This window comes from Pleurodeles waltl, chromosome 2_2 (genome assembly GCF_031143425.1).
Source record: "Pleurodeles waltl isolate 20211129_DDA chromosome 2_2, aPleWal1.hap1.20221129, whole genome shotgun sequence".
NCBI classification, from domain to species: domain Eukaryota; kingdom Metazoa; phylum Chordata; class Amphibia; order Caudata; family Salamandridae; genus Pleurodeles; species Pleurodeles waltl.
The window spans coordinates 741,881,399-743,034,831 of NC_090439.1; the positions used below are offsets into that span (position 1 = coordinate 741,881,399).

Below are 1,153,433 nucleotides of genomic sequence, written 5' to 3' on the forward strand. Positions count from 1 at the left end.
TCTCCCTGTAATTCTTGTGTTTCACAGGTGGACTGTCCCCATTGTCAACATGAGTGACCCTGGGGTCAAAGAAAACAAGAAGGCAGACTATCCCAGTAACTGGCGACAGTCCCTCTGGTGCCCTGGGGTCGGTGTTAGGGAGAGGTTCACACCCTTCACAGACCCATCTTTCTCCTGGACAGACAGGTGGTCAGGAGGAGGCTCACTCTCCTCCTCCACCCATCATCTGTTGCCAAGAACATAGTCAGTTCAGGTCTCTCAAAGTGAGGATTCAGGTGGTTCACATGCAGGACCCTCAAAGGGTTCCTGGGAGTCTGCAAGTTCACCAGATAGGCAACATCACTCTTGCGATCCACCACCTCAAAGGGCCCAGTCCACCTGTCCTGGAGAGCAGGAGGCTCCGTTGGGGCCATGACCCACACTTTCTTGGAAGTCTGAAACTCAACAAGAGTGGAATTCTGGTCATAGCGCTGTTTCATGACCTACTGGATGACTTCTAAGTTCACCTGAGCGAGTTTTCTCGAGCACACAGCCTGGTTTTTCAAAGCCAGTACGTAGATAAACACAACCTAGGGGAGCTTACTGGAGGTTTTCTCTAAGCCCTCCTTTACCATACTCAGAGGTCCCCTTACAGGGTGGCCATACTGCAGCTAAACAGGGTGAAAACCAAGTCATTTCTGTGGTACCTCCCTGTAAGCAAGGAGAAGGTATGGCAAGAGGATGTCCCACTTACACCTCAGGGGTTCTGACAGACCAATAATCATGACCTTCATGGTGCGGTTGAACCTTTCAACCAACCCACTTCCTTGAAGGTGGTAAGGAGGGGTAAACTTGTAGATTACCCCACACTCCTTCCACAGAGACTTCATATAGGTAGATCTGAAGTTGGTATTCCAGCCAGATATCACCTCTTTGGGGAATCCGATGAGGGTAAAAATCCCCATCAATGCTTGGCCCACCACAGGGGCTGTAAGTGACCTCAGAGGGATGGCTTACCGGGTGGCATGGTCCACCAAGACCAAGATAAACCTTTTGCCCATGGCTGTCTTGGGATCCAGGGGCCCCACCTTGTCAATGCCCACCCGCTTAAAAGGAGTGCTCATGACAGGAAAAGGTTGGAGGGGGGCCTTGCACTTCCCCTACTCTTGCCACTTGCCCAACATTTTGGCAACGTCTGCAATGTGCGTCTGAGTCCCTGCGCATTTGGGGCCAGTAAAAGTGGGTGACAAGCCTCTCAAAGGTCCTGTCCTGCCCCAAATGTCCTGCTAAAGGCACATCATGAGCCAGACCCAGGAGGAAGGCTCTGAAGCACTAGGGTAACACCAGCGCATTTGCTGCCCCAGGCTCAGCAACCTTAGGCTCACTGTACAGGAGGCCATCCTCCCAATAGATCTAGCATGATCCAGACTCCTTGCCAGATTCTTAGTCTGCAGCCTGTCGCCATAGACCCTCTAGAGTAGGGCATGTCTTCTGTTCCTCAAATAATTCTTCCCTGGTGGGACCCCCTTCCTGCTGCCAATGGGTCAACTCTGGCACCTCCCCCAGTTCAGCCACTTGTTTCCCTCTAGGCTCCAGGGCGCCCCCCTCAGGTTCAGCCTCCTCCCAGACCATGGGAACTTCTGGGGCTGGTTTTCTCGTGCCCCAGGCCCTTCCTCTTCCAGACAGGCACCTAAGCCACTCTTTCAGGCTCTATGGCCTCCTGATCACCCTGACGGGCTGACATAGACTGGGTGGTCACACATACCAGGCACACCTAACATCTCCAAGTGTGACCGGAGTTCCACCTCACTCCAAGGGGAAGCCTCCAGGTCATTGCCTAGTAGACAATAAACAGGCATGGTTGGACTCACAGTTACCCTCACGGAACCTGAGGCCCCCCCACCTCAAAGAGAACCTGCGCCAATGTACACAGGCGCTCTGAGGTGACTACACCAACTACTTGGTGAAGTACATGGGGAACTACTTGCTTTTCAGACACCAGGTGACACCTCACAGTAGTCACACCGGCTCTTGTGTCTCTCAGAGCCTCCATCCTCTGTCCATTGATGGTCACCTACTGTCTGTACCTCTTAGTGTTCTCAGGCACAAGGGTCCTCTGGACCATCTCACTGTCCCCTAGTGAGACACGGGTCATCTCAGCTGGCTCCCACCCTTCTCCTGAAACCAGCTTCTCCCCAAGTGCTACACTGGCCAAACCCTGTTACTGAGCACCAGTGGGTGCCGGTGTCCACTTGGGATATTCGGGGTCCCCCCTCATGTGATACACCTGATCACATGCTTGTGGGGACCCTTCTCTGCAAGGTTCCCTGTAGAGACCCATGGTTTCATCTCACCTTGAGACTGGGAATCCTTACCCTGGGAACTAGGTTTTTTTTTTTTAGAGAACTCCCCTGTTTACTCTTACCCAACCCACTTCTTCTGATGGGGACCCTGCCCACCCTTGGTGGAGTCTCCCCATACCTCTTTTGGACCCTGGTGCTCTCCCACTTGTCCACTTCCTGGGCAAGCTTCCTGGGGTCAGTCAGCTTGATATCAATTAGGTGCTGGTGCAGCTCCGGAAAACAAAGACTGCACAAGTGTTCCCATGCATTCAAATTGTACAGCCCTTCATAAATTGTTCACTTACTGTCCTTCACCCAACCATCCAGTAACCTTCAGACAGAATCGACACATTTTAATCAAAGTTGGGATTCCTTTTTCTTGTAGGATATAAACTTTTCCTTGTACTGCTCAGGGATGAGACCATATCTAGTGATTAGGACATCATTCATGGCCGGTGCTGCGTGAAATGTTCTCCTGCTTGGCTCCTGTGCATGGATTTCAGTCTCTATCAGCTTTTCAATTTTGGGGCCCAGAGACTGGATTTGGCACCACTTGGCAGGGTAGGAGTCTCAGCAAGAGAGTCCAGGTGCTGGCAGAGGAAGCCTTTGATGGTCCTGAGACTTCAGAACAGGGGGGAAGCTCAGTTCATCCCCATGGAGACACTTCACAAGCAGGAAAACATAACAATGTCCAGTCTTTGTCCTCTCTCAGGTAGAAGCAGCAACTGCAGGCCAACCCAGTAAAGCACACTCACAGGCAAGGTAGTAGAACTCCTCCTCCAGTTCTTCAGCTCTTCTCCTTTGTAGAGATTCTTCTTGATCCAGAAGTAACCTAGAAGTCTAGGGTTTTGGGTCCACTAATACTCATTTCTGCCATTGAAGTAGGAAAATTTCAAAGGAAAGTGGGTTGGAGACGGCATTGTGTGAGGACAGGCACAGCCCTTTCAGGTACAAGTGTCAGCTCCTCTCTCCCCACTCTATCTCAGATGGCTCATCAGAATTTGCAGGACACTCCTCAACACCATTTGTATCGCTGTCTAAAGGGAATTCACAAACAGCCCAATTGTCAGTCTGACCCAGACGTGGATTCCACAAGCAGGCAGAGGCACAGAATGGTTGTGCAAGAAAATGCCCACTTTATTAAAGTGGCATTTTCAAACTGACATTCTAAAAACAACTTTACTCAAAGATGTATTTTTAAATTGTGAGCTCAGAGACCCCAAACTCCAGATCTCCATCTGCTCCCAATGGGAAATTGCACTTAAAAGATATTTAAAGGCAGTCCCCATGTTAACCCATGAGGGAGATAGGCCTTGCTATAGGGAAAACCGAATTTGGCAGTATTTCACTATCTGGACATGTAAAACACACCATTACATGTTCTACCTTTAACATACACTGCACCCTGCCCATGGGTTACCTAGAGCCTACCTTAGGGGTGACTAGCATGTACAAAAAAAGGACGTTCTGAGCCTGGCAAGTGAATTTACTTGACAGGTTGAACTGGTAGCTCAAAACTGCACACACAGACCTGGCAGTGGCAGGTCTGAGCCAGTTCACAGGGCTACTCACGTGGGTGGCACAATCAGTGCTGTAGGCCCACTAGGAGAATTTGATTTACAGGCCCTGGGCACCTCTAGTGCACTCTACTTGGGACTTACTAGTAAATCAAATATGCAAATCATGGAAAAGCCAATTAGAGTTATAATTTACACAGAGAGTACTTGCACTTTAGTACTGGTCAGCAGTGGTAAAGTGACCAGAGTACCTAAACCAGCAAAAATTGAGTCCAGCACACAGTCAAAAAAATACAGGAAGCAGAGGCAAAAAGACACGGGAAACCACACCTAAGATGTCAGGTGTAGCATATATATATATATATATATATATATATATATATATATATATGTATATATATATATATATATATATATATATATATATATATATAAATATATATATATATATCACATTGACACAATTATATATATGTAACTATATATTTTTATATATATGTATATATATATATATATATATATATATACACACGGAATAAAACAAAGTTTAAAGTGATGTTATAGTGAGGTATGGCAATAATATATTACTTTTCATTTAAAAAGCACTGAAATTCACTAGTTATACTTAGCTGAAGTACTACAAACTTGTGCCATTAAGTAACTATGATTTACGTCCCACCCATGAAGTGTTATCATAAATTAAGTGATTTCATAATTCATCATTGATGCCATCAAAACTGTCAATGAACATGTCATGAGTGATGTAATACATGGGGGTATAAACAGCGCACAGTGAGGGTGCGAGTAATAGCTAATTGATGGTGCATTTGGTAACTTTAAAAAGTTGCAACTCATTGGCTCTCATTATATCTGCATTGATTTGTGACAACCATCATAAATTAGAGTACGCATTATGGGTCAGCCTTGATGTTGATGCTGTTCTACAGAGAAGTGTTGGAGCACAAATTAAGATGCTGCAACTTGGCCTTGATCTATTAGGAACCATTTCTTCCAAAGCTGTCAACATTTCTGCCCATTGTTGGACCACCATGCATTGAAGGATATCACAATGACAGGAATGGGTTTACCTGAGCTGTCCTTCTGTTAATTGATTCAATAGCAAAAACAAAGAAAGGTTTATGGGCACAGGCTGCAAGAGTTTTTTGTTTAATTTCCCTTGTACAAACAGGGCTTGTGCATCTATGGTAGTAATAAACAGGATGTGAAGGAAGCATAAAGATAGGCAAGCAGGTGCACATATTCAAGATCATAAAATCCATTGATCCAAAAGCCATGTATGCATTTTTTTTATTTTTTTATAAAACATTGGATCCATAAGTCCACCTGTAAAAAGCACTTGCTTGTTTATGGTGTAGTGAGTATGTGAATGAAAAAATAGGCAGTTATAATCAAGTTTTAATATAGGGCTAAAAGTATGTTATGTTGAAGATAGACCATAATGATGGAATAATGTAGAGTGAATAACAACGCTTTTATTACAAGATTATTCACACTCTGTGATTCAATATCCTCTTGTGATTTATAAAGTACATATAACCCCAGGGATCACATTTATGATACTTTCTTCAAGATGTAGTTGAGTTCCCATGCTTTGGTTGATATCTTTTGGACTTGGTCATTCCTGCAGGCTCATTCATGGATTGTACATAGGTTGGATAATCTAAATAGATCAATAGATCTTACAAAGATCTGGGAGGAGAATGAGATAATCCACTTTCAGGAGGCCTGGTTGGCAGATGAACAATCCCATTTGAGTGTGTTTATGCAATTTGTAAAAAGGGGAGCCAAAAAGGGACCAGGTCACTTACAAAGTGGACTGATGACTTTGGTATCTACTAAGTGTAGTAAAGAAGGAAGAGTAATACCGACAAGTAGTGACTGGCCCCTGGCCTGTCTCCTAGACTTGTGTGACGGCTGCCACTGTTTCAATAGTCTTTTAATAATAAATGTCTATCTAAACCAATGTAAGTCTCAAAAGGATAAGTGGGAGGATTTCCAGAGGGATTTGATGGCTTTGCCAGAGCTCCTGGGGGCCCTCCAATCCTCCAATGAGGGTATTTTAATCATTGGTTAGTTGCAACACAGTTTGAGGTCGGCAACAGTGCAGAGCTATGGAATTCAAAACACAATTTAATTTTCCAGAGTGCACCCCCAAACAAAGTATGATATGCAATTAATAAAATGTCTCTGTGAGCAAGGCTTTGTTAGCCTAAATGGTCGGTTTAAAGGGGATATCTCAATGGCACAAATGTTTTTCCTTGGTAATTTGAGATGTCTGACTGACTATATGGTCTTACAGGCATGGTCCTTAAACATATGTACAAGCTTTGAGGTGAAAATAGTAAGCAGCAGTGACCACTGGACCCTAAAAATGACTTTATTAGCGGTGCTCCTGACAGCAGGTGATCCCGATAGAAGTAAACTTAACTAAACACTTGTTGACAAGAGTTGATGAAAGATATTTGTCCCTCCTAACACAATACCAAATTACCAATGATATGGGGCTCGTTAGGGAATTGGGCCTGAATACACAGGACTGGTACTCTATAACCATCTCAATGGTGGTCAAACACTTGACCCCCCTAATAAGAATTTTATTTGAGGGGTCAAAAACGAAAAGACCAATGGGTCAAAGCAGCTCTGGTTTGATAATGAGTGTCTAACAGCTAGGAAGAGATTGAGGAAAGCAGGAAGGGCGAACGGTATCTCAGGTGCGACTAATGGTAAGAATGGCTGCGACTGTATAAGAAAGCAGTACGAAGCTCTGATTAGGGCCAAGAAGCAGGCTTACAATCAGTCAAATTGGGATCATATGATTTGCACTCTCCAGGGTAAGGATATGAATTTTTTTTAAAGTTAGTTCAGAGAGGTTGTACAAGGTCAGATCTCCCAGTAAGGTGCATGGCTCCAGAAAATACTTGGGCCTCTTACCTGAGCCATATCAACAAAGCTTTAGAGGTAACCATGAGTGAACTTGGCCCGAACTAGAGGGAATGGCCGTGGAGTCCTTCTTAGTACAATACTTAGTAAAATTAATAGCCTTTTTAAATTTAACCAAGGCAGCCGAACCAGATAATCTTCCAGCAATCATAATACAGTATAATCCTATTTGATAGGCATCCTTCGTCTCAGAAATTTGTACATCTATAACAAGGACAGGTATAGTCCTGCCAAGCTGGAAATGTGCAATCATTAAACCACTACATAGAAAAAGAGAGGCAAATAACCCATCTAATTTCCACTTGATAAACCTCCTCAATGAAGATGCAAAACTGTACTCAAAGGTAATATCTCTATAACAAACTGGATGGAGTGTAATGAAATTGTCATTATGGTGAGAGAGCGTAGTTTAAACATTACCTATTTTAGATGTGAAATGCTTATATTAACAACGCTAATATTATTCATTGAAACGTATTTTAACGTGGAGAATTTATTTCACATGCATAAACTTATGTCGACTGAAAGGAATAATTGCTTGAATTATGACTAATTGAATATATTAATATGTACGATAATTGCATTCTATTAGAATCCATAAGCCTTAAGTTAGCGTGAGTCGAAAACTAGCTGTGTAGCTCTCATATTAAAGCATATTTTTCTGTTTCTCCAGTGTGCTGACTTGCAAAAGGCCATGACCCATCATTTGTTCTTTTTCTTCGCTTATTGTATCATTGACTGTTATACTCTCATCCGCACGCTAGTTGCTTTAGGATAAAGTTGCACGCTTTGCAACAAATATGGACACTTTCAAGGATACTGAACCACGGAAAAGAGAACTCTTGACCTGATGAACGTGCCAGAAAATGAAGTAACCCCGGATATGCCACCTACGAAAGACGTCAATTATGAAGACCAATCAGAAGAATGTAAATTATCGTAGAATGACAAATGCATTACTTAATGTATAATTTGATAGGTTACAGATAGTGGGGTGTAGTGACTATCCAATAGAATTTTGGGGGAATGTATTACGAAAAAGGGATAAAAACTCATGACACAAGAGACTAGAGAGCATTAGGTAGGGAATGATATTGATTGCATCCAGAAACTCTGTCACTCTATTTGGTGATTTGAGACTTAGACAAACCCATCCTCACCCATAGACTGCCCCATTACAGTTTCTTCCTTATGAGGGAAGTGTCCCCTGCCATTCGACTAGATAGATTGACGGCGATCTAACTGATGTCCTGAAGACGAAGACTGATCCTGTATGCTGACCTATTCCGAGGAGGGTAAATTATGTTGTTGCTATTGAAATTCATTTATTTGCCTTTTCTTTCTAGGTACCAACTGCTGTGTATTTTTGATTAGAGACCTTAGTTAGATGTTTTCCAAATTGATGTTCTAAATTGTTTTGCATGAAGTCCAACATGCTGATGCTAATTGTGGTTAGATGAGGCATTTCATCTTGACTGACGTGACTGACGTGACTGACGTGGTGCTATGCTGAACTAAACATGTATGAGGTTTTAGGCGTCTAGATTTGTTCATCTTCATATTACTATCTTATGTCTGTGATCTTTGCATTATTATCATATTGTGACTATGCTCTTTTGCTTCTTGGTTTTGAGATTAATACATTTGCTATTAGATTGTAATCAATAGGGAATAAAATTCACAAAACTTCAGTAAGGAGTGGTTATTCATGACTGAGAGGTCATGGTTGCGCCAAAGGTTTACTGATGTCTAAAGTGAAATATATTGTGGTGATATATGTTGACAATATTATTGATATATTGATTGATATATTGATCAGTTATCTCGTCTTACGGTGTCTCACCACTGGGTCCAAAGATTAGAAGGACGCGTTAACAGTTCTGGTAGCAGAGCGACGGTTTGGCCCTTGGGGGCCCTAGGACGGGGTTTCATTGTTTAATTTGTTTTTCTGTGATAATGCAATTTGGAGAGATGATGGGTTGCTAAGTTCGCCATGGCTTTCCCGGGATCTCGGAGCCTGCCTAAATGAGTTGGGAATGTTCTTGGCGCTATAGTGTGTGTGGTTAGGGTCTTTGCGCTTACTTAAGCTTATGCATCTTGCAGGTGGTTGTGAAAATGTTGTGTGTATTTAGGCCGAATTAATGTTGTTTAGCAGGAGTAGGTGTACTCCACAGTATGAGAGTAGGGAAGTTGGCATACTTCATGTGAATGAAGCGCTTGTTGCTCAAAATTATCCACATGATTGACTGTCGTGTACGGACCTGTTGAGGTCTAAGACTCCGGAGTATGATGATAAATGTGGTTATGTTGTAATTTGTGCGGTTTAATAGGTCAATCGGGCGTGGTTGACAAGTCGAGTTTGAGTTATGATGTATGTATGAAACCTTCGATGGAGATTTGACAAATTCTAAAGTGCACTAGAAGGAGTCATTGACAAGCCGAGAGTAGGATTTGCAGGTCGAATTCTGCTTGCGTATGTGGTAACTGAGAAGGAGAGTAGCGGCCGAGGCTTCAAGTGAAATCTCTGTAAAGTTCTGAAGCGAATGTGTTACCCTCCCTGTAGTAAACCGACAGATTTGTGTTGTCATTTTAAGGTGCTCGCAATAATTCGCATTAGTTTGTATGAGTTGTAGGGGTCAGTGAAGAGTGGACGAGCCGCAAGACTTTGTCAGCTGTAGTGTGTGTGAGTGTGACGTCAGTGGTGCCGCGCTGAGATAGGTCAGATGCCGAGAGGGGTCGCGCACGGATTGGCTGCCGTCCGTGAGAGGCAATAGGTTGAGAAAGGGCAGGTGAAGAGTGTCCTGGGAACTAAGCCATTTCTGATTAAATACGAAATAAAGAATTGCAAAAATGAATTTTGTCAAGGCATTCAAAAGCACTCTAAAAGGAGATGTATATATTGTAGCAACTGATGGTGAACCCACACCACCTGAGGGTACCTCGGCTTACATAGTGATGGAAGAAAAAGGTGTTGCACCTTGTTTATGGATGAAACAGTGGCGCAAATTAACGGAAAAAGAAGGGTGTTTAGCGTTTCCAGAGCATGGGACGTTTAATCCAAAGGTATTAGAAAACCTGAGGTGGATGTTAAGTACACAGAAGCCACCTCCGAGACCGGCACAATATGACAAGAAAGGTTTCAGAGAAGGCTGAGAAGGGCAGAAAAATCATATGCAGAAGCTAGGTGGGACAACGAGAACAAAATGTGGAGAAGGGGAATCGTAGATGGGTTGAAGTTATTTCCGGCAATAACCCAGGGAGAAGAGACACAGGGAAAGAAAGCCTCTTGTAAAACTGACAAAGATTCTGGCAAAACTAAAGAAAATAAGAGGTCCTGGGAAGAGGAAGATGATTCAGATGATGAGGAATTTATGGATAGATTGTTATATGATCGTCCGCCACCGTATGCGGTGAGCGACAGCGCTCCAAGCACTAGCTTGGATCCTGGGAACCAGACGCAGGAGAAGGGAGTTACTGATACGGTACAGACTAGCGATACAGCTTTGATACAGAATGGTGTCAGTGTACCCACTGCACCAGACTTGCCGATACAGTTGCAACCTCCACCGCAGATAAAAAGAATTTAACCTGATGTTCCAGTGCTTGAGACTACTACGAACTTGATAGTGCCGCCAGACCCGATATACACAAAGCCAAAGTTAATACAGATTGAATCGACCCCGAAGCTAGTGTCTCAACCGCCACAGCTGATACCTGGGTATAACCCTATAGCAGGACCACCGTTAGTACCTGTACCGGGTACACTGGAGCAGACCTATGGTGTTTCAGCTCCAAGAAGTCTGAGTTCAGGTCAGACACCTGCCGCTATATCGTTACCTATTACTGTTGGTACCCCAGTGCCATTATATGCGCAATATAAAACAGGGGCGTGTGATCAGGGAGTTATGACACAGGAAGTGATAAGAGGAGGGCCTATGAGAACTCCACAGATAATGGCCCCGGGAGAGCAAGTTAATGAGTCACTAAGACCCTTGATGGACCTTAGTCCAGTAGGGGCACCTCTCGAAGCAATGCGTCAAGCAGGGTTGGGAGTTTTAACTCCCCAAACCATGAGTACAAATACTTCACACTCTCCAATGATACATGCAGGGAACATTTCACTGCAGGGTTTTACAGTACAACAGTTAAATGAATGGTTAGAGAAAACTTGTACCTCACAAAAGACTACAGTAACCACACTTGAACCTGAAAAAGAAAAACAAGACGAATACTTGAATATTGTACGATTAGGGACAGAAGCTGCCGAGTTAGTGGAAGGAACAATGGGAGTAAAGAGGTTGGATTCATACACTGAGGCAGAATTGAGATACTTATGTCCCAAAATTACTAAAGAGGTAGGCAAAGTACATCAGAGATTAGCGAATCTGGCAGATAAATACAACATCAATATCGGAAATACTAAACATTTGAAAAAAAGTTACAGATTAGATTTTGACTCCAAAGATTTTGAACACATGAGATCTGCAGGCATGAAGGCACACCTGAGAGAACTGTTGCAAAGTGCATAGATTTGGGGTGCATTGGAGAAATGGGAAGGCTGATGGGCAAAGAAAAGAGATAAGGGAAAGGGAGATAGTGCAGGGTCCAATGAAGTTAGGACCACACCTAATCTAGATTCAGTAAAAATCTTACCTATGAGAGGTGGTGGTGGTGTTTTAGTGCATGTGCCATGGACTAGAGGAGACATTTTATCCTTTACGAATGATTATCCTAGGCTAAGAGAGAAGCCGATCGAGTGGTATCAACAGACAGACAGGTTCGTGAAGCTTGCAAAGTGTCTCTGGGAAGACTTGAATACTTTGTTTGAGATTATTGTTCCGCCGGATTTGTGGCTCGAGTGCAAGAGAGGGGTAGATTGGCCCACAAAGGAGCCGGCAAGAGATAAGGTGACTGGAGCACCTTCAGAAGAGGTGATGAAATATTATCATAAAGTAATTGAGTTCTTGAAACAAAAGGTGTCGCCAAAGGTGACCGATTGGCAGAAAATCGACCGGACCTCTCAAGAGATTAAGGAGTAAATACATGCGTACTACGAGAGATTATTAAAAGCGTTCAAACATTACAGTGGTACTGAGACTATCGAACCGAAGGACATGAATCACCTTGTGTTTAGATTCGTCGAAGGGCTAAGACCGGAGGTCAGCCAGATGATTAAGAATCATTTGATTTGTTGGCAAGCTAAACCGATTGATGAAGTGTTGCAGTATGCGAAATACTGTAGTGATGAGATTGAGTTGAAGCAGAAGAAGTTGAAGGAGAAAGTGATGGTGATGCAGATAAGGGCTGGACAAGCTGGAATAAAGGGAAATTGAGTTCAGCAAATGATACAGCAACAACCGCAAATGAATGGTGTGTTTCAGGCACAGCCGAGAGGCAGAGGTCGAGGGTTTGTGAACCGTGGTTCGGACATGAATAATGTTGTTATTCAAAACGACGGTCAAGGAGTGAAAAAGATGTCACCATGTCACGCGTGCGGGGGCGTGGGGTATTGGAAACGGGATTGTCCGAATATGGAGCAGGATGGTGCAGTTCAGCAAAGCATTAATGTCGGTACATTACAAAATCCACGAGGTCCAAAAATGAGACATCAAAACCCGAATTTTCAGAATAATTTGGTACAAATGCCAGGGGTACAGCCCATGCAGCAGATGCAAATGCCGCGTTTTCAGTCAGTATCAATGCAACCAGTGCAGCAGCAGATTCCTATGGTGCCTAGACAGCAAATGCAATTACCCATGGCTCCGATGGGACAGCAACAGGTGATGCTTCCTCAGCAGGTCACAGGCCAGGTAACCAATCAAAATAACACTGTGCAACAATTCCCATTATGAGGTGAAAGTGGCATGAATGAGGATTGGTCAGATGACAGCTCAGACAGTGAAGAGTGCAGGCTTGCAGCATCTTTAGAGGTGGATCAGAGAGGCCCATATGTAGAGGGAAAAGTAATGGGCTATAAGGTTTCATTCTTGGTCGACACAGGAGCTACACGCTCTACAGTTCGAAGTGCAGAAGTCCTGAGATTACCTCTCTCAGGGCGTACTATACGAGTGGTTGGTGTGGCAAACCAGTACCTGACTAATCCGATTACTGATCCGGTGCAGGTTGAAATTGGTAATTTCCAAGGCCTGCATAGATTTGTCGTATGCGATTCAAGCCCAGTATCCTTACTAGGAAGGGACTTACTATGTAAGACAAAATGTTCGAGTACCTGTTCCAACGATGGAATAGAAGTACAAACAAACAGCGACGATGAGGGAGATGAGAGTCAATTCATAGAGGAAGGAGGAGAGACAAATGAAGACTACCCTTTGATTACTTTATTCCCAATGCATACTTTGATCGACCTACCTGTTGATTTACAAGGGACCGTAACAGAGAAAGTGTGGGATTTGACTGGGAAAGAAGTAGGTTCAGATAAAGCTGAATGCATTGTTCCCACAAGTACCGCAATACCACATGACCCAGGATGTCCTCATTGAGGTGTCACAAATAATTGCAGATTTTCTCAGACAGGGAGTCCTGGAAGAAGTTTTGAGCAGTCCGTGCAACTCTCACATTATGGGTTTGAAGAAGCCTTGTGGGAAAGTTCGAATTGTGCAGGATTTGAGAAAAATAAACGAAATTGTGATAAAATGCTGCCCTGTGGTACCTAACCCAGCAGTAATAATGTTCCCGGTTCCTTGTGATGCTGAATGGTTTACTGTGGTAGACCTATCACAAGCATTCTTCTCGATACCTCTTCATGAAGACAGCCAATGTTTGTTCAGTTTCAAATTCCTGGATAAGGTGTACAGTTGGTGCAGAATTCCTCAGGGTTTTTCTGAGTCACCATCCATCTTCAATCAGATATTGAAGAAGGACTTAGAACCTCTCGTGCTGCCTTTTAATTCGACTCTTGTGCAATACATTGATGATTTGCTGATTGCATCCAAAACCAGAGACACTTGTAAATATGATACCATTGCATTGTTGAATCATCTGGGAAAGAATGGACACAAGGTGTCACCCAGAAAGTTGCAATACTGTCAAAAAGAAGTGAAATACTTGGGACATTTGATTGAGAAAGGGTCCCGAAGAATATCAAAGGAAAGAATAACAGCTGTTTTGCAGATGAATCCCCCAATAACAAAAAGAGACGTCAGGATGTTTTTGGGAATGGTGGGCTACTGTCGCCAGTGGATACCCAACTTCTCGATCATCTCAAAACCTTTAATAAAATTGACAGGAAAAGAAGTCAAGGACGAGCCATACACAATAACTTTGACAAAAGAGGAGCTTGAATCATTTCTAGAATTGAAGGAATGCATGTGCAGGGCACCAGCATTAGGAATGCCTGATTATGAAAAACCTTTTCTGTTGTTCTGTCATGAACGTGATGCTTGTTCTTTGTCTGTTTTAACACAGGTCCACGGAGATGCAAATCGCCCTGTAGCATATTTTTCAGCTACCTTGGACCCTGTTGCAGCAGCCTTACTGGGTTGTTTGCGGGCAGTTGCAGCAGTTGGTCAAAGCCTTTCACAATGTGAAGGCATAGTCATGGGATACCCTCTGACAGTAATGGTTCCACATTCAGTTGAAATTCTGTTGACACGAACTAAGACACAACACATGACAAATGCACGACTCACTAGATATGACACGATTATACTGGGGTCACCAAATGTCACACTAAAGAGATGCACTGTGCTGAACCCGGCAACCTTACTTCCCAATGAAAATACAGAAATCAAAGATGGGGAAAAATTTGAGCATGATTGTCTTGAGGTGACTGAGCTCTGTACCAAACCTCGCCCAGACATACAGGATACCCAGTTAAAAGAAAACGATTGCATTATGTTTGTTGATGGGTCCTGTCTAAGAGATTCAGCAGGAACATTGAGAGCCGGTTACGCAGTATGTACCATAACTGGCATTGTTGAAGCCTCCTGGCTCAAGAAAGTGTTTTCTGCACAGGTGGCAGAATTAATAGCTCTTACAAAGGCATGCCACGCAGCTGTAAATTTGAAAATCACTATCTATACTGACAGCAGATATGGATTTGGAATTGTGCATGATTTTGGCCAACTTTGGTCACAAAGGGGTTTCATTACCTCCTCTGGTTCTCCTGTGAAAAATGGCGAACAAATAAGAGATTTGTTACATGCGATTCAGTTACCTCTTGATATTGCCGTGGTGAAATACAGTGCTCATACCAGATCACAAGATTTTGTCTCCATGGGAAACAGTTATGCAGATCAGGTCGCAAGATTTTGTGCATTAAATTGTATATCGTTTAAAGAGCAGTGGGAATTGTTACCACAACCTGAAAACGACGCGAGTTTAAGTCTAGCATTACGAGTGGTTGATACCTTAGATGAACTGAAAACATTACAAGGTCGTGCTAGCAAGGAAGAAAAACGTTCCTGGCAGAGAATGCAGTGTGTACAAAGGGCAGATGATCTATGGGTTTCAGAAGAGGGAAAACTGGTTCTGCCAAATAGTCTTTTGTCACAGTTTGCCCGGTTATACCATGGGCAGGCCCATCTAGGAAGAGACGCCATGATCAGATCCTTTAAGATTGATTGGTTCAATCCAAAATTCAGACATGCCGCAGAAATCACTTGCCACAGGTGCGTCATCTGTCAACAGATGAATGCTGGAAAAGGAACTGTGGTAACTTTGAGCCACATTGGGAGAGCTGGAGGTCCATTCAACAAAATGCAAATGGATTTTATCGAAATGCCTGTTTGTGGAGGATTGAAGTACGTGTTGGTGATTGTGTGTGTTTTCAGTCATTGGATTGAGGCATATCCCACGCGTAGGAATGACAGTCTTACAGTTGCAAAACTACTACTCAGAGAACTGATACCAAGATTCGGGTTTCCGGTTTCTATAGAATCAGATAGGGGGAGACACTTCGACAATGAGGTGATTAAACTTCTGTGTGCCGCACTCAACATTGAACAAAAGTTGCATTGTAGCTATCGCCCTGAAGCATCAGGACTAGTTGAACAGATGAATGGTACCTTAAAATCAAGAATAGCAAAAATGTGTGCTGCAACAAACATGAAATGGCCAGATGCTTTACCTCTAGTACTGATGTCTATGAGAAACACCCCAGATAAGAAAACGGGACTGTCCCCCCATGAAATCCTCATGGGCAGAGCAATGAGATTACCAGCGGTACCTGCAAATGCACTAGTAAATATTACAGATGATACGGTGTTGGATTACTGCAAAGGTTTGTCTGACGTGATTCGCTCTTTCTCTCACCAGGTGGAAGCTAACGCGTTGCCACCAATTGGCGAACCTGGTCATTCTCTGCAAGCTGGAGATTGGGTGGTTGTCAAGAAGCATGTAAGAAAATCGTGTCTTGAGCCGCGTTGGAAGGGGCCGTATCAAGTAATATGACGACCACCACTCCTGTGAAGTGTGCCGGGGTTCCCAACTGGATACATGCCAGTCACACAAAAAGGGTAACGTGTCCGGTTGAAGAGGAACTTGAAGTTTCTGGTACAGCAACTTCAGGAAGAGAAATCTCAGAGTCAGAGATCAGTCAAGAAGGAACTGAGACTACTAGAGAGCCCACTGAGAACAGCCTCGTTCCCCAAACTGTCAATGAGTTCGAGAGAGGTGACAGAGTGCCTATCTCAGTCGAGGCAGCAGGAGAACTAAGTCAAGGAGAGGTTCTCCCAGAAGTAGACGAGTACGGGTTAGAGTCCGAACTCAGCATAGAACCAGAAGACGAAAGAGAAGGAGAAATTGTAGATACAAATCGAAACGTGTCAGAGTCTCCTGAACCAGTTGCAGGTCTGTCAAGAGAAAACACCATATCACAAGAGGAGGGTGCTGTCCAACGTCCTGAAGGAAAACATCGAACAAAGACACATAGAGGCGATAATTGGCCAGACAAGTCACATCCTAAAATAAGAGAGGTATCGGATGACACAATAATAGAAGAAAGTGATACTTCACAAGCAGATGATCTGAGTGAAGGAGAGCAACAAGGTAAACGAAGGCTAAAAAGAAAAAGAATAGCAAACAGAAGATATACAGGTCCTGAATGGGCATATGCTACAACCTCTGAATGGCAACAAGAATTCTTAGCATTCTGTTTTGATCGAGAAATGCCAGGCCAGTATTACGGTACCTGAAGATATTCAAAGGGAAGAACTCGACTGAAATTGAATTTGTGAAAGCTGAAAAAAAAAAAAAGACTTTAGAAACTACTGGAAGTGACACTAAAACCGGATTTGACTTTAAAGAAACCTGATTACGACAAGCTGCTAACCGTAATTGACGAAAAAGGGTCCTGGAGTGAGTGAAGACGCTGTAATATACGCAAAGAATATTTTTTTTTTTCTATTTCCTCAAGTTGATTGTTGAACTGCTATTCTGATTCTATACAAACATGGCTTACAGTAGCAAAGGAAGTAAGGTGTGTGGTTGGTTAGGTCTTATAATAGGTGTTGTATGTGCAGTAATGATTGTGGGAGTGATTGTGAGAATGCCATGGAGAGAGAAAGAAACTATTAATGCAACTTTGAAACCTGAAACTACCACTACTAAACTATCACCGTGGGAGAGATTTGAGCAAGACGCAAGACATATGCATGAGGGAACTAATGCAAAAGGGGAACTTTCTACTAATGTCTTCTATCGCTTATTAAATGAGTATGTGGAAACTATGGATGCGAAAGATTGTTATGTATGTACTAAAATCCCTTCATCTGTGCAGGAGGGAGTTACTTATCACAGCCTCCCTCTTACTTATGGAATTAGTTGCAGTTTGCTATTAACAAGATTCTATAATCAAGATCATGTGCAGTACTTTTATTCAAACTTAGATGTTGTGTTTTCTTTTGTGCCTGTGATTGAATTCCTAAATAAATTAGCTAAAGAGCATGATATTAAAATAGTTAGAGGATTCTTTGAGCCAACACTTACACTTGGAACTGCTTATGCACATCGCAATAATTTGACTTGCTTATTATCTCCTGTAGAGAAAAGCTTTTTAGATCACACAGATGATAGACGCAAAGCACTGAAAGAAAGGTTAGAAAAAGGACTAGAAAAACATACTTATGCAAATGATTATGCTTACACTGCAATCAAAACACAAGGCAAACTAGCTATAGATGCATTACACGTAGGTAGGCTCTGTATATATAGACCAAAATCTGATCAAGACAATTTGTTTGTAGGTACGAGTGAATGTAGGCATGTGTTTTTGTTTCAGAGTAAATGGACCTTTATGTTAAATGGACAAGATCCAGCAATCCCTGGAATCTATTATATTTGTGGACTGAATGCATATTACCGTCTCCCTAAGGGATGGTATGGGACATGTTATTTGGGAATAGTATTTCCAAAGATATACCAGATTGATGACTTGAAACAAATACCTAAAATGTCTGAATTACAACATCCTAGACAAAAACGAGAATCAGTGGCGGCTGTCATTGGTGATATATTTGGAGACATAATCCCATCAGAGGGGGTTATCTTAAATTCTATGAAAATTCAAAAGTTGTCTACTATTGTGGATAACATGCTGACAAATTTTACAGGAGCTATACTCCTGATGGATACTGAACTTGCTGCAGAAAGAGCTATGACTCTTCAAAATCGGCTTGCTTTACACATTATTTTAGAAAAGAGTGGAGGTGTTTGCAAAATGCTTAATGAGCGTCATTGTTGCTCATTTATACCAGATAACAGTAAGAAAATTAGAAGCATGCTTACTAACCTTACCAGAGATAGTACAGATTTGAAGGATTTGAAAGAACCTGGTGTTTGGGAGAAATTTGGGAAAGGAATTGCCCGAGTGGGAAGCTGGTTTACCAACATTTGGAATGGGGTAATTGCAAAAATTATGATAGGTCTATTAATTGTTTTAATTTGTCTATTAGGATTATGGGGGGCATGTAAAATCAATGACAAAGTGAAAAGAAATTGGACCAAAAGAACCAGAAGAAATGAAGAAAGTGAAAGAGAGAAAATGTTCAATGAAATATGGGAAAGCTCACATAAGGGGCAAGATGTTGAAATGCGTATTATGCGCAAGGTGAAAAATTAAAATCAAAGAGAAAGATTGTGTGATGACGAGCGTCATCAGAGGAGGGACTGAGAGAGCGTAGTTTAAACATTACCTATTTTAGATGTGAAATGCTTATATTAACAACGCTAATATTATTCATTGAAACGTATTTTAACGTGGAGAATTTTTTTCACATGCAGAAACTAATGTCGACTGTAAGGAATAATTGCTTGAATTATGACTAATTGAATATATTAATACGTACGATAATTGCATTCTATTAGAATCCATAAGCCTTAAGTTAGCGTGAGTCGAAAACTAGCTGTGTAGCTCTCATATTAAAGCATATTTTTCTGTTTCTCCAGTGTGCTGACTTGCAAAAGACCATGACCCATCATTTGTTCTTTTTCTTCGCTTATTGTATCATTGACTGTTATACTCTCATCCGCACGCTAGTTGCTTTAGGATAAAGTTGCACGCTTTGCAACAAATATGGACACTTTCAAGGATACTGAACCACGGAAAAGAGAACTCTTGACCCGATGAACGTGCCAGAAAATGAAGTAACCCCGGATATGCCACCTACGAAAGACGTCAATTATGAAGACCAATCAGAAGAATGTAAATTATCGTAGAATGACAAATGCATTACTTAATGTATAATTTGATAGGTTACAGACAGTGGGGTGTAGTGACTATCCAATAGAATTTTGGGGGAATGTATTACGAAAAAGGGATAAAAACTCATGACACAAGAGACTAGAGAGCATTAGGTAGGGAATGATATCGATTGCATCCAGAAACTCTGTCACTCTATTTGGTGATTTGAGACTTAGACAAAACCATCCTCACCCATAGACTGCCCCATTACACTTTCTTCCTTATGAGGGAAGTGTCCCCTGCCATTCGACTAGATAGATTGACGGCGATCTAACTGATGTCCTGAAGACGAAGACTGATCCTGTATGCTGACCTATTCCGAGGAGGGTAAATTATGTTGTTGCTATTGAAATTCATTTATTTGCCTTTTCTTTCTAGGTACCAACTGCTGTGTATTTTTGATTAGAGACCTTAGTTAGATGTTTTCCAAATTGATGTTCTAAATTGTTTTGCATGAAGTCCAACATGCTGATGCTAATTGTGGTTAGATGAGGCATTTCATCTTGACTGACGTGACTGACGTGGTGCTATGCTGAACTAAACATGTATGAGGTTTTAGGCGTCTAGATTTATTCATCTTCATATTACTATCTTATGTCTGTGATCTTTGCATTATTACCATATTGTGACTATGCTCTTTTGCTTCTTGGTTTTGAGATTAATACATTTGCTATTAGATTGTAATCAATAGGGAATAAAATTCACAAAACTTCAGTAAGGTGTGGTTATTCATGACTGAGAGATCATGGTTGCGCCGAAGGTTTACTAATGTCTAAAGTGAAATATATTGTGGTGATATATGTTGACAATATTATTGATATATTGATTGATATATTGATCAGTTATCTCGTCTTACGGTGTCTCACCACTGGGTCCAAAGATTAATCGGCCTAAAACGAGTCCCAATGTGTATAAATTAACATAGAAGGACGCATTAACAGTTCAACAAGGAGGCTTCAAGCAAGGGCATTTGATGCTAGAACACTGCTTTAGCTTATGGTGTCTGTAGCAAAAAGCTATGGAAACAGCAGGGAACTTGAACTGCTGTTTTTTTTTATTTTAGCTCTGCTTTTGATTTAGTGGATAGTGGCATCCTGTGGGAGAGTCTATCAATTCTCTTGTGCTTATTAGCAATACTTCAGAAACCCCATTCATAGAAAGGGGACCAAATGGAGCTTGACCTAAATGGGGACCTTTCAAAAAGAATTCCCTTAGGAAAAGGCAGAGGCAAAGTTGTGTCCTGGCCCCAACATTGTTTTATTTTTCTTACAGATCTCCTAAGGAGATAGGCTACCACCAACTCCTTCTCACCAAAAATGGTGGGGGGGCAGACACAGTCTATTCCTCCTTTATGCAGATGATCTTGCCATTTTAGACTTGACCCAAGTGGGACTTCAGAGCAAAGTGCATAGATGTAATACCTATTGTGAGGCAAATAAGCTTTTGGTTAATCTGAAAAAACACAAACTTATTGCTTTTGGGAAAAACAGTAAGCCATTCCAGTGATCACTGGGTATTAGAAAGGTGGAGGTGGCCACCTCTTACAAATATCTAGGGATGATATACAAAAAACTGAACAGGGCTCTACATTAAGAAACAGTGGAGATAAGTGGAGCTTCGATGGTCCATAGGAGGATTGGTACACTTTCAGAACTCCTTTGGTGGACCCTCATGGATTCTGCTTCTAACTGTTTATAATGCAATGATACTCTCCCAATGCCTTTATAGAGCTGAGCTATTGTGCTTATGTTCAGAGGCAAACTGGAAGAAGGGTGAGAGCAAATGTTTGAAAGCATTGTTTGGTATGCCTAAAAGTGTGATTGGCCCAATGATAAGACTGAAAGGGGATTTTCAGGCAGAGAATTTCCTAGCCTACAAATCAACCCTGAGGTTCTGGAATAAACTGTGGTCTGTAGAGACCCAAAAGGTACTGCTCCTGTGTACAAAGGAAATGGTGAAGATACAGTTAAAATGGTCAGTGCAGGCCAGGAACAGATTGGGGAAAATTGCTGTGGTTCAACAAATTGAAAATTTCAAGCTGTCAGAGGCCTTCCACATCTCAAAAGGTGAATTGAAAAAGGCATGAAAAAGAGAGTCAAGGTTGTTTGACTTAGGATATGTAAGGGGTAAACCCTCAGCAAATTATATTTTGGAATCCTGGGATAATCATAGAGTGTTCCTGTATATAGCTGCCTTGCCGAATGCCCAGTTATGCCTTTTACGTTTAAAATTCCAGGTCGCTCTGAATGTGCATTATATAAGGCCTGGGAAGTTTAAAGCACTTTCAAATGCTGAGAATAACTGTACGTGTGGATTAATGTTTCAAAATTGTAATGTTCACTTTTTATTAGATTGTTTGCACTTTTATAGGATGCGCTGTGTGATTTTAAAACCGCTTCTTATAAAATATAACATTTATCATCAGACTGAAGCACTCGCACTTTTGATGAACATGGAATTTTTGGATGTTGCATGTGCCCTCACAAAGTTCCTAAGAGCAAGTTTGGACTACTCATACTGTGATCACAAACCTTGGGTTAGAAGTCATATATAATAGACTGGCTGCTAGAAGTACTGTATGGGATTACTTAGGATTGTGCTTGGCTAGGCAGAGTGCACTTGGTAGGACTCCTTGAATAGTTGGGGTTCTAGGATGGGACAGGGTTGCAATGGATGAGGGAAGTATTATTTTATATCTATGTATGTATTTAAAAACTTTTGTCTAAACATAAATAAACTTGAACTGAACTGCAGGGTCACCCATAAATTTCTTGACTTCACCCTCCTGTTTTCTGAAATTGCTTTGTTGGCTTTTAGGATTCTGAACATTTTACCACTGCTAAAGAATGCTAAAGTGCTAGTGCTCTCTCTTTAAACCATGGTGAAATTGGCATATACCCAATTAGCATATTCAATTTACTTGTAAGTCCCTAGTAAAGTTGCACTACCTGTTTCCAGGCCGTATAAATTAAATGCTACTAGTGAGGCTACAGCACTGATTGTGTCACTCACTTAAGTAGCCCTTTAAACATGGTTCAGCTGTGCCTTTGCAGCCTGTGTGTGCAGTCTTAAACTGCCATATCTACCTGACAAAATAAACCTTTTGCCAAACCCAAACCTTACTTTTTAATCCATATAAACCACCCCCAGGATAGGACCTTGACAGCTCAAAGGGCAAGGTGCAGTGTATTTAAAAAGAAGGACATGCTCTTTTATGGTTTTACCTGCTCTAGTTGTGAAAAACTCTTAAAATCGTTTTTTAATACTGCAAGGAGTATCTCTCCTATAGGACAACATTCGAGTTACATTATAACATATGACTAGCTGTAACTACCAAATTGAAACAGGTAACCAGATCATGTTTGGTGTCTTTGGAATTGTAATGAACAATCCTCTCATGTGGTAAAATTGTATTTTAAATTACAATTTTGAAAATGCCACTTTTAGAAAATTTAGATTTTCCTGCGTAACCATTTAATGCCGACATCCTGTCTCTGGATCACTTGACTGAAAACATCTATATATATATATATATATATATATATATATATATATATATATATATATATATATATATATATATATATATATGTGTGTGTATATATATATATATATATATATATTTTTTTTTTTAATGATTATTTAAAACCAATACAATTAAAAACAGAAAAACAATAAGCACATTTTACTACACTGACTGTAACTAATAAAATGAATTCAGTTGATAAAGCGAGGAATAAATCCACACTTTACTTACTAGGGTCATCAACATTAAAAACATACTATAAAAGCAACACTGACAAGTTAAAAAGACACATTGATAGCAGCAGTTTTTTTTTTATTGATTTTTATCGAGATCCAGCAAAACTAACGAAAAAAAGCATTACAATTCCAAACTATATCTTAAACATCCTCCCCAAGGGATTTCTAATAGGATAACTCCAGATACAAACAATCAGGGTAAGTGACTGAAATAAAAGGGAAAGAAGAGAGCCTCCCTTCTTTATTACACCCTATTATACACCATTTTCTAGAAAAAACTCCCCCAAAATCCGTGAAAACTTTTTGCCCCCACCCACTCTCCTAGCATATCTAATTTCCTGTTTTCTGACCTGTATCATTTTACTCAACCATTCTTGAGGGCTGGGAGTTAGATTGGAGCGCCAGTTTCTTAGTAAAAGAGATCTGGCAACCGTGGTGGCTATAAAGACTAACTTTTCCCACCGAGGTGGGAGCCTTACCCCAGGGTCGTAGCCCACACCCACCAGCCAGACAGTAGGAATTATAGGGATCTGAGCAATAGTTGTTAATATCTTAAACAGTTCATCCCAGTAATCCTGAATTAGTCGACATGTACCAATCACATGAATCCAGCCACCCACCCCTATTGCCTTACAACAAAAACAGAGATCAGGGCAACTGGGCATAGCTCGGGACAAGGCTTGTGGGGTACAATATTATAGCCATTTACTAAAAAATATCATGCGGTGCCAATTTGCACCTCTAAGTACTGAAAAATGTAGATGATTGATCTTTTCCCAGCACTCCCTTGAAAGCTCAAGATCCTCCTGACGAGCTCATTTTCTCGCAGCTTTTGCCCATAGATCAGTCTTATCCTGATCAAGAAGCAGCCTTCTCCATGCCGCCGCACACCTTATCCCGGAGGGGGCCACCAGCTCGGAAACTACAGCCTGCATATTAATGATTGAATCGACATCTAAATCTCTCAGACTATGGAGCATGATACTATAGGATCCTCCCAAAAGAAAATCATTTTGAACGGCCGACAGAATATTTGAGGGGGTTTCCCAATTATCATTGATGCGAAAATCCCCGATTTTACTAAATCCTGCATAATCCCATCTCCTTACTGTCTCTAAATCTAGCTGGAAGCCAGAGTGCAGGGCAAAATGTTTGAAGGGAGTAAGAAAATGCAAATATGGGATTGAATAACTTTACAAAAATCAGATTTCTTTTTAAACAGCCATTTAAGAACTTTATATTGAATTTTTTTTGGAGATTTCACCAATAACGCAGGATTCGGAATATCGTGTTCCTTGCAGACTAATTCATAAAAATCTTTGGTAAATAGGCCACCCATAGATTGGTTAGCATTGAAATGAGTCAGATAATGTGCAAAAAAGGCAAAGTATTAATCTTTAAAATTTGGTAGTGCTAAACCCCCCTTTTCTCTATCAGCATATAGGCGGTCATTCTGACCGCGGCGGGCGGCGGTCACCGCCCGCCATGCGGTTACCGCCGAATGACCGCCCCGCGGTCAAAAGACCGCGGCGGTCATTCCAACTTTCCCGCTGGGCCGGCGGGCGACCACCAAAAGGCCGCCCGCCGGCCCAGCGGGAAAGCCCCTGCAACGAGGAAGCCGGCTCCAAATGGAGCCGGGGGAGTTGCAGGGGTGCGAAGGGTGCAGTGGCACCCGTCGCGATTTTCACTGTCTGCTAAGCAGACAGTGAAAATCTGTATGGGGCCCCCAGGGGCCCCACGACACCCTTTCCCGCCATCCTGGTTCTGGCGGTGACAACCGCCAGAAACAGGCTGGCGGGAAGGGGGTCGGAATCCCCGTGGCGGTGCTGCAAGCAGCGCCGCCATGGCGGATTCCCTGGGCCAGTGGAAAACCGGCGGGAAACCGCCGGTTCCCCTTTTCTGACCGCGGCTTTACCGCCGCAGTCAGAATAGCCCAGGAAGCACCGCTAGCCTGTTGGCGGTGGTTCCGCTGCCCTCCGCCATGGTGGTCATGGACCGCCAGGGTCAGAATGACCCCCATAGTGTACTTAAAGCAGCCCGTGCCTTCTGGTTTTGCCAAATGAATGAGCCCAACATAGACTCTAATTTCATAGAAAATTAAGATGTAAATACACAAGGAATGGCCGAAAACAGAAAGTTAAATAATGGTAGTATGGACATTTTAATCAATGTAATTCGGCCAAGGATAGAGAGGGGGAGGGACCCCCAACGTGCAAGCAGGACCTGGGCTTCCAAAAGTAAAGGAACATTGTTAAGATCGTACAGATCTCCTATTTCTGATGAAAATTTAATCCCCAGATATCTCTTTGGCCTATTGTTCACACAATGCATTAGTTCTGGGAGCAATTTTTTAGAAGAAGTGCCAGAGAGAATAATATCGGTTTTACTCATGTTAATCGTGTAGCCCCCAATTTGCTCAAATTCGGCGAACACTTTAAGATCCTCCTCCTGGGAGGATCGTTCTTCATCTAAAAACATGATAATATCATCCGCATAAAGTTTGATCTTCCCCATTGACTCCAGCGGGGAAGGAATTTGATTATTCTGTCTGATTTTAATCGCTAAAGGTTCAATGAAGAGAGCAAAAAGAATAGGAGATAGGGGACATCCTTGACGGGTCCCGCGTCGAACTTGAAGTTGACCAATACAGGCGGAGTTAATTATGATATTGGCCTTAGAGCCTTGATACAACCTTTGAATTAGTGCAGAGATCTGGGAAGCCACCTTGTATCTGGACAATATTTCAAACAATGTGTCCCATACAACCAAATCAAAGGCTTTTCCCGTGTCTAACAAAAGGATAATAGTTTTATTAGAAGTGAAATAGTCAGGAGCCTCAGCTAAATAATGCGTGTAAGATGCAAGTTGCCGACCGGCAATAAACCCATTTTGGTCAGGGTGCACTAGTTTATTGACAACCCTATAGAGCCTGTTGGTTAAAAGTTTGGTAATAATTTTATAGTTTGTATTTAACAAAGATATTGGGCGATATGCATTAGGATCTTCTTGTCCTTGTTCTTTTTAGGGAAGCTGGCCAAATTCACAGAATACCAAGAGTTGGGGATCTGCTCACCCTTCAGCAAGCCATTAATTAAAGACAGAAAGTCGTCTATAAATATATCAATAAAACTTTTGTAGAATTCAGCCGGGAAGCCATCAGGTCGGCAGGCCTTCCCCATGGGAAGATTCTTAACGACCTCAAGAAGTTCCAACTTTGTAAATGGCTGCCATAAAGCCTCACTGTCTTCTTCTCCAAGAGTAGGAATGTCTAATTTCCCCAAGAAGTCCCTAATGGCCCTATGATCAATATCCTGGGTTTCACTATAGATTCACCTATAATGTTCTAACATACTTTTTTCCACATCACTGGGATCTGTATGCCTAACCTCAGTGCGTGTATCATATTATTAGCGATTTGGTCACAAGCTTGCCAGGCCAAAAATGTACCTGTAAAATTACTCTCTTCATATGCCTTCTGTCTATAAGTCTGATATCCTATGTCGACACTCTTGAGGAAACTGTTAGACAGTGCCAGTTTAGCTAATTCAAAAGATGTTCTATTATTTTCCGTGGGAGCCTGGACATAGATAACCAGACTCCTCTGCACTGCTTCTTCCAGAGCCCTTGCCTGATGTCTCTGGTAAGATTTATCTGCTGCCCCCTTAACAATTACCAAACCCCTGACAAAAGGCCTTAAAAGCATCCCAGAACATAGCTGGAGTTGAAGACCCCCGATTACTTTTGAAGAATTCACTAATTTCGACTTTAGAGACCTGTATCCAACCCTTCTCATGGAGAAGCTGCTGATTGAACGCCCACCTTCTAGGTTGGGGTGTAGAATGATCTGGAAGAAGAGAAACTTCCAACACTAGGGTGGCATGGTCAGATAAGCCAGAATGTCTCACCAACTGATTCTTAAAGCACAGTAATTTGGATATTAGAAAGAAAGAAATGCGGGAAGCGCTATTAAACCGACTGGAGGCGAACGTGTACTCTCTATCCTTTGGGGCACTTATTCTCCAAGGATCACAGAGCATCAACACTTTAATATAATCTTTAAAAATCTTAGCGACTTTAGGTTTATGCTGTTTTTTACCTTTAACAGTGGAATCCAAAAATGGATTCTGCAGAAAATTAAAATCCCCGCCAATAATAATTTTGCCTGAGAGTTGCAAAAAGGATTGAAAGAGTTCCAGATAAGGGGCCGGATCATCTATCAACGGTGCATAGAAACTGACAAAAATAAATCTCTCTTTGACAATTAGGCAATGTACCCAGCACCATTGCCCAGCAGGGTCGGCAAGAAAATCAAGTGCCGGAGCTCCAAGATTCTTAGCTAGAAAGACCGCTACACCTCTGTGAGCAACTGCGCTGCGGCAACAGCCTTAAAATCAACCAAGCTTTTAAACATATTGAAGCCCGCTATTTCTTTGACAGGGATATGAGTTTCTTGTAATAGGATAACAGAAGGGTATAAAGCATTTACCCTATCCTCAATTGCAGCCCTTTATCTGCGATAATTTAACCCATTAACATTCCAGGAAACTATTTTTAATGAAGAGTTTAATCTTGCTGTTGGAAGGTGGGTCATTATTTGTGTGGCCTGCACAAGTAACGAGTCCGCACACGACCGCCACTGGGAACCAAACACCCCATTGTAGCGCTTGACTCTCAGAGGGTAGCCTTGCAGAGCAGTCCAAGGCTTACTCAAGGGAAGTGGTGTGGGCTAGTAATCCCCATTCACAAGCACGCAAGCATGACTCTTAATAAATGAATGTCCAGTCTGTGCTTTTTCTTTTGATAAAGTAAAAGTACATTTATTATTCACACACACTACTCAATACTATGCAACAATCTACAAATATATACAAAGTGATAGAATCACTCTGGGCAAACAGTATGTAATCTCTCAGGTCTCCTCAAGGGAGAATATAATCCAACAATCCACATGGCAAAACAATCCCAGTGTCCCCCTTGCGACATTTGAACATTTTGACAGTATTCAACAGTACAGTGCAATGATGACACCTACATTTGTGATTAAATACTTTCATCTTGCCAAGAGGTTACTGTCAGTATCATTATTCAAGCTAGCATAATCATGGAACATAAGAGACCAAATTCTAGCATTATAACCATCAGGATTAATTGTAGATTACTTTTGGATTACTCCTACTTAACCATAAAATAACAGTAGAATACATGGGGCCATACCAACCTACACCTATGGTAGGCACCCTTGCACAAACAAGAACAAAAGTTCACTGAAGCTTGTGATTCAAATATCCATCCAACCCTTGAGGGGTTATCTCTCATGTGTCCCACCCTACCTAGGGTGGGGACACCAACAGATGTTGGGGGGAGGCTGCGCTGCTCCTGCAGCTCCCCCTGTCTCCTGGTACTCCGTTGGTGGTGGCCCCATCTCCCTGGGACCACCACAGGCGTTTTGGGGGCTCCAACAGCAGCCCCCTGCCCCGCAAATTATGCTGGGGCGGCTGCATAATTGATGAGCCGCTCTCCCGCTGCGCTGGGGAGAGCCTCTGTGCCTTTTCCTTGCTGCCTTTCACCTTGGGGGTGCCGGTCCCACCCGGACACCCCCCGCACCACAAAGAGGATCCCTCGTTGGAGGGCGGCCCAGGGAGCCCACCCCTGGCTGCCCCCGCCGACTCCCCGCATGGCCAGCACCTCCGGGTGCTGCCGCGGGAGCCGGCCTGCTGCTGTGGAGTCTGCCCGCTCCAGCGGGCAGACTCAGAGATGCTCGCGGCCGGACGGGCCACGCGGGGGAGTGCAGCGGCACTCCCCCCTTCCTCCTCGCATCTTCGGGGCCCTGGGATGGGGTCCGGGGCCCCTCCTCCTCCTGGCGGGGAGCGCAACGGCGCTCCCCAAGGTCGTCGTCTTCTCGGGCCCTGGGATGGGATCCGGGGCCCCTCCTCTCCTTGGGGGGGAGCGCGACAGCCCTCCCCTAGGCCCTCTTCTGCTTGGGGCCCCGGGATGGGGTCCGGAGCCCCTGCCGGCCACCTTCACGGGGAGCGCGATGGCGCTCCCCGACTTCCGCTTCGGCTTGGGGTGCGCGACGGCGCACCCCCACTCCTGTCTCTTCTCGGGGCCCCGGGATGGGGTCCGGGGCCCCATTTGGCCATCTTTACGGGGAGCGCGACGGCGGCGCTCCCCGACTTTCCTTCTGCCTGGGGGGTGCGCGACGGCACGCCCCAATTCCTCATTCCTTCACGGGGAGCGCGATGGCGCTCCCCGGCTTGTCTTTGCCGCCGGGGGCCCCGGGATGGGGTCTGGGGTCCCTTCCCACAGCGGCAGGGGGGTGCGCGACGGCGCCCCCCCCATTTGAAAACACCAAAAATGAACCAGGCTTCACGGGGCCCCTTCCTCTTCTGCTAGGGGGAGTGCAACGGCACCATCCTTGCTCCTCTTCCTCCTGGGCAGCCCCCAGGCCCTGGCCCACCCTGGGGACACAGTCTCAAGCAGCTGCGGAGCTCCACGCGCTTCGTAGCTGCTTTCCCAAAGGTCAAAGGTCGCCATCCTTTGTCCTGTGATATCTCGGGCCCCCATGGGCCGATTTTCATCATTCTTGTGTCGTTCCGCTCCTGGTGACAAGCCCTTGCCACCAGGAGCACTCTCCTTAGGCCTCCAGGCCTGGAAGGGTCCCAGATCATCAGGGCGCCAGTCCCACTGACTCCTGCTCCAATCTTTCCTCTGGGTTCCCTCTTTTCCTTCTGGGCAGCGCGCTCTCCTTGCGCTAGCCCAGACCTTCCCCCAACTAGTCCTCTGGGGGGGGAAGGGGGCCAGCTTGCCTGGCCCTGGCATTCGCCTCACTGGCCTGGAATCCTTCAGGGGCAGAGTCCCTGCCCCAAGGGCAGTCAGGAGGTTCTTCCTTCCAGTTGTCCATGACGCCCGTCTGCAGTCCCAGTGTCGAGCAGTGAAGCACAGCCAAGAGAGAGAGCTCTCCCCTGTGCAGGACCTTTTAAGTGGGGGGGAAATGTCCTGCAGGTCTGCACCTCTGGCCTATCCAGATGTGCCACATCATTTCCTTTCCCCCGTCCCCTCCTTCTTGCACAGTCTTCTGGGATAGCTCAAGATGGCATCCTCCAGGAGTTAGTTGCCACATGTGCTCTGAAAGTCTCAGCCCCTCCTCCCTGACATTCCTCGCAGGGCTTCTCCACCCTGCTCCTGGCACGGAATGACAGCTGGCTGATTGATGCTAGGCCCTGCTCCAGCAACTGGACAGAGCAGTAATTGGCCCTAATCCTGAGCTGAGGCAGAGAAAGATGACATCCCTGGATGACCCACAAGTTGTACAACTATGCTCCTGTAACCTACTGCATCATTCTTTTCTTACAGGTTACAGGGACTTTGGTGTGACTCTGGTCTCCGTGTACCCCAGAGAACTGGAGTTGCACCCTAGGCCCTCCTTTCCCATTGACATTCAATGGAGTATCCCACCAATGCAAATATCTTAAGCACCCTGACATTGGCATTGAACTGGGTGTCCCTACAGTGAAAATACAGTAAGCACACTGACTCTCCCTCACATGTATACACCCCTCTCATGAGACCTACTCCAGGTCACCACCCACTCTGCATAGTTCCTCCTGCACCAGGACTACCTAAGCTCAGTTCTTGGGCTGCGCACACTAGGAATCCTCCTCCCACAGCCCTCACATGGGTGCACATCCATGCGCACACATGATCACATGTAACATGCCCGGGGCCTCCTGCCCTTGCTGCGCCACGGCAGCCTTTCCTTAGCACGGGAACACCAGCGGTAAACACGCGCAGTCCATTTTACCATGTGTTTATTGTGCGGGAGGCACCTCATAGGAGGCTTCCTCACAGTAAACAGTCAAAAACCAGGTGGTCAAAAATCGAAAAATCAGGGCAGTCCTGATGGTCAGAACCGTCCTCTAACACTTTCGATTACCTTTTTATAAAGAATTGCCTAAATATTAAGTGATCAGAAACCACCAGAAAGCATGAGCTGAGGGTTGAGCCTAGGCTTGAATCAAATGAAGTTATCCGCACCAGAGACTTTAATAATTCTGCGTTGTGAAAACCTATATTTTAATCTGAAAATAAAGGATCTTGTACCTTTGAAGCAGGGCATCCTTTGCCCAGAAACTGATGCGGGGATCGACGCATTATGTTTTCTTTTCTTCTCGTCCCCTTCCTTTCTCCTCACCCCTCCTTTTCTTCTCTTTTCGTCCTCCTGCCTGGGAAACTCCGGTATTCGAAAAGTACTTGCCGTGGACCAGGTATGCCAAAATGATATATATTACGTAGCCAAGTTAGTGTCCTTTGGTGGATAACTTAAAAGTACAATGTCTATTATATGGATAAAGCAACTAGAGTACTGAAAGCACTGTAAGTGATTATGTGGGTAGAATACTCTAATCTGCACAAAGCAATTGGAAAAACAATGACCCTTCAGGCAGAATAAGTCCCATCTAATTCACATCCAAATTAGTGTCTCTGGGTAAATTTCCGACCAGAAAATTATTTCTCAAAGAAGAGGGGGGAAGGGGAGTAGCCATTTACTTCAAAATTATTGAAGAGTTTCCTCGTTTGGAGACAGTATTAAAAAAAACAAAAAAAACACCACAAGCGAGTCCCGGCGATCCCCTGCCTCACCTCCCTTCTCCTTGTGCTCGTTTGATCTGGTCTGATCCGGCCTGGGTTTCCTCCCGTAGGGACAAAGGAATGAAGCAGGGTCCAGCAACGGAGGCCCTTTCTGCCTCCCCTGCTCCACTGAGTCCCAGGTAGAGGGTGCCGTACATCAAGCTGGGGGGGGAGAAAAAGCGGCGACCGGCATTCGGAGAGGCATTCCACGCTTCTGTGATGAGGGTGAGAGCGCTGCAGCCAGGCGCGTATGCGCTCCGGCGCGCATCCTTTCCTCTGAGTCAACGGCTAGCCACAGAGCATGACGGGAGCTCCTACGCAGCCAAAACTCCTCCACAAAATTATTGAGTTAATAGTTCAAGTCGAGAATTAACAGACAATTGAACAGCAAAAAAGGCAGCAAATTATTAATCAAAAGGAGCCGCACAGTTATATTAAGTACATTAGGACAACCCTTTGGCAACACAGAACCAAATAAATAATCCTTAAAGAGGCCACCATCTTCTTTGGCTACAGCATGGATGGTCGCAAGTTGTCCCTAATGGGTAACAATGCAAGTGCTAGTGCGATGTCAGAACAACCATTTTGCAACACAGGAGCTGAAGAAATGTCTCTGGAAGCAAACACCATCTGAATTGCTTCACGCAGAAGGCTGTTATTATAGCACAGTGTCGTGTAACTAATCCGTTATTTGAGCTAATATCCGGATGGACAATAGTTAAAGAACTGGAACTCTCAACAGGTGATTTGGAGAGGTCTGCAGAGCCCACCTGCTGAGCCCACCTGCTGAGCCCCAAGCCGACTGAACTTGGTGGACGCAGTGACAACAATTTCATCAATGTAATGTTGAAAGATGTATTATCTGGGTTTGGTGGAGCAATAATAGCATGACAGCAAGTATGGACTCCCAGTCTATTCCACTATTTCAGTAATCTGGTCCTGTGTTAATTCAGCAATGCTGGGCAGAGGCATATGAAGTGTTTGAAGGATTCTTCACCACCGCCGCAGGCCCTACAAGCCATGCCCGCATTTAGGCAACACCAGCTTGGTAGATGTTTCAGGAATAGCAAATAACCCATTAGTCTTGCCTTCAAGTAAATGTGCTTGACCTGAGCCACTACATCTGATTTCCAACCATAGCAATGCCTCTAGGCTACCAGCTCACACCCTCTGTAGCTTGTAACACAAATTAAGATAGGCACCTGCGCCCGCTGCCCATTGATCTGGCAGGCCAAATATGAGCCTGATCTGAGCGGCAGATGAAAACTTTTGAAGACGTAACACTTGATTTTAGATTTTCTTAACAAGTTGTAGCTAACAGTTGGGTGTTGTGTATTCCTCCTAGACATCCACACACAATAGAAAGCTTATGTGTACCTGGATGAGCCATCACACAGCCCCACTTACACTTGAATACTCTGTGTCCTGCTTCCACACAAATAGCTGCATACCACATGTAGTTAGTCTGAAGCCAGGGCAGAGGGGTCAAGAAACCTGTGCACCCTAGAGGCTTCTCCAAATTCAAAGGAGGCTCTTGGTATAAATATCAGACCTCAATCACCAATCCATCAGTACACTTATGGGCCTGTGGAGACTCTGCCAGGAAGAAGGACTGTGGTGCTGATAAAAAGGCTGCCATTCTGCTGGACTTTTGCCCTGCTGAACTAATGCCTTGCTGGAGTGCTGCCTTGCTGGATTGTTGTCCTGCTGCCATCCTGCCCTCTGAGTCAGAGGGATTGGACATGCACCTGAACCCAGGATTCCCAGAGTGATTCCAAGGGTTTATTTGCTGGCTTCCCATTCAGAGCAATATGGACAAAGCAGGCTCCCAACCATCTGAACTAGCACCGAAATCCAGATGGAATAAGCCACTGACTTCCAACTTTTACCCCATAGGTCCTGGACCCTTTCCGTGGCTTCAGTGTAGCTGAACTGAAATTTTAGTGCACCTCACAACCACAAATAGGCCCGCTGCAGCCAAAACCATGTCACTCGCACTGCCCGCTAATGAAAAATTCTGTCAACCCGACCCTTCATGTTACAGCGTCAACCCTCTCGCTGAGTGCACTGACATGAAGGTCCAGTCCGATCGCCGATGAGCACAAGAGGATTTTTGCCCTACAGCAACAACCATCTATAACACCCAACCTGCACTTTGCACTCCAACAACAACTGTCCGTGACGCTTCCTTGCTCCCAACAGTACCCTCCATCACGAACGGGACGCTTTGCGCTAGACCGAGATGGTAACTTTTCAGCAGGACTAACCTGGTCTCTGAATCTGACCCATGCTCCATCGTGGTTGACCTGAACGTGTGATTTCCTCCTGATCCTGCACGACCAGATGCCACCAATGGTGCTTTAGGCTTTTTAGCTCTATTTTCACTTACAGCTTTAAAATTGAATATCTCTGGTTCTATTTATTGGATTTTTGTGGTTTTGGTTGATTACATTTTGCTCTGTTTGGCCAAATCGGTGTAAGATTTTTCTTGTGTTTTGTTTTCATTTTATTACTGTCTGAAGTGCTGCATAAACACTTTTCACATTGCCTCTAAGTTGAGCTTGACTGCTCTGTGCCAAGCTACCAGAGGGATGAGCACAACGTAATTTTGGGTTTGCTTGGGCTTCACCCTAACAAGGATTGAGGTTGCTGCTAGAGTAGAGTCCCCCCCTGAATCAGTAACTCAATTTCTCAAGATCTACATTTATGATATTGTATAAACATGACGTTTATTGGTGATGCAAATGGGTAAAGCTATAAGTTGCTCTTTAAGCTATAAACGTTTTGTTTGCATATTGTGAACATAAGAAGAAGTATAATTGGCTGACTAAGCCAAGACAAAAGGTTACAGAACAAAATTAATTATTTTGCAATTCCTTTGAATTACATATGAATGACTCGGCGATATAAAAGCAGATCAAGAATGCAAGATTGTGCACTAGCCCCTTCAGTACCATCTAACCTGTGTTTCTTGTATGATGTAGATCTGCTTGTTCCAAAAGCAGCACTATACCCTTTAAAGAGAGTTATCAGAATTAAAACAGAATTAAAGCAATCAATGAGCAGTAAATGCTCATATGAGGTGACAACATGAAAAAGTGAACCTGGAATGCTAATGTAATGCATTGTAGCTAAGCTGAACACAGATTACATTGACAAATGACCGGACACTTGGGAACTTGCCAGACCATGGGCCTACTCTTGAAATAAAGATTGTGAATCTCCCGGATACCTCTCCGGGATATGGGGATGCCCCACTCAGAAGACAAGACAGGCAGGCAGCAGATCGATCAATCGATTAATAGATAGATAGATAGATAGATAGATAGATAGATAGATAGATAGATAGATAGATAGATAGATTCTCACGTGAATGTGATTCCACTGATTGAAGCGCAACGAAAATGAGTCAGGAACTGTACTTGTGTGTCACAGTGCTGGTGTGTTGTGTCCTTGTACAAGGAATTCTTACATGGGAACACGCCTACCGCGTTGCCATCGTACTCAGGAGGAAGGTGATGCGTTCTGTGTGAGCTGGCACCTGGTGTCCACCCCTCTTCGTGCCAGCGTTCACCGCCGTGAGATCAGTACATGGCTTACGAGCTGCTAGGGGGGGTTACAGCAGCGCCACGTCTGAAACAATCCCCGGGACTGAGCAGAAGAAGCCGGGGCCAGCCTACCACTGATAGCACCTGTTAAGGGGCCCAGCATGGACGGGCGGACGCGCTGACTCCCGGAGCGGCACTCTGAGAAAACACCCCTCACATGTGCCAGACACCGGGGAGATGGCCCTGGGCAGCTGAGGAGCGACGGGAGGGAGCTACGGGAGTCCTCCCCCGCCTGCTGCCATTGGACGTGTGCCTGGTGCTGGGGCTTCTCTCTCCATCTGTGCCTAGGAGCAGCTCCCGTGTGCTTGGGGACAGCGTGGCCCTGCCGAGGACCCTCCCATCGCGGCCACACTGACAGGCCATCATGGGCTAAGACGGGGGAAGGATGGCTTCCGTGCGCTCCCTGCTGCCCCGGGAGGCGTGTGCCGGCTGATGGAGCGCTCGGGCCGACCTGCTGCTGCTGCTGTCCTTGGTAGATGTGCGGCGGAGCCCAATCCAATTAGCTCTCACCTCTAGAGCTCTGAGCTGCCAGCGCCCTGTGAGTGTCTGTGCAGCTGACTGTACCGTGCTGTGTGTGTGTGCGTGTGTGTGCAGACCGTCTCTGCGGCTCCCTCCATGCTCTCTGCCCAGCTCCCTGCCTTCTGCCGCTCTTCCACTTTCCCCCAGTGGCGGAGCGCACAGCAGCGCCTTCAGCACCATCACAGGCTGCGCGGGGAGCTCTCCCGGCCTGCATCCTCCCTCCCCTCCCAGCAACAGCCGCGGCACTGATTTCATGTTGTTCTTTCCACCCTGTGGAGTCTTCTCCTTTCACCCCGTCTCTACTGCCGCGCTGGAGAGCTGGGATCGCTTCCCGGGGCAGGGATGTAAGGTGCCCCAGCAGCCTCCCGCTGCCCCTGCGCAGAGGATGCCGCCCTCCGACAGGACCACCGAGGCGCGCAGCCCTTGAAGGGGGAATCCCCGCGCCCTCCCCCTGAGGCTGCAGCCCTTGTTTATGCTGAGCGCGGACAGGTAAGCGAAGGGGCCTCACCATGCCCAAACGACGGGGGTTCCTTTAAGAGTGAATCATTGCCACCCTAACGGGAACAGCGACGCTTGAAACAATTACAATACGGCTCTGGGGACTTAGAGTACACAGATCTTACTTAAGATATTATTAACATGACCATTAAGAGATTTAATGGAGTGCTGGAGATATACTATGCGAAGCCTAGGACACCGTTATGGGACTGAGTGGGTGAGAGGTTGTGCAAGGCTAGCATCACATAAACAGTGTAAACACCATATGCATCCTAGGCACCTGGGTATCTGTCTATCGGCGCTCATATACGTCTAAGTATACAACTGAATTTGCATCTATTTATATAAATGTCTTTGTACACACACGCACATATATTGCAATGCCGCTGTGTGCGCAGATGCACGTCCGTATTTTTTATATTTGTTGACTCATTATATATACCTATGTATGTGCTTGGTTTGCTAATATTTTTATTTTATGTCTACATTTTCAGAAACAGACAGTGCAACTTGCAAGTGTCTCTTGTATGACTGCACAGTTAGAAACTGGGAAGCCAGCGCAGGTGTTTTGCAATTTACCACCTGGTCGCGCCGATCTCTAGAGTTGTACTTTCACATCCAGCAGTGCAAATTGTAAGGTGTAGCCCATCACAGTGGGAACTATAAACGACACCAATTGCGTTGTTAGAATTCAAGGACTTTCCCGCTCCCACAAAAAAACATAATGCACACCTGATACTGTTCACACACATTGCAAGTACAAACAGGAATGGTCAGACAATTTTGCATGACGTGATCCTCATTTCTCTTCAAGCTGTAGATATTCCACTTGCTCAGTGGAAGCCCCTCTTTCGCGTGTACCATAAACAGCAGCATGCGATGCCTAGTACTGTGTCATAAATTAACCGCTAACGATTTTTCAGCTTTAAGTTCACCCCAGTATAAAACATAAATCCTGTGGCGTCACAAAAGCACTGCCGCTGCCAGGCTTTGGGGTTCCCCCTGAAAGTAAACAGCAAGCAAGGCCTCACACTAACAAGGACTCCTGAAAGATAAGGTTCTGTCAATAGTAATCCTATTGGGTGCTGCTGAAGAGCTGCCAGGACTAGATTAGAGCGGGAAGAACAACGGCCATCAGCACAAAATGGACGGGCCTGCCAGAACTTTGCTAACCCTTCCCGGTCTGATTATGGGAGGCCGGGCAGAGGCCGGTGTTCTCGGATGAGAGCCTGCCTGCCACGGAGAGAGTCCCTGGCGCAAAGGGTGGAGGGCGCCTGCAAGCAAGGCGAGTGGAGGAGAGGTTCACACCGCAGGGCTGGCACAGTGTGCTGTTTGCAGGGGCATTTTGAGGCTTTTTAGCCCCCCCCCCACCAGCCAAACCGTTTTTGGGGGGCCCTGCTCAGAACAGCTTTGAATTTATGATGCAATTTCGGCTCTTTCATGGCCATTTTGCCCAGGTCACTGGCAGTGCTCAGGCACACTCATCCACTTTTTAAGTGTGTTTAAATCTATTACTTAGGGATAGTGACTTGTGTTTTCAATATTTAACACAGCAGCAGCTCACTAATACTACTACAAACGATTTCTGTGGCACCCTCCCGTTTCTTGTATGTGAGGCTCTGTTTTGATCTAAAAGAAACGTTGTTGTGGATGCTGTATGAAACACAAACACAGCATGTCTCTGCAAACTGTCCATAATAGACTCTCACACATCACCCATTTGAAAATAAGTGAAAGGAAAACGGTTTAAGAAACAGCTTGTTTAAGAATTACTCAAAGTCATGAGGGCAAGACCTTGCAGAAGAGTTGGCTGTATCATGGCGCCCCCTGAAAGGCTGGGGCCTTGGGCCACAGCCCACTTATCCATGCTTTAAAACGGCGCTGGCTATTTTTGTTGTATTGGTCTTTGTATACCACTTTCCAACCCTGTGCAAGACACAATCAGCTTTCTGATTGGCCGATTAAGTAGCTCTGTATATTATCATTTATAAAAGGACTTCATAACACTGGTGAGGTTGCTAAACACTCTGATTTTCTTCAAATTCCTGGGCACTCATCAGAATTCATGGCCAACGGGATGCTGTTTCAGACCTGCCAACCTAGGAATATTTTTCATCATATGAGTGTACAGAGAGAAGAGGGCATGGCCTTGAATAGGGGCATGGTGATGGCGAGTGGGACATTAGACCACCCTGCTCTGCCCAAACACCACAGTTATCCTCCCCCACAGGTTGTATGCCTTTCAACTAATTCTGTTACTCCACATTTTTATAACAAATGTGTCTCAACTACAAATTACGTTCCTACACATATCGTTTCTGCGACATGCCTTAGGTAAAGCGCTGAACTTTGGAGAGGTATAATTCACTATTTCAACTCAAGTCTGCGCTACAGTAGGGAAAGTGTTGGACTTTAAAGTCCAACACTGTTTTCCCTAAGGAATATAATTGTAACGACATGCGTGGTAAATGCATGTGTGGTAAAGTCGAATTCGTTGTAACGGCCATGTTCTAAATGCAGCGTGTGGTTCATACATCATGCTAAAGACTGTTTCCATCCCCTACAGCAATCAGAAGCCCTTACTGTGCAAGGGTTTCTAAATCATTGTGTGAACCTGGCTCTTCAGCATGTGACTGTGTGGTGCGGCACTAAACCTTGTGTCACACGGCTACACTGTGCGCGTTGGCAGGCCTGCTGTTTGTAGGTTAGCCGGTATGGGATATTGTGCGTGACATGGATGAGGTTTGAAAACCTGGTATAGGCGTGTTGTGGTGGATGTCACTGCACGTATCCATGAGGCATTGTGGAGACTGAGAGAACAGATGCAGTTCCATGTGCCCCTAACTGCAATCTTGGGGAGTGAACTGCATCCTAAGCAGAGGCCTTCAATAATGTGCATTCGTGGGGTCTATTAGTGCTGCTTTCCTTTGATTCAACAATTTAGAAATTAGGTTAATGGACGAATTTTCATCAGAAACAGTCTTTAAACAAAAATTGGCTTTTGGTCAGCACTGCTTACATTTCTTCCCCTGCAAAGCAGGCATAATGCTTCGAAAAAAATAAAGTATACATTGTCAATGCAGGGAAACGCATCCAGGCTAGGAAGCTGCATTGCTCTCAGATTACACATGATAGATATCATCTCTCCCCTCCTGGCTGAAACACGAAGCTGCTCTGTCTCTGAGAGAGGTTTACCTCGGTACTGTGGATAGTGGAGAAGGTTTTCCTCTTAGCGTTTCTAATTAAAGCCTGGGGGTTATCTGAAGGATGGAACACTCTAGGCTTTGACCTATGAGCCAACAACTGAGCTAAACTCAGTGCCAGCAAACAGCAATACCTCATTCGCACAGGACATATCATGGAGGCCAAGGGGCAGTATTAGTGTCTTCAGAAAGAGAAATCACTCATCCAGTTAATATAAGGGTGCTTTGGTATGAACAGAGGCTGTGCTGTAAGCAGGTCAGAATGGCCTGTAGGGAAATCAGGCAGTGCCCAAGGGCTGCTCTGATAGGGTGGGCGGGAGGGGGCAGCAATATCATGTCCATTCAGTCCTCCATACCTTCAAAAATACTTAAACAGCTTGTCTCTGCAACTTTAAAACTGTTCTAATTTGCAAACATGGGCCTCAATTTACCTACCGAATTCACCAATGGTTGCCACTTTTATTTTGTGCCCATGTCTAAGATTTAGCCCCAGTCCTACCCTAGTTGTAAGATCACTGTGCCGTAAACAGTGTTACCAGTTGGGAAGGACAGAAACCCTAGAGCTGCCTTTTGAACTGAGATACAGAGTAGATGCTGAGTATCTAGGACAGTTGTCTCAATTCAGTGTGTGTTCCCTTCAGAGGGGAAAGATTTATACCCCATTGGAAGCACTTCTTACCTATCATTCATCTTCCTGAGAATGTGTTCTCATTGAAGATATTTTATTATGCTTTTGGACTCTTTCATTTTATTTTTCTGCTTTGCTAAGAGGGAAGATTGGTGCATGACTGATATAAAAAGTGGCTCGTGGAGAGTCCTTCTCCCTACTAATGACCATGTCTTTATGCTGTAGGCAGAGAGACCTGATGGCCTGTAAACTAAAGTGTCCCCCACCTGTCTTCTACATCCAAATTCCAAATCATGTCAATGGCTTTTAATATTTGTGTGGTATCTGGTACCTATCTATGAGTTCATAATATAGGAAGTTCTTGCAATATGTAATGTGTCACCTTCAGCAAAAGAACATGTGCACCCATTTTAGGGGAGAACAGCTTGGTGGCCCATAATGACACAGCCCCTGCCAGAGAGCTTTAGTGAATGAATGAAAAACTTTGCCAGTTGATATTTACCAGAATACAATTTTGCAATGTTTTTTCAAAGCTTATATTTTTTGTATGATCAATTAGCTTTTTATCTCCGTGGGCCACCTCTCTTCTTCAAATATCGCTACTACAATTGCATCACTAATCTATCTAGCTAGTAGATTTGCTTTAATTAGGGTTAATTTCACTTATCAGTGAGAGCTACTTTATAGATATTATAAAAGCCATGTACTTTGACAGTGACATCTTTACTAAGGGCTTCCTCCAGTCCTGCTTCCTCTATCAACTTCTGTGTTAGATCTAATGGAGGCACTGTCCACCACTGGTCACTGTCAGCACACCCTGAATGTCTTCACTACTACTAACTTCTTTGTCTGGATAACCCACCTTCAATATTCATTACTCTTAGTCACCCTGGTTCTCACCTCAGTCCTTACACTGTGGGAACTGGCACTGTGCTCTTTGAACAAATGGTTACTCACATAACACTTCCCCAATTTCCTCCACGATGGTCATAAGACAAGAGGTAGCATAGTTTCTAACCTGTCAGGAGACTGATCTTCTTTACTAAACTCAATATACATTCTCTTCAAACATCCTGGTGGCCACAGATGTCAATTGACCAAAATTCTATGGATAGAAAAAAGGTGTGATATTAGTTGCAATACCTGCTTATTCATATTTTACATACACATTTTATCCATAGTTTACGCCCATATCGGTATGGTCACAAGATGGAAATCTAACAAGGAGCATTTACACTTTCATTTGCCTTAAGCACTCCTACTTCGATTGGAAGAATAAATAGTACACACAATATGCCATGTGAAGGTATTTAGTGAAAGAGTCAGATAAGAAAATTATTAAATCATTAAGTCAAGCTTAAATTCCCGTGCAATGGAATTATGGCATCAGCTGTCACACCACCTTGAACTGTGGATCTTTCTTATGCGCTAACTTTAACATGACTGCCCTGCCGACCCTCCTGTCCGCTGCCTTTAACATTAGCTCTGACCTCAGAATTAGCGCTAACCAGTGGCAACTTGCAGCGCCAAATGGGGCTATAGGTTATAGGAAAATACAAATTAAATAATTACCCAAAAAAAATAATAAACACTTACCTTCTCTCTGCTGCGCCCACTTCTCTCCTCAGGTGGCTGCAAGCAGGCTCCCAGGATCCCAGCTTGACCTGCAGCCAATCCTGACGCTGCTCCGAGCAGCATCAGGATTGGCTGGGAGCGTCCAGCCAAGACGCTACCAGGCAGACTGGGAGCCTGTGCAGGCTCTCTCCAGCCCAGCAACCATGTTGTGGGGCTGAAGAGAGCCCTTTGGGCATGTGTGTTTGATTGGCCCAACACACATGCGCTCTGAGGTGCAGTGCTCTTGTCACCCCCGAGGCCCCGCCCCTTTTACAAAAAAACACTAATAAACATAGTTTATTATTGTTTTTTAGTAAAAGGTTTGCAGCTGCCGCTGCTGGCGTGGGGATGACTCTCCTCCATCCTAATGGAGGAGTCGCCCCTGGCGTTAACCTCAAAATTAGCGCTAACGTCTGTTCTAAAGCTGCTCTGATTTGCTGGTATTAGTGCATGTATCCACATTTCCTAAATTAGATGTAGAATTCGTTGTGGTATAGCTCAGTTGAAAGCAGTTTTTTTTTTTCTCCAATGGAAAGCAAATTATTTGTTTAAATTACAGAAACACGTATTTCCAACGAAGGAGATAGCATATTACGTTCACAATTTTATTCTGTGACCATTTTTCTTGAGTGAAGTTTGTTTGAATTACCAAAACCAGTATCAAGTTTACCTCAAACTTCTCAGAAACACCAACCACATATATATTTTTTTAATAGTGGCACGCACATACACACGCATCTACATCAGAAAAAAATATCACAATAAAACTAAACATTATTTATAATGGTACCTGGGTTTATTCCAGATGTTCTCAGGTTTATGTAAAATGCATTTAAATCTATGGGACGATTTTCCCATGGTAGCGAGGAGTTAAATCATTTAACTACGTTTCAACCATGGACTTATGTCTAGTTATTTATAAATAGTATTTCATTTTTTTAAGAATACTAAAGTACGAAAAATAAATGTACACTCCTGGGCATATAAAGATAAAATGTCAACTCCAAGGTGCTATAAAGCCACAGTGACTGGCCCTTTAAGTCTGAATAATACGCTAATATCCACAAACCTCCTTCCGGAACTCAAAAGGCTTTCTCACAAGATCACGTCATGAAACAAAAAGAGACAGGGTCCTTATTGTCTGACATCATGTCTGTGAGCCTCTACGTATACACAAGCCTTAGAGTGCAATGTTTTCTGAAATTCAATGTTTGCCGAGTAAACCAAAAAATAATATCAAGAGATTCACTGACTTTCACAAAATAGAATAGTGGTTAACTCTGAATCTGTACCTAAATCCCTAGACCAGGCTTTGAGTTTTTGCTCCAAATGCGGACCGAAATGGCAAGATTTGAATGTTCAAGAGACTGCAGAAGCGGAACTGAGCATGCCCCTAAATATAAAACGAGGAGAAAATACATTTACCAAACCCTATACTAACATGTTTTATTACATTCATTGTAATACATGCAAGTTCGTTGGCTCTAGTACTATTATTATTAGGACTCTCTGTTTTTTTGTTTTTACCGATTTTTACGGTTAAATACAGACAGAAAACATTGTTTCCTTCCTGTATTTATTTTTCAAAGCAGAAAAATGCAGATAATTTGGCTTCTTTTGAGTGACCCTCCATGCTGAGATTAATGACTTTCAGGCCAACAGCTGTACATAATGGCAGTTTGGGAAGTTACAAAAAGTAATGAGATTTGCTTAACTTACTGCATACCACAGCATGTATTTGTGTTATTATGCAAATTTTTTATATGGGTTTATTATTTTATTATTTGTGGCCATGTAAAGTACTCAAAATGAAAGAGAGATCACCATACACCAAGGTGACAGGGCACTGTAATAAACCAGTACAAAACTAGTACCACAACAAAATAGGAGAATGTACATCAAAGTCCCATTCTGCCCAGGAAGAGGCACTGAATATGCCCTCATCGCCATCTGGGATGATCTTAAAAACACAATAGAACACATAAGCAGACCTGCCAACTTCACGAAATACCTCACAGTGTGAGGAGGGGGCCGAGCCTTGGAGAGGGGTTGGCCTTGTGGCAAGATGCACGTAAGAGGCACTTTTGCCCCCACCCTGGCCCCAAATCCCCACCTCAAAAATAACCAAAACAAGCATGCCGAGGCTACTGCTGAAGTCCTGTGCTGTTTTCACACCCATTAAGGACATCAGCAGTTTAAAGTCTCAGAAAACAAGGTGAAAACCACTGTTTACAGTGGTTTTCACCTTGTTTTCTGTGCCACCCTGTAATATTGGCTCCTCACTGCACAGCTAATTACTCCACATATTATACCATTGATGAGATCTTGTATGGCATCCTTGATATTATCACTGCAACATTTGCAATAAAATTATTGATAAGAAAACTGTGCACGGCAAGGGAGCAAGTTATAGTTACTTTAGGGTGCGAGTTATAGTTACTTAAAATAACTCTAACTATAACTGATGACTTTCTATGGTTATGTAGGAGTAAATTCAGGACCTAACTATAACTTCCCTGTAACCTTTGTTTTTTCAGAGAATATATATATATGTTAGTAATATATGTTTATATATGTATATGTATAAATGCGTATATTATTCTACGCTTGACATTTTGATAGGTAATTGCATAGTTTCTATAAGAGTTGTTTGATTAGATGCTTATGAGTCTCTGTTTTTGTTTTATCTATCACAATAGGTCAATATTATCTTAACTATTTATATACAAGCATTTCACTTTTGAAATTTTGAGGAAAGATAAAATAATGTTATAGAAGTACACAAATAAATTACCTTTAAATACTGCAACTCTTGAAAGTCTGTGTTTATATGATACAACTTTAAACCTCAATATATTATATTCCTTAGGCATATATTCCCTAACTATGTAATTGTGTATCTATATATTTACTACTTTAGTCCTAATTTACAAAAGGAAAAAATCTCTCTTGAAAGCTTTACTCTGTCTCACAATTACCCTATACCTCTATCAATCTATCTTTATCTCCACCCTTGGACTCATCCCAAACCCATTCTACTAATATGATCTCCAAAATAACCCATCCAAGACTCTTCCCTCATCTACCCCTTGTGGCTCACCCCAAACCTCAATTTACTACTATGATCACCCAAACAACCCTACTAAATTCTCCCTCATTTATCTCTCCTTTGACTCATCTCAAACCCAATATTACTACTATGATGTCCTTAATCCCTTTCTACAGACTCTTCCATACTCCACCACTCCTTTACTCATCCCAAACCTCATCTTACGACTATGATCCCCCAATTAACACTTCTGGATTTTTCCATCCTTAATCCCTTCATTATTCTATTCAATCCAACTAACAGATGTACATGTCCTCCGGTCATGTTAACTGATACCTCCTAATACTAATACTCTACTAGTATTTTTCTATACTAATCCACCACTAATCCTTTTGGGTTCCAGAGTAGCGTGCTACTCGCCGAAAAGCTCTTCAATGACTCATCAGGATAGTAAGCATTATATAAATACAATTACAATATGGTAAATTGTAAACAATTTTTTATCTGATCAAAATTGCATATATAAAAAATAGCAAGGTATTTTAAATCGGAATCTGTTGAGAGATCTGGATACTACTGAATGTTATTTGTAAATTGCATCTTGCATCTGGAATAACGAGATAGGAGGTCAGAACCATTGTATCAGTGGATCTGATGGATTATTAAGTGCTTTCTCCCTTTTTGTATTATTTACTGTTAATTTTTACTCAAATGTTTAATTTTATTTTGCGCTGTATGGGGGGACTGGATTTTTTAAAATATGCATGCATTTTCAAATGATTAGCAAATCTCTAAGTTGATCCTTGCTATTTTTTATGTATGCAATTTAGATCAGATAACAAATTGTTTCTAATTTAACATATGGAATTTTGGTGTACATTCTCCTATATTATTGTGGTACTGGTTTTGTGAAAACTATGGTATATTTGAGGGGCGTGTAAAAAGTGATCAAGTGTGGCTGTGTGGTAGTAGTAGGGACATTGATTCCCAAGGGGAGCTTTTTGATTCTTTATGTGCTAAAACCTGACCGGCATCAAAGTATGAGTGCACATTTATCCGTTAAATTAATATGGAAATATACGAGTTATCACCTCATCTGTCCACAAAATACAAAATAAATATGGGTAAATACAAATAATATGGCCAAAAAATAAATATGGATAAATGTAGATGGAAATATTCAAAAACATATATTCCATAAAACTGGAAGTCCTAATTATAACTACTGGATTCACCAGCAGCACCACGGTATATGTTCATCAGAAGTACGTTATATGATGTCTGATATAATCAATGTTACTTTCTTTAATGCCATCCTATTAAACAATTTTAATATTGACTGTTATATCAGCAGTGCTGTATGTGTTATCTACAGTGCTACCCAAAAACTGAAATTCTGCCTTTGGACTCTAATACTTCCAATGCTGTACATTTTTAATGGACAGTCAGATTTAAAAAGGCCCCCACACAACAATTAATTTAGTTAGAAACCAGGATGGGGGCTTCAGTCACCATAAGTAGGTACATAACATCAAGTCATTGTTTTACTTTCTAATCAGCACAACTGGCCCTCAATGACAGGCGCCAAACTGGGCGAACATGCCGTGATCACTGAATATATAAGAGGGATGTCTGATGCCAAAGTATGCTTGAAAATGACATTACCCTGAAATCATTGTATTATTTCGAGCTTTCACTGGCATTCATCGATCTAGCTAAACACCGGGCCTTCTTCAGGAACATGTTACTGTGGTTCTCCTTTACTATTTTATTAATTTGATGTGTGATGTTTGATATTGTGGTCTAGAGTGTTCGTCAGGTCAGGAGCAGGAAGGTAGATTTACAGTTAAGGCACTGAAATTGAATCCGAAAGACCAACAATTTCTTTGCGATGTCTCACCTGGTACGAGGTGTCTTCATAGAAGAAATTATTGAAAGAGTAACACTCCTTTTTTTTTAGAAATGCGTATTTTTCATTTAAAATCAATCTCTTTTTCATCAAAAGGAGTAAGCCACTAATTAAAAAACTGTAACATTGGCTTAAAGCATTATTTTGAGAAGAGTATGTTTCTGAAAATAATACTAGGAGATTGGAGATCACAGTGCCACACAAACTATCATCAGTACCTTTGCCTTTTCTGATTTATGCACAAACAACGTAATTCAGCCCCTTAGCAACATCAGATATTGTGTCAATATCCACAAGGCAGAAAGGCGGCACCCGATTAACCTTATTGTCCACTCTTCACGTCCCCACTTCCCTTGATCTCTTTTACCATAACATTCTTGTCCAGGCATATCTCTAGTTCTCACCTGGCGTCATTGCATTCTGTGTTCTGCAGTGTTCCCCTTATTAAATGTGTCCAATAAAAGGTGACATCCTCTGTTTTCCACCGCACTCGCTGCTTATTCACACTTCCTCATATCATTCTCTTCTCTTCCAGGCTGCCTTTTAACACATTTATTTTTTCATTTTCTTTACTTGACCCCCTCCCTTTTCATTTTTCCATTCTCCCCTTCCACTTTTCCCTTCCCCACTCTTGGCTGTGCACCTTTTAACCTGCATCGTGCAAATATTTCTCTGTACTTTTTTATGCCCGAGTAGACTGTCTTCTGGTTCTACTATCTCCTCTCCCATCTCCTCTCCTGGGCGACAAACTTATGTTCTGATGAAGGCAACATCATGCTGTAACTTAGAAACATATAGCTCGATGGCAATCATAAGGTAGGTGTTCTACAAGCTCCTCTTGTTCTCCTTTAAATTTACAGGTACAATCTATGTACCTCGTTAATTACGTATGACTGATTTAACTAGTTATGCATTAAAACGTCGTGACTAGCTCTGAAAGGCTATACAACCCCCGGTGCAGTCCTACAGGTGTGCATTGCTTGGCACTAAACTAAATTAAAGCTAACTTGCCCCCACCAGTGTGCTTTGCCATATTTTGTATGTTCCACTCCATGTATTAGAAATGTGCCAGAGTTGTGCTCCAAGTTTTCTTCCATGAACCAGTGTTACTACTTCTGGAAGCAGGGGTAAGTCTGGATCATGAGAAGAGGGAGGTCAGTCCTACTCACACAAACATCTGTGTGAAGTTTCCAGCATTGGCCGGCACCCCAAGCAGTTCTATATGTTTACAATTACTCCATGCAGAATGAGTGATTAAAGGCCAAGTTAGGATCATCAGCCAATTGCCGTTATCCTGTTTCTCCCTCTCTGTAATGATATTTGTGTGGCACAATTTTCCCTTTGTTTCACCAAGGTGTCCCAAGTCAAGTGACCAGGGTCCAGATGAACAAAGCTTTTTCTGACTCCTTAAATGGGTTTAAAAATGGATAAGGAATCACTGTTTGGAAGGTGTAGATAGTAGGTGTCCCTTCAGAATAGTGATTCCTATCTGTATGTATCAATGGTTTAGGACCAAACTAGTTGGGGCGATAACCAATTCACAAATCCCTTGGGACACTTTTCCCTTTAGGAATGTTAAAAAAAAGTGCTTGGAAGTAGGCAACTCTTAAACACACTTTAAAAAGTAAACTTTAATTTATAAATGAAGCCCCGTTTCTGTTTTTGGAAAAAGGACTCTATTTAAAATCAAATTTTCTTTATTGAAGGCAAACACAGACATGGTGGTCTGCTGACCTCAGCAAACCACCATGCCTGTGGTGGTCTAAAATCGAAGTGAGTCACAGTTTATGACCTACCTCATGACAATAATGTGGTAGGTATTATTTCAACCCACTCGAATCTTGTCTGAACTGACCTACGTGTACATAGGGTGGTTTCAGGGCCAGATAGGCTTTATATTGTACGAAGCATTTCTTCAGTGGACAGGAGTCCTTGGCGGCTGGTTAGGAAAGCCCAGAGCCACTCCTGGTGACTTTGCCACTTCCCCCGCTCCCCAAGTTTAATTACAGCAGGCAGGGGGAGGATTCAAGAAGAAGAGAGAGGGAGTGGGAATTTAGAGAGAAAACAATCAGAGAGAGAAAGAAAGAGAAGGAGAGAGAGATAATGGATGGATGGAAAGAGACAGGTTGCAGAAGGAGAGGAAGGAAGCCAGGCTGGTTTGAGAATTTGTGTCCTGGCTGCTTTTGGTCACCCAGACCGGCCTTGGTTGGTTTGGTGAATTATTTACTGGTTGCAAAAATACAGATTGGTAATTGCGACCAGTATTTTGCAAGCAGTAAATAGTACATCTGACCCCTGCTGTTTTCAAGCTATTTTCGTATTATTTATTTAAAAAGAAATCAATTAATTTGATTACCAGTGGAGACATTTTGTTTTTCCTTTTTTTTGCCAGCCTCCCCTTGGATTACAGTCTTCAAAAAAGGGACTACACCGGCTCTTTTCCCCTTCCTGAAATAATTTTGTGTTTATTTTGTGTAGTAATCACTTAAAGAGCTTAGAAAGCATCACACCTAGTATTATGGCATTATTGTTAACTGGCAGATTTATATACTTCACTTATAGCGTTCACTGTTTCCGCTGCATTCATTCTTCTGCAGCTCAACTGCAGTTCCTCTTCACTCTTTACTGATACGAATCCTGAACAAAGTATTTGTATATCCAAAGGACCTTATGTCGGCTTTCCTCTAAGGATTTCCTATTCTCCCTTCAATATCCACCTGGCTTTTCTCGTTTTTTCTGTAAGGGAGGGCCAGAGGTTGCTAGTCACTTCAGGTTCTATACTCTTTAAAGGGGGCTGTTACCAGACCTGCCACCCTGCCTATCCCCGCTTCTCAACCTCTTTCCCTCCCTATTTGGACTCCCGTTAGGCCAATAAGCCTGCTCTAACCCCACCCTCCTGAATTTATAGCTTCTCTATTACAGCTCCTAGAACCGCCTCTGTACTTTGACGACTTTTTAAAATGTTGATACCTTTATGCTTTAATGTTTTCCTGTGACTTCTTAATGTTGGGACACATTTAAATTTCTGTGTCTTTTTGGCCTTCTTTGAAAGTGTTTTTTGCATTTCATATCCTGTTATGTCATATTTACAACAACATTATTTTCTTACAGTCAAGTTATTCTATGCTGGGGTTTCTCTTACATTATTCTAGACAAATAAATGTGTGGGTGGATGAAAATATGTCTAAATGACTTCTAAAACTCATCCATATTTTTATCTTACAGTTCAAAGCATGGGCCAGCCTTCCTAAAGTGGCCATTCCCCCGACATCGGTAGCCCTTTATTCATTCTGCAAACACTGCGGCATTGCACAGGAACTTAATTTAAAATGGCGGAAAAGGCCACCCCAGGGCTGAATCGGAAGGTATCAAGGTCTACCCTTTCCTTGCCTCCAGAGCCGGTGGAGATCATCAGGAGTAAAGCATGTTCAAGGAGAGTGAAGATAAATGTAGGTGGACTGAACCACGAAGTGCTGTGGAGGACATTGGACCGGCTGCCGAGGACAAGGCTAGGGAAACTACGAGACTGCAATACGCATGAGACCCTGTTGGACGTTTGTGATGATTATAACTTGAATGAAAATGAATATTTCTTTGATCGGCATCCAGGAGCTTTCACTTCCATACTGAATTTCTACAGGACAGGAAAGCTGCACATGATGGAAGAAATGTGCGCCCTCTCTTTTGGCCAAGAGCTTGACTACTGGGGAATTGACGAGATCTACTTGGAGTCCTGCTGTCAGGCCCGATATCACCAGAAGAAAGAACAGATGAATGAGGAGCTGCGGCGCGAGGCAGAGACGCTGAGAGAACGGGAAGGAGAAGAATTTGACAACACATGCTGTCCAGACAAAAGGAAAAAGCTCTGGGACCTGCTTGAGAAGCCCAACTCTTCAGTAGCAGCAAAGGTAAGACTCTTTCATAGCTTCTACATAAAAGGAAGAGTGTCAGACACTCTACTACCAGTGCAAGCAGGAAACATGCGAGAGCTCACATGGAAAGCTGAATACCAAAAACAGTGACCGTAGACAGAGCTAAATGCTAACCACGCAAAAGGGAGGAGCTAAGGTAGCATTGTAGCAGAGTTGTATTGACCCCATTGTGTTTTGAAAGGCTTAAGTTCCCTGTTGAGGTTGAGCTTCATCACTAGTTGCAAATGGTGAGTGATGTCTGTGATCAAAAAATATGATGAAAAGAGAGATTGCATTGCACTATTGTGATGCCTAAGGAGTAAACCACCTGTATTTGATGTCAGCAATCTGTAGTTTTTGTGAAATTCTTCCAATACGGCTGCACTTTTGGAATGACCAGAGGTGCAAATGGTTCATGCTGCACGAAACTGGTGCTCACCCACGTAGTCGTAGATGTGTTACTTGCGCTCCAAGTACACTGTATTTGTGAAGAACGCCAGAGCGATTTAAGTTGATTAGAAGAGTGGCTTTTCCAGGGTTGAAGATAGGTTGGGGCAGAAAACGTTAGAGATAAACTCAGTCATAATAACTAAATGAGCAACCTTTATTTTATTACATGAGTTGCAATGATAAAGTTACATGAATATGATTATAGCGCATTGAGTTTGATGCCCTGAATTCAAGTTGTACCAGATTTCTGCTGGGTGTATAAAGACTGGTTAATAGGAATCTGTGCTTTTGCAAATGTATAATTGAGTTTTGTGTACCACATTAAGGTCACTGCTGTCTTTGTCTAGTTTTTTGGAGGGTTGTATACATGTAGGTAGGTTTCATGACAGAAGGCCTGATTTAGATATTGGGCGACAGTTTACTCCATCACAACGGTGATGGATATCCAGTCCGCCGAAATCTAAATCCCATTATATGCTACGGATTTAGATTTCATCAGATGGGATGCCCATCACCGTTGTGACAGAGTAACCTCTCTGCCAATATCTAAATCAGGCCCAGCGCTTCTTACCCTGAAGAAATACCATAGTGTTGAATAATAGCAATTTTCATGACAGTGCCCGTGAAGGACCTGACTGCATAAAAATGTATGTTTTTGTCAGTGGTGTGCTCAAGAAAGATTTGTGAAAGAGCCCTATTCACAATGTAGTAATACTGTCTTGGACTGCCCATAGAGGGTATGAGTGAGTGATAAATCGATTTTTTTTTCAATTTACCTAAACCTTTCATTATCACAAAAGTTAAAACTTTAAAATAATCCCAAAATATGTTTTGAAAGAGCATACCCAAGGTGGGATTTATGGAAGCCATCCACATTAAGGGATAAAGAATGCTGGCAACATGCAGGAATGATAAACGTGGTACTTATGAAGGATTCATAAAACAACACACATGAAACAAATAAAAAGATGAGATGCGTGTTTATGCACCATCCTTGATAGGTGTAGTGACAGATCTTACTGAAAGGTTACCTAGAGGGTTGGCTCTCTATTGGACCATAATGTAGACATTGCAACTTTCAATCAATTGGCTGTCCAATTCCATCGTTTTTTCTGAAACATTGGCTACTGTCTGCCACCACTGTGGCAAGGCCATAATACCTATATTAGCAAAAATGGGATTTCAGCTGCCTACCTTAAACAATTCAGTGATATTTAACAAGTGATTTCAGAACGGTCCTTGTTGCATGTTGTGGATTATTACACACCCTGTAATGATCTCGGAAGCTGTGTATACATGCATATATGTCCAAACGACATAAGAGACTGTGTATCAGTATGTGAAATGTTTGGTTTGTATACTGACTTATACCTTCATCCCTGGATCGGCACACAAATGTGATTGCCCTCCTGTCTATCTGATTTTCCTTGTTTTGTCTTGGGGTTCACACTTAGGTTTAGATTGTCCTCATGGTAATAATGGCTGCCGTCCTGGTTGATTTCCTGTTCATCACTCCTAGAGACGCTGTATCTCTGAAAAATACTCAAGCAGCAGTGTAAAACGTTCTGGCTTCTGAAAGATTTTTACTATCTGTCCTTCATGGTGGTCTGCTGATGTTCAAAGTTTGTCTGTGGCTCACAATTCATATAACTCGCCCAGTGTTTTGAGATATACACATCTAAGACTTGTCTACTGTGCATTCCAAAATCAAATACAAATCTGAGCCAGTGGTGCATGACTTAAGATAGTGATGCTTGTGTAGGATTCATGAACAGAGTTTGTGTGTAATCCCTGGACGATGCCACACGTAAGAACTATGAAAGCAGTATTCCTGATCAATTCATGACATTGACATGTTTGCTTATGAGAGACTGCCTAATGGAATGGTCATAGAGGAATGAATAACCTTAGGGACTGTGTAGACGTCATGACCAGAGAAACATTAATTATGGATTCACTACATAATGTCTTGGATCACTTTATTTTCAGTGGTGCCTAAACTTTATTTCATTACAGGGATGCAAGAAGCGTATGCTTGCGCATGTTGATCATAGTAAACTGCTTCAGAAATCATGAAGGCACCTCTGCAAGATTTAGTGAAGTACTATGTATGTAAGATTTGTGTAATGGGTGCAAATGCATGCGAGCAAGCTGGCAGCGGTCATAATGGACTCACATCTGGAGTACGTGTGGAGGTTCTTATCTGTGAAGGGTCTTTATTGAAATGTGTGTGTTGGTGTCGACCATTTACAAGAAACATTTAAGTAATAATATTATTCCCTGGGAAATCTGACATACCAAAGCATTCTCGCTGTGTATGTGTGTGTATCTGTTTCTGTGTGCATGTATGTGTGTGTGAGTGCACGGGGGCATGTATAACTAAACTATGTGGACCTACAGTCAGTTATGTGTGTGTATGTGTGCTGGTGTGTCTATATGTGTGTCTTTATGCATGTGTGTGTATTTCTCTGTGTGGACAAGTTTACCCCACATTAGGCAGACTCTACTATTCATGTGTGTGTTCGCAATTAAGTGCATGAGCTTGTGTGTTGTTTGCGACTGTGAGTATGGATATGTATGTTTGCTTATGTGTGTGAACATGTGGAGCCCACACTGCGTGGACTGTACCAGTATGGGAGCGTGTGTATGTGCGTGTGTCCATGAGCTTGTGTTTATGTATGTGTGTGGATGTGTTAAGCCCAAACTATGTTCACTGAACCTGCAGAGTGTGTGCGTTTGTGTGTGTATGTGTGTGCATATATGTGCATATGTGTGCACTGTGTGAAGAGTATGTGTGTGAGCATGTATAGCCCACACTATGTGGACTGTGTACACTTGTGGGTCTGGATATGTGTAGTCCACGCTATGAGGCCTCAACCGATCGCGTGTGCGTGTGTGTCCATATGGATGCATGTCTCTGCAAATGGGTATGCATTTGGCCTTCTGTGTGTGAGAATGTATAGCCTGCACTCAGTGGTGAATGTGTGTCTGAGTGATTCTCCCAGTCTGTGCCTAAGGTGGGGAGTTGGACTGTTCAATGCAGTCTGTCTTCATCCTAAAGAGAAGGTAAAAGGTGAAATCAAGGCAACAGCATCCGAGATTAGAAAAACCGCATGTCAGGTTTAATTGAAAGACTAATACATAAACCCGTAAGGATTCCTAGAAAGACATTTGGCATGCAGCATTTCCAAATAGTGCTTCGGTGCTGCTTTGTATTCCGCTTGGCTCTCACGACGTGCATCTAATTATAAATGAAATAAGGACGGAGCGTGCGCCGTCAGAGGATTGCTATTTAGTGGCCGTCGCTGCTGCCTTTGAACCGCACGCGCTTCCTTGCCCGGGCTCATCTTGCCATAGTGCGGTGTAACCGAATACAAGTCAGCTGGCTCTGCACAAATCCCGCGCTTCTTCTGAATGACATTGTGTAAAGGTTTTAGGAGCACAAATCCGGCGGCAGCAGAAGAGTTCACAGACCTCTTGTCAGTAGTTACTGCGCGGCCATTCGTAATCAAAGTCTGCAGTGTTTTAAGCAGAGCAATGTCGCAGGGCCTACATATCCAGGATTAACCTAGATTTATAAAACCTACATGTATATATGTGATAAACTGTAACCAAGTTGCCCGTCTGGTGGTGACCAGACCAAGAATCACTGTTTAAATGAGCAAGAAGCACATCTGTATACGGATGCTACCACTGCTGCCGGACGGGGGTCAAACTGGGCTATTGAGGTCCTCATATGTACTGATGCACTTATTTTATAGACTATGACGCTGGTGACATGGTGACCTTGTCCAAAGAGGTCTGGGATAAATGAGCTGGAAATCACAAAGAGAGATCACAGAAAAAACGTGCATTCCTGTGCTCATCTGACCAAACAGATTTTTGGTAACATGTCCGAGACTTAGCTTAAGTCACACTTTCTTCTGATATAAATTATCTTACTTCTGATGAAGAAATCTGTGTAGTCTCAAAAGCACAGAAACTCCTCCATCTTTGTCCCTTTGTCCAAAAAAATTGAAACGTGTCATTACCTATTTGATGAGGTTTTTTTTTTTCTCACGGACTACTTGCAAGGATTAACACACACTTTTTAACAAATATCCCCTGATTATCAGTTGAACGAAATTCCCTTGTCTAATTCCGCCCCGCTCAATCATTCAAGGGTCATTGTTGAAGTACCTGCATTTATCGGGTACAGGAACAACGGGTCTGATTTTACCAGACGGAAAATTTGCGACAGTACAATCACCTTGAGAATGGAAAGCATCTCAGCACAGATCTATTTCCTGCCCTTGTCTGACTCGCAGCTGTGACACGGGGGGCATCTAATGTCCTCCACGCCAGACTACAATATCCCTGGCCACCATCTTCCTTCCTCCCCCCAACAGAAGCAGCCCCCTCAATCACATTTGCCATCTGATCCGGACAGGTGGCATATGTGAGTGATAATCACCTATAAGGGAATATTAGACACTTTCACAAGTTAGGAATCACCACTGGATTCTCTCAACTGTGGTCTGGGGATTTTGGCGGCCCTGATGAAGGCCTACTTTCCCATATGGGCTAATTTCTTGTCTGTATCATGACAGCCAGTGAGGCTAGGACCACCAATAGCTCTGAGGGCCCACCAAGGTACACATTTGTACCATTGCTTTTTTGTTTTAGTGGAGACCAACAATAAATTCAGACTTTCAGGTTATACCATAGGTAATTTTATATGCCTTCATCCCTACAATATCAAGGAGCTCCCTGAACCAAGTCGAGCCCGTCATGTACCATCATTCTGGTTGAGGATCCCAATGATGAATTATGTCATGAACAAGTCAAGGGTCTGGTCCTTTTGCAAGCCTGAACAGGTTCCCCTTTGAGCAGGGTCATGGAATCGGATGGAGTTAATTCCTGACAAACATGAGTACCTTATCCTTTTGATAATGTATTTGATATTAGAGAGATGGTAAAGCTCTCTTTTAACTCTCCCTATTCCTCCTTTTGATTATGTATGCACATTAATACATATCAGGCATGATCCGCTCCTGTGCAGTATTTTATACACCCCCTGCATGTGGCTAGAATGTAATAGACATGGCCCAAAGGTTTCCTCAATCTACTCTAGAAAAAGCTCATCTGAAAAGTGTAATATCCTTCTTCTGTGGTCAAAGGCGCCATTCACTGAAACCAAGTGGTTCCTCTCGACACACAGCCAACATTACGTTGTTTTAAAGCCTGCAGGAATATCACTCACCATGTGTCTTTTATTGAGGTCAAGAGGAGCCTTGCAATATCACCAAAGTTAAATAAGTGAACTTTATTGTATTTATTTATTTTTAATCAAGCCCCACCTGCCTCCGCTCTACCACTACTTTTGAAAAGCGGACTCCACTGCTTAAGGCAGTAGAGTGTCAGGTATCATCTCAGATGACACTGCTTCCCATTCTGAGAATGGCCCTCTTTCTCTTGCACATTACATCCTTTTATAAGGACTTCAAGCAACCACATATGGTGTGCACTCCTCAAAATAGCCGAGCCATAGCACATGCCAAAGGCCCGCAAAGGGCAGCCAAGAAATCGTAATACAGTTCCGGATGTCATCCAGTGTTCTCAGGATGCCTCACTGGAATAGGAAGGCAGGCAGAGGTAGCAGCTATGCATTACATTGCATGATGCTGTTCCAGCTGATGTTTTGGTGAAGGACTGTCATGCTTAACCTGGCTTAAAATTGTTGATGATTTAATTGAGTAAATGCTCTTATTGCGCTCTGTAGCTGGGGATTTTATGCTCTTCCTGCCTCCGAGGTTATTTCACGTTTGATACAGTATTGTGTTTCAGAGCTGCATGAGAAAGTGTTTGATGTTTCCAGAAAGAGATGTCAGTGATTCTTTCCAGAATAAAAGTATAACATGGCCAAATATGTCTCAAGCTTTCGTAAATACATTTTAATGTAGACATCTCACTGTCCCAGTAGATTTTCAATTCTGCGTGCAATGCGCACCCAAACAGCTGCAAAAGCCACAGACAACTAGACACAATTATCTTCACAATACTAGCATTTTGTAAATATTCATCCCTGCACACATTCTGATCAGTAAGGTCCCCTCAATTTCTTTTAGCTACGATTACCAGTTAATGTAAACTACAAAAGATCAGGAATATATATGCAGCTGTTTGGTAGCCATGTTTGGAAGAAGTTAGCTACCATCCGTAATTCACACTTTTGTGGTAAAAAAACAAGTATCAAAATCAATAAACATAAATTCTATTACATCAAAATGAAAATTAGGGATGGTGCTTCTTGGATCGCCAAAAAGTAACAACCCAGCACAGTCCTTAGCATTAAATGATATCCTTTCAGTTTCAAAATATAGGAAGCAGAGCACCTGATGTATCTGTGGCTCTAGGCAGTATATATATTCTTATCCTCTTTTTCACAAATATATACCTCTGCATCACACAACGGGTCTAGTGACCACACGAATGAGGTTGGAGGAGTCTCTTGCAATTATTGTTAAACTGTACAGCCTATGTACGGCCATCTTAAAACATGTGACTGAGGTCATTGTTTGCTCATTGATTTGACACAATACTGGCTTCTACATCTTTAATAATCCATTCATAATCTCAAATATCCTCTACTGCAGAGAGAACTATGACAAATTGATGTTGAAGTGTCTGCAAAACCTCAGTGCTGCTTCTGGCCTTTGCTTTGGTATGTCCCCAGCCCAACCCAGTTGTCAGTTGTTAAGTAGGACCATCTTGTATCGCTTTTTCAGGATATCCACTGCCATCCACCTTAGCCATTTTCTTGGATATTTGCTTTTCAAACACAACATGAGGTATAGGAATATAAATAGTTGGAGATGAGTGGTAAATTTAAACTTGCTTCTTTTACCATTTCCACAAGATTTTTCCTGAATGCATTATGCTATTGATCTTTATCATTCACATGACACTCCTGTTTAATTCTTAACAATGTGGAGCATGTGTTACATCAATAATTGATTTTCATCTAATATAACATAACTACTGGTAATGTTAACTGTTAAGTAGTTTCAGCTGACGGCCAACCCCTTCCAGCTGTGGTAGCAGCCCTAACTTGGATACACTCTGGTGCAATCTTGTCTGTCCCCAACCCTGCCTTGCTCTGCACTGTTTTCATGATGTGAATGTGTTATAAATATTGCAGTGGTATGCTAGTGACCTTTTTCTTCTTGGTCATGTGTGCATTAACATATCCAGCTAATGTGTTGGGCACTACAGAGTATCTTGGGCATATTTGGTGCATTGCCCTATGTTTTAAGAAACTGTGCTGGTGAGCAGGGAAGTTTGGACTGGTATTTGTATTAGCTGCTCAAAATGGCATTGGTACAGAACTATCAGTACACCAAATAAATCATTACACGTGCTCTGGTCAGTTAGTACAAATGATGGCACAAATGGTGCAACACTGTCTGTTAACTGCTGCCAAGAAGCTCAGACAATACTGCAGGATACATTACTTTTAACATGTCAGCCCCAATTCCAAATTTCACACTTGCTCAAAATATATGGCAACTTATCTTCCTTCACCTCAGTCTTCTGCAGGAGTAATAAATGCATTGAATACAAGTTTTAAGTAATATGTAGAAATATGTTTTTTTACTTTTCAAATGTTCTCCATTACAAGCTGAGGCCCTATGGATAAATTTGTTTGATTTTGTGTACAGTGGCTGCTTGATACTCAAATGGCAACAGCCTTTTTAGACTCTGTTCCAGATATAGCATTTAAAGCTGGTCCTTAACCCTTCAACTCAGCACCCCATCCTGCAATCCACAAAATTTAAGGTGTTAATACAATTGAGTGCAGTATTGGCTGGGTGCATTGTTATATCATAAATCCAAGTTCTGTAACTCAGAGTAGGAAATAATGATGGAATACCACATTTTCACCAACGCTGAGCTGCAAAATACAGTATCTGCAGTCTTTTCACTACACGAAATATCACCCATGTTATGTGGCCACATTTGTGCAGAGCAAAAGTGCAGTATTGCCACACCAAGCATAATCCTGTCTTCTGGAGATGTGATGTTTGTCAAAACTAGTTTTAACCCAGTTCTAGCTCAAGCAGCCTATAGTGCATTTTTATAAAGCTACTTTTCTAATACAGTTATTAGAAATAAGATTTGACTATTAAATCAGAATTTGAGGTATAAGTGGAAAGTAACTTTGAAATACTTTTCGAGTGTTTTCCCAAGTGGAGATGTTGAATGCATATTTTAATCACACCTAGGTCTGCCTATGGAAAGCCGAGTCTATCCTATAGAGTGAAAGCATTTAGGCTTTTGGGCACTGTGAGTGCACCTGTTTCAAATATGTTGTGCGCCACCTTTTTACATGTTAGGCACGCTCCCGTGCAGACTTACACACTACCTGCTACAGCTGGCTTAATAATATGTAAAATTAGGTTTTCTTATATGGCCAAGACTTTTTTGTTTTTCATGTGTATCTGCAGTGCTTTCAAAACTGCAGACCAACCAGATCACAGTGGTGCTCATAGTAGCCATATATTTCTGTCATGTAAGTGGGTGGTGTGATTACACACTGCAGTCAACATATGACATTTAAAATATGACATCAATTGCATACAAGCAATTTTATCAATACCATGTTATGTGTGGAACGCACACTGTAGGACTGAATAGCACTGTCACAGGGTAAAGAGTCCTAACAACAGCAAAATTGTGGTTCAGAAAAAACAAACCGTCATGGGTGACCATGCAATAAAGGTAAATTTCATCCACCTTTCAAAAGTACCCAATCACAGGGATCACAAATAACAACCTGCCTAATTCATATTTTTTAGATAGTTTCATGACCCCCTTGACTGGAGGTTGTTTTTAACCCCTTCGCTGCCAAGCCTTTTCCCACTCAGGTGCCAAGCCTTTTCTTGGCTGTTTGGGGCAGTTCACTCTTAGGCCCTCATAACTCTTGGTCCAGATAAGCTACCCATGCCAAATCTGCGTTCCATTTTAACCAACATTCTAGGGATTCTAGAGGTACCCAGACATTGTGGGTTCCCCTTAAAGAGACCAAGAAATTAGCCAAAATACAGAGAAAAGTTCGTTTTTTTAAAAACAAAATGGGAAAAAGGGCTGCAGTAGAAGGCTTGTGTTTTTCCCCCTGAAAACGGCTTCAACAAAGGGTTTGCAGTGCTAAAATCACCATCTTCCCAGCTTTCAGGAAAAGGCAGAATTGAATCAGAAAACCCAATTTTTCAACACAATTTTGGCATTTTACTGGGACAAACCCCATTTATACTATTTTTGTGCTTTCAGCTCCTTCCATTTGGTGACAGAAATGGGTGTGAAACCAATGCTAGATCCCAGACAGCTGAACATGTCTGAAAAGTAGATATAATTCTGAATTCAGCAAGGGGTAATTTGTGTAGATCCTAAAAGGTTTTCCTACAGAAAATAACAGCTGAAATAAAAAAAATATTGAAAATGTGGTGAAAAAAAACAGCCATTTGTCTCCACATTTTACTCTGTAACTCTGTAACTTTTTACCGCAATGTCAGATTCTTGAAAACAATATACCGTTACATCTGCTGGACTCTTCTGGTTGCGGGGATATATAGGGCTTGTAGGTTCATCAAGAACCCTAGGCACCCAGAGCCAATAAATGAGCTGCATCTTGCAATGGGTTTTCATTTTATACCGGGCATACAGCAATTCATTTGCAGAAATATAAAGAGTGAAAAATAGGTATCAAGAAAACCTTTGTATTTCCAAAATGGGCACAAGATAAGGTGTTGGGAAGCAGTGGTTATTTGCACATCTCTGAATTCCGGGGTGCCCATACTAGCATGTGAATTACAGGCCATTTCTCAAATAGATGTCTTTTTTACACACTGTCTTATATTTGGAAGGAAAAAATGTGGAGAAAGACAAGGGGCAATAACACTTGATTTTTTATTCTGTGTTCCCCCAAGTCTCCCGATAAAAATGGTACCTCACTTGCGCGGGTAGGCCTAATGCTCGCGACAGGAAATGCAACCTGGACACATCACATTTTTGCATTGAAATCTGAGGTCCCTAGCTGTAGATTTTGGCCTCTAGCTCAGCCGCCACCTAGGGAAACCTACCACACCTGTGCATTTCTTGAAAACTAGACATCTAAGGGAATCCAGGATTGGGGTGACTTGTGGGGCTCTCACCAGGTTCTGTTACCCAGAATCTTTAGCAAACATCAAAATGTGGCCCAAAAAACACTTTTTCCTCACATTTCGGTGACAGAAAGTTCTGGAATATGCGAGGAGCCACAAAGTTCCTTCCACCCAGCATTCCCCCAAGTCTCTCGATAAAAATTGTACCTCACTTGTGTGGGTAGGCCTAGTGCTCTAGACAGAAAATGTGCTAAAACACAACATGGACACATCACATTTTCCCAAAGAAAACAGCTGTTTTTTGCAGAGTGACAAGCTGTGGATTTTGGCCTCTAACTCAACCTGCACCTAGGGAAACCTACCAAACCTGTGCATTTCTGAAAACTGGAAACCTAGCGCAATCCAGGATGGGGTGACTTGTGGGGCTCCCACCAGGTTCTGTTACCCAGAATCCTTTGCAAACCTCAAAATTTGGCAAAAAAAAACACTTTTTCCTCACATTTCGGTGACAGAAAGTTCTGGAATCTGAGAGAAGCCACACATTTCCTTCCACCTACCATTTTCCCCAAGTCTCCCGAAAAAAATGGTACCTCACTTGTGTGGGTAGGCCTAGTTCCCATGAAAGGAAATGCCCAAAAACGCTATCTGAACACCTTAAAATTAACAAATACAAAACTACATGTTTTTGCTGGGGGCACCTGCATTTTTAGTCCTGGGCTCAGCAGCCATACAGGGAAACATACCAAACCCAGACATTTCTGAAAACTAGGCACCCAAGGAAGTCTAGAGAAGTTTGACTTGTGTGGATCCCCCAGTGTTTTCTTGCCCAGAATCCTCAGCAAAGCTCAAATTTAGCTTTAAAAAAAATCACATTTTCCCCACATTTCTGTTGTCCTTCCAGCGCGGAGGGGCAGGCCTCTGATGAGGTCAGCACATGATCGCTGATGTCATCAGATGCCACGGGGGGCAGGGTGGAAGGGGAAGCGATTCCCCTTCCATCCCTGCAGTAGGGGTGCTGAGGCGAGGCTCATAGGGGAAGTGCTCTTGGTGCCTCTGCGCTGCAGCCAAGGACGTAATTGTTATTTCCTTGACTGCGAAGGGGTTAAGACTGGTCGCAAAAACAACTCAGACATCCTTAGATTTAATTCATGGAAACTAAATCAAATTATTGCACTGTTAAACACAGTGGATATTTTCAGTAATGAACGAACATCTTTTGTCACTATCTGTTTTTACTATTATCATTTAAAAAATAATGAAATTATTTTGAGAATTGCACAGGAGGCATTAAAATTAAAAAGTGGTAGTTCCTTAGAGAAAGTCAACATACTAGGAAACACACTTTGCTAAGACACAAACACACACATCTACATGCCACATGTGCACACATACATACACAGCACTAGCACACCTGACACATAAACACATACGCACACATAATGCACACACACTACTTGTGCACACACATAGATACACACATACATATACATGTCATACAAAATACATGCACACCATGCAAACACTAACGTACACTCACCGCCACATATTTTTGTGTGTCCTTGATTGTGAATCAAATAGCTTGTAAGTGTTTCAGTCATTCATTCAGCAAGGTAGTGAATGAGGGCCAAATGCACAAAGCTTTTTTCTGTGAGCCTTTGATGGATACTCCAGCCTTAGGAGTGACTTACTCATGAATTTGCAGAAGACACACAGACAAAACCTGTACCATGCCCTTATAGAACTGCTAGCGACTTGCACAGTTGCAGTGCACAGAGAATTCTTTCAGGCATCCTCAGAGCTGAGGGACTGATTTAAGTTTCATTTGCACCGCAGTCTGATGTAATTCAAAAAGTATTTCTTCAGAAACTCTTACACAATGCACCTGTAAACCTCTAATAAAAATATCACTTGTTTGGATTCCAGATGGGCGTGCAGTGTTTCATCACTTCAGTCCGTCTAAAAAATAGAGTTGTTTTGAGAGTTTTGCTCATCAGTGTTTCCACTTTACGCTCACCCGGTAACAATTTAATGTCATTCTAAAGCCAAATGGCTGCTTTATGGAGTATGAAATTGAAGGGAAAATTGGCACTGGAAATCTCCACGTCCCTGTTAATTTTAATGCATAATTTTAAAGCACGCGTTGTTTTGGCATCCAGTAAGCTGTATTAATATACAATGTCGCCTCAGCATTAAAGTCATCGTTTTAGATCCTGTGAAATGTGTGGGCTTTTTGCTCCTTGGGAAGATGAAGCGATCCGAGAGCGGCTAGTTGCAACTGGCAGTCATTTGCGCGGCCCATCTCTCTCATGACACAATTACGAACGGCTGCATCTCCCGCAAGCGGCTGTGTTGGAGCGTGGGTGTCTTCCAAGCGTTAAATCACCCTAACAGTGCTGGACAAAACCAGAGCAAGAAAGGCAGCAGAAGGGCTTGTGTCATATTTTACAAGTGTTCATGAAAGGGGATTCAGACACTGCCAGAGGGTATTTAGTTCACAAATCCTCTTCTAGGCAGCAAAGCCAATGCCTGGTCAAGAGGGAGGGGGCTAAAAGCAGCCCCAGAAGCCATTTACTACCAGTCCCACAGTCCACCTGGCGAGCGGGTGCATCATAAATTAACACTTTTTTTCTAGAGGACGCATCTGTGCTATGAGTTTTTTTGCCACTTGGTATATGTTGTGACTCAGTGGGGCTGATTTTATCAAATGTGAAAGGAAAAAAGACATGGGTGCTTAAACAGGAGAGAGCTAAGAAGCATAGTGTCTACTAAGACTTGGTGCTCCTCAGTTCTCTCCCTGCGTTGGCTCACTTGAGGTTGTCTAGTGCCAACACAGGCCCCCTTGCACCATGATACAAGGGTGCCTGCGTTATGGGATGCCATTCCTGCACAAAAACAATTCAAAGAGGCGTGTAGGTCTTTCTAGGTGTGAGTCACTCTACATCTCCATAGAAAGAGGAAGTAACAAGGAGGAATACTTATATTTTTCCTTATTACACAGCTTTGTGGTAGACATACCTGCTTCACACAATTCCAGCTTTACATACCTTAGTAAATCCATGGGTTGACGCACGGGAATGCCCAGGCTCTACCTGTGGAATGCCTAGAAGGCATAAACTACTGTGTTGCCTTGTATTTCTTTACAAAGCCAAGCAAGGCCACATAAATCAGGCTTTGGAAATCTCAGCAAGGCCTTTGCATAGCCCTGAGCCATCTTGTGAGTTGCAGAGGTGACTCAAAGGCTTTGTTAATCTGGGCCTGAGTGTTCTGCTGTCATTTGAACCAGTGGCCATGGTGCCAAATGCAGATTTCTGCAGCGGATGCACCAGACCTAGCAAGCAAGCCTGGCACACTCCAGGACAGTCTGAAGCAAATTCTACTCTTAAGATTTGTTTAAAAACACAGGGTGAAACTATTTACAGCATGGTTTACCAAATTTATCAGTTGAAGGGTCACAGCCTTTAAGTGCAGCTTAATAAACACTTAAAATATTGAAATTCTTCTACACTTGTAACTGCACTCAGTCAAACTAATTTTCCGAAGCTGTAACTCATTTGTGTGTTTAAAAGAGAGCTACATGTTGCACTCTTAGAACTGCTTGCATCTTGCTCTGAAAGCAGCTTCTGCCCCTCAGTCTACTGTGATTTTAGATCTGGGTTTACAGCAAAGTTGGCAAATGGACGTTTGTTTAGAATATGTCAAAATATAAGTGATACACTGTTCCAACCATAAAGAACGGAAACTGGTGGCAGGGGTCCTAAATTCTAGGAGCAAGAGCAATTTTCAGGAACCACGGACCGGTGTAGGTTGCCGCCTGGCCACAGCAGCTTCAACAAACTTCATTAGCGCTGGACCATTGGTCTTTGTGTTCCTAGGAAGCTCGTTCTCTAATTTAGGACGGGCGACAGTTAGGAATTATCGGTTCCGCATTTATGTAAGTGACTGTTACTTCTCCCAGGTATTCTCTGGTCTTCAGTTACTTGTACACTTTTTAAGGAAGCATATGTGGCCCTTATAAATTAGGAGATACACATAGTCATCTAGGTCCTGATGAAGCATCACTGGATCCGTATGGACCACCAGGATGCGAAACATGTTGACCCATGAGAGGGTAGTCTTGGGAAAATCCCCAGACTTCTCCCTTTGATATTTTTTTCTATAGAGTGATTGATCTTAATTTCTTAATTCACTCTTGTGACTACACTTTTTAACCTTGGCCCTGACCGTCCATCTGGTCTAATAAAACTATTGTCTCAGTGGCGGTTTTGAGAGTCAATTTTAACCACGCTTTCTTTTGATCTCCTCTGACACTTCTTTCACCTTTGGGGTCACGGCACCACCATAAAAAAAGATCTCCGGCAAAGAGCCCCCCCACCAGGGGTGGTGCCTGTCAGACATTGCAGTGCCGGTCTGACGAGGAGCAGTGCCGATGATGAAGCATGACATCCTATGGATGTGTGAGGCCTCTTGCTCCTAGAATTTAGGACCCCTGCCACCAGTTTCCGTTCTTTATGGTTGGAACAGTGTATCACTTATATTTTGACGTTTCCATTAGGAGGATATACACTGGACCAGAATTCCTCCTGATCCCTCTTTTTTGAGTTTGTTTAGAATATACTTACAGTAGGCCTTGGGAGCTCCCCCTTCCACTATTGGCTTCTATTGACCATCCTCTTTAGCCATTAACTTAGGACCTTGCCAATCACATCTTGGGTCACTCCCCCCTGATGCTATTGGCTAGTAGGGTATACATTTCCAGCTCCACTGTCATGTCTACACTGAACTGCATGAGGGACTGTGTTACAACTATATGCCTATTTGTCTGCTTCTGCTGGCTCCCTCTTTCCTACGTCTCTCATTCTTATTTTCTCCTGCCCATCACCCCTTCTCACTCCTCCACCCTGACCATTCCTCCTATCCCTGTGTGCTCATTATTCCACACAACTGCCACCCATTCTTGCTGCTTCCGTTTTTTCATCCCTTTGACACTTGTGGGTTCCCTGTTTCACCTGCGTATCACCCACTCTCATTCCTCACACCCATGCCTCCCTCCAAACCCTCTCTCATTCCTCTGTGGGTTCCGTATTGACAGACAGACATTCTATTCCTAAATCTGTCTGGCTTAGGTGTGCTTCCAATACATTTGTTAGCACATTAAACGCAGACCTTTTGGCTTCATCAATGCTTGTTTTTCATGTGCCTTGTTAAGCAAGCCTAACCTTGTGCATGGTCCTGATCCCAGAGGAGAGGAGGCGCAGGCCTACAACCTAACAACATTGGTTTTTTCACAAAGCAACGCATTACATAGGTGTTTGTGTCCCTCATAACATAGGATTTCGTTTTTTGTATGTATTATGTGCAGGGCCACGTGAATTATGCAGTAGATGAGGGGCAAATTATGTGTTAAATTTGAGTAAATTATGAGGCAAAGAAAGGCAAATTATGCATTGAAAAGTGGCACATTTTGTGATAGTATTACTTTGTTATTTTGTCATTTTTAACACTTGTTAACACTGTCTGGCCATTGGTTGCAGCTCATTTTAACACCAACACACAGCAATACGCAAAAAGTAAACCATTTCAAATGGCCTTCCACTGCGCGGCAACACGTGTTGCTGTGTTTTTAGTACCTTTTGAACTGTTGGAGCCAGAAACATTTTTTTGTTAAAATCTGCAGATTATGCAGCGGATGATGGATTATGTGGCCACTGTTGGTTAATCTAAAATTTTGCAAAAAAATGCCACACAATCCCAGTGGCCCTGATTATCTGTTAGCACCCACGCTGTAAAAAAGCCACTTTGTGCAATAAAACTATTTAATGTTTTTAGTGTTTCATCTGGCACCAAAAAGATGATTCTAGGAATTCTGACATTTTAGGCATATTGACAGTTTATGGCAAGTTGTGTAACGCAAGTGGTCCCAGCTATCAGACCATGTCTCTGTGATGCATGTGGCCTGATTAGGAGTTGTATGTCGCAGCACCTAGTAAATTCAGTTACCCTGGTTCATCATCGCTGTTTGGAAATACCGCCTTTAATGTGTTTCTGCGCCGGGAATGAGGCATAACAAACAGATGCAATATTTATCACACAGAAATATGCAAGTTTTTCCTCTTTTCTGAGCAATTCCTTTGCTATATTTTGCCAGGTTTTTCCTGGTGTAATGTCAGGAAAAAATAAGGATATTATGATTATCACATAATTCATAATGCCACTCCCTCTGCAAACTCCTTTTTTGCAGGCGTCAGAATGTACAGATTGATCATTATTGGGACCCACAGTCCTCCAGCAGTCTGTACATTGATGGTCAGCACCTTCACTTTAAAGGGGGAATTCATAAAAACCTCAGATGCGCATATGGCTGCAAAAAGTATGTCAGAATATCACCCCATCTTCACCCAGGTCAGCCTTAGAATTGCAATGACATGCACGGACCTTAAATGATCAAAGCAAAACAGTGTTTTGAATTAGATTCTTACATGTATGTCAGGGGTAGAATTGTAATTCTCTTCTCCACAGTTCAAGCATTCAAGAGTACTGGATGGCATGTCTGCATGGCAGGAGGGGACTTTTGATGCAAACAAGGGAGTAATTATAGGATGTAGCGTAATGGTGTAATTTCAGAAATTTGCCATAACAACCACAATGCAAAAATCACCATATTATGCAAATTACACTAGAGTTATTCAAATTTCACCAAGGCCTAGCAATAAGGCTTTTTTAAGGTTTGGGGATGAGTAGTTTACAGGCATAAAAGGGCTTTTTAGGGATGACGGAATGGAGATGCATAGAGATAACAATGTTTTTAAGTTTCAGGGTTGGGTACTTCAAAATATTAAATTAATCGGAATTATATCAAAACAATTAGTAATTTACTATTAAAATCATATCACTATTATAACTGTTAAAAGTGATTAACAGTTTAAAAGTAAATCATTTATTTATTTAATTGCATTGGGAAAAAAATAAACAAAGAAGAAACATTTCTGTATATATGTGTACAGGTTTATATATATATATGCACACATATACATCTACATGCAATAATTATATATGCATCTATAAATAAGGGCTATTAGCAATACAAGTCAAGAAAGTATTTTCTAAGTAAAAGAATAGATTATCAAAACTATACAAATGGAAACTGAATATGTATTTTTATATAGTAAAGGCATTACCGATTTAATGACCTGCGTTTTAATGCTGCTTTCGAAGTACGGTGATGTAAAGAGTCCCAATGTAAAAACTTTTGCAGTAACGATTTCTATTCAGAGAAATAACAAAGATTTTAAAAGGTTACATGTAATGAGGGCCATATCAATGTAATAATGACCAAATCTCATTCAAGCAAGTCACGTGAATCTACCCAGAAATTACTGTTTTTAACATGTAACTGTCTCATCAGATGGTGATCTAGCGCTCTCTCCGGGCATAGCACTGCTCGCCTATGGGTCGGTCAGTATAGACACCAAAGACACAAATTCACAGTCTATGATGGAAGTTGGCTAAACACAGGGATAGAAACCTGTAGCCAGTTTTCATTTGCAGTGAGTGTAATGGAGCACCTGCAAGCCAGCTCGTGGTAACCCACTATGTGATACAATCACAGAAGCGTGGGCTGACGTCCATTAGACACTTTTCTTCTAAAAACATATTCTTCAGGGTTTTATGCATGCAAAGCTTCTACTTTCAGTTTAGCTGGACAGTGTTCCCTCGTCTTGCATAACCAGGCACTATGAATAGCTTTCTTACATCTACGGTGCACATCAAAATGCTAGATCTGATGACGGGCTGCAGACATCCTTCAAACCAACGCGAGCTCTGCTTGTGTGAAATAGTGAAGTGCGTGACATAGGAGGTATGTATTTGGGAAGCCAGTAAGGCTGTACTAGTGCTGCAGTAGATGCGGGGGCAGAAACTGCAGTCCTCGCAGTGTATGACAGAAGAGCCACCCTGCTTGTACGAGGACCTTAGGGCTCACAAAAAGGCGAGACAGACCTGCGGGGCGGGCCTAAAGGACAGAATGGGGTGTATGGCGCAGATGAAAATCTCTGGCCCTCGCCCACTGTTCTCTGCCGTTGCATCAGCGTATATTTTTACGTGGGTGCGCAGAGCTCCCGTGCGACCCTCTTGCTCAAAGGCTTGCAGACTTCTAGAAAATAGTACTCCATTTTATAAACGTTTTCGCCCAAACTCTAAAAAAATCCATAACTGTTCTGTGCTGCTGACCCTTTTTAGTACCACAGTTTCATTATTCTTTTCGACTTCTACTAATTGTAGCCTGTCAAAAGATTGCAGAAACACGACCGTCGGTTTAAAAAAGATTGTGGAAAAAAGACAGCACTGAGGAAATAACTCAAATAAAAATACTCAAAGAGATAAACTGTTAAAAGTAAATGCATTTTAAAATAAAAAATCACAATGCTGCTGAGAAACAGTTTGTACGAATGTCCTCCGATAAATGAGGGCGGGGTGTACAGAGGGTTTTTCCCGTAATGGGTAGTTTGGGTCAGCATAGTAGACAAGCCAGTATCATTAGAGGCCACACAACAAACAAACCTGCACTCGATGGGTCACTTTATTTCTCCCGTCGAGCTCGGTTTGTTGTTGTTTTTTTTTCTCCAAATAAATAGTGTCTTCTATCCATCCATCCATCCAATTACGAAAGTACAGGCACACATACGGAGATTCGTTCCACGGACAACTTTATTTGGCACTAGGGGACCTACGTGTTTCAACCATTCATGGTCTTGTCCCTGGTAGAAGGCCATGTTATTCCAACCCTCTTTAAAACACTGTATCAAGTGACCCACTTGTGCACAAAAAGTGAAAAATGGCCATCATTGTGGGCCAAACCCGTTTTTAATAATCCAAAACAGATTATAAATCATTAATATAAATAACAAGTCATTCCTATGGATTTCGTTATTAGTTTTAAAATCCTCGATTGTATTTTAAACCACCCCCAGTCAATAGATATGGAAGAAGTACTTTTGTTCATAACAGGTATAACACGAAACACAAATAGAACAGTGTTCTGAATATTATTCCTCATTCACCCTAATAGGTTTAGTATTTACCGAACTTCATCAAAGTTGATCATATTTGAGATTTCGGAATATTAAATAAAGCAAAAATAACATTAAAATAATTTTGTCATCTTAGTATGCCTCGATCTAATCATTCTTTTCTCAGGGTTATGACAAAGTTAATACCAATATCAATTACCAAATTATCATTTCAACATACTAACAGCATTTACACAATCCCCAATCTCAGGTTGGTTTCTCTGGTACCATCATATTCACAGTTCATAACTGTTTATGGAATCAAGTCCAAGTGGGTCCAAATAAGGCTTTACAAATTCATCTTGTGGATCTAAATAACAGCTCCCTTCACATTCAAGTGAGCAAGGTTCCATGAAAAACATACATCCGTAATGCCGAATACGATCTATAGTCCATCAAGGTATTCTAAGTATTGATTCTTTTAGCATGTAAGGTACTGCACGTCAACAATACGTATCTAAAGCAATATAACAATGTAAAATAAATGTAAATTGTACATATGTTACAGCTTTCTAGAGAGTTTTAAACGCAGCACATTATTTACAAATGTGTGTACATTTCTTGTTCAGTGTTCAAAGCATTGCATTCCTTCGTATCTAACAATATTATATAACTTGACTCCAGTCTGCCCCCACCCCTCATCACTCTGGGAATGCTTCATAAGGTCAGCATTGCCTTGGTGATGTGAGTGAAAAAGATGGGCTACTGCACAGCTTTTATACGTATTTCCAAATGTCTTGAGTCCAGTACTCTAAATGTACTATTTCTTGCAAGAACAAGACTACCTGTACACTACAAATTCTGTTTTGCATGGCAAATTTCACATAGTTTTTTAGATTGTCTCTCTTTCAGGATGTCAATTGATTTGTATTCTTCACTGTATTTACAGGTAGGCATTTATTAGCTTTAAAGCACATGCTGGCTACTAATCAATATTTTTTTCAATGGTGTGAATTCACTCTTGGTCAAATAGTCTTTTATGGACTAAATATTCCTATATGTAATTAAGGGACGTTTGGAGACTTAGACGCTCATTATGTCCACCAGCACCACCACTTTTCGGCCGCTCAACGGCATGGTGGTGCTGGCAGTCCCAATCCGCCAGGGCAGCACTGCAAGCAGCTCTGCCCTGGGGATTACTTCCCCCCCTCTCTGCTGGCGTTTACATGGTGGTTACCCCCCATGTAAAGACTGGTGAAGACAGGGTGCAGGGGGCCCTTGTGGGCCCCTACACTACCCATGCACTTGGCATGGGCAGTGCAGGGGCCCCCATGGCCAGCCCCATTGCGCTTTTCACTGTCTGTAATGAAAAGCACAACAGGTGCTAGTGCACCCTACGCGCTGTAACATTGCAGCCAGATCAATTATGAGTCGGCCTTAATGTTGTGGGCTGCTTCCCGCTGACCCAGCAGCAAACTCGTAATGGGGCCTGCGGGAACGAGACCGCACTACCAGTAACCTGACCGTGGGAGTTTGTCGGACGGCCTTTTCTGTTCTGTTTTTGTCAGTGGCACTTTAGGGTCCCACATGAAATAATCCTCTTCAGCACCCCGTCCCCAGAAATGTTACTGGCAACCCCAGTATTGGTATCTTCAGTGGGATGAAGTTATAGGGAACAAATGTGAGGTACTTGCAATGAAGCCCCAAGACTGCGCAAACCTGAGTACCGCCCCCACCACACGCACAGCAGACAATGTGATAACATAGCTAACATGGTCAAAAAAGTACATAATTTGCAATCTGACCTGCATAGATTTCCCTCTCACATGCCTCTTCTCGCAGGTCGCAATCCTTACCTATTTTTCAAAAGCACCACTTTTCCCAAAACTGCTTCCTTAGTTGGTCGTACAGACCAGACGCAGAGTTTAAATTCAGTTTTCATACCGTGATCTGACTTACCACTCTAATCTGTCAACTGTGCTCTGTTAGAAAAAAAAAAAAAAAACAATAGTTGGCAATGGGTTAGCCGCGCCCGCTCGTTTCACATGACAGCTACATCGTAGTGACATCATCTTCAGTTCTTTATGCTGTTTTCAACCTCTGCAGTCTTTTCTTAAAATGGCTGCCAGATAAGATTTATGTTTTTGCAGTGGCCTGGTTAAGGCTCGGCTGGCTATCTAAGCTCCCCCTCGGTTAAACGTTCAGAGAAATATAATGAGGTCTCCCAAGGTAGGCAAATCATATACTCTGTTCTATCCCCTTTTCTCTAATGCAGCGGTTTAATGGAGAAATTAATTTTAATGGGGACTTGTAAATTGTTTTGATGTGCAGAAGTACCTCTGTACATTATCAAAAGAAAGCAGTGTTATCCTCCTAGAACCAGGCTGAAATGATCACAGGACAGAATTCTTTCTAAAGGAAATCTTTTTTAAGTAGCAACTAGCAATGTGCTTCAGGAATGTGCGGCGTGTGGTCTCCATCTTGTGCACATTTCAATATAAGGTAAGAGTGGCTGAGATAAAGTAAGAAAATTAGCGAATGCATATCAAACATACATATACATATATGTGTTTAGATTTCTGTGTGCTCCATAACCTGGGTGAGTAGACACAGAGGACGACTGTAAGCGTAGTTATAGAAGATACAGAATTATTTTATTGTTTCAGCAATTGTGCCCGGTTTCTATCTGAGCTACGTGTTCCACTGATAGTTGAACGAGGTTCCAAAACAGATAAAAAAAATATATATAACTTCGGAAGTTTGCCACGGAAGCTCCACGCCTTCAGGAATATGCCCATTTGCATTCTGTCTCTCCTTTGCTTGGTTTAGGGGAGAGTGAGTTCAGTACTCACTGATATCCTGTAAGGAGCATGAGGTGGTACGAATCTCACTACCTTGGTGGCTGATGAACGTTAACAGATTGGGAAACACCATAAAGTAGGCATGCCAAATGGCAAGACACAAAATAGCAAAAAAATGTTAAAATAAACACAAAAAGGCAAATGAAACGACTCAAATGTCATTTGGTCAGCCTGTGGGTCGTAGGTGCAAGGGAGTCTTACTTCACCCTACACCAGCACTACATTAGATGCAACTCTTGGCAGTATTGTTCTCGCAACAAGTCAACCAGGCCGTGGGGTTAGCAGTTGCCCCCTTCAGCGCATCCATCTCAAGCTATTGTCATAGAAAGCATAAGCCAGCAGTGCACACTAGACGCCACCCCTGACACCGTTATCAGCATCACAGGGTTCCAAGCCGCAATCTGGCTAAGAGTTGACAGCTACACAGCACATCTATATTCACTCACAAAACTAGAAACAGCCATTCAAAAAAGAAATCGTAAGTGATACACTTCCTCATGCACACAGCATTGTACGAAGCGTACATACAGGGAGTGCAGAATTATTAGGCAAATGAGTATTTTTACCACATCATCCTCTTTATGCATGTTGTCTGACTCCAAGCTGTATAGGCTCGAAAGCCTACTACCAATTAAGCATATTAGGTGATGTGCATCTCTGTAATGAGAAGGGGTGTGGTCTAATGACATCAACACCCTATATCAGGTGTGCATAATTATTAGGCAACTTCCTTTCCTTTGGCAAAATGGGTCAAAAGAAGGACTTGACAGGCTCAGAAAAGTCAAAAATAGTGAGATATCTTGCAGAGGGATGCAGCACTCTTAAAATTGCAAAGCTTCTGAAGCGTGATCATCGAACAATCAAGCGTTTCATTCAAAATAGTCAACAGGGTCGCAAGAAGCGTGTGGAAAAACCAAGGCGCAAAATAACTGCCCATGAACTGAGAAAAGTCAAGCGTGCAGCTGCCACGATGCCACTTGCCACCAGTTTGGCCATATTTCAGAGCTGCAACATCAATGGAGTGCCCAAAAGCACAAGGTGTGCAATACTCAGAGACATGGCCAAGGTAAGAAAGGCTGAAAGACGACCACCACTGAACAAGACACACAAGCTGAAACGTCAAGACTGGGCCAAGAAATATCTCAAGACTGATTTTTCTAAGGTTTTATGGACTGATGAAATGAGAGTGAGTCTTGATGGGCCAGATGGATGGGCCCGTGGCTGGATTGGTAAAGGGCAGAGAGCTCCAGTCCGACTCAGACGCCAGCAAGGTGGAGGTGGAGTACTGGTTTGGGCTGGTATCATCAAAGATGAGCTTGTGGGGCCTTTTCGGGTTGAGGATGGAGTCAAGCTCAACTCCCAGTCCTACTGCCAGTTCCTGGAAGACACCTTCTTCAAGCAGTGGTACAGGAAGAAGTCTGCATCCTTCAAGAAAAACATGATTTTCATGCAGGACAATGCTCCATCACACGCGTCCAAGTACTCCACAGCGTGGCTGGCAAGAAAGGGTATAAAAGAAGGAAATCTAATGACATGGCCTCCTTGTTCACCTGATCTGAACCCCATTGAGAACCTGTGGTCCATCATCAAATGTGAGATTTACAAGGAGGGAAAACAGTACACCTCTCTGAACAGTGTCTGGGAGGCTGTGGTTGCTGCTGCACGCAATGTTGATGGTGAACAGATCAAAACACTGACAGAATCCATGGATGGCAGGCTTTTGAGTGTCCTTGCAAAGAAAGGTGGCTATATTGGTCACTGATTTGTTTTTGTTTTGTTTTTGAATGTCAGAAATGTATATTTGTGAATGTTGAGATGTTATATTGGTTTCACTGGTAATAATAAATAATTGAAATGGGTATATATATTTTTTTGTTAAGTTGCCTAATAATTATGCACAGTAATAGTCACCTGCACACACAGATATCCCCCTAACATAGCTAAAACTAAAAACAAACTAAAAACGACTTCCAAAAATATTCAGCTTTGATATTAATGAGTTTTTTGGGTTCATTGAGAACATGGTTGTTGTTCAATAATAAAATTAATCCTCAAAAATACAACTTGCCTAATAATTCTGCACTCCCTGTACAGTTGACACTATCCAATATAAACCACTACCTGACAGTATGTACTAATTGTAACCTTCTCGGTCACTACACAATATTATGCACTGCTAACCGTTACGAAATGGAACATAATGCAGTGTGCACTGATCACTTTGCCTCCAGTAAGTAAGAATCCCAAAACTGTAACGGGCGTCCACCTTACAAGTGCTCTAGTGCACTGTGCAGTAGTCAAAATATGCACATACCATATTACAATTTAACATTGGCCGATTGTGTGCTTTGTAAATAATCTAGAACAATAATATTAACACTGCTACGGAGCAACTGAGTGCGAGGGCTCTATAACATTCTGTACGACCTGGAACTCAAGAAGCCCACTTTTAAAAAGGTGAGTCCATTTTAAGGTATCTGCTTAACATATCAAAACATTTTGGTAGTGTGGCTGGCGGTTGGACGTTTAATTACATTTTATTTGTGTGTCATCTGCAATATAAATAAAGCAGTCCAAAAGGCAAGCAAGATATCCAGGAATCCCATTTAACTTTTAAAATGTACAGAGATTGTCTGCTCCCTGTGGCACCTCGAAGTCTGAGTGTACCTGCTGTGAAATGAATGACCAAAGGGCAACTTGAATGATGACGTTGTTGAAAAATACCAAGATACCAAATGCCTGTGCAGGGGACTAAGCAGAAAACTCTAATTAGTAAAACAGGACAACATATAGTTTAATTCTGTGTAATAACACAAATGTCCAACAGGATGAATGTGCCAGGATTGACTACTATCGACTACTTCCACAATAAAATCACAGCCATCTAGAGAAACTTTCACCCTCAACCCACCAGAATCGAACTCCTACTGACCCCATCTGAAGGCTACCCCAGCCACCTCGTCACGGACTGGAAGCCACTATCCATCTAGAAACAGCCACCCTCATGACCTCAACCCACTCCGGCTCAGCCAACGACCCATGCCCACATTACATCTTCATCCTAGGCCAGAAGGAGATAAGCAGCATCTTCTCTCCTATCTTCAACACCTCCATCAGGACTGCCACCATCCCTAAAGCTCGGAAACAAGCAGAGGTCAAGCCGCTCCTGAAGAAACCTTCCGCCAACCCCAGAAAAGTCAAAAATTACCACCTCATCTCTCTGCTCCCCTTCCCAGCCAAGGTCCCGGTAAAAGCCATCAACAAACAGCTCTCCAAACACCTGGAAAGACACAACCTACTTGACTCCTCCCAGTGCGGTTTTTGCTCCAGCCACAGTACCGAGACCACCCTTATCTCCTCAATGGACGACATCAGGTCCCTCCTCGACTATGGAGAGAAAGCAGCCAGACTTCACCACATCAGGATCTGATGCAATGCCCTCACATGGATCCATGACTTCATCACAGGTTGCACTCAGAGGGTCCACCTCCCACCCTTCATTTCTGAACCCAGGGATCCTCGCTCATCTTCACCCTCTTCTACTTGACAACGTTGGCCAAGATTGTTCATTCTCATGGACTCAAAATCATCTCTTACACCAATATCAGACAACTAACACTCTCACTTTCTGAAAATCATGCCACCCCCAGATACAACTTCAGCAGCGCCATGACACATGTCACCAAATGGATGAAATCAAACTGCTTGAAAATGAATATGGACAAGACAGAGGTGATCGTCTTCAGAAGCAACCCCTCCCCTTGGACGACTCCTGATGGCTCTCCGCTCTTGGACAAACCCTGACACTGACTGACCATGCTCCCAACCTCAGCATCATCATCGACAGCAAACTCAACCTCAAACAGCAGATAAACGCAGTGGCCTCCTCCAGATTCCACAACCTCCACATGCTGTGGAAGATCTTCAAATGGATCCCCATCAAAAGCAGAAAGACGGTCACCCAAGCCATCATCACCGGCAGATTAAACTATAGAAACACCCTCTACGTCAGACTCCCTGACCAGTTCCTCCACCGCCTCCTGACCATCTAGAACATAGCAGTGAGACTCGTCCAAGAGCTCCCCAGAAGAAACCACCTCACCCCGCACCTCAGAGGTCTACACTGGCTGCCAGTGCACAAGAGGTGCAAATTCAAGGTTCTCACCATGACATACAAAGCCCTCCACAACATTGGACCCAAGCTAATCAACCGCAGACTCTCCTTCCACCAGCCAACCAAGGAGCTCCGTCCCGAGAGTCTGACACGATTGCTGCATAGGGCGCTTCTTCTCTTACCTAGCTGGCAATTACTGGAATGACCTCCCCCCAACCTTTGTGCCTTGCACACCCTCCTCGACTTCAGAAAAAAATAAAAGACACAGCTCTTTGAGGAGCAGGTCGGGCACACAGTGACAATCCTGAGTGCCTTGATACCTCCGGGGTGATAAGGCATGCTTTACAAATACAATGATTGATTGATTGATTGATCACTTTCATGTCCCAACCAAAGCAGGTAACTGCCCACCCACACTGATTTGTTCTCTGTTGCGGGCCAACATCCATCCTATAAGGGATGAAGCTGATAAATACCTTTTATTTAAGATTTTAATGATTTGAATAAAACACTTTCAAAGTCAGATGGTAAGGGTTCATATTAAAATATTGTTGCCCAACATTGTTTGACAAAAATGTATTCTAAATATTGTATACAACAATATTTCCCAACTGGAGTTAACAATAGAAAATCTACACATGTGTACAAGATGTATGTGTCAGATTATATTGTTGTTATAAATATTCTGATATGTACAACCACACTAGATGGAAAAGGTATATTTGATATAGTCCAGTGGCTGCTTTGGTCAAGTGGATCAAGTCAGGGTTTTTTAATTACATTTGTCCAACCGAGAGTTTGTGGAACGTGAGTAGATCTGTGGAAGGTAATTGTTATTCTTCAGAGTGTAGGTAAAGTAGTGCAAATATCTTTCTTCATAGGTTTGCACTCACATGTCCTTGCTTCTCTTCTAACCCAATGTCTGGAGCTAATCTGATTAATAGATGGTGTAATGCATGCACAGCTTGTAGGAATAAGCTGAAGATCAAGAGAGTAGCTTGTGATTTGGAAAGCACCTGGGGTTGACAACATATGATGGAACCTTGAAGTCATCATTTTAGCCGTAATTACCTTCACTTTAGCTTTAAAAATGGACTAGTTAATGAAAAAGAAGGGCTAAAAGCAGTGGTGTACATGGTGGGGGATGGGGAACAGGGTAGGTGGGAGGTGGGAACAGGGTGAATTTTTTTTAAAAAAAAGCTTACCTGTGGGGGAGATGCATTTGTCTCCCCTCCGTCTGCATCCTCTTCCTGTTCCTAGGCTCCCGGCCAATCACGATGCTGCTGTCACCAGCAACAGCAGTGTTGTGATTGGTATAAGTGGCCTGCTTCACTGCTCAGACTGCGAGTGGGAGCCTGGGCATATTCTCCACTCAGCTGTGCAATACAGCCAGGTAGAGAACATGCAAGTGCGCATGTCTGGTTGGCCTGCGTTTTAGTTCAAAGTGGGGGTATTTTAATTTTCTGTCTACTCCCTTGTTGTTAGAAACAGGTGTAAGAGCCGAGGAAATACCATTTGTGCATGGCATTGTGACTGATTTTGGTCAGAGTTTACATTTTTGTCCCATGTCACATGGAATAAAGTCTGGAAATGGTATTTGCAACTCCCACTGTGCACAGTATTTCTCTTCATCACACTGTTTTGCTTGGCTTGTGCAGTTTCTTCCCAGACGAAAGTGAAAAATGTCTGGGACTGAGTTCAGTTTGCGTCAAATTTGTGATGTTTTTTAAGAATAGACTGAGGACCATATTTATACTTTTTGACGCAAACCAGCGCCGGCGCTGGTTTGTGGTCAAAAAATTTACCGCAGGCTAACGCCATTCCTACGCACCATGCGGGTGCCTTATTTAAGGACTGATGTTAGCCAGCACTGAGGGCTGGTCAGAGTAAAAATTAATTACTCAAACCAGGCAGCGCTGGTGTGGGGAAGAATGGGGGTTGTGCGTCAAAAAATGGTGCAAGTCAGGTTTGAGTAAAAAATCATTAGCAAAGACAGGAGTCATGCCCCCTTGCCCAATGGACATGCCCAGGGGCCCCTGGGCATGGTCATTGGACACAGTGGCATGTAGGGGGCCCAAATTAGGCCCCCCTATGCCACTTTAAAAAATAACAAAATAATACCTCAACTTACCTGTACTTACCTGGGATGGGTCCCCCCATCCATGTGTGTCCTCCTGGGGTGGGCAAGGGTGGCAGGGGGTGTCCCTGTGGGCAGGGAAGGGCACCTCTGGACTGCTTCCATGGTCAGAGACCATGGAAGTGAGCCCACAGGTCCCTTAAGGCCTGCCCTCACCCAGGTGTTAAAAAACAGCGCACATCAGGCTGTACACCGTTTTTTAAGGCCTGCCCCCTCCTGTGCATTAAAATGACATGGGAGTATAAATAAGGCGCACAGGCCTTAAAGTAATTTTTTTTATGGGAACGCCTACCTTGCATGTCATTAACGCAAGGCGGTTTCCCGCATCCAAAAAATGACGCACACAGAGGTTTTTTGACGTCCTCGGGGTCAGGCGTCATAGTTTAAATATGGGGCAAGGTTTGGCCCGAATGTGCGTCAAAATGTTTGACGCACTTTCGGCGCAAACAGAGTATAAATTTGCCCCTGAGTGTCATACATAGTTTTCTCAATTCCACATTTAGCATGACTCGAAAAAAGGCTGTTAGAATATGTACGCAGCACCAAGGACAGCTACTATGTTTTTCATCACTGGGGTTTGTGAGGTATCATTCACGACTGGGTAGTGAGGACTATTAAAGCCTTTTATAGTGGGCTGGAATCACACTAATGTGGCTATTTCTGGCAGAAGTCAAATAGTTCTTTGTCTTTTTACAGAAATTGGTGAGTCTTAAAGGAACAATTGAATGTACCAATAACACAAGAACTCAAATATGCCACCAAGAATACTTGATGCTTGAAATAAGTGTGAAGTTTGGAGGGAGTAATATCAAGTAACAAGCCCCATCCCCTGAACATATTGGTATGAGAGTAGTTAACATGAAGACATTTGTAAATACGTTTAATCCTCCCTTGGGTCCGAGGAAAGCTGCAGTGGCTTTAGCTGATTTCGACACTGTTGGTATTGTGAAGAAGAGCATTATAGAGTAAAACTGTCCACGCTAAATAATACTTAAAATATGAAAAACACCTATATGACAGCCAAAGCTTAAAACATACCTGTATGCGTGGACCCAAATGTGTAGATACAGCTCTCCTTTTACATATTCTGTTAAAACAGTCACCAGATGGGAATAATCACCATTAAAGGATTACATAGCTTGCAGTCATGTAGCACATTCCGCCATATGTCACGGAAGCCTGCTTACAATGTATACACAGTACAGCAACACAAGGTATACACATTGCCAAGCAGTCATAGCCTAGGGTTGGGCATGTTTCCATCTGTCGCCACAGCCCAATACCCAGTTCACTTGGAGGCACGCATGTTTCCCAACTGTGAGCTCAAACTTAGCATCGCACATAGACATCATGGGCACGTCAGCTAACGTGAATATAGCATTGCAGGGGTTATCTCCGTTTCCCAAGTTGTCTCCTATGGGTTTATTCTGCGCATTTTAAGAAAGGGAGAGAAGCTCATTGCATGTTGGCAGAGTGCCACCTATGTTCTGTACATTCAGTGGTGGTGGTGTTGCTGGATACAGAACACCTCCTGTGTGCACGTGCATAGTGCATCTGATGTCATTTGATGTTTCACTCTCTTGTGGGTGGTTCCGAAGGTCCTATCCCCTCTGATCCCCCACGAGCTAATACAAATGAAGTGCATCTAATCCGACGTGTATAGCTTGGAGCCTGAGGGGTGACCTCATGTCGGAGAGAGTGCCTGGTATTTTGTTGTTCTCTTTTGCGTTGCAGAGCAGCCACAGACCAGGATATGCCACTATACAGTCTGCACCCATAATCCACAGCAATCCTAGCTATGGTTCTTCTGAACAGTACATATCTGGAATGGCAGAGATTCCGGATCCAACTGTTTGCTTGCTATTATTGGGTCTAGGGGATCTCTGCTTGAAAGGCAGCATGTGTTGCATGGCTCTCTGTCAGGACTCATGTACGGTATTAACTTCCAGCTCTGCTGAATGAGATGTGCCACACCAGTCGTGTGAACTTTGAAGAGCAGAGCAACGCAGCTGCTGCTGGACAGCCTGTCAACCTGGACACCCTGCTACACCTTGAAGAACATTCTCTCGTATCCTCACAAGGCCCACTTGGCCATTTACTCAATCTATATGGAAGAAAGCATAATTCAGTTTTCTTCATTTGGAACCTAATGAGAGTGTTCCGTCTTCTTTTATGTACTTCAGATTGTGACAGATTTGTATTTTAATGCCCTGATAGATCAAGGACTTTCTTTTCTCAGGAGGAAAAATCTAAGCCCCAGGGGAGATGGGCTCAGAACCAAAATGTTCTTTTCCACGGTCAAAAAGTTAGCTACTAGAACAAACCTGCAGTGGGTTTGGCTGAAATTCGCGATGTGGATGTGCATTCGAACCTGGTTTGGAAACCATACCAGCAGCTTTTCAGCAGAGCCATGCTCACTATTGAAGCATATCTTTCACAGCAGACTATGTGCAGGGGGCCAAACATGTGACATATCATATTAGGAAGCAGGTTACCAAGGTCGCTTTAGGACACTGAGGCCCAGATTTATACTCAGTTTGCGCCGAATTTGCATCATTTTATTTACGCAAATTCGGCGCAAACCTAACTCCATAGTTATACTTAGGTGCTAGACCCGTCTAGCCCCAACGTTTTGGAGTTAAAGTCATTTTTTGCTTGTGGAAAATTACCTTGCGTCAATGAGATGCAAGGTAGGCGTTCCTGTGCAAACAATGACGATATGGCCCTAGAGACATATTTATCCCCCCGTGCTAAAATCATGCACGGAGGAAGGGGGCCTTAAATAGTGGTGCTAAGCTTGCTTAGCGCCATTATTTAACGGCTGGGTCAGGGCAGGCGTTAGGGAATCTGTGGGCCTATTTCCATGGTCAGAGACCATGGAATGGGCCCACAGGTGCCCTTCCCTAGCCCCAGGGAAACCCCCACCCACACCAGAGGGACACCAGAGGATGGGGGGACCTCATCCCAGGTAAGTACAGGTAAGTATTTTCAATGTTTTTTTAAGTGCCCTGGGAGGCTTAACTTGGGCTCCCCTACATTGCACTGGGTCCAGTGGCTATGCCCAGAGGACACATGTCCCCTGGGCATGGCCATTGGGGTGGTGGACATGACTTTTGACTTTACTAAGACAGGAGTCATGTCCATGGGGGTTTACATCAAAAAATGACATTTATGCCTCTAGCCAGACTAACGTCATCCTTTGACTCACAACCTTCTGTTCCCCCTACGCCTCCCTCACCCGGCTAGTGTCCTTTTTCATGACGCTAGCGGGTCCTTGCCGCCGGCTACCGTCATTCCATAAATATGATGCCCGACCGGAGTCTTGGAATGGCGCTAGCCAGCAGTATACTTTTTCATGCAAAACTGCGTTAGTGCAGTTTTCTGTGAAAAAGTATAAATCTGGAACTGAATACTTTTCACAAGCACAGCTACTGCCAGCTCAAAGCCTACAGATTGCTCTTGGAAAGCTTGCCTGCAGAGAGCTTGACTGTAGCACTGGTGCAAGTATTTTTTGAGCAGGCAAAATTATATTTCTTTCCTTGGAACTCTTATTTTGCTAGGAAGTCATATTTGAGGTATCCAATTGTAATGTGGCCTCTCTTTGTATGGTCGGCCTAAAATGGCAGTCCAGTATGACCTTAAGGAGGCACTCTGTACTAGCCTTCAGGCTGTGCCCATGGTCTGCATTGCTTGGGTACTGTGTATCTGTGTGATTGTGGCTTGCTTTAGTAAAGTATGGATTTATTTTACCTGTGAAAGAATAGACTTCTATGAGTTCAGATGGAGACTGTTTTTTTCTTTGTTTTTTTATGTTTTGCTGTGTTACAATATAACATAAACTGCCACCTGTATGATCCCACGTTGAATGAGCCCCTTTACGGTTCCTATTTGCCTTGGAAAGGGTTGCGTTGGCCAGAGTTAAGGTAAATATATTATACAAACCTGTATTTTAAATTCAGTTTTATTAATATTTTGTGATACAGAATTATGCCTTTGACAAACAAGCTTTACAACACAAATAATAAAAAAGAAATGCATCATTTTCACATCGGCACGTGCGTGTGTGTGTATGTGTGTTGTTGTTGTTGCCAACAATCAGTTTTTTCCAGCTGTGTGTTCTTGCTGTTGTCTCCACATTTTTCCGTGCAAGGGACAGAACCCAGGGTTGTCGAGGAACCCCACGGCTGCCAGCAGATCCTCAAATGCTCCCCCTGCAAGCTGCAAATTGAGACGACAGTTTCATTGGGGCCCTACTTTACAGGTTGTACTGTCGTAAAGCATGACTGATATGGAAATATTGGTTCATTGCAAGAATCCTTTTTGGAATGCTTTGCTTTCAATACAGCCAGCTCATGCCAGGTTTTATGAGAACACTACGCAGTAATTTCGGGGAACGACTTGAAAGTGATTGATCCTTCTTAGTTCAAACGCCACTGCTTTAATTGTCTGGAGCTGTTTTCAGTCTAGGACGTTGAAGTTCCACCTGACATTGGTCTTGTTTAAGGAGGTGCAGGAGGTCTGACTACATTGGGTCCACACATTTAAATGTAATTCATTCTCTCTCTCTTTCTCTCTCTTTCACTCTCTTTTCCTCTCTCTCGCCCTCTGTATCTCTCCCCTCTGTATCTCTCTCCATTTCTCCCTCACGGTCTCCCCTCTTTCCCGCTCCCTCTCATCCAAACATTACAAGGGAAGTAAGCCAGCTGACAATGGTCTTCCAGTAACATTCAGGTGGCATCACTCCTAGATGGAGCCATAAAAGGACGTTCTCATTATCAGATCTACCTATATGTTGGGATCATTTAAAAGACCTCATCCCTATAGGTGTACATGTTTGTGACCTTCATTGCACACAGATATGGCACACTCACAAGTTATGGTTCTTATCTGCATTCATAAACTTTGACTTGAAGCATCAACCTTGATCATTATATGTTGGCTACTGTATAGGCATTATATTTTTTCTAATGTGTGTCACTAGAAAATTGTCAGTAATTTCCTCTGGCACTTTGACACTTGTAGTGAGAAAATATTGCCACTTCTTACCTGTAAAAAGTTATTATAGGTGAGTAATGATATTAACAGAAACAACCCCCTTTTAGTGGACCAGCATGGAGCTCAGGGATCATGGTACAAAGGAATGGCCATCTCTCATACATATATATCTTGTGACACACCAGATGTCTTCTCCTTAAGGGAGTGGAGGCACCAGATATTCTTCTTGTGTCTACATCCTAAGATGCAAAAAATGATTCAACTGAACATGCAATAGCTTGGACAAGGTTCGCCATTAGTGCGCTACCTAATACACACAGAAGGAACTCTGGGGCAGCAGAATTGTAACACATTGTATGACCCAATGGCACTGGCAAAGCTAGCATCCTTCACTCCAGAACACTGACCCTTTGAATTACAGTTTTGAGAGTTCTTCTCAAATACCATTCATACAACTCAATTGGTGCCCGTGCTGCAGCACAGAATGGAATGGTGGTGCAGAGAAGGTTTGAGTGGCTTTTGATAGTTCACTATCGCCATTCCTGTGTAGGTGTTCATACTTCCTGCAGATCTTTAGCAAACATGTCTCTATGTGCTCTGCCATATTGGCCATGTCTATTTAGCTTTTCTACAAAAATATGGTACCACAGTAGAAAAGCTTCCAGCAGGCTTTGTTTGTCTTCCCGGTGTCTAGGACCTTTATCGATAGAATGGTATGGGTCTGGAAACCGATATAGGCAATACTGTGCTATCTTAACATCATAGCCACAATTTTGAGGATAAAACATAGCAACAGATAAGCATGTTTAGATTTTCTATACCTATAGGCACACAAACACATATATTCTTAACATTGAAGTGGGAATAAACCAACCCACTGCAAAAAAAGAGAAACTATAGAGTTAATTAATTGCTGCATCCTACACAAAAGGCAGGTATATCCTCAGGGGAAAAATATACAAAACGTTATCATATGGAACTGTGATGTGTCCAGAAATTAACCAGAAGGTAAGACGTTTCATGGAGTGTTACAGAAGATGATGTCAGGCTCACACTTTCATTGACGATTAAAACAGAATATGTCTTCATGAGGTTGAACAATGGGTTCCACTTTAACATCCGGGTTTGAGTAGTAGAGAGTTGGTCCATCAGGAGGTTGATATCGTTGGCAGAGCAGATGTTCCAGTGAGCTAAGTATATTCTGTCCATTGATGTGCATTAATGATTTGTCTACCAGGACTACCCAATCCGTCTAAGGCACTCATTGCAAAAGGCTTGTTTTTTCCGATCCCTCAGAAACTCTTGTTGTTTGCACAAGGATCAGAATTACAAGTTTTGTGGTAATTACCATATCCCCAACAATTTTCCACAGGTAAATTTCGGCTGTAGAATTTACAGTGACAAACTATCAGCCGTGTTAGATTCCAGTCTCTGTGGTATTGGATGTTAAAAGGTGCAATAATTATCACATCATTTATAGCCCACGCGTAACGAGGGCCTAAGTGTTAATTTGCTTGCTTTGTTCAACAGTGACCTGCTGTTTTGCTATATTTGTAATTAATAAAGAATTTGCAGTGATTTCTACTGTACATGTTGGGTCCAGTCAGTCCTGTAAAACTTAAGCATTTTTAATTACTTACTCAGGGGCAGCCTCTCTGCTATGGCTGAGGAGTGTCGCCCGCTGCTTAAAGGCAGCAGAAAAATAAAATGATAATACAAAAACTGTATTATCGTTTTATTTTTTCCTTCCTCCTTGTAGGATGGGGTGGGGTGATTGTCATCCTCAGCAGCGGGGCAGTAGTCTGCACTTCTAAGTGCGCATGTCGGTCTGGCTGTCCGTCTAAGGCTGGCCAAACCGCCATGCGTACTTAGAACTCTCCACTCAGGCTGTGTATCACAGCCCAAGTGAAGAACCAGTGTAGACTCCAAGTCCCCATGCGAGTGGCAATTCAGGCCGCTCAGACCAATCCAGGCACTTGTCTCATGCTGGGTAACAGCATGAGGCAAGCATCTAGATTGGATGAGGACAGAAGAAGCACAGATGCATTGAGGTGGCGAGGAACACCGAGGAGGCCTTCTTTAAGTAAGAGGTTTTATTTATTTATTTAGTTTATTATTCCCACCACACCCACTCCTGTGCGAACACCCCCCTTAACCCTTCCCTGCGCGAACACCCCCTCCACCATGCGACCTTTCCCCCCGCCCCACTGAGTATTAATAAAAGCAGCCGTCGCTGGACTTAATGTAATGAAGGTTTCTTTGGGCAAAGAGTAATCATTTTGTCATATTCACATAAGGACATATGAACTGCTTAGGGGTGCATTTAATTAAGTCAGTATACACTTTCTTATACCTGTCAGTGAGGTGATGTTGCGTTGCACATGGGGCAAGCAGACGGCTTTGCAGTGGCTTATGAGAGCATCAGACAAAATTAAAATGCTTTTTAAATGAAAGGGTATATTTGACAATTTAACTCCTACCAAATACCTGTAAAAACTAATCACAATTTGAATTATTTCCAGTAAGAGGGCATACAGGATATATAGGACAAAGTGTTTCTATAGCTTTGCTCTCTGGTGGCTCGCAGCACCATGGAATGACTATCAAGACAGGGTATTGTACACTCATACCCTTATTCCAAGTACTTTGCAATAGGTGGTGGATTTTACCACAACCCTTAAATACTGTACCTCACTATATCTGTCAGGCGACATGTGCGGGTGCGATAAATATCGCAGTAAACGGAATAATGATCTATGTGCAATCTTTCATTTGTCCAGGGATTCGAATTTATCTCTATACTTCGAGTTGGATGGGTTCTCTATGCACAACAAACGATTTTGGCGGCTATGGTAGTCAACAATTCTGACCAGAAACAATGTATCCATATAAGACTTTTTTGTCTAGCAAAGCATAAGGTACCTTCCCCACTTGCCTGATAAAAATAAGATACATAGACTAAACTCAGCAAGGTCTTTTGCAGGTCTTTAAATACAGCGGAGTTCATCTTTGTTGTACGGACGCATGCTGAAAGTTCATTGAAGCCTGGTAGTGCTTTCAGACTGTACCAAACTACTAAATTACGTTCTTGCCATATGTCTCGCCTACACAGTTACCTATGCACGTGCACTCCAATTTTTCCTGCACAGAACTTAATGTTCTCCACAAGTCACACAACACCACCAAAGGGCAACCTCCTGGCAATGTGTAGCTTTAAACACAATACTGCAACCTTTCGCATGGACCACTGCTGCATTTCTGTAAGCCCTCTCCCATCACAAACCCACAACTGCTCCAACATCAATAGCCAACCAATTGGTGACATCTTACTTTCAAAACCACACATGGACATTTTGTTGTCTAAGACCTGCCTTCCTATCGCCAATGCTAGTCCCACATGTGACAACATGTCCACTTACCAGCACAATAACCTTTAGTATAAAATTCTGCATAGCCAGGCCTGTGCACTCCTACAGTGTGTCACGTGGCACATTCAGACCATTCAGACACATGCTGAGTTGTGCTACTCAAAAAGATGAAATTATTCTTATAACTGAATCAAGCCAGACTATAAGAACTTGCTCCCTCATTCCAGGAGCACTTCTCCCCAGAGTTTGGTCAGAAACTTAATTTTGCCCCTCTAATCAGGATTATGTGTTATGCAGAAACTTTGCTTAGTCTCTGTGGTTTTCCCCATACATTTTGCATAATAAAAATGAGTTATGTTGTCTGAAATTAGGGAATGGGCCTCACAGACACCACACTTGCGGCAAACAGGCATCATGGAATTACCAGTATGGTAGCATAACAAAATCTGATTAGAGTACCCACGCTGGCCAGTAAATACACGTTCAGTCAAGTACTTAGGCCCATATTTATACTTTTTTAGCGCCGCTTTTCTGTCATTTTTTTACGCAAAAGCAGCGCAAACTTACAAAATACAATTATATTTCGTATGTTTGCACCGATTTTGCGGAAAATAACGACGCAAATGCGGCGCTAAGAAAGTATAAATATGGGCCTTCGTGCCTTATACGTCCGAATGACGCTGGGACAGGCAGGCAAGCTATTGCAGACCCCATGGTCTAGTTTGTGATTATACGCACCTGTTTGTCTTCCTTCGTGTTGCACCATCGACCCGAGACACCAATCGCCCTGAGTGCGGATCTGCTGAGAGCTGCACCCCGACCAGAGGCGGCTGCGGAGTGGCTCTGAGAGGACTTTAATTAATAGGAGTGGGGCTGTAGAGAGCACCCGTGGGAAATGTTTACAAAAGTACACACATCTGCAGAAGTGCCTCGCGTCTCACACACGGTGACAGAGCACGCCTTAGACGGCTTTTAGCAGCAGGAGAGACAGTGCTCGTATTTCTTTTGGTGTCTAAAAGACCTCATTACCTTCAGGTTGCTGTGCATTTATTCTCATTTGAGGCTTCTCTGTGTCTTTAACTTTGGAAAAAATACAATCTGTTTTAACATGATTCCAAGAAATCAGCGCTTCCGTTCAAGAGCGCCGAGTAGTTGTCATTTTAATCAGCTTGATGTGGGAGCACTCGTATCTATTTAAAAGCATCAATTTCAAATTATTTTGACATTGGAAACAGTCTTGGAAAATGCAGAAACGTATCAGACAATACCCAGAAGGCGGCACTGGAAACATACCGCAGGTGTCCTTCCTCATTGCAGTGGCGTGACTGGCAGTGTGGTGAGTGGGGCGCGCCACCAGGTGAGGGGGCGCCCTTGGAATCCACCGTGATCATTGTCATTGTTAGTGCATGCAAACATGCGCTTTCAAACACAAAGCCATCATTACGAGTGACTGATGATTACCAATATGTGTGTTAACTCTTGTTTTGAAAACTACACACCCCATTACATTTTGGCAGTGCAAACTGCCAAAATTTAAAGGCAGGAAAAGGGCCTGAAAATACCAGGGAATGCCGTAGGTGCGGTAAGCATCAAAATCCACACAATCCCGTTTTGGGAAACAAAAAAAAGCCTTTGGTGCGTTTTATTGCATATAATAAATGAGACACCCCGCGATGTTGTTACTTACACGGTGTGATAAATATTGCACCTAACACGGAGTCGCTGGTAACGAGGGACTTGAAAGTACCACTCTAACAATATGTCTGCATTCTGCAGCTTCAGGAGTCTTTATTCCAGGCCATGCAACCAGTGCTTTGTGCTAATGTGAGATGAGCTGGACGGTCACCTCTGTGTTCCCGCCAAATGTCTGAGGAAATGTAGCTGCACGCGCGCACGCCCCAGCACAGTACCTGTGCCCTGCTCACCCCAAAACAGTATCTTTCGACCACTCGCGAGAGCGTGATGGGGCTGTCTTTAAGTGATTATTTAGGGATCCCACTGAAGTGTGGGGAAATAAATGTCTAACATCATCCATCCCCTTCTCTCCTTCTCAGTGGCCATTGGCAGGGAGGTGTCTGAGCATTGAATCTATAAAATCGATGGCACAGAATATCGAGGGCAGAATATCAAAGCTAAAATATCAACATGTAAACAAATCTAGATTTTCCATCCCTCACTCCACATAAATGTACCTATGAATACATATAACTTCAAGGTACGTAAATGTGAAGTTAAGAATAATAAATCATTACTACCCTGCATGTACTCACCTTTCGATCTTTTGTCTGTCGATAACCTATCCATGATATTATCATGCATGATGTTAGTGGTGTCCACATTCAGTAGTACAATCCACTGGCAGGGCTTGCCATGAGCCAAAGTCAGCTCGCATAGCCCAGGCAGTGCTGCCTGGCTCTCTGCCAGGGCACTGCAGTCCTGCTGTGTGGGCTTCCAGGCACTAATCCAATACAGCAACAAATCATTCATATGAATGTTTCAGTGAAGCTAATATGACTACGAGTCCACTGATTTGTAAGAAAGAAAGAAGACGCAGCAGATATTAAAATCTCTATAGGAATATAAAACTCTTTCAATTATTTTAAATAAGTTTGACTCTTGAACTTAGTATTCCCTATGTGAACATTATATTAAGAAGCGATGTGTAAAGAATGTATACAATATTAAACTCCACATATATTGTCTCAAGTGCTGTTCATCTGCATTATTAATTACTTTTTAAGAATTTGTCACATTTCTGGGGGATATGTACCCCTCAGATTGATTGCTACATAAAAAGCCCAAATTGTTGATGCCAGTCGTTTTCTACTTTTGTTTGTTGATGAGATTTTTTTTAACCTGTTTTCACTGACACTCAACAAAAACAAAGACAGGGCAACTTTCATTACCTCCCGTCCCTCCCTCGCCTTCCTTTCAACCAATGAGGCTTCCTGCCTCCCTCTAGACCGTCCCTTCCCCTTTTAAACACCCCCCCACCCCTACCACCTCCTGTTCTTTCTGTCTAGCCCACGCTAGACTTACCTTTCTCTTTTCCTCCACGGCGGGGCCAGGGGGATGTCGATTCCTGCACTCCTCAGGGTGCGGAGCCCCTCGAGGTGTGCTCTGGCCGGTCGCGTCTTTTCCGAGCAGGCGGGGCTGCTCGTGAGACGCGTCCTGGGAGTCGGCTGACAAGGTCAGGCAGCTCTTTGCGGCTGGGGTGTCTATTTCCGGTTCCTCGGCCCGCGGAGCTGCGCAGAGGTGCCAGTAGGCATTTTTTGGATACAGGACTGGTAGGACGGGTGTTCTGCCCGCATTTTTAAACTAAAATCGTTAATTTGGATCTTTATTGGGATTGGTTAATGGATGTTTAGTGGGAGGTCCTGTGCCCTGTATATTTGGGATTGTATTCAGTGCGGTGGTAGTGCTATTTGATTCTAACATGCCGAAGGTACCTGCAAAGGAACGCAGGATTGTTTCTTCCTCCTCCTCAGGGGAGGAGGGTGCTGCTGACATTTCAGCCCCTGGGGGTCACCTGGTTCCGGGTGGTGGTGTTGTGCCACTCATGTCCATGGAGGAGGTGCAGGACATGATCGAGGTGGCTGTTTCTAGGGCTCTCCAGGCAGGGATGGCCAGGCCTAGCCGGTCTAAGGCTTCACATCCACCTGCTACTGCAGAGAAGTCCTCCTCAGAGGATGAGGAGGGGTAGGCTCCATCTACTTCCTCTGGGGGGAAATATGTCTCCAGGGAAGAGATGTGGGAGGTGATGGCACATGTACGGGACAATTTAGGTTTTCCAGTGTTTCAGCCTACGAGCTCTGACTCCCACTTGTTCCCACAGTATCAGACGCCTTCTAAGTTTGCCATGCCTTTTTTAGGGACCTGTGAAGGATATGGTGTTTCGGGAATGGAAGGATGTGGATAAAGCTCAGGTTCCACGATTCCTTCAGAAACTATATTTGCTAGAGGGGGAGGATGTACTGCCTTCCTCTGTTTGCCTGGATTCAATTTTGGCTACCCTGATTGGCAAGACGGCTGTCAATCCGGAGGATTGTGTGCCTACTGATGCCACGGATCGTAAGGTGGATTCTGGGCTCAAGAGGGCTTTTGCGGCTGAGAATCTGGCCCTGAGAGCAGGTATTTATTCTGCTTATGCGGCCCAGTCGTTGGTGCAGGACTTTGATAAGCTGGCGGTTGCTGTTCAGGAAGGTGCGGAGTGCTCCGAACTTCTGGCTGGTATGGAGCAACAGGCCAGGTTGCTGGCGGACGTATCATCGGATGTGGTCCGTACTTCGGCGCTAGCATCTGGGGCTTTGATTGGGGCCCGTAGGTCCCTCTGGTTGCGGTCATGGAAGGCGGATCCTGGGGAGAAGTCTGCTCTCCTGAGACTGCCCTTTGAGGGTCGTAGCTTGTTTGGAGATCAATTGCCTTCCATGCTTTCCAAGGCATTTAAGGAAAGGAAGCATGCCTTACCTTATAAAGGGGGATCTGCTTCTGGCAAAGGGTGGAAGAAGCATTCTCGTTCTTCTCCCAAGATGGATGCAAAATCTTTTTCTTTCAGGAAACATCGTTTTCAGACCCGTTTTTCACATAAGAAATCTGCTCCTTCGAGTGGGTTCAAGAAGGGGGTTCAAGAAGGGGTCGGGTGGGTTCAAGAAGGGGTCCTGACAATCACTGTGGGCCTGGCAGAGGGCAGGTTGGGGGTCGGCTGAGGCACTTTCTTTCCGCTTGGCAGGAGAGTGTCAGCGATCATTGGGTGCTGGACATTGTGGCCAATGGTTATGTCATCGATTTCGATGTGGTGTCTCCAGATTCGGGGGTGCGTCCCACTCCTCTGCCTGCGGTCGGGGCACGGAGAGAGGCGTTGTTGGACGGAGTCCGGGACTTACTTTTGAAAGGGGCCATTTCCCACGTTCCTCTAGAAGAAAGAGTTCAGGGCACTTATTCTGTCTTGTTTCTCGTTCAGAAGGTGTCAGGAGGTTTTCGGCCTGTGCTCAATCTAAAAGGGGTGAATGCTTGGATCAAGACGGTGCATTTCCGCATGCTGTCTATTCAGACTATTTTTCCGATGGTCAGTCAGGGGGATTTTCTGGCGTCACTGGATCTGCAGGATGCATACCTGCATGTGCCAGTGGCAAAGACTTCTCAGCGGTTCCTACGGTTTGCTGTAGGCCTGGAGCATTATCAGTTTTGTGTACTGCCTTTCGGCCTCAAGTCTTCTCCCCGGATTTTCACAAAGGTGCTGGCCCCCCTGGTGGCTTTGCTTCATTCAGAAGGGGTGTTTATTCATCCTTATCTAGACGATATCGTAATACATGCACCCTCGCAGGGCCAGTTGAGAAGTCAGGTGGCCCGGGTATTGGTGGTCCTGCAAAACCACGGGTTTTTGATAAACTGGGGGAAGTCAGATTTGGTCCCTTCCCAAGATCTGGTTTTTCTAGGGGCTCGTTTTCGGACTCTTCTTGGTTTGGTGACAGTGTCAGAAAAGAGGTTAGGTGTGCTCCAGTCCCTGGTGAGGAAGGTCGTGTCGCAGGCTGCCCCCGTGCTCTTCTTTGGTTACGGCTGCAAGGTCATTTGGCATCCGTAATTTTTCTTGTTCCTTGGGCTCGGTTCCATCTTCTTTGCTTGATGAACTGGTTCCTGAGAAGGTGGGCGCAAGGGTCTGGTTCTCTGATGACGCGGATTCCGGGGTCAGGATTGATTCGCAAGAAGTTGGGATGGTGGTTGGGGGCCACTCATCTTCGGGTAGGCGTGTCTTTGTCACCTCTGAGCCCGGTGGTGGTTACGACGGATGCCAGCCTCTCGGGTTGGGGGGCTTGGATGGGGTCGGCACAGATTCAGGGCTTTTGGTCCCCACTGGAGGCCACTCGATCGTCGAATTGTCGCGAGTTGAAGGTGGTATTGTTGGCTCTAATTCATTTCCAAGTGTCCCTGAAGGGAGTTGCGGTTCTTATTCGGACAGACAACTTAGTGGCCAAGGCTTATGTGAACCGACAAAGGGGGACCCGGTCGCGGGCGTTGTTCAATCTGGCCAGGGAAATTTTCGTGTGGGCTCAGGATTGGGTTCCTTCTCTCCGGGCTATGTTCGGGCAGATCTGCTGAGCAGGGTGATTCCTTCCTCGCAACTTTTTTCCCTTCGGAGGTCGCTGCTTCTTCATCTTGTTCGTCTCTGGGGGCTTCCGGTGTTGGATGCGTTTGCGTCACCGGAGAATGCGAAACTCAGTCGCTTCTGCTCCCGGTTTCGGTGTCCTCAGGCTTGGGAGGTGGACGGGATGTCATGTCTGTGGCCTCGGGGCCTTTTATACGCTTTCCCGCCATTTCAGCTGATCCGGGCCTTTCTGTTGAGAGTGCGGCTTCTGGGAGCCAGAGTTATCTTGATTGCACCCCATTGGCCGAGAGCGAATTGGTTTCCATTGCTGCAGTTGATGGCATCCGGTCGGATGTGGCCTCTTCCTCTCTGTCCGTCTCCCCTGGAGTTTCCTTGCCTCTCGCAGGGGTCATTGAGGAGGTTACACTTGACGGCCTGGAAGTTGAACGCCAGGGTTTGACGGGTCTGGGTGTACCTGTGGCTTTGAGTTCTACTTTGCTGGCTTCAAGAAGGCGTTCAACTTTGATTTCGTATGGTAGGCAGTGGAAAGTTTTTTCTTCTTGGTGCTTACGGCATCAATTGGATCCTACCGTCGCTTCTATTTTTGATGTGATGCAATTTTTACAGGATGGTGCACATTTGGGGTTGTCGGTGTCTTCTCTGAGGGTGCAGTGGGCAGCTATTCAGGCATTTCGGGGTCCTTCGCGTAATCTGTCTGATGAGGGTCATTTGATGCCTAGGTTTTTTCAGGGGCTTCTTAATTTGTTTCCTCGCCCTGTACGGTCTTTTCCTTCCTGGGATCTTTCCTTAGTTTTGGATGCATTGACGGCTGCCCCTTTTGAACCTCTGGGGGACTGTGACCTGCGCCATCTTTCTTTGAAGACGTTCTTTTTGGTGGCCATTACTTCGGCCCGCCGTTTAGGGGAATTGGGGGCCTTGGCCTGTTCTTTTCCTTTTTGTAAGATTTTTCAGGATCGTGTGGTGCTTGTTCCGGTTCCTTCTTTTATTCCGAAGGTTAATTCTTCTTTCCATGCTCGCCAGGAGGTCATCCTTCCTTCGTTTTGTCCGGATCCTTCCTCGGATGAGGAGGTTCGGTTACATTCTTTGGATGTACGCAAGGCGTTGTTGGAGTATCTGCATGTGGTGGCTCATTTCCGTAAAGGGGATTTGCTTTTAGTGAATTTTGGTCCGGCCCGGAAGGGTGAGAAGCCTTCCACGGCTTCATTAAGTCGGTGGGTGAGATCTTTGATTCTGTTAGCGTATTCGTTGAAAGAGGTGGTTCCTCCCCAGGGGATTCAGGGCCGTTCTACCAGGGGTATGGCGGCGACAGTGGCTGAGCTTCAGGGGGCTTCAGTGGTGGAAATTTGCAGGGCCGCAACTTGGGCCTCTCCTTCAACATTTGTTCGGCATTATAGGCTGTCGGACTTGGGTAGTTTGGAGTCAGTGTTGGGTCACCGGGTCTTGTCCTCTATGAGGTAATAGGGGGAGGGTCTCGGTGGTTTGTGTGCATTGTAATAAACTTCTTGCAACTCAGTATCCGTCTCCTGTGTTTCTCTTGCTATGTCTCATTGGTTGAAAGGAAGGCGAGGGAGGGACGGGAGGTAATGCGTCCATTTCTCACGATAATGGCATTACTCCTAGTCCTACTCCCTCGCCTTCCTTTCCGTTCCCTCCCGCCCCCCCGGTACGGACTGTCTGAGTTGCTGCTTGGGCTTGTTTTTGTACAGGAGGTGGTAGGGGTGGGGGGGGGGTTTAAAAGGGGAAGGGAGGGTCTAGAGGGAGGCAGGAAGCCTCATTGGTTGAAAGGAAGGCGAGGGAGTAGGACTAGGAGTAATGCCATTATCGTAAGAAATGGACGCATAATACATTTTAAAGGGTTAATACCATTAGAGAGCACTGATTAGAACTTCCAGATCACAGATTCATACCCTACTAAGATAGCTTGGGCTAATATCTTTGTTGCAGAAATCCTTGTGTAGCCTGTAGACCACTACTGTAAACAGCATCATCTGAAAGGTATCATATTGAATCCTCATATATATTAACGTAATCTTCTTTTGAGGTTGATAAGATGGCTACAATTAAGTTAGGCAGTAATTAACAACACTATATATATGCGTGTGTGTGTGTGTGTGTGTGATAGTTAGAACTGGGTTTCCAGAAGGCCTGGATTATTTGGTTTATGAGTCTTCACCAAATATTTCTTTTAAAGGGACTTCCACCTCAGCTCCTTAAGCTTTGGATGATCCATCAAGTGGAGGGTTGAAAAAAAGGGAAGGTTCACAAATGTATTTCTCCCTGGAAAAAACAAAGGTTAAATTGATGTTATAGTTAGGTGAGGTAATAATATCTTACTTTACATACTAAAACCTTTAAAATTCCCTGATAAAACCATAACTATAACTTGAGCCCTCTCCATGCACTGCCTATGATGTTACATTTTACATCACTGTGAGATGTTCTATGGCATCATTTATTACATCACTAATGACATCTAAAATTATATCATTGATGGCAACATGTTTGACTAAAACAGTGATTTCTTTTAGTTTAGTTTAAAACATTCAATTTTAACTGATATTTTTACCTCACTTTTAAAATGCTCTTGGAGTGTAAGTCTCTTTCTTTATGTGGATGGATATATATTTTTGTCCTTCCAACTGGTCCGTTGTAGTTAGGCATGCTCATTCACTGGTGCTCACTGGAGAATCATCAGACCTACCCCCAAATATAAATTCTCAATACACAAAGGTAGCAGCACTACAAAGACTGATGCTAAAGTGTGTGTTTACTTAATCATCAAACTAACTGTTACACGCTGCTGACATGTTGTGATCCAGCGGTCTTGTTTACGGCCAGCAAGTTTGTCTTGAGTGGTTCTATACGTGGTATTCCCACACGCCAATAAGGAGGCTGTATGGGAAATGTAGTATAACATAAAGTGACAAGTGAATTTTATTAATCCAGTATTGGCAGTACTATAGGTCTTTTGAAGAAGAGAATCGTGGAACATATTAGGGCAGTAGAAAATAAAGATCCATCATAGGCTGTTGCCAAACATTATATGAGGCATCATGGTGAGAATTTGCAATCAATAAAATATTGAAACTCACAGTTTGGAAGGGATGCCTCTTTCACTCCCCTTCTAAATTGTGATTTGGTATGGATGGTAACAACAGTTTGTGAGTTGCAATATCTTTTCCTAATCTCAAAATGCTGTTAGTACATAAGAAAAATAGACATTTTGGTCACATGCCCTGTGATTTTTGGAATTGCAGGGTCTGGGGCTTTGACATGTCCTAGTACATCTGGCCCGAGCTGCTCAGATTGAGGCTGTATTTGAAAACTCTTCAAAACATTTGAGAGCTCTAGCTTGCCCTTCTTTTATCCCATCTGACCCACGTCATATGGTCACTAGGTCCTTAATCACAGGTTGGATTGTGGGAATGTGCCTCTATGGGGTCTCCCACAATATTAACCTAACCCTCTGCGGGTGGGTCAGAATAAGGACATCATCTGGCTTTTTAGCTCTCCGCACATGACAATTTGTTGATTTCGCACAGAATGGTATTCTCAATCTAACCTATAAATGTTTCCATATCCTTGCTCTAGTATCCTTTGCTAACAAGATTGTATATTTTTCGCCTGCATGTGCCTTTTGTTGCCAGTGACAGCAGCAACTCATTTGACCTCTATATCTCTCTGCAAGTCATGTCGCAGCAGAAGGTTTTCTATTTAGGAGTCTCTGCAGCGGAACAAATTCCCCTAACATACCCATCCTCGTTCTTCTTAACTTGCCTGTAACACAAGTGTATTTTTTATGTCTTATTTGTGTGGCCTCGGATCATTTCACTCTCCTTATGTCCACTGTTCAGTGTCTAGATGTGATTTGTTTCGCTTTGTCTAGCATTGTTTGATGTACTTTACAAAGAGCCAAAAGAAATAAATGTAATTTAAGTCGAAAAACACCATAATTTGGCACCACATCCTTTGCCGGATAGCGTTGTACATTTCCATTAGATAAACTAGCCATACACAGTTTTAAAAGGCAACCAGTATATATATATATATTCAGCAGGGAAATAAACCCATTGAGTTACCTCTCTGCCATCCAAAACACTTTTTTTAAACAGCTATACCATAGTGCCTCATTTCCTTTTTTTAACATAATTAGGGCTGCATTACCCGTGGCTTTTATTTCCTTTGGTAATGCCAAGTCTTGTAAAGATCAATATTGGAGTCATGTAGTATTTACAAGGTGCCGTATTACCACATCATTCTTAGTTCCCCACCTCAGAATAGGGACTAACATGGCAATAGCATGTGTTAACCCCTTATTTGAGGTGCTTAAACTCAGAATGCAACGTTGTTACCGCTACAACTTTCTGTAGGTTTTACCTGGCAAAGTGTATGGAGGCAAAGACCACAGATGTGGTGATTGAGCCAAATCTGAGAACCCATGTTCGAGCTATGATGCGTGGAATGAGGGCTTTGGAGTGCCTAGAGGCTAGAACCGACATTAAAAGCTTCTTAAAATAGAAACCTGTCCCTTTCAGCTTCCATTCATTGCTGTGTCAGAGGGCCCCACACATCATTTGAGGCCAGTGGTACCACAGCAAGGCTCCTACGCTATCCAAATTATTTTCTTGAAAGGTGTATCTTCTCCAGACCATTCCTGTAAATATTGTGATTTGTCAACTGCCAGGTCTTAAAAGACTTTCTCTTATCTAGTTCTGAAAAATGCTCTAATCAGACCAGCATGTCGCCATAATGCGGTGGCCGAGATTCAAGAGGAGCAGAAAATCAATAGAAAGTCATCACAATTCGGCATTGTTTTGTTATCTACGAGGTATCCTGCCGTCTATACAATCAGGGACTTAATGGTTCATTGTTATATGTCCAGCTGCTAATACATCATCTGCTCAGCCCCAGTAAGAAAAGGATGCACGCAGACGCAGGCACTGCGCGGTTTGTACTCGCGTCGGTGTTCCGTGTTACAGTGCCTTGTAACATTGCAAGGTGAGGCAGGGATTTACGCCTTTCTCAGTCTCGAATTAAATTAACTATTGTGTAAGATCTCTGTCCACAGTGCGTCCAGTTCATACAGGTTTTTTGTTCATAAAACACACTTTCTTCTAAAACAACGTTACGCTACATGTTGTGTGCTGTTTTGGAAAGCACACATATATTCTCAAAGCAATCAAAAGATGGGGGACTCAGAGAAAAAACCCACCTCGTGGTGATTCATTCATGTATTTATTCATTCAATTACTTGAGGATCGCCATGTAGTGTTAACGTGCCTTCATGGAGGAAGAGTTTGGGTTTATGGCGCTTTCTAAAATGAAGATCATCTTTGGCGTCAGAGAATATGTGGCAGACATTTCCAAGACTCAGGGGCGCGCTCAGAGAAGGCATGTCTGCCCTCAAACTGCCTGTGAGCATGGAAGGCTTCCAGAAGACCGTCAGCGATAGATTTCAGACCACAAGCGGGAGTATGGACAAACCTTTCCATAGATGGCTTTAGGAGCCAGTCACATGAATCCAGCAACAATACCAGAAGACACTGGTGGACAGCTGAAGCATACAAGCCCCAGAGAATATGCAACGACAGAACCTGGATTCATTCAAGCCTTCAAAGAATTCCCTTGTGAAGCCCTATACATTGAGGTATAGTAATCTAATAATCTGGTCAAGCCGGAGCTCTGTGGGCATCAGCGACTCTGGACCAGTGGTGAAGTCCAGATTCCTAACAATCTTGGCAGACTTCAGGCATTCCTTCCGGTTCCTCCACCCAGGAGGTCAGTCTCCAGAGGATGTTGCTGCCCCAGCAGCCCACAATAACGTGACTCTTAACTGTATTAACTGTGGCCATTGCAGACATGGTGGTAATGAAGATTTTAGTGGGTGTTCTAAATGAAAGCTGTTACCTGTAAAAGGCGTGTTCTGTGCAGTTGCTCGACATCTTGTGGGCACTAGTAAATGCAACCGTATTACTTGCATTCTTATGTTATTGCACAGGCCCTTTTTTAACTTAAGGGACCGATTCCAGTTGTGCCATCTTACTTGTAACGTGGTTAGTTGCTTTGAGTCAAACCACCTATCTTACTGTCAGATCGAGGCTTTACAGTCTATTGATGTTAGAGCACTTATCTCAATGGACATTCCTGGTGCACATAATGCTCAGTCAGTGGCTCAGATCTTTTTGATTGGCTGCATCAAATTTCACTTTCTTCCTTCAGTGTAACACATTCTACTTTGTGTTTTAGAAAGTAATTTAAGTTCCACCTGTTTACTCAGGCAATTTGTTTGATCCTAATGTGTTTTTTTGGGTAAACAAATGTTGTGTTTGGTGATCTTGGGCACTGAAAATGTGGAAATTGTGCTTAAGACATTACCTTTGCGTTAGGGTCCTTAATTTTGTATTATGCGTTTAATGTTTCCGTATTTTCACTTTTATGTTACTGCCACATAACTGTATACTGTAATGATAATATCGCGCAGAGCTCCGTAAACCACTTGTGGAGAGATTTGCATTTAATAAAATAAAATTGTTGTATAAGCTTTGTGATGAATTAGTCCTAAGCCCTCCTTATGAGTGGCCCGATATTTTCCAGCTCGCATGCAAACCCATGTTTGTGTAGGATTTGGAGTTCTAACTTACCTGAATGTTATTGCTCTCCGTATTTAATTGGTGTTATGAAGTTTACATACCCCGTTAACTTTAAGCAGGTCAAGCCTCCTAGAATTTATCAAGGGAAAATGCTTGATAAGTTTTAGTGCAGTGGACTCCTAAATCTGCATAAATGTGCTGTTGGGCACTCATAATGGTGTCTAGCATGGAAAGATAATGAAGAATGATAGCCACATTTTGAAGCTTACAAGTCCTTTGGATATAATTATAAAAATAAAAGTCATGTGTTGTCAAAATTCTAGCTTGGAATATTTAAACTGTAGCCATAAGTGAAATAGAGCAATCAGATCACACGCTTGCCCATATTTATCAACGTTTTGCTTCACCCTTGTGCCATGCAAGGTGATGGAGGACAACACAAAATCCAGATTCAGATTTATCAAGCTACACAAGGCTACCCTGAGTGGCTTGGTGCAAGTCACTGCTTTGCGTTGCACTGCATGGTGGGCGCATTACATTGGTGGACTTTAGGTGTTTCCACGCCTCCACCCCTACATTCTGACGCATTCTCAGATTTACCCATACTAGGAGGCCTGGGAATGCGTCAGAATCATATGCCTTCCCACCGGAGGCGCAATGAGGAGAAATATCTTCCTGCACAAAAACAACCCTGCCTACAACACAGGCACCCTTGCACCACAGCACAGAAGTGCCTGCATTGAGGGAAGGCAGTACATTGTGCACCAGCCCCTGCAGAGGACTGGAATGTGCCATATAATGCTAAATATGGTGCATTCCTGTCCTCTCCCTTTCAAGCATTGCGTGCAGCAAGGTGTCTTGCTGCACTGCATTGTGTGAAACCTTAATAAATCTGCCCCTCTGCTCATAATATATTTTTAGCATCACTTGCATTTGAATTGATGGCAGGAAGGGCAGCTGAAAACCATAGTACAGTTTGTGTACTAGAGCACTCAGCATTTGTTAAAAACATCATAGTCATAGAAACATTTTTATGAAAGTTAGAAAGAGCAGAGAGTCCAGTTTCTGAAGAGGAACTTTGATGTCCAGTCTGACACACACATGGGATGTCATCTTAAGTGACATAGTCAAATGTTTTGCTCTAGAGACAACCTACTTAGTAAAATTGGATCCACAATATCCAGTAAAATGAAGGTGTCAAATGAGGTGCAAACATGAGCACAAGAGAAATTGAAGCATATGTACGAAAAAGTGTTGTGGTAAGAAATGGCCGATTCACAGAACTGGTCAATTCTAACCGCAATAATGCAATTTCTACATACACCTAGGTGTGATTCAGTAACTTGTTACCAAATTGAAATTTGGTTTAGCGATCTAGTATTTAAAAGGAGCATGTTTGGGGTGTCCCTTCAAATTACAGAATCGCAGTGGCATATATGAGTGTTGTGAGACTGAATTACGGTCTCAAAACATTCATAATTAACTAACACCACAAAGGAGGTGGTGACCATTCTCAAATGGAAAGGGGTCCCCAATGTAGAAACAAAAACATTTAAGGGGTCCAGTGGACCACAGCCTACTCTTAAAAAATGAAATGTAAATGTTTCATAAAATGTTTTTTAAACGGATCCCATTTTTCCATTATGGAAAACGGCTGCATTAAAAAAAAAAAAAAATGCGTTGTTAAAGAGCAATCAAAGATATGGTGATCTGCTGATCCCAGCAGGCCGCCATCCATGTGACGGTTGCAATTCCTAATCTGTCACGAACTGCAACCTGCCTGACTAATATTCAAAAGGTCAGTCGATTTGGTAAGAATTACAATTAGGAAATCACATTCCCTAAATTGTATACATCTGGCCTCTCATTTTCTTAGGTGGTGTAGCAAAGTATGCATAAGGAATGCTGAAGGTTAATAAAGCCATGAATTAAAATTCCTAGCACCAGTTAAGGGATGATGGGAAATGAGTTATTAATTTGGGTGGTGATACCCGTACCAACTTCAAAGTCTAGTTAGGTTGCAACACAATTCCGGAGAGAGTCTCTGCTCAACCACTTTTAGTAAGGACACATACACCTGTCAAATTCCTAAAGAAATGTTTAAGTTCAAACAATACCATCCACTTTCAAAATCAAGTACACACCACAGTAAAAATCTCCAGGGATTTTATGAGACAATTGTGTGGGACAGCCAAGGTTTCAGGCGCGGTCTGCATAGGAAAGAACCTCTTGGTTAATATCTGGCAGGTCTCCCTAAATCTTGCAGGACATGTGACACCGATGTCAGGTCTGCCAAACGAGTGTGCCCTATGACAGGTGCATCATCAGTTTCACCGCCTTGCTGTACTCTCTAAATGTGGCAGAATGCAGAAGACGTCAGCAGAAGACGTCAGAGAAGATGCTGGCCATGTCTGATGCACGTGTTGTTCCTTGTCTCCCAACGAGTACCAAAGTCGTCGCAGCACAACACTTTAGCCGTCGCCTTGGTAAAATTAAAAACACATTGTAAATGCTTTGAATACTTAACAGAATGCGTAGCCTTTTTAGTTTTATAAGACTCGTAAGGAGATTTTCAAACCAATCATGCGTTTCGCATTTGCTTCTGTAGTTTGAAGTTCTCAACCGTATTCTACATTTGATCCAAGTTATTAACGTGAAAGTTGTTCTGACCATCTACGTGTAAATGAACAATTAAGGTGCTGAAAATATAGACGCAACCATGGTCAGGGGGGAACTGCAACCACAGGAATAGGGTTGTCAAGGTTTTTTTTATTTACTGCAATTATTTTCTTTAGAAGTATACATGTTTGTGCGTAGACCGGTATGGCTTTGAATCCATTCAAACAACATATGCGTCTACTGCTTTATAGTAAATGCACACAAAAGGCTTTTGATGCAAATGACTTCAACATTTATATTTAATACAATAAAAACTGCATTTAAAAATAGAAACCTGTTAGCTGAACTTCTAAACTACATACGCTTAATGGCAGTCGTCATCCTGCCTTCTCAGAGATTATAGGTTCCAAAGACAAAACCTGGTAATCACTTGAATTTCACAGCACATATGCGAGCCCGCTCGTGTTTATCATCCGTGGTGGAGTCACACACAGTCGCACTGCCAGATTGCCTTCTGTTTCTCTGAAAGGGATTTCACCCCAGATGGTTGCCTCTTACCCACAGTACAGACTATATATAGAAGATGTTATGGACTGAAAAGAAAACTTCTGGCCTCTTCCTGTGGTAATTATTAAATCATCCGAAACGCTGTGTTGGTGCTTTGTATTCAGGACTCTTTGGATCAGTGAACCCATACTTCACTCCAGTATCTAGACACCTTCGAATTAAAAACTATTTTTATGAGATTTTGCTGGTAATTTAGTTGAAGATTGCTTTTAAACAGTACAATTTTGTCAATTACAAGGAATATTTAAGTTTTGATGAGGACGTGTACAATTACTTGTTTTTGTGGAAATAAATTCTCAGTGTAAAGATGTTTTCTTCGTCTTCTATGTTATTGTTGTCTTGGTACTTTAAATTTTGATCTGAGTGTACAAGTCATTTAAAATAACTTGTTTAGTGCGGTTAGTGTGTGCTTTGTTCACGTTTGTTAGGAAAGGGTGCCAAAGCACCCTTTTCAACATCTGGCCTGTCCCTGAGTTATAGTCAGCTGGTAGAAGCGAAGTGAAGGCCTGTGCAGCTGCCACCACTTTGGAACATATTTTGTCACCCTCGCTATTGTAAGACATGTATGTATGCATGCAAAGGGTGGTGGCAGAGTAACCTGTCTGTAAAGAGTGCAGTGATTAGTTGATGATGCAGCAAAGGCCACTGAGGGGGACTGGGCATTGGTGTTGAGAGGAGCACAAAGCCAGAAGCATCAGTCAGATACAGGTTGGCAGAGCAGTCCAATTAATGTGGAAAGATGTGCTGATATCAGTAAGTGGGTCCACAAGTGTGAGGCAGGAACTGGGTGCTTATTTAGGTGCATTCCAGATGTCCAGAAGTGAGCTCTGATCATGGCACAGTCAGCAGAATTTAGAGCTATGAAGTTAATTGAGACAAGCATCCCATAATGCATTGCAAGACTACGCTCGGTTGATGTTTCACTGTGGTGTAACTGGAACTGAGCAATTAGGCACAATGTTGAGATGAGAAATAGAGGACTAGAGGATGAGGATGTTTGGGTAAGTGGGAAAATACAGTTGAAGAGGGGTAGAAGAGACAGAGTGGGGGTTGTAGTGGATAATAATTTGTAGGTAGCATTATCAAGTTCTGTCAGAGCCCAGGGGCATCCAAAACACAACATAGACTTGATCTTGGTTCTTTATGGTGATTTAGAGACAGTCATCCCTAAAGATCATGGCATTGGCGGTATGGTGTCCTGCTCTAATCTTGGTATGGTGCATCAACCTTGCGTTGAGGGGGGGTACTAATGTTTTGAGCCTAGTACTGACTTAGTGACTATCTTGGGATGTGTGGCTGGTCAATGGGATAGGTGGCAGGTCATTCAGGTTTTATGAATAGTCTGGTCATAAAGTAACTTCATTTTAAGAAACATGTGACCGTGAATGATTTGATCAGGTGCAGGCAACTTTGTAGCACCTGGTACAATTTTAGCTTAATGATGATATTTGTATGTTTTTACTTATTTATTTAGTTAGTTTTTGGAGTTTTTTTCTAAAAACACTGCTAATCCCCTTTCCGTGGCCTCAGAGTGCTTTGGTTGTGTGGAATTTATACATTTACAGGTGGCAAGTTGGTGTCTCACAGGCCCAGCGACGCAGGGGTCAGTAGGCAAGGGTGCACCACCATTTAATATTTCCCAGCAAGATGACATAGCTTCAGGGAACAGCATCCTGAAAGTTGAGGGTAAACAAGGTATGTCAGTTTTAGGCACTTGACCAGCTAGGACTTTGAGGATATCTGAACAGTAATGTCTTCAAAATTATAGGATTATCCAAATGCCAGAAAGAATAGGTGGGTCTTTATCTTTAGCCCTCATTATGAGTGGCCTACTTTATATAGTTTCATTATCTCCTATTACATGTTTTACCCCCAAAATGGGGAGTGATATTTGGATTGTGGTTTGTTTGCTGCACCAAAGTCCAAATGTCCTGTTATTTTGGAGGTATGTTCCCTCTGGTAAGTATCCGTGGTTTTGACCAGAGAATGCAGATTATATTGCACCTGCTATTTACTGGATGTAATCAAATATGCCCAACTCGTAATTGCAATATGAGCAGTAATAGGAGTCCCCTAACATTTTGGCATTTTACTGGGCCCCCGTAATCAGGGCCGGCTCTATGGCGGTGTGACCAGTACATCTGCACCTGGTGCTGACTTTGGTGGGGGCGCAGATTTGAAAATAACTTTTGGTTTGAAGGCACATGAATTTCCGTGTACATGCAGCAGTTTTCAGGCAACCAAAAATGTCATGATAACTCTGGTAATTAATGTTCCTACTGATGAGAGATCTGAATTTTGTCTAGTGCAAGTTTTGGCTCATCATAAAGTAGCATAGAGTGTTAATGTGCTTGCTGCAAAGAATTTGTACCATGTAGATCACAGAAAAAGTGTTTGAGAAAGGCTATAGATCGATGAGGTGCACTAGTGATATTGAGGGATTTCAGGGACAATGATGCCGTGTGCGTGGCACCAAAAAGATTGTTGCATCGGGAGCCACCAGCAGAAAAGCTGGCCCTGCCCATAACGAGGGAATTAGTCTCAAATGCAATGGTAGGGAATTTCACAAAGAGGAGTCCTGGACTTAAAGGTTTCATCCACCAAATCTCTAGTTAAGCAGAATGGAGTGGTAAAAGAAAGACTCTAACACGTTTTGCATGTCCTTTTGAATAAGAATGCTGTATTGACAGTTTATGCACATGACAACTTTTTTATTATATAATATTAATGATTTGATATGATATATTTGTTCTTATATGTGATGATTCCAAAGCCAGTAGGATGTCTTATATATTGATTTGGTGACCATTTGTTGAAGCCAATAGGCCTGTTTTTTTTTTAAAATCACATGCCCTTGTATTTTGATGCTGAATGTGGTATAGATGGGGGGTATTGTTCTTATGGGGGTCGAAACATAGTAGGGGTCAAATATGGTTAAGAAAAGTCACCAAAGCTATTTCCATCTAACTTTTGTATATTTTCCTAAATTAATGCATAGTATTTATTAGTGTGTGTGTAATAAATATACTTTTCCTTTTCCAAAGAAAAAGCACGAACTGCACAATTATTTATTGAGTTATGTTACTGGGTGCCAGTGGATAAGGATTAATAGCCGTGCCCTGCTTAGCTACCCTGACAGACTAAAGTGTAACAATGAGGTATTTGGCTCCCACTAAGGACACAATAGCGGTCCTATTACTTGTGCAGGCCTCGCATCCTACACGACTAATAACCCAGTTTTGTTTACACAGCATAATAGATAGACTCACTCTTTTTAAATGGCTCGTTCCTTTACCACTTGGTTTTATGCAAATGTGTTTTTCCCGTCTGGTTTTGTCATTTTTACACTCTCATAAAGAGTAAAAAACAACATACCTTCCAACAGACATCACAAGTTTTACAACTAAGAGCCAGATAACTTACAATAGCAAGTGTATGGGCCAAAAGTGTAAGCTGTGGAGATATCAAGTTTGCACTATTCAAAAACATATGCTGCACCAATGTATTGTGGAAGTTTAAAATTAGATTATGCAAGGCAATGATTAAACTGAAAGAGAAACTGTGGAGGTAAAACTTTCCACTCTCCATCAAAATGTTTCTGATTCACGAAAACAGGGCTCAAGCATTTGCCTAATTTTTACTCCTTGCATAATGCAGACTCAGCAAACAGGATTTGTTCTGAATGAAAAAAAAAATAACCAGGGTGAAATCTAGGTAAAAACAAATTACACATGATTTTTGCTATGGTTACATGATAAAATGGAGTCAGTAAATGGTCCACTTTTAAAATACGAAAGATTTGACTTTGGGCCTTATTAGGAGTTTGGCAGTTGGGATATTTCACCACAAACATGATGGGTATTCCATCCGTAGTCTTACGAGTGCATTAAAGTCCATGCCACTCATAATACAGGGGACAGGATATGCACCTCGTTTGTGACACAGTATCCCGTCCACCAAACTCTTAATAAGGCAATATGCAAAATCAGTTCCTTTTTTTATTACACGCATAGTAAGAATTGTGCAAAATCAGTTTGCTAATTTCGTAAAAATATATTTGAACTAGAATTAGAATTGTGCATTGAAAGTGACTTATAGACAATGTACCTATTTTATTTACAGAAAGATTTATATAGTGCGGACTATCACCTAAATTACTTCTGTGCACTGAGAGATCACAAAGAAACTGAAAACAAAGCATTTTAAAGAAAGAGGTCTTCGGGCTCAAGACGTGGAAGGTTCTTCAGGAGGCATTCTTCAATCTTTCCCTTTGTACAATAATCATACAATACAGGTTCGGCCTGGCCTATAGAGCAATGAGGCATTGCCTGATGGGCTTGTCTCACCAGACAGTGTGTGGGCTGTTTGTTCAGGGATCTTGGGCATGTTTTATGGTCTGGTGGAGTGATTTTTACTGTTGATTTCCCTGATATTATCAAAAATTGCCTGCAGAAAGTACACGTTTGCAGTCTCTCTTACCTTGCAAAACACCCATACAAAGTATCTTTATAAGTTCCACGCTGCCCAGATTTGCATATGTGGGCCACTTTTTTAGCTCTCTGATTTGTTAAAGAGGGACACTTTTATTTTGGGACCCTGGTCTATTTTCTGTGTCAGCCCAATCCTGAATACCTGCATGTAGATATATAACTAATAAAGGTTTGCAGTTTCTGCCTTTTCCAGCCTTGGACAAAAAGCCTTTCTGTGATATGGACTGGAGCAAATTCTGCTTCAGGGGCAAAAATGGTGCTAATGGTATTGCTCTTTTTTCACAAGTGTAAAATGTCTCTGATGTGGCGGTTTTGTCACACAAGATGGAGCATCTCCCCATTCCCAAGATATCACATCAGTCACAATGTACACTGTCGGTGATAGAGAGGACAGCAGCCACAGTAGAGAGGAAGAGCAGGAAATAGAGGAGTCATAGGGTGGCGATAGAGGGCACATGCATCCTGACAGAAGAAAGCCTGTGCCCACTAATGTGTGATGTCTACCAACATGCAGAGCATGCACCATAAGTTGCATGGAGGGAGTGTGGTTCATATGTAATTCCTTGCTTCGGTCTGCTCATTTCTGCTCACTTGCAAAAAATTAAATAGCTTACTAGTGCTCACTTCCATGTAATTAAAAAGCCAGGAAACACCTAAGCCACCAAGCAAGATAAAGGACAACAAGGCACAAGGATGAAACAAAGTGAAACCAACTAGGAAGAGTGACTCACCTCGGCTGCACATGAATACCTAAAGGAGGGATCACAGAAAGCAAGATCTTTTTACAGTACCAACTATTTGTATGTATCATGTGTGTCACCCCTCACTTGCATAGCCAGCACAACCAAGCCCTCATTGCCAATGCCCATATACCGCCACTCGCACTATAGAAGCATGCATATTATTCATGGGTACATGCACAAATGTATTATGTGGCATATTAGACCGTTGCATATGGGCAGGTAAACCAATGCCCTTCCACCTTGAAGATTCTCTAGGCCAAGGCCCATCATAGGTGTCCTTATGGTCACACCAGGCAGCCAAATGGGTACCAACCCAAACTCCTTGCAGACACGAACCTACTTATATTAATACTTACTTGCCCTTGTTACTTGTCAGTCAGGCTCCCACACTCACAAATAGAAACAAGGAAGAAGGGTAGGTCTGCAGATCCAGCATTCATAGTCAAGGAAAGTAAATGAACATTTTACTAGATATCAAAGCAAAAAAATGTATTTTATGTTGTAGGGTTTGACCGTAAAGTATTTTAAAAGTTTGATGCTTTACCCACAATGTCATAAACAAAGCAGCAAACATGTTGGCTTTTCTGCTAGCATGATTTTTTTGCTCATTCCACTGTTACTTGGGAGTGCCTTGTTGATTATTAATATAAATAGGCACCAATATCCATTAAAATGGCCACTTATATCCTTGCCTTTGTGTTAAAACGAGAGCAATGCCAGTTGTGTAAACCCTAAACCATGTTCCTATTTTTCCTGGGAATTTACCATCAGTCCATACATATCGTGGTGCATGGGGTATAATCACACACACACAACAGGCACAACCCCCGTCAGGCGTGCACTAATCCTCATTATTAGCCCTCACCCTTAAATCGGTGCTAAAACATCTCAAGCACTGGTGCAGATGTTAATTGCTCCGGGGTGTTTAGTTCCGCCTTTAACGATCGGTCTCAACGAGCAGCTTAATAGAATGTAATGATGAGCCTTGGGATGGAAGAAGAGGGATTGGTAAAGTGACAATGGTGAGATGGATGGCCTTGCTTGTGTGGAACTCGCTGCCTCTGGTCACGAGAATCAAACATCTGGCTCATAGACCGATGTAAGCATCAGATGTTCACACTTCTTGTTAGCGAGAAGAGCTTTTGTCAGTATGCCATCGGATGGTGAGTGTCACCAGCGCCTCACTGTGTGGTATGCTTTCCGCTCTCAGCACAGCACGGCGCTGTTCCCTCTCAGCGCCTCCTGGAGGTTGTCTCATGAACTGCAGTGGTGTAAGTTGCTCTTCTTTCAGGGCTGTACATTGGAGCAACGACAAAGAAGATTGGGCAGAATGTATTACACTGCTATTATGAAGAGCGGTGCTTGGTCATTACGAGTGCCCACTTGAATGTCCTCTTGACTCTGCCCGCTTGCTCTTTCACTGATGTACCAGCACTGGTACTGGTAACTCCAGGGTGGCAGAGTTAACAGGGGGTATGAGTTTGACCCAGGAGTTTCCCCGACCAACGAGGAATTAGAGAGAAATGGTAATAACACATCAGATTCTCCTAGTAATTTCTTGTTTTCACCGGCTTTCCTTCCAGAGCCTTTACCTGCTTGGAGCAGGTGAAATCTATGGAAGGGAAATAACGGGTCCAGGGACCTATTAATCCCAATGGGTCCAGCAAAGAGAGTTATGCACCCTGGCGGAATTACATTTGCAATGATTTTTTTCCAAATTATTTGTGTTCAGTGTCTTGGACATATACATTATAAATACTTTGGAAATCATTTAATGTGATTAAATAGCAAAAAAAATCAGTGTATCAAAATTATTAAAGTATATACGTAATTAATTTGACAAAGAATGAAGTGATGATAATCTTGAATGTGCAGATCATTTTCACACCAACTCCAACAGTTTTCAGCTGATGAATTGCACATATCTCTTTAAAACTATATTTTTCTGAAACATATACTTTTGTCATTTTCTTGATCCATAATAAGGAATTTGGGAGTCTTTCGCTTTCCGAAAGCCGTCATTATTGATCCAGGGACTAATATAGTGATGATCCACCACCTCTGTTTCCTTTGAGGAGATATTCCTAGATCCTGGGAACTTCCCAGTAATACTGAAACTGCTATGTGAATACCATTCATTGGTATTCCTGAAGGAGTGCACAAGTTCCATGACCTTCCATGTTCGGTGACCTTGACATCAAGGGCATTGATCGGAAATTTGCTGTTTGTATTCATGGAAATAAGAAAGAAATAACAGGCTACCAACTGAGAAAAGAGCTGCCTTCTTTTAGAATTAGCCTTCCTCAATGCTCGCAAATTGTGATGCTCCTGTCCATGCAGCAGAGTAAATCTGGAGATCTGTTTCCTTCTTCCATTCCTCTAATATATTGCTTATGACCACTCCTTCCGCAGTCTGTGTGCTTAATGGAATTAAAGGACACCCCCTAATGAGGCCCCACAATGTCTGTATCCTTAAGGTAAAGACAAAATGAAGAAGCAGAGTGCGCTTGGAGGGTCGGATTAAAGGAGAAAGATGCGGAAATGTGTAAAAGCAGCAGTGCAAGCATCCCCTGGGCTTGCAAGTTCTTTGATGCGGCCATCAAGCTAATTAGACTGTGCGGTGCTGAGTTGAAGATGCTCGTGGCACCACGTGATGAGGAAAACAGAGTTGGTTGTGGCTATTGCAGAGAGCCAAAAGTTACTCATAGGGGGACATGTTTGCCTTTTCTCTTACTATGTTCATTATGTTGTGGGAGCCGAACCCCAATATTTTAGTGCAAACCTATATTTCAATCAACCCAGAAATTAACCTCCAGCATCTCGGGCCCAGAATCCTTGATCCAGTGACGAGTTATCACCCTTTTTTACACCAGGCCCACAAAATCAGCTTAGCAGAGTAAATAAATAATGCATGGGACCACACAGAGTGCATATTCAGAAATCAGAATTATTCCATGTCCCAATAAGCAGCAAAAATCATAAACAGAAGAGACTGCCTCCAGAGAGAAATAGGAAAGTCACCTGGCACCCTCCCCCCACCCACAAAAAAACAGAGATGCTTATAGACATTTTACACATAAATAATAAGCAAAACTACAAATTCAGCACAGCATACCTAGTAATAACACATACTAGTCAAATCAGAATCATGATCGTCACAGAAATTTAATAACACTAACCCATTTGTAAGGTAGAGAAATTATTTCATTACCATGTACAGCAACAGCACTCCAGAGATGTACAGCACAACACTTTCAAACAAAGACCCATGCACTACTGTATGCTAGCAAACCTGCACCATAACTTCCATGGGAAGTGTCATTCAGAAAATGACATTAGGAACACAATGAAAATGTTTCGTTCCCATTACATAGTCTCAAAGGAAAATAACCAATTACTTCACAGTGTCCTCTGCTCTGCTAAAAATAGGGGGAGAAGACGTGCAGAGGGACATTGAAGAACACCAGAAACAACATCCATTTTTATTATACAATGATGTCTCTATGAAAATGTGACACGACTAAACTATGTTATTAAACACTCTTCTAAACCTCGAAGTATAATTGTTCAATCATCGTTCAATCGTTAATATTCACAAATAATTTGTCTCCCAAAATTGCACATTAAGAAAAAGCTTAAAACATGTTGAGCTCCTTAGCTTTGTGATGGGCTAGTTCTGACCCAGAGATCTGTGGTGTAGTTCTGACCCGGAGATATGTGGTGTCAAGTTTATTAAACCAAACTCATGCTGCTTTGCTGCTATGGTTTCCAGCCTACGTTGGTTCTTCCCGGCCTGAATGCAGCCAACAAGGGGGCAAGCACTTACTCCTTAAATGTGTGCATTTCTGCATAACCATATTTTCCAGAGTCCGCAGTAGAAGATTGGAGTGTCGATTTATTTCCTTCCAGGTTTCTCAAATGGCATGGAAACTCTAGTACAATTATTTTCTACTTTGTCTTAACTTAATAATTCTTTCTACAATTATACATTTTAATCTTGTTTCGCCTTTATGGATATTCGTGCAGTCATGTTCTGAATCATTGTAAGCGTTCATTTGTGCACGCATGAAAGTAAATACTCATATCACATAATTGATTTAACCTTTCTGTCCGGTTCAATTTATTTTCACGCTTAATAGATGAATATTTTAAGAAACAGTTGAACCAATCATCCAGTGACATCATCGAAAGAATGCTTATATCTACCTTTTTGGCATCACAGGTTTAAATAGCCACTGTAATTGGCCCTCTCTCAGTATCTGGAGGTAGCTGAAGCAGCTGCGCAAGGCACTGACTGTGTAGGTGACCAGAGAGGGAGTGGGAGGCCTCCTGGCACTGGTAACTGCATTGTGACTGATTAAGAATGTCAGTGCCAGATGCCTCAAGGTATAGAAGCGAGATTCCAGCAGAGCAGTATGAAGCCTTGCAATAGGGCTAGTAGGGACAATATGAATTGCTTTCTAAACTGTTAAACCCCTAGCTTGGGAAGAATTAGGAAAGAGAGAAACAGAGCTGGGAAGACCAGCGAGGGCAATACAAGTAATAAACATTCCTAGCACTGAAAACGAAAAGTGTAAGCATAGATCTTTAATCACCGTGCAAAATGATAGTAATGTTTTGAGTGCCAAATTCTCACTGGTCTTGCCTTCAGAACTGGAATCGACGTGCAGGATGTGTTCTGCATGTTATACTACAAAATTTCGAGAGAACAATAGCTTCTCCATTTTTCCAGCCTTCTAAAAGGAGTAGATTGCTACCCCTCTAGATTTTGCACTCCTTGCCACGCACACTGATCGTATCAACGACCCAACCTTCTATGTATTGAATGGCATTTCCTGATTTATCAAACAGGACGTGGGTGTATTTGTGCCATGGTCTGTACCCCTTTGTGTAACCCAGCAACAGACAAAGCATTGCTACACCTTCAACAAGTTGGTTCATGCTGCAGGATTACAAAAAGGTAATGATGACTTAGCAGCTAGAAGTACACCCCCAAGTGTTCTACAAAAATCTGGGGTGGGGTGGAGCCTATTAAACAGGAGAGGGTAATTTCTGCCTTGGCCCCACAGTGATATGCAGCTCCAACAGCTTCCTGTGAAAAAGGTTGTATAACTAATTCCGAGTCACAAAAACACTTCAAAGTCTCAATGTCCACCCTAATTTGCCAGTAGAATCGAAAGACTCTCTGTCTTCTACTGACACCCCAGAGGCACTAAATCACATTCAAGGTTTAATACAGAGTCTTCCTCCATGAGGAAGCTAGAAGCCTAAAACTGCATTAGTGTAAAATTTGATTATATCAAAAGGTGTCATGGCTTCTCGACTTGTCATGTGTGCAAACCATTTAGATAGCTCATAAAAGTCTACTACCTAATTCTTTGCACACTACTATGCGGTAGACTCCAATGAACCCATGCAAACCCCGCCCCCCCCCTTACCACTGATCCTCTCTGCTTCACTTCCTTGTTTATCTATTCTTCTTTGCAATGTTTTTTTAAGTTTGGGAGAACTGAATCGGAAGAATCTCACCTCATCCAATTTTCCAGTGATTCGAGGTGTGAGGACCATCATACCTTTTTGACATTTGTGGAGACATATTTTTCAATATAAATTCACTGTTTGCATTTCAAGTTCTAAAACTGCACCAAGATTTACATATTAGGTTTTATTTTTGGAACGTCTTGCCATGCTCATTGTGACAGTCAAATATTTGCATGTGAGGATTTTTGTTTTGTAAAAGTCACCTGGGAACATAGCTGGAAGAGTATTCCCCACTAGTAGATTTACAATTTCTAGGATGCTTTGGCCATGTGTACCCTTGGGCAAAAATCAATTTTACGCATAAACTTGCTAGCGTGGCAGACCTTTGTGGATATTTGTAGTGCCAAGGATATAGACTCTTTATAATTTAATGGGTTGGTTTCTTTTTCATGGCAAGCATGGTTCGATTGCTTCATCTTTAGCTAATGGATGAGGTACATTAATTTCTATGTTATTAAAGAGGGATGAACTGAGATGATGATGCTCACTGGCTGTTGAAACTTCCCAGACAGTAATGTACACTACTGATATCCCATTCTATATGTTGTAAACTTAGAGTTCCATGAGGAGGAAAAACCGGGCTCTCCACAATACCACAGTCTTCTGTTTGCCACACCCTAATCAATGTTCGTTCTTCTGTACCTCACTTTCAATCTGAATAGGGATTCTTGAAGTTCTTGCACAAGAATCCTGTATTTTGAGCACATGGTAAACTTTTGTGTAAGTGTAGCCTATACTCCGTAGATACTGGAAGATCTATAGCCATAGTTCTTGCCAGTGTGCACTGATTTGCAGGAACAGATATTCTATTTTAAAGTTGAGGTAATTATGTGAGTACACAGTTCAAGACAGGGACAACAATAAAACTATTCTTACTGTTACTGTCATGGTTAGAAGCCGCTTATTGGAGTCTGTAGAGTTGTATGTTTTTCCAGGTAAACTGTGCTCTGGTCTTACATGTGCTGGTCTTTTCTGGAAATTTCCAGCACCAGCTGACCCCCACCTTTATTATTCCTCAGGAGAGTCCGCCTTGGCATTCTGTTTCCTTTTTTTCTTTTTTGCTTTTTATGTCGTGTTAATTCTTAGCTTGTGTTAACAATGAAGAAAAAACTGAGTAGAATATCACTCGGCGAAAAGCTGGGCTGATAGAAAATAATGTCCTTAATGCATCTTGATGGAGGTAATAACAATTCTAGGTCATAATGGTGTACTTAAATAAACTAAACGAAAAACAAACCCTGACCAAAAAGTTGCATTAATGCAGGCAAGGCAAAAGTCCTATCTGAAATTAAGAATGTTGTTGATTGAAAATGAATCTCGTAGATGTTGTTGAGGAGAACCTCAACCTCAGGATTGCTGCATCTGAATGTCCAAAATGGTGGACAAATCCAATGTATTTCTCACTAAAGGAAACCATATTTTCCATTGGAAATGCTTATCTTGTGGGGCCACATATGCCCTTTCTTCCGGTGGAACACCTACACCTATCGTATGAAAGGTAATATACTTGTTTCTCCGGTGACAGCTACCAAAATCTATAATAAAGTAATCCTTTCTTGGGCTAGTATGGTGGCACAGAACTTACCAATGTGTTATGTCATTCATATAATTTATTGGCTATTAGTGATAATAAGTGAGTGTCAAGAAACATATTTGGCATCTCTACATTTTCATACCTATTTCAACTCAACGTAAGACCGGAAGTAAAACATTTAGCTGCATCCATCCTAGTTTGGATGTTTACGAGTAGTGAATATTGTGACACTTTTAGCTCGTGTACTGGCGTACAGTGGTTATGTTCTGTAGCTAGAAAGATCTTATTGCACAGAACTGAGAGATAGAAAGTATATGTTCTGCAGTTTATTATACCTTTAGGAACCACTTTTGCATCTTTTCTGTAATCATTTTCTATTGAGAGAATAATTTTAGGGGATGTACCAGTTAGAGAAGCGTGTATTTTCCAAGTATGTTACGGATCTAAGGGCTTCTTTCAGAGCTAACAGCCCAACTATTAAAACCCAAATACATCAATTCTAGGCACAGCCTCCTGCATTGGTGGGACTGGTTTAGCAGTTTTCCCAGGGCTGATTTTGGATTCCAGTCAGTCCTTTTTGTGGAATATGGCATTAGTGGGTCCCTCATTGCTAGCCTCATGTTGCACGAATAAGCACTACCTCAGCCTCTACTTAGGGGCTTAGCAATCAAACCCTGAAAGCAGCCGCTGCCCTCGAGCCCATTGAAGATATCCTTTTAACTCTTATAGCCTTGTAGCATTAAAATAAGAGAATGAGTCTACAGCTTTGTGCTAAACTAATTTTTTATAAAACCAATTAATTTTTGCATTAATGGCACCACATAGTGGTGCGCCAAGGTTACGTGGATGGGCCTAAAATGGCATTTTACTAAGGGACACCGAACAACTAATTGCTATGCAAGGGGGGAAAGGACATCCTTCCTCTTGCAATGCAAGGAGTCTCCTATGCCAGCAATAACCCCGCAGCCTCTGCTGTGCATGCAAATGCCCTGACTTGTGAAATGGAAAAGAGTCCCTCAGCCAGCGGCTCACCTGAACCCCGTGAAAGGTCATGTAGAATTCAATGTAAGGAAGCTCAGGGGTAGCATGGGTGGCAAAATGTTCCCCCCTCCTCCTATAGACAGCAGTGTAATCAGGAGGGTAAGTATAATAAAAATATAACATAATACCATACCAGGGTCTGTGTAATCAGTTACCAGGCACTCAGGATCCTACATCCATGTGCCAACGCCTCCCCCAGCCTGTAGGTTTGCCAATCCCATCAGTCCCTCGCTATTCACTGGGGCTTTCCATGAGCCCTATCACTTCCCCTGGACATTCAACTTTTTCCAGCCTCCCTCTTATTGCTTGCTCCCTACCTCAGCTAGCTCCCTGCTAACTGAGGTGCTCATGTGTGCCTCTCCTCTTCCTGGGATTGCCAGTGACTGCCTGGAGACCTCCTCCACCACTCTGCCAGGCTGCCTAAGCAAGCCCCCTTCCTTCCTTTCACCAGACCATTACGATACCTATCATGCAGAACCCACCACTGCACACACACCAGTCGCGAAACATTAGCTCCCGCAGCTCCCATGGTGTGGCAGGGCGCCGGAGCTCCAGGGAACCCTCACAGCACAGTACACTGTGCATGGGTGGCAGGCTACTGGCCTGAGAGCTACTGATTGGTTAAGAGGGAGGCCCACTCCATGTACTTTGCTTGGGGGCCCCCTTCAAGTTTCATGATGCAACTGATGCTCATATTTCCCTGATATTTTTATCCACTTTGGTTATTTCTTTGTTGAGAATGTTGGTGTGTTTGTTGTATGGTGGTTGCTTGTTAGGGATGCTATGATGCAGCACGCCTAAGCTCTATGTGCATGTGTAGTTCGAAAAATAAACAAGAGAGTAGCCGCCAATTTGTCTCTGATTAATGATAGTATTTTTTTTACTGCACTGATGGGAAAATGGCACATTGGCTGCATATGTATGTTCTGAGTACATAACAATCTGCAACAACTGACTGTTTTGAAATAATGGGATGTCTCAAAGAATCGGAAACACAGAGACAGGTGACAAGCCCAGACTGGCCAATTTAAAATCTTGCTCTCTGGGTGGCAATTGAAGGTAGGAACGGTGGCAATTCAGTCAGCGGAACAGTCCCGCCCTGAAGCTTCCTCAAAGAGAAAGTATGCTAAAGGAAATTGAGCCAGTGGATTTTACCTTGTATTTATAGTTACCTTCAGAAATAAAGAGACTTTCCATTACCACCAGAGTCTTAATCTGCCCAAAGATCCTCATTTAAACTTTAGTGGGCTGGCCACCAAGCACCCCTATGATGAGCACATTCAGACAGTGGATTCTTCTTCATGTTTATACCTTCTCCCAGGAACTGAAAGAACCAAGAGGTTATAGTAAATTTGGGTCTCCAGATTTAAAAAGAGCTTATGTGAAGGTGGTGTTGGCCGAATATATCAGTCCACTACTCAGGTGTACAAAGTTGTAATTTCTGCGTGCAAATCAGTCTCTGTTTATTTTCCAAAGAGCATGAGATATGCGCCCCTCCTCCAATTTAGATATCCTTGTCTGACCAGCAGGGATTTTTCGCCAAAAGTGCTTTTGTTGGCATAGCAGCAGCACTTTCAGCAAAACACAGCAAATCATTGACAGCTGTCTTATCATGCCATAATTGGATGGCAGACTAGTTGGGGATTTTTTTTTTTAATTTCCAAGCACCATCCTCTAAATCTGGTGCTTATTTTTTGGGAAAAAAAATATATATATATCTAATATGCCAACAGTTTTCTCTCAGCACTGAAGGAACAATATTGTGTGCATCGGATGTATTCAATCAGCAAAAACAAGGGTGGGTTGGGCGCCCCTTGCATATCATAGTGGCCATTGGATGGGAGGAAGAGAGATGTTTCAGGCAGAGGTTGCCCACCTCTAAATGAGGATGGGGAACTGAGAATTGGTCTGGGGAGTGTTTTTGTCAGCTGCCCTGTAAACACTCAACTCCAAAAAAGTTCCTGAATCTTGTTTTCACAACATTTTAATTGAATGTAAATCAATCTCTAATTCCCTGGATTTTGAGTATTGGTTATTCACTGCATCCTTAAAATCTGCGTGTACCAGCTCTAGTAACACCCTCTGCTTTGGTCTACCCTATTACCTAATCAAAGACTTTCAGCAACTTCAAAAAGCTGCTGTTCAACTTGATAATTCACTACTTATGGCCTCACATTTCGCCCCTACTTATTAGGCTCCACTGCCGTTCACTTCATTAACACGTTCAGATGATATCGTTGTGCTTTGTGCACATTGCCATCATTGCCCCTCCCAATGTTTGGACCTGGAGAAGGTCTCTTTGGGACTTCTCCCTTCGGAAGAGTCCATATGCAGGCCGAACTGGCCATTCATCCCATCGGGCATACCCAGGGGATTGAAGCCTGGTTTTGGAAGGGCTAGGACCACTTCTGTCTGCTCTCTCAGTCTCACTCGCTCCTTGAGATAAACTGCACCAGGCGGAATGTGAGCTTCGGTAGAAAGGCAGACAGGAGAGGGAAAGGAAGAGAGGAGAGGGAGGAGAGACAGAATATCGAGAGTGTGGAGAAAGGAGTGGGTGAAGAGTCGGAGGAGAGAAAGAAGAGAGAGAGAAGGAGAGAGACACAAAATTGACGGAGGGCAAAAGAGCTACAGAGGAGGAAGGGAGTGGGGCTGGGCTGAACATTTCAACCAGGGCAGCTTTGGGCTGCAGGTCTCTCCTTGCCTTTTGGTTGAGTGTTCAATTATCTGAGTAGTTGGCACTATGTTGAGCGATCAACCTCGTCAGTGGGGTCTATGGGATAAGTATACACTGTTCTGCAGACATTTAAAAGGCTGGTGTCCCCTTCCTCCCCCAGTCAATCCGCCCCCTCCCCCCCCCCCCCCCGCCCCCTAGTCAATCTGTGACTGTGATTCTTTTTGTGCCTTAGAGCATGGAGGCCTTTGACAGCTATACAAAATGCAATAAGGTAGTTCATTTACTGTTAGATACATACAAAGACCGAAGAGTATTTCAATTGCTGTGTGAGATTTACTCTGTGCAAGCATTAGTCGGATGTGTGCCCATTGCCATAAAAGTCGTGATTGCAGTCAGTTGCTTATTTCACCCCTCACACGCTTTACGCAGAATGGAGTCGCGTTTCAATAAATGCGCCTAGTGCACCACCGAGGCAGGCATTAGCGGTGCCTTCCCACAGGCCTGGCAGCCTTGCCCATTGCAGGGATTCCATCACAGCCAATCAAAGAGGCGCTGCTGAATGTCACTGAATGCGCGCCTGCTAATAACATCTTCTCCAGTGTCAAACAGTTTAAAGATGTCCAGGCTGCTAATTTACTTACAGCGTCAGACGCTGAGCAGATGGACTCACGTAGGTTTGCAGCACGCGCACGCCGCGCCACACCGTGCACTTTCTGGCGGCCGGACAGAAAGGTTTTAAGTACGTCAGCTGAGAGAAAGTAAGTAGGAGAAAACACACCACTTTGTCTGGCATCGCTTTGTGAACCTATGCCCCAATATTTGCATTTCTCACAGTATGAGGTGGAAGAAATGCAATCTACTTCAATAAATATAACTTGCGCCTTTCTTGACCAGAACATCTGATACAATTAAAAGTAAAATTTGAGTTTTCGTGTTGGGTAAATTATTGCCCTCGTATTACGTTAGATAAGAGTGACGCAAGCCGTAGCAGCATGCTTTATTTTCCCATTAGATAATGAAAGAGTGCACCATGCTGCTGTGTCTAAACCAAGGGTGTCCCTTGTTTAAGAGGTTGGGTTTTCATCCTTGTTATTGGCTGGTTTATTGCTGTGAATTAGGTAGCCGTCCTGAAATGGTGATTTTCCTCACAGACTGACACTTATGTGCAAGCAAATGTATAATTCGTTCAAATATAGTGTCAGTAAACATAATAATGTATTTTTATAAACAGTAACATATTATGCGGTGGCATTTTTGTACAGCATTGTATTATTCTTAACTTATATACTGTTGTCAGATATTTTAATTACATTAGAATGAAAGATGTTATTTTTTTATTGGTAGACCTTTGATGTATTAAAAAATCAATGCTTTCTTTCGAAGCATCCTTCACCTGGCTTTAAGTTTGTTCAGAAGTCATTGTAAAGCAGTGAGAACACACCAGGCCCAGAGTCTGGAATGTACAACATTCCTGATTTATTTTCTCTCTGACTTTTCTTACCTTAAGTCAAGCTATGTTTAGAAAGAGAAACTCCTGACAGTGTGAGGAGTTATTCCTTGTGTTTGGCTTCTATCGTATGTCTCTGTACAGTGCAAGAAAAAAAGAGCCGGCGTGTTTTTTAAATTGTCTGTTATTTCAGAAATTAGGTAGCAGTCACTGATCTGAGAAGACAATAAATGAAGTATTCGAGGTTTGGGGTAGGGCACTGGCAAGATAACCCACCTGCCTGATTCTGTGTTGGGGCACACTTGAACTGGTGCAGCACATGCTGGGCATGTCCTGTAGGGGTAGAGGATTGCTCAGTTACTGTTTTCTATGTCCGAGGTATGTCTGTGCTATGTTGGGTCACTGACAAATTGTTTCAATGCTGCTATTGGTTTGTGAGAGAGGACTGACCTGATGGTGCCCATCCCGTGCCTCTGCGGTGACTCAGCAGTGCGCATGTGAGGGAAGACTGAACTACACTTGCCTGCGTTTTACTCTTGTTGTTTTGCAAATACGCATGTTGCTCCAGTGTGTGTGTGTTTAGGTGTTCCCAAGAAGCTTCCAATGTTACTGGCTGTGTAGTGCACGTGAAAGAGGAGCACTCTCTAATGCCATCTAAGCTTTACCAATTTTGTGTGTGTAAGTGTGAGGAAAACTAACAAGGGCTCTTGCTGTTTGTGCTGCACATGTTGTACCGTCTCTGTGTTTAAGAAACAATTGAGCTGTTTAATACCTGGATGTGCCTGCTCTGTGCATGTGTGTGATGCAATAACCGTTTTTTGTTGAGTTTTGCCTCCCTTTGCAAGCAGACACCAACTGGATGCACTACAGAGATCACACCTGAACAATCTCAAAAACATCAGCACTCTGCCTTCTTTGCTGCTAAATAAATTAACCACCCAGGTGTTAAGTGTATGTTTCACCTTTGCGGTTCTATCTAACTACAACACACTTGTTTAACAAACTCAAACCAAGTAATCCTCTCAAACATCATAGGGCAAGATTTAAGGAAAGTGGCGCTGCACCAAATGCAGCGCCACTTTCCTTCCGCCCCTTAGCGCCCCCTACCGTGTGTGCACCTCGTTTAAAATACAGCACACCATGCTGCAGGGTAGGGGGTAATAGCATCAGAATTCCTGACGCTATTGATGTACTCTGTAGGAGTAGTGACAAAATTCTGGCGCTACTCCTGCAGAGTACATGGGGGCACATTGCATTCAATGGCATGCCCCAAGTGCCCAAAACAATTTTTTGCCCCCTTTACAAACATTATGCATGGCGCTTGCATAATGTAACACAAAGGGTTACAAAGTGGCGCAATGCATGCATTGCACCACTTTGTAAATATGGTGTGGCGATTTTGACCCTTTAATGCCACATTAGCGTAAAAAGAACAATGCTAATGTGTCTTTAGGATGGCGCTAGGGGCTCCTAAATCAGCTCCTTAGTCTTCTGCAGCCTAGGAAGTGCAACTACATTGATTTAATCAAGTTTCCACTTTCCAATTTGCAGGCGCCTCGGAATAAGGCAGTTACTTGTAAGGACAGGAGGATGTGTAGCGATCCTCACAGGCACCTGCTGCCTCCCCTGTCAAAATGTCAACTATATCTGCTACCCTTGCCAGAACCTTGAAGTAATTAAGGATTTTGGACCGGGCACATGCCTGCCTACATACCACTATGCTAACGTAAATAATCTGTTACATAGTCACATATCCAGTAGAGTCATTTGCAGCAGTCCTACACAATACAAATACGATTGTTTGCCAAATTGTATGCTGTTTTCCTGACCTTTACTAATTCATTTTGAATCAATAAGTTAAATTAGTGCATTAGTGCTCCTGATGCAAAGATCTATGTGTGCCGACATTTCACAGGTGCGAATTAGTCATGGATTTACTCAGCCCTTCATCTTGATAATGCCAGCACAGTCGAGGCGCGTAGTTAAAAAGCATGTTAACAACTTCATAACACAAATTAATTTACTAATGCAATAAAAAAAAAAATGCTATTATAGAATTTCTTTGACCTCTAATTCCGGCTCTGGCACATCACAGTATCTGTAAATTAGTGACTTGCAATTTGCGAGTCATAGCGACTCGCAAATTGCAACTCGCAATACGAGATGCAGAAAGGTGTCTCAGACACCTTCTGCGACTCGCTATGGAGTCGCAAAGGCCCACCTCATGAATATTTATGAGGTGGGTCGCAGTTTGCGACCCCATAGCGAGTCTAGGCACTCACAGGGATGGTGGCCTGCTAGAGACAGCAGACCACCATGTCCGTGACTGCTTTTTTAATAAAGCAGTTTTTTTTTTCTTTTTGCAGCCCGTTTTCCTTAAAGAAAACGAGCTGCAAAAAGAAAAAATACCGAAACCATTTAGTTTCGCTTTTTTCAGAGTAGGCAGTGGTCCATAGGACCACTTCCTGCTCTGAAAAAATATTTTTTTGGGCATTCACAAAGGGGAAGGGGTCCCATCGCGACCCCTTCCCTTTTGCAAATGAGTTACCATCCACTTCAAGTGGATGATAACTGCGAGTTGGTTTGCGACCGCATTCGCGGTCCCAAAGCAACTCTGCATGGCGATGTGGCCGCTAATAGGAAGGGAACACCCCTTCCTATTTACGAGTCGCAGCCACAAATTGCGAGTCGGTACCGACTCGCAATTTGCGGTTGTGCATCGCGTTTGGCCTTTTGCACCTCGCAAACTGCGTTTTTCGCTGTTTGCGAGGCGCAAAAGGCTTGCTACATCTGGCCCTAAATTATGTTAGAAGACTGTTATTGTGGACACTACTGACTGAATCTTTGGTGGGGCAATAGCTTCAAGTAATGTAAGTGTGTAGCCCTTTCATAATTTTCAATTGCTTTGCTTTGTACTTTACTAACAACAGCTTAGTCTCGTTACATGTTTTGATATAAGATATAAAGGGCATTTTGGGACAGCATTGACATTCAGAATTGTGTTGGGTAGGGTAACTATACCATTTCGTATGTTATATTTCTTTACCAGCAATGTAGAAAAAGAGAAGCGATTGCTGCAGCGACCGAAATTCAGCTGTAGGCAACTCTGTAATGGTTCTGAAGCAGTCTCATTAAGAATTAAAAATAAATGAGGGCTCTTTAAAGTCATGTTTTGTACTTTGGGCTAAACGGATCTGGCTCGGATGGCAATGTAGAAAAGCTCCCTAATTATTTATTAGCTTTTGGAGCATTATTCAAGTGCCTTGCAAATGTTTAGAGGTCAGTAAATCAGTGTTCTCCAATTGTAAGCCATTGTTACTGATCTAACATGTGTTATTAGATAAATAGTAGGTAAAATGAGTGATATAAGTCTACCCACTACATGAAATAATATGTTCTTTTTACAAATGCCTGACGTCCTTTGTTTTCTAAAATAATAAAAAACACAACTCAGCTAACTCTGAGCAGGATGGACTAAAACATATTTTTCAGTGAGTAGGAGGGGCTTACTCATGAAGTACATGTCACCTACTTAGAATCTACCTCCCGATGCCTCTGAAACACAGTCCTTTTGAAGAACTGAAATCTAAATTACTGTCCGCTGACAGCCCCAAGTCACCCTTAAAGAGTAACTTCTAAAAGTGTAATTTTAAAATTGACAATTCAAAAAACAACTTTACCAAAAGATGTATTTTAAACTGTGAGCTCAGAGACACCAACCTCCAGATTTCCATCTGCTCTCAAAGGGAAACTGCACTTAAAAGTTATTTAAAGGCAGCCCCCATGTTAACCTATGAGAGAGATAGGACTTGCAACAGTAAAAACCGAATTTGCCAGTATTTCACTGTTAGGACATGTAAAACACATCAGAACATGTCCCACCTTTAACATACACTGCACCCTGCCCAATGGGCTACTTAGGGCCTACCTTAGGGGTGCCTTACATGTATGAAAAGGGAAGGTTTGGGCCTGGCAAGTGGGTACACTTGTCAGGTCGAATTGGCAGTTTAAAACTGCACACACAGACACTGCAGTGGCAGGTCTGAGCCATGTTTATAGGGCTACTAATGTGGGTGGCACAACCAGTGCTGCAGGTTCACTAGTAGCATTTGATTTACAGGCCATGGGCACCTCTACTGCACTTTACTGAACTCAAATATGCCAATCATGGAAAAGCCAATTACACTTACACTTTACACAAGAGCACTTGCACTTTAGCCCTGGTCAGGAGTGGTAAAGTGCCCAGAGTACCAAAACAGCAAAAACAGAGTCCAGCACACAGTCAAAACATGGGAAGTAGAGGCAAAAAAGACAGGGGAGACACCAAGGATGCCAGGTCTAACAATGTCTATTTGAATACATGTTTGCAGATGCATGGATGTTTTTCTCAGAATGCATTTTGTAAAACTTTGTTACAAAAACCGTACCAAGATGGCTTCCCATGAGTGAGCAGCCTTTTTTTAACTGTTTTTGTAATAAAGAAGATATTTCAAAAGGAAACAAGCATCTGCAAGGTGAATACACTGCAACCACGGCCATACATGTTTCCTCTCCCATTCTTGTTTCTTCTTGCAATCAAGCATTTGAACTATATCTATACCAATCTCTCTTTTCAATTCATCTATATAGTTTTTATTCATTGTTAAAAATAGTTATTTACTGCTTCACCCTACCTCCTTTGCGACTTATTGTGGGGTATTTCCTGCACTCACCAACTTTGGTATTCATTCATTCATTTACACAAAGAGCCTTTGGTACCAATCTGAGTAGCTGAGTCTGGAAAGTTTAGAAAGTTTAGATATAGTGAAAACTGTTGTATAAGGAGTCTAAGTGAGGTACAGCGGGACCAGTTCTGGTGACCACTGTAGCTCAAGACTGAAATAAAGGGCGGTTGTAAGCCTTGATGACAGACTTGTCACTGCATTCCCTCCCTTGGGTTAGGACTCTTGAAAGTCTGCTCTCTGTCAGTGTGTTGTTTGATAACAAAGAAGTGGCTTTCAGCAGCCTCTGCCTGAAAGGGCGTGGCGCTGCCTCCTCGCTGTCACTAATGGCGGCGCGGACTTCCCGGCTTCGCTTTTGCTGTCTGCTGTCAATTGACATATGCAAAGGCAAGATAAGAGAGGCAGGCTTTCAAATGAGAGCGTGCACTGTGCGCGAAGGGTGCCGAACATTTCCATATGTGTGCAGCACGCAGCACTCTCCTTAGCACATTTGCATTATAATGCCATCCGCTTCCCACCTTGGGCTTTTTTCTGCTGGTGTGTCAGAGCATCAGCCTGTAAAACCCACAGTGGGCCTCAGAGCGAGTCATGCACATTACATGTGCCGCTGTGAAGTGAATCAAGGCCTAAGAGCCAAAGCCGATGGCGAATCGTTTCTACCCTTGACAATTTGCACAGAGTAGGAGGCTTTTCACAGGGCGTCCTTGGAGCCCAGAAAAGGCCTTCCTAAATCATTTGAAATTAAGAGTAATCACCTAAATTGGCTGTGGCCCTTTGCTTAGGCTGGCGTAACCGAATGCAAATGGCGCAGGATGCAAAGTCATTTGTTGCTTATCTTTAATCGTAAAAGGAGCAGATGTTTTATCCCTGCTTGATTGTTTTTTTGGACGGCAAATGAGATAGACCTCATTGATAAACTCATTTATAAGCGCTTTGCTACCTGTGAAGTGTACAATGGTCTCCATTAGTCTGTCTGTGTTCCAGTGCAGATTCACATTTGTCATTAATACAGAGGCAACTCCTCTCGAATAAATAGTGGCGCGAGGCAGCGTGCTTTGAAACAGGTCGTGTGAGGGCCTGGTGCCTTATATGAGCGACTTCGCTGTACATGGCATGTGGTGTGCTGCTAGTCCCTGAAGTGTTAGGTAAGAGTTCAGTTTTTGTATCTGGCTGTGGGGCAATGGTGACAGATCAGAACAGGAGTGCCAAGTTCATGAATATTAATGTACTTGCTGCACGTTTACGTTACTCTAGGGACAGCAGCGCCTGGAGACCACTATTTGTACAGTTTTTTTTTTTTTTTAAGAAGGGCCAGAAATTACAATGAAATTGGTGACATGTAATACACAGTTTAAATGAACATTAAATGCAAGTGATTTTAATGGGAAACACACTATTGTACAATTTGGAACATCTGTTAGTTAATGTTCTGCACCAAAGAGCCACATAATAGAATCTTGGTATTGAAAGTGGGGAATAGTGACTTGGGTACGTTTAGTGATACGAAGCCCCAGTCTGATACAGAACGCACTGCGAACATACAAGTTATTATTTTAAACTTGCATTATACAGAGTATAAGATAGGCTGCTACAAAATGCGCAAAACAGTTTAAGATTAAAAATGCTTAAAAAATATAGCTTTTTAGTAATATCCAGACGGACTGTATGTAGGGAAATTTCGGATAACTCTTTTAAAAGAACACACTTCACAGCTTAGCTGGTAGATCTTTTACAATACATCTCAAAAATAATACGTGTGTCAATAGAAATATATATATATCTATCTTTTACAAGAACACACCTCACAGCTTAGCTTATAGCTCTCTTGCAATACTTCTCAAAAAGAGTAAATCTGTGTCATCAGGAAGCTTCAAGGGATTCTATCAATCAAAACCAATGCTGGCTTCCAAGCACCCTTTACATTTGCAGATTGGCCAGTTGCGCACATTTACATTTCTTTCAGGGCAGCAGCCTGGAATGCTTTTCTTTCTTCTGCTTCACCTCTGCCTTCTATTGTCTGCTAAGTGCATGTGCTTGTCTCCCACACTTACACTAGGTAGCTAGACAGTAGGTGCATCTTCTGCGAGGAATGTTGCATCATAGTAGGTCATACAGAATGTGACAGTGGACATATCCGAATGCAGTCTATAGATCCCACTTTACTCGGGATGAAAATCATACCATCTTCCCCGAAATGCTCAGAAAGCTTGCTAAACTATATTGCTTTCAGAAGTTTTCCTCATATGCAAATTAGATTCTATCATGTGATTTGCAGGTTGTCTGATATAATGATATTCTCGAGGGGGCTGTGTATTTTTTGCTATTGTGAACCCAGGATGAAGAGAAAAATAGAGAGGAAGATTTTTTGGCAGTTTTTTTATATGCAAACTTGGCTCAAGGGCATTAGGGCATTTTACAGGTGAGCATATTTCATTACACACTATTTTAGGAATGCAGAGATTAAGTGATTTCCCAAGAACCATAGGATGCTGAGCTGATGCTAGATGTTGAACCTGGGTCCTCAGTTCCAAAGTGGGTAACACTAGCATGGGACCACAGCCTATGCGAGTATGTTCTCCCTATCCACATATATATACACACATAAAGCAGACAGACTCGCTCTGGTGAAGAAAAATGTATTATTTATTTGAATTTTATTGTTATGCCTTACCTTCATGATCCCTCATTAGTTCTGACCATGACTATAGGTGAAGTTATCACTCAGATATGAATGTAGAATAACTTCAAGCAGCAGTAAGGAGGAGATGTAAGGTTAACATCAGTAAAAGATGTAATAGCATTTTCCATTGTTCCCAACTGAGGGGAATTTGCAACCACAGATAAAGTCCCTGTCAATTGTAAAGTGGACTCTCTATATGCAGGGGTGGCAATTTTATGATAACTGTTTGTAAGTAAATATTTGATTGAATTTCCCAGTGGGTGGGAAGGACTGGGTAAGCATTAATAGATTTCCAAACAATTGCTGTTTGCGTTTTTTGTTCAATTTGCCTTCGTAATTACTAACAAAAGTAACTTTGTGTTATACTTTAGCACAATATTATAGCAGAAATGGTTTTAAAAAGACACTTTAATTAGATAAACAGAAATTATTATTGTATTGAATGTATTGATCTCTAGGGAGAATTTTAAAAAGGACACAATCTGTCACCCACATTAGGTGGCATTCTTCATCAAAGGAGTGCTCCTTCGCCTGCACTAATTTACTATAGATGGTCAGTAATTTTAGACATGTTAAAGGTCTTCTATTTGCTCTTTACTGGAAATTACATTTCAATTTGAAAGTTATCAATTGAGATTGATAGGCATTCCTATTACGCAAATGATTGCGATTTATATGAGGAATGAAGGAAGATGTGTTTCCCCTATACGTGCCTTGAATCATCTTTTGTGCCTAGTTCTGGAGGCCATATTTTCCATGGGGATAATGATGGACTTGAGAAGGTTTGTGGTTGGAAATGATTACAGTAGAACAGGTGGGGGAATTTTTCAGAGGAAATGTACTCTTTGATCGAAATCCAGTTATTTAAATAAAAAATATTAAACATATATTATATAGGGGGTGGCACATGCATGGAGTACCCTTCCATGATACAAGGTAACAGATCAGCAGGAGATTAATTCATGAAGACTTGCTGAGAAATCCGGGCACAATAGTTTGAGTAGAGTGTAAACAGCACATTTCTGCAACTTCTTCAGACAAAGTCTTGCTCAAGCAAAGCATCAAGTTGGCAACAAATTCTGGATCTGCAATCGCAAGAGATTTAGTAACCAGCCTGACGAGCGACACATAATATGTTCCTCCGCTGTACAAATTCCTGTGATTGCAGTAAACAACCCAGCCTGAAAACACATCCAAAGACAACATAGACATCCAGAGTTGGTTGGTTAAGTGTCATCTGGCAGGTGATAGAGCCTCAACCAACATGATACGTCATCAAATGGGAATGGTAGACGCTAACCAAGGAATACATTTTATGTTATGTTTATGAAATGCTTGCTCATTGAGCTTCTTGGCAGCGACTAAAACAAAAAAACTGACAAAACAGCTAACCCAAGAACTGCCAAATAGGAGGTCATTGATTACAAACACAAATATTAAATACATTTATACAGCTCATTAAATATAGCTCAGCATGTACCGTGAGGGGCTAAGTATTCAGACGTTGACTACAGTGGTGGAAAGGGCCTATTACCATAGGTAACAGCTTTCACTTTATGACAAAATGTTACATATATCAGTGTTCTGATACATGTGCATCTGCCAAGATAAGTGCAGCCAGTGACTCAATGGATTGTGAAAAAGAAACTGGTGCAAGGAAAAAACACCTCTTTCAAGCTTAGTTATGCATTGCAATCACTGATTGTCGTACTGTCACAAAATGAGTTTCGCCATTACCTGTGTGCAGTGATGGAGACATTTTTCTAATCTGTCTCTTGCGCCTGGGTGGGAGCTGGTGTGAGTATATATATATAACTGGATAGTACTTATGAACAGAGGTACAGAATATAAAGATTTATTCAGGGTCATGTCGATATGAAAAGATACCATGAAGAAGGGCGAAAGGGTGACGTCCCTTTGGGTTTATGCCCATTGACTGTAGTAGCTGGATTCCTTAACGGTGATTATTGAGTGCATCTTAACGTAGTGAATTTTTAGTTCTTTTTTCCATGCTGATGTGTCTTTAGGTTTAAATTTTTAGTGGCATGTCAGTCCAAATTATAGAGGCACCGTAAAATGACAGATAAATAATAATTTTATGTGCATAACAATTACACACATTAAATATAATTATTATTTTGATAAAGGGAAATTAAAAAGAACCGATTCAGAAAAAGAACAATATTGCCTTCTGTTTGGTATAAGCTTTAGTGCAGAATTCCAATCTAAGTGCACTAGGTTTTGATGCCTTGTATTATAGCTAAAAGTAGTTACCGCTTGCGAGAAATGGGGTCTTTAGTTAGCAGTAGTTTGTATCTTGTCTAAGTAGGGACTGTCACTCTAGTCAGGGTAAGGGAGTCATACAGCTGAGATAACCCCTGCTCACCCCCTTGGTAACTTGGCACGAGCAGTCAGGTTTATCTCAGAGACAATGTGTAAAGTATTTGCACACACACACATACAAGAACACAGTGAAAACACCACAAAAATATTCCAAACCAGTTAAAACAAACAGCCAATATTTATCTGAGTAAAACATGCCCAAAATTCCAAAAATCTGACATACACAAGCAAAAGTACACATTTTCAAAGATGAAATCTTAGTATAGCACCTGGAAACAAAATAGCTCCAACTGGGGCTATCACCACGTCTTGACGGAGTCGTTCCCACCAGTCTGACACCACTTGTGAGGGAATGTGGGTGGGTCATGGAGTTCCATGGACCCCAGGAACAGTATGTTGGAAAACGAGGAAACAAAGATGTTGCATGGAGTCTGGGAGGTGAGGCGTTGCTGGAGCTGGTGAGGCGTTGCTGGAGCTGGTTCCTTAATGCAACCAGGGAAGTGAGGCATTGGTTCCTTACTGCTGGTCAGGAGAGTTGAGGCGTCGGTTCCTTACAGTTGCAGGGGAGGTGATGCAGCATCGGTGGCGAGGGGTCAGTTCCTTACAACAAGCCAGGGATGATGAATCCGGCAGGTCAAGACGCAAGGCGTTAACTTTGCGATGTCACAATTACAACACAGGGCCACAGATGCTGCGTTGGAGTCAGATTTGGGTGTCCCTGACGTCAGTGACATGCCACTCAGGATTCACACTGTGGCAGTACTTTGGAGGGGCTGCATTGGCCTCAGGCCTGCGGCGTCAGTTGCAATCATTGCATTCAGCAGGGACCACAGCTCTGGTGCAGGCAGCGGTGCCGAGTCGGACATCGACGCCAGTTCTGAAGTCGCTCTGGAGTCAATGTGCTTTTTTCTTTAATCCAGAACTCACTCCCAAGGGCCCAGGAACTGGTTTTGGCACCACTTGCTAAGTCAGGACTCTCAGCAAGAGAACCCAGGTGCTGACAGATGAAGTCCTTGATGTCCCTGAGACTTTTTAACATGAGGCAAGCTCAGTCCAAGCCCTTGGAGAACCTTTGGAAGCAGAATCTAGAAAGCAAAGTCCAGTCCCTCCACTCCCATGACAAAGTCAACAAGCAGCAGGCCAGCACAACAAAGGAACAGGCAGAGTGGCAGTTCCTCCTACAGCATCCAGCTCTTCTTCCTGGCAGAATGTTCTCAGTCCAGAAGGATTCTAACTATGTGGGGTCAGAGGTCCAGAATATATACCCTTTTCTGTCTTTGAGGTAGGCAAGCTTCAAAGAAAAGTCTTTGTAGTGCACAAGACCCTGCCTTTCCTGCTCTGGCCCCAGAAACAATCCAATGGTTTGGAGACTGCTTTGTGTAAGGACAGGCACAGTCCTAGTCAGGTGCAAGTGTCAGCTCCTCCCACCTTCTAGCTCAGGAAGACCCATCAGGATATACAGGGCATACCTCAGATCCATTTGTGTGACTGTCTAGAGTAAATTCACAAACTGCCCAACTGTCATCCTGACCCAGAAGTGTATTCCACAGACAGGCAGAGGCACCAAATTATTAAGCAGGAAAATGCCAACTTTCTAAAAGTGAGATTTTCAAAAGTACAATTTAAAAACCAACTTCACCAAAATATGTATTTTTAAATTGTGAGTTCAGAGACCCCAAACTCCACATCTCCATTTGCTCCCAATGGGAAATTACACTTAAAATATATTTGAAAGCAATCCCCATGTTACCTATGGGAGAGATAGGCCTTGCAAATGAATTTAGCAGTATTTCACTATCAGGTTATGTAAACCCCACCAGTATGTTTTACCTTTTAAATACATTGTACCCTGCCATGACTTACATTCAGTAAAAGGGAAGATTTGGGCCTGGCAAGGGGGTGCATTTGCCAGGTCAACATGGCAGTTTAAAACTGCACACACAGGCAATGCAGTGGCAGGTCTGAGGCATGTTTACAGGGCTACTCATGTGGGTGGCACAAATCAGTGCTGCAAGCCCACTAGTACCATTTGATTTACAGGCCCTGGGCACACATAATCCACTATACTAGGGACTTACTACTAAATAAAATGGGCCAATCATGGATAAACCAGTCACCAATACAATTTAGACAGACAGCACTTCACTTTAGCACTAGTCAGCAGTGCTATAGTGCCCAGAGTCATAAAGCCAGTAAAACGAAATGCAGCACACAGTCAAAAACAGGAGGACAGAGGCAAAATGTTTGGGGATAACCTTGCACAAAGGGCCATTTCCAACACATCTTTAATAAAGAAAAATGTGACATTAAAAGAGCCATTTAGTCGAGCAGTGCATTGTCTGTGACATGTGACAGGGATATGTCTCTGTTTGTGAACTGTGATGGAGCCAGCAGCTGTGTATAAGTGGTTTGTTCGGTGGGCTTCAGCTGTTGGAACAAGTGGCTGCCAAGTGTTTTGGAGGGTCAATGTGCATCTGGATATGAAAAGGGTGGCCAGAGTGAGAGCATGTACCAGATAAGTGTGAGAATGAGAGAGAATGCAGGAACTGATTTGGAGGACACATTTAAAACGTGGCAAATGCCATGAAGGAACAGAAGACTTGAGACATATTTGGAACACAAGCAAGTAAAATGCAGGTATAACGAGAAAAAAAATGAGTGGAAGAGGGATAGGGCAGAAAAAAAATATGCAGGTGAGGTGAGAACAGCAATTACTTACACTGAGACCCAAATACAGAAGGACAAGGATTACCCCAGAACAGAGGTCTTGAAATCGGGTGGCGGGCCCCCGTTGGGGACCCCCAAGTGATCCTAGGGGGGGCACCAGACTCTGGCCAAAAGAAGCATTAGACAGATAACAGGCCTTTGTTTTAAGCAGAAGCATGTTATTGCATTTAAAAAAAGGTAACAGTACTTAACTGCAATGTTTAAATAGGCCTAGACATATTTAAACATTGCCATCCTTATAAAATAATTGTGAAAAACTCTGAGGGGGGGCCCAAGGATTTGTATTTTCCAACTGGGGGGGGGTGCAGCATTAAAATGTTTGGAGACCACTGCCCCAGAGCTACAGGTGGCTTTGCTGTAACAGGGACCTGTATTCATTTTAGCACCTCAAGGCATCTTGGTTCATAATATTCAGTGCACACATGCCTCATAGACAGTGCTGACAATGAGGGGGATCTGGCTGGATCCTGGATTTGGCAACTGTTATTGGACCAGATCCAGGCTGGCACCAAGAGAATGTGTTGTATCTGTCCCAGTGTAATTTGCCAACTCAGGGACACATTTAGCAGTACCCGTACACTGGCTGATGTCCGTGCTGAGCAGCAAGCTGCAGGAGTTGAGGGATCTTTCTTATTTTCACTTCAAACTCACCCCAAAACAAAGGTCTCAATTAAAGAGCGATAGTCCCTCCTTTTGATCATCCTGACCTCGGAGCTATCTAGAGCCTAACACTTAGATACCAATGCAATAGACGGAAACAAAGGCATACAGTTGCTTTTCACTCAAGTGCTACATAGAAACTATATTCTGGAGGCTGGTTGACTCTGTTCAACTCCTGTACGTAAGAAGTTATGAATGCACTGTAAGAATGTAAAATATATTGGTCTATAAAACTAATTACAATAGTAACAATTTTATTAGCACTTGCTAATTGTTTTTATTGCTTTTGTTGTGCTATTCACCACTATGTAGGGTGTCAAGCCACTTTGAATCACTGACACCCATTATAGAGTTAATAAATCGTACAAGTGTATAAATCAATGTACAGGAAATATTACCTAAGACTATGAAGGCTACAATGTGTAGGAGTTACTCTCATATCAACCATACTAGTAGGCAGTGTACATTAGGAGCTCATGGTCAGGAGAAACACAGCCAGAATTTAAAGTTAATGCAGTGGTTGAGGTTGTTTACACTAATAAGGCTTTATCAATACCCAAAGGAGTCCTTTCAGCAAATTTAGAATAATGAAAGGTTGAGAAAAAAATATGGTTATAGATCTATATCACTCCTTGATGCCGGTTAATAGCTCACTGTGAATGTTAGGATTGCGACTTCTGGACTGCTAGTATCAAAAAAATCTGTGTGATCCAAATAACCCACATACACTTAAAATATTTAATATTTATTTTTATGCGGCAGGAGGCATGGGGTGGGATCATGGAGGAGTAAGGGCTTTGTGCGGAGAAATGACCCCCTTACTCTCAAACAAAAGTAGTGGTGGCTGCCACGAATCTCAAGGGGAGGGGCGGGCTGGGTAAAGAAGTGAAGGGTGGGGGGAATAAAATAATAAGTGTTTTAAAAACATACCTTTGCCTCTGCCGCCGCTGCCTCACTCCTCTTCCCTCGATGGGGTTGGTGTACCAGTAACCCTGGGACACCAGTACAGGCTCCCCATGCAATCCTGACGCTGCTCTCATGCTATACCTAGCATGAGAGCAGCAGCATCAGGATTGTTCTGAGCGGCTTGGTCTGCCACTCAAACAGTGAATGGAAGTCTGTGCAGTTTTCCCAAGCCAGCCGTGCAACTCAGCCGGGTTGGAGAAACCTAAGTGCACATGTCAATTTGGCTGGCCTAAGACGGCTGGCTAAACTAACATGCACACTTAGGGGCACTCCACTTCCCCTCTCTCTCTTCCCTAGCATGGCAAAGCCCCACCCCTCTCTGCACATGCTGGCTGAGTCAGCAGCTGAAAAATAAAATGATAGCAAAAAATATTGTTTTATTTTTCAGCTGCTGGCTCAGCCAGTGGGGTGACACTCCATTGCCATTGCGAAGGAGCAGCCCCTGAACAAAAGCTTGAGCAGCTGCTGCTTATGACTTGTGGAGTTTGCAAAACTTCCCATGAACATCAGCAGTGCCCATCATCGAAACATGAGCTGGAAACCCACACTGCTCAAGGGTTCCCAGCTCATGTTATCTTTCACTGTGTGATATTGGCTCCTTACCGGGAGACTGTGTGAGAAAAGCCACTATCATGTGACAGACATTGGGACGGTGTGTTTTCACAGTTAGGGCTAAGCCTCTCATTATGAACATGGCGGTCTGGGCTGCCATGCCGTTGGCAATTACCGCCACCGGCAGGGTGACCCAGACTGCCATATAATATATGCGGCAGAATTGCCACTGGAGTAACTCTGCCACCACCAAGCTTCCGCCGCCAGGCAGCCTGGCGATGATGGAGTTACATATCCGACAGGCCAGCGCTGCACTTGGCATGGGCAGTGCAGGGACCCCCCCATGCACAGCCCCGTCGTGCATCTCACTGCCGATATACAGGCAGTGATATGTGTGACGGGTGCTGCTGCAGCCGCTGCACTGCTACATTGCCGCCGGCTCCATGTGGAGCTGGCGTCAATGTACAGGCCGTGCATTCAGCTGGGCCGGCAGGTGGAAACTCTGTTTCCGTCCGCCGGCCCAGCTGAATGATCATAATGCTGCCAGCGGGGTACTCTACGCGCAGGCCGTCTTTTGTTGACCGCCAGCGCCGAACTCGGCGGGTTTTCCCGCTGAGTTCATATTGAGAGCCTAAGTCTGACCAGGCATTGCTCGTCCATTACTGATTTCCCGCTCTTTTCACACTGGATATTTAATACTCATGCCTTTGAGCTAGAGCTTCTTTTTGTTTATTTTACGGCAAACGCAAGATATACAATATCTTTTCAACCAATCGTTATTATTCATGTGTACGCGTTGCACTCAGACATATAGCTGCCAAGAAAGTGATGTTGCATGCCTTTGTTTTTACTTTTTTTATAATTGGGCATTTTGCTTAGGGCGCTGATGAATATCAGCTCAGTTGCATTTTATTATTTCTCTAATTAAGCTTCCCCACAATTGTGTTCTGCAGCCAAATGTGTCATGCAGTTTGTAGTGGAACAGGATTAATGTCTTCTGCCACAATTATGCAATTATTGGAAACTACTGTGCCTTAAATATTCAGACCAGTTTGCTAAGGAACAAAAAGATCCGGCAGTTTACCTCTGCTCTCAGACAGCAAAGCCACATGAGCACTGTTTCTGAAACAATGACGACTGAAGGTTCCCCTTTCTGCACTCATATGTAGGGATCAGCTATATTTGAGCAGTAATGGAGTAGCAAAAATCGAAGGGTGCCCGTCTGATAATTTCTAGCGTCCCCATCTTGGCTAGGGATGTGGGAACTGCTGTTTTTCTGACAGCAGAGTTTCAGCCAGCTGTACAGTCATAAACAGCCATCTTCCGTCCCTCTGCAGGTGAGAAAAGGACCACTCCTGTCAACATTTGCCGTTTCTTAGCCCCCTCATGCCCAGTAAGGTAAAATACTCTCAAATCATCACAGACGTTATTTTTGTATTTCCATAACCTCTTCTGTTTTTTGGAACACAGAAAAACTGATGAGATGGTCTCCCTGCTGCCATGAGATGGCTGGCCGGAGATCAATTTGTTGTTGCCCGTAAAGTTCCTGTCATCTTGGCCAAAGATTTGCTGGCATAACTTGCTGGACAAACAGTCAGGGAAACTGTAGCTTGGGCCGGCTGACCACCGGTGGGCAGGTATAGGCTGCCCCAGGTATTTGGAGCTGGCCTGAGGGCCCGTGATTGAGGTTCTAAATATAAGCAGTCCTTTAGCAGTACACATTTTCTCTTGCTCCAGTAACCTTGTGCTGATACTGTTTCATTTCAATGTGGTCCACTGAGACACATGAATCAGGTAGCCCAAACAGGTTCTGTGTGCAGTATTTATTGCTAAGTTTGCTGCACAGAAATTGGAAATTTTTCTGACACCACCAAACTCTAAATCAGACCCTAGTCTGAGTAGACAGCACTTTCACTGTACCTTTTTGTAGCCTCTGAGATATGCCTGGCAACACATCCCTTTCTGGGGCTGTTTGGTCCTTATCCATATCGGTGTTTTTGAAGCTGCAACTAAAAACCTATATTGATGAATTTCCACTTGTTCGCATTGAGGTGGGCAGCCAGAATTGTATCCGGAACATTCATGAGGCAGGCAAAGGGCAACTCGTTGCTTGTAACCCCTTTTAAGGGTCATGGATTAGTGCTTCTGGCCCTGTGGAAAAGGGAGAGGGGCAGTAACAATGCAGCACAGCCAGGCACTGCATTGCTTTTCCAACAGTCGACTCATATTCTGGTGCAAGGCTTCCAGTGTCAAAGTAAGGCAAACAAGGGAGCCTGGCATCTTCTTGGTGAACAAGGCCACTGTCTGCTTTGTGTGGTTTATCATTGTGTTACCTTGTGCTTGTATTGCAGATGGCAATGAATTAAAACCTAACACCTTCAGAATACAGTCTGTTGTAGTGAACTGCAACTTTTATCAACAGATGTTTATAAACAGATGTGTAGTTTGAAAGAAGCAGAACATACAATCTGGATTTTTCAATCACATCATGAATTGTAGCACTCTTCCACGATGATTATGCACATTTTGTTTCTACTCAAAAGAAGAAAGAGAAAAAAATGTGACCCTGGATTATTTGCCAAGGACCAGGAGTTTTCTGAAGATCACCTCTGTTCCCCCGAGTGGCACAGTCTGCGAATTCACCCAGCTGTGGGAAGCTCTTACCTCCTGCTAATGTTAGCTGACAGGTGCCCATTTCATGCACTTAGGTGTTCATTTCAAGGTTGAGGGTCATGCAAATTTGGCTGGTAACAGGAGTTAGCAACCTACTCCAATTCCTTATTTTTCAGGTGACAGTCAGAGGCAGAGTCTCAATACCACGATATTCCTATCCGTCTAGGTGTTACTGAGTACTGTCGAGTGTGTACTTCAAGGGGAGGAAATACTCCATTGGTACGCTGAGACCCTCAAAATGAGGGGCTTTATCAGCTTCACACAACTTTGCATGACATCAAAATTTACCACAAGAAAACAGTTCAGAGATAGAATTTTCCCTTAGATATTCTGCTGGGGTATTTTCAAATGAACTGCAGGTCTTTGCTGTGTTTTTCTCATTTGAACCTACTTCGGTGGAATTTTCCAGACTTTTTAAAAAAACTCTTCAGATTTGTGAAGGCTTGCAATGGTTTAAAAGCACTTAATGAAACACATACAAGCTAAATGCTATACCTCCTCACTCCACTCCCAGTGAGCAGTGGGCATGGCTTGGGCATGAGTACAGGCCTATCACGGCACAGCTACATCACCTCTCAGGTATACAATATCCAGAGACCTCACTACAAGCCAGGGCATTTAGGGGAAATTGCCCTCCGCGCACGTAACAGGTACACGAATTAGGCCCCATGTGTTTTATTGATTATTGACCCAATGTATCTCTACAAACGCTCATTTCTATTTTAAAATTATAATGATAAGAATAATACTAGTACATCATTATGAGGACTTATCTCGTAAGTGCTGTTGTGAACTTATGATGCTCGACTTCACTGAAATTTGAGATTCATCCAGAAGTCGATCAACGTTACTTCTCTCATTTGATAATATAATCATTCGAAACTCACACATTGTGCTTTCATTCCTCCTTCGTAATCCTGGACTTCGGGATTTTGGCTCTTCTCCTTGTTTTTCTTGCTAGTGTTAATTTTTTTTAAAACTTTTTCTTTTTTCCTAATGCTGCAGTTTAACCGTTTTTCACGGATCTTTCATTACTTCTACCTGAGTTGTAACTACCCATTAAGTAGGAATTCAGGTACAACACAGCAGGTTTGATGAGTTGTTACTGAAGGTTTGATGCCAAGTCAAACACTTGAGTTTTTAGACTTTTGAGAGTTCATTAATGTTGGAAAAATAAAATTGGGAATTAATCAGTAAGTAGTTGCATTGGCTAAATAATAACAAAACATCCATGGCACACGCACATGACTCGTTAGCAAACGGCGCCCTTTCGAATACGATGAACTTCTTTCAGAGAGGAAAAAGATTTAAACGAGCAAAATATCGTTTTGCACTCGACCTATGAATATGTTCAAGTGTAATCGTATGTATTTGTGGGCAAAGCGCCTCCGTTTCCGCATGTGAGACGAAGTACCAGCGTCCACAGCAGCTGTTGTTGCCGTCTGGGTGAGAGCACCTTCTGACTGGCTGATTTCCTGGAGCAGAACTCTTTGAAGTAGATGTGACGTCACCGCTAAGCAGCATTAGATAAATGAACAGCAAAGTAGCTTGGTTGCGTTTAATCTGTCCAGAAATTAGACGTCTATTCTGAGAACAGTTTCCATTGTGCAGTGTCGGAAATAGAACGATGAACACGATGCTCATGGCTCCATAATCCAGGGAGGTATAGCGCTGGAGTTTTCAATAGCCCATCCCCTCATAAGAGTGTGAGACCGATCTCTTGGTCGGTGAATTGTGGAAGCAGGGGGTGCGGGTCAGGCAGAAATTGATGAAAAAGAATACACGAGACCTCTCATATTGTAGTTCAGATACATTAATGGTCCGACAGTGCCTTCAGTGTCGATGCAGCTTGGCCACGTGCCTCTGTACTGTCAAAGCTGTACCATTTACGAAGGGCAAGTCACTGCACTGTTCAAGGAGTATTAACGAAATATCGATGTGAGATAGCTTGGTAGGTATAGAGCCTACTGCAAAGATGTGTGTATAGCCTGCTAACTGACACATCAAAAGCGGTTGTATAGCATTACATAGTGAACAAAAATATCAAAACACACAAATATTGTGTCAACAATACGTCAAACTTGTATTTTAATAAATATCGACTTCAAAGTAATATATTTAAAACAATTAGTTAAAATAATATAAAGTTTAATGAATAGTTGTAATCATTGACTTAATTATATGTATATATATACCTAAAGAATATACACATATATTTTAAAAATATAACAATAAATAACTACTTTATAAAATAATTTCATTTTAAATATTAACAATAAAATGAAGTGAAAATTAACAAGCATATGTACAATCAATAAAATATGTATACATTTAAAGAATTAGAATGGCCATTTTAAATAGTTTTATATATTGTACTCGAAATATGGAAATAATATACACATGCATTTTGTTTACAAACAATAATATTTTATCAACTTAAAAATTTCCAAAAATAATATTGACAGAAACAAAAATATATTTATAATGTATACATATACAAACTTTTAATCGAAGTAATATAATAAAGATAAAAATACTAAAGATATTGTTCTTAAAAATAATAGAAACATTTAAAATGCAATATATTAAAAAAGCAAATAAACTTAAACAACAATATTAAAAATAATATAAGTCCACTCTAGCCAACATTAGGGAACCCATTTGGAGTTCAGAGGGGCTTGATTTACTACTTCCTGTTCAAACTATGCAACAATAAGGAAAGTTTTGGCCTTCAAAGGGTTAGATTTACTATTCATACTTCAGTCTACACTACAGATGGGAAAGCGTTGACTTTGTGGGGTTTATATTTATTGCTCCCTCTACCGTCTAAGAAACAGTAGGTAAAGTGTTGACCCTTGGCTGGCTAAGAGTTACTATTCCCAATCCAATGCATGCGACAGTAGATAAAGTATTGTACTTTGGAGGATTAGATTTACTATTCCCACTTAAACGTATGCAACAGTAGGTAAAGTGTTGGACTTCGAAGGGATTAGATTTACTATTCTCACTCCAGTCTTAGCAACAGTAGGGAAAGTGTTAGGCTTTGAAGAGGTTAGATTTTCTATTCCCACTCTAGTCTAAGCAGTAGTAGGAAAAGTGTTGAACTTCTGACAGGTAAGGTTTACTATTTCCTCACAAGTCTAAGCAGAAGTAGGGAAAGTGTTAGACTTCAGAGAGGTTAGATTTACTATTCCCACTCCAATCTAAACAACAGGAGGGAAAGTATTGGACTTCAGCAGGCTTACTTTCACTGTTGCCACGCCAATGCATGCAACAGCGGGGAAAGTGCTGAGCTTCATAAGGATTACATATATCATTCCAACTCATAATTATTTTCTAGAAAACACTGAAATACTAAACAGCAATATTTGGTTACATCAGATTTAATATAAAAATGCATACAATATTAACTTAATAAAATGCAACACAAACTAAAAAACTTGAATTAATTGAAAGTAAATACATTTTCATCCCTTCAACCACAAAAAAACTATAAACTCTGAAACAAATAAAATAAAATATTTTAATTAAACTATTACTTGAATTAAGCAAATAAAGTAAATCACATAACACAAATAATGTAAATTATAAATATTTTAAAAGGTAAATAATTAACAGGAAAGCCACAGAAAAGCTTTCCATCAACTGTAGTGGGGTGAAATAATGATACGATTCAAAATGCCCTGGGGCAGAATCATGAATGTAAGTATACTATTAGAGCAATCACTGAGCCAGAAACTCCTAAGAGACACCTGTGTCACAGTATTGAAAGAGAAACAATGGTCGTTACCATCGGTATAACCTGTCTGAAATGTAAACATTACTTAAGAGTTAAAATAGTTCTGAAATGTATCAATGGTTTTAGATTGATCCTCACTACATGATCTAGCCTGTAAACTTATATTTGCAAAGGGCTTCATAGCAAAGAATTTCTAACCCATGGAGATATATGTCTAATCAATAATCTCAGGTTATAAATCACAAACCCTCAGTTAATGTCTTTACAGTTAGTAGACATTGTGCATCTCACAATAAAAAGCCTCTCTCATCAATAAATGTATGTTTTATAAAATATTACATTATATTTACAAAGACAGGCACTAGGAACAAGCATAGAATAGAAGGTAGTTTTGATTAATATAACTAAAATGTCAACCACAATTTCTAGGTACTGTGAACAGAGGATGTGCAACTGCTGCCTCCTGCGATGGACAAACTGGAAATAAAATCACTACGTAATTTCCTTGAATACATTTAGAGAATTCACACTTCCATAACATTTTTTCTACCTAGAGTCCTTAAATATGTTTTGGAAAACATTTGGAGAGTAAGGACATATGAATTTAATGGAATGCCGATGACAGCGATGATTTAAAATATATTAGCGCATGTAAATTTAAGGGCTAGAACACATTTAGTGCTGTGATTCACACAATACACTTCACAAGGAAATTAAGATAGCAGATAAAATCTCTAGTCAAGGAGGCCCTTGTCAGTTACACAGCAAAGTAGTTCTTTAAACTGATTTGCAAAGAGATCAAGGAGAGTGTTCAATCAGTGAGAAAGAGATGGAGGAGGATGATAATACAAGAGCTCCGTGTACTGAGGGCCACTAAAATAAATTAGCTGTAGTCTAAGGAGCAGCATATAATTAGTTTCACATTGAGTAAAGGCAATTCAACAAGTGATGCACAGTAAAAATGTAATTGCCTTCAAGGAGCTTTTCTCTTGTGGCAGCCTCTCCCATGCCATCAGAAGCCACCTTGGCAGAAACCTTCACTGTTGTTAATGGCCCTTCTGCAGTGTTAGCCCCAACCTTTTTGCCTTACCCCTCCCCTTCCTTTGCTGAATATGTTTTAGTTGGCCTTAGGACTCTGTGCACTTTACTACTGCCGAAGTGCTTGTGCTCTCCCCTTAAAACATAGTATCATTGGCATATTCACAGTTGGCATATTTAATTTACTTATAGGTCCCTAGCAAAATGCACTACATGTGCCCAGGGCCTGTAAAATAAAAGGGCCTGTAGCATTGATTGCCACCCACTTGGGTATCCCTTTAAATATGTCTCAGGCTTGCCATTGCAGAGCCTGTGTGGGCATTGTAAACTGCCATGCTGACCTGGCAAAATACCCCTAAGGTAGGCCCTGGACAGCCTAGAGGGCAGGGTGGAATACATTTAGAAAGCAAGACATGTACTTTTAAGTTTTACATAGCCTGGTAGTGGAAATCTCTGAGAGTCGTTTTTCACTACTGCAAGGCCTATCTCTCCATAGGATAACATTGAGATTAACTTATTACATATTATACGTGTTATTCCCAACTGTAAAGAGATAGACATTTCACATTTTTGTCTCTGGAATCACAATTTAAATTTCATGCTTATGGTGAACTCAGATTTTAACTTGCAATTCTGAAAATGCCACTGTTAGAAAGTTGCATTTTCTTCCCTTAGCCATTTTTGCTTGGTGCCTGTCTCTGATCACTTGTCTTGGTTGGGTGACAGCTGAGATTTGGGTATTCACCATAGACAGTCTCACACAATGGAAGCTTAGGTGTGATTTGATGGGCCATCCTGGGAGGGCAGAAGGGAGAAGCTGGGCACACCCTCATTTGCACCTGAACAGGCTGTGTCCTGTCCATATAAACAATGCTGCATAACCCCATATAGTGAGTCTGGAGCCAGGGCAGGAAGGACAGGGACTCTCTGCACTTTAAAGGCATGTCTTTGAAGTCTTCCCCACTTCAAAGGCACAACTGGGTGTGCCCCTATGAAAATTAATGCATTGTTTTTCTGGATGGCTGTATGGATCTTTGATGTGAATGAATGCATTAGATCTTTTCTCTGTGGTGTTTTTCATGCTAGTTGACTTCAGGTTCTGTAAACTGGTGGTGTACTTCAAAGGGATCCTTTGTCTGATTTCTACCACAGCTATACATATAGCTTATAAGCAGTTCTTGGAACTCTATCTCATTAGTGGTACTGGTTATTTGTAGTAGCAAGGTCTTCATTGACCCTTCCAGATCACAGTCAATAGATTTAGGTGAATTCAGTCTTATTTGTATGAGTTATTGAATATGGGGTTTGTTGCTGTCTTCAATTGTGAAGAGTTTCTACTAGGACTCTACTTTATGCGATTTATAACAGATCTTTTGATTTCCATTCTATTGGAAAATGGCCCTCTCTGAAGGGTCACCCCAAACCTTTTGCCTCCCCCCCTCTTTTTCTGACCTTATTTTCATTGGCTTTAGGACTCTGAGCACATTACAACTTGCTAGCAAGAGCTAAAATGCATGTGCTTTCTACCTAAAACATGGTAACACTGGCTCATACCCAATTGGCATATTTAATTTACTTGTAAGTCCCTAGTAAAGTACACTATATGTTCCCAGGGCCTGTAAATTAAATGCTACGAATGGGCCTGCAGCACTGATTGTGCCATCCACATAGGTAGCTCCTTAACGATATCTCAGGCCTGCCATTGCAATGCCTGTGAGCGCAGTTTCACTGCCTCTTTGACAGGGCATTTACAGCTACTTGCGAAGCCTTAAAATCCCCTTTTATTACTTATCAGTCACCCCTAAGGTAGGCCCTAAGTAGCCCATACGGCAGGGTGCTATGTATGTAAAAGGCAGGACGTGTACTTGAAAGTTTTACATGCCCTGGTAGTGAAAAGCTCCCAAAGTCATTTTTCACTTTTGTGGAGCCTGCTCCTCTGATTGGCCGCCATTGGAAATTCCCTTATATACTTTTAAGTGGTAATTTCTGATCTGAAAGGTGTGGCATTGTCATGGTTGGTATGGTTGGAATGGTAGTGAGAAATCCTGCTTACTCATGAAGTTGGATTTAACATTACTATTTTAGAAATGCCACTTTTAGAAAGTAGGCATTTCTCTGCTCTTACTGCTCTCTGTGCCTTCAGCCTGTCTTCAATTCACATTTGGTCTTTGCTGGTTGACATCTCTCCTTGTACATTCAGCCCAGACAGCCATAAGCACAGGACACTCAGTAGCATCTGCATTCATTTGCATACTGATTGGTCTTCCTGGGCAGGAAGGTTAGAGGGGCCCTTATTTACACTTCAAAGGGTAGTGGTTTGACCCCACACAAAAGATTGATAACACCCCACAGAGCTCCTGGCGGACAGGGCTGGGATGAAAGGGAAACAGGTGCACACCCAGACCACTCTTTATAGTCTCTTCCACTTCAAAGGTACATTTGGGTATGTATACTGTGTCTGTGACCCCCCAAAAAGCAGACACTTCTGGACCTACAACTGAACTCTGTCAGAAGGACTACAGTGCTGCCCAGTGGACTCAACTGGGCAGCTTTTGTCGAGGGACTGCTCGTCTGCTTGTTGCCCTACTGCCTGCTGCTCCTGACTCTGCTGGAAGGACTTTGCCTTCTCACCACAAATGATCTCCAAGAGCTTGTCAGCTCGCCTCAAGTTAAGAAGTCTCAGAGCCATCAAAGACTTCACCTAAAAGAGAAAATCCACACCTCAGCATGTCGCACCAGAAAAATCGAGGCAACGTCTGTCTCGTGGCTGAAAAATTGATGCAAGGCCTGCATAATCAATGCAGCGCGTGACTTGCAGCAGAAAAAGTGCGCAGCACCTTCAGAATCGATGCAACACCTGTTTCACCTTGGTTCCATCATCACAGCGTGTCTGGATTTTCCGTGCATAGTCCTTGAACTGGAAATCAACGCATTGCCTTCCCTGTGAAGAAAGAATCAACGCGTCACCTCCCCTGACAGTAAGGAACTGATGCGTAGTCTCAACCGCGTGAGAAGAATCACCACTTCACCTCCTCTGCATGTGAGAAAGTAGCCTCTTTCTAGCCTTGTTACCACCACTTTGGGCCTGTTTGTGAGTGTATGTCAGGGTGTTTTCACTGTCTCACTGGTATCCTGCTTGCCAGGGCCCAGTGCTCATAGTGAAAACCCTATGTTTTCAGTATGTTTGTTATGTGTCACTGGGACCCTGCTAGCCAGGACCCCAGTGCTCATAAGGTTGTGGCCTATATGTATGTGTTCCCTGTGTGATGCCTAACTGTCTCACTGAGGCTCTGCTAACCAGAACCTCAGTGGTTATGCTCTCTCTTTACAAATTGTCACTAACAGGCTAGTGACCAATTTTACCAATTTACATTGGCTTACTGGAACACCCTTATAATTCCCTAGTATATGGTACTAAGGTACCCAGGGTATTGGGGTTCCAGGAGATCCCTATGGGCTGCAGCATTTCTTTTGCCACCCATAGGGAGCTCTGACAAATCTTACACAGGCCTGCCACTGCAGCCTGAGTGAAATAACGTCCACGTTATTTCACAGCCATTTTACACTGCACTTAAGTAACTTATAAGTCACCTATATGTCTAACCTTTACCTGGTAAAGGTTAGGTGCAAAGTTACTTAGTGTGAGGGCAGCCTGGCACTAGCCAAGGTGCCCCCACATTGTTCAGAGCCAATTCCCTGAACTGTGTGAGTGCGGGGACACCATTACACGCGTGCACTACATATAGGTCACTACCTATATGTAGCTTCACAATGGTAACTCCGAATATGGCCATGTAACATGTCTATGATCATGGAATTGCCCCCTCTATACCATCCTGGCATAGTTGGCACAATCCCATGATCCCAGTGGTCTGTAGCACAGACCCTGGTACTGCCAAACTGCCCTTCCTGGGGTTTCACTGCAGCTGCTGCTGCTGCCAGCCCCTCAGACAGGCAGCTGCCCTCCTGGGGTCCAGCCAGGCCTGGCCCAGGATGGCAGAACAAAGGACTTCCTCTGAGAGAGGGTGTTACACCCTCTCCCTTTGGAAAATGGTGTGAAGGCAGGGGAGGAGTAGCCTCCCCCAGCCTCTGGAAATGCTTTCTTGGGCACAGATGTGCCCAATTCTGCATAAGCCAGTCTACACCAGTTCAGGGACCCCTTAGCCCTGCTCTGGCGCGAAACTGGACAAAGGAAAGGGGAGTGACCACTCCCCTGACCTGTACCTCCCCTGGGAGGTGCCCAGAGCTCCTCCAGTGTGCTCCAGACCTCTGCCATCTTGGAAACAGAGGTGCTGCTGGCACACTGGACTGCTCTGAGTGGCCAGTGCCACCAGGTGACGTCAGAGACTCCTTGTGATAGGCTCCTTCAGGTGTTGCTAGCCTATCCTCTCTCCTAGGTAGCCAAACCCTCTTTTCTGGCTATTTAGGGTCTCTGTCTCTTGGGATTCCTTAGATAACGAATGCAAGAGCTCAGCCGAGTTCCTCTGCATCTCTCTCTTCACCTTCTGCCAAGGAATCGACTGCTGACCGCGCTGGAAGCCTGCAAAACTGCAACATAGTAGCAAAGACGACTACTGCAACTCTGTAACGCTGATCCTGCCGCCTTCTCGACTGTTTTCCTGCTTGTGCATGCTGTGGGGGTAGTCTGCCTCCTCTCTGCACCAGAAGCTCCGAAGAAATCTCCCGTGGGTCGACGGAATCTTCCCCCTGCAACCGCAGGCACCAAAAAGCTGCATTACCGGTCCCTTGGGTCTCCTCTCAGCACGACGAGCGAGGTCCCTCGAATCCAGCAACTCTGTCCAAGTGGCCCCCACAGTCCAGTGACTCTTCAGTCCAAGTTTGGTGGAGGTAAGTCCTTGCCTCACCTCGCTAGACTGCATTGCTGAGAACCGCGACTTTTGCAGCTACTCCGGCCTCCGTGCACTTCCGGCGGAAATCCTTTGTGCACAGTCCAGCCTGGGTCCACGGCACTCTAACCTGCATTGCACGACCTCCTAAGTTGTTCTCCAGTGACGTGGGACTTCTTTGTGCGACTTCGGGTGAGCACCGTTTCACGCATCCTCATAGTGCCTGTTTCTGGCACTTCTCCGGGTGCTACCTGCTGCTGAGAGGGCTCCTTTTCTTGCTCGACGTCCCCTCTCTCTCCTGGTCTAATTTGCGACCTCCTGGTCCCTCCAGGGCCACAGCAGCGTCCAAAAACGCTAACCGCACGATTTGCAGCTAGCAAGGCTTGTTGGCGTTCTTTCGGCGGGAAAACACTTCTGCACGACTCTCCACGGCGAGTGGGATCCGTCCACCAAAGGGGAAGTCTCTAGCCCTTTTCGTTCCTGCAGAAACCGCAGCTTCTTCTGTCCAGTAGAAGCTTCTTTGCACCCGCAGCTGGCATTTCCTGGGCATCTGCCCATCTCCGACTTGCTTGTGACTTTTGGACTTGGTCCCCTTGTTCCACAGGTACCCTAGATTGGAAATCCACAGTTGTTGCATTGTTGGTTTGTGTCTTTCCTGCATTATTCCTCTAACACGACTTCTTTGTCCTTAGGGGAACTTTAGTGCACTTTGCACTCACTTTTCAGGGTCTTGGGGAGGGTTATTTTTCTAACTCTCACTATTTTCTAATAGTCCCAGCGACCCTCTACAAGGTCACATAGGTTTGGGGTCCATTCGTGGTTCACATTCCACTTTTGGAGTATATGGTTTGTGTTGCCCCTATCCCTATGTTTCCCCATTGCATCCTATTGTAACTATACATTGTTTGCACTGTTTTCTAAGACTATACTGCATATTTTTGCTATTGTGTATATATATCTTGTGTATATTTCCTATCCTCTCACTGAGGGTACACTCTAAGATACTTTGGCATATTGTCATAAAAATAAAGTACCTTTATTTTTAGTATAACTGTGTATTGTGTTTTCTTATGATATTGTGCATATGACACTAAGTGGTACTGTAGTAGCTTCACACGTCTCCTAGTTCAGCCTAAGCTGCTCTGCTAAGCTACCATTATCTATCAGCCTAAGCTGCTAGACACCCTATACACTAATAAGGGATAACTGGGCCTGGTGCAAAGTGCAAGTACCCCTAGGTACTCACTACAAGCCAGTCCAGCCTCCTACATTGGTTGTGCAGCGGTGGGATAAGTGCTTTGAGACTACTTACCACTCTTGTCATTGTACTTTTCATAAGAGAAAAATATACAAAACAAGGTCAGTGTATATACACATAGCCAAAAAGTTTTGCATTTCCTCTTTTCACTCTTTTCTAAGTGCTGAAAAGTACTTCTAAACTTTCAAAAAGTTCTTAAAAGTTTAAAAAGTTTTTTTCTGTCTTTCTAAAAAGTTCTGAAAACTTTTTTCTCTTTTTCTATCACTTTAACTCTCTCTAAAAATGTCTGGCACAGGCCAAAATGTTGATCTGTCCAAACTTGCATATGATCACCTTAGCAGGAAAGGAGCAAGGAGTCTCTGCATAGAGAGAGGTTTGAGTGTAGGGAAGAATCCTTCCTTGGAACTGTTACTTAATATGCTTAGAGAACAGGATAAGGCTAAAAGGGCCCCATCTGTTGAAAAAGTAGCTAATGGTTATCAATCTGATCCAGGGACTCCCCCAGGTAAAGGTTCAGGAAAGAAACTTCTTAGCCTTCCCATTACAAGACAGTCTAGCATAGTTGGTACTGAGGTGGAGTCACATCATCCAGATGATGTGCTCTCACATTACACTGTCAGCCAAGCTGTTAGGGTGCCCTCTGTAAGGGACAGGTCTCCTTCTGTTCATTCCCATCATACCTCTGTATCTAGAAATGTCCCTCCCACCAACCCTGATGACAGATTGTTAGAAAGGGAACTCAATAAGTTGAGGGTGGAACAAACCAGACTGAAGCTTAAAAAGCAACAGCTGGATTTGGATAGACAGTCTTTAGAATTAGAGAAGGAAAGACAGAAGTTGGGTTTAGAAACCCATGGTGGCAGCAGCAGTATTCCCCATAGTCATCCTGCAAAAGAGCATGATTCCAGGAATCTGCATAAGATAGTTCCCCCTTATAAGGAGGGGGATGACATTAACAAGTGGTTTGCTGCACTTGAGAGGGCCTGTGTTGTACAGGATGTCCCTCAAAGGCAGTGGGCTGCTATCCTATGGCTATCATTTAGTGGAAAAGGTAGGGATAGGCTCCTTACTGTGAAAGAAAATGATGCTAATAATTTCCAAGTTCTTAAGAATGCACTCCTGGATGGTTATGGCTTAACCACTGAACAGTACAGGATAAAGTTCAGAGAGACCAAAAAGGAGTCTTCACAAGACTGGGTTGATTTCATTGACCATTCAGTGAAGGCCTTGGAGGGGTGGTTACATGGCAGTAAAGTTACTGATTATGACAGCCTGTATAACTTGATCCTGAGAGAGCATATTCTTAATAATTGTGTGTCTGATTTGTTGCACCAGTACTTGGTGGACTCTGATCTGACCTCTCCCCAAGAATTGGGAAAGAAGGCAGACAAATGGGTCAGAACAAGGGTGAACAGAAAAGTTCATACAGGGGGTGACAAAGATGGCAATAAGAAGAAAGATGGTGAAAAATCTCAAGATAAGCATGGGGATAAGGGTAAAACCAAAGATCCCACTTCAAATCTTAAACACTCTTCAGAGGGTGGGGATAAAACTAATTCTTCCTCTTCTTCTCAACCTGCACACATTAAAAAGCCTTGGTGCTTTGTGTGTAAAAACAGAGGCCATAGGCCAGGGGATAAGTCCTGTCCAGGTAAACCCCCTGAGCCTACCACCACTAATACATCAAGCTCTAGTGCCCCTAGCAGTAGTGGTACTAGTGGTGGGACTGCTGGCAACAGTCAAGCAAAGGGTGTAGTTGGGTTCACTTATGGGTCCATCATAGAAACTGGGGTAGTCAGTCCCAAGACAGTTTCTGTCACACCTAGTGGCATTGGCCTTGCCACACTGGCTGCTTGTCCCCTTACAATGGATAAGTACAAGCAGACAGTTTCAATAAATGGTGTTGAGGCCTTGGCCTACAGGGACACAGGTGCCAGTATCACTTTGGTGACTGAAAACCTAGTGCACCCTGATCAACACATCATTGGACAACAGTATAAGATTATTGATGTCCATAACTCCACTAAGTTTCTTCCCTTAGCTATAATTCAGTTTAGTTGGGGTGGAGTTACTGGCCCTAAGCAGGTGGTGGTATCACCTAGCTTACCTGTAGACTGTCTCTTAGGTAATGACCTAGAGGCCTCAGGTTGGGCTGATGTAGAGTTTTATGCCCATGCAGCCATGCTGGGCATCCCAGAGGAATTGTTCCCTCTCATTTCTACTGAAATGAAAAAGCAAAGGAGAGAAGGCCTGAAAACTCAGGATCCCTCTCCCTCCACAGGTAAAAAGGGTATCACAGTATCCCCTAACCACCCTGCCATTCAGGATACCATTCCTGTGGTGGGAGAAACCTCTCCTGGGGTGGCACCTGTTCCAAGGGAAGCATCAGCTGGCAAAGCTGTACTCCCTGGGGTAGAAGTACCTCTCTGTGGGATAACTAACATTGGTGAGAAAAAGAGCACCATTTTAGTTAACATGGAGCATCCCTCCAACCCTCCCAGAGAAACTTTAGTGCAGAAACTCTGCACTGCCTCACAACACTTAGGACAGCATCCCTGCCCTAGTCTGGAGCTGATAGGACAGCATCCCTGCCCTGCTCCAACCCAAGAGAAACAGCATCCCTGTTCTCTCTTCCAGCCATATGGACAAAGTTTTTGCCCAGCTATGGCTTTTCTGAGACAGCATCCCTGTCTGGCATTTCCATCACTACAAATAGGTTCAGTGGACAATTCCCACTGCTCTAAACTAAAACTTACTGATAGAAACTCTGAAAATACATCTTCACATTGTTGCTTAGCTAAAAAACTTCAAACAGGGTGGTTTACATCCCCACAGGGAAGTAACCATATAGTGGATGATAAAGGGAGTAACCAGTCTATTGCAGAGCTACTCTCTACTTATCACCACTTAGACAATAAAGTCTCAACTGGCCAAGGTTAGCCTTATTGTCCTTCGTTTGGGGGGGGGGTTGTGTGAGAAAGTAGCCTCTTTCTAGCCTTGTTACCCCCACTTTGGGCCTGTTTGTGAGTGTATGTCAGGGTGTTTTCACTGTCTCACTGGTATCCTGCTTGCCAGGGCCCAGTGCTCATAGTGAAAACCCTATGTTTTCAGTATGTTTGTTATGTGTCACTGGGACCCTGCTAGCCAGGACCCCAGTGCTCATAAGGTTGTGGCCTATATGTATGTGTTCCCTGTGTGATGCCTAACTGTCTCACTGAGGCTCTGCTAACCAGGACCTCAGTGGTTATGCTCTCTCTTTACAAATTGTCACTAACAGGCTAGTGACCAATTTTACCAATTTACATTGGCTTACTGGAACACCCTTATAATTCCCTAGTATATGGTACTAAGGTACCCAGGGTATTGGGGTTCCAGGAGATCCCTATGGGCTGCAGCATTTCTTTTGCCACCCATAGGGAGCTCTGACAAATCTTACACAGGCCTGCCACTGCAGCCTGAGTGAAATAACGTCCACGTTATTTCACAGCCATTTTACACTGCACTTAAGTAACTTATAAGTCACCTATATGTCTAACCTTTACCTGGTAAAGGTTAGGTGCAAAGTTACTTAGTGTGAGGGCAGCCTGGCACTAGCCAAGGTGCCCCCACATTGTTCAGAGCCAATTCCCTGAACTTTGTGAGTGCGGGGACACCATTACACGCGTGCACTACATATAGGTCACTACCTATATGTAGCTTCACAATGGTAACTCCGAATATGGCCATGTAACATGTCTATGATCATGGAATTGCCCCCTCTATACCATCCTGGCATAGTTGTCACAATCCCATGATCCCAGTGGTCTGTAGCACAGACCCTGGTACTGCCAAACTGCCCTTCCTGGGGTTTCACTGCAGCTGCTGCTGCTGCCAGCCCCTCAGACAGGCAGCTGCCCTCCTGGGGTCCAGCCAGGCCTGGCCCAGGATGGCAGAACAAAGGACTTCCTCTGAGAGAGGGTGTTACACCCTCTCCCTTTGGAAAATGGTGTGAAGGCAGGGGAGGAGTAGCCTCCCCCAGCCTCTGGAAATGCTTTCTTGGGCACAGATGTGCCCAATTCTGCATAAGCCAGTCTACACCGGTTCAGGGACCCCTTAGCCCTGCTCTGGCGCGAAACTGGACAAAGGAAAGGGGAGTGACCACTCCCCTGACCTGTACCTCCCCTGGGAGGTGCCCAGAGCTCCTCCAGTGTGCTCCAGACCTCTGCCATCTTGGAAACAGAGGTGCTGCTGGCACACTGGACTGCTCTGAGTGGCCAGTGCCACCAGGTGACGTCAGAGACTCCTTGTGATAGGCTCCTTCAGGTGTTGCTAGCCTATCCTCTCTCCTAGGTAGCCAAACCCTCTTTTCTGGCTATTTAGGGTCTCTGTCTCTTGGGATTCCTTAGATAACGAATGCAAGAGCTCAGCCGAGTTCCTCTGCATCTCTCTCTTCACCTTCTGCCAAGGAATCGACTGCTGACCGCGCTGGAAGCCTGCAAAACTGCAACATAGTAGCAAAGACGACTACTGCAACTCTGTAACGCTGATCCTGCCGCCTTCTCGACTGTTTTCCTGCTTGTGCATGCTGTGGGGGTAGTCTGCCTCCTCTCTGCACCAGAAGCTCTGAAGAAATCTCCCGTGGGTCGACGGAATCTTCCCCCTGCAACCGCAGGCACCAAAAAGCTGCATTACCGGTCCCTTGGGTCTCCTTACAGCACGACGAGCGAGGTCCCTCGAATCCAGTAACTCTGTCCAAGTGGCCCCCACAGTCCAGTGACTCTTCAGTCCAAGTTTGGTGGAGGTAAGTCCTTGCCTTACCTCGCTAGACTGCATTGCTGAGAACCGCGACTTTTGCAGCTACTCCGGCCTCCGTGCACTTCCGGCGGAAATCCTTTGTGCACAGTCCAGCCTGGGTCCACGGCACTCTAACCTGCATTGCACGACCTCCTAAGTTGTTCTCCAGTGACGTGGGACTTCTTTGTGCAACTTCGGGTGAGCACCGTTTCACACATCCTCATAGTGCCTGTTTCTGGCACTTCTCTGGGTGCTACCTGCTGCTGAGAGGGCTCCTTGTCTTGCTCGACGTCCCCTCTCTCTCCTGGTCCAATTTGCGACCTCCTGGTCCCTCCAGGGCCACAGCAGCGTCCAAAAACGCTAACCGCACGATTTGCAGCTAGCAAGGCTTGTTGGCGTTCTTTCGGCTGGAAAACACTTCTGCACGACTCTCCACGGCGAGAGGGATCCGTCCACCAAAGGGGAAGTCTCTAGCCCTTTTCGTTCCTGCAGAAACCGCAGCTTCTTCTGTCCAGTAGAAGCTTCTTTGCACCCGCAGCTGGCATTTCCTGGGCATCTGCCCATCTCCGACTTGCTTGTGACTTTTGGACTTGGTCCCCTTGTTCCACAGGTACCCTAGATTGGAAATCCACAGTTGTTGCATTGTTGGTTTGTGTCTTTCCTGCATTATTCCTCTAACACGACTTCTTTGTCCTTAGGGGAACTTTAGTGCACTTTGCACTCACTTTTCAGGGTCTTGGGGAGGGTTATTTTTCTAACTCTCACTATTTTCTAATAGTCCCAGCGACCCTCTACAAGGTCACATAGGTTTGGGGTCCATTCGTGGTTCACATTCCACTTTTGGAGTATATGGTTTGTGTTGCCCCTATCCCTATGTTTCCTCATTGCATCCTATTGTAACTATACATTGTTTGCACTGTTTTCTAAGACTATACTGCATATTTTTGCTATTGTGTATATATATCTTGTGTATATTTCCTATCCTCTCACTGAGGGTACACTCTAAGATACTTTGGCATATTGTCATAAAAATAAAGTACCTTTATTTTTAGTATAACTGTGTATTGTGTTTTCTTATGATATTGTGCATATGACACAAAGTGGTACTGTAGTAGCTTCACACGTCTCCTAGTTCAGCCTAAGCTGCTCTGCTAAGCTACCATTATCTATCAGCCTAAGCTGCTAGACACCCTATACACTAATAAGGGATAACTGGGCCTGGTGCAAGGTGCAAGTACCCCTAGGTACTCACTACAAGCCAGTCCAGCCTCCTACACTGAACAGTCAGGAATCAATGCATTGCTTTGGTTTCCAGCACCTCACCGCCTGTGTGGTCAGTATCGTCTTTGTTTTTGACCCAGCCCAGGTACTTTGTACTAAGGAGATACATCCATTGATTTTTAGATTAAGACCCACTTATACCTCTACAAAGTGATATCTTGACCTGTTTATATTGGACATTTGTCATTCTGGTCTTCTTGTATTCAGATAAATATCATCTATTTTTCTAAATTGGTGTGGAGTACTTTTTGTTGTGTTTTCACTGTGTTACTATTATTGCACAAATACTTTACACATTGCCTTCTAAGTTAAGGCAGCCTGCTCTGTGCCAAGGTACAGGAGGGTGAGCACAGGATAATTTAGGTTGTGTTGTAACTTATCTTGTGTTAGAAATGGGGTCTCTAGTTGGCAGTCAGTTTACACCCTGTCCAAGTTGGGACCCTCACTCCAGTCAAGGTAAGGGAGTCACACTCATAAGATAACCCCTGCTCGCCCCTTTGGTAGCTTAGCACGAGCAGTCAGGCTTATCTCAGAAGCAGTGTGTTAAGTATTTGTACCCACACACAGTAACACAGTGAAAACACCACAAATGGACACCACACCATTTTAGAAAAATAGTAAATTTGTATCTAAGCAAAACAAGACCAAAACAACAAAAATCCAACATACACAAGCAAATGTATGAATTTTAAAAGATTAAATCCCAATAGAAGCACTTAAGGCCAGATGTATCAAAGGGTTTTTATGCATTCTGTGGCAATGGGAAAATGTCTTTGTGCATATGGCCGTTAGAAACACAATAGCTCCAGCTGGCTGCTATTACAGCATTGTAATGGAGTAGTTCCCAGCCACAGTCCAACGCCACTCACGAGGGAGTGCGGCACCTGTCACGGAGTCGTACAGACGCCAGGTACAGTACCTTAGAAACAAGGCATTTTCAAACACACAAGTTAAAAAACAACTTCACCACAACATGTACTTTTAACTTGTGAATTCAGAGACCCCAAACCCCACATCTCTATCTGCTCCCAATGGGAAGTTATATTTAAGAGGTATTTCAAGGCAATCTCAATGTTAACCAATTGGAGGAATAGGCCTTGCATTAGTAAAAACTGAATCTGACAGTATTTCACTAGTAGGACATGGGCAACACACCAGTACATGTCCTACCTTTTAAATACACTGTACCCTTCCCATGGGGCTACTGTGGGCCTACCTTAGAGGTACATTACATGTACTGAAAGGGGAGGTTTGGGCCTGGCAAGTGGGTGCACTTGACAGGTCGATATGACAGTTTAAAACTGCACACACAGACACTGCATGGCAGGTCTGAGACATGTTTACAGGGCTACTCATGTGGATGGCACAATCTTTGCTGCAAGCCTGCTAGTAGCATTATACTAGGGACCTACTAGTACATCAGATATGCCAATCATGGATAACCAATCATAATCACAATTTTTATAGGGAGCACTTGCACTTTAGCACTAATCAGCAGTAGTAAAGTGCCCAGAGTACCAAAACCAGCAAACACGAAATCCAGCACACAGTCAAAAATACAAGAGGCAGAGGCAGAAAGACAGGACAAACCATGCAAAAGGGCCATTGACTAGTATTGTGGTCCCTACTTGAACAGGGTGCATACCTCTGCCTACTAGAGACCCAATCTCTAGCACATTCTCAGAGAGAAAATAGCATCAAGGGTGTGGCCAGCTTTAATGGTAGAACATATTGAAGACCTGATTTATTCCTTAAACCTTCAAGCTGACTTGCATTGTTGTCTCTCTTGCCCATACATGGATCTAGTCGACCATCAGGAGTGTCTTTTGGCAGAGAGATTGGGAAAGAAGAGCCAAATTGATGATTTCTTCCAAGAAGGCAAAGCTGTGTCCCATCCTGTAACAGGGTATTATCAAGATAAAAAAATGAATTAGGACTCGTTGAGGAAAATGTGACTAGGTCCATGAATGAAGAGTATTGGGGTCAAATGTCTCTGGACTTCATGTGCCCTTTATGTGGATCATTACTACCACCCACCTCTAAGTGTTGTGTTTCTGTGAACAACTTGTCAGCCTAGTCTAATGAGTCTGTTGAAGCTGGAGATTGTAAGCTCTGTGTTGGTTCCATTACCTGGCAGCTCTGATCTACTATTGGGTCTTGAATTTCAAGGGTCTCCGTAACTGCCCAATGGCTGGTCACTATTCATCTTGATGTGAAAGAACTCAGGCTAAGAAATAGCAGATAGTGGTGTATGCACAGAATCTTTTGCAGCCTAGAGCAGAAAGAGTAAAGTTTATGGTCTGTCTGTTGAGGTCTTGGGAGAGTTAGTGGCTGAGATATGCCAAATGATGTTATCTTCAGCATCATGCTGTAAGGCTTGGTTGAGGGGCATACTCAACTGAGAAAGTTGTGCCCCATGTGGTCCCAAATTCCGAGGGAGAGTTGTGCCGGAAAAGGGAGACAGAGATATTTTCACTGGAGACGTCTCACAGCCCACCAGGATGCATCTAAAAGCAAAAGAGGTAACCTGCTGGTAATTGTTTGGGACTGATACAGGGAAGAAGATATGGTATGCGGTCCAAAGGGAGAAAGGAGCAGGTTGGTACTGCAAGGGAGAATTGGTGGGCATGGAAGGGAGTGTCACGAGAAATTAGCCTGTTCAAACCTATTACTAAGGACCCAGATTGAATTTGTGCTTTTTTGCTGAGTGTTTGGGCTCTTGGTGTGTCAGTTTTGACTTTTGGAGGCACCACAGAAGTCCTTCCATGAATGCAAGGACATGTTTTCTTTGACGGCTGGAAGGCACAAGAAGCATGCATCCTCAAGTAAGAGTGCAAACAATCTGAGAAGGTGGAACAAGAGCGCTGGCAAGACTGCTTAGTGAGTTATATGTTTGAAGAGGAGATACTCAGGCGTTTAATCCAAACCAAAGTCAGTAAATTGTGCACGATAAGAAAAATAGCAACATCTGTTTTTTACAGCACCTTAGAATGGCAGAAGCACTCTTTAAAAAAATGGCATCGCATTTAGGTCACCTAGAGGTTGCCAGGGGGCACAACTGCGACCCCTAGCATGATAGTTGCGACCCCTGACACGGCCTATGCGACCCCTGGCCTCAAGCTGGCAACGGCAATGCCAAGAAGAGAACAGAAGTTTAATGGTGCCCTGATGGGCACTTTTTAGAGTCGAGCGCACAAGCGCTCTGTTCCTGTTGTAATCTCTCTTTGAGCTTTTAACCAAGCCCATGTTACGCTTGTCACTTTCATTGGTTCGTGGGCTTGCCTTTTAAAATCTGCTTGATTTCATTAGTGAAAGGCATGCATATGTCATGCCTTTTCCTGGTGTTTAGCCCTCCTCGAGCGCACCGGCCAACTACTGAAAACATACGAAGCTCCATGTTTTCAGCCTGGTTTCTGCACTACTTTATCTTCTACGCAACGTGATTGCGCTCTTTTTTTTTTTTTTTCAATGTCAGCGTGATTGCGCCTGGTTTTACATAGCACGATGGCGCTTGTTTTTTTTTTCAATTTATGTAGCAAGAAAAGTCCGGTTAGGAGTTTGCAACTCTAATAGCTCTAACTCGAGCAAATGCGAGACACATTACATTGCAAATGCTTGTTATTTTCTGCAGCTCCAACTGCGAACCAAGGCATTTAACTCCTAGCTCAGTAAAACAAGTATATTGGACTGCACTATAGACATCATTTCCTGTTAGGATTCATTTCCAGATCGTATGATGTCACTTCGTGTTATGTGAAGGGTCAAACCAAAATGATGTGATGTCACTTTCGCTACCCCTGGCATTTCGGTGAATTGATGCCTATGAGTAAATGTTATATTATTAATATTTTTAGTGGGTGTCTGCGTGTGTGTTTTCATTTCTCATGTCTAAGGGTCTGAATATTTATTATCGATTGAGTCCAGAATGCATTGGAGAATTTAAGGGGTCTGTACATTCCTAAACAGTGTTGTTTTTTGTTTCTTTACTCATAGTAGAAAGAGATCTTTAAGCGCACATTGTTATTTTTGTATCAATCTGCATTCATTTAGTGCTCATATGATAAATACAGTGATGATACCCATTAACATGGTTCCTCCTCCTCTTGATCAGGAACGTTGAAAGAAGAATGCATTTAAGGCAATTGAGATAAGGTCTGCTTTCATCTGTCTGCTCTGTGTACATATAATGCGCTTAAATACATCATGGATGTTTGGAATGTGGAATAGAGGGATGATACCAAATTAAAGTGCTGTCTTTTGGCACACCTAAATTATGTACCAGTAGTAAGACAAAAATTAAAAAGACATTTACGTTCTATGGTTGCTATATAAATATAATAATGAAATATTTGCATAACATAACTCTAAAAATTGAATTGCCCCATGGTTTAGTTTAGTTTGGATTAGGGTGTGGACTAATCATCATGGGCCCCATTTAGGTGATCCCTGCCCCTTGTAGCCCCTGACACTGCCTTTGCAACCCCTGAGCTGAAGAAGAAAAGTCAATGCCAGGAACAGGGGGGCGACATGGCTTAATGGGCTCAGGGACTCTGCTCTCCTGGTTTTCTGCCCATTTTTTATTATACTAATATGAATAGTAGTCTTTTATTCACTATTGGTGTACTAAAATGTAATACAAATGTGTGCTGTGTTTGTGCTTGTGGGTGAGTGTGTTTTTGTGTGAGAGAGCGTATGTATATGTGAGCGTGTTGTCTGTATGTGTGAGCATTTGTGTATGTAAGTGAAAGTGAGTGAGAGTCACTGACAGGCTGTGAGTGAGAATTAGTCAGTTAGCAAGAGTGATTGCAAGGAACTGAAAGTGGGTGATAAGAGTGAATGAGAATGAGTATGACAGAGTTTTAGGGACTGTGTGTGAGAATGCGAGTGAGTGACAGTGAAGGAGTGTAACTGAAAACGAGAATGAGTGAGAATAAGAAAGAATGAGTGAGGGAGAGTAACAGTGAATGCATAAATTATGATTACGTGAAAGTATGAGTCGATGTTAGCAAGTGTTAATGAATAAGTAAGAATGAGTCAGAATGAGTGTCAGTATGTTAGTGTGAGAATGTGGGAGTGAGATTAAGAGGTAGTGTGAATACATGAGACAGTATGAGTGAGTCCGAGTTAGAATGAGAGTGAGTTTGAATAAATGAGGAGTGAGTGAGTGTGAGTGACAAAGAGTGAGTCTTAGTGAGTGAGAATGAATGAGAACAAGTGTGAGTGAGTAAATGTAAATGAGTGTGAGTGAGAATGTGGTGTCATGCATGTGAGTCCACCGTTTGCTCTGGCTTACTGAAGGTAATTCTTACCTTATAGAGGCACCCATGGTAAAATAATGGTGCTGGCATACTGGTGACAATTCTTTGCATGATAAGCATCTCTGACAAAGAATACATACAGTGGCATACTGGTGGCAATTCGTAGCACAAATGAAATCCAGGGTGAAGCACTTATATTGGCATACTAGAAGGAACCCATGGAAAAACGCTGGTGCTGTCAGATTAGAGGTAATTCTTGGCATAAGGACATCTATGGCATATTGGGGGAGGGCAACCATAACAAAATTCTGATACTGACATACTAGTGGTAATTTTTGCCATTAAGGGTCACGCGTGGTATTTGGACAGCACTAATGGCAAAATTATGGCAATGGCATATATGTCATTTTTAGCATAATGGGGCAATAATGGCATTTGAAGAGCACTCATAACAAAATGCTGGCCATGGCACAATGGAGATCATTTTTTAAACATGGGTGCACCCATAGCATATTTTGAAAACAATGGGGCCACTCCTGGGGAGTGTCAGGCTTCGCGACTTAGCAATCCAGTTAAAGAACTTTAACATTTATTGAGTGCCTTTTCAGAGGCTGCTGGAGTTGTAGACAACTTATGTGAAATTTACACTTTAAACTGTTCTGTATGACCCCATTTGTTTGAAACTTTTCTTGGGAAAAGAATTGCCTTTAATGGCCCTAGAAGCGATCTGGCTCACTCATTTCACTTGCATCAACTCAGGGTAAGCATTACACCCCACCACTTTCAAAAATTATGTCAGCAGTAGCACTCTACTATAAATTGTCTCCAAAATAGCCATTTGTCTTTGTCTTTGTCTTTGTTGTGTCTTTATAATATTGATTTAGTTATTATGGAAGTTCAGCAATGTTGATTATTTTGCTGTCACCAGGGTTAAAGACATGTGACATCTGTTCCTGTGAAGATTCAGGGTCCTATGATGCCACTTCGTGTGATGTCTTTAAGGTCAAAGGATTTGTAATGTCACTTCTTCTAACCTTGGAATTTTGGTGAACCAATGTCCATGCTAATCATTTAGAAAAGAGGAGTTTTTTCAGAAGGCAAGGTGATGGCTTAATTGCAGATAGTCATAGAAAGTATGTTTTACAGCCAGGGATTGGACCTCTAAGTGGTTACCTCCTTTTAAGTTGGAGGTTGTGTGGAGGAAGTGGAGCTTTTATGTCAGGACAGTGCACCAATCATTCAGTGCTGTTTGTAGTGTCATAGATGTTCCTCACTAACCTGGACACTACGTACTCGATCTCTAAAGGACTGTTGGGTTCCAGAGCTCTCTTAAGCCTCTGGATAAATGTGGCCAAGCATTTAAGGCTTAGTTCACAGAAGGTGGGTGAGGGTTGGATGTTCAGTACATTATATTATCACAGTTTCAATAAAGATATGAACGTCTAACCAAGATTGCCTAGTTTTGTAAAGATGCAATGTACTACGAAAAGCTTAAAAATATATATATATATTTACAGTAAAAACAAAATTCAAATAGTAAAAAAAAAAAAAAAAGCAAAATAAAGTAGTAATGCAAAACAGGATTGTGAGAAAACCAAGACCCATGAATGAATGAAATAGTATTTGTAAAGAGCACTGTCACCCCAATGGGGCATCTGTCTCTGAAAGAGAGACCATTCACAGAAATCAGTGAGCAGGACTAGTTCAGGAAAATAAATGTTTTTTGCTGCATACGGAAATCTAATTTTTCTAAGCTAGGGATCATAAAGCAAGTGGAAGGGAATTCCAAAATTCAACCACGAGGAAGGCGAGGCAAAGCCAGCCGGAACCGGAGGAATAAATACAAGCATCAGAGACTATTCATGAGTAATAGATGATTATGAACACTGAAACGCATCTGATTGGAAGAACACATTGATATTACTGTAAAAGAGTTGAATGTTTTTCACAAAAATGCAACTTTCACCATAGCAGCATTCATTCATACTGCAAAAGGGAAGATAGGAATCTTCTCTCCAAAACAGTTTATTTTGTGTTTTAAGTTTGAAGGCCTCATAATTCATGATCCAAATATTTGTGAAACAGCCCACAACGCATCATGTAGTGTGCTTTTACCCCATGCTAAATAAAACATGGGTGGCAATCAAAAGTCTGTGCAGCTCCATTAACTCTGAAATACCTCTGAGTTTTGCAAAAAATAGGTAAACTATGGTGACAATGTTGGAAAATGGGTTATTGGTAGGGCAGGTAGGTACCTACACCTAGCAACAAGCCACTAACCTCCACATAGGTACAGTTAGGTCTCAGTAAATTAATCCCAGCTCTACCCTTGGTAGCTTGGCATCGAGCGTCAAGGCTTAACTTAGGAGACAAAGTGTAAAGCATTCAAATATCACAAAACAGTAATTAAATAAAACACAGGAAACAGTTTAAAAATCCAAAACCAATTTATAAAAATAGCTTATATTTTTATCTTTAAAATGACACAAAAACGATTAAAATCGGTTCAGGGGAACCGTAGATATGAATTTTTAAAGTATTATTATTTTCTAGCGCTTAGAAACAAAAAAGCGCCAATCGGGTCATCTGGTTGCACCAGGACCGGGGCAAAGTCAAACTTTCAGGCCGACCGCGATGGAGCCCTGCTCGGCTACAAGTCGCGGGAGGCCTCGGTTAAAAAGTTACCTTCTGACTTAGGGCCTGATTCTAACTTTGGAGGACGGTGTTAAACCGTCCCAAAAGTGGCGGATATACCACCTACCGTATTACGAGTTCCATAGGATATAATGGACTCGTAATACGGTAGGTGGTATATCCGCCACTTTTGGGACAGTTTAACACCGTCCTCCAAAGTTAGAATCAGGCCCTTAGTCTCTTTTTTGATGTTTTTCTTCCCCGGGACGAACCTGCCAGTTGGATCCGACCTCCTGGAGCCCTTGTCCGGATCCGCGAAGTCGGTTTCCTCGGTGGTGATTTTTACCTTCGGACTTAGTTGTTTTTTCGAGATGAAAATCCTTCGACCGGGGTAAACCTGGATCTTGATCCGACGTCCGTGGAGCCCTTCTCGGATACGATGGCTGGAAGGTCCCGGTAAACTTTTTACGTTCGGACTTAGTCTCTTTTTTGGATGTTTTTCTTTACCGGGACGAACCACGAAGTCAGGCTGGGTCGCGGTTGAGGCAAGCCGGCTAGAATTTCCGCGTCGGGTCGGTCACTTTATGGAGCTTTTTAAAAAAAATTCTCCAATCTTTTCCAAACTTCTGGGGCTTCACCCAGATGTTCTTTCAAGGTTCTTTTGGGGTCCACAGCTCACCCCAAGGGTCCAGAAGTTCTGTGATGGTCCTTGGGAAGTGCGGACTTCAACTCCCAGAATGCACCTGGCGCAAACTCCTTTTTGGCCACTGGACAGTGGTCAGCTGGTCGCTTTCTTCAGGAGTTGGTGCAGGGGACTCTGGTTTAGCAATTTTTCATCTGTAGCAAACAGGGAGTCCCTCCTTGAACCAGTTGAAGACAGGCAAAGTCCTTCTTGTGGTGAAGCCCAAGTGTGCAGCTGGTGCAGTCCTTCTGAGTGCAGGGTCCAGGTGCAGGCCAGGGGTCCAGCAGGGCAGTCCTTCTTCTTCTTTAGTTCCTTTCTTGTTGAATTCTGGAGGGGATCTGAGGCGTGGGTGCAGGTCTGCCAGTTTTATCCTTGCTCCTGGGTGAAAAGCAGGGGGGCCCTGGTTCTCCAATCAGGGACAGGGTCGTCCCCCTGTGATGACCACTTCCTGGGAAGTGTGGCAAAAATCCATCCCAGAAGGCAACAGTCTCTAAAAATCCAACATGGATGAATCTGATTTTTGGAGGTTACATCTGGCTGAGCCCACCCACTGGTGTGGCTAAAAATCATAAACACACCCCTCTCCTGCCTCCTCCTAATCTAATCAAGGGGGCACCTAGCTGTCTGGGGTTGCAGGATGTGGGGGTGTTGCTGGGTGCTGCAAATGTCCTTCTCTGCCTTTGAAGACCAGTTTGGCAGCCCTCCCCCTTCCTGCCTCACCATCTGCTGAGGGGAGATTCTCTCCCCAAGCACATTCCTTTGTGTGAAGTCAGGCCACTTCACACCTCATCAAGGTAGCCTGGCAGAAGCTGCTGCAGGCTGGCCAATCAGAGCACAGCAGCAAAAACAATGCAGAGCTGAAATTGGCAACTTTTTAGGTAAAGTCTAAACTTTTTACCTGGACAAGTTATATTAAATCCAACAACTGGAAGGTGTGGGATTTATTACAACAATCAATTTGATACCAAATTCTTGGTATGTAACATTTAAGGAGACTTTAAAATTTAAAATAAAGTCTGCCTATTCTAGCCTATGAAGGCCATTTACTTCAATGAGGGAAAAACGAATTTGGCTGTTTTTACCTCACCAGGGCTTATAAATCTATTTTTATAAAGTCCCTGCTTATAGTTACATGGCACCCAGCCCTAGGGGCACATAGGGCACACCTTAGGGGTGACTTATATGTAAAAATAAGGTCGTTTAAGACTTTGGAAGTACCTTTAATTCCAAAGTCGAATTTGCATATAACTTTAATTTAAAAGCAGCCAGCAAGGCAGGCTTGCTTTTAAAATGACACTGGGCACCTCAGCAATGCACCTAGGTGTGCACCACCTATGCTGTGGTCCCTAAACCTACATGCCCTACCATATACTAGGGACTTATCGGTAGGTTAACTTAGCCAATTATAATTAGCCTAATTTGCATATCCATTTTACACAGAGCACAGGCCCTGGGACTGGTTAGCAGTACCCAGGGCACCATCAGAGTCAGGAAAACACCAGCATAAAGTGGAAAATGGGGGCAAAAAGTTATGGGGCCTCTGCAATCAGCCCTAGTTTCTCACACAACCCCCCCCCAGCCCACACGCCCAGGAGACTCAGCCCAACCCTGGGAGAGTCTTCCTGGCTTGTTAGGCGAGGAAGACAGTGAAGAAAACTGGCTGTCCCTTTGCAGGGCCTACTCTGCCTTATATCCTCCTGTCAGGGTCACTCCCTCTGGGTAGTGAAGCCATCCCAACAGTAAAAGGACCCAACTCAAACTGAAACTTCCCTCTAGGGGGGTCTTCCTCCTCTCTCTCTGTCAACTTGGGTAGTGAGGTGCCCACCTCCCCTACTCCTAACTTTGCTAGGGCAACACCTAGCTTACCCAAAGAGGTCACCCAACACTTGAGCAACCCCACCATGACCAACAGGGTCAGGGGGCCTACTTTGCTATTGGCCTTGGGGTCTGCCTCCCAGGCCAAGTACAGTGCTGCCAGGAAGGCTAGCACCCAGCAGAGGCTACTGACAGCTGTCAGTACCCAGAACCACACCCTAAGCTCTCCACTGACAGGTGGCTGAGCTGCTTTAGGGGCATCTTTGGGGTCCTGGCACCCCTCTTGCTGTCTAGAGTGGGGGGCTACCACCTCCTGTGGCAGACACCCTCTTTCCACTCTCCCTTCTGTCAGGGCAGGGGCAACACCCTGCATCTGGACAGCTGCCTGACTACTCAGGACTTCCTTGGGGTCAGGTGAGGCCTCACCAGTGCCAACTCTGGGCTCCCCCCTTACTGGGGCAGAAGGCCCTTGGCTCCCTGGAACTCTCTTTAAGAGTGGCCTACCCTTCCTTTTCTTCTTTCCTTTTCTTGGGGACCCCTGTCTCCTAACTGTAGGGACTGACTCCCCAGGACTTTGGGTTGGGGGGGCGCCCTGGGCGACCACCCCATCTGTGACCAGACTCACCTCTGGGAGGTCATTGCCCAGGATACAATCTAGGGGAAGGTCAGCACTGACTACCACCCTAATCCAGTCAAGGATACCCTCCCTCTCTAGGGGCACTATGGCTACAGGTTTGGAGGTGACCTCCCCTGTGGCTATCCTGACTTTCTTTGTCTTTCCTGGGACATACATGTCTGGGGTCACTAACCGGTCACTCACTATAGTGTGACTGGCACAGGTGTCTCTCAGGCCAGTGGTAGGGATCCCATTCACTTGAATGTGGTGGAAGTGCCTACTCCCACCCTCAGGGATCACCAGCTTACCATCTGGTCCTGTCTCCCAGCTCAATGCTAGGAGGACTTCATCATCTGAGGAATCCTCCTCTATGGCTACACTGGACAGCCCAGTGCTAACCACCTTCTTTGGACAGGCTGCATCTCCTCTGAAGTGACCTGTCTGCTGACAGTCAAAGCAAGCCCTACTGTCCAAGAGCTTTTTTTAACCCCGGGTCTAACTGTCTCTGCTGGTCAGAGTGGGATTTACTCTCCTCCTTCTTAGGGTTCTGGGGTACAGATGGAGTCTCTGTGGTGGGCTTACCACCTCCCTCCTTAGGTTTTTGGGGACCTGTCCCCCCCTTCTTGGAGTCTCCCCCCTGGGACTTGACAACCACCCTGGTTCTCAGCCACTCATCAGCTGCCTCCCCTAGCTCTCTAGGGTTGGTCTGCTTAGAGTCCACTAGATGCTGGCGTAACCTTTCTTGGGTACAATTGGTCAAGATGTGCTCTCTCATGATCAGATTGTATAACCCCTCATAAGTATCTACTTTGTTACCAATAATCCAGCCCTCTAGTGCCTTTAGTGAAATGTCCACAAAGTCAACCCAAGACTGGGTACTGACCTTCTGGGTGTCCCTGAACTTCATTCTATATTGCTCTGGGGTAAGACCAAACTTCTTGGCTAAGCACCTCTTCATACTAGGGTATGAATCTGCCTCCTCCCCCCTTAAGGTCAGAAGCCTATCCCTCCATGAGTTGGGGACCAACTCCCACAAAATGGAACCCCAGTATTGAGGCCTAACCCTTCTCATTTGGAGTGCCCTCTCAAAGGCCCCCAGCCACTTATCTATGTCATCCCCCTCTACATAAGCAGGAACTACCCCCTTGGGTAATCTGGGGCAAACTTCCCCACCAATGGACACCTCAGCTTCTTTATCGCTGCCTCCATCTCTTTTCTCTTTGTATGCCCACTTTTTCTTTTCTAGGACCAGCTTCTCTGCTTCCAAAGCTATGTATGCTAGCTGGGCCTCCAGCTCTCTCTCTCTGATGGATGGGTTCTCTCCTCCTGAAAGGACCCCCTTCCCACCACTAGCTTTGGATCTGCCCCTAGTGACTGTATTTACTGAGGACCTTTCTTCCTCATCCTCACTTAGGCTCAGATGCCTTCCCTCCCCTGAGTGGTTAGAGCTAGCATCCTCCCTACTTTCTCCCTCCTCTGGAGCTTCTTCTGACTCTACCTCTTGGGCCTCAGCCCATGCTGTCAGGGATCTGATCAGGATTTGCTTCCTGAGATCAGTGGTTGCAGTCAACCCTCTTTCAATACACAACCCCCTAAGCTGGACTACTGTCAGTGTGGGTAGGCTAGCCAGATCAAGCTCCATGGTTCCCTAGTTTTGTGTCAACAAAAACTTTTTGCAAAAATTGGAAACAAGAATTTAGAAAAATTACAAAAATTCAATAATTGAAATTAATCCAAATTAAAAATTAAAAACAATTTTTGCACTAGGACAATTTAAAGGATTTTTAATTTGTTTTACCTAAAACTGTAATGTGATATTGAACACAAGTACAGGATCCCGTCGCTGCTTCCAATTATGTTGGAAAATGGGTTATTGGTAGGGCAGGTAGGTACCTACACCTAGCAACAAGCCACTAACCTCCACATAGGTACAGTTAGGTCTCAGTAAATTAATCCCAGCTCTACCCTTGGTAGCTTGGCATCGAGCGTCAAGGCTTAACTTAGGAGACAAAGGCCCTCATTCTGACCTTGGCGGGCGGCGGAGGCCGCCCGCCAAAGTCCCGCCGTCAGGTTACCATTCCGCGGTCGAAAGACCGCGGCGGTAATTCTGACTTTCCCGCTGGGCTGGCGGGCGGTCGCCTTCAGACCGCCAGCCAGCCCAGCGGGAAAGAGGCTTCCACGATGAAGCCGGCTCGGAATCGAGCCGGCGGAGTGGAAGCTGTGCGACGGGTGCAGTTGCACCCGTCGCGTATTTCACTGTCTGCGCAGCAGACAGTGAAATACATGTAGGGGCCCTCTTACGGGGGCCCCTGCAATGCCCATGCCAGTGGCATGGGCACTGCAGGGGCCCCCAGGGGCCCCGCGACCCCCCCTACCGCCATCCGGATCTCGGCGGTCCGACCGCCGGGATCTGGATGGCGGTAGGGGGGGTCGGAATCCCCGCGGCGGTGCAGCAAGCTGCGCCGCCGCGGAGGATTCAATGGGGCCGCGGTACACTGGCGGGACCCCGCCAGTGGTGCCGGTCCGACCGCGGCTTTACCGCCGCGGTCGGAATCCCCATTGGAGCACCGCCGGCCTGTCGGCGGTGCTCCCGCGGTCCTCCGCCCTGGCGGTCAAAGACCGCCAGGGTCAGAATGACCACCAAAGTGTAAAGCATTCAAATATCACAAAACAGTAATTAAATAAAACACAGGAAACAGTTTAAAAATCCAAAACCAATTTATAAAAATAGCTTATATTTTTATCTTTAAAATGACACAAAAACGATTAAAATCGGTTCAGGGGAACCGAAGATATTAATTTTTAAAGTATTATTATTTTCTAGCGCTTAGAAACAAAAAAGCGCCAATCGGGTCATCTGGTTGCACCAGGACCGGGGCAAAGTCAAACTTTCAGGCCGACCGCGATGGAGCCCTGCTCGGCTACAAGTCGCGGGAGGCCTCGGTTAAAAAGTTACCTTCTGACTTAGTCTCTTTTTTGATGTTTTTCTTCCCCGGGACGAACCTGCCAGTTGGATCCGACCTCCTGGAGCCCTTTTCCGGATACGCGAAGTCGGTTTCCTCGGTGGTGATTTTTACCTTCGGACTTAGTTGTTTTTTCGAGATGAAAATCCTTCGACCGGGGTAAACCTGGATCTTGATCCGACGTCCGTGGAGCCCTTCTCGGATACGATGGCTGGAAGGTCCCGGTAAACTTTTTACGTTCGGACTTAGTCTCTTTTTTGGATGTTTTTCTTTACCGGGACGAACCACGAAGTCAGGCGGGGTCGCGGTTGAGGCAAGCCGGCTAGAATTTCCGCGTCGGGTCGGTCACTTTATGGAGCTTTTTAAAAAAAAATCTCCAATCTTTTCCAAACTTCTGGGGCTTCACCCAGATGTTCTTTCAAGGTTCTTTTGGGGTCCACAGCTCACCCCAAGGGTCCAGAAGTTCTGTGATGGTCCTTGGGAAGTGCAGACTTCAACTCCCAGAATGCACCTGGCGCAAACTCCTTTTTGGCCACTGGACAGTGGTCAGCTGGTCGCTTTCTTCAGGAGTTGGTGCAGGGGACTCTGGTTTAGCAATTTTTCATCTGTAGCAAACAGGGAGTCCCTCCTTGAACCAGTTGAAGCCAGGCAAAGTCCTTCTTGTGGTGAAGCCCAAGTGTGCAGCTGGTGCAGTCCTTCTGAGTGCAGGGTCCAGGTGCAGGCCAGGGGTCCAGCAGGGCAGTCCTTCTTCTTCTTTAGTTCCTTTCTTGTTGAATTCTGGAGGGGATCTGAGGCGTGGGTGCAGGTCTGCCAGTTTTATCCTTGCTCCTGGGTGAAAAGCAGGGGGGCCCTGGTTCTCCAATCAGGGACAGGGTCGTCCCCCTGTGATGACCACTTCCTGGGAAGTGTGGCAAAAATCCATCCCAGAAGGCAACAGTCTCTAAAAATCCAACATGGATGAATCTGATTTTTGGAGGTTACATCTGGCTGAGCCCACCCACTGGTGTGGCTAAAAATCATAAACACACCCCTCTCCTGCCTTCTCCTAATCTAATCAAGGGGGCACCTAGCTGTCTGGGGTTGCAGGATGTGGGGGTGTTGCTGGGTGCTGCAAATGTCCTTCTCTGCCTTTGAAGACCAGTTTGGCAGCCCTCCCCCTTCCTGCCTCACCATCTGCTGAGGGGAGATTCTCTCCCCAAGCACATTCCTTTGTGTGAAGTCAGGCCACTTCACACCTCATCAAGGTAGCCTGGCAGAAGCTGCTGCAGGCTGGCCAATCAGAGCACAGCAGCAAAAACAATGCAGAGCTGAAATTGGCAACTTTTTAGGTAAAGTCTAAACTTTTTACCTGGACAAGTTATATTAAATCCAACAACTGGAAGGTGTGGGATTTATTACAACAATCAATTTGATACCAAATTCTTGGTATGTAACATTTAAGGAGACTTTAAAATTTAAAATAAAGTCTGCCTATTCTAGCCTATGAAGGCCATTTACTTCAATGAGGGAAAAACGAATTTGGCTGTTTTTACCTCACCAGGGCTTATAAATCTATTTTTATAAAGTCCCTGCTTATAGTTACATGGCACCCAGCCCTAGGGGCACATAGGGCACACCTTAGGGGTGACTTATATGTAAAAATAAGGTCGTTTAAGACTTTGGAAGTACCTTTAATTCCAAAGTCGAATTTGCATATAACTTTAATTTAAAAGCAGCCAGCAAGGCAGGCTTGCTTTTAAAATGACACTGGGCACCTCAGCAATGCACCTAGGTGTGCACCACCTATGCTGTGGTCCCTAAACCTACATGCCCTACCATATACTAGGGACTTATAGGTAGGTTAACTTAGCCAATTATAATTAGCCTAATTTGCATATCCATTTTACACAGAGCACAGGCCCTGGGACTGGTTAGCAGTACCCAGGGCACCATCAGAGTCAGGAAAACACCAGCATAAAGTGGAAAATGGGGGCAAAAAGTTATGGGGCCTCTGCAATCAGCCCTAGTTTCTCACAGACAACATCCTATTTCCTAGTTTTAGTATAGATGGTGTTGACCGTTTAAGTCGTGGATTGTCCCTGACATGCAACTCAGTGTCACTGCTTTTGTACTTGGAAGGGAAAGGGATCTACTCAGTTGATAAAGGACAGCAGATTGCAGTCTGACCCACAAGAACAAGAGTGTGAGGCCATAGTTCACAAAGTGTGCCGAATGGACTACTGAAGCCCTTCTTGCTCCAAATAACGTGCAGGCCAACTAGATGCCTGTCCTCTGCATGCAAATGGAGGGTGAGAGAACCACAAGAAAACGTGGTGCCGGGAGGAAGAATCACCAATAAGCTCACCTGCACATTTATCAGTTGTTCTTGGGACAGACGTCTGATGAAGGGAGAAGTGGCTTCTAGGTGCTGTTTTTGTGCCTCTGAACTCCATTATTAATTAGCGATTTTAACATGGACAAGGTTAGAAGCAATTGTGCTGATCAGAGAAGCTCACCAGGACCTCCAGCATTCCTCCCAATGGTTAGGAAATGGGCAGCATGTTCAGAAAAGTGGTTATTATACAGCAGTACACTGCCAATCACATGCAATTCATCCTTGTAGTTCAAATAGCCAACAAGCCCAATTAGGTATTGTTTCCTCCTCAGAGGGGTTTGCAGGATGGGCGTTTTATCCTCTACTTAAAATATGCAGAAGTTGCCATTGTTAATGTGCAACTGGCCTCGTGCAACTTCCAGGGATTGATGCTGGTGGGAAACCTTGTGTATTCCTCACAGACACATCCTGGAGACAAAGGAGGTGAAGATGAAGAACAAAAGGTAGAATGGATTCTATATCGAGATCTATTTGGCCAACAGTCAGCCTCCATCCAGCAGCCATCATGCTTACAAATATAAAGATGTTTGGTATCAGCCAAGTGCACTACTAGTGATTGCAAACTACCTCTTGCTAGCCCTCTTTCAGATGTTGGTTATCATTATTACAAAAATTGATGCACTTAATGTCCTTAAACATTTCCATTCATAAAAAATAAACATCAAGGGGATCCCATCAACCCCAGGGCTCTGTGCCTAGCTTAGAAGGAAGGCAAATGGGCGTCATCTGTAGGTTGTGGTAGCCAGGAGGCTACACCATAAGGAAACCAGTGAAGTGTGTCACCACCTTGTGGTGTGCCTGTGGTTCCCCCGAGGAGCACTAGGTTTGCAGATTCATGGGTCCCTCGGGATCAACAAAGGCAGAGATTGTTACCAAAAAGGAAAAATGCACATGGGGACACCAAGGGCAGAGGTGCATTGTCTGTGATGTTAGAGCTGCACAGCCTCACCTGTTGCTTGCGTTGACTGTTTGCTGTTTCATATTGCTGCCTTGCTGTCTTTCTAGGATTCAAAGCTGTGTGACTTCCAGGCCACACATGCGGACAGCAGCAAGGGCTGATCTCAGCCCATATCATAATAAAGTTGGGAACAATTTAGCACTAGCTACATATTTTTGTTTTAGTGCATTATCTGAAAAGGACATAAGTACGTCAGTTGCAAAGGTAAATGGATTTACTTAGCTGTGCCTCATTGCGAAGGAAGTGAATGAACATATGGTGGTACTTAGCAAGGGAAGAAGCCTGGGGCCCAGCCGAGATTCACCCAAGCGTTTTAAAGGCACTCGTACTGCTACTGCCTCACAGGAATATAACATTATTGATGTGTTGATGAATCCATAAAACCGGCTAATTAGCGAAAGACTGTAGATGGTAGAATCGCCATGTTTTTTTCACAAAATAGTGTAGAAAGTCGTTCACAAAAGTTGTTCTTAAGGTTGTGTTAGGCAACAGGACGAATCCTAAGTGGTTTAAGTGCACGTGCTTTATTTGACATTACGGTACTAATATTACACTAGAACAGATCACATGAAATAAGTTGCCAGAAAGATAGCACAGCTGTGGAGTTTACTTTCTAAAGGTGGCATTTCAAATGTTTCTGTAGCGCGAGGCACGTTTGTCTTGAAATGTTGCGTTCTCGGCGAACTTGCAATGCGTGTAGCACTGAGGCGCGGATTTACCAAACTGTTACGCGACGCAACAAAGCAAGGGACCTTGCTGGGCTAAGTGCATGAAAAGGAGAACGCAAAAAGGTGCCTATTTCTGAAGCAAGGGTGCTCTTCTCTCTACCTCGCGCACTTTGTGTAGTGACGGGACTGACACGTTGTTTGGTATAACTCGTAAGATTTATTTTAATCGAACAAGAGCGTCTCCTTCCTTGTTTCCCAGTCACATCCAACTGCCAATTTCCCTCGATTCCACCCCGCTCACCCGCACGCATTCCATTCCCGAACCTAACTAGCACCATGACAACATAACACATCTCCTTCCTTTCTGAAAAAGAAAACTTACAACACCAAAACAAATTTGCTAAAGCACAATCAATGCTCAGAGAAAAGAAAAAACAAAAAAACAAATTTAATGTACACAACACTAACAAGAGAGATATAACAATGGATTCATTTGAACTGAACATAGTCTTCCAAGTAGCGAGGTGGTTTGCGAGCTCTTTGACTCCGACAGTACATGTTCACCTCTGGAGTGCAATCACCAGGATTACTGTCACATCCTTGAGAAAGATTGCTACCAGAATGATCGGCAACTCTATTCTTGGACGCACAGCCCAATTCTTCATCACTCATCATCATAAAATTATTGCCACTTGACACATCACGCAACAGTTTCACATTTTTAACGCTCCCTTTTTGATATAATGCTACTCTCCGTCTATTCCATTTGTTTCCATTCTCTAGTATTACATAATCTTTACATGCTTGACTGATTTTAAATGGACCTATAAATTTCGAAAGAACACCAGATAACCTTCCTTGTTTGATTGTAACCCAATCCCCTTCGACTATGTCACTTTTTTTTTTTATTTCAATCCTAGTTTCAACAGACTTGGGGTTAGTATATAACAACCAGGAAGGAGTTAATTTCGAACCTGGTTTCCTGCCTCTCATCATTTCAAACGGAGAACAACCTGTTGCTTTGTTAATGGTGGTGCGATGAGCCCACACCATATCCTCCACCATTTTCGTCACATCTTTCTCACTTTGAATGGCCATAAGAATGGTACCTTTCACCAACCGATTTATTCTCTCAACCATACCATTGGCACGAGGATTGTATAAAGCAGTGCGGTGATGAATAATTCCCTGACTGTCGAGAAACTCCCTCATCTCTCTTGAAGTGAGTTGGGTTCCATTGTCAGTTATCAAAATACGTGGAAGACCCTCTTCAAGAAAAACACTGTTTAGGGTATCAATGGTACTTCTCGTTGTAATATCACGCAGGAATTTGACTATGATCCATCTTGAATGAACATCAACCATGACTAAAGCATTTTGAAAATTGCTCCTTATACCCTGAATAGGACCAATGAAATCTAAGCAAACAGTACTCCATGTTGAACCTGGATCTTCTATGTGTCCACACACATTCGTGGCTCCAGTTTTTAATCTCTTTTCACTTTCTTTGCATACCTCACAATCCTCCACCCATTGAGAAATCAAATCATCCATACCAGGCCACCAAAAATTCTCTCTAACTCTTTTCTTTGTCAAAGTCTGTCCCAGATGACCCTCATGAGCTAATGCAAAAATCTTCCTTCTAATACCCTCTGGAGGTACAAATTTGTCATTTCTCATTAAGAGCTTTCCATTGGTTAATGTAAATTCATCTATTAATTTCACATAGGGTCGCACTGCTAAACTGACTGCACTCTCTCTTTTTTTTCCCTTTCAAACCATACGTACAACTTCACTCAATATCTTATCCTTCTCCATACATCGCTCCCAGTCTTCAACCCCAAAGGTACCAGCTCCACAGACTACTACATCAGACAACCAAGCTACTGCACCTTCCTCATCTTCACAAACCATATGTCTATCATTGACAATTTTACATTCCAACGGTAATCTAGATAAGCAGTCCGCCTGGGAATTTCTCCAACCTGGAATGTGTTCAATCACAAATTTATACTCCTGTAACTTAGAGGCTAGTCTAGCCAACCTGGCAGAGCCCTTACCAGCCCCACCTGGACTTAAGATTTTTAGTAGGGGTTTGTGATCAGATCGCAAAGTAAACGTTATGCCCCATAAAAAGGTTCTAAAATGCTCTACAGACCAAGTAGCAGCTAGCGCCTCACGCTCAATCACCGAATAATTACGTTCACTCTCTGTCAGTGAGCGCAAAGCAAAAGCTACTGTTACTTCCTTCTTCCCCTGCACTTGCGACAACACTGCTCCTACGCCACATGCACTGGCATCTACAGTTAAAATTGTTTTGCGGAGTGTGTCAAATGGTGTCAATATACCTGCATTACAAATTTCTTGTTTCACCACATCAACCGCTTCCTGTTGCTCAAGTGCCCAATCAAAACCAACTCCTTTACGCAACAGTTTCCGCAGGCACTCTGTTTTCATCGCTAAATTTTCTACAAATTTGCTGTAGTATTCAATGAGCCCCATAAAAGAACGCAATTGTTCTTTGTCGGATGGAACAGATACAGACTTAATAGCCTTTAATAAGTCTTCTTTGGGTTTAACACCTTCACCAGAAATCGTATGGCCCAAATATTCAATTTCCTCAGCTTAAAATTTACATTTATCCTTCCTCAGTGTTAACCCTGCTTTTCCGAGTATGCACAACACATCCTTGAGGACCGAATTGTGCTCAGTTTCCGTTTGACCAAAAACCAAGATATCATCCTGAAAAAATACTACATTTCGTAACCCTCTAAAGATATGTGACATCGCTCGTTGGAAAACACTGGCAGCTGAAGACAGTCCAAAAGGCATTCTGGTAAATTGGAAAGTACCTTCCATAGTTATGAATGCTGTAAATTGACTGGAGTCTTCATGCAACCTAATCTGATGGTATGCACTCTTGAGATCTAACTTAGAGAAGAATTTACCTCCCTTAAGCAATAGCAGAAGTTCATTTATGTTTGGTAACGGAAATACATCAGTCACCACAAATTGGTTCACACTTCTCAAATCCACACAGAAACGAAGTTTTCCATCACACTTCTTGGTTATAACAACTGGAGAAATCCAGGAAGACGCCTCTACCGGCTCGATGATACCCTCTTTCATCATGTCATCTAACATTTTCTTCACTTCACTCCTAACTACTATAGGTACCTTTCTAACTTTGTGCTTTACAGGTACTGCTCCTTTTTGCAAAATTATTTTGTGAACATAACCTTTCAACTCACCCAACCTTTCACTAAAAACATCTTTCGCATCACTTAAAATTTCATTTAGGCTGGCATCACTCACCATTAACACCTTCTCAGCAGAATGAGGAACGATAACAATATGTAAGTCATATTGATGAGCCCAACCTAATATGGGAGGACCGCTATCAGCTACATATACTTTCCCTTCAATGCTCCTTGACTTAAAGAGAATGGGTGAGACAAAATATCCTAAAACGTTGATCTTAGCTCCTTGATATCCTCTTGGGTTGATGTCTTTGGGTAACAACGGCACCTCAGACCAGTTCTCCATCCACATTGATTTTGGTACAATAGTATACAATGAGCCTGAATCTACCATCAACTCAACATTTCTGCCTAAAACTGAAAAAATGCCCCTCGGTCTCACTTCTCGTTGTACATTTGCTCCATCAGAGTTCACAAGGAGTACCCGATCCTCCAATCCACTCTCCTCTGCAACTGAATCAGTCATAGCCACACGCATTCTATACATATCTTTGCACATGCGAGCAAAATGCCCCTTGCGACCACACTTTCTGCACTCCTTGTTTAGTGCATAACACCACTTGGCATCATTGTTGTGAGAAGAACTCCCACACCTAGAACATCCTTTTGATCTGCCGCCAAGTTTACCCTCATACACAGGTTGTTTACTACCTAAGCTGCCATTCTTAGAAGCCAAATTTTTCTTTGAAACAAACGCTACATCCTCTGCCCCGCCCCGAGGAAATGTCTTTTTTACTAATTTCCTTCATGCAATGTTCCGATTCTTCAACAATTTTGGCTATGCCAATTGCGTCCTTAAGAGATGGATTTTTCGCTGCCCATAACCGCTCCTGAGTTCTCTTGCTCCGACAATGAACTATAAGATGGTCTTGAATCAGTTCATCCGTCATTGCACCAAACTTGCACTTCACTGACAGTTCTCGTACGCTTGAAATAAAATCATCTAGTGACTCTCCTTCTCTTTGAGGTCTGTTGTAAAATTTGTAACGTGACATAACAATGTTTTCCTCTTTAGAAAATCTCTTCTCCAAGCGTAATTTTGCTTCCTCAAAAACATTGTGTAAAGGTTGACCATCATCATCGCAAATTTCAGGTAAGTACTTAAATATGTGATGGGCTTCCTTGCCAATAGTACTTAATAATAAAGCTTTCTTCCTCAAAGGTGAACATTTTTGGCCATCCAACGCCAATAAATAATTATCAAATAAATCTATCCACTCCTCCCATTGAATGGCTAGTTGACCATGCATGTCTAAAAGAACAGGTGGTAAATTGATAGAGGAAGCCATAATACAAATAACTGTAAACACAGCTGCAAAACAGTAGCAGTACTTTCTTTATAGATCAGTTACAGTTTCACTGAAGAAATAGTCGTTAAAGTCCTTCTTTCTATAAGTTGCTGTGCACAAGATGTAGTGAATAAGCGTAGCTGTGTGACATTGAGATAAAAAAAAAACATTGACTGCGCGTGCGCGCTCTCAGTCACAAACTGCTCTCTCCAACAAAGAATCCAGAGACCTCACCCGAATCCCGAAAGTCTCCTCAATTGTGGCACAGATCATCGGCTACAGCAACTACAGCTCCATCAAAGTCCTCTCATCCAGTACGTCGCTCGTCAGACTCCGATGCACACCGACAGCTGTCCGCAATTAGAAACGCGTCTTGTTCGAGTGTCAGCACGCCTGATGTGACTGGATCACATCCCACGCTCGTCGCCAAAAAGGTGTAGTGACGGGACTGACACGTTGTTTGGTATAACTCGTAAGATTTATTTCCATCGAACAAGAGCGTCTCCTTCCTTGTTTCCCAGTCACATCCAACTGCCAATTTCCCCCGATTCCACCCCGCTCACCCGCACGCATTCCATTCCCGAACCTAACTAGCACCACTTTGGCAGCCTAGCGCCAATGCTGGCACCCTTATACCACAGCACAAAGGTGCCTGTGTTGTGGTCAGATTAGTTTATGAGCAGGAAGGTACGCCTTCCTGCACAAAAACCATTCTTACAGGCTTATTCCTCTTTGTATGTGTGCTTCAGAATGCAGCATGCATGCAAAGAGGAAGTAACAAGGAGAATACAGATATTTCTCGTTGTTATGCCAGCCTTTGGTAGGCACAGCATTTTGGTGCAAACTTAGCTGTACATATTCTTAGTAAATCTGGTTTATAAATCTGGGTTTGCGTCAAAGTCCATGGGCGGATGCATGGGAACGTCCATACTCCAATTATGTAATGCCTTCACAATGCAAGGGAATGCAAGGTAGCGCTTCCTTGCTTTACTTTTTTGTTTTACCATGCCAAGCAAAGCCACGCATATCAGGCTTTGCGTGGCTTAGTAAATCCCGACTACATTTTATATTGGCTGCGCTATAAATTGTTGCGATCCCAATGCAAAATGTTAGTAAACCTGGGCCTCAGAACCCACGTTAATTTGTGTTAATGATGTGCAATTGAAAACTGTGAATGAAAGTTTACGTTCAAATGTGCAACTTACCAGCATGTTTGTGTGAGATGCTGCATCTGAGGTTGGTGGCTGTTGATGCACAATTTTAGTAGTGTGGGAAGCAGTAATGATGTTGGGAATGTTACAGTGAATATACTCTTAGCGGCTTGATAATTCTGTGAGGAAAGGCTTCTCCCAGTGCCTTAGGACCTAGTGGTTCCAAGAACACAGCAGGGGATGCCGAATGCCATGGATGCCTAGTTTTCGGTTGCCCTTTATGCCTCTTTCTTCACCACGCTACACTTCCTGCCTCCTTACCTGTCTCTCTTGCAGGTTCTTTTTCATTGCTGCTTTCTCCCTTTGTCGTAGCTTTCCTGTCTTTCTCTTTCCCCATCGTCAGCCTTCCTCTCTCTTGCTCTGGCTCGAAGTCTCATGAGGAAAAATAAACCCCAGTCCCAAAAGTGACTGCTGGTGTCTCACGCCTGCAGCCACCGGCCCAAATTAAACACTGGCAATAAGCCACTGTAAAGAAAAAGGTATTGCATAAAGCAGACTAAAATAGTAAGGTATATGCTGTAGCATAAGCCATGGTAAAACAGTACATATGACACAAGCTAATGCAAAAAGTGTAGGGGAGAAGGAATGGCATAAGGCAATGTAAAGGAGTAGGTCTAACATAAGCTGGGGCAAAAGTGAAGGGAGAAGGTGTTGAATAAGCCAGTGTAAAGGAAATGGTATGGAATAAACTAATGTAAAAGTGCGAAGGAAAATGTGTGGCATAAGATTTGCAGTTTTTTACTGCACAAATCTGCCCAGGGCAGTAGAGCACTTTAAGCAGAACCAGACTATGTTAAACATTTACAAACTTAGGCACAGGGAGGTTAAGTCATTTCCCCAGAATTTTGAGCCAAGGATGGAATTTGAGCCTGTTTCCTAATATTCCAAAGTTAGCAAATCTAGCTTTTAGGCCCCATCGTCCCCCTTTTTAGTGCTCAGCATAAGTAAGGTGAAGGTATGACATAAGCTAGTTTAAAGGAGTAAAGGTGCAGTATAAACCCGTAGAGCTTAAATAAAACATGGTTTAATGTTTGTTCTATGAAATTTCTTTAACATTGAGTGTGGATGTGCATGACAGGGGCCAACCACAGAAAAAAACAACTCTCAGCTCCGTTTACACGCAGACCATGAATACACTCCACCAATTACTTTACTGAAACTGTTGCACCCCGATAGCAACCTTGGGCTTTGTTAAAATCATTTGCCTTTTGTGTTCAAGCTCCCTCTGCTGGGAACGTTCCTTCCATTCACTGTTTCTTTCTCCAAAACAACTGTTTTCTAAAGGTACTTGGGAGTCTCCACTCACAAGTCCCATATTGTGCTAGCCTACAATCCTTGATGCAATGTGTCACTCAAATAAGCCATGATTTTTGGCTGTATTTATTCCACTGAAGAATCTTACAGTATCAATCTATGTCATCTAGTCTCACTTTTCCTAAGTGCAAACAAGATAAAATAGCAAAATTCTTCTCGCCATACGTGTGCTTTTAAACACTATCCATTTTGGTGGCCAGTCTCTTCACTTTCAGTTTCCACTTGGAGGTGTGGTCTGCAGAACCACACAAAATAGTGCACATGAAGCCTAGCCAGTGAAGCACAAAGTGATACTCTAACTTGCCTTTTGATGTTTCTTGCGTCTCTGCTACATCGCCTGATAGTCCCATAGGTCTTGTCAGTCTGATGTCATCCAGCTATGGAAACTTGAAATCCTCTCGAATTGTGGTTTAGTTTGCATATGTGACGCCTCTACTTTTTACCTTTTGTTGTCCCAGGGAACATCTAAAGTGCATCCCTAGTTGTTAACTACATTGAACCTATGTTTATAATGCCACATTTGGTCCTTTGTTTTGTGGGTCAGTACTATGACGGCTTTTTGTATCATCTAGACACACCCATGCTTCACTTACCAACTACAAAGCAAAGCCACCTAGTATGGATGAATTAATGACAACCAGTAAAATAATCCATACCCTTAGCAGTTCAGTTGGAACCACTCATCCGAATGGACTCCGGTCACCAGTGTTCTTTGCTTTTGATCATTGAGATGCTGCAGTTCAAAACACCACATCATGTACAAAGAAATAAAAAAATGGCACTACCTAGCTGGGAGAATCACAGCTTTAGTCCACAGCTATACACTGGTCAGGTATGAGAAGTAGAAGAGTTTAAAAGAAAGAATTTGGACACAAGTCTTCCCATGTATGTCCTCAGATTTTGGGGGATTTCCTCAGAATGGAAGAACTGCTGAACTGAAAATCATCAACTTTAAATGGCATAGTCTTCAACCTAACGCTCTCACCTACTTCAGGATGATCCGTTTGCTACATAACCCACCCTTCACTATCCACCTCTATTCACGTTACACTATTAGTTTTGCTAACTTCCACAGGGTTAAGGGGTTCTCCCTATGTCAGCATAACAAACATTTTATTGCCATTGTTGTAAAGCAGCAAACAGTGTACCTTATATGTATATCTTTTCCAGCAGTACAAGTCCCTGCTGTGGACCTGATCTTGTGTATTAAGCACTATATTTTCTCAATTCACATGCAGGGTTTGTTGTTATGAAGAAATAGTGCTCTTGGCTACTGGCGCAGACTAAATACTGACTGTTTTAAACACAGCCGCTTGGAGGCTGCTATATAATGTATGATTTTAGACAATGTATTTAAAACATTGTGTTTTAAAAGGCATTCTTTGGCATCAAATTATAAAAAATCATTTTGCTGGAAACTCCTGACTACTGAAACACCGGTGAGAGAAACGGGGGCTCACTGTAATGTGGAGCTGGTATATTTTTAGGTCGAGCACCCAAGCGCTTTGATCTTTTGTAAGTATTGTGGCCTTTTAACAATGCCCACCGCACCCCCAGCACTTTCACTAATTCCTGGGCACTTTCAAAAATCCTTTGTTATCATTGGTAAATGCTTTAAGTTTGTCCCATCTCGGTGTGGTTTTGTTACCGCGTTGCAGACTGCTCCTGTTATGGATAAATGCACGATTGCCAATACATTTGACTGCGAGTAAACTTCTTTTTCTTTTTGTGTGTCTCCTTCGCACTCATGCTCATTGTGGCCATGACACTGTGAATCGGCTTGCTTCGACACCTTGAATCGGCTTGCTTATGTCAACTGTTTTACTTTTCATTTTCAATTTATGCGGCAAGAAAAGTCCAGTTAGGAATTTACAACGCTAATAGCTCTAACTCCAGCAAATGCGAGAACCATTGCGTTGCAACTGCTTGTTATAATAGCAGCTGTTGATTTGAATTCCCATTTCTGATCCAAACATTTGCAGCTCTCAATGCTGGAATAGAGGATTTCAGGGCTATGGCAAATATTCTCATCATTTCCCTGACAGTGCGTTGACTGCTTCTTTCTTTAAATTAGTGGCATACAAGGTTTATTCGCTGAATGGCTCACGTTCAGTCTCTCTGAGGCTGTGCTGATGCAGGCAGCAGACAACTGGAACAAATCCAGCCCAGCATTTAAAACAAAGCAAATATGCTGTGTACAAATACATATAAGAACATGATCGGTGGTTTAGCCATCGGGCGTCATTCTATCTATTTGCTTGTGTGCAGTACTAGTTGCATCCTTTTATTTTATTGTTTACTTGTTTTTTTTCCAGTTGTGTAGAGGCCTGCCTTGTTTTGTTTTACCAGCACTATGATGAAAATTGTTAAAAGTGAGACTTGTAAAACTGCTGATGTTTGGCATTATAGCACATTCTACAATCTTTCTAGCACATTTTAGTAAGTTGTCTTTTTCTTACAGTTTTAATGAAAAATTGTGTTTACTATTTATCCAGCTGTGTTAGAGATACACTCTCGATGTCGTTGTTTTACATAATGAAGAACGGCTCTGTGAATATAGACATTTTGAAATGAATTGAATATGTTGCTTCTTTCATAAGAAATTGACTTATTATCCTTTTGTATCTTGATTGTATACGTTTATAAGGAGGTTGATTTTCAACCTCGAATAAATAAACGGGATAATAATTGTAAAAACTATATGTGTGTGTGTGTGTGTGTGTTAATATACACATATATATATATATATATATATATAATAAATAAACATGACAACTTTTAGAGGGAAGACAGTGACCGTTGTGAGAGAAAGCTATGAATATATGCACAACTCACGGTTCGGATTATCATAATACAACGCATCTCGTTTTCACATCAGATGCAATTTAACAAGTAGAAGCATAGGATAGATACAGCACAATAAACATGTCTCATATTGAAGGGAGATACAAAATGATCCACTGCCCAGATTGTGTTTATTCAGATCTGTGACTCTTATTTGCTCAGCCAGTGTGTGTTTGCATTTATAGTACTTGAGTGGTTGCTTGGTTGTCCATGGTTTGAAACTAAGCAAGCAGGAATCCACTTACAATTTTTTGGGATATTTTGGAAAAGTATGTTCTGTAGTTTGTAGACTACAGAATAGCTGAGTCACAGAATACATCAAAGGCACCTACATGGCAGGTTGTACTTTAGAAAATACAGTGGCATGTGTTAAACACTTTCAGAAATATGATTTGCTATTATATTCGGCAGAAAGAAGTGGACGTGAACGTAAAATACACGATGTTCTCCATTTAACCAATTAGAGGCTTTTAGAGAATTGTACATTAATCCTGATTTCTATACTTGATACATTTTGTGCACGAGGCAAACCATGTTATCTAGCTGTGCTTCATGTTTCCCACTCATCACAATTGAGAGAGATGAGAAACAGCGTACAAAGCTGTATTAGTAGACGTATTCATAACCAGCTCAAAAATGAGACAAGCATTGGTGTGCTAAATTCTGCAAACATAGGCAGGCATAAATGCTGATTTCATGCCAATGAAGTCAGACCTAATGGCATTGCCAATGTTTGTTTGTTAGGGACTCAGCCGCTACCCAGCTTGTTAACACTTCCAGGGACATCGCCCTTTTTACTTCTGCATCACATACTACTCTCCGGTGACCATGGCAACACAGGCAGCATCCTCCCTTTACTTATTTCCGGGAAACATACAGGACAGCGAAGAGCAGCAGAACAGCCAGCCTTGTGCTAAATACACTTATGCCTAAAAAGATGCAATGGAGACTGCTGTAAGGATAGGGCACAATACATGGCTCTTGTTAACAGAATGCTCTGTAAATTATTTTGACTGTAAATTGGACTTACAAGAGAAGAACAACTAAAGTTCATAGATGGTCTCCTTTAGATCTGTGTGGTCGGCTTCAGAAGGTTTGTTTGTACAGGAAAAATGCAGATCATGTTGTTCCGAAAGTGGAACAAGAAGGAATCAAACCCATGTGTCTTCCATCTAACAACTCTGAAGTCTGAAAATGAATGACTAAAAAGGACGAACATCTGAGCTGTTAAAAATTGTAGGTGAGCGACGATATATAGGTAATGGAGAAACTAGACCAATGATGTCCTTAAATTAGATGGACATCTTCAAAAAATCTAAAGGAAGCATGTATGTGGAAGTCGAATGTGTGAATGTGTGAAAACACTGGGAGGAAGGTGTGGGGACAAGCAGAGGAACTGAGATATTGAAGTGTTCATTTTCTCTACCTACCTACTCAACCTATTAGGAGATTCCCTTATAAAAAAATACAAGCACCTGCTTCCAGGAGGCCACTGAGCTGAGCCATGCTCAGGCTGCGGACTCTGCTGCCCCGGAGGATGCATGCGTAGCGTCCCGGGGATTGTGGGGCAGTCTGTGTGTGGGAGGCCACCCAATGCAACGGTAACAGTAAGTAAACTAAGTTAAATAGTCTCTGCTCTGCAACACAGATAAAGCCTTAGCAGACTAACACCAATGCTGACCAATCAAAAAATCACATGCTGTAAACAGGCTGATCGACTCTAGACGCCCCTCTCAATATTGTCTTTTCTTTATTTTACCTTTTTATGCCATCATATGAGTTTTGGCAGATATGGAATGTACAGGACTGGGAAGGTGCAACAGTTAATGCATATTTACAAGGAAACAGCGCAACGCGGTGCCGCAAGCAATTTTGCTGTGCTGAGCTGCGTCATTTCCAAAATGCAGGGATGCACCGTATTTACTAATACTGGTGCTAAATCAGCTGTCTGGCACCAACGCAGAAACCCTTGCACCATCATGCAAGGGTGTCTGTGTTGCAGGGAAAGATTGTTTATGTGCAGGACGGTATCCCTTTCTGCACATAAAGAATCATTCATGTGTACTTCTCTTTCTATGTGTGCTGCAGAAAGCAGCACACATAGAAAAAGCAAAAATGAGGAGAAATAAAAGTATTTCTCCTCGTTGCGCCGTGCAGACGCTACCACCGAGGTGGTGTTATCTTTTGGTGCTGCCTCAGATTTGTGTTTCCTTGTAAATCTGGGGTAGCGTCAAAAAGCAATGGGGGTTGCGTGGGTACGCCCACAGCAACGCCCATTGCATGCCCCTATGCTGCAGAAAGCTGCCTGGGGGGGGCATATTTACAAGGCAGCGTTAAGCCATGAAACGTGGCTTAGTGCTGACTTGTAAATATGGAAAGTGACTGTCAGTGGCATAAAGGTCTTGTAAATATGCCCCACAGTTGTTTTTCTGTGTATTCCGTTAGGTTCTTTTTGTTCTTGTTAGAAAATTGTGCGTTAAAATAAATATTTCTCTTTTTCTTGAAAACTCAGTTTAATCGAGCCACTTAAAGTTTGTTCCCCTTTGTAAAAAATGCAAGACCCTGTTATTAATGACATCATGTACTGCTTGTTTTATACCTTCTGAAACTGAAATTTACAATTGCCAGTTAATTAATAAAAGCGTATGAATTTATGTTTTTCCAACAAACCTTCCTTTTTCACTGTAGGTAGGTTGCCCATTTTGTTGCCCGTTGCGTTCTATTTGGAATATAAATTATTACTAACCGACTTTTTCTCGTTTTTCAAACGTTTTAAACAAACTACTTATTTCCCTTCCCGTGGTTTGTAACAGCTTTACACACAAGGGCGTTGGAATTACTAAATGCAAGGGGATTAATGGTGCATCTATTTCCCCGCTCACTCATGACAAGACCCTTCTGTTTTCACTTTCTCCATTCTTCCCTTTTCCAAAGAACTCAGCCTCCCCATGCCCATAGTGCAGTCTTTCTGTTTTACCTTTCTTCCCTCTGTCTTGTGAGCGGAAGCAACAGCCAAACTATGTTTCACTCGTCATCCACTTCAGCCCCAAACAGGAGGCCGATAAGAGGCTGGCAGAAGGAAACAGAGCTGGAGATCCCACGTTGTTCCCCATCCTTTGCCCCCTCAAGTTCTTCTTTTGCTGCTAAGGGGAAAAGGATGGGGCAAAGGGACAGAACTTTAGAAGTTAACATGGCGTAGTTAAGCATGTTTACCTTGGCAGTGTCTTTGCCACGATTGAGGCCAGTGGCGTAACAATACTTGAGGTGGGGGACCCTGCAAGATCCCTGGAGGGATCCCCTTCCCTCAGGACCCAGTCAGGGGCCTGCTGCCCATGTCCAGTGTATGTGCTGAGGGGGCCCCTGGAGCTCGCCCCCCCTTGCACCGCGGGGGCTGTGGGTGCCTTTGTTACACCACTGCCAGAGGCCTTAACGGTACCAAACGGTGAGTCAGAGGTAGCTGCTGGAACAGCTGTTCATTCCTAATTGGCTTTTATGTTCATCAAGTTAATCACATGCTGCTGACGTCTAATATGACTTGCAGTTCGAGTGTCAAATCCTAACAGGTTGAAGTCAGTCTTTAGTTGATGACTTGAGTACTGTTAGTTTGGGGAATTCCAACACCTATGATTAACACTACTTTAAAATATCTAAACTGCGAGAAGATGATTTATATAAACATGCTGTGATTGTTCCTGTGTGTATAGTACATGTAAACGTGCAATTGCTGTATAAAAACTAACCCTAAATTCCTAACAATGGTTGTTGTGACATCTCCAGTCACATGCAAAAAGAAAATGAGGTAGTTGCTCATCTATAAAAATGTATCATAACAGGGTTGTGATCTCATAATACTTGCTTCCAGAGCCACCAGTTAAGGTACAACACAGGTCACAGAGCATCATTACAGCTGAAGTTTTAACAAAGAAAATGAGAACTGTCTTTTCTTCTTTTTTGTATTGGTGTTTTTTAATGGATAATCATTAACAGAAAGGAAAGATTTATGGAAACCTGCTTAAATAGTGCCCATTTTTTTTTCATTAAAAGAAAGAATACATTTGCATGCATGTTACTGTTCATTTTGAACCATTCCCCTTTTTAGTCTCATTTACATAAAACTGATTCAATTATTACTTTGTAACAAGTTACTAACTGATTTTGGTTTGTGTAGTTTCTCTCTAAACTTTCCAATTTCGTTCTACATGTCTGCAACCATGCTATCTCTTTCATAGGAATAAGTAAGACCACAAGGAGCTAAGAGGTTTGTGGGAAGAGTGATGGGGACCTTCTGTTATAAGAAATGGAATATCCTCTGCCTTAGCTTAAAATGATATTGCAAGTCATCTTGGAGTTCCACGTCCTTAAAAAGAAATTCATCCTTTGGCCTTGCCCTTTTACTGGTCACAGTACTCCTCCAGTGCTTATCTCTGCACAGAGAAGGGAGCTTCATCAGAATAGTATTCAAAAACTCCCTTCAGGTATCTCTAATTTCTAATGCAATGCAATGTTTTAAAACAAAAGGTTCTCGACAAAGCCTATATTGGAATCACTATGGAATATGTTTTTTGAAAAATAGAGTTTAGTAATGTCTTTTACAATTATGTTCCTATCCCAAATTCATCCCGACAAAGGGTTAAGAAAGTTAACAGGTCTTGCTCAGTTTTTGGTTGAGGATCTTCGCCTTGCCTAAATTGTATTCGAAACTCACATATTCCAGATCACACCTACAAAATTAAGTTTTCTAAACCAAGCCTTCATAGATGAAGCAAACCTTGCAATAGCAACCAGAGGCATTGCGAACCAGACAGTGATACCTATAATGTTATGTACTGGACTTTGGTGCAACCAAACAGCTTAAGCGCTACCTACTAGTGCGGCAGAACACAAAATTCCTGGTTCTGATGTTAACATAATTGGTGCGTTTTAACAGATATTCTAAATTTGAGCATCTTAAGTAAATGAAGGTGCAAGAGACAGCCTCGGAAAGACAAGTCACTCCATCCTCAAATCATACACCTCTAGGGCACACACCCTTGAGGCTTCATGACAGAGAGTCTTTAGTAGTACACAGAAGATAGACACTCAGCACCTGCTGCTCTCAAATATTAATCTTGGGTTTAGCTTAGCACCATTATCTTCTCACACAGAAGATGAAGGTGAATAACCCACTGCCTCTCCGATGCACACAGTAGATGCAGGCTCAGCACTGATTGCATCTCGGATGTGCACAGAGGATGATGGGTGCACCCCCCACTGCCTGTCGGATGCAGGCTCAAAGGTGCACACGATGCAGGCTAATCACTTGCTGCCCTTCGAATGTGCACAGGAGCTGTAGTTACAGAACCCGCTGCTGTCAGATGTGCACAGTGTATGCAGGCTCAGCATTCGCTGCCTTTCAGATGTGCACAGAGGATGCAGTTACAGAACCCGCTGCCTTTCAGATGTGCACAGTGGATGCAGGCTCTTCACTTGCTGCCTTTCAGATGTGCACAGTTGGTGCAGTTTCATCACTCGCTGCCTTTCAGATGTGCACAGTGGATGCAGGGTCTTCACTTGCTGCCTTTCAGATGTGCACAGTGGATGCAGTTACAGAACCCGCTGTCTTTCAGATATGCACAGTGGAATCATTTACAGAACCTGCTGTCTTCCAAATGTGCACAGTGAATTCAGTTACAGAACCTGCTCCTTTCAGACGTGCACAGTGGATGCAGGCTCAGCACTCGCTGCCTTTCAGACGTGCACAGTGGATGCAGGCTCAGCACTCGCTGCCTTTCAGACGTGCACAGTGGATGCAGGTTCATCACTTTCTGCCTTTCAGATGTGCACAGTGGATGCAGGCTCAGCACTCGCTGCCTTTCAGACGTGCACAGTGGACGCAGTTACAGAACCTGCTTCCTTTCAGATGTGCACAGTGGATGCAGGCTCAGCACTCGCTGCCTTTCAGACGTGCACAGTGGACGCAGGCTCAGCACTCGCTGCCTTTCAGACGTGCACAGTTGATGCAGGCTCAGCACTCGCTGCCTTTCAGATGTGCACAGTTGATGCAGGCTCAGCACTCGCTGCCTTTCAGACGTGCACAGTGGACGCAGTTACAGAACCTGCTTCCTTTCAGATGTGCACAGTTGATGCAGGCTCAGCACTCGCTGCCTTTCAGATGTGCACAGTGGACGCAGTTACAGAACATGCTTCCTTTCAGATGTGCACAGTGGATGCAGGCTCAGCACTCGCTGCCTTTCAGACGTGCACAGTGGACGCAGGCTCAGCACTCGCTGCCTTTCAGACGTGCACAGTTGATGCAGGCTCAGCACTCGCTGCCTTTCACATGTGCACAGTTGATGCTGGCTCAGCACTCGCTGCCTTTCAGATGTGCACAGTGGATGCAGTTACAGAACCTGCTTCCTTTCAGATGTGCACAGAGGATGCAGTTACATAACTTGCTGTCTTCCAGATGTGCACAGTGGATGCAGGCTCAGCACTCGCTGCCTTTCAGATGTGCACTATTATAGTAAGAACAATGGTTACTGTCGTCCGATGAACTTGTACTCGACTTCTGAGTCTATGCTTTAGAAAACAAGAGGGAATTAGGTTAGCATTATTTTTTTTTTTTACATTCCTCACACTTGTTTTCACGTCATCATAACTGAGCCATCTTTGGAGCATTGGAGCACCTACTTGTCATATTGTTTGTTCTTCACTATTTTGTACAGTAATTAAATAACTGCTTCTTCATTGCTATATTTCTGCACACAAGTATTTCCTAGGAAGCACAGTGTTTCCTAAGAGGAGTTTCCTCCGAGTAAACCATTGCTCTTGCTATACTTTATACACCCAGGTTCGCAGGAATACCTGTTGGCCACGTATAATTTGTTTTGAGTTATTGGATGTACACAGCAAACGCAGGCTCAATTCCTCTTGCCTCTCGGGGGTGAACAGTGCATGCAGGCTCGGATGTGCGCAGTGTTCGCAGGTTTAGCAGTCGCTGCCTATCGGATGTACACAGCTCATGCAAACTCGGCCAGCATCGTTTCCTATGTGCATAGTTGATGAAGGCTCAGCATCCACTTCCTTTCAGATGTGCACAGCGAATGCATCCTCAGCATCCTTTGCCTCTCGGATGTGCTTAGTTGATGCATGCTCAGCATCATTTGCCTCTCGGGTGTGCACAGCGAATGCACGCTCAGCATCCTTTGCCTCTCGATGTGCACAGCGAATGCACGCTCAGCATCCTTTGCCTCTCGATGTGCACAGCGAATGCAGCCTCAGCATCCTTTGCCTCTCGGATGTGGACAGCGAATGCAAGCTCAGCATCCTTTGCCTCTCAGGTGTGCTCAGGGTTTATGCTGGCTGTGGTAGTGATCTCTTTTGTTTACACTGAGGTCTTTTGATAACATTTCAGCCCTGAGGAAGTCGCTGGGTTATTCACCAAGACAAAACACGTGTTGGCTGGAGGAGAGGTATACTGGATATGTAACATCTGTACACATGGAAGTTGAGATGTATTTCAATACCATACATCAACATACATCAAAGAGCGAGATGTTGATTTGAAAACAATAAACTAAAGACTGGTGAACTACATTGAAGAACCAGGATGCCTCTCTTTTTCTGAATGAACTTTTGAGTGATAATGTGTTATTGGACTGTAATGGCGCATGTTCCATGTGTTCAAAAAATGTACACACAAAGATTTGATATTGATTTTGTGAGATGCATACTATTATAGCGAGTGCCTCATATGCCAAAATTGTTTTGTCTGATAAACATGGTTTTTCAGGTTTAGGGTTAAGGGTGTTTCCCTTATGAGTGCACCGCTTTACTGATATTCAAGTAACCACACATGTGCCGACTGGGTCTTTGAGCACCATTTCTCCATTGTTTAACACCCTCTCTTTTTATGTATAATCCTTTACATATTGAGCCAGCAGAAGCTAAAAGAAGAAAGGCTCCTATCCCTGCTCGAATGATTCACAGAGACCCAAGAATTGCCTTTCCCCATGTCCTAACTCGAAAGCATGACATATTTCTATATTTCAAGAGCCCTTTGCTACTATTTCAATCACATTCTGTACTGGTTGAACAAGAAATTATTTTAATAGTTAAATACATGTCCCTTCGATAGAAATACAGCCAACGGAGTGGAAAGAATTGGTCTCTGGGAAGTTGTCCAAAGTTATATTTTAATTAAGGTGATGCAGGACGCTGCAGCAGCGCAAGGCGGTGGTACCCGGGGTTTGGACAAATGCATCCTATGGCGCAAACGCGTCTTTTTATATTTACAGCACAGATTACTTATAGCGCATTATGCATCGGTGCAGCCATTTGGCTTACGAATTAGACGCGGTTCCTTCGTGTAATGCGCGCTTTGCAGATGCAGGAGTCTCTAAATTGAATTCTAAGCGCCTTTGTTCCAAAGCATTCTGTAGCACTTACATTAATAGGGCCTTCCTTGTCCCTTCCAATCACCCCCATCTCAAAGTTGAATTCAAAGAAGTATAGATGGATATTACGTTTTCCATTAGGCTTTTATTTCATAAACGCGTCCCGCGCTGCTGACATTCTGTATTAAAGAGAGCTTATAGATTATACATTAGATGTTGCTAGTAAAAGCCATGTCTTGTATTTTTTTTGCATTTTTCATCTGATGTTATTATTTTATGAGACTTCAAGCTTAGCAGCTTCCTCGATCTGTGCAGCCCGGATGCTTCATACAGCTGGATAATGTGATGAATGCAAGAGAGCTCAGAAAGCCCACTTACCTTTCTGGCAAAGGTAACTTGCCCTGTGAGGGTCCAGGGGTGCAGAAGAAAAGAGACACCTTAGACGCCTAACTCAGAATACAAGGGCCCGCTGATCTTGATGTTGGATCCACATACAGAATGAATGCATTGTAGGAGTCTCAGCCAATGACCTTCTCCCAGGAACTTAGGGCCAGATGTAGCAAAGGGTTTTACTCATTCTCTGTCTATGGGAAAATGTGTTCGTACATATGGCCCTTAAATCCTGAATATATAAGTATCTGTATGTAGAGAATATAGAAAGGGCGAGTGTTATAAGGGACTGTTTAGTGGCCTGATAACCCAGAAGCTCCTCACCTTTGATGTTAGTAAATTGAAGTCTGAGCTTGGGTGCTGAGCCCTGAGTGGATGTTTTTGAAGACAATGCTTTCTTCATTTATCGTGTGTGGTTACCATCCCAGTTAATGCGCACATCTGGCTGATGTATGGAGACGTGGCTGCTTCAGCTTCACCAGTGATGCTTAAGGTGCCACATTAGCATGCCTTGAAACTCGACAGTGCTATTTTTGCCAAGTCTGCATTCACAATAGCTGCCCCCTCTGCCTGTTGCTGATTGCTTAAACTACCCAGTGGATGACGAGGCTGTAGTCTGGCTGAGAAATGCCTGCGCATATGAACTTTGTGCTATAGTAACAGCTTTGCTTCGAGGATATACACACTAGTATTGAGCTTGATCAGGAGCAGCGCAACACCCTATGTACATTTGGGGTTAGGCCTTCAAGTGGGTTGAGTCCCTCCTGATTTCTTTCATTTAAAGTCAACATTCACAGGGGGTCACTGTTCGGTACTAAAATCATGTCTTCAACTTTACAGATAAAATCATTCATCGATTTCTGAACAATTAAAGTAAAACATATTAAGGCAATCCAAGTTAGTTATGTAGTTCTTGTTCATATTTCACTTGATTTGCTTAATCTTCAATTCCGTAAGAGGGCTTATTTTTTTAATTTTGTGTTTTTTTAGTTTTGTTTTGAGAAGCATATTACTCTTGTAAACAGCATACTTTGAACTTAGACGGACCCATGTGCTTCTTTTTGATATGTATGTGACTTCTGGAGTTGAGACTGAAGTTAGTGAGTTTCTCACAGTGGCTGTCACTGGGTCAAAAAATGTGTTCAGAATACCCGGTCATCCAATCCTTGGCCTCTCTGGAGAGCATACAGAGCAATGGTTATGTATGCCAGTTGCCAGTGTTATCATTTTCAAAAAGAAGATAAACTGTGGTCAAACCTTTGACAAGGTGTAAATAAAATAAAATGCAGTGCTTACACGAGTGGACCTGGTGAGTGTTTGAGGGTGGAGAAGTGAAAGCGATACAAGGAAGTACAAACAGGGGTGAGTGGAAATATGTTGTTGCCTTGAGGACTTCAGAAAACTGCGAAGAGAAAAAGGGCATGAGTGTTTAAAATAAACAGCAGTGGAATGTGGTGTGAAGGGAAGAATGAGACTGAGGCACTCTGTAGACCACTGCTTTCTTCACAAACCCCAGTAATGTTTAAACATTGTCCATATTATTTGCAACAAAATAACTGTTATTCTTTTATCTCATACAGCTAAAAACCATTGACAAAGTCAATAGTCCTAGTTTGTTGAAGGGATATTTCATTTTTTTGGTTCTATTTCTGGATGCACTACCAGAATGCACAGAGAAGCAGCAAAATGCCAGTTGGACACCACACTATGAGAAGCACAGATTTTTAGTTTATTTGTTTAAGCCATGCCCTTAATTACATAAACAACAAATCTTTCAGAGACCCCTTGGTTTTTCATACCCATACAGTCCTGTTTGGAGTGATGTCCCTCTATATCTCACCCAGTACATCCACAAAGATATCAGGTTGAAATTGACGTATGGTCTACGTCACTGTGATAACACATCTGGCCCATTTCTCGTTTTTCTGGTTCTGATGAATCTTTTTAGGAGTTCTGAGAGGTATAGAGAAACAAATCAGCACTTTCAAATCAATTAACAGTGTGAACCATTTGGCCACACATTAAATCTCAGAGGCGGCAGTTCAAATTCAGAAGTTTTATTATAAATGCAAGGTCATAAATGTACTATATAAGTACAGAATCTACCAAAGGTGAATTAAAGTGTAGAATCAGATTAGATTGCACAAGCATAAGGCATATAATTACTTTTGTTGCAACAATACAATGATCAGATAGTGTTCAGAGTCTACATTTCTGTCCTCCTGTCCAATCATTTGAAAGCTAAATTAAATCTAAGTATTCTGATTAAGCTATTGGGAAAATCTAAAGATTTCTCTGAAAATGCAGGAAAAAGGAAATAGTGAAAAGTGCCAGCAGAAAATAAGCCTTAGTAGAACTTCTGCTAGAGAGATGTGCATAGCATTAAGCATCCTAGGCAAAGTAAGATTAGAGAGATCTTTACCCCTCTAAGGGAATCCGCTCCAGACAAAGGGTAGTTTCGTACCCTGCAGACAAATCGGCTTTTTGTTTCTCAGGGGTCTGACGTTATCTGGTCCTACACCAGTCGAAATACAGGTAACAGACGCCCACTAGCATTAGCTTTAGAACACGATGCACCTGAATCTTTGGCCTCGGGCAATTGTTGGAGGTGCACACACCCTTTAGTATATTGGTCACTGTCTCGGTTTCTTTGAAATAAAGGTGTGCATTGTTTACAAAGTTTTTTCTTTTTTCTTTCCAGACTTATCAAGGTTGTAGCTATCTACTGAATGAGAGCATATTTCATGCTTTTAACACTGCACCTACAGGACTCTAATTTGTCCTGGATATTGCGAATTGCCAGAATCCGTGAAATTGGTTTCGTACTCATACATTTGGTACATTACAACATGTCTTTGTTTGTACAAGAATAATAAATAGAGGGATCGGGACAAATAATGGTCCAGTGTAAGCCCTCCCGGAATGGATATCATATGAATAAACAAAATACACTGTTCCAAGCGAAAGTAGGTGAAAGGATATAAAGGAGTCCTAAATTTTAGGAGCAAAAGTCCTCACACTTTTGCTCCTAAAATTTAGGACTCCTTTATATCCTTTCACCTACTTTCGCTTGGAACAGTGCTCCTCGTCAGACCGGCGCTGCAATGTCTGGCGGGCTCGCTCCAGTGAAGGGGGGGCTCTTTGCCGGAGATCTTTTCTCAATGATGCCAAGACCCCAAGAGTGAGTTTGGACAAGAAGAAAACTAGGATAGTCTAAGTGGAAGTTAAAATTGGCTCACAGACCCAGAAAAACTTTATTGATCCATAAGGATGGTTGAGGCCAAGATTAAACAAGCATTTGCAATGCAATGGGTCTCGTGTTTGCTTGTGTTAGAGCTGACAGCGTTGTAAACTCCTAACCGACTTTTCACTGGTAATGAAACCTATCTGCAAAAGTGCATTTATGTACTAACCGGAAAAGTGCAATTAACTGTGTCACAGGGTTGATATTATGGAAAGCGCTCAACTTCTGCCAAGCGAGATCGCGCTGGGAAAATAGAGGAAAAATAGTCCACGGGCCGGACGGAAAACAGCGAGCCCCGCATGTTTTCTGTACTTGGTCGATGCGCTCGAGGAGGGCTATCCACCGAAAAAGGCATGACGTATGCATGCCTTCCACTAATGAAATGAAGCAGATTCTAACAGGCAAGCCCATGAACCAATGCGACACAGGCTCGACCCTAAAAAGGGATGAAAGAGTGAAACAGAGACAATGGTCAATCATTCTTTCCCACAGGAATGCAGGAAAAGGGGTGGGGAACTACCAAACCATCCCTAAAAAAGGGTCAACATGTTTTGCGTCTCTATGGTCCAGCCGGATCCTACGACACTTCTTCAGGACCTAATGATGGAACAGTGTATTTTGTTTATTTGTTTGTTTGTACAAGTTCATGCACCACACATATTCATATACACATGGATCACTTTGGGTTTGCACATAAATTATAGGATATTTGGGCATGTCCATCACATCATTTTTTATTATATTTTATGACTTTTTGGATTATTGATGACGTGGGGAAATAGCCACACAGGTGAAATTGCAGCTAGATGCATGTTGGTAATCTATCTGTTCTCACTACACCGTCTTTTCTCTCTTTTTTTCTTTCCTTATCTTATTATCTAGTTGTGTTCATAGGGACAGTTTGTGGACACATAGGACATATTTAGGGTAATACATACTTGCATGATTGGTATACATGCATGCCTTAGTGATACGCGGCACCCTTTTGTGTGCTGCTCCTTCACCATCACTTTGTGGGCTCACAATTTAAGCATTATATCGGGGTGTATTTTCGGAGTATCATGAGATCTTGATTCCCTACCTACTGTACTACTCTGTGATTATATATCTTTTTCTATATGTTCATTTCACAGCCTTGAGAAAGTCATATTGACGAAACACATGTCGGCTGTTGTGTAATTGGACTGGCTGTTGCTTTCATTGTATTTATTTGATATTGGATTAATAAAATCCTTATGACGTACTACACACTCATGTCGTGCTTGGAGTTATCCAGCACATTAATGATTGGACCTTTTGAACTATTGCGGTGTGCTCTAGTACATATCATTTAAAGGGTAGAAAGGGTTTGCCTCACATAACTAACTGATCACCACTTTAGACCTTGCAGTACCTTTGAGAATCCACATCATCATCACCAGTAGTTTTCCATCTTCCGTACATTGTTTGGAATGAATTTGCAGCTCTCATCAGGCTTTAATCCCAGAAACCAATCATTGGGAAGACCTTTGGCACCTTCCATGCCCTGGAGCTCACAAAGGAGTTCTTCTATCTTATCCATTCATTTGTGGACCTCGTCCTTGCCAATATCTCCTCCCATACTCCCTTTATCGGAAATACACAATATGCCTTTCATTAACTGTAGACTTGTACAGACACACCTGCAAATAATAAAAATGCAACACAAGCAATTCAATGCACATTCAAATACAAGGCTATATGTGCATTTCTCCTCATAAATGTAATAATTGGCAAATAACTGTGATTATATAACTTTTAACAATACTGTAATCCAAATGCATTGAAGATAATATACATTCATGCATGTATTATATTTCCGTTGTATTATGTCATTACCAAAACATCTATATAAATTTTGACATTTCTACTTGTGATTGCACCTTGAATAATTTGATTTTGATGCACCACTTTAACATTATTACATTACAGTACACATTACATATGATGTTGGTTACATTTTCTTGTCTACTGTAAAATTAAATTTAATGTATATATTTACATGTCCTATGGCACTATTGTGAAACCAAACTAAAGGATATTCAAACTGGAAGCTTCCCTAAGCATCTCCCATGTGGTTTTCATTGTAATTTAATTTTAAAATGTTTGTGGCACGGATCAGTCGTTTGACTGATCTGATAAGCAGACAAGTTCATTTTGATAAAAGGCTAAATAAGTGTATGAAGGACCGCACCATTCTGCTTCAGTATTATAGAATATTCCTGCCTCAAAGTGAATAAGGATTTATGTTGTTGAGCATACATATAATCCTTTATCAACATCATTTTAGAAGACAACACAAAACATAAAATTAAAAAAATAATACAACATAACTACATGGTGTAAGCTGTGAAACATGATTACTGGAATCCTTCTCCCAACTCTAACACAACAAAGATAAATCAGCAAATTAATTAACAAATACACATGTAAAATATCTTTAAAAAGATAAAGAAAAGGAAGGAAGACAAAATGAGTAATACAGGTAACCGATTAAAGCAGAAGAGTTGGTACTTGAACATAAAATTCATCCAAAAATATCTGTATGCAACTTTATTTTTGTAAGGTTGCAGAACATCAATTGGTCACTTTTTCTAAGGAAGACATCCTCTAATGCACTTCTGACTAGATGTTCACACATGGTTTAGTTTTGCATTTCAGTCCTATGATTTGATTGAATAAATTGGAGAGGGTAGTGCTGTGTCGGTGTTGGGGGAGATTCAACAGGTTTGCAGTGTGGTGCTATTTAACATCATAAATTATATTGAGGTTGTTGTTACTCTTTAGTGAAAGACAGTGCACTACATAGCAATGAGACATATGTGAAGGTAAATCAATCATGTGTATTAGACCAGTGTAAGATATGATGATTGTCAGTTTCTTTGAATTCATGGCATTCAAGATTTTGTCACTCGATTGACATTTGCAGTGCTAAATGGCACTCGATGACTGGACAAGTAACTAGAACTTACATCCCTACAAGTGTCTATAAAAATGATTCAGTCAATATGTTTTTCAAGATCTTAATATTGTAGGAGTGAATGTGGTACACAAAAGCACACCATGATACTACTATCACTACATTTGTTTTCATCTTTGTAACTTCCCAGATTTACAGATGGTGAGGAATTGTATTAGCCAAGTGCAAATAACTATTAAATTGAGACATCATTCCTTTCCAGATCTGTAACATTATATATGCTGTTCTTCAGGGCTCTACTTTATCACCAACAATATTTAATGTCTACATATCCTTTCTTCCAAAATGCAAGACTCCTGCAAGGTAGATCATTCTATGTAAAGGAATGACACTTTGCTCCGTCTTATGCCTAAAGTTGAACGCTTGTAACTTATCAAATGTATCACACTGTCTATTGCAAGTTTGCCCCAGGATGCACAAAAACTGCCTTTGTCTGAATGGTAGCAAAGTGGAAATTGAGGATTTGGGGCAGTCAATCCAATCAAGCTACCTTTCTTCTGCCCTGAGTCTGTGGGCACTTTGCAATTGCCGGTGAAAAAAGCATCCAACCTTTGCCTGGCCTTCAACCATGAATCCTTCTACACACTTCAAATAGAAGTTGCCTCCAAATCTGCTCTCAATCATCTACATCTGCTAGTACATGTCCTTAGACTCCATCACCTCTCCTTAAAAATTGCCTTAATCCTGACCCCACTTTAATCATTGGGATAGCCTCTACACTAACCTCCCTAACAAATCTTTATGTTGCTTGGCAAGGATTATCACCCCTTATACCACTTGAAATACTTATGTAAGCGAATCACAACTTACTTTCTATTCAGCTATTCTCCTACAAGAAAGTTGGTGGAAGGGTATGCCCTGTGCAAGATCATCTCTTCTCCCACTGCATCATGAAGCTCACTTTCTTGGATTCAGAAGGTAGATAAAAAAAACAGGCAGATGTTTAAATATTGATTTCCATGTGCCATCCTGTCTGTCGCTACTCTGAACTGGGCTATCTATTTTGATGCCTAAAACCTGTTACTGCCCAGCTTATGAAGTCAATTTCAGACTGATGCCTCTTCCAAAGGCATTACCACTTTGTTACCAGCAAACATGGTTAATTGTTTCTAGTATGAGTCTGTGAGACTATTGATCGAACGCCGAAATGATACATCCGAGCCACAGCCCACTTAGACTACAGCAGGTCAATTGGTAGGGCTGTACAAGCCTGACAAACACAAGCCCTGTGCTTAGGATAAATACAGTAGCTACCAAATGTATTGTGCTATAAATTAGTCAGTAAATAAGTATGCATTGTGCAGTGATCAAAGTTAAAGTAGCAGAGATAATTATTAAAAAATGAATATGAGTTGTCATCACTTCAGTAGAAATGACCTTGCTGAAATGACAGGTCTGATGATAGCCTCTTGGCATTTCATGATAAGCAACACTTAATGAGCTGAATGTTCAATTGATATCCTTTGAAATCCAGCTTCAAAGGAACAGTATTTCAAAAATGTCTCTTTTCTCCAGAAGTCAGCAGTAACCAAAAGAGTTTGAACTTTGCTGTAGGTTGGGCAGGTATAGGAATCTGAAAGTGCAGTCTGTGGCTGCTGAAGTATTCTTAAGAAGTATCCACATGGACAGATCTAATGAATTTAAACTTCAAAATTACAACTCAATCTCTTCTGGAGTGAGTATGTTAGGAGTATTTATCCAAAAAGGATTTCCGCAGTTTCTGGTTGTTTTTCTTATTAAAGGCAAGAGAGACAGAATTCTTGTTTATTAGCTTCTTAAAAATGGAGGGACTTAGAACTGTGTAAACCAATTACTATCAGAACTCAATTTAGTTATGTCCAAGGCAAACAAGAGTAAAAGTGATTCCAAGAATGATAACAGTTCTCAAGATGAACCAGTAATACATAACTGTGAGACAGAGCGGAGCGATGTGCCGCTAACATCACTGTGTGCATCCTGCCAGATGTACCAAAACAAGCTGAAGGCTCCATTGATATCTTATAATAACTGTTTATCTGCAGCTGTTTGGAGATATTCCAACATGTAGATTCACTGTGCACAGGTACGCAATCCTCTCTAGGCTTTTTTAAATTAAATGCTTCAATGAATAGAAATTTCGAACCAGAAGCAATACACTGAGTAAAGCAAGCAGTGCGTGAAATAAAACATCTAAACAGTAAATCATGAAAAGTCTAGCTATTACTTATGTAAATACCACCCGCCTTCCCACCTGCCAACAGCTACTCACGATCAAAGACAAAAATAAAATCAATATTCAAACTAATACATACATAAAGGATTTATGAAAAAGATAAAGAACAATTGGGAAACAGGATAGTTAGACAAATGAATAGGGTGGAAGAAGAGTCGATAATTAATCAAAACAACTCTATGTGCATTTATATATTTAAAAAGCAGCAGAACGACAGTGGACCGACGTTTCTAAGGAGGAGAGTCTTGAAAGCTCTTCCAGGCAGATGTCCACACGTGGCTTAGTTTCTCGTATACGTCCTGGCGTGATTTCGTTTTTCATAAGAATACTGTGGCTAGAACGAATTGGTGCTTTCTTGAGGGGGGACGTTCCTGCAAATTTGCACTATGTCACTACCTAGCATTGTAAACCATATTTGCAATTCGTTTGCAATTTTGCTGCATTTCTTTTTGCAGCTGTTAGTGGTGTTTTGTTACATTTCCTGTATCTTGTGACTACAATAGGCAAAAAAACAAACCTTAGTTTATGATGCTGCAAAATAGCACTGTATCATTGAAAAGCAAACAGAGCAGAAACCATTCTTCATAGAGTAAAAATGGTACTAAATCGCTCTTTCCTTCAATTTAAGGAAGATCATAAACAAATCACCAGCTCCCCAGAAGGAGTGCATGCAAATGTGTGTGGACTTAATATTTAGTTTCTGATCATTAACCCTGGGGAGGTAAAACAGTAATGGACAAGGATTGTTACAGTGCCAAATGAGGATTGTAGCTTTGAGAGCAAGCCTGTATGCGCCAATTACAGTAAAATAAAGAAGTGTTACATGCCTGCAATAAATGATTCAGACTCCATTTACTGAACCAGGATTACAGATACTGCAGAAACAAAAGACCACCACGTGAGAAGTCAATCCACGAAAACCACTGAGCGCCGTTGGATGTGATCTTTAATGCCTTTCTCTGCTTTCTTAAACGTGTCTCGTATTTGTGTAAACTGTGTTTCTCTTTGTACCACCCTGACAGATTATTGCACGTGTCCTTCCTTCAGACTGTAAACTATAAGTTGATGCCTCCCTTCAAACTGCATAGACTTGTGTTCATTGAGGGAGGGCAGGGGATTTTAAATGTTGAAAGCCGAGGCCTTTTGTTTGGGGTAGACACTTTCCGAAAACCAACTATTCCTCAAATCACATTATGATTCTACATGTTGTCAACGCAAGTACAGATTGTTACTACCAAGGAAAGCGCACAGAAACAGTTGAGATTATTGCTTTAAAATGTTATTTCTAATTTCAAAGTATGCTAATAATGCCTGACCAGTTTTCACAAACTCTACCTAATTTACAATCCATAAGTTAAAAAAAAAAGAGAATATAATTGTTTTTCTTTATTTACTGCACTTGCTGGAAATCTGAAAATATTGCTTGTTTCTGTCCCACGGTTTCAAAACGATCCCACCCAGAAATAATAAATCCCACAGATGAGCAAAACAATAGTTTCTCCCACCTAATGACATTCTCAGTGCCTTGTTTCCTGCAGACGAAAGTTGTTATGTGACAGAACAACATGTTTGGTGTCTAGTTGACAAGCAGTATGCGTTGCTGCTGTGCTGCAACCACAGTACTGAGAGTTATATGTTCTTAGTGAGTTGACAATGTGAAGAATTTTAATATAAAAGGCAGGCAGTGTTTTCTGTATTCACGGTCTCTTTCTTTTGTTATTCCTTCTTCTATTTAGATAGCACGTGCTTATTGCCTTCCAGGCATTGACCTAGCCATCAATCTGCAAGGGATGTACTGATTCGAGGACCTTTGGGAAGTGGTTGATTGCCATAACCCTGCTTTAGCTGGTATTTTTTTTATAGGCCTCATGCCATTTATCAAGCTCTGCATCAGCAACAGAGTGATGTATACCACAGGCACACTGAGAATGATACATGTAATTCTGTAACCAGCTCTAGTTTTCCTGCCTACAGTGAGTGTAAATCAGTAAAATGGAGGGACTTAGAACTGTGTAAACCAATTACTATCAGAACTCAATTTAGTTATGTCCAAGGCAAACAAGAGTAAAAGTGATTCCAAGAATGATAACAGTTCTCAAGATGAACCAGTAATACATAATGTTAGAAATGGGGTCTTTGGTTGACAGTCAGGTTACCCCCTGTTCAAGCAAGGACCCTCACTCTAGTTAGGATAAAAGAGAATCACCCTCAGCTAACCCCTGCTTACCCCCTTGGTAGCTTGGCAGAGCAGTAGGCTTAACCTCAGAGTGCTGGGCGTAAAGTATTTGTACCAACACACACAGTAACTCAATGAAAACACTACAAAATGACACAACACCAGTTTAGAAAAATAGGAAATATTTATCTAGACAAAACAAGACCAAAACGACAAAAATCCAACATACACAAGTCAAGTTATGATTTTTTAAAGGTTTAAAATAAAAAGAGTCTTTAGGTAGTTGTAACACCACACTAGCGCTGCTAGCGTGAAAATGTACCTGGTTTGCGGCAAAAATAACCCCGCACGGGCGGTGTGCGTCGAAAATAACCCGGCACGGGTATATGCGTCGAAAACAGCTCGGCTCGGCGAGGCGCGTCGAAAAAGCCAGCCACGCGACGGTCCGAAGTCCCGCGGCGCTGGTTGCGATCTCTCAGCCTTCGTCAGCGATGCTGCGCGTCGTTTCTCCTGCTCCGGGCGTCGATTCTCCGGTCGCGTTTCCAGCGGCGTCGTTTCTCAGCTGCGGAGCCGGCGTCGCGTCGTTTTCTCAGCCGCGATCGGATTCGCGTCGATCTTTTCTCCGCACGGTGCTCGGTGCGTGTATTTTTGTCCTTAGGCTGCCAGCCTCTCCTTTCAGGGTCCCAGGAACTGGAAGGGCACCACAGAGCAGAGTAGGGGTCTCTCCAGAGACTCCAGGTGCTGGCAGGAAGAAGTCTTTGCTATCCCTGAGACTTCAACAACAGGAGGCAAGCTCTACATCAAGCCCTTGGAGATTTCTTCTTCAAGATGGAAGGCACACAAAGTCCAGTCTTTGCCCTCTTACTCAGGCAGAAGCAGCACTGCAGGAAAGCTCCACAAAGCACAGTCACAGGCAGGGCAGCACTTGTTCCTCAGCGATCAGCTCTTCTCCAGGCAGAGGTTCCCCTTGATTCCAGAAGTGTTTCTAAAGTTTGTAAGTTTGGGTGCCCTTCTTATACCCATTTTAGTCTTTGAAGTCACCTTCCTTCAAAGGGGACTCACACCTTCTTGTGAAATCCTGCCTTGCCCAGGCAAGGCCTCAGACACACACCAGGGGGCTGGAGACAGCATTGTCAGAGGCAGGCACAGTCCTTTCAGATGAGAGTGACCACTCCACCCCTCCCTCCTAGCAGAGATGGCTAATCAGGAAATGCAGATCACACCCCAGCTCCCTTTGTGTCACTGTCTGGTGTGAGGTGAAAAACAACCCAACTGTCAAACTGACCCAGACAGGGAATCCACAAACAAGGCAGAGTCACAGAATGGTTTAAGCAAGAAAATGCTCACTTTCTAAAAGTGGCATTTCCAAACTCACAATCTTAAAATCAACTTCACTAAAAGATGTATTTTTAAATTGTGAGTTCAGGGATCCCAAACTCCACATGTCCATCTACTCTCTAGGGGAATCTACACTTTAATCATATTTAAAGGTAGCCCCCATATTATCCTATGAGAGAGAGACAGACCTTGCAACAGTGAAAACGAAATTGGCAGTATTTCACTGTCAGGACATATAAACCACATTACTATATGTCCTACCTTATCCATACACTGCACCCTGCCCTTGGGGCTACCTAGGGCCTACCTTAGGGGTGCCTTACATGTAAGGAAAGGGAAGGTTTAGGCCTGGCAAGTGGGTACACTTGCCAAGTCGAATTTACAGTGTAAAAATACACATACAGACACTGCAGGGGCAGGTCTGAGACATGATTACAGAGCTACTTATGTGGGTGGCACAACCAGTGCTGCAGGCCCACTAGTAGCATTTGATTTACAGGCCCTGGCACCTCTAGTGCACCTTACTAGGGACTTACTAGTAAATCAAATATGCCAATCATGGATAAACCACTTACATACAATTTAAACAGGAGAGCATATGCACTTTAGCACTGATTAGCAGGGGTAAAGTGCTCAGAGTTGAAAAGCCAACAGCAACATGTCAGAAAAATATAGGAGGCAGGAGGCAAAAAAGTCTGGGGATGACCCTGCAAAAGCAAAAGTCCAACACGACCCCCTACCAGCCTAAAGCCAGGGGAGAACAATCAATACCTTGATGTACTTCCCTGATTGGGGCGATAGAACAGGGACCCAGGCCCACAACAGCAGGGGCATGCTCCAGTTCTACGCCTTCCTGACTCCAGTTGGATCCCTCTGTCCATACTCTCAGGGCCCACTAAGCTAACCCATGGGGAACCCTTCTCCACATCTACAGACACCATCTGTGCAACACCTAACTTTACTTTGCTCACAGATGTATTGCAATGGGCAGATAGTACCACCAGGGCCAACACAGTGGTGTTGCCCACTCCACCCCCGGGGTGTGACTCTCGTCCTCCCCCCCCCAGGGGCAACTCTGTCCACCAGGACAGCAAGCCACAGTGGCCCCAGACAACTGTCAGGGATGAGGGCCCGACCTCAGGCCTCTCTAACCACTGTGACTGTGGAGAGTGGGGGGTGGTAGCCCCAGGTGCCTGGCACCCTTTGACCACTCTCTCTTCCACCAGGTCAGGGATGTTAACCTGACCCTGGTCCTCCCCTCTGGGGCTCTGTACCCTCCCCGCAGAAGCGGCACCCCCAGAGTCAAAAACTGTCAGGGTGCTTGTAGAAGCAGTCCTGCACAATTCTCCCATCAGTGCAGGGATGTTAACCTGCAACTGATCCTCCAACCTGGGGTCTGTACCTTCAGGTTGGACCAGGGCCAGGGGTGAGGCTTCCCTCCCCCTGCCCTCTCTTCTGGGGTCCTGAACCACCCAACTAGGAGCGGCCCCCCCAGAAGACAACATGGTAGGGGCACTGTTAGCAGTAGCCCCTTCCTCCAGGTCAGGGGGGACACCCTTAACCTGGCCTCCCAATCCAGGGCCTGTACCCACAGACTGGATCACTGCCTGGCAAACCAGGACTTCCTGGGGGGCATACCTACCCCCTACCAGGTCAGAGTTTACCCTCTGAACCTGGTCATCCAACCTAGGGTCACCACCCTGCGGTTGAACCACTGCCTGGCACACCAGGACTTCCAGGGGGGCACACTTACCCCCCTCAAGGGACACACTGTCCCGAAGGGCCACACAAGAGTCTGGCTGGCGCAGGTCTCCTGACCTCTGCCCATCTGACAGAGTCTGGATTCCCCCCAACCCAGACATGGTCTCACCAAGGTCATTCATGGGGGGCTCTGCTCTCAGAGCTGACCCCTGACCCTCCAGGTTCTCCACTGGGGTCCGCAACCCCCTCTCAACCCTCTGTCTGGACTTCTGCACCCCCTCACTAGGAGTGGTACTGCCAGACACCAGAACTGGTGGGACGCTGGCTACAGCGGCCCCCCCAAGTTCTCCTGACACTGTGGGGTCTCCCTCAACAGATGGCCCTATGGTACAGGCTAGGCTCCCCTCCTGGTGTTCCCGCAGGGAACCCTCCAGGACCTGGGACCGGATCTCGGGCACCTTGGGCCTCAACCCATCCCCATTCCCTCTCCTCTGAGACTGGACATGGGGTCCCTCACCCATCCCACTACACTGGGACCTACCTGGGACACTACAATCCTTCCCTACCTCACCTGGTTGGGAACTACCTAGACCACTCCTCTCAGGAGCACCCCCAAATGCCTCTTCAGACTCTCTGGTACTCACCCAGAAGTCTGCCTCCATTGTAAGCTCCCTGGGGTCAGAGAACTCACACTCCACCTGGTGTTGGCATAGCTCTGGAAAATAAGGACTAGACATATGCTCTCCAGCAATTACATCACTCAGCCCCTCACATGAATTAACCAAAGTACCCTTCACCCAACCATCCAGTGACTCTGCTTTGACAAAGCACCCCACATCACCCTCCTGAGACTGGTGAGACAGTACCTGACTGTCCCTGACACTCAACCCACACTCTTCTGGGATGTCTTCACACTCCATAACCAGGACTTCTACCTGGGGGGAACCCCTCTCCCTGTCACTCTCACCTAGAGTCAGTAGAGTGTCCCTCCCACCAGTAGGAATATGACTCCCCATGCCAGTTCCCCAATCCACCTCAGGGACCCTGTGCATCACTGGAGCTACCTCATACCCCTGAACCTCCTGGCGTGTGTTAACTCCCTCCTTCAAGTAGGGCACCACCTCTCTGGGCATGTGCACTTCTGCAGCATCACTGGATATACAATTGTTGCTGCCACCATTCCAGCTGGACTCAGCCCTCATGACTTCCAGCTCTTTCAATTTAAGCTCGTAAGCATAAATCATTTTTTTAATCTCTAAGTCCCTCCTCCTTTCTGCCAGGACTAAGGCTCTCTTCTCCTCGGCCCTCTTAAGCTCTGCCTCTAGCTCTTCCAGACTCCGGATTCGAGCTAGGAGCCTATCATCTCTTTCTGTTCCCTCCTCAGGGCCACTGCCCTCCTCTTTGGAGTAGTCCTCCTCCTCAGAGTAGTTATCCTCCTCAGACTCATTTGGTGGTGTTGCCTGACAACGTTTCAATTCATCCTGAAACAGGGCTGACTCAAGATCCTCCCTTCTGGATTCCTTGTTCACAGCCAGTCCCCTTTCCATGCAGAATGCTTTAAGCTGCCACTTTTTATACATAGATAGGTGCCAGAAATTGACTTCCATTTCTGCAAAGGCTTCACAACCAAAAAACAAAGTCCAAAAATATTATCAATACTTCCAGGAGGACATCAGAGAACAAAAAGCAGAATCACAAGACAAGTAGTATGTGGTCACGTAGTGGTCTGAGATCAAAAACAGTAGTGTACACTCAATTACTGTATGTCAAGTACAAATACAAGTCCAAATCCCGACCGCTGGTCACCAATGTTAGAAATGGGGTCTTTGGTTGACAGTCAGGTTACCCCCTGTTCAAGCAAGGACCCTCACTCTAGTTAGGATAAAAGAGAATCACCCTCAGCTAACCCCTGCTTACCCCCTTGGTAGCTTGGCAGAGCAGTAGGCTTAACCTCAGAGTGCTGGGCGTAAAGTATTTGTACCAACACACACAGTAACTCAATGAAAACACTACAAAATGACACAACACCAGTTTAGAAAAATAGGAAATATTTATCTAGACAAAACAAGACCAAAACGACAAAAATCCAACATACACAAGTCAAGTTATGATTTTTTAAAGGTTTAAAATAAAAAGAGTCTTTAGGTAGTTGTAACACCACACTAGCGCTGCTAGCGTGAAAATGTACCTGGTTTGCGGCAAAAATAACCCCGCACGGGCGGTGTGCGTCGAAAATAACCCGGCACGGGTATATGCGTCGAAAACAGCTCGGCTCGGCGAGGCGCGTCGAAAAAGCCAGCCACGCGACGGTCCGAAGTCCCGCGGCGCTGGTTGCGATCTCTCAGCCTTCGTCAGCGATGCTGCGCGTCGTTTCTCCTGCTCCGGGCGTCGATTCTCCGGTCGCGTTTCCAGCGGCGTCGTTTCTCAGCTGCGGAGCCGGCGTCGCGTCGTTTTCTCAGCCGCGATCGGATTCGCGTCGATCTTTTCTCCGCACGGTGCTCGGTGCGTGTATTTTTGTCCTTAGGCTGCCAGCCTCTCCTTTCAGGGTCCCAGGAACTGGAAGGGCACCACAGAGCAGAGTAGGGGTCTCTCCAGAGACTCCAGGTGCTGGCAGGAAGAAGTCTTTGCTATCCCTGAGACTTCAACAACAGGAGGCAAGCTCTACATCAAGCCCTTGGAGATTTCTTCTTCAAGATGGAAGGCACACAAAGTCCAGTCTTTGCCCTCTTACTCAGGCAGAAGCAGCACTGCAGGAAAGCTCCACAAAGCACAGTCACAGGCAGGGCAGCACTTGTTCCTCAGCGATCAGCTCTTCTCCAGGCAGAGGTTCCCCTTGATTCCAGAAGTGTTTCTAAAGTTTGTAAGTTTGGGTGCCCTTCTTATACCCATTTTAGTCTTTGAAGTCACCTTCCTTCAAAGGGGACTCACACCTTCTTGTGAAATCCTGCCTTGCCCAGGCAAGGCCTCAGACACACACCAGGGGGCTGGAGACAGCATTGTCAGAGGCAGGCACAGTCCTTTCAGATGAGAGTGACCACTCCACCCCTCCCTCCTAGCAGAGATGGCTAATCAGGAAATGCAGATCACACCCCAGCTCCCTTTGTGTCACTGTCTGGTGTGAGGTGAAAAACAACCCAACTGTCAAACTGACCCAGACAGGGAATCCACAAACAAGGCAGAGTCACAGAATGGTTTAAGCAAGAAAATGCTCACTTTCTAAAAGTGGCATTTCCAAACTCACAATCTTAAAATCAACTTCACTAAAAGATGTATTTTTAAATTGTGAGTTCAGGGATCCCAAACTCCACATGTCCATCTACTCTCTAGGGGAATCTACACTTTAATCATATTTAAAGGTAGCCCCCATATTATCCTATGAGAGAGAGACAGACCTTGCAACAGTGAAAACGAAATTGGCAGTATTTCACTGTCAGGACATATAAACCACATTACTATATGTCCTACCTTATCCATACACTGCACCCTGCCCTTGGGGCTACCTAGGGCCTACCTTAGGGGTGCCTTACATGTAAGGAAAGGGAAGGTTTAGGCCTGGCAAGTGGGTACACTTGCCAAGTCGAATTTACAGTGTAAAAATACACATACAGACACTGCAGGGGCAGGTCTGAGACATGATTACAGAGCTACTTATGTGGGTGGCACAACCAGTGCTGCAGGCCCACTAGTAGCATTTGATTTACAGGCCCTGGCACCTCTAGTGCACCTTACTAGGGACTTACTAGTAAATCAAATATGCCAATCATGGATAAACCACTTACATACAATTTAAACAGGAGAGCATATGCACTTTAGCACTGATTAGCAGGGGTAAAGTGCTCAGAGTTGAAAAGCCAACAGCAACATGTCAGAAAAATATAGGAGGCAGGAGGCAAAAAAGTCTGGGGATGACCCTGCAAAAGCAAAAGTCCAACACATAACTGTGAGACAGAGCGGAGCGATGTGCCGCTAACATCACTGTGTGCATCCTGCCAGATGTACCAAAACAAGCTGAAGGCTCCATTGATATCTTATAATATGAAAAAAGTACATGAGTGAGTGTGCCTCATATATGTGGGTATCAATCCATAAGTTGTGAATTTCTGTCAGATGAAATACAAAACAATTACAAGTCCTTTCTTAAAGAAAAGGTAATGTGTGAACAGCAAAACTATCAAATGTCAATAAGCCTGTGCTTAAGGTACGCACGGAAAGCTCTAGAAAGAAACAGCTTTCAATCTTGTAGCAGTGTCTTCCCACCATCCTGGCCAAGACCGATTGTTGCAGGTAGTGAACTTCTCAACTATACTGCATCTTTCCTGATTTCATTTAGATTTTTACTATAATGGCGTTTTTGCATGTCAAGGCCCCTGCTATTTCATGTTGTGATTTTGCACGTCCTGCACAGCTTGTCAACACGGCATCGATAGATTTGCTTGTTTTGCAGTTTAATTAATATGCACTTGTTTTGCTGACATTTTTCAGCACGGAATATTAAAAAATAAGTTCTTGCACTGGTTGAGTTTCAGTTATTTATTTCGAGTTTTTATAGGATGCCACAACTCTCCTTTTGGTTATTTCAGGACTCCTTGCAGGCGGAGTCTTTGTGCAGCGAAGGGAGGAAATCAGTCTCATATTCTTTAGTTAATATCTTCTGGATGTGAAGTTTTGTTAAAATCAAACTTGAACAGTTGAGTTGTTCTCGATTTACTGAACCTGTTTCTCTATAGTTTAGGGGCACCCTCAGGCTGGAGCACAGTGAGCTCAACAGCCTGGGTGCCAAGACTCCCAGAAATCTGCCCCAATGCTTTTCCCTTTTGACGGCTCTTTGAGAGCTAAGGTTTGTAATTGATCATCATATGTTTCAGTTGGTTTTGTTGTGTTGTTGTGGTGGTCCTTCTCTACAGGTTTCCTGGTCATTTGTCCCAGTAAGGATTTTGTACTATTGGCAAACAACACTTTACATTTTATGCCTGCATCATCTGGGAGCCACTGGAGTACGTTTAAGACTGGGTTTGAGTCATTGCTTGGCCGCAGACACACATATGGCCACTTTATTGTGGATACTTTACAGCCTTCCAAGGAGTTTCTTTGAAAGCCCAATGTAAACATTGTTACATTATTCTTAGTAGACCACGTCAAGAACTTACCTTCATCCAGTGGTCATTCAGGAGGAGGAGTAGGATTCTCCTGAGTAGGAAAACAGTAAGTGGATGCCCTTGATCACTGCATTGACGGGAAACAAAGAAGAGTTTAAAGTCAAATGTGACACTTCATTTCCTGCTTGATGGAATGTGATGCTCCTGGGCTGGGGGTCAACTCAGATGGCAATAAGGTGGATTCTGGTCCTCATGAAATAATAATTTCAGTCCTGGTCTGATTCACCAGTCTATTTTCAACTGAAAGTGACTTTGGGCACACAGCTGTGCCATCGGAACGTCTAGAGATTCAGGCAGTACTGCTCTAGGAACTGCTCCAATGGATCCACATAGATGCGAAGAGCTGCCATTGAACAGATGAGCTGCTCCAAAACACAGCCCCTCAAGGTGACTAATCCATTGGCTTGCTCAAAATTGCTGGCTACGATTGCTGAGGAAGGCCTATAACTACTCCAAAGCAGAAAGAGTGATGCCAGTCTTTTCATCTTATCTTCAGCAACCCATAGGGTTATTTCTCTTTAATAACTACCTACTCCAGAAGGTGACTAGTGTTTTATATGGTACAAAGCTCTTTTGTTAATTATAAGTATGCTAGGGGATGTAAGGGTTTGCCCTTTTTTTTAGGTCAGTGAGTGCAAATGACTTACTTTCTGATGCACGGATTTGTGACCTGTGATAACTGATAAAGAGCTGAATCAAGGAGTGAAGTAGTGCATGAACCTATTTTATATGAGGCATCTATCAATGTAAAATCATAACGTTGTTTTTCAACTCTCCAGAGCCACAATAAGCTTAGGAAGTGACTTGAGATCGGATATTCTGAATGGGCATTTTTGTGAATTCAAGGGAACGTTCAGACCTTATTAACAAAAAAAATATATAGAAGAACTTTTGTCACTTTCTTTTCAGTCTCTGCAGGATTTCGAAAAAAACTCTTTGAATGATTCTCCCTGCTGCCCCACACTCAGCTATGACCTGTTATGCTCTAAGGGAAGCTCCTGATCTATATAGAGTTGGGGATTCAGCATCACTGAAAATAACATTTCCATTATTCCAAAAGCCATTGTTCCGCCTTACTGCGATTAGAAAAGTAATTAAGGGGACATGTTTATTGATCATGGAGTAAGGAGTTTTTGCATGAACAATATGTCTATTTCCACATCTTAACAAGGAGAAGTGTGAAAGCGCTTTATGATCCGTCATATGGGAGAATATATAAAGTTGAGGCATCCCACTGCATCAGGTCAAAACAATTGTTTGTGTGTAAAAGATGTGCAAGGCCTCTTACTGTTAACACAGTGAACGTGCCCATTAGTGTGCAGCATTTTTTTAAAGTCCTTTCTCTCAAGGCAACTCCTATTTGTTATGTAACCTGTAAGTAACAAGACTGGTGTGGCCCTTTGAACCACTGCTGCACCCTACTACCCTGCTCATGTCATATTTCCTAATCCCCTTTGTTTCTTGTGCCATTCTGGTGTCCTCTTACTTCCCCTCCCTCCGAAAGCATTACCAACTTGCTGCACTGATTTTCAGTGCTCCTTCCATTGCCCACCTCCAATTCATTGTGACTACCCACCTTAGTGCAGTGTCCATGGCTCTGTATCAAGGTCGGATTTTACAGTCCTCATAGTCATTCATCATAATGCCAAAGCAATAGATAATGCCATGTACACATGGAGAGAGGTAAAGTACTGCTAATCCTCCTAATTTACTAACCACTCTATTCTGATAGAACCTGAATTAAATGCTCCCAAGAACAATATGGCTATGTTAGCTAAAGTTTACATAGCCAGCCAATATTTAACTCATGTCTGACATATATGCAGATGCTGAAGTATTTTCCTACTCAGGATTATGCTTTGCAGCAAGGTCAATAAATCTTTTAATCAGGCATAAGGGTGTGGAGACATATGGTAGCAAAAACATAATTCACGAGTCAGTTTAGAATGATCTGGCCAATTTGGCCATAGAACTCCAGTTTGAAATAAAGATAAAGGGATTTTGAGACATACCCAGACACACAGTCTTGTAGGTAATTATCAAAACAAAGTTATAAAGATACAGAATCACCACTGGTTGACCAAGGTGACGAAATAGACTGAAATTAACTAACATCAATAAAACAAAACATTCAACAAAAGCAATACAGAACATCAGCAGGATAATCTGGTGTACAGAAAACAAGTGCTGTTCAATTCTTTTAAGCCTTAAGGCAATTTAAAATCATCAAGGTTTAGCTAGCTCAGGCAAGGGAAATCCTAACAGATAAGCAATTTAAAAGTTAATATGTGCTGGGATGAACACATGGGAATAAAAAAGGTAAAAAGAAGGACAAAAAGAATTTGGAAAATGACAAAATGACATCTGGGGCAAAAGATGACTAACCAAAGTAGGCAAAAATAGGTAAAAAGGTAAGGTGTCAGCATTTCAGGAGCTCAGGCAAGAGTCTTCTTCTTGGGGTCAGAAGAAAAATTCCAAGTCTCGCTTTGTAATGAAGAGTAAAGGTAGAGGGGTTTATACCTCTTTGAATCCAAGGGGATCCAGCCAGTGGAATGAAAGGAGAAGACTGCTGCTAGTCAAGCTGGGGAGCAGTATATTAAAGTCTAAAGTGCAAGATGATTCGCTCATCCATCACTCAACATTACTTGGAAGGTGTAATTGTCCAATCATATTCATTCAGGCAACATAGAACTGCAACATCAGTGAAGATTTCCATTACCAAAGTATAAAAGGCATCTATCTTAGCTCATCCGTGCAGGCTGAAACAAAGGTATACATTGTACGGTTCCACAGTTCCTGAATGTACTGTGGTCAAGGTTACTTTCTCAGCTCATTATGTGTAAAACTAAATGGCATCTATTACCAAGATAGCGTTTCATGGGAACGAATAACAAAAGAAAAGTTCACATTAGCAAGAATGACTAAACATTTTCTGCACAATCAGGAATCAGGCCTTGCAAGCCTCACTTAGGTTATGCAAAGCGATTTAAAATGGCGCATTACATTTTCCAAAATAAGTACATATGACTTCAAAATTATGAATTTAGCATTAATAAGCTTTGTCAGTGATCCTGTTACAGTACATTTAAAATGAAATAACTCTGTTAATACATTGCATTAAAATTGATGCAGAACTGCAATTTTTAACTTGTACATTCAATATTTTAAGCATTACTCTTTTGAAATGTTTTATAGTTTCAGTGCGCATTATTAATTAACTTCATATAGAATAACATAGAAACCAATTAATTGATGAAACATGAAATTTAAAGGCTACTGCCACAACAGTTTATTCTGGTAACCTACAGTGAATGCACATTAATATGGCTTATTTGTTGTACCTGCTAATACCTGAGCCTCCATTAGGAAGGGACAGCAATATCTACCCTACATTTTTTTTTAAACATTGTCCTTTGTCTTGTACAGTGAGTACAACAGGACACACTGCACTGCAATAATCCATAACAGGTACCAAGAAATGCACAACAGGAAGTGGGAGCCAAATGCAAGAATTTATTATTCTCATTATCCTTGCCAAGATAGATTGGCCCAGATCAGGACTATTTTCTTAATAGTTTACATATACAGCTATAAACCTCTACCAATTCTCAAGCTACATTTTGTTATGAATGAGCAGGTCTGTGGGAGCACACGTTGTTTTTTTTTCCTTTTTTCCAAGAATTTCAACACCACTGTGCGATTAAGAGCTTCGATAACAGCCCTTGGCATGCCTGAAAAGAATCCAGGATAAGACAGATTAGGGCCAGAATTTATCCTAAAGAAAGCTTTGCCATTGTTTTACCCCAGAGTTTTCTGTTTGTGTTAAGAGGGTGAGAAGGTTGCACCTTCCAAGGCACACCTCATCACTAAATAACCTTTCCGACGTCACTGGAAGAAATAGCTTGGAGCACTGGACAGGAGATGAATAGCGATACTCATTGTGCCAATGTTCATGTATTAGACTTTGTGATGTAGGTAGCAGAGTCTGGCCTCTAGTGTGTGCATGGGAAGAGTACAGGTATCCAGCATCAAGACTCTCAAGCCAGGCGGAGTTCATTGATGGAGGCCTAGCCTCAACCAAAGGTAGAAGCAAACACATGTCAAGTAAACAACTAAGCTTGGCTTACTCCAAACATTTTTTTATACTTTAAAGAAATTATAAGACAATTAAATGGCAAAAAAGTGCAAATCTGGGTCTTTGACTCCACAGCAAAAAAACAATTCCTCCTGCTACATGGAATCAGACTGAGATAGTGGGATTTCAAGATTAAAAACTTACATTTTGTAATGCACTCATTTCTCCAGCTTCTGTTCAGCAGAATTTATTTATTCTAAAGCAATGAGTCTGGGAGAAACTATTGAACTGAGATAACTCAGCCTCCTTCAAACATTCTCACCCACAGCTCCCTCCTGGAAGAACCGGTGTCTAAAGAAGTGACTAGCTGTGAATGCTACTTTGTCTATGGGACCAACATTCAATGCTTTCTGGGAAAGTGCTCTCTGAATAGCCTCATCCATAAAAGCTTAACCTAGTAAAGATATTCACAGACAATTTGCAGGCATTTGTTATAACACACATTGAACTTAATTGATGTCTTATATTAACTTTTATTGTAAGACTCTAAACTTAAATCCTCACAAGATCTTGTATTTCTCTATGGAGAATAGCTTCTGGCAAGACATTTAAAAAAATGTCTACTGTGTGTACATTAAATTATTAAACGCTTAAGCTGAATCTTGTCACTTTCAGGCTTGAGCTTGGCCACGTTACCAAAAGGCCATCTGAGTTGTACATTTGGGATTCTTGCTTCAACTCTATTCATGGATAGTTTTTGCCAGGAGCTGGCACACCTTCGATATTGCATGGTAAGAATTTACCTTTACTCAAAAGATGGACCCGCTATTACTGGCCTCACATGCATAACCCTGAAGACTTCAGACCTAACACCATACAATATAATTAAAGCACCAGGGCTTAATGAGAGCTAATTTAATGACAGTACCAAAATGAAAATTTCTTAAAATCTGACCCTGGTTCTGTAGTTCTCTCAATAGAATACACTTAGCGGTTCCCATTTTTTATTAATGAGCAAATATCATATGAAGTATGAATGTATGATGGATCACATGAGGAACTGGTAGAGGTGGACTGAAGTGTGTAAACACGAAAGCCTCGGGTAGTGTACTCATGGGAGAAAAAGCAGTAGAGTAATGCAGCTTGAATGTACAATGCCTTTCAAAGGTGGTTTGCATGATGGACTATTTGATGAATGGTTAGGGATATATATCAAGACAATTGTGTGGTATCACCCAACATATGTTTTGAACACGTGCTAACTCTTACACCTTTGTTTCGTGATAAACTAGTTTAATTGAGTTTTGGTTTGTTCTGGGGATGGCTGTCACTACGAAAGCTGAAGAGAGAACTATGAAGGGCATGGCAGGGTAACTGAAAGCATTTAAATCACTGTAGCAAAGCATGTGTACACTGAGCATCTGAGAGTATCCCAAAATAACTACTGATGCTGCCCTTCTCTAAGCCTCAGTTCTAATGATTTATAAAAATGTCTCTGTTGCTGTCTTTGTTGCTATGACTGTTGGCAATGAATTATTAAATGCAAGCTGTTGTTTTTATGAATGAGCTAGCCTCAGTAGCTGGACGTTTCCTAAACAATGTTGGTATAATATCCCTTGTACAAAAAAAAGGCAATTAGCATGGGTTGGTTGTAGTTTTCAACGTTTGACAATCTGTTATTGCTTTGCAAAGGTTTCATATATTTCCCTATGCCGATTCACTACATGACCCTCTTTCCTCAAAAGGAAATGGGACACCTAGGAACTAGAAATATTAATTATGCAGTCATTATGCGAGGTTTTATATAGCTCATCAATTCTGAGGGCAAAACACGAAACTGCTATTTGTCACATCTAATGTACTGTCTTCATTGTGATCAATATATGAAATAATGATTGAACTTGTGCATTTCATAAATATTTATTTACATAATGATAAAAGACAGTCCATGTCGCTTTCATGGAGCTATTCTACAGTGATAAAAATGGCTCAATGCTGTAATATGTTGTAGTGTTTGTAACCAGCTAATATTCACACTCTACTTGAGTAGACAATGAGGGAATATCTATCTATCTATCTATCTATCTATCTATCTATCTATCTATCTATCTATCAATCTATCTATCTATCTATCTCACAGATTTTTTATTGAAAAGTCATCTATTGTTTTCTTAACAGTTTAACAGTGTTGATGTAGTTGTACAAATCTGCACAAAAATGTATAAAATTAATTGCACGTTTAATGGAGCTTGAGTGAGGGCATAAACCTGGCAGTGATCCCAAAAGTGGTATCTTCCACTTTAACTCCCACAGGATCCTTTGCTTTCTAATAGAGACAGTACCGATGAAAGGAATTACACAAAGGGTGGCATGGAAACTGAACTTTACCCAAGGCTTTACTAAGTTTGGTTTAAATCCGTTCAGTAGTTTCTGAAAAATCAGCATTTAAACTGTATTCTGGTCTGGGCTTAAATAAATTAAATTTTAGAGATATTTGAACTATTAATCAAAACAAGATTCCCAAATTTTATTAAAAAGGTAAAGGCACACCATTAGACTAGGGAGCCTTTTTACCTGTCGTCCATTGCAGATTTGCAACACTTGCCACACTGAGAGTGGATGGCTGTCAAAGAGCTTTTTTTGCTGTGGCCACCATTACCCCACACAAAATACCCAGATCCTATCCCAAGGCTGGGAAGAAAGGAAACTGCAAAGTGACCCTCCTAAAAATAAAATTATTACAAATAAAATCTTTTCATCACATGATTTGCAAATCCTCTTCTAGATTATCCAGACCCTGGACCCTCTGGGCGTACTGAAAACTCTCCTGGGCCTTGGCATTCACAACCCCAGCTTAGAACTTGTGAATCCTGTAAAAATATAATTTCAGTGAGCTAATACTGGACCTGGCCAGTGTCCACAATTGTAGCTTTGCTCCTCTTGGAGAGTTAGGTGCAAGGCAAAAGGCTGAGCACTTCTGGGCTTCGTCATCTGCAGATTGCTGGGCACAGGTCCATGCCAGAGGCTAGGTCCTGCAGCCAACCCCCATTGTGCAAGCAAGAGGCCATGTGCTAAAGGTATTGACTGCCTGAGGAGGGCAGCGCACATGGTCTGATGGACGACCAGCCCCAGCGGCAAACCCTCTTTGGGGGGCATAAGTATCAGAAGTTAGCCATCTGCAAAATAGTGGGTGCAGTGCATGGCTGGAGGTCATGCTGTGTTGACAGCCTGCTTGGTGGACTTCCAAAGGCAGCCCACACTAGGTGTTGGCTGCCTGTCGATGGTGGGTGCAGAACCAGCTCCCCACTAACACAGGTGACATAGCTGGGGTTGTCTGCCCACAGATGGTTGGGTGCAGAGCCTGGCCATTTGAGCGCACAGCCTGGCTAACTTTCAGCCATCCAACTCAGCAGGGGTTTGCGGGCCACAGTGGGAACTCTTGGATGTGTTACATGATAAAAAAAAATCATTGAAAAATCAAGGCTTAAGTTTAGTTCTCAATATCCTTGGTTATAACACCTCAGTGTATGTTTTAAAAAATCTAAGAATTTTATCAAAAAACACATTTGAACTGCATTTATATTTATGAGTAAACAACGAAAAATCACTGAAATTTGCATTTTTAAACGCACAATCCATAACTCACACAACAGCTATGCAAACAATAACTGCCATGGAATCTAACTGAACTAATGTAAGCAGTCAGAGGTTCTCTTGAACATTTTGCATTAATCGGGTCCTCCAGGGCCTATGCTAGACACATCCTGCCTTGGGCCACTGATGCATGCTTATACGTTTGATGCATGTTATTGCCTGGCAAAATTGATGCTCATGTCTGTCTACAATTTTGGACACATCCCACATAGGCATCCTCCCCCTTTCTCCTTCGAGCCTATCCGAGAGGAAGCCTTACATACTCAGATAAATGACAGACTGGTGCAAGTGAACATACGTAACACTTGTATACTACGTACATGCTTTAAAACCCTCTCTCTGAAACCCAGGATGGTAAGTTTTTGCCAAAGCCTGGGTAAAGAGATGTCATTTTGCAAAAAGTTTTTCCATTTAAAATATGCCATTCTTCATTATTCAATTTTTTTTTTTTACATTTCACTGCACAATATCAGTATCATAGATAGCATGTTATTTGGTGAAGCAAACAACAAGATGTGATAAATTCCTCAAATGAGTTGTTCGTGCTCTATAAAACACTGAACCCTTAAATTTCTTAATTTAAGAAAGTGGATTCGCTTGAGCAAAAATTAATTATAGAGTAACATCTGTAAAATATTTATTACATTTTTATTTAAATTATCAATATCTTTTTGCAGAGGTCCTAACCCCAGTATGAAGTAATCAAAAGCCACTAATTTATGATTCTGGAAATCACTACTGTAGCTTAAGCCTCGTCCAACAAGGTAACCATTACCACTCATTGTTTCCAGTGAAGCTGGCATGCTCCATTGTATGGCCTCCCAGTAGACAGGGTGAATCCATCAGGGCATGCATCCCATTACATTCCTCGTGTCCTTCCACTAAATATCAGAAAGCTAGTGAGAGTTACAGATGGGCCTGGAGGATTCTCGATGAAACATTATGCAAGTTGTTGAACCTGTGCTTTTCGCTAAAGTTTAACAATTGCCGGGCATTCTGGGTAAGCAAACCTAGTGTAATCCACCCAAGACAAACCATTGTGCTTTTCTCTGCCTGTCTAGTTCTCAGAAATGTCTAGGTTTAGGAGGCCTCCCTGGGTGCCGGACAACCCTTGACTCAAATACTCCTGTCACTCCTTAAGTGAAGTCTTCATTGATTGTTTTTGAGTACAGTGCCAAACCTTTCCTCTCTTACAGAGCAGGAAAGAGAAGGAAAATAGATACTTGCTAGAATAACTGCAGTGGAGAAAAGTGTTAAAAATATATAGATATCACAGATGCCAAAATTCCATTGAAACTTCAATTTTGTGAATTGTTTTATTCTCTTGACTAAGGATTAAACATTGTAAAGGAAAGCAGACCCTCAATCATGTGGATTTGGCCTGCTGCATCGTCGAATCCTCCTGTCTAGCACTAGGGATCTTCTTTATTTGTTGTTTGGCATTTGTTTAGCACAAGTGCCAAAAGCAAGCATCGATTAATGGTGGATCAATAAGCATGGTTTACAGAGTTGTGTGTTTGTAGTATGACCTATGTGAGAAGTTATCTGTGTGTCACTCCTCTCTTGAACATCTGCCTTCTACAGACCTGACATACCTATGAAAGCAAATCTTTGCTAAGCTTTGACTATGTTTCCATGTGTCTGTTTCACTCAGAGTCCTGACTAATACTGTGGGGGTGACAGTTGAAACTGTACTAATGCCTACCCATTGCAGATGACTCGGGAAGGTTTGTGTTTCATATGTTTCATCTGGGAACATGTCATCCACAAATTGTTGAAAGTAGTCAATGGGCACAAAATGTTCAGTTTTTACTTTATGCCTAGCACTCCCAGTAAAAAGATGAGTTTGAGGCTGGATACAGGGAGTTGCCAAATAAACAGTCTTCCTGTGCTCTATGAGGTTCCTCCCTCCACTCGACATTGGGTTACATGACACTGTCAGTCAGCAGCACAGGTTGTACCTGTAAAGGGAATTCATGATTGCCTATCTTTGTTGCATTGTCATGTTCTTCAGAATAACTGGAAGAGTGGTCATAATCTGATAGAACTTGAACTGACAAATCACTTCCAGATTCTGATCTTTAATTCTGTCCTTCAGATGCAGTTTCACTATCAGAACCGGCCTCAGAGTTCTTCTCCATTATTTGAGTGAAGGTCTGGGCAGGATTCATCCAACAACACACCATCTATGTTTCCTCTCTAAAACATTTTCCTCAAATGCTGTGTGCAGGTAGGCGGCAGAGGTGCTCATAGAAATGTTAATGCACTGAGGATGCTGTGTGCCTGAGCGGAAAGTGAGAATGAAATGCAGTGCAAGTGAATGTGGGGTACAATTGGAAACAATCACCGGGACGCAAACCCTTACTCTTCAAGAAAGCAGGAACATAAAAGAGAGGAGAAAGACAAATAATACCCGAATTTACAGCTCCCATACTAAGGCAAACTGAAATCCAATTACAAAACTATTCAAAGAAGTATTTGCTTCTTACATTTGATCAGGTTGCAATGCATGAGATTAAGGCCCACTTAACATGTCAGTGGGATGGTTTTAATCAAGTTCTCTGGTGTAATGCAATTATTAAGTATCCGTTTTATTGTTGAGAAATGGTTCTGGTTTTACAAATGGTACATTGGGTTTGTCAGGAATGGCATCTGAGCCACTGATTGTACATTATTTTCAAGCCTAAATATTTCTCAGAATTGTAAGCAATAGAGCTGCTACAAAAGGAAATGTTTATTCATAAAATAAGGCATGATGAAAGCAATCTACAGGACGGACAAACAATAACCATATATTTATGTGCATTTCAGGAAGAAGCTCGTTTATTGTTCATGGTGGTATATTCCTAAATTGATTCAGCTCTCTCAGATATTTACTTCTGGAATAAATAAAACGTGATGTTCTAGTCTACTTAATTCACTCTCTGTTTAATGTTAAATGGGCTGCTCACAGCTCGTGATATTGAACAGCGTTTCTGTATGCTTTAGGAAAAGTCTGAATGTTTACATAATGACCTTAGAGACCAAATGGAAGTGGAAATGTTTAACGAAACAAATGCTATGCTAAATTCTATCAATGCAAATAGTCAACATAGTTAAACAGAAGCAAGTAGCAACAAGAACCTAGAAAATATAGAAACGATTTTTGGTTACAGAGAATATAGCATTCTGTGGCTACAACTCCATCTTCAGCTCACTACCTCCCAGCCCTTTACCTATACTAACTTAATTAGGACACTGAAAGTAAGGCAGCAAAGAAAAACAGTAAGTGTGATCTCTGAAACAGCACTGAAATGGCACACTCTTCCCATTGCCTTGAATACTTCGTATTTTTTAAATGTTCTCTTTTGTCATATTCAGTTATTATATAATACATGCACATAGTTCAATATAAGATGATGCAAAAACAGGAAATAGTAGTACAGTGGCAGCTTCTCATCTTCGCTGGGACATGGTCTGGATAGAATCTTAGACACAGGAACAACCCTATGAGTGTTGAAGTCTCTGAAGAGATTTCATGTACCTTATGAGGATTGTGTTGCATCCTGGGAAGGAGTTTTACAAACACTATGCAAATATGATCTGGTTCTTCAGATGGGGGTCTCACATATACCATGGAGTTTGAGTATTGCTGCTCCAGATGAAGTTGAAGCCAATATGAGATCTTATCTTTATCATGACGTTTGGCGATATAGCCAAAATGGGGTCCTTATCTCACATGTTGAGGTTTTTAGCTTCAGATGAAGTACTTGTGTATGTCATGAAGGTTTGATAGTTATATGTTGCACTCTCATATGGAGTCTTCCAAATATTTTATGGTGTTTGCATGTGAGATTGACCCTCACAAACATCATGAGGATTAGGTTTATTATCTCCGATCTTCTATTTTAACAGAGCTGAGGTTGTGAATTTGATGGCAATGACTATTATATCACACATTCAATACAGACTAAAATAGAAGTTTGAATATATCAAAAGCAAATTATGCCTGGATTGATCAAAGTCTTACAAGCATCACTGTTGACTTAAGATGTACCCTCGTTATTGTTGAATATTGCAAGGATGAGATCTTGGTACAAAATAGGAGAGATTTGGATGAAGTTCTTCACGCTGTTCTCGATTTGGTGTTATGAATGAGGACTGTTTTGTATTCTTTATGCAAGATTTAATTTCTTCGCAATTTTGCAGTCTATATAATGAGTACATCTGAAAGTAGAAGGTTGTATTATATTGGACATGACAGAATTACAATATTCCATTCTGTTTGATAAATTAAGTTTTTCATGTCTCTCAAAAAGGTGCTTTTAGCTTTTTTTGGCTTAACGATTTTAGTATCTTTAAAAAACAATAATGGAATAATAATTAATAGCATATATATTTATATAACAGGCAGTGTTTTGAAGTATATTAAAATATTGGGGTTCATAGATAATAGTCAAGGAACAATCAAACAAGCCCTGTTCCTGTACCTAAGTAATAGACTGTCCTAGAAAAGAGGCAGTCCAAACCACCGGTTGATGAATTGTAGCATTTATACAGATTGGAAATGCCTGGAAATATTAAACTAATCCTGACGTGCTTACATGTCTGATAATGAAGCTTTCCAGTCAGTGCCAGGGTTTAAGCTGAAGCTCTAGTTTTCTGATATAATGGCTCTTAATGTCTGCTGCAACAATTGAGATGACTTAAAGCTTACTTTCCTACTGAAATCCGTTATTTCCCTAGGGTGGCTTTGAGGGTTTACTACATATTTTTTAGTTATGAATTAAATATATAACATCATTGGTCTCTGGGTTGTTTGTACTCTTATTTCAAAACCTAAAAGCATTTAACTACAAAGTTGCAACCATCCCTAAAAAACAATTATGTGACTCCACACTCTGAACATCAAACACGGATAAACTAGATTAATTTGGGCCAAGTATATTATGGCTGATAAAATACACACCGTTGTGTTGCTATATCAGAGCAAACCATAGAAATTTTGTTTTCAGGAAATAAGATACCCCCAAAAAATTCGCTTTTTAACTTAAGGACTCAAGCAAACTTGCAATCAATTTTCACAGTTATTAAATAGGGTTAGTCATGCAGTAATGCATCGTCATAAATACTCAGAAAGTTACTGTGACAATATGGAACCATGAATAAGGTACATGCTATTGACAAACCTGTGACATAATTATTGCAAAATTATATTCTGAATGAATTTAAGTTCTTACCATACGTGCATTTTCCACATATGCCTATACAGCAATTAAAGTGCAACGTGTTGTATTACATCGTTCCTTGCCCATCCCTGAACTCTAAAAATCTCTTAAACCCCTTAATGCCCTATCCTTACCCATTCCTGAAAGTTAAAACCATTTACTACCTTTACCCATCCCTGATCACTAAAAAAACATGATTCCTGAACCTTACAATCCCTTACTCTTACCCATCCCTGAACCATAAAAGCCCTGATTTCCCTATACCCTTATCCTCCGTAAACTCTAAGAACACATTACGACCCCCTGCTCGTATCCATCACTGAACCCTAATAACCCCTTCCTACCCATACTTCTCAATAATTCCCTTGTTAAATTGTAATAAAAAAGTACCTGTGTGGTAACAACTCCTGTTTTTTTTGCTGGAAAATGGCATCTGTGGCTCTTCGGAGAGATGTTTGCATGGTAATGGCAAGCCTCTCGTATTTTAGGAAAATCAGTGCAGGCAGTGGACTCAGGCTACCTGCCGCCTTTACTCTTTGATTCATGTTCTCTTGAGTCTCCAAAGGTGTCAAAGCCTGTGGGTCTTCACATAGTTGTGCTTGCTCATGAGCTCAAAATGAGAACCCCACATAAACAATCTGTTTGAAATGGGGTTTTTGGTAGGCAGTCAGGTTATCCCCTGTCCAAGAAAGGACCCTCACTCTAGTCAGGGTAAGTCACACACACCAAATTATCCAGTGCCCACCCTCTGGTAGCTTGGCACTGAGCAGTCAGGCTTAACTTAGAAGGCAATGTGTAAATTATTACACAGTGCAAACACCACAAAAATACACCACACAGGTTTAGAAAAATATAGAATATTTATCTGAGTAGATTAAGGTCAAAATGATCAAGATTTGATAAATACAAGTTGAAATATCACTTTTATAATGATAAACAGAGTCTTTTAGTTCTTAAAAACGACAATGGTCTCTTGTGAGCGCAAAGTACCTTGTTTGCGTGTAAATTATCCGTATGGCGAGGTGTGCTCTTACTCTTTGGGTTGCGAGGTGTTTGAACACCCCGGGGACGATGCAGAGAAATCCTGGCTGTGCAGGACGAAGTCAAAGGAGCTGCGTCGATCCGGTGGGTGATGCGGGGAAATTTCTGTCGCACTGCAGGCTCTCCATCGATTCTTCTCACAGGAAGTTGGGCTGCGTCATTCTGGCTTGGCGATGCATTGATCCGGTGGGCCGTGCATCAACATTCCGGTCGCAACGCTGGTGCTGCGTCGATCTCCAATGGGGGAGCCAAGCTGCATCATTCTGGTTCGGTGATGCGCTGATTTTCTCACTGCAGGGCAGGCTGTGCATCAATTGCAACAGGCTGTGTGTCGATTTTCACAGCACAAGGAGTTATTTGCAGAGATTAAGGGGGTCATTCTGACCCTGGCGGTCTATGACCGCCAGGGTCGCGAATGACGGAAGCACCGCCAACAGGCTGGCGGTGCTTCCAAGCCCATTCTGACCGCGGCGGTACAGCCGCGGTCAGAAAACCGGGGCCGGCGTTTCCCGAAGTTTTTGCCCCGGCTGGGCGAATCCGCCATGGCAGCGCTGCAAGCAGCGCTGCCATGGGGATTCTGACCCCCTTACCGCCAGCCTGTTTCTGGCGGTTGTCACCGCCAGGAAGAGGCTGGCGGTAACGGGTGTCTTGGGGCCCCTGGGGGCCCCTGCACTGCCCATGCCACTGGCATGGGCAGTGCAGGGGCCCCCTAACAGGGCCCCAGCCAGCTTTTAACTGTCTGCCTAGCAGACAGTGAAAAGCACGATGGGTGCAACTGCACCCGTCGCACGCCCGCAACACCGCCGGCTCCATTCGGAGCCGGCTTCTGTGTTGCAGGCCTCCTTCCCGCTGGGCCGGCGGGCGCTAACATGGTTAGCGCCCGCCGGCCCAGCGGGAAGGTTGTAATGCCGGCAGCGGTCTTTTGGCCGCATAGCGGCCAAATGGCGGTTCCCGCCTGGCGGGCGGCTACCGCCACCCGCTAGACTTGGAATGACCGCCTAAGTCTTTTTGGCCCTGAGACTTCAGGAAACAGGAGGCAAGCTCAATCCAAGCCCTTGGATAGCACTTCTCAGCAGAGCCAGAGGGGAGCAAGGCAGCAGTCCTTTACAGCAAAGCAGTCAGGAGTCCTTTGGCAGCCAGGCAGCTTCTCTTAGCAGGTTGCAGGTTCTGGTTCAGAGTTCCTTTCCCAGTAGATATCTTGTCAAGAAGTGTCTGAGTTGGTAGGTTCAGAGACCTAATGAATACCTAATGTGCCTTTGAAATAGGGGAGACTTCAAAGCGTGGCTCCCAGCCCAGGAAGACCCATTCAGTATGCAGATGGGTGCAAGTGTGACTTAGCATCTTGTGTTTGGGGTTGTCTGAGTGAAATGCACAAGGGAGCTGTCAACCAGCCCAGCCAGTTGTGGATTGGAGACAGGCTGTAAGGCACAGAAGGATGTGAGTGTTGAGAAATGCTCACTTTCTAAAAGTGGCATTTTTAGAATAGCAATATTAAATCTAACTTTACTAACAAGCAGGATTTTTTATTACCATTCTGGCCATACTAAATATGACGTGGTTACTCCTTTCAGACCAGAACCTACCACTCAAATGGTATATGAGGGTAGCCCTAATGCTATCCTATGAAAGGAGCAGGCCTAACAGTAGTGGAATACGAATTTAGGAGTTTTACACTACCGGGACATATAAACTACACAGGTACATGTCCTGCCTTATACCTACATAGCACCCTGCCCTATGGGTTACCTAGGGCCTACCTTAAGGGTGACTAATATGTAGGGGAGCTTAAGGCTTGGCAATTACTTTTAAATGCCAAGTTGACGTGGCAGTGAAACTGCAAGCATAGGCCTTGCAGTGGCAGGCCTAAAACATGGTTATGGGCTACTTATGTGGGTGGCACAACCAGTGCTGCAGGCCCACTAGTAATATTTATTTTACAGGCCCTGGGCACATTTAGAGCACTTTGCTAGGGACTTACAAGTGCATTAAATATGCCAGTTGGGTATGAGCCAATGTCACCATGTGTTATGGAGAGAGCATATGCACTTTAGCACTGATTAGCAGTTTTGAAGTGCGCAGAGTCCTAAAGCCAGCAAAAAGAAGATCAGAAAAAAAAGGAGGAAGGCAAAAAATGTGCGGGTCACCTTGCAGAAAGGCCATTTCCAACATTATGTAGTTCTGATGTTTACAATGCTTTTGAGGTTTTGCAGTTGTATGGACTTTTCTGTCCTGACACTTGAGGAAATGTTTCCCTTTGATGGTGAATGCGATAAGGACCTTCTCCGAGTCTCACATAATCTTCAGTAAGGTAAGATGGGATCGCCTTGGTAACTACAATCTTTCCAACAGCAAATACTATCCGCATAAATAATGCCCAGTAATTGCATTTTGGACTATGTGTATGGTAGTTACACCTTTATTTAACGAAGGTTAGTAAACATACTAACATGAATCGGTAACTGTGGTAAAACACCTGATATTAGAGGTGTTTCTGCATTTTTTGCACAATTGGCAATGCAAGCACCAGTTTTTTGCCACACATGTGAAATGATCGCCTCAAATGAAAACCAAAGCTTGCTTTAGGAATACATGAAATAAGATGCTCTGTTTTTTGTTCTGATTTTTAATCTAAACAACAATCCCATCTATACGAGGAGCTTTCCAATAAAGAATATCTGATGGCGAGGCCAAGGCTGTTAATGATCTTCAAAAGATGAAAAACCCCTCGTATCAGTTGCTGCAGGAAATAATGCCATCCTTACTAGTCCCCATAACTGGCATTCTCAATGCACCCGCAGCTTTGAGAGCAGTGGCTTTGGCATCGTTCCGTTCTGGGAGAGCTGAGCGCAGAGCTTGCAAGATTCCTACCTGTGAAACTTAATTGTAAGAGACGGTGCCAGCAGGAGAGTGGCAGGCGCAAAGATACAGCCCTGCACTGTCATTCAACACTGTAGGTGGCAGCCAGGATGCTGCTCCGCATTCAGCTTTGAACTGTGCAGACTTCACAAAGAGAGACTTCCTCGTTAGACGCGCAAGTTGCCATGGCAATATGAGTGTATCACCCCCCACCCCTGTCTCCCTTCATGGCCCATATCTCTTTTGATGTTAGCAGTTCTGTGCGTCTTATGCCACTTAGAGCAGCACTGGTGAAAGTGGGACACCCGGAAACTCCCCGACTGCTATTTTAAACATTTCAAGCTTGGTCTGTCACTTTTGCTCTGTGTGGGTGGCAGCAGGCTGTTTCAGAGAGATGTTTGCTTTTCTTTGGACAGGCTAACACCTGGAATGACACATGCCAGCGGACTATTGGTTGGCATTTATCTGAGGTAGAGTGGCAGAATTCATTTTCAATACACTTTCTTTATTGAAATCTAATAATACTCATTTTGAAATGTAAAAGGTCGAGCGTTTGTTTTGCGATAATTGTGGTGGTGTAGTAGCAGCATATGAAATGCACAAATCAACATTATGCAGTTACGCAACTTCCATTGTCATTATGGTATGGGTCGGCAATGCAGCTGTTGTCGCCAGACAATTATGTGAGCATCACTACTTGGTGGCTTTGGCTCCACCCACATGTGGGCAACCAGGAGTCAGATTGGGTAGACGTTGTGTGCTTCCACAAAAAAGTGCTTGCTATCCACACAGCTGTGATCAATTTGTTTATTTATCCAGCTGCCTAAGCCTGAACTTTCAGGGGTACACTCATGACTTTGGAATGCTATTAAAGTGTCCTAGGTAGCTAGATAATTGATGTTGGGATGAGGGCAGTATGGAATTTTAAATCTGGCTTTGTTTTTCAACTGACATCCTAACCTTTGAACCTACACCAATATTCTTCTACAGTTCTTTGCTTCCACACAAATATATGCCTATTCCCATGCTATTTACTTGTAATTCTTCATGTTACCATGTAGCATTCCTTTAAAGCCCGACCTATTGCCATTGCCAATGACTGTTTTAAAGGTGGGGATGGAGGTAATAAGATGTGGCTCACACAACCCAAAGAGCTGACACCTATATTTTTACTTTTGCCTCTTTACTTTTCTTTTATTGTGGTATCATATTAATTTGTGATTCGTACTCAGCTTTTACGAAATGTGCGGATTGCATTTCCCACACACAGTCCCTCTACTTTTTGTGAATATAAGTGTGATATGTATGTGGTTATTATAGCTGCTTAATGTCATGAAATAAAGATCAAGAAGTTCGCTAGAAAATTTAATGAGAAAATGACAGTTGAATTTTCTGGAAAATTGGCAAAAATCTGTGACTAGGAAGCAGGACCATGGACAAGGTGTCCTGAGTTGCATTGCAGTGCTTCCTGTTTGCAGCATCTGTTATGCAACCCAGTCAGTTCTTTAGGATGTGATGGATGTGCCAATTCAGCACAATACAAAGTTGACAATCACAAGAATTAGCAGAAACCCTACCCAATCAGTAGTCATGAGGTAGGATGAATTTTTCTGAGAGTGCTCAAGACCGGGTACTAATGTTGGAACGGATGCCTTGAAGGGGCAGAAGTCCTCCAACTCTGCATTCATTTTAACAGTGAGCTAGCAGACCCCCAAGGAAAATACACATCATGAAATGGATGTTGGGGGATCATACAGCATGTTCCCCACCATATCCAAACAGGCAAAGTTGTCCATAGGGACATCTTCCACTTTGAATGATTACTAACAGACATCAGTTTGTGATATTTCAATGTTTTAGGACTACATGAACAGTCATAAAACAGTGACACATATCATTGTAAGCAATAAGATGCAAGGAATGCTCCTTTTGCTTTCCTCTTGCATCGTAAGTCACACTTTAGCACACTGCAGTTGGGTTTTTCCTTCACAAAACCTGCCACATTGGAAGTGCAGGTTGTGTAATTTTAAAACAAAACCTTGAATACATCAGGTTCAGCATTCCCTGTGGCCATTTTGTGATGATATTCTAGGGATTACAAATGAATAAGTGACCACAGGAATGCCTCATACTGAACCCAATGATAAGTAAACATTATTGCTAGAAATTAGGTTGTTGGTTGACTGGGGTCTAAACCTTAGTCAAACAGCAACCACAATCCTAGTCAGGGTCACTGTCAGACAAACCCTAAGTTAACCTTTGCTAGCACTTTGGTAGCATGGCACAAATCAGTCAGGCTTAAGTTAGAGGCAGTGTGTAAAGTATTTGTGCAACACTTCAAACAGCAAAACAGTGAAAACACCATACAAAAATGGCCCCACACTATAGAACCTAATTTAATAAATAAAACAAGACCAAAATCATATCAATCCAATCAGTAGAACTGTAGTTATGAATTTTTAAAGAATAAACTTCAATAGAGCGCCTAAAAGCATGACATGCCAACTGCAGCTTTCTGGTTGCGCTAGACCTGGTCAAGCTGACCGCGATGGAGTGTGGGGTGGATACAGTCCCAAATTAGTTCCGCTGAAGGTTTACCTTCTCAAGAATTTTGCTAAGAGTCTCGGTCATGGGGAAGAATTTTACTGGGAATCTCAGAATTAGGCATGGGTGAAACTCTGAAACTCTATGAGTTTTTATGTAAATCTGCGGAATTCAGCCTAGTGGAACTCTATGAGTTCCACTAGGCTGAATTCCACAGATTTACATAAAAAACTTTGGGAGATTCTGTGGAGTTCTATAAGCAGGTCGAATTCAGGTATGTTGCGCTGCTCACGCTGATTTTTAGTGCAGGAAGTTTGTTCCACGCTGTAAAATATGCACAAATGTCACCACATGGTGTGCCAGAGGGCGCTGCTTCTTCCTGTCACTCGAGAGGCAGCTTTCTCATCACGAATGGACGCAACCTGGCACAACCACCCACATAGACAAATCTTCATGGGAGACATTCTAGCACCCAAAAATTATGCTAGGTGCGCAAACTCTTGCTTGACAACTTTACGTTGGTGAGCTGTGCGTGAAAACAAACTACCATATGGCAGTTTGCAGACTTTTCCCTGAACCCCTCACGTTAAGCGGAATGCTGAGTGGGCAAAACTCTGCAAACACCACCAGTAAACAGAATTTTTTGCCCACCCCCTACTCAGAATGCTTACTTGGCTGGATGCAGCAGATTCATCCATGCTTCTGAAACATTATACATATTGTAGACATGTGTCATTCCAGGGGAGACAATCTATGCAACACACTGTACAATACATGTGGTTCATGTGGCTTTAGGCTTCATTGTTCAGGGATTTAGAGATGGTTTTTCTGAGAAATATGGCATTATTATTCAGGATTACAATTATATATTATTATAAGCAGTACAGGGTTCAGTACCCTCACTTTGGAAGTTTTCGAAGGTTTTTGGCAGTGGTCAATAGCTCACAAAATAATTACTCTGTCACTACGACTGATTGGAGGTAAGGCCAATCAGGGCAATCAAATCACAAGAAATACATTTAGAATTCCATACAATTTGCACCTCAATGTTCAATTGAAGCCTAAATTAACCTCCTGCAAACTTTTTTGCAGTAGCCAACAAAATATCATCAACCTGCCTGCTGGATAGACATGGCAAGGTATACTAACTGAACGTTGTGTGGGAAATATTGCTGTACCAACATTTAATTGAGGGATAGTAAAGTAAGTATACACTTTTTGACTTTTTTTTACACTTTGCCAGTTTGGCAAACTCCTCACACTTTGTGAAAGTCGACATTTAAAGAGTGCTAAAGAAAAACAGTAAACATAGGTTTTTCCACATGTAACATCTTCAACCTCTGAGCAACGATTTACAAATCTTTGGAGCATTTCCTATATACAAAGTTTGTAAATGTTGCAAAACTTCCCTGGTGAGGTTTACATTTTGCTTTCCGCCATTCTTTAACTTTCTCTCACTCTTCTGACTGGAGGAGATCCTAAGAAGATAATCCATGGTCTAAATTTCATGGACTCATTCTGTCCTGCCAATGAACATTTTTCACACTGCAGACCATTTCTTAAGGGAGAGTAGCACATCTTTTTCAGGCAGGGAATTGCCTTTAGCTGCAAGGTCCCCATGAAGTGTGTTAACATGTATGCTTCTAAAGTCTCATTATCAGTGTGCCAAAATTTGATGTTAGAGTACCTGGGGATGAGAATATCCAGCTCTGGCCAGCATCCCTGTACCAAAATTTAGCAATTTAAATTTTTCTCCCTCTATAGGAAATATCTGCAAGGAACCAGTAACATTTGGTCCCTTTCTGTACTCAGAGAAGTTGGAAAGTGAAAAGTGGCACAAGGAATGTTTCAATCTGTCCGGGGGGAACTCTTTCTGCTTCATCATGCTACTACAGGGCTCAGGTGAGGGCCGGCCTGTGCTGCTACTCGAAGGTCCTGCTTCTACAGCATGTGAAAGGATCCAGGGTCTCTGGTCTCAGAACTTTCTGACTTTGAAAAGGGCAAACTCAATAATTTCAAGCCTGGAGACACTTGGAATGGCGGTGGCAGAATTCCACCTTAAGTTATCACTCTAGGTGAACTTCCACCACTCCTAATGAGGGTCTTAGAGTCCAATTAGCTTGTCATTCCAGATCCTGTTATATTATAAGAACATATTATATGCTTATTGAAGCTAATTTGTGCTATAAAACATATTATACAATTATTACACAGTTGAGTATGGTATATCTTCATCAAAATATTACCATACATTTTTTTAATGAAAACATCTCCATGGCATTCTGAAATGTCACTAAATTCCAAAGGATTACTGGTGGCTAAAGATGGTCACAATAACTGTTGCCCCGTTTCCAATGAGACCTGTAATTATGTTGTAATTCTTATTTTGAATATTGTCTTCTCACATGTAGCTACAGAAGCAGAAATGTCCCTAAGCTACAAGTATTATCTGCTTGTGGACCCTGTACAGCTTTGGAGTGGTATTTTCTGTTTCATTGTGTCTTCATAGCAGAATATTATGATCATGGCAGTTGGTTGAGGTAGACATGACACATTCACAGAGTTGTTGGAGTGCTGGTTCCCTGGAAAGATTTCTACTCTTCAGTTCCAGGCTCAACAACCACCAGCACTCGGGTGAGACACCATCATCAATCGCATCTTCTGAGGTCAACTGAATCTTTGGACTTGGCAAAGAGTGTAGTAGTCAGAATAATTCAATAACAAATCAATTACATTATATCATAAACAATATTGAACACTATCAGCAATTTAACAGTAAATCAAACTCCAACCAAATAAAGTTTCAAACCTTTAAAACAATCCCAAAATCAATGTCACATATATGATGCCAAGACTAAGTCATAAGCATACATGAAAACCATAGGCTGACCAAAACTTCTGAAAAGATTTAGCCTGCTAAATATCAATATAATCGACATTCCAAAAGAATAATTTAGATTAACAATAATTAACAATAATACAATATGCACATGATTATTAACGCTTAATGCTAATAATCATGTGCTTAAAGCAAATGATGGTGACATCAGCAAACCATCAAAATACAATTTAACATTCAATGTCAGGTTTTCAGAGCTGGGCCATTCCTAACACTAACCAAGCATGTGTGAGAACAGGCTAACAAATGCAGGCAAAAGAAAAAAAAAAGAAAGACAAAATAAATTTAGAAAAACAGCTAACTAGGGCAACTTGCTAAAGATATGCTGGTGTAAGTCACTAAAGAAAACAATAAACCACATTTATCATACCTCTCATCATGGGACAGCAAAAAGGAACAATTCATCAGGCAGGTTGATCACTTTCTTCCGGGGCCAATTGAAGACAGCATCAGGACAGTGCAGAACACGAGATGCACATAGGACAGATCAACAGTTCAGAATTAGTTGCCCTTATTACTACTGAACCATATAATAAAACAGAGCAGATAAGACTGTGATGAGAAAACTCATCTGGGGACTTAGAGAAAAAGGAATGTGACAGCAGACTCAAACAGGGTTGTGAACCGCATCAAAGTTTACGACAATATGGACAGGGAAAGAACTGAACTCAATTCCAAAGATCTTCACTAATTAGAAGTAGGCACAATCTATTCATTTTTCCTTCAGGTGGGCACATTTCGGACGTCAGATTCAGCATCCAATCACTGTAGATGGCACCACCAATTTCTGTTACTTTCAAGAATCTTCTCAGCAAAAATGCATTGTCATTGGGTGTCTTTACATGTGATTAACAAAATGTTACATTCTCTAAATATTTGGTGCTTAGGACCCTTTCTCGCAACACACAATAAACTAAACTAATTCATTTCATATGAGAAATGCAGAACAACTAGAACAGCTAGAACAAATAATATAACATTGTTACATCTAAAACATGTTTCTTGCCTACAATACAATAGGACATTCAACATTTACATTAACAACCTAGGGAAACAATTCAGGTCATAGGGGACAAAATAAACAAGTGATTTTCCATTATTACTGCAAAATAAATCTTTTCAGGCCTAATCAAGTTAAACGCCTTAATACACATTAATACATTTAGTAAACCTATAGTATATTCTATAGTAAACCTATAGCTATACTATAGTAAGGATGTAATTCCTATACTATAGTAAGCATATAATTCATATATGCAAAGCAAATTATATAATTGCATACATTATTCAAGGCAGGCTAGAACTAATTTAAACGTGCATTCATTTGTCTTAACACATGTTGTTTGCAATAATAAAATCCATTTATTCAAATATAAGTACAATTAACTCCTATTCATTTTAACACTTAATTTATTAATCTACCTGGTAATAAAATATTCTTAATGTTTTCTCATTTTAGTACCTTCATTAAATATGAATACAAACTCTCATGTAAAAACGTGGTGCACTATACGTATGGTGGACACATGGTTCACCATAATTCAAACGTGCACATTTTACAACCCATGTTGCTTTCTCTGTTAGGCTTTTAAGTGCAGGTTAATTTGTCACTATATGCTAACGTTTATGCCACTCACTTATTAATAAATTCTCTCAGAGGTGCCCCCACTTAAAAAAGAATACAATAGTCAACGTTCAGAAGGCAATGTGCAGCAGAGTTGTGGGCTTTATAAGGGCAATATAGTAACTACTAAAGAAGGGTTTTGGATGATTGATAATACAAGATACATACCAGCAGTGATGCAGAGGGGAAGAACAAGTAGAGTATCATTCTTTCACCTCTTTGCATTAAAAACAGCACATCACGACTGGTGATAGCTGAGGGGACAGCAGTAAATGAGAATTTATATTTCTTTAGTTAATTTATCTTTTATATATTTTGCAGCACTACCTAAGATAGCATCAGTTCACTTTACACGAGCAGCTTCAATGTTGCAGTGACCAGAATCTATTTACAGTAACACAGGAGACAAAGAACAGTTCATTACAGCTTAAAGTAAATTCAATATCAAAGAAAGAGCAGAAAGATACAGGGAGAAAGGGTGTTATGTTAAAAGAAGTAGATACGAGTGAAAGCACATAGGCCGGGAGACAAGGAAAGGACAAAATAGTACAGAGACTAGGAGTCCAAAGTTCAAGGTACAGGTAAACATTTATTTTAAAAATATTTTTGAGTAATTGAAGGAGGTTCTCATAATGACAAGGTCTTCAGCTTGTCTGTTTCAGCAGGATGGAGCTGCATCAGAGGAGGACTGGGTGGCAGCTAAGTGGGATTTGCACTTCTTGGTTTCTAATCTGAAGATCTTTTTGTTTCTGAAGCTTTGAGATCCTTGTGAAATTTGTAAGGCAGCTAACGAGTAGGCTAATTCTGCTTTAAATGTGACGCAGTAAAGTTTTAATTTAATTCTGCCTTCAACTGGAAGCCCGAGTAAGTCACAATAAATAGACGCAATGTGTCCAATTTTTTATTTCAGAAATTAGTACTGCAGCATAGATCACCAAACCTTTCAAGGGAGCCAAGGTGGACCTGTGAGTGCCTGTCAGAATTGAATTGCCATATTCCAGTCATGCTATGATGATACTTTGAATGACTGTGTGAATGCCTTTATTTGGAGCGGGTGTTTTGATTTTTAGGAAGTAAGAACAGTTGTTGCCACTGATTTAAATGTGTGGTTGGTGTCTGATTACAGGGAGGGGTGGGGAGCTAGCACAATATCCAGAGACTGAGCTTCAGAGCTACAGTGGGGTAGAAATCAGCCAACTGCATTTCCAATAGCCAGTTGTAGTTACATTTGGATTCACTGTGGCAGCGAAAGAGGGTGAATTCCATCTTGTCAGTGTTAAATTTTAAAAAGATGTTTGGCATCCAGTTATGAAGCTTGGAAAGGCATTTCTTCAGAAAAAAAACAGAGGAGATTTTCACATACATTTTGATATCATCTGGATATTAGTGGACTGTGACCCCCAAATATCCTCGACAGGCTTTCAGTGGTTTCATATTTAATTTAAACCAAGTAAGTGTCAGGTTTGAACTCACGAGGGGTAACTGCACGAGATAGACACTGGTCACAAGCAAAATTACAAAGACTCATTAGTTTCCTGCAGTTGGTACGAAATAACAAGTAAAGGTATTCGTCTGGGTTACACAAGGTGTGGCAAGCACCTAGTGATGAACACTTACTTGTCTTTGTACCGGATGTCCGGGTATGCTTTGGGTGTACTGGTATTTTTCTTTAGATTTTCTGTGGAGAGTTTTTCCAAGCCCAGTGCGCTGCCCATGATGTGACTACAAGAAGTGTAGGACCTTCTTGTGCATATGAAAGCTGTGGAATTGGGCATGAAAGGGATTCAGAATCAGAGATTGAACATGATAATAGAATCAAAGGGAGAGAATGCACCACTTCAGTGGATAAAAGAGCCCATGAGTTGCAAAGAGAAGGAAGAATGGGTCGCATGGTCTAGGATACAGCGCTTTCAGCAGTCATAACTGTTGACAATTCAAGGTGATAGAAAGCAGAATATGTTGTAACTCAGGGAATACAGACACAGGGACAGTGTGTTTGAATTGTTGCAAGACTGCTTCAAGACTGAACAAAGCAAAAAATGAGAGTGCCTGACAGAAAATCAGGACCTCTATGGGTAGGGAGAAATTAGGAATAATTGTTATAAGAATTTCATAAAATAGCTGCTGAGAGGTATCACATCAGAGAGCTTTACTACTTACATACCGATTATGATTGTGTTTCTTGCAGTTATAACAAGGACAATCTAACATGCAATGTGTGTCTCTTCTTATGGCTGCATCTCGCAGGGATGTCAGTTTAAGGACAAGGCCGCATGCAGTGCAAGGACAAATAGATGTGACATCGGGTGGATGCAGATTGTACAGTTGAACAGGTGATGTGAAAATGCAGCAGCCATGGACGCGCACATGTGGTGGCTGCCAGGGGGAGATCACAGGCTGCTAAATGTAGAGGGCCAAGTGCCGGGTTGCCTTGTCAAAGATCCCTACTGCAGAATTCTGAGTAATCTTATTAGCCTAAGTCTGCAGCTTCATGGTGTATCTCAGGGGAGATCCACTAAAACTCTTGAAGGGCAGCAAAAAGCAGAACTTGTAAAACGAAGAAGAGATTCAATAACAAACACATAGCAATGACATCTAGCTAATGTAAGGCCATGTTCCAACACCGCTGGTCCCTCTGGGCTCACCCTCAGAATAAGAAGAATTACTTTTACATTGTGTGTTGTGGTTCTGCCCCATTCACAAGACACACAAGTTAAATCTTGTAAATTGTAAATTTATTTTGTGTTATACATTCTTCGGTATTTTAAACATGAGCACTGGGTGCTAGCTTCATTGATCCCTGGTACCGTCAGGTGTCACCAAGCAGGAAATTTTAAGTGGATTATGGTGAGATTATGCATATTGAATGGACCATCCAGTGAAAAGAATAAAACTGCTCCTCAATCTTACATCATCAACAATCAGCAATAATAAGGCTTCCTGAATGTCCTTTTGTTTGATGAATCTCTTTAGGTTGTAAACTCTGTTGCAACATCATTTGCTAGATGGCCCCTTTAAGGTGAAAGCCTGACAGGAATGAGTCACAGCTGATCATTGCATCAAGCCTCAACCACATCATGAACTGCTGGAGAGCTGTGGAAACGTTCTTCTGATATAGAGGTAGTGCTGGCTCACCCCTTTGAACACTGTACATGCTGTGGTCCAGAGGCTGCCAAACGTGGAGTACATTTGAGTCAGTTAGTGAGGCAGGGGAGTAAGGCGTTGAGACTGCTGTACATAGGGCATATTGCAATCATGATCCAGGTACCTCCATCTTGCATATGGTACTTGCTTCTGTAGGTCCGAGAATGTGTAAAAAGTGGTATAGCATGAATTAAAGAACTTGAGTGTAGACGGTATGTAGTGCAGTGCTTAATTTGAGCCAGTGGTTTCGTGTGCTCTGCACTGGTACTTTATTGTCAACACCAGCTATCATAACAGCCTGTCACATGGTGGCGCTTATGTCTAATTTTGTGAGGAACGCAACAAAAGTTATTTAATAATGAAATATACATTACAATCACTAATACCTGCCGCCTAAAGCTATAAGAATAGCTGGCCGGCATGTTTTAGTATATGTATATTTAAAGTCTGAATTGTCATTCTTGCTGTGGTGGTACTCAGTTTGCTAATGTTGGCTGATCTAGAGCTGCCAGTATTTGGAACCGTAAATTCCAGAACAGCATATCTTTCAGGCAGGCGTTCAGCTTGCTGACCCATTCTCCAAACTACTGATAAAGAGAGACATTTTACAACCCCAATGGCTTTTGCATTCAAATGAAGTCACTCGTTATTAACATTGCCTCTAAACACTTACCAACACGCTGTTGATGTTGATACTGTGACGCTGATTGTAATGGTTATATGCGGGGAAAAAAATCTGTGTTTTTTTAACAGGCCAACCATCCAAACACTTTCTACGAGCATGATGACAATCTCAACTTTATTTACCCCTGAGAACCTAAAGTATACATACAAACTAGTGTAAATGCATGCAAAACGAAAAGGACTGAGTGTGTGAGTGTGTGTGTGTGTGTGTGTGTGTGTGTGTGCGAGTGTGTGTGTCAGCATGGAAAGGTAAAGTGTAAGCTACGTTTGTTTACCTGCAGTACAGCGCCATATGTGGAAAGTCTGGGCAGGGTTCCAAATGAGGACAGTGTGTTGGTTTAGGAAGCGAACAGACGAATATGGTTATTTATAGAGCAACTCCATGATGTTCTGTGACAAAGAGTTAATTGGTCCCATCAAGGTGAAGTGAACCTAACCTCAGCCTTTTAAAAATATGGTGCATGTTTACGTAAGCCTTTGAGAACAATACATTTGGCCCATCATCTTACCGTCTTTAATAAATAAAATAGGGGGAGTTCTATGGAACACAATCTTGCATGAACCTCGCCCTCAAATATCTTGACTTTCAACCGTTTTGACGTAGAGGCCTGGGTTTTTGACGGGATGCGGTTAAACAGACACACACACGTATTGTATATCGATGGTTGAATGTATGCTAGTAGTGTATGCTCGAGATTGTCAAGGAACTGTGTTTCACAGCTGTAGAAGCAAAACATATAAAGCTCTCTCATCTTTATCCATCCTAAGGAAGCGAGGAATGAAAATATGAAGAAGATGTTTGAGAGCAATACCAGGGAAAGTGTTGTTCCTAGCAAAGAACACGAACTGCCTACCCCTCTGCCTAGGCGAAAGATGGAGTGAAATGCACTCAGGTCTATTAACTGCTGACGATGGCAATTTGTAACATTTGGAGATGGTAAAAGATAATACTGTAATCCCAATTACAAACAATTGCCATAAGGCTGGCAATAGCAGTGGTGGCAGTGCCTGCTAAATATGTACCTCCTTAATATTAAAGAGAAAGTGGATTCTCATTGTTCACTGAAAGGATGCCGCCTGGCCCTTGTTAACCATCAAATAGTTTACTTTTTTGCACCTTGTTTTTACCCTTCACTGAGGGTTGTTGCGGCCATTCTTTCCTCAGTTACTGTGTGCTTCGGTTTAAATGGACCAACTCCCTCCCTTGTTCGGATCACACTGCCACCACGGATTTGGCGTTGCATTACAAAGACATGGGCATTTCTACGTCAGGACAAATATTTAGTAAAGGTGCATGTAGTAAATGCCTGTATTGATTGTGGATCACAGCCCGCAGACCACATTGTGACTTTTCAAATAGATATAGGGGCTCATTCTCACCCTGGTGGTAATTACCGCCAGGGCGGAGGTCGGCGGTAGCACCGCCAACAGGCTGGCGGTGCTCCGCCTGGCATTCTGACCGCGGCGGTACAGCCGCGGCCAGAAGCGGAAAGCCGGCGGGCTACCGCCGACTTTCCGCTGCCCGTCTGAATCCTCCATGGCGGCGGAGCGCGCTCCGCCGCCATGGGGATTCAGACACTCCCTACCGCCATCCTGTTCATGGCGGCTCTCCCGCCATGAACAGGATGGCGGTAGGGGGTGCCGCGGGGCCCCTGGGGGCCCCTGCCGTGCCCATGCCAATGGCATGGGCACGGCAGGGGCCCCCGTAAGAGGGCCCCAAAAAGTATTTCAGTGTCTGCTTTGCAGACACTGAAATACGCGACGGGTGCAACTGCACCCGTAGCACCTTCCCACTCCGCCGGCTCAATTCTGAGCCGGCATCCTAGTGGGAAGGTTGATTTGCCCTGGGCTGGCGGGCGGCCTTTTGGCGGCCGCCCGCCAACCCAGGGCAAATGTCAGAATCACCGCCGCGGTCTTTCGACCACGGTGCGGTGTTCTGACGGCGGTACCTTGGCGGACGGCCTCCGCCGTCCGCCAAGGTCAGAATGACCGCCATAGTATAAAAATAGAAACGACCTCTGTGTGTGTCTCATTCTATCCGTTGTTCTGGTATTTTCAACACACATACACACCCTTGTCCACAGCCTCCTGTTTCTAACAGCATGCACACTTTTCAGAGTTATATATATTTTTATTTGAAATGCCCCAATCCGTAATTAGTTTGAAGAAATGCTAATTATAACTTGTATATGAGTTTATGAAATGTTGCTTTCATCCATTCCATCTAGACTGTTACACAAACCCTTGTCTGAGAATGAGGAGAGTAGCTAATGAACATGTTAATAATGCTATCGGGCAAATGCCTGAATGGAATGTCAAACCTTCCTAACCACATAGGATGGGCCATTCACCTGCTAACTAGGTTTACTAGTAGTTGTTGTAACAATGGGTAAACTGACAAGTGGCTTCAAGCGTATCAACTTGGGCTTCCCCCTACTTTATATTGTCACTGGCATCACATTTGAATTGTAAGTGATAACGACTAAATGTGTAAGAGACCTCCTAGTTACAAAAACATAGAGGCCACCTAACTGTGTTTTTTTCCAGGGAATCGTACAGTATCTATGATTTAGCAAGAGCTAGCCGTATTTGTTATGACTTGGCTAGGTCACCCTACAGCAAAAGAAAGAGTGCAATACATAGTATACCACATTTGCCTTCATGGTATGCATTTAGTATCAGCCTATAGTTGAATCCACTCCATGGGGTACTTTTTGTTTGCTGAATGTATAGAAGATGAGGGGCAGATGTGTTCATCTTTGGAACTCCAGGTGGCTGGGAAACTGTCTGATTCTTATTGAGAGAGAGCTACAAAGAATGTCAGTCTGTGCAATTATGGAGGTTCTATCATTATGGACATTTCAAATCTACTAACTATGGTGAACCAGAGACCTGCAATAGAAACATATTCTATGCTATGACGTCTGAGTGGAAGCGGTTATGAAGAGAGAGACTTTTGTTTAATGTTCCTGCCTAATTTGTGAGATTCTTAGTTCATAAAATCTCCCCTTCAGATACTTTGAGAATGATATGCAGCACAACAGAAAAATGTAGAACTTCTCAGAGACTAATCAAATACTGGGGTTGAGAAGAAACAACCGCCACAGTCTTGACCAACACTGAAAACAGCTTTTGATCTATCTACACAAATCTAATTACAATTACCTTTATCTGAGAAAATACACCACTGTTAGCACGTCGGTCATCTCGTGATCACTGCATGAGAGAGTAGACCCGTGTAAATCACGAAACAGCAGAACCTAACCAAAGAAAGCTGTCCTGCATACTTGACAATCTTGCTTCTAGCTTTAGCTACTGAGTGGAACCTTCCACCACTTGTCACTCTTTGTTATTCTTTCTTAACTAAAGCCACTTGTCTGAGCTCATGGAACCTGTGCCAGATGTAGTCTCGATATCCTCTTGGATGGTTTAGCATGCGCTCCACAAAAACAAACATGTTAACTGGTAAATTTGTTAACCCGGCTAAACACCTAAGCCCTTTCAACAATGTACACTAGTGGCTTAGCTTTGGCATACATCTTGCTGATGCAGCTCAGTGATGGATCTATTTATTTTAGAATCTCAAAAATGTTTTCTATGGGTTAAAAACGATTGCAAGTACAATATCCAAAAGCACACTATCAGTGTTTTGTCTTGTTCCATCACCTTCAGCCAAAGAAAACTAGCTTTTCTGCTTAATTACCAGCTTTTTAATTTTCTGTGTTTATCTCAGTAGACTAATGCATCTACTTCAGAGATCCATGGTCACAGGTTAAAATCCCATCATAACTACAGAGCCATTCATCCTCCTGGGGTTGGGAAAATGGAAGTCATTGAGTTGGGTAACCACTCACATTTATTATATATTGCAATAAACCCCCTGGTGAATGTGCACTTCACAAACACAGATGTTCTCTTATATTGGACTGAAATGCTTAAATCTATGTTTCCCTTGTTAGTCCAATAAAAGAATATAATGGACAAAAAATACTCCTACAAAAATATTGTAGCCTTAATATAGACTACCAAAATATTGTGAGGGCAAGTATGTATACTACAGGGAGTGCAGAATTATTAGGCAAATGAGTATTTTGACCACATCATCCTCTTTATGCATGTTGTCTTACTCCAAGCTGTATAGGCTCGAAAGCCTACTACCAATTAAGCATATTAGGTGATGTGCATCTCTGTAATGAGAAGGGGTGTGGTCTAATGACATCAACACCCTATATCAGGTGTGCATAATTATTAGGCAACTTCCTTTCCTTTGGCAAAATGGGTCAAAAGAAGGACTTGACAGGCTCAGAAAAGTCAAAAATAGTGAGATATCTTGCAGAGGGATGCAGCACTCTTAAAATTGCAAAGCTTCTGAAGCGTGATCATCGAACAATCAAGCGTTTCATTCAAAATAGTCAACAGGGTCGCAAGAAGCGTGTGGAAAAACCAAGGCGCAAAATAACTGCCCATGAACTGAGAAAAGTCAAGCGTGCAGCTGCCACGATGCCACTTGCCACCAGTTTGGCCATATTTCAGAGCTGCAACATCACTGGAGTGCCCAAAAGCACAAGGTGTGCAATACTCAGAGACATGGCCAAGGTAAGAAAGGCTGAAAGACGACCACCACTGAACAAGACACACAAGCTGAAACGTCAAGACTGGGCCAATAAATATCTCAAGACTGATTTTTCTAAGGTTTTATGGACTGATGAAATGAGAGTGAGTCTTGATGGGCCAGATGGATGGGCCCGTGGCTGGATTGGTAAAGGGCAGAGAGCTCCAGTCCGACTCAGACGCCAGCAAGGTGGAGGTGGAGTACTGGTTTGGGCTGGTATCATCAAAGATGAGCTTGTGGGGCCTTTTCGGGTTGAGGATGGAGTCAAGCTCAACTCCCAGTCCTACTGCCAGTTCCTGGAAGACACCTTCTTCAAGCAGTGGTACAGGAAGAAGTCTGCATCCTTCAAGAAAAACATGATTTTCATGCAGGACAATGCTCCATCACATGCGTCCAAGTACTCCACAGCGTGGCTGGCAAGAAAGGGTATAAAAGAAGGAAATCTAATGACATGGCCTCCTTGTTCACCTGATCTGAACCCCATTGAGAACCTGTGGTCCATCATCAAATGTGAGATTTACAAGGAGGGAAAACAGTACACCTCTCTGAACAGTGTCTGGGAGGCTGTCGTTGCTGCTGCACGCAATGTTGATGGTGAACAGATCAAAACACTGACAGAATCCATGGATGGCAGGCTTTTGAGTGTCCTTGCAAAGAAAGGTGGCTATATTGGTCACTGATTTGTTTTTGTTTTGTTTTTGAATGTCAGAAATGTATATTTGTGAATGTTGAGATGTTATATTGATTTCACTGGTAATAATAAATAATTGAAATGGGTATATATTTTTTTTTTGTTAAGTTGCCTAATAATTATGCACAGTAATAGTCACCTGCACACACAGATATCCCCCTAACATAGCTAAAACTAAAAACAAACTAAAAACTACTTCCAAAAATATTCAGCTTTGATATTAATGAGTTTTTTGGGTTCATTGAGAACATGGTTGTTGTTCAATAATAAAATTAATCCTCAAAAATACAACTTGCCTAATAATTCTGCACTCCCTGTACATCCACTTCAGAGCCTTCCTTGAAAGTTTTGAGGTGATCCATCAAACTGGGGCCAAGAAAAAAGGGGGTTCTTAATGCAATTTCCCTATGCAATTTCCATAGGAGTATTTGGCCAGTTCTATAGCCCAAACAGCTTACGGGAATTACACCAAATCTGGCAAAAAGATAAATCTTTACCCAGAAAGCATGCTTTTTGTGATATTGTGTAAATCCATTCAGTAGTTTTTGAAAAATTAAGGTTAAACATTTATGAATAGCTTTATGGTTCGGTTTGTGGGACTCTCACAGGAAACCCGTGAGTACACAACTTTAAATAATAAAACAATCTGGTTGGCCATCTTGCATCTAAGGTAGCTTGGCCTCCAATTGGCTGGTTGCAACCTGAGGAAAAATGTGGCAGCCACAGTTTCAGGACATGGAAACTTGGTCCTGGAAATGAAGAATCATAAAGTAAAAGGAGCCAACGTATGGGTACCTTAACCCCTTGTACCTTGTAGGGTAAAATGTAACTCTTGCAGGAGCAAGCAGAACTACCCTGCTCCCACAAGTGTCCCATAGGAGCACAGGAGTCCTGCAGGTTTTGAAAACCATTAAACAGGGGAGGCTTGTGTGTCTGTGGTGGATTGACTGCATGTGGGCAGTTGGCCCTGCAGCTAACCCTTGCCGCACACAGACAAAGACTGCACGTGGGGTGTGTGGCCATTTCGAGGGGGGTTGGTTGAAGGGCTTGGCTGCAGGCCTAGCCCTGCCTCCATCCACACACCAGGCACAGGCAGCTTAGCATACATAACTATGGCAATAATATTTATTAGTTTATGTTAAAAAAAATAAACTAAAAATTAACTGAAAGAAACAAAAGGTTAAAGTGATGCTAAACTAAGGCATGGGAATAATATGTTACTATGCATTAAAAAACTCAGAAATTGTCTTCAAAAGCAATGGTTAAAGTGGCATTATAGTTAGGGGAAAAAGCCAGCTCAAATATAACATTTTAAACTAAAGAAAAACACTTACATTTAACAGTTATAGTTATTTCAAGTAACCATAACTTGTGCTTTTGCCATGCACTGCTCATGACCTCACATATTACATAGCTTATGACATATTCTGTGACAACATTGATAACATCACTGATGACATCTGAAATTACATCACTGATAACAACACTGTGCTTGGCGGTGGTGCGTATTATAGTGACTTGAAATAACTATCACTGGTAAGTATCTGTGTTTTTTAGCTAAAAATATTAAGTTTAAGGTTACATTGTCACCTAACTATAATGCTTAATGTTTGGTTTTCATACAGAATATGCTTTCAACAAGAAAGAATACCAAGTGCTATGTTTTGCTCATCGCTGGGTTCATTCTTCCTTCTGGAACATAGTAGCCACATCAACTCTTTTCAGCGTAATCATGCCTTGCTCACAACATAATCACCTGATTACAAGCTGCATATTTGACTGGATACGTCATGCATAAACATGGAAAAGATGCTATACTCATTACATGCAAAATCGTAAAACCATTTTTAACAATTCATGTGACATGAACAATTAAATTGTATCGAATCATAGCAAAAGGACATGCAAATTTAAATACATATGCATTGCATAGCATTTGTTATGGTGAAAAGCGAGGGAATTATCTTCGTGTAATGTATATATAATATAACCCATCACGGAACTTGACTTGCCTTGCCTTATAGCGCTCACTCTATTTGGGCAACACACAGTTCTAGTAAGGCAAAGTTATTATACATATATATATATATATATATATATATATATATATATATATATATATATATATGTATGTATATATATATATATAGAGAGAGAGAGAGAGAGAGGAGAGATAGATAGATAGATAGATAGATAGATAGATAGATAGATAGATAGATAGATAGATAGATAGATAGATAGATTGTCCAAGATGTCACTGGAGAGCGTTGATCTTGATGCTAACTAACATCAGGGGTCTGTCACACCATATGTTTTAGTGACCGTATGGGAAGGTGGTCACTGGCAGGGCCAGCTTTAGTGCTGGTGATGCCCTGGATGACAATCTATTTTGGCGCCCCATCTATGACCTCCTCCTCGGATTCCCAAACTACCACCCCGCAAAAGTGTCCCTCATCTCTCCATAACCCCTCTCTCACATACTTTTCATTTGTTTGAAAGTGCTTGTAAAGGCCGGCTTCTCTAATCCACTCAGATATTCACATAAAATACAGATCTGTTCTTAAGCAGCAGGCTTATTAAACGTCTGCGTGACTTTATGGCGAGATAAAACTGCCACTGGACAAAACTCAATCTCTCTCTCTATCAGGAAAATGAATCACAAGAGTTATCTTGACATTTTTATTGTTGCCTGACAGCTGGGCGCAGATGGAACTCTGCTTCAGGTGCTTTTACATTGTAAGTTATTGCTAAACACAGCATCCCCCCACCTCCATGGTCAGAGCTCCCCCCAGGTCAGAGTCCAGTGCAGCCCCACTAGTCGCACCCCCCTAAAGCCAGCTGTGGTCACTGGTACTAACACGGATGCAAATAGCTGACGTGGTGATCAGGATATTTACTATCGAATGCTGTCCCCCTGTGCTGCTTACATGTAATGAATGGCATGCGACTGACCTCTAAGATGACAGAGTTATTCCTGGCTGATAGTGGAATAAAGTGACAAGAGCAAACATCATTATACCCTCTGAAAAGGAACGGCTTTGAAGAGAGATTTCCTCACACTGCAATAAAAAGCTTCCAGAGGGCAGCAATGTTTAATAACTGGAGTGATGAGAGTCTAAATGGAGTGAGTGGGTGTAGGGTGACCTCTCAAGGTACCACTGGGGAAGTTACATCCAAAGTCAAACCAGGAGAAAACAGTTTTACCCAAACCGGATGGCTTACACAATCTGCATTATAGGATACTTAATGTGAAAAATGTGGATTTGTTGTCTGTTTACTCAGTGTGGTGTATAGTTCCCCAGGCAAGAAGACTGCGAGAGCGTAACCATCGCACAGAAAAGTCTCCCCCTCGGCCTGCTGAGAGGGTCTTCATACACCAGACAGGGAACCAATTGGAGGTCATTGTGGTTCTACAACCTTTGAAAGGGCGTTTTATTAAATATTATTAACCTCGGTTTATTATTTGTAAAATGTCTCACGTATAAAGTATGTTTTCTCAGGAAGTGAGAATGACTTTCCTGAGAGCGACACGAGGAGACAATCTCTGCCTCTCGTTTTTTCTCACTCAGCGCATGGTACCCAGAACGTCGTCCTTGAAAAAAAAGCTCCTGAAATATTTTCTATTTCATGCCTTGCTGTTTCTTTTCAGATTACTAGTAAATCTGCCTGAGCTCTTCTTATCTTCCACTGCTAACACGGAACTCTTCCCCTCATTGAGTTTCATAGATTCTCCGGGCTTAAAGTCAAAGTTGACTCTTTCAAGTACCAGGGCATAACTCCAGGTGTAAGAAAGTCTAAGTATTCTTCCGGAAGTTTATTAACCGCTGGTATACTCTGCAATTACTTCCAGGGCCTTCTCTTTTATGGGAACTTTCACAGTCCTCTTTATGCTGCCATAAGAGGCGAGAGGCGAGATGTCCCCTTCTGTACTATGCAGATAAAATGATTCACACATCATTGGTGGATTTTTTTGCTGTCCTCTTAAAGAGGTGAAATGTCCGAATGCACGAAAGAGAAGCTTTCGCCTTGTCAAGGTCTTATAATCAGCGTTGTTACAATTAGTATCTTTCTACAACGAAAGGTTTGGGAAGAAAGGCTTATATCAGCTACGCCAAACGTTAAGGTTCTAATATCAGAGGCGAATGAGATGGAGTAAGTACGTGGACCGGGACCTATATGTGGAAGCTACTCATGGCCACAAATAGTCACGTGCTGTCTGGTGATTGCGAGATGTTGAACACAGGGCTGTGCACAGTATGCCTGGTCGCCCCTCCCCATTTGTTTCATTCTGTACAAATCACTTCCTCTCCTTCTGCCTCAGTTTTTGTACCGCATCTTGCTAAATAGTGAGAGGTTACAAACAGACGAACTCTAGAGCCGTGAAAGTAAAATGGGCTTGTAAAATTATATTTTTGTATTCTTCCCACCAGGTTCGGCTCAGCAGCATAGCCCTTACGATGCTTATAAGTACAGGTAACCTATGCACCAATGGTTCCTTATATATATATAAAGTTTCAGGACACATTTACATTGCACTTCATTTGTAAGCGGAGAATAGATTAACCAGATAGCAGTGGTAACGTTGGCTGTAGATTACAGTCAGTGCTTTAAATGGGCCGGTACTGTCCGGTACGGAGTACCAGCACTTTTTTATTTTTAGAGGGAGAGTACCTGCTCTTCTCAAGAAAAACGTAATACTTTTAACTTCCCTGAAATAAGCAGGTACTCTGGTACAGAGTGCCTGCACTTCTTTTTTTCCATTTCAAGCACTGAACACAGTAGGCTTCAGAATATTGCAGATCGGGCGGGCCGAAATGGACCCAGAACAAAGGAGCACGAGTGCAAGATATTTTACACTAAATGGATATATGTTCACTACCAAATGAGATGCATCTACGTCAGTATTTAATTTGTAAAAAGCATAAGTGCCAGGGCCCTTGTTAGGAGGTCACTGGATCTTGCACCGGCCACTGCCCCCGAAGTACAGCCAATTAGCAGTACCACCACAACTGTCACGCTCACACAACTGTTACAATTCGGACTTTAAATATACATTTGAAATGACTAATATGTGCCACCCAAGGTATTCTTATATCGTCGGGTGGCAGGCATTAGTGTTTTTAATGTATATTTAATTATTAAACAACTGATGTGCGCTTCACATTATTAGACAAACAGTGCAACCATGTGTCAGGCTTTTATAAGGCCACCGGCTCCAATTGAGCACTGATCCACGTATGACCCATTAGGAATCAAAGAATTGTATATTGATGTTGATAGACGCCATTTTGTCAAGTCTGCTGTCAGTGTGCCTTGAGGTGTTGCTGCAGCAAAGAATCTGACAGCAGCCCTTCGGCATCACCTGTCGTACATGATGCTTTCTGTACAGCCTGGCACACTCGACTCCGCAGGAAATGAAGTGACTGATACCAGCGCTCCTGCAGCCCGGCCTGCTTCTTAAATTGATTTCTTTTCCTTCAGGCTACCTTGGAGTGATGTGCACTGTATGAATTGCCGTGACCCCAAACAGACAATAACTAGATCTCTATTTTAACTCATTGCAACTCCTAACAAGACAAAAAGCACGAATACGTTTATATAACAGCATATGGTTTGTTGTGTGAGATAATACTACCCATATACTTTATCTGTAGTTCACAGGTCTATGTCTACAGACTTCCACCACATTCATCACTTTGCACAGAATTATGCTTCTCTCACTCATCAGCTCTAGAGAATAGACTTAGAACCCCTGCCTTGCCTCGGCCACCTAAATGTAGCTGTGACACACTTTGAATAAACCCCCCATTAGTGGGAAGTTAGCACCAGTGCTTACACCCCATAGAAATGACACACACTGCACTTTGCTTGGAATCAATCAGTGCTATGTCAGGCTTATTAAACGAATGCAGTAATCAAATACATAGCATGAAGGCGGACAGACTAATTCATATGTGATCTCCGGAACACCTTTGATAAACGCAAGCCCAAACGCCAAGGGCTGGATAATTCACGATTTCGCCGGTAAAGCAGTTACCAGCTGAAGTGGGTTTTACAAGAGTTATGATAAAGCAACATGTCTGCCAGGACGGGATTGGTGAAGGGGAAGTACATGCATGAGTCGGTGAGAAGACACTCAATCCCCCAGTCAACCATCATTGCCACATTCGTGAAGAACCAGTACCCATGGCATCAGTACTTCTTGGTGCGGGATTGCCATTATTACTGGAGCCTCCCAAAGTAAGAGCAAGTGGGAGTCTGTCTTTTCAATCACCAGTCACCATACAAAGTGACACAATCTATTGGGTTTAGTAAAGGGCAAGGTCAGGCCCGATACATTGTTTGACAAAACAGAGAAACAAGTAGGATGGTATTTAAACTGATCCGCCATTTGTTGAAAAATGTCATGGAAAATTGTGCTTTACGATGACATCTGAAGACAAAGAGTTACAAATCAGGATCAACAAACTGAGTAAAGCAGATGACAGATGTAACATTTTCAACGCGTGCAGCGCACTAGAAGATGTGAACTGCCCTGCGCTGCTGCCATCTCAATGGCACACATGGATGTTTTGCATCACTTATGATTTACTGGCATATTGTGTTGCCTCACTCCCTAGGCAAAGGATTTGCTACACAAAGAAAGCAGAGTTGTACCAGTACTCATATTTTATTTTATTTGTGTCAATTAATTAAAATTGATACAATTAATCGCAGAAGATCAAACAAATGCCTTAAAACTACAAGGAGGACATAAACGTTAGTCTGAGATGAAAACCAAACTATAAAATCAGGCATGCTACAAAGCAAATAGAATGATTTTGTATTATTGATTCTTCAACGCTGGCAATGGCCAACACAGTCAAACCCTTCACTCCTGGATGGAGATAAAGATCTTGGTTCTGCAAAATGCCAGTGCCTCCTTGCAGGTGAAAGCCCATTTAGTAAAGTGTGACCTGCAGATAAAAACTCCAGACAGCAGCATAATAGATGTAGAATGGATTTTTGTTTTGTATTCGGAGAGTCTGCAAGTTGAGCTCCCCAGTGTGCCAATCCAGTCTACAGGAAATTAATTAATTGGAAGAACCATGAGCCATGCTCTGAGGGTGCAGCGCCTGATTTCCATAGTTAATGCTGACTTTAAATATGGTTGCAGTTTAGTATCCTCATATGATTTTAAAATTGGGGCAGCATAGGTAATTGAGTGAACAGTTGCCTTTTCTGCTTTCCTCAAAGTGAGTATGTCCTGTTTCCTCAAAGTAGTTTTTATGCTAGAGTAAGGAACCTTTAAGGCCGTCAATGCTTCCAGATTGACCCCCAGAGCAGAAGGTATGAAAACAATGGACTAGATGAGGTGGTATAGATAATTTGGAGAACTTTTTGTAGAGCGTCTGGATTGGACTGTTGCACTGCACACTAATACTTGAGGAGTGCAGCTTTACATTTGTAATTTTGACGGTGCAGATCAAACTTCAAGCAAAGTAGCAAATGTCAAGTTTATTTTGGAAGATGGAACAGCCTCCTAAAAGCTTGGCATTGTGGCTTGTCCAGTGTTGCGGTGAATGGCCCTGGTTAAGCATGTTGATCATTTAAGATGTTAGGTAGCAACTTCGCCTGGGTGGCTTGAGTATGGCCTCTGAAGTTGAGGAGCATAGTTGGAGATATAATCTACATAAGGCATATATGACTATATGGGCCTATTCTATGCTTGAGGTGAAGGGTTGGTTTTCCTGTGTCCACGAAGCAAACACCTAGATAGTTATATTTAGATGTTTGAGTAATGAACTGGTTGCCAAGCCCCCATCTTTGGGTCCTCTTATTTTTATACCAGCCACAAAACATCACCTTTGTTTAATCTGGGTCCACCACCAGTTTATTATCTACATTGTAGGCATAAAGCTCATTAAGAGCATGCTGCAGACCAGTTTTTGTGTGAACTAGTATTGGCAGATCGTCTGCATTTGAATCATTGGATTCTTTCTCTCCACAAAGCACTTTACATGTTGTGTAGATTTTACTCTAAACCTAGATCATGTACTGTTAAAGCTCTCTTGAACAAATTCTCTTTAAGACATTGTATTCAGACACTTTATTTCCTTCAACACTTAGCTTCTGATTAAATTATAACAACTGTGTATATCTATCTCAGACTGGTAATAAGGATCAGGAGTTTCCTGGGGATTAATGGGGAAGTTATTCCCAGGCCCCTCAATGACCAACAATTCTTGATAATATGATGTTGCAATTCGGTGACGGTCCACTATGTGGATTTTCCCCTCTTTCTGTTATGCCTACATTTCTGTGTCTGTGGGCAGGGTTTTTGCATGGGGGGCATGATCCTGAACCCGAATTTTATAATATTATTAATTTCTTAGACTTATGCACTGGCAAGCGATGGCTGTTTTCAAGTTCCTCTATTGCACCACCAGCCCTTTAGTTAGTTGGCCACTGGACGCCCTTTTAGCTTTTCTCCCATCTCAGGGCAGTGGCCCCTTGTTCTTTGTTTCTATGCCCAGAGGTGTGGGAATATGGCTTAGAGCTCCGGTGATGTGGTCCCCATATTAAGCTCACTACTGCAGGTTATAATCTTGACTTAGCCCGGCCCCCTTTTTTCCTAGAGTTAACATCCGTGGTGATCTGGCATATTGGTGTTCGCATTAGTACATCTCAGACAATTAGAAGTTACAATTATGTTGGAAGGAGTGGATAGCGGACCATTCGGTTTTTTTTCTCCTCCCTTTCCCTTCGAACTGAATTCAATATGTATTGTCGCTGTCCGGATGTCATGGATCGGGGAATGTCAAGACATGATAGTGCTATCTTATAAATTGCTTTTACTATGTATAGCCAAATACATATTTGGATACTCATTGTATTTTAATGTATTTTATTTTATTGTACTTTTATTATGTATTTACTTAAAATGAATACAGTTTATTCTTATTCTGAATCCTAACAGAGCTTATTTTTGTTGGAAATGATTTTTGCCCTTGTTAGTTAGTGACCTGTGTCTGCAGAATAAAGATTAAACAACATTGGTGTGAAAACACACCTTTGTTTTAGGCCCCGTGTGGTGGAGTTTTCTGAGTCGCTGAGTTGTCTTTGCAGCCTTGACACGGACCCACATGTCTGAGTACAGTGTAATAATAGCCCTAAGTAGACTGGCAGGTATACTCCAATCTGACAGCTTTGCCTTGAGGTGATTGTGATCAATGCTGTCAAAAGTGGTGGAGCAATCGACAAAGCACACCAACAGTGACAGCCATGCAGGAGTGGAAGCGCTTTATGTCAGATATGATAGGGCAACTATTTTGTCAGTGGTGGAGGAATGCCAGTCTAAAACCTGATTGGTACGATGTTACTTTCAACCATCCATGTTTCGAGTTCAAAAAGTTACATTTTTGCATAAAAGTTGGCCTCTACATCCAGCAACGTGATTAGCCTATAGTTCTCTTGGTTGGTATTGTACCCCTTTTTATAAATTGGAAGAAGGATAGACCCCTTCCAAGACTGAGGGGCCCTTGACCTTCAGAAACAGTCCACATACAGGGAAGTTAGACAGTCAGCCCAGAAATCTATGTCGGACTTAAAGAGTGCACTTGGGAGCGTGTTTGGACCAGGAGTCCCATTGGTTCTCTTGGCCTTGATGGTTTTAATCACAGAGTCTGGATTAAATAATGTGGACCTAGTTGCCACCTCTTCATTATACAGGTCTAGTCCCTTTCTCATGTCTGCTAAACTATGACAAGCCGTGGGTTACAGGTCTATGTATAAGTTCAGTACAAACTTAACCAATTTCAATGCTGGAACGCCGTTCCCTCTGGGAACAGTCTTTTTATTTATTGTGCACATGTACAGCCGAAACATCACCTTTTTTTTCTGCTAGGTAAAAGGGAAAATAAATGAATCCATTCCGACTCCATGTGTAGTGTTTTCGTCTTCCACAGCGGGATGCAGTGAGCACTCCATTTGCCCCCTAGCTCCCCTGGTGTCCTGGGTACATTTGTCTTTCCTGCACCTTCTGGGACAGCATTCAGGGCGCTCTTACTCAGTCTTAACTCTGGGGAGAAACAGGGGGAATGCTTTTTTCTGTGATCCTTGGTGCCTGTAGGATGGTGTTTTCTCTTGCCCTCCAGATAGCAGAACGCTCCAACAGATCTCATTCATGTTGTAGATTGCTGACATTGTTGTCATTTTCATGTTCCACCTACTGAATATATCCAGGTGCATCTTTTCGCACATTAAGCGACTGATCATTTGTACCAGTAAATAAGGTGGTTGCCAAGAGTACTCATCAGAAACCTAGGTCTTGCCCTGACACAAGCCCTCCTGCATGGAACTTGGGTGGTGTATGTCAAACATTTGTTTATCTCTAGGTATAGAAATCAAACTATAGAATTAGCATTCTATGACCCCGCCATGATAGATGTTGTCCTGTAAGATATTGATCATATAGTTATGAGGATGAGGAATTACTAAACATTTGGTTCTGACAAGCACATCCTTCAGGGATCTTCAGTAATTAATTAAGTGGTGGGTCTGTGCAAGGAGATATTTGAAACTGGAACGATGCAAAGCATTTTGAAGAGAGCTGTACTTATATCCAGTACATAAAGAAATGCTAATTTATCTTCCAACTGTGACTATTAACGCATCAAAGTAGTCTCTACAGTTCTGATGAACATCCTGCAGAAACGTTTCTTGGGTTGTGTAATATTTCCTAAAGTGAATATAAAAATGTCCACTAATTTTTCATCATCGGTGCTTTCTACTGATGATATAGTGCTCTTGAACAAAACCCAGCGGTCTTCCAGCAAGGTTAAAACTTCCAGAAAGTTCATTCCAACATCTCTAGTTAGAAGTGGTCCATTGTTTTAGGTGTCAGTGTCTGCTGCAACTTCCAAAATTGTTTTTTTTCAGTAGTTATTTGGACTTAGAATTGACCACAGATTAAGTTGGGAACCCATGTCTAATACTAGGAGGCAATCAGTTGGGGCATTGGTGGCTTTCTCCTGTTCAACAGTTAACACGAGGAAAATGGGATCATGTCCTTCAAAACGGCCTATCTGGCTGATGGATTATTGCCAATGTTGACCTACACTGCAGAGAGTTGGCTCCCTAGCTGTGAAGTCAACTGTAATGCAGTTGAAGTACTGACCTGCAGGAGAGTGTTGTGCCTCTGGAACACAGTACCAATTTAGCACATACAGATGTAATTGGCACTTGCTATTCCTTATTAAAACAGATAAGGAATATCTGGCATTTACAATGTAAGGGTTACCTCCAGATAGACGTCAATACATCATGTTCCAGCTAGGAATATTTCCTGCTTCTTGCAGGTTTCAGGCTCAGTGGTTGGTATTAGCAGCAATTAAAGGGCCATCCAAATGTATTCGAATCTAGAGAAGATGATCTAACATATTGCTATGATATACTTCATTCTAAATTACCATAGGGATGTGTTAATTCTTCCTCTATTAGATACTCATGGATTGACATGAAGGGAGAATTGACATGTTTACATGTTGTTTTTGAACTACGGTATAACATCAGGGCTTGCTCAGATTTTGTCAAAGTAGCCAAACATCAGTGAATGAGTGCACATATGCAAATGTGTTGCTGAAGAAATATTATTTGAATATGGAATGAAACTGGGGGTTTTGAGGGATCCTTGCTGCAGGACAAGCACATTGTGCTGATGGCCGTCCTACAGTGCATTTCCACCTTGTTGTAAATTTGCCTACTCCTGCACCCACTGAGTTTTCTTAGCAAATTACGACAGTTTTAACCCAGGTCCCGAATGGTGCTACTGGGCACTGGCTGGCGGGGCAGGGGCCGAGTTCACTACTGATAGGGGCCGGTTTTGTTGGCGGGATGGGGGCAGCCTAATTTCCTGTCTGCAATTTTTCTTCCAGTGGCATAATGAAATTTGAGGGGGTACCACGCAAAGTACATGGAGGGCCCACCCCCGACCTAGTCAGGACCCTGCTGCCAGTGCACATTGTACTGTGCTGAAGAGCCCCCCTGGAAATCCGAGGACCCCGCACCGCGGGTGCTATCACGCCAGTGGCTTCTGCGCTACAAAAATAATCAATGCAAAACCAATAGTTGTAAAGTGTGCTTCAAAACTATTTGGTTTTGCATTTGGGTGGTTCTGTCTCCTGCAAGGTAGCCAGGAGCAGTGCTAACTTTCAGGGCTTTGGGGAGCAAGATGAGGGGTATGCTGATGCTTGGGTCAGAGAGCCTATGGCATTTATAATAAAAACATTTCCAAATTCAAAACAGTTTTTTTTCTTAATAATATGGTATTTGCAACACATTTCAGTGTAGTACATTGAATTATCCCTTTGAATTTATTGGCAATTACTAGAAGTGATAGAGCCTTCTTAGGATGCTAGAAACATTTGTGCCTACATGAACACTCTGACTACGATGCTATTAATCACTTGAGGAAAGTTGTCTTTTGTCCACTATAAATGACATAGGGAGTTACTATAGATAGGAGTAATATCATAATGTTCTGTTTTTGTGAAGTGCTCGCATGTGTTGATGAAGGAAAAGGTGGCACAGTGAAAAAAGTAATTGCTTAGGATCACATAATGTGGGCAAATGGAAGCCACGATTGATGCAAGTTTTTTGTGCAGTGCGGCCATGATATGGGTATTTCAATCTCTCTCTCATTATATATCAAAGCTTAATGCTTTGTGTTCAATTCTTTGAGGAACTAAACAGTGCACTGTGTCAAATACATCCAGGCTATGCATGTTGAATAAGGATTGGTGGAGTTAGAGTTTGTGGAGGGTGATCTTTTAACAAGAAACCTAAAATGAAATCCAGAGCACACACCCTTGGTCACTGCATTGAGACGATTTGGTCCACATGGCCAGACGTCTTCATTCAGTGCCATCCGTTCTTTAATGAATAAACACATCCATTGCTCACTGTTCAACTATTCATCCATTCATTGAACCATTCAACCACATCTCCAATCCTTAGTCATCCATGCCTTCAATGACTGGACACGGTTTGATAATGAAAAATGAGTTGTAAAATACACCACATTTGCAATCTTTTTCAAAACATTTTTGGGGTAAACCCCCCACACCCAAGCCCCAACTACCCCCCAACCCTATTCCCTCCACACTGCAATGCTCAGGCTACCTCGCTGTACTTGCTCGTTACATGCAGTATGCGGGCTGGTCTGACATAATTTGCTAGGGATGATTTTGGCTCCCAGTTCAGCCCTGGTTTTATCTGGTGAAATGTGTATAGACAGAAAATATGGTCTTTTCGTACTTACTGTAATTGGAATTCAGACTCAAACTCTCTTTTGCATCATTTGTACTGAGAACCAAAGCTCAGACTTCGCTTCATTGCTAATAAAAGCATTCAACATACAGAACTATCAGCTTAGCCGCTTAAAAGCATTGTTGCTCTATCACCTGCTGACAAAAGTCTTATTATCTAACTAACCTATTTATTATCGCAACCTGGTTAACACTTTACTGAAATCTTGCAAAGCTGTTGGCTTCACCCCCCCCAACTTTCGGAGTTCAATGTGTTCATGTTTTTGTTGTCCTGTTTAAGCTCAGCTCCTGAGATCTGCCTTGAGCTCATATCTGCTCTTCACTGTTCCTTTGCACCTAGCAGTGCGACTACATTGGCATTATCAGTGGGTCTCATTCTTCCCAGGGACTAAGATGCCCTGCAGCCACGATGGTAAGGTACAAGAATGGGTTCTCACAATAGAGTCTGATATAAATATTGTTTTCAAAACATTGTTTCCAAAAGTATTTCCTCATCTGAGTTAATAATAGAAAATCTACACCCATTGGTGCAATGCTTTAAAGGCTTTTAGGGTACAATATTTATGTTTGACGATATTTCTGTATATAATGTTATGACATACATCTAGGCAGAAGTTGACTTACATACAATATTGTATTATTGTGGCCACTGACTAGAAATTTGTGATACTGCTTAAAAAAATATTGAATGTGCATAGGTGAATCCTGCTTTTATTTTTTAAAAACACACACACATATATACAAAATAATTCCTTTCCAATCAGGTCCTGCAGTTCCATGGAATATATCAGAGTAGTATCAAAGAATAGGAGTGGGGAGTAGACTGATCTTTCAACTATTTTTTGAAGCTAGATGGAAACTGATGACAGAACTACCAACTGGGCCATTATACATTCCATTATGAAAGACATCAAAACCAAACTTGTTATCACCTCTCTTTGGACTGGACTCAAGCCCAGCCAAAAATGTAAAACATCTAGGAGTCAGTTTTAATCCTGATATGCCCATTGTTTTTACAAATCATCTTCTGGTGTAAAGCTGCATTTCTGCTCTACAATTTACAAAGAATGCTTCCTTCTCTCTCTCAGGGCAATACAGCTCTAATACTACGGACACCTGTTAACTCTTGGCTAGAATACACCAATTGTCTTTATTTACAAGACTGTAAATTGCTTCAAGCAGGCTTTAGGTATCCCAAAATTAATCTTTCTGCCTGGTCTTTGGCTAGGAAGTCACAATGCAGACCACCTATAAAACATCAGCCCCCGGCTTTAAAATAGCAAGCCTAAATTTGTGATACCTATTCTATCTGTCCCTAGAGCACTTAACTTTATATGATAAGCCACTACAATTGCTCCCGGTCTTCCAGTAGCTTGGAGCACCTCTATTTAAGCTTTAAACATCAGATTAAGGGCACTCCTATTCAAATTGTAGAGGATAAGTCATCAGCTGCGATATTCCGTCCTCGGAGCATGAAGTCAGTTTCTCGGTCACTTGAAGAGGGTATCTCAGCGTGTGGACATTTCCTAGGTGTACTAATTATTTGCTCGATATTTCACACTGTTGTAATTGTCTCCTAAATCTTAGGTGGGAATAATGAAGTAGAGATGGTCTAAAACCCTATAAAATTTGTTTGTGCCAATTTCCAGGATTGTTTCGCAAATATACATCTTAATTTGATGACAAATGAAGTGCATACGAGTTTTAAATGTGCTCCATTGATGTCTGAATCAGTTTGAAATGTTTAGTACGCACACAGGTATTTTCCCCAAACATATAAAACCATGACTAACATACTGTTCGCCATTTCTATAGAACTATTGGCTGTCCGACTTTGGTCAGAGGGATTACATTGGGGCATCTTCCTAGACAACACTACCCACACAATATCGTTACATGCTGATGATGGCGAGCACCGAGGTAACATCTGCTGCATTGTGGGAATTTGAGGCTGCAGCACACTTACTGCTCAACTGACTGAAATCTTGCATTTTCCCCTTACGAAGTGATGCACCCCCTCAGATGATTCACGTACGAATGACATGAACTGCGGCTACAGCCCGTTATCTAGGCATTTGCTCATACCATTCCCAACAAGATCTATTTTAGGGAAACTGGAGACGAGCCTTTTTGGCCCCCAAGTCCCAGTCCTGATTCTGGCAGTGACTACCCTTCACCGTCCCTCGATTGTTATACTATTTTGTCAATGTACCGGTTTTACTTCCAAGATAATTCTTTCAAGATTTAGGCTTGATGTTTGGAGACCTGCTTTGGGATGGAAAATGGTGACAGGCAGCTCTTAACAAATTACAGTTACTGGTGGGCCAGGGAGGGCTCGGCACCCCCTCCTTCAAGGCATACTACCTCGCTGCACAGCCCCAGTGGGTATCCCAATGGTTAGAGGGCAAGAATCTATTTGAAACCAGTACCAGGGATGGCTCTCTCCCCTCTGATGTCCTACAGCAACTCCTATATCCCACAGTCATACGATACCGCTTCTAATCCTTACACATCTTGGTGGCCAGGAAGTGTCTCACAAGGATCTTACAATTGCCATAGCACATGTAACCATATGCGCCTGTAATCCCTCTTCAAGGTCTTCCTAGGATTCCAGGGTCCTTCACATCCAACCACCTCTCTACCTGGCACTCGCATTTCCAAGGAAATCACCTACTGACATTTGACCACTTGAGTCAAGATTATGACATTCCCTCAAGTCAATTTCTCCTACCTAGGCAGCTACTTGTGACATTATGAGCTCTGTGGCATACAGGGAATGAAGAGCCCCCACCCATGCAGTAGTACACACCCTACACACTATACACACCATAGGGGCAGGGTGACACCAGATCGCAGGGCTGTACAAATCTACCAGGGAACACATGGGGGCCTTCCTGGCACTCTGTCCTGCCTTGTGATTTTCCACAAGCCCTCTTCCCATCGTCCTTGTCGTACAGAGGTCCGCGCAACTTGTGAAGCAGCAGAGAGAACCAATACCAAATAATCTGGCCGTTACATATATAAGTGTACTTCCTGTGAAAATTATCCCCATGATTGGTCAGACTATACTATTGCGACACACGCACCTGTATGTTAAATCTATTGTACTGTAATAACTGGGTTTATTGTTGCTTCTGATGATGCTGCTACTGCTCTTTTCTGATCCTTACTGTCTCACCCTTCTTTGCTATGCCGAAGATTATTGTTCAATTGTTATAAAATAGTTAAAAAATACTTCAATAAAAAGAGCCTAAAAAATGAAAACATTAATAACTTTTGCTATTAGGTGGCCATAAAATACTTTATCACATCACCATATACCAGTAAACTATCAGTTAAAACAGATTCAACTTGTGCACAATAACATAGGTGGACACTTTGACATGAGAGGAATAAGAACAAGTGATAACACCTCTTGCACTGTTTGCTATCATGACAACATTGCATGTGTTAACATCTTGAGCAGCTTGACATAATTTCATTTTTCTAACATTATTGTCAAAGGATGAGCATCGAGAGTCACTCAAGACAAACCCAGATCAAAGACCTCCCAGCAAATCAAGCACCACGATGTGAGCAGCTCCGGCTACATCTAGACAGCCGTGGCTACCATCAAGCTCCCTTTTAACACAAGCCAGCTGGAACCAAACATCAAAGTCATTTTAGAACACATTTAGTTCAACTGCAGGCACAATGAGCTTGTTCTTAATCTTTGTTTATATATTTGTGGCCAAAATAAAAACTCTGAGCTATGAGTGTGTCAAAGGGATAGCTGAGTGTGAAATTGCTGCTTTGCATAGGCAATTACAAGAGCAAGAGAGTGGAATGGGGATCGACTGGGCTTCTAAACCTCAAGGACTTTCCTCCCAAAGACTATCCCCCCAGGTGGGGCTGAGCAGTCCAGATCCTTGATTCTTTCTTTCAGAGCATCCTTTTTCCTGAGGGGATCCACAGTCAACCAGAGAAAGAAGCCCCAGGGAGAGGTGACCGGACCTTGCAGGAGAAACCTTGCAGTTGTTCTCGCCATGATTACAAGAAAAAATTATGGCCCATAGTGTTCAAACCCATGAGGCGTCTGAGGTGCTCACCTCACTAAACCCAGGTAAAAGCTACACGTTCAAGCCTTTTTTGATCTTCTTTCAAACATGTTTATTCTTTTGTCCACATTATTTCTGTTTTGTGGAAAGGACCTATAATACTCACATATGTATGAGTCCAACAAATTATGCTTTGTTCTTCCTGTTTATATGACTGGGATTCATGGGTACCCCTGATGTAATGCCATTTGTATTTCAAAGATCATAAGAGAACCTGGTGGTTTCAGGGAATTATACAATGTCAGAACCAGAGAAGTTGTTGTGGGCATTAGGCAGAGTGGCAATGCTGCTTTCAGGGAAGAGTTCATGTCTACGTGTGCTACAGACTTGGTAAAGAGAGAGTAACAAGGTATGCTGTGGGGTGCCAGGGCTCAGTGCCCTATTATCGGGGGCATAACCCTGCAGCCCTTGAGACATCGAGGTGTACCCAACCCTTGAAAAGCCCCACAACTCCTCAGTGGGCCCCCATTCAGCACAAAAGCCCTCTGAATATTTGGGAAATACTGCAGCCACGGCCACCGCAAATCTGAAGGGGGGGATGAGGGATGGGAAGACAACGATGGGGACATGAAAATTACTTAAATAACATAAAAATACCTTACCGTTCCCGAAGCCGCCGTCGTCCACCTCGCTCCTCTTCTGATGGGTTTGGTGTCCCAGCAGTCCCTGGGACACCAGCACAGGCTCCTTAAGCAATCCTGGTGCTACTATCATGCTATACCTAGCATGAGGGCAGCGTCAGGGTTAGTCTGAGTGGCTTGGTGTGATTATCAGACAGTGCACTGGGGTCTGTGTTGTTTCTCCAAACCAGTTGCGCAACACAACCGGGGTGGAGAAATTTAAGTGTGCAAATCAGTTTGACCGGCCTAACATGGCCAGCCAAACCGACATGCGTACTTAGTGAACTTCACTCCACTCTTCCTCCTCCCTCCCATGGCCCAGTCCACTCCTCCCTGCACATGCTGGGTGAACCAACACCACAAAAATAAAACGAAAATGAAATATCGTTTTATTTTTCAGCTTCTGGTGCTTAGCCAGTGGGGCCATTGCACAGGAGATGCCCCTAAAATACTGGCTACGCGGGGCCCCTTATCACATTTTGTATGGTGGCCCATCATTTTCCTTCGCCCCACAGGTTATTATTTATATGAAAATCAGCACATTTGTAAAACTGGTGTACATCACACCCCAAGGTGTTTGAAAACGCTAAGCAGGTCCTACTTGCTTCTGACTTCTATACTGTGTTAAACTGGCACACATTGCCACATTTATAAAACGTATTGTGAGAAACAAATCGGGTCATTCTCGCCTTGTAACCTAGAAAGCTCCTGCTGTGCTTTAATTACAGGTTAAGGTAAATTGCAGTAGGCCTGCTACCATATCACACTGAAACCAGTGACCTATGACTAAGCAACCACATTTAGGATTATGAAGCAAGATGTGGTGTCGTTTTTCAAATATGAGAAACAAGCTACTATGGGTGCCAAGGAAGTCCACATCACCTTAAAATAGCAATCAGAGCTCTTCCTGTGGTGAATCAGCCCCTTCTTCTCCTGTTCCCTTGTAATAAATATGTTGTCCTGTACTTGTTTAATGTTTTTATACTTTACTAATTGGTGTTGCTACCATTATGTACCCAAACGACTGGGTGTGCATTTGGAATAGTGATTAAAGAAAATAGAGAAAATGAAGAAGATCCTGTAAATAACAAATAAAACAAAAATATTGAGTGCTAAATTGTCAACTGTATTCGAATATAAGACAGATTAAAAGAAGGAGAATCAAAGAGGTCGATTTAACAAAATGCCTGGGGTAGCATGCTCTCTTTATCCCTTTGGGTCACCCTTGGCCACTTAACGCCTTACCACCTGCTGCCCATAATGCTAAAGGTAAATAGACCTTCTTGAACTTTTTAGATCTGGCTTGACAGCACAACTGCCTACATACCTATTGTTACCAACTCATTAAATATACACAGAGGCTAGAACCTTTCTCTTGCCTCGTGGTATTGACTGTTTGGTGTATCACTCCTCCTCCTGTTGAGTGATTGTGTTGCTCTCTATGAGAGGTGGGTGCTATTTTACATTTCAAAAGTACACTGCAACATTGCACATTACATTATTTATTTCATATATTCATTGCACATTAAACGAACTCGCCTTTTGTTTTGCTCTTCACTGCAGCACACTTTCTAATTCTACTCAGGACTCAAACCCCATACTTTTCCCAGTGCTAGTTTTACTCTCTGTTCCTGTCTGCCTTCATGACCCCTGGCACCAAGGATGGTAATGGCAGTGCCAGGTATACCACAGAGCAAGTCGAGGATGGCAGCTGCTCACCCTGGGTACCCCCAACTGATGCCCATGAAATACATGGTGTTTTGTTTGCACTAAATTGCAACACTTAATGGAAAGCTTTCGGTTGTTTTTGCTGCCACTTCTACAACTGCTCTTAATTGGAATGATTTAGAATGTGTTCTTTACTTTTGTAAAGGGCCGAAACATCTATTTTATGTGTATATAATGAAAATGTATAACTGAGAGCATCGTTCTGCACTAGCAGTGACTAAGTGCTGCTAATGTGATTGAAGCAGATCCTCCATGGTTTCCTGTGTGTTGTCACTGGATGAGCTTGGGTGACGGAAGCCGTAAAGACCAGGGCGAAGTGGAGGCGGGCCCGCTATTCACAGACAGAGCCAGTGGATAACGATTTAGTGGGAGCCATTTCTAAGATATCAATTATGGAAAGCTGCTCGGGTTGTACACTTCAACTATCCAGATGTTCACTGCAACTTCTCAGCTGCTTGGGCTGCTATGAGCCGGGGTATCCTACCTCTCTGCGGGCCGCATGCTACATGCAGCTAGTAACAGAGTCCACACCATATGTGGCTCTTATGGAAATGCTTTCACAAACGGTACACTGCTAGTGGAATATACATAGGGGAACATTTCACATCCCATCAAAAGATGGCATTTTGGGAGAAACAGGATATATCTGACTATCTTGTTTGCAGGGACACCGCAACCTTATTGCCAGTAAATCCACTATAGTTACTTTGAGTTGTTGATGACTGTTTAGGTCAGGGGAGCATGAAAAACAAGGCCATTCCTTCCACAGGGGTCATCGCACTCCAAGCATGTTCTGTGTGTGGGTGGGGGTCGTCAGTGCTATAAGGGAGCTGATGCTTTCGGCACAAACCGATAATTCTCACAACTAGTAAAGTGCTACTGGCATTAACAATATGGCACAGTTTGCTCTAATACTCGTGTCTGGCCCCTGCGGAGACTGATGGATTAATACGAAGCAGAACAGGGTGGCAGGAGCCACCATCATTCCTATTCACAAGGCTACCTGCTGCCTGGCTACAGCTACCCCCTGGAGTCAGGAAACAGGAAGTGAGAGGAGCAGCACATGCCGACACTGCTGCTGCAGCTGTCCCCACTACGGCCATTTATCCCCAGGGCCTCGAAAGCTCATGTTCTATCCTATCTTTGGAATACGTTATGGGGGTTATTACAACTTTGGAGGAGGTGTTAATCCGTCCCAAAAGTGACGGTAAAGTGACGGATATACCACCAGCCGTATTACGAGTTCCATAGGATATAATGGACTCGTAATACGGCTGGTGGTATATCCGTCACTTTACCGTCACTTTTGGGCCGGATTAACACCTCCTCCAAAGTTGTAATAACCCCCTATATCTTTTTTTCCGAATACTATACAAGTTGTGACAGCATCAGACCTACAGAATAATTTCTGCATAGATTGAAACTGCAACAAACTAAACATTTGACTGAATGGGGTCAAACCTACAGACACTTGACCTCGCGACCACAACCTCCTTCCACTGAGGTGGATCCACCTGGCTTCATCGCTTTAACCGATGTAGTATATCCCAAAACAAAGACATGATAAGATAGCTACAAGAGGGAAAAACATAACGATAATGAAGATGGAGTCTTTGTTATGAACTAAATAGAGTGTGTGCAATTAAATGATGCATTATCCTTAAAGAGCCTCGGTGCTGTCAGCATGCATTAGCATTCCAATGTAAAAACGGACTTTTAGATCAACAACATCATTAGGAGTCAAGGAGATCCGCTCTGGAGGAGACATCAGGCAGCAGGGTTACACAAGGCAGAGCTAGAATGCTTTTGGCAACCATGGGTCTCGGGAAAGGCTCTCAGTCGCAAGCTCGGCAGTTTCTGTGACCTCTGTTAATAAATGTCAGAGCAGGAGTGCTGATCAAATATTTTCCTAGTGTAAATCTTGCCTTTTATTTATCAGTTGCTTCCCTTATGCCCATCCATTTTTATATTGCATTTGCATTCTGGATTCCTCAGCCAGTTGCCTGCTTGAACGTAGAGACGGGAGAGCCAACTAATTAACAGTGAGGATCTGGCTCGGATCTGAGAGTCGTGCATGAGCCAAGTCCTGAAAACGTTTCCTATGTAAGTCAATCAACATAAAATATAATAAAAGCTCTTCAAAAATTAAAAAAGTGAATTTTTTGCATGTTGAAGCTTTAACATTAATAGGTCACATTATCGCACTTCACTGAAAAGTACTTGCTAAAAGTGTTGGTTCTTAATATGAACCATCAGTGAACTAGGAGGCAAGACAGTTGTTAGGTAAACCCTATATGTGGTCCAGATGGTTATAGAGCAACATTATAGTCTATTGAATCAAATAAAACTGATTTTTTTATTACAACTGGTATTCTGAATTCACATTTTTGAAAGTGTGTTCATCTGCGATTATGGGAAAAAATAATTTTGATTAAATAAAATATTTGCCAAAGATTAAAAAAATAAAGTGAAAAAGCCTCAATTTGCAGAAATGCAGTTTGAAGTGAGGTATAAAAAAGCTATTATTAAATCACTTCATTTGTTTAACTTGTTGTGATCAAGTGTCTCTCATTTAAAAGATTTTATGATGAACAAAAATTATATTGTGCCCAGTCATGGCTGACTGGAGAAAACAAGTATTGGAAAAGCTGGTAGGTCTTATATTTGAGAGCTATTGGCTTTGGTGATGATTTTTAGTCATGCTGAAGAGAAGCACAGTGTTAGAAATGGGGTTTCTAGTTGGCAGTGGTTTGCACCCTGTCCAAGTAAGGATCCTTACGCTAGTCAGGGTAAGGGAGCCACACAGCTAAGATAACCCTGCTCATCGCCTTGGTAGCTTGGCCCAAACAGTCAGGCTTATCTAAGAGGTAATGTGTAAAGTATTTGTACACACACACAGAAACACAGTGGAAAACACCACAAAAGTGCTCCACACCATCTTAGAAAAAGAGCCAGTATTTATCTGAGTAAAGCAAGACCAAAATGACAAACATCAAGCATACATAAGTAAAGATACACATTTTCAAAGTCTTAGTAAAGCGCTTAGAAATGCAATAGCTCCAACTGGGGCTATCACAGCATCTTGATGGAGTCGTTCCCAACAGCCTGACGCCACTCGCCAGGGAGTGCGTGCCAGTCATCGAGCCACACAAACCCCAGGTAGTGTACCTTTCAAACAATTAGATAACAAGACTTGACACAGAGCCGGAGAGGTGAGGCATCACTGGAGCCAGAGCTTGGTTGGTTCCTTACTGATGAATCCAGCAGGTCACGATGCGAGGCGTTGACTTTGCGGTGTTGCGATCACACCACAGGGCCACAGGCGCTGAGGTGGAGTTGGAGTCAGGTGTCACTAACGTCAGTGACACAGCACTCGGGACTCACACTGTGGTGGAAATTCGCAGCCCAACTGTAACCTTGACCCAGGCGTGTATTCCACAGACAGGCAGAGGCACAGAATGGTTACGTAAGAAAATGATCAGTTTCTAAAAGTGGCATTTTCAAACTTACAATTTAAAAACCAATTTCACCCAAACATGTTTTTTAAAATTGTGAGCTCAGAGACCCAAAACTCCACATCTCTATCTGCTCCCAATAGGAAATTACACTTAAAAGATATTTCAAGGCAATCCCTATGTTATCCAATGGGAGAGATAGTCCTCACAATAGTGAAAACCGAATCTAGCAGTATTTCACTATCAGAACATAGAAAACACAGCAGTACATGTTCTACCTTTCAAATGCACTGCTTGGGAGGTGACTTACATATAGTAAAAGGGAAGTTTTAGGCCTTGCAAGTGGTTGCACTTGCCAGGTCAAACTGGCAGTTTAAAACTGCACACACAGACATTGCAGTGGCAGGTCTGAGACATGTTTACAGGGTTACTCCTGTGGGTGGCAAAATCAGTGCTACAGGCCCACTAGTAGCATTCGATTTACAGGCCCTGGGTACACATGGTGCTCATAGTAGGGACCCACTGGTAAATCAAATGTGCCAATTATAGATAAACCAATCACCAATGCCATATAGACAGAGAGCACTTTCACTGTAGCACTTGTCAGCAACTATAAAGTGCCCAGAGTCCTAAAGCCAGCAAAAACTAAATTCATCACAGGATCAAAAACAGGAGGTAAGAAGCAAAAAGAGAGAGGAAGCCACACCAAGAGTGGACAGGTCTAACACACAGCTGTTGTGTCATGACTAATTGAAAAAAAAAAACTGATGTGCTTCTGTCTAATAAAAAAAACAGGACAGTGGGCTGGGGCCAAGGCAAAATGGAAGGAGGGAGGTTGGGAAAGAAGATCACGGCTGGGGGGAGAGGCAATGAGGAAGCACTTGGACAATGAAGGGTGGGCAGGACGGACTGGGAAGGCAAACTGACAATGGTTAGTGGATGGAAGGGGCTGGGGAAGCAAGCTGGCAATGGAGAGTGGGCAGTAGAGGTTGGAACAGTAAGCTCACAATGGAGAGCAAGCTGGAAGAGCTGTTGAAGTGAACTGACAGAGTGCAGGCGGGAGTCTGTGGGGCAGCAATGAAGGGTGGGTGGACATGGGAGAGCAAGATGACAATGGAGAGTGGGCAGAAGGATATGGGGAAGCAATCTGACAAAGGAGGGTGAGGCTTTGGAAAGCAAACTGACAATAGAGGACAGGCAGGCATGGCTGTGCCAGTACACTAGGATGATGGGGGAGGGGATGGGAAAGTACGTGGACAACAGAGAGCTTTGGGAGAGGATGGGGAAACACACACAGACAGACACACACAGAAGTGGGTTGGAAGAGCTGGAGAAACAAAGGAACAATGCAGGGTGGGTGGTTGGGGTCGGTTGAACGAACAGACAAGGGGTTAGTGGAGAAGCAAGAACGGCAAGATAAGTCAAGATAAGGTAGATAGGGAAGAAGCACGAATTACAACTCAGGGAGGTGAGAAAAAGGAACATGGAGGGGGATAAGTACACAAGAGAGACAGTTACAAAACATATGCAACCCCATAGAGTGCTTGAGAAGAAAAAAGTAGCACCTGAAAATGAGCAATGGAAGGACACAAGTAATGCACCAATGTGTCCATACTGCAGGGTAGTGCAAACACATGAGGAAGGAAAACAAGCAGAAAGTGACTGATAAGAATCAAGCAAATGACAGTGACAATGAAGCCATGCAGTGGTAAGGAATGAGCAGGCTATAGGGTCTAGGCCCACCGTAAACTAACATCTACATCTTGCAATAGACAGCTTATAGGCGAGACATAAAAAGAAGGTGGAACATGCAAATCTGCCTGATAAAGTCATGATTCATCAATGTGCTAGTGAGCAGACAAAATGCTGCAGCATTAACATGCACAGTTAGGATCTGTGAGCCATGGGTATAAGTTCTTGCAAGAGTGTCTCCAGTTTTCATACTGTCACAGTAAATTCTATGGGTCCAAAACCTTGCATGGGTATCTGAACCTATTTATGAACTTATGGAATTTAGAAAGATTTCCAAGAGAATGGATCACATAAATGAAAAGAGCATATAACTGGATATAGGAAAATGCATTACCATGTGAGAAATTGCACACTTTTTATATTTCTTCACATTAAAAATATTTCCCGTCTGGGTTAGTCTCTTGTTGTACACCCCCACCAATTCTGCAGCGTTCCTTTCCTATTCCCACCAAAGAAAGGAATTACTCCTGTACTTCACAGAAGAAAATGAGGAAAAATAAAGATATTTCTCCTTATTGCACCGCAGCCCGAGGAGGCACAGGATTTTGGTACATCCTTAGTTTTGCAAGGTCTTGTAAATCTGGAAATGCATCAAAATCCATGGGTGTTGCATGGGAACACCCACTGCAACACCCATGGAATGCCTCCTCCGCGCAGAGTAAGGCAACACAGCCATTTGTGCTACCTTGCCTTACTCCATATCTATGAGGACATTCAAATCCACACAAAGTGGCTTTGCGTGGCTTCTTAGATATGGTTGCAAGAACGTGCCACCGGTGCACCACAAAAAAGTGACAGAACAGCAGTGCAAAGGGCTCATAAATATACGCCTCAATCCTAAAACTCATGGCCTCTGTACACTCCTGGGTGTTCCAAGGTTAGTATCCTCTTCGAGTATTCCAAAATACAGTCATGCTGCTCATGTGCGCTCTTCATACAGTTGTCATATCTAGTTTGCTTTTAAATGGCCTCCTAAGGGCACTGCGTCATACCTGGATTGCTTAGAAGGCTCAGTCTGACCTCTCAGTTCGACAAGGACGTACAAAGTGAATGTTTCTTTTCCGTAAACTCATTCCTCAGATCCCATTTTCAATTTAGCAGACAGGTGTAGCCGTTAACATCGTATTTAAGAAAACACCCAAGGAGGAGGGTAAGAGTATTACTGTTCCTTTGACCTTGCGTTTCCCCTTGCATAAGCCCAGGGGCGTAGCTTCAGAGGGTGTGTTGTTGTGTTACAACCCCCCTAATAAATGTATTACCTGATGCATAGTTGGATGCAGGAACTTTCAGTCGGGTATGGTGAAGTGTCTGTTGGATTTCATCAGGATTTTTTACACACACAGAGAAAAAACGCACATCACTCTCTCCCTCTCTTTGTTTTGAAAGTCCTACAAATGTTAGTTGTTTTACAAAATATTACATTTTATGTCACTTAGTACTACCACCAATCCACAGTCCTCCCCCTTTCCATTGCCCCTTGGGCACCTCTCATGCATCTCGCTTGTCGTATAATGTATTTTAACATTATCTACCAGCTTGGTTGTCAGAAAATCTGAAGCTCACAACCCCCACCCAATCTTACTGACCAAGCTACACCCCTGCTTAAGCCATTGCTTTAGTTACTGATTTTTGGGACAGGATAGACTTAATTAGTTGCCCGCCTTTACACAACAAATGCACAGAACAATGCAATCAGTATTGGGCTGGAAACAATAAGAATACAGATAGCATGAGCCCAGGTGGAAGAGCAGCGCAAACGTGCCCCACATGCATTAGAGTGCTTACCATGAGCAACAAATTGCACTACACATTTTTAAGGTTTGGGGAAATTAGGTCATTTGCACAGAATCCCAGAATTTTAAGCCTAGGCCTGGACTCAAATCTGGTTCCCTAGTTCCCAGTTTAGCAGCTCTGGCCATTAGGCCATATCTCCTCCTTCTGCGTTAAGGAACTCACTGGGTGTGTATGGAGAGGAGACACCTTAGGATGGACGGAGAGCAGTGTAATCTGTATTAAGGAACCCACCAGATACTCAGCAAAGGAGCGGCCCTTTGGAGCAATTTGTAAAGGAAATGAGAAGGGAGCTGCAGACTTTGTGTGCGGCAATAAAGAAGGACACTACTCCTTGGTTCTCTACATCCACCAAATGTCATGAGCTGATAACAACGTTGATGGCCAGCCCTGTTAGCCAATGGCTAAACCACCTAAACCACAAAAGCCAATGGCTGAAAGGTGCTTTCCAAAAGTCAGTTTCTGTATAGGTATACAACTGAATGTGTATGTTTTACATTGTGTGTGTGGTGTATGTTGTCAACAGACCTCTCACCACACACCTAAAACTGTCGGTAGGCAAGACCTAAAACGTTAGTGTGCAGTACACTTAATACTGGTGTTTATCTTATTTCCTACAACTCTGTAGGCTTTTGTTATTGATGGAGGACCCAGCTCTCCAATGGTCCTACAAGGTGGCCACAGTATAGAGTGGGCTTTGGATTATTTGTCTCTAGACTCCATTTGTTGAAGATCGCAGGTATACTCAACACCTCTCCTCGGTGCAGAATATCTAGCTATTGTAACTTGTAGTTTATTCTCAGCATATTTTCATCAAGACCTTATTGTTAGAGACTGGCACCTGAACAGTGGAGTCCAGGTTTCTGACTTTATGACTGTGGTGTGCCATTCTACATTCTCATTACTGTGAGGGGAGGGAAGATCCAAGCTGCCAGAAAAAAAGCCTTATCGAGCTGACAGTGACACCTCACCTACCATAAGGTGCAGCTCAGCCTTTTTGCGCTTGTGTTCTACGCCGCTACCAGGATCCCACCAAGAGTGCATTCACCTTGGGTTCTGAGGGGTGCACCCCTCCCTACCATGAACCTTTTAAACAAGACCCTAGCAACGGGTTCTTTGCACAGATGGTATGAAAGTCAGAAAGTGTCATGGATTTAAAAATAACGCACTAGGGGCCTGATCACAATTTTGGTGGAGTGACATTAGCGCATGTCTTCATGCATTAATTTTTATCCTTCTTAATTATGAGTGATTAGGGTTTTGGGTGTGGAAAAACCTAATCCGACTATTCCAACCGGTAATTCCTGCCGAGAAATCATATGGAGGATCTGGCTGCAGTAGCAGCCAGTTTTCTTTTTGATTTTTTTCCTTCTTCCCCACTGCTAGGAATAAAAAGTTTCCTCTTACCTCCCCTGCTCCCCCAAACCCCTATCCTCACGCCCATGTCAACCATAGGCAGGCACATACATTTTTACCACCTAAAATCCCATGGAATGTCGAATTCCATGCGGGTTTACAACCGGAAAAATCAATCCCACGTTGTAATTACTCACTTCCTTAGATTTTACTCATAACTGCATGGTACTAGGAGACTTTTCCCAGACAGTAACAGTAAGTTCTCATGCATATTTATTATCATCTTTTATTATCGGCCCAGGCAGCTCGGAATCAAGGCCTAGATAGAATTGTTTTTAATAAACGTGTTTTATGTTTTTTACATTATTGTATAAATATATATCACCCATGAATTCAGAAGTACTACAATCCCGTTATAATCCATCGGGATGATTACTAGCCCAGACAATTCCACTTCTGAACAGTGTGCTGGGACATCTGCACATGTTCGTTTGATTCTACATTGACCTGCGTTTTATTTTTCTCTTGGTTCCTGATAGGAGATTTCATAGCCATTGACACTCTTCTGTGTTAGAGCAGTGGCAGCCTCTCCCGTAGCCATATTTTACTTTGATACTATACATTTGTGAAATCAGCAGGACACGTTTATGCGCCAATTATAAAAACGTATATTTTCCGGCGAAACTACCTCCTAAGCCTTAGTGGCAGGTGGCTGGACTTGCTAAGCCACGGCAGGTTCAGTAAAGTCTGCGTTAACGTGTTCAGTGTATTCGGAGTTAGAAGACAGCAGAGGAGAGAAGAGCGCTCGATTAGTCATGTCTGCAGGGCAGCAGACCTAGCATCGCACTGTGCCATTTTGGCCTTTCTGGGCCGCATTGACCCGTCGCTATCGATATTCATTGATGACATTTCTAAAATGATACACTGGTTTGTAAGAAGCATTGATTTTCGTAAAACAAAAAACTCTACAGTGAAGGATGGTTTATGTCTCCGGAAGAATTGTCTGCAATATTACCATCAGTTGCATTGTCTGGTTTGTTCATGAACCCTATAGATTTCTGTGCATCAGGGTGCTGTTTTGGACATTGTTGATGCCAGTGATGGTGGGAACCCTGCATTTTTGCTTCACATTTTCTTGGTAATTACAAAGCATTCGCTCACGCAGAGGACATGACTATCTGTCAGCTACTTCATAAGGAGATTGTTTCCTACAACAGTCTGCGCAAAGGATGGGCGATCAGTCGAGCAAAGGACTTGCAGAAGAAGAGTTATTAATGGCAGGCAGCATTATTACCACTAGTTAGATGCCCATTGTAAAGAGAATATGCAATTCATTACCCGAAGAGTAGAAAAGCACCACTGGTCCAGAAGCCAGGTTTCCTCCTGGTTGTACGGTATAGTCCATTATGCACTACCAGCTCGATCCCTTTACCCTTCTGGATGGTAGCTATTTTTTTACGTTTTTGGGTACAGGAGTAACACATGCACATAGAGATTATGTTCTCCAAACTTGGGTGAACATAGCCCCTTACTCTTTATTTTTTCAATTAACGTCAAATTTTGCAGCATTAACTTACCTACATTAGTAATATTGCTTCTGCACAATACTGAACAGGGGCATCTTCCGTGCACCTATCAATTCACTTACTTTTAGTTTTGTTTTAGTTCTTAGTGCATGAACAATGAATGTAAGACGGAAGCTGCCTGCTGCCCCAGAGAATCATCAGGGGTGGCGCATTCATCTCTTCCTCCCTCTTGCTGCTTTGTTCCCTTGGCCTCTCTGAAGAAGGTGCTCCTGGGGAATGCACTTTCCTTGTGAGTCCTTTTTGAGAGCAGTGCAAAACTAGTACTACTCAGGATCCCCTCTCATGAGGGAAACCCTCTCCCCAGTTGACTGATGAGATGTTTAAACTTTCAACCTGTGCTGGTACAGACTGGCAAAGAGCTGCTTCACTAACAAATACTGTGCACATAAGCTGGAACCTCACCCCCTCAACTGGAAGCGAAGCATCCACTCAGACAGACCTCCATCGGTTGTGCTTCCTGGATGCGGGGCTGCGTTTTGCCTGTTCCTCCTTGCTAAGTTGTAACCTAATGTTCTGAAGCCCTGATCACCTGGGCTGCTGCTTGTTATGTTACCTGCATGGAAGCCACAATCAGCTCAAGGAATTCAGGGGCGTGGACATAGAGCACCGGGCGACCCTATCTACCCCTCTCCATGAAATCAAAGGCTGGCTGCTCAAGAACCTTCCATCCACAAATGAAGGTGAGCTTAGTGATGGTTTCATGTGGTTACCTCATTCCCTCACTATGCCAAAGTTTGCTTTGTTAATTGTGATCCTGGGAGCCACTATCCACCATCTGGCACAGCATTAACACAACCTCAGTAGTCCAGATACTAAATGTGCCCAACATAGCAGGAGGATCTTTTGTGTTGTTGTTTAATTATGAACAGCACAACCTTCTCACCATCACATTTCAACTTTGATATAGCTTTGCTTCCTATGAGACTTCAAGAATCATGGAAAAAGCCTGACCTTCTGAAAGTGATGCAAAAGGCTGCAGGAGCTGCTGGAGTCATTCTTTGGATGGGCAGGGCCGTTCACTAGAGTATACAGCAAGGATACATCTACTTGTCCTTTACAGATTGCTGAATGTTGACTTTAAGGTTTACACAGATCGTCTGTCTCACCTTTTCAATTAAGATGCCCATGAACGTCCAGGTACCGTAATACTATGACGCTGATGTAAGTTCCAGCAATACATAGACGAGAACCAAAAGCTTTCGAGTCAATAGAATGCAATAGTTTCTCAGTCACAAGATCTCTTCCTGACAGTGGGACCTGGATACAGGAATAGGAATATATGGATGCTAAATCTGAAAAAAAACAGACCTTGAGGATGGATTTTGGGCAGCATTTCATTATATACAAAAAAAACACACAGTTCCTTTTTAGGAATTGATCCGACCATCTGTTTAACAGTGCAAGTTGTTAAGACTTCCTTGTGAAGTCATTTATACCTAAGATCCTTTGAGCTGGAACAGCCACGTAAGCCAGTAAGTTTCCCAAAAGAGGTTGGGCTCATTTACCCAGATATTATAATCGGCATCACAAAAAACTACTTTTTATATTGTCCATATAAAGTGTCAAATGTATGGGCGCCATTCAGAGAAGAGCACCTGATCATGAAATTGGACTAAAATCACTGCCACTAATATTTAAACTTCAGGAGAGTTGTCAGATATATCTACAAATTACTTAAGGCATTAATTAGGATTTCCCAGAGGGCAGCACATGCAGCACACATTAGTAGATGTAAGAAGTTGTACTGTGTAACAGCTTTTAAATTTGGAAACATTTCTCCACATTTTATTTGTATGACTGAATCCTGTCTCAGTAATGTAGCAAGACACTGCTATTGCAACACATGGGAGCTTTAGAAGCCCTTAAATAGGTTAGGCCTTGGCAGAGTTTACAGAGTTGGCAGGTGAACTCCACAAAGTGCCAAAAAAACTCCGCTGCACTGCACGGAGTTCCACGATCAGTGGAGTTTGGGTAAGTTGTACTGTTTGCACTGATTTTCAGCGCAGGAGTTTCTGCTGCATTTTAAAATAAGGGCAAACTGCATTACACGGAGCACCAGGGGGTGCTAACTTCTTTCTTCCGCTTGAGTAGATTTTCTACTTGAGCGGCAGCTTCCCCAACGCGAGCAGCAGCTTTCTCATCGCAAGCGGTCACGGCCTACCTACCTCTCACCAACTTAGCGATTTCTCTCACTCGCTAACTTAATGTTGGCGAGCACAAGTGAGAAAAAAACTCCGCTCCACGGCACTTCACAGAGTTTTTCATATCTATGCGCGGAGTGGGGAAAACTCCACAAACTCCTCCAGCACAGCGTAATTCTTTATCCACCCCTAATAGACACATATAGATATATACAGTTAGTTGTAAGTGCAATGTTTTGCAGTTAAATCTTCTAAAAAATATCTTGGTGTTGCATGTAGTTTATAAACCTTCTCCGTTATAATTCGGTCTCACAGTTTAATTCCATCTTTAGGTGCAGGGCTGGGAGATAAAAAGGAGATGTGACAAGCTTTATATCAGCCTCTTTTCACGAATTCCCATTTTATTTGTTTACAACTTAATAGTAGGTGTGTACAAAGTTACAAAACAAAGTGATGTCTGATTATTAGCCTCCTACCACTGGTTTTAGGCATAGAGTGCACTGCCCGGTTCTGCACCGCAGCACACCTTTAACTCGGAGTGCCAGGTGCAGACTGGGCCAGTGAGCCCTATTGCAGTTAATGAACTGCCTGCAGGTAGCCACAAACCCACAAACCTTCGCCTGCAGCCCATTAGTGAGAGGTGGACCGGCTGTGTGAAGCACCTTGGCTATCTCTCACAGTGCAGGTGGTAAAGCAGCCTGATCTTGCAGGTGGGGAGCAGAGATCCCCCTTCAAGGTGGATGCAGTGAATGACTTCAGCCGTGTGCAGAGGGATAGATAGAGGATGTCCTTGAACACCCTTTCTCCCCACTTTCAAGTAACACCCTCAGGGGGTGCACTCACTGTGCTTTTGTATACATTTTCCCCGCAAACGGGTAATATTTCTCCAAGAGTGCTGGTTGGGTTTGAAATTGGACGCTCTGTTTTCTTATTATTTATCTTTAAAACGGTTTTACCCAGACTTAGAAGTTAGATGCATATTGAACATCGTTTTTAATGAAAACAACTTGAAAGTGGCGCAAGAGTCTTCTTTAAAAATACTTGAAGAAAACTTTACAAAGTCATAGAGTATGGATAGCAATCGCAGTATTCACGGGTAGTGTGACCTTCGTGGGGAAAAAAACTGCAGCTATTCACAGGTCTACTTCATAGGGAGGATTGTTAAAAAAGACTTCCTTTACCCTGTTATTGATCAGCAGTTTATTTATCTGGGATGAGATTATATTGGTGAATAAGATCAAAACAGCCCTGCGTCATAAAGTGACAGTGTTTTTACACAGATGTTGTACACCAGTCACAGATCTGCTCTTACACAGCGACACTGTCGGCCTAAATGGGTTGTCTCCTTGTTGTGTGTGTGCACATTCCTTAATGGAATGTGTGGCTAACGACGCGAGGGAGTTCCAATGTCCACGACGTTGGAATTCTCTTGTGGGCAGTTGAGCCAGGATGTTCGTCTGTACGGACCTGTTCCCTTTCGCTGTACTGGCTATCTAAATAAAAGAATTAGTACTCACCTCGGTTCCTTGATTCATCTATCGATGATTACACTACTACAATTTGGCGACGAAGGCGGTTTAAGTGCGATGTGACCAGCGCGACGTAACCAGCGTCTAGGCAGGATTCCGGAGTACGTTGCTTATTCTTCTTCCTGTGGCTTTCGTCGATTTCAGGTTGTGTACTTCATCATTTTTTATAATAAGACTGTCTTTGAGGCGTGACGCGCAAGCGGATAACCGTTGGAGTCACGAGCCGCTCTGCGCGCACACGTTGCCAAGGATACAACGGAGCCACGAGCCGCTCGGCGCGCACGCATTGTTGCCTAGGATACGGAGACGCATTCTTCTCGCGTCTCCTAAGGCATTTGACGCATGCGCAAAGGCACGATTTATGAGCGGAGCGTCTCCTAGGCAACCGGAGACGCTCTATACATCGTTAGCTGCTTGCTGCCCGTCAGTCTCTAGGCAGTGAGCACTATTTCCAGCATTTCGTACATTAGTACGATGAAAAGGGAAGGACATTAAAGTTTTCATCTTATTTAAAAAATAAATAAAAAATAACTAAAGAAGGAAAAAGAAAAATAAAGAAGGAAAAGGGAACAGGTCCTGAACTGTACATTAAGTTGATTTCTACTGAATTGGTTATTAAAGTGTGGGTGTCATGGCACAACTCGCACAGCCTAATTTTACTATCATTCCACCACAAGCATTTTGGGCTGCAGGGAACGCTCCACCAGTTAAATGGATTGAATGGAAGGACTATTTTTTGAACTATATAGGGGCCATTGATCTTGAGAATAAAATGCCTGCAGAACAGAAGAAGAGACTTTTGCTACATTCGTTGGGGCCCATTGGGTTGAAAACGTACAATAAGATGCAGAAAAGTTCTTTAAGTGGTGACACTTGTGTTTTTAATGTTGCAATGCAAGATCTTGACAAATATTTTGCACCAAAAGTTTGTGTTGGAATTACTCGTTATAAGTTTTTCCAAAGGAGGTAAGAGAAAGGGGAGTCGGTGGATGACTATGTGGCAGATTTAAAAAAATTGGCCCTTGATTGTAAATTTGGTCCTATACATGATAATCTGATACGGGATCAGGTGGTTATGCATGGCAACAATCAATCCATTCAAGAAAGGTTATGGATTAATGGTGATTCACAGCTGGAGGAGATTTTGGCCATTGCAAGGAAGGCAGAAATTTCTGAAAGGTGTGTTTCGGAATTAAAATCAACTGAGAGGAGTGTTGACAACGTTTACAGAATTTCTAATCATAAAACGCCGACGGAACAGAAAACATCACTGAGCAATGATAGTGAGAAGAGGTGTTATAGGTGCGACACTAAGGAGCATCTGGCATATGCTAAGTCGTGCCCGGCTTTGAAATTAAAATGCAGTAAATGTGGTATTATGGGCCATTTTGCAAAAGTCTTCAGGAGTAAAAAGAAAATAGTTAAATGTATATCAGAAGGGGATTCTCACATGGGAACTGAGAACGAAGAATATTCTCCTGAATTTAAAGACGTTACGGTTAACGAGAATTTTATCTTGAATATAACTGATGCAGGGTCTAAAGGGAAACCAATGTGTGATATGGAGATTGGTGGGATTCCGATTACTTTATATGCTGATTCTGGCTCTCCCTTCACCATTGTGAATGAAGAAGTGTGGAACACAACGTTCGTGAATAAATTAGGAAAACAATTGTCACAACCAGATGTATGTCCAGAAAGTTATACTGGAGAAAAAATTGACCTGCTTGGTTTTAGATGGCTCTCATTTTCCTTTAAGAATAGGTGTACCAGAGGAAAACTGTATGTATCAAAAAGGGGGCCATCAGTTCTTGGATGGAAAGATTAAGGAAAACGTCAGATGATCTTGGATCCCAACAGCAGAGAAAAAGTATTAATAGTTGATGATGGGTTTTCTTCAGCTGTGGAAATGGAAAGAAGATTCCCTAAAGTCTTTGATACACAGCTAGGAAAATTGGCTGGTTTTGAACATGAAATAGTATTAAAGAAGAATGCTATACCAAAAATTCATAAAGTGAGACCAGTACCTTTAATGATAAGGGATGAAGTTTCTAAAGAATTGGAGAAGTTGGTACGAATGGATGTTATTGAACCAATAGAAAATGCAGAGTGGATTTCACCAGTGGTTATCGCCCGATGCAGCAATGGGAGGATCCGCTAATGTGTCGATTTGAGATATTTAAATGATAATATTGTGATTGATCGTTTTCCTTTACCAAAGATCACTGAGATGGTTTCCAGTTTAAAAGGTGCGAGTTGGTTCTCTACAATTGACTTATCAGCTGCTTACCATCAGATTCCTTTGAGAACTGAATCGAGGAATCTGACAGCCTTTATCACTCCTTTTGGATGTTTTCAGTACAAAAGGATGCCTTTTGGACTAGCGTCTGCAGCTGCAGTTTTTCAAAGACTAATGTATAGGTTGTTTGGGAAATCATTAGGTGTGATGTGTTTCCAAGATGATATTTTGGTATTCAGGTGTGATCGGAAGGTGCATGATGAAAGATTGAGACATGTTTTGGGGGTGTTGGAGAGTAAGGGTTTGACTGTAGAGTTGAGCAAATGCAAGTTTGCTAGGAGAAGCGTGGAGTATTTGGGGCATGAGATCAGTGGTGATGGTGTGAAACCTAAAGCGTCGTTGGTTAACGCTATTGTTGGTGCAGCGACCCCCATTTCAAAGGAAGAAGATCATTTTTGGGGATGGCAGAGTTTTGTGCGAAGTTCATCCCAAATTTTGCTAGTAAGGTTTATAATTTAAGACTTCTTCTTAAAAAGAATGCCCATTTTATCTGGAGTGAAGTATGTGAACGAGAATTTGTGAAGATTAAAGATGATTTGAGCAATGTTGCGAATTTAGGAAGTTTTGACCCTGAATTAGATACCATGATAACTACTGATGCTAGCAGTAAGGGGTTAGGAGCTGTTTTATCTCAGAAAAGCAGAGATGGAAGGGAGCGGATAATCTTGTTTGCTTCCAGATCATTATCACCTTCTGAGGAGAAGTACTCAGTTATCGAAAAGGAGGCTTTAGCATGTGCTTGGGCCTTAGAACACTTTCGTACATTCATTTGGGGTAAGTGCATCACTATTCAATGTGATCATAAACCTTTGATTAAGTTACTTACATCAGAGGGTAGTGTGTTGGCTTCTGCGAGAATTTTGAGACTGTCCTTGTGTATGAAATATTTTATATATCACATTGTGTACGTTCCTGGGAGGAACAATTTGATGGCTGATTGTTTATCAAGGTTGCCAGGTCCATTGGAAAGTTGCGTGGATGATCCTTGGGAGGATTATAGCATTGCTCTCATACATAATACTGGTAGTTCTTCTATTGATAAGGACTCTTGGGGTGAAGAGATGGATAGGGATCTTGATTTGAAAATGGTAAGGAAGTTTATTTTGGAAGGTTGGCCTAGGAAGGACAAACTTACAGAGTTGAGCAAGCACTTTTGGGAGGTTAGACATGAATTGTCCATGGATGGAAGCATCATCTTGAGGGGAAATAAAATTATTCCACTGTGCGGTATGAGAGATGTTGTTTTGAATCTGTGTCATGAAGGTCATTTTGGCATTGTCTGCACCAAATCAGTTGTTAAGGATTTATTATGGTGGCCGGGAGTAGACAAAGTGGTGGAAAGATTTGTAAGATCCTGTAAGGTGTGTTCATCGGCGGACAAAAGTTTGTGTACTTTGAGACCACCTATGGAACAAGCTCTCTTACCTAAACAACCTTGGGAATGTGTTGCAGTAGATTTGTTTGGTCCTGTAGGGGATGAACAAGAATATGTTATTGTTCTTATCGATCTATTTTCTAAATGGCCTGAAATCGGTATAATAGAAAGAGCGGACACTGCTAGTGTGCTTGAGTTTATGGACAAGGTATTTTTGTCTGAAGGTATTCCAGCGAAATTGTTAAGTGATAATGGTGTGCAATTTGTTTCAGATGCTGCTAGATTGTATTTTGAAAGAGTGGGAATTAAGCACAAAACTACATCTTTGTACAATCCCAGTGGCAATGGTACTGTGGAGAGATTCAATAGAGTTATCAAAAATGTCATTCAGAACTCCAGGAGTAAGGACGATTGGCACACAGCTGTATTTAAAGCTGTTTGGGCATACAGAATTACTGAAAATGTATCTACTGGATTGAGTCCGTTCGTCATTATGAGAGGCAGAAAACCAAGGGGTAAGCATAATCCTGCGTGGTTGTGTGATGTGGGTGTGGAGCATTGGTCTTTGGGAGTGGTTAGGGATCATTTAGACAAAACGCACATTAAAAACAAGTCGTACTATGACCAATCTCATCATGTGAAACCTGTGAAAATTTCTGTGGGAGATTGGGTACGAGTTAAGAAACCTTATAAAGTTAAGAAGAATGAAAGCCAATATTTTGAACCAGAACAAGTGATGGAAGTATTGCATAATGCTGTTAGATTGAGTAATGGGAAGGTTTGGAATCTCAAACGCATTGCTGTAATTAACAATAAGGAGTATATTGTACGAAAAGATGAGATTGAGAATGGAAGATCTGATTGGTTAGAGGATGAGTTACAAGGTGTTAGGACTGCAGGAGAGAGTGACTGCATTTTGCCCGCGACCCAAGATGGTTCTAACTATGAAGAAGGGGGAACGTGTGAGGGTAGTGACCTGGAATGTGATGGGAAGATGCTATGCGTGTGGAGAAGAGGAAGGTGACACGTCCGGGTTGGTTGAAAGATTATGTGTTAGGATATATACTTGGGAGTTAACTTCCACCTTTACATTGTAAGGAACTTTATCATTTTTGTATTTTAACTTTGAATTGTTTTGTTCTTATTTATCTTATCTGTTGGTTATTATTTATTTTAAGATAAGGAAAGGGGATGTGTTGTGTGTGAGCACATTCCTTAATGGAATGTGTGGCTAACGACGCAAGGGAGTTCCAATGTCCACGACGTTGGAATTCTCTTGTGGGCAGTTGAGCCAGGATGTTCGTCTGTACGGACCTGTTCCCTTTCGCTGTACTGGCTATCTAAATAAAAGAATTAGTACTCACCTCGGTTCCTTGATTCATCTATTGACGATTACACTACTACACTCCTGGACCTGGGACGGACCATAACACACACTTGTCCCACTTGTCAAACCGTATTTATGATCACAATTCTAATAGCAGTTGCCAAAGGTACGGAAATAATGCGCCAGCAATCTATGGCAGGGGTTTTAAGTATCATGATTAATGTAAAGATTCAATGTTCTCTCAAAGAGATTATTGCGCTGCTTATCGTATTTCTATACACATTCATCACATCTCTATCGTGAACCGGTTTCTTGTGCCAACATGGGAGATACTGCCGTGGGGATTATTCAACCGCTCCTCATTTTTTAACAGGAACAGTTTTTGTAACCATTAATAGGAAAAAAGACATTGTTGGTTCTGTTGTGTCTTCCCTTTATCACATTATATTCCGACCATTAGGGCCATTCCTCGTAGCATGGCACACCCTCCATTATCTACGAAAAATGGTTTTATGGGAAAACCCAGGGCCAGACTCAGCCAAGTAGTTCACACTTGACCACGTTTGCAGTTAAGTGCTCTTCCTTACCCAGCCAGGGAACGGGTGGTCATGCTTTTTTTTTTACAGTTTAGCAGTTAGCATAATTACAGGCTCGTAGAGCCCAATTCCTTACTTACCAGTGATATATGGTCATTTCAGGTATTCACGTGGTTAATATTTGCTCACAGATTCCTTCAATACAACTCCTCATACGCCCGTTTCCGTTACTGAAAGCCATCAGAGAAGTAGAGCAGTGCGAGTTTATAAGCAGTGAAACATTCATAGAGGGTAGCACATCAGTCAAATAAGAGTCTATGATACAGAGGAACAGCTCTTCTGCTGCGTCGATAGCAGCCACTTGGAAAACCTGAATGTGTATTCTGCGTTCCTTCGCCATGGCGAAGGAGCGTCGCCCCCCTAGCCAAGAGCCAGGAGATGAAAAATGAAACAATAGTTTTCTATCGTTTCATTTTTCACCTGTGGGCTCAGCCAGCAGAGCAGAGGAGGGGCGGGGCTGGGCCACAGGAGGTGGGAGGGGGAGGCGAGGAGAGTGCACTAACTGCACATGTGTGTTTGGCCGGCCATCTGAGGAGACGGAGAAGGCAGTAAGGTAAGTTTTAAAAAAATGTATTTTCCCTCCTCCGCCACGTTCCTTGCCTGCCCCCTGCCCACCCCTCCCTTTGAGATTTGCGGCAGGCGCCGCTGGCAGTAATTCAACAAATCCAGATCAAGGTCTCTCAGCTGTGTACTATATCTTTAACAGCTCTTCCTTCGTTTCTGGTCTCCCACTGCATTGTGGGCCTTGAATTTCTATGTTTCACCATTCATCAGTGACTTTATAAATAACAGGCTTCAGTAGCTCAATTTCTATTCTCCAGCCCCAATACGTTATAGTTATTGCATTTGTTTTCATTATTTATTTTAAATCTTAAATTACAGATTGGTTGACAATCTCAATTTCATGCAAACTAACCACTAAGTACAAACATACTAATATACTACATATTTTTAATGCAATTTTAATATCCCCTTTATCTACCTTTTGGCCACTTTTAGGCACTTGAATTCAAAAACATGTATTGGACTACATTTCAATAAAGCAGTACCAGCGTCAACTCTGTTGGTAATCTAAGAACCCTTCAGTTTTTGTAGTTCTTTAACCAGAAGAATCCAATTGGCCTTTCATGTTCTTTTATTTGGAAGAGCTAATTGTAAGCCGCAGAATGACATTTGGGGCAGGGATATTCAGGAATTGCAGACTGACATTCAACTGTAACTTCAGAAAAATGTTATCTTGCCTGGTGGTTTTTCATCTTTGAATTCATTGCAAAACTAGATTACACACCGTGCAAGAAAGCATGTGATTATTATGGATCTAAGTTATCCCCTGAAAATGGTCTGAACAGGGACTCGGTCATTGGCATATAGCTTTGACCATGCAGCGTAAAAGAATTAAAAATTACCTTTCCTTTTTTCTACATTTCCTCATTATACCCATTAAAACACAACTTTCACCAATGTCTGTTTCCCTTCCTCTTCACTTACACTTGCCTAAAAAAAGAGAATATATATATATATATTTATACACATATATAATCTTTATATATATATATATATATATATATATATATATATATTTAAGATGTGAATGCAATAAATATTAGATTTACTATTCCTACTCCAGTCACCACAATAATAGGGAAAGAGTTGAACTTCAGGGGAGGAGTAAATGTAACTATTTCTCCTCCACTCAGTACAACAGTAGGGAAAGTGTTGGGCTTCAGAGGGGTGAACAGGAGGGAAAACATTAGACTTTGGAGGGGTGAAATTTACTATTCCCACTCCAGTCTACACATCTGTAGTGAAAGTTTTGGAAACTGGAGGGGTTAAATTTACCCTTCCCACTCCAAACAATGGAACAGTAAGAAAAGTTTTGGATTTTGGAGGGATAAAAGTTACTATTACCACTCCGAACAGCGCAACTGTAGGAAAAGCGTTGGACTTTGGAGGGGTAAAATGTACGAGTCCCACTCCAATCTGTACAACAGCAGGAAAAGCCTGGGACTTTAGATGGGTAAAATTTATTATTCCCACTCCAGACTGTGCAACAGTAGGGAAAGCGTTGGATTTTGGTGGGGTGAAATTTACTATTCCCATTTCAAATATTGAAACAGTAGGGAACGTGTTGGGCTTTGGAGGGGTAAAATTTACTTTTCCCACTCTAGTCACTAGTCCCACTCCAGTCAGTGCAACAGTAGTGAAAGGGCTGGACTTTGGAGGGGTAAAATGTACTATTTCCACTCCAGTCTCTGCTGCGGTAGACAAAGTGTTGGATTTCGAGGGGTGCAATTTACTATACCCACTCCAAATAGTGCAGCAGTAGGGAAAGTGTTGAACTGGGAAATAGTTAATTTTATTATTTCTACTGCAGTCTAAGCAAGAATAGTGAAAATACTTCACATTACATATGAGTAAACCCATAAATGTAAAAAAACATATTAAGCTCCTCCTAATAAAACTAAAACCAATTAATCAATTTACATACTTACTGTTCAGTAAAAAAGACAATTCATAAATAATTGTTATTCAAATATTAATTAATTACCTTTCCACCCAAGCAGTCCGCACCTAAAACATAACTAAAAAAAAATGATTCCGTAAATTAAATATTTCAAATAAATTAAAAAGTTATTTAACTTCCCAACCTAGACCACAACACACCTAGCATCTCACAACTAAAATAAAATGAAACTAAATAAATATTCCACAATGAAAATATTTCAAATTTAATGTTTTACACAATTAAAAGTCAATAAAATAATTAACAATTATTAATGCATTTTAAAATAATTATTAATTAAATAACTTCCCGCCCTAAATCCCTACAAACTGAACAGCCTGCAACTAAAATATAAGTAAAATAAATGAGTATTTCATAAACTACATTCTTAAAAATCAAAACTAACAGCCTGCAAATAGCATAAAATGAAAATAAGTAATAGTTACATAAATTACATAAGTATTAAACATATAATTCAATAAAATGTACTAAATAATCCTTAATTTTTATTTACCTACTTAACTTCCTACCCCTACAAATCGAACAACCCACTACAACAATATAAGTTATTATTGAAAATAAGGAAAAATTCTAAATCACTTAAAATTACAAGCTATATTTAAAGAAAATGCATAATATTATTATAAATAATAGTAACACATAAAAATGTAGCTAAAGTACATTAAAATAATAAAAAAACAATGTTTAACCACTATATAAGTGAAAATGATATTAAAAACCTCAATATTATTTACAACCATACTACTTACCTCAAAAAAATCGATATTCTTGTCAATGATATGTCTACATCATGATATCTGTGCGTCACAATATTTGGTTTCTGATATTTCTGTCACATGATATTTTTAAACTGATATTTTGTCCAAACACCAAGTCCAGCGGTTACACCTCTGATTCTCCTATATTTTTCTGTGCAGAGTCTCTGCATACATAAGTATACATTTTAGTAGTAAATGTAGGAAGGGTCGAGGGAAGTGGTTGAAAATGCTTCTTGCTTACTATTATTAATAGGGAGGAGTACTAAGAGATTCAGTGTCGGTCAGGGAGGGATTTAGCGAGTGACTGCTACCCACCCACAAAAGAGTAATCCTATTCTTATTTGTAAACTGCACTATTAAAGTTACTACAGTCAAAAAGAGATTTAAAACGGGAGTAAGTTATTCTAGCCCAGCACTGAAGTAAGTCCAATACCACACTTGGCCAACGATTAGTACTGCTCGACCCTCCCACTGAAATCAATGGAGTTAGGAAAATAACATGAAATCCAATAGGAAATAAAGATATAATAATTTAAATAGTTACAACAGTAAATATATATAATTTAATGTTAAAAATGTCTAAAATGTATAACAATACTATAGTTTTACAATATAATTATAACATTTTAATTACTTTTTGCATTTACAAATCATTGTGACAATAAATTGTAATAAATATAATTACATTACTTTTAATTGATTCCATAGATCACTTTTAATAAATATTAATGCAGAATCAAAAATACTGTTTTTTTACTTTAGTTGGGGATTTATTTTTGAATTTAACATTTAGAAAAATTTAATAAAATGAGCTAATTTTAACATAAAATGTAGTGTACAATGCAGTAGCATTTCAATTTTCTAGTTCTAAACATTAAAATAGATGTATAAAAGAATTTACATTGACATTTAACATTAGAATATTTTTTTAAAAAATTCCACATTCAATGAAAATTTGTACTTTTTCCTACACTTTACAATAGGAGACTATAAGTATAGGGCAGAGTTGCTTATGCTTTACCACATGGAGATCTCCGCAGCCAGGGCGGAGATTTCTGAATGGTAAGGTACAAGAAAGGTTCGCTCTGCTTTACCACAGAGAGATCTCCAGCCTGGTGGCTGAGATTTCTACATGGTACCCGCTCAGCCCATTAACTGGCACAGATTTGCAGCTATATGGCTCTTAATAGACTGTCACAATTTTTTCCAGATGATCGTTGAACTGATGAATGTTCACAAGTCTCAAATTTATCAATGCTCAAATAGCTCCATGTTCTCTCAGACAGGTCATCTTAGACTCATTCTGCTCCTGAGAAAAAGAGATACAATGAAAAAAGCGATTTCTATGGGATATAGTGTATCCAATAAAAGCTCAATTATTAGAAAATGTTATGCCACCATTTACATGGTTGTCATCACAATGTAATCATTTCTTGCCAATTCAGGACCTTAATATCACTCATCATAATATTGATCATTAAGAAAATCTCTGAAAGATGGACATATTAAGTAAGCATCACCTTAACTGGGGTGTGCCCTGCATGGTAAACAAGTCTCTGCAGGGCATGCATCTATAGCTAATGGCTAATGGCTGTCAATAGCACGTCTGAGAAATTGTTTTTTTCTGTATCCTCCAAAATTTCTGTCATTGTCTTTTGGATCCCTTCCAAATTTCAAAAATATGAAAAAGATATTACCGTAGTAAATTGGACAACTAATATTGCAGATGCTGTAATTATGAGATGAGGGCTGAAGAAAGCCTGTGTACAAAGCATCGATGCAAATGTGTGTGTAGAAACTATATAATCTTCTGGTCCGGACTGTGCCGCTGTGGCATTTGCTCAGTAGGCTGCAGAGCCAGAAGGGCTGCAGTGACCCGGCCATGCCTGCCCGGGAGGCTCCAGTCTAGTCATGGCCTACTGCAGTGTGGGTCTCGTTTGGACATTTTTGACAGGACTGATTTTAGTTTGCAGTCCAGCCCTATGCATCTTCTTTCTTGGTTAACTTATCACTCCAGATTCACTTTTGTGAACGACAAGCACCCCAACATTTTAGACCCCATATACTCAGTTGTTAAGGCAAACAATCAGTGTATTCATTTGATTAAAGAGGAACTGGAATCAATGTGTTAACTGCGTTTGCAATGTGTTGCTATTGAGGACTGTGTATCTGGAGAATTTCCTCAAACCGCATCTTTTCCACCCCAAAATTACAGGGATGGTTAAGTGAAGTCTTTGGAAGAAGTGTCAACTGTCCATTGTGTAAGTTACAGGTATGGATGTGCAGTTTCAGACTTTTTGGCATTCACAGACATTTCTTTGTGACCTAGTCAACACAAAAAAATGGTAACACTGCACCCCTCGCAGATTTGCACCCAGAAAACAGAAGAATGCAGACTGACAACAGTAAAACATTACAGCATGAATAATTTGATATTGCCCCAGTTTGTGAAGGAGTGTTCTAGTCATCTAACGATGTAAGCTGCTAGCAAATAACTATATAGAGATTCATAATAATGGAAAAATTGAAATAAAATATTTTGCTTTGTTTAGATATACAAGTAGGATTTTGTACGCCTACCATGGCATGTTGAGTGCACGCTTTTCTAATCTCGATTTCATTGTGCATAAAGTGCATTCAAATATATGCAATACACAGATCTCTAACACAGTACATGGCTGGTCTACCTTGTAAGTCACTTGCAATTTATGGGTGTATAAGGGAAGAATTTTTTCAGGAGTGAACTTTGCTTACTGTTGGAAAATGGGTTATTGGTAAGGGCAGGTAAGTACCTACACTTAGCAATAGGCCACTAACCTCCACTTAGGTCCAATTAGGTCTCAGTAAATTAAACCTAGCTCAACCCTTGGTAGCTTGGCAACGAGCAACAAGGCTTAACTTAGGCGACAAAGCGTAAAGTTTTCAAATATCACAAAACAGTAATTAAATTAAACACAGGAAACCGTTTAAAAATCCAAAATCAATGTATAAATATAGGAAATATTTTTAGCTTTAAAATGACACCAAAACGAATAAAATTGGATAAGGGGAACTGGAGAGATGAATTTTTAAAGAATTAATGCTTTCTAGCGCATAGAAACAAAAAGCGCCAATCTGGTCATCTGGTCGCACCTCGACCGAGGCAGAGTCAAAGTTTAAGGCCGACCGCGATGGAGCCCGGCTCGGTTACAGCCCGGTCAAAAGTTTACCTTAGGACTTAGTCGTTTTTCTGGAGATTTTCTTCAGCGGGACGAACCTGCCAGTCCAATCCGACCTCCTGGAACTCTTCCTCGGATACGTGTCGCGGGAGCCCTTAGTGGAGATTTTTACCTCCGGACGTAGTCATTTTTTCGAGGTGAAAATCCTTCGACTGGGGCAAACCTGAATCTTGATCTGATGTCCCTGGAGCCCTCTTCGGATACACTGGCTGGGAGGTCCCGGTCAACTTCCTACGTTCGGACATAGTCACTTTTTTGGAGATTTTCTTCACCGGGACGAACCTGCAATTCAGGCTGGTTTGCAGTTGAGGCAAGCCGGCTAGAGTTGCAGCGGCGGGTCGGTCCCTCTATGGAGCTTTTTTTCAAAACTGCTCCAAACTACTCTAAACTTCTGGATCTTCTTCCAGATGTTCTTTTAGGTTCTTTTGAGGTCCACAGTTCACCCCAAGGTGTGATGCTCCTTGAGGGTGCGGACTACAACTCCCAGAATGCACCTGGCGCAAACTCGTTTTTGGCCACTGGACAGTGGTCAGCTGGTTGGTTTCTTCAGGAGTTGGTGCAGGGGACTCTGGTTAGCAAATTTTCATCTGTAGCAAACAGGGAGTCCCTCGTTGAAGCCAGGTAAAGTCCTTCTTGTGGTGAACCCCAAGTGTGCAGCTGGTGCAGTCCTCCAGAGTTCAGTGTCGAGGTGCAGGCCAAGGGTCCAGCAGGGCAGTCCTTCTTCTTCTGTAGTTCTTCCTAGTAGGGATCTGGTAGGGAACTGATGTGTGGGTGCAGGTCTGCCATTTTTATCCTTGCTCCTAGGTGAAAAACAGGGGGGTCCTGGTTCTCCAGTCAGGGGCAGGGTCCTTCCCCCTGTGATGACCACTTCCTGGGAAGTGTGGCAAAAATCAATCGCATAGAGTAATATCCCTCAAAACTCCATCATGGCTGAAAGTGATTTTTGGAGGTTACATCTGGCTGAGCCCACCCACTGGTGTGGCTAAAAATCCTAAACACACCTCTCTCCTGCCCTCTCCTAATCTAATCAAGGAGGCACCTAAATGTCTGGGTTTGCAGGATGTGAGGGTGTTGCTGGGTTGCTCCAAATGTCCTTCCCTGCCTTTGAAGACCAGTTTGGCAGCCTTCCCCCCTTCCTGCTTCCCCATCTGCTGAGGGGAGATCTCCTCCCCCAGGCACATCTCTTTGTGTTGAGCCAGGCCACTTCACACCTCATCAAGGCAGCCTGGCCAGGCTGTCAGAGGCTGGCCAATTCGACCAAAGCAGCAAAAACACTGCAGGGCTGAAGTTGGCAACTTTTCAGATAAAGTTTAAAACTCTTTACCTGAACAAGTTATATTAAACCCCACAACTGGAAGTTGTGGGATTTATTATGACAATTAATTTGATCTGTTACTTAAGGGGACTTTTAAAATTAAAATAAAGTCTCCCCATTCTAGCATATGGAGACCATTCACTACAATGAGGAAAAAACGAATTTGGCTGTTTTACCTCGCCAGGGCTTATAAAACTATTTTTATAAGGTCCCTGCTTATAGTTGCATGGCACCCAGCCCTAGGGGTACATAGGGCACACCTTAGGTGTGACTTATATGTAAAAATAAGGTTGTTTAAGACTTTGGAACTACTTTTAATTCCAAAGTCAAATTTTCATGTAACTTTAATTTAAAGCAGCCAGCAAGGCAGGCCTGCCTTTAAAATGACACTGGGCACCTCAGCAGTGCACCTATGGGTGGACTACCTATGCTAGGGTCCTTAAACCTACATGCCCTACCATCTACTAGGGACTTATAGGTAGGTTGACTTAGCCAATTATAATTAGCCTCATTTGCATACTGATTTTACACAGAACACAGGCCCTGGGACTAGTTAGCAGTACCAAGGGCACCATGAGAGTCAGGAACACCAGCAAAAAGTGAAAAATGGGGGCAAAAAGTTAGGGGGCCTCTGCAAACAGCCCTGTTCTCTCACAGTTACAATGACAAAGCTTTCTCAAGCGGCCCATTTGTGGCGATCAAGAACAGGTCCTCCTGTCACTCCAGTTAGAAGCAGCAGTTCTTGAGCATGTGTGGGATGCTACTTACAGCTGTTATGGGAGGTCATTCTGAGACTTCACGTTTATTTATCGAGGAGGTCTGTAACGAGCTTTATATTACCTATGGCACCTCAGAGCGCTTCAATATTGAATGGAAACAGGAAGCTGGCCGGTGCCTGAGGACCCCTACAGGTAAATGGAGGGTTAATTTAAATACAAACGATATAAGTGCAAAATAAGTCCCTATTATTCCAAAGTAGATCTTTAAAGCAGTTCTACCTTTCGCTGTAGTTCTTACTTTTGTGTTATCTATAATTTCAGCACATAATTCGTTCTTTACTGAATTGAAATGGGTTCTTCAACAGTGTTCTACAGGTGATCAAATGGTCTTTTCTTTGTCATCCCCCATCTCTCTTCATCATGACCATAGGTCTGTCGATCCCAGGGCTTTAAGTGGGATGAAAAAAGTGGGGGTCTCTGAAATGGGCAGTGCCTATACATATATTAAGGGTGTGGCTTATACATAAAGCGAGAAGTGTATAGTGGAGAAGTGTGGCACAATGGTTAGAGAGGCAGACCCTGATGCAGAGATCTAGCCTGGGGCCAGGGTTCAATTCTTGCCTCAGTGGTTCTTGGGCTCAATTTCCCTGGACAGGATATTTCTCGCCTTGGTGCCTAATCTAATTCATGGGTCTCACTCTGCAACTCTGGGCAATAGCTTGCTTAATCTCCACAACAGCCCCACAGCACTGGGATGCCTGGCTTCACCTTGGGGGTTGCCCAGAAGTGGGCACCTCACAGGGAAAAGCAAGCAGGGGTTCCACAGCAGAATGCGTTCAGCACCTCAATACCTTAGGGTCGGAGTGCACTTTACAAGTACGAATTTACATTACATACATAAACACTAAAGTTTATGTAGAGTGAAACCCTGCCCACACATTTGCATAGAATCACAACTTAAACTGGCATACATGATGATTTTTGCAGAGAGGCACAGTATTGAGTGACCACGTATTCTGACACTTTTTTGCCCCTGACTGGCACACAGAGAACTTGCACTGCCACTAGTCACAACTCAATTGTGTCCCTTTATGAGCACCTAGATGTGACTCAATTAACACTATGCACTACACAGGAGGAATATGTTGCCTGAAAAAGGTAACACAGCATCCGGAAGAAGCAAACACATAGGGAAAGCATGAATAAGTAAAGCTTGTGAAATATAAGTAAGAATGACATGGGTTACCTTACTGTTTTTACACCCATTGTTCGGAGTGTTTTTGTATGAAACGTTAAAGACATGAATGCAGAGCTCAAAAGGGGCTAATTTCAATGTCCATTTTCAATTGCTGTCAGATCTCAGACCCAGAGGGCCCAAGCCCTGTTAAAGCCCTGGTAGATCCCCATACAAATGGACACTAAGAAGAGAGTCTGACAGAACGAGACACACAGCACATTCACTGGCCAGTAGGAGCCTGTTAGAATGACATGAGTCGCTTTTTGAAAATATAGCACGCTGACGGAACACCTAGCATGACCTGAGTTATTGAAAATATTTTAAAGCGCAGAGCAGACTTGGCTCCCTGTGAAACGCGTTGGCTCATTGTTGAAGAATGTATTTTAATTTTGTAAACCTAATGTACAAAACTTACATATGGGTTCAATGCTGAAATGATGGATGGAAGAAAAAGTATGAGCTACAATGCAAGACAATACTGTAACAAAGGCCTTCAACCGGAATCAGTGCACTTTCTTGTTGGGATCCTATTGTTTACACCCATATAACAGTAACTGTGCCGGAGGAACATACATCGGGGATAAGGGGGGGCTCCTCTCCTTATAAATATGAGTGGTGCTCCAGAGGCACAGCAACTACAGACCCAACATCTGAAAGCATCAATTTAAACCCCTTTACCCTATTGTTGATTTGTGCATCATTATACTGAACTTAATAATATAGATGTTATTAAGTATCTGTATATAAAGCTATATGTAGTCCTGGCCCCTTGATACACCTCCGTTAAAAAAATATATATATTTTTGATTTCTGTTTTTGTATCATAAGAGAAGTATTTTAGCTTGGGTAGACATTCTTTGGCCCTTGTCCTGGCTAAACCACAGATACCACATTGAAGATCCTCTGCTTTCTGATCAGTTGTTGGAGGTAGACGAGGGGAAGCCATCAATCTTTTAAGTGGATGGGCATTGAGTTTGGTTGTTGTCGCTTTCCCAGAAGACTCAGATTCTTGTTGTGATTTACTGAAAAAAAGGAAGCCTCGTGCATTTTTTTAACTACCTGATGGTGTCTCTTCCAAAAACTGAGGTGTGTTGCAGCTTTGAAAGCAGATGGAGATGTTGAGCAGGGGCTTCAAGGCTCCCTCCCCAAGCCCAGGACTGGGTAGGGGTGGGACTTGCGGGGCAGCCCAGCTCCTGTTAATGTGCTGCATCAACCCTTGTGTTTCAGATAACTGTCCTTTCTATAAGGCACTGTAAATTAACATCACTTGAGAGCCTTGAGCTTTACTGCCTCTTCCAATGTATTTGCAGTCAGTGATTAGCTATGTGCTGCTGCTGCTGACACCCAACCACAACCTTTCTTGGAGTCAAGGAAACCTTCTGTTTCTGCCAGGTTATCTTATTGACTTTTAAGTCATTGCTCATTCTCATAAGAAATCTGCATAGTGGATAGAAGCAGCTAATGTGCCATAACTTCAGTAGTGCTTAATTTGTGCTGGTGATTGCTTTTCCTCAGCCTGGTTACTTATTTTGTAATAGCAGCACATATTTATGACACCCCACCAAATAGTGGCACTGCCAATCTACTTTTAAAATAGCACAGGAGCAGAATGTTTAGAAATCTGATAAACTTTTAAAAATAATAATAATACCAGCATGTCGAGGCCATTCTTATATCTCAAGGTCACTTGGTATAGTCTAAATTGTTCCATTTATAGGAGTCTGATGTTTAGTAGATGGCTTTAATAGATGCCGATTTGGCAGAGCCTGCAGGTGACAATCTGAAGTTGCCTTCTGAGGAATATCTTGGGCCCTGACACTAAAGTTTTTTTACAAAGTAAGCACTGGACTTCAGATATGGAGGTTCAGCTGGAGGGAGGTCTACTGTGAGTTTGTTTTTAAAAAAACACATGTACTCTTCAAACTACTTATCAAAGCACTGTTACCTTGTGTTCTAGACATTCATAAGGGGGTGGGTGAACAGTATCCAGCATTAAAGAAACAACATTCTATCACTGTCTTTTATAATATCGCATAGGATGTTATATAAACTTAATGGAGGCTGATGTAGAGGTTGCAATCTAAAACCAGCATTTTACATTCAGTTATAAACTGTATTTTGTCATTACGCTGTATAAGAGACAACCTTTTAACAGTCCATTTATATTTAAAGAAGTTAGGCATTAGAATGTTTATTCCATGCTTTCTTTTCTGACCACTTGACAATATGGCATGGGCCGAGGCCTTAAGTGGGCCTTTCCCCCCGGATTTTAGACTTCGTAGTAATGTAAACAGGCATTGAAATGGGTTCCTAGTAGGCCCTAGATTCATGTCATTAACTGTAATAGTAAAAGCAGTGATCGATTTTTGATCAATTAATGCAAAAAATTTAAAGGTAGTCCATGTCAGCGATTCAGTTCCTGGTCATATTTCACATTTTACTTAATCTTCCATTCCCTAAAAGTGCTAGTTATTTCCAGGATATTGCTTCACTGTATGTTTGTTGTACAGCATATTAATCTTTTACAGTGCACACTTTCAACAGAGTCACCTCACCTCCAAGTGTTTATAACAGGCTACAATGGAGTGCTCTAGAGTTGAGACTGAAGGCAGTGCAAGTTCTCACTGTGACTGTCAGTCGGTTAAATGGTTGTTCAGAATTCATGGTCATCGAATCCTTGGTCTTGGCCTCTCCACAGAGAGCATAGAGCAATGGTCACATATTCCAGTTGCAATTGTGATTGTGTGCAAATGTGCGTAAAGGAGGTACACAGTAGTCAAAATATTCACTGGTCGAAATATTCACAGGTCGAAAGTGAAAGAAAGTGTAGTGCTTACAGGCGAGTGGGTGTGTTGTGTGTGAGGGGTGGTGAAGTGAAGGAAGTGCGAGGAAGTGCATTCAGGAGAGAGTCAATAGTGGGTGCTGAAGAGGAAAGAAAAGAGGTGTAAGATGTGCAGATGGAGGAGATGCAGAGAAAAAAGGGCATTTATGTCTAGTAGAGAGTCTACATAATGGGGGTGACTGAGACAGTCTGTAGACCACTATCCCTTCCACAGGCCTCAGTAATGTTTAATTGGCAGTCTCACAATTTCAGAATTGATACGTTTTCAATATTAATTATTTACAACAAAATCATTGCTGTTACTCATTTATCTTAAACAATTAACAACCACGGACAAAGCCAATAGTCCTGGCTGGTTTTATGCGTATGTCTGTTGTGTTTTATATCTCGATGCAATAACAGAAAGCTCAAAGAGGAGCCAAAGAACTGGTTGGGTAGCAAACTTTGGGAATCACAAATACGTATTTTACGTGTTTAAGCCATGCCCTAATTACACAAGCCATGCCCCTTATAGAGACCCCCTCACTCTTTTTTCATCCCACTTAAAGCCCTGGTGTAGGTCAACTTGAATGAAACGTGCCAGTCAGAAACGCTGGTCAAGCCCCATTCTGAACTGGATAAGCAACTGATTTTGTGACATCCACAGTTTATCATTTCAGAACACACTCATCTGTAATGCAACCGTGTGTGCAGGTTTGTAAAATAACGTGGCTTGGTTTAGGTTATACCCAGAACAAAATACGTTCAGTGACAATGTAAAGGATTTCAGGATCAATCATCCTTAAATGTGTGCTTCTACCTTTAAGAATAGTGCCACACATTACACCTCTTAGAGCATTTTACATGCTATGGGGTGTGATATCGACTCACAACATGTTAGGGGCATTTTAGGCATGAAATGAGAGAGGGCTCAATGAGCAGATGTATATTTCGGTTGGCACGTTGAATACGTTGCACGTTACATATGTTATGTCTCACGCCTTGAAAAATGAAAATGAGTGTTACTAGCAGCGTTTTCACACTATTGTGGACATCATCACGTGCCCCGCTAAACTATTCAAATAATTTGGGTGCTCAAAAATGAACAGTTTTTTTAAACCAATCTTCAATTTCTACTTTTGCGCTTGAGGAATATGTAAATAGCATTACTGCATGTGAAGCTTCTTTTGTTTCTGTAGTTGTGTATAGAGTGCTTAGAAAAATTAGATGGAATAGAATGTTGGGCTCAGTTAAAGCTCTATTGGCCTTGCTGAATTAACCCATACATTTAGTGAGCATTAGTTAATGTTGACCAATCTAACATACAAGTAAATATCTGCACCCAAACATAGGAAGGCCCAGTTTCACCTCCGTTGCAGAATATTTGTATGCTTGTGTTTGGGCTCTCTTTTAATTTACTTGTTGAAGGAGTTAAGATTAAGGAGTGCTTCCAGTGTTAAAAACTGTTGATTAGTTCGCTATAATGGTGCAGGAAAATCTGGCTGAAGTGTTTGACGGCTGAACAGTTTCTGACACTATCAGGGCCAAACTTCAGGGAAGGTAGGGAAGGAGGCAACATTTTAGGAGAGTCTCATCTGAAGCCATTCCAACCACAATGTGAGTCTACACACACTCACACACACAACAAATGTTGATAAATTTACTAAGCTAAATCACCAGAAAAATGCTTCAGCTGTTCATTTCTTTGACTAGATGAATACACATTACCTGATCTGGCATAAGTTAGTTTATAAAACCGGGTTGGTGTGCATGGTAACTTTTATCTTCTGTACTATTTGAATGGGATTAATAAAATAAAACGTGGTAGGCATTATGTTATTTTACTGGTTAATGTTATTACACAGTGTTCACTTTTCCTCATGGTGCCTCAACACAATCTAGAAACAAGTTGCTGCTAGTCCTGTTGATTGTTTTAGTTTTTTTAATAGAAAGCTGGCCTGTTCGTAAGGAGCACCTCAACATTTTAGTCACAAAGACACAAAGTCATGGGCTCCAATACAACCAAGGAAAATTGCTCCCTCACTCCCTAGTTGGGAAAAATTCAACCATAACTGAGATGGAATGGGACCACATTCCTTTCAGCCCCTGTGTTACCTCCCTTGCTGCACTATAGGCAGCAACCCTTCTGTATAGTGAACACTGTGTATGTGACCATACTTAACATGCGTACAATAGCTCCGTAAACAAGGTGACAATGTCTCCTTAATGCACACTCCATATCTGGATGGTGGTAGAATTGGATTTATAAAAGTGTAGGTACTCACTGTGCCAGTACTCACCCATTAAAAGTATTGAACCCCCACTGAGAAATGCATGCATTCGCCCTTTCAAATTAGAGAAGTGCGGGTACTCAATACCTGGAAGCACCTGCCTGTTTAAAGCATTGGATCTAGATGGAAAGACTCAATGCTGCAGTATAACAATGTCCTGTAGCTGGGGATGTTAGAAGGAGATATATGGAAGGGATTTCATGTGGATGCTTTTTTTGTTTTGTGTCATCACTAGTTACAATATAAAAAATTAAGGCCCATATTTATGAAAAATGGCACACAATTGCGCTGGCGCAGTTGTGCGTCATTTTTTTTAATGCGAGCTAACACCATTCCATAACACCATCCGTGCGCCATATTTGTAAAATGACACATGATGGCGCTAAAGAATGGCTAGCGTCTCAAAATAAGATGCTAGCTGGTGACGGATGGCGTTAGGGGAAATAGCGCTAGTGGGTCAAAAATGACATTAGTCTGACTAGCAGCAAAATATCTGCTGCTAGTCAGCCTAGCATCATTTTTTGACACACAAGCAGACAAAAAATGACTCCTGTTTAAGTCTAGACAGGAGTCATTACCACTACCTCAGTGCTCACAACAGGGGACCAATGTCCCCAGGGCAAGCCAAGCATGCCCAGTGCCAGCCAGGGGACCCCATGTAAGGGGCCCCCATTGGCACACCGCACACATACACTTACCTGCAACTTACCTAGGATGGGCTCCCTCCTCCTGTAGTCTCCCTGTGGTGTGGGTCATGGGCGTAGGAAGTGTGGGGGACGTGGGGGATGTATCCCCCCCAGATTTTGAAGGGTGGGGGACACGGGGGACGAAGGTGGGGGGGACAAGGGGACACGATAATTTCCCCTCTCACATCTATAATTCAGAGGGCCATTAGCGCACAAAAGCGCTACTTATGATAGCCCTGTAACGACCATCCTCCAATCTGATGGTAACAGAATGAAGGTGAGTCGGAAGGCCCCCTGCGCCCTCTGCCCTTTTGTTTGTCCTGTTCACAGCTGTGGGCATTAAGGGTGCTCATAAGAACAAAGGGCATGAGGCGGAGAAAAGAGTTTTGGATGATTACGTCTGCATCACCTGCTGCCTTGAAGAGGAGCACTGCAGGATGCCTTCTAGAGGAGCTGCAAGACAATGAGGAAGATCTAAAGAGAGAACAGAGTCCCTCTCAGCCTGACACCTGCAGGCTAGAAAGGAGACTCTGTGAAACACAATATTTGTATTTGCCTAAGATCACACCAGTTGGTGAAACAGTGAAGTCGAGATTGAGCCCAGATTTTACCTTTTCACACAACAATTTAGCTATTAGAAGGGTATATTTTTCTAACATTTATGTTTAATGTTTTGTTATCTAGGTAATGAAGCGCTTGATTACAGTGTGGCTAACAGGGAGAAGCCATATTTCATTTTGGGCCGTTATGCCTAGCGTTATTATTTATGTTGTTGTTATCGTTACATACTTCAGCATATTGAAGTATATTATCTTTTCTCTATCTTTTCTTCACTGTTCTCTGAAACAATCTACTCTATGCCTATCCCATTGCACCCTACACCACCTTTCTCCACTCTGTGCTACTCTACGCCACTGCAATCTATGCTGTGCCACTCCACTCTACACCACGCCACTGCAATCTATGCTATTCTACTCTAACCATCGTACACTACACCCCTGCACTCTGCCAGTGCACTGTTTACCACTTTACTCAAAACCAATGCACTCTATCCCACTGCACTCTATGCCAATCTACTCTGCACCACAGCACTCTATTCCACTGCTTTCAATGCCACTGTACTCTGCGCCACAGCACTCTATGCCACTGCACTCTGTCACTTTGCAATACACCACTGTACTCTGCGACCCTCTAATCTGCAATATTGCACTTTCTGCCACTGAACTCCACGCCACTCTACTCTGCACCACCGCACTCAGTGCCACTGTGCTCTGTCCCACTGCACTCTTTTCTGCACCACTGCACTCTAATCTAGTCTACACCACTCCACTGTAGGGCACTTCACTCTACTTTGAAATCATCTCCTCTATGCCACTGCAATCTACGCAACTCTTCTCTATGCTATGCCAGTCTAATCTATCCTGCACCACGCCAATGTACCCTGCACCACTCTATGCTACTGCACTCTACATCACTATGCTCCACTCTGCAACAATCTACCCTTCACCACTATACTGTACTCTGCAGCAATCTACTCCATGCCACTGCACTCTATGCCACTCTATTCTACTCTGCACCACTGTACTCTACGACACTCTTCTCTACTCTGCATCACTCTACATCACTGCACTCTACACCAATGCATTCTATGCCACTCTACTCAACAGCACTGCCCTTTATGACACTCTACTCTGCAACACTGCACTCTGCCATTGAACTATATTCCTCTCTACTCTGCACCACAGCACTCTACTCTGCACCGCTCAACTATATGCCACTCTACTGCACTCTACACCAGTGTACTATATGCCACTACACTCTATGCCACTCTACTCTGCATCACTGCACTCCACCACTGCACTCTACACCAGTCTACTCTACCTTGCACCACTCCACTCTACCATGCAACGCATTACTCTATGACACAGCACTCTGAACCACTGCAATCTATGCTGTGCCACTCCACTCTGCTCCCCTCTACTCTTCACCACTCTACGCTACTGCACTGTACGCTAAACCAGTGAAGGATTCACCAATGCACTCTACACCACTTTACTCAAAACCAATGCACTCTCTATCACTACACTCTACACCAATCTACTTTGCACCACTGCACTCTATGCCACTTCACTCTAGACCACCCAACTCCACTCTAAAACTTCACTCTGACATTACACTCCATGATACTAGACTCTGACACTCTATTCCATTAAACTCTAACACTTTCTCCACTCTGTAACTCTCTACACAACTCCCTATACGCCACTCCATTCCACTTTACTCCACTGTATGCCACTCCACACCACTCAATGCCACTTCAATATACGATACTCTACTCAATGCCACTGCACAACCCTCTATGGCACTCCACTATACAACAATGTACTATGTTCACTGTAACATTCTACCCAACTTTCTCTATGCCACTTCACATTACTTACCTTCACTCTACTCCAGTTCACTCTTCCTTATGCCTTTCCACTCTACGACACTCTATTACACTGTGACACTACTCCACTCTACTACTACTTTATGGCATTGGCGCTTGATTACAGATTCAGATCGCCTTCTCACTCATATGAGACGTGAGTCCAATTTATCTTCGCCGTTTTGGTTACAAGCACTCTGTAACCCTTTTAACTCAAGCTTAACGAAGGCTTAGGATGATCCTGATACTTGTCTACGGGATCGAAATATCGTCGGCCAAAGTACCTTGACTTGAATTTGTGATATTGTACATAAGTTGGCATAAGCATAGGTACTATGAGATAATGTCTTCTTGATTCACTATTTGAGTCATTCATGTAAAAGTCGGTGTATAAAAGCTTGTAAATCATTATTGTGGATGCTGAACTTGTAGGAAAGTAGCCTCTTTCTACCTTGGTTACCCCCACATTTGGCCTGTTTGCCAGTGTGTTTGAGTGTGTCTGCTGGGATCCTGCTAATCAGGACACCAGTAGTTATGCTCTCTCCCTTAAATTATGATTGTTGCATACTGGTAACACAGTATTTCACCCAAAATTGGCATACTGGTGCCCCCTTATAAGTCCCTAGTATATGGTACTTAGGTACTGAGGGACTCCTGTGTGCACTGGCTGGTCTTCTGTGGGCTCTCTGAGTTGCTGAGAGCCCCCTCTGACTCCTCCTCCTGGGTAGAGTCCACCAGGTCCCTCCTGGTCCCAGGCACTGCCATTTTCCGCTAACCGTGAGTTTTGCGTGTGCCAAGGTTTGTTGGCGGAATCCAGTGACGCAAACCAGACTGCCATCATCCATCCGGTGTGGGATATTATCTGCACCAACCAGGAACCCGCATCCATCTTCTTGGGTGCAGTACTGACTGCTGTTGTTCACCAGTGGTTCTACTTTTGCACCTAGATTCGGGTTAGCAGGGGCTCCTGTCCTCCCTGGACTCTTCTGTGCTTCTTGGACCTAGTCCCATTCTTCCACAGGTCTTTAGGTCCAGGAATCCACCCTTTGTGTCTTGAAGTATCTTCTGGTTCTTGCATTATCTTCTTTCTCATGTTCTTGTGTGTTCTAGGAAAGTTACTGTGATTTACTCCTGCTTTCCTGGGCTCTGAGGTGGGTTCTATTACTTACCTTTGGTGTTTTCTAATACTCCCAGCGCCCCTCTACACACCACACTTGCCTAGGTGGGAAACCGACATTCACATTCTACTTTCTTAGTATATGGTTTGGGTTTCCCCTAGGCCCATTTCTAACCATTGTGATTTTCACTAATTGCACTTTTCTAACTGTTTTTATTGCTATTGCTGCATACTAGTGTATATAATTGGTGTATTACTAACCTCCTAAGGGAGTATAGTCTCTATGGTATTTTTGGTATTTGTGTCACTAAAATAAAGTACCTTTATTTTTGTAACACTGAGTATTTTCTTTCATGTGTGTGAGTACTGTGTGAGTACTGTGTGACTACACTACAGGTGTTGCATGTGCTTTGCATGTCTCCTAGATAAGCCTTGGCTACAGCTACCCCTAGAGAGCCTGGCTTCTAGACACTGCCTACATTTCACTAATAAGGGATAACTGGACCTGGTATAAGGTGTAAGTACCATAGGTACCCAATACAATCCAGGCCAGCTTCCTCTAAACCACTGTACTATATAGGTTACTTTTTACATTTTTATTGTGATTGGTGACATTGGGTCATCCAGATAACTTGTGTAATGCCCGAATACCAGTCTTTCTCGATTTCCCCTGTTGATGTTTTCCCACTACATTTGATCTTTTATATTTTGATTGAATAAATGTATGAAACATTCCATTTGCATACTACTTTAATATCATTGTTTATGGGAATGGTGATGCATTTTATTCAAAGGACCCCTGTTCCTTTAAAGTTAGTTTACTGCTCCATTTTAGGACACTCTACTTACTCCATGACACTATGCCACACCAGTCGATGACACATCATTCTCCTTTATGCCATTAACTTTGAGCCATGCTGAATAGTAGTCTCACTAGTGTACAGCATGGCTAAAACACATTGGCAAAGGCAATAGACCTTGCATAGGTGAGACCTATTGGCTTTGCCAATGCTTGTTTATGAGGTATGAACTTCAAGGTGACTTGCAATATCCTTATGTACACCAGGGGTATTTTACCTCATATAATACAATGGTCACACCTACAACTTTCCCACAAACCACTTAAAACCTTAGTGCATAGCTTCTGTCATTCCAAGCTATTAAAGTAGAGCAGAAGAAAGAAAAGCAACATTCCATTTTTTGCTTTAAAACGCTGCATTAATTATGCTCTGTGACCTGATCTACCTTTTACCTTGGCTGCTTGCTCTGGCAGAAGGCACTGTAATGTCAGAACTCTACTGTAATAACCCTATCATAGTCATTTTCCGATGTCTTTTCTTTATAATCAATGAATGTCTTTTCTTTATACGCAGTGACTTGGTGCATCACAAACAGCTGTTTCTAAAGAAATGCATGACTGCAGTTTATACAGAGATTAGAGAATCCAAGTTTATATAGCCTGTAACTGCAAGAGCTTCTTCAGTTGAAATGCTTCTAGTTATGACTGATGTGGAGCTGAGCTGCCCAAGATCACACACAGGAGTAGAAGTGTTATTAGAACTATGGTTTCCGAGCACAGTTTACAACTCTTGTACCTAATCGCTTTTCATATCTCCAGTGCGGTTCCAATTGGCATGAGGTGAAGGGCATGGTGGGTGTGGGGGGCAAAGGGTATGTTCTTCCTTTTTACCCTCCTACCTTTATTTGCTTGGTGCATGAAGATGCAAGGTTAATCAACATGTTATTTTCACATTTGAGCTAATTACTTTGTGGATGTAAATAACAATTAAAGATACTTTCAGACTGTGTAACCATGCATTCCTTTCTCCCTATTTCACTTCCAATATATATGATTGTCTATATTTATCGGAGCCTGCAGTTCGTAAACAACGAGCGATTTGTATAGGGTTGATTGAAAGTCCCCAAGGCTGTCCCTGTCCCCCCCAGAAATGTATTGTCTCCTACGCCCCTGGTGTGGGTGGTGGTGGTGCTGGAGGTTGGGGTGGGCATCTTTGTGCCCATTCCATGGTGCTTCCCCATGGAAATGGACCTACCTGCACATTAACGCCTGGTCTGACCAAGAGTTAAATAATGGCGCTAAGCGGGCTTAGCGCCATTATTTAGGCCCACCTCCTACTTGTGCGTTGATTCAGCATCACAAGTAAAATATGGCACTGGGGGGCAAGCATCTTTTTTAGGAACGGAACACCTACATTGCATCTCATTGACGCAAGGTGGGTTGGTGCTTCCTAGAAATGGTGCTAACTCCAATATTTTGATGCTAGATGGGTCTAGCATCAAAATATAAATATGGATTTAAGTTAGCACCGCTTTAGCATAAAAATTAATGATGCTAAGGCAACCTTCCATAAATATGGGCTTAAATATACTTGTATTCTACAAGGCATTTTCCTTACAGAGATAGAATATATTACCAGAACTGCCATGGCGTCCTTTCACTGTGCTGCCGCTATAGAGTTCATTTATCATTATACTGTACATTTGATTGTCCCTTATTAAAAAAAATCTAAAACCGCATTAATGACTAACTAGCACATGTACCATCACCTTTTTAAGAGTTTTTCTTCTTCCACAGTTCAAAGGTCATTGCAAGGATTTGGGTACCCCGGCCAAAATGGCATTTTGTCAACCCACCTTTGCTAGCAACTAGCGACTTATTTCAGGATCCTAGAGAGAACCTGGCCCTACGTCACTCGTTGCCGCCCCAAGAGGCTGGGTGTTGCTCTGTGTAGAATGGGCCCTGGACAGCCCTTCCGTTCTTGTAGCTTTTTTCAAGGAAAAGACTGGATTTTCACCAAAACTGGAATTTATCACAATAAAGGAATTATGAAAACAAAAGCTGCATTTCACCCAAATGCTGTCAAAGCACTTCAGGCTATGACAGACAGAGGCGCATTTCGGAATATAAAATGCCGTGTGGGGCTCAGTCACGTAATAAAAACCGTATCAAGGAGCCTGCATTTCTTCTTGTTAGGCGGACGGTACACCATGGTTTATTTAACTATATTAATGTATCCGCTTATGCAAAATATGCAAACATCTTCCGTAGAAAATATGTCAACCCTGAAAGATCACAGCAATTTTTTTGTATTTATGTGAGGATTTTCTGCTCTGTTGTAGGCTTAGGGTAGCGCAGTCTAACCCGGGGTACTCGTGGGAAGGTCACGTGGTGCTCTCTGCACTGCCCTGTCACACCGGGGAAGCCGCTTCTTAGTGTAAATTCCATCCGTGTCTGGCAGGCGGAACGAGGGCTCAGCTGCCCGGGGTTGAGCCTGTGTGACCCTTGAAAGCAGTCATTCAAACATCCTACTGTGGTAGGGTGCGAACCCGAGGCTAACTCTTACTGTAAATCTTACTTTAAAATAGGAATTGGCTTTGGTGTGCCTTTGAGAGCGGCATTTGTCCTTCGGAAGGCGGGGCTCGCGTTCCCTTTCCTGCCGCCGAGTAGCCCCTTTAGCTGCAGCGTGACATAACAGGAAGGACATTCCTGACAAAGGACAAGGGTAATCCTCTTTCTAAGCTGGGTTTCCCTCTGCTTTACGCGTCACACCCTCTATATTAATATTAATCACTCCGGCTCGAACACCTTGAAACGACTTCAATAAAGCATGTGCCACTTTTGTGACATTTATTCTAAATCATCTCATATCGTGCATATTTCGCTTTAATGTCTGTGTTAGATTGGATTGATAGCCGGGAGATCTGTAGTCTTCCAAGTGCACACGCTGTGTACGCCACAGGCAGTGCACGGTCCGCGACAATACCGCGCCAACCTTTCTTAACATTCATTCAGTGCATTCTTTGTGCTGCCGAATTAGCTGATTAATTTCTAATTATATTCAATATTTGCTGAGATCCAAAAGTGTGATTCTTTGTTTACTTTTATAAAAAAGGCAAGTGAACTGAAGGGAGACCCTGGTGTTAAAGACATAACAAGTGGAACAAGGCTCCTGATGATGCTAACTTTGAGCTAAAAACGTAGTAGGTGTATTTTGGCAATTGCATTGTTGATTGAGCAACATACAGCGGCTGCTGGCCCCGTAGGGGATCGTGGACTAGTCACCACAACCTTACAGCTGTCAGACAGAACTCTTCATCTAAAATGGAGCTGATCCTAGACCATCAGCTCTGCTAAAGTCTGCCTTCTACACGATACTACATGTGGCTGGAGAGTTACTGAGCCCTCATTCTTCCACTCTATGCAATGTTCATGTAAAAGAACCTCGTCTATCAGCTCAGCTAAGGGCTGCCTTCTATATACCACATGTGACTGGAGATCAGCTGAGCCCTCATTCTTCCACTCTATGCGATGTTCATGTAAAAGAACCTCGTCTATCAGCTCAGCTAAGGGCTGCCTTCTATATACCACATGTGACTGGAGATCAGCTGAGCCCTCACCCTTCTGCTCCATGCAATGTTCATGTAAAATAACCTAGACCATTATCTCCTCTAAGGGCTGCCATCCACATACATACCACATGTGGCTGGACATTGCTGAGCCCTCATCCTTCCACTTCCTGCATGTAAAAGAGCAGGCCTAATTTAATGGTGGCACTGGCTTAAGCTGACCCCTTGGCGTATTATGGGCCTAGTAGCGGGTGGCCGTTGCTTAAGTTACCCTCCCCTTCTTATCATATTTTAGGGTTATTTCTTAGCATGATAATCATACAAGATACAATGATGATGTTGCCTTCTGTTCCAATTGGGAAGAGTGTGGTAATATTTCAATATTTAGGTCCACAAATTACTTCATTGTAGCATTTGCATAAGTTGCTCCTCTTGGCATATTTTGGGTATCTAAATGTATTTTGTGTCCTTGTCAAATGCTGCTACTTAGGCGTGTTCTGGTCATACTAACATACAGGCTACCAAAATCTGAAATAATAATACATTGACATACGTTGTCCTTGGCACACTGTGCACAAGTATGATGGGCATACTTGACATAATGGGAACTTGGCACAAGGTACTTCTTGACATATATCTTTGGCATTTTGCACCATAGAATGACCATAGCTGCCATAATGATGAACCTGGAGTAAACTGGCACGTTAGCTTACTATGGAAATCTTTATGATGAAGATAACTAACAAAGTCTTGGAAGTGGAGTATGATAGCCCTTCTTGGTATATCCTGGGTGTCCTGGGAATTAAGGGGCTATTTCTGGTGTAATGGTGACCACGACCTCAGCTTCCTTCCTCACTGGGTTGTGGGAATCCTTGGCAATAAAACTGCCAACACAGGTATATCAATGGCATTCCCTGGCATGTTGGTATACCTCACATGTGGTGGTCATGCAGAGATGCTGATGGACATTTCAAGCATAAAAAGGACATCTAGGGCACCATTAACACATGATGGTTTTTTAATGCATGTTATTGAGATGGAAAGCACATGAGACAGGATCTTGCCTGCCGAGTCATGTGGAGCTCTCGTCATGCTCCATCACTGAGCCTTCCAGGAGGCAGGAAGATGGCGGAGCTGTGCACATCTGAGGACGCAGCTATTCCAAGAGCTGCTTTAGTGCCCGATTCGTCCTGAAACCTCCAGGAATTTGAGGCAGAGGAGTATCCAGGCTCTTCAGGTTTTGGCCTGTAAAGCTGTGCAGTGACGCCTGGCCAAGCGAACAACTCAACGCGTCCGACCAGTATAGTACGGGACGATCCTCAGCCTGTTGCTTTCTTCTATTTTGGACCTGATTGACGATCAACGAGACTCCTCATTTTATTATGCCTGCACCATTACATACTCGAGATATGTAACAGGATGCTGGGTTTGTGGGACTTCTGGGACTTTCCATGAACTTGTGTGCTGTGTGGATTAAGAATCCCTCTATTTTCTAGTGCTGCAAAAAAAAGAAAAAAACATTTTTTCCTTCCAGATATTTTGTGCTGTAAGTTATTTTTGCTTAGAGGGTCAAGGGGTCAGATAGCTTCAACAAGAGGTCTAAGTCAGCCAGGAGGACAGAAGGGGGAGAAAAGAGGGTTGCTCCCTTAAGCGTCCTTGTCATACAGGAGCCGTCTGCGAGCAATACAACACCACTTTTAACGATCTTTTCTCAAAGGTTGTAGGGGTTAAAGCAACCTGTTGAAGCAGCATTAGGCTGCTGTGGGGGTCGAATGAGGAGCTTGGGGTATAGCGGAAGCGGTCTGTGATAGCACAGATGTGGCTTGCTATCCTCTAGACCCCTTTCAGCGCCCCCAGTTCTTTTTGATCCCACAGTGAAGCACAAGTCACATGACGTAATGGCTAAGTCACGCACAGTCGGCAAACTACTAAAGCCCATAAACCTAAGACTCTGACCCCAGCCATGAGAAGACATAGGCATGGTTCCAACAAGCAAGACCACCTAGACAGTTCTTCAAGAGACTCTGATGGGCTTCAGGGTATATTAAATACCACTCCGGTTCTTTCCATCTCTAGCCCATTAAATGGACAGGAAACAGCGATCTTGCAGCCATCCCAGATCATTGAACCTTCATCGCTGCACCCCATTTCTGAGTTGAGCAATCTGATTAGTAATATACAGGCAAGCCTCCTGGAGGCAAATGTGGTAAGTGTCTCACTTTGTGCTTTACCTTCTGCTATAGAACAGTTAAGGACAAGCCTTCCTATCCTCTGTTTTCGGTGAGCAACATCAACGCCAAGGGGGCAGAAAAAGAGAAAGAGAAGGAGAGAGAGAGAAAAGCATGACTCAGCCTAAGGATATTTCATATGATAGTCACCCACCTTCCACCAAGGTAATGGACTTTGCATCAGAAGGCCTGTACCGATTGGTATATGACCCGATGCCTGCTAGTGAAATTATCCCAACTCGGGCTCTTCATTCCCCTCCACACATTCTTGATTCTGTAAAAGCTTCAGGGAACATAACTGATTTATCATGAATGGAGGGCATGCTTAGTCCGATCTTGGAGGAGCTACGTGCAATGAATGTCTCTCAAGAGGAGGCCCATAAGAAAACCAATGAACAGCTGAGTCAGCCTAATGCCAATCTTATCCACCTCTCCACATGGGTCTCCCAATCAGAGCAGAGAGTTTCGGATTTGGAGAATGCAAAAAATCGTCAGGAATCATTAACATCACATATCCAAACAGAGCTTGAGGAGCTACAGTTTAAACTTGATGAGGTGGAAAACAGATCTTGACGTTCTAATATGAGGTTTATAGGGATTCCCAAGAGCCAGAAGCATCATCAATAGTGACAAAAGTAATTTCTGACCTCATCTACAAATGTATCCTTCCCGATAAAGCTGTGGCCAAGGATGATCTCTCTATTATGCGGGCACACGAGGTCCCGCCAATGCGTGCCACAAACCCAGCATATCCACATACCATACGGGTACATTTTGGTGATTATAGGATAAGGAACAGATTCTGTCCCAGGCTATAAGAACAAACAATTTCAACTTTGGTAATAATTTTAGTTTTTGTGTTTTTTCTGACATGTCCATTGCTGCCGCACGACAGTGCTGAGAATTCGTTGGACTTATTGACGACTTTAGGTAACTTGGAGCCCCAGCTGGCATTGTGCAACCAGCTAAACTTTAAGTGTTTCATAAGGAGCAGGTGCATGTTTTTTCAGGGCGTACAGCAGGCAAAGGATTTCTTGGGGTTGCTAAGAAAATAATAATAGTCTGCAAAGAGATTATATTACAAGGGGGAGGAGGGGAAAGACAAAAATAAAGAGGAAAGAGGAAAAAAAAATATATATATAAGCTATGTGTTCTATTCGTTTTGCCCTGCATCTGCTGCTTTTCTGAGGTTTAGGCTCCTGGAGTATCATGTCGGTGCACTCTATCTTCGTGGTGGGGTCATGATGGGTTGGGCCCTTTTGGGCGGGGGGAATATCCCCCTTCTGGTGGGAATTATTCACTACGGTGGGGGGAAAAGAGCAGGCAAAAAGATAAGCATGGATAATCCAGTTGGTATAGGGTGCTAGTTTTGTGGCGAGATGTCACAGCCCAATATAAGGGTGTTAGGAAGTAATTTGAAGGTTTTGTTAATGTAATATTAATAGGGCCAATAATCAGGTGACTTTTCGTGTAATACTTAATTGGCTAAGGGCATCTAAATACCAAATAGTTCTTCTGCAGGAGGCTCATTTAATGAATCAAGGTAAAGTGCCTAAGCTTCCTAAATTAATTGAACAGTTGTATTAAGCATCCGCTAATGCCGCGGTTCGGGGGTGGCCATTCTAGTGATGCACAAATTTCCTGGGGTGGTATATCGGGTGCATAAAGACCCTCAGGCATGATGTTTAATAATTAGCACACTTATCTTCAACCACCATATACACTTAGTGCGTTTTTATGGCCAGATTGAAGATGATCCTAGCTCCCTTCAGGGTCTATACAATGTTCTGATTACACTTCCTGGCCTTTTTTTTATCGGTGGGGATTTCAATGCTATCCAGGACACTCAGATGGACACCTCACACAAGAACAAAACCCAGAATAGACCCAGAGTATCTCGGTGGCTGGGCAAAGTCATTTCCGATTTGGCATTGGTTGATAGATGGAGGGCTGAACACCCCCAGGATAACAAATTCACCTGCTTTTCTAAAAAATATAATACAGCCTCTAGAATTGATTTTATACTAGCCCCTTCTCTGATCAGTCAACTCCTCTGGCTAGTGTGGTCCTGCCTGGCAAGAGGATTGACCGTCCGCGTTGGAGCTTTGACTAGTCTCTTCTGGCAGACAAAGGGTGGTTTGCAATTCTCAAAACATTGGTTACCAATTTTTTAAAATATTAACAAAGGCTAAGTTTCCTTATTATTTATCTGGGAAGCCCTTAAGGCTCATATAAGGGGGAAACAATATCTTATAAATCCCATGTGGCCAAATTAGCCATCGAGAAAGCAACAGGAACTTGAACAAGCACAAATAATCTATCAGACTATCTATGATCTACAGGTGGCTCTTAGATTGAAAGAGGCACAGAGTAAACTGAGGGATTATTATATATCCCGCAAAATAGTTAATCAACATACAAGCTCTCAGCGACTGTACGAAGAGAATGAGAATGTGGGAACATTTTTGGCCTGGTCCGTGAAAAAAAAAGTCACTATTAAGACCATACTTGGTGAAGAACGGGGGCTACTTGTTAACCACTCAGAAGATGTTGAAAGGGTTTCTTTATCCCATTATTCAAAAATATATGCCTCTTCACTTACAACCAATGTGCAATTGATAAATCAATATCTAGGCGCTCTTAGCCTACTAGCTTTAGATAAGGCCTCTTGGGTAAATCTATTAGCACTTATCTCCCCTTTCAAAGTAAAAGAGGCGACTATGGCCGCACCAATTGGGAAAGCCTGTGGTGAAGATGGCCTCTGCTCTTTTAGGTCAATTAGTCGAGTTTCTGGTTAGTCTTGTTAACAATATACTTCAGGGGGCAGAGATTCCAGCCTCCTTTACAAGGGCCACTATTGTCAGTTTAAAAAAAAAAAGATAGGCCTTCTGAGAAACCGGATGCTTACTGTCCGACTAGTCTACTTAATTATGATTATAAACTTCTAGCAAAGATTTTGGCACAAAGCATGGCCTCTGTGACACAAGGACTAATTCACGTAGATCAGTGTGGCTTTCTTACGGTAGGCTTTTAGCAACCAATACTAACTTTTTAATTCAGGCCATTGATTATTTCTCCCACAATAATAATCTGGCCGCTATTATAATGCTGGATGCCGAGAAAGCATTTGATCTGATTCAATGGGAGGTGTTGTTTAGCATCCTAGATATGTTCAAGTTTCCCAGCCAGTTTATTCAGGTACTTTACAATTTTTATTCTAAGGCCCAAGCAAACACTTTAGTTAATGCACGCATAGCAGGGACTTCACAAGTTTGTTGAGGTATGCGTCAAGGCTGCCCTCTCGCTCTCAAGAGCTCTTTGCACTTTTTATTGAACCTTTAGCTGCAGCTCTGCACCAAGATAATTCTATTTATCCTCCCGTTCCCCATGCACCCGAACTGAAACTGTTTGCAGACAACATGATTTTTGGCTCTAGGTGGATATAGGATTAATTACTCCAAGTCTGAAGCTGTGTTGTTCAATGCCACCGATGTTATTGTTCCTCTCGATATGCGGGCCCAGTTTCATCTTTATCGCCCTTTTAGGTATTTAGGTATGTATGTATCTCACAACTTCTCTGATCTTTTTTTATTGAATTACCTATGTACCTTTCAGAAAGCGCAAAGCTTCCTGCAGAAATGGCAAGCATGTTCACTGTCAATTATTAGGTGGGTGGCTTTGGTCAAAATGATGATTCCTCCTCTTTTTCTGTTTGCTTTTTCCAGTGTGATTATCAAAATCCCCCAACATCCCCCCCAAAATCTTTTTAAGTTCTTGATACGATGCTTCATCAGTTTATATGGGCTAATAGAAAACCTCAAGTCCAGCTTGAAACTCTATCCTTAGCGGTTGAGCATGGAGGTTTAGTCCTACTGCATTTTAGGAAGTAATACTAGGCTGCTCTTATAAATTGGGTTTTCAGAGCAGCTCTATCTCCTAACCTCAATTCTTATTTTAAGACTATGCTAGCAGAAAATAGCATGCAGATTTCTCCCTTCTTTAAACTTCCACGGCAGCCCAACTGTACCAGATATAAAGTTCCCACTATAATGCATGCCAGGGTTTTGTATTTCTGGATAAATGTCAGGTCCCCAGCTTCCACCCGGCATTATTGCTCTCTGATGCAAGGATGGTGGGTATAAAGCTGAACCTGGCTCAGGTTAGACAATGGGAACAGCTGGGTTTTACTAGGTTTTCTGATTTTATACTAGGTGACGTAATCAAGACCTGGGCACAATGTCAAGGTGACGGAGTATACATTCTGAATATTCTTAGATTTTTTTATCTTCAGATTCAACATTTTCTACTCCCAGTTGTTCAAATCATTGATCCATCTACTTCCATAATCTTTCAGGCTTTTTACGGGAATCAGAAAGGAGTAGGTAATTGGTATCGGATAATGAGCTCTCAGGCAGCATCTCAAATAGTCCCCCACTTTCTGACAAAGATCGAAAATACAACAGTTTGCAACATACACCCTCAACTGTGAAAGAGTTATAATAGTCTATCTCACAAGGCAATAAGGGGGGCTAACTTTAAGAGAATAGCATTTTATTCAAAATGGATGCTCTATTATACCCCTGCACAAATTAAGGAAGCATTTCCGGCCACTTCAGGCCTCTGTCCACGTTGTAGCAACACTCAGAGTTACTGGCTCCACCTATGTTTTACTTTTCCAAAGCTTGCAGGTTACTGGGATAGAATATTCCAGTGGATTTGTTTGGAGGTTCGGGCTGCCCTTATCTCAGATTCTGTGAGAGCTTTGTTTGGCATCTCCAGTCACCCTGAGCTAACAATTCGGGCAAGGCAAATTTTATTTATAGCCTAGCTGATTGCCAAATCATTCATTCTTCAGGTGTGGAAGTCGCCTCTATCACCATCCCATGCCGCCTGGGAGGCGAGAATGAAATCTGTACGCTTCAAGGAGCAACTTTATGCTCAACGTCTGGGGACACTGCACAAGTTTAAGGGTATATGGGGATCAAGCTCTGATCCTCCCACATAACAATATTATATTACAAGATTTAAGTGTGGGTGTTCTCTGGTGTTTTTTGAGGATTGTAAAACCTAATATGTTATTAAGTTTTATTCTTTTTTTGTCTTTTCTGTTAATTATTTCAGTAGCATACTTGACTGGTCGCACCTCCAAAGTAATACTCAATATGCTCTCAGCCATTCTGAACCTGTGTTTCAGACCCACATAAAATGATTGTGGTATATAGAATAATTTTTTGCTGAGCTATATATTGCTGCATTCAGGGCTTGTATGTATTATATGCACTTTAATTCGACTGGCACGCTAGCACTGCAGCACTTTATTTACGCTTTTTATATGTATGCCGGGGCGCGAAACTCATTTTGATTACCATTATTGTATTATGTACTTTTATGTATTTAATACTGTTTAGGTGTTGCTTAATGTATTGCTATGATATATGGCAGCTAGGGCACTGTTAGCAGCTTTTCGAGAATCACACAATTTAGTTAAATGGCTCTTCAAGTTTAAGGAGTGGGAGATCCACACATTTAAGATAAGAGTGTTGTCTTGTTAATGTACTTTAATTCATTCAGCCCTTTCTTGTATCTAGGTACTTTTCTAGCCTCTATTCTGCTATGCCTCTTTTCTATAGATTATATTGTATAGAATTGGTCTTTTGCATTGTATCACTCCAGAACTTAATTTCTCTTGGTTTGTTATTATGCTTTTTGCACTTGGGAATGGCCCAAGATGATAATTGATGTATGTTTTTTTTCATGTAACCAACGTTGCTAAGCATTCCTTAATGTTCTGCCTTGCTTAATTATTAGGGTTGTATCTGCTCAATAAAAATAATAAATAAAAAAAGAGACAGAATCTGCCCACGTAGGTCTGCTGATATTTGATGACTAAGCTTAAAGACTTTGCTGAACATCAAACTGTATTCTTTTAGACAAAGTATAATTTGGTATTTGGAAAAAATAAATATTCAAAGAAAATGTGCAGCTAATGTCAGAGGCCAAATAAGTTGTTCATTCTCGTCTTTGCTCTTCCTCTCCTTTTTGCATTTTTTTTATTATAATCTTTTATATTTTGTCTTATTATGTTTATGTGTTTCAGTGTTATTCTAGGATGTGCATTGTGTTTTTCTACATTTAAAACAGGCATGCAGCTTCTTATTTATGTTATTTTCACCCTATCTGCCATCTCCATTGAATCTTTAGTTATTAACACTCACAGCTGTCTGTCGGGCTGACCCTTGCTCAGCCTGACAGATACTCTTGTGGTCGAGAGAAAGGTGAGGGAATTCAGCTCCTCCACCCTTAAGGACGGTGGATGAATTATTCCACTCTGGAGGTAGAAAAACAAGAAATTTCACAAATGTGGACATTTGCTGAATGCTACAGCCAGCCCTAGTGGCTGAGCATGGAAAGGCCGCTCCACAAAATCTAGTGGGTGCAGGCTGTGGCTTCATCTAGCTCCTGTGAATGAGATTTACAGAAACAAATCTCCACAATGTCATCCCGCGTGATGCCGGTAAAATCACCTTATTTCCCAAGGTTGTGGGAATGCAAACATGTCCTTATAGAAATTAACTTAGATCCAGCTTTGCTTCCAGGCTGCAGCATTCACAAAACTTTGAGTGATTTATTTCTAAGCATGGATTTTCCTTGAAGGTGCAAACAAAAGCTATCAGTACAATTGCTCCCGTCCCTGAAAGAAAAGGCGTGACATTGCCGCAGCTTTGTACTTTATTTCATGTTAGTCATACCCAGCGTCTCAAAGTGAAACATATTGTTTCTTTAAGCATGATTAGGCAAATTAACTGCCAGGGGAATTACAGGATGCAATTATGTACAGATTTGTGACATTCAAAGGCAGGCGCTTTTGCTTCTGTTACCGAGTGTGTTTTTAACAGCAGTCTACTCTCTGCCATATGCCTGTGCAGCCAACATTCAGGTAAGAAACAGTGCTTCCTTGTTGGAACCCCTTTCCAAAAACCAGAACACACTGCCGCATTTCTGGCTGCATGGATATTTGCTGCAAAGATGAAATGAACAAAAATGTGAACACTGTAAAACCAGGGCAGGGCAGGCCTTTCATTCCATCAGGCATTTCCCCTGTGGGCTGGACCCCTTTGAGGCTGGTTTTGAAAGCCCAGGGTCACTCCAGGAGCCTCTACTCCTTTCACCAGTTTTTGAGGTTAACTTCAGCTGGCACAGGGGCCTCAGAGAGGGAGAGATAGAGGAAGGTACAGAGGGAAAAGAGAGAAAGGGAGATAAAGAGAATGGATGTATGGAAAGACAAAGATCGAGCAAGGTAGAAAGGCAGAAGGCCTGGTTTGAGCATGTTTGCCAGGGCCCTAGTCCGTTCTATACAGTAAACTGCATTTATCTTAGTGGTTGATTGCCAGGATGCTTCCATTATTTGGCAGCCAAAACATACCAAAAAAGAAAACCATGAATGTGTGAAAGGCCCACTTTCTGCCTGGCATTTGATGTGGTTTCAAAGTTGTTAGTGCCCGGGCCCCTGCTGACCAGGTTCCCTGGGCCAGATCTCTTTCCCAAAACTGTTGTGATGCATTCACACAATTGGAAACACCTTAGCTGCCACTATAAGGCCTTAGTAAATAGTACTTAGGTACCCAGGGCATGGGGAAGTAAGGGTAGGCCCCTGAGGGCAGCAGCACAAATTGTGCCACCCTAAGGGACCATGCACCCAAGTGCACCCAGCACTGCCATTGCAGGTTGAGTGTCCTAGTGCAATCCTAAAATGCGAACTCGACAAGGCACACAGCCTGTGTGACCTGTCCACTAGACACTGCATGTAATATAGGCAAGCCACCCCTTTGGCACGCCTTCCAGCCCTAAGGCAGAGTACACTATACTGCATGTGTGGGCATAGATGCATGAGCAATATGCCCTTACTGTGTCTGGCTCTCTGTGTAGTGTGCAAAACCAGGCACACTGTGCAGAGAGTCTAGGCCACCACACATTGGTTTACCGAGGTACAAACTAGACCACCTAATTCTCTAATTTGTATTGTAGCTTGGTCAAGCAGTTAGGCCAATGTTGGAGAAGTGGATGATAGGGAAGTGACCTCTACCCACAGGAAGTGATCACATAGTAGATGTAGCTACCCTAAGGTAGATGACCCATTAGTCACTACTAGACGCTCCCCTAAACACCCACTAAATGCAGCATTTAGTGGACACCCCTAGACCTGTAGATCAGATTCTAAGGACACAAGAAGCCCAGCAACAAAGAAGACCCAATGCTCAGGAACTGCATTCCTGATGCACATAGAAAAGGCTCCAAAACCTGCCTGCTGCAGCCAGGACTCAACACTCACCGCTGAAGTGTTGTTCGGATATCAGATGGACTCTATAAAATCCCAGCGGACCTCCCACCCTTCTGAAAATCAACAAGGATCTCCCTCCAGAGTGACGGCATCACTCCCTGCAACAAAGAAGCAAGGACCAGTGAAGTCCAGTTCACTGACCAAGGAACCGGACATAGCGGCTGGACCAAATTTCACCCAAAGGACTCGGAGGACAAATCCTGTCAGTGTGCCAAGGATGGTGGCACTGCGACCTCCAGTGGCTAAATTGTGCAATAGCCAGTGGTATTGGACCCCCAATGTCGGACACCCAGAAGAACAGTGCCTGAACTTCCCCATCTGGTCCACAGGATATCTCGATGACCTCGAATTACAAACAAAAGGAGACATTGGTAAAAGCATGGTCTGATTTTATATACATTTAAAAACTTTCTCCTGTTGACTCCTATGGTGGGTAATTACGCACAAAAAGACTATTTTTGCTAAATTTTGAAAAAACATAATTTAAAAAGTACTTACCCAATTTTGATGATGTTGGTCTGAAAACGTTTACGAAAACCTGAAGTATTTTTGTAAATTGGTCTTGAGTTATTCTTTTGAAAGTGTGTCCACATTTATTGCTAGTGTGTGTACAACAAATGCTTAGCACTTCTCCAAGATTGGCCTAACTGCTCGATCAAGCTACCATAAAAATGTGAGCATTAGGTGGTCTAGTTTTTACCTCTGTAAACCAAGGTGGGGTTTCATGGACCCTCTGAACAGTACACATAATCATTGCACACTATATAGAGAGCCAGCCTTCTACAATGGATGTACACATAAACATATTTTTTCGCAATACATTTTCGTGATGATTTCTATTAAGAATGTAACAGAGAAAGCTTGCACCCATGAACCTCTGGATTCAAGTCTTTTTCATGTCTTATGCCTTTGTCTATCTATTGCAAAGCTCCACAGGTCCCTTGATCAATATATTTTTTATAAGTCCAACAACAACACATAGATTCACTGGATACTGATTGGGACTTTGATGCTATGTTCTTTGAGTCAAAACATGTGAACTGGAATGGATCCATCTGGCAGAAGATTCATATGGATGCAATCAAGATCATGGATCTGGAAGGTCCTTCCTTTGGAGTCAGCATATGTCTAGAGCCAGTCATTTTGGTAAACATTGAAGTTCTTATGTATATTCAGATTCTCTCTCTCTCTGTTGCCCCACAGCTTGCACTCCTACACCCGTTTTCACCAAATCGTTCTGAAAAGAAGATTTTGCCATTCATTGACCATGAAGGTCATATTACCACCATTCAGTTTACAATTGCCTCGAAGCTAAACTATTCAAACTCTTCAAATATAGCCTTACTTCATTACGTAATTGAGCAGTATTTGCTTTGCCATCTTTAGCTGGTTGTGAACATGGCTTATTATGCCTCTTGAGTGTTTGATTCAACACCTCTTTGTCTTTGAATTCCTAATTGCTGACAGCCTAACAGTACACCCAATATAGCACCTTCTATTGCCCTTAGCCATTAAAGAGCTTCAAGGCCAAGCAATAAAACTTTGAGTTTAAAATCAAACACTATCTTCCAGCCTGTTTGTCTTGCTCTTCAGGCCTTTCATCTTAAAATTATGCAGAAAAGTATTCTCAGTAGTTTTTTACACTGTTATGAAAAACCTTGCTTCTTCTCTCATTTATTTTTCACTGTTATTAAAAAACTAGCTTCTTCTCTTTTTTTTTTCACAGATGACCAAAATAAGCCAAAAAGTGTTTTGGTCAGCTCTACCCCAATTACAGTACTTGCAAGCTTTATACAATCTCCAAAGGGGGAATGGACATCCACTCTTTTTGACAGATGTACCAAACATGAACAAAGTTTGTCGGAAAGGGTAGCAAAGATATCCCAACTAAAAAGCAAGTTCTAAAGCTACAGGTTTCAGCTGATCCACTTTTGGTGTATTAATCTGAAGAAATAAGCAGTGCATCGACTTCATTGTATCCAAACAATTTGGGCCCTCAACAGCCACGGCATCCTACCTTGCCCCATTTGTGGATTTTGGCTTTCACTTTGAAGACTACATGAGAAAGTAAAATTGTGGACCACCTGGACCCACAACTGGCACTCCATATTGGTTAGCTGGAAAAAGACAACTGCAACTCAAAGAGACATGTACATAGACAGACAGCTTTGTTTCTTGGAGCATTTAACTTTTAATTTAAAAAAAGTCAGAACTCTTGATCCCTTATCCAGGTTTTACTGTTTGGTGCAGCCCAGTGTGCTGGTTCTTTCTGTGTGTGTCAAACCAATTGAATATATGGGGGCAATAATGGATTATTATTTCAAAGAGGAGCATTTTTTATATTGGGAAGAAGACATAACTTTATGAAAAATTACACTTTAGAATTTGGACCCACTTGCTCTTATTCTCTCTCATTTTGCTCTCATTGTGTTTTTGGGTTAGAATAGGTTTGACTACAATTATGGAGTTTGTTGTTATAAGCTTACTTTGACTAATTGAATGAATCACTGTTTATGGATTAAACTACATTGTTAGCACATTTATATTTGCTACATGGAAAGGAAATTAAAGACTAAGATGAAAAGGAGAAATAACATTTCGACCATTTATTTTTTTTTCTAACTTGTTGGCTTCTCAAATGAAATGGATATGTTGTCAACTAACTTAGTAAGTTGCACTCCCTCATTGAAATAATATACATCAGAGTTATGAGTAAGATAAAAAACCCTCTAATTTTGTCCCGATTTACAGTCAATCTTAACTAATTCTATCATTCATTGTCAGTTTGCAATAAAGCATTTCCTTATCAATACACATTGACAATGATCTGTTCTACATTTTAAGAATGGATACAATGCTTGTTGGATGCCAAATGGTTGTGTGTATGTGCTATCTCTCTATTGAGTATATTGGTTTAGAAAAACTTATTAAGGAGTTGAGTAAAACAAAACTTTAAATTCTTTAAATAATTTAATTTAGTAAGCATTAGATACTCTGTAGCAACTTTACAGCATAATCAACAGACCTTAAATAATGTTTGAAATGAGAACTCTCAATTTGTTTCATTTGTTTAAAATCATTAAAAATATAGGTCAATGGGATAAAAAGTTTAGAAAGTAAATGTGTGTAGAAGCTTGGAATACATTTGCTACAAAGTAATTTGTTGCAAGTCATGCAATCCAAGAAACACTGGTCAATTACATATTCCTTACAATGGATATTATTTGTGTTGTTATACTTATGACAACACAGTTTTGTATGTGAATATGCTATAGAGTTATTCCAGTAATGAATTCTACATTTAGACACTGTCATGCTCTTTCTTTGATCATGTTCACTGTATTTTTAAATACTGGAAAAATAGAGCTTTTAAGTTATCAAAGTACTTATCTCTACATATCAATCTCAAGAATAGATTCCCCTCCTTCATAGGCCTGTAAATCAAATGCTACCAGTGGGCCTGCAGCACGTATTGTGCCACACACAGGAGTAGCCATATAAATACATCTCAGACCTGCCACTGCAGTGTCTGTTTGTGCACTTTTGAACTGCCAGTCCGAACTGGCAAGTGCACTCACTTCCCAGGCCCATACCTTCTCTTAGACTACATTTAAGTCATCTTTAAGGTAAGCCCATGGCAGCCCCATTGGCAAGGTGCAGTCTGTTTAAAAGGAGGACATGTGCAGGTGTGTTTTACATTTTCTGATAGTGAAATACTGGTAAATTCAGTTATCATTATTGCAAGGACTATACCTCCCATAGGGTAACATGGGGATTGCCTTGAAATCTCCTTTAAGTGTAATTTCTTACTGGGAGCAGATATCGATTTGGAGTCTGGGGTCTCTGAACTCACAATTTAAAAATACATCTTTTGGTGAAGTGGGTTTTTAAATTGTACATTAGAAAATGCCACTTTTAGAAAGTGGGCATTCTCGTGCTTATCCATTCTGTACCGGTCTGTCGAATGTGTCAGGATGACACTTGGGCTGTTTGCAAATTCACTCTAGATAGTCACACAAAGGAAGCTGAAGTGTGCCCTGCATATCCCGATGGGTCTCCCTGAGCTACAGTGGTGAGATCAGCTGACACATGCATCTGAATAGGGCTGCGCCTGTCCTTTCACAAAGCAGTCTCGAACCTACTTGCTGGGGCCAGGGCAGGAAAGGCAGTTTCTTATGCACTGCAATTACTTTTTTTTAAAGTTTTCCTACTTCAAAGACAAAAATGGGTATAAGCATTGGAACTCTGACCCCAAAAAGTTAGAAGACTTCAAGGACTGAGGACATTCTGCCAGGAAGAAGAGCTAGATGCTGTAGGAGGGACTGCCACTCTGCCTGTTGCTTTGCTGTGCTGGCCTGCTGCTTACTGCTTCTGTCCTAGGAGGGAAAGGGCTGGACTTTGCTTTCTACATCGAGCTTTCCAGGGTTCTCCAAGGGCTTAACTGAGCTTGTCTTCTGTTAAGAAGTCTCAGGGACATCAAAGACTTCATCTGCAAATGCATGGTCTTTTGCTGAGAGTCCTGACTTGCCAAGTGGTGCCAACTCCAGCCCCTGGGCCCTTGGAAGGGTAAGCAGGTAACCTGGAGGAGAAAATCAATGCACCGACATGCCACAGCAGAAACATCAATGCAGCGCCTGTCCCACAGTTGGAGAATTGATGCAGCACCTGTCTTACGGCTGCAGAATAAAAGCAGTGCCTGTTTCCCCACGGATCCATCAACACAGCGCATCTGGATTTTCCACACTTCCAATTCTTATCAACCCTACACCGCAGTAAGGAACTGAGGCTGCATGTCTGGAAATCAACGCATCACTTTTCCTGCAAGGAAAGGATCAACGCATCACCTCCCCTGCAAGTAAGGAACCAATGCATCGCCTATTCTGTGTGAAAAGAATTGATGCATCACCTTCCCTGTGCAGTAAGGAGGCGCTGCATCGCTTTGCTTTCCGACATCTCAACTCCCCTGCGGCCCTCATCGTCTTTGTTTTTGATGCATCCAAGGTACTTTGGGCTAAAAAGATACAACCATTGATTCCTATGGATTAAGACTCATTGAATCTTTTAGAACGTGATATCTTTACTTGTGTACATTGGATTTCTGTTGTTTAGGTCTTGTTTTAGTCAGATAAATATTGGCTATTTTTCCTTACTGGTGTGGAGTACTTTTGTGGTGTTTTCATTGTGTGTGTGTGTGTGTACACATACTTTTCACATTGCCTCTGAGATATACCCAACTATACCCTATGAATGGGGGGAGAATGGGTTATCTTAGCTGTGTGACTCCCTTACTCTGACTAAAGTGAGGGTCCCTACTTGGACAGGGTACAAAGAACTAGAGATCCCAGAGATCCCATTTCTAACATGTATGCTTGCTAAGATGCATTAATTGAATAGATATATTTCTTTGCACATATTATAGAATACCATTGTAGCTGGACATGAATCTATTAGATAATATGGCACAGGAAAAAGTAAATATTTGCCAATTAAATAATATCATTTGTAAACAACTGAGAGCCTGTGACTGAAATGTTATCGCTTTGCATAGAGAGCGTCCACCACTGGTTGCATGAGATTTCCCTCTGCCAGCACAGAAGCCGAGGCTGAGATCCACATTCTGGGTACAAGAGATCTAGGAGAATCCACTTTGACTAGCATCACATCTGGTTGCCCTGGTATATATCAGCACAAAAAAACTTGACCTGTCGCTGACCTGTGATTAACACACCTATGCAATACATTGATCATGAATGTCAAACTACAGCTTGTCAGTCTGACCATACCTTGGAGTTATTAACAGTACTAATGATAAAGGCCTGATTATTGAAATGCAATCCACATAATATCCCCTACAGTATTCAAACATTGCAAATGCACCTGAAGCTTTGGAATTCTGAACACCTGAAACCAGAAGTGAAATTGTTCCACTTGCTCCATGTGAAGTAAAGAATCCAGTGTCTACATCTTTGTGCCTTTTATAAGAATGACATGTGTGGTAATCATAGAAACACCCCCCCCACACACACACACACACATATCAGTACGTGTAATAAAGTGCCTAAATGAGCACACAAAATAAATACATAGTACTCAATTTTCAACTGAGCTACGTTGCACAGCAACCTTGCCTTCGCAGCATTCACGACCTGGGCTACAAGTCCCAGGGACTTTTAGTTTCTACTTCAGTAGAAAGATTAGGATACACTGCAATTGATTATTTATTATAGGTAAATACAATGCAAATTACAAAAGTAATACATGGGGAATAGTGTATGGAGTCTGTCAGCAAATAATCACCAATAAATGGACTAACTCATCATTCCCCAAACGCGATTCTCTCCAGGAACTGATTAGCATTCAATGGGATGAAAACATCAGTTTCCTTCGTCCCATAATAACATACATTATGGCATTGCAACTATCATCCTTTCAAACCATAAAAGTAAGGTGAGCCAAACGGAGACAGGAAGCCCTTCCAAAATGTGTTAAACTGATTAACATCCATGGCACGTCTGATTTGCTGCACCTGTTTTGTCCTGGAGAAGTGTCCATACTCTTTGCAAAAAGTGCTTTCTTCTACAGAAAGGTACTGGTCTATATTAATTATGCCATCTACAGTGATCTTATCTCCTCCCTACAATCCAATCAAAATTGGACTATTGACGCCTTTGCGTCCCAACAATCTTTTCCAGTGGGATTGCTAAAGAATTTGCATCAAAGATTATCAAAAGCGAAAGCTGATACCTACTGTTCTCACTTCTCACGTCTCCTTCCCTATTCTACACCGCTGCTTCCCCACATTCTAGCATCTGCCATCACTTCACTCTTTCACAGCTACCTCTGCCACAGATATTCCGAATACTTATATTAACCATCGTGTCCTATGCCCACTGATTCGTTTTGTCTCCAACTTATCAAACGTTTTGTTCTCTCTTCTATCCGCCTTTCCTCTCTATTTAATTCCTCTCTCCTGCCTGATTTCGCCCACATAGCCCCTCTCTATGAATTACCACACCCGGGAGATTCTATTCCGGGCAATTTCGACTGTTCTGGTGTTTCCAAACCTGGTACTACATGGTCCAGAAACCCTGTATCTGGCATTACCACGTGCAAACCATGGCTGGAATGGGAAGGGACTCTGGGCAGAGGAACTCACCAGCCCCAGCTCGCCAACACCACAGTGAGAGCAGAAAATGCTGCCCCTAGTCAAGCTGTGACTCGACATGCTCCGATGCCAATCTACCTCCTCATCCACAGCTCCGACCCACACAGACCCCCAAGGCCACAACTTTCTTTCAACAGCAGGTGGCAGCAGAAAAGGGGTCTGTGCTACAGTCAGGTAAGTGGAAATTTCATGTAAAAACGACCTGGTACTCCCGGGTCCACTTGTTTTTTCCCAGTCCAGATGCATCTTGTAAGTCCCTGGATTTGGTGCAGCATACTGGCCAGCTGCGCACAGTTCCAACCCCTGATATCCCCTCACAAAATAACAATGTGCATTGAGGCCCTTCCAGTTCATGTCAGTAGTTCTGACACTCCTATTAAATAAAGCGTACCTGACCACTGCACCCCTTCTAGCAACTTGGCTCTAAGCTCCCAAACATCTTCAAAACCCTGGGGCAATTAGTGTTCAGATGGTTCGCATGCCAACTAACTCACCCCAATGCGCTCAAACCCAGGGCTTTTAATGGGCCTGATCTTGCAGCTGATTACTGGCAGTTCTAACAAGCATTGGCAAAGTCAACAGGTCTGGCTGGTACAAGAAATATTGGCGTTGGTATTGTGATTTTGTCGTGTTGTACACCAGTGTGGCTGCTTTTCAGCATGGCAAAAAGCTAGTGGTGTGAAGTGTAGTGGAGTGGGGGAGTACAGTGTCGGGCAGTGTATATGTTGGAGTAGAGTGTCCAAGAGTGGAGTAGGGAGAGTAGAGTGTCATACAGTTCAGTAGAGGGAAGTAGAGTTCAGTGGCAGACAGTGTCATAGAGTGCAGTGTCGTGGAGTGGAATGGAATAGGGTGGAGTGTATTGGAGTGGATTGAGGGAGCGGGGAGGATTGGATTGCAGTGGAGTGTGGTGGATTGGATTATGGTACAGTGGTGTAGACTCAGAGCAGTGGATTGGATTAGGTGCACTGAATGGAGTGAATTGGATTGAGTGGGGTGCGATGGAGTTGGGTTAATTAAAATGGTATGAGGTAGAATGGATTGGATTGGAGTGGGTGGATTGGGGTACATTAGATGGGATTCAGGGGTGGATTGAAATGGAGTGCTAAAACTAAATTGGGGTGGATTGTATTGGGTGGGTGGATTGGACTGAAGTGGGTGGTTTGAACTGGGGTGACTTGGAATGGGGTGGATTAGATTGGCCTGGAGTGGGGTGGATTTGAGTGGACTGGAGTGTGGTGGATTGAATTCATTGGACTGTGGTAGATTGGACAGGAGTAGGTGGTGTGGGTGTGAGTGGGGTCAAATGTATGGGAGTTGGTTGGATTGGCCAGAGAGGGTGGTGGGTTGTATTGAAGTGAGGTGGGTTGGATAGATTGGATTGGTGTGGGGTGAGGTGGGTGCGCTGAACTGGAGTGGGTTGGAAGTGGATTGGGGTAGAGTCGGTCAGAGTAGATTGGATTAGAGTAGAGTGCAGTTGATTGGAGTGTAGTGGGGTGGACTTGATTGGATTGGATGGAGTGGATTAAATTGGTGTGGGATGGATTGAGTTTGGTGGATTGGACTGGATTGGATTGGATTGGGGTGGATTGGGGTGGACATGGGGTGTACGGGACTGGGGTGGACTAGGCAGGAGTGGGGTAGATTGTACTCAAGGGAGTGGATTGTATGGGAGTGGCTTGGATTGGATTGGAGGGGGTGGGCTGAATAGGTTGGATTGAGTGGGGTGGACTGAACTGGGGTGGGTTGTATTGGATTGGGGTAGAGTCAAGTGAATTGGAGTAGATTAGATTAGAGTAGAGTGGGGTGGATAGGAGTGGATTGGGGTGGATTGGATGTTGTGAATTGAAATGGGGTGGGGTGGGGTGGATTGGGGTGGGGTAAATTGGATTCGACTGGGGTGGGTTGGATTGGAATGGATTAGATTGTCAAGGGGTGGGATGGGTTGGATTGGGATGAGGTGGGCTATGTTTGATTGTTGTGGGGTGGATTGGAATGGGGTGGATTGCACTGAGGAGGGGTGGATTGAAGTGGGGTGAATTGGATTGAGTGGGGTGAACTGTATTGTGTGGTGTGGATTGGACTGAAGTGGGGTGGACTTTAATGGAGTACAGGGACTGGAGTGAGGTGGACCGAAGCAAGGTGGGGCCTACTGGAGTGGGCAGAATGGAGTGGGGTGAAATGTAGTGTAGTGGGGTGGGGTGGGTAAGGCAAGAGTGGAGTGGATTGATTAGCAGTGAGGTGGATTGGTTTGAGTGGGGTGGATTGGGGTGGAATGACAAATATTGGATTTAAGTAGGGTGGATTGGATTGGAGTGGGGTGGACTGGACTGGAGTGGGGTGGGGTGAGGCGTGGGGTGGATTGGAGTGGGTGAATTGCACTGGTGTGGAGTGGATTGGATTGGATTGAGGTGGATTGGATTTGGGTTAGGAGATTAGATTGGAGTGGAGTGGGGTGCATTGGAGTAAAGTGGGTTCGATTTCAGTGGTGGTTTTCTTGGAGTGGGGTGGATGTTTGGAGTGAGGAGGAGTAGTATGGATTGGAATGGGGTGGATTTCATTGTGGTGGATTGGAGTGGAGTGGAGTGGTGTGGAATGGAATGAAATGGAATTGAGTGGAGTGGAGTGGACTGGACTGGACTGGACTGGATTTGAGTGGGGTGGTTTATGGTGGGTTGGACTTGAGTGAAGTGGGGTGGACTGGAATGAGTGAATTGCATTTGTGTGAGGTGGAATGGATTGGATTTGGATGGATCGGATTAGATTGGGTGAATTGGATTGGTAGGGGGTGGGCTGGATTGGAATGAGGTGGATTGGATTGGAGTGGGGGACTGATATAGGTTGTATTGGATTGGAGTGGGGTGGCTTGGATTGGAGTGGAGTGGATTAGGTGGTTTGGATTGGGGTGATTTGAATTTGAGTGGAGTGGATTAAGGTGGACTGGATGGACTTGAGTAAGGTGGACTAAATTGGATTGGATTGTGTGGGATAGTCTGGAGTGGGGTGGGTGGATTGGAGAGGGGTGGATTGAGTTGCAGTGGATTAGATTGAAGTGGATTGGATTGGATTGGATTGGAATGGGTTGGGTTGGCTTGGAATGGGTCATATTGGATTGGAGTGGGCTGGGTTGGATTGCAATGGATTGGATTGGAGTGGGCTGGGTTGGATTGGATTGGAGTGGATTGGATTTCAGTAGGGTGTTTTGGATTAGAGAGGGGTGGCCAGGACTGTAGTGGGTTGGATTGGAGTTGGGTTCACTGTGGTGGATTGGATTGGAGTAGGGTGAATTGAGATGGGGTGGGTGCATTGGATTGGGTGAGGTGGATTGGATTGGAGTGGGACAAATTGGAGTGGGGCAGACTATTTTGGATTGGAGTGGGGCAGATTGAAGTGAGGCAGATCGGGTGGGGCAGATTAAAGTAAGGGAGATTGTTTTTGATTCAAGTGGAGCCGAGTGGAGTGGGCAGATTGTTTTGGATTGGAGTGGTACAGATAGGATTGCAGTGGGGCAGATTGGAGTCCGGTAGATTGTTTTGGATTGGAGTGGGGCAAACTGGAGTGTGGCAAGTGGGGCAGATTGGAGTGGAGCAGATTGTTTTGGAATGAGGTGGAGTGTTCTTTTGGATCGGAGTGGGGTGGATTCTTTTGGAATGGAGTAGGACAGATTATTTTGGATTGAAGTTGGGCAGATTATTTTGGATTGGAGTAGGCAGATTGGAGGGGGGCAGATTCTTCTGGACTAGAATGGGGTGGATTGTAGTGGATCTGATTGGAGTGGGGTGGACTGGGATGCACTGGATTAGATTCGAGTGAATTGGATTGGAGTAGGCTGGCTTGGTTTGGAATGGGTTTGATTGGAATGGAGTGCGCTGGGTTGGCTTGGAATGGTGTGGGGTGGGTTGGACAGGACTGGGTTGAATTGCAGTGGGGTGGATTGGGCTGAAGTGGGTTGGATTGGACTATAATGAGTGGAATTGGACTGGAGTAGGATGGATTGTATTGTAGTGGAACACACTGCGGTGGATTGGAGTGGCGTAGATTGGACTGGATTGGATTAGATTGTGCGGGTTGGAGTGGATTGTGGTAGACTGAATTGGAGTGAGGTGGGTTGAATTGGAGTTGGTGGGGTGGATTATAGTGGGGTGGATTGGAGTGTGTGGATTGCAGTGGAGAGGTTTATAGTGGGGCAGATTGTTTTGGACTGGAGTGGGGCAGACTGTTTTGGATTGAAGTGGAGCAGAATGGAGTGGGCAGATTGTCTTGGATTGGATGGACTGTTTTGGATTGGAATGGGCAGAATCTTTTAGATTGGAGTGAAGCAGATTGGTGTGGGGCAGATTATTATGGATTGGGGTGGATTCAGGTGGAGTGAGGTGGAATGGATTGGGGTGAGAGGGATAGGATTGGAGTGGAATAGATTGGATTGTGCTGGATTTGGGTTGAAAGGGATTAGTGTGTGGGTTAAATTTGATCAGTGTGGGGTCGATTGGATTGGAGTGGGGTTGATTGTGGTGGTATAGAGTGGGTTGAATTGGGATGGAGTGGGGTGAATTGGGGTGAGGTGGATTAGATTGGAGTGGGGCAGGTTGGAGTGGGGTGAGTGGTTTGGATTGGAGTGGTTTGGAGTTGAGTAGGGTGGATTGGATTGGTCTGGGGAGGATTGGATTGAGTGGAGTGGATTGGATTGAGTGGGTAAATCAGTGTGGGGTTGGGCAGATTATTTTGGATAGGAGTAGGCAGATTGGAGGGGGGCAGATTCTTCTGGACTAGAATGGGGTGGATTGTAGTGGATCTGATTGGAGTGGGGTGGACTGGGATGCACTGGATTAGATTCGAGTGAATTGGATTGGAGTAGGCTGGCTTGGTTTGGAATGGGTTTGATTGGAATGGAGTGCGCTGGGTTGGCTTGGAATGGTGTGGGGTGGGTTGGACAGGACTGGGTTGAATTGCAGTGGGGTGGATTGGGCTGAAGTGGGTTGGATTGGACTATAATGAGTGGAATTGGACTGGAGTAGGATGGATTGTATTGTAGTGGAACACACTGCGGTGGATTGGAGTGGCGTAGATTGGACTGGATTGGATTAGATTGTGCGGGCTGGACTGGAGTGGATTGTGGTGGACTGAATTGGAGTGAGGTGGGTTGAATTGGAGTTGGTGGGGTGGATTATAGTGGGGTGGATTGGAGTGTGTGGATTGCAGTGGAGAGGTTTATAGTGGGGCAGATTATTTTGGACTGGAGTGGGGCAGACTGTTTTGGATCGAAGTGGAGCAGAATGGAGTGGGCAGATTGTCTTGGATTGGATGGACTGTTTTGGATTGGAATGGGCAGAATCTTTTAGATTGGAGTGAAGCAGATTGGTGTGGGGCAGATTATTATGGATTGGGGTGGATTCAGGTGGAGTGAGGTGGAATGGATTGGGGTGAGAGGGATAGGATTGGAGTGGAATAGATTGGATTGTGCTGGATTTGGGTTGAAAGGGATTAGTGTGTGGGTTAAATTTGATCAGTGTGGGGTCGATTGGATTGGAGTGGGGTTGATTGTGGTGGTATAGAGTGGGTTGAATTGGGATGGAGTGGGGTGAATTGGGGTGAGGTGGATTAGATTGGAGTGGGGCAGGTTGGAGTGGGGTGAGTGGTTTGGATTGGAGTGGTTTGGAGTTGAGTAGGGTGGATTGGATTGGTCTGGGGTGGATTGGATTGAGTGGAGTGTATTGGATTGAGTGGGTAATTCAGTGTGGGGTGAGATGGGATGGATTGGAGTGAGGAGGATTTGACAGGAGAGGGGTGGATTGGGGTGTACTGCATGATTATGTGTTAAAGCTTAATTTTGAAAATTATACATAAGAAAGAAACAATGTCATTCTGCAATATTTAGAGCAAGATAATCATAATCTTTTGAGAACAGCGCCCTCAAGCAAATCCCAAAAAAAATTAGGCTGTAAAGAAGAGTGCCACGCAAGCCAAAACACGGTAAGCAACAGGCGGGTTCCACTCCATTTTCTGGTTACAAGAGAGTCTTGCAAGCAAGACGCATGCACTAGCACAGGTTATCGCAGGCTCAACACTAAAAACTGGGGCTCACAATAGGTCCATACCTTACCCTCTTTTTCTACTGCTCTCCGAGCTCGGCTGTTTCAGACACATGATGACCAACACACATGATAAGGCAGACCTTAACTGACATATGCACAAACTTACGTGGAAACGGAAAAAGAAGGCATAGACCCGGATTGGACCTTTGTTGTTTATTGGCTGCATCTTGAGATTACCATTCCTTCTTTGGTATATCAGCACTTGCAAATTGGGCCGGCTTTAGGGTGGTGCGAGTGGTGCAGCCACACTGGGTGCTGACCTGAATTAGGGGGCACTGACCTCAAGGGGGCGCTGTATTTAGCAGTAACTTAGAAACTTGCGATTTAATAGCATCGCCTGAAAAGTTCCTTTTCCGTCCAGACTTCAGGAAGCAATTAAAATGTCAAGATACCTCTTGTGATTAATGTTCCTGCTAGGGATAGAGATGGGAGTTTTGTCTAGCGGCAGTTTTGACTCGCCATAAAGTAGCAAAGAAGGTTAAAATGCTTGCTGCATAGAACAGAATTATATTTTATGTGGATAGCTGAGTGGATTAGTAAAGCCAGCCTTTATAAACACTTTAAAAAAGAAATGCATGTGAAAGGGGGATATTGAGAGATGAGGAGCACATTTGCTGGGTGGTAGTGAGGGAATCTGAGGAGGTGGTCCTGGGGTAGGAGTACGCCAAAAAAGTCTGTCGCACAAGGCACCACTAGTGCTAGAGCCGGCCCTGCCTGCAACAAGCACTGCATGAAGCCTAGTCTCCTACAACTCACACTTCCTCATTTAACTCACACCATCTTATTGTGCTTCTCTGACCCAGACTAGTGGGCAAGTCTCAGCCAAGTGCTGACGATTCCAAAGTGTTGCAAAGAAGAGTGAGTATGTGTTAAATCGATCCTCCCTATATCACAAGTGGTGGGGCTGTTTACTGTAGAGTGCAATGATTTTGGAAAACAAAAACTGGTACGTTTCACAGACATAGAAGTAGGACTACATTTTCACATCAACTGAGGGGACTGAAGACAGTGCACCAGCACAGAAAATACAGAAAACAAGGCACTAAGAGCAATAAGTTAAACACACTTTTTTATAGACTCTCATCTGTGTTAATTAAATTGATGTCTGTAAAGTCTTGTATCTAATCCTGCACTGCACACATAAAATCTTGCCTCTTCCTGTTTTCAATCTGCCCTCTTCAAAAACCGAGACATGCTGAAATTAGTGTACTCTGCAAGGACGAGCGTGAAAAAAACGGGACTAATAGGGCAAATTCAGAATGCATTGTCACCATATTCTACTGTTGACAAGCACAGACCTCTTCAAAGACCAAGCTGCAGATGCTCATACTGCTTAGCTGGATAATAAATGAGGGAGAACAACAAAGTCTCCTTTTCTTTAAAAAAGAAAAGACAAGTTCATAAAAAATGTGACTCTTGCTCTTTTTCCCAGATTTTTAAGATAGCTCTTTGAGGCTCTGCTGTTTTTAATTTCTACAGTCTGGCATAATGATGTGTCACTCCACAGCATTTCTACAGTCTGGTATAATGATGTGTCACTCCACAGCACTCTCCCGGCTGTCCTCTCCCTCTATATCAGAAAGAAACACAGATACATAAGGTCGGACTGTCCGAACTGGGCATCGGGCGTTTCCCCAGGAGGCTAGAAGGGTGAGGGTGGGGAGTTTGTTACTGATAGCCAGTTTTGTAGCAGTGAAGTGGTTTCACAAGCATTGTGGAGTTCTTTGTATATCCAACAATTTTCAGGTAATGAAAGTGCCAAGATAACTCTGGTGATTAATGTACCTGTTGAGAGAGATTGGTGCTTTGTCTAGTGGAAGTCTTGACTCATCTAAGTTAACGCAGAGGGTTAATATGCCTCTGCATACAGATCACAGAACAGTATTTTATGTGCAGTGCTCAGCAGGTACTGCTTTTGTCACCGACATCTTTCTGTTACTATGCAGTTCATAAGTTACAATCACAACCTAGCACAGTGAGCTATGATCTGCCATCAAAGAGCTGTATGCAAACTGCATGATACATGTTAGAAAGTTATGTTTTTTCCCAGTCTTAGACTGGATATTTCTAATTTTGCTAAATAGAGTGTTTGGGTAGAAATAATGTACTAGTAAAGCCAACTCTAACTAACCACTTTGTTATGTTCTGAATCCTGAGTTTATGCTTCCCCAGACCAAGCACTTTTTAAAAATGCTTACCAGTATAGATGGCATCTGAATACTATACTGTGCAATTCTCTTTGTTTTACTTAACATTTTCCATACCCTGATTTACACACATATGATTCACTATCTCTGCATGTGTGTGTGATTTAAAGTGCTCCGAGGCTGGCAAGAAAGGCCTTTTAAAACAAATAAGATACATGTGAGAGAGGGGCTATGGAGAGATGAGAGCACTGTTAGAGGGTGATGGTGAGGGATTAATTGAAAAGCCCCTATAAAGATTGCTGTATCCTGGTGCACTTTACTATTCTTTTAAAATGAATACAACGGAATACACAGTGAAAATATGTTGTAGAATGCCATTACCATTTCTTCCCACATTTACTTGGTGGGAGAATCCCCGAACCCCATGGCAGTGGTCAGGCTCGCTTGCTATGCACTCTATGGGGTTGATCTGACAAAATTTGCCTAGGCTGCTTTGGGTTCCCAATCCGACCCTGCAGATACACCTGCAGATGTCACTGTGGCAAGAAAAACAGAAACATTAAATCTGATCTAATCCTCTTCTGGCCCTAAAGTAATGGAGTTCTCTGGAATTTTTGGCAATACCTGTACAGGCACGGTTGCAGAGATTTTAATTACTTAAACACTTCAATTTGCCAACATTTTAAAATTAGAAAGTCAGCTTATGCTTTTTTATGCCTTTTAAAACTCTGTCACTAAGAAGTTGACAAAAAGGAGAATGTGACAGTAAATCTGTTGTGTAATATTATTTTGGTCAAAAGTTGGTAGAATGTTAAACTTATAGGGTTAAGGCACCTGCTGCAGGGTTCTTCGTGTGCCCAACAATTTTGAGAGTAAAATAACTCTGGTTATTAATGCACTTGCTTGCAAGATCTGTGTAATTTCTACGCAAAGTTTTGACTCATCAAGTAACATATCAGGTTAATGTGACTGCTGCAAAGCACATAATGTAAACCAGAGACTTATTTTATGTAAATAGGTGAGTGGGCTATTGCTTTTGACTCAGGTGGCCTGATTTAGAGTTTGGCGAACAGATTACTCTGTCACAAACCTTGCAGATATCCCGTCCGCCATATTATGATTCCTATAGGATATAATGGGATCGTAATACAGCGGACGGGATATCTATCACGTTTGTGATGGAATAACCCCATCTACCAAACTCTAAATCAGGCCCGAGACCCTTTTGAACTCGCAGTTCATAAGTTGCAACACATCAAATATAGCACAGTGAGATATGAACTAGCATCAAACTACAAGGCATGTGTTTAGAACCTTACTGTTTTTTCAATATGCCATTATTCTAAGGTTGCTAAAAAGGGCTAATTTTGCTAGTAATAAAGTCTTACTAGGACAGACATCTTAAACCACTGTTAATGTTTACATCCTGACTTTGTGTTTCTCCTATCGTGTGCTCTTAACATATAGGCCATCATTATGATATTGGCGGTAACAACCGCCTACCGCCACAGGGACGGCCGCCCAAAGACTGTTGCTGCGGCTCCCTGCCATCTGCCGTATTATGACCAGAGCTGGATTTCCGCCAGAAGGATGGTGGAAATCCGGCTGTGGCCATGCCGGTGGATGGCGGCAAGGTGGCACTGCTGCAAGTCAGAAATCCAGCTGCACGATGATCTGAAAACCACGCAGCGTGGGTTGCAATCTCCCAGCCTCCATCAGCGATGCTGCGTGTCGTTTCTCCTACTCCGTTCGTCGATTCTTCGGTCGCGTTTCCAGCGAGCTGCGATTTTCAGCTGCGGAGCCGGCGGTGCGTCGTTTCTTCAGCAGCATATCGGAGTTGCGTCTATCTTTTCCCCTCACATCGCTCTGTGCGTGGATTCCTTTTCTTTAGGCTGCCAGCTTCTCCTTTCAGGGTCCCAGGAACTGGATGGGCACCACAGGGCAGAGAAGGAGTCCCTCCAGAGACTCCAGGTGCTGGCAGAGAGAAGTCTTTGCTGTCCCTGAGACTTCAAACAACAGGAGGCAAGCTCTAAATCAAGCCCTTGGAGATTTCATCTCAAGATGGAAGGCACACAAAGTCCAGTCTTTGCCCTCTTACTCTGGCAGAAGCAGCAACTGCAGGATAGCTCCACAAAGTACAGTCACAGGCAGGGCAGCTCTTCTTCCTCAGCTCTTCAGCTCTTCTCCAGGCAGAGGTTCCTCATGTTTCCTGAAGTGTTTCTAAAGTCTGTGGTTTTGGGTGCCCTTCTTATACCCAATTTCTAATTTGAAGTAGGCCTACATCAAAGTAAAGTCTCTTTTGAATGTGAAATCCTGCCTTGCCCAGGCCCCAGACGCTCACCAAGGGGTTGGAGACTGCATTGTGTGAGGGCAAGCACAGCCCTTTCAGGTGTGAGTGACCACTCCTCCTCTCCCTCCTAGCACAGATGGCTCATCATGAAATGCAGACTACACCCCAACTCCCTTTGTGTCACTGTCTAGTGTGAGGTGCAACCAGCCAAACTGTCAAACTGACCCAGACGGGGAATCCACAAACAGGCACAGTCACAGAAATGGTATAAGCAAGAAAATGCCCACGTTCTAAAAGTGGCATTTTCAAACACACAATCTTACAATCAACTTTACTAAAATATGTATTTTTAAATTGTAAGCTCAGAGACCCCAAACTCCACATGTCCATCCGCTCCAAAAGGGAATCTACACTTTAATCAGATTTAAAGGTAGCCCCCATGTTAACCTATGAGAGGGACAGGCCTTGCAACAGTGAAAAACAAACTTAGCAATATTTCACTGTCAGGACATATAAAACACATTACTATATGTCCTACCTTAACCATACACTGCACCCTGCCCTTGGGGCTACCTAGGGCCTTCCTTATGGGTGCCTTACATGTAAGAAAAGTGAAGGTTTATGCCTGGCAAGTGCCTAAACCTTGCCAAGTCGAATTTACAGTTAAAACTGCACACACAGACACTGCAGTGGCAGTTCTGAGACATGATTACAGAGCTGCTTATGTGGGTGGCACAACCAGTGCTGCAGGCCCTCTAGTAGCATTTGATTTACATGCCCTGGCACCTCTAGTGCACTTTACTAGGGACTTACTAGTAAATCAAATATGCCAATCATGGATAAACCAGTGACATACAATTTACAAAGAGAGCATATGCACTTTAGCACTGGTTAGCAGTGGTAAAGTGCTCAGAGTTCAAAAGCCAACAGCAACAGCTCAGACAAAATAGGAGGCAGGAGGCAAAAAGATTGGGGATGACCCTGCATAAGCAAAAAAGTCCAACAACCGCCGACCGCAAGGGTCATTGACCGCAAGGGTCATAATGAGAGCCATAATGTGTACCAGAAAACAAAATATATGGCTCAACACTTTGTTACCCTTATCTTCTTACATAACATTTCCTGTACATTGATTTACCATCTTTTGTGATTTGAGATGAATAGTGCTATAATAAAGTTAAATAAAAAATAGTGCTATTTAAATCGTTATTTGGGTAATTACTCAAACAGACAGATGTCTATGTCATTTTTGCAGTGCATGAATACCTTATATATATGTTTGATCAAAGTCAAAGCTTTTGCAGTATTAAAAAGCTGTGTGCTTTAGTTTCCCTCCATTGTATTGACATCTAGGTGTGAGGCTCAAGATAGCTCCCAGCCAGGAAGATACTCAAACAAAAGATGTCCCTTTAAATCAGGCCTTTTTTTTTTGGCCCAGGTAGAAGTGAAAATAACAAAGCCCCTTCATCGCCTTCAGACTGCTGCTCGGAACAGAGAGCAGAAAACGTGCTGGCAATGCTGAAAGTGTCTTAGTCTGCAAATGACACCAGGTCAAATTCAGCATGTTTCACTAGGTCCAGCTCAGAATCCAGCATCTGACTCAATAATTGTTGCTGGATCCAGGATTCGGCTAGATCACTTACATTTCTTTCACTTCATGTGGTAGATGTATCAGAGGGAGATGGTGAGGCTGAGGGGCTCCACAGAGTGGAATGCAGAGTATTCACATTAATTCCTTGATGGAAGATGGCAGTCATCAGTCTAGGAAGTGATAGCCTGTGTTTTTGCTTGGACTTCACTCCATGCTCCCACATCACATTAATGATCCTCAAAAGTCTACTTCCCACAAATATAGATGTACATGTAAATACTTTATAGGAACTGCATCAACCAAATTTTTCATACATTTAGTAAAATACATGGCTATGGTTCCAATCTAAGAATTTTACCTAAATTGTTAAATACACTCTATATTACTTATTTCTGTTATTTGCTCTTTAAGGCATGGTTCTGTGTATTAACTTATTAACACAGGGTTCTACAACACATACGTTGTACCACATCTTTAAATAGGTAAGCCCCCCCCAATTGAATTAGTTTAGGTCACACCCATTTAGAAGTCCTGCACATTTTTCATCCCATTTAAGTAGGGTGACCAGACGTCCTGGATTTCCCCGGACAGTCCCAGTTTTTAGAGGACTTTCCCGGTGTCCCGACGCTTCTCTTAATTTTAAGTAAATGTCCCGGTTTTTCGGACAAAGGTCAGATCACTGAATAAATGTCCCGGTTTTGGGGACAAAGGTCAGATCACGTAGGGCAGCATAAGTAAAGTACGAAATAATTAAAGTAATTTATCTCTTACTGTCAGGCAACAGAGTCCCCTGTCTGCTCCCAGCAGAGAGACGGAGTGGGGTGCAGGGTGGGAGTTCAAGCCGTAGCTAAATTTATATATGTAGTCTTGTAAATGTTTTGTGTGTGCATGTGTGTGTGTGTGTGTGACTTTGTTTTTATATATATATACAGTCACATATGTATAGGCACACATTCACAAAGCTACGCAAACAAAAACGAGACAGGTCAGATATAAAAGTGAGAGTAAAGTCTTTAGTCCTTCTTTTATGTCTGACCTGTCCTGGTTTTTACTTCTCAAAATCTGGTCATCCTACATTTAAGGCACTGTTCAAACCATCAAAGTCCATTTTCACCAACTTTATTTTGCTTGCCATATCCTGCATCAGATCAGACCTTATTTCGCTTAAGGAAACCAGTGAATATTCATCGATGTTCCCTTTTTAAACTAAGAATTGCTGACCTAGTTCAGATTTCAGTACCATGACACTTCAGGGCGGAACGCTATCCCCGAACAAACTCCAGTTCACATAACACGACAATAAACATGCTTCAGATGTGCAAACGAACCTTACAGCACCCATGTCCTTGCTTTTGAGCGGGTAAATACAGTGTACACTGCTACATGCTTTTTCCGTCTGTCTCTGGCCTATTAATATTATTGCTGCGGCAAATTTTCACTCAAAAGGAAGGACCCCTATTGTTGCTGGTAATGGTCAAGCCCAAAGGAGCCTCCTCCACCTTGCCCAATGAGCTATTTTTAGTGTCACTGCTCCTAGTGACTGTTGCCATGCTAACCTGTCCATAGATACAATAGACGCCATACTATAACTCCAGACTCCATGTTTGAACAAGAAGCTAACCTGGAATGCGTTAAACCATTAACCCTCGTTCTGCGGGATGAGGCGAGGCCAAACACATGACGACAACGTGATTTGTTTGCATTAGAATGGTTGGCTTTGTGGACCTCGAGCCAGACAAAACCCAGATTAACCGGATGTGCACTGCAGGCTTCTCCTTTATTTCATCTTGTTTTTCCTCTGCGCTTTTGGGATTATCTTTCTTGTAAATGCATAAAGGAGCCATAAAGTAGTTTTCAGTGTTTTCCAAGAAATGTAAAATGTTCTTTAGAAGGCTTTTCGCCTCCTCTCCAAGGCAGTTGGCTGCGAAAGCATCCCTGCTGAAGTGATTTAGGCAGCTTGTTTTGTGTACATTCACTCGTGTGCTCAAAGGGCACTGTTATCCTCGATGTGATGGGTGCCTTAAGTCAAGCGACAAGCTGCACATATCTCAAGGCAGTTCGGAGACACCTAATGGGCTAAAATGCCTGTTCCTGTTCCAAGCCTGCTCACCGCAAGCGCGATGAGTCACTCCAATATTAGAGCTCCTTCCAACCCGCACATACATTATAAAGCAAGTTCGCGTCCGAAATACCCCACCACCATCTCGTTCTTTTTACTATAAATACATCGGTTAATGACACATTTCTACTGCGCTAGAGGCATAATTTTTTATGAATGGAGAAATCACGAGGCCTGCTTTTACAGGGTTTATCAAAACTGTCTTTTGAAGTTATTGTTGGTGGAGCGTGCCACACAACGCAATGATGGCAGCGGCTAATGCAGCTGGATGTGGGTGGGACTGGTGCTGTGGTTGATGAAAGGTGCAGAGGCAGGAGTCGTGGCATGAAACTCCATTATCATAGCGAGAAACATTTCAAAGAGGCAAGCCTGCTTGACGTTTCACTACTGAAGGGTGTTATGCCAAAACTAAAATCAGGGATAGGTTCACCAACAGACCGAGGTGCTCTAGCAGCCACAAACAGACAAAAGTTATTCTTGGTTGTTTTGACTGCTTTTGGGGTCGTCTCTGTGCCTGGGAGTTCAGATTGCTGCAATAGCATCTCCCAAGCAATATTAGTGCCTATGGTTACCACCCTGGGCGGCTCCTTCGCATTTGCAAAGGAGCGTCGTCCTCCTGGCTAAGCCAGGAGCTGAAAGGTAAAACGATATTTCATTATCGTTTTATTTTCCAGCTCCTCACTCAGCCATGCAGGGAGGGGTGGGGCTGGACCACGGGAGAGGGGAGTGGAATCTGTGCTCTAAGTGCGCATGTGTGCTTGGCCGGCTGTCTCAGGCCTGCCAAACACACATGCACACTTAGGTTTCTCCAACCAGGCTGTGTGGCTGCTCTCATGCTAGGTTTAGCATGAGCGCAGTGCCGGGATTGCTGGGGTGCCTGTGCTGGTGTCCCAGTGAATGCTGGGACACCAGAAGAAGAGCAGAGGAGCAACAGCAGGTGGCAGTGACGGGAACAGGTACTTTTTTTTAAATTATTTTTTTATTTCCCATCCCTGTCCCTCCCTCTGCCCACCCCTCCACTTGAGATTTGCGGCCGCCGCAGATAGCCACCTGAGAAGCTCACTCTGTGCTGTATGCCTAATGCCATCCATCATTTGCTATATCCTTCAGCTCAATTGACAACATATTATAATTTGTCTTATTTTGCACGTCATCCAATACTCTCTATGTCCGTTGTATAAATTGAATGAAACCTGTCTTGAATTATTGTAACACAAATAAGCAGTTTGTTTACTTTAGTGCATTATATTCTTTTCTGCTCTAAGTATTTATTAAGTTTTGATCTGTGATACATTTGTACATGCAAACCCCCCTTTGACATGATAGAAAATAGGAACTCCGGTACAGGTTCCACACTTTCTCCTTAAATCCAGACATTACAGGAGCACCCCTGAGCACGTATTGCGCTCACTAAACCTATATTGGGTACTGCAGCGAGTAGCATGCTACATTGTTTGAGTGTGTGATTGGAAGTGTGTTGTTTTGTTTTGAGCCTATTTTGGAAGTAAATTAGGTAATGTGTTGTAATATGTAATACTGGATGGATCACTGACACAATATTGTGGTAAGGAATATCATTGTCAAAAATATCGGAATGAAATATTGTTTACCATAATATTGTGATCCTGTACTTATGATGGTAAGTACAAAAATATTGGAAAGAAAATTTGGGTGTCACTAATATCATCAAAAAATAGGCAATTTTATTTTTCATATCGAGTTTAAAGTTGTAAATGGTAAATATTTTAATATATAATTTAATTATAATTTAAATTAAATATATTCAACTAATATTTAATACTATATGTATATATTTAGATTAACAAATGTATGTGTGTATATTTATATTACTATATCTATATATATATATATATATTTCAATATGCATATATACACAGATATTGTAACGTAATTAAACAAATATTTATTTTACATTATTTTTTATTTTAACTTCATTAATATGAAAATATAAATATATATATAAATATTAATACATTTAAAATATTATTAAAATAATATAATCTAAAATAAATATTTTTCTTAATTATGTTAGACTATATAAACACATTTACAAAAAACTACAAAAAACTGAAATACATTTTAAAGTAAAAATAAATAATGTCAAATATAAAAAATACAAAAATGATTGCTATAAACTCAGTTTAACCAACAATATTCAAACTAGGGGAGTATAAGAATACTAAATATACTATTCACACTCTAGTTTATGTAATGGTAGGGAAAGTGTTGGACTTTGGAGGAGTAAAGTTTACTATTCCCACTCCAGTCTGTGCAACAGTAGGGGAATCACTGGATTTCGTTGGGGTGAAATTATCTATTTCCACTCCAAACAGTGCAACCATAGGGAAATTATTAAACTGAAAAGAGGTTATTTTTACTATTCCTACTACAGTCTAAACAAGAGTAGGGAATGTACTTAACTTAGAACACATTACATATAAAAGTACATATATAAGTATATGTAACACCATATTGTATAATAAATATTATACCCTTAATATGAAAAGTATTAATTAACTTCTATATATATATGTACATATATATATATATATATAGATGTTATGTTATGTTATGTTATGTTATAAGCATTTGTAAAGTGCACTAAACCTGAAGGCATCCAAAAGCTAGCAGACCTGGTGAGCTAACAGACAATCATTCAGAGCAATGCTGAGTGAACAGCCAGGTTTCAGTTGTTTTTAAAAATTGAGAAGGTTTCTGTATCCACAATGTGGGAGGGTAGAATGTTCCACAGCTTGGCCGCTCCCACCGAAAAAAAGCCCTTCCTCCCCGTCTGGCTTTATGAAATCTTGGAACAGCTACCAGTTTACGAGAGGAAAATGTCAGAGATCTTCCTGAACATGCCAACAGAACATAGCACTGAGCTGTTCAGTGTTCTGGAGATGATGGGTCCTTGGAACCATACTCAAGGCTTTGAAAACAATTCTCTTTCTGATAGGAAGTCAGTGAAGGGCACACAGGCCTTCCCTTACCAATACCTGTCCAGGAATGTTCAGAATGAGCCACGCAGCCACATTCTGAACGACCTGCAATTTGTTGACATCTGTCATATTAGTATTCAAGTACAGGAAGTTGCAGTAGTCTAACCAAGAGGTGATAAGTGCAATGACAGCCACCTTATGTAACTCTTTAGGAATAATAAAAAAAGATCTTCCTCAGAACTCTAATGATATGAAAACAAGTACTGGTTGTGCAGCTAACCTGGTTGTCAAAGCTCAAGGAGTTGTCAAACAAAATACCCAGGATTTTGGCGGATTTCACAAGGGTGGGAAGAGCCCGACATTCTTCTGGCCACCAGATATTAGACCATACTGAGCCCTGGGGACCAAAAACCAGGACCTCTGTCTTTCCAGCATTAAGTTTGAGCACGTTGTTGTTCATCCATTTCTCAATGATAGACATACAGAGTCTAAAGGACTTGGTGACAGAGGCCAAATCTTTGGAGATTGTCATAATGATTTGAGTGTTATCAGCAGGTGACTGAACTTCAAAGCCATAAGAGCGCACCAGAGATGCCAAAGGCACCACTAAATGTTGAAGAGAGTCAGACTCAATGTGGAGCCCTTTGGGACGCCACAAGGAAAACTGAAGGCCTCAGCTTTAAAAATCCACAGCTAACCAGATTGGACTCTGTCTGTGAGGAAGGAAGATAGTAGACGGAGGGCAGAGCCTCCGACCCCAATCTCCTCTAGCCATTGAATCATACATTTCTGGGCACAGTACAGAACTCACAAACTAGGAGATCCCATGGAGGTCTATCTGTCGACTACCTGTCAATGAAGATTGCACTTCACATACAGCATCGCAGCGGGACACAAGTATTTCCTCACCCAGTGCCTCATTCCTTAGAGCCTAAACCTCAAACTAACATGCGGCTGAGTTTCCCTGCCCACAAAATGGCACAGACGTGGGAGGCACATGCTGCTGTATAGATGGCGGTCATTAAACTTCGGCTATCCCCACTGGTAGCATCACCTCGGGTCACACACTCTAGAGAGTTCCCAAATCAGAAAAGGATTACAGTCCCAGGAGTGGCAGATTCAGACGTTGGGGCGCCAGTCTTTCAAGATGCTGAAGCAAATATTTGCATAACAATGATCAATTGTCACCAAATTGATGCTTTACTGTGCAAGCAAACTGATGGTAACAAGAATAGAAATGTGATATGTTCAGCGCCTTTCTCCCCTTTTGCCCTTTCTTGCAATATCACATCAACAAAACATAACAACATCTGGTATTGGTTGCTGACCTTTTGGCTTTACCCATGCGTTTTTTTCTATTAGTGAATATTTTTGTAAATCTTTATCACAACATTCAACCATTAAAATATGGCTGGTTCTGTGTGTACATATGTCACGCATACGCTCAAATCTTTTAATGAACATTCAATGATGGCTGCCCTTGTGTGCAGCATCTGCTTGGATTAAAAATAATGCAAAATATAACTATCTCACTAGCTTGCCATGGCCAGACCGATTGGTTTTACCAATGCTTTTGTATTTTGTTTTATAATGAATTATTCAAGAAATGCGAACATATGAAGAGGCATAAGCAGCACAGTGGCGGTGCTAAGAAAGCTGCCTGACCCCTACCTAAAATACAAAAATAAATTAAATGTAAATGACAAAGTATTTTTTTGTTTAATGATAAAGCACATATCAGACGAGTATCCTCTTGCACAGAAGGGAACTACTTTTTCTGTGTAAGTGCACCTTGAGCGAAAACAGGATACCAATCGCTCACAGTGAAGTAAGCCAAGGCCTGAAGAGGTGTGACTGCACCATGCTGTATACTGGGGCGGGCAGAACAAAAATGTGAGTAACATAACAGCAGACCACTGGATGAAGAAGGCTGGAAGAAAACCCATGTAACTAAGTGTATTATAAATAGAATGATATTAAAACCAAAATGTCCTGGCCTAAGTCGCACATAAAAAAGAGACCCAAACTTACTCTCCACTGCACGCTTATCAGCACAGTATGAATCAGTAATGTCTTGTTTTCAGAGTAATTGAACATTGCGGGAACACTGGATCTGTTTATAATGAAAAGAAAATTACTTACTGTGATCTTCGGCCTCGACATGTCATCTGCAGAACACAATATGTCAATCTGTACAAACACCTACCGTGGCAGCCTGCAAACTTCACCTGCTTCCATCAGCCCTATTTGAAGCAGCATGATTTAGGGACCGGATTTTACCGCAGTCAGGGAACGCTGAGCATTAAAATCCATTAACTATGAAAGTTGCTGCATTGATTCTTTGAATAAAGAGTGGCTAGCAAGAGAAATGATGCTCTAGCTAGCACTGTATCTTTATTACGGACACACGAGGGCTCGATGTGATTTACTGTTAAGTATTTGTGTTTCGGGGAAGAGCGAAAAACCATAGCTCGTGTAACCTCACATATTTCTCTAGAATGGGCAGAGGCACTTCTGAAACACCAGCGGTGAATGGAGCAGCAAGCAGGCTTTTATGAATGTGAGAAATATTTTATTAGTCTGGACTTTTTAGAGATCAGTGCTAAAATGTCGAGGTAGGTGTCGAATTACAAAATGTATGTATGGTTCGCATCCAAGTAGTAGTCATTTGTCTGTGGGTACTCCAATTTCCCAGCCATCAATCAACCAGTGTTTCTCAACGCTAAATGTAGCTTACCAACACCCAGATAAAAATAATTACCCTACCCTCGCTGTTCTGAATTTCAAATGGTTGTCACAAAGAGACAACATATTATGTTATCTTTTCTTATGGTATGAGTCACTTACCCACAGATGCCAGGTACTCTCAGTAATCCATAGCAAATCTTCCCGGTGTACAAATTTGCAAGGATTCTTTAACAAAGCAGGAATTGTTATTGTATTCAAGTCAGTGTAACTACACATTGGCAATTTTGGAGGATGAATGCAATGACTTTGAACCTTATTGCAGTGAATGGCCACTACATCGATTTAAACTTTACATTAACCATGACTAATAAAATGTGCTATTACTTGGACGGGGTGTACTTATTATAACAAATCCTTATCCCCTCAAGTCAATGGTGTCAATCTAATCAGCAGACACTTTTTGTGTTGAGGTATTTGATGATGTTGAGGTATTTGATGCATAACATTTTGGAGTAGTTCGCTTTCAATCATAACGAATTGGTTATATGTTTATGCAATTTAGCCATATAATGATATTTTTAATGCCAAGTCTGTCTACGAAGCAGCAGAGTGCAGGCCTTGAGTTATGATTCATGATCATTTACAAGAGTAGAGGGACTTGGGCGGCGTACATATTCTATTCTATCGGTTTTTTGTAGAACGGATAGCTACCCATCTGGGTGCCCCAGCGCTAACTCAACCACATCAACAAAGGCAGCACGCACACCCCGGAGAAGTATAACAAGTTAGAACAGGTGAGTTCTCAGAAGCTTCCCAAACTTTGCTTCTTTCTGACTGTTGAGACTCCAGGTACCCAGGGAGATTGTTCCACAGTTTAGGAATGAGGTAAGCAAACAAGCAGCCACCATGTCTTCCTCTCCTGAGTTTGGGAACTGTCAGGAGCCTGTATGTCCCAGAGCAATCTTCTGGGGACATAGGGTGAGATCAATTTCAAAGCAATGGGAGGGCCTCTACCATGTACTGTCCTATGGGCAATGCATAAGGTCTTGGACTGGATCCTTTTCTGAATAGGCAGCCAATGCAAGTATTCCAATGCTGGGCCAGCTGATTGATATTTGGGAATTTTAAATAGAATCCTGATGGCGGCATTCTAAACTATTTGGAGTCTTTAGGTGACATAGGTTGAACTCCCTATATACAGGGAGTTGCTTTAGTCTAATCTGGAACAGATTAAGCTCTGCAACACTACTCTCTTAGCGGGTGGAGGTAGCCATTGCAAACATTTTCTGAGAGTTCTTAAAATAGTATAACAGGACCCAGTTAATTTTCAGGCCTTCAATTCCATGCTAAGCTTGTCATCAAACCAGAAGCCAAAACTCTTTATTGCCTGAGTTGGCTTAGGACGATCCCCTACCTCTTCTGGCCAGGCGACATCCATCCATTTTATGAGATTATTACCGACCACCAGAACCTCTGTCTCTTTTCTCTGTTAAGTTTAAGCAGCTAGCTAACATGCTCTCAGTGACCCTCTTTAGGCACTGACAGAGCTGGGATGAGGTACAACCGGATTAAGGGCCATAATAATTTGCGTGTCATCCGCATATGACACAAGATCAAGGCCATGTAAGTGGACAATCTCTACCAGGGGGAGCACGTAAATATTAAAATGCATGAGGCTCAGGGAAGATCCCTGTGGTACCCCATATAAGAGGAAAAACATCTGAGGAGAAAGTCTACCTCACACACCCGGAAGCTTCTATTTCCCAGAAAAGCTTCAAGCCTTTTTATGGAATTCTCCCTAATTCCTACTTCCTTCATCCTGTGGATGAGGGTGGCATGAGACGCAGTATCAAACACCCCACTCAGGCAGTGGCGTAACAAAGCCCCCCACAGCCCATGAGTTGCAGGGGGGGCCATGCTCCTGAGGGCCCCCTCAGCATAGAACACTGTGCACAGGCAGCAGGACCCTGACTGGGTCCACAGAGGAGGGGCCCCCTTCAGGGGCTTTGCAGGAGCCCCCCTCAAGTTTCGTTACACCACTGCACTCAGGTCTAATATGATCACTGCGGCATAATTGCCCTGATCCAGTATAGTCCATAATTCCTCAGTGCAGCTAGTAAAGTGGCCTCTGTATTGCTCCCCTGCCTGAAAACAGTTTGCATGGTGTGCAGAATGTCGAGGGCTTCCAAGAAATTAGATAAGTGTTTGTTAAAATGTTTTTTCACAATTTTACTTGCCACTAGGAGAAGTGAAATTGGTCTGTAAGTATCCATCAGTGTCAGATTAGCCATTGGTTTTTTAAGAAGAGGTTTTCACTATTGCCTGCTTTCAGGTTGCAGGGATCATGCCACTCTCCAAAGAGAGATTCAAAACATCGATTAACAGAAGCATAGGGATACTGTTGCGATACTGTCGCCTCTGAACAATGCAACTGGTGGAGCTGGGTCAAGAGGATATCTTCACTTGATGGATCTTAAAATAGACTCCAAGTTTTCCAAGTTGAGTGCAGGGAATGAGGTTAGTGTGGGACCATTTGCTGATTGTGCCAGGTCTTCTGTCTTTGCTGTATCTTATGCAGGAAGCAGATTGAGACTATTAAGAATCTTAGGGCCTCAATATGAGTGTTTCGGTCCAAAGCCCACCACACTTGCAGTGACAGTCAGACCAGTGCGATGTAGTTGCTCTGACTGCCACATTACAATCCTGGAGGGCGGACCCCCTGCCCAGCACCCTCGGAATGTGCACTGTCTGCTTTGGTGTGCTACGGTATTGCGTTGGCTTCCTTGAGGGAGCCAAGACCAATACCGTAGCACTGTTCCCGGGAACAGCGTAATACAATGATCCTGTCAGTCAGCCCGGCGGGAACATTGTAATATGCTTGGGTGGACGCCATCGCCATGGCGGTGGCATCCTCCCCGTGAGTTTGTTGGTCAGCTCGTCCGACCACCAAACTTGTAATGGGGACCTTAATCTGGAAAAAGTTAGCGAACATCGCTCGGCCAATGATGGACAGTCTGAGGTGTTATACTTTCATTCGAGAGTTCACTATTTTAAACAGTTCTTTCGGAGAGTTTGGTGTACTCTCAATGTGTTCCTAAAAAAAGAGAGCTCATTCAAGCGTTCCTTAAATCATGTTTATGTTCTCTTATAGCTGTTCTATATCAAGTCTTACTTGGAGCGTTGTATTTTTTCTTCTATTTCCTTTCCTTTTTTTTGTTTCACTTTTCATTTTTGTCGGCTCAGGGGTATACCAAGGGGCCTTGTTTTGTTTCTTATTAGCTTTACAGGACAAGCATGTTCAAGCAATTATTCATCTAACTTTCTAAGATGTTATGCCTTTCTGTTCTCTCGCCTTTTAGGGTGGGTGCAGACTCAGTGAGCACCTTCACCTATTCCCTGCTGTCTAGCTTGGACCATGGTCACCTGGGCTTTTGTGAAGTGGGCTGATTTATTGTTTTGTCTGAAACCTCATGCCTAATCAGAACTATGTAATGATCTGGCTATGGTATAGGATTAGCATCTTCTGTAAAGAAATTTGAGATACTGGTAAATACAGCATCCAATAAATGACTGTGGATGTGAGTAGGGTCCATGACAATTTTATTTAACTGCAATGCCTCAGATCCTGGCCTAGCCTATTGGCTGTATCACACTCTGTTTCATCAAAATTGACATTCAAATCCCCAAAAGAGTCAAATTTGATTTTTTCAAGTAGCCTCCTGCTACTAGATCAGGTAGTGCTTGAGAAAACTGCAATGCTGCCCCTGGGGACCTATACAGCACAATGTCCAAGAAGGTATGCAAATATTCTATAGAGCATCATAGACTCTCACATCCTGCAATACTAATGGGTGTAAATGTTCCTTTCCATTCCTCCAGCCTGATGGTAGTGTTGTAATACGGCAGTGAGGAGGCCACCGGCTTCCCGATGTCCTCCCAACCACCATATTGATGGTCCGCCAGTCGGACCGCTGAGGTCGTAATCACAGATTTAGTTTGAGTTCTAATTAGAATGTATGCACCCAGAATATGCAAGTAACTGCTATGTCCACCAAATACATTCTACAGTGTACTAACAATTCTCAAGTCAAACCTATTTTCATAATCAAGTAATGCTCCCAATTTCTGATATGTGCTAAGCATCACCTACATGCATCCACTGTTACAGATATTGCTTTTTGCATCTGTCGCCCTACTTTTAAACAAAATTGTGAATTATGCCACTTAACATAAGACACCAGAGTGACTCGATTTCAAGAAACAGGGAATGTCATCCATGTTCCTGTGATGGACAGTTAACAAAAATCACTTAGTACCACCCTGTGGCCTTCTTTACCTAAAAGCTGATGAATCATAGCAAAAGTAGGCAGAATAAAATCACTATCATAACATATTTCATCCTTAACTCCCTCAAGAGATATTTGCTACTCTTGTGAATACAGCTCTCAGTTATCACAGTTTGATTCTTGTGTCTTCATTTCCACTACAAGTGGAGACTGGTGCGGAGGAAGAAATGAGCAGCATTACTGTAATGACCCCGCGACCCTTATAGCTTGCTCAGCCACTTACCAACTGTGATGGAAGGTAGAAGCTGACTCACCCGCCAAGCCGGTCTAAGATGTTCTATAATATTCCCTGGCAGAGGACCGCCTTCTATATTTAGAGGATCCCACCTGCCTGTCTGAGATCTCTAACCTTCAGAGCAATTGCCGATGAGGCAACTGCTGTGATGACTAAAGAGTTTGCCAAGCAGGTGCAATGTTTGTTGTGCCCACTCACCAGACATTTTTATTTTCCAAGAACAAAGACCCGAAGCTGGGAAACCATTAAAAGAGTTACCTGCCTGAGACCGGCATGCCACGCTTGATAGTTTCACCTGGGAAGCCTGGTGATGGATGCCCAATCCTATATAGGATTGGGATGACTGTCTTTTTGACCTGACATTTCTGTGGTGGTTGGTCCTTCAGTTCAAAGTGATGGATTTCATCTATCAAGTGATTCCAGCTATGGGCAAGGAAATCTACATTTGGCTTTTTGCAGATTTAAATTCCCAAATAACAGGCAGGAATTGTGAAGCAAGAAGTTTTTCATGCCACAGCCTGTATTACAGATAGGGTGCACTGTCCTTGTTTGTGCCACAATGCACCTTTAAACAGCTGCACTAGGTGCAAACAGGGACAGTATGCCTTATTATATTATAATTAACGTGCTGCCCTCATGGGGTTTGCCTGGGGGCAGCACATTCAGTAACATAAGGAGCACTGTTACAAGCCACTCAGTGTTTCACAGTGCAAGCGGCACACCTCCTGCACTTTAAAGAGAGGAGGGAGATCCCCTAGCAGGCACATGTAATTCGGGACTGCACCTGCGTGCAGAGGGATGTCTGGGGTGGTCAGTAGGACCTCTATTCCCCATTCCAAATGGCTGACAGCAGAGCGCACTGACAGTCCTCCTAAGGGCCTTTGTGCCTCTGTGCCCAAATCCATAATACAGTGCAGGTACAAAGGCAAAGTGATTTTCTCATTTGCATGGGATCCGAACCCCATACAAATGAGCCCTCTCAAGATAGCACATGTAGCGTCAGAACTATTAGTACTACAGAAGGGGCTGCACAAGCATCTGCAGTCCCTTCTGTAATACCATAGTGCCCTGGGGGCACACAGCACAGGTTAACAAATCTCTCCCCCTCCCCAATAGGGCCCTATGTGTAATGCAGCCTCTGCTGTGCACAGCCTGGAACACAGATGAAGGGAAACAGGCTTTTAGCTCACAGGAAGCTCGGTGCGGTCCTCAATGCTCCTTTCCAGGTAGTTGGGTGCCCCAGCAGAATGTGAGCAGGTAGAGCACTCCAGGCTTCTCCTCAGAGCATTTGGGATTTGGTATCACAATCCTTGGGAGACAGGCTGAGTCCAAGAGGGCCTCTGTCGCAGGAGAAAACGTGTATTCTTTTCTTTGTGTTTTAAGAATCAGACAAGTGCTCAAGATCCAGAGCTCCTTTGTCTAGTTTGTGTTCAGCCTAAATCCACCTAATAAATAACATTGCATAAACTACTATCCTCCTAATTTTACTAGAAAGTAATTACACAAAACTTTGGGGTCAAACACTCAGAATGCTTGCTTCTTCCACTGAATTTTAAGATTGCTTTCATTGCCATTATTAGCCACCTGCCCTTTGGAGCCTGAAGCCAGTAGCCTTCACTGTTCCAAATGAGACTCAACTAAAAGTCTCTCCTATGTTGGGCTAAGATGCAGAATTTCATGTAGGCCTTTTGAGTAAGGTTAAACAGCATATGTGTCTCTTTTGCAGTTGTACCCAGGAAGCTCTTGATTAGTTCTGTTGTATAGAACATTAATATGTGTATGTTTATATATCTGACTAGTGTTCTGCAGTTTAGACAGTAGCAATTGGTTGAAGAGTTTAATTAAGGCTGCCAGAACCATCGCAGAGAAGGAGAGTCTTACCTGACACACAGTCCTCATTACCAAATGGGTAAGCGTCAGTTACTTAACTAGCAATTAGGTTCTAAAATCCTGATGTGGCAATGTGCGGCTGATCGGCGGAGTCAGAAGAGACATTTTTTAAGTGAAGCGACTCCAGCATTGAAATGTGCGAAGCCAGAGGCACATAACAGATTGTGGTGCATTGTGGAACTTATACCCAGCGTGGATGAAATTATCTACTAGAGATGGTTTAAATCTACCTGCTCCGTGGGACCAATGGGAGTGTGTCTCAAGATATAAAGAACACCTCCAATTTTAGACTCTGTGTGGGAATGGCATTGAGAAAGGCAAATCCTGACACAAACACGTCTACCTGATATATTAAATCAATCTTTTTAATCCGCTGAGTGCTCCTTGATGTTCTTTTTTGGGCGTCATTGTTGGTGATTTAATAATGTGCAGCCACTCGCACAAGAAGTAGGCACCCAATCTGAAAAGTGTTCTGCAGTTTGGACAGTAGCAAATGGTTGAAGAGTTTACTTAAGACTGCCAGAACCATTGCTAGCCGAAGAAGGACAGTCGTATCTGACTCTGAGTTCTCATTACCAAATGGATAAGCGTCAGCTACATAACTAGTGCTTTGGTTGTTACAATCCAGATGTGGCAATGTGCGGCTGATCGAGGAAGTCAAAAGAGAAATTTTTTCAGTGAAACTGCTCCAGCATTGAAATGTGCAGAGCCAACAGACACATAATAGATCTGTCTATAGCTGTCACAACTCCTGCCAAGCAAACACAACAGCTACCTCCTGAGAGTGGGCACTGTGGGAGGTTGCAGGAGCCAGCCTTGGGGGGGTTTCATCCACAGGCCATATATGGTTCCAGGAGGTGGGTTGCCAGAGATGATATGTCACTGATTAGATGGAGTAATCTCCCAATAACTATATGTAGGCAGGTCAATTTGATTAAAATGAGCATTCTCCCAAAGGTGACCTACCTTTTTAATTTCGCTCCCTTTTCCCAAATCACAAATTGCTAAGATCCAGGAGAAAATGAAATCTTCTATATGGGCCTCCGGGGTAGTGAGACTAGCATGGAAGAAACTGAGGCGTAAGCTGGAGAAAGGAGTCTTGGCATTACCTGATTTGGGGAAGTATTGTGATGCTTTTCAGATTATGAACTATAGAATGTTATTCAGGACACCTGATTTTACAATGTAGGGTCAGCTGCTAATGGCTATCACAAAGGAACTGGGGAGTATGGGGACATTTGGTTTGTTGTGCAAGTTTGGCGACCCATAATATTTCAAAAAGGTCAGGCTAAAGGTGGCACATGCAGTCATCAGGCTCTGGTATAAAATCAGGAAGACCCTGGGCATAAAATATTACTCAGATTGCTCCCCTATCTGAGACTCCCTGAGCATGCCTGAATGCCTGCATGATAGTTTGAGGCTTCTTTTGCAGGACGTTGAAATAGTATTGTGGGTGGATCTCTTTACTATGCAGGTCCTGATGCCTGTAATACCATGGTCTGGCTTTCAAGGTTCAAATATGTGCAGTTACTTTCTTGGCACATGGACGAGATGCAAGAAATTGGAGGCCCCTGTGAGATTGAGAGTAGGTTACAGAACACACAGTCTATAAAGAAAGAGGTATTAATATGGTATTAGATGCTTCTGGCTGCTGAAAATAGTAAGTCGTTGGCTCCTTTTTTGATCTGGGAAGGTAGGATGCCAGGGTTGGAGCGACAATATCTGTGGGAAACATTTCTGAGGCTCCTATATTGAGTCATTAGACCAGCAAATTTGAAAAGGAGCCACTTTTTTACATTTAACAGGATTTTTTAGTCTCCCTAAAAAATCGCAAGATTTGCAAAAAATCAAGTCCCGAGATGTAGAAGATGTGACCACCTTGAGGCAAAGAATGAACATATGCTCTTTTCATGTCTTTTGCTTTCGAAGTTTTGGGGAGATGTGAGCATCAAAGCTGCTATTGTGATCAATCTCATATTGGTCTTATTTGGGACAAACAGTGTAACCAGTCATTTGTTTGAGGGGGCACAGCGGTCCCTTCTGTCTTATCTATTGCTTCTTGCTAGAAGGGAAATCTGCAAGAAGTGACATATTCCTATTGCCCCATCTAAGGAAATGTGGGTGAGACTGTCCAATGGAATTGTAAATTAGATACTCGATGTTGAGAGAGGAAATGTCACCTTTTGGGATTGTTTTTTGAAATGGGAAGGAAGGATCGACATGTGACATCAAGCTTTCCAATGAGTACACCTTGTTGCCAGTATGATATGGGATTTTGGGGATCGTCTCATGGCTGTGGCTATCACTGGCACTTGGATTATGGTTGGTCTCAAACAGATCAGTGACAGAAACACTGGCTTGCTCAGTGATATGAGGGGAAACAATCACAAAAAGCACAATCTGCAGACCAAGATCTAGCTTTGTGCCAAATTTGGTGTAATTCTATTCAGCAGTTTTTGCCTTAGACTTTCTTATAAACGTCTACGGAAAATGCATGGGGATTTTTAATTTTAGGGCCCCTCTTTTTTCTCGGCCCTCGCTTGACGGGTCACCTCAAAACTTTCAACGCACAAACCAGTCAAAAAGTAGCACCTTTTTAGAAAGTTGTGTGGAGATTCGTCAAATAGGATCAAAATTATTAGCAACATGATAAGTGCTTTACCCACGGAACATCTGGCCTAACTATATCTAACTAGCGGTGACCACCACTGGGTAATTTATATATATATATATAGTATTCATGACACTACAACATTGTTTTGAGAAGCCATGGGAAAGGAGATTAAGGATTTTAATATAAAACACAAGTTTGAGAAACAAAATGTGCAAGACGGAGAAAAATCAACACAGTGAAAAAATTGGAGAATTATACATATTGTGTGGTAAGAAAGGCAAATAAGGGGGGCAATGTACTTCTTTAGCCAAGAGATTGGTATCTGGAGGAGACCTATGCCCAGTTATATTATAGTACATACATTGTACACCGAGAGCATCAAGAGTAGGTTGAATATTGAGGATTATTACAAATGGTTGAAAGGAAGGTAAGAAAGGGAGTTTTTAAGTGATGACAAAATGACATTTTTGAAAACAAATTTACTAAAATTGGCAATTTTCTATTTGATATCCAAGGTTCATAAAAACCCAGAGAGACCACCAGCGACACCAATAATTTTGGCTATTGGTAGTCTACTTGAAAATACTTCCAAATGTGTAGATTTTTATGTGAGACCATTTGTGCCCAGTCTACCTTCACATAGACAGGATTCTACTGATTTTTTAAAAAGAATATTTGATGTGGTCTGGGAGGCAGATATGTTAATAACATTAGATGTATCCTCACTGTACACGCATATAGTTCACGACCACAGATTAAGGGCTATGAAACAGTTTCTGGGAGCAAGCCCATTAGATTCTATGAGCACACTAGAACGCTATGTGAAATGAGTGAATTCAGCATGAGCAGGAATATATATATTTTTCTGATGGCCACATGTACAAGCAACTGCAGGGGACAGTGATGGGCACCTGCTTCACCCCCAGTTATGTGAATTTGCATTTGGGCTGGTGGGAGGAGCAGGTTGTCTTTGAGACATCAAGGAGTTGGAGTTAGAACATTGTCCTGTGGATGAGGTTCATTGATGATCTATTTGTGATTTGGAAGTGTGACATGATGTCAGCAGAATCTTTTGTTAATGAGCTGAACAATAATGATTTAAATTTGGTACTTACTAGCATTATTTGTGCAACTCTTAGTGAATTTTTAAATATTTCTTCAGGCGTAGAAGAGGGTAAGATAGTGACAGACATCCATAAGAAGAGCATGGCAGGAAACAGCATATTACATGCTTCAAGCTGCTACCCTGACGGTTTACAAAAGAGTATCCCATTTGGAAATTGTTAAGAGCTAGGAGAATATGTAATAGGGAGACACATTTCAAGGATATTAGTGCAGAAATGAAGGAGAGATTTAAAGGAATGGGCTACAGTGATAATATCTTAAGGGCAGCCTCTCAAAGAGTGGAAAAGCTTGCACATGAAGAGGTGCTACTTAAAGAAAAACCTGTGAAGAAACATGAGAAAGGTACAGACGTGAGATACATCACTACTTGTAGTAGAGAACACTTTTTGGTGCGAAAAATACTACAAAATTACTGGCACTTTTAAAGAGTGTTGAGATTGTTTCAGAAAAGATTCTCTGCAAGCCCAGTATTACTTATAGGAAGCAGAGATCTTTGAGGGACAGACTGGTGTGTAATGACATATGGAGCAGTAAAGGCGGGTGGGTGAAGCCCAGGAATGGTTTCTATAAATGTAATAAATAATACGTTTGTAGGTATTTAACAACCATGACTACATTACAAACACCTATTTGGAAGGAATTGAGAATTTTAAAACACCTTACTTGTAAAATAGATTTTGCAGTGTACATGCTCAGATGCAGCTGTAATAAGATATATTTAGATGCTAATTCAAGCCACCAAGATGCCAAATAATATTAAATTGTATTTTAAAGGTTGAGATAAAGAAATAAGTGTGATAGGAGAAAATGTTGATCTTCAAGAAAGACCCTCTTGAATGTGATGGCTCTGGACAACTGCATAGGTTGCTCATTCCATAAACTGTATCTGAGTTTCTTCCCTCAGATTGTCCTTTGAAAAGGGATAAGACGGTCTTAGGAAATCTAGGACACATGGTGTGGGATTTCTCTTCTGCAATGCAGGGTGTGCTTTTCGAAGGTGCTGACAGTCCCCAGATGGCACTCTTTGTGAGTATATGCACAGTTGCACCAGGCACCTGGCCCTTGAATGAGCTCTGAAGGGCCCCAGAGGACTGAAGTGGTGTGTTACTTCACTCGCCCTTATAGCAGGTAATGTCCTTCTGTAAAGGACATGTTTGTAAAAGCGGGTCAGCAGTCTAGGTGTCCAACAGGAACTGCTCAGATGTGAATTTCCATCAAGAGACAGAGTTAGTAGGGGGACTCTGAGAAGGACAGGGTTGAAGGTGGACTGATGGAGAATAGCGCCACATGAGTAGGCCCTCTGTAACTAGTAAGCACGCCAGTCATCAGTAATAAAGACACGGAAACCTACATTTCTGAGCCCGCCTTCTCTATGACGAGTACGTGCTGGCATGAGCCCCTCCTGGTAACCAGAATACAACACTCAGAGCCTTCTCATGGGCCATGGAGGAGCCACATGCACGTAAACATGGATCTGTATTGAAATGCTGCATTCTTCAGACATTTCTAAGTGTTTTCACATATGCTCATGTTGTGCATGATGCTGCACAGGGACCATTCCACAGTAACAGAATTTGCATAAAGCGATTGTACCTGTGGGTGCAGGTGGGGACAACTAGTACTCATTTATAGGTACTGACTCATTTTTTCCCAATGGACATTTCTTGACAGCAAAAGAGGGAAAAAACATACAAAGGGGAAAGAAGGAGAAAGAGAAAAACGCCACAAAGAGAGAAAGCAGTAACCTGCAAGAGTGAGATAAAGGGGCAGGGAGTGTCTGGTAGTCGATTAAATAAACTTGAGGGGCAATCCAGACTATGCATTCTTGGTATTCGACTTTGGCATTTAATTGTGCCGGCTGCAGATGTCCGAGCAGAGCTTTAGGCAATGGCACTCAATCTTTTACAAATTAAGAACTGAGTGCACTACAGTAAGCGCAGTGGACCAGGGCCCAGCATTAAGAGTGGCCAATGTTAGCCAAATTATTTTGTGTTTATCTACTTAAATGGGAGAAAGGTGTGCATATTTCTTGTACACCACTGATGATTCTCTTCTGTGCAGTCGAGCACCTGCATAAAAGCCTGCCTCAGTCCTGTCAGGTCGGTGCCTTTGCTAGAAATACGACTTGTGAAACCACAAAAGTGTGTGATGCTTATTTGTGCTTCTGCTCTGTTCATGGACTGAGAACATGGCCATGGTCCCTCCAAAGCAGGCGAATAAGATCACAAATGAGTACTTATCCGATGACCACAGACCATCTAATTAGGGAGGAAAGGCAATACACAGAACTTGCCAGGCCATGAAAATGAAAGATGAAAGCAATTAACCTTTATAACCTGTGTCATTTTTTTAGATTGTGCCGTTCTGCTGAGGCGCAGGACATAACAATCCTTCACTGACACAATTTTGTATTATTCTCAATTAAAGTGACACTCCTCTCCAGGTAATCAGAAATGGCATGTTATTATATTATGCTTTGAGTTTAATCAGACAATTGTTTTTTCATTCCGATCTCGCTAACAGGAGCCATGCTTCCGGAATATTCGTGATGTGCATTTTGTTAACACATTTTGCTATTACATAGATTTCAGTGTAATTTTTTATTAGCAGAATAAAGGTGCAAGCCAATTGTGTTTGTTGGCCTTGGGGCGCTGCATTCCAGTTCCTGGTCTCTTCATGGCACCTAGTCACAAAAAACATTTGATATCTAAGGTGAATAAGCATCACATCTTGGGCAAAAATGCTTGATATTTGTTTGGATAAAAAGGGATAGGCACTAACCAGCGGCTCAGTCTTTAGGCTCGAGCGCGACTGCCCTGGCCCATTGTAATCTCTCTGTGGGCTTTTAACCACACCTACTCTTGCCTTTCATTCTTTGTTGTGCTTGTTTCTAATGCTTCACATATATTGGTGCATTTTGTGAAATGTCTCTTCTTTGTGTGCTGAGTTCCCTCCCAGGCGATTTAACTAAGTGAACATTTTTGTTGACCATCACACTACATCACGCTTCCTTCTGTTACAGCGTGTGATGGCCCCTCCTCCGGTTTCGGTTTGCCTTTCATCCCAGCCACAATCCTTTCTTGTCATTCACACAGGAAGCCAATAACTCTCACGCTCATGGCGACCGTGGCACTTTGAATTGACTTGCTTATGTCAAATGTTTTACTTTTCATTTTCAATTTATGTGGCAAGAAAAGTCCAGTTAGGAATTTACAACGCTAATAGCTCTAACTCGAGCAAACCTGAGACCCACTGCATTGCAAATGCTTGTTTAATATATTCTCTCTGCGACTTGATAGGACATGCAGCGCTGCTGGATGGACAGTTAAAGTGAAACTTGAGCAGGAAGTGGTTAGATAGGTGGGGCGTGATAAGATCAGTGGAGGGACGAGTCTGCAGGAATGGTGAAACAGGCCTTGGGTTAGCCATAGTAAATATGTTTCATCTTATGGTTGTGTCAAAGCCCGAGTCAGCAACCTGGAGGTTAATTCCTAAGAGGGTCCTAGCATTAGAGCTTAATTTAAAAAAAAGACATAAGTGCCAGGGCTCTGGTCAGGGGGCCACTGTAGCTTGTACCAGCCATTGCTGATGTCTGTGCTGCCAATGACAGTACCTACACTACTACTACTGCAAGTGTTAAGATCCAGACTATTCCAGCCCCCAAAGCTATAAGAATAGTTTGGGTGGCAGGTATTTGTCGTTTTGAATGTATATTGGATTAATGAACAACTGTTGTTCTGCCCATCTTTAAATTACACATGGTGCCTGTTAGAAATGGGGCCCGGTTGGCTGTCAGGTTACCACCTGTCCAAGCAAGGACCCTCACTCTGGTCAAGGTAAGTCACAAACAATCCAAATTATCCTGTGTCCACCCTCTGGTAGCTTGGCACAGAGCAGTCAGGCTTAACTTAGAAGGCAATCTGTAAAGTACTTGTGCAATAAATCATGCAATAACACAGTACAAACACAACAAAAATACACCACACAAGTTTAGGAAAATATAGAATATTTATCTGAGTAGAATAAGGTAAAAAACAGTCATTAAGATTTGATAAGTACAAGTTGAAATATCACTTTTGTAATGATAAGATGAGTTCAAGTTCTTGCAAGCCCCAAGTACCTGGTTTGCTTCTAAATTATCCGCACGGGACCGCAGAGGAGGAGATGCATGGAAAACGGGGAGGCGTGCACCGGTTTCTCTCGGCGCACACAGACGATGCGTTGATGCTTTTCCATGCAGCAAGGACTTTGTGCCGATTTCCAGCACGCAGGCTTGGAGCCTCTTCGGGTTGCGGGGTATTTGGACACCCCGGGGACGATATGAAGAAATCCTAGGCATGCAGGATGAAGTCACAGGAGCTGCATCGATCCAGTGGGCCATGCTTCGAAGTTCCGGTCACAAAACTAGCGCTGCGTCAACCTCCACTCAGGGAGCTGGGCTTCGTTGTTCCAGTTCGGCGATGCAGTGATTTTCTCACCGCAGGGCAGGCTATGCTTCGATTCCAACAGGCTGTGTGTCAATTTTCGCCACACAAGGAGTTCTTCGCAGAGATTAAGTATTTTTGGCCCTGAGACTTTAGGAAACAGGAGGGAAGCTCAATCCAAGCTCTTGGATAGCACTTCTCAGCAGAGCCACAGGACAGCAAGGCAGCAGGGCAACAGCAAGGCAGCAGTCCCTTACAGCAAAGCAGTCAGGTGAGTCCTTTGGGCAGCCAGGCAGCTTCTCTTGGCAGGTTGCAGGTTCTGGCTCAGAGTTTCTTTCCCAGGAGGTATCTTGTCAAGAAGTGTCTGAGTTGGTAGGGTCAGGGACACAGTTTAAATACCCAAATGTGCCTTTGAAGTGGGGGAGACTTCAAAGAGTGGCTTAGAGGTGCACAAGGCCCCCCTTCAGTACCATCCTGTCTGCCAGGCTTCCAATAGGGGGTTTGGCAGTCCATTGTGTGAGGACAGGCCACTGTCCTTTGAAATGTAAGTTTCAGGCCTTCTACCCTTCCAGCCCAGGAAGACCCATTAGGTATGCAGATGTGTGCAGGTGTGACTGAGCATCCTATGTTTGTAGTTGTCTGGGTGAAATGCATAAGGGGGCTGTCAACCAGCCCCGCCCAGACGTAGATTATAAGGCACAGAAGGTTTTAAGTGCAGGGAAATGCTCACTTTCTAAAAGTGGTATCTCTAAAATAGTAATAAAAAATCCAACTTCGCCAGTCAGCAGTATTTTGTATTACCATTCTGGCCATACTAAATATGATGTGTTTACCCCTTTCTAATCAGAATCTACCACTCAAACAGTTTATGAGGGTAGCCTTAGTGTTAGCATATGAAAGGAGCAGGCCTCACAGCAATGCAAAACCAATTTAGGAGTTTTACACTACCAGGACATATAGAACACATATGTTCATGTCATGCATTTTACGTACATAGCACCTTGCCCTATGGGTTATCTAGGGCCTACCTTAGGGATGACTTATATGTATAAAAAGGGAGTTTAAGGCTTAGCAAGTACCTTTAAATGTCAAATTGAATTGGCAGTGAAACTGCACACACAGGCCTTAAAATGACAGGCCTGAGACATGGTTAAGGGGATACTTATGTGGGTACAATCAGTGCTAAAGGCCCACTAGCAGCATTTAATCTACAGGCCCTGGGCACATGTAGTGCACTTTACTAGGGACTTATAAGTAAATGAAATAAGCCAATTGGGTAAGAGCCAATGTCACCATGTTTTAAGGGAGAGAGCATATGTACTTTAGTACTGGTTAGCAGTGGTAAAGTGCACAGAGTCCTAAAACCAGAAAAAACAGCGTCAAAAATTGGAGGGAGGCAGGCAAAAAGGTGAGGGTAACAACCCTAAGGTTGTCAGGTCTAACAGTGCCACCTTGTAGCAGACTGTCATGAGAGTGGTTGTTGACAATTAAGTGCTGGTGCTAAGCCCCAGAAACCAGCACCTCAAATTAAGCACTGCCCGGCATAAAATAAAAAAATTAAGCTGCATAGGGCTAGGAAAGTGTGGAACAGTGGAGCCTTATATCGGTATTTATTAAATCAAATTACAACCACTCAAATGAATGACATACATTTGTACAAAAGAGTTTCAGAGAGTGAATTGGCTTTGTTTACTCCGAAACCTAGTTACCACAAACATCAGTGCCAAGAGTGATGTCTTTCCACAGTAAATTACATTGAAAGTCAAAATGTCTTCCCCTACTGTGCTACGTCATATAGGGGGGCAGTAGCAGGATTCTTGAGTGGATGTGCACTGCTGTAGATGTTGACTGCCTTGTGTGCAGTGAATGACTTAATTTCAGTGGGCAGTTGTCTCTTTATTTTGTTGACAGTGTCTTTGGTTCCAGTAGCAGCTTGCGGGCCGCGGAAGGGTCGGGGCGGGGAGGCGCGGAAGGGTGGAGGAGGGAGGAAATAAACATTATTATTATTTTTTTTTTAATCAGTTACCAACTCCGAGGCTCCTCTGTCCCTCGACATTCCTTGCTGCAGGTACAGCCTCCCAGCCTGCCCTGCGCCAATCCTGACTCTGCTCAGAGCAGCGTCAGGATTGGCTGGGAGCAGACTAGGAGCCTGTGCAGGCTCTCTCAGTTGCTGGGCTGGACAGAGACTATAGCACATGTCAGTTTGGCCGGCCTGAGACGGACGGCCAAACACACATGCGCTGTGAAGGGGGAGTCAGCGCAAGTCACCCCCGTGGCACTGCCCCTTTCAAAGAAAACTATAATAAACATAGTTTATTATAATTTTCTTCAAAAGGTTTTGCAGCTGCCACTTCTGTGGGGGTGGGGGGCAATGCTCCTCTGCCCAAACTGAAGAACCGCCACTGCTTGGCTCTGGGTAAATGCTTGGGGGGGGGGGGGCTCTTACATAATGTTAATGTATGTGGCCCCTTAGATGCCCCTTATTGCTACACTTATATCAGTCAGTAAGGTTTTTTCACCATTTATCCTTCCTGAGGCCATACAGGACTGGGAATGGATAGTGCCCACGTCTTGTTACACCATTTCCTGCTTTTCTATTCTAAATCACATTGCATTCTTGATTGAAGACTGCAAGATCACATGCTATTTTTTAATGGTGTATTTACTTCAGTGCCGACTTTTTTTTTAGATGATTAAGGAGTCTGAGCAGCAATTCAACATTTGAACAATGAAAAAGCATGTTGACCTCACCAGTAATACAAGCAGTGAATTGTGACACTACAGCTAGAGGGCTGTAATGAACTTACAAGTTGTTATGTCTCTCTAATTATTCTTTTGTGTTATGCTACTTTCCAACATAATTTTGTGGTAGTGGCCTAAGGGATTGCAATGATTTCCACGCAGTGCTTAAGTACAGAAAAGGAGTCAAGTCACACACAGGTACAACCACACACATCAGCACATTTGACCACACCTTACCTCCAAAATCACCAACAGTTTTTCAATTTCTAATAACCCTTGGGATCCTGAATGCAATCCTGCAATAGACAATAGAGGACCATCAACTGTCAGTGTTACGTTAAATCTAATTTCTTTACAATCTTTAAAACCCACGAAGAGTACTGTTAGAAGAAATATCGTCTAACAGAATTACTGCGCCCTAAATATCGTTTGCAAAACTATCAGGCTAGTTGATGCAGATTTTCCATTGCTTAGCCCAAAATGGTGATATTTTTGTAAACCGTAATTAGGGCATGACATTTCTCAGAAGATATTTTGGTTAGGATAGTCTGGTACCACATCTCGCACCACCAGTCGTCTTTCTTTGCCTTGTTCCTGGGTCAAAAACTTCCATTTATAGAAGGATGCAAACTTTTCTATTGTGCATTACAATGGATGTGCTTTCCTAGTGTTTTTTTTCACGTATAAAATGTCTGCTGTTTTCTTGAATGAGATTTTCTCTCTTTTCGTGGTCTAGGCCCTAAGATTCTGCAGAAATATGAGGTCTTAGGGTGGCGCTATCCAGTGTTGGTGCACTGAGCTAAGAACCGTGCAGGATTTACAGAGTAACCACGTGAGGTAGGATTACTGAGAAAGAGGCAAAATGGAAATCAATTACATAGGGCCTGGTTATGAATGACCCCTAAATTGCCATCCTTGACCAAGCACGTGTTTGCTAGGATCGTGGTGGGATGTTTATCGTGTCTAGTAATTAAATATCTGCCAAAATTTAGAGGGTGAAAAGGATTTAGGAATTCTGGTATATGCAGTTTTGGTGCAATAAACACCGAAATTCACACTATGTCCCATTTTCAGAGCAAAATTCTGGATCGATGGTAATTATTGCATTAGATAAAGTCTGAACAACTTGTGTTGGATTTTAATAGGATGCACTACTTTTCGCATGCGACTCCGAGACACTCATGCTCAGGCCCTTAGTCATTTAGGTAATCTAAAAATCTGGCATGGACCTTCCATTTATGAACAACGTGGACATCACTAATTACAAACGGGAGATAACTTACAATCCCCTTTCAAATGGGGGTTTATACAGGGATTGGGATTGTCCAAAAATAATTGCACTTGTTTTTTTTTCACTTGGCAGAATTCAGCAGGTCAAACCTACCAAAATTTTGCAGGTCAAAAGGCCCAGAATATTAAAACCTGCAGAATTTGGGGCCCTAGATAATAATTCTGCTTGTTATGCCCCATTTCCAGGTAAAAATATTTAGGTATTTACTGCACAGTGGCAAATGCCTTATGTTTATGCCTGGGGAGCACAATAATAATAATACAAAATTTAAATAAAATAAAAAATGCTGGTAACCAGAATAAAAGCAGTGTCAGTATTAGTGGGAACGGGCTCTCTCAGCGTTGGAGGCCTGTGCGTTCTCTAACTCAACTGTCTTATGACAGCTGGGTTAGAGATGTTTAAAGTGCGCATGTCAGGCTGCCCGTCACAAGACAGCCGGCCAAACAGACATGCATACTGTAAACAATTGCACAGCTCCCTGCTGCCACTCGGCAGCAATTACCACGCCCCGTCCTGACACTCAGGACAGGGTGCTGAAAAGTTAAATAGTAATAAACAAAGTTTATTACCATTTTATTTTTCCGTTATGAGGGGCATTTGTTTGGTGTGGGGACACTCCTTTGCTCAAGTTGAGGGGCCGCCCCTGTTATTGCATCTAGTAAATACCTCGACCTGAGTTAATGGTGTTTACCAGGTACAGTAAGTACATCACTTCCATTTAGCCCACTTGTAATGGAGGTCCTAATGTCTCTCGCTACAGCTGCTAACCCAGTGGTGTCCAAAGTTGTTCCATGAGTTTTGGACCCATGTAGGATTTTCAGGACATTCATGTACAATACATTTCTTCTAAATGCTTAACAATTTTGTAGGAAAACAAAGGAGAATTAGTTATCTACGTTTTCATGATAAAGTCTGTTCTACCGCTCAGGAAAATAACTTGTAGAAAGTGCCCCAATGATTAATTAGGTCTCAACGATTTGCTTGATTTAGTAAAGGACCTGTCCAATCTACCAGTTCCATCCTCAGTCAACCGCAAAATAATTATTAAAATTGTGATATTTCTGCTGTTTAATGCATCAAGGTTGGCAATGCAGATGCGTGGGCGTGTTTTACATTTTGCGAGCCATGGAAGTCCCGTCATGCTCTCCTGTGGCCGGCTGCAGGCACAGATAGTGCAGCCGGAGAGACAGAGGGAGGAGAGGGATACTGGCAAAGGAAGTGAGGGCCAGCAGACTGCTCTGTCCACTTACAAAGATGAACAGTTGACAGCTCCGCCCGGGGACTATGACAGAAATGGATATGAAATAACTGTGCATTAACTGTTAACTCGCCAGAAAATTGAAAATGACAGCCTCACTTAAAGTAGCTTTTTACCATGATTCCCCTTGTCAAAAAAATCAGGAGATGAAAATATTATGCTAGAAGTAAACAAAGCAAATGCATTGTTGCATCATTTTACCAATTCGATTCACATTGTGTCCAATTTCTATTTTTAAATAATGGACGCTGCAAGGGAAGGTGAAAAGTAGACAGTGTGTGCTTGCGTCTTCTACTTTGTGGCCTACTAGTATGCACCAGACAATGAGGACTTCAGTCTACGCCCTGTGTCATCTGCTGCTGGGCACACACTTTGGCTCCCATTACGAGTGGATCTTTAAAATCCATGTTGGAGAATAGGGGTGAGTCAAAGACCACTACCATTTGGTGTGTGTAAAAGCCTACTTTATTGATGCAGGTGTACATAACAACACAATAACCTAGGCCTTTGCCTCACAAATCTAACGCCTCACTATACATGTTAGAACCATAATATCCCCACCCCATCCCTTAAATGCCCTCCCTCTCCCAGCCATACCATGATCCTGTCCTTCTCCATGCGGCTCATAGCTTTGTGTACTCCAGACTCCCTTATCCATTCAGTATACCTGTTAAACACTACTTCTGACCCCAACTTTTCACTGCCTGTCTCTTGGGGTTATGATCCTACTGACCCTTCCATTTTCTTCCTGACCTGCCCCTATCTAGAACCGAGTATATGTGAAAAAACAGCAAACATTTTCTCCCCCGCTGTGCATCTTCCCAAAGTGACAACCCCTAACTGCAACAAGAAAAAAAACCTGTGCATCTGTCATCAACAATCAGCCTGGTGAGACAACTAACATGAGGGAGTGGAGGGAGGGAAAAGCCTGAAGACTAGCCAGCCACCGGTTATGCCAACTACAAAGTGGTGTCTGGCACTTAAAATGGCAGCATATATATGCCATCCCACTCAAACTAGTCCTAATAACGTAACGGGGTACTCGGACTGCTCCAATTCCCCAATACCCCTGGGGTGAAGTCCTCCCAAGGTCGTCTCCTCCCCAAGACCCCATTGGGGAATAGGGGTGAGTCAAAGACCTCTACCATTTGGTGTGTGTAACAAGCTGCTTTATTGAGACACGTGCACATAGCAACACATTAACCTAGGCCTTTGCATCACAAATCTAATAGCTCACTATACATGTAACAAACCTAATACCCCTTCTCCCTTCCCTAAAATGCCCTCCATCTCCCAACCATACCATGATCCTTTCCTCCTCCATGCTGCTCATGGCTCTGTGTACTCCAGACTTCCTTATCCATTCAGTATACCTTTTAATCTCTACCAAACACAACTTCTGACCCCAGTTTTTCACTTCCTGTCTCTTGGGGCTATGATCTTACCTATCCTTCCGTTTTCCTCCTGGCCCGAACCGTATACATGTGAAAAATCAGAAAACATTTGCTCCCCCTGCCACACATAAAAAGACTGTGGGCTGTTTTTTGCCCCCCTACCACCTTGTGAGCCCTATCCTTATGTCAAGCAAAAAAACATTCAGACTCTCTGTTATCTGTAGCAAATACAACTCAGTGCCCATAAAGGAAAAGTGAACCCAGTCATCCCTAAAAAACTCCCTGTCCTCATACTTTATGTCTGAGTGCTCAATGTGAGTAAAACCCTTCCCCCTACAAAAGGCCCTCATTTTCTTGTTCAGCTTAGGCCTTGCCCTCTCTTTAGCCACCTGGCGTGATGCCCCCCTCCAACATCTCCTGGGCAGAAAAGCTGTCAACATCACATGACAGTCATAGCACTGCGTCTTTATCTCCTGCATTCCTGCCTCATCTATTTAAGGCCAGACCTTTCAATTGAACCATATCATTTTCCCCTATATGTAACAGTAAAATATCTGGACGTGGACCTCTTCCCTTCAACGCATTCAAGCAAGGTAATAGTTCATGCCATTGTATTCCCCCTTTCCCGTGTTACCTTACTTTGTACACAGAGTGGTCAAAACTCAAATGGTCCCCTAAGTCGAAGTGTGCGACCTGCTGCTTCTCCTTTCTGACAAAAGAATGACCCACGATTCAGATCAAAATGCCCACCAACTCAGGGCCATGTACCATTCCTGAAACAAAACAAAAAACAAAAAACAAAATTGGGTCTGTACCCAATTCAGCAGTCCTCCCCTTCCCACCTAAAGTATCTGCAAAAGCAATCAGAAGGCCTTCTTCCCACATCCTTCACCCTGCCATTGCTCCATCCCTGCCTCTTTGCCTCTGTTGCCATGCCAATCCGGAAGGAGTGCGTCCCAAACCCCCTGCATCTAGCCCCAATAAAGAAAGGGCCTTGAGCAATACCACCTGCCCCTGTCCCATCCAGATGTACGAATATGATAAGGTAACAGGGGCACCGTCTTCCCCTTGCCCCTCGGATCAGTTTTTGACTTACACACATGGAGCAGAATTGCCCTTTGTTCCAAATGAACTTCAGCCCAAGTAATGCCCTGACCACCCTTCACCCCCAGCAACTGAGACACTCTGAAGGCCCCGAAGAACATCCACAAAATAAGCATGCAGAAAATTAAAGTCTCCTCAGGTCCATAAAATATCCTTGACAATATCCCCATCAGGTCACCAAAGAGAGCCACTGATATTGCCGTGCGTGCTGGCCCGCCTGTTCGCTGTTTCCTGGCCCAGCCCTCCAAGATTATCCAGCCTACTTCCCCTGCCGATGGTGAGTAACCCAGAATATTTTCCCCATGAATGCAATACTCGCCATCTTCCCCACTATTGTGATCTTGGGCTGCTTCTTGTCAATCAGATACATTAGGTACTGCACCACATCCTCTATACATGCTTGTGAACCAGACTGATAAGGCACTCCACAGCTTAAAAACTGAGACCAAGCCTAGCAGTACGCTGCACACGTCGATGCAGCCAACAAGTTCAAAACCAGTTAAAGCATCCGATGTCTCCTATCATCCACAATTCCCTGGGCATCTGTAGTACAGCGGGGTCCTCCTCTGAGGCTAGTCCACAGCGAACAAGATAAGGCACCCGCAATGTCATTCGCCACACCCGGGACATGGTGTGCCCTAAAGGCAATATCACGTTTAAGACAACCCAAAACAAACACCCACAAAATTTGAGCACCCGAGGGTCTCAAGCAGACTACCTGTTGATGACCTGAACCACTGCCATGTTGTGAATTTTGAGGAGTACTTTTTTGTGTGCCAGTTGCTCACCCCCAAAGCATCAAAGCGACTACCAAAGGGAACAACTTGATGAATGCTATGCTACGACCTCCACATTTCTTTGCCTGTGGCCGCTCTTCTATGCACCAGTGTCCCTGCCAGTATATCCCAAAACCTTTGCCGGGTCCAGGAATATCTGGACATCCCAGTCCCAGTTCTTCCAAGTAAGTAAGGGAATTCCATTGAAGGATTCCAAAAAGAACCGCCACCTCCGTAGGTCTTCCTTCACTTCCATGGACAATCTCACATGATGGTGTGGAAAGTGCTGTCCCGGCAGCGCTAGGCCCAAGCGCCTGCAAAAAGTCCGACCTGCTCTGACCACTTTACAAGCAAAATTTAAGTGACCTAGCAGAACTTGTATTTAGTTCACTGTGACCTTCTGTTTGCGAGTCATGTCATCAAGCAACAGCTGCATCGCCATCTGTTTCTTGGGGGGCAAGCAGGCCGTCTTGGCCACAGAATCAGTCTCAATGCCTAGAAAGGCTAACACAGTATAAGGGCCCACCATTTTTTCCAGCACTAGAGGGACTCCCAAGTCTGACATTAGATCCTGAAAGTTTGCTAGCACCTGCTTGCAGTCTGAGGACCCGGGTGCACTCACTATACAAAAAGTCACCCAAATAGTGGGTAATCCCGCTGTGCCCCGTAGAATGGGTAAACAGCCACTGAAGGAACGTGCTGAAGCATTCAATAATGGACAAGAGATGGAACAACCCATCGGTAAGGCCTTGTCCACGAAGCACAGACCTTCAAACTGCATGCCCAATAGCTCAACATTGGCAGGGTGTTACGGCAACAGACGGAAAGCAGACTTGATGTCACTCTTGGCCATAAGGGCCCCCTCTCCGACTCGCTCCACTATAGACATGGGGATACAATACCAAAATCAACTTATCCAGTATGTAGTCATTCACAGATATTCCTTCTGGCTATGACAAATGCAGAGACAAGCAAAATTGTCCCCTCTCCTTCGTTGGAACTTCCATAGGAGAGACTATAAGGTTGTCAAGTGGCCAATCATAGTATGGGCCTCCCACATACCCCTCCTGTACTTCCTTTATGAGTTTGTCCCATACTACTTGTTTGTGTTCGTTGGCTGACTTCAAGTTCTCAGTCCAGCGTATCACCATGGGACCTTGATAGCCTAACCAAACCCCCGTGAAAAAACTTCCAACAGTAAACTTGTTTCAACCCATCGATTGTACTTTCCCAACCAGTATGTCAGTCTATCAAGCTTGATTAGAGTAGGAACCCTTCCCCACAAAGCCTTGTCACCCTTGCCCACCCCTGTGTCCTCCAGAGTGGCCCCCCTGTGCTCCCCTTCACCCACCTGATTGTCCTGTCCCTGAGCTGGCTGACCCTCCTGCGCTGAAGTCTGAGCCATAGCAGTTGACGAACTGGTGGTGATTTAAACAGTTGGAGCACTCATGTCAAAATTTTCAGAATTCTCTGCTGTAGGCATCTTTGTTATAGTCCCAGCACACTCTGGTCTGCCCATTAGCGCCGGACATGCTGCTAGTGGATTTTGCTGGCAACCCTTCTCCTCCCCGGGTGGGACAGTCTTGAAAGGGGTGATACATTATCAATAAACTGCTGGCCATGAACATGTTTTTCACAAACTTAGCTGGACCCATCGTGTGTTTGCCAAAGGTTAACCTCTCCCCATTGAATATCCAAGTTAGTCGCCATGCATGCCCGGAAATCATATTGTGCACACGTGTAACCACTGTAATTAATGTACACCTTCCTCATCACGTCTATCTATTTGAACAATGCCACTGAGTGTTCTGGGTACTTCTCACAGTACACGCTCGCATAAATAAAAAAAGGTAGCCGTCCAATTTTCTATTGTGAGCAGTACCTTAGGCCTCTTTGCCAACTCATACACCTTCTCTTTTGACCCCTCTTTAGCCCAATGATCTCTATGTAACAATTTGAGCATTTCCACATACTCCCCCTTCTAAGTCTTTCCCTTAGTTGAGAGCCTGAGATGGGCCCCAAAAGGTTTGGATGTCCCCATGTAGGGAAATTTCTTTACCTTCAACTCCTTGCTCCCCAGGTTAGTCGAGCCAGTCGCTTTTCCTTTTACCCCGTCCTCCTGCCTGTCGATGCCCCAGCTTGTCTCGTGACCTTGAGTCATCCCAGCCTCTACCATCCCTCTCAATTTCATCTCCCCACCACCATACACACCCTGCATGTCAACTGAGTCCTCCACACCCACACCAATATTCTGTACATAAGCCCCTTTACATAAGCGGGCCTCCCTGCTCTCCAGCAAACCTTTTGCCTCAACTGCCACAGAAACCATCTGTGACCTCTGTTTGGCAGGCTTACCTGGTGTCAAGGTCGGTGCCTACTCCAGACCTCACCACCTCGCTGGCTGCCGCCACATCTCACCATGACCGTGACGACCTTGACCTTGGCCCAGACACTCTGGCTGCAACACAGAAGGAACAGATCAATGATAGAGCCCCTCTCCCCTTCCCCGCGCTGTGAGCCCACCATTGTCTTTCATCCTCCTCCACTTCCCCTTCTCTCAGCTCCCCTTCTTCCTCACTCCCCTTATCGAAATCACGCACTGTATTTCCCATGCTGAAAACTCACCTGCCCGTGGGGTGGCTTTGTGCACCCAACCTTGAGGCGGCACCCCCTGATGTACCAGGGTTTGTCGACATCCGGAGTGTGATGGGGCCACCCAATGCCCCAACCACTGCTCCCCGTTGCAGGGCATCACGCCTGTGGGCAGTGATGCCGGAGAGTGCACTCCACTCTCCATCATGCGGCCCAACTGTGCTGTGGTCCCTCTCCGGTATCCGGCTGGCCACCTGGGCTGCAAAGCTGTACTAAGCTTCCCCGAGTCCAGAACTTCACATGGCTCCTCCACCTACATGTAAGGAGAGTTGACCGGTGTGCTAGTCAGATCAATCACCTTTTGACCTCCATCCATCCTACGCCCCCACTCCCTGGCCTAGTACCTGACTGGTGTCCTGCAACCTGCATATTCCTGTCGCCCCCTACCCTACATGCCATGCCACCCTACCCACCACTTCTGTATACTCTCCTGGGGGGCTGAGCATGAAGGTGCCATTCCTCTTCTGTTTTCCCCTCTTCCTCTGGCTCTGACCGCTCAATTACAATTGTGCCAAATCAATTGCCTGGTGTACCCCCGTGTGCTCCAGGATCATCCCCACCTGCAGCTCCACTGTTGCTACCATGACTGTGCCAACCCCTCGAAACCCCTTGCCCACCTCCCATTGTGGCATTAATCCTTCTGGGACCCCCCCCCAATCCACACTGCATCCTCCAGTAACCTACTTATGCGCCTTTGGCTTGTATTGGCCCACCTGCCCTCACCCCTCCATGGCACCTGGCTGATGGCCTTGGGCACGATAGGCAGCTCACTCTACTCCACAAGATTGGCCCCACCCAGCTTGTGATGTCGCCCCAGCTGAGCATGGAGCCAGCCCTTACCTCTACCTTTTTGAGTGGAGGAGAAGGTGTCAAGCGACGCACTGCCCCTCGTGTTTGCACTCAAAGAGGCGCTTGCCGGCCGAGAATGCCAGCACTCCCCTTCCATCTCGGGCACCCCCTCACTGTCTCAGGGGGCAGACACATCATTTTTGGGGGTAGAGGGGCTGTGCGGTCACCTGGGAGCCCCACTGTGTACAACACCTCTGCCTTCTGCCTTCCGTAGGGTTACCCTCCGCACCCAGGAGCAGCCCCACCCACTTACCGCCACTCGCTGGACGTGCTGGGAGCACGGCAGTGAGCAGGCCCAAGCAGCGGCTGCCACCCCCTCTAACACCCTCCGACGGGTGGCCACACTCCTCCATGTTAAGGACCACCAGATCAAGGCGTCCCGCTTCTTCGAGGAGCTTCAGTGCCTGTGCTACCTTGTTTTCGACTCGGCAGGTAAGCACCATAATTACAAAGCCAATTAACGGCCTAAACCTGACACCTCACGCACAAAAGACCTACAGACTAAAAGCCTGAAGACTAGAGCTGCCAGCCACCTGATATGCCAACCACAATATGGTGTCTGGCACTTACAATGGCCGCAAATATATGCCAGCCCACTCAGAAGAGCCCAAAATAGCCCAAATAGCTCAACTGGGTGCTCGGACTGTACCAATTCACCAATCCCCTTCCCCCCAGGGTGGAATCCTCCCAAGGTTGTCTCTCCCCAAGACCTCATTGTGCTGTAACTTGTCTTGCTACACATTTTATTGCACCAAGTACTTGCTGGGTGCAAATAAAGTTCATCTCCTTGTTATATTTTCGCAGATAACTTCTGCTGATATTTATTAGGGGAAAATCCCTGGTAAACACCACGGCATACGGATCTTGTGCGTTATGCGCCAAAATCTGCATGTTATTCCTCATCTTAGGAGGGAATTCATAATAGGTTCAGTTTTTTCTCACCCAATAAATAATGTACCCCACTAGATCCTTATTTATCAGGTGCGATAAACATCGCACCTAACTCTGAGACTATGCGATGCTACCTCATGTTGCGTAGTAAAATGAAACCCTGAGGTTTATTTCCTATTTTGTGATACCTAACTGATGGGTGCTGTATCCTTTGGGTTACTAGGCTTGTAATTGACTGCTGTGTAAAGAGAATCACATATCAATCAGTATTTAGGTAAATATACCTTTACAGATCCACATTTACTTATGATATCAGAATTTTTAGAGCACTTTTTAGCATAAATGTTGAACCACAACACTTAATATGGGAATTGTGTATGGTTACTTGGTATTTGTGAGTTCAGTAGAAATTTGTTAAATGTCTAGTGCTGGTTAATGCGAAAGTAAAATGATTTTGATTGTAGTAAATTTCTTTGTATTCTTTTATGTGCATGAATCGGTGTGGTGTAGGACTCTGGATTTCTTTCATGCCTCCAAGTCATGTTCCCCTAAGATCTATGGTTAAAACATTAGCATACACAGATACAGTTAACATGTCTTTGGTAAGTGATCAGTGACCTCAGTCCCACCTAGGCCTTAGAGTTGGTGTCACTAAATTTGTTAAAGGTTAAGGGCAAAGCCTGCAGGGGTTTGCGTCACCAAAACAGGCACGGTTTTGTACCGCTGAGGAAGTGATAGAAAACGTTTTGCACTGAGTTTGATCCTAGCCTTGGGTCTGCACAGTGCTTAATTTGAGCCAGTGGGTTCCAGTGCGGGGCACCAACACTTATTTTGAGGGCCGGCGAAAGAGAAAAGCTACACAAATGGAAAAAGCAGAAAGCTGCAAAGTGAGTTAAAGGGGCAGGGAGTGGCTGTAAATGGATTAAAGAGGCCCAGGAAGGATTTAGGATTATGCTGCCTCAGTATTCAGTGCTCAAACATTTAAATGCTGCAGCTGTGTGTTTCAAAGGAGAGTTTTGGGCACCTGCGTGTTTTTATTTACAGATTAAGCACTGGTCCAGCAATCTAATACAAAATCACAGCTTACCTACTAATATGCATTACCTAGTTGGGGGCAAGCTCCCTCTGCATCACAGTTATCATAACTGCTTGAATAAGGATGGAGTGCTTACAATCAGTGTAAATGCAAGTATAAGGCCGTCTCTATAGGAAGTGACTGCCAGTTCTTTATCATGGGTCCAAAATGGGTCAGATGACCAGTAGATTATCAGTTTCGGTCTCGGAAGGGCCAGCGTGGCATTTCACTGTTCAAACATTAATGCAAGAAGAAATATTACTCATAAAAACTGTACAAGACCATAGGGAATACCTCGAGGTCATCAAGAATGGTGATGATGAGTTCTATGGTCATATTTTATTGAGAGGAGAGTGTTTAACCAGGTGAGACATTAAAACAGATGTGCATTAAAAGTGAAATCTGAAGTATATTGTACAGCAGTCTAAGATGTTATGGTATGAAGCCCTCCCTCCCTGGTGTATGATCTGAATAGTTTTAATACTAAGAAATGTACACATAATCACCTAAAACTCAAACAGTTGTAGTAACACTTTTATTAAAACGTATTATAGTTAGGAACCACTTCAATAACTTATATCACATAGAAAGAGGAAAAGCAAGAATGGTACACAAAGTGCACACTGCAACCACACTACATACAGAGAAAATTAACACAGACATGTAAGCTTAAAGACTCACATGCCTTGTACACAAATACAGAGACAAACTTATGCAACATGCTAATATCCTTTTTGTTTATTCATTGCAACACCCCAAATGTGATGGACATGCCCAGAGATGGGCCCTGCGCTTACTGTCATAAAGATTGAGGGCCACACTCTGATTAGGCCCAAATAAATCGAAACTAGTCTTGGATTGCTTGTGTTCCCATTCAAAGAGGAACTGGGCCGTTAGCACACTGGAACAGGACTAGGGCTGATTTGCCTATGGATGGTTCCGTCTGAGGTGGAATGGTGAGCAAAAAATACATTGGACTGTGATTCTGGCCAAGTAGTTAGCAGTGGCTGAGATTAATTCAAGCATTTTGCACATCACTTTCTGTTTCCCTTAATACACATATGTTTATGCTTCTGTATAAATGTATCTTCAAGGAGCCAATACAATAGTGAGCAATGGAAATAATTCTAAAATGATGTACAATACATTACAGATAAATCCATAGAAAATAATGGCATCCATCATCGTGTTTCCATTATCAGCTTTATCTTTCCAACTGAGCATAGCCAAAGGAAGTCTATATTGTGCTAAACAAAATTATTGCATCTGCAGTTCATGAAGTTGAGAATATTTATGAAAGGGATGCCATTCATAGCTAAGACCCCATATTCTGAAGTGATTGAAATGGTGTCTCTAGTTGGCAGTGCGTTGTACCCTGTCCAAGTAGGGACCCTCACTCTCACCAGGGTATAGAAGCCACACAGGTAAGATAACCCCTGCCCATAGCCTTGGTAACTTGGCACGAGCAGTCTGACTTATCTTAGAGGCAATGTGTAAAGTATCTGTACACACATACAGTAACACAGTGAAAACACTACAAAATGACTCCATACAAGTTTAGAAAAATAGTCAATATTTATCTGAATAAAACAAGCCCAAAACGACAAAAATCCAACTTACACAACTAAAGATATCACTTTTTAAAGGTTTCAATGAGTCTTAATACAAAGGAATCAACGGTTGTATCTTTTTAGCACAATGTATCTGGGATGCATCAAAAACAAAGACAAGGTGGGCCACAGGGGAGGCGAGGCACCAAAAAGCAAAGTGATGCATTGTTCCTTACTGGCAGGGGAGGTGATGCGTCAATTCTTTCTTTGCCGGAAAGGCGATACGTTGATTTCTGGAAATGCAGCCTTGGTTCTTTACTAAGGTACAGGGTCGATGAGAAACTGATGTCCCAGAGTTGATGGATGGAAAATCTAGATGCACGGTGTTGATGAAGCTGTGGAAAAACAGGTGCTGCGTAGATTCTGCAGCTGTGATACAGGCACTGCGTTGATTCTACAGCCATGGTACATGTGCTGTATAGATTTGTTTGCCATTGCGTGTCGGTGCATGGATTTTCTCCTTCAGGTCACCAGCTCACACTTCCAAGGGCCCAGGGCTGGGGTTGGCACTACTTGGAAAATCAGGACTCTCAGCTTAAGAGCAGAGGCACTGGCATATGTAGTCTTTGATGTCCCTGAGACTTCTTAACAGGTGGCAAGCTCAGTTCAAGCCCTTGGAGAACCTTGGAAAGCAGGATGTAGAAAGCAAAGTCCAGTCATTTCACTCCCAGGACAGAAGCAGCAACCAGCAGGCCAGCACACCAAAGCAACAGTCAGAGTAGCACACTCCCTCCTATTGCATCAGCTCTTCTTCCTGGCAGAATGTCCTCAGTCCAGAAGTGTTCTAACGTTGTGGGGTCAGAGGTCCAGTACTTATACCCATTTCTGCCTTTGAAGTAGTCAAACTTCAAAGAAAAGTGTTTGTAGTGCGCAAGATCCCACCTTTCCTGCCCTGGCCACAGACACACTCCAGGCAGTTGCAGACACAGCCCTACTCTGGTGCAACTGTCTGCTCCTCCCACCAGTCTAGCTCAGGAAGACCTATCAGGATATGCAGGCCACACCTCAGCTCATTTTGTGTGACTGTCTAGAGTGAATTCACAAACAGCCCAACTGTTATCCTGACCTAGATGTGTATTCCACAGACAGGCAGAGGCACAGAAAGGTTAAGCAAGAAAATGGCCACTTTCTAAAAGTGGCATTTTCAAACTTAAAATTTAAAAACCAACTTCACCAAAAGATGTATTTTTAAATTGTGACTTCAGAGACCCTAAACTCCACATCTCTATCTGCTCCCAATGGAAAATTAAACGTAAAAGATATTTCAAAGCAATCCCCATGTTACCCTAAGGGAGAGATAGGTCTTGCAATAGTGAAAACCGAATTTAGCAGTATTTCACTATCAGGACAAGTAAAACACATCAGTACATGTCCTACTTTAGGGGTCACTTACACGTAAGTGGGTGCACTTTCCAGTTCAAAATGGAAGTTTAAAACTACACACACAGGCACTACAATGGCAGGCCTGAGACATGTTTGCAGGGCTACTCTTGTGGCTGGCACAATCAGAGCTGCAGGCTCAGTAGTAGAATTTGATTTGTAAGATCTTGGCACACCTGGTGCACTATACTAGGGACTTACTGGTACATCAGATATGCCAGTTGTGGATAAACCAAGCACCAATACCAGTTAGGCCTAGAGCACTTGCACTTTAGCACTGGTCAGCAGTGGTAAAGTGCCCAGAGTACTAAAGCCAGAAAAAAAAAAAATCAGCACAGGATCAAAAACAATGGTCTAAAGCCAAAAAGGCAGGGGAAGAAACACAAGAGCTGACAGGTCTAACACGAAGTCAGTCAGGTCTGTTTCTTCAGTGTCTTCTGGAATACTCAAAAAATCAAGTTTGATTTTTGTGAACAATTTGCAACCCTGCCAATCGTGTTCTGTGTTTTTTTCAATACATTTCAAGTTGAACATACCTGGTATTTGCTGATCAATCAGGTTCTGCTTTCACCACTATGAGCTCATGGTCAGGATCAATAATTTTTTGTTTAGGCCCTAATATTGTGTGTTCACATCTTTTAAGATATTCTGTACAAAACTATTGTTTTCCTGTGTAATTTTCTGCAAGCTCTTGTTTCACTACAATCAATGAAACATTCCACAACAGATAACCTTTTCACAGAGAAATGACAGTTTGGTTGAAGCATTATTATCAGTCTTTCAAACTACAGGATTACAAGTTCTTAACAGCAGCTTACTAACTGGCGTCTCATGACTCAAACCATGTTTCTTATAGTAGAAACACAGTATTGAATTATTCATTGGTTTCTCTCCCTTTATTCAAGCTTGTTAATAATTTTGCAGTAAATTAAAGATCTGAAAGTATTACACTTCTTCAGGATTTCTCAAAAACCCGAATGCGCTGTTGGTTTCAGATAACTGACCAGATGGACGGTTGAATGAGCAAAAATAATAAAGAATTAGCCTGTAGGTTAAGAGCCCTTGTTGTTTTTAGACCCAAACTACCTGGACCCCCAAGTTAAGTTAGTTGAGAAATGTGATCCAGTTGCAAAGCAGATAACAGATGAAATAATTCAAGGAGCCAACAAGAATGGCATTCCATTCACTGTAGTTAATTTGGCAATAAATGGTTGTACAAATCTCTACAGGTCAATAAGAAAATAATAAGTAGAGAAATTAAAATTCTGATTAGAGCCCCATTTGATGTAGTTCATTAATAACGGTAAGTTTATTAATCATGATAAAGCTAATTAAAACCTTTACATGATATGAATAAAACTCAGTGTTAGCAGATAATGGGCCTCATTATGAGTGTGGCAGTCTTCAGACCACCACACTCGCGGTGGCAGTCAGGATCACTGCTGTTGTGGCGGACCGATCGCCACATTAAAACACTGGTGGTCAGACCTCCAGAGAACCACCAGCACCGCCAGGATCCACGATTCTAGTGGCCTGGCGGTGGTGAAGATCGTAATACGCCAGGTCAGTGCTGCATGCAACACTGTCCTGTGGATTACAAGCTTGTTCTCCACCAGCCTTTTCATGGCAGTAGCACCGCATGAAAAGGCTAGCGGATAACAGGTGCAGGGAGCCACAGGGGGGCCCTTGCACTCCCCATGCACTTGCCATGGGCAGGGGGCCCCTGCACTGCCCATGTCTAATGCATGGCCAGTGCAAGGGCCCCCCTGCCCAGCACCTTTGCAATGTTCACTATCTGCTTTGCAGACAGTGAACATTGCGAGGGTGCTGGTACACCTTGTGGGCTACAGCATTGCTGCCCGCTCGATTACAAGCTGGAGACAATGCTGTAGCCTGTTTTCCCCTAGGCCAAAGAGCGGAAACTGAGGTTTCCGCCTGCCGACCTAGCAGAAAACTCTTAATTACTCTGGTGGGGTGGTCGCCACAAATGTGGTGGCCACCCTGTCGAGAGTTTGGCGGACAGGCTTTCCCGTCCGCCAAACACGAAATGAGGACCAAATTGTGCACAAAGTATACTGCTGGTGCATGGTTTCTTCAGTATTTAACCCTGCTGCTACTTAGAAGCTAATGTTTTGCAGATAAAAATGAAATAAGAATTAGGCTATTCCAGAGTAAGTCACTTTATAAATATCTTGACAATTCAGGTATACACATGGTAGAAATGCTGGTGCGTAAACTCTTTGATATTAACCTTAGTACTGCTTAAAAGTTATTGCACAGTGGGTAAGTCTGTCAGAAGAGTCACATTTTGACAGGTTAAAAATACCTCAGAAACGGTCTGTACACCCACCTGCAGTAACATATAAAAACTTCAGTCAATGTCCTAAGTCATACAAAAACAAATTAAAGCGCTAGTGCGCAAGCTATTCGCCACTTAATATTAAGACTACTTAAAATGCATAGCAGGTGAAAACTGGAGGAGGGGACGCACTATAGCAAAATAGGGTCACTTCAGTGCGTGACCTGAGTGCTTAAATATATACACGTACAATGCCAGTGCATGCTCTCCTCCAAAGCTGTTCTTAATTATAAGCACAGCAGATAAAAATGTGAAAAGGATCATACTTCAGCCAAATAAAAATTACTAAAAGTGCCATTTGCATGCTATTCCCTAAGGACTCTTCATTTGATCTCAATGGACAAACACACACTGTCCTTGATAATAAATGCAGCAAAAGAAACGGAGAAACAGATCACAATTTGGCAGAATGAAGCGAATAAAAGCTGCAATATACATTCTATTCCCTGAGGACTCTTCATAAAACCCCTTGGTTGAGACGAATACACATACAAAGTCCCAGGGCATGGAAGGTGCAGATGGTAAAGAGAAAGCCCTTAGGATGTAGTTTCTCCATTTGATTGTGCTACTGCTTTAAATTGTTGTCTAACAGAAGTGATACATTTTACCGAGAATGCTATTACTTGGGGGCTCTGGCCTTGCAAGCAGAACAACAAGGCTTCACGGCATTTTCTTACTCCATTAGCATTAAACAGGTTGCGTAGAAGCTTTCTGCATGCCACGTGCAACATAAAGGTAAGGACATTAAGAAAAATATAGGACACACTATTTGGACAGCATAGAGGTGCTCAACAGACAAAACAATGAAATTAATAATAACAATCTTCACCAATAAGACTACAAGGAATTCTGGTCATTAGTCAATAAGAGAGAAATAGCAGATTACTCCAAGTGCAGCAGTTATGTGTTTGCGGGAAGCTTGGATTAGGTATATTACTCACTTAAATCAAGACTCGCTGCATATGTTAACAGCAGATGTTAAAGTTGGGCTGGCAGCATCTGACGTTTCTAGTCAATTAAAAAAATTCTATTATAATTAAGAGCTGTACCTCCAACAGAGATCTGGCCTCCAGTGGCTTCCAACCAGTCTCGAATCTGATGTCATAGCGGAGTCATGACCAAGCTTGATTTTACATCCAGTTTTTAAGGAGGGGCTCATTTTTAATTTAGCAAGTTACAAGAAAATAGCCCTACTGGATGATAAGATCAAGTCTTGTTCAAAAGCTCCATAGAAAGAGCTGAAAACTGGGTATCCTGGGCTTCCGGATCCAGTCTGTTTTCTTATGTCAGACTGGTTTCTAATCATCTATTGGCACAATCAATAATTTTCAAGTTTTATTTGTAACTGAAGAATAAATGTTATAGATATCCACACTTATACATGCTTGCTTTGTTAACTTTAAATAAAATTTGGATAGGTTGTGCAGAAACTTGTGAAACGTAGCCAGTGGGTGTTCCTGCTGTCCTTCCTCGCGTAATGCAGAAGCTATTTACAGAAAAGTGGGTCAAGGTAAAGGCGGACGCTGGTCACCCTGGCTCTGCGAGAGAATACAAAACAGGCGCTGTGTGCTATTGACTCTTTCATTTACTTTGGATATAGTTGAATTAAACAACATCTTAATAGTGTGACATCGCATTTTCAAAAATTAGGTAGCCAACTCATTATGTCACTGCAATGTGCTGCCGATGCAGTATTATTGAGAAAAACATCGATAGGGCTTCAAAGATTAATTGCTGCTCTAGAGTTCTATTGGATGAACATTTATATGGCGGTAAACCTAAACAAAAGTGGTAATCAGTGGAAGGTAATAAAGACATACGGCTCATGTTATATAAATACTAAAAGACTGAAGCTGGTGTTTTGCTATAAGTACCTCAGTATCTTATTTGACGAGAGCAGTAGCTTTCATCTCCATTTCTCATCATCATGGTCAAAGGCCCACTCTCCTGGTTCCACCTTTAGCACCCTAGCAAAGAAAGTGAGCAGCTCTTACCATCTTTGACCTAAGACAGTTTCAGGGAAAATCGTTTCACGGTGTGACTCAATGTAATATTCACAGAAAGTTATGTGCACTACCATCCTTAATGTCACAGGCCCAAATAAGGTTGGAATAATGTCTGATAAAATCGGGATGCTTCATGCACGTGGCATATGGTTATAACTGTTGCAATTTAAAAAACTGTGGATTTGTCATTACAATACTTTATGTGGAGGGAAATATTGTTACAGAAAGAAAACAGACAATAAATGGAATGATTATGTACAATCTGCTTTCAAGATGGACCTATTGATGCAAGCATATAAAGTGTCTGATCACTTTTAAATATATTCCGTACTATGCATAATTGTGTTAGAAAAATCCTAGCAGTCTATATAATGTTTAGTATGTTTGCGTGGTGTGGGCACAAACACTGGCATGAAAAGCCCTTCACAAAGGAAGAAGTAAGAAAGTAATAAGGAAAACGTAAAGCCTTACGTCTGTAGTACTTTTTATGTACTCTTCCCTGCCTTTGTGAATTGGCCCCAAAACATATCTCATGGGAACAAAATGAGACTAAATATATTCAGTTAATACACATAGAAAGGATTGGGCCCTCCTAGCACTTTTACTAAGAAATACTTGGATATTTTGGGACCACTGCACAAAGTCACATAAGAGCACATTAAAGTGTACTCCTGTACGTCTTGTACTCAGAAATGTTTGTGTTAATTGGCCCCTACATGTACTCTACAAAATGAGCTCAAGTGGCAAGGCAAGTGGGCCTTGTCCCACCTTTATGTTCAGTGACACCAGAATTTCCTAATATGGGTCTTGAAAAATGGCCCTAGTTGTTGTTTCACAAACAAATAGTGTATCATAAGCAGGAGAGCACATTGTATAGTTTAACTTCTTTTTTAAGTTTCGCCTGCAAGCGCGCTGGTGTGCATGCTTGCAAATCTTTTGTTAGTAAAAAAAAACTTAAAAGGGGTGTGGAGCCTCTCACAAAGATCTTGTTGCTATATTTTCTCTTTCTGTGACCAGGAAAGGATGATTTCAACACCTAGCCTATGTTTGTAGCATTGACTGACTTTGGAATTAACCCAGTTTGTTGACAACAGCTGGCCCCAGACTATGATTGCTTTTGTTTCCTCTCTATTAATGACATCCAATGCTGAAGTTAGGAGCCATGACCAATATTTTGCAAGGGGTGGCCATGAAAGTAATGTAGTAGAACAGAATACGTGTTTATGTGAAAAGACTATTTGAACTTGTTTTTTGTTCCTTTCAATCAGGGGCATGGGTGGAATACCAGTTGAGAATGTTGACAGCATCATTTTGTAACCTTTAACTGTAAGTCTTTTTGTGAGACCATTTACGCCCACTAAAATTAACACTGACCATCAAAGCAGGCACTTTGAGACCTGGATAAATCTCACAGAACTATGTTGTTCTCCTGTTGGTCCTCCATCATCTGTTGAGTCACCCAGCGACTTCTGAAATCTCATCCGCGATTGCACAGAGCCTTACGCCAAAGATTCCTGCAAATTAACATTAGTGACCTGCTAGAGCCACACCCTTCCCAGATGAATCTCGACTGAGCTGCCTGCAAGTAATTATTTGTATCAAAACCTCTGTCATCATATGAAGCTCTCATTAAGGCTCTACTGGTAGGAACCGGGGGCCAGATGTAGGAAACGATTTGCGACTCGCAAACGGCAAAAATTGCCGTTTGCGAGTCGCAAATGTGAGTTTCCTATGCAGAAATGCATTTTGCGAGTCGGGACCGACTCGCAAAATGCATTTCCGACTCGCAAATAGGAAGGGGTGTTCCCTTCCTATTTGCGACTCGCAGTGGGATGCAATTCCATTTGCGACCTGGTACGCGGTCGCAAATGGAGTCGCAGTTACCATCCACTTGAAGTGGATGGTAACCCACTCGCAAATTGGAAGGGGTCCCCATGGGACACGTTCCACTTTGTGAATGGACCCAAAAATATTTTTTCAGGGCAGGGAGTGGTCCAAGGGAAAAACTAAAGGTTTCGTTTTTTTTTTTAAGTGCAGCTCGTTTTCCTTTAAGGAAAACGGGCTACACTTAAAAAAAAAAAAACTGCTTTATTTAAAGCAGTCACGAACACGGAGGTCTGCTGACTACAGCAGGCCTCCATGTTTGCGAGTGCCTATACTCGCTATGGGGCCGCAATTTGCGACCCACCTCATGAATATTCATGAGGTGGGTCATTGCGACCCCATAGCGAGTTGCAGTCGGTGTCTGAGACACCGTACTGCATACCAATTTGCGAGGTGCAAATTGCGAGTCGCATGGACTCGCACTTTGCACCTCGCAAATCTTTACGTTGCTACATCTGGCCCCGGAAGTGCATTTACAAGGGTTGGTTTGTCGATTTCAAGAAGTTCACTGCAAGCCTGTTATACAAGCTAATTTATTCATTAACTTTCCCCTTTATTCCACAGTTGTAGAACTCATATGGTATGGCTGTACTTTTCTCTTTGATGTTGTCTCTCTAAAGACCTCTATTGTTATATGTCAGCCTCTAAAATTGTGCTGGGTCCTGGTGTACCATTTATTTCTTCCAGGGCCCCTTTTACGTATAAAGCTCACTTTTCCTCTTTCCTGTTTCCTAGTTGACTCTTGCCTCAGATGCGTCTTGCACAGTAGGTGAGGCAGTATCGCCCAGAAGGATACACTTTGGGTGGACATCCCTTTTCCAAAATTCACCTAAGGGCATTATATCATTAACAATCCACAAACGAGATACCTGTCCTATCACTCATTGACTTTATGCTGGACTTTTGCCATACACAGTGTTCCACTGCTGGGTTATAGCAATATCGCATACACTCATATAATTTTTGTACTATTGCTAAAGAGGTCAAGCGTGTGCATTTATTGCATTTTATGTGCCTGAATCAGAGGCTCTTATGTCAACCAGTCAAGAACAGTGCCACATTGGCGTGTCTAGCGGGGGCCAGATGGGGCCAGTGTCCCTCCTTTTTTTATTCTCCGTGCCCAGCCCCCCGGGCTCCAGCTCAGCAGCACCCTACCCACAAATTAATTTGTCAAACTACCTTTCACTGGTTCTTAATTTAAAATGTTTAAGTCTTTCTTTATATGTATGCATGTGTATATATAGATATGTACACAGTCAGATTTAAACATTTTAAGCAAACGTGTATACACCCACACACAAATATACATAAATACACACACATACATGTAACATTGACAGGTGGTCCCGCCGCTATTATTTGTGGCCCAGTGTGTGCCCCTCCTAAAATTCCATTCTAGGGATGCCACTGAACTGCTCCTTCAATAAGAATCATTTCTCTCACAGCTCATCCAATCCTCCGTGTGTGAGACATCAATCTGTTGCCTTAGGAATAATCATGATGTCACTGGCACAGTTTTTATAGCTTTAAATAAGAACAAGTAACAGCAGGCGCAGACGAAAGACAAAGATCCTGTTTCCAGCAAATGCTCTTTGTTATCAGGAAACGAAAATAGCGGAAAAACAAAGGACAGAAAATGACAAGTCAACAGATGCCCAAATATTATGATATCAAAAATGTGTTGTCTCTTTTAGTTGCCCTTTAAATAGAAATGCTTGCTCACATTGGAAATATGTTCAGGGCTACTTTCCATGGCAGGGGTTCGTGCTCGTGATACTTACGGTGGGAGTTTAATAAAAGCTGTATCCAATTGAGATGTTTTATAGGAATTATTTTTAAGCCTGATTGCACATGCATCAGGAGGGTTTCTTTCATGTTTGGAGGGGTTTGCTCCCATGGCTCAGTTCTTTTCTCATGCCTAACTAACCTGTCTTATGGCACAAAGGTAACTATGTCACCTAGGCTGTAGCCTGGGTGGAAGACTTCCAAATATCATGCTGGCTGACCTACGTATCTCAAAAATCATAAACAGCAAACGGAAAACTATAAGATTGTACCTTCTCAAATGCAGCGATTATAGCCTTAGAACCCACCGTAGCGGGCTCTACCGGCTGTTAAAGGCCCGCTTCCGCGTTAAAGGCCTGAGCCGAAGGTGAGGGCCTTTAACAAGGGAGAGGGCCTTTAATAGCCGGTAGAGCCCGCTATGGCGGGTTCTAAGGCTATTAGAACACTCTGCCACTCAGGGCAGAATGTTCTATTAAATAAAACAAATTCCTCATGGAGCCCGAGGGGATTAAAATCCCCTCGGGCTCCGTGAGGCTTTGTTCACAGCTCTTGCTGTGAACAAAGAGAACATTGGAATGTTGGCGCTGCGGGCTTTTATCGGCCAGTAAAAGCCCGGAGCACTCCATTGTTTTCAGTGGATCTGGCAACGTTCCAATGTTCTAATAAGAATTAATGCCCTTTGCTGAGTGTTTTTGCCTGCTGTTAATTGCCCACCACACATTTCTGGGCCATGTCAGAAGGTGAGTGTGAATAATAATGAAAAAAATTGATTAATCAGTCTTATATCCACAGAGCATAAACAAACCATTATCACAAGTCTCGCTGATTTTATCAAACATAAGCAGAAGTAGACACTCATAATCCCAGCCTGGACCATTCCCTTGGATCACACTATCACTGAACTGAGAAATAGTAGCTATGCTCATTTTCCTAATCATTGCATGGCAGAGCAAATCTCAGCATTCCATACATGGTCCTAATTCAGCCCCTCAGCCAGATGTAGTCAGTTATACGCCGCCAATAAAGGCCAGTCCAGCATTGTATTTGTCTAAGCTGAAGATGAAGGCCAACTTGAAAGCAAGGGCCAGTCCAGCATTCTTTGCCGAACCTGAAGGTTTGTGGCTTGAATAGTCTGCTGCAGCTGTTATACAAAGAATTAAGTATTGTTTGTTGTACAAATGAAAGCTATTTCAAGGCATCAAAGAGTTCCATGCTCTTACAGAGCACACCCGTTTAACTGTTAATGGAAGGCAAATGTTTTTCATTTCCTATGATACATGATCACATCATTTCCCTTTCCCAAAAAGCCCAACTCTTTGGCCTCTTCCTCCATCACATGAATAAGTACAGTTCCATATAGGTAGAATAAATGCAGAATCTGCAGTGTGAAATGAAATAACCAATATACAGTTTGGAATTTGTTTAAAAAAATGTATGCTGTTTATTGTATGTCAGTCTGATCTGAAGTCCAACATTCATAATGACTGGAGACATGCAGAGGGATTCCTACTTCCATGTCAAAAATTGTAAACTTACACAAAATAAACCTGATGCCATAAATGGGTCCGTTATGCTAATAACATTTGAACAAAACAGTTAGAAAGAATTGAAAAGCTAGTTTTTGTTTTCATTTTTTAACAGAAATTGCAATTCTGCTGATGACCTGCCAATCACAGGGCCTGTTTGGGAAGCATTGCGACGTCACAAATAACTATAAGGAGTTACAACACTTGAGCTGGCACGAGAAGCCAGATGACCAGTGATGCCAAAACTAGACTGTAATAAGAAAATAAGAGGTTTTTTTCTATAGAGGAATTGCATAGTCCAGTGTATTACCAGTCTATTAGAACATACCAGCGTTTGTAGCTCACTCAGTACACTCGAGGGCGGTATGAGCACATTTTCCAAGGATGTTCCAGCTTCCAGTGCACACTGTGTGTATTCTCAATCCAAATGAGGGAACACTTTCTCTCTGTGCCGTGTTACAGCCACAAGGTTATTAAAGCCATCGAGGAGCACGCCAGCTGTGGGCCTCACAGAAGGCGGCATATAATTAATTGCCTTTGGGGTGCATCTTTTAGGAGAAAACAGAGCATCTCTTGGACTGTTCATCGGACTCCCCACGAGTTTTGAGGGAAGTGCAGTCAGCGACAGTCGTCACCCCTTCCACAGAAAGGTTGGTGGGCACTTGTGGAGATGCTGACAGTGGACTTCAGCGCTCCTCCCAATCGCTGGGTAAATGACGTGCTGAGAACCACGGAGAGGCAGTATGAAGCCTGCCACGTGTTTCCATGGAGCTCTCTCTCTTCTGTCCCCGAGTTATCTATCTCTGAGAGTCAATTCACGTACCTGAGAAAGAACATGTTTATGAACAGTCGAGTCTCACCGCCCGGCCCAGCGCCAGCACAAACTTGTCTCATGTGCCTGTTACAGTATCACGCCTCTCTGACCCTCCTCCCCGCAAAGCAGACCAGAGTCGATGTCACAATCCATTTTCTCCCTGTTTGAGGAATGTAGTAATACACATCTGACCTTCCCTCCCAAGGAAAACATTATATTCCGAGCAGTGCAGACATTGTGGCATATTTAAGTACCTAGCCAAAGGTTTGAAGACTGCATTGCTGCTGCCTTGACAGAAATATAATTAGTAGTTTGTCAAATATCTCCACTTTCATTTGATTCTGGCAATAAAAAAAAACTGAAAACTCTGATATGTACCATCTTTTCACCATATGTCAAGAGTTTTTATACCTTTACTTTTTGCCTCGCACTTCCGTTTTAGAGAAGGGGGCTGCATTGATGAAGAGGAGGAAAGTAACAAGATTATCATATATTACAATTATTATTCTGCGTTTGAATTTCTGTTGGATTACTGTTGCTTTGGCAGCAGCGGTTATTCTTCCTAGATTGCGCTAATTAAAAAAAATATTATTGTTATGTTTAATTAGCGCTGGTAGAAATGGATGAACTTTGTCTGTTAAAGTTATTGACAAAACTGAGCAAGCATTGGCAAAGCCAATAGGTTTCTTTTCTATGTAACTGGCTTACAAATATTAGAGAAATGATATAATAATGTTTGTTTTATTAATTTTGAAACACACATTATAAATTGTTTGCAATATTTGTAAGCCCGTTACATAGAAAAAAAGACAAAGGTGAAACGTATTGGCATGCATGTTAGAAGAAAGAAGATAGAAGAAAGAAGACAGAAGAGGGCAGAAGACAGAAGGCGGAAGAAGATAGAAGGTGTGAGAAGACAGAAGGTGGGAGAAGACAAAAGGCTGAAGAAGACAGAAGGTGGAAGAAGACGGAAGAAAACAGAAGATGTGAGAAGACAGAAGACAGAAAAGACAGAAGACGTGAGAAGACAGAAGACGGAAGAAGACAGAAGGTGTGAGAAGACAAAAGACGTGAGAAGACAGAAGATGCAAGAAGACTGCAGACGTGAGAAGACATAAGATGGCATGCAAGAAAGAAGACAGCGAAGACAGCATGCAGAAAGAAAAAAGATGATGGAGAAGAAGGCATCAAAGAAAGAAGACGTCAGCAAAGTGAGAAGATGGCATTCTGGAAGAACAAAGAAGACAGCAATGAAGAAAGAAGACAGAGGAGACGTCAGCGAAGAAAGAAGACATCATGCAAGAAGAAAAAAGGAGTACCTTCAGCATCGCATTCAGGAAAGACACTGGCCAGTGTCCAATTTGAAGTGACCGGAAGGAGCACTTTGTCCACAGGCAAGTCGACGGCAAGATTGACAAAGAAGATGAAGACGACGACAGGAAGTGAAGAGAATGTGCTGGCGAATCTGAAGCAAGTAGATCAGAGGGACTTTGGAGTAAGCCAATGGTAAGTTAAGGTAAGTAAGCATCCAGACATCCCTTGCGGGTAAGTGCAGTAACTCACTGCACCCGCCTGAAAGAGGATCTCTCTTGGGTTGCCGCCTGCACAGTGAAACACAGAGTGGCTTTGAGACAGTCGCGCTGTGTTTCACTTGAAGGTGCTGCCCCCAGGTCAGCACAAGTTTGTGTCTGCCTTGGGGGCAGCGCATTCATGGCAATTGTGCGCACTTTCTCTGTTTGTGCCTGGCACACCCATTTAAAGGTGCTGTCTGGCGCAAACTGGAAAAGTGAGCCGTATATGTAATACAGGACCTGGAAGAAATAAATGGCACTCCAGGCCCGCACAGTTTTGGAGGCTGATTTACAAAAACAAATGTCTTTTGAGAGACAACATCAAATAGGAAACTAAAGCCATACCAAATGAGTTCTAGAACTGTGGCATAAAGAAGAAAGTTAATCAGTGAATCAGCTTGTATAACGCACTTGTAGTGAACTTCCTGAAATTGACAACCCAACCCATGTAAATGCACTACCGCTTTCTAGCAGTAGAGCTTTCATGAGAGCTTCATCTGATGACACAGGTTGTGATGCAAATAATTACTTGCAGCCAGCTCGGTCGAGTTTCACCTTGGCAGGGTGTGGCTCTGGCGGGGGGGTTACTTATGCTAATTTGCAGAAGTCTTTGGTTTAAGGCTTTCTGCATTAACAGATGAGATTTCAGAAGTCTGTGTGTGACTCAACGGGTGACGAAGAACCAGCAGAACAACATAGTTCGGTGAGATTCATCCAGGTCTCAAACTGCCTGCTTTGATGGTCGTTTGTAATGTTAGTGGGCGTTAATTGTCTCACAAAAAGATTTACAGTCGGAGGTTACAAAATGATGCCATCAACATTCTCAACTGGTATTCCACCCATGCCCCTGATTGAAAAGAATGAAAAACAAGTGCAAACACTCTTTTCACTTAAACACGTATTCCGTTCTACTACATTACTTTGATGGCCACCCCTTGCAAAATATTGGTCATGGCTCCTAACTTCAGCATTGGATGTCATTACTGGAGAAGAAACAAAAGCAATAAGAGTCTGTGGCCAGCTGCTGTCAAAAAGCCGGTTATTTCAAAAGACAGCCAAAGCTACAAACATAGGCTGAGTGGTGAAATCTTCTTTTTCTGGCCACAGTATGGCAAAATTTGGCAACAAGTTCTTTGCGAGGGGTGATTTACAATAACATTGGATTGCTTGGAAGTGCACTTCTGTCATATTTAAGTGGTATAAGTAACTGATAACATTACCCAATATATGGTACCCAGTTTGCAAAAATTGGAAGAATGCTTGGTTGAGTTTACCTTTCCAGAATTTAAACTTTGATTTCACTGCTCTCCTCTCTCCCATGAAGTTGTTAAGGTGCATCAAGACAGAAGGCCAGAGTCAGAGTACAAGCCCAGGAAACACGGCTATCAAAAGTGTCATTTGCCTCGTCCTCTAATAGACAATGGGGCCAACCTATAACTGACAACATACTTATAATGTATAGCTCTCTTTCCCTGTTGATGTCAGTTTGCATGATCTCCCTGACCAACCATCACTAAGCAACATAGTCCATTGCATTAACTTTATCCTGTTGAATATAGATGCCTAACTAGTCCCAGGGTAGGCCTGTAGTTATTAACCCCTCCAAAAACCTCTAGTGGCCACGCAATCTAGCTCTGGAGTAATAGGGGTGGTATGAAACCCAACAAACCCAAGATACGTCTTTCCTTTCTCTTGCTCAGTGACTGCGGGAGCCTGCACCTCAGTGAGGCCTTCACTAATGGGTGACTATCAACCCATTTTTAGCTGTCTCTGACCTTACTGTCCTCCATACGAAAAGTGATGGTGTCCTTCTGTCGTTCATGGATGATGCCAGTAGGTGGTAAGAATATGCATTCTTCCCTACCTGGGGTCATGAGCAGGGTGAAAATAAACCAACCAATACATGTAGTGGTCACTGGAGCCTGTTGCACAACGAGACCTAACACGGCTCGCCAATCAACAGTGCGCTTTTGGCCAGAAAGTAGGATGTGGCAGCCTTCCTACATCTTCAGGTCTTTCCGTGGTTCCCCAATGCTAGATGGTTGTAAAGGGTGCAGACTGCACAACACAGCAGGTCCTCCCTGGGTCCTCTGGATGGCATGAATTGGCCAGACTCTTTTATGGTCGCTCGAGTAATTCCTGGCCCGCAACTCTGCAAGTGGTGGGGTGAGAAAAGTCTGCTAGAGACACAAAGGAGTCTCCTATCGCATTGAGAAATGGGCAGCAGGGAAATTAGGAGCTCCGTCTTAATGTCAGACCTTTTCTGGCACTCTCAAATACCCATGAACAGAACATGTTGCCTAGCAAATCATATATATGTAATTTGCAAAGAAGTGGAGTTGCATTATTTACGGATTGTACTGGAAGATACAGGATTATAAAAATAAATAAAAAATAGATTGTCCCTGCCCAGCGGGACAGAGGTTGATATAATTCAAAATGTGCTGAATAGGAAGACTGAGAAGAAATGCAGGCAGCGTTTACGTTGGATGATGGTTAAAACAGGCTGCTTTATCTTCCTAATCCCAGCTAAATGCGACCGGTGTGCCTTTTTACAAAAAAAGATCGCCTGGAAAAATCAAGAATCTATGAAACATGAACATACCTCCAGTGATCAATGTTGGCGTTGGGTGGACTTACATGAGCATCTTTTACATTTCAAAGGCTTTCGGCTATAGAAGTATTAAAGCACGATCAATAACATGTTCATGAAAGCCAGACTCTCAACGCTCCGCAACTGATCGCACACAGACATACCAAGAGCGAGGTTACCCTGGCAACAATAAGCATGCTTTAAGCTCTCAGGCTCAAAACAAAACCTAATTTTACTCTCTGTGCCTTCTTGTGTTTTCACTGCAGTTTTTGAGTTGGAGTCCAGATGCCATGTCACTGAGAGCCCGGGGAATGTCCATAGCCTCTTAGATTTCGAGGAGAGTGCTTAATATGTTAAAAAAATATGAAGTGCAGGAGCCCAAGATTTTGCCAGGGTGCCAGCCACTGCTGATGCATAATGCCTGGGAGGGATGCAGAATGCCAAGGCTGCCTAGACTTTTGTCCACTGCATGCCTCTTTCGTCTACCTTTTTAATGCTTCCTGTATCTCTATCTTACTCCTTCAGGTGCTTTTTCATCCCTGTTTTCTCCCTTTGTCACTGTTTTCCTTTCTTTTCCTTTCTCTTTCTTTCTCCCTTTTCTTCCTTTAACCCTCTTTCTCTGGATCAGAGTCTTATGAGGAAAACGAAGTCCTGGTCCCTAACTAAGAGTGCCGGTACCAACCACCTGCACTCAGTGCTTAATTTGTAAATAAAAACGTGTCAGTGCCCAAAGCCCTCCTCTTAAACACACGGCTGCTGCAATTAAATGTGGGAACAGGGAATAATGAGGCAGCATAATCCTGAAGCCATCTCTGGCCTCTTCAATCCATTTAAAGCCACTCCCTGCCCCTTCAGCTCAATCTTGCAGCTTTCTGCTTTTCCCCTTTGTGAAGCATTTTTGTTTTTCTCTTCCTCCATCTTTCCCATATGTGTATTTTGCTCGCAGTAAATGCTCCGCACCGGAAACAACAAGCACATATCAAGCACTGCCTGCAGTCACCGGCACAAAATAAGCTCTCTGATTGACTTCCCATTAAGAGATCCTAAAGTATGACAGACGTTAGCTTTGTAACTTTTTGTGCCATAGTACCACACAATGTACATAACATATAAGGACCAGCAACGCTGAGGCGCCTCTGGGCGTCCTTGTGAGGAATAATATGTTAAATGGAGGGCTAACCAGTGTAATTAGCAGTGTGTTTGATGGATTCAAGCTTTGTCAACAATCACATTTTGAGCTCCTCGAAGAGAGCGGTACATTCTGGTTCAAACGTAGGTTTCAATTGGGATGACTGCCTCTCTCCAGGTCTATACTGAGACTGTCTCCGGACCTGAACGTTTCGCCTACAAATCACCGATTTCAGATGTGTTAACCTAATTAATTCAATGGAATCAAAACAAGGCTAGAACACACAGAATGCGTAAGGCTATCACAGGAAAGTCCAGGACTGGAAACAGTGTCCGAAATGACCTGGCAGGAGATGGTCACCTAATTCTACGACTGTATTTGCTTGAACTGGTACTTTCACACTGAAGGGCGGTGGGTGTGGCGCATCGAATTTGTCAGAAACACAAAACTACAAATATTTTGTGCTGGATTATTGGGTGTGTTTTTGCATCGGGTGTGTTTATATTTCAGTGGAAAATATTAGTAATAACATGCAAAAGTTTTGCCACCCATTTTGCATGCATTAAGATGCCTTTTTTATATTTTGCCCAAGTATTACACTTAGCTACAAGGTGGTGATGCCTACGACGTGGCGATAACTATGCAAATCATCAGCAAGTACAATTTGCACTCAGCTTCTGGTTTGACTCTTGTACTCAAGTGAATGGACTTGCATTAGAGTCTATTTCAGCAACAGCGTTGGAGTTTAAATGAAACTCCTTGGGGAAAACATTGTCCAACTAACCGTCTTGTTTAGTTGCATACCTTTGTTCAAAATTAGCGGCAAACTACTGCAGTTTTGCAGCATAATGTACTATAACTTCACCATTTTAAATGTTGTCAGTAACTTCATACTGTCATGAGTTAATATTAGACGGTAAATACATTTGTGCTACAATCAACATTTAGAAATGGTTGCATTGCACAGTTGTTCCTATGGACAGACATCAGTGCACAACTATACACAGCAAGCATGCACATTCCAAAGTCCAGGGGGGTTTGGGGAAATGTAAACCCTGATGAGCAGTTGGATCTGTGGTTCAGATGCTGTGGTTCTAGTTTTCTGTTTGATTTTCCTCTGGTATTTATGTGTTTTAAATTGAATGTTGCACTATTTAAACAGCAAGCCTTAAGCTGTTTAAAGGAAAAGGGGGCAAAGCACAGCAGTAATCTGCTTTAAACCCATGCGGCCAGATGTTTCAGGGACTGTGAAGCACAGGTCACAGTTAACTGCGTCCAGAAAGCTCTCGGCAAAAGGTATTTATTCGGTCTGATGCATCTGGTTGTAGGTCACGATCTATAGGTTTGTGGCACACACATCTCCGTTTCAACTGAAGGGGAAATTCAAAAAGTGGAGCATTCACCAGCGCAAGAGAGCAGTTCTAACCAACCCACCAAAAGCAGCACTTGTCCCTCTACTCACCTCTACTTGGTTTAACATTAGCAAACATGTTAATTTAAGCCTGCCACCAAAGAGAAACACGTTGCATTTTAATATTCAAATGTCTTCAAGGATGACATCTTCAGGGCTTTTTTTGTTTTTTCTTCAGATGGTTGACTTATTAAAGGAGGCTTAAAACTGGAAATGTTCTGCAGTTCCCGCAGTTTTCAGTCTCTGTCCAACTGGCTTTCAGTCTTAAAACAGCACAAATCATTGAACATTCGAAAGAGATATCGAGGCACCCACCTGCAAATACTGTTTCACCAGCTCTGTATGTATCCGACAGGCACATCCACCCAGCCCCAAACACACCCAAAGAAATCCTATCCAATGAGCATGCACAAAACAAACCACGTGAAAGCCAATACCTAAACGTCCAAGAGTGAATGCTACTGCCTGCAGAAAGCCTTTCCCAACTTCCCTGGAAATTACATTACAAATCGCATGCAGCCTGTCTTCTGTCTGAGTTGAGCACATGCACCGCCAAGGTGCTGGCACAAGATGAAGTGAGCAGGATCTATTGGGAATGATGCATCTAAGCTTTTTAATTTAACTAAAACAGTTTCCTTAATTTTGTTTAAAAAAACACCCTGAACATTGTGTGTGAATTGTTTGATGCTGAAAGGGAAGGAGGAATTTCTTGTACTATGAAGTGAGAGAAGGAGCAGCCAGCTATAAACGAAGCAAGCCTTCTTTCCAGGGTGCCCGCTACCTGAAAGAAATGTAAATGTGTTGGTTAATCAGCAAATCTAAAGGCTGCTTTAATTTATATAATCATTTGAAGGTTAATGCTGACGAATTGTTATTAATTTGAGAGGTACTGCAAGACTGTTAGTAGTTCTGTAATGCATGCTTTAAATAGAAACCCTTAAAAAGGTTTGATACAGTAAGCTTACATATTACTACAAATATACCTTTTCAAAGCACTGTGAACTCTTAAACACTGAGGCCCTCATTCTGACCTTGGCGGGCGGCAGAGGCCGCCCGCCAAAGTCCCGCCGGCAGAATACCGCTGCGCGGTCAAAAGACCGCCGCGGTTATTCTGAGTTTCCCGCTGGGCTGGCGGGCGACCGCCAGAAGGCCGCCCGCCAGCCCAGCGGGAAACACCCTTCCATGAGGATGCCGGCTCCGAATGGAGCCGGCGGAGTGGAAGGGGTGCGACGGGTGCAGTTGCACCCGTCGCGATTTTCAGTGTCTGCATGGCAGACACTGAAAATCTTTGTGGGGCCCTGTTACGGGGGCCCCTGCAGTGCCCATGCCATTGGCATGGGCACTGCAGGGGCCCCCAGGGGCCCCACGACACCCCATACCGCCATCCTCTTCCTGGCGGCCAAAACCGCCAGGAACAGGATGGCGGTATGGGGCTCGGAATCCCCATGGCGGCGCAGCAAGCTGCGCCGCCATGGAGGATTCCCCAGGGCAGCGGGAAACCGGCGGTACACCGCCGGTTTTCCGTTTCTGACCGCGGCTGTATCGCCGCGGTCAGAATGCCCATGGGAGCACCGCCAGCCTGTTGGCGGTGCTCCCGCGGTCGTTGGCCCTGGCGGTTTTTACCGCCAGGGTCAGAATGACCCCCTGAATCTTTTGCACATTTTGTGGCAGTCTATCTCATTGTATGTGTAGTCTATCTTAACTACTCGTCTACGTGTAATGCATTTTTTAACCTTCAGCAGACTATCTGACACTCCATGTAATACATTTTTAAAGACAAATGACTCACACATTCACATTGTTTTCTGTCAAAACTATGACCTCGTAGCACTTTGCACTATTGACCGGTGCACCAATCGGGATTCAAATCAGTGACCCACCGTTACCCAGACACATAAACACTTGAAAGTGATCACATTAACAAACTGAGCTTCCCTACCAGAACGTTGCATTTCACACAGATTAGACATATTTCCCACAGATTACTTTAATTTGAATTTAATTTTCATATCATGTGTGCATTATATTTTACATGCAGTTATCTGTAAGTGAAAGGCTAAAAATATAGTTGTAGAAGATTTTGTTCTATTTAGCTATGCCTCTACTGCCACCCACATATCCTACCCATATTGTACTCAAGATCACAGTTTCCTTACTTTCTTTGCACAGCTAGGTGCTGCTCTGGACACTAGCACCAATGCCAGAATACTAAGCTCATATTTATTAACAGAATACTCTGCAAGGCCATTGTTTCCCTCCTGAGATAGCACTAAAATGCTATATAGGACCGTAAGTGCATATAAAGTGAGTAAGGTATATCAAGGCCTCTGTGAAGGAACAAGGATGGTGCAGGCATGACCTGAGCAGAACACATGCACACTGCTTAGGCAACATGGCAAGATGACATACAATGGGAAAGATAACCATCTTACATTCTTTAATTCCTCAGCACTACATACTTTCTCCTTTTTATGGTCTGGCTTGACAACACAGCGGCCGCCAGACAATTATGTGATCATCACTAGAGAGATGCTTTGGCTCCGCCTATATGTTAGGAGACTGGAATGCATGTTTTGATTTGGCAAAAGTTGCATGCTTCCACAAAAAGGTGCTTGACTCCAAACACCTGTAGTCATTTTGTTTATTTATCCGGCTGGCTATGCTTGAATTTACAGGGTCAAACACATGCAATGGAATGCTATTAAAGTGTCTTAGATAACATGATTTATGTTGTTTTTCTCTTGCAGCAGCATAGATGAGAGCAGGGCAGTCATTAACCTTAGGTCTGGCTTCACAGTGCAACTGTCACCTGACCTTTTAACCTACAACAATATTATAGTACAGTTCTTTGCTTCTGCAGGAATACATATTAATTCCCCATCTGTTTACTTGTAATGCTTCAAATTGCCATGCAAAGTTCTTTTATAGCCTGACCTATTGCCATTGTCAATGTTTGTTTTGTTCTGGCTTGTCAGTGCAACTCTTGCCAGGCAATTATGTGAGCTTTCCTCGAGGGGCTTTGCCTTGCTCCTACATGTTGGAAGCCAGGATTACCTGTTTTGATTGGGCAGAAGATGTGTGCTTCCACAAAAAAATGTACTTGCCTTACATCAGCTGTGTTCATTTTGTTTATTTATCCAGCTGCCTAAACTTGAACTTTCAGGGGTGCACACACTTAGCAGGGAAATGCTATAAATGTTTCTTACATGACTCAATAATTTATGTTGTTTCTCTCTGGCAGCAGCACAGATTGGAGGAGGGCAATCATTAATTTACATGAATTTTTAGGTCTGGCTTGACAATGCAACTTGACCTTTTAGTCTGCGCCATTATTATTCTACAGTTCTTTGATTCCACACAAATACATATCTATTCCTGTGCTACTTACCATACCATCCTTTGAAGTCAGACCTATTGGCATTCTCAATGCTTGTTGAGTTAGTACCTACTTGCTTTCTAGCACCTTCTGCGTACCCTCATATTTGCTTGATGTCTGATCTTTGTTATAGAGCACATTGTGTGGCAAGAAGCCCCCAAAAGCACAAATGCGGTACAGCCATGGAGTAAACAAAAATAACATGTTATGCTGCTCTTTGCATATATACACTATTCCAGATGAGAAAATACTCATCATCATGAGAATCAGAGGGCTATATGTACCTTAATGACTGGGAAGGAATGCAGTTGTGCCTACTAAAGCACTTTTGCTAGGTTGCAGAAATGTGTGCTGATTTAGATGGTAAGTGTGTGTGTATGTTTATCTGCTGGTGTCCCTGAAAAATGGTAGTGGTATCATAGTGTAGTCCTCCCTGGCATTGTTGTGGCCATGCCAAGCACATTGGCTACCCTAGCATATTGTGGCGCTCCTTGGCGCTGTGGTGGCCAGCCGTAGCATATGGTAGCCATGGCATACCATATATTTGCCCTTCTCAATGCAATAGTGGACATTATCCCAAAAAAGGTGGACCTGGCATACAGTTTGTGTTGTTGGCATATTGTTTTCTCACTTGTTTGTATGCTGTGTCCTCTGGCAAAAAACTGACTTGGGAATATTAAATGCATTCTTGACATTATGTTGTTCATCTCTCACATATTGATGGTCATCCGAGGGATAAAGCTGGTTATCCATGACATAAGAGTGACCCTGGTCTAAGCAGACAACTTTAGCCATATTATTTTTCTCCCTACCATTATTGTGGCCACCACCGGAATGATGGGTCCTGGTATATCACCAGTATCCTTGACATATTATGGGCATCTCTGGCATTCTTGGCATAATGATAGCCAATCTATCATGGTAGTGGCTATCCACGCCGTGATGCAACCGTGACATAACTTATTGATCGTTAGCACATTGTGGCTCTTGTTGACCTAATGATTCTTCCAGCAAAATGGTGGGTGCTGCAGGCATGTGCCAAGTATCCCAAGCATATGAAAAACATTCCTGAATCTGTTAGCTATCTTAGTTTAATGACGAACAATCCTGGAATACAATGGTTAGGTGATAGTTATATGAGGCAGAATATCTCATTGTGTGGCAGTAGTAAATGTGAGCACTTGTCAAAAATGTCTTGTTGCTATTTAGGTACCAATGTTATTTAGTTACTAATAGGCAAAGCTGATAGTTGTGGAAATAATTGTTATTGAAAAACAACATCAAGCTTCTGCCATGGGTTAAGTTGGATTACTACCTAAAATTTAAAAAACTGATATTTCAAGAGAAGGGCAAATCTGAAGTCTGTGGGCTAATATTTAGCATATCCATGATATATGTGTGTTCTAATTTATGCTGAGTTGGGTGCTTCGACTGCTGATGCGATTTCTTTGGAGACGTGTACAGGAGCATTTTGTCAATGAAATTAATTTAGCTATTTCTGCAGTTACCATTACAACTGCTGTCTGAGACTGTAGGGTTGGTGTAACATAAGCGATATGCCTGATGATTGAACTTTTGGGGTCTCTGTAGCTCTTGCAGTAGCTCCAGTGTCTAAACTTATGAGATCTGTTTTACCTGAGAGACAGTTTTGCCAACTACGGTGAGACATGTGTAACTTTTTAGTTCCTCGTGCAGCTCCTCAATACAACTACCCTGATACCCCCACCCACCCTGAGCCCTAAAACCTACCCCAGCCCCCAACACGCCCTAAAAACAACCAACCACACGCCAAGAATAAAACTTCCGCACCCCTAAAAACAAAATTAGTCCAACTCCCACCCCCAAGAACCAACAACCCACCTACCTGCAAAAACCAAACTACCCGTCCCCTCACCCCACCCCAAAAACCAAACTACCCCGACCCCCACCCCAAAAAACAAACTTCCCTGATGCGATTTCTTTGGAGACGTGTACAGGAGCATTTTGTCAATTAAATTAATTTAGCTATTTCTGCAGTTACCATTACAACGGCTGTCTGAGACTGTAGGGTTGGTGTAACATAAGCGATATGCCTGATGATTGAACTTTTGGGGTCTCTGTAGCTCTTGCAGTAGCTCCAGTGTCTAAACTTATGAGATCTGTTTTACCTGAGAGACAGTTTTGCCAACTACGGTGAGACATGTGTAACTTTTTAGTTCCCCGTGCAGCTCCTCAATACAACTACCCTGATACCCCCACCTACCCTGAGCCCTAAAACCTACCCCAGCCCCCAACACGCCCTAAAAACAACCAACCACACGCCAAAAATAAAACTTCTGCACCCCTAAAAACAAAATTAGTCCAACTCCCACCCCCAAGAACCAACAACCCACCTACCTGCAAAAACCAAACTACCCGTCCCCTCACCCCACCCCAAAAACCAAACTACCCCGACCCCCACCCCAAAAAACAAACTTCCCTGACCCCCTCACCCCTAAAAACCAATGACCTACAACCCCCAAAAACCAAACTACCCTGACCCCTACACCTCCAAAAACCAAACTACTCCGACCACCCCACCCAAAAAAGAAACTACACTGACCCCCACCCCCAAAAACACTAACTACCCCGACCCCCACCCCCAAAAATGAAACTAGCCTGATCCCCCACCCCCAAAAACCTAACTACCTCGATCCCCCCACTCCCACCCCTAAAAACCAAACTACTCCCACCGCACCCCAAAAACCAAACTACCCTGACCCCCCACCCCCAAAACACCAAACTACCCCGATCCCCCATCCCAAAAACCAATGACCCCTCTACCCACACCCCCAAAACCCAAACTACCTCAATCCCCCACCCCAAAAAACAAACTGCCCCGATCCTGCACCCCCAAAAAACAAACTGATCCCCACCACCCTCCCCCAAAAACAAAAGTACCCCAACCCCTACACCCCAAAATAAAGCTACCCTGACCCCCCACCCTCACCCTAAAAACAGAACTGCCCCGGTACCCCGCCCCAAAAAGCCAGAACTACCCCAATCCCCCACCCCACCCCTAAAAAACAAACTACTCCGACCTCCCCCCACCCCAAGCCCTTAATCCATCCCCACCCCTAAAAACTACCACCAACCCTGCCCCAGCCCGACTTAACTGACCGCATCCTCTCCCGAAGCTGACTCCATTTTTTTCTGTCTTAACCACACATGTGCGTTGTTCAGCACATGCGTGGTTAAGGCAGAGAAAAAAGGAGTCGCTGTTAACGCAACCATGGTTCCGCTTGCGTTAAGAACAACGTCGTAGTTCTGGAGTCGTTGTTTCAGATGTTCCCCTATCAGGATTGGCTTGGAGCGCACAGCCAGGGCTCTCCCAGGAAGACTGGGTGCCTGTGCATGCTCTCTCCAGCCCGGCAACTGTGTTGCTTGGCTGGAAAGAGCCTACTGTGCATGTATGTTGGTCGGCCCAAGAAGGCCGGCCAAACATATATGCGCACGCAGGGAAAGTGCTTCAGTGCTCGTCACAGCCCATGGCCCCCCCTTTTACTAAAAACTAATATTAATATTAAACATAGTTTATTATTGTTTTTTAGTAAAAGGTTTGCAGTAGCTGCTGCTGGTGGGGGGGGGGGGGCAAAGCTCCTCCACCGTAGCAGAAGAGCCACGCCTGAATGCCAAATTGCATCATAGGAATAATCTTCATTGAAAGTTGTCCCTTCCAATCAATCTTGGAAAAATGGGAAAAGTTAGTATCATATTTTTCCTTCTTCCCAGCAGCCGCCACTATTGTCCAGTCACCAACTGCTGAATGCCGCCTATCCTTCGGCCAGTGTCCACTACTCCTGTAATTCATACCACACTCCCTCAGTGCCATTATTATTTTGACCTTGGCCTCACCTCTGGTTGTTTTTTGCCTTTATCTCATTGGTTGGCAGTTTTCTGGTTGAGAGAAGTGACTGAGGTAAGCGATCAAGGAAATAAAGGGGGTCATTCTGACCGCCGGGGCCAGGGTCTGCGGGAGCACCGCCGACAGGCCGGCGGTGCCCCGCAGGGCATTCTGACCGCGGCGGTTCGGCCGCGGTCAGAATAGGCAAACCGGCGGTCTCCCGCCGGTTTACCGCTGCCCTTAGAATCCCCCATGGCGGCGCAGCTTGCTGCGCCGCCATGGGGGATTCTGACACCCCCTACCGCCATCCTGTGAACCGCCAGGAACAGGATGGCGGTAGGGGGTGCCGTGGGGCCCCTGGGGCCCCTGCCGTGCCCATGCCACTGGCATGGGCACGGCAGGGGCCCCCGTAAGAGGGCCCCACAAAGTATTTCAGTGTCTGCCTAGCAGACACTGAAATACGCGACGGGTGCAACTGCACCCGTCGCACCTTCCCACTCCGCCGGCTCAATTCTGAGCCACCATCCTAGTGGGAAGGTTGATTTGCCCTGGGCTGGCGGGCGGCCTTTTGGCGGCCGCCCGCCAGCCCAGGGCAAATCTCAGAATCACCGCCGCGGTCTTTCGACCGCGGTGCGGTGTTCTGACGGCGGAACCTTGGCGGACGGCCTCCGCCGTCCGCCAAGGTTAGAATCAGCCCCAAAGTCCTTTGTAATCCATGCATTTTCATGGCCATGGAGTAAAAGGGTCTTTCCAAGTGACAAATGATTTTACACGTAAAGGAACATTGCCAATCAGAGACCTGCGTAATCAATAGCATGAGTGACAATGTAAACAGACAGGAACTGGGAGATCCGCGTCTATCTACACCACACTCGATTGTGCTGTTTCAGGTCAATGATTATCACCAGGACTTCCCCCTACCACTAGCAATGCTGTCACGCTGGAAGAAACAAGGACTTCGTAGCATCCCTCCAAACAAATACGGAAATAATGATTTAAATGAATTAGGCTGGTAATTTCGTCTGGGTGTATGGATTCGTTTTTTTTGGTACATTTCTTATAATTTCAAGGTTCCTCATATTCAGGATACCAGACGGCATAGCTTCTGTGCAGGTTTTAAAGCTGTGCCGCTGCTGTGCTGGCACTCTGACCCCACAGAGATGGAGAAGGTCTTTTAGGGCATAATGGTCTGTATCCTTGCACAGGGAATAGCTGTGCATCAGATCTTTTTCGGTGCAGTGTTGCGTTAAAATTAAACACGGTTCCACCCTAGAAGGGGACACTGTGGAGGAAAAAGGTTAGTTTTATACTGACAGAAAAAAATGATTTTTACTTTGCTTCAATAACAACAACAGTTAGTAGGAATCTCCCTTTATTTCGGGAAACCGTAGCACGCATTATTGTGAACACAGAATGGAAAAAGGCGACACGGGATGCGGGTATCTTTCAAAATATTTAGCCGTAAAAGGGATTAGAGTGGATTACTAAACGGCTCTCTATCTAATGGGTATGGTCCTTCCCTTTATAATGGATGCTTTTTACACATTACGACACGCTCTGCTTACAAGAATGTCCACAACAGCACAGACTGACTAGCACTTTGCATTTTAAAGCTAATTATATAAATATTACATGTATTCACTGTGAGAAGTTTCTTTATTGAACTGACTTGCATAAAAACTTAATTTCCAGTTACTGCCAGGCAGCAAACGTTGAACGCGCTATCAGTTAATGAGGTGAGTGAGCACTCATGGGGTGAATGGAAGCGCTACTACTGTCAGACCACAGAGTTAAGAGATGTAACTATTGGTGGGAGTAGCCACTGGTGGGTGGAAGAGGTGTTCATACAGTTTTACTTACCTCTGAATGACATGCCACTCAGGGGCATATTTATACTTTTTGACGCTAAACTGCACTAATGCAGTTTTGCATCAAAAAGCTTAGCACCGGCTTGTGCCATTCCTGAGTGCCAGCCTGGCGCCATATTTATGGAATGGCACAAGCCGTTGCACAGGGTGGGCTAGCATTAAAAAAATTGTGTTAGCCGGGTGGAGGTGGCGGTATGGGACAAGGGGGTTTTGCACAAAAAAATGGCGCTAGGCTGGTTAGAGGCAAACAAAATGCCGCTAACCAGCCTATCAACATTTTCTGATGCAAAACCATCCATACCCTGGGACTCCTGTCTTTGAAAAGGCAGGAGTCATGCCCGCCACCTCAATGGCCAGCACAGGGACCAGTGTCCCCTGGGCATGGCCATTGCACCCTGTGCCATGCAGGGGGTCCCAAGTTGGGCCACCAATGGCACTTTAATAAAACAAAATATTTACCTATACTTACCCTTCTTACCTGGGATGCGCTCCCCCATCCTCCGGTGTCCATCTGGTGTGGGTAGGGGTGTTCCTGGGGCTTGAGGAGGGCACCTGTGGATACATTCCATGGTGTTAAACCACGGAAATGGGTCCACAGGACCCCTAACGCCTGGTCTGACCCATGTGTTAAATAATGGTGCAAAGCAAGCTTTGCACCATTATTTAGCCACTCCTCCCACCCGTGCATCATTTTAGCACAGGGGGATAAATATGGGGCTATGGGGTTAGCACGATTTTTTAGATGGGCACACCTACATTGCGTTATTGACGCAAGGTAGGTTCACGCATCTAAAAAATGGTGCAAACTCCAATATTATGGCATTAGACGTGTCTAACATCAAAATATAAATATGGAGTTAGTTTTGAGAGGAATTTGTGTAAAAACAACTATGCACATTTGGTACAAATGGAGTATAGATATGCCCCTCAGTTTCTCAACGTCTGTGTTTGCGTTGGCTTCCCCTCAGTCGTGGTGGGGCACGTTAAAAGCCAGCCCACTTATGGTCATCTGGTATCATAACATATATGGCTGTTTAAACAAATAGAAACTCACAGTCTTACTGAGTAATATCTCCTGTAGCCCAAATTTTTCAGTTAATAGGCTTTCTTTCTTTTAATTAGAGTTTTTTTTTTTTTTAAATGTGACTGCATATCTGGATCTGTGTTTACTACTTATTTTTTTCTCTTTTTGTGTGAAGTAAGTTTGATCAATACCAGGAAAAGTTGTGATTTATGCATGATTAAATACTCTCTGATTGACAAAGTACTTCGCGGGTGTGAATGTATGCAATCCATGTATGGCCCACTGGACTGCTCTCAAATGCACAGTGCACAAATGCACTTTTCAACTTAGTGTATGGCCTTGGATGCACTTGGTGGTGTTCACAGAGGAGTGCTCATGGAAATTCTATACAGATGTGATTCTCACCTGCTAAGTCGATACTTTATGGCGGTTCACAGTATTTCAAAATCATTTCTGACTTAAACTCAGAAAATAAAGGTGTTTGTGATTAAGAAGGTTTGGGACAAACCCCCCAAAACACAGTATAAAAAAGGGTGTCCTTCAAAGGTGACACATACGAAGAAAAGATTTTATCAATATCGAGAAAAAGGTATGTGAATATAATTGTGAAATTCCTCAAATTTGCTACAACTCGTCCTGTTTATCATACACTATACATAGACTGCATATCCATTACTTAGGAAAATATGTATACATCGTGTTTTTCAATGCATAAAACTGTGCAAATACATGGAACAGTTATGACATTCATGACCCATGTATGAGTAAATTGGAAGATTTCATGAATTAGCCAAATAGGTGTAAATTCTGACCAGGCTTATGCATGATATATTTTTTTGTCAATCAGGCCCTAATTGTCTTGCTATTACCCAGACTCAATCTTGAAGGTGTTTCTCCAATCAAATGCCATGCCCTTTCTTAACTCCTTAATATGTCTTAATATTACCAATCATGAAAAAGATTCTGCTTGTTCAAAGTTGTGTTTTTTATTTATATAAATCCCTTGGTTCCTTTCATTTTAGAAATATTAACAGGCCAATTCATCAAGTTTTGGATATCATTTTATTGTTTCTTGTGTTTACATACTGTTTAGCAGGCAATGGCATATGGGGAATGCTATACCTGACATCCTTGGTGTGATTTCCACTGTCTTTTTGCCTCTACTTTCTGTATTTTTGACTGTGTGCTGGATTTCATTTTTGCTGGTTTTGGTACTCTGGGCACTTTACCACTGCTGATCAGTGCTAAAGTGCAAGTGCTCCCTGTGTAAATTGTGATTATGATTGGTTATCCATGACTGGCATATTTGATTCACTGTAAGTCCCTAGTATAGTGCACCCTGTGTGGGGTCTGTAAATCAAATGCTACTAGTGTGTCTGCAGCACCGATTGTGCCACCCACGACTATCTCTGAAAACATGTTTCAGACCTGCAATTGCAGTGTCTGTGTCTGCAGTTTTAAAATGCCATGTCAACCTGGCAAGTGCATCCACTTGCCAGGCCCAAACCTTCCCTTTTAGTCAATGTAAAGCACCCCTAAGTTAGGCCCAAGGTAGCCCCATGGGCAGGGTGCAGTGAATTTAAAAGGTAGAACATGTACGTGTGTTTCACATGTCTTGATAGTAAAATACTGCCAAATTCAGTTTTTACTATTGTAAGGGCTATCCCTCCCATAGGTTAACATGGGGATTGCCTTGAAATATCTTTTAAGTGTAATTTCCCATTGGGAGCAAATGGAGGAATGGAGTTTGGGGTCTATGAACTAAGAATTTAAAAATACATCTTTTAGTGAAAGTGGTTTTTAGAGTGCATGTTGGAAAACGCCACTTTTAGAACGTTTCGGTCAGGATGATAGCTTGGCTGGTTGTGAATTCGCTCTAGACAGTCACACAAAAGGAACTGAGGTGTGCCATGCATATCCTGATGGGTCTTCCTAGGCTAGAGTGGTAAGAGGAGCTGGCACTTGCACTTGAATAGGGCTGTGCCTGTCATTACACAATGCAGTCTCCAAACTCATATAGTGTGTCTGGGACCAGGGAAGGAAAGGCAGGATCTTGTGCACTACAAAGACTTTCCTTTGAAGTTTGCCTGCTTCAAAGGCAGAAATAAGCATTGGACTCTGCCAAGGACAAGAGCTGAAGAGCTGTGAGGAGGAGTACTGCCCCTTTGATGTGTGTGCTTTGCTGAGTTGGTCCCCAGTTGCTACTTCTGCTTTGAAGATGACAAACACTGTTTGTTGTGTTTCCTGCTTGTGAAGTTTCGCCAAGGGCTTGGACTGAGCTTGCCCCCTATTAAGAAGTCTCAGGAACATCAAACACTTCACCTGCCAGCCCCTGGGTTCTCTTGCTGAGTGCCCTGACTTGCCAAGAGGTCCCCACTCCAGTTCCTGGGCCCTGGGGAGTGAAGTCTGGCATAAAACAAGAAGGAATAGGCACACTGACTTCGGATGGCTACAGAACCAGCGAAACCGATACTCACCTCCTCTGCGTAGCAGTAAGCAACCAAAGCCTCACCTCCTGCATAGCAGTACTGAACCGATGCTGCATTGACTCCATCAACTCCTCACCTCCCCGACACCATGCCACGTCTTTGACTCTGCCTCGATTCTAAGGTACTGTACCTGAGGTCCATGCAACTCCGTGACCGGAGCCGCACTCCCTCACAAGTGGCATCGGACTGTTGGGAACAACTCTGTCACAATACAGTGGTAGCACCAGTTTGAGCTATTGTGTTCCTATGCGTTTTATTGGGATTTAATCTTTTAGAATTCATATCTTTGCTTATGTATGTTGAATTTATGTAATTTTGGTTTTGTTTCACTTAGATAAATATTGGCTATTTTTCTAAGTGTTGTGGTGTCCATTTGTAGTGTTTTAACTGTGTTACTGTGTGTGGGTACAACTACTTAACACATTGCCTCCGAGATAAGCATGACTGGTCATGCCAAGCTACCAAGGGGTTGAGCAAGGGTTATCTTAGAACTGTGACTTCCTTACCCTGACTAGAGTGAGGGCCCCCACTTGGACAGGGTGCAAACTGTTCACCCGAATTTCATTTTCCTCTGAGCCCCAAGTTGGTGCTCCATCTGCGCAAGTTCAACCAGAAAACTGTTAGCATTCTCCCTTTCCATTCCAGATATTTCTTTGTATATCTTGATGGCCAAACATTTTTTTTAGAATCAAATAGAAATCGAAAGTTAAGCAGTAACAATAGCATCAATAATATAGCACTGATAGTGACATGGAAAGAGCTGTATGCCCTTTATGAAAAAAGTCAAAAGCATTTGTAGAACATGGCAAGCATTCATTGATTCATAAGGTGCTTCTCTCTTCCTTTGGCCTCTCATGGTCCTGCGTTTCCCCCAAGATGGCTTCCTGTCCCGCTTGTTGGCATACCCACAATGCCCAGCCCACCCACTGCTTGTACAGTATGAAGTGTGAGCTGGCGATACATGTGCTTTCATTGTGATTGCATGAGAGGGCCTACGTTGAAATATTCATGCAGGGGGTTTTGATTGCTGATTAATTGTTTACCTTCTCTTCCTTTTTATAATGACAGCAAAATGTAGGACAAAATCACGAAAGCGCCCTGGGGGCTGACACACACTTTTCAAGAATGGAAGATTTCAGTCTCAGTATTCTATTGCACGTATACACGTTTGTAAACGTACCTGTTATATTTGAGTCATTTTCATTTTTCATTTTAGTATGTTTATAGTGCGCTTACGCCTAACCATTGAACAGAATTAAAATTGACAAAACATTGGTATATACTAAATAGGTATGAATAACAAACCTGCACAGACAATGGATCAACCATGTTTAGTGGAATTAAAGACTGTTGGAAAAACTTTACGGAGAAGATGTGTTTTCAGAGAAACATGAAATGAAAATAAAGGAAGGTAAGAAAGTATAGCCAACGTTAATGAATTACAGATCCTCTCAGGCAGAAGGGGAACAGAACATAACCTAAACGGGGCACATGAAGGCCAGGTGTTTGAATTGCAAGACAAAGTAATAGATGAGCATGAATGTATATCTGAACTAGAGTTGAAAGTCAGGGGTAAGCAAGACCAAGCAAAGGAATACAAAGAGAGTGGAACAGAAGCCGAAGAGGGATAGCAGGGGACCTGTCAGACACGAAGGGCTCCAGAGCAAGCAGCGCACAAGGAATTGACCCAACACTGTTGTTCTGTGGTTTATGAATAGATCACAGGCCAGATGTATTAGAATTACAAATTATCACATTTCCAAGTTTACATCCTAGAACACATCCGTGTGCATAAATTATTTACAGTGCAACTAGGCATTACTATTTCTAAATCTGAACAACAATTTTTAAAGATATTTTGTAGACTGGAAGGACTCTCAAATTTTCACTGTATAGCTAAGCATCTTGTTTAAACAAAGGGCCCTGGCAAAATAAAGGAAAACATTCACCTCTCCTACTGAGGAGCAAGGTCAGCTCTGATGTGTGTCTGATAACCATGCAAGAGGAACCCCTGTCGGGACCCCCTGACACCCTTCTAAAAGATGTGCCTGAGCAACCAGGCCGTAATTTGGTCCCCTCGTGCAAGCCTCTTGGGCAATAAGACAGAGTACCAATCAAAGAGCGAGAAACAGCCATGTAAACACCCCTTCAAGCCCTATGACACTCATATAGCTCCAAGGCCCACACCTGGGGCAAAGACAACCATTCTGTAATCAGTTCATCAAATTCACAAAAATAGAAAGCTGAGTTTGTCTTAGTGAAACACAGTATGTGTTGCACAGTAGGGCACTCAGCAGACCAGCAGATCTAGTTATTCTTTATTGTCACCCAAGAGTGCTCGAGTGCATATTTTCCTTACCTCTGGGTGAACTCACACCCACCCATGCTATCCCAAAGATGTCTCACCCTAGACTCAGTCACGGCTCACAGGGGGGGCAGGTGGGGAAGGGGCAGGGTGGTGTGGCACGTGGTGTGGGGGAGGGGGAAAACAACAAATACATAAATAATATTTTTTTAAAGTACCTTCCTCGCCGTGCTGCTCCGCTGTCCTCACTGGAGGCACAGCCTGCCCTGTGGCCAATCCTAATGCTGCTTTCATGCTGCTGGAAGCATGAAAGCAGCATTAGGAGTGGACGGAGCGCCCTGGCTTGGTGCTCCAAGACAGAGTGGGTGCCTCTGCCTGCTCTCTCCAACCCAGCAACACAGTGCCGGGTTGGAGACAGCTCAGTGTGCATGTGTGTTTGGCTGGCCCGAGATGGCTGGCCAAACATATGAGCACGGAGGAGGAGTGATGTGCCCGTGGTCCCACCCCTTTTACAATAAAACCATAATAAAAATAGTTTATTATGGTTTTATTGTAAACGTTTTTCAGCTACTGGCGATGGGGTGGCGCTTCTCCGCGATACCGGAGGAGCATCCTCTGCATAGACTGCTTGTTTCATGCTCCCCTAACAGTCTGTCTTTCCCTTTTCAGGAAGTGGTCACAACTGTCCAGTAGATATTTGGGGCCATATTGCCCCTCTCCTACCCTCTACCCTGGGATCAAAAAAGTTGCCTGCAGATCATAGCAGATGAGCCATTTTACTAGCATGCCTCAAATGGCGGAGGGGAGAGAACCAATGTTTGTGCACATTAAATCTACAGAGTGTATATACATGCATTAATGAATCATTTCTAAAAGGAGCGGTATTATTGCAATGCCAGCATTGACAATCATTACGAACATGCTCGCTCCTCCTTCTATAGTATGGATCCAGCTTTCTGTTTCTGAGGACTTCAGCTTTTCCTACCATAGTTAATAGTAACAAATGTGCTCTTGACAGTAATTATTGCCTCTCAGGAAACTGCTCAGCAAGACAAATGAGAGGCTGCCATCTCGTTATCATCCACACATGACATCATTTAGGCTATGAGCAGAAATAGATAATCCCTCTTGTACTTGGCGGCCTCGCATAAAAAGAGGCAGTGGATGGGGTGTTCCTGAGGCGGGGGAGGGGGAGCCCGGAAGAGGGGGTGGGTGGGTGGGAATTGGAACTTCTGCTCTCCGCACATCCCATTCACAACCCTCTGAGGAGGCGATGAAGGCTGGGGGAGGGGGGGGGGGTTGGGTTGGGGGGGGGGGTCTGACTCCGACGAGCCGACAACAGTGTAAACAGACGAGAGCAAATTATCTTCATGAAGACATAAATATTTGATTCCTAATGAGTTGAGATTAAAAACTGGCAGGCCGTGAAAAAAAGACGAACGACTGCGGCACAAGGTTGCCCCTTCTGGTAATCACAGGTAAGAATGGAAGGCCTGGGTTGTTTGTGCGTACAGAGGTCGGGGAATGTGACGTACCTTTGTTTTAATGGGTATTAGGGACATTATGTACTGCAAACACTGCAACAACCATATCACACGTTAGAGCAGACCCCAAGAGACTGAAGTGCTTCGTGAGTGAAGAGGAAAATCGGGCACTGCAGATTGCACTCCGGGTAAGTGACTAGGCTGGGCTCTCCTGTGTCCCGTGGCTCCTCCCACTGTCCCACGTGCACGCTAAACCGTAACACGTGCATGCACTCGGACATTCTCAAGCATGCCACGCGCAGCTAGTGCTGAGAATGCTACTGCTGCCGACTTGTCTTGCAAAGGGTCTCTAATTCCAGCAGTGTCGCGATGGAAGTGTCACACATACACAAGCACTGGATTCATTTCACACAGGGTTGTGAGCGAGAGCATATTTAGAATCAATTCTTAAAAATGCCAAGCGTACTAGTAATAGGCTCTCATCTATGATATTAGCTGATTACTCATTGTTGAGAATTCACAAAAATAACGAAAAGAATGCTTGTAAATCTCAAAAGGCATCCTTGTACAACCTCTAGTCTTGTCATACTTCTGTGCTTTGCTCTCTGACAGAGAATCCCGAGCTTTAGGCAAAAACATGCAAATATATTTTTGCCATTTTTTCTTCACATGGAAAAAGTACTTTCCTTAATAAATTGTATTAAACAGTTGATAACAGACATTGCTAGGGCTCATATATGGTATCAAACATTCTGGAATAATCCTGGGTAAGGGTTATGGCCTCATGTATGCCTTTTAGAGGTGGGGGAGCTATAAATTAGTAAGGAGAGCATTGCTGTGCCAAAGAGTCTGGCTCGGATCTTGGAGCCGAGCAGGACCCGAGTCCTGAAAATATTAGCTATGTAAATCATGCAACAAACATCACATTAAATATGATAAAGTCTCTTCAAAATTGAAAAAAGTGTATTTCTTTAACATGTGTAACCTTTGATATTAATAAAGCATATTATAGCCCTGCACTAAGAAGTACTTATTAAAAGTGATAGTTTTGTGCAGCTGGTAGTCTGAATTCTCATATTTGAAAGTGCTTTAATGTGCGTAATGAAAAAAAAAGAGTTTTGGTGAAATAGAATATTTACGTAAGATTACACAGTTCTGGTGGGAAAGCCCTGATTTATCCAGGTTTTCTGCTTTCACCTCTAGAACTCAGCAAGCAAAGGGGTATCTATTTGTCTATCATCTTGTTAAGGCTTAATTTTTACCTTTCATTGCAATTTGTAAAAATATAGTGCAAATTCGCACAAACTGCTGAGCGCTTTTCATGAGCACCAGTTCCATTACACAAGGTCGCAGGTATTATTCATAGGCATTGGAATGTTTAGTAATTTGCCCACAATCACTGGATGTTAAGCCAATGCCCCAGTTGCACAACTGTCAGCTCTGACATAATGCCACATCCTGGGTAGAGTGAGGGATAGAGGCAGGCAGAAGCCACCTGAAAGCTTGGCTCAATATGGTCTAAAGCTGACATACAGCCAGGCTTTAGGCTCGAACCTGGCTCGATCTTTCAGTGGTTCGCCACAGCTAATGACTCTCCAGTTATTGGATAAATCAGGAAAGTAGTCCATTATTACAGTCCTCTTAACATGGCTTCCTATTATAAATCGACAAGACCATTTGCCCTGGACCTGCCAGTTTGCCCAACAAAGCACAGGGATGATTTCCTAGTTTGTGGGTTTCTATGCCCTTACGGCATGGTGTCACATTCTTTAAAGCAATGTCTCCTGGCTCTGGCTCACAAAAACTGAAGCAAGGTAACTAAAGATTATTGGATGTGACATCCTTGTGCCAAACATGTTGTGAAAGACCCTATGGAGCAAATTATATTATAGTCCTGGCCACTTGATATACCTCTGTAAAAAAAATTTGTCCAGAGTTTTTAATTTTTGATTTGTGTTTTTGTATCTTTAGAGAAGTAATTTAGCTTGGGTAGACATTGCTAATCCAGGCTGATTTTTTCTGGACCACATTTTTAAAAATGGCAGATATGTTGCACTGATGATGTAGTATTTCAGGATCCATGAGACCTATATACTTCATATTGGTGTAAAAAGATAGCTTTTGGGGGTCAGAGAGTCTCATAGAGACAGAAAATAACTCTTCAGAGTAATCCTTCCACCATTTTCCAAAATTGCAGCTCTATAATGATGTGCTTTGGCCATCACATTGGTAATTTATTTTAATATTGTTTTTGTTTCAGGTTTTCCAATGATTCAAATTTGTAAACATGAGCGAAGCAGGTGGTAGCAGAGGATCTTTACCTCCTGACAGAGTGTTGATTATTACAAAATCTGAGGACTCCTTCAACAACAACCAAAAATGTCATATGCCAAACTAATCTGAAAGAAAAGCTAACATCAAATGCGGCTGTACAGAACAGAGTTTGAGATGCTGCAGAAATATGGCAAGACAAAGTTCACAAATGATTGAAACTGATGGGTGAAGAATATCAAATATTTTTTCATTGTAACAACAAGTGCTTCAAGTCGTATACAATGGAAAAAAGCCTGGAAAACATTTGCCAAAAACCAGCAGAAACCAGTGAATCACAGCAAGAATCGGAGTCTTCTGAGAAAGCAACAACAACCAATCCCAGTTCCCACCCACCTAGAAGATTGATGGCTACCATTCATCCGCCTCCAACAACTGACGAGAAGGCAGAGGATCTTTAATGTGTTATTTGTGGGTTAGCCAGAACAAGGGCCATAGGGATTGAAAAAAAATAACTAAGTACAGGGTGCATACATTTGAAAATATGAATGTATAGTGAGCCCCCAGCAGCAACGTAACCGCCAGCCTTCAGTTAAGTTTGGGCTCTTTGAAAAAGCAAATTAAGTTTTGAAGCCACTTCTGAGTGCTCGCTACGGGTTCAAACTCAGTGAAATCAGAGAAATAATGGTCAACATTGAATAAACAGTACGGATCCATAAGACTTTTCTGGTGAGAATGTACAATGACAGAATTTGTATTTGTCATTTTAACAAATAGAATGAGCCACTTATGGTGTTCTCAGCTGATTTGACTACTGAATTCCTTGCTGCCAAAATAATATCACAGAATGCAGTAAAATCAGCAGATACCATTTTAAGAAACATCCTGAAAGATTTAGATTTTGGACTTTATGACAAATTTTGTTGTTGCCCCAGAGCTCCACAAATTATGGGGGTCAACAAGAATGCCTGTATTCTTAACAATTTCTATATCATTGTGTGTAATATCTGCATTTCGGAACAGAAGCCGACAACATTGATAATGGCTTGGAAGATATACACAAAGAAGTGGAAGACAATCCCATGAATGTACAGGCTTATGGTGTGCAAATTTAGGGCCTCATTACGACCCTGGCAGCCGGCGGTAAGCTGACGGTAACACCGCCAACAGGCTGGCGGTGTTCCGCCAGCTATTATGACCGAGGCGCTATAGCCACGGCCATACTGCTGGCCCCTCCACTATACTGCCTGAATTGTGGGCAGTGAAATGCACGATGGGTGCTACTGCACCCGCTGCACATCAGCATTGCCGCCGGCTCTATTACAAGTCGGCAGCAATGTTGATGTGACTTTTCCGCTGGGCCAGCGGAAAAGTCGAAATAGGGAGCCAGGAATACCACCAGCACTGGCAGGATTCTGGCACCCGCTGCCTAAGCGGTCTCCTAAGAAGATCGCCGAGGTTGTAATGCGGGCCTTAGTGTCTTTTCCAATGCATGGTTTATGAATTACATCAAGAAAAGAAAACAATGACTGCCCACACAATCTATAATAAGTGCATAATTTTCTTGGGGGGGCGTGGCTTCGGGCGTCAAGATGGCAGTCGCACTCTGAGAGTGCTCTGGACCCCTCCGTCATCCGCCCTAAGAAGCTGCCACCAGGAAGTTTACTATGCTGCCCTAGCCGTTCCCGCGAGCTCCCAGACCTCGGAGAGACCTCCGGCACTGGTGTCGGCACGGCCCGAGCCGTGAACGCTGGCCGCGACCGGATCGATAGGTCTCCCAAGATGGCGGCGGGGCTGACGGCGTCTCGGCGAGCCCGGGGATCGGGGCATGCCCGCTGACGGGGCCGACTCCGATGCGAGTGCCGTGTGCGGCGCTGAAGTGCCTGGAGCGGACTGTGACCTGGGGCCCCCGGCAGATAGAGGAGCGACGAGGCCGGCGTCCTTCGCTGGTCCTCGGAGACTCGGAATGTGTGGCACCGGGCTCAGGGGTCAGAGGGGAAGCCCTGAGAGGGTGAGCCCCGGGACGGGGGCTCCCCCGTCTGATTCAGACAGGCGCGGCCGGGCCCCGGGACAGGGGCCTGCCCGCTAAGAAGACTGCTGCGGACGAGCGAGCCGCGCGTTCTACGCAGGAGAAGAGGCGACGCAGTCGGCTCGATGTACCCCGCCCTGGCGAAATGAACGCAATGATGCCGGCGCTGAAGAGGTGAGCCGTACCGTGGGGGCTACCTCGCTTGATCCGGGTGAGGTGCAGCTGTGCGGTGCGGCCGCACTCCTGTCCGCTGATCCCGGGTGACTGGGGTGAAGTGGGTGGCCCTCGGCCCCCAGGTCCGGCCGCCCAAGAACGAAGCTGCCCGCTCCTGGAAGAAAGAGAGGAGGAAGGGAGAAGAGAGACCCGCCCCCCCCCCCCCAAATAAACAACGCAATAGGAACTCAAAAGGGCGAAGCAGATTTGGGCAACAGGGCTGTGCCCTGCGATTCCCAATCTTCAATTTTAAAGAGACTCCCCGGAGACCTGTTCCCATCCCATGGCCACAACACTGATAAAGCACGCCAACAGACCCCGGAGATGGGAACCTACTAAAGACGTGCTGAAGCTTCCAGGGGATCATTGCGCCTCGCAACTTCCCAAAGTCGTCTGACAGGACCTGGAACGGGGAGAAACCAGCCACTTGGCAGACCAGCAACACGTGGCTGACCGGAGGCCACCAAGTCCCGGGGAGGGGACTGCGACATCTATCGCCGGCGCACCCTGATGAGACCCTACCGATGGTCCTCCTCTGGGACCTTCCCTGTGGGTGCGCCTAGGGTGTAGAATTTGGACGGAACAGCTGCATAATTCGAATTGGACACTCCATCCCCTCCCTCCGAGACAAAATGGGGAAGGATAGAGCGAGTAAACATCCCCCACCCTCTCAGCAAAAGAGTGATCAATTTACAACATCAACAGGCCCTAGAGGAGACGGAGAGACAGCTGCGGGGGGCCCAGCATCAGACGGAGTGAATGCCATCCTCCTGGCAATTCAATCATCGCAAACAGCTGTGGAGACTAAAATCGGGGAAGTGCGTGAGGACATGGGCCTCATCAGGCAGGACCTCAGAAATGCGGTAAATCGTATCACTGAAGTGGAGGGCCGAGTCTCCCACAACGAGGACGAACTAGCTGACCTTAGGACCAAGGTGGCCCAGTTACAGACTCGAACATCCGAACTACATCGCCGGGCGGAAGATGCAGAAAACCGATCGAGACGAAACAACCTACGTTTTGTAGGATTCCCGGGAGGCTCGGAGGAAGATAAAGCCACAGAATTTTTAGAGCAGTGGATCAAAAATTGGATGCCAGACCAAACTCTTTCACCCTGGTTTGCAGTGGAACATGCTCACAGGGCCCTCGCCCCACGCCCCCCTCCGGGCGGTCCAAAACGCCCGATGATTGCCCGAACCCTCAACTTTAGAGACCGTGACAATATCCTCAAAGAGGCAAGGCGCTCCGAAAATCTTCAGTGGGAAAACCACAAAATCTTAGTATTCCCAGACTACACCCGGGAGGTCCAGGCCCGTCGCCGCTCATATGAGCAAGTTAAACAAAAACTTAGGGCAATGCAACTTTCGTACATGCTCCTCTTTCCTGCGAGACTTAAAGTCATTATGGTGGGCAAGGCGTACTTCTTCGACTCCCCGGAAGAGGGATGGGACTGGCTAACTGAGGAGGGCGTCGGGGCTCGAAAAGGGCCCGCGGCACGGAGGGGGGAGCCCTCCCGGGCGGATCCCCCCCGCTGGGGGGCCCTGGAGGGGCCGTAAATGCACTAGATCTCGGAGAGGAAGACGAGGACACTCGGATGCTCCCATGGGTGGAGAGACGGTGGGAGAGGCTGGCTCACAGAAAGGAGGGTTGCCTGTTGAGTCTCCAGAGGGACGGATTCAGGCGCAGACCGGAGACGATGACCACCTAAGTCAATCCCCAGCGCTTGGCTGACATGTTACACGGAGCCCCGAACAGAGCGCGTGGGGGGGACCGGAGAGCCCGGTCCATCTCGAGGAAATCCGTGATGGGCTGCATCGGGGATATGGGCTCTCCCTAAGACTTGTAAAGTATGGCATGACTTTTCGTGAATAGTTGTAAATGATCCGACCTAATGGAGGGGTCCACCACTCCACTCCTATGGCAGCCCCTATGGCTGTCTTCTTCTGGTTGATTGTTAGGGCGACAGATGCTTCCTGGGTGGGAGTATGGGGAGGGGGGCGGTTTTGGGGGAAGAAGGTTAAGTTAGGGTTAGATAGAAATATTTTGAGTATTGCACTGTTAAGTTTTAATTGGTCATTCTTTTGTCCACTGACTGACACCCAACACCGTAAGACTCCTACGCAACTCACGCCTGGTCCCCATTGACACAAATCATCTCATGGAATGTGAACGGGCTGCTAGATAAGATCAAAAGGTCCGCAGTAATTAACACTCTCCGTAGATATTCCCCCTTGGTGGTCCTACTGCAGGAAACCCACCTTCTGGGAACTAAATGCCCTATGCTGGCTCGAGGAGGATTTGATAGGGTCTACCACGCAGGCTTCTCTAGGGGACCCAGGGGGGTAGCTATCCTGCTCCACCGCTCACTACCCATGGTGGTTACCTCTACGAGATCCGATCCGCAAGGCAGATTTGTAGTAGTCTCAGGGCTACTTCGTGGCGTGACACTGAATCTTGTGTGCGTGTATGCCCCCCCAGCGGGATTTGACACCTTTCTACTTTCACTTCGGCAGGTGGTAGCGGGACTCCCCCAAGGAATCACAATAGTAGGAGGGGACTTTAACGCGGTTCTAGACCCCAGATTGAATGTGTCAGGAGATGTCACTGCGGGCAGGTCCACCCGAGCCGCAGGCCTCAAGGGATGGGCCGATAGCCTTGGCCTATGTGAAGTGTGGAGAACCTGGCACCCTATGGAGCGTCAATATACGCACACATCTGCTGCCCACCGGACACACTCTAGAATTGACCTAGTATTTATGCCGGCCATGGACTTCACCGGTGTCACGGTGGCAGAGATACTGCCTCGAGGGTTGTCGGACCACGCACCGGTGCGAGTCCGGCTGGGCGGAGTAGATCTCACTAGACGCCCGGTATGGTGCCTAAATGCATGGCTCTTACAGGATGATGATAATACCCTCGAGATTAGAGATCGTCTCATGCAGTACTTTGAACTGAACGTGGGAACGGTCCAGTCGTCAGGCACGCTATGGGCTGCCTACAAGGCTACCTTAAGAGGACATGCTAAGTGCCTCCTGCGCGCACGTGAGCGCACCCGTGACTCACGAGTGTCCGAGTTAGAAGCTGAAGCGTTAAAACTGGAACGCCAACAAACGGCCTTATCCGAAGTCTCCGCATTGAGGCAGCTCACCAGGGTCCGAGAAGAAATCAAACACTTAGCACTTGAGTCAGCGAAGCATATGTGGAGGGCATCGTCCACCCGAATATATGGTTGGGGAGACAAAAATGGGAAGCTCTTACACTGGTTGGCCACCCGGCCCTTAGTTAACAGAATCATTCCCGAAATTAGAGATGATACAGGCACCCTTCTCAAGACACCCATCGAGATTGCACAGAGTTTTGCTTCCTATTATGCACGCCTGTATGCAGAGCACCCCCGGCCTACTGTTGAAAAACCTTCCCCGCTCTTGAATGACATAACACTCGCCAGAGTTTCTCAGGCGACCAAGGACAGGCTAGACGAGGCACTTGATCTCACAGAAGTAACGAATACGATTGCCAGTCTGGCTTCAGGCAAGACACCAGGACCAGATGGGTTTCCTGCGGAACTGTATAGGAAATGTAGTGACATTTTGGCCCCGCACTTACTTGAGATGTATAAAGAAGCTGAGCAGAAAGGTCACTTCCCTTCAGGGATTGACCTAGCTACAATAGTAGTAATCCCGAAGACCCAACCCCCATCGCCAAACTGCTCGGCTTACCGACCTATCTCCCTCCTCAACACTGAGATCAAGGTGTTAGCTTCAATCCTCGCCACTAGATTAAAAGAGGCAATGCCCGCCTTGGTGCACCCTGACCAATGCGGCTTCATGCCTACGCGGAGCACCAGGCACTGCATTAGGCGACTACATCTCGCCTTAGCACACCATAAAATCCTGTCACACACCCCTCTGGCGCTGCTCTTACTTGATTTTGAGAAGGCCTTTGACACAGTGGATTGGTCCTATCTTGAACAAGTATTAAAAAAAAATGGACTTGGACCCAAGTTCCGACGCCTTGTGGGACTGCTTTACTCTAATCCAACGGCTCAGGTCCAAGTAAACGGAGTGGTCTCGGGTGTGTTCCCGATTGGCCGTGGCACCCGACAAGGATGTCCGCTATCCCCCTTACTCTTTGCATTAATAATAGAACCCCTGGCGAAGTTATTTCGAGAGGACCCTCTGATGGAGGGCTGGTCTTGGCCCGTGTGTCCAGAAGACCATGTGGCACTATATGCGGACGATGTCCTACTATACATAGCTAACCCGGCCAGGAGCGCCCCCCGTATCATGCAAATTCTAGACATCTTCTCTGAGGCTTCGGGTCTCGCCCTAAACCCCAAAAAATCCCTGTTGGTTCTGCTCCATCAATCTAGACACTGTATAGACTGGCAACAAAGTATACCAGTGCGGAGGAATAGCTTTAAATACCTGGGGGTGCATGTCGCAACGCTCCCTGAATTAACATGGGAGCTCAATGTCACGCCTTTAACCAGAAGAATCAAAGATGATCTTCAACAGTGGAAGGACCTCCCCCTTAACTTGCTTGGAAGAATCGCACTCTATAAGATGATGGTCCTTCCCAGGCTTCTCTACCTCCTCCAAAATTATCCAAACCCCATCCCCATGAAATGGTTTAGAGAAATGGACTCGCTAGCATGCCAATTTCTGTGGAGTGGTACCCGTCCCCGGCTAGCGCTTAAAACCTGCCAGAGAGACGTCTACGAAGGGGGCCTGGGAATGTCTAATGTCCTTTACTACCACCTGGCGATGCAACTACTTGTGATCAACGACTGGTTGTGGGGGGATGGACAGACCCGGCGTACCGACTGGAACTTCAGACACTGAGCTACCCCAAGATCTTTGACGCCCTGTATGGCGGTCCGATCACACGTGGGACTCCTGGGGTGACAGGGGTGGTGCTGCAGGGATGGCGGACGGCTCAAAAGATTTCAGGATGGTGGCGGCGCCCTACTCAGTAGACCCCACTGTGGCATGGGACATGCTTGGGAGAGGTGGCGGGTCTTGAGGGATTCCAGAAATGGGATAATATAGGCATCTCTACACTGGGTGATGTATGGGAGGGCATGCATATGCGTTCCTTTGAGGATCTCCAAGAAACCTTTGTACTAAATAAGACACAATTCCACAAGTATCTCCAAGTACGACATGCCCTTCTGACGCAGGTCCAAACAGGGGACAGCATACCCGTAAGCAGCCCTATGGAGAGGAGGGCTCTGATGGGGAATCTGGGTAGGGGAGGCGTTTCCCAGGTATATCGCACATTAATCACTACTACTGCCTGCTCCCTGGAGGAACTTCGTCGGAAATGGGAGGGATGGGTGGGCCTTGTGGAAGAGGAGGACTGGACTGAGGCATTGGCAGCTCCCCACGCCCTGACCATAGCGACACGCCTCCGACTAATACAGACTTATTATCTTCATACTGCCTACCTTACACCTTCCAAAATGCACAGGGCGGGGCTCCGGCCTACAGCTGACTGTCCCCGATGTATGAGCCCAGACGCTGATTTTTTCCACATGGTGTGGTCATGCTCGATTATTAATACTTATTGGAAGATGATCTCGCGAGAGATCTCGTTGACCCTGCAAGTGGACATGGAGCTGACACCATTGACATCCCTATTAGGGGTTATGGGAGATTCGGGATTACGCAGAGCAGAGCGAACCTTGCTAGGGGTGGCATGCCTAGTGGCCAAAAGAGATATTGTGGCGCACTGGAAAGCCACTAAGGCACCGGCCCTGACCAAATGGAGGAGGGGGATGGATTGGTGTGCCCAATGTGAAAAGCTCGTATATGAGGCTAGAGGGTGCCCGAATAAATATAACAAGATCTGGGGGAAGTGGGAGGGCATGACAACTTAACCCCCTGTGTCGCAGACTGACACAATGAAAGGAAGAATCTACACACATTCCTCCAACTCCTCTGGAGGGAAATGAGACACACACGTGACACGCCGACATTGACGTGTACAATCTATTCATTCAGGGTGTTGTCTGGGGCATTGGATTTGACCACTGTTTGGTGCCCATTGGCGCCTTGTTATTTATGTATATAATTGCCTTGCTTGTTTTGTATTACCTTACTCTATTGCAAAACCAATAAAAAATTGTTTATAAAAAAAAAAAGTGCATAATTAGAGAGCGAATCTCTTCATTGAATAGGATTGGTGTATCAATAAGTTATAATGACATAGCACGGAGCAGGAACTTGATAGCAGCTCATGGTGTGAAATCTTGTGAATCCGACAGTACACCACTTCCAAATCACTTTACCAGGGAATTATATACATTTTCTGCCTTGATAATTTTGATTTTGAAGACAGCTGCTCTTTGTCTGGAATTCTCAACACACATGATACTGCCATGGTGCTTTTTGAAGACTGTACCAATGAAGTAGCTGCTGGAAAACAAGCTGTGTCTGCTGTATGTATAAACAAATGAAGCTGCAAACTTATAACCTAAGTGCCTTGTCAAAGTGTGCAAAATCACTACAAGCCATCAACAGGTACCAGTCTATCAGAAAGTTTCAAAGTGGCTGAAGACATGGATCTTCTTTCACCTTATGCTGCGGTCTGCAAAGGTGATCTCACTGATTTTGCCATATCGCCTAGTAGGTGCAGACTGAAAGATGAAGAAAAGTCAGTTCCTCTGTGAGCTAGAGTTCATACTTTGAATTCCCAGAATTCTGTCCCACTGAAGAAGGTTGGGTTTTTACCAGTAATACTATCTACAGTCACAAATGATGTAACAGTATACACAGCTCTAAAACATCCCCATACACGCGTGCTCAGCTTGAAGACCAGCCTATCCTGCCACTTTTCAGCAATTAAGGTGTTTTCCGTATTGTAGCTGACATTTTCATGAGCCATCCAGTAGAATTTGATTAACTTTATCCAATTACTGGCATTTTCCACGTGACAAACTTTGCATTGTGGTGTCCAGGAAGTTATCTCAGTGGATGTGGCATAAACAATGCACTTATTGAGGTTGAAATGTTTGGAAGCCAAACTGTCTAGTCAGTATTGAATGGAACTCATTATGTTCAGTTGTTACAAGGTATGCTCATCATATCTGAGGCTATAGAAACATTGCATTGGAATGCTTTTTGGAACAAGAATGACAAATTAGGTTTTGCATATCTTATCTCAGGAGTGAACAGGGCACAGGGTGCATTTCATTCAAAGACATAATGTAAAGACGGGCAATATTCAATACACCTGAAAAACAAATTTGTATAGTTTGTCAGCAAATGTGAAGAAAAATCAGAACTCTTCAAGTCCTGGGGAAATGTTTTACATTGATAGCTCAAGTGAATAATGTGGTATATGCTGATTGGGAAGGTGATTTGGAGCTGCACGTAAAACTATGGAGTCACTGATTACTGTGTTTTGCAAGTTTGACTGCATAAACTACCTGAGACATGGGTCCTGGTATTTGGGAGGAGGGAAGAAGCTATAAGTGGAAAAACCATACCTCCACAGAAAATTAATCCAAAGATATTTTGTTATGAAAGACAGTGAGGGAAGGTTCAATGCTGTGGCTTCAGATGTGAAACTGGAACAGACGATCCAAAGATCACAGAAAAGCTCCAAGTAAATAGTAGGTCAGTCACATAAAAGTGAATATGTTGCTTAATGGCAGCTAGTTTACCATGACGTCCTTTCTTTTTGCAATGTTTTCAGCAAGATGACTAATTCAAAATGAATGGGCCATCGTGAAACTGTTCCTCACCACAAACTTGTGGGAAAGAGAGGGAAATGTTTTAATAAACATGTTGACTGCCCTCTTCATTTCATGCAGCAGCAAGGAAATCCCTTTGAAACGACTGAGCTTGTGCAACTACACAACCTTGTTACCAAACAATATGTGGCTAATAATATAAAAGCACATTTACTAGATGTCCCCGAACATGGATTGAAACTATACGCAAAACCAAAGCAGGAGAGATTTGTATTGAGAGAGAAAAAGCTGTTTGACATAATCAATAAAGCTAAGCTTTCACACTTTAATTGCCACAGTAAGAGTTTTGTCCAACCAGCCACTACAAAACAGGTTACAAAAAAACAACTTTCGCAAGCACATAGACAGATGGATGCAGCAAAAGAAAGGGGTGAATTTATCAAGGACATTCTGTCACATGACCTTCTTCTAACAAACGCATTATTTGATGGAGATACTGCAACCAAACCAGTGAAGCACAAACTTGTACAAGAGCTCGGAAAAAACATTCATCTGAAGAATTTCAATTCAAAAAGGGGTCTTCATTGAAAACAGCTGTTGTTGTGGACTATATGTCACAATTGTGAATGGTCAAGATTTCATCCATGCAAAACTTCGGAGAGGTCGTTCAGACTGTTCTACAGATATCAAAGTCAGCGTGCACCTTGGGGACAATCTGTCAAAATACATTGGTATGCACTGGGAACCGTACCGGCATCTTGGGAAAAGAAAACAAGGAGGTGAAGGAGAACGCCGGTCCAGGAACACAAGGAGAGACACAGCACGACGAAGAGGGAGGCAAGGAGCAGCCAAACTACAACACAAGTGACCCACTGGCTAACGGTACTGCAGTATTACCTCGGAGAGGAAGCAGAACGAAGGGAGAAGACCGTGACAAGATCAACAACCCCGGAAGAAACCCAGAAGCCCGCCACGTCCCTGGAGGGACGTGGCTTTTCCAGGTACGTAATCGCTTATGTGGTCAGATTGATCCACTATTAAGCAGGGCAGGGGAAGGAGGGGGAAGGTGTGGAGGACCGCAGGGGATGCCTGAAATAAGCATTTAAGTTTCCTCGGTGCCCAACAAACACTAACTCAATGGGACCTCAGTTCTTACCACAAAGGTGACATTTGGGCACATGCCGACTGGCTTGGGAGCCAGCTCACAAAGGGTGTTGACTAACTGTGTTTCTGGCACACAAAGAATCCTCTCACACATAAGACCCCTCCACCCCCTCTTTTGCATGCATAAATAGACAAGACCACTCACCTGACCCTGGTCTTTGTTTTCTTGCTCCCCATGTACCTGGTTATCGAACAATGCTGAGGGCCTCTGAAGAACCTGGAAAAAGAGGAGACAGCCTATAAGAAAAGGGCTAAACAAAGGAAAGACCAAGGAGTGAACAGAACGCTGACTTTTATTTTTTCTGATTCAAAGAAAATACTGTGAAACAAACAGAATAAATAGGTTTCTTTTCAACTATCACTTCCCTGACTGGCCTGACTGTGTAGTATGACTCTTATAATACTGTACCCTCCCTGGCAACCCTGGAACCGATACGTTATGGAACAGGTGAGAAAAGGCACTTATAGCCTCATACCCGCCGTGGCGGTCACAGTCAGGCCGCCACGGCTGTGGCATTCTGACTGCCACATTACAAGATTGGCAGGTGGACTCACCTAAAGACCACCATCCCCACCAGGATCAAAGATCCCGATGGGGTGATAACGGTCAGGCTTGTAACCAGTCATGGCAGCACTGAGCTCAGCGCCTCCTGGTTGATTACAACCCCTCTTTGCACTATCCTTTCCATGGCAGGCAGCCTGCCATGAAAAGATTGGCAGAAAGCCAGTGCCGTGGGGCCCCCTCTCCAGCACCTTCAGAATGCACATGGTCTGCTTTGCAGTCAGTGCGCATTCTGAGGATGCTGAAGTGCTATGATATTGGTCTCTGGAGCCAAGGCAAATATCCTAACACTGTTCCTACCAGGCAGCCTGCCCGGAATGCGTCAACCCGGTGGGATCATTGTAATATGCTCTGGGGTAACATCACCACCATGGCGGTTTCGTCCTCCCGAAAGCTTGACGGTCTTGTGGTGGGACCACCAAACTCATAATGAGGCCCTTAATCCCACTTCACATTCTGTACAAGAAACCTGACCCAGAGATGTCCAGTGTTCAAGGCATATATTCTTATTATATTCAAAATCAGAACAAAGCTTGGAGCTTTAACTTCTGAACCTATGAAGTTTCCACCCAAAAAAGTGCTGAGACAGAAAAAGAATGTGACTTTAAAGATGTAGAAAGATACCTTGTGCGTGTGTGGAAAATGAGTTCTGACTGTCACACATCTGACGACCTTCGATACAGTGAGTTCAAGAGATCAGTCCTGCTAAGTGACCTTCCACCAACGTCATAGTCTGTGCATGGACACATTAAAAGAAAATTTTATTTGATCAGAAGGTGTGTAAATGTTTTGGATCATGCATGTTGGAAATGGCCCTTCTGCAGGGTTATCCCCAGACCTTTTGTCTTCCTCCTTCTCTTTTTCTGACCTCATTTTTGCTGGTTTTTAGACTCTGCGCACTTTACCCCTGCTAACCAGTGCTAACGTGCATATGCTCTCTCCCTTTAAACATGGTAACATTGAATCATACCCAACTGGACTATTTAATTTACTTATAAGTCCCTAGTAGAAGGCGCTATATGTGCCCAGGGCTTGTAGATTAAATGCTACTAGTGGGCCTGCAGCACTGATTGTGCCACCCACTTAAGTAGCCCCTTACCCTTGTCTTAGGCCTGCCATTGCAAGGCCTGTGTGTGCAGTTTCACTGCCAATTCGACTTGGCATTTAAAAGTACTTGCCAAGCCTAAAACTCCCCTTTTCTACATATAAGTCACCCTAAGGTGTGCCCTAGGTAACCCCTAGGGCAGGGTGCTGTGTGGGTAAAAGGCAGGACATGTACCTGTGTAGTCTACATGTCCTGGTAGTGTAAAACTCCTAAATTCGTTTTTACACTACTGTGAGGCCTGCTCCCTTCATAGGCTAACATTGGGGCTGCCCTCATACATTGTTGGAGTGGTAGCTGCTGATCTGAAAGGAGTAGGAAGGTCATATTTAGTATGGCCAGAATGGTAATACAAAATCCTGCTGACTGGTGAAGTTGGATTTAATATTACTATTTTAGAAATGCCACTTTTAGAAAGTGAGCATTTCTCTGCACATAAATCTTTCTGTGCCTTACAATCCACATCTGGCTGGGTTGAGTTGACAGCTCCTTGTGCATTCACTCAGACACACCCCAAACACAGGATACTCAGCCTCACTTGCATACATCTGCATTTTGAATGGGTTTTCCTGGGCTGGGAGGGTGGAGGGCATTCAAAAGTACTTGCCAAGCCTAAAACTCCCCTTTTTCTACATATAAGTCACCCCTAAGGTGTGCCCTAGGTAACCCCTAAGGCAGGGTGCTGTGTGGGTAAAAGGCAGGACATGTACCTGTGTAGTCTACATGTCCTGGTAGTGTAAAACACCTAAATTCGTTTTTACACTACTGTGAGGCCTGCTCCCTTCATAGGCTAACATTGGGGCTGCCCTCATACATTGTTGGAGTGGTAGCTGCTGATCTGAAAGGAGTAGGAAGGTCATATTTAGTATGGCCAGAATGGTAATACAAAATCCTGCTGACTGGTGAAGTTGGATTTAATATTACTATTTTAGAAATGCCACTTTTAGAAACTGAGCATTTCTCTGCACATAAATCTTTCTGTGCCTTACAATCCACCTCTGGCTGGGTTTAGTTGACAGCTCCTTGTGCATTCACTCAGACACACCCCAAACACAGGATACTCAGCCTCACTTGCATACATCTGCATTTTGAATGGGTTTTCCTGAGCTGGGAGGGTGGAGGGCCTGCTCTCACACAAAGGACTGCCACACCCCCTACTGGGACCCTGGCAGACAGGATTGAACTGAAAGGGGACCTGGTGCACTTCTAAGCCACGCTTTGAAGTCTCCCCCACTTCAAAGGCACATTTGGGTATAAAAACAGGGCCTCTGCCCTACCACCTCAGACACTTCCTGGAGAAGAAACTTGTAACCAGAACCTGCATCCTGGCAAGAAGAACTGCCTGGCTGCCCAAAGGACTCACCTGACTGCTTTCTGTGAAGGACTGCTGCCTTGCTGTTACCCTGCTGCCTTGCTGCTCCCTGGCTGTGGTGAAGAAGTGCTCTCTAAGGGCTTTGATAGAGCTTGCCTCCTGTTTCCTGAAGTCTCAGGACCAAAAAGACTTCTCTCTTGCAACTGGACTCCTTGTGTGGCGAAAATTCGACGCACAGCTTGCCAAAAACGATGCACAGCCTGTCCCGCGGTGAAAAATTTACCGCACGCCGAACCGGAACGTCGCCGCTGGACTTCGCAAGGAAAAGATCGACGCGGCACCTGCGGTGCGACCGGAACTTCGACGCACGGCCCACCAGATCGACGCACAGCGGACCTGGGACGACGCAGCCTGACTTCCAGAGGAGAAATCGACGCGGCGCCTGCCGTGCAGGAGACATTTCCCCACACCGCCCACCGGAACGATGCAGAGCTTGTCACAAGCCCAGGATTCCACGCACAGACCCCGGGGCGTCTGAAAACCCCGCTACCCGAAGAGGATCCACGACCGAGCGACAGAAATCGACACCCAGCTGTCCCTGCGTGGAAACTAAACGACGCATCGACCGTGTGCGGCCCGAGAAATCGACGCACACCCCTTTGTTTCCCCGCTTCTCCTCCTCTGCGGCCCTTTGCGGAGATTTTTCACGCGAACCAGGTACTTTGTGCTTGAAAGAGACTTTGTTTGCTTTTAAAAGACTTAAGACCCTTTATATCACTTTTCAGTGGTATCCTTACATTTTCTTATTGCATCTTTGATCGTTTTGACCTGCAAATATCCAGATAAATATTATATATTTTTCTAAAAACTGTGTGGTGTATTTTTGTGGTGCTATATTGTGTTATTGTATGATTTATTGCACAAATACTTTACATATTGCCTTCTAAGTTAAGCCTGGCTGCTCAGTGCCAAGCTACCAGAGGCTGGGCGCAGGATAATTTGGATTGTGTGTGACTTACCCTGACTAGAGTGAGGGTCCTTTCTTGGACAGGGGGTAACCTGACTGCCAACCAAAGACCCCATTTCTAACAATGCATATGTAGAGAAAGATCTGTATGCATTTGGTTGGGAAGATATTAACGGGGTGCTAAAACCTATGAAATTTCTAAAGCCTGTACCTACAGAACTTACATATACATGTACTTGCAAAACCTGTGCTACAAAAAGATATCATTGTCGATATGCTCTTCTCAAATGTTCAACATTCTGCAAATGTACCACGAGCAATTGCCGAAACAAATAAATAAAGTGAAGTATGAAAATGCATCTAAAACAGGAGTGATAACATTTTTCTTTCTTATTCAGATCATAAACATTGATTGGTGTACACATAAAAGGATTAAAAAACATTATTATTTGTTTCATTTGTATATATGTCTCTTCTTCCTCTATTATATCAGACATTTTGGAAAATGGCGGAAGGGTTGTTCTGAGGAGTTACTTTCTTTCTCTATAAGACTACTTGACCCACAAAACCTATGTTTTGACACCAAAATTAAGTATATAGGTCTCATGGTTCCGGAAATATTACATCATCACTGCAACACATCTGCCATTTTTAAAAATGTCATCCTGAAAAATTTGGCCCGGATCAGCAATGTCCACCCAAGCTAAATTACTTCTCTAATGATACAAATACAACATTCAAAAATGAAAATCTCTGGACAACAATGTTTTTACAGAGGTATATCGGGGGCTGGGATTATTATGGATAGCACAATATAGAGGACTGCCTGTAACATTGGATTTAGGTGTAGGAAGTCTTGGAACGCAAATCTTCTTACCCCCATGGCATATTTCGCCTGAGCAATGGGGGCGCCAGTGTAGCAGCATGTTTTTATTGCCCTGAACAGTGCCTGTGGCTCAAGGAAAGGGCTAGCTTACTGCACAAGATAATGGACTGGTAAATTAAAAATGAGACCAATGATATAGAATAAATTATTTTTTGAGAAATGTTTAAGTCAGTGCATTGCTTGAATTTTTTTTACCAAGAAACACCCTTCTTGTCCTGCAAATCCCTTTCTCCGAATAAAGGACACTTGGATTTTTCACCTCATTTTCTGGCCATTTATTTTATTTTTTAAAATCTTTTATTGGAAATTGAAGGATGGTACATCGCCCATATGCTTCATAACAAAGACTAGTTTCACGGTTAACATATGAGTGAGTTTAACTGAAAGATGAAGGGGAGAGGTGGGAGGAAATATTGGGGAAGGAGATAGGTGAGGAGGAAAGAAAGAAAGGAAAGAGGGAAAAGATAGGGGGGTAGTGGAGGGGGAGGTTTAGGTCAGCGCGCCAGGGTAGCTGGAAGAGTATATTGATGATTTCCTTCATAGTATGAAATATCATGTGGGGCTCTGTCTGAGTATGTATATATATACTTACAATGTGAGGCACGAGGTCCAGGGTGTTAAGTGTGGAGTAGGGGAAGAGGGTTCAAGGGATGTCTGAGTGGGTGTCCTTGACAGTTTTAATCTCTTGGGAGCGGGTCTATTAGTTCTGCACTGGTCAGAATAATGTAAGTTGGATAGAGAGAGAAGGATAGAAGGAGAAGAGGGGGAGGGCATTGCGACCTGGGGGAGGGAGTTGAGAAAAACGGGGCTATTGATAAATGTTTAATCATTGTGGGGCTGAGGGGGTTCTGTCCGGGATGGGTGATCTAGGAGTCTGAGAGAAAGGAGGTATGCAATGACGTGGGGAGTAAGAATGGGGATGAGTAAAAACGAGACATACAGAACGAGAAGGAAGGAAGAAAAGAAAAGAGGGGGAGGCAAGTTGACATCTGTCGACTGTCCACCAGCTGGAATGGTGTGGGGGGGGAGGGATGGATGACAAAGGTGATAATTATAAGGGAGGGGGGGTGTTGTCAATTATGGTCCTGTCAGAAAAGGTCTCCAAACTTCTGTAAACAGGGCCGCCTGATCCTGTAGATTGTAGATTACCCGTTCATGAGTAGCAGTTTGGATCATAGCAGTCATCCATTCTGCCGGGGATGGACCAGTGCTGGATCTCCGGTGCCGAAGTATGCAAATTTTGGCTGTGGCGATTGCCGTATGTAGTAATCGCTGCTGTGATCGTGGCAGTGGGGGGTACGGGCGCATGTCGTGGAGAAAGCTAAGTGGCGGCGGGATCGGTTGCGGTATCTGAAGGGAGTCCGCCAAGGTGTGGCACACAGCGTCCCATAAGGGTTGTATCGATGGACAGTGGCACAGGATGTGTAATAAGTTGCAGTGAGAATCTGCACATTGCCAGCAGTTCGCATCTGGTATAAGACCCGCCCTAAAGAGTTTCATGGGGGTCCAGTACCAGTCCTAGAGGACTTTAAATAGGCAAAACTTCAGTCGGGCCTTGTGGGTGCCTCTATTGAGGGCCTCCAGGATGATCAACCAGTCCTCCTCGGTATAGGTAGTCCCAAACCGGTCTTGCCAGTTGAGGCGCAACTTTTCAAGAAGGGGTTGTGAGTAAAGGTGATTTACTAGCACTCCGTATAAGCCGGCCATTACACCTCTATGGCGACCCCATGTCCGTAGATAGGCGACAATTGGCGAGACCTTGACCTCCCATGAGAGGGTTCCCAGTGCTTTATGCAGGCAATGCTTAAGCTATAGGTATCACCATTCTTGGCTATTATGAATGTCGAACTCTTCTCTTAAGTTATCAAAGGGTCGGAGCCGATCGCCATCTATGATTTGGGCTATACAGCAGATACCAGCATTGTTCCATTGGGGCCATATTAGGGTACTTCCCCCTATTTTAATGCTTATGTTACCCTCTATAGGGGCTTGGGTGTGTAAGAAGGGATGTACTCCTAGTATACGATGAGCCCTACCCCACGCCGCTTTTGTTGCCATAAGGACAGGGTTGGGCAGTTGGGGGCGATCAGTATATATCCCTCCTAGCCCTTCGTGCTGGTCCCGTAAGAGTTTCTCTGTGGCTACCCACTGTGGGGGATCCGGAATTCCGAGAAGTGTATATGCCAATGGCGATAGCTGTAGGGCTAGTGAGTATTGTTCCACTGTGGAGAGTCCTAAACCTCCGCAGGATCGTCGTGCCAGTATTTTTGCCTGCATCAGCCTCGGGCGTGTAGAGCCCCAAACAAAAGTTCTTATTGTGGCATCAATCATCCGGAGCGAGGGAAGGGGCACATGCAGGGGAAGCATGCCCAGTATGTACGTAAAGCGCGGGAGGGTGACCATCCTGACCACCTGCGTCCTGCCCCCACATGGAAAGGCCCAATAGCGACCATTTAGCGAAGTCCTGTTTCATCCGGGATACAAGAGGGTCTAGGTTATCCCTAACCATCTGCTCCAAACCCCGGTTGACAAGTGTTCCCAGATATTTGAGGCGTGTCGGAGTCCAGTTGAATGGGAGACCGTGTTTACGCGGTATCCAGATAGGGACGCAAAGCCCGCTATGATTGAGAGCAGTGATGGTAGGGATCTTTCTAAATCAGACAGGGTTAGCAAAATATCATCAGCATAGAGATAGATTTTGGAAGTGCCGCCTGTTAAAGGGATACCTTGTATCTGCAGGGAGTTTCGTATGGTAGCTGCCGGAGGTTCCATTGCTAGCAGGAACAAGAGTGGTGACAAGGGGCAACCCTGTCTCGTACCCCTTCCAATGGGGACCGGGTCCGATAGGAAACCCTCGCAATTAACTTGCGCCGTAGGATGGTCATACAGTAAGCGGACTTTGGAGATAAATTGTTCTCCGAGGCTGAAGTATTTCATAGAAGCGAACAGATAGGGCCATTCAATGCGGTCGAACGCCTTCTCTGCGTCAAGGGACATGGCCAGGGCTTCCTCTGGCATGTTTAGTGATTCGTATGACAGAGTGCGCATATGGTTTCTGGAGGTGCGGCCCGGTACGAACCCTACCTGGGTGTTATGGATCAAGGACGGTATCACTTTACGTAAGCGTGCTGCCAGGACACTAGCCAAGAGTTTGACGTCTCCGTTCAGGAGAGAGATAGGACGATAGCTGCAGCAGTGTAGGGGGTCTCTACTCGGTTTGGGTAGGACAACAATTGTGGCCTTGTTGGACAGTGCGCCTAAGGAGTCCTCTTGGCATGCCTCCACGAGTGTCTCATGCACAGCAGTGACTGCCTCTTCCCCTGCCCATCTATAGAATTCAGCAGGAAAGCCATCTTCGCCCGGGGATTTGTGGTAGGGGAGATTCGTAAGGCTTGCACTATTTCTTCCCTGCTTATGTCACCGTCTAGGAGAGCCTGGCCTGCCTCCGAGAGACGGGGTAGGTTGGCCGTGGTGAGAAATGCCTCAATTTGCGCATTGCTAGCCGTTGTTTCAGGGGTATAAAGATGTTGATAGAAGGCCGCAAATTCATTTAGGATATCTTGTGGATGGGTTAGTACTGCTCCTGAGGTGGACGTTATGGCCGGGACGGCAGAGGCAGCTTCTCTCTGCCGGAGTTGTGCCACCAAGAGTTGTCCCGCCTTCTCACCTTGTTCATAGTGGCGACCACGTAGTCTTTGCAGTGCGTATTCCGCCTGCGAGGTGTAAAGCTCGTTGTGCGCCATTCGGGCTTGTTCGTGGGAGCGACGTAATGCGAGAGACGGTTGGGGGGTGTATTGTCTGGTGAGACTCTGAATGTCATCTTCGAGGGTTCGTTGGCGAGTCGCCCTGTCCCTATTAGCCAATGCTGCGTCACGCATCATATTACCTCGCAGAGTTGCCTTCGCCGCCGCCCAAAGAACCCGTTTGGAGGCCACAGTGCCAGTGTCGTCAGCCATGTATGTGGACACATGGGTCCTCAGTTGTTCTTTCCCTTGGGGGGAACGGTATCTATGCACCGTGAAGCGCCATCGATTCAGCCGGCATCAGTGGTTAAGTCTGTCAGCAGTGCCCTGTCATGATTGTTACCCGTATCGATGGGACCCGTCCTGGCATCCCGGGCAAGGTTCCAGTCTCCCCCTATGATGTAGCGGGTGGTCCCGATTTCGGTCAGGAGGCAGTTTAGTTGCAGGAAGAAGGATCGCTTGGTACTGGTCAGTGCATAGACTGAGCCCACACGTAGAAATGCGTCTCCTACCTTCAGTTTTGCGAATACATATCTCCCCTCCGGATCGTTCCATGTTTTGATGATTGTAACCGGAAGGGATTTACGTAGTAGTATCGCTACTCCGCATTTGTGAGGGGTGCCTCCTCCGGACTCTTGGGCTGCTGGGCAGCAGCTAAGTGAAACCCTTCCTACCCAGTTCCGACGAAGCTTGCTAGTCTCCGTACTGTCAAGGTGTGTCTCCTGAATCAGAGTTATGTCCGCTCCTTTAGATTGGAGATAGGACAACACCTTATTCCTTTTGATGTAATTCGTCATGCCGTGCACATTCCAGGAGAGGATTCGTAATGGGTCTGTCGCGTGAAGGGTAGCTCCCAACATGCTGGATATCAGGGTAAGGTCTCAACAATTCAGAGGGTAGTGGAAAGGACTACCTCTATCGTTGGGGCAGGGACAATATCTTTGGCAATGTAATGGTTTGGGAGTGGGATAGCTGGTGGATGTCGAGTGGTCCTTCAGAAGGGAAAGAGAAGGAAGGTAGATAAGATTGAGAGAGGGAGGGGAAGGGGGAAATAGAAGAGAAGGTGGGGAGAGGAAGAAGGAAGTGGTTAGCGTAGAGATGTAGGGTAGAAAGGAGGGGGGAGATGTAATCAGGAAGAGAGCGGGAGAAGGGAGTGGAGGGGAGGGAAGGAGTAAGGAAAAAGGAGCTAGGCTGGGAAAGCTAGGGTAACAATTACCCCCGGGGATAGATCTGTAGACTGCGGGTCCGGTTCCTTTAGGAGCTCTCAGCGCCGTTGACCAGGTCTCGGCCGGGCAGGCGGGGGGGAGGGGCGGCCACCGTTGCCACTTGTTAAGGATCTCTCTGTCTCCGGAGGAAGGAGGGATGTTATGGGTTTGTCGCGGGGGAACTTAGGAGAGAGTGGTGGTAAAGGAATTTATTATCCTGTATGGGGAGGGGGAGGAGGGGAGATTTTGAGTGGAGGGAGGGTATAGAGGGTATAGAGTGTCTAGAGTGTCTATGGGTATTGGCAGAGTAGCATCTTATTGTTATGGTGATAGGGGGGAGGTATGCGGTCATGTATAAGGGGGGGGTCATTCTGTTGACGAGTGAGGGCTGATATTTTTATGTACCCCTAGTGGTGGGGCAGGGAACCGCTATGTCTTGTTGTCGCTGTCATGCAGGATCCTATACCATAGGGATGGTTTGATGGGAGGAGGGGGGAGGATGGGTGGGGTAGATGGGTAGGGGGGTGGGGGAGTGGTGAGGAAGAAGGGAGAAGAAAGGGGAGGGGGGAGAGGGGCAGGGGGTCAGGTCAGCATTGGGCCAGGAGGAGGCTTTAAAGTGTACATATATATATATATATATATATATATATATATATATATATATGCATATATACTACCAGTCATAGATAACATCTCTGTGACATAATATCATAATATTGCATGTAGGGCATTGAGTTATAAGGCATATCCTTGGCCTATGCGTAAACAGTGGGAGTCAAGAGATTCTAGTCTAAATACAGGCAACGTAAACTCGGCTAGAGATAACTTATGTTGCGTTGTTGCATCATATTACTTTGCATTAAAGGGGTAGGAACATGTTAACTACACATTAGCAACATCATCATAGGGCATAACCCTGTCCTATGCGTAAACAGTGGGTGTCAACAAGGTCTAGCCTGATTGCAGATAATGTGTGCTCAGTATTGAGCTAGAGATAACTTGCATTACATTATTACATTATATAACGTTGCATTGTAGGGATAGGAACTTGTTAGCTACTTATTAGTAATATCATCAACAGCAGTAAAGAAAATGTAAATGCAAAGTCCAGGCAAGTACTCATCCGTCTGTCGGGTTGGCGACGATCGTGCTCCGAGGCTCTCGCCGTTTCTCTCATATAGTCGCTGTGTCAGATCACCATCTCAGGGGGGTGTAGATGCCGGTTTTAGGGGAGAGCGGGATTTGTCCCTCTCCGAGAGCTGGGTGTGGAGTGCCACGGCATGTAAGACCTGGCCCCTATCGTCGTGTGACCTGGTTAGTCTCTCCAGGTCCCTGCCTCTAGGGCAGTTGTCAGGGTCGTACCGTTCCATGCCTCTCCAGTCCTGGAGGAGGGATATAGCTGTCGTTTCCCGAGATGTCTTGTGGCCGGGTCGAAGTGGTGGAGTCCATGGGTTGATGCTGGAAGGAATCCAAAAAGAGTCTCAAGTCCTCTGGGTTGTAGAAGTCGTTAGATACCCCCTTTTTAGTGACCCACATTCTCGCTGGATCGAAGAGGCCGTATTTCATCTCCAGCTGACGGAGTCGGGGTCTTAGAGCCAGAAAGGCCTTTCTGCGTTCGTTGGTGTCTTTGGAGTAGTCAGCCATTATGCGGATTTTATATTTGTCCATCCGGAAGGGTCTGTGGTTTCGTGCTGCTTGGAGGAGTTGGCGGGTCTGGGTATGGCGTAGTAGGCATGCAATGATCGGGCGGGGTCTTGAGGCCCCATCGGGCCATTTCGGGCCCACTCTATGTGCTCGCTGGAATTCCAGTGGCGGGTCGAAGGTCAGCAAGGTCAGCTTGGGGAGGATAGAGCCAACGAAGACCTGTACATCTTTTCCTTCTTCATTTTCCGGGATTCCGAAAAGGCAGATATTATCGCTTCGGCTTCTGCCTTCCAGGTCCGTTATTTTGCTCTGAAGATAGAGAAGGTCCTGGTCCCTGTCCTGGACTGTGGCCACCTGGGTTTCTAGGGTCCCCATGCGATGCTCCAATCCTGCCACCCTAGATTCGAAGCCTGCAATGTCCGATCGCATGGATTTGGTCTCCAGGGTCAGGGAGGATATGGAAGCCTCCATCCCCTCTATCCGGCGGCTGACGGCTGTGATCTCCTGTAGTATCCGTTCCATGGTTGTAGGCTGTTCCTTATCAGACATCGTGGGAGGCTGGGCTGGGATTAAGGGTGTGTGAGGTCCCACTACTGGGGAAGTAGAGCGCTTATGCTGGAGCGCCTCAGAAAATAGCAGTTGTCGTGCCGGTTTGCCTGTGGATTTGTGTCCTGACTTGCCATCAGGCATCTCAGTACCAGCCTGTAGGAAAAGCCCTATTAAGTCCGAGACCCTTTTTTCCTTCTCGGGGACTGGTGAGGGTGGTGGTGCGCTGGCCAGTCGGCACTCGACCCTCCCCCTTTTTTGTGTGTGGAGCTGGTGACCACTATAGTATGCAGTGGTCGTTTAATATCACCGGTTAGGAGAGTTGAGATGAGGGACGTGAGTAGAGATGGCGATACGGGCGTAGGTCCGGTAAGGTTATGTGGACCAGGCGATGGGGTGGTATTGTCGGGCGGTTATGATGTTCCTTTGAAGACCATGAGGTGGCAATTGAGCAGGACCCACTCGTTAGTGTTGAGTGACTGTAGTGGGGAGGCCCGGGATAGGGATATCTTGAAAGGTGAAAACAGAAAATCAAAGGCCTCTGCTTACTTGTACCGTTGAACTGAGCTCGCCGCTGTGGAGCTGCCCGCCCTTTGGGGTGCTCAAGGTTGTTAGAGAGAGGGCGGGTGATCTCGTCCCAGCGTCGCCCTCCTGTATGTTACCTCCTGGTTGCTGTGTCCAGAGGTATATTCTCCTGGGGGTCCTCTTCCTAGATCGGGGCCCTGTCGATACCAGGGCCCTTGCAGTTACTCTGATAGTTGAGCAGCCAGAGGTGGCGCGCGATGCTGGCCTGTGCCAGTGTCCCGTCGCCCCTTTTTCCCTTGAGAGGGCAGGCACCTTCCCCTCTCCGATCACTGGCTTCTGCTCTCTGGGGAAGGGGAGAGGGGCAGGGGGGGGGCACGACGTCCAGGTGGGTAGCACAAGGCTACTATCCGGTGGTGAGGCGCTTGAGCCGTCTTTTCCTTCCCTGTCGGGCCGATCCACTCCGGCCTCGAGTGACGCGACTCCACCCCCAGCAAGGCCTTTACTGCCGAGGCACGCTGCAGTCTTCCCGGCTATTTTCTATGAGCCTCCTCTTCAGGGATCGGGGCTCGGCGTGTTCAGGAAGCCTCCGGAGTTGGTGGTGTCTTGTTTACGGTGGCCGTGGGGCCCCCACCGCCTCCCCGAGTCCGTTGCGGCGCGGAGCTCCCGGGTTAGGCGGCCATCTTTCGTCATGGCCCAACCACGCCCCCTTTTCTGGCCATTTCAAGCACAAGTATGGGCTATCTCTGAGAAACCTTTTTGACATTGAGTTATAGTTTGCCACAGCAACCCCTTGAGACTATCTTCTTCTATGAAAACCTTTTAACTCTTTGAAAAGTAATTCATTGACTGCTAGATGCTCTGTAAAGCCATACTAATGGCAGGCTACGTACTAACCAGTGCCAAATAACAACAAATCCTATATTTCTAGGGTTATCGCGGTCGTGTCAAAGAACAAGTTCTCACACTTATTTGGGTCCTGCAGTCCTGCACTTACTTAGAGTCCTGTACTCCTGCAACACTGTTTATTAATAATGACGAAGTAGCTAACACAGCAGTGCTACCACATGGCACCACGTTCTGCACAAAAATGTCGAAGGGCTTTTTTAATACTGTGCCACCTTGAGTAAAATGAAGATTTAGGTCTACATTCGTAGCTTTTTCCCGGAACCCACAAAAACATTTGACAAGCCTGAGGGCTACCCGTGCTACAAAAGCAAGAGGCTTTTGAGGGTCTATGGAGGGAAGGACTGTTAAATGAAGGAGCGAGGAAGAGTAAGCTGGTGGATCAGAAAGAGGGCAGTGCGACAAATCTGAGGTTTGGTGACACTAACCTGCCTTTTTGTCACCTCACAGTTTTACACCTCACAGTATTACATCAAGAGTAACTGGGTGGATCTATTTGGTGTGTCATTGTGAAGAAGCATATCACTCAATTCCTTTTTCTGTCAGGTTTTACCTGCCTTCTGCTGGCATCCACCTCAGGCACGGTCTTTGACTGTGAAGACCAACCATACACGTATCCAAGACTGCTAATGCTACCTTTGCAGTGCACATCTACTCGCAACCCACTGAAACCTGTGCCAGGGTGCAAATACGTTTACGGCCCCAATGAGTGCACTATACCACACTCACCTGGATTAGTTCTTCACACCTGCATCTGCCAATCTGAACCGTTTATGTTCTCTGTAAAAAAACACTCTCTTTGTTCATGGAGGTAAGGCCATGCTTTATTAACTCCCTCTAGAAGACAAAAACACTTCTGAGTCAGCTCAAAAACAAAGATTTAAGTTTTCAGTCTAATATGAATGTCCATCTGACACGAATGCAGCCCAATGAAAGTCATGTCCCTTCAAGATGAACTTTTCCGCAAAACATCCTTATACAAAGTCCTGCTGGTAAAATTACCTTTCGGCTTTTTATACACACAAGCCCTGAGATCTACCTTATGACTGACACTCAAATTAATATGTTTCTTCTGAGTTTTCACCCTTCACAATATAAAAATTACATGGTGTGTATCTATATTTCAATTAATTAAAATGTTCTTCAATAGGAATCAGACAAATGTGTTTTTTTCTGTCTACAATGCATTGTACTTGGAAATGCATTAATTAGTCAGTAACAAAAAAATGACTCGCACTTCTGAGAATAAGGTCTTCTAAGATAAAAACTATGATGCAGAAACAATGTCACCTCAGAGAAGAACAAGGCACATACAAATCAACCTTGTTCCTTTGTTCATGCATTTCACCCATTAATCATTTTGTTTTTTAACTCAGGACGACAACCTCAGGGCGATGAGTGTGCCTCAGAGGGGGTCCTGTGCTCAGTGTGCTATAGGACTCAAGCTGCACCTTACTCAACTGGCCCATATAGACCAAAACTGGTCTAGGGTTGCTTGTGTTTACATTCGGAGGGGACCTGGCCCGGGAAATTAGGCCAGAATGTATCTATTGAAGCAGGGCCAAGACTGATTTACATATGGCTGGATCATGTCTGAAGTGACACGGTGGGCAAAAGAAGGAATGACTGGAATGTAGCCCAAAGTAATCACCTGTGGCTGAGATTACATCAAGCATTCCAACCATCACTTTTTTTTGTTGACCACAATAGAATGAACAACATAACCTCCTTTTACTCCCCATTCTCCTAGGCCTACAGCAGCAAATATGAGCTGTTGTGCTAAGGGAGGGGCAAGGGGTTACCCCAGTAATGTCATCAAGGTGAAATTGTGTGTGATGTCACTTTTGCAACTCCTGATAATTTGGTGACACAAGTTACTTACTTGCAGAACAATTTCGTCTCCCCATTCCATCAAGGCCAAGGCAATGTACTTCCACTGAGTGAAGTAAATATGCCTTCTTCGCAGAGGCGGCTATGACGCAATACAGACCACTGATATTCCGGTAGGAACACAAAGCATGCCTGCCTTTGACACATAAAGCAAAAGAATTGATCATAAAATGACACAATATTCCTTTAGTCCCTGTTAAGATTGTTGCAGAGCACCATGTTTGTGTGTTCTCAAAAAATGTGCAATAACATAACACAGATGCAATTCAGCCATTCACCTCTGCTCGCACACATATGCATAATCAACTGGCAGTGGCATTAAAGCATATCTCACTACACTCCAATGAAAAATTATGTTTATCCTGAAATATTGCACAAAAAAGTCTCAACATTAAAGCTTAATATGGGCAAGAGTGTAATGTTACAAAGCACACAATAAATAAGGTCCTTTCAATGAACTAATATTGCAGCATTCACCTTTTTCATAGAGAGTATCTACAACCAAGACTTTCACAAAAAATGTTTAACTAAGGAATCATAATATTGCGCCTTTTGCATACACCCTGGTAGCACATTATTTACATTTATGCTGCTATTAGAGGAATTATGATCACCCAACTTCATGGTACTTTTCACATCGGTCTTGGAAGGATAAAAGACTGTTAGCTCACAAGGTTTTCAAACCTGTTAGCTGTAGGTTACATACACAAATACAGCAGTGAGCACTTAAATCAGTGAGCTGCCTTAATTACACATGATAGAAGTTCAGGTAGCGTGACATGAAAATGTACTGGAAATAACGTATACATGGGCAGCTAATTATATTGAAAAAAAAATCATAGTACATCAGTATGTCAGACCTGCCAACTTTTAAAATAGTTGCACCATGTTAGAGGTAGTGGTTGTGTAAGAAATTGGATTATTTGTTGACAGGGATGAGAACCTATTTCATAGAACAATCACAATACTTTCTAGGATGAACCATAAACGTCACTAAGATTACCATGAGTGAGATTCAGGTGGTGAGACACCTACAGGAGAGGTCCCAAAACTGGGTGATCAATAAGCAAGAAAGCCTGGTGTACTTAAATGGGCAGAACCTTTTAGCAACAGGTTGGGTCAGGAGAGAGAATGAGGCTTTGAGATCTCTGCCTTACCAGCCATGATGGAGCGTTGGAAGAGGTGGGGCCAAGAGCAGAGGGTGAAGTTTAGAGTTCCAGCCCTGACCTGAGCAGACCCTTCTACCCTCCCCAGGACCATTACAAAGGATTCTGATGATGACGCTCGTGTCACAAGGAGGTTACAAAACTCATAATCGATGACCCATGCTGGAAACACTGTAGTGATTTCAAGCTTATCTTCTCTTTCACCTTGGGATATTGACTCTTCACTGGGAGACCATGTAAAGAGAGTTAATATTGTGTGGCACACAGTGGTCCTGAGGGCGTTGGCAAGTCTGATGTGCCTGGGGTTTACACCTTACAGGTAAGTACTGCCGTGGGAACCAAAAGAAGCTCCAGCAAAGACGGTTATACCAGCCCGTTCATTTCTTGGAATAAAGTGTCCTCTTTCTAGCCACACAGTCCCTCTCCTGTCTCCTCCTTTTCTGATCTCTTTCCCTACTCTCTCCTGTTCTCGTTGCCTCACCTCTATCCCTCAGCTCTCCCTGTCTCTCTCCGCTCCTGCTCCGCCTGCTGTAGTAAACCTGGGAAAGTGTGACCGAGGCGACAGTGGGTCCAAAACCGGCCTCCGATGCCCCAGCCTGTGGGATATGCCTAATGAGGTAAACGGGCAGCCTGGCCCTGGCACAGGTAGACAGACTCCACACTACTGGTTCAAACTTTGATGCCTCACTACAGCTAATGAGTTTATAAAGCACGATCAGGGTTTTGTACCATTCAGTGTATAGTTGAGAAAGCTGAACTACAAAATATGACTGTTGGTATTGATGACGCGGAAATGAAGGTTTTACATTTATTAGCGCATAAACGTAGTACTGCAATAATCAAGTGTGACTTTAACCGAACTAATAAAGATTGTACGGGGACAAATGTGCCCTCAGAGTAGTTTGCCAACATTTATAAGCGTGCTTTATATAACGTGATGTATTAGAATTGTACTAATCTGACATAACCGTAAACGTGTGCTATGATTTGCTTGTTTGAAATGTTTTAACTTAGCATAACTTTAGTGGAGGCTTTGGCCTAGTTGCCTTGTCTCATGGTTTAGATGCTCGTGTTTTTCTAATGTGCTAATAAAACGCGTATTCTTGCTTGAAGCTGTACTTTTCCAGTGAGATCGGTTCACATGCTTATCTTTAAGGTTTCGTGCCAGCCTGGCATCTTCTTCTTTGCTCCAAGGTCAATCTGCAGGTGCAGACAATGGACGCTCTGAAAGTGAGTTAATTGGTAAAATATGTTGCAACTTACGTTCCCGACTCCAAGGATAATGTATGCCTAGGTAGAAGCTTGTGAACTGTAGTTTTTGATTGGACAATTTGAAGCCAACCTATGAACCCTCCAATGGAAGACCCTACTGGATTTGAACTGTTGTCTATTTAAACCTGGTGCACAAGAGGAAATTAGCCTTTACCAGCCATTACCCGCCATTTGCAGGACATTGCAGACATTATGGTCCATCTTGCCGACTTCGTCATTTTGCCATCTTCTACGATGCCAATTGATGTTCGACGCCATTTTGAATGAGACTTTGATGCTTTCTCTAATCGAGAGAAAGAGACTTTAAGTAATTCTCGCCCTAGAGACTTTAACTTCGATTTGCCCCTTTGCATGAAGTAATAGTTTTGTCCTTTTATCTTGCCGCTGTGAGGCAATTGCCCCGTCCACCCTGCCCCTTTGCCCCGTCCCATGCTAATCGAAACCGGTACCTGTGAGACGAAGACTTCCTTGAATGCTGATTGAATTTGGTAAATATGAAAGGAAAATGTACAATTGCATTGTGTTTCTTTTTAGGTAACCAACTGCTGATTTTTGATAAGAGCCCTAGTTAGGAGTTTTCCAAATCAATGTTGCTAAATTGTTTTTGCATGAAGTCCCACATGCAGATGCTAATTTGAGGTTAGATGAGGATTCATTTGTTGCACGATGCAATTTGAGACCTTGTTATGCTGACTAATGTATGCAATTAGCTCATTACAGATTATAGTTTTAGTGGTTTGCGTTGCTATTATCGAATGCATTGTTATTCAAATGCTGCATAGATTGCATCTTTTTTGCCGTTATGGACAGCTATTAAAGTTCATTTACATATATCATTTGGTGTTGAGACACATTTATATCGTGCTAGCTTTGTTAATATAGGGAAATAAATTCATTAACTTTGAATAAACTGGTGTGGTTATTCATGGCCGAAAGGTCATGGTTCGCCGAAATGTTTTCTGGATTAATTGTGAAGTGTTATGTTGATCAGGGCATTGCTTATGTTCGTTATTGATTATTGATTGATTAAATTGACTAATCTCGGGTGAAGAGAGCCCCACTTGGTCAAAAGATTCATCGACCCAAGAGTGTCCAAAATACAGGTAATTTATTAGGACGGAACGCTCTATCAGTAGATGGTAGCAGACGACGGTTTGGCATTTTGGGACCCCACTCGAGAGGTATATGGTGTTGAATTAGATTTTTCTTGGGTAAAACAGATTGAGAGAATGATGATGCCCTAAGTCCCCCGCGACTTTCCCGGGATCTCGGAGCTTGCGAATGGAGAGAATGGAGGTGTGAAATCGGCGTTGGCGGTACTAGTGACGGTATGAGTGAAGTTAGGGTTTTGCGCTTGCACAGCTTATTGCCGCAGATTGTTTGAAAAGGTTGCGAGGATTTTAGAGAATAGCGGAGGTGCGACTCCGAGTGTGAGAGTAGGGAAGTCGTCGAACTTCATGTGCATGTGGCGCTTTGTGCAGAAAAAGGTCCACGTGGTTGTTGTTGTTGAGACGGGCCCTGCGAGGTCAAGAGACTCCGGAGTATGTTGAAAAGTGTATGAGACACTTGTTTTATGTTGTGGTCTGGTCGGTTTAATAGGTTGACCGGGCGTGGTCAACGAGTCGGTACGTGTGTTAAGGGAGTGAAAGAAAACTTCGACTTCGGGCTTTGACAAATTCTAAGTGCACTAGAATAGATCATTGACAAGTTGAGAGCAGATCTGCGGGTCAGATTTGCTTGCGAAAGTGGGGACCGAGAAAGATGGAATAACTGCCGAGGCTAGCGAAAAATCCCTAAGGTCCTGAAGCGATTGTGTTACCCTTCCTGTAGTAAACCGACAGATCTGTTTTATTATTATTTGGTTGCTCGCGATATATGCTAGAAGTTGTTACGAGAGGAGCTGAGTGAAGGAGGACTAGCCGCGAGGCTTTGTCAGCCGTAGTGTGTGTGAGTGTGACGTCACTAGGAGCCGCGCTGGGATAGGTTGGTTGCAGAGAAGGGTCGCGCACGGATTGGACGCAGTCCGTGGGGCTCGATTGGAAGGGGAAAGGCAAGCGAAGAGTATTCCGGGAATTAAAGTCACTTATTGATTACAAATTTTGTGAAATAAAAGACGAGAAAATGAAATTTTTTAAAGCATTAAAGAGTGCGATGAAGGGGGAGTCTTACATTAAAGCGAGCGTAGGAGAGGAGACGCCACCCGAAGGTACACCAGCTTACATTGTAATGGAGGAAAGGGGGGTAGCTCCGTGCCTTTGGCTAAAGCAATGGCACAAGCTGACAGAGAAACATGGGAGCGTAGCGTTCCCGATCCATGGGACATTCAATATAAGGATCCTAGAGAATTTGAGATTCGCGATGTACGACATGAAGGTACCTCCAAGGCCAGCACAGTTTGAGGCTCTAGCGATTTGGGAACTAATGGCTAGACAGCAACAGCAAAAGAAGTTCGAGACCAGGATAAGAAAGGCAGAAAAGACACTAGCGGACGCTAGGTGGGATAATGCACAGAAGGTGTGGAGGTCAGATATATTGCAGGGGATAAAATTGTTTCCCGCAATTGCTAAGGAAGAAGAGGCAACAGGCAAGAAAGCTACCTGTAAGACAAACAGGAGGTGTTCCAAAGATAGAGAGGACGGGGAAAAGTTAAGGAGAGAAGAGGAGTCAGAGGATGAGGAGTTCATCATGCAATTGCTGAACGACCGTCCACCACCTTATGTAGAGAGTGAACAAGGTCCAAGTACCAGTTCTGCCCCTCCGGCACCGGTACAGAATAATGAAACTCCGAATTCAGAAACGCCATCGGGATCTAAGGACCCGAGTTTACTGTTCACCCCGCAGGTACCGCAGGTTAGGAGAATATATCCAGATGTGCCTATATTGAAAACAGCAGAAAATTATCAGCCGCAGGTCCCAAGGTACTACAGCAGTGACAACAGTACGGGAATGATTCTAGATCCAACCGTAATGGGAGTACAGAATGGTCGCAGCCCAACATTGGCACAAGCTGAATCAACCCAGTTTTTGATGCCTCAAAAGCAGATGCAGGAAGGTGATATATGTCATAATTACATTTTCATCAGTGCAACGTTTTGCTGTCAGTGTTTTTAATCATATGCTTATACATTTCCATTTTGCTTTACTGGGACTCTTGATACATGTTTTGCTCTATTTATGGCTCACAAGAGAAATAAAGCAATGCCCGTTTGTAAACAGATTGTTTTGCATAACTCTTCATTAATGGCCTTTCCTTCAAATGAACTTTTCTCCCCTGTGTGTTACCTTAGGGAGCAATAATGGAATATGTGTGCCAAATTATCTATAGTGAACTGCAAAAAGAATGTCCTTCAAACCTGTCAAGTCATAAGTGGGATACCATTTTTGCAGAGATTATCAAATTGTTTACATGATGAAGTATGTTTGTGTGCGTACTAGGTCAGTGGTTCCCAAACTCTGGTCGCCATAAGTGCACCGGATAGGCCCAGACGTGGGTCCCAGGCTTGCTGTGCCACTGGATTCTAGCGAGCCTGGCTGATACCCTGAAACCGGTCCTAGGATCCTTGTTTCCAGTCCATGAAGGGCCTGGCAGTACGGCAGGTTCAAGACTGATTTGCATATGGCTGGGTCCGAACTTGGGTGGCATGGTGAGCAAAAGAATTGATGGATTAAACGCAGATCTGTGACTGGGGGGTGATTGGTCCCGCGTTCTGTCCATCATTTGTCTTTGTTTGTTCTTTTATAATGTTCACAAAGACAAACACCATTGGACTGTAGAAGATATTTTAAGCTCTTAGGAGCACAAATTCAAACAACAACAAAATGTCAACAAACTTGTAGTAGTGTAAATTCCAACTAACCAAAAATAATAAGTATGCTTTTTAAAGTCACTGGTAATCTGGGCTATGGTCTAATTAAGCAAATTTTAATCAATAGAATTACCTTAGGTATGCATTTCTATTAACACAACTGCAAATACTGTCAAATTAAGCTCATTTGATTACACGCTTTAGAACACAACATCAAACAAAAAACACAAAACAAAGCAAGCAATAAAAAAATACAACACAAACCTCTAACTACACCAAATGAAAATACCTTCAGAACAGATATCTATTAATACAACTGCAAATACCATCAAATTAAGAGCATCCGATTAAACGCATTAGTTTGACAAAAAGACAAGAACAAACAAAAAAATAGTCCAACCAAAGTATCCTAAATTGGCAGCAAAGAAAGAAGACATGCAACAGGGGCAGTGCCATAAGACTGACCAACTCCCCACAAGGAGGGACACATGTAACCTGTGCACCAGCAAAAAACAATAACTTCTTAAAGACACATGAAAGAACAATTGGAAAAACATGAGGGTGCCAAATGCCCTAGACTAAATACATCATGTCTTGACAAGACAGCACATGCGCTGACTAGGCGAGACCTATTAAATGCTTTCTTGTGCAATGTAACTGAGGCCTATGTAAAACGCTCTCATACCTCCGGGTGGAGTTTGCGCTATATAAAACTGCAAAAAAGTGTGCAGAAAGTAAAAATGTGTTTCAAGTGAGAATGCTTTATCGGGACATAGACTCCGACACCCGTTGACTAGTGTAAAAGGCCATTTATTAAGACAGGCTTGCTCATCATAATAATACATTAACATAACTGGAACTTTAAATGAACAACTTATCATCTTTAACCTTTGTAACTCCCCTGTCTTCCATTCTTACTTCATTCCCCCACTTATCCTTCGTTCACCCAGCCACCACTTCCATTCTCCCACACATCCCCCTTTTCCTTTCGTCCTCTGTCTGAATTGGGTATCCCTAAATCTGTCATCCTTCACCTGCTTCCTTTTCCCCCCTGGAAGGGTGGACAGGCCCGCATTTGAGTCTCCACTCTTCCCCATCTACTGCCTGCACCGAGCAACCTGTCCTAACACTGGCAACAAATCGCCCCCCCTTGAAATCCCCATACACACACTCCCCTACCCGAGCGCACCCCCCTTTTTCTTCATGTAGGGTGGGGGGTGCCCAACCTCAGTGCAGCGTGACAAGCTGGTGCAGAAGAGGCTGATCCCTTCTCCAGCACCTCCCTATATAACTTCCCCCTAGACCCTCCCTTGAAACCCCCCAGCCTATCCTAACCCCGGCCATCTACTTCCGGCCCGAATGCTCCCTTGGAGAGACTGTACTGCGTCCTGCTCTCCATGGGACCCTACATCGTGACATAGACTCCGACACCCGTTGTCTAGTGTAAAAGGCCATTTTTCAGAACAGGCTTGCTCATCATAATAATACATTAACTAAACTGGAATTTTAAAGGAACAACTTTCCATCTTTAACCTTTGTAACTCCCCCATCTTCCATTCTCACTTCATTTCCCCATTTATCCGTTGTTCACTCAGCCTCCACTTCCATTCTCCCACACATCCCTTTTCCTTTCATCCCCTGTCTCAATTGGGCATCTCCTAATCTGTCATCCTTCACCTGCTTCTTTTTCCCCCTGGAAGGGTGGACAGGCCCACATCTGACTCTTCAACCTGCCCCATTTACTGCCACCCAGCACAAACCCTTTTGGCGTTTTGCTGCCCTACCAGCGAACCCACTGCAAAACCTCATGCCCTTCCGACAGGCTCACTCCGCCAAAGTTTCTCCCCCCACAGATTGTTCAGCAAGAAACGCAACTCCAACATGTAATGGGCATTCCCCATCTCTGAGAGATGCACACCATCATCTCTGAAAAGCACCTACTCATCCTCTTTTATCCCATTGTGCTTCAGCACTTTAATGTCACGTGCCCAGCAGAAAACCCGCATAGCCCTATTGAGCTTCCTCCGAGCCCTGTCAATAATTGCTCCTCTCCATTTCCTCCTGGGCACAAATTCTGTCCACACTAAACAAGTCCCATGCATGTTGTGCTGCAGCAGTGCCAGATCCCGTTGCATGTGTTGTAGTAGAGTGAGCCCAGATAGACGGACCACATCATTCTCTCCAAGGTGTAATACCAATACATCAGGACATCCCCATGTCAGCATAATCGATGTGATTAAAGGAAGCAAATTACCCCACCTCATTCCACTCTTTTCCCACCACAACACCTCGTCCCTGCTACTCGGACGTCCCAGAGATCGTCCATAAACCTGCTTCTCTGCATATTTAGCCGCCCAATGAATGAAATAGTGACCGACCAGACACGTGACCGCCTTACCTTTCTCCGGGCCACACACGAAACCTGGAAAGAGAAACAAATGGCAGTGTGCAACAATATCCCCCCACCCAATCTCAGAAACCCAACACCTGAAGAACAAACCCCTAACCCCACTTTGGCACACCTACCATGTCCCTGAAAAGCATCAAATCCGGCCCTTACATATCTATCACAACATTTGGACCGCCACCTCCCAATACGCCTGATTCGATCCCAATCCCACCCCAACCGGGCCACCTCAGTCACTGAACCAATCCTGAAGGAGTGAGTACTAAAATTACCCGCCTGCCTCCTTAGGCGTCTCAAAACCATTCTCAAGGCGGACAACAACTGAAAAGCTGTAGTCTTCTTACCATTCTCGTGACAAAGCACACTCTCCTGTCGAACTCACCCTGTGCTTCTTGAAAATGTCCCATTTCTTCACTGGACGTGCTTCCAAAACTCCCCCCCTGTTCAACCATATCCACTTCCCCTTGCCCAGTCGAACTGTCTTTGATCGCCTGAACCAGATCCCCAAGCGCTCACCCTGTTGTTGCACATCCCTCACTCCTACACCACAAGCTTTCCCCACACCCAATAATTCAGACACATGAAATGCCCCAAAAAACATCCATATCATACACAGACGAAAAAGAGCCATCTCGTGGGCATTTGCACAGCAAACGGGCAGGACATGCAAGACGTTCTAAAGTAACTCAAACGTAATAGCTTCACGCACCGCACCATCTGACCCCAATCGCACTCTCCCCCAATCTTTCAGCATCTTTCCCAAAATGTCATCCTTTGCTGGGTCCCAGCCAAAAAACAACTTCCCATAAAAGGACACACCTGCTAACTTGCTCCCAATCGTGGCTGGTGATAAACCCTTCTGAATCATAAATATAACAAAACGCAGCACCCGAGCCTCAAGCATTCCCTGCTCCTGTCTCCAGAACTGCCCTCCAAAAACTTAGAAATCCTGAAATTCCAACCATTGCTAGGCAATAACCACTGAGGGTTGATTCTGCTAGTGACAACTCCACCAGTCTCATGACCATCACGCCCACCACTCCCAAATGTTTGACTGGACCGCTGTCTTGTGCTCTTCTGTGCCGGGCACCAATAGGCAGAAACACTACCATTGCAAATGAGACAGGGAATCTGCAATGGAATTGTTGATCTCTGGTTGCGCAGCTGTAAATTTTTGATATTCAAAGTCAAGCAATGTAGCCTAAACCTCCTCAGCGACCGCAGTACCCTGTGATCCCTGGCCCTCTTTCTCTTCACCAATTCAACCACTGTCAGATTGTCCACATGGAACATCACTGTCCTGTTGGCCAGTTTGTCACCCCACACTGACAAAGCCACCAGCAGGGGAAATAATTCCAAAAAGGCAATGCTCCTGCCTTGACTCAACCATTGTGCAGGCCATGTCTCCACACACCACCGCCCGTCCCAGAAAAGAAGACCAAAACCAGAGACATCTGCTGCGTCCAAAAAATCTGCACCTGCCAGACAGTGTCTTCCTCCTGAAAGGACATGGAGACCCCGTTAAACTGTGTTAAGAACAGGTCCCAGACCTTGATGTCTTCTTGCAAAGGCATGGTCAGCCAAATCCTGTGATGAGGGAGGGATACACCTGACATCACCAGCCCCATGCGCCTGCAGAAAGTCCTACCATCCCGGACCACCCTACATGCAAAGTTCAGGAAACCCAGGAGTTGTTGGGCCACGTGCAGTTCACTTCTGTTTCGACCTGATATGCCGCAAAAATAGTAGAATCTCCTCAACCTCACAGCAGGCAGATATGCCATGAAAGCCATTGTGTCTAGTTCGATGCCCAAAAATGTCAAAACACAGCTAGGGCCCTCTGTCTTCTCAGGAGACAAAGGCACCCTAAAATCCAGCGCCAATTGCTCAAAACACTGCAGTGCCCTACCACATGAGTCAGAATGTGGCATCCCCACAAGAAGGAAATCATTCAAATAGTGTGACACCGTACGATGTCCACTCACCTGAATAAAAACCCACTGCAAGAAGGTACTGAATAGCTCAAACAAAGCACAAGAAATTGTGCACCCCATGGGCAGCACTCTGTCCACGTAAATGGCCCCACCCAACTGCATCCCCAGGAGAGAGAAATCCTCGGTGTGAATGAGAAGCAGCCAAAAAACTGCCTTGATGTCTCACTTAGCCAGCTCAGCACCCTTGCCACACCCCCTTATGAGACGAATGGCTTCATCTACCAAAGCGTACACCACCTGGGTGTCCTCCGGCATGATGAAATCATTCACCGATGCCCTTTCCGGCCAATGCAAGTGATGATCAGCCAGAAATCCCCTTTGCTTTTTTTTGGTACCACCCCCAAAGGTGAAATCATCAAATCATCCATGGGCCACTCGTAAAATGGGCCCACAATTCTGCACTCTACAACTTCCTTTCTCAGTTTAGTTGCCACCACTTCTGGCATAGCCTTAGCTGACCGCAAATTGTCTGCCCATCTCCTCAACCGTGGTCCTTGGTATCCCACCCGGAAACCTTCTCTGAAATCCCATTCCAATTTGAGCGCCATATCCAGGTACATGCGCAACCAGGGCAGTAATCTCTTCAACTTAATTGGAGTAGGCGCCCTTCGGCCCAGGAGCACCTTGCCCCCCTCTGCCCCTGGTAGATCTCCACTGCTCGGCCGGATTGGCAAGGGAAAAACATTGCATAACTGGGTGTCTCCCTCCACATTTGGAACACTCATGTTTAAATTTGCAGGGGTGCATGGAGAAAAACTCCTTGTTGAAGTTCCAACATGCTCCTGAGCTAGGCTCTGGGGCCCTCTGTGCCATACCCGCCCCTCCCTGAGCGGTACGCTGCTGAAAAGGCTTGTAAACCACTGGGAGACCCATAGCCGTGTGGGTGGATGCTACTGAATGTGAAAAGGCCATCCATTGCATCCATAACTCCGAGTCAATGTCACCCCATGGCTTTTCAGGATTAACACTCACTCTGGCCCTGAACTCTTCATCATAGCTCAGCCACGCAAAGCCCCAAATGCATTTGGGCTTTGCAAATAATGTCCATGAATTTAAACATGGCAAAAGCCCTGTATGGATATTTTTCACAGTAGAATCAGGCATAAATCAAAAATGCAGCAGTTCAATTGTCCATAGTTATGGGGACCCTAGGCCTACGTGCCAGCTCACACTCCTCCTTAGAACCTTCCTTCGCCTGAATATCCCTGTGAAGAAGTTTGAAAACATCAACATATTCGTGTTTCCATATCCTTGCTTTAGTCTTATCTGCTACATGCTACCCCAAAGGCATAGCGAGTCCCATATATGGGAGTCTTTTCTTGTGTCCAGCCCCATCCTTGACATCATCCTCCTTATCCCAATTTGCACCAGTCTCCCCGTTCCCCTCCCTGTGGCGGCAGCTCTTTTTCTCCCACCTGGTCCTTACTGCCTACAAGTACTGCACCTGTATTGGGCTTATTGTGTATCGAGTCCTCTCCCACACCAATAGACTTGTATTGAGCTGTGCTGGCCCTGCCCTTCGGATCACCCCATGGGGCCCACCAATCCCCTTTACCTTGGACTTCACGACCAGGAGTATCAGCATCCAACAGTGACTTGCGCCCGCAGCCTTCTTTGTGGGAGACCTCATGTCCTCGCATGCTAGACGTTGAACCCTGTAAAACAGTAAGAGAAGAGGGTGTTGCACCGCTCCTGCGTCCCTTCCCTTGAACCCCGCTCACCTCTTTTTCGGGAATCTCCCCATCCTCCCAGTCTTCCAAGTCCTCCTCATAATCCAACTCAAACACATCCTCTTCGTCCACACCCCATACTTCATAGCACTCGCTGCATCCACCAGTTCGTGCTCCTCTTCCAGCCTGAGTCCCCTGTGGTGTAAGCTAGGCGTGTGCTTCATGCGTTCCCGCGGTGTAGTGAAGGCCGCCAAAGACCCCTCTATGGCTTCTGACCAAAGTCCTAGGGCCGTGTTGTGCCCCGTTGGCTTTGCCACCTTTCTGCCAACCTCTGACGCTGGCATTGACTCCCCGCGCCGCATTTGGCCGTGTGCACCCTGTGCTGCTGTCATGCTGCCTGGCCCACCAGCCGCACCAGCCTCCTGATCCTTCCCCCACTCCTCATAAGGAACACACACCCAGCTGCCCTTCCCCGAACCATGCCCTTCTTTTTTGGCTCCCACTAACCCCAACTGACTTTCTCTTTGCCTGCCGTGACGTCCCCTCCACCTCTCCACTCTCCTTACATAACTTGGCCCACCTTTCTTCCTTCTCTGCCACTAGCTTCCTCTGCTCTTGAATCCTGGCCTCAATGTCCACTGCTGACCAGTCAGTGGATGGATGCTGCTGTGTCTCCATCCCACCCTGTCCTTGGCCACACGCCTCCATCTGCTCCCCAACACACCCCAAATCTGCCTCCCGAGGCTGAAGAACCAGCCACAGAGAGCTCCAGCCCACCAGGCCCCTGCCCTGCCTGCTGATCAGCCATATCCTGTGGCAGGCCCTGTTCAGAGGGGTCTGCCTTGCCCCCAGCTGGCCCTCTATTTACAGGCTCCGCCCCCCAGCCCTGAATCTGTTTAGGGCTCCCTCTGCTGCCCCTCAGTCACACGATGAGAAGGCGGGCTGATGCATTGCGTCCCCACCCCTTTTTTGCCTTCTTTGCTGTCCCTTTTGATGGGGAGCAGCATGCGGCAACCGCCGCCCCCACTCCATGTGCTGCTGCGCATGGCACACACATCATCCCTACTCAGGCCTGGTCAAGGACGCCAAGTCTGAGTAGGTCACTACAGCCGTCTCTGCCCAAAACCCAAAGCGCAGCCCGTACTGCTGCTGCATTGTGGTCCGCAGCCATGATGATTATAATATAACCCACCTTCAACTCCCTACTCGTATCGGCCAACCTCAGCGCAGCGGGACAAGCTAGCGCAGAAGAGGCCGATCCCTTCTCCAGCCACTCCCTATATAGCCTCCCCCTTGACCCTCCCTTGAACCACCCTCCCCCCTGTCCCAACCCCAGCTGTCTACTTCAGACCCGAATGCTCCAGTGGAGAGGCTGGACTGCGTCCTGCTCTCCAGGGGGCCCTACACAGAGCCATGATTACTTTCTGTTCCTGTGGGCTTTGGCAACTCTGAGACAAAGGGTGCACTGCCAGCGCCAGGGTGACAAACATACACGCCAACATTTTGAGAGAGGAAACTGGGAGATTTAAACAAAATTATCTGGAGAATGCATTTTCCCTATTGACGTCTATTGAGGCAGAGGCAATTTCAGGCGGGAGACAGACAAATGTAAACCTTTTTTTTTTTGCTTCAGATATCGGGAGTCTTCCGTCTGAATCAGGTCTATTCTATCTACCTTCTATGCCTAGTTACCCCAAGGGGGCCATGATGCGGGGAAGTGAGCTTCACTGCACATGGAGTGCAGTCTTCCTTAGCAGTTACAGTCATTCAGCAGAGGTGCTTCTCTGTTCAGCGCGTCTTCTGAAGAGAACTGTGCTGCTGCCAGCGAAGGGGGTCTTGTGGGGGAGGCCTGGTAATGTGTTCGGAGAAGAATCATACCGCTTTAATGCGAGGGGCTGTGGATAGTGGAACCGCCACTGCGGAGACCTTTAGCTGAGAGTCTGATGTCAGTGAGGAACCATTGAAGCCAAGAATGAACCGCCCGCACAAAGGCACGACGCGCAGTTTATCATAAAGGGCTTTCCCAAATGTCAAGCCATTTCTGTCTCCCCAGGGGAGGCCTTGCAGATGCATTCGCTGCTATTAACTGCACCCTTTCCAGCTATTTTTATCTCCATGTGTCAAGTGCAATTTTGACTCACTTAGTCAGTCCTGGCTTATGAGACGATATGTTCCAGGCACCTTGAATCAACACTGCATGGAAGTACACAGCACATCATTTAACTGACTCTGCAAACATATGTCGATCACACGGATGTTCATAGGCCTTAAAGAACAACAGGGTGATTTAAAAATGCCTCTCACAGCTTAATTTGAAGGTCAGTGACCACGAAATATGGAGAAATATATATAGAGTTAAAGTATGTGTTGCTACCGCTTTTAGGACTGTTATAATATGGTCTCATTACAAGGGCGGTGGTATAATAGGACACAAAATTGCCCTGGGTCAATACCATTACCGCACTGAAGTGGTATTTCCTGTGGCAATTTGTGTGACTTGTTCGAATGTGCAACCAGTTTTATAGCATCCTTTGTCCAGGTATAACTATTTTGTCCAAAGAATTTGCTCCTGATATTACCTGGAGCCAATGGTGCATCTTAAAACCCTGAGCTCCAGCTTATTTTGAACATGGATGCAGATTTATGATTGTTTCCTCAGCTCAGCAAGCAGAGGAAAAATAGAAACATGCACTTTTAAAAGTTTTTCTTTTGTAGTACATTGACACCATAGAGTGGGTTTAACTAGACACATACAAAGAAATAAAGTGAAAGAAAGTGCAATATATTTTGTGCTTACAATGCTTATTTTTACACACTGGGGAGGATTTGTACATAGATCCTTGCCTCAAGGCTGGGTGTGCAAGGGCGAGCTTGACAGGTGTGCTGATTAATGTTCTAAAAGCAGCATTGTGTTGAAAAAAGACCTAATGCCCTGTTTAATATTTTCATTTACTTAGGAAGGCTAACTATCCTGCAAATTAATTCAGCACAGTGAATTATGGGAAATGATTCACAGCTAGACCTCTTTTCTGTGAAGTATAAGGTTAGAGCCCACGGTCGAACATTCAGTAAGAATGCCTAACTATTTGATTGATAGATAGATAGATAGATAGATAGATAGATAGATAGATAGATAGATAGATAGATAGATAGATAGATAGATAGATAGATAGATAGATACTGAAAAAAACTAAAGTTAAAGTTAACATGACATTCTTGTTAGGTGATGAAGCACGGTAAAAAAATAATATTTAAAAAAACAAAAAATATCTCCTAAATTCACCAGTTATATCTTATTGAACTAACTATAACATGCACCCCTGCTATCCCCTGCACATATTATAGCACTCAAGGCATGTTAAATGACATCATTGATGGCAGCACTGATGACTAGGGAGTTAACAGACAGAAAATATGTCTGTAGTTGGGCTTTTTAGAGTACTAACTATAAAATCTGTGTCAAAAAGTACACCCTCATTGTGTTCACTTTTAAAGGTAGCGCTTTTGGTATCACAGCTTTGGCATCAAGGTGACTTCAGGTCTGCCTCAGTTTTGTCATAAATACAGAATGATATCTCTTCAGTTCAGAGATGTATCTGCCATTGATGGTGACCGTGCAATACACCAGGGCCAGAGATTAGAGGGGGACCAGTCTGCCCTATACGCAGTGATGCTATTTCAGAGGCTTGCTGTTTTGATTTTTTTTAGATGGAGTTCATGTCAGGACCTTGGCTGTGTGTGTGTTTTTTTTTCAGGAGGAGGGGTAGTGAGGGAGTAGATTATGAGGGAACAATAAAGAAGAGAGAGGAAAGGGATGAAAGGACAGGGTGAAAGAATGGGGAGAAAGGCAGGAAAAGGTAATTAAATAGAGAAGGATATAAGGTTAAGGAAGATAAAGGAACTAGAAATCGGGAGAGAATGAGAAATAGAAGAAGGATGGGAGAGCCTTAAGAATGATAGGGAGGAGAGCATTAAATGGATGAAGGAGGTGAGAGGAATGTGGGTTGGAAATAGGGAGGCAAGAAGGAAAGAAGAGTAGATTGATGAAATTGGAAACCTATACACTGCATTAGTGGAACAGGTGCAGTTACACCGTAGTCCAGGGGTGTGACGGGCACGCTCCATCTCATTTATAGCAATATTTAATTACAGTCTGTGGGAACTAGTTTAATTGCTTGCATTAGGTCCCATGACCCCTAGGCTATGCGGAGGGTGCAGTAGAACACTGTGGAAAAAATTGTCAGGCTGCCAATTCTGTTGGAAATACATGTTTTACTCAGAATCACAGACTTTATCCTCACATGGCTGAGGGAACATACTGTGAATTTATAGAAAATATGCTCTTGTTTTAACTTCTGGAGCACCTTCCATAACCAATACGAGAAAATCATGAGTGAAAACAGTCTTGTCCCAAACTTGGGTCATCAAATCCCAGCAAGTTCCACTGGGTAAAATTACCATAGAAAATAGCACAGTTCCTACAGTTAGGCCACTAAATCATTTCTATTGTGACTAAAATGTGTTCTCACTTTATATGTGTTTTTTTTGTAACCCTCAACATCTGCCTTTAGGTACAATGCATTTCAATCGGGACCATCACCCTGAGTCTTGTAATGGGTGCCACAACATGTTGCCCTTGTTCTAGTCAGCCAATTAAGGCCCCCAACATGTCCCTTGAGGTCATGGTGTGCTGAACCTGGCCCCTCATATTTTTTTAACTTATTTTCAGGACTCAGGGACCATGTCCCTACGTCCAGTATGAGCTGCCACAATATATTTTCACGTTGTGGCCAGCTAAACAGGATTGACTAGTCCCATTTAAAGTTGCCAATCAGAGCGCACATGAATGGCCAGAGTCCATATATACCTATTTTTTACCCCTTCATGACAACTTCTAGCACTTCTTTAAGTGCAAACTTTTCAAAAACGGCTCAAGGGATTCAACCAAGTAACAAAAAGCATACTTTTTGAGTAACGTTTGATTCTCTGCCAAACTTGGTGTTAATCTATTCAGTCGTTTTTCTATATTGCTTCACAAATTTTCCTACTGGAATTAACATGGGAAATCAATATTTTGGGAAGCCCCTTTTTCTTGGCTCCTACAGAAAGGATCACCACAAGTTTTCCAAGAATGAGCTGAAGTAGATAAACTTTTACATGAACTTTTTTGGGGAAAGTTTTGTGAAGGTTTGTTAAACAGCACCAATGTTATTAGCGAAACAATAGAAACTGTTTCCTAACTATAACTACACAGTGCTACACAGTGGTGACTCCCACTGTGTAATACATATACACAGTGGTGACTCCCACTGTGTAACAAATACGTACACACACATACACACACACATTTTCATATAGGTAAATGGATATATATGAACTTCAAAACAGCAGGCTCCTAAGTGGAGTTGGTGCAGATCAAGGTTAGGCTCAAGGTGCATGGCGTTTATACATTACACAAATATAGCAAACACTTGCTCAAATCTGGTTAAAAGGTGCATCTGGCCTCAGGAAGTGTTGTGATGTGTTTGTTTTCAGTACTCAACAAGAACATCAGTGCATTTGGGTTGTAAAACAGTCTTGTTGACGATAACCTGCCATCTTAGAACATTGTGCAAAATCCCCTCTATCTCGTGAGATGGTCACGATTCAGTATCAAACATGAAGAAATATCCTATACATAGAAAGTAATTATGCCAGTAGTAATTGATCCTTTATACATTGGTTCCAATGCCTTCAAATTCAAATGCATAGAAATAACAAAGTAAGCTACATCACTCATACATATCGTTTCAAAAAAGGTATTTCATAGTAATAAGTTAATTAATTGTTATTGCAGCCAATTACCTGATCATTGCAACAAAAGTGCAGGTGCATGTTTGTATATATGCGACAAAATGTACGTGACATTTAAATATTCATGATGAGCTTGGTGTCAGCCTCCTTCCCGTGAATCAGGTAATAAACAGCTTCTATCTCTTGGCATTTGGTCATGTCATACAAAGCGAGGACTTCTCCTCTGACCCCTTTATTTCACAGATACAAAGAGCTAACATCCAGACCAATAAGTTGCAAAAGTAACGTTCACATATGAACGTTGTTTATTACCATTTTATTTTTCAGTGCCCCATCCTGAACCGTGTGTCAGGAAAGGGCGTGGCAATTGATACCGAGTGGCAGCAGGGAACTGTGCACGTGTTTAAAGTGTGCATGTCCCTTTGACCAGCCGTTTCGCGATGGCCAGCCTGACATGCGCACTTTAAACATCTCTAACCCAGCTGTCTTATGACAGCTGGGTTAGAGAAAGCACAGGCCTCCAGCGCTCTTGTAAGCGCTGAGAGAGGCTGCTCCCATCAATCCTGAAGCTGGTTTCATGCTGTTTATCAGCCCCCTCCTGCCCCCCACCCATTGTAAATACGAGCTAGCCGCCACTGCTTTTTGTGTTACGCCACTGGTGAGGAAATAACCTACAACATTGGGTTTTTATTACCTCTGTACATTTTATGTTGTTGCTTTCCAGCATTTCCTGACTATTGTGACGGTGGGGCAGTGATTGAAGGCAATGTGGGGGAAGGGCCAACAAGACACTCTGTGGAATATTTGGAGGACCGTTCACTAACCTTGCAGGGTCACCACTGCTGGTTTCATTATGTTTCTCGTTGCTTAGTCCAGCTTATACCAACATACTTATTTGAAATGACTTTATTCTGCATACTTATTTAAATTTGATCCTTAGTATGTTTGCCTCACAAAAAGGCCTCTAAATGTCACCTTACTCGTGCCTACCTGTGCTCATGTTGTGAGTTTTGAGAATGCAAGAATTGACAGCAGTTAAACACCCATGCAACCTACAAATTGTCAGACTTTGGGGGAGGGTCCACGTAAATGCATGCTTTTATTTTTAGCATTAATTCATTAGCTTTCGGTCAGTAATGGACCAAGCGATTCTGCACTCGATGTGTTAGGCCTTACCACACAGGAATATAAAGCAGATGAAATGTCAGAGCTCAGATGAGCTTTTCTGGTAATAATATTGTCACGAGCACCCGTAGGTTTCCTGTGTAGAATAATTATTCGATTAATCCAGGCTAATGTTAAATGCACTTTCGAAACACATTATGTACTCATCTGGAGGTTGAGTTTTAAGCAAGCCTCCAGTCTGGTGACAAACAGCCTCCAAGAAAGCAATCATGAACGTCACTCGCCTGGGGCATTTGTCAACGTGCTGCGACCTTCAAAGGACCCAGTGGACCAAATGAACGAGCGTTTCACACTTGGCTGGGAGCCCCGTACATTGTTTTCTCATGTTAATACGCACAGTGTGTATTTCAGAAAAAAATGAGCAACTCAAATTTGTCTTTATCGATGAAGAGAAAAAGGGGCACTACTGGGAAGTAATGGACCACCCACACAGTGCATGTCCTCAGGGCGATAGTTTTATTTTTGCAATTTAGGTATTCTGCACAGCCCCTTACAAGGTTAATATTTTGGCACAGCTGCCAACTGACGCCTTGTCATGTATGGCACCTTCAGCCAGTCATGGTGTTTCAGCGCACAGCAAACTGCATTCTGGGATTTTTAGGTTGAACTTGGCAGTGCACAGCGCTGTCTGCAGGACCTGTTGAACTGAATATTGCCTTTTAACCACGCATGGTATTGGTATTCGTTCTTTGTTGTGCTCGACTTAAATGCTTCCTTTTTATTGGTCCATTTTTCTACATGTCCCTCCTTTGCGTGCTAAGTTCCCTCCCAGGGAGCTTTCATTGAGAGAACATTTTTGTTGGCCATCACACTACATCAGGCCTCCTTCTCTTACAGTGTGTGATGGCCCCTCCTCTCTCCACCCCATGGATTTTGCCTTTAATCCCAGCCACAATCCTTTCTCTTCGTGGCTCAACGCCACGCTTTATGTAAGAATGTATGTTTTTTTAACAGTTGAGCCTTGTTTCAATTTATGTGGCAAGAAAAGTCCAGTTATAATTTTTTTTTACTCTTTCGTGTCTGGCTGCTGCCCCTTTGCAGACCTGCGTTGTCTGGCAGTGAGGGGGAGGTAAGGGATGCAGTGTTATGACCAGCGGCCTGAGGAGAGTGAGAGTGACAACAGCGCTGTACTTTCACTCCCGCTGGGGATGAGAAAAGTGAAACAGGAAGATATGCGAAAGATCTTGCCTCTCTCTTTCCCGGCCCACGTCTGGTGAAGGGGCATTTATTAAAAAATTTAATTTTTTAGCTTCTGTACTTTGGCACCAATCCACCTTTCTTTGCCCGAATGCTAACTGTAGTGCCCACAAGCCACATGGCAACCCTGTTCAGAATGCTGTTATAATGTGGATTTGATTTGCAAAGTCATTTTGTAAAGTACTTCATAAATGTGACACCTTTCACGCTGACTGAACTGAACTACTCTATTCGATTTGGTTAACCATGAATGAGATCTCAGTAGGATGAATATGGATGTGATTTCTCTGTTCAAGTTGGACTAAACAAATGCCACTTCATGAATCTCTTACAAAGTGATCCTAAAATAAAAACAAAACAGGCCGAGGTTATATATACCTAGGCTGCAGAATGTATCAAACTAGAGGGAGACAGGGCCCTATCACTTTCACAGCTTTATGTTTGTGTGAGATTGCTCATCTTTTCCAATGTCAGATGTGAGATGCTGACTAAGACCTGCAGGAGCTGTGGGGGAGCTCCATGGGTATATACGTAGTGGCTAAGCGCAACCCTAACTGGAAAGTAACATATCGCTATACATGAAGTTTCAGCCCTGAGATATAGTGCATACCCTTTAGCAAGAGACAGGACGCTCACGAGTAGGAGGTTGAAGATTTGGCTCTGATACATTCTGCCACAATGGTTTTCACAAGAATGGTTAATTAATACATTAATGGAAAACAGAGCAGTTAAAACTGAACATAAAACAAAGCTGAAGTGGTGTAACACTGACATAATCCGTGTTATTTTGTGGGTTCAAAGTACAACGCAATGCAAGTCTGTGGTGCTGGTTTTCAGAGAAGTTTGCAAAAAGACCTTGCCTTCCGTTTACTTCTGTGCTTATGTTTCAGATCTCAGTCAGTGAAAACAAACAGTATCCAAAACTGGTAGCCCAGTCTAGCAAAACAGTCTGCTTACTTCAGCTTAAGCTCAGCAGGATTTGTATTTTACCACTGACCACTAGGAAAAGACAAGTTAGAGTCCCAACTAAAGGGTCAAAAGTAGCAGGAAGTTACTCAAGGGCTAGCGCTTTTGCACTTTGTATTCAGTAAGTTCCCAGGGTTTAAAAAACAATGAACTTCCAACATGTCAGTGTGCATATGGACTATGGTGTACAGCTTTCTCTGTGGCAGCATAGTGTGTCTGTAGGCCACACAAACATTTGAGGTCTAGTGACTTATTTGGTAATTAGAACAGTGAGTGTTTTTGGTGGCAGAAGTAGTCTATGTACCAGTAATGTTAAGACAGTTCTACAACACCCATTCTCTCTTGTACCCTGACTCAGTCACCCACCGCCACCATTGGATATCAACAGCTTCTTGTGTCTCTTGTCTGTTGTTAAGGTTTTTGGTTTGCCAGATCTCTTGCTTAGACTTATTCCTTGTGCTACTTTCTTTGTTTTCTATCTCTCAACACTGTTGAACAATTGTGTAGTTTAAGTCATTTGTGTTTCAGCTAAGTGATGATACAATTGAACAGAACATTTCTATGAGCCAGGTTCCTTTACCATTTCTATAAATGATCCTTGGAAGATGCCCTCAGAGTTCACCTAAATCCACCCTCTAACCATCAATGCTAAATTGACACCACTCTTCCAAATTATGGTATCATCTTGTGAATGTAATGAAACTTTCAAACTCTTGGGAAGGTCCACTTCCAGGTTTTGTTAAAACTCGCTCTCACATGTATATATAATTTTCCTGCTTTGGTACACTCAGTTTAATTATGGAACAATTCCTTTGCATAGGCAGCAGTCTTATCAACCTTTTATCCATGTCCTCATGACTCCTCCTCTTTATGCTGAAGGCACATTCAAGCCACAATAGTAAAAAGGTGTGTGGTTGCAACATGTAAATACTCACGTAGGATCTGATTCTCAGAAACTTTTTGTGCACCAAAGTTGCAATTTAGCATATATGTGTAATCATTAAAAGCAAATGATAGACCCTGAGGTGTAAAATCCAGTTCTACTGACATTTACAGTCTTTAATCATTATTATCATGTGTTATGGCTCTTCTCAAATGTGTGAAAAAGCATGGGTTTTTTGTTCAACTCCCCAGACTGCAGTAAAGGGACAGTGATCCAGTAAGCACCCATTCATGGAGTACAATGATTTATTCATTGCCCCGCGGACAGTGTCCCCTGTGCCAACTACCAAGTTAATATGTTTTGCACCTGGGAGTAGTTTGTGTTTTAAGGGCCTTGTTTAAAAACATATTCCAGAAGGCCTACTATCCCTTTAGTTATATGCAAGGCCATTGGAATTATGTGGCAGAAAGGACCAAAATATGTGGTAGGGTTGACCAATTAATGTGGCAAAAAAATCCAGTTATGCATTTACAATGGCAATAGCTCCAACTCAAGTAAATGTGAGACCTATTACATTGGAAATGCTTGCTGCTTTTGTTTTTAACACTGTAGGTAAAGGCAGAAGCATCACAGCAGATAAAGCATGATTATCTAAAAGCAAGGAGTGGTTGAAGACTTCGCATGTGACATGGGTTCAAATGTCACTACTATTCGTAGTGAAGAAGAACTTAATGTTAAGAACTAGGAGGGGTGGGGAGCAAGACAGAATGTATTTATTTATTTATTTATGTGATTTTATATACCACAGACATTACCTATAGGTGCCAGAGTGCTTTACAATAGAGCAAAGAACGTTGCAAGAGAAATTGAGAGTAACAGTGTAGTAGGAGACAAAATGTATAGCTACTATGGTACTCATGATGAGAGTTACTTATTTACAACATACCTATTAATTACAGAATACACTTTTAGAGAAATTACAAAAGAGCGAAGAATAATACAAGGTAGATAAGAGTAACAAGGTAGTAGGAGACAAAACGAAGAGCTACTACAGTAGTTCATGATGAGAGTTGCGTATTTACAATTAATCAGTTAATTAAAGGTTACATATTTAGAGAAATTAAGATTATACAGGTTCAGGTTCAAGATTCAGGGTTATAGATATGAATACTATATATTGACAGGGTTAAAAACAGGATAACTTAAAATAGATAGCTTAAGTAACAGTTAAATCACTTGAGAGAGTTATGTAACACTCAGGGTTATGCCAATAAATGTGGCGGTGAATTCCTAGTATGGATCTTGGCAAGGGTGTTATTGTGCAAAACGCCTTTGGAAGATAAATGTTTTGAGGTCCATTTTGAAGGCTCTGAACGAAGTGAAAGTTCTAAGCTGTATAGGTAGTGAGTTTCAGATTCTAATCACACTACCATAGAAAGATTGCACCATAAGTCTTTCCCTTTTGAAAGTTGGAGCTTCAAGTAGCAGATTCTCAGCATTGTGTGAGGATCTAGGGGCATATTTATACTCCGTTTGCGCCGGAATTGCGTCGTTTTTTTTTACGCAATTCCGACGCAAAACTAACTCCATATTTATACTCTGGCGTTAGACGCGTCTAGCGCCAAAGTCCATGGAGTTTGCGTCATTTTTTAGCGTGGACACCTACTTTGCGTTAATGATATGCAAGGTAGGCGTTCACGTCTAAAAAATTGACTCCGAGGCATGTGCGCCGTATTTACACTCCCGGGCAAAATTCACGCCCGGGAGTGGGCGGGTCAAAAAAAATGACGTGCGGCCGCTTTTGCGCCGTTTTTTAGCACCTGCAAAAGGCAGGCGTTAAGGGACCTGTGGGCTCTGAAGGAGCCCAGAGGTGCCCTCCCATGCCCCCAGGGACACCCCCTGTCACCCTTGCCCACCCCAGGAGGACACCCAAGGCTGGAGGGACCCATCCCAGGGACATTAAGGTAAGTTCAGGTAAGTAATTTGTTTTAATTTTTTTTTGTGGCATAGGGGGGCCTGATTTTTGCCCCCCTACATGCCACTATGCCCAATGACCATGCCCAGGGGACCGAAGTCCCCTGGGCATGGCCATTGGGCAAGGGGGCATGACTCCTGTCTTTGCTAAGACAGGAGTCATTTCTATGGGGGTTGGGAGTCGAAAAAAATGGCGCAAATCGGGTTGAGGCGAAAAATTTGCCTCAACCTGACTTGCCCCATTTTTTGACGCCCAAGCCCCATATCCCCCTACGCCGGCGCTGCCTGGTGTACGTCGTTTTTTTCCACGCACACCAGGCAGCGCCGGCGGCTAACGCCGGCTAACGTCATTGATTAAATACGGCGCCCGCATGGCGCTTCAGAATGGCGTTAGCCGGCGCTAATTTTTTTGACGCAAAACTGCGTTAGCGCAGTTTTGCGTCAAAAAGTATAAATATGGCCCCTAGAGTCACCAGATAACTTGAGTTTGTTTACTAGGTAACAGTAGGGGGAGGTGGATGTGCGAATGGCTTTATGTGTGATGCAAGCAGTCATTCATGGACTTAAAGTAATACCTCATATGCTGAATATCCCAGAAGTGATAAATCCTAAGATAAAGCAACAAAATAGTTGGCTTTAAAGAAACACAGGGCAAGGAATACCATTGCATATTATACACTCACGATAAAAGGAAATGAGAAAGCAAATATTCCCTGCAATGCCGTGGAGAGGGAAGCAAATGTCATTTAACATTAGCAGTTGAAGAGTTGTGGATGTGTGAAATGACAGAGGAAAGAGAAGATTGCCCAGTTGAAGAACGTAGGGTATATTTCAAATGAATTTGCATCAAATTGTTGCATCAGTAAAATTGATAAAGTAACTAAAAGCAATTAGAAGACAAAAGGTTAACGATTCTTTGTAAAGGGACTTTAACCGACATACTCACAGTAAACATAATCTACAGTGAATTTTTAAATAAAGTGTATAGTATTCACAAAGCTGCACAAAACGTACTTTGCATTTGTTTGAGAAGATCGGCCTGTGGCTTTGTCGATTTGCTGTAGCCCGCCAGCTTCCAGCTCATGGTTTTATAGCTGCAGGTGCTACAACCAGGTGGCATGGTGGCATGACGCAAGACTATGCATATGCTGTTTTCTGGTTGCGGCCTCTGGTAGTTAGTGGTGGCTCAGCCTGCAACAGCTACCTGCGGTTGGCCACATATTACCTGGTTTGTGTTTGCAGTTTAGGTGCTCTTTTAGAGTTTTCTTTTTTTTTAACATAAGGATGCCTGGGACTGAGTGCAGAGAGCTTGGTGAAATGGCTCTTTGGTGTGAAAGAGGTCCGCAACATCTACCGAGAACTGATGACTCCTCCGATTCCTTGATCAGCATCAGCATCAAGCTCCTGCAGAGAACACCAGTCTGGCAAGGAATGAACTAGTATCTTACTAGCTAAATACAGTTGCAATGAGAAAACTTAGGCCTATGATTGAGAGCTGTAGTACAAAGCAGCAGTCTTTCCTAAACAAAATGCGATGAAGATATTTAAACAGCATCAAAAAAATATTAGGTGAAGAAACTGATTAGTAATACTCAATAAACAATTGAGTAACCATAAGAAAAACATATGAAAAAATAAATTAAAAATGACAAAAATCGATCAAGGGAACTGGAGGTAAGATTTGTTACAATTTCTGTTGCAAAAAAGTGCGAAGAAACAACAAAACACAAATGGAATTCAATGAGCATGGAAGTCTGGAACATCAGCATCCTTTCAGTCCAAGTCAGATGGCGCACAGGTCTGATGCCCCAATCAAGAGCATTACTTTCTGACTTACAGGATCATTTAGACCTTGATGGGTGACCTTCTAGGTCAGCAGAGGCCAGGGCCTCTGCTTCCCTTGCAGGTAACCGCTCACCACATTTAGAAATCCCTACCGGGTGGGCAGGGTTTTCTGGCTAAAGAGGACCCTCGGGTGCAGCTGAAGGCATGTTACTTTGCAGTTGTCATGTTTGTTCCATGACTTCTGATAGTATTTTTTTCAAGGAACTAACTCTCAAAGCTGGAGTGTTTTTTTCTTAAAAATACTCATACACTTTTCTTCCATGCGTATTAGGCCAGTCATTGTTTTTTCTGCTCAGGACCAATATGCCTTACAGCTAGTGACAATCATTCTGTCCTAATTATGACCATCTATATAACCTGGCAGTCCAGGGGTCGACTGTCCATTTGGTCAGAGGTTAATGCTAGTGGAGTTAGATGTGGTTCCTCCAGTGTAAACCTGGTGCTTCCTCTAACTCTGAATGAGGTGGAGGAACTATTAGGATAGCAAAAGGAGAGACTCACCAGTTTATGCCAGGATGTCTTCTTCACCAAACTGTAAATGATGTAACTTTTCTTTAAGTTAGGACCCTCCATTGGACAAGGCAAGATGTTATGGGCGACAAGGGCTTCATGAGGCCAGATTCTGTAAATTTGGGAAGCCAATTTAGCTCTGAATTTTGGCAGGACATACCTGTAAGCATAGCATAGCCATAAAGTTAACCTACCACTGGCATCACAAGGCCTACTTGCCAACTTTAGACATATCACTGTTTCTGGACCTCAGAATCATACAGCGAGATGAAGCTGAGAGCCATAGCTGTGCTGGGCTCCAAAAGACCTGCTACCTTTTTCCTAATATCATGCAAATTCCTTATTTACCATGGCTTACCTTTTGACACTATGCACACAGGCCCTAAGGGCTCCAATGAAATATTAATGGGTAACTTGGCTAATTTTTAAAAGTAGGTTTTTCAACATATCAAAAGCCATTTGCTTTGACCTATGCAGGCTGCAGCTTCTGCATGAGCAGCGTTGACATCATGTTTGAAGGGTCGCTAATGTGGTTGGTGTAAGTGCATACTGCAGCCTACATCTGACATTTATGTTTCTGATCCATTTTCTCTGTTGCACTACTGTGGCCTTACTTAAGAGTCAGGGATGCCAATTGCAATTCATCTTTGGTATTCTGATTATGTAACACTGAATGCCCTAAGTCGTCACTTGCTGTATAAATCCACAACTGATTATTACTTTAAATACTCACAGCCAGCTTTATGACAAATAAAAACATTTATTTTGTCCCTGAAGAAACTTCAGTTTTTTTTTTAATTGAGACATTTGTAAGGGATTGCATCTTGTAGAAGCCTAGAGGCAGCTGAAGAAGAGGGGTGGAAGAGAATATCTAAATGAGTAGCAAATTGAGGGACATTGAGTCAGTATTATCAAGGCAACATTTCATGGGAACGAAATCTGAAAGAAACATCACCTTAGCAAGAATGACTAAACATTTTCTACGCTTTCAGGAAATAGGGCCTTGCAGGCCTCACTTAGGCTAAGTAAAGTAAATTAACTGGCACATTCATTTATATCAAATAAGGCACGTATAACATTCAGGTTTATAAACTGAATATTAATAAGCTCAGTCAGTGTTCTTTATAGTAAATTTCAAACAAAATAACTCTTAATACTTTTCTTTAACTATGGTGCAGATCTGCATTTTCACCATTTGGATGTAACATTTAAAACATTTCAAAAATCTATTATTGTTTTAGTGCATACTATTGCTGAACATCATAAGATTCATAAACTATCACATGGAACCGAATTAATTAGTTATACATTAAGGTTTAGGGCTATACCACAACCATCAAAATTACTACCCTACAGTGAATGCACATTATTATAATGAGTGCACCACTTTGCAATTAATCTATTAGTATTTCAAGTAATAAAACTTAAAGATTGTCACTAATAGATGATTACTAGCCATTTTTCTAGTGCAGCATTCCGTTAACTGTATGTTCATTCAGCTTCACAAAAATCATGTTTTACTATTTTTTCGGGTAGTCACCATTTCATTGGAAGCCTCTGACCTGCTATATATTGTTTTCCACTCTGAGCACAAATGTAACATTTGCTTAAGATCCTAAAAGAATTTGTAACTCTTAGTTACATTTCAAACCCATAGTACACGCTGTTATTTCAGTGAGGGTCCTACATACACTTTTTAATTCAAAGGGCTTTGTTGTGGTTGTGGCAGTATGCACACCAACCTCTTGCTTGTCTTTCTTGTTTAAAGATGGATTTTAATGAGTATATAAAGGTAAATGGCTGCATCGGAATGGTGCAGGTTATGCAGTGCATATGCCTGTCTTAGCAACTTGGCAGGCAGATAAACTGTACTGTGCTTCCTGCAAAAGAAAATGCTCTCCAGGGAGGGGGTGAATTGTGTGTGGGCTGATATGATGGTCAGAGAATCAGAGGTGAGAGGTGACATTTGGAGTAAAGGATGTAAAGCAGAGGGAAATTATCCCAGGTGGACACAAATATATGTAGAAGAAAGGAACAAAGTCACACACTGTAATGAGTAGTCCTTTCTGAAGTAAAATATTACTGATCAGATAGTGGGCCATTGAGGAGATATGGAGTTCCTGCAATGTATACATTAGCGTAATTACTATTGTAACCATAAAGGGTTGTAAAAGTACATTAATACAGACAAGACCATTTAGGTATGTAGATTGTTTCTGGTTGGTGGGAAAACAGATAAATTAAAATGTATAACCTTTTTGTACTGAATGAAACTTCAATCCTGCATTTCACAATAAGTTGAATATTTACTTTAAACATTCCAGAAGTTCGAAGAGGCCCACTTCTGAGCCTAGAATGTGGGCACTCCTGTGGAAGCTTCAGAATTTGGTGTCAAAGATATATGTAGAAGCAGATATCCACTTTTTCTGCATTTCCCCTTAAATCCACATGTGAAATGTTTCTATGTTCTGTAAAAACATGTCAATCTGTCAGATATTGCAGACAAGTGAAGTTCTAATACCTGATGAACATTTAATGTAACATTTGTGACAAATACACCTTTCATCAAAAAAGTGATAACTTGAATGTTAGAACATCAAGCATATTAAAGGAAAAACTGACATACATTAATATGGTGGGATGGCTTCAACACATTTTATTCAGGGATACATAATCCTCTCTGGAAATAATACAGAAAGAAAATTTCAAATAAATACTGAGACTCTAAATTACAAAGAACAAAAATTTGAGCAGAACCACTGGGAAGAAAAACATGTAATAGCAACCTCTCTTTTTATGCAGCTATGGCAATTTGATCTTTCAGGTAAATTAGATCTGAATTAAGAAGTTATCTCATTGGCAATGCTGAAATGAAGTACAAAAAAATTAATTTAAATGTAAAAGGAGTAGGAAGAGAAACCAGAGGCCTTGTAAGCATGAACGTCACTTAGGGGTTGCCAGGATGGCAGCTGCCACCCCTGGCTTGCCTCTTGCGACCCTTGGCACTGCCTTTGTGACCCCTGTCTTCAGAGACTGCAAAATCAGTTCCAGGAACACAGGCAGCTCATCCTTATTGACATCTGCTGGGGCTTTGTTTTCTGACAAATTTTTATTGCACTTCTGGTGAATAATGTTGCATTATTAACTATTTCTGTAATACATCATGGAGTACAATCAGCTGGAATATGACCTTCCTTGGCAGCTGAGGTCAGTAAAATATGCTTTTAAATGTCTAGTGTGTGCATGCTTGAGGGCCAGAGTGTGATTATGTGAGAGAGAACATGTGAAAGTGTGAATGTGTAAGTATGTGTAAGCATGTGTGTGTGACTGAAAGTAGAGGTCAAAGGGTATGTGATGTCACTTTCGCTGCCTCTGGCATTTTGGTGAATTGATATCCATGCTTTAAAGTAGGAAAATAACAGAAATTACATTGAGATTTAGGGTGGCCAATCAGTCATCATATGGGAACAACGAATGAGAAGATTTCTCAACAGTTTCCAAATAATTATTAAAGTCTTTTCAGTTAAGATATATCACCTGAAGAAATCATGGTTTGACATTTTATTTAGTATATAAAGTGAACAAATAGCATTCAGTAACTTTCAAAGAAAGGAAGACGAAACAATGGTAATTTGTGGTTTCTAAATGTTAAGTTAACATGCTTCAATTCTATATGAAATTCACAAAATTTCTGAATTGCCTCAAGTGATACATAATCAATTATCCCATAACTCAGTGTACGTGCAGCCTCCTGAATCGCAAAAAGAGGCAAAGACCAAAGTCAAAATAACATAGTGTGAAGTTTATAGTAATAAATATCCTGTGTATATGTCTATTCAAACCTAAGGAAAACTGTCCAGTAATGTAACCAAACTATTGTCGTCATTGACACTGTTTATAACACAGTTAAACAGTGATGATGGTGTTACATATTGGCAATAAGAAAAATGTATCATGCACTCCTATCATTCACACTGTGGTTATGTAGTGTACATACTGCACATAGAACATAACTTGCAGCATGTTGTCTTGTGTGCTTACATATACCACAGCCTGTGTGAGTGACTGAATGCAGTGTAGGAAGGAAACAGGTTGTGGTCTTGCCCTGACCATAGATTGTACTGAGAAGTATAACAAGTGATGGGTGTAATGCTTGAATAAATCTCAGCCACTGGTAATTACTTTGGGAGGCACCCTAGTCCATAATTTGTTTTGCCCACACTGCCCTCTCAGGCAAGATCCAGCCATACACAAATCAGCAATGGCCCTGCTCCAATAGAAAGAATCCAGACCAAACTGCCAAGCTAGGTCTATTCTGACACAAACAGTAAGGTGGGCCTCTGCCTAGAGTGGCACAGTGGGTGAAAAACAATGGGTTGGAATGCTGTCCAGAGTAATTGTCAGATTTTAGGCTATTTGCAAACCTTCCTCCGATCACTTTTTGTGTGCTTGATGTAAGACCTCAAGTGGCCAAGGGCATATCCAGATGTGGATCCCTTGCTCACTGTGCCGCACAAACAAACTGTACTTCAGTAATGAGGCCTAACAAAGTCAAAACCGGTCTCGGGTTGTTTATGGTCCCATCTGGAGGGGGAATCGCCTGGTAGTGCTATTTTGGCTGTTTCCATTAGTAGGAGGGTGAGTACTGATTTGTATAAACCGGGCCTCTGCCTCAAGTAGCACAGTGAGGGAAAATGATGGATTGGAATGCTACCCAGGGCATTTCCCAGTGGTTAGACTATTTATACCCATTCCTCTAATCACCTTTTATGTGCTTCATAGCACATACTATGTATGGCCTACAACCATTTCCTGTGCCCATTTTGGACAGAACATAAGCATTTTCTGTGCGCATAGTACATGCATGGCAACAATCTAATGTACCTCTATCCAGGTCTTTCTTATTTAATATGATCAGCTATATCATCAATGAAGTGTTTCAAGACGTCATATAAAATGTAATCATTGATGTCACAGAATATATAATTTGTGATGTCATTGGTGACATCATGTGTGAGATCCTGCGCCATACATTGATGGAGTTTCTGGTTGATCTGGTAACCATAGCTAGAAAAATATAGTATGTTGAGGCCCTTATTACAAGCAGCCAGGTTAAATGCCCAATATGCTGTAACTGCTGTCACCACACATACTGCAGTTATTAGATTTGTGCTAAATATCAACAGTTAAACATGCAGATTTTGCAGTAATCATTAAACTCTACATGTTGTTCCGTAAAAAGTCATACCTGGATGATATTTATTGAACCAGATAAATTCCAACTCAGCAATTTGGATTTTATAAGGTGCAATAAAAATCACATCTGTTACTGCGCCATTTGTAAGGGCCTTAGGACCAGATGTACGACCCTTTGGTATTGCGACTCATAATTTGCAAATCTTTGCGATTCGCAAGTTACGAGTCACAATACCAAATGCACAACAGTGTAACTCACACTGTTTGCGATTCCCAGTGGGGTCGCAAATGACCCACCTCATTAATATTCATGAGGTAGGTCACAATTTGCGACCCTATTGGGAAGGGCCGCACTCACTGGGATGGTGGCCTGCTGGCGACAGCAGACCACCATGTCTGTGACTGCTTTTAAATAAAGCAGTATTTATTTTGTAATGCAGCCCATTTTCCTTAAAGGAAACCGGAACTCATTTTAAAAACAAAAATGAAAAGTTTTCTTTCCATTTTGTCTGAGCAGGAAGCGGTCTGTGGGATCACTGCCTGCTCTGAAAAAATATTTTCTCATGCATTCACACATTTGCAAATGGGTTAGCACCAATTTGAAATTGGTACTAACTGCGATTGTTTGGTAACCGCTTTCACGTTCACAAAACAATCATACATTGCACTGCAACTCGCAATTAGGAAGGGAATGGCCCTTCCTAATTGCGACTAGCAAACCCTTTTTGCAATTCGGGAAAGAGATTACAGAATTGCAAAATTGGGTTTGTGCATCACAAAATGCTTTTTTCTCATCGTAAATTACCTTATTTGCAGAATTGGACCGTTTGTGACGAGAAAAAAGCTTTGTACATGTGGACCTTAGTGGTTTAATTAGATCTTAACCAGAAAATCCCTTCAACTAACCTGTAATCAGTTAGTATGTGCACAGAGTAGAAACACATTAAAGGTCAAATCTACTAAATTCTGTAAAGTTTTAAACAGTCCAGATCACCATCACTACTCCAAAACTATGTATTAAAGCCATTTTAGCAGTCAATAGAACTATATTGACTTCTAAAATGACTTTGTGACTCCATACCAAACTGCTATTTGCAAGGGCCATATTGTAGGTATCGCTTTGAAATAACAATTCAATATGACTAAAATCCAGTTGCAAAACATTGAAAAATGACCACCTCTCAAGTTGGAGGGATAAGGAATTCATAAAAGAGAAAGGATCCCCTAGGGGTTCCATCCCCTTTGAAAAGGTCCAAAAAAGTTTGTTGGGAAGTTGAAAGTGGCCCAGGGACCATTGCTAACTCACAGACAACTTAAAAAAAGTAAACATTTTTAAATAAAAGTAAATCTTCATTTTTAAAAACAGCATAATTTAATTAATTTAAGGAAAATGAGTTTCATCTTATAAAAAAAAAGTTTACTTTATTGAAAGGAGATCACAGATATGGTGGTCTGCTGACGCTAGCAGCATACCACACCTGCGATGGCCATCAATCATATAAGCCACACTTTGTGACCTAGCTTATTATTATGCATGAGGCAGGTTAAACTGGGACCCACTTTGAATTAGAATTTTATGAACTGTTTAATTGGCACATAGGTTGGTTCATAAAATTCTTAACTGGTCGCAAAAATAGTGGCTGCACATTGTGACCAGCTTTTGCAAATACGTTTAGTACATTTAGCCTAATTTCACTGTAAAAAAAAAAATTCACTGAATTTCATGGGTTTTGTAGTAATAACTTTACTCATGCCTGGCAGTCTTTTGCAGAAGGCACATACCACTACTATGTCCTATGCACAGACTACAGAAATGCTCTGTTTTTTACTGAGGACAGTGCATGGCAAATGACTGTATCCTGTGGCAAGGCCATTCGGAAAATGAATTCACCCATGCCCTTTAAGTACTGTGTATGGGACATGGCCTAAGGTCGTACAGGCATGGCTGCAGGCTCACTGACTATAACAATTGTGCAGCAGCTGTGTATCCTTGTGGATGGGAGAGCATTGCGAGCCACGCAAAATCAATGCGAACCATAAAATGTCAATGAAATAATTTCATTGTCATTTTATTTTTCACAAGGTGTACTGGAGCGGTCAGCCTTCCCTGGAGCTGGGAGAAATGAGGGGCGTGTCTTCTGCAGAATGGAGGACAAGAGCAGTGCTGGCCAGACACTGCAAAATGCGCATGTTAGTTTGGTCTGCAGACTAGCGCCGGCCAAACTGACATGCGCACTTTGAAGCTTTCCACCCAGCTGCCTTGGAAAGCTGGGTGGAGACCAAGCACAGGCATAAAGGGCCTGAAAGAGGGTCTAGCCAGCCCACTCCATCCAAACCTGGCACTGCTCTCAGGCTACTTAAAAGCATGAGAGCAGCGCCAGGATTGCTTAAGGAAGTTTTCTCTTCCACTTGTACCAGTCGGAGCCACAGACTGCGGAGGACACAAAGGACGCAACCCGGGTAAGTACATTTATTTTATGTTTCATGTTAATATAATGCATGTGAGTGTTTTTATTTTGCATGCTTGTTTTATGTTAGTGTTTTGTGCTGCGATGGGGCACTTTTATATATTACTAGCCGCTGCAGCAATTGTGGCTCTTCTTCGTACTTCTGTGCTGTCTTCACTGAAATATAATGTCATTCAAAATATGCTATTGCTAAAGCTCACGCTATTCATTTCTGGCAATTTACTAATCTGGAAATCAAATAGATAAATCTATTGTTCATGAAGTAAAACAAATGTGATACTGTCACATTGCCCCTAGGAGTGCGTGTGGGTGGCAGTCTTGCTGCTGTCTATTACAGCATATGCTGCGAGGGGATGTGGTGCAATTCTCCGACACGTCCAGGATGCACATAAGGGCTCATGCATGGCTGAGAAAGCAAAAAATAATAATGCAGAATGGGAGCAATCCTATCACTGTATATATTCAGCAAGATATCTTGCATGATGTATAGAGTTAAAAGGTGTTAGGTAAGTCCTGAGATGAAGCATGGCTTTTACCATTTCTAGCAACTCATGAGGGTGCCCTGATTCAGACAGTCCTGTTTTGGATTTTGAACCGTGTGCAGAAATGTGGTATTATGGAAAAGCTTCTGATTTTGGATGGTAGAGACTTTGGGGTTCATTCCGACTTTGGCAGTCCTTTCACAGGATCGCCGAAGCCGCTGCAGGTAAAAAACCTCCAATACCGGAGGTCTTTTGCCTGACATATTTGGAGTGTTCCGCTGGCCCAGGGGGCGAAAACAGCATTTCTGCCCGCTGGCCCAGCGGAACACTCACCACAACATTGACACCTGCTCATCATTGAGCCGGCAGCAATGTTGTCGTGCATCGGGTGCGACGTAATTCGGGCAGTGAAATGCACGCTGGGGCTGTGCATGGGGGCCCCTGTACTTCCCATGGCGAGTGCACGGGCAGTGCAGGGGGCCCCAGAGGCCCCCCAACACCCTCATTCTAGCAGCCTTTCCATGGCGGTGTTCGCCACCATGGAAGGGCTGGCGCATGGGAACTCGTAATCCGGAGGGCAGTGCTGCTTGCAGTGCTGCCCTGGCAGATTACAACTGCCAGTACCGCCAGGCAGCAGGCTGGATGCAGCCTGACGGTGTCTGCAGTTGGACTGTGGCGGCTCCACCACGGTCAGAATGGGGCAGTCGTACCGCCACCACGGCCACCAGGGTCGGAATGAGCCCCTTTGTTTTTACCCCCTCTTTCCCCAATTGATCACATTTAACAACCCTATATAGAATAGTCTATCGACATGTACTTCAATTCCTATATCTGCAATGCTTGAAAACACCCAGAAACATGCTGAATACAATGTTGTATAAACATAAGAAACTTATAACAAATATACTTGGATTAATATGTAGAATGTAGACAAGAAAGCATGCACACCTCATTCTGTTCCTATTATGAATGGACATTGTTTATGGATTACATGTACATTACATGGAAGGGGATTGGCCAGCAAGATCAAGGAAGAGATTTTACAGTCTTACAAATTGGCACTGCTGGGGACCCACCTAATGCTGTGAACCAGTCTGCAATATCGGAGATGCATCTGATGGCCCCCTGTCTCCCCCAATGTGACGACATCTGAGGGACTGACCCAAAAAACTATAAAAATCAGATCAGACTTGCACATGACTCTAAAGATGGCTGCTGCTGCAGCCCTGTGCTGAAGCCTTGCAGCAAGGAGGTTAACTGCGAAGGTCAGGAAGATAAAGAATGTGTGACCTGACGCTGAGCAAAGCGGAGTCCATAGTGAACAGCTGGTGGGCTAGCGGGCCACTATCACAACATTGGACCCTTGGGCATTCATCTGTCTGCTTGTCCCTCATGACAAATGCACTACCACCTGATCCGGTGATCTGGCGTGGAGTGTACCAAAGGCAGTATTGATCTGAGGAGAGTGCCCTGGATATCTAATGTTGGGTGCACCTCAGTATGTGCTCTTCAGGGCTCCGGGCCTGCAGAAATGTGTGTTCCTCCTCAGGAACAGGGGGTTGAGCTGACAGAGATGCTGGATCAGGCAGCAGCACCTGCTATCAGGGTGTGATGTTAGAGGTATGGTGAGACCAGCAAAATGTCACAGAATTCGCACATATCTGAAAATACGTAGCCATCCTCCAGGAGACCCACCACACGGCAGCAGAGAGCTAAAATCTTCAGACAAGATGGTGATGTCAAATATACACCACTAAGTACTCAGCATATGTTAAAGGAGTATTGGTTTGGCAGATCAAGAGGGTAGGTATTTAATGATAGAGAAAACATATGTGGTTTCTTATGCACAGCTTTCCTAGCTAAATGCATACTACAATATACTGGGGAATGTGTTGGTGACCGGGTTATTATGAATCCTCCCATAGGTGGCATTCCCTGGCCAATCTGGATTTGTCCTCAACAGAATTGTCACCCCTCAATCTGCACAGCCCTTTCATATATTCATATATTCAAGAAGCTACCTGATGATATTCTGGTTCTTATAGTAGTCTCTATTGATATTGAAACGGCCTCTGATACTGTTTGCTGGGAGTTTGTAAATAGGATGCTGAGACACATGAAATTGTCTATGCTCGCCCAATAGTAAGGGAGAGAACAAAGCAGACGATTTCCAGCAGTTGGTCGATCCAACAAGGATGATTTTTTTGCAAGAGCACCAGAACACAAGGGGATAACATGGTTTCACACAACCGATAAAATATCAGTTGAAGCTGATAAGCTCCTATTATACGCCTGACACAATAAGAGCGCATACAAATATTTAACACATAAAGGGCCAGATGTACAAAAAAAGCAATTTGCGAATTGCAAATTGCGAGTCCCTGCGACTCGCAATTTGCAAGTCGCAAATTGCTATGCAGTACGGTGTCTGAGACACCGACTGCAACTCGCAATGGGGTCGCAATGACACACCTCATAAATATTCGTGAGGTGGGTCGCAAATTGCGGCCCCATTGCGAGTATAGGCACTCGCTAACATGGAGGCCTGCTGACGTCAGCAGGCCTCCATGTTAGCGACCTGCCTTTTAAATAAAGCATTTTTTTTTTTTTTAAGTGCAGCCCGTTTTCCTCACAGGAAAACGAGCTGCATTTCAAAAGAATCCGAAACCTTTAGTTTCGGATTTTTCAGGGCAGGGAGTGGTCCCTTGGACCACTCCCTGCCCTGAAAAATTAATATGGGGTCCAGTCACAAAGGGGAAGGGGTCCCATGGGGACCCCTTCCCGTTTTCGAGTGGGTTACCATCCACTTCAGGTGGATGGTAACTGCGACTCCATTGGAGTTGCATACCACTCCGACTCGCAAATAGGAAGGGAACACCCCTTCCTATTTGCGAGTCGCAAATGCATATTGTGAGTCGGTAACGACTCGCAATATGCATTTGTGCATTGCAAACCCACGTTTGCGAGTCGCAAACTGCAATTTTCGCCATTTGCGACTCGCAAAAGGGTTGCTACATCTGGCCCTAGGTTGGCTACCAAGGCTCCAAATGAACACAGAAAGTCCTTCTTGTTTCCGCTGAGGGTCAAAGCATTATCCACTGTGATTTATGTGGCCAATGTAGGTATACAGTGGCACCTACCACTTTTAAATATCTGGGTGTCCGTACCTACAGGGAGACTGGCTTGTTTATAGACGGCAGGTATGGAAGAGCAATTTCTGCCCTTCATGGGTAGGCACAATTTTGAAAACTCCTCCTGATATTTTTCATGGGTAGAATAGCACTGACAAAGATGGTCCTGCCCCACAGACTACATTACTATTTTATAAATATTCCATTGACCATTTTCGGGAGGGTCTTTAAGGATGTAGACACTCTTCTAAGTGTCATCAATGTGATGAAGAAGAGAAGACAGGTATCCGTGACCAAACTGAAATTACCTGTAAACCAGAGTGAGAGTGGGGTTATTATCTCTCAGCTCATCTACAGTGAGTGGTAAGATAGCTGGTGGTGTTCCTCTCTACGGAAGTGAAATATACAATAAAAGCTATGGCCCCGACTTTCATCACAGCCTCTATATGAGGTGTCATATCACATGAAAAATCTCAATTACCTGAGCTTGTGACAGCAGCAAGGAAATGTTGGACCTGCTGCCTTGCAGTGAAAATGGGGTGCACCCCTAGCTGCCACAGTGGTCAGTATAAAGACTGAGAGATGATTGCCAGATACACTCACTGAGTTGCTGGACGGCAACAGGAGTCCTACACATTGGCCAATTATATAAAACAGCCACATTCATGACATTCACAGAGATTTGTTTAGCACATGATATACCAGTGGAACAACTCCTAAACTACAGCCAATGTGCAAGCAGGAACATGGGTGCAAGCAGTAACATAGACAGAGCACTTCAGAACACATTGACTATGGGCTCGAGGCTTGGAGCAATCACAGCACTATACAGAGCTATAAGCAGACAAGCTTCATTACCATGGGGTGACCTCAGAGAAAGATGGGAGGCAGACTTGCAGGCATCCCTGTCAGAAGTAAACATGGGCCAAGGCCAGGAGGTTTGTAGCCAGAGCCACTAGGAATGCATTCGGTTCAGTTTCTTTCAATTGACTTACCTGACCAGAAGGCTAATGAAAGATCTGTATCAGACCCCACTGGGCTCTTGGCCTAGATGCGGAACGGAGGATGCAGGCTTTTTTCACATGGTATGGGCATGCACAGAACTCAGAGAATACTGAGCACACTGACCATCCTGACAGATAAAGCAACACTTAATGAACCCAAAGTTCAGCAGCGAACCGTCCAAATGTGCTGAGAGGCCACGCCCCCCCCCCTACCTTTTGCCTGACCTGAAGAATATCTGTCAGGCTTACCAAAAATCAGCGTGACAGATAAGCTTTCTAGTTCAGGCTAGGCATCCAGTAGTTGGACATGTGGTAAATGTGCAAACTCCTGGCTGCCTGAGCTAAACTTTGCTAAGCTTAAGAAGTCACAGCCCTGTGGGTGTGACCTCTTCAGCCTAGCAAAGGTGCCTCGAGACCCTACCCCTCATCACGAGGGGGGAACATCACCAATTGCTTCAGAGTTGGGTGCTTCAGTTTCAAGCCCTGAAACACCCAGGGCCAAATGTCAATCAGTGACATCTCATCAGAGAATGGCGTGGGGTCAGAACTCTCACTGACCCCATCCCGCTCTGTCACGAGTTGGGACCGCAGCCTTCCCTCATTGGCTGACCTTAAGCCAGCCAGGGAGGGAAGGCCGCAGTCCCAACCCTCCTGGGACCTCCAAGGCTTCTATGTCGGAGCTGCTGAGGCAAGTTCATTTTTTTTTTTATGTTTGGTGCGTGCGTGTATGAATGTATGTGTATTTGTTAGTGAGTGTTGTGAATGAGTGTGTGAGTGCATGTGTGAATGAATGGATGGGAGTGAGGTGTATGTGTGCGTGTGTAACCTACCCCTTACCCCTCCCCTTCCTCTTAAAATTACTGGCCACCACTGCCAAAGTTAGTCTGTCGGGCTTTATGTTTTGCCATAAGCGCCTAGAATCCGAGTGTAAATTCACAGACCTTGCCATGCCACTATTTCAGAGACAAACTGCGTTGTCCTGGAATGCGTTAATAGCTGAAGGCAAAAAAACATTTGGCAGTGGCGGAAATAGCGCTCATTAGGAAAATGAGTGAACAGGAGTGTCACAAAGAGTGATGAGGTGGACTTCCATAATTTAAAGAATCCGTTCTCTGAGGAAGCAGAGAGGTCACCTTGACGTTTCACGCACTGGCTCTTTGTAGCCACCTCTCACTGTAAGACCATCGAGCCCTGCTGCGATTTTAGCGAGAGGTGGCGCCGGGGCAACCACAAACTACTTACATATGAGGAGGCCGACAGAGGCACATTCACGGCTTAATCTAGTTGAGGGCTCTGTTTCATGTTTTTCTTTACCTTGTGTTCTTCACTTCCTCTGTTTCTGTTCTGCTCAATTGGTGCAGTAACAGACTATAATGTTAGGATATAATATTGGCATGAATTACAATACTTGCTGAGATCACAAGCAGATTGTGCGTGCAACGCATGTGCTAACACCGTTAAAATGTAAAACCAATCAAACACATTTAAGAAAAAATGAGCATTACATGTAAAATGTGGTTTGAACTTGAATGATATATCGCGTGGTATCTGAAAGGAAGAAAAGCCGCAGCGCTTGCTGGGCTAAACTGTCAGCGTTATTTGAACAGATTCCTCGCCGTGCCGCATTCTTATACATCAGGGCTTCATCATTGCTCTATCTATGGCATGCCAGTCAAGAAACTTTGATTGATTTTGTAGTTATTTCCTGACGGCTAAGCACGGCTTTGCTGAAGATCGTGGTCACAGTCGCTTTCAGAACCCGCCTGTCAAGAGCTCTCTGCGGGTCTCTCTGTGCATCCCAATCTGACACTCCGATGGAGCCCTGCAATAGGCGGGAGCCTCCTGAAAGGAGTTAGTTAGCTCAGCCCTCCTCAAGTCGTCCTGAGCCCCTGATCGTGGTGACGTTAGCAGGGCATTGCCTAGATGCTGTTCTGAATATACATCTAGGCATAGGTAAGAATTCCCTTTTCGTATCTATAAAAGTACTTAATGGGAATTGTGTAGCTTTCACCTACTTGTGATGTCACACCACAGAGCAAGAGGGATACACGAGCCCAGGCGGCAGCAACATTTTTGGACTGGCTGTCCTTTTAAGTGGTTACCACTTAGTCTTAAGTGGTTGAAGAGCTGGAGCAGCGCAATTTTACCACTGTAGAAAGTGATAAGTAGTTGCGTATAACTTTCAAGGTGTGTGCTGCTTTTGGCTGGAAATGTGGACATTTGTTGACATATCTGAAGTAAACGACAGAAAATAACACAATGACATACAAAGCATAACAACACAAACTATAACAGGGCACACCACATCAAAACAGAAGGCAACACAACTTCAATGCAATAATGCACAAAAACATAGCAGCACAAAAAACAGCACACCAAATCACCTCCACAAGTGGACACCACACAACAATTATGCACACAACTTCTTGATATACATTCCCACCTTCAGAATCATGTTTGCGTAATGCAAAGATAAAAAGTGTTTGGAGCAAACCCTGGCTTAATTTACCACTGTGACCATGAAATGTCACCAGTCAAAACTGTTTTGTGATTCAGCCCATTGAGTCTGATCCTCAAAAATGAGAACTTCAAAAATGTCGACCTTTTGAAATCAATGTGACTTACTGTGTTATAAGTGTGGTTGTTTTGAAGCAGAAAGGAACAGTTCTGAATGTACAACTTTAGATAAATGAGTTGAGAGAAATTTTCATTTAAAGCACATAAAAGTGTAATGTAAACAATCTGCTAACAGAAAAAGTAGATGGGATAAAAAGATAAAAAATGAAACGGTAAAAATACATCTATATGAAGTAAATTCAATTTAATCGGCCCTGGCCATTGTCTGTTTTATCAACCATCTTTTGATGAAAAGTAAACAGAAGCTTAATATTAATATTGTAATCTTAATCAGTGCCTTTTGTTAGCTGTACATTAAGGAGAACAGCTTCAACCATCTCTCCCTTCTAAAGAGTGTATTTTTACTAATGCAAGGATTGTTATTTTCTACAATTTTACATTCTTAATATACTTACATTTTCCTAAACACAAACACTGGAGATCAGTATAGCCAGGGTCACTGGAATTATGTGGCAGGGGAGGACCAAATTATGTAGCAGAAGTGACTAAATTATGTGGCAAGGAAAGGCAAATTATGCGGCCTAGGGCGGTACATTTTTTAGTAATATTATCTTATCATTTTGGAACTTTAACACGTGTTGACATTATTTGGGCAAATGTTTCACTGCTTGACACCCAAATACAGAAATAAGCAAAAGGAAGGCAGCCAATCAACCTTTGCAAGGGGCCTTCCACTGCACAGCAATTCATGTCATATTTTAGTAACTTTTAATCTGTTTTTGCTAGAGACATTTTTTTGCTGAAACCTGCAGATTATGACAAAAATTGCATACTTCCAGTGGCCATTTCGAGATTCTGTGGAAATTTACAAACCATTGGCATTTGGCCTTGTGGCTTATGGTGTTACAAGAATACATAAATTAAATATTCACAAAAAACAACTATTGAAGTGAAGTGATAGATGTTAAAATAAGATAAAAAACTAATGTTTAAAACCAAAAAACTCTGAAAATCACCAGTTATAGTTTACTGAGCTAACTGAGTACTAACCTTTTGCCAAATTAGTTTTAGTTCAATTCCGCTGATTTTGTGTTGTGGCAACCACATGTTAGGAGCCAAGAGTACATGTTTGATTGGGTAAAGGTTATGTGCTTTCAGAGAAAAGTGCTTCCCCTCCACACAGGTGTGATCATTTTGTTTATTTATCCAGCTGCCAGAGCGTAAACTTTCAGGGGTATGCACATGACATCGTAATGCTATTAAAGTGTCGTAGATATATATGGCAGCAGCACAGATGGGAGGAGAGCAGCCATAAACCTACATGGATGATGAGGACTGGCTTGACAGTGCATTTGTCACCTGACCCTTTAACATACACCAATATTATTAAACAGTTCTTTGCTTCCACGCAAATACATATCCATTCCCCAGCTATTCACTTGTAATACATTACAGTACAACATTGTTTTAAAGCCAAACCTATTGAAATTGCCAAAGCTTGTTTCCATAGCTACAACCAAAGTTTCCTAAAGGAATTAACATATAAAATTAACATTTTGGACCATCCCTCTTTTTCCTGGCTTCCGCTTGATGGATCGGTGTGCAACTTTCTAGGAAGGAGTATGGTGAAAGAACATTTTTATGAAAGTTTTGTGAAGATTTTTCAATAGCACCAGTTATTAACAAAAACACACTTTGTTTAGAAACTTTGACCAAGCTTGGCAAGATAATAGAACTTTATTCAAAAAGTATGCTTTTTTGGTTTGGCGTAAATCTGTTCCTTAGTTTTTGAGCTATTAGCATTTTTAATTTTGTACATCTCTGTCATTTTAACTTGTGAATCATTGCTTGCAAAACCTATGAATCATTTTTTAATTCTTTACAAACTGTGATTGGCTGAATGTATTTTCTGCCATACTGTAACTTGTGAGACACTGCAAACTCATGAGTTTAGCACAGCGGAAAAAAAAGTTTCCTTGGCAATTGGGAGCCAACTCCAAAGTTAATCAACCATAGGGCTGGGGTCAAGAGTACACAGACACATGGAAAATACAGGGCACTTCGGAGAAAAAAGTGGCAAAAATGGTGCATGACTTGTGAGGTCACCAATGGCCAGTTAAGCACTGAATAAGACAACCATTTTGTGTCTGATTCATGAGTCACCTCTGTCCTGCAACTTTCAGGCAGTGTAAAAAACAAACAGCATGAACAAAGCCAAGCACTAAAATGAGTGTCCGACTCCTTAGAAGCAGGAGGAAGCACCCAGGGCCTTGCCACAGGCCACGACCAATGCCCAATCCCCGCTCCGTAGCCAATACAGAAGGTTGGGTGCAAGACCTGGCCACAGTGAACACTGCTCACAGCAGTTTGGGAGCCCATGGTGGGCTGTAGTGACCTTTAATGTATGTCTTTAATGTACTGATGCATTGACTACCTATGTTCTGGATTTGGAGTACTGGTACAGCATAAGTGTTTTTCCATGACATTCCAACACTGTAACCCTTTTGAGGTGTCTTTCAGACCTTGAAATAAAAGAATACATTGTTCCCTCAAAGAAACTTAAACGAGTGAAGCAAAATGATACGCCATTTAAAGTGGTACACTTTCTACCGCAAACGTGGTATAACATTTGTTGAAACATTGTGTGGCATAAAGAATCCAGCCAGATGAAATTTGCAGAAGGCGCATGGAGACATATTGTTACAGGTTTTTGTTTAGTTCAAGGTAGAAGGATGAATCTTAGAAGACGGGAGCCCTTCTGCTCAGAATTCTTACAAAATATAAGGAACTCAATTTGACTTCTATAGGTTTTTCAGCATTAGACACATTCACTGCTGCAAGGTAGTAGCAGGAGGTGTCAAAATTACAAACTTCATCCGCAAAGTGGGCAATGCTGCCAATATTCAGATCTTGTACAAGCTCCTGTCAAAGCCAGGATAGCCAAAACTAATAAAACAGAAGAATAATGCTTAACATAGGTTAGGTTTAATTGACATAACAAGCCTGCACTGGACCACCTTATTGAAAGTGCATGCTTAAGTGTTGTGCACAAGCATTGCTTTCGTTTGCATTTCTGAAAACCATTGCAATTCAGCTGTAGCCACGGTCTGTGTGCAAAGTAGCATTTTTCTCTAGCTTCCTTGGCCGAAGGGATATGTTTGGAAACACTCCAGGGCTATGAGCTAAACCTCCATCCAGTGCTATGCATAAGTACAGAGCCGTTCATTGTATTAGGTTGCATCGCTCATGTTTCTGTCCTTTGAACATCATTTCCAGGAGGATGTTTGGGTGCTTAGCTGTCCGATTTGTTTCCTGTGCAAGTAATATTTTAGTGCTGCCTTTTTACATAATGTCATGCTATAAAATTGTGTGCTTTCATTCTATGAAATATTTTAAAAGAAGTGCTATCTGGGAGGATTCACTTATCCTCCTGTGATACTAGAGAGGGCCAGATGCTGTGTGTGTTCCTTGTTTGTTAGGATTTGTTATTTTTAATTTGAATATTGTCATATGTGATGTGGCTATTTCATTTCTTAAAGGCACATTCCAGTATTGCACTTATGAATGCATTAACTTCTGACTCTAACTTTTAATTTCTGTGATGATTGATTTGATATGTAAGTAAATCTACAGACTGACACATGGAAGAAGCCTTGCTGTACAGACTTTTTTGTATTTGGTTTTGGTTGATTATTTGAACACAGAATTTTCCCTTTCCTGCAAACTGACCCATGTAATTATTAATTAGGTTGGAGCGTCAACACTAGCCAGAACTTTTTATTTACAATAATTTACCTCCTCTTGTTCTTGCTGAAATCGGTTTTAGTTGCTATGTTGCACATTTTTGGAAGGAGTCATTCCAGTTTTTCATTCACAAAAACACACACCATTTTACCCTCCTCAGAGATCATGCTTATAATTTTCAACATCATCTCTCAGAATGTATTCCTTCATGTACAAAGGGAAAAGGACAGATTTTACATGAAATGATTGTGATGCATGGACAGGTGACTCCTCATTCTCTCAGCTGGGTTTTGAGCTGTCCCCCATAAATCTGTGTACCACGAGGTGTTCTAAGATAGTTGCTAATTTACTGAGCACAGAGCGCACGTATAGTCACGCAGCACAATCCCTGGCCCATGAATGAACTACAAGAGAGAAAGAGAAATCTGCAAAGGTGTATTTTTGGTCAGGAAGGTTCAAAACTACTGCCCATTCTATTAGAAGTGTTAACATCTTAATATATTATAATTGTACAAATTCACACATGCCGAAAACCAGATCCAGACGATATATTCTTCTCAATCAACACTATATGCACTGCCCACCACCCTATGCCAAACCCCAGTCACACTACTGCACCCTCCTCACTTAGGGGTCATTGAACCAGTAATTTGATGCTAATTCTGTTGATTAAACCTAATAGAAAAACATTTTAAGTATAAAATAGCACAGGTTCACAAATAATTTATGCATACCGGCTCCTGAATCCAAAAGGACATCATTGCTAGGCATCCTCTACTGAAAATGCAAGAACTGGCTGCAAGCCCAGAACCGGCATATTCATTAGCTCTCACTTAAGGGTCAGTAAACTAATGGAGGCCACAGGCCTCCCTTAGTCTTTACATAGACATGAAATCCTCTGGATGGCATTTGAAAGGCCCATCTTCGTATTTCTTTGCAGCTGGGTTCATTCATGCATGCTCCTCGCTAAGGAGTAAAAATAAAAGTTATGTAGCAAAGATCACACTATGCAATGCCTTTGCGCCACAAACAGGCTGCCCAGCAGGCAGCACTCACTGCTCACAGCTCTTTGCTACGTTCTTTCCCTCGTGCGAAGTTGGGTTTGGCTCTAATGATACCCATACGTGTGACTGCACAACAGCAGAATGCTAAGATTTTACCTAGGGATGTGTTGACATTGCCAGTAGTGTGACCAAACTTGAGAGGGCCCCTCTGCAAAGTACATGGAGGTCCCCCTCCTCTCCAGCCCATCATCTGCCAGTTTTGCTGAGGGGAGCCCATTGGTGCTCGGATCCCCCCTGCACCTCAGGGGTTGTGGGGGCTTTTGTTATGCCAGTGGGAGCTGCAATAGCCAAGCATATCTTCTCATGCACTTACAGAAATGTGCTCAGTGGCATGTCCCAACTTTCTGCATTTATGGAAATTGCACCATGCTTGAGAATCTGAGTTCTGTTTGTGATGGTGCCCTATTGTGTTTATTTGGTGATCAATGAGCTGGATGAACTGTTGAGTGCCTTCTCATAGGGTGTTTTGTCAGCAGAAGAAGCTTTAGTCTCTTTGGGAAATGTGGTCTCTTTGTATCTGGGTCACAGACTACATAGTTCAAAGCGTTTCAATGACTAACACAAGAGTCCCCCTGTTAGAGATTGACCCTTTCATCAGTGCACCAAAGATTTTTGCCTTCCCTTTGATGAACCCATTTCTGCAAGAACTCTGTTCATTTTATTCCTAATAACCAATGGTAAAGTGCTTGTGCATCTCCTTCTAAACATAGGTAAATTGGCACATACCTAATTACTACATTTAATGTACTTATATGTCCCTAGTATATGATATCACATATGCCCAGGGCCTTTAACTGAAATGCTAGCAGTGGGCTACCACATTCATAGTGTGACCCAATTAAGTAGCAGTGTAAAACATGTATCCAGGCCTACCCTTTCAGAGTTTTGTGCAGTTTATATTGCTATTTCTACCTGGCAAATCAAACCTTTTGCCAGGTCTACGCCCTCTTTTTTAATAATTACAAGTCACCCGTTGGTAGTCCATAAATGCCTATGGGGCAAGGTGCATGGTATTTAAAAAATGGGTCATGTGCAGTTAAGTTTTACATGTCCTGGCAGTGAAAAATCTCCAAAATTGTTTGTCACGGTGGCAAGGCTGGATCTCCAATGGAAAAAGCACTGGGTTACATCATAACACCTTATAATGCACAGCTTCAATTTGAGAATAGCTAGAACAATAATTCAAGGACATCATTAAGTGATAAAAAACAATCTAATGGCCAAGTCAGATTTAAAATTACTATTTTGAAAATACCAATTTTAGGAATTTGTATTTTCCTTCCTATGCCAAATGTCCCGTTCTGCCAGTGTTCAGTGTCACCCGACTGGTAATGGCTCTCCTGTGGTGAGAATAGTATTGCTCCCAGACAGTGGACTAAGGGCTTTGGTGTGGGGAAATGCTTTCCCCCCCCTGACAGGATGACAATCTGGGCTGTGTCCAGGAACATAATTACACATCACAAGGTGCACATCCTGTCACAAGCAGATGAAACATACACCTAAGCTTGCCCCCTAAATTGCCCTGCTAGCAAGCCAGGCACCGATCCCAGTGAGAGAGAGGCTGCCCCAGAACTATTTTTGAGTGACCACAAGGGATGGGTGGGAAGAGGGAGGGATTGAGGTACAGAGGGGCACTGTGGGGTAGTTTACAGTAAAACACACAGGAAGTCCTGAACAAGTGGGTAGGGTCCCAACTAAAAAACCTTTGCCTCATTGGTCGGCAAGCAGCCACAAGTTCTACCATGACTGTTGACTATTATTGGCACTTTGTGCTTCTTGATGCTACGTTTTCAAAAACCTTTAAAAATCTGTAACTCAGGTTCTACGGATTGGATTTTTGACAAATTTATGTCATTTCATTTTTTTAAATTTACTGTAAGTTTCTAGATTGGTTTGGGATTTTTCCTTGTGTTGTGTTTTCACTGAGTGCTGCATAAATATTGTACACGCTGCCTCTGAGTTAAGCTTGACTGTTTTGTGCCTAGTTACGAAGGTCAAGTACATACTTTTGTGGTTCACCCTGACAAGGATTGTGATTTTTATTTATGCTGGGTTCTCAACCCCTCTCAGCTAAAATCTCAGTCTCTTAAACCACCTTAAACACATTTAAAACAGGAGCAGAACGATGAGAGAACATGGCGACAGACGCACAAAGTGGCACAGCTCAGACATACTATGTATCCAAATGTTTTGTAGAAGTCTTGAGCTGCAGAATTAGTGGAACAGGAAATAGTAGCCTAGAAAAACACAGCATGATTTGCCAGACAAGCAGAACAGGTTCTTATTTTTAGTGTATGCTATCAAACATTAGCACGGACAGATTTAATGCAACATAAATGTCTAAGGAACTTGTCTTCTGTGCAAGAAGAATATTCAGTAAATATATTGTTCCATTTGTTTGTGCTATTTGCAGCAAATTAAGATTTTTATTTCGGTTAAAAGTTTAGAAACAAAAGATATTACAAAAATAAAGAGAATATTTAAAGATGAAAGCTATCTCTCTAACTCAGTCTGCTGTTTTAATTTCTATTATAATATTGTGGATATTTTTACTCTTTCCCCTTCATTTTCATCTTAGGTGTCCATTCTGTAACACTGTCCTCTAAATCTTACCAAATATGTGGTTGTCCATGACACGCCAATCTAGAGCTCCTCTAAGCCACAATCTGGTTGGACGTCTCTGTAGTCCAGATAGTTCTAAACCTTTCCCTTGATTGCATCCATTACATAAAAGTCGGTGTCATACTAAAGCACGCTCCTGGTCAGATATGCGCTTTATTACAAAAAATACTCAAGTGTTTCTTTAGCAATGTAGCTTCATAGTACCCGCTAGGATGGTCAGACTACAATTACTAGCTCAGAGGAGGCTACTGCTGCTTGTAACAAGCTCTTTGGCGAAGTGGTTGATTCCTTCGAGACCATTTCGAAGGTCAAACTGCACAAGCTGCCAACGCTCTGACTCAAGATAGGGCAGTCTCAGGACTGGCCTGCATTGTTTAGAGGTAACTGCTAAGCAGTGTTGTGACTTAAATGATTTCCTAAAACATGCTTCAAAGATGTAAACAACTAAAGGCGAGGGTTACCTGAATAGTTTGAAGAGCACAATCTTAGTCTGCGATTTCATTTCACAGCACATAGCCAATCCCTGCATAGAAGATGTTGTTTTGAATAAATTGATTAAATCCTGAATGGACCTAGATCTGCCTGCAATGTGTTTTTTTGATTTAGTTGTTTATTTAGCCATTGAGTGCTCTGCATCAATAGCTGCAGCGGACCATTGAACTTAACGTGTAAATCTTAGTAAACAAAGATCCAGGCTCATTGCTACACGCAAAGAGATCCTTCATTGCAGTTCGAGATGATATATGAAGTCACCTTGGTGAAATACTCCTGAGGCCATGTGCAGCTACAGAGCCTAGCGCTTACCCCTGTGGATCCAGCGGAGCCGCACGCTTCCGACAGAGTCACTGCGCTGGGGACTCGGCTGCTTGTAATGCAGGGCGAGGAGCTCTCGCGCTCCAGTAATTAGCTTCCCAGGGCAGAGGCTGCATACCTTTTCACAAGCGACATAATTACAATTAAGGAATGTGATCTTCACTGCAACTCGCGGTGTTTATAAACACCACGCAATCAATGCTCCTTGAGGCACTGCAGTGCTGCTGCCTGCCTACTCCTGTATGTGCGAACACAACTTCTTACCAATTCGCAGCAACAGAGTTGGTAGTGAACTGACCTTTCAAGGGGGGTAATACAAGTGCATTTTTGGCTACGTGGCTCATGATTTTGAAAAATGATTAACTCTTCAAAATAATGTATGCATTCTCTGATCGAAACGTAAGCTGATTGGTACCACAGATAAATTGTCTGACCAGCCTGAATTATATTAAATTACAATATCCCTGATTTTGAGTGTAATACCGCACCTGTTAAAAAAACAATACTACAGTGAGTGGTGTTTCGTCGGTGTGTTACTACCCCCACCCCCAATTCAAGTTCTGCTAACCTGAATCATAGAGAGTGCAGTTAAACTACATGTTTGTCTCCTTTAAGAGCTAGAAAGCATCACATTTCTCCTCACAAATTTTGCCGTGCACTGCATGGTGACATTTGTTTGTGAGTATACAATTTGTGCACATCTGGTAACCCTGCTTTTGTAAGTGAATTTCAGGGTTTTTTGTAAACATATGTTAAAGTGTTGCAACCAAACATCTTCAAATTCGACTTTATAATTTGAGAGGCTTAGTGCAGGTGCGATACAAATGCATTAAATACATTAATCCGTTTTTGGCATAGCAAGTTAGGTGCTTAAAAGTCTTAAGTACCAATGAAAATTCAGGATCCTGCTTCAGGAAATTACAAACTGTTTATATTAAGCTCTGTGCTATGAATGAGGAAAATTCTCAAGATGTGTGCATTTTTTTGTAGTCCTAAGTAATACCTAGAGGTGTCTGAGTTGGGGTTTCCAGAAGTATGCTTGCAAATGAGGTGACCACCCAAAATGTTGTACCTCTCCAGGTATACACTAGACTATGCAATGGTTTTCCCACATTTCTAAGCAACAGGCATGGAGGACCAGGCATACATTATGGAAGGCTTTGAAAGCCCCTATTTTTCAAGTCATTTCGGGGTAGGGCAAACTCTTTATGTGGAAAATTATATTCCAAGTGAATTAATTAAATACATTTAAAATGTGACATTCTGCATTCGCCTTAACATTATGGCAGTCAATTTTCCACCATTTGGGGGATCAGAAACCAGATAGTTACAGGTGTATGTCTTAGTTTTTAAATCTCTGCTATGCATAGGCATAGTTGTGTACAGTAGAGATAAATAACTTTTCTGCTAATCGGACCCAAAGTTATTTAAAAAAAAATCTGCAACCCTCAACATTTAAGAAAACTCGTGAAACAGGTCTTTAATCCTGACCTAGTTCTTTCCCATCAGTCCCAAAAATGTCTCAGTTCTGCATTAAGTTACAAGTGTGGATATTTCATTCAATCATTTATTTTTATCAGGCACACATCTATCAGAGCTGCACAGGGCAGATTGCAGAGCATGCCCTTAATAAATAACCTGCCGGTTGATTTTTTAATAATTTAAACGTGGAGAAATCCCCTCGGAGCAGTAAATGCCAAGCCTGATTTGCACTTGCAGACTCAGCACACACTGCCCTGTTAAATGTCACCATCTCTTATTGACCCGCACGCACTGCGTAAAAGCTGTTCTGCGGGGTCTGCACATAGCCCCAACTAGAGAGTGACTGCGTTTTAGATACATTTCCTAATCATTTAATCAATTCACCTGCTGTTTCGCGTGACAATGAAGGTTTAGTGTTGTTTAAAATGAATGCAGCCTCTGAGTATAATTTTAATAAATTGCCCTCTTTTTAACAAAACGTGAAATAGATTATAGAGGGACCCCAGTAGTTTGCCCATGAATCTGCCAGAAACACGTCAGGGGAACCAGACAAGATAGGAAGATGCTGTTAATCTCAGTATCCTCCAACAATGTACATACCCATAATGCCAAATAGCAAATTTTTTCTTTTCCTGCCTGGGAAGGGGGCGGACAGACCAGGAAGAATAATTGATCATCCTAAAATACCTTACATGAGCAGTATTTGTAACTTTCTACTTCATTTTGTTCCTAGATAATAGATAATATAGTTGCATGTGTGATGTTTCCAAATAAATCAACCTTTTTGGGTGCAATGTTTTGATGATGACATCACCACAGTATTGGCCCCGGAAGCACTGTTTGGCAGTGTCGCACATAAAAATGACGTCACGCGGCCGGCCTTATAAGGTGGCCACGGTTGGCGAGCGAGTCTTTCTCACGCTCGCCGATAAGACCATGGGGCCCCAATGGCAAATGGACAGTTATAGTTTGTTAGTTTGTCGTATTTTGGGTACAATGGTGGGCGGGGTGAGATCATGACTGGGAATATAAATGGGTACCTTCTTATTACAAAATTGGGTGACAAGCTAATTGGACCCTCCAAGGGATGCTGGCTGGGAACTGTGGACGACACACTGGGGTATGGGGGGTTGCGAGCGGTCGCTGGCATCTGGCCCCTAGGGCCAACCACCCGCGCATGCACAGAAGGTCTAAAGCGAGCACTGGCCCTTCGGGGGGGGTGGAGTCTCAGGGTGGCGGGGCGCCCGAGGTAGGTATCCTAGCTGGCAGCCAGACCCCCTGCACAGCAATCCAGCCTGGAAGGTATGAGAACACCCTGATGGAGATCCTACCCCTGGGATTTGTAGCGTAAGGAGGGGTAGGGCTTGGGGTATGGGAGAACGGTCATGATCTCATTCACAGCCACCAACATTGGGTACGCAGGAACGAATGGTTTTAGTCAGTGACAGGAATGTGGATGTATTAGCGTACTCTGTTAAGGCTAGGCATCCCTTGAACTTTGTAAATACTTTGTGAACATGATTGTGGTTACTGCGTATAATTTTTGATTATGATTAACAATATTTTGTCAATAAAATACGGCCAGGGGTTTACGGCCACTAATCCCAAAGTGAAGTGCATCTAAGGTTTTAAATTAAGCTTACGTGGGGGGTGAGTGGTTTTTGGTGGTAGGAGGCCTCGGCGATACCCAGCCATATTGAAGTGGTGCAGTTACATATGGCTTAGCGAACATTAGCGAATTTAGAATGCCTTTTACCATCACGCTCAAGGTGTACACACGTTAACACTTCTAAATTCATTTTAAGTAACGGGTCAAAATTAAATGAATCTAGGTAAAAGAAGTTGCAATACACCTAATTGAACCCACATCATTTTGGCTTTTCGATTTTTTCTAGCTTGGTTCCTACCCCAGTGTTGGTGATGCCCTGACTTCGAACTCATCAGCCTCAGTAATCTTGTCAACATTCGGGAAGACTGTAGTAAACAAGCTGACTTTTAATCTTATTTGCCTGCTAATGTCAGTCCTGTACACATGTGTCAGCAAACAACAAGATTATGGCTCGTCTGGGGCAGTCAGCGCCATGCTGTGCTTCCGGGATGTCAGTGTTAGCCGGGCTCCTGTCACACATGCTTATGTCACACTCTGCAACATTGTAAGCACGGGTGGCAGGCAGCACGCTGTGGGAAAGAGGGTTTGCCACACAAACACTATTAGTGGTCTGCTGGAGTGAAGGTATGTGTGTCTCTTTCTTCTCTCCAGTGCTTACTTTGAGCCACTGGTTGCAGGTGGGGCCCACCGGCACTTATCTTTAGGTACGGGGCTTATTTTCCATCATCAGATATTGACCTACAACAAGAGGAAGAAATGGAGAAAGGCAGAAAAGGGGGAAATAAAGAAGAAGAGAAGGGAAAAAAATAGCATCAAACGATGAAAGCAAAGATGAAAAAGACCGTGCGAGAGAAAGGGGCAGAGATGGCGGTAAATGAAAGGGGCATTCGGTTGGATTAAGGATTGACAGCCTAGATGTTTGCCAATCTCAGCATTTGGCAGTGCCTGCTTGGGGCTTCTGAGCACAACTTTGGGCCCCGGCGCATTTTCTTTTACAACTTAAGCACTGTTTCTCTCCACTAGTTGTGCAATAAAACAGCAGTGGAGTCTTCTACAGTGTACTGGACAAGAAAAACCCCAGACAAAATCAGTAACAATTTTAATTGGAAGCATTTTGTTGGCAAGAAAGTTAGTCAAATAATACGTGCGATCAGTGGTACATAGGCCCATATTTATACTTTTTTAGCACCTCATTTGCATCTGTATTTTGTAAGTTTGCGCCACTTTTGCGTCAAAAAGCAGCGCAAATGCGGCTCTAGAAAAGTATAAATCTCATGTGCATCAGTATTTTGTAAGTTTGCGCCAGTTTTGCGTCAAAAAGCGGCGCAAATGCGGCTCTAAAAAAGTATAAATATGGGCCATAGTTTGCAATTTTGCCCTCACTGCAATGTGTTGATCATGTCAAGGGCATGACTGTCATTCTTACAAGACTACATTATTCAGGCGACTTGGGTTGCCTACCCCACCCTCACCCACCGCTCCTTCCTACCACTACCACCAGAAAGTGTTAGAGGATTTATTTGTTTTCCTGTGGACCGGTATGACTTTAGAGAATGGCGTGCTCTGAATTGTATAAAGGTGGGCTGCCAATCTCTACTTTCTTTACCTGGTTGCAGCAATGGCGCCATCTACAAATAACTCTCCACAATGGGTGTAAATGCCAGCCTTTGCCTGTGTGAGTTTTCAGCTCAATTACAGCGCCTTTCCCGTGGCTTCCAGCGTGTGCAGAGAGCAGGACGGTGCATTATTTACTTCAGGAGATACAAAGGACTCGGAGGATGCTGGCAGCGGGAGGCAGAGGGCAGTTAAGGGTAATTGTAATAGGATTTCTATATATAGCAAGGATGTGAAACCACTCTTAGCGGTTAGTCATTCTTTCCTGCTGCAGGTAGGTAAACCATCGACAGATTCTTCAGGCCTTGTGCTGAGCAGGGCATGTGCTCTTCAGCTACTAGGAGTTTGTAAGAGAAAAGTGTTTTCAGTTGTTGAACGATTGAACACAATCTTTGCATTAATGTAAATATTAGCTGTTTTGAACAGACTAACTAAAGTACTTATTTTCAAGGCTATAACAAAAAAAATCATTGTAAAAGAGAACTGTAAAATAAAGTACACTTATTAGCCAAACAGGGCCCGTGGTAGAGGGGCATTTCTTGAAGGCATATACTTTTTAACTCTGTTGACACACTTTGGCAAACATGATCTGTATCCATATGTGATGTAACATTAGCATGAAGGTTGAACTTTGTAAAAAGCCTTTCTAGGAAGAACAGAACTGACAAGCTCTAACAGAGACAGCTAACAGACAGCCTTGATGAGAGCTATGAATGAGCTCCCACACTGAAGTTGATGAGCTCAAACCGAAGAATTCACTGAGGTAATGTGGTTTCAGTGAGGGCAATCCTCAAAGAATATGTGTCTGTGCATAACAAATTAATAAAACAACAATGGAAGAAATATAGACCATGAGTATCCACACCAGGATTAGGGAAGAGGATAAAAATAAATATGATAATTAAAACAATAATGACGAAAGGGGTTCAAAAGTTAGGCAAGAAGAAAACATGCGTCATTAAAACAGCGCAGTGTTGTATTCAGAATCATTGCTGAATGGGAAAAACAGGTAAAAATATCCTCTCCCGGCCTAAGAATGAATTAGACACCTCAAGTGACTGACAGACACATTAATGTACAGTATTATGAGAGGTAATGGCTTGGTCCAGGAATTCAAAAACTATAAAACCCTCTATTTCCTAATGTAGATAAAATTCCTAGCTGGTTTTCCATTTACAATACAGTACTAGTTTGTTCAGAATGAAAATGCATCTAGTAATTGATTAATCAATCCACAGCTTCTGTTCAAAGTTAACCCCATCTCTCATTAGAAGGCAACACAGTCAACATACATAGAAAATGTAAAACAATTATGTTACTGACGTACAAACGATCCCAGTTCAATCTTCTATTAAAAAAAAATAAGGCAGCTTAATAAAAATAACACTAATGTATGTTTCTGTGGGGTCTTTAAAACATGGTAACCACATTCATGAATAAATATGTTCTAAAAAACATGTGATCTTAGAGACAAAGGCCCTCAATTTGAGTTTGGTGGGCGGCAGAGGCCTTTGGGCCAGAAAACCGCCACTCCGGTTTTCTGCCCTCTGGCCCTATTACGAGTTTCCCGCTGGCCCAGCGGGAAACAGGCCACAACATTAACGCCTGCTCGTAATCGAGCTGATGGCAATGTTGCGGTGCACATGCAAAGTGGAAGCCCTAGTAAATGGCAGACATCTGGTGGGAATAGCTCCAGTGCCTCAAGGAGGACAAACGAAGGCAGCAAGTAAGCACTTGGGGCCATATTGGATGTAGTGGCAGGTCTGATGAAAAAGCTCACATTCTCATTTGGTCACTGTCTTGGGCCTTGAAGCAATTCAATGTGACCAAGTTGAAGTCTGCATTTGACGAGTGTTCCCCCAAATTAGATTGGCTTTGACAGGCAGCTCAATGAATACCTACCTTTTCAGGTGCTGAAAACTCTGAGCAAGAGGAGGAAGTTTCGGTATCCAATCAGGTTTTACCTTGAACAGATGGCAGATCCTGCTTTTTCCCGGACTCCCATAACTGGCAAATGTGCATCTTTGTCCTGCAAAATGTCCCGCAAACACTGTCTTTCTTCTGGCAAAATGTTTGTTCGAGACAGTTTTTCAGGATCCTGTCTGAATTTCTCTGTGACTTTAACTCTGCATGGCGGTAGTTCTATTGATGTCAGTTATTGATATCAGTTGTAGGGGTCTCCCCACAATAGTTGCGGTTCTCTACTGTCTTCCCAGTAGCACACCAGTTAATAGGGATTTCCGCAGCTGATGCTGAAACTGTCCCTGGCACAAGAATCTTGCAGCATCTGTACTTCTGGCTCTCGGGAGGCAGCAGGCAGCTGTCTCTAGGAGGCAAAGGTCCCAGTGACCCTGTTGAGCTGTTCAGAGAAACTGGCTCTCCCAAACTTATACAACGCCATGGGAGACAGAGACTTCAAGAGGAAAATAGGAACCACTCATTCAGTGTTTCTATTCTAGTTAGGGAAGTCGATTTCAACTTCATTCTAGGCTTGTTCGGAAATTGCAATGGAATACACTTGGTTTTTAGAGGGTAAGTATATACATATGGGGCCATATGTACGAACACATTTTCCCATTGACACAGAATGTATATACTTACCCTCTAAAAACCAAGTGTATTCCATTGCAGTTTATCTCTAGTGAGCCTTTACAGTTGTTCTTTGCCCTATGGAAGAAACTGGGCAGCTCAGCCAAGTTAGTAAAAGCCTGGATTCTAGATTTGGGGAATAGAAATTATATTTAAACCGACCAGCACTGTCATGAGACCTTTCCTTAGTGTTATTTTGTTCATTAGTCATACTTAAGCAGTATGAGTTATGGAAGCCATCGAAAAAGTTTCTTTTTCTGGTGGAATTTGGCCACGGAAAGTGCAACTCATTCAATTGCAAAATATTCATCATTTACAAAAGAAAGTAAGTTATAATCCAGACTGAGCCTGAACTAAATGACTTTTAATGTGCATAGCTTGGCATACTACCTAAGAATAATTTACACCTGTGCAGAAGGTAAGTGTGTTTCAAAAAGTGGCCAGAGAGTCACTTGGAAATGCAAAATCATCTACTTTGCATATACAAAATGGACGCATTTAAGAAGGGGCAAGGACAGGAAATGCAAATATGGTTTTCAAATGCACAAGTTCAAACTCTATGGAAGAAGGATTTCATGCAGGTAACAGCAGCCTATGAGTGCTCTGTTTACCCTGATAGCAAGCTAGATATTTTCTAATAGGAATTAGGACTTTAGTTCAACCTGGGTAGGTTAAAGGATTTTTTTTCAATTCCTGACACAGAAACACTTTTTCAACTGTTGTTGGGGACTTTTGTAAACCATCTGTTTTCTTATTACATTTAGCCTCATGCCTGTTCTCCGTTTTCTGTGAATGTGTCATTCAGAAACATTTCCTTGAGCTTTTTATGTCGTGTATTTTGGGCACGCAGAAAATGGTAATGCTTATAACTTATCAATAATATAAGTATTTTATAACATTAAGTGAAAGACAACAAAGCATGGGCATTTTATTACATCCACAAGATCATTTCGTCATTGTCAGTTTTGCACATGAACCCTGGCCTCTTTATAAATCAGTGCCTCTAATTTTTTGTTTACTTCCTGGACAAATTATTGCTCTAAGTTTTAAGTAAAAGTTTCAACAAGCGGTGAGGTTTCATTATGAAATTAATTGATATTTCAAAATGACACTTTCGCAATGATGCATTGTTAGCAGTTATTGTCTGAAGCATGTCTTACGCACTTTCAGTGGATGAGTAGTACAATACTCTGTATATTTGGACCATGACTGAGGGCTCGCTAGTGTGAACCAGGTCTTTGATTCTCTGCTCAGTAGAATGAAAAACAATATACCACTGCAAGCATCTCTTGCCCAGCGATGTGGACAAGCTTGTTAGATGTCTTATTAGAGCCCCATTTCAACAAAGAAATCGTTTTTTGTAACAATAATTCCTGGGAGTAGCCCGGAAGGAACTTTAATAAGACTACTTGCCATGATTGAGTCTGGGCAGCGCTAAACTATTGCCTGTAGACCATCATATTTTTAGTTTTAAGCCATAAAGAAGGGAACATATATTTATTTGATTGAGACTTTTTTCAGATTTGGACTGAATCATATTCTGCTTGTCTTAAACTGATGGTATGGGAGTTATACCCCTGAAATGTACCCCTGATGTTCAACAAGCAAGGGCAGGTCTATGACCTGGACACTGTAAAGAATTCCTTTGTCTGATATCCCCAACTCTTGAACTTAGCGTTTAACATAATCAAAGTTTCAACGCTGCATTGCAACACCCCTTTCTCTGGGAGGCGCTCTGTACTAATTTATGAAGGTGATGGAATACTGGGTTGAATATATCATAGAATAAACTAATAAGTTACTAGCCTGGTATCACTAGTATTCTACATCAGTATTGATCTGTAATATCATCAGAGCTCCAGCCTCAATTTACATGGTCCTTCTTGGTAGAGAAGTTAGAAAGGGAATTCCCTAATTTGCAACAGTATAGCAGTAGGTTCTGAGGTAGACAGCAACAGCCCTATAGAAAGCATAGTTGATAGCTTTGTCATGTTGTTAGTATGAGGGCAACGAGGGCAGGACTTACAGCAGGCAGCAGGACAGGATCGTGGGGACAGTGGAGTGACCCTCTGGACATTGGCTACCACTTCCGGCGGGGGCAGGGACAAGAAGCGGTAGAGGATGGGCAGTTGTGAGACCGGTTGACAAGGAGGAGGCACACATGATGCAAGGTTAGCTCCAGCAGAGGTAGTGGTATAAACGTACTAATAAGGTGTATTTAATAAATAGAAGTAAACTACTGGACAAGCTGCCTATGTCAATATTGGATAGTCGTTAGCACCCAGAGATGCGGGCCCTGGTGACTCAAAAAGCTTCAAATGCTAGACTATGATATTAGTGTTGGCAACGAATTGGAAATAAAAGAGGAATGTGACGCGGCATGGCAAATAACTATTTTTACAGAGACAGGAATTCTGCTTAGAAATCTTTCATTCAAAATCCAAATGTCTTCTGCACTAGAGTGCCACTCCTACTGGAAGTCCACCCGGTCTATATTGTCACTGTGCACCCTGCTTCTTTTGTTCCACTGTAAAGCTGTGTTCTGCCTAGAACTCTTTTTCAGTACGTGATTCAGACACTGCTGAAGCATGATGACTCTCCATGCCTACTAACAGTCTTTTGCAGGTCTGCAAACCATCACATTAAAGGATAGAACAATTGCACCCTCATTGCAAGTGTCCCAGATGATGTTGCAATATTTATCGCACCAGTAAAACCCAATATCCCTGGTTATGGAATTTACTGAGTGCAACACGCACAGCCTATTCTGAGTTTTTAACCTAAGAACAGGAGAAAGCAAGCAGTTTCTGATTCATTCTGCACCAAAATCTGCTTGTTTCATTAATAGCGGGCCTTTCCCACAGTATACTGCAGGCGGACTTTTGACACCCAGGGATAGCGTTTTACAGTGAATTCGGCATCACTTGTAATTCCGATCCCTGCCCAACTCATAATGAGGGCTTAAGTCCTCAACCTTCGAGTCCGTCTGTTGTGGCTAGAGAACAGCCAAAGGGGCAGCTATGATGAACACATTCAGTTTGTGACAACTCATTTAAAACCAACAACAATTATATCTATAGTTCTTAGGCCGTGCACGCTGCAAATGATGCGGCCTGCAGTACCCGGGGCTTGTTGCCCCGCTGTTAACTTGCAGCTCTGCCATCAGAGAAGAGCTACAAAGCATCACCTTGGAATCGCAAAATGTGGTGCCCGTGTGCCAAGGCTCTGTAGATTTCATTTTAGCATACGTTCGGTTTAGTGAACAGAAGGTTTGCGGTAGTTCAGCTTTTCCTGCCCACAGCTGCTTCCGCCCAGTGAATTAATACAGTTGCCTGCACAGAGGAAGTGTCTGGGGAGAGCTATAATTAGGTAGATAGCTGAAAAACAGAGCGACATTACACCCAGCGCTAGCCCAACCAATGAAATTAGCCTAGTCTTCAATTTACAAAGAAAGGCACATGATCATTCACTTTTCTGTTTTGCAGTATTAAATCAATGAACATTGTTTAGCTAAAAACACTGACTGCTTTTTTGTTTGAAAAATAACTTGCACGGCATGCCCTAACAAGCATGGAAAGAGAAGGGGAGGCTGTATATTTCTGACTGTATATGAAGTTGTGCTGTGGCATGCTAGTAGACACACGAACGTAAAAAGGTCATTTAGATGTCAGCGGACATGGCATTACTTGACTAGGGATATTTTAAGGACAGTGCTTAATTTGTGCTTCTTGTTTCCGGTGTTGAGCACCTGCACTTATTTTTGGGGGCCGGCACTTATTCTTCTGCCTCAAACATTTGCTGCGAGCAGAAGACACATATGGGAAAGAGGGAGGAAGAGAAAAACAAAAAAGCATCACAAAGGGGAAAGGAGAAAGCTGCAAGAGTAAGCTAAAGGGGCGGGGAGTGACATTAAATCGATTGAAGAGGCCCGAGATGGCTTCAGGATTACGCTGTCTCAGTATTCTCTGTTCCCACATTTAATTGCAGCAGCCGCGTATTTAAGAGGAGGCCTTTGGGCACCGGCACATTTTTATTTACAAATTAAGCACTGGTTTAGAACTGTTTTTTATAAGGAAAAGATCTCTTGAATGATCATCTCGATATGAATTACCTATGTTGTACAGAACCTGGATTGACCTAAGTGCTCCAACATCTCTAGCAGTTATTTTTATAAGTTGAGCAAGCTGTAGACCGGCATTGGTAGATCGAAGTGGATGTTCAGTTACTGTATTCTTAGAGCTTGGTCGGAGCAACCAAGGTCATATGTTTTGATTTTCTTTGTAGGTGATACTGAGGAATAAGACTTCGAGTCAATTCAATGTTAGCGAAGTTTTGCTTAATTTGTGAGAGGGATGCCTTGGTATGGTGAGGTCTTGAGTAGTTAGTACAGTGGAACACATTTCCATTGTGTCTGGACAACTACGTTTTAATGGCCAGTACGTATGGTACCATGCCCCAAGGTCCAACATATGGAAAATGCAATCTGTGATACCTACCGATGTGGCCTCAACAGCACAGACATAGAATTCAAATAACATTAATTAAAATTAACCAATAATTTTGTTTGTTTAAAAATACTGTTGCAGATTCTTGTTTACATCTTTCAAGCATCTTTCTACAAAATAAGTTTTTTCTGTAAATCAATGTGTCAATAAATGGAATTAAACTAAATGTTTGTAATAGGCTCGCAGTGTGAAATAAATCACCTTGAGGACACAGGAGATTCAGGCCCAGCCTTTGCTCTGGATTGTGTGGATTGTGTAAGCAGCTTAGCAGAGGAAGCGTTTCATCCCCTTCTGGAGTGAGAGGTGGTTATGTCTTGTGATTACGCATTCTGGAAGAGAGTTACAGGACAGTGATCTGGATAAGGAAAAAGATGCCTTGTTTGTATAGGTAGGGTTAGGAATAAATGAGAATTGTCAAAGCAGATGAAACAGGTAAGTTTGTGCCTTAACAATATAAGCAGAATGACATTGGCATTGTCATGAATAGGACCATTGTGGCATCAACAGAAATGCTGCCCGGCACATGCATCTGCACCAAAGCAGAAGCAGTCTAGGTGCAGATGTGTGTGTATGTGTGTTTGGGCTTGTGTGCGGATGTATGTCTGTGTATGTGTGTGGGTTTAGAACTGAATGACAGAATTTACCTGTGGGTTTGCTACCGTAGTTCGGAAAAGACAAATGTCTTGGATTTTGACGTTTGGTTCATTGTGAACTCAAAATTAATTATGGTCAGCAGAGAATTTGAAATCCACGTGTATTTATTGAGCCGAGTACAAGAATAACGCTAGTCTAGTTTTTTATTCCTTTGGCTTTAGCACACCACATCTCATCTAATTTTGCACCATTCATAGACACCAAATTAGACAAACTAAGCCATTTATGTTGTCTCAGTCCCATTATACTGTAGGAAGTTCTCTTATATGTGTAACTGTAAATGCAGAAACCTGGAGGGAAAGATGACAGCAGTAGCCTTTCTGATACGTTCAAAAGGAATGTTAATGCAGGTGAATGATGTGATCTCCTTGAATTCACATTTGTGGCTTGGTAGTTGAAGGTCTACAGTTTAGCCATCTGATGTTTTCAGTTTATGAAGGACACACCCTGAGGACAGAAACTGTTCCACAAGGTAGTATGTTCATGTGAGATTTGGTTCATTCCCTTTAAGGGAGTCAGTCCGACATCTTCGATGATGGAACTGGAGATCCCAAGAGATCTAATAGGGGAGGTAGCTATACTATCATCTTCAGTGATGTCATCAAATTCACAATCTGGGGCATAATCTGCTTCTTGTTTGGGTTGTAACCCAGACTGGATTTGATAGGGCTAGCTACAAGAGTCTTTGTGAGATTCCAGTTCTGTTACTAGTGGGGCTTCGATTTTCTTTTCTTTTTTATAATCTCAAAATAGCAGAATCTATGTATCAGTAGAATATTCGAAGGAGTTACACATTTTGTCATGATAGCTGATATGAAGTAGGAAAATAGGATGGTGCAGCCTTCTACGTGAAAGGCTAAGATGGCATCTGCCTCTGTAGAAGTGAGTATGAAATGTCAGAGAAGTCTATAGATAATCTTCATTTGGAGTAAGAAGGAGGGCTGTGACCCAAATTGCTTATTGGGGAGTCAGCTGGGGTGGCAGGGAACCTGGAACACCCCGCAACCCTCAACTTGTGGTTTTGTGGGTGACCCGGGTGGGCATGGGGTACCCACCTAAAAGAAAGATATGGGGATGGTGTCCACTGGGCATATTATGGCCTGAGGAAGGGAGGGATGCATGCCTCCTCCTCCTTAAGTTAACTGCAGCCGTGGGGATGGGGTCCCTGGGGTTTACTGAGGATCGGGAAAAGGGTTCAGCCCTTTCCATTTTTTAAAGGACTTCGGCCCTGAAGGACTGGGTCCCAGAGACCTATTAAGGCTCGAGGAGTAGAGCAGCATGCCCTCTCTCATTTTAAGTTAACTGCAGCACCAAGTTATGGGGTCTCCGAGACCTGTTAAGGCTTGGGAAGGGGGGCCACATGCCCTCCTCCCCTTTAAGTAAATTGTAGGCCCGCAGAATAGGGTCCCTGGGACCTATTACGGCCTGGGGAGGGGGTCTGCGCTCACCTCTCGTTCATTAGCATATATGTTTTGGACCCTGGGGAATGGGGTCCCTGGAGCCACTTTTGCTCGGAGGGGGCTGTGCGCCCCTTCCTCTTAATTAAAAAAAAAGGCAGTGAGCCTGAGTGGCTGAGGGGAGGGTGCATGCCCCTCTCCCCTTTTAAAAAAAGGTCCCCAGGGCCCGAAGTGGCTTGGGGAGGGGGCCTGCTCCAATGGGTTGGACTCAGAGCCTGACTGCATGCCAAGCCCTGCTGCCAACTCTATGCTGCACACAACAAAGGCCATGCATGGCATGGGTTTGGGAAGGATGTTGGGCGTGGCTGCAGGTAAAGCCCTGCGGCTGATCCCACTTCAGCTGTGCTCTATGTGGGGTGGCTGCCTGTGGGGGGGTGATTGGCCACAGGGCCTGGCCACAGGACAGGCCTTGCCACCAACCTCATGCAATGCACAGCAAGAGGCCGTGCACTGCCTGCAGGTGGATGGCTACAGGCCCTTCGGCTGTGCACAGTGGGGGGGGGTGCATTTCTGTATGGTAATAAAATATGACTTTATGTAATAATAATCCCTAGAAATTTCACTGAGAAAAACAAAGATTAAAGTAACATTATAGTTAGGTGAAAATTTCAGAGACAATGTAAAATTTCAAACTACTCAAACACTGAAATTCACCAGTTATAGCTAACTATTTCTTGTGGCTTAAGGTAACTATAACTTGCTCCCATGCCATGCACTGCTAATTTCCCCACATACTACATCACTCATCACATGTTCCATGACATCCTTGATAACATCACTACAACATTTGAAATTACAACATTGATGACAAGACTATGCATGCGCATGTACAAAGGTATTTCATAGTCTTGTTATTAGTTATATCCTAGTCAGTGAAAAAACATATTTTTTAATTTTGTAGCCCCTCTAACATGCTAAGCCATGTTTAAGAATTCAAATGCTCCCTTTAATGATTTAGAATGATTAAGGCTGACTACACTGGAGTTTGAAGTCAACTATAGTAACAGTGCACATTCAAATTGATACAATATGTTTATCACTACTAATAAGGTAGGTAAAGCATAGCGAATGCTTGTCAGTAACCACAAAGACTATGCCCCTCATTACGACCTTTGGCGGACAGAAAACGCCATCCGGTGAAGTCCTAAGGTCTGGTTACCGCCAGTGCGGTCCCCTTCCTGTGGCCCCTCTTAAGAGTTTCCCGCTGCGTCAGCGGGCGTAAACAGAGTTTCCACCCGCTGGCCCAGTGGGAAACAGCCCACAACATTGACGCTGGCTCATAATAGAGCCGGTGGCAATGTTGCAGTGCGTAGGGTGCACCAGCACCCATCGCTCTTTTCACTGTCTGCAAAGGGCTGGCCATGGTCCGACGCACTTTTCACCGTCTGTACGGTGCTGGCCATGGGCATGGGCTGTGCAGGGGCCCATGCATCCCATCTCCTCCAGTCTTTACATGGTGCTGCTACCGCCATGTAATCGCCAGTGGAGAAGGGACTCGTAATCCGCCAGCACTGCCAGCACCGCCAGCCCCTCCAGTGGAGGAGAAGTGGCAGTTCTGGCGGTCCAACCGTGGCGCAACCTCCACAGTGTTAATGTAGTTCTCGGACTGTCACATCGACGGGGGTCCGACTGTCACTGTGGCCCCGGCAGTCTGAAGACTGCCATGGTCATAACAAGGGACTGTATGTCCAGTGATATTTCCATGGGAATACCCATTTTCCCACTTATACCATACACTTAGGAACATGGTGAACATGCCAACCTAGAAAACTTTCCACAAATGAAAGTGTAATCTGTGCACAGATTGAGTTACTGCAGATTAAACTGCAAACAAATTGTAACAGTAATCTGCACACAGAAAAAATCATTCTTTGCTGGCTCTGTATATCACGATTTGCTATGCCACTTGCAGATAATACCTTTTGTGCTTGCACGTTTCACTCGAAGAGCCAGGTCTTGAGCTGCCTTCTGAAGTGGAGGTGGTCTTGTATGGCGCGAAGGTGGCTGGGAAGGGAGTTCCAAGTCTTCGCTGCTAGGTAGGAGAAGGACCTGCCTCCGGCGGTGGCTTTGCGAATGCGGGGTACGGCTGCCAGAGCTTCTTCAACCTCAAACTAACAGTTTATTGTTTCAAGAACAACCCACAAGTCCAGCTGAGCCCATGGTCCCTTGTTTTCCATGATGGAGAGCCAACTGCTATTGCACATGCACAGCCATTATTTACTCCGATGTGGGTAAAAGAGACAATGCAACATTTCTGTTTTATGTCTTAAAATCTGCCTCTTGCATGTTCCAAATTGATAAACTATGTGATCATTCAAATTTAAAGAACCCATCTAAACTGTGTATGCACAGGTTATACCACAAAGAATGGGGATTTGTCAGAGAAACCAACAGTGATTAACTGCAATAAGGTATCAGACTCACTGAATTTCCAGCAAATATTGTTGATAAAAGTTTATTATATTGGGGGACGTCATAAACTTTTTTCCTCATGTAGTTCTGACTGGAAAAAATTGTAACTGATACATACCCAGATTATGGCTTGTTGACAAAGCTCGGAGTAAGAAAAATGCATGTAATCTATACATGCATAAGAGAACACAAATATATGTACTTAGTTCAGACCGATGTACGTTCTTGGTGGTGTTTTAGGCAGTGTTCATGGGAAATCAGAGGTAGGTAATGACGCAAGAGTTGGCGTCTAAACATTCACAGATAGTTTTGTAATACATTCATCATATGTACGTTATTTACAACTGATGGATACAAGGACAGTGCTGGAGTAAGAATGGGAACGTGCAGCAAGTTGTGAACAAGTTCTGGTGTATGAAGAAAGGGGAAACATAATTGTAACAAAAAGATAATCGAAACTCAACAGTCAACTTTTGCGAATTTCCTAGCCCTGGTTTTTTGCCATGAATACAATGTTAAGGTTTGGGAAACAGTCGTAGGTTAGCATTCTGCAAATTTCCATATATTTTCAAGAGTAAATTATTTGCATGCAAATTATAAATGTATGTACATTTGCTAATTAGCTTAAATGCAATTGATAAATAGGTGTAAACAAAACATCCCACAAATTACGAGAACCTTTATAAGTCAGGATCTAAATTTAAAAGTGTACTCAGCATTTTTTCGAACGTTGGAAAAAATGCCATTTTGGACTGGTTTTTGAATCCTACAGGTAATAAACCTTTGAGTAGTACGTGCAACTATAACTGTTTTATTTTCCATAAAAAAACGACATCTTCTGTGATAGTGTGCATCTCCTGCACATTTCAACACATACCTAGTGGGGGAGTTAAAGAGAGCATAATCTTGGTGTTTTGCATTTTAGATTAGCTTTTACCACTTTGCTTGATAGCAATTTTGTGTTTTGTGGGAGTGCCTTTAGGTTTGCATGCCACCTAATAAAATATCAAGGAAAATGCTAATTCTTGCTTTAAGTTTACAGTGCGAGTTATTTTAATTGCCAGGATTATTTTCCGCTGCACTTAAAACTATTCCCAACGTTCACACTGTTGAAAGCCAGCATTCTTCTTGGTAACAAAACCTTTTATTACATAGAACAAAATGGGCTGTAAAAGAGTGGTGATCTTTTCAAATCTCAGCTAAAGCTACTCTCTGCACACTGTTTACTTGTGCTGTAGATGTACATTCTGACTGAAGAGTTGGGTTTTCTGAATGGTGTGTCCACTCTCCTGGTGTAGAGGCAACCTACACTCTCTACCTAACTGATGTATCAGTGGCGAAGTAAGCATACCTGTCACTGTGTAAATTCTATTGCTCACTCTGATTGCTAGGGCATCATGTGAGGCTTTACAAGATTTGGTTTGTCTTGCAATGCTACAACATCAACACATACATGGATATAAAAGAAAGACTCAAGAGCACACCTTCCTTTCATCACTGGACTTTGAAAGGCATGGTATATAAATATAAGCAGCCAGTGATTTGCACTGTGGAAAGCTTGGCTTAATATTTATGGAAAGACCTTAAAATTAGTTTTTTTTTTTACCTGTTGTAAGGTGTGCCTGATAGGAACACTGCTGGTTGGTGCACTTTTTATTTACAAAGAGAATTAAAATATGGTTGCCCTATGAGTGTATGGAAGGTTTATTTCAACTATCACCTGAAAAATGTGCTCACTGTGATGTAGGTAGCTGAGGTGTATACTCAGAGAGTACTTTGGTAGTTTCCAAGAAAGAAGAAACACAATCGGGGGCAGTGCAAAGAACACAGGGATTTGTTTATGCATTCAAGATTTGTGGTATGTTGGAAAAGAGGATGACCAACACATGGACCATAATAGTGGCAACTGGTTGGAATGAGGCGTATCCTGGGATAAACCTCTTTAAGGTCCAACTCAGATTCAAGTGTGCTCAATTAGATGTAGACTTAGTTAGCATCTAATTAACGCTTTGTTCTAACTACCAGTCACTACTATAGACTATGTGTTGGTTCTCCTTCTCCCTCTGACTTTGTATATTAGACATAATAATTTAGGTGGACATATATTTTGAGGTATACTCAGTAGCAGACTGGAAGCCAGGAACATGGCTGATGACATTATGTGACTAGTCAAGAAAAATAAAATAGAAGACAAAAATAATTTAAATAATAACACAAAAGCATGCCCCCCAAATCCCAGTGATAAGATATCGGACACCATTTGAACAGTAGTGAAATTCAATCAGCATGACCCAGAATCTAAAAAATAAGGTACTTGAAAAAGTGCAATAAATTATGTAAAGCGCTCGACTTCTGCCAAGGGAAATCGCGCTAGTAAATTAGAGAAAAAGTAGTCCACGAGCCCGATGGAAAACGGTGAGCCTCGCATGTTTTCTGTACTTGGTCGCTGCGCTAGAGGAGGGCTAGCCACCAGAAAGGGCATGACGTATGCGTGCCTCTGACTAATGAAAGCAAGCCCACGAACCAATGAAAAACACTGACATGACGTCGACAGGGCTCCGAGCCCTTTTCTAAACACTAAAGCGTCTCGCTGCGATACGCATGCGCGAGCGCATGCAACGCAGGCTAGACCCTAAAAAGGGCTATAAATCAGGGTATGGAAATACTAGGGTTGGTACTGCTCCATGTTGTGAAATGGAAGATCTTAGCCACCACCCAGATCTCTACTTGGTAATTGGAAATAAACTTGTGCAATGTCTGTAAAAGGTTGCTTTCTCTGATCAGTAATGGGTGCTTAACTGAGCCTGCAGTAGGGGAAATGGTGAATTTCAGTTCCAAAAAGGAACCATAGTTTGGGGGAGAAGTCTGATTTGCTGTAGCAAGTCGCAGTCCAGAAGACTGGTGAAATGCCAAATAGTAATGCTCTAAATACCAGAGGTGGGGTTCATGAGTTCCAGCAGTTGGTTCAATCCACAGAAAAAAGCAATAGGGACAGCCCTGTATGGCAGTTCCTACCTGCCAATAATGTAGAAATACTGGTCCACCCTGATGATATATCATGCAAATGATACTACCGAGACTAGTCTCACTCCATTATATCTGAACACCTTTAAAATAATGCCCATGAAATGGAATGAAAAGCCTTTTCAATATCTACTGAGAGCCAATAACGACTTTTGAATCTAGGTTCACTTGGGCCTTAACGGGAACTCTGTGCAGGTGTTAAGCAGTGTTGAGCATCTCTGCAGTGAACCAAAGTGGCTGGGTTAAGACTTCAGTTTAGGGTTTCATCAGTCTCCTTCAGGCACAATATTATAACTTTGTTACTTCCTAGAATGTTCTGCACATTCCAGCGCAACTTTCATCTTCTTTCTCAAAGAGGAAGCTTTCTGATTGATGTCTATTGCCTGATGATCTATTACCATACATGGATACCTGGAGAGCAATTCAAGTAAAGATCCAAGGTGGCAAGATGAGCCAAGGGCATCACGTTCCGTAGTCATTGAAGTGTTACTAATGTCACACACACTTTACACCATGTTACCCTACCTGCCATTTGAATGAATGCCTTAGATACTTATCACTCGTAAACAACTTGAAAGCACTTACTCGAGAACTTGATGGAAAGGCTTAAACATCAAGGGGGTTATTCTAACTTTGGAGGAGGTGTTAATCCGTCCCAAAAGTGACGGAAAAGTGACGGATTTACCACCAGCCGTATTACGAGTCCATTATATCCTATGGAGCTCGTAATACGGCTGGTGGTATATCCGTCACTTTACCGTCACTTTTGGGACGGATTAACACTCCTCCAAAGTTAGAATAACCCCCCAAGTGTGACAGAACAGACAGGAACCAAACTAACACGGAGCTTAGAATAAACTTTAAAAAAAACTGAGGGGAACACTGTTTTGATTTCTAGTTCCCTATCTTCCAAGACGTATCTTCACTGACCCTCCAAAGCAGACAGTATTGCATCAATATCACCAGGTGGGTCCAGGAAAAAAATAACGTACACATAGGGATTCCTTTTTGTCTGTGTATTTTGAGGTTGGAGTCTGAGTTAAGTGATTGGTGTTGAGTGTCAAGTAAAACTCGAACACAACATGTCAGTGGTTGTTCTTTTTTCTATCAACATATAATGATTTATGTAACTGTTACAATAAGAAGAACATACCATGGATGCATTCCTTCTCCAGTCACATCACCAAAATATAGATCCCTCATTCTACCAGTCCACCGGTGTAATGCCTCCTTTCCTGCTTTCAGCAAAAACCTAAAATGTATTTTCTTCAGCTGAAACATTTGAGCTTTTGCACCTTAATTTCGTTACCCTTCCTTGTCCGTGCAGCTACTCAGACCCTCTGTAACTCTGATGAGTCTGTCTTTTGTGTCTTTGTTCTCCCCTGGTGACACTTTCTATTTATTTCATTAAATGTTCCAGATGCATTTCACTCCAAACGTGTCCACCCTATCCATTCACCTGTCACCAGTGTGCTAGCTTGTAAATAGTGCAGTTTATGGTAGTTAGCATACACTGGTCATTGGAGAGAGGAAGTAGAATGTTATAAGTGATGAAGGCTCTAGAATGTTTCCATGGATCTGGAGCAGTTGGGTCATGCAGGAAAGCTGTGCTGATGGATGGGTTATTTCTCCAATAAAGAACCTACAAAATTACTACGGATTATATCATTATTACAACCCGTGTACTTATTTGCTAAACATTTCATTATATAATATGCATTGTATTTGTATGATCTCTGGTGTAGAGGTTTCACTTATGATGGATTCAGACAATCGCAATTTGTTAATTCCTTAAGTATATATTGTATGTAGTTATGTATTTATTTTTTTAGCTCCTTCACTCTCCTTGATATAAAGGTTATTCTCTTTTTTTACTCACTTAGTTACTAACATGTTCTTATTCTACCCAGTTACTTGCAAAGTGCTAAGACTCCCTTTATGATCTTGTAAGCAGTACAGTAGACCACACCTATGTAACTAAATAAATAACTAGAACTATAGGTTACAAACTACTGGACTTCAAAGAACTATGCCAACCTGAAGTATTTGTATTTGAGGATTTCCCATAAAAAAGTGGCCGGATTTTTCAAACTGTGTTATCATTTTCAAACTTTCAGAAAGCATTATGGCTCTACCGCAGTATGACTTTAAATGGACTACCGCCTCTTGCAAGGCAAATAAAATTATTTGAATATTTTGAGAATTATGCTCTTTCCCAAACACAAATTACTTAAGATGCCCCAATCGAACTTTTTTATTAGTGTTGGTAATTCTGCAGAAAAGGTTGAGATATTTGTGAAAATTCAATTTAGCACCACGTCAAAATCCCAACCCAAAGTGCTGAATGCCTGTTATAGTAATCCTTCTATATCTCTTGAAGAGTGACCTGGGCAAAATCCATGCCAGTATGAACATAAGAAGTGGCCCACAGAAAATATTTCAGAGGAGTTTGGAGGTTATTATGAAAAGACATTAGTGGTATAATTAGAAGAGGCCTGGGATTAGTTGCCAGCAACGAATACCAGGTAAACCTTCAGCTAAATGCACACCAGGGATAGCAAGACATTCATAAACTACTGTAGATGTCCTGTTAGTATATATTAAGGACGACAATCTATCTTTTCAGCTGTAGAGTAAATCTCATATTTTATAGGAGCACGTGTGTAGGCAGAAAGATAAATCAATAGGCTGGGACAATCGTCAAGATGGGCTAGACTAAGAGACTTTTAGTGGTCTGAATGACAGAAATTACTGAATCTTGCAATTACCCTAAAGTTTAAAGTGAAAAGAGTGGGAAATATGCAATGACTAGGAGAGACTAGAATCAAAGAAAATGTTAAGATTTCAAACAAAGTTAGAAAGAGAAAGATGTGTCAGGGAAAAAAGATCAAAGGGGATGGGGAGAAGTGACGCGAGGTAGCAGAAAGAGTAAAGAATTTCAGTTTTGGGTGGATTGAGGTGTTACACATGAGGAGATATCTGGAAATGTGTTGCTGACAGGAGGAAATGGTATCATGAAGGGTGGGGTGAAAGACAAAAATGAGATCAAGCTGAGACTCATAAGTATAAAGCTTTAAGAAAGGTTAAAGAAGCAATAATCGCAAAGCGGGCAAGGCTTAGATAGGACAGACAATGGATCTAAGGAGTGACTGTTGGGATATCCCTTAGAAAACACAGGACAAAAAAAGATGCATAATCGGCGATATTGGAAGAAAACCAGCAGAGGGCAAAGCCAGAAATGCGAATGGAAGACAAAGTGTAGAGAAAGATGACATTATCCACTGTGTCGAAGGCAGTGGGCAGAATGAGATAACAAGCAGTGGCAATGCCGGTAGGTCTGGCTTTAAAGGAATGTTATAGGTAATATGGAACATTTCATGTAAATAACGTGGCAATGGGTATGTATTTATGTAGAAGGAAAGAAATGTAGAATAATATTTGTTAAGGTTAAAAGGTCGATTGCCAATTGAATTTTCAAATCAGACCTAAACCTCCATGTAGGTTAAGACTGCCCAACCCCCATCTCATCCGTGCTGCTGCAAGAGGAAAACACCATACAGTTTCTAGTTCTCTGAGACACTTTAATAGCTTTACAATGTCATGTGTGTTCCTCTAAAAGTTCAAACTGAAACAGCTGGCCAAACAAAATGATCTCAGCTGTGTGGAGGGCAAGCACATTTGTTTATGGAAGCAGAAACTTCTGCCCAATCAAAACATGTTCTTCTGCTTCCCAATATGTGGGAAGAGGCAATGCCCCTCTCTAGATCTCTTAACATAATTGTGTGGCAACAGTGGCACTATCAAGCCAGACCAGAAAAAAATGGCACGGACAATGAAGGTGATTATAGAGATCAATAGCACAGTTTCCATTGAGTGAACGAGGCAGTAACCTGATTGGAGAGGAGGAAGCAAGGAGTTAGACTCAGGAAAATCAGAAAGTTGGGGATGCATGGAGGATTTGAAAAGTGTGGCGAAGAAAGCAAGAAGTGTTACTGGACAAAAATTAGAAGCCACTGATGGATCCCAGGTAGGTTTTTAAGCTGTAGAATAACTGCATATTGAAAAAGAAACAGGAAAGGAACTGAAGGTGAAAGATTAAATGGGGTGGGAAATAAAAGGACATCGAGGAAACAAGGCCAAGGAATTAGGGAGGCTGGAACTGGGTTATAGGAGTCCACAGAATGGTTTGACACCATTAGGAAAACTTGGACTTTTGAGTCAGAAATAGGGTAGAAGAGGGAAAGGAGATATTCGCTACAGGTGGATTTTGAGAATTGGATGGGGTGGAGAAAATTAAAGTGTAACATTTTAGAAGTAAAGGAGTTAGCAAAGTCAGAAGCAGAAAAGGGAAAGCTGGTAGAGAAATCTGAGACCCAGAAGCAAGGAGAGTATAGAGGAAAAGAGTCACAGAGGGGTGGAGAAAAGGTGGAGATTATATTTTAATAATCCATTCTGTAGAAAGAAGAGCAGGGTCATGGCCAGAGTGGAAGGATGAGAGACGGACTTGATCACATGGGATGCTGGTTTATTTAGTGAGTGTTAGGATCAGCGAGCCATCCTATTTTTACCTCATGTCTGTAGACACTGGCTATTTTGTCCTCATAGAAAGCTACACTTAGGGCCTGCTTTAGATATTGGTGGACGAGTTACTCCGTCACAGCTGTGATAGATATCCTGTCCGCCAAAATCTAAATCCTATTACATACTATGGGATTTAGATTTTGGTGGACGGGATATTTATCACCATTGTGACAGAGTAACTTGTCTGACAATGTCTTAATCAGGCCCTAAATCCAAAAAGAGTTACTTATTTAATCTGTGGCTTTGGGAAAAGCGACCATATCAGAAAAGCTATTCATCAACTTGCATAGTGGAACAGTCAAAAATAAAAGGTTTGTGTCAGAAGCCTCTCACTGAAATAGTCTTGACTATTTGAGATTACAAGCAAGGGGCTCTGTGAACCCCCACTTGAGCAGTTAAAGCCGGAGGCGATGATGTCACTGGGCCCAATGAGCTGGAATGTTGGACCTAAAAAGTGCAAATTGGTTCTTTATGGGCCTCTTCTCACTCTAATCTGCAGACAAACGCTGGCAAACTACACAATGTAAGAGTAAACCAAGACAGAGTGGAGGCAGTGCTTAATTTTTGCTTGTTGTTTCCAGTGCTGAGCACCGGCAATTATTTTTGAGGGCCGGGGCTTATTCTTCTGCTTCAAGCATTTGCTGCGAGCAAAAGACACATATGGGAAAGACAGAGGAAGGGGAAAAGCGTCACAAAGGGAGAAAGTAGAAGGCTGCTAGAGTGAGCTGAAGGGGTAGGGAGTGGCTTTATATGGATTGAAGAGGCCCGAGATGGCTTTAGGAATACGCCGCCTCAGTATTCCGTGTTCCCACATTTAATTGCAGCAGCCGCGGGTTTAAGAGGAAGACTTTGAGCACCGGCACGTTTTTATTTACAAATTAAGCACTGAGTGGAGGCGTGTGGGCAGATGAACCAAGTGTAGCAAAAGAGACCTAGATGGAGAGAATTTGTGAAGACTGGGTTAAAATGTGAGAGAGAGAGAGACAGAGAGAGAGAGAGAAGCAACTAGAAGAAAGAGGGGGAGAGCAAGGTAACAATAGTTAGGTAAGGAAGGGATAATAAATATTGATAAATAGGGGAAAAGAGGTGGAGAAAGGTAAGAAGGAAGAACAGATAAAGGAGAAAGGAATGAAAGGAGAAATAAAGGGTTGAGGGGTAAAAGGGCAGTGAGGTTAAAAGGATGAAGTGAATGAAGTGTTAATGGAAGGAAAGGAGGTTGGAAAGAAGGAATAGCAAAATATGTGAATGGAAGGGTGATTGGATGGATGGATGGATCTGTGAAGGCGTGGTCGGCTAAATAATTGGACAGGGTGAGTGGATGGATGCTTGAGATGGTGGAAGTAACTTTGCATATAATTTGGGAGGGTAAAACCATAAATAATACAAAGAAAGAAGTGCAGAATTGTTAAAGGATGAACTGGTGAACCGATGGGGTGGATGACAATGTGCGCGGATGGATTAGTGGAACAATGGAAACATCTTCTATCAGATAAAACACCTGCTAGAGCATTCTCATTGTTAGCATTATTTATTTATTGCCATTTTCACTGATGTGTCGGCTCAGCATTTTGAAGAATGCCTCTGTTCACGAATTTTTATTGTACGATTACAAAACAGCTAGGAACAGTTACTACCAGTGTTTTATGTTATGCAAACAGAGCACCAATATAAGATCATGATGCCTGATGACCTCTTTGGATTTTCCAAAATTCGTCCTGGCTCTTAATTGAGGATTACTTTCAGCAGACCTCTGATTAGCATACTCCCGGCGAGTGCGCGCGCAGCCCGGCTAGCACCAGGCTTCTTCAATGTCCCAGACAGAGAGAAACCCAGCACAGGAAACCCTCTCCCAGTAGCCATTAATATTTAATAACCTTCTCTCCGAGTAGAAATCCGCATTAATGTAGCCCTTGCCGTTTGTCACTCGTTTCCCTGTATTTACCTACAATCAGCAGGCTTTTAGGAACACTTGAAATGCCCAAGCGAAAGCATGTCTGCTTTACACGTGCAGATGACGTATTTCGCATTGCAATGTTCTTTCCCTTCACAAAATCAGAAATCAGCCATTTGCACTCGGAGGAGAAAAACATTTAATATTAAGAAGTATCTCTCTTCTTTCTCTCGGTGGTAGACATTTCACAGTTTAAAATATATATCAGCTGAAATTAATGTATATAGATATATATTCTTCCAGAATAGAACATGCCTGCAAATCACTTTAACCACATTCTTGTTTCTTTTGTTTGGCTTAATACATGTTCATACCTCACCTTTTGGAGATATAAGAAAGAGGGAGGTGGGCGTCTTATGCGGCATCGTAGACTTTTCAGACTGGAGCAGTAAGAGAGGTATGCAAGTGCCTTGTGTGAGCTGAAACATATTGCTCTTGTACTAAGCAGTTGTGGCATCAGCAGTTTGTATTGGTATGTTCATTTAAAACACTTTGAAGCAATGCATTTTCTGAATTAACTCTCTGTAAATCGCCGCTTTATCTGACTGATATAAGTGATTAAATTCAAATTCATTAAATAGGTTCATCTTTCTCATGTCCCATTTCGATTTTTTGTATGATACTTTTTGTGTATTGAGTTTGCTTTTTCATCTACGTTGTAATAAAAAGCTAATAGGAAACATATAAATACATTGAAAGCTATCAAACAGAGAATGATGACACTGTCAACATCACAAACACCGAATGTATGTTTTTTTGGTATGTTTTAGGACCTGGGACTTCTGACAAACGTTTTCATTGTGGGACCTGTACTTATATCTTGTTTTACTTGGACTAGGACTTAATAAAATGTTTTTCTAAGGGTAAGTCAAGGGCATAAGACACAGAGATCAGCGGCCTAAAATAATCTGGTAGTTTAACAGCGATCATTCAAAAGAGGAAAGGGGCTTGATGGGAATCGAAGAAGTATTCATTACCCAACAGTGACATTTCTCCAAGGAGAGGCCTGGAACTGAATGATATTGGCATTTTATCACAAACTTAATTTCCTCTGAAGCAGTCTTATGATTAGGTGGACGCAATGCCTGTATCCTCCTAACACTGATTATGCAACCACCAATCCATCTGCCCACCCATCTGTCCATCGCTTCATTGATGTGTTCCTGTAAGGGTGTTATTTGTGACTGTATATGCACAGTCTGTGTGTGCAGAGGTGCCCATATGTACATGGACACATATCACAATCTTGGCTTCTGAACATGGATGACGGTGTGCCTAATAATTTTGTGTTGGGTGCCTATTTCTTTTTCGTCCCAGGTACTGAGATGCCTGTCTATTTGTTGGTATGTGTCACAGGATGTGTGTCTTAAGAATCTCACAAGTAGGGGGCAAGATCTGATTTAAGCCAACACCTTCCTTACATTTCCATTATGCATCTTGAAAATGCACGAGGATGCAGGAAACAGGAGGAAAATAGGAAATGAGGAAGAGAGAGAAAAACCGGGTGTCCTGTCTCATTTCAACACAGCTTCTTGTTAATATGGTGAAGTAGCTACTGGACCTCTCTACACATGGTTTTATGGAAACCAAAGAGTACATCTAAACAAGAAGTAACCATATAACCCCCGTGCTCACTGGCTTCTGATAGCTGTGAACAACTCTGGGCATGCAAGAAAATTTGGCCCGAAGCCGGGAAATCTAAACAGGGCTAGATGCATTCTGTGGACCTGGAGGCAAGAAAGAAGTTGCACACCAAACAAGGTAGACATTTCCAAAACAAACAGGATGGGAGAGGTTTGATAATCCAGAGGGAACCGAGAGGGAGCTGAAACAAATAAAAGCCGAGGAGCGCGAGGCCGGGTGCATCCTGCAACAGCAACATGGAGTCTCAGCAACATGATCAAGTCCAGGATGCACCACAGCAAGTTACACAGTGATTCATACAGCTCTTCTGGGCATGCCACTGAATCTCTGTGTAAGTACTTCCCACTTCTCCTGTCGGTGCGCCACCTCCCAGACCTCCGCGCATGACAGCCTACCTTCTCATGTATAATACAGCGAGCACAGCCCATCTCTTAACCCCTTCCAGGGAGCTGGGTGAACACGTTGTGTTGTCTTCCTGCCTCAATACATCGATGTCCTGACAGTTTGTATACTTATTGACCTGTGTTCATGAGTGTCCATATAAGTGATGATCTGTGTGTGCATTGATCCCTCTAAGTGAGTTATCGCCTTCAGTCTCGCAGTACATCAGTCTTGTTGTCTGTCTGTTATTCCATGTTTGCCTGTATGTGTAGTCTGGAAATGTATGTGTTTTGGTAAGACTGTATGCATCTGTATGTGTGCATATGTGTGTTCTTTATCTATGTGGGTGCGTGTTTATGTGTTGGTCCGTGTGAATGGGTGCCTGTAGGAATGTTGGTCTTTGTTCACGGGTAGCAGCATGTCTGTTTTACTGTATGCTTGAATACATGTAGGTCTATTTGTCTGTGTTCAGGGGTACATGTGCTCTTTGTGTCTTGCATAGGTACCTGCGGACTCACTGACATTTGGGCGTAGGCAACTACATGCCCCCATGTGCATGCGTGATCCAGATAAATATAGGACCAGGCATGTTGTGTGCCTCTGCAGACCTATTCTCCACTAAGGCCAAACTTGCTGGCTTTGCTGATACTTGTTTAATTTACAAATGGTTGCAAGAATGGACAAAATAACAGTTGTGTGAAACTGCAAAGGTTTTTCTCTCCAACTCTGTGAGTTTTTTTAGAAACTTCACAATCTCCATAAATGCTGTAAAGTTTCTAAATGTTTTGAAAAAATAGGGTAGAAACCCTTTTCTAAAAGTAGGTCTGTGAGAGAAAAAAAGTATGCATTTCAGTTTTAGTGAGAGAAATCTCGCAAAAAGATCTTGTAAGAAAATTCACTTGCAAATACATTTTTTCGTATAAAGCTTCATCCACCACAAAGCTGGGCGAACACAGCAATTTTTTAAAACAGGGAACGCAAAACTTGTCAATTTTTCATCACTTGGACTGCAAAGGTTAAACATTGTCCTTCCCAAAAAGAAAACTTGCCAACCCCCATTTGTCCAGAAGCCTGCTAAGCAAGTCTGCCATCCTAAGAGTCAGAAGCAGCTTTATAGCAGTGCAACTGGTGCGGCCACACTGGGCTCTAACCTGGAAGGGGGCACTGACCTCAGGTGGTAGCACTGTGTTTAGCACTAACTTACGATTTAAAAGCACCTGATTCAGAGTTTGGCTTTCGGCAGCAAAAATATGTCAAGATAACTATTGTGATAAATGTTCCGCGAAAGAGAGAGAGCAGAGTTTTCTCTAGTGGTAGTTTTGACTCGCCATAAAGCAGCGCAGAAGGTTAATATGCCTGCTGCAAAGAAAAGATCTGTGTTTTATATGGATAACTGAGTGGGTTGCTATAGTCTGCCCTTACCTGCCCTTTGAAACAAATGAAATTAATATGAGGAGGGGCTTTGGAGAGGTAATAGGCACTTTTGGCAGGTGGTAGTGAGGGAATCCGAAGCCATGAGAGTGGGGGGCACAAAATAAGATTGTCGCACCAGGCACCACCAGCGCTAAAGTCGACCCTGCTAAGAGTAAGGAGAGGTGCTCCGAGAGCTAGGTTAGTAGAAAATAGCATGTCTTTGAAGGAAGAAAACACATTTAAACATCATGACTTGTACAATGCAGTCGTGAGTCTTCAAATAAACATTTGCGGATCCGCCCTGATCGTACTTGGCTTTACCAGTTTTGTGTTCTCATTACACACTGTAATCCAGCAGTTTCATTTCTCAGGAAAATAGATCACCTCAAAGGCAATGAGACTGTTTATGACAAAACGGCTCGTTAATTGACAACTAAGAGAGAATCCTTGATTTTGAATGTGCTTAGTTATTTCACTTTCTAGATGGTCACAGGCACCCTTTCCTGCTGTTGCATGTGATATTGTGCATTCAGTGTCAGAAGCAGGGATCAGTGACATAACGTAAAATGATGAGGACCCCCTGCAGAATGTGATGAGGGGCCCCTGAGTCTCCCATATCTCACATGTATTCATTGACCTTGGGCTGAAGGAGGCCCCCTTGAAGGGTTGGGATCTCCCTAGCGCGCTGGGCCCCCTGTTCTGCAAGAGCTGTACCCCTGGGTAGAAATGCAGGCCTTAGTGGCAGTGAGACACCTCGGGTTGTCCTGCTCAGATGCAGTCAGGGATAAGTGCTGATGCAAGTGCGGTGCGCAGTGCATTTACACGCTGCGGGTCTTCTGCACGCAGGCACACAAAGCTTCCGTCTTCCTTACACCTTTATCCATGTATGAATGCGGATTCCGTCTCCAGTTTTTTGGGAACCCTCAGTTACTTGTGAGCCAAGAGGCTGCGGCTTCCTGTGGGTGACTATCAACCCTCTGCAGAGACCGATGTGATGCACTGATGTACACAAAGGGCTGCATCTCTCACTGCACTTTACGAAGGTGCCACCTTGGGGGGCACTGTTACAGTTAGTCCTACAGAAGCCGCTTTCTGCCACATTTTGTAATACTGAATTGCACCAGAATCAGGCAACCCCACAGTAACATGGAATTCGCAATTTCTGAAACCAATACAGCTTTCTGTAGAATGGCTCCCAAAGCCTTAAATGAGACAAGAGTGAGTAAAAAAGGGCAGAAGAGGATGTCCACCGATTCTGCCCAGCTTGCTTTTCTTTATTCATGAGCACTTCTACACATTAGAGACATCCACACCCACTAACTCATGAGCATCTTGGGAGACAGAGCCAAAGCTAACAGGATGTGACTGATCTGATGTGAAAGTGAAGTCAGCAAACCCAGAGAGATCCTAACTGGAGGCCTTGCCTTACAGCAGCTCCACTGAGGATCCCACTGCAGTGTTTTTCGATATCCTTGAATCAGAGTGTGTGAAGAAGTACTGCATTATGACAGTGAGGTTTAGACATGCAAGCTTCCACAGTGGAATCCCCTGTGTGTTGTGCTATGTCATTGTGCTGCTCATTCACAGAAAATTGCCGCGGTGGGAACCTGACACATTCACAAAATCCTCCTCGAAGCGGAAAGCCTAGCCGCGGCTGGTGCGGTAGCCCTATTGGAGTCAATCACTTATGTAATGAGATGTTTTACATTCAGCAAAACCTTTACCTCGCATAATCTGATACGCCTGCATTGGAGCTCCTTACAAAAAAAATCCATATGAAGAATACTTGTAAAAAAAATCTATCTTCTTGTATAAGGTTGCATTTCCAGCCATAACTGCATGCGGGAGATTTCAAGCCAATGTCAAGTCACTCGAATATCCATTTCTCAAGAGGAATGGCTTGGTTTTGAAATAAACGCATTCATATCTATATATAATTATAAAAATTAACTATATATAGCGATTGCCAATTTGATTGGACTTTCATTTTAATACTTCCAACTCACATTGAGCCTATCGCAACTACAGTTAACACACAGGCATCCGCAGCGGTATTAATACTTTCTTTAAAGCAGAACTAATCTGCAGGTAAGCTAAATATGTATCAAGCTGCTCCAATAAAACAACCAGAAACTGAATTTACCAGAACAAAACAAACACCATTGTGGATGGTTATGCACTGAATTTACTTATAATGCATGTCATGGGAGCGCCACATTCTACACTGTATAGCCCATAAGAGCCAACTAACTTTATATGACCTTTATATGAAAACGTGGCAGTATCTCCCTCCATGGCCCAACACTCCCACAACCTCCCACTCAAGTCATCCTTAAGAGTTCAACTCACATGTTTGTGGAAAATAAAGGGAGGCTGTATCCATCCTTCAGCAGACTAGCCAAAGACGTATGGATAATGCTCAGCTCCTAACAGCGGGCAGCTTGTTGACTTGTGCTGGACCAGTCATCAGTGCAGGACTTGTGAAGAGCAGAGCAAGGCTCTGCGTTTCAAGCAGACCTTCTTCGGTGAGCCTCACCCCTCCCTTTTTCTTTAATTCATCTCCGTTCCTACCCGTCCCTCTGGCTGCACTTCTAGGCCCTGCTCTCGGGTAAATGTGATAGGACTATAAGGCTGTCGCTGTCGACCGCGCGGCCATTGGAAGGACTGGCCTGTACTAGCATGCATCAGAAATCTGCATGGGCTGTGCTAACACCCAGCCAGCTCTGTGGTGAGGCCATGGTGATGTCTGAGCCCTCATAGGCAGCAGTAAGAACCATTCAATGAAATATTGGTTATGTCATTCTGTATTGTAACTCTAGATGACAGAACGGTGGGCCGCGGCAGGGCCCATGTCGGGGGTACACGCTGGTACAGGGCGTTCACCCACTATTTTCACAGGGTGGACACATCCACCCTGCAAGAAGTGGGCCCCACTGAAATATGTTGAACTTGTCCTGGTGTCATTTTTTGGACACTAGCAACATGCAGGCGGCAAGGGAGCTTTCATGTTTCAGACTCTAGCTGAGCCCATAACAAAGGCCACATTTAAGGGGTCATCAGGCCTCCTTTTGTTCCACTTATTGTCAATGGAAGATATCTGAGCCTCACAACTAGATGCAAATGCAGGGGAGGGGAAATAAAGGCACACAGTTTGTTAACACTTCAGAAATACTTAAGAGAGGCATGTTTTTTACGTTGTTCAGTTCCTGTTTATAAGATTTTCATGCACTGTAAGAATGTCAGATATGTTGGTCTGTTCCAGTTTTTGCACAAATAATTTAAATAGCAATATTTTGTTTTATTTCTTTTACAGAGCTTCTCATCCTACTGCAGGGTGTCAAAGCTCTTTACATCACACGTATAGATTATACATTGGCAATAAATCCTATAAATGTGTATATCAATGTACAAAATGTGTTACATACGACAGCGAGGGTCACAAGGTGTAGGAGTCACATGTACTTCATAGGTTGATATATTAGAAAAATTACCATTTAGGAACTGCGAGTAACAGAAAGATCTCTGTGTTAAAATCAGTAACTCACATACCTAGTAACATGTAATAAAAATCTATCTTTTGCAGTTTGATGATGCGCTTTGAAGCAAGCATATTAACCCCCTATGCTACTTTGATTCAAAACTATGACTAGAGAAAACACAGGTTTCTCCAGCAAATACATTACCCCAAAAAGTTATCCTACCATTATTATTGTTCCCTGAGATTTACTGGGCACACAAAGATGTCTGCAGCAGGTACTTTAACCCTATAAGATAGTTTAAATGTGGACTTTGCAACCAATTAAGCAGAATAGATGCATTGCCACGTTTCTCCTTGTTTCCAATCTCTATGTGGCAGGGCTTTTAAAAAATAGATGTGTAGGTTGAGGCCCAGATTTTGCATAGGGTTAGTCACTATTTATTACATAAGCCAAATGCAAATACTCATTTGTTAAATATTGTAAAGAGCTCAAATGTAACTATGGGAGACCTGCTAAACCTGTGTGAGGTCTTGAGATTTGATGTCACTTCATGTGTATACTGCCTAACTTGGTTAGTCCCCTCACTTATGTTATTTAGGACTTGTGCCCTGGCTGTGGGGTTTATGTGTGAATACATGACGAGTGGGCAGGGAAACATAGGAAGCAATTGCTTTTGCAGACAGGAAGCTGCATCTTTAGCAGCTCCATTTGTACAATTTGTACAAAAACAATGCTGGCTCCTGCAGGAAGCAGGAAGCCGGCTGGGACCTTGTGGACTTCAGGCTCCCCCTGCAGTCACATTGCACATTGGGTGCCATGTGGCGCGCCCAGTACTGATGGCTGGGCCCCAGGGGATGGAGTCCCCAGTGCCAAAATCGGCTGGCGGGCCCCCTCCCCAAAAATATAAAAAATATCAGGCCTGGATCTGGGGGATGAGGTCCCTGGGGCTAACTCAGACGGGGGAGGAGGACCATGCGGTCCCCCTCCCCCCAAAAAAATACTATTACAAGGCCAGGCCACAGTGAGTAGGGTCCCTGGAGCCAAAATCAGCCATGAGAAGGGAACCACATGCCCCCCAATTGAATTGTAGGTGGCCCAAGGGATGCGGTCCCTGGGACCAAAATCAGCCAGGGAGGGTCCCCTTCTCCCACACTGGACCTTGAACCAACGAGCTAGCACTTTCTAACTAACCAGTAGAAAGTGCCCAGTTGGATAGACAGTTTGTGCAAGACTTGCAGCCTAAGGTAACTATAACTCCCTTCCTCGCCATGCACTGCTAATTACCACAGATATTACGCACTCATTACAACTTTTATAAAGTTAATAAAAATATCAATATATATCAGAAGTTAAATCATTAGAGAAAAAACTGTGCATGGTGTGGTCAGGAGGTATAGTTACCTTAGTCCGCAAGTTATACTTAATTGAAAGAACTCTAACTATAAATACTAAATTACTAAGGTTTTGTGCAAGTAAATTCAGAACCTATCTATAACTTCCCTGTAACTTTATATACACACATATATGTAGAATATATATATATATAATATTAATATATATATGTACGAAATACAATATAATGTAACATACAGTTTTAATAATTATATTATATATAGATATGTGTTCATAGAAAAAATGTAAAATGTAAAACAAATAATGTGACAAACATTCTTGTTAATTACATTACACTAGATTTATAGTTATATAAATACAAACACATCTAGATATGTGTTTGTGTGTTTATTTAATTATATATTTGTATATTGTATTAACAATAGTAGAATATACTTAATTTACATTATATAAAATGTATATATTAAAATATTGAACATTTTCTACTTTAAACTCTATATTAAAATCGATATTTTAGTTCATTATTGGATGATATTAGTGGCAACAATACTTCGTTCCGATTGTTTGTACTTACCATTACAGGTATAGGAGCACAATAGTGTGGTAAACTATATATTTGACACAATATTTTTGCTAACCCTATTTCGTGCCATGTTATTGCGTCACTGAACCAAGAATCAGTTGTTCAGAAGGTGAACTATTTACAAGAGAGTGAATTAATTATGTTTCATAAAATTAAAATGTCTAATGTGCCTTTTTTATGCCACACTACTCCTTCAGGAAACTGTCAGACATTAACAAAATCTGACTGCAAGGAACTTGATCCAGAAGTAAAATAGTGCCCCACTGCAGAGCTCTAAGTTCTCACCAGTATAAGTATAAGAAGAATAGTTGCAATTGCTAAGTGTGCCCACTGCTCACAGACTGATATCCATGGCAACAGTTTTTTTCTCGTGGGGTTTTTCATAAATTGAATAAGGACAATGAAAGATTGGTTAACGCACAGTTTCTTAATTCTTCATGTTACTAGAGTATGCATCTATAGTGTGATTTATCAAACACATTTTCTTGACAAGAGATGGTAAGATGAGTTACTGAACCAAAAAGGGATGCCATAGACCATAAGCAGCCGAAAAAGGATGTATGATGGAGCGACGCATGCGGCAACCATGCATGCCTGAACAACGCGGTCGGAACAACAACTGCATTGTTTCCACGAATGCCTTTACCACACATGCCTTCACAATTATTTTTCGTAAAAAAGGCATGTCTAGTAAAGGCATGTGTGGAACGGCATGCATGGGTTTGGCATGCCAGCCCCCACCCACCCTATAAACACAACTACCCCGACCCGCCCTAAAAACACAACTACCACGGCCCCCCACCTGCCCTAAAAATAAAAGTATCCTGACCCCCCGCCGGCCCCAGAAATAAAACTACCCCAACCCCCCACCTGCCCCTAAAAACTACCCTGATTCCCTCCACCCACCCTGAGCCCTAAAACCTACCCCACCCACTGGAAAAATAAGCAACCCCCACCAACCCTAAAAACAACCGACCCCACCCCCAAAAATAAAACTACTCTGCCTCTAAAAGCAAAATTACCCCGACCCCCCTACACCCACCCCTAAAATCCCGATCCCCCAGCCACCCTAAATACAAAATTACCCTGACCCCCACCCCGAAAACCAACCCTAAATACAAAATTACCCCGACCCCCACCCCTGCCCCTAAAAACAAAACTACCCCACCCCTGCCCTAAAAACCATAGTATCCTAACTCCCCACCCCACCCTTAAAACAAAGCTACCATGACCCCCCACCCCGCCCCTTAAAAAAAAAATAACCAACCCCCCACTCCTAAAAAGTACTGCACTCCTAAATACTACCCCAATTCTCTCCCAGCCCCACTTACCTGACAGCGTCCTACCCCAATCCCCCACCCCACCCCTAAAAACAAAATTACCCCACCCCTAAAAACCTGACACCCACTCTAAATACAAAATGATCCCAACCCCCTAACCCCCCCAAAAACCCATCCTGCATCTGCCCTAAATACAAAATTACCCTGACCTTCCACCCTGCCACTATAAACCATAGTACCCCGACCCCCCACCCCACCCTAAAAACAAAACTACCCTAGCCCCCACCCCACCCCTTAAAAAAAACACCCCACCCCTAAAAAGTACCCCACCCCTAAAAACTACCCTCAATCCCCTCCCAGCCCCACTTACCTGATGATATCCTACCCTGGCCCCTCCACCCCGCCGCTAAAAACAAAATTGCCCCATCCCCCACCCCACCCCTGAAACACCGACCCCCTCATCCACCCTAAATACAAAATTACCCCGCCTCTTAAAACCTGACTGCCCCACCCGCCCTAAATACAAAATTACCCCGATCCCCACCCCTAAAAACCCACCCCCAGCCGCCCTAAATACAAAATTACCCCACCCCTTAAAAAAAATTACCCCGACCCCCCCACTCCTAAAAAGCTGCCCCCTACCCGCCCTAAATACAAAATTACCCTGACCCTCGACCTCTAAAAACAAAATCACCCACCCCGCCCTAAAAACAAAACTACCCTAAAAACTACCCTCCAGCCCCACTTACCTGACCGTGTCCTCTCGGATGCTGACTCCCTTTTTCTCAGCCTTAACCAAGCATGTGCATTGTTCAGTACATGCGTGGTTAAGGCAGAGAAAAAGGGAGTCATTGTTCCAGTAAGCGTGGTGACGGCATCACGGTAAATGCATCTCGTTGCATTTCCCGCATTGTAAGTGAACTTTCCTGCCGAAAAAATGGGGTAATAGGTTGCCTACACAAAAGTAAAAACATTTCAACATTTGTAGGCATCACCAAAAGAAACTTTTACAAAGTTTAGCAGAAACATGCTATTGACTGACTAATGGGATAATTATGGAATGTGTGGTTACAGGACATCTTTGATAAAAAAAAGGAAGTCATGTGCGTCCAATCTTCTGTTTCCCACCTCATTTAGAGGTCATTGGAATGCTGGGTTTCAGTCGGTGGTGCTACAGCCAAACCTGCCACTGGAAACACCCTTACCACAGCACACCTGCTGGCAACAATGGAATTAGAGGGCCCACCGCAAGTAGAAAGGCCCCTCTGATGCTAATTCTGATGGCATTGTTTGTGTTAGACTGCCACGCACAGCACTGCGGTTTAGGGCAGGTCAATATAAAACGCTCCCCGGGTATCTGGAATATTGTTTTTTTGTTTGTTTTTTAATGATTTTAATGACAAAACCCTGCCTTGAAAGGTTGTCTTCGAAAAAAACAATAATAAAGCAATACTGTCATTGCATGATGGGCTGGTTGTCAAGCTTTCTTTATGCCAAATTGGCTCCGCTGTGTTAGTGGGAGCCATATCACTAAAAAGCCCAGACGACCGGATATGTAACAAACTATATATGGATGGCTGGCTGCATCTGTGCCAGAGAAGTCCTGTTCCATGTGGCCGCCTTCCATTCCCCAAATCTTAAATAAGGTGCCAAGTGTTTCAGAGGCCAGGGTTGGGGTCTACAACCTTTTCTTGAACAGCTACTTCTTATCAATAAAAATAACAAAGAGAAATGAACAAATATTATCTAAGTAACATACAAGGTTACGTTAGCGTCCACTGCTACCTTTCCAATAGTGAGCATTCCCATGTTTTAGTCGGAGGTACCATATCTAGGCCCATAGTTATACTTTTTTTGCACCGCATTTGCTTCACTTTTTGACGGAAAAGCGGCGAGAACTTACAAAATACAATTATATTTTGTAAGTTTGCGCTACTTTTGCGTCAAACAATGACGCAAGTGCGGCGCAAAAAAAGTATAAATATGGGCCCTAATGTGTTAAAAAACTTTAGCAATATGAAATGCTTTTCATATGATAAATGAAATATCAGCTACACCTGCAAATCCCCTCTGAAATAACATCAGAAATGTGTCTCCCCAATTTAGTACAGTTATTATTTAAAGATATTTTAAAATGCACTCACTGTGTCTCCAAACATCATGTTCTAAAAATATACACAATTTGCTTTCAAATGTGTGCATTTTTGGTACAGATACCACCAAATATCCCCCAAAAGAGTTTGTCATTTTCTACAAATAAACTCTAATTTTGCCTCAAGACATCAACTTGTTATTTTCATCACTCCCGTGTACAACAGCTTCACATGGACAGATTCTTCTTAACATACCCAAGCATTACCATCATATACTAGGGGCGGCTACCCTAATGTTAATGAGGCTCTCAATACACCATGAGTGGGATGCCATTGGGTCATAACCATGATTCTGCTCATGGGCGGGACACTATAATGTTAGTGCTGCTAGCAATATGTCAAGAATGGTCATCCTTATTCCATGGATAGCTACATTTTTTCAGGGGAGCCCTGTTTAGGCCACAGATGTCCACAGTATACCAGGACGGCTACCATTATGTTTCAGATCTATTGAATCAAGGCAAGGATGCCCAAAGCAGGCTAAGATTGTCCACAATAATTGTACTGGACACCTTGATGACAAAGATGCCTACAATATGTCCAGGATGGACACGATCATGATAAGAGTGACTACCAATATGCCAGGGGGAGGATATTCCTATAGCAGAGGAGGTCATGAATATGCCAGGGATGCTCGGAATAGGATGAAAATTATGCCAGGACCACCGCAGGGCTACATAATGCCGCCATTATTCCAGCGATGGCAACCACTCTGAAAGAGATAACCCCTGTAAATGCCACCGGTGGTCTCCGATGCTACAGGAATGCACATTTATACATACATATACTCTTGTAGGCACATTGCACCGCTCTGAGTGACCGGAGCTGAGCAGTGCATCTCCTAACTCCTGCTCTGTCTGAAGCTGAGCCCTGCTGAGCTCCAGAGTCTCTGAAAGACCTGCCGAGCCACGCTCCTGTTCCATGTGGTTCTTACTGGCAGCTGAGGAGCCACCAGTAGCTCCCGAGCTGCTCCCCGGAGATACCTAGCAGGCCGTTCACTGTCACACTTGCTGCTCCCCCGCAGCTCTCAGTTTACCCGCAGTAACTAGTGACTAAGCAGTTATTGTGAGCCACTGGGCCATTTTTCAACAGTACGCAATGTTTTCCGTCAGTGCACGTTTTTCCTGTAGAAATAGGTAATTGAAAATGTTGTTTTGTGCTGACTCCCCAACACTACACTGACCAGTGCTGAAGGGTCACTGACAATACTGGTACAAGATTACTCGGCCACCTCACTAACATAGACCACTCAACTAGGCAAAGCATTACCGGTTAGTACAACACGGTTGTCATCGACCTAGTTATATTTAAAAAGTAGACCATGAAGACTGAGAATCAGTATGTTGTAGATTTCAGCATAAATTAGGTCTTTCGTTGTTCATTAAATAGTCTCTATATAACAGTAAAAAAGATACCATCACATACAATTGTATATTTTGTTTAATTAAAAAGCATAAGCAACTAAAAAATGGATTCCTGGGAGGAGTATGCCGCACAGCACGCAGAAGATTAAAGATGGCGTTTGAAAACGGAAATCAGATTTCAGTTTTGCTTTAACCTGCGTTGCATGAATTATGGGACAGTGGGTAATTCATTAGTTTCACTGACAGCGAAGGCGGCCTTGCCCTCGGGTTGCTTTGTGATTAATGCGCGCTTTCGTGTTACTGAAGTCTTACTTTTGCTTCTACCAAACGCTTTAATTCATCGCCTCCTGTGAAAATGCGCCGGGCGCACTCCTGTGGCGGGGACCTTTGGAAACTGAAGGGAAAGCTCCATTGATATCTGGGATCGCTCTACAATATTGACACAGGCAGGTAACTATTAATAGTCGCGGAGGAAATCAATATATGTCTGATGGTCGCTAAAATAGGAAATTGCTGACACTCCTGCCCGCCTGACTGCTACTATTTACCGGAAAGGTAGAAGGCCTGCCGAAACATTTAAAATAGGACAAGATTCACGACCCACAATGCTCTGCAATCAGCAAAGGAACCTCTTCGTACACATCTCTGCATCACTGGCCATTTACTTGGGATGGATTTGTGACCCTCCACTGCAATTTGGCCACCTGTAGTTCAAAAGGTGACTGGTTGTAGTGGAGTTCTTGCCACAACCAGTTTAAAAACAGAGGGACATTTTTATCAAAGAATTGTGTTGTGTAGCTCAATGTGGTGCAAGAGCGACGCAACTCTTAACTCAGATTTATCAAGCCAGGCAAGTCCAAATCTAGAGCAACGCAATGCAGCACAAATCACTATGTTGCATTACTCTGCCTTGGGAAGGTATTCTGTGGGTGAAGCTAGGGTGTTTCCACGCATCCACCCATGGACTTTGGCGCACTCCCAGATTTACCATTACTGGTAGACCTGGGAATGTATCAAAAACCTACACCTCCTCAGGTGAGGTGTAACAAGAGGTATATTTACTTCTCCCTGTTACTTCCTCTTCCTGCAGCCCACATAGAGGGAAATGCCTCAGGGGATTGTTTTTTTGTGTATGAAGGTTTCCCTCCCTGCACAAAACAATCTGCTTACAACACTGGTGCAAGAGTGCTTGGGTTGGTGCATTTTCCACCAGCACTGAGAAAAGCAACGAATGCGCAGTACAATGTTAAGTACTGCGCATTCCTGTCCTTTCCCTATCAAGCACAGTAGCACAGCAAGAGGACTTACTGCTCTGCGCTGCATGATGTAATGACAACTCTGCCCCAGGGACTTATGACTCAAATTATGAGTAGCTACTGCACACGAAACATTCCTTCATCCAAGGTCTTGTCTTAGGAAGCAGATCGTCACAGGAAGGTCAGAGTACATTACTGCTTCCTGTAATGTAGTGCTATGATGTGTACCCCCTTTTTTATGACCATCCTGTGCAGACACTCAAACTCCACTCTGCTGTAAGATCATAGGTTCCACTTCCTGCTTTCCATTTCAGTGCCCCCGCTTATTGACAGCCATGTTTTTTCAAGATTGGGAGGCCTCATCTTATCAGTGGTGAAGGTGGTTCTGATCACATTCAGCATCTCTTCTGATGGATGCGTTGTTATAGTCATCTAGGAAGGACCCAGGAACAGCACAATTCATATTTCATTATATGGCTCAAAGGCACCATAATTCCACATTTTCCAGGTTTTCAGTCCGTGGTTTTTCATCTACAAACTGTTTTCTATCTAAGATGTCAGTCTAATCGGTTCAGTTGGAGAGATCAAAGCCTAAACCTTAAATGCAATGAGTGGGTAAATGGAGGATTTGCAGCTGGAAGTGTGGTCTCCCAATGATATTGACATTTCTGGCAAACCTAAGTACATGGCCCTTTCAAGCTGTCTTCTTTAACAGAATGCATTAAAAGCGGGGCCATTCCAGGCAAAGAACTCAGGGCCATATTTATACTTTTCGACGCACAACTGCGCCAAAGCGTTAGCCGGCGGAGCTGCCTGGTGTGCGTAAAAAAAAATGACTTACACCAGGCAGCGCCGGCGTAGGGGAAAATGGAGCTTGGGCGTCAAAAAATGGGGCAAGTCAGGCTGAGGCAAAATTTTCGCCTCAACCCGATTTGCGCCATTTGTTTTTACTCCCAACCCCCATTGAAATGACTCCTGTCTTAGCAAAGACAGGAGTCATGCCCCCTTGCCCAATGGCCATGCCCAGGGGACTTATGTCCCCTGGGCATGGCCATTGGGCATAGTGGCATGTAGGGGGGCACAAATCAGGCCCCCCTATGCCACAAAAAAAAAAGAAAATACTTACCAGCACTTACCTTAATGTCCCAGGGGTGGGTCCCTCCATCCTTGGGCATCCTCCTGGGGTGGGCAAGGGTGGCAGGGGTGTCCCTGGGGGCATGGGAGGGCACCTCTGGGCTCCTTCCGAGCCCACAGGTACCTTAACGCCTGCCCTGACCAGGCGCTAAAAAATGACGCAAAAGCGGCTGGACGTCATTTTTTTTGACCCGCCCACTCCCGGGCGTCATTTTTGCCCGGGAGTATAAATACGGCGCACATGCCTTGGAGTCATTTTTTAGACGGGAACGCCTACCTTGCATATCATGAACGCAAGGAAGGTGTCCACGCTAAAAAATTACGCAAACTCCATGAACTTTGGCGCTAGATGCGTCTAACGCCAAAGTATAAATATGGAGTTCTTTTTGCGTGGAATTTGCGTAAAAAAAACGACGCAAATCCGGCGCAAACAGAGTATAAATATGGCCCTCATTGTTTTAGTGGAACAATATTCAAGCACTGGAGCATAGCCAGAACACAATATCTAAAGAATAATGAAATCAAAATGATGAATGAATTCAGGCCCTTCAATATTTAACAAGTACAGCTTCATGAAGCTTGACTATGCCACGTGCCAGGCACAAAACTGCAAATACTGAAATAAAATAATTGTGCATGACACTTGCTAAAACCTATGTATAATTAACACAGGAGTTTATCACATAATTAATAAATATATTTTAATAGATAATATGATAGTTTTTTGTGCCTAGCATTCATTTTCCAATCAATTTCCTGATTAGCAGAAGGAATCTTTCCCCTGACTAGTCAGATAAATCCAGCTGCTGTGCAGTTTCCCAGCTTCATATTCTAAGCCAAATTCATAGTGTTTTTTTACAGTGTACACAAACATCAAACTTTCTCAACCCTTGTGAGGTGAGCTTCCAAACTTCCTATGGTAGCTTGAACATCACAGTCTCAGTCTCACCTGCCTATTCTGGTTTTGCAAACGCCGCTGAGTACAGAAGATATTGCTGGGCATTTGATTTTCTGGTGCCCTGGACAGCATTGCGGCTGGAGTACAATTGTGACAATAAGGGCCTATTTAGGAATACGTACAACCTCATAAGTTTGTTGGTGTTTACCAACATTTTCTAATGGCATTCCCACCTAGAAATTCCAACTCCCCATGTGATATCACCAGCCTGTTACTCTGGTGTTGTATTTTGATGTTAGTATGAAACCCTAGGTTTCATACTAACCTTAGTATGAGGGGAGGTTTCTTCTATGCCCCTTTAAAAGCCTCTCTCACAGAGTTTCAAGGGCAATGACTTTAGTACTCTCTAGAGTTAATTATGGAAATATTGCATGATGAAACCTGAAAAAATACCTGGGACACAAATTGCAGCACCGTCATACTGGCAAACTTTGGTCTTTGCTGTAGCTTAAACACTGTGGTGATATTTCACAATTAGCAATGCAGGAGTATATCTCCCTTAAATCCTTCCATAAAGTTACATTTTTACAAAGTGGCCAAAGCATAGTAGCTTCACACAGCAGATTCTTGTCTCTAAAATTTATCATGGTGCATCTAGTGAATCAGCTATCTTTGAGCAGGCTGCAAATTTCTGGAATTTCCTCTAGAATCACCAGACCTTGGGAATGGTAAGAGCAACTCAGTCGCTTCTGATTTGGGGATTTATATACTCAACTGAGTTGTCTTTGCTAGTATTATTTTTAATGTCTGATTAGCTTGAGGGCAATAGTTGGTGGACACTGTTAGTAAGAAATAATTATAACATCATCAGTATTCACCTTTGGATCTGCTACTGTCATTTTGCTTTACCTAGACAGAATTCTGATATTGAGGAATATATTTGAACCTCCAGTTTGAAGAGCAGTAAAGCATGTAAACATCAAAAACAGTGGGTGAAAGTAGTAAAAGCAGTGAAAGCTGAGATACTGAAGAGCTGATGAAAAGAGCTAATGCTAATTTGTTGCTTTTCATGTGCTAAAAAGGACTAATCAGTGGGATGAGTCTGGGATTGGAAAATTTTACCATGGGCAATGTCGCAAGCAGGATTCTAAGATCTAGTGTGTCAAAGTGCATGGACAGGTCTAATAGAATACAAAGCACATCAGCATCTTTTCTACATTCCATCAATGCTGTATCAGTGTTCTCACAACATTTAACTTTGGCAATGGTCCGATATTCAACGGCAAGAGACTTCAATAGATTGCCAGTCATCTGATTTTCAACATCAGATGTTTTCCAGATCGTGTTCATAAGCCATCAGAGTTCTGGAGGATCGAGGGGACTTTGAGAAAGGAATTCAGCTCATGCAACTGACAAATGTTCCTTACTACAACAAGCACTTGTAAAGTATACCATGATAACACTTTGAGGTAATTGTCTAGCCTATTGTTCGGACACTGCTCCAACTTCTCTCAGCGGAACCATCTCATGCCCGTAATAAAGTGTAGCTGAGGGACACTCATAAAAAAACAAGCATTTGCAATGCAAACGGTCCCGCGTTTGCTTGAGCTTGGGCAATTAGCATTGTAAACTCCTAACCTAATTTTTCTTTCCACATAAATTGAAAATGAAAATAGAACAGTTTCACATAAATAACTGGACTTTTCTTGCCAAATAAACTGAAAAGTAAAAGTTTCACATAAGCGAGCTGACGGCCGCCATCAGTGCAAAGCAGACACACAAACGGAAATAACAGTTCACTCATAGTGAAACCTATTTAACTGGCAAAAGTGCAAATAACTATGTAACAGGGTCGATGTCATGCAAAGTGCTCAACTTCTGCCCAGCAGAAAAAAGAGAAAAAGTAGTCCACAAACTGGATGGAAAACAGCAAGCCTCGTATGTTTTCAGTACTTGGTCGCTGCGCTCGAGCAGGGCTAACCACCAATAAAGGCATGACGTATGCATGCCTTCCACTAATGAAAGCAAGCAGATTTTAAAAAGCAAGCCCACGAACCAATGAAAGACACTGATGTGCCATGGCTGTGGTTTGAAGCCCAAAGAGAGATAACAGCACAGAACGGAGTGCTTTGCGCTCGCCCGTAAAAAGAGAATGGATAAGACTGTCCAATTTGTCTTACATTAGAGTATTCTAATAAAATAATCTACATTTCTTATTTGTGACCCATGTCCAGTTAAGATAACTGTGCCCAGTGGATTCATGTTTGTTGCATTAGGTAAAGCGAGAATTACGATACTGGAATCATTTTTATTTTAAGCTTTTCAAAGGCATGCCTTCAACTTGCCAAATTGATGGTGATGACACCAGTGATAAGCAGTCTGGGAAAGGAATCCTAACCAGTGCATTCTCCAAAGACCACAGCTAATAAGTGCCTCTCCTTAAAGATGTTTATTACATAGATAGATCGAGAAGATGGACTAATTAAAACTGACTTGCGATGCTAGGGCACTGCTCGGTTCCAGCGAGATGTAATGTCACCATGTGCTGTCCTGGGACTTCCTTGAAGGAGAGTACAGCATGAGGACACTTGAACAGTGAGGGGGACCAGCACCTCGCCTCTGGCCTGTTGTGTAGAAGCCAGCTACAACCGATTCCTTCCCCAATGCGAGTAAAGTTAGATTAAAAAGACAAAGTAAGCGTCTCTTGTAGCACTGCTGCGGTTTTGATGTCTTTTTTATTTGACTGTTAAGGACAGCTTAACACAGATACTTCTCAAAAACAGGACCGCTTGAAAAGCTGTGGATGCAGAGTCCTGAAATAGTGCACGTCTCCGAGCAGTTCATGGACACCTGTCCCGGTGCTCATAAAGAATAAATCTAGCATGAAACCTTTACTGCCTTAATAGAAAACAGCCTTCTGTATATGTGACCTCTATTTGGTTGAATGTCGTTCTAAATGACCACATTCAGGGTAAGAAGACAAAGTCAGCATAAGAGGTTTGTGTTGATTTCATGCCATTCGGCTCACGCTTCAGCTCCAAAAATTCACAACGCTGACCTCCTCTTTCACCTCAGTTCATCACATGCAGGTTAGAAAGACTTCTGTTTCGGACAGGTGCTCAATAGAGAAATTATGAGTTTCATGTTTTCTTTTTATCCACAAAAATCACAGTTGGACCACTGATAGAAATCAGGAGAGATGTGTTCATACGTGTGTGGAGGGAGTAAAGGAGGCGTTTGTCTTCGAATGCTGAACTGCAGACTGCTCCTCCGATGAGCCTCGAAAGAGAGAAACGTTTCGACAGTGGTATATTTGTAATTAGAACATTGGAATGTTGGCATGTCCATTGAAGACAATGGACTGCTGCGGGCTTTTACTGGCCGGTAAAAGCCCGCAGCGCCAACATTCCAATGTTCGCTTTGTTCACAGCAACAGCTGTGAACAAAGCCTCACGGAGCCCGAGGGGATTTAAATCCCCTCGGGCTCCGTGAAATATATATTTTTTTGATAGAACATTCTGCCCTGTGTGGCAGAATGTTCTAATAGCCTTAGAACCCGCCGTAGCGGGCTCTACCGGCTATTAAAGTCCCTCTCCCTTGTTAAATGCCCTCGCCTTCGGCTCGGGCATTTAACGCGGGGAGCGGGCCTTTAATAGCCGGTAGAGCCCGCTACGGCGGGTTCTAAGGCTATAATAAAACCGTGCCAGTACCAAAGCTTTCCCCTTAACCCCTTCGCTGCCAGGCCTTTTCCCCCTCCTGTGCCGAGCCTTTTTTTGGCTATTTGGAGCAGTTTGCGCTTAGGCCCTCATAACTTTTTGTTCACATAAGCTACCCACGCCAAATTTGCGTCCTTTTTTCCAACATCCTAGGGATTCTAAAGGGACCCAGACTTTGTGGGTTCCCCAGAAGGAGGCCAAGAAATTAGCCAAAAAACAGTGAAAATTTCGTTTTTTTCAGAAAAATGGGAAAAATGGGCTGCAGAAGAAGGCTTGTGGTTTTTCCCCTGAAAAGGGCATCAACAAAGGGTTTGCGGTGCTAAAATCACCAGCTTCCCAGCTTTCAGGAACAGGCAGACTTGAATCAGAAAACCCAATTTTTCAACACAATTTTGGCATTTTACTGGGACATACCCCATTTTTACGATTTTGTGCTTTCAGCCTCCTTCCAGTCAGTGACAGAAATGGGCATGAAACCAACGCTGGATCCCAGAAACCGCAACATTTCTGAAAAGTAGACAAAATTCTTAATTCAGCAAGGGGTAATTTGTGTAGATCCTACAAGGGTTTCCTACAGAAAATAACAACTGAAATATAGGGCTTGTAGGTTCATCAAGAACTCTAGGTACCCAGAGCCAATAAATGACCTGCACCCTGCAGTGGGTTTTCATTCTATGCCGGGTATACAGCAATTCATTTGCTGAAATATAAAGAGTAAAAAATAGCTATCAAGAAAACCTTTGTATTTCCAAAATGGGCACAAGATAAGGTGTTGAGAAGCAGTGGTTATTTGCACATCTCTGAATTCCGGGGTGCCCATACTAGCATGTGAATTACAGGGCATTTCTCAAATAGACGTCTTTTTTACACACTGTCTTACATTTGGAAGGGAAAAATGTAGAGAAAGACAAGGGGCAATAACACTTGTTTTGCTATTCTATGTTCCCCCAAGTCTCCCTATAAAAATGATACCTCACTTGTGTGGGTAGGCCTAGCGCCCGCGACAGGATATACCCCAAAACACAACGTGGACACATCACAGAAAACAGAGCTGTTTTTAGCAAAGTGACTACCTGTAGATTTTGGCCTCTACCTCAGCCGCCACCTAGGGAAACTTACCAAACCTGGGCATTTCTGAAAACTAGAGACCTAGGGGAATCCAAGATGGGGTGACTTGTGTGGCTCGGACCAGGTTCTGTTACCCAGAATCCTTTGCAAACCTCAAAATGTGGCTAAAAAAACACATGTTCCTCACATTTCTGTGGCAGAAAGTTCTGGAATCTGAGAGGAGCCACAAATTTCCTTCCACCCAGCGTTCCCCCACGTCTCCCAATAAAAATGATACCTCACTTGTGTGGGTAGGCCTACCGCCCGCGACAGGAAACGCCCCAAAGCGCAACGTGCACACAGCCAAATTTTTGAAAGAAAACAGAGGTGTTTTTTGCAAAGTGCCTACCTGTAGATTTTGGCCTGTAGCTCAGCCGCCACCTTGGAAACCTACCAAACCTGTGCATTTATGAAAACTAGAGACCTAGGGGAATCCAAGATGGGGTGACTTGTGTGGCTCGGACCAGGTTCTGTTACCCAGAATCCTTTGCAAACCTCAAAATGTGGCTAAAAAAACACATGTTCCTCACATTTCTGTGGCAGAAAGTTCTGGAATCTGAGAGGAGCCACAAATTTCCTTCCACCCAGCGTTCCCCCACGTCTCCCAATAAAAATGATACCTCACTTGTGTGGGTAGGCCTACCGCCCGCGACAGGAAACGCCCCACAGCGCAACGTGCACACAGCCAAATTTTTGAAGGAAAACAGAGGTGTTTTTTGCAAAGTGCCTACCTGTAGATTTTGGCCTGTAGCTCAGCCGCTACCTAGGGAAACCTAACAAACCTGTGCATTTCTGAAAACTAGAGACCTAGGGGAATCCAAGATGGGGTGACTTGTGTGGCTCGGACCAGGTTCTGTTACCCAGAATCCTTTGCAAACCTCAAAATTTGGCTAAAAAAACACATGTTCCTCACATTTCTGTGGCAGAAAGTTCTGGAATCTGAGGGGAGCCACAAATTTCCTTCCACCCAGCGTTCCCCCACGTCTCCCAATAAAAAAGATACCTCACTTGTGTGGGTAGGCCTAGCGCCCGCGACAGGAAACGCCCCAAAGCGCAACGTGGACACAGGCAAATTTTTTAAGGAAAACAGAGGTGTTTTTTGCAAAGTGCCTACCTGTAGATTTTGGCCTGTAGCTCAGCCACCACCTAGGGAAACCTACCAAACCTGTGCATTTCTGAAAACTACAGACCTAGGGGAATCCAAGATGGGGTGACTTGTGTGGCTCGGACCAGGTTCTGTTACCCAGAATCCTTTGCAAACCTCAAAATTTGGCTAAAAAAACACATGTTCCTCACATTTCTGTGGCAGAAAGTTCTGGAATCTGAGAGGAGCCACAAATTTCCTTCCACCCAGCGTTCCCCCACGTCTCCCGATAAAAATGATACCTCACTTGTGTGGGTAGGCCTAGCGCCCGCGACAGGAAACTCCCCAAAGCGCAACGTGGACACAGCCAAATTTTTGAAGGAAAACAGAGATGTTTTTTGCAAAGTGCCTACCTGTAGATTTTGGCCTGTAGCTCAGCCGCCACCTAGGGAAACCTACCAAACTTGTGCATTTCTGAAAACTAGAGACCTAGGGGAATCCAAGAAGGGGTGACTTGTGTGGCTCGGACCAGGTTCTGTTACCCAGAATCCTTTGCAAACCTCAAAATTTGGCTAAAAAAACACATGTTCCTCACATTTCTGTGGCAGAAAGTTCTGGAATCTGAGAGGAGCCACAAATTTCCTTCCACCCAGCGTTCCCTCACGTCTCCCGATAAAAATGATACCTCACTTGTGTGGGTAGGCCTAGCGCCCGCGACAGGAAACGCCCCAAAGCGCAACGTGGACACAGCCAAATTTTTGAAGGAAAACAGAGGTGTTTTTTGCAAAGTGCCTACCTGTAGATTTTGGCCTGTAGCTCAGCCGCCACCTAGGGAAACCTACCAAACCTGTGCATTTCTGAAAACTAGAGACCTAGGGGAATCCAAGATGAGGTGACTTGTGTGGCTCGGACCAGGTTCTGTTACCCAGAATCCTTTGCAAACCTCAAAATGTGGCTAAAAAAACACATGTTCCTCAGATTTCTGTGGCAGAAAGTTCTGGAATCTGAGAGGAGCCACAAATTTCCTTCCACCCAGCGTTCCCCCACGTCTCCCGATAAAAATGCTACCTCACTTGTGTGGGTAGGCCTAGCGCCCGCGACAGGAAATGCCCCAAAGCGCAACGTGGACACAGCCAAATTTTTTAAGGAAAACAGAGGTGTTTTTTTGCAAAGTGCCTACCTGTAGATTTTGGCCTGTAGCTCAGCCGCCACCTAGGGAAACCTACCAAACCTGTGCATTTCTGAAAACTAGAGACCTAGGGGAATCCAAGATGGGGTGACTTGTGTGGCTCGGACCAGGTTCTGTTACCCAGAATCCTTTGCAAACCTCAAAATTTGGCTAAAAAAACACATGTTCCTCACATTTCTGTGGCAGAAAGTTCTGGAATCTGAGAGGAGCCACAAATTTCCTTCCACCCAGCGTTCCCCCACGTCTCCCGATAAAAATGCTACCTCACTTGTGTGGGTAGGCCTAGCGCCCGCGACAGGAAATGCCCCAAAGCGCAACGTGGACACAGCCAAATTTTTGAAGGAAAACAGAGGTGTTTTTTTGCAAAGTGCCTACCTGTAGATTTTGGCCTGTAGCTCAGCCGCCACCTAGGGAAACCTACCAAACCTGTGCATTTCTGAAAACTAGAGACCTAGGGGAATCCAAGATGAGGTGACTTGTGTGGCTCGGACCAGGTTCTGTTACCCAGAATCCTTTGCAAACCTCAAAATGTGGCTAAAAAAACACATGTTCCTCAGATTTCTGTGGCAGAAAGTTCTGGAATCTGAGAGGAGCCACAAATTTCCTTCCACCCAGCGTTCCCCCACGTCTCCCGATAAAAATGCTACCTCACTTGTGTGGGTAGGCCTAGCGCCCGCGACAGGAAACGCCCCAAAGCGCAACGTGGACACAGCCAAATTTTTTAAGGAAAACAGAGGTGTTTTTTGCAAAGGGCCTACCTGTAGATTTTGGCCTGTAGCTCAGCCGCCACCTAGGGAAACCTACCAAACCTGTGCATTTCTGAAAACTAGAGACCTAGGGGAATCCAAGATGAGGTGACTTGTGTGGCTCGGACCAGGTTCTGTTACCCAGAATCCTTTGCAAACCTCAAAATGTGGCTAAAAAAACACATGTTCCTCAGATTTCTGTGGCAGAAAGTTCTGGAATCTGAGAGGAGCCACAAATTTCCTTCCACCCAGCGTTCCCCCACGTCTCCCGATAAAAATGCTACCTCACTTGTGTGGGTAGGCCTAGCGCCCGCGACAGGAACCGCCCCAAAGCGCAACGTGCACACAGCCACATTTTTTAAGGAAAACAGAGGTGTTTTTTGCAAAGTGCCTACCTGTAGATTTTGGCCTGTAGCTCAGCCGCCACCTAGGGAAACCTACCAAACCTGTGCATTTCTGAAAACTAGAGACCTAGGGGAATCCAAGATGGGGTGACTTGTGTGGCTCGGACCAGGTTCTGTTACCCAGAATCCTTTGCAAACCTCAAAATTTGGCTAAAAAAACACATGTTCCTCACATTTCTGTGGAAGAAAGTTCTGGAATCTGAGAGGAGCCACAAATTTCCTTCCACCCAGCGTTCCCCCACGTCTCCCGATAAAAATGATACCTCACTTGTGTGGGTAGGCCTAGCGCCCGCAACAGGAAACGCCCCAAAGCGCAACGTGGACACAGCCAAATTTTTGAAGGAAAACAGAGGTGTTTTTTGCAAAGTGCCTACCTGTAGAGTTTGGCCTGTAGCTCAGCCGCCACCTAGGGAAACCTACCAAACCTGTGCATTTCTGAAAACTAGAGACCTAGGGGAATCCAAGATGGGGTGACTTCTGTGGCTCGGACCAGGTTCTGTTACCCAGAATCCTTTGCAAACCTCAAAATTTGGCTAAAAAAACACATGTTCCTCACATTTCTGTGGCAGAAAGTTCTGGAATCTGAGAGGAGCCACAAATTTCTTTCCACCCAGCGTTCCCCCACGTCTCCCGATAATAATGATACCTCACTTGTGTGGGTAGGCCTAGCGCTCGCGACAGGAAACGGCCCAAAACACAACGTGGACACATCAAATTTTTTCATAGAAAACAGTGCTTACCTGTGGATTTTGGCCTCTAGCTCAGCCGGCACCTGGGGAAACCTAGCTAACCAGCGCATTTTTGAAAACTAGAGACCTAGGGGAATCCAAGATGGGGTGATTTACATGGCTCTGACCAGGTTCTGTTACGCAGAATCCTTTGCAAACATCAAAATTTGGCCCAAAAACACTTTTTCCTCTCATTTCGGTGACAGAAAGTTCTGGAATCTGAGAGGAGCCACAAATTTCCTTCCACCCAGCATTCCCCTAAGTCTCTCCATAAAAATGGTACCTCACTTGTGTGGGTAGGCCTAGCACCCACGAAAGGAACTGGCCCAAAACACAACGTGGACACAACATATTTTGTCACAGAAAACAGAGGTGTTTTTTGCAAAGTGCCTACCTGTGGATTTTGACCTCTAGCTCAGCCGGCCCCAGGGGGGGGTGAAATGCCCTAAAATAAATTTGACCCCCCATCCCCCCAAACCCCCCCTGCCCAGGAGCGACCCTTGCCTACGGGGTCGCTCCCGCTGCGTGACATTGGCGCCAAACAACAAATCCCCGGTGTCTAGTGGTTTCTGCCCCCTTGGGGGCAGATTGCCCTAAAATTGACCAATCTGCCCCCAAGGGAGGCAGAAATGGTCTAAACACAGTTTGCCCCCCAGGGGAGCGACCCTTGTCTGATGGGTCGCTCCCCATCTCTAAAAAAACAAACAAACAAACAAAAAAACACAAAAAACAAATTTGCCCTGGCGCCTACAGGTTTCTGCCCCCCCTGGGGGCAGATCGGCCTAATAATAGGCCGATCTTCCCCCAGGGGGGGCAGAAATGGCCTAAAATAAATTTGCCCCCCGAACCTCCACCCCCCCCCTGGAGCGACCCTTGCCTACGGGGTCGCTCCCCCTGCGTGACATTGGCGCCAAAAAACAAATCCCCGGTGCCTAGTGGTTTCTGCCCCCTTGGGGGCAGATTGACCTAAAATCGACCAATCTGCCCCCTGGGGGGCAGAAATGCTCTAAATACAGTTTGCCCCCCAGGGGAGCGACCCTTGTCTGATGGGTCGCTCCCCATCTCTAAAAAAACCACACAAAAAAAATTTGCCCTGGCGCCTACAGGTTTCTGCCCCCCCTGGGGGCAGATCGGCCTAATAATAGGCCGATCTTCCCCCAGGGGGGGCAGAAATGGCCTAAAATAAATTTGCATCCCCAACCCCCACCCCCCCACCAGGAGCGACCCTTGCCTACGGGGTCGCTCCCCCTGCATGACATTGGCGCCAAAAAACAAATCCCCGGTGCCTAGTGGTTTCTGGCCCCTTGGGGGCAGATTGACCTAAAATCGACCCATCTGCCCCCAAGGGGGGCAGAAATGCTCTAAATACAGTTTGCCCCCCAGGGGAGCGACCCTTGTCTGATGGGTCGCTCCCCATCTCTAAAAAAACAAACAAACAAAAAACAAACAAAAAATTGCCCTGGCGCCTAGAGGTTTGTGCCACCCCTGGGGGCAGATCAGTCTAATAATAGGTCGATCTGCCCCTAGGGGGGGGCAGAAATGGCCTAAAATAAATTTGCCCCCCCCCAACTCTCACCCCCCCCTCGGAGCGACCCTTGCCTACGGGGTCGCTCCCCCTGCGTGACATTGGCGCGAAAAAACAAATCCCCGGTGCCTAGTGGTTTCTGCCCCCTTGGGGGCAGATTGACCTAAAATCGACCACTTCTGCCCCCAAGGGGGGCAGAAATACTCTAAATACAGTTTGCCCCCCAGGGGAGCGACCTTTGTCTGATGGGTCGCTCCCCATCTCTAAAAAAACAACCAAAAAAAAATTGCCCTGGCGCCTAGAGGTTTCTGCCCCCCCTGGGGGCAGATCGGCCTAATAATAGGCCGATCTGCCCCTAGGGGGGGCAGAAATGGCCTAAAATAAATTTTTCCCTCCAATACCCCCCCCCCCCTCGGAGGACCCTTGCCTACGGGGTCGCTCCCCCTGCGTGACATTGGCACCAAAAAACAAATCCCCGGTGCCTAGTGGTTTCTGCCCCCTTGGGGGCAGATTGACATAAAATCGACCAATCTGCCCCCAAGGGGGGCAGAAATGGTCTAAACACAGTTTGCCCCCCAGGGGAGCGACCCTTGTCTGATGGGTCGCTCCCCATCTCTAAAAAAACAAACAAACAAAAAAAAAACACAAAAAAAAAATTTGCCCTGGCGCCTACAGGTTTCTGCCCCCCCTGGGGGTAGATCGGCCTAATACCAATAGGCCGATCTGCCCCCAGGGGGGGCAGAGATGGCCTAAAATAATTTTGCCCCCCCCTTGCCTACAAGGTCGCTCCCCTTGCGTGACGGTGCAAAAAAAAGATCCCTGGTGCCTAGTGGTTTCTGCCCCCCTTGGGGGCAGATTGACCTAAAATCGGCCGATCTGCCCCCAAAGCGGGCAGAAATGGCCTAAATACATTTTGCCCCTCCAGGGGAGCGACCCTTGTCCAAGGGGTCGCTCCCCATCTGTAAAACAAAAAAACAAAAAAATCCCTGGTGCCTAGTGGTTTCTGCCCCCCTTGGGGGCAGATCAGCCGAATCAAAATAGGCTGATCTACCCCCCAGGGGGGCAGAAATGGCCTAAAATAATCCCCCCCCCCCAGGGAGCGACCCTTGCCTAAGGGGTCGCTCCCCTTGCGTGAAATTCACGCAAAAAAAAAACTCCCTGGTGTCTAATGGTTTCTGCCCCCCTTGGGGGCAGATTGGCCTCATCAAAATAGGCCAATCTGCCCCCAAGGGGGGCAGAAATGGCCTAAATATAATTTGCCCCCTAGGGGAGCGACCCTTGCCTAAGGGGTCGCTCCCCACCTAAATAAAAAAGAAAACATAACAAAAAGAAAAAATACAAGAAATGATCCCTGGTGCCTAGAGGTTTCTGCCCCCCCCTGGGGGCAGATCGGCCTAATAATAGGCCGATCTGCCCCCAGGGGGGGCAGAAAAGGCCTTCCCAAAAAAATGCCCCCCCTGGGAGCGACCCTTGCCCAAGGGGTCGCTCCCGTTGCGTGAAATTTGCGCAAAAAAAAAACTCCCTGGTGTCTAATGGTTTCTGCCCCCCTTGGGGGCAGATTGGCCTCATCAAAATAGGCCAATCTGCCCCCAAGGGGGGCAGAAAAGGCCTAAATATATATTGCCCCGTAGGGGAGCGACTCTTGCCTAAGGGATCGCTCCCCACCTAAAAAAAAAAGAGAACATCACAAAAAAAAAAAATAGCTCCCTGGTGCCTAGAGGTTTCTGCCCCCCCCTGGGGGCAGATCGGCCTAATAATAGGCCAATCTGCCCCCAGGGGCGGCAGAAAAGGCCTTCCCAAAAAAATGCCCCCCCCTGGGAGCGACCCTTGCCCAAGGGGTCGCTCCAGTTGCGTGAAATTCGCGCGCAAAAAAAATCTCCCTGGTGTCTAATGGTTTCTGCCCCCCTTGGGGGCAGATTGGCCTCATCAAAATAGGCCAATCTGCCCCCAAGGGGGGCAGAAATGGCCTAAATATAATTTGCCCCCTAGGGGAGCGACCCTTGCCTAAGGGGTCGCTCCCCACCTAAAAAAAAAGAAAACATCACAAAAAAAAAAAAAAAAAAAAAAAGTTCCCTGGTGCCTAGAGGTTTCTGCCCCCCCTGGGGGCAGATCGGCTTAATAATAGGCCAATCTGCCCCCAGGGGGGGCAGAAAAGGCCTTCCTAAAAAAATGCCCCCCCTGGGAGCGACCCTTGCCCAAGGGGTCGCTCCCTTTTGCCAATTTCATTGAAAAAAAAAAAAATCCCTGGTGTCTAGTGGGGTTTCAAAAGCCGGATTGCAAGCAGTCCGGCTTTTGAAACCTGTGAGAGACTTCAAAGGGAAGGAAATAGATTTCCTTCCCTTTGAAGCCTCTCGGGGCCTCCCCCATGGGATTGAAAGAGAAATGCAAAAGCATTTCTCTTTCAATCGCGCTGGAAGCTCTGCTTCCAGCGCGATGGGGGAGACCCTGTGACTAATCAGCGCGCGCTCGCGCGCTGACGTCACAGGGGGGCTTGGGGGGGTTGGGGGTGGGAGGGGAAGGGCTTCCCCTACCATCCCTGACTTGGGGGGGTGGGGGAGAACCCCACAGAGGGAGCGCTAGCGCTCCCTCTGGGCTCTGTGCACAGGACGTAATGGTTACGTCCTGGGCACAGCAGCACTGTGCCTCAGGACGTAACCATTACGTCCTGGGCACAGAAGGGGTTAAACGCGCGGCTGCTGCAACTAAATGTGCGAACACGGAATACTGAGGCAGCGTAATCCTGAAGCCATCCCTGTCCTCTTTAATCCATTTACAGCCACGCCCTGCCTCTTCAGCTCTCTCGTGCAGTCTCTTGCTTTCTCCCATTGTGACGCATATCCGTGTTTCTCTTCTTCCGTCTTTCCCATATGTCTTTTGCTCGCAGCAATTGCCTGATGCAAAAAAAATAAGTGCTGCCACCCAAAAATAGGTGCGGGTGACGCGCACCGGCAACCACTGGCTCAAATTAAGCACTGCGCTTCGGGAGTTAATCTCTGATGGGAATCTCGGCAATGAAATTGCATTGAAAAAAACGTAATTTGCAATGGAAAGAAGAAAATGGCAATGTTAACAAGAAATGGTCACCAAGTAGATACTATGGTTTTGCTTCAGTTGTGGAAACGTAAGTGTGGTGCAGATTATCTACTGCAGGCATCTCCAACAAGTAGCTCGAGAGCTACTGATAGTTATCCAGTTACCCACTAAATTGAAAGCGATTGCTTGGATGACCAGATGTATTCCAAAATTGAAAAGTGCATATTCAAGATGAAAATGTGGTGGGTATTTTCAGAGCTCATGAGAAAAAGGGTTAACTTTTCAAAACATATCTAAATTCCAAGTTAATAAACCCTTTCTTGCATTACTACTGGCAACCCTGCCTGATGCACTGAGATAATCACTGCTGGCAGTCTTGCATAGGGTGACCACTAATGTTGTCCATAAAACACTAATAATATCAGTAGCTCGGCATAATGTTTATTGATTATATGTAGCTCCTGTTACAGAAAAGGTTGGAAACCCCTGATCTACTGTGACCGCAGTGCAGGTAGAGGAAGCCCAGCACTGTGCTTTACTGTGATGCCCACAGCTGAAGGCAATTTGTGAAGTGCTTGAGGGTCTTGAGTGTGTACAATTGTGCTGTGCAAGTATTCTCCCTGCAGGTCTGTGGAAAAGCGTTCAGACTGTCCCTGCCTTGTGTTCCACAAGAACTGTGTTATTGAGTCAGTCCACTGCACATTGAAACACTATGCAACCTTCTGCACTACGAAACTGTAGGGCTTGGTTATATGCCTGACACTACTCATTAGGGATACTGGCCAAAATGTGGGAGAGTCAAAAACCTGCTTGTGACTGCAGCCTTCTGTTCCTGATAAAAGCCAGTAGGGATCGGAGAGTTACGCAAACAAGTATATGCCATCACATTTTTCTTCCTCCGCCAATCTAGCCAGCTGTATGAGGGACATCGGCGACTGGATGATTCAATCCAAACTTAAATTTAATGATGGCAAATCTGAAGTACTCATCATAGGCAATGGCTCTCCAACATCTCCTCTATCACTGTATTCGGAGGCCTTTATCAGTCTGCCTCTGCCTAAAGCACAGGTAAAAAGCCTAGGTTTTGTGCTGGACTCCCATCTCCCGATGGAACTACAAGCAAAGAAAATCTCTTCTGTTTGCTTTGGTTTTATTAGATCTCTTAGGAAGATTCTTAATCTTCTTCCGGTCTCATCCAGAAGAATTCTGGTCCATGCATTGGTTCTTTCCCGCCTGGATTATAGGAATTCTCTCTATCTTAGCTCCCCAGAGTATGTAGTAAGGAAGCTGCAGATTGTGCAGAACGCGGCAGCTAGACTCCTTACTAACTGCCCCAGGCACCTATCTGCCAAGCCGGCTCTTGCAGCACTTCATTGGTTTCCGATCAAACAGCGCATCCATTTTAAATCCATGTGTATCACTCATAGAGCTCTACACAACAGAGGTCCACATTTCTTCAGAAAGCGAATCTCCATTTACGCTCCTTCGAGACACCTGAGATCATCATCTACTCGTCAGATCTATATACCCCGTGTCAAGAGATCATGGGGAGGAAACTCTTTCATCATTAAGGCTGCCCGTCTCTGGAATGCCCTGCCTTCTGAACTCCACCACAAACCTTCTGAATCTCTTTTTAGGAAGAGGTTGAAAACTATTCTCTTTAGTAGCTAGCCGGTCCTTCTTGTACCTCCCAAGAACTCTCCTGTACCTTTAGCGCTGGGATGCCCTAGGGTAGCTATGCGCTCTACAAATTCATAAAGCTAAAACTAAACTAAACTAAACATTTAGGCGCACCACTGTAAAACGGGTTGTCAGAGGCCATAGAGAGGTCAGTTTTGACTCTGTTGTGAGTTGAAATTTCACTTGCTGCAAATCTTCTAGGTCTGTGTTTTGACAGCACAGTCAACCTCGCCTTGGCTCAGCCCAATTGAATACTTATCTCGCACCTAATGCTATTCACTGTTTGGGTGTATCCTTCCACCACCACTACAAGGACTGCTTCACAACCATAGCCCTCTCTGTCTGCTTCTTCTGATTCCGTCCCATGTGTCTAGCTCCAATGTGCTAACGCTTTATGCAACAGTACATTAAATCCAGACTTATTGGCTTTGTCAATATGATTTGCAAAGCGAATTCACATGTCTTTGTAAGCAAGGGATGAGCTGCAGTTGAGGCATGCACAGCTACTGAAAAGGAGCAGCTACCTCAACTTTCCAGCTGGAAGTGTTTGTGAATGCAAAAGATCATGGAAACATGCTGCACCCCTTAGAGTAAAAGTGTGGTATATATGTTCCTTTTCCTTTTTTAACATTGGCACCACAGTGACCTATCTGTATTTTATCACAGAAACGAAGTTGTGGGTAATCAGAATTAATAAACACTCACATCACAGAATGTGTGGAAGACCAAGAGATTTATTCAAACACGTAACACTTGGGAAAATGATGGAATGGAACTGTGGGGATTGAATGATGCCATGAAATCTCTTTCAACGGTGACAATCGGTGACAGATTCGTTGGAGAGAGTGTGATTGCATGTTAGTTATCTTTATTAATTTGTGGTTTTAGATGGTGCATAGTAGATCTGGAATGGTTGGAGATGTTGTCCATTGATTCTAAGTGTAAGTGACACCTAATGCAAATGTATATGCAAAAATAGAAATAGCAACCATGAATATGAAAAACGTTTGAGCGCAAACAAAGTGTAACAACAATTGAGAATGTTAGTAGGTTTGTACTCTGGTGTTTTCCAAAAAGGGTTTTTTCAGTCTCCCTGTTGCCAAGGCTGGCCATGTGAAGTAGCTTGTACAGCTGACTTCTCTCATGCCAGATGACCCAAAGCTCTAGGGTAGTTCTTCCCTCCTGACCAGCCCCCGACTTTTTCAGAAAGGCTTAATCTGTCCCCGAATCATCTACCCTGATGCTCCAACCGTACTGTGCTAAACCCAGGCAAATGCGCATGAGAGCACTGCACAATTTATTAGCACAAACCTGCTCCCCTCTTCCTCCCCAACCTTTGACTAGTCAGCTTGACTTAAACCCCCTCCTTTCTAGAGTATTCATCTGACGCATCAAGGTGAAGGGCACCTTTCTGTGGCACCTTCCATGTGTGGGCCTCTAGAGCCAAGTAATGCCTAGGGCTAGGACCATAGTGCCTCTCACTACAGCCCTGTCCACCGCCTCTCTTTAAAGCCTATCCCTGTTTGCCCCTCTGTAACGTGTATTACTTCCACAGAACCAGAGACTGATCCCCTCAAAACTTCATTCCTTAATTTCACCCACTTTGGTGGGTTGTGCTATCTCCACTCCCGGGTGGACATTATTTGCCACACCTGGCTGTACACCAGAGCGTCTAATATGGATTGGCCGTTTAATGTCCCTTCCTATGGTTTGCTCCCTGCCAGCCCCGGGTGGACTCCTGAAGCATATACTGTGATTCCTCACATAAATGGTTGCTCCTCTGTCGCTCCACAGTAGTCCCATTAGAGCGTATACGTTTGTTGGCTATAAAAAGACCAGGGTAGACTGCACAGAGCATTTATTGTGACTGGGTGCATACTGCCTAATCTATGGGTTGCTTCGCTGCTGCTCTCAGTTCACATACCAAAGCTGACGCACAGTTGCATCTGTCAAGTTTAGCCTTCACGACCTTACTTGTAGTAAATCTTAAGAAGTGTGCCTAGGGGTGTTACAAGTAGATCAAAGAGTGAGGGGATAGTCTACTGCATCATGGAATGCTCTAGGCAAGAGAAGAGGAGTGGAAGAGATAGTTTAACACTGGGGTGATTCTTTCAATAGGAAGAGAGCGAGCGGTCTCACAATGTCCGCCCCTCAGAGTGTACCAACAAGCCTAAGTCTAACACCAGAATACACCCATTATGTTTTAAACTTAAATCCCTAAGCCTTATAATAACCTCAAAACCCGTGACTGAATACCTATGTCCATATTTTTTTGGTTAATTCTAAATGTAAGATTGATAGTTAAGACTAAGTCAAATCTCTGTACCTAAACCAACATATATTGGCTTATTCCATTAGAGCCGAATTAAACCAATAAACAAGGGTCTACATTCTCAAAGACTAAAGCCTTAAACTTAACCCACACAATGATAGGCCTAATTCAGTGCACTAAATTAATAAACTGGAGCACCGTTCATATACCTAAACTCAGTAATGTAACGCCATGATCATAGGCATTAGTGTTACTGTCCAAAACGTACTATTCTAAGCCCTTAAACTTAAACACAAAACATAAATATAAAATTGTAAAGCTGACTCTAAAATACTAAATTTAAACAACTAATCTTAGAATCCCAAGGCTGAATAAAAACCCCACACCTCACTCCCTTTAACGAACTCCTAAACTTACACTTGTCTTATATGTCCTATCATCCACTCCTTGGTCCTACGCGCTAACCCTAAACTTTTCAGACAAAACGACTGACATAAACTCTAAAATTAAATCATTCCTATGTATAAACCCTTTGCCAGCAGAATTGTGTTATGCAGTGGATCCAAGTGTTCATCAGTCTTTAGAAAAAGGAGCACGATAACACATATAAGTAGCCTATACCTTAAAGGATAACTAGCTAGCATTGTCAGCCATCTCACAAACTGCCTCACCAAGTGCAAGAACAAATGAAACAACATGTACACAGTAGACATTGTAGAGCCCTATTATAATTGTTGATCTACCAAGTTCAGGCAGGCTGCTTGGGTGTCTGAGAGCTGCTCAGACTCCCACAAAAAATGATGGGGTGATCGAGGGCGTGCTGTGGGTTTTCACCCTGGGAATTGGAGTGCCAATATATCTTTGCAGGTAGGACGCCAATTCGCAGAACTCAACTTGTGGAGAAAGAGACATTGCAATCTCTTCCTTGCTGTAGTCACAACACTTCCATTAAACAACCACAGAGAGTGATGCTCACCCAAAGGAGCGCATGGCTGCCCTTATCTGTAAACTCGATGGTGTTAGGTGTGAGCAGAAAGCTAGGACTGTGACTTTCACAACTTTGTTGTGTCCACCAATGCAGCCAGTATGGACTACAGGCAGATTTCAGTAGAAAGTGCGCAGCTTCTATGTAGCCATACAAACGCTTCAATATTATTATCATGCATGCAGGACAACAGGAGACAATAGTGTGAACAGATGATGACAAGGTATAACACATGCTTTCACTGATTGCGCACAGCAAGACATGGGGTGCACAAGTTGACTGAAACCTTAGATGTTTTCCATAATGCTTATGGCGCACGCGTCACTTCAACATTAATAAAAAGCAGATAAGCATTCTCCACCCTGTTTAAAACTTTTTTTTGCTGTGTTACTTACTTCATCTCTGTGAAGCTCCGCACAGCGCAGCAGCATGATTTCTGTTTTCCATCAGATCTCTACGTGCTTGAGCAAGCTTAAAAAAGAGGCATCTTACATCCTTAGCTATGGTGTTACGAGGTACCCCGAATTCGTCAGATCGGTCCCAGTTTTTCCTCATCTGTCCTGGCGGATTCCACTAGATTTAGCATGTATCCCTGTTAGAGAGAGGGTTGACTGAGAGCATACATTACAACAGGCCCTGTCAGGCGAGAGACTCATAATTTCTAAGGCACAACTGACTTTATTTTAGCTGCCTCCCGCCTGAATTGCATTTGCTAATGTATATGTCAATGAGGAAAATACATTCCCTTGATTTTTTCCAAAACCTCGCACTTTACAGTTGTAAAATGTTGGCATGTATGCTTTAGCTTTTCCAGTATGTTCCAACGTAGAATTACCTACGAGCTTCTTCAGAAATTAATAACAACAGATGATACTTTGTGTAAAGGTTGCATTTAATGTAGTACTTTTTGTGCCTCGAAGTCTGTGTGTTCTATGTTGATGAGCACTGTTTTTTAAGTCATTCTGTTCCTCTTGGTTGATGTAAAATGCAGTCAGGACTGGCTTTTGGCATAGGCAAGCTGGGCCCAGGGAGCCTACGTTTGGAGGGGCAGACAGCTGACAAACTGAGTTCCCTTGAATAAATATTTTGTTCCAGACTGTCAGTTCAGTTCATTGCCTTCAAGCTGTGTGTAAAATCATATTTTCTTTAATTTTCTCATCCTCCCTTGATTACCTCCCCTCCTCCCCTTTCCATCTCCCTCAGACCCCTGACAGGGACACTCACCTCCAGTTTTGCATCTGAATAGCAGACCTGCCACCTTCACCACAAATCCCACAGTATGCAGAGAGGCAGGGCCTTGGAGGGGGTGTGGCTTCGTGCCTGGAAACACTTAAGAGGCACTTTTGCCCCCTTCCCGGCCCTAAACACCCCTCCTCTAAAAAAATCAAAAGAAAAGCTTGCTGAGGCTGCCAACGATGTCCTGGGGTGTTTTCACGCCAGTTAACGGACATGAGCCGTTAAAAGCGTCTGAAAACGAGCTGAAAACTTCTGTTTACAGTGGTTTTGAGCTCATTGTCCCTGCCACCATGTGACATTGGCTCCTTACCAGAAGTGTGTCACCTGGTGGCACCATGTGAGTTGGCAGGTCTGAAATAGGTAACTGGAGTGAGGGAACAAGGTGCAAATGAGGTCACAGGTCGGTTACGGCTCTGAGGTTTTCGTTCAGGACATGACCTGGGAGCCCGAAAGGTCCACTCACTAGGATCACCAATGGGGATCTGAGGAATGGCTGGCCCTGATTGCAGTCCTACCTCCATGTTTGTGAAGTGTCCCATTTTGTTTCTCCAAAATCTGGTGCGCATACTTAGTTAACATGTACCTTCCTGTTACTTGCTGCAGTGGATAAGGCAAATTCTACTAATAGTGAAGAACTATGGACTACTGGATTTAGGCCGACATAGAACAACCCTCTTGGGTAGCCTTCATTTTATTGCTTTCTTTCTTTACCCCACTTCCACCTCCCCCAAACAATTCTCCTTCCCCATTCTAACAATTAGGAGTCGACATGCCATCAGGTAGGAAACGCTGACATCAGATGTCATCGCTGCGGTCCGTGACCAGCGCTTATCTCCATTTTGTTGTGTGGCAGACCCAGGCCTACTAATGTGTGTCACAGCGGATAGCGGGTACAAAGACACACTCACAGGATTTAATGGGATTCTGACTTGTGGTGCGAACGCCACACATCCATTTATTATCTCCTCCCCTTACGTCATGGGGAATACCAAACTGTGTCCAAAACCTGGGGACCCGGCCAGCCATGAGAGGCTAGCACACCCCTCTCAAATGGCTCGGCCCAACGTAACAACTACCAATGTATTACATTGTAATTCATATTATCGTATTTGTATGATTACTCATACTTTTGTTAGTGTCTATATTAAATCTGTATCAATTTTGAATTTTCTATAAAGTTATTTAGGAAGGTATAAAGATACTCAAATAAAACCTTTTGTATTAAAAACATTGAAATATTACATTTCGCTTTCTGGCACCTGAAAAATACCACTGAATTTTAAGCTGCAAAGATGGTCCAGTGGGTCTTCATGAAGTCTGCATGATTTACTTGTAGATTAAGAAATCCCTGGCAGCACCACTCTGCCCTGAGGTAGATACACTCAGGCCCATATTTATACTCGGTTTGCGCTGAACTGGTGTCATTTATTTTACGCTAATTCAGCGCACATCTAACTCCATATTTATACTTTGGCGCTAGACACGTCTAATGCCAAAGTTATGGAGTTAACGCCGTTTTCTGGACTTGAAAACCTACCTTGCGTCAATGAGATCCAAGGTAGGCGTTCCCGTCTAGAAAAGGACGATATGGCCTTTGAGACCTTATTATCCCCCGTGCTAAAATCTAGCATGGGGGGATGGGGACCTTAAATAATGGTGCTAAGCTTACTTAGTGCCATTATTTATAGCCTGTGTATGGGCAGGCATTAGGGGACCTGTATGCATATTTCCATGGTCAGAGACCATGGAACGTGCCCACAGGTGCCCTTCCCTGACCCCAGGGACACCCCATCCACACCAGAGGGACACCACAGGTAAGTATATAAGTTTTTTATTTTTTTCACGCCTGGGGGCCCTAACTTGGGGCACCCTGCACTGCACTGGCCCCAATGGCAATGCACAGGGGGAATTCATCCCCTGGGCATAGCCATTGGGGAGGTGGGCATGGCTCCTGTCTTTACTAAGACAGAAGCCATGTCCATCAGGTTTGTGCGCCAGACAATGGCGCTACACTGCTTAGAGGCAATTGTTCTGCCTCTAAACAGTGTAGCGCCATAATTCGGCGCACAAGCCCGGTTTCCCCTTCGTCTCCCCAGCCCTGTTAGCCTCCTTACCAAAGAGGCTAATAGGGCATTTGAGCCATTCCATAAATATGGCACACGGCCGGCGTCTTGGAATGGCGCTAGCGGGCGCTATACTTTTTCACGCAAAACCGCGCTAATGCAGTTTTGCGAGAAAGAGTATAAATCAGCCCCTCAGTAACCTTACTCTGCGTGACAATAGCACCAGTGCTTAGGAAGTAATGAGTGGTGTCAAGTACAATATTGCAATAGGTTATTATCACTAATCACATCTCGGCATCCGACATATCATGTGAAATATAATGTTTCCTACTGAAATACACAGACGTCTTCCAGTTTGCGTGCATCGTCTCATTGACTACGTGGGCTAAATTTGAAGCAAAGGCCGTTAGAACAAATTTGAGTACGTTTAATTTTACTTGCATCCTTGTAGAACAGCGCCATCTGCTGGTTGAGATTAAAATGCAGTGCTTCCAATTTATCATATGTATGAAATACAATTCTAGTTAGTTAGCATGCCAGGTTTTTTGCCATTCACTTATAGTGCCCATATCGAATATGCTTTATTGCAGGTAGCTGCTGGGTAAAAAAAAACGTAGAAAGCGCATTGATCAGTAAAAGCTTGTATCTGTCCAACGACAGAAAGAAGCACACGTAGACGGGCGTGGGATCATTTCTTGTTAAATTGACCTTGGACCCATCATGTGTCCAAAAGCATCCACAAATTCCATGTGTCAGAATTTATGCAAACTTATGTTGGTGATCACACGTCTATCAGCATCTGGTTGTACGCACAGCAGCCAGCAGGTGAGGTAAGGGCATGCGTTTGGACGTGTTCAGCTGCCATCCTCCGTTCCATTTGAGCAAAAGCTGTTACTGAACCTGTATATTTTATATTTGTGCATTGTTGAATTATGAAAGGATAAATCAATAGAATATCTAGGGAATGATTCACAAATATATTTTCAGCAATAAATATTTGATTAAAGGTGAAAATACGTTCATTTACACCTTCCAGGAATTCATGAAAGGATTTCTCTGCCACAAGTGCAGCAAAATATGCAATCCTAAACAAGGGGCAGGGAGTGAGAGTCTGTCAGGGGAGTTTGCGAACACTTAAAAACATACAGGATTGTTGTAATTCAAAAACGTCAATTTTATCCTTCCAATGGTCAGATTTTTTTTAACAGTTTATTTAAATGTGATCACAGCAAGCCACCATCCCTTTGATGTCATCTATTTGTAGTGAGCCGCAAGTTGTGACCTACCTTATTAATATTGATGAGGTAGGTCAGAATGGGAACCTCTACGATTTGGAATTTTGAGGGTGGACCTATTAGTACATAGGTCACTTTGCAAAATTATTTTCCATTCGGGAAAAGTGTGTGCACAATTTGCAACCACCTTTCGCAAATAGAAATTTCAGCCACTTTATGTGCACTTTCTGAGTGGGTTCCTTTACTCTTTTGTTTAAATGTACTTTTACCTTTTTATCTTGAAATGGGATTCTAGTATTCATCTATGAAAATAATATGATCATAATTGGTAGAAGGTATGTTTCAGTGATCAGTAAGGGAATATTACACCGTGGATATGGTTTTTTTGCCGCGGTATTTGTTCAGGTGTATTTGGTTTAAAAAAGTATTTGACAAAACCATGACAGGTTTAGACCTAAGGGAAAATCACATTGAAGAGAAGTTGTGATTATTGGACTTGTTTCTGTGTAAAATCATTGATAATGCACATAATTTCCGACAGTAAACAGTCTATTTCTCTTATCAATCTGACCTCATGGAATGTGATCTCGTGGAATCTGACCTTTGTATTGTAGTAACGTGTGAATGTGATTTTATTACTACAGTCCCTTAACGAAACATGTTACTGTGCAGCATGTGGCCAAATAAAATGTTACTTTGAGCAAGTCTAAAGATAAACATGCATTCACCCATTTATGACTGCACACCAAAGGTCATATTCCATGTTATTATGATCCCGGGTCACAGATTGCATGTTACAAGCTTTTACTGGTAAAAACATTTCAGCTAATACTCACAAGTCTTATTGGGCATGATTTGAGACCCCTGAGTTAAGTTAAGCTGGTGAATCCTAGTTCTGGTTTTAATTACTACACGTGAAAAGCATCAAGGCATAAATTGTGCATTCAGATCCATACAGGGTGAACTACTATTCTGGGGCTTGATATTGAAATCACACAACTTCCCAGCTAGTCTTGTTTCCCACCATGCAGTTCTGTCCTATCCCCGTGTGTCAATGCATTAACAAATACAATTGGTTCTGTCGGATAATATAGTTAGAGCCAAACCATTGAACAGGAGTGAAGATCAAATAGTTTTTCAGAAACTACACGGTCACAGTATGTATAGGATGCCATACATTCAATAAATACGCGAACTGTATGAATCAAAATGAAAGGCATACACACGGGTCCATTTACAGCATAGAATGTATTCAAACAGTGTATCATTCAGATTGGTAAATGATGAACCATATACAATTGGGGAATTGCTTCATATGTGAAAAAATGCACAGATGCACAAATTGCAGTTGCCGGGCCCTCAAGAAAGAAAACAAATTAAAAAAAGAAGACAGGGTGGAGGAGGAGCAATAGGGGCCCTAAAAGCAGGGAAGCAACTTAACTCCGCTTAGTGGATTGGTGCAGTATTGAGAAGGGAGGGGAAGGACCCAAATGGAGACGCAGTGGTAAATGAGAAAAAAGCCAAGTGGAATGGGGAGGGTCAGGAAAGCAACAGACAAGTTGGTGGGGCCGAGGCAACATGCAAAGTGTGGGGGTGGGAATGTGAGACAGAAGCAGCACATGGGGTAAAAAGCAAGAAAACACATTCTCATAAAGTGCCGAAGGCAACAGAAAAAAGTAGTCCCTGATTACAAGCCAGCTAATGATAAGCACAGAGCTGACTGTATCTTTTGGTATTGTACACAATAGGGGCCAGATGTAGGAAACAGTTTGCGACTCGCAAACGGCAAAATTTGCCATTTGCGAGTCGCAAACCGGAGTTTCCTATGCAGAAATGCATTTTGCGAGTCGGAACCGACTCGCAAAATGCATTCCGACTCGCAAATAGGAAGGGGTGTTCCCTTCCTATTTGCGAGTCTGAGTGGTATGCAATACCATTTGCGACCGCGTACGCAGTCGCAAATCGTATCGCAGTTACCATCCACTTCAAGTGGATGGTAACCCACTCGCAAATTGGAAGGGGTCCCCATGGGACCCCTTCCACTTTGTGAATGGACCCAAAAATATTTTTTCAGGGCAGGGAGTGGTCCTAGGGACCACTCCCTGCCCTGAAAAAATACCGAAACTAAAGGTTTCGTTTTTTGTTTTAAGTGCAGCTCGTTTTCCTTTAAGGAAAACGGGCTACACTTAAAAAAAAAAAAACTGCTTTATTGAAAGCAGTCATGAACATGGAGGTCTGCTGACTACAGCAGGCCTCCATGTTTGCGAGTGCCTATACTCGCTATTGGGCCGCAATTTGCGACCCACCTCATGAATATTCATGAGGTGGGTCATTGCGACCCCATAGCGAGTCGCAGTCAGTGTCTGAGACACCGTACTGCATTGCAAATTGCGACTTGCAATTTGCGAGTCAGATGGACTCGCAAATTGCAAGTCGCAATTTGCAATATTGCTACATCTGGCCCCATGTCTTTTAACAATAGACAAAACTTAAAAATTTGCCACTTGCAAAAACGAAGGGCTTTATTTTTCAGAGCTGCTAAATTAGCGAATTTACTGTGTTTCACAGAAAACAAAACAAGTAGCAATCTTGTGGTAGGATGCATTAGTTGTGCCAGATGTTCCAGTTTACTTGAACTGTAGAAGCATTAGAACTCCATCTAAAAAATCAACGCACAGGCAGACGTTTTGAATACTTGTATTACGTTAATGAATTAAGAATGCTTAATAACAGTGGGTTTCTATCCTGTTTTACAGATTTTGGCCATTATCTCCATCCTGTTCATCGTCCTGTCAACGATTGCATTGTCTCTCAACACACTACCAGAACTTCAGGAAATTGATGAATTTGGCCAACCTAATGACAACCCACAATTGGCACACGTAGAAGCGGTCTGCATCGCGTGGTTCACCATGGAGTACCTTTTACGTTTTCTGTCCTCACCAAATAAGTGGAAGTTTTTCAAAGGGCCCCTAAATGTCATTGACTTATTGGCTATCTTGCCATATTATGTAACTATTTTCCTCACAGAGTCGAATAAGAGTGTGTTGCAATTCCAGAATGTCAGACGTGTGGTGCAGATATTTCGTATCATGAGGATATTGAGGATTCTTAAACTTGCCAGACATTCAACAGGCCTGCAGTCACTTGGATTTACTTTGAGAAGGAGTTACAATGAATTGGGATTGTTAATATTATTTTTAGCAATGGGTATAATGATATTTTCCAGCCTAGTATTTTTTGCTGAAAAAGATGAAGATGCCACCAAATTTACTAGTATTCCAGCATCCTTTTGGTGGGCCACCATTACAATGACCACAGTCGGATATGGTGATATTTATCCAAAAACTCTGCTTGGGAAAATTGTTGGTGGCCTGTGCTGCATCGCTGGAGTGTTGGTGATAGCCTTGCCGATACCAATCATTGTGAACAATTTTTCGGAATTCTACAAGGAGCAAAAGCGTCAGGAGAAAGCCATCAAACGAAGGGAGGCATTAGAGCGAGCTAAAAGAAATGGCAGCATTGTTTCCATGAATTTAAAAGATGCATTTGCTCGCAGTATGGAGTTGATCGATATAGTGGTGGAAAAACCTGTAGAGGGAGAGGACAAAAAGGACAAACCTGACGATAACCATCTATCTCCAAGTCGGTGGAAGTGGGCAAGAAGGACAATGTCTGAAACAAGTTCAAATAAGTCGTTTGACAACAAGTATCAAGAAGTTAGTCAGCATGACTCCCAAGAGCGTTTGAACAATGCTTCTGCCAGTCCACAACATCTAAGCGCTCAGAAACTGCAGGAGTTATACAATGAAATCACAAAGACACAGTCTCAGCCTAACCTCAATGCAGGAATCAAGGATGCTCCTGCCAGTGTTCCTGCGTATGAAGAAGAGATAGAAATGGAAGAGGTATCATCCAACAAAAATCAATTGGCAGTTGTCAATACAGAGGTTATTACTGATATGAAAAGTGTATCTAGTATTGACAGTTTTGCCAGCTGTGCAACTGACTTCACAGAAACAGAAAGATCTCCAATTCCACCCTTCTCTGGCAGTACCACTGAAATGAGATTCCCGCCAGTATGTCTTGCTGAGGAAGAGAACCCCTGCACGAAGAGTTCTCAGTTCTTTCCTCGTTCAAGAAACAGGAATTTTGCCCCAAAAGATGTTACCTTTGAATACATTGCCTCGCCTCCCGATATGAACAGTGATGACAGTAGCACACAAGCTGTAATGCACTGTCCTCTACAGCTCGACACGGTCATGGAGAGCCCAGAAGGCTCACTGAAAATGAGCAACCCGTTCAAAGGAAGATCACTCAAGGTAAATTTTACAGAAAATAGATTAAATTCTCCATTAACTATTGGCAGACCATCACAGATATCAGACATAGATAACTCTACATCCACTCCTCAACATCCCAGCACCAATCCCCTCCATGAATTTTCTCACCAAGGAGAAAGGCCGCTCATAAGCACAGATGTCTCAAGTATTTTCCAGGGATCTCTCACATCCTCACCCACTCTGATTCCAAAGCAAAACCGTTTTGCTGCCTCTTCTCAAAGGAAAGCAAGTTTCAGTGAAATAGACACAGGGGAAGATGAAGACTTCTTGGAGCTACATGGAGCAAAGCGTACTCCGCATGATATCAAGAAAAACTGTTTTGTCGATTCGCACATTGAAGGTAAAAACTTAACGGAAGAAGCCACAGTTGTGTCTTCCTCCCCTCAAAAACTTGGTCATAACTGCACTCAGAATCCATATATTGCAGGGGGTGAAGTGCAAAGAGACAATGTTCAAGAGGGACACAAGATGGAAAACCATGTATTTACTCCGGAACTTCATTCGATTCCGGGGGAAACAGGTTATTGCCCCACTCGTGAAACCAGCATGTGACTAGTTATCAGAGCAATAAAGACTTCTTTCTTATGAGCAACAGGGTCGGTGATGCCTGTGAACTAAACATCAGAAGCCTAAAAGAAGTGCATACAGTAAACTGTTACTCTGCATGGCATGACAAGATGTATAGTTTAGGAAGTACTGTTTACCTATAGAGTTCAGGACTGCATTTTGTAACAGGAAAAGGACAAGGCGGCACCCCCCTCAAGATGGCGCCTGCGCGGGGCAGGCTGACATTTGTGATCCTTTCACTGCTGATGATGATTGATTTTAAATAATTTCAAACTTTCTTAGTTTCCATGACTCTTAGAAAATTGCACAAGAAAGGACTCAATGTCAATGCATGCTTACATAAGGGTGTTAATTCTGGTACTTTAAGCTTAAAAAGAGAAAACGTGTACATACTTAAGGGACAAGAATGCTAAAGTATCCAGAACACATGGAGTTTACGGGGCACAGGCACTTCCTTCACAGCATGCAGCCTGGAGGATTTGTACAGACTTATGTTGCAAAACTGCAACCTTTACTTAAAGCATCTCACGTTACGTATCATGCTTTCTGTTGAACGCTCGTTCGTATGTTTGTCAGTGTGAATAGGTAGATTGTTTTTAATTTACTGTGACAAATCATTGCGTTTTTGCTTTGCATAAACTATGTTAATGCATCTGTACCACGCAGAAAAAAACCTCAAGACCAGTCAAGAATTAATGACCAGAAGTAGAAGTGTGAAGAGGGGTAGATATCTAATACCAAAATTGCCAAAATTCACCAACAATGACACTGTTCCCTGAAGAAAAGGAAACCTCACACCAAATACGATTAAGTTTGTAGCCCTGAATAGTGTCAATGGCTATGAGCAGTTGCACGTCTTTATTCCACTGCTTCTTTCCCTTATGCGGGAAAACACTGTGTCAAAAAACCTTTATTTTTGTTTAGCGCGGTTTCAGAAAATAGTGGAACAGACCTGGGCTATGCCTACACTGCCACCTTGGTTCATAGGAGCCGTGGAGGCATGTAGGGCTGTACAGCTGTTGGAACTGGAGGGTGAAGAAATTAAAAAGTTGGGGGTGTTAGCTAGTCAGATTCAAATGTGGTTGGCGGTGCTGGAAATGCAGAAGCTGGTCTGTGGTTTCTAGCCTCAACCTTGCATTTTCCGAGTGCTACCTTCGCTGCGATATGGTGCAAGAAACTGCTAAGAGTTCCCATCGAAAGGAGTCCGTCCATGTGTGGAATCACTCTGGAGGCATTAAAAGAACTCAGTACAGTGGCCTCTTGTGTTGTACTAGTCTTGGGTGTTGAGAAATGGAGAGGAGAAATCCAAAAGTAACGTCTGACATTTTGATAGGCTGAAAAGTGAGGTGAAGTAAATAAGCAAAATGTTTGCAACTCCTAAAATGTAGTAAACAATGGAGAAGCATAATGTTGAGGCGAACACCAAGTAGGGATTCTAGGTGCTGCAATGGGTAGTCTTGATTGGCCTAGTGGTTCTGTTCCAAAGTCACTGTGTCAGTCCTTATGCCACAGAGCTGCTTCTCAACACAGCCGCTAAAGGTAACATGCATACACTAATGATGACATTTTCATGCAAATAAGACTTCTGCCCAAATCAGTCATCAAGACGTAGGTCCTGATTTAGAGTTTGGCGGAGGGGGTTACTCTGTCATAAACGTGATAGATATCCCGTCCGCCATATTACAATCCCATAACTGCCTATGGAGGTCAAACTACGGCTGAAGGGATATCTGTTACATTTGTGACGGAGTAACCCATCTGCCAAGCTCGAAATCAGGCCCTTAGACTCAAGGACACTTTTCAACTTGTTTCTAGTTTTGAATTTTAATATTTCACTCACAATAGGCTCTGAGAAGACTCAACAAGAAAACAAGGAACATTACAGTTTTTTTCGTTTTCTTACTTCAAAGCTCATGACTGCAGATGAAAGCAAAAACTGGTCTAATAGTCCTTCGATTAAAAAGAAAGCAGGAGGGAAACTCCTTCAAGAAGGTAAACCAAAATAACAAAAGCTTATATATTACAAATAGCAGTAGGCTACATAGTAAACTGCACGCCATGTTTCTGGTTTTGTGAATAGTGTCTGGTCATTAACTCTAACACGAGTATAATATTTTGCTTTCAGTTTCTCAACAGGATGTTTTGCTCCAATAATTTTAATGAAGTTTTGTTGCACACCGCTTACATACCTTTTATAACTTTGTCTCACCATTTTGAAAGTTAACTCACAAGTATTTTATTGTCTCCTGTGTTGATTTACAGTCTTGACCCATTGATGTTGTCAGTGACTCACAAAATTCCAGTCAACGTTTCTTATTCTGAAAGTGTTGGATTGTATTTTTTAAGTGCTGTACAGTTTTTAACCAAGGACAATTATTCAGCCAATTATTTTGTAGAAGAAAAAGCAAAGCCGAGACCCACTGGAATCAGCATTCAAAGCTCTTATAGAGAACTGTAGTATGTAAGCCATAACCACTGCATTTGTAATGCCTCGCCATCATAACACAACGCAGTCTGAAGTATGACAGGACATATGAGACGTGGCCAAAGAAGGAGGAGAGGACGGAGAGACAGAACAGAATGACAATCGAAACATGCTTGCTTGAGATTTACTGTTTTGCTTTATGTTTACATTGTCTTAATAAATTGGGTTTCACATATAAAACAGGATGGGGGTCACAATACATACACATCTGTCTTCACCACCATGATTATAATTGGCACAGTTTTCAAAATGGTAAAATGATATGAATGAAAGCCATTGTTTATATATATTAAAGTGTAAATCATTGGGAAAAATAATCCATGAAAATACTTTACAAAACAAAGAATGATTGGCAATTCAACCTAATTTTGTTTGATTGAATTAGTTGTTATCCAAATTTCATTGAACCCTGGCCACAGTTACTTAATATCATCATAGCCACTTCTGAGCACATGAAAGTTTCACAGGTCTAGGAATGTTCATTTTGCAGAGAAAAGTGAGTCACAGTGTCACACAAAGAGACTGCAAATTCAATTACACGATGCATGGTTTGTATGAAATTAAGTGAAAAGAGATTTCAAATGTTGATCTTTATGGAATACTTCTGAGCTTGGAAACCATACACCTGGATGATCAGAATTCCATCTGAAAGGAGAAACACATCCTAAGACCAGAGTAAGTGATTTTAACCAGTGTTTATGTGCTCATTCATGACTTCTTAATAGGAGCTGGATGGATCAATACTTTGACTTACTATCTGTTAGTTATCAAAGCTTTGAAATTCTCTGGAAATAGATGCTAACTGCTAAGAACTGTTCCACGTATGACTTGTTCAAGGCTCTCATAAACATAACTGATTTTGAACAATTGAAATGCTTCATTGTCTTCTGTTACTATACCATGGGCAGCTCCTAGTTACATTCTGTGGGATCACAAAGGACATATATTGGGAAAGTTCTCAGCTCAAAGTCTGTAGAATACTGCACAAAACAAACAATCATAGCACAGAAATATTTTAGTAGAATCAAATCAAACTTGGTGTCAGATCCCTATTAGGTTTCATGTTAGTACTCCTGATTTCCACAGTATGTATGTCAGTGCAGCAGGTGCAAGCACAGTGATGACATGTGTAGCCATAATCACATGTTGGAGCAAATACATTTTTAATGCTTGTTATTAGTTTTATGTGACGGGACAAGACTTCTCAGGTTCTCTCACACAAATATTTAGGTACTCTAATGAGAAGAGGCAGAACTACAAACCCATTTTCAGCCAAACAAAATCTTGTGATATCAATTGTATTGGTGAAAGAGTCTCTGCTGCCTTTCTTCATGGCCCACAGGCATATGCTCTTGTACATATGTCTCGAGATGAGTTCTCTTTTTGTCTCATGACCAACCTGGACTTAGTTCACCTCTGTGTGCATCATCACAGTCTTCCTTCAACTTGTGTGTTGTATCTACTTTAAGGTAATTCTCCATGAAAAGTTAAGCAGACTCAAGGCCCACACAGTCACTTGTAGGCCAAGCCCTGTCTTTGTTTCCAGTGACTTGTTCCCTTTGCTCAACCAGAATACATGGAACTGCTTAGAAAGATACCATTGATCTGTATTACCTTGGCTGGAGAATCCAGTTGGTTGGCAGACCCCATTCAACAAAGCTCCATCGTTTGCTTTTAGTATACAGGTGTCTCAACTTTTAACAATCAACTGAAATAAACTACAGCAGAAAAATCAAGAATGGCTCCACCAAAATCATAAGAACCAATTCAACAAATGTTGCACATTCATGTTGCATGGTAAAATATACATGGACATCCCAGTTCTACAGTGCTAATACTGCTGGCACAACATGTAGAGTAGGGTCATGCTGCTCCTGAATACTACTGAGATGCACAGTCTCACTCAAGAAATAAACAAACTGCTACCGTTTTGTGGAATTATATTCTAAAATTCAACCAGGCCAGTCTTAGTGGTATAATGTTGCAAAAACTGAAATAAAAAATGAAAAAAATGATTACTAAAGTGACATTGGTGAGAAAGGTAATAATGACATTAATAAAAATATTTACAGTAAAAAAAAATCACAAATATTAAATTTTTTGAAAAACACAGACATTACGAACGGTTCGAATTCTATGACCACATTACTTACTTTCATTTAAATTATGTATACAGTGCTTAAAAACAGAGTTCAAATAAAGGCCCAGTGTGCAGCATATCTCTAGCTCTACTAAATTTGACTGCAGTAGAGCAAAACAGCAATCACGCGGAGGTTCATGAGTCACAAAATATATGAAAGATTTCTATGCAGGTAAGAGGATTATTGTATTAAGGGGTCTTGAAACGGACTGCGGTTTCACAAGGATTACACAACTGACAGTTGAGAAAATAAAAACTGAATTTCATTAAAATAACTTTTATCAGTATCACTTTTCACTCATTTAGCATTTTACATGTACAGTCCTATTTTGTTCATGACTGTTTAGAGCTTTGGAATCATGACAAGAACATTCTTAATTCTAACACGGATTGGTCTTTCTCACACATACTTGCCTGCCGGCTTCTATTAACTAGTCATAGTGCAGTTATGCCCACTGCACCCCTCACGATACACCAGTCTCATCACAGGTCCCCCAGAGAAATACTTATCAATATATAGATGCTCATGTTCTTCATCTTCTATCTACATTGGTCAAAATACAGCTTACTAAAATTAACAAACTCCTGGTGTTCTCCAGGATATTGCACAGTTGTCAAATCACATGGCCACATAACTGGCGATAACAGACATTCTATTTTTGCACATATTTTGAGAGTAATGGCCCCTGACAGCGCCTATAACAGTGTTCCCCAACCCCCGGGCCACGGACCGGTGCCGGTCCGTGGATCAATCGGCACCGGGCCACCCCACTGTGGTGGGCGGTAAATGTTTGATAATTTTTCCGTGGCCCGCTTGTCACACAATGGGACAAGCGGGCCACGGAAAAATTATCAAACATTTACCGGTCTGCGGCGATAAAAAGGTTGGACAACACTGGCCTATAACACTACTTGCAATCACAAGTTAGCTGTTTCCACAGAGCTTAACTACCAGCAAACAAAAAGACCCCAGATTTGAGGTCAGACCATTTGCTAGTTATCTCTCATCTCCCTCACATTATACCACATCCAAAATCTAGAAACCTCCAAAACTAATTTTCCTCCATTTCATACAACATACCTTTTTAAGTTTAAAAATACGTTTATTATACTTGCAAAAAGTACAATCAAACATTGCGGTATCATTTAGAATAGCCATACGTTTAGAATCTGAAACATATTAACATTTGTAGAAAAGAAAAAGGGGGATGTGTACATGGTTCAAATTAAGAGTGCTCTGACCAATATATAGAGAAAATAGCAATATGTAGGAACTAACAATAACAGAAAATTATACTCTTATTTAATGGAAAATCAAGGATGTTGGAGAATTTGTTCCTTGTAGAGTTGGCAGCAAAAGATTGTTGTGCATATTTGTTTAAAAAGTTAGTAACTGGGGTCCATAAGACTATGGGGGTCATTATGACCACAGCGGTCAGTGTTAATGTGGCGATAGTACCGCCAACAGCCTGGCGGTACGTACCGCCACATTATAACATTGGAGTCAACCTGCCGATATACCACACTGACCCCACATGGCGGTAGCAGCCGCCGGGCCAGAGATAACAATCACGCATTCACACACTCACTCACACAGGCATACACGCATTCATACATGCACGCATCTACTAATTCACACACACATCTGTACACACATTCATACTGATACGCAGACACGCATTCACATTTCCATTCATACACGCATTCTCACACATGCACAAACACACGCAAACAACACTACACACACATTTGCATTTACGCACACACTCACACATTCATGCGCACACACCCGTACCCACACACACAGACACAACACCCCCGCCCCCTCCCCTGTCGGAAACTCAACTTACGTGCATCCAGGGGGTCTTCCGGCAGGGGACAGGATGGGGCACTGCTACCACCAGCAGCACCCGCCAGAAGAACACCGACAGGCTGTATTAGTTGACATAATATGCCTGGCGGCGGCCTACTGGTGTGGTGCTGCTGGTGATAGCAGCACCACCTTAACCCCATTTGTCAGATGGCCACAGCCGTATTTCCGCCATTCTAGTGGTGGAAATCCTGCTGTGGTTATAATTTGGCAGACGGATGTTAGCCGCGGCAACAGTCTTTTGGTGGCCATTGCCGTGGCGGCATTTACCACCATTGTCATAATTAGGGCTTATGTGTTTCAAAACTAATGATACAGGATGCATATATGCAGTTTCTAGTCTATGGTTGTGACATAGTGAATGCCACCATATTTGAAATGTTAACTGAGTGAGGTCTTTCCAGTTTTTTGTCATTTGCTGAAAAGATACTGCCAGTAACAGATCCAATATTCTTGTGTCTAGTGAAATGTTTACCCAGTCATCGAATAATCTTTATAAAACACCATTAGGAGTAGAGAAGGGTATCTGAGAGTGAAAGATGGAATTAATCTGGTTCTAAATTTGTAACCAAAAATTAGGAACAGGACATGTGGAAAGTAAATGTTTTAAGTGTGGGTCACATGACACTCCTGTTGCCTGTCGCTGGGAATGGAAGAGCCGGTTTCAGTCTGACATCGAGGCAGCATGGGCTGCACCGACCCCTTGGGTCCAGGTTATGTAATCCTCCTCCTTCCCACGCTCGTCTGTGTGTGAGCTCAGGCGGTGACTCAGAGCATGTAGTCATAATGCTGTACGGCAGGCTGGGGGTGAGAAGCAGTGGAGGGGCGCACTGCGGGCCGCGTGTTCTTAATGTGCTCGGCTGTGGGGAACCGAGGTGCAGGCACACAGCTGCCACTGAACAGGGGGCACGCTCCACTTCCAGTGCCCGCCCGGCTTCAGGAGGACACTTGGAAGCGCAGACTCGCTCTCACGTTGAAAAGGAGTTTCGGATCTGCTGAGAGCAGAGCAGGCGAGCGGCTGAACCGGAAGCACAGCACCAAACCAGGAAGAGGATCGGTCCATGCACTGTGCAGTCAGACAGCCACAGTCCGATCCGACCTGAAAAAACAAACACCGCAGAGGCTTCCCTCTGCTCCCCCAGGGTCAGGGCGCGGTCTGTGCTCCATGTGAACAGACAGCTGCGGTCCGCCCGACCCGACCAGAAAAAACAAACACCACGGAGGCCGCAGAGGCTTCCCTCTGCTCCCCCAGCTGCCTTCCTTTCTTCATAGCTCAGCGATACAGGAGGAGAAAGGGAAGGCAGGAGGGCAGGTCCACAGGGCCGAGAAGCACAGCATGAGCGTGGCAGCTGTAGGCGGCTGCTGCCAAGTGAGGGCCCCGGCCCTCCACAGAAGCAGCCCAGCTAGGTCGCTCGCCACCAGAGGTGTGCCAAAGCTTCACATTCTTGGGTGCACCACACAAAAGAGGGTGAAAGAGTGGCATCCTGCCTCAACTTGTTCAGTACGGCCAGGACCCAGTCGGCCGCCCCAGGACCAACAAGGACCACGGCAAGGCAACCTGCAGGGCTCAGCAGGTTCCACAAGGGCCCAAAAGGCCCCAGCAGAAGCCCTGCACAGCAGCCCAGCAGGCCTACAGTAAGACCAGAGGGGGTGCACTCCCAGGAATCAAGGTACGTCAGCGCTGTGCACCACCATACCACCATACCATCAACCACCAATTCACCAAGCAGCAACAACATAACCAGCCATAGCCAACAGACACCAAGAGCGCACCCCCGTTCCCCTCCAGAAGCGGCCCGCAAAGTCAGGGGGGCCTGAGGGGTTTCAGGTGAGACCCGCTCACCGTCAACTCCTTCTTGAATCACCCATAAACGAGGCAGCTCCACAACAGCTGCAGCGGTAGGCACGTATCCCAACAGCAGCGGTAAGAAGCACAGAAAGCACAGGAAGAAGGACTAACAAAGGCAGACAACACCACTTTCTGGTAACCGATAGAAGGGACAGGATTGAGTGAAGGGCAATTGCTGAACACCGGGCAACCCACGAGCACAACGCACAACAGCAGCCCAACACCAAGCTAACACCCGCAGTGATCAAGACCCTTAACCCATGCACCCAGCGGGGCTTACTAAGTAATCGCAAGTGGTCATCAGTTGTCCCTAGGGAAGAAACAGGAAGGAAACAGCCACTTGGAACAAGCCAGCAGAGCAAAAAACTAGCAAGGCGCAACAACTCAGCAACAAGGTATAAAGACACAAGCCACTGCTCAGCAACTAACAACTTCTCTCCCCATCGGGAGTAGAGCTAGAACCTATACACAGACACTCCTCGGGGAGGCACAGCAGTGCAACACAGAGACTATAGAAGTGCATGGGAAGAGCAAGTGACCATGAGAACCCGTAGCTCCCTGCTCCTGAGTGCCCACGACAGGATCCAAAACCTAATGAGAAAAGAGAAAGCAGCCCTCAACAAACAGGGCGGTTGCCCAAATCGCACAAACTGGGGAAAGAAGAAGCGCGCCAGTAGGAATCAAATTACAACAGAAGCAGACCCAGTGAAGGCAAATGAGTTCAAGGAGCTAAAAGAGTGCACCCCTAGAGAACACAATCAGGCACAAGGGGGTGGCCGAAACACAGGCGCAGGGTGCAAAGGAATCAACAAGTACTTCACACCACTGGGGAAAAATGCCTGCCACAAAACCCCCCTTGGAGGACCATTTTCAAGACTACAGCCCAACTGGAGATCTTTCAGTGACAGCGCTATTACATTGGGTACCCCCTGGGAAGCCACTCCTCCAAGTAAATCAGCACAAGAATCAATGCCGGAATTATCCATTCCAAATGCACCAGCTGCACAACCTCTCTATATAACTCAAGACAAATCATTTGAGCACACCATCCAACCTCAAAAGTGGCAACCCGCTGTATCCCCAATCATAGTGATAAAAGGCAGGGGGCGGGTCACCCAGAAACCACGCCCCCAAACAATACAGCATAGAAGGAAGCCATGAAAAGCTGGGTCCAGTAACACCAGCCTTAGCAAACCACTCTACCTCCCCCCACTGGGTGGTCTCTTACAAAGGAAGAACTAGAGGAGGTCTTCAACAAAGAAGAGTAACAGTGTGAAGAGGGAGAGGGTGCTCTCGCTACACTCACAGAAAAGGGCATGGTTAATCAGACATATCAGTGTCACAGCAGCCCAGTCTTGGATAAACTCCAAGAACTGCCATCAGTTATGTCCAAAATAGTGACAGATTTAAAACAGGAATTGCTCCAGTGGAGAAGCGTCAAGCAGCGTCCACAGCCCCCACAAGGCGCAATCAGCCAACAAAAAAGAACACCCATCTATTCCACCCAAGATGTAGCAAATTCAGGACAGGCTTTAGGATCTTCAGTTGAAGGCTCAAACCAGGAACACACAACAGTGGAAGGTACATTCATTCCCATCATGTCCAGGAAAAACAAAAAACACCTCAGGAAAATGCATAATAAAACAGCAATGGATTGGAAATTAAATACTCACACCCCTCCAGCCACGGCAATCACACCTCACCGGGAGGAAACCCCAGGGGAAAACATAAGCATTTCATAGAAAAAAAGAGAGTACAGCTGCCACCCAACTGGGAGATTCAAAGCCGCCAACCACAACAGATCAGCAGCTGTCTCCACTGTTTAGGAACAACCCCCCAAGGCAGCAAGAAGAAGGAAAACAGGACAAACCGGACAAATGATCATGGGGGCACTTGGCTCGAAAATCACAATGGGAGACCAAAACGGTTTAGAATCACATAGCTCAGGACCTGAAGCCCAGTCACAATCTGCACCCCCAGAATCAACCACACAGCTTCCACTTATGGAGAAGTCGGATGGATCAGGCTCAAACCATAGACCCACCTCCAGCTCAAAGACACATCCGTAAAGAACAAGTGAACGAGAGCACAGTAAGAACCAACCCCACACAGTTCAATTTGAGGCTCTCACACAGGTAACCTTCCCCGGAAGGGCCTCTGAGAGCGGTGATCCCACCTACGAGGGGTCTACAATCTGGACTTCAAAACCAATGAGGTCCTACACAAACCCTCCAAATCATCAGCATTATACATATACCATGAATCAAGTGATCGCCGCAGCTGAAGAAAAGGCAACCACTGATGCTGCTGTTACATTAGCCCTGCACACCACAACCATAGAAAAATCAACAATTAAGCACACACACCCAAAAGTCGGGGGTGCTCACACCCTTATTTTTTGCCCAACTTACAAATCTCAGGGTCCTTGGGACATCCTTAACCGAGGCAACCTTATGAGAATCTGCAGCGCTATCCAAGTATTAGAAACAATAAGTAGTTAGGATCTACAATATGCGGCCTTCTTGGCACCAAAAAAGGTCAACATAAATGAGAGTACCGAAGTCTGCTTCAACAGCACAAAGATAGCACAGTTAGTGCGGTCCTAATCGGAGTTACTCGAAGACTGGGGTATAGAGCTAAAGGAAGCATGTAAAGCAAAATACCCCTCCTTCCTAATCCCGCAAGAAGAGACCAATAAAAGTGACAACATCTGGACAACTATCCCCCGAACAGGCAACCGCGATCTTTCCTGCAACACGCTAAAGGGGCATCCCCCACCTTCACTATGAAGCTAAGAGATCACTATATCCAACACCCAAGGCATCTCATGGATAAGGCATTGCTAGGAAGGGGGACTGCACGACGAGGGAGTCAGCAGGTACACATCCACTTTCCGTTAGCTGGATTTGAAGAATTCCTAAGCCCGGCTGCAAGACCTAAGCCGAAATGGCACCAAAAAGGCTGCCTCTCAACCAACATAACCACACGCAAATCTTTCAACGCCAAGATCATAGACCTGAAATCATCTCACATGTTAACTATCATTACTGAAAACTGGTTGCTGGAACAAATACCCATGTCCATCATAATAATAAATATTTACATCAACCCTAATATGACGCATAATCAGCACCTGCTAGACACAACCAAAAAAGAGTTGCTAACCCTAAATACGACATTCTGAAATGCCCCCTGGCTCATCACAGGGGAGTTCAACCTAAACATGGCCAACCATGGTAAAAGAATCCCCAGAGAAGGTGCTCTGGATCAGCGTCTGGGTATCCCACCACAAGAATCTCCTTTTAGGGATAAGGACAAATGTGACCACCCCCTGGTTAGACTCCTGGAGGCACTAGGACTAAGGACCCTAAATGGGAGACTCCCTAAAGAAATCCCAATGAATCCGAGTCACACCTCCAAGAAGTCCGCTTCTACCCTAAACTACACTTTTGTTACAGCGGACATCTTCAAGTACTTCCAAGATTTCAGCATAGAGGTGAAATGCGAAAGTGACCACCACCCACAAACAATGAAAATAGTGAACAATAGTGTTCTTGCGGCTCCACTACAAAGGATAGTCGAACAAGACCCAGGAAGCCACCTACATCTCATAATACGGTCCAAGCAATGTATGAGAAATACAAAGTATGGAAAGCCAACTTAAGATCTGATCAAACTGAGCAAGTGGACATATTTTCAAAATGGGAGGGAATGTTAACATCTCTAAGGAACCAGCTAGAGTCTAACCAACCACCCAAGTTTGTCCCACAGCCGAGCAGAAAAATATGGTTCATGCAGACATTAAGGCAACAAAGACAACAGCTCAACAAAACCACCAGACTCCTAAAGAAACAACCACCAGGTAACAGCTACCAGTGCACCTTTCAAGAATTAAGAAAGGAATATAAGAAGGCAATATGGGAAGCAAAGCAGGCACACATATATCAGGAATGGATCAGAATTGTGGAAGCCACCAAAGAAAAGAACCGCCGGCCACTGTGGTCCATTGTTAATCAAGTGGAGCGCAGGACAATCCGGATCCAAAGTAACGCGGTTCCGGAGAGAAAGTGGATTGAACACATCTCCAACCTCTACAGCAGCCCTAACACAGAGAATCCATTTCCTACCTCAAGCTGCGAGTCCAAGCCATTATCCTTTGAAGTAGAAAACATTGAGGAACAACTACGACGCTGCAAACAGAGTGGGGCTCCCGGGCCAAATGGCCTTCCGACAGGAATACCTAAACATGACTCTGCCCTCTGGACAAGCCTGCTCTGCAATCTATTCAACGTCAGCAGCACGAAAAACAAAATCCCGGACTCCTGGAAAGGAGCAATTTTTCACCCAATCCACAAGAAGGGTCCCTTCAGGAACCCAGACAGTTACAGACTAATATCACTGCTTGACATCGACGTACAAATATTTGCGGGTCTCCTGCTTGAGGAACTCAGAGAATGGGCTAGCAAACTCAGTCTAATACCTCTAAATCAAACTGGCTTCCAGCCCTCGGCGAGCACTTCTGACAACCTGATAACTCTTGCCATGCTCGCTGAAAAATATACAAGGAAAAAATGCTCAAAAACCTCAAAATCCCACCAGAACTGCTAAAAGGAATTCAGCTTCTGTACTCAGAAAACTGGGCAGGGGTGAAAGTAGGAAACAATGGAAGAGTGTCTGCCAGAATTCAGATAGACAGAGGTATCAAGCAGGGCTGTGTTTTGGCCCCGATGCCTCTCCACCTATAAATGGCAGATCTTTGCACACAAATGAACACCACTAGCTCCCATCCCCCCAAACTGAGCAACCACCCTCTAACAGCATTATTATATGCAGATGACATTGTCCTTCTGAATCTGTCAGGTACAGAACTCCAAAAATTACTGAACACCTTCAATCAGTATTATACGACTAATGAGCTGGTGGTAAACACAGAGAAAACCACGGTAGTCATCTTTGGCAAGCAAAATTAAGAAAAACAGATGGTTCAGTGGGAATCAATCTGTGAAAAGAGGCAGAAGCTACAAATACTTTGGCGTCTGGCTACAGGAGCGCTGGTCGCATCACCTGCACCTGAACACCCTGAAAGCTAGGTTGGCATCTCTACTCACAGCAGACCTATCCCTGGCTTCAAAACTACAAAGCTTAATCTGGTGTCCACTCCTTACAGTGATCAAAGCAAACTTCCTGCTAGCCCTGACTTACGGTTAGTAAGTATTTCCAGGTAAACTAAATGACTTAATGAACATTACATAGAGCAAAGTCTTTCGCCTTCTCTTCCGCCTTCCACACATCTCCTCTCAAGCACAGATTAGGTTGGAAATCAGATTACAAGACCAAGCATTAGCACCAGAGAGGGCATTTCTCAAATATGCCTCCATGTTAAGGCAGGCCCAACCAAACACATTAAAGTTACTGATTTGGGAGGAAATCAACACAAACCAGGCTGAAGCATCAAATCCATGGCCGAAGAGAATCGCTTCAGCCATAAAGCATCTGCAGGCATAATAGCTATAGCAAAAGTCTTTACCCCATAAAAATTTCAAGAAATTACTAAAAAAACAAATCAAGATGCTCTCTCCTGGAGCAAGGAGAAAGATAAATTCAGAAATTGATCACACTCTTGGATGATAATTAACACATATAAGGCTCCAACAGCACAGCCTTACATGGCAGACATATTAAAAGCGTGACTAAAAATAAAGGTGCTACACACCAGACTCGGACAACTACCTTCATTGGAGGCCACACCAAAATGGCTTAGATCCATAGACAGCAGAAGATGCAGACTTTGCGCACATCGCCGGGAGGACTTCATACACATCCTCTGTATTCTCCCTGCTCTGCTACCCTGGAGAAAGCTGTATCTGTAAAACATCTTCAATGCTAATGGTAGCAGAACATGCCGGCAGGCTATCCAGTTTACTCTGAAAGGATTGACTCTGCAACACATGGCCTGTTTTGTAAAATGTATTTTAAAAACTGAACACTCTTTAAAACAGGCTACAAAAAACCAAGATGATAAAACAAGCCTTCAGCTGGTATAGGAAATGAACACTGTCAGCTCTGGGCTTAAGAGCAATGGCCGCAGCATTTCCACCAACTGCACTTCGTATACCCCACCTGTGGACTGGAAAACTTATATTTTATTAGTAAAAAAAAACAAAAAAACGCTTTCTGATATTTATCACCAAGAGTCCCTTTGAACAGGTCTAATTTACCAGTCAGTGACTCAGTATTGAGCTAGTATCGTGACTATACATCTCAAGACGATCAACATGTGAATAAGGCTTATCTGGCCAGAAAATCGTAAAGAAAGCAGGAATGCACTATATGGTTTTACAGTGTTTTTAACGTCTCCTTTTTTACGGTAATTGCAATGATTTTAATTAATTGCGCAACAAAGGATAAACTTCAAACTTCTGTTAAGCTTCATGTTTTAAGTATGTGTGCTGTGAGAAACATGTCAAGCAAGTGTCAGAAAGATCTGCGTTGATTTTATGCAAAAATAAGGGAGATAGCAAGATTCTATTATAAATGCAAAAAAGTGTTTGCATAGTGCTTGGAACTCTGGAGGATCTTCTAATTTGTGTCCAAATTCTTCTCCATGTTAAGATAGGCTAAGTGGTTCCTAAGTCTTGTTCCCAGGCTAACTTCATATCTGTTTTGTTTCTATCAGCAGAAACATATTGTAAAAGGAATAAATAGTGGAGGCCTTTGAATTTGCAAGTGGGAGATCTCTGAAGCGAGTACTAGGTGACAAAGTTGGTTAAGTATGTGATTGAAATGACTATATATATTAAGGATAATGGGCCTCATTACAACTTTGGCGGGCTGCAACCACCGCCCGCCAAGTTGTAACCGCTGTGCGGCCGCACTCCCATTATGACATCCCTGCTGGGCCGGCGGGTGGAAACAGAGTTTCCGCCCGCCGGCCCAGCAGGGATGTGGGCTGCAACATGGGAGCCAGCTCCAAATGGAGCTGGCGGTGTTGTGGCTGTGCGACAGGTGCAGCTGCACCCGTCACGCTTAAAGCACTGTGGGGCTGTGCCTGGGGGCCCCAGCACTGCCCATGCCAAGTGCATGGGCAGTGCAGGGGCTCCCAGGGGCCCCACGACTCCCCTTACCGCCAGCCTTTCCATGGCGGTTCCTACCACTATGAAAAGGCTGGCGGGAAGGGGACTCGTAATCCCCTGGGCAGCGCTGCAAGCAGCACTGCCCTGGCAGATCAAAACCGCTGGGACCACCGTGGTGGAAAACCGCCAGGTCCTGGCGGTGCAACCGCGGCAGTCGTAATCCGTGAGTTTGTACTGCCACCCTGTTGGCAGTACAACCTCCAAAACAGCCCTGGTGGTCTTTGACCGCCAGGGTTGTAATGAGGCCCAATGTCTTGTAAAATGTGAAATTTTTTCATGGAAGTCCAAACAGAATTAGAGCTTGTGCAAAGGAAATGAGGGAACTGTGAACTGAAAGTTGATTGAGCCATTGTAACCCTCTGTTCTTCCAAGTGTTTCAATATATAGGTCTGCCAGATAGTAGAGGTGACTAAAGTGTGTAGGTCTTTGAGAGTGTATGATAGCATAAGTTCTAATAATTCACAAGATTAATTAAAAATAGGATAAGAAACAGTTTGTGGTTTTCGTGTTAATGTTAATGTCTGCACTTGATCTTAGCCAAAATAGTCTTGAAATTAAAAATCAACCCATAATGGATGATACTTAAGAATCTGAGCTCCAATATGCAGATTGTTTCAGCAAGAGAGTTTAGCAAGAATGTGCACGTTGTTTATTGTTTCAAAGAAGAGAAGAGAGTATAGAATTGATCTTTTTAAAGGAGTTGAGAGGAATATTTGGCTGAATAATGGAGACAGTATAAAGGACAATGGGTACTAATATCATCTTGATAGTGTCAAGACTTCCCCACCATGAAAGATGCAAAGTATGCCAGCCTCCTGTGGAGTAGACCGCCACGGAACTGGTAGTCTCTCCCCCCCATTGGGCTCTATTACAAGGTTTCCACTGGGCTGACCAACAGAAACCTCAGTGGAAACAGTGCAGCGGCATTGACCTTGGCTCCTCATGGATCCTTCGCACACAGGGTGCTCCCAACACCCTCAGAATACAGACAGTCTGCATTCTGAGGGTGCTAAGCATGGGGGCCCCTGTGGCCCTGTTGACACCATCCTTTTCATGGCAGGATCCCCATCATGAAAAGGCTGGCCGAAAGTTGACTCATGATCAGTAAGGCGGCACTGAACTCAACGCTGTCATGGTTGACCATGACTCCGACCGCTGCTACCCCATCAGGAACCATGTTCTTGGCAGTGGCGGTGGTCTGACCACCAAAGTCATAATTAGGTAGTCTGACTGCCAGGAGTGCGTTGGTCTGACCGCCATCTCGAGTCTGGTGTTGTTAAGACTGCCAGACTCGTAATGAGACCCCAAGATTTTTAATGTGTTGTGAATTCCACTTAAAGTTGGAGGATACAAATTCTTGCTCAAAAGTGAATTTATTAAGGAGCAGAAGTTCAGATTTCTCTTTTAAAATATAACACGACACATGACCGTAAGTTGTAACTTTGTTTTAAAAAGTTGGGAGCGATGACTGAGGTTTTGACAAAAATCATAAAATATCATCAACGTAGACTGTTAATTTAATCTACTGATTATTATTAGTAAAAAGATGGCTATCTTTGTTTTGTGTTAGTCTTCATAAAAAAGGGGTGTAATGCCAAATTGAAAAGAAAAGGTGAAAGCGAGCAACCCTGACATACTCCTCTACCTAATGTGAAGTAGGGAGAAGTTAGTCGATTTGCAAGAAATGGCTGCTTGGGGAATTCCTATCAAGAAATGGGTCTACAATTTGGTTACAATCACCAGCTAAGATAAAATTATCATTTTATTAAGGAGCAGTATTTCACGTTTCTCTTTTAAATTATAACATGACACAAGACCGTAAGCTGTAACTTTGTTTAAAAAGGTTGAGCGCGATGACTGAGGCCTTGACAAAAATCGTAATATATCATCAGCATAGATTGCTAATTTAATCTACTGGCTATTATTAATAAAACCATGAATATCTTGGTTTTGTGTTAGTCTTCATAAAAAGGGTTCTAATGCCAAATTGAAAAGAAAAGGTGAAAGCAGGCAACCCTGACGTACTCCTTTACCTAATGTGAAGTAGGGAGAAGTTAGTCCATTTGCAAAAAATGGCTGCTTGGGAAATTCCTATCAACAAATGGGTCTACAATTCGGTTACAATCACCAGCTAAGATAAAATTATCATGTAGGCATTGGGTACGTTTCTGAACAATACTAAGGCAAAATAGACAACCTGGAGCCATAGGACCATAGGCATTGAAGAGTGAATCTGGAGCTTTATCAATCACCAGTTTAAGAAGTAAACATCTTCCTTCCATATCTTTTTCATGGGAATATAAAAGAATATGAGGGACTTATGACAAAGAGTTAGACCTCCACTTTTTCCTATTTCATGGAAAAAAAATCACCAACCCAACCTTTCTTTAATTTTAAAGACTCACTTTCTGTGTAATCCGATTCTTGCAAGAGGGCAATATCCGCACTGAGCCTTGATAAGTGAGTCAAACCTCCTTGTCGCTTAATTGGGGAGTTTAAACCTCTGACATTCCAGAATATAGCTTTCAAGAACTCAAAAAGAAGCTTGAGTGTAGAGATAGTTCCGAAATAATAGTGAGGGTATTAATTAAGAGCCATTTTGGAACAAATTAGGTTAGCAAAAAGAAAAGTGAGTGTTAAACTGATTTAGTTAAGACAATGGAATAATTCAGTGGAAAGATAGAGTGTATAGTGGAGAGGAAAAAGATAGAAGGAAAATGGTGGAATTTGTGAACAGAGATAAAAAGAGATAATACATTGGAAAAAATAGAAACATATATAAATATATTTTAGAAAGGGTGGCTGAGGGAGACCACAATTGAAAGGATGACACATCCAAACTCCAGGGGATACAAGAGGGCAAGGAGGACTGTATGATATGGAACGAGGATTGGGCACAAAAGCAGATGAGAAGACAACAGCTGTAGAAGAACAGCAAGTTAGTAGGAATAAAAAAAAAGTTAATGACAAGATCACATACAATTTAACATATGAATGACATCAACTGTAAGGACATCAACTTTAAATATGTAAGATAAACTATAACTAACAACACCTTTACTTGGATAAACAAATGTTATGATAGAAATAAATAAGGATTTAGGAGATCTTGAAATATCCATAATTTCAACTTTACAAGTCTTAAGAAAAACTTTCAGTCGAGTAGGATCATTGTAGGTTGTTGTTTTATTCCTAGAAGTCACTTTGAAAAGGCAAGGATGAAACAATCCAAAATGGGCACCTAGCTAGCAGCGCAGTCGTCTCATATTGGAGAAGTCTCTGCATCTTTCCATAGTGCTTTTGGCATAGTCTTGAGAGAAGTAAATATTATGACCTGACCACAAAATATGTTTTATCCGTTTGGCTGTGGAGAGTAGTTTGAGTAGGTCTGTCTACTTCAAAAGGTAAAGAATAACTCCTCTAGATATTTTGGAAGTAGAACCAACTGTAGATTGATGACTCAATCTGTGTGTTTGTTGGATGTCGAGAGAGGACATTTCTGGCAGATATAATAACTTAGGTAGGAAGGATGTGAAAAATGCATTGGAGACTGTACCCTCAGTACCTTCAGGGAGATCATGTATAAGCAAAGTTTCTTCTGTTTGGGTTTTCATGGTCTTTGACTTGCCTCTGTAAAACAGAAACATGTGTCTGAAGATCATTTACATTGTTGTTCAGCTATTGAAATTATTTCTTCCTTTTGAGACCATCTGTCATTGAGAGTCTGCAGTTTTGAATTTGTCTCCTTCATGTATGGTGTAAGGCCTTGAGCTCTTCCAACAGAAAATCCATTGACCCAGATGGAAGATATTTTGTAGGGGAGGGTGGGTCATTTTATATCTCTTAGTTGATGCCTTCCCTGTACCAAGTGACAAGTGAGTTGTGGTGAAGATGAGGAAGAGGTGCAACTTCTATGTACGGGGACATGATTAATCCATTGTTAAGTCCTCTTATATTGCAGAGGATATTTTAGTATATCTATGGGAGAAGCAATGAGGTGTTATTTGGAATCTTTTCAGTCTACCAATAAATGAGAAGTAAAACCAAAGGACTGATCAGTAGTGTAGTTAGAGAGTTAAGCTGATACCTTGATGTAGAATAGACTGCAGCCTGTAAGGCCCAAGAAGGAAATGCAACTGGTTCAATAGGGCTAGCAGTAATTATAGAACATGCCTCCTCTCAAAGACAGAAAATATAGATGTAGAATGCTGAAAAAACATCACAAAGTCCAAGGAGAAGTGCTAGACATATGTATGGATTGAAGAAAAATACCATGCAATGTTAAAATATTGTTATATGGCCTCATACATTTATCACAAACATATCCAGTCATCCAAGAAAATCTGAAATGTATTATCAAATGACTATTTCCATAATGAGTGGCCTGTGGGTAAGGAGCATTATGAGAGAGACGAAAGAAAAAGAAAAAGACAGGATTTTTTTGAGCGAGTTAACCCAACATGAAAATTGCCTATTTGATGGGAAAACATGCATTTTTTAAGAAACTGGTTTGATCCTGATTGAAAACAAAAGTGAGTTGAGGAGATTTGTAGCTATTTGTATTTCATTTGTACCTGTGGCATTGTCTGCTATGGATATTATTTCATTAGTCATGTGAAGGCAAGCTATATTGAAAAATGTTTTCCTGTAATTTCTGATGGTAATTCTGTCTGGCATTGAGGTGGCTGGTGTTCTTCAACAATACTGAGGGCCTAAATACGACCTTGGCGGAGGGGATTACTCCATCCCAAATGTGACGGATATTCCATCCGCAGTGTTACAAGCTCCATAGGATATAATGGAACTTGTAATACAGTATAGCTGACGGGATATCTGTCACATTTGGGACGGAGTACTCCCCTCCTCCAAGGTTGTAATCAGGCCCTTAGTTTTAATTATCATCCAATCGAAATATTGTAATCAGTATATCGACCACATTATCATGAAAGTAAGTATTATAGGTAGGTTTAATTTTATGTACATTCTTAACTCCACATCTATTTCTATTTATCATAAAGATATATGTCTCCAAAGTACATAGTTATGGAGTTAGTAATCATAAATCTATACTTACTTATATATATGCATTTTCATTATATTATGTTAGTCAATATTATGGGTATGATATTTTGGCATGACAATATTTTGTCACTCAGTATTGTGACACATGCCTGGATAGTCACTACTACTAATCTGCAAGATGTGGTCACTAGTATTATTGTATTTGATGTATTCGTTAATGCAATAATGTTTCAAGGGATTAGTAGCCCTGAAATAATTTCAGTAAATAGAAGTAGCTCTCTTTATAGGACATATTGGAAACTTCTGGACCAAATTCAACCACTTGGCAAGGAAAATTCATCAACCTGTTTTCACATTTGAGAATTGATTTAGATGTCAACTTGATCAAGGACTGGTCCCAAATTTCTAAACATATGTTCAAAGCTAGCTGATAAAAGCATCCAAAGTAGATATATAGGAAGAACACAACGTTTCCCTATAAAATACCCTAAAACCAAATATTATATTTATGAATTACCACAGTACACCAGGCACCCACATCAGGTATTAAAACTCACAACCTTGGTGCAATCTTCAAGTTAATGTTAGACTAAAATCCATTGGTAGACTTGAAGGAAATGGGTCATTCTCTCTTCACTGAGGTAAATTGGTTTCTCTAAAGAACAGTTAAACTCTTGAGTGGTAGCTTGGCTTGAGTAGCAAGGTGTTTTCCAGAGAAAAGTTGGTGGTATTGGTATAGCAAACCAATCAAGCAACAATACAATTAAGAAACAAAGAACTTGAAGATCTACAGGGATTTTAAGTACAAAACAAATTGCAACAACAAAAGTACCAGAATCATGTAAAAAATGTATAAAGGCCTAAGATGTTATATAAAATGCACAAGGAGATCCTTATTTTAAAAGCAGTAATCTGAAAGAGACTTTATGTACATTATTTTCCATTGAGCAGCAAAGCATCATGAACATTTACTAATGAACGACTATTCACTAGGACTCAGGCAGTGTTGAAGTTGGGGGTTGTGTGCTGTACAAATACTGATAACATAACAAAACATAACACAAGCACACAGTCTCCCTCTCTATTTTGATATTGGTGGCATTCAAGATGTAGAGGTTGAAACATCAACAGTAGAATCAGTTCTAAACTTTTAGAGTATATTTAAGTCTTCCAAGAGCACACCAGTTAGCTAGAGTTCTGTGAACTAGGCAGTAGCCATCCTTAGCTTTGGGTCATCTCCAACCCTCTGGGAATTCAGGTTCTCCAACAAAGTTAGCCCAAACGTTCCTATAAACCTGGACAGGGGCATGCTCTTTTAGCTCTTCATATCACTGAAGGACAAAGATTCTTACAGAGCTAGGAATAGCTATTCTAATTTTCCGCTGCCAGGAAGGTAGTGATTTGTTTAGCATAGCAGGTAGAGAAGACTTCATCCACTGCTTACTCCATGATCGGGTCAAGCATAGGTTGATGTAATCAGGGTAGTTTATAAATGTAAGCCTATTTTCCTATCAAACACACATTTCCATTCTGTGTAAAAGAAACAAAACGTAAGTATTCTCCAAAGAAAACATGTCCTTCAAAATACCAGTGCTAGCTCGCATAGTCCTTAGTAAGTAAACTTACAAGGGGACGCGTATAGGTCTCTGAACCTTTTGATTCACATGGAGTATCCTAGCTATGGTGTAATCAATGTTCATCAATAATCAATACACAAGCGAATAACCAATAAGCAAAACATTAGTCAACAATCATGAAAAATACAACTCAATATGCGTTTTAACAATTTTATTTCCCTATTGGTTACAAATGTTTTTTTTTTTTTCTAGTTCAGGTGCAGCAACCTGTTTCGCTGTTGTTGGTACTTTCAACAACACTACTTCATGATCTTGTAGACATGCCACTTTCTTCGTTTGACTCGCGTGTATCCAGTTCTGGAGTCCTGCACAATTCACAGCTGTTGTTGTCATTAGGACCACCTGGTAAGGCCCTCTCCAGCGTGGCTCTAAACACATCTTGAGAACATGAAAAACATAGAGGTGGTGCACCACACGTAAAATTTTATCAGTTCATATGTAAGAAATTCAGTCCTTTTATGATGAGGTGTGATGGTTCTTCTCTTTATTTTCTTTCAGTCATATATTTTCTTCCACTTCAAAATACATAATGTTAGTTAGTTGGTTTGGCTGTTGTTACCACTAACATTATGGGGGTCATTCCAACCTTGGCGGTCGGTGTTAAAGCGGCGGCTAAACCGCCAACAGTCTGGCGGTAAAAAAAATTGAATTCCGACCCTGGCGGAAACCGCCAACAGAGACCGCCACTTCAACACACCGCCCGCCACGGCGGGACAAACAAACAGCGCGGCGGTCACCGCCAACAGACATGCGAGAGTCAATGTACCTCCCACCCCATCACAACCTACCAATCCGCCACCTTTTCCGGGGCGGTAGCCCCGCCGATAAAAACACAGCGAAACAGCCATTTCGAACGGAAAACGCTCACCTCCATACATCCCACGAGGAATCTGGACAGCATGGAACCCGAACTCCACATACTCCGAGCGATTGTCTTCCTGTCCTCTACCAGGAGCACGAACGCCGGCGCAGAAGACAATGGTGAGTACTGCACCTACGACACAGGGGAGGGGGGAGGGGGAGGGAAAAAATTACGGGACACACATACACAACACACCCACCCCCACCCTCACCCACTACAACACACACATCAATGCATAGCAACAACTCAGAGTTACACCCCCCAAACCCCCCGGATGAATGCAAAGACAAAAGGAAATGATTCTAAACATTGGAATATATTGTATCACTGGCTTAAAAATATATCACACATCTAAAACCTTTATATACACAAATTTGAAAGTCCGATCATTGTAGCAGGCATTGTCCGTGGACCACTGGGCCCAAATCACATGGGCAAAGCCCACACAGGATACCTGACTCCAACGGAGAGAACACTGCAGGGGCATCAGATAGCAAAACTGCAGGCACCTCAGGGGGAAGGGGAGGGGGGGCACCTCAGCCAGATGAGTCCACGACACCAGATCCACGAGGGGACTCCATGGCCACTGTTCCATCCTGGGGAGTGCAAAGCCACAGTCTCTCACGTCTCTCCAGTGGGTGGGTTGCCCACTGTTACATCCTGGGGAGTGCAAAGCCACAGTCTCACAAGTGGATAAAAGTCTCCACTGGCTCTGGAGGGGGACTAGTGCCCAGAGTGCTTCGTGCAGCCCTGTCCGACACAGAGGCGGGCCTGCCCCTTCCGCCAATGGGCCAGCAGTGCTTGAGACGGCGGTGCCCAGTTCAGCGGTGCTTGAGATGGCCTTGCCCTGTTCAGCGGTGCTTGAGATGAAGGGCCCAGTTCAGCAGTGCTTGAGACGGCGGTGCCCTGTTCAGCGGTGCTTGAGACGGCAGTGCCCTGTTCAGCGGTGCTTGAGACAGCGGTGCCCTGTTCAGCTGTGCTTGAGATGAAGGGCCCAGTTCAGCGGTGCTTGAGATGGCCTTGCCCTGTTCAGCGGTGCTTGAGATGAAGGGCCCAGTTCAGCGGTGCTTGAGATGAAGGGCCCAGTTCAGCTGTGCTTGAGACGGCGGTGCCCTGTTCAGCAGTGCTTGAGAAGGCGGTGCCCTGTTCAGCGGTGCTTGAGACGGCGGTGCCCTGTTCAGCGGTGCTTGAGATGAAGGGCCCAGTTCAGCGGTGCTTGAGATGAAGGGCCCAGTTCAGCAGTGCTTGAGATGAAGGGCCCAGTTCAGCGGTGCTTGAGATGAAGGTCCCAGTTCAGTGGTGCTTGAGACGGCGGTGCCCTGTTCAGCAGTGCTTGAGATGAAGGGCCCTGTTCAGCGGTGCTTGAGATGGCCTTGCCCTGTTCAGCGGTGCTTGAGATGAAGGGCCCTGTTCAGCGGTGCTTGAGATGGCCTTGCCCTGTTCAGCGGTGCTTGAGATGAAGGGCCCAGTTCAGCGGTGCTTGAGATGAAGGGCCCAGTTCAGCGGTGCTTGAGACGGCGGTGTCCTGTTCAGCGGTGCTTGAGATGAAGGGCCCTGTTCAGCGGTGCTTGAGATGGCCTTGCCCTGTTCAGCGGTGCTTGAGATGAAGGGCCCAGTTCAGCGGTGCTTGAGATGAAGGGCCCAGTTCAGCGGTGCTTGAGACGGCAGTGCCCTGTTCAGCGGTGCTTGAGATGAAGGGCCCTGTTCAGCAGTGCTTGAGATGGCCTTGCCCTGTTCAGCGGTGCTTGAGATGAAGGGCCCTGTTCAGCGGTGCTTGAGATGAAGGGCCCAGTTCAGCGGTGCTTGAGATGAAGGGCCCAGTTCAGCGGTGCTTGAGACGGCGGTGACCTGTTCAGCGGTGCTTGAGATGAAGGGCCCTGTTCAGCGGTGCTTGAGAAGGCCTTGCCCTGTTCAGCAGTGCTTGAGATGAAGGGCCCTGTTCACCAGTGCTTGAGATGAAGGGCCCAGTTCAGCGGTGCTTGAGATGAAGGGCCCAGTTCAGCGGTGCTTGAGACGGCGGTGCCCTGTTCAGCGGTGCTTGAGATGGCCTTGCCCTGTTCAGCGGTGCTTGAGACGGTGGTGCCCTGTTCAGCGGTGCTTGAGATGAAGGGCCCTGTTCAGCGGTGCTTGAGACGGCGGTGCCCAGTGCAGGGGTGCATCGGATGAGTGTCCAGCTCAGCGGATCCGGCCATGGCATGGAGGTCATTCGCCACCTGACCTGTGGCTGGCGGTGCCTTCCTGCCCATCTGTCGTGTGGCTGGCGGGGCCCTCCTGGGCTGCAGTACCGGGCCTGTGGGTGTCCTCCTGCCCACCTGGGATGGGGCATGCAGGGCCCTCCTGGGCTGCAGTACCAGGCCTGTGGGTGTCCTCCTGCCCACCTGGGATGGGGCTGGCGGGGCCCTCCTGGCTAGCTGGGCTGCTGGCGGACTTGTCGGGCGTGCTGCCCTTCCCAGCCTTCCCTGTTCGCCTGTGGCCCTTCCCCACCTTTGGCGGTGTGCCAGGTGGCACCACACTTCCTGCCGGAGCCATGGTAGGGATTTTGGTCCCTGGTGTCTTCGGCCTCTCGCGCTGGCCACTGACAATCTTCAGATGTTTTACCGGGGTGGGCTGGCCGTGCCTTGGCTCCTTACTGAACTGGCTGCCCTTGAGGGTGGGGGACTCCACAGTCCATGGCACACTGTCATTACAGGTCCCGCTTTTGTGGTGGCTGAGGTGCTGACTGGAGTCCTATGAGATGGACGGGGTGGGGGAGTTGTTGGAAAGAGGTCAAGTTTGGAAAGGAAAAGCAATTTAGGAACAGAGGGACGGGTAGGTGTAGTGGGTATGGGAGTGGAGGAAGAGGTTGTGGTTGTAGGAGTTTTCAGTCTGGTGTCTTTGGGTGCAGGTGCTTGGGCTGGATGCTGTCGTGTGGTGGATGGCTGTTGAGTGGGTGGCTGCCTGCGTTTGTGTAGCTTGGAAGAGGGGGTCACAGACACAGTGGGAGAGGACACAGGGGACGTGTAAATGGTAGTGGGGGTGGTGACTGCACGTGTGCGGGGGGTTCTGGTGGGTGTGCTGGTGATGGACGTAGTGGCTGAAGATGTTGTGCATGCAGGTGTGAGTGGAGACGTGACAGGGAGGGAGGAGGGAGACGAGGAGGAGGGGGACACAGTGGAGGCAGTGGGTGTTGGTATGTCTGTATGTGGATGTTGCTTGTGTGAATGCTTGTGTGATGTGTGGTGCTTATGTCTGGATGAGTTTCCCTTGGGTGTTGAGGTGTGTGCAGGCTGGTCTGATGGTGTGTCTGGGATAGGCAGTGGTACAGGTGATAGGGTATGGGTGGAGGAAGTTGGAGGGGGGAGGCTAGAGACAGGGACAATTGCTGCCATCAGTGCTGAGGCCAGAGTGTTGAACGATCGCTGATGGGCAGCCTGACCAGAATGAATGCCCTCCAGGTATGCATTACTCTGGTGCACCTCCCTTTCTACACCCTGGATGGCATTCAAAAGGGTAGACTGCCCAACAATGAGCGTCCTCATGAGGTCAATGACCTCCTCACTGAGGGCAGCAGGGGTGACAGGGGCAGGGCCTGAGGTGCCTGGGGCGAAGGAGATGCCCACCTTCCTGGGTGAGCGGGCATGGGCCAAACGCTGAGGGGCTGCTGGGAGGGCGGTGCTGGTGCGCTGGGTGCTCCCTTCAGAGGACGAGTCCGTGTCACTAATGTCTGCACGAGTCCCCGCTGTGGAGCTCCCCTCGCCCTCCGTCCCACTGGTGTATTCGGAATCCGTTGCATGGCCTTCCAGGGCCATATGGGATGCAGCTCCCTCGTGCTCCAATGCCACTTCTCCTCCGCCTGATGATGCTAATGCACACATGAACAGGAAGACCACAAAAAAGGGGGGGGTGACAAAATAAAGACATGTTGAGTGCATGCATTGGCGACACTGTTGGTGGAGAGGACAGACACACAAGCCCCTTGCACTACGCCACGCACTTGGGGTCCACTACTCAATCCGTGGGACATGGCCTACAAGCCTATGGACGACAACTGCACACATAGATGACACAGGGCCATGGATAACTGTACTTGGCACCCTACAGAGGTGGGGGACGGGGGCACAGGGCCATGCCTTACGGAGGGGCCTAGCCTACAGAAATCGCCCTGGCCTAGGGATACCCACAGCCCTCCTCCCTCACCCAGACACCTCCACTGCGCGCAAAGTCAGCAGAATGAGGTTGTACTCACCCCCTTGTGTCTGCTGTGATGTCCTCACGCGCCCATCCAAATCGGGGTAGGCCACCGCCAGGATCCGGGACATCAGGGGGGTCAAAGTACGACTGGCACCCCTCCCACGTTGGGAGGCCATCCCCAGCTGAGCCTCCGCCGTCTTCCTGCTCCTGCGTCGGATGTCCTCCCATGTCTTCCGGCAGTGGGTGCCCCGTCTGTGGTGGACCCCCAGGGCCCGGACGTCCTTGGCGATGGCACGCCAAATGTCTATCTTCTGGTGGGCGCTGACCTATGTGAAATGTACAGGGGGAGAAAAAGAGTCATCACCTTCTGCACCCTCAATGTGAGTGGCCCCCCATCCCTACCCTTGCCATGTGGCACATCCTGTCATCCGTCGTCTGATGCATGGCTCATTCGCTCCCCTCCCCACCATCTTTCATCCACCTGACTCAACACAGGCATTGGCCACAAAGCATGGTCCCAGTGTACTTACCTGTTGGTCTGGAGGACCGTTGAGTAGCGCATACTGGGGGAGGACCCCATCCACGAGTTTCTCCAATTCCTGAGCAGTGAAGGCAGGGGCCCTTTCCCCAGTCGCATGAGCCATTGTCTCTTCCAGACCGAGGTCACAGCAGCACTTGCAGTGTAGGTCCTCTCCTGTCGAAGATCAGGTATCGAGTGATTAAGCAGATAGAAAATGGCGGTCACGCCCGCGGTGGCGCGTACCGCGGCGGTGCGTACCGCGACCGCCGGCGCACATCGTCATTGGCTCCTGAGACCCATAGGGTTCAATGTTAACCAATGCTGCTTTGCGCCGCGGTCTTCGACCGCCTACCGCCACGGTGTGCCACGCCAGCACGTTGACCTCACATCCCATTGTCACACTTCACAGGTCAGGCAGCCGCCATTTCAAGGGACACATGGCTTACTTTTAACTGTGTCACACATACCTAGGCCTTGCATCAACACTCATACAAACAATGCATTGGGAATTGTGTTTTGTGCAAACTGTGGTTACGTACCTGTGGGCTGATTGACTCTGTGCTCGCTGTTGTCCTTCATAGGCACCGTCCGCTGGGACATGCGAGGAGATGGAGGATTCTTCCCGTGTACAGACCGCTGGTAGACCTGTCGACAATGGAGGAAAGACATGTCATACTGACATACAGGCTTGACCGAGCCACTGTTCAGGAACTGTGTGCCCAGCTGGAGCCAGACCTGATGTCACCCATCCGCCAACCCACAGGGATCCCACCTCTAGTGCAGGTGCTGTCAGTACTCCATTTCTTTGCAAGTTGGTCACTTCAAACAACAGTGGCCTTAGCATCAGGGATGTCCCAGCCTATGTTTTCCAAGGTGTTGTCCAGAGTGTTGTCTGCTCTTCTGAAATACATGCGGAGCTACATTGTTTTCCCTGAGGTGGAGGATTTGCCTACAGTGAAAGGTGATTTCTATGCCCTTGGACATATCCCCAACATCATAGGTGCCATTGATGGGACACATGTGGCTTTAGTACCCCCCAGCAGGAGTGAACAAGTGTACAGAAACAGAAAGAGTTATCATTCGATGAATGTACAGATGGTGTGTTTGGCAGACCAGTACATCTCCCATGTTAATGCCAAGTTCCCTGGCTCTGTGCATGACGCCTACATCATGCGGAATAGCAGCATCCCTTACTTGATGGGTCAACTCCAGAGGCACTGTGTGTGGCTAATTGGTGACTCTGGTTACCCCAACCTGTCATGGCTACAGACCCCAGTGAGGAATCCCCGGACAAGGGCAGAGGAACGGTACAATGAGGCCCATGGGCGAACTAGGAGGGTGATCGAGCGGACCTTCGGCCTTCTGAAGGCCAGGTTCCGCTGCCTCCATATGACAGGTGAATCCCTATTGTACTCACCACAAAAGGTGTGCCAGATCATCGTGGCCTGCTGTATGCTTCACAACCTGGCTTTGCGACGCCAGGTGCCTTTTCTGCAGGAGGAGTGTCCAGATGGTGGTGTTGTAGCAGCTGTGGAGCCTGTGGAGAGTGAAGAAGAGGAAGCCGAAGAGGACGACATAGACAACAGGAACACAGTAATACAGCAGTATTTTCAATGACACACAGGTAAGAGTCCAACCCGTCATATTACATATACTTAACCCCTACTACCTCTCTACTGTCTGACCTTTTCCCCCTGTGTATGGTAACTGAGTTGTGACTTTCCCTTCCAATTTCAGAGATGTGGGCCATACTGTGTGACATCTGCTTTGTTTCCCCATGGACTACAGCTGTGTGACAGTGGTATGTTGGCATCACAATGTAAATATGCATTTTGGGACGGTAATGTCTAATACATTATTACAAAATCACAGCCAGACTCCTGATTGTTTTGTCGAATAACTGTTTATTTCAGTGTCCTATATTGATGGGTGGTTGCAAGTCGGTGAGGGGTGATGGTGGAGGATTGTCCATGGCAGAGTCCAGACTATTAGTCTCACAGGTACAATGTCCAAATGCCTGTGGAAAGTGGAGCATGGGCAGTATAAGAATGGACAGGGTGTCAATGTGGGACAGTGGGATGACAATCAGGGAGGTATCCTTTCCTGGCGGGGGTCTTGGCATCTTACTCTGTCTTCTTCCTGGATCTCAGGGCCCGCTTGCGGGTGGTTCTCCTTCTGCAGGGGGTGGGGTGCTGGTGGCCTGTTGGTCCTGTGGCGGGGCCTCCTGTCCACTAGCGCCGGCGGAGGTGGTAGGCAGTTCTTGGTCCATGCTAGTGTCAGGGGCCCTTTGTCCTGCCACAGTGTCCCGCAATGTGGTGACTACCTGATTCAGAGCCCCTACAATGGTGGCCAGGGCGGAACTGATGTTTCGTAGTTCCTCCCTGAACCCCAAATACTGTTCCTCCTGCAGAAGCTGGATCTCCTGAAACCTGGCCAGGACCGTCGCCATCGTCTCCTGGGAGTGGTGGTAGGCTCCCATGATGGAGGAGAGGGCCTCGTGGAGAGTGGGTTCCCTGGGCCTGTCCCCCCCCTGTCGCACAGCAGCCCTCCCAGTTCCCCTGTTTCCCTGTGCCTCTGTCCCCTGGACCGTGTGCCCACTACCACTGCCCCAGGTCCCTGTTGTTGTTGGGGTGGGGGGTTAACCTGGGTGCCTTGTAGTGGTGGACACACCGATGATTGACGTGTCCTGGGGACTGAGGGATGGGCCCGGTGGGTGGGTGCTGTGCTGGTGTTGCCAGAGGGGGGAAGGACTACTATGGGCTGTGGCTGTCTGAGGGGAACCGACTGTCCCGAGGTCCCCGATGGGCCGGGCTGGTCAACTAGATCCAGGTCGACAGAGGTGCTGTCCACTCTGGGGGTGGAGTGGACATTTGTGGACCCTCCTGCGCGGTGACGTGGCGTTCGGGTCCTGCAGGGGTATAAAAGTATGGTTATTGCATTTGTGTGTGCCATGGCGTGTAATGGGTGGGTGCCCCTGTACCCCAGTGCTGGCATTCCCGTGTGGGGGCTTTTGTGATGGTGATTTGGTGGGGGATGGGTATGTGCAGTGGGCATGCTTTGGTTATGGGTGTCCATGCTTTGTGGTCGCATGCAGGGCTTGGTGTTGGGATGGGTGGGCTGTGATATGGAGACATTTGCAAGGAGCAGGATGTGATGGGGGTGAGGGTGGGGGTATGAGTTGGCATGCTGGTGGGGTGGGGGGGATGAAGTAGTGAAGATGAGACTTACCAGAGTCCATTCCTCCGCCTACTCCTGCGAGGCCCTCAGGATGCAGGATCGCCAAGACTTGCTCCTCCGATGTTGTAAATTCTGGGGGAGGAGGTGGGGGTCCGCCGCCAGTCTTCTGCACCGCGATGTTGTGCCTGGATACCATTGAACGCACCTTCCCCCGTAGGTCGTTCCACCGCTTCCTGATGTCGTTCCTATGTCTTGGGTGCTGTCCCACAGCGTTGACCCTATCGACTATTCTGCTCCATAGCTCCATCTTCCTGGCAATGGTGGTGTGCTGCACCTGTGTCCCGAAGAGCTGTGGCTCTACCCGTACAATTTCCTCCACCATGACCCTGAGTTCATCCTCGGAGAACCTGGGGTGTCTTTGCGGTGCCATGGGGTGGTGTGGGTGATGTGTGGGGTGGATTGTGTGGTGATGTGTATTGGTGTGTTGTGTGAAGTGCGTGGAAATATTGCTGGGTGAAAGTAAAATGCGCGTCTGGGTGCTCAGTTCTCTTTTTCTCAGTGCGTGGTCCCAATTCTGTAGAAGTGGGCGTTTGTGGGTGATGTGGGTGTGTGTTTTATATTGTGTTGGGTGTGTGGGAGTGGTGTGTGTATGTGTATCAGTGTGTGTTTTTCGATTTGTCCAATGTGGATGTGTTTTGTAAATGTGTGTGTATTTTGAGCTCGGCGGTGTGTACCGCCAATGGATTACCGCGGTTGAAAGACCGCCGCATGGATTCGTGGGTCGTGATAGTGTGGGCGTATTTCTGTTGGCGTGACGGTGGAGGTTTGGTCATCGCCAGTTTCTCGCTGGCCTTTGGTGTGGCGGACTTTTGTGGATGTCTGCATTTTGGCGGTTTGACTGTTGTGGGTCAGAATGACGGTGGCGGTTTACCACGGCCGCGGCGGTATGTTGGCGGTCTTCTGACAGCGGTAATCTTACCGCCAAGATTGGAATGACCCCCTATGTATTTTGATGTCCACATTATTTTGCAGTGTTTTCAACTCCTCCAAAGTATCGATCACTTTCAATGCAAAACTTTTACATGTATTATCTTCTTCTGACATCAGTTCCCACTTGTCTTTAGGCGATATACAATTCAATGCGCAAAACCTTGCGACTTGATCCGCATATCCATTTCATAGTGAGATGTAGTCTTGTGACTTTAGATGTGCATTGCATTTCACCACGGCAATTTCTTCAGGTAACTGTATTGCATACAGCAGTTCTTTTATTCTGTCACCATTTCTTACCAATGTACCAGTAGAGGTTAGAAAACCTCTTTGCGACCACAACTGACCAAAATCATGGACAAATCCATATTGGCTATCTGTATAGATGGTAACTCTCAGTCTTGCAGATGCATGGCACGCTCTAGTAAGAGCTACCAATTTTGCTACTTGTGCAGAATATACACCTCTAAGCCAAGAAGTTTCTAAAGTACCTGTAATTGTGCACACAGTCTCCATGCAATTCTTTCACAGTAAACATCAAGAAAAACTCAATCAACAGGTACTCTTCATTAATGGTTTCATTCTCAGTTTCAGGAGATTGTTCTTGCTCATCATCACTATTTGTCTGAACCTCTATTCCAGCAGTTGAACAACTAATGAAACATCTGGTCTTGCACAACAAGTCCCGTCACAGTAAGGATACTGGACTTAAGTCACAAACTACAAACTTGTGCAGTCCCTGGAATTTGCCAATCTCAACCTGTACTGGATCTGTGATCAGAGTTATCAACTGTCTATTTGCTACCCCTACAACCTGAACTGTTCTGCATGAAAGAGGTAAGTTCGGAACTTCTGCACTTCTTACTGTGGAGCGCGTAGCTCCTGTGTCCAGTAGAAATGAGACCCTATGACCCATCACCTTTCCCTACACAAAAGGTCCTCTCTGATCTACCTCTAGGGACACTGCAAGCATGCATGGCTCCTCATCTGAATTCTCACACATCCATTTGTCTTTTATTGCATTCTCACTATGTAATGGGAATTGGTGCACTGTGTCACTACTTCTGTCTTGCCTCGGACCTGTGACCTGCTGAGGAAGCATCATCTGTTGCTGATCAATCGGGGCTTGAGGTATCTGCATTTGCTGTCTAGGTACCATAGGAACCTGCTGTTGCATTGGTTGCAACTGTGTCAATTGTGCACGAGGCATTTGCATCTGCTGCATGGGTTGAAAGTTCTGCACTTGATTCATGTTATTCTGGAAATTCTAATTAAGTCCTCTCATTCTAGGGACTTTCACAGTTTGAAATGTATTGACTTTGCCACTTTGCTGAACAACACCATCCTGCACCATCATCGGACACTCCTGCTTCCAGTGTCCCACATTTCAGCAAAGATGACATGGTAACATCTTTTTCATCCCTTGCACATCATTTTGAACCACTACAGTTCTCGAATCCAGACCATGGTTCATATTGATTCCGTGACCCCTACCTCTCACTTGGGGTTGGAACATGACAGTTCCCTGCTGCTGCGGTATCTGTTGCACTAAAGCTCCCTGCACTCCATTTTGAGCTGCCTTAATCTGCATCACCATCACCTTCAACTTTTTCTGCTTCAATTCAATCTCATCACTACAGTATTTCGCATACTGCACTTGCCAACAAATCAAATGAGTCTTAATCATCTGACCTATTTCAGGTCTCAATCCTTCCACAAATCTGAACACAAAGTGCAACATGTCTTTAGGCTCAATCCTTCCTCACCATTGTTCTCCTTGAACGCCTTCAACAATCTCTGATAGTAAGTATGTATTGACTCCTTTACTTCCTGCACTGTCCTGTCAATTCTCTGCCAATTGATGTTCTTAGGCAAAATTCTCATCTTCAGGAACTCAATCACCTTATAATAATGTTTCATCACTTCAGGTGATGGTGCACCGGTAACTCTAGCTCTTTCTGGTTCACTCGTCGGCCAATCTACTGCTCTCTTGCACTCAACCGACAAATCAGCTGGCATTACTATCTCTAACAAGGTATTCAAGCCTTCCCACAGACATTTTGAAATCTTCACAAATCTATCTGTCTGCTGGTACCACTCAATCGGTTTCTCTCTCAGTTTTGGATAATCATTTGTGAATGACAGAATATCACTTCTGTGCCAAGGAGCGTGCACAAATTGCCCTCCTGGAATTTCCCTAATTGGTCAAATTTGTACTGGATCCTTTTTTTTCTGAACACCTTCAGGCCCTTCCTGTGAATCTCGTTTCCATTTATCCTTCTTCTTTGCCCATCTGCCTTCCCACTTCTCTAATGCTCCCCATATCTGAGTACTCTGCAATAATTCTTTGAGATGCACTTTCATCCCTGCTGATCTCATGTGTTCAAAATCTTTTGCCTCAAAATCTAGTCAGTAACTCCTTTTCAAGTGCTTTGTTTTCTCAATTCCTATGTCATGTTTATCTGCCAATTTCTGATGTATCTTGTCCACTTATCTCGTAATTCTCGGACATAAATATCTCAGCTCTTCTTCGGTATAGGATTCTACCCTATTTACCCCCATTGATCTTTCAACTAGTTTGGTTATTTCGGTAGCCAATCTTACATGATCAATTTGCTCTTCATCCTTGGATGTATTTCGAGGGGAATTCAGACTGTCTAACCACTCATTTAACTGCTGTGCTGTTAATCCCTGTAATGGAACATCACTTGTGTTCGGCAATGGCATCTGTTGTACCACTGCACCTGGAGTTTGCGGTGTCAAAAGCTTCAAGCTCTGACTTACACTCAGGCCATTTTCGGCATCTGGAAGCACAATAAGTGGACTAAGGTCCATTAATGGCCTAGATCCATCAAAGGTCTGACCCATAGATGAAACCACCTGCACATGCTCTCTAATCCCCCTCCTCACGAGGCTTTGTGACATCTCACCCTGTTCTCCTGCAATCGGTTTCTTCTGCACAAATAATGGTACTGCCGGACCAAAAGTAATCAGCAGCGATATTGCATCTTGTGTGGCTCTGACACCCGCATTTTGTGGAAGGGCTACTCCCATACTGTGGTTCATCACTGGTGTCACATCTGACTGTGTCCCTGTCATTTGTGTGAACTTCGGCAAACCCTGTAACTGTGCCTGAGGCAACAACATTGGAGTCGGCTCAGTCTGTACTAGCATCAGCCTCGGAACCATTTGCTCCGTAGGAACCACTAAGTTCGAAGTTGTCTCAAGAATTAGTACCTCTGGATAAATTCTCTGTACCGGTGGTGGGTGCATCTGCACTTAGTCTACCGAAGTAGTCACTGCATTAGGAGTACTCTGCACTACCCCTTGTACCTGTCCATGATCTGGTTGTACTGGTCCCACAGTCCCCGACACTTGAGCTGGGGCAGTTGGGACAGAACTAGTACTTGGACCCCCTTCATGGTGGAGGTTGGTCTCTCAACACCTGAGTAAAAAGATCCTCAACATCTGAATCTTCTTCTTCCACGTAAGTCTTTTTCTTCTTCTTACCCCCTGACGAACTCTTATCACTCTTGCTAGTATCCTCTTTCTCTTCTGACTCATCTTCCTCTGTGATAGCAGGAAACAACTTAACACCCTGCAGTGTCGCCACTTTCCACTTCTTCTGTTCCCAATCCCATCTTGCCTCTGCTAAACACTTATCTACCTTCCTAATTTTTTTTCGCTGGAATTTCATTTCTTGCTCTTGCTCTTGCCTTGCTATGTGCTCCCAAACCGCTAATGCCTCAAGTTGTGTTGGTATCGGAAGTGGCTTTTTCTCATAAAGTGTCATTCGCAACTGATCCAAAATTATCAAATTAAACATTCCATGTTCTGGAAATGCTAAAGCTCCCTGTTTCTCTGTCAATTTGCACCACTGCTTTAACCAAAGACATGGCGCGACACCTCACTCCTCCATCACAATAAATGCCGGAGAATTTTCCGGTGGGGTCGGCTCCCCCACTGTCACTTTAATCTATGTATCGGCTTTCATGGTACTCCTGAACGCTTTAAAAAACTTCATCTTTTTCTGTTGCATTTATTTGATTCAATAAGGAAATGACTTTTACTCCCAGGATTCCCTTCACCTGCCTTCTCAACCAATTGTCTCTCACGGACGGCTGCCAATCCGCTTGCGACTCTTCTTACTAACCAACCTATTCCAGCGTGGCTCACTCTGACCTCACACACTGCGGCTGACAAAGTCTTGTGGTTTGCCCTCCTGATCTTCAACTCACACGAAACTAATCCAAAAATATTGTGAGCACTAACCAAAAACCTATAACCAAATACAACCTGCTGGTTTATTACAGGAAGGAACACAATCGCTTTAGAGACCTTACGGATTTTCACTGATGGCCCCTTTGCTCATGCAGTTATTCCTCTTTCTCAGTCTCACAAGTAAAATTCGACCCGCAAATTCCACTCTGAACTGATCAATGGGTCTGTCCTGGTGCACATAGGACTCGCCAAATCTCAGTCGAAAATTTCTCTTACTCACTTAACTTACACACCGACTTGTTGACCACACCCGATCAACTGACTAAACCAGACATGTCACAACATATACCCAAGTGTCTCCTACACTTGTCAATATACTCCGGAGTCTTAGACCACGCAGGGTCCGTACATTATCAACAACCACGTGGACAATGTTTGAGCACAAAGCGCCACACACATATGAAGTTCGACGACTTCCCTAGTCTCATACTGCGGAGTAGGCACACTCCTACTAAACTTCAACTGGAGTACACAGACTTCCTACTTCCCTCTCATACGTCACAATTCACCTACGGTCTGCATAAGCCTTTGCAAGCACCACCTACCACTTTCACACTATCACTAGAACCCCGATAACATACCCAACTTTACTAGCAGGATCCGGGACCTGAGAAAGTAATTTCTAGGTTTAAGGGGACATCATCTCTGCTACACTTCCCATCACAAAAAAATAAATCCAAATCACAATAATAATTAACAACTAACCCTAACTTAGACTACCACCATAACCATCAATCACCACATAACTAGTTCTCCAAGGAAACTAACCATTAAGCTGCTACCAAAAACTGCTAGCCTAGTCCTTACTAGGTAAACTTACAAGGGGACGCGTATAGATCGATGGACCTTTTGATTCGCATGGAGTATCCTAGCTATGGTGTAACCAATGTGCATCAATAATCAATACACAAACCAATAACCAATAAGCAAAACATTAGTCAACAATCATGAAAAACACAACTCAATATGTGTTTTAACAATTTTATTTCCCTATTGGTTACAATACTAAGTCATGAGGTTAATTCAAACTTTATTCAATCCACTCAAGATTAATTCATTAGTGACCACCAATAACATAACCTAATCAGAACTTGAGAAAACATGTGTTCTAATGCCTCAACATAAGCCAATAACGATGAATATGTTAACATGAGTAGCAGAGTTCAGCAAACCAATCCATCAATCATTTGTCACTGTATATGTCAACGTCTCAGAATAGGAACCCTACCTAACCCAGATTAGCATTGACATGTGGGGCTTCATGCAAAATTAGTTTGGAACATAAATTTGGAAAACATCTAGCTAGGAGAAAAACTATAAACAGCGCAGTTGGTACCTAGAAAGAAAAGGCACAATGATTAATCAGTCACATTTTCATAGCGGTATGGATCAGCAACAAAATCAGTCCTCTCCTTCAGGTCATCAATTAATCAGCAACGCATCAGGCTCTCAAGGGCATGAGCCCAATGACAGAATCTCGCATCAATTTCAGCAAAAGGTTTCTCTTCGATCATCTGCCTCTAACATCTCCCCATCAGTTCTGAAGTTTTTCCCTCTTTGTCACAACATTATGTTAAAGTTGCCCAGTCCATCCCCTAATTCCTAATTAGTCAGTTGATCACCAGTTATTCCCCTACCCAATAACTTTTATTTTACAAATCTATGAATTCTAATAGGGTGTTGATTGGTTCACTGTACGATGTCCTCATCATCCGGCTCATAAGGTATTGAAAATGTTGCATCTTCTTCTCCGGTCAGTGTCTCTATTGTTCGAGACCTGGGAAAGTACATCTCATCTGCTTTACACTGAATTATTATTACGCATTTTCAACATTTCATATATTTTCAGTCATTTTTAGTATAATTTGTGAATGTTGGTAGCCACTCTCCGTGGGCACATTTTCAAACGTGCACATTAATTTTCTACATTATTTTTCTCTACCCTTTATCAATATTATTCAAAATGCATATATACTTATTAATATTTCTGATTAGCTTATTGGCTTCAACACCAGTTTTAGTTTTTAGTTAATAGGTGATCTGTAAACATCAGGTTGTAGTTTCCATCAAGAGTTCACCTATACAAATGTCTCACATATACGGATTTTTATCTCCAGTGTCCAAGTATTACCATGTCATGCCATGGATGTGCACTGAAACAGCAGGAACACCTCCATCATGCAAATAATGGCCAGGTTATGCCAAGGCAAACATTGTACCAAGGATGCTGAAATATGACCTTCTGAACTGTATTATGGCATTACCATAGCACCAGAAACAGACATAGTTAGATCACTAATAATTGCACTATGCCAAAGATGGCTGTTAATATGCCATGATTAGACAACAATATTCCAAATAGGCTAAGTATGGCCATTATTATGCCAGTGCCACACTTTTGCCCTAGTTTCTACACCTCCTCACTATGGTGATGCCACTTTGGCTACTGCTGGCACTCTTTTCTTCCTGGCCCAATGTTCACACACACAAAACGCGAATAGTAATGTGAAGCCTACAACATTATTAATTTCCAAGCGACTTTCCTAGATTAGGGGGCTCATTATGAACCTGAGGGTTCAGACCACAATGCCGGCGGTGGCAGTAAATACCGCCACCGGCATGTCGGTCTGAACTGCCATATTATGTACACAGGGAGGGCCGTCTGTGGCGGCCCTCCGCCACTGCCAGGGTACCGCTGACAGGCAGCCTGATAATGGTGGATATCATTATCCCAAAGGACAGCGCTGCAAGCAGCGCCACCCTTTGGATAATGATCCCTGTTTCCCTGGCTGAAGGGGTGCTCTGGGGCCCCCTGGGGGCCCATGCACTTGGCATGGGCAGTGCAGGGGCCCCTGTGCAGTGCCCCATCACGCAGGTCACTGCCCGATCTGCACGACGGGTGCTGCTGCACCCACCGCACTGAGGCATTGATGACAGCTCCATGTGGAGTCGTCGGCAAAGTCCCGGCCCTAAGTACTAACTACAGGAACAGGTTGGAGGGGAGTCCTACATTTCCCCCACTCTTGCCACTTGCCTGACAAGTTTGGCAAGACCAACAATGAGTATCCGAGTGCCTGAGTATTAGGGGCCAGTAAAAGTGGGTGACAAGCCGTTCAAATGTTTTGTCTTGCCCCAAATGTCCAGCTAAAGGCACGTCATGAGCCAGACCCAGTATGAAGGTTCTGAAGCACTGGGGTACCATAAGCAAACGGGCTGACCCAGACTCAGCAACATTAGGTTCACTATACAGGAGGCCGTCCTCCCAATAAATCATGTGAGATCCTGGCTCCTTGCCAGCGGCCTGGTTTGCAGCATGCTGCCGCAAAGCCTCTAGAGTAGGGCATTCCTTCTGTGCCTTACAGAATGCTTCCCTGGTGGGCCTCCTTTCCTGCCGCCACTGTGACAGCTCAGGGACCTCACCCAGTTCAGCCACTTGTTCCCCTGTAGGGACCGGGGCTTCACCCTCAGGCTCCGCCTCCTACCGGACCGTGGGAACTTCTGGGGCCGGTTTCCCATGCCCCTTGCCCTTCCACTGTTTCAGGCTTCACAGGCTTCTGACCACCCTTCTGGGCTGCCATTGACTGGGTGGATATGCATCCCCACCCAGGCAGACCCAACATCTCCACGTGTGACCTGTGTTCCACCTCCTTCCAAGGGGAATCCTCCAGGTCACTACCAAGCAAACAATCCACAGGCAAGGTTGGCCTCACAGCTACCTTCAAGGAACCTGAGACCCCCCCCCCATTCAAAGGGAACCTGCGCCACTCTGCACAGGCGCTCTGAGTTGTCCACTGCAACTACTTGGTGAAGTACACGGGGATCTATCTGCTCTTCAGATACTAGATGACTCCTCACTGTAGTCACACTGGCTCCTGTGTCTCTCAGAGCCTCCATCATCTGTCCATTAATGGTCACTCACCGCCTGTACTTTTTAGTGTTCTCAGGCATGAGGGTTGTCTGGACCATCTCACTGTCCCCTAGAGAGACAAGGGTCATCTCAGCTGGTTCCCTCCCACCTGGAACCAACTCCTCCCCAAGCGCTACACTAGCCAAACCCTGGAACTGTGCACCAGTGGGCATTTGGGGTCCCCTCTCACATGACCCAGCTGGTCATATGCATAACACTTACGTGGGGGACCCCCTTCCACAGGTTTCCCTTTGGAGAACCATGGCTTCTTTTCACTGTGGTGCTGGGAATCCTTACCTGGGAATCAGATTGGGGCTCTTTAGAGAACTCCCCAGTTTACCCTTACCCTTTCTTCTGAGAGGGACCCTGCCCACCCTTGGCGTGGTCTCCCCCAAACCTCTTGTGGACCCTGGTGCTCTCTTCCTGGGGTCAGTCAGCTTACTGTCAATCAGGTGCTGGCGCAGCTCTGGAAAACATAAACTGTACAAGTGCTCCCAAGCAATTAAATTGTAAAGCCCCTCTGTGGCAGTGGGTATAGCGATAGGGATTAATGAGACAACTCAGGTTGGTGATTGAATATAAGTGGTTTTATTTTTAGTGTACAGGTACCTTCGTAACAGTCTCTATCTTTTATCCTTATGTGTTGGTGACCTCTTCTTTCTTTTCCTTTCCAAGGCTCCCGGAGGTTGGTGATTATTCTCCCGGCAGTGGTGTTGCCAGGTCGACCGGAAAAGGAAAGAAAAGTAGGTAAGTCGCAAGTCTGGGTGGGTTTTGGATGATTTTAGTGAGGGGAAAGGGTGTAGAGGGAGAGAGAGAAAATGTGAGTGGAGATGGTCTGGTGTAGGGCTCCAGCCCAGAGAGGAAAAGGAATAGGTATAGTATGACAGGGTCCCGTCCGTTTACACCTTGGTGGAAACCAAAACTTCTTTCTTTTAAAGATGGAGCTACCACCACTCGGTGTTAGGCGTGATAGGAACAACAGGGGAAAACCCCGAGGTGTCCTTGGGTCTGTGCTTTATCTCTGCCATCTGGGCTCTCTAGGTGGCCAGTGTTAAGTGATTAGTGCTCCCCCCCTTCAGGCGTTCCTTTTCCCAGGTATCCCTTCCCTACTTCTCCCTGCTTGCACTTTTCACCCTCCTCCCTTCCACTAAAGCACTTAGGGGGTGATTCTCACCCTGGCGGGCGGCGGAGGCCGCCCGCCAGAGTTCCCCCCTCCAGAATACCGCACCGCGGTCATTAGACCGCTGCGGGTATTCTGGGTTTTACACTGGGCTGGCGGGCGACCGCCAAAAGGCCGCCCACCAGCCCAGTGTAAAACAACCTTCCCACGAGGACGCCGGCTCCGAATGGAGCCGGCGGAGTGGGAAGGTGCGACGGGTGCAGTAGCACCCGTCGCGAATTTCACTGTCTGCAATGCAGACAGTGAAATTCATTGTGGGGCCCTCTTACGGGAGCCCCACGACACCCCATACCGCCATCCTGTTCCTGGCGGGCGAACCGCCAGGAACAGGATGGCGGTATGGGGTGTCTGAACCCCCATGGCGGCGCAGCAAGCTGCGCCGCCATGGAGGATTCAGAGGGGCAGCGGAAAACCGGCGGGAGACCGCCGGTTTTCCACTTCTGACCGCGGCCGAACCGCCGCGGTCAGAATGCCCTGCGGGGCACCGCCAGCCTGTTGGCGGTGCCCCCGTCATTTTAGCCCTGGCGGTCGAGGACCGCCAGGGTTAGAATGACCCCCTTAGTGTATTTTTCAGGCAGGACCGTACCTGCTGGAGCCACGCCCCTCCAGGGACGTGGCGGAGTTTCTGCCTTTTGGGGCCTCCTTGCCCCTCCGTAGTATCGCCTCTGGCATCCAAGAATTCTTCGTTGTTGGGCTCTCCTTCCCCGACGTCTGGAATGTCTTTGCCGGCATCCTCTCCTCCTTCCGGAGTGGGTGGTTATGTCCTTTGTCGTCTGCTTGGGATAATACTGCACCTAACCCTACGTCCGTGGCATCGGTTTGTAGGTGAAAGGGTTTAGTAAAGTCGGGACATCGCAAGACCGGCATAGTCATGAGGCGGGATTTTAAGTGGTGAAAACTAGATAGTTGGTCAGAAGTTAAGGCTGATAGTCTGGATGGTTGGCTTTTCCGTAAAAGGTCGGTAAGGGGGGCTGCCAATGTAGAATAGTTGGGTATGAACTGTCTGTAATAGCCTATTAAACCCAAAAAGGAACAGAGTTCTTTTTTGGTTGTTGGAACTGGGACCCGATGGATGGCCTCCACTTTATTTTTCTGAGGGCGCAGTTGTCCCTTTCCTCTAAAGTACCAGAGGTATGCGATATGGTCATAGGCTAGGTGACACTGTGTCGGGTTAGCTGTAAGGCCCGCCGCGATTAGGACACGGAAAACGCGGTCTAGATGGTAGAGATGGTCTTCCCAAGATTTGCTATGGACTACTATATCATCTAAATAGGCGGCCACACAATGTTAGAGGGGTCTCAAGAGGTGGTCCATCAACCTCTGGAAGGTAGCAGGAGCACCATGTAGGCCAAACGGAAGCACTGTGAACTGGTAGAGCACTGAGGGTGTGGAGAAAGCCGTTCTTTCTCGGTCCGCTTGGGCCAGCGGTATTTGCCAGTATCCCTTGGTTAGGTCAAGGGTTGACATATATCGGGCCTTACCTAATTTCTCGAGTAGATGGTCGTCTCTAGGGATAGGATATGTATCAAATTGGGAGATTGCATTTAACCGACGAAAGTCAATGCAGAAACGGATCGAGCCACCTGGTTTTGGGACTAATACGATCGGCGAGCACCAGGGGCTGACGGATGGTTCAATAACCTTCATTTGTAGCATGGTTTTTACTTCCTGCTAAATTAGATGCTTTCGGGCCTCTGGGATACGGTAGGGCCGGAGGCGTACGGTTTGTCCCTCTGCAGTTTTGATATGATGTTGCATTAACGTTGTCTTACCGGGCTTTGACGAAAAGAACCTGGTATGCTGAGCCAGAAGGCAATCCAGCTGTCTTTGTTGGTTTTCTTGTAGATTGGGATTGATCCTGAGGGCCTCGCAGGAGTCGGTGGAGGAATGGACTCTGCTAAGTCAAAGCTTTAACTACCATATCCCCCACCCTACCTGCATGCTATCACAGACCCCCACCCTCATTCCCTCCCCTATCACTCCAACTCCTCACAAATGTACCAATAACACAAACCACACATCCAAACACCAAGCCCTGCATGACTCAGCAAAGCATGTACACCCATCACTCAAGCATGCCCACTGCACATACCCATAACACCCCCCTCAACCATCATCACACAAGCCCCCACACAGGAATGCTAGCACTGTGGTACACGGTCACCCACCCATTGCACACCAAGACACACACAAATGCAATAATCATGTTTTTACACCCCTGCAGGACCCCTACCCAATGTCACCAGACAGGAGGGTCCAGACATCTCCACCCCACCCATAGAAGAGGCCCACAGTGATGACAGCAGCTCTGTCCTACTGGATCCAGATGACCAGCCCGGACCATCGTGGGCCTCGGGACAGTCGGTTCTTCTCACACAGGCACAGCCCACCACAGACCTTCCACCCTCTGGTAACACCAGCACAGCACCCACCCAGCGGGCCCATACCTCCGTCCCCAGGACACGTCAATCAGCTGTGTGTCCACCACTACAGGGAACCCAGGATAACCCACCACCCCAACAACAACAGGGACCTGGGGGCAGTGGGCACAAGGTCCAGGGGACGGAGGCCCAGGAACACAGGGGAACTGGGAGGGCTGCCGTGCGACAGGGGGAGGACAGGCCAAGAGAACCCATTCTCCACGAGGCCCTCTCCTCCATCATGGGAGCATACCACCACTCCCAGGAGACGATGGCAACGGTCCTGGCCAAGTTTCAGGAGACCCAGCGCATGCAGGAGGAACAGTATTTGGGGTTCAGGGAGGAACTCAGAACCATCAGCTCCGCCCTGGGCACCATCGTAGGGGTGCTGAAGGAAATACTTAACACCAGGAGGGACACTGTGGCACTACAAGGGGCCCCTGACACTAGCATGGACGATGAACTGCCACCACCTCTGCCGGCGCTAGAGGACAGGAGGCACCGCCACAGGACCACCACACCAGCACCCCGCGCCCTGCAGACGGAGAACCACCCCGCAAGCGGTCCCTGAGATCCAGGAACAAGACAGAGCACGATGCCAAGACCCCCGCCAAGAAATGAGACCACCCTGATTGTCAAACCACTGTCCCACTTTGTAATCCTGTCTATATTAGAGCAGCCCCAGCTCCACTTCCTATGCCTATATGGGCAATGCACCTGTGAGACTAATAGACTGGACTCTGCCATGGACATTCCTCCGCCATCACCCCTCACCATTTTACAACCCCCTCCAAAATTGAGCACTTAAATAAACACCCTTGAAGCACAAAACAATCTGGAGTCAGTCTGTGATTTCGAAATTGTGTAATAGCAATGACAGTGACAAAATGCATTATTCAAATGTAATGTCAACATACCTATGTCAAACATCTCAAGTCCATGAGGAATCTAAGCAGATGACACACGTTGGAAACCACACCTGTGAAACCGTAAGGGAAAATGTCAACTCAGTGACCATACACTGGTTGAAATCGACAGACAGGATAGAGGTAGAAGTGTTAAAGTACTTGTAGTAGGCAGGAATGTTTTCTCACCTGTGTGTCACTGGAAATATTGCTGGATGACTGAGTCCCTGTTGTCAATGTCTTCTTCCTCTGCTTCCTCCTCATCACTGTCCACAGGCTCCACAGCTGCCACAACACCACCATCTGGACCATCCTCCTGCAGAAAAGGCACCTGTCGTCGCAAAGCCAAGTTGTAAAGCATACAGCAGGCCACGATGATCTGGCACACCTTCTTTGGTGAGTAGAATAGGGAACCACCTGTCATATGGAGGCACCTGAACCTGGCCTTCAGGAGGCCGAAGGTGCGTTCGATCACCCTCCTAGTCCGCCCATGGGCCTCATTGTAGCGTTCCTCTGCCCTGGTCCTGGGATTCCTCACTGGGGTCAGTAGCCATGACAGGTTGGGGTAACCAGAGTCCCCTAATAGCCACACCCGGTGCCTCTGGAGTTGACCCATCACATAAGGGATGCTGCTATTCCGCAGGATGTAGGCGTCAGGCACAGACCCAGGGAACATAGCATTTACCTGGGAGATGTACTGGTCTGCCAAACATACCATCTGTACATTCATGGAATGATAACTCTTCCGGTTCCTGTACACCTGTTCACTCCTTTGGGGGGACCAAAGCTACAGGTGTCCCATCAATGGCACCTATGATGTTGGGGATATGTCCCTGGGCATAGAAGTCACCTTTCACTGTAGGCAAGTCCTCCACCTGAGGGAAAACGATATAGCTCCGCATGTGTTTCAGAATGCCAGACAACACTCTGGACAACACTTTGGAAAACATAGGCTGGGACATCCCTGATGCAATGGCCGCTGTTGTTTGAAATGACCCACTTGCAAGGAAATGGAGCACTGATAGCACCTGCACTTGGGGGGGGATTCCTGTGGGATGGCGGATTACTGACATCAGGTCAGGCTCCAACTGGGTACACAGTTCCTGGATAGTGGCACGGTCAAACCTGTAGGTGATGATCAAACTTCTTTCCACCATTGTCGACAGGTCCACCAGCGGTCGGTACACAGGAGGATTCCGCCATCTCCTCACATGTCCTAGCGGACGGTGCCTATGAAGGACAACAGCGACCACAGAGTCAAACAACTCAGAGGTATGTACCCACAGCCTACACAGAACAGCATTCATACTCAAAAGGTGGCCTGCATTTGTGTTGTGAGACAAGGCCTAGGTATGTGTGACACAGTTGGTAATTAAGCCATGTGGGCCCCTGAAATGGTGGCAGCCTGACCTCTAAACAGGGACAATGGGATGTGAGGTAACTGCGCTGGCATTGTACACCATCGCGGTAGGCGGTCGAAGACCGCGGCGCAATGCTGCATTGGTTAACATTGGACCCTATGGGGGTCATTCCGACCCCGGCGGTCAAGGACCGCCGGGGCCGGGGTTGGCGGGAGCACCGCCAACAGGCTGGCGGTGCCCCGCAGGACATTCTGACCGCGGCGGTTTGGCCGCGGTCAGAACAGGAAAACCGGCGGTGTCCCGCCGGTTTTCCGATGCCCTGAGGAATCTCCGGGGGATTCCGACCCCCTCACCGCCATCCTGTTCCTGGCGGTTCCGACCGCCAGGAACAGGATGGCGGTGAGGGGTGTCGTGGGGCCCCTGGGGGCCCCTGCAGTGCCCATGCCAATGGCATGGGCACTGCAGGGGCCCCAGTAAGCCCCTGGTATTCATGCCCCTGTGTCATCTATGTGTGCAGGTGTCGTCCATAGCCTTGTAGGCCATTTCTCAGGAATTGCATCTGTAGAGCCCATCAGCGCGACGTAGTGCAGGGGGCTGCTGTGTCTGTATTGTCCGCCAACGGTAGCGGTAAGCCATGCACTCAACCTGTCTTTCTTCTGTCGTCCCCCCCCTTTTTGTGGTCTCCCTGTTCTTGTGTGCATTAGCATCATCAGGCAGAGGTACAGTGGCACCGGAGCACGAGGGAGCTGCATCCCACATGGCCATGGAGGGCCACACTACGGACTCAGAATACACCAGTGGGACGGAGGGCAAGGGGAGCACCACGGCGGTCACAAGATCTGCAACCAGCGACACGGACTCATCCTCAGATGAGAGCTCCCTTGTGGTGGTGGCAACATCTGTGCCCCCCACTTCTACAGGTACAGCCGCCACCCCCCCTACCAGCACCGCCCTCCCAGCATCCCCTCAGCCTTCGCCCCGTGCCTGCTCACCCAGGAGGGTGGGCATCACCTTCGCCCCAGGCACCTCAGCCCCTGCCCCTGTCCCCTCTGCTGCCCTCAGTGAGGAGGCCATTGACCTCCTCAGGTCCCTCACTGTTGGGCAGTCTACCATTTTGAATGCCATCCAGGGTGTAGAAAGGGAGTTGCAATACACAAATGCATTCCTGGAGGGCATTCATTCTGGTCAGGCTGCCCTTCATCGAACCCTTCAAACTCTGGCCTCAGCACTGATGGCAGCCATTGTCCCTGTGTCTAGCCTCCCCCCTCCAACTTCCTGCACCCAGACCCAATCCCCTGTACCTCTGCCTATCCCAAGCACACCATCAGACCAGCCTGCACACATGTCAACACACAAGGGAAGCTCAGGCAAACATAAGCACCACACATCCCACAGGCACTCACGCAAGCATCACACACATACAGACACACCAACATCCACTGCCTCCACTGTGTCCCCCTCCTCCTCGTCTCCCTCCTCCCTCCCAGTCTCATCTACACTCACACCTGCATGCACTACCACTACAGCCACTACGTCCCGCACCAGCACACCCACCACCACACCCCGCTCACGTGCACTCACCTCCCCACTACCATTTACATGTCCCCTGTGTCCTCTCCCAGTGTGTCTGTGACGCCCCCTCAGAAGATACACAAACGCAGGCACACACCCACCCAACAGCCATCCACCTCACGACAGCCTCCAGCCCATGCACCTGCACCCAAATCCACAAAACTTACACCTCCTACAACCTCTTCCTCCACTCCCAAACCCCCTCCAGCTACCCGTCCCAGTGTCTCCAAACAACTTTTCCTGTCCCCCTTAACCTATTTCCCACCCCCCCGTCCAACTCATAGGTCCCGTACTAGCACCTCAGCCAAAAAATCACCGGGACCAGTGGTGCCTGTTGTTAAAGGTATGTGGAGTGCACCGGCCACCAGGCCAGCCAGTGTGGCACGGAGCCACAGCACAGCCAGTCCCCCCCCTGTGAAGCAGCAGAAGTTGGACAGTGCCCGGCGGGAGAGGGGGAAGACTCCAGCCAGCCAAGCCGCTCACAGGGGTTCCGGGGGGAGTGTTGACTCAGCTGTGACTCCTCCAAAGTCTGGGAGGAGCAGCACGGCGGAGAAGACCGCCATCATCCCCGCTGCCCAGGAGGCCTCCGCCAGCCCCATCGTCACTGCCCAGGAGGCCACCGCCAGAGTCACTGCCCAGGAGGCCACCGCCAGCCCCATCGTCACTGCCCAGGAGGCCACCGCCAGCCCCATCGTCACTGCCCAGGAGGCCACCGCCAGCCCCATCGTCACTGCCCAGGAGGCCACCGCCAGAGTCACCGCCCAGGAGGCCACCGCCAGAGTCTCTGCCCAGGAGGCCACCACCAGCCCCATTGTCACTGCCCAGGAGACCAACGCCAGAGTCACTGCCCAGGAGGCCACTGCCAGAGTCACTGCCCAGGAAGCCACCACCAGCCCCATCGTCACTGCTCAGGAGGCCACCGCCAGAGTCACTGCCCAGGAGGCCACCGCCAGCCCCAATCGTCACTGCCCTGGAGGCCACTGCCAGAGTCACTGCCCAGGAGGCCACTGCCAGAGTCACTGCCCAGGAGGCCACCGCAAGCCACAGCCCAGCTGACCTATGAAGGACCGCCAGCCACAGCCCTGCTGGGCAATGAAGGACCACCTTGGCAAGGACCGCTGAACAGGGCTAGGACCGCTGAACAGGGCAAAGACCGCCATGGAAATCACCACTGAACAGGTCTGACAATGGCAACTCAAGCACCGCTGAACAGGGCAAGCACCGCTGAACAGGACAAGGACCGCTGAACAGGGCAAAGACCGCCATGGAAAGCACCGCTGAACAGGTCTGACAATGGCAACTCAAGCACCGCTGAACAGGGCAAGCACCGCTGAACAGGGCAAGGACCGCTGAACAGGGCAAAGACTGCCATGGAAAGCACCGCTGAACAGGGCAAGCACCGCTGAACACGGCAAGGACCACTGAACAGGGCAAAGACCGGCATGGAAAGCACCGCTAGCCCATTTGCGGCAGGGGCAGTGACGCAACTGGGACCGTCACGGGGTGTGTGCTGCACTCTGGGCACCAGTCTCCCTCCAGAACCAGTCCTGCACAGGATGAAGCACTCTGGGCACCAGTCCCCCTCCAGAACCAGTGGAGAAAAGCATCCACTTGAGAGACTGCGGCTTTGCACTCCCCAGGATTGAACAGTGGGCAAGCCAACCACTGTAGAGACTTGAGAGACTGAGGCTTTGCACTCCCCAGGATTGAACAGTGGGCAAGCCACCCACTGTAGAGACTTGAGAGACTGTGGCTTTGCACTCCCCAGGATTGAACAGTGGGCAAGCCACCCACTGTAGAGACTTGAGAGACTGTGGCTTTGCACTCCCCAGGATTGAACAGTGGGCAACCCACCCACTGTAGAGACTTGTGAGACTGTGGCTTTGCACTCCCCAGGATGCATCAATGGGCATGGAGCCCCCTCGTGGATCTGGTGTGGTGCACTCATCCGGCTGAGGTGCCTGTTGTATTTCGATCTGATGCCCCTGCAGTGTTCTCTCCGTTTGGATTGGGTATCTTGTGTGGGCCTCACCCATGCATTTTGGGCCCAGTGGTCCACAGACTATGAGTGGTGCAATACCTGCACTATTATTCGTGGTGTATATTTTGTTTATTGTGTATAAATATATATATGTATATATTTGCTTACTGTATTTTGATAAATTACAATGGTTCCACTCATTTCCTTTTGTCTTTGCATTCTTCCGGGGTGGTTGGGGGGTGTTACTGTAATGTATAGATATGCATTGGTGTGTGTGTTGTAGTGGGTGAGGGTCGGGTGAGGGTTGGGGTGTTGAGTGCGTGTGTCCCTGTGTTTTTGCCTCCCCTATGTCGTAGGTGCAGTACTCACCGTGGTCTTCGCCGCCGGCGTTGATGATCCTCGTAGAGGAGCAGGAAGACTAGCGCAGGCAGAATATGAAGTTCCGGCTCCATGGTGCCCTCCTTCCTCGTGGAGTGTGTAGAAGTGAGCGTTTTCCCTTTGAAATGGCTGTTTCCGCCGTGTTTTTATCCGCGGTGAATCCGCCCCGGAAAAGGTGGCGGATTGGTAGGTTGTGATACTGTGGGCGGTACATTGTCTTCCGCCTGTCTGTTGGTGGTGACCGCCGCGCTGTTTGTTTATACCGCCGTGGCGGTCGGAGTGTTAAAGTGGCTGTCTTTTTTGGCGGTTTCCGCCACGGTCATAATTGCACATTTTTTACCGCCGGCCTGTTGGCAGTCGTACCGCCGCTTTAACACCATCCACCAGGGTTGTAATGACCACCTCTGTCCTTTATCCTTATGTGTTGGTGACCTCTTCTTTCTTTTCCTTCCCAAGGCTCCCGGAGGTTGGTGATTATTCTCCCGGCGGTGGTGTCATCAGGTCGACCAGTAAAGGAAAGAAAAGTAGGTAAGTCGCAAGTCTGGGTGGGTTTTGGATGATTTTAGTGAGGGGAGAGGGTGTAGAGAGCGAGAGAGAGAGAGAGAGAAAATGTGAGTGGTGATGGTCTGGTGTAGGGCTCCAGCCCTGAGAGGAAAAGGAGTAGGTATAGTATGACAGGGTCCCGTCCGTTTACACCTCGGTGGAAACCAAAACTTATTTCTTTTAATGATGGAGCTACCACCACTCCGTGTTAGGCGTATTAGGAACAACAGGGGAAAACCCGAGGGTCTGTGCTTTATCTCTGCCATCTGGGCTCTCTAGGTGGCCAGTGTTAAGTGATTAGTGCTCCCCCCCTTCAGGCGTTCCTTTTCCCAGGTATCCCTTCCCTACTTCTCCCTGCTCGCACTCTTCACCCTCCTCCCTTCCCACTAAATCACTTATTGTATTTTTCAGGCAGGACCGTACCTGCTGGAGCCACGCCCGTCCAGGGACGTGGTGGAGTTTCTGACTTTCGGGGCCTCCTTGCCCCTCCGTAGTATCGCCTCTGGAATCCAAGAAATCTTCGTTGTTGGGCTCTCCTTCCCCGAAGTCTGGAATGCCTTTGCTGGTGTCCTCTCCTCCTTCTGTGTCTCCGTCGTCTCCCGTCCCGTCTCCTTCCTCCACTCCGGCGTCTTCCTCCTCGCCTTCTTCCCCTTTTGCGCCCCGCGCGCTGTCCTTCTCTTTTCTCCTCTTTGGAAACCCGGATATCCAGGTTTCCTACTTCCGTAATTTCCTCCTCCGCGGGACCCCCGGGGCGCTGGCAGGGCTGGGGATCGCCATAGCATGTAGCCGGGGTTTCCGACACCCGGCTGCACCCTCATACGTTGTAACCTTACTGCCCTTCACCCATCCATCCAGTGACCTGCAAAAGGGATCCACACACTCCAACCAGGTTTGAGACTCTTTCTTTTTGTAGGACCTAAACCTGTCCTTGTACTGCTCAGGGGTCAGACCATATCTTGTGAGTAGGGTGTCCTTCATTATTGTGTAGGTGAGTCCCTGAGGATCCCCTAAGGATATCAAGGAGTCCCTCCCCTCTACCTCAAAGTGCTTCCACAGACCCGCCCCCCAATGAGCTTCAGGGACCAGATTCAAATGGAGAGCAGATTCATACCCCTTGAACCACAAGAATATGTCATCCTCCCTTTTGGAGTCTTTCGCTAGGTCTTTTGGAATTCTCTCAGGCTGCACTGTGCTGTTGCTGCCACCATCTCTACTAGACTGGCCCCTCTGATCTGGCTCCCTCAAGCAGATCTCATGAGCCATCACTAACTTTTTCTTTTCCATGGCCCACCTACTCTCTTCCATCCTAAACCTTTCTAACTCCAACTGGTGAGCTCTCTCTACCTGTTTGTCCTGCAACTCTTCAGCAGTCAGACCCTTGGACAACACACTGCTACCTGCACTGAAAACCCTCTCCCTGGACAGAACAGGCCCACCTGCAATACCATTGTGTATGGAGTGCTCTTCCTCCTCATCATCCTCCCCCCCCTCTGTGTGCCCTTCAGCTTCCTTGGCTGTCACCCAGGCCCACAGTGCCCTTTGCAACTCCTCCTTCCTGGTGGGGCCCTTAATGGGACAAGCAAGATTTTTACAGAACTGCTTCAACTGGTCAAAAGCAGCTCCAACTGATGCATCTCCAGATTGAGACATGATTAAGAGTTGTCAGAAAGTGCGATGTTTTAAAGGCCAAATCGAGTTCCAAATGAAGTTCAAAGAAAAGTCAATCAAGGATCACTAAAATATGGAAGTAGGAAAAGGTCTAAAAATAGAGCAAAAAGAAAAACTGCACGTGGTCACGTAATGGTCTTCACTGAAAACAGTAGTGTGCACTTAATCACTGAATGTCAAGTACAAATACTAGTTCAAATCTGACCGCTGCCACCAATGTTAGAAATGGGGTTTCTGGTTGGCTAGGGTATGCACCTAAGCCAGGCAGAACCCACCCACTCTAGTCAGGGCAAGGGAGTTACACGTCCAAGATAACCCCTGCTCACCCTCTTGATAGCTTGGCATAAGCAGGCAGGCTTAACTTCAGAGACAACGTGCTAAGTATTTGTACCAACACACACACTAATGCAGTGAACCACTACAAAAGGACACAACACAGGTTTAGAAAAATATAAAATATTATATCTAAATACAGAAGTCTAAATACAATAAAAATTCACAATACACTGTTAAAAATACAAATTTAGCACTTAAAAGCAAGAAAAAAGTGTTTTGAGGTGGAAACACTGCAAATTGGTAAAACACGGCGTCATAATGACATTGTTTCCTACAATGCAACACCAATGGCGCCGTTCACAGTCGGTCGACCCCCAAGTACAGTACCTTTAGGACAAGTAGAAAACAGGCCGGTGCACAGAGTTGGGGAGAGCGGCTTCACTGGATCCGATGCGGTGTCGGTTCCAGTGCCACGGGGCAGGAAGACTGCGGCATCGTGCAGTGGCGTTGGGTCCTCTCTACAGGGCGGTGGAGGTGGGGCGGCATCGGATGCGAAGTCGTCCCTTGGTTCCAGCAGATGCAAAGTCCAGCAGAGTTACGATGCTTCAGGGCGACCTCACAGGGCCACAGGCGCTTCAATGGCGTTGGATCATCACGGACGTTGGACTTACGACACTCCGGTGTCAGCAAAGTCAAGCAGGATCAGCAGTTGCAGGGATGTGCGGCCCACAGGGTCGTCTGACTTTTATGTGGTCCACAGTCTCGAGGCAGGCAGGGTCGCAGTTCCGGGGTAGCGGCGTCAGCTCACAGGGTCGTCGGATTCGCACTTCAGCAAGGTCCATGGCCTCGGGGCTAGTGGCGTTGCGGTTCCGGGCAGCGGTGTCCTTTATAAAGTCGCCAGTGCCGTCCGAAGTCAGTAGACTGGTTTTTCTCCTGGAATTCACTTTCAGGGGTCCAGGAACTGGAATGGCACACTCTGGCAAGCTAGAGTCCACAGCAAGTAGACTCAGGTCTGGTTAGTGAAGCCTTTGCTGTCCCTGAGGCTCCAAACCAGGAGGTAAGCTCTACTCCAAGCCCCTGGAGCCACTTCTCAAGCAGGAATGCAACAAAGTCCAGTCTCTGTCTCCTTGCACAGGCAGAAGCAGCAACTGCAGGATAGCTCCACAAAGCACAGCCACAGGCAGGGCAGCACTTCTCCTCAGCTCTTTAGCTCTTCTCCAGGCAGAGGTTCTGCTTTAACCTGTTCTGTGCCGCAGACGTAATGGTTACGTCCTGCGGCACAGTGCTGCTGTGCCGAGGACGTAACCATTACGTCCTCGGCACACAGCCCAGAGGGAGCGCTCTCGCTCCCTCTGTGTGCTTCCCCCCACCCCCCAAAGTCAGGGATGGAAGGGGAAGCCCTTCCCCTTCCAACCCCGACCCCCCCACCCCCTCAAAATGACGTCAGCGCGCGATCGCGCGCTGACTTCATTATGGGGATCTCGCCGCACAGGAAGCCATTTGCTTCCTGTGCGGCGAGCGGAGAAGAGGTGAGTTCCTCTTCCCGGTGGGTGGGGGGTTTGGGCCAAAGAGGCACCGGGGGAAAGGAAAGGCTTTTCCTTTCCCCCAGTGTCTCTTTGAGCATTCCTGCTGCCCAATCGCATTGCGATCGGGCAGCAGGAATGCCCACTAGACACCAGGGATTTTTTTTTGTATTTCCCTACTGTTTCGGGCACACGGGGAGCGGCCCCTTGGGCAAGGGTCGCTCCCCTTTAGGGGGCAATTATTTACGGCCATTTCAGATTGGCCTACTTTTTAGGCAGATCTGCCCCCAATGGGGGCAGAAAACACTAGATCACCAGGGATTTTTATTTATATGTGTAATTATGTGGGGGGGTGCCCCCTTGGGCAAGGGGCGCCCCCCCCAAGGGGGCATAGAACTGTTGGCCTTTTCTGCCCCCCTTGAGGGCAGATCGGCCTATTTTTTTTAGGTCCATCTGCCCCCAAGGGGGGCAGAAGCCACTTAGGCACCAGGGATTGTGTGTGTAGTGGATGGGGGGTGGCTGCTTGGGCAAGGGTCGCTCCCCTTTGGGGGGCATGTCTTTTAGGGCCATTTTTGCCACCCTTGGGGGAAGATCAGCCTATTTTTTTAGGCTGATCTGCCCCAAGGGGGGCAGAAACCACTAGAACGCCAGGGATTTTTTTTAATGTGTTTACTTTTGTGGGGGGGCGTCCCCTTGGGCACGGGGCGCCCCCCCAAGGGGGGCATTGACCTGTTGGCCATTTCTGCCCCCCCTGGGTGCAGATGGGCCTATTTTTGTGGGCCCACCTGCCCCCAAGGGGGGCAGAAGCCACTTAGACACCAGGGATAGTGTGTGTGTGTGTGTTAGTGGATGGGGGGGGCATGGACAAGGGTCGCCCCCCACTTTGGGGGCACATGTACCGAGGCCATTTCTGCACCCCTTGGAGACAGATCAGCCTATTATTTTTAGGCTGATCTGCCCCCAAGGGGGGCAGAAACCACTAGAACACCAGGGATTTTTTTTATTTGTTTATTTTTGTGGGGGGGGGGGGTGTCCCCTTGGTCACGGGGCAACCCCCCAAGGGGGGCATTGACCTGTTGGCCATTTCTGCCCCCCTTGGGGGCAGATGGGCGTATTTTTTTAGGCCCACCTGCCCCCAAGGGGGGCAGAAGCCACTTAGACACCAGGGATAGTGTGTGTGTGTGTGTGTGTGTGTTAGTGGATGGGGGGGGGCCTTGGGCAAGGGTCGGCCCCCACTTTGGGGGCACATGTACCCAGGCCATTTCTGCACCCCTTGGAGACAGATCAGCCTATTATTTTTAGGCTGATCTGACCCCAAGGGGGGCAGAAACCACTAGAAAGCCAGGGATTTTTTTTATTTGTTTATTTTTGTGGTGGGGGGCGTCCCCTTGGTCACGGGGCGCCCCCCCCCCCAAGGGGGGCATTAACCTGTTGGCCATTTCTGGCCCCCCTGGGGGCAGATGGGCAGATTTTTTTAGGCCCACCTGCCCCCAAGGGGGGCAGAAGCCACTTAGACACCAGGGATAGTGTGTGTGTGTGTGTGTGTGTGTTAGTGGATGGGGGGGGGGGGCCTTGGGCAAGGGTCGCCCCCCACTTTGGGGGCACATGTACCCAGGCCATTTCTGCACCCCTTGGAGACAGATCAGCCTATTATGTTTAGGCTAATCTGCCCCCAAGGGGGGCAGAAGCCACTTAGGCACCAGGGATAGTGTTGTGTGTGTTTTTTTGTTTTTTTTGTTTGAGGGCTGTCCCCTTTGGCAAGGGTCGCTCTCCATGGGGACACACTACTAAAGGTATTTTCTGGATTCCTTGGGGCAGGCAGGCCTATTTTTTTAGTAGGCCCATCTGCCCCTATGGCGAAATCCACTTAGGCACCAATTTCTAAATGTTTGATGGTGGGGTGTTTGTCAACTGATGAAGTATTGGCATTTGTGATAAAAAATGTTTTCCTCCTTTTTGTTCTAGTTCAAAGATTTTGCTTTATTTGCTGTGGCTCCTTGCGGTTTTGGCGGTGGTTGACCTGCAGTTTGCACAGTTGCATGTTTTAGGTAAGTAAAAACAATTTACTCCAAAGGAGTATTGTTGCCATGCATGAATTACATGTTTGTAGGGGGTGTACTAAATGCAGGATTGTGTGTGAAATTGTCCTTAGGTTTGTGCACAATGATATTTGTTTTGTCTTATTTCTAATTTGCCTTTCTTTCTTTCTTTTTAGTGGGATATCATTGGTGATTGCTGTGTCTGTGCAGAGAAGTTGCTGGTGAATCAAGCTTTTTCAGGCAAGTGAGCGGTATAGTTTTTGAGTTTATAACTCTTACTAACAAAGCTACACTTTGTTACTTGTCTTACACAGTGCTGGTTGATGGTGGTGAATTTGTCCAGTTAATTTTAGCAGGAGAGATCATGGCTAGCCGCAGAATGACTGCTCAGCAGGTGGTTGGTATGCTTTTTGAGTCACAGTCTGATCATGATTATGAGACGGACTCTGCATCTGAGGCCGAGGAGGAAGTCAGAGATTCTGGCAGTGATGTTTCTGTTGGAGGGGAATCTTCTGATGATGAAGCCACACTCAGTGCAGATGAAGGGCCTGTTTTAGAGGAGGACACTGATGTGCCAATAGTGCAGCAACCTGGGGCTGAAAGGTTTCCCGTTATAAGACCTGATGTCTGGGTTGCCCCAAACATCGAGCAGCCAGAGTTGCCTGCCTTTACTGGTCTCCCGGGGTATAACGCCAATACAGAGAACTTTTTGCCTATCAATTTCTTTGAGTTATTCATGGATGATATGTTTTTGGAAGAGATTGTTGAGCAGACTAATTTGTATGCGGAGCAGCATTTGAGGGACAACGCTGCTAGACTTAGGCCACACTCTAGAGCTGCCCAGTGGATTCCCACAAATTTGGAGGAGATAAAAAAGTTTTTGGGTTTGACTTTTTTGATGGGGTTGATAAGGAAGCCGTCTCTGGCTTCTTATTGGTCTACTAGTCCCTTGATGGCAACAGCTATATTTCCTGCGACCATGAGTCGTAATCGGTATTTGCTTCTTCTTAGGATGCTGCATTTTGTTGACAATGCATTAGCCTTGCCACAAGATCACCCAGATTCTGACCGTCTTTTTAAGATTAGGCCTGTCCCTGATCATTTTGTAGATCGGTTTTCGGAGGTCTATGTTCCAGGCAAAGAGATAGGTGTGGACGAGTCTTTGGTCCTCTTCAAGGGTCGTTTGGTTTTTAGGCAGTACATTCCTAGCAAAAGGGCACGATATGGAATTAAATTGTATATGCTGTCTGAAAGTAGGACAGGATATGTGTATAGTTTCCGTGTGTACACTGGTAGGGATTCCAATATTGACCCCCCTGGTTGTCCTCCCACTTTTGGAGTTACTGAGAAAATTGTGTGAGATCTTGGTAGACGACTGTTCAACAAAGGTCACCATTTGTATGTAGATAACTTCTACACTGGTGTGCAGTTGTTCAAGGAATTGTTTAGAGTGGACACAGTTGCTTGTGGCACAATCCGTTCTAACCGGAAAGGCTATCCAAGGGAGCTTGTCTGTAAAAAACTTGAGAGGGGACAGTGCTGTGCCTTGCGGAACGAGGAGCTGCTAGCTTTGAAATTTTCAGACAAGAGGGATGTCTACATGCTAAGTACCATCCATGATGAGAGTACTTCCCCCGTGACTGTTTGGGGCCAGGTTGCTGAAGTGCGCAAACCTGTGTGCATTTTAGATCATAATAAGCACATGGTAGGTGTAGATAGAGTTGACCAGAGGTTGGAACCTTATACTGCTATTCGTAAGTCTTACATTTGGTATAAGAAGTTAGCACTTCACCTCTTCCACTTAGCAACCTTCAATGCTTTTATTGTGTTTAGGGATAGGTCTCCAGAGTCAAAGATGACATTTGTGAAATTTCAGGAGTCAGTGATAGAGAGCCTTATTGTGGTGGAACAGGCCAGAGTTCCTAGAGAAGCAGTGGTGGAGGATGTGGCTAGATTGAAAGATCGCCACTTTGCTGAGCACATTCCTCCCACACCCAAAAAAGACTTTCCAGCTAAGAAATGTAGAGTGTGTTTTCGAAGAGGTATCCGGAGGGAGACTCGAATGTACTGCCCAGATTGTCCTTCAAAGCCTGGTCTGTGTGTGGGTGGTTGTTTTAAGAATTACCACACCCAGAAGAATTTCTGGGAACAACCATGAGTATAAACTCATGTCTATTTTGTATTTTCATGTGTTCAGTTTCATGGTTAGCATTTCTGTCATGTACTTAGTTAGAGCTTTTGTGTTTGTAGTTTTGTAATTCTTTCTACTTAGTTAGGGGCTACTTTGTATATAAAAAAAAAAAAAATGATGCCATTGTGTGTGGAGTGGGGCTTGGCTGAGAGTGTACATATTGACTTGTTGTTGGCTACTGCAACACACTGCCAGCCAAACACCAGTCCACACACTCCCATCAGCTGGTGTGATTGTTGTATCAGGCATGTGGGCGTATGTAAGTGATGGGCCCTTGAGTGGCGCTGTCTGTCGATGTGAGTGTTGTAATGTGCTGGGCCCGTGGCTGGCGGTGTGAATGGTCTTGTGTGTGTCATGTATGAAAGTTGTGTGAATGGACTGTAAAGCGGTTGGTGCCTTGTCGCGGCTTTACAGCTCACGAGCTGTGAGTCATTGGTTCAGTTTTTTGCCTTTCAGTTATTAACAGTGCATTTCATTTTTGTGAAAGCTCTTGTTAGTAAAATTTGATCCACTGAACCATCACTCACCCTCGTGCCAAATCCAACCAGTATGTGTGGTAAAAATGACAAAACCTGCTCCGCTGTAATCAGGCGTCGCAGCACACCTGTGACACGCTAGGTGCCTCAGGTGGGACCCCGATGATGAAGCATGCCACCAACTTGGTTGGTGAGTGAGGGGTCTTTTTCACATAACCTAAGTGCGTTTCTTTTCAAAATTTTAGTGTTTGGCACATCACGGATGTATGTGGACACATCAAAACGATATAATACAAAACTACCTGTGTTTGGGGGGGAAGAGGGCACCTATGTTTTTGGTCCTGTGTGCGGCCTTCATCTAGGGAAACCTACCAAACCCAGACATTTTTTAAAACTAGACACCCCAAGGAGTCCAGGGAGGTGTGGCTTGTGTGAATCCCCCAACATTTTCTTACCCAGACTCCTCTGTAAACCTCAAAATTTGCCTAAAAAAGCATATTTTCCTGACTTTTCTTCGTAGGATCACCACTCCAGCACAAAATTCCTACTCCCCAGTGTTCCCCTCAGCCTCCCAAGTAAAATTACACCTCACTTATGTGGGTCCCCAAAGCAGAGTCAGTCTAAAGATGTATAAAAGAATATGTCCTTATAAACTTGCTGTGCTATTCCCTCTATCTCTACAAGTTTTGGGCCTTATTCTGTTGCAGGCACCTGGCCCACCCACACAAGTGAGGTATCATTTTTATCGGGAGACTTGGGGGAACGCTTGGTGGAAGGAAATTTGTGGCTCCTCTCAGATTCCAGAACTTTCTGTCACCGAAATGTGCTGAAAATGCGTATTTTTTAGCCAAAATGTGAGGTTTGCAAAGGATTCTGGGTAACAGAACCTGGTCAGAGCCCTGCAAGTCACCCCATCTTGGATTCCCCTAGTTCTCTAGTTTTCAAAAATGCACAGGTTTGGTAGGTTTCCCTAGGTGCCGGCTGAGCTAGAGGCCAAAATCTACAGGTAGGCACTGTTTTCAATGAAAAAATGTGATGTGTCCACATTGTGTTTTGGGGCGTCTCCTGTCGCAGCCGCTAGCCCTACCCACACAAGCGAGGTATCATTTTTATCGGGAGACTTGGGGAAACGCTGGGTGGAAGGAAATTTGTGGCTCCTCTCAGATTCCAGAACTTTCTGCCACAGAAATGAGAGGAACATGTGTTTTTTTTAGCCAAATTTTGAGGTTTGCAAAGGATTCTGGGTAACAGAACCTGGTCCGAGCCACACAAGTCACCCTATCTTGGATTCCCCTAGGTCTCTAGTTTTCAGAAATGCACAGGTTTGGTAGGTTTCCGTAGGTGCCGGCTGAGCTAGAGGCCAAAATCTACAGATAGGCACTTTGCAAAAAACACCTCTGTTTTCTTTCAAAAATTTGGATGTGTCCATGTTGCGATTTGGGGCGTTTCCTGTCGCGGGCCCTAGGCCTACCCACACAAGTGAGGTATCATTTTTATCGGGAGACTTGGGGGAACACTGGGTGGAAGGAAATTTGTGGCTCCTCTCAGATTCCAGAACTTTCTGCCACAGAAATGTGAGGAACATGTGTTTTTTTAGCCAAATTTTGAGGTTTGCAAAGGATTCTGGGTAACAGAACCTGGTCCGAGCCACACAAGTCACCCCATCTTGGATTCCCCTAGGTTTCTAGTTTTCAGAAATGCACAGGTTTGGTAGGTTTCCCTAGGTGCCGGCTGAGCTAGAGGCCAAAATCTACAGGTAGGCACTTTGCAAAAAACACCTCTGTTTTCTTTCAAAAACTTGGATGTGTCCACGTTGCGCTTTGGGGCGTTTCCTGTCACGGGCGCTAGGCCTACCCACACAAGTGAGGTATCATTTTTATCGGGAGACTTGAGGGAACGCTGGGTGGAAGGAAATTTGTGGCTCCTCTCAGATTCCAGAACTTTCTGCCACAGAAATGTGAGGAACATGTGTTTTTTTAGCCAAATTTTGAGGTTTGCAAAGGATTCTGGGTAACAGAACCTGGTCCGAGCCACACAAGTCACCCCATCTTGGATTCCCCTAGGTCTCTAGTTTTCAGAAATGCACAGGTTTGGTAGGTTTCCCTAGCTGCCGGGTAAGCTAATGGCCAAAATCTACAGGTAGGCGCTTTGCAAAAAACAGCATTTCTTTCTTTCAAAAAATGGGATGTGTCCACGTTGCGTTTTGGGGTGTATCCTGTCGCAGCCGCTAGGCCTACCCACACAAGTGAGGTATCATTTTTATCGGGAGACTTGGGGGAACGCTGGGTGGAAGGAAATTTGTGGCTCCTCTCAGATTCCAGAACTTTCTGCCACAGAAATGTGAGGAACATGTGTTTTTTTTAGCCAACTTTTGAGGTTTGCAAAGGATTCTGGGTAACAGAACCTGGTCCGAGCCACACAAGTCACCCCATATTGGATTCCCCTAGGTCTCTAGTTTTCAGAAATGCACAGGTTTGGTAGGTTTCCGTAGGTGCCGGCTGAGCTAGAGGCCAAAATCTACAGGTAGGCACTTTGCAAAAAACACCTCTGTTTTCTTTCAAAAATTTGGATGTGTCCATGTTGCGATTTGGGGCGTTTCCTGTCGCGGGCGCTAGGCCTACCCACACAAGTGAGGTATAATTTTTATCGGGAGACTTGGGGGAACACTGGGTGGAAGGAAATTTGTGGCTCCTCTCAGATTCCAGAACTTTCTGCCACAGAAATGTGAGGAACATGTGTTTTTTTAGCCAAATTTTGAGGTTTGCAAAGGATTCTGGGTAACAGAACCTGGTCCGAGCCACACAAGTCACCCCATCTTGGATTCCCCTAGGTCTCTAGTTTTCAGAAATGCACAGGTTTGGTAGGTTTCCCTAGGTGCCGGCTGAGCTAGAGGCCAAAATCTACAGGTAGGCACTTTGCAAAAAACACCTCTGTTTTCTTTCAAAAATTTGGATGTGTCCACGTTGCGCTTTGGGGCGTTTCCTGTCACGGGCGCTAGGCCTACCCACACAAGTGAGGTATCATTTTTATCGGGAGACTTGAGGGAACGCTGGGTGGAAGGAAATTTGTGGCTCCTCTCAGATTCCAGAACTTTCTGCCACAGAAATGTGAGGAACATGTGTTTTTTTAGCCAAATTTTGAGGTTTGCAAAGGATTCTGGGTAACAGAACCTGGTCCGAGCCACACAAGTCACCCCATCTTGGATTCCCCTAGGTCTCTAGTTTTCAGAAATGCACAGGTTTGGTAGGTTTCCCTAGGTGCCGGGTAAGGTAATGGCCAAAATCTACAGGTAGGCACTTTGCAAAAAACAGCATTTTTTTCTTTCAAAAAATGGGATGTGTCCACGTTGCGTTTTGGGGTGTCTCCTGTCGCAGCCGCTAGGCCTACCCACACAAGTGAGGTATCATTTTTATCGGGAGACTTGGGGGAACGCTGGGTGGAAGGAAATTTGTGGCTCCTCTCAGATTCCAGAACTTTCTGCCACAGAAATGTGAGGAACATGTGTTTTTTTTAGCCAACTTTTGAGGTTTGCAAAGGATTCTGGGTAACAGAACCTGGTCCGAGCCACACAAGTCACCCCATATTGGATTCCCCTAGGTCTCTAGTTTTCAGAAATGCACAGGTTTGGTAGTTTTCCGTAGGTGCCGGCTGAGCTAGAGGCCAAAATCTACAGGTAGGCACTTTGCAAAAAACACCTCTGTTTTCTTTCAAAAATTTGGATGTGTCCATGTTGCGATTTGGGGCGTTTCCTGTCGCGGGCGCTAGGCCTACCCACACAAGTGAGGTATCATTTTTATCGGGAGACTTGGGGGAACACTGGGTGGAAGAAAATTTGTGGCTCCTCTCAGATTCCAGAACTTTCTGCCACAGAAATGTGAGGAACATGTGTTTTTTTAGCCAAATTTTGAGGTTTGCAAAGGATTCTGGGTAACAGAACCTGGTCCGAGCCACACAAGTCACCCCATCTTGGATTCCCCTAGGTCTCTAGTTTTCAGAAATGCACAGGTTTGGTAGGTTTCCCTAGGTGCCGGCTGAGCTAGAGGCCAAAATCTACAGGTAGGCACTTTGCAAAAAACATCTCTGTTTTCTTTCAAAAATGTGGATGTGTCCATGTTGCGCTTTGGGGCGTTTCCTGACGCGGGCGCTAGGCCTACCCACACAAGTGAGGTATCATTTTTATCGGGAGACTTGGGGGAACGTTGGGTGGAAGGAAATTTGTGGCTCCTCTCAGATTCCAGAACTTTCTGCCACAGAAATGTGAGGAACATGTGTTTTTTTAGCCAAATTTTGAGGTTTGCAAAGGATTCTGGGAAACAGAACCTGGTCCGAGCCATACAAGTCACCCCATCTTGGATTCCCCTAGGTCTCTAGTTTTCAGAAATACACAGGTTTGGTATGTTTCCCTAGGTGCCGGCTGAGCTAGAGGCCAAAATCTACAAGTAGGCACTTTGCAAAAAACAGCTCTGTTTTCTTTCAAAAATTTGGATGTGTCCATGTTGCGCTTTGGGGTGTTTCCTGTCGCGGGCGCTAGGCCTACCCACACAAGTGAGGTATCATTTGTATCGGGAGACTTGGGGGAACGCTGGGTGGAAGGAAATTTGTGGCTCCTCTCCGATTCCAGAACTTATTGCCACAGAAATGTGAGGAACATGTGTTTTTTTTAGCCAACTTTTGAGGTTTGCAAAGGATTCTGGGTAACAGAACCTGGTCCGAGCCACACAAGTCACCCCATATTGGATTCCCCTAGGTCTCTAGTTTTCAGAAATGCACAGGTTTGGTAGGTTTCCCTAGGTGCCGGCTGAGCTAAAGGCCAAAATCTACAGGAAGGCACTTTGCAAAAAACACCTCTGTTTTCTTTCAAAAATTTGGATGTGTCCATGTTGCGCTTTGGGGCGTTTCCTGCCGCGGGCGCTAGGCCTACCCACACAAGTGAGGTATCATTTTTATCGGGAGACTTGGGGGAACACTGGGTGGAAGGAAATTTGTGGCTCCTCTCATATTTCAGAACTTTCTGACACAGAAATGTGAGGAACATGTGTTTTTTTAGCAAAATTTTGAGGTTTGCAAAGGATTCTGGGTAACAGAACCTGGTCCGAGCCACACAAGTCACCCCATCTTGGATTCCCCTAGGTCTCTAGTTTTCAGAAATGCACAGGTTTGGTAGGTTTCCCTAGGTGCCGGCTGAGCTAGAGGCCAAAATCTACAGGTAGGCACTTTGCAAAAAACACCTCTGTTTTCTTTCAAAAATTTGGATGTGTCCACGTTGCGTTTTGGGGCGTTTCCTGTCGCGGGCACTAGGCCTACCCACACAAGTGAGGTATCATTTTTATCGGGAGACTTGGGGGAACACTGGGTGGAAGGAAATTTGTGGCTCCTCTCATATTTCAGAACTTTCTGACACAGAAATGTGAGGAACATGTGTTTTTTTAGCAAAATTTTGAGGTTTGCAAAGGATTCTGGGTAACAGAACCTGGTCCGAGCCACACAAGTCACCCCATCTTGGATTCCCCTAGGTCTCTAGTTTTCAGAAATGCACAGGTTTGGTAGGTTTCCCTAGGTGCCGGCTGAGCTAGAGGCCAAAATCTACAGGTAGGCACTTTGCAAAAAACACCTCTGTTTTCTTTCAAAAATTTGGATGTGTCCACGTTGCGTTTTGGGGCGTTTCCTGTCGCGGGCGCTAGGCCTACCCACACAAGTGAGGTATCATTTTTATCGGGAGACTTGGGGGAACGCTTGGTGGAAGGAAATTTGTGGCTCCTCTCAGATTCTAGAACTTTCTGCCAACAGAAATGTGAGGAACATGTGTTTGTTTAGCCAAATTTTGAGGTTTGCAAAGGATTCTGGGTAACAGAACCTGGTCCGAGCCACACAAGTCACCCCATCTTGGATTCCCCTAGGTCTCTAGTTTTCAGAAATGCACAGGTTCGGTAGGTTTCCCTAGGTGCCGGCTGAGCTAGAGGCCAAAATCTACAGGTAGGCACTTTGCAAAAAACATCTCTGTTTTCTTTCAAAAATGTGGATGTGTACACGTTGCGCTTTGGGGCGTTTCCTGACGCGGGCGCTAGGCCTACCCACACAAGTGAGGTATCATTTTTATCGGGAGACTTGGGGGAACGCTGGGTAGAAGGAAATTTGTGGCTCCTCTCAGATTCTAGAACTTTCTGCCACAGAAATGTGAGGAACATGTGTTTGTTTAGCCAAATTTTGAGGTTTGCAAAGGATTCTGGGTAACAGAACCTGGTCCGAGCCACACAAGTCACCCCATCTTGGATTCCCCTAGGTCTCTAGTTTTCAGAAATGCACAGGTTTGGTAGGTTTCCCTAGGTGCCGGCTGAGCTAGAGGCCAAAATCGACAGGTAGGCACTTTGCAAAAAACATCTCTGTTTTCTTTAAAAAATGTGGATGTGTCCACGTTGCGCTTTGGGGCGTTTCCTGACGCGGGCGCTAGGCCTACCCACACAAGTGAGGTATCATTTTTATCGGGAGACTTGGGGGAACGTTGGGTGGAAGGAAATTTGTGGCTCCTCTCCGATTCCAGAACTTATTGCCACAGAAATGTGAGGAACATGTGTTTTTTTTAGCCAACTTTTGAGGTTTGCAAAGGATTCTGGGTAACAGAACCTGGTCCGAGCCACACAAGTCACCCCATATTGGATTCCCCTAGGTCTCTAGTTTTCAGGAATGCACAGGTTTGGTAGGTTTCCCTAGGTGCCGGCTGAGCTAAAGGCCAAAATCTACAGGAAGGCACTTTGCAAAAAACACCTCTGTTTTCTTTCAAAAATTTGGATGTGTCCATGTTGCGCTTTGGGGCGTTTCCTGTCGCGGGCGCTAGGCCTACCCACACAAGTGAGGTATCATTTTTATCGGGAGACTTGGGGGAACACTGGGTGGAAGGAAATTTGTGGCTCCTCTCATATTTCAGAACTTTCTGACAGAAATGTGAGGAACATGTGTTTTTTTAGCAAAAGTTTGAGGTTTGCAAAGGATTCTGGGTAACAGAACCTGGTCCGAGCCACACAAGTCACCCCATCTTGGATTCCCCTAGGTCTCTAGTTTTCAGAAATGCACAGGTTTGGTAGGTTTCCCTAGGTGCCGGCTGAGCTAGAGGCCAAAATCTACAGGTAGGCACTTTGCAAAAAACACCTCTGTTTTCTTTAAAAAATTTGGATGTGTCCACGTTGCGTTTTGGGGCGTTTCCTGTCGCGGGCGCTAGGCCTACCCACACAAGTGAGGTATCATTTTTTTCGGGAGACTTGGGGGAACGCTTGGTGGAAGGATATTTGTGGCTCCTCTCAGATTCTAGAACTTTCTGCCACAGAAATGTGAGGAACATGTGTTTGTTTAGCCAAATTTTGAGGTTTGCAAAGGATTCTGGGTAACAGAACCTGGTCCGAGCCACACAAGTCACCCCATCTTGGATTCCCCTAGGTCTCTAGTTTTCAGAAATGCACAGGTTTGGTAGGTTTCCCTAGGTGCCGGCTGAGCTAGAGGCCAAAATCTACAGGTAGGCACTTTGCAAAAAACACCTCTGTTTTCTTTCAAAAATTTGGATGTGTCCACGTTGCGCTTTGGGGCGTTTCCTGTCACGGGCGCTAGGCCTACCCACACAAGTGAGGTATCATTTTTATCGGGAGACTTGAGGGAACGCTGGGTGGAAGGAAATTTGTGGCTCCTCTCAGATTCCAGAACTTTCTGCCACAGAAATGTGAGGAACATGTGTTTTTTTAGCCAAATTTTGAGGTTTGCAAAGGATTCTGGGTAACAGAACCTAGTCCGAGCCACACAAGTCACCCCATCTTGGATTCCCCTAGGTCTCTAGTTTTCAGAAATGCACAGGTTTCGTAGGTTTCCCTAGGTGCCGGGTAAGCTAATGGCCAAAATCTACAGGTAGGCACTTTGCAAAAAACAACATTTTTTTCTTTCAAAAAATGGGATGTGTCCACGTTGCGTTTTGGGGTGTCTCCTGTCGCAGCCGTTAGGCCTACCCACACAAGTGAGGTATCATTTTTATCGGGAGACTTGGGGGAACGCTGGGTGGAAGGAAATTTGTGGCTCCTCTCAGATTCCAGAACTTTCTGCCACAGAAATGTGAGGAACATGTGTTTTTTTTAGCCAACTTTTGAGGTTTGCAAAGGATTCTGGGTAACAGAACCTGGTCCGAGCCACACAAGTCACCCCATCTTGGATTCCCCTAGGTCTCTAGTTTTCAGAAATGCACAGGTTTGGTAGGTTTCCCTAGGTGCCGGCTGAGCTAGAGGCCAAAATCTACAGGTAGGCACTTTGCAAAAAACAGCTCTGTTTTCTTTCAAAAATTTGGATGTGTCCATGTTGCGCTTTGGGGTGTTTCCTGTCGTGGGCGCTAGGCCTACCCACACAAGTGAGGTATCATTTGTATCGGGAGACTTGGGGGAACGCTGGGTGGAAGGAAATTTGTGGCTCCTCTCCGATTCCAGAACTTATTGCCACAGAAATGTGAGGAACATGTGTTTTTTTTAGCCTACTTTTGAGGTTTGCAAAGGATTCTGGGTAACAGAACCTGGTCCGAGCCACACAAGTCACCCCATATTGGATTCCCCTAGGTCTCTAGTTTTCAGAAATGCACAGGTTTGGTAGGTTTCCCTAGGTGCCGGCTGAGCTAAAGGCCAAAATCTACAGGAAGGCACTTTGCAAAAAACACCTCTGTTTTCTTTCAAAAATTTGGATGTGTCCATGTTGCGCTTTGGGGCGTTTCCTGTCGCGGGCGCTAGGCCTACCCACACAAGTGAGGTATCATTTTTATCGGGAGACTTGGGGGAACACTGGGTGGAAGGAAAATTGTGGCTCCTCTCATATTTCAGAACTTTCTGACACAGAAATGTGAGGAACATGTGTTTTTTTAGCAAAATTTTGAGGTTTGCAAAGGATTCTGGGTAACAGAACCTGGTCCGAGCCACACAAGTCACCCCATCTTGGATTCCCCTAGGTCTCTAGTTTTCAGAAATGCACAGGTTTGGTAGGTTTCCCTAGGTGCCGGCTGAGCTAGAGGCCAAAATCTACAGGTAGGCACTTTGCAAAAAACAGCTCTGTTTTCTTTCAAAAATTTGGATGTGTCCATGTTGCGCTTTGGGGTGTTTCCTGTCGTGGGCGCTAGGCCTACCCACACAAGTGAGGTATCATTTGTATCGGGAGACTTGGGGGAACGCTGGGTGGAAGGAAATTTGTGGCTCCTCTCCGATTCCAGAACTTATTGCCACAGAAATGTGAGGAACATGTGTTTTTTTTAGCCAACTTTTGAGGTTTGCAAAGGATTCTGGGTAACAGAACCTGGTCCGAGCCACACAAGTCACCCCATATTGGATTCCCCTAGGTCTCTAGTTTTCAGAAATGCACAGGTTTGGTAGGTTTCCCTAGGTGCCGGCTGAGCTAAAGGCCAAAATCTACAGGAAGGCACTTTGCAAAAAACACCTCTGTTTTCTTTCAAAAATTTGGATGTGTCCATGTTGTGCTTTGGGGCGTTTCCTGTCGCGGGCGCTAGGCCTACCCACACAAGTGAGGTATCATTTTTATCGGGAGACTTGGGGGAACACTGGGTGGAAGGAAATTTGTGGCTCCTCTCAGATTCCAGAACTTTCTGCCACAGAAATGTGAGGAACATGTGTTTTTTTAGCCAAATTTTGAGGTTTGCAAAGGATTCTGGGTAACAGAACCTGGTCCGAGCCACACAAGTCACCCCATCTTGGATTCCCCTAGGTCTCTAGTTTTCAGAAATGCACAGGTTTGGTAGGTTTCCCTAGGTGCCGGCTGAGCTAGAGGCCAAAATCTACAGGTAGGCACTTTGCAAAAAACACCTCTGTTTTCTTTCAAAAATTTGGATGTGTCCACGTTGCGCTTTGGGGCGTTTCCTGTCACGGGCGCTAGGCCTACCCACACAAGTGAGGTATCATTTTTATCGGGAGACTTGAGGGAACGCTGGGTGGAAGGAAATTTGTGGCTCCTCTCAGATTCCAGAACTTTCTGCCACAGAAATGTGAGGAACATGTGTTTTTTTAGCCAAATTTTGAGGTTTGCAAAGGATTCTGGGTAACAGAACCTGGTCCGAGCCACACAAGTCACCCCATCTTGGATTCCCCTAGGTCTCTAGTTTTCAGAAATGCACAGGTTTGGTAGGTTTCCCTAGGTGCCGGGTAAGGTAATGGCCAAAATCTACATGTAGGCACTTTGCAAAAAACAGCATTTTTTTCTTTCAAAAAATGGGATGTGTCCACGTTGCGTTTTGGGGTGTCTCCTGTCGCAGCCGCTAGGCCTACCCACACAAGTGAGGTATCATTTTTATCGGGAGACTTGGGGGAACGCTGGGTGGAAGGAAATTTGTGGCTCCTCTCAGATTCCAGAACTTTCTGCCACAGAAATGTGAGGAACATGTGTTTTTTTTAGCCAACATTTGAGGTTTGCAAAGGATTCTGGGTAACAGAACCTGGTCCGAGCCACACAAGTCACCCTATATTGGATTCCCCTAGGTCTCTAGTTTTCAGAAATGCACAGGTTTGGTAGGTTTCCCTAGGTGCCGGCTGAGCTAAAGGCCAAAATCTACAGGAAGGCACTTTGCAAAAAACACCTCTGTTTTCTTTCAAAAAATTTGGATGTGTCCATGTTGCGCTTTGGGGCGTTTCCTGTCGCGGGCGCTAGGCCTACCCACACAAGTGAGGTATCATTTTTATCGGGAGACTTGGGGGAACACTGGGTGGAAGGAAATTTGTGGCTCCTCTCATATTTCAGAACTTTCTGACACAGAAATGTGAGGAACATGTGTTTTTTTAGCAAAATTTTGAGGTTTGCAAAGGATTCTGGGTAACAGAACCTGGTCCGAGCCACACAAGTCACCCCATCTTGGATTCCCCTAGGTCTCTAGTTTTCAGAAATGCACAGGTTTGGTAGGTTTCCCTAGGTGCCGGCTGAGCTAGAGGCCAAAATCTACAGGTAGGCACTTTGCAAAAAACACCTCTGTTTTCTTTCAAAAATTTGGATGTGTCCACGTTGCGTTTTGGGGCGTTTCCTGTCGCGGGCGCTAGGCCTACCCACACAAGTGAGGTATCATTTTTATCGGGAGACTTGGGGGAACGCTTGGTGGAAGGATATTTGTGGCTCCTCTCAGATTCTAGAACTTTCTGCCACAGAAATGTGAGGAACATGTGTTTGTTTAGCCAAATTTTGAGGTTTGCAAAGGATTCTGGGTAACAGAACCTGGTCCGAGCCACACAAGTCACCCCATCTTGGATTCCCCTAGGTCTCTAGTTTTCAGAAATGCACAGGTTTGGTAGGTTTCCCTAGGTGCCGGCTGAGCTAGAGGCCAAAATCTACAGGTAGGCACTTTGCAAAAAACACCTCTGTTTTCTTTCAAAAATTTGGATGTGTCCACGTTGCGCTTTGGGGCGTTTCCTGTCACGGGCGCTAGGCCTACCCACACAAGTGAGGTATCATTTTTATCGGGAGACTTGAGGGAACGCTGGGTGGAAGGAAATTTGTGGCTCCTCTCAGATTCCAGAACTTTCTGCCACAGAAATGTGAGGAACATGTGTTTTTTTAGCCAAATTTTGAGATTTGCAAAGGATTCTGGGTAACAGAACCTAGTCCGAGCCACACAAGTCACCCCATCTTGGATTCCCCTAGGTCTCTAGTTTTCAGAAATGCACAGGTTTCGTAGGTTTCCCTAGGTGCCGGGTAAGCTAATGGCCAAAATCTACAGGTAGGCACTTTGCAAAAAACAACATTTTTTTCTTTCAAAAAATGGGATGTGTCCACGTTGCGTTTTGGGGTGTCTCCTGTCGCAGCCGTTAGGCCTACCCACACAAGTGAGGTATCATTTTTATCGGGAGACTTGGGGGAACGCTGGGTGGAAGGAAATTTGTGGCTCCTCTCAGATTCCAGAACTTTCTGCCACAGAAATGTGAGGAACATGTGTTTTTTTTAGCCAACTTTTGAGGTTTGCAAAGGATTCTGGGTAACAGAACCTGGTCCGAGCCACACAAGTCACCCCATCTTGGATTCCCCTAGGTCTCTAGTTTTCAGAAATGCACAGGTTTGGTAGGTTTCCCTAGGTGCCGGCTGAGCTAGAGGCCAAAATCTACAGGTAGGCACTTTGCAAAAAACAGCTCTGTTTTCTTTCAAAAATTTGGATGTGTCCATGTTGCGCTTTGGGGTGTTTCCTGTCGTGGGCGCTAGGCCTACCCACACAAGTGAGGTATCATTTGTATCGGGAGACTTGGGGGAACGCTGGGTGGAAGGAAATTTGTGGCTCCTCTCCGATTCCAGAACTTATTGCCACAGAAATGTGAGGAACATGTGTTTTTTTTAGCCTACTTTTGAGGTTTGCAAAGGATTCTGGGTAACAGAACCTGGTCCGAGCCACACAAGTCACCCCATATTGGATTCCCCTAGGTCTCTAGTTTTCAGAAATGCACAGGTTTGGTAGGTTTCCCTAGGTGCCGGCTGAGCTAAAGGCCAAAATCTACAGGAAGGCACTTTGCAAAAAACACCTCTGTTTTCTTTCAAAAATTTGGATGTGTCCATGTTGCGCTTTGGGGCGTTTCCTGTCGCGGGCGCTAGGCCTACCCACACAAGTGAGGTATCATTTTTATCGGGAGACTTGGGGGAACACTGGGTGGAAGGAAATTTGTGGCTCCTCTCATATTTCAGAACTTTCTGACACAGAAATGTGAGGAACATGTGTTTTTTTAGCAAAATTTTGAGGTTTGCAAAGGATTCTGGGTAACAGAACCTGGTCCGAGCCACACAAGTCACCCCATCTTGGATTCCCCTAGGTCTCTAGTTTTCAGAAATGCACAGGTTTGGTAGGTTTCCCTAGGTGCCGGCTGAGCTAGAGGCCAAAATCTACAGGTAGGCACTTTGCAAAAAACAGCTCTGTTTTCTTTCAAAAATTTGGATGTGTCCATGTTGCGCTTTGGGGTGTTTCCTGTCGTGGGCGCTAGGCCTACCCACACAAGTGAGGTATCATTTGTATCGGGAGACTTGGGGGAACGCTGGGTGGAAGGAACTTTGTGGCTCCTCTCCGATTCCAGAACTTATTGCCACAGAAATGTGAGGAACATGTGTTTTTTTTAGCCAACTTTTGAGGTTTGCAAAGGATTCTGGGTAACAGAACCTGGTCCGAGCCACACAAGTCACCCCATATTGGATTCCCCTAGGTCTCTAGTTTTCAGAAATGCACAGGTTTGGTAGGTTTCCCTAGGTGCCGGCTGAGCTAGAGGCCAAAATCTACAGGTAGGCACTTTGCAAAAAACACCTCTGTTTTCTTTCAAAAATTTGGATGTGTCCACGTTGCGTTTTGGGGCGTTTCCTGTCGCGGGCGCTAGGCCTACCCACACAAGTGAGGTATCATTTTTATCGGGAGACTTGGGGGAACGCTTGGTGGAAGGATATTTGTGGCTCCTCTCAGATTCTAGAACTTTCTGCCACAGAAATGTGAGGAACATGTGTTTGTTTAGCCAAATTGTGAGGTTTGCAAAGGATTCTGGGTAACAGAACCTGGTCCGAGCCACACAAGTCACCCCATCTTGGATTCCCCTAGGTCTCTAGTTTTCAGAAATGCACAGGTTTGGTAGGTTTCCCTAGGTGCCGGCTGAGCTAGAGGCCAAAATCTACAGGTAGGCACTTTGCAAAAAACACCTCTGTTTTCTTTCAAAAATTTGGATGTGTCCACGTTGCGCTTTGGGGCGTTTCCTGTCACGGGCGCTAGGCCTACCCACACAAGTGAGGTATCATTTTTATCGGGAGACTTGAGGGAACGCTGGGTGGAAGGAAATTTGTGGCTCCTCTCAGATTCCAGAACTTTCTGCCACAGAAATGTGAGGAACATGTGTTTTTTTAGCCAAATTTTGAGATTTGCAAAGGATTCTGGGTAACAGAACCTAGTCCGAGCCACACAAGTCACCCCATCTTGGATTCCCCTAGGTCTCTAGTTTTCAGAAATGCACAGGTTTCGTAGGTTTCCCTAGGTGCCGGGTAAGCTAATGGCCAAAATCTACAGGTAGGCACTTTGCAAAAAACAACATTTTTTTCTTTCAAAAAATGGGATGTGTCCACGTTGCGTTTTGGGGTGTCTCCTGTCGCAGCCGTTAGGCCTACCCACACAAGTGAGGTATCATTTTTATCGGGAGACTTGGGGGAACGCTGGGTGGAAGGAAATTTGTGGCTCTTCTCAGATTCCAGAACTTTCTGCCACAGAAATGTGAGGAACATGTGTTTTTTTTAGCCAACTTTTGAGGTTTGCAAAGGATTCTGGGTAACAGAACCTGGTCCGAGCCACACAAGTCACCCCATCTTGGATTCCCCTAGGTCTCTAGTTTTCAGAAATGCACAGGTTTGGTAGGTTTCCCTAGGTGCCGGCTGAGCTAGAGGCCAAAATCTACAGGTAGGCACTTTGCAAAAAACAGCTCTGTTTTCTTTCAAAAATTTGGATGTGTCCATGTTGCGCTTTGGGGTGTTTCCTGTCGTGGGCGCTAGGCCTACCCACACAAGTGAGGTATCATTTGTATCGGGAGACTTGGGGGAACGCTGGGTGGAAGGAAATTTGTGGCTCCTCTCCGATTCCAGAACTTATTGCCACAGAAATGTGAGGAACATGTGTTTTTTTTAGCCTACTTTTGAGGTTTGCAAAGGATTCTGGGTAACAGAACCTGGTCCGAGCCACACAAGTCACCCCATATTGGATTCCCCTAGGTCTCTAGTTTTCAGAAATGCACAGGTTTGGTAGGTTTCCCTAGGTGCCGGCTGAGCTAAAGGCCAAAATCTACAGGAAGGCACTTTGCAAAAAACACCTCTGTTTTCTTTCAAAAATTTGGATGTGTCCATGTTGCGCTTTGGGGCGTTTCCTGTCGCGGGCGCTAGGCCTACCCACACAAGTGAGGTATCATTTTTATCGGGAGACTTGGGGGAACACTGGGTGGAAGGAAATTTGTGGCTCCTCTCATATTTCAGAACTTTCTGACACAGAAATGTGAGGAACATGTGTTTTTTTAGCAAAATTTTGAGGTTTGCAAAGGATTCTGGGTAACAGAACCTGGTCCGAGCCACACAAGTCACCCCATCTTGGATTCCCCTAGGTCTCTAGTTTTCAGAAATGCACAGGTTTGGTAGGTTTCCCTAGGTGCCGGCTGAGCTAGAGGCCAAAATCTACAGGTAGGCACTTTGCAAAAAACAGCTCTGTTTTCTTTCAAAAATTTGGATGTGTCCATGTTGCGCTTTGGGGTGTTTCCTGTCGTGGGCGCTAGGCCTACCCACACAAGTGAGGTATCATTTGTATCGGGAGACTTGGGGGAACGCTGGGTGGAAGGAAATTTGTGGCTCCTCTCCGATTCCAGAACTTATTGCCACAGAAATGTGAGGAACATGTGTTTTTTTTAGCCTACTTTTGAGGTTTGCAAAGGATTCTGGGTAACAGAACCTGGTCCGAGCCACACAAGTCACCCCATATTGGATTCCCCTAGGTCTCTAGTTTTCAGAAATGCACAGGTTTGGTAGGTTTCCCTAGGTGCCGGCTGAGCTAAAGGCCAAAATCTACAGGAAGGCACTTTGCAAAAAACACCTCTGTTTTCTTTCAAAAATTTGGATGTGTCCATGTTGCGCTTTGGGGCGTTTCCTGTCGCGGGCGCTAGGCCTACCCACACAAGTGAGGTATCATTTTTATCGGGAGACTTGGGGGAACACTGGGTGGAAGGAAATTTGTGGCTCCTCTCAGATTCCAGAACTTTCTGCCACAGAAATGTGAGGAACATGTGTTTTTTTAGCCAAATTTTGAGGTTTGCAAAGGATTCTGGGTAACAGAACCTGGTCCGAGCCACACAAGTCACCCCATCTTGGATTCCCCTAGGTCTCTAGTTTTCAGAAATGCACAGGTTTGGTAGGTTTCCCTAGGTGCCGGCTGAGCTAGAGGCCAAAATCTACAGGTAGGCACTTTGCAAAAAACACCTCTGTTTTCTTTCAAAAATTTGGATGTGTCCACGTTGCGCTTTGGGGCATTTCCTGTCACGGGCGCTAGGCCTACCCACACAAGTGAGGTATCATTTTTATCGGGAGACTTGAGGGAACGCTGGGTGGAAGGAAATTTGTGGCTCCTCTCAGATTCCAGAACTTTCTGCCACAGAAATGTGAGGAACATGTGTTTTTTTAGCCAAATTTTGAGGTTTGCAAAGGATTCTGGGTAACAGAACCTGGTCCGAGCCACACAAGTCACCCCATCTTGGATTCCCCTAGGTCTCTAGTTTTCAGAAATGCACAGGTTTGGTAGGTTTCCCTAGGTGCCGGGTAAGGTAATGGCCAAAATCTACATGTAGGCACTTTGCAAAAAACAGCATTTTTTTCTTTCAAAAAATGGGATGTGTCCACGTTGCGTTTTGGGGTGTCTCCTGTCGCAGCCGCTAGGCCTACCCACACAAGTGAGGTATCATTTTTATCGGGAGACTTGGGGGAACGCTGGGTGGAAGGAAATTTGTGGCTCCTCTCAGATTCCAGAACTTTCTGCCACAGAAATGTGAGGAACATGTGTTTTTTTTAGCCAACTTTTGAGGTTTGCAAAGGATTCTGGGTAACAGAACCTGGTCCGAGCCACACAAGTCACCCCATATTGGATTCCCCTAGGTCTCTAGTTTTCAGAAATGCACAGGTTTGGTAGGTTTCCGTAGGTGCCGGCTGAGCTAGAGGCCAAAATCTACAGGTAGGCACTTTGCAAAAAACACCTCTGTTTTCTGTCAAAAATTTGGATGTGTCCATGTTGCGATTTGGGGCGTTTCCTGTCGCGGGCGCTAGGCCTACCCACACAAGTGAGGTATCATTTTTATCGGGAGACTTGGGGGAACACTGGGTGGAAGAAAATTTGTGGCTCCTCTCAGATTCCAGAACTTTCTGCCACAGAAATGTGAGGAACATGTGTTTTTTTAGCCAAATTTTGAGGTTTGCAAAGGATTCTGGGTAACAGAACCTGGTCCGAGCCACACAAGTCACCCCATCTTGGATTCCCCTAGGTCTCTAGTTTTCAGAAATGCACAGGTTTGGTAGGTTTCCCTAGGTGCCGGCTGAGCTAGAGGCCAAAATCTACAGGTAGGCACTTTGCAAAAAACATCTCTGTTTTCTTTCAAAAATGTGGATGTGTCCACGTTGCGCTTTGGGGCGTTTCCTGACGCGGGCGCTAGGCCTACCCACACAAGTGAGGTATCATTTTTATCGGGAGACTTGGGAGAACGTTGGGTGGAAGGAAATTTGTGGCTCCTCTCAGATTCCAGAACTTTCTGCCACAGAAATGTGAGGAACATGTGTTTTTTTAGCCAAATTTTGAGGTTTGCAAAGGATTCTGGGAAACAGAACCTGGTCCGAGCCATACAAGTCACCCCATCTTGGATTCCCCTAGGTCTCTAGTTTTCAGAAATACACAGGTTTGGTAGGTTTCCCTAGGTGCCGGCTGAGCTAGAGGCCAAAATCTACAAGTAGGCACTTTGCAAAAAACAGCTCTGTTTTCTTTCAAAAATTTGGATGTGTCCATGTTGCGCTTTGGGGTGTTTCCTGTCGCGGGCGCTAGGCCTACCCACAAGTGAGGTATCATTTGTATCGGGAGACTTGGGGGAACGCTGGGTGGAAGGAAATTTGTGGCTCCTCTCCGATTCCAGAACTTATTGCCACAGAAATGTGAGGAAAATGTGTTTTTTTTAGCCAACTTTTGAGGTTTGCAAAGGATTCTGGGTAACAGAACCTGGTCCGAGCCACACAAGTCACCCTATATTGGATTCCCCTAGGTCTCTAGTTTTCAGAAATGCACAGGTTTGGTAGGTTTCCCTAGGTGCCGGCTGAGCTAAAGGCCAAAATCTACAGGAAGGCACTTTGCAAAAAACACCTCTGTTTTCTTTCAAAAATTTGGATGTGTCCATGTTGCGCTTTGGGGCGTTTCCTGTCGCGGGCGCTAGGCCTACCCACACAAGTGAGGTATCATTTTTATCGGGAGACTTGGGGGAACACTGGGTGGAAGGAAATTTGTGGCTCCTCTCATATTTCAGAACTTTCTGACACAGAAATGTGAGGAACATGTGTTTTTTTAGCAAAATTTTGAGGTTTGCAAAGGATTCTGGGTAACAGAACCTGGTCCGAGCCACACAAGTCACCCCATCTTGGATTCCCCTAGGTCTCTAGTTTTCAGAAATGCACAGGTTTGGTAGGTTTCCCTAGGTGCCGGCTGAGCTAGAGGCCAAAATCTACAGGTAGGCACTTTGCAAAAAACACCTCTGTTTTCTTTCAAAAATTTGGATGTGTCCACGTTGCGTTTTGGGGCGTTTCCTGTCGCGGGCGCTAGGCCTACCCACACAAGTGAGGTATCATTTTTATCGGGAGACTTGGGGGAACGCTTGGTGGAAGGATATTTGTGGCTCCTCTCAGATTCTAGAACTTTCTGCCACAGAAATGTGAGGAACATGTGTTTGTTTAGCCAAATTGTGAGGTTTGCAAAGGATTCTGGGTAACAGAACCTGGTCCGAGCCACACAAGTCACCCCATCTTGGATTCCCCTAGGTCTCTAGTTTTCAGAAATGCACAGGTTTGGTAGGTTTCCCTAGGTGCCGGCTGAGCTAGAGGCCAAAATCTACAGGTAGGCACTTTGCAAAAAACACCTCTGTTTTCTTTCAAAAATTTGGATGTGTCCACGTTGCGCTTTGGGGCGTTTCCTGTCACGGGCGCTAGGCCTACCCACACAAGTGAGGTATCATTTTTATCGGGAGACTTGAGGGAACGCTGGGTGGAAGGAAATTTGTGGCTCCTCTCAGATTCCAGAACTTTCTGCCACAGAAATGTGAGGAACATGTGTTTTTTTAGCCAAATTTTGAGATTTGCAAAGGATTCTGGGTAACAGAACCTAGTCCGAGCCACACAAGTCACCCCATCTTGGATTCCCCTAGGTCTCTAGTTTTCAGAAATGCACAGGTTTCGTAGGTTTCCCTAGGTGCCGGGTAAGCTAATGGCCAAAATCTACAGGTAGGCACTTTGCAAAAAACAACATTTTTTTCTTTCAAAAAATGGGATGTGTCCACGTTGCGTTTTGGGGTGTCTCCTGTCGCAGCCGTTAGGCCTACCCACACAAGTGAGGTATCATTTGTATCGGGAGACTTGGGGGAACGCTGGGTGGAAGGAAATTTGTGGCTCCTCTCAGATTCCAGAACTTTCTGCCACAGAAATGTGAGGAACATGTGTTTTTTTTAGCCAACTTTTGAGGTTTGCAAAGGATTCTGGGTAACAGAACCTGGTCCGAGCCACACAAGTCACCCCATCTTGGATTCCCCTAGGTCTCTAGTTTTCAGAAATGCACAGGTTTGGTAGGTTTCCCTAGGTGCCGGCTGAGCTAGAGGCCAAAATCTACAGGTAGGCACTTTGCAAAAAACAGCTCTGTTTTCTTTCAAAAATTTGGATGTGTCCATGTTGCGCTTTGGGGTGTTTCCTGTCGTGGGCGCTAGGCCTACCCACACAAGTGAGGTATCATTTGTATCGGGAGACTTGGGGGAACGCTGGGTGGAAGGAAATTTGTGGCTCCTCTCCGATTCCAGAACTTATTGCCACAGAAATGTGAGGAACATGTGTTTTTTTTAGCCTACTTTTGAGGTTTGCAAAGGATTCTGGGTAACAGAACCTGGTCCGAGCCACACAAGTCACCCCATATTGGATTCCCCTAGGTCTCTAGTTTTCAGAAATGCACAGGTTTGGTAGGTTTCCCTAGGTGCCGGCTGAGCTAAAGGCCAAAATCTACAGGAAGGCACTTTGCAAAAAACACCTCTGTTTTCTTTCAAAAATTTGGATGTGTCCATGTTGCGCTTTGGGGCGTTTCCTGTCGCGGGCGCTAGGCCTACCCACACAAGTGAGGTATCATTTTTATCGGGAGACTTGGGGGAACACTGGGTGGAAGGAAATTTGTGGCTCCTCTCATATTTCAGAACTTTCTGACACAGAAATGTGAGGAACATGTGTTTTTTTAGCAAAATTTTGAGGTTTGCAAAGGATTCTGGGTAACAGAACCTGGTCCGAGCCACACAAGTCACCCCATCTTGGATTCCCCTAGGTCTCTAGTTTTCAGAAATGCACAGGTTTGGTAGGTTTCCCTAGGTGCCGGCTGAGCTAGAGGCCAAAATCTACAGGTAGGCACTTTGCAAAAAACAGCTCTGTTTTCTTTCAAAAATTTGGATGTGTCCATGTTGCGCTTTGGGGTGTTTCCTGTCGTGGGCGCTAGGCCTACCCACACAAGTGAGGTATCATTTGTATCGGGAGACTTGGGGGAACGCTGGGTGGAAGGAAATTTGTGGCTCCTCTCCGATTCCAGAACTTATTGCCACAGAAATGTGAGGAACATGTGTTTTTTTTAGCCAACTTTTGAGGTTTGCAAAGGATTCTGGGTAACAGAACCTGGTCCGAGCCACACAAGTCACCCCATATTGGATTCCCCTAGGTCTCTAGTTTTCAGAAATGCACAGGTTTGGTAGGTTTCCCTAGGTGCCGGGTAAGGTAATGGCCAAAATCTACATGTAGGCACTTTGCAAAAAACAGCATTTTTTTCTTTCAAAAAATGGGATGTGTCCACGTTGCGTTTTGGGGTGTCTCCTGTCGCAGCCGCTAGGCCTACCCACACAAGTGAGGTATCATTTTTATCGGGAGACTTGGGGGAACGCTGGGTGGAAGGAAATTTGTGGCTCCTCTCAGATTCCAGAACTTTCTGCCACAGAAATGTGAGGAACATGTGTTTTTTTTAGCCAACTTTTGAGGTTTGCAAAGGATTCTGGGTAACAGAACCTGGTCCGAGCCACACAAGTCACCCCATATTGGATTCCCCTAGGTCTCTAGTTTTCAGAAATGCACAGGTTTGGTAGGTTTCCGTAGGTGCCGGCTGAGCTAGAGGCCAAAATCTACAGGTAGGCACTTTGCAAAAAACACCTCTGTTTTCTTTCAAAAATTTGGATGTGTCCATGTTGCGATTTGGGGCGTTTCCTGTCGCGGGCGCTAGGCCTACCAACACAAGTGAGGTATCATTTTTATCGGGAGACTTGGGGGAACACTGGGTGGAAGAAAATTTGTGGCTCCTCTCAGATTCCAGAACTTTCTGCCACAGAAATGTGAGGAACATGTGTTTTTTTAGCCAAATTTTGAGGTTTGCAAAGGATTCTGGGTAACAGAACCTGGTCCGAGCCACACAAGTCACCCCATCTTGGATTCCCCTAGGTCTCTAGTTTTCAGAAATGCACAGGTTTGGTAGGTTTCCCTAGGTGCCGGCTGAGCTAGAGGCCAAAATCTACAGGTAGGCACTTTGCAAAAAACATCTCTGTTTTCTTTCAAAAATGTGGATGTGTCCACGTTGCGCTTTGGGGCGTTTCCTGACGCGGGCGCTAGGCCTACCCACACAAGTGAGGTATCATTTTTATCGGGAGACTTGGGAGAACGTTGGGTGGAAGGAAATTTGTGGCTCCTCTCAGATTCCAGAACTTTCTGCCACAGAAATGTGAGGAACATGTGTTTTTTTAGCCAAATTTTGAGGTTTGCAAAGGATTCTGGGAAACAGAACCTGGTCCGAGCCATACAAGTCACCCCATCTTGGATTCCCCTAGGTCTCTAGTTTTCAGAAATACACAGGTTTGGTAGGTTTCCCTAGGTGCCGGCTGAGCTAGAGGCCAAAATCTACAAGTAGGCACTTTGCAAAAAACAGCTCTGTTTTCTTTCAAAAATTTGGATGTGTCCATGTTGCGCTTTGGGGTGTTTCCTGTCGCGGGCGCTAGGCCTACCCACAAGTGAGGTATCATTTGTATCGGGAGACTTGGGGGAACGCTGGGTGGAAGGAAATTTGTGGCTCCTCTCCGATTCCAGAACTTATTGCCACAGAAATGTGAGGAAAATGTGTTTTTTTTAGCCAACTTTTGAGGTTTGCAAAGGATTCTGGGTAACAGAACCTGGTCCGAGCCACACAAGTCACCCCATATTGGATTCCCCTAGGTCTCTAGTTTTCAGAAATGCACAGGTTTGGTAGGTTTCCCTAGGTGCCGGCTGAGCTAAAGGCCAAAATCTACAGGAAGGCACTTTGCAAAAAACACCTCTGTTTTCTTTCAAAAATTTGGATGTGTCCATGTTGCGCTTTGGGGCGTTTCCTGTCGCGGGCGCTAGGCCTACCCACACAAGTGAGGTATCATTTTTATCGGGAGACTTGGGGGAACACTGGGTGGAAGGAAATTTGTGGCTCCTCTCATATTTCAGAACTTTCTGACACAGAAATGTGAGGAACATGTGTTTTTTTAGCAAAATTTTGAGGTTTGCAAAGGATTCTGGTTAACAGAACCTGGTCCGAGCCACACAAGTCACCCCATCTTGGATTCCCCTAGGTCTCTAGTTTTCAGAAATGCACAGGTTTGGTAGGTTTCCCTAGGTGCCGGCTGAGCTAGAGGCCAAAATCTACAGGTAGGCACTTTGCAAAAAACACCTCTGTTTTCTTTCAAAAATTTGGATGTGTCCACGTTGCGTTTTGGGGCGTTTCCTGTCGCGGGCGCTAGGCCTACCCACACAAGTGAGGTATCATTTTTATCGGGAGACTTGGGGGAACGCTTGGTGGAAGGAAATTTGTGGCTCCTCTCAGATTCTAGAACTTTCTGCCAACAGAAATGTGAGGAACATGTGTTTGTTTAGCCAAATTTTGAGGTTTGCAAAGGATTCTGGGTAACAGAACCTGGTCCGAGCCACACAAGTCACCCCATCTTGGATTCCCCTAGGTCTCTAGATTTCAGAAATGAACAGGTTCGGTAGGTTTCCCTAGGTGCCGGCTGAGCTAGAGGCCAAAATCTACAGGTAGGCACTTTGCAAAAAACATCTCTGTTTTCTTTAAAAAATGTGGATGTGTACACGTTGCGCTTTGGGGCGTTTCCTGACGCGGGCGCTAGGCCTACCCACACAAGTGAGGTATCATTTTTATCGGGAGACTTGGGGGAACGCTGGGTGGAAGGAAATTTGTGGCTCCTCTCAGATTCTAGAACTTTCTGCCACAGAAATATGAGGAACATGTGTTTGTTTAGCCAAATTTTGAGGTTTGCAAAGGATTCTGGGTAACAGAACCTGGTCCGAGCCACACAAGTCACCCCATCTTGGATTCCCCTAGGTCTCTAGTTTTCAGAAATGCACAGGTTTGGTAGGTTTCCCTAGGTGCCGGCTGAGCTAGAGGCCAAAATCGACAGGTAGGCACTTTGCAAAAAACATCTCTGTTTTCTTTAAAAAATGTGGATGTGTCCACGTTGCGCTTTGGGGCGTTTCCTGACGCGGGCGCTAGGCCTACCCACACAAGTGAGGTATCATTTTTATCGGGAGACTTGGGGGAACGTTGGGTGGAAGGAAATTTGTGGCTCCTCTCCGATTCCAGAACTTATTGCCACAGAAATGTGAGGAACATGTGTTTTTTTTAGCCAACTTTTGAGGTTTGCAAAGGATTCTGGGTAACAGAACCTGGTCCGAGCCACACAAGTCACCCCATATTGGATTCCCCTAGGTCTCTAGTTTTCAGAAATGCACAGGTTTGGTAGGTTTCCCTAGGTGCCGGCTGAGCTAGAGGCCAAAATCTACAGGTAGGCACTTTGCAAAAAACACCTCTGTTTTCTTTCAAAAATGTGGATGTGTCCACGTTGCGTTTTGGGGCGTTTCCTGTCGCGGGCGCTAGGCCTACCCACACAAGTGAGGTATCATTTTTATCGGGAGACTTGGGGGAACGCTTGGTGGAAGGATATTTGTGGCTCCTCTCAGATTCTAGAACTTTCTGCCACAGAAATGTGAGGAACATGTGTTTGTTTAGCCAAATTTTGAGGTTTGCAAAGGATTCTGGGTAACAGAACCTGGTCCGAGCCACACAAGTCACCCCATCTTGGATTCCCCTAGGTCTCTAGTTTTCAGAAATGCACAGGTTTGGTAGGTTTCCCTAGGTGCCGGCTGAGCTAGAGGCCAAAATCTACAGGTAGGCACTTTGCAAAAAACACCTCTGTTTTCTTTCAAAAATTTGGATGTGTCCACGTTGCGCTTTGGGGCGTTTCCTGTCACGGGCGCTAGGCCTACCCACACAAGTGAGGTATCATTTTTATCGGGAGACTTGAGGGAACGCTGGGTGGAAGGAAATTTGTGGCTCCTCTCAGATTCCAGAACTTTCTGCCACAGAAATGTGAGGAACATGTGTTTTTTTAGCCAAATTTTGAGGTTTGCAAAGGATTCTGGGTAACAGAACCTAGTCCGAGCCACACAAGTCACCCCATCTTGGATTCCCCTAGGTCTCTAGTTTTCAGAAATGCACAGGTTTTGTAGGTTTCCCTAGGTGCCGGGTAAGCTAATGGCCAAAATCTACAGGTAGGCACTTTGCAAAAAACAACATTTTTTTCTTTCAAAAAATGGGATGTGTCCACGTTGCGTTTTGGGGAGTCTCCTGTCGCAGCCGTTAGGCCTACCCACACAAGTGAGGTATCATTTTTATCGGGAGACTTGGGGGAACGCTGGGTGGAAGGAAATTTGTGGCTCCTCTCAGATTCCAGAACTTTCTGCCACAGAAATGTGAGGAACATGTGTTTTTTTTAGCCAACTTTTGAGGTTTGCAAAGGATTCTGGGTAACAGAACCTGGTCCGAGCCACACAAGTCACCCCATCTTGGATTCCCCTAGGTCTCTAGTTTTCAGAAATGCACAGGTTTGGTAGGTTTCCCTAGGTGCCGGCTGAGCTAGAGGCCAAAATCTACAGGTAGGCACTTTGCAAAAAACAGCTCTGTTTTCTTTAAAAAATGTGGATGTGTCCATGTTGCGCTTTGGGGCGTTTCCTGTCGTGGGCGCTAGGCCTACCCACACAAGTGAGGTATCATTTGTATCGGGAGACTTGGGGGAACGTTGGGTGGAAGGAAATTTGTGGCTCCTCTCCGATTCCAGAACTTATTGCCACAGAAATGTGAGGAACATGTGTTTTTTTTAGCCTACTTTTGAGGTTTGCAAAGGATTCTGGGTAACAGAACCTGGTCCGAGCCACACAAGTCACCCCATATTGGATTCCCCTAGGTCTCTAGTTTTCAGAAATGCACAGGTTTGGTAGGTTTCCCTAGGTGCCGGCTGAGCTAAAGGCCAAAATCTACAGGAAGGCACTTTGCAAAAAACACCTCTGTTTTCTTTCAAAAATTTGGATGTGTCCATGTTGCGCTTTGGGGCGTTTCCTGTCGCGGGCGCTAGGCCTACCCACACAAGTGAGGTATCATTTTTATCGGGAGACTTGGGGGAACACTGGGTGGAAGGAAATTTGTGGCTCCTCTCATATTTCAGAACTTTCTGACACAGAAATGTGAGGAACATGTGTTTTTTTAGCAAAATTTTGAGGTTTGCAAAGGATTCTGGGTAACAGAACCTGGTCCGAGCCACACAAGTCACCCCATATTGGATTCCCCTAGGTCTCTAGTTTTCAGAAATGCACAGGTTTGGTAGGTTTCCCTAGGTGCCGGCTGAGCTAGAGGCCAAAATCTACAGGTAGGCACTTTGCAAAAAACACCTCTGTTTTCTTTCAAAAATTTGGATGTGTCCACGTTGCGTTTTGGGGCGTTTCCTGTCGCGGGCGCTAGGCCTACCCACACAAGTGAGGTATCATTTTTATCGGGAGACTTGGGGGAACGCTTGGTGGAAGGATATTTGTGGCTCCTCTCAGATTCTAGAACTTTCTGCCACAGAAATGTGAGGAACATGTGTTTGTTTAGCCAAATTTTGAGGTTTGCAAAGGATTCTGGGTAACAGAACCTGGTCCGAGCCACACAAGTCACCCCATCTTGGATTCCCCTAGGTCTCTAGTTTTCAGAAATGCACAGGTTTGGTAGGTTTCCCTAGGTGCCGGCTGAGCTAGAGGCCAAAATCTACAGGTAGGCACTTTGCAAAAAACACCTCTGTTTTCTTTCAAAAATTTGGATGTGTCCACGTTGCGCTTTGGGGCGTTTCCTGTCACGGGCGCTAGGCCTACCCACACAAGTGAGGTATCATTTTTATCGGGAGACTTGAGGGAACGCTGGGTGGAAGGAAATTTGTGGCTCCTCTCAGATTCCAGAACTTTCTGCCACAGAAATGTGAGGAACATGTGTTTTTTTAGCCAAATTTTGAGGTTTGCAAAGGATTCTGGGTAACAGAACCTAGTCCGAGCCACACAAGTCACCCCATCTTGGATTCCCCTAGGTCTCTAGTTTTCAGAAATGCACAGGTTTTGTAGGTTTCCCTAGGTGCCGGGTAAGCTAATGGCCAAAATCTACAGGTAGGCACTTTGCAAAAAACAACATTTTTTTCTTTCAAAAAATGGGATGTGTCCACGTTGCGTTTTGGGGAGTCTCCTGTCGCAGCCGTTAGGCCTACCCACACAAGTGAGGTATCATTTTTATCGGGAGACTTGGGGGAACGCTGGGTGGAAGGAAATTTGTGGCTCCTCTCAGATTCCAGAACTTTCTGCCACAGAAATGTGAGGAACATGTGTTTTTTTTAGCCAACTTTTGAGGTTTGCAAAGGATTCTGGGTAACAGAACCTGGTCCGAGCCACACAAGTCACCCCATCTTGGATTCCCCTAGGTCTCTAGTTTTCAGAAATGCACAGGTTTGGTAGGTTTCCCTAGGTGCCGGCTGAGCTAGAGGCCAAAATCTACAGGTAGGCACTTTGCAAAAAACAGCTCTGTTTTCTTTCAAAAATTTGGATGTGTCCATGTTGCGCTTTGGGGTGTTTCCTGTCGTGGGCGCTAGGCCTACCCACACAAGTGAGGTATCATTTGTATCGGGAGACTTTGGGGAACGCTGGGTGGAAGGAAATTTGTGGCTCCTCTCCGATTCCAGAACTTATTGCCACAGAAATGTGAGGAACATGTGTTTTTTTTAGCCTACTTTTGAGGTTTGCAAAGGATTCTGGGTAACAGAACCTGGTCCGAGCCACACAAGTCACCCCATATTGGATTCCCCTAGGTCTCTAGTTTTCAGAAATGCACAGGTTTGGTAGGTTTCCCTAGGTGCCGGCTGAGCTAAAGGCCAAAATCTACAGGAAGGCACTTTGCAAAAAACACCTCTGTTTTCTTTCAAAAATTTGGATGTGTCCATGTTGCGCTTTGGGGCGTTTCCTGTCGCGGGCGCTAGGCCTACCCACACAAGTGAGGTATCATTTTTATCGGGAGACTTGGGGGAACACTGGGTGGAAGGAAATTTGTGGCTCCTCTCATATTTCAGAACTTTCTGACACAGAAATGTGAGGAACATGTGTTTTTTTAGCAAAATTTTGAGGTTTGCAAAGGATTCTGGGTAACAGAACCTGGTCCGAGCCACCCAAGTCACCCCATCTTGGATTCCCCTAGGTCTCTAGTTTTCAGAAATGCACAGGTTTGGTAGGTTTCCCTAGGTGCCGGCTGAGCTAGAGGCCAAAATCTACAGGTAGGCACTTTGCAAAAAACAGCTCTGTTTTCTTTCAAAAATTTGGATGTGTCCATGTTGCGCTTTGGGGTGTTTCCTGTCGTGGGCGCTAGGCCTACCCACACAAGTGAGGTATCATTTGTATCGGGAGACTTGGGGGAACGCTGGGTGGAAGGAAATTTGTGGCTCCTCTCCGATTCCAGAACTTATTGCCACAGAAATGTGAGGAACATGTGTTTTTTTTAGCCAACTTTTGAGGTTTGCAAAGGATTCTGGGTAACAGAACCTGGTCCGAGCCACACAAGTCACCCCATATTGGATTCCCCTAGGTCTCTAGTTTTCAGAAATGCACAGGTTTGGTAGGTTTCCCTAGGTGCCGGCTGAGCTAAAGGCCAAAATCTACAGGAAGGCACTTTGCAAAAAACACCTCTGTTTTCTTTCAAAAATTTGGATGTGTCCATGTTGCGCTTTGGGGCGTTTCCTGTCGCGGGCGCTAGGCCTACCCACCCAAGTGAGGTATCATTTTTATCGGGAGACTTGGGGGAACACTGGGTGGAAGGAAATTTGTGGCTCCTCTCATATTTCAGAACTTTCTGACACAGAAATGTGAGGAACATGTGTTTGTTTAGCCAAATTTTGAGGTTTGCAAAGGATTCTGGGTAACAGAACCTGGTCCGAGCCACACAAGTCACCCCAACTTGGATTCCCCTAGGTTTCTAGTTTTCAGAAATGCACAGGTTTGGTAGGTTTCCCTAGGTGCCGGCTGAGCTAGAGGCCAAAATCTACAGGAAGGCACTTTGCAAAAAACACCTCTGTTTTCTTTCAAAAATTTGGATGTGTCCACGTTGTGCTTTGGGGCGTTTCCTGTCGCGGGCGCTAGGCCTACCCACACAAGTGAGGTATCATTTTTATCAGGAGACTTGGGGGAACGCTGGGTGGAAGGAAATTTGTGGCTCCTCTCAGATTCCAGAACTTTCTGCCACAGAAATGTGAGGAACATGTGTTTTTTTTAGCCAACTTTTGAGGTTTGCAAAGGATTCTGGGTAACAGAACCTGGTCCGAGCCACACAAGTCACCCCATATTGGATTCCCCTAGGTCTCTAGTTTTCAGAAATGCACAGGTTTGGTAGGTTTCCCTAGGTGCCGGCTGAGCTAAAGGCCAAAATCTACAGGAAGGCACTTTGCAAAAAACACCTCTGTTTTCTTTCAAAAATTTGGATGTGTCCATGTTGCGCTTTGGGGCGTTTCCTGTCGCGGGCGCTAGGCCTACCCACACAAGTGAGGTATCATTTTTATCGGGAGACTTGGGGGAATGCTTGGTGGAAGGAAATTTGTGGCTCCTCTCAGATTCTAGAACTTTCTGCCACAGAAATGTGAGGAACATGTGTTTGTTTAGCCAAATTTTGAGGTTTGCAAAGGATTCTGGGTAACAGAACCTGGTCCTAGCCACACAAGTCACCCCATCTTGGATTCCCCTAGGTCTCTAGTTTTCAGAAATGCACAGGTTTGGTAGGTTTCCCTAGGTGCCGGCTGAGCTAGAGGCCAAAATCTACAGGTAGGCACTTTGCAAAAAACATCTCTGTTTTCTTTCAAAAATGTGGATGTGTCCACGTTGCGCTTTGGGGCGTTTCCTGACGCGGGCGCTAGGCCTACCCACACAAGTGAGGTATCATTTTTATCGGGAGACTTGGGGGAACGCTGGGTGGAAGGAAATTTGTGGCTCCTCTCAGATTCTAGAACTTTCTGCCACAGAAATGTGAGGAACATGTGTTTTTTTAGCCAAATTTTGAGGTTTGCAAAGGATTCTGGGTAACAGAACCTGGTCCGAGCCACACAAGTCACCCCATCTTGGATTCCCCTAGGTCTCTAGTTTTCAGAAATGCACAGGTTTGGTAGGTTTCCCTAGGTGCCGGCTGAGCTAGAGGCCAAAATCTACAGGTAGGCACTTTGCAAAAAACACCTCTGTTTTCTTTCAAAAATTTGGATGTGTCCACGTTGCGCTTTGGGGCGTTTCCTGTCACGGGCGCTAGGCCTACCCACACAAGTGAGGTATCATTTTTATCGGGAGACTTGAGGGAACGCTGGGTGGAAGGAAATTTGTGGCTCCTCTCAGATTCCAGAACTTTCTGCCACAGAAATGTGAGGAACATGTGTTTTTTTAGCCAAATTTTGAGGTTTGCAAAGGATTCTGGGTAACAGAACCTGGTCCGAGCCACACAAGTCACCCCATCTTGGATTCCCCTAGGTCTCTAGTTTTCAGAAATGCACAGGTTTGGTAGGTTTCCCTAGGTGCCGGGTAAGGTAATGGCCAAAATCTACAGGTAGGCACTTTGCAAAAAACAGCATTTTTTTCTTTCAAAAAATGGGATGTGTCCACGTTGCGTTTTGGGGTGTCTCCTGTCGCAGCCGCTAGGCCTACCCACACAAGTGAGGTATCATTTTTATCGGGAGACTTGGGGGAACGCTGGGTGGAAGGAAATTTGTGGCTCCTCTCAGATTCCAGAACTTTCTGCCACAGAAATGTGAGGAACATGTGTTTTTTTTAGCCAACTTTTGAGGTTTGCAAAGGATTCTGGGTAACAGAACCTGGTCCGAGCCACACAAGTCACCCCATATTGGATTCCCCTAGGTCTCTAGTTTTCAGAAATGCACAGGTTTGGTAGTTTTCCGTAGGTGCCGGCTGAGCTAGAGGCCAAAATCTACAGGTAGGCACTTTGCAAAAAACACCTCTGTTTTCTTTCAAAAATTTGGATGTGTCCATGTTGCGATTTGGGGCGTTTCCTGTCGCGGGCGCTAGGCCTACCCACAAGTGAGGTATCATTTTTATCGGGAGACTTGGGGGAACACTGGGTGGAAGAAAATTTGTGGCTCCTCTCAGATTCCAGAACTTTCTGCCACAGAAATGTGAGGAACATGTGTTTTTTTAGCCAAATTTTGAGGTTTGCAAAGGATTCTGGGTAACAGAACCTGGTCCGAGCCACACAAGTCACCCCATCTTGGATTCCCCTAGGTCTCTAGTTTTCAGAAATGCACAGGTTTGGTAGGTTTCCCTAGGTGCCGGCTGAGCTAGAGGCCAAAATCTACAGGTAGGCACTTTGCAAAAAACATCTCTGTTTTCTTTCAAAAATGTGGATGTGTCCATGTTGCGCTTTGGGGCGTTTCCTGACGCGGGCGCTAGGCCTACCCACACAAGTGAGGTATCATTTTTATCGGGAGACTTGGGGGAACGTTGGGTGGAAGGAAATTTGTGGCTCCTCTCAGATTCCAGAACTTTCTGCCACAGAAATGTGAGGAACATGTGTTTTTTTAGCCAAATTTTGAGGTTTGCAAAGGATTCTGGGAAACAGAACCTGGTCCGAGCCATACAAGTCACCCCATCTTGGATTACCCTAGGTCTCTAGTTTTCAGAAATACACAGGTTTGGTATGTTTCCCTAGGTGCCGGCTGAGCTAGAGGCCAAAATCTACAAGTAGGCACTTTGCAAAAAACAGCTCTGTTTTCTTTCAAAAATTTGGATGTGTCCATGTTGCGCTTTGGGGTGTTTCCTGTCGCGGGCGCTAGGCCTACCCACACAAGTGAGGTATCATTTGTATCGGGAGACTTGGGGGAACGCTGGGTGGAAGGAAATTTGTGGCTCCTCTCCGATTCCAGAACTTATTGCCACAGAAATGTGAGGAACATGTGTTTTTTTTAGCCAACTTTTGAGGTTTGCAAAGGATTCTGGGTAACAGAACCTGGTCCGAGCCACACAAGTCACCCCATATTGGATTCCCCTAGGTCTCTAGTTTTCAGAAATGCACAGGTTTGGTAGGTTTCCCTAGGTGCCGGCTGAGCTAAAGGCCAAAATCTACAGGAAGGCACTTTGCAAAAAACACCTCTGTTTTCTTTCAAAAATTTGGATGTGTCCATGTTGCGCTTTGGGGCGTTTCCTGCCGCGGGCGCTAGGCCTACCCACACAAGTGAGGTATCATTTTTATCGGGAGACTTGGGGGAACACTGGGTGGAAGGAAATTTGTGGCTCCTCTCATATTTCAGAACTTTCTGACACAGAAATGTGAGGAACATGTGTTTTTTTAGCAAAATTTTGAGGTTTGCAAAGGATTCTGGGTAACAGAACCTGGTCCGAGCCACACAAGTCACCCCATCTTGGATTCCCCTAGGTCTCTAGTTTTCAGAAATGCACAGGTTTGGTAGGTTTCCCTAGGTGCCGGCTGAGCTAGAGGCCAAAATCTACAGGTAGGCACTTTGCAAAAAACACCTCTGTTTTCTTTCAAAAATTTGGATGTGTCCACGTTGCGTTTTGGGGCGTTTCCTGTCGCGGGCACTAGGCCTACCCACACAAGTGAGGTATCATTTTTATCGGGAGACTTGGGGGAACACTGGGTGGAAGGAAATTTGAGGCTCCTCTCATATTTCAGAACTTTCTGACACAGAAATGTGAGGAACATGTGTTTTTTTAGCAAAATTTTGAGGTTTGCAAAGGATTCTGGGTAACAGAACCTGGTCCGAGCCACACAAGTCACCCCATCTTGGATTCCCCTAGGTCTCTAGTTTTCAGAAATGCACAGGTTTGGTAGGTTTCCCTAGGTGCCGGCTGAGCTAGAGGCCAAAATCTACAGGTAGGCACTTTGCAAAAAACACCTCTGTTTTCTTTCAAAAATTTGGATGTGTCCACGTTGCGTTTTGGGGCGTTTCCTGTCGCGGGCGCTAGGCCTACCCACACAAGTGAGGTATCATTTTTATCGGGAGACTTGGGGGAACGCTTGGTGGAAGGAAATTTGTGGCTCCTCTCAGATTCTAGAACTTTCTGCCAACAGAAATGTGAGGAACATGTGTTTGTTTAGCCAAATTTTGAGGTTTGCAAAGGATTCTGGGTAACAGAACCTGGTCCGAGCCACACAAGTCACCCCATCTTGGATTCCCCTAGGTCTCTAGTTTTCAGAAATGCACAGGTTCGGTAGGTTTCCCTAGGTGCCGGCTGAGCTAGAGGCCAAAATCTACAGGTAGGCACTTTGCAAAAAACATCTCTGTTTTCTTTCAAAAATGTGGATGTGTACACGTTGCGCTTTGGGGCGTTTCCTGACGCGGGCGCTAGGCCTACCCACACAAGTGAGGTATCATTTTTATCGGGAGACTTGGGGGAACGCTGGGTGGAAGGAAATTTGTGGCTCCTCTCAGATTCTAGAACTTTCTGCCACAGAAATGTGAGGAACATGTGTTTGTTTAGCCAAATTTTGAGGTTTGCAAAGGATTCTGGGTAACAGAACCTGGTCCGAGCCACACAAGTCACCCCATCTTGGATTCCCCTAGGTCTCTAGTTTTCAGAAATGCACAGGTTTGGTAGGTTTCCCTAGGTGCCAGCTGAGCTAGAGGCCAAAATCGACAGGTAGGCACTTTGCAAAAAACATCTCTGTTTTCTTTAAAAAATGTGGATGTGTCCACATTGCGCTTTGGGGCGTTTCCTGACGCGGGCGCTAGGCCTACCCACACAAGTGAGGTATCATTTTTATCGGGAGACTTGGGGGAACGTTGGGTGGAAGGACATTTGTGGCTCCTCTCCGATTCCAGAACTTATTGCCACAGAAATGTGAGGAACATGTGTTTTTTTTAGCCAACTTTTGAGGTTTGCAAAGGATTCTGGGTAACAGAACCTGGTCCGAGCCACACAAGTCACCCCATATTGGATTCCCCTAGGTCTCTAGTTTTCAGGAATGCACAGGTTTGGTAGGTTTCCCTAGGTGCCGGCTGAGCTAAAGGCCAAAATCTACAGGAAGGCACTTTGCAAAAAACACCTCTGTTTTCTTTCAAAAATTTGGATGTGTCCATGTTGCGCTTTGGGGCGTTTCCTGTCGCGGGCGCTAGGCCTACCCACACAAGTGAGGTATCATTTTTATCGGGAGACTTGGGGGAACACTGGGTGGAAGGAAATTTGTGGCTCCTCTCATATTTCAGAACTTTCTGACACAGAAATGTGAGGAACATGTGTTTTTTTAGCAAAAGTTTGAGGTTTGCAAAGGATTCTGGGTAACAGAACCTGGTCCGAGCCACACAAGTCACCCCATCTTGGATTCCCCTAGGTCTCTAGTTTTCAGAAATGCACAGGTTTGGTAGGTTTCCCTAGGTGCCGGCTGAGCTAGAGGCCAAAATCTACAGGTAGGCACTTTGCAAAAAACACCTCTGTTTTCTTTAAAAAATTTGGATGTGTCCACGTTGCGTTTTGGGGCGTTTCCTGTCGCGGGCGCTAGGCCTACCCACACAAGTGAGGTATCATTTTTATCGGGAGACTTGGGGGAACGCTTGGTGGAAGGATATTTGTGGCTCCTCTCAGATTCTAGAACTTTCTGCCACAGAAATGTGAGGAACATGTGTTTGTTTAGCCAAATTTTGAGGTTTGCAAAGGATTCTGGGTAACAGAACCTGGTCCGAGCCACACAAGTCACCCCATCTTGGATTCCCCTAGGTCTCTAGTTTTCAGAAATGCACAGGTTTGGTAGGTTTCCCTAGGTGCCGGCTGAGCTAGAGGCCAAAATCTACAGGTAGGCACTTTGCAAAAAACACCTCTGTTTTCTTTCAAAAATTTGGATGTGTCCACGTTGCGCTTTGGGGCGTTTCCTGTCACGGGCGCTAGGCCTACCCACACAAGTGAGGTATCATTTTTATCGGGAGACTTGAGGGAACGCTGGGTGGAAGGAAATTTGTGGCTCCTCTCAGATTCCAGAACTTTCTGCCACAGAAATGTGAGGAACATGTGTTTTTTTAGCCAAATTTTGAGGTTTGCAAAGGATTCTGGGTAACAGAACCTAGTCCGAGCCACACAAGTCACCCCATCTTGGATTCCCCTAGGTCTCTAGTTTTCAGAAATGCACAGGTTTCGTAGGTTTCCCTAGGTGCCGGGTAAGCTAATGGCCAAAATCTACAGGTAGGCACTTTGCAAAAAACAACATTTTTTTCTTTCAAAAAATGGGATGTGTCCACGTTGCGTTTTGGGGTGTCTCCTGTCGCAGCCGTTAGGCCTACCCACACAAGTGAGGTATCATTTTTATCGGGAGACTTGGGGGAACGCTGGGTGGAAGGAAATTTGTGGCTCCTCTCAGATTCCAGAACTTTCTGCCACAGAAATGTGAGGAACATGTGTTTTTTTTAGCCAACTTTTGAGGTTTGCAAAGGATTCTGGGTAACAGAACCTGGTCCGAGCCACACAAGTCACCCCATCTTGGATTCCCCTAGGTCTCTAGTTTTCAGAAATGCACAGGTTTGGTAGGTTTCCCTAGGTGCCGGCTGAGCTAGAGGCCAAAATCTACAGGTAGGCACTTTGCAAAAAACAGCTCTGTTTTCTTTCAAAAATTTGGATGTGTCCATGTTGCGCTTTGGGGTGTTTCCTGTCGTGGGCGCTAGGCCTACCCACACAAGTGAGGTATCATTTGTATCGGGAGACTTGGGGGAACGCTGGGTGGAAGGAAATTTGTGGCTCCTCTCCGATTCCAGAACTTATTGCCACAGAAATGTGAGGAACATGTGTTTTTTTTAGCCTACTTTTGAGGTTTGCAAAGGATTCTGGGTAACAGAACCTGGTCCGAGCCACACAAGTCACCCCATATTGGATTCCCCTAGGTCTCTAGTTTTCAGAAATGCACAGGTTTGGTAGGTTTCCCTAGGTGCCGGCTGAGCTAAAGGCCAAAATCTACAGGAAGGCACTTTGCAAAAAACACCTCTGTTTTCTTTCAAAAATTTGGATGTGTCCATGTTGCGCTTTGGGGCGTTTCCTGTCGCGGGCGCTAGGCCTACCCACACAAGTGAGGTATCATTTTTATCGGGAGACTTGGGGGAACACTGGGTGGAAGGAAATTTGTGGCTCCTCTCATATTTCAGAACTTTCTGACACAGAAATGTGAGGAACATGTGTTTTTTTAGCAAAATTTTGAGGTTTGCAAAGGATTCTGGGTAACAGAACCTGGTCCGAGCCACACAAGTCACCCCATCTTGGATTCCCCTAGGTCTCTAGTTTTCAGAAATGCACAGGTTTGGTAGGTTTCCCTAGGTGCCGGCTGAGCTAGAGGCCAAAATCTACAGGTAGGCACTTTGCAAAAAACAGCTCTGTTTTCTTTCAAAAATTTGGATGTGTCCATGTTGCGCTTTGGGGTGTTTCCTGTCGTGGGCGCTAGGCCTACCCACACAAGTGAGGTATCATTTGTATCGGGAGACTTGGGGGAACGCTGGGTGGAAGGAAATTTGTGGCTCCTCTCCGATTCCAGAACTTATTGCCACAGAAATGTGAGGAACATGTGTTTTTTTTAGCCAACTTTTGAGGTTTGCAAAGGATTCTGGGTAACAGAACCTGGTCCGAGCCACACAAGTCACCCCATATTGGATTCCCCTAGGTCTCTAGTTTTCAGAAATGCACAGGTTTGGTAGGTTTCCCTAGGTGCCGGCTGAGCTAAAGGCCAAAATCTACAGGAAGGCACTTTGCAAAAAACACCTCTGTTTTCTTTCAAAAATTTGGATGTGTCCATGTTGCGCTTTGGGGCGTTTCCTGTCGCGGGCGCTAGGCCTACCCACACAAGTGAGGTATCATTTTTATCGGGAGACTTGGGGGAACACTGGGTGGAAGGAAATTTGTGGCTCCTCTCAGATTCCAGAACTTTCTGCCACAGAAATGTGAGGAACATGTGTTTTTTTAGCCAAATTTTGAGGTTTGCAAAGGATTCTGGGTAACAGAACCTGGTCCGAGCCACACAAGTCACCCCATCTTGGATTCCCCTAGGTCTCTAGTTTTCAGAAATGCACAGGTTTGGTAGGTTTCCCTAGGTGCCGGCTGAGCTAGAGGCCAAAATCTACAGGTAGGCACTTTGCAAAAAACACCTCTGTTTTCTTTCAAAAATTTGGATGTGTCCACGTTGCGCTTTGGGGCGTTTCCTGTCACGGGCGCTAGGCCTACCCACACAAGTGAGGTATCATTTTTATCGGGAGACTTGAGGGAACGCTGGGTGGAAGGAAATTTGTGGCTCCTCTCAGATTCCAGAACTTTCTGCCACAGAAATGTGAGGAACATGTGTTTTTTTAGCCAAATTTTGAGGTTTGCAAAGGATTCTGGGTAACAGAACCTGGTCCGAGCAACACAAGTCACCCCATCTTGGATTCCCCTAGGTCTCTAGTTTTCAGAAATGCACAGGTTTGGTAGGTTTCCCTAGGTGCCGGGTAAGGTAATGGCCAAAATCTACATGTAGGCACTTTGCAAAAAACAGCATTTTTTTCTTTCAAAAAATGGGATGTGTCCACGTTGCGTTTTGGGGTGTCTCCTGTCGCAGCCGCTAGGCCTACCCACACAAGTGAGGTATCATTTTTATCGGGAGACTTGGGGGAACGCTGGGTGGAAGGAAATTTGTGGCTCCTCTCAGATTCCAGAACTTTCTGCCACAGAAATGTGAGGAACATGTGTTTTTTTTAGCCAACTTTTGAGGTTTGCAAAGGATTCTGGGTAACAGAACCTGGTCCGAGCCACACAAGTCACCCTATATTGGATTCCCCTAGGTCTCTAGTTTTCAGAAATGCACAGGTTTGGTAGGTTTCCCTAGGTGCCGGCTGAGCTAAAGGCCAAAATCTACAGGAAGGCACTTTGCAAAAAACACCTCTGTTTTCTTTCAAAAATTTGGATGTGTCCATGTTGCGCTTTGGGGCGTTTCCTGTCGCGGGCGCTAGGCCTACCCACACAAGTGAGGTATCATTTTTATCGGGAGACTTGGGGGAACACTGGGTGGAAGGAAATTTGTGGCTCCTCTCATATTTCAGAACTTTCTGACACAGAAATGTGAGGAACATGTGTTTTTTTAGCAAAATTTTGAGGTTTGCAAAGGATTCTGGGTAACAGAACCTGGTCCGAGCCACACAAGTCACCCCATCTTGGATTCCCCTAGGTCTCTAGTTTTCAGAAATGCACAGGTTTGGTAGGTTTCCCTAGGTGCCGGCTGAGCTAGAGGCCAAAATCTACAGGTAGGCACTTTGCAAAAAACACCTCTGTTTTCTTTCAAAAATTTGGATGTGTCCACGTTGCGTTTTGGGGCGTTTCCTGTCGCGGGCGCTAGGCCTACCCACACAAGTGAGGTATCATTTTTATCGGGAGACTTGGGGGAACGCTTGGTGGAAGGATATTTGTGGCTCCTCTCAGATTCTAGAACTTTCTGCCACAGAAATGTGAGGAACATGTGTTTGTTTAGCCAAATTTTGAGGTTTGCAAAGGATTCTGGGTAACAGAACCTGGTCCGAGCCACACAAGTCACCCCATCTTGGATTCCCCTAGGTCTCTAGTTTTCAGAAATGCACAGGTTTGGTAGGTTTCCCTAGGTGCCGGCTGAGCTAGAGGCCAAAATCTACAGGTAGGCACTTTGCAAAAAACACCTCTGTTTTCTTTCAAAAATTTGGATGTGTCCACGTTGCGCTTTGGGGCGTTTCCTGTCACGGGCGCTAGGCCTACCCACACAAGTGAGGTATCATTTTTATCGGGAGACTTGAGGGAACGCTGGGTGGAAGGAAATTTGTGGCTCCTCTCAGATTCCAGAACTTTCTGCCACAGAAATGTGAGGAACATGTGTTTTTTTAGCCAAATTTTGAGATTTGCAAAGGATTCTGGGTAACAGAACCTAGTCCGAGCCACACAAGTCACCCCATCTTGGATTCCCCTAGGTCTCTAGTTTTCAGAAATGCACAGGTTTCGTAGGTTTCCCTAGGTGCCGGGTAAGCTAATGGCCAAAATCTACAGGTAGGCACTTTGCAAAAAACAACATTTTTTTCTTTCAAAAAATGGGATGTGTCCACGTTGCGTTTTGGGGTGTCTCCTGTCGCAGCCGTTAGGCCTACCCACACAAGTGAGGTATCATTTTTATCGGGAGACTTGGGGGAACGCTGGGTGGAAGGAAATTTGTGGCTCCTCTCAGATTCCAGAACTTTCTGCCACAGAAATGTGAGGAACATGTGTTTTTTTTAGCCAACTTTTGAGGTTTGCAAAGGATTCTGGGTAACAGAACCTGGTCCGAGCCACACAAGTCACCCCATCTTGGATTCCCCTAGGTCTCTAGTTTTCAGAAATGCACAGGTTTGGTAGGTTTCCCTAGGTGCCGGCTGAGCTAGAGGCCAAAATCTACAGGTAGGCACTTTGCAAAAAACAGCTCTGTTTTCTTTCAAAAATTTGGATGTGTCCATGTTGCGCTTTGGGGTGTTTCCTGTCGTGGGCGCTAGGCCTACCCACACAAGTGAGGTATCATTTGTATCGGGAGACTTGGGGGAACGCTGGGTGGAAGGAAATTTGTGGCTCCTCTCCGATTCCAGAACTTATTGCCACAGAAATGTGAGGAACATGTGTTTTTTTTAGCCAACTTTTGAGGTTTGCAAAGGATTCTGGGTAACAGAACCTGGTCCGAGCCACACAAGTCACCCCATATTGGATTCCCCTAGGTCTCTAGTTTTCAGAAATGCACAGGTTTGGTAGGTTTCCCTAGGTGCCGGCTGAGCTAAAGGCCAAAATCTACAGGAAGGCACTTTGCAAAAAACACCTCTGTTTTCTTTCAAAAATTTGGATGTGTCCATGTTGCGCTTTGGGGCGTTTCCTGTCGCGGGCGCTAGGCCTACCCACACAAGTGAGGTATCATTTTTATCGGGAGACTTGGGGGAACACTGGGTGGAAGGAAATTTGTGGCTCCTCTCATATTTCAGAACTTTCTGACACAGAAATGTGAGGAACATGTGTTTTTTTAGCAAAATTTTGAGGTTTGCAAAGGATTCTGGGTAACAGAACCTGGTCCGAGCCACACAAGTCACCCCATCTTGGATTCCCCTAGGTCTCTAGTTTTCAGAAATGCACAGGTTTGGTAGGTTTCCCTAGGTGCCGGCTGAGCTAGAGGCCAAAATCTACAGGTAGGCACTTTGCAAAAAACAGCTCTGTTTTCTTTCAAAAATTTGGATGTGTCCATGTTGCGCTTTGGGGTGTTTCCTGTCGTGGGCGCTAGGCCTACCCACACAAGTGAGGTATCATTTGTATCGGGAGACTTGGGGGAACGCTGGGTGGAAGGAAATTTGTGGCTCCTCTCCGATTCCAGAACTTATTGCCACAGAAATGTGAGGAACATGTGTTTTTTTTAGCCAACTTTTGAGGTTTGCAAAGGATTCTGGGTAACAGAACCTGGTCCGAGCCACACAAGTCACCCCATATTGGATTCGCCTAGGTCTCTAGTTTTCAGAAATGCACAGGTTTGGTAGGTTTCCCTAGGTGCCGGCTGAGCTAAAGGCCAAAATCTACAGGAAGGCACTTTGCAAAAAACACCTCTGTTTTCTTTCAAAAATTTGGATGTGTCCATGTTGCGCTTTGGGGCGTTTCCTGTCGCGGGCGCTAGGCCTACCCACACAAGTGAGGTATCATTTTTATCGGGAGACTTGGGGGAACACTGGGTGGAAGGAAATTTGTGGCTCCTCTCAGATTCCAGAACTTTCTGCCACAGAAATGTGAGGAACATGTGTTTTTTTAGCCAAATTTTGAGGTTTGCAAAGGATTCTGGGTAACAGAACCTGGTCCGAGCCACACAAGTCACCCCATCTTGGATTCCCCTAGGTCTCTAGTTTTCAGAAATGCACAGGTTTGGTAGGTTTCCCTAGGTGCCGGCTGAGCTAGAGGCCAAAATCTACAGGTAGGCACTTTGCAAAAAACACCTCTGTTTTCTTTCAAAAATTTGGATGTGTCCACGTTGCGCTTTGGGGCGTTTCCTGTCACGGGCGCTAGGCCTACCCACACAAGTGAGGTATCATTTTTATCGGGAGACTTGAGGGAACGCTGGGTGGAAGGAAATTTGTGGCTCCTCTCAGATTCCAGAACTTTCTGCCACAGAAATGTGAGGAACATGTGTTTTTTTAGCCAAATTTTGAGGTTTGCAAAGGATTCTGGGTAACAGAACCTGGTCCGAGCCACACAAGTCACCCCATCTTGGATTCCCCTAGGTCTCTAGTTTTCAGAAATGCACAGGTTTGGTAGGTTTCCCTAGGTGCCGGGTAAGGTAATGGCCAAAATCTACATGTAGGCACTTTGCAAAAAACAGCATTTTTTTCTTTCAAAAAATGGGATGTGTCCACGTTGCGTTTTGGGGTGTCTCCTGTCGCAGCCGCTAGACCTACCCTCACAAGTGAGGTATCATTTTTATCGGGAGACTTGGGGGAACGCTGGGTGGAAGGAAATTTGTGGCTCCTCTCAGATTCCAGAACTTTCTGCCACAGAAATGTGAGGAACATGTGTTTTTTTTAGCCAACTTTTGAGGTTTGCAAAGGATTCTGGGTAACAGAACCTGGTCCGAGCCACACAAGTCACCCTATATTGGATTCCCCTAGGTCTCTAGTTTTCAGAAATGCACAGGTTTGGTAGGTTTCCCTAGGTGCCGGCTGAGCTAAAGGCCAAAATCTACAGGAAGGCACTTTGCAAAAAACACCTCTGTTTTCTTTCAAAAATTTGGATGTGTCCATGTTGCGCTTTGGGGCGTTTCCTGTCGCGGGCGCTAGGCCTACCCACACAAGTGAGGTATCATTTTTATCGGGAGACTTGGGGGAACACTGGGTGGAAGGAAATTTGTGGCTCCTCTCATATTTCAGAACTTTCTGACACAGAAATGTGAGGAACATGTGTTTTTTTAGCCAAATTGTGAGGTTTGCAAAGGATTCTGGGTAACAGAACCTGGTCCGAGCCACACAAGTCACCCCATCTTGGATTCCCCTAGGTCTCTAGTTTTCAGAAATGCACAGGTTTGGTAGGTTTCCCTAGGTGCCGGCTGAGCTAGAGGCCAAAATCTACAGGTAGGCACTTTGCAAAAAACACCTCTGTTTTCTTTCAAAAATTTGGATGTGTCCACGTTGCGCTTTGGGGCGTTTCCTGTCACGGGCGCTAGGCCTACCCACACAAGTGAGGTATCATTTTTATCGGGAGACTTGAGGGAACGCTGGTTGGAAGGAAATTTGTGGCTCCTCTCAGATTCCAGAACTTTCTGCCACAGAAATGTGAGGAACATGTGTTTTTTTAGCCAAATTTTGAGATTTGCAAAGGATTCTGGGTAACAGAACCTAGTCCGAGCCACACAAGTCACCCCATCTTGGATTCCCCTAGGTCTCTAGTTTTCAGAAATGCACAGGTTTCGTAGGTTTCCCTAGGTGCCGGGTAAGCTAATGGCCAAAATCTACAGGTAGGCACTTTGCAAAAAACAACATTTTTTTCTTTCAAAAAATGGGATGTGTCCACGTTGCGTTTTGGGGTGTCTCCTGTCGCAGCCGTTAGGCCTACCCACACAAGTGAGGTATCATTTTTATCGGGAGACTTGGGGGAACGCTGGGTGGAAGGAAATTTGTGGCTCCTCTCAGATTCCAGAACTTTCTGCCACAGAAATGTGAGGAACATGTGTTTTTTTTAGCCAACTTTTGAGGTTTGCAAAGGATTCTGGGTAACAGAACCTGGTCCGAGCCACACAAGTCACCCCATCTTGGATTCCCCTAGGTCTCTAGTTTTCAGAAATGCACAGGTTTGGTAGGTTTCCCTAGGTGCCGGCTGAGCTAGAGGCCAAAATCTACAGGTAGGCACTTTGCAAAAAACAGCTCTGTTTTCTTTCAAAAATTTGGATGTGTCCATGTTGCGCTTTGGGGTGTTTCCTGTCGTGGGCGCTAGGCCTACCCACACAAGTGAGGTATCATTTGTATCGGGAGACTTGGGGGAACGCTGGGTGGAAGGAAATTTGTGGCTCCTCTCCGATTCCAGAACTTATTGCCACAGAAATGTGAGGAACATGTGTTTTTTTTAGCCTACTTTTGAGGTTTGCAAAGGATTCTGGGTAACAGAACCTGGTCCGAGCCACACAAGTCACCCCATATTGGATTCCCCTAGGTCTCTAGTTTTCAGAAATGCACAGGTTTGGTAGGTTTCCCTAGGTGCCGGCTGAGCTAAAGGCCAAAATCTACAGGAAGGCACTTTGCAAAAAACACCTCTGTTTTCGTTCAAAAATTTGGATGTGTCCATGTTGCGCTTTGGGGCGTTTCCTGTCGCGGGCGCTAGGCCTACCCACACAAGTGAGGTATCATTTTTATCGGGAGACTTGGGGGAACACTGGGTGGAAGGAAATTTGTGGCTCCTCTCATATTTCAGAACTTTCTGACACAGAAATGTGAGGAACATGTGTTTTTTTAGCAAAATTTTGAGGTTTGCAAAGGATTCTGGGTAACAGAACCTGGTCCGAGCCACACAAGTCACCCCATCTTGGATTCCCCTAGGTCTCTAGTTTTCAGAAATGCACAGGTTTGGTAGGTTTCCCTAGGTGCCGGCTGAGCTAGAGGCCAAAATCTACAGGTAGGCACTTTGCAAAAAACAGCTCTGTTTTCTTTCAAAAATTTGGATGTGTCCATGTTGCGCTTTGGGGTGTTTCCTGTCGTGGGCGCTAGGCCTACCCACACAAGTGAGGTATCATTTGTATCGGGAGACTTGGGGGAACGCTGGGTGGAAGGAAATTTGTGGCTCCTCTCCGATTCCAGAACTTATTGCCACAGAAATGTGAGGAACATGTGTTTTTTTTAGCCAACTTTTGAGGTTTGCAAAGGATTCTGGGTAACAGAACCTGGTCCGAGCCACACAAGTCACCCCATATTGGATTCCCCTAGGTCTCTAGTTTTCAGAAATGCACAGGTTTGGTAGGTTTCCCTAGGTGCCGGCTGAGCTAAAGGCCAAAATCTACAGGAAGGCACTTTGCAAAAAACACCTCTGTTTTCTTTCAAAAATTTGGATGTGTCCATGTTGCGCTTTGGGGCGTTTCCTGTCGCGGGCGCTAGGCCTACCCACACAAGTGAGGTATCATTTTTATCGGGAGACTTGGGGGAACACTGGGTGGAAGGAAATTTGTGGCTCCTCTCAGATTCCAGAACTTTCTGCCACAGAAATGTGAGGAACATGTGTTTTTTTAGCCAAATTTTGAGGTTTGCAAAGGATTCTGGGTAACAGAACCTGGTCCGAGCCACACAAGTCACCCCATCTTGGATTCCCCTAGGTCTCTAGTTTTCAGAAATGCACAGGTTTGGTAGGTTTCCCTAGGTGCCGGCTGAGCTAGAGGCCAAAATCTACAGGTAGGCACTTTGCAAAAAACACCTCTGTTTTCTTTCAAAAATTTGGATGTGTCCACGTTGCGCTTTGGGGCGTTTCCTGTCACGGGCGCTAGGCCTACCCACACAAGTGAGGTATCATTTTTATCGGGAGACTTGAGGGAACGCTGGGTGGAAGGAAATTTGTGGCTCCTCTCAGATTCCAGAACTTTCTGCCACAGAAATGTGAGGAACATGTGTTTTTTTAGCCAAATTTTGAGGTTTGCAAAGGATTCTGGGTAACAGAACCTGGTCCGAGCCACACAAGTCACCCCATCTTGGATTCCCCTAGGTCTCTAGTTTTCAGAAATGCACAGGTTTGGTAGGTTTCCCTAGGTGCCGGGTAAGGTAATGGCCAAAATCTACATGTAGGCACTTTGCAAAAAACAGCATTTTTTTCTTTAAAAAAATGGGATGTGTCCACGTTGCGTTTTGGGGTGTCTCCTGTCGCAGCCGCTAGGCCTACCCACACAAGTGAGGTATCATTTTTATCGGGAGACTTGGGGGAACGCTGGGTGGAAGGAAATTTGTGGCTCCTCTCAGATTCCAGAACTTTCTGCCACAGAAATGTGAGGAACATGTGTTTTTTTTAGCCAACTTTTGAGGTTTGCAAAGGATTCTGGGTAACAGAACCTGGTCCGAGCCACACAAGTCACCCCATATTGGATTCCCCTAGGTCTCTAGTTTTCAGAAATGCACAGGTTTGGTAGGTTTCCGTAGGTGCCGGCTGAGCTAGAGGCCAAAATCTACAGGTAGGCACTTTGCAAAAAACACCTCTGTTTTCTTTCAAAAATTTGGATGTGTCCATGTTGCGATTTGGGGCGTTTCCTGTCGCGGGCGCTAGGCCTACCCACACAAGTGAGGTATCATTTTTATCGGGAGACTTGGGGGAACACTGGGTGGAAGAAAATTTGTGGCTCCTCTCAGATTCCAGAACTTTCTGCCACAGAAATGTGAGGAACATGTGTTTTTTTAGCCAAATTTTGAGGTTTGCAAAGGATTCTGGGTAACAGAACCTGGTCCGAGCCACACAAGTCACCCCATCTTGGATTCCCCTAGGTCTCTAGTTTTCAGAAATGCACAGGTTTGGTAGGTTTCCCTAGGTGCCGGCTGAGCTAGAGGCCAAAATCTACAGGTAGGCACTTTGCAAAAAACATCTCTGTTTTCTTTCAAAAATGTGGATGTGTCCACGTTGCGCTTTGGGGCGTTTCCTGACGCGGGCGCTAGGCCTACCCACACAAGTGAGGTATCATTTTTATCGGGAGACTTGGGAGAACGTTGGGTGGAAGGAAATTTGTGGCTCCTCTCAGATTCCAGAACTTTCTGCCACAGAAATGTGAGGAACATGTGTTTTTTTAGCCAAATTTTGAGGTTTGCAAAGGATTCTGGGAAACAGAACCTGGTCCGAGCCATACAAGTCACCCCATCTTGGATTCCCCTAGGTCTCTAGTTTTCAGAAATACACAGGTTTGGTAGGTTTCCCTAGGTGCCGGCTGAGCTAGAGGCCAAAATCTACAAGTAGGCACTTTGCAAAAAACAGCTCTGTTTTCTTTCAAAAATTTGGATGTGTCCATGTTGCGCTTTGGGGTGTTTCCTGTCGCGGGCGCTAGGCCTACCCACACAAGTGAGGTATCATTTGTATCGGGAGACTTGGGGGAACGCTGGGTGGAAGGAAATTTGTGGCTCCTCTCCGATTCCAGAACTTATTGCCACAGAAATGTGAGGAAAATGTGTTTTTTTTAGCCAACTTTTGAGGTTTGCAAAGGATTCTGGGTAACAGAACCTGGTCCGAGCCACACAAGTCACCCCATATTGGATTCCCCTAGGTCTCTAGTTTTCAGAAATGCACAGGTTTGGTAGGTTTCCCTAGGTGCCGGCTGAGCTAAAGGCCAAAATCTACAGGAAGGCACTTTGCAAAAAACACCTCTGTTTTCTTTCAAAAATTTGGATGTGTCCATGTTGCGCTTTGGGGCGTTTCCTGTCGCGGGCGCTAGGCCTACCCACACAAGTGAGGTATCATTTTTATCGGGAGACTTGGGGGAACACTGGGTGGAAGGAAATTTGTGGCTCCTCTCATATTTCAGAACTTTCTGACACAGAAATGTGAGGAACATGTGTTTTTTTAGCAAAATTTTGAGGTTTGCAAAGGATTCTGGTTAACAGAACCTGGTCCGAGCCACACAAGTCACCCCATCTTGGATTCCCCTAGGTCTCTAGTTTTCAGAAATGCACAGGTTTGGTAGGTTTCCCTAGGTGCCGGCTGAGCTAGAGGCCAAAATCTACAGGTAGGCACTTTGCAAAAAACACCTCTGTTTTCTTTCAAAAATTTGGATGTGTCCACGTTGCGTTTTGGGGCGTTTCCTGTCGCGGGCGCTAGGCCTACCCACACAAGTGAGGTATCATTTTTATCGGGAGACTTGGGGGAACGCTTGGTGGAAGGAAATTTGTGGCTCCTCTCAGATTCTAGAACTTTCTGCCAACAGAAATGTGAGGAACATGTGTTTGTTTAGCCAAATTTTGAGGTTTGCAAAGGATTCTGGGTAACAGAACCTGGTCCGAGCCACACAAGTCACCCCATCTTGGATTCCCCTAGGTCTCTAGATTTCAGAAATGAACAGGTTCGGTAGGTTTCCCTAGGTGCCGGCTGAGCTAGAGGCCAAAATCTACAGGTAGGCACTTTGCAAAAAACATCTCTGTTTTCTTTAAAAAATGTGGATGTGTACACGTTGCGCTTTGGGGCGTTTCCTGACGCGGGCGCTAGGCCTACCCACACAAGTGAGGTATCATTTTTATCGGGAGACTTGGGGGAACGCTGGGTGGAAGGAAATTTGTGGCTCCTCTCAGATTCTAGAACTTTCTGCCACAGAAATATGAGGAACATGTGTTTGTTTAGCCAAATTTTGAGGTTTGCAAAGGATTCTGGGTAACAGAACCTGGTCCGAGCCACACAAGTCACCCCATCTTGGATTCCCCTAGGTCTCTAGTTTTCAGAAATGCACAGGTTTGGTAGGTTTCCCTAGGTGCCGGCTGAGCTAGAGGCCAAAATCGACAGGTAGGCACTTTGCAAAAAACATCTCTGTTTTCTTTAAAAAATGTGGATGTGTCCACGTTGCGCTTTGGGGCGTTTCCTGACGCGGGCGCTAGGCCTACCCACACAAGTGAGGTATCATTTTTATCGGGAGACTTGGGGGAACGTTGGGTGGAAGGAAATTTGTGGCTCCTCTCCGATTCCAGAACTTATTGCCACAGAAATGTGAGGAACATGTGTTTTTTTTAGCCAACTTTTGAGGTTTGCAAAGGATTCTGGGTAACAGAACCTGGTCCGAGCCACACAAGTCACCCCATATTGGATTCCCCTAGGTCTCTAGTTTTCAGAAATGCACAGGTTTGGTAGGTTTCCCTAGGTGCCGGCTGAGCTAGAGGCCAAAATCTACAGGTAGGCACTTTGCAAAAAACACCTCTGTTTTCTTTCAAAAATGTGGATGTGTCCACGTTGCGTTTTGGGGCGTTTCCTGTCGCGGGCGCTAGGCCTACCCACACAAGTGAGGTATCATTTTTATCGGGAGACTTGGGGGAACGCTTGGTGGAAGGATATTTGTGGCTCCTCTCAGATTCTAGAACTTTCTGCCACAGAAATGTGAGGAACATGTGTTTGTTTAGCCAAATTTTGAGGTTTGCAAAGGATTCTGGGTAACAGAACCTGGTCCGAGCCACACAAGTCACCCCATCTTGGATTCCCCTAGGTCTCTAGTTTTCAGAAATGCACAGGTTTGGTAGGTTTCCCTAGGTGCCGGCTGAGCTAGAGGCCAAAATCTACAGGTAGGCACTTTGCAAAAAACACCTCTGTTTTCTTTCAAAAATTTGGATGTGTCCACGTTGCGCTTTGGGGCGTTTCCTGTCACGGGCGCTAGGCCTACCCACACAAGTGAGGTATCATTTTTATCGGGAGACTTGAGGGAACGCTGGGTGGAAGGAAATTTGTGGCTCCTCTCAGATTCCAGAACTTTCTGCCACAGAAATGTGAGGAACATGTGTTTTTTTAGCCAAATTTTGAGGTTTGCAAAGGATTCTGGGTAACAGAACCTAGTCCGAGCCACACAAGTCACCCCATCTTGGATTCCCCTAGGTCTCTAGTTTTCAGAAATGCACAGGTTTTGTAGGTTTCCCTAGGTGCCGGGTAAGCTAATGGCCAAAATCTACAGGTAGGCACTTTGCAAAAAACAACATTTTTTTCTTTCAAAAAATGGGATGTGTCCACGTTGCGTTTTGGGGAGTCTCCTGTCGCAGCCGTTAGGCCTACCCACACAAGTGAGGTATCATTTTTATCGGGAGACTTGGGGGAACGCTGGGTGGAAGGAAATTTGTGGCTCCTCTCAGATTCCAGAACTTTCTGCCACAGAAATGTGAGGAACATGTGTTTTTTTTAGCCAACTTTTGAGGTTTGCAAAGGATTCTGGGTAACAGAACCTGGTCCGAGCCACACAAGTCACCCCATCTTGGATTCCCCTAGGTCTCTAGTTTTCAGAAATGCACAGGTTTGGTAGGTTTCCCTAGGTGCCGGCTGAGCTAGAGGCCAAAATCTACAGGTAGGCACTTTGCAAAAAACAGCTCTGTTTTCTTTAAAAAATGTGGATGTGTCCATGTTGCGCTTTGGGGCGTTTCCTGTCGTGGGCGCTAGGCCTACCCACACAAGTGAGGTATCATTTGTATCGGGAGACTTGGGGGAACGTTGGGTGGAAGGAAATTTGTGGCTCCTCTCCGATTCCAGAACTTATTGCCACAGAAATGTGAGGAACATGTGTTTTTTTTAGCCTACTTTTGAGGTTTGCAAAGGATTCTGGGTAACAGAACCTGGTCCGAGCCACACAAGTCACCCCATATTGGATTCCCCTAGGTCTCTAGTTTTCAGAAATGCACAGGTTTGGTAGGTTTCCCTAGGTGCCGGCTGAGCTAAAGGCCAAAATCTACAGGAAGGCACTTTGCAAAAAACACCTCTGTTTTCTTTCAAAAATTTGGATGTGTCCATGTTGCGCTTTGGGGCGTTTCCTGTCGCGGGCGCTAGGCCTACCCACACAAGTGAGGTATCATTTTTATCGGGAGACTTGGGGGAACACTGGGTGGAAGGAAATTTGTGGCTCCTCTCATATTTCAGAACTTTCTGACACAGAAATGTGAGGAACATGTGTTTTTTTAGCAAAATTTTGAGGTTTGCAAAGGATTCTGGGTAACAGAACCTGGTCCGAGCCACACAAGTCACCCCATATTGGATTCCCCTAGGTCTCTAGTTTTCAGAAATGCACAGGTTTGGTAGGTTTCCCTAGGTGCCGGCTGAGCTAGAGGCCAAAATCTACAGGTAGGCACTTTGCAAAAAACACCTCTGTTTTCTTTCAAAAATTTGGATGTGTCCACGTTGCGTTTTGGGGCGTTTCCTGTCGCGGGCGCTAGGCCTACCCACACAAGTGAGGTATCATTTTTATCGGGAGACTTGGGGGAACGCTTGGTGGAAGGATATTTGTGGCTCCTCTCAGATTCTAGAACTTTCTGCCACAGAAATGTGAGGAACATGTGTTTGTTTAGCCAAATTTTGAGGTTTGCAAAGGATTCTGGGTAACAGAACCTGGTCCGAGCCACACAAGTCACCCCATCTTGGATTCCCCTAGGTCTCTAGTTTTCAGAAATGCACAGGTTTGGTAGGTTTCCCTAGGTGCCGGCTGAGCTAGAGGCCAAAATCTACAGGTAGGCACTTTGCAAAAAACACCTCTGTTTTCTTTCAAAAATTTGGATGTGTCCACGTTGCGCTTTTGGGCGTTTCCTGTCACGGGCGCTAGGCCTACCCACACAAGTGAGGTATCATTTTTATCGGGAGACTTGAGGGAACGCTGGGTGGAAGGAAATTTGTGGCTCCTCTCAGATTCCAGAACTTTCTGCCACAGAAATGTGAGGAACATGTGTTTTTTTAGCCAAATTTTGAGGTTTGCAAAGGATTCTGGGTAACAGAACCTAGTCCGAGCCACACAAGTCACCCCATCTTGGATTCCCCTAGGTCTCTAGTTTTCAGAAATGCACAGGTTTTGTAGGTTTCCCTAGGTGCCGGGTAAGCTAATGGCCAAAATCTACAGGTAGGCACTTTGCAAAAAACAACATTTTTTTCTTTCAAAAAATGGGATGTGTCCACGTTGCGTTTTGGGGAGTCTCCTGTCGCAGCCGTTAGGCCTACCCACACAAGTGAGGTATCATTTTTATCGGGAGACTTGGGGGAACGCTGGGTGGAAGGAAATTTGTGGCTCCTCTCAGATTCCAGAACTTTCTGCCACAGAAATGTGAGGAACATGTGTTTTTTTTAGCCAACTTTTGAGGTTTGCAAAGGATTCTGGGTAACAGAACCTGGTCCGAGCCACACAAGTCACCCCATCTTGGATTCCCCTAGGTCTCTAGTTTTCAGAAATGCACAGGTTTGGTAGGTTTCCCTAGGTGCCGGCTGAGCTAGAGGCCAAAATCTACAGGTAGGCACTTTGCAAAAAACAGCTCTGTTTTCTTTCAAAAATTTGGATGTGTCCATGTTGCGCTTTGGGGTGTTTCCTGTCGTGGGCGCTAGGCCTACCCACACAAGTGAGGTATCATTTGTATCGGGAGACTTTGGGGAACGCTGGGTGGAAGGAAATTTGTGGCTCCTCTCCGATTCCAGAACTTATTGCCACAGAAATGTGAGGAAATGTGTTTTTTTTAGCCTACTTTTGAGGTTTGCAAAGGATTCTGGGTAACAGAACCTGGTCCGAGCCACACAAGTCACCCCATATTGGATTCCCCTAGGTCTCTAGTTTTCAGAAATGCACAGGTTTGGTAGGTTTCCCTAGGTGCCGGCTGAGCTAAAGGCCAAAATCTACAGGAAGGCACTTTGCAAAAAACACCTCTGTTTTCTTTCAAAAATTTGGATGTGTCCATGTTGCGCTTTGGGGCGTTTCCTGTCGCGGGCGCTAGGCCTACCCACACAAGTGAGGTATCATTTTTATCGGGAGACTTGGGGGAACACTGGGTGGAAGGAAATTTGTGGCTCCTCTCATATTTCAGAACTTTCTGACACAGAAATGTGAGGAACATGTGTTTTTTTAGCAAAATTTTGAGGTTTGCAAAGGATTCTGGGTAACAGAACCTGGTCCGAGCCACCCAAGTCACCCCATCTTGGATTCCCCTAGGTCTCTAGTTTTCAGAAATGCACAGGTTTGGTAGGTTTCCCTAGGTGCCGGCTGAGCTAGAGGCCAAAATCTACAGGTAGGCACTTTGCAAAAAACAGCTCTGTTTTCTTTCAAAAATTTGGATGTGTCCATGTTGCGCTTTGGGGTGTTTCCTGTCGTGGGCGCTAGGCCTACCCACACAAGTGAGGTATCATTTGTATCGGGAGACTTGGGGGAACGCTGGGTGGAAGGAAATTTGTGGCTCCTCTCCGATTCCAGAACTTATTGCCACAGAAATGTGAGGAACATGTGTTTTTTTTAGCCAACTTTTGAGGTTTGCAAAGGATTCTGGGTAACAGAACCTGGTCCGAGCCACACAAGTCACCCCATATTGGATTCCCCTAGGTCTCTAGTTTTCAGAAATGCACAGGTTTGGTAGGTTTCCCTAGGTGCCGGCTGAGCTAAAGGCCAAAATCTACAGGAAGGCACTTTGCAAAAAACACCTCTGTTTTCTTTCAAAAATTTGGATGTGTCCATGTTGCGCTTTGGGGCGTTTCCTGTCGCGGGCGCTAGGCCTACCCACACAAGTGAGGTATCATTTTTATCGGGAGACTTGGGGGAACACTGGGTGGAAGGAAATTTGTGGCTCCTCTCATATTTCAGAACTTTCTGACACAGAAATGTGAGGAACATGTGTTTGTTTAGCCAAATTTTGAGGTTTGCAAAGGATTCTGGGTAACAGAACCTGGTCCGAGCCACACAAGTCACCCCAACTTGGATTCCCCTAGGTTTCTAGTTTTCAGAAATGCACAGGTTTGGTAGGTTTCCCTAGGTGCCGGCTGAGCTAGAGGCCAAAATCTACAGGAAGGCACTTTGCAAAAAACACCTCTGTTTTCTTTCAAAAATTTGGATGTGTCCACGTTGTGCTTTGGGGCGTTTCCTGTCGCGGGCGCTAGGCCTACCCACACAAGTGAGGTATCATTTTTATCAGGAGACTTGGGGGAACGCTGGGTGGAAGGAAATTTGTGGCTCCTCTCAGATTCCAGAACTTTCTGCCACAGAAATGTGAGGAACATGTGTTTTTTTTAGCCAACTTTTGAGGTTTGCAAAGGATTCTGGGTAACAGAACCTGGTCCGAGCCACACAAGTCACCCCATATTGGATTCCCCTAGGTCTCTAGTTTTCAGAAATGCACAGGTTTGGTAGGTTTCCCTAGGTGCCGGCTGAGCTAAAGGCCAAAATCTACAGGAAGGCACTTTGCAAAAAACACCTCTGTTTTCTTTCAAAAATTTGGATGTGTCCATGTTGCGCTTTGGGGCGTTTCCTGTCGCGGGCGCTAGGCCTACCCACACAAGTGAGGTATCATTTTTATCGGGAGACTTGGGGGAATGCTTGGTGGAAGGAAATTTGTGGCTCCTCTCAGATTCTAGAACTTTCTGCCACAGAAATGTGAGGAACATGTGTTTGTTTAGCCAAATTTTGAGGTTTGCAAAGGATTCTGGGTAACAGAACCTGGTCCTAGCCACACAAGTCACCCCATCTTGGATTCCCCTAGGTCTCTAGTTTTCAGAAATGCACAGGTTTGGTAGGTTTCCCTAAGTGCCGGCTGAGCTAGAGGCCAAAATCTACAGGTAGGCACTTTGCAAAAAACATCTCTGTTTTCTTTCAAAAATGTGGATGTGTCCACGTTGCGCTTTGGGGCGTTTCCTGACGCGGGCGCTAGGCCTACCCACACAAGTGAGGTATCATTTTTATCGGGAGACTTGGGGGAACGCTGGGTGGAAGGAAATTTGTGGCTCCTCTCAGATTCTAGAACTTTCTGCCACAGAAATGTGAGGAACATGTGTTTGTTTAGCCAAATTTTGAGGTTTGCAAAGGATTCTGGGTAACAGAACCTGGTCCGAGCCACACAAGTCACCCCATCTTGGATTCCCCTAGGTCTCTAGTTTTCAGAAATGCACAGGTTTGGTAGGTTTCCCTAGGTGCCGGCTGAGCTAGAGGCCAAAATCTACAGGTAGGCACTTTGCAAAAAACATCTCTGTTTTCTTTCAAAAATGTGGATGTGTCCACGTTGCGCTTTGGGCGTTTCCTGATGCGGGCGCTAGGCCTACCCACACAAGTGAGGTATCATTTTTATCGGGAGACTTGGGGGAACGTTGGGTGGAAGGAAATTTGTGGCTCCTCTCAGATTCCAGAACTTTCTGCCACAGAAATGTGAGGAACATGTGTTTTTTTAGCCAAATTTTGAGGTTTGCAAAGGATTCTGGGTAACAGAACCTGGTCCGAGCCACACAAGTCACCCCATCTTGGATTCCCCTAGGTCTCTAGTTTTCAGAAATGCACAGGTTTGGTAGGTTTCCCTAGGTGCCGGCTGAGCTAGAGGCCAAAATCTACAGGTAGGCACTTTGCAAAAAACAGCTCTGTTTTCTTTCAAAAATTTGGATGTGTCCATGTTGCGCTTTGGGGCGTTTCCTGTCGCGGGCGCTAGGCCTACCCACACAAGTGAGGTATCATTTGTATCGGGAGACTTGGGGGAACGCTGGGTGGAAGGAAATTTGTGGCTCCTCTCAGATTCCAGAACTTTCTGCCACAGAAATGTGAGGAACATGTGTTTTTTTTAGCCAACTTTTGAGGTTTGCAAAGGATTCTGGGTAACAGAGCCTGGTCCGTGCCACACAAGTCACCCCATATTGGATTCCCCTAGGTCTCTAGTTTTCAGAAATGCACAGGTTTGGTAGGTTTCCCTAGGTGCCGGCTGAGCTAAAGGCCAAAATCTACAGGAAGGCACTTTGCAAAAAACACCTCTGTTTTCTTTAAAAAATTTGGATGTGTCCATGTTGCGCTTTGGGGCGTTTCCTGTCGCGGGCGCTAGGCCTACCCACACAAGTGAGGTATCATTTTTATCGGGAGACTTGGGGGAACACTGGGTGGAAGGAAATTTGTGGCTCCTCTCATATTTCAGAACTTTCTGCCACAGAAATGTGAGGAACATGTGTTTTTTTAGCAAAATTTTGAGGTTTGCAAAGGATTCTGGTTAACAGAACCTGGTCCGAGCCACACAAGTCACCCCATCTTGGATTCCCCTAGGTCTCTAGTTTTCAGAAATGCACAGGTTTGGTAGGTTTCCCTAGGTGCCGGCTGAGCTAGAGGCCAAAATCTACAGGTAGGCACTTGGCAAAAAACACCTCTGTTTTCTTTCAAAAATTTGGATGTGTCCACGTTGCGTTTTGGGGCGTTTCCTGTCGCGGGCGCTAGGCCTACCCACACAAGTGAGGTATCATTTTTATCGGGAGACTTGGGGGAACGTTTGGTGGAAGGAAATTTGTGGCTCCTCTCAGATTCTAGAACTTTCTGCCACAGAAATGTGAGGAACATGTGTTTGTTTAGCCAAATTTTGAGGTTTGCAAAGGATTCTGGGTAACAGAACCTGGTCCGAGCCACACAAGTCACCCCATTTTGGATTCCCCTAGGTCTCTAGTTTTCAGAAATGCACAGGTTTGGTAGGTTTCCCTAGGTGCCGGCTGAGCTAGAGGCCAAAATCTACAGGTAGGCACTTTGCAAAAAACATCTCCGTTTTCTTTCAAAAATGTGGATGTGTCCACGTTGCGCTTTGGGGCGTTTCCTGACGCGGGCGCTAGGCCTACCCACACAAGTGAGGTATCATTTTTATCGGGAGACTTGGGGGAACGCTGGGTGGAAGGAAATTTGTGGCTCCTCTCAGATTCTAGAACTTTCTGCCACAGAAATGTGAGGAACATGTGTTTGTTTAGCCAAATTTTGAGGTTTGCAAAGGATTCTGGGTAACAGAACCTGGTCCGAGCCACACAAGTCACCCCATCTTGGATTCCCCTAGGTCTCTAGTTTTCAGAAATGCACAGGTTTGGTAGGTTTCCCTAGGTGCCGGCTGAGCTAGAAGCCAAAATCTACAGGTAGGCACTTTGCAAAAAACATCTCTGTTTTCTTTCAAAAATGTGGATGTGCCCACGTTGCGCTTTGGGGCGTTTCCTGACGCGGGCGCTAGGCCTACCCACACAAGTGAGGTATCATTTTTATCGGGAGACTTGGGGGAACGTTGGGTGGAAGGAAATTTGTGGCTCCTCTCAGATTCCAGAACTTTCTGCCACAGAAATGTGAGGAACATGTGTTTTTTTAGCCAAATTTTGAGGTTTGCAAAGGATTCTGGGTAACAGAACCTGGTCCGAGCCACACAAGTCACCCCATCTTGGATTCCCCTAGGTCTCTAGTTTTCAGAAATGCACAGGTTTGGTAGGTTTCCCTAGGTGCCGGCTGAGCTAGAGGCCAAAATCTACAGGTAGGCACTTTGCAAAAAACATCTCCGTTTTCTTTCAAAAATGTGGATGTGTCCACGTTGCGCTTTGGGGCGTTTCCTGACGCGGGCGCTAGGCCTACCCACACAAGTGAGGTATCATTTTTATCGGGAGACTTGGGGGAACGCTGGGTGGAAGGAAATTTGTGGCTCCTCTCAGATTCTAGAACTTTCTGCCACAGAAATGTGAGGAACATGTGTTTGTTTAGCCAAATTTTGAGGTTTGCAAAGGATTCTGGGTAACAGAACCTGGTCCGAGCCACACAAGTCACCCCATCTTGGATTCCCCTAGGTCTCTAGTTTTCAGAAATGCACAGGTTTGGTAGGTTTCCCTAGGTGCCGGCTGAGCTAGAAGCCAAAATCTACAGGTAGGCACTTTGCAAAAAACATCTCTGTTTTCTTTCAAAAATGTGGATGTGTCCACGTTGCGCTTTGGGGTGTTTCCTGACGCGGGCGCTAGGCCTACCCACACAAGTGAGGTATCATTTTTATCGGGAGACTTGGGGGAACGTTGGGTGGAAGGAAATTTGTGGCTCCTCTCAGATTCCAGAACTTTCTGCCACAGAAATGTGAGGAACATGTGTTTTTTTAGCCAAATTTTGAGGTTTGCAAAGGATTCTGGGTAACAGAACCTGGTCCGAGCCACACAAGTCACCCCATCTTGGATTCCCCTAGGACTCTAGTTTTCAGAAATGCACAGGTTTGGTAGGTTTCCCTAGGTGCCGGCTGAGCTAGAGGCCAAAATCTACAGGTAGGCACTTTACAAAAAACAGCTCTGTTTTCTTTCAAAAATTTGGATGTGTCCACGTTGCGCTTTGGGGCGTTTCCTGTCGCGGGCGCTAGGCCTACCCACACAAGTGAGGTATCATTTTTGTCGGGAGACTTGGGGGAACGCTGGGTGGAAGGAAATTTGTGGCTCCTCTCAGATTCTGGAACTTTCTGCCACAGAAATGTGAGGAACATGTGTTTGTTTAGCCAAATTTTGAGGTTTGCAAAGGATTCTGGGTAACAGAACCTGGTCCGAGCCACACAAGTCACCCCATCTTGGATTCCCCTAGGTCTCTAGTTTTCAGAAATGCACAGGTTTGGTAGGTTTCCCTAGGTGCCGGCTGAGCTAGAGTCCAAAATCTACAGGTAGGCACTTTGCAAAAAACATCTCTGTTTTCTTTCAAAAATGTGGATGTGTCCACGTTGCGCTTTGGGGCGTTTCCTGACGCGGGCGCTAGGCCTACCCACACAAGTGAGGTATCATTTTTATCGGGAGACTTGGGGGAACGTTGGGTGGAAGGAAATTTGTGGCTCCTCTCAGATTCCAGAACTTTCTGCCACAGAAATGTGAGGAACATGTGTTTTTTTAGCCAAATTTTGAGGTTTGCAAAGGATTCTGGGTAACAGAACCTGGTCCGAGCCACACAAGTCACCCTATCTTGGATTCCCCTAGGTCTCTAGTTTTCAGAAATGCACAGGTTTGGTAGGTTTCCGTAGGTGCCGGCTGAGCTAGAGGCCAAAATCTACAGGTAGGCACTTTGCAAAAAACACCTCTGTTTTCTTTAAAAAATTTGGATGTGTCCATGTTGCGATTTGGGGCGTTTCCTGTCGCGGGCCCTAGGCCTACCCACACAAGTGAGGTATCATTTTTATCGGGAGACTTGGGGGAACACTGGGTGGAAGGAAATTTGTGGCTCCTCTCAGATTCCAGAACTTTCTGCCACAGAAATGTGAGGAACATGTGTTTTTTTAGCCAAATTTTGAGGTTTGCAAAGGATTCTGGGTAACAGAACCTGGTCCGAGCCACACAAGTCACCCCATCTTGGATTCCCCTAGGTCTCTAGTTTTCAGAAATGCACAGGTTTGGTAGGTTTCCCTAGGTGCCGGCTGAGCTAGAGGCCAAAATCTACAGGTAGGCACTTTGCAAAAAACACCTCTGTTTTCTTTCAAAAACTTGGATGTGTCCACGTTGCGCTTTGGGGCGTTTCCTGTCACGGGCGCTAGGCCTACCCACACAAGTGAGGTATCATTTTTATCGGGAGACTTGAGGGAACGCTGGGTGGAAGGAAATTTGTGGCTCCTCTCAGATTCCAGAACTTTCTGCCACAGAAATGTGAGGAACATGTGTTTTTTTAGCCAAATTTTGAGGTTTGCAAAGGATTCTGGGTAACAGAACCTGGTCCGAGCCACACAAGTCACCCCATCTTGGATTCCCCTAGGTCTCTAGTTTTCAGAAATGCACAGGTTTGGTAGGTTTCCCTAGCTGCCGGGTAAGCTAATGGCCAAAATCTACAGGTAGGCACTTTGCAAAAAACAGCATTTTTTTCTTTCAAAAAATGGGATGTGTCCACGTTGCGTTTTGGGGTGTATCCTGTCGCAGCCGCTAGGCCTACCCACACAAGTGAGGTATCATTTTTATCGGGAGACTTGGGGGAACGCTGGGTGGAAGGAAATTTGTGGCTCCTCTCAGATTCCAGAACTTTCTGCCACAGAAATGTGAGGAACATGTGTTTTTTTTAGCCAACTTTTGAGGTTTGCAAAGGATTCTGGGTAACAGAACCTGGTCCGAGCCACACAAGTCACCCCATATTGGATTCCCCTAGGTCTCTAGTTTTCAGAAATGCACAGGTTTGGTAGGTTTCCGTAGGTGCCGGCTGAGCTAGAGGCCAAAATCTACAGGTAGGCACTTTGCAAAAAACACCTCTGTTTTCTTTCAAAAATTTGGATGTGTCCATGTTGCGATTTGGGGCGTTTCCTGTCGCGGGCGCTAGGCCTACCCACACAAGTGAGGTATCATTTTTATCGGGAGACTTGGGGGAACACTGGGTGGAAGGAAATGTGTGGCTCCTCTCAGATTCCAGAACTTTCTGCCACAGAAATGTGAGGAACATGTGTTTTTTTAGCCAAATTTTGAGGTTTGCAAAGGATTCTGGGTAACAGAACCTGGTCCGAGCCACACACGTCACCCCATCTTGGATTCCCCTAGGTCTCTAGTTTTCAGAAATGCACAGGTTTGGTAGGTTTCCCTAGGTGCCGGCTGAGCTAGAGCCCAAAATCTACAGGTAGGCACTTTGCAAAAAACACCTCTGTTTTCTTTCAAAAATTTGGATGTGTCCACGTTGCGCTTTGGGGCGTTTCCTGTCACGGGCGCTAGGCCTACCCACACAAGTGAGGTATAATTTTTATCGGGAGACTTGAGGGAACGCTGGGTGGAAGGAAATTTGTGGCTCCTCTCAGATTCCAGAACTTTCTGCCACAGAAATGTGAGGAACATGTGTTTTTTTAGCCAAATTTTGAGGTTTGCAAAGGATTCTGGGTAACAGAACCTGGTCCGAGCCACACAAGTCACCCCATCTTGGATTCCCCTAGGTCTCTAGTTTTCAGAAATGCACAGGTTTGGTAGGTTTCCCTAGGTGCCGGGTAAGTTAATTGCCAAAATCTACAGGTAGGCACTTTGCAAAAAACAGCATTTTTTTCTTTCAAAAAATGGGATGTGTCCACGTTGCGTTTTGGGGTGTCTCCTGTCGCAGCCGCTAGGCCTACCCACACAAGTGAGGTATCATTTTTATCGGGAGACTTGGGGGAACGCTGGGTGGAAGGAAATTTGTGGCTCCTCTCAGATTCCAGAACTTTCTGCCACAGAAATGTGAGGAACATGTGTTTTTTTTAGCCAACTTTTGAGGTTTGCAAAGGATTCTGGGTAACAGAACCTGGTCCGAGCCACACAAGTCACCCCATATTGGATTCCCCTAGGTCTCTAGTTTTCAGAAATGCACAGGTTTGGTAGGTTTCCCTAGGTGCCGGCTGAGCTAGAGGCCAAAATCTACAGGTAGGCACTTTGCAAAAAACACCTCTGTTTTCTTTCAAAAATGTGGATGTGTCCACGTTGCGTTTTGGGGCGTTTCCTGTCGTGGGCGCTAGGCCTACCCACACAAGTGAGGTATCATTTTTATCGGGAGACTTGGGGGAACGCTTGGTGGAAGGAAATTTGTGGCTCCTCTCAGATTCTAGAACTTTCTGCCACAGAAATGTGAGGAACATGTGTTTGTTTAGCCAAATTTTGAGGTTTGCAAAGGATTCTGGGTAACAGAACCTGGTCCGAGCCACACAAGTCACCCCATCTTGGATTCCCCTAGGTCTCTAGTTTTCAGAAATGCACAGGTTTGGTAGGTTTCCCTAGGTGCCGGCTGAGCTAGAGGCCAAAATCTACAGGTAGGCACTTTGCAAAAAACATCTCTGTTTTCTTTAAAAAATGTGGATGTGTCCACGTTGCGCTTTGGGGCGTTTCCTGACGCGGGCGCTAGGCCTACCCACACAAGTGAGGTATCATTTTTATCGGGAGACTTGGGGGAACGCTGGGTGGAAGGAAATTTGTGGCTCCTCTCAGATTCTAGAACTTTCTGCCACAGAAATGTGAGGAACATGTGTTTGTTTAGCCAAATTTTGAGGTTTGCAAAGGATTCTGGGTAACAGAACCTGGTCCGAGCCACACAAGTCACCCCATCTTGGATTCCCCTAGGTCTCTAGTTTTCAGAAATGCACAGGTTTGGTAGGTTTCCCTAGGTGCCGGCTGAGCTAGAGGCCAAAATCTACAGGTAGGCACTTTGCAAAAAACATCTCTGTTTTCTTTCAAAAATGTGGATGTGTCCACGTTGCGCTTTGGGGCGTTTCCTGACGCGGGCGCTAGGCCTACCCACACAAGTGAGGTATCATTTTTATCGGGAGACTTGGGGGAACGTTGGGTGGAAGGAAATTTGTGGCTCCTCTCAGATTCCAGAACTTTCTGCCACAGAAATGTGAGGAACATGTGTTTTTTTAGCCAAATTTTGAGGTTTGCAAAGGATTCTGGGTAACAGAACCTGGTCCGAGCCACACAAGTCACCCCATATTGGATTCCCCTAGGTCTCTAGTTTTCAGAAATGCACAGGTTTGGTAGGTTTCCCTAGGTGCCGGCTGAGCTAAAGGCCAAAATCTACAGGAAGGCACTTTGCAAAAAACACCTCTGTTTTCTTTCAAAAATTTGGATGTGTCCATGTTGCGCTTTGGGGCGTTTCCTGTCGCGGGCGCTAGGCCTACCCACACAAGTGAGGTATCATTTTTATCGGGAGACTTGGGGGAACACTGGGTGGAAGGAAATTTGTGGCTCCTCTCATATTTCAGAACTTTCTGACACAGAAATGTGAGGAACATGTGTTTTTTTAGCAAAATTTTGAGGTTTGCAAAGGATTCTGGGTAACAGAACCTGGTCCGAGCCACACAAGTCACCCCATCTTGGATTCCCCTAGGTCTCTAGTTTTCAGAAATGCACAGGTTTGGTAGGTTTCCCTAGGTGCCGGCTGAGCTAGAGGCCAAAATCTACAGGTAGGCACTTTGCAAAAAACACCTCTGTTTTCTTTCAAAAATTTGGATGTGTCCACGTTGCGTTTTGGGGCGTTTCCTGTCGCGGGCGCTAGGCCTACCCACACAAGTGAGGTATCATTTTTATCGGGAGACTTGGGGGAACGCTTGGTGGAAGGAAATTCGTGGCTCCTCTCAGATTCTAGAACTTTCTGCCACAGAAATGTGAGGAACATGTGTTTGTTTAGCCAAATTTTGAGGTTTGCAAAGGATTCTGGGTAACAGAACCTGGTCCGAGCCACACAAGTCACCCCATCTTGGATTCCCCTAGGTCTCTAGTTTTCAGAAATGCACAGGTTCGGTAGGTTTCCCTAGGTGCCGGCTGAGCTAGAGGCCAAAATCTACAGGTAGGCACTTTGCAAAAAACATCTCTGTTTTCTTTCAAAAATGTGGATGTGTCCACGTTGCGCTTTGGGGCGTTTCCTGACGCGGGCGCTAGGCCTACCCACACAAGTGAGGTATCATTTTTATCGGGAGACTTGGGGGAACGCTGGGTGGAAGGAAATTTGTGGCTCCTCTCAGATTCTAGAACTTTCTGCCACAGAAATGTGAGGAACATGTGTTTGTTTAGCCAAATTTTGAGGTTTGCAAAGGATTCTGGGTAACAGAACCTGGTCCGAGCCACACAAGTCACCCCATCTTGGATTCCCCTAGGTCTCTAGTTTTCAGAAATGCACAGGTTTGGTAGGTTTCCCTAGGTGCCGGCTGAGCTAGAGGCCAAAATCTACAGGTAGGCACTTTGCAAAAAACATCTCTGTTTTCTTTCAAAAATGTGGATGTGTCCACGTTGCGCTTTGGGGCGTTTCCTGACGCGGGCGCTAGGCCTACCCACACAAGTGAGGTATCATTTTTATCGGGAGACTTGGGGGAACGTTGGGTGGAAGGAAATTTGTGGCTCCTCTCCGATTCCAGAACTTATTGCCACAGAAATGTGAGGAACATGTGTTTTTTTTAGCCAACTTTTGAGGTTTGCAAAGGATTCTGGGTAACAGAACCTGGTCCGAGCCACACAAGTCACCCCATATTGGATTCCCCTAGGTCTCTAGTTTTCAGAAATGCACAGGTTTGGTAGGTTTCCCTAGGTGCCGGCTGAGCTAAAGGCCAAAATCTACAGGAAGGCACTTTGCAAAAAACACCTCTGTTTTCTTTCAAAAATTTGGATGTGTCCATGTTGCGCTTTGGGGCGTTTCCTGTCGCGGGCGCTAGGCCTACCCACACAAGTGAGGTATCATTTTTATCGGGAGACTTGGGGGAACACTGGGTGGAAGGAAATTTGTGGCTCCTCTCATATTTCAGAACTTTCTGACACAGAAATGTGAGGAACATGTGTTTTTTTAGCAAAATTTTGAGGTTTGCAAAGGATTCTGGGTAACAGAACCTGGTCCGAGCCACACAAGTCACCCCATCTTGGATTCCCCTAGGTCTCTAGTTTTCAGAAATGCACAGGTTTGGTAGGTTTCCCTAGGTGCCGGCTGAGCTAGAGGCCAAAATCTACAGGTAGGCACTTTGCAAAAAAACACCTCTGTTTTCTTTCAAAAATTTGGATGTGTCCACGTTGCGTTTTGGGGCGTTTCCTGTCGCGGGCGCTAGGCCTACCCACACAAGTGAGGTATAATTTTTATCGGGAGACTTGGGGGAACGCTTGGTGGAAGGATATTTGTGGCTCCTCTCAGATTCTAGAACTTTCTGCCACAGAAATGTGAGGAACATGTGTTTGTTTAGCCAAATTTTGAGGTTTGCAAAGGATTCTGGGTAACAGAACCTGGTCCGAGCCACACAAGTCACCCCATCTTGGATTCCCCTAGGTCTCTAGTTTTCAGAAATGCACAGGTTTGGTAGGTTTCCCTAGGTGCCGGCTGAGCTAGAGGCCAAAATCTACAGGTAGGCACTTTGCAAAAAACACCTCTGTTTTCTTTCAAAAATTTGGATGTGTCCACGTTGCGCTTTGGGGCGTTTCCTGTCACGGGCGCTAGGCCTACCCACACAAGTGAGGTATCATTTTTATCGGGAGACTTGAGGGAACGCTGGGTGGAAGGAAATTTGTGGCTCCTCTCAGATTCCAGAACTTTCTGCCACAGAAATGTGAGGAACATGTGTTTTTTTTTAGCCAACTTTTGAGGTTTGCAAAGGATTCTGGGTAACAGAACCTGGTCCGAGCCACACAAGTCACCCCATCTTGGATTCCCCTAGGTCTCTAGTTTTCAGAAATGCACAGGTTTGGTAGGTTTCCCTAGGTGCCGGCTGAGCTAGAGGCCAAAATCTACAGGTAGGCACTTTGCAAAAAACAGCTCTGTTTTCTTTCAAAAATGTGGATGTGTCCATGTTGCGCTTTGGGGTGTTTCCTGTCGTGGGCGCTAGGCCTACCCACACAAGTGAGGTATCATTTGTATCGGGAGACTTGGGGGAACGCTGGGTGGAAGGAAATTTGTGGCTCCTCTCCGATTCCAGAACTTATTGCCACAGAAATGTGAGGAACATGTGTTTTTTTTAGCCTACTTTTGAGGTTTGCAAAGGATTCTGGGTAACAGAACCTGGTCCGAGCCACACAAGTCACCCCATATTGGATTCCCCTAGGTCTCTAGTTTTCAGAAATGCACAGGTTTGGTAGGTTTCCCTAGGTGCCGGCTGAGCTAAAGGCCAAAATCTACAGGAAGGCACTTTGCAAAAAACACCTCTGTTTTCTTTCAAAAATTTGGATGTGTCCATGTTGCGCTTTGGGGCGTTTCCTGTCGCGGGCGCTAGGCCTACCCACACAAGTGAGGTATCATTTTTATCGGGAGACTTGGGGGAACACTGGGTGGAAGGAAATTTGTGGCTCCTCTCATATTTCAGAACTTTCTGACACAGAAATGTGAGGAACATGTGTTTTTTTAGCAAAATTTTGAGGTTTGCAAAGGATTCTGGGTAACAGAACCTGGTCCGAGCCACACAAGTCACCCCATCTTGGATTCCCCTAGGTCTCTAGTTTTCAGAAATGCACAGGTTTGGTAGGTTTCCCTAGGTGCCGGCTGAGCTAGAGGCCAAAATCTACAGGTAGGCACTTTGCAAAAAACAGCTCTGTTTTCTTTCAAAAATTTGGATGTGTCCATGTTGCGCTTTGGGGTGTTTCCTGTCGTGGGCGCTAGGCCTACCCACACAAGTGAGGTATCATTTGTATCGGGAGACTTGGGGGAACGCTGGGTGGAAGGAAATTTGTGGCTCCTCTCCGATTCCAGAACTTATTGCCACAGAAATGTGAGGAACATGTGTTTTTTTTAGCCAACTTTTGAGGTTTGCAAAGGATTCTGGGTAACAGAACCTGGTCCGAGCCACACAAGTCACCCCATATTGGATTCCCCTAGGTCTCTAGTTTTCAGAAATGCACAGGTTTGGTAGGTTTCCCTAGGTGCCGGCTGAGCTAAAGGCCAAAATCTACAGGAAGGCACTTTGCAAAAAACACCTCTGTTTTCTTTCAAAAATTTGGATGTGTCCATGTTGCGCTTTGGGGCGTTTCCTGTCGCGGGCGCTAGGCCTACCCACACAAGTGAGGTATCATTTTTATCGGGAGACTTGGGGGAACACTGGGTGGAAGGAAATTTGTGGCTCCTCTCATATTTCAGAACTTTCTGACACAGAAATGTGAGGAACATGTGTTTTTTTAGCAAAATGTTGAGGTTTGCAAAGGATTCTGGGTAACAGAACCTGGTCCGAGCCACACAAGTCACCCCATCTTGGATTCCCCTAGGTCTCTAGTTTTCAGAAATGCACAGGTTTGGTAGGTTTCCCTAGGTGCCGGCTGAGCTAGAGGCCAAAATCTACAGGTAGGCACTTTGAAAAAAACACCTCTGTTTTCTTTCAAAAATTTGGATGTGTCCACGTTGCGTTTTGGGGCGTTTCCTGTCGCGGGCGCTAGGCCTACCCACACAAGTGAGGTATCATTTTTATCGGGAGACTTGGGGGAACGCTTGGTGGAAGGAAATTTGTGGCTCCTCTCAGATTCTAGAACTTTCTCCCACAGAAATGTGAGGAACATGTGTTTGTTTAGCCAAATTTTGAGGTTTGCAAAGGATTCTGGGTAACAGAACCTGGTCCGAGCCACACAAGTCACCCCATCTTGGATTCCCCTAGGTCTCTAGTTTTCAGAAATGCACAGGTTTGGTAGGTTTCCCTAGGTGCCGGCTGAGCTAGAGGCCAAAATCTACAGGAAGGCACTTTGCAAAAAACACCTCTGTTTTCTTTCAAAAATTTGGATGTGTCCACGTTGCGCTTTGGGGCGTTTCCTGTCGCGGGCGCTAGGCCTACCCACACAAGTGAGGTATCATTTTTATCGGGAGACTTGGGGGAACGCTGGGTGGAAGGAAATTTGTGGCTCCTCTCAGATTCCAGAACTTTCTGCCACAGAAATGTGAGGAACATGTGTTTTTTTTAGCCAACTTTTGAGGTTTGCAAAGGATTCTGGGTAACAGAACCTGGTCCGAGCCACACAAGTCACCCCATATTGGATTCCCCTAGGTCTCTAGTTTTCAGAAATGCACAGGTTTGGTAGGTTTCCCTAGGTGCCGGCTGAGCTAAAGGCCAAAATCCACAGGAAGGCACTTTGCAAAAAACACCTCTGTTTTCTTTCAAAAATTTGGATGTGTCCATGTTGCGCTTTGGGGCGTTTCCTGTCGCGGGCGCTAGGCCTACCCACACAAGTGAGGTATCATTTTTATCGGGAGACTTGGGGGAACACTGGGTGGAAGGAAATTTGTGGCTCCTCTCATATTTCAGAACTTTCTGCCACAGAAATGTGAGGAACATGTGTTTTTTTAGCCAAATTTTGAGGTTTGCAAAGGATTCTGGGTAACAGAACCTGGTCCGAGCCACACAAGTCACCCCATCTTGGATTCCCCTAGGTCTCTAGTTTTCAGAAATGCACAGGTTTGGTAGGTTTCCCTAGCTGCCGGGTAAGCTAATGGCCAAAATCTACAGGTAGGCACTTTGCAAAAAACAGCATTTTTTTCTTTCAAAAAATGGGATGTGTCCACGTTGCGTTTTGGGGTGTATCCTGTCGCAGCCGCTAGGCCTACCCACACAAGTGAGGTATCATTTTTATCGGGAGACTTGGGGGAACGCTGGGTGGAAGGAAATTTGTGGCTCCTCTCAGATTCCAGAACTTTCTGCCACAGAAATGTGAGGAACATGTGTTTTTTTTAGCCAACTTTTGAGGTTTGCAAAGGATTCTGGGTAACAGAACCTGGTCCGAGCCACACAAGTCACCCCATATTGGATTCCCCTAGGTCTCTAGTTTTCAGAAATGCACAGGTTTGGTAGGTTTCCGTAGGTGCCGGCTGAGCTAGAGGCCAAAATCTACAGGTAGGCACTTTGCAAAAAACACCTCTGTTTTCTTTCAAAAATTTGGATGTGTCCATGTTGCGATTTGGGGCGTTTCCTGTCGCGGGCGCTAGGCCTACCCACACAAGTGAGGTATCATTTTTATCGGGAGACTTGGGGGAACACTGGGTGGAAGGAAATGTGTGGCTCCTCTCAGATTCCAGAACTTTCTGCCACAGAAATGTGAGGAACATGTGTTTTTTTAGCCAAATTTTGAGGTTTGCAAAGGATTCTGGGTAACAGAACCTGGTCCGAGCCACACACGTCACCCCATCTTGGATTCCCCTAGGTCTCTAGTTTTCAGAAATGCACAGGTTTGGTAGGTTTCCCTAGGTGCCGGCTGAGCTAGAGCCCAAAATCTACAGGTAGGCACTTTGCAAAAAACACCTCTGTTTTCTTTCAAAAATTTGGATGTGTCCACGTTGCGCTTTGGGGCGTTTCCTGTCACGGGCGCTAGGCCTACCCACACAAGTGAGGTATAATTTTTATCGGGAGACTTGAGGGAACGCTGGGTGGAAGGAAATTTGTGGCTCCTCTCAGATTCCAGAACTTTCTGCCACAGAAATGTGAGGAACATGTGTTTTTTTAGCCAAATTTTGAGGTTTGCAAAGGATTCTGGGTAACAGAACCTGGTCCGAGCCACACAAGTCACCCCATCTTGGATTCCCCTAGGTCTCTAGTTTTCAGAAATGCACAGGTTTGGTAGGTTTCCCTAGGTGCCGGGTAAGTTAATTGCCAAAATCTACAGGTAGGCACTTTGCAAAAAACAGCATTTTTTTCTTTCAAAAAATGGGATGTGTCCACGTTGCGTTTTGGGGTGTCTCCTGTCGCAGCCGCTAGGCCTACCCACACAAGTGAGGTATCATTTTTATCGGGAGACTTGGGGGAACGCTGGGTGGAAGGAAATTTGTGGCTCCTCTCAGATTCCAGAACTTTCTGCCACAGAAATGTGAGGAACATGTGTTTTTTTTAGCCAACTTTTGAGGTTTGCAAAGGATTCTGGGTAACAGAACCTGGTCCGAGCCACACAAGTCACCCCATATTGGATTCCCCTAGGTCTCTAGTTTTCAGAAATGCACAGGTTTGGTAGGTTTCCCTAGGTGCCGGCTGAGCTAGAGGCCAAAATCTACAGGTAGGCACTTTGCAAAAAACACCTCTGTTTTCTTTCAAAAATGTGGATGTGTCCACGTTGCGTTTTGGGGCGTTTCCTGTCGTGGGCGCTAGGCCTACCCACACAAGTGAGGTATCATTTTTATCGGGAGACTTGGGGGAACGCTTGGTGGAAGGAAATTTGTGGCTCCTCTCAGATTCTAGAACTTTCTGCCACAGAAATGTGAGGAACATGTGTTTGTTTAGCCAAATTTTGAGGTTTGCAAAGGATTCTGGGTAACAGAACCTGGTCCGAGCCACACAAGTCACCCCATCTTGGATTCCCCTAGGTCTCTAGTTTTCAGAAATGCACAGGTTTGGTAGGTTTCCCTAGGTGCCGGCTGAGCTAGAGGCCAAAATCTACAGGTAGGCACTTTGCAAAAAACATCTCTGTTTTCTTTAAAAAATGTGGATGTGTCCACGTTGCGCTTTGGGGCGTTTCCTGACGCGGGCGCTAGGCCTACCCACACAAGTGAGGTATCATTTTTATCGTGAGACTTGGGGGAACGCTGGGTGGAAGGAAATTTGTGGCTCCTCTCAGATTCTAGAACTTTCTGCCACAGAAATGTGAGGAACATGTGTTTGTTTAGCCAAATTTTGAGGTTTGCAAAGGATTCTGGGTAACAGAACCTGGTCCGAGCCACACAAGTCACCCCATCTTGGATTCCCCTAGGTCTCTAGTTTTCAGAAATGCACAGGTTTGGTAGGTTTCCCTAGGTGCCGGCTGAGCTAGAGGCCAAAATCTACAGGTAGGCACTTTGCAAAAAACATCTCTGTTTTCTTTCAAAAATGTGGATGTGTCCACGTTGCGCTTTGGGGCGTTTCCTGACGCGGGCGCTAGGCCTACCCACACAAGTGAGGTATCATTTTTATCGGGAGACTTGGGGGAACGTTGGGTGGAAGGAAATTTGTGGCTCCTCTCAGATTCAAGAACTTTCTGCCACAGAAATGTGAGGAACATGTGTTTTTTTAGCCAAATTTTGAGGTTTGCAAAGGATTCTGGGTAACAGAACCTGGTCCGAGCCACACAAGTCACCCCATATTGGATTCCCCTAGGTCTCTAGTTTTCAGAAATGCACAGGTTTGGTAGGTTTCCCTAGGTGCCGGCTGAGCTAAAGGCCAAAATCTACAGGAAGGCACTTTGCAAAAAACACCTCTGTTTTCTTTCAAAAATTTGGATGTGTCCATGTTGCGCTTTGGGGCGTTTCCTGTCGCGGGCGCTAGGCCTACCCACACAAGTGAGGTATCATTTTTATCGGGAGACTTGGGGGAACACTGGGTGGAAGGAAATTTGTGGCTCCTCTCATATTTCAGAACTTTCTGACACAGAAATGTGAGGAACATGTGTTTGTTTAGCCAAATTTTGAGGTTTGCAAAGGATTCTGGGTAACAGAACCTGGTCCGAGCCACACAAGTCACCCCAACTTGGATTCCCCTAGGTTTCTAGTTTTCAGAAATGCACAGGTTTGGTAGGTTTCCCTAGGTGCCGGCTGAGCTAGAGGCCAAAATCTACAGGAAGGCACTTTGCAAAAAACACCTCTGTTTTCTTTCAAAAATTTGGATGTGTCCACGTTGTGCTTTGGGGCGTTTCCTGTCGCGGGCGCTAGGCCTACCCACACAAGTGAGGTATCATTTTTATCAGGAGACTTGGGGGAACGCTGGGTGGAAGGAAATTTGTGGCTCCTCTCAGATTCCAGAACTTTCTGCCACAGAAATGTGAGGAACATGTGTTTTTTTTAGCCAACTTTTGAGGTTTGCAAAGGATTCTGGGTAACAGAACCTGGTCCGAGCCACACAAGTCACCCCATATTGGATTCCCCTAGGTCTCTAGTTTTCAGAAATGCACAGGTTCGGTAGGTTTCCCTAGGTGCCGGCTGAGCTAGAGGCCAAAATCTACAGGTAGGCACTTTGCAAAAAACATCTCTGTTTTCTTTCAAAAATGTGGATGTGTCCACGTTGCGCTTTGGGGCGTTTCCTGACGCGGGCGCTAGGCCTACCCACACAAGTGAGGTATCATTTTTATCGGGAGACTTGGGGGAACGCTGGGTGGAAGGAAATTTGTGGCTCCTCTCAGATTCTAGAACTTTCTGCCACAGAAATGTGAGGAACATGTGTTTGTTTAGCCAAATTTTGAGGTTTGCAAAGGATTCTGGTAACAGAACCTGGTCCGAGCCACACAAGTCACCCCATCTTGGATTCCCCTAGGTCTCTAGTTTTCAGAAATGCACAGGTTTGGTAGGTTTCCCTAGGTGCCGGCTGAGCTAGAGGCCAAAATCTACAGGTAGGCACTTTGCAAAAAACATCTCTGTTTTCTTTCAAAAATGTGGATGTGTCCACGTTGCGCTTTGGGGCGTTTCCTGACGCGGGCGCTAGGCCTACCCACACAAGTGAGGTATCATTTTTATCGGGAGACTTGGGGGAACGTTGGGTGGAAGGAAATTTGTGGCTCCTCTCCGATTCCAGAACTTATTGCCACAGAAATGTGAGGAACATGTGTTTTTTTTAGCCAACTTTTGAGGTTTGCAAAGGATTCTGGGTAACAGAACCTGGTCCGAGCCACACAAGTCACCCCATATTGGATTCCCCTAGGTCTCTAGTTTTCAGAAATGCACAGGTTTGGTAGGTTTCCCTAGGTGCCGGCTGAGCTAAAGGCCAAAATCTACAGGAAGGCACTTTGCAAAAAACACCTCTGTTTTCTTTCAAAAATTTGGATGTGTCCATGTTGCGCTTTGGGGCGTTTCCTGTCGCGGGCGCTAGGCCTACCCACACAAGTGAGGTATCATTTTTATGGGGAGACTTGGGGGAACACTGGGTGGAAGGAAATTTGTGGCTCCTCTCATATTTCAGAACTTTCTGACACAGAAATGTGAGGAACATGTGTTTTTTTAGCAAAATTTTGAGGTTTGCAAAGGATTCTGGGTAACAGAACCTGGTCCGAGCCACACAAGTCACCCCATCTTGGATTCCCCTAGGTCTCTAGTTTTCAGAAATGCACAGGTTTGGTAGGTTTCCCTAGGTGCCGGCTGAGCTAGAGGCCAAAATCTACAGGTAGGCACTTTGCAAAAAAACACCTCTGTTTTCTTTAAAAAATTTGGATGTGTCCACGTTGCGTTTTGGGGCGTTTCCTGTCGCGGGCGCTAGGCCTACCCACACAAGTGAGGTATCATTTTTATCGGGAGACTTGGGGGAACGCTTGGTGGAAGGATATTTGTGGCTCCTCTCAGATTCTAGAACTTTCTGCCACAGAAATGTGAGGAACATGTGTTTGTTTAGCCAAATTTTGAGGTTTGCAAAGGATTCTGGGTAACAGAACCTGGTCCGAGCCACACAAGTCACCCCATCTTGGATTCCCCTAGGTCTCTAGTTTTCAGAAATGCACAGGTTTGGTAGGTTTCCCTAGGTGCCGGCTGAGCTAGAGGCCAAAATCTACAGGTAGGCACTTTGCAAAAAACACCTCTGTTTTCTTTCAAAAATTTGGATGTGTCCACGTTGCGCTTTGGGGCGTTTCCTGTCACGGGCGCTAGGCCTACCCACACAAGTGAGGTATCATTTTTATCGGGAGACTTGAGGGAACGCTGGGTGGAAGGAAATTTGTGGCTCCTCTCAGATTCCAGAACTTTCTGCCACAGAAATGTGAGGAACATGTGTTTTTTTTAGCCAACTTTTGAGGTTTGCAAAGGATTCTGGGTAACAGAACCTGGTCCGAGCCACACAAGTCACCCCATCTTGGATTCCCCTAGGTCTCTAGTTTTCAGAAATGCACAGGTTTGGTAGGTTTCCCTAGGTGCCGGCTGAGCTAGAGGCCAAAATCTACAGGTAGGCACTTTGCAAAAAACAGCTCTGTTTTCTTTCAAAAATTTGGATGTGTCCATGTTGCGCTTTGGGGTGTTTCCTGTCGTGGGCGCTAGGCCTACCCACACAAGTGAGGTATCATTTGTATCGGGAGACTTGGGGGAACGCTGGGTGGAAGGAAATTTGTGGCTCCTCTCCGATTCCAGAACTTATTGCCACAGAAATGTGAGGAACATGTGTTTTTTTTAGCCTACTTTTGAGGTTTGCAAAGGATTCTGGGTAACAGAACCTGGTCCGAGCCACACAAGTCACCCCATATTGGATTCCCCTAGGTCTCTAGTTTTCAGAAATGCACAGGTTTGGTAGGTTTCCCTAGGTGCCGGCTGAGCTAAAGGCCAAAATCTACAGGAAGGCACTTTGCAAAAAACACCTCTGTTTTCTTTCAAAAATTTGGATGTGTCCATGTTGCGCTTTGGGGCGTTTCCTGTCGCGGGCGCTAGGCCTACCCACACAAGTGAGGTATCATTTTTATCGGGAGACTTGGGGGAACACTGGGTGGAAGGAAATTTGTGGCTCCTCTCATATTTCAGAACTTTCTGACACAGAAATGTGAGGAACATGTGTTTTTTTAGCAAAATTTTGAGGTTTGCAAAGGATTCTGGGTAACAGAACCTGGTCCGAGCCACACAAGTCACCCCATCTTGGATTCCCCTAGGTCTCTAGTTTTCAGAAATGCACAGGTTTGGTAGGTTTCCCTAGGTGCCGGCTGAGCTAGAGGCCAAAATCTACAGGTAGGCACTTTGCAAAAAACAGCTCTGTTTTCTTTCAAAAATTTGGATGTGTCCATGTTGCGCTTTGGGGTGTTTCCTGTCGTGGGCGCTAGGCCTACCCACACAAGTGAGGTATCATTTGTATCGGGAGACTTGGGGGAACGCTGGGTGGAAGGAAATTTGTGGCTCCTCTCCGATTCCAGAACTTATTGCCACAGAAATGTGAGGAACATGTGTTTTTTTTAGCCAACTTTTGAGGTTTGCAAAGGATTCTGGGTAACAGAACCTGGTCCGAGCCACACAAGTCACCCCATCTTGGATTCCCCTAGGTCTCTAGTTTTCAGAAATGCACAGGTTTGGTAGGTTTCCCTAGGTGCCGGCTGAGCTAAAGGCCAAAATCTACAGGAAGGCACTTTGCAAAAAACACCTCTGTTTTCTTTCAAAAATTTGGATGTGTCCATGTTGCGCTTTGGGGCGTTTCCTGTCGCGGGCGCTAGGCCTACCCACACAAGTGAGGTATCATTTTTATCGGGAGACTTGGGGGAACACTGGGTGGAAGGAAATTTGTGGCTCCTCTCATATTTCAGAACTTTCTGACACAGAAATGTGAGGAACATGTGTTTTTTTAGCAAAATTTTGAGGTTTGCAAAGGATTCTGGGTAACAGAACCTGGTCCGAGCCACACAAGTCACCCCATCTTGGATTCCCCTAGGTCTCTAGTTTTCAGAAATGCACAGGTTTGGTAGGTTTCCCTAGGTGCCGGCTGAGCTAGAGGCCAAAATCTACAGGTAGGCACTTTGAAAAAAACACCTCTGTTTTCTTTCAAAAATTTGGATGTGTCCACGTTGCGTTTTGGGGCGTTTCCTGTCGCGGGCGCTAGGCCTACCCACACAAGTGAGGTATCATTTTTATCGGGAGACTTGGGGGAACGCTTGGTGGAAGGAAATTTGTGGCTCCTCTCAGATTCTAGAACTTTCTCCCACAGAAATGTGAGGAACATGTGTTTGTTTAGCCAAATTTTGAGGTTTGCAAAGGATTCTGGGTAACAGAACCTGGTCCGAGCCACACAAGTCACCCCATCTTGGATTCCCCTAGGTCTCTAGTTTTCAGAAATGCACAGGTTTGGTAGGTTTCCCTAGGTGCCGGCTGAGCTAGAGGCCAAAATCTACAGGAAGGCACTTTGCAAAAAACACCTCTGTTTTCTTTCAAAAATTTGGATGTGTCCACGTTGCGCTTTGGGGCGTTTCCTGTCGCGGGCGCTAGGCCTACCCACACAAGTGAGGTATCATTTTTATCGGGAGACTTGGGGGAACGCTGGGTGGAAGGAAATTTGTGGCTCCTCTCAGATTCCAGAACTTTCTGCCACAGAAATGTGAGGAACATGTGTTTTTTTTAGCCAACTTTTGAGGTTTGCAAAGGATTCTGGGTAACAGAACCTGGTCCGAGCCACACAAGTCACCCCATATTGGATTCCCCTAGGTCTCTAGTTTTCAGAAATGCACAGGTTTGGTAGGTTTCCCTAGGTGCCGGCTGAGCTAAAGGCCAAAATCCACAGGAAGGCACTTTGCAAAAAACACCTCTGTTTTCTTTCAAAAATTTGGATGTGTCCATGTTGCGCTTTGGGGCGTTTCCTGTCGCGGGCGCTAGGCCTACCCACACAAGTGAGGTATCATTTTTATCGGGAGACTTGGGGGAACACTGGGTGGAAGGAAATTTGTGGCTCCTCTCATATTTCAGAACTTTCTGCCACAGAAATGTGAGGAACATGTGTTTTTTTAGCCAAATTTTGAGGTTTGCAAAGGATTCTGGGTAACAGAACCTGGTCCGAGCCACACAAGTCACCCCATCTTGGATTCCCCTAGGTCTCTAGTTTTCAGAAATGCACAGGTTTGGTAGGTTTCCCTAGGTGCCGGCTGAGCTAGAGGCCAAAATCTACAGGTAGGCACTTTGCAAAAAACACCTCTGTTTTCTTTCAAAAATTTGGATGTGTCCACGTTGCGTTTTGGGGCGTTTCCTGTCGCGGGCGCTAGGCCTACCCACACAAGTGAGGTATCATTTTTATCGGGAGACTTGGGGGAACGCTTGGTGGAAGGAAATTTGTGGCTCCTCTCAGATTCTAGAACTTTCTGCCACAGAAATGTGAGGAACATGTATTTGTTTAGCCAAATTTTGAGGTTTGCAAAGGATTCTGGGTAACAGAACCTGGTCCGAGCCACACAAGTCACCCCATCTTGGATTCCCCTAGGTCTCTAGTTTTCAGAAATGCACAGGTTCGGTAGGTTTCCCTAGGTGCCGGCTGAGCTAGAGGCCAAAATCTACAGGTAGGCACTTTGCAAAAAACATCTCTGTTTTCTTTCAAAAATGTGGATGTGTCCACGTTGCGCTTTGGGGCGTTTCCTGACGCGGGCGCTAGGCCTACCCACACAAGTGAGGTATCATTTTTATCGGGAGACTTGGGGGAACGCTGGGTGGAAGGAAATTTGAGGCTCCTCTCAGATTCTAGAACTTTCTGCCACAGAAATGTGAGGAACATGTGTTTGTTTAGCCAAATTTTGAGGTTTGCAAAGGATTCTGGGTAACAGAACCTGGTCCGAGCCACACAAGTCACCCCATCTTGGATTCCCCTAGGTCTCTAGTTTTCAGAAATGCACAGGTTTGGTAGGTTTCCCTAGGTGCCGGCTGAGCTAGAGGCCAAAATCTACAGGTAGGCACTTTGCAAAAAACATCTCTGTTTTCTTTCAAAAATGTGGATGTGTCCACGTTGCGCTTTGGGGCGTTTCCTGACGCGGGCGCTAGGCCTACCCACACAAGTGAGGTATCATTTTTATCGGGAGACTTGGGGGAACGTTGGGTGGAAGGAAATTTGTGGCTCCTCTCCGATTCCAGAACTTATTGCCACAGAAATGTGAGGAACATGTGTTTTTTTTAGCCAACTTTTGAGGTTTGCAAAGGATTCTGGGTAACAGAACCTGGTCCGAGCCACACAAGTCACCCCATATTGGATTCCCCTAGGTCTCTAGTTTTCAGAAATGCACAGGTTTGGTAGGTTTCCCTAGGTGCCGGCTGAGCTAAAGGCCAAAATCTACAGGAAGGCACTTTGCAAAAAACACCTCTGTTTTCTTTCAAAAATTTGGATGTGTCCACGTTGCGCTTTGGGGCGTTTCCTGTCACGGGCGCTAGGCCTACCCACACAAGTGAGGTATCATTTTTATCGGGAGACTTGAGGGAACGCTGGGTGGAAGGAAATTTGTGGCTCCTCTCAGATTCCAGAACTTTCTGCCACAGAAATGTGAGGAACATGTGTTTTTTTTAGCCAACTTTTGAGGTTTGCAAAGGATTCTGGGTAACAGAACCTGGTCCGAGCCACACAAGTCACCCCATCTTGGATTCCCCTAGGTCTCTAGTTTTCAGAAATGCACAGGTTTGGTAGGTTTCCCTAGGTGCCGGCTGAGCTAGAGGCCAAAATCTACAGGTAGGCACTTTGCAAAAAACAGCTCTGTTTTCTTTCAAAAATTTGGATGTGTCCATGTTGCGCTTTGGGGTGTTTCCTGTCGTGGGCGCTAGGCCTACCCACACAAGTGAGGTATCATTTGTATCGGGAGACTTGGGGGAACGCTGGGTGGAAGGAAATTTGTGGCTCCTCTCCGATTCCAGAACTTATTGCCACAGAAATGTGAGGAACATGTGTTTTTTTTAGCCTACTTTTGAGGTTTGCAAAGGATTCTGGGTAACAGAACCTGGTCCGAGCCACACAAGTCACCCCATATTGGATTCCCCTAGGTCTCTAGTTTTCAGAAATGCACAGGTTTGGTAGGTTTCCCTAGGTGCCGGCTGAGCTAAAGGCCAAAATCTACAGGAAGGCACTTTGCAAAAAACACCTCTGTTTTCTTTCAAAAATTTGGATGTGTCCATGTTGCGCTTTGGGGCGTTTCCTGTCGCGGGCGCTAGGCCTACCCACACAAGTGAGGTATCATTTTTATCGGGAGACTTGGGGGAACACTGGGTGGAAGGAAATTTGTGGCTCCTCTCATATTTCAGAACTTTCTGACACAGAAATGTGAGGAACATGTGTTTTTTTAGCAAAATTTTGAGGTTTGCAAAGGATTCTGGGTAACAGAACCTGGTCCGAGCCACACAAGTCACCCCATCTTGGATTCCCCTAGGTCTCTAGTTTTCAGAAATGCACAGGTTTGGTAGGTTTCCCTAGGTGCCGGCTGAGCTAGAGGCCAAAATCTACAGGTAGGCACTTTGCAAAAAACAGCTCTGTTTTCTTTCAAAAATTTGGATGTGTCCACGTTGCGCTTTGGGGTGTTTCCTGTCGTGGGCGCTAGGCCTACCCACACAAGTGAGGTATCATTTGTATCGGGAGACTTGGGGGAACGCTGGGTGGAAGGAAATTTGTGGCTCCTCTCCGATTCCAGAACTTATTGCCACAGAAATGTGAGGAACATGTGTTTTTTTTAGCCAACTTTTGAGGTTTGCAAAGGATTCTGGGTAACAGAACCTGGTCCGAGCCACACAAGTCACCCCATATTGGATTCCCCTAGGTCTCTAGTTTTCAGAAATGCACAGGTTTGGTAGGTTTCCCTAGGTGCCGGCTGAGCTAAAGGCCAAAATCTACAGGAAGGCACTTTGCAAAAAACACCTCTGTTTTCTTTCAAAAATTTGGATGTGTCCATGTTGCGCTTTGGGGCGTTTCCTGTCGCGGGCGCTAGGCCTACCCACACAAGTGAGGTATCATTTTTATCGGGAGACTTGGGGGAACACTGGGTGGAAGGAAATTTGTGGCTCCTCTCATATTTCAGAACTTTCTGACACAGAAATGTGAGGAACATGTGTTTTTTTAGCAAAATTTTGAGGTTTGCAAAGGATTCTGGGTAACAGAACCTGGTCCGAGCCACACAAGTCACCCCATCTTGGATTCCCCTAGGTCTCTAGTTTTCAGAAATGCACAGGTTTGGTAGGTTTCCCTAGGTGCCGGCTGAGCTAGAGGCCAAAATCTACAGGTAGGCACTTTGAAAAAAACACCTCTGTTTTCTTTCAAAAATTTGGATGTGTCCACGTTGCGTTTTGGGGCGTTTCCTGTTGCGGGCGCTAGGCCTACCCACACAAGTGAGGTATCATTTTTATCGGGAGACTTGGGGGAACGCTTGGTGGAAGGAAATTTGTGGCTCCTCTCAGATTCTAGAACTTTCTGCCACAGAAATGTGAGGAACATGTGTTTTTTTAGCCAAATTTTGAGGTTTGCAAAGGATTCTGGGTAACAGAACCTGGTCCGAGCCACACAAGTCACCCCATCTTGGATTCCCCTAGGTCTCTAGTTTTCAGAAATGCACAGGTTTGGTAGGTTTCCCTAGGTGCCGGCTGAGCTAGAGGCCAAAATCTACAGGAAGGCACTTTGCAAAAAACACCTCTGTTTTCTTTCAAAAATTTGGATGTGTCCACGTTGCGCTTTGGGGCGTTTCCTGTCGCGGGCGCTAGGCCTACCCACACAAGTGAGGTATCATTTTTATCGGGAGACTTGGGGGAACGCTGGGTGGAAGGAAATTTGTGGCTCCTCTCAGATTCCAGAACTTTCTGCCACAGAAATGTGAGGAACATGTGTTTTTTTTAGCCAACTTTTGAGGTTTGCAAAGGATTCTGGGTAACAGAACCTGGTCCGAGCCACACAAGTCACCCCATATTGGATTCCCCTAGGTCTCTAGTTTTCAGAAATGCACAGGTTTGGTAGGTTTCCCTAGGTGCCGGCTGAGCTAAAGGCCAAAATCCACAGGAAGGCACTTTGCAAAAAACACCTCTGTTTTCTTTCAAAAATTTGGATGTGTCCATGTTGCGCTTTGGGGCGTTTCCTGTCGCGGGCGCTAGGCCTACCCACACAAGTGAGGTATCATTTTTATCGGGAGACTTGGGGGAACACTGGGTGGAAGGAAATTTGTGGCTCCTCTCATATTTCAGAACTTTCTGCCACAGAAATGTGAGGAACATGTGTTTTTTTAGCCAAATTTTGAGGTTTGCAAAGGATTCTGGGTAACAGAACCTGGTCCGAGCCACACAAGTCACCCCATCTTGGATTCCCCTAGGTCTCTAGTTTTCAGAAATGCACAGGTTTGGTAGGTTTCCCTAGGTGCCGGCTGAGCTAGAGGCCAAAATCTACAGGTAGGCACTTTGCAAAAAACACCTCTGTTTTCTTTCAAAAATTTGGATGTGTCCACGTTGCGTTTTGGGGCGTTTCCTGTCGCGGGCGCTAGGCCTACCCACACAAGTGAGGTATCATTTTTATCGGGAGACTTGGGGGAACGCTTGGTGGAAGGAAATTTGTGGCTCCTCTCAGATTCTAGAACTTTCTGCCACAGAAATGTGAGGAACATGTGTTTGTTTAGCCAAATTTTGAGGTTTGCAAAGGATTCTGGGTAACAGAGCCTGGTCCGAGCCACACAAGTCACCCCATCTTGGATTCCCCTAGGTCTCTAGTTTTCAGAAATGCACAGGTTCGGTAGGTTTCCCTAGGTGCCGGCTGAGCTAGAGGCCAAAATCTACAGGTAGGCACTTTGCAAAAAACATCTCTGTTTTCTTTCAAAAATGTGGATGTGTCCACGTTGCGCTTTGGGGCGTTTCCTGACGCGGGCGCTAGGCCTACCCACACAAGTGAGGTATCATTTTTATCGGGAGACTTGGGGGAACGCTGGGTGGAAGGAAATTTGAGGCTCCTCTCAGATTCTAGAACTTTCTGCCACAGAAATGTGAGGAACATGTGTTTGTTTAGCCAAATTTTGAGGTTTGCAAAAGATTCTGGGTAACAGAACCTGGTCCGAGCCACACAAGTCACCCCATCTTGGATTCCCCTAGGTCTCTAGTTTTCAGAAATGCACAGGTTTGGTAGGTTTCCCTAGGTGCCGGCTGAGCTAGAGGCCAAAATCTACAGGTAGGCACTTTGCAAAAAACATCTCTGTTTTCTTTCAAAAATGTGGATGTGTCCACGTTGCGCTTTGGGGCGTTTCCTGACGCGGGCGCTAGGCCTACCCACACAAGTGAGGTATCATTTTTATCGGGAGACTTGGGGGAACGCTGGGTGGAAGGAAATTTGTGGCTCCTCTCCGATTCCAGAACTTATTGCCACAGAAATGTGAGGAACATGTGTTTTTTTTAGCCAACTTTTGAGGTTTGCAAAGGATTCTGGGTAATAGAACCTGGTCCGAGCCACACAAGTCACCCCATATTGGATTCCCCTAGGTCTCCAGTTTTCAGAAATGCACAGGTTTGGTAGGTTTCCCTAGGTGCCGGCTGAGCTAAAGGCCAAAATCTACAGGAAGGCACTTTGCAAAAAACACCTCTGTTTTCTTTCAAAAATTTGGATGTGTCCATGTTGCGCTTTGGGGCGTTTCCTGTCGCGGGCGCTAGGCCTACCCACACAAGTGAGGTATCATTTTTATCGGGAGACTTGGGGGAACACTGGGTGGAAAGAAATTTGTGGCTCCTCTCATATTTCAGAACTTTCTGACACAGAAATGTGAGGAACATGTGTTTTTTTAGCAAAATTTTGAGGTTTGCAAAGGATTCTGGGTAACAGAACCTGGTCCGAGCCACACAAGTCACCCCATCTTGGATTCCCCTAGGTCTCTAGTTTTCAGAAATGCACAGGTTTGGTAGGTTTCCCTAGGTGCCGGCTGAGCTAGAGGCCAAAATCTACAGGTAGGCACTTTGCAAAAAACATCTCTGTTTTCTTTAAAAAATGTGGATGTGTCCACGTTGCGCTTTGGGGCGTTTCCTGACGCGGGCGCTAGGCCTACCCACACAAGTGAGGTATCATTTTTATCGTGAGACTTGGGGGAACGCTGGGTGGAAGGAAATTTGTGGCTCCTCTCAGATTCTAGAACTTTCTGCCACAGAAATGTGAGGAACATGTGTTTGTTTAGCCAAATTTTGAGGTTTGCAAAGGATTCTGGGTAACAGAACCTGGTCCGAGCCACACAAGTCACCCCATCTTGGATTCCCCTAGGTCTCTAGTTTTCAGAAATGCACAGGTTTGGTAGGTTTCCCTAGGTGCCGGCTGAGCTAGAGGCCAAAATCTACAGGTAGGCACTTTGCAAAAAACATCTCTGTTTTCTTTCAAAAATGTGGATGTGTCCACGTTGCGCTTTGGGGCGTTTCCTGACGCGGGCGCTAGGCCTACCCACACAAGTGAGGTATCATTTTTATCGGGAGACTTGGGGGAACGTTGGGTGGAAGGAAATTTGTGGCTCCTCTCAGATTCAAGAACTTTCTGCCACAGAAATGTGAGGAACATGTGTTTTTTTAGCCAAATTTTGAGGTTTGCAAAGGATTCTGGGTAACAGAACCTGGTCCGAGCCACACAAGTCACCCCATATTGGATTCCCCTAGGTCTCTAGTTTTCAGAAATGCACAGGTTTGGTAGGTTTCCCTAGGTGCCGGCTGAGCTAAAGGCCAAAATCTACAGGAAGGCACTTTGCAAAAAACACCTCTGTTTTCTTTCAAAAATTTGGATGTGTCCATGTTGCGCTTTGGGGCGTTTCCTGTCGCGGGCGCTAGGCCTACCCACACAAGTGAGGTATCATTTTTATCGGGAGACTTGGGGGAACACTGGGTGGAAGGAAATTTGTGGCTCCTCTCATATTTCAGAACTTTCTGACACAGAAATGTGAGGAACATGTGTTTGTTTAGCCAAATTTTGAGGTTTGCAAAGGATTCTGGGTAACAGAACCTGGTCCGAGCCACACAAGTCACCCCAACTTGGATTCCCCTAGGTTTCTAGTTTTCAGAAATGCACAGGTTTGGTAGGTTTCCCTAGGTGCCGGCTGAGCTAGAGGCCAAAATCTACAGGAAGGCACTTTGCAAAAAACACCTCTGTTTTCTTTCAAAAATTTGGATGTGTCCACGTTGTGCTTTGGGGCGTTTCCTGTCGCGGGCGCTAGGCCTACCCACACAAGTGAGGTATCATTTTTATCAGGAGACTTGGGGGAACGCTGGGTGGAAGGAAATTTGTGGCTCCTCTCAGATTCCAGAACTTTCTGCCACAGAAATGTGAGGAACATGTGTTTTTTTTAGCCAACTTTTGAGGTTTGCAAAGGATTCTGGGTAACAGAACCTGGTCCGAGCCACACAAGTCACCCCATATTGGATTCCCCTAGGTCTCTAGTTTTCAGAAATGCACAGGTTCGGTAGGTTTCCCTAGGTGCCGGCTGAGCTAGAGGCCAAAATCTACAGGTAGGCACTTTGCAAAAAACATCTCTGTTTTCTTTCAAAAATGTGGATGTGTCCACGTTGCGCTTTGGGGCGTTTCCTGACGCGGGCGCTAGGCCTACCTACACAAGTGAGGTATCATTTTTATCGGGAGACTTGGGGGAACGCTGGGTGGAAGGAAATTTGTGGCTCCTCTCAGATTCTAGAACTTTCTGCCACAGAAATGTGAGGAACATGTGTTTGTTTAGCCAAATTTTGAGGTTTGCAAAGGATTCTGGTAACAGAACCTGGTCCGAGCCACACAAGTCACCCCATCTTGGATTCCCCTAGGTCTCTAGTTTTCAGAAATGCACAGGTTTGGTAGGTTTCCCTAGGTGCCGGCTGAGCTAGAGGCCAAAATCTACAGGTAGGCACTTTGCAAAAAACATCTCTGTTTTCTTTCAAAAATGTGGATGTGTCCACGTTGCGCTTTGGGGCGTTTCCTGACGCGGGCGCTAGGCCTACCCACACAAGTGAGGTATCATTTTTATCGGGAGACTTGGGGGAACGTTGGGTGGAAGGAAATTTGTGGCTCCTCTCCGATTCCAGAACTTATTGCCACAGAAATGTGAGGAACATGTGTTTTTTTTAGCCAACTTTTGAGGTTTGCAAAGGATTCTGGGTAACAGAACCTGGTCCGAGCCACACAAGTCACCCCATATTGGATTCCCCTAGGTCTCTAGTTTTCAGAAATGCACAGGTTTGGTAGGTTTCCCTAGGTGCCGGCTGAGCTAAAGGCCAAAATCTACAGGAAGGCACTTTGCAAAAAACACCTCTGTTTTCTTTCAAAAATTTGGATGTGTCCATGTTGCGCTTTGGGGCGTTTCCTGTCGCGGGCGCTAGGCCTACCCACACAAGTGAGGTATCATTTTTATGGGGAGACTTGGGGGAACACTGGGTGGAAGGAAATTTGTGGCTCCTCTCATATTTCAGAACTTTCTGACACAGAAATGTGAGGAACATGTGTTTTTTTAGCAAAATTTTGAGGTTTGCAAAGGATTCTGGGTAACAGAACCTGGTCCGAGCCACACAAGTCACCCCATCTTGGATTCCCCTAGGTCTCTAGTTTTCAGAAATGCACAGGTTTGGTAGGTTTCCCTAGGTGCCGGCTGAGCTAGAGGCCAAAATCTACAGGTAGGCACTTTGCAAAAAAACACCTCTGTTTTCTTTAAAAAATTTGGATGTGTCCACGTTGCGTTTTGGGGCGTTTCCTGTCGCGGGCGCTAGGCCTACCCACACAAGTGAGGTATCATTTTTATCGGGAGACTTGGGGGAACGCTTGGTGGAAGGATATTTGTGGCTCCTCTCAGATTCTAGAACTTTCTGCCACAGAAATGTGAGGAACATGTGTTTGTTTAGCCAAATTTTGAGGTTTGCAAAGGATTCTGGGTAACAGAACCTGGTCCGAGCCACACAAGTCACCCCATCTTGGATTCCCCTAGGTCTCTAGTTTTCAGAAATGCACAGGTTTGGTAGGTTTCCCTAGGTGCCGGCTGAGCTAGAGGCCAAAATCTACAGGTAGGCACTTTGCAAAAAACACCTCTGTTTTCTTTCAAAAATTTGGATGTGTCCACGTTGCGCTTTGGGGCGTTTCCTGTCACGGGCGCTAGGCCTACCCACACAAGTGAGGTATCATTTTTATCGGGAGACTTGAGGGAACGCTGGGTGGAAGGAAATTTGTGGCTCCTCTCAGATTCCAGAACTTTCTGCCACAGAAATGTGAGGAACATGTGTTTTTTTTAGCCAACTTTTGAGGTTTGCAAAGGATTCTGGGTAACAGAACCTGGTCCGAGCCACACAAGTCACCCCATCTTGGATTCCCCTAGGTCTCTAGTTTTCAGAAATGCACAGGTTTGGTAGGTTTCCCTAGGTGCCGGCTGAGCTAGAGGCCAAAATCTACAGGTAGGCACTTTGCAAAAAACAGCTCTGTTTTCTTTCAAAAATTTGGATGTGTCCATGTTGCGCTTTGGGGTGTTTCCTGTCGTGGGCGCTAGGCCTACCCACACAAGTGAGGTATCATTTGTATCGGGAGACTTGGGGGAACGCTGGGTGGAAGGAAATTTGTGGCTCCTCTCCGATTCCAGAACTTATTGCCACAGAAATGTGAGGAACATGTGTTTTTTTTAGCCTACTTTTGAGGTTTGCAAAGGATTCTGGGTAACAGAACCTGGTCCGAGCCACACAAGTCACCCCATATTGGATTCCCCTAGGTCTCTAGTTTTCAGAAATGCACAGGTTTGGTAGGTTTCCCTAGGTGCCGGCTGAGCTAAAGGCCAAAATCTACAGGAAGGCACTTTGCAAAAAACACCTCTGTTTTCTTTCAAAAATTTGGATGTGTCCATGTTGCGCTTTGGGGCGTTTCCTGTCGCGGGCGCTAGGCCTACCCACACAAGTGAGGTATCATTTTTATCGGGAGACTTGGGGGAACACTGGGTGGAAGGAAATTTGTGGCTCCTCTCATATTTCAGAACTTTCTGACACAGAAATGTGAGGAACATGTGTTTTTTTAGCAAAATTTTGAGGTTTGCAAAGGATTCTGGGTAACAGAACCTGGTCCGAGCCACACAAGTCACCCCATCTTGGATTCCCCTAGGTCTCTAGTTTTCAGAAATGCACAGGTTTGGTAGGTTTCCCTAGGTGCCGGCTGAGCTAGAGGCCAAAATCTACAGGTAGGCACTTTGCAAAAAACAGCTCTGTTTTCTTTCAAAAATTTGGATGTGTCCATGTTGCGCTTTGGGGTGTTTCCTGTCGTGGGCGCTAGGCCTACCCACACAAGTGAGGTATCATTTGTATCGGGAGACTTGGGGGAACGCTGGGTGGAAGGAAATTTGTGGCTCCTCTCCGATTCCAGAACTTATTGCCACAGAAATGTGAGGAACATGTGTTTTTTTTAGCCAACTTTTGAGGTTTGCAAAGGATTCTGGGTAACAGAACCTGGTCCGAGCCACACAAGTCACCCCATCTTGGATTCCCCTAGGTCTCTAGTTTTCAGAAATGCACAGGTTTGGTAGGTTTCCCTAGGTGCCGGCTGAGCTAAAGGCCAAAATCTACAGGAAGGCACTTTGCAAAAAACACCTCTGTTTTCTTTCAAAAATTTGGATGTGTCCATGTTGCGCTTTGGGGCGTTTCCTGTCGCGGGCGCTAGGCCTACCCACACAAGTGAGGTATCATTTTTATCGGGAGACTTGGGGGAACACTGGGTGGAAGGAAATTTGTGGCTCCTCTCATATTTCAGAACTTTCTGACACAGAAATGTGAGGAACATGTGTTTTTTTAGCAAAATTTTGAGGTTTGCAAAGGATTCTGGGTAACAGAACCTGGTCCGAGCCACACAAGTCACCCCATCTTGGATTCCCCTAGGTCTCTAGTTTTCAGAAATGCACAGGTTTGGTAGGTTTCCCTAGGTGCCGGCTGAGCTAGAGGCCAAAATCTACAGGTAGGCACTTTGAAAAAAACACCTCTGTTTTCTTTCAAAAATTTGGATGTGTCCACGTTGCGTTTTGGGGCGTTTCCTGTCGCGGGCGCTAGGCCTACCCACACAAGTGAGGTATCATTTTTATCGGGAGACTTGGGGGAACGCTTGGTGGAAGGAAATTTGTGGCTCCTCTCAGATTCTAGAACTTTCTCCCACAGAAATGTGAGGAACATGTGTTTGTTTAGCCAAATTTTGAGGTTTGCAAAGGATTCTGGGTAACAGAACCTGGTCCGAGCCACACAAGTCACCCCATCTTGGATTCCCCTAGGTCTCTAGTTTTCAGAAATGCACAGGTTTGGTAGGTTTCCCTAGGTGCCGGCTGAGCTAGAGGCCAAAATCTACAGGAAGGCACTTTGCAAAAAACACCTCTGTTTTCTTTCAAAAATTTGGATGTGTCCACGTTGCGCTTTGGGGCGTTTCCTGTCGCGGGCGCTAGGCCTACCCACACAAGTGAGGTATCATTTTTATCGGGAGACTTGGGGGAACGCTGGGTGGAAGGAAATTTGTGGCTCCTCTCAGATTCCAGAACTTTCTGCCACAGAAATGTGAGGAACATGTGTTTTTTTTAGCCAACTTTTGAGGTTTGCAAAGGATTCTGGGTAACAGAACCTGGTCCGAGCCACACAAGTCACCCCATATTGGATTCCCCTAGGTCTCTAGTTTTCAGAAATGCACAGGTTTGGTAGGTTTCCCTAGGTGCCGGCTGAGCTAAAGGCCAAAATCCACAGGAAGGCACTTTGCAAAAAACACCTCTGTTTTCTTTCAAAAATTTGGATGTGTCCATGTTGCGCTTTGGGGCGTTTCCTGTCGCGGGCGCTAGGCCTACCCACACAAGTGAGGTATCATTTTTATCGGGAGACTTGGGGGAACACTGGGTGGAAGGAAATTTGTGGCTCCTCTCATATTTCAGAACTTTCTGCCACAGAAATGTGAGGAACATGTGTTTTTTTAGCCAAATTTTGAGGTTTGCAAAGGATTCTGGGTAACAGAACCTGGTCCGAGCCACACAAGTCACCCCATCTTGGATTCCCCTAGGTCTCTAGTTTTCAGAAATGCACAGGTTTGGTAGGTTTCCCTAGGTGCCGGCTGAGCTAGAGGCCAAAATCTACAGGTAGGCACTTTGCAAAAAACACCTCTGTTTTCTTTCAAAAATTTGGATGTGTCCACGTTGCGTTTTGGGGCGTTTCCTGTCGCGGGCGCTAGGCCTACCCACACAAGTGAGGTATCATTTTTATCGGGAGACTTGGGGGAACGCTTGGTGGAAGGAAATTTGTGGCTCCTCTCAGATTCTAGAACTTTCTGCCACAGAAATGTGAGGAACATGTATTTGTTTAGCCAAATTTTGAGGTTTGCAAAGGATTCTGGGTAACAGAACCTGGTCCGAGCCACACAAGTCACCCCATCTTGGATTCCCCTAGGTCTCTAGTTTTCAGAAATGCACAGGTTCGGTAGGTTTCCCTAGGTGCCGGCTGAGCTAGAGGCCAAAATCTACAGGTAGGCACTTTGCAAAAAACATCTCTGTTTTCTTTCAAAAATGTGGATGTGTCCACGTTGCGCTTTGGGGCGTTTCCTGACGCGGGCGCTAGGCCTACCCACACAAGTGAGGTATCATTTTTATCGGGAGACTTGGGGGAACGCTGGGTGGAAGGAAATTTGAGGCTCCTCTCAGATTCTAGAACTTTCTGCCACAGAAATGTGAGGAACATGTGTTTGTTTAGCCAAATTTTGAGGTTTGCAAAGGATTCTGGGTAACAGAACCTGGTCCGAGCCACACAAGTCACCCCATCTTGGATTCCCCTAGGTCTCTAGTTTTCAGAAATGCACAGGTTTGGTAGGTTTCCCTAGGTGCCGGCTGAGCTAGAGGCCAAAATCTACAGGTAGGCACTTTGCAAAAAACATCTCTGTTTTCTTTCAAAAATGTGGATGTGTCCACGTTGCGCTTTGGGGCGTTTCCTGACGCGGGCGCTAGGCCTACCCACACAAGTGAGGTATCATTTTTATCGGGAGACTTGGGGGAACGTTGGGTGGAAGGAAATTTGTGGCTCCTCTCCGATTCCAGAACTTATTGCCACAGAAATGTGAGGAACATGTGTTTTTTTTAGCCAACTTTTGAGGTTTGCAAAGGATTCTGGGTAACAGAACCTGGTCCGAGCCACACAAGTCACCCCATATTGGATTCCCCTAGGTCTCTAGTTTTCAGAAATGCACAGGTTTGGTAGGTTTCCCTAGGTGCCGGCTGAGCTAAAGGCCAAAATCTACAGGAAGGCACTTTGCAAAAAACACCTCTGTTTTCTTTCAAAAATTTGGATGTGTCCACGTTGCGCTTTGGGGCGTTTCCTGTCACGGGCGCTAGGCCTACCCACACAAGTGAGGTATCATTTTTATCGGGAGACTTGAGGGAACGCTGGGTGGAAGGAAATTTGTGGCTCCTCTCAGATTCCAGAACTTTCTGCCACAGAAATGTGAGGAACATGTGTTTTTTTTAGCCAACTTTTGAGGTTTGCAAAGGATTCTGGGTAACAGAACCTGGTCCGAGCCACACAAGTCACCCCATCTTGGATTCCCCTAGGTCTCTAGTTTTCAGAAATGCACAGGTTTGGTAGGTTTCCCTAGGTGCCGGCTGAGCTAGAGGCCAAAATCTACAGGTAGGCACTTTGCAAAAAACAGCTCTGTTTTCTTTCAAAAATTTGGATGTGTCCATGTTGCGCTTTGGGGTGTTTCCTGTCGTGGGCGCTAGGCCTACCCACACAAGTGAGGTATCATTTGTATCGGGAGACTTGGGGGAACGCTGGGTGGAAGGAAATTTGTGGCTCCTCTCCGATTCCAGAACTTATTGCCACAGAAATGTGAGGAACATGTGTTTTTTTTAGCCTACTTTTGAGGTTTGCAAAGGATTCTGGGTAACAGAACCTGGTCCGAGCCACACAAGTCACCCCATATTGGATTCCCCTAGGTCTCTAGTTTTCAGAAATGCACAGGTTTGGTAGGTTTCCCTAGGTGCCGGCTGAGCTAAAGGCCAAAATCTACAGGAAGGCACTTTGCAAAAAACACCTCTGTTTTCTTTCAAAAATTTGGATGTGTCCATGTTGCGCTTTGGGGCGTTTCCTGTCGCGGGCGCTAGGCCTACCCACACAAGTGAGGTATCATTTTTATCGGGAGACTTGGGGGAACACTGGGTGGAAGGAAATTTGTGGCTCCTCTCATATTTCAGAACTTTCTGACACAGAAATGTGAGGAACATGTGTTTTTTTAGCAAAATTTTGAGGTTTGCAAAGGATTCTGGGTAACAGAACCTGGTCCGAGCCACACAAGTCACCCCATCTTGGATTCCCCTAGGTCTCTAGTTTTCAGAAATGCACAGGTTTGGTAGGTTTCCCTAGGTGCCGGCTGAGCTAGAGGCCAAAATCTACAGGTAGGCACTTTGCAAAAAACAGCTCTGTTTTCTTTCAAAAATTTGGATGTGTCCACGTTGCGCTTTGGGGTGTTTCCTGTCGTGGGCGCTAGGCCTACCCACACAAGTGAGGTATCATTTGTATCGGGAGACTTGGGGGAACGCTGGGTGGAAGGAAATTTGTGGCTCCTCTCCGATTCCAGAACTTATTGCCACAGAAATGTGAGGAACATGTGTTTTTTTTAGCCAACTTTTGAGGTTTGCAAAGGATTCTGGGTAACAGAACCTGGTCCGAGCCACACAAGTCACCCCATATTGGATTCCCCTAGGTCTCTAGTTTTCAGAAATGCACAGGTTTGGTAGGTTTCCCTAGGTGCCGGCTGAGCTAAAGGCCAAAATCTACAGGAAGGCACTTTGCAAAAAACACCTCTGTTTTCTTTCAAAAATTTGGATGTGTCCATGTTGCGCTTTGGGGCGTTTCCTGTCGCGGGCGCTAGGCCTACCCACACAAGTGAGGTATCATTTTTATCGGGAGACTTGGGGGAACACTGGGTGGAAGGAAATTTGTGGCTCCTCTCATATTTCAGAACTTTCTGACACAGAAATGTGAGGAACATGTGTTTTTTTAGCAAAATTTTGAGGTTTGCAAAGGATTCTGGGTAACAGAACCTGGTCCGAGCCACACAAGTCACCCCATCTTGGATTCCCCTAGGTCTCTAGTTTTCAGAAATGCACAGGTTTGGTAGGTTTCCCTAGGTGCCGGCTGAGCTAGAGGCCAAAATCTACAGGTAGGCACTTTGAAAAAAACACCTCTGTTTTCTTTCAAAAATTTGGATGTGTCCACGTTGCGTTTTGGGGCGTTTCCTGTTGCGGGCGCTAGGCCTACCCACACAAGTGAGGTATCATTTTTATCGGGAGACTTGGGGGAACGCTTGGTGGAAGGAAATTTGTGGCTCCTCTCAGATTCTAGAACTTTCTGCCACAGAAATGTGAGGAACATGTGTTTTTTTAGCCAAATTTTGAGGTTTGCAAAGGATTCTGGGTAACAGAACCTGGTCCGAGCCACACAAGTCACCCCATCTTGGATTCCCCTAGGTCTCTAGTTTTCAGAAATGCACAGGTTTGGTAGGTTTCCCTAGGTGCCGGCTGAGCTAGAGGCCAAAATCTACAGGAAGGCACTTTGCAAAAAACACCTCTGTTTTCTTTCAAAAATTTGGATGTGTCCACGTTGCGCTTTGGGGCGTTTCCTGTCGCGGGCGCTAGGCCTACCCACACAAGTGAGGTATCATTTTTATCGGGAGACTTGGGGGAACGCTGGGTGGAAGGAAATTTGTGGCTCCTCTCAGATTCCAGAACTTTCTGCCACAGAAATGTGAGGAACATGTGTTTTTTTTAGCCAACTTTTGAGGTTTGCAAAGGATTCTGGGTAACAGAACCTGGTCCGAGCCACACAAGTCACCCCATATTGGATTCCCCTAGGTCTCTAGTTTTCAGAAATGCACAGGTTTGGTAGGTTTCCCTAGGTGCCGGCTGAGCTAAAGGCCAAAATCCACAGGAAGGCACTTTGCAAAAAACACCTCTGTTTTCTTTCAAAAATTTGGATGTGTCCATGTTGCGCTTTGGGGCGTTTCCTGTCGCGGGCGCTAGGCCTACCCACACAAGTGAGGTATCATTTTTATCGGGAGACTTGGGGGAACACTGGGTGGAAGGAAATTTGTGGCTCCTCTCATATTTCAGAACTTTCTGCCACAGAAATGTGAGGAACATGTGTTTTTTTAGCCAAATTTTGAGGTTTGCAAAGGATTCTGGGTAACAGAACCTGGTCCGAGCCACACAAGTCACCCCATCTTGGATTCCCCTAGGTCTCTAGTTTTCAGAAATGCACAGGTTTGGTAGGTTTCCCTAGGTGCCGGCTGAGCTAGAGGCCAAAATCTACAGGTAGGCACTTTGCAAAAAACACCTCTGTTTTCTTTCAAAAATTTGGATGTGTCCACGTTGCGTTTTGGGGCGTTTCCTGTCGCGGGCGCTAGGCCTACCCACACAAGTGAGGTATCATTTTTATCGGGAGACTTGGGGGAACGCTTGGTGGAAGGAAATTTGTGGCTCCTCTCAGATTCTAGAACTTTCTGCCACAGAAATGTGAGGAACATGTGTTTGTTTAGCCAAATTTTGAGGTTTGCAAAGGATTCTGGGTAACAGAGCCTGGTCCGAGCCACACAAGTCACCCCATCTTGGATTCCCCTAGGTCTCTAGTTTTCAGAAATGCACAGGTTCGGTAGGTTTCCCTAGGTGCCGGCTGAGCTAGAGGCCAAAATCTACAGGTAGGCACTTTGCAAAAAACATCTCTGTTTTCTTTCAAAAATGTGGATGTGTCCACGTTGCGCTTTGGGGCGTTTCCTGACGCGGGCGCTAGGCCTACCCACACAAGTGAGGTATCATTTTTATCGGGAGACTTGGGGGAACGCTGGGTGGAAGGAAATTTGAGGCTCCTCTCAGATTCTAGAACTTTCTGCCACAGAAATGTGAGGAACATGTGTTTGTTTAGCCAAATTTTGAGGTTTGCAAAAGATTCTGGGTAACAGAACCTGGTCCGAGCCACACAAGTCACCCCATCTTGGATTCCCCTAGGTCTCTAGTTTTCAGAAATGCACAGGTTTGGTAGGTTTCCCTAGGTGCCGGCTGAGCTAGAGGCCAAAATCTACAGGTAGGCACTTTGCAAAAAACATCTCTGTTTTCTTTCAAAAATGTGGATGTGTCCACGTTGCGCTTTGGGGCGTTTCCTGACGCGGGCGCTAGGCCTACCCACACAAGTGAGGTATCATTTTTATCGGGAGACTTGGGGGAACGCTGGGTGGAAGGAAATTTGTGGCTCCTCTCCGATTCCAGAACTTATTGCCACAGAAATGTGAGGAACATGTGTTTTTTTTAGCCAACTTTTGAGGTTTGCAAAGGATTCTGGGTAATAGAACCTGGTCCGAGCCACACAAGTCACCCCATATTGGATTCCCCTAGGTCTCCAGTTTTCAGAAATGCACAGGTTTGGTAGGTTTCCCTAGGTGCCGGCTGAGCTAAAGGCCAAAATCTACAGGAAGGCACTTTGCAAAAAACACCTCTGTTTTCTTTCAAAAATTTGGATGTGTCCATGTTGCGCTTTGGGGCGTTTCCTGTCGCGGGCGCTAGGCCTACCCACACAAGTGAGGTATCATTTTTATCGGGAGACTTGGGGGAACACTGGGTGGAAAGAAATTTGTGGCTCCTCTCATATTTCAGAACTTTCTGACACAGAAATGTGAGGAACATGTGTTTTTTTAGCAAAATTTTGAGGTTTGCAAAGGATTCTGGGTAACAGAACCTGGTCCGAGCCACACAAGTCACCCCATCTTGGATTCCCCTAGGTCTCTAGTTTTCAGAAATGCACAGGTTTGGTAGGTTTCCCTAGGTGCCGGCTGAGCTAGAGGCCAAAATCTACAGGTAGGCACTTTGCAAAAAACACCTCTGTTTTCTTTAAAAAATTTGGATGTGTCCACGTTGCGTTTTGGGGCGTTTCCTGTCGCGGGCGCTAGGCCTACCCACACAAGTGAGGTATCATTTTTATCGGGAGACTTGGAGGAACGCTTGGTGGAAGGATATTTGTGGCTCCTCTCAGATTCTAGAACTTTCTGCCACAGAAATGTGAGGAACATGTGTTTGTTTAGCCAAATTTTGAGGTTTGCAAAGGATTCTGGGTAACAGAACCTGGTCCGAGCCACACAAGTCACCCCATCTTGGATTCCCCTAGGTCTCTAGTTTTCAGAAATGCACAGGTTTGGTAGGTTTCCCTAGGTGCCGGCTGAGCTAGAGGCCAAAATCTACAGGTAGGCACTTTGCAAAAAACACCTCTGTTTTCTTTCAAAAATTTGGATGTGTCCACGTTGCGCTTTGGGGCGTTTCCTGTCACGGGCGCTAGGCCTACCCACACAAGTGAGGTATCATTTTTATCGGGAGACTTGAGGGAACGCTGGGTGGAAGGAAATTTGTGGCTCCTCTCAGATTCCAGAACTTTCTGCCACAGAAATGTGAGGAACATGTGTTTTTTTAGCCAAATTTTGAGGTTTGCAAAGGATTCTGGGTAACAGAACCTAGTCCGAGCCACACAAGTCACCCCATCTTGGATTCCCCTAGGTCTCTAGTTTTCAGAAATGCACAGGTTTCGTAGGTTTCCCTAGGTGCCGGGTAAGCTAATGGCCAAAATCTACAGGTAGGCACTTTGCAAAAAACAGCATTTTTTTCTTTCAAAAAATGGGATGTGTCCACGTTGCGTTTTGGGGTGTCTCCTGTCGCAGCCGTTAGGCCTACCCACACAAGTGAGGTATCATTTTTATCGGGAGACTTGGGGGAACGCTGGGTGGAAGGAAATTTGTGGCTCCTCTCAGATTCCAGAACTTTCTGCCACAGAAATGTGAGGAACATGTGTTTTTTTTAGCCAACTTTTGAGGTTTGCAAAGGATTCTGGGTAACAGAACCTGGTCCGAGCCACACAAGTCACCCCATCTTGGATTCCCCTAGGTCTCTAGTTTTCAGAAATGCACAGGTTTGGTAGGTTTCCCTAGGTGCCGGCTGAGCTAGAGGCCAAAATCTACAGGTAGGCACTTTGCAAAAAACAGCTCTGTTTTCTTTCAAAAATTTGGATGTGTCCATGTTGCGCTTTGGGGTGTTTCCTGTCGTGGGCGCTAGGCCTACCCACACAAGTGAGGTATCATTTGTATCGGGAGACTTGGGGGAACGCTGGGTGGAAGGAAATTTGTGGCTCCTCTCCGATTCCAGAACTTATTGCCACAGAAATGTGAGGAACATGTGTTTTTTTTAGCCTACTTTTGAGGTTTGCAAAGGATTCTGGGTAACAGAACCTAGTCCGAGCCACACAAGTCACCCCATATTGGATTCCCCTAGGTCTCTAGTTTTCAGAAATGCACAGGTTTGGTAGGTTTCCCTAGGTGCCGGCTGAGCTAAAGGCCAAAATCTACAGGAAGGCACTTTGCAAAAAACACCTCTGTTTTCTTTCAAAAATTTGGATGTGTCCATGTTGCGCTTTGGGGCGTTTCCTTGTCGCGGGCGCTAGGCCTACCCACACAAGTGAGGTATCATTTTTATCGGGAGACTTGGGGGAACACTGGGTGGAAGGAAATTTGTGGCTCCTCTCATATTTCAGAACTTTCTGACACAGAAATGTGAGGAACATGTGTTTTTTTAGCAAAATTTTGAGGTTTGCAAAGGATTCTGGGTAACAGAACCTGGTCCGAGCCACACAAGTCACCCCATCTTGGATTCCCCTAGGTCTCTAGTTTTCAGAAATGCACAGGTTTGGTAGGTTTCCCTAGGTGCCGGCTGAGCTAGAGGCCAAAATCTACAGGTAGGCACTTTGCAAAAAACAGCTCTGTTTTCTTTCAAAAATTTGGATGTGTCCATGTTGCGCTTTGGGGTGTTTCCTGTCGTGGGCGCTAGGCCTACCCACACAAGTGAGGTATCATTTGTATCGGGAGACTTGGGGGAACGCTGGGTGGAAGGAAATTTGTGGCTCCTCTCCGATTCCAGAACTTATTGCCACAGAAATGTGAGGAACATGTGTTTTTTTTAGCCAACTTTTGAGGTTTGCAAAGGATTCTGGGTAACAGAACCTGGTCCGAGCCACACAAGTCACCCCATATTGGATTCCCCTAGGTCTCTAGTTTTCAGAAATGCACAGGTTTGGTAGGTTTCCCTAGGTGCCGGCTGAGCTAAAGGCCAAAATCTACAGGAAGGCACTTTGCAAAAAACACCTCTGTTTTCTTTCAAAAATTTGGATGTGTCCACGTTGCGTTTTGGGGCGTTTCCTGTCGCGGGCGCTAGGCCTACCCACACAAGTGAGGTATCATTTTTATCGGGAGACTTGGGGGAACGCTTGGTGGAAGGAAATTTGTGGCTCCTCTCAGATTCTACAACTTTCTGCCACAGAAATGTGAGGAACATGTGTTTGTTTAGCCAAATTTTGAGGTTTGCAAAGGATTCTGGGTAACAGAACCTGGTCCGAGCCACACAAGTCACCCCATCTTGGATTCCCCTAGGTCTCTAGTTTTCAGAAATGCACAGGTTTGGTAGGTTTCCCTAGGTGCCGGCTGAGCTAGAGGCCAAAATCTACAGGAAGGCACTTTGCAAAAAACACCTCTCTTTTCTTTCAAAAATTTGGATGTGTCCACGTTGCGCTTTGGGGCGTTTCCTGTCGCGGGCGCTAGGCCTACCCACACAAGTGAGGTATCATTTGTATCGGGAGACTTGGGGGAACGCTGGGTGGAAGGAAATTTGTGGCTCCTCTCCGATTCCAGAACTTATTGCCACAGAAATGTGAGGAACATGTGTTTTTTTTAGCCTACTTTTGAGGTTTGCAAAGGATTCTGGGTAACAGAACCTGGTCCGAGCCACACAAGTCACCCCATATTGGATTCCCCTAGGTCTCTAGTTTTCAGAAATGCACAGGTTTGGTAGGTTTCCCTAGGTGGCGGCTGAGCTAAAGGCCAAAATCTACAGGAAGGCACTTTGCAAAAAACACCTCTGTTTTCTTTCAAAAATTTGGATGTGTCCATGTTGCGCTTTGGGGCGTTTCCTGTCGCGGGCGCTAGGCCTACCCACACAAGTGAGGTATCATTTTTATCGGGAGACTTGGGGGAACACTGGGTGGAAGGAAATTTGTGGCTCTTCTCATATTTCAGAACTTTCTGACACAGAAATGTGAGGAACATGTGTTTTTTTAGCAAAATTTTGAGGTTTGCAAAGGATTCTGGGTAACGGAACCTGGTCCGAGCCACACAAGTCACCCCATCTTGGATTCCCCTAGGTCTCTAGTTTTCAGAAATGCACAGGTTTGGTAGGTTTCCCTAGGTGCCGGCTGAGCTAGAGGCCAAAATCTACAGGTAGGCACTTTGCAAAAAACAGCTCTGTTTTCTTTCAAAAATTTGGATGTGTCCATGTTGCGCTTTGGGGTGTTTCCTGTCGTGGGCGCTAGGCCTACCCACACAAGTGAGGTATCATTTGTATCGGGAGACTTGGGGGAACGCTGGGTGGAAGGAAATTTGTGGCTCCTCTCCGATTCCAGAACTTATTGCCACAGAAATGTGAGGAACATGTGTTTTTTTTAGCCAACTTTTGAGGTTTGCAAAGGATTCTGGGTAACAGAACCTGGTCCGAGCCACACAAGTCACCCCATATTGGATTCCCCTAGGTCTCTAGTTTTCAGAAATGCACAGGTTTGGTAGGTTTCCCTAGGTGCCGGCTGAGCTAAAGGCCAAAATCTACAGGAAGGCACTTTGCAAAAAACACCTCTGTTTTCTTTCAAAAATTTGGATGTGTCCATGTTGCGCTTTGGGGCGTTTCCTGTCGCGGGCGCTAGGCCTACCCACACAAGTGAGGTATCATTTTTATCGGGAGACTTGGGGGAACACTGGGTGGAAGGAAATTTGTGGCTCCTCTCATATTTCAGAACTTTCTGACACAGAAATGTGAGGAACATGTGTTTTTTTAGCAACATTTTGAGGTTTGCAAAGGATTCTGGGTAACAGAACCTGGTCCGAGCCACACAAGTCACCCCATCTTGGATTCCCCTAGGTCTCTAGTTTTCAGAAATGCACAGGTTTGGTAGGTTTCCCTAGGTGCCGGCTGAGCTAGAGGCCAAAATCTACAGGTAGGCACTTTGAAAAAAACACCTCTGTTTTCTTTCAAAAATTTGGATGTGTCCACGTTGCGTTTTGGGGCGTTTCCTGTCGCGGGCGCTAGGCCTACCCACACAAGTGAGGTATCATTTTTATTGGGAGACTTGGGGGAACGCTTGGTGGAAGGAAATTTGTGGCTCCTCTCAGATTCTAGAACTTTCTGCCACAGAAATGTGAGGAACATGTGTTTGTTTAGCCTACTTTTGAGGTTTGCAAAGGATTCTGGGTAACAGAACCTAGTCCGAGCCACACAAGTCACCCCATATTGGATTCCCCTAGGTCTCTAGTTTTCAGAAATGCACAGGTTTGGTAGGTTTCCCTAGGTGCCGGCTGAGCTAAAGGCCAAAATCTACAGGAAGGCACTTTGCAAAAAACACCTCTGTTTTCTTTCAAAAATTTGGATGTGTCCATGTTGCGCTTTGGGGCGTTTCCTTGTCGCGGGCGCTAGGCCTACCCACACAAGTGAGGTATCATTTTTATCGGGAGACTTGGGGGAACACTGGGTGGAAGGAAATTTGTGGCTCCTCTCATATTTCAGAACTTTCTGACACAGAAATGTGAGGAACATGTGTTTTTTTAGCAAAATTTTGAGGTTTGCAAAGGATTCTGGGTAACAGAACCTGGTCCGAGCCACACAAGTCACCCCATCTTGGATTCCCCTAGGTCTCTAGTTTTCAGAAATGCACAGGTTTGGTAGGTTTCCCTAGGTGCCGGCTGAGCTAGAGGCCAAAATCTACAGGTAGGCACTTTGCAAAAAACAGCTCTGTTTTCTTTCAAAAATTTGGATGTGTCCATGTTGCGCTTTGGGGTGTTTCCTGTCGTGGGCGCTAGGCCTACCCACACAAGTGAGGTATCATTTGTATCGGGAGACTTGGGGGAACGCTGGGTGGAAGGAAATTTGTGGCTCCTCTCCGATTCCAGAACTTATTGCCACAGAAATGTGAGGAACATGTGTTTTTTTTAGCCAACTTTTGAGGTTTGCAAAGGATTCTGGGTAACAGAACCTGGTCCGAGCCACACAAGTCACCCCATATTGGATTCCCCTAGGTCTCTAGTTTTCAGAAATGCACAGGTTTGGTAGGTTTCCCTAGGTGCCGGCTGAGCTAAAGGCCAAAATCTACAGGAAGGCACTTTGCAAAAAACACCTCTGTTTTCTTTCAAAAATTTGGATGTGTCCACGTTGCGTTTTGGGGCGTTTCCTGTCGCGGGCGCTAGGCCTACCCACACAAGTGAGGTATCATTTTTATCGGGAGACTTGGGGGAACGCTTGGTGGAAGGAAATTTGTGGCTCCTCTCAGATTCTACAACTTTCTGCCACAGAAATGTGAGGAACATGTGTTTGTTTAGCCAAATTTTGAGGTTTGCAAAGGATTCTGGGTAACAGAACCTGGTCCGAGCCACACAAGTCACCCCATCTTGGATTCCCCTAGGTCTCTAGTTTTCAGAAATGCACAGGTTTGGTAGGTTTCCCTAGGTGCCGGCTGAGCTAGAGGCCAAAATCTACAGGAAGGCACTTTGCAAAAAACACCTCTCTTTTCTTTCAAAAATTTGGATGTGTCCACGTTGCGCTTTGGGGCGTTTCCTGTCGCGGGCGCTAGGCCTACCCACACAAGTGAGGTATCATTTGTATCGGGAGACTTGGGGGAACGCTGGGTGGAAGGAAATTTGTGGCTCCTCTCCGATTCCAGAACTTATTGCCACAGAAATGTGAGGAACATGTGTTTTTTTTAGCCTACTTTTGAGGTTTGCAAAGGATTCTGGGTAACAGAACCTGGTCCGAGCCACACAAGTCACCCCATATTGGATTCCCCTAGGTCTCTAGTTTTCAGAAATGCACAGGTTTGGTAGGTTTCCCTAGGTGGCGGCTGAGCTAAAGGCCAAAATCTACAGGAAGGCACTTTGCAAAAAACACCTCTGTTTTCTTTCAAAAATTTGGATGTGTCCATGTTGCGCTTTGGGGCGTTTCCTGTCGCGGGCGCTAGGCCTACCCACACAAGTGAGGTATCATTTTTATCGGGAGACTTGGGGGAACACTGGGTGGAAGGAAATTTGTGGCTCTTCTCATATTTCAGAACTTTCTGACACAGAAATGTGAGGAACATGTGTTTTTTTAGCAAAATTTTGAGGTTTGCAAAGGATTCTGGGTAACGGAACCTGGTCCGAGCCACACAAGTCACCCCATCTTGGATTCCCCTAGGTCTCTAGTTTTCAGAAATGCACAGGTTTGGTAGGTTTCCCTAGGTGCCGGCTGAGCTAGAGGCCAAAATCTACAGGTAGGCACTTTGCAAAAAACAGCTCTGTTTTCTTTCAAAAATTTGGATGTGTCCATGTTGCGCTTTGGGGTGTTTCCTGTCGTGGGCGCTAGGCCTACCCACACAAGTGAGGTATCATTTGTATCGGGAGACTTGGGGGAACGCTGGGTGGAAGGAAATTTGTGGCTCCTCTCCGATTCCAGAACTTATTGCCACAGAAATGTGAGGAACATGTGTTTTTTTTAGCCAACTTTTGAGGTTTGCAAAGGATTCTGGGTAACAGAACCTGGTCCGAGCCACACAAGTCACCCCATATTGGATTCCCCTAGGTCTCTAGTTTTCAGAAATGCACAGGTTTGGTAGGTTTCCCTAGGTGCCGGCTGAGCTAAAGGCCAAAATCTACAGGAAGGCACTTTGCAAAAAACACCTCTGTTTTCTTTCAAAAATTTGGATGTGTCCATGTTGCGCTTTGGGGCGTTTCCTGTCGCGGGCGCTAGGCCTACCCACACAAGTGAGGTATCATTTTTATCGGGAGACTTGGGGGAACACTGGGTGGAAGGAAATTTGTGGCTCCTCTCATATTTCAGAACTTTCTGACACAGAAATGTGAGGAACATGTGTTTTTTTAGCAACATTTTGAGGTTTGCAAAGGATTCTGGGTAACAGAACCTGGTCCGAGCCACACAAGTCACCCCATCTTGGATTCCCCTAGGTCTCTAGTTTTCAGAAATGCACAGGTTTGGTAGGTTTCCCTAGGTGCCGGCTGAGCTAGAGGCCAAAATCTACAGGTAGGCACTTTGAAAAAAACACCTCTGTTTTCTTTCAAAAATTTGGATGTGTCCACGTTGCGTTTTGGGGCGTTTCCTGTCGCGGGCGCTAGGCCTACCCACACAAGTGAGGTATCATTTTTATTGGGAGACTTGGGGGAACGCTTGGTGGAAGGAAATTTGTGGCTCCTCTCAGATTCTAGAACTTTCTGCCACAGAAATGTGAGGAACATGTGTTTGTTTAGCCAAATTTTGAGGTTTGCAAAGGATTCTGGGTAACAGAACCTGGTCCGAGCCACACAAGTCACCCCATCTTGGATTCCCCTAGGTCTCTAGTTTTCAGAAATGCACAGGTTTGGTAGGTTTCCCTAGGTGCCGGCTGAGCTAGAGGCCAAAATCTACAGGAAGGCACTTTGCAAAAAACACCTCTGTTTTCTTTCAAAAATTTGGATGTGTCCACGTTGCGCTTTGGGGCGTTTCCTGTCGCGGGCGCTAGTCCTACCCACACAAGTGAGGTATCATTTTTATCGGGAGACTTGGGGGAACGCTGGGTGGAAGGAAATTTGTGGCTCCTCTCAGATTCCAGAACTTTCTGCCACAGAAATGTGAGGAACATGTGTTTTTTTTAGCCAACTTTTGAGGTTTGCAAAGGATTCTGGGTAACAGAACCTGGTCCGAGCCACACAAGTCACCCCATATTGGATTCCCCTAGGTCTCTAGTTTTCAGAAATGCACAGGTTTGGTAGGTTTCCCTAGGTGCCGGCTGAGCTAAAGGCCAAAATCCACAGGAAGGCACTTTGCAAAAAACACCTCTGTTTTCTTTCAAAAATTTGGATGTGTCCATGTTGCGCTTTGGGGCGTTTCCTGTCGCGGGCGCTAGGCCTACCCACACAAGTGAGGTATCATTTTTATCGGGAGACTTGGGGGAACACTGGGTGGAAGGAAATTTGTGGCTCCTCTCATATTTCAGAACTTTCTGCCACAGAAATGTGAGGAACATGTGTTTTTTTAGCCAAATTTTGAGGTTTGCAAAGGATTCTGGGTAACAGAACCTGGTCCGAGCCACACAAGTCACCCCATCTTGGATTCCCCTAGGTCTCTAGTTTTCAGAAATGCACAGGTTTGGTAGGTTTCCCTAGGTGCCGGCTGAGCTAGAGGCCAAAATCTACAGGTAGGCACTTTGCAAAAAACACCTCTGTTTTCTTTCAAAAATTTGGATGTGTCCACGTTGCGTTTTGGGGCGTTTCCTGTCGCGGGCGCTAGGCCTACCCACACAAGTGAGGTATCATTTTTATCGGGAGACTTGGGGGAACGCTTGGTGGAAGGAAATTTGTGGCTCCTCTCAGATTCTAGAACTTTCTGCCACAGAAATGTGAGGAACATGTGTTTGTTTAGCCAAATTTTGAGGTTTGCAAAGGATTCTGGGTAACAGAACCTGGTCCGAGCCACACAAGTCACCCCATCTTGGATTCCCCTAGGTCTCTAGTTTTCAGAAATGCACAGGTTCGGTAGGTTTCCCTAGGTGCCGGCTGAGCTAGAGGCCAAAATCTACAGGTAGGCACTTTGCAAAAAACATCTCTGTTTTCTTTAAAAAATGTGGATGTGTCCACGTTGCGCTTTGGGGCGTTTCCTGACGCGGGCGCTAGGCCTACCCACACAAGTGAGGTATCATTTCTATCGGGAGACATGGGGGAACGCTGGGTGGAAGGAAATTTGAGGCTCCTCTCAGATTCTAGAACTTTCTGCCACAGAAATGTGAGGAACATGTGTTTGTTTAGCCAAATTTTGAGGTTTGCAAAGGATTCTGGGTAACAGAACCTGGTCCGAGCCACACAAGTCACCCCATCTTGGATTCCCCTAGGTCTCTAGTTTTCAGAAATGCACAGGTTTGGTAGGTTTCCCTAGGTGCCGGCTGAGCTAGAGGCCAAAATCTACAGGTAGGCACTTTGCAAAAAACATCTCTGTTTTCTTTCAAAAATGTGGATGTGTCCACGTTGCGCTTTGGGGCGTTTCCTGACGCGGGCGCTAGGCCTACCCACACAAGTGAGGTATCATTTTTATCGGGAGACTTGGGGGAACGTTGGGTGGAAGGAAATTTGTGGCTCCTCTCCGATTCCAGAACTTATTGCCACAGAAATGTGAGGAACATGTGTTTTTTTTAGCCAACTTTTGAGGTTTGCAAAGGATTCTGGGTAACAGAACCTGGTCCGAGCCACACAAGTCACCCCATATTGGATTCCCCTAGGTCTCTAGTTTTCAGAAATGCACAGGTTTGGTAGGTTTCCCTAGGTGCCGGCTGAGCTAAAGGCCAAAATCTACAGGAAGGCACTTTGCAAAAAACACCTCTGTTTTCTTTCAAAAATTTGGATGTGTCCACGTTGCGCTTTGGGGCGTTTCCTGTCACGGGCGCTAGGCCTACCCACACAAGTGAGGTATCATTTTTATCGGGAGACTTGAGGGAACGCTGGGTGGAAGGAAATTTGTGGCTCCTCTCAGATTCCAGAACTTTCTGCCACAGAAATGTGAGGAACATGTGTTTTTTTTAGCCAACTTTTGAGGTTTGCAAAGGATTCTGGGTAACAGAACCTGGTCCGAGCCACACAAGTCACCCCATCTTGGATTCCCCTAGGTCTCTAGTTTTCAGAAATGCACAGGTTTGGTAGGTTTCCCTAGGTGCCGGCTGAGCTAGAGGCCATAATCTACAGGTAGGCACTTTGCAAATAACAGCTCTGTTTTCTTTCAAAAATTTGGATGTGTCCATGTTGCGCTTTGGGGTGTTTCCTGTCGTGGGCGCTAGGCCTACCCACACAAGTGAGGTATCATTTGTATCGGGAGACTTGGGGGAACGCTGGGTGGAAGGAAATTTGTGGCTCCTCTCCGATTCCAGAACTTATTGCCACAGAAATGTGAGGAACATGTGTTTTTTTTTAGCCTACTTTTGAGGTTTGCAAAGGATTCTGGGTAACAGAACCTGGTCCGAGCCACACAAGTCACCCCATATTGGATTCCCCTAGGTCTCTAGTTTTCAGAAATGCACAGGTTTGGTAGGTTTCCCTAGGTGCCGGCTGAGCTAAAGGCCAAAATCTACAGGAAGGCACTTTGCAAAAAACACCTCTGTTTTCTTTCAAAAATTTGGATGTGTCCATGTTGCGCTTTGGGGCGTTTCCTGTCGCGGGCGCTAGGCCTACCCACACAAGTGAGGTATCATTTTTATCGGGAGACTTGGGGGAACACTGGGTGGAAGGAAATTTGTGGCTCCTCTCATATTTCAGAACTTTCTGCCACAGAAATGTGAGGAACATGTGTTTTTTTAGCCAAATTTTGAGGTTTGCAAAGGATTCTGGGTAACAGAACCTGGTCCGAGCCACACAAGTCACCCCATCTTGGATTCCCCTAGGTCTCTAGTTTTCAGAAATGCACAGGTTTGGTAGGTTTCCCTAGGTGCCGGCTGAGCTAGAGGCCAAAATCTACAGGTAGGCACTTTGCAAAAAACAGCTCTGTTTTCTTTCAAAAATTTGGATGTGTCCATGTTGCGCTTTGGGGTGTTTCCTGTCGTGGGCGCTAGGCCTACCCACACAAGTGAGGTATCATTTGTATCGGGAGACTTGGGGGAACGCTGGGTGGAAGGAAATTTGTGGCTCCTCTCCGATTCCAGAACTTATTGCCACAGAAATGTGAGGAACATGTGTTTTTTTTAGCCAACTTTTGAGGTTTGCAAAGGATTCTGGGTAACAGAACCTGGTCCGAGCCACACAAGTCACCCCATATTGGATTCCCCTAGGTCTCTAGTTTTCAGAAATGCACAGGTTTGGTAGGTTTCCCTAGGTGCCGGCTGAGCTAAAGGCCAAAATCTACAGGAAGGCACTTTGCAAAAAACACCTCTGTTTTCTTTCAAAAATTTGGATGTGTCCATGTTGCGCTTTGGGGCGTTTCCTGTCGCGGGCGCTAGGCCTACCCACACAAGTGAGGTATCATTTTTATCGGGAGACTTGGGGGAACACTGGGTGGAAGGAAATTTGTGGCTCCTCTCATATTTCAGAACTTTCTGACACAGAAATGTGAGGAACATGTGTTTTTTTAGCAAAATTTTGAGGTTTGCAAAGGATTCTGGGTAACAGAACCTGGTCCGAGCCACACAAGTCACCCCATCTTGGATTCCCCTAGGTCTCTAGTTTTCAGAAATGCACAGGTTTGGTAGGATTCCCTAGGTGCCGGCTGAGCTAGAGGCCAAAATCTACAGGTAGGCACTTTGAAAAAAACACCTCTGTTTTCTTTCAAAAATTTGGATGTGTCCACGTTGCGTTTTGGGGCGTTTCCTGTCGCGGGCGCTAGGCCTACCCACACAAGTGAGGTATCATTTTTATCGGGAGACTTGGGGGAACGCTTGGTGGAAGGAAATTTGTGGCTCCTCTCAGATTCTAGAACTTTCTGCCACAGAAATGTGAGGAACATGTGTTTTTTTAGCCAAATTTTGAGGTTTGCAAAGGATTCTGGGTAACAGAACCTGGTCCGAGCCACACAAGTCACCCCATCTTGGATTCCCCTAGGTCTCTAGTTTTCAGAAATGCACAGGTTTGGTAGGTTTCCCTAGGTGCCGGCTGAGCTAGAGGCCAAAATCTACAGGAAGGCACTTTGCAAAAAACACCTCTGTTTTCTTTCAAAAATTTGGATGTGTCCACGTTGCGCTTTGGGGCGTTTCCTGTCGCGGGCGCTAGGCCTACCCACACAAGTGAGGTATCATTTTTATCGGGAGACTTGGGGGAACGCTGGGTGGAAGGAAATTTGTGGCTCCTCTCAGATTCCAGAACTTTCTGCCACAGAAATGTGAGGAACATGTGTTTTTTTTAGCCAACTTTTGAGGTTTGCAAAGGATTCTGGGTAACAGAACCTGGTCCGAGCCACACAAGTCACCCCATATTGGATTCCCCTAGGTCTCTAGTTTTCAGAAATGCACAGGTTTGGTAGGTTTCCCTAGGTGCCGGCTGAGCTAAAGGCCAAAATCCACAGGAAGGCACTTTGCAAAAAACACCTCTGTTTTCTTTCAAAAATTTGGATGTGTCCATGTTGCGCTTTGGGGCGTTTCCTGTCGCGGGCGCTAGGCCTACCCACACAAGTGAGGTATCATTTTTATCGGGAGACTTGGGGGAACACTGGGTGGAAGGAAATTTGTGGCTCCTCTCATATTTCAGAACTTTCTGCCACAGAAATGTGAGGAACATGTGTTTTTTTAGCCAAATTTTGAGGTTTGCAAAGGATTCTGGGTAACAGAACCTGGTCCGAGCCACACAAGTCACCCCATCTTGGATTCCCCTAGGTCTCTAGTTTTCAGAAATGCACAGGTTTGGTAGGTTTCCCTAGGTGCCGGCTGAGCAAGAGGACAAAATCTACAGGTAGGCACTTTGCAAAAAACACCTCTGTTTTCTTTCAAAAATTTGGATGTGTCCAAGTTGCGTTTTGGGGCGTTTCCTGTCGCGGGCGCTAGGCCTACCCACACAAGTGAGGTATCATTTTTATCGGGAGACTTGGGGGAACGCTTGGTGGAAGGAAATTTGTGGCTCCTCTCAGATTCTAGAACTTTCTGCCACAGAAATGTGAGGAACATGTGTTTGTTTAGCCAAATTTTGAGGTTTGCAAAGGATTCTGGGTAACAGAGCCTGGTCCGAGCCACACAAGTCACCCCATCTTGGATTCCCCTAGGTCTCTAGTTTTCAGAAATGCACAGGTTCGGTAGGTTTCCCTAGGTGCCGGCTGAGCTAGAGGCCAAAATCTACAGGTAGGCACTTTGCAAAAAACATCTCTGTTTTCTTTCAAAAATGTGGATGTGTCCACGTTGCGCTTTGGGGCGTTTCCTGACGCGGGCGCTAGGCCTACCCACACAAGTGAGGTATCATTTTTATCGGGAGACTTGGGGGAACGCTGGGTGGAAGGAAATTTGAGGCTCCTCTCAGATTCTAGAACTTTCTGCCACAGAAATGTGAGGAACATGTGTTTGTTTAGCCAAATTTTGAGGTTTGCAAAAGATTCTGGGTAACAGAACCTGGTCCGAGCCACACAAGTCACCCCATCTTGGATTCCCCTAGGTCTCTAGTTTTCAGAAATGCACAGGTTTGGTAGGTTTCCCTAGGTGCCGGCTGAGCTAGAGGCCAAAATCTACAGGTAGGCACTTTGCAAAAAACATCTCTGTTTTCTTTCAAAAATGTGGATGTGTCCACGTTGCGCTTTGGGGCGTTTCCTGACGCGGGCGCTAGGCCTACCCACACAAGTGAGGTATCATTTTTATCGGGAGACTTGGGGGAACGTTGGGTGGAAGGAAATTTGTGGCTCCTCTCCGATTCCAGAACTTATTGCCACAGAAATGTGAGGAACATGTGTTTTTTTTAGCCAACTTTTGAGGTTTGCAAAGGATTCTGGGTAATAGAACCTGGTCCGAGCCCCACAAGTCACCCCATATTGGATTCCCCTAGGTCTCTAGTTTTCAGAAATGCACAGGTTTGGTAGGTTTCCCGTGGTGCCGGCTGAGCTAAAGGCCAAAATCTACAGGAAGGCACTTTGCAAAAAACACCTCTGTTTTCTTTCAAAAATTTGGATGTGTCCATGTTGCGCTTTGGGGCGTTTCCTGTCGCGGGCGCTAGGCCTACCCACACAAGTGAGGTATCATTTTTATCGGGAGACTTGGGGGAACACTGGGTGGAAGGAAATTTGTGGCTCCTCTCATATTTCAGAACTTTCTGACACAGAAATGTGAGGAACATGTGTTTTTTTAGCAAAATTTTGAGGTTTGCAAAGGATTCTGGGTAACAGAACCTGGTCCGAGCCACACAAGTCACCCCATCTTGGATTCCCCTAGGTCTCTAGTTTTCAGAAATGCACAGGTTTGGTAGGTTTCCCTAGGTGCCGGCTGAGCTAGAGGCCAAAATCTACAGGTAGGCACTTTGCAAAAAACACCTCTGTTTTCTTTCAAAAATTTGGATGTGTCCACGTTGCGTTTTGGGGCGTTTCCTGTCGCGGGCGCTAGGCCTACCCACACAAGTGAGGTATCATTTTTATCGGGAGACTTGGGGGAACGCTTGGTGGAAGGATATTTGTGGCTCCTCTCAGATTCTAGAACTTTCTGCCACAGAAATGTGAGGAACATGTGTTTGTTTAGCCAAATTTTGAGGTTTGCAAAGGATTCTGGGTAACAGAACCTGGTCCGAGCCACACAAGTCACCCCATCTTGGATTCCCCTAGGTCTCTAGTTTTCAGAAATGCACAGGTTTGGTAGGTTTCCCTAGGTGCCGGCTGAGCTAGTGGCCAAAATCTACAGGTAGGCACTTTGCAAAAAACACCTCTGTTTTCTTTCAAAAATTTGGATGTGTCCACGTTGCGCTTTGGGGCGTTTCCTGTCACGGGCGCTAGGCCTACCCACACAAGTGAGGTATAATTTTTATCGGGAGACTTGAGGGAACGCTGGGTGGAAGGAAATTTGTGGCTCCTCTAAGATTCCAGAACTTTCTGCCACAGAAATGTGAGGAACATGTGTTTTTTTAGCCAAATTTTGAGGTTTGCAAAGGATTCTGGGTAACAGAACCTAGTCCGAGCCACACAAGTCACCCCATCTTGGATTCCCCTAGGTCTCTAGTTTTCAGAAATGCACAGGTTTCGTAGGTTTCCCTAGGTGCCGGGTAAGCTAATGGCCAAAATCTACAGGTAGGCACTTTGCAAAAAACAGCATTTTTTTCTTTCAAAAAATGGGATGTGTCCACGTTGCGTTTTGGGGTGTCTCCTGTCGCAGCCGTTAGGCCTACCCACACAAGTGAGGTATCATTTTTATCGGGAGACTTGGGGGAACGCTGGGTGGAAGGAAATTTGTGGCTCCTCTCAGATTCCAGAACTTTCTGCCACAGAAATGTGAGGAACATGTGTTTTTTTTAGCCAACTTTTGAGGTTTGCAAAGGATTCTGGGTAACAGAACCTGGTCCGAGCCACACAAGTCACCCCATCTTGGATTCCCCTAGGTCTCTAGTTTTCAGAAATGCACAGGTTTGGTAGGTTTCCCTAGGTGCCGGCTGAGCTAGAGGCCAAAATCTACAGGTAGGCACTTTGCAAAAAACAGCTCTGTTTTCTTTCAAAAATTTGGATGTGTCCACGTTGCGCTTTGGGGCGTTTCCTGACGCGGGCGCTAGGCCTACCCACACAAGTGAGGTATCATTTTTATCGGGAGACTTGGGAGAACGTTGGGTGGAAGGAAATTTGTGGCTCCTCTCAGATTCCAGAACTTTCTGCCACAGAAATGTGAGGAACATGTGTTTTTTTAGCCAAATTTTGAGGTTTGCAAAGGATTCTGGGAAACAGAACCTGGTCCGAGCCATACAAGTCACCCCATCTTGGATTCCCCTAGGTCTCTAGTTTTCAGAAATACACAGGTTTGGTAGGTTTCCCTAGGTGCCGGCTGAGCTAGAGGCCAAAATCTACAAGTAGGCACTTTGCAAAAAACAGCTCTGTTTTCTTTCAAAAATTTGGATGTGTCCATGTTGCGCTTTGGGGTGTTTCCTGTCGCGGGCGCTAGGCCTACCCACACAAGTGAGGTATCATTTGTATCGGGAGACTTGGGGGAACGCTGGGTGGAAGGAAATTTGTGGCTCCTCTCCGATTCCAGAACTTATTGCCACAGAAATGTGAGGAAAATGTGTTTTTTTTAGCCAACTTTTGAGGTTTGCAAAGGATTCTGGGTAACAGAACCTGGTCCGAGCCACACAAGTCACCCCATATTGGATTCCCCTAGGTCTCTAGTTTTCAGAAATGCACAGGTTTGGTAGGTTTCCCTAGGTGCCGGCTGAGCTAAAGGCCAAAATCTACAGGAAGGCACTTTGCAAAAAACACCTCTGTTTTCTTTCAAAAATTTGGATGTGTCCATGTTGCGCTTTGGGGCGTTTCCTGTCGCGGGCGCTAGGCCTACCCACACAAGTGAGGTATCATTTTTATCGGGAGACTTGGGGGAACACTGGGTGGAAGGAAATTTGTGGCTCCTCTCATATTTCAGAACTTTCTGACACAGAAATGTGAGGAACATGTGTTTTTTTAGCAAAATTTTGAGGTTTGCAAAGGATTCTGGTTAACAGAACCTGGTCCGAGCCACACAAGTCACCCCATCTTGGATTCCCCTAGGTCTCTAGTTTTCAGAAATGCACAGGTTTGGTAGGTTTCCCTAGGTGCCGGCTGAGCTAGAGGCCAAAATCTACAGGTAGGCACTTTGCAAAAAACACCTCTGTTTTCTTTCAAAAATTTGGATGTGTCCACGTTGCGTTTTGGGGCGTTTCCTGTCGCGGGCGCTAGGCCTACCCACACAAGTGAGGTATCATTTTTATCGGGAGACTTGGGGGAACGCTTGGTGGAAGGAAATTTGTGGCTCCTCTCAGATTCTAGAACTTTCTGCCAACAGAAATGTGAGGAACATGTGTTTGTTTAGCCAAATTTTGAGGTTTGCAAAGGATTCTGGGTAACAGAACCTGGTCCGAGCCACACAAGTCACCCCATCTTGGATTCCCCTAGGTCTCTAGATTTCAGAAATGAACAGGTTCGGTAGGTTTCCCTAGGTGCCGGCTGAGCTAGAGGCCAAAATCTACAGGTAGGCACTTTGCAAAAAACATCTCTGTTTTCTTTAAAAAATGTGGATGTGTACACGTTGCGCTTTGGGGCGTTTCCTGACGCGGGCGCTAGGCCTACCCACACAAGTGAGGTATCATTTTTATCGGGAGACTTGGGGGAACGCTGGGTGGAAGGAAATTTGTGGCTCCTCTCAGATTCTAGAACTTTCTGCCACAGAAATATGAGGAACATGTGTTTGTTTAGCCAAATTTTGAGGTTTGCAAAGGATTCTGGGTAACAGAACCTGGTCCGAGCCACACAAGTCACCCCATCTTGGATTCCCCTAGGTCTCTAGTTTTCAGAAATGCACAGGTTTGGTAGGTTTCCCTAGGTGCCGGCTGAGCTAGAGGCCAAAATCGACAGGTAGGCACTTTGCAAAAAACATCTCTGTTTTCTTTAAAAAATGTGGATGTGTCCACGTTGCGCTTTGGGGCGTTTCCTGACGCGGGCGCTAGGCCTACCCACACAAGTGAGGTATCATTTTTATCGGGAGACTTGGGGGAACGTTGGGTGGAAGGAAATTTGTGGCTCCTCTCCGATTCCAGAACTTATTGCCACAGAAATGTGAGGAACATGTGTTTTTTTTAGCCAACTTTTGAGGTTTGCAAAGGATTCTGGGTAACAGAACCTGGTCCGAGCCACACAAGTCACCCCATATTGGATTCCCCTAGGTCTCTAGTTTTCAGAAATGCACAGGTTTGGTAGGTTTCCCTAGGTGCCGGCTGAGCTAGAGGCCAAAATCTACAGGTAGGCACTTTGCAAAAAACACCTCTGTTTTCTTTCAAAAATGTGGATGTGTCCACGTTGCGTTTTGGGGCGTTTCCTGTCGCGGGCGCTAGGCCTACCCACACAAGTGAGGTATCATTTTTATCGGGAGACTTGGGGGAACGCTTGGTGGAAGGATATTTGTGGCTCCTCTCAGATTCTAGAACTTTCTGCCACAGAAATGTGAGGAACATGTGTTTGTTTAGCCAAATTTTGAGGTTTGCAAAGGATTCTGGGTAACAGAACCTGGTCCGAGCCACACAAGTCACCCCATCTTGGATTCCCCTAGGTCTCTAGTTTTCAGAAATGCACAGGTTTGGTAGGTTTCCCTAGGTGCCGGCTGAGCTAGAGGCCAAAATCTACAGGTAGGCACTTTGCAAAAAACACCTCTGTTTTCTTTCAAAAATTTGGATGTGTCCACGTTGCGCTTTGGGGCGTTTCCTGTCACGGGCGCTAGGCCTACCCACACAAGTGAGGTATCATTTTTATCGGGAGACTTGAGGGAACGCTGGGTGGAAGGAAATTTGTGGCTCCTCTCAGATTCCAGAACTTTCTGCCACAGAAATGTGAGGAACATGTGTTTTTTTAGCCAAATTTTGAGGTTTGCAAAGGATTCTGGGTAACAGAACCTAGTCCGAGCCACACAAGTCACCCCATCTTGGATTCCCCTAGGTCTCTAGTTTTCAGAAATGCACAGGTTTTGTAGGTTTCCCTAGGTGCCGGGTAAGCTAATGGCCAAAATCTACAGGTAGGCACTTTGCAAAAAACAACATTTTTTTCTTTCAAAAAATGGGATGTGTCCACGTTGCGTTTTGGGGAGTCTCCTGTCGCAGCCGTTAGGCCTACCCACACAAGTGAGGTATCATTTTTATCGGGAGACTTGGGGGAACGCTGGGTGGAAGGAAATTTGTGGCTCCTCTCAGATTCCAGAACTTTCTGCCACAGAAATGTGAGGAACATGTGTTTTTTTTAGCCAACTTTTGAGGTTTGCAAAGGATTCTGGGTAACAGAACCTGGTCCGAGCCACACAAGTCACCCCATCTTGGATTCCCCTAGGTCTCTAGTTTTCAGAAATGCACAGGTTTGGTAGGTTTCCCTAGGTGCCGGCTGAGCTAGAGGCCAAAATCTACAGGTAGGCACTTTGCAAAAAACAGCTCTGTTTTCTTTAAAAAATGTGGATGTGTCCATGTTGCGCTTTGGGGCGTTTCCTGTCGTGGGCGCTAGGCCTACCCACACAAGTGAGGTATCATTTGTATCGGGAGACTTGGGGGAACGTTGGGTGGAAGGAAATTTGTGGCTCCTCTCCGATTCCAGAACTTATTGCCACAGAAATGTGAGGAACATGTGTTTTTTTTAGCCTACTTTTGAGGTTTGCAAAGGATTCTGGGTAACAGAACCTGGTCCGAGCCACACAAGTCACCCCATATTGGATTCCCCTAGGTCTCTAGTTTTCAGAAATGCACAGGTTTGGTAGGTTTCCCTAGGTGCCGGCTGAGCTAAAGGCCAAAATCTACAGGAAGGCACTTTGCAAAAAACACCTCTGTTTTCTTTCAAAAATTTGGATGTGTCCATGTTGCGCTTTGGGGCGTTTCCTGTCGCGGGCGCTAGGCCTACCCACACAAGTGAGGTATCATTTTTATCGGGAGACTTGGGGGAACACTGGGTGGAAGGAAATTTGTGGCTCCTCTCATATTTCAGAACTTTCTGACACAGAAATGTGAGGAACATGTGTTTTTTTAGCAAAATTTTGAGGTTTGCAAAGGATTCTGGGTAACAGAACCTGGTCCGAGCCACACAAGTCACCCCATATTGGATTCCCCTAGGTCTCTAGTTTTCAGAAATGCACAGGTTTGGTAGGTTTCCCTAGGTGCCGGCTGAGCTAGAGGCCAAAATCTACAGGTAGGCACTTTGCAAAAAACACCTCTGTTTTCTTTCAAAAATTTGGATGTGTCCACGTTGCGTTTTGGGGCGTTTCCTGTCGCGGGCGCTAGGCCTACCCACACAAGTGAGGTATCATTTTTATCGGGAGACTTGGGGGAACGCTTGGTGGAAGGATATTTGTGGCTCCTCTCAGATTCTAGAACTTTCTGCCACAGAAATGTGAGGAACATGTGTTTGTTTAGCCAAATTTTGAGGTTTGCAAAGGATTCTGGGTAACAGAACCTGGTCCGAGCCACACAAGTCACCCCATCTTGGATTCCCCTAGGTCTCTAGTTTTCAGAAATGCACAGGTTTGGTAGGTTTCCCTAGGTGCCGGCTGAGCTAGAGGCCAAAATCTACAGGTAGGCACTTTGCAAAAAACACCTCTGTTTTCTTTCAAAAATTTGGATGTGTCCACGTTGCGCTTTTGGGCGTTTCCTGTCACGGGCGCTAGGCCTACCCACACAAGTGAGGTATCATTTTTATCGGGAGACTTGAGGGAACGCTGGGTGGAAGGAAATTTGTGGCTCCTCTCAGATTCCAGAACTTTCTGCCACAGAAATGTGAGGAACATGTGTTTTTTTAGCCAAATTTTGAGGTTTGCAAAGGATTCTGGGTAACAGAACCTAGTCCGAGCCACACAAGTCACCCCATCTTGGATTCCCCTAGGTCTCTAGTTTTCAGAAATGCACAGGTTTTGTAGGTTTCCCTAGGTGCCGGGTAAGCTAATGGCCAAAATCTACAGGTAGGCACTTTGCAAAAAACAACATTTTTTTCTTTCAAAAAATGGGATGTGTCCACGTTGCGTTTTGGGGAGTCTCCTGTCGCAGCCGTTAGGCCTACCCACACAAGTGAGGTATCATTTTTATCGGGAGACTTGGGGGAACGCTGGGTGGAAGGAAATTTGTGGCTCCTCTCAGATTCCAGAACTTTCTGCCACAGAAATGTGAGGAACATGTGTTTTTTTTAGCCAACTTTTGAGGTTTGCAAAGGATTCTGGGTAACAGAACCTGGTCCGAGCCACACAAGTCACCCCATCTTGGATTCCCCTAGGTCTCTAGTTTTCAGAAATGCACAGGTTTGGTAGGTTTCCCTAGGTGCCGGCTGAGCTAGAGGCCAAAATCTACAGGTAGGCACTTTGCAAAAAACAGCTCTGTTTTCTTTCAAAAATTTGGATGTGTCCATGTTGCGCTTTGGGGTGTTTCCTGTCGTGGGCGCTAGGCCTACCCACACAAGTGAGGTATCATTTGTATCGGGAGACTTTGGGGAACGCTGGGTGGAAGGAAATTTGTGGCTCCTCTCCGATTCCAGAACTTATTGCCACAGAAATGTGAGGAAATGTGTTTTTTTTAGCCTACTTTTGAGGTTTGCAAAGGATTCTGGGTAACAGAACCTGGTCCGAGCCACACAAGTCACCCCATATTGGATTCCCCTAGGTCTCTAGTTTTCAGAAATGCACAGGTTTGGTAGGTTTCCCTAGGTGCCGGCTGAGCTAAAGGCCAAAATCTACAGGAAGGCACTTTGCAAAAAACACCTCTGTTTTCTTTCAAAAATTTGGATGTGTCCATGTTGCGCTTTGGGGCGTTTCCTGTCGCGGGCGCTAGGCCTACCCACACAAGTGAGGTATCATTTTTATCGGGAGACTTGGGGGAACACTGGGTGGAAGGAAATTTGTGGCTCCTCTCATATTTCAGAACTTTCTGACACAGAAATGTGAGGAACATGTGTTTTTTTAGCAAAATTTTGAGGTTTGCAAAGGATTCTGGGTAACAGAACCTGGTCCGAGCCACCCAAGTCACCCCATCTTGGATTCCCCTAGGTCTCTAGTTTTCAGAAATGCACAGGTTTGGTAGGTTTCCCTAGGTGCCGGCTGAGCTAGAGGCCAAAATCTACAGGTAGGCACTTTGCAAAAAACAGCTCTGTTTTCTTTCAAAAATTTGGATGTGTCCATGTTGCGCTTTGGGGTGTTTCCTGTCGTGGGCGCTAGGCCTACCCACACAAGTGAGGTATCATTTGTATCGGGAGACTTGGGGGAACGCTGGGTGGAAGGAAATTTGTGGCTCCTCTCCGATTCCAGAACTTATTGCCACAGAAATGTGAGGAACATGTGTTTTTTTTAGCCAACTTTTGAGGTTTGCAAAGGATTCTGGGTAACAGAACCTGGTCCGAGCCACACAAGTCACCCCATATTGGATTCCCCTAGGTCTCTAGTTTTCAGAAATGCACAGGTTTGGTAGGTTTCCCTAGGTGCCGGCTGAGCTAAAGGCCAAAATCTACAGGAAGGCACTTTGCAAAAAACACCTCTGTTTTCTTTCAAAAATTTGTATGTGTCCATGTTGCGCTTTGGGGCGTTTCCTGTCGCGGGCGCTAGGCCTACCCACACAAGTGAGGTATCATTTTTATCGGGAGACTTGGGGGAACACTGGGTGGAAGGAAATTTGTGGCTCCTCTCATATTTCAGAACTTTCTGACACAGAAATGTGAGGAACATGTGTTTGTTTAGCCAAATTTTGAGGTTTGCAAAGGATTCTGGGTAACAGAACCTGGTCCGAGCCACACAAGTCACCCCAACTTGGATTCCCCTAGGTTTCTAGTTTTCAGAAATGCACAGGTTTGGTAGGTTTCCCTAGGTGCCGGCTGAGCTAGAGGCCAAAATCTACAGGAAGGCACTTTGCAAAAAACACCTCTGTTTTCTTTCAAAAATTTGGATGTGTCCACGTTGTGCTTTGGGGCGTTTCCTGTCGCGGGCGCTAGGCCTACCCACACAAGTGAGGTATCATTTTTATCAGGATACTTGGGGGAACGCTGGGTGGAAGGAAATTTGTGGCTCCTCTCAGATTCCAGAACTTTCTGCCACAGAAATGTGAGGAACATGTGTTTTTTTTAGCCAACTTTTGAGGTTTGCAAAGGATTCTGGGTAACAGAACCTGGTCCGAGCCACACAAGTCACCCCATATTGGATTCCCCTAGGTCTCTAGTTTTCAGAAATGCACAGGTTTGGTAGGTTTCCCTAGGTGCCGGCTGAGCTAAAGGCCAAAATCTACAGGAAGGCACTTTGCAAAAAACACCTCTGTTTTCTTTCAAAAATTTGGATGTGTCCATGTTGCGCTTTGGGGCGTTTCCTGTCGCGGGCGCTAGGCCTACCCACACAAGTGAGGTATCATTTTTATCGGGAGACTTGGGGGAATGCTTGGTGGAAGGAAATTTGTGGCTCCTCTCAGATTCTAGAACTTTCTGCCACAGAAATGTGAGGAACATGTGTTTGTTTAGCCAAATTTTGAGGTTTGCAAAGGATTCTGGGTAACAGAACCTGGTCCTAGCCACACAAGTCACCCCATCTTGGATTCCCCTAGGTCTCTAGTTTTCAGAAATGCACAGGTTTGGTAGGTTTCCCTAGGTGCCGGCTGAGCTAGAGGCCAAAATCTACAGGTAGGCACTTTGCAAAAAACATCTCTGTTTTCTTTCAAAAATGTGGATGTGTCCACGTTGCGCTTTGGGGCGTTTCCTGACGCGGGCGCTAGGCCTACCCACACAAGTGAGGTATCATTTTTATCGGGAGACTTGGGGGAACGCTGGGTGGAAGGAAATTTGTGGCTCCTCTCAGATTCTAGAACTTTCTGCCACAGAAATGTGAGGAACATGTGTTTGTTTAGCCAAATTTTGAGGTTTGCAAAGGATTCTGGGTAACAGAACCTGGTCCGAGCCACACAAGTCACCCCATCTTGGATTCCCCTAGGTCTCTAGTTTTCAGAAATGCACAGGTTTGGTAGGTTTCCCTAGGTGCCGGCTGAGCTAGAGGCCAAAATCTACAGGTAGGCACTTTGCAAAAAACATCTCTGTTTTCTTTCAAAAATGTGGATGTGTCCACGTTGCGCTTTGGGCGTTTCCTGATGCGGGCGCTAGGCCTACCCACACAAGTGAGGTATCATTTTTATCGGGAGACTTGGGGGAACGTTGGGTGGAAGGAAATTTGTGGCTCCTCTCAGATTCCAGAACTTTCTGCCACAGAAATGTGAGGAACATGTGTTTTTTTAGCCAAATTTTGAGGTTTGCAAAGGATTCTGGGTAACAGAACCTGGTCCGAGCCACACAAGTCACCCCATCTTGGATTCCCCTAGGTCTCTAGTTTTCAGAAATGCACAGGTTTGGTAGGTTTCCCTAGGTGCCGGCTGAGCTAGAGGCCAAAATCTACAGGTAGGCACTTTGCAAAAAACAGCTCTGTTTTCTTTCAAAAATTTGGATGTGTCCATGTTGCGCTTTGGGGCGTTTCCTGTCGCGGGCGCTAGGCCTACCCACACAAGTGAGGTATCATTTGTATCGGGAGACTTGGGGGAACGCTGGGTGGAAGGAAATTTGTGGCTCCTCTCAGATTCCAGAACTTTCTGCCACAGAAATGTGAGGAACATGTGTTTTTTTTAGCCAACTTTTGAGGTTTGCAAAGGATTCTGGGTAACAGAGCCTGGTCCGTGCCACACAAGTCACCCCATATTGGATTCCCCTAGGTCTCTAGTTTTCAGAAATGCACAGGTTTGGTAGGTTTCCCTAGGTGCCGGCTGAGCTAAAGGCCAAAATCTACAGGAAGGCACTTTGCAAAAAACACCTCTGTTTTCTTTAAAAAATTTGGATGTGTCCATGTTGCGCTTTGGGGCGTTTCCTGTCGCGGGCGCTAGGCCTACCCACACAAGTGAGGTATCATTTTTATCGGGAGACTTGGGGGAACACTGGGTGGAAGGAAATTTGTGGCTCCTCTCATATTTCAGAACTTTCTGCCACAGAAATGTGAGGAACATGTGTTTTTTTAGCAAAATTTTGAGGTTTGCAAAGGATTCTGGTTAACAGAACCTGGTCCGAGCCACACAAGTCACCCCATCTTGGATTCCCCTAGGTCTCTAGTTTTCAGAAATGCACAGGTTTGGTAGGTTTCCCTAGGTGCCGGCTGAGCTAGAGGCCAAAATCTACAGGTAGGCACTTGGCAAAAAACACCTCTGTTTTCTTTCAAAAATTTGGATGTGTCCACGTTGCGTTTTGGGGCGTTTCCTGTCGCGGGCGCTAGGCCTACCCACACAAGTGAGGTATCATTTTTATCGGGAGACTTGGGGGAACGTTTGGTGGAAGGAAATTTGTGGCTCCTCTCAGATTCTAGAACTTTCTGCCACAGAAATGTGAGGAACATGTGTTTGTTTAGCCAAATTTTGAGGTTTGCAAAGGATTCTGGGTAACAGAACCTGGTCCGAGCCACACAAGTCACCCCATTTTGGATTCCCCTAGGTCTCTAGTTTTCAGAAATGCACAGGTTTGGTAGGTTTCCCTAGGTGCCGGCTGAGCTAGAGGCCAAAATCTACAGGTAGGCACTTTGCAAAAAACATCTCCGTTTTCTTTCAAAAATGTGGATGTGTCCACGTTGCGCTTTGGGGCGTTTCCTGACGCGGGCGCTAGGCCTACCCACACAAGTGAGGTATCATTTTTATCGGGAGACTTGGGGGAACGCTGGGTGGAAGGAAATTTGTGGCTCCTCTCAGATTCTAGAACTTTCTGCCACAGAAATGTGAGGAACATGTGTTTGTTTAGCCAAATTTTGAGGTTTGCAAAGGATTCTGGGTAACAGAACCTGGTCCGAGCCACACAAGTCACCCCATCTTGGATTCCCCTAGGTCTCTAGTTTTCAGAAATGCACAGGTTTGGTAGGTTTCCCTAGGTGCCGGCTGAGCTAGAAGCCAAAATCTACAGGTAGGCACTTTGCAAAAAACATCTCTGTTTTCTTTCAAAAATGTGGATGTGCCCACGTTGCGCTTTGGGGCGTTTCCTGACGCGGGCGCTAGGCCTACCCACACAAGTGAGGTATCATTTTTATCGGGAGACTTGGGGGAACGTTGGGTGGAAGGAAATTTGTGGCTCCTCTCAGATTCCAGAACTTTCTGCCACAGAAATGTGAGGAACATGTGTTTTTTTAGCCAAATTTTGAGGTTTGCAAAGGATTCTGGGTAACAGAACCTGGTCCGAGCCACACAAGTCACCCCATCTTGGATTCCCCTAGGTCTCTAGTTTTCAGAAATGCACAGGTTTGGTAGGTTTCCCTAGGTGCCGGCTGAGCTAGAGGCCAAAATCTACAGGTAGGCACTTTGCAAAAAACATCTCCGTTTTCTTTCAAAAATGTGGATGTGTCCACGTTGCGCTTTGGGGCGTTTCCTGACGCGGGCGCTAGGCCTACCCACACAAGTGAGGTATCATTTTTATCGGGAGACTTGGGGGAACGCTGGGTGGAAGGAAATTTGTGGCTCCTCTCAGATTCTAGAACTTTCTGCCACAGAAATGTGAGGAACATGTGTTTGTTTAGCCAAATTTTGAGGTTTGCAAAGGATTCTGGGTAACAGAACCTGGTCCGAGCCACACAAGTCACCCCATCTTGGATTCCCCTAGGTCTCTAGTTTTCAGAAATGCACAGGTTTGGTAGGTTTCCCTAGGTGCCGGCTGAGCTAGAAGCCAAAATCTACAGGTAGGCACTTTGCAAAAAACATCTCTGTTTTCTTTCAAAAATGTGGATGTGTCCACGTTGCGCTTTGGGGTGTTTCCTGACGCGGGCGCTAGGCCTACCCACACAAGTGAGGTATCATTTTTATCGGGAGACTTGGGGGAACGTTGGGTGGAAGGAAATTTGTGGCTCCTCTCAGATTCCAGAACTTTCTGCCACAGAAATGTGAGGAACATGTGTTTTTTTAGCCAAATTTTGAGGTTTGCAAAGGATTCTGGGTAACAGAACCTGGTCCGAGCCACACAAGTCACCCCATCTTGGATTCCCCTAGGACTCTAGTTTTCAGAAATGCACAGGTTTGGTAGGTTTCCCTAGGTGCCGGCTGAGCTAGAGGCCAAAATCTACAGGTAGGCACTTTACAAAAAACAGCTCTGTTTTCTTTCAAAAATTTGGATGTGTCCACGTTGCGCTTTGGGGCGTTTCCTGTCGCGGGCGCTAGGCCTACCCACACAAGTGAGGTATCATTTTTGTCGGGAGACTTGGGGGAACGCTGGGTGGAAGGAAATTTGTGGCTCCTCTCAGATTCTGGAACTTTCTGCCACAGAAATGTGAGGAACATGTGTTTGTTTAGCCAAATTTTGAGGTTTGCAAAGGATTCTGGGTAACAGAACCTGGTCCGAGCCACACAAGTCACCCCATCTTGGATTCCCCTAGGTCTCTAGTTTTCAGAAATGCACAGGTTTGGTAGGTTTCCCTAGGTGCCGGCTGAGCTAGAGTCCAAAATCTACAGGTAGGCACTTTGCAAAAAACATCTCTGTTTTCTTTCAAAAATGTGGATGTGTCCACGTTGCGCTTTGGGGCGTTTCCTGACGCGGGCGCTAGGCCTACCCACACAAGTGAGGTATCATTTTTATCGGGAGACTTGGGGGAACGTTGGGTGGAAGGAAATTTGTGGCTCCTCTCAGATTCCAGAACTTTCTGCCACAGAAATGTGAGGAACATGTGTTTTTTTAGCCAAATTTTGAGGTTTGCAAAGGATTCTGGGTAACAGAACCTGGTCCGAGCCACACAAGTCACCCTATCTTGGATTCCCCTAGGTCTCTAGTTTTCAGAAATGCACAGGTTTGGTAGGTTTCCGTAGGTGCCGGCTGAGCTAGAGGCCAAAATCTACAGGTAGGCACTTTGCAAAAAACACCTCTGTTTTCTTTAAAAAATTTGGATGTGTCCATGTTGCGATTTGGGGCGTTTCCTGTCGCGGGCCCTAGGCCTACCCACACAAGTGAGGTATCATTTTTATCGGGAGACTTGGGGGAACACTGGGTGGAAGGAAATTTGTGGCTCCTCTCAGATTCCAGAACTTTCTGCCACAGAAATGTGAGGAACATGTGTTTTTTTAGCCAAATTTTGAGGTTTGCAAAGGATTCTGGGTAACAGAACCTGGTCCGAGCCACACAAGTCACCCCATCTTGGATTCCCCTAGGTCTCTAGTTTTCAGAAATGCACAGGTTTGGTAGGTTTCCCTAGGTGCCGGCTGAGCTAGAGGCCAAAATCTACAGGTAGGCACTTTGCAAAAAACACCTCTGTTTTCTTTCAAAAACTTGGATGTGTCCACGTTGCGCTTTGGGGCGTTTCCTGTCACGGGCGCTAGGCCTACCCACACAAGTGAGGTATCATTTTTATCGGGAGACTTGAGGGAACGCTGGGTGGAAGGAAATTTGTGGCTCCTCTCAGATTCCAGAACTTTCTGCCACAGAAATGTGAGGAACATGTGTTTTTTTAGCCAAATTTTGAGGTTTGCAAAGGATTCTGGGTAACAGAACCTGGTCCGAGCCACACAAGTCACCCCATCTTGGATTCCCCTAGGTCTCTAGTTTTCAGAAATGCACAGGTTTGGTAGGTTTCCCTAGCTGCCGGGTAAGCTAATGGCCAAAATCTACAGGTAGGCACTTTGCAAAAAACAGCATTTTTTTCTTTCAAAAAATGGGATGTGTCCACGTTGCGTTTTGGGGTGTATCCTGTCGCAGCCGCTAGGCCTACCCACACAAGTGAGGTATCATTTTTATCGGGAGACTTGGGGGAACGCTGGGTGGAAGGAAATTTGTGGCTCCTCTCAGATTCCAGAACTTTCTGCCACAGAAATGTGAGGAACATGTGTTTTTTTTAGCCAACTTTTGAGGTTTGCAAAGGATTCTGGGTAACAGAACCTGGTCCGAGCCACACAAGTCACCCCATATTGGATTCCCCTAGGTCTCTAGTTTTCAGAAATGCACAGGTTTGGTAGGTTTCCGTAGGTGCCGGCTGAGCTAGAGGCCAAAATCTACAGGTAGGCACTTTGCAAAAAACACCTCTGTTTTCTTTCAAAAATTTGGATGTGTCCATGTTGCGATTTGGGGCGTTTCCTGTCGCGGGCGCTAGGCCTACCCACACAAGTGAGGTATCATTTTTATCGGGAGACTTGGGGGAACACTGGGTGGAAGGAAATGTGTGGCTCCTCTCAGATTCCAGAACTTTCTGCCACAGAAATGTGAGGAACATGTGTTTTTTTAGCCAAATTTTGAGGTTTGCAAAGGATTCTGGGTAACAGAACCTGGTCCGAGCCACACACGTCACCCCATCTTGGATTCCCCTAGGTCTCTAGTTTTCAGAAATGCACAGGTTTGGTAGGTTTCCCTAGGTGCCGGCTGAGCTAGAGCCCAAAATCTACAGGTAGGCACTTTGCAAAAAACACCTCTGTTTTCTTTCAAAAATTTGGATGTGTCCACGTTGCGCTTTGGGGCGTTTCCTGTCACGGGCGCTAGGCCTACCCACACAAGTGAGGTATAATTTTTATCGGGAGACTTGAGGGAACGCTGGGTGGAAGGAAATTTGTGGCTCCTCTCAGATTCCAGAACTTTCTGCCACAGAAATGTGAGGAACATGTGTTTTTTTAGCCAAATTTTGAGGTTTGCAAAGGATTCTGGGTAACAGAACCTGGTCCGAGCCACACAAGTCACCCCATCTTGGATTCCCCTAGGTCTCTAGTTTTCAGAAATGCACAGGTTTGGTAGGTTTCCCTAGGTGCCGGGTAAGTTAATTGCCAAAATCTACAGGTAGGCACTTTGCAAAAAACAGCATTTTTTTCTTTCAAAAAATGGGATGTGTCCACGTTGCGTTTTGGGGTGTCTCCTGTCGCAGCCGCTAGGCCTACCCACACAAGTGAGGTATCATTTTTATCGGGAGACTTGGGGGAACGCTGGGTGGAAGGAAATTTGTGGCTCCTCTCAGATTCCAGAACTTTCTGCCACAGAAATGTGAGGAACATGTGTTTTTTTTAGCCAACTTTTGAGGTTTGCAAAGGATTCTGGGTAACAGAACCTGGTCCGAGCCACACAAGTCACCCCATATTGGATTCCCCTAGGTCTCTAGTTTTCAGAAATGCACAGGTTTGGTATGTTTCCCTAGGTGCCGGCTGAGCTAGAGGCCAAAATCTACAGGTAGGCACTTTGCAAAAAACACCTCTGTTTTCTTTCAAAAATGTGGATGTGTCCACGTTGCGTTTTGGGGCGTTTCCTGTCGTGGGCGCTAGGCCTACCCACACAAGTGAGGTATCATTTTTATCGGGAGACTTGGGGGAACGCTTGGTGGAAGGAAATTTGTGGCTCCTCTCAGATTCTAGAACTTTCTGCCACAGAAATGTGAGGAACATGTGTTTGTTTAGCCAAATTTTGAGGTTTGCAAAGGATTCTGGGTAACAGAACCTGGTCCGAGCCACACAAGTCACCCCATCTTGGATTCCCCTAGGTCTCTAGTTTTCAGAAATGCACAGGTTTGGTAGGTTTCCCTAGGTGCCGGCTGAGCTAGAGGCCAAAATCTACAGGTAGGCACTTTGCAAAAAACATCTCTGTTTTCTTTAAAAAATGTGGATGTGTCCACGTTGCGCTTTGGGGCGTTTCCTGACGCGGGCGCTAGGCCTACCCACACAAGTGAGGTATCATTTTTATCGGGAGACTTGGGGGAACGCTGGGTGGAAGGAAATTTGTGGCTCCTCTCAGATTCTAGAACTTTCTGCCACAGAAATGTGAGGAACATGTGTTTGTTTAGCCAAATTTTGAGGTTTGCAAAGGATTCTGGGTAACAGAACCTGGTCCGAGCCACACAAGTCACCCCATCTTGGATTCCCCTAGGTCTCTAGTTTTCAGAAATGCACAGGTTTGGTAGGTTTCCCTAGGTGCCGGCTGAGCTAGAGGCCAAAATCTACAGGTAGGCACTTTGCAAAAAACATCTCTGTTTTCTTTCAAAAATGTGGATGTGTCCACGTTGCGCTTTGGGGCGTTTCCTGACGCGGGCGCTAGGCCTACCCACACAAGTGAGGTATCATTTTTATCGGGAGACTTGGGGGAACGTTGGGTGGAAGGAAATTTGTGGCTCCTCTCAGATTCCAGAACTTTCTGCCACAGAAATGTGAGGAACATGTGTTTTTTTAGCCAAATTTTGAGGTTTGCAAAGGATTCTGGGTAACAGAACCTGGTCCGAGCCACACAAGTCACCCCATATTGGATTCCCCTAGGTCTCTAGTTTTCAGAAATGCACAGGTTTGGTAGGTTTCCCTAGGTGCCGGCTGAGCTAAAGGCCAAAATCTACAGGAAGGCACTTTGCAAAAAACACCTCTGTTTTCTTTCAAAAATTTGGATGTGTCCATGTTGCGCTTTGGGGCGTTTCCTGTCGCGGGCGCTAGGCCTACCCACACAAGTGAGGTATCATTTTTATCGGGAGACTTGGGGGAACACTGGGTGGAAGGAAATTTGTGGCTCCTCTCATATTTCAGAACTTTCTGACACAGAAATGTGAGGAACATGTGTTTTTTTAGCAAAATTTTGAGGTTTGCAAAGGATTCTGGGTAACAGAACCTGGTCCGAGCCACACAAGTCACCCCATCTTGGATTCCCCTAGGTCTCTAGTTTTCAGAAATGCACAGGTTTGGTAGGTTTCCCTAGGTGCCGGCTGAGCTAGAGGCCAAAATCTACAGGTAGGCACTTTGCAAAAAACACCTCTGTTTTCTTTCAAAAATTTGGATGTGTCCACGTTGCGTTTTGGGGCGTTTCCTGTCGCGGGCGCTAGGCCTACCCACACAAGTGAGGTATCATTTTTATCGGGAGACTTGGGGGAACGCTTGGTGGAAGGAAATTCGTGGCTCCTCTCAGATTCTAGAACTTTCTGCCACAGAAATGTGAGGAACATGTGTTTGTTTAGCCAAATTTTGAGGTTTGCAAAGGATTCTGGGTAACAGAACCTGGTCCGAGCCACACAAGTCACCCCATCTTGGATTCCCCTAGGTCTCTAGTTTTCAGAAATGCACAGGTTCGGTAGGTTTCCCTAGGTGCCGGCTGAGCTAGAGGCCAAAATCTACAGGTAGGCACTTTGCAAAAAACATCTCTGTTTTCTTTCAAAAATGTGGATGTGTCCACGTTGCGCTTTGGGGCGTTTCCTGACGCGGGCGCTAGGCCTACCCACACAAGTGAGGTATCATTTTTATCGGGAGACTTGGGGGAACGCTGGGTGGAAGGAAATTTGTGGCTCCTCTCAGATTCTAGAACTTTCTGCTACAGAAATGTGAGGAACATGTGTTTGTTTAGCCAAATTTTGAGGTTTGCAAAGGATTCTGGGTAACAGAACCTGGTCCGAGCCACACAAGTCACCCCATCTTGGATTCCCCTAGGTCTCTAGTTTTCAGAAATGCACAGGTTTGGTAGGTTTCCCTAGGTGCCGGCTGAGCTAGAGGCCAAAATCTACAGGTAGGCACTTTGCAAAAAACATCTCTGTTTTCTTTCAAAAATGTGGATGTGTCCACGTTGCGCTTTGGGGCGTTTCCTGACGCGGGCGCTAGGCCTACCCACACAAGTGAGGTATCATTTTTATCGGGAGACTTGGGGGAACGTTGGGTGGAAGGAAATTTGTGGCTCCTCTCCGATTCCAGAACTTATTGCCACAGAAATGTGAGGAACATGTGTTTTTTTTAGCCAACTTTTGAGGTTTGCAAAGGATTCTGGGTAACAGAACCTGGTCCGAGCCACACAAGTCACCCCATATTGGATTCCCCTAGGTCTCTAGTTTTCAGAAATGCACAGGTTTGGTAGGTTTCCCTAGGTGCCGGCTGAGCTAAAGGCCAAAATCTACAGGAAGGCACTTTGCAAAAAACACCTCTGTTTTCTTTCAAAAATTTGGATGTGTCCATGTTGCGCTTTGGGGCGTTTCCTGTCGCGGGCGCTAGGCCTACCCACACAAGTGAGGTATCATTTTTATCGGGAGACTTGGGGGAACACTGGGTGGAAGGAAATTTGTGGCTCCTCTCATATTTCAGAACTTTCTGACACAGAAATGTGAGGAACATGTGTTTTTTTAGCAAAATTTTGAGGTTTGCAAAGGATTCTGGGTAACAGAACCTGGTCCGAGCCACACAAGTCACCCCATCTTGGATTCCCCTAGGTCTCTAGTTTTCAGAAATGCACAGGTTTGGTAGGTTTCCCTAGGTGCCGGCTGAGCTAGAGGCCAAAATCTACAGGTAGGCACTTTGCAAAAAAACACCTCTGTTTTCTTTCAAAAATTTGGATGTGTCCACGTTGCGTTTTGGGGCGTTTCCTGTCGCGGGCGCTAGGCCTACCCACACAAGTGAGGTATAATTTTTATCGGGAGACTTGGGGGAACGCTTGGTGGAAGGATATTTGTGGCTCCTCTCAGATTCTAGAACTTTCTGCCACAGAAATGTGAGGAACATGTGTTTGTTTAGCCAAATTTTGAGGTTTGCAAAGGATTCTGGGTAACAGAACCTGGTCCGAGCCACACAAGTCACCCCATCTTGGATTCCCCTAGGTCTCTAGTTTTCAGAAATGCACAGGTTTGGTAGGTTTCCCTAGGTGCCGGCTGAGCTAGAGGCCAAAATCTACAGGTAGGCACTTTGCAAAAAACACCTCTGTTTTCTTTCAAAAATTTGGATGTGTCCACGTTGCGCTTTGGGGCGTTTCCTGTCACGGGCGCTAGGCCTACCCACACAAGTGAGGTATCATTTTTATCGGGAGACTTGAGGGAACGCTGGGTGGAAGGAAATTTGTGGCTCCTCTCAGATTCCAGAACTTTCTGCCACAGAAATGTGAGGAACATGTGTTTTTTTTAGCCAACTTTTGAGGTTTGCAAAGGATTCTGGGTAACAGAACCTGGTCCGAGCCACACAAGTCACCCCATCTTGGATTCCCCTAGGTCTCTAGTTTTCAGAAATGCACAGGTTTGGTAGGTTTCCCTAGGTGCCGGCTGAGCTAGAGGCCAAAATCTACAGGTAGGCACTTTGCAAAAAACAGCTCTGTTTTCTTTCAAAAATGTGGATGTGTCCATGTTGCGCTTTGGGGTGTTTCCTGTCGTGGGCGCTAGGCCTACCCACACAAGTGAGGTATCATTTGTATCGGGAGACTTGGGGGAACGCTGGGTGGAAGGAAATTTGTGGCTCCTCTCCGATTCCAGAACTTATTGCCACAGAAATGTGAGGAACATGTGTTTTTTTTAGCCTACTTTTGAGGTTTGCAAAGGATTCTGGGTAACAGAACCTGGTCCGAGCCACACAAGTCACCCCATATTGGATTCCCCTAGGTCTCTAGTTTTCAGAAATGCACAGGTTTGGTAGGTTTCCCTAGGTGCCGGCTGAGCTAAAGGCCAAAATCTACAGGAAGGCACTTTGCAAAAAACACCTCTGTTTTCTTTCAAAAATTTGGATGTGTCCATGTTGCGCTTTGGGGCGTTTCCTGTCGCGGGCGCTAGGCCTACCCACACAAGTGAGGTATCATTTTTATCGGGAGACTTGGGGGAACACTGGGTGGAAGGAAATTTGTGGCTCCTCTCATATTTCAGAACTTTCTGACACAGAAATGTGAGGAACATGTGTTTTTTTAGCAAAATTTTGAGGTTTGCAAAGGATTCTGGGTAACAGAACCTGGTCCGAGCCACACAAGTCACCCCATCTTGGATTCCCCTAGGTCTCTAGTTTTCAGAAATGCACAGGTTTGGTAGGTTTCCCTAGGTGCCGGCTGAGCTAGAGGCCAAAATCTACAGGTAGGCACTTTGCAAAAAACAGCTCTGTTTTCTTTCAAAAATTTGGATGTGTCCATGTTGCGCTTTGGGGTGTTTCCTGTCGTGGGCGCTAGGCCTACCCACACAAGTGAGGTATCATTTGTATCGGGAGACTTGGGGGAACGCTGGGTGGAAGGAAATTTGTGGCTCCTCTCCGATTCCAGAACTTATTGCCACAGAAATGTGAGGAACATGTGTTTTTTTTAGCCAACTTTTGAGGTTTGCAAAGGATTCTGGGTAACAGAACCTGGTCCGAGCCACACAAGTCACCCCATATTGGATTCCCCTAGGTCTCTAGTTTTCAGAAATGCACAGGTTTGGTAGGTTTCCCTAGGTGCCGGCTGAGCTAAAGGCCAAAATCTACAGGAAGGCACTTTGCAAAAAACACCTCTGTTTTCTTTCAAAAATTTGGATGTGTCCATGTTGCGCTTTGGGGCGTTTCCTGTCGCGGGCGCTAGGCCTACCCACACAAGTGAGGTATCATTTTTATCGGGAGACTTGGGGGAACACTGGGTGGAAGGAAATTTGTGGCTCCTCTCATATTTCAGAACTTTCTGACACAGAAATGTGAGGAACATGTGTTTTTTTAGCAAAATTTTGAGGTTTGCAAAGGATTCTGGGTAACAGAACCTGGTCCGAGCCACACAAGTCACCCCATCTTGGATTCCCCTAGGTCTCTAGTTTTCAGAAATGCACAGGTTTGGTAGGTTTCCCTAGGTGCCGGCTGAGCTAGAGGCCAAAATCTACAGGTAGGCACTTTGAAAAAAACACCTCTGTTTTCTTTCAAAAATTTGGATGTGTCCACGTTGCGTTTTGGGGCGTTTCCTGTCGCGGGCGCTAGGCCTACCCACACAAGTGAGGTATCATTTTTATCGGGAGACTTGGGGGAACGCTTGGTGGAAGGAAATTTGTGGCTCCTCTCAGATTCTAGAACTTTCTCCCACAGAAATGTGAGGAACATGTGTTTGTTTAGCCAAATTTTGAGGTTTGCAAAGGATTCTGGGTAACAGAACCTGGTCCGAGCCACACAAGTCACCCCATCTTGGATTCCCCTAGGTCTCTAGTTTTCAGAAATGCACAGGTTTGGTAGGTTTCCCTAGGTGCCGGCTGAGCTAGAGGCCAAAATCTACAGGAAGGCACTTTGCAAAAAACACCTCTGTTTTCTTTCAAAAATTTGGATGTGTCCACGTTGCGCTTTGGGGCGTTTCCTGTCGCGGGCGCTAGGCCTACCCACACAAGTGAGGTATCATTTTTATCGGGAGACTTGGGGGAACGCTGGGTGGAAGGAAATTTGTGGCTCCTCTCAGATTCCAGAACTTTCTGCCACAGAAATGTGAGGAACATGTGTTTTTTTTAGCCAACTTTTGAGGTTTGCAAAGGATTCTGGGTAACAGAACCTGGTCCGAGCCACACAAGTCACCCCATATTGGATTCCCCTAGGTCTCTAGTTTTCAGAAATGCACAGGTTTGGTAGGTTTCCCTAGGTGCCGGCTGAGCTAAAGGCCAAAATCCACAGGAAGGCACTTTGCAAAAAACACCTCTGTTTTCTTTCAAAAATTTGGATGTGTCCATGTTGCGCTTTGGGGCGTTTCCTGTCGCGGGCGCTAGGCCTACCCACACAAGTGAGGTATCATTTTTATCGGGAGACTTGGGGGAACACTGGGTGGAAGGAAATTTGTGGCTCCTCTCATATTTCAGAACTTTCTGCCACAGAAATGTGAGGAACATGTGTTTTTTTAGCCAAATTTTGAGGTTTGCAAAGGATTCTGGGTAACAGAACCTGGTCCGAGCCACACAAGTCACCCCATCTTGGATTCCCCTAGGTCTCTAGTTTTCAGAAATGCACAGGTTTGGTAGGTTTCCCTAGCTGCCGGGTAAGCTAATGGCCAAAATCTACAGGTAGGCACTTTGCAAAAAACAGCATTTTTTTCTTTCAAAAAATGGGATGTGTCCACGTTGCGTTTTGGGGTGTATCCTGTCGCAGCCGCTAGGCCTACCCACACAAGTGAGGTATCATTTTTATCGGGAGACTTGGGGGAACGCTGGGTGGAAGGAAATTTGTGGCTCCTCTCAGATTCCAGAACTTTCTGCCACAGAAATGTGAGGAACATGTGTTTTTTTTAGCCAACTTTTGAGGTTTGCAAAGGATTCTGGGTAACAGAACCTGGTCCGAGCCACACAAGTCACCCCATATTGGATTCCCCTAGGTCTCTAGTTTTCAGAAATGCACAGGTTTGGTAGGTTTCCGTAGGTGCCGGCTGAGCTAGAGGCCAAAATCTACAGGTAGGCACTTTGCAAAAAACACCTCTGTTTTCTTTCAAAAATTTGGATGTGTCCATGTTGCGATTTGGGGCGTTTCCTGTCGCGGGCGCTAGGCCTACCCACACAAGTGAGGTATCATTTTTATCGGGAGACTTGGGGGAACACTGGGTGGAAGGAAATGTGTGGCTCCTCTCAGATTCCAGAACTTTCTGCCACAGAAATGTGAGGAACATGTGTTTTTTTAGCCAAATTTTGAGGTTTGCAAAGGATTCTGGGTAACAGAACCTGGTCCGAGCCACACACGTCACCCCATCTTGGATTCCCCTAGGTCTCTAGTTTTCAGAAATGCACAGGTTTGGTAGGTTTCCCTAGGTGCCGGCTGAGCTAGAGCCCAAAATCTACAGGTAGGCACTTTGCAAAAAACACCTCTGTTTTCTTTCAAAAATTTGGATGTGTCCACGTTGCGCTTTGGGGCGTTTCCTGTCACGGGCGCTAGGCCTACCCACACAAGTGAGGTATAATTTTTATCGGGAGACTTGAGGGAACGCTGGGTGGAAGGAAATTTGTGGCTCCTCTCAGATTCCAGAACTTTCTGCCACAGAAATGTGAGGAACATGTGTTTTTTTAGCCAAATTTTGAGGTTTGCAAAGGATTCTGGGTAACAGAACCTGGTCCGAGCCACACAAGTCACCCCATCTTGGATTCCCCTAGGTCTCTAGTTTTCAGAAATGCACAGGTTTGGTAGGTTTCCCTAGGTGCCGGGTAAGTTAATTGCCAAAATCTACAGGTAGGCACTTTGCAAAAAACAGCATTTTTTTCTTTCAAAAAATGGGATGTGTCCACGTTGCGTTTTGGGGTGTCTCCTGTCGCAGCCGCTAGGCCTACCCACACAAGTGAGGTATCATTTTTATCGGGAGACTTGGGGGAACGCTGGGTGGAAGGAAATTTGTGGCTCCTCTCAGATTCCAGAACTTTCTGCCACAGAAATGTGAGGAACATGTGTTTTTTTTAGCCAACTTTTGAGGTTTGCAAAGGATTCTGGGTAACAGAACCTGGTCCGAGCCACACAAGTCACCCCATATTGGATTCCCCTAGGTCTCTAGTTTTCAGAAATGCACAGGTTTGGTAGGTTTCCCTAGGTGCCGGCTGAGCTAGAGGCCAAAATCTACAGGTAGGCACTTTGCAAAAAACACCTCTGTTTTCTTTCAAAAATGTGGATGTGTCCACGTTGCGTTTTGGGGCGTTTCCTGTCGTGGGCGCTAGGCCTACCCACACAAGTGAGGTATCATTTTTATCGGGAGACTTGGGGGAACGCTTGGTGGAAGGAAATTTGTGGCTCCTCTCAGATTCTAGAACTTTCTGCCACAGAAATGTGAGGAACATGTGTTTGTTTAGCCAAATTTTGAGGTTTGCAAAGGATTCTGGGTAACAGAACCTGGTCCGAGCCACACAAGTCACCCCATCTTGGATTCCCCTAGGTCTCTAGTTTTCAGAAATGCACAGGTTTGGTAGGTTTCCCTAGGTGCCGGCTGAGCTAGAGGCCAAAATCTACAGGTAGGCACTTTGCAAAAAACATCTCTGTTTTCTTTAAAAAATGTGGATGTGTCCACGTTGCGCTTTGGGGCGTTTCCTGACGCGGGCGCTAGGCCTACCCACACAAGTGAGGTATCATTTTTATCGTGAGACTTGGGGGAACGCTGGGTGGAAGGAAATTTGTGGCTCCTCTCAGATTCTAGAACTTTCTGCCACAGAAATGTGAGGAACATGTGTTTGTTTAGCCAAATTTTGAGGTTTGCAAAGGATTCTGGGTAACAGAACCTGGTCCGAGCCACACAAGTCACCCCATCTTGGATTCCCCTAGGTCTCTAGTTTTCAGAAATGCACAGGTTTGGTAGGTTTCCCTAGGTGCCGGCTGAGCTAGAGGCCAAAATCTACAGGTAGGCACTTTGCAAAAAACATCTCTGTTTTCTTTCAAAAATGTGGATGTGTCCACGTTGCGCTTTGGGGCGTTTCCTGACGCGGGCGCTAGGCCTACCCACACAAGTGAGGTATCATTTTTATCGGGAGACTTGGGGGAACGTTGGGTGGAAGGAAATTTGTGGCTCCTCTCAGATTCAAGAACTTTCTGCCACAGAAATGTGAGGAACATGTGTTTTTTTAGCCAAATTTTGAGGTTTGCAAAGGATTCTGGGTAACAGAACCTGGTCCGAGCCACACAAGTCACCCCATATTGGATTCCCCTAGGTCTCTAGTTTTCAGAAATGCACAGGTTTGGTAGGTTTCCCTAGGTGCCGGCTGAGCTAAAGGCCAAAATCTACAGGAAGGCACTTTGCAAAAAACACCTCTGTTTTCTTTCAAAAATTTGGATGTGTCCATGTTGCGCTTTGGGGCGTTTCCTGTCGCGGGCGCTAGGCCTACCCACACAAGTGAGGTATCATTTTTATCGGGAGACTTGGGGGAACACTGGGTGGAAGGAAATTTGTGGCTCCTCTCATATTTCAGAACTTTCTGACACAGAAATGTGAGGAACATGTGTTTGTTTAGCCAAATTTTGAGGTTTGCAAAGGATTCTGGGTAACAGAACCTGGTCCGAGCCACACAAGTCACCCCAACTTGGATTCCCCTAGGTTTCTAGTTTTCAGAAATGCACAGGTTTGGTAGGTTTCCCTAGGTGCCGGCTGAGCTAGAGGCCAAAATCTACAGGAAGGCACTTTGCAAAAAACACCTCTGTTTTCTTTCAAAAATTTGGATGTGTCCACGTTGTGCTTTGGGGCGTTTCCTGTCGCGGGCGCTAGGCCTACCCACACAAGTGAGGTATCATTTTTATCAGGAGACTTGGGGGAACGCTGGGTGGAAGGAAATTTGTGGCTCCTCTCAGATTCCAGAACTTTCTGCCACAGAAATGTGAGGAACATGTGTTTTTTTTAGCCAACTTTTGAGGTTTGCAAAGGATTCTGGGTAACAGAACCTGGTCCGAGCCACACAAGTCACCCCATATTGGATTCCCCTAGGTCTCTAGTTTTCAGAAATGCACAGGTTCGGTAGGTTTCCCTAGGTGCCGGCTGAGCTAGAGGCCAAAATCTACAGGTAGGCACTTTGCAAAAAACATCTCTGTTTTCTTTCAAAAATGTGGATGTGTCCACGTTGCGCTTTGGGGCGTTTCCTGACGCGGGCGCTAGGCCTACCCACACAAGTGAGGTATCATTTTTATCGGGAGACTTGGGGGAACGCTGGGTGGAAGGAAATTTGTGGCTCCTCTCAGATTCTAGAACTTTCTGCCACAGAAATGTGAGGAACATGTGTTTGTTTAGCCAAATTTTGAGGTTTGCAAAGGATTCTGGTAACAGAACCTGGTCCGAGCCACACAAGTCACCCCATCTTGGATTCCCCTAGGTCTCTAGTTTTCAGAAATGCACAGGTTTGGTAGGTTTCCCTAGGTGCCGGCTGAGCTAGAGGCCAAAATCTACAGGTAGGCACTTTGCAAAAAACATCTCTGTTTTCTTTCAAAAATGTGGATGTGTCCACGTTGCGCTTTGGGGCGTTTCCTGACGCGGGCGCTAGGCCTACCCACACAAGTGAGGTATCATTTTTATCGGGAGACTTGGGGGAACGTTGGGTGGAAGGAAATTTGTGGCTCCTCTCCGATTCCAGAACTTATTGCCACAGAAATGTGAGGAACATGTGTTTTTTTTAGCCAACTTTTGAGGTTTGCAAAGGATTCTGGGTAACAGAACCTGGTCCGAGCCACACAAGTCACCCCATATTGGATTCCCCTAGGTCTCTAGTTTTCAGAAATGCACAGGTTTGGTAGGTTTCCCTAGGTGCCGGCTGAGCTAAAGGCCAAAATCTACAGGAAGGCACTTTGCAAAAAACACCTCTGTTTTCTTTCAAAAATTTGGATGTGTCCATGTTGCGCTTTGGGGCGTTTCCTGTCGCGGGCGCTAGGCCTACCCACACAAGTGAGGTATCATTTTTATGGGGAGACTTGGGGGAACACTGGGTGGAAGGAAATTTGTGGCTCCTCTCATATTTCAGAACTTTCTGACACAGAAATGTGAGGAACATGTGTTTTTTTAGCAAAATTTTGAGGTTTGCAAAGGATTCTGGGTAACAGAACCTGGTCCGAGCCACACAAGTCACCCCATCTTGGATTCCCCTAGGTCTCTAGTTTTCAGAAATGCACAGGTTTGGTAGGTTTCCCTAGGTGCCGGCTGAGCTAGAGGCCAAAATCTACAGGTAGGCACTTTGCAAAAAAACACCTCTGTTTTCTTTAAAAAATTTGGATGTGTCCACGTTGCGTTTTGGGGCGTTTCCTGTCGCGGGCGCTAGGCCTACCCACACAAGTGAGGTATCATTTTTATCGGGAGACTTGGGGGAACGCTTGGTGGAAGGATATTTGTGGCTCCTCTCAGATTCTAGAACTTTCTGCCACAGAAATGTGAGGAACATGTGTTTGTTTAGCCAAATTTTGAGGTTTGCAAAGGATTCTGGGTAACAGAACCTGGTCCGAGCCACACAAGTCACCCCATCTTGGATTCCCCTAGGTCTCTAGTTTTCAGAAATGCACAGGTTTGGTAGGTTTCCCTAGGTGCCGGCTGAGCTAGAGGCCAAAATCTACAGGTAGGCACTTTGCAAAAAACACCTCTGTTTTCTTTCAAAAATTTGGATGTGTCCACGTTGCGCTTTGGGGCGTTTCCTGTCACGGGCGCTAGGCCTACCCACACAAGTGAGGTATCATTTTTATCGGGAGACTTGAGGGAACGCTGGGTGGAAGGAAATTTGTGGCTCCTCTCAGATTCCAGAACTTTCTGCCACAGAAATGTGAGGAACATGTGTTTTTTTTAGCCAACTTTTGAGGTTTGCAAAGGATTCTGGGTAACAGAACCTGGTCCGAGCCACACAAGTCACCCCATCTTGGATTCCCCTAGGTCTCTAGTTTTCAGAAATGCACAGGTTTGGTAGGTTTCCCTAGGTGCCGGCTGAGCTAGAGGCCAAAATCTACAGGTAGGCACTTTGCAAAAAACAGCTCTGTTTTCTTTCAAAAATTTGGATGTGTCCATGTTGCGCTTTGGGGTGTTTCCTGTCGTGGGCGCTAGGCCTACCCACACAAGTGAGGTATCATTTGTATCGGGAGACTTGGGGGAACGCTGGGTGGAAGGAAATTTGTGGCTCCTCTCCGATTCCAGAACTTATTGCCACAGAAATGTGAGGAACATGTGTTTTTTTTAGCCAACTTTTGAGGTTTGCAAAGGATTCTGGGTAACAGAACCTGGTCCGAGCCACACAAGTCACCCCATCTTGGATTCCCCTAGGTCTCTAGTTTTCAGAAATGCACAGGTTTGGTAGGTTTCCCTAGGTGCCGGCTGAGCTAAAGGCCAAAATCTACAGGAAGGCACTTTGCAAAAAACACCTCTGTTTTCTTTCAAAAATTTGGATGTGTCCATGTTGCGCTTTGGGGCGTTTCCTGTCGCGGGCGCTAGGCCTACCCACACAAGTGAGGTATCATTTTTATCGGGAGACTTGGGGGAACACTGGGTGGAAGGAAATTTGTGGCTCCTCTCATATTTCAGAACTTTCTGACACAGAAATGTGAGGAACATGTGTTTTTTTAGCAAAATTTTGAGGTTTGCAAAGGATTCTGGGTAACAGAACCTGGTCCGAGCCACACAAGTCACCCCATCTTGGATTCCCCTAGGTCTCTAGTTTTCAGAAATGCACAGGTTTGGTAGGTTTCCCTAGGTGCCGGCTGAGCTAGAGGCCAAAATCTACAGGTAGGCACTTTGAAAAAAACACCTCTGTTTTCTTTCAAAAATTTGGATGTGTCCACGTTGCGTTTTGGGGCGTTTCCTGTCGCGGGCGCTAGGCCTACCCACACAAGTGAGGTATCATTTTTATCGGGAGACTTGGGGGAACGCTTGGTGGAAGGAAATTTGTGGCTCCTCTCAGATTCTAGAACTTTCTCCCACAGAAATGTGAGGAACATGTGTTTGTTTAGCCAAATTTTGAGGTTTGCAAAGGATTCTGGGTAACAGAACCTGGTCCGAGCCACACAAGTCACCCCATCTTGGATTCCCCTAGGTCTCTAGTTTTCAGAAATGCACAGGTTTGGTAGGTTTCCCTAGGTGCCGGCTGAGCTAGAGGCCAAAATCTACAGGAAGGCACTTTGCAAAAAACACCTCTGTTTTCTTTCAAAAATTTGGATGTGTCCACGTTGCGCTTTGGGGCGTTTCCTGTCGCGGGCGCTAGGCCTACCCACACAAGTGAGGTATCATTTTTATCGGGAGACTTGGGGGAACGCTGGGTGGAAGGAAATTTGTGGCTCCTCTCAGATTCCAGAACTTTCTGCCACAGAAATGTGAGGAACATGTGTTTTTTTTAGCCAACTTTTGAGGTTTGCAAAGGATTCTGGGTAACAGAACCTGGTCCGAGCCACACAAGTCACCCCATATTGGATTCCCCTAGGTCTCTAGTTTTCAGAAATGCACAGGTTTGGTAGGTTTCCCTAGGTGCCGGCTGAGCTAAAGGCCAAAATCCACAGGAAGGCACTTTGCAAAAAACACCTCTGTTTTCTTTCAAAAATTTGGATGTGTCCATGTTGCGCTTTGGGGCGTTTCCTGTCGCGGGCGCTAGGCCTACCCACACAAGTGAGGTATCATTTTTATCGGGAGACTTGGGGGAACACTGGGTGGAAGGAAATTTGTGGCTCCTCTCATATTTCAGAACTTTCTGCCACAGAAATGTGAGGAACATGTGTTTTTTTAGCCAAATTTTGAGGTTTGCAAAGGATTCTGGGTAACAGAACCTGGTCCGAGCCACACAAGTCACCCCATCTTGGATTCCCCTAGGTCTCTAGTTTTCAGAAATGCACAGGTTTGGTAGGTTTCCCTAGGTGCCGGCTGAGCTAGAGGCCAAAATCTACAGGTAGGCACTTTGCAAAAAACACCTCTGTTTTCTTTCAAAAATTTGGATGTGTCCACGTTGCGTTTTGGGGCGTTTCCTGTCGCGGGCGCTAGGCCTACCCACACAAGTGAGGTATCATTTTTATCGGGAGACTTGGGGGAACGCTTGGTGGAAGGAAATTTGTGGCTCCTCTCAGATTCTAGAACTTTCTGCCACAGAAATGTGAGGAACATGTATTTGTTTAGCCAAATTTTGAGGTTTGCAAAGGATTCTGGGTAACAGAACCTGGTCCGAGCCACACAAGTCACCCCATCTTGGATTCCCCTAGGTCTCTAGTTTTCAGAAATGCACAGGTTCGGTAGGTTTCCCTAGGTGCCGGCTGAGCTAGAGGCCAAAATCTACAGGTAGGCACTTTGCAAAAAACATCTCTGTTTTCTTTCAAAAATGTGGATGTGTCCACGTTGCGCTTTGGGGCGTTTCCTGACGCGGGCGCTAGGCCTACCCACACAAGTGAGGTATCATTTTTATCGGGAGACTTGGGGGAACGCTGGGTGGAAGGAAATTTGAGGCTCCTCTCAGATTCTAGAACTTTCTGCCACAGAAATGTGAGGAACATGTGTTTGTTTAGCCAAATTTTGAGGTTTGCAAAGGATTCTGGGTAACAGAACCTGGTCCGAGCCACACAAGTCACCCCATCTTGGATTCCCCTAGGTCTCTAGTTTTCAGAAATGCACAGGTTTGGTAGGTTTCCCTAGGTGCCGGCTGAGCTAGAGGCCAAAATCTACAGGTAGGCACTTTGCAAAAAACATCTCTGTTTTCTTTCAAAAATGTGGATGTGTCCACGTTGCGCTTTGGGGCGTTTCCTGACGCGGGCGCTAGGCCTACCCACACAAGTGAGGTATCATTTTTATCGGGAGACTTGGGGGAACGTTGGGTGGAAGGAAATTTGTGGCTCCTCTCCGATTCCAGAACTTATTGCCACAGAAATGTGAGGAACATGTGTTTTTTTTAGCCAACTTTTGAGGTTTGCAAAGGATTCTGGGTAACAGAACCTGGTCCGAGCCACACAAGTCACCCCATATTGGATTCCCCTAGGTCTCTAGTTTTCAGAAATGCACAGGTTTGGTAGGTTTCCCTAGGTGCCGGCTGAGCTAAAGGCCAAAATCTACAGGAAGGCACTTTGCAAAAAACACCTCTGTTTTCTTTCAAAAATTTGGATGTGTCCACGTTGCGCTTTGGGGCGTTTCCTGTCACGGGCGCTAGGCCTACCCACACAAGTGAGGTATCATTTTTATCGGGAGACTTGAGGGAACGCTGGGTGGAAGGAAATTTGTGGCTCCTCTCAGATTCCAGAACTTTCTGCCACAGAAATGTGAGGAACATGTGTTTTTTTTAGCCAACTTTTGAGGTTTGCAAAGGATTCTGGGTAACAGAACCTGGTCCGAGCCACACAAGTCACCCCATCTTGGATTCCCCTAGGTCTCTAGTTTTCAGAAATGCACAGGTTTGGTAGGTTTCCCTAGGTGCCGGCTGAGCTAGAGGCCAAAATCTACAGGTAGGCACTTTGCAAAAAACAGCTCTGTTTTCTTTCAAAAATTTGGATGTGTCCATGTTGCGCTTTGGGGTGTTTCCTGTCGTGGGCGCTAGGCCTACCCACACAAGTGAGGTATCATTTGTATCGGGAGACTTGGGGGAACGCTGGGTGGAAGGAAATTTGTGGCTCCTCTCCGATTCCAGAACTTATTGCCACAGAAATGTGAGGAACATGTGTTTTTTTTAGCCTACTTTTGAGGTTTGCAAAGGATTCTGGGTAACAGAACCTGGTCCGAGCCACACAAGTCACCCCATATTGGATTCCCCTAGGTCTCTAGTTTTCAGAAATGCACAGGTTTGGTAGGTTTCCCTAGGTGCCGGCTGAGCTAAAGGCCAAAATCTACAGGAAGGCACTTTGCAAAAAACACCTCTGTTTTCTTTCAAAAATTTGGATGTGTCCATGTTGCGCTTTGGGGCGTTTCCTGTCGCGGGCGCTAGGCCTACCCACACAAGTGAGGTATCATTTTTATCGGGAGACTTGGGGGAACACTGGGTGGAAGGAAATTTGTGGCTCCTCTCATATTTCAGAACTTTCTGACACAGAAATGTGAGGAACATGTGTTTTTTTAGCAAAATTTTGAGGTTTGCAAAGGATTCTGGGTAACAGAACCTGGTCCGAGCCACACAAGTCACCCCATCTTGGATTCCCCTAGGTCTCTAGTTTTCAGAAATGCACAGGTTTGGTAGGTTTCCCTAGGTGCCGGCTGAGCTAGAGGCCAAAATCTACAGGTAGGCACTTTGCAAAAAACAGCTCTGTTTTCTTTCAAAAATTTGGATGTGTCCACGTTGCGCTTTGGGGTGTTTCCTGTCGTGGGCGCTAGGCCTACCCACACAAGTGAGGTATCATTTGTATCGGGAGACTTGGGGGAACGCTGGGTGGAAGGAAATTTGTGGCTCCTCTCCGATTCCAGAACTTATTGCCACAGAAATGTGAGGAACATGTGTTTTTTTTAGCCAACTTTTGAGGTTTGCAAAGGATTCTGGGTAACAGAACCTGGTCCGAGCCACACAAGTCACCCCATATTGGATTCCCCTAGGTCTCTAGTTTTCAGAAATGCACAGGTTTGGTAGGTTTCCCTAGGTGCCGGCTGAGCTAAAGGCCAAAATCTACAGGAAGGCACTTTGCAAAAAACACCTCTGTTTTCTTTCAAAAATTTGGATGTGTCCATGTTGCGCTTTGGGGCGTTTCCTGTCGCGGGCGCTAGGCCTACCCACACAAGTGAGGTATCATTTTTATCGGGAGACTTGGGGGAACACTGGGTGGAAGGAAATTTGTGGCTCCTCTCATATTTCAGAACTTTCTGACACAGAAATGTGAGGAACATGTGTTTTTTTAGCAAAATTTTGAGGTTTGCAAAGGATTCTGGGTAACAGAACCTGGTCCGAGCCACACAAGTCACCCCATCTTGGATTCCCCTAGGTCTCTAGTTTTCAGAAATGCACAGGTTTGGTAGGTTTCCCTAGGTGCCGGCTGAGCTAGAGGCCAAAATCTACAGGTAGGCACTTTGAAAAAAACACCTCTGTTTTCTTTCAAAAATTTGGATGTGTCCACGTTGCGTTTTGGGGCGTTTCCTGTTGCGGGCGCTAGGCCTACCCACACAAGTGAGGTATCATTTTTATCGGGAGACTTGGGGGAACGCTTGGTGGAAGGAAATTTGTGGCTCCTCTCAGATTCTAGAACTTTCTGCCACAGAAATGTGAGGAACATGTGTTTTTTTAGCCAAATTTTGAGGTTTGCAAAGGATTCTGGGTAACAGAACCTGGTCCGAGCCACACAAGTCACCCCATCTTGGATTCCCCTAGGTCTCTAGTTTTCAGAAATGCACAGGTTTGGTAGGTTTCCCTAGGTGCCGGCTGAGCTAGAGGCCAAAATCTACAGGAAGGCACTTTGCAAAAAACACCTCTGTTTTCTTTCAAAAATTTGGATGTGTCCACGTTGCGCTTTGGGGCGTTTCCTGTCGCGGGCGCTAGGCCTACCCACACAAGTGAGGTATCATTTTTATCGGGAGACTTGGGGGAACGCTGGGTGGAAGGAAATTTGTGGCTCCTCTCAGATTCCAGAACTTTCTGCCACAGAAATGTGAGGAACATGTGTTTTTTTTAGCCAACTTTTGAGGTTTGCAAAGGATTCTGGGTAACAGAACCTGGTCCGAGCCACACAAGTCACCCCATATTGGATTCCCCTAGGTCTCTAGTTTTCAGAAATGCACAGGTTTGGTAGGTTTCCCTAGGTGCCGGCTGAGCTAAAGGCCAAAATCCACAGGAAGGCACTTTGCAAAAAACACCTCTGTTTTCTTTCAAAAATTTGGATGTGTCCATGTTGCGCTTTGGGGCGTTTCCTGTCGCGGGCGCTAGGCCTACCCACACAAGTGAGGTATCATTTTTATCGGGAGACTTGGGGGAACACTGGGTGGAAGGAAATTTGTGGCTCCTCTCATATTTCAGAACTTTCTGCCACAGAAATGTGAGGAACATGTGTTTTTTTAGCCAAATTTTGAGGTTTGCAAAGGATTCTGGGTAACAGAACCTGGTCCGAGCCACACAAGTCACCCCATCTTGGATTCCCCTAGGTCTCTAGTTTTCAGAAATGCACAGGTTTGGTAGGTTTCCCTAGGTGCCGGCTGAGCTAGAGGCCAAAATCTACAGGTAGGCACTTTGCAAAAAACACCTCTGTTTTCTTTCAAAAATTTGGATGTGTCCACGTTGCGTTTTGGGGCGTTTCCTGTCGCGGGCGCTAGGCCTACCCACACAAGTGAGGTATCATTTTTATCGGGAGACTTGGGGGAACGCTTGGTGGAAGGAAATTTGTGGCTCCTCTCAGATTCTAGAACTTTCTGCCACAGAAATGTGAGGAACATGTGTTTGTTTAGCCAAATTTTGAGGTTTGCAAAGGATTCTGGGTAACAGAGCCTGGTCCGAGCCACACAAGTCACCCCATCTTGGATTCCCCTAGGTCTCTAGTTTTCAGAAATGCACAGGTTCGGTAGGTTTCCCTAGGTGCCGGCTGAGCTAGAGGCCAAAATCTACAGGTAGGCACTTTGCAAAAAACATCTCTGTTTTCTTTCAAAAATGTGGATGTGTCCACGTTGCGCTTTGGGGCGTTTCCTGACGCGGGCGCTAGGCCTACCCACACAAGTGAGGTATCATTTTTATCGGGAGACTTGGGGGAACGCTGGGTGGAAGGAAATTTGAGGCTCCTCTCAGATTCTAGAACTTTCTGCCACAGAAATGTGAGGAACATGTGTTTGTTTAGCCAAATTTTGAGGTTTGCAAAAGATTCTGGGTAACAGAACCTGGTCCGAGCCACACAAGTCACCCCATCTTGGATTCCCCTAGGTCTCTAGTTTTCAGAAATGCACAGGTTTGGTAGGTTTCCCTAGGTGCCGGCTGAGCTAGAGGCCAAAATCTACAGGTAGGCACTTTGCAAAAAACATCTCTGTTTTCTTTCAAAAATGTGGATGTGTCCACGTTGCGCTTTGGGGCGTTTCCTGACGCGGGCGCTAGGCCTACCCACACAAGTGAGGTATCATTTTTATCGGGAGACTTGGGGGAACGCTGGGTGGAAGGAAATTTGTGGCTCCTCTCCGATTCCAGAACTTATTGCCACAGAAATGTGAGGAACATGTGTTTTTTTTAGCCAACTTTTGAGGTTTGCAAAGGATTCTGGGTAATAGAACCTGGTCCGAGCCACACAAGTCACCCCATATTGGATTCCCCTAGGTCTCCAGTTTTCAGAAATGCACAGGTTTGGTAGGTTTCCCTAGGTGCCGGCTGAGCTAAAGGCCAAAATCTACAGGAAGGCACTTTGCAAAAAACACCTCTGTTTTCTTTCAAAAATTTGGATGTGTCCATGTTGCGCTTTGGGGCGTTTCCTGTCGCGGGCGCTAGGCCTACCCACACAAGTGAGGTATCATTTTTATCGGGAGACTTGGGGGAACACTGGGTGGAAAGAAATTTGTGGCTCCTCTCATATTTCAGAACTTTCTGACACAGAAATGTGAGGAACATGTGTTTTTTTAGCAAAATTTTGAGGTTTGCAAAGGATTCTGGGTAACAGAACCTGGTCCGAGCCACACAAGTCACCCCATCTTGGATTCCCCTAGGTCTCTAGTTTTCAGAAATGCACAGGTTTGGTAGGTTTCCCTAGGTGCCGGCTGAGCTAGAGGCCAAAATCTACAGGTAGGCACTTTGCAAAAAACACCTCTGTTTTCTTTAAAAAATTTGGATGTGTCCACGTTGCGTTTTGGGGCGTTTCCTGTCGCGGGCGCTAGGCCTACCCACACAAGTGAGGTATCATTTTTATCGGGAGACTTGGAGGAACGCTTGGTGGAAGGATATTTGTGGCTCCTCTCAGATTCTAGAACTTTCTGCCACAGAAATGTGAGGAACATGTGTTTGTTTAGCCAAATTTTGAGGTTTGCAAAGGATTCTGGGTAACAGAACCTGGTCCGAGCCACACAAGTCACCCCATCTTGGATTCCCCTAGGTCTCTAGTTTTCAGAAATGCACAGGTTTGGTAGGTTTCCCTAGGTGCCGGCTGAGCTAGAGGCCAAAATCTACAGGTAGGCACTTTGCAAAAAACACCTCTGTTTTCTTTCAAAAATTTCGATGTGTCCACGTTGCGCTTTGGGGCGTTTCCTGTCACGGGCGCTAGGCCTACCCACACAAGTGAGGTATCATTTTTATCGGGAGACTTGAGGGAACGCTGGGTGGAAGGAAATTTGTGGCTCCTCTCAGATTCCAGAACTTTCTGCCACAGAAATGTGAGGAACATGTGTTTTTTTAGCCAAATTTTGAGGTTTGCAAAGGATTCTGGGTAACAGAACCTAGTCCGAGCCACACAAGTCACCCCATCTTGGATTCCCCTAGGTCTCTAGTTTTCAGAAATGCACAGGTTTCGTAGGTTTCCCTAGGTGCCGGGTAAGCTAATGGCCAAAATCTACAGGTAGGCACTTTGCAAAAAACAGCATTTTTTTCTTTCAAAAAATGGGATGTGTCCACGTTGCGTTTTGGGGTGTCTCCTGTCGCAGCCGTTAGGCCTACCCACACAAGTGAGGTATCATTTTTATCGGGAGACTTGGGGGAACGCTGGGTGGAAGGAAATTTGTGGCTCCTCTCAGATTCCAGAACTTTCTGCCACAGAAATGTGAGGAACATGTGTTTTTTTTAGCCAACTTTTGAGGTTTGCAAAGGATTCTGGGTAACAGAACCTGGTCCGAGCCACACAAGTCACCCCATCTTGGATTCCCCTAGGTCTCTAGTTTTCAGAAATGCACAGGTTTGGTAGGTTTCCCTAGGTGCCGGCTGAGCTAGAGGCCAAAATCTACAGGTAGGCACTTTGCAAAAAACAGCTCTGTTTTCTTTCAAAAATTTGGATGTGTCCATGTTGCGCTTTGGGGTGTTTCCTGTCGTGGGCGCTAGGCCTACCCACACAAGTGAGGTATCATTTGTATCGGGAGACTTGGGGGAACGCTGGGTGGAAGGAAATTTGTGGCTCCTCTCCGATTCCAGAACTTATTGCCACAGAAATGTGAGGAACATGTGTTTTTTTTAGCCTACTTTTGAGGTTTGCAAAGGATTCTGGGTAACAGAACCTAGTCCGAGCCACACAAGTCACCCCATATTGGATTCCCCTAGGTCTCTAGTTTTCAGAAATGCACAGGTTTGGTAGGTTTCCCTAGGTGCCGGCTGAGCTAAAGGCCAAAATCTACAGGAAGGCACTTTGCAAAAAACACCTCTGTTTTCTTTCAAAAATTTGGATGTGTCCATGTTGCGCTTTGGGGCGTTTCCTTGTCGCGGGCGCTAGGCCTACCCACACAAGTGAGGTATCATTTTTATCGGGAGACTTGGGGGAACACTGGGTGGAAGGAAATTTGTGGCTCCTCTCATATTTCAGAACTTTCTGACACAGAAATGTGAGGAACATGTGTTTTTTTAGCAACATTTTGAGGTTTGCAAAGGATTCTGGGTAACAGAACCTGGTCCGAGCCACACAAGTCACCCCATCTTGGATTCCCCTAGGTCTCTAGTTTTCAGAAATGCACAGGTTTGGTAGGTTTCCCTAGGTGCCGGCTGAGCTAGAGGCCAAAATCTACAGGTAGGCACTTTGCAAAAAACAGCTCTGTTTTCTTTCAAAAATTTGGATGTGTCCATGTTGCGCTTTGGGGTGTTTCCTGTCGTGGGCGCTAGGCCTACCCACACAAGTGAGGTATCATTTGTATCGGGAGACTTGGGGGAACGCTGGGTGGAAGGAAATTTGTGGCTCCTCTCCGATTCCAGAACTTATTGCCACAGAAATGTGAGGAACATGTGTTTTTTTTAGCCAACTTTTGAGGTTTGCAAAGGATTCTGGGTAACAGAACCTGGTCCGAGCCACACAAGTCACCCCATATTGGATTCCCCTAGGTCTCTAGTTTTCAGAAATGCACAGGTTTGGTAGGTTTCCCTAGGTGCCGGCTGAGCTAAAGGCCAAAATCTACAGGAAGGCACTTTGCAAAAAACACCTCTGTTTTCTTTCAAAAATTTGGATGTGTCCACGTTGCGTTTTGGGGCGTTTCCTGTCGCGGGCGCTAGGCCTACCCACACAAGTGAGGTATCATTTTTATCGGGAGACTTGGGGGAACGCTTGGTGGAAGGAAATTTGTGGCTCCTCTCAGATTCTACAACTTTCTGCCACAGAAATGTGAGGAACATGTGTTTGTTTAGCCAAATTTTGAGGTTTGCAAAGGATTCTGGGTAACAGAACCTGGTCCGAGCCACACAAGTCACCCCATCTTGGATTCCCCTAGGTCTCTAGTTTTCAGAAATGCACAGGTTTGGTAGGTTTCCCTAGGTGCCGGCTGAGCTAGAGGCCAAAATCTACAGGAAGGCACTTTGCAAAAAACACCTCTCTTTTCTTTCAAAAATTTGGATGTGTCCACGTTGCGCTTTGGGGCGTTTCCTGTCGCGGGCGCTAGGCCTACCCACACAAGTGAGGTATCATTTGTATCGGGAGACTTGGGGGAACGCTGGGTGGAAGGAAATTTGTGGCTCCTCTCCGATTCCAGAACTTATTGCCACAGAAATGTGAGGAACATGTGTTTTTTTTAGCCTACTTTTGAGGTTTGCAAAGGATTCTGGGTAACAGAACCTGGTCCGAGCCACACAAGTCACCCCATATTGGATTCCCCTAGGTCTCTAGTTTTCAGAAATGCACAGGTTTGGTAGGTTTCCCTAGGTGCCGGCTGAGCTAAAGGCCAAAATCTACAGGAAGGCACTTTGCAAAAAACACCTCTGTTTTCTTTCAAAAATTTGGATGTGTCCATGTTGCGCTTTGGGGCGTTTCCTGTCGCGGGCGCTAGGCCTACCCACACAAGTGAGGTATCATTTTTATCGGGAGACTTGGGGGAACACTGGGTGGAAGGAAATTTGTGGCTCTTCTCATATTTCAGAACTTTCTGACACAGAAATGTGAGGAACATGTGTTTTTTTAGCAAAATTTTGAGGTTTGCAAAGGATTCTGGGTAACGGAACCTGGTCCGAGCCACACAAGTCACCCCATCTTGGATTCCCCTAGGTCTCTAGTTTTCAGAAATGCACAGGTTTGGTAGGTTTCCCTAGGTGCCGGCTGAGCTAGAGGCCAAAATCTACAGGTAGGCACTTTGCAAAAAACAGCTCTGTTTTCTTTCAAAAATTTGGATGTGTCCATGTTGCGCTTTGGGGTGTTTCCTGTCGTGGGCGCTAGGCCTACCCACACAAGTGAGGTATCATTTGTATCGGGAGACTTGGGGGAACGCTGGGTGGAAGGAAATTTGTGGCTCCTCTCCGATTCCAGAACTTATTGCCACAGAAATGTGAGGAACATGTGTTTTTTTTAGCCAACTTTTGAGGTTTGCAAAGGATTCTGGGTAACAGAACCTGGTCCGAGCCACACAAGTCACCCCATATTGGATTCCCCTAGGTCTCTAGTTTTCAGAAATGCACAGGTTTGGTAGGTTTCCCTAGGTGCCGGCTGAGCTAAAGGCCAAAATCTACAGGAAGGCACTTTGCAAAAAACACCTCTGTTTTCTTTCAAAAATTTGGATGTGTCCATGTTGCGCTTTGGGGCGTTTCCTGTCGCGGGCGCTAGGCCTACCCACACAAGTGAGGTATCATTTTTATCGGGAGACTTGGGGGAACACTGGGTGGAAGGAAATTTGTGGCTCCTCTCATATTTCAGAACTTTCTGACACAGAAATGTGAGGAACATGTGTTTTTTTAGCAACATTTTGAGGTTTGCAAAGGATTCTGGGTAACAGAACCTGGTCCGAGCCACACAAGTCACCCCATCTTGGATTCCCCTAGGTCTCTAGTTTTCAGAAATGCACAGGTTTGGTAGGTTTCCCTAGGTGCCGGCTGAGCTAGAGGCCAAAATCTACAGGTAGGCACTTTGAAAAAAACACCTCTGTTTTCTTTCAAAAATTTGGATGTGTCCACGTTGCGTTTTGGGGCGTTTCCTGTCGCGGGCGCTAGGCCTACCCACACAAGTGAGGTATCATTTTTATTGGGAGACTTGGGGGAACGCTTGGTGGAAGGAAATTTGTGGCTCCTCTCAGATTCTAGAACTTTCTGCCACAGAAATGTGAGGAACATGTGTTTGTTTAGCCAAATTTTGAGGTTTGCAAAGGATTCTGGGTAACAGAACCTGGTCCGAGCCACACAAGTCACCCCATCTTGGATTCCCCTAGGTCTCTAGTTTTCAGAAATGCACAGGTTTGGTAGGTTTCCCTAGGTGCCGGCTGAGCTAGAGGCCAAAATCTACAGGAAGGCACTTTGCAAAAAACACCTCTGTTTTCTTTCAAAAATTTGGATGTGTCCACGTTGCGCTTTGGGGCGTTTCCTGTCGCGGGCGCTAGTCCTACCCACACAAGTGAGGTATCATTTTTATCGGGAGACTTGGGGGAACGCTGGGTGGAAGGAAATTTGTGGCTCCTCTCAGATTCCAGAACTTTCTGCCACAGAAATGTGAGGAACATGTGTTTTTTTTAGCCAACTTTTGAGGTTTGCAAAGGATTCTGGGTAACAGAACCTGGTCCGAGCCACACAAGTCACCCCATATTGGATTCCCCTAGGTCTCTAGTTTTCAGAAATGCACAGGTTTGGTAGGTTTCCCTAGGTGCCGGCTGAGCTAAAGGCCAAAATCCACAGGAAGGCACTTTGCAAAAAACACCTCTGTTTTCTTTCAAAAATTTGGATGTGTCCATGTTGCGCTTTGGGGCGTTTCCTGTCGCGGGCGCTAGGCCTACCCACACAAGTGAGGTATCATTTTTATCGGGAGACTTGGGGGAACACTGGGTGGAAGGAAATTTGTGGCTCCTCTCATATTTCAGAACTTTCTGCCACAGAAATGTGAGGAACATGTGTTTTTTTAGCCAAATTTTGAGGTTTGCAAAGGATTCTGGGTAACAGAACCTGGTCCGAGCCACACAAGTCACCCCATCTTGGATTCCCCTAGGTCTCTAGTTTTCAGAAATGCACAGGTTTGGTAGGTTTCCCTAGGTGCCGGCTGAGCTAGAGGCCAAAATCTACAGGTAGGCACTTTGCAAAAAACACCTCTGTTTTCTTTCAAAAATTTGGATGTGTCCACGTTGCGTTTTGGGGCGTTTCCTGTCGCGGGCGCTAGGCCTACCCACACAAGTGAGGTATCATTTTTATCGGGAGACTTGGGGGAACGCTTGGTGGAAGGAAATTTGTGGCTCCTCTCAGATTCTAGAACTTTCTGCCACAGAAATGTGAGGAACATGTGTTTGTTTAGCCAAATTTTGAGGTTTGCAAAGGATTCTGGGTAACAGAACCTGGTCCGAGCCACACAAGTCACCCCATCTTGGATTCCCCTAGGTCTCTAGTTTTCAGAAATGCACAGGTTCGGTAGGTTTCCCTAGGTGCCGGCTGAGCTAGAGGCCAAAATCTACAGGTAGGCACTTTGCAAAAAACATCTCTGTTTTCTTTAAAAAATGTGGATGTGTCCACGTTGCGCTTTGGGGCGTTTCCTGACGCGGGCGCTAGGCCTACCCACACAAGTGAGGTATCATTTCTATCGGGAGACATGGGGGAACGCTGGGTGGAAGGAAATTTGAGGCTCCTCTCAGATTCTAGAACTTTCTGCCACAGAAATGTGAGGAACATGTGTTTGTTTAGCCAAATTTTGAGGTTTGCAAAGGATTCTGGGTAACAGAACCTGGTCCGAGCCACACAAGTCACCCCATCTTGGATTCCCCTAGGTCTCTAGTTTTCAGAAATGCACAGGTTTGGTAGGTTTCCCTAGGTGCCGGCTGAGCTAGAGGCCAAAATCTACAGGTAGGCACTTTGCAAAAAACATCTCTGTTTTCTTTCAAAAATGTGGATGTGTCCACGTTGCGCTTTGGGGCGTTTCCTGACGCGGGCGCTAGGCCTACCCACACAAGTGAGGTATCATTTTTATCGGGAGACTTGGGGGAACGTTGGGTGGAAGGAAATTTGTGGCTCCTCTCCGATTCCAGAACTTATTGCCACAGAAATGTGAGGAACATGTGTTTTTTTTAGCCAACTTTTGAGGTTTGCAAAGGATTCTGGGTAACAGAACCTGGTCCGAGCCACACAAGTCACCCCATATTGGATTCCCCTAGGTCTCTAGTTTTCAGAAATGCACAGGTTTGGTAGGTTTCCCTAGGTGCCGGCTGAGCTAAAGGCCAAAATCTACAGGAAGGCACTTTGCAAAAAACACCTCTGTTTTCTTTCAAAAATTTGGATGTGTCCACGTTGCGCTTTGGGGCGTTTCCTGTCACGGGCGCTAGGCCTACCCACACAAGTGAGGTATCATTTTTATCGGGAGACTTGAGGGAACGCTGGGTGGAAGGAAATTTGTGGCTCCTCTCAGATTCCAGAACTTTCTGCCACAGAAATGTGAGGAACATGTGTTTTTTTTAGCCAACTTTTGAGGTTTGCAAAGGATTCTGGGTAACAGAACCTGGTCCGAGCCACACAAGTCACCCCATCTTGGATTCCCCTAGGTCTCTAGTTTTCAGAAATGCACAGGTTTGGTAGGTTTCCCTAGGTGCCGGCTGAGCTAGAGGCCATAATCTACAGGTAGGCACTTTGCAAATAACAGCTCTGTTTTCTTTCAAAAATTTGGATGTGTCCATGTTGCGCTTTGGGGTGTTTCCTGTCGTGGGCGCTAGGCCTACCCACACAAGTGAGGTATCATTTGTATCGGGAGACTTGGGGGAACGCTGGGTGGAAGGAAATTTGTGGCTCCTCTCCGATTCCAGAACTTATTGCCACAGAAATGTGAGGAACATGTGTTTTTTTTTAGCCTACTTTTGAGGTTTGCAAAGGATTCTGGGTAACAGAACCTGGTCCGAGCCACACAAGTCACCCCATATTGGATTCCCCTAGGTCTCTAGTTTTCAGAAATGCACAGGTTTGGTAGGTTTCCCTAGGTGCCGGCTGAGCTAAAGGCCAAAATCTACAGGAAGGCACTTTGCAAAAAACACCTCTGTTTTCTTTCAAAAATTTGGATGTGTCCATGTTGCGCTTTGGGGCGTTTCCTGTCGCGGGCGCCAGGCCTACCCACACAAGTGAGGTATCATTTTTATCGGGAGACTTGGGGGAACACTGGGTGGAAGGAAATTTGTGGCTCCTCTCATATTTCAGAACTTTCTGCCACAGAAATGTGAGGAACATGTGTTTTTTTAGCCAAATTTTGAGGTTTGCAAAGGATTCTGGGTAACAGAACCTGGTCCGAGCCACACAAGTCACCCCATCTTGGATTCCCCTAGGTCTCTAGTTTTCAGAAATGCACAGGTTTGGTAGGTTTCCCTAGGTGCCGGCTGAGCTAGAGGCCAAAATCTACAGGTAGGCACTTTGCAAAAAACAGCTCTGTTTTCTTTCAAAAATTTGGATGTGTCCATGTTGCGCTTTGGGGTGTTTCCTGTCGTGGGCGCTAGGCCTACCCACACAAGTGAGGTATCATTTGTATCGGGAGACTTGGGGGAACGCTGGGTGGAAGGAAATTTGTGGCTCCTCTCCGATTCCAGAACTTATTGCCACAGAAATGTGAGGAACATGTGTTTTTTTTAGCCAACTTTTGAGGTTTGCAAAGGATTCTGGGTAACAGAACCTGGTCCGAGCCACACAAGTCACCCCATATTGGATTCCCCTAGGTCTCTAGTTTTCAGAAATGCACAGGTTTGGTAGGTTTCCCTAGGTGCCGGCTGAGCTAAAGGCCAAAATCTACAGGAAGGCACTTTGCAAAAAACACCTCTGTTTTCTTTCAAAAATTTGGATGTGTCCATGTTGCGCTTTGGGGCGTTTCCTGTCGCGGGCGCTAGGCCTACCCACACAAGTGAGGTATCATTTTTATCGGGAGACTTGGGGGAACACTGGGTGGAAGGAAATTTGTGGCTCCTCTCATATTTCAGAACTTTCTGACACAGAAATGTGAGGAACATGTGTTTTTTTAGCAAAATTTTGAGGTTTGCAAAGGATTCTGGGTAACAGAACCTGGTCCGAGCCACACAAGTCACCCCATCTTGGATTCCCCTAGGTCTCTAGTTTTCAGAAATGCACAGGTTTGGTAGGATTCCCTAGGTGCCGGCTGAGCTAGAGGCCAAAATCTACAGGTAGGCACTTTGAAAAAAACACCTCTGTTTTCTTTCAAAAATTTGGATGTGTCCACGTTGCGTTTTGGGGCGTTTCCTGTCGCGGGCGCTAGGCCTACCCACACAAGTGAGGTATCATTTTTATCGGGAGACTTGGGGGAACGCTTGGTGGAAGGAAATTTGTGGCTCCTCTCAGATTCTAGAACTTTCTGCCACAGAAATGTGAGGAACATGTGTTTTTTTAGCCAAATTTTGAGGTTTGCAAAGGATTCTGGGTAACAGAACCTGGTCCGAGCCACACAAGTCACCCCATCTTGGATTCCCCTAGGTCTCTAGTTTTCAGAAATGCACAGGTTTGGTAGGTTTCCCTAGGTGCCGGCTGAGCTAGAGGCCAAAATCTACAGGAAGGCACTTTGCAAAAAACACCTCTGTTTTCTTTCAAAAATTTGGATGTGTCCACGTTGCGCTTTGGGGCGTTTCCTGTCGCGGGCGCTAGGCCTACCCACACAAGTGAGGTATCATTTTTATCGGGAGACTTGGGGGAACGCTGGGTGGAAGGAAATTTGTGGCTCCTCTCAGATTCCAGAACTTTCTGCCACAGAAATGTGAGGAACATGTGTTTTTTTTAGCCAACTTTTGAGGTTTGCAAAGGATTCTGGGTAACAGAACCTGGTCCGAGCCACACAAGTCACCCCATATTGGATTTCCCTAGGTCTCTAGTTTTCAGAAATGCACAGGTTTGGTAGGTTTCCCTAGGTGCCGGCTGAGCTAAAGGCCAAAATCCACAGGAAGGCACTTTGCAAAAAACACCTCTGTTTTCTTTCAAAAATTTGGATGTGTCCATGTTGCGCTTTGGGGCGTTTCCTGTCGCGGGCGCTAGGCCTACCCACACAAGTGAGGTATCATTTTTATCGGGAGACTTGGGGGAACACTGGGTGGAAGGAAATTTGTGGCTCCTCTCATATTTCAGAACTTTCTGCCACAGAAATGTGAGGAACATGTGTTTTTTTAGCCAAATTTTGAGGTTTGCAAAGGATTCTGGGTAACAGAACCTGGTCCGAGCCACACAAGTCACCCCATCTTGGATTCCCCTAGGTCTCTAGTTTTCAGAAATGCACAGGTTTGGTAGGTTTCCCTAGGTGCCGGCTGAGCAAGAGGCCAAAATCTACAGGTAGGCACTTTGCAAAAAACACCTCTGTTTTCTTTCAAAAATTTGGATGTGTCCAAGTTGCGTTTTGGGGCGTTTCCTGTCGCGGGCGCTAGGCCTACCCACACAAGTGAGGTATCATTTTTATCGGGAGACTTGGGGGAACGCTTGGTGGAAGGAAATTTGTGGCTCCTCTCAGATTCTAGAACTTTCTGCCACAGAAATGTGAGGAACATGTGTTTGTTTAGCCAAATTTTGAGGTTTGCAAAGGATTCTGGGTAACAGAGCCTGGTCCGAGCCACACAAGTCACCCCATCTTGGATTCCCCTAGGTCTCTAGTTTTCAGAAATGCACAGGTTCGGTAGGTTTCCCTAGGTGCCGGCTGAGCTAGAGGCCAAAATCTACAGGTAGGCACTTTGCAAAAAACATCTCTGTTTTCTTTCAAAAATGTGGATGTGTCCACGTTGCGCTTTGGGGCGTTTCCTGACGCGGGCGCTAGGCCTACCCACACAAGTGAGGTATCATTTTTATCGGGAGACTTGGGGGAACGCTGGGTGGAAGGAAATTTGAGGCTCCTCTCAGATTCTAGAACTTTCTGCCACAGAAATGTGAGGAACATGTGTTTGTTTAGCCAAATTTTGAGGTTTGCAAAAGATTCTGGGTAACAGAACCTGGTCCGAGCCACACAAGTCACCCCATCTTGGATTCCCCTAGGTCTCTAGTTTTCAGAAATGCACAGGTTTGGTAGGTTTCCCTAGGTGCCGGCTGAGCTAGAGGCCAAAATCTACAGGTAGGCACTTTGCAAAAAACATCTCTGTTTTCTTTCAAAAATGTGGATGTGTCCACGTTGCGCTTTGGGGCGTTTCCTGACGCGGGCGCTAGGCCTACCCACACAAGTGAGGTATCATTTTTATCGGGAGACTTGGGGGAACGTTGGGTGGAAGGAAATTTGTGGCTCCTCTCCGATTCCAGAACTTATTGCCACAGAAATGTGAGGAACATGTGTTTTTTTTAGCCAACTTTTGAGGTTTGCAAAGGATTCTGGGTAATAGAACCTGGTCCGAGCCACACAAGTCACCCCATATTGGATTCCCCTAGGTCTCTAGTTTTCAGAAATGCACAGGTTTGGTAGGTTTCCCGTGGTGCCGGCTGAGCTAAAGGCCAAAATCTACAGGAAGGCACTTTGCAAAAAACACCTCTGTTTTCTTTCAAAAATTTGGATGTGTCCATGTTGCGCTTTGGGGCGTTTCCTGTCGCGGGCGCTAGGCCTACCCACACAAGTGAGGTATCATTTTTATCGGGAGACTTGGGGGAACACTGGGTGGAAGGAAATTTGTGGCTCCTCTCATATTTCAGAACTTTCTGACACAGAAATGTGAGGAACATGTGTTTTTTTAGCAAAATTTTGAGGTTTGCAAAGGATTCTGGGTAACAGAACCTGGTCCGAGCCACACAAGTCACCCCATCTTGGATTCCCCTAGGTCTCTAGTTTTCAGAAATGCACAGGTTTGGTAGGTTTCCCTAGGTGCCGGCTGAGCTAGAGGCCAAAATCTACAGGTAGGCACTTTGCAAAAAACACCTCTGTTTTCTTTCAAAAATTTGGATGTGTCCACGTTGCGTTTTGGGGCGTTTCCTGTCGCGGGCGCTAGGCCTACCCACACAAGTGAGGTATCATTTTTATCGGGAGACTTGGGGGAACGCTTGGTGGAAGGATATTTGTGGCTCCTCTCAGATTCTAGAACTTTCTGCCACAGAAATGTGAGGAACATGTGTTTGTTTAGCCAAATTTTGAGGTTTGCAAAGGATTCTGGGTAACAGAACCTGGTCCGAGCCACACAAGTCACCCCATCTTGGATTCCCCTAGGTCTCTAGTTTTCAGAAATGCACAGGTTTGGTAGGTTTCCCTAGGTGCCGGCTGAGCTAGTGGCCAAAATCTACAGGTAGGCACTTTGCAAAAAACACCTCTGTTTTCTTTCAAAAATTTGGATGTGTCCACGTTGCGCTTTGGGGCGTTTCCTGTCACGGGCGCTAGGCCTACCCACACAAGTGAGGTATAATTTTTATCGGGAGACTTGAGGGAACGCTGGGTGGAAGGAAATTTGTGGCTCCTCTAAGATTCCAGAACTTTCTGCCACAGAAATGTGAGGAACATGTGTTTTTTTAGCCAAATTTTGAGGTTTGCAAAGGATTCTGGGTAACAGAACCTAGTCCGAGCCACACAAGTCACCCCATCTTGGATTCCCCTAGGTCTCTAGTTTTCAGAAATGCACAGGTTTCGTAGGTTTCCCTAGGTGCCGGGTAAGCTAATGGCCAAAATCTACAGGTAGGCACTTTGCAAAAAACAGCATTTTTTTCTTTCAAAAAATGGGATGTGTCCACGTTGCGTTTTGGGGTGTCTCCTGTCGCAGCCGTTAGGCCTACCCACACAAGTGAGGTATCATTTTTATCGGGAGACTTGGGGGAACGCTGGGTGGAAGGAAATTTGTGGCTCCTCTCAGATTCCAGAACTTTCTGCCACAGAAATGTGAGGAACATGTGTTTTTTTTAGCCAACTTTTGAGGTTTGCAAAGGATTCTGGGTAACAGAACCTGGTCCGAGCCACACAAGTCACCCCATCTTGGATTCCCCTAGGTCTCTAGTTTTCAGAAATGCACAGGTTTGGTAGGTTTCCCTAGGTGCCGGCTGAGCTAGAGGCCAAAATCTACAGGTAGGCACTTTGCAAAAAACAGCTCTGTTTTCTTTCAAAAATTTGGATGTGTCCATGTTGCGCTTTGGGGTGTTTCCTGTCGTGGGCGCTAGGCCTACCCACACAAGTGAGGTATCGTTTGTATCGGGAGACTTGGGGGAACGCTGGGTGGAAGGAAATTTGTGGCTCCTCTCCGATTCCAGAACTTATTGCCACAGAAATGTGAGGAACATGTGTTTTTTTTAGCCTACTTTTGAGGTTTGCAAAGGATTCTGGGTAACAGAACCTGGTCCGAGCCACACAAGTCACCCCATATTGGATTCCCCTAGGTCTCTAGTTTTCAGAAATGCACAGGTTTGGTAGGTTTCCCTAGGTGCCGGCTGAGCTAAAGGCCAAAATCTACAGGAAGGCACTTTGCAAAAAACACCTCTGTTTTCTTTCAAAAATTTGGATGTGTCCATGTTGCGCTTTGGGGCGTTTCCTGTCGCGGGCGCTAGGCCTACCCACACAAGTGAGGTATCATTTTTATCGGGAGACTTGGGGGAACACTGGGTGGAAGGAAATTTGTGGCTCCTCTCATATTTCAGAACTTTCTGACACAGAAATGTGAGGAACATGTGTTTTTTTAGCAAAATTTTGAGGTTTGCAAAGGATTCTGGGTAACAGAACCTGGTCCGAGCCACACAAGTCACCCCATCTTGGATTCCCCTAGGTCTCTAGTTTTCAGAAATGCACAGGTTTGGTAGGTTTCCCTAGGTGCCGGCTGAGCTAGAGGCCAAAATCTACAGGTAGGCACTTTGCAAAAAACAGCTCTGTTTTCTTTCAAAAATTTGGATGTGTCCATGTTGCGCTTTGGGGTGTTTCCTGTCGTGGGCGCTAGGCCTACCCACACAAGTGAGGTATCATTTGTATCGGGAGACTTGGGGGAACGCTGGGTGGAAGGAAATTTGTGGCTCCTCTCCGATTCCAGAACTTATTGCCACAGAAATGTGAGGAACATGTGTTTTTTTTAGCCAACTTTTGAGGTTTGCAAAGGATTCTGGGTAACAGAACCTGGTCCGAGCCACACAAGTCACCCCATATTGGATTCCCCTAGGTCTCCAGTTTTCAGAAATGCACAGGTTTGGTAGGTTTCCCTAGGTGCCGGCTGAGCTAAAGGCCAAAATCTACAGGAAGGCACTTTGCAAAAAACATCTCTGTTTTCTTTCAAAAATTTGGATGTGTCCATGTTGCGCTTTGGGGCGTTTCCTGTCGCGGGCGCTAGGCCTACCCACACAAGTGAGGTATCATTTTTATCGGGAGACTTGGGGGAACACTGGGTGGAAGGAAATTTGTGGCTCCTCTCATATTTCAGAACTTTCTGACACAGAAATGTGAGGAACATGTGTTTTTTTAGCAAAAGTTTGAGGTTTGCAAAGGATTCTGGGTAACAGAACCTGGTCCGAGCCACACAAGTCACCCCATCTTGGATTCCCCTAGGTCTCTAGTTTTCAGAAATGCACAGGTTTGGTAGGTTTCCCTAGGTGCCGGCTGAGCTAGAGGCCAAAATCTACAGGTAGGCACTTTGAAAAAAACACCTCTGTTTTCTTTCAAAAATTTGGATGTGTCCACGTTGCGTTTTGGGGCGTTTCCTGTCGCGGGCGCTAGGCCTACCCACACAAGTGAGGTATCATTTTTATCGGGAGACTTGGGGGAACGCTTGGTGGAAGGAAATTTGTGGCTCCTCTCAGATTCTACAACTTTCTGCCACAGAAATGTGAGGAACATGTGTTTGTTTAGCTAAATTTTGAGGTTTGCAAAGGATTCTGGGTAACAGAACCTGGTCCGAGCCACACAAGTCACCCCATCTTGGATTCCCCTAGGTCTCTAGTTTTCAGAAATGCACAGGTTTGGTAGGTTTCCCTAGGTGCCGGCTGAGCTAGAGGCCAAAATCTACAGGAAGGCACTTTGCAAAAAACACCTCTGTTTTCTTTCAAAAATTTGGATGTGTCCACGTTGCGCTTTGGGGCGTTTCCTGTCGCGGGCGCTAGGCCTACCCACACAAGTGAGGTATCATTTTTATCGGGAGACTTGGGGGAACGCTGAGTGGAAGGAAATTTGTGGCTCCTCTCAGATTCCAGAACTTTCTGCCACAGAAATGTGAGGAACATGTGTTTTTTTAGCCAACTTTTGAGGTTTGCAAAGGATTCTGGGTAACAGAACCTGGTCCGAGCCACACAAGTCACCCCATATTGGATTCCCCTAGGTCTCTAGTTTTCAGAAATGCACAGGTTTGGTAGGTTTCCCTAGGTGCCGGCTGAGCTAAAGGCCAAAATCTACAGGAAGGCACTTTGCAAAAAACACCTCTGTTTTCTTTCAAAAATTTGGATGTGTCCATGTTGCGCTTTGGGGCGTTTCCTGTTGCGGGCGCTAGGCCTACCCACACAAGTGAGGTATCATTTTTATCGGGAGACTTGGGGGAACACTGGGTGGAAGGAAATTTGTGGCTCCTCTCATATTTCAGAACTTTCTGCCACAGAAATGTGAGGAACATGTGTTTTTTTAGCAACATTTTGAGGTTTGCAAAGGATTCTGGGTAACAGAACCTGGTCCGAGCCACACAAGTCACCCCATCTTGGATTCCCCTAGGTCTCTAGTTTTCAGAAATGCACAGGTTTGGTAGGTTTCCCTAGGTGCCGGCTGAGCTAGAGGCCAAAATCTACAGGTAGGCACTTTGCAAAAAACACCTCTGTTTTCTTTCAAAAATTTCGATGTGTCCACGTTGCGTTTTGGGGCGTTTCCTGTCGCGGGCGCTAGGCCTACCCACACAAGTGAGGTATCATTTTTATCGGGAGACTTGGGGGAATGCTTGGTGGAAGGAAATTTGTGGCTCCTCTCAGATTCTAGAACTTTCTGCCACAGAAATGTGAGGAACATGTGTTTGTTTAGCCAAATTTTGAGGTTTGCAAAGGATTCTGGGTAACAGAACCTGGTCCTAGCCACACAAGTCACCCCATCTTGGATTCCCCTAGGTCTCTAGTTTTCAGAAATGCACAGGTTTGGTAGGTTTCCCTAGGTGCCGGCTGAGCTAGAGGCCAAAATCTACAGGTAGGCACTTTGCAAAAAACATCTCTGTTTTCTTTAAAAAATGTGGATGTGTCCACGTTGCGCTTTGGGGCGTTTCCTGACGCGGGCGCTAGGCCTACCCACACAAGTGAGGTATCATTTTTATCGGGAGACTTGGGGGAACGCTGGGTGGAAGGAAATTTGTGGCTCCTCTCAGATTCTAGAACTTTCTGCCACAGAAATGTGAGGAACATGTGTTTGTTTAGCCAAATTTTGAGGTTTGCAAAGGATTCTGGGTAACAGAACCTGGTCCGAGCCACACAAGTCACCCCATCTTGGATTCCCCTAGGTCTCTAGTTTTCAGAAATGCACAGGTTTGGTAGGTTTCCCTAGGTGCCGGCTGAGCTAGAGGCCAAAATCTACAGGTAGGCACTTTGCAAAAAACATCTCTGTTTTCTTTCAAAAATGTGGATGTGTCCACGTTGCGCTTTGGGCGTTTCCTGATGCGGGCGCTAGGCCTACCCACACAAGTGAGGTATCATTTTTATCGGGAGACTTGGGGGAACGTTGAGTGGAAGGAAATTTGTGGCTCCTCTCAGATTCCAGAACTTTCTGCCACAGAAATGTGAGGAACATGTGTTTTTTTAGCCAAATTTTGAGGTTTGCAAAGGATTCTGGGTAACAGAACCTGGTCCGAGCCACACAAGTCACCCCATCTTGGATTCCCCTAGGTCTCTAGTTTTCAGAAATGCACAGGTTTGGTAGGTTTCCCTAGGTGCCGGCTGAGCTAGAGGCCAAAATCTACAGGTAGGCACTTTGCAAAAAACAGCTCTGTTTTCTTTCAAAAATTTGGATGTGTCCATGTTGTGCTTTGGGGCATTTCCTGTCGCGGGCGCTAGGCCTACCCACACAAGTGAGGTATCATTTGTATCGGGAGACTTGGGGGAACGCTGGGTGGAAGGAAATTTGTGGCTCCTCTCAGATTCCAGAACTTTCTGCCACAGAAATGTGAGGAACATGTGTTTTTTTTAGCCAACTTTTGAGGTTTGCAAAGGATTCTGGGTAACAGAGCCTGGTCCGAGCCACACAAGTCACCCCATATTGGATTCCCCAAGGTCTCTAGTTTTCAGAAATGCACAGGTTTGGTAGGTTTCCCTAGGTGCCGGCTGAGCTAAAGGCCAAAATCTACAGGAAGGCACTTTGCAAAAAACACCTCTGTTTTCTTTAAAAAATTTGGATGTGTCCATGTTGCGCTTTGGGGCGTTTCCTGTCGCGGGCGCTAGGCCTACCCACACAAGTGAGGTATCATTTTTATCGGGAGACTTGGGGGAACACTGGGTGGAAGGAAATTTGTGGCTCCTCTCATATTTCAGAACTTTCTGCCACAGAAATGTGAGGAACATGTGTTTTTTTAGCAAAATTTTGAGGTTTGCAAAGGATTCTGGTTAACAGAACCTGGTCCGAGCCACACAAGTCACCCCATCTTGGATTCCCCTAGGTCTCTAGTTTTCAGAAATGCACAGGTTTGGTAGGTTTCCCTAGGTGCCGGCTGAGCTAGAGGCCAAAATCTACAGGTAGGCACTTTGCAAAAAACACCTCTGTTTTCTTTCAAAAATTTGGATGTGTCCACGTTGCGTTTTGGGGCGTTTCCTGTCGCGGGCGCTAGGCCTACCCACACAAGTGAGGTATCATTTTTATCGGGAGACTTGGGGGAACGTTTGGTGGAAGGAAATTTGTGGCTCCTCTCAGATTCTACAACTTTCTGCCACAGAAATGTGAGGAACATGTGTTTGTTTAGCCAAATTTTGAGGTTTGCAAAGGATTCTGGGTAACAGAACCTGGTCCGAGCCACACAAGTCACCCCATCTTGGATTCCCCTAGGTCTCTAGTTTTCAGAAATGCACAGGTTTGGTAGGTTTCCCTAGGTGCCGGCTGAGCTAGAAGCCAAAATCTACAGGTAGGCACTTTGCAAAAAACATCTCTGTTTTCTTTCAAAAATGTGGATGTGTCCACGTTGCGCTTTGGGGCGTTTCCTGACGCGGGCGCTAGGCCTACCCACACAAGTGAGGTATCATTTTTATCGGGAGACTTGGGGGAACGTTGGGTGGAAGGAAATTTGTGGCTCCTCTCAGATTCCAGAACTTTCTGCCACAGAAATGTGAGGAACATGTGTTTTTTTAGCCAAATTTTGAGGTTTGCAAAGGATTCTGGGTAACAGAACCTGGTCCGAGCCACACAAGTCACCCCATCTTGGATTCCCCTAGGACTCTAGTTTTCAGAAATGCACAGGTTTGGTAGGTTTCCCTAGGTGCCGGCTGAGCTAGAGGCCAAAATCTACAGGTAGGCACTTTGAAAAAAACACCTCTGTTTTCTTTCAAAAATTTGGATGTGTCCACGTTGCGTTTTGGGGCGTTTCCTGTCGCGGGCGCTAGGCCTACCCACACAAGTGAGGTATCATTTTTATCGGGAGACTTGGGGGATCGCTTGGTGGAAGGAAATTTGTGGCTCCTCTCAGATTCTACAACTTTCTGCCACAGAAATGTGAGGAACATGTGTTTGTTTAGCCAAATTTTGAGGTTTGCAAAGGATTCTGGGTAACAGAACCTGGTCCGAGCCACACAAGTCACCCCATCTTGGATTCCCCTAGGTCTCTAGTTTTCAGAAATGCACAGGTTTGGTAGGTTTCCCTAGGTGCCGGCTGAGCTAGAGGCCAAAATCTACAGGAAGGCACTTTGCAAAAAACACCTCTGTTTTCTTTCAAAAATTTGGATGTGTCCACGTTGCGCTTTGGGGCGTTTCCTGTCGCGGGCGCTAGGCCTACCCACACAAGTGAGGTATCATTTTTATCGGGAGACTTGGGGGAACGCTGGGTGGAAGGAAATTTGTGGCTCCTCTCAGATTCCAGAACTTTCTGCCACAGAAATGTGAGGAACATGTGTTTTTTTAGCCAACTTTTGAGGTTTGCAAAGGATTCTGGGTAACAGAACCTGGTCCGAGCCACATAAGTCACCCCATATTGGATTCCCCTAGGTCTCTAGTTTTCAGAAATGCACAGGTTTGGTAGGTTTCCCTAGGTGCCGGCTGAGCTAAAGGCCAAAATCTACAGGAAGGCACTTTGCAAAAAACACCTCTGTTTTCTTTCAAAAATTTGGATGTGTCCATGTTGCGCTTTGGGGCGTTTCCTGTTGCGGGCGCTAGGCCTACCCACACAAGTGAGGTATCATTTTTATCGGGAGACTTGGGGGAACACTGGGTGGAAGGAAATTTGTGTCTCCTCTCATATTTCAGAACTTTCTGCCACAGAAATGTGAGGAACATGTGTTTTTTTAGCAACATTTTGAGGTTTGCAAAGGATTCTGGGTAACAGAACCTGGTCCGAGCCACACAAGTCACCCCATCTTGGATTCCCCTAGGTCTCTAGTTTTCAGAAATGCACAGGTTTGGTAGGTTTCCCTAGGTGCCGGCTGAGCTAGAGGCCAAAATCTACAGGTAGGCACTTTGCAAAAAACACCTCTGTTTTCTTTCAAAAATTTCGATGTGTCCACGTTGCGTTTTGGGGCGTTTCCTGTCGCGGGCGCTAGGCCTACCCACACAAGTGAGGTATCATTTTTATCGGGAGACTTGGGGGAATGCTTGGTGGAAGGAAATTTGTGGCTCCTCTCAGATTCTAGAACTTTCTGCCACAGAAATGTGAGGAACATGTGTTTGTTTAGCCAAATTTTGAGGTTTGCAAAGGATTCTGGGTAACAGAACCTGGTCCTAGCCACACAAGTCACCCCATCTTGGATTCCCCTAGGTCTCTAGTTTTCAGAAATGCACAGGTTTGGTAGGTTTCCCTAGGTGCCGGCTGAGCTAGAGGCCAAAATCTACAGGTAGGCACTTTGCAAAAAACATCTCTGTTTTCTTTAAAAAATGTGGATGTGTCCACGTTGCGCTTTGGGGCGTTTCCTGACGCGGGCGCTAGGCCTACCCACACAAGTGAGGTATCATTTTTATCGGGAGACTTGGGGGAACGCTGGGTGGAAGGAAATTTGTGGCTCCTCTCAGATTCTAGAACTTTCTGCCACAGAAATGTGAGGAACATGTGTTTGTTTAGCCAAATTTTGAGGTTTGCAAAGGATTCTGGTTAACAGAACCTGGTCCGAGCCACACAAGTCACCCCATCTTGGATTCCCCTAGGTCTCTAGTTTTCAGAAATGCACAGGTTTGGTAGGTTTCCCTAGGTGCCGGCTGAGCTAGAGGCCAAAATCTACAGGTAGGCACTTTGCAAAAAACATCTCTGTTTTCTTTCAAAAATGTGGATGTGTCCACGTTGCGCTTTGGGCGTTTCCTGATGCGGGCGCTAGGCCTACCCACACAAGTGAGGTATCATTTTTATCGGGAGACTTGGGGGAACGTTGAGTGGAAGGAAATTTGTGGCTCCTCTCAGATTCCAGAACTTTCTGCCACAGAAATGTGAGGAACATGTGTTTTTTTAGCCAAATTTTGAGGTTTGCAAAGGATTCTGGGTAACAGAACCTGGTCCGAGCCACACAAGTCACCCCATCTTGGATTCCCCTAGGTCTCTAGTTTTCAGAAATGCACAGGTTTGGTAGGTTTCCCTAGGTGCCGGCTGAGCTAGAGGCCAAAATCTACAGGTAGGCACTTTGCAAAAAACAGCTCTGTTTTCTTTCAAAAATTTGGATGTGTCCATGTTGCGCTTTGGGGCGTTTCCTGTCGCGGGCGCTAGGCCTACCCACACAAGTGAGGTATCATTTGTATCGGGAGACTTGGGGGAACGCTGGGTGGAAGGAAATTTGTGGCTCCTCTCAGATTCCAGAACTTTCTGCCACAGAAATGTGAGGAACATGTGTTTTTTTTAGCCAACTTTTGAGGTTTGCAAAGGATTCTGGGTAACAGAGCCTGGTCCGAGCCACACAAGTCACCCCATATTGGATTCCCCAAGGTCTCTAGTTTTCAGAAATGCACAGGTTTGGTAGGTTTCCCTAGGTGCCGGCTGAGCTAAAGGCCAAAATCTACAGGAAGGCACTTTGCAAAAAACACCTCTGTTTTCTTTAAAAAATTTGGATGTGTCCATGTTGCGCTTTGGGGCGTTTCCTGTCGCGGGCGCTAGGCCTACCCACACAAGTGAGGTATCATTTTTATCGGGAGACTTGGGGGAACACTGGGTGGAAGGAAATTTGTGGCTCCTCTCATATTTCAGAACTTTCTGCCACAGAAATGTGAGGAACATGTGTTTTTTTAGCAAAATTTTGAGGTTTGCAAAGGATTCTGGTTAACAGAACCTGGTCCGAGCCACACAAGTCACCCCATCTTGGATTCCCCTAGGTCTCTAGTTTTCAGAAATGCACAGGTTTGGTAGGTTTCCCTAGGTGCCGGCTGAGCTAGAGGCCAAAATCTACAGGTAGGCACTTTGCAAAAAACACCTCTGTTTTCTTTCAAAAATTTGGATGTGTCCACGTTGTGTTTTGGGGCGTTTCCTGTCGCGGGCGCTAGGCCTACCCACACAAGTGAGGTATCATTTTTATCGGGAGACTTGGGGGAACGTTTGGTGGAAGGAAATTTGTGGCTCCTCTCAGATTCTAGAACTTTCTGCCACAGAAATGTGAGGAACATGTGTTTGTTTAGCCAAATTTTGAGGTTTGCAAAGGATTCTGGGTAACAGAACCTGGTCCGAGCCACACAAGTCACCCCATCTTGGATTCCCCTAGGTCTCTAGTTTTCAGAAATGCACAGGTTTGGTAGGTTTCCCTAGGTGCCGGCTGAGCTAGAGGCCAAAATCTACAGGTAGGCACTTTGCAAAAAACATCTGCGTTTTCTTTCAAAAATGTGGATGTGTCCACGTTGCGCTTTGGGGCGTTTCCTGACGCGGGCGCTAGGCCTACCCACACAAGTGAGGTATCATTTTTATCGGGAGACTTGGGGGAAAGCTGGGTGGAAGGAAATTTGTGGCTCCTCTCAGATTCTAGAACTTTCTGCCACAGAAATGTGAGGAACATGTGTTTGTTTAGCCAAATTTTGAGGTTTGCAAAGGATTCTGGGTAACAGAACCTGGTCCGAGCCACACAAGTCACCCCATCTTGGATTCCCCTAGGTCTCTAGTTTTCAGAAATGCACAGGTTTGGTAGGTTTCCCTAGGTGCCGGCTGAGCTAGAAGCCAAAATCTACAGGTAGGCCCTTTGCAAAAAACATCTCTGTTTTCTTTCAAAAATGTGGATGTGTCCACGTTGCGCTTTGGGGCGTTTCCTGACGCGGGCGCTAGGCCTACCCACACAAGTGAGGTATCATTTTTATCGGGAGACTTGGGGGAACGTTGGGTGGAAGGAAATTTGTGGCTCCTCTCAGATTCCAGAACTTTCTGCCACAGAAATGTGAGGAACATGTGTTTTTTTAGCCAAATTTTGAGGTTTGCAAAGGATTCTGGGTAACAGAACCTGGTCCGAGCCACACAAGTCACCCCATCTTGGATTCCCCTAGGTCTCTAGTTTTCAGAAATGCACAGGTTTGGTAGGTTTCCCTAGGTGCCGGCTGAGATAGAGGCCAAAATCTACAGGTAGGCACTTTGCAAAAAACATCTCAGTTTTCTTTCAAAAATGTGGATGTGTCCACGTTGCGCTTTGGGGCGTTTCCTGACGCGGGCGCTAGGCCTACCCACACAAGTGAGGTATCATTTTTATCGGGAGACTTGGGGGAACGTTGGGTGGAAGGAAATTTGTGGCTCCTCTCAGATTCCAGAACTTTCTGCCACAGAAATGTGAGGAACATGTGTTTTTTTAGCCAAATTTTGAGGTTTGCAAAGGATTCTGGGTAACAGAACCTGGTCCGAGCCACACAAGTCACCCCATCTTGGATTCCCCTAGGACTCTAGTTTTCAGAAATGCACAGGTTTGGTAGGTTTCCCTAGGTGCCGGCTGAGCTAGAGGCCAAAATCTACAGGTAGGCACTTTGCAAAAAACATCTCTGTTTTCTTTCAAAAATGTGGATGTGTCCACGTTGCGCTTTGGGGCGTTTCCTGACGCGGGCGCTAGGCCTACCCACACAAGTGAGGTATCATTTTTATCGGGAGACTTGGGGGAACGTTGGGTGGAAGGAAATTTGAGGCTCCTCTCAGATTCCAGAACTTTCTGCCACAGAAATGTGAGGAACATGTGTTTGTTTAGCCAAATTTTGAGGTTTGCAAAGGATTCTGGGTAACAGAACCTGGTCCGAGCCACACAAGTCACCCCATCTTGGATTCCCCTAGGTCTCTAGTTTTCAGAAATGCACAGGTTTGGTAGGTTTCCCTAGGTGCCGGCTGAGCTAGAGGCCAAAATCTACAGGTAGGCACTTTGCAAAAAACACCTCTGTTTTCTTTCAAAAATTTGGATGTGTCCACGTTGCGCTTTGGGGCGTTTCCTGTCACGGGCGCTAGGCCTACCCACACAAGTGAGGTATCATTTTTATCGGGAGACTTAAGGGAACGCTGGGTGGAAGGAAATTTGTGGCTCCTCTCAGATTCCAGAACTTTCTGCCACAGAAATGTGAGGAACATGTGTTTTTTTAGCCAAATTTTGAGGTTTGCAAAGGATTCTGGGTAACAGAACCTAGTCCGAGCCACACAAGTCACCCCATCTTGGATTCCCCTAGGTCTCTAGTTTTCAGAAATGCACAGGTTTGGTAGGTTTCCCTAGGTGCCGGGTAAGCTAATGGCCAAAATCTACAGGTAGGCACTTTGCAAAAAACAGCATTTTTTTCTTTCAAAAAATGGGATGTGTCCACGTTGCGTTTTGGGGTGTCTCCTGTCGCAGACGTTAGGCCTACCCACACAAGTGAGGTATCATTTTTATCGGGAGACTTGGGGGAACGCTGGGTGGAAGGAAATTTGTGGCTCCTCTCAGATTCCAGAACTTTCTGCCACAGAAATGTGAGGAACATGTGTTTTTTTTAGCCAACTTTTGAGGTTTGCAAAGGATTCTGGGTAACAGAACCTGGTCCGAGCCACACAAGTCACCCCATCTTGGATTCCCCTAGGTCTCTAGTTTTCAGAAATGCACAGGTTTGGTAGGTTTCCCTAGGTGCCGGCTGAGCTAGAGGCCAAAATCTACAGGTAGGCACTTTGCAAAAAACAGCTCTGTTTCTTTCAAAAATTTGGATGTGTCCATGTTGCGCTTTGGGGTGTTTCCTGTCGTGGGCGCTAGGCCTACCCACACAAGTGAGGTATCATTTGTATCGGGAGACTTGGGGGAACGCTGGGTGGAAGGAAATTTGTGGCTCCTCTCCGATTCCAGAACTTATTGCCACAGAAATGTGAGGAACATGTGTTTTTTTTAGCCAACTTTTGAGGTTTGCAAAGGATTCTGGGTAACAGAACCTGGTCCGAGCCACACAAGTCACCCCATATTGGATTCCCCTAGGTCTCTAGTTTTCAGAAATGCACAGGTTTGGTAGGTTTCCCTAGGTGCCGGCTGAGCTAAAGGCCAAAATCTACAGGAAGGCACTTTGCAAAAAACACCTCTGTTTTCTTTCAAAAATTTGGATGTGTCCATGTTGCGCTTTGGGGCGTTTCCTGTCGCGGGTGCTAGGCCTACCCACACAAGTGAGGTATCATTTTTATCGGGAGACTTGGGGGAACACTGGGTGGAAGGAAATTTGTGGCTCCTCTCATATTTCAGAACTTTCTGACACAGAAATGTGAGGAACATGTGTTTTTTAGCAAAATTTTGAGGTTTGCAAAGGATTCTGGGTAACAGAACTTGGTCCGAGCCACACAAGTCACCCCATCTTGGATTCCCCTAGGTCTCTAGTTTTCAGAAATGGACAGGTTTGGTAGGTTTCCCTAGGTGCCGGCTGAGCTAGAGGCCAAAATCTACAGGTAGGCACTTTGCAAAAAACAGCTCTGTTTTCTTTCAAAAATTTGTATGTGTCCATGTTGCGCTTTGGGGTGTTTCCTGTCGTGGGCGCTAGGCCTACCCACACAAGTGAGGTATCATTTGTATCGGGAGACTTGGGGGAACGCTGGGTGGAAGGAAATTTGTGGCTCCTCTCCGATTCCAGAACTTATTGCCACAGAAATGTGAGGAACATGTGTTTTTTTTAGCCAACTTTTGAGGTTTGCAAAGGATTCTGGGTAACAGAACCTGGTCCGAGCCACACAAGTCACCCCATATTGGATTCCCCTAGGTCTCTAGTTTTCAGAAATGCACAGGTTTGGTAGGTTTCCCTAGGTGCCGGCTGAGCTAAAGGCCAAAATCTACAGGAAGGCACTTTGCAAAAAACACCTCTGTTTTCTTTCAAAAATGTGGATGTGTCCATGTTGCGCTTTGGGGCGTTTCCTGTCGCGGGCGCTAGGCCTACCCACACAAGTGAGGTATCATTTTTATCGGGAGACTTGGGGGAACACTGGGTGGAAGGAAATTTGTGGCTCCTCTCATATTTCAGAACTTTCTGACACAGAAATGTGAGGAACATGTGTTTTTTTAGCAAAATTTTGAGGTTTGCAAAGGATTCTGGGTAACAGAACCTGGTCCGAGCCACACAAGTCACCCCATCTTGGATTCCCCTAGGTCTCTAGTTTTCAGAAATGCACAGGTTTGGTAGGTTTCCCTAGGTGCCGGCTGAGCTAGAGGCCAAAATCTACAGGTAGGCACTTTGAAAAAAACACCTCTGTTTTCTTTCAAAAATTTGGATGTGTCCACGTTGCGTTTTGGGGCGTTTCCTGTCGCGGGCGCTAGGCCTACCCACACAAGTGAGGTATCATTTTTATCGGGAGACTTGGGGGAACGCTTGGTGGAAGGAAATTTGTGGCTCCTCTCAGATTCTAGAACTTTCTGCCACAGAAATGTGAGGAACATGTGTTTGTTTAGCCAAATTTTGAGGTTTGCAAAGGATTCTGGGTAACAGAACCTGGTCCGAGCCACACAAGTCACCCCATCTTGGATTCCCCTAGGTCTCTAGTTTTCAGAAATGCACAGGTTTGGTAGGTTTCCCTAGGTGCCGGCTGAGCTAGAGGCCAAAATCTACAGGTAGGCACTTTGCAAAAAACAGCTCTGTTTTCTTTCAAAAATTTGGATGTGTCCATGTTGCGCTTTGGGGTGTTTCCTGTCGTGGGCGCTAGGCCTACCCACACAAGTGAGGTATCATTTGTATCGGGAGACTTGGGGGAACGCTGGGTGGAAGGAAATTTGTGGCTCCTCTCCGATTCCATAACTTATTGCCACAGAAATGTGAGGAACATGTGTTTTTTTTAGCCAACTTTTGAGGTTTGCAAAGGATTCTGGGTAACAGAACCTGGTCCGAGCCACACAAGTCACCCCATATTGGATTCCCCTAGGTCTCCAGTTTTCAGAAATGCACAGGTTTGGTAGGTTTCCCTAGGTGCCGGCTGAGCTAAAGGCCAAAATCTACAGGAAGGCACTTTGCAAAAAACACCTCTGTTTTCTTTCAAAAATTTGGATGTGTCCATGTTGCGCTTTGGGGCGTTTCCTGTCGCGGGCGCTAGGCCTACCCACACAAGTGAGGTATCATTTTTATCCGGAGACTTGGGGGAACACTGGGTGGAAGGAAATTTGTGGCTCCTCTCATATTTCAGAACTTTCTGACACAGAAATGTGAGGAACATGTGTTTTTTTAGCAAAATTTTGAGGTTTGCAAAGGATTCTGGGTAACAGAACCTGGTCCGAGCCACACAAGTCACCCCATCTTGGATTCCCCTAGGTCTCTAGTTTTCAGAAATGCACAGGTTTGGTAGGTTTCCCTAGGTGCCGGCTGAGCTAGAGGCCAAAATCTACAGGTAGGCACTTTGAAAAAAACACCTCTGTTTTCTTTCAAAAATTTGGATGTGTCCACGTTGCGTTTTGGGGCGTTTCCTGTCGCGGGCGCTAGGCCTACCCACACAAGTGAGGTATCATTTTTATCGGGAGACTTGGGGGAACGCTTGGTGGAAGGAAATTTGTGGCTCCTCTCAGATTCTACAACTTTCTGCCACAGAAATGTGAGGAACATGTGTTTGTTTAGCCAAATTTTGAGGTTTGCAAAGGATTCTGGGTAACAGAACCTGGTCCGAGCCACACAAGTCACCCCATCTTGGATTCCCCTAGGTCTCTAGTTTTCAGAAATGCACAGGTTTGGTAGGTTTCCCTAGGTGCCGGCTGAGCTAGAGGCCAAAATCTACAGGAAGGCACTTTGCAAAAAACACCTCTGTTTTCTTTCAAAAATTTGGATGTGTCCACGTTGCGCTTTGGGGCGTTTCCTGTCGCGGGCGCTAGGCCTACCCACACAAGTGAGGTATCATTTTTATCGGGAGACTTGGGGGAACGCTGAGTGGAAGGAAATTTGTGGCTCCTCTCAGATTCCAGAACTTTCTGCCACAGAAATGTGAGGAACATGTGTTTTTTTAGCCAACTTTTGAGGTTTGCAAAGGATTCTGGGTAACAGAACCTGGTCCGAGCCACACAAGTCACCCCATATTGGATTCCCCTAGGTCTCTAGTTTTCAGAAATGCACAGGTTTGGTAGGTTTCCCTAGGTGCCGGCTGAGCTAAAGGCCAAAATCTACAGGAAGGCACTTTGCAAAAAACACCTCTGTTTTCTTTCAAAAATTTGGATGTGTCCATGTTGCGCTTTGGGGCGTTTCCTGTTGCGGGCGCTAGGCCTACCCACACAAGTGAGGTATCATTTTTATCGGGAGACTTGGGGGAACACTGGGTGGAAGGAAATTTGTGGCTCCTCTCATATTTCAGAACTTTCTGACACAGAAATGTGAGGAACATGTGTTTTTTTAGCAAAATTTTGAGGTTTGCAAAGGATTCTGGGTAACAGAACCTGGTCCGAGCCACACAAGTCACCCCATCTTGGATTCCCCTAGGTCTCTAGTTTTCAGAAATGCACAGGTTTGGTAGGTTTCCCTAGGTGCCGGCTGAGCTAGAGGCCAAAATCTACAGGTAGGCACTTTGAAAAAAACACCTCTGTTTTCTTTCAAAAATTTGGATGTGTCCACGTTGCGTTTTGGGGCGTTTCCTGTCGCGGGCGCTAGGCCTACCCACACAAGTGAGGTATCATTTTTATCGGGAGACTTGGGGGAACGCTTGGTGGAAGGAAATTTGTGGCTCCTCTCAGATTCTAGAACTTTCTGCCACAGAAATGTGAGGAACATGTGTTTGTTTAGCCAAATTTTGAGGTTTGCAAAGGATTCTGGGTAACAGAACGTGGTCCGAGCCACACAAGTCACCCCATCTTGGATTCCCCTAGGTCTCTAGTTTTCAGAAATGCACAGGTTTGGTAGGTTTCCCTAGGTGCCGGCTGAGCTAGAGGCCAAAATCTACAGGTAGGCACTTTGCAAAAAACAGCTCTGTTTTCTTTCAAAAATTTGGATGTGTCCATGTTGCGCTTTGGGGTGTTTCCTGTCGTGGGCGCTAGGCCTACCCACACAAGTGAGGTATCATTTGTATCGGGAGACTTGGGGGAACGCTGGGTGGAAGGAAATTTGTGGCTCCTCTCCGATTCCATAACTTATTGCCACAGAAATGTGAGGAACATGTGTTTTTTTTAGCCAACTTTTGAGGTTTGCAAAGGATTCTGGGTAACAGAACCTGGTCCGAGCCACACAAGTCACCCCATATTGGATTCCCCTAGGTCTCCAGTTTTCAGAAATGCACAGGTTTGGTAGGTTTCCCTAGGTGCCGGCTGAGCTAAAGGCCAAAATCTACAGGAAGGCACTTTGCAAAAAACACCTCTGTTTTCTTTCAAAAATTTGGATGTGTCCATGTTGCGCTTTGGGGCGTTTCCTGTCGCGGGCGCTAGGCCTACCCACACAAGTGAGGTATCATTTTTATCCGGAGACTTGGGGGAACACTGGGTGGAAGGAAATTTGTGGCTCCTCTCATATTTCAGAACTTTCTGACACAGAAATGTGAGGAACATGTGTTTTTTTAGCAAAATTTTGAGGTTTGCAAAGGATTCTGGGTAACAGAACCTGGTCCGAGCCACACAAGTCACCCCATCTTGGATTCCCCTAGGTCTCTAGTTTTCAGAAATGCACAGGTTTGGTAGGTTTCCCTAGGTGCCGGCTGAGCTAGAGGCCAAAATCTACAGGTAGGCACTTTGAAAAAAACACCTCTGTTTTCTTTCAAAAATTTGGATGTGTCCACGTTGCGTTTTGGGGCGTTTCCTGTCGCGGGCGCTAGGCCTACCCACACAAGTGAGGTATCATTTTTATCGGGAGACTTGGGGGAACGCTTGGTGGAAGGAAATTTGTGGCTCCTCTCAGATTCTACAACTTTCTGCCACAGAAATGTGAGGAACATGTGTTTGTTTAGCCAAATTTTGAGGTTTGCAAAGGATTCTGGGTAACAGAACCTGGTCCGAGCCACACAAGTCACCCCATCTTGGATTCCCCTAGGTCTCTAGTTTTCAGAAATGCACAGGTTTGGTAGGTTTCCCTAGGTGCCGGCTGAGCTAGAGGCCAAAATCTACAGGAAGGCACTTTGCAAAAAACACCTCTGTTTTCTTTCAAAAATTTGGATGTGTCCACGTTGCGCTTTGGGGCGTTTCCTGTCGCGGGCGCTAGGCCTACCCACACAAGTGAGGTATCATTTTTATCGGGAGACTTGGGGGAACGCTGAGTGGAAGGAAATTTGTGGCTCCTCTCAGATTCCAGAACTTTCTGCCACAGAAATGTGAGGAACATGTGTTTTTTTAGCCAACTTTTGAGGTTTGCAAAGGATTCTGGGTAACAGAACCTGGTCCGAGCCACACAAGTCACCCCATATTGGATTCCCCTAGGTCTCTAGTTTTCAGAAATGCACAGGTTTGGTAGGTTTCCCTAGGTGCCGGCTGAGCTAAAGGCCAAAATCTACAGGAAGGCACTTTGCAAAAAACACCTCTGTTTTCTTTCAAAAATTTGGATGTGTCCATGTTGCGCTTTGGGGCGTTTCCTGTTGCGGGCGCTAGGCCTACCCACACAAGTGAGGTATCATTTTTATCGGGAGACTTGGGGGAACACTGGGTGGAAGGAAATTTGTGGCTCCTCTCATATTTCAGAACTTTCTGCCACAGAAATGTGAGGAACATGTGTTTTTTTAGCAACATTTTGAGGTTTGCAAAGGATTCTGGGTAACAGAACCTGGTCCGAGCCACACAAGTCACCCCATCTTGGATTCCCCTAGGTCTCTAGTTTTCAGAAATGCACAGGTTTGGTAGGTTTCCCTAGGTGCCGGCTGAGCTAGAGGCCAAAATCTACAGGTAGGCACTTTGCAAAAAACACCTCTGTTTTCTTTCAAAAATTTCGATGTGTCCACGTTGCGTTTTGGGGCGTTTCCTGTCACGGGCGCTAGGCCTACCCACACAAGTGAGGTATCATTTTTATCGGGAGACTTGGGGGAATGCTTGGTGGAAGGAAATTTGTGGCTCCTCTCAGATTCTAGAACTTTCTGCCACAGAAATGTGAGGAACATGTGTTTGTTTAGCCAAATTTTGAGGTTTGCAAAGGATTCTGGGTAACAGAACCTGGTCCTAGCCACACAAGTCACCCCATCTTGGATTCCCCTAGGTCTCTAGTTTTCAGAAATGCACAGGTTTGGTAGGTTTCCCTAGGTGCCGGCTGAGCTAGAGGCCAAAATCTACAGGTAGGCACTTTGCAAAAAACATCTCTGTTTTCTTTCAAAAATGTGGATGTGTCCACGTTGCGCTTTGGGCGTTTCCTGATGCGGGCGCTAGGCCTACCCACACAAGTGAGGTATCATTTTTATCGGGAGACTTGGGGGAACGTTGAGTGGAAGGAAATTTGTGGCTCCTCTCAGATTCCAGAACTTTCTGCCACAGAAATGTGAGGAACATGTGTTTTTTTAGCCAAATTTTGAGGTTTGCAAAGGATTCTGGGTAACAGAACCTGGTCCGAGCCACACAAGTCACCCCATCTTGGATTCCCCTAGGTCTCTAGTTTTCAGAAATGCACAGGTTTGGTAGGTTTCCCTAGGTGCCGGCTGAGCTAGAGGCCAAAATCTACAGGTAGGCACTTTGCAAAAAACAGCTCTGTTTTCTTTCAAAAATTTGGATGTGTCCATGTTGTGCTTTGGGGCGTTTCCTGTCGCGGGCGCTAGGCCTACCCACACAAGTGAGGTATCATTTGTATCGGGAGACTTGGGGGAACGCTGGGTGGAAGGAAATTTGTGGCTCCTCTCAGATTCCAGAACTTTCTGCCACAGAAATGTGAGGAACATGTGTTTTTTTTAGCCAACTTTTGAGGTTTGCAAAGGATTCTGGGTAACAGAGCCTGGTCCGAGCCACACAAGTCACCCCATATTGGATTCCCCAAGGTCTCTAGTTTTCAGAAATGCACAGGTTTGGTAGGTTTCCCTAGGTGCCGGCTGAGCTAAAGGCCAAAATCTACAGGAAGGCACTTTGCAAAAAACACCTCTGTTTTCTTTAAAAAATTTGGATGTGTCCATGTTGCGCTTTGGGGCGTTTCCTGTCGCGGGCGCTAGGCCTACCCACACAAGTGAGGTATCATTTTTATCGGGAGACTTGGGGGAACACTGGGTGGAAGGAAATTTGTGGCTCCTCTCATATTTCAGAACTTTCTGCCACAGAAATGTGAGGAACATGTGTTTTTTTAGCAAAATTTTGAGGTTTGCAAAGGATTCTGGTTAACAGAACCTGGTCCGAGCCACACAAGTCACCCCATCTTGGATTCCCCTAGGTCTCTAGTTTTCAGAAATGCACAGGTTTGGTAGGTTTCCCTAGGTGCCGGCTGAGCTAGAGGCCAAAATCTACAGGTAGGCACTTTGCAAAAAACACCTCTGTTTTCTTTCAAAAATTTGGATGTGTCCACGTTGCGTTTTGGGGCGTTTCCAGTCGCGGGCGCTAGGCCTACCCACACAAGTGAGGTATCATTTTTATCGGGAGACTTGGGGGAACGTTTGGTGGAAGGAAATTTGTGGCTCCTCTCAGATTCTACAACTTTCTGCCACAGAAATGTGAGGAACATGTGTTTGTTTAGCCAAATTTTGAGGTTTGCAAAGGATTCTGGGTAACAGAACCTGGTCCGAGCCACACAAGTCACCCCATCTTGGATTCCCCTAGGTCTCTAGTTTTCAGAAATGCACAGGTTTGGTAGGTTTCCCTAGGTGCCGGCTGAGCTAGAAGCCAAAATCTACAGGTAGGCACTTTGCAAAAAACATCTCTGTTTTCTTTCAAAAATGTGGATGTGTCCACATTGCGCTTTGGGGCGTTTCCTGACGCGGGCGCTAGGCCTACCCACACAAGTGAGGTATCATTTTTATCGGGAGACTTGGGGGAACGTTGGGTGGAAGGAAATTTGTGGCTCCTCTCAGATTCCAGAACTTTCTGCCACAGAAATGTGAGGAACATGTGTTTTTTTAGCCAAATTTTGAGGTTTGCAAAGGATTCTGGGTAACAGAACCTGGTCCGAGCCACACAAGTCACCCCATCTTGGATTCCCCTAGGACTCTAGTTTTCAGAAATGCACAGGTTTGGTAGGTTTCCCTAGGTGCCGGCTGAGCTAGAGGCCAAAATCTACAGGTAGGCACTTTGAAAAAAACACCTCTGTTTTCTTTCAAAAATTTGGATGTGTCCACGTTGCGTTTTGGGGCGTTTCCTGTCGCGGGCGCTAGGCCTACCCACACAAGTGAGGTATCATTTTTATCGGGAGACTTGGGGGATCGCTTGGTGGAAGGAAATTTGTGGCTCCTCTCAGATTCTACAACTTTCTGCCACAGAAATGTGAGGAACATGTGTTTGTTTAGCCAAATTTTGAGGTTTGCAAAGGATTCTGGGTAACAGAACCTGGTCCGAGCCACACAAGTCACCCCATCTTGGATTCCCCTAGGTCTCTAGTTTTCAGAAATGCACAGGTTTGGTAGGTTTCCCTAGGTGCCGGCTGAGCTAGAGGCCAAAATCTACAGGAAGGCACTTTGCAAAAAACACCTCTGTTTTCTTTCAAAAATTTGGATGTGTCCACGTTGCGCTTTGGGGCGTTTCCTGTCGCGGGCGCTAGGCCTACCCACACAAGTGAGGTATCATTTTTATCGGGAGACTTGGGGGAACGCTGGGTGGAAGGAAATTTGTGGCTCCTCTCAGATTCCAGAACTTTCTGCCACAGAAATGTGAGGAACATGTGTTTTTTTAGCCAACTTTTGAGGTTTGCAAAGGATTCTGGGTAACAGAACCTGGTCCGAGCCACACAAGTCACCCCATATTGGATTCCCCTAGGTCTCTAGTTTTCAGAAATGCACAGGTTTGGTAGGTTTCCCTAGGTGCCGGCTGAGCTAAAGGCCAAAATCTACAGGAAGGCACTTTGCAAAAAACACCTCTGTTTTCTTTCAAAAATTTGGATGTGTCCATGTTGCGCTTTGGGGCGTTTCCTGTTGCGGGCGCTAGGCCTACCCACACAAGTGAGGTATCATTTTTATCGGGAGACTTGGGGGAACACTGGGTGGAAGGAAATTTGTGTCTCCTCTCATATTTCAGAACTTTCTGCCACAGAAATGTGAGGAACATGTGTTTTTTTAGCAACATTTTGAGGTTTGCAAAGGATTCTGGGTAACAGAACCTGGTCCGAGCCACACAAGTCACCCCATCTTGGATTCCCCTAGGTCTCTAGTTTTCAGAAATGCACAGGTTTGGTAGGTTTCCCTAGGTGCCGGCTGAGCTAGAGGCCAAAATCTACAGGTAGGCACTTTGCAAAAAACACCTCTGTTTTCTTTCAAAAATTTCGATGTGTCCACGTTGCGTTTTGGGGCGTTTCCTGTCGCGGGCGCTAGGCCTACCCACACAAGTGAGGTATCATTTTTATCGGGAGACTTGGGGGAATGCTTGGTGGAAGGAAATTTGTGGCTCCTCTCAGATTCTAGAACTTTCTGCCACAGAAATGTGAGGAACATGTGTTTGTTTAGCCAAATTTTGAGGTTTGCAAAGGATTCTGGGTAACAGAACCTGGTCCTAGCCACACAAGTCACCCCATCTTGGATTCCCCTAGGTCTCTAGTTTTCAGAAATGCACAGGTTTGGTAGGTTTCCCTAGGTGCCGGCTGAGCTAGAGGCCAAAATCTACAGGTAGGCACTTTGCAAAAAACATCTCTGTTTTCTTTAAAAAATGTGGATGTGTCCACGTTGCGCTTTGGGGCGTTTCCTGACGCGGGCGCTAGGCCTACCCACACAAGTGAGGTATCATTTTTATCGGGAGACTTGGGGGAACGCTGGGTGGAAGGAAATTTGTGGCTCCTCTCAGATTCTAGAACTTTCTGCCACAGAAATGTGAGGAACATGTGTTTGTTTAGCCAAATTTTGAGGTTTGCAAAGGATTCTGGTTAACAGAACCTGGTCCGAGCCACACAAGTCACCCCATCTTGGATTCCCCTAGGTCTCTAGTTTTCAGAAATGCACAGGTTTGGTAGGTTTCCCTAGGTGCCGGCTGAGCTAGAGGCCAAAATCTACAGGTAGGCACTTTGCAAAAAACATCTCTGTTTTCTTTCAAAAATGTGGATGTGTCCACGTTGCGCTTTGGGCGTTTCCTGATGCGGGCGCTAGGCCTACCCACACAAGTGAGGTATCATTTTTATCGGGAGACTTGGGGGAACGTTGAGTGGAAGGAAATTTGTGGCTCCTCTCAGATTCCAGAACTTTCTGCCACAGAAATGTGAGGAACATGTGTTTTTTTAGCCAAATTTTGAGGTTTGCAAAGGATTCTGGGTAACAGAACCTGGTCCGAGCCACACAAGTCACCCCATCTTGGATTCCCCTAGGTCTCTAGTTTTCAGAAATGCACAGGTTTGGTAGGTTTCCCTAGGTGCCGGCTGAGCTAGAGGCCAAAATCTACAGGTAGGCACTTTGCAAAAAACAGCTCTGTTTTCTTTCAAAAATTTGGATGTGTCCATGTTGCGCTTTGGGGCGTTTCCTGTCGCGGGCGCTAGGCCTACCCACACAAGTGAGGTATCATTTGTATCGGGAGACTTGGGGGAACGCTGGGTGGAAGGAAATTTGTGGCTCCTCTCAGATTCCAGAACTTTCTGCCACAGAAATGTGAGGAACATGTGTTTTTTTTAGCCAACTTTTGAGGTTTGCAAAGGATTCTGGGTAACAGAGCCTGGTCCGAGCCACACAAGTCACCCCATATTGGATTCCCCAAGGTCTCTAGTTTTCAGAAATGCACAGGTTTGGTAGGTTTCCCTAGGTGCCGGCTGAGCTAAAGGCCAAAATCTACAGGAAGGCACTTTGCAAAAAACACCTCTGTTTTCTTTAAAAAATTTGGATGTGTCCATGTTGCGCTTTGGGGCGTTTCCTGTCGCGGGCGCTAGGCCTACCCACACAAGTGAGGTATCATTTTTATCGGGAGACTTGGGGGAACACTGGGTGGAAGGAAATTTGTGGCTCCTCTCATATTTCAGAACTTTCTGCCACAGAAATGTGAGGAACATGTGTTTTTTTAGCAAAATTTTGAGGTTTGCAAAGGATTCTGGTTAACAGAACCTGGTCCGAGCCACACAAGTCACCCCATCTTGGATTCCCCTAGGTCTCTAGTTTTCAGAAATGCACAGGTTTGGTAGGTTTCCCTAGGTGCCGGCTGAGCTAGAGGCCAAAATCTACAGGTAGGCACTTTGCAAAAAACACCTCTGTTTTCTTTCAAAAATTTGGATGTGTCCACGTTGTGTTTTGGGGCGTTTCCTGTCGCGGGCGCTAGGCCTACCCACACAAGTGAGGTATCATTTTTATCGGGAGACTTGGGGGAACGTTTGGTGGAAGGAAATTTGTGGCTCCTCTCAGATTCTAGAACTTTCTGCCACAGAAATGTGAGGAACATGTGTTTGTTTAGCCAAATTTTGAGGTTTGCAAAGGATTCTGGGTAACAGAACCTGGTCCGAGCCACACAAGTCACCCCATCTTGGATTCCCCTAGGTCTCTAGTTTTCAGAAATGCACAGGTTTGGTAGGTTTCCCTAGGTGCCGGCTGAGCTAGAGGCCAAAATCTACAGGTAGGCACTTTGCAAAAAACATCTGCGTTTTCTTTCAAAAATGTGGATGTGTCCACGTTGCGCTTTGGGGCGTTTCCTGACGCGGGCGCTAGGCCTACCCACACAAGTGAGGTATCATTTTTATCGGGAGACTTGGGGGAACGCTGGGTGGAAGGAAATTTGTGGCTCCTCTCAGATTCTAGAACTTTCTGCCACAGAAATGTGAGGAACATGTGTTTGTTTAGCCAAATTTTGAGGTTTGCAAAGGATTCTGGGTAACAGAACCTGGTCCGAGCCACACAAGTCACCCCATCTTGGATTCCCCTAGGTCTCTAGTTTTCAGAAATGCACAGGTTTGGTAGGTTTCCCTAGGTGCCGGCTGAGCTAGAAGCCAAAATCTACAGGTAGGCCCTTTGCAAAAAACATCTCTGTTTTCTTTCAAAAATGTGGATGTGTCCACGTTGCGCTTTGGGGCGTTTCCTGACGCGGGCGCTAGGCCTACCCACACAAGTGAGGTATCATTTTTATCGGGAGACTTGGGGGAACGTTGGGTGGAAGGAAATTTGTGGCTCCTCTCAGATTCCAGAACTTTCTGCCACAGAAATGTGAGGAACATGTGTTTTTTTAGCCAAATTTTGAGGTTTGCAAAGGATTCTGGGTAACAGAACCTGGTCCGAGCCACACAAGTCACCCCATCTTGGATTCCCCTAGGTCTCTAGTTTTCAGAAATGCACAGGTTTGGTAGGTTTCCCTAGGTGCCGGCTGAGCTAGAGGCCAAAATCTACAGGTAGGCACTTTGCAAAAAACATCTCAGTTTTCTTTCAAAAATGTGGATGTGTCCACGTTGCGCTTTGGGGCGTTTCCTGACGCGGGCGCTAGGCCTACCCACACAAGTGAGGTATCATTTTTATCGGGAGACTTGGGGGAACGCTGGGTGGAAGGAAATTTGTGGCTCCTCTCAGATTCTAGAACTTTCTGCCACAGAAATGTGAGGAACATGTGTTTGTTTAGCCAAATTTTGAGGTTTGCAAAGGATTCTGGGTAACAGAACCTGGTCCGAGCCACACAAGTCACCCCATCTTGGATTCCCCTAGGTCTCTAGTTTTCAGAAATGCACAGGTTTGGTAGGTTTCCCTAGGTGCCGGCTGAGCTAGAAGCCAAAATCTACAGGTAGGCACTTTGCAAAAAACATTTCTGTTTTCTTTAAAAAATGTGGATGTGTCCACGTTGCGCTTTGGGGCGTTTCCTGACGCGGGCGCTAGGCCTACCCACACAAGTGAGGTATCATTTTTATCGGGAGACTTGGGGGAACGTTGGGTGGAAGGAAATTTGTGGCTCCTCTCAGATTCCAGAACTTTCTGCCACAGAAATGTGAGGAACATGTGTTTTTTTAGCCAAATTTTGAGGTTTGCAAAGGATTCTGGGTAACAGAACCTGGTCCGAGCCACACAAGTCACCCCATCTTGGATTCCCCTAGGACTCTAGTTTTCAGAAATGCACAGGTTTGGTAGGTTTCCCTAGGTGCCGGCTGAGCTAGAGGCCAAAATCTACAGGTAGGCACTTTACAAAAAACAGCTCTGTTTTCTTTCAAAAATTTGGATGTGTCCACGTTGCGCTTTGGGGCGTTTCCTGTCGCGGGCGCTAGGCCTACCCACACAAGTGAGGTATCATTTTTGTCGGGAGACTTGGGGGAACGCTGGGTGGAAGGAAATTTGTGGCTCCTCTCAGATTCTGGAACTTTCTGCCACAGAAATGTGAGGAACATGTGTTTGTTTAGCCAAATTTTGAGGTTTGCAAAGGATTCTGGGTAACAGAACCTGGTCCGAGCCACACAAGTCACCCCATCTTGGATTCCCCTAGGTCTCTAGTTTTCAGAAATGCACAGGTTTGGTAGGTTTCCCTAGGTGCCGGCTGAGCTAGAGGCCAAAATCTACAGGTAGGCACTTTGCAAAAAACATCTCTGTTTTCTTTCAAAAATGTGGATGTGTCCACGTTGCGCTTTGGGGCGTTTCCTGACGCGGGCGCTAGGCCTACCCACACAAGTGAGGTATCATTTTTATCGGGAGACTTGGGGGAACGTTGGGTGGAAGGAAATTTGAGGCTCCTCTCAGATTCCAGAACTTTCTGCCACAGAAATGTGAGGAACATGTGTTTGTTTAGCCAAATTTTGAGGTTTGCAAAGGATTCTGGGTAACAGAACCTGGTCCGAGCCACACAAGTCACCCCATCTTGGATTCCCCTAGGTCTCTAGTTTTCAGAAATGCACAGGTTTGGTAGGTTTCCCTAGGTGCCGGCTGAGCTAGAGGCCAAAATCTACAGGTAGGCACTTTGCAAAAAACACCTCTGTTTTCTTTCAAAAATTTGGATGTGTCCACGTTGCGCTTTGGGGCGTTTCCTGTCACGGGCGCTAAGCCTACCCACACAAGTGAGGTATCATTTTTATCGGGAGACTTGAGGGAACGCTGGGTGGAAGGAAATTTGTGGCTCCTCTCAGATTCCAGAACTTTCTGCCACAGAAATGTGAGGAACATGTGTTTTTTTAGCCAAATTTTGAGGTTTGCAAAGGATTCTGGGTAACAGAACCTAGTCCGAGCCACACAAGTCACCCCATCTTGGATTCCCCTAGGTCTCTAGTTTTCAGAAATGCACAGGTTTGGTAGGTTTCCCTAGGTGCCGGGTAAGCTAATGGCCAAAATCTACAGGTAGGCACTTTGCAAAAAACAGCATTTTTTTCTTTCAAAAAATGGGATGTGTCCACGTTGCGTTTTGGGGTGTCTCCTGTCGCAGCCGTTAGGCCTACCCACACAAGTGAGGTATCATTTTTATCGGGAGACATGGGGGAACGCTGGGTGGAAGGAAATTTGTGGCTCCTCTCAGATTCCAGAACTTTCTGCCACAGAAATGTGAGGAACATGTGTTTTTTTTAGCCAACTTTTGAGGTTTGCAAAGGATTCTGGGTAACAGAACCTGGTCCGAGCCACACAAGTCACCCCATCTTGGATTCCCCTAGGTCTCTAGTTTTCAGAAATGCACAGGTTTGGTAGGTTTCCCTAGGTGCCGGCTGAGCTAGAGGCCAAAATCTACAGGTAGGCACTTTGCAAAAAACAGCTCTGTTTTCTTTCAAAAATTTGGATGTGTCCATGTTGCGCTTTGGGGTGTTTCCTGTCGTGGGCGCTAGGCCTACCCACACAAGTGAGGTATCATTTGTATCGGGAGACTTGGGGGAACGCTGGGTGGAAGGAAATTTGTGGCTCCTCTCCGATTCCAGAACTTATTGCCACAGAAATGTGAGGAACATGTGTTTTTTTTAGCCAACTTTTGAGGTTTGCAAAGGATTCTGGGTAACAGAACCTGGTCCGAGCCACACAAGTCACCCCATATTGGATTCCCCTAGGTCTCTAGTTTTCAGAAATGCACAGGTTTGGTAGGTTTCCCTAGGTGCCGGCTGAGCTAAAGGCCAAAATCTACAGGAAGGCACTTTGCAAAAAACACCTCTGTTTTCTTTCAAAAATTTGGATGTGTCCATGTTGCGCTTTGGGGCGTTTCCTGTCGCGGGCGCTAGGCCTACCCACACAAGTGAGGTATCATTTTTATCGGGAGACTTGGGGGAACACTGGGTGGAAGGAAATTTGTGGCTCCTCTCATATTTCAGAACTTTCTGACACAGAAATGTGAGGAACATGTGTTTTTTTAGCAAAATTTTGAGGTTTGCAAAGGATTCTGGGTAACAGAACTTGGTCCGAGCCACACAAGTCACCCCATCTTGGATTCCCCTAGGTCTCTAGTTTTCAGAAATGGACAGGTTTGGTAGGATTCCCTAGGTGCCGGCTGAGCTAGAGGCCAAAATCTACAGGTAGGCACTTTGCAAAAAACAGCTCTGTTTTCTTTCAAAAATTTGTATGTGTCCATGTTGCGCTTTGGGGTGTTTCCTGTCGTGGGCGCTAGGCCTACCCACACAAGTGAGGTATCATTTGTATCGGGAGACTTGGGGGAACGCTGGGTGGAAGGAAATTTGTGGCTCCTCTCCGATTCCAGAACTTATTGCCACAGAAATGTGAGGAACATGTGGTTTTTTTAGCCAACTTTTGAGGTTTGCAAAGGATTCTGGGTAACAGAACCTGGTCCGAGCCACACAAGTCACCCCATATTGGATTCCCCTAGGTCTCTAGTTTTCAGAAATGCACAGGTTTGGTAGGTTTCCCTAGGTGCCGGCTGAGCTAAAGGCCAAAATCTACAGGAAGGCACTTTGCAAAAAACACCTCTGTTTTCTTTCAAAAATGTGGATGTGTCCATGTTGCGCTTTGGGGCGTTTCCTGTCGCGGGCGCTAGGCCTACCCACACAAGTGAGGTATCATTTTTATCGGGAGACTTGGGGGAACACTGGGTGGAAGGAAATTTGTGGCTCCTCTCATATTTCAGAACTTTCTGACACAGAAATGTGAGGAACATGTGTTTTTTTAGCAAAATTTTGAGGTTTGCAAAGGATTCTGGGTAACAGAACCTGGTCCGAGCCACACAAGTCACCCCATCTTGGATTCCCCTAGGTCTCTAGTTTTCAGAAATGCACAGGTTTGGTAGGTTTCCCTAGGTGCCGGCTGAGCTAGAGGCCAAAATCTACAGGTAGGCACTTTGAAAAAAACACCTCTGTTTTCTTTCAAAAATTTGGATGTGTCCACGTTGCGTTTTGGGGCGTTTCCTGTCGCGGGCGCTAGGCCTACCCACACAAGTGAGGTATCATTTTTATCGGGAGACTTGGGGGAACGCTTGGTGGAAGGAAATTTGTGGCTCCTCTCAGATTCTAGAACTTTCTGCCACAGAAATGTGAGGAACATGTGTTTGTTTAGCCAAATTTTGAGGTTTGCAAAGGATTCTGGGTAACAGAACCTGGTCCGAGCCACACAAGTCACCCCATCTTGGATTCCCCTAGGTCTCTAGTTTTCAGAAATGCACAGGTTTGGTAGGTTTCCCTAGGTGCCGGCTGAGCTAGAGGCCAAAATCTACAGGAAGGCACTTTGCAAAAAACACCTCTGTTTTCTTTCAAAAATTTGGATGTGTCCACGTTGCGCTTTGGGGCGTTTCCTGTCGCGGGCGCTAGGCCTACCCACACAAGTGAGGTATCATTTTTATCGGGAGACTTGGGGGAACACTGGGTGGAAGGAAATTTGTGGCTCCTCTCATATTTCAGAACTTTCTGCCACAGAAATGTGAGGAACATGTGTTTTTTTTGCAACATTATGAGGTTTGCAAAGGATTCTGGGTAACAGAACCTGGTCCGAGCCACACAAGTCACCCCATCTTGGATTCCCCTAGGTCTCTAGTTTTCAGAAATGCACAGGTTTGGTAGGTTTCCCTAGGTGCCGGCTGAGCTAGAGGCCAAAATCTACAGGTAGGCACTTTGCAAAAAACACCTCTGTTTTCTTTCAAAAATTTCGATGTGTCCACGTTGCGTTTTGGGGCGTTTCCTGTCGCGGGCGCTAGGCCTACCCACACAAGTGAGGTATCATTTTTATCGGGAGACTTGGGGGAACGCTGGGTGGAAGGAAATTTGTGGCTCCTCTCAGATTCTAGAACTTTCTGCCACAGAAATGTGAGGAACATGTGTTTGTTTAGCCAAATTTTGAGGTTTGCAAAGGATTCTGGGTAACAGAACCTGGTCCGAGCCACACAAGTCACCCCATCTTGGATTCCCCTAGGTCTCTAGTTTTCAGAAATGCACAGGTTTGGTAGGTTTCCCTAGGTGCCGGCTGAGCTAGAGGCCAAAATCTACAGGTAGGCACTTTGCAAAAAACATCTCTGTTTTCTTTCAAAAATGTGGATGTGTCCACGTTGCGCTTTGGGCGTTTCCTGATGCGGGCGCTAGGCCTACCCACACAAGTGAGGTATCATTTTTATCGGGAGACTTGGGGGAACGTTGGGTGGAAGGAAATTTGTGGCTCCTCTCAGATTCCAGAACTTTCTGCCACAGAAATGTGAGGAACATGTGTTTTTTTAGCCAAATATTGAGGTTTGCAAAGGATTCTGGGTAACAGAACCTGGTCCGAGCCACACAAGTCACCCCATCTTAGATTCCCCTAGGTCTCTAGTTTTCAGAAATGCACAGGTTTGGTAGGTTTCCCTAGGTGCCGGCTGAGCTAGAGGCCAAAATCTACAGGTAGGCACTTTGCAAAAAACAGCTCTGTTTTCTTTCAAAAATTTGGATGTGTCCATGTTGCGCTTTGGGGCGTTTCCTGTCGCGGGCGCTAGGTCTACCCATACAAGTGAGGTATCATTTGTATCGGGAGACTTGGGGGAACGCTGGGTGGAAGGAAATTTGTGGCTTCTCTCAGATTCTAGAACTTTCTGCCACAGAAATGTGAGGAACATGTGTTTTTTTTGCCAACTTTTGAGGTTTGCAAAGGATTCTGGGTAACAGAGCCTGGTCCGAGCCACACAAGTCACCCCATATTGGATTCCCCTAGGTCTCTAGTTTTCAGAAATGCACAGGTTTGGTAGGTTTCCCTAGGTGCCGGCTGAGCTAAAGGCCAAAATCTACAGGAAGGCACTTTGCAAAAAACACCTCTGTTTTCTTTAAAAAATTTGGATGTGTCCATGTTGCGCTTTGGGGCGTTTCCTGTCGCGGGCGCTAGGCCTACCCACACAAGTGAGGTATCATTTTTATCGGGAGACTTGGGGGAACACTGGGTGGAAGGAAATTTGTGGCTCCTCTCATATTTCAGAACTTTCTGCCACAGAAATGTGAGGAACATGTGTTTTTTTAGCAAAATTTTGAGGTTTGCAAAGGATTCTGGTTAACAGAACCTGGTCCGAGCCACACAAGTCACCCCATCTTGGATTCCCCTAGGTCTCTAGTTTTCAGAAATGCACAGGTTTGGTAGGTTTCCCTAGGTGCCGGCTGAGCTAGAGGCCAAAATCTACAGGTAGGCACTTTGCAAAAAACACCTCTGTTTTCTTTAAAAAATTTGGATGTGTCCACGTTGCGTTTTGGGGCGTTTCCTGTCGCGGGCGCTAGGCCTACCCACACAAGTGAGGTATCATTTTTATCGGGAGACTTGGGGGAACGTTTGGTGGAAGGAAATTTGTGGCTCCTCTCAGATTCTAGAACTTTCTGCCACAGAAATGTGAGGAACATGTGTTTGTTTAGCCAAATTTTGAGGTTTGCAAAGGATTCTGGGTAACAGAACCTGGTCCGAGCCACACAAGTCACCCCATCTTGGATTCCCCTAGGTCTCTAGTTTTCAGAAATGCACAGGTTTGGTAGGTTTCCCTAGGTGCCGGCTGAGCTAGAGGCCAAAATCTACAGGTAGGCACTTTGCAAAAAACATCTCCGTTTTCTTTCAAAAATGTGGATGTGTCCACGTTGCGCTTTGGGGCGTTTCCTGACGCGGGCGCTAGGCCTACCCACACAAGTGAGGTATCATTTTTATCGGGAGACTTGGGGGAACGCTGGGTGGAAGGAAATTTGTGGCTCCTCTCAGATTCTAGAACTTTCTGCCACAGAAATGTGAGGAACATGTGTTTGTTTAGCCAAATTTTGAGGTTTGCAAAGGATTCTGGGTAACAGAACCTGGTCCGAGCCACACAAGTCACCCCATCTTGGATTCCCCTAGGTCTCTAGTTTTCAGAAATGCACAGGTTTGGTAGGTTTCCCTAGGTGCCGGCTGAGCTAGAGGCCAAAATCTACAGGTAGGCACTTTGCAAAAAACAGCTCTGTTTTCTTTAAAAAATTTGAATGTGTCCATGTTGCGCTTTGGGGTGTTTCCTGTCGCGGGTGCTAGGCCTACCCACACAAGTGAGGTATCATTTGTATCGGGAGACTTGGGGGAACGCTGGGTGGAAGGAAATTTGTGGCTCCTCTCCGATTCCAGAACTTATTGCCACAGAAATGTGAGGAACATGTGTTTTTTTTAGCCAACTTTTGAGGTTTGCAAAGGATTCTGGGTAACAGAACCTGGTCCGAGCCACACAAGTCACCCCATATTGGATTCCCCTAGGTCTCTAGTTTTCAGAAATGCACAGGTTTGGTAGGTTTCCCTAGGTGCCGGCTGAGCTAAAGGCCAAAATCTACAGGAAGGCACTTTGCAAAAAACACCTCTGTTTTCTTTCAAAAATTTGGATGTGTCCATGTTGCGCTTTGGGGCGTTTCCTGTCGCGGGCGCTAGGCCTACCCACACAAGTGAGGTATCATTTTTATCGGGAGACTTGGGGGAACACTGGGTGGAAGGAAATTTGTGGCTCCTCTCATATTTCAGAACTTTCTGACACAGAAATGTGAGGAACATGTGTTTTTTTAGCAAATTTTTGAGGTTTGCAAAGGATTCTGGGTAACAGAACCTCGTCCGAGCCACACGTCACCCCATCTTGGATTCTCCTAGGTCTCTAGTTTTCAGAAATGCACAGGTTTGGTAGGTTTCCCTAGGTGCCGGCTGAGCTAGAGGCCAAAATCTACAGGTAGGCACTTTGCAAAAAACACCTCTGTTTTCTTTCAAAAATTTGGATGTGTCCACGTTGCGTTTTGGGGCGTTTCCTGTCGCGGGCGCTAGGCCTACCCACACAAGTGAGGTATCATTTTTATCGGGAGACTTGGGGGAACGCTTGGTGGAAGGAAATTTGTGGCTCCTCTCAGATTCTAGAACTTTCTGCCACAGAAATGTGAGGAACATGTGTTTGTTTAGCCAAATTTTGAGGTTTGCAAAGGATTCTGGGTAACAGAACCTGGTCCGAGCCACACAAGTCACCCCATCTTGGATTCCCCTAGGTCTCTAGTTTTCAGAAATGCACAGGTTTGGTAGGTTTCCCTAGGTGCCGGCTGAGCTAGAGGCCAAAATCTACAGGAAGGCACTTTGCAAAAAACACCTCTGTTTTCTTTCAAAAATTTGGATGTGTCCACGTTGCGCTTTGGGGCGTTTCCTGTCGCGGGCGCTAGGCCTACCCACACAAGTGAGGTATCATTTTTATCGGGAGACTTGGGGGAACACTGGGTGGAAGGAAATTTGTGGCTCCTCTCATATTTCAGAACTTTCTGCCACAGAAATGTGAGGAACATGTGTTTTTTTTGCAACATTATGAGGTTTGCAAAGGATTCTGGGTAACAGAACCTGGTCCGAGCCACACAAGTCACCCCATCTTGGATTCCCCTAGGTCTCTAGTTTTCAGAAATGCACAGGTTTGGTAGGTTTCCCTAGGTGCCGGCTGAGCTAGAGGCCAAAATCTACAGGTAGGCACTTTGCAAAAAACACCTCTGTTTTCTTTCAAAAATTTCGATGTGTCCACGTTGCGTTTTGGGGCGTTTCCTGTCGCGGGCGCTAGGCCTACCCACACAAGTGAGGTATCATTTTTATCGGGAGACTTGGGGGAACGCTGGGTGGAAGGAAATTTGTGGCTCCTCTCAGATTCTAGAACTTTCTGCCACAGAAATGTGAGGAACATGTGTTTGTTTAGCCAAATTTTGAGGTTTGCAAAGGATTCTGGGTAACAGAACCTGGTCCGAGCCACACAAGTCACCCCATCTTGGATTCCCCTAGGTCTCTAGTTTTCAGAAATGCACAGGTTTGGTAGGTTTCCCTAGGTGCCGGCTGAGCTAGAGGCCAAAATCTACAGGTAGGCACTTTGCAAAAAACATCTCTGTTTTCTTTCAAAAATGTGGATGTGTCCACGTTGCGCTTTGGGCGTTTCCTGATGCGGGCGCTAGGCCTACCCACACAAGTGAGGTATCATTTTTATCGGGAGACTTGGGGGAACGTTGGGTGGAAGGAAATTTGTGGCTCCTCTCAGATTCCAGAACTTTCTGCCACAGAAATGTGAGGAACATGTGTTTTTTTAGCCAAATATTGAGGTTTGCAAAGGATTCTGGGTAACAGAACCTGGTCCGAGCCACACAAGTCACCCCATCTTAGATTCCCCTAGGTCTCTAGTTTTCAGAAATGCACAGGTTTGGTAGGTTTCCCTAGGTGCCGGCTGAGCTAGAGGCCAAAATCTACAGGTAGGCACTTTGCAAAAAACAGCTCTGTTTTCTTTCAAAAATTTGGATGTGTCCATGTTGCGCTTTGGGGCGTTTCCTGTCGCGGGCGCTAGGTCTACCCATACAAGTGAGGTATCATTTGTATCGGGAGACTTGGGGGAACGCTGGGTGGAAGGAAATTTGTGGCTTCTCTCAGATTCTAGAACTTTCTGCCACAGAAATGTGAGGAACATGTGTTTTTTTTGCCAACTTTTGAGGTTTGCAAAGGATTCTGGGTAACAGAGCCTGGTCCGAGCCACACAAGTCACCCCATATTGGATTCCCCTAGGTCTCTAGTTTTCAGAAATGCACAGGTTTGGTAGGTTTCCCTAGGTGCCGGCTGAGCTAAAGGCCAAAATCTACAGGAAGGCACTTTGCAAAAAACACCTCTGTTTTCTTTAAAAAATTTGGATGTGTCCATGTTGCGCTTTGGGGCGTTTCCTGTCGCGGGCGCTAGGCCTACCCACACAAGTGAGGTATCATTTTTATCGGGAGACTTGGGGGAACACTGGGTGGAAGGAAATTTGTGGCTCCTCTCATATTTCAGAACTTTCTGCCACAGAAATGTGAGGAACATGTGTTTTTTTAGCAAAATTTTGAGGTTTGCAAAGGATTCTGGTTAACAGAACCTGGTCCGAGCCACACAAGTCACCCCATCTTGGATTCCCCTAGGTCTCTAGTTTTCAGAAATGCACAGGTTTGGTAGGTTTCCCTAGGTGCCGGCTGAGCTAGAGGCCAAAATCTACAGGTAGGCACTTTGCAAAAAACACCTCTGTTTTCTTTCAAAAATTTGGATGTGTCCACGTTGCGTTTTGGGGCGTTTCCTGTCGCGGGCGCTAGGCCTACCCACACAAGTGAGGTATCATTTTTATCGGGAGACTTGGGGGAACGTTTGGTGGAAGGAAATTTGTGGCTCCTCTCAGATTCTAGAACTTTCTGCCACAGAAATGTGAGGAACATGTGTTTGTTTAGCCAAATTTTGAGGTTTGCAAAGGATTCTGGGTAACAGAACCTGGTCCGAGCCACACAAGTCACCCCATCTTGGATTCCCCTAGGTCTCTAGTTTTCAGAAATGCACAGGTTTGGTAGGTTTCCCTAGGTGCCGGCTGAGCTAGAGGCCAAAATCTACAGGTAGGCACTTTGCAAAAAACATCTCCGTTTTCTTTCAAAAATGTGGATGTGTCCACGTTGCGCTTTGGGGCGTTTCCTGACGCGGGCGCTAGGCCTACCCACACAAGTGAGGTATCATTTTTATCGGGAGACTTGGGGGAACGCTGGGTGGAAGGAAATTTGTGGCTCCTCTCAGATTCTAGAACTTTCTGCCACAGAAATGTGAGGAACATGTGTTTGTTTAGCCAAATTTTGAGGTTTGCAAAGGATTCTGGGTAACAGAACCTGGTCCGAGCCACACAAGTCACCCCATCTTGGATTCCCCTAGGTCTCTAGTTTTCAGAAATGCACAGGTTTGGTAGGTTTCCCTAGGTGCCGGCTGAGCTAGAGGCCAAAATCTACAGGTAGGCACTTTGCAAAAAACAGCTCTGTTTTCTTTAAAAAATTTGAATGTGTCCATGTTGCGCTTTGGGGTGTTTCCTGTCGCGGGTGCTAGGCCTACCCACACAAGTGAGGTATCATTTGTATCGGGAGACTTGGGGGAACGCTGGGTGGAAGGAAATTTGTGGCTCCTCTCCGATTCCAGAACTTATTGCCACAGAAATGTGAGGAACATGTGTTTTTTTTAGCCAACTTTTGAGGTTTGCAAAGGATTCTGGGTAACAGAACCTGGTCCGAGCCACACAAGTCACCCCATATTGGATTCCCCTAGGTCTCTAGTTTTCAGAAATGCACAGGTTTGGTAGGTTTCCCTAGGTGCCGGCTGAGCTAAAGGCCAAAATCTACAGGAAGGCACTTTGCAAAAAACACCTCTGTTTTCTTTCAAAAATTTGGATGTGTCCATGTTGCGCTTTGGGGCGTTTCCTGTCGCGGGCGCTAGGCCTACCCACACAAGTGAGGTATCATTTTTATCGGGAGACTTGGGGGAACACTGGGTGGAAGGAAATTTGTGGCTCCTCTCATATTTCAGAACTTTCTGACACAGAAATGTGAGGAACATGTGTTTTTTTAGCAAATTTTTGAGGTTTGCAAAGGATTCTGGGTAACAGAACCTCGTCCGAGCCACACGTCACCCCATCTTGGATTCTCCTAGGTCTCTAGTTTTCAGAAATGCACAGGTTTGGTAGGTTTCCCTAGGTGCCGGCTGAGCTAGAGGCCAAAATCTACAGGTAGGCACTTTGCAAAAAACACCTCTGTTTTCTTTCAAAAATTTGGATGTGTCCACGTTGCGTTTTGGGGCGTTTCCTGTCGCGGGCGCTAGGCCTACCCACACAAGTGAGGTATCATTTTTATCGGGAGACTTGGGGGAACGCTTGGTGGAAGTAAATTTGTGGCTCCTCTCAGATTCTAGAACTTTCTGCCACAGAAATGTGAGGAACATGTGTTTGTTTAGCCAAATTTTGAGGTTTGCAAAGGATTCTGGGTAACAGAACCTGGTCCGAGCCACTCAAGTCACTCCATCTTGGATTCCCCTAGGTCTCTAGTTTTCAGAAATGCACAGGTTCGGTAGGTTTCCCTAGGTGCCGGCTGAGCTAGAGGCCAAAATCTACAGGTAGGCACTTTGCAAAAAACATCTCTGTTTTCTTTCAAAAATGTGGATGTGTCCACGTTGCGCTTTGGGGCGTTTCCTGACGCGGGCGCTAGGCCTACCCACACAAGTGAGGTATCATTTTTATCGGGAGACTTGGGGGAACGCTGGGTGGAAGGAAATTTGTGGCTCCTCTCAGATTCTAGAACTTTCTGCCACAGAAATGTGAGGAACATGTGTTTGTTTAGCCAAATTTTGAGGTTTGCAAAGGATTCTGGGTAACAGAACCTGGTCCGAGCCACACAAGTCACCCCATCTTGGATTCCCCTAGGTCTCTAGTTTTCAGAAATGCACAGGTTTGGTAGGTTTCCCTAGGTGCCGGCTGAGCTAGAGGCCAAAATCTACAGGTAGGCACTTTGCAAAAAACATCTCTGTTTTCTTTCAAAAATGTGGATGTGTCCACGTTGCGCTTTGGGGCGTTTCCTGACGCGGGCGCTAGGCCTACCCACACAAGTGAGGTATCATTTTTATCGGGAGACTTGGGGGAACGTTGGGTGGAAGGAAATTTGTGGCTCCTCTCAGATTCCAGAACTTTCTGCCACAGAAATGTGAGGAACATGTGTTTTTTTAGCCAAATTTTGAGGTTTGCAAAGGATTCTGGGTAACAGAACCTGGTCCGAGCCACACAAGTCACCCCATCTTGGATTCCCCTAGGTCTCTAGTTTTCAGAAATGCACAGGTTTGGTAGGTTTCCCTAGGTGCCGGCTGAGCTAGAGGCCAAAATCTACAGGTAGGCACTTTGCAAAAAACAGCTCTGTTTTCTTTCAAAAATTTGGATGTGTCCATGTTGCGCTTTGGGGTGTTTCCTGTCGCGGGCGCTAGGCCTACCCACACAAGTGAGGTATCATTTGTATCGGGAGACTTGGGGGAACGCTGGGTGGAAGGAAATTTGTGGCTCCTCTCCGATTCCAGAACTTATTGCCACAGAAATGTGAGGAACATGTGTTTTTTTTAGCCAACTTTTGAGGTTTGCAAAGGATTCTGGGTAACAGAACCTGGTCCGAGCCACACAAGTCACCCCATATTGGATTCCCCTAGGTCTCTAGTTTTCAGAAATGCACAGGTTTGGTAGGTTTCCCTAGGTGCCGGCTGAGCTAAAGGCCAAAATCTACAGGAAGGCACTTTGCAAAAAACACCTCTGTTTTCTTTCAAAAATTTGGATGTGTCCATGTTGCGCTTTGGGGCGTTTCCTGTCGCGGGCGCTAGGCCACCCACACAAGTGAGGTATCATTTTTATCGGGAGACTTGGGGGAACACTGGGTGGAAGGAAATTTGTGGCTCCTCTCATATTTCAGAACTTTCTGACACAGAAATGTGAGGAACATGTGTTTTTTTAGCAAAATTTTGAGGTTTGCAAAGGATTCTGGGTAACAGAACCTGGTCCGAGCCACACAAGTCACCCCATCTTGGATTCCCCTAGGTCTCTAGTTTTCAGAAATGCACAGGTTTGGTAGGTTTCCCTAGGTGCCGGCTGAGCTAGAGGCCAAAATCTACAGGTAGGCACTTTGCAAAAAACACCTCTGTTTTCTTTAAAAAATTTGGATGTGTCCACGTTGCGTTTTGGGGCGTTTCCTGTCGCGGGCGCTAGGCCTACCCACACAAGTGAGGTATCATTTTTATCGGGAGACTTGGGGGAACGCTTGGTGGAAGGAAATTTGTGGCTCCTCTCAGATTCTAGAACTTTCTGCCACAGAAATGTGAGGAACATGTGTTTGTTTAGCCAAATTTTGAGGTTTGCAAAGGATTCTGGGTAACAGAACCTGGTCCGAGCCACACAAGTCACCCCATCTTGGATTCCCCTAGGTCTCTAGTTTTCAGAAATGCACAGGTTTGGTAGGTTTCCCTAGGTGCCGGCTGAGCTAGAGGCCAAAATCTACAGGTAGGCACTTTGCAAAAAACACCTCTGTTTTCTTTCAAAAATTTGGATGTGTCCACGTTGCGCTTTGGGGCGTTTCCTGTCACGGGCGCCAGGCCTACCCACACAAGTGAGGTATCATTTTTATCGGGAGACTTGAGGGAACGCTGGGTGGAAGGAAATTTGTGGCTCCTCTCAGATTCCAGAACTTTCTGCCACAGAAATGTGAGGAACATGTGTTTTTTTAGCCAAATTTTGAGGTTTGCAAAGGATTCTGGGTAACAGAACCTAGTCCGAGCCACACAAGTCACCCCATCTTGGATTCCCCTAGGTCTCTAGTTTTCAGAAATGCACAGGTTTGGTAGGTTTCCCTAGGTGCCGGGTAAGCTAATGGCCAAAACCTACAGGTGGGCACTTTGCAAAAAACAGCATATTTTTCCTTCAAAAAATGGGATGTGTCCACGTTGCGTTTTGGGGTGTCTCCTGTCGCAGCCGTTAGGCCTACCCACACAAGTGAGGTATCATTTTTATCGGGAGACTTGGGGGAACGCTGGGTGGAAGGAAATTTGTGGCTCCTCTCAGATTCCAGAACTTTCTGCCACAGAAATGTGAGGAACATGTGTTTTTTTTAGCCAACTTTTGAGGTTTGCAAAGGATTCTGGGTAACAGAACCTGGTCCGAGCCACACAAGTCACCCCATCTTGGATTCCCCTAGGTCTCTAGTTTTCAGAAATGCACAGGTTTGGTAGGTTTCCCTAGGTGCCGGCTGAGCTAGAGGCCAAAATCTACAGGTAGGCACTTTGCAAAAAACAGCTCTGTTTTCTTTCAAAAATTTGGATGTGTCCATGTTGCGCTTTGGGGTGTTTCCTGTCGTGGGCGCTAGGCCTACCCACACAAGTGAGGTATCATTTGTATCGGGAGACTTGGGGGAACGCTGGGTGGAAGGAAATTTGTGGCTCCTCTCAGATTCCAGAACTTTCTGCCACAGAAATGTGAGGAACATGTGTTTTTTTTAGCCAACTTTTGAGGTTTGCAAAGGATTCTGGGTAACAGAACCTGGTCCGAGCCACACAAGTCACCCCATATTGGATTCCCCTAGGTCTCTAGTTTTCAGAAATGCACAGGTTTGGTAGGTTTCCCTAGGTGCCGGCTGAGCTAAAGGCCAAAATCTACAGGAAGGCACTTTGCAAAAAACACCTCTGTTTTCTTTCAAAAATTTGGATGTGTCCATGTTGCGCTTTGGGGCGTTTCCTGTCGCGGGCGCTAGGCCACCCACACAAGTGAGGTATCATTTTTATCGGGAGACTTGGGGGAACACTGGGTGGAAGGAAATTTGTGGCTCCTCTCATATTTCAGAACTTTCTGACACAGAAATGTGAGGAACATGTGTTTTTTTAGCAAAATTTTGAGGTTTGCAAAGGATTCTGGGTAACAGAACCTGGTCCGAGCCACACAAGTCACCCCATCTTGGATTCCCCTAGGTCTCTAGTTTTCAGAAATGCACAGGTTTGGTAGGTTTCCCTAGGTGCCGGCTGAGCTAGAGGCCAAAATCTACAGGTAGGCACTTTGCAAAAAACACCTCTGTTTTCTTTAAAAAATTTGGATGTGTCCACGTTGCGTTTTGGGGCGTTTCCTGTCGCGGGCGCTAGGCCTACCCACACAAGTGAGGTATCATTTTTATCGGGAGACTTGGGGGAACGCTTGGTGGAAGGAAATTTGTGGCTCCTCTCAGATTCTAGAACTTTCTGCCACAGAAATGTGAGGAACATGTGTTTGTTTAGCCAAATTTTGAGGTTTGCAAAGGATTCTGGGTAACAGAACCTGGTCCGAGCCACACAAGTCACCCCATCTTGGATTCCCCTAGGTCTCTAGTTTTCAGAAATGCACAGGTTTGGTAGGTTTCCCTAGGTGCCGGCTGAGCTAGAGGCCAAAATCTACAGGTAGGCACTTTGCAAAAAACAGCTCTGTTTTCTTTAAAAAATTTGAATGTGTCCATGTTGCGCTTTGGGGTGTTTCCTGTCGCGGGCGCTAGGCCTACCCACACAAGTGAGGTATCATTTGTATCGGGAGACTTGGGGGAACGCTGGGTGGAAGGAAATTTGTGGCTCCTCTCCGATTCCAGAACTTATTGCCACAGAAATGTGAGGAACATGTGTTTTTTTTAGCCAACTTTTGAGGTTTGCAAAGGATTCTGGGTAACAGAACCTGGTCCGAGCCACACAAGTCACCCCATATTGGATTCCCCTAGGTCTCTAGTTTTCAGAAATGCACAGGTTTGGTAGGTTTCCCTAGGTGCCGGCTGAGCTAAAGGCCAAAATCTACAGGAAGGCACTATGCAAAAAACACCTCTGTTTTCTTTCAAAAATTTGGATGTGTCCATGTTGCGCTTTGGGGCGTTTCCTGTCGCGGGCGCTAGGCCTACCCACACAAGTGAGGTATCATTTTTATCGGGAGACTTGGGGGAACACTGGGTGGAAGGAAATTTGTGGCTCCTCTCATATTTCAGAACTTTCTGACACAGAAATGTGAGGAACATGTGTTTTTTTAGCAAAATTTTGAGGTTTGCAAAGGATTCTGGGTAACATAACCTGGTCCGAGCCACACGTCACCCCATCTTGGATTCTCCTAGGTCTCTAGTTTTCAGAAATGCACAGGTTTGGTAGGTTTCCCTAGGTGCCGGCTGAGCTAGAGGCCAAAATCTACAGGTAGGCACTTTGCAAAAAACACCTCTGTTTTCTTTCAAAAATTTGGATGTGTCCACGTTGCGTTTTGGGGCGTTTCCTGTCGCGGGCGCTAGGCCTACCCACACAAGTGAGGTATCATTTTTATCGGGAGACTTGGGGGAACGCTTGGTGGAAGTAAATTTGTGGCTCCTCTCAGATTCTAGAACTTTCTGCCACAGAAATGTGAGGAACATGTGTTTGTTTAGCCAAATTTTGAGGTTTGCAAAGGATTCTGGGTAACAGAACCTGGTCCGAGCCACACAAGTCACCCCATCTTGGATTCCCCTAGGTCTCTAGTTTTCAGAAATGCACATGTTCGGTAGGTTTCCCTAGGTTCCGGCTGAGCTAGAGGCCAAAATCTACAGGAAGGCACTTTGCAAAAAACATCTCTGTTTTCATTCAAAAATGTGGATGTGTCCACGTTGCGCTTTGGGGCGTTTCCTGACGCGGGCGCTAGGCCTACCCACACAAGTGAGGTATCATTTTTATCAGGAGACTTGGGGGAACGCTGGGTGGAAGGAAATCAGTGGCTCCTCTCAGATTCTAGAACTTTCTGCCACAGAAATGTGAGGAACATGTGTTTGTTTAGCCAAATTTTGAGGTTTGCAAAGGATTCTGGGTAACAGAACCTGGTCCGAGCCACACAAGTCACCCCATCTTGGATTCCCCTAGGTCTCTAGTTTTCAGAAATGCACAGGTTTGGTAGGTTTCCCTAGGTGCCGGCTGAGCTAGAGGCCAAAATCTACAGGTAGGCACTTTGCAAAAAACATCTCTGTTTTCTTTCAAAAATGTGGATGTGTCCACGTTGCGCTTTGGGGCGTTTCCTGACGCGGGCGCTAGGCCTACCCACACAAGTGAGGTATCATTTTTATCGGGAGACTTGGGGGAACGTTGGGTGGAAGGAAATTTGTGGCTCCTCTCAGATTCCAGAACTTTCTGCCACAGAAATGTGAGGAACATGTGTTTTTTTAGCCAAATTTTGAGGTTTGCAAAGGATTCTGGGTAACAGAACCAGGTCCGAGCCACACAAGTCACCCCATCTTGGATTCCCCTAGGTCTCTAGTTTTCAGAAATGCACAGGTTTGGTAGGTTTCCCTAGGTGCCGGCTGAGCTAGAGGCCAAAATCTACAGGTAGGCACTTTGCAAAAAACAGCTCTGTTTTCTTTCAAAAATTTGGATGTGTCCATGTTGCGCTTTGGGGTGTTTCCTGTCGCGGGCGCTAGGCCTACCCACACAAGTGAGGTATCATTTGTATCGGGAGACTTGGGGGAACGCTGGGTGGAAGGAAATTTGTGGCTCCTCTCCGATTCCAGAACTTATTGCCACAGAAATGTGAGGAACATGTGTTTTTTTTAGCCAACTTTTGAGGTTTGCAAAGGATTCTGGGTAACAGAACCTGGTCCGAGCCACACAAGTCACCCCATATTGGATTCCCCTAGGTCTCTAGTTTTCAGAAATGCACAGGTTTGGTAGGTTTCCCTAGGTGCCGGCTGAGCTAAAGGCCAAAATCTACAGGAAGGCACTTTGCAAAAAACACCTCTGTTTTCTTTCAAAAATTTGGATGTGTCCATGTTGCCCTTTGGGGCGTTTCCTGTCGCGGGCGCTAGGCCACCCACACAAGTGAGGTATCATTTTTATCGGGAGACTTGGGGGAACACTGGGTGGAAGGAAATTTGTGGCTCCTCTCATATTTCAGAACTTTCTGACACAGAAATGTGAGGAACATGTGTTTTTTTAGCAAAATTTTGAGGTTTGCAAAGGATTCTGGGTAACAGAACCTGGTCCGAGCCACACAAGTCACCCCATCTTGGATTCCCCTAGGTCTCTAGTTTTCAGAAATGCACAGGTTTGGTAGGTTTCCCTAGGTGCCGGCTGAGCTAGAGGCCAAAATCTACAGGTAGGCACTTTGCAAAAAACACCTCTGTTTTCTTTAAAAAATTTGGATGTGTCCACGTTGCGTTTTGGGGCGTTTCCTGTCGCGGGCGCTAGGCCTACCCACACAAGTGAGGTATCATTTTTATCGGGAGACTTGGGGGAACGCTTGGTGGAAGGAAATTTGTGGCTCCTCTCAGATTCTAGAACTTTCTGCCACAGAAATGTGAGGAACATGTGTTTGTTTAGCCAAATTTTGAGGTTTGCAAAGGATTCTGGGTAACAGAACCTGGTCCGAGCCACACAAGTCACCCCATCTTGGATTCCCCTAGGTCTCTAGTTTTCAGAAATGCACAGGTTTGGTAGGTTTCCCTAGGTGCCGGCTGAGCTAGAGGCCAAAATCTACAGGTAGGCACTTTGCAAAAAACAGCTCTGTTTTCTTTAAAAAATTTGAATGTGTCCATGTTGCGCTTTGGGGTGTTTCCTGTCACGGGCGCCAGGCCTACCCACACAAGTGAGGTATCATTTTTATCGGGAGACTTGAGGGAACGCTGGGTGGAAGGAAATTTGTGGCTCCTCTCAGATTCCAGAACTTTCTGCCACAGAAATGTGAGGAACATGTGTTTTTTTAGCCAAATTTTGAGGTTTGCAAAGGATTCTGGGTAACAGAACCTAGTCCGAGCCACACAAGTCACCCCATCTTGGATTCCCCTAGGTCTCTAGTTTTCAGAAATGCACAGGTTTGGTAGGTTTCCCTAGGTGCCGGGTAAGCTAATGGCCAAAACCTACAGGTGGGCACTTTGCAAAAAACAGCATATTTTTCCTTCAAAAAATGGGATGTGTCCACGTTGCGTTTTGGGGTGTCTCCTGTCGCAGCCGTTAGGCCTACCCACACAAGTGAGGTATCATTTTTATCGGGAGACTTGGGGGAACGCTGGGTGGAAGGAAATTTGTGGCTCCTCTCAGATTCCAGAACTTTCTGCCACAGAAATGTGAGGAACATGTGTTTTTTTTAGCCAACTTTTGAGGTTTGCAAAGGATTCTGGGTAACAGAACCTGGTCCGAGCCACACAAGTCACCCCATCTTGGATTCCCCTAGGTCTCTAGTTTTCAGAAATGCACAGGTTTGGTAGGTTTCCCTAGGTGCCGGCTGAGCTAGAGGCCAAAATCTACAGGTAGGCACTTTGCAAAAAACAGCTCTGTTTTCTTTCAAAAATTTGGATGTGTCCATGTTGCGCTTTGGGGTGTTTCCTGTCGTGGGCGCTAGGCCTACCCACACAAGTGAGGTATCATTTGTATCGGGAGACTTGGGGGAACGCTGGGTGGAAGGAAATTTGTGGCTCCTCTCAGATTCCAGAACTTTCTGCCACAGAAATGTGAGGAACATGTGTTTTTTTTAGCCAACTTTTGAGGTTTGCAAAGGATTCTGGGTAACAGAACCTGGTCCGAGCCACACAAGTCACCCCATATTGGATTCCCCTAGGTCTCTAGTTTTCAGAAATGCACAGGTTTGGTAGGTTTCCCTAGGTGCCGGCTGAGCTAAAGGCCAAAATCTACAGGAAGGCACTTTGCAAAAAACACCTCTGTTTTCTTTCAAAAATTTGGATGTGTCCATGTTGCGCTTTGGGGCGTTTCCTGTCGCGGGCGCTAGGCCTACCCACACAAGTGAGGTATCATTTTTATCGGGAGACTTGGGGGAACACTGGGTGGAAGGAAATTTGTGGCTCCTCTCATATTTCAGAACTTTCTGCCACAGAAATGTGAGGAACATGTGTTTTTTTAGCAACATTTTGAGGTTTGCAAAGGATTCTGGGTAACAGAACCTGGTCCGAGCCACACAAGTCACCCCATCTTGGATTCCCCTAGGTCTCTAGTTTTCAGAAACGCACAGGTTTGGTAGGTTTCCCTTGGTGCCGGCTGAGCTAGAGGCCAAAATCTACAGGTAGGCACTTTGCAAAAAACACATCTGTTTTCTTTCAAAAATTTCGATGTGTCCACGTTGCGTTTTGGGGCGTTTCCTGTCGCGGGCGCTAGGCCTACCCACACAAGTGAGGTATCATTTTTATCGGGAGACTTGGGGGAATGCTTGGTGGAAGGAAATTTGTGGCTCCTCTCAGATTCTAGAACTTTCTGCCACAGAAATGTGAGGAACATGTGTTTGTTTAGCCAAATTTTGAGGTTTGCAAAGGATTCTGGGTAACAGAACCTGGTCCTAGCCACACAAGTCACCCCATCTTGGATTCCCCTAGGTCTCTAGTTTTCAGAAATGCACAGGTTTGGTAGGTTTCCCTAGGTGCCGGCTGAGCTAGAGGCCAAAATCTACAGGTAGGCACTTTGCAAAAAACATCTCTGTTTTCTTTCAAAAATGTGGATGTGTCCACGTTGCGCTTTGGGGCGTTTCCTGACGCGGGCGCTAGGCCTACCCACACAAGTGAGGTATCATTTTTATCGGGAGACTTGGGGGAACGCTGGGTGGAAGGAAATTTGTGGCTCCTCTCAGATTCTAGAACTTTCTGCCACAGAAATGTGAGGAACATGTGTTTGTTTAGCCAAATTTTGAGGTTTGCAAAGGATTCTGGGTAACAGAACCTGGTCCGAGCCACACAAGTCACCCCATCTTGGATTCCCCTAGGTCTCTAGTTTTCAGAAATGCACAGGTTTGGTAGGTTTCCCTAGGTGCCGGCTGAGCTAGAGGCCAAAATCTACAGGTAGGCACTTTGCAAAAAACATCTCTGTTTTCTTTCAAAAATGTGGATGTGTCCACGTTGCGCTTTGGGGCGTTTCCTGACGCGGGCGCTAGGCCTACCCACACAAGTGAGGTATCATTTTTATCGGGAGACTTGGGGGAACGCTGGGTGGAAGGAAATTTGTGGCTCCTCTCAGATTCTAGAACTTTCTGCCACAGAAATGTGAGGAACATGTGTTTGTTTAGCCAAATTTTGAGGTTTGCAAAGGATTCTGGGTAACAGAACCTGGTCCGAGCCACACAAGTCACCCCATCTTGGATTCCCCTAGGTCTCTAGTTTTCAGAAATGCACAGGTTTGGTAGGTTTCCCTAGGTGCCGGCTGAGCTAGAGGCCAAAATCTACAGGTAGGCACTTTGCAAAAAACATCTCTGTTTTCTTTCAAAAATGTGGATGTGTCCACGTTGCGCTTTGGGCGTTTCCTGATGCGGGCGCTAGGCCTACCCACACAAGTGAGGTATCATTTTTATCGGGAGACTTGGGGGAACGTTGGGTGGAAGGAAATTTGTGGCTCCTCTTAGATTCCAGAACTTTCTGCCACAGAAATGTGAGGAACATGTGTTTTTTTAGCCAAATTTTGAGGTTTGCAAAGGATTCTGGGTAACAGAACCTGGTCCGAGCCACACAAGTCACCCCATCTTGGATTCCCCTAGGTCTCTAGTTTTCAGAAATGCACAGGTTTGGTAGGTTTCCCTAGGTGCCGGCTGAGCTAGAGGCCAAAATCTACAGGTAGGCACTTTGCAAAAAACAGCTCTGTTTTCTTTCAAAAATTTGGATGTGTCCATGTTGCGCTTTGGGGCGTTTCCTGTCGCGGGCGCTAGGCCTACCCACACAAGTGAGGTATCATTTGTATCGGGAGACTTGGGGGAACGCTGGGTGGAAGGAAATTTGTGGCTCCTCTCAGATTCCAGAACTTTCTGCCACAGAAATGTGAGGAACATGTGTTTTTTTTAGCCAACTTTTGAGGTTTGCAAAGGATTCTGGGTAACAGAGCCTGGTCCGAGCCACACAAGTCACCTCATATTGGATTCCCCTAGGTCTCTAGTTTTCAGAAATGCACAGGTTTGGTAGGTTTCCCTAGGTGCCGGCTGAGCTAAAGGCCAAAATCTACAGGAAGGCACTTTGCAAAAAACACCTCTGTTTTCTTTAAAAAATTTGGATGTGTCCATGTTGCGCTTTGGGGCGTTTCCTGTCGCGGGCGCTAGGCCTACCCACACAAGTGAGGTATCATTTTTATCAGGAGACTTGGGGGAACACTGGGTGGAAGGAAATTTGTGGCTCCTCTCATATTTCAGAACTTTCTGCCACAGAAATGTGAGGAACATGTGTTTTTTTAGCAAAATTTTGAGGTTTGCAAAGGATTCTGGTTAACAGAACCTGGTCCGAGCCACACAAGTCACCCCATCTTGGATTCCCCTAGGTCTCTAGTTTTCAGAAATGCACAGGTTTGGTAGGTTTCCCTAGGTGCCGGCTGAGCTAGAGGCCAAAATCAACAGGTAGGCACTTTGCAAAAAACACCTCTGTTTTCTTTCAAAAATTTGGATGTGTCCACGTTGCGTTTTGGGGCGTTTCCTGTCGCCGGCGCTAGGCCTACCCACACAAGTGAGGTATCATTTTTATCGGGAGACTTGGGGGAACGTTTGGTGGAAGGAAATTTGTGGCTCCTCTCAGATTCTAGAACTTTCTGCCACAGAAATGTGAGGAACATGTGTTTGTTTAGCCAAATTTTGAGGTTTGCAAAGGATTCTGGGTAACAGAACCTGGTCCGAGCCACACAAGTCACCCCATCTTGGATTCCCCTAGGTCTCTAGTTTTCAGAAATGCACAGGTTTGGTAGGTTTCCCTAGGTGCCGGCTGAGCTAGAGGCCAAAATCTACAGGTAGGCACTTTGCAAAAAACAGCTCTGTTTTCTTTCAAAAATTTGGATGTGTCCATGTTGCGCTTTGGGGTGTTTCCTGTCGTGGGCGCTAGGCCTACCCACACAAGTGAGGTATCATTTGTATCGGGAGACTTGGGGGAACGCTGGGTGGAAGGAAATTTGTGGCTCCTCTCCGATTCCAGAACTTATTGCCACAGAAATGTGAGGAACATGTGTTTTTTTTAGCCAACTTTTGAGGTTTGCAAAGGATTCTGGGTAACAGAACCTGGTCCGAGCCACACAAGTCACCCCATATTGGATTCCCCTAGGTCTCTAGTTTTCAGAAATGCACAGGTTTGGTAGGTTTCCCTAGGTGCCGGCTGAGCTAAAGGCCAAAATCTACAGGAAGGCACTTTGCAAAAAACACCTCTGTTTTCTTTCAAAAATTTGGATGTGTCCATGTTGCGCTTTGGGGCGTTTCCTGTCGCGGGCGCTAGGCCTACCCACACAAGTGAGGTATCATTTTTATCGGGAGACTTGGGGGAACACTGGGTGGAAGGAAATTTGTGGCTCCTCTCATATTTCAGAACTTTCTGACACAGAAATGTGAGGAACATGTGTTTTTTTAGCAAAATTTTGAGGTTTGCAAAGGATTCTGGGTAACAGAACCTCGTCCGAGCCACACAAGTCACCCCATCTTGGATTCCCCTAGGTCTCTAGTTTTCAGAAATGGACAGGTTTGGTAGGTTTCCCTAGGTGCCGGCTGAGCTAGAGGCCAAAATCTACAGGTAGGCACTTTGCAAAAAACAGCTCTGTTTTCTTTCAAAAATTTGTATGTGTCCATGTTGCGCTTTGGGGTGTTTCCTGTCGTGGGCGCTAGGCCTACCCACACAAGTGAGGTATCATTTGTATCGGGAGACTTGGGGGAACGCTGGGTGGAAGGAAATTTGTGGCTCCTCTCCGATTCCAGAACTTATTGCCACAGAAATGTGAGGAACATGTGTTTTTTTTAGCCAACTTTTGAGGTTTGCAAAGGATTCTGGGTAACAGAACCTGGTCCGAGCCACACAAGTCACCCCATATTGGATTCCCCTAGGTCTCTAGTTTTCAGAAATGCACAGGTTTGGTAGGTTTCCCTAGGTGCCGGCTGAGCTAAAGGCCAAAATCTACAGGAAGGCACTTTGCAAAAAACACCTCTGTTTTCTTTCAAAAATGTGGATGTGTCCATGTTGCGCTTTGGGGCGTTTCCTGTCGCGGGCGCTAGGCCTACCCACACAAGTGAGGTATCATTTTTATCGGGAGACTTGGGGGAACACTGGGTGGAAGGAAATTTGTGGCTCCTCTCATATTTCAGAACTTTCTGACACAGAAATGTGAGGAACATGTGTTTTTTTAGCAAAATTTTGAGGTTTGCAAAGGATTCTGGGTAACAGAACCTGGTCCGAGCCACACAAGTCACCCCATCTTGGATTCCCCTAGGTCTCTAGTTTTCAGAAATGCACAGGTTTGGTAGGTTTCCCTAGGTGCCGGCTGAGCTAGAGGCCAAAATCTACAGGTCTGCACTTTGAAAAAAACACCTCTGTTTTCTTTCAAAAATTTGGATGTGTCCACGTTGCGTTTTGGGGCGTTTCCTGTCGCGGGCGCTAGGCCTACCCACACAAGTGAGGTATCATTTTTATCGGGAGACTTGGGGGAACGCTTGGTGGAAGGAAATTTGTGGCTCCTCTCAGATTCTAGAACTTTCTGCCACAGAAATGTGAGGAACATGTGTTTGTTTAGCCAAATTTTGAGGTTTGCAAAGGATTCTGGGTAACTGAACCTGGTCCGAGCCACACAAGTCACCCCATCTTGGATTCCCCTAGGTCTCTAGTTTTCAGAAATGCACAGGTTTGGTAGGTTTCCCTAGGTGCCGGCTGAGCTAGAGGCCAAAATCTACAGGAAGGCACTTTGCAAAAAACACCTCTGTTTTCTTTCAAAAATTTGGATGTGTCCACGTTGCGCTTTGGGGCGTTTCCTGTCGCGGGCGCTAGGCCTACCCACACAAGTGAGGTATCATTTTTATCGGGAGACTTGGGGGAACACTGGGTGGAAGGAAATTTGTGGCTCCTCTCATATTTCAGAACTTTCTGCCACAGAAATGTGAGGAACATGTGTTTTTTTAGCAACATTATGAGGTTTGCAAAGGATTCTGGGTAACAGAACCTGGTCCGAGCCACACAAGTCACCCCATCTTGGATTCCCCTAGGTCTCTAGTTTTCAGAAATGCACAGGTTTGGTAGGTTTCCCTAGGTGCCGGCTGAGCTAGAGGCCAAAATCTACAGGTAGGCACTTTGCAAAAAACACCTCTGTTTTCTTTCAAAAATTTCGATGTGTCCACGTTGCGTTTTGGGGCGTTTCCTGTCGCGGGCGCTAGGCCTACCCACACAAGTGAGGTATCATTTTTATCGGGAGACTTGGGGGAACGCTGGGTGGAAGGAAATTTGTGGCTCCTCTCAGATTCTAGAACTTTCTGCCACAGAAATGTGAGGAACATGTGTTTGTTTAGCCAAATTTTGAGGTTTGCAAAGGATTCTGGGTAACAGAACCTGGTCCGAGCCACACAAGTCACCCCATCTTGGATTCCCCTAGGTCTCTAGTTTTCAGAAATGCACAGGTTTGGTAGGTTTCCCTAGGTGCCGGCTGAGCTAGAGGCCAAAATCTACAGGTAGGCACTTTGCAAAAAACATCTCTGTTTTCTTTCAAAAATGTGAATGTGTCCACGTTGCGCTTTGGGCGTTTCCTGATGCGGGCGCTAGGCCTACCCACAGAAGTGAGGTATCATTTTTATCGGGAGACTTGGGGGAACGTTGGGTGGAAGGAAATTTGTGGCTCCTCTCAGATTCCAGAACTTTCTGCCACAGAAATGTGAGGAACATGTGTTTTTTTAGCCAAATTTTGAGGTTTGCAAAGGATTCTGGGTAACAGAACCTGGTCCGAGCCACACAAGTCACCCCATCTTAGATTCCCCTAGGTCTCTAGTTTTCAGAAATGCACAGGTTTGGTAGGTTTCCCTAGGTGCCGGCTGAGCTAGAGGCCAAAATCTACAGGTAGGCACTTTGCAAAAAACAGCTCTGTTTTCTTTCAAAAATTTGGATGTGTCCATGTTGCGCTTTGGGGCGTTTCCTGTCGCGGGCGCTAGGCCTACCCATACAAGTGAGGTATCATTTGTATCGGGAGACTTGGGGGAACGCTGGGTGGAAGGAAATTTGTGGCTTCTCTCAGATTCTAGAACTTTCTGCCACAGAAATGTGAGGAACATGTGTTTTTTTTGCCAACTTTTGAGGTTTGCAAAGGATTCTGGGTAACAGAGCCTGGTCCGAGCCACACAAGTCACCCCATATTGGATTCCCCTAGGTCTCTAGTTTTCAGAAATGCACAGGTTTGGTAGGTTTCCCTAGGTGCCGGCTGAGCTAAAGGCCAAAATCTACAGGAAGGCACTTTGCAAAAAACACCTCTGTTTTCTTTAAAAAATTTGGATGTGTCCATGTTGCGCTTTGGGGCGTTTCCTGTCGCGGGCGCTAGGCCTACCCACACAAGTGAGGTATCATTTTTATCGGGAGACTTGGGGGAACACTGGGTGGAAGGAAATTTGTGGCTCCTCTCATATTTCAGAACTTTCTGCCACAGAAATGTGAGGAACATGTGTTTTTTTAGCAAAATTTTGAGGTTTGCAAAGGATTCTGGTTAACAGAACCTGGTCCGAGCCACACAAGTCACCCCATCTTGGATTCCCCTAGGTCTCTAGTTTTCAGAAATGCACAGGTTTGGTAGGTTTCCCTAGGTGCCGGCTGAGCTAGAGGCCAAAATCTACAGGTAGGCACTTTGCAAAAAACACCTCTGTTTTCTTTCAAAAATTTGGATGTGCCAACGTTGCGTTTTGGGGCGTTTCCTGTCGCGGGCGCTAGGCCTACCCACACAAGTGAGGTATCATTTTTATCGGGAGACTTGGGGGAACGTTTGGTGGAAGGAAATTTGTGGCTCCTCTCAGATTCTAGAACTTTCTGCCACAGAAATGTGAGGAACATGTGTTTGTTTAGCCAAATTTTGAGGTTTGCAAAGGATTCTGGGTAACAGAACCTGGTCCGAGCCACACAAGTCACCCCATCTTGGATTCCCCTAGGTCTCTAGTTTTCAGAAATGCACAGGTTTGGTAGGATTCCCTAGGTGCCGGCTGAGCTAGAGGCCAAAATCTACAGGTAGGCACTTTGCAAAAAACATCTCCGTTTTCTTTCAAAAATGTGGATGTGTCCACGTTGCGCTTTGGGGCGTTTCCTGACGCGGGCGCTAGGCCTACCCACACAAGTGAGGTATCATTTGTATCGGGAGACTTGGGGGAACGCTGGGTGGAAGGAAATTTGTGGCTCCTCTCCGATTCCAGAACTTATTGCCACAGAAATGTGAGGAACATGTGTTTTTTTTAGCCAACTTTTGAGGTTTGCAAAGGATTCTGGGTAACAGAACCTGGTCCGAGCCACACAAGTCACCCCATATTGGATTCCCCTAGGTCTCTAGTTTTCAGAAATGCACAGGTTTGGTAGGTTTCCCTAGGTGCCGGCTGAGCTAAAGGCCAAAATCTACAGGAAGGCACTTTGCAAAAAACACCTCTGTTTTCTTTCAAAAATGTGGATGTGTCCATGTTGCGCTTTGGGGCGTTTCCTGTCGCGGGCGCTAGGCCTACCCACCCAAGTGAGGTATCATTTTTATCGGGAGACTTGGGGGAACACTGGGTGGAAGGAAATTTGTGGCTCCTCTCATATTTCAGAACTTTCTGACACAGAAATGTGAGGAACATGTGTTTTTTTAGCAAAATTTTGAGGTTTGCAAAGGATTCTGGGTAACAGAACCTGGTCCGAGCCACACAAGTCACCCCATCTTGGATTCCCCTAGGTCTCTAGTTTTCAGAAATGCACAGGTTTGGTATGTTTCCCTAGGTGCCGGCTGAGCTAGAGGCCAAAATCTACAGGTAGGCACTTTGAAAAAAACACCTCTGTTTTCTTTCAAAAATTTGGATGTGTCCACGTTGCGTTTTGGGGCGTTTCCTGTCGCGGGCGCTAGGCCTACCCACACAAGTGAGGTATCATTTTTATCGGGAGACTTGGGGGAACGCTTGGTGGAAGGAAATTTGTGGCTCCTCTCAGATTCTAGAACTTTCTGCCACAGAAATGTGAGGAACATGTGTTTGTTTAGCCAAATTTTGAGGTTTGCAAAGGATTCTGGGTAACAGAACCTGGTCCGAGCCACACAAGTCACCCCATCTTGGATTCCCCTAGGTCTCTAGTTTTCAGAAATGCACAGGTTTGGTAGGTTTCCCTAGGTGCCGGCTGAGCTAGAGGCCAAAATCTACAGGAAGGCACTTTGCAAAAAACACCTCTGTTTTCTTTCAAAAATTTGGATGTGTCCACGTTGCGCTTTGGGGCGTTTCCTGTCGCGGGCGCTAGGCCTACCCACACAAGTGAGGTATCATTTTTATCGGGAGACTTGGGGGAACACTGGGTGGAAGGAAATTTGTGGCTCCTCTCATATTTCAGAACTTTCTGCCACAGAAATGTGAGGAACATGTGTTTTTTTAGCAACATTATGAGGTTTGCAAAGGATTCTGGGTAACAGAACCTGGTCCGAGCCACACAAGTCACCCCATCTTGGATTCCCCTAGGTCTCTAGTTTTCAGAAATGCACAGGTTTGGTAGGTTTCCCTAGGTGCCGGCTGAGCTAGAGGCCAAAATCTACAGGTAGGCACTTTGCAAAAAACACCTCTGTTTTCTTTCAAAAATTTCGATGTGTCCACGTTGCGTTTTGGGGCGTTTCCTGTCGCGGGCGCTAGGCCTACCCACACAAGTGAGGTATCATTTTTATCGGGAGACTTGGGGGAACGCTGGGTGGAAGGAAATTTGTGGCTCCTCTCAGATTCTAGAACTTTCTGCCACAGAAATGTGAGGAACATGTGTTTGTTTAGCCAAATTTTGAGGTTTGCAAAGGATTCTGGGTAACAGAACCTGGTCCGAGCCACACAAGTCACCCCATCTTGGATTCCCCTAGGTCTCTAGTTTTCAGAAATGCACAGGTTTGGTAGGTTTCCCTAGGTGCCGGCTGAGCTAGAGGCCAAAATCTACAGGTAGGCACTTTGCAAAAAACATCTCTGTTTTCTTTCAAAAATGTGGATGTGTCCACGTTGCGCTTTGGGCGTTTCCTGATGCGGGCGCTAGGCCTACCCACACAAGTGAGGTATCATTTTTATCGGGAGACTTGGGGGAACGTTGGGTGGAAGGAAATTTGTGGCTCCTCTCAGATTCCAGAACTTTCTGCCACAGAAATGTGAGGAACATGTGTTTTTTTAGCCAAATTTTGAGGTTTGCAAAGGATTCTGGGTAACAGAACCTGGTCCGAGCCACACACGTCACCCCATCTTAGATTCCCCTAGGTCTCTAGTTTTCAGAAATGCACAGGTTTGGTAGGTTTCCCTAGGTGCCGGCTGAGCTAGAGGCCAAAATCTACAGGTAGGCACTTTGCAAAAAACAGCTCTGTTTTCTTTCAAAAATTTGGATGTGTCCATGTTGCGCTTTGGGGCGTTTCCTGTCGCGGGCGCTAGGCCTACCCATACAAGTGAGGTATCATTTGTATCGGGAGACTTGGGGAAACGCTGGGTGGAAGGAAATTTGTGGCTTCTCTCAGATTCTAGAACTTTCTGCCACAGAAATGTGAGGAACATGTGTTTTTTTTGCCAACTTTTGAGGTTTGCAAAGGATTCTGGGTAACAGAGCCTGGTCCGAGCCACACAAGTCACCCCATATTGGATTCCCCTAGGTCTCTAGTTTTCAGAAATGCACAGGTTTGGTAGGTTTCCCTAGGTGCCGGCTGAGCTAAAGGCCAAAATCTACAGGAAGGCACTTTGCAAAAAACACCTCTGTTTTCTTTAAAAAATTTGGATGTGTCCATGTTGCGCTTTGGGGCGTTTCCTGTCGCGGGCGCTAGGCCTACCCACACAAGTGAGGTATCATTTTTATCGGGAGACTTGGGGGAACACTGGGTGGAAGGAAATTTGTGGCTCCTCTCATATTTCAGAACTTTCTGCCACAGAAATGTGAGGAACATGTGTTTTTTTAGCAAAATTTTGAGGTTTGCAAAGGATTCTGGTTAACAGAACCTGGTCCGAGCCACACAAGTCACCCCATCTTGGATTCCCCTAGGTCTCTAGTTTTCAGAAATGCACAGGTTTGGTAGGTTTCCCTAGGTGCCGGCTGAGCTAGAGGCCAAAATCTACAGGTAGGCACTTTGCAAAAAACACCTCTGTTTTCTTTCAAAAATTTCGATGTGTCCACGTTGCGTTTTGGGGCGTTTCCTGTCGCGGGCGCTAGGCCTACCCACACAAGTGAGGTATCATTTTTATCGGGAGACTTGGGGGAACGCTGGGTGGAAGGAAATTTGTGGCTCCTCTCAGATTCTAGAACTTTCTGCCACAGAAATGTGAGGAACATGTGTTTGTTTAGCCAAATTTTGAGGTTTGCAAAGGATTCTGGGTAACAGAACCTGGTCCGAGCCACACAAGTCACCCCATCTTGGATTCCCCTAGGTCTCTAGTTTTCAGAAATGCACAGGTTTGGTAGGTTTCCCTAGGTGCCGGCTGAGCTAGAGGCCAAAATCTACAGGTAGGCACTTTGCAAAAAACATCTCTGTTTTCTTTCAAAAATGTGGATGTGTCCACGTTGCGCTTTGGGCGTTTCCTGATGCGGGCGCTAGGCCTACCCACACAAGTGAGGTATCATTTTTATCGGGAGACTTGGGGGAACGTTGGGTGGAAGGAAATTTGTGGCTCCTCTCAGATTCCAGGACTTTCTGCCACAGAAATGTGAGGAACATGTGTTTTTTTAGCCAAATTTTGAGGTTTGCAAAGGATTCTGGGTAACAGAACCTGGTCCGAGCCACACAAGTCACCCCATCTTAGATTCCCCTAGGTCTCTAGTTTTCAGAAATGCACAGGTTTGGTAGGTTTCCCTAGGTGCCGGCTGAGCTAGAGGCCAAAATCTACAGGTAGGCACTTTGCAAAAAACAGCTCTGTTTTCTTTCAAAAATTTGGATGTGTCCATGTTGCGCTTTGGGGCGTTTCCTGTCGCGGGCGCTAGGCCTACCCATACAAGTGAGGTATCATTTGTATCGGGAGACTTGGGGGAACGCTGGGTGGAAGGAAATTTGTGGCTTCTCTCAGATTCTAGAACTTTCTGCCACAGAAATGTGAGGAACATGTGTTTTTTTTGCCAACTTTTGAGGTTTGCAAAGGATTCTGGGTAACAGAGCCTGGTCCGAGCCACACAAGTCACCCCATATTGGATTCCCCTAGGTCTCTAGTTTTCAGAAATGCACAGGTTTGGTAGGTTTCCCTAGGTGCCGGCTGAGCTAAAGGCCAAAATCTACAGGAAGGCACTTTGCAAAAAACACCTCTGTTTTCTTTAAAAAATTTGGATGTGTCCATGTTGCGCTTTGGGGCGTTTCCTGTCGCGGGCGCTAGGCCTACCCACACAAGTGAGGTATCATTTTTATCGGGAGACTTGGGGGAACACTGGGTGGAAGGAAATTTGTGGCTCCTCTCATATTTCAGAACTTTCTGCCACAGAAATGTGAGGAACATGTGTTTGTTTAGCCAAATTTTGAGGTTTGCAAAGGATTCTGGGTAACAGAACCTGGTCCGAGCCACACAAGTCACCCCATCTTGGATTCCCCTAGGTCTCTAGTTTTCAGAAATGCACAGGTTTGGTAGGTTTCCCTAGGTGCCGGCTGAGCTAGAGGCCAAAATCTACAGGTAGGCACTTTGCAAAAAACATCTCCGTTTTCTTTCAAAAATGTGGATGTGTCCACGTTGCGCTTTGGGGCGTTTCCTGACGCGGGCGCTAGGCCTACCCACACAAGTGAGGTATCATTTTTATCGGGAGACTTGGGGGAACGCTGGGTGGAAGGAAATTTGTGGCTCCTCTCAGATTCTAGAACTTTCTGCCACAGAAATGTGAGGAACATGTGTTTGTTTAGCCAAATTTTGAGGTTTGCAAAGGATTCTGGGTAACAGAACCTGGTCCGAGCCACACAAGTCACCCCATCTTGGATTCCCCTAGGTCTCTAGTTTTCAGAAATGCACAGGTTTGGTAGGTTTCCCTAGGTGCCGGCTGAGCTAGAGGCCAAAATCTACAGGTAGGCACTTTGCAAAAAACAGCTCTGTTTTCTTTAAAAAATTTGAATGTGTCCATGTTGCGCTTTGGGGTGTTTCCTGTCGCGGGTGCTAGGCCTACCCACACAAGTGAGGTATCATTTGTATCGGGAGACTTGGGGGAACGCTGGGTGGAAGGAAATTTGTGGCTCCTCTCCGATTCCAGAACTTATTGCCACAGAAATGTGAGGAACATGTGTTTTTTTTAGCCAACTTTTGAGGTTTGCAAAGGATTCTGGGTAACAGAACCTGGTCCGAGCCACACAAGTCACCCCATATTGGATTCCCCTAGGTCTCTAGTTTTCAGAAATGCACAGGTTTGGTAGGTTTCCCTAGGTGCCGGCTGAGCTAAGGGCCAAAATCTACAGGAAGGCACTTTGCAAAAAACACCTCTGTTTTCTTTCAAAAATTTGGATGTGTCCATGTTGCGCTTTGGGGCGTTTCCTGTCGCGGGCGCTAGGCCTACCCACACAAGTGAGGTATCATTTTTATCGGGAGACTTGGGGGAACACTGGGTGGAAGGAAATTTGTGGCTCCTCTCATATTTCAGAACTTTCTGACACAGAAATGTGAGGAACATGTGTTTTTTTAGCAAAATTTTGAGGTTTGCAAAGGATTCTGGGTAACAGAACCTGGTCCGAGCCACACGTCACCCCATCTTGGATTCTCCTAGGTCTCTAGTTTTCAGAAATGCACAGGTTTGGTAGGTTTCCCTAGGTGCCGGCTGAGCTAGAGGCCAAAATCTACAGGTAGGCACTTTGCAAAAAACACCTCTGTTTTCTTTCAAAAATTTGGATGTGTCCACGTTGCGTTTTGGGGCGTTTCCTGTCGCGGGCGCTAGGCCTACCCACACAAGTGAGGTATCATTTTTATCGGGAGACTTGGGGGAACGCTTGGTGGAAGTAAATTTGTGGCTCCTCTCAGATTCTAGAACTTTCTGCCACAGAAATGTGAGGAACATGTGTTTGTTTAGCCAAATTTTGAGGTTTGCAAAGGATTCTGGGTAACAGAACCTGGTCCGAGCCACACAAGTCACCCCATCTTGGATTCCCCTAGGTCTCTAGTTTTCAGAAATGCACAGGTTCGGTAGGTTTCCCTAGGTGCCGGCTGAGCTAGAGGCCAAAATCTACAGGTAGGCACTTTGCAAAAAACATCTCTGTTTTCTTTCAAAAATGTGGATGTGTCCACGTTGCGCTTTGGGGCGTTTCCTGACGCGGGCGCTAGGCCTACCCACACAAGTGAGGTATCATTTTTATCGGGAGACTTGGGGGAACGCTGGATGGAAGGAAATTTGTGGCTCCTCTCAGATTCTAGAACTTTCTGCCACAGAAATGTGAGGAACATGTGTTTGTTTAGCCAAATTTTGAGGTTTGCAAAGGATTCTGGGTAACAGAACCTGGTCCGAGCCACACAAGTCACCCCATCTTGGATTCCCCTAGGTCTCTAGTTTTCAGAAATGCACAGGTTTGGTAGGTTTCCCTAGGTGCCGGCTGAGCTAGAGGCCAAAATCTACAGGTAGGCACTTTGCAAAAAACATCTCTGTTTTCTTTCAAAAATGTGGATGTGTCCACGTTGCGCTTTGGGGCGTTTCCTGACGCGGGCGCTAGGCCTACCCACACAAGTGAGGTATCATTTTTATCGGGAGACTTGGGGGAACGTTGGGTGGAAGGAAATTTGTGGCTCCTCTCAGATTCCAGAACTTTCTGCCACAGAAATGTGAGGAACATGTGTTTTTTTAGCCAAATTTTGAGGTTTGCAAAGGATTCTGGGTAACAGAACCTGGTCCGAGCCACACAAGTCACCCCATCTTGGATTCCCCTAGGTCTCTAGTTTTCAGAAATGCACAGGTTTGGTAGGTTTCCCTAGGTGCCGGCTGAGCTAGAGGCCAAAATCTACAGGTAGGCACTTTGCAAAAAACAGCTCTGTTTTCTTTCAAAAATTTGGATGTGTCCATGTTGCGCTTTGGGGTGTTTCCTGTCGCGGGCGCTAGGCCTACCCACACAAGTGAGGTATCATTTGTATCGGGAGACTTGGGGGAACGCTGGGTGGAAGGAAATTTGTGGCTCCTCTCCGATTCCAGAACTTATTGCCACAGAAATGTGAGGAACATGTGTTTTTTTTAGCCAACTTTTGAGGTTTGCAAAGGATTCTGGGTAACAGAACCTGGTCCGAGCCACACAAGTCACCCCATATTGGATTCCCCTAGGTCTCTAGTTTTCAGAAATGCACAGGTTTGGTAGGTTTCCCTAGGTGCCGGCTGAGCTAAAGGCCAAAATCTACAGGAAGGCACTTTGCAAAAAACACCTCTGTTTTCTTTCAAAAATTTGGATGTGTCCATGTTGCGCTTTGGGGCGTTTCCTGTCGCGGGCGCTAGGCCACCCACACAAGTGAGGTATCATTTTTATCGGGAGACTTGGGGGAACACTGGGTGGAAGGAAATTTGTGGCTCCTCTCATATTTCAGAACTTTCTGACACAGAAATGTGAGGAACATGTGTTTTTTTAGCAAAATTTTGAGGTTTGCAAAGGATTCTGGGTAACAGAACCTGGTCCGAGCCACACAAGTCACCCCATCTTGGATTCCCCTAGGTCTCTAGTTTTCAGAAATGCACAGGTTTGGTAGGTTTCCCTAGGTGCCGGCTGAGCTAGAGGCCAAAATCTACAGGTAGGCACTTTGCAAAAAACACCTCTGTTTTCTTTAAAAAATTTGGATGTGTCCACGTTGCGTTTTGGGGCGTTTCCTGTCGCGGGCGCTAGGCCTACCCACACAAGTGAGGTATCATTTTTATCGGGAGACTTGGGGGAACGCTTGGTGGAAGGAAATTTGTGGCTCCTCTCAGATTCTAGAACTTTCTGCCACAGAAATGTGAGGAACATGTGTTTGTTTAGCCAAATTTTGAGGTTTGCAAAGGATTCTGGGTAACAGAACCTGGTCCGAGCCACACAAGTCACCCCATCTTGGATTCCCCTAGGTCTCTAGTTTTCAGAAATGCACAGGTTTGGTAGGTTTCCCTAGGTGCCGGCTGAGCTAGAGGCCAAAATCTACAGGTAGGCACTTTGCAAAAAACATCTCTGTTTTCTTTCAAAAATGTGGATGTGTCCACGTTGCGCTTTGGGGCGTTTCCTGACGCGGGCGCTAGGCCTACCCACACAAGTGAGGTATCATTTTTATCGGGAGACTTGGGGGAACGTTGGGTGGAAGGAAATTTGTGGCTCCTCTCAGATTCCAGAACTTTCTGCCACAGAAATGTGAGGAACATGTGTTTTTTTAGCCAAATTTTGAGGTTTGCAAAGGATTCTGGGTAACAGAACCTGGTCCGAGCCACACAAGTCACCCCATCTTGGATTCCCCTAGGTCTCTAGTTTTCAGAAATGCACAGGTTTGGTAGGTTTCCCTAGGTGCCGGCTGAGCTAGAGGCCAAAATCTACAGGTAGGCACTTTGCAAAAAACAGCTCTGTTTTCTTTCAAAAATTTGGATGTGTCCATGTTGCGCTTTGGGGTGTTTCCTGTCGCGGGCGCTAGGCCTACCCACACAAGTGAGGTATCATTTGTATCGGGAGACTTGGGGGAACGCTGGGTGGAAGGAAATTTGTGGCTCCTCTCCGATTCCAGAACTTATTGCCACAGAAATGTGAGGAACATGTGTTTTTTTTAGCCAACTTTTGAGGTTTGCAAAGGATTCTGGGTAACAGAACCTGGTCCGAGCCACACAAGTCACCCCATATTGGATTCCCCTAGGTCTCTAGTTTTCAGAAATGCACAGGTTTGGTAGGTTTCCCTAGGTGCCGGCTGAGCTAAAGGCCAAAATCTACAGGAAGGCACTTTGCAAAAAACACCTCTGTTTTCTTTCAAAAATTTGGATGTGTCCATGTTGCGCTTTGGGGCGTTTCCTGTCGCGGGCGCTAGGCCACCCACACAAGTGAGGTATCATTTTTATCGGGAGACTTGGGGGAACACTGGGTGGAAGGAAATTTGTGGCTCCTCTCATATTTCAGAACTTTCTGACACAGAAATGTGAGGAACATGTGTTTTTTTAGCAAAATTTTGAGGTTTGCAAAGGATTCTGGGTAACAGAACCTGGTCCGAGCCACACAAGTCACCCCATCTTGGATTCCCCTAGGTCTCTAGTTTTCAGAAATGCACAGGTTTGGTAGGTTTCCCTAGGTGCCGGCTGAGCTAGAGGCCAAAATCTACAGGTAGGCACTTTGCAAAAAACACCTCTGTTTTCTTTAAAAAATTTGGATGTGTCCACGTTGCGTTTTGGGGCGTTTCCTGTCGCGGGCGCTAGGCCTACCCACACAAGTGAGGTATCATTTTTATCGGGAGACTTGGGGGAACGCTTGGTGGAAGGAAATTTGTGGCTCCTCTCAGATTCTAGAACTTTCTGCCACAGAAATGTGAGGAACATGTGTTTGTTTAGCCAAATTTTGAGGTTTGCAAAGGATTCTGGGTAACAGAACCTGGTCCGAGCCACACAAGTCACCCCATCTTGGATTCCCCTAGGTCTCTAGTTTTCAGAAATGCACAGGTTTGGTAGGTTTCCCTAGGTGCCGGCTGAGCTAGAGGCCAAAATCTACAGGTAGGCACTTTGCAAAAAACACCTCTGTTTTCTTTCAAAAATTTGGATGTGTCCACGTTGCGCTTTGGGGCGTTTCCTGTCACGGGCGCCAGGCCTACCCACACAAGTGAGGTATCATTTTTATCGGGAGACTTGAGGGAACGCTGGGTGGAAGGAAATTTGTGGCTCCTCTCAGATTCCAGAACTTTCTGCCACAGAAATGTGAGGAACATGTGTTTTTTTAGCCAAATTTTGAGGTTTGCAAAGGATTCTGGGTAACAGAACCTAGTCCGAGCCACACAAGTCACCCCATCTTGGATTCCCCTAGGTCTCTAGTTTTCAGAAATGCACAGGTTTGGTAGGTTTCCCTAGGTGCCGGGTAAGCTAATGGCCAAAACCTACAGGTGGGCACTTTGCAAAAAACAGCATATTTTTCCTTCAAAAAATGGGATGTGTCCACGTTGCGTTTTGGGGTGTCTCCTGTCGCAGCCGTTAGGCCTACCCACACAAGTGAGGTATCATTTTTATCGGGAGACTTGGGGGAACGCTGGGTGGAAGGAAATTTGTGGCTCCTCTCAGATTCCAGAACTTTCTGCCACAGAAATGTGAGGAACATGTGTTTTTTTTAGCCAACTTTTGAGGTTTGCAAAGGATTCTGGGTAACAGAACCTGGTCCGAGCCACACAAGTCACCCCATCTTGGATTCCCCTAGGTCTCTAGTTTTCAGAAATGCACAGGTTTGGTAGGTTTCCCTAGGTGCCGGCTGAGCTAGAGGCCAAAATCTACAGGTAGGCACTTTGCAAAAAACAGCTCTGTTTTCTTTCAAAAATTTGGATGTGTCCATGTTGAGCTTTGGGGTGTTTCCTGTCGTGGGCGCTAGGCCTACCCACACAAGTGAGGTATCATTTGTATCGGGAGACTTGGGGGAACGCTGGGTGGAAGGAAATTTGTGGCTCCTCTCAGATTCCAGAACTTTCTGCCACAGAAATGTGAGGAACATGTGTTTTTTTTAGCCAACTTTTGAGGTTTGCAAAGGATTCTGGGTAACAGAACCTGGTCCGAGCCACTCAAGTCACCCCATATTGGATTCCCCTAGGTCTCTAGTTTTCAGAAATGCACAGGTTTGGTAGGTTTCCCTAGGTGCCGGCTGAGCTAAAGGCCAAAATCTACAGGAAGGCACTTTGCAAAAAACACCTCTGTTTTCTTTCAAAAATTTGGATGTGTCCATGTTGCGCTTTGGGGCGTTTCCTGTCGCGGGCGCTAGGCCACCCACACAAGTGAGGTATCATTTTTATCGGGAGACTTGGGGGAACACTGGGTGGAAGGAAATTTGTGGCTCCTCTCATATTTCAGAACTTTCTGACACAGAAATGTGAGGAACATGTGTTTTTTTAGCAAAATTTTGAGGTTTGCAAAGGATTCTGGGTAACAGAACCTGGTCCGAGCCACACAAGTCACCCCATCTTGGATTCCCCTAGGTCTCTAGTTTTCAGAAATGCACAGGTTTGGTAGGTTTCCCTAGGTGCCGGCTGAGCTAGAGGCCAAAATCTACAGGTAGGCACTTTGCAAAAAACACCTCTGTTTTCTTTAAAAAATTTGGATGTGTCCACGTTGCGTTTTGGGGCGTTTCCTGTCGCGGGCGCTAGGCCTACCCACACAAGTGAGGTATCATTTTTATCGGGAGACTTGGGGGAACGCTTGGTGGAAGGAAATTTGTGGCTCCTCTCAGATTCTAGAACTTTCTGCCACAGAAATGTGAGGAACATGTGTTTGTTTAGCCAAATTTTGAGGTTTGCAAAGGATTCTGGGTAACAGAACCTGGTCCGAGCCACACAAGTCACCCCTTCTTGGATTCCCCTAGGTCTCTAGTTTTCAGAAATGCACAGGTTTGGTAGGTTTCCCTAGGTGCCGGCTGAGCTAGAGGCCAAAATCTACAGGTAGGCACTTTGCAAAAAACAGCTCTGTTTTCTTTAAAAAATTTGAATGTGTCCATGTTGCGCTTTGGGGTGTTTCCTGTCGCGGGCGCTAGGCCTACCCACACAAGTGAGGTATCATTTGTATCGGGAGACTTGGGGGAACGCTGGGTGGAAGGAAATTTGTGGCTCCTCTCCGATTCCAGAACTTATTGCCACAGAAATGTGAGGAACATGTGTTTTTTTTAGCCAACTTTTGAGGTTTGCAAAGGATTCTGGGTAACAGAACCTGGTCCGAGCCACACAAGTCACCCCATATTGGATTCCCCTAGGTCTCTAGTTTTCAGAAATGCACAGGTTTGGTAGGTTTCCCTAGGTGCCGGCTGAGCTAAAGGCCAAAATCTACAGGAAGGCACTTTGCAAAAAACACCTCTGTTTTCTTTCAAAAATTTGGATGTGTCCATGTTGCGCTTTGGGGCGTTTCCTGTCGCGGGCGCTAGGCCTACCCACACAAGTGAGGTATCATTTTTATCGGGAGACTTGGGGGAACACTGGGTGGAAGGAAATTTGTGGCTCCTCTCATATTTCAGAACTTTCTGACACAGAAATGTGAGGAACATGTGTTTTTTTAGCAAAATTTTGAGGTTTGCAAAGGATTCTGGGTAACAGAACCTGGTCCGAGCCACACGTCACCCCATCTTGGATTCTCCTAGGTCTCTAGTTTTCAGAAATGCACAGGTTTGGTAGGTTTCCCTAGGTGCCGGCTGAGCTAGAGGCCAAAATCTACAGGTAGGCACTTTGCAAAAAACACCTCTGTTTTCTTTCAAAAATTTGGATGTGTCCACGTTGCGTTTTGGGGCATTTCCTGTCGCGGGCGCTAGGCCTACCCACACAAGTGAGGTATCATTTTTATCGGGAGACTTGGGGGAACGCTTGGTGGAAGTAAATTTGTGGCTCCTCTCAGATTCTAGAACTTTCTGCCACAGAAATGTGAGGAACATGTGTTTGTTTAGCCAAATTTTGAGGTTTGCAAAGGATTCTGGGTAACAGAACCTGGTCCGAGCCACACAAGTCACCCCATCTTGGATTCCCCTAGGTCTCTAGTTTTCAGAAATGCACAGGTTCGGTAGGTTTCCCTAGGTTCCGGCTGAGCTAGAGGCCAAAATCTACAGGTAGGCACTTTGCAAAAAACATCTCTGTTTTCTTTCAAAAATGTGGATGTGTCCACGTTGCGCTTTGGGGCGTTTCCTGACGCGGGCGCTAGGCCTACCCACACAAGTGAGGTATCATTTTTATCAGGAGACTTGGGGGAACGCTGGGTGGAAGGAAATTTGTGGCTCCTCTCAGATTCTAGAACTTTCTGCCACAGAAATGTGAGGAACATGTGTTTGTTTAGCCAAATTTTGAGGTTTGCAAAGGATTCTGGGTAACAGAACCTGGTCCGAGCCACACAAGTCACCCCATCTTGGATTCCCCTAGGTCTCTAGTTTTCAGAAATGCACAGGTTTGGTAGGTTTCCCTAGGTGCCGGCTGAGCTAGAGGCCAAAATCTACAGGTAGGCACTTTGCAAAAAACATCTCTGTTTTCTTTCAAAAATGTGGATGTGTCCACGTTGCGCTTTGGGGCGTTTCCTGACGCGGGCGCTAGGCCTACCCACACAAGTGAGGTATCATTTTTATCGGGAGACTTGGGGGAACGTTGGGTGGAAGGAAATTTGTGGCTCCTCTCAGATTCCAGAACTTTCTGCCACAGAAATGTGAGGAACATGTGTTTTTTTAGCCAAATTTTGAGGTTTGCAAAGGATTCTGGGTAACAGAACCTGGTCCGAGCCACACAAGTCACCCCATCTTGGATTCCCCTAGGTCTCTAGTTTTCAGAAATGCACAGGTTTGGTAGGTTTCCCTAGGTGCCGGCTGAGCTAGAGGCCAAAATCTACAGGTAGGCACTTTGCAAAAAACAGCTCTGTTTTCTTTCAAAAATTTGGATGTGTCCATGTTGCGCTTTGGGGTGTTTCCTGTCGCGGGCGCTAGGCCTACCCACACAAGTGAGGTATCATTTGTATCGGGAGACTTGGGGGAACGCTGGGTGGAAGGAAATTTGTGGCTCCTCTCATATTTCAGAACTTTCTGACACAGAAATGTGAGGAACATGTGTTTTTTTAGCAAAATTTTGAGGTTTGCAAAGGATTCTGGGTAACAGAACCTGGTCCGAGCCACACGTCACCCCATCTTGGATTCTCCTAGGTCTCTAGTTTTCAGAAATGCACAGGTTTGGTAGGTTTCCCTAGGTGCCGGCTGAGCTAGAGGCCAAAATCTACAGGTAGGCACTTTGCAAAAAACACCTCTGTTTTCTTTCAAAAATTTGGATGTGTCCACGTTGCGTTTTGGGGCATTTCCTGTCGCGGGCGCTAGGCCTACCCACACAAGTGAGGTATCATTTTTATCGGGAGACTTGGGGGAACGCTTGGTGGAAGTAAATTTGTGGCTCCTCTCAGATTCTAGAACTTTCTGCCACAGAAATGTGAGGAACATGTGTTTGTTTAGCCAAATTTTGAGGTTTGCAAAGGATTCTGGGTAACAGAACCTGGTCCGAGCCACACAAGTCACCCCATCTTGGATTCCCCTAGGTCTCTAGTTTTCAGAAATGCACAGGTTCGGTAGGTTTCCCTAGGTTCCGGCTGAGCTAGAGGCCAAAATCTACAGGTAGGCACTTTGCAAAAAACATCTCTGTTTTCTTTCAAAAATGTGGATGTGTCCACGTTGCGCTTTGGGGCGTTTCCTGACGCGGGCGCTAGGCCTACCCACACAAGTGAGGTATCATTTTTATCAGGAGACTTGGGGGAACGCTGGGTGGAAGGAAATTTGTGGCTCCTCTCAGATTCTAGAACTTTCGGCCACAGAAATGTGAGGAACATGTGTTTGTTTAGCCAAATTTTGAGGTTTGCAAAGGATTCTGGGTAACAGAACCTGGTCCGAGCCACACAAGTCACCCCATCTTGGATTCCCCTAGGTCTCTAGTTTTCAGAAATGCACAGGTTTGGTAGGTTTCCCTAGGTGCCGGCTGAGCTAGAGGCCAAAATCTACAGGTAGGCACTTTGCAAAAAACATCTCTGTTTTCTTTCAAAAATGTGGATGTGTCCACGTTGCGCTTTGGGGCGTTTCCTGACGCGGGCGCTAGGCCTACCCACAAAAGTGAGGTATCATTTTTATCGGGAGACTTGGGGGAACGTTGGGTGGAAGGAAATTTGTGGCTCCTCTCAGATTCCAGAACTTTCTGCCACAGAAATGTGAGGAACATGTGTTTTTTTAGCCAAATTTTGAGGTTTGCAAAGGATTCTGGGTAACAGAACCTGGTCCGAGCCACACAAGTCACCCCATCTTGGATTCCCCTAGGTCTCTAGTTTTCAGAAATGCACAGGTTTGGTAGGTTTCCCTAGGTGCCGGCTGAGCTAGAGGCCAAAATCTACAGGTAGGCACTTTGCAAAAAACAGCTCTGTTTTCTTTCAAAAATTTGGATGTGTCCATGTTGCGCTTTGGGGTGTTTCCTGTCGCGGGCGCTAGGCCTACCCACACAAGTGAGGTATCATTTGTATCGGGAGACTTGGGGGAACGCTGGGTGGAAGGAAATTTGTGGCTCCTCTCCGATTCCAGAACTTATTGCCACAGAAATGTGAGGAACATGTGTTTTTTTTAGCCAACTTTTGAGGTTTGCAAAGGATTCTGGGTAACAGAACCTGGTCCGAGCCACACAAGTCACCCCATATTGGATTCCCCTAGGTCTCTAGTTTTCAGAAATGCACAGGTTTGGTAGGTTTCCCTAGGTGCCGGCTGAGCTAAAGGCCAAAATCTACAGGAAGACACTTTGCAAAAAACACCTCTGTTTTCTTTCAAAAATTTGGATGTGTCCATGTTGCGCTTTGGGGCGTTTCCTGTCGCGGGCGCTAGGCCACCCACACAAGTGAAGTATCATTTTTATCGGGAGACTTGGGGGAACACTGGGTGGAAGGAAATTTGTGGCTCCTCTCATATTTCAGAACTTTCTGACACAGAAATGTGAGGAACATGTGTTTTTTTAGCAAAATTTTGAGGTTTGCAAAGGATTCTGGGTAACAGAACCTGGTCCGAGCCACACAAGTCACCCCATCTTGGATTCCCCTAGGTCTCTAGTTTTCAGAAATGCACAGGTTTGGTAGGTTTCCCTAGGTGCCGGCTGAGCTAGAGGCCAAAATCTACAGGTAGGCACTTTGCAAAAAACACCTCTGTTTTCTTTAAAAAATTTGGATGTGTCCACGTTGCGTTTTGGGGCGTTTCCTGTCGCGGGCGCTAGGCCTACCCACACAAGTGAGGTATCATTTTTATCGGGAGACTTGGGGGAACGCTTGGTGGAAGGAAATTTGTGGCTCCTCTCAGATTCTAGAACTTTCTGCCACAGAAATGTGAGGAACATGTGTTTGTTTAGCCAAATTTTGAGGTTTGCAAAGGATTCTGGGTAACAGAACCTGGTCCGAGCCACACAAGTCACCCCATCTTGGATTCCCCTAGGTCTCTAGTTTTCAGAAATGCACAGGTTTGGTAGGTTTCCCTAGGTGCCGGCTGAGCTAGAGGCCAAAATCTACAGGTAGGCACTTTGCAAAAAACACCTCTGTTTTCTTTCAAAAATTTGGATGTGTCCACGTTGCGCTTTGGGGCGTTTCCTGTCACGGGCGCCAGGCCTACCCACACAAGTGAGGTATCATTTTTATCGGGAGACTTGAGGGAACGCTGGGTGGAAGGAAATTTGTGGCTCCTCTCAGATTCCAGAACTTTCTGCCACAGAAATGTGAGGAACATGTGTTTTTTTAGCCAAATTTTGAGGTTTGCAAAGGATTCTGGGTAACAGAACCTAGTCCGAGCCACACAAGTCACCCCATCTTGGATTCCCCTAGGTCTCTAGTTTTCAGAAATGCACAGGTTTGGTAGGTTTCCCTAGGTGCCGGGTAAGCTAATGGCCAAAACCTACAGGTGGGCACTTTGCAAAAAACAGCATATTTTTCCTTCAAAAAATGGGATGTGTCCACGTTGCGTTTTGGGGTGTCTCCTGTCGCAGCCGTTAGGCCTACCCACACAAGTGAGGTATCATTTTTATCGGGAGACTTGGGGGAACGCTGGGTGGAAGGAAATTTGTGGCTCCTCTCAGATTCCAGAACTTTCTGCCACAGAAATGTGAGGAACATGTGTTTTTTTTAGCCAACTTTTGAGGTTTGCAAAGGATTCTGGGTAACAGAACCTGGTCCGAGCCACACAAGTCACCCCATCTTGGATTCCCCTAGGTCTCTAGTTTTCAGAAATGCACAGGTTTGGTAGGTTTCCCTAGGTGCCGGCTGAGCTAGAGGCCAAAATCTACAGGTAGGCACTTTGCAAAAAACAGCTCTGTTTTCTTTCAAAAATTTGGATGTGTCCATGTTGCGCTTTGGGGTGTTTCCTGTCGTGGGCGCTAGGCCTACCCACACAAGTGAGGTATCATTTGTATCGGGAGACTTGGGGGAACGCTGGGTGGAAGGAAATTTGTGGCTCCTCTCAGATTCCAGAACTTTCTGCCACAGAAATGTGAGGAACATGTGTTTTTTTTATCCAACTTTTGAGGTTTGCAAAGGATTCTGGGTAACAGAACCTGGTCCGAGCCACACAAGTCACCCCATATTGGAATCCCCTAGGTCTCTAGTTTTCAGAAATGCACAGGTTTGGTAGGTTTCCCTAGGTGCCGGCTGAGCTAAAGGCCAAAATCTACAGGAAGGCACTTTGCAAAAAACACCTCTGTTTTCTTTCAAAAATTTGGATGTGTCCATGTTGCGCTTTGGGGCGTTTCCTGTCGCGGGCGCTAGGCCTACCCACACAAGTGAGGTATCATTTTTATCGGGAGACTTGGGGGAACACTGGGTGGAAGGAAATTTGTGGCTCCTCTCATATTTCAGAACTTTCTTCCACAGAAATGTGAGGAACATGTGTTTTTTTAGCAACATTTTGAGGTTTGCAAAGGATTCTGGGTAACAGAACCTGGTCCGAGCCACACAAGTCACCCCATCTTGGATTCCCCTAGGTCTCTAGTTTTCAGAAACGCACAGGTTTGGTAGGTTTCCCTTGGTGCCGGCTGAGCTAGAGGCCAAAATCTACAGGTAGGCACTTTGCAAAAAACACCTCTGTTTTCTTTCAAAAATTTCGATGTGTCCACGTTGCGTTTTGGGGCGTTTCCTGTCGCGGGCGCTAGGCCTACCCACACAAGTGAGGTATCATTTTTATCGGGAGACTTGGGGGAATGCTTGGTGGAAGGAAATTTGTGGCTCCTCTCAGATTCTAGAACTTTCTGCCACAGAAATGTGAGGAACATGTGTTTGTTTAGCCAAATTTTGAGGTTTGCAAAGGATTCTGGGTAACAGAACCTGGTCCTAGCCACACAAGTCACCCCATCTTGGATTCCCCTAGGTCTCTAGTTTTCAGAAATGCACAGGTTTGGTAGGTTTCCCTAGGTGCCGGCTGAGCTAGAGGCCAAAATCTACAGGTAGGCACTTTGCAAAAAACATCTCTGTTTTCTTTCAAAAATGTGGATGTGTCCACGTTGCGCTTTGGGGCGTTTCCTGACGCGGGCGCTAGGCCTACCCACACAAGTGAGGTATCATTTTTATCGGGAGACTTGGGGGAACGCTGGGTGGAAGGAAATTTGTGGCTCCTCTCAGATTCTAGAACTTTCTGCCACAGAAATGTGAGGAACATGTGTTTGTTTAGCCAAATTTTGAGGTTTGCAAAGGATTCTGGGTAACAGAACCTGGTCCGAGCCACACAAGTCACCCCATCTTGGATTCCCCTAGGTCTCTAGTTTTCAGAAATGCACAGGTTTGGTAGGTTTCCCTAGGTGCCGGCTGAGCTAGAGGCCAAAATCTACAGGTAGGCACTTTGCAAAAAACATCTCTGTTTTCTTTCAAAAATGTGGATGTGTCCACGTTGCGCTTTGGGGCGTTTCCTGACGCGGGCGCTAGGCCTACCCACACAAGTGAGGTATCATTTTTATCGGGAGACTTGGGGGAACGCTGGGTGGAAGGAAATTTGTGGCTCCTCTCAGATTCTAGAACTTTCTGCCACAGAAATGTGAGGAACATGTGTTTGTTTAGCCAAATTTTGAGGTTTGCAAAGGATTCTGGGTAACAGAACCTGGTCCGAGCCACACAAGTCACCCCATCTTGGATTCCCCTAGGTCTCTAGTTTTCAGAAATGCACAGGTTTGGTAGGTTTCCCTAGGTGCCGGCTGAGCTAGAGGCCAAAATCTACAGGTAGGCACTTTGCAAAAAACATCTCTGTTTTCTTTCAAAAATGTGGATGTGTCCACGTTGCGCTTTGGGCGTTTCCTGATGCGGGCGCTAGGCCTACCCACACAAGTGAGGTATCATTTTTATCGGGAGACTTGGGGGAACGTTGGGTGGAAGGAAATTTGTGGCTCCTCTTAGATTCCAGAACTTTCTGCCACAGAAATGTGAGGAACATGTGTTTTTTTAGCCAAATTTTGAGGTTTGCAAAGGATTCTGGGTAACAGAACCTGGTCCGAGCCACACAAGTCACCCCATCTTGGATTCCCCTAGGTCTCTAGTTTTCAGAAATGCACAGGTTTGGTAGGTTTCCCTAGGTGCCGGCTGAGCTAGAGGCCAAAATCTACAGGTAGGCACTTTGCAAAAAACAGCTCTGTTTTCTTTCAAAAATTTGGATGTGTCCATGTTGCGCTTTGGGGCGTTTCCTGTCGCGGGCGCTAGGCCTACCCACACAAGTGAGGTATCATTTGTATCGGGAGACTTGGGGGAACGCTGGGTGGAAGGAAATTTGTGGCTCCTCTCAGATTCCAGAACTTTCTGCCACAGAAATGTGAGGAACATGTGTTTTTTTTAGCCAACTTTTGAGGTTTGCAAAGGATTCTGGGTAACAGAGCCTGGTCCGAGCCACACAAGTCACCTCATATTGGATTCCCCTAGGTCTCTAGTTTTCAGAAATGCACAGGTTTGGTAGGTTTCCCTAGGTGCCGGCTGAGCTAAAGGCCAAAATCTACAGGAAGGCACTTTGCAAAAAACACCTCTGTTTTCTTTAAAAAATTTGGATGTGTCCATGTTGCGCTTTGGGGCATTTCCTGTCGCGGGCGCTAGGCCTACCCACACAAGTGAGGTATCATTTTTATCAGGAGACTTGGGGGAACACTGGGTGGAAGGAAATTTGTGGCTCCTCTCATATTTCAGAACTTTCTGCCACAGAAATGTGAGGAACATGTGTTTTTTTAGCAAAATTTTGAGGTTTGCAAAGGATTCTGGTTAACAGAACCTGGTCCGAGCCACACAAGTCACCCCATCTTGGATTCCCCTAGGTCTCTAGTTTTCAGAAATGCACAGGTTTGGTAGGTTTCCCTAGGTGCCGGCTGAGCTAGAGGCCAAAATCAACAGGTAGGCACTTTGCAAAAAACACCTCTGTTTTCATTCAAAAATTTGGATGTGTCCACGTTGCGTTTTGGGGCGTTTCCTGTCGCCGGCGCTAGGCCTACCCACACAAGTGAGGTATCATTTTTATCGGGAGACTTGGGGGAACGTTTGGTGGAAGGAAATTTGTGGCTCCTCTCAGATTCTAGAACTTTCTGCCACAGAAATGTGAGGAACATGTGTTTGTTTAGCCAAATTTTGAGGTTTGCAAAGGATTCTGGGTAACAGAACCTGGTCCGAGCCACACAAGTCACCCCATCTTGGATTCCCCTAGGTCTCTAGTTTTCAGAAATGCACAGTTTGGTAGGTTTCCCTAGGTGCCGGCTGAGCTAGAGGCCAAAATCTACCGGTAGGCACTTTGCAAAAAACATCTCCGTTTTCTTTCAAAAATGTGGATGTGTCCACGTTGCGCTTTGGGGCGTTTCATGACGCGGGCGCTAGGCCTACCCACACAAGTGAGGTATCATTTTTATCGGGAGACTTGGGGGAACGCTGGGTGGAAGGAAATTTGTGGCTCCTCTCATATTTCAGAACTTTCTGCCACAGAAATGTGAGGAACATGTGTTTTTTTAGCAACATTTTGAGGTTTGCAAAGGATTCTGGGTAACAGAACCTGGTCCGAGCCACACAAGTCACCCCATCTTGGATTCCCCTAGGTCTCTAGTTTTCAGAAATGCACAGGTTTGGTAGGTTTCCCTAGGTGCCGGCTGAGCTAAAGGCCAAAATCTACAGGAAGGCACTTTGCAAAAAACACCTCTGTTTTCTTTCAAAAATTTGGATGTGTCCATGTTGCGCTTTGGGGCGTTTCCTGTCGCGGGCGCTAGGACTACCCACACAAGTGAGGTATCATTTTTATCGGGAGACTTGGGGGAACACTGGGTGGAAGGAAATTTGTGGCTCCTCTCATATTTCAGAACTTTCTGCCACAGAAATGTGAGGAACATGTGTTTTTTTAGCAACATTTTGAGGTTTGCAAAGGATTCTGGGTAACAGAACCTGGTCAGAGCCACACAAGTCACCCCATCTTGGATTCCCCTAGGTCTCTAGTTTTCAGAAATGCACAGGTTTGGTAGGTTTCCCTAGGTGCCGGCTGAGCTAGAGGCCAAAATCTACAGGTAGGCACTTTGCAAAAAACACCTCTGTTTTCTTTCAAAAATTTCGATGTGTCCACGTTGCGTTTTGGGGCGTTTCCTGTCGCGGGCGCTAGGCCTACCCACACAAGTGAGGTATCATTTTTATCGGGAGACTTGGGGGAATGCTTGGTGGAAGGAAATTTGTGGCTCCTCTCAGATTCTAGAACTTTCTGCCACAGAAATGTGAGGAACATGTGTTTGTTTAGCCAAATTTTGAGGTTTGCAAAGGATTCTGGGTAACAGAACCTGGTCCTAGCCACACAAGTCACCCCATCTTGGATTCCCCTAGGTCTCTAGTTTTCAGAAATGCACAGGTTTGGTAGGTTTCCCTAGGTGCCGGCTGAGCTAGAGGCCAAAATCTACAGGTAGGCACTTTGCAAAAAACATCTCTGTTTTCTTTCAAAAATGTGGATGTGTCCACGTTGCGCTTTGGGGCGTTTCCTGACGCGGGCGCTAGGCCTACCCACACAAGTGAGGTATCATTTTTATCGGGAGACTTGGGGGAACGCTGGGTGGAAGGAAATTTGTGGCTCCTCTCAGATTCTAGAACTTTCTGCCACAGAAATGTGAGGAACATGTGTTTGTTTAGCCAAATTTTGAGGTTTGCAAAGGATTCTGGGTAACAGAACCTGGTCCGAGCCACACAAGTCACCCCATCTTGGATTCCCCTAGGTCTCTAGTTTTCAGAAATGCACAGGTTTGGTAGGTTTCCCTAGGTGCCGGCTGAGCTAGAGGCCAAAATCTACAGGTAGGCACTTTGCAAAAAACATCTCTGTTTTCTTTCAAAAATGTGGATGTGTCCACGTTGCGCTTTGGGCGTTTCCTGATGCGGGCGCTAGGCCTACCCACACAAGTGAGGTATCATTTTTATCGGGAGACTTGGGGGAATGCTTGGTGGAAGGAAATTTGTGGCTCCTCTCAGATTCTAGAACTTTCTGCCACAGAAATGTGAGGAACATGTGTTTGTTTAGCCAAATTTTGAGGTTTGCAAAGGATTCTGGGTAACAGAACCTGGTCCTAGCCACACAAGTCACCCCATCTTGGATTCCCCTAGGTCTCTAGTTTTCAGAAATGCACAGGTTTGGTAGGTTTCCCTAGGTGCCGGCTGAGCTAGAGGCCAAAATCTACAGGTAGGCACTTTGCAAAAAACATCTCTGTTTTCTTTAAAAAATGTGGATGTGTCCACGTTGCGCTTTGGGGCGTTTCCTGACGCGGGCGCTAGGCCTACCCACACAAGTGAGGTATCATTTTTATCGGGAGACTTGGGGGAACGCTGGGTGGAAGGAAATTTGTGGCTCCTCTCAGATTCTAGAACTTTCTGCCACAGAAATGTGAGGAACATGTGTTTGTTTAGCCAAATTTTGAGGTTTGCAAAGGATTCTGGGTAACAGAACCTGGTCCGAGCCACACAAGTCACCCCATCTTGGATTCCCCTAGGTCTCTAGTTTTCAGAAATGCACAGGTTTGGTAGGTTTCCCTAGGTGCCGGCTGAGCTAGAGGCCAAAATCTACAGGTAGGCACTTTGCAAAAAACATCTCTGTTTTCTTTCAAAAATGTGGATGTGTCCACGTTGCGCTTTGGGGCGTTTCCTGTCGCGGGCGCTAGGCCTACCCACACAAGTGAGGTATCATTTTTATCGGGAGACTTGGGGGAACGCTGGGTGGAAGGAAATTTGTGGCTCCTCTCAGATTCTAGAACTTTCTGCCACAGAAATGTGAGGAACATGTGTTTGTTTAGCCAAATTTTGAGGTTTGCAAAGGATTCTGGGTAACAGAACCTGGTCCGAGCCACACAAGTCACCCCATCTTGGATTCCCCTAGGTCTCTAGTTTTCAGAAATGCACAGGTTTGGTAGGTTTCCCTAGGTGCCGGCTGAGCTAGAGGCCAAAATCTACAGGTAGGCACTTTGCAAAAAACATCTCTGTTTTCTTTCAAAAATGTGGATGTGTCCACGTTGCGCTTTGGGCGTTTCCTGATGCGGGCGCTAGGCCTACCCACACAAGTGAGGTATCATTTTTATCGGGAGACTTGGGGGAACGTTGGGTGGAAGGAAATTTGTGGCTCCTCTCAGATTCCAGAACTTTCTGCCACAGAAATGTGAGGAACATGTGTTTTTTTAGCCAAATTTTGAGGTTTGCAAAGGATTCTGGGTAACAGAACCTGGTCCGAGCCACACAAGTCACCCCATCTTGGATTCCCCTAGGTCTCTAGTTTTCAGAAATGCACAGGTTTGGTAGGTTTCCCTAGGTGCCGGCTGAGCTAGAGGCCAAAATCTACAGGTAGGCACTTTGCAAAAAACAGCTCTGTTTTCTTTCAAAAATTTGGATGTGTCCATGTTGCGCTTTGGGGCGTTTCCTGTCGCGGGCGCTAGGCCTACCCACACAAGTGAGGTATCATTTGTATCGGGAGACTTGGGGGAACGCTGGGTGGAAGGAAATTTGTGGCTCCTCTCAGATTCCAGAACTTTCTGCCACAGAAATGTGAGGAACATGTGTTTTTTTTAGCCAACTTTTGAGGTTTGCAAAGGATTCTGGGTAACAGAGCCTGGTCCGAGCCACACAAGTCACCCCATATTGGATTCCCCTAGGTCTCTAGTTTTCAGAAATGCACAGGTTTGGTAGGTTTCCCTAGGTGCCGGCTGAGCTAAAGGCCAAAATCTACAGGAAGGCACTTTGCAAAAAAAACCTCTGTTTTCTTAAAAAAATTTGGATGTGTCCATGTTGCGCTTTGGGGCGTTTCCTGTCGCGGGCGCTAGGCCTACCCACACAAGTGAGGTATCATTTTTATCAGGAGACTTGGGGGAACACTGGGTGGAAGGAAATTTGTGGCTCCTCTCATATTTCAGAACTTTCTGCCACAGAAATGTGAGGAACATGTGTTTTTTTAGCAAAATTTTGAGGTTTGCAAAGGATTCTGGTTAACAGAACCTGGTCCGAGCCACACAAGTCACCCCATCTTGGATTCCCCTAGGTCTCTAGTTTTCAGAAATGCACAGGTTTGGTAGGTTTCCCTAGGTGCCGGCTGAGCTAGAGGCCAAAATCAACAGGTAGGCACTTTGCAAAAAACACCTCTGTTTTCTTTCAAAAATTTGGATGTGTCCACGTTGCGTTTTGGGGCGTTTCCTGTCGCCGGCGCTAGGCCTACCCACACAAGTGAGGTATCATTTTTATCGGGAGACTTGGGGGAACGTTTGGTGGAAGGAAATTTGTGGCTCCTCTCAGATTCTAGAACTTTCTGCCACAGAAATGTGAGGAACATGTGTTTGTTTAGCCAAATTTTGAGGTTTGCAAAGGATTCTGGGTAACAGAACCTGGTCCGAGCCACACAAGTCACCCCATCTTGGATTCCCCTAGGTCTCTAGTTTTCAGAAATGCACAGTTTGGTAGGTTTCCCTAGGTGCCGGCTGAGCTAGAGGCCAAAATCTACAGGTAGGCACTTTGCAAAAAACATCTCCGTTTTCTTTCAAAAATGTGGATGTGTCCACGTTGCGCTTTGGGGCGTTTCATGACGCGGGCGCTAGGCCTACCCACACAAGTGAGGTATCATTTTTATCGGGAGACTTGGGGGAACGCTGGGTGGAAGGAAATTTGTGGCTCCTCTCAGATTCTAGAACTTTCTGCCACAGAAATGTGAGGAACATGTGTTTTTTTTAGCCAACTTTTGAGGTTTGCAAAGGATTCTGGGTAACAGAACCTGGTCCGAGCCACACAAGTCACCCCATATTGGATTCCCCTAGGTCTCTAGTTTTCAGAAATGCACAGGTTTGGTAGGTTTCCCTAGGTGCCGGCTGAGCTAAAGGCCAAAATCTACAGGTAGGCACTTTGCAAAAAACACCTCTGTTTTCTTTCAAACATTTGGATGTGTCCATGTTGCGCTTTGGGGCGTTTCCTGTCGCGGGCGCTAGGCCTACCCACACAAGTGAGGTATCATTTTTATCGGGAGACTTGGGGGAACACTGGGTGGAAGGAAATTTGTGGCTCCTCTCATATTTCAGAACTTTCTGCCACAGAAATGTGAGGAACATGTGTTTTTTTAGCAACATTTTGAGGTTTGCAAAGGATTCTGGGTAACAGAACCTGGTCCGAGCCACACAAGTCACCCCATCTTGGATTCCCCTAGGTCTCTAGTTTTCAGAAATGCACAGGTTTGGTAGGTTTCCCTAGGTGCCGGCTGAGCTAGAGGCCAAAATCTACAGGTAGGCACTTTGCAAAAAACACCTCTGTTTTCTTTCAAATATTTCGATGTGTCCACGTTGCGTTTTGGGGCGTTTCCTGTCGCGGGCGCTAGGCCTACCCACACAAGTGAGGTATCATTTTTATCGGGAGACTTGGGGGAATGCTTGGTGGAAGGAAATTTGTGGCTCCTCTCAGATTCTAGAACTTTCTGCCACAGAAATGTGAGGAACATGTGTTTGTTTAGCCAAATTTTGAGGTTTGCAAAGGATTCTGGGTAACAGAACCTGGTCCTAGCCACACAAGTCACCCCATCTTGGATTCCCCTAGGTCTCTAGTTTTCAGAAATGCACAGGTTTGGTAGGTTTCCCTAGGTGCCGGCTGAGCTAGAGGCCAAAATCTACAGGTAGGCACTTTGCAAAAAACATCTCTGTTTTCTTTCAAAAATGTGGATGTGTCCACGTTGCGCTTTGGGGCGTTTCCTGACGCGGGCGCTAGGCCTACCCACACAAGTGAGGTATCATTTTTATCGGGAGACTTGGGGGAACGCTGGGTGGAAGGAAATTTGTGGCTCCTCTCAGATTCTAGAACTTTCTGCCACAGAAATGTGAGGAACATGTGTTTGTTTAGCCAAATTTTGAGGTTTGCAAAGGATTCTGGGTAACAGAACCTGGTCCGAGCCACACAAGTCACCCCATCTTGGATTCCCCTAGGTCTCTAGTTTTCAGAAATGCACAGGTTTGGTAGGTTTCCCTAGGTGCCGGCTGAGCTAGAGGCCAAAATCTACAGGTAGGCACTTTGCAAAAAACATCTCTGTTTTCTTTCAAAAATGTGGATGTGTCCACGTTGCGCTTTGGGCGTTTCCTGATGCGGGCGCTAGGCCTACCCACACAAGTGAGGTATCATTTTTATCGGGAGACTTGGGGGAACGTTGGGTGGAAGGAAATTTGTGGCTCCTCTCAGATTCCAGAACTTTCTGCCACAGAAATGTGAGGAACATGTGTTTTTTTAGCCAAATTTTGAGGTTTGCAAAGGATTCTGGGTAACAGAACCTGGTCCGAGCCACACAAGTCACCCCATCTTGGATTCCCCTAGGTCTCTAGTTTTCAGAAATGCACAGGTTTGGTAGGTTTCCCTAGGTGCCGGCTGAGCTAGAGGCCAAAATCTACAGGTAGGCACTTTGCAAAAAACAGCTCTGTTTTCTTTCAAAAATTTGGATGTGTCCATGTTGCGCTTTGGGGCGTTTCCTGTCGCGGGCGCTAGGCCTACCCACACAAGTGAGGTATCATTTGTATCGGGAGACTTGGGGGAACGCTGGGTGGAAGGAAATTTGTGGCTCCTCTCAGATTCCAGAACTTTCTGCCACAGAAATGTGAGGAACATGTGTTTTTTTTAGCCAACTTTTGAGGTTTGCAAAGGATTCTGGGTAACAGAGCCTGGTCCGAGCCACACAAGTCACCCCATATTGGATTCCCCTAGGTCTCTAGTTTTCAGAAATGCACAGGTTTGGTAGGTTTCCCTAGGTGCCGGCTGAGCTAAAGGCCAAAATCTACAGGAAGGCACTTTGCAAAAAACACCTCTGTTTTCTTTAAAAAATTTGGATGTGTCCATGTTGTGCTTTGGGGCATTTCCTGTCGCGGGCGCTAGGCCTACCCACACAAGTGAGGTATCATTTTTATCAGGAGACTTGGGGGAACACTGGGTGGAAGGAAATTTGTGGCTCCTCTCATATTTCAGAACTTTCTGCCACAGAAATGTGAGGAACATGTGTTTTTTTAGCAAAATTTTGAGGTTTGCAAAGGATTCTGGTTAACAGAACCTGGTCCGAGCCACACAAGTCACCCCATCTTGGATTCCCCTAGGTCTCTAGTTTTCAGAAATGCACAGGTTTGGTAGGTTTCCCTAGGTGCCGGCTGAGCTAGAGGCCAAAATCTACAGGTAGGCACTTTGCAAAAAACATCTCTGTTTTCTTTCAAAAATGTGGATGTGTCCACGTTGCGCTTTGGGGCGTTTCCTGTCGCGGGCGCTAGGCCTACCCACACAAGTGAGGTATCATTTTTATCGGGAGACTTGGGGGAACGCTGGGTGGAAGGAAATTTGTGGCTCCTCTCAGATTCTAGAACTTTCTGCCACAGAAATGTGAGGAACATGTGTTTGTTTAGCCAAATTTTGAGGTTTGCAAAGGATTCTGGGTAACAGAACCTGGTCCGAGCCACACAAGTCACCCCATCTTGGATTCCCCTAGGTCTCTAGTTTTCAGAAATGCACAGGTTTGGTAGGTTTCCCTAGGTGCCGGCTGAGCTAGAGGCCAAAATCTACAGGTAGGCACTTTGCAAAAAACATCTCTGTTTTCTTTCAAAAATGTGGATGTGTCCACGTTGCGCTTTGGGCGTTTCCTGATGCGGGCGCTAGGCCTACCCACACAAGTGAGGTATCATTTTTATCGGGAGACTTGGGGGAACGTTGGGTGGAAGGAAATTTGTGGCTCCTCTCAGATTCCAGAACTTTCTGCCACAGAAATGTGAGGAACATGTGTTTTTTTAGCCAAATTTTGAGGTTTGCAAAGGATTCTGGGTAACAGAACCTGGTCCGAGCCACACAAGTCACCCCATCTTGGATTCCCCTAGGTCTCTAGTTTTCAGAAATGCACAGGTTTGGTAGGTTTCCCTAGGTGCCGGCTGAGCTAGAGGCCAAAATCTACAGGTAGGCACTTTGCAAAAAACAGCTCTGTTTTCTTTCAAAAATTTGGATGTGTCCATGTTGCGCTTTGGGGCGTTTCCTGTCGCGGGCGCTAGGCCTACCCACACAAGTGAGGTATCATTTGTATCGGGAGACTTGGGGGAACGCTGGGTGGAAGGAAATTTGTGGCTCCTCTCAGATTCCAGAACTTTCTGCCACAGAAATGTGAGGAACATGTGTTTTTTTTAGCCAACTTTTGAGGTTTGCAAAGGATTCTGGGTAACAGAGCCTGGTCCGAGCCACACAAGTCACCCCATATTGGATTCCCCTAGGTCTCTAGTTTTCAGAAATGCACAGGTTTGGTAGGTTTCCCTAGGTGCCGGCTGAGCTAAAGGCCAAAATCTACAGGAAGGCACTTTGCAAAAAAAAACCTCTGTTTTCTTAAAAAAATTTGGATGTGTCCATGTTGCGCTTTGGGGCGTTTCCTGTCGCGGGCGCTAGGCCTACCCACACAAGTGAGGTATCATTTTTATCAGGAGACTTGGGGGAACACTGGGTGGAAGGAAATTTGTGGCTCCTCTCATATTTCAGAACTTTCTGCCACAGAAATGTGAGGAACATGTGTTTTTTTAGCAAAATTTTGAGGTTTGCAAAGGATTCTGGTTAACAGAACCTGGTCCGAGCCACACAAGTCACCCCATCTTGGATTCCCCTAGGTCTCTAGTTTTCAGAAATGCACAGGTTTGGTAGGTTTCCCTAGGTGCCGGCTGAGCTAGAGGCCAAAATCAACAGGTAGGCACTTTGCAAAAAACACCTCTGTTTTCTTTCAAAAATTTGGATGTGTCCACGTTGCGTTTTGGGGCGTTTCCTGTCGCCGGCGCTAGGCCTACCCACACAAGTGAGGTATCATTTTTATCGGGAGACTTGGGGGAACGTTTGGTGGAAGGAAATTTGTGGCTCCTCTCAGATTCTAGAACTTTCTGCCACAGAAATGTGAGGAACATGTGTTTGTTTAGCCAAATTTTGAGGTTTGCAAAGGATTCTGGGTAACAGAACCTGGTCCGAGCCACACAAGTCACCCCATCTTGGATTCCCCTAGGTCTCTAGTTTTCAGAAATGCACAGTTTGGTAGGTTTCCCTAGGTGCCGGCTGAGCTAGAGGCCAAAATCTACAGGTAGGCACTTTGCAAAAAACATCTCCGTTTTCTTTCAAAAATGTGGATGTGTCCACGTTGCGCTTTGGGGCGTTTCATGACGCGGGCGCTAGGCCTACCCACACAAGTGAGGTATCATTTTTATCGGGAGACTTGGGGGAACGCTGGGTGGAAGGAAATTTGTGGCTCCTCTCAGATTCTAGAACTTTCTGCCACAGAAATGTGAGGAACATGTGTTTTTTTTAGCCAACTTTTGAGGTTTGCAAAGGATTCTGGGTAACAGAACCTGGTCCGAGCCACACAAGTCACCCCATATTGGATTCCCCTAGGTCTCTAGTTTTCAGAAATGCACAGGTTTGGTAGGTTTCCCTAGGTGCCGGCTGAGCTAAAGGCCAAAATCTACAGGAAGGCACTTTGCAAAAAACACCTCTGTTTTCTTTCAAACATTTGGATGTGTCCATGTTGCGCTTTGGGGCGTTTCCTGTCGCGGGCGCTAGGCCTACCCACACAAGTGAGGTATCATTTTTATCGGGAGACTTGGGGGAACACTGGGTGGAAGGAAATTTGTGGCTCCTCTCATATTTCAGAACTTTCTGCCACAGAAATGTGAGGAACATGTGTTTTTTTAGCAACATTTTGAGGTTTGCAAAGGATTCTGGGTAACAGAACCTGGTCCGAGCCACACAAGTCACCCCATCTTGGATTCCCCTAGGTCTCTAGTTTTCAGAAATGCACAGGTTTGGTAGGTTTCCCTAGGTGCCGGCTGAGCTAGAGGCCAAAATCTACAGGTAGGCACTTTGCAAAAAACACCTCTGTTTTCTTTCAAATATTTCGATGTGTCCACGTTGCGTTTTGGGGCGTTTCCTGTCGCGGGCGCTAGGCCTACCCACACAAGTGAGGTATCATTTTTATCGGGAGACTTGGGGGAATGCTTGGTGGAAGGAAATTTGTGGCTCCTCTCAGATTCTAGAACTTTCTGCCACAGAAATGTGAGGAACATGTGTTTGTTTAGCCAAATTTTGAGGTTTGCAAAGGATTCTGGGTAACAGAACCTGGTCCTAGCCACACAAGTCACCCCATCTTGGATTCCCCTAGGTCTCTAGTTTTCAGAAATGCACAGGTTTGGTAGGTTTCCCTAGGTGCCGGCTGAGCTAGAGGCCAAAATCTACAGGTAGGCACTTTGCAAAAAACATCTCTGTTTTCTTTCAAAAATGTGGATGTGTCCACGTTGCGCTTTGGGGCGTTTCCTGACGCGGGCGCTAGGCCTACCCACACAAGTGAGGTATCATTTTTATCGGGAGACTTGGGGGAACGCTGGGTGGAAGGAAATTTGTGGCTCCTCTCAGATTCTAGAACTTTCTGCCACAGAAATGTGAGGAACATGTGTTTGTTTAGCCAAATTTTGAGGTTTGCAAAGGATTCTGGGTAACAGAACCTGGTCCGAGCCACACAAGTCACCCCATCTTGGATTCCCCTAGGTCTCTAGTTTTCAGAAATGCACAGGTTTGGTAGGTTTCCCTAGGTGCCGGCTGAGCTAGAGGCCAAAATCTACAGGTAGGCACTTTGCAAAAAACATCTCTGTTTTCTTTCAAAAATGTGGATGTGTCCACGTTGCGCTTTGGGCGTTTCCTGATGCGGGCGCTAGGCCTACCCACACAAGTGAGGTATCATTTTTATCGGGAGACTTGGGGGAACGTTGGGTGGAAGGAAATTTGTGGCTCCTCTCAGATTCCAGAACTTTCTGCCACAGAAATGTGAGGAACATGTGTTTTTTTAGCCAAATTTTGAGGTTTGCAAAGGATTCTGGGTAACAGAACCTGGTCCGAGCCACACAAGTCACCCCATCTTGGATTCCCCTAGGTCTCTAGTTTTCAGAAATGCACAGGTTTGGTAGGTTTCCCTAGGTGCCGGCTGAGCTAGAGGCCAAAATCTACAGGTAGGCACTTTGCAAAAAACAGCTCTGTTTTCTTTCAAAAATTTGGATGTGTCCATGTTGCGCTTTGGGGCGTTTCCTGTCGCGGGCGCTAGGCCTACCCACACAAGTGAGGTATCATTTGTATCGGGAGACTTGGGGGAACGCTGGGTGGAAGGAAATTTGTGGCTCCTCTCAGATTCCAGAACTTTCTGCCACAGAAATGTGAGGAACATGTGTTTTTTTTAGCCAACTTTTGAGGTTTGCAAAGGATTCTGGGTAACAGAGCCTGGTCCGAGCCACACAAGTCACCCCATATTGGATTCCCCTAGGTCTCTAGTTTTCAGAAATGCACAGGTTTGGTAGGTTTCCCTAGGTGCCGGCTGAGCTAAAGGCCAAAATCTACAGGAAGGCACTTTGCAAAAAACACCTCTGTTTTCTTTAAAAAATTTGGATGTGTCCATGTTGCGCTTTGGGGCATTTCCTGTCGCGGGCGCTAGGCCTACCCACACAAGTGAGGTATCATTTTTATCAGGAGACTTGGGGGAACACTGGGTGGAAGGAAATTTGTGGCTCCTCTCATATTTCAGAACTTTCTGCCACAGAAATGTGAGGAACATGTGTTTTTTTAGCAAAATTTTGAGGTTTGCAAAGGATTCTGGTTAACAGAACCTGGTCCGAGCCACACAAGTCACCCCATCTTGGATTCCCCTAGGTCTCTAGTTTTCAGAAATGCACAGGTTTGGTAGGTTTCCCTAGGTGCCGGCTGAGCTAGAGGCCAAAATCAACAGGTAGGCACTTTGCAAAAAACACCTCTGTTTTCTTTCAAAAATTTGGATGTGTCCACGTTGCGTTTTGGGGCGTTTCCTGTCGCCGGCGCTAGGCCTACCCACACAAGTGAGGTATCATTTTTATCGGGAGACTTGGGGGAACGTTTGGTGGAAGGAAATTTGTGGCTCCTCTCAGATTCTAGAACTTTCTGCCACAGAAATGTGAGGAACATGTGTTTGTTTAGCCAAATTTTGAGGTTTGCAAAGGATTCTGGGTAACAGAACCTGGTCCGAGCCACACAAGTCACCCCATCTTGGATTCCCCTAGGTCTCTAGTTTTCAGAAATGCACAGTTTGGTAGGTTTCCCTAGGTGCCGGCTGAGCTAGAGGCCAAAATCTACCGGTAGGCACTTTGCAAAAAACATCTCCGTTTTCTTTCAAAAATGTGGATGTGTCCACGTTGCGCTTTGGGGCGTTTCATGACGCGGGCGCTAGGCCTACCCACACAAGTGAGGTATCATTTTTATCGGGAGACTTGGGGGAACGCTGGGTGGAAGGAAATTTGTGGCTCCTCTCAGATTCTAGAACTTTCTGCCACAGAAATGTGAGGAACATGTGTTTTTTTTAGCCAACTTTTGAGGTTTGCAAAGGATTCTGGGTAACAGAACCTGGTCCGAGCCACACAAGTCACCCCATATTGGATTCCCCTAGGTCTCTAGTTTTCAGAAATGCACAGGTTTGGTAGGTTTCCCTAGGTGCCGGCTGAGCTAAAGGCCAAAATCTACAGGAAGGCACTTTGCAAAAAACACCTCTGTTTTCTTTCAAACATTTGGATGTGTCCATGTTGCGCTTTGGGGCGTTTCCTGTCGCGGGCGCTAGGCCTACCCACACAAGTGAGGTATCATTTTTATCGGGAGACTTGGGGGAACACTGGGTGGAAGGAAATTTGTGGCTCCTCTCATATTTCAGAACTTTCTGCCACAGAAATGTGAGGAACATGTGTTTTTTTAGCAACATTTTGAGGTTTGCAAAGGATTCTGGGTAACAGAACCTGGTCCGAGCCACACAAGTCACCCCATCTTGGATTCCCCTAGGTCTCTAGTTTTCAGAAATGCACAGGTTTGGTAGGTTTCCCTAGGTGCCGGCTGAGCTAGAGGCCAAAATCTACAGGTAGGCACTTTGCAAAAAACATCTCCGTTTTCTTTCAAAAATGTGGATGTGTCTACGTTGCGCTTTGGGGCGTTTCATGACGCGGGCGCTAGGCCTACCCACACAAGTGAGGTATCATTTTTATCGGGAGACTTGGGGGAACGCTGGGTGGAAGGAAATTTGTGGCTCCTCTCAGATTCTAGAACTTTCTGCCACAGAAATGTGAGGAACATGTGTTTTTTTTAGCCAACTTTTGAGGTTTGCAAAGGATTCTGGGTAACAGAACCTGGTCCGAGCCACACAAGTCACCCCATATTGGATTCCCCTAGGTCTCTAGTTTTCAGAAATGCACAGGTTTGGTAGGTTTCCCTAGGTGCCGGCTGAGCTAAAGGCCAAAATCTACAGGAAGGCACTTTGCAAAAAACACCTCTGTTTTCTTTCAAAAATTTGGATGTGTCCATGTTGCGCTTTGGGGCGTTTCCTGTCGCGGGCGCTAGGACTACCCACACAAGTGAGGTATCATTTTTATCGGGAGACTTGGGGGAACACTGGGTGGAAGGAAATTTGTGGCTCCTCTCATATTTCAGAACTTTCTGCCACAGAAATGTGAGGAACATGTGTTTTTTTAGCAACATTTTGAGGTTTGCAAAGGATTCTGGGTAACAGAACCTGGTCAGAGCCACACAAGTCACCCCATCTTGGATTCCCCTAGGTCTCTAGTTTTCAGAAATGCACAGGTTTGGTAGGTTTCCCTAGGTGCCGGCTGAGCTAGAGGCCAAAATCTACAGGTAGGCACTTTGCAAAAAACACCTCTGTTTTCTTTCAAAAATTTCGATGTGTCCACGTTGCGTTTTGGGGCGTTTCCTGTCGCGGGCGCTAGGCCTACCCACACAAGTGAGGTATCATTTTTATCGGGAGACTTGGGGGAATGCTTGGTGGAAGGAAATTTGTGGCTCCTCTCAGATTCTAGAACTTTCTGCCACAGAAATGTGAGGAACATGTGTTTGTTTAGCCAAATTTTGAGGTTTGCAAAGGATTCTGGGTAACAGAACCTGGTCCTAGCCACACAAGTCACCCCATCTTGGATTCCCCTAGGTCTCTAGTTTTCAGAAATGCACAGGTTTGGTAGGTTTCCCTAGGTGCCGGCTGAGCTAGAGGCCAAAATCTACAGGTAGGCACTTTGCAAAAAACATCTCTGTTTTCTTTCAAAAATGTGGATGTGTCCACGTTGCGCTTTGGGGCGTTTCCTGACGCGGGCGCTAGGCCTACCCACACAAGTGAGGTATCATTTTTATCGGGAGACTTGGGGGAACGCTGGGTGGAAGGAAATTTGTGGCTCCTCTCAGATTCTAGAACTTTCTGCCACAGAAATGTGAGGAACATGTGTTTGTTTAGCCAAATTTTGAGGTTTGCAAAGGATTCTGGGTAACAGAACCTGGTCCGAGCCACACAAGTCACCCCATCTTGGATTCCCCTAGGTCTCTAGTTTTCAGAAATGCACAGGTTTGGTAGGTTTCCCTAGGTGCCGGCTGAGCTAGAGGCCAAAATCTACAGGTAGGCACTTTGCAAAAAACATCTCTGTTTTCTTTCAAAAATGTGGATGTGTCCACGTTGCGCTTTGGGCGTTTCCTGATGCGGGCGCTAGGCCTACCCACACAAGTGAGGTATCATTTTTATCGGGAGACTTGGGGGAATGCTTGGTGGAAGGAAATTTGTGGCTCCTCTCAGATTCTAGAACTTTCTGCCACAGAAATGTGAGGAACATGTGTTTGTTTAGCCAAATTTTGAGGTTTGCAAAGGATTCTGGGTAACAGAACCTGGTCCTAGCCACACAAGTCACCCCATCTTGGATTCCCCTAGGTCTCTAGTTTTCAGAAATGCACAGGTTTGGTAGGTTTCCCTAGGTGCCGGCTGAGCTAGAGGCCAAAATCTACAGGTAGGCACTTTGCAAAAAACATCTCTGTTTTCTTTAAAAAATGTGGATGTGTCCACGTTGCGCTTTGGGGCGTTTCCTGACGCGGGCGCTAGGCCTACCCACACAAGTGAGGTATCATTTTTATCGGGAGACTTGGGGGAACGCTGGGTGGAAGGAAATTTGTGGCTCCTCTCAGATTCTAGAACTTTCTGCCACAGAAATGTGAGGAACATGTGTTTGTTTAGCCAAATTTTGAGGTTTGCAAAGGATTCTGGGTAACAGAACCTGGTCCGAGCCACACAAGTCACCCCATCTTGGATTCCCCTAGGTCTCTAGTTTTCAGAAATGCACAGGTTTGGTAGGTTTCCCTAGGTGCCGGCTGAGCTAGAGGCCAAAATCTACAGGTAGGCACTTTGCAAAAAACATCTCTGTTTTCTTTCAAAAATGTGGATGTGTCCACGTTGCGCTTTGGGCGTTTCCTGATGCGGGCGCTAGGCCTACCCACACAAGTGAGGTATCATTTTTATCGGGAGACTTGGGGGAACGTTGGGTGGAAGGAAATTTGTGGCTCCTCTCAGATTCCAGAACTTTCTGCCACAGAAATGTGAGGAACATGTGTTTTTTTAGCCAAATTTTGAGGTTTGCAAAGGATTCTGGGTAACAGAACCTGGTCCGAGCCACACAAGTCACCCCATCTTGGATTCCCCTAGGTCTCTAGTTTTCAGAAATGCACAGGTTTGGTAGGTTTCCCTAGGTGCCGGCTGAGCTAGAGGCCAAAATCTACAGGTAGGCACTTTGCAAAAAACAGCTCTGTTTTCTTTCAAAAATTTGGATGTGTCCATGTTGCGCTTTGGGGCGTTTCCTGTCGCGGGCGCTAGGCCTACCCACACAAGTGAGGTATCATTTGTATCGGGAGACTTGGGGGAACGCTGGGTGGAAGGAAATTTGTGGCTCCTCTCAGATTCCAGAACTTTCTGCCACAGAAATGTGAGGAACATGTGTTTTTTTTAGCCAACTTTTGAGGTTTGCAAAGGATTCTGGGTAACAGAGCCTGGTCCGAGCCACACAAGTCACCCCATATTGGATTCCCCTAGGTCTCTAGTTTTCAGAAATGCACAGGTTTGGTAGGTTTCCCTAGGTGCCGGCTGAGCTAAAGGCCAAAATCTACAGGAAGGCACTTTGCAAAAAAAACCTCTGTTTTCTTAAAAAAATTTGGATGTGTCCATGTTGCGCTTTGGGGCGTTTCCTGTCGCGGGCGCTAGGCCTACCCACACAAGTGAGGTATCATTTTTATCAGGAGACTTGGGGGAACACTGGGTGGAAGGAAATTTGTGGCTCCTCTCATATTTCAGAACTTTCTGCCACAGAAATGTGAGGAACATGTGTTTTTTTAGCAAAATTTTGAGGTTTGCAAAGGATTCTGGTTAACAGAACCTGGTCCGAGCCACACAAGTCACCCCATCTTGGATTCCCCTAGGTCTCTAGTTTTCAGAAATGCACAGGTTTGGTAGGCTTCCCTAGGTGCCGGCTGAGCTAGAGGCCAAAATCAACAGGTAGGCACTTTGCAAAAAACACCTCTGTTTTCTTTCAAAAATTTGGATGTGTCCACGTTGCGTTTTGGGGCGTTTCCTGTCGCCGGCGCTAGGCCTACCCACACAAGTGAGGTATCATTTTTATCGGGAGACTTGGGGGAACGTTTGGTGGAAGGAAATTTGTGGCTCCTCTCAGATTCTAGAACTTTCTGCCACAGAAATGTGAGGAACATGTGTTTGTTTAGCCAAATTTTGAGGTTTGCAAAGGATTCTGGGTAACAGAACCTGGTCCGAGCCACACAAGTCACCCCATCTTGGATTCCCCTAGGTCTCTAGTTTTCAGAAATGCACAGTTTGGTAGGTTTCCCTAGGTGCCGGCTGAGCTAGAGGCCAAAATCTACAGGTAGGCACTTTGCAAAAAACATCTCCGTTTTCTTTCAAAAATGTGGATGTGTCCACGTTGCGCTTTGGGGCGTTTCATGACGCGGGCGCTAGGCCTACCCACACAAGTGAGGTATCATTTTTATCGGGAGACTTGGGGGAACGCTGGGTGGAAGGAAATTTGTGGCTCCTCTCAGATTCTAGAACTTTCTGCCACAGAAATGTGAGGAACATGTGTTTTTTTTAGCCAACTTTTGAGGTTTGCAAAGGATTCTGGGTAACAGAACCTGGTCCGAGCCACACAAGTCACCCCATATTGGATTCCCCTAGGTCTCTAGTTTTCAGAAATGCACAGGTTTGGTAGGTTTCCCTAGGTGCCGGCTGAGCTAAAGGCCAAAATCTACAGGAAGGCACTTTGCAAAAAACACCTCTGTTTTCTTTCAAACATTTGGATGTGTCCATGTTGCGCTTTGGGGCGTTTCCTGTCGCGGGCGCTAGGCCTACCCACACAAGTGAGGTATCATTTTTATCGGGAGACTTGGGGGAACACTGGGTGGAAGGAAATTTGTGGCTCCTCTCATATTTCAGAACTTTCTGCCACAGAAATGTGAGGAACATGTGTTTTTTTAGCAACATTTTGAGGTTTGCAAAGGATTCTGGGTAACAGAACCTGGTCCGAGCCACACAAGTCACCCCATCTTGGATTCCCCTAGGTCTCTAGTTTTCAGAAATGCACAGGTTTGGTAGGTTTCCCTAGGTGCCGGCTGAGCTAGAGGCCAAAATCTACAGGTAGGCACTTTGCAAAAAACACCTCTGTTTTCTTTCAAATATTTCGATGTGTCCACGTTGCGTTTTGGGGCGTTTCCTGTCGCGGGCGCTAGGCCTACCCACACAAGTGAGGTATCATTTTTATCGGGAGACTTGGGGGAATGCTTGGTGGAAGGAAATTTGTGGCTCCTCTCAGATTCTAGAACTTTCTGCCACAGAAATGTGAGGAACATGTGTTTGTTTAGCCAAATTTTGAGGTTTGCAAAGGATTCTGGGTAACAGAACCTGGTCCTAGCCACACAAGTCACCCCATCTTGGATTCCCCTAGGTCTCTAGTTTTCAGAAATGCACAGGTTTGGTAGGTTTCCCTAGGTGCCGGCTGAGCTAGAGGCCAAAATCTACAGGTAGGCACTTTGCAAAAAACATCTCTGTTTTCTTTCAAAAATGTGGATGTGTCCACGTTGCACTTTGGGGCGTTTCCTGACGCGGGCGCTAGGCCTACCCACACAAGTGAGGTATCATTTTTATCGGGAGACTTGGGGGAACGCTGGGTGGAAGGAAATTTGTGGCTCCTCTCAGATTCTAGAACTTTCTGCCACAGAAATGTGAGGAACATGTGTTTGTTTAGCCAAATTTTGAGGTTTGCAAAGGATTCTGGGTAACAGAACCTGGTCCGAGCCACACAAGTCACCCCATCTTGGATTCCCCTAGGTCTCTAGTTTTCAGAAATGCACAGGTTTGGTAGGTTTCCCTAGGTGCCGGCTGAGCTAGAGGCCAAAATCTACAGGTAGGCACTTTGCAAAAAACATCTCTGTTTTCTTTCAAAAATGTGGATGTGTCCACGTTGCGCTTTGGGCGTTTCCTGATGCGGGCGCTAGGCCTACCCACACAAGTGAGGTATCATTTTTATCGGGAGACTTGGGGGAACGTTGGGTGGAAGGAAATTTGTGGCTCCTCTCAGATTCCAGAACTTTCTGCCACAGAAATGTGAGGAACATGTGTTTTTTTAGCCAAATTTTGAGGTTTGCAAAGGATTCTGGGTAACAGAACCTGGTCCGAGCCACACAAGTCACCCCATCTTGGATTCCCCTAGGTCTCTAGTTTTCAGAAATGCACAGGTTTGGTAGGTTTCCCTAGGTGCCGGCTGAGCTAGAGGCCAAAATCTACAGGTAGGCACTTTGCAAAAAACAGCTCTGTTTTCTTTCAAAAATTTGGATGTGTCCATGTTGCGCTTTGGGGCGTTTCCTGTCGCGGGCGCTAGGCCTACCCACACAAGTGAGGTATCATTTGTATCGGGAGACTTGGGGGAACGCTGGGTGGAAGGAAATTTGTGGCTCCTCTCAGATTCCAGAACTTTCTGCCACAGAAATGTGAGGAACATGTGTTTTTTTTAGCCAACTTTTGAGGTTTGCAAAGGATTCTGGGTAACAGAGCCTGGTCCGAGCCACACAAGTCACCCCATATTGGATTCCCCTAGGTCTCTAGTTTTCAGAAATGCACAGGTTTGGTAGGTTTCCCTAGGTGCCGGCTGAGCTAAAGGCCAAAATCTACAGGAAGGCACTTTGCAAAAAACACCTCTGTTTTCTTTAAAAAATTTGGATGTGTCCATGTTGCGCTTTGGGGCGTTTCCTGTCGCGGGCGCTAGGCCTACCCACACAAGTGAGGTATCATTTTTATCAGGAGACTTGGGGGAACACTGGGTGGAAGGAAATTTGTGGCTCCTCTCATATTTCAGAACTTTCTGCCACAGAAATGTGAGGAACATGTGTTTTTTTAGCAAAATTTTGAGGTTTGCAAAGGATTCTGGTTAACAGAACCTGGTCCGAGCCACACAAGTCACCCCATCTTGGATTCCCCTAGGTCTCTAGTTTTCAGAAATGCACAGGTTTGGTAGGTTTCCCTAGGTGCCGGCTGAGCTAGAGGCCAAAATCAACAGGTAGGCACTTTGCAAAAAACACCTCTGTTTTCTTTCAAAAATTTGGATGTGTCCACGTTGCGTTTTGGGGCGTTTCCTGTCGCCGGCGCTAGGCCTACCCACACAAGTGAGGTATCATTTTTATCGGGAGACTTGGGGGAACGTTTGGTGGAAGGAAATTTGTGGCTCCTCTCAGATTCTAGAACTTTCTGCCACAGAAATGTGAGGAACATGTGTTTGTTTAGCCAAATTTTGAGGTTTGCAAAGGATTCTGGGTAACAGAACCTGGTCCGAGCCACACAAGTCACTCCATCTTGGATTCCCCTAGGTCTCTAGTTTTCAGAAATGCACAGGTTTGGTAGGTTTCCCTAGGTGCCGGCTGAGCTAGAAGCCAAAATCTACAGGTAGGCACTTTGCAAAAAACATCTCTGTTTTCTTTCAAAAATGTGGATGTGTCCACGTTGCTCTTTGGGGCGTTTCCTGACGCGGGCGCTAGGCCTACCCACACAAGTGAGGTATCATTTTTATCGGGAGACTTGGGGGAACGTTGGGTGGAAGGAAATTTGTGGCTCCTCTCAGATTCCAGAACTTTCTGCCACAGAAATGTGAGGAACATGTGTTTTTTTAGCCAAATTTTGAGGTTTGCAAAGGATTCTGGGTAACAGAACCTGGTCCGAGCCACACAAGTCACCCCATCTTGGATTCCCCTAGGACTCTAGTTTTCAGAAATGCACAGGTTTGGTAGGTTTCCCTAGGTGCCGGCTGAGCTAGAGGCCAAAATCTACAGGTAGGCACTTTACAAAAAACAGCTCTGTTTTCTTTCAAAAATTTGGAAGTGTCCACGTTGCGCTTTGGGGCGTTTCCTGTCGCGGGCGCTAGGCCTACCCCACAAGTGAGGTATCATTTTTGTCGGGAGACTTGGGGAAACGCTGGGTGGAAGGAAATTTGTGGCTCCTCTCAGATTCTGGAACTTTCTGCCACAGAAATGTGAGGAACATGTGTTTGTTTAGCGAAATTTTGAGGTTTGCAAAGGATTCTGGGTAACAGAACCTGGTCCGAGCCACACAAGTCACCCCATCTTGGATTCCCCTAGGTCTCTAGTTTTCAGAAATGCACAGCTTTGGTAGGTTTCCCTAGGTGCCGGCTGAGCTAGAGGCCAAAATCTACAGGTAGGCACTTTGCAAAAAACATCTCTGTTTTCTTTAAAAAATGTGGATGTGTCCACATTGCGCTTTGGGGCGTTTCCTGACGCGGGCGCTAGGCCTACCCACACAAGTGAGGTATCATTTTTATCGGGAGACTTGGGGGAACGTTGGGTGGAAGGAAATTTGTGGCTACTCTCAGATTCCAGAACTTTCTGTCACAGAAATGTGAGGAACATGAGTTTGTTTAGCCAAATTTTGAGGTTTGCAAAGGATTCTGGGTAACAGAACCTGGTCCGAGCCACACAAGTCACCCCATCTTGGATTCCCCTAGGTCTCTAGTTTTCAGAAATGCACAGGTTTGGTAGGTTTCCCTAGGTGCCGGCTGAGCTAGAGGCCAAAATCTACAGGTAGGCACTTTGCAAAAAACACCTCTGTTTTCTTTCAAAAATTTGGATGTGTCCACGTTGCGCTTTGGGGCGTTTCCTGTCACGGGCGCTAGGCCTACCCACACAAGTGAGGTATCATTTTTATCGGGAGACTTGAGGGAATGCTGGGTGGAAGGAAATTTGTGGCTCCTCTCAGATTCCAGAACTTTCTGCCACAGAAATGTGAGGAACATGTGTTTTTTTAGGCAAATTTTGAGGTTTGCAAAGGATTCTGGGTAACAGAACCTAGTCCGAGCCACACAAGTCACCCCATCTTGGATTCCCCTAGGTCTCTAGTTTTCAGAAATGCACAGGTTTGGTAGGTTTCCCTAGGTGCCGGGTAAGCTAATGGCCAAAATCTACAGGTAGGCACTTTGCAAAAAACAGCATTTTTTTCTTTCAAAAAATGGGATGTGTCCACGTTGCGTTTTGGGGCGTTTCCTGTCGCAGCCGTTAGGCCTACCCACACAAGTGAGGTATCATTTTTATCGGGAGACTTGGGGGAACGTTTGGTGGAAGGACATTTGTGGCTCCTCTCAGATTCTAGAACTTTCTGCCACAGAAATGTGAGGAACATGTGTTTGTTTAGCCAAATTTTGAGGTTTGCAAAGGATTCTGGGTAACAGAACCTGGTCCGAGCCACACAAGTCACCCCATCTTGGATTCCCCTAGGTCTCTAGTTTTCAGAAATGCACAGGTTTGGTAGGTTTCCCTAGGTGCCGGCTGAGCTAGAGGCCAAAATCTACAGGTAGGCACTTTGCAAAAAACATCTCCGTTTTCTTTCAAAAATGTGGATGTGTCCACGTTGCGCTTTGGGGCGTTTCCTGACGCGGGCGCTAGGCCTAACCACACAAGTGAGGTATCATTTTTATCGGGAGACTTGGGGGAACGCTGGGTGGAAGGAAATTTGTGGCTCCTCTCAGATTCTAGAACTTTCTGCCACAGAAATGTGAGGAACATGTGTTTGTTTAGCCAAATTTTGAGGTTTGCAAAGGATTCTGGGTAACAGAACCTGGTCCGAGCCACACAAGTCACCCCATCTTGGATTCCCCTAGGTCTCTAGTTTTCAGAAATGCACAGGTTTGGTAGGTTTCCCTAGGTGCCGGTTGAGCTAGAAGCCAAAATCTACAGGTAGGCACTTTGCAAAAACATCTCTGTTTTCTTTCAAAAATGTGGATGTGTCCACGTTGCGCTTTGGGGCGTTTCCTGACGCGGGCGCTAGGCCTACCCACACAAGTGAGGTATCATTTTTATCGGGAGACTTGGGGGAACGTTGGGTGGAAGGAAATTTGTGGCTCCTCTCAGGTTCCAGAACTTTCTGCCACAGAAATGTGAGGAACATGTGTTTTTTTAGCCAAATTTTGAGGTTTGCAAAGGATTCTGGGTAACAGAACCTGGTCCGAGCCACACAAGTCACCCCATCTTGGATTCCCCTAGGACTCTAGTTTTCAGAAATGCACAGGTTTGGTAGGTTTCCCTAGGTGCCGGGTGAGCTAGAGGCCAAAATCTACAGGTAGGCACTTTACAAAAAACAGCTCTGTTTTCTTTCAAAAATTTGGATGTGTCCACGTTGCGCTTTGGGGCGTTTCCTGTCGCGGGCGCTAGGCCTACCCACACAAGTGAGGTATCATTTTTGTCGGGAGACTTGGGGGAACGCTGGGTGGAAGGAAATTTGTGGCTCCTCTCAGATTCTGGAACTTTCTGCCACAGAAATGTGAGGAACATGTGTTTGTTTAGCCAAATTTTGAGGTTTGCAAAGGATTCTGGATAACAGAACCTGGTCCGAGCCACACAAGTCACCCCATCTTGGATTCCCCTAGGTCTCTAGTTTTCAGAAATGCACAGGTTTGGTAGGTTTCCCTAGGTGCCGGCTGAGCTAGAGGCCAAAATCTACAGGTAGGCACTTTGCAAAAAACATCTCTGTTTTCTTTCAAAAATGTGGATGTGTCAACGTTGCGCTTTGGGGCGTTTCCTGACGCGGGCGCTAGGCCTACCCACACAAGTGAGGTATCATTTTTATCGGGAGACTTGGGGGAACACTGGGTGGAAGGAAATTTGTGGCTCCTCTCATATTTCAGAACTTTCTGACACAGAAATGTGAGGAACATGTGTTTTTTTAGCAAAATTTTGAGGTTTGCAAAGGATTCTGGGTAACAGAACCTGGTCCGAGCCACACAAGTCACCCCATCTTGGATTCCCCTAGGTCTCTAGTTTTCAGAAATGCACAGGTTTGGTAGGTTTCCCTAGGTGCCGGCTGAGCTAGAGGCCAAAATCTACAGGTAGGCACTTTGAAAAAAACACCTCTGTTTTCTTTCAAAAATTTGGATGTGTCCACGTTGCGTTTTGGGGCGTTTCCTGTCGCGGGCGCTAGGCCTACCCACACAAGTGAGGTATCATTTTTATCGGGAGACTTGGGGGAACGCTTGGTGGAAGGAAATTTGTGGCTCCTCTCAGATTCTAGAACTTTCTGCCACAGAAATGTGAGGAACATGTGTTTGTTTAGCCAAATTTTGAGGTTTGCAAAGGATTCTGGGTAACAGAACCTGGTCCGAGCCACACAAGTCACCCCATCTTGGATTCCCCTAGGTCTCTAGTTTTCAGAAATGCACAGGTTTGGTAGGTTTCCCTAGGTGCCGGCTGAGCTAGAGGCCAAAATCTACAGGAAGGTACTTTGCAAAAAACACCTCTGTTTTCTTTCAAAAATTTGGATGTGTCCACGTTGCGCTTTGGGGCGTTTCCTGTCGCGGGCGCTAGGCCTACCCACTCAAGTGAGGTATCATTTTTATCGGGAGACTTGGGGGAACAGTGGGTGGAAGGAAATTTGTGGCTCCTCTCATATTTCAGAACTTTCTGCCACAGAAATGTGAGGAACATGTGTTTTTTTAGCAACATTTTGAGGTTTGCAAAGGATTCTGGGTAACAGAACCTGGTCCGAGCCACACAAGTCACCCCATCTTGGATTCCCCTAGGTCTCTAGTTTTCAGAAATGCACAGGTTTGGTAGGTTTCCCTAGGTGCCGGCTGAGCTAGAGGCCAAAATCTACAGGTAGGCACTTTGCAAAAAACACCTCTGTTTTCTTTCAAAAATTTCGATGTGTCCACGTTGCGTTTTGGGGCGTTTCCTGTCGCGGGCGCTAGGCCTACCCACACAAGTGAGGTATCATTTTTATCGGGAGACTTGGGGGAACGCTGGGTGGAAGGAAATTTGTGGCTCCTCTCAGATTCTAGAACTTTCTGCCACAGAAATGTGAGGAACATGTGTTTGTTTAGCCAAATTTTGAGGTTTGCAAAGGATTCTGGGTAACAGAACCTGGTCCGAGCCACACAAGTCACCCCATCTTGGATTCCCCTAGGTCTCTAGTTTTCAGAAATGCACAGGTTTGGTAGGTTTCCCTAGGTGCCGGCTGAGCTAGAGGCCAAAATCTACAGGTAGGCACTTTGCAAAAAACATCTCTGTTTTCTTTCAAAAATGTGGATGTGTCCACGTAGCGCTTTGGGCGTTTCCTGATGCGGGCGCTAGGCCTTCCCACACAAGTGAGGTATCATTTTTATCGGGAGACTTGGGGGAACGTTGGGTGGAAGGAAATTTGTGGCTCCTCTCAGATTCCAGAACTTTCTGCCACAGAAATGTGAGGAACATGTGTTTTTTTAGCCAAATTTTGAGGTTTGCAAAGGATTCTGGGTAACAGAACCTGGTCCGAGCCACACAAGTCACCCCATCTTAGATTCCCCTAGGTCTCTAGTTTTCAGAAATGCACAGGTTTGGTAGGTTTCCCTAGGTGCCGGCTGAGCTAGAGGCCAAAATCTACAGGTAGGCACTTTGCAAAAAACAGCTCTGTTTTCTTTCAAAAATTTGGATGTGTCCATGTTGCGCTTTGGGGCGTTTCCTGTCGCGGGCGCTAGGCCTACCCACACAAGTGAGGTATCATTTGTATCGGGAGACTTGGGTGAACGCTGGGTGGAAGGAAATTTGTGGCTTCTCTCAGATTCTAGAACTTTCTGCCACAGAAATGTGAGGAACATGTGTTTTTTTTGCCAACTTTTGAGGTTTGCAAAGGATTCTGGGTAACAGAGCCTGGTCCGAGCCACACAAGTCACCCCATATTGGATTCCCCTAGGTCTCTAGTTTTCAGAAATGCACAGGTTTGGTAGGTTTCCCTAGGTGCCGGCTGAGCTAAAGGCCAAAATCTACAGGAAGGCACTTTGCAAAAAACACCTCTGTTTTCTTTAAAAAATTTGGATGTGTCCATGTTGCGCTTTGGGGCGTTTCCTGTCGCGGGCGCTAGGCCTACCCACACAAGTGAGGTATCATTTTTATCGGGAGACTTGGGGGAACACTGGTTGGAAGGAAATTTGTGGCTCCTCTCATATTTCAGAACTTTCTGCCACAGAAATGTGAGGAACATGTGTTTTTTTAGCAAAATTTTGAGGTTTGCAAAGGATTCTGGTTAACAGAACCTGGTCCGAGCCACACAAGTCACCCCATCTTGGATTCCCCTAGGTCTCTAGTTTTCAGAAATGCACAGGTTTGGTAGGTTTCCCTAGGTGCCGGCTGAGCTAGAGGCCAAAATCTACAGGTAGGCACTTTGCAAAAAACACCTCTGTTTTCTTTCAAAAATTTGGATGTGTCCACGTTGCGTTTTGGGGCGTTTCCTGTCGCGGGCGCTAGGCCTACCCACACAAGTGAGGTATCATTTTTATCGGGAGACTTGGGGGAACGTTTGGTGGAAGGAAATTTGTGGCTCCTCTCAGATTCTAGAACTTTCTGCCACAGAAATGAGAGGAACATGTGTTTGTTTAGCCAAATTTTGAGGTTTGCAAAGGATTCTGGGTAACAGAACCTGGTCCGAGCCACACAAGTCACCCCATCTTGGATTCCCCTAGGTCTCTAGTTTTCAGAAATGCACAGGTTTGGTAGGTTTCCCTAGGTGCCGGCTGAGCTAGAGGCCAAAATCTACAGGTAGGCACTTTGCAAAAAACAGCTCTGTTTTCTTTCAAAAATTTGGATGTGTCCATGTTGCGCTTTGGGGTGTTTCCTGTCGCGGGCGCTAGGCCTACCCACACAAGTGAGGTATCATTTGTATCGGGAGACTTGGGGGAACGCTGGGTGGAAGGAAATTTGTGGCTCCTCTCCGATTCCAGAACTTATTGCCACAGAAATGTGAGGAACATGTGTTTTTTTTAGCCAACTTTTGAGGTTTGCAAAGGATTCTGGGTAACAGAACCTGGTCCGAGCCACACAAGTCACCCCATATTGGATTCCCCTAGGTCTCTAGTTTTCAGAAATCCACAGGTTTGGTAGGTTTCCCTAGGTGCCGGCTGAGCTAAAGGCCAAAATCTACAGGAAGGCACTTTGCAAAAACACCTCTGTTTTCTTTCAAAAATTTGGATGTGTCCATGTTGCGCTTTGGGGCGTTTCCTGTCGCGGGCGCTAGGCCTACCCACACAAGTGAGGTATCATTTTTATCGGGAGACTTGGGGGAACACTGGGTGGAAGGAAATTTGTGGCTCCTCTCATATTTCAGAACTTTCTGACACAGAAATGTGAGGAACATGTGTTTTTTTAGCAAAATTTTGAGGTTTGCAAAGGATTCTGGGTAACAGAACCTGGTCCGAGCCACACAAGTCACCCCATCTTGGATTCTCCTAGGTCTCTAGTTTTCAGAAATGCACAGGTTTGGTAGGTTTCCCTAGGTGCCGGCTGAGCTAGAGGCCAAAATCTACAGGTAGGCACTTTGCAAAAAACACCTCTGTTTTCTTTCAAAAATTTGGATGTGTCCACGTTGCGTTTTGGGGCGTTTCCTGTCGCGGGCGCTAGGCCTACCCACACAAGTGAGGTATCATTTTTATCGGGAGACTTGGGGGAACGCTTGGTGGAAGTAAATTTGTGGCTCCTCTCAGATTCTAGAACTTTCTGCCACAGAAATGTGAGGAACATGTGTTTGTTTAGCCAAATTTTGAGGTTTGCAAAGGATTCTGGGTAACAGAACCTGGTCCGAGCCACACAAGTCACCCCATCTTGGATTCCCCTAGGTCTCTAGTTTTCAGAAATGCACAGGTTTGGTAGGTTTCCCTAGGTGCCGGCTGAGCTAGAGGCCAAAATCTACAGGTAGGCACTTTGCAAAAAACATCTCTGTTTTCTTTCAAAAATGTGGATGTGTCCACGTTGCGCTTTGGGGCGTTTCCTGACGCGGGCGCAAGGCCTACCCACACAAGTGAGGTATCATTTTTATCGGGAGACTTGGGGGAACGCTGGGTGGAAGGAAATTTGTGGCTCCTCTCAGATTCTAGAACTTTCTGCCACAGAAATGTGAGGAACATGTGTTTGTTTAGCCAAATTTTGAGGTTTGCAAAGGATTCTGGGTAACAGAACCTGGTCCGAGCCACACAAGTCACCCCATCTTGGATTCCCCTAGGTCTCTAGTTTTCAGAAATGCACAGGTTTGGTAGGTTTCCCTAGGTGCCGGCTGAGCTAGAGGCCAAAATCTACAGGTAGGCACTTTGCAAAAAACATCTCTGTTTTCTTTAAAAAATGTGGATGTGTCCACGTTGCGCTTTGGGGCGTTTCCTGACGCGGGCGCTAGGCCTACCCACACAAGTGAGGTATCATTTTTATCGGGAGACTTGGGGGAACGTTGGGTGGAAGGAAATTTGTGGCTCCTCTCAGATTCCAGAACTTTCTGCCACAGAAATGTGAGGAACATGTGATTTTTTAGCCACATTTTGAGGTTTGCAAAGGATTCTGGGTAACAGAACCTGGTCCGAGCCACACAAGTCACCCCATCTTGGATTCCCCTAGGTCTCTAGTTTTCAGAAATGCACAGGTTTGGTAGGTTTCCCTAGGTGCCGGCTGAGCTAGAGGCCAAAATCTACAGATAGGCACTTTGCAAAAAACAGCTCTGTTTTCTTTCAAAAATTTGGATGTGTCCATGTTGCGCTTTGGGGTGTTTCCTGTCGCGGGCGCTAGGCCTACCCACACAAGTGAGGTATCATTTGTATCGGGAGACTTGGGGGAATGCTGGGTGGAAGGAAATTTTTGGCTCCTCTCCGATTACAGAACTTATTGCCACAGAAATGTGAGGAACATGTGTTTTTTTTAGCCAACTTTTGAGGTTTGCAAAGGATTCTGGGTAACAGAACCTGGTCCGAGCCACACAAGTCACCCCATATTGGATTCCCCTAGGTCTCTAGTTTTCAGAAATGCACAGGTTTGGTAGGTTTCCCTAGGTGCCGGCTGAGCTAAAGGCCAAAATCTACAGGAAGGCACTTTGCAAAAAACACCTCTGTTTTCTTTCAAAAATTTGGATGTGTCCATGTTGCGCTTTGGGGCGTTTCCTGTCGCGGGCGCTAGGCCACCCACACAAGTGAGGTATCATTTTTATCGGGAGACTTGGGGGAACACTGGGTGGAAGGAAATTTGTGGCTCCTCTCATATTTCAGAACTTTCTGACACAGAAATGTGAGGAACATGTGTTTTTTTAGCAAAATTTTGAGGTTTGCAAAGGATTCTGGGTAACAGAACCTGGTCCGAGCCACACAAGTCACCCCATCTTGGATTCCCCTAGGTCTCTAGTTTTCAGAAATGCACAGGTTTGGTAGGTTTCCCTAGGTGCCGGCTGAGCTAGAGGCCAAAATCTACAGGAAGGCACTTTGCAAAAAACACCTCTGTTTTCTTTAAAAAATTTGGATGTGTCCACGTTGCGTTTTGGGGCGTTTCCTGTCGCGGGCGCTAGGCCTACCCACACAAGTGAGGTATCATTTTTATCGGGAGACTTGGGGGAACGCTTGGTGGAAGGAAATTTGTGGCTCCTCTCAGATTCTAGAACTTTCTGCCACAGAAATGTGAGGAACATGTGTTTGTTTAGCCAAATTTTGAGGTTTGCAAAGGATTCTGGGTAACAGAACCTGGTCCGAGCCACACAAGTCACCCCATCTTGGATTCCCCTAGGTCTCTAGTTTTCAGAAATGCACAGGTTTGGTAGGTTTCCCTAGGTGCCGGCTGAGCTAGAGGCCAAAATCTACAGGTAGGCACTTTGCAAAAAACACCTCTGTTTTCTTTCAAAAATTTGGATGTGTCCACGTTGCGCTTTGGGGCGTTTCCTGTCACGGGCGCTAGGCCTACCCACACAAGTGAGGTATCATTTTTATCGGGAGACTTGAGGGAACGCTGGGTGGAAGGAAATTTGTGGCTCCTCTCAGATTCCAGAACTTTCTGCCACAGAAATGTGAGGAACATGTGTTTTTTTAGCCAAATTTTGAGGTTTGCAAAGGATTCTGGGTAACAGAACCTGGTCCGAGCCACACAAGTCACCCCATCTTGGATTCCCCTAGGTCTCTAGTTTTCAGAAATGCACAGCTTTGGTAGGTTTCCCTAGGTGCCGGCTGAGCTAGAGGCCAAAATCTACAGGTAGGCACTTTGCAAAAAACATCTCTGTTTTCTTTAAAAAATGTGGATGTGTCCACATTGCGCTTTGGGGCGTTTCCTGACGCGGGCGCTAGGCCTACCCACACAAGTGAGGTATCATTTTTATCGGGAGACTTGGGGGAACGTTGGGTGGAAGGAAATTTGTGGCTACTCTCAGATTCCAGAACTTTCTGTCACAGAAATGTGAGGAACATGAGTTTGTTTAGCCAAATTTTGAGGTTTGCAAAGGATTCTGGGTAACAGAACCTGGTCCGAGCCACACAAGTCACCCCATCTTGGATTCCCCTAGGTCTCTAGTTTTCAGAAATGCACAGGTTTGGTAGGTTTCCCTAGGTGCCGGCTGAGCTAGAGGCCAAAATCTACAGGTAGGCACTTTGCAAAAAACACCTCTGTTTTCTTTCAAAAATTTGGATGTGTCCACGTTGCGCTTTGGGGCGTTTCCTGTCACGGGCGCTAGGCCTACCCACACAAGTGAGGTATCATTTTTATCGGGAGACTTGAGGGAATGCTGGGTGGAAGGAAATTTGTGGCTCCTCTCAGATTCCAGAACTTTCTGCCACAGAAATGTGAGGAACATGTGTTTTTTTAGGCAAATTTTGAGGTTTGCAAAGGATTCTGGGTAACAGAACCTAGTCCGAGCCACACAAGTCACCCCATCTTGGATTCCCCTAGGTCTCTAGTTTTCAGAAATGCACAGGTTTGGTAGGTTTCCCTAGGTGCCGGGTAAGCTAATGGCCAAAATCTACAGGTAGGCACTTTGCAAAAAACAGCATTTTTTTCTTTCAAAAAATGGGATGTGTCCACGTTGCGTTTTGGGGCGTTTCCTGTCGCAGCCGTTAGGCCTACCCACACAAGTGAGGTATCATTTTTATCGGGAGACTTGGGGGAACGTTTGGTGGAAGGACATTTGTGGCTCCTCTCAGATTCTAGAACTTTCTGCCACAGAAATGTGAGGAACATGTGTTTGTTTAGCCAAATTTTGAGGTTTGCAAAGGATTCTGGGTAACAGAACCTGGTCCGAGCCACACAAGTCACCCCATCTTGGATTCCCCTAGGTCTCTAGTTTTCAGAAATGCACAGGTTTGGTAGGTTTCCCTAGGTGCCGGCTGAGCTAGAGGCCAAAATCTACAGGTAGGCACTTTGCAAAAAACATCTCCGTTTTCTTTCAAAAATGTGGATGTGTCCACGTTGCGCTTTGGGGCGTTTCCTGACGCGGGCGCTAGGCCTAACCACACAAGTGAGGTATCATTTTTATCGGGAGACTTGGGGGAACGCTGGGTGGAAGGAAATTTGTGGCTCCTCTCAGATTCTAGAACTTTCTGCCACAGAAATGTGAGGAACATGTGTTTGTTTAGCCAAATTTTGAGGTTTGCAAAGGATTCTGGGTAACAGAACCTGGTCCGAGCCACACAAGTCACCCCATCTTGGATTCCCCTAGGTCTCTAGTTTTCAGAAATGCACAGGTTTGGTAGGTTTCCCTAGGTGCCGGTTGAGCTAGAAGCCAAAATCTACAGGTAGGCACTTTGCAAAAACATCTCTGTTTTCTTTCAAAAATGTGGATGTGTCCACGTTGCGCTTTGGGGCGTTTCCTGACGCGGGCGCTAGGCCTACCCACACAAGTGAGGTATCATTTTTATCGGGAGACTTGGGGGAACGTTGGGTGGAAGGAAATTTGTGGCTCCTCTCAGGTTCCAGAACTTTCTGCCACAGAAATGTGAGGAACATGTGTTTTTTTAGCCAAATTTTGAGGTTTGCAAAGGATTCTGGGTAACAGAACCTGGTCCGAGCCACACAAGTCACCCCATCTTGGATTCCCCTAGGACTCTAGTTTTCAGAAATGCACAGGTTTGGTAGGTTTCCCTAGGTGCCGGGTGAGCTAGAGGCCAAAATCTACAGGTAGGCACTTTACAAAAAACAGCTCTGTTTTCTTTCAAAAATTTGGATGTGTCCACGTTGCGCTTTGGGGCGTTTCCTGTCGCGGGCGCTAGGCCTACCCACACAAGTGAGGTATCATTTTTGTCGGGAGACTTGGGGGAACGCTGGGTGGAAGGAAATTTGTGGCTCCTCTCAGATTCTGGAACTTTCTGCCACAGAAATGTGAGGAACATGTGTTTGTTTAGCCAAATTTTGAGGTTTGCAAAGGATTCTGGATAACAGAACCTGGTCCGAGCCACACAAGTCACCCCATCTTGGATTCCCCTAGGTCTCTAGTTTTCAGAAATGCACAGGTTTGGTAGGTTTCCCTAGGTGCCGGCTGAGCTAGAGGCCAAAATCTACAGGTAGGCACTTTGCAAAAAACATCTCTGTTTTCTTTCAAAAATGTGGATGTGTCAACGTTGCGCTTTGGGGCGTTTCCTGACGCGGGCGCTAGGCCTACCCACACAAGTGAGGTATCATTTTTATCGGGAGACTTGGGGGAACACTGGGTGGAAGGAAATTTGTGGCTCCTCTCATATTTCAGAACTTTCTGACACAGAAATGTGAGGAACATGTGTTTTTTTAGCAAAATTTTGAGGTTTGCAAAGGATTCTGGGTAACAGAACCTGGTCCGAGCCACACAAGTCACCCCATCTTGGATTCCCCTAGGTCTCTAGTTTTCAGAAATGCACAGGTTTGGTAGGTTTCCCTAGGTGCCGGCTGAGCTAGAGGCCAAAATCTACAGGTAGGCACTTTGAAAAAAACACCTCTGTTTTCTTTCAAAAATTTGGATGTGTCCACGTTGCGTTTTGGGGCGTTTCCTGTCGCGGGCGCTAGGCCTACCCACACAAGTGAGGTATCATTTTTATCGGGAGACTTGGGGGAACGCTTGGTGGAAGGAAATTTGTGGCTCCTCTCAGATTCTAGAACTTTCTGCCACAGAAATGTGAGGAACATGTGTTTGTTTAGCCAAATTTTGAGGTTTGCAAAGGATTCTGGGTAACAGAACCTGGTCCGAGCCACACAAGTCACCCCATCTTGGATTCCCCTAGGTCTCTAGTTTTCAGAAATGCACAGGTTTGGTAGGTTTCCCTAGGTGCCGGCTGAGCTAGAGGCCAAAATCTACAGGAAGGTACTTTGCAAAAAACACCTCTGTTTTCTTTCAAAAATTTGGATGTGTCCACGTTGCGCTTTGGGGCGTTTCCTGTCGCGGGCGCTAGGCCTACCCACTCAAGTGAGGTATCATTTTTATCGGGAGACTTGGGGGAACAGTGGGTGGAAGGAAATTTGTGGCTCCTCTCATATTTCAGAACTTTCTGCCACAGAAATGTGAGGAACATGTGTTTTTTTAGCAACATTTTGAGGTTTGCAAAGGATTCTGGGTAACAGAACCTGGTCCGAGCCACACAAGTCACCCCATCTTGGATTCCCCTAGGTCTCTAGTTTTCAGAAATGCACAGGTTTGGTAGGTTTCCCTAGGTGCCGGCTGAGCTAGAGGCCAAAATCTACAGGTAGGCACTTTGCAAAAAACACCTCTGTTTTCTTTCAAAAATTTCGATGTGTCCACGTTGCGTTTTGGGGCGTTTCCTGTCGCGGGCGCTAGGCCTACCCACACAAGTGAGGTATCATTTTTATCGGGAGACTTGGGGGAACGCTGGGTGGAAGGAAATTTGTGGCTCCTCTCAGATTCTAGAACTTTCTGCCACAGAAATGTGAGGAACATGTGTTTGTTTAGCCAAATTTTGAGGTTTGCAAAGGATTCTGGGTAACAGAACCTGGTCCGAGCCACACAAGTCACCCCATCTTGGATTCCCCTAGGTCTCTAGTTTTCAGAAATGCACAGGTTTGGTAGGTTTCCCTAGGTGCCGGCTGAGCTAGAGGCCAAAATCTACAGGTAGGCACTTTGCAAAAAACATCTCTGTTTTCTTTCAAAAATGTGGATGTGTCCACGTAGCGCTTTGGGCGTTTCCTGATGCGGGCGCTAGGCCTTCCCACACAAGTGAGGTATCATTTTTATCGGGAGACTTGGGGGAACGTTGGGTGGAAGGAAATTTGTGGCTCCTCTCAGATTCCAGAACTTTCTGCCACAGAAATGTGAGGAACATGTGTTTTTTTAGCCAAATTTTGAGGTTTGCAAAGGATTCTGGGTAACAGAACCTGGTCCGAGCCACACAAGTCACCCCATCTTAGATTCCCCTAGGTCTCTAGTTTTCAGAAATGCACAGGTTTGGTAGGTTTCCCTAGGTGCCGGCTGAGCTAGAGGCCAAAATCTACAGGTAGGCACTTTGCAAAAAACAGCTCTGTTTTCTTTCAAAAATTTGGATGTGTCCATGTTGCGCTTTGGGGCGTTTCCTGTCGCGGGCGCTAGGCCTACCCACACAAGTGAGGTATCATTTGTATCGGGAGACTTGGGTGAACGCTGGGTGGAAGGAAATTTGTGGCTTCTCTCAGATTCTAGAACTTTCTGCCACAGAAATGTGAGGAACATGTGTTTTTTTTGCCAACTTTTGAGGTTTGCAAAGGATTCTGGGTAACAGAGCCTGGTCCGAGCCACACAAGTCACCCCATATTGGATTCCCCTAGGTCTCTAGTTTTCAGAAATGCACAGGTTTGGTAGGTTTCCCTAGGTGCCGGCTGAGCTAAAGGCCAAAATCTACAGGAAGGCACTTTGCAAAAAACACCTCTGTTTTCTTTAAAAAATTTGGATGTGTCCATGTTGCGCTTTGGGGCGTTTCCTGTCGCGGGCGCTAGGCCTACCCACACAAGTGAGGTATCATTTTTATCGGGAGACTTGGGGGAACACTGGTTGGAAGGAAATTTGTGGCTCCTCTCATATTTCAGAACTTTCTGCCACAGAAATGTGAGGAACATGTGTTTTTTTAGCAAAATTTTGAGGTTTGCAAAGGATTCTGGTTAACAGAACCTGGTCCGAGCCACACAAGTCACCCCATCTTGGATTCCCCTAGGTCTCTAGTTTTCAGAAATGCACAGGTTTGGTAGGTTTCCCTAGGTGCCGGCTGAGCTAGAGGCCAAAATCTACAGGTAGGCACTTTGCAAAAAACACCTCTGTTTTCTTTCAAAAATTTGGATGTGTCCACGTTGCGTTTTGGGGCGTTTCCTGTCGCGGGCGCTAGGCCTACCCACACAAGTGAGGTATCATTTTTATCGGGAGACTTGGGGGAACGTTTGGTGGAAGGAAATTTGTGGCTCCTCTCAGATTCTAGAACTTTCTGCCACAGAAATGAGAGGAACATGTGTTTGTTTAGCCAAATTTTGAGGTTTGCAAAGGATTCTGGGTAACAGAACCTGGTCCGAGCCACACAAGTCACCCCATCTTGGATTCCCCTAGGTCTCTAGTTTTCAGAAATGCACAGGTTTGGTAGGTTTCCCTAGGTGCCGGCTGAGCTAGAGGCCAAAATCTACAGGTAGGCACTTTGCAAAAAACAGCTCTGTTTTCTTTCAAAAATTTGGATGTGTCCATGTTGCGCTTTGGGGTGTTTCCTGTCGCGGGCGCTAGGCCTACCCACACAAGTGAGGTATCATTTGTATCGGGAGACTTGGGGGAACGCTGGGTGGAAGGAAATTTGTGGCTCCTCTCCGATTCCAGAACTTATTGCCACAGAAATGTGAGGAACATGTGTTTTTTTTAGCCAACTTTTGAGGTTTGCAAAGGATTCTGGGTAACAGAACCTGGTCCGAGCCACACAAGTCACCCCATATTGGATTCCCCTAGGTCTCTAGTTTTCAGAAATCCACAGGTTTGGTAGGTTTCCCTAGGTGCCGGCTGAGCTAAAGGCCAAAATCTACAGGAAGGCACTTTGCAAAAACACCTCTGTTTTCTTTCAAAAATTTGGATGTGTCCATGTTGCGCTTTGGGGCGTTTCCTGTCGCGGGCGCTAGGCCTACCCACACAAGTGAGGTATCATTTTTATCGGGAGACTTGGGGGAACACTGGGTGGAAGGAAATTTGTGGCTCCTCTCATATTTCAGAACTTTCTGACACAGAAATGTGAGGAACATGTGTTTTTTTAGCAAAATTTTGAGGTTTGCAAAGGATTCTGGGTAACAGAACCTGGTCCGAGCCACACAAGTCACCCCATCTTGGATTCTCCTAGGTCTCTAGTTTTCAGAAATGCACAGGTTTGGTAGGTTTCCCTAGGTGCCGGCTGAGCTAGAGGCCAAAATCTACAGGTAGGCACTTTGCAAAAAACACCTCTGTTTTCTTTCAAAAATTTGGATGTGTCCACGTTGCGTTTTGGGGCGTTTCCTGTCGCGGGCGCTAGGCCTACCCACACAAGTGAGGTATCATTTTTATCGGGAGACTTGGGGGAACGCTTGGTGGAAGTAAATTTGTGGCTCCTCTCAGATTCTAGAACTTTCTGCCACAGAAATGTGAGGAACATGTGTTTGTTTAGCCAAATTTTGAGGTTTGCAAAGGATTCTGGGTAACAGAACCTGGTCCGAGCCACACAAGTCACCCCATCTTGGATTCCCCTAGGTCTCTAGTTTTCAGAAATGCACAGGTTTGGTAGGTTTCCCTAGGTGCCGGCTGAGCTAGAGGCCAAAATCTACAGGTAGGCACTTTGCAAAAAACATCTCTGTTTTCTTTCAAAAATGTGGATGTGTCCACGTTGCGCTTTGGGGCGTTTCCTGACGCGGGCGCAAGGCCTACCCACACAAGTGAGGTATCATTTTTATCGGGAGACTTGGGGGAACGCTGGGTGGAAGGAAATTTGTGGCTCCTCTCAGATTCTAGAACTTTCTGCCACAGAAATGTGAGGAACATGTGTTTGTTTAGCCAAATTTTGAGGTTTGCAAAGGATTCTGGGTAACAGAACCTGGTCCGAGCCACACAAGTCACCCCATCTTGGATTCCCCTAGGTCTCTAGTTTTCAGAAATGCACAGGTTTGGTAGGTTTCCCTAGGTGCCGGCTGAGCTAGAGGCCAAAATCTACAGGTAGGCACTTTGCAAAAAACATCTCTGTTTTCTTTAAAAAATGTGGATGTGTCCACGTTGCGCTTTGGGGCGTTTCCTGACGCGGGCGCTAGGCCTACCCACACAAGTGAGGTATCATTTTTATCGGGAGACTTGGGGGAACGTTGGGTGGAAGGAAATTTGTGGCTCCTCTCAGATTCCAGAACTTTCTGCCACAGAAATGTGAGGAACATGTGATTTTTTAGCCACATTTTGAGGTTTGCAAAGGATTCTGGGTAACAGAACCTGGTCCGAGCCACACAAGTCACCCCATCTTGGATTCCCCTAGGTCTCTAGTTTTCAGAAATGCACAGGTTTGGTAGGTTTCCCTAGGTGCCGGCTGAGCTAGAGGCCAAAATCTACAGATAGGCACTTTGCAAAAAACAGCTCTGTTTTCTTTCAAAAATTTGGATGTGTCCATGTTGCGCTTTGGGGTGTTTCCTGTCGCGGGCGCTAGGCCTACCCACACAAGTGAGGTATCATTTGTATCGGGAGACTTGGGGGAATGCTGGGTGGAAGGAAATTTTTGGCTCCTCTCCGATTACAGAACTTATTGCCACAGAAATGTGAGGAACATGTGTTTTTTTTAGCCAACTTTTGAGGTTTGCAAAGGATTCTGGGTAACAGAACCTGGTCCGAGCCACACAAGTCACCCCATATTGGATTCCCCTAGGTCTCTAGTTTTCAGAAATGCACAGGTTTGGTAGGTTTCCCTAGGTGCCGGCTGAGCTAAAGGCCAAAATCTACAGGAAGGCACTTTGCAAAAAACACCTCTGTTTTCTTTCAAAAATTTGGATGTGTCCATGTTGCGCTTTGGGGCGTTTCCTGTCGCGGGCGCTAGGCCACCCACACAAGTGAGGTATCATTTTTATCGGGAGACTTGGGGGAACACTGGGTGGAAGGAAATTTGTGGCTCCTCTCATATTTCAGAACTTTCTGACACAGAAATGTGAGGAACATGTGTTTTTTTAGCAAAATTTTGAGGTTTGCAAAGGATTCTGGGTAACAGAACCTGGTCCGAGCCACACAAGTCACCCCATCTTGGATTCCCCTAGGTCTCTAGTTTTCAGAAATGCACAGGTTTGGTAGGTTTCCCTAGGTGCCGGCTGAGCTAGAGGCCAAAATCTACAGGAAGGCACTTTGCAAAAAACACCTCTGTTTTCTTTAAAAAATTTGGATGTGTCCACGTTGCGTTTTGGGGCGTTTCCTGTCGCGGGCGCTAGGCCTACCCACACAAGTGAGGTATCATTTTTATCGGGAGACTTGGGGGAACGCTTGGTGGAAGGAAATTTGTGGCTCCTCTCAGATTCTAGAACTTTCTGCCACAGAAATGTGAGGAACATGTGTTTGTTTAGCCAAATTTTGAGGTTTGCAAAGGATTCTGGGTAACAGAACCTGGTCCGAGCCACACAAGTCACCCCATCTTGGATTCCCCTAGGTCTCTAGTTTTCAGAAATGCACAGGTTTGGTAGGTTTCCCTAGGTGCCGGCTGAGCTAGAGGCCAAAATCTACAGGTAGGCACTTTGCAAAAAACACCTCTGTTTTCTTTCAAAAATTTGGATGTGTCCACGTTGCGCTTTGGGGCGTTTCCTGTCACGGGCGCTAGGCCTACCCACACAAGTGAGGTATCATTTTTATCGGGAGACTTGAGGGAACGCTGGGTGGAAGGAAATTTGTGGCTCCTCTCAGATTCCAGAACTTTCTGCCACAGAAATGTGAGGAACATGTGTTTTTTTAGCCAAATTTTGAGGTTTGCAAAGGATTCTGGGTAACAGAACCTAGTCCGAGCCACACAAGTCACCCCATCTTGGATTCCCCTAGGTCTCTAGTTTTCAGAAATGCACAGGTTTGGTAGGTTTCCCTAGGTGCCGGGTAAGCTAATGGCCAAAACCTACAGGTGGGCACATTGCAAAAAACAGCATTTTTTTCCTTCAAAAAATGGGATGTGTCCACGTTGCGTTTTGGGGTGTCTCCTGTCGCAGCCGTTAGGCCTACCCACACAAGTGAGGTATCATTTTTATCGGGAGACTTGGGGGAACGCTGGGTGGAAGGAAATTTGTGGCTCCTCTCAGATTCCAGAACTTTCTGCCACAGAAATGTGAGGAACATGTGTTTTTTTTGGCCAACTTTTGAGGTTTGCAAAGGATTCTGGGTAACAGAACCTGGTCCGAGCCACACAAGTCACCCCATCTTGGATTCCCCTAGGTCTCTAGTTTTCAGAAATGCACAGGTTTGGTAGGTTTCCCTAGGTGCCGGCTGAGCTAGAGGCCAAAATCTACAGGTAGGCACTTTGCAAAAAACAGCTCTGTTTTCTTTCAAAAATTTGGATGTGTCCATGTTGCGCTTTGGGGTGTTTCCTGTCGTGGGCGCTAGGCCTACCCACACAAGTGAGGTATCATTTGTATCGGGAGACTTGGGGGAACGCTGGGTGGAAGGAAATTTGTGGCTCCTCTTAGATTCCAGAACTTTCTGCCACAGAAATGTGAGGAACATGTGTTTTTTTTAGCCAACTTTTGAGGTTTGCAAAGGATTCTGGGTAACAGAACCTGGTCCGAGCCACACAAGTCACCCCATATTGGATTCCCCTAGGTCTCTAGTTTTCAGAAATGCACAGGTTTGGTAGGTTTCCCTAGGTGCCGGCTGAGCTAAAGGCCAAAATCTACAGGAAGGCACTTTGCAAAAAAAACCTCTGTTTTCTTTCAAAAATTTGGATGTGTCCATGTTGCGCTTTGGGGCGTTTCCTGTCGCGGGCGCTAGGCCTACCCACACAAGTGAGGTATAATTTTTATCGGGAGACTTGGGGGAACACTGGGTGGAAGGAAATTTGTGGCTCCTCTCATATTTCAGAACTTTCTGCCACAGAAATGTGAGGAACATGTGTTTTTTTAGCAACATTTTGAGGTTTGCAAAGGATTCTGGGTAACAGAACCTGGTCCGAGCCACACAAGTCACCCCATCTTGGATTCCCCTAGGTCTCTAGTTTTCAGAAATGCACAGGTTTGGTAAGTTTCCCTAGGTGCCGGCTGAGCTAGAGGCCAAAATCTACATGTAGGCACTTTGCAAAAAACACCTCTGTTTTCTTTCAAAAATTTCGATGTGTCCACGTTGCGTTTTGGGGCGTTTCCTGTCGCGGGCGCTAGGCCTACCCACACAAGTGAGGTATCATTTTTATCAGGAGACTTGGGGGAATGCTTGGTGGAAGGAAATTTGTGGCTCCTCTCAGATTCTAGAACTTTCTGCCACAGAAATGTGAGGAACATGTGTTTGTTTAGCCAAATTTTGAGGTTTGCAAAGGATTCTGGGTAACAGAACCTGGTCCTAGCCACACAAGTCACCCCATCTTGGATTCCCCTAGGTCTCTAGTTTTCAGAAATGCACAGGTTTGGTAGGTTTCCCTAGGTGCCGGCTGAGCTAGAGGCCAAAATCTACAGGTAGGCACTTTGCAAAAAACATCTCTGTTTTCTTTCAAAAATGTGGATGTGTCCACGTTGCGCTTTGGGGCGTTTCCTGACGCGGGCGCTAGGCCTACCCACACAAGTGAGGTATCATTTTTATCGGGAGACTTGGGGGAACGCTGGGTGGAAGGACATTTGTGGCTCCTCTCAGATTCTAGAACTTTCTGCCACAGAAATGTGAGGAACATGTGTTTGTTTAGCCAAATTTTGAGGTTTGCAAAGGATTCTGGGTAACAGAACCTGGTCCGAGCCACACAAGTCACCCCATCTTGGATTCCCCTAGGTCTCTAGTTTTCAGAAATGCACAGGTTTGGTAGGTTTCCCTAGGTGCCGGCTGAGCTAGAGGCCAAAATCTACAGGTAGGCACTTTGCAAAAAACATCTCTGTTTTCTTTCAAAAATGTGGATGTGTCCACGTTGCGCTTTGGGCGTTTCCTGATGCGGGCGCTAGGCCTACCCACACAAGTGAGGTATCATTTTTATCGGGAGACTTGGGGGAACGTTGGGTGGAAGGAAATTTGTGGCTCCTCTCAGATTCCAGAACTTTCTGCCACAGAAATGTGAGGAACATGTGTTTTTTTAGCCAAATTTTGAGGTTTGCAAAGGATTCTGGGTAACAGAACCTGGTCCGAGCCACACAAGTCACCCCATCTTGGATTCCCCTAGGTCTCTAGTTTTCAGAAATGCACAGGTTTGGTAGGTTTCCCTAGGTGCCGGCTGAGCTAGAGGCCAAAATCTACAGGTAGGCACTTTGCAAAAAACAGCTCTGTTTTCTTTCAAAAATTTGGATGTGTCCATGTTGCGCTTTGGGGCGTTTCCTGTCGCGGGCGCTAGGCCTACCCACACAAGTGAGGTATCATTTGTATCGGGAGACTTGGGGGAACGCTGGGTGGAAGGAAATTTGTGGCTCCTCTCAGATTCCAGAACTTTCTGCCACAGAAATGTGAGGAACATGTGTTTTTTTTAGCCAACTTTTGAGGTTTGCAAAGGATTCTGGGTAACAGAGCCTGGTCCGAGCCACACAAGTCACCCCATATTGGATTCCCCTAGGTCTCTAGTTTTCAGAAATGCACAGGTTTGGTAGGTTTCCCTAGGTGCCGGCTGAGCTAAAGGCCAAAATCTACAGGAAGGCACTTTGCAAAAAACACCTCTGTTTTCTTTAAAAAATTTGGATGTGTCCATGTTGCGCTTTGGGGCGTTTCCTGTCGCGGGCGCTAGGCCTACCCACACAAGTGAGGTATCATTTTTATCGGGAGACTTGGGGGAACACTGGGTGGAAGGAAATTTGTGGCTCCTCTCATATTTCAGAACTTTCTGACACAGAAATGTGAGGAACATGTGTTTTTTTAGCAAAATTTTGAGGTTTGCAAAGGATTCTGGGTAACAGAACCTGGTCCGAGCCACACAAGTCACCCCATCTTGTATTCCCCTAGGTCTCTAGTTTTCAGAAATGGACAGGTTTGGTAGGTTTCCCTAGGTGCCGGCTGAGCTAGAGGCCAAAATCTACAGGTAGGCACTTTGCAAAAAACAGCTCTGTTTTCTTTCAAAAATTTGTATGTGTCCATGTTGCGCTTTGGGGTGTTTCCTGTCGTGGGCGCTAGGCCTACCCACACAAGTGAGGTATCATTTGTATCGGGAGACTTGGGGGAACGCTGGGTGGAAGGAAATTTGTGGCTCCTCTCCGATTCCAGAACTTATTGCCACAGAAATGTGAGGAACATGTGTTTTTTTTAGCCAACTTTTGAGGTTTGCAAAGGATTCTGGGTAACAGAACCTGGTCCGAGCCACACAAGTCACCCCATATTGGATTCCCCTAGGTCTCTAGTTTTCAGAAATGCACAGGTTTGGTAGGTTTCCCTAGGTGCCGGCTGAGCTAAAGGCCAAAATCTACAGGAAGGCACTTTGCAAAAAACACCTCTGTTTTCTTTCAAAAATGTGGATGTGTCCATGTTGCGCTTTGGGGCGTTTCCTGTCGCGGGCGCTAGGCCTACCCACACAAGTGAGGTATCATTTTTATCGGGAGACTTGGGGGAACACTGGGTGGAAGGAAATTTGTGGCTCCTCTCATATTTCAGAACTTTCTGACACAGAAATGTGAGGAACATGTGTTTTTTTAGCAAAATTTTGAGGTTTGCAAAGGATTCTGGGTAACAGAACCTGGTCCGAGCCACACAAGTCACCCCATCTTGGATTCCCCTAGGTCTCTAGTTTTCAGAAATGCACAGGTTTGGTAGGTTTCCCTAGGTGCCGGCTGAGCTAGAGGCCAAAATCTACAGGTAGGCACTTTGAAAAAAACACCTCTGTTTTCTTTCAAAAATTTGGATGTGTCCACGTTGCGTTTTGGGGCTTTTCCTGTCGCGGGCGCTAGGCCTACCCACACAAGTGAGGTATCATTTTTATCGGGAGACTTGGGGGAACGCTTGGTGGAAGGAAATTTGTGGCTCCTCTCAGATTCTAGAACTTTCTGCCACAGAAATGTGAGGAACATGTGTTTGTTTAGCCAAATTTTGAGGTTTGCAAAGGATTCTGGGTAACAGAACCTGGTCCGAGCCACACAAGTCACCCCATCTTGGATTCCCCTAGGTCTCTAGTTTTCAGAAATGCACAGGTTTGGTAGGTTTCCCTAGGTGCCGGCTGAGCTAGAGGCCAAAATCTACAGGAAGGCACTTTGCAAAAAACACCTCTGTTTTCTTTCAAAAATTTGGATGTGTCCACGTTGCGCTTTGGGGCGTTTCCTGTCACGGGCGCTAGGCCTACCCACACAAGTGAGGTATCATTTTTATCGGGAGACTTGGGGGAACACTGGGTGGAAGGAAATTTGTGGCTCCTCTCATATTTCAGAACTTTCTGCCACAGAAATGTGAGGAACATGTGTTTTTTTAGCAACATTTTGAGGTTTGCAAAGGATTCTGGGTAACAGAACCTGGTCCGAGCCACACAAGTCACCCCATCTTGGATTCCCCTAGGTCTCTAGTTTTCAGAAATGCACAGGTTTGGTAGGTTTCCGTAGGTGCTGGCTGAGCTAGAGGCCAAAATCTACAGGTAGGCACTTTGCAAAAAACACCTCTGTTTTCTTTCAAAAATTTCGATGTGTCCACGTTGCGTTTTGGGGCGTTTCCTGTCGCGGGCGCTAGGCCTACCCACACAAGTGAGGTATCATTTTTATCGGGAGACTTGGGGGAACGCTGGGTGGAAGGAAATTTGTGGCTCCTCTCAGATTCTAGAACTTTCTGCCACAGAAATGTGAGGAACATGTGTTTGTTTAGCCAAATTTTGAGGTTTGCAAAGGATTCTGGGTAACAGAACCTGGTCCGAGCCACACAAGTCACCCCATCTTGGATTCCCCTAGGTCTCTAGTTTTCAGAAATGCACAGGTTTGGTAGGTTTCCCTAGGTGCCGGCTGAGCTAGAGGCCAAAATCTACAGGTAGGCACTTTGCAAAAAACATCTCTGTTTTCTTTCAAAAATGTGGATGTGTCCACGTTGCGCTTTGGGCGTTTCCTGATGCGGGCGCTAGGCCTACCCACACAAGTGAGGTATCATTTTTATCGGGAGACTTGGGGGAACGTTGGGTGGAAGGAAATTTGTGGCTCCTCTCAGATTCCAGAACTTTCTGCCACAGAAATGTGAGGAACATGTGTTTTTTTTGCCAACTTTTGAGGTTTGCAAAGGATTCTGGGTAACAGAGCCTGGTCCGAGCCACACAAGTCACCCCATATTGGATTCCCCTAGGTCTCTAGTTTTCAGAAATGCACAGGTTTGGTAGGTTTCCCTAGGTGCCGGCTGAGCTAAAGGCCAAAATCTACAGGAAGGCACTTTGCAAAAAACACCTCTGTTTTCTTTAAAAAATTTGGATGTGTCCATGTTGCGCTTTGGGGCGTTTCCTGTCGCGGGCGCTAGGCCTACCCACACAAGTGAGGTATCATTTTTATCTGGAGACTTGGGGGAACACTGGGTGGAAGGAAATTTGTGGCTCCTCTCATATTTCAGAACTTTCTGCCACAGAAATGTGAGGAACATGTGTTTTTTTAGCAAAATTTTGAGGTTTGCAAAGGATTCTGGTTAACAGAACCTGGTCCGAGCCACACAAGTCACCCCATCTTGGATTCCCCTAGATCTCTAGTTTTCAGAAATGCACAGGTTTGGTAGGTTTCCCTAGGTGCCGGCTGAGCTAGAGGCCAAAATCTACAGGTAGGCACTTTGCAAAAAACACCTCTGTTTTCTTTCAAAAATTTGGATGTGTCCACGTTGCGTTTTGGGGCGTTTCCTGTCGCGGGCGCTAGGCCTACCCACACAAGTGAGGTATCATTTTTATCGGGAGACTTGGGGGAACGTTTGGTGGAAGGAAATTTGTGGCTCCTCTCAGATTCTAGAACTTTCTGCCACAGAAATGTGAGGAACATGTGTTTGTTTAGCCAAATTTTGAGGTTTGCAAAGGATTCTGGGTAACAGAACCTGGTCCGAGCCACACAAGTCACCCCATCTTGGATTCCCCTAGGTCTCTAGTTTTCAGAAATGCACAGGTTTGGTAGGTTTCCCTAGGTGCCGGCTGAGCTAGAGGCCAAAATCTACAGGTAGGCACTTTGCAAAAAACATCTCCGTTTTCTTTCAAAAATGTGGATGTGTCCACGTTGCGCTTTGGGGCGTTTCCTGACGCGGGCGCTAGGCCTACCCACACAAGTGAGGTATCATTTTTATCGGGAGACTTGGGGGAACGCTGGGTGGAAGGAAATTTGTGGCTCCTCTCAGATTCTAGAACTTTCTGCCACAGAAATGTGAGGAACATGTGTTTGTTTAGCCAAATTTTGAGGTTTGCAAAGGATTCTGGGTAACAGAACCTGGTCCGAGCCACACAAGTCACCCCATCTTGGATTCCCCTAGGTCTCTAGTTTTCAGAAATGCACAGGTTTGGTAGGTTTCCCTAGGTGCCGGCTGAGCTAGAGGCCAAAATCTACAGGTGGGCACTTTGCAAAAAACAGCTCTGTTTTCTTTCAAAAATTTGGATGTGTCCATGTTGCGCTTTGGGGTGTTTCCTGTCGCGGGCGCTAGGCCTACCCACACAAGTGAGGTATCATTTGTATCGGGAGACTTGGGGGAACGCTGGGTGGAAGGAAATTTGTGGCTCCTCTCCGATTCCAGAACTTATTGCCACAGAAATGTGAGGAACATGTGTTTTTTTTAGCCAACTTTTGAGGTTTGCAAAGGATTCTGGGTAACAGAACCTGGTCCGAGCCACACAAGTCACCCCATATTGGATTCCCCTAGGTCTCTAGTTTTCAGAAATGCACAGGTTTGGTAGGTTTCCCTAGGTGCCGGCTGAGCTAAAGGCCAAAATCTACAGGAAGGCACTTTGCAAAAAACACCTCTGTTTTCTTTCAAAAATTTGGATGTGTCCATGTTGCGCTTTGGGGCGTTTCCTGTCGCGGGCGCTAGGCCTACCCACACAAGTGAGGTATCATTTTTATCGGGAGACTTGGGGGAACACTGGGTGGAAGGAAATTTGTGGCTCCTCTCATATTTCAGAACTTTCTGACACAGAAATGTGAGGAACATGTGTTTTTTTAGCAAAATTTTGAGGTTTGCAAAGGATTCTGGGTAACAGAACCTGGTCCGAGCCACACAAGTCACCCCATCTTGGATTCTCCTAGGTCTCTAGTTTTCAGAAATGCACAGGTTTGGTAGGTTTCCCTAGGTGCCGGCTGAGCTAGAGGCCAAAATCTACAGGTAGGCACTTTGCAAAAAACACCTCTGTTTTCTTTCAAAAATTTGGATGTGTCCACGTTGCGTTTTGGGGCGTTTCCTGTCGCGGGCGCTAGGCCTACCCACACAAGTGAGGTATCATTTTTATCGGGAGACTTGGGGGAACGCTTGGTGGAAGTAAATTTGTGGCTCCTCTCAGATTCTAGAACTTTCTGCCACAGAAATGTGAGGAACATGTGTTTGTTTAGCCAAATTTTGAGGTTTGCAAAGGATTCTGGGTAACAGAACCTGGTCCGAGCCACACAAGTCACCCCATCTTGGATTCCCCTAGGTCTCTAGTTTTCAGAAATGCACAGGTTTGGTAGGTTTCCCTAGGTGCCGGCTGAGCTAGAGGCCAAAATCTACAGGTAGGCACTTTGCAAAAAACATCTCTGTTTTCTTTCAAAAATGTGGATGTGTCCACGTTGCGCTTTGGGGCGTTTCCTGACGCGGGCGCTAGGCCTACCCACACAAGTGAGGTATCATTTTTATCGGGAGACTTGGGGGAACGCTGGGTGGAAGGAAATTTGTGGCTCCTCTCAGATTCTAGAACTTTCTGCCACAGAAATGTGAGGAACATGTGTTTGTTTAGCCAAATTTTGAGGTTTGCAAAGGATTCTGGGTAACAGAACCTGGTCCGAGCCACACAAGTCACCCCATCTTGGATTCCCCTAGGTCTCTAGTTTTCAGAAATGCACAGGTTTGGTAGGTTTCCCTAGGTGCCGGCTGAGCTAGAGGCCAAAATCTACAGGTAGGCACTTTGCAAAAAACATCTCTGTTTTCTTTAAAAAATGTGGATGTGTCCACGTTGCGCTTTGGGGCGTTTCCTGACGCGGGCGCTAGGCCTACCCACACAAGTGAGGTATCATTTTTATCGGGAGACTTGGGGGAACGTTGGGTGGAAGGAAATTTGTGGCTCCTCTCAGATTCCAGAACTTTCTGCCACAGAAATGTGAGGAACATGTGATTTTTTAGCCACATTTTGAGGTTTGCAAAGGATTCTGGGTAACAGAACCTGGTCCGAGCCACACAAGTCACCCCATCTTGGATTCCCCTAGGTCTCTAGTTTTCAGAAATGCACAGGTTTGGTAGGTTTCCCTAGGTGCCGGCTGAGCTAGAGGCCAAAATCTACAGGTAGGCACTTTGCAAAAAACAGCTCTGTTTTCTTTCAAAAATTTGGATGTGTCCATGTTGCGCTTTGGGGTGTTTCCTGTCGCGGGCGCTAGGCCTACCCACACAAGTGAGGTATCATTTGTATCGGGAGACTTGGGGGAACGCTGGGTGGAAGGAAATTTGTGGCTCCTCTCCGATTCCAGAACTTATTGCCACAGAAATGTGAGGAACATGTGTTTTTTTTAGCCAACTTTTGAGGTTTGCAAAGGATTCTGGGTAACAGAACCTGGTCCGAGCCACACAAGTCACCCCATATTGGATTCCCCTAGGTCTCTAGTTTTCAGAAATGCACAGGTTTGGTAGGTTTCCCTAGGTGCCGGCTGAGCTAAAGGCCAAAATCTACAGGAAGGCACTTTGCAAAAAACACCTCTGTTTTCTTTCAAAAATTTGGATGTGTCCATGTTGCGCTTTGGGGCGTTTCCTGTCGCGGGCGCTAGGCCACCCACACAAGTGAGGTATCATTTTTATCGGGAGACTTGGGGGAACACTGGGTGGAAGGAAATTTGTGGCTCCTCTCATATTTCAGAACTTTCTGACACAGAAATGTGAGGAACATGTGTTTTTTTAGCAAAATTTTGAGGTTTGCAAAGGATTCTGGGTAACAGAACCTGGTCCGAGCCACACAAGTCACCCCATCTTGGATTCCCCTAGGTCTCTAGTTTTCAGAAATGCACAGGTTTGGTAGGTTTCCCTAGGTGCCAGCTGAGCTAGAGGCCAAAATCTACAGGTAGGCACTTTGCAAAAAACACCTCTGTTTTCTTTAAAAAATTTGGATGTGTCCACGTTGCGTTTTGGGGCGTTTCCGGTCGCGGGCGCTAGGCCTACCCACACAAGTGAGGTATCATTTTTATCGGGAGACTTGGGGGAACGCTTGGTGGAAGGAAATTTGTGGCTCCTCTCAGATTCTAGAACTTTCTGCCACAGAAATGTGAGGAACATGTGTTTGTTTAGCCAAATTTTGAGGTTTGCAAAGGATTCTGGGTAACAGAACCTGGTCCGAGCCACACAAGTCACCCCATCTTGGATTCCCCTAGGTCTCTAGTTTTCAGAAATGCACAGGTTTGGTAGGTTTCCCTAGGTGCCGGCTGAGCTAGAGGCCAAAATCTACAGGTAGGCACTTTGCAAAAAACACCTCTGTTTTCTTTCAAAAATTTGGATGTGTCCACGTTGCGCTTTGGGGCGTTTCCTGTCACGGGCGCTAGGCCTACCCACACAAGTGAGGTATCATTTTTATCGGGAGACTTGAGGGAACGCTGGGTGGAAGGAAATTTGTGGCTCCTCTCAGATTCCAGAACTTTCTGCCACAGAAATGTGAGGAACATGTGTTTTTTTAGCCAAATTTTGAGGTTTGCAAAGGATTCTGGGTAACAGAACCTAGTCCGAGCCACACAAGTCACCCCATCTTGGATTCCCCTAGGTCTCTAGTTTTCAGAAATGCACAGGTTTGGTAGGTTTCCTTAGGTGCCGGGTAAGCTAATGGCCAAAACCTACAGGTGGGCACTTTGCAAAAAACAGCATTTTTTTCCTTCAAAAAATGGGATGTGTCCACGTTGCGTTTTGGGGTGTCTCCTGTCGCAGCCGTTAGGCCTACCCACACAAGTGAGGTATCATTTTTATCGGGAGACTTGGGGGAACGCTGGGTGGAAGGAAATTTGTGGCTCCTCTCAGATTCCAGAACTTTCTGCCACAGAAATGTGAGGAACATGTGTTTTTTTTAGCCAACTTTTGAGGTTTGCAAAGGATTCTGGGTAACAGAACCTGGTCCGAGCCACACAAGTCACCCCATCTTGGATTCCCCTAGGTCTCTAGTTTTCAGAAATGCACAGGTTTGGTAGGTTTCCCTAGGTGCCGGCTGAGCTAGAGGCCAAAATCTACAGGTAGGCACTTTGCAAAAAACAGCTCTGTTTTCTTTCAAAAATTTGGATGTGTCCATGTTGCGCTTTGGGGTGTTTCCTGTCGTGGGCGCTAGGCCTACCCACACAAGTGAGGTATCATTTGTATCGGGAGACTTGGGGGAACGCTGGGTGGAAGGAAATTTGTGGCTCCTCTTAGATTCCAGAACTTTCTGCCACAGAAATGTGAGGAACATGTGTTTTTTTTAGCCAACTTTTGAGGTTTGCAAAGGATTCTGGGTAACAGAACCTGGTCCGAGCCACACAAGTCACCCCATATTGGATTCCCCTAGGTCTCTAGTTTTCAGAAATGCACAGGTTTGGTAGGTTTCCCTAGGTGCCGGCTGAGCTAAAGGCCAAAATCTACAGGAAGGCACTTTGCAAAAAACACCTTTGTTTTCTTTCAAAAATTTGGATGTGTCCATGTTGCGCTTTGGGGCGTTTCCTGTCGCGGGCGCTAGGCCTACCCACACAAGTGAGGTATAATTTTTATCGGGAGACTTGGGGGAACACTGGGTGGAAGGAAATTTGTGGCTCCTCTCATATTTCAGAACTTTCTGCCACAGAAATGTGAGGAACATGTGTTTTTTTATCAACATTTTGAGGTTTGCAAAGGATTCTGGGTAACAGAACCTGGTCCGAGCCACACAAGTCACCCCATCTTGGATTCCCCTAGGTCTCTAGTTTTCAGAAATGCACAGGTTTGGTAAGTTTCCCTAGGTGCCGGCTGAGCTAGAGGCCAAAATCTACAGGTAGGCACTTTGCAAAAAACACCTCTGTTTTCTTTCAAAAATTTCGATGTGTCCACGTTGCGTTTTGGGGCGTTTCCTGTCGCGGGCGCTAGGCCTACCCACACAAGTGAGGTATCATTTTTATCGGGAGACTTGGGGGAATGCTTGGTGGAAGGAAATTTGTGGCTCCTCTCAGATTCTAGAACTTTCTGCCACAGAAATGTGAGGAACATGTGTTTGTTTAGCCAAATTTTGAGGTTTGCAAAGGATTCTGGGTAACAGAACCTGGTCCTAGCCACACAAGTCACCCCATCTTGGATTCCCCTAGGTCTCTAGTTTTCAGAAATGCACAGGTTTGGTAGGTTTCCCTAGGTGCCGGCTGAGCTAGAGGCCAAAATCTACAGGTAGGCACTTTGCAAAAAACATCTCTGTTTTCTTTCAAAAATGTGGATGTGTCCACGTTGCGCTTTGGGGCGTTTCCTGACACGGGCGCTAGGCCTACCCACACAAGTGAGGTATCATTTTTATCGGGAGACTTGGGGGAACGCTTGGTGGAAGGAAATTTGTGGCTCCTCTCAGATTCTAGAACTTTCTGCCACAGAAATGTGAGGAACATGTGTTTGTTTAGCCAAATTTTGAGGTTTGCAAAGGATTCTGGGTAACAGAACCTGGTCCGAGCCACACAAGTCACCCCATCTTGGATTCCCCTAGGTCTCTAGTTTTCAGAAATGCACAGGTTTGGTAGGTTTCCCTAGGTGCCGGCTGAGCTAGAGGCCAAAATCTACAGGTAGGCACTTTGCAAAAAACACCTCTGTTTTCTTTCAAAAATTTGGATGTGTCCACGTTGCGCTTTGGGGCGTTTCCTGTCACGGGCGCTAGGCCTACCCACACAAGTGAGGTATCATTTTTATCGGGAGACTTGAGGGAACGCTGGGTGGAAGGAAATTTGTGGCTCCTCTCAGATTCCAGAACTTTCTGCCACAGAAATGTGAGGAACATGTGTTTTTTTAGCCAAATTTTGAGGTTTGCAAAGGATTCTGGGTAACAGAACCTAGTCCGAGCCACACAAGTCACCCCATCTTGGATTCCCCTAGGTCTCTAGTTTTCAGAAATGCACAGGTTTGGTAGGTTTCCCTAGGTGCCGGGTAAGCTAATGGCCAAAACCTACAGGTGGGCACTTTGCAAAAAACAGCATTTTTTTCCTTCAAAAAATGGGATGTGTCCACGTTGCGTTTTGGGGTGTCTCCTGTCGCAGCCGTTAGGCCTACCCACACAAGTGAGGTATCATTTTTATCGGGAGACTTGGGGGAACGCTGGGTGGAAGGAAATTTGTGGCTCCTCTCAGATTCCAGAACTTTCTGCCACAGAAATGTGAGGAACATGTGTTTTTTTTAGCCAACTTTTGAGGTTTGCAAAGGATTCTGGGTAACAGAACCTGGTCCGAGCCACACAAGTCACCCGTCTTGGATTCCCCTAGGTCTCTAGTTTTCAGAAATGCACAGGTTTGGTAGGTTTCCCTAGGTGCCGGCTGAGCTAGAGGCCAAAATCTACAGGTAGGCACTTTGCAAAAAACAGCTCTGTTTTCTTTCAAAAATTTGGATGTGTCCATGTTGCGCTTTGGGGTGTTTCCTGTCGTGGGCGCTAGGCCTACCCACACAAGTGAGGTATCATTTGTATCGGGAGACTTGGGGGAACGCTGGGTGGAAGGAAATTTGTGGCTCCTCTTAGATTCCAGAACTTTCTGCCACAGAAATGTGAGGAACATGTGTTTTTTTTAGCCAACTTTTGAGGTTTGCAAAGGATTCTGGGTAACAGAACCTGGTCCGAGCCACACAAGTCACCCCATATTGGATTCCCCTAGGTCTCTAGTTTTCAGAAATGCACAGGTTTGGTAGGTTTCCCTAGGTGCCGGCTGAGCTAAAGGCCAAAATCTACAGGAAGGCACTTTGCAAAAAACACCTCTGTTTTCTTTCAAAAATTTGGATGTGTCCATGTTGCGCTTTGGGGCGTTTCCTGTCGCGGGCGCTAGGCCTACCCACACAAGTGAGGTATAATTTTTATCGGGAGACTTGGGGGAACACTGGGTGGAAGGAAATTTGTGGCTCCTCTCATATTTCAGAACTTTCTGCCACAGAAATGTGAGGAACATGTGTTTTTTTAGCAACATTTTGAGGTTTGCAAAGGATTCTGGGTAACAGAACCTGGTCCGAGCCACACAAGTCACCCCATCTTGGATTCCCCTAGGTCTCTAGTTTTCAGAAATGCACAGGTTTGGTAAGTTTCCCTAGGTGCCGGCTGAGCTAGAGGCCAAAATCTACAGGTAGGCACTTTGCAAAAAACACCTCTGTTTTCTTTCAAAAATTTCGATGTGTCCACGTTGCGTTTTGGGGCGTTTCCTGTCGCGGGCGCTAGGCCTACCCACACAAGTGAGGTATCATTTTTATCGGGAGACTTGGGGGAATGCTTGGTGGAAGGAAATTTGTGGCTCCTCTCAGATTCTAGAACTTTCTGCCACAGAAATGTGAGGAACATGTGTTTGTTTAGCCAAATTTTGAGGTTTGCAAAGGATTCTGGGTAACAGAACCTGGTCCTAGCCACACAAGTCACCCCATCTTGGATTCCCCTAGGTCTCTAGTTTTCAGAAATGCACAGGTTTGGTAGGTTTCCCTAGGTGCCGGCTGAGCTAGAGGCCAAAATCTACAGGTAGGCACTTTGCAAAAAACATCTCTGTTTTCTTTCAAAAATGTGGATGTGTCCACGTTGCGCTTTGGGGCGTTTCCTGACACGGGCGCTAGGCCTACCCACACAAGTGAGGTATCATTTTTATCGGGAGACTTGGGGGAACGCTGGGTGGAAGGACATTTGTGGCTCCTCTCAGATTCTAGAACTTTCTGCCACAGAAATGTGAGGAACATGTGTTTGTTTAGCCAAATTTTGAGGTTTGCAAAGGATTCTGGGTAACAGAACCTGGTCCGAGCCACACAAGTCACCCCATCTTGGATTCCCCTAGGTCTCTAGTTTTCAGAAATGCACAGGTTTGGTAGGTTTCCCTAGGTGCCGGCTGAGCTAGAGGCCAAAATCTACAGGTAGGCACTTTGCAAAAAACATCTCTGTTTTCTTTCAAAAATGTGGATGTGTCCACGTTGCGCTTTGGGCGTTTCCTGATGCGGGCGCTAGGCCTACCCACACAAGTGAGGTATCATTTTTATCGGGAGACTTGGGGGAACGTTGGGTGGAAGGAAATTTGTGGCTCCTCTCAGATTCCAGAACTTTCTGCCACAGAAATGTGAGGAACATGTGTTTTTTTAGCCAAATTTTGAGGTTTGCAAAGGATTCTGGGTAACAGAACCTGGTCCGAGCCACACAAGTCACCCCATCTTGGATTCCCCTAGGTCTCTAGTTTTCAGAAATGCACAGGTTTAGTAGGTTTCCCTAGGTGCCGGCTGAGCTAGAGGCCAAAATCTACAGGTAGGCACTTTGCAAAAAACAGCTCTGTTTTCTTTCAAAAATTTGGATGTGTCCATGTTGCGCTTTGGGGCGTTTCCTGTCGCGGGCGCTAGGCCTACCCACACAAGTGAGGTATCATTTGTATCGGGAGACTTGGGGGAACGCTGGGTGGAAGGAAATTTGTGGCTCCTCTCAGATTCCAGAACTTTCTGCCACAGAAATGTGAGGAACATGTGTTTTTTTTAGCCAACTTTTGAGGTTTGCAAAGGATTCTGGGTAACAGAGCCTGGTCCGAGCCACACAAGTCACCCCATATTGGATTCCCCTAGGTCTCTAGTTTTCAGAAATGCACAGGTTTGGTAGGTTTCCCTAGGTGCCGGCTGAGCTAAAGGCCAAAATCTACAGGAAGGCACTTTGCAAAAAACACCTCTGTTTTCTTTAAAAAATTTGGATGTGTCCATGTTGCGCTTTGGGGCGTTTCCTGTCGCGGGCGCTAGGCCTACCCACACAAGTGAGGTATCATTTTTATCAGGAGACTTGGGGGAACACTGGGTGGAAGGAAATTTGTGGCTCCTCTCATATTTCAGAACTTTCTGCCACAGAAATGTGAGGAACATGTGTTTTTTTAGCAAAATTTTGAGGTTTGCAAAGGATTCTGGTTAACAGAACCTGGTCCGAGCCACACAAGTCACCCCATCTTGGATTCCCCTAGGTCTCTAGTTTTCAGAAATGCACAGGTTTGGTAGGTTTCCCTAGGTGCCGGCTGAGCTAGAGGCCAAAATCAACAGGTAGGCACTTTGCAAAAAACACCTCTGTTTTCTTTCAAAAATTTGGATGTGTCCACGTTGCGTTTTGGGGCGTTTCCTGTCGCCGGCGCTAGGCCTACCCACACAAGTGAGGTATCATTTTTATCGGGAGACTTGGGGGAACGTTTGGTGGAAGGAAATTTGTGGCTCCTCTCAGATTCTAGAACTTTCTGCCACAGAAATGTGAGGAACATGTGTTTGTTTAGCCAAATTTTGAGGTTTGCAAAGGATTCTGGGTAACAGAACCTGGTCCGAGCCACACAAGTCACCCCATCTTGGATTCCCCTAGGTCTCTAGTTTTCAGAAATGCACAGGTTTGGTAGGTTTCCCTAGGTGCCGGCTGAGCTAGAGGCCAAAATCTACAGGTAGGCACTTTGCAAAAAACATCTCCGTTTTCTTTCAAAAATGTGGATGTGTCCACGTTGCGCTTTGGGGCGTTTCATGACGCGGGCGCTAGGCCTACCCACACAAGTGAGGTATCATTTTTATCGGGAGACTTGGGGGAACGCTGGGTGGAAGGAAATTTGTGGCTCCTCTCAGATTCTAGAACTTTCTGCCACAGAAATGTGAGGAACATGTGTTTTTTTTAGCCAACTTTTGAGGTTTGCAAAGGATTCTGGGTAACAGAACCTGGTCCGAGCCACACAAGTCACCCCATCTTGGATTCCCCTAGGTCTCCAGTTTTCAGAAATGCACAGGTTTGGTAGGTTTCCCTAGGTGCCGGCTGAGCTAAAGGCCAAAATCTACAGGAAGGCACTTTGCAAAAAACACCTCTGTTTTCTTTCAAAAATTTGGATGTGTCCATGTTGCGCTTTGGGGCGTTTCCTGTCGCGGGCGCTAGGCCTACCCACACAAGTGAGGTATAATTTTTATCGGGAGACTTGGGGGAACACTGGGTGGAAGGAAATTTGTGGCTCCTCTCATATTTCAGAACTTTCTGCCACAGAAATGTGAGGAACATGTGTTTTTTTAGCAACATTTTGAGGTTTGCAAAGGATTCTGGGTAACAGAACCTGGTCCGAGCCACACAAGTCACCCCATCTTGGATTCCCCTAGGTCTCTAGTTTTCAGAAATGCACAGGTTTGGTAAGTTTCCCTAGGTTCCGGCTGAGCTAGAGGCCAAAATCTACAGGTAGGCACTTTGCAAAAAACACCTCTGTTTTCTTTCAAAAATTTCGATGTGTCGACGTTGCGTTTTGGGGCGTTTCCTGTCGCGGGCGCTAGGCCTACCCACACAAGTGAGGTATCATTTTTATCGGGAGACTTGGGGGAATGCTTGGTGGAAGGAAATTTGTGGCTCCTCTCAGATTCTAGAACTTTCTGCCACAGAAATGTGAGGAACATGTGTTTGTTTAGCCAAATTTTGAGGTTTGCAAAGGATTCTGGGTAACAGAACCTGGTCCTAGCCACACAAGTCACCCCATCTTGGATTCCCCTAGGTCTCTAGTTTTCAGAAATGCACAGGTTTGGTAGGTTTCCCTAGGTGCCGGCTGAGCTAGAGGCCAAAATCTACAGGTAGGCACTTTGCAAAAAACATCTCTGTTTTCTTTCAAAAATGTGGATGTGTCCACGTTGCGCTTTGGGGCGTTTCCTGACACGGGCGCTAGGCCTACCCACACAAGTGAGGTATCATTTTTATCGGGAGACTTGGGGGAACGCTGGGTGGAAGGACATTTGTGGCTCCTCTCAGATTCTAGAACTTTCTGCCACAGAAATGTGAGGAACATGTGTTTGTTTAGCCAAATTTTGAGGTTTGCAAAGGATTCTGGGTAACAGAACCTGGTCCGAGCCACACAAGTCACCCCATCTTGGATTCCCCTAGGTCTCTAGTTTTCAGAAATGCACAGGTTTGGTAGGTTTCCCTAGGTGCCGGCTGAGCTAGAGGCCAAAATCTACAGGTAGGCACTTTGCAAAAAACATCTCTGTTTTCTTTCAAAAATGTGGATGTGTCCACGTTGCGCTTTGGGCGTTTCCTGATGCGGGCGCTAGGCCTACCCACACAAGTGAGGTATCATTTTTATCGGGAGACTTGGGGGAACGTTGGGTGGAAGGAAATTTGTGGCTCCTCTCAGATTCCAGAACTTTCTGCCACAGAAATGTGAGGAACATGTGTTTTTTTAGCCAAATTTTGAGGTTTGCAAAGGATTCTGGGTAACAGAACCTGGTCCGAGCCACACAAGTCACCCCATCTTGGATTCCCCTAGGTCTCTAGTTTTCAGAAATGCACAGGTTTGGTAGGTTTCCCTAGGTGCCGGCTGAGCTAGAGGCCAAAATCTACAGGTAGGCACTTTGCAAAAAACAGCTCTGTTTTCTTTCAAAAATTTGGATGTGTCCATGTTGCGCTTTGGGGCGTTTCCTGTCGCGGGCGCTAGGCCTACCCACACAAGTGAGGTATCATTTGTATCGGGAGACTTGGGGGAACGCTGGGTGGAAGGAAATTTGTGGCTCCTCTCAGATTCCAGAACTTTCTGCCACAGAAATGTGAGGAACATGTGTTTTTTTTAGCCAACTTTTGAGGTTTGCAAAGGATTCTGGGTAACAGAGCCTGGTCCGAGCCACACAAGTCACCCCATATTGGATTCCCCTAGGTCTCTAGTTTTCAGAAATGCACAGGTTTGGTAGGTTTCCCTAGGTGCCGGCTGAGCTAAAGGCCAAAATCTACAGGAAGGCACTTTGCAAAAAACACCTCTGTTTTCTTTAAAAAATTTGGATGTGTCCATGTTGCGCTTTGGGGCGTTTCCTGTCGCGGGCGCTAGGCCTACCCACACAAGTGAGGTATCATTTTTATCAGGAGACTTGGGGGAACACTGGGTGGAAGGAAATTTGTGGCTCCTCTCATATTTCAGAACTTTCTGCCACAGAAATGTGAGGAACATGTGTTTTTTTAGCAAAATTTTGAGGTTTGCAAAGGATTCTGGTTAACAGAACCTGGTCCGAGCCACACAAGTCACCCCATCTTGGATTCCCCTAGGTCTCTAGTTTTCAGAAATGCACAGGTTTGGAAGGTTTCCCTAGGTGCCGGCTGAGCTAGAGGCCAAAATCAACAGGTAGGCACTTTGCAAAAAACACCTCTGTTTTCTTTCAAAAATTTGGATGTGTCCACGTTGCGTTTTGGGGCGTTTCCTGTCGCCGGCGCTAGGCCTACCCACACAAGTGAGGTATCATTTTTATCGGGAGACTTGGGGGAACGTTTGGTGGAAGGAAATTTGTGGCTCCTCTCAGATTCTAGAACTTTCTGCCACAGAAATGTGAGGAACATGTGTTTGTTTAGCCAAATTTTGAGGTTTGCAAAGGATTCTGGGTAACAGAACCTGGTCCGAGCCACACAAGTCACCCCATCTTGGATTCCCCTAGGTCTCTAGTTTTCAGAAATGCACAGGTTTGGTAGGTTTCCCTAGGTGCCGGCTGAGCTAGAGGCCAAAATCTACAGGTAGGCACTTTGCAAAAAACATCTCCGTTTTCTTTCAAAAATGTGGATGTGTCCACGTTGCGCTTTGGGGCGTTTCATGACGCGGGCGCTAGGCCTACCCACACAAGTGAGGTATCATTTTTATCGGGAGACTTGGGGGAACGCTGGGTGGAAGGAAATTTGTGGCTCCTCTCAGATTCTAGAACTTTCTGCCACAGAAATGTGAGGAACATGTGTTTTTTTTAGCCAACTTTTGAGGTTTGCAAAGGATTCTGGGTAACAGAACCTGGTCCGAGCCACACAAGTCACCCCATATTGGATTCCCCTAGGTCTCTAGTTTTCAGAAATGCACAGGTTTGGTAGGTTTCCCTAGGTGCCGGCTGAGCTAAAGGCCAAAATCTACAGGAAGGCACTTTGCAAAAAACACCTCTGTTTTCTTTCAAAAATTTGGATGTGTCCATGTTGCGCTTTGGGGCGTTTCCTGTCGCGGGCGCTAGGCCTACCCACACAAGTGAGGTATCATTTTTATCGGGAGACTTGGGGGAACACTGGGTGGAAGGAAATTTGTGGCTCCTCTCATATTTCAGAACTTTCTGCCACAGAAATGTGAGGAACATGTGTTTTTTTAGCAACATTTTGAGGTTTGCAAAGGATTCTGGGTAACAGAACCTGGTCCGAGCCACACAAGTCACCCCATCTTGGATTCCCCTAGGTCTCTAGTTTTCAGAAATGCACAGGTTTGGTAGGTTTCCCTAGGTGCCGGCTGAGCTAGAGGCCAAAATCTACAGGTAGGCACTTTGCAAAAAACATCTCCGTTTTCTTTCAAAAATGTGGATGTGTCCACGTTGCGCTTTGGGGCGTTTCATGACGCGGGCGCTAGGCCTACCCACACAAGTGAGGTATCATTTTTATCGGGAGACTTGGGGGAACGCTGGGTGGAAGGAAATTTGTGGCTCCTCTCAGATTCTAGAACTTTCTGCCACAGAAATGTGAGGAACATGTGTTTTTTTTAGCCAACTTTTGAGGTTTGCAAAGGATTCTGGGTAACAGAACCTGGTCCGAGCCACACAAGTCACCCCATATTGGATTCCCCTAGGTCTCTAGTTTTCAGAAATGCACAGGTTTGGTAGGTTTCCCTAGGTGCCGGCTGAGCTAAAGGCCAAAATCTACAGGAAGGCACTTTGCAAAAAACACCTCTGTTTTCTTTCAAAAATTTGGATGTGTCCATGTTGCGCTTTGGGGCGTTTCCTGTCGCGGGCGCTAGGCCTACCCACACAAGTGAGATATCATTTTTATCGGGAGACTTGGGGGATCACTGGGTGGAAGGAAATTTGTGGCTCCTCTCATATTTCAGAACTTTCTGCCACAGAAATGTGAGGAACATGTGTTTTTTTAGCAACATTTTGAGGTTTGCAAAGGATTCTGGGTAACAGAACCTGGTCCGAGCCACACAAGTCACCCCATCTTGGATTCCCCTAGGTCTCTAGTTTTCAGAAATGCACAGGTTTGGTAGGTTTCCCTAGGTGCCGGCTGAGCTAGAGGCCAAAATCTACAGGTAGGCACTTTGCAAAAAACACCTCTGTTTTCTTTCAAAAATTTCGATGTGTCCACATTGCGTTTTGGGGCGTTTCCTGTCGCGGGCGCTAGGCCTACCCACACAAGTGAGGTATCATTTTTATCGGGAGACTTGGGGGAATGCTTGGTGGAAGGAAATTTGTGGCTCCTCTCAGATTCTAGAACTTTCTGCCACAGAAATGTGAGGAACATGTGTTTATTTAGCCAAATTTTGAGGTTTGCAAAGGATTCTGGGTAACAGAACCTGGTCCTAGCCACACAAGTCACCCCATCTTGGATTCCCCTAGGTCTCTAGTTTTCAGAAATGCACAGGTTTGGTAGGTTTCCCTAGGTGCCGGCTGAGCTAGAGGCCAAAATCTACAGGTAGGCACTTTGCAAAAAACATCTCTGTTTTCTTTCAAAAATGTGGATGTGTCCACGTTGCGCTTTGGGGCGTTTCCTGACGCGGGCGCTAGGCCTACCCACACAAGTGAGGTATCATTTTTATCGGGAGACTTGGGGGAACGCTGGGTGGAAGGAAATTTGTGGCTCCTCTCAGATTCTAGAACTTTCTGCCACAGAAATGTGAGGAACATGTGTTTGTTTAGCCAGATTTTGAGGTTTGCAAAGGATTCTGGGTAACAGAACCTGGTCCGAGCCACACAAGTCACCCCATCTTGGATTCCCCTAGGTCTCTAATTTTCAGAAATGCACAGGTTTGGTAGGTTTCCCTAGGTGCCGGCTGAGCTAGAGGCCAAAATCTACAGGTAGGCACTTTGCAAAAAACATCTCTGTTTTCTTTCAAAAATGTGGATGTGTCCACGTTGCGCTTTGGGCGTTTCCTGATGCGGGCGCTAGGCCTACCCACACAAGTGAGGTATCATTTTTATCGGGAGACTTGGGGGAACGTTGGGTGGAAGGAAATTTGTGGCTCCTCTCAGATTCCAGAACTTTCTGCCACAGAAATGTGAGGAACATGTGTTTTTTTAGCCAAATTTTGAGGTTTGCAAAGGATTCTGGGTAACAGAACCTGGTCCGAGCCACACAAGTCACCCCATCTTGGATTCCCCTAGGTCTCTAGTTTTCAGAAATGCACAGGTTTGGTAGGTTTCCCTAGGTGCCGGCTGAGCTAGAGGCCAAAATCTACAGGTAGGCACTTTGCAAAAAACAGCTCTGTTTTCTTTCAAAAATTTGGATGTGTCCATGTTGCGCTTTGGGGCGTTTCCTGTCGCGGGCGCTAGGCCTACCCACACAAGTGAGGTATCATTTGTATCGGGAGACTTGGGGGAACGCTGGGTGGAAGGAAATTTGTGGCTCCTCTCAGATTCCAGAACTTTCTGCCACAGAAATGTGAGGAACATGTGTTTTTTTTAGCCAACTTTTGAGGTTTGCAAAGGATTCTGGGTAACAGAGCCTGGTCAGAGCCACACAAGTCACCCCATATTGGATTCCCCTAGGTCTCTAGTTTTCAGAAATGCACAGGTTTGGTAGGTTTCCCTAGGTGCCGGCTGAGCTAAAGGACAAAATCTACAGGAAGGCACTTTGCAAAAAACACCTCTGTTTTCTTTAAAAAATTTGGATGTGTCCATGTTGCGCTTTGGGGCGTTTCCTGTCGCGGGCGCTAGGCCTACCCACACAAGTGAGGTATCATTTTTATCAGGAGACTTGGGGGAACACTGGGTGGAAGGAAATTTGTGGCTCCTCTCATATTTCAGAACTTTCTGCCACAGAAATGTGAGGAACATGTGTTTTTTTAGCAAAATTTTGAGGTTTGCAAAGGATTCTGGTTAACAGAACCTGGTCCGAGCCACACAAGTCACCCCATCTTGGATTCCCCTAGGTCTCTAGTTTTCAGAAATGCACAGGTTTGGTAGGTTTCCCTAGGTGCCGGCTGAGCTAGAGGCCAAAATCAACAGGTAGGCACTTTGCAAAAAACACCTCTGTTTTCTTTCAAAAATTTGGATGTGTCCACGTTGCGTTTTGGGGCGTTTCCTGTCGCCGGCGCTAGGCCTACCCACACAAGTGAGGTATCATTTTTATCGGGAGACTTGGGGGAACGTTTGGTGGAAGGAAATTTGTGGCTCCTCTCAGATTCTAGAACTTTCTGCCACAGAAATGTGAGGAACATGTGTTTGTTTAGCCAAATTTTGAGGTTTGCAAAGGATTCTGGGTAACAGAACCTGGTCCGAGCCACACAAGTCACCCCATCTTGGATTCCCCTAGGTCTCTAGTTTTCAGAAATGCACAGGTTTGGTAGGTTTCCCTAGGTGCCGGCTGAGCTAGAGGCCAAAATCTACAGGTAGGCACTTTGCAAAAAACTTCTCCGTTTTCTTTCAAAAATGTGGATGTGTCCACGTTGCGCTTTGGGGCGTTTCATGACGCGGGCGCTAGGCCTACCCACACAAGTGAGGTATCATTTTTATCGGGAGACTTGGGGGAACGCTGGGTGGAAGGAAATTTGTGGCTCCTCTCAGATTCTAGAACTTTCTGCCACAGAAATGTGAGGAACATGTGTTTGTTTAGCCAAATTTTGAGGTTTGCAAAGGATTCTGGGTAACAGAACCTGGTCCGAGCCACACAAGTCACCCCATCTTGGATTCCCCTAGGTCTCTAGTTTTCAGAAATGCACAGGTTTGGTAGGTTTCCCTAGGTGCCGGCTGAGCTAGAAGCCAAAATCTACAGGTAGGCACTTTGCAAAAAACATCTCTGTTTTCTTTCAAAAATGTGGATGTGTCCACGTTGCGCTTTGGGGCGTTTCCTGACGCGGGCGCTAGGCCTACCCACACAAGTGAGGTATCATTTTTATCGGGAGACTTGGGGGAACGTTGGGTGGAAGGAAATTTGTGGCTCCTCTCAGATTCCAGAACTTTCTGCCACAGAAATGTGAGGAACATGTGTTTTTTTAGCCAAATTTTGAGGTTTGCAAAGGATTCTGGGTAACAGAACCTGGTCCGAGCCACACAAGTCACCCCATCTTGGATTCCCCTAGGACTCTAGTTTTCAGAAATGCACAGGTTTGGTAGGTTTCCCTAGGTGCCGGCTGAGCTAGAGGCCAAAATCTACAGGTAGGCACTTTACAAAAAACAGCTCTGTTTTCTTTCAAAAATTTGGATGTGTCCACGTTGCGCTTTGGGGCGTTTCCTGTCGCGGGCGCTAGGCCTACCCACACAAGTGAGGTATCATTTTTGTCGGGAGACTTGGGGGAACGCTGGGTGGAAGGAAATTTGTGGCTCCTCTCAGATTCTGGAACTTTCTGCCACAGAAATGTGAGGAACATGTGTTTGTTTAGCGAAATTTTGAGGTTTGCAAAGGATTCTGGGTAACAGAACCTGGTCCGAGCCACACAAGTCACCCCATCTTGGATTCCCCTAGGTCTCTAGTTTTCAGAAATGCACAGGTTTGGTAGGTTTCCCTAGGTGCCGGCTGAGCTAGAGGCCAAAATCTACAGGTAGGCACTTTGCAAAAAACACCTCTGTTTTCTTTCAAAAATTTGGATGTGTCCACATTGCGCTTTGGGGCGTTTCCTGTCACGGGCGCTAGGCCTACCCACACAAGTGAGGTATCATTTTTATCGGGAGACTTGAGGGAACGCTGGGTGGAAGGAAATTTGTGGCTCCTCTCAGATTCCAGAACTTTCTGCCACAGAAATGTGAGGAACATGTGTTTTTTTAGGCAAATTTTGAGGTTTGCAAAGGATTCTGGGTAACAGAACCTAGTCCGAGCCACACAAGTCACCCCATCTTGGATTCCCCTAGGTCTCTAGTTTTCAGAAATGCACAGGTTTGGTAGGTTTCCCTAGGTGCCGGGTAAGCTAATGGCCAAAATCTACAGGTAGGCACTTTGCAAAAAACAGCATTTTTTTCTTTCAAAAAATGGGATGTGTCCACGTTGCGTTTTGGGGCGTTTCCTGTCGCAGCCGTTAGGCCTACCCACACAAGTGAGGTATCATTTTTATCGGGAGACTTGGGGGAACGTTTGGTGGAAGGAAATTTGTGGCTCCTCTCAGATTCTAGAACTTTCTGCCACAGAAATGTGAGGAACATGTGTTTGTTTAGCCAAATTTTGAGGTTTGCAAAGGATTCTGGGTAACAGAACCTGGTCCGAGCCACACAAGTCACCCCATCTTGGATTCCCCTAGGTCTCTAGTTTTCAGAAATGCACAGGTTTGGTAGGTTTCCCTAGGTGCCGGCTGAGCTAGAGGCCAAAATCTACAGGTAGGCACTTTACAAAAAACAGCTCTGTTTTCTTTCAAAAATTTGGATGTGTCCACGTTGCGCTTTGGGGCGTTTCCTGTCGCGGGCGCTAGGCCTACCCACACAAGTGAGGTATCATTTTTGTCGGGAGACTTGGGGGAACGCTGGGTGGAAGGAAATTTGTGGCTCCTCTCAGATTCTAGAACTTTCTGCCACAGAAATGTGAGGAACATGTGTTTGTTTAGCGAAATTTTGAGGTTTGCAAAGGATTCTGGGTAACAGAACCTGGTCCGAGCCACACAAGTCACCCCATCTTGGATTCCCCTAGGTCTCTAGTTTTCAGAAATGCACAGGTTTGGTAGGTTTCCCTAGGTGCCGGCTGAGCTAGAGGCCAAAATCTACAGGTAGGCACTTTGCAAAAAACACCTCTGTTTTCTTTCAAAAATTTGGATGTGTCCACGTTGCGCTTTGGGGCGTTTCCTGTCACGGGCGCTAGGCCTACCCACACAAGTGAGGTATCATTTTTATCGGGAGACTTGAGGGAACGCTGGGTGGAAGGAAATTTGTGGCTCCTCTCAGATTCCAGAACTTTCTGCCACAGAAATGTGAGGAACATGTGTTTTTTTAGGCAAATTTTGAGGTTTGCAAATGATTCTGGGTAACAGAACCTAGTCCGAGCCACACAAGTCACCCCATCTTGGATTCCCCTAGGTCTCTAGTTTTCAGAAATGCACAGGTTTGGTAGGTTTCCCTAGGTGCCGGGTAAGCTAATGGCCAAAATCTACAGGTAGGCACTTTGCAAAAAACAGCATTTTTTTCTTTCAAAAAATGGGATGTGTCCACGTTGCGTTTTGGGGCGTTTCCTGTCGCAGCCGTTAGGCCTACCCACACAAGTGAGGTATCATTTTTATCGGGAGACTTGGGGGAACGTTTGGTGGAAGGAAATTTGTGGCTCCTCTCAGATTCTGGAACTTTCTGCCACAGAAATGTGAGGAACATGTGTTTGTTTAGCCAAATTTTGAGGTTTGCAAAGGATTCTGGGTAACAGAACCTGGTCCGAGCCACACAAGTCACCCCATCTTGGATTCCCCTAGGTCTCTAGTTTTCAGAAATGCACAGGTTTGGTAGGTTTCCCTAGGTGCCGGCTGAGCTAGAGGCCAAAATCTACAGGTAGGCACTTTGCAAAAAACATCTCTGTTTTCTTTCAAAAATGTGGATGTGTCCACGTTGCGCTTTGGGGCGTTTCCTGACGCGGGCGCTAGGCCTACCCACACAAGTGAGGTATCATTTTTATCGGGAGACTTGGGGGAACGTTGGGTGGAAGGAAATTTGTGGCTCCTCTCAGATTCCAGAACTTTCTGCCACAGAAATGTGAGGAACATGTGTTTGTTTAGCCAAATTTTGAGGTTTGCAAAGGATTCTGGGTAACAGAACCTGGTCCGAGCCACACAAGTCACCCCATCTTGGATTCCCCTAGGTCTCTAGTTTTCAGAAATGCACAGGTTTGGTAGGTTTCCCTAGGTGCCGGCTGAGCTAGAGGCCAAAAACTACAGGTGGGCACTTTGCAAAAAACACCTCTGTTTTCTTTCAAAAATTTGGATGTGTCCACGTTGCGCTTTGGGGCGTTTCCTGTCACGGGCGCTAGGCCTACCCACACAAGTGAGGTATCATTTGTATCGGGAGACTTGAGGGCACGCTGGGTGGAAGGAAATTTGTGGCTCCTCTCAGATTCCAGAACTTTCTGCCACAGAAATGTGAGGAACATGTGTTTTTTTAGCCAAATTTTGAGGTTTGCAAAGGATTCTGGGTAACAGAACCTAGTCCGAGCCACACAAGTCACCCCATCTTGGATTCCCCTAGGTCTCTAGTTTTCAGAAATGCACAGGTTTGGTAGGTTTCCCTAGGTGCCGGGTAAGCTAATGGCCAAAATCTACAGGTAGGCACTTTGCAAAAAACAGCATTTTTTTCTTTCAAAAAATGGGATGTGTCCACGTTGCGTTTTGGGGTGTCTCCTGTCGCAGCCGTTAGGCCTACCCACACAAGTGAGGTATCATTTTTATCGGGAGACTTGGGGGAACGGTGGGTGGAAGGAAATTTGTGGCTCCTCTCAGATTCCAGAACTTTCTGCCACAGAAATGTGAGGAACATGTGTTTTTTTTAGCCAACTTTTGAGGTTTGCAAAGGATTCTGGGTAACAGAACCTGGTCCGAGCCACACAAGTCACCCCATCTTGGATTCCCCTAGGTCTCTAGTTTTCAGAAATGCACAGGTTTAGTAGGTTTCCCTAGGTGCCGGCTGAGCTAGAGGCCAAAATCTACAGGTAGGCACTTTGCAAAAAACAGCTCTGTTTTCTTTCAAAAATTTGGATGTGTCCATGTTGCGCTTTGGGGTGTTTCCTGTCGTGGGCGCTAGGCCTACCCACACAAGTGAGGTATCATTTGTATCGGGAGACTTGGGGGAACGCTGGGTGGAAGGAAATTTGTGGCTCCTCTCCGATTCCAGAACTTATTGCCACAGAAATGTGAGGAACATGTGTTTTTTTTAGCCAACTTTTGAGGTTTGCAAAGGATTCTGGGTAACAGAACCTGGTCCGAGCCACACAAGTCACCCCATATTGGATTCCCCTAGGTCTCTAGTTTTCAGAAATGCACAGGTTTGGTAGGTTTCCCTAGGTGCCGGCTGAGCTAAAGGCCAAAATCTACAGGAAGGCACTTTGCAAAAAACACCTCTGTTTTCTTTCAAAAATTTGGATGTGTCCATGTTGCGCTTTGGGGCGTTTCCTGTCGCGGGCGCTAGGCCTACCCACACAAGTGAGGTATCATTTTTATCGGGAGACTTGGGGGAACACTGGGTGGAAGGAAATTTGTGGCTCCTCTCATATTTCAGAACTTTCTGACACAGAAATGTTAGGAACATGTGTTTTTTTAGCAAAATTTTGAGGTTTGCAAAGGATTCTGGGTAACAGAACCTGGTCCGAGCCACACAAGTCACCCCATCTTGGATTCCCCTAGGTCTCTAGTTTTCAGAAATGCACAGGTTTGGTAGGTTTCCCTAGGTGCCGGCTGAGCTAGAGGCCAAAATCTACAGGTAGGCACTTTGCAAAAAACAGCTCTGTTTTCTTTCAAAAATTTGGATGTGTCCATGTTGCGCTTTGGGGTGTTTCCTGTCGTGGGCGCTAGGCCTACCCACACAAGTGAGGTATCATTTGTATCGGGAGACTTGGGGGAACGCTGGGTGGAAGGAAATTTGTGGCTCCTCTCAGATTCCAGAACTTATTGCCACAGAAATGTGAGGAACATGTGTTTTTTTTAGCCAACTTTTGAGGTTTGCAAAGGATTCTGGGTAACAGAACCTGGTCCGAGCCACACAAGTCACCCCATATTGGATTCCCCTAGGTCTCTAGTTTTCAGAAATGCACAGGTTTGGTAGGTTTCCCTAGGTGCCGGCTGAGCTAAAGGCCAAAATCTACAGGAAGGCACTTTGCAAAAAACACCTCTGTTTTCTTTAAAAAATTTGGATGTGTCCATGTTGCGCTTTGGGGCGTTTCCTGTCGCGGGCACTAGGCCTACCCACACAAGTGAGGTATCATTTGTATCGGGAGACTTGGGGGAACGCTGGGTGGAAGGAAATTTTTGGCTCCTCTCCGATTACAGAACTTATTGCCACAGAAATGTGAGGAACATGTGTTTTTTTTAGCCAACTTTTGAGGTTTGCAAAGGATTCTGGGTAACAGAACCTGGTCCGAGCCACACAAGTCACCCCATATTGGATTCCCCTAGGTCTCTAGTTTTCAGAAATGCACAGGTTTGGTAGGTTTCCCTAGGTGCCGGCTGAGCTAAAGGCCAAAATCTACAGGAAGGCACTTTGCAAAAAACACCTCTGTTTTCTTTCAAAAATTTGGATGTGTCCATGTTGCGCTTTGGGGCGTTTCCTGTCGCGGGCGCTAGGCCACCCACACAAGTGAGGTATCATTTTTATCGGGAGACTTGGGGGAACACTGGGTGGAAGGAAATTTGTGGCTCCTCTCATATTTCAGAACTTTCTGACACAGAAATGTGAGGAACATGTGTTTTTTTAGCAAAATTTTGAGGTTTGCAAAGGATTCTGGGTAACAGAACCTGGTCCGAGCCACACAAGTCACCCCATCTTGGATTCCCCTAGGTCTCTAGTTTTCAGAAATGCACAGGTTTGGTAGGTTTCCCTAGGTGCCGGCTGAGCTAGAGGCCAAAATCTACAGGTAGGCACTTTGCAAAAAACACCTCTGTTTTCTTTAAAAAATTTGGATGTGTCCACGTTGCGTTTTGGGGCGTTTCCTGTCGCGGGCGCTAGGCCTACCCACACAAGTGAGGTATCATTTTTATCGGGAGACTTGGGGGAACGCTTGGTGGAAGGAAATTTGTGGCTCCTCTCAGATTCTAGAACTTTCTGCCACAGAAATGTGAGGAACATGTGTTTGTTTAGCCAAATTTTGAGGTTTGCAAAGGATTCTGGGTAACAGAACCTGGTCCGAGCCACACAAGTCACCCCATCTTGGATTCCCCTAGGTCTCTAGTTTTCAGAAATGCACAGGTTTGGTAGGTTTCCCTAGGTGCCGGCTGAGCTAGAGGCCAAAATCTACAGGTAGGCACTTTGCAAAAAACACCTCTGTTTTCTTTCAAAAATTTGGATGTGTCCACGTTGCGCTTTGGGGCGTTTCCTGTCACGGGCGCTAGGCCTACCCACACAAGTGAGGTATCATTTTTATCGGGAGACTTGAGGGAACGCTGGGTGGAAGGAAATTTGTGGCTCCTCTCAGATTCCAGAACTTTCTGCCACAGAAATGTGAGGAACATGTGTTTTTTTAGCCAAATTTTGAGGTTTGCAAAGGATTCTGGGTAACAGAACCTAGTCCGAGCCACACAAGTCACCCCATCTTGGATTCCCCTAGGTCTCTAGTTTTCAGAAATGCACAGGTTTGGTAGGTTTCCCTAGGTGCCGGGTAAGCTAATGGCCAAAACCTACAGGTGGGCACATTGCAAAAAACAGCATTTTTTTCCTTCAAAAAATGGGATGTGTCCACGTTGCGTTTTGGGGTGTCTCCTGTCGCAGCCGTTAGGCCTACCCACACAAGTGAGGTATCATTTTTATCGGGAGACTTGGGGGAACGCTGGGTGGAAGGAAATTTGTGGCTCCTCTCAGATTCCAGAACTTTCTGCCACAGAAATGTGAGGAACATGTGTTTTTTTTGGCCAACTTTTGAGGTTTGCAAAGGATTCTGGGTAACAGAACCTGGTCCGAGCCACACAAGTCACCCCATCTTGGATTCCCCTAGGTCTCTAGTTTTCAGAAATGCACAGGTTTGGTAGGTTTCCCTAGGTGCCGGCTGAGCTAGAGGCCAAAATCTACAGGTAGGCACTTTGCAAAAAACAGCTCTGTTTTCTTTCAAAAATTTGGATGTGTCCATGTTGCGCTTTGGGGTGTTTCCTGTCGTGGGCGCTAGGCCTACCCACACAAGTGAGGTATCATTTGTATCGGGAGACTTGGGGGAGCGCTGGGTGGAAGGAAATTTGTGGCTCCTCTTAGATTCCAGAACTTTCTGCCACAGAAATGTGAGGAACATGTGTTTTTTTTAGCCAACTTTTGAGGTTTGCAAAGGATTCTGGGTAACAGAACCTGGTCCGAGCCACACAAGTCACCCCATATTGGATTCCCCTAGGTCTCTAGTTTTCAGAAATGCACAGGTTTGGTAGGTTTCCCTAGGTGCCGGCTGAGCTAAAGGCCAAAATCTACAGGAAGGCACTTTGCAAAAAACACCTCTGTTTTCTTTCAAAAATTTGGATGTGTCCATGTTGCGCTTTGGGGCGTTTCCTGTCGCGGGCGCTAGGCCTACCCACACAAGTGAGGTATAATTTTTATCGGGAGACTTGGGGGAACACTGGGTGGAAGGAAATTTGTGGCTCCTCTCATATTTCAGAACTTTCTGCCACAGAAATGTGAGGAACATGTGTTTTTTTAGCAACATTTTGAGGTTTGCAAAGGATTCTGGGTAACAGAACCTGGTCCGAGCCACACAAGTCACCCCATCTTGGATTCCCCTAGGTCTCTAGTTTTCAGAAATGCACAGGTTTGGTAAGTTTCCCTAGGTGCCGGCTGAGCTAGAGGCCAAAATCTACATGTAGGCACTTTGCAAAAAACACCTCTGTTTTCTTTCAAAAATTTCGATGTGTCCACGTTGCGTTTTGGGGCGTTTCCTGTCGCGGGCGCTAGGCCTACCCACACAAGTGAGGTATCATTTTTATCGGGAGACTTGGGGGAATGCTTGGTGGAAGGAAATTTGTGGCTCCTCTCAGATTCTAGAACTTTCTGCCACAGAAATGTGAGGAACATGTGTTTGTTTAGCCAAATTTTGAGGTTTGCAAAGGATTCTGGGTAACAGAACCTGGTCCTAGCCACACAAGTCACCCCATCTTGGATTCCCCTAGGTCTCTAGTTTTCAGAAATGCACAGGTTTGGTAGGTTTCCCTAGGTGCCGGCTGAGCTAGAGGCCAAAATCTACAGGTAGGCACTTTGCAAAAAACATCTCTGTTTTCTTTCAAAAATGTGGATGTGTCCACGTTGCGCTTTGGGGCGTTTCCTGACGCGGGCGCTAGGCCTACCCACACAAGTGAGGTATCATTTTTATCGGGAGACCTGGGGGAACGCTGGGTGGAAGGACATTTGTGGCTCCTCTCAGATTCTAGAACTTTCTGCCACAGAAATGTGAGGAACATGTGTTTGTTTAGCCAAATTTTGAGGTTTGCAAAGGATTCTGGGTAACAGAACCTGGTCCGAGCCACACAAGTCACCCCATCTTGGATTCCCCTAGGTCTCTAGTTTTCAGAAATGCACAGGTTTGGTAGGTTTCCCTAGGTGCCGGCTGAGCTAGAGGCCAAAATCTACAGGTAGGCACTTTGCAAAAAACATCTCTGTTTTCTTTCAAAAATGTGGATGTGTCCACGTTGCGCTTTGGGCGTTTCCTGATGCGGGCGCTAGGCCTACCCACACAAGTGAGGTATCATTTTTATCGGGAGACTTGGGGGAACGTTGGGTGGAAGGAAATTTGTGGCTCCTCTCAGATTCCAGAACTTTCTGCCACAGAAATGTGAGGAACATGTGTTTTTTTAGCCAAATTTTGAGGTTTGCAAAGGATTCTGGGTAACAGAACCTGGTCCGAGCCACACAAGTCACCCCATCTTGGATTCCCCTAGGTCTCTAGTTTTCAGAAATGCACAGGTTTGGTAGGTTTCCCTAGGTGCCGGCTGAGCTAGAGGCCAAAATCTACAGGTAGGCACTTTGCAAAAAACAGCTCTGTTTTCTTTCAAAAATTTGGATGTGTCCATGTTGCGCTTTGGGGCGTTTCCTGTCGCGGGCGCTAGGCCTACCCACACAAGTGAGGTATCATTTGTATCGGGAGACTTGGGGGAACGCTGGGTGGAAGGAAATTTGTGGCTCCTCTCAGATTCCAGAACTTTCTGCCACAGAAATGTGAGGAACATGTGTTTTTTTTAGCCAACTTTTGAGGTTTGCAAAGGATTCTGGGTAACAGAGCCTGGTCCGAGCCACACAAGTCACCCCATATTGGATTCCCCTAGGTCTCTAGTTTTCAGAAATGCACAGGTTTGGTAGGTTTCCCTAGGTGCCGGCTGAGCTAAAGGCCAAAATCTACAGGAAGGCACTTTGCAAAAAACACTTCTGTTTTCTTTAAAAAATTTGGATGTGTCCATGTTGCGCTTTGGGGCGTTTCCTGTCGCGGGCGCTAGGCCTACCCACACAAGTGAGGTATCATTTTTATCAGGAGACTTGGGGGAACACTGGGTGGAAGGAAATTTGTGGCTCCTCTCATATTTCAGAACTTTCTGACACAGAAATGTGAGGAACATGTGTTTTTTTAGCAAAATTTTGAGGTTTGCAAAGGATTCTGGTTAACAGAACCTGGTCCGAGCCACACAAGTCACCCCATCTTGGATTCCCCTAGGTCTCTAGTTTTCAGAAATGCACAGGTTTGGTAGGTTTCCCTAGGTGCCGGCTGAGCTAGAGGCCAAAATCAACAGGTAGGCACTTTGCAAAAAACACCTCTGTTTTCTTTCAAAAATTTGGATGTGTCCACGTTGCGTTTTGGGGCGTTTCCTGTCGCCGGCGCTAGGCCTACCCACACAAGTGAGGTATCATTTTTATCGGGAGACTTGGGGGAACGTTTGGTGGAAGGAAATTTGTGGCTCCTCTCAGATTCTAGAACTTTCTGCCACAGAAATGTGAGGAACATGTGTTTGTTTAGCCAAATTTTGAGGTTTGCAAAGGATTCTGGGTAACAGAACCTGGTCCGAGCCACACAAGTCACCCCATCTTGGATTCCCCTAGGTCTCTAGTTTTCAGAAATGCACAGCTTTGGTAGGATTCCCTAGGTGCCGGCTGAGCTAGAGGCCAAAATCTACAGGTAGGCACTTTGCAAAAAACATCTCTGTTTTCTTTAAAAAATGTGGATGTGTCCACGTTGCGCTTTGGGGCGTTTCCTGACGCGGGCGCTAGGCCTACCCACACAAGTGAGGTATCATTTTTATCGGGAGACTTGGGGGAACGTTGGGTGGAAGGAAATTTGTGGCTACTCTCAGATTCCAGAACTTTCTGTCACAGAAATGTGAGGAACATGTGTTTGTTTAGCCAAATTTTGAGGTTTGCAAAGGATTCTGGGTAACAGAACCTGGTCCGAGCCACACAAGTCACCCCATCTTGGATTCCCCTAGGTCTCTAGTTTTCAGAAATGCACAGGTTTGGTAGGTTTCCCTAGGTGCCGGCTGAGCTAGAGGCCAAAATCTACAGGTAGGCACTTTGCAAAAAACACCTCTGTTTTCTTTCAAAAATTTGGATGTGTCCACGTTGCGCTTTGGGGCGTTTCCTGTCACGGGCGCTAGGCCTACCCACACAAGTGAGGTATCATTTTTATCGGGAGACTTGAGGGAACGCTGGGTGGAAGGAAATTTGTGGCTCCTCTCAGATTCCAGAACTTTCTGCCACAGAAATGTGAGGAACATGTGTTTTTTTAGGCAAATTTTGAGGTTTGCAAAGGATTCTGGGTAACAGAACCTAGTCCGAGCCACACAAGTCACCCCATCTTGGATTCCCCTAGGTCTCTAGTTTTCAGAAATGCACAGGTTTGGTAGGTTTCCCTAGGTGCCGGGTAAGCTAATGGCCAAAATCTACAGGTAGGCACTTTGCAAAAAACAGCATTTTTTTCTTTCAAAAAATGGGATGTGTCCACGTTGCGTTTTGGGGCGTTTCCTGTCGCAGCCGTTAGGCCTACCCACACAAGTGAGGTATCATTTTTATCGGGAGACTTGGGGGAACGTTTGGTGGAAGGAAATTTGTGGCTCCTCTCAGATTCTAGAACTTTCTGCCACAGAAATGTGAGGAACATGTGTTTGTTTAGCCAAATTTTGAGGTTTGCAAAGGATTCTGGGTAACAGAACCTGGTCCGAGCCACACAAGTCACCCCCTCTTGGATTCCCCTAGGTCTCTAGTTTTCAGAAATGCACAGGTTTGGTAGGTTTCCCTAGGTGCCGGCTGAGCTAGAGGCCAAAATCTACAGGTAGGCACTTTGCAAAAAACATCTCCGTTTTCTTTCAAAAATGTGGATGTGTCCACGTTGCGCTTTGGGGCGTTTCCTGACGCGGGCGCTAGGCCTAACCACACAAGTGAGGTATCATTTTTATCGGGAGACTTGGGGGAACGCTGGGTGGAAGGAAATTTGTGGCTCCTCTCAGATTCTAGAACTTTCTGCCACAGAAATGTGAGGAACATGTGTTTGTTTAGCCAAATTTTGAGGTTTGCAAAGGATTCTGGGTAACAGAACCTGGTCCGAGCCACACAAGTCACCCCATCTTGGATTCCCCTAGGTCTCTAGTTTTCAGAAATGCACAGGTTTGGTAGGTTTCCCTAGGTGCCGGCTGAGCTAGAAGCCAAAATCTACAGGTAGGCACTTTGCAAAAACATCTCTGTTTTCTTTAAAAAATGTGGATGTGTCCACGTTGCGCTTTGGGGCGTTTCCTGACGCGGGCGCTAGGCCTACCCACACAAGTGAGGTATCATTTTTATGGGGAGACTTGGGGGAACGTTGGGTGGAAGGAAATTTGTGGCTCCTCTCAGGTTCCAGAACTTTCTGCCACAGAAATGTGAGGAACATGTGTTTTTTTAGCCAAATTTTGAGGTTTGCAAAGGATTCTGGGTAACAGAACCTGGTCCGAGCCACACAAGTCACCCCATCTTGGATTCCCCTAGGACTCTAGTTTTCAGAAATGCACAGGTTTGGTAGGTTTCCCTAGGTGCCGGGTGAGCTAGAGGCCAAAATCTACAGGTAGGCACTTTACAAAAAACAGCTCTGTTTTCTTTCAAAAATTTGGATGTGTCCACGTTGCGCTTTGGGGCGTTTCCTGTCGCGGGCGCTAGGCCTACCCACACAAGTGAGGTATCATTTTTGTCGGGAGACTTGGGGGAACGCTGGGTGGAAGGAAATTTGTGGCTCCTCTCAGATTCTGGAACTTTCTGCCACAGAAATGTGAGGAACATGTGTTTGTTTAGCCAAATTTTGAGGTTTGCAAAGGATTCTGGGTAACAGAACCTGGTCCGAGCCACACAAGTCACCCCATCTTGGATTCCCCTAGGTCTCTAGTTTTCAGAAATGCACAGGTTTGGTAGGTTTCCCTAGGTGCCGGCTGAGCTAGAGGCCAAAATCTACAGGTAGGCACTTTGCAAAAAACATCTCTGTTTTCTTTCAAAAATGTGGATGTGTCCACGTTGCGCTTTGGGGCGTTTCCTGACGCGGGCGCTAGGCCTACCCACACAAGTGAGGTATCATTTTTATCGGGAGACTTGGGGGAACGTTGGGTGGAAGGAAATTTGTGGCTCCTCTCAGATTCCAGAACTTTCTGCCACAGAAATGTGAGGAACATGTGTTTGTTTAGCCAAATTTTGAGGTTTGCAAAGGATTCTGGGTAACAGAACTTGGTCCGAGCCACACAAGTCACCCCATCTTGGATTCCCCTAGGTCTCTAGTTTTCAGAAATGCACAGGTTTGGTAGGTTTCCCTAGGTGCCGGCTGAGCTAGAGGCCAAAATCTACAGGTAGGCACTTTTCAAAAAACACTTCTGTTTTCTTTCAAAAATTTGGATGTGTCCACGTTGCGCTTTGGGGCGTTTCCTGTCACGGGCGCTAGGCCTACCCACACAAGTGAGGTATCATTTTTATCGGGAGACTTGAGGGAACGCTGGGTGGAAGGAAATTTGTGGCTCCTCTCAGATTCCAGAACTTTCTGCCACAGAAATGTGAGGAACATGTGTTTTTTTAGCCAAATTTTGAGGTTTGCAAAGGATTCTGGGTAACAGAACCTAGTCCGAGCCACACAAGTCACCCCATCTTGGATTCCCCTAGGTCTCTAGTTTTCAGAAATGCACAGGTTTGGTAGGTTTCCCTAGGTGCCGGCTGAGCTAGAGGCCAAAATCTACAGGTAGGCACTTTGCAAAAAACAGCTCTGTTTTCTTTCAAAAATTTGGATGTGTCCATGTTGCGCTTTGGGGTGTTTCCTGTCGTGGGCGCTATGCCTACCCACACAAGTGAGGTATCATTTGTATCGGGAGACTTGGGGGAACGCTGGGTGGAAGGAAATTTGTGGCTCCTCTCCGATTCCAGAACTTATTGCCACAGAAATGTGAGGAACATGTGTTTTTTTTAGCCAACTTTTGAGGTTTGCAAAGGATTCTGGGTAACAGAACCTGGTCCGAGCCACACAAGTCACCCCATATTGGATTCCCCTAGGTCTCTAGTTTTCAGAAATGCACAGGTTTGGTAGGTTTCCCTAGGTGCCGGCTGAGCTAAAGGCCAAAATCTACAGGAAGGCACTTTGCAAAAAACACCTCTGTTTTCTTTAAAAAATTTGGATGTGTCCATGTTGCGCTTTGGGGCGTTTCCTGTCGCGGGCGCTAGGCCTACCCACACAAGTGAGGTATCATTTTTATCGGGAGACTTGGGGGAACACTGGGTGGAAGGAAATTTGTGGCTCCTCTCATATTTCAGAACTTTCTGACACAGAAATGTGAGGAACATGTGTTTTTTTAGCAAAATTTTGAGGTTTGCAAAGGATTCTGGGTAACAGAACCTGGTCCGAGCCACACAAGTCACCCCATCTTGGATTCCCCTAGGTCTCTAGTTTTCAGAAATGGACAGGTTTGGTAGGTTTCCCTAGGTGCCGGCTGAGCTAGAGGCCAAAATCTACAGGTAGGCACTTTGCAAAAAACAGCTCTGTTTTCTTTCAAAAATTTGTATGTGTCCATGTTGCGCTTTGGGGTGTTTCCTGTCGTGGGCGCTAGGCCTACCCACACAAGTGAGGTATCATTTGTATCGGGAGACTTGGGGGAACGCTGGGTGGAAGGAAATTTGTGGCTCCTCTCCGATTCCAGAACTTATTGCCACAGAAATGTGAGGAACATGTGTTTTTTTTAGCCAACTTTTGAGGTTTGCAAAGGATTCTGGGTAACAGAACCTGGTCCGAGCCACACAAGTCACCCCATATTGGATTCCCCTAGGTCTCTAGTTTTCAGAAATGCACAGGTTTGGTAGGTTTCCCTAGGTGCCGGCTGAGCTAAAGGCCAAAATCTACAGGAAGGCACTTTGCAAAAAACACCTCTGTTTTCTTTCAAAAATGTGGATGTGTCCATGTTGCGCTTTGGGGCGTTTCCTGTCGCGGGCGCTAGGCCTACCCACACAAGTGAGGTATCATTTTTATCGGGAGACTTGGGGGAACACTGGGTGGAAGGAAATTTGTGGCTCCTCTCATATTTCAGAACTTTCTGACACAGAAATGTGAGGAACATGTGTTTTTTTAGCAAAATTTTGAGGTTTGCAAAGGATTCTGGGTAACAGAACCTGGTCCGAGCCACACAAGTCACCCCATCTTGGATTCCCCTAGGTCTCTAGTTTTCAGAAATGCACAGGTTTGGTAGGTTTCCCTAGGTGCCGGCTGAGCTAGAGGCCAAAATCTACAGGTAGGCACTTTGAAAAAAACACCTCTGTTTTCTTTCAAAAATTTGGATGTGTCCACGTTGCGTTTTGGGGCTTTTCCTGTCGCGGGCGCTAGGCCTACCCACACAAGTGAGGTATCATTTTTATCGGGAGACTTGGGGGAACGCTTGGTGGAAGGAAATTTGTGGCTCCTCTCAGATTCTAGAACTTTCTGCCACAGAAATGTGAGGAACATGTGTTTGTTTAGCCAAATTTTGAGGTTTGCAAAGGATTCTGGGTAACAGAACCTGGTCCGAGCCACACAAGTCACCCCATCTTGGATTCCCCTAGGTCTCTAGTTTTCAGAAATGCACAGGTTTGGTAGGTTTCCCTAGGTGCCGGCTGAGCTAGAGGCCAAAATCTACAGGAAGGCACTTTGCAAAAAACACCTCTGTTTTCTTTCAAAAATTTGGATGTGTCCACGTTGCGCTTTGGGGCGTTTCCTGTCACGGGCGCTAGGCCTACCCACACAAGTGAGGTATCATTTTTATCGGGAGACTTGGGGGAACACTGGGTGGAAGGAAATTTGTGGCTCCTCTCATATTTCAGAACTTTCTGCCACAGAAATGTGAGGAACATGTGTTTTTTTAGCAACATTTTGAGGTTTGCAAAGGATTCTGGGTAACAGAACCTGGTCCGAGCCACACAAGTCACCCCATCTTGGATTCCCCTAGGTCTCTAGTTTTCAGAAATGCACAGGTTTGGTAGGTTTCCGTAGGTGCTGGCTGAGCTAGAGGCCAAAATCTACAGGTAGGCACTTTGCAAAAAACACCTCTGTTTTCTTTCAAAAATTTCGATGTGTCCACGTTGCGTTTTGGGGCGTTTCCTGTCGCGGGCGCTAGGCCTACCCACACAAGTGAGGTATCATTTTTATCGGGAGACTTGGGGGAACGCTGGGTGGAAGGAAATTTGTGGCTCCTCTCAGATTCTAGAACTTTCTGCCACAGAAATGTGAGGAACATGTGTTTGTTTAGCCAAATTTTGAGGTTTGCAAAGGATTCTGGGTAACAGAACCTGGTCCGAGCCACACAAGTCACCCCATCTTGGATTCCCCTAGGTCTCTAGTTTTCAGAAATGCACAGGTTTGGTAGGTTTCCCTAGGTGCCGGCTGAGCTAGAGGCCAAAATCTACAGGTAGGCACTTTGCAAAAAACATCTCTGTTTTCTTTCAAAAATGTGGATGTGTCCACGTTGCGCTTTGGGCGTTTCCTGATGCGGGCGCTAGGCCTACCCACACAAGTGAGGTATCATTTTTATCGGGAGACTTGGGGGAACGTTGGGTGGAAGGAAATTTGTGGCTCCTCTCAGATTCCAGAACTTTCTGCCACAGAAATGTGAGGAACATGTGTTTTTTTTGCCAACTTTTGAGGTTTGCAAAGGATTCTGGGTAACAGAGCCTGGTCCGAGCCACACAAGTCACCCCATATTGGATTCCCCTAGGTCTCTAGTTTTCAGAAATGCACAGGTTTGGTAGGTTTCCCTAGGTGCCGGCTGAGCTAAAGGCCAAAATCTACAGGAAGGCACTTTGCAAAAAACACCTCTGTTTTCTTTAAAAAATTTGGATGTGTCCATGTTGCGCTTTGGGGCGTTTCCTGTCGCGGGCGCTAGGCCTACCCACACAAGTGAGGTATCATTTTTATCGGGAGACTTGGGGGAACACTGGGTGGAAGGAAATTTGTGGCTCCTCTCATATTTCAGAACTTTCTGCCACAGAAATGTGAGGAACATGTGTTTTTTTAGCAAAATTTTGAGGTTTGCAAAGGATTCTGGTTAACAGAACCTGGTCCGAGCCACACAAGTCACCCCATCTTGGATTCCCCTAGGTCTCTAGTTTTCAGAAATGCACAGGTTTGGTAGGTTTCCCTAGGTGCCGGCTGAGCTAGAGGCCAAAATCTACAGGTAGGCACTTTGCAAAAAACACCTCTGTTTTCTTTCAAAAATTTGGATGTGTCCACGTTGCGTTTTGGGGCGTTTCCTGTCGCGGGCGCTAGGCCTACCCACACAAGTGAGGTATCATTTTTATCGGGAGACTTGGGGGAACGTTTGGTGGAAGGAAATTTGTGGCTCCTCTCAGATTCTAGAACTTTCTGCCACAGAAATGTGAGGAACATGTGTTTGTTTAGCCAAATTTTGAGGTTTGCAAAGGATTCTGGGTAACAGAACCTGGTCCGAGCCACACAAGTCACCCCATCTTGGATTCCCCTAGGTCTCTAGTTTTCAGAAATGCACAGGTTTGGTAGGTTTCCCTAGGTGCCGGCTGAGCTAGAGGCCAAAATCTACAGGTAGGCACTTTGCAAAAAACATCTCCGTTTTCTTTCAAAAATGTGGATGTGTCCACGTTGCGCTTTGGGGCGTTTCCTGACGCGGGCGCTAGGCCTACCCACACAAGTGAGGTATCATTTTTATCGGGAGACTTGGGGGAACGCTGGGTGGAAGGAAATTTGTGGCTCCTCTCAGATTCTAGAACTTTCTGCCACAGAAATGTGAGGAACATGTGTTTGTTTAGCCAAATTTTGAGGTTTGCAAAGGATTCTGGGTAACAGAACCTGGTCCGAGCCACACAAGTCACCCCATCTTGGATTCCCCTAGGTCTCTAGTTTTCAGAAATGCACAGGTTTGGTAGGTTTCCCTAGGTGCCGGCTGAGCTAGAGGCCAAAATCTACAGGTAGGCACTTTGCAAAAAACAGCTCTGTTTTCTTTCAAAAATTTGGATGTGTCCATGTTGCGCTTTGGGGTGTTTCCTGTCGCGGGCGCTAGGCCTACCCACACAAGTGAGGTATCATTTGTATCGGGAGACTTGGGGGAACGCTGGGTGGAAGGAAATTTGTGGCTCCTCTCCGATTCCAGAACTTATTGCCACAGAAATGTGAGGAACATGTGTTTTTTTTAGCCAACTTTTGAGGTTTGCAAAGGATTCTGGGTAACAGAACCTGGTCCGAGCCACACAAGTCACCCCATATTGGATTCCCCTAGGTCTCTAGTTTTCAGAAATGCACAGGTTTGGTAGGTTTCCCTAGGTGCCGGCTGAGCTAAAGGCCAAAATCTACAGGAAGGCACTTTGCAAAAAACACCTCTGTTTTCTTTCAAAAATTTGGATGTGTCCATGTTGCGCTTTGGGGCGTTTCCTGTCGCGGGCGCTAGGCCTACCCACACAAGTGAGGTATCATTTTTATCGGGAGACTTGGGGGAACACTGGGTGGAAGGAAATTTGTGGCTCCTCTCATATTTCAGAACTTTCTGACACAGAAATGTGAGGAACATGTGTTTTTTTAGCAAAATTTTGAGGTTTGCAAAGGATTCTGGGTAACAGAACCTGGTCCGAGCCACACAAGTCACCCCATCTTGGATTCTCCTAGGTCTCTAGTTTTCAGAAATGCACAGGTTTGGTAGGTTTCCCTAGGTGCCGGCTGAGCTAGAGGCCAAAATCTACAGGTAGGCACTTTGCAAAAAACACCTCTGTTTTCTTTCAAAAATGTGGATGTGTCCACGTTGCGCTTTGGGGCGTTTCCTGACGCGGGCGCTAGGCCTACCCACACAAGTGAGGTATCATTTTTATCGGGAGACTTGGGGGAACGCTGGGTGGAAGGAAATTTGTGGCTCCTCTCAGATTCTAGAACTTTCTGCCACAGAAATGTGAGGAACATGTGTTTGTTTAGCCAAATTTTGAGGTTTGCAAAGGATTCTGGGTAACAGAACCTGGTCCGAGCCACACAAGTCACCCCATCTTGGATTCCCCTAGGTCTCTAGTTTTCAGAAATGCACAGGTTTGGTAGGTTTCCCTAGGTGCCGGCTGAGCTAGAGGCCAAAATCTACAGGTAGGCACTTTGCAAAAAACATCTCTGTTTTCTTTAAAAAATGTGGATGTGTCCACGTTGCGCTTTGGGGCGTTTCCTGACGCGGGCGCTAGGCCTACCCACACAAGTGAGGTATCATTTTTATCGGGAGACTTGGGGGAACGTTGGGTGGAAGGAAATTTGTGGCTCCTCTCAGATTCCAGAACTTTCTGCCACAGAAATGTGAGGAACATGTGATTTTTTAGCCACATTTTGAGGTTTGCAAAGGATTCTGGGTAACAGAACCTGGTCCGAGCCACACAAGTCACCCCATCTTGGATTCCCCTAGGTCTCTAGTTTTCAGAAATGCACAGGTTTGGTAGGTTTCCCTAGGTGCCGGCTGAGCTAGAGGCCAAAATCTACAGGTAGGCACTTTGCAAAAAACAGCTCTGTTTTCTTTCAAAAATTTGGATGTGTCCATGTTGCGCTTTGGGGTGTTTCCTGTCGCGGGCGCTAGGCCTACCCACACAAGTGAGGTATCATTTGTATCGGGAGACTTGGGGGAACGCTGGGTGGAAGGAAATTTGTGGCTCCTCTCCGATTCCAGAACTTATTGCCACAGAAATGTGAGGAACATGTGTTTTTTTTAGCCAACTTTTGAGGTTTGCAAAGGATTCTGGGTAACAGAACCTGGTCCGAGCCACACAAGTCACCCCATATTGGATTCCCCTAGGTCTCTAGTTTTCAGAAATGCACAGGTTTGGTAGGTTTCCCTAGGTGCCGGCTGAGCTAAAGGCCAAAATCTACAGGAAGGCACTTTGCAAAAAACACCTCTGTTTTCTTTCAAAAATTTGGATGTGTCCATGTTGCGCTTTGGGGCGTTTCCTGTCGCGGGCGCTAGGCCACCCACACAAGTGAGGTATCATTTTTATCGGGAGACTTGGGGGAACACTGGGTGGAAGGAAATTTGTGGCTCCTCTCATATTTCAGAACTTTCTGACACAGAAATGTGAGGAACATGTGTTTTTTTAGCAAAATTTTGAGGTTTGCAAAGGATTCTGGGTAACAGAACCTGGTCCGAGCCACACAAGTCACCCCATCTTGGATTCCCCTAGGTCTCTAGTTTTCAGAAATGCACAGGTTTGGTAGGTTTCCCTAGGTGCCGGCTGAGCTAGAGGCCAAAATCTACAGGTAGGCACTTTGCAAAAAACACCTCTGTTTTCTTTAAAAAATTTGGATGTGTCCACGTTGCGTTTTGGGGCGTTTCCTGTCGCGGGCGCTAGGCCTACCCACACAAGTGAGGTATCATTTTTATCGGGAGACTTGGGGGAACGCTTGGTGGAAGGAAATTTGTGGCTCCTCTCAGATTCTAGAACTTTCTGCCACAGAAATGTGAGGAACATGTGTTTGTTTAGCCAAATTTTGAGGTTTGCAAAGGATTCTGGGTAACAGAACCTGGTCCGAGCCACACAAGTCACCCCATCTTGGATTCCCCTAGGTCTCTAGTTTTCAGAAATGCACAGGTTTGGTAGGTTTCCCTAGGTGCCGGCTGAGCTAGAGGCCAAAATCTACAGGTAGGCACTTTGCAAAAAACACCTCTGTTTTCTTTCAAAAATTTGGATGTGTCCACGTTGCGCTTTGGGGCGTTTCCTGTCACGGGCGCTAGGCCTACCCACACAAGTGAGGTATCATTTTTATCGGGAGACTTGAGGGAACGCTGGGTGGAAGGAAATTTGTGGCTCCTCTCAGATTCCAGAACTTTCTGCCACAGAAATGTGAGGAACATGTGTTTTTTTAGCCAAATTTTGAGGTTTGCAAAGGATTCTGGGTAACAGAACCTAGTCCGAGCCACACAAGTCACCCCATCTTGGATTCCCCTAGGTCTCTAGTTTTCAGAAATGCACAGGTTTGGTAGGTTTCCCTAGGTGCCGGGTAAGCTAATGGCCAAAACCTACAGGTGGGCACTTTGCAAAAAACAGCATTTTTTTCCTTCAAAAAATGGGATGTGTCCACGTTGCGTTTTGGGGTGTCTCCTGTCGCAGCCGTTAGGCCTACCCACACAAGTGAGGTATCATTTTTATCGGGAGACTTGGGGGAACGCTGGGTGGAAGGAAATTTGTGGCTCCTCTCAGATTCCAGAACTTTCTGCCACAGAAATGTGAGGAACATGTGTTTTTTTTAGCCAACTTTTGAGGTTTGCAAAGGATTCTGGGTAACAGAACCTGGTCCGAGCCACACAAGTCACCCCATCTTGGATTCCCCTAGGTCTCTAGTTTTCAGAAATGCACAGGTTTGGTAGGTTTCCCTAGGTGCCGGCTGAGCTAGAGGCCAAAATCTACAGGTAGGCACTTTGCAAAAAACAGCTCTGTTTTCTTTCAAAAATTTGGATGTGTCCATGTTGCGCTTTGGGGTGTTTCCTGTCGTGGGCGCTAGGCCTACCCACACAAGTGAGGTATCATTTGTATCGGGAGACTTGGGGGAACGCTGGGTGGAAGGAAATTTGTGGCTCCTCTTAGATTCCAGAACTTTCTGCCACAGAAATGTGAGGAACATGTGTTTTTTTTAGCCAACTTTTGAGGTTTGCAAAGGATTCTGGGTAACAGAACCTGGTCCGAGCCACACAAGTCACCCCATATTGGATTCCCCTAGGTCTCTAGTTTTCAGAAATGCACAGGTTTGGTAGGTTTCCCTAGGTGCCGGCTGAGCTAAAGGCCAAAATCTACAGGAAGGCACTTTGCAAAAAACACCTCTGTTTTCTTTCAAAAATTTGGATGTGTCCATGTTGCGCTTTGGGGCGTTTCCTGTCGCGGGCGCTAGGCCTACCCACACAAGTGAGGTATAATTTTTATCGGGAGACTTGGGGGAACACTGGGTGGAAGGAAATTTGTGGCTCCTCTCATATTTCAGAACTTTCTGCCACAGAAATGTGAGGAACATGTGTTTTTTTAGCAACATTTTGAGGTTTGCAAAGGATTCTGGGTAACAGAACCTGGTCCGAGCCACACAAGTCACCCCATCTTGGATTCCCCTAGGTCTCTAGTTTTCAGAAATGCACAGGTTTGGTAAGTTTCCCTAGGTGCCGGCTGAGCTAGAGGCCAAAATCTACAGGTAGGCACTTTGCAAAAAACACCTCTGTTTTCTTTCAAAAATTTCGATGTGTCCACGTTGCGTTTTGGGGCGTTTCCTGTCGCGGGCGCTAGGCCTACCCACACAAGTGAGGTATCATTTTTATCGGGAGACTTGGGGGAATGCTTGGTGGAAGGAAATTTGTGGCTCCTCTCAGATTCTAGAACTTTCTGCCACAGAAATGTGAGGAACATGTGTTTGTTTAGCCAAATTTTGAGGTTTGCAAAGGATTCTGGGTAACAGAACCTGGTCCTAGCCACACAAGTCACCCCATCTTGGATTCCCCTAGGTCTCTAGTTTTCAGAAATGCACAGGTTTGGTAGGTTTCCCTAGGTGCCGGCTGAGCTAGAGGCCAAAATCTACAGGTAGGCACTTTGCAAAAAACATCTCTGTTTTCTTTCAAAAATGTGGATGTGTCCACGTTGCGCTTTGGGGCGTTTCCTGACACGGGCGCTAGGCCTACCCACACAAGTGAGGTATCATTTTTATCGGGAGACTTGGGGGAACGCTTGGTGGAAGGAAATTTGTGGCTCCTCTCAGATTCTAGAACTTTCTGCCACAGAAATGTGAGGAACATGTGTTTGTTTAGCCAAATTTTGAGGTTTGCAAAGGATTCTGGGTAACAGAACCTGGTCCGAGCCACACAAGTCACCCCATCTTGGATTCCCCTAGGTCTCTAGTTTTCAGAAATGCACAGGTTTGGTAGGTTTCCCTAGGTGCCGGCTGAGCTAGAGGCCAAAATCTACAGGTAGGCACTTTGCAAAAAACACCTCTGTTTTCTTTCAAAAATTTGGATGTGTCCACGTTGCGCTTTGGGGCGTTTCCTGTCACGGGCGCTAGGCCTACCCACACAAGTGAGGTATCATTTTTATCGGGAGACTTGAGGGAACGCTGGGTGGAAGGAAATTTGTGGCTCCTCTCAGATTCCAGAACTTTCTGCCACAGAAATGTGAGGAACATGTGTTTTTTTAGCCAAATTTTGAGGTTTGCAAAGGATTCTGGGTAACAGAACCTAGTCCGAGCCACACAAGTCACCCCATCTTGGATTCCCCTAGGTCTCTAGTTTTCAGAAATGCACAGGTTTGGTAGGTTTCCCTAGGTGCCGGCTGAGCTAAAGGCCAAAATCTACAGGAAGGCACTTTGCAAAAAACACCTCTGTTTTCTTTCAAAAATTTGGATGTGTCCATGTTGCGCTTTGGGGCGTTTCCTGTCGCGGGCGCTAGGCCTACCCACACAAGTGAGGTATAATTTTTATCGGGAGACTTGGGGGAACACTGGGTGGAAGGAAATTTGTGGCTCCTCTCATATTTCAGAACTTTCTGCCACAGAAATGTGAGGAACATGTGTTTTTTTAGCAACATTTTGAGGTTTGCAAAGGATTCTGGGTAACAGAACCTGGTCCGAGCCACACAAGTCACCCCATCTTGGATTCCCCTAGGTCTCTAGTTTTCAGAAATGCACAGGTTTGGTAAGTTTCCCTAGGTGCCGGCTGAGCTAGAGGCCAAAATCTACAGGTAGGCACTTTGCAAAAAACACCTCTGTTTTCTTTCAAAAATTTCGATGTGTCCACGTTGCGTTTTGGGGCGTTTCCTGTCGCGGGCGCTAGGCCTACCCACACAAGTGAGGTATCATTTTTATCGGGAGACTTGGGGGAATGCTTGGTGGAAGGAAATTTGTGGCTCCTCTCAGATTCTAGAACTTTCTGCCACAGAAATGTGAGGAACATGTGTTTGTTTAGCCAAATTTTGAGGTTTGCAAAGGATTCTGGGTAACAGAACCTGGTCCTAGCCACACAAGTCACCCCATCTTGGATTCCCCTAGGTCTCTAGTTTTCAGAAATGCACAGGTTTGGTAGGTTTCCCTAGGTGCCGGCTGAGCTAGAGGCCAAAATCTACAGGTAGGCACTTTGCAAAAAACATCTCTGTTTTCTTTCAAAAATGTGGATGTGTCCACGTTGCGCTTTGGGGCGTTTCCTGACACGGGCGCTAGGCCTACCCACACAAGTGAGGTATCATTTTTATCGGGAGACTTGGGGGAACGCTTGGTGGAAGGAAATTTGTGGCTCCTCTCAGATTCTAGAACTTTCTGCCACAGAAATGTGAGGAACATGTGTTTGTTTAGCCAAATTTTGAGGTTTGCAAAGGATTCTGGGTAACAGAACCTGGTCCGAGCCACACAAGTCACCCCATCTTGGATTCCCCTAGGTCTCTAGTTTTCAGAAATGCACAGGTTTGGTAGGTTTCCCTAGGTGCCGGCTGAGCTAGAGGCCAAAATCTACAGGTAGGCACTTTGCAAAAAACACCTCTGTTTTCTTTCAAAAATTTGGATGTGTCCACGTTGCGCTTTGGGGCGTTTCCTGTCACGGGCGCTAGGCCTACCCACACAAGTGAGGTATCATTTTTATCGGGAGACTTGAGGGAACGCTGGGTGGAAGGAAATTTGTGGCTCCTCTCAGATTCCAGAACTTTCTGCCACAGAAATGTGAGGAACATGTGTTTTTTTAGCCAAATTTTGAGGTTTGCAAAGGATTCTGGGTAACAGAACCTAGTCCGAGCCACACAAGTCACCCCATCTTGGATTCCCCTAGGTCTCTAGTTTTCAGAAATGCACAGGTTTGGTAGGTTTCCCTAGGTGCCGGCTGAGCTAAAGGCCAAAATCTACAGGAAGGCACTTTGCAAAAAACACCTCTGTTTTCTTTCAAAAATTTGGATGTGTCCATGTTGCGCTTTGGGGCGTTTCCTGTCGCGGGCGCTAGGCCTACCCACACAAGTGAGGTATAATTTTTATCGGGAGACTTGGGGGAACACTGGGTGGAAGGAAATTTGTGGCTCCTCTCATATTTCAGAACTTTCTGCCACAGAAATGTGAGGAACATGTGTTTTTTTAGCAACATTTTGAGGTTTGCAAAGGATTCTGGGTAACAGAACCTGGTCCGAGCCACACAAGTCACCCCATCTTGGATTCCCCTAGGTCTCTAGTTTTCAGAAATGCACAGGTTTGGTAAGTTTCCCTAGGTGCCGGCTGAGCTAGAGGCCAAAATCTACAGGTAGGCACTTTGCAAAAAACACCTCTGTTTTCTTTCAAAAATTTCGATGTGTCCACGTTGCGTTTTGGGGCGTTTCCTGTCGCGGGCGCTAGGCCTACCCACACAAGTGAGGTATCATTTTTATCGGGAGACTTGGGGGAATGCTTGGTGGAAGGAAATTTGTGGCTCCTCTCAGATTCTAGAACTTTCTGCCACAGAAATGTGAGGAACATGTGTTTGTTTAGCCAAATTTTGAGGTTTGCAAAGGATTCTGGGTAACAGAACCTGGTCCTAGCCACACAAGTCACCCCATCTTGGATTCCCCTAGGTCTCTAGTTTTCAGAAATGCACAGGTTTGGTAGGTTTCCCTAGGTGCCGGCTGAGCTAGAGGCCAAAATCTACAGGTAGGCACTTTGCAAAAAACATCTCTGTTTTCTTTCAAAAATGTGGATGTGTCCACGTTGCGCTTTGGGGCGTTTCCTGACACGGGCGCTAGGCCTACCCACACAAGTGAGGTATCATTTTTATCGGGAGACTTGGGGGAACGCTTGGTGGAAGGAAATTTGTGGCTCCTCTCAGATTCTAGAACTTTCTGCCACAGAAATGTGAGGAACATGTGTTTGTTTAGCCAAATTTTGAGGTTTGCAAAGGATTCTGGGTAACAGAACCTGGTCCGAGCCACACAAGTCACCCCATCTTGGATTCCCCTAGGTCTCTAGTTTTCAGAAATGCACAGGTTTGGTAGGTTTCCCTAGGTGCCGGCTGAGCTAGAGGCCAAAATCTACAGGTAGGCACTTTGCAAAAAACACCTCTGTTTTCTTTCAAAAATTTGGATGTGTCCACGTTGCGCTTTGGGGCGTTTCCTGTCACGGGCGCTAGGCCTACCCACACAAGTGAGGTATCATTTTTATCGGGAGACTTGAGGGAACGCTGGGTGGAAGGAAATTTGTGGCTCCTCTCAGATTCCAGAACTTTCTGCCACAGAAATGTGAGGAACATGTGTTTTTTTAGCCAAATTTTGAGGTTTGCAAAGGATTCTGGGTAACAGAACCTAGTCCGAGCCACACAAGTCACCCCATCTTGGATTCCCCTAGGTCTCTAGTTTTCAGAAATGCACAGGTTTGGTAGGTTTCCCTAGGTGCCGGGTAAGCTAATGGCCAAAACCTACAGGTGGGCACTTTGCAAAAAACAGCATTTTTTTCCTTCAAAAAATGGGATGTGTCCACGTTGCGTTTTGGGGTGTCTCCTGTCGCAGCCGTTAGGCCTACCCACACAAGTGAGGTATCATTTTTATCGGGAGACTTGGGGGAACGCTGGGTGGAAGGAAATTTGTGGCTCCTCTCAGATTCCAGAACTTTCTGCCACAGAAATGTGAGGAACATGTGTTTTTTTTAGCCAACTTTTGAGGTTTGCAAAGGATTCTGGGTAACAGAACCTGGTCCGAGCCACACAAGTCACCCCATCTTGGATTCCCCTAGGTCTCTAGTTTTCAGAAATGCACAGGTTTGGTAGGTTTCCCTAGGTGCCGGCTGAGCTAGAGGCCAAAATCTACAGGTAGGCACTTTGCAAAAAACAGCTCTGTTTTCTTTCAAAAATTTGGATGTGTCCATGTTGCGCTTTGGGGTGTTTCCTGTCGTGGGCGCTAGGCCTACCCACACAAGTGAGGTATCATTTGTATCGGGAGACTTGGGGGAACGCTGGGTGGAAGGAAATTTGTGGCTCCTCTTAGATTCCAGAACTTTCTGCCACAGAAATGTGAGGAACATGTGTTTTTTTTAGCCAACTTTTGAGGTTTGCAAAGGATTCTGGGTAACAGAACCTGGTCCGAGCCACACAAGTCACCCCATATTGGATTCCCCTAGGTCTCTAGTTTTCAGAAATGCACAGGTTTGGTAGGTTTCCCTAGGTGCCGGCTGAGCTAAAGGCCAAAATCTACAGGAAGGCACTTTGCAAAAAACACCTCTGTTTTCTTTCAAAAATTTGGATGTGTCCATGTTGCGCTTTGGGGCGTTTCCTGTCGCGGGCGCTAGGCCTACCCACACAAGTGAGGTATAATTTTTATCGGGAGACTTGGGGGAACACTGGGTGGAAGGAAATTTGTGGCTCCTCTCATATTTCAGAACTTTCTGCCACAGAAATGTGAGGAACATGTGTTTTTTTAGCAACATTTTGAGGTTTGCAAAGGATTCTGGGTAACAGAACCTGGTCCGAGCCACACAAGTCACCCCATCTTGGATTCCCCTAGGTCTCTAGTTTTCAGAAATGCACAGGTTTGGTAAGTTTCCCTAGGTGCCGGCTGAGCTAGAGGCCAAAATCTACAGGTAGGCACTTTGCAAAAAACACCTCTGTTTTCTTTCAAAAATTTCGATGTGTCCACGTTGCGTTTTGGGGCGTTTCCTGTCGCGGGCGCTAGGCCTACCCACACAAGTGAGGTATCATTTTTATCGGGAGACTTGGGGGAATGCTTGGTGGAAGGAAATTTGTGGCTCCTCTCAGATTCTAGAACTTTCTGCCACAGAAATGTGAGGAACATGTGTTTGTTTAGCCAAATTTTGAGGTTTGCAAAGGATTCTGGGTAACAGAACCTGGTCCTAGCCACACAAGTCACCCCATCTTGGATTCCCCTAGGTCTCTAGTTTTCAGAAATGCACAGGTTTGGTAGGTTTCCCTAGGTGCCGGCTGAGCTAGAGGCCAAAATCTACAGGTAGGCACTTTGCAAAAAACATCTCTGTTTTCTTTCAAAAATGTGGATGTGTCCACGTTGCGCTTTGGGGCGTTTCCTGACACGGGCGCTAGGCCTACCCACACAAGTGAGGTATCATTTTTATCGGGAGACTTGGGGGAACGCTGGGTGGAAGGACATTTGTGGCTCCTCTCAGATTCTAGAACTTTCTGCCACAGAAATGTGAGGAACATGTGTTTGTTTAGCCAAATTTTGAGGTTTGCAAAGGATTCTGGGTAACAGAACCTGGTCCGAGCCACACAAGTCACCCCATCTTGGATTCCCCTAGGTCTCTAGTTTTCAGAAATGCACAGGTTTGGTAGGTTTCCCTAGGTGCCGGCTGAGCTAGAGGCCAAAATCTACAGGTAGGCACTTTGCAAAAAACATCTCTGTTTTCTTTCAAAAATGTGGATGTGTCCACGTTGCGCTTTGGGCGTTTCCTGATGCGGGCGCTAGGCCTACCCACACAAGTGAGGTATCATTTTTATCGGGAGACTTGGGGGAACGTTGGGTGGAAGGAAATTTGTGGCTCCTCTCAGATTCCAGAACTTTCTGCCACAGAAATGTGAGGAACATGTGTTTTTTTAGCCAAATTTTGAGGTTTGCAAAGGATTCTGGGTAACAGAACCTGGTCCGAGCCACACAAGTCACCCCATCTTGGATTCCCCTAGGTCTCTAGTTTTCAGAAATGCACAGGTTTGGTAGGTTTCCCTAGGTGCCGGCTGAGCTAGAGGCCAAAATCTACAGGTAGGCACTTTGCAAAAAACAGCTCTGTTTTCTTTCAAAAATTTGGATGTGTCCATGTTGCGCTTTGGGGCGTTTCCTGTCGCGGGCGCTAGGCCTACCCACACAAGTGAGGTATCATTTGTATCGGGAGACTTGGGGGAACGCTGGGTGGAAGGAAATTTGTGGCTCCTCTCAGATTCCAGAACTTTCTGCCACAGAAATGTGAGGAACATGTGTTTTTTTTAGCCAACTTTTGAGGTTTGCAAAGGATTCTGGGTAACAGAGCCTGGTCCGAGCCACACAAGTCACCCCATATTGGATTCCCCTAGGTCTCTAGTTTTCAGAAATGCACAGGTTTGGTAGGTTTCCCTAGGTGCCGGCTGAGCTAAAGGCCAAAATCTACAGGAAGGCACTTTGCAAAAAACACCTCTGTTTTCTTTAAAAAATTTGGATGTGTCCATGTTGCGCTTTGGGGCGTTTCCTGTCGCGGGCGCTAGGCCTACCCACACAAGTGAGGTATCATTTTTATCAGGAGACTTGGGGGAACACTGGGTGGAAGGAAATTTGTGGCTCCTCTCATATTTCAGAACTTTCTGCCACAGAAATGTGAGGAACATGTGTTTTTTTAGCAAAATTTTGAGGTTTGCAAAGGATTCTGGTTAACAGAACCTGGTCCGAGCCACACAAGTCACCCCATCTTGGATTCCCCTAGGTCTCTAGTTTTCAGAAATGCACAGGTTTGGTAGGTTTCCCTAGGTGCCGGCTGAGCTAGAGGCCAAAATCAACAGGTAGGCACTTTGCAAAAAACACCTCTGTTTTCTTTAAAAAATTTGGATGTGTCCACGTTGCGTTTTGGGGCGTTTCCTGTCGCCGGCGCTAGGCCTACCCACACAAGTGAGGTATCATTTTTATCGGGAGACTTGGGGGAACGTTTGGTGGAAGGAAATTTGTGGCTCCTCTCAGATTCTAGAACTTTCTGCCACAGAAATGTGAGGAACATGTGTTTGTTTAGCCAAATTTTGAGGTTTGCAAAGGATTCTGGGTAACAGAACCTGGTCCGAGCCACACAAGTCACCCCATCTTGGATTCCCCTAGGTCTCTAGTTTTCAGAAATGCACAGGTTTGGTAGGTTTCCCTAGGTGCCGGCTGAGCTAGAGGCCAAAATCTACAGGTAGGCACTTTGCAAAAAACATCTCCGTTTTCTTTCAAAAATGTGGATGTGTCCACGTTGCGCTTTGGGGCGTTTCATGACGCGGGCGCTAGGCCTACCCACACAAGTGAGGTATCATTTTTATCGGGAGACTTGGGGGAACGCTGGGTGGAAGGAAATTTGTGGCTCCTCTCAGATTCTAGAACTTTCTGCCACAGAAATGTGAGGAACATGTGTTTTTTTTAGCCAACTTTTGAGGTTTGCAAAGGATTCTGGGTAACAGAACCTGGTCCGAGCCACACAAGTCACCCCATCTTGGATTCCCCTAGGTCTCTAGTTTTCAGAAATGCACAGGTTTGGTAGGTTTCCCTAGGTGCCGGCTGAGCTAAAGGCCAAAATCTACAGGAAGGCACTTTGCAAAAAACACCTCTGTTTTCTTTCAAAAATTTGGATGTGTCCATGTTGCGCTTTGGGGCGTTTCCTGTCGCGGGCGCTAGGCCTACCCACACAAGTGAGGTATAATTTTTATCGGGAGACTTGGGGGAACACTGGGTGGAAGGAAATTTGTGGCTCCTCTCATATTTCAGAACTTTCTGCCACAGAAATGTGAGGAACATGTGTTTTTTTAGCAACATTTTGAGGTTTGCAAAGGATTCTGGGTAACAGAACCTGGTCCGAGCCACACAAGTCACCCCATCTTGGATTCCCCTAGGTCTCTAGTTTTCAGAAATGCACAGGTTTGGTAAGTTTCCCTAGGTGCCGGCTGAGCTAGAGGCCAAAATCTACAGGTAGGCACTTTGCAAAAAACACCTCTGTTTTCTTTCAAAAATTTCGATGTGTCGACGTTGCGTTTTGGGGCGTTTCCTGTCGCGGGCGCTAGGCCTACCCACACAAGTGAGGTATCATTTTTATCGGGAGACTTGGGGGAATGCTTGGTGGAAGGAAATTTGTGGCTCCTCTCAGATTCTAGAACTTTCTGCCACAGAAATGTGAGGAACATGTGTTTGTTTAGCCAAATTTTGAGGTTTGCAAAGGATTCTGGGTAACAGAACCTGGTCCTAGCCACACAAGTCACCCCATCTTGGATTCCCCTAGGTCTCTAGTTTTCAGAAATGCACAGGTTTGGTAGGTTTCCCTAGGTGCCGGCTGAGCTAGAGGCCAAAATCTACAGGTAGGCACTTTGCAAAAAACATCTCTGTTTTCTTTCAAAAATGTGGATGTGTCCACGTTGCGCTTTGGGGCGTTTCCTGACACGGGCGCTAGGCCTACCCACACAAGTGAGGTATCATTTTTATCGGGAGACTTGGGGGAACGCTGGGTGGAAGGACATTTGTGGCTCCTCTCAGATTCTAGAACTTTCTGCCACAGAAATGTGAGGAACATGTGTTTGTTTAGCCAAATTTTGAGGTTTGCAAAGGATTCTGGGTAACAGAACCTGGTCCGAGCCACACAAGTCACCCCATCTTGGATTCCCCTAGGTCTCTAGTTTTCAGAAATGCACAGGTTTGGTAGGTTTCCCTAGGTGCCGGCTGAGCTAGAGGCCAAAATCTACAGGTAGGCACTTTGCAAAAAACATCTCTGTTTTCTTTCAAAAATGTGGATGTGTCCACGTTGCGCTTTGGGCGTTTCCTGATGCGGGCGCTAGGCCTACCCACACAAGTGAGGTATCATTTTTATCGGGAGACTTGGGGAAACGTTGGGTGGAAGGAAATTTGTGGCTCCTCTCAGATTCCAGAACTTTCTGCCACAGAAATGTGAGGAACATGTGTTTTTTTAGCCAAATTTTGAGGTTTGCAAAGGATTCTGGGTAACAGAACCTGGTCCGAGCCACACAAGTCACCCCATCTTGGATTCCCCTAGGTCTCTAGTTTTCAGAAATGCACAGGTTTGGTAGGTTTCCCTAGGTGCCGGCTGAGCTAGAGGCCAAAATCTACAGGTAGGCACTTTGCAAAAAACAGCTCTGTTTTCTTTCAAAAATTTGGATGTGTCCATGTTGCGCTTTGGGGCGTTTCCTGTCGCGGGCGCTAGGCCTACCCACACAAGTGAGGTATCATTTGTATCGGGAGACTTGGGGGAACGCTGGGTGGAAGGAAATTTGTGGCTCCTCTCAGATTCCAGAACTTTCTGCCACAGAAATGTGAGGAACATGTGTTTTTTTTAGCCAACTTTTGAGGTTTGCAAAGGATTCTGGGTAACAGAGCCTGGTCCGAGCCACACAAGTCACCCCATATTGGATTCCCCTAGGTCTCTAGTTTTCAGAAATGCACAGGTTTGGTAGGTTTCCCTAGGTGCCGGCTGAGCTAAAGGCCAAAATCTACAGGAAGGCACTTTGCAAAAAACACCTCTGTTTTCTTTAAAAAATTTGGATGTGTCCATGTTGCGCTTTGGGGCGTTTCCTGTCGCGGGCGCTAGGCCTACCCACACAAGTGAGGTATCATTTTTATCAGGAGACTTGGGGGAACACTGGGTGGAAGGAAATTTGTGGCTCCTCTCATATTTCAGAACTTTCTGCCACAGAAATGTGAGGAACATGTGTTTTTTTAGCAAAATTTTGAGGTTTGCAAAGGATTCTGGTTAACAGAACCTGGTCCGAGCCACACAAGTCACCCCATCTTGGATTCCCCTAGGTCTCTAGTTTTCAGAAATGCACAGGTTTGGTAGGTTTCCCTAGGTGCCGGCTGAGCTAGAGGCCAAAATCAACAGGTAGGCACTTTGCAAAAAACACCTCTGTTTTCTTTCAAAAATTTGGATGTGTCCACGTTGCGTTTTGGGGCGTTTCCTGTCGCCGGCGCTAGGCCTACCCACACAAGTGAGGTATCATTTTTATCGGGAGACTTGGGGGAACGTTTGGTGGAAGGAAATTTGTGGCTCCTCTCAGATTCTAGAACTTTCTGCCACAGAAATGTGAGGAACATGTGTTTGTTTAGCCAAATTTTGAGGTTTGCAAAGGATTCTGGGTAACAGAACCTGGTCCGAGCCACACAAGTCACCCCATCTTGGATTCCCCTAGGTCTCTAGTTTTCAGAAATGCACAGGTTTGGTAGGTTTCCCTAGGTGCCGGCTGAGCTAGAGGCCAAAATCTACAGGTAGGCACTTTGCAAAAAACATCTCCGTTTTCTTTCAAAAATGTGGATGTGTCCACGTTGCGCTTTGGGGCGTTTCATGACGCGGGCGCTAGGCCTACCCACACAAGTGAGGTATCATTTTTATCGGGAGACTTGGGGGAACGCTGGGTGGAAGGAAATTTGTGGCTCCTCTCAGATTCTAGAACTTTCTGCCACAGAAATGTGAGGAACATGTGTTTTTTTTAGCCAACTTTTGAGGTTTGCAAAGGATTCTGGGTAACAGAACCTGGTCCGAGCCACACAAGTCACCCCATATTGGATTCCCCTAGGTCTCTAGTTTTCAGAAATGCACAGGTTTGGTAGGTTTCCCTAGGTGCCGGCTGAGCTAAAGGCCAAAATCTACAGGAAGGCACTTTGCAAAAAACACCTCTGTTTTCTTTCAAAAATTTGGATGTGTCCATGTTGCGCTTTGGGGCGTTTCCTGTCGCGGGCGCTAGGCCTACCCACACAAGTGAGGTATCATTTTTATCGGGAGACTTGGGGGAACACTGGGTGGAAGGAAATTTGTGGCTCCTCTCATATTTCAGAACTTTCTGCCACAGAAATGTGAGGAACATGTGTTTTTTTAGCAACATTTTGAGGTTTGCAAAGGATTCTGGGTAACAGAACCTGGTCCGAGCCACACAAGTCACCCCATCTTGGATTCCCCTAGGTCTCTAGTTTTCAGAAATGCACAGGTTTGGTAGGTTTCCCTAGGTGCCGGCTGAGCTAGAGGCCAAAATCTACAGGTAGGCACTTTGCAAAAAACATCTCCGTTTTCTTTCAAAAATGTGGATGTGTCCACGTTGCGCTTTGGGGCGTTTCATGACGCGGGCGCTAGGCCTACCCACACAAGTGAGGTATCATTTTTATCGGGAGACTTGGGGGAACGCTGGGTGGAAGGAAATTTGTGGCTCCTCTCAGATTCTAGAACTTTCTGCCACAGAAATGTGAGGAACATGTGTTTTTTTTAGCCAACTTTTGAGGTTTGCAAAGGATTCTGGGTAACAGAACCTGGTCCGAGCCACACAAGTCACCCCATATTGGATTCCCCTAGGTCTCTAGTTTTCAGAAATGCACAGGTTTGGTAGGTTTCCCTAGGTGCCGGCTGAGCTAAAGGCCAAAATCTACAGGAAGGCACTTTGCAAAAAACACCTCTGTTTTCTTTCAAAAATTTGGATGTGTCCATGTTGCGCTTTGGGGCGTTTCCTGTCGCGGGCGCTAGGCCTACCCACACAAGTGAGATATCATTTTTATCGGGAGACTTGGGGGAACACTGGGTGGAAGGAAATTTGTGGCTCCTCTCATATTTCAGAACTTTCTGCCACAGAAATGTGAGGAACATGTGTTTTTTTAGCAACATTTTGAGGTTTGCAAAGGATTCTGGGTAACAGAACCTGGTCCGAGCCACACAAGTCACCCCATCTTGGATTCCCCTAGGTCTCTAGTTTTCAGAAATGCACAGGTTTGGTAGGTTTCCCTAGGTGCCGGCTGAGCTAGAGGCCAAAATCTACAGGTAGGCACTTTGCAAAAAACACCTCTGTTTTCTTTCAAAAATTTCGATGTGTCCACATTGCGTTTTGGGGCGTTTCCTGTCGCGGGCGCTAGGCCTACCCACACAAGTGAGGTATCATTTTTATCGGGAGACTTGGGGGAATGCTTGGTGGAAGGAAATTTGTGGCTCCTCTCAGATTCTAGAACTTTCTGCCACAGAAATGTGAGGAACATGTGTTTATTTAGCCAAATTTTGAGGTTTGCAAAGGATTCTGGGTAACAGAACCTGGTCCTAGCCACACAAGTCACCCCATCTTGGATTCCCCTAGGTCTCTAGTTTTCAGAAATGCACAGGTTTGGTAGGTTTCCCTAGGTGCCGGCTGAGCTAGAGGCCAAAATCTACAGGTAGGCACTTTGCAAAAAACATCTCTGTTTTCTTTCAAAAATGTGGATGTGTCCACGTTGCGCTTTGGGGCGTTTCCTGACGCGGGCGCTAGGCCTACCCACACAAGTGAGGTATCATTTTTATCGGGAGACTTGGGGGAACGCTGGGTGGAAGGAAATTTGTGGCTCCTCTCAGATTCTAGAACTTTCTGCCACAGAAATGTGAGGAACATGTGTTTGTTTAGCCAGATTTTGAGGTTTGCAAAGGATTCTGGGTAACAGAACCTGGTCCGAGCCACACAAGTCACCCCATCTTGGATTCCCCTAGGTCTCTAATTTTCAGAAATGCACAGGTTTGGTAGGTTTCCCTAGGTGCCGGCTGAGCTAGAGGCCAAAATCTACAGGTAGGCACTTTGCAAAAAACATCTCTGTTTTCTTTCAAAAATGTGGATGTGTCCACGTTGCGCTTTGGGCGTTTCCTGATGCGGGCGCTAGGCCTACCCACACAAGTGAGGTATCATTTTTATCGGGAGACTTGGGGGAACGTTGGGTGGAAGGAAATTTGTGGCTCCTCTCAGATTCCAGAACTTTCTGCCACAGAAATGTGAGGAACATGTGTTTTTTTAGCCAAATTTTGAGGTTTGCAAAGGATTCTGGGTAACAGAACCTGGTCCGAGCCACACAAGTCACCCCATCTTGGATTCCCCTAGGTCTCTAGTTTTCAGAAATGCACAGGTTTGGTAGGTTTCCCTAGGTGCCGGCTGAGCTAGAGGCCAAAATCTACAGGTAGGCACTTTGCAAAAAACAGCTCTGTTTTCTTTCAAAAATTTGGATGTGTCCATGTTGCGCTTTGGGGCGTTTCCTGTCGCGGGCGCTAGGCCTACCCACACAAGTGAGGTATCATTTGTATCGGGAGACTTGGGGGAACGCTGGGTGGAAGGAAATTTGTGGCTCCTCTCAGATTCCAGAACTTTCTGCCACAGAAATGTGAGGAACATGTGTTTTTTTTAGCCAACTTTTGAGGTTTGCAAAGGATTCTGGGTAACAGAGCCTGGTCAGAGCCACACAAGTCACCCCATATTGGATTCCCCTAGGTCTCTAGTTTTCAGAAATGCACAGGTTTGGTAGGTTTCCCTAGGTGCCGGCTGAGCTAAAGGCCAAAATCTACAGGAAGGCACTTTGCAAAAAACACCTCTGTTTTCTTGAAAAAATTTGGATGTGTCCATGTTGCGCTTTGGGGCGTTTCCTGTCGCGGGCGCTAGGCCTACCCACACAAGTGAGGTATCATTTTTATCAGGAGACTTGGGGGAACACTGGGTGGAAGGAAATTTGTGGCTCCTCTCATATTTCAGAACTTTCTGCCACAGAAATGTGAGGAACATGTGTTTTTTTAGCAAAATTTTGAGGTTTGCAAAGGATTCTGGTTAACAGAACCTGGTCCGAGCCACACAAGTCACCCCATCTTGGATTCCCCTAGGTCTCTAGTTTTCAGAAATGCACAGGTTTGGTAGGTTTCCCTAGGTGCCGGCTGAGCTAGAGGCCAAAATCAACAGGTAGGCACTTTGCAAAAAACACCTCTGTTTTCTTTCAAAAATTTGGATGTGTCCACGTTGCGTTTTGGGGCGTTTCCTGTCGCCGGCGCTAGGCCTACCCACACAAGTGAGGTATCATTTTTATCGGGAGACTTGGGGGAACGTTTGGTGGAAGGAAATTTGTGGCTCCTCTCAGATTCTAGAACTTTCTGCCACAGAAATGTGAGGAACATGTGTTTGTTTAGCCAAATTTTGAGGTTTGCAAAGGATTCTGGGTAACAGAACCTGGTCCGAGCCACACAAGTCACCCCATCTTGGATTCCCCTAGGTCTCTAGTTTTCAGAAATGCACAGGTTTGGTAGGTTTCCCTAGGTGCCGGCTGAGCTAGAGGCCAAAATCTACAGGTAGGCACTTTGCAAAAAACATCTCCGTTTTCTTTCAAAAATGTGGATGTGTCCACGTTGCGCTTTGGGGCGTTTCATGACGCGGGCGCTAGGCCTACCCACACAAGTGAGGTATCATTTTTATCGGGAGACTTGGGGGAACGCTGGGTGGAAGGAAATTTGTGGCTCCTCTCAGATTCTAGAACTTTCTGCCACAGAAATGTGAGGAACATGTGTTTGTTTAGCCAAATTTTGAGGTTTGCAAAGGATTCTGGGTAACAGAACCTGGTCCGAGCCACACAAGTCACCCCATCTTGGATTCCCCTAGGTCTCTAGTTTTCAGAAATGCACAGGTTTGGTAGGTTTCCCTAGGTGCCGGCTGAGCTAGAAGCCAAAATCTACAGGTAGGCACTTTGCAAAAAACATCTCTGTTTTCTTTCAAAAATGTGGATGTGTCCACGTTGCGCTTTGGGGCGTTTCCTGACGCGGGCGCTAGGCCTACCCACACAAGTGAGGTATCATTTTTATCGGGAGACTTGGGGGAACGTTGGGTGGAAGGAAATTTGTGGCTCCTCTCAGATTCCAGAACTTTCTGCCACAGAAATGTGAGGAACATGTGTTTTTTTAGCCAAATTTTGAGGTTTGCAAAGGATTCTGGGTAACAGAACCTGGTCCGAGCCACACAAGTCACCCCATCTTGGATTCCCCTAGGACTCTAGTTTTCAGAAATGCACAGGTTTGGTAGGTTTCCCTAGGTGCCGGCTGAGCTAGAGGCCAAAATCTACAGGTAGGCACTTTACAAAAAACAGCTCTGTTTTCTTTCAAAAATTTGGATGTGTCCACGTTGCGCTTTGGGGCGTTTCCTGTCGCGGGCGCTAGGCCTACCCACACAAGTGAGGTATCATTTTTGTCGGGAGACTTGGGGGAACGCTGGGTGGAAGGAAATTTGTGGCTCCTCTCAGATTCTGGAACTTTCTGCCACAGAAATGTGAGGAACATGTGTTTGTTTAGCGAAATTTTGAGGTTTGCAAAGGATTCTGGGTAACAGAACCTGGTCCGAGCCACACAAGTCACCCCATCTTGGATTCCCCTAGGTCTCTAGTTTTCAGAAATGCACAGGTTTGGTAGGTTTCCCTAGGTGCCGGCTGAGCTAGAGGCCAAAATCTACAGGTAGGCACTTTGCAAAAAACACCTCTGTTTTCTTTCAAAAATTTGGATGTGTCCACGTTGCGCTTTGGGGCGTTTCCTGTCACGGGCGCTAGGCCTACCCACACAAGTGAGGTATCATTTTTATCGGGAGACTTGAGGGAACGCTGGGTGGAAGGAAATTTGTGGCTCCTCTCAGATTCCAGAACTTTCTGCCACAGAAATGTGAGGAACATGTGTTTTTTTAGGCAAATTTTGAGGTTTGCAAAGGATTCTGGGTAACAGAACCTAGTCCGAGCCACACAAGTCACCCCATCTTGGATTCCCCTAGGTCTCTAGTTTTCAGAAATGCACAGGTTTGGTAGGTTTCCCTAGGTGCCGGGTAAGCTAATGGCCAAAATCTACAGGTAGGCACTTTGCAAAAAACAGCATTTTTTTCTTTCAAAAAATGGGATGTGTCCACGTTGCGTTTTGGGGCGTTTCCTGTCGCAGCCGTTAGGCCTACCCACACAAGTGAGGTATCATTTTTATCGGGAGACTTGGGGGAACGTTTGGTGGAAGGAAATTTGTGGCTCCTCTCAGATTCTAGAACTTTCTGCCACAGAAATGTGAGGAACATGTGTTTGTTTAGCCAAATTTTGAGGTTTGCAAAGGATTCTGGGTAACAGAACCTGGTCCGAGCCACACAAGTCACCCCATCTTGGATTCCCCTAGGTCTCTAGTTTTCAGAAATGCACAGGTTTGGTAGGTTTCCCTAGGTGCCGGCTGAGCTAGAGGCCAAAATCTACAGGTAGGCACTTTGCAAAAAACATCTCCGTTTTCTTTCAAAAATGTGGATGTGTCCACGTTGCGCTTTGGGGCGTTTCCTGACGCGGGCGCTAGGCCTAACCACACAAGTGAGGTATCATTTTTATCGGGAGACTTGGGGGAACGCTGGGTGGAAGGAAATTTGTGGCTCCTCTCAGATTCTAGAACTTTCTGCCACAGAAATGTGAGGAACATGTGTTTGTTTAGCCAAATTTTGAGGTTTGCAAAGGATTCTGGGTAACAGAACCTGGTCCGAGCCACACAAGTCACCCCATCTTGGATTCCCCTAGGTCTCTAGTTTTCAGAAATGCACAGGTTTGGTAGGTTTCCCTAGGTGCCGGCTGAGCTAGAAGCCAAAATCTACAGGTAGGCACTTTGCAAAAACATCTCTGTTTTCTTTCAAAAATGTGGATGTGTCCACGTTGCGCTTTGGGGCGTTTCCTGACGCGGGCGCTAGGCCTACCCACACAAGTGAGGTATCATTTTTATCGGGAGACTTGGGGGAACGTTGGGTGGAAGGAAATTTGTGGCTCCTCTCAGGTTCCAGAACTTTCTGCCACAGAAATGTGAGGAACATGTGTTTTTTTAGCCAAATTTTGAGGTTTGCAAAGGATTCTGGGTAACAGAACCTGGTCCGAGCCACACAAGTCACCCCATCTTGGATTCCCCTAGGACTCTAGTTTTCAGAAATGCACAGGTTTGGTAGGTTTCCCTAGGTGCCGGCTGAGCTAGAGGCCAAAATCTACAGGTAGGCACTTTACAAAAAACAGCTCTGTTTTCTTTCAAAAATTTGGATGTGTCCACGTTGCGCTTTGGGGCGTTTCCTGTCGCGGGCGCTAGGCCTACCCACACAAGTGAGGTATCATTTTTGTCGGGAGACTTGGGGGAACGCTGGGTGGAAGGAAATTTGTGGCTCCTCTCAGATTCTGGAACTTTCTGCCACAGAAATGTGAGGAACATGTGTTTGTTTAGCCAAATTTTGAGGTTTGCAAAGGATTCTGGGTAACAGAACCTGGTCCGAGCCACACAAGTCACCCCATCTTGGATTCCCCTAGGTCTCTAGTTTTCAGAAATGCACAGGTTTGGTAGGTTTCCCTAGGTGCCGGCTGAGCTAGAGGCCAAAATCTACAGGTAGGCACTCTGCAAAAAACATCTCTGTTTTCTTTCAAAAATGTGGATGTGTCCACGTTGCGCTTTGGGGCGTTTCCTGACGCGGGCGCTAGGCCTACCCACACAAGTGAGGTATCATTTTTATCGGGAGACTTGGGGGAACGTTGGGTGGAAGGAAATTTGTGGCTCCTCTCAGATTCCAGAACTTTCTGCCACAGAAATGTGAGGAACATGTGTTTGTTTAGCCAAATTTTGAGGTTTGCAAAGGATTCTGGGTAACAGAACCTGGTCCGAGCCACACAAGTCACCCCATCTTGGATTCCCCTAGGTCTCTAGTTTTCAGAAATGCACAGGTTTGGTAGGTTTCCCTAGGTGCCGGCTGAGCTAGAGGCCAAAAACTACAGGTGGGCACTTTGCAAAAAACACCTCTGTTTTCTTTCAAAAATTTGGATGTGTCCACGTTGCGCTTTGGGGCGTTTCCTGTCACGGGCGCTAGGCCTACCCACACAAGTGAGGTATCATTTGTATCGGGAGACTTGAGGGCACGCTGGGTGGAAGGAAATTTGTGGCTCCTCTCAGATTCCAGAACTTTCTGCCACAGAAATGTGAGGAACATGTGTTTTTTTAGCCAAATTTTGAGGTTTGCAAAGGATTCTGGGTAACAGAACCTAGTCCGAGCCACACAAGTCACCCCATCTTGGATTCCCCTAGGTCTCTAGTTTTCAGAAATGCACAGGTTTGGTAGGTTTCCCTAGGTGCCGGGTAAGCTAATGGCCAAAATCTACAGGTAGGCACTTTGCAAAAAACAGCATTTTTTTCTTTCAAAAAATGGGATGTGTCCACGTTGCGTTTTGGGGTGTCTCCTGTCGCAGCCGTTAGGCCTACCCACACAAGTGAGGTATCATTTTTATCGGGAGACTTGGGGGAACGGTGGGTGGAAGGAAATTTGTGGCTCCTCTCAGATTCCAGAACTTTCTGCCACAGAAATGTGAGGAACATGTGTTTTTTTTAGCCAACTTTTGAGGTTTGCAAAGGATTCTGGGTAACAGAACCTGGTCCGAGCCACACAAGTCACCCCATCTTGGATTCCCCTAGGTCTCTAGTTTTCAGAAATGCACAGGTTTAGTAGGTTTCCCTAGGTGCCGGCTGAGCTAGAGGCCAAAATCTACAGGTAGGCACTTTGCAAAAAACAGCTCTGTTTTCTTTCAAAAATTTGGATGTGTCCATGTTGCGCTTTGGGGTGTTTCCTGTCGTGGGCGCTAGGCCTACCCACACAAGTGAGGTATCATTTGTATCGGGAGACTTGGGGGAACGCTGGGTGGAAGGAAATTTGTGGCTCCTCTCCGATTCCAGAACTTATTGCCACAGAAATGTGAGGAACATGTGTTTTTTTTAGCCAACTTTTGAGGTTTGCAAAGGATTCTAGGTAACAGAACCTGGTCCGAGCCACACAAGTCACCCCATATTGGATTCCCCTAGGTCTCTAGTTTTCAGAAATGCACAGGTTTGGTAGGTTTCCCTAGGTGCCGGCTGAGCTAAAGGCCAAAATCTACAGGAAGGCACTTTGCAAAAAACACCTCTGTTTTCTTTCAAAAATTTGGATGTGTCCATGTTGCGCTTTGGGGCGTTTCCTGTCGCGGGCGCTAGGCCTACCCACACAAGTGAGGTATCATTTTTATCGGGAGACTTGGGGGAACACTGGGTGGAAGGAAATTTGAGGCTCCTCTCATATTTCAGAACTTTCTGACACAGAAATGTTAGGAACATGTGTTTTTTTAGCAAAATTTTTAGGTTTGCAAAGGATTCTGGGTAACAGAACCTGGTCCGAGCCACACAAGTCACCCCATCTTGGATTCCCCTAGGTCTCTAGTTTTCAGAAATGCACAGGTTTGGTAGGTTTCCCTAGGTGCCGGCTGAGCTAGAGGCCAAAATCTACAGGTAGGCACTTTGCAAAAAACAGCTCTGTTTTCTTTCAAAAATTTGGATGTGTCCATGTTGCGCTTTGGGGTGTTTCCTGTCGTGGGCGCTAGGCCTACCCACACAAGTGAGGTATCATTTGTATCGGGAGACTTGGGGGAACGCTGGGTGGAAGGAAATTTGTGGCTCCTCTCAGATTCCAGAACTTATTGCCACAGAAATGTGAGGAACATGTGTTTTTTTTAGCCAACTTTTGAGGTTTGCAAAGGATTCTGGGTAACAGAACCTGGTCCGAGCCACACAAGTCACCCCATATTGGATTCCCCTAGGTCTCTAGTTTTCAGAAATGCACAGGTTTGGTAGGTTTCCCTAGGTGCCGGCTGAGCTAAAGGCCAAAATCTACAGGAAGGCACTTTGCAAAAAACACCTCTGTTTTCTTTCAAAAATGTGGATGTGTCCATGTTGCGCTTTGGGGCGTTTCCTGTCGCGGGCGCTAGGCCTACCCACACAAGTGAGGTATCATTTTTATCGGGAGACTTGGGGGAACACTGGGTGGAAGGAAATTTGTGGCTCCTCTCATATTTCAGAACTTTCTGCCACAGAAATGTGAGGAACATGTGTTTTTTTAGCAACATTTTGAGGTTTGCAAAGGATTCTGGGTAACAGAACCTGGTCCGAGCCACACAAGTCACCCCATCTTGGATTCCCCTAGGTCTCTAGTTTTCAGAAATGCACAGGTTTGGTAGGTTTCCCTTGGTGCCGGCTGAGCTAGAGGCCAAAATCTACAGGTAGGCACTTTGAAAAAAACACCTCTGTTTTCTTTCAAAAATTTTTATGTGTCCACGTTGCGTTTTGGGGCGTTTCCTGTCGCGGGTGCTAGGCCTACCCACACAAGTGAGGTATCATTTTTATCGGGAGACTTGGGGGAACGCTTGGTGGAAGGAAATTTGTGGCTCCTCTCAGATTCTAGAACTTTCTGCCACAGAAATGTGAGGAACATGTGTTTGTTTAGCCAAATTTTGAGGTTTGCAAAGGATTCTGGGTAACAGAACCTGGTCCGAGCCACACAAGTCACCCCATCTTGGATTCCCCTAGGTCTCTAGTTTTCAGAAATGCACAGGTTTGGTAGGTTTACATAGGTGCCGGCTGAGCTAAAGGCCAAAATCTACAGGAAGGCACTTTGCAAAAAACACCTCTGTTTTCTTTCAAAAATTTGGATGTGTCCATGTTGCGCTTTGGGGCGTTTCCTGTCGCGGGCGCTAGGCCTACCCACACAAGTGAGGTATCATTTTTATCGGGAGACTTGGGGGAACACTGGGTGGAAGGAAATTTGTGGCTCCTCTCATATTTCAGAACTTTCTGCCACAGAAATGTGAGGAACATGTGTTTTTTTAGCAACATTTTGAGGTTTGCAAAGGATTCTGGGTAACAGAACCTGGTCCGAGCCACACAAGTCACCCCATCTTGGATTCCCCTAGGTCTCTAGTTTTCAGAAATGCACAGGTTTGGTAGGTTTCCCTAGGTGCCGGCTGAGCTAGAGGCCAAAATCTACAGGTAGGCACTTTGCAAAAAACACCTCTGTTTTCTTTCAAAAATTTCGATGTGTCCACGTTGCGTTTTGGGGCGTTTCCTGTCGCGGGCGCTAGGCCTACCCACACAAGTGAGGTATCATTTTTATCGGGAGACTTGGGGGAACGCTGGGTGGAAGGAAATTTGTGGCTCCTCTCAGATTCTAGAACTTTCTGCCACAGAAAGGTGAGGAACATGTGTTTGTTTAGCAAAATTTTGAGGTTTGCAAAGGATTCTGGGTAACAGAACCTGGTCCGAGCCACACAAGTCACCCCATCTTGGATTCCCCTAGGTCTCTAGTTTTCAGAAATGCACAGGTTTGGTAGGTTTCCCTAGGTGCCGGCTGAGCTAGAGGCCAAAATCTACAGGTAGGCACTTTGCAAAAAACATCTCTGTTTTCTTTCAAAAATGTGGATGTGTCCACGTTGCGCTTTGGGCGTTTCCTGATGCGGGCGCTAGGCCTACCCACACAAGTGAGGTATCATTTTTATCGGGAGACTTGGGGGAACGTTGGGTGGAAGGAAATTTGTGGCTCCTCTCAGATTCCAGAACTTTCTGCCACAGAAATGTGAGGAACATGTGTTTTTTTAGCCAAATTTTGAGGTTTGCAAAGGATTCTGGGTAACAGAACCTGGTCCGAGCCACACAAGTCACCCCATCTTGGATTCCCCTAGGTCTCTAGTTTTCAGAAATGCACAGGTTTGGTAGGTTTCCCTAGGTGCCGGCTGAGCTAGAGGCCAAAATCTACAGGTAGGCACTTTGCAAAAAACAGCTCTGTTTTCTTTCAAAAATTTGGATGTGTCCATGTTGCGCTTTGGGGCGTTTCCTGTCGCGGGCGCTAGGCCTACCCACACAAGTGAGGTATCATTTGTATCGGGAGACTTGGGGGAACGCTGGGTGGAAGGAAATTTGTGGCTCCTCTCAGATTCCAGAACTTTCTGCCACAGAAATGTGAGGAACATGTGTTTTTTTTAGCCAACTTTTGAGGTTTGCAAAGGATTCTGGGTAACAGAGCCTGGTCCGAGCAACACAAGTCACCCCATATTGGATTCCCCTAGGTCTCTAGTTTTCAGAAATGCACAGGTTTGGTAGGTTTCCCTAGGTGCCGGCTGAGCTAAAGGCCAAAATCTACAGGAAGGCACTTTGCAAAAAACACCTCTTTTTTCTTTAAAAAATTTGGATGTGTCCATGTTGCGCTTTGGGCGTTTCCTGTCGCGGGCGCTAGGACTACCCACACAAGTGAGGTATCATTTTTATCGGGAGACTTGGGGGAACACTGGGTGGAAGGAAATTTGTGGCTCCTCTCATATTTCAGAACTTTCTGCCACAGAAATGTGAGGAACATGTATTTTTTTGGCAACATTTTGAGGTTTGCAAAGGATTCTGGTTAACAGAACCTGGTACGAGCCACACAAGTCACCCCATCTTGGATTCCCCTAGGTCTCTAGTTTTCAGAAATGCACAGGTTTGGTAGGTTTCCCTAGGTGCCGGCTGAGCTAGAGGCCAAAATCTACAGGTAGGCACTTTGCAAAAAACACCTCTGTTTTCTTTCAAAAATTTGGATGTGTCCACGTTGCGTTTTGGGGCGTTTCCTGTCGCGGGCGCTAGGCCTACCCACACAAGTGAGGTATCATTTTTATCGGGAGACTTGGGGGAACGTTTGGTGGAAGGAAATTTGTGGCTCCTCTCAGATTCTAGAACTTTCTGCCACAGAAATGTGAGGAACATGTGTTTGTTTAGCCAAATTTTGAGGTTTGCAAAGGATTCTGGGTAACAGAACCTGGTCCGAGCCACACAAGTCACCCCATCTTGGATTCCCCTAGGTCTCTAGTTTTCAGAAATGCACAGGTTTGGTAGGTTTCCCTAGGTGCCGGCTGAGCTAGAGGCCAAAATCAACAGGTAGGCACTTTGCAAAAAACACCTCTGTTTTCTTTCAAAAATTTGGATGTGTCCACGTTGCGTTTTGGGGCGTTTCCTGTCGCCGGCGCTAGGCCTACCCACACAAGTGAGGTATCATTTTTATCGGGAGACTTGGGGGAACGTTTGGTGGAAGGAAATTTGTGGCTCCTCTCAGATTCTAGAACTTTCTGCCACAGAAATGTGAGGAACATGTGTTTGTTTAGCCAAATTTTGAGGTTTGCAAAGGATTCTGGGTAACAGAACCTGGTCCGAGCCACACAAGTCACCCCATCTTGGATTCCCCTAGGTCTCTAGTTTTCAGAAATGCACAGGTTTGGTAGGTTTCCCTAGGTGCCGGCTGAGCTAGAGGCCAAAATCTACAGGTAGGCACTTTGCAAAAAACATCTCCGTTTTCTTTCAAAAATGTGGATGTGTCCACGTTGCGCTTTGGGGCGTTTCATGACGCGGGCGCTAGGCCTACCCACACAAGTGAGGTATCATTTTTATCGGGAGACTTGGGGGAACGCTGGGTGGAAGGAAATTTGTGGCTCCTCTCAGATTCTAGAACTTTCTGCCACAGAAATGTGAGGAACATGTGTTTGTTTAGCCAAATTTTGAGGTTTGCAAAGGATTCTGGGTAACAGAACCTGGTCCGAGCCACACAAGTCACCCCATCTTGGATTCCCCTAGGTCTCTAGTTTTCAGAAATGCACAGGTTTGGTAGGTTTCCCTAGGTGCCGGCTGAGCTAGAAGCCAAAATCTACAGGTAGGCACTTTGCAAAAAACATCTCTGTTTTCTTTCAAAAATGTGGATGTGTCCACGTTGCGCTTTGGGGCGTTTCCTGACGCGGGCGCTAGGCCTACCCACACAAGTGAGGTATCATTTTTATCGGGAGACTTGGGGGAACGTTGGGTGGAAGGAAATTTGTGGCTCCTCTCAGATTCCAGAACTTTCTGCCACAGAAATGTGAGGAACATGTGTTTTTTTAGCCAAATTTTGAGGTTTGCAAAGGATTCTGGGTAACAGAACCTGGTCCGAGCCACACAAGTCACCCCATCTTGGATTCCCCTAGGACTCTAGTTTTCAGAAATGCACAGGTTTGGTAGGTTTCCCTAGGTGCCGGCTGAGCTAGAGGCCAAAATCTACAGGTAGGCACTTTACAAAAAACAGCTCTGTTTTCTTTCAAAAATTTGGATGTGTCCACGTTGCGCTTTGGGGCGTTTCCTGTCGCGGGCGCTAGGCCTACCCACACAAGTGAGGTATCATTTTTGTCGGGAGACTTGGGGGAACGCTGGGTGGAAGGAAATTTGTGGCTCCTCTCAGATTCTGGAACTTTCTGCCACAGAAATGTGAGGAACATGTGTTTGTTTAGCGAAATTTTGAGGTTTGCAAAGGATTCTGGGTAACAGAACCTGGTCCGAGCCACACAAGTCACCCCATCTTGGATTCCCCTAGGTCTCTAGTTTTCAGAAATGCACAGGTTTGGTAGGTTTCCCTAGGTGCCGGCTGAGCTAGAGGCCAAAATCTACAGGTAGGCACTTTGCAAAAAACACCTCTGTTTTCTTTCAAAAATTTGGATGTGTCCACGTTGCGCTTTGGGGCGTTTCCTGTCACGGGCGCTAGGCCTACCCACACAAGTGAGGTATCATTTTTATCGGGAGACTTGAGGGAACGCTGGGTGGAAGGAAATTTGTGGCTCCTCTCAGATTCCAGAACTTTCTGCCACAGAAATGTGAGGAACATGTGTTTTTTTAGGCAAATTTTGAGGTTTGCAAAGGATTCTGGGTAACAGAACCTAGTCCGAGCCACACAAGTCACCCCATCTTGGATTCCCCTAGGTCTCTAGTTTTCAGAAATGCACAGGTTTGGTAGGTTTCCCTAGGTGCCGGGTAAGCTAATGGCCAAAATCTACAGGTAGGCACTTTGCAAAAAACAGCATTTTTTTCTTTCAAAAAATGGGATGTGTCCACGTTGCGTTTTGGGGCGTTTCCTGTCGCAGCCGTTAGGCCTACCCACACAAGTGAGGTATCATTTTTGTCGGGAGACTTGAGGGAACGCTGGGTGGAAGGACATTTGTGGCTCCTCTCAGATTCCAGAACTTTCTGCCACAGAAATGTGAGGAACATGTGTTTTTTTAGGCAAATTTTGAGGTTTGCAAAGGATTCTGGGTAACAGAACCTGGTCCGAGCCACACAAGTCACCCCATCTTGGATTCCCCTAGGACTCTAGTTTTCAGAAATGCACAGGTTTGGTAGGTTTCCCTAGGTGCCGGGTGAGCTAGAGGCCAAAATCTACAGGTAGGCACTTTACAAAAAACAGCTCTGTTTTCTTTCAAAAATTTGGATGTGTCCACGTTGCGCTTTGGGGCGTTTCCTGTCGCGGGCGCTAGGCCTACCCACACAAGTGAGGTATCATTTTTGTCGGGAGACTTGGGGGAACGCTGGGTGGAAGGAAATTTGTGGCTCCTCTCAGATTCTGGAACTTTCTGCCACAGAAATGTGAGGAACATGTGTTTGTTTAGCCAAATTTTGAGGTTTGCAAAGGATTCTGGGTAACAGAACCTGGTCCGAGCCACACAAGTCACCCCATCTTGGATTCCCCTAGGTCTCTAGTTTTCAGAAATGCACAGGTTTGGTAGGTTTCCCTAGGTGCCGGCTGAGCTAGAGGCCAAAATCTACAGGTAGGCACTTTGCAAAAAACATCTCTGTTTTCTTTCAAAAATGTGGATGTGTCCACGTTGCGCTTTGGGGCGTTTCCTGACGCGGGCGCTAGGCCTACCCACACAAGTGAGGTATCATTTTTATCGGGAGACTTGGGGGAACGTTGGGTGGAAGGAAATTTGTGGCTCCTCTCAGATTCCAGAACTTTCTGCCACAGAAATGTGAGGAACATGTGTTTGTTTAGCCAAATTTTGAGGTTTGCAAAGGATTCTGGGTAACAGAACCTGGTCCGAGCCACACAAGTCACCCCATCTTGGATTCCCCTAGGTCTCTAGTTTTCAGAAATGCACAGGTTTGGTAGGTTTCCCTAGGTGCCGGCTGAGCTAGAGGCCAAAAACTACAGGTGGGCACTTTGCAAAAAACACCTCTGTTTTCTTTCAAAAATTTGGATGTGTCCACGTTGCGCTTTGGGGCGTTTCCTGTCACGGGCGCTAGGCCTACCCACACAAGTGAGGTATCATTTGTATCGGGAGACTTGAGGGCACGCTGGGTGGAAGGAAATTTGTGGCTCCTCTCAGATTCCAGAACTTTCTGCCACAGAAATGTGAGGAACATGTTTTTTTTAGCCAAATTTTGAGGTTTGCAAAGGATTCTGGGTAACAGAACCTAGTCCGAGCCACACAAGTCACCCCATCTTGGATTCCCCTAGGTCTCTAGTTTTCAGAAATGCACAGGTATGGTAGGTTTCCCTAGGTGCCGGGTAAGCTAATGGCCAAAATCTACAGGTAGGCACTTTGCAAAAAACAGCATTTTTTTCTTTCAAAAAATGGGATGTGTCCACGTTGCGTTTTGGGGTGTCTCCTGTCGCAGCCGTTAGGCCTACCCACACAAGTGAGGTATCATTTTTATCGGGAGACTTGGGGGAACGGTGGGTGGAAGGAAATTTGTGGCTCCTCTCAGATTCCAGAACTTTCTGCCACAGAAATGTGAGGAACATGTGTTTTTTTTAGCCAACTTTTGAGGTTTGCAAAGGATTCTGGGTAACAGAACCTGATCCGAGCCACACAAGTCACCCCATCTTGGATTCCCCTAGGTCTCTAGTTTTCAGAAATGCACAGGTTTAGTAGGTTTCCCTAGGTGCCGGCTGAGCTAGAGGCCAAAATCTACAGGTAGGCACTTTGCAAAAAACAGCTCTGTTTTCTTTCAAAAATTTGGATGTGTCCATGTTGCGCTTTGGGGTGTTTCCTGTCGTGGGCGCTAGGCCTACCCACACAAGTGAGGTATCATTTGTATCGGGAGACTTGGGGGAACGCTGGGTGGAAGGAAATTTGTGGCTCCTCTCCGATTCCAGAACTTATTGCCACAGAAATGTGAGGAACATGTGTTTTTTTTAGCCAACTTTTGAGGTTTGCAAAGGATTCTGGGTAACAGAACCTGGTCCGAGCCACACAAGTCACCCCATATTGGATTCCCCTAGGTCTCTAGTTTTCAGAAATGCACAGGTTTGGTAGGTTTCCCTAGGTGCCGGCTGAGCTAAAGGCCAAAATCTACAGGAAGGCACTTTGCAAAAAACACCTCTGTTTTCTTTCAAAAATTTGGATGTGTCCATGTTGCGCTTTGGGGCGTTTCCTGTCGCGGGCGCTAGGCCTACCCACACAAGTGAGGTATCATTTTTATCGGGAGACTTGGGGGAACACTGGGTGGAAGGAAATTTGTGGCTCCTCTCATATTTCAGAACTTTCTGACACAGAAATGTTAGGAACATGTGTTTTTTTAGCAAAATTTTGAGGTTTGCAAAGGATTCTGGGTAACAGAACCTGGTCCGAGCCACACAAGTCACCCCATCTTGGATTCCCCTAGGTCTCTAGTTTTCAGAAATGCACAGGTTTGGTAGGTTTCCCTAGGTGCCGGCTGAGCTAGAGGCCAAAATCTACAGGTAGGCACTTTGCAAAAAACAGCTCTGTTTTCTTTCAAAAATTTGGATGTGTCCATGTTGCGCTTTGGGGTGTTTCCTGTCGTGGGCGCTAGGCCTACCCACACAAGTGAGGTATCATTTGTATCGGGAGACTTGGGGGAACGCTGGGTGGAAGGAAATTTGTGGCTCCTCTCAGATTCCAGAACTTATTGCCACAGAAATGTGAGGAACATGTGTTTTTTTTAGCCAACTTTTGAGGTTTGCAAAGGATTCTGGGTAACAGAACCTGGTCCGAGCCACACAAGTCACCCCATATTGGATTCCCCTAGGTCTCTAGTTTTCAGAAATGCACAGGTTTGGTAGGTTTCCCTAGGTGCCGGCTGAGCTAAAGGCCAAAATCTACAGGAAGGCACTTTGCAAAAAACACCTCTGTTTTCTTTCAAAAATGTGGATGTGTCCATGTTGCGCTTTGGGGCGTTTCCTGTCGCGGGCGCTAGGCCTACCCACACAAGTGAGGTATCATTTTTATCGGGAGACTTGGGGGAACACTGGGTGGAAGGAAATTTGTGGCTCCTCTCATATTTCAGAACTTTCTGCCACAGAAATGTGAGGAACATGTGTTTTTTTAGCAACATTTTGAGGTTTGCAAAGGATTCTGGGTAACAGAACCTGGTCCGAGCCACACAAGTCACCCCATCTTGGATTCCCCTAGGTCTCTAGTTTTCAGAAATGCACAGGTTTGGTAGGTTTCCCTTGGTGCCGGCTGAGCTAGAGGCCAAAATCTACAGGTAGGCACTTTGAAAAAAACACCTCTGTTTTCTTTCAAAAATTTGGATGTGTCCACGTTGCGTTTTGGGGCGTTTCCTGTCGCGGGTGCTAGGCCTACCCACACAAGTGAGGTATCATTTTTATCGGGAGACTTGGGGGAACGCTTGGTGGAAGGAAATTTGTGGCTCCTCTCAGATTCTAGAACTTTCTGCCACAGAAATGTGAGGAACATGTGTTTGTTTAGCCAAATTTTGAGGTTTGCAAAGGATTCTGGGTAACAGAACCTGGTCCGAGCCACACAAGTCACCCCATCTTGGATTCCCCTAGGTCTCTAGTTTTCAGAAATGCACAGGTTTGGTAGGTTTACATAGGTGCCGGCTGAGCTAAAGGCCAAAATCTACAGGAAGGCACTTTGCAAAAAACACCTCTGTTTTCTTTCAAAAATTTGGATGTGTCCATGTTGCGCTTTGGGGCGTTTCCTGTCGCGGGCGCTAGGCCTACCCACACAAGTGAGGTATCATTTTTATCGGGAGACTTGGGGGAACACTGGGTGGAAGGAAATTTGTGGCTCCTCTCATATTTCAGAACTTTCTGCCACAGAAATGTGAGGAACATGTGTTTTTTTAGCAACATTTTGAGGTTTGCAAAGGATTCTGGGTAACAGAACCTGGTCCGAGCCACACAAGTCACCCCATCTTGGATTCCCCTAGGTCTCTAGTTTTCAGAAATGCACAGGTTTGGTAGGTTTCCCTAGGTGCCGGCTGAGCTAGAGGCCAAAATCTACAGGTAGGCACTTTGCAAAAAACACCTCTGTTTTCTTTCAAAAATTTCGATGTGTCCACGTTGCGTTTTGGGGCGTTTCCTGTCGCGGGCGCTAGGCCTACCCACACAAGTGAGGTATCATTTTTATCGGGAGACTTGGGGGAACGCTGGGTGGAAGGAAATTTGTGGCTCCTCTCAGATTCTAGAACTTTCTGCCACAGAAAGGTGAGGAACATGTGTTTGTTTAGCAAAATTTTGAGGTTTGCAAAGGATTCTGGGTAACAGAACCTGGTCCGAGCCACACAAGTCACCCCATCTTGGATTCCCCTAGGTCTCTAGTTTTCAGAAATGCACAGGTTTGGTAGGTTTCCCTAGGTGCCGGCTGAGCTAGAGGCCAAAATCTACAGGTAGGCACTTTGCAAAAAACATCTCTGTTTTCTTTCAAAAATGTGGATGTGTCCACGTTGCGCTTTGGGCGTTTCCTGATGCGGGCGCTAGGCCTACCCACACAAGTGAGGTATCATTTTTATCGGGAGACTTGGGGGAACGTTGGGTGGAAGGAAATTTGTGGCTCCTCTCAGATTCCAGAACTTTCTGCCACAGAAATGTGAGGAACATGTGTTTTTTTAGCCAAATTTTGAGGTTTGCAAAGGATTCTGGGTAACAGAACCTGGTCCGAGCCACACAAGTCACCCCATCTTGGATTCCCCTAGGTCTCTAGTTTTCAGAAATGCACAGGTTTGGTAGGTTTCCCTAGGTGCCGGCTGAGCTAGAGGCCAAAATCTACAGGTAGGCACTTTGCAAAAAACAGCTCTGTTTTCTTTCAAAAATTTGGATGTGTCCATGTTGCGCTTTGGGGCGTTTCCTGTCGCGGGCGCTAGGCCTACCCACACAAGTGAGGTATCATTTGTATCGGGAGACTTGGGGGAACGCTGGGTGGAAGGAAATTTGTGGCTCCTCTCAGATTCCAGAACTTTCTGCCACAGAAATGTGAGGAACATGTGTTTTTTTTAGCCAACTTTTGAGGTTTGCAAAGGATTCTGGGTAACAGAGCCTGGTCCGAGCAACACAAGTCACCCCATATTGGATTCCCCTAGGTCTCTAGTTTTCAGAAATGCACAGGTTTGGTAGGTTTCCCTAGGTGCCGGCTGAGCTAAAGGCCAAAATCTACAGGAAGGCACTTTGCAAAAAACACCTCTTTTTTCTTAAAAAAATTTGGATGTGTCCATGTTGCGCTTTGGGCGTTTCCTGTCGCGGGCGCTAGGACTACCCACACAAGTGAGGTATCATTTTTATCGGGAGACTTGGGGGAACACTGGGTGGAAGGAAATTTGTGGCTCCTCTCATATTTCAGAACTTTCTGCCACAGAAATGTGAGGAACATGTATTTTTTTAGCAACATTTTGAGGTTTGCAAAGGATTCTGGTTAACAGAACCTGGTACGAGCCACACAAGTCACCCCATCTTGGATTCCCCTAGGTCTCTAGTTTTCAGAAATGCACAGGTATGGTAGGTTTCCCTAGGTGCCGGGTAAGCTAATGGCCAAAATCTACAGGTAGGCACTTTGCAAAAAACAGCATTTTTTTCTTTCAAAAAATGGGATGTGTCCACGTTGCGTTTTGGGGTGTCTCCTGTCGCAGCCGTTAGGCCTACCCACACAAGTGAGGTATCATTTTTATCGGGAGACTTGGGGGAACGGTGGGTGGAAGGAAATTTGTGGCTCCTCTCAGATTCCAGAACTTTCTGCCACAGAAATGTGAGGAACATGTGTTTTTTTTAGCCAACTTTTGAGGTTTGCAAAGGATTCTGGGTAACAGAACCTGATCCGAGCCACACAAGTCACCCCATCTTGGATTCCCCTAGGTCTCTAGTTTTCAGAAATGCACAGGTTTAGTAGGTTTCCCTAGGTGCCGGCTGAGCTAGAGGCCAAAATCTACAGGTAGGCACTTTGCAAAAAACAGCTCTGTTTTCTTTCAAAAATTTGGATGTGTCCATGTTGCGCTTTGGGGTGTTTCCTGTCGTGGGCGCTAGGCCTACCCACACAAGTGAGGTATCATTTGTATCGGGAGACTTGGGGGAACGCTGGGTGGAAGGAAATTTGTGGCTCCTCTCCGATTCCAGAACTTATTGCCACAGAAATGTGAGGAACATGTGTTTTTTTTAGCCAACTTTTGAGGTTTGCAAAGGATTCTGGGTAACAGAACCTGGTCCGAGCCACACAAGTCACCCCATATTGGATTCCCCTAGGTCTCTAGTTTTCAGAAATGCACAGGTTTGGTAGGTTTCCCTAGGTGCCGGCTGAGCTAAAGGCCAAAATCTACAGGAAGGCACTTTGCAAAAAACACCTCTGTTTTCTTTCAAAAATTTGGATGTGTCCATGTTGCGCTTTGGGGCGTTTCCTGTCGCGGGCGCTAGGCCTACCCACACAAGTGAGGTATCATTTTTATCGGGAGACTTGGGGGAACACTGGGTGGAAGGAAATTTGTGGCTCCTCTCATATTTCAGAACTTTCTGACACAGAAATGTTAGGAACATGTGTTTTTTTAGCAAAATTTTGAGGTTTGCAAAGGATTCTGGGTAACAGAACCTGGTCCGAGCCACACAAGTCACCCCATCTTGGATTCCCCTAGGTCTCTAGTTTTCAGAAATGCACAGGTTTGGTAGGTTTCCCTAGGTGCCGGCTGAGCTAGAGGCCAAAATCTACAGGTAGGCACTTTGCAAAAAACAGCTCTGTTTTCTTTCAAAAATTTGGATGTGTCCATGTTGCGCTTTGGGGTGTTTCCTGTCGTGGGCGCTAGGCCTACCCACACAAGTGAGGTATCATTTGTATCGGGAGACTTGGGGGAACGCTGGGTGGAAGGAAATTTGTGGCTCCTCTCAGATTCCAGAACTTATTGCCACAGAAATGTGAGGAACATGTGTTTTTTTTAGCCAACTTTTGAGGTTTGCAAAGGATTCTGGGTAACAGAACCTGGTCCGAGCCACACAAGTCACCCCATATTGGATTCCCCTAGGTCTCTAGTTTTCAGAAATGCACAGGTTTGGTAGGTTTCCCTAGGTGCCGGCTGAGCTAAAGGCCAAAATCTACAGGAAGGCACTTTGCAAAAAACACCTCTGTTTTCTTTCAAAAATGTGGATGTGTCCATGTTGCGCTTTGGGGCGTTTCCTGTCGCGGGCGCTAGGCCTACCCACACAAGTGAGGTATCATTTTTATCGGGAGACTTGGGGGAACACTGGGTGGAAGGAAATTTGTGGCTCCTCTCATATTTCAGAACTTTCTGCCACAGAAATGTGAGGAACATGTGTTTTTTTAGCAACATTTTGAGGTTTGCAAAGGATTCTGGGTAACAGAACCTGGTCCGAGCCACACAAGTCACCCCATCTTGGATTCCCCTAGGTCTCTAGTTTTCAGAAATGCACAGGTTTGGTAGGTTTCCCTTGGTGCCGGCTGAGCTAGAGGCCAAAATCTACAGGTAGGCACTTTGAAAAAAACACCTCTGTTTTCTTTCAAAAATTTGGATGTGTCCACGTTGCGTTTTGGGGCGTTTCCTGTCGCGGGTGCTAGGCCTACCCACACAAGTGAGGTATCATTTTTATCGGGAGACTTGGGGGAACGCTTGGTGGAAGGAAATTTGTGGCTCCTCTCAGATTCTAGAACTTTCTGCCACAGAAATGTGAGGAACATGTGTTTGTTTAGCCAAATTTTGAGGTTTGCAAAGGATTCTGGGTAACAGAACCTGGTCCGAGCCACACAAGTCACCCCATCTTGGATTCCCCTAGGTCTCTAGTTTTCAGAAATGCACAGGTTTGGTAGGTTTACATAGGTGCCGGCTGAGCTAAAGGCCAAAATCTACAGGAAGGCACTTTGCAAAAAACACCTCTGTTTTCTTTCAAAAATTTGGATGTGTCCATGTTGCGCTTTGGGGCGTTTCCTGTCGCGGGCGCTAGGCCTACCCACACAAGTGAGGTATCATTTTTATCGGGAGACTTGGGGGAACACTGGGTGGAAGGAAATTTGTGGCTCCTCTCATATTTCAGAACTTTCTGCCACAGAAATGTGAGGAACATGTGTTTTTTTAGCAACATTTTGAGGTTTGCAAAGGATTCTGGGTAACAGAACCTGGTCCGAGCCACACAAGTCACCCCATCTTGGATTCCCCTAGGTCTCTAGTTTTCAGAAATGCACAGGTTTGGTAGGTTTCCCTAGGTGCCGGCTGAGCTAGAGGCCAAAATCTACAGGTAGGCACTTTGCAAAAAACACCTCTGTTTTCTTTCAAAAATTTCGATGTGTCCACGTTGCGTTTTGGGGCGTTTCCTGTCGCGGGCGCTAGGCCTACCCACACAAGTGAGGTATCATTTTTATCGGGAGACTTGGGGGAACGCTGGGTGGAAGGAAATTTGTGGCTCCTCTCAGATTCTAGAACTTTCTGCCACAGAAAGGTGAGGAACATGTGTTTGTTTAGCAAAATTTTGAGGTTTGCAAAGGATTCTGGGTAACAGAACCTGGTCCGAGCCACACAAGTCACCCCATCTTGGATTCCCCTAGGTCTCTAGTTTTCAGAAATGCACAGGTTTGGTAGGTTTCCCTAGGTGCCGGCTGAGCTAGAGGCCAAAATCTACAGGTAGGCACTTTGCAAAAAACATCTCTGTTTTCTTTCAAAAATGTGGATGTGTCCACGTTGCGCTTTGGGCGTTTCCTGATGCGGGCGCTAGGCCTACCCACACAAGTGAGGTATCATTTTTATCGGGAGACTTGGGGGAACGTTGGGTGGAAGGAAATTTGTGGCTCCTCTCAGATTCCAGAACTTTCTGCCACAGAAATGTGAGGAACATGTGTTTTTTTAGCCAAATTTTGAGGTTTGCAAAGGATTCTGGGTAACAGAACCTGGTCCGAGCCACACAAGTCACCCCATCTTGGATTCCCCTAGGTCTCTAGTTTTCAGAAATGCACAGGTTTGGTAGGTTTCCCTAGGTGCCGGCTGAGCTAGAGGCCAAAATCTACAGGTAGGCACTTTGCAAAAAACAGCTCTGTTTTCTTTCAAAAATTTGGATGTGTCCATGTTGCGCTTTGGGGCGTTTCCTGTCGCGGGCGCTAGGCCTACCCACACAAGTGAGGTATCATTTGTATCGGGAGACTTGGGGGAACGCTGGGTGGAAGGAAATTTGTGGCTCCTCTCAGATTCCAGAACTTTCTGCCACAGAAATGTGAGGAACATGTGTTTTTTTTAGCCAACTTTTGAGGTTTGCAAAGGATTCTGGGTAACAGAGCCTGGTCCGAGCAACACAAGTCACCCCATATTGGATTCCCCTAGGTCTCTAGTTTTCAGAAATGCACAGGTTTGGTAGGTTTCCCTAGGTGCCGGCTGAGCTAAAGGCCAAAATCTACAGGAAGGCACTTTGCAAAAAACACCTCTTTTTTCTTAAAAAAATTTGGATGTGTCCATGTTGCGCTTTGGGCGTTTCCTGTCGCGGGCGCTAGGACTACCCACACAAGTGAGGTATCATTTTTATCGGGAGACTTGGGGGAACACTGGGTGGAAGGAAATTTGTGGCTCCTCTCATATTTCAGAACTTTCTGCCACAGAAATGTGAGGAACATGTATTTTTTTAGCAACATTTTGAGGTTTGCAAAGGATTCTGGTTAACAGAACCTGGTACGAGCCACACAAGTCACCCCATCTTGGATTCCCCTAGGTCTCTAGTTTTCAGAAATGCACAGGTTTGGTAGGTTTCCCTAGGTGCCGGCTGAGCTAGAGGCCAAAATCTACAGGTAGGCACTTTGCAAAAAACACCTCTGTTTTCTTTCAAAAATTTGGATGTGTCCACGTTGCGTTTTGGGGCGTTTCCTGTCGCGGGCGCTAGGCCTACCCACACAAGTGAGGTATCATTTTTATCGGGAGACTTGGGGGAACGTTTGGTGGAAGGAAATTTGTGGCTCCTCTCAGATTCTAGAACTTTCTGCCACAGAAATGTGAGGAACATGTGTTTGTTTAGCCAAATTTTGAGGTTTGCAAAGGATTCTGGGTAACAGAACCTGGTCCGAGCCACACAAGTCACCCCATCTTGGATTCCCCTAGGTCTCTAGTTTTCAGAAATGCACAGGTTTGGTAGGTTTCCCTAGGTGCCGGCTGAGCTAGAGGCCAAAATCAACAGGTAGGCACTTTGCAAAAAACACCTCTGTTTTCTTTCAAAAATTTGGATGTGTCCACGTTGCGTTTTGGGGCGTTTCCTGTCGCCGGCGCTAGGCCTACCCACACAAGTGAGGTATCATTTTTATCGGGAGACTTGGGGGAACGTTTGGTGGAAGGAAATTTGTGGCTCCTCTCAGATTCTAGAACTTTCTGCCACAGAAATGTGAGGAACATGTGTTTGTTTAGCCAAATTTTGAGGTTTGCAAAGGATTCTGGGTAACAGAACCTGGTCCGAGCCACACAAGTCACCCCATCTTGGATTCCCCTAGGTCTCTAGTTTTCAGAAATGCACAGGTTTGGTAGGTTTCCCTAGGTGCCGGCTGAGCTAGAGGCCAAAATCTACAGGTAGGCACTTTGCAAAAAACATCTCCGTTTTCTTTCAAAAATGTGGATGTGTCCACGTTGCGCTTTGGGGCGTTTCATGACGCGGGCGCTAGGCCTACCCACACAAGTGAGGTATCATTTTTATCGGGAGACTTGGGGGAACGCTGGGTGGAAGGAAATTTGTGGCTCCTCTCAGATTCTAGAACTTTCTGCCACAGAAATGTGAGGAACATGTGTTTTTTTTAGCCAACTTTTGAGGTTTGCAAAGGATTCTGGGTAACAGAACCTGGTCCGAGCCACACAAGTCACCCCATATTGGATTCCCCTAGGTCTCTAGTTTTCAGAAATGCACAGGTTTGGTAGGTTTCCCTAGGTGCCGGCTGAGCTAAAGGCCAAAATCTACAGGAAGGCACTTTGCAAAAAACACCTCTGTTTTCTTTCAAAAATTTGGATGTGTCCATGTTGCGCTTTGGGGCGTTTCCTGTCGCGGGCGCTAGGCCTACCCACACAAGTGAGGTATCATTTTTATCGGGAGACTTGGGGGAACACTGGGTGGAAGGAAATTTGTGGCTCCTCTCATATTTCAGAACTTTCTGCCACAGAAATGTGAGGAACATGTGTTTTTTTAGCAACATTTTGAGGTTTGCAAAGGATTCTGGGTAACAGAACCTGGTCCGAGCCACACAAGTCACCCCATCTTGGATTCCCCTAGGTCTCTAGTTTTCAGAAATGCACAGGTTTGGTAGGTTTCCCTAGGTGCCGGCTGAGCTAGAGGCCAAAATCTACAGGTAGGCACTTTGCAAAAAACATCTCCGTTTTCTTTCAAAAATGTGGATGTGTCCACGTTGCGCTTTGGGGCGTTTCATGACGCGGGCGCTAGGCCTACCCACACAAGTGAGGTATCATTTTTATCGGGAGACTTGGGGGAACGCTGGGTGGAAGGAAATTTGTGGCTCCTCTCAGATTCTAGAACTTTCTGCCACAGAAATGTGAGGAACATGTGTTTTTTTTAGCCAACTTTTGAGGTTTGCAAAGGATTCTGGGTAACAGAACCTGGTCCGAGCCACACAAGTCACCCCATATTGGATTCCCCTAGGTCTCTAGTTTTCAGAAATGCACAGGTTTGGTAGGTTTCCCTAGGTGCCGGCTGAGCTAAAGGCCAAAATCTACAGGAAGGCACTTTGCAAAAAACACCTCTGTTTTCTTTCAAAAATTTGGATGTGTCCATGTTGCGCTTTGGGGCGTTTCCTGTCGCGGGCGCTAGGCCTACCCACACAAGTGAGGTATCATTTTTATCGGGAGACTTGGGGGAACACTGGGTGGAAGGAAATTTGTGGCTCCTCTCATATTTCAGAACTTTCTGCCACAGAAATGTGAGGAACATGTGTTTTTTTAGCAACATTTTGAGGTTTGCAAAGGATTCTGGGTAACAGAACCTGGTCCGAGCCACACAAGTCACCCCATCTTGGATTCCCCTAGGTCTCTAGTTTTCAGAAATGCACAGGTTTGGTAGGTTTCCCTAGGTGCCGGCTGAGCTAGAGGCCAAAATCTACAGGTAGGCACTTTGCAAAAAACACCTCTGTTTTCTTTCAAAAATTTCGATGTGTCCACGTTGCGTTTTGGGGCGTTTCCTGTCGCGGGCGCTAGGCCTACCCACACAAGTGAGGTATCATTTTTATCGGGAGACTTGGGGGAATGCTTGGTGGAAGGAAATTTGTGGCTCCTCTCAGATTCTAGAACTTTCTGCCACAGAAATGTGAGGAACATGTGTTTGTTTAGCCAAATTTTGAGGTTTGCAAAGGATTCTGGGTAACAGAACCTGGTCCGAGCCACACAAGTCACCCCATCTTGGATTCCCCTAGGTCTCTAGTTTTCAGAAATGCACAGGTTTGGTAGGTTTCCCTAGGTGCCGGCTGAGCTAGAGGCCAAAATCTACAGGTAGGCACTTTGCAAAAACATCTCTGTTTTCTTTAAAAAATGTGGATGTGTCCACGTTGCGCTTTGGGGCGTTTCCTGACGCGGGCGCTAGGCCTACCCACACAAGTGAGGTATCATTTTTATCGGGAGACTTGGGGGAACGCTGGGTGGAAGGAAATTTGTGGCTCCTCTCAGATTCTAGAACTTTCTGCCACAGAAATGTGAGGAACATGTGTTTGTTTAGCCAAATTTTGAGGTTTGCAAAGGATTCTGGGTAACAGAACCTGGTCCGAGCCACACAAGTCACCCCATCTTGGATTCCCCTAGGTCTCTAGTTTTCAGAAATGCACAGGTTTGGTAGGTTTCCCTAGGTGCCGGCTGAGCTAGAGGCCAAAATCTACAGGTAGGCACTTTGCAAAAAACATCTCTGTTTTCTTTCAAAAATGTGGATGTGTCCACGTTGCGCTTTGGGCGTTTCCTGATGCGGGCGCTAGGCCTACCCACACAAGTGAGGTATCATTTTTATCGGGAGACTTTGGGGAACGTTGGGTGGAAGGAAATTTGTGGCTCCTCTCAGATTCCAGAACTTTCTGCCACAGAAATGTGAGGAACATGTGTTTTTTTAGCCAAATTTTGAGGTTTGCAAAGGATTCTGGGTAACAGAACCTGGTCCGAGCCACACAAGTCACCCCATCTTGGATTCCCCTAGGTCTCTAGTTTTCAGAAATGCACAGGTTTGGTAGGTTTCCCTAGGTGCCGGCTGAGCTAGAGGCCAAAATCTACAGGTAGGCACTTTGCAAAAAACAGCTCTGTTTTCTTTCAAAAATTTGGATGTGTCCATGTTGCGCTTTGGGGCGTTTCCTGTCGCGGGCGCTAGGCCTACCCACACAAGTGAGGTATCATTTGTATCGGGAGACTTGGGGGAACGCTGGGTGGAAGGAAATTTGTGGCTCCTCTCAGATTCCAGAACTTTCTGCCACAGAAATGTGAGGAACATGTGTTTTTTTTAGCCAACTTTTGAGGTTTGCAAAGGATTCTGGGTAACAGAGCCTGGTCCGAGCCACACGAGTCACCCCATATTGGATTCCCCTAGGTCTCTAGTTTTCAGAAATGCACAGGTTTGGTAGGTTTCCCTAGGTGCCGGCTGAGCTAAAGGCCAAAATCTACAGCAAGGCACTTTGCAAAAAACACCTCTGTTTTCTTTAAAAAATTTGGATGTGTCCATGTTGCGCTTTGGGGCGTTTCCTGTCGCGGGCGCTAGGCCTACCCACACAAGTGAGGTATCATTTTTATCAGGAGACTTGGGGGAACACTGGGTGGAAGGAAATTTGTGGCTCCTCTCATATTTCAGAACTTTCTGCACACAGAAATGTGAGGAACATGTGTTTTTTTAGCAAAATTTTGAGGTTTGCAAAGGATTCTGGTTAACAGAACCTGGTCCGAGCCACACAAGTCACCCCATCTTGGATTCCCCTAGGTCTCTAGTTTTCAGAAATGCACAGGTTTGGTAGGTTTCCCTAGGTGCCGGCTGAGCTAGAGGCCAAAATCAACAGGTAGGCACTTTGCAAAAAACACCTCTGTTTTCTTGCAAAAATTTGGATGTGTCCACGTTGCGTTTTGGGGCGTTTCCTGTCGCCGGCGCTAGGCCTACCCACACAAGTGAGGTATCATTTTTATCGGGAGACTTGGGGGAACGTTTGGTGGAAGGAAATTTGTGGCTCCTCTCAGATTCTAGAACTTTCTGCCACAGAAATGTGAGGAACATGTGTTTGTTTAGCCAAATTTTGAGGTTTGCAAAGGATTCTGGGTAACAGAACCTGGTCCGAGCCACACAAGTCACCCCATCTTGGATTCCCCTAGGTCTCTAGTTTTCAGAAATGCACAGGTTTGGTAGGTTTCCCTAGGTGCCGGCTGAGCTAGAGGCCAAAATCTACAGGTAGGCACTTTGCAAAAAACATCTCCGTTTTCTTTCAAAAAAGTGGATGTGTCCACGTTGCGCTTTGGGGCGTTTCATGACGCGGGCGCTAGGCCTACCCACACAAGTGAGGTATCATTTTTATCGTGAGACTTGGGGGAACGCTGGGTGGAAGGAAATTTGTGGCTCCTCTCAGATTCTAGAACTTTCTGCCACAGAAATGTGAGGAACATGTGTTTGTTTAGCCAAATTTTGAGGTTTGCAAAGGATTCTGGGTAACAGAACCTGGTCCGAGCCACACAAGTCACCCCATCTTGGATTCCCCTAGGTCTCTAGTTTTCAGAAATGCACAGGTTTGGTAGGTTTCCCTAGGTGCCGGCTGAGCTAGAAGCCAAAATCTACAGGTAGGCACTTTGCAAAAAACATCTCTGTTTTCTTTAAAAAATGTGGATGTGTCCACGTTGCGCTTTGGGGCGTTTCCTGACGCGGGCGCTAGGCCTACCCACACAAGTGAGGTATCATTTTTATCGGGAGACTTGGGGGAACGTTGGGTGGAAGGAAATTTGTGGCTCCTCTCAGATTCCAGAACTTTCTGCCACAGAAATGTGAGGAACATGTGTTTTTTTAGCCAAATTTTGAGGTTTGCAAAGGATTCTGGGTAACAGAACCTGGTCCGAGCCACACAAGTCACCCCATCTTGGATTCCCCTAGGACTCTAGTTTTCAGAAATGCACAGGTTTGGTAGGTTTCCCTAGGTGCCGGCTGAGCTAGAGGCCAAAATCTACAGGTAGGCACTTTACAAAAAACAGCTCTGTTTTCTTTCAAAAATTTGGATGTGTCCACGTTGCGCTTTGGGGCGTTTCCTGTCGCGGGCGCTAGGCCTACCCACACAAGTGAGGTATCATTTTTGTCGGGAGACTTGGGGGAACGCTGGGTGGAAGGAAATTTGTGGCTCCTCTCAGATTCTGGAACTTTCTGCCACAGAAATGTGAGGAACATGTGTTTGTTTAGCGAAATTTTGAGGTTTGCAAAGGATTCTGGGTAACAGAACCTGGTCCGAGCCACACAAGACACCCCATCTTGGATTCCCCTAGGTCTCTAGTTTTCAGAAATGCACAGGTTTGGTAGGTTTCCCTAGGTGCCGGCTGAGCTAGAGGCCAAAATCTACAGGTAGGCACTTTGCAAAAAACATCTCTGTTTTCTTTAAAAAATGTGGATGTGTCCACGTTGCGCTTTGGGGGGTTTCCTGACGCGGGCGCTAGGCCTACCCACACAAGTGAGGTATCATTTTTATCGGGAGACTTGGGGGAACGTTGGGTGGAAGGAAATTTGTGGCTACTCTCAGATTCCAGAACTTTCTGCCACAGAAATGTGAGGAACATGTGTTTGTTTAGCCAAATTTTGAGGTTTGCAAAGGATTCTGGGTAACAGAACCTGGTCCGAGCCACACAAGTCACCCCATCTTGGATTCCCCTAGGTCTCTAGTTTTCAGAAATGCACAGGTTTGGTAGGTTTCCCTAGGTGCCGGCTGAGCTAGAGGCCAAAATCTACAGGTAGGCACTTTGCAAAAAACACCTCTGTTTTCTTTCAAAAATTTGGATGTGTCCACGTTGCGCTTTGGGGCGTTTCCTGTCACGGGCGCTAGGCCTACCCACACAAGTGAGGTATCATTTTTATCGGGAGACTTGAGGGAACGCTGGGTGGAAGGAAATTTGTGGCTCCTCTCAGATTCCAGAACTTTCTGCCACAGAAATGTGAGGAACATGTGTTTTTTTAGGCAAATTTTGAGGTTTGCAAAGGATTCTGGGTAACAGAACCTAGTCCGAGCACACAAGTCACCCCATCTTGGATTCCCCTAGGTCTCTAGTTTTCAGAAATGCACAGGTTTGGTAGGTTTCCCTAGGTGCCGGGTAAGCTAATGGCCAAAATCTACAGGTAGGCACTTTGCAAAAAACAGCATTTTTTTCTTTCAAAAAATGGGATGTGTCCACGTTGCGTTTTGGGGCGTTTCCTGTCGCAGCCGTTAGGCCTACCCACACAAGTGAGGTATCATTTTTATCGGGAGACTTGGGGGAACGTTTGGTGGAAGGAAATTTGTGGCTCCTCTCAGATTCTAGAACTTTCTGCCACAGAAATGTGAGGAACATGTGTTTGTTTAGCCAAATTTTGAGGTTTGCAAAGGATTCTGGGTAACAGAACCTGGTCCGAGCCACACAAGTCACCCCATCTTGGATTCCCCTAGGTCTCTAGTTTTCAGAAATGCACAGGTTTGGTAGGTTTCCCTAGGTGCCGGCTGAGCTAGAGGCCAAAATCTACAGGTAGGCACTTTGCAAAAAACATCTCCGTTTTCTTTCAAAAATGTGGATGTGTCCACGTTGCGCTTTGGGGCGTTTCCTGACGCGGGCGCTAGGCCTAACCACACAAGTGAGGTATCATTTTTATCGGGAGACTTGGGGGAACGCTGGGTGGAAGGAAATTTGTGGCTCCTCTCAGATTCTAGAACTTTCTGCCACAGAAATGTGAGGAACATGTGTTTGTTTAGCCAAATTTTGAGGTTTGCAAAGGATTCTGGGTAACAGAACCTGGTCCGAGCCACACAAGTCACCCCATCTTGGATTCCCCTAGGTCTCTAGTTTTCAGAAATGGACAGGTTTGGTAGGTTTCCCTAGGTGCCGGCTGAGCTAGAAGCCAAAATCTACAGGTAGGCACTTTGCAAAAACATCTCTGTTTTCTTTCAAAAATGTGGATGTGTCCACGTTGCGCTTTGGGGCGTTTCCTGACGCGGGCGCTAGGCCTACCCACACAAGTGAGGTATCATTTTTATCGGGAGACTTGGGGAAACGTTGGGTGGAAGGAAATTTGTGGCTCCTCTCAGGTTCCAGAACTTTCTGCCACAGAAATGTGAGGAACATGTGTTTTTTTAGCCAAATTTTGAGGTTTGCAAAGGATTCTGGGTAACAGAACCTGGTCCGAGCCACACAAGTCACCCCATCTTGGATTCCCCTAGGACTCTAGTTTTCAGAAATGCACAGGTTTGGTAGGTTTCCCTAGGTGCCGGGTGAGCTAGAGGCCAAAATCTACAGGTAGGCACTTTACAAAAAACAGCTCTGTTTTCTTTCAAAAATTTGGATGTGTCCACGTTGCGCTTTGGGGCGTTTCCTGTCGCGGGCGCTAGGCCTACCCACACAAGTGAGGTATCATTTTTGTCGGGAGACTTGGGGGAACGCTGAGTGGAAGGAAATTTGTGGCTCCTCTCAGATTCTGGAACTTTCTGCAACAGAAATGTGAGGAACATGTGTTTGTTTAGCCAAATTTTGAGGTTTGCAAAGGATTCTGGGTTACAGAACCTGGTCCGAGCCACACAAGTCACCCCATCTTGGATTCCCCTAGGTCTCTAGTTTTCAGAAATGCTCAGGTTTGGTAGGTTTCCCTAGGTGCCGGCTGAGCTAGAGGCCAAAATCTACAGGTAGGCACTTTGCAAAAAACATCTCTGTTTTCTTTCAAAAATGTGGATGTGTCCACGTTGCGCTTTGGGGCGTTTCCTGACGCGGGCGCTAGGCCTACCCACACAAGTGAGGTATCATTTTTATCGGGAGACTTGGGGGAACGTTGGGTGGAAGGAAATTTGTGGCTCCTCTCAGATTCCAGAACTTTCTGCCACAGAAATGTGAGGAACATGTGTTTGTTTAGCCAAATTTTGAGGTTTGCAAAGGATTCTGGGTAACAGAACCTGGTCCGAGCCACACAAGTCACCCCATCTTGGATTCCCCTAGGTCTCTAGTTTTCAGAAATGCACAGGTTTGGTAGGTTTCCCTAGGTGCCGGCTGAGCTAGAGGCCAAAATCTACAGGTAGGCACTTTGCAAAAAACACCTCTGTTTTCTTTCAAAAATTTGGATGTGTCCACGTTGCGCTTTGGGGCGTTTCCTGTCACGGGCGCTAGGCCTACCCACACAAGTGAGGTATCATTTTTATCGGGAGACTTGAGGGAACGCTGGGTGGAAGGAAATTTGTGGCTCCTCTCAGATTCCAGAACTTTCTGCCACAGAAATGTGAGGAACATGTGTTTTTTTAGCCAAATTTTGAGGTTTGCAAAGGATTCTGGGTAACAGAACCTAGTCCGAGCCACACAAGTCACCCCATCTTGGATTCCCCTAGGTCTCTAGTTTTGAGAAATGCACAGGTTTGGTAGGTTTCCCTAGGTGCCGGGTAAGCTAATGGCCAAAATCTACAGGTAGGCACTTTGCAAAAAACAGCATTTTTTTCTTTCAAAAAATGGGATGTCTCCACGTTGCGTTTTGGGGTGTCTCCTGTCGCAGCCGTTAGGCCTACCCACACAAGTGAGGTATCATTTTTATCGGGAGACTTGGGGGAACGCTGGGTGGAAGGAAATTTGTGGCTCCTCTCAGATTCCAGAACTTTCTGCCACAGAAATGTGAGGAACATGTGTTTTTTTTAGCCAACTTTTGAGGTTTGCAAAGGATTCTGGGTAACAGAACCTGGTCCGAGCCACACAAGTCACCCCATCTTGGATTCCCCTAGGTCTCTAGTTTTCAGAAATGCACAGGTTTGGTAGGTTTCCCTAGGTGCCGGCTGAGCTAGAGGCCAAAATCTACAGGTAGGCACTTTGCAAAAAACAGCTCTGTTTTCTTTCAAAAATTTGGATGTGTCCATGTTGCGCTTTGGGGTGTTTCCTGTCGTGGGCGCTAGGCCTACCCACACAAGTGAGGTATCATTTGTATCGGGAGACTTGGGGGAACGCTGGGTGGAAGGAAATTTGTGGCTCCTCTCCGATTCCAGAACTTATTGCCACAGAAATGTGAGGAACATGTGTTTTTTTTAGCCTACTTTTGAGGTTTGCAAAGGATTCTGGGTAACAGAACCTGGTCCGAGCCACACAAGTCACCCCATATTGGATTCCCCTAGGTCTCTAGTTTTCAGAAATGCACAGGTTTGGTAGGTTTCCCTAGGTGCCGGCTGAGCTAAAGGCCAAAATCTACAGGAAGGCACTTTGCAAAAAACACCTCTGTTTTCTTTCAAAAATTTGGATGTGTCCATGTTGCGCTTTGGGGCGTTTCCTGTCGCGGGCGCTAGGCCTACCCACACAAGTGAGGTATCATTTTTATCGGGAGACTTGGGGGAACACTGGGTGGAAGGAAATTTGTGGCTCCTCTCATATTTCAGAACTTTCTGACACAGAAATGTGAGGAACATGTGTTTTTTTAGCAAAATTTTGAGGTTTGCAAAGGATTCTGGGTAACAGAACCTGGTCCGAGCCACACAAGTCACCCCATCTTGGATTCCCCTAGGTCTCTAGTTTTCAGAAATGCACAGGTTTGGTAGGTTTCCCTAGGTGCCGGCTGAGCTAGAGGCCAAAATCTACAGGTAGGCACTTTGCAAAAAACAGCTCTGTTTTCTTTCAAAAATTTGGATGTGTCCATGTTGCGCTTTGGGGTGTTTCCTGTCGTGGGCGCTAGGCCTACCCACACAAGTGAGGTATCATTTGTATCGGGAGACTTGGGGGAACGCTGGGTGGAAGGAAATTTGTGGCTCCTCTCCGATTCCAGAACTTATTGCCACAGAAATGTGAGGAACATGTGTTTTTTTTAGCCTACTTTTGAGGTTTGCAAAGGATTCTGGGTAACAGAACCTGGTCCGAGCCACACAAGTCACCCCATATTGGATTCCCCTAGGTCTCTAGTTTTCAGAAATGCACAGGTTTGGTAGGTTTCCCTAGGTGCCGGCTGAGCTAGAGGCCAAAATCTACAGGTAGGCACTTTGCAAAAAACACCTCTGTTTTCTTTCAAAAATTTGGATGTGTCCACGTTGCGCTTTGGGGCGTTTCCTGTCACGGGCGCTAGGCCTACCCACACAAGTGAGGTATCATTTTTATCGGGAGACTTGAGGGAACGCTGGGTGGAAGGAAATTTGTGGCTCCTCTCAGATTCCAGAACTTTCTGCCACAGAAATGTGAGGAACATGTGTTTTTTTAGCCAAATTTTGAGATTTGCAAAGGATTCTGGGTAACAGAACCTAGTCCGAGCCACACAAGTCACCCCATCTTGGATTCCCCTAGGTCTCTAGTTTTCAGAAATGCACAGGTTTGGTAGGTTTCCCTAGGTGCCGGCTGAGCTAGAGGCCAAAATCTACAGGTAGGCACTTTGCAAAAAACACCTCTGTTTTCTTTCAAAAATTTGGATGTGTCCACGTTGCGCTTTGGGGCGTTTCCTGTCACGGGCGCTAGGCCTACCCACACAAGTGAGGTATCATTTTTATCGGGAGACTTGAGGGAACGCTGGGTGGAAGGAAATTTGTGGCTCCTCTCAGATTCCAGAACTTTCTGCCACAGAAATGTGAGGAACATGTGTTTTTTTAGCCAAATTTTGAGATTTGCAAAGGATTCTGGGTAACAGAACCTAGTCCGAGCCACACAAGTCACCCCATCTTGGATTCCCCTAGGTCTCTAGTTTTCAGAAATGCACAGGTTTCGTAGGTTTCCCTAGGTGCCGGGTAAGCTAATGGCCAAAATCTACAGGTAGGCACTTTGCAAAAAACAACATTTTTTTCTTTCAAAAAATGGGATGTGTCCACGTTGCGTTTTGGGGTGTCTCCTGTCGCAGCCGTTAGGCCTACCCACACAAGTGAGGTATCATTTTTATCGGGAGACTTGGGGGAACGCTGGGTGGAAGGAAATTTGTGGCTCCTCTCAGATTCCAGAACTTTCTGCCACAGAAATGTGAGGAACATGTGTTTTTTTTAGCCAACTTTTGAGGTTTGCAAAGGATTCTGGGTAACAGAACCTGGTCCGAGCCACACAAGTCACCCCATCTTGGATTCCCCTAGGTCTCTAGTTTTCAGAAATGCACAGGTTTGGTAGGTTTCCCTAGGTGCCGGCTGAGCTAGAGGCCAAAATCTACAGGTAGGCACTTTGCAAAAAACAGCTCTGTTTTCTTTCAAAAATTTGGATGTGTCCATGTTGCGCTTTGGGGTGTTTCCTGTCGTGGGCGCTAGGCCTACCCACACAAGTGAGGTATCATTTGTATCGGGAGACTTGGGGGAACGCTGGGTGGAAGGAAATTTGTGGCTCCTCTCCGATTCCAGAACTTATTGCCACAGAAATGTGAGGAACATGTGTTTTTTTTAGCCTACTTTTGAGGTTTGCAAAGGATTCTGGGTAACAGAACCTGGTCCGAGCCACACAAGTCACCCCATATTGGATTCCCCTAGGTCTCTAGTTTTCAGAAATGCACAGGTTTGGTAGGTTTCCCTAGGTGCCGGCTGAGCTAAAGGCCAAAATCTACAGGAAGGCACTTTGCAAAAAACACCTCTGTTTTCTTTCAAAAATTTGGATGTGTCCATGTTGCGCTTTGGGGCGTTTCCTGTCGCGGGCGCTAGGCCTACCCACACAAGTGAGGTATCATTTTTATCGGGAGACTTGGGGGAACACTGGGTGGAAGGAAATTTGTGGCTCCTCTCATATTTCAGAACTTTCTGACACAGAAATGTTAGGAACATGTGTTTTTTTAGCAAAATTTTGAGGTTTGCAAAGGATTCTGGGTAACAGAACCTGGTCCGAGCCACACAAGTCACCCCATCTTGGATTCCCCTAGGTCTCTAGTTTTCAGAAATGCACAGGTTTGGTAGGTTTCCCTAGGTGCCGGCTGAGCTAGAGGCCAAAATCTACAGGTAGGCACTTTGCAAAAAACAGCTCTGTTTTCTTTCAAAAATTTGGATGTGTCCATGTTGCGCTTTGGGGTGTTTCCTGTCGTGGGCGCTAGGCCTACCCACACAAGTGAGGTATCATTTGTATCGGGAGACTTGGGGGAACGCTGGGTGGAAGGAAATTTGTGGCTCCTCTCCGATTCCAGAACTTATTGCCACAGAAATGTGAGGAACATGTGTTTTTTTTAGCCAACTTTTGAGGTTTGCAAAGGATTCTGGGTAACAGAACCTGGTCCGAGCCACACAAGTCACCCCATATTGGATTCCCCTAGGTCTCTAGTTTTCAGAAATGCACAGGTTTGGTAGGTTTCCCTAGGTGCCGGCTGAGCTAAAGGCCAAAATCTACAGGAAGGCACTTTGCAAAAAACACCTCTGTTTTCTTTCAAAAATTTGGATGTGTCCATGTTGCGCTTTGGGGCGTTTCCTGTCGCGGGCGCTAGGCCTACCCACACAAGTGAGGTATCATTTTTATCGGGAGACTTGGGGGAACACTGGGTGGAAGGAAATTTGTGGCTCCTCTCATATTTCAGAACTTTCTGACACAGAAATGTTAGGAACATGTGTTTTTTTAGCAAAATTTTGAGGTTTGCAAAGGATTCTGGGTAACAGAACCTGGTCCGAGCCACACAAGTCACCCCATCTTGGATTCCCCTAGGTCTCTAGTTTTCAGAAATGCACAGGTTTGGTAGGTTTCCCTAGGTGCCGGCTGAGCTAGAGGCCAAAATCTACAGGTAGGCACTTTGCAAAAAACAGCTCTGTTTTCTTTCAAAAATTTGGATGTGTCCATGTTGCGCTTTGGGGTGTTTCCTGTCGTGGGCGCTAGGCCTACCCACACAAGTGAGGTATCATTTGTATCGGGAGACTTGGGGGAACGCTGGGTGGAAGGAAATTTGTGGCTCCTCTCAGATTCCAGAACTTATTGCCACAGAAATGTGAGGAACATGTGTTTTTTTTAGCCAACTTTTGAGGTTTGCAAAGGATTCTGGGTAACAGAACCTGGTCCGAGCCACACAAGTCACCCCATATTGGATTCCCCTAGGTCTCTAGTTTTCAGAAATGCACAGGTTTGGTAGGTTTCCCCAGGTGCCGGCTGAGCTAAAGGCCAAAATCTACAGGAAGGCACTTTGCAAAAAACACCTCTGTTTTCTTTCAAAAATGTGGATGTGTCCATGTTGCGCTTTGGGGCGTTTCCTGTCGCGGGCGCTAGGCCTACCCACACAAGTGAGGTATCATTTTTATCGGGAGACTTGGGGGAACACTGGGTGGAAGGAAATTTGTGGCTCCTCTCATATTTCAGAACTTTCTGACACAGAAATGTGAGGAACATGTGTTTTTTTAGCAAAATTTTGAGGTTTGCAAAGGATTCTGGGTAACAGAACCTGGTCCGAGCCACACAAGTCACCCCATCTTGGATTCCCCTAGGTCTCTAGTTTTCAGAAATGCACAGGTTTGGTAGGTTTCCCTTGGTGCCGGCTGAGCTAGAGGCCAAAATCTACAGGTAGGCACTTTGAAAAAAACACCTCTGTTTTCTTTCAAAAATTTGGATGTGTCCACGTTGCGTTTTGGGGCGTTTCCTGTCGCGGGTGCTAGGCCTACCCACACAAGTGAGGTATCATTTTTATCGGGAGACTTGGGGGAACGCTTGGTGGAAGGAAATTTGTGGCTCCTCTCAGATTCTAGAACTTTCTGCCACAGAAATGTGAGGAACATGTGTTTGTTTAGCCAAATTTTGAGGTTTGCAAAGGATTCTGGGTAACAGAACCTGGTCCGAGCCACACAAGTCACCCCATCTTGGATTCCCCTAGGTCTCTAGTTTTCAGAAATGCACAGGTTTGGTAGGTTTAACCTAGGTGCCGGCTGAGCTAAAGGCCAAAATCTACAGGAAGGCACTTTGCAAAAAACACCTCTGTTTTCTTTCAAAAATTTGGATGTGTCCATGTTGCGCTTTGGGGCGTTTCCTGTCGCGGGCGCTAGGCCTACCCACACAAGTGAGGTATCATTTTTATCGGGAGACTTGGGGGAACACTGGGTGGAAGGAAATTTGTGGCTCCTCTCATATTTCAGAACTTTCTGCCCCAGAAATGTGAGGAACATGTGTTTTTTTAGCAACATTTTGAGGTTTGCAAAGGATTCTGGGTAACAGAACCTGGTCCGAGCCACACAAGTCACCTCATCTTGGATTCCCCTAGGTCTCTAGTTTTCAGAAATGCACAGGTTTGGTAGGTTTCCCTAGGTGCCGGCTGAGCTAGAGGCCAAAATCTACAGGTAGGCACTTTGCAAAAAACACCTCTGTTTTCTTTCAAAAATTTCGATGTGTCCACGTTGCGTTTTGGGGCGTTTCCTGTCGCGGGCGCTAGGCCTACCCACACAAGTGAGGTATCATTTTTATCGGGAGACTTGGGGGAACGCTGGGTGGAAGGAAATTTGTGGCTCCTCTCAGATTCTAGAACTTTCTGCCACAGAAAGGTGAGGAACATGTGTTTGTTTAGCCAAATTTTGAGGTTTGCAAAGGATTCTGGGTAACAGAACCTGGTCCGAGCCACACAAGTCACCCCATCTTGGATTCCCCTAGGTCTCTAGTTTTCAGAAATGCACAGGTTTGGTAGGTTTCCCTAGGTGCCGGCTGAGCTAGAGGCCAAAATCTACAGGTAGGCACTTTGCAAAAAACATCTCTGTTTTCTTTCAAAAATGTGGATGTGTCCATGTTGCGCTTTGGGCGTTTCCTGATGCGGGCGCTAGGCCTACCCACACAAGTGAGGTATCATTTTTATCGGGAGACTTGGGGGAACGTTGGGTGGAAGGAAATTTGTGGCTCCTCTCAGATTCCAGAACTTTCTGCCACAGAAATGTGAGGAACATGTGTTTTTTTAGCCAAATTTTGAGGTTTGCAAAGGATTCTGGGTAACAGAACCTGGTCCGAGCCACACAAGTCACCCCATCTTGGATTCCCCTAGGTCTCTAGTTTTCAGAAATGCACAGGTTTGGTAGGTTTCCCTAGGTGCCGGCTGAGCTAGAGGCCAAAATCTACAGGTAGGCACTTTGCAAAAAACAGCTCTGTTTTCTTTCAAAAATTTGGATGTGTCCATGTTGCGCTTTGGGGCGTTTCCTGTCGCGGGCGCTAGGCCTACCCACACAAGTGAGGTATCATTTGTATCGGGAGACTTGGGGGAACGCTGGGTGGAAGGAAATTTGTGGCTCCTCTCAGATTCCAGAACTTTCTGCCACAGAAATGTGAGGAACATGTGTTTTTTTTAGCCAACTTTTGAGGTTTGCAAAGGATTCTGGGTAACAGAGCCTGGTCCGAGCAACACAAGTCACCCCATATTGGATTCCCCTAGGTCTCTAGTTTTCAGAAATGCACAGGTTTGGTAGGTTTCCCTAGGTGCCGGCTGAGCTAAAGGCCAAAATCTACAGGAAGGCACTTTGCAAAAAACACCTCTTTTTTCTTTAAAAAATTTGGATGTGTCCATGTTGCGCTTTGGGCGTTTCCTGTCGCGGGCGCTAGGACTACCCACACAAGTGAGGTATCATTTTTATCGGGAGACTTGGGGGAACACTGGGTGGAAGGAAATTTGTGGCTCCTCTCATATTTCAGAACTTTCTGCCACAGAAATGTGAGGAACATGTATTTTTTTAGCAACATTTTGAGGTTTGCAAAGGATTCTGGTTAACAGAACCTGGTCCGAGCCACACAAGTCACCCCATCTTGGATTCCCCTAGGTCTCTAGTTTTCAGAAATGCACAGGTTTGGTAGGTTTCCCTTGGTGCCGGCTGAGCTAGAGGCCAAAATCTACAGGTAGGCACTTTGAAAAAAACACCTCTGTTTTCTTTCAAAAATTTGGATGTGTCCACGTTGCGTTTTGGGGCGTTTCCTGTCGCGGGTGCTAGGCCTACCCACACAAGTGAGGTATCATTTTTATCGGGAGACTTGGGGGAACGCTTGGTGGAAGGAAATTTGTGGCTCCTCTCAGATTCTAGAACTTTCTGCCACAGAAATGTGAGGAACATGTGTTTGTTTAGCCAAATTTTGAGGTTTGCAAAGGATTCTGGGTAACAGAACCTGGTCCGAGCCACACAAGTCACCCCATCTTGGATTCCCCTAGGTCTCTAGTTTTCAGAAATGCACAGGTTTGGTAGGTTTAACCTAGGTGCCGGCTGAGCTAAAGGCCAAAATCTACAGGAAGGCACTTTGCAAAAAACACCTCTGTTTTCTTTCAAAAATTTGGATGTGTCCATGTTGCGCTTTGGGGCGTTTCCTGTCGCGGGCGCTAGGCCTACCCACACAAGTGAGGTATCATTTTTATCGGGAGACTTGGGGGAACACTGGGTGGAAGGAAATTTGTGGCTCCTCTCATATTTCAGAACTTTCTGCCCCAGAAATGTGAGGAACATGTGTTTTTTTAGCAACATTTTGAGGTTTGCAAAGGATTCTGGGTAACAGAACCTGGTCCGAGCCACACAAGTCACCTCATCTTGGATTCCCCTAGGTCTCTAGTTTTCAGAAATGCACAGGTTTGGTAGGTTTCCCTAGGTGCCGGCTGAGCTAGAGGCCAAAATCTACAGGTAGGCACTTTGCAAAAAACACCTCTGTTTTCTTTCAAAAATTTCGATGTGTCCACGTTGCGTTTTGGGGCGTTTCCTGTCGCGGGCGCTAGGCCTACCCACACAAGTGAGGTATCATTTTTATCGGGAGACTTGGGGGAACGCTGGGTGGAAGGAAATTTGTGGCTCCTCTCAGATTCTAGAACTTTCTGCCACAGAAAGGTGAGGAACATGTGTTTGTTTAGCCAAATTTTGAGGTTTGCAAAGGATTCTGGGTAACAGAACCTGGTCCGAGCCACACAAGTCACCCCATCTTGGATTCCCCTAGGTCTCTAGTTTTCAGAAATGCACAGGTTTGGTAGGTTTCCCTAGGTGCCGGCTGAGCTAGAGGCCAAAATCTACAGGTAGGCACTTTGCAAAAAACATCTCTGTTTTCTTTCAAAAATGTGGATGTGTCCATGTTGCGCTTTGGGCGTTTCCTGATGCGGGCGCTAGGCCTACCCACACAAGTGAGGTATCATTTTTATCGGGAGACTTGGGGGAACGTTGGGTGGAAGGAAATTTGTGGCTCCTCTCAGATTCCAGAACTTTCTGCCACAGAAATGTGAGGAACATGTGTTTTTTTAGCCAAATTTTGAGGTTTGCAAAGGATTCTGGGTAACAGAACCTGGTCCGAGCCACACAAGTCACCCCATCTTGGATTCCCCTAGGTCTCTAGTTTTCAGAAATGCACAGGTTTGGTAGGTTTCCCTAGGTGCCGGCTGAGCTAGAGGCCAAAATCTACAGGTAGGCACTTTGCAAAAAACAGCTCTGTTTTCTTTCAAAAATTTGGATGTGTCCATGTTGCGCTTTGGGGCGTTTCCTGTCGCGGGCGCTAGGCCTACCCACACAAGTGAGGTATCATTTGTATCGGGAGACTTGGGGGAACGCTGGGTGGAAGGAAATTTGTGGCTCCTCTCAGATTCCAGAACTTTCTGCCACAGAAATGTGAGGAACATGTGTTTTTTTTAGCCAACTTTTGAGGTTTGCAAAGGATTCTGGGTAACAGAGCCTGGTCCGAGCAACACAAGTCACCCCATATTGGATTCCCCTAGGTCTCTAGTTTTCAGAAATGCACAGGTTTGGTAGGTTTCCCTAGGTGCCGGCTGAGCTAAAGGCCAAAATCTACAGGAAGGCACTTTGCAAAAAACACCTCTTTTTTCTTTAAAAAATTTGGATGTGTCCATGTTGCGCTTTGGGCGTTTCCTGTCGCGGGCGCTAGGACTACCCACACAAGTGAGGTATCATTTTTATCGGGAGACTTGGGGGAACACTGGGTGGAAGGAAATTTGTGGCTCCTCTCATATTTCAGAACTTTCTGCCACAGAAATGTGAGGAACATGTATTTTTTTAGCAACATTTTGAGGTTTGCAAAGGATTCTGGTTAACAGAACCTGGTCCGAGCCACACAAGTCACCCCATCTTGGATTCCCCTAGGTCTCTAGTTTTCAGAAATGCACAGGTTTGGTAGGTTTCCCTAGGTGCCGGCTGAGCTAGAGGCCAAAATCTACAGGTAGGCACTTTGCAAAAAACACCTCTGTTTTCTTTCAAAAATTTGGATGTGTCCACGTTGCGTTTTGGGGCGTTTCCTGTCGCGGGCGCTAGGCCTACCCACACAAGTGAGGTATCATTTTTATCGGGAGACTTGGGGGAACGTTTGGTGGAAGGAAATTTGTGGCTCCTCTCAGATTCTAGAACTTTCTGCCACAGAAATGTGAGGAACATGTGTTTGTTTAGCCAAATTTTGAGGTTTGCAAAGGATTCTGGGTAACAGAACCTGGTCCGAGCCACACAAGTCACCCCATCTTGGATTCCCCTAGGTCTCTAGTTTTCAGAAATGCACAGGTTTGGTAGGTTTCCCTAGGTGCCGGCTGAGCTAGAGGCCAAAATCTACAGGTAGGCACTTTGCAAAAAACATCTCTGTTTTCTTTCAAAAATGTGGATGTGTCCACGTTGCGCTTTGGGGCGTTTCCTGACGCGGGCGCTAGGCCTACCCACACAAGTGAGGTATCATTTTTATCGGGAGACTTGGGGGAACGCTGGGTGGAAGGAAATTTGTGGCTCCTCTCAGATTCTAGAACTTTCTGCCACAGAAATGTGAGGAACATGTGTTTGTTTAGCCAAATTTTGAGGTTTGCAAAGGATTCTGGGTAACAGAACCTGGTCCGAGCCACACAAGTCACCCCATCTTGGATTCCCCTAGGTCTCTAGTTTTCAGAAATGCACAGGTTTGGTAGGTTTCCCTAGGTGCCGGCTGAGCTAGAAGCCAAAATCTACAGGTAGGCACTTTGCAAAAAACATCTCTGTTTTCTTTAAAAAATGTGGATGTGTCCAGGTTGCGCTTTGGGGCGTTTCCTGACGCGGGCGCTAGGCCTACCCACACAAGTGAGGTATCATTTTTATCGGGAGACTTGGGGGAACGTTGGGTGGAAGGAAATTTGTGGCTCCTCTCAGATTCCAGAACTTTCTGCCACAGAAATGTGAGGAACATGTGTTTTTTTAGCCAAATTTTGAGGTTTGCAAAGGATTCTGGGTAACAGAACCTGGTCCGAGCCACACAAGTCACCCCATCTTGGATTCCCCTAGGACTCTAGTTTTCAGAAATGCACAGGTTTGGTAGGTTTCCCTAGGTGCCGGCTGAGCTAGAGGCCAAAATCTACAGGTAGGCACTTTACAAAAAACAGCTCTGTTTTCTTTCAAAAATTTGGATGTGTCCACGTTGCGCTTTGGGGCGTTTCCTGTCGCGGGCGCTAGGCCTACCCACACAAGTGAGGTATCATTTTTGTCGGGAGACTTGGGGGAACGCTGGGTGGAAGGAAATTTGTGGCTCCTCTCAGATTCTGGAACTTTCTGCCACAGAAATGTGAGGAACATGTGTTTGTTTAGCCAAATTTTGAGGTTTGCAAAGGATTCTGGGTTACAGAACCTGGTCCGAGCCACACAAGTCACCCCATCTTGGATTCCCCTAGGTCTCTAGTTTTCAGAAATGCACAGGTTTGGTAGGTTTCCCTAGGTGCCGGCTGAGCTAGAGGCCAAAATCTACAGGTAGGCACTTTGCAAAAAACATCTCTGTTTTCTTTCAAAAATGTGGATGTGTCCACGTTGCGCTTTGGGGCGTTTCCTGACGCGGGCGCTAGGCCTACCCACACAAGTGAGGTATCATTTTTATCGGGAGACTTGGGGGAACGTTGGGTGGAAGGAAATTTGTGGCTCCTCTCAGATTCCAGAACTTTCTGCCACAGAAATGTGAGGAACATGTGTTTGTTTAGCCAAATTTTGAGGTTTGCAAAGAATTCTGGGTAACAGAACCTGGTCCGAGCCACACAAGTCACCCCATCTTGGATTCCCCTAGGTCTCTAGTTTTCAGAAATGCACAGGTTTGGTAGGTTTCCCTAGGTGCCGGCTGAGCTAGAGGCCAAAATCTACAGGTAGGCACTTTGCAAAAAACACCTCTGTTTTCTTTCAAAAATTTGGATGTGTCCACGTTGCGCTTTGGGGCGTTTCCTGTCACGGGCGCTAGGCCTACCCACACAAGTGAGGTATCATTTTTATCGGGAGACTTGAGGGAACGCTGGGTGGAAGGAAATTTGTGGCTCCTGTCAGATTCCAGAACTTTCTGCCACAGAAATGTGAGGAACATGTGTTTTTTTAGCCAAATTTTGAGGTTTGCAAAGGATTCTGGGTAACAGAACCTAGTCCGAGCCACACAAGTCACCCCATCTTGGATTCCCCTAGGTCTCTAGTTTTGAGAAATGCACAGGTTTGGTAGGTTTCCCTAGGTGCCGGGTAAGCTAATGGCCAAAATCTAGAGGTAGGCACTTTGCAAAAAACAGCATTTTTTTCTTTCAAAAAATGGGATGTGTCCACGTTGCGTTTTGGGGTGTCTCCTGTCGCAGCCGTTAGGCCTACCCACACAAGTGAGGTATCATTTTTATCGGGAGACTTGGGGGAACGCTGGGTGGAAGGAAATTTGTGGCTCCTCTCAGATTCCAGAACTTTCTGCCACAGAAATGTGAGGAACATGTGTTTTTTTTAGCCAACTTTTGAGGTTTGCAAAGGATTCTGGGTAACAGAACCTGGTCCGAGCCACACAAGTCACCCCATCTTGGATTCCCCTAGGTCTCTAGTTTTCAGAAATGCACAGGTTTGGTAGGTTTCCCTAGGTGCCGGCTGAGCTAGAGGCCAAAATCTACAGGTAGGCACTTTGCAAAAAACAGCTCTGTTTTCTTTCAAAGATTTGGATGTGTCCATGTTGCGCTTTGGGGTGTTTCCTGTCGTGGGCGCTAGGCCTACCCACACAAGTGAGGTATCATTTGTATCGGGAGACTTGGGGGAACGCTGGGTGGAAGGAAATTTGTGGCTCCTCTCCGATTCCAGAACTTATTGCCACAGAAATGTGAGGAACATGTGTTTTTTTTAGCCAACTTTTGAGGTTTGCAAAGGATTCTGGGTAACAGAACCTGGTCCGAGCCACACAAGTCACCCCATATTGGATTCCCCTAGGTCTCTAGTTTTCAGAAATGCACAGGTTTGGTAGGTTTCCCTAGGTGCCGGCTGAGCTAAAGGCCAAAATCTACAGGAAGGCACTTTGCAAAAAACACCTCTGTTTTCTTTCAAAAATTTGGATGTGTCCATGTTGCGCTTTGGGGCGTTTCCTGTCGCGGGCGCTAGGCCTACCCACACAAGTGAGGTATCATTTTTATCGGGAGACTTGGGGGAACACTGGGTGGAAGGAAATTTGTGGCTCCTCTCATATTTCAGAACTTTCTGACACAGAAATGTTAGGAACATGTGTTTTTTTAGCAAAATTTTGAGGTTTGCAAAGGATTCTGGGTAACAGAACCTGGTCCGAGCCACACAAGTCACCCCATCTTGGATTCCCCTAGGTCTCTAGTTTTCAGAAATGCACAGGTTTGGTAGGTTTCCCTAGGTGCCGGCTGAGCTAGAGGCCAAAATCTACAGGTAGGCACTTTGCAAAAAACAGCTCTGTTTTCTTTCAAAAATTTGGATGTGTCCATGTTGCGCTTTGGGGTGTTTCCTGTCGTGGGCGCTAGGCCTACCCACACAAGTGAGGTATCATTTGTATCGGGAGACTTGGGGGAACGCTGGGTGGAAGGAAATTTGTGGCTCCTCTCAGATTCCAGAACTTATTGCCACAGAAATGTGAGGAACATGTGTTTTTTTTAGCCAACTTTTGAGGTTTGCAAAGGATTCTGGGTAACAGAACCTGGTCCGAGCCACACAAGTCACCCCATATTGGATTCCCCTAGGTCTCTAGTTTTCAGAAATGCACAGGTTTGGTAGGTTTCCCCAGGTGCCGGCTGAGCTAAAGGCCAAAATCTACAGGAAGGCACTTTGCAAAAAACACCTCTGTTTTCTTTCAAAAATGTGGATGTGTCCATGTTGCGCTTTGGGGCGTTTCCTGTCGCGGGCGCTAGGCCTACCCACACAAGTGAGGTATCATTTTTATCGGGAGACTTGGGGGAACACTGGGTGGAAGGAAATTTGTGGCTCCTCTCATATTTCAGAACTTTCTGACACAGAAATGTGAGGAACATGTGTTTTTTTAGCAAAATTTTGAGGTTTGCAAAGGATTCTGGGTAACAGAACCTGGTCCGAGCCACACAAGTCACCCCATCTTGGATTCCCCTAGGTCTCTAGTTTTCAGAAATGCACAGGTTTGGTAGGTTTCCCTTGGTGCCGGCTGAGCTAGAGGCCAAAATCTACAGGTAGGCACTTTGAAAAAAACACCTCTGTTTTCTTTCAAAAATTTGGATGTGTCCACGTTGCGTTTTGGGGCGTTTCCTGTCGCGGGTGCTAGGCCTACCCACACAAGTGAGGTATCATTTTTATCGGGAGACTTGGGGGAACGCTTGGTGGAAGGAAATTTGTGGCTCCTCTCAGATTCTAGAACTTTCTGCCACAGAAATGTGAGGAACATGTGTTTGTTTAGCCAAATTTTGAGGTTTGCAAAGGATTCTGGGTAACAGAACCTGGTCCGAGCCACACAAGTCACCCCATCTTGGATTCCCCTAGGTCTCTAGTTTTCAGAAATGCACAGGTTTGGTAGGTTTACCTAGGTACCGGCTGAGCTAAAGGCCAAAATCTACAGGAAGGCACTTTGCAAAAAACACCTCTGTTTTCTTTCAAAAATTTGGATGTGTCCATGTTGCGCTTTGGGGCGTTTCCTGTCGCGGGCGCTAGGCCTACCCACACAAGTGAGGTATCATTTTTATCGGGAGACTTGGGGGAACACTGGGTGGAAGGAAATTTGTGGCTCCTCTCATATTTCAGAACTTTCTGCCACAGAAATGTGAGGAACATGTGTTTTTTTAGCAACATTTTGAGGTTTGCAAAGGATTCTGGGTAACAGAACCTGGTCCGAGCCACACAAGTCACCCCATCTTGGATTCCCCTAGGTCTCTAGTTTTCAGAAATGCACAGGTTTGGTAGGTTTCCCTAGGTGCCGGCTGAGCTAGAGGCCAAAATCTACAGGTAGGCACTTTGCAAAAAACACCTCTGTTTTCTTTCAAAAATTTCGATGTGTCCACGTTGCGTTTTGGGGCGTTTCCTGTCGCGGGCGCTAGGCCTACCCACACAAGTGAGGTATCATTTTTATCGGGAGACTTGGGGGAACGCTGGGTGGAAGGAAATTTGTGGCTCCTCTCAGATTCTAGAACTTTCTGCCACAGAAAGGTGAGGAACATGTGTTTGTTTAGCCAAATTTTGAGGTTTGCAAAGGATTCTGGGTAACAGAACCTGGTCCGAGCCACACAAGTCACCCCATCTTGGATTCCCCTAGGTCTCTAGTTTTCAGAAATGCACAGGTTTGGTAGGTTTCCCTAGGTGCCGGCTGAGCTAGAGGCCAAAATCTACAGGTAGGCACTTTGCAAAAAACATCTCTGTTTTCTTTCAAAAATGTGGATGTGTCCACGTTGCGCTTTGGGCGTTTCCTGATGCGGGCGCTAGGCCTACCCACACAAGTGAGGTATCATTTTTATCGGGAGACTTGGGGGAACGTTGGGTGGAAGGAAATTTGTGGCTCCTCTCAGATTCCAGAACTTTCTGCCACAGAAATGTGAGGAACATGTGTTTTTTTAGCCAAATTTTTTGGTTTGCAAAGGATTCTGGGTAACAGAACCTGGTCCGAGCCACACAAGTCACCCCATCTTGGATTCCCCTAGGTCTCTAGTTTTCAGAAATGCACAGGTTTGGTAGGTTTCCCTAGGTGCCGGCTGAGCTAGAGGCCAAATCTACAGGTAGGCACTTTGCAAAAAACAGCTCTGTTTTCTTTCAAAAATTTGGATGTGTCCATGTTGCGCTTTGGGGCGTTTCCTGTCGCGGGCGCTAGGCCTACCCACACAAGTGAGGTATCATTTGTATCGGGAGACTTGGGGGAACGCTGGGTGGAAGGAAATTTGTGGCTCCTCTCAGATTCCAGAACTTTCTGCCACAGAAATGTGAGGAACATGTGTTTTTTTTAGCCAACTTTTGAGGTTTGCAAAGGATTCTGGGTAACAGAGCCTGGTCCGAGCAACACAAGTCACCCCATATTGGATTCCCCTAGGTCTCTAGTTTTCAGAAATGCACAGGTTTGGTAGGTTTCCCTAGGTGCCGGCTGAGCTAAAGGCCAAAATCTACAGGAAGGCACTTTGCAAAAAACACCTCTTTTTTCTTTAAAAAATTTGGATGTGTCCATGTTGCGCTTTGGGCGTTTCCTGTCGCGGGCGCTAGGACTACCCACACAAGTGAGGTATCATTTTTATCGGGAGACTTGGGGGAACACTGGGTGGAAGGAAATTTGTGGCTCCTCTCATATTTCAGAACTTTCTGCCACAGAAATGTGAGGAACATGTATTTTTTTAGCAACATTTTGAGGTTTGCAAAGGATTCTGGTTAACAGAACCTGGTCCGAGCCACACAAGTCACCCCATCTTGGATTCCCCTAGGTCTCTAGTTTTCAGAAATGCACAGGTTTGGTAGGTTTCCCTAGGTGCCGGCTGAGCTAGAGGCCAAAATCTACAGGTAGGCACTTTGCAAAAAACACCTCTGTTTTCTTTCAAAAATTTGGATGTGTCCACGTTGCGTTTTGGGGCGTTTCCTGTCGCGGGCGCTAGGCCTACCCACACAAGTGAGGTATCATTTTTATCGGGAGACTTGGGGGAACGTTTGGTGGAAGGAAATTTGTGGCTCCTCTCAGATTCTAGAACTTTCTGCCACAGAAATGTGAGGAACATGTGTTTGTTTAGCCAAATTTTGAGGTTTGCAAAGGATTCTGGGTAACAGAACCTGGTCCGAGCCACACAAGTCACCCCATCTTGGATTCCCCTAGGTCTCTAGTTTTCAGAAATGCACAGGTTTGGTAGGTTTCCCTAGGTGCCGGCTGAGCTAGAGGCCAAAATCTACAGGTAGGCACTTTGCAAAAAACATCTCCGTTTTCTTTAAAAAATGTGGATGTGTCCACGTTGCGCTTTGGGGCGTTTCCTGACGCGGGCGCTAGGCCTACCCACACAAGTGAGGTATCATTTTTATCGGGAGACTTGGGGGAACGCTGGGTGGAAGGAAATTTGTGGCTCCTCTCAGATTCTAGAACTTTCTGCCACAGAAATGTGAGGAACATGTGTTTGTTTAGCCAAATTTTGAGGTTTGCAAAGGATTCTGGGTAACAGAACCTGGTCCGAGCCACACAAGTCACCCCATCTTGGATTCCCCTAGGTCTCTAGTTTTCAGAAATGCACAGGTTTGGTAGGTTTCCCTAGGTGCCGGCTGAGCTAGAAGCCAAAATCTACAGGTAGGCACTTTGCAAAAAACATCTCTGTTTTCTTTAAAAAATGTGGATGTGTCCAGGTTGCGCTTTGGAGCGTTTCCTGACGCGGGCGCTAGGCCTACCCACACAAGTGAGGTATCATTTTTATCGGGAGACTTGGGGGAACGTTTGGTGGAAGGAAATTTGTGGCTCCTCTCAGATTCTAGAACTTTCTGCCACAGAAATGTGAGGAACATGTGTTTGTTTAGCCAAATTGTGAGGTTTGCAAAGGATTCTGGGTAACAGAACCTGGTCCGAGCCCCACAAGTCACCCCATCTTGGATTCCCCTAGGTCTCTAGTTTTCAGAAATGCACAGGTTTGGTAGGTTTCCCTAGGTGCCGGCTGAGCTAGAGGCCAAAATCTACAGGTAGGCACTTTGCAAAAAACATCTCCGTTTTCTTTAAAAAATGTGGATGTGTCCACGTTGCGCTTTGGGGCGTTTCCTGACGCGGGCGCTAGGCCTACCCACACAAGTGAGGTATCATTTTTATCGGGAGACTTGGGGGAACGCTGGGTGGAAGGAAATTTGTGGCTCCTCTCAGATTCTAGAACTTTCTGCCACAGAAATGTGAGGAACATGTGTTTGTTTAGCCAAATTTTGAGGTTTGCAAAGGATTCTGGGTAACAGAACCTGGTCCGAGCCACACAAGTCACCCCATCTTGGATTCCCCTAGGTCTCTAGTTTTCAGAAATGCACAGGTTTGGTAGGTTTCCCTAGGTGCCGGCTGAGCTAGAAGCCAAAATCTACAGGTAGGCACTTTGCAAAAAACATCTCTGTTTTCTTTAAAAAATGTGGATGTGTCCAGGTTGCGCTTTGGGGCGTTTCCTGACGCGGGCGCTAGGCCTACCCACACAAGTGAGGTATCATTTTTATCGGGAGACTTGGGGGAACGTTGGGTGGAAGGAAATTTGTGGCTCCTCTCAGATTCCAGAACTTTCTGCCACAGAAATGTGAGGAACATGTGTTTTTTTAGCCAAATTTTGAGGTTTGCAAAGGATTCTGGGTAACAGAACCTGGTCCAAGCCACACAAGTCACCCCATCTTGGATTCCCCTAGGACTCTAGTTTTCAGAAATGCACAGGTTTGGTAGGTTTCCCTAGGTGCCGGCTGAGCTAGAGGCCAAAATCTACAGGTAGGCACTTTACAAAAAACAGCTCTGTTTTCTTTCAAAAATTTGGATGTGTCCACGTTGCGCTTTGGGGCGTTTCCTGTCGCGGGCGCTAGGCCTACCCACACAAGTGAGGTATCATTTTTGTCGGGAGACTTGGGGGAACGCTGGGTGGAAGGAAATTTGTGGCTCCTCTCAGATTCTGGAACTTTCTGCCACAGAAATGTGAGGAACATGTGTTTGTTTAGCCAAATTTTGAGGTTTGCAAAGGATTCTGGGTAACAGAACCTGGTCCGAGCCACACAAGTCACCCCATCTTGGATTCCCCTAGGTCTCTAGTTTTCAGAAATGCACAGGTTTGGTAGGTTTCCCTAGGTGCCGGCTGAGCTAGAGGCCAAAATCTACAGGTAGGCACTTTGCAAAAAACATCTCTGTTTTCTTTCAAAAATGTGGATGTGTCCACGTTGCGCTTTGGGGCGTTTCCTGACGCGGGCGCTAGGCCTACCCACACAAGTGAGGTATCATTTTTATCGGGAGACTTGGGGGAACGTTGGGTGGAAGGAAATTTGTGGCTCCTCTCAGATTCCAGAACTTTCTGCCACAGAAATGTGAGGAACATGTGTTTTTTTAGCCAAATTTTGAGGTTTGCAAAGGATTCTGGGTAACAGAACCTGGTCCGAGCCACACAAGTCACCCCATCTTGGATTCCCCTAGGTCTCTAGTTTTCAGAAATGCACAGGTTTGGTAGGTTTCCCTAGGTGCCGGCTGAGCTAAAGGCCAAAATCTACAGGAAGGCACTTTGCAAAAAACACCTCTGTTTTCTTTCAAAAATTTGGATGTGTCCATGTTGCGCTTTGGGGCGTTTCCTGTCGCGGGCGCTAGGCCTACCCACACAAGTGAGGTATAATTTTTATCGGGAGACTTGGGGGAACACTGGGTGGAAGGAAATTTGTGGCTCCTCTCATATTTCAGAACTTTCTGACACAGAAATGTGAGGAACATGTGTTTTTTTAGCAACATTTTGAGGTTTGCAAAGGATTCTGGGTAACAGAACCTGGTCCGAGCCACACAAGTCACCCCATCTTGGATTCCCCTAGGTCTCTAGTTTTCAGAAATGCACAGGTTTGGTAGGTTTCCCTAGGTGCCGGCTGAGCTAGAGGCCAAAATCTACAGGTAGGCACTTTGCAAAAAACACCTCTGTTTTCTTTCAAAAATTTCGATGTGTCCACGTTGCGTTTTGGGGCGTTTCCTGTCGCGGGCGCTAGGCCTACCCACACAAGTGAGGTATCATTTTTATCGGGAGACTTGGGGGAACGCTTGGTGGAAGGAAATTTGTGGCTCCTCTCAGATTCTAGAACTTTCTGCCACAGAAATATGAGGAACATGTGTTTGTTTAGCCTAATTTTGAGGTTTGCAAAGGATTCTGGGTAACAGAACCTGGTCCTAGCCACACAAGTCACCCCATCTTGGATTCCCCTAGGTCTCTAGTTTTCAGAAATGCACAGGTTTGGTAGGTTTCCCTAGGTGCCGGCTGAGCTAGAGGCCAAAATCTACAGGTAGGCACTTTGCAAAAAACATCTCTGTTTTCTTTCAAAAATGTGGATGTGTCCACGTTGCGCTTTGGGGCGTTTCCTGACGCGGGTGCTAGGCCTACCCACACAAGTGAGGTATCATTTTTATCGGGAGACTTGGGGGAACGTTGGGTGGAAGGAAATTTGTGGCTCCTCTCAGATTCCAGAACTTTCTGCCACAGAAATGTGAGGAACATGTGTTTTTTTAGCCAAATTTTGAGGTTTGCAAAGGATTCTGGGTAACAGAACCTGGTCCGAGCCACACAAGTCACCCCATCTTGGATTCCCCTAGGTCTCTAGTTTTCAGAAATGCACAGGTTTGGTAGGTTTCCCTAGGTGCCGGCTGAGCTAGAGGCCAAAATCTACAGGTAGGCTTGCAAAAAACAGCTCTGTTTTCTTTAAAAAATTTGGATGTGTCCATGTTGCGCTTTGGGGCGTTTCCTGTCGCGGGCGCTAGGCCTACCCACACAAGTGAGGTATCATTTGTATCGGGAGACTTGGGGGAACGCTGGGTGGAAGGAAATTTGTGGCTCCTCTCAGATTCCAGAACTTTCTGCCACAGAAATGTGAGGAACATGTGTTTTTTTTAGCCAACTTTTGAGGTTTGCAAAGGATTCTGGGTAACAGAACCTGGTCCGAGCCACACAAGTCACCCCATATTGGATTCCCCTAGGTCTCTAGTTTTCAGAAATGCACAGGTTTGGTAGGTTTCCCTAGGTGCCGGCTGAGCTAAAGGCCAAAATCTACAGGAAGGCACTTTGCAAAAAACACCTCTGTTTTCTTAAAAAAATTTGGATGTGTCCATGTTGCGCTTTGGGGCGTTTCCTGTCGTGGGCGCTAGGCCTACCCACACAAGTGAGGTATCATTTTTATCGGGAGACTTGGGGGAACACTGGGTGGAAGGAAATTTGTGGTTCCTCTCATATTTCAGAACTCTCTGCCACAGAAATGTGAGGAACATGTGTTTTTTTAGCCAACTTTTGAGGTTTGCAAAGGATTCTGGGTAACAGAACCTGGTCCGAGCCACACAAGTCACCCCATATTGGATTCCCCTAGGTCTCTAGTTTTCAGAAATGCACAGGTTTGGTAGGTTTCCCTAGGTGCCGGCTGAGCTAAAGGCCAAAATCTACAGGAAGGCACTTTGCAAAAAACACCTCTGTTTTCTTTCAAAAATTTGGATGTGTCCATGTTGCGCTTTGGGGCGTTTCCTGTCGCGGGCGCTAGGCCTACCCACACAAGTGAGGTATCATTTTTATCGGGAGACTTGGGGGAACACTGGGTGGAAGGAAATTTGTGGCTCCTCTCATATTTCAGAACTTTCTGACACAGAAATGTGAGGAACATGTGTTTTTTTAGCAACATTTTGAGGTTTGCAAAGGATTCTGGGTAACAGAACCTGGTCCGAGCCACACAAGTCACCCCATCTTGGATTCCCCTAGGTCTCTAGTTTTCAGAAATGCACAGGTTTGGTAGGTTTCCCTAGGTGCCGGCTGAGCTAGAGGCCAAAATCTACAGGTAGGCACTTTGCAAAAAACACCTCTGTTTTCTTTCAAAAATTTGGATGTGTCCACGTTGCGTTTTGGGGCGTTTCCTGTCGCGGGCGCTAGGCCTACCCACACAAGTGAGGTATCATTTTTATCGGGAGACTTTAGGGAACGCTTGTGGAAGGAAATTTGTGGCTCCTCTCAGATTCTAGAACTTTCTGCCACAGAAATGTGAGGAACATGTGTTTGTTTAGCCAAATTTTGAGGTTTGCAAAGGATTCTGGGTAACAGAACCTGGTCCTAGCCACACAAGTCACCCCATCTTGGATTCCCCTAGGTCTCTAGTTTTCAGAAATGCACAGGTTTGGTAGGTTTCCCTAGGTGCCGGCTGAGTTAGAGGCCAAAATCTACAGGTAGGCACTTTGCAAAAAACATCTCTGTTTTCTTTCAAAAATGTGGATGTGTCCACGTTGCGCTTTGGGGCGTTTCCTGTCGCGGGCGCTAGGCCTACCCACACAAGTGAGGTATCATTTTTATCGGGAGACTTGGGGGAACGCTTGGTGGAAGGAAATTTGTGGCTCCTCTCAGATTCTAGAACTTTCTGCCACAGAAATGTGAGGAACATGTGTTTGTTTAGCCAAATTTTGAGGTTTGCAAAGGATTCTGGGTAACAGAACCTGGTCCTAGCCACACAAGTCACCCCATCTTGGATTCCCCTAGGTCTCTAGTTTTCAGAAATGCACAGGTTTGGTAGGTTTCCCTAGGTGCCGGCTGAGCTAGAGGCCAAAATCTACAGGTAGGCACTTTGCAAAAAACATCTCTGTTTTCTTTCAAAAATGTGGATGTGTCCACGTTGCGCTTTGGGGCGTTTCCTGACGCGGGTGCTAGGCCTACCCACACAAGTGAGGTATCATTTTTATCGGGAGACTTGGGGGAACGTTGGGTGGAAGGAAATTTGTGGCTCCTCTCAGATTCCAGAACTTTCTGCCACAGAAATGTGAGGAACATGTGGTTTTTTAGCCAAATTTGAGGTTTGCAAAGGATTCTGGGTAACAGAACCTGGTCCGAGCTACACAAGTCACCCCATCTTGGATTCCCCTAGGTCTCTAGTTTTCAGAAATGCACAGGTTTGGTAGGTTTCCCTAGGTGCCGGCTGAGCTAGAGGCCAAAATCTACAGGTAGGCTTGCAAAAAACAGCTCTGTTTTCTTTAAAAAATTTGGATGTGTCCATGTTGCGCTTTGGGGCGTTTCCTGTCGCGGGCGCTAGGCCTACCCACACAAGTGAGGTATCATTTGTATCGGGAGACTTGGGGGAACGCTGGGTGGAAGGAAATTTGTGGCTCCTCTCAGATTCCAGAACTTTCTGCCACAGAAATGTGAGCAACATGTGTTTTTTTTAGCCAACTTTTGAGGTTTGCAAAGGATTCTGGGTAACAGAACCTGGTCCGAGCCACACAAGTCACCCCATATTGGATTCCCCTAGGTCTCTAGATTTCAGAAATGCACAGGTTTGGTAGGTTTCCCTAGGTGCCGGCTGAGCTAAAGGCCAAAATCTACAGGAAGGCACTTTGCAAAAAACACCTCTGTTTTCTTTAAAAAATTTGGATGTGTCCATGTTGCGCTTTGGGGCGTTTCCTGTCGTGGGCGCTAGGCCTACCCACACAAGTGAGGTATCATTTTTATCGGGAGACTTGGGGGAAGACTGGGTGAAAGGAAATTTGAGGCTCCTCTCATATTTCAGAACTCTCTGCCACAGAAATGTGAGGAACATGTGTTTTTTTAGCCAACTTTTGAGGTTTGCAAAGGATTCTGGGTAACAGAACCTGGTCCGAGCCACACAAGTCACCCCATATTGGATTCCCCTAGGTCTCTAGTTTTCAGAAATGCACAGGTTTGGTAGGTTTCCCTAGGTGCCGGCTGAGCTAAAGGCCAAAATCTACAGGAAGGCACTTTGCAAAAAACACCTCTGTTTTCTTTCAAAAATTTGGATGTGTCCATGTTGCGCTTTGGGGCGTTTCCTGTCGCGGGCGCTAGGCCTACCCACACAAGTGAGGTATCATTTTTATCGGGAGACTTGGGGGAACACTGGGTGGAAGGAAATTTGTGGCTCCTCTCATATTTCAGAACTTTCTGACACAGAAATGTGAGGAACATGTGTTTTTTTAGCATAAATTTTGAGGTTTGCAAAGGATTCTGGGTAACAGAACCTGGTCCGAGCCACACAAGTCACCCCATCTTGGATTCCCCTAGGTCTCTAGTTTTCAGAAATGCACAGGTTTGGTAGGTTTCCCTAGGTGCCGGCTGAGCTAGAGGCCAAAATCTACAGGTAGGCACTTTGCAAAAAACAGCTCTGTTTTCTTTCAAAAATTTGGATGTGTCCATGTTGCGCTTTGGGGTGTTTCCTGTCGTGGGCGCTAGGCCTACCCACACAAGTGAGGTATCATTTGTATCGGGAGACTTGGGGGAACGCTGGGTGGAAGGAAATTTGTGGCTCCTCTCCGATTCCAGAACTTATTGCCACAGAAATGTGTGGAACATGTGTTTTTTTTAGCCAACTTTTGAGGTTTGCAAAGGATTCTGGGTAACAGAACCTGGTCCGAGCCACACAAGTCACCCCATATTGGATTCCCCTAGGTCTCTAGTTTTCAGAAATGCACAGGTTTGGTAGGTTTCCCTAGGTGCCGGCTGAGCTAAAGGCCAAAATCTACAGGAAGGCACTTTGCAAAAAACACCTCTGTTTTCTTTCAAAAATTTGGATGTGTCCATGTTGCGCTTTGGGGCGTTTCCTGTCGCGGGCGCTAGGCCTACCCACACAAGTGAGGTATCATTTTTATCGGGAGACTTGGGGGAACACTGGGTGGAAGGAAATTTGTGGCTCCTCTCATATTTCAGAACTTTCTGACACAGAAATGTGAGGAACATGTGTTTTTTTAGCAAAATTTTGAGGTTTGCAAAGGATTCTGGGTAACAGAACCTGGTCCGAGCCACACAAGTCACCCCATCTTGGATTCCCCTAGGTCTCTAGTTTTCAGAAATGCACAGGTTTGGTAGGTTTCCCTAGGTGCTGGATGAGCTAGAGGCCAAAATCTACAGGTAGGCACTTTGAAAAAAACACCTCTGTTTTCTTTCAAAAATTTGGATGTGTCCACGTTGCGTTTTGGGGCGTTTCCTGTCGCGGGCGCTAGGCCTACCCACACAAGTGAGGTATCATTTTTATCGGGAGACTTGGGGGAACGCTTGGTGGAAGGAAATTTGTGGCTCCTCTCAGATTCTAGAACTTTCTGCCACAGAAATGTGAGGAACATGTGTTTGTTTAGCCAAATTTTGAGGTTTGCAAAGGATTCTGGGTAACAGAACCTGGTCCGAGCCACACAAGTCACCCCATCTTGGATTCCCCTAGGTCTCTAGTTTTCAGAAATGCACAGGTTTGGTAGGTTTCCCTAGGTGCCGGCTGAGCTAGAGGCCAAAATCTACAGGAAGGCACTTTGCAAAAAACACCTCTGTTTTCTTTCAAAAATTTGGATGTGTCCACGTTGCGCTTTGGGGCGTTTCCTGTCGCGGGCGCTAGGCCTACCCACACAAGTGAGGTATCATTTTTATCGGGAGACTTGGGGGAACGCTGGGTGGAAGGACATTTGTGGCTCCTCTCAGATTCCAGAACTTTCTGCCACAGAAATTTGAGGAACATGTGTTTTTTTTAGCCAACTTTTGAGGTTTGCAAAGGATTCTGGGTAACAGAACCTGGTCCGAGCCACACAAGTCACCCCATATTGGATTCCCCTAGGTCTCTAGATTTCAGAAATGCACAGGTTTGGTAGGTTTCCCTAGGTGCCGGCTGAGCTAAAGGCCAAAATCTACAGGAAGGCACTTTGCAAAAAACACCTCTGTTTTCTTTCAAAAATTTGGATGTGTCCATGTTGCGCTTTGGGGCGTTTCCTGTCGCGGGCGCTAGGCCTACCCACACAAGTGAGGTATCATTTTTATCGGGAGACTTGGGGGAACACTGGGTGGAAGGAAATTTGTGGCTCCTCTCATATTTCAGAACTTTCTGCCACAGAAATGTGAGGAACATGTGTTTTTTTAGCAACATTTTGAGGTTTGCAAAGGATTCTGGGTAACAGAACCTGGTCCGAGCCACACAAGTCACCCCATCTTGGATTCCCCTAGGTCTCTAGTTTTCAGAAATGCACAGGTTTGGTAGGTTTCCCTAGGTGCCGGCTGAGCTAGAGGCCAAAATCTACAGGAAGGCACTTTGCAAAAAACATCTCTGTTTTCTTTCAAAAATTTGGATGTGTCCACGTTGCGTTTTGGGGCGTTTCCTGTCGCGGGCGCTAGGCCTACCCACACAAGTGAGGTATCATTTTTATCGGGAGACTTGGGGGAACGCTGGGTGGAAGGAAATTTGTGGCTCCTCTCAGATTCTAGAACTTTCTGCCACAGAAATGTGAGGAACATGTGTTTGTTTAGCCAAATTTTGAGGTTTGCAAAGGATTCTGGGTAACAGAACCTGGTCCTAGCCACACAAGTCACCCCATCTTGGATTCCCCTAGGTCTCTAGTTTTCAGAAATGCACAGGTTTGGTAGGTTTCCCTAGGTGCCGGCTGAGCTAGAGGCCAAAATCTACAGGTAGGCTTGCAAAAAACAGCTCTGTTTTCTTTAAAAAATTTGGATGTGTCCATGTTGCGCTTTGGGGCGTTTCCTGTCGCGGGCGCTAGGCCTACCCACACAAGTGAGGTATCATTTGTATCGGGAGACTTGGGGGAACGCTGGGTGGAAGGAAATTTGTGGCTCCTCTCAGATTCCAGAACTTTCTGCCACAGAAATGTGAGGAACATGTGTTTTTTTTAGCCAACTTTTGAGGTTTGCAAAGGATTCTGGGTAACAGAACCTGGTCCGAGCCACACAAGTCACCCCATATTGGATTCCCCTAGGTCTCTAGTTTTCAGAAATGCACAGGTTTGGTAGGTTTCCCTAGGTGCCGGCTGAGCTAAAGGCCAAAATCTACAGGAAGGCACTTTGCAAAAAACACCTCTGTTTTCTTAAAAAAATTTGGATGTGTCCATGTTGCGCTTTGGGGCGTTTCCTGTCGTGGGCGCTAGGCCTACCCACACAAGTGAGGTATCATTTTTATCGGGAGACTTGGGGGAACACTGGGTGGAAGGAAATTTGTGGTTCCTCTCATATTTCAGAACTCTCTGCCACAGAAATGTGAGGAACATGTGTTTTTTTAGCCAACTTTTGAGGTTTGCAAAGGATTCTGGGTAACAGAACCTGGTCCGAGCCACACAAGTCACCCCATATTGGATTCCCCTAGGTCTCTAGTTTTCAGAAATGCACAGGTTTGGTAGGTTTCCCTAGGTGCTGGCTGAGCTAAAGGCCAAAATCTACAGGAAGGCACTTTGCAAAAAACACCTCTGTTTTCTTTCAAAAATTTGGATGTGTCCATGTTGCGCTTTGGGGCGTTTCCTGTCGCGGGCGCTAGGCCTACCCACACAAGTGAGGTATCATTTTTATCGGGAGACTTGGGGGAACACTGGGTGGAAGGAAATTTGTGGCTCCTCTCATATTTCAGAACTTTCTGACACAGAAATGTGAGGAACATGTGTTTTTTTAGCAACATTTTGAGGTTTGCAAAGGATTCTGGGTAACAGAACCTGGTCCGAGCCACACAAGTCACCCCATCTTGGATTCCCCTAGGTCTCTAGTTTTCAGAAATGCACAGGTTTGGTAGGTTTCCCTAGGTGCCGGCTGAGCTAGAGGCCAAAATCTACAGGTAGGCACTTTGCAAAAAACACCTCTGTTTTCTTTCAAAAATTTGGATGTGTCCACGTTGCGTTTTGGGGCGTTTCCTGTCGCGGGCGCTAGGCCTACCCACACAAGTGAGGTATCATTTTTATCGGGAGACTTGGGGGAACGCTTGGTGGAAGGAAATTTGTGGCTCCTCTCAGATTCTAGAACTTTCTGCCACAGAAATGTGAGGAACATGTGTTTGTTTAGCCAAATTTTGAGGTTTGCAAAGGATTCTGGGTAACAGAACCTGGTCCTAGCCACACAAGTCACCCCATCTTGGATTCCCCTAGGTCTCTAGTTTTCAGAAATGCACAGGTTTGGTAGGTTTCCCTAGGTGCCGGCTGAGCTAGAGGCCAAAATCTACAGGTAGGCACTTTGCAAAAAACATCTCTGTTTTCTTTCAAAAATGTGGATGTGTCCACGTTGCGCTTTGGGGCGTTTCCTGTCGCGGGCGCTAGGCCTACCCACACAAGTGAGGTATCATTTTTATCGGGAGACTTGGGGGAACGCTTGGTGGAAGGAAATTTGTGGCTCCTCTCAGATTCTAGAACTTTCTGCCACAGAAATGTGAGGAACATGTGTTTGTTTAGCCAAATTTTGAGGTTTGCAAAGGATTCTGGGTAACAGAACCTGGTCCTAGCCACACAAGTCACCCCATCTTGGATTCCCCTAGGTCTCTAGTTTTCAGAAATGCACAGGTTTGGTAGGTTTCCCTAGGTGCCGGCTGAGCTAGAGGCCAAAATCTACAGGTAGGCACTTTGCAAAAAACATCTCTGTTTTCTTTCAAAAATGTGGATGTGTCCACGTTGCGCTTTGGGGCGTTTCCTGACGCGGGTGCTAGGCCTACCCACACAAGTGAGGTATCATTTTTATCGGGAGACTTGGGGGAACGTTGGGTGGAAGGAAATTTGTGGCTCCTCTCAGATTCCAGAACTTTCTGCCACAGAAATGTGAGGAACATGTGGTTTTTTAGCCAAATTTTGAGGTTTGCAAAGGATTCTGGGTAACAGAACCTGGTCCGAGCTACACAAGTCACCCCATCTTGGATTCCCCTAGGTCTCTAGTTTTCAGAAATGCACAGGTTTGGTAGGTTTCCCTAGGTGCCGGCTGAGCTAGAGGCCAAAATCTACAGGTAGGCTTGCAAAAAACAGCTCTGTTTTCTTTAAAAAATTTGGATGTGTCCATGTTGCGCTTTGGGGCGTTTCCTGTCGCGGGCGCTAGGCCTACCCACACAAGTGAGGTATCATTTGTATCGGGAGACTTGGGGGAACGCTGGGTGGAAGGAAATTTGTGGCTCCTCTCAGATTCCAGAACTTTCTGCCACAGAAATGTGAGGAACATGTGTTTTTTTTAGCCAACTTTTGAGGTTTGCAAAGGATTCTGGGTAACAGAACCTGGTCCGAGCCACACAAGTCACCCCATATTGGATTCCCCTAGGTCTCTAGATTTCAGAAATGCACAGGTTTGGTAGGTTTCCCTAGGTGCCGGCTGAGCTAAAGGCCAAAATCTACAGGAAGGCACTTTGCAAAAAACACCTCTGTTTTCTTAAAAAAATTTGGATGTGTCCATGTTGCGCTTTGGGGCGTTTCCTGTCGTGGGCGCTAGGCCTACCCACACAAGTGAGGTATCATTTTTATCGGGAGACTTGGGGGAAGACTGGGTGAAAGGAAATTTGTGGCTCCTCTCATATTTCAGAACTCTCTGCCACAGAAATGTGAGGAACATGTGTTTTTTTAGCCAACTTTTGAGGTTTGCAAAGGATTCTGGGTAACAGAACCTGGTCCGAGCCACACAAGTCACCCCATATTGGATTCCCCTAGGTCTCTAGTTTTCAGAAATGCACAGGTTTGGTAGGTTTCCCTAGGTGCCGGCTGAGCTAAAGGCCAAAATCTACAGGAAGGCACTTTGCAAAAAACACCTCTGTTTTCTTTCAAAAATTTGGATGTGTCCATGTTGCGCTTTGGGGCGTTTCCTGTCGCGGGCGCTAGGCCTACCCACACAAGTGAGGTATCATTTTTATCGGGAGACTTGGGGGAACACTGGGTGGAAGGAAATTTGTGGCTCCTCTCATATTTCAGAACTTTCTGACACAGAAATGTGAGGAACATGTGTTTTTTTAGCATAAATTTTGAGGTTTGCAAAGGATTCTGGGTAACAGAACCTGGTCCGAGCCACACAAGTCACCCCATCTTGGATTCCCCTAGGTCTCTAGTTTTCAGAAATGCACAGGTTTGGTAGGTTTCCCTAGGTGCCGGCTGAGCTAGAGGCCAAAATCTACAGGTAGGCACTTTGCAAAAAACAGCTCTGTTTTCTTTCAAAAATTTGGATGTGTCCATGTTGCGCTTTGGGGTGTTTCCTGTCGTGGGCGCTAGGCCTACCCACACAAGTGAGGTATCATTTGTATCGGGAGACTTGGGGGAACGCTGGGTGGAAGGAAATTTGTGGCTCCTCTCCGATTCCAGAACTTATTGCCACAGAAATGTGTGGAACATGTGTTTTTTTTAGCCAACTTTTGAGGTTTGCAAAGGATTCTGGGTAACAGAACCTGGTCCGAGCCACACAAGTCACCCCATATTGGATTCCCCTAGGTCTCTAGTTTTCAGAAATGCACAGGTTTGGTAGGTTTCCCTAGGTGCCGGCTGAGCTAAAGGCCAAAATCTACAGGAAGGCACTTTGCAAAAAACACCTCTGTTTTCTTTCAAAAATTTGGATGTGTCCATGTTGCGCTTTGGGGCGTTTCCTGTCGCGGGCGCTAGGCCTACCCACACAAGTGAGGTATCATTTTTATCGGGAGACTTGGGGGAACACTGGGTGGAAGGAAATTTGTGGCTCCTCTCATATTTCAGAACTTTCTGACACAGAAATGTGAGGAACATGTGTTTTTTTAGCAAAATTTTGAGGTTTGCAAAGGATTCTGGGTAACAGAACCTGGTCCGAGCCACACAAGTCACCCCATCTTGGATTCCCCTAGGTCTCTAGTTTTCAGAAATGCACAGGTTTGGTAGGTTTCCCTAGGTGCTGGATGAGCTAGAGGCCAAAATCTACAGGTAGGCACTTTGAAAAAAACACCTCTGTTTTCTTTCAAAAATTTGGATGTGTCCACGTTGCGTTTTGGGGCGTTTCCTGTCGCGGGCGCTAGGCCTACCCACACAAGTGAGGTATCATTTTTATCGGGAGACTTGGGGGAACGCTTGGTGGAAGGAAATTTGTGGCTCCTCTCAGATTCTAGAACTTTCTGCCACAGAAATGTGAGGAACATGTGTTTGTTTAGCCAAATTTTGAGGTTTGCAAAGGATTCTGGGTAACAGAACCTGGTCCGAGCCACACAAGTCACCCCATCTTGGATTCCCCTAGGTCTCTAGTTTTCAGAAATGCACAGGTTTGGTAGGTTTCCCTAGGTGCCGGCTGAGCTAGAGGCCAAAATCTACAGGAAGGCACTTTGCAAAAAACACCTCTGTTTTCTTTAAAAAATTTGGATGTGTCCACGTTGCGCTTTGGGGCGTTTCCTGTCGCGGGCGCTAGGCCTACCCACACAAGTGAGGTATCATTTTTATCGGGAGACTTGGGGGAACGCTGGGTGGAAGGACATTTGTGGCTCCTCTCAGATTCCAGAACTTTCTGCCACAGAAATGTGAGGAACATGTGTTTTTTTTAGCCAACTTTTGAGGTTTGCAAAGGATTCTGGGTAACAGAACCTGGTCCGAGCCACACAAGTCACCCCATATTGGATTCCCCTAGGTCTCTAGATTTCAGAAATGCACAGGTTTGGTAGGTTTCCCTAGGTGCCGGCTGAGCTAAAGGCCAAAATCTACAGGAAGGCACTTTGCAAAAAACACCTCTGTTTTCTTTCAAAAATTTGGATGTGTCCATGTTGCGCTTTGGGGCGTTTCCTGTCGCGGGCGCTAGGCCTACCCACACAAGTGAGGTATCATTTTTATCGGGAGACTTGGGGGAACACTGGGTGGAAGGAAATTTGTGGCTCCTCTCATATTTCAGAACTTTCTGCCACAGAAATGTGAGGAACATGTGTTTTTTTAGCAACATTTTGAGGTTTGCAAAGGATTCTGGGTAACAGAACCTGGTCCGAGCCACACAAGTCACCCCATCTTGGATTCCCCTAGGTCTCTAGTTTTCAGAAATGCACAGGTTTGGTAGGTTTCCCTAGGTGCCGGCTGAGCTAGAGGCCAAAATCTACAGGAAGGCACTTTGCAAAAAACATCTCTGTTTTCTTTCAAAAATTTGGATGTGTCCACGTTGCGTTTTGGGGCGTTTCCTGTCGCGGGCGCTAGGCCTACCCACACAAGTGAGGTATCATTTTTATCGGGAGACTTGGGGGAACGCTGGGTGGAAGGAAATTTGTGGCTCCTCTCAGATTCTAGAACTTTCTGCCACAGAAATGTGAGGAACATGTGTTTGTTTAGCCAAATTTTGAGGTTTGCAAAGGATTCTGGGTAACAGAACCTGGTCCTAGCCACACAAGTCACCCCATCTTGGATTCCCCTAGGTCTCTAGTTTTCAGAAATGCACAGGTTTGGTAGGTTTCCCTAGGTGCCGGCTGAGCTAGAGGCCAAAATCTACAGGTAGGCACTTTGCAAAAAACATCTCTGTTTTCTTTCAAAAATGTGGATGTGTCCACGTTGCGCTTTGGGGCGTTTCCTGACGCGGGCGCTAGGCCTACCCACACAAGTGAGGTATCATTTTTATCGGGAGACTTGGGGGAACGCTGGGTGGAAGGAAATTTGTGGCTCCTCTCAGATTCTAGAACTTTCTGCCACAGAAATGTGAGGAACATGTGTTTGTTTAGCCAAATTTTGAGGTTTGCAAAGGATTCTGGGTAACAGAACCTGGTCCGAGCCACACAAGTCACCCCATCTTGGATTCCCCTAGGTCTCTAGTTTTCAGAAATGCACAGGTTTGGTAGGTTTCCCTAGGTGCCGGCTGAGCTAGAGGCCAAAATCTACAGGAAGGCACTTTGCAAAAAACACCTCTGTTTTCTTTCAAAAATTTGGATGTGTCCACGTTGCGCTTTGGGGCGTTTCCTGTCGCGGGCGCTAGGCCTACCCACACAAGTGAGGTATCATTTTTATCGGGAGACTTGGGGGAACGCTGGGTGGAAGGACATTTGTGGCTCCTCTCAGATTCCAGAACTTTCTGCCACAGAAATGTGAGGAACATGTGTTTTTTTTAGCCAACTTTTGAGGTTTGCAAAGGATTCTGGGTAACAGAACCTGGTCCGAGCCACACAAGTCACCCCATATTGGATTCCCCTAGGTCTCTAGATTTCAGAAATGCACAGGTTTGGTAGGTTTCCCTAGGTGCCGGCTGAGCTAAAGGCCAAAATCTACAGGAAGGCACTTTGCAAAAAACACCTCTGTTTTCTTTCAAAAATTTGGATGTGTCCATGTTGCGCTTTGGGGCGTTTCCTGTCGCGGGCGCTAGGCCTACCCACACAAGTGAGGTATCATTTTTATCGGGAGACTTGGGGGAACACTGGGTGGAAGGAAATTTGTGGCTCCTCTCATATTTCAGAACTTTCTGCCACAGAAATGTGAGGAACATGTGTTTTTTTAGCAACATTTTGAGGTTTGCAAAGGATTCTGGGTAACAGAACCTGGTCCGAGCCACACAAGTCACCCCATCTTGGATTCCCCTAGGTCTCTAGTTTTCAGAAATGCACAGGTTTGGTAGGTTTCCCTAGGTGCCGGCTGAGCTAGAGGCCAAAATCTACAGGTAGGCACTTTGCAAAAAACATCTCTGTTTTCTTTCAAAAATTTGGATGTGTCCACGTTGCGTTTTGGGGCGTTTCCTGTCGCGGGCGCTAGGCCTACCCACACAAGTGAGGTATCATTTTTATCGGGAGACTTGGGGGAACGCTGGGTGGAAGGAAATTTGTGGCTCCTCTCAGATTCTAGAACTTTCTGCCACAGAAATGTGAGGAACATGTGTTTGTTTAGCCAAATTTTGAGGTTTGCAAAGGATTCTGGGTAACAGAACCTGGTCCTAGCCACACAAGTCACCCCATCTTGGATTCCCCTAGGTCTCTAGTTTTCAGAAATGCACAGGTTTGGTAGGTTTCCCTAGGTGCCGGCTGAGCTAGAGGCCAAAATCTACAGGTAGGCACTTTGCAAAAAACATCTCTGTTTTCATTCAAAAATGTGGATGTGTCCACGTTGCGCTTTGGGGCGTTTCCTGACGCGGGCGCTAGGCCTACCCACACAAGTGAGGTATCATTTTTATCGGGAGACTTGGGGGAACGCTGGGTGGAAGGAAATTTGTGGCTCCTCTCAGATTCTAGAACTTTCTGCCACAGAAATGTGAGGAACATGTGTTTGTTTAGCCAAATTTTGAGGTTTGCAAAGGATTCTGGGTAACAGAACCTGGTCCGAGCCACACAAGTCACCCCATCTTGGATTCCCCTAGGTCTCTAGTTTTCAGAAATGCACAGGTTTGGTAGGTTTCCCTAGGTGCCGGCTGAGCTAGAGGCCAAAATCTACAGGAAGGCACTTTGCAAAAAACATCTCTGTTTTCTTTCAAAAATTTGGATGTGTCCACGTTGCGTTTTGGGGCGTTTCCTGTCGCGGGCGCTAGGCCTACCCACACAAGTGAGGTATCATTTTTATCGGGAGACTTGGGGGAACGCTGGGTGGAAGGAAATTTGTGGCTCCTCTCAGATTCTAGAACTTTCTGCCACAGAAATGTGAGGAACATGTGTTTGTTTAGCCAAATTTTGAGGTTTGCAAAGGATTCTGGGTAACAGAACCTGGTCCTAGCCACACAAGTCACCCCATCTTGGATTCCCCTAGGTCTCTAGTTTTCAGAAATGCACAGGTTTGGTAGGTTTCCCTAGGTGCCGGCTGAGCTAGAGGCCAAAATCTACAGGTAGGCACTTTGCAAAAAACATCTCTGTTTTCTTTCAAAAATGTGGATGTGTCCACGTTGCGCTTTGGGGCGTTTCCTGACGCGGGCGCTAGGCCTACCCACACAAGTGAGGTATCATTTTTATCGGGAGACTTGGGGGAACGCTGGGTGGAAGGAAATTTGTGGCTCCTCTCAGATTCTAGAACTTTCTGCCACAGAAATGTGAGGAACATGTGTTTGTTTAGCCAAATTTTGAGGTTTGCAAAGGATTCTGGGTAACAGAACCTGGTCCGAGCCACACAAGTCACCCCATCTTGGATTCCCCTAGGTCTCTAGTTTTCAGAAATGCACAGGTTTGGTAGGTTTCCCTAGGTGCCGGCTGAGCTAGAGGCCAAAATCTACAGGTAGGCACTTTGCAAAAAACATCTCTGTTTTCTTTCAAAAATGTGGATGTGTCCACGTTGCGCTTTGGGCGTTTCCTGATGCGGGCGCTAGGCCTACCCACACAAGTGAGGTATCATTTGTATCGGGAGACTTGGGGGAACGCTGGGTGGAAGGAAATTTGTGGCTCCTCTCCGATTCCAGAACTTATTGCCACAGAAATGTGTGGAACATGTGTTTTTTTTAGCCAACTTTTGAGGTTTGCAAAGGATTCTGGGTAACAGAACCTGGTCCGAGCCACACAAGTCACCCCATATTGGATTCCCCTAGGTCTCTAGTTTTCAGAAATGCACAGGTTTGGTAGGTTTCCCTAGGTGCCGGCTGAGCTAAAGGCCAAAATCTACAGGAAGGCACTTTGCAAAAAACACCTCTGTTTTCTTTCAAAAATTTGGATGTGTCCATGTTGCGCTTTGGGGCGTTTCCTGTCGCGGGCGCTAGGCCTACCCACACAAGTGAGGTATCATTTTTATCGGGAGACTTGGGGGAACACTGGGTGGAAGGAAATTTGTGGCTCCTCTCATATTTCAGAACTTTCTGACACAGAAATGTGAGGAACATGTGTTTTTTTAGCAAAATTTTGAGGTTTGCAAAGGATTCTGGGTAACAGAACCTGGTCCGAGCCACACAAGTCACCCCATCTTGGATTCCCCTAGGTCTCTAGTTTTCAGAAATGCACAGGTTTGGTAGGTTTCCCTAGGTGCTGGATGAGCTAGAGGCCAAAATCTACAGGTAGGCACTTTGAAAAAAACACCTCTGTTTTCTTTCAAAAATTTGGATGTGTCCACGTTGCGTTTTGGGGCGTTTCCTGTCGCGGGCGCTAGGCCTACCCACACAAGTGAGGTATCATTTTTATCGGGAGACTTGGGGGAACGCTTGGTGGAAGGAAATTTGTGGCTCCTCTCAGATTCTAGAACTTTCTGCCACAGAAATGTGAGGAACATGTGTTTGTTTAGCCAAATTTTGAGGTTTGCAAAGGATTCTGGGTAACAGAACCTGGTCCGAGCCACACAAGTCACCCCATCTTGGATTCCCCTAGGTCTCTAGTTTTCAGAAATGCACAGGTTTGGTAGGTTTCCCTAGGTGCCGGCTGAGCTAGAGGCCAAAATCTACAGGAAGGCACTTTGCAAAAAACACCTCTGTTTTCTTTCAAAAATTTGGATGTGTCCACGTTGCGCTTTGGGGCGTTTCCTGTCGCGGGCGCTAGGCCTACCCACACAAGTGAGGTATCATTTTTATCGGGAGACTTGGGGGAACGCTGGGTGGAAGGACATTTGTGGCTCCTCTCAGATTCCAGAACTTTCTGCCACAGAAATGTGAGGAACATGTGTTTTTTTTAGCCAACTTTTGAGGTTTGCAAAGGATTCTGGGTAACAGAACCTGGTCCGAGCCACACAAGTCACCCCATATTGGATTCCCCTAGGTCTCTAGATTTCAGAAATGCACAGGTTTGGTAGGTTTCCCTAGGTGCCGGCAGAGCTAAAGGCCAAAATCTACAGGAAGGCACTTTGCAAAAAACACCTCTGTTTTCTTTCAAAAATTTGGATGTGTCCATGTTGCGCTTTGGGGCGTTTCCTGTCGCGGGCGCTAGGCCTACCCACACAAGTGAGGTATCATTTTTATCGGGAGACTTGGGGGAACACTGGGTGGAAGGAAATTTGTGGCTCCTCTCATATTTCAGAACTTTCTGCCACAGAAATGTGAGGAACATGTGTTTTTTTAGCAACATTTTGAGGTTTGCAAAGGATTCTGGGTAACAGAACCTGGTCCGAGCCACACAAGTCACCCCATCTTGGATTCCCCTAGGTCTCTAGTTTTCAGAAATGCACAGGTTTGGTAGGTTTCCCTAGGTGCCGGCTGAGCTAGAGGCCAAAATCTACAGGAAGGCACTTTGCAAAAAACATCTCTGTTTTCTTTCAAAAATTTGGATGTGTCCACGTTGCGTTTTGGGGCGTTTCCTGTCGCGGGCGCTAGGCCTACCCACACAAGTGAGGTATCATTTTTATCGGGAGACTTGGGGGAACGCTGGGTGGAAGGAAATTTGTGGCTCCTCTCAGATTCTAGAACTTTCTGCCACAGAAATGTGAGGAACATGTGTTTGTTTAGCCAAATTTTGAGGTTTGCAAAGGATTCTGGGTAACAGAACCTGGTCCTAGCCACACAAGTCACCCCATCTTGGATTCCCCTAGGTCTCTAGTTTTCAGAAATGCACAGGTTTGGTAGGTTTCCCTAGGTGCCGGCTGAGCTAGAGGCCAAAATCTACAGGTAGGCACTTTGCAAAAAACATCTCTGTTTTCTTTCAAAAATGTGGATGTGTCCACGTTGCGCTTTGGGGCGTTTCCTGACGCGGGCGCTAGGCCTACCCACACAAGTGAGGTATCATTTTTATCGGGAGACTTGGGGGAACGCTGGGTGGAAGGAAATTTGTGGCTCCTCTCAGATTCTAGAACTTTCTGCCACAGAAATGTGAGGAACATGTGTTTGTTTAGCCAAATTTTGAGGTTTGCAAAGGATTCTGGGTAACAGAACCTGGTCCGAGCCACACAAGTCACCCCATCTTGGATTCCCCTAGGTCTCTAGTTTTCAGAAATGCACAGGTTTGGTAGGTTTCCCTAGGTGCCGGCTGAGCTAGAGGCCAAAATCTACAGGAAGGCACTTTGCAAAAAACACCTCTGTTTTCTTTCAAAAATTTGGATGTGTCCACGTTGCGCTTTGGGGCGTTTCCTGTCGCGGGCGCTAGGCCTACCCACACAAGTGAGGTATCATTTTTATCGGGAGACTTGGGGGAACGCTGGGTGGAAGGACATTTGTGGCTCCTCTCAGATTCCAGAACTTTTTGCCACAGAAATGTGAGGAACATGTGTTTTTTTTAGCCAACTTTTGAGGTTTGCAAAGGATTCTGGGTAACAGAACCTGGTCCGAGCCACACAAGTCACCCCATATTGGATTCCCCTAGGTCTCTAGATTTCAGAAATGCACAGGTTTGGTAGGTTTCCCTAGGTGCCGGCTGAGCTAAAGGCCAAAATCTACAGGAAGGCACTTTGCAAAAAACACCTCTGTTTTCTTTCAAAAATTTGGATGTGTCCATGTTGCGCTTTGGGGCGTTTCCTGTCGCGGGCGCTAGGCCTACCCACACAAGTGAGGTATCATTTTTATCGGGAGACTTGGGGGAACACTGGGTGGAAGGAAATTTGTGGCTCCTCTCATATTTCAGAACTTTCTGCCACAGAAATGTGAGGAACATGTGTTTTTTTAGCAACATTTTGAGGTTTGCAAAGGATTCTGGGTAACAGAACCTGGTCCGAGCCACACAAGTCACCCCATCTTGGATTCCCCTAGGTTTCTAGTTTTCAGAAATGCACAGGTTTGGTAGGTTTCCCTAGGTGCCGGCTGAGCTAGAGGCCAAAATCTACAGGAAGGCACTTTGCAAAAAACATCTCTGTTTTCTTTCAAAAATTTGGATGTGTCCACGTTGCGTTTTGGGGCGTTTCCTGTCGCGGGCGCTAGGCCTACCCACACAAGTGAGGTATCATTTTTATCGGGAGACTTGGGGGAACGCTGGGTGGAAGGAAATTTGTGGCTCCTCTCAGATTCTAGAACTTTCTGCCACAGAAATGTGAGGAACATGTGTTTGTTTAGCCAAATTTTGAGGTTTGCAAAGGATTCTGGGTAACAGAACCTGGTCCTAGCCACACAAGTCACCCCATCTTGGATTCCCCTAGGTCTCTAGTTTTCAGAAATGCACAGGTTTGGTAGGTTTCCCTAGGTGCCGGCTGAGCTAGAGGCCAAAATCTACAGGTAGGCACTTTGCAAAAAACATCTCTGTTTTCTTTCAAAAATGTGGATGTGTCCACGTTGCGCTTTGGGGCGTTTCCTGACGCGGGCGCTAGGCCTACCCACACAAGTGAGGTATCATTTTTATCGGGAGACTTGGGGGAACGCTGGGTGGAAGGAAATTTGTGGCTCCTCTCAGATTCTAGAACTTTCTGCCACAGAAATGTGAGGAACATGTGTTTGTTTAGCCAAATTTTGAGGTTTGCAAAGGATTCTGGGTAACAGAACCTGGTCCGAGCCACACAAGTCACCCCATCTTGGATTCCCCTAGGTCTCTAGTTTTCAGAAATGCACAGGTTTGGTAGGTTTCCCTAGGTGCCGGCTGAGCTAGAGGCCAAAATCTACAGGTAGGCACTTTGCAAAAAACATCTCTGTTTTCTTTCAAAAATGTGGATGTGTCCACGTTGCGCTTTGGGCGTTTCCTGATGCGGGCGCTAGGCCTACCCACACAAGTGAGGTATCATTTTTATCGGGAGACTTGGGGGAACGTTGGGTGGAAGGAAATTTGTGGCTCCTCTCAGATTCCAGAACTTTCTGCCACAGAAATGTGAGGAACATGTGTTTTTTTAGCCAAATTTTGAGGTTTGCAAAGGATTCTGGGTAACAGAACCTGGTCTGAGCCACACAAGTCACCCCATCTTGGATTCCCCTAGGTCTCTAGTTTTCAGAAATGCACAGGTTTGGTAGGTTTCCCTAGGTGCCGGCTGAGCTAGAGGCCAAAATCTACAGGTAGGCACTTTGCAAAAATCAGCTCTGTTTTCTTTCAAAAATTTGGATGTGTCCATGTTGCGCTTTGGGGCGTTTCCTGTCGCGGGCGCTAGGCCTACCCACACAAGTGAGGTATCATTTTTATCGGGAGACTTGGGGGAACACTGGGTGGAAGGAAATTTGTGGCTCCTCTCATATTTCAGAACTTTCTGCCACAGAAATGTGAGGAACATGTGTTTTTTTAGCAAAATTTTGAGGTTTGCAAAGGATTCTGGTTAACAGAACCTGGTCCGAGCCACACAAGTCACCCCATCTTGGATTCTCCTAGGTCTCTAGTTTTCAGAAATGCACAGGTTTGGTAGGTTTCCCTAGGTGCCGGCTGAGCTAGAGGCCAAAATCTACAGGTAGGCACTTTGCAAAAAACACCTCTGTTTTCTTTCAAAAATTTGGATGTGTCCACGTTGCGTTTTGGGCGTTTCCTGTCGCGGGCGCTAGGCCTACCCACACAAGTGAGGTATCATTTTTATCGGGAGACTTGGGGGAACGTTTGGTGGAAGGAAATTTGTGGCTCCTCTCAGATTCTAGAACTTTCTGCCACAGAAATGTGAGGAACATGTGTTTGTTTAGCCAAATTTTGAGGTTTGCAAAGGATTCTGGGTAACAGAACCTGGTCCGAGCCACACAAGTCACCCCATCTTGGATTCCCCTAGGTCTCTAGTTTTCAGAAATGCACAGGTTTGGTAGGTTTCCCTAGGTGCCGGCTGAGCTAGAGGCCAAAATCTACAGGTAGGCACTTTGCAAAAAACATCTCCGTTTTCTTTCAAAAATGTGGATGTGTCCACGTTGCGCTTTGGGGCGTTTCCTGACGCGGGCGCTAGGCCTACCCACACAAGTGAGGTATCATTTTTATCGGGAGACTTGGGGGAACGCTGGGTGGAAGGAAATTTGTGGCTCCTCTCAGATTCTAGAACTTTCTGCCACAGAAATGTGAGGAACATGTGTTTGTTTAGCCAAATTTTGAGGTTTGCAAAGGATTCTGGGTAACAGAACCTGGTCCGAGCCACACAAGTCACCCCATCTTGGATTCCCCTAGGTCTCTAGTTTTCAGAAATGCACAGGTTTGGTAGGTTTCCCTAGGTGCCGGCTGAGCTAGAAGCCAAAATCTACAGGTAGGCACTTTGCAAAAAACATCTCTGTTTTCTTTCAAAAATGTGGATGTGTCCACGTTGCGCTTTGGGGCGTTTCCTGACGCGGGCGCTAGGCCTACCCACTCAAGTGAGGTATCATTTTTATCGGGAGACTTGGGGGAACGTTGGGTGGAAGGAAATTTGTGGCTCCTCTCAGATTCCAGAACTTTCTGCCACAGAAATGTGAGGAACATGTGTTTTTTTAGCCAAATTTTGAGGTTTGCAAAGGATTCTGGGTAACAGAACCTGGTCCGAGCCACACAAGTCACCCCATCTTGAATTCCCCTAGGACTCTAGTTTTCAGAAATGCACAGGTTTGGTAGGTTTCCCTAGGTGCCGGCTGAGCTAGAGGCCAAAATCTACAGGTAGGCACTTTACAAAAAACAGCTCTGTTTTCTTTCAAAAATTTGGATGTGTCCACGTTGCGCTTTGGGGCGTTTCCTGTCGCGGGCGCTAGGCCTACCCACACAAGTGAGGTATCATTTTTGTCGGGAGACTTGGGGGAACGCTGGGTGGAAGGAAATTTGTGGCTCCTCTCAGATTCTGGAACTTTCTGCCACAGAAATGTGAGGAACATGTGTTTGTTTAGCCAAATTTTGAGGTTTGCAAAGGATTCTGGGTAACAGAACCTGGTCCGAGCCACACAAGTCACCCCATCTTGGATTCCCCTAGGTCTCTAGTTTTCAGAAATGCACAGGTTTGGTAGGTTTCCCTAGGTGCCGGCTGAGCTAGAGGCCAAAATCTACAGGTAGGCACTTTGCAAAAAACATCTCTGTTTTCTTTCAAAAATGTGGATGTGTCCACGTTGCGCTTTGGGGCGTTTCCTGACGCGGGCGCTAGGCCTACCCACACAAGTGAGGTATCATTTTTATCGGGAGACTTGGGGGAACGTTGGGTGGAAGGAAATTTGTGGCTCCTCTCAGATTCCAGAACTTTCTGCCACAGAAATGTGAGGAACATGTGTTTGTTTAGCCAAATTTTGAGGTTTGCAAAGGATTCTGGGTAACAGAACCTGGTCCGAGCCACACAAGTCACCCCATCTTGGATTCCCCTAGGTCTCTAGTTTTCAGAAATGCACAGGTTTGGTAGGTTTCCCTAGGTGCCGGCTGAGCTAGAGGCCAAAATCTACAGGTAGGCACTTTGCAAAAAACACCTCTGTTTTCTTTCAAAAATTTGGATGTGTCCACGTTGCGCTTTGGGGCGTTTCCTGTCACGGGCGCTAGGCCTACCCACACAAGTGAGGTATCATTTTTATCGGGAGACTTGAGGGAACGCTGGGTGGAAGGAAATTTGTGGCTCCTCTCAGATTCCAGAACTTTCTGCCACAGAAATGTGAGGAACATGTGTTTTTTTAGCCAAATTTTGAGGTTTGCAAAGGATTCTGGGTAACAGAACCTAGTCCGAGCCATACAAGTCACCCCATCTTGGATTCCCCTAGGTCTCTAGTTTTCAGAAATGCACAGGTTTGGTAGGTTTCCCTAGGTGCCGGGTAAGCTAATGGCCAAAATCTACAGGTAGGCACTTTGCAAAAAACAGCATTTTTTTCTTTCAAAAAATGGGATGTGTCCACGTTGCGTTTTGGGGTGTCTCCTGTCGCAGCCGTTAGGCCTACCCACACAAGTGAGGTATCATTTTTATCGGGAGACTTGGGGGAACGCTGGGTGGAAGGAAATTTGTGGCTCCTCTCAGATTCCAGAACTTTCTGCCACAGAAATGTGAGGAACATGTGTTTTTTTTAGCCAACTTTTGAGGTTTGCAAAGGATTCTGGGTAACAGAACCTGGTCCGAGCCACACAAGTCACCCCATCTTGGATTCCCCTAGGTCTCTAGTTTTCAGAAATGCACAGGTTTGGTAGGTTTCCCTAGGTGCCGGCTGAGCTAGAGGCCAAAATCTACAGGTAGGCACTTTGCAAAAAACAGCTCTGTTTTCTTTCAAAAATTTGGATGTGTCCATGTTGCGCTTTGGGGTGTTTCCTGTCGTGGGCGCTAGGCCTACCCACACAAGTGAGGTATCATTTGTATCGGGAGACTTGGGGGAACGCTGGGTGGAAGGAAATTTGTGGCTCCTCTCCGATTCCAGAACTTATTGCCACAGAAATGTGAGGAACATGTGTTTTTTTTAGCCAACTTTTGAGGTTTGCAAAGGATTCTGGGTAACAGAACCTGGTCCGAGCCACACAAGTCACCCCATATTGGATTCCCCTAGGTCTCTAGTTTTCAGAAATGCACAGGTTTGGTAGGTTTCCCTAGGTGCCGGCTGAGCTAAAGGCCAAAATCTACAGGAAGGCACTTTGCAAAAAACACCTCTGTTTTCTTTCAAAAATTTGGATGTGTCCATGTTGCGCTTTGGGGCGTTTCCTGTCGCGGGCGCTAGGCCTACCCACACAAGTGAGGTATCATTTTTATCGGGAGACTTGGGGGAACACTGGGTGGAAGGAAATTTGTGGCTCCTCTCATATTTCAGAACTTTCTGACACAGAAATGTGAGGAACATGTGTTTTTTTAGCAAAATTTTGAGGTTTGCAAAGGATTCTGGGTAACAGAACCTGGTCCGAGCCACACAAGTCACCCCATCTTGGATTCCCCTAGGTCTCTAGTTTTCAGAAATGCACAGGTTTGGTAGGTTTCCCTAGGTGCCGGCTGAGCTAGAGGCCAAAATCTACAGGTAGGCACTTTGCAAAAAACAGCTCTGTTTTCTTTCAAAAATTTGGATGTGTCCATGTTGCGCTTTGGGGTGTTTCCTGTCGTGGGCGCTAGGCCTACCCACACAAGTGAGGTATCATTTGTATCGGGAGACTTGGGGGAACGCTGGGTGGAAGGAAATTTGTGGCTCCTCTCCGATTCCAGAACTTATTGCCACAGAAATGTGAGGAACATGTGTTTTTTTTAGCCAACTTTTGAGGTTTGCAAAGGATTCTGGGTAACAGAACCTGGTCCGAGCCACACAAGTCACCCCATATTGGATTCCCCTAGGTCTCTAGTTTTCAGAAATGCACAGGTTTGGTAGGTTTCCCTAGGTGCCGGCTGAGCTAAAGGCCAAAATCTACAGGAAGGCACTTTGCAAAAAACACCTCTGTTTTCTTTAAAAAATGTGGATGTGTCCATGTTGCGCTTTGGGGCGTTTCCTGTCGCGGGCGCTAGGCCTACCCACACAAGTGAGGTATCATTTTTATCGGGAGACTTGGGGGAACACTGGGTGGAAGGAAATTTGTGGCTCCTCTCATATTTCAGAACTTTCTGACACAGAAATGTGAGGAACATGTGTTTTTTTAGCCAAATTTTGAGGTTTGCAAAGGATTCTGGGTAACAGAACCTGGTCCGAGCCACACAAGTCACCCCATCTTGGATTCCCCTAGGTCTCTAGTTTTCAGAAATGCACAGGTTTGGTAGGTTTCCCTAGGTGCCGGCTGAGCTAGAAGCCAAAATCTACAGGTAGGCACTTTGCAAAAAACATCTCTGTTTTCTTTCAAAAATGTGGATGTGTCCACGTTGCGCTTTGGGGCGTTTCCTGACGCGGGCGCTAGGCCTACCCACACAAGTGAGGTATCATTTTTATCGGGAGACTTGGGGGAACGTTGGGTGGAAGGAAATTTGTGGCTCCTCTCAGATTCCAGAACTTTCTGCCACAGAAATGTGAGGAACATGTGTTTTTTTAGCCAAATTTTGAGGTTTGCAAAGGATTCTGGGTAACAGAACCTGGTCCGAGCCACACAAGTCACCCCATCTTGGATTCCCCTAGGACTCTAGTTTTCAGAAATGCACAGGTTTGGTAGGTTTCCCTAGGTGCCGGCTGAGCTAGAGGCCAAAATCTACAGGTAGGCACTTTACAAAAAACAGCTCTGTTTTCTTTCAAAAATTTGGATGTGTCCACGTTGCGCTTTGGGGCGTTTCCTGTCGCGGGCGCTAGGCCTACCCACACAAGTGAGGTATCATTTTTGTCGGGAGACTTGGGGGAACGCTGGGTGGAAGGAAATTTGTGGCTCCTCTCAGATTCTGGAACTTTCTGCCACAGAAATGTGAGGAACATGTGTTTGTTTAGCCAAATTTTGAGGTTTGCAAAGGATTCTGGGTAACAGAACCTGGTCCGAGCCACACAAGTCACCCCATCTTGGATTCCCCTAGGTCTCTAGTTTTCAGAAATGCACAGGTTTGGTAGGTTTCCCTAGGTGCCGGCTGAGCTAGAAGCCAAAATCTACAGGAAGCCACTTTGCAAAAAACATCTCTGTTTTCTTTCAAAAATGTGGATGTGTCCACTTTGCGCTTTGGGGCGTTTCCTGACGCGGGCGCTAGGCCTACCCACACAAGTGAGGTATCATTTTTATCGGGAGACTTGGGGGAACGTTGGGTGGAAGGAAATTTGTGGCTCCTCTCAGATTCCAGAACTTTCTGCCACAGAAATGTGAGGAACATGTGTTTTTTTAGCCAAATTTTGAGGTTTGCAAAGGATTCTGGGTAACAGAACCTGGTCCGAGCCACACAAGTCACCCCATCTTGGATTCCCCTAGGACTCTAGTTTTCAGAAATGCACAGGTTTGGTAGGTTTCCCTAGGTGCCGGCTGAGCTAGAGGCCAAAATCTACAGGTAGGCACTTTACAAAAAACAGCTCTGTTTTCTTTCAAAAATTTGGATGTGTCCACGTTGCGCTTTGGGGCGTTTCCTGTCGCGGGCGCTAGGCCTACCCACACAAGTGAGGTATCATTTTTGTCGGGAGACTTGGGGGAACGCTGGGTGGAAGGAAATTTGTGGCTCCTCTCAGATTCTGGAACTTTCTGCCACAGAAATGTGAGGAACATGTGTTTGTTTAGCCAAATTTTGAGGTTTGCAAAGGATTCTGGGTAACAGAACCTGGTCCGAGCCACACAAGTCACCCCATCTTGGATTCCCCTAGGTCTCTAGTTTTCAGAAATGCACAGGTTTGGTAGGTTTCCCTAGGTGCCGGCTGAGCTAGAGGCCAAAATCTACAGGTAGGCACTTTGCAAAAAACATCTCTGTTTTCTTTCAAAAATGTGGATGTGTCCACGTTGCGCTTTGGGGCGTTTCCTGACGCGGGCGCTAGGCCTACCCACACAAGTGAGGTATCATTTTTATCGGGAGACTTGGGGGAACGTTGGGTGGAAGGAAATTTGTGGCTCCTCTCAGATTCCAGAACTTTCTGCCACAGAAATGTGAGGAACATGTGTTTGTTTAGCCAAATTTTGAGGTTTGCAAAGGATTCTGGGTAACAGAACCTGGTCCGAGCCACACAAGTCACCCCATCTTGGATTCCCCTAGGTCTCTAGTTTTCAGAAATGCACAGGTTTGGTAGGTTTCCCTAGGTGCCGGCTGAGCTAGAGGCCAAAATCTACAGGTAGGCACTTTGCAAAAAACACCTCTGTTTTCTTTCAAAAATTTGGATGTGTCCACGTTGCGCTTTGGGGCGTTTCCTGTCACGGGCGCTAGGCCTACCCACACAAGTGAGGTATCATTTTTATCGGGAGACTTGAGGGAACGCTGGGTGGAAGGAAATTTGTGGCTCCTCTCAGATTCCAGAACTTTCTGCCACAGAAATGTGAGGAACATGTGTTTTTTTAGCCAAATTTTGAGGTTTGCAAAGGATTCTGGGTAACAGAACCTAGTCCGAGCCACACAAGTCACCCCATCTTGGATTCCCCTAGGTCTCTAGTTTTCAGAAATGCACAGGTTTGGTAGGTTTCCCTAGGTGCCGGGTAAGCTAATGGCCAAAATCTACAGGTAGGCACTTTGCAAAAAACAGCATTTTTTTCTTTCAAAAAATGGGATGTGTCCACGTTGCGTTTTGGGGTGTCTCCTGTCGCAGCCGTTAGGCCTACCCACACAAGTGAGGTATCATTTTTATCGGGAGACTTGGGGGAACGCTGGGTGGAAGGAAATTTGTGGCTCCTCTCAGATTCCAGAACTTTCTGCCACAGAAATGTGAGGAACATGTGTTTTTTTTAGCCAACTTTTGAGGTTTGCAAAGGATTCTGGGTAACAGAACCTGGTCCGAGCCACACAAGTCACCCCATCTTGGATTCCCCTAGGTCTCTAGTTTTCAGAAATGCACAGGTTTGGTAGGTTTCCCTAGGTGCCGGCTGAGCTAGAGGCCAAAATCTACAGGTAGGCACTTTGCAAAAAACAGCTCTGTTTTCTTTCAAAAATTTGGATGTGTCCATGTTGCGCTTTGGGGTGTTTCCTGTCGTGGGCGCTAGGCCTACCCACACAAGTGAGGTATCATTTGTATCGGGAGACTTGGGGGAACGCTGGGTGGAAGGAAATTTGTGGCTCCTCTCCGATTCCAGAACTTATTGCCACAGAAATGTGAGGAACATGTGTTTTTTTTAGCCAACTTTTGAGGTTTGCAAAGGATTCTGGGTAACAGAACCTGGTCCGAGCCACACAAGTCACCCCATATTGGATTCCCCTAGGTCTCTAGTTTTCAGAAATGCACAGGTTTGGTAGGTTTCCCTAGGTGCCGGCTGAGCTAAAGGCCAAAATCTACAGGAAGGCACTTTGCAAAAAACACCTCTGTTTTCTTTCAAAAATTTGGATGTGTCCGTGTTGCGCTTTGGGGCGTTTCCTGTCGCGGGCGCTAGGCCTACCCACACAAGTGAGGTATCATTTTTATCGGGAGACTTGGGGGAACACTGGGTGGAAGGAAATTTGTGGCTCCTCTCATATTTCAGAACTTTCTGACACAGAAATGTGAGGAACATGTGTTTTTTTAGCCAAATTTTGAGGTTTGCAAAGGATTCTGGGTAACAGAACCTGGTCCGAGCCACACAAGTCACCCCATCTTGGATTCCCCTAGGTCTCTAGTTTTCAGAAATGCACAGGTTTGGTAGGTTTCCCTAGGTGCCGGCTGAGCTAGAAGCCAAAATCTACAGGTAGGCACTTTGCAAAAAACATCTCTGTTTTCTTTCAAAAATGTGGATGTGTCCACGTTGCGCTTTGGGGCGTTTCCTGACGCGGGCGCTAGGCCTACCCACACAAGTGAGGTATCATTTTTATCGGGAGACTTGGGGGAACGTTGGGTGGAAGGAAATTTGTGGCTCCTCTCAGATTCCAGAACTTTCTGCCACAGAAATGTGAGGAACATGTGTTTTTTTAGCCAAATTTTGAGGTTTGCAAAGGATTCTGGGTAACAGAACCTGGTCCGAGCCACACAAGTCACCCCATCTTGGATTCCCCTAGGACTCTAGTTTTCAGAAATGCACAGGTTTGGTAGGTTTCCCTAGGTGCCGGCTGAGCTAGAGGCCAAAATCTACAGGTAGGCACTTTACAAAAAACAGCTCTGTTTTCTTTCAAAAATTTGGATGTGTCCACGTTGCGCTTTGGGGCGTTTCCTGTCGCGGGCGCTAGGCCTACCCACACAAGTGAGGTATCATTTTTGTCGGGAGACTTGGGGGAACGCTGGGTGGAAGGAAATTTGTGGCTCCTCTCAGATTCTGGAACTTTCTGCCACAGAAATGTGAGGAACATGTGTTTGTTTAGCCAAATTTTGAGGTTTGCAAAGGATTCTGGGTAACAGAACCTGGTCCGAGCCACACAAGTCACCCCATCTTGGATTCCCCTAGGTCTCTAGTTTTCAGAAATGCACAGGTTTGGTAGGTTTCCCTAGGTGCCGGCTGAGCTAGAAGCCAAAATCTACAGGTAGGCACTTTGCAAAAAACATCTCTGTTTTCTTTAAAAAATGTGGATGTGTCCACGTTGCGCTTTGGGGCGTTTCCTGACGCGGGCGCTAGGCCTACCCACACAAGTGAGGTATCATTTTTATCGGGAGACTTGGGGGAACGTTGGGTGGAAGGAAATTTGTGGCTCCTCTCAGATTCCAGAACTTTCTGCCACAGAAATGTGAGGAACATGTGTTTTTTTAGCCAAATTTTGAGGTTTGCAAAGGATTCTGGGTAACAGAACCTGGTCCGAGCCACACAAGTCACCCCATCTTGGATTCCCCTAGGACTCTAGTTTTCAGAAATGCACAGGTTTGGTAGGTTTCCCTAGGTGCCGGCTGAGCTAGAGGCCAAAATCTACAGGTAGGCACTTTACAAAAAACAGCTCTGTTTTCTTTCAAAAATTTGGATGTGTCCACGTTGCGCTTTGGGGCGTTTCCTGTCGCGGGCGCTAGGCCTACCCACACAAGTGAGGTATCATTTTTGTCGGGAGACTTGGGGGAACGCTGGGTGGAAGGAAATTTGTGGCTCCTCTCAGATTCTGGAACTTTCTGCCACAGAAATGTGAGGAACATGTGTTTGTTTAGCCAAATTTTGAGGTTTGCAAAGGATTCTGGGTAACAGAACCTGGTCCGAGCCACACAAGTCACCCCATCTTGGATTCCCCTAGGTCTCTAGTTTTCAGAAATGCACAGGTTTGGTAGGTTTCCCTAGGTGCCGGCTGAGCTAGAGGCCAAAATCTACAGGTAGGCACTTTGCAAAAAACATCTCTGTTTTCTTTCAAAAATGTGGATGTGTCCACGTTGCGCTTTGGGGCGTTTCCTGACGCGGGCGCTAGGCCTACCCACACAAGTGAGGTATCATTTTTATCGGGAGACTTGGGGGAACGTTGGGTGGAAGGAAATTTGTGGCTCCTCTCAGATTCCAGAACTTTCTGCCACAGAAATGTGAGGAACATGTGTTTGTTTAGCCAAATTTTGAGGTTTGCAAAGGATTCTGGGTAACAGAACCTGGTCCGAGCCACACAAGTCACCCCATCTTGGATTCCCCTAGGTCTCTAGTTTTCAGAAATGCACAGGTTTGGTAGGTTTCCCTAGGTGCCGGCTGAGCTAGAGGCCAAAATCTACAGGTAGGCACTTTGCAAAAAACACCTCTGTTTTCTTTCAAAAATTTGGATGTGTCCACGTTGCGCTTTGGGGCGTTTCCTGTCACGGGCGCTAGGCCTACCCACACAAGTGAGGTATCATTTTTATCGGGAGACTTGAGGGAACGCTGGGTGGAAGGAAATTTGTGGCTCCTCTCAGATTCCAGAACTTTCTGCCACAGAAATGTGAGGAACATGTGTTTTTTTAGCCAAATTTTGAGGTTTGCAAAGGATTCTGGGTAACAGAACCTAGTCCGAGCCACACAAGTCACCCCATCTTGGATTCCCCTAGGTCTCTAGTTTTCAGAAATGCACAGGTTTGGTAGGTTTCCCTAGGTGCCGGGTAAGCTAATGGCCAAAATCTACAGGTAGGCACTTTGCAAAAAACAGCATTTTTTTCTTTCAAAAAATGGGATGTGTCCACGTTGCGTTTTGGGGTGTCTCCTGTCGCAGCCGTTAGGCCTACCCACACAAGTGAGGTATCATTTTTATCGGGAGACTTGGGGGAACGCTGGGTGGAAGGAAATTTGTGGCTCCTCTCAGATTCCAGAACTTTCTGCCACAGAAATGTGAGGAACATGTGTTTTTTTTAGCCAACTTTTGAGGTTTGCAAAGGATTCTGGGTAACAGAACCTGGTCCGAGCCACACAAGTCACCCCATCTTGGATTCCCCTAGGTCTCTAGTTTTCAGAAATGCACAGGTTTGGTAGGTTTCCCTAGGTGCCGGCTGAGCTAGAGGCCAAAATCTACAGGTAGGCACTTTGCAAAAAACAGCTCTGTTTTCTTTCAAAAATTTGGATGTGTCCATGTTGCGCTTTGGGGTGTTTCCTGTCGTGGGCGCTAGGCCTACCCACACAAGTGAGGTATCATTTGTATCGGGAGACTTGGGGGAACGCTGGGTGGAAGGAAATTTGTGGCTCCTCTCCGATTCCAGAACTTATTGCCACAGAAATGTGAGGAACATGTGTTTTTTTTAGCCAACTTTTGAGGTTTGCAAAGGATTCTGGGTAACAGAACCTGGTCCGAGCCACACAAGTCACCCCATATTGGATTCCCCTAGGTCTCTAGTTTTCAGAAATGCACAGGTTTGGTAGGTTTCCCTAGGTGCCGGCTGAGCTAAAGGCCAAAATCTACAGGAAGGCACTTTGCAAAAAACACCTCTGTTTTCTTTCAAAAATTTGGATGTGTCCATGTTGCGCTTTGGGGCGTTTCCTGTCGCGGGTGCTAGGCCTACCCACACAAGTGAGGTATCATTTTTATCGGGAGACTTGGGGGAACACTGGGTGGAAGGAAATTTGTGGCTCCTCTCATATTTCAGAACTTTCTGACACAGAAATGTGAGGAACATGTGTTTTTTTAGCCAAATTTTGAGGTTTGCAAAGGATTCTGGGTAACAGAACCTGGTCCGAGCCACACAAGTCACCCCATCTTGGATTCCCCTAGGTCTCTAGTTTTCAGAAATGCACAGGTTTGGTAGGTTTCCCTAGGTGCCGGCTGAGCTAGAAGCCAAAATCTACAGGTAGGCACTTTGCAAAAAACATCTCTGTTTTCTTTCAAAAATGTGGATGTGTCCACGTTGCGCTTTGGGGCGTTTCCTGACGCGGGCGCTAGGCCTACCCACACAAGTGAGGTATCATTTTTATCGGGAGACTTGGGGGAACGTTGGGTGGAAGGAAATTTGTGGCTCCTCTCAGATTCCAGAACTTTCTGCCACAGAAATGTGAGGAACATGTGTTTTTTTAGCCAAATTTTGAGGTTTGCAAAGGATTCTGGGTAACAGAACCTGGTCCGAGCCACACAAGTCACCCCATCTTGGATTCCCCTAGGACTCTAGTTTTCAGAAATGCACAGGTTTGGTAGGTTTCCCTAGGTGCCGGCTGAGCTAGAGGCCAAAATCTACAGGTAGGCACTTAACAAAAAACAGCTCTGTTTTCTTTCAAAAATTTGGATGTGTCCACGTTGCGCTTTGGGGCGTTTCCTGTCGCGGGCGCTAGGCCTACCCACACAAGTGAGGTATCATTTTTGTCGGGAGACTTGGGGGAACGCTGGGTGGAAGGAAATTTGTGGCTCCTCTCAGATTCTGGAACTTTCTGCCACAGAAATGTGAGGAACATGTGTTTGTTTAGCCAAATTTTGAGGTTTGCAAAGGATTCTGGGTAACAGAACCTGGTCCGAGCCACACAAGTCACCCCATCTTGGATTCCCCTAGGTCTCTAGTTTTCAGAAATGCACAGGTTTGGTAGGTTTCCCTAGGTGCCGGCTGAGCTAGAAGCCAAAATCTACAGGTAGGCACTTTGCAAAAAACATCTCTGTTTTCTTTCAAAAATGTGGATGTGTCCACGTTGCGCTTTGGGGCGTTTCCTGACGCGGGCGCTAGGCCTACCCACACAAGTGAGGTATCATTTTTATCGGGAGACTTGGGGGAACGCTGGGTGGAAGGAAATTTGTGGCTCCTCTCAGATTCTAGAACTTTCTGCCACAGAAATGTGAGGAACATGTGTTTGTTTAGCCAAATTTTGAGGTTTGCAAAGGATTCTGGGTAACAGAACCTGGTCCGAGCCACACAAGTCACCCCATCTTGGATTCCCCTAGGTCTCTAGTTTTCAGAAATGCACAGGTTTGGTAGGTTTCCCTAGGTGCCGGCTGAGCTAGAGGCCAAAATCTACAGGTAGGCACTTTGCAAAAAACATCTCTGTTTTCTTTCAAAAATGTGGATGTGTCCACGTTGCGCTTTGGGGCGTTTCCTGACGCGGGCGCTAGGCCTACCCACACAAGTGAGGTATCATTTTTATCGGGAGACTTGGGGGAACGTTGGGTGGAAGGAAATTTGTGGCTCCTCTCAGATTCCAGAACTTTCTGCCACAGAAATGTGAGGAACATGTGTTTGTTTAGCCAAATTTTGAGGTTTGCAAAGGATTCTGGGTAACAGAACCTGGTCCGAGCCACACAAGTCACCCCATCTTGGATTCCCCTAGGTCTCTAGTTTTCAGAAATGCACAGGTTTGGTAGGTTTCCCTAGGTGCCGGCTGAGCTAGAGGCCAAAATCTACAGGTAGGCACTTTGCAAAAAACACCTCTGTTTTCTTTCAAAAATTTGGATGTGTCCACGTTGCGCTTTGGGGCGTTTCCTGTCACGGGCGCTAGGCCTACCCACACAAGTGAGGTATCATTTTTATCGGGAGACTTGAGGGAACGCTGGGTGGAAGGAAATTTGTGGCTCCTCTCAGATTCCAGAACTTTCTGCCACAGAAATGTGAGGAACATGTGTTTTTTTAGCCAAATTTTGAGGTTTGCAAAGGATTCTGGGTAACAGAACCTAGTCCGAGCCACACAAGTCACCCCATCTTGGATTCCCCTAGGTCTCTAGTTTTCAGAAATGCACAGGTTTGGTAGGTTTCCCTAGGTGCCGGGTAAGCTAATGGCCAAAATCTACAGGTAGGCACTTTGCAAAAAACAGCATTTTTTTCTTTCAAAAAATGGGATGTGTCCACGTTGCGTTTTGGGGTGTCTCCTGTCGCAGCCGTTAGGCCTACCCACACAAGTGAGGTATCATTTTTATCGGGAGACTTGGGGGAACGCTGGGTGGAAGGAAATTTGTGGCTCCTCTCAGATTCCAGAACTTTCTGCCACAGAAATGTGAGGAACATGTGTTTTTTTTAGCCAACTTTTGAGGTTTGCAAAGGATTCTGGGTAACAGAACCTGGTCCGAGCCACACAAGTCACCCCATCTTGGATTCCCCTAGGTCTCTAGTTTTCAGAAATGCACAGGTTTGGTAGGTTTCCCTAGGTGCCGGCTGAGCTAGAGGCCAAAATCTACAGGTAGGCACTTTGCAAAAAACAGCTCTGTTTTCTTTCAAAAATTTGGATGTGTCCATGTTGCGCTTTGGGGTGTTTCCTGTCGTGGGCGCTAGGCCTACCCACACAAGTGAGGTATCATTTGTATCGGGAGACTTGGGGGAACGCTGGGTGGAAGGAAATTTGTGGCTCCTCTCCGATTCCAGAACTTATTGCCACAGAAATGTGAGGAACATGTGTTTTTTTTAGCCAACTTTTGAGGTTTGCAAAGGATTCTGGGTAACAGAACCTGGTCCGAGCCACACAAGTCACCCCATATTGGATTCCCCTAGGTCTCTAGTTTTCAGAAATGCACAGGTTTGGTAGGTTTCCCTAGGTGCCGGCTGAGCTAAAGGCCAAAATCTACAGGAAGGCACTTTGCAAAAAACACCTCTGTTTTCTTTCAAAAATTTGGATGTGTCCATGTTGCGCTTTGGGGCGTTTCCTGTCGCGGGCGCTAGGCCTACCCACACAAGTGAGGTATCATTTTTATCGGGAGACTTGGGGGAACACTGGGTGGAAGGAAATTTGTGGCTCCTCTCATATTTCAGAACTTTCTGACACAGAAATGTGAGGAACATGTGTTTTTTTAGCAAACTTTTGAGGTTTGCAAAGGATTCTGGGTAACAGAACCTGGTCCGAGCCACACAAGTCACCCCATCTTGGATTCCCCTAGGTCTCTAGTTTTCAGAAATGCACAGGTTTGGTAGGTTTCCCTAGGTGCCGGCTGAGCTAGAGGACAAAATCTACAGGTAGGCACTTTGCAAAAAACAGCTCTGTTTTCTTTCAAAAATTTGGATGTGTCCATGTTGCGCTTTGGGGTGTTTCCTGTCGTGGGCGCTAGGCCTACCCACACAAGTGAGGTATCATTTGTATCGGGAGACTTGGGGGAACGCTGGGTGGAAGGAAATTTGTGGCTCCTCTCCGATTCCAGAACTTATTGCCACAGAAATGTGAGGAACATGTGTTTTTTTTAGCCAACTTTTGAGGTTTGCAAAGGATTCTGGGTAACAGAACCTGGTCCGAGCCACACAAGTCACCCCATATTGGATTCCCCTAGGTCTCTAGTTTTCAGAAATGCACAGGTTTGGTAGGTTTCCCTAGGTGCCGGCTGAGCTAAAGGCCAAAATCTACAGGAAGGCACTTTGCAAAAAACACCTATGTTTTCTTTCAAAAATGTGGAGGTGTCCATGTTGCGCTTTGGGGCGTTTCCTGTCGCGGGCGCTAGGCCTACCCACACAAGAAGGTATCATTTTTATCGGGAGACTTGGGGGAACACTGGGTGGAAGGAAATTTGTGGCTCCTCTCATATTTCTGAACTTTCTGACACAGAAATGTGAGGAACATGTGTTTTTGTAGCAAAATTTTGAGGTTTGCAAAGGATTCTGGGTAACAGAACCTGGTCCGAGCCACACAAGTCACCCCATCTTGGATTCCCCTAGGTCTCTAGTTTTCAGAAATGCACAGGTTTGGTAGGTTTCCCTAGGTGCCGGCTGAGCTAGAGGCCAAAATCTACAGGTAGGCACTTTGAAAAAAACACCTCTGTTTTCTTTCAAAAATTTGGATGTGTCCACGTTGCGTTTTGGGGCGTTTCCTGTCGCGGGCGCTAGGCCTACCCACACAAGTGAGGTATCATTTTTATCGGGAGACTTGGGGGAACGCTTGGTGGAAGGAAATTTGTGGCTCCTCTCAGATTCTAGAACTTTCTGCCACAGAAATGTGAGGAACATGTGTTTGTTTAGCCAAATTTTGAGGTTTGCAAAGGATTCTGGGTAACAGAACCTGGTCCGAGCCACACAAGTCACCCCATCTTGGATTCCCCTAGGTCTCTAGTTTTCAGAAATGCACAGGTTTGGTAGGTTTCCCTAGGTGCCGGCTGAGCTAGAGGCCAAAATCTACAGGAAGGCACTTTGCAAAAAACACCTCTGTTTTCTTTCAAAAATTTGGATGTGTCCACGTTGCGCTTTGGGGCGTTTCCTGTCGCGGGCGCTAGGCCTACCCACACAAGTGAGGTATCATTTTTATCGGGAGACTTGGGGGAACACTGGGTGGAAGGAAATTTGTGGCTCCTCTCATATTTCAGAACTTTCTGCCACAGAAATGTGAGGAACATGTGTTTTTTTAGCATCATTTTGAGGTTTGCAAAGGATTCTGGGTAACAGAACCTGGTCCGAGCCACACAAGTCACCCCATCTTGGATTCCCCTAGGTCTCTAGTTTTCAGAAATGCACAGGTTTGGTAGGTTTCCCTAGGTGCCGGCTGAGCTAGAGGCCAAAATCTACAGGTAGGCACTTTGCAAAAAACACCTCTGTTTTCTTTCAAAAATTTCGATGTGTCCACGTTGCGTTTTGGGGCGTTTCCTGTCGCGGGCGCTAGGCCTACCCACACAAGTGAGGTATCATTTTAATCGGGAGACTTGGGGGAACGCTGGGTGGAAGGAAATTTGTGGCTCCTCTCAGATTCTAGAACTTTCTGCCACAGAAATGTGAGGAACATGTGTTTGTTTAGCCAAATTTTGAGGTTTGCAAAGGATTCTGGGTAACAGAACCTGGTCCGAGCCACACAAGTCACCCCATCTTGGATTCCCCTAGGTCTCTAGTTTTCAGAAATGCACAGGTTTGGTAGGTTTCCCTAGGTGCCGGCTGAGCTAGAGGCCAAAATCTACAGGTAGGCACTTTGCAAAAAACATCTCTGTTTTCTTTCAAAAATGTGGATGTGTCCACGTTGCGCTTTGGGCGTTTCCTGATGCGGGCGCTAGGCCTACCCACACAAGTGAGGTATCATTTTTATCGGGAGACTTGGGGGAACGTTGGGTGGAAGGAAATTTGTGGCTCCTCTCAGATTCCAGAACTTTCTGCCACAGAAATGTGAGGAACATGTGTTTTTTTTAGCCAACTTTTGAGGTTTGCAAAGGATTCTGGGTAACAGAGCCTGGTCCGAGCCACACAAGTCACCCCATATTGGATTCCCCTAGGTCTCTAGTTTTCAGAAATGCACAGGTTTGGTAGGTTTCCCTAGGTGCCGGCTGAGCTAAAGGCCAAAATCTACAGGAAGGCACTTTGCAAAAAACACCTCTGTTTTCTTTAAAAAATTTGGATGTGTCCATGTTGCGCTTTGGGGCGTTTCCTGTCGCGGGCGCTAGGCCTACCCACACAAGTGAGGTATCATTTTTATCGGGAGACTTGGGGGAACACTGGGTGGAAGGAAATTTGTGGCTCCTCTCATATTTCAGAACTTTCTGCCACAGAAATGTGAGGAACATGTGTTTTTTTAGCAAAATTTTGAGGTTTGCAAAGGATTCTGGTTAACAGAACCTGGTCCGAGCCACACAAGTCACCCCATCTTGGATTCCCCTAGGTCTCTAGTTTTCAGAAATGCACAGGTTTGGTAGGTTTCCCTAGGTGCCGGCTGAGCTAGAGGCCAAAATCTACAGGTAGGCACTTTGCAAAAAACACCTCTGTTTTCTTTCAAAAATTTGGATGTGTCCACGTTGCGTTTTGGGGCATTTCCTGTCGCGGGCGCTAGGCCTACCCACACAAGTGAGGTATCATTTTTATCGGGAGACTTGGGGGAACGTTTGGTGGAAGGAAATTTGTGGCTCCTCTCAGATTCTAGAACTTTCTGCCACAGAAATGTGAGGAACATGTGTTTGTTTAGCCAAATTTTGAGGTTTGCAAAGGATTCTGGGTAACAGAACCTGGTCCGAGCCACACAAGTCACCCCATCTTGGATTCCCCTAGGTCTCTAGTTTTCAGAAATGCACAGGTTTGGTAGGTTTCCCTAGGTGCCGGCTGAGCTAGAAGCCAAAATCTACAGGTAGGCACTTTGCAAAAAACATCTCTGTTTTCTTTCAAAAATGTGGATGTGTCCACGTTGCGCTTTGGGGCGTTTCCTGACGCGGGCGCTAGGCCTACCCACACAAGTGAGGTATCATTTTTATCGGGAGACTTGGGGGAACGTTGGGTGGAAGGAAATTTGTGGCTCCTCTCAGATTCCAGAACTTTCTGCCACAGAAATGTGAGGAACATGTGTTTTTTTAGCCAAATTTTGAGGTTTGCAAAGGATTCTGGGTAACAGAACCTGGTCCGAGCCACACAAGTCACCCCATCTTGGATTCCCCTAGGACTCTAGTTTTCAGAAATGCACAGGTTTGGTAGGTTTCCCTAGGTGCCGGCTGAGCTAGAGGCCAAAATCTACAGGTAGGCACTTTACAAAAAACAGCTCTGTTTTCTTTCAAAAATTTGGATGTGTCCACGTTGCGCTTTGGGGCGTTTCCTGTCGCGGGCGCTAGGCCTACCCACACAAGTGAGGTATCATTTTTGTCGGGAGACTTGGGGGAACGCTGGGTGGAAGGAAATTTGTGGCTCCTCTCAGATTCTGGAACTTTCTGCCACAGAAATGTGAAGAACATGTGTTTGTGTAGCCAAATTTTGAGGTTTGCAAAGGATTCTGGGTAACAGAACCTGGTCCGAGCCACACAAGTCACCCCATCTTGGATTCCCCTAGGTCTCTAGTTTTCAGAAATGCACAGGTTTGGTAGGTTTCCCTAGGTGCCGGCTGAGCTAGAGGCCAAAATCTACAGGTAGGCACTTTGCAAAAAACATCTCTGTTTTCTTTCAAAAATGTGGATGTGTCCACGTTGCGCTTTGGGGCGTTTCCTGACGCGGGCGCTAGGCCTACCCACACAAGTGAGGTATCATTTTTATCGGGAGACTTGGGGGAACGTTGGGTGGAAGGAAATTTGTGGCTCCTCTCAGATTCCAGAACTTTCTGCCACAGAAATGTGAGGAACATGTGTTTGTTTAGCCAAATTTTGAGGTTTGCAGAGGATTCTGGGTAACAGAACCTGGTCCGAGCCACACAAGTCACCCCATCTTGGATTCCCCTAGGTCTCTAGTTTTCAGAAATGCACAGGTTTGGTAGGTTTCCCTAGGTGCCGGCTTAGCTAGAGGCCAAAATCTACAGGTAGGCACTTTGCAAAAAACACCTCTGTTTTCTTTCAAAAATTTGGATGTGTCCACGTTGCGCTTTGGGGCGTTTCCTGTCACGGGCGCTAGGCCTACCCACACAAGTGAGGTATCATTTTTATCGGGAGACTTGAGGGAACGCTGGGTGGAAGGAAATTTGTGGCTCCTCTCAGATTCCAGAACTTTCTGCCACAGAAATGTGAGGAACATGTGTTTTTTTAGCCAAATTTTGAGGTTTGCAAAGGATTCTGGGTAACAGAACCTAGTCTGAGCCACACAAGTCACCCCATCTTGGATTCCCCTAGGTCTCTAGTTTTCAGAAATGCACAGGTTTGGTAGGTTTCCCTAGGTGCCGGGTAAGCTAATGGCCAAAATCTACAGGTAGGCACTTTGCAAAAAACAGCATTTTTTTCTTTCAAAAAATGGGATGTGTCCACGTTGCGTTTTGGGGTGTCTCCTGTCGCAGCCGTTAGGCCTACCCACACAAGTGAGGTATCATTTTTATCGGGAGACTTGGGGGAACGCTGGGTGGAAGGAAATTTGTGGCTCCTCTCAGATTCCAGAACTTTCTGCCACAGAAATGTGAGGAACATGTGTTTTTTTTAGCCAACTTTTGAGGTTTGCAAAGGATTCTGGGTAACAGAACCTGGTCCGAGCCACACAAGTCACCCCATCTTGGATTCCCCTAGGTCTCTAGTTTTCAGAAATGCACAGGTTTGGTAGGTTTCCCTAGGTGCCGGCTGAGCTAGAAGCCAAAATCTACAGGTAGGCACTTTGCAAAAAACAGCTCTGTTTTCTTTCAAAAATTTGGATGTGTCCATGTTGCGCTTTGGGGTGTTTCCTGTCGTGGGCGCTAGGCCTACCCACACAAGTGAGGTATCATTTGTATCGGGAGACTTGGGGGAACGCTGGGTGGAAGGAAATTTGTGGCTCCTCTCCGATTCCAGAACTTATTGCCACAGAAATGTGAGGAACATGTGTTTTTTTTAGCCAACTTTTGAGGTTTGCAAAGGATTCTGGGTAACAGAACCTGGTCCGAGCCACACAAGTCACCCCATATTGGATTCCCCTAGGTCTCTAGTTTTCAGAAATGCACAGGTTTGGTAGGTTTCCCTAGGTGCCGGCTGAGCTAAAGGCCAAAATCTACAGGAAGGCACTTTGCAAAAAACACCTGTTTTCTTTCAAAAATTTGGATGTGTCCATGTTGCGCTTTGGGGCGTTTCCTGTCGCGGGCGCTAGGCCTACCCACACAAGTGAGGTATCATTTTTATCGGGAGACTTGGGGGAACACTGGGTGGAAGGAAATTTGTGGCTCCTCTCATATTTCAGAACTTTCTGACACAGAAATGTGAGGAACATGTGTTTTTTTAGCAAAATTTTGAGGTTTGCAAAGGATTCTGGGTAACAGAACCTGGTCCGAGCCACACAAGTCACCCCATCTTGGATTCCCCTAGGTCTCTAGTTTTCAGAAATGCACAGGTTTGGTAGGTTTCCCTAGGTGCCGGCTGAGCTAGAGGCCAAAATCTACAGGTAGGCACTTTGCAAAAAACAGCTCTGTTTTCTTTCAAAAATTTGGATGTGTCCATGTTGCGCTTTGGGGTGTTTCCTGTCGTGGGCGCTAGGCCTACCCACACAAGTGAGGTATCATTTGTATCGGGAGACTTGGGGGAACGCTGGGTGGAAGGAAATTTGTGGCTCCTCTCCGATTCCAGAACTTATTGCCACAGAAATGTGAGGAACATGTGTTTTTTTTAGCCAACTTTTGAGGTTTGCAAAGGATTCTGGGTAACAGAACCTGGTCCGAGCCACACAAGTCACCCCATATTGGATTCCCCTAGGTCTCTAGTTTTCAGAAATGCACAGGTTTGGTAGGTTTCCCTAGGTGCCGGCTGAGCTAAAGGCCAAAATCTACAGGAAGGCACTTTGCAAAAAACACCTCTGTTTTCTTTCAAAAATTTGGATGTGTCCATGTTGCGCTTTGGGGCGTTTCCTGTCGCGGGCGCTAGGCCTACCCACACAAGTGAGGTATCATTTTTATCGGGAGACTTGGGGGAACACTGGGTGGAAGGAAATTTGTGGCTCCTCTCATATTTCAGAACTTTCTGCCACAGAAATGTGAGGAACATGTGTTTTTTTAGCAACATTTTGAGGTTTGCAAAGGATTCTGGGTAACAGAACCTGGTCCGAGCCACACAAGTCACCCCATCTTGGATTCCCCTAGGTCTCTAGTTTTCAGAAATGCACAGGTTTGGTAGGTTTCCCTAGGTGCCGGCTGAGCTAGAGGCCAAAATCTACAGGTAGGCACTTTGCAAAAAACACCTCTGTTTTCTTTCAAAAATTTCGATGTGTCCACGTTGCGTTTTGGGGCGTTTCCTGTCGCGGGCGCTAGGCCTACCCACACAAGTGAGGTATCATTTTTATCGGGAGACTTGGGGGAACGCTGGGTGGAAGGAAATTTGTGGCTCCTCTCAGATTCTAGAACTTTCTGCCACAGAAATGTGAGGAACATGTGTTTGTTTAGCCAAATTTTGAGGTTTGCAAAGGATTCTGGGTAACAGAACCTGGTCCGAGCCACACAAGTCACCCCATCTTGGATTCCCCTAGGTCTCTAGTTTTCAGAAATGCACAGGTTTGGTAGGTTTCCCTAGGTGCCGGCTGAGCTAGAGGCCAAAATCTACAGGTAGGCACTTTGCAAAAAACATCTCTGTTTTCTTTCAAAAATGTGGATGTGTCCACGTTGCGCTTTGGGCGTTTCCTGATGCGGGCGCTAGGCCTACCCACACAAGTGAGGTATCATTTTTATTGGGAGACTTGGGGGAACGTTGGGTGGAAGGAAATTTGTGGCTCCTCTCAGATTCCAGAACTTTCTGCCACAGAAATGTGAGGAACATGTGTTTTTTTAGCCCAATTTTGAGGTTTGCAAAGGATTCTGGGTAACAGAACCTGGTCCGAGCCACACAAGTCACCCCATCTTGGATTCCCCTAGGTCTCTAGTTTTCAGAAATGCACAGGTTTGGTAGGTTTCCCTAGGTGCCGGCTGAGCTAGAGGCCAAAATCTACAGGTAGGCACTTTGCAAAAAACAGCTCTGTTTTCTTTCAAAAATGTGGATGTGTCCATGTTGCGCTTTGGGGCGTTTCCTGTCGCGGGCGCTAGGCCTACCCACACAAGTGAGGTATCATTTGTATCGGGAGACTTGGGGGAACGCTGGGTGGAAGGAAATTTGTGGCTCCTCTCAGATTCCAGAACTTTCTGCCACAGAAATGTGAGGAACATGTGTTTTTTTTAGCCAACTTTTGAGGTTTGCAAAGGATTCTGGGTAACAGAGCCTGGTCCGAGCCACACAAGTCACCCCATATTGGATTCCCCTAGGTCTCTAGTTTTCAGAAATGCACAGGTTTGGTAGGTTTCCCTAGGTGCCGGCTGAGCTAAAGGCCAAAATCTACAGGAAGGCACTTTGCAAAAAACACCTATGTTTTCTTTAAAAAATGTGGATGTGTCCATGTTGCGCTTTGGGGCGTTTCCTGTCGCGGGCGCTAGGCCTACCCACACAAGTGAGGTATCATTTTTATCGGGAGACTTGGGGGAACACTGGGTGGAAGGAAATTTGTGGCTCCTCTCATATTTCAGAACTTTCTGCCACAGAAATGTGAGGAACATGTGTTTTTTTAGCAAAAGTTTGAGGTTTGCAAAGGATTCTGGTTAACAGAACCTGGTCCGAGCCACACAAGTCACCCCATCTTGGATTCCCCTAGGTCTCTAGTTTTCAGAAATGCACAGGTTTGGTAGGTTTCCCTAGGTGCCGGCTGAGCTAGAGGCCAAAATCTACAGGTAGGCACTTTGCAAAAAACACCTCTGTTTTCTTTCAAAAATTTGGATGTGTCCACGTTGCGTTTTGGGGCGTTTCCTGTCGCGGGCGCTAGGCCTACCCACACAAGTGAGGTATCATTTTTATCGGGAGACTTGGGGGAACGTTTGGTGGAAGGAAATTTGTGGCTCCTCTCAGATTCTAGAACTTTCTGCCACAGAAATGTGAGGAACATGTGTTTGTTTAGCCAAATTTTGAGGTTTGCAAAGGATTCTGGGTAACAGAACCTGGTCCGAGCCACACAAGTCACCCCATCTTGGATTCCCCTAGGTCTCTAGTTTTCAGAAATGCACAGGTTTGGTAGGTTTCCCTAGGTGCCGGCTGAGCTAGAGGCCAAAATCTACTGGTAGGCACTTTGCAAAAAACATCTCCGTTTTCTTTCAAAAATGTGGATGTGTCCACGTTGCGCTTTGGGGCGTTTCCTGACGCGGGCGCTAGGCCTACCCACACAAGTGAGGTATCATTTTTATCGGGAGACTTGGGGGAACGCTGGGTGGAAGGAAATTTGTGGCTCCTCTCAGATTCTAGAACTTTCTGCCACAGAAATGTGAGGAACATGTGTTTGTTTAGCCAAATTTTGAGGTTTGCAAAGGATTCTGGGTAACAGAACCTGGTCCGAGCCACACAAGTCACCCCATCTTGGATTCCCCTAGGTCTCTAGTTTTCAGAAATGCACAGGTTTGGTAGGTTTCCCTAGGTGCCGGCTGAGCTAGAAGCCAAAATCTACAGGTAGGCACTTTGCAAAAAACATCTCTGTTTTCTTTCAAAAATGTGGATGTGTCCACGTTGCGCTTTGGGGCGTTTCCTGACGCGGGCGCTAGGCCTACCCACACAAGTGAGGTATCATTTTTATCGGGAGACTTGGGGGAACGTTGGGTGGAAGGAAATTTGTGGCTCCTCTCAGATTCCAGAACTTTCTGCCACAGAAATGTGAGGAATGTGTTTTTTTAGCCAAATTTTGAGGTTTGCAAAGGATTCTGGGTAACAGAACCTGGTCCGAGCCACACAAGTCACCCCATCTTGGATTCCCCTAGGACTCTAGTTTTCAGAAATGCACAGGTTTGGTAGGTTTCCCTAGGTGCCGGCTGAGCTAGAGGCCAAAATCTACAGGTAGGCACTTTACAAAAAACAGCTCTGTTTTCTTTCAAAAATTTGGATGTGTCCACGTTGCGCTTTGGGGCGTTTCCTGTCGCGGGCGCTAGGCCTACCCACACAAGTGAGGTATCATTTTTGTCGGGAGACTTGGGGGAACGCTGGGTGGAAGGAAATTTGTGGCTCCTCTCAGATTCTGGAACTTTCTGCCACAGAAATGTGAAGAACATGTGTTTGTTTAGCCAAATTTTGAGGTTTGCAAAGGATTCTGGGTAACAGAACCTGGTCCGAGCCACACAAGTCACCCCATCTTGGATTCCCCTAGGTCTCTAGTTTTCAGAAATGCACAGGTTTGGTAGGTTTCCCTAGGTGCCGGCTGAGCTAGAGGCCAAAATCTACAGGTAGGCACTTTGCAAAAAACATCTCTGTTTTCTTTCAAAAATGTGGATGTGTCCACGTTGCGCTTTGGGGCGTTTCCTGACGCGGGCGCTAGGCCTACCCACACAAGTGAGGTATCATTTTTATCGGGAGACTTGGGGGAACGTTGGGTGGAAGGAAATTTGTGGCTCCTCTCAGATTCCAGAACTTTCTGCCACAGAAATGTGAGGAACATGTGTTTGTTTAGCCAAATTTTGAGGTTTGCAGAGGATTCTGGGTAACAGAACCTGGTCCGAGCCACACAAGTCACCCCATCTTGGATTCCCCTAGGTCTCTAGTTTTCAGAAATGCACAGGTTTGGTAGGTTTCCCTAGGTGCCGGCTTAGCTAGAGGCCAAAATCTACAGGTAGGCACTTTGCAAAAAACACCTCTGTTTTCTTTCAAAAATTTGGATGTGTCCACGTTGCGCTTTGGGGCGTTTCCTGTCACGGGCGCTAGGCCTACCCACACAAGTGAGGTATCATTTTTATCGGGAGACTTGAGGGAACGCTGGGTGGAAGGAAATTTGTGGCTCCTCTCAGATTCCAGAACTTTCTGCCACAGAAATGTGAGGAACATGTGTTTTTTTAGCCAAATTTTGAGGTTTGCAAAGGATTCTGGGTAACAGAACCTAGTCCGAGCCACACAAGTCACCCCATCTTGGATTCCCCTAGGTCTCTAGTTTTCAGAAATGCACAGGTTTGGTAGGTTTCCCTAGGTGCCGGGTAAGCTAATGGCCAAAATCTACAGGTAGGCACTTTGCAAAAAACAGCATTTTTTTCTTTCAAAAAATGGGATGTGTCCACGTTGCGTTTTGGGGTGTCTCCTGTCGCAGCCGTTAGGCCTACCCACACAAGTGAGGTATCATTTTTATCGGGAGACTTGGGGGAACGCTGGGTGGAAGGAAATTTGTGGCTCCTCTCAGATTCCAGAACTTTCTGCCACAGAAATGTGAGGAACATGTGTTTTTTTTAGCCAACTTTTGAGGTTTGCAAAGGATTCTGGGTAACAGAACCTGGTCCGAGCCACACAAGTCACCCCATCTTGGATTCCCCTAGGTCTCTAGTTTTCAGAAATGCACAGGTTTGGTAGGTTTCCCTAGGTGCCGGCTGAGCTAGAAGCCAAAATCTACAGGTAGGCACTTTGCAAAAAACAGCTCTGTTTTCTTTCAAAAATTTGGATGTGTCCATGTTGCGCTTTGGGGTGTTTCCTGTCGTGGGCGCTAGGCCTACCCACACAAGTGAGGTATCATTTGTATCGGGAGACTTGGGGGAACGCTGGGTGGAAGGAAATTTGTGGCTCCTCTCCGATTCCAGAACTTATTGCCACAGAAATGTGAGGAACATGTGTTTTTTTTAGCCAACTTTTGAGGTTTGCAAAGGATTCTGGGTAACAGAACCTGGTCCGAGCCACACAAGTCACCCCATATTGGATTCCCCTAGGTCTCTAGTTTTCAGAAATGCACAGGTTTGGTAGGTTTCCCTAGGTGCCGGCTGAGCTAAAGGCCAAAATCTACAGGAAGGCACTTTGCAAAAAACACCTGTTTTCTTTCAAAAATTTGGATGTGTCCATGTTGCGCTTTGGGGCGTTTCCTGTCGCGGGCGCTAGGCCTACCCACACAAGTGAGGTATCATTTTTATCGGGAGACTTGGGGGAACACTGGGTGGAAGGAAATTTGTGGCTCCTCTCATATTTCAGAACTTTCTGACACAGAAATGTGAGGAACATGTGTTTTTTTAGCAAAATTTTGAGGTTTGCAAAGGATTCTGGGTAACAGAACCTGGTCCGAGCCACACAAGTCACCCCATCTTGGATTCCCCTAGGTCTCTAGTTTTCAGAAATGCACAGGTTTGGTAGGTTTCCCTAGGTGCCGGCTGAGCTAGAGGCCAAAATCTACAGGTAGGCACTTTGCAAAAAACAGCTCTGTTTTCTTTCAAAAATTTGGATGTGTCCATGTTGCGCTTTGGGGTGTTTCCTGTCGTGGGCGCTAGGCCTACCCACACAAGTGAGGTATCATTTGTATCGGGAGACTTGGGGGAACGCTGGGTGGAAGGAAATTTGTGGCTCCTCTCCGATTCCAGAACTTATTGCCACAGAAATGTGAGGAACATGTGTTTTTTTTAGCCAACTTTTGAGGTTTGCAAAGGATTCTGGGTAACAGAACCTGGTCCGAGCCACACAAGTCACCCCATATTGGATTCCCCTAGGTCTCTAGTTTTCAGAAATGCACAGGTTTGGTAGGTTTCCCTAGGTGCCGGCTGAGCTAAAGGCCAAAATCTACAGGAAGGCACTTTGCAAAAAACACCTCTGTTTTCTTTCAAAAATTTGGATGTGTCCATGTTGCGCTTTGGGGCGTTTCCTGTCGCGGGCGCTAGGCCTACCCACACAAGTGAGGTATCATTTTTATCGGGAGACTTGGGGGAACACTGGGTGGAAGGAAATTTGTGGCTCCTCTCATATTTCAGAACTTTCTGACACAGAAATGTGAGGAACATGTGTTTTTTTAGCAAACTTTTGAGGTTTGCAAAGGATTCTGGGTAACAGAACCTGGTCCGAGCCACACAAGTCACCCCATCTTGGATTCCCCTAGGTCTCTAGTTTTCAGAAATGCACAGGTTTGGTAGGTTTCCCTAGGTGCCGGCTGAGCTAGAGGCCAAAATCTACAGGTAGGCACTTTGAAAAAAACACCTCTGTTTTCTTTCAAAAATTTGGATATGTCCACGTTGCGTTTTGGGGCGTTTCCTGTCGCGGGCGCTAGGCCTACCCACACAAGTGAGGTATCATTTTTATCGGGAGACTTGGGGGAACGCTTGGTGGAAGGAAATTTGTGGCTCCTCTCAGATTCTAGAACTTTCTGCCACAGAAATGTGAGGAACATGTGTTTGTTTAGCCAAATTTTGAGGTTTGCAAAGGATTCTGGGTAACAGAACCTGGTCCGAGCCACACAAGTCACCCCATCTTGGATTCCCCTAGGTCTCTAGTTTTCAGAAATGCACAGGTTTGGTAGGTTTCCCTAGGTGCCGGCTGAGCTAGAGGCCAAAATCTACAGGAAGGCACTTTGCAAAAAACACCTCTGTTTTCTTTCAAAAATGTGGATGTGTCCACGTTGCGCTTTGGGGCGTTTCCTGTCGCGGGCGCTAGGCCTACCCACACAAGTGAGGTATCATTTTTATCGGGAGACTTGGGGGAACGCTGGGTGGAAGGAAATTTGTGGCTCCTCTCAGATTCCAGAACTTTCTGCCACAGAAATGTGAGGAACATGTGTTTTTTTTAGCCAACTTTTGAGGTTTGCAAAGGATTCTGGGTAACAGAACCTGGTCCGAGCCACACAAGTCACCCCATATTGGATTCCCCTAGGTCTCTAGTTTTCAGAAATGCACAGGTTTGGTAGGTTTCCCTAGGTGCCGGCTGAGCTAAAGGCCAAAATCTACAGGAAGGCACTTTGCAAAAAACACCTCTGTTTTCTTTCAAAAATTTGGATGTGTCCATGTTGCGCTTTGGGGCGTTTCCTGTCGCGGGCGCTAGGCCTACCCACACAAGTGAGGTATCATTTTTATCGGGAGACTTGGGGGAACACTGGGTGGAAGGAAATTTGTGGCTCCTCTCATATTTCAGAACTTTCTGCCACAGAAATGTGAGGAACATGTGTTTTTTTAGCAACATTTTGAGGTTTGCAAAGGATTCTGGGTAACAGAACCTGGTCCGAGCCACACAAGTCACCCCATCTTGGATTCCCCTAGGTCTCTAGTTTTCAGAAATGCACAGGTTTGGTAGGTTTCCCTAGGTGCCGGCTGAGCTAGAGGCCAAAATCTACAGGTAGGCACTTTGCAAAAAACACCTCTGTTTTCTTTCAAAAATTTCGATGTGTCCACGTTGCGTTTTGGGGCGTTTCCTGTCGCGGGCGCTAGGCCTACCCACACAAGTGAGGTATCATTTTTATCGGGAGACTTGGGGGAACGCTGGGTGGAAGGAAATTTGTGGCTCCTCTCAGATTCTAGAACTTTCTGCCACAGAAATGTGAGGAACATGTGTTTGTTTAGCCAAATTTTGAGGTTTGCAAAGGATTCTGGGTAACAGAACCTGGTCCGAGCCACACAAGTCACCCCATCTTGGATTCCCCTAGGTCTCTAGTTTTCAGAAATGCACAGGTTTGGTAGGTTTCCCTAGGTGCCGGCTGAGCTAGAGGCCAAAATCTACAGGTAGGCACTTTGCAAAAAACATCTCTGTTTTCTTTCAAAAATGTGGATGTGTCCACGTTGCGCTTTGGGCGTTTCCTGATGCGGGCGCTAGGCCTACCCACACAAGTGAGGTATCATTTTTATTGGGAGACTTGGGGGAACGTTGGGTGGAAGGAAATTTGTGGCTCCTCTCAGATTCCAGAACTTTCTGCCACAGAAATGTGAGGAACATGTGTTTTTTTAGCCCAATTTTGAGGTTTGCAAAGGATTCTGGGTAACAGAACCTGGTCCGAGCCACACAAGTCACCCCATCTTGGATTCCCCTAGGTCTCTAGTTTTCAGAAATGCACAGGTTTGGTAGGTTTCCCTAGGTGCCGGCTGAGCTAGAGGCCAAAATCTACAGGTAGGCACTTTGCAAAAAACAGCTCTGTTTTCTTTCAAAAATGTGGATGTGTCCATGTTGCGCTTTGGGGCGTTTCCTGTCGCGGGCGCTAGGCCTACCCACACAAGTGAGGTATCATTTGTATCGGGAGACTTGGGGGAACGCTGGGTGGAAGGAAATTTGTGGCTCCTCTCAGATTCCAGAACTTTCTGCCACAGAAATGTGAGGAACATGTGTTTTTTTTAGCCAACTTTTGAGGTTTGCAAAGGATTCTGGGTAACAGAGCCTGGTCCGAGCCACACAAGTCACCCCATATTGGATTCCCCTAGGTCTCTAGTTTTCAGAAATGCACAGGTTTGGTAGGTTTCCCTAGGTGCCGGCTGAGCTAAAGGCCAAAATCTACAGGAAGGCACTTTGCAAAAAACACCTATGTTTTCTTTAAAAAATGTGGATGTGTCCATGTTGCGCTTTGGGGCGTTTCCTGTCGCGGGCGCTAGGCCTACCCACACAAGTGAGGTATCATTTTTATCGGGAGACTTGGGGGAACACTGGGTGGAAGGAAATTTGTGGCTCCTCTCATATTTCAGAACTTTCTGCCACAGAAATGTGAGGAACATGTGTTTTTTTAGCAAAAGTTTGAGGTTTGCAAAGGATTCTGGTTAACAGAACCTGGTCCGAGCCACACAAGTCACCCCATCTTGGATTCCCCTAGGTCTCTAGTTTTCAGAAATGCACAGGTTTGGTAGGTTTCCCTAGGTGCCGGCTGAGCTAGAGGCCAAAATCTACAGGTAGGCACTTTGCAAAAAACACCTCTGTTTTCTTTCAAAAATTTGGATGTGTCCACGTTGCGTTTTGGGGCGTTTCCTGTCGCGGGCGCTAGGCCTACCCACACAAGTGAGGTATCATTTTTATCGGGAGACTTGGGGGAACGTTTGGTGGAAGGAAATTTGTGGCTCCTCTCAGATTCTAGAACTTTCTGCCACAGAAATGTGAGGAACATGTGTTTGTTTAGCCAAATTTTGAGGTTTGCAAAGGATTCTGGGTAACAGAACCTGGTCCGAGCCACACAAGTCACCCCATCTTGGATTCCCCTAGGTCTCTAGTTTTCAGAAATGCACAGGTTTGGTAGGTTTCCCTAGGTGCCGGCTGAGCTAGAGGCCAAAATCTACTGGTAGGCACTTTGCAAAAAACATCTCCGTTTTCTTTAAAAAATGTGGATGTGTCCACGTTGCGCTTTGGGGCGTTTCCTGACGCGGGCGCTAGGCCTACCCACACAAGTGAGGTATCATTTTTATCGGGAGACTTGGGGGAACGCTGGGTGGAAGGAAATTTGTGGCTCCTCTCAGATTCTAGAACTTTCTGCCACAGAAATGTGAGGAACATGTGTTTGTTTAGCCAAATTTTGAGGTTTGCAAAGGATTCTGGGTAACAGAACCTGGTCCGAGCCACACAAGTCACCCCATCGTGGATTCCCCTAGGTCTCTAGTTTTCAGAAATGCACAGGTTTGGTAGGTTTCCCTAGGTGCCGGCTGAGCTAGAAGCCAAAATCTACAGGTAGGCACTTTGCAAAAAACATCTCTGTTTTCTTTCAAAAATGTGGATGTGTCCACGTTGCGCTTTGGGGCGTTTCCTGACGCGGGCGCTAGGCCTACCCACACAAGTGAGGTATCATTTTTATCGGGAGACTTGGGGGAACGTTGGGTGGAAGGAAATTTGTGGCTCCTCTCAGATTCCAGAACTTTCTGCCACAGAAATGTGAGGAACATGTGTTTTTTTAGCCAAATTTTGAGGTTTGCAAAGGATTCTGGGTAACAGAACCTGGTCCGAGCCACACAAGTCACCCCATCTTGGATTCCCCTAGGACTCTAGTTTTCAGAAATGCACAGGTTTGGTAGGTTTCCCTAGGTGCCGGCTGAGCTAGAGGCCAAAATCTACAGGTAGGCACTTTACAAAAAACAGCTCTGTTTTCTTTCAAAAATTTGGATGTGTCCACGTTGCGCTTTGGGGCGTTTCCTGTCGCGGGCGCTAGGCCTACCCACACAAGTGAGGTATCATTTTTGTCGGGAGACTTGGGGGAACGCTGGGTGGAAGGAAATTTGTGGCTCCTCTCAGATTCTAGAACTTTCTGCCACAGAAATGTGAAGAACATGTGTTTGTTTAGCCAAATTTTGAGGTTTGCAAAGGATTCTGGGTAACAGAACCTGGTCCGAGCCACACAAGTCACCCCATCTTGGATTCCCCTAGGTCTCTAGTTTTCAGAAATGCACAGGTTTGGTAGGTTTCCCTAGGTGCCGGCTGAGCTAGAGGCCAAAATCTACAGGTAGGCACTTTGCAAAAAACATCTCTGTTTTCTTTCAAAAATGTGGATGTGTCCACGTTGCGCTTTGGGGCGTTTCCTGACGCGGGCGCTAGGCCTACCCACACAAGTGAGGTATCATTTTTATCGGGAGACTTGGGGGAACGTTGGGTGGAAGGAAATTTGTGGCTCCTCTCAGATTCCAGAACTTTCTGCCACAGAAATGTGAGGAACATGTGTTTGTTTAGCCAAATTTTGAGGTTTGCAGAGGATTCTGGGTAACAGAACCTGGTCCGAGCCACACAAGTCACCCCATCTTGGATTCCCCTAGGTCTCTAGTTTTCAGAAATGCACAGGTTTGGTAGGTTTCCCTAGGTGCCGGCTTAGCTAGAGGCCAAAATCTACAGGTAGGCACTTTGCAAAAAACACCTCTGTTTTCTTTCAAAAATTTGGATGTGTCCACGTTGCGCTTTGGGGCGTTTCCTGTCACGGGCGCTAGGCCTACCCACACAAGTGAGGTATCATTTTTATCGGGAGACTTGAGGGAACGCTGGGTGGAAGGAAATTTGTGGCTCCTCTCAGATTCCAGAACTTTCTGCCACAGAAATGTGAGGAACATGTGTTTTTTTAGCCAAATTTTGAGGTTTGCAAAGGATTCTGGGTAACAGAACCTAGTCCGAGCCACACAAGTCACCCCATCTTGGATTCCCCTAGGTCTCTAGTTTTCAGAAATGCACAGGTTTGGTAGGTTTCCCTAGGTGCCGGGTAAGCTAATGGCCAAAATCTACAGGTAGGCACTTTGCAAAAAACAGCATTTTTTTCTTTCAAAAAATGGGATGTGTCCACGTTGCGTTTTGGGGTGTCTCCTGTCGCAGCCGTTAGGCCTACCCACACAAGTGAGGTATCATTTTTATCGGGAGACTTGGGGGAACGCTGGGTGGAAGGAAATTTGTGGCTCCTCTCAGATTCCAGAACTTTCTGCCACAGAAATGTGAGGAACATGTGTTTTTTTTAGCCAACTTTTGAGGTTTGCAAAGGATTCTGGGTAACAGAACCTGGTCCGAGCCACACAAGTCACCCCATCTTGGATTCCCCTAGGTCTCTAGTTTTCAGAAATGCACAGGTTTGGTAGGTTTCCCTAGGTGCCGGCTGAGCTAGAAGCCAAAATCTACAGGTAGGCACTTTGCAAAAAACAGCTCTGTTTTCTTTCAAAAATTTGGATGTGTCCATGTTGCGCTTTGGGGTGTTTCCTGTCGTGGGCGCTAGGCCTACCCACACAAGTGAGGTATCATTTGTATCGGGAGACTTGGGGGAACGCTGGGTGGAAGGAAATTTGTGGCTCCTCTCCGATTCCAGAACTTATTGCCACAGAAATGTGAGGAACATGTGTTTTTTTTAGCCAACTTTTGAGGTTTGCAAAGGATTCTGGGTAACAGAACCTGGTCCGAGCCACACAAGTCACCCCATATTGGATTCCCCTAGGTCTCTAGTTTTCAGAAATGCACAGGTTTGGTAGGTTTCCCTAGGTGCCGGCTGAGCTAAAGGCCAAAATCTACAGGAAGGCACTTTGCAAAAAACACCTGTTTTCTTTCAAAAATTTGGATGTGTCCATGTTGCGCTTTGGGGCGTTTCCTGTCGCGGGCGCTAGGCCTACCCACACAAGTGAGGTATCATTTTTATCGGGAGACTTGGGGGAACACTGGGTGGAAGGAAATTTGTGGCTCCTCTCATATTTCAGAACTTTCTGACACAGAAATGTGAGGAACATGTGTTTTTTTAGCAAAATTTTGAGGTTTGCAAAGGATTCTGGGTAACAGAACCTGGTCCGAGCCACACAAGTCACCCCATCTTGGATTCCCCTAGGTCTCTAGTTTTCAGAAATGCACAGGTTTGGTAGGTTTCCCTAGGTGCCGGCTGAGCTAGAGGCCAAAATCTACAGGTAGGCACTTTGCAAAAAACAGCTCTGTTTTCTTTCAAAAATTTGGATGTGTCCATGTTGCGCTTTGGGGTGTTTCCTGTCGTGGGCGCTAGGCCTACCCACACAAGTGAGGTATCATTTGTATCGGGAGACTTGGGGGAACGCTGGGTGGAAGGAAATTTGTGGCTCCTCTCCGATTCCAGAACTTATTGCCACAGAAATGTGAGGAACATGTGTTTTTTTTAGCCAACTTTTGAGGTTTGCAAAGGATTCTGGGTAACAGAACCTGGTCCGAGCCACACAAGTCACCCCATATTGGATTCCCCTAGGTCTCTAGTTTTCAGAAATGCACAGGTTTGGTAGGTTTCCCTAGGTGCCGGCTGAGCTAAAGGCCAAAATCTACAGGAAGGCACTTTGCAAAAAACACCTCTGTTTTCTTTCAAAAATTTGGATGTGTCCATGTTGCGCTTTGGGGCGTTTCCTGTCGCGGGCGCTAGGCCTACCCACACAAGTGAGGTATCATTTTTATCGGGAGACTTGGGGGAACACTGGGTGGAAGGAAATTTGTGGCTCCTCTCATATTTCAGAACTTTCTGACACAGAAATGTGAGGAACATGTGTTTTTTTAGCAAACTTTTGAGGTTTGCAAAGGATTCTGGGTAACAGAACCTGGTCCGAGCCACACAAGTCACCCCATCTTGGATTCCCCTAGGTCTCTAGTTTTCAGAAATGCACAGGTTTGGTAGGTTTCCCTAGGTGCCGGCTGAGCTAGAGGCCAAAATCTACAGGTAGGCACTTTGAAAAAAACACCTCTGTTTTCTTTCAAAAATTTGGATGTGTCCACGTTGCGTTTTGGGGCGTTTCCTGTCGCGGGCGCTAGGCCTACCCACACAAGTGAGGTATCATTTTTATCGGGAGACTTGGGGGAACGCTTGGTGGAAGGAAATTTGTGGCTCCTCTCAGATTCTAGAACTTTCTGCCACAGAAATGTGAGGAACATGTGTTTGTTTAGCCAAATTTTGAGGTTTGCAAAGGATTCTGGGTAACAGAACCTGGTCCGAGCCACACAAGTCACCCCATCTTGGATTCCCCTAGGTCTCTAGTTTTCAGAAATGCACAGGTTTGGTAGGTTTCCCTAGGTGCCGGCTGAGCTAGAGGCCAAAATCTACAGGAAGGCACTTTGCAAAAAACACCTCTGTTTTCTTTCAAAAATGTGGATGTGTCCACGTTGCGCTTTGGGGCGTTTCCTGTCGCGGGCGCTAGGCCTACCCACACAAGTGAGGTATCATTTTTATCGGGAGACTTGGGGGAACGCTGGGTGGAAGGAAATTTGTGGCTCCTCTCAGATTCCAGAACTTTCTGCCACAGAAATGTGAGGAACATGTGTTTTTTTTAGCCAACTTTTGAGGTTTGCAAAGGATTCTGGGTAACAGAACCTGGTCCGAGCCACACAAGTCACCCCATATTGGATTCCCCTAGGTCTCTAGTTTTCAGAAATGCACAGGTTTGGTAGGTTTCCCTAGGTGCCGGCTGAGCTAAAGGCCAAAATCTACAGGAAGGCACTTTGCAAAAAACACCTCTGTTTTCTTTCAAAAATTTGGATGTGTCCATGTTGCGCTTTGGGGCGTTTCCTGTCGCGGGCGCTAGGCCTACCCACACAAGTGAGGTATCATTTTTATCGGGAGACTTGGGGGAACACTGGGTGGAAGGAAATTTGTGGCTCCTCTCATATTTCAGAACTTTCTGCCACAGAAATGTGAGGAACATGTGTTTTTTTAGCAACATTTTGAGGTTTGCAAAGGATTCTGGGTAACAGAACCTGGTCCGAGCCACACAAGTCACCCCATCTTGGATTCCCCTAGGTCTCTATTTTTCAGAAATGCACAGGTTTGGTAGGTTTCCCTAGGTGCCGGCTGAGCTAGAGGCCAAAATCTACAGGTACGCACTTTGCAAAAAACACCTCTGTTTTCTTTCAAAAATTTCGATGTGTCCACGTTGCGTTTTGGGGCGTTTCCTGTCGCGGGCGCTAGGCCTACCCACACAAGTGAGGTATCATTTTTATCGGGAGACTTGGGGGAACGCTGGGTGGAAGGAAATTTGTGGCTCCTCTCAGATTCTAGAACTTTCTGCCACAGAAATGTGAGGAACATGTGTTTGTTTAGCCAAATTTTGAGGTTTGCAAAGGATTCTGGGTAACAGAACCTGGTCCGAGCCACAAGTCACCCCATCTTGGATTCCCCTAGGTCTCTAGTTTTCAGAAATGCACAGGTTTGGTAGGTTTCCCTAGGTGCCGGCTGAGCTAGAGGCCAAAATCTACAGGTAGGCACTTTGCAAAAAACATCTCTGTTTTCTTTCAAAAATGTGGATGTGTCCACGTTGCGCTTTGGGCGTTTCCTGATGCGGGCGCTAGGCCTACCCACACAAGTGAGGTATCATTTTTATTGGGAGACTTGGGGGAACGTTGGGTGGAAGGAAATTTGTGGCTCCTCTCAGATTCCAGAACTTTCTGCCACAGAAATGTGAGGAACATGTGTTTTTTTAGCCCAATTTTGAGGTTTGCAAAGGATTCTGGGTAACAGAACCTGGTCCGAGCCACACAAGTCACCCCATCTTGGATTCCCCTAGGTCTCTAGTTTTCAGAAATGCACAGGTTTGGTAGGTTTCCCTAGGTGCCGGCTGAGCTAGAGGCCAAAATCTACAGGTAGGCACTTTGCAAAAAACAGCTCTGTTTTCTTTCAAAAATGTGGATGTGTCCATGTTGCGCTTTGGGGCGTTTCCTGTCGCGGGCGCTAGGCCTACCCACACAAGTGAGGTATCATTTGTATCGGGAGACTTGGGGGAACGCTGGGTGGAAGGAAATTTGTGGCTCCTCTCAGATTCCAGAACTTTCTGCCACAGAAATGTGAGGAACATGTGTTTTTTTTAGCCAACTTTTGAGGTTTGCAAAGGATTCTGGGTAACAGAGCCTGGTCCGAGCCACACAAGTCACCCCATATTGGATTCCCCTAGGTCTCTAGTTTTCAGAAATGCACAGGTTTGGTAGGTTTCCCTAGGTGCCGGCTGAGCTAAAGGCCAAAATCTACAGGAAGGCACTTTGCAAAAAACACCTATGTTTTCTTTAAAAAATGTGGATGTGTCCATGTTGCGCTTTGGGGCGTTTCCTGTCGCGGGCGCTAGGCCTACCCACACAAGTGAGGTATCATTTTTATCGGGAGACTTGGGGGAACACTGGGTGGAAGGAAATTTGTGGCTCCTCTCATATTTCAGAACTTTCTGCCACAGAAATGTGAGGAACATGTGTTTTTTTAGCAAAAGTTTGAGGTTTGCAAAGGATTCTGGTTAACAGAACCTGGTCCGAGCCACACAAGTCACCCCATCTTGGATTCCCCTAGGTCTCTAGTTTTCAGAAATGCACAGGTTTGGTAGGTTTCCCTAGGTGCCGGCTGAGCTAGAGGCCAAAATCTACAGGTAGGCACTTTGCAAAAAACACCTCTGTTTTCTTTCAAAAATTTGGATGTGTCCACGTTGCGTTTTGGGGCGTTTCCTGTCGCGGGCGCTAGGCCTACCCACACAAGTGAGGTATCATTTTTATCGGGAGACTTGGGGGAACGTTTGGTGGAAGGAAATTTGTGGCTCCTCTCAGATTCTAGAACTTTCTGCCACAGAAATGTGAGGAACATGTGTTTGTTTAGCCAAATTTTGAGGTTTGCAAAGGATTCTGGGTAACAGAACCTGGTCCGAGCCACACAAGTCACCCCATCTTGGATTCCCCTAGGTCTCTAGTTTTCAGAAATGCACAGGTTTGGTAGGTTTCCCTAGGTGCCGGCTGAGCTAGAGGCCAAAATCTACTGGTAGGCACTTTGCAAAAAACATCTCCGTTTTCTTTCAAAAATGTGGATGTGTCCACGTTGCGCTTTGGGGCGTTTCCTGACGCGGGCGCTAGGCCTACCCACACAAGTGAGGTATCATTTTTATCGGGAGACTTGGGGGAACGCTGGGTGGAAGGAAATTTGTGGCTCCTCTCAGATTCTAGAACTTTCTGCCACAGAAATGTGAGGAACATGTGTTTGTTTAGCCAAATTTTGAGGTTTGCAAAGGATTCTGGGTAACAGAACCTGGTCCGAGCCACACAAGTCACCCCATCTTGGATTCCCCTAGGTCTCTAGTTTTCAGAAATGCACAGGTTTGGTAGGTTTCCCTAGGTGCCGGCTGAGCTAGAAGCCAAAATCTACAGGTAGGCACTTTGCAAAAAACATCTCTGTTTTCTTTCAAAAATGTGGATGTGTCCACGTTGCGCTTTGGGGCGTTTCCTGACGCGGGCGCTAGGCCTACCCACACAAGTGAGGTATCATTTTTATCGGGAGACTTGGGGGAACGTTGGGTGGAAGGAAATTTGTGGCTCCTCTCAGATTCCAGAACTTTCTGCCACAGAAATGTGAGGAACATGTGTTTTTTTAGCCAAATATTGAGGTTTGCAAAGGATTCTGGGTAACAGAACCTGGTCCGAGCCACACAAGTCACCCCATCTTGGATTCCCCTAGGACTCTAGTTTTCAGAAATGCACAGGTTTGGTAGGTTTCCCTAGGTGCCGGCTGAGCTAGAGGCCAAAATCTACAGGTAGGCACTTTACAAAAAACAGCTCTGTTTTCTTTCAAAAATTTGGATGTGTCCACGTTGCGCTTTTGGGGCGTTTCCTGTGGCGGGCGCTAGGCCTACCCACACAAGTGAGGTATCATTTTTGTCGGGAGACTTGGGGGAACGCTGGGTGGAAGGAAATTTGTGGCTCCTCTCAGATTCTGGAACTTTCTGCCACAGAAATGTGAGGAACATGTGTTTGTTTAGCCAAATTTTGAGGTTTGCAAAGGATTCTGGGTAACAGAACCTGGTCCGAGCCACACAAGTCACCCCATCTTGGATTCCCCTAGGTCTCTAGTTTTCAGAAATGCACAGGTTTGGTAGGTTTCCCTAGGTGCCGGCTGAGCTAGAGGCCAAAATCTACAGGTAGGCACTTTGCAAAAAACATCTCTGTTTTCTTTCAAAAATGTGGATGTGTCCACGTTGCGCTTTGGGGCGTTTCCTGTCGCGGGCGCTAGGCCTACCCACACAAGTGAGGTATCATTTTTATCGGGAGACTTGGGGGAACGCTTGGTGGAAGGAAATTTGTGGCTCCTCTCAGATTCTAGAACTTTCTGCCACAGAAATGTGAGGAACATGTGTTTGTTTAGCCAAATTTTGAGGTTTGCAAAGGATTCTGGGTAACAGAACCTGGTCCTAGCCACACAAGTCACCCCATCTTGGATTCCCCTAGGTCTCTAGTTTTCAGAAATGCACAGGTTTGGTAGGTTTCCCTAGGTGCCGGCTGAGCTAGAGGCCAAAATCTACAGGTAGGCACTTTGCAAAAAACATCTCTGTTTTCTTTCAAAAATGTGGATGTGTCCACGTTGCGCGTTGGGGCGTTTCCTGACGCGGGTGCTAGGCCTACCCACACAAGTGAGGTATCATTTTTATCGGGAGACTTGGGGGAACGTTGGGTGGAAAGAAATTTGTGGCTCCTCTCAGATTCCAGAACTTTCTGCGACAGAAATGTGAGGAACATGTGTTTTTTTAGCCAAAGTTTGAGGTTTGCAAAGGATTCTGGGTAACAGAACCTGGTCCGAGCCACACAAGTCACCCCATCTTGGATTCCCCTAGGTCTCTAGTTTTCAGAAATGCACAGGTTTGGTAGGTTTCCCTAGGTGCCGGCTGAGCTAGAGGCCAAAATCTACAGGTAGGCTTGCAAAAAACAGCTCTGTTTTCTTTAAAAAATTTGGATGTGTCCATGTTGCGCTTTGGGGCGTTTCCTGTCGCGGGCGCTAGGCCTACCCACACAAGTGAGGTATCATTTGTATCGGGAGACTTGGGGGAACGCTGGGTGGAAGGAAATTTGTGGCTCCTCTCAGATTCCAGAACTTTCTGCCACAGAAATGTGAGGAACATGTGTTTTTTTTAGCCAACTTTTGAGGTTTGCAAAGGATTCTGGGTAACAGAACCTGGTCCGAGCCACACAAGTCACCCCATATTGGATTCCCCTAGGTCTCTAGTTTTCAGAAATGCACAGGTTTGGTAGGTTTCCCTAGGTGCCGGCTGAGCTAAAGGCCAAAATCTACAGGAAGGCACTTTGCAAAAAACACCTCTGTTTTCTTAAAAAAAATTGGATGTGTCCATGTTGCGCTTTGGGGCGTTTCCTGCCGTGGGCGCTAGGCCTACCCACACAAGTGAGGTATCATTTTTATCGGGAGACTTGGGGGAACACTGGGTGGTAGGAAATTTGTGGCTCCTCTCATATTTCAGAACTCTCTGCCACAGAAATGTGAGGAACATGTGTTTTTTTAGCAGAATTTTGAGGTTTGCAAAGGATTCTGGGTAACAGAACCTGGTCCGAGCCACACAAGTCACCCCATCTTGGATTCCCCTAGGTCTCTAGTTTTCAGAAATGCACAGGTTTGGTAGGTTTCCCTAGGTGCCGGCTGAGCTAGAGGCCAAAATCTACAGGTAGGCACTTTGCAAAAAACATCTCTGTTTTCTTTCAAAAATGTGGATGTGTCCACGTTGCGCTTTGGGGCGTTTCCTGACGCGGGCGCTAGGCCTACCCACACAAGTGAGGTATCATTTTTATCGGGAGACTTGGGGGAACGCTGGGTGGAAGGAAATTTGTGGCTCCTCTCAGATTCTAGAACTTTCTGCCACAGAAATGTGAGGAACATGTGTTTGTTTAGCCAAATTTTGAGGTTTGCAAAGGATTCTGGGTAACAGAACCTGGTCCGAGCCACACAAGTCACCCCATCTTGGATTCCCCTAGGTCTCTAGTTTTCAGAAATGCACAGGTTTGGTAGGTTTCCCTAGGTGCCGGCTGAGCTAGAGGCCAAAATCTACAGGTAGGCACTTTGCAAAAAACATCTCTGTTTTCTTTCAAAAATGTGGATGTGTCCACGTTGCGCTTTGGGGCGTTTCCTGACGCGGGCGCTAGGCCTACCCACACAAGTGAGGTATCATTTTTATCGGGAGACTTGGGGGAACGTTGGGTGGAAGGAAATTTGTGGCTCCTCTCAGATTCCAGAACTTTCTGCCACAGAAATGTGAGGAACATGTGTTTTTTTAGCCAAATTTTGAGGTTTGCAAAGGATTCTGGGTAACAGAACCTGGTCCGAGCCACACAAGTCACCCCATCTTGGATTCCCCTAGGAATCTAGTTTTCAGAAATGGCCTAGGTGCCGGCTGAGCTAGAGGCCAAAATCTACAGGTAGGCACTTTACAAAAAACAGCTCTGTTTTCTTTCAAAAATGTGGATGTGTCCACGTTGCGCTTTGGGGCGTTTCCTGACGCGGGCGCTAGGCCTACCCACACAAGTGAGGTATCATTTTTATCGGGAGACTTGGGGGAACACTGGGTGGCAGGAAATTTGTGGCTCCTCTCATATTTCAGAACTTTCTGACACAGAAATGTGAGGAACATGTGTTTTTTTAGCAACATTTTGAGGTTTGCAAAGGATTCTGGGTAACAGAACCTGGTCCGAGCCACACAAGTCACCCCATCTTGGATTCCCCTAGGTCTCTAGTTTTCAGAAATGCACAGGTTTGGTAGGTTTCCCTAGGTGCCGGCTGAGCTAGAGGCCAAAATCTACAGGTAGGCACTTTGCAAAAAACACCTCTGTTTTCTTTCAAAAATTTGGATGTGTCCACGTTGCGTTTTGGGGCGTTTCCTGTCGCGGGCGCTAGGCCTACCCACACAAGTGAGGTATCATTTTTATCGGGAGACTTGGGGGAACGCTTGGTGGAAGGAAATTTGTGGCTCCTCTCAGATTCTAGAACTTTCTGCCACAGAAATGTGAGGAACATGTGTTTGTTTAGCCAAATTTTGAGGTTTGCAAAGGATTCTGGGTAACAGAACCTGGTCCTAGCCACACAAGTCACCCCATCTTGGATTCCCCTAGGTCTCTAGTTTTCAGAAATGCACAGGTTTGGTAGGTTTCCCTAGGTGCCAGCTGAGCTAGAGGCCAAAATCTACAGGTAGGCACTTTGCAAAAAACATCTCTGTTTTCTTTCAAAAATGTGGATGTGTCCACGTTGCGCTTTGGGGCGTTTCCTGATGCGGGTGCTAGGCCTACCCACACAAGTGAGGTATCATTTTTATCGGGAGACTTGGGGGAACGTTGGGTGGAAGGAAATTTGTGGCTCCTCTCAGATTCCAGAACTTTCTGCCACAGAAATGTGAGGAACATGTGTTTTTTTAGCCAAATTTTGAGGTTTGCAAAGGATTCTGAATAACAGAACCTGGTCCGAGCCACACAAGTCACCCCATCTTGGATTCCCCTAGGTCTCTAGTTTTCAGAAATGCACAGGTTTGGTAGGTTTCCCTAGGTGCCGGCTGAGCTAGAGGCCAAAATCTACAGGTAGGCTTGCAAAAAACAGCTCTGTTTTCTTTCAAAAATTTGGATGTGTCCATGTTGCGCTTTGGGGCGTTTCCTGTCGCGGGCGCTAGGCCTACCCACACAAGTGAGGTATCATTTGTATCGGGAGACTTGGGGGAACGCTGGGTGGAAGGAAATTTGTGGCTCCTCTCAGATTCCAGAACTTTCTGCCACAGAAATGTGAGGAACATGTGTTTTTTTTAGCCAACTTTGGAGGTTTGCAAAGGATTCTGGGTAACAGAACCTGGTCCGAGCCACACAAGTCACCCCATATTGGATTCCCCTAGGTCTCTAGTTTTCAGAAATGCACAGGTTTGGTAGGTTTCCCTAGGTGCCGGCTGAGCTAAAGGCCAAAATCTACAGGAAGGCACTTTGCAAAAAACACCTCTGTTTTCTTAAAAAAATTTGGATGTGTCCATGTTGCGCTTTGGGGCGTTTCCTGTCGTGGGCGCTAGGCCTACCCACACAAGTGAGGTATCATTTTTATCGGGAGACTTGGGGGAACACTGGGTGGAAGGAAATTTGTGGCTCCTCTCATATTTCAGAACTCTCTGCCACAGAAATGTGAGGAACATGTGTTTTTTTAGCAAAATTTTGAGGTTTGCAAAGGATTCTGGGTAACAGAACCTGGTCCGAGCCACACAAGTCACCCCATCTTGGATTCCCCTAGGTCTCTAGTTTTCAGAAATGCACAGGTTTGGTAGGTTTCCCTAGGTGCCGGCTGAGCTAGAGGCCAAAATCTACAGGTAGGCACTTTGCAAAAAACACCTCTGTTTTCTTTCAAAAATGTGGATGTGTCCACGTTGCGTTTTGGGGCGTTTCCTGTCGCGGGCGCTAGGCCTACCCACACAAGTGAGGTATCATTTGTATCGGGAGACTTGGGGGAACGTTTGGTGGAAGGAAATTTGTGGCTCCTCTCAGATTCTAGAACTTTCTGCCACAGAAATGTGAGGAACATGTGTTTGTTTAGCCAAATTTTGAGGTTTGCAAAGGATTCTGGGTAACAGAACCTGGTCCGAGCCACACAAGTCACCCCATCTTGGATTCCCCTAGGTCTCTAGTTTTCAGAAATGCACAGGTTCGGTAGGTTTCCCTAGGTGCCGGCTGAGCTAGAGGCCAAAATCTACAGGTAGGCACTTTGCAAAAAACATCTCTGTTTTCTTTCAAAAATGTGGATGTGTCCACGTTGCGCTTTGGGGCGTTTCCTGACGCGGGCGCTAGGCCTACCCACACAAGTGAGGTATCATTTTTATCGGGAGACTTGGGGGAACGCTGGGTGGAAGGAAATTTGTGGCTCCTCTCAGATTCTAGAACTTTCTGCCACAGAAATGTGAGGAACATGTGTTTGTTTAGCCAAATTTTGAGGTTTGCAAAGGATTCTGGGTAACAGAACCTGGTCCGAGCCACACAAGTCACCCCATCTTGGATTCCCCTAGGTCTCTAGTTTTCAGAAATGCACAGGTTTGGTAGGTTTCCCTAGGTGCCGGCTGAGCTAGAGGCCAAAATCTACAGGTAGGCACTTTGCAAAAAACATCTCTGTTTTCTTTCAAAAATGTGGATGTGTCCACATGCGCTTTGGGGCGTTTCCTGACGCGGGCGCTAGGCCTACCCACACAAGTGAGGTATCATTTTTATCGGGAGACTTGGGGGAACGTTGGGTGGAAGGAAATTTGTGGCTCCTCTCAGATTCCAGAACTTTCTGCCACAGAAATGTGAGGAACATGTGTTTTTTTAGCCAAATTTTGAGGTTTGCAAAGGATTCTGGGTAACAGAACCTGGTCCGAGCCACACAAGTCACCCCATCTTGGATTCCCCTAGGACTCTAGTTTTCAGAAATGCACAGGTTTGGTAGGTTTCCCTAGGTGCCAGCTGAGCTAGAGGCCAAAATCTACAGGTAGGCACTTTGCAAAAAACATCTCTGTTTTCTTTCAAAAATGTGGATGTGTCCACGTTGCGCTTTGGGGCGTTTCCTGACGCGGGCGCTAGGCCTACCCACACAAGTGAGGTATCATTTTTATCGGGAGACTTGGGGGAACGTTGGGTGGAAGGAAATTTGTGGCTCCTCTCAGATTCCAGAACTTTCTGCCACAGAAATGTGAGGAACATGTGTTTTTTTAGCCAAATTTTGAGGTTTGCAAAGGATTCTGGGTAACAGAACCTGGTCCGAGCCACACAAGTCACCCCATCTTGGATTCCCCTAGGAATCTAGTTTTCAGAAATGGCCTAGGTGCCGGCTGAGCTAGAGGCCAAAATCTACAGGTAGGCACTTTACAAAAAACAACTCTGTTTTCTTTCAAAAATGTGGATGTGTCCACGTTGCGCTTTGGGGCGTTTCCTGACGCGGGCGCTAGGCCTACCCACACAAGTGAGGTATCATTTTTATCGGGAGACTTGGGGGAACACTGGGTGGAGGGAAATTTGTGGCTCCTCTCATATTTCAGAACTTTCTGACACAGAAATGTGAGGAACATGTGTTTTTTTAGCAACATTTTGAGGTTTGCAAAGGATTCTGGGTAACAGAACCTGGTCCGAGCCACACAAGTCACCCCATCTTGGATTCCCCTAGGTCTCTAGTTTTCAGAAATGCACAGTTTTGGTAGGTTTCCCTAGGTGCCGGCTGAGCTAGAGGCCAAAATCTACAGGTAGGCACTTTGCAAAAAACACCTCTGTTTTCTTTCAAAAATTTGGATGTGTCCACGTTGCGTTTTGGGGCGTTTCCTGTCGCGGGCGCTAGGCCTACCCACACAAGTGAGGTATCATTTTTATCGGGAGACTTGGGGGAACGCTTGGTGGAAGGAAATTTGTGGCTCCTCTCAGATTCTAGAACTTTCTGCCACAGAAATGTGAGGAACATGTGTTTGTTTAGCCAAATTTTGAGGTTTGCAAAGGATTCTGGGTAACAGAACCTGGTCCTAGCCACACAAGTCACCCCATCTTGGATTCCCCTAGGTCTCTAGTTTTCAGAAATGCACAGGTTTGGTAGGTTTCCCTAGGTGCCAGCTGAGCTAGAGGCCAAAATCTACAGGTAGGCACTTTGCAAAAAACATCTCTGTTTTCTTTCAAAAATGTGGATGTGTCCACGTTGCGCTTTGGGGCGTTTCCTGATGCGGGTGCTAGGCCTACCCACACAAGTGAGGTATCATTTTTATCGGGAGACTTGGGGGAACGTTGGGTGGAAGGAAATTTGTGGCTCCTCTCAGATTCCAGAACTTTCTGCCACAGAAATGTGAGGAACATGTGTTTTTTTAGCCAAATTTTGAGGTTTGCAAAGGATTCTGAATAACAGAACCTGGTCCGAGCCACACAAGTCACCCCATCTTGGATTCCCCTAGGTCTCTAGTTTTCAGAAATGCACAGGTTTGGTAGGTTTCCCTAGGTGCCGGCTGAGCTAGAGGCCAAAATCTACAGGTAGGCTTGCAAAAAACAGCTCTGTTTTCTTTCAAAAATTTGGATGTGTCCATGTTGCGCTTTGGGGCGTTTCCTGTCGCGGGCGCTAGGCCTACCCACACAAGTGAGGTATCATTTGTATCGGGAGACTTGGGGGAACGCTGGGTGGAAGGAAATTTGTGGCTCCTCTCAGATTCCAGAACATTCTGCCACAGAAATGTGAGGAACATGTGTTTTTTTTAGCCAACTTTTGAGGTTTGCAAAGGATTCTGGGTAACAGAACCTGGTCCGAGCCACACAAGTCACCCCATATTGGATTCCCCTAGGTCTCTAGTTTTCAGAAATGCACAGGTTTGGTAGGTTTCCCTAGGTGCCGGCTGAGCTAAAGGCCAAAATCTACAGGAAGGCACTTTGCAAAAAACACCTCTGTTTTCTTAAAAAAATTTGGATGTGTCCATGTTGCGCTTTGGGGCGTTTCCTGTCGTGGGCGCTAGGCCTACCCACACAAGTGAGGTATCATTTTTATCGGGAGACTTGGGGGAACACTGGGTGGAAGGAAATTTGTGGCTCCTCTCATATTTCAGAACTCTCTGCCACAGAAATGTGAGGAACATGTGTTTTTTTAGCAAAATTTTGAGGTTTGCAAAGGATTCTGGGTAACAGAACCTGGTCCGAGCCACACAAGTCACCCCATCTTGGATTCCCCTAGGTCTCTAGTTTTCAGAAATGCACAGGTTTGGTAGGTTTCCCTAGGTGCCGGCTGAGCTAGAGGCCAAAATCTACAGGTAGGCACTTTGCAAAAAACACCTCTGTTTTCTTTCAAAAATGTGGATGTGTCCACGTTGCGTTTTGGGGCGTTTCCTGTCGCGGGCGCTAGGCCTACCCACACAAGTGAGGTATCATTTTTATCGGGAGACTTGGGGGAACGTTTGGTGGAAGGAAATTTGTGGCTCCTCTCAGATTCTAGAACTTTCTGCCACAGAAATGTGAGGAACATGTGTTTGTTTAGCCAAATTTTGAGGTTTGCAAAGGATTCTGGGTAACAGAACCTGGTCCGAGCCACACAAGTCACCCCATCTTGGATTCCCCTAGGTCTCTAGTTTTCAGAAATGCACAGGTTCGGTAGGTTTCCCTAGGTGCCGGCTGAGCTAGAGGCCAAAATCTACAGGTAGGCACTTTGCAAAAAACATCTCTGTTTTCTTTCAAAAATGTGGATGTGTCCACGTTGCGCTTTGGGGCGTTTCCTGACGCGGGCGCTAGGCCTACCCACACAAGTGAGGTATCATTTTTATCGGGAGACTTGGGGGAACGCTGGGTGGAAGGAAATTTGTGGCTCCTCTCAGATTCTAGAACTTTCTGCCACAGAAATGTGAGGAACATGTGTTTGTTTAGCCAAATTTTGAGGTTTGCAAAGGATTCTGGGTAACAGAACCTGGTCCGAGCCACACAAGTCACCCCATCTTGGATTCCCCTAGGTCTCTAGTTTTCAGAAATGCACAGGTTTGGTAGGTTTCCCTAGGTGCCGGCTGAGCTAGAGGCCAAAATCTACAGGTAGGCACTTTGCAAAAAACATCTCTGTTTTCTTTCAAAAATGTGGATGTGTCCACATGCGCTTTGGGGCGTTTCCTGACGCGGGCGCTAGGCCTACCCACACAAGTGAGGTATCATTTTTATCGGGAGACTTGGGGGAACGTTGGGTGGAAGGAAATTTGTGGCTCCTCTCAGATTCCAGAACTTTCTGCCACAGAAATGTGAGGAACATGTGTTTTTTTAGCCAAATTTTGAGGTTTGCAAAGGATTCTGGGTAACAGAACCTGGTCCGAGCCACACAAGTCACCCCATCTTGGATTCCCCTAGGACTCTAGTTTTCAGAAATGCACAGGTTTGGTAGGTTTCCCTAGGTGCCAGCTGAGCTAGAGGCCAAAATCTACAGGTAGGCACTTTGCAAAAAACATCTCTGTTTTCTTTCAAAAATGTGGATGTGTCCACGTTGCGCTTTGGGGCGTTTCCTGACGCGGGCGCTAGGCCTACCCACACAAGTGAGGTATCATTTTTATCGGGAGACTTGGGGGAACGTTGGGTGGAAGGAAATTTGTGGCTCCTCTCAGATTCCAGAACTTTCTGCCACAGAAATGTGAGGAACATGTGTTTTTTTAGCCAAATTTTGAGGTTTGCAAAGGATTCTGGGTAACAGAACCTGGTCCGAGCCACACAAGTCACCCCATCTTGGATTCCCCTAGGAATCTAGTTTTCAGAAATGGCCTAGGTGCCGGCTGAGCTAGAGGCCAAAATCTACAGGTAGGCACTTTACAAAAAACAACTCTGTTTTCTTTCAAAAATGTGGATGTGTCCACGTTGCGCTTTGGGGCGTTTCCTGACGCGGGCGCTAGGCCTACCCACACAAGTGAGGTATCATTTTTATCGGGAGACTTGGGGGAACACTGGGTGGAGGGAAATTTGTGGCTCCTCTCATATTTCAGAACTTTCTGACACAGAAATGTGAGGAACATGTGTTTTTTTAGCCAAATTTTGAGGTTTGCAAAGGATTCTGGGTAACAGAACCTGGTCCGAGCCACACAAGTCACCCCATCTTGGATTCCCCTAGGTCTCTAGTTTTCAGAAATGCACAGTTTTGGTAGGTTTCCCTAGGTGCCGGCTGAGCTAGAGGCCAAAATCTACAGGTAGGCACTTTGCAAAAAACACCTCTGTTTTCTTTCAAAAATTTGGATGTGTCCACGTTGCGTTTTGGGGCGTTTCCTGTCGCGGGCGCTAGGCCTACCCACACAAGTGAGGTATCATTTTTATCGGGAGACTTGGGGGAACGCTTGGTGGAAGGAAATTTGTGGCTCCTCTCAGATTCTAGAACTTTCTGCCACAGAAATGTGAGGAACATGTGTTTGTTTAGCCAAATTTTGAGGTTTGCAAAGGATTCTGGGTAACAGAACCTGGTCCTAGCCACACAAGTCACCCCATCTTGGATTCCCCTAGGTCTCTAGTTTTCAGAAATGCACAGGTTTGGTAGGTTTCCCTAGGTGCCGGCTGAGCTAGAGGCCAAAATCTACAGGTAGGCACTTTGCAAAAAACATCTCTGTTTTCTTTCAAAAATGTGGATGTGTCCACGTTGCGCTTTGGGGCGTTTCCTGACGCGGGTGCTAGGCCTACCCACACAAGTGAGGTATCATTTTTATCGGGAGACTTGGGGGAACGTTGGGTGGAAGGAAATTTGTGGCTCCTCTCAGATTCCAGAACTTTCTGCCACAGAAATGTGAGGAACATGTGTTTTTTTAGCCAACTTTTGAGGTTTGCAAAGGATTCTGGGTAACAGAACCTGGTCCGAGCCACACAAGTCACCCCATCTTGGATTCCCCTAGGTCTCTAGTTTTCAGAAATGCACAGGTTTGGTAGGTTTCCCTAGGTGCCGGCTGAGCTAGAGGCCAAAATCTACAGGTAGGCTTGCAAAAAACAGCTCTGTTTTCTTTCAAAAATTTGGATGTGTCCATGTTGCGCTTTGGGGCGTTTCCTGTCGCGGGCGCTAGGCCTACCCACACAAGTGAGGTATCATTTGTATCGGGAGACTTGGGGGAACGCTGGGTGGAAGGAAATTTGTGGCTCCTCTCAGATTCCAGAACTTTCTGCCACAGAAATGTGAGGAACATGTGTTTTTTTTAGCCAACTTTTGAGGTTTGCAAAGGATTCTGGGTAACAGAACCTGGTCCGAGCCACACAAGTCACCCCATATTGGATTCCCCTAGGTCTCTAGTTTTCAGAAATGCACAGGTTTGGTAGGTTTCCCTAGGTGCCGGCTGAGCTAAAGGCCAAAATCTACAGGAAGGCACTTTGCAAAAAACACCTCTGTTTTCTTAAAAAAATTTGGATGTGTCCATGTTGCGCTTTGGGGCGTTTCCTGTCGTGGGCGCTAGGCCTACCCACACAAGTGAGGTATCATTTTTATCGGGAGACTTGGGGGAACACTGGGTGGAAGGAAATTTGTGGCTCCTCTCATATTTCAGAACTCTCTGCCACAGAAATGTGAGGAACATGTGTTTTTTTAGCAAAATTTTGAGGTTTGCAAAGGATTCTGGGTAACAGAACCTCGTCCGAGCCACACAAGTCACCCCATCTTGGATTCCCCTAGGTCTCTAGTTTTCAGAAATGTACAGGTTTGGTAGGTTTCCCTAGGTGCCGGCTGAGCTAGAGGCCAAAATCTACAGGTAGGCACTTTGCAAAAAACACCTCTGTTTTCTTTCAAAAATGTGGATGTGTCCACGTTGCGTTTTGGGGCGTTTCCTGTCGCGGGCGCTAGGCCTACCCACACAAGTGAGGTATCATTTTTATCGGGAGACTTGGGGGAACGTTTGGTGGAAGGAAATTTGTGGCTCCTCTCAGATTCTAGAACTTTCTGCCACAGAAATGTGAGGAACATGTGTTTGTTTAGCCAAATTTTGAGGTTTGCAAAGGATTCTGGGTAACAGAACCTGGTCCGAGCCACACAAGTCACCCCATCTTGGATTCCCCTAGGTCTCTAGTTTTCAGAAATGCACAGGTTCGGTAGGTTTCCCTAGGTGCCGGCTGAGCTAGAGGCCAAAATCTACAGGTAGGCACTTTGCAAAAAACATCTCTGTTTTCTTTCAAAAATGTGGATGTGTCCACGTTGCGCTTTGGGGCGTTTCCTGACGCGGGCGCTAGGCCTACCCACACAAGTGAGGTATCATTTTTATCGGGAGACTTGGGGGAACGCTGGGTGGAAGGAAATTTGTGGCTCCTCTCAGATTCTAGAACTTTCTGCCACAGAAATGTGAGGAACATGTGTTTGTTTAGCCAAATTTTGAGGTTTGCAAAGGATTCTGGGTAACAGAACCTGGTCCGAGCCACACAAGTCACCCCATCTTGGATTCCCCTAGGTCTCTAGTTTTCAGAAATGCACAGGTTTGGTAGGTTTCCCTAGGTGCCGGCTGAGCTAGAGGCCAAAATCTACAGGTAGGCACTTTGCAAAAAACATCTCTGTTTTCTTTCAAAAATGTGGATGTGTCCACGTTGCGCTTTGGGGCGTTTCCTGACGCGGGCGCTAGGCCTACCCACACAAGTGAGGTATCATTTTTATCGGGAGACTTGGGGGAACGTTGGGTGGAAGGAAATTTGTGGCTCCTCTCAGATTCCAGAACTTTCTGCCACAGAAATGTGAGGAACATGTGTTTTTTTAGCCAAATTTTGAGGTTTGCAAAGGATTCTGGGTAACAGAACCTGGTCCGAGCCACACAAGTCACCCCATCTTGGATTCCCCTAGGACTCTAGTTTTCAGAAATGCACCGGTTTGGTAGGTTTCCCTAGGTGCCAGCTGAGCTAGAGGCCAAAATCTACAGGTAGGCACTTTGCAAAAAACATCTCTGTTTTCTTTCAAAAATGTGGATGTGTCCACGTTGCGCTTTGGGGCGTTTCCTGACGCGGGCGCTAGGCCTACCCACACAAGTGAGGTATCATTTTTATCGGGAGACTTGGGGGAACGTTGGGTGGAAGGAAATTTGTGGCTCCTCTCAGATTCCAGAACTTTCTGCCACAGAAATGTGAGGAACATGTGTTTTTTTAGCCAAATTTTGAGGTTTGCAAAGGATTCTGGGTAACAGAACCTGGTCCGAGCCACACAAGTCACCCCATCTTGGATTCCCCTAGGTCTCTAGTTTTCAGAAATGCACAGGTTTGGTAGGTTTCCCTAGGTGCCGGCTGAGCTAGAGGCCAAAATCTACAGGTAGGCACTTTACAAAAAACAGCTCTGTTTTCTTTCAAAAAATTTGGATGTGTCCACGTTGCGCTTTGGGGCGTTTCCTGTCGCGGGCGCTAGGCCTACCCACACAAGTGAGGTATCATTTTTGTCGGGAGACTTGGGGGAACGCTGGGTGGAAGGAAATTTGTGGCTCCTCTCAGATTCTAGAACTTTCTGCCACAGAAATGTGAGGAACATGTGTTTGTTTAGCCAAATTTTGAGGTTTGCAAAGGATTCTGGGTAACAGAACCTGGTCCGAGCCACACAAGTCACCCCATCTTGGATTCCCCTAGGTCTCTAGTTTTCAGAAATGCACAGGTTTGGTAGGTTTCCCTAGGTGCCGGCTGAGCTAGAGGCCAAAATCTACAGGTAGGCACTTTGCAAAAAACATCTCTGTTTTCTTTCAAAAATGTGGATGTGTCCACGTTGCGCTTTGGGGCGTTTCCTGACGCGGGCGCTAGGCCTACCCACACAAGTGAGGTATCATTTTTATCGGGAGACTTGGGGGAACGTTGGGTGGAAGGAAATTTGTGGTTCCTCTCAGATTCCAGAACTTTCTGCCACAGAAATGTGAGGAACATGTGTTTTTTTAGCCAAATTTTGAGGTTTGCAAAGGATTCTGGGTAACAGAACCTGGTCCGAGCCACACAAGTCACCCCATCTTGGATTCCCCTAGGTCTCTAGTTTTCAGAAATGCACAGGTTTGGTAGGTTTCCCTAGGTGCCAGCTGAGCTAAAGGCCAAAATCTACAGGAAGGCACTTTGCAAAAAACACCTCTGTTTTCTTTCAAAAATTTGGATGTGTCCATGTTGCGCTTTGGGGCGTTTCCTGTCGCGGGCGCTAGGCCTACCCACACAAGTGAGGTATCATTTTTATCGGGAGACTTGGGGGAACACTGGGTGGAAGGAAATTTGTGGCTCCTCTCATATTTCAGAACTTTCTGACACAGAAATGTGAGGAACATGTGTTTTTTTAGCAACATTTTGAGGTTTGCAAAGGATTCTGGGTAACAGAACCTGGTCCGAGCCACACAAGTCACCCCATCTTGGATTCCCCTAGGTCTCTAGTTTTCAGAAATGCACAGGTTTGGTAGGTTTCCCTAGGTGCCGGCTGAGCTAGAGGCCAAAATCTACAGGTAGGCACTTTGCAAAAAACACCTCTGTTTTCTTTCAAAAATTTGGATGTGTCCACGTTGCGTTTTGGGGCGTTTCCTGTCGCGGGCGCTAGGCCTACCCACACAAGTGAGGTATCATTTTTATCGGGAGACTTGGGGGAACGCTTGGTGGAAGGAAATTTGTGGCTCCTCTCAGATTCTAGAACTTTCTGCCACAGAAATGAGAGGAACATGTGTTTGTTTAGCCAAATTTTGAGGTTTGCAAAGGATTCTGGGTAACAGAACCTGGTCCTAGCCACACAAGTCACCCCATCTTGGATTCCCCTAGGTCTCTAGTTTTCAGAAATGCACAGGTTTGGTAGGTTTCCCTAGGTGCCGGCTGAGCTAGAGGCCAAAATCTACAGGTAGGCACTTTGCAAAAAACATCTCTGTTTTCTTTCAAAAATGTGGATGTGTCCACGTTGCGCTTTGGGGCGTTTCCTGACGCGGGTGCTAGGCCTACCCACACAAGTGAGGTATCATTTTTATCGGGAGACTTGGGGGAACGTTGGGTGGAAGGAAATTTGTGGCTCCTCTCAGATTCCAGAACTTTCTGCCACAGAAATGTGAGGAACATGTGTTTTTTTAGCCAAATTTTGAGGTTTGCAAAGGATTCTGGGTAACAGAACCTGGTCCGAGCCACACAAGTCACCCCATCTTGGATTCCCCTAGGTCTCTAGTTTTCAGAAATGCACAGGTTTGGTAGGTTTCCCTAGGTGCCGGCTGAGCTAGAGGCCAAAATCTACAGGTAGGCACTTTGCAAAAAACACCTCTGTTTTCTTTCAAAAATTTGGATGTGTCCACGTTGCGTTTTGGGGCGTTTCATGTCGCGGGCGCTAGGCCTACCCACACAAGTGAGGTATCATTTTTATCGGGAGACTTGGGGGAACGTTTGGTGGAAGGAAATTTGTGGCTCCTCTCAGATTCTAGAACTTTCTGCCACAGAAATGTGAGGAACATGTGTTTTTTTAGCCAAATTTTGAGGTTTGCAAAGGATTCTGGGTAACAGAACCTGGTCCGAGCCACACAAGTCACCCCATCTTGGATTCCCCTAGGACTCTAGTTTTCAGAAATGCACAGGTTTGGTAGGTTTCCCTAGGTGCCAGCTGAGCTAGAGGCCAAAATCTACAGGTAGGCACTTTGCAAAAAACAGCTCTGTTTTCTTTCAAAAATTTGGATGTGTCCACGTTGCGCTTTGGGGCGTTTCCTGTCGCGGGCGCTAGGCCTACCCACACAAGTGAGGTATCATTTTTGTCGGGAGACTTGGGGAAACGCTGGGTGGAAGGAAATTCGTGGCTCCTCTCAGATTCTAGAACTTTCTGCCACAGAAATGTGAGGAACATGTGTTTGTTTAGCCAAATTTTGAGGTTTGCAAAGGATTCTGGGTAACAGAACCTGGTCCGAGCCACACAAGTCACCCCATCTTGGATTCCCCTAGCTCTCTAGTTTTCAGAAATGCACAGGTTTGGTAGGTTTCCCTAGGTGCCGGCTGAGCTAGAGGCCAAAATCTACAGGTAGGCACTTTGCAAAAAACAGCTCTGTTTTCTTTCAAAAATTTGGATGTGTCCATGTTGCGCTTTGGGGCGTTTCCTGTCGCGGGCGCTAGGCCTACCCACACAAGTGAGGTATCATTTGTATCGGGAGACTTGGGGGAACGCTGGGTGGAAGGAAATTTGTGGCTCCTCTCAGATTCCAGAACTTTCTGCCACAGAAATGTGAGGAACGTGTGTTTTTTTTAGCCAACTTTTGAAGTTTGCAAAGGATTCTGGGTAACAGAACCTGGTCCGAGCCACACAAGTCACCCCATATTGGATTCCCCTAGGTCTCTAGTTTTCAGAAATGCACAGGTTTGGTAGGTTTCCCTAGGTGCCGGCTGAGCTAAAGGCCAAAATCTACAGGAAGGCACTTTGCAAAAAACACCTCTGTTTTCTTAAAAAAATTTGGATGTGTCCATGTTGCGCTTTGGGGCGTTTCCTGTCGTGGGCGCTAGGCCTACCCACACAAGTGAGGTATCATTTTTATCGGGAGACTTGGGGGAACACTGGGTGGAAGGAAATTTGTGGCTCCTCTCATATTTCAGAACTTTCTGCCACAGAAATGTGAGGAACATGTGTTTTTTTAGCAAAATTTTGAGGTTTGCAAAGGATTCTGGGTAACAGAACCTGGTCCGAGCCACACAAGTCACCCCATCTTGGATTCCCCTAGGTCTCTAGTTTTCAGAAATGCACAGGTTTGGTAGGTTTCCCTAGGTGCCGGCTGAGCTAGAGGCCAAAATCTACAGGTAGGCACTTTGCAAAAAACACCTCTGTTTTCTTTCAAAAATTTGGATGTGTCCACGTTGCGTTTTGGGGCGTTTCCTGTCGCGGGCGCTAGGCCTACCCACACAAGTGAGGTATCATTTTTATCGGGAGACTTGGGGGAACGTTTGGTGGAAGGAAATTTGTGGCTCCTCTCAGATTCTAGAACTTTCTGCCACAGAAATGTGAGGAACATGTGTTTGTTTAGCCAAATTTTGAGGTTTGCAAAGGATTCTGGGTAACAGAACCTGGTCCGAGCCACACAAGTCACCCCATCTTGGATTCCCCTAGGTCTCTAGTTTTCAGAAATGCACAGGTTTGGTAGGTTTCCCTAGGTGCCGGCTGAGCTAGAGGCCAAAATCTACAGGTAGGCACTTTGCAAAAAACATCTCTGTTTTCTTTCAAAAATGTGGATGTGTCCACGTTGCGCTTTGGGGCGTTTCCTGACGTGGGCGCTAGGCCTACCCACACAAGTGAGGTATCATTTTTATCGGGAGACTTGGGGGAACGTTGGGTGGAAGGAAATTTGTGGCTCCTCTCAGATTCCAGAACTTTCTGCCACAGAAATGTGAGGAACATGTGTTTTTTTAGCCAAATTTTGAGGTTTGCAAAGGATTCTGGGTAACAGAACCTGGTCCGAGCCACACAAGTCACCCCATCTTGGATTCCCCTAGGACTCTAGTTTTCAGAAATGCACAGGTTTGGTAGGTTTCCCTAGGTGCCAGCTGAGCTAGAGGCCAAAATCTACAGGTAGGCACTTTGCAAAAAACAGCTCTGTTTTCTTTCAAAAATGTGGATGTGTCCACGTTGCGCTTTGGGGCGTTTCCTGTCGCGGGCGCTAGGCCTACCCACACAAGTGAGGTATCATTTTTGTCGAGAGACTTGGGGGAACGCTGGGTGGAAGGAAATTCGTGGCTCCTCTCAGATTCTAGAACTTTCTGCCACAGAAATGTGAGGAACATGTGTTTGTTTAGCCAAATTTTGAGGTTTGCAAAGGATTCTGGGTAACATAACCTGGTCCGAGCCACACAAGTCACCCCATCTTGGATTCCCCTAGGTCTCTAGTTTTCAGAAATGGACAGGTTTGGTAGGTTTCCCTAGGTGCCGGCTGAGCTAGAGGCCAAAATCTACAGGTAGGCACTTTGCAAAAAACAGCTCTGTTTTCTTTCAAAAATTTGGATGTGTCCATGTTGCGCTTTGGGGCGTTTCCAGTCGCGGGCGCTAGGCCTACCCACACAAGTGAGGTATCATTTGTATCGGGAGACTTGGGGGAACGCTGGGTGGAAGGAAATTTGTGGCTCCTCTCAGATTCCAGAACTTTCTGCCACAGAAATGTGAGGAACATGTGTTTTTTTTAGGCAACTTTTGAGGTTTGCAAAGGATTCTGGGTAACAGAACCTGGTCCGAGCCACACAAGTCACCCCATATTGGATTCCCCTAATTCTCTAGTTTTCAGAAATGCACAGGTTTGGTAGGTTGCCCTAGGTGCCGGCTGAGCTAAAGGCCAAAATCTACAGGAAGGCACTTTGCAAAAAACACCTCTGTTTTCTTAAAAAAATTTGGATGTGTCCATGTTGCGCTTTGGGGCGTTTCCTGTCGTGGGCGCTAGGCCTACCCACACAAGTGAGGTATCATTTTTATCGGGAGACTTGGGGGAACACTGGGTGGAAGGAAATTTGTGGCTCCTCTCATATTTCAGAACTTTCTGCCACAGAAATGTGAGGAACATGTGTTTTTTTAGCAAAATTTTGAGGTTTGCAAAGGATTCTGGGTAACAGAACCTGGTCCGAGCCACACAAGTCACCCCATCTTGGATTCCCCTAGGTCTCTAGTTTTCAGAAATGCACAGGTTTGGTAGGTTTCCCTAGGTGCCGGCTGAGCTAGAGGCCAAAATCTACAGGTAGGCACTTTACAAAAAACACCTCTGTTTTCTTTCAAAAATTTGGATGTGTCCACGTTGCGTTTTGGGGCGTTTCCTGTCGCGGGCGCTAGGCCTACCCACACAAGTGAGGTATCATTTTTATCGGGAGACTTGGGGGAACGTTTGGTGGAAGGAAATTTGTGGCTCCTCTCAGATTCTAGAACTTTCTGTCACAGAAATGTGAGGAACATGTGTTTGTTTAGCCAAATTTTGAGGTTTGCAAAGGATTCTGGGTAACAGAACCGGGTCCGAGCCACACAAGTCACCCCATCTTGGATTCCCCTAGGTCTCTAGTTTTCAGAAATGCACAGGTTCGGTAGGTTTCCCTAGGTGCCGGCTGAGCTAGAGGCCAAAATCTACAGGTAGGCACTTTGCAAAAAACATCTCTGTTTTCTTTCAAAAATGTGGATGTGTCCACGTTGCGCTTTGGGGCGTTTCCTGACGCGGGCGCTAGGCCTACCCACACAAGTGAGGTATCATTTTTATCGGGAGACTTGGGGGAACGTTGGGTGGAAGGAAATTTGTGGCTCCTCTCAGATTCCAGAACTTTCTGCCACAGAAATGTGAGGAACATGTGTTTTTTTAGCCAAATTTTGAGGTTTGCAAAGGATTCTGGGTAACAGAACCTGGTCCGAGCCACACAAGTCACCCCATCTTGGATTCCCCTAGGACTCTAGTTTTCAGAAATGCACAGGTTTGGTAGGTTTCCCTAGGTGCCAGCTGAGCTAGAGGCCAAAATCTACAGGTAGGCACTTTGCAAAAAACAGCTCTGTTTTCTTTCAAAAATTTGGATGTGTCCACGTTGCGCTTTGGGGCGTTTCCTGTCGCGGGCGCTAGGCCTACCCACACAAGTGAGGTATCATTTTTGTCGGGAGACTTGGGGAAACGCTGGGTGGAAGGAAATTCGTGGCTCCTCTCAGATTCTAGAACTTTCTGCCACAGAAATGTGAGGAACATGTGTTTGTTTAGCCAAATTTTGAGGTTTGCAAAGGATTCTGGGTAACAGAACCTGGTCCGAGCCACACAAGTCACCCCATCTTGGATTCCCCTAGGTCTCTAGTTTTCAGAAATGCACAGGTTTGGTAGGTTTCCCTAGGTGCCGGCTGAGCTAGAGGCCAAAATCTACAGGTAGGCACTTTGCAAAAAACAACTCTGTTTTCTTTCAAAAATTTGGATGTGTCCATGTTGCGCTTTGGGGCGTTTCCTGTCGCGGGCGCTAGGCCTACCCACACAAGTGAGGTATCATTTGTATCGGGAGACTTGGGGGAACGCTGGGTGGAAGGAAATTTGTGGCTCCTCTCAGATTCCAGAACTTTCTGCCACAGAAATGTGAGGAACATGTGTTTTTTTTAGCCAACTTTTGAGGTTTGCAAAGGATTCTGGGTAACAGAACCTGGTCCGAGCCACACAAGTCACCCCATATTGGATTCCCCTAGGTCTCTAGTTTTCAGAAATGCACAGGTTTGGTAGGTTTCCCTAGGTGCCGGCTGAGCTAAAGGCCAAAATCTACAGGAAGGCACTTTGCAAAAAACACCTCTGTTTTCTTAAAAAAATGTGGATGTGTCCATGTTGCGCTTTGGGGCGTTTCCTGTCGTGGGCGCTAGGCCTACCCACACAAGTGAGGTATCATTTTTATCGGGAGACTTGGGGGAACACTGGGTGGAAGGAAATTTGTGGCTCCTCTCATATTTCAGAACTTTCTGCCACAGAAATGTGAGGAACATGTGTTTTTTTAGCAAAATTTTGAGGTTTGCAAAGGATTCTGGGTAACAGAACCTGGTCCGAGCCACACAAGTCACCCCATCTTGGATTCCCCTAGGTCTCTAGTTTTTAGAAATGCACAGGTTTGGTAGGTTTCCCTAGGTGCCGGCTGAGCTAGAGGCCAAAATCTACAGGTAGGCACTTTGCAAAAAACACCTCTGTTTTCTTTCAAAAATTTGGATGTGTCCACGTTGCGTTTTGGGGCGTTTCCTGTCGCGGGCGCTAGGCCTACCCACACAAGTGAGGTATCATTTTTATCGGGAGACTTGGGGGAACGTTTGGTGGAAGGAAATTTGTGGCTCCTCTCAGATTCTAGAACTTTCTGCCACAGAAATGTGAGGAACATGTGTTTGTTTAGCCAAATTTTGAGGTTTGCAAAGGATTCTGGGTAACAGAACCTGGTCCGAGCCACACAAGTCACCCCATCTTGGATTCCCCTAGGTCTCTAGTTTTCAGAAATGCACAGGTTTGGTAGGTTTCCCTAGGTGCCGGCTGAGCTAGAGGCCAAAATCTACAGGTAGGCACTTTGCAAAAAACATCTCTGTTTTCTTTCAAAAATGTGGATGTGTCCACGTTGCGCTTTGGGGCGTTTCCTGACGCGGGCGCTAGGCCTACCCACACAAGTGAGGTATCATTTTTATCGGGAGACTTGGGGGAACGTTGGGTGGAAGGAAATTTGTGGCTCCTCTCAGATTCCAGAACTTTCTGCCACAGAAATGTGAGGAACATGTGTTTTTTTAGCCAAATTTTGAGGTTTGCAAAGGATTCTGGGTAACAGAACCTGGTCCGAGCCACACAAGTCACCCCATCTTGGATTCCCCTAGGACTCTAGTTTTCAGAAATGCACAGGTTTGGTAGGTTTCCCTAGGTGCCAGCTGAGCTAGAGGCCAAAATCTACAGGTAGGCACTTTGCAAAAAACAGCTCTGTTTTCTTTCAAAAATGTGGATGTGTCCACGTTGCGCTTTGGGGCGTTTCCTGTCGCGGGCGCTAGGCCTACCCACACAAGTGAGGTATCATTTTTGTCGGGAGACTTGGGGAAACGCTGGGTGGAAGGAAATTCGTGGCTCCTCTCAGATTCTAGAACTTTCTGCCACAGAAATGTGAGGAGCATGTGTTTGTTTAGCCAAATTTTGAGGTTTGCAAAGGATTCTGGGTAACAGAACCTGGTCCGAGCCACACAAGTCACCCCATCTTGGATTCCCCTAGGTCTCTAGTTTTCAGAAATGCACAGGTTTGGTAGGTTTCCCTAGGTGCCGGCTGAGCTAGAGGCCAAAATCTACAGGTAGGCACTTTGCAAAAAACAACTCTGTTTTCTTTCAAAAATTTGGATGTGTCCATGTTGCGCTTTGGGGCGTTTCCTGTCGCGGGCGCTAGGCCTACCCACACAAGTGAGGTATCATTTGTATCGGGAGACTTGGGGGAACGCTGGGTGGAAGGAAATTTGTGGCTCCTCTCAGATTCCAGAACTTTCTGCCACAGAAATGTGAGGAACATGTGTTTTTTTTAGCCAACTTTTGAGGTTTGCAAAGGATTCTGGGTAACAGAACCTGGTCCGAGCCACACAAGTCACCCCATATTGGATTCCCCTAGGTCTCTAGTTTTCAGAAATGCACAGGTTTGGTAGGTTTCCCTAGGTGCCGGCTGAGCTAAAGGCCAAAATCTACAGGAAGGCACTTTGCAAAAAACACCTCTGTTTTCTTAAAAAAATGTGGATGTGTCCATGTTGCGCTTTGGGGCGTTTCCTGTCGTGGGCGCTAGGCCTACCCACACAAGTGAGGTATCATTTTTATCGGGAGACTTGGGGGAACACTGGGTGGAAGGAAATTTGTGGCTCCTCTCATATTTCAGAACTTTCTGCCACAGAAATGTGAGGAACATGTGTTTTTTTAGCAAAATTTTGAGGTTTGCAAAGGATTCTGGGTAACAGAACCTGGTCCGAGCCACACAAGTCACCCCATCTTGGATTCCCCTAGGTCTCTAGTTTTCAGAAATGCACAGGTTTGGTAGGTTTCCCTAGGTGCCGGCTGAGCTAGAGGCCAAAATCTACAGGTAGGCACTTTGCAAAAAACACCTCTGTTTTCTTTCAAAAATTTGGATGTGTCCACGTTGCGTTTTGGGGCGTTTCCTGTCGCGGGCGCTAGGCCTACCCACACAAGTGAGGTATCATTTTTATCGGAGGACTTGGGGGAACGTTTGGTGGAAGGAAATTTGTGGCTCCTCTCAGATTCTAGAACTTTCTGCCACAGAAATGTGAGGAACATGTGTTTGTTTAGCCAAATTTTGAGGTTTGCAAAGGATTCTGGGTAACAGAACCTGGTCCGAGCCACACAAGTCACCCCATCTTGGATTCCCCTAGGTCTCTAGTTTTCAGAAATGCACAGGTTTGGTAGGTTTCCCTAGGTGCCGGCTGAGCTAGAGGCCAAAATCTACAGGTAGGCACTTTGCAAAAAACATCTCTGTTTTCTTTCAAAAATGTGGATGTGTCCACGTTGCGCTTTGGGGCGTTTCCTGACGCGGGCGCTAGGCCTACCCACACAAGTGAGGTATCATTTTTATCGGGAGACTTGGGGGAACGTTGGGTGGAAGGAAATTTGTGGCTCCTCTCAGATTCCAGAACTTTCTGCCACAGAAATGTGAGGAACATGTGTTTTTTTAGCCAAATTTTGAGGTTTGCAAAGGATTCTGGGTAACAGAACCTGGTCCGAGCCACACAAGTCACCCCATCTTGGATTCCCCTAGGACTCTAGTTTTCAGAAATGCACAGGTTTGGTAGGTTTCCCTAGGTGCCAGCTGAGCTAGAGGCCAAAATCTACAGGTAGGCACTTTGCAAAAAACAGCTCTGTTTTCTTTCAAAAATGTGGATGTGTCCACGTTGCGCTTTGGGGCGTTTCCTGTCGCGGGCGCTAGGCCTACCCACACAAGTGAGGTATCATTTTTGTCGAGAGACTTGGGGGAACGCTGGGTGGAAGGAAATTCGTGGCTCCTCTCAGATTCTAGAACTTTCTGCCACAGAAATGTGAGGAACATGTGTTTGTTTAGCCAAATTTTGAGGTTTGCAAAGGATTCTGGGTAACATAACCTGGTCCGAGCCACACAAGTCACCCCATCTTGGATTCCCCTAGGTCTCTAGTTTTCAGAAATGGACAGGTTTGGTAGGTTTCCCTAGGTGCCGGCTGAGCTAGAGGCCAAAATCTACAGGTAGGCACTTTGCAAAAAACAGCTCTGTTTTCTTTCAAAAATTTGGATGTGTCCATGTTGCGCTTTGGGGCGTTTCCTGTCGCGGGCGCTAGGCCTACCCACACAAGTGAGGTATCATTTGTATCGGGAGACTTGGGGGAACGCTGGGTGGAAGGAAATTTGTGGCTCCTCTCAGATTCCAGAACTTTCTGCCACAGAAATGTGAGGAACATGTGTTTTTTTTAGGCAACTTTTGAGGTTTGCAAAGGATTCTGGGTAACAGAACCTGGTCCGAGCCACACAAGTCACCCCATATTGGATTCCCCTAAGTCTCTAGTTTTCAGAAATGCACAGGTTTGGTAGGTTGCCCTAGGTGCCGGCTGAGCTAAAGGCCAAAATCTACAGGAAGGCACTTTGCAAAAAACACCTCTGTTTTCTTAAAAAAATTTGGATGTGTCCATGTTGCGCTTTGGGGCGTTTCCTGTCGTGGGCGCTAGGCCTACCCACACAAGTGAGGTATCATTTTTATCGGGAGACTTGGGGGAACACTGGGTGGAAGGAAATTTGTGGCTCCTCTCATATTTCAGAACTTTCTGCCACAGAAATGTGAGGAACATGTGTTTTTTTAGCAAAATTTTGAGGTTTGCAAAGGATTCTGGGTAACAGAACCTGGTCCGAGCCACACAAGTCACCCCATCTTGGATTCCCCTAGGTCTCTAGTTTTCAGAAATGCACAGGTTTGGTAGGTTTCCCTAGGTGCCGGCTGAGCTAGAGGCCAAAATCTACAGGTAGGCACTTTACAAAAAACACCTCTGTTTTCTTTCAAAAATTTGGATGTGTCCACGTTGCGTTTTGGGGCGTTTCCTGTCGCGGGCGCTAGGCCTACCCACACAAGTGAGGTATCATTTTTATCGGGAGACTTGGGGGAACGTTTGGTGGAAGGAAATTTGTGGCTCCTCTCAGATTCTAGAACTTTCTGTCACAGAAATGTGAGGAACATGTGTTTGTTTAGCCAAATTTTGAGGTTTGCAAAGGATTCTGGGTAACAGAACCGGGTCCGAGCCACACAAGTCACCCCATCTTGGATTCCCCTAGGTCTCTAGTTTTCAGAAATGCACAGGTTCGGTAGGTTTCCCTAGGTGCCGGCTGAGCTAGAGGCCAAAATCTACAGGTAGGCACTTTGCAAAAAACATCTCTGTTTTCTTTCAAAAATGTGGATGTGTCCACGTTGCGCTTTGGGGCGTTTCCTGACGCGGGCGCTAGGCCTACCCACACAAGTGAGGTATCATTTTTATCGGGAGACTTGGGGGAACGTTGGGTGGAAGGAAATTTGTGGCTCCTCTCAGATTCCAGAACTTTCTGCCACAGAAATGTGAGGAACATGTGTTTTTTTAGCCAAATTTTGAGGTTTGCAAAGGATTCTGGGTAACAGAACCTGGTCCGAGCCACACAAGTCACCCCATCTTGGATTCCCCTAGGACTCTAGTTTTCAGAAATGCACAGGTTTGGTAGGTTTCCCTAGGTGCCAGCTGAGCTAGAGGCCAAAATCTACAGGTAGGCACTTTGCAAAAAACAGCTCTGTTTTCTTTCAAAAATTTGGATGTGTCCACGTTGCGCTTTGGGGCGTTTCCTGTCGCGGGCGCTAGGCCTACCCACACAAGTGAGGTATCATTTTTGTCGGGAGACTTGGGGAAACGCTGGGTGGAAGGAAATTCGTGGCTCCTCTCAGATTCTAGAACTTTCTGCCACAGAAATGTGAGGAACATGTGTTTGTTTAGCCAAATTTTGAGGTTTGCAAAGGATTCTGGGTAACAGAACCTGGTCCGAGCCACACAAGTCACCCCATCTTGGATTCCCCTAGGTCTCTAGTTTTCAGAAATGCACAGGTTTGGTAGGTTTCCCTAGGTGCCGGCTGAGCTAGAGGCCAAAATCTACAGGTAGGCACTTTGCAAAAAACAACTCTGTTTTCTTTCAAAAATTTGGATGTGTCCATGTTGCGCTTTGGGGCGTTTCCTGTCGCGGGCGCTAGGCCTACCCACACAAGTGAGGTATCATTTGTATCGGGAGACTTGGGGGAACGCTGGGTGGAAGGAAATTTGTGGCTCCTCTCAGATTCCAGAACTTTCTGCCACAGAAATGTGAGGAACATGTGTTTTTTTTAGCCAACTTTTGAGGTTTGCAAAGGATTCTGGGTAACAGAACCTGGTCCGAGCCACACAAGTCACCCCATATTGGATTCCCCTAGGTCTCTAGTTTTCAGAAATGCACAGGTTTGGTAGGTTTCCCTAGGTGCCGGCTGAGCTAAAGGCCAAAATCTACAGGAAGGCACTTTGCAAAAAACACCTCTGTTTTCTTAAAAAAATGTGGATGTGTCCATGTTGCGCTTTGGGGCGTTTCCTGTCGTGGGCGCTAGGCCTACCCACACAAGTGAGGTATCATTTTTATCGGGAGACTTGGGGGAACACTGGGTGGAAGGAAATTTGTGGCTCCTCTCATATTTCAGAACTTTCTGCCACAGAAATGTGAGGAACATGTGTTTTTTTAGCAAAATTTTGAGGTTTGCAAAGGATTCTGGGTAACAGAACCTGGTCCGAGCCACACAAGTCACCCCATCTTGGATTCCCCTAGGTCTCTAGTTTTCAGAAATGCACAGGTTTGGTAGGTTTCCCTAGGTGCCGGCTGAGCTAGAGGCCAAAATCTACAGGTAGGCACTTTGCAAAAAACACCTCTGTTTTCTTTCAAAAATTTGGATGTGTCCACGTTGCGTTTTGGGGCGTTTCCTGTCGCGGGCGCTAGGCCTACCCACACAAGTGAGGTATCATTTTTATCGGGAGACTTGGGGGAACGTTTGGTGGAAGGAAATTTGTGGCTCCTCTCAGATTCTAGAACTTTCTGCCACAGAAATGTGAGGAACATGTGTTTGTTTAGCCACATTTTGAGGTTTGCAAAGGATTCTGGGTAACAGAACCTGGTCCGAGCCACACAAGTCACCCCATCTTGGATTCCCCTAGGTCTCTAGTTTTCAGAAATGCACAGGTTTGGTAGGTTTCCCTAGGTGCCGGCTGAGCTAGAGGCCAAAATCTACAGGTAGGCACTTTGCAAAAAACATCTCTGTTTTCTTTCAAAAATGTGGATGTGTCCACGTTGCGCTTTGGGGCGTTTCCTGACGCGGGCGCTAGGCCTACCCACACAAGTGAGGTATCATTTTTATCGGGAGACTTGGGGGAACGTTGGGTGGAAGGAAATTTGTGGCTCCTCTCAGATTCCAGAACTTTCTGCCACAGAAATGTGAGGAACATGTGTTTTTTTAGCCAAATTTTGAGGTTTGCAAAGGATTCTGGGTAACAGAACCTGGTCCGAGCCACACAAGTCACCCCATCTTGGATTCCCCTAGGACTCTAGTTTTCAGAAATGCACAGGTTTGGTAGGTTTCCCTAGGTGCCAGCTGAGCTAGAGGCCAAAATCTACAGGTAGGCACTTTGCAAAAAACAGCTCTGTTTTCTTTCAAAAATGTGGATGTGTCCACGTTGCGCTTTGGGGCGTTTCCTGTCGCGGGCGCTAGGCCTACCCACACAAGTGAGGTATCATTTTTGTCGGGAGACTTGGGGGAACGCTGGGTGGAAGGAAATTCGTGGCTCCTCTCAGATTCTAGAACTTTCTGCCACAGAAATGTGAGGAACATGTGTTTGTTTAGCCAAATTTTGAGGTTTGCAAAGGATTCTGGGTAACATAACCTGGTCCGAGCCACACAAGTCACCCCATCTTGGATTCCCCTAGGTCTCTAGTTTTCAGAAATGGACAGGTTTGGTAGGTTTCCCTAGGTGCCGGCTGAGCTAGAGGCCAAAATCTACAGGTAGGCACTTTGCAAAAAACAGCTCTGTTTTCTTTCAAAAATTTGGATGTGTCCATGTTGCGCTTTGGGGCGTTTCCTGTCGCGGGCGCTAGGCCTACCCACACAAGTGAGGTATCATTTGTATCGGGAGACTTGGGGGAACGCTGGGTGGAAGGAAATTTGTGGCTCCTCTCAGATTCCAGAACTTTCTGCCACAGAAATGTGAGGAACATGTGTTTTTTTTAGGCAACTTTTGAGGTTTGCAAAGGATTCTGGGTAACAGAACCTGGTCCGAGCCACACAAGTCACCCCATCTTGGATTCCCCTAGGTCTCTAGTTTTCAGAAATGCACAGGTTTGGTAGGTTTCCCTAGGTGCCGGCTGAGCTAGAGGCCAAAATCTACAGGTAGGCACTTTACAAAAAACACCTCTGTTTTCTTTCAAAAATTTGGATGTGTCCACGTTGCGTTTTGGGGCGTTTCCTGTCGCGGGCGCTAGGCCTACCCACACAAGTGAGGTATCATTTTTATCGGGAGACTTGGGGGAACGTTTGGTGGAAGGAAATTTGTGGCTCCTCTCAGATTCTAGAACTTTCTGTCACAGAAATGTGAGGAACATGTGTTTGTTTAGCCAAATTTTGAGGTTTGCAAAGGATTCTGGGTAACAGAACCGGGTCCGAGCCACACAAGTCACCCCATCTTGGATTCCCCTAGGTCTCTAGTTTTCAGAAATGCACAGGTTCGGTAGGTTTCCCTAGGTGCCGGCTGAGCTAGAGGCCAAAATCTACAGGTAGGCACTTTGCAAAAAACATCTCTGTTTTCTTTCAAAAATGTGGATGTGTCCACGTTGCGCTTTGGGGCGTTTCCTGACGCGGGCGCTAGGCCTACCCACACAAGTGAGGTATCATTTTTATCGGGAGACTTGGGGGAACGTTGGGTGGAAGGAAATTTGTGGCTCCTCTCAGATTCCAGAACTTTCTGCCACAGAAATGTGAGGAACATGTGTTTTTTTAGCCAAATTTTGAGGTTTGCAAAGGATTCTGGGTAACAGAACCTGGTCCGAGCCACACAAGTCACCCCATCTTGGATTCCCCTAGGACTCTAGTTTTCAGAAATGCACAGGTTTGGTAGGTTTCCCTAGGTGCCAGCTGAGCTAGAGGCCAAAATCTACAGGTAGGCACTTTGCAAAAAACAGCTCTGTTTTCTTTCAAAAATTTGGATGTGTCCACGTTGCGCTTTGGGGCGTTTCCTGTCGCGGGCGCTAGGCCTACCCACACAAGTGAGGTATCATTTTTGTCGGGAGACTTGGGGAAACGCTGGGTGGAAGGAAATTCGTGGCTCCTCTCAGATTCTAGAACTTTCTGCCACAGAAATGTGAGGAACATGTGTTTGTTTAGCCAAATTTTGAGGTTTGCAAAGGATTCTGGGTAACAGAACCTGGTCCGAGCCACACAAGTCACCCCATCTTGGATTCCCCTAGGTCTCTAGTTTTCAGAAATGCACAGGTTTGGTAGGTTTCCCTAGGTGCCGGCTGAGCTAGAGGCCAAAATCTACAGGTAGGCACTTTGCAAAAAACAACTCTGTTTTCTTTCAAAAATTTGGATGTGTCCATGTTGCGCTTTGGGGCGTTTCCTGTCGCGGGCGCTAGGCCTACCCACACAAGTGAGGTATCATTTGTATCGGGAGACTTGGGGGAACGCTGGGTGGAAGGAAATTTGTGGCTCCTCTCAGATTCCAGAACTTTCTGCCACAGAAATGTGAGGAACATGTGTTTTTTTTAGCCAACTTTTGAGGTTTGCAAAGGATTCTGGGTAACAGAACCTGGTCCGAGCCACACAAGTCACCCCATATTGGATTCCCCTAGGTCTCTAGTTTTCAGAAATGCACAGGTTTGGTAGGTTTCCCTAGGTGCCGGCTGAGCTAAAGGCCAAAATCTACAGGAAGGCACTTTGCAAAAAACACCTCTGTTTTCTTAAAAAAATGTGGATGTGTCCATGTTGCGCTTTGGGGCGTTTCCTGTCGTGGGCGCTAGGCCTACCCACACAAGTGAGGTATCATTTTTATCGGGAGACTTGGGGGAACACTGGGTGGAAGGAAATTTGTGGCTCCTCTCATATTTCAGAACTTTCTGCCACAGAAATGTGAGGAACATGTGTTTTTTTAGCAAAATTTTGAGGTTTGCAAAGGATTCTGGGTAACAGAACCTGGTCCGAGCCACACAAGTCACCCCATCTTGGATTCCCCTAGGTCTCTAGTTTTCAGAAATGCACAGGTTTGGTAGGTTTCCCTAGGTGCCGGCTGAGCTAGAGGCCAAAATCTACAGGTAGGCACTTTGCAAAAAACACCTCTGTTTTCTTTCAAAAATTTGGATGTGTCCACGTTGCGTTTTGGGGCGTTTCCTGTCGCGGGCGCTAGGCCTACCCACACAAGTGAGGTATAATTTTTATCGGGAGACTTGGGGGAACGTTTGGTGGAAGGAAATTTGTGGCTCCTCTCAGATTCTAGAACTTTCTGTCACAGAAATGTGAGGAACATGTGTTTGTTTAGCCAAATTTTGAGGTTTGCAAAGGATTCTGGGTAACAGAACCGGGTCCGAGCCACACAAGTCACCCCATCTTGGATTCCCCTAGGTCTCTAGTTTTCAGAAATGCACAGGTTCGGTAGGTTTCCCTAGGTGCCGGCTGAGCTAGAGGCCAAAATCTACAGGTAGGCACTTTGCAAAAAACATCTCTGTTTTCTTTCAAAAATGTGGATGTGTCCACGTTGCGCTTTGGGGCGTTTCCTGACGCGGGCGCTAGGCCTACCCACACAAGTGAGGTATCATTTTTATCGGGAGACTTGGGGGAACGTTGGGTGGAAGGAAATTTGTGGCTCCTCTCAGATTCCAGAACTTTCTGCCACAGAAATGTGAGGAACATGTGTTTTTTTAGCCAAATTTTGAGGTTTGCAAAGGATTCTGGGTAACAGAACCTGGTCCGAGCCACACAAGTCACCCCATCTTGGATTCCCCTAGGACTCTAGTTTTCAGAAATGCACAGGTTTGGTAGGTTTCCCTAGGTGCCAGCTGAGCTAGAGGCCAAAATCTACAGGTAGGCACTTTGCAAAAAACAGCTCTGTTTTCTTTCAAAAATTTGGATGTGTCCACGTTGCGCTTTGGGGCGTTTCCTGTCGCGGGCGCTAGGCCTACCCACACAAGTGAGGTATCATTTTTGTCGGGAGACTTGGGGAAACGCTGGGTGGAAGGAAATTCGTGGCTCCTCTCAGATTCTAGAACTTTCTGCCACAGAAATGTGAGGAACATGTGTTTGTTTAGCCAAATTTTGAGGTTTGCAAAGGATTCTGGGTAACAGAACCTGGTCCGAGCCACACAAGTCACCCCATCTTGGATTCCCCTAGGTCTCTAGTTTTCAGAAATGCACAGGTTTGGTAGGTTTCCCTAGGTGCCGGCTGAGCTAGAGGCCAAAATCTACAGGTAGGCACTTTGCAAAAAACAACTCTGTTTTCTTTCAAAAATTTGGATGTGTCCATGTTGCGCTTTGGGGCGTTTCCTGTCGCGGGCGCTAGGCCTACCCACACAAGTGAGGTATCATTTGTATCGGGAGACTTGGGGGAACGCTGGGTGGAAGGAAATTTGTGGCTCCTCTCAGATTCCAGAACTTTCTGCCACAGAAATGTGAGGAACATGTGTTTTTTTTAGCCAACTTTTGAGGTTTGCAAAGGATTCTGGGTAACAGAACCTGGTCCGAGCCACACAAGTCACCCCATATTGGATTCCCCTAGGTCTCTAGTTTTCAGAAATGCACAGGTTTGGTAGGTTTCCCTAGGTGCCGGCTGAGCTAAAGGCCAAAATCTACAGGAAGGCACTTTGCAAAAAACACCTCTGTTTTCTTAAAAAAATGTGGATGTGTCCATGTTGCGCTTTGGGGCGTTTCCTGTCGTGGGCGCTAGGCCTACCCACACAAGTGAGGTATCATTTTTATCGGGAGACTTGGGGGAACACTGGGTGGAAGGAAATTTGTGGCTCCTCTCATATTTCAGAACTTTCTGCCACAGAAATGTGAGGAACATGTGTTTTTTTAGCAAAATTTTGAGGTTTGCAAAGGATTCTGGGTAACAGAACCTGGTCCGAGCCACACAAGTCACCCCATCTTGGATTCCCCTAGGTCTCTAGTTTTCAGAAATGCACAGGTTTGGTAGGTTTCCCTAGGTGCCGGCTGAGCTAGAGGCCAAAATCTACAGGTAGGCACTTTGCAAAAAACACCTCTGTTTTCTTTCAAAAATTTGGATGTGTCCACGTTGCGTTTTGGGGCGTTTCCTGTCGCGGGCGCTAGGCCTACCCACACAAGTGAGGTATAATTTTTATCGGGAGACTTGGGGGAACGTTTGGTGGAAGGAAATTTGTGGCTCCTCTCAGATTCTAGAACTTTCTGTCACAGAAATGTGAGGAACATGTGTTTGTTTAGCCAAATTTTGAGGTTTGCAAAGGATTCTGGGTAACAGAACCGGGTCCGAGCCACACAAGTCACCCCATCTTGGATTCCCCTAGGTCTCTAGTTTTCAGAAATGCACAGGTTCGGTAGGTTTCCCTAGGTGCCGGCTGAGCTAGAGGCCAAAATCTACAGGTAGGCACTTTGCAAAAAACATCTCTGTTTTCTTTCAAAAATGTGGATGTGTCCACGTTGCGCTTTGGGGCGTTTCCTGACGCGGGCGCTAGGCCTACCCACACAAGTGAGGTATCATTTTTATCGGGAGACTTGGGGGAACGTTGGGTGGAAGGAAATTTGTGGCTCCTCTCAGATTCCAGAACTTTCTGCCACAGAAATGTGAGGAACATGTGTTTTTTTAGCCAAATTTTGAGGTTTGCAAAGGATTCTGGGTAACAGAACCTGGTCCGAGCCACACAAGTCACCCCATCTTGGATTCCCCTAGGACTCTAGTTTTCAGAAATGCACAGGTTTGGTAGGTTTCCCTAGGTGCCAGCTGAGCTAGAGGCCAAAATCTACAGGTAGGCACTTTGCAAAAAACAGCTCTGTTTTCTTTCAAAAATTTGGATGTGTCCACGTTGCGCTTTGGGGCGTTTCCTGTCGCGGGCGCTAGGCCTACCCACACAAGTGAGGTATCATTTTTGTCGGGAGACTTGGGGAAACGCTGGGTGGAAGGAAATTCGTGGCTCCTCTCAGATTCTAGAACTTTCTGCCACAGAAATGTGAGGAACATGTGTTTGTTTAGCCAAATTTTGAGGTTTGCAAAGGATTCTGGGTAACAGAACCTGGTCCGAGCCACACAAGTCACCCCATCTTGGATTCCCCTAGGTCTCTAGTTTTCAGAAATGCACAGGTTTGGTAGGTTTCCCTAGGTGCCGGCTGAGCTAGAGGCCAAAATCTACAGGTAGGCACTTTGCAAAAAACAACTCTGTTTTCTTTCAAAAATTTGGATGTGTCCATGTTGCGCTTTGGGGCGTTTCCTGTCGCGGGCGCTAGGCCTACCCACACAAGTGAGGTATCATTTGTATCGGGAGACTTGGGGGAACGCTGGGTGGAAGGAAATTTGTGGCTCCTCTCAGATTCCAGAACTTTCTGCCACAGAAATGTGAGGAACATGTGTTTTTTTTAGCCAACTTTTGAGGTTTGCAAAGGATTCTGGGTAACAGAACCTGGTCCGAGCCACACAAGTCACCCCATATTGGATTCCCCTAGGTCTCTAGTTTTCAGAAATGCACAGGTTTGGTAGGTTTCCCTAGGTGCCGGCTGAGCTAAAGGCCAAAATCTACAGGAAGGCACTTTGCAAAAAACACCTCTGTTTTCTTAAAAAAATGTGGATGTGTCCATGTTGCGCTTTGGGGCGTTTCCTGTCGTGGGCGCTAGGCCTACCCACACAAGTGAGGTATCATTTTTATCGGGAGACTTGGGGGAACACTGGGTGGAAGGAAATTTGTGGCTCCTCTCATATTTCAGAACTTTCTGACACAGAAATGTGAGGAACATGTGTTTTTTTAGCAAAATTTTGAGGTTTGCAAAGGATTCTGGGTAACAGAACCTGGTCCGAGCCACACAAGTCACCCCATCTTGGATTCCCCTAGGTCTCTAGTTTTCAGAAATGCACAGGTTTGGTAGGTTTCCCTAGGTGCCGGCTGAGCTAGAGGCCAAAATCTACAGGTAGGCACTTTGCAAAAAACACCTCTGTTTTCTTTCAAAAATTTGGATGTGTCCACGTTGCGTTTTGGGGCGTTTCCTGTCGCGGGCGCTAGGCCTACCCACACAAGTGAGGTATCATTTTTATCGGGAGACTTGGGGGAACGTTTGGTGGAAGGAAATTTGTGGCTCCTCTCAGATTCTAGAACTTTCTGCCACAGAAATGTGAGGAACATGTGTTTGTTTAGCCAAATTTTGAGGTTTGCAAAGGATTCTGGGTAACAGAACCTGGTCCGAGCCACACAAGTCACCCCATCTTGGATTCCCCTAGGTCTCTAGTTTTCAGAAATGCACAGGTTCGGTAGGTTTCCCTAGGTGCCGGCTGAGCTAGAGGCCAAAATCTACAGGTAGGCACTTTGCAAAAAACATCTCTGTTTTCTTTCAAAAATGTGGATGTGTCCACGTTGCGCTTTGGGGCGTTTCCTGACGCGGGCGCTAGGCCTACCCACACAAGTGAGGTATCATTTTTATCGGGAGACTTGGGGGAACGCTGGGTGGAAGGAAATTTGTGGCTCCTCTCAGATTCTAGAACTTTCTGCCACAGAAATGTGAGGAACATGTGTTTGTTTAGCCAAATTTTGAGGTTTGCAAAGGATTCTGGGTAACAGAACCTGGTCCGAGCCACACAAGTCACCCCATCTTGGATTCCCCTAGGTCTCTAGTTTTCAGAAATGCACAGGTTTGGTAGGTTTCCCTAGGTGCCGGCTGAGCTAGAGGCCAAAATCTACAGGTAGGCACTTTGCAAAAAACATCTCTGTTTTCTTTCAAAAATGTGGATGTGTCCACATTGCGCTTTGGGGCGTTTCCTGACGCGGGCGCTAGGCCTACCCACACAAGTGAGGTATCATTTTTATCGGGAGACTTGGGGGAACGTTGGGTGGAAGGAAATTTGTGGCTCCTCTCAGATTCCAGAACTTTCTGCCACAGAAATGTGAGGAACATGTGTTTTTTGAGCCAAATTTTGAGGTTTGCAAAGGATTCTGGGTAACAGAACCTGGTCCGAGCCACACAAGTCACCCCATCTTGGATTCCCCTAGGACTCTAGTTTTCAGAAATGCACAGGTTTGGTAGGTTTCCCTAGGTGCCAGCTGAGCTAGAGGCCAAAATCTACAGGTAGGCACTTTGCAAAAAACAGCTCTGTTTTCTTTCAAAAATTTGGATGTGTCCACGTTGCGCTTTGGGGCGTTTCCTGTCGCGGGCGCTAGGCCTACCCACACAAGTGAGGTATCATTTTTGTCGGGAGACTTGGGGGAACGCTGGCTGGAAGGAAATTTGTGGCTCCTCTCAGATTCTAGAACTTTCTGCCACAGAAATGTGAGGAACATGTGTTTGTTTAGCCAAATTTTGAGGTTTGCAAAGGATTCTGGGTAACAGAACCTGGTCCGAGCCACACAAGTCACCCCATCTTGGATTCCCCTAGGTCTCTAGTTTTCAGAAATGCACAGGTTTGGTAGGTTTCCCTAGGTGCCGGCTGAGCTAGAGGCCAAAATCTACAGGTAGGCACTTTGCAAAAAACATCTCTGTTTTCTTTCAAAAATGTGGATGTGTCCACGTTGCGCTTTGGGGCGTTTCCTGACGCAGGCGCTAGGCCTACCCACACAAGTGAGGTATCATTTTTATCGGGAGACTTGGGGGAACGTTGGGTGGAAGGAAATTTGTGGCTCCTCTCAGATTCCAGAACTTTCTGCCACAGAAATGTGAGGAACATGTGTTTTTTTAGCCAAATTTTGAGGTTTGCAAAGGATTCTGGGTAACAGAACCTGGTCCGAGCCACACAAGTCACCCCATCTTGGATTCCCCTAGGTCTCTAGTTTTCAGAAATGCACAGGTTTGGTAGGTTTCCCTAGGTGCCGGCTGAGCTAAAGGCCAAAATCTACAGGAAGGCACTTTGCAAAAAACACCTCTGTTTTCTTTCAAAAAGTTGGATGTGTCCATGTTGCGCTTTGGGGCGTTTCCTGTCGCGGGCGCTAGGCCTACCCACACAAGTGAGGTATCATTTTTATCGGGAGACTTGGGGGAACACTGGGTGGAAGGAAATTTGTGGCTCCTCTCAGATTCCAGAACTTTCTGCCACAGAAATGTGAGGAACATGTGTTTTTTTTAGCCAACTTTTGAGGTTTGCAAAGGATTCTGGGTAACAGAACCTGGTCCGAGCCACACAAGTCACCCCATATTGGATTCCCCTAGGTCTCTAGTTTTCAGAAATGCACAGGTTTGGTAGGTTTCCCTAGGTGCCGGCTGAGCTAAAGGCCAAAATCTACAGGAAGGCACTTTGCAAAAAACACCTCTGTTTTCTTAAAAAAATGTGGATGTGTCCATGTTGCGCTTTGGGGCGTTTCCTGTCGTGGGCGCTAGGCCTACCCACACAAGTGAGGTATCATTTTTATCGGGAGACTTGGGGGAACACTGGGTGGAAGGAAATTTGTGGCTCCTCTCATATTTCAGAACTTTCTGCCACAGAAATGTGAGGAACATGTGTTTTTTTAGCAAAATTTTGAGGTTTGCAAAGGATTCTGGGTAACAGAACCTGGTCCGAGCCACACAAGTCACCCCATCTTGGATTCCCCTAGGTCTCTAGTTTTCAGAAATGCACAGGTTTGGTAGGTTTCCCTAGGTGCCGGCTGAGCTAGAGGCCAAAATCTACAGGTAGGCACTTTGCAAAAAACACCTCTGTTTTCTTTCAAAAATTTGGATGTGTCCACGTTGCGTTTTGGGGCGTTTCCTGTCGCGGGCGCTAGGCCTACCCACACAAGTGAGGTATCATTTTTATTGGGAGACTTGGGGGAACGTTTGGTGGAAGGAAATTTGTGGCTCCTCTCAGATTCTAGAACTTTCTGCCACAGAAATGTGAGGAACATGTGTTTGTTTAGCCAAATTTTGAGGTTTGCAAAGGATTCTGGGTAACAGAACCTGGTCCGAGCCACACAAGTCACCCCATCTTGGATTCCCCTAGGTCTCTAGTTTTCAGAAATGCACAGGTTCGGTAGGTTTCCCTAGGTGCCGGCTGAGCTAGAGGCCAAAATCTACAGGTAGGCACTTTGCAAAAAACATCTCTGTTTTCTTTCAAAAATGTGGATGTGTCCACGTTGCGCTTTGGGGCGTTTCCTGACGCGGGCGCTAGGCCTACCCACACAAGTGAGGTATCATTTTTATCGGGAGACTTGGGGGAACGCTGGGTGGAAGGAAATTTGTGGCTCCTCTCAGATTCTAGAACTTTCTGCCACAGAAATGTGAGGAACATGTGTTTGTTTAGCCAAATTTTGAGGTTTGCAAAGGATTCTGGGTAACAGAACCTGGTCCGAGCCACACAAGTCACCCCATCTTGGATTCCCCTAGGTCTCTAGTTTTCAGAAATGCACAGGTTTGGTAGGTTTCCCTAGGTGCCGGCTGAGCTAGAGGCCAAAATCTACAGGTAGGCACTTTGCAAAAAACATCTCTGTTTTCTTTCAAAAATGTGGATGTGTCCACGTTGCGCTTTGGGGCGTTTCCTGACGCAGGCGCTAGGCCTACCCACACAAGTGAGGTATCATTTTTATCGGGAGACTTGGGGGAACGTTGGGTGGAAGGAAATTTGTGGCTCCTCTCAGATTCCAGAACTTTCTGCCACAGAAATGTGAGGAACATGTGTTTTTTTAGCCAAATTTTGAGGTTTGCAAAGGATTCTGGGTAACAGAACCTGGTCCGAGCCACACAAGTCACCCCATCTTGGATTCCCCTAGGTCTCTAGTTTTCAGAAATGCACAGGTTTGGTAGGTTTCCCTATGTGCCGGCTGAGCTAAAGGCCAAAATCTACAGGAAGGCACTTTGCAAAAAACACCTCTGTTTTCTTTCAAAAAGTTGGATGTGTCCATGTTGCGCTTTGGGGCGTTTCCTGTCGCGGGCGCTAGGCCTACCCACACAAGTGAGGTATCATTTTTATCGGGAGACTTGGGGGAACACTGGGTGGAAGGAAATTTGTGGCTCCTCTCATATTTCAGAACTTTCTGCCACAGAAATGTGAGGAACATGTGTTTTTTTAGCAACATTTTGAGGTTTGCAAAGGATTCTGGGTAACAGAACCTGGTCCGAGCCACACAAGTCACCCCATCTTGGATTCCCCTAGGTCTCTAGTTTTCAGAAATGCACAGGTTTGGTAGGTTTCCCTAGGTGCCGGCTGAGCTAGAGGCCAAAATCTACAGGTAGGCACTTTGCAAAAAACACCTCTGTTTTCTTTCAAAAATTTGGATGTGTCCACGTTGCGTTTTGGGGCGTTTCCTGTCGCGGGCGCTAGGCCTACCCACACAAGTGAGGTATCATTTTTATCGGGAGACTTGGGGGAACGCTTGGTGGAAGGAAATTTGTGGATCCTCTCAGATTCTAGAACTTTCTGCCACAGAAATGTGAGGAACATGTGTTTGTTTAGCCAAATTTTGAGGTTTGCAAAGGATTCTGGGTAACAGAACCTGGTCCGAGCCACACAAGTCACCCCATCTTGGATTCCCCTAGGTCTCTAGTTTTCAAAAATGCACAGGTTTGGTAGGTTTCCCTAGGTGCCGGCTGAGCTAGAGGCCAAAATCTACAGGTAGGCACTTTGCAAAAAACAGCTCTGTTTTCTTTCAAAAATTTGGATGTGTCCATGTTGCGCTTTGGGGCGTTTCCTGTCGCGGGCGCTAGGCCTACCCACACAAGTGAGGTATCATTTGTATCGGGAGACTTGGGGGAACGCTGGGTGGAAGGAAATTTGTGGCTCCTCTCAGATTCCAGAACTTTCTGCCACAGAAATGTGAGGAACATGTGTTTTTTTTAGCCAACTTTTGAGGTTTGCAAAGGATTCTGGGTAACAGAACCTGGTCCGAGCCACACAAGTCACCCCATATTGGATTCCCCTAGGTCTCTAGTTTTCAGAAATGCACAGGTTTGGTAGGTTTCCCTAGGTGCCGGCTAAGCTAAAGGCCAAAATCTACAGGAAGGCACTTTGCAAAAAACACCTCTGTTTTCTTAAAAAAATTTGGATGTGTCCATGTTGCGCTTTGGGGCGTTTCCTGTCGTGGGCGCTAGGCCTACCCACACAAGTGAGGTATCATTTTTATCGGGAGACTTGGGGGAACACTGGGTGGAAGGAAATTTGTGGCTCCTCTCATATTTCAGAACTTTCTGCCACAGAAATGTGAGGAACATGTGTTTTTTTAGGAAAATTTTGAGGTTTGCAAAGGATTCTGGGAAACAGAACCTGGTCCGAGCCACACAAGTCACCCCATCTTGGATTCCCCTAGGTCTCTAGTTTTCAGAAATGCACAGGTTTGGTAGGTTTCCCTAGGTGCCGGCTGAGCTAGAGGCCAAAATCTACAGGTAGGCACTTTGCAAAAAACACCTCTGTTTTCTTTCAAAAATTTGGATGTGTCCACGTTGCGTTTTGGGGCGTTTCATGTCGCGGGCGCTAGGCCTACCCACACAAGTGAGGTATCATTTTTATCGGGAGACTTGGGGGAACGTTTGGTGGAAGGAAATTTGTGGCTCCTCTCAGATTCTAGAACTTTCTGCCACAGAAATGTGAGGAACATGTGTTTTTTTAGCCAAATTTTGAGGTTTGCAAAGGATTCTGGGTAACAGAACCTGGTCCGAGCCACACAAGTCACCCCATCTTGGATTCCCCTAGGACTCTAGTTTTCAGAAATGCACAGGTTTGGTAGGTTTCCCTAGGTGCCAGCTGAGCTAGAGGCCAAAATCTACAGGTAGGCACTTTGCAAAAAACAGCTCTGTTTCCTTTCAAAAATTTGGATGTGTCCACGTTGCGCTTTGGGGCGTTTCCTGTCGCGGGCGCTAGGCCTACCCACACAAGTGAGGTATCATTTTTGTCGGGAGACTTGGGGAAACGCTGGGTGGAAGGAAATTCGTGGCTCCTCTCAGATTCTAGAACTTTCTGCCACAGAAATGTGAGGAACATGTGTTTGTTTAGCCAAATTTTGAGGTTTGCAAAGGATTCTGGGTAACAGAACCTGGTCCGAGCCACACAAGTCACCCCATCTTGGATTCCCCTAGGTCTCTAGTTTTCAGAAATGCACAGGTTTGGTAGGTTTCCCTAGGTGCCGGCTGAGCTAGAGGCCAAAATCTACAGGTAGGCACTTTGCAAAAAACAGCTCTGTTTTCTTTCAAAAATTTGGATGTGTCCATGTTGCGCTTTGGGGCGTTTCCTGTCGCGGGCGCTAGGCCTACCCACACAAGTGAGGTATCATTTGTATCGGGAGACTTGGGGGAACGCTGGGTGGAAGGAAATTTGTGGCTCCTCTCAGATTCCAGAACTTTCTGCCACAGAAATGTGAGGAACATGTGTTTTTTTTAGCCAACTTTTGAAGTTTGCAAAGGATTCTGGGTAACAGAACCTGGTCCGAGCCACACAAGTCAGCCCATATTGGATTCCCCTAGGTCTCTAGTTTTCAGAAATGCACAGGTTTGGTAGGTTTCCCTAGGTGCCGGCTGAGCTAAAGGCCAAAATCTACAGGAAGGCACTTTGCAAAAAACACCTCTGTTTTCTTAAAAAAATTTGGATGTGTCCATGTTGCGCTTTGGGGCGTTTCCTGTCGTGGGCGCTAGGCCTACCCACACAAGTGAGGTATCATTTTTATCGGGAGACTTGGGGGAACACTGGGTGGAAGGAAATTTGTGGCTCCTCTCATATTTCAGAACTTTCTGCCACAGAAATGTGAGGAACATGTGTTTTTTTAGCAAAATTTTGAGGTTTGCAAAGGATTCTGGGTAACAGAACCTGGTCCGAGCCACACAAGTCACCCCATCTTGGATTCCCCTAGGTCTCTAGTTTTCAGAAATGCACAGGTTTGGTAGGTTTCCCTAGGTGCCGGCTGAGCTAGAGGCCAAAATCTACAGGTAGGCACTTTGCAAAAAACACCTCTGTTTTCTTTCAAAAATTTGGATGTGTCCACGTTGCGTTTTGGGGCGTTTCCTGTCGCGGGCGCTAGGCCTACCCACACAAGTGAGGTATCATTTTTATCGGGAGACTTGGGGGAACGTTTGGTGGAAGGAAATTTGTGGCTCCTCTCAGATTCTAGAACTTTCTGCCACAGAAATGTGAGGAACATGTGTTTGTTTAGCCAAATTTTGAGGTTTGCAAAGGATTCTGGGTAACAGAACCTGGTCCGAGCCACACAAGTCACCCCATCTTGGATTCCCCTAGGTCTCTAGTTTTCAGAAATGCACAGGTTTGGTAGGTTTCCCTAGGTGCCGGCTGAGCTAGAGGCCAAAATCTACAGGTAGGCACTTTGCAAAAAACATCTCTGTTTTCTTTCAAAAATGTGGATGTGTCCACGTTGCGCTTTGGGGCGTTTCCTGACGCGGGCGCTAGGCCTACCCACACAAGTGAGGTATCATTTTTATCGGGAGACTTGGGGGAACGTTGGGTCGAAGGAAATTTGTGGCTCCTCTCAGATTCCAGAACTTTCTGCCACAGAAATGTGAGGAACATGTGTTTTTTTAGCCAAATTTTGAGGTTTGCAAAGGATTCTGGGTAACAGAACCTGGTCCGAGCCACACAAGTCACCCCATCTTGGATTCCCCTAGGACTCTAGTTTTCAGAAATGCACAGGTTTGGTAGGTTTCCCTAGGTGCCAGCTGAGCTAGAGGCCAAAATCTACAGGTAGGCACTTTGCAAAAAACAGCTCTGTTTTCTTTCAAAAATGTGGATGTGTCCACGTTGCGCTTTGGGGCGTTTCCTGTCGCGGGCGCTAGGCCTACCCACACAAGTGAGGTATCATTTTTGTCGGGAGACTTGGGGGAACGCTGGGTGGAAGGAAATTCGTGGCTCCTCTCAGATTCTAGAACTTTCTGCCACAGAAATGTGAGGAACATGTGTTTGTTTAGCCAAATTTTGAGGTTTGCAAAGGATTCTGGGTAACATAACCTGGTCCGAGCCACACAAGTCACCCCATCTTGGATTCCCCTAGGTCTCTAGTTTTCAGAAATGGACAGGTTTGGTAGGTTTCCCTAGGTGCCGGCTGAGCTAGAGGCCAAAATCTACAGGTAGGCACTTTGCAAAAAACAGCTCTGTTTTCTTTCAAAAATTTGGATGTGTCCATGTTGCGCTTTGGGGCGTTTCCTGTCGCGGGCGCTAGGCCTACCCACACAAGTGAGGTATCATTTGAATCGGGAGACTTGGGGGAACGCTGGGTGGAAGGAAATTTGTGGCTCCTCTCAGATTCCAGAACTTTCTGCCACAGAAATGTGAGGAACATGTGTTTTTTTTAGGCAACTTTTGAGGTTTGCAAAGGATTCTGGGTAACAGAACCTGGTCCGAGCCACACAAGTCACCCCATATTGGATTCCCCTAGGTCTCTAGTTTTCAGAAATGCACAGGTTTGGTAGGTTTCCCTAGGTGCCGGCTGAGCTAAAGGCCAAAATCTACAGGAAGGCACTTTGCAAAAAACACCTCTGTTTTCTTAAAAAAATTTGGATGTGTCCATGTTGCGCTTTGGGGCGTTTCCTGTCGTGGGCGCTAGGCCTACCCACACAAGTGAGGTATCATTTTTATCGGGAGACTTGGGGGAACACTGGGTGGAAGGAAATTTGTGGCTCCTCTCATATTTCAGAACTTTCTGCCACAGAAATGTGAGGAACATGTGTTTTTTTAGCAAAATTTTGAGGTTTGCAAAGGATTCTGGGTAACAGAACCTGGTCCGAGCCACACAAGTCACCCCATCTTGGATTCCCCTAGGTCTCTAGTTTTCAGAAATGCACAGGTTTGGTAGGTTTCCCTAGGTGCCGGCTGAGCTAGAGGCCAAAATCTACAGGTAGGCACTTTGCAAAAAACACCTCTGTTTTCTTTCAAAAATTTGGATGTGTCCACGTTGCGTTTTGGGGCGTTTCCTGTCGCGGGCGCTAGGCCTACCCACACAAGTGAGGTATCATTTTTATCGGGAGACTTGGGGGAACGTTTGGTGGAAGGAAATTTGTGGCTCCTCTCAGATTCTAGAACTTTCTGTCACAGAAATGTGAGGAACATGTGTTTGTTTAGCCAAATTTTGAGGTTTGCAAAGGATTCTGGGTAACAGAACCGGGTCCGAGCCACACAAGTCACCCCATCTTGGATTCCCCTAGGTCTCTAGTTTTCAGAAATGCACAGGTTCGGTAGGTTTCCCTAGGTGCCGGCTGAGCTAGAGGCCAAAATCTACAGGTAGGCACTTTGCAAAAAACATCTCTGTTTTCTTTCAAAAATGTGGATGTGTCCACGTTGCGCTTTGGGGCGTTTCCTGACGCGGGCGCTAGGCCTACCCACACAAGTGAGGTATCATTTTTATCGGGAGACTTGGGGGAACGTTGGGTGGAAGGAAATTTGTGGCTCCTCTCAGATTCCAGAACTTTCTGCCACAGAAATGTGAGGAACATGTGTTTTTTTAGCAAAATTTTGAGGTTTGCAAAGGATTCTGGGTAACAGAACCTGGTCCGAGCCACACAAGTCACCCCATCTTGGATTCCCCTAGGACTCTAGTTTTCAGAAATGCACAGGTTTGGTAGGTTTCCCTAGGTGCCAGCTGAGCTAGAGGCCAAAATCTACAGGTAGGCACTTTGCAAAAAACAGCTCTGTTTTCTTTCAAAAATTTGGATGTGTCCATGTTGCGCTTTGGGGCGTTTCCTGTCGCGGGCGCTAGGCCTACCCACACAAGTGAGGTATCATTTGTATCGGGAGACTTGGGGGAACGCTGGGTGGAAGGAAATTTGTGGCTCCTCTCAGATTCCAGAACTTTCTGCCACAGAAATGTGAGGAACATGTGTTTTTTTTAGCCAACTTTTGAGGTTTGCAAAGGATTCTGGGTAACAGAACCTGGTCCGAGCCACACAAGTCACCCCATATTGGATTCCCCTAGGTCTCTAGTTTTCAGAAATGCACAGGTTTGGTAGGTTTCCCTAGGTGCCGGCTGAGCTAAAGGCCAAAATCTACAGGAAGGCACTTTGCAAAAAACACCTCTGTTTTCTTAAAAAAATGTGGATGTGTCCATGTTGCGCTTTGGGGCGTTTCCTGTCGTGGGCGCTAGGCCTACCCACACAAGTGAGGTATCATTTTTATCGGGAGACTTGGGGGAACACTGGGTGGAAGGAAATTTGTGGCTCCTCTCATATTTCAGAACTTTCTGCCACAGAAATGTGAGGAACATGTGTTTTTTTAGCAAAATTTTGAGGTTTGCAAAGGATTCTGGGTAACAGAACCTGGTCCGAGCCACACAAGTCACCCCATCTTGGATTCCCCTAGGTCTCTAGTTTTCAGAAATGCACAGGTTTGGTAGGTTTCCCTAGGTGCCGGCTGAGCTAGAGGCCAAAATCTACAGGTAGGCACTTTGCAAAAAACACCTCTGTTTTCTTTCAAAAATTTGGATGTGTCCACGTTGCGTTTTGGGGCGTTTCCTGTCGCGGGCGCTAGGCCTACCCACACAAGTGAGGTATCATTTTTATCGGGAGACTTGGGGGAACGTTTGGTGGAAGGAAATTTGTGGCTCCTCTCAGATTCTAGAACTTTCTGCCACAGAAATGTGAGGAACATGTGTTTGTTTAGCCAAATTTTGAGGTTTGCAAAGGATTCTGGGTAACAGAACCTGGTCCGAGCCACACAAGTCACCCCATCTTGGATTCCCCTAGGTCTCTAGTTTTCAGAAATGCACAGGTTCGGTAGGTTTCCCTAGGTGCCGGCTGAGCTAGAGGCCAAAATCTACAGGTAGGCACTTTGCAAAAAACATCTCTGTTTTCTTTCAAAAATGTGGATGTGTCCACGTTGCGCTTTGGGGCGTTTCCTGACGCGGGCGCTAGGCCTACCCACACAAGTGAGGTATCATTTTTATCGGGAGACTTGGGGGAACGCTGGGTGGAAGGAAATTTGTGGCTCCTCTCAGATTCTAGAACTTTCTGCCACAGAAATGTGAGGAACATGTGTTTGTTTAGCCAAATTTTGAGGTTTGCAAAGGATTCTGGGTAACAGAACCTGGTCCGAGCCACACAAGTCACCCCATCTTGGATTCCCCTAGGTCTCTAGTTTTCAGAAATGCACAGGTTTGGTAGGTTTCCCTAGGTGCCGGCTGAGCTAGAGGCCAAAATCTACAGGTAGGCACTTTGCAAAAAACATCTCTGTTTTCTTTCAAAAATGTGGATGTGTCCACGTTGCGCTTTGGGGCGTTTCCTGACGCGGGCGCTAGGCCTACCCACACAAGTGAGGTATCATTTTTGTCGGGAGACTTGGGGGAACGCTGGCTGGAAGGAAATTTGTGGCTCCACTCAGATTCTAGAACTTTCTGCCACAGAAATGTGAGGAACATGTGTTTGTTTAGCCAAATTTTGAGGTTTGCAAAGGATTCTGGGTAACAGAACCTGGTCCGAGTCACACAAGTCACCCCATCTTGGATTCCCCTAGGTCTCTAGTTTTCAGAAATGCACAGGTTTGGTAGGTTTCCCTAGGTGCCGGCTGAGCTAGAGGCCAAAATCTACAGGTAGGCACTTTGCAAAAAACATCTCTGTTTTCTTTCAAAAATGTGGATGTGTCCACGTTGCGCTATGGGGCGTTTCCTGACGCGGGCGCTAGGCCTACCCACACAAGTGAGGTATCATTTTTATCGGGAGACTTGGGGGAACGTTGGGTGGAAGGAAATTTGTGGCTCCTCTCAGATTCCAGAACTTTCTGCCACAGAAATGTGAGGAACATGTGTTTTTTTAGCCAAATTTTGAGGTTTGCAAAGGATTCTGGGTAACAGAACCTGGTCCGAGCCACACAAGTCACCCCATCTTGGATTCCCCTAGGTCTCTAGTTTTCAGAAATGCACAGGTTTGGTAGGTTTCCCTAGGTGCCGGCTGAGCTAAAGGCCAAAATCTACAGGAAGGCACTTTGCAAAAAACACCTCTGTTTTCTTTCAAAAAGTTGGATGTGTCCATGTTGCGCTTTGGGGCGTTTCCTGACGCGGGCGCTAGGCCTACCCACACAAGTGAGGCATCATTTTTATCGGGAGACTTGGGGGAACACTGGGTGGAAGGAAATTTGTGGCTCCTCTCATATTTCAGAACTTTCTGCCACAGAAATGTGAGGAACATGTGTTTTTTTAGCAACATTTTGAGGTTTGCAAAGGATTCTGGGTAACAGAACCTGGTCCGAGCCACACAAGTCACCCCATCTTGGATTCCCCTAGGTCTCTAGTTTTCAGAAATGCACAGGTTTGGTAGGTTTCCCTAGGTGCCGGCTGAGCTAGAGGCCAAAATCTACAGGTAGGCACTTTGCAAAAAACATCTCTGTTTTCTTTCAAAAATGTGGATGTGTCCACGTTGCGCTTTGGGGCGTTTCCTGACGTGGGCGCTAGGCCTACCCACACAAGTGAGGTATCATTTTTATCGGGAGACTTGGGGGAACGTTGGGTGGAAGGAAATTTGTGGCTCCTCTCAGATTCCAGAACTTTCTGCCACAGAAATGTGAGGAACATGTGTTTTTTGAGCCAAATTTTGAGGTTTGCAAAGGATTCTGGGTAACAGAACCTGGTCCGAGCCACACAAGTCACCCCATCTTGGATTCCCCTAGGACTCTAGTTTTCAGAAATGCACAGGTTTGGTAGGTTTCCCTAGGTGCCAGCTGAGCTAGAGGCCAAAATCTACAGGTAGGCACTTTGCAAAAAACAGCTCTGTTTTCTTTCAAAAATTTGGATGTGTCCACGTTGCGCTTTGGGGTGTTTCCTGTCGCGGGCGCTAGGCCTACCCACACAAGTGAGGTATCATTTTTGTCGGGAGACTTGGGGGAACGCTGGCTGGAAGGAAATTTGTGGCTCCACTCAGATTCTAGAACTTTCTGCCACAGAAATGTGAGGAACATGTGTTTGTTTAGCCAAATTTTGAGGTTTGCAAAGGATTCTGGGTAACAGAACCTGGTCCGAGTCACACAAGTCACCCCATCTTGGATTCCCCTAGGTCTCTAGTTTTCAGAAATGCACAGGTTTGGTAGGTTTCCCTAGGTGCCGGCTGAGCTAGAGGCCAAAATCTACAGGTAGGCACTTTGCAAAAAACATCTCTGTTTTCTTTCAAAAATGTGGATGTGTCCACGTTGCGCTTTGGGGCGTTTCCTGACGCGGGCGCTAGGCCTACCCACACAAGTGAGGTATCATTTTTATCGGGAGACTTGGGGGAACGTTGGGTGGAAGGAAATTTGTGGCTCCTCTCAGATTCCAGAACTTTCTGCCACAGAAATGTGAGGAACATGTGTTTTTTTAGCCAAATTTTGAGGTTTGCAAAGGATTCTGGGTAACAGAACCTGGTCCGAGCCACACAAGTCACCCCATCTTGGATTCCCCTAGGTCTCTAGTTTTCAGAAATGCACAGGTTTGGTAGGTTTCCCTAGGTGCCGGCTGAGCTAAAGGCCAAAATCTACAGGAAGGCACTTTGCAAAAAACACCTCTGTTTTCTTTCAAAAAGTTGGATGTGTCCATGTTGCGCTTTGGGGCGTTTCCTGACGCGGGCGCTAGGCCTACCCACACAAGTGAGGCATCATTTTTATCGGGAGACTTGGGGGAACACTGGGTGGAAGGAAATTTGTGGCTCCTCTCATATTTCAGAACTTTCTGCCACAGAAATGTGAGGAACATGTGTTTTTTTAGCAACATTTTGAGGTTTGCAAAGGATTCTGGGTAACAGAACCTGGTCCGAGCCACACAAGTCACCCCATCTTGGATTCCCCTAGGACTCTAGTTTTCAGAAATGCACAGGTTTGGTAGGTTTCCCTAGGTGCCAGCTGAGCTAGAGGCCAAAATCTACAGGTAGGCACTTTGCAAAAAACAGCTCTGTTTTCTTTCAAAAATTTGGATGTGTCCACGTTGCGCTTTGGGGCGTTTCCTGTCGCGGGCGCTAGGCCTACCCACACAAGTGAGGTATCATTTTTGTCGGGAGACTTGGGGGAACGCTGGCTGGAAGGAAATTTGTGGCTCCACTCAGATTCTAGAACTTTCTGCCACAGAAATGTGAGGAACATGTGTTTGTTTAGCCAAATTTTGAGGTTTGCAAAGGATTCTGGGTAACAGAACCTGGTCCGAGCCACACAAGTCACCCCATCTTGGATTCCCCTAGGTCTCTAGTTTTCAGAAATGCACAGGTTTGGTAGGTTTCCCTAGGTGCCGGCTGAGCTAGAGGCCAAAATCTACAGGTAGGCACTTTGCAAAAACCATCTCTGTTTTCTTTCAAAAATGTGGATGTGTCCACGTTGCGCTTTGGGGCGTTTCCTGACGCGGGCGCTAGGCCTACCCACACAAGTGAGGTATCATTTTTATCGGGAGACTTGGGGGAACGTTGGGTGGAAGGAAATTTGTGGCTCCTCTCAGATTCCAGAACTTTCTGCCACAGAAATGTGAGGAACATGTGTTTTTTTAGCCAAATTTTGAGGTTTGCAAAGGATTCTGGGTAACAGAACCTGGTCCGAGCCACACAAGTCACCCCATCTTGGATTCCCCTAGGTCTCTAGTTTTCAGAAATGCACAGGTTTGGTAGGTTTCCCTAGGTGCCGGCTGAGCTAGAGGCCAAAATCTGCAGGTAGGCACTTTGCAAAAAACACCTCTGTTTTCTTTCAAAAATTTGGATGTGTCCACGTTGCGTTTTGGGGCGTTTCCTGTCGCGGGCGCTAGGCCTACCCACACAAGTGAGGTATCATTTTTATCGGGAGACTTGGGGGAACGCTTGGTGGAAGGAAATTTGTGGATCCTCTCAGATTCTAGAACTTTCTGCCACAGAAATGTGAGGAACATGTGTTTGTTTAGCCAAATTTTGAGGTTTGCAAAGGATTCTGGGTAACAGAACCTGGTCCTAGCCACACAAGTCACCCCATCTTGGATTCCCCTAGGTCTCTAGTTTTCAGAAATGCACAGGTTTGGTAGGTTTCCCTAGGTGCCGGCTGAGCTAGAGGCCAAAATCTACAGGTAGGCACTTTGCAAAAAACATCTCTGTTTTCTTTCAAAAATGTGGATGTGTCCATGTTGCGCTTTGGGGCGTTTCCTGACGCGGGTGCTAGGCCTACCCACACAAGTGAGGTATCATTTTTATCGGGAGACTTGGGGGAACGCTGGGTGGAAGGAAATTTGTGGCTCCTCTCAGATTCCAGAACTTTCTGCCACAGAAATGTGAGGAACAAGTGTTTTTTTTAGCCAACTTTTGAGGTTTGCAAAGGATTCTGGGTAACAGAACCTGGTCCGAGCCACACAAGTCACCCCATATTGGATTCCCCTAGGTCTCTAGTTTTCAGAAATGCACAGGTTTGGTAGGTTTCCCTAGGTGCCGGCTGAGCTAAAGGCCAAAATCTACAGGAAGGCACTTTGCAAAAAACACCTCTGTTTTCTTCAAAAAATTTGGATGTGTCCATGTTGCGCTTTGGGGCGTTTCCTGTCGTGGGCGCTAGGCCTACCCACACAAGTGAGGTATCATTTTTATCGGGAGACTTGGGGGAACACTGGGTGGAAGGAAATTTGTGGCTCCTCTCATATTTCAGAACTTTCTGCCACAGAAATGTGAGGAACATGTGTTTTTTTAGCAAAATTTTGAGGTTTGCAAAGGATTATGGGTAACAGAACCTGGTCCGAGCCACACAAGTCACCCCATCTTGGATTCCCCTAGGTCTCTAGTTTTCAGAAATGCACAGGTTTGGTAGGTTTCCCTAGGTGCCGGCTGAGCTAGAGGCCAAAATCTACAGGTAGGCACTTTGCAAAAAACACCTCTGTTTTCTTTCAAAAATTTGGATGTGTCCACGTTGCGTTTTGGGGCGTTTCCTGTCGCGGGCGCTAGGCCTACCCACACAAGTGAGGTATCATTTTTATCGGGAGACTTGGGGGAACGTTTGGTGGAAGGAAATTTGTGGCTCCTCTCAGATTCTAGAACTTTCTGCCACAGAAATGTGAGGAACATGTGTTTGTTTAGCCAAATTTTGAGGTTTGCAAAGGATTCTGGGTAACAGAACCTGGTCCGAGCCACACAAGTCACCCCATCTTGGATTCCCCTAGGTCTCTAGTTTTCAGAAATGCACAGGTTCGGTAGGTTTCCCTAGGTGCCGGCTGAGCTAGAGGCCAAAATCTACAGGTAGGCACTTTGCAAAAAACATCTCTGTTTTCTTTCAAAAATGTGGATGTGTCCACGTTGCGCTTTGGGGCGTTTCCTGACGCGGGCGCTAGGCCTACCCACACAAGTGAGGTATCATTTTTATCGGGAGACTTGGGGGAACGCTGGGTGGAAGGAAATTTGTGGCTCCTCTCAGATTCTAGAACTTTCTGCCACAGAAATGTGAGGAACATGTGTTTGTTTAGCCAAATTTTGAGGTTTGCAAAGTATTCTGGGTAACAGAACCTGGTCCGAGCCACACAAGTCACCCCATCTTGGATTCCCCTAGGTCTCTAGTTTTCAGAAATGCACAGGTTTGGTAGGTTTCCCTAGGTGCCGGCTGAGCTAGAGGCCAAAATCTACAGGTAGGCACTTTGCAAAAAACATCTCTGTTTTCTTTCAAAAATGTGGATGTGTCCACGTTGCGCTTTGGGGCGTTTCCTGACGCGGGCGCTAGGCCTACCCACACAAGTGAGGTATCATTTTTATCGGGAGACTTGGGGGAACGTTGGGTGGAAGGAAATTTGTGGCTCCTCTCAGATTCCAGAACTTTCTGCCACAGAAATGTGAGGAACATGTGTTTTTTTAGCCAAATTTTGAGGTTTGCAAAGGATTCTGGGTAACAGAACCTGGTCCGAGCCACACAAGTCACCCCATCTTGGATTCCCCTAGGACTCTAGTTTTCAGAAATGCACAGGTTTGGTAGGTTTCCCTAGGTGCCAGCTGAGCTAGAGGCCAAAATCTACAGGTAGGCACTTTGCAAAAAACAGCTCTGTTTTCTTTCAAAAATGTGGATGTGTCCACGTTGCGCTTTGGGGCGTTTCCTGTCGCGGGCGCTAGGCCTACCCACACAAGTGAGGTATCATTTTTGTCGGGAGACTTGGGGGAACGCTGGGTGGAAGGAAATTCGTGGCTCCTCTCAGATTCTAGAACTTTCTGCCACAGAAATGTGAGGAACATGTGTTTGTTTAGCCAAATTTTGAGGTTTGCAAAGGATTCTGGGTAACATAACCTGGTCCGAGCCACACAAGTCACCCCATCTTGGATTCCCCTAGGTCTCTAGTTTTCAGAAATGCACAGGTTTGGTAGGTTTCCCTAGGTGCCGGCTGAGCTAGAGGCCAAAATCTACAGGTAGGCACTTTGCAAAAAACAGCTCTGTTTTCTTTCAAAAATTTGGATGTGTCCATGTTGCGCTTTGGGGCGTTTCCTGTCGCGGGCGCTAGGCCTACCCACACAAGTGAGGTATCATTTGTATCGGGAGACTTGGGGGAACGCTGGTTGGAAGGAAATTTGTGGCTCCTCTCAGATTCCAGAACTTTCTGCCACAGAAATGTGAGGAACATGTGTTTTTTTTAGCCAACTTTTGAGGTTTGCAAAGGATTCTGGGTAACAGAACCTGGTCCGAGCCACACAAGTCACCCCATATTGGATTCCCCTAGGACTCTAGTTTTCAGAAATGCACAGGTTTGGTAGGTTTCCCTAGGTGCCAGCTGAGCTAGAGGCCAAAATCTACAGGTAGGCACTTTGCAAAAAACAGCTCTGTTTTCTTTCAAAAATTTGGATGTGTCCACGTTGCGCTTTGGGGCGTTTCCTGTCGCGGGCGCTAGGCCTACCCACACAAGTGAGGTATCATTTTTGTCGGGAGACTTGGGGGAACGCTGGCTGGAAGGAAATTTGTGGCTCCACTCAGATTCTAGAACTTTCTGCCACAGAAATGTGAGGAACATGTGTTTGTTTAGCCAAATTTTGAGGTTTGCAAAGGATTCTGGGTAACAGAACCTGGTCCGAGCCACACAAGTCACCCCATCTTGGATTCCCCTAGGTCTCTAGTTTTCAGAAATGCACAGGTTTGGTAGGTTTCCCTAGGTGCCGGCTGAGCTAGAGGCCAAAATCTACAGGTAGGCACTTTGCAAAAAACATCTCTGTTTTCTTTCAAAAATGTGGATGTGTCCACGTTGCGCTTTGGGGCATTTCCTGACGCGGGCGCTAGGCCTACCCACACAAGTGAGGTATCATTTTTATCGGGAGACTTGGGGGAACGTTGGGTGGAAGGAAATTTGTGGCTCCTCTCAGATTCCAGAACTTTCTGCCACAGAAATGTGAGGAACATGTGTTTTTTTAGCCAAATTTTGAGGTTTGCAAAGGATTCTGGGTAACAGAACCTGGTCCGAGCCACACAAGTCACCCCATCTTGGATTCCCCTAGGTCTCTAGTTTTCAGAAATGCACAGGTTTGGTAGGTTTCCCTAGGTGCCGGCTGAGCTAAAGGCCAAAATCTACAGGAAGGCACTTTGCAAAAAACACCTCTGTTTTCTTTCAAAAAGTTGGATGTGTCCATGTTGCGCTTTGGGGCGTTTCCTGACGCGGGCGCTAGGCCTACCCACACAAGTGAGGCATCATTTTTATCGGGAGACTTGGGGGAACACTGGGTGGAAGGAAATTTGTGGCTCCTCTCATATTTCAGAACTTTCTGCCACAGAAATGTGAGGAACATGTGTTTTTTTAGCAACATTTTGAGGTTTGCAAAGGATTCTGGGTAACAGAACCTGGTCCGAGCCACACAAGTCACCCCATCTTGGATTCCCCTAGGTCTCTAGTTTTCAGAAATGCACAGGTTTGGTAGGTTTCCCTAGGTGCCGGCTGAGCTAGAGGCCAAAATCTGCAGGTAGGCACTTTGCAAAAAACACCTCTGTTTTCTTTCAAAAATTTGGATGTGTCCACGTTGCGTTTTGGGGCGTTTCCTGTCGCGGGCGCTAGGCCTACCCACACAAGTGAGGTATCATTTTTATCGGGAGACTTGGGGGAACGCTTGGTGGAAGGAAATTTGTGGATCCTCTCAGATTCTAGAACTTTCTGCCACAGAAATGTGAGGAACATGTGTTTGTTTAGCCAAATTTTGAGGTTTGCAAAGGATTCTGGGTAACAGAACCTGGTCCTAGCCACACAAGTCACCCCATCTTGGATTCCCCTAGGTCTCTAGTTTTCAGAAATGCACAGGTTTGGTAGGTTTCCCTAGGTGCCGGCTGAGCTAGAGGCCAAAATCTACAGGTAGGCACTATGCAAAAAACATCTCTGTTTTCTTTCAAAAATGTGGATGTGTCCACGTTGCGCTTTGGGGCGTTTCCTGACGCGGGCGCTAGGCCTACCCACACAAGTGAGGTATCATTTTTATCGGGAGACTTGGGGGAACGTTGGGTGGAAGGAAATTTGTGGCTCCTCTCAGATTCCAGAACTTTCTGCCACAGAAATGTGAGGAACATGTGTTTTTTTAGCCAAATTTTGAGGTTTGCAAAGGATTCTGGGTAACAGAACCTGGTCCGAGCCACACAAGTCACCCCATCTTGGATTCCCCTAGGACTCTAGTTTTCAGAAATGCACAGGTTTGGTAGGTTTCCCTAGGTGCCAGCTGAGCTAGAGGCCAAAATCTACAGGTAGGCACTTTGCAAAAAACAGCTCTGTTTTCTTTCAAAAATGTGGATGTGTCCACGTTGCGCTTTGGGGCGTTTCCTGTCGCGGGCGCTAGGCCTACCCACACAAGTGAGGTATCATTTTTGTCGGGAGACTTGGGGGAACGCTGGGAGGAAGGAAATTCGTGGCTCCTCTCAGATTCTAGAACTTTCTGCCACAGAAATGTGAGGAACATGTGTTTGTTTAGCCAAATTTTGAGGTTTGCAAAGGATTCTGGGTAACATAACCTGGTCCGAGCCACACAAGTCACCCCATCTTGGATTCCCCTAGGTCTCTAGTTTTCAGAAATGCACAGGTTTGGTAGGTTTCCCTAGGTGCCGGCTGAGCTAGAGGCCAAAATCTACAGGTAGGCACTTTGCAAAAAACAGCTCTGTTTTCTTTCAAAAATGTGGATGTGTCCACGTTGCGCTTTGGGGCGTTTCCTGACGCGGGCGCTAGGCCTACCCACACAAGTGAGGCATCATTTTTATCGGGAGACTTGGGGGAACACTGGGTGGAAGGAAATTTGTGGCTCCTCTCATATTTCAGAACTTTCTGCCACAGAAATGTGAGGAACATGTGTTTTTTTAGCAACATTTTGAGGTTTGCAAAGGATTCTGGGTAACAGAACCTGGTCCGAGCCACACAAGTCACCCCATCTTGGATTCCCCTAGGTCTCTAGTTTTCAGAAATGCACAGGTTTGGTAGGTTTCCCTAGGTGCCGGCTGAGCTAGAGGCCAAAATCTGCAGGTAGGCACTTTGCAAAAAACACCTCTGTTTTCTTTCAAAAATTTGGATGTGTCCACGTTGCGTTTTGGGGCGTTTCCTGTCGCGGGCGCTAGGCCTACCCACACAAGTGAGGTATCATTTTTATCGGGAGACTTGGGGGAACGCTTGGTGGAAGGAAATTTGTGGATCCTCTCAGATTCTAGAACTTTCTGCCACAGAAATGTGAGGAACATGTGTTTGTTTAGCCAAATTTTGAGGTTTGCAAAGGATTCTGGGTAACAGAACCTGGTCCTAGCCACACAAGTCACCCCATCTTGGATTCCCCTAGGTCTCTAGTTTTCAGAAATGCACAGGTTTGGTAGGTTTCCCTAGGTGCCGGCTGAGCTAGAGGCCAAAATCTACAGGTAGGCACTTTGCAAAAAACATCTCTGTTTTCTTTCAAAAATGTGGATGTGTCCATGTTGCGCTTTGGGGCGTTTCCTGACACGGGTGCTAGGCCTACCCACACAAGTGAGGTATCATTTTTATCGGGAGACTTGGGGGAACGCTGGGTGGAAGGAAATTTGTGGCTCCTCTCAGATTCCAGAACTTTCTGCCACAGAAATGTGAGGAACAAGTGTTTTTTTTAGCCAACTTTTGAGGTTTGCAAAGGATTCTGGGTAACAGAACCTGGTCCGAGCCACACAAGTCACCCCATCTTGGATTCCCCTAGGACTCTAGTTTTCAGAAATGCACAGGTTTGGTAGGTTTCCCTAGGTGCCAGCTGAGCTAGAGGCCAAAATCTACAGGTAGGCACTTTGCAAAAAACAGCTCTGTTTTCTTTCAAAAATTTGGATGTGTCCACGTTGCGCTTTGGGGCGTTTCCTGTCGCGGGCGCTAGGCCTACCCACACAAGTGAGGTATCATTTTTGTCGGGAGACTTGGGGAAACGCTGGGTGGAAGGAAATTCGTGGCTCCTCTCAGATTCTAGAACTTTCTGCCACAGAAATGTGAGGAACATGTGTTTGTTTAGCCAAATTTTGAGGTTTGCAAAGGATTCTGGGTAACAGAACCTGGTCCGAGCCACACAAGTCACCCCATCTTGGATTCCCCTAGGTCTCTAGTTTTCAGAAATGCACAGGTTTGGTAGGTTTCCCTAGGTGCCGGCTGAGCTAGAGGCCAAAATCTACAGGTAGGCACTTTGCAAAAAACAGCTCTGTTTTCTTTCAAAAATTTGGATGTGTCCATGTTGCGCTTTGGGGCGTTTCCTGTCGCGGGCGCTAGGCCTACCCACACAAGTGAGGTATCATTTGTATCGGGAGACTTGGGGGAACGCTGGGTGGAAGGAAATTTGTGGCTCCTCTCAGATTCCAGAACTTTCTGCCACAGAAATGTGAGGAACATGTGTTTTTTTTAGCCAACTTTTGAGGTTTGCAAAGGATTCTGGGTAACAGAACCTGGTCCGAGCCACACAAGTCACCCCATATTGGATTCCCCTAGGTCTCTAGTTTTCAGAAATGCACAGGTTTGGTAGGTTTCCCTAGGTGCCGGCTGAGCTAAAGGCCAAAATCTACAGGAAGGCACTTTGCAAAAAACACCTCTGTTTTCTTAAAAAAATTTGGATGTGTCCATGTTGCGCTTTGGGGCGTTTCCTGTCGTGGGCGCTAGGCCTACCCACACAAGTGAGGTATCATTTTTATCGGGAGACTTGGGGGAACACTGGGTGGAAGGAAATTTGTGGCTCCTCTCATATTTCAGAACTTTCTGCCACAGAAATGTGAGGAACATGTGTTTTTTTAGCAAAATTTTGAGGTTTGCAAAGGATTCTGGGTAACAGAACCTGGTCCGAGCCACACAAGTCACCCCATCTTGGATTCCCCTAGGTCTCTAGTTTTCAGAAATGCACAGGTTTGGTAGGTTTCCCTAGGTGCCGGCTGAGCTAGAGGCCAAAATCTACAGGTAGGCACTTTGCAAAAAACACCTCTGTTTTCTTTCAAAAATTTGGATGTGTCCACGTTGCGTTTTGGGGCGTTTCCTGTCGCGGGCGCTAGGCCTACCCACACAAGTGAGGTATCATTTTTATCGGGAGACTTGGGGGAACGTTTGGTGGAAGGAAATTTGTGGCTCCTCTCAGATTCTAGAACTTTCTGCCACAGAAATGTGAGGAACATGTGTTTGTTTAGCTAAATTTTGAGGTTTGCAAAGGATTCTGGGTAACAGAACCTGGTCCGAGCCACACAAGTCACCCCATCTTGGATTCCCCTAGGTCTCTAGTTTTCAGAAATGCACAGGTTCGGAAGGTTTCCCTAGGTGCCGGCTGAGCTAGAGGCCAAAATCTACAGGTAGGCACTTTGCAAAAAACATCTCTGTTTTCTTTCAAAAATGTGGATGTGTCCACGTTGCGCTTTGGGGCGTTTCCTGACGCGGGCGCTAGGCCTACCCACACAAGTGAGGTATCATTTTTATCGGGAGACTTGGGGGAACGCTGGGTGGAAGGAAATTTGTGGCTCCTCTCATATTTCAGAACTTTCTGCCACAGAAATGTGAGGAACATGTGTTTTTTTAGCAAAATTTTGAGGTTTGCAAAGGATTCTGGGTAACAGAACCTGGTCCGAGCCACACAAGTCACCCCATATTGGATTCCCCTAGGTCTCTAGTTTTCAGAAATGCACAGGTTTGGTAGGTTTCCCTAGGTGCCGGCTGAGCTAAAGGCCAAAATCTACAGGAAGGCACTTTGCAAAAAACACCTCTGTTTTCTTCAAAAAATTTGGATGTGTCCATGTTGCGCTTTGGGGCGTTTCCTGTCGTGGGCGCTAGGCCTACCCACACAAGTGAGGTATCATTTTTATTGGGAGACTTGGGGGAACACTGGGTGGAAGGAAATTTGTGGCTCCTCTCATATTTCAGAACTTTCTGCCACAGAAATGTGAGGAACATGTGTTTTTTTAGCAAAATTTTGAGGTTTGCAAAGGATTCTGGGTAACAGAACCTGGTCCGAGCCACACAAGTCACCCCATCTTGGATTCCCCTAGGTCTCTAGTTTTCAGAAATGCACAGGTTTGGTAGGTTTCCCTAGGTGCCGGCTGAGCTAGAGGCCAAAATCTACAGGTAGGCACTTTGCAAAAAACACCTCTGTTTTCTTTCAAAAATTTGGATGTGTCCACGTTGCGTTTTGGGGCGTTTCCTGTCGCGGGCGCTAGGCCTACCCACACAAGTGAGGTATCATTTTTATCGGGAGACTTGGGGGAACGTTTGGTGGAAGGAAATTTGTGGCTCCTCTCAGATTCTAGAACTTTCTGCCACAGAAATGTGAGGAACATGTGTTTGTTTAGCCAAATTTTGAGGTTTGCAAAGGATTCTGGGTAACAGAACCTGGTCCGAGCCACACAAGTCACCCCATCTTGGATTCCCCTAGGTCTCTAGTTTTCAGAAATGCACAGGTTCGGTAGGTTTCCCTAGGTGCCAGCTGAGCTAGAGGCCAAAATCTACAGATAGGCACTTTGCAAAAAACATCTCTGTTTTCTTTCAAAAATGTGGATGTGTCCACGTTGCGCTTTGGGGCGTTTCCTGACGCGGGCGCTAGGCCTACCCACACAAGTGAGGTATCATTTTTATCGGGAGACTTGGGGGAACGCTGGGAGGAAGGAAATTTGTGGCTCCTCTCAGATTCTAGAACTTTCTGCCACAGAAATGTGAGGAACATGTGTTTGTTTAGCCAAATTTTGAGGTTTGCAAAGGATTCTGGGTAACAGAACCTGGTCCGAGCCACACAAGTCACCCCATCTTGGATTCCCCTAGGTCTCTAGTTTTCAGAAATGCACAGGTTTGGTAGGTTTCCCTAGGTGCCGGCTGAGCTAGAGGCCAAAATCTACAGGTAGGCACTTTGCAAAAAACATCTCTGTTTTCTTTCAAAAATGTGGATGTGTCCACGTTGCGCTTTGGGGCGTTTCCTGACGCGGGCGCTATGCCTACCCACACAAGTGAGGTATCATTTTTATCGGGAGACTTGGGGGAACGTTGGGTGGAAGGAAATTTGTGGCTCCTCTCAGATTCCAGAACTTTCTGCCACAGAAATGTGAGGAACATGTGTTTTTTTAGCCAAATTTTGAGGTTTGCAAAGGATTCTGGGTAACAGAACCTGGTCCGAGCCACACAAGTCACCCCATCTTGGATTCCCCTAGGACTCTAGTTTTCAGAAATGCACAGGTTTGGTAGGTTTCCCTGGGTGCCAGCTGAGCTAGAGGCCAAAATCTACAGGTAGGCACTTTGCAAAAAACAGCTCTGTTTTCTTTCAAAAATTTGGATGTGTCCACGTTGCGCTTTGGGGCGTTTCCTGTCGCGGGCGCTAGGCCTACCCACACAAGTGAGGTATCATTTTTGTCGGGAGACTTGGGGGAACGCTGGGTGGAAGGAAATTTGTGGCTCCTCTCAGATTCTAGAACTTTCTGCCACAGAAATGTGAGGAACATGTGTTTGTTTAGCCAAATGTAGAGGTTTGCAAAGGATTCTGGGTAACAGAACCTGGTCCGAGCCACACAAGTCACCCCATCTTGGATTCCCCTAGGTCTCTAGTTTTCAGAAATGCACAGGTTTGGTAGGTTTCCCTAGGTGCCGGCTGAGCTAGAGGCCAAAATCTACAGGTAGGCACTTTGCAAAAAACAGCTCTGTTTTCTTTAAAAAATGTGGATGTGTCCACGTTGCGCTTTGGGGCGTTTCCTGACGCGGGCGCTAGGCCTACCCACACAAGTGAGGTATCATTTTTATCGGGAGACTTGGGGGAACGTTGGGTGGAAGGAAATTTGTGGCTCCTCTCAGATTCCAGAACTTTCTGCCACAGAAATGTGAGGAACATGTGTTTTTTTTAGCCAAATTTTGAGGTTTGCAAAGGATTCTGGGTAACAGAACCTGGTCCGAGCCACACAAGTCACCCCATATTGGATTCCCCTAGGACTCTAGTTTTCAGAAATGCACAGGTTTGGTAGGTTTCCCTAGGTGCCGGCTGAGCTAGAGGCCAAAATCTACAGGAAGGCACTTTGCAAAAAACACCTCTGTTTTCTTTAAAAAATTTGGATGTGTCCATGTTGCGCTTTGGGGCGTTTCCTGACGCGGGCGCTAGGCCTACCCACACAAGTGAGGTATCATTTTTATCGGGAGACTTGGGGGAACGTTGGGTGGAAGGAAATCTGTGGCTCCTCTCAGATTCCAGAACTTTCTGCCACAGAAATGTGAGGAACATGTGTTTTTTTAGCCAAATTTTGAGGTTTGCAAAGGATTCTGGGTAACAGAACCTGGTCCGAGCCACACCAGTCACCCCATATTGGATTCCCCTAGGACTCTAGTTTTCAGAAATGCACAGGTTTGGTAGGTTTCCCTAGGTGCCGGCTGAGCTAGAGGCCAAAATCTACAGGTAGGCACTTTGCAAAAAACAGCTCTGTTTTCTTTCAAAAATTTGGATGTGTCCACGTTGCGCTTTGGGGCGTTTCCTGTCGCGGGCCCTAGGCCTACCCACACAAGTGAGGTATCATTTTTGTCGGGAGACTTGGGGGAACGCTGGGTGGAAGGAAATTTGTGGCTCCTCTCATATTTCAGAACTTTCTGCCACAGAAATGTGAGGAACATGTGTTTTTTTAGCAACATTTTGAGGTTTGCAAAGGATTCTGGGTAACAGAACCTGGTCCGAGCCACACAAGTCACCCCATCTTGGATTCCCCTAGGTCTCTAGTTTTCAGAAATGCACAGGTTTGGTAGGTTTCCCTAGGTGCCGGCTGAGCTAGAGGCCAAAATCTGCAGGTAGGCACTTTGCAAAAAACACCTCTGTTTTCTTTCAAAAATTTGGATGTGTCCACGTTGCGTTTTGGGGCGTTTCCTGTCGCGGGCGCTAGGCCTACCCACACAAGTGAGGTATCATTTTTATCGGGAGACTTGGGGGAACGCTTGGTGGAAGGAAATTTGTGGCTCCTCTCAGATTCTAGAACTTTCTGCCACAGAAATGTGAGGAACATGTGTTTGTTTAGCCAAATTTTGAGGTTTGCAAAGGATTCTGGGTAACAGAACCTGGTCCTAGCCACACAAGTCACCCCATCTTGGATTCCCCTAGGTCTCTAGTTTTTAGAAATGCACAGGTTTGGTAGGTTTCCCTAGGTGCCGGCTGAGCTAGAGGCCAAAATCTACAGGTAGGCACTTTGCAAAAAACATCTCTGTTTTCTTTCAAAAATGTGGATGTGTCCATGTTGCGCATTGGGGCGTTTCCTGACGCGGGTGCTAGGCCTACCCACACAAGTGAGGTATCATTTTTATCGGGAGACTTGGGGGAACGCTGGGTGGAAGGAAATTTGTGGCTCCTCTCAGATTCTAGAACTTTCTGCCACAGAAATGTGAGGAACATGTGTTTGTTTAGCCAAATTTTGAGGTTTGCAAAGGATTCTGGGTAACAGAACCTGGTCCGAGCCACACAAGTCACCCCATCTTGGATTCCCCTAGGTCTCTAGTTTTCAGAAATGCACAGGTTTGGTAGGTTTCCCTAGGTGCCGGCTGAGCTAGAGGCCAAAATCTACAGGTAGGCACTTTGCAAAAAACAGCTCTGTTTTCTTTCAAAAATGTGGATGTGTCCACGTTGCGCTTTGGGGCGTTTCCTGACGCGGGCGCTAGGCCTACCCACACAAGTGAGGTATCATTTTTATCGGGAGACTTGGGGAAAGGTTGGGTGGAAGGAAATTTGTGGCTCCTCTCAGATTCCAGAACTTTCTGCCACAGAAATGTGAGGAACATTTTTTTTTTTAGCCAAATTTTGAGGTTTGCAAAGGATTCTGGGTAACAGAACCTGGTCCGAGCCACACAAGTCACCCCATCTTGGATTCCCCTAGGTCTCTAGTTTTCAGAAATGCACAGGTTTGGTAGGTTTCCCTAGGTGCCGGCTGAGCTAGAGGCCAAAATCTACAGGTAGGCACTTTGCAAAAAACAGCTCTGTTTTCTTTCAAAAATGTGGATGTGTCCATGTTGCGCTTTGGGGCGTTTCCTGTCGCGGGCGCTAGGCCTACCCACACAAGTGAGGTATCATTTGTATCGGGAGACTTGGGGGAACGCTGGGTGGAAGGAAATTTGTAGCTCCTCTCAGATTCCAGAACTTTCTGCCACAGAAATGTGAGGAACATGTGTTTTTTTTAGCCTACTTTTGAGGTTTGCAAAGGATTCTGGGTAACAGAACCTGGTCCGAGCCACACAAGTCACCCCATATTGGATTCCCCTAGGTCTCTAGTTTTCAGAAATGCACAGGTTTGGTAGGTTTCCCTAGGTGCCGGCTGAGCTAAAGGCCAAAATCTACAGGAAAGCACTTTGCAAAAAACACCTCTGTTTTCTTTAAAAAATTTGGATGTGTCCATGTTGCGCTTTGGGGCGTTTCCTGTCGCGGGCGCTAGGCCTACCCACACAAGTGAGGTATCATTTTTATCGGGAGGCTTGGGGGAACACTGGGTGGAAGGAAATTTGTGGCTCCTCTCATATTTCAGAACTTTCTGCCACAGAAATGTGAGGAACATGTGTTTTTTTAGCAAGATTTTGAGGTTTGCAAAGGATTCTGGGTAACAGAACCTGGTCCGAGCCACACAAGTCACCCCATCTTGGATTCCCCTAGGTCTCTAGTTTTCAGAAATGCACAGGTTCGGTAGGTTTCCCTAGGTGCCGGCTGAGCTAGAGGCCAAAATCTACAGGTAGGCACTTTGCAAAAAACACCTCTGTTTTCTTTCAAAAATTTGGATGTGTCCACGTTGCGTTTTGGGGCGTTTCCTGTCGCGGGCGCTAGGCCTACCCACACAAGTGAGGTATCATTTTTATCGGGAGACTTAGGGGAACGTTTGGTGGAAGGAAATTTGTGGCTCCTCTCAGATTCTAGAACTTTCTGCCACAGAAATGTGAGGAACATGTGTTTGTTTAGCCAAATTTTGAGGTTTGCAAAGGATTCTGGGTAACAGAACCTGGTCCGAGCCACACAAGTCACCCCATCTTGGATTCCCCTAGGTCTCTAGTTTTCAGAAATGCACAGGTTTGGTAGGTTTCCCTAGGTGCCGGCTGAGCTAGAGGCCAAAATCTACAGGTAGGCACTTTGCAAAAAACATCTCTGTTTTCTTTCAAAAATGTGGATGTGTCCACGTTGCGCTTTGGGGCGTTTCCTGACGCGGGCGCAAGGCCTACCCACACAAGTGAGGTATCATTTTTATCGGGAGACTTGGGGGAACGCTGGGTGGAAGGAAATTTGTGGCTCCTCTCAGATTCTAGAACTTTCTGCCACAGAAATGTGAGGAACATGTGTTTGATTAGCCAAATTTTGAGGTTTGCAAAGGATTCTGGGTAACAGAACCTGGTCCGAGCCACACAAGTCACCCCATCTTGGATTCCCCTAGGTCTCTAGTTTTCAGAAATGCACAGGTTTGGTAGGTTTCCCTAGGTGCCGGCTGAGCTAGAGGCCAAAATCTACAGGTAGGCACTTTGCAAAAAACATCTCTGTTTTCTTTCAAAAATGTGGATGTGTCCACGTTGCGCTTTGGGGCGTTTCCTGACGCGGGCGCTAGGCCTACCCACACAAGTGAGGTATCATTTTTATCGGGAGACTTGGGGGAACGCTGGGTGGAAGGAAATTTGTGGCTCCTCTCAGATTCTAGAACTTTCTGCCACAGAAATGTGAGGAACATGTGTTTGTTTAGCCAAATTTTGAGGTTTGCAAAGGATTCTGGGTAACAGAACCTGGTCCGAGCCACACAAGTCACCCCATCTTGGATTCCCCTAGGTCTCTAGTTTTCAGAAATGCACAGGCTTGGTAGGTTTCCCTAGGTGCCGGCTGAGCTAGAGGCCAAAATCTACAGGTAGGCACTTTGCAAAAAACATCTCTGTTTTCTTTCAAAAATGTGGATGTGTCCACGTTGCGCTTTGGGGCGTTTCCTGACGCGGGCGCTAGGCCTACCCACACAAGTGAGGTATCATTTTTATCGGGAGACTTGGGGGAACGTTGGGTGGAAGGAAATTTGTGGCTCCTCTCAGATTCCAGAACTTTCTGCCACAGAAATGTGAGGAACATGTGTTTTTTTAGCCAAATTTTGAGGTTTGCAAAGGATTCTGGGTAACAGAACCTGGTCCGAGCCACACAAGTCACCCCATCTTGGATTCCCCTAGGTCTCTAGTTTTCAGAAATGGACAGGTTTGGTAGGTTTCCCTAGGTGCCAGCTGAGCTAAAGGCCAAAATCTACAGGAAGGCACTTTGCAAAAAACACCTCTGTTTTCTTTAAAAAATGTGGATGTGTCCATGTTGCGCTTTGGGGCGTTTCCTGTCGCGGGCGCTAGGCCTACCCACACAAGTGAGGTATCATTTTTATCGGGAGACTTGGGGGAACACTGGGTGGAAGGAAATTTGTGGCTCCTCTCATATTTCAGAACTTTCTGCCACAGAAATGTGAGGAACATGTGTTTTTTTAGCAACATTTTGAGGTTTGCAAAGGATTCTGGGTAACAGAACCTGGTCCGAGCCACACAAGTCACCCCATCTTGGATTCCCCTAGGTCTCTAGTTTTCAGAAATGCACAGGTTTGGTAGGTTTCCCTAGGTGCCGGCTGAGCTAGAGGCCAAAATCTGCAGGTAGGCACTTTGCAAAAAACACCTCTGTTTTCTTTCAAAAATTTGGATGTGTCCACGTTGCGTTTTGGGGCGTTTCCTGTCGCGGGCGCTAGGCCTACCCACACAAGTGAGGTATCATTTTTATCGGGAGACTTGGGGGAACGCTTGGTGGAAGGAAATTTGTGGCTCCTCTCAGATTCTAGAACTTTCTGCCACAGAAATGTGAGGAACATGTGTTTGTTTAGCCAAATTTTGAGGTTTGCAAAGCATTCTGGGTAACAGAACCTGGTCCTAGCCACACAAGTCACCCCATCTTGGATTCCCCTAGGTCTCTAGTTTTCAGAAATGCACAGGTTTGGTAGGTTTCCCTAGGTGCCGGCTGAGCTAGAGGCCAAAATCTACAGGTAGGCACTTTGCAAAAAACATCTCTGTTTTCTTTCAAAAATGTGGATGTGTCCATGTTGCGCTTTGGGGCGTTTCCTGACGCGGGTGCTAGGCCTACCCACACAAGTGAGGTATCATTTTTATCGGGAGACTTGGGGGAACGCTGGGTGGAAGGAAATTTGTGGCTCCTCTCAGATTCTAGAACTTTCTGCCACAGAAATGTGAGGAACATGTGTTTGTTTAGCCAAATTTTGAGGTTTGCAAAGGATTCTGGGTAACAGAACCTGGTCCGAGCCACACAAGTCACCCCATCTTGGATTCCCCTAGGTCTCTAGTTTTCAGAAATGCACAGGTTTGGTAGGTTTCCCTAGGTGCCGGCTGAGCTAGAGGCCAAAATCTACAGGTAGGCACTTTGCAAAAAACATCTCTGTTTTCTTTCAAAAATGTGGATGTGTCCACCTTGCGCTTTGGGGCGTTTCCTGACGCAGGCGCTAGGCCTACCCACACAAGTGAGGTATCATTTTTATCGGGAGACTTGGGGGAAGGTTGGGTGGAAGGAAATTTGTGGCTCCTCTCAGATTCCAGAACTTTCTGCCACAGAAATGTGAGGAACATGTGTTTTTTTAGCCAAATTTTGAGGTTTGCAAAGGATTCTGGGTAACAGAACCTGGTCCGAGCCACACAAGTCACCCCATCTTGGATTCCCCTAGGTCTCTAGTTTTCAGAAATGCACAGGTTTGGTAGGTTTCCCTAGGTGCCGGCTGAGCTAGAGGCCAAAATCTACAGGTAGGCACTTTGCAAAAAACATCTCTGTTTTCTTTCAAAAATGTGGATGTGTCCATGTTGCGCTTTGGGGCGTTTCCTGACGCGGGTGCTAGGCCTACCCACACAAGTGAGGTATCATTTTTATCGGGAGACTTGGGGGAAGGTTGGGTGGAAGGAAATTTGTGGCTCCTCTCAGATTCTAGAACTTTCTGCCACAGAAATGTGAGGAACATGTGTTTGTTTAGCCAAATTTTGAGGTTTGCAAAGCATTCTGGGTAACAGAACCTGGTCCTAGCCACACAAGTCACCCCATCTTGGATTCCCCTAGGTCTCTAGTTTTCAGAAATGCACAGGTTTGGTAGGTTTCCCTAGGTGCCGGCTGAGCTAGAGGCCAAAATCTACAGGTAGGCACTTTGCAAAAAACATCTCTGTTTTCTTTCAAAAATGTGGATGTGTCCATGTTGCGCTTTGGGGCGTTTCCTGACGTGGGTGCTAGGCCTACCCACACAAGTGAGGTATCATTTTTATCGGGAGACTTGGGGGAACGCTGGGTGGAAGGAAATTTGTGGCTCCTCTCAGATTCTAGAACTTTCTGCCACAGAAATGTGAGGAGCATGTGTTTGTTTAGCCAAATTTTGAGGTTTGCAAAGGATTCTGGGTAACAGAACCTGGTCCGAGCCACACAAGTCACCCCATCTTGGATTCCCCTAGGACTCTAGTTTTCAGAAATGCACAGGTTTGGTTGGTGTCCCTAGGTGCCGGCTGAGCTAGAGGCCAAAATCTACAGGTAGGCACTTTGCAAAAAACATCTCTGTTTTCTTTCAAAAATGTGGATGTGTCCACCTTGCGCTTTGGGGCGTTTCCTGACGCGGGTGCTAGGCCTACCCACACAAGTGAGGTATCATTTTTATCGGGAGACTTGGGGGAAGGTTGGGTGGAAGGAAATTTGTGGCTCCTCTCAGATTCCAGAACTTTCTGCCACAGAAATGTGAGGAACATGTGTTTTTTTAGCCAAATTTTGAGGTTTGCAAAGGATTCTGGGTAACAGAACCTGGTCCGAGCCACACAAGTCACCCCATCTTGGATTCCTCTAGGTCTCTAGTTTTCAGAAATGCACAGGTTTGGTAGGTTTCCCTAGGTGCCGGCTGAGCTAGAGGCCAAAATCTACAGGTAGGCACTTTGCAAAAAACAGCTCTGTTTTCTTTCAAAAATTTGGATGTGTCCATGTTGCGCTTTGGGGCGTTTCCTGTCGCGGGCGCTAGGCCTACCCACACAAGTGAGGTATCATTTGTATCGGGAGACTTGGGGGAACGCTGGGTGGAAGGAAATTTGTGGCTCCTCTCAGATTCCAGAACTTTCTGCCACAGAAATGTGAGGAACATGTGTTTTTTTTAGCCAACTTTTGAGGTTTGCAAAGGATTCTGGGTAACAGAACCTGGTCCGAGCCACACAAGTCACCCCATATTGGATTCCCCTAGGTCTCTAGTTTTCAGAAATGCACAGGTTTGGTAGGTTTCCCTAGGTGCCGGCTGAGCTAAAGGCCAAAATCTACAGGAAGGCACTTTGCAAAAAACAGCTCTGTTTTCTTTAAAAAATTTGGATGTGTCCATGTTGCGCTTTGGGGCGTTTCCTGTCGCGGGCGCTAGGCCTACCCACACAAGTGAGGTATCATTTTTATCGGGAGACTTGGGGGAACACTGGGTGGAAGGAAATTTGTGGCTCCTCTCATATTTCAGAACTTTCTGCCACAGAAATGTGAGGAACATGTGTTTTTTTAGCAAAATATTGAGGTTTGCAAAGGATTCTGGGTAACAGAACCTGGTCCGAGCCACACAAGTCACCCCATCTTGGATTCCCCTAGGTCTCTAGTTTTCAGAAATGCACAGGTTTGGTAGGTTTTCCTAGGTGCCGGCTGAGCTAGAGGCCAAAATCTACAGGTAGGCACTTTGCAAAAGACACCTCTGTTTTCTTTCAAAAATTTGGATGTGTCCACGTTGCGTTTTGGGGCGTTTCCTGTCGCGGGCGCTAGGCCTACCCACACAAGTGAGGTATCATTTTTATCGGGAGACTTAGGGGAACGTTTGGTGGAAGGAAATTTGTGGCTCCTCTCAGATTCTAGAACTTTCTGCCACAGAAATGTGAGGAACATGTGTTTGTTTAGCCAAATTTTGAGGTTTGCAAAGGATTCTGGGTAACAGAACCTGGTCCGAGCCACACAAGTCACCCCATCTTGGATTCCCCTAGGTCTCTAGTTTTCAGAAATGCACAGGTTTGGTAGGTTTCCCTAGGTGCCGGCTGAGCTAGAGGCCAAAATCTACAGGTAGGCACTTTGCAAAAAACATCTCTGTTTTCTTTCAAAAATGTGGATGTGTCCACGTTGCGCTTTGGGGCGTTTCCTGACGCGGGCGCTAGGCCTACCCACACAAGTGAGGTATCATTTTTATCGGGAGACTTGGGGGAACGCTGGGTGGAAGGAAATTTGTGGCTCCTCTCAGATTCTAGAACTTTGTGCCACAGAAATGTGAGGAACATGTGTTTGTTTAGCCAAATTTTGAGGTTTGCAAAGGATTCTGGGTAACAGAACCTGGTCCGAGCCACACAAGTCACCCCATCTTGGATTCCCCTAGGTCTCTAGTTTTCAAAAATGCACAGGTTTGGTAGGTTTCCCTAGGTGCCGGCTGAGCTAGAGGCCAAAATCTACAGGTAGGCACTTTGCAAAAAACATCTCTGTTTTCTTTCAAAAATGTGGATGTGTCCACGTTGCGCTTTGGGGCGTTTCCTGACGCGGGCGCTAGGCCTACCCACACAAGTGAGGTATCATTTTTATCGGGAGACTTGGGGGAACGTTGGGTAGAAGGAAATTTGTGGCTCCTCTCAGATTCCAGAACTTTCTGCCACAGAAATGTGAGGAACATGTGTTTTTTTAGCCACATTTTGAGGTTTGCAAAGGATTCTGGGTAACAGAACCTGGTCCGAGCCACACAAGTCACCCCATCTTGGATTCCCCTAGGACTCTAGTTTTCAGAAATGTACAGGTTTGGTAGGTTTCCCTAGGTGCCGGCTGAGCTAGAGGCCAAAATCTACAGGTAGGCACTTTGCAAAAAACAGCTCTGTTTTCTTTCAAAAATGTGGATGTGTCCACGTTGCGCTTTGGGGCGTTTCCTGTCGCGGGCGCTAGGCCTACCCACACAAGTGAGGTATCATTTTTGTCGGGAGACTTGGGGGAACGCTGGGTGGAAGGAAATTTGTGGCTCCTCTCAGATTCTAGAACTTTCTGCCACAGAAATGTGAGGAACATGTGTTTGTTTAGCCAAATTTTGAGGTTTGCAAAGGATTCTGGGTAACAGAACCTGGTCCGAGCCACACAAGTCACCCCATCTTGGATTCCCCTAGGTCTCTAGTTTTCAGAAATGCACAGGTTTGGTAGGTTTCCCTAGGTGTCGGCTGAGCTAGAGGCCAAAATCTACAGGTAGGCACTTTGCAAAAAACATCTCTGTTTTCTTTCAAAAATGTGGATGTGTCCACGTTGCGCTTTGGGGCGTTTCCTGTCGCGGGCGCTAGGCCTACCCACACAAGTGAGGTATCATTTTTGTCGGGAGACTTGGGGGAACGCTGGGTGGAAGGAAATTTGTGGCTCCTCTCAGATTCTAGAACTTTCTGCCACAGAAATGTGAGGAACATGTGTTTGTTTTGCCTAATTTTGAGGTTTGCAAAGGATTCTGGGTAACAGAACCTGGTCCGAGCCACACAAGTCACCCCATCTTGGATTCCCCTAGGTCTCTAGTTTTCAGAAATGCACAGGTTTGGTAGGTTTCCCTAGGTGCCGGCTGAGCTAGAGGCCAAAATCTACAGGTAGGCACTTTGCTAAAAACAGCTCTGTTTTCTGTGATGCGTCCACGTTGTGTTTTGGGGCATATCCTGTCGCGGGCGCTAGGCCTACCCACACAAGTGAGGTACCATTTTTATCGGGAGACTTGGGAGAACGCTGGGTGGAAGGAAATTTGTGGCTTCCCCCAGATTCCAGAACTTTTTGTCACCGAAATGTGAAGAAAATGTGTTTTTTTAGCCAAAATTTGAGGTTTGCAAAGGATTCTGGGTAACATAACCTGGTCCGAGCCACACAAGTCACCCAATCTTGGATTCCCCTAGGTCTCTAGTTTTCAGAAATGCACAGGTCTGGTAGGTTTCCCTAGGTGCCGGCTGAGCTAGAGGCCAAAATCTACAGGTAGGCACTTTGCAAAAAACACCTCTGTTTTCTTTCAAAAATTTGGATGTGTCCACGTTGCGCTTTGGGGCATATCCTGTCGCGGGCGCTACGCCTACCCACACAAGTGAGGTACCATTTTTATCGGGAGACTTGGGGGAGCGCTGGGTGGAAGGAAATTTGTGGCTCCTCTCAGATTCCAGAACTTTCTGTCACCGAAATGTGAAGAAAATGTTTTTTTTTAGCCAAATTTTGAGGTTTGCAAAGGATTCTGGGTAACAGAACCTGGTCAGAGCCCCACAAGTCACCCCATCGTGGATTCCCCTAGGTCTCTAGTTTTCAAAAATGCACAGGTTTGGTAGGTTTCCCTAGGTGCCGGCTGAGCTAGAGGCCAAAATCTACAGGTAGGCACTTTGCTAAAAACAGCTCAGTTTTCTGTGATGCGTCCACGTTGTGTTTTGGGGCATATCCTGTCGTGGGCGCTAGGCCTACCCACACAAGTGAGGTACCATTTTTATCGGGAGACTTGGGGGAGCGGTGGGTGGAAGGAAATTTGTGGCTCCTCTCAGATTCCAGAACTTTCTGTCACCAAAATGTGAAGAAAATGTGTTTTTTTAGCCAGATTTTGAGGTTTGCAAAGGATTCTGGGTAACAGAACCTGGTTAGAGCCCCACAATTCACCCCATCGTGGATTCCCCAAGGTCCCTAGTTTTCAGAAATGCACAGGTTTGGTAGGTTTCCCTAGGTGCCGGCTGAGCTAGAGGCCAAAATCTACAGGTAGGCACTTTGCAAAAAACAGCTCTGTTTTCTTTCAAAAATTTGGATGTGTCCACGTTGCGCTTTGGGGCGTTTCCTGTCGCGGGCGCTAGGCCTACCCACACAAGTGAGGTATCATTTTTGTCGGGAGACTTGGGGGAACGCTGGGTGGGAGGAAATTTGTGGCTCCTCTCTGATTCCAGAACTTTCTGCCACAGAAATGTGAGGAACATGTTTTTTTTTAGCCACATTTTGAGGTTGGCAAAGGATTCTGGGTAACAGAACCTGGTCAGAGCCCCACAAGTCACCCCATCTTGGATTCCCCTATGTCTCTAGTTTTCAGAAATGCACAGGTTTGGTAGGTTTCCCTAGGTGCCGGCTGAGCTAGAGGCCAAAATCTACAGGTAGGCACTTTGCTAAAAACAGTTCAGTTTTCTGTGATGCGTCCACGTTGTGTTTTGGGGCATATCCTGTTGCGGGCGCTAGGCCTAGCCACACAAGTGAGGTACCATTTTTATCGGGAGACTTGGGGGAGCGCTGGGTGAAACGATATAGCTCCACATGTGTTTCAGAAGGGCAGACAACACTCTGGACAACACGTTGGAAAACATAGGCTGGGACATCCCTGATGCAATGGCCGCTGTTGTTTGAAATGACCCACTTGCAAGGAAATGGAGCACTGATAGCACCTGCACTTGAGGGGGGATTCCTGTGGGATGGCGGATTACTGACATCAGGTCAGGCTCCAACTGGGTACACAGTAGGTGTAGGTGATGGTCAAACTTCTTTCCACCATTGTCGACAGGTCCACCAGCGGTCGGTACACAGGAGGATTCCGCCATCTCCTCACATGTCCTAGCGGACGGTGCCTATGAAGGACAACAGCGACCACAGAGTCAAACAACTCAGAGATATGTACCCACAGCCTACACAGAACAGCATTCATACTCAAAAGGTGGCCGGCATTTGTGTTGTGAGACAAGGCCTAGGTATGTGTGACACAGTTGGTAATTAAGCCATGTGGGCCCCTGAAATGGTGGCTGCCTGACCTCTAAACAGGGACAATGGGATGTGAGGTAACTGCGCTGGCATTGTACACCATCGCGGTAGGCGGTCGAAGACCGCGGCGCAATGCTGCATTGGTTAACATTGGACCCTATGGGGGTCATTCCGACCCCGGCGGTCAAGGACCGCCGGGGCCGGGGTTGGCGGGAGCACCGCCAACAGGCTGGCGGTGCCCCGCAGGGCATTCTGACCGCGGCGGTTTGGCCGCGGTCAGAACAGGAAAACCGGCGGTGTCCCGCCGGTTTTCCGATGCCCTGAGGAATCCCCCATGGCGGCGCAGCTTGCTGCGCCACCATGGGGGATTCCGACCCCCTCACCGCCATCCTGTTCCTGGCGGTTCTGACCGCCAGGAACATGATGGCGGTGAGGGGTGTCGTGGGGCCCCTGGGGGTCCCTTGGGGCCCCTGCAGTGCCCATGCCAATTGCATGGGCACTGCAGGGGCCCCCGTAAGCGGGCCCCACATAGAATTTCAGTGTCTGCATTGCAGACACTGAAATTCGCGACGGGTGCAACTGCACCCGTCGCACCCTTCCCACTACGCCGGCTCCATTCGGAGCCGGCGTCCTCGTGGGAAGGGGTTTCCCGCTGGGCTGGCGGGTGGCCTTCTGGCGGTCGCCCCCCAGCCCAGCGGGAAACACAGAATGGCCGCCGCGGTCTTTTGACCGCGGTGCAGTCATTCGGCGGTTCCCGCCAGGCGGCCGGCTCCCGCCGCCCGCCGGGGTCTGAATGACCCCCTATGGGTCCCAGGAGCCAATGACAATGTACGCCGGCGGTGATGGTACGCACCGCCGCGGACGTGACCGCCGCGGACGTGACCGCCATTTTCTAGCTGTTGAATCACTCAATACCTGATCTTCGACAGGAGAGGACCTACACTGCAAGTGCTGCTGTGACCTCGGACTGGAAGAGACAATGGCTCGTGCGTCTGGGGAAAGGGCCCCTGCCTTTACTGCAGAGGAGTTGGAGAAGCTCGTCGACGGGGTCCTCCCCCAGTACACGCTACTCTACGGTCCTCCAGACCAACAGGTAAGTACACAGGGAGCATGTTGTATGGGCTATGCCTGTGTGGAGAGGGCTGGTTGTAAGAAGGAAGGGGGCAGAGTTCTACGTGCATGAAGGACTGTGAATGCATGTGCCAAATGGCAAGGGTAGGGATGTGGGCCACTCACTTTGACGGTGCAGTTGGTAATGACTTCTCTTCTTCCCCTGTACATGTCATGTCGGTCAGCGCCCACCAGAAGAAGGATATTTGCGTGCCATCGCCAAGGACGTCCGGACCCTGGGGGTCCACCACAGACGGAGCACCCACTGCCGTAAAAGATGGGAGGACATTCGCCACTGGAGCAAGAAGACGGCGGAGGCTCAGCTGGGGATGGCCTCCCAACGTGGGAGGAGTGCCCGTCGAACCATGACCCCCCTGATGTTCCGGATCCTGGCGGTGGCCTACCCTGAGTTGGATGGGCGCTTGAGGGCATCACAGCAGACACAAGGGGGTGAATACACTATCATTCAGCGGACTTTGCACGCAGTAAAGGTGTCTGGGTGGGGGTGGAGGGCTGTGGGTTTCCCTAGGCCAGGGCGAGTTCCGTAGGCAAGGCCCCTCCATAAGGCAGGCCATATGGCACCCCACCCCACCTCTGTAGAGTGCCAAGTACAGGTATTCATGCCCCTGTGTCATCTATGTGTGAAGGTGTCGTCCATAGCCTTGTAGGCCATTTCCCAGGAATTGCATCTGTAGAGCCCATCAGCGCGACGTAGTGCAGGGGGCTGCTGTGTCTGTATTGTCCGCCAACGGTAGCGGTAAGCCATGCACTCAACCTGTCTTTCTTCTGTCGTCTCCCCCCTTTTTGTGGTCTCCCTGTTCTTGTGTGCATTAGCATCATCAGGCAGAGGTACAGTGGCACCGGAGCACGAGGGAGCTGCATCCCACATGGCCATGGAGGGCCACACTACGGACTCAGAATACACCAGTGGGACGGAGGGTGAGGGGAGCACCACGGCGGTCACAAGATCTGCAACCAGCGACAAGGACTCATCCTCAGATGAGAGCTCCCTTGTGGTGGTGGCAACATCTGTGCCCCCCACTTCTACAGGTACAGCCGCCACCCCCCCTACCAGCACCGCCCTCCCAGCATCCCCTCAGCCTTCGCCCCGTGCCCGCTCACCCAGGAGGGTGGGCATCACCTTCGCCCCAGGCACCTCAGCCCCTGCCCCTGTCCCCTCTGCTGCCCTCAGTGAGGAGGCCATTGACCTCCTCAGGTCCCTCACTGTTGGGCAGTCTACCATTTTGAATGCCATCCAGGGTGTAGAAAGGGAGTTGCAATACACAAATGCATTCCTGGAGGGCATTCATTCTGGTCAGGCTGCCCTTCATCGAACCCTTCAAACTCTGGCCTCAGCACTGATGGCAGCCATTGTCCCTGTGTCTAGCCTCCCCCCTCCAACTTCCTCCACCCAGACCCAATCCCCTGTACCTCTGCCTATCCCAAGCACACCATCAGACCAGCCTGCACACATGTCAACACACAAGGGAAGCTCAGGCAAACATAAGCACCACACATCCCACAGGCACTCACGCAAGCATCACACACATACAGACACACCAACATCCACTGCCTCCACTGTGTCCCCCTCCTCCTCGTCTCCCTCCTCCCTCCCAGTCTCATCTACACTCACACCTGCATGCACTACCACTACAGCCACTACGTCCCGCACCAGCACACCCACCACCACACCCCGCTCACGTGCACTTACCACCCCACTACCATTTACATGTCCCCTGTGTCCTCTCCCAGTGTGTCTGTGACGCCCCCTCAGAAGATACACAAACGCAGGCACACACCCACCCAACAGCCATCCACCTCACGACAGCCTCCAGCCCATGCACCTGCACCCAAATCCACAAAACTTACACCTCCTACAACCACAACCTCTTCCTCCACTCCCAAACCCCCTCCAGCTACCCGTCCCAGTGTCTCCAAACAACTTTTCCTGTCCCCCCTTAACCTATTTCCCACCCCCCCGTCCAACTCATAGGTCCCGTACTAGCACCTCAGCCAAAAAATCACCGGGACCAGTGGTGCCTGTTGTTAAAGGTATGTGGAGTGCACCGGCCACCAGGCCAGCCAGTGTGGCACGGAGCCACAGCACAGCCAGTCCCCCCCCTGTGAAGCAGCAGAAGTTGGACAGTGCCCGGCGGGAGAGGGGGAAGACTCCAGCCAGCCAAGCCGCTCACAGGGGTTCCGGGGGGAGTGTCGACTCAGCTGTGACTCCTCCAAAGTCTGGGAGGAGCAGCACGGCGGAGAAGACCGCCATCATCCCCGCTGCCCAGGAGGCCTCCGCCAGCCCCATTGTCACTGCCCAGGAGGCCACTGCCAGAGTCACTGCCCAGGAGGCCACCACCAGCCCCATCATCACTGCCCAGGAGGCCACCGCCAGCCCCATCGTCACTGCCCAGGAGGCCACCGCCAGCCCCAACTGCCCAGGAGGCCAGCCCCATCATCACTGCCCAGGAGGCCACCGCCAGCCCCATCGTCACTGCCCAGGAGGCCACCGCCAGCCCCATCGTCACTGCCCAGGAGGCCACCGCCAGAGTCACCGCCCAGGAGGCCACTGCCACAGTCTCTGCCCAGGAGGCCACCGCCAGCCCCATTGTCACTGCCCAGGAGACCAACGCCAGAGTCACTGCCCAGGAGGCCACTGCCAGAGTCACTGCCCAGGAAGCCACCACCAGCCCCATCGTCACTGCTCAGGAGGCCACCGCCAGAGTCACTGCCCAGGAGGCCACCGCCAGCCCCAATCGTCACTGCCCAGGAGGCCACTGCCAGAGTCACTGCCCAGGAGGCCACCGCCAGAGTCACTGCCCAGGAGGCCACCGCAAGCCACAGCCCAGCTGACCTATGAAGGACCGCCAGCCACAGCCCTGCTGGGCAATGAAGGACCGCCTTGGCAAGGACCGCTGAACAGGGCAAGGACCGCTGAACAGGGCAAAGACCGCCATGGAAAGCACCACTGAACAGGTCTGACAATGGCAACTCAAGCACCGCTGAACAGGGCAAGCACCGCTGAACAGGACAAGGACCGCTGAACAGGGCAAAGACCGCCATGGAAAGCACCGCTGAACAGGTCTGACAATGGCAACTCAAGCACCGTTGAACAGGGCAAGCACCGCTGAACAGGGCAAGGACCGCTGAACAGGGCAAAGACTGCCATGGAAAGCACCGCTGAACAGGGCAAGCACCGCTGAACAGGGCAAGGACCGCTGAACAGGGCAAAGACCGGCATTGAAAGCACCGCTAGCCCATTTGCGGCAGGGGCAGTGACGCAACTGGGACCGTCACAGGGTGTGTGCTGCACTCTGGGCACCAGTCTCCCTCCAGAACCAGTGGAGACATGCATCCACTCCGTCTGTCCTGCACAGGATGAAGCACTCTGGGCACCAGTCCCCCTCCAGAACCAGTGGAGAACAGCATCCACTTGAGAGACTGCGGCTTTGCACTCCCCAGGATTGAACAGTGGGCAAGCCAACCACTGTAGAGACTTGAGAGACTGTGGCTTTGCACTCCCCAGGATTGAACAGTGGGCAAGCCACCCACTGTAGAGACTTGAGAGACTGTGGCTTTGCACTCCCCAGGATTGAACAGTGGGCAAGCCACCCACTGTAGAGACTTGAGAGACTGTGGCTTTGCACTCCCCAGGATTGAACAGTGGGCAACCCACCCACTGTAGAGACTTGTGAGACTGTGGCTTTGCACTCCCCAGGATGCATCAATGGGCATGGAGCCCCCTCGTGGATCTGGTGTGGTGCACTCATCCGGCTGAGGTGCCCCCCCTTCCCTTCCCCCTGAGGTGCCTGTTGTATTTCGATCTGATGCCCCTGCAGTGTTCTCTCCGTTTGGATTGGGTATCTTGTGTGGGCCTCACCCATACATTTTGGGCCCAGTGGTCCACAGACTATGAATGGTGCAATACCTGCACTATTATTCGTGGTGTATATTTAGTTTATTGTGTTTAAATATATATATGTATATATTTGCTTACTGTATTTTGATAAATTCCAATGGTTCCACTCATTTCCTTTTGTCTTTGCATTCTTCCGGGGGGGTTGGTGGGGGGTTACTGTAATGTATAGATATGCATTGGTGTGTGTGTTGTAGTGGGTGAGGGTCGGGTGAGGGTTGGGGTGTTGAGTGCGTGTGTCCCTGTGTTTTTGCCTCCCCTATGTCGTAGGTGCAGTACTCACCGTGGTCTTCGCCGCCGGCGTTGATGATCCTCGTAGAGGAGCAGGAAGACTAGCGCAGGCAGAATATGAAGTTCCGGCTCCATGGTGCCCTCCTTCCTCGTGGAGTGTGTAGAAGTGAGCGTTTTCCCTTTGAAATGGCTGTTTCCGCCGTGTTTTTATCCGCGGTGAATCCGCCCCGGAAAAGGTGGCGGATTGGTAGGTTGTGATACTGTGGGCGGTACATTGTCTTCCGCCTGTCTGTTGGCGGTGACCGCCGCGCTGTTTGTTTATACCGCCGTGGCGGTCGGAGTGTTAAAGTGGCTGTCTTTTTTGGCGGTTTCCGCCACGGTCATAATTGCACATTTTTTACCGCCGGCCTGTTGGCGGTCTTACCGCCGCTTTAACACCATCCACCAGGGTTGTAATGACCACCTCTGTCCTTTATCCTTATGTGTTGGTGACCTCTTCTTTCTTTTCCTTCCCAAGGCTCCCGGAGGTTGGTGATTATTCTCCCGGCGGTGGTGTCATCAGGTCGACCAGTAAAGGAAAGAAAAGTAGGTAAGTCGCAAGTCTGGGTGGGTTTTGGATGATTTTAGTGAGGGGAGAGGGTGTAGAGAGCGAGAGAGAGAGAGAGAAAATGTGAGTGGTGATGGTCTGGTGTAGGGCTCCAGCCCTGAGAGGAAAAGGAGTAGGTATAGTATGACAGGGTCCCGTCCGTTTACACCTCGGTGGAAACCAAAACTTATTTCTTTTAATGATGGAGCTACTACCACTCCGTGTTAGGCGTATTAGGAACAACAGGGGAAAACCCGAGGGTCTGTGCTTTATCTCTGCCATCTGGGCTCTCTAGGTGGCCAGTGTTAAGTGATTAGTGCTCCCCCCCTTCAGGGGTTCCTTTTCCCAGGTATCCCTTCCCTACTTCTCCCTGCTCGCACTCTTCACCCTCCTCCCTTCCCACTAAATCACTTATTGTATTTTTCAGGCAGGACCGTACCTGCTGGAGCCACGCCCGTCCAGGGACGTGGTGGAGTTTCTGACTTTCGGGGCCTCCTTGCCCCTCCGTAGTATCGCCTCTGGAATCCAAGAAATCTTCGTTGTTGGGCTCTCCTTCCCCGAAGTCTGGGATGCCTTTGCTGGTGTCCTCTCCTCCTTCTGTGTCTCCGTCGTCTCCCGTCCCGTCTCCTTCCTCCACTCCGGCGTCTTCCTCCTCGCCTTCTTCCCCTTTTGCGCCCCGCGCGCTGTCCTTCTCTTTTCTCCTCTTTGGAAACCCGGATATCCGGGTTTCCTACTTCCGTAATTTCCTCCTCCGCTGGACCCCCGGGGCACTGGCAGGGCTGGGGATCGCCATAGCATGTAGCCGGGGTTTCCGACACCCGGCTGCACCCTCATACGTTGTAACCTTACTGCCCTTCACCCATCCATCCAGTGACCTGCAAAAATAATCCACACACTCCAACCAGGTTTGAGACTCTTTCTTTTTGTAGGACCTAAACCTGTCCTTCTACTGCTCAGGGGTCAGACCATATCTTGTGAGTAGGGTGTCCTTCATTATTGTGTAGGTGAGTCCCTGAGGATCCCCTAAGGATATCAAGGAGTGCCTCCCCTCTACCTCAAAGTGCTTCCACCGACCAGCCCCCCAATATGCTTCAGATTCAAATGGAGAGCAGATTCATACCCCTTGAACCACAAGAATATGTCATCCTCCCTTTTGGAGTCTTTCGCTAGGTCTTTTGGAATTCTCTCAGGCTGCACTGTGCTGTTGCTGCCACCATCTCTACTAGACTGGCCCCTCTGATCTGGCTCCCTCAAGCAGATCTCATGAGCCATCACTAACTTTTTCTTTTCCATGGCCCACCTACTCTCTTCCATCCTAAACCTTTCTAACTCCAACTGGTGAGCTCTCTCTACCTGTTTGTCCTGCAACTCTTCAGCAGTCAGACCCTTGGACAACACACTGCTACCTGCACTGAAAACCCTCTCCCTGGACAGAACAGGCCCACCCGCAATACCATTGTGTATGGAGTGCTCTTCCTCCTCATCATCCTCCTCCCCCTCTGTGTGCCCTTCAGCTTCCTTGGCTGTCACCCAGGCCCACAGTGCCCTTTGCAACTCCTCCTTCCTGGTGGGGCCCTTAATGGGACAAGCAAGATTTTTACAGAACTGCTTCAACTGGTCAAAAGCAGCTCCAACTGATGCATCTCCAGATTGAGACATGATTAAGAGTTATCAGAAAGTGCGATGTTTTAAAGGCCAAATCGAGTTCCAAATGAAGTTCAAAGAAAAGTCAATCAAGGATCACTAAAATATGGAAGTAGGAAAAGGTCTTACAATAGAGCAAAAAGAAAAACTGCACGTGGTCACGTAATGGTCTGCACTGAAAACAGTAGTGTGCACTTAATCATTGTATGTCAAGTACAAATACTAGTTCAAATCCGACCGCTGCCACCAATGTTAGAAATGGGGTTTCTGGTTGGCTAGGGTATGCACCTAAGCCAGGCAGAACCCACCCACTCTAGTCAGGGCAAGGGAGTTACACGTCCAAGATAACCCCTGCTCACCCTCTTGATAGCTTGGCATAAGCAGGCAGGCTTAACTTCAGAGACAACGTGCTAAGTATTTGTACCAGCACACACACTAATGCAGTGAACCACTACAAAAGGACACAACACAGGTTTAGAAAAATATTAAATATTATATCTAAATAAAGAAGTCCAAATACAACAAAAATTCACAATACACTGTTAAAAATACAAATTTAGCACTTAAAAGCAAGAAAAAAGTGTTTTGAGGTGGAAACACTGCAAATTGGTAAAACACGGCGTCATAATGACATTGTTTCCTACAATGCAACACCAATGGCGCCGTTCACAGTCAGTCGACCCCCAGGTACAGTACCTTTAGGACAAGTAGAAAACAGGCCGGTGCACAGAGTTGGGGAGAGCGGCTTCACTGGATCCGATGCGGTGTCGGTTCCAGTGCCACGGGGCAGGAAGACTGCGGCATCGTGCAGTGGCGTTGGGTCCTCTCTACAGGGAGGTGGAGGTGGGGCGGCATCGGATGCGAAGTCGGTCCCTTGGTTCCAGCAGATGCAAAGTCCAGCAGAGTTACGATGCTTCAGGGCGACCTCACAGGGCCACAGGCGCTTCAATGGCGTTGGATCATCACGGACGTTGGACTTACGACACTCCGGTGTCAGCAAAGTCAAGCAGGATCAGCAGTTGCAGCGATGTGAGGCCCACAGGGTCGTCGGACTTTTATGAGGTCCACAGTCTCGAGGCAGGCAGGGTCGCAGTTCCGGGGTAGCGGCGTCAGCTCACAGGGTCGTCGGATTCGCACTTCAGCAAGGTCCATGGCCTCGGGGCTAGTGGCGTCGCGGTTCCGGGCAGCGGTGTCCTTTATAAAGTCGCCAGTGCCGTCCGACGTCAGTAGACTGGTTTTTCTCCTGGAATTCACTTTCAGGGGTCCAGGAACTGGAATGGCACACTCTGGCAAGCTAGAGTCCACAGCAAGTAGACTCAGGTCTGGTTAGTGAAGCCTTTGCTGTCCCTGAGGCTCCAAACCAGGAGGTAAGCTCTACTCCAAGCCCCTGGAGCCACTTCTCAAGCAGGAATGCAACAAAGTCCAGTCTCTGTCTCCTTGCACAGGCAGAAGCAGCAACTGCAGGATAGCTCCACAAAGCACAGCCGCAGGCAGGGCAGCACTTCTCCTCAGCTCTTTAGCTCTTCTCCAGGCAGAGGTTCTGCTTTAACCTGTTCTGTGCCGCAGACGTAATGGTTACGTCCTGCGGCACAGTGCTGCTGTGCCGAGGACGTAACCATTACGTCCCCGGCACACAGCCCAGAAGGAGCACTCTCGCTCCCTCTGTGTGCTTCCCCCCACCCCCCAAAGTCAGGGATGGAAGGGGAAGCCCTTCCCCTTCCACCCCCGACCCCCTCACCCCCCCATAATGACGTCAGCGTGCGATCGCGCGCTGACTTCATTATGGGGATCTCGCCGCACAGGAAGCCATTTGCTTCCTGTGCGGCGAGCGGAGAAGAGGTGAGTTCCTCTTCCCGGTGGGTGGGGGGTTTGGGCCAAAGAGGCACCGGGGGAAAGGAAAGGCTTTTCCTTTCCCCCAGTGTCTCTTTGAGCATTCCTGCTGCCCGATCGCATTGCGATCGGGCAGCAGGAATGCCCACTAGACACCAGGGATTTTTTTTTTGTATTTCCCTACTGTTTCGGGCACACGGGGAGCGGCCCCTTGGGCAAGGGTCGCTGCCCTTTAGGGGGCAATTATTTACGGCCATTTCAGATTGGCCTACTTTTTAGGCAGATCTGCCCCCAAGGGGGGCAGAAAACACTAGATCACCAGGGATTTTTATTTATATGTGTAATTATGTGGGGGGGTGCCCCCTTGGGCAAGGGGCGCCCCCCCAAGGGGGCATAGAACTGTTGGCCTTTTCTGCCCCCCTTGAGGGCAGATCGACCTATTTTTTTTAGGTCCATCTGCCCCCAAGGGGGGCAGAAGCCACTTAGGCACCAGGGATTGTGTGTGTAGTGGATGGTGGGCGGCTGCTTGGGCAAGGGTCGCTCCCCTTTGGGGGGCATGTCTTTTAGGGCCATTTTTGCCACCCTTGGGGGCAGATCAGCCTATTTTTTTTAGGCTGATCTGCCCCAAGGGGGGCAGAAACCACTAGAACGCCAGGGATTTTTTTTATGTGTTTACTTTTGTGGGGGGGCGTCCCCTTGGGCACGGGGCGCTCCCCCAAGGGGGGCATTGACCTGTTGGCCATTTCTGCCCCCCCTGGGGGCAGATGGGCCTATTTTTGTAGGCCCACCTGCCCCCAAGGGGGGCAGAAGCCACTTAGACACCAGGGATAGTGTGTGTGTGTGTTAGTGGATGGGGGGGACATGGGCAAGGGTCACCCCCCACTTTGGGGGCACATGTACCGAGGCCATTTCTGCACCCCTTGGAGACAGATCAGCCTATTATTTTTAGGCTGATCTGCCCCCAAGGGGAGCAGAAACCACTAGAACACCAGGGATTTTTTTTATTTGTTTATTTTTGTGGGGGGGGCGTCCCCTTGGTCACGGGGCGCCCCCCCCAAGGGGGGCATTGACCTGTTGGCCATTTCTGCCCCCCTTGGGGGCAGATGGGCGTATTTTTTTAGGCCCACCTGCCCCCAAGGGGGGCAGAAGCCACTTAGACACCAGGGATAGTGTGTGTGTGTGTGTGTGTGTGTTAGTGGATGGGGGGGGGCCTTGGGCAAGGGTCGCCCCCCACTTTGGGGGCACATGTACCCAGGCCATTTCTGCACCCCTTGGAGACAGATCAGCCTATTATTTTTAGGCTTATCTGACCCCAAGGGGGGCAGAAACCACTAGAAAGCCAGGGATTTTTTTTATTTGTTTATTTTTGTGGGGGGGGGGGCGTCCCCTTGGTCACGGGGCGCCCCCCCAAGGGGGGAATTGACCTGTTGCCCATTTCTGGCCCCCCTGGGGGCAGATGGGCATATTTTTTTAGGCCCACCTGCCCCCAAGGGGGGCAGAAGCCACTTAGACACCAGGGATAGTGTGTGTGTGTGTGTGTGTGTGTGTGTGTGTGTTAGTGGATGGGGGGGGGCCTTGGGCAAGGGTCGCCCCCCACTTTGGGGGCACATGTACCCAGGCCATTTCTGCACCCTTGGAGGCAGATCAGCCTATTATTTTTAGGCTTATCTGACCCCAAGGGGGGCAGAAACCACTAGAAAGCCAGGGATTTTTTTTATTTGTTTATTTTTGTGGGGGGGGAGTCCCCTTGGTCAGGGGGCGCCCCCCCAAGGGGGGCATTGACCTGTTGGCCATTTCTGGCCCCCCTGGGGGCAGATGGGCCTATTTTTATAGGCCCACCTGCACCCAAGGGGGGCAGAAGCCACTTAGACACCAGGGATAGTGTGTGTGTGTTAGTGGATGGGGGGGGGGCCTTGGGCAAGGGTCGCCCCCCACTTGGGGGGCACATGTACCCAGGCCATTTCTGCACCCCTTGGAGACAGATCAGCCTATTATGTTTAGGCTGATCTGCCCTCAAGGGGGGCAGAAGCCACTTAGGCACCAGGGATAGTGTTGTGTGTGTTTTTTTGTTTTTTTTGTTTGAGGGCTGTCCCCTTTGGCAAGGGTCGCTCTCCATGGGGACACACTACTAAAGGTATTTTCTGGCCTCCTTGGGGCAGACAGGCCTATTTTTTTAGTAGGCCCATCTGCCCCTATGGCAGAATCCACTTAGGCACCAATTTCTAAATGTTTGATGGTGGGGTGTTTGTCAACTGATGAAGTATTTGCATTTGTGATAAAAAATGTTTTCCTCCTTTTTGTTCTAGTTCAAAGCTTTTGCTTTATTTGCTGTGGCTCCTTGCGGTTTTTGCGGTGGTTGACCTGCAGTTTGCACAGTTGCATGTTTTAGGTAAGTAAAAACAATTTACTCCAAAGGAGTATTGTTGCCATGCATGAATGACATGTTTGTAGGGGGTGTACTAAATGCAGGATTGTGTGTGAAATTGTCCTTAGGTTTGTGCACAATGATATTTGTTTTGTCTTATTTCTAATTTGCCTTTCTTTCTTTCTTTTTAGTGGGATATCATTGGTGATTGCTGTGTCTGTGCAGAGTAGTTGCTGGTGAATCAAGCTTTTTCAGGCAAGTGAGCGGTATAGTTTTTGAGTTTATAACTCTTACTAACAAAGCTACACTTTGTTACTTGTCTTACACAGTGCTGGTTGATGGTGGTGAATTTGTCCAGTTAATTTTAGCAGGAGAGATCATGGCTAGCCGCAGAATGATCGCTCAGCAGGTGGTTGGTATGCTTTTTGAGTCACAGTCTGATCATGATTATGAGACGGACTCTGCATCTGAGGCAGAGGAGGAAGTCAGAGATTCTGGCAGTGATGTTTCTGTTGGAGGGGAATCTTCTGATGATGAAGCCACACTCAGTGCAGATGAAGGGCCTGTTTTAGAGGAGGACACTGATGTGCCAATAGTGCAGCAACCTGGGGCTGAAAGGTTTCCCGTTATAAGACCTGATGTCTGGGTTGCCCCCAACATGGAGCAGCCAGAGTTGCCTGCCTTTACTGGTCTCCCGGGGTATAACGCCAATACAGAGAACTTTTTGCCTATCAATTTCTTTGAGTTATTCATGGATGATATGTTTTTGGAAGAGATTGTTGAGCAGACTAATTTGTATGCGGAGCAGCATTTGAGGGACAACGCTGCTAGACTTAGGCCACACTCTAGAGCTGCCCAGTGGATTCCCACAAATTTGGAGGAGATAAAAAAGTTTTGGGGTTTGACTTTTTTGATGGGGTTGATAAGGAAGCCGTCACTGGCTTCTTATTGGTCTACTAGTCCCTTGATGGCAACAGCTATATTTCCTGCGACCATGAGTCGTAATCGGTATTTGCTTCTTCTTAGGATGCTGCATTTTGTTGACAAAGCATTAGCCTTGCCACGAGATCACCCAGATTCTGACCGTCTTTTTAAGATTAGGCCTGTCCTTGATCATTTTGTAGATCGGTTTTCGGAGGTCTATGTTCCAGGCAAAGAGATAAGTGTGGACGAGTCTTTGGTCCTCTTCAAGGGTCGTTTGGTTTTTAGGCAGTACATTCCTAGCAAAAGGGCACAATATGGAATTAAATTGTATATGCTGTCTGAAAGTAGGACAGGATATGTGTATAGTTTCCGTGTGTACACTGGTAGGGATTCCAATATTGACCCCCCTGGTTGTCCTCCCACTTTTGGAGTTACTGAGAAAATTGTGTGGGATCTTAGTAGACGACTGTTCAACAAAGGTCAACATTTGTATGTAGATAACTTCTACACTGGTGTGCAGTTGTTCAAGGAATTGTTTAGAGTGGACACAGTTGCTTGTGGCACAATCCGTTCTAACCGGAAAGGCTATCCAAGGGAGCTTGTCTCTAAAAAACTTGAGAGGGGACAGTGCTGTGCCTTGCGGAACGAGGAGCTGCTAGCTTTGAAATTTTCAGACAAGAGGGATGTCTACATGCTAAGTACCATCCATGATGAGAGTACTTCCCCCGTGACTGTTTGGGGCCAGGTTGCTGAAGTGCGCAAACCTGTGTGCATTTTAGATTATAATAAGCACATGGGAGGTGAAGATAGAGTTGACCAGAGGTTGGAACCTTATACTGCTATTCGTAAGTCTTACATTTGGTATAAGAAGTTAGCACTTCACCTCTTCCACTTAGCAACCTTCAATGCTTTTATTGTGTTTAGGGATAGGTCTCCAGAGTCAAAGATGACATTTGTGAAATTTCAGGAGTCAGTGATAGAGAGCCTTATTGTGGTGGAACAGGCCAGAGTTCCTATAGAAGCAGTGGTGGAGGATGTGGCTAGATTGAAAGATCGCCACTTTGCTGAGCACATTCCTCCCACACCCAAAAAAGACTTTCCAGCTAAGAAATGTAGAGTGTGTTTTCGAAGAGGTATCCGGAGGGAGACTCGAATGTACTGCCCAGATTGTCCTTCAAAGCCTGGTCTGTGTGTGGGTGGTTGTTTTAAGAATTACCACACCCAGAAGAATTTCTGGGAACAACCATGAGTAAAACTCATGTCTGTTTTGTATTTTCATGTGTTCAGTTTCATGGTTAGCATTTCTGTCATGTACTTAGTTAGAGCTTTTGTGTTTGTAGTTTTGTAATTCTTTCTACTTAGTTAGGGGCTCCTCTGTATAAAAATAAAAAATAAAAGATGCCATTGTGTGTGGAGTGGGGCTTGGCTGAGAGTGTACATATTGACTTGCTGTTGGCTACTGCAACACACTGCCAGCCAAACACCAGTCCACACACTCCCATCAGCTGGTGTGATTGTTGTATCAGGCATGTGGGCGTATGTAAGTGATGGGCCCTTGAGTGGCGCTGTCTGTCGATGTGAGTGTTGTAATGTGCTGGGCCCGTGGCTGGCGGTGTGAATAGTCTTGTGTGTGTCATGTATGAAAGTTGTGTCAATGGACTGTAAAGCGGTTGGTGCCTTGTCGCGGCTTTACAGCTCACGAGCTGTGAGTCATTGGTTCAGTTTTTTGCCTTTCAGTTATTAACAGTACATTTCATTTTTGTGAAAGCTCTTGTTAGTAAAATTTGATCCATTGAACCATCACTCACCCTCGTGCCAAATCCAACCAGTATGTGTGGTAAAAATGACAAAACCTGCTCCGCTGTAATCAGGCGTCGCAGCACACCTGTGACACGCTAGGTGCCTCAGGTGGGACCCCGATGATGAAGCATGCCACCAACTTGGTTGGTGGGTGAGGGGTCTTTTTCACATAACCTAAGTGCGTTTCTTTTCAAAATTTTAGTGTTTGGCACATCACGGATGTATGTGGACACATCAAAACGATATAATACAAAACTACCTGTGTTTGGGGGGGAAGAGGGCACCTATGTTTTTGGTCCTGTGTGCGGCCTTCATCTAGGGAAACCTACCAAACCCAGACATTTTTTAAAACTAGACACCCCAAGGAGTCCAGGGAGGTGTGGCTTGTGTGGATCCCCCAACATTTTCTTACCCAGACTCCTCTGTAAACCTCAAAATTTGCTTAAAAAAGCATATTTTCCTGACTTTTCTTCGTAGGATCACCACTCCAGCACAAAATTCCTACTCCCCAGTGTTCCCCTCAGTCTCCCAAGTAAAATGACACCTCACTTATGTGGGTCCCCAAAGCAGAGTCAGTCTAAAGATGTATAAAAGAATATGTCCTTATAAACTTGCTGTGCTATTCCCTCTATCTCTACAAGTTTTGGGCCTTATTCTGTTGCAGGCACCTGGCCCACCCACACAAGTGAGGTATCATTTTTATCGGGAGTCTTGGGGGAACATTGGGTGGAAGAAAATTTGTGGCTCCTCTCAGATTCCAGAACTTTCTGTCACCGAAATGTGTGGAAAATGCGTTTTTTTAGCCAAAATGTGAGGTTTGCAAAGGATTCTGGGTAACAGAACCTGGACAGAGCCCTGCAAGTCACCCCATCTTGGATTCCCCTAGTTCTCTAGTTTTCAAAAATGCACAGGTTTGGTACGTTTCCCTAGGTGCTGGCTGAGCTAGAGGCCAAAATCTACAGGTAGGCACTGTTTTCAATGAAAAAATGTGATGTGTCCACATTGTGTTTTGGGGCGTACCTGTCGCGGCCGCTAGCCCTACCCACACAAGCGAGGTATCATTTTTATCGGGAGACTTGGGGAAACGCTGGGTGGAAGGAAATTTGTGGCTCCTCTCAGATTCCAAAACTTTCTGCCACAGAAATGTGAGGAACATGTGTTTTTTTTAGCCAAATTTTGAGGTTTGCAAAGGATTCTGGGTAACAGAACCTGGTCCGAGCCACACAAGTCACCCCATCTTGGATTCCTCTAGGTCTCTAGTTTTCAGAAATGCACAGGTTTGGTAGGTTTCCCTAGGTGCCGGCTGAGCTAGAGGCCAAAATCTACAGGTAGGCACTTTGCAAAAAACACCTCTGTTTTCTTTCAAAAATGTGGATGTGTCCATGTTGCGCTTTGGGGCGTTTCCTGTCGCGGGCGCTAGGCCTACCCACACAAGTGAGGTATCATTTGTATCGGCAGACTTGGGGGAACGCTGGGTGGAAGGAAATTTGTGGCTCCTCTCAGATTCCAGAACTTTCTGCCACAGAAATGTGAGGAACATGTGTTTTTTTAGCCAAATTTTGAGGTTTGCAAAGGATTCTGGGTAACATAACCTGGTCCGAGCCACACAAGTCACCCCATCTTGGATTCCCCTAGGTCTCTAGTTTTCAGAAATGCACAGGTCTGGTAGGTTTCCCTAGGTGCCGGCTGAGCTAGAGGCCAAAATCTACAGGTAGGCACTTTGCAAAAAACACCTCTGTTTTCTTTCAAAAATTTGGATGTGTCCACGTTGCGCTTTGGGGCATTTCCTGTCGCGGGCGCTAGGCCTACCCACACAAGTGAGGTATCATTTTTATCGGGAGACTTGGGGGAACGCTGGTTGGAAGGAAATTTGTGGCTCCTCTCAGATTCCAGAACTTTCTGCCACAGAAATGTGAGGAACATGTGTTTTTTTAGCCAAATTTTGAGGTTTGCAAAGGATTCTGGGTAACAGAACCTGGTCCGAGCCACACAAGTCACCCCATCTTAAATTCCCCTAGGTCTCTAGTTTTCAGAAATGCACAGGTTTGGTAGGTTTCCCTAGGTGCCGGCTGAGCTAGAGGCCAAAATCTACAGGTATGCACTTTGCAAAAAACAGCTCTGTTTTCTTCCAAAAATTTTGATGTGTCCACGTTGCGCTTTGGGGCGTTTCCTGTCGCGGGCGCTAGGCCTACCCACACAAGTGAGGTATCATTTGTATCGGCAGACTTGGGGGAACGCTGGGTGGAAGGAAATTTGTGGCTCCTCTCAGATTCCAGAACTTTCTGCCACAGAAATGTGAGGAACATGTGTTTTTTTTAGCCAAATTTTGAGGTTTGCAAAGGATTCTGGGTAACAGAACCTGGTCCGAGCCACACAAGTCACTCCATCTTGGATTCCTCTAGGTCTCTAGTTTTCAGAAATGCACAGGTTTGGTAGGTTTCCCTAGGTGCCGGCTGAGCTAGAGGCCAAAATCTACAGGTAGGCACTTTGCAAAAAACACCTCTGTAATCTTTCAAAAATTTGGATGTGTCCATGTTGCGCTTTGGGGCGTTTCCTGTCGCGGGCGCTAGGCCTACCCACACAAGTGAGGTATCATTTGTATCGGCAGACTTGGGGGAACGCTGGGTGGAAGGAAATTTGTGGCTCCTCTCAGATTCCAGAACTTTCTGCCACAGAAATGTGAGGAACATGTGTTTTTTTAGCCAAATTTTGAGGTTTGCAAAGGATTCTGGGTAACATAACCTGGTCCGAGCCACACAAGTCACCCCATCTTGGATTCCCCTAGGTCTCTAGTTTTCAGAAATGCACAGGTCTGGTAGGTTTCCCTAGGTGCCGGCTGAGCTAGAGGCCAAAATCTACAGGTAGGCACTTTGCAAAAAACACCTCTGTTTTCTTTCAAAAATTTGGATGTGTCCACGTTGCGCTTTGGGGCATTTCCTGTCGCGGGCGCTAGGCCTACCCACACAAGTGAGGTATCATTTTTATCGGGAGACTCGGGGGAACGCTGGTTGGAAGGAAATTTGTGGCTCCTCTCAGATTCCAGAACTTTCTGCCACAGAAATGTGAGGAACATGTGTTTTTTTAGCCAAATTTTGAGGTTTCCAAAGGATTCTGGGTAACAGAACCTGGTCCGAGCCACACAAGTCACCCCATCTTAAATTCCCCTAGGTCTCTAGTTTTCAGAAATGCACAGGTTTGGTAGGTTTCCCTAGGTGCCGGCTGAGCTAGAGGCCAAAATCTACAGGTATGCACTTTGCAAAAAACAGCTCTGTTTTCTTCCAAAAATTTTGATGTGTCCACGTTGCGCTTTGGGGCGTTTCCTGTCGCGGGCGCTAGGCCTACCCACACAAGTGAGGTATCATTTTTATCGGGAGACTTGGGGGAACACTGGGTGGAAGGAAATTTGTGGCTCCTCTCAGATTCCAGAACTTTCTGCCACAGAAATGTGAGGAACATGTGTTTTTTTTGCCAAATTCTGAGGTTTGCAAAGGATTCTGGGTAACAGAACCTGGTCCGAGCCACACAAGTCACCCCATCTTGGATTCCCCTAGGTCTCTAGTTTTCAGAAACGCACAGGTTTGGTAGGTTTCCCTAGGTGCCGGCTAAGCTAGAGGCCAAAATCTACAGGTAGGCACTTTGCAAAAAACACCTCTGTTTTCTTTCAAAAATGTGGATGTGTCCACGTTGCGCTTTGGGGCGTTTCCTGTCGCGGGCGCTAGGCCTACCCACACAAGTGAGGTATGATTTTTATCGGGAGACTTGAGGGAACGCTGGGTGGAAGGAAATTTGTGGCTCCTCTCAGATTCCAGAACTTTCTGCCACAGAAATGTGAGCAACATGTGTTTTTTTAGCCAAATTTTGAGGTTTGCAAAGGATTCTGGGTAACAGAACCTGGTCCGAGCCACACAAGTCACCCCATCTTGGATTCCCCTAGGTCTCTAGTTTTCAGAAATGCACAGGATTGGTAGGTTTCCCTAGGTGCCGGGTAAGCTAATGGCCAAAATCTACAGGTAGGCACTTTGCAAAAAACTGTTTTTTTTTCTTTAAAAAAATGGGAGGTGTCCACGTTGCGTTTTGGCCTGTGACCTGTCGCGGCCGCTAGGCCTACCCACACAAGTGAGGTATCATTTTTATCGGGAGACTTGGGGGAACGCTGGTTGGAAGGAAATTTGTGGCTCCTCTCAGATTCCATCACTTTCTGCCACAGAAATGTGAGGAACATGTGTTTTTTTTAGCCAACTTTTGAGGTTTGCAAAGGATTCTGGGTAACAGAACCTGGTCCGAGCCACACAAGTCACCCCATATTGGATTCCCCTAGGTCTCTAGTTTTCAGAAATGCACAGGTTTGGTAGGTTTCCCTAGGTGCCGGCTAAGCTAGAGGCCAAAATCTACAGGTAGGCACTTTGCAAAAAACACCTCTGTTTTCTTTCAAAAATGTGGATGTGTCCACGTTGCGCTTTGTGGCGTTTCCTGTCGCGGGCGCTAGGCCTACCCACACAAGTGAGGTATGATTTTTATCGGGAGACTTGAGGGAACGCTGGGTGGAAGGAAATTTGTGGCTCCTCTCAGATTCCAGAACTTTCTGCCATAGAAATGTGAGCAACATGTGTTTTTTTAGCCAAATTTTGAGGTTTGCAAAGGATTCTGGGTAACAGAACCTGGTCCGAGCCACACAAGTCACCCCATCTTGGATTCCCCTAGGTCTCTAGTTTTCAGAAATGCACAGGTTTGGTAGGTTTCCCTAGGTGCCGGGTAAGCTAATGGCCAAAATCTACAGGTAGGCACTTTGCAAAAAACTGTTTTTTTTTCTTTAAAAAAATGGGAGGTGTCCACGTTGCGTTTTGGCCTGTGTCCTGTCGCGGCCGCTAGGCCTACCCACACAAGTGAGGTATCATTTGTATCGGGAGACTTGGGGGAACGCTGGGTGGAAGGAAATTTGTGGCTCCTCTCAGATTCCATCACTTTCTGCCACAGAAATGTGAGGAACATGTCTTTTTTTTAGCCAACTTTTGAGGTTTGCAAAAGATTCTGGGTAACAGAACCTGGTCAGAGCCCCACAATTCACCCCATCGTGGATTCCCCAAGGTCTCTAGTTTTCAGAAATGCACAGGTTTGGTAGGTTTCCCTAGGTGCCGGCTGAGCTAGAGGCCAAAATCTACAGGTAGGCACTTTGCAAAAAACAGCTCTGTTTTCTTACAAAAATGTGGATGTGTCCACGTTGCGCTTTGGGGCGTTTCCTGTCGCGGGCGCTAGGCCTACCCACACAAGTGAGGTATCATTTTTATCGGGAGACTTGAGGGAACGCTGGGTGGAAGGAAATTTGTGGCTCCTCTCAGATTCCAGAACTTTCTGCCACAGAAATGTGAGCAACAAGTGTTTTTTTAGCCAAATTTTGAGGTTTGCAAAGGATTCTGGGTAACAGAACCTGGTCCGAGCCACACAAGTCACCCAATCTTGGATTCCCCTAGGTCTCTAGTTTTCAGAAATGCACAGGTTTGGTAAATTTCCCTAGGTGCCGGGTAAGCTAATGGCCAAAATCTACAGGTAGGCACTTTGCAAAAAACAGCTTTTTTTTCTTTCAAATGCGTTTTGGCATGTCTCCTGTCGCGGCCGCTAGGCCTACCCACACAAGTGAGGTATCATTTTTATCGGGAGACTTGGGGGAACGCTGGGTGGAAGGAAATTTGTGGCTCCTCTCAGATTCCAGAACTTTCTGCCACAGAAATGTGAGGAACATGTGTTTTTTTTAGCCAACTTTTGAGGTTTGCAAAGGATTCTGGGTAACAGAACCTGGTCCGAGCCACACAAGTCACCCCATATTGGATTCCCCTAGGTCTCTAGTTTTCAGAAATGCACAGGTTTGGTAGGTTTCCCTAGGTGCCGGCTGAGCTAAAGGCCAAAATCTACAGGAAGGCACTTTGCAAAAAACACCTCTGTTTTCTTTCAAAAATTTGGATGTGTCCATGTTGCGCTTTGGGGCGTTTCCTGTCGCGGGCGCTAGGCCTACCCACACAAGTGAGGTATCATTTTTATCGGGAGACTTGGGGGAACACTGGGTGGAAGGAAATTTGTGGCTCCTCTCATATTTCAGAACTTTCTGCCACAGAAATGTGAGGAACATGTGTTTTTTTAGCAAAATTTTGAGGCTTGCAAAGGATTCTGGGTAACAGAACCTGGTCCGAGCCACACAAGTCACCCCATCTTGGATTCCCCTAGGTCTCTAGTTTTCAGAAATGCACAGGTTTGGTAGGTTTCCCTAGGTGCCGGCTGAGCTAGAGGCCAAAATCTACAGGTAGGCACTTTGCAAAAAACACCTCTGTTTTCTTTCAAAAATTTGGATGTGTCCACGTTGCGCTTTGGGGCGTTTCCTGTCGCGGGCGCTAGGCCTACCCACACAAGTGAGGTATCATTTTTATCGGGAGACTTGGGGGAACACTTGGTGGAAGGAAATTTGTGGCTCCCCTCAGATTCTAGAACTTTCTGCCACAGAAATGTGAGGAACATTGGTTTGTTTAGCCAAATTTTGAGGTTTGCAAAGGATTCTGGGTAACAGAACCTGGTCTGAGCCACACAAGTCACCCCATCTTGGATTCCCCTAGGTCTCTAGTTTTCAGAAATGCACAGGTTTGGTAGGTTTCCCTAGGTGCCGGCTGAGCTAGAGGCCAAAATCTACAGGTAGGCACTTAGCAAAAAACATCTCTGTTTTCTTTAAAAAATGTGGATGTGTCCACGTTGCGCTTTGGGGCGTTTCCTGACGCGGGCGCTAGGCCTACCCACACAAGTGAGGTATCATTTGTATCGGGAGACTTGGGGGAACGCTGGGTGGAAGGAAATTTGTGGCTCCTCTCAGATTCCAGAACTTTCTGCCACAGAAATGTGAGGAACATGTGTTTTTTTAGCCAAATTTTGAGGTTTGCAAAGGATTCTGGGTAACAGAACCTGGTCCGAGCCACACAAGTCACCCCATCTTGGATTCCCCTAGGTCTCTAGTTTTCAGAAATGCACAGGTTTGGTAGGTTTCCCTAGGTGCCGGCTGAGCTAGAGGCCAAAATCTACAGGTAGGCACTTTGCAAAAAACAGCTCTGTTTTCTTTCAAAAATTTGGATGTGTCTACGTTGCGCTTTGGGGCGTTTCCTGTCGCGGGCGCTAGGCCTACCCACACAAATGAGGTATCATTTTTATCGGGACACTTGAGGGAACGCTGGGTGGAAGGAAATTTATGGCTCCTCTCAGATTCTAGAACTTTCTGCCACAGAAATGTGAGGAACATGTGTTTGTTTAGCCAAATTTTGAGGTTTGCAAAGGATTCTGGGTAACAGAACCTGGTCCGAGCCACACAAGTCACCCCATCTTGGATTCCCCTAGGTCTCTAGTTTTCAGAAATGCACAGGTTTGGTAGGTTTCCCTAGGTGCCGGCTGAGCTAGAGGCCAAAATCTACAGGTAGGCACTTTGCAGAAAACATCTCTGTTTTCTTTCAAAAATGTGGATGTGTCCACTTTGCGCTTTGGGGCGTTTCCTGACGCGGGCGCTAGGCCTACCCACACAAGTGAGGTATCATTTTTATCGGGAGACTTGGGGGAACGCTAGGTGGAAGGAAATTTGTGGCTCCTCTCAGATTCCAGAACTTTCTGCCACAGAAATGTGAGGAACATGTGTTTTTTTAGCCAAATTTTGAGGTTTGCAAAGGATTCTGGGTAACAGAACCTGGTCCGAGCCACACAAGTCACCCCATCTTGGATTCCCCTAGGTCTCTAGTTTTCAGAAATGCACAGGTTTGGTAGGTTTCCCTAGGTGCCGGCTGAGCTAGAGGCCAAAATCTACAGGTAGGCACTTTGCAGAAAACATCTCTGTTTTCTTTCAAAAATGTGGATGTGTCCACTTTGCGCTTTGGGGCGTTTCCTGACGCGGGCGCTAGGCCTACCCACACAAGTGAGGTACCATTTTTATCGGGAGACTTGGGAGAACGCTGGGTGGAAGGAAATTTGTGGCTTCCCCCAGATTCCAGAACTTTCTGTCACCGAAATGTGAGGAAAATGTGTTTTTTTAGCCAAAATTTGAGGTTTGCAAAGGATTCTGGGTAACAGAACCTGGTCTGAGCCACACAAGTCACCCCATCTTGGATTCCCCTAGGTCTCTAGTTTTCAGAAATGCACAGGTGTGGTAGGTTTCCCTAGGTGCCGGCTGAGCTAGAGGCCAAAATCTACAGGTAGGCACTTAGCAAAAAACATCTCTGTTTTCTTTCAAAAATGTGGATGTGTCCACGTTGCGCTTTGGGGCGTTTCCTGACGCGGGCGCTAGGCCTACCCACACAAGTGAGGTATCATTTGTATCGGGAGACTTGGGGGAACGCTGGGTGGAAGGAAATTTGTGGCTCCTCTAAGATTCCAGAACTTTCTGCCACAGAAATGTGAGCAACATGTGTTTTTTTAGCCAAATTTTGAGGTTTGCAAAGGATTCTGGGTAACAGAACCTGGTCCGAGCCACACAAGTCACCCCATCTTGGATTCCCCTAGGTCTCTAGTTTTCAGAAATGCACAGGTTTGGTAGGTTTCCCTAGGTGCCGGGTAAGCTAATGGCCAAAATCTACAGGTAGGCACTTTGCAAAAAACTGTTTTTTTTTCTTTAAAAAAATGGGAGGTGTCCACGTTGCGTTTTGGCCTGTGTCCTGTCGCGGCCGCTAGGCCTACCCACACAAGTGAGGTATCATTTTTATCGGGAGACTTGGGGGAACGCTGGGTGGAAGGAAATTTGTGGCTCCTCTCAGATTCCATCACTTTCTGCCACAGAAATGTGAGGAACATGTGTTTTTTTTAGCCAACTTTTGAGGTTTGCAAAGGATTCTGGGTAACAGAACCTGGTCCGAGCCACACAAGTCACCCCATATTGGATTCCCCTAGGTCTCTAGTTTTCAGAAATGCACAGGTTTGGTAGGTTTCCCTAGGTGCCGGCTAAGCTAGAGGCCAAAATCTACAGGTAGGCACTTTGCAAAAAACACCTCTGTTTTCTTTCAAAAATGTGGATGTGTCCACGTTGCGCTTTGGGGCGTTTCCTGTCGCGGGCGCTAGGCCTACCCACACAAGTGAGGTATGATTTTTATCGGGAGACTTGAGGGAACGCTGGGTGGAAGGAAATTTGTGGCTCCTCTCAGATTCCAGAACTTTCTGCCACAGAAATGTGAGCAACATGTGTTTTTTTTAGCCAAATTTTGAGGTTTGCAAAGGATTCTGGGTAACAGAACCTGGTCCGAGCCACACAAGTCACCCCATCTTGGATTCCCCTAGGTCTCTAGTTTTCAGAAATGCACAGGTTTGGTAGGTTTCCCTAGGTGCCGGGTAAGCTAATGGCCAAAATCTACAGGTAGGCACTTTGCAAAAAACTGTTTTTTTTTCTTTAAAAAAATGGGAGGTGTCCACGTTGCGTTTTGGCGTGTGTTCTGTCGCGGCCGCTAGGCCTACCCACACAAGTGAGGTATCATTTGTATCGGGAGACTTGGGGGAACGCTGGGTGGAAGGAAATTTGTGGCTCCTCTCAGATTCCATCACTTTCTGCCACAGAAATGTGAGGAACATGTCTTTTTTTTTGCCAACTTTTGAGGTTTGCAAAAGATTCTGGGTAACAGAACCTGGTCCGAGCCACACAAGTCACCCCATATTGGATTCCCCTAGGTCTCTAGTTTTCAGAAATGCACAGGTTTGGTAGGTTTCCCTAGGTGCCGGCTGAGCTAGAGGCCAAAATCTACAGGTAGGCACTTAGCAAAAAACATCTCTGTTTTCTTTCAAAAATGTGGATGTGTCCACGTTGCGCTTTGGGGCGTTTCCTGACGCGGGCGCTAGGCCTACCCACACAAGTGAGGTATCATTTTTATCGGGAGACTTGGGGGAACGCTGGGTGGAAGGACATTTGTGGCTCCTCTCAGATTCCAGAACTTTCTGCCACAGAAACGTGAGGAACATGTGTTTTTTCAGCCAAATTTTGAGGTTTGCAAAGGATTCTGGGTAACAGAACCTGGTCCGAGCCACACAAGTAACCCCATCTTGGATTCCCCTAGGTCTCTAGTTTTCAGAAATGCACAGGTTTGGTAGGTTTCCCTAGGTGCCGGCTGAGCTAGAGGCCAAAATCTGCAGGTAGGCACTTTGCTAAAAACAGCTCTGTTTTCTGTGATGCGTCCACGTTGTGTTTTGGGGCATATCCTGTTGCGGGCGCTAGGCCTACCCACACAAGTGAGGTACCATTTTTATCGGGAGACTTGGGAGAACGCTGGGTGGAAGGAAATTTGTGGCTTCCCCCAGATTCCAGAACTTTCTGTCACCGAAATGTGAGGAAAATGTGTTTTTTTAGCCAAAATTTGAGGTTTGCAAAGGATTCTGGGTAACAGAACCTGGTCAGAGCCCCACAATTCACCCCATTGTGGATTCCCCAAGGTCTCTAGTTTTCAGAAATGCACAGGTTTGGTAGGTTTCCCTAGGTGCCGGCTGAGCTAGAGGCCAAAATCTACAGGTAGGCCCTTTGCAAAAAACAGCTCTGTTTTCTTACAAAAATGTGGATGTGTCCACGTTGCGCTTTGGGGCGTTTCCTGTCGCGGGCGCTAGGCCTACCCACACAAGTGAGGTATCATTTTTATCGGGAGACTTGAGGGAACGCTGGGTGGAAGGAAATTTGTGGCTCCTCTCAGATTCCAGAACTTTCTGCCACAGAAATGTGAGCAACAAGTGTTTTTTTAGCCAAATTTTGAGGTTTGCAAAGGATTCTGGGTAACAGAACCTGGTCCGAGCCACACAAGTCACCCAATCTTGGATTCCCCTAGGTCTCTAGTTTTCAGAAATGCACAGGTTTGGTAAGTTTCCCTAGGTGCCGGGTAAGCTAATGGCCAAAATCTACAGGTAGGCACTTTGCAAAAAACAGCTTTTTTTTCTTTCAAATGCGTTTTGGCGTGTCTCCTGTCGCGGCCGCTAGGCCTACCCACACAAGTGAGGTATCATTTTTATCGGGAGACTTGGGGGAACGCTGGGTGGAAGGAAATTTGTGGCTCCTCTCAGATTCCAGAACTTTCTGCCACAGAAATGTGAGGAACATGTGTTTTTTTTAGCCAACTTTTGAGGTTTGCAAAGGATTCTGGGTAACAGAACCTGGTCCGAGCCACACAAGTCACCCCATATTGGATTCCCCTAGGTCTCTAGTTTTCAGAAATGCACAGGTTTGGTAGGTTTCCCTAGGTGCCGGCTGAGCTAAAGGCCAAAATCTACAGGAAGGCACTTTGCAAAAAACACCTCTGTTTTCTTTCAAAAATTTGGATGTGTCCATGTTGCGCTTTGGGGCGTTTCCTGTCGCGGGCGCTAGGCCTACCCACACAAGTGAGGTATCATTTTTATCGGGAGACTTGGGGGAACGCTGGGTGGAAGGACATTTGTGGCTCCTCTCAGATTCCAGAACTTTCTGCCACAGAAACGTGAGGAACATGTGTTTTTTCAGCCAAATTTTGAGGTTTGCAAAGGATTCTGGGTAACAGAACCTGGTCCGAGCCACACAAGTAACCCCATCTTGGATTCCCTAGGTGCCGGCTGAGCTAGAGGCCAAAATCTGCAGGTAGGCACTTTGCTAAAAACAGCTCTGTTTTCTGTGATGCGTCCACGTTGTGTTTTGGGGCGTTTCCTGACGCGGGCGCTAGGCCTACCCACACAAGTGAGGTATCATTTGTATCGGGAGACTTGGGGGAACGCTGGGTGGAAGGAAATTTGTGGCTCCTCTCAGATTCCAGAACTTTCTGCCACAGAAATGTGAGGAACATGTGTTTTTTTAGCCAAATTTTGAGGTTTGCAAAGGATTCTGGGTAACAGAACCTGGTCCGAGCCACACAAGTCACCCCATCTTGGATTCCCCTAGGTCTCTAGTTTTCAGAAATGCACAGGTTTGGTAGGTTTCCCTAGGTGCCGGCTGAGCTAGAGGCCAAAATCTACAGGTAGGCACTTTGCAAAAAACAGCTCTGTTTTCTTTCAAAAATTTGGATGTGTCTACGTTGCGCTTTGGGGCGTTTCCTGTCGCGGGCGCTAGGCCTACCCACACAAATGAGGTATCATTTTTATCGGGACACTTGAGGGAACGCTGGGTGGAAGGAAATTTATGGCTCCTCTCAGATTCTAGAACTTTCTGCCACAGAAATGTGAGGAACATGTGTTTGTTTAGCCAAATTTTGAGGTTTGCAAAGGATTCTGGGTAACAGAACCTGGTCCGAGCCACACAAGTCACCCCATCTTGGATTCCCCTAGGTCTCTAGTTTTCAGAAATGCACAGGTTTGGTAGGTTTCCCTAGGTGCCGGCTGAGCTAGAGGCCAAAATCTACAGGTAGGCACTTTGCAGAAAACATCTCTGTTTTCTTTCAAAAATGTGGATGTGTCCACTTTGCGCTTTGGGGCGTTTCCTGACGCGGGCGCTAGGCCTACCCACACAAGTGAGGTATCATTTTTATCGGGAGACTTGGGGGAACGCTGGGTGGAAGGAAATTTGTGGCTCCTCTCAGATTCCAGAACTTTCTGCCACAGAAATGTGAGGAACATGTGTTTTTTTAGCCAAATTTTGAGGTTTGCAAAGGATTCTGGGTAACAGAACCTGGTCCGAGCCACACAAGTCACCCCATCTTGGATTCCCCTAGGTCTCTAGTTTTCAGAAATGCACAGGTTTGGTAGGTTTCCCTAGGTGCCGGCTGAGCTAGAGGCCAAAATCTACAGGTAGGCACTTTGCAGAAAACATCTCTGTTTTCTTTCAAAAATGTGGATGTGTCCACTTTGCGCTTTGGGGAGTTTCCTGACGCGGGCGCTAGGCCTACCCACACAAGTGAGGTACCATTTTTATCGGGAGACTTGGGAGAACGCTGGGTGGAAGGAAATTTGTGGCTTCCCCCAGATTCCAGAACTTTCTGTCACCGAAATGTGAGGAAAATCTGTTTTTTTAGCCAAAATTTGAGGTTTGCAAAGGATTCTGGGTAACAGAACCTGGTCAGAGACCCACAAGTCACCCCATCTTGGATTCCCCTAGGTCTCTAGTTTTCAAAAATGCACAGGTTTGGTAGGTTTCCCTAGGTGCCGGCTGAGCTAGAGGCCAAAATCTACAGGTAGGCACTTTGCTAAAAACAGCTCAGTTTTCTTTAAAAAATTTGGATGTGTCCACGTTGCGCTTTGGGGCGTTTCCTGTCGCGGGCGCTAGGCCTACCCACACAAGTGAGGTATCATTTTTATCGGGAGACTTGGGGGAACACTTGGTGGAAGGAAATTTGTGGCTCCCCTCAGATTCTAGAACTTTCTGCCACAGAAATGTGAGGAACATTGGTTTGTTTAGCCAAATTTTGAGGTTTGCAAAGGATTCTGGGTAACAGAACCTGGTCTGAGCCACACAAGTCACCCCATCTTGGATTCCCCTAGGTCTCTAGTTTTCAGAAATGCACAGGTGTGGTAGGTTTCCCTAGGTGCCGGCTGAGCTAGAGGCCAAAATCTACAGGTAGGCACTTAGCAAAAAAACATCTCTGTTTTCTTTAAAAAATGTGGATGTGTCCACGTTGCGCTTTGGGGCGTTTCCTGACGCGGGCGCTAGGCCTACCCACACAAGTGAGGTATCATTTGTATCGGGAGACTTGGGGGAACGCTGGGTGGAAGGAAATTTGTGGCTCCTCTAAGATTCCAGAACTTTCTGCCACAGAAATGTGAGCAACATGTGTTTTTTTAGCCAAATTTTGAGGTTTGCAAAGGATTCTGGGTAACAGAACCTGGTCCGAGCCACACAAGTCACCCCATCTTGGATTCCCCTAGGTCTCTAGTTTTCAGAAATGCACAGGTTTGGTAGGTTTCCCTAGGTGCCGGGTAAGCTAATGGCCAAAATCTACAGGTAGGCACTTTGCAAAAAACGGTTTTTTTTTCTTTAAAAAAATGGGAGGTGTCCACGTTGCGGTTTGGACTGTGTTCTGTCGCGGCCGCTAGGCCTACCCACACAAGTGAGGTATCATTTTTATCGGGAGACTTGGGGGAACGCTGGGTGGAAGGAAATTTGTGGCTCCTCTCAGATTCCATCACTTTCTGCCACAGAAATGTGAGGAACATGTGTTTTTTTTAGCCAACTTTTGAGGTTTGCAAAGGATTCTGGGTAACAGAACCTGGTCCGAGCCACACAAGTCACCCCATATTGGATTCCCCTAGGTCTCTAGTTTTCAGAAATGCACAGGTTTGGTAGGTTTCCCTAGGTGCCGGCTAAGCTAGAGGCCAAAATCTACAGGTAGGCACTTTGCAAAAAACACCTCTGTTTTCTTTCAAAAATGTGGATGTGTCCACGTTGCGCTTTGGGGCGTTTCCTGTCGCGGGCGCTAGGCCTACCCACACAAGTGAGGTATGATTTTTATCGGGAGACTTGAGGGAACGCTGGGTGGAAGGAAATTTGTGGCTCCTCTCAGATTCCAGAACTTTCTGCCACAGAAATGTGAGCAACATGTGTTTTTTTAGCCAAATTTTGAGGTTTGCAAAGGATTCTGGGTAACAGAACCTGGTCCGAGCCACACAAGTCACCCCATCTTGGATTCCCCTAGGTCTCTAGTTTTCAGAAATGCACAGGTTTGGTAGGTTTCCCTAGGTGCCGGGTAAGCTAATGGCCAAAATCTACAGGTAGGCACTTTGCAAAAAACTGTTTTTTTTTCTTTAAAAAAATGGGAGGTGTCCACGTTGCGTTTTGGCCTGTGTCCTGTCGCGGCCGCTAGGCCTACCCACACAAGTGAGGTATCATTTGTATCGGGAGACTTGGGGGAACGCTGGGTGGAAGGAAATTTGTGGCTCCTCTCAGATTCCATCACTTTCTGCCACAGAAATGTGAGGAACATGTCTTTTTTTTAGCCAACTTTTGAGGTTTGCAAAAGATTCTGGGTAACAGAACCTGGTCCGAGCCACACAAGTCACCCCATCTTGGATTCCCCTAGGTCTCTAGTTTTCAGAAATGCACAGGTTTGGTAGGTTTCCCTAGGTGCCGGGTAAGCTAATGGCCAAAATCTACAGGTAGGCACTTTGCAAAAAACTGTTTTTTTTTCTTTAAAAAAATGGGAGGTGTCCACGTTGCGTTTTGGCCTGTGTCCTGTCGCGGCCGCTAGGCCTACCCACACAAGTGAGGTATCATTTTTATCGGGAGACTTGGGGGAACGCTGGGTGGAAGGAAATTTGTGGCTCCTCTCAGATTCCATCACTTTCTGCCACAGAAATGTGAGGAACATGTGTTTTTTTTAGCCAACTTTTGAGGTTTGCAAAGGATTCTGGGTAACAGAACCTGGTCCGAGCCACACAAGTCACCCCATATTGGATTCCCCTAGGTCTCTAGTTTTCAGAAATGCACAGGTTTGGTAGGTTTCCCTAGGTGCCGGCTAAGCTAGAGGCCAAAATCTACAGGTAGGCACTTTGCAAAAAACACCTCTGTTTTCTTTCAAAAATGTGGATGTGTCCACGTTGCGCTTTGGGGCGTTTCCTGTCGCGGGCGCTAGGCCTACCCACACAAGTGAGGTATGATTTTTATCGGGAGACTTGAGGGAACGCTGGGTGGAAGGAAATTTGTGGCTCCTCTCAGATTCCAGAACTTTCTGCCACAGAAATGTGAGCAACATGTGTTTTTTTAGCCAAATTTTGAGGTTTGCAAAGGATTCTGGGTAACAGAACCTGGTCCGAGCCACACAAGTCACCCCATCTTGGATTCCCCTAGGTCTCTAGTTTTCAGAAATGCACAGGTTTGGTAGGTTTCCCTAGGTGCCGGGTAAGCTAATGGCCAAAATCTACAGGTAGGCACTTTGCAAAAAACTGTTTTTTTTTCTTTAAAAAAATGGGAGGTGTCCACGTTGCGTTTTGGCCTGTGTCCTGTCGCGGCCGCTAGGCCTACCCACACAAGTGAGGTATCATTTGTATCGGGAGACTTGGGGGAACGCTGGGTGGAAGGAAATTTGTGGCTCATCTCAGATTCCATCACTTTCTGCCACAGAAATGTGAGGAACATGTCTTTTTTTTAGCCAACTTTTGAGGTTTGCAAAAGATTCTGGGTAACAGAACCTGGTCCGAGCCACACAAGTCACCCCATATTGGATTCCCCTAGGTCTCTAGTTTTCAGAAATGCACAGGTTTGGTAGGTTTCCCTAGGTGCCGGCTGAGCTAGAGGCCAAAATCTACAGGTAGGCACTTAGCAAAAAACATCTCTGTTTTCTTTCAAAAATGTGGATGTGTCCACGTTGCGCTTTGGGGCGTTTCCTGACGCGGGCGCTAGGCCTACCCACACAAGTGAGGTATCATTTTTATCGGGAGACTTGGGGGAACGCTGGGTGGAAGGACATTTGTGGCTCCTCTCAGATTCCAGAACTTTCTGCCACAGAAACGTGAGGAACATGTGTTTTTTCAGCCAAATTTTGAGGTTTGCAAAGGATTCTGGGTAACAGAACCTGGTCCGAGCCACACAAGTAACCCCATCTTGGATTCCCCTAGGTCTCTAGTTTTCAGAAATGCACAGGTTTGGTAGGTTTCCCTAGGTGCCGGCTGAGCTAGAGGCCAAAATCTGCAGGTAGGCACTTTGCTAAAAACAGCTCTGTTTTCTGTGATGCGTCCACGTTGTGTTTTGGGGCATATCCTGTTGCGGGCGCTAGGCCTACCCACACAAGTGAGGTACCATTTTTATCGGGAGACTTGGGAGAACGCTGGGTGGAAGGAAATTTGTGGCTTCCCCCAGATTCCAGAACTTTCTGTCACCGAAATGTGAGGAAAATGTGTTTTTTTAGCCAAAATTTGAGGTTTGCAAAGGATTCTGGGTAACAGAACCTGGTCAGAGCCCCACAATTCACCCCATCGTGGATTCCCCAAGGTCTCTAGTTTTCAGAAATGCACAGGTTTGGTAGGTTTCCCTAGGTGCCGGCTGAGCTAGAGGCCAAAATCTACAGGTAGGCACTTTGCAAAAAACAGCTCTGTTTTCTTACAAAAATGTGGATGTGTCCACGTTGCGCTTTGGGGCGTTTCCTGTCGCGGGCGCTAGGCCTACCCACACAAGTGAGGTATCATTTTTATCGGGAGACTTGAGGGAACGCTGGGTGGAAGGAAATTTGTGGCTCCTCTCAGATTCCAGAACTTTCTGCCACAGAAATGTGAGCAACAAGTGTTTTTTTAGCCAAATTTTGAGGTTTGCAAAGGATTCTGGGTAACAGAACCTGGTCCGAGCCACACAAGTCACCCAATCTTGGATTCCCCTAGGTCTCTAGTTTTCAGAAATGCACAGGTTTGGTAAGTTTCCCTAGGTGCCGGGTAAGCTAATGGCCAAAATCTACAGGTAGGCACTTTGCAAAAAACAGCTTTTTTTTCTTTCAAATGCGTTTTGGCGTGTCTCCTGTCGCGGCCGCTAGGCCTACCCACACAAGTGAGGTATCATTTTTATCGGGAGACTTGGGGGAACGCTGGGTGGAAGGAAATTTGTGGCTCCTCTCAGATTCCAGAACTTTCTGCCACAGAAATGTGAGATACATGTGTTTTTTTTAGCCAACTTTTGAGGTTTGCAAAGGATTCTGGGTAACAGAACCTGGTCCGAGCCACACAAGTCACCCCATATTGGATTCCCCTAGGTCTCTAGTTTTCAGAAATGCACAGGTTTGGTAGGTTTCCCTAGGTGCCGGCTGAGCTAAAGGCCAAAATCTACAGGAAGGCACTTTGCAAAAAACACCTCTGTTTTCTTTCAAAAATTTGGATGTGTCCATGTTGCGCTTTGGGGCGTTTCCTGTCGCGGGCGCTAGGCCTACCCACACAAGTGAGGTATCATTTTTATCGGGAGACTTGGGGGAACACTGGGTGGAAGGAAATTTGTGGCTCCTCTCATATTTCAGAACTTTCTGCCACAGAAATGTGAGGAACATGTGTTTTTTAGCAAAATTTTGAGGCTTGCAAAGGATTCTGGGTAACAGAACCTGGTCCGAGCCACACAAGTCACCCCATCTTGGATTCCCCTAGGTCTCTAGTTTTCAGAAATGCACAGGTTTGGTAGGTTTCCCTAGGTGCCGGCTGAGCTAGAGGCCAAAATCTACAGGTAGGCACTTTGCAAAAAACACCTCTGTTTTCTTTCAAAAATTTGGATGTGTCCACGTTGCGCTTTGGGGCGTTTCCTGTCGCGGGCGCTAGGCCTACCCACACAAGTGAGGTATCATTTTTATCGGGAGACTTGGGGGAACACTTGGTGGAAGGAAATTTGTGGCTCCCCTCAGATTCTAGAACTTTCTGCCACAGAAATGTGAGGAACATTGGTTTGTTTAGCCAAATTTTGAGGTTTGCAAAGGATTCTGGGTAACAGAACCTGGTCTGAGCCACACAAGTCACCCCATCTTGGATTCCCCTAGGTCTCTAGTTTTCAGAAATGCACAGGTTTGGTAGGTTTCCCTAGGTGCCGGCTGAGCTAGAGGCCAAAATCTACAGGTAGGCACTTAGCAAAAAACATCTCTGTTTTCTTTCAAAAATGTGGATGTGTCCACGTTGCGCTTTGGGGCGTTTCCTGACGCGGGCGCTAGGCCTACCCACACAAGTGAGGTATCATTTTTATCGGGAGACTTGGGGGAACACTGGGTGGAAGGAAATTTGTGGCTCCTCTCATATTTCAGAACTTTCTGCCACAGAAATGTGAGGAACATGTGTTTTTTAGCAAAATTTTGAGGCTTGCAAAGGATTCTGGGTAACAGAACCTGGTCCGAGCCACACAAGTCACCCCATCTTGGATTCCCCTAGGTCTCTAGTTTTCAGAAATGCACAGGTTTGGTAGGTTTCCCTAGGTGCCGGCTGAGCTAGAGGCCAAAATCTACAGGTAGGCACTTTGCAAAAAACACCTCTGTTTTCTTTCAAAAATTTGGATGTGTCCACGTTGCGCTTTGGGGCGTTTCCTGTCGCGGGCGCTAGGCCTACCCACACAAGTGAGGTATCATTTTTATCGGGAGACTTGGGGGAACACTTGGTGGAAGGAAATTTGTGGCTCCCCTCAGATTCTAGAACTTTCTGCCACAGAAATGTGAGGAACATTGGTTTGTTTAGCCAAATTTTGAGGTTTGCAAAGGATTCTGGGTAACAGAACCTGGTCTGAGCCACACAAGTCACCCCATCTTGGATTCCCCTAGGTCTCTAGTTTTCAGAAATGCACAGGTTTGGTAGGTTTCCCTAGGTGCCGGCTGAGCTAGAGGCCAAAATCTACAGGTAGGCACTTAGCAAAAAACATCTCTGTTTTCTTTCAAAAATGTGGATGTGTCCACGTTGCGCTTTGGGGCGTTTCCTGACGCGGGCGCTAGGCCTACCCACACAAGTGAGGTATCATTTGTATCGGGAGACTTGGGGGAACGCTGGGTGGAAGGAAATTTGTGGCTCCTCTCAGATTCCAGAACTTTCTGCCACAGAAATGTGAGGAACATGTGTTTTTTTAGCCAAATTTTGAGGTTTGCAAAGGATTCTGGGTAACAGAACCTGGTCCGAGCCACACAAGTCACCCCATCTTGGATTCCCCTAGGTCTCTAGTTTTCAGAAATGCACAGGTTTGGTAGGTTTCCCTAGGTGCCGGCTGAGCTAGAGGCCAAAATCTACAGGTAGGCACTTTGCAAAAAACAGCTCTGTTTTCTTTCAAAAATTTGGATGTGTCTACGTTGCGCTTTGGGGCGTTTCCTGTCGCGGGCGCTAGGCCTACCCACACAAATGAGGTATCATTTTTATCGGGACACTTGAGGGAACGCTGGGTGGAAGGAAATTTATGGCTCCTCTCAGATTCTAGAACTTTCTGCCACAGAAATGTGAGGAACATGTGTTTGTTTAGCCAAATTTTGAGGTTTGCAAAGGATTCTGGGTAACAGAACCTGGTCCGAGCCACACAAGTCACCCCATCTTGGATTCCCCTAGGTCTCTAGTTTTCAGAAATGCACAGGTTTGGTAGGTTTCCCTAGGTGCCGGCTGAGCTAGAGGCCAAAATCTACAGGTAGGCACTTTGCAGAAAACATCTCTGTTTTCTTTCAAAAATGTGGATGTGTCCACGTTGCGCTTTGGGGCGTTTCCTGACGCGGGCGCTAGGCCTACCCACACAAGTGAGGTATCATTTTTATCGGGAGACTTGGGGGAACGCTGGGTGGAAGGAAATTTGTGGCTCCTCTCAGATTCCAGAACTTTCTGCCACAGAAATGTGAGGAACATGTGTTTTTTTAGCCAAATTTTGAGGTTTGCAAAGGATTCTGGGTAACAGAACCTGGTCCGAGCCACACAAGTCACCCCATCTTGGATTCCCCTAGGTCTCTAGTTTTCAGAAATGCACAGGTTTGGTAGGTTTCCCTAGGTGCCGGCTGAGCTAGAGGCCAAAATCTACAGGTAGGCACTTTGCTAAAAACAGCTGTGTTTTCTGTGATGCGTCCACGTTGTGTTTTGGGGCATATCCTGTCGCGGGCGCTAGGCCTACCCACACAAGTGAGGTACCATTTTTATCGGGAGACTTGGGAGAACGCTGGGTGGAAGGAAATTTGTGGCTTCCCCCAGATTCCAGAACTTTCTGTCACCGAAATGTGAGGAAAATGTGTTTTTTTAGCCAAAATTTGAGGTTTGCAAAGGATTCTGGGTAACAGAACCTGGTCAGAGACCCACAAGTCACCCCATCTTGGATTCCCCTAGGTCTCTAGTTTTCAAAAATGCACAGGTTTGGTAGGTTTCCCTAGGTGCCGGCTGAGCTAGAGGCCAAAATCTACAGGTAGGCACTTTGCTAAAAACAGCTCAGTTTTCTGTGATGCGTCCACGTTGTGTTTTGGGGCATATCCTGTCGCGGGCGCTAGGCCTACCCACACAAGTGAGGTACCATTTTTATCGGGAGACTTGGGAGAACGCTGGGTGGAAGGAAATTTGTGGCTTCCCCCAGATTCCAGAACTTTCTGTCACCGAAATGTGAGGAAAATGTGTTTTTTTAGCCAAAATTTGAGGTTTGCAAAGGATTCTGGGTAACAGAACCTGGTCAGAGCCCCACAAGTCACCCCATCTTGGATTCCCCTAGGTCTCTAGTTTTCAAAAATGCACAAGTTTGGTAGGTTTCCCTAGGTGCCGGCTGAGCTAGAGGCCAAAATCTACAGGTAGGCACTTTGCTAAAAACAGCTCAGTTTTCTGTGATGCGTCCACGTTGTGTTTTGGGCATATCCTGTTGCGGGCGCTAGGCCTACCCACACAAGTGAGGTACCATTTTTATCGGGAGACTTCGGGGAGCGCTGGGTGGAAGGAAATTTGTGGCTCCTCTCAGATTCCAGAACTTTCTGTCACCGAAATGTGAAGAAAATGTGTTTTTTTAGCCAGATTTTGAGGTTTGCAAAGGATTCTGGGTAACAGAACCTGGTCAGAGCCCCACAAGTCACCCCATTGTGGATTCCCCAAGGTCTCTAGTTTTAAAAAATGCACAGGTTTTGTAGGTTTCCCTAGGCGCCGGCTGAGCTAGAGGTCAAAATCTACAGGTAGACACTTTGCAAAAAAACAGCTCTGTTTTCTGTGATGTGTCCACGTTGTGTTTTGGGGCATATCCTGTCGCGGGCGCTAGGCCTACCCACACAATTGAGGTATCATTTTTATCGGGAGACTTGGGGGAACATAGAATAGCAAAACAAGTGTTATTGCCCCTTGTCTTTCTCTACATTTTTCCCTTCCAAATGTAAGACAGTGTGTAAAAAAGACGTCTATTTGAGAAATGCCCTGTAATTCACATGCTAGTATGGGCACCCCGGAATTCAGAGATGTGCAAATAACCACTGCTTCTCAACACCTTATCTTGTGCCCATTTTGGAAATACAAAGGTTTTCTTGATAGCTATTTTTTACTCTTTATATTTCAGCAAATGAATTGCTGTATACCCGGCATAGAATGAAAACCCACTGCAGGGTGCAGGTCATCTATTGGCTCTGGGTACCTAGAGTTCTTGATGAACCTACAAGCCCTATATATCCCCGTAACCAGAAGAGTCCAGCAGATGTAACGGTATATTGCTTTTGAAAATCTGACATTGCAGGAACAAGTTACAGAGTAAAACGTAGAGAAAAATTGATGTTTTTTCACCTCAATTTCAATATTTTTCTTTTTCAGTTGTTATTTTCTGTAGGAAACCCTTGTAGGATCTACACAAATTACCCCTTGCTGAATGCAGAATTTTGTCTACTTTTCAGAAATGTTGCGGTTTCTGGGATCCAGCATTGGTTTCATGCCCATTTCTGTCACTGACTGGAAGGAGGCTGAAAGCACAACAAATCGTAAAAATGGGGTATGTCCCAGTAAAATGCCAAAATTGTGTTGAAAAATTGGGTTTTCTGATTCAAGTCTGCCTGTTCCTGAAAGCTGGGAAGCTGGTGATTTTAGCACCGCAAACCCTTTGTTGATGCCCTTTTCAGGGAAAAAACCACAAGCCTTCTTCTGCAGCCCCTTTTTCCCATTTTTTTGAAAAAAACAAAATTTTCACTGTATTTTGGCTAATTTCTTGGCCTCCTTCTGGGGAACCCACAAAGTCTGGGTACCTCTAGAATCCCTAGGATGTTGGAAAAAAAGGACGCAAATTTGGCGTGGGTTGCTTATGTGAACAAAAAATTGTTAGGGCCTAAGCGCGAACTGCTCCAAATAGCCAAAAAAAGGCTCGGCACAGGAGGGGGAAAAGGCCTGGCAGCGAAGGGGTTAATCCTTGAAGTAATCTAATCTTCAGGGGTTTTGGGTGCTCTTCTTATACCGCTTTCTGCCTTTGAAGTAGGGCTTCAAAGGAACGTCTCTGTTGTTTGTGAGATCCTGCCTTGCCCAGGCCGGCCCCAGACACACACCAGGGGGGTTGCAGGCTGCATTGTGTGAGAGCAGGCACACCCCATTCAGGTGTGAATGACCACTCCTCCCTTCCCTCCCAGCACAGATAGCTCATCGGGATATGCAGGCTACACCTTTGTGTCACTGTCTAGAAAGAGGTGAAAACAGTCCAACTGTCAAACTGACCCAGACAGGGAATCCACAAACAGACAGAGTCACAGAATGGTTTAAGCAAGGAAATGCCTACTTTCTAAAAGTGGCATTTGTAAACACACAATCTCAAAACCACCTTCACTAAAAGATGTATTTTTAAATTGTGAGCTCAGAGACCCTAAACTCCATATTTCTATCTTCTTCCTAGGGGAATCTGCACTTTAATAATATTTAAAGGCAGCCCCCATGTTAACCTATGAGAGAGATAGGCCTTGCAACAGAGAAAACCATATTTGGCAGTCTTTCACTGTTAGGACATGTAAAACATACAAGTACATGTCCCACCTTTAACATACCCTGCACCCTGCCCAGGAGGCTATCTAGGGCCTACATTAGTGGTGTCTTACATGTAGAAAAAGGGAAGGTTTAGGCCTGGCAAGTGGATACAAAGCCAAGTAGAATTGGCAGTTTAAAACTGCACAAACAGACACTGCAGTGGCAGGCCTGAGCCATGTTTACAGGGCTACGCATGTGGGTGGTACAACCAGTGCAGCAGGCCCACTGGTAGCATTTGATTTACAGGCCCTGGGCGCCTCTAGTGTACTGTACTAGCGACTTACTAGTAAATCAAATATGCCAGTCATGGAAAATTAATTACACATATATTTTATAAAGGAGCACTTGCTCTTTAGCACTGGATAGCAGTGGTAAAAGTGCCCAGAGTAACAAAAACAGCAAAAACAGAGTCCAGCACACATCAACAGCCTGGGAAACAGAGGCAAGAAAGTTAGGGGAGACCACAACAAGGATGCCAAGTCTAACATATGTTTATAGAAAACATATTTAGAGTTATGGCGTGTTTTTCTTACTATGTCAAATTAGAGTGATTGTAACTGACCATGAGCAGTGTTAATCCCCTAAGGATTTTGTTGCTCCTCTGGTCAACAAATTACAATACAAGCTGTAAAGCACATTAGGCTTACAATTAAAATGTAGCAAGTATCACAATAAAACCATGAACGTTTTGTTTAGGTTCAAATCATTACAGAATGCAAACTAAATAGTTAAAGTTGGTTAATTAGTCATTTGTATAATGACAAATATATGAGCATGAATCCCAGAATGAAATGCATTAAATAATTAAACAAAGTTAAATATAGTTCAGTCTATTAAATAAATCAAAGTCATAAACTTCATACCAGTGTGGCGTTCCCTCATAAAATCAAGTGAAGAATGAGCTCACTACCCCCAAGAAGGGGCTTCTCTTATAACGCGTTATAGAGTGAGCATCATTCATTTACCACAAGTGTGTAAGAGTCCATTAAAGAAAGACAATACAGTTTCTGAGTTCACAGTTTCAACATTATCCCACAACATTCACATAATGCAGTACCCATCCCGTGTGCCCTTCAAACACCCTAATTGTCAATACAAATGTTGTGACTTAATATACAATGACAAGTTCTCAACAACAAACACACGAAGGTCCCAATGAATAAGGACTTGTGAGAATTCACCCCCAGTGAAGTATTGTGCTACTGAGCATTAAAGGAAACATCATTCTGTACATGGGAAAGTGACATCACAAGACATTGTTTACAAAGTTGCATGTGACTGAATCGTCTGTGCGCAGAGTGAGACGGAGAAAAAAAGATGATTACATACCGAAAAGATGGCTGCAAGGAGGACCAGCGTTTTTTAAATCAAGGCCTACACTGGCCAGTGCTAGGATAGGCACAGGTTCCTCAGCACAATGGGCCTGATTAGGAGTTTGGGGGATGGGATGACCTTTCTGCCAAACTTCCAACGGGGAAGTTGCCGCCATACTGGCTACCTCCCCGCCAGACCCATTACGACTTTCCTGGTTTCCACTTGTCAGCCCAGCGGGAAAGTGGCGGGAGCATCTATTACAAGCCAGCGGCGCTGCTGCTGTCGCAGGGAGCACCAGCGCAATGCTCACTTTCTGGGCAGTGCAGGGCCCCCCCTGCCCTGCAGACATTGAGCAATGTGACGGTGGTGGGCAGAGAGACCCCTGCACTGTCCATGCCAAGTGCATGAGCAGGGCAGGGGCACCCCAGTGGCCTCCTGCACCTGTTCTTCACCAGCCTTTCCATGGTGGTGATACTGCCATAAAAAAGCTGGCGAAGAACCGGGTCATAATCAGCAGCGCTGCATGCAGTGCCGCCTGGCTGATTTTGACCTCTGCCACCGTCAGCCCGTCAGGTATACTGTCGGTGGTACACTGGCAGCCTGACCACCAGGGTCGTAATGTGGCAGTCGGACTGCCACAGCAGCGGTGGTCCTGATCGCCACAGCAGCGGCTGTCCGGACCACCACCGCGATGCTGCCGGTCTCAAGACCACCAGCCTCCTAATGAGGCCCTATGTCTTTGTTTCAAACACATGTTAATCACATTGGCCCTCATTACAACCCTGGCGGTAAATCCCGCTTTCCGCCGTGCAGAAGACTGCCAACATACCGCAGCGGCCACGGAATTCCGCTACAGGTATTACGACCCACAGCTCGGAATCGGCCACAATACAGACACCCACACAAGTCTGCCACACCAAAGGTCAGTGATAAACTGGCGATAACAAAACCGTCACGCCAACAGGAATACGCCCACACTATCTCGACCCACGAATCAACGCAGCGGTTACAAAACACAATCACATTGGACAATTCGAAATACACACACCTGATACACGTACACACACCACTCCCAAACACCCAATCAAATTTAAAACACACACCCACATCACCCACAAACCCTTACAACAACATTTTTGGAAGAAGACCAGAGAGAGACACTACCTAAAACAACACTAGCACCCACAGACACACAACACCATCACTTACACAACATCCACGCACCTCAAACAACACACACCAACACACCCCCTCACACATCACAACCAACACCACCTCACACATCACCCAGACCACATCATGGCACCTCAATGACACCCCAGGTTTTCTGAGGAGGAGCT

General features: G+C 45.4%; 1 protein-coding gene across 2 annotated transcripts; it reads left to right on the plus strand.

Annotated features, from left to right (window-relative positions):
* The first annotated feature begins 35,372 nt into the window (after positions 1-35,372).
* Positions 35,373-561,726, plus strand: KCNB2 (potassium voltage-gated channel subfamily B member 2). Of its 2 annotated transcripts, none has more exons than XM_069220350.1 (3): positions 35,373-36,505; positions 50,143-50,825; positions 556,215-561,726. In XM_069220350.1, exons 2-3 carry the CDS (start codon positions 50,247-50,249, stop codon positions 558,351-558,353), a joined length of 2,718 nt encoding a protein of 905 aa, XP_069076451.1. In that variant the 5' UTR covers positions 35,373-36,505; positions 50,143-50,246; the 3' UTR covers positions 558,354-561,726. The 2 variants fall into 2 exon arrangements, with proteins under 2 accessions (XP_069076451.1, XP_069076452.1); XM_069220351.1 differs by having other exon boundaries at positions 35,396-36,035.
* The last annotated feature ends 591,707 nt before the right edge of the window (positions 561,727-1,153,433 follow it).

What these genes read in the sequence shown, in the direction of transcription:
- KCNB2 (XM_069220350.1), top strand. Translation starts at nt 50,247, where the DNA reads ATGGCGGAAAAGGCCACCCCAGGGCTGAATCGGAAGGTATCAAGGTCT. An exon ending in ACTCTTCAGTAGCAGCAAAG is followed by an intron (nt 50,826 to 556,214) that starts GTAAGACTCTTT and finishes CCTGTTTTACAG; the next exon opens with ATTTTGGCCATTATCTCCAT.